At 43.1% G+C, this 1,153,433-nt stretch overlaps 4 protein-coding genes, 4 long non-coding RNA genes and 1 pseudogene across 22 annotated transcripts; 5 read left to right on the top strand and 4 right to left on the bottom strand.

The window, feature by feature from the left end:
• Positions 1-38,742: 38,742 nt before the first annotated feature.
• On the bottom strand, positions 38,743-96,629 carry LOC136792824 (uncharacterized). The gene is made up of 4 exons (XR_010837296.1): positions 96,433-96,629; positions 96,219-96,325; positions 72,616-72,767; positions 38,743-39,454 (listed from the first exon to the last, which is right to left on the bottom strand). It is a non-coding gene; the product is annotated as an uncharacterized lncRNA (long non-coding RNA).
• LOC136792823 (uncharacterized) lies at positions 65,969-85,018 on the top strand. Of its 3 annotated transcripts, none has more exons than XR_010837295.1 (3): positions 65,969-66,444; positions 70,572-70,704; positions 73,248-74,821. It is a non-coding gene; the product is annotated as an uncharacterized lncRNA (long non-coding RNA). The 3 variants fall into 3 exon arrangements; XR_010837294.1 differs by lacking the exon at positions 73,248-74,821 and adding an exon at positions 84,476-85,018 and having other exon boundaries at positions 66,035-66,444; XR_010837293.1 differs by lacking the exon at positions 73,248-74,821 and adding an exon at positions 84,473-85,018 and having other exon boundaries at positions 66,035-66,444.
• LOC136792833 (proteasome activator complex subunit 1 pseudogene) lies at positions 71,645-72,429 on the top strand (annotated as a pseudogene).
• An 8,377-nt stretch (positions 96,630-105,006) lies between the features above and the next one.
• IRS2 (insulin receptor substrate 2) lies at positions 105,007-135,953 on the top strand. Of its 7 annotated transcripts, XR_010837289.1 has the most exons (5): positions 105,007-109,249; positions 114,117-114,149; positions 114,768-117,750; positions 118,467-118,760; positions 118,853-119,197. XR_010837289.1 is itself a non-coding variant. In XM_067016851.1 (3 exons), exons 1-3 carry the CDS (start codon positions 105,211-105,213, stop codon positions 133,536-133,538), a joined length of 4,077 nt encoding a protein of 1,358 aa, XP_066872952.1. In that variant the 5' UTR covers positions 105,008-105,210; the 3' UTR covers positions 133,539-135,953. The 7 variants fall into 7 exon arrangements, 3 of the variants coding, with proteins under 3 accessions (XP_066872952.1, XP_066872951.1, XP_058897588.1); XR_010837290.1 differs by lacking the exons at positions 114,117-114,149; positions 114,768-117,750; positions 118,467-118,760; positions 118,853-119,197 and adding exons at positions 133,143-133,446; positions 133,534-135,953 and having other exon boundaries at positions 105,008-109,249; XM_067016851.1 differs by lacking the exons at positions 114,768-117,750; positions 118,467-118,760; positions 118,853-119,197 and adding an exon at positions 133,534-135,953 and having other exon boundaries at positions 105,008-109,249.
• A 50,468-nt stretch (positions 135,954-186,421) lies between these two features.
• Positions 186,422-203,155, bottom strand: LOC136792822 (uncharacterized). The gene is made up of 4 exons (XR_010837288.1): positions 202,746-203,155; positions 193,317-193,486; positions 191,660-191,844; positions 186,422-190,057 (listed from the first exon to the last, which is right to left on the bottom strand). It is a non-coding gene; the product is annotated as an uncharacterized lncRNA (long non-coding RNA).
• Positions 203,156-311,807: 108,652 nt separating this feature from the next.
• On the top strand, positions 311,808-322,662 carry LOC136792759 (uncharacterized). The gene is made up of 4 exons (XR_010837110.1): positions 311,808-312,153; positions 312,854-313,789; positions 314,064-314,137; positions 321,947-322,662. It is a non-coding gene; the product is annotated as an uncharacterized lncRNA (long non-coding RNA).
• Positions 322,663-473,232: 150,570 nt separating this feature from the next.
• On the bottom strand, positions 473,233-1,011,002 carry MYO16 (myosin XVI). 6 transcript variants are annotated; one of them, XM_067016255.1, is made up of 36 exons: positions 1,010,917-1,011,002; positions 956,557-956,727; positions 875,389-875,652; positions 836,900-836,970; positions 827,286-827,429; positions 799,855-799,963; positions 793,250-793,374; positions 785,511-785,636; positions 773,969-774,044; positions 770,696-770,849; positions 760,849-760,999; positions 754,438-754,548; positions 746,141-746,206; positions 739,260-739,387; positions 733,467-733,572; positions 726,383-726,500; positions 715,132-715,279; positions 682,213-682,324; positions 679,040-679,157; positions 678,214-678,285; positions 675,669-675,810; positions 655,146-655,218; positions 637,461-637,613; positions 635,733-635,933; positions 615,606-615,681; positions 610,778-610,953; positions 607,964-608,044; positions 607,481-607,686; positions 571,329-571,431; positions 554,284-554,380; positions 549,000-549,246; positions 546,846-547,117; positions 511,151-511,309; positions 497,905-497,990; positions 475,480-475,531; positions 473,233-473,746 (listed from the first exon to the last, which is right to left on the bottom strand). In XM_067016255.1, exons 2-35 carry the CDS (start codon positions 956,630-956,632, stop codon positions 475,526-475,528), a joined length of 4,353 nt encoding a protein of 1,450 aa, XP_066872356.1. In that variant the 5' UTR covers positions 956,633-956,727; positions 1,010,917-1,011,002; the 3' UTR covers positions 473,233-473,746; positions 475,480-475,525. The 6 variants fall into 6 exon arrangements, with proteins under 6 accessions (XP_066872356.1, XP_066872351.1, XP_066872353.1 ...); XM_067016250.1 differs by lacking the exons at positions 473,233-473,746; positions 475,480-475,531 and adding exons at positions 477,301-478,661; positions 534,522-535,454; XM_067016252.1 differs by lacking the exons at positions 473,233-473,746; positions 475,480-475,531 and adding an exon at positions 477,301-478,661.
• LOC131743090 (histone H3.3-like) lies at positions 727,459-728,072 on the top strand. 2 transcript variants are annotated; one of them, XM_059041513.1, is made up of 3 exons: positions 727,459-727,586; positions 727,707-727,849; positions 727,936-728,072. In XM_059041513.1, the coding sequence occupies exons 1-3, from the start codon at positions 727,459-727,461 to the stop codon at positions 728,070-728,072; spliced, it is 408 nt and encodes a 135-aa protein (XP_058897496.1). The 2 variants fall into 2 exon arrangements, with proteins under 2 accessions (XP_058897496.1, XP_058897495.1); XM_059041512.1 differs by having other exon boundaries at positions 727,707-727,879.
• Positions 1,011,003-1,107,826: 96,824 nt separating the features above from the next.
• TNFSF13B (TNF superfamily member 13b) lies at positions 1,107,827-1,147,491 on the bottom strand. Its single transcript, XM_059041510.2, has 6 exons — positions 1,146,955-1,147,491; positions 1,146,789-1,146,876; positions 1,130,815-1,130,871; positions 1,116,474-1,116,586; positions 1,116,236-1,116,386; positions 1,107,827-1,113,127 (listed from the first exon to the last, which is right to left on the bottom strand). Exons 1-6 carry the CDS (start codon positions 1,147,282-1,147,284, stop codon positions 1,113,015-1,113,017), a joined length of 852 nt encoding a protein of 283 aa, XP_058897493.2. The 5' UTR covers positions 1,147,285-1,147,491; the 3' UTR covers positions 1,107,827-1,113,014.
• Positions 1,147,492-1,153,433: the final 5,942 nt, after the last annotated feature.

The raw sequence follows: 1,153,433 nt of genomic DNA, 5'->3' as shown, positions 1-1,153,433 counted from the left end.
ATCCAGGCTTTTCCACTTTGTGACTGTAATATGAGAAAGTGGCAGAGTACAAACTATATGACATCACGAGGCAGTAAATTCTGGGGTTCATGACATAGCACTGTATCTCATTAGTCCCCTTAACCCTGTAAGGGTTCAACAGTAGCTCTAGCCCCAGCCACCAGGGTGTCTCTCCCATGCAAGACCTTCTACTGACGTTTATGCCCCATGACCTTCATGCAGCCTAGTTAACCCACCTCTTAACACAGCTGGACCTGGGTTGAGTCTCTCCACTTGGATCCTTGTGTGATTGGACATTCTTCTAGGTGATGCCTTGACTCGCAGCCATTGTATCAAACGGATTCTCCAGAGAAACAGAATTAATAGGAGAAATATAGCTATAGATGTAGCTATCGCCAGAGTTAGAGATGATCTATAGATGTAGATAGAGATACATAGATAGATATAGACATGCAGATAGATACAGACACATAGACAGACATATATAGATACAGATAGATATAGCTAGAGATTTATTTTAAGGAATTGGCTTGCTTGATTGCGAGGGCCAGTGAGCTCGAAATCCATGGGGCAAACAGCAGGCTCCAAACTCGAGCAGGAACTGATTCCGTCTCTTGAAGAAGAATTCCTTTTTTTTCGGGGCAACCTCAGTGTTTGCTCTCGGGGTCTTCAGCTGACTGGGTGAGGCCCACCAGCATCATCTGCTGATAATGTAGACGTGAACAAAGTCAGTTGACTGTAGATGTTCACCACATCTGCAAAGCATCTCCGCAGCAACACCTGGTGGAGTGTTTGATGAAGTAGCTGAGAACCGGAGCCTGGCCGAGGCGACACAGGAGACTGACATCACAGCACGGACTTAGGATCCCGGCCACCGGGCACCCTTGGGGCTCCTTTCTGGGGAAGCTCTGAGGAGTCTGCCCCTTGTGTAGGGCCACCTAGGCCCTTACTAAGTTGCCTGGATTCAGCCGACTGTCTCTGGGGGGACCACGTAACTTACGGCCCAAACTGGAATGCTCTGAGAATCAGAGGGTGGCTCCTGGCCCTTCCACCGGGACTGACTGAGGCTGTGCGGTCCCGCCTGCACGTCCTCCTCAGCGCAGCCTACGTGAGCCCTTGTAGCTCCTTTTCCGGAGCTCACTCTTAAGGCTATTAAGACATTTTACATTGCACCCTGTACGCACTCCACGATCACACCCCCATCCACTCTGCTACGAACTCTGAGATTTCCTAGTCTATCCCACTCCATTGCAAAAAGTCTTGCTGGCCCCCTCAATTGATGTTGTGGTTCAGTCACGCACTGCACATGGCAGTTGCAAAGTCTTGCTCCAGTGCAGTGTTTACCCCCAGGCCCGGCTCCGTTGTCCCGGCATCGCTGACCCTAAGCGGAGCCTCCTGTCTCGTCCTTTTCCCCTTCTGATGAGCAGGGACACACACATTCATTCCCAGACTCCTAGCCTGTGTCTCCCCTGTCCATTCGACCTCACTGCCCAAGACTGGTCTGTGTCAGGGTCTCCCACGAAGTGGCACATACCCAAGGATTCTTAAATACAAAATCATTCTTTTTTTTTTTTTTTTTTTTTTTTTAATAAAGAAGATTTCAAAAGTGACACAGCTGTAGAAAATTTGGAAAATACAGACCTGGCCCTGATTCTTGCCCCTTGATCCACACCTGCTGCTGTTGGAATTTGAAGGGTGCTCCATGGGGATGATGCTCTGTCCACCCCTTAGCACTGGGTTTAACCCTGTGACTTGCTTCGGCCAAGGGGGAGTTAGAAGATGCAGTGCCAGCCGCGGCCTGAGAGGGCCTTCGGCCCGGTGCCCGGTCTTTGTCTTCTCAGCCATCACCATCAGAAGCCACCAGGCAGTCTACTGGCCCAGGAGGAGGCAGAGGAGGGGTGTGGGCAGAACTCCAGGGGACTATACAGCTCTGAACCCCCCAGCTGGCTGAGCCCCAGACCCGGGGAGCCCTGCCAAGGTCAAAGGAAACAACTCCCCTAAACACCCCAGCATGGACCACAAATTAAATAAAGGCTTAGGTTTAAGCCACTGAGTTTTGGGGAGGCTTGTTACATAGCATTATTGTGGCAATAGGTGACTGTTTCAAGAGAAAAGGCTGTATATCCGCATTTTAAATGAGCCCCCAGGCAATCCTAATGTGAGTGGTTTGCTGGTTAAAATCTGATTAAGTCTAAGTGCTACTATGAGGATAGTGGCCTTCTGATCCCACGGTCCTACAGATTTTTTTCTTTTTTCCTTTTCTTTAAACGAAGAATGGATATTGTAATTTTTTCTGATGCCTTTTCTGGGGAGTTTTGTAGATGATCACATGTTTTTTTTAAAAAAAATCTGTTACTAGGATATATTATGTTAAAATATCTTTGTGCTTCTTGAATAATTTTTCTTGATCATGAACTGTTATCATTTTAATATAAACTTGGTCTGAAATTGCTAGTATTTTCTGTATAATTTTAATAAGCCTATTCATAGCCTGTCATTTTCTTTTATGTGCCACTTTTGTCAGGTTTGGGGATCAGAATTGTGCTGGCTTTGTGAATTGAAGTGGAAGTTTCCTGTAATTTCCTCTGCTCTGGAGCAGTTTACATAGCGTGATAATTATCTGTTCCTTGAAAGTTGGAAATAGTTTAGCCCCAAAAATCTGGGCTTGGCACCTTTTTTGGGGAGTAATGTTTTGGTAATCCTTCAATTTTCCTCTGTGATCATTATACATTTAGATGGTATATTTCATCTTCAGAAGGTTTTGGAAAATTACAGTTCCCTTAAAAAGCCGTCTATTTCTGCAGGATTTCCAAATACGTTATCATAGAAGTAACCATCTTAATTACAATAGGGTTAACCAAATTATTAATTTAATCTTCTATCTAGCTAGTTCCTCATTCTTTATTTTGTGTATGTGTATTTTCTTATTTTTCTAGAAGAGATTGCCAGATGTTTGGCATTTTAATTAGCTTTTCCCCCCCTCAGAGTATAAGCTCTTTGTATGTGTATATCAAATCTGGTTTTATTCTATCTTTGCCACAATTTTCTTTTTTAAAAATTACTTCCTTCCTCCTACTTTGTTTTTCTTATATTAACTTCCTGGACTGAATGTTTTCTTTTATTTTCATTTCTCCTTGTTTAATAATAAAAGCTTTTATGGATATAAATCTGTCTTTGAACACAACTTAATTTTATATCCCTGTGGTCAGAGTATTTGGCATATGCACAATTTCTGCCCTTTGAAATTCCGTGAGGTTTTATATGTGGTCTCATGCATACTCAGTTTTTGTAAATATTCCATACAACTCCTAAAAAGAATATGTTTCTCTATAGGGAACAAAATTAGAAATGTATTATTTCACTTACATTTACAATGACATCACTCAGGCACTCTAAAGCTTGATTTTATTTTCTCATTCTTGATCTGTTCAAGACTGAAGAAGTTTTCTGATAGTAAAAATATTTACTTTATTGAGTAAAAATACATTTAAAAAAATTCACACACAGGCAAACTTTTGAAAATTTCCCTCCATCTTTTCTTTCTCCATTCCCTCCATCCCTTCACCAAAAATAAAAGAAAACAAAATAAAATAACTACCATAGAAGTCAGCATTTTTACTTTCTGTATATCCTTTCAGAATTTATTTATGGAAATCAAGGAAATGCAAATATGCATCCTTATTTGTTTCACATTTATGCTGAAATCTTTTAAAGCAAACCACAGACATCATGACACAACACCATAAAATACTTTAGACTCCATCTCAAAAATTAAGAAATCTTCCTATATAGTCAATATAGCATTACCCCAATTAAAAATATTAGTAAAAATTTTTTAATATCTTCTAGTACTGAGCACATAAGCAAATTTTCCGAATTTGTTCTGTCCATGTCGGCATGTTTGTTTTACTTCCAGTTATTTCACCGTGAAAGTCTTTTGTTTTTCCAGCGTTTTAGAGTATTTTTTCAAGTATTCAGAAAAGTGAAAAAAGACGCTATCAGTTACCGTAGACACAAACCAGGAAGGCCCAGGGAAATGGGGACATGTTTACACCACTAAATCTAACAGTGGCAAATATGGTCTCTCTCTCTCCCTCTTTACAATGACTTCATTTATATTTATTAAAGCAGTGTTGTCCAAATAGTTTCAGTGCCTATGATTCTGGGTGCTGTCATTGTTTCACATCTGGCCAGCGGTCATCCTTCGGCCCGGCTCCTGCATCCTCAGCATCTCTCGCTTAATCCTTGAGCTCTTTCTTGATCTCTGGTGTGACAGTGTGAGAGGATGGTTGGGTTGCGTGCCCCGGTCCTGGGAGCAGCCCTGGTGGCTTTTTTTTTTTTTTGTTAACATCTTTATTTGAGTATAACTGTTTTACAATAGTGGGTTAGTTTCTCCTTTACAACAAAGTGAATCAGTTATACATATACATATGTTCCCATATCTCTTCCCTCTTGCATCACCCTCCCTCCCACCCTCCCTATCCCACCCCTCTAGGTGGTCACAAAGCACAGAGGTGATCTCCCTGTGCTATGCGGCAGCTTCCCACTAGCTATCTATTTTACATTTGGTAGTGTGTATATGTCCCTGCCATTCTCTCACATCGTCACAGCTTACCCTTCCCCCTCCCCATATCCTCAAGTCCATGCTCTAGTAGGTCTGTGTTTGCTAACACATATATATGGAATCTATAAAAAAAAAAAAAAAAAAGTCATGAAGAGATTAGTGGTAGGAGGGAATAAAACACAGACCTGGTGGCTTTTATTTGGGAATATGTCTTAGGCACCAGGATCTCGGGGCCCCGGTGTTCAATGTCCCTAGAAGTCAGTGCTTCTAGGCTCTTTCAGTAAACAGTTTAAATGGTATTGGAATGGCCTGCATGTGAAAGTTTAGGTAGCATTCCCCTATAAACCATCCAGACCTGATTTTTTAGGGATGAAATTTGTCTTTGTTTCTTCTGTGGATCTTGCTCTGTTTGGACTTTTCAGCAAATTATCCAACTTAAAAAAATTTTTGCAATATGTTTGCATAGAGTGGGGACTTCCCTGGCGGTCCAGTGGTTGAGACTTCACCTTCCAATGCAGGGGGTGCAGGTTCGATCCCTGGTTAGGGAGTTAAGATCCCACATGCCTAGCGGCCAAAAACACCAAAACAGAAAACAGAAGCAATATTGTAACAAATTCAATAAAGACTTAAAAAAAAATAGTCCACATCCAAAAAATCTTTAAAAATATATATATTTGCATAAATTGACAAATAGTTTCTTTTGATTAAAAAAAGTTATCTGTTTAAGGATTTTCTTCTCAGTCATTTTAAATTTTGTATTTCTGCTTTCATCACCTCTTCTTCCTTTTCCTCCCTTGGCTGGGCTAGACTCAGGTTCATCAACATCACTGAAATTACAGGGCACTGCTTTTGTTTTTTTCACTTGTCCTACCCTTATTCTATCGTATGCTTTTATCTGGGTTCCTTCAGTATATTTTAATCTTTTGTTAACTCCTTGACTTGGATGCTTAATTTGTTTATTTTACTGTTTTATTTCTGTTGACGTAATTTTTGAGATAACATTTCTTACTTTGGTGGCATGTCAGAGATTGTTGTATATTTTTCTTTGCATGCAATAAAATTCATTTTTCACCTACAGTTCTACGAGTTCTGACAAGCGCATGGAGTCATGTACCTCCAACGGCACATCCATCCCCCAATCCCTTTGTGCAGCTCTTCACACTCACTCACACCCTCACCCAACCCCCGACTGGCAGTAACTGACTTGTTTTCCTTCCCTATAGTTTTGCTTTCTCCGGAGTGTCACACAAATGGAAACTTACAATATGTAGCCTCTTGCTTCTGGCTTCTTTCACTTAGCAAAGCGAATTTAAGATTTGTTCATACTGTTAGAAGCATCAGAGAGTTCATTGTTTTATGCTGAGCAGCCTTCCTTTGTATGGATAGTCTACTGTTTGTTTAACCACTTATCCTTTGAAGAATATCTACATTGTTTCCACTTGTGAATAAAGCTGTTATATATATTTGTGTGCCAGAATTTACACACACATAAATTTTTTTAAAAAATGCTTTCTGAGTTATCTTACAGATCATAATGTTCACCTGATTAAAGTATACAAGTCAATGGTTTTTAGTGTACCTACAGAGTTGCAGCATTTCTTTTATATGTTGCTGCACTTAATTTGTTAATATTTTGCTGAAGATTTTTATACTGATGTTCATGAGGGATATTGGTCCATGATTTTCTTTTCTTATTATGCCTTTGGTCCTTTTGGTGTCAGAGTAAAGCTTGCCTCATAAAATGAGCTAAGGAGTGTCCTTTTCTATTTTCGAGAGGGATTGTGTAGAATTTGCATTATTTCATTTTTAAATATTTGGTAGAATTCATTGTTGAAACTATCCTGGCCCAGGATATTCTTTACCAGAAGGTTTTGACTATACATCTAATTTCTGTAATAGACATAAGACACACTATGTTCTCTATTTCTTCTTGACTGAGCTTTTGTAATCTTTAAAGGAGTTGGTCTACGTCATGTAACTTGTGACATTTACGGACAGAGCTGTTTATAGTGCTCCCTTATTATCTACCTAAAGTCTGTAGGGTCTGTAGTAATATAATCTCTTTCTTTTCTGATATTGATAATGTGTCTTCTCTCTGTTACCTTGATCAGTCTGTCCAGAGGCTTGTCAGTTTAATTGATCTTTTCAAAAATGCCATCTTTTGTTTTCAATGATTTTTCTCTATTTTTCTGGTTTTTATTTCAATGATTTCTGCTCCTTGTTTTATTATTTTGTTCCTTCTGCTAGCTTTGAGCTTAATTTTTTCTTCTTTCTCTTATTTCTTAAGGTAGCAGCAAAGATAGTTGTTTTGGGATATTTTCAAATGTATACATTCCATGCTACAGATTTCTTTCTAAGCTATAATTTAGCTGCATCCCACAAATTTTCATATATTGCATTTTCCTTTATATTTTTTCCAAAATGTTTTCTAATTTCTCTTGGACTTCCTCCATAACCAAGGGTCTAAAAATATGATGCTAAATTTCCTAATATTTGGACATTTTTGAAGTATCTTTCTGTTACTGATTTATAGTTACATATGGCCAGAGAAATTACTTTGTGTAAATTAAATGCTTTTAATTTTGTTAAGGTTTGTTTTATGTCCCAGAATATGGCCTATTTTGATGAACATCCTATGTGCACTTGAAATGAATTTTCATTTTGCTTGTTAAATAGAGAGTCTATGATGTCAGTGAGGTAAAGTTGTTCAGTGATGCTGTTTGGGTTTTTAAGTTCCTTGCTGATTTTCTCTCTTGTTTGATCAATCACTACAAAGAGGAGTGTTGACATCTCAAAGGACAATAGTGGATTTGTCCATTTATTTTCAGGTTTTGCATCATATCATCCAGAGCTTTGCTGTTAGATGCATACCCATTTAGGGTTATTATTATTATTTTTTTGATTTATTGACCTTTCATAATTTTGAAATATCTATGTTTATCCTCAGTAATTTTCCTTGTTCTGAAATCCACTTTTTCTGATATTACTATAGCCATTTCATTTTTTTGATTAATGTTTACTTGGTATATTATTTTACTATCTTTTCACTTCTAATGTATCTATATCATTACATTTGAGGCAGGTTTTGTTAGAAATAATGCGCTAACATGGTCCGAGTTCCAGAGGCATTGCTCCAGTGGCCCTTCCAAACTCAGCACCTGTCTCTGCCAGCTTCACGTTCAACATGGAAAGTGCTATTCAAAGACCATTTTGCCGAACGGGAAGCAATTGAATAAATAAAGATGTAGTGTGAGGGAAGGGATCAAAATCGTCCTAGGCACCTTAGAAAGAAGTTCTTTGTAACGGAGAAGTTCTTCCCTAATAGGTATGCAAGGGAGGGAGGGAAGGAGTAGGAATTGCTTCGTTTCCTTGTGCATGATCAACTTATTATAAGTATGTCCTCATTTAACTTTGGCTTCTTAGAAATTACACCTCTGGTCTGGCAGAACTTGATATTTCTGTATCCCATTTCTTTTGAAATCTTTTGTTTGTTTGTTTCTTTGTATTTAAGAGAATCTGAAGACAATTGAGGACCGTTTCTCCTAAAAACTAGCTTTGGTCATAATATTCATGGAGCCATTTTGTTTTTAGAGAGCCACCATCTTCCTGTGATGCTAGAAAGTTCCAGTTTGGTTTCTAATTTGTATTCTTCTGAATAGTCTAGAATATATACAACCTTACAGTTTCAATCTCTTTTTGGAGGAGGAAGATTATTTTGCTACTGCATTTTAGGGAATTTTAGAGCTACACCATTTAACATGGAAGTTATTGGAGTCATCTACCAGTTATTACTGGTCTTGTTAAATTTAAGGTACTAATTGAATATCCAAGAATAAGGGCTTTTAACATTCCCATAATCATTTAATACTGAAAACTTTGTGTCATTTGTTTTATGGGTGCTTTCCATGAAATTAGAACATATTTCTACTCAGTTTCATAACTTCAATATCCCGATATTATCCACAGATGTGTTTAAGTGAAATAGACATTAGCCTGCCTTTCAATTTAACCTTCTCTTTTAAGACAAAAACAGAACCAAATGCAGATGACATTATTAATTTAGCTTAAGAGATGGTGACTATATGGAGTAGGATTTAAATAAACATCAATGCAAATTTGATGAACTTTAGTAATTACTTTTGTTTGTTTGTTTTGCGGTACGCGGGCCTCTCACTGCTGTGGCCTCTCCCGTTGCGGAGCACAGGCTCCGGACGCGCAGGCTCAGCGGCCACGGCTCACGGGCCCAGCCGCTCGGCGGCACGTGGGATCCTCCGGGACTAGGGCACGAACCCGCGTCCCCCGCATCGGCAGGCGGACTCTCAACCACTGTGCCACCAGGGAAGCCCTCTAATGTGTTATTTTAATATGTCCTCATAACATTTTATTATGAAAATTTTCAAGCATTCACAAACCCTGCAAGAATTTTACAGTGAACAAGTGTGTACCCAATACCAAGATGCAACCATTAACATTTTACTGTACCTTATCTCACGTCTATTGATCTATCTATTCATCGATATTGTAAAAAATTATTTATTTTATTCATTTATTTTTGTCTGTGTTGGGTCTTCGTTGCCGCACGCGGGCTTTCTCTAGTTGTGGTGAGTGGGGCCTCCTCTTCGTGGCGGTGCGCGGGCTTCTCATTGCGGTGGCTTCTCTTGTTGCGGAGCACGAGCTCTAGGGTGCGCGGGCTCAATAGTTGTGGCACGTGGGCTCAGTAGTTGTGGCTCATGGGCCCTAGAGTGCAGGCTCAGTAGTTGTGGCACACAGGCTTAGCTGCTCCGCGGCATGTGGGATCTTCCCAGACCAGGGCTCGAACCCACGTCCCCTGCATTGGCAAGTGGATTCTTAACCACTGCGCCACCAGGGAAGTCCCTCATCGATATTTTTTTTAATGAATTCTTAACTTGAAATCAGACTCAATATTGAATGATCCTTGGCTTTCAGGTAAACTTGAGGTCAATATCCCTTGAATCACGTTTGCCCTCAGCTTCCGACCTGAGCCAGGTCCACGTCACAGTGCAGCAGCAGCACTGGACCTGGGCCAGCCATGACCAGAGAGAAGACTTCACCGTGGGAGCCAGAGGTGACCAGGTCCTGCGGTGGAACCGGCGTGGGGCGGGGGCCATTGCTGGTGCTTATTCAAGCAGCACCTCAGAAGCCACCCAGATGTCTGGCAGCTGCGACTCCACCACAGCTCACCCCCACACACCCCACGAGTCTGCGAGGGCCACGCCAGCCCCGTGTTGTGGCTCTGCAACAGGGTGGGGGGGGTGGAGGCCGGGGGCAAAGGGACTTGCACCCAAGGCTGCATCTGAGCAGAGCCACAGACGCCGGCAAGACAGCATACTGGAGGAAGCTTGGACCTCTGTCTGCAGTTGACATGAGCCAAGAGCCCACATGGACCCCATTGCTTAGGCACACTCCCCTCTGGGGCAAGGGTCCCAGTGCGGGGAGAAGGGAAAACACACACTTAAAGGGAACAGAGCCAGCATGAGCCTGGCCCTCAGGGCTTCTGCTTCAGCAACGTGGGATCAGACACCACTCCCAATATGGCGCTGATGGCCACCGGCAGTGGGGAAGCCCTGGATCACACCTGGCTCCAGTTCTAGCCCCTCCATCTCCAGCCCCACCTGCTACCAGAGTGAGAGCTGCCAGCCCACCCTGAAGAAGGACATGAGTTATGCTCACATCAGATCCAGCTCTCCCCCCAAAGGCTCTGGGCACATGCGGTCTGTGTAGGGACATCTCCACATAAGGACACTCCTTCAAGACTGCAACAGGTAACTGTTTCACCTAAAGTCATAGAGACAGAGAAAGTTAAGCAAAGTGAGAAGGCAGAGGAACTGCTCTCAATTGAAAGAGCAAGGGAAAACCCTTAAAAAGGACATAATGAAACGGAAGAAAACAATTACCTGATAAAGAAGTCAAGGCTGGTAATAAAATGTTAAGTGAATTAGGGAAAAGAATAGATGTACACAGTGAAAATTTTAACAAGGATCTAGAAGATATGAAAACGACCTAATCAGAATGGAAGAATTCAAGAGCGGTGCACAGGGCCGTGACGGCCTGGCAGCCTTCTCGGAAGGTCCCGTCCAGGCGGCAGCGTCCGTGGACGGTTCCTCCAGGTTGGCCTGTCACCGCTGTCACCAGAAAGATGATCAGAAATCCTTCTCGGGTGACCTGGGAAACAAGAAGATGAGGGAACTTTACAGGGTGTGTTTGATCATGGCAAGTGGAAAAGGCACACTCTTTTTGACATTTCAGTGGAGAGAATTCGCATTGACCTCCCGGTGGTAATTATTTCTCTCCTAAGAAGTTGGAGGCATCGAGGCTCTCAGATTACACCGCCGCAAAGGTCAGGCCGAAGCCTGTAATTCTTTCCTCAGTCCGTCTTCCTGGCACCTGGATGAGACTGGTCAGCCTTTTTAATTCCTGGGATTTCCCTTTGGTTTCCTTTAAAAATAGAAATATTATGGGCTGCACATTTTTCACTTTCCAGTTGTCCTTTTGAGAGGCTCTGACGCCGAGATCTGAGATTGCTGCTTGGGCTGTTAAGAGTCAGTAGAAACTAACTTCTAGGATGAGTGGCCTGAGGGCACAGTCAGGGAACTTGTTTCCCGGGTACAAATAGGCTGGTGAGAGGAGATGGGCATGAGGTTTGTGTTAACCTCCCCCTTGTAACCACACAACAACGTTCGCGCTTCCTCTTTCCTTCCAGGCCACCAGGACCCAAAGCATATTATCTGCCTTTCTGATCCTTCCAGATAATTTCCCAGATATTGAAGCAATTTTGAATTAAAGTGAGAGCATTATTTATTGATATCTTGGTCCGATGATGCCCCGTGTTTTTTCCATTAATGGGACAGATCAAGCTTCTAGTTCCTAGCAATGGGCCCCTGACTGTGGAAAGTGACTTAAGGGTGTTAAGGCTGTCCCTGTTCCAAGAAGTATCTCGTCTGTTGACCTAAGACTCTTCCCCCAGAGGTGTTTCTTTGAATTCCAGAGGCTTTTATTCACTATCGTGTAATAACCTATAATGGAAAAGGATCTGAAAAAGACTAGATAAACATATATGTGTGTATGTATATATATATATATAAAGCTGAATCACTTTGCTATGCACCTGAAACATTGTAAATCAACTATACCTTGATTTTTTTAAATGCACATTTAATAAGAAGGCTATAGGTCCGTCACCTGTAGTAGTTAACAGCTTTTCAGGTGTTAGTTGGATGTCCTCTGAAAACCAGCTTGCCATGCTGGGGGTGGGCTGCGTGGGTGGGAAAGCCCCCGCCGGGGTCGGGCAGAGAAACCTGAACACTGAAAGGAAAGGGGATTTGGCATCGGTGGCATCAAGGGTCTGTCACCTGACATGTCACACGCTACAGGTGTACAAATCTAATATCTGAAGCCCATAGGGAAAACAAGTATGTCTTTATCAAAGTCCACAGCAGGGTGCATTGTATGACACACAGGGCACATCTGGGAGCATCTCAGATTCTTTTCTCCAAGCCCCCTTCATCATGGTGCCCTTAGGATGAGCCCAGCGCACTAGGGGATAGGAGAACACGTGACTTCACCTTTCTTATCTTTTCCCACACCGAATATTATGCTAATTAGCTAACTGGCTACTCTCATTAAGCACACTGTGTACCAGTCTCTGTACCAAATCCAAGGGGAAGAGTTTCTATTTTCTACCTCTTTAAATCAACCTGAGGGCACGAAGCAAACTTAAATTGATTCATCTCATTCGTGTTTATCACATTATGTCACATGAAAATTCTGGCAAAATGTGAAAATAATGGGTCTATGATCTTGGTGCATCTGAATGTGATTGACTTGGGAAAAATAGCTCAAAGTAACTTATGCTTAAAAAGTAGGATAGCGTGTCTCCTCATTAAATGTGCATTCTTTCCATTTGAAATATATAAAGCATGAATTATTGCCCTCAAAAGAAAATAAGTGAGAGATCATTTCGTTCCTGCTGACTCAGGGCTGGTTTTAGAAAGGAGGTCAGGACAATAGTCTCAGAAAGGGTGGGCTCCTTTGATGTGACTCTGAGGGGGTGGGGTGATGTCACCGCCCCATACAGAGATGGGGGTCTCATCCCAGCAGGGTGGGGGCCAGGTCCCCTCTCAGGCACAACTCCTGTCCCTAAGGGCTGTTGGTGTGGCAGCTCTCTTGAGAAGCTTTGTTGAGAGATGCTGGTTGGTTCAATAATTGAACCTAATGACATCTGCTTGGAGCATCTTTCTCCAGCCTCTGTTCACGCTCTCTGTGAACCAGGCTTCTATGTACATGTAGCAACAGTTGTCTCTCAGCATCTAATCCAGGGTTTCGTATAGAGAACTTTTCTCTCCTTGGCACTGACCACGGACAACTGTGTTTCTCTTCCCCTCCATGTGTCATGGTCCTTACGTAGGAGACAAACTACTGGACGTGGAGGCAAATAATTTCTTACACAATTGACTTATATCTTAAGTACAAGTGAGGAACTCACATTTTAAAGGAGGATCATGGGGGAAGCCCTTGGAATTCAGATTTGCTTTTCTCTGGTTTTATATGTTTTGTGATAAGAAGTTTCATATATTTAATTCAGTGACTTCAGGGTATAACCGACAGACAGCTCTTTCTTCTTACATATTATGCAGATCTAATATTAATTACCAGACCAAACTTGGGATATTTGGGGGGATGAGATAGGAAACAGGTTAACACAACTCCCAAATTTGCCCCTGGAGCCTGGCCGGGAGAAAGACCAGCACCTCAGCTTGGTGATTCCCAAGTTCCCTAACACAGCGATACAGATCCTGCCCGAGTCACGTCCCGTTCTTCCATGAACTAGGTGATGAGCAAAACTGGAGGCATCTTGAGTGGTAGAGAAGCTTATGCTCAACACTTCTCTGGAGGGACCTGCACACGTGGGCAGTGGAGTTGGTGGGAACTGCTCCAGTTTGTGTCACAGGCGTTGGTGGCACCGGCCCTGAGAAGTTGGACGTGACCACATTGATATTCCCAATCCATATCAGGAATGCAAATTCTATTCCTTCTGGGGTGGTTTAAAGATCACACTTCTAAATCATAAAGCCATCTGCACCAGTGCCTTTGGAATAATTGGGTTGGTTTAGAATCCATTTACGAACATGGAAGCCACGACGCGGCCATCACGGCCAATGTTATGATACGATGTTCACGGAGAATCGTCCCCCGGCTGGGACTCAGCCCAGCTTCTTGGGTGTCCCCAGCTCTAAAATACATGGAGATGTGGGCTTCTGATTGCTTCAGATCGTAAACATGCTGATTGTGAACATCAAGTGACCACAGAACACGTATTTTAAAAAGATATACGGGCATATAAAAATAAAATTAGTGGCACCGTCAATACTAGCAGAATGTGTTAAAATTGAGGTTAGCACACGGTGTCCAAGGCGGCTGAGGGCACAGAGACACTGAAGAGCCTGATTTGTGAATCTGAGCCTGAGTGGCCAGGGTGCACTTTGGGAAAATGCAGACGCAGACACTGGCAGCCCCGGGAAGGCGTCCCTGCCAGCTGGGGTGCCCGGTCAGCGGCAGGGTGGTGCCATCAGCGGCTTTGGGGATGCTGTGTGGGGTGACTCCAGGGGAAGATGAGGTTAGCTCAGCTCCTGCTGGCCCAGGGGGAGGGTTCCTTCTCGGCAAGTCTTGGGGAGCTGCTGGGCGGAGCCAAGCCTGGACTTTGGGTGTCCCGGCGGGCTCCGCTGAAGGGGCCGGGCCCTCGGAGGAGGCAGCTCTGAGCGGTTGGCTAAGGCCGATTTCTCCTCCATATGCACTGCTTTGGGGACTGGAGACACGTTTTCCCTGTGACTTTTGATCATGTTTGCATTTTCCATTACAAAATAAAATATCTTTTCAAGAAGGTGCCTCTGAACAGAGGAACCACCACTGAACAGAGATGCCGAAAGCCACAGAGGTTACGGATTGTAATCCATGGACAGAACATAGGTTAAAAAATAGATCCAGTGTTACAGTCATTTGTTTGTGCAATGTTTTTACATAGAATGATTTCCCTGAAAATTGGCGTAAGAAACAGAGATTAAAGAAACGAAACCCCAAAGATCTCAAGCCCTTAAGAGGAAATCAGGTGTCCAGAACAGCAACTCTGCCTCTACCTTCACAAAGCACCAGCTTAGCACGTGGATCCGCAGCACGGCTGGTCAGCTGTCTCAGACACAGAAAGGCACGTGGTTTGGGCGCCTCGGGGCGGATGTGGGATGCTCACAGAACCGGCGGGAGATGGCATTCTCCAGTTGCGTTCCCCCCACTGGCCCTGGCGGAACCGGAGCCACGAGGCCACCAGGGACCAGCATTGCCAGCACGATCCCACCACCCTCACGCCGGGCCACCCTTTCACAGGTTCCTGATTTGTTTCTCAGCATCTGAGGCTACGATGCCTATTTCTCCTCTCCCTCTCACTTCACGGCAGCTTTCCAGATGCTAGTGTCTCCCTCTCCATCTCACTCTTTGGTCTCCCTCCTAACTTGCTGTGACCTGATGTGGCTTCAGATCCTGCTACTGACGGCTTTATTCTCATGTTACTTTCATGTCCAAGTTCCCAAGGGAGGGGTTCTGACTGGCCCAGTCCATCTTTCCAGGCCAGACACCTGCACAGGTGGCTGATCAGCCTTGCTCATCCACGGACTCGTTCCTTGGCTCCACAGGGGTGGTGGCTGCCGTGATGTCCACAGAGAGGGCAGGCACATTCGCTGGCGGGTCCAGCGCAACAGGACAAGAGAGGGCTCAGTGAGCAGGGAGTGTGAGCGTGCTGGGGTCTCCACAGGAAGCTGCCCCAAGGAGGTGAGTTTTGCAGACAGAAAAGATCAAGGGTCTATTCCAACTATACTTCAATTTAAAAAAAAAAAGTAGATGAAAAAACAAAACCCAAACAACAGAAAAGATCAGGGAGTCCACAGAACACATCTCCAAGTGAGATGAGAAGGGGTGGGTTATGCAAGGGCAACTTGAGATGAATTTGACCAGAGGACACTGGCATTTGGAAAGGCTGCCTCACCCGATCAAGTTCGAGGCTTCACTGCTTGCGCTCAATTTCAGAGATGACGCACCCAGGCCCAGCTGGTAGGTTGCATCTGAACCAGGGTGCCAAGCTGAGGGGCAGGTGCCCAGAGCTGTTGACTCAGAGGGGGTGTCTCCTCTGCTTTGGGGAAAGTGCCATATGGGTTTGCTGCACGCAGCTCCATAAACAAAATTGACCATATCCCATAGCCCTGTCTTACCAAGGAAACCAACCTTTGCATGTAACTCCTGAACTTTCCAGAATTTCTCCCCACACCCACATGCCAAGTAGCTGAAATCCGCTTGAATGCAAGCTCCCTTCTGTACTTGTTTATCCCCTCTGAGCAAGGAACCAAAAAATCAAAAACAAAAAAACCACAAGTTGACAAAAGCATGGAGAAGTCAAATATTTCAATGGTATCCATGTTTTTAAAATCATCGAGAGTCAGACCCTCTCCTTTCACAGTCTGCAAAATATTTTGGAATGACCTCAAATTTCACGGAAGGAAAGCCCTTATAGCTTCCTCATGAGGGCGTGAATTCTTTACGGGTGGCCGCTCTGTCTTACTTCCTCTGGGATCCCCAGAGCTTATTCTAAGCTCCCCCCTGCACACGGCAGAAACGTGATGAACACTGAAGGGTTCTCCTAGTCCAGTTTCTTGGTTTCTCTGCGTGATGGTGTAGTGTATTGATACCCTTCCAGGGTAAGAGCACTGCTCATCCTGATCGTGGGACCTGGGATATGGCTGAAGTTTCGGACCCAAGTTTGTCTTGTCTTTGCGAGAGTGAAGCCTGCTGCAGATTTGGGAACCAGTATTTATACTGCAAATTGCAGCTACTGTTTCTGGAGCTGGTGATAAAAGCAGAACATCTGACCCTAGAATCAGGACTCCTGAGGTCACCCCAAGCAAGAAAGAACGGGGCTCAGATGGTCAGAGAACACAAGTCTTCTGGTTCTTTTGAGAAAGACATTATCAGTTAACATGTTTATCACTGCTATTATTTGTATGTATCAATATGCTATTAGCTGAGTGTAAGAAAATCTGGCCATATTTACCAATTTTATGTAAGGAAGTATAAAAGTCAAAAGCAAGTAGTGGGCGGTGGTGCCCACAGACCTGCCTCGTGGAGCCTCCAGAGGACATTCCAGGGTGTCTGCTTCTCTGGGTTCCATGTTTTCCTCTGAGCCTGAGGAAGACCGCTTCGACCTCAGGGCTTGGAAAGGCATTTTTGGACTTACTGCCTCACCCCAGACTTTCTTGGTGAGACCATCTTTGATCCCCAAGGATGGAACTGCTCTTTCTCCACGTGTCTAGAACCCTGTTCACTGCATAGAGTAGTTCCCTAGGGCTGCTCTAGCAAAGCACCACAGACTGGGGGGCTTAGACAACAGAACTTATTAGCCATGGAGGCTGGGAGGCTGGAGACCAAGGTGTCTGCTCGGCTGGTTCTTAGGCTGTGAGGGAAGGAGCCACTCCAGGCCTCTCCCCTGGGCCGTCTTCTCCCTGTCTTTTCACACCGTCTTCCTCTCTGTGTGTCTCCGCGTCCAAATTTCCCTTTTCTAAGGACACCAATTACATTGGGCTAGAGCCCACCCTAATAACCTCTTTTCAACTCGATTTCCTCTGTAAAGACCCGATCTCCAAATAAGGTCACATTCCAGTGCTGGAAGTTAGGACTTCAAATGAACTTGGAAGGAACACAATTCAGTAACTCTCCACTCTGAACACCTTATATTTTATATACCGTTCTTTGCTCCTCTCCCCTCAGTAGACCATGAGCTCAAAGGCAGAGCCTGGGATCTGGTCTCTGTGTCTTCAGCACTGTGGCTGGAATCATTAAAGCACTCAGAAAACATGTTTAAGTGAATGAATCAATAAAAAGTAGGTTCTCTGATGACTGTTGTTGAATGAATGAGCTGTTAACAAATTTATGCTAAGGTGCAAATGACTGATATGAAACCCTTTCTGAAAGTGGGTTTAGTTTGGGTGAGGAGCTGGTGCTCAGGGGAGAGCAAGGCCAGTGCGTTTCTGACAAAGGGGGAAGGGAAGCAATTGACAGCAGCAAAGACCAGGACAGAAAGGGGGTCCCAGGACAAGAAATTGCTGATTTTCTATTTTTCCTGGGGCCCGTCCTGCATTCGGGACTTTTGAGAATTTAAAATCTTAATCTTATTACAAAAAATAAAATAAAATAAAATTTGACCTTGTATTGTAGGTAGGAAGTGATTTGGTAACCAGGTTAGACTCCCTTGGTCAAGGCAAGGTTAGAAGCGCCATTTTCTTTTTCCTGATTCGTTCATTCAGTCATGTTCTCTAAACATTAGGCTATTAATGACCCAGCAAAGATTTTGGGATGACACCCACTGTCCCTATTACCTTTTCAGCTGGCTTGTCAAAATTTCATCTTTTTTCTATCTAATAGTCATAAAGGACTGTTGCATCCATGAGTGGATGAGGCTGCATAGAAAAGAGGAAAAGACATTTTAAGGGAAATTCTTAACTCGAAAGTTAAAAAGACTTCAGAGCAAGCACACGTATGCTAATGACATGCAAATCACACACAAATCATATGCAAATCCATCTCTCCTCTATCCAACTCTCTTTCTGCTTTGATGTGGCCCTTGGGAAGCATCCTCCTGGAGATCATTAATCTAAAGGGTTGATTTAACAGCTTTCTCATTCTTTAACCTTTTGTTATCTAATTGCCTTCATTAGCTGGGATAATGCATAAACGCATCCTAGAGTTTCATAAATAAGAGACCATAATTTCCACAATGGGATTTTTACTTGGTGAGTAGTCAAATATATATATATATGTATATAATATATATGTATATAATATATACACCCCCCCACACACACATACACATACACACGCACAAAAGCTCCATTTTGAAAGATGTTATAGAAATTAGAATGCAAATAGAAGATGTATTCATAAAAGTTATCCCTTTCAAATTAAGTACATGGATAGAAATGCCATCTTTATGCCATCCTTAAGAATTGTCCTCTGAAATTTATTACTCTATGTCTTGGTAAAGCAAAGCAATCACATTTAGGTAGCAAATATGTCTGACGAAAGCTGTGCCGATAGATAGTGAAATCATCCCAACTCTCTTACGTGAGTTGCTGGATGTCAGCCAAGTTGTCCATCAATATTCCCTAAGTATTTCTCAGTGGTGGCCAAGACCAGGAATATGGAAATATGGAAAAGTACTCAGTGGCAGATTTTCTTCACCACTCCCTGGTCATGGTCTGGCCGCATCATGTAGACAGCAAAGGGTAGCGGAGTGGTGGACTCTGTTTAGAAACTTGATGTCCTCCGAGGTCTTATTAATGTTGAATTGCATCTAAAGGAGATGAAGGGGAAAGTTTTACAATGAAGCAACACTCACATTTGTGGGCGTATCTGCAAATACTGTACTTTCCGCGTTATTTGTCAACATATTTTCTCACGTACAGATTCACCTAAAAGCTCAACATCTTATCTCATGAGAAGGAAAGAGAATATCCCCAAAGCAGTCGTGCCCCTTCAAAGTGGAGCTGCCATCCCAGGCACTGAGCTGATCTGTAGACAGACAGAGGTAACCGGGCATAAACAAACAAATCCCAAACTTACTTATTTTGCTTAGGCTCATACAATGCAGATTCAAACCCAGGACCATTTAGCTCCAGAATCTAAGCTTTTAATCACTAGGTTAGGCTGCCTTGTTTTTTAGTAGGCTCACATGATTCTCTAAAAACTTCTGTAATTTGCTAGTCAAATGTACGAGTGACTCCAAGGATTAGGTACTGGAGAAGATCCAAATCAAATTAGTTACCTTCCGAATTGGGAGGAAAACACACATCCAAAAGTGCATTAAGAAATAGAAAAGAAGTTTTGCTTATAATCTCAGTGTAGGAAGTGATGGACTAATCTGGTTATCATCTGAGCTGTAGGGGAGCTGAGTTCTGTTCTGCTGGAGATATGAGTGTGCATTACAGATGAAGTGCAGGCCAATTATTCCCAGGGACCAGACTGAAGATTTCAGCTGAAGCAGAACGGAAAATGCCTGAGGTTTTGAAAACTGTAGCCAGGGAAGAAGATAAGGTGGAAGGCAGCCAGACAAAAATCAAAGAGGTCCACAGCAGCCTCTCCCGCGAAGCAACCTGTGATCTGGGATGCTGCTGAAAGCACAGGATCTGGAAGGGAAACGAGACAGTTGTCAGTGGGTGGGTCTGCAGCTAGTTTTCAAAACGGGTACGTGGTCCTTCTAGGAGGAGAGCTTTTGGGGCAGTCAGGAAAATCCTTTTTGTCAAGCCCACCTTGATAACCCCCAGTGCCCTGGGTGGGGGGAGATGGGGCTCCTTCTAACTCAGAGGGGGGCTTTGAAACCCCTTAATCTGTCATTCGGCACCTTCTCCAGCCTGCCTTCCTCTTTCTCCTCTGCCTGCCTTTCAGCTTTACCTCATGCTCAAATACGTACATAATTTTTATTACGTGTTCTCTAGCAGCCCTCAGTATTCCTAAGAGGACTCAGTTTGGGCCAGTTTTGAGTCTATGTAAGCAGGAATTGTCACAGAAAGAGCTGTTAATTTCAAGTATAGCAAGTGTGGTCCAGAAAGATGGGCTGGAATTGGTTGACAATCTAGAATCTGGCCGAGCGCCCTGGAATACAGAAGATGGGGTGTTTTATGGGGACTTCAGACTACCTTCCTTTCATCAGCAATACACGGATGGTTAATATTGAGTTTGTGGTTAACTAAGAGTCTTAGCTGCAAATCCCTGTGTGGTTACAGCTCATATCTCTTCAGCGTGTCAGAACTTTTCACTTCCAGGTAGGAATCTGTGGCTGTCCTTAAGGGAAGATGCTATATCGTTTTTCGTCACCAGAATACGGCACCTGCTACTGTCTGACGCTTCAGATGTGTTCAATCAATGTTGAGTAATCAATCAAGGAGTTCACTGTATCCTCCAGTTAATTTCTTTCTGTGGTTTAGCGCACCCCTCCACCTTTTAATTTCCTTTAAACGAAACTTTGTACTTTGGAAGAATTTTAGATTCACAGAAAAGTTGCACAGACAATACAGAGTTCCCCTATATCCCTGACCCCGTTCCCCTCATCGTAAACACCCTATGTTGCCCTGGTCTGTTAGTCAAGCTAAGAAACTGACACCGGTGCATTTGGCATTAACTAAACTCTGAGTTTTATTTGGACAGCACCTGTTTTTCCATTAATGTTCTTTCTGTCTCAGGATCCCGTCAAGGGGACTGCACTGCATTTAATTCTCATGTTTGCTCTGCCTCGTCTGACCTGTGACAGTCCTCATCTTTCCTTGATCGTCATGACCTTCACCGTTTGGGGGGTACTGGCCAGGTGTCCTGTAGAATTTCCCGAATCTGTGGTTGCACTATGTTTCTCGCACGATTAGACCGGCGTTTGGGGGTTTAAAATATCCTTTTTAAGACATGCAATACATTTAGCTTTTTCTGGCTTTGTGTTATTTGCAGATAATGGTTGAGCCTTTTTTCTATGCCATCATCTAAGTTGCCAATAAAGCTAGGTACGTGTGGGTAAGGACAAGCATCTCTATCCGCTGAAACGCTATTTTATGAAAGAGGAGGGTTTGATATGATATTTCCTTACTAGTGTCTGGCTATTGCAGTTTTCCTTTTCATGGTCCAGCCTGAAGTTGTTTTTGTTTTGTTTTTTAGTGGGATAGGTATCAAATTTACCTTCTTGGACATTCTCCTGTCTTTCAGAATGTAATGGGGTTGTGCCCGTGAGATCGTATGTACACGACTTCGGGTTGGCGCACATGCATTAACACACATTAAGTCACTTATCTGAGTTACTGAATCAGTACGTGGTGAAAATTCTGTTGATGGAGTTTGTCAAGATTTCAGCCAGGCATGTAACAGGGTGTCTCACATGCTATGGACAAAACAGAGGGACACAGATCATCAGAGTGGAATGAGGCGACTTTGCTTCTGGTGGAGTGACCATCCCCGAGTGTTGGTTAATGACCTGGGATGACCCGGGCGGTTCTCTAGGAGGGCTTTGCAGGGGGTTCCATTCTGAACTACACTAGTAGCCACAACTTGTAAAAATGCAAAAGGTGGGTAAGAAAAGGAGTACATGACCCAAATCTGGCAGATTTTCCAGATTTACCTATGTAACCCCTTAGGTGAAAGACATAACACATCAAAATGATCTTGACTACAGGCGTTTTTTAGGCCAAAGTAACTAGAAAGAGTAATGTAAACATACATACCAATATCCAATTTTTCATGAGTGTTTTCATTTTCTGTGGCTCCCATAACAAAACAATGCAAGCTCGTTGGCTTAAAGAGCAGAAATGTATTGTCCCCCGGTTCTCAAAGACAGAGCTGAGATTAGCTGGGCTAGTTCCGCCAGAGAGCCCCGAGGGAGAATCTGTCCCTTCCTTTCTCCCAGCTCCTGGTGGTTTGCTGGCAGGCTTTGGTATTTGTTGGTGTGTAGAAGCATCACCCCATCTCTGCTTCTATCTTCCCTGTGTGGTATCTGTGTCCAAGTTTTCCCTTTTTATAAGGATACCAGTCGTATTGGATTAGATACCCATTCTACTCCACCATGATGTCATCTTAATTACCTACATCTGTTATAACCAAATAAGGTCACATTCTGAGGTCCTGGGGGTGAGGACTTCACTATATGAGTTTTGAGGGCACACAATTCAACCCATAATAAAAACTAGTGGTTTATAGCAAAACTTGGTGGCTTAAATCACACAAGATTTGTTGTGCTCACAAATCACGTAGGTCTGGAGGTCACACAGAGCCCAGTGGGAATGGTTTGTCTCTGCTCCATGATGTCCGGGGTCTCACCTGGGAAGACTCCTGGTGACGCCCTGGCTGGAAATCATCTAAAGGCTTGATGGCTCACACAGCTGGCACCTGGGCTGGGATGCCTCAAAGACTTGGACTGCAGACCTAAGCACTCCCTGAGACCTCCCATGCCGTTGGGCTCCCATCCAACATGGCTGCCTCCAGGTCATCAAACTCCCACCAGCCAGCTCCAGGCTCCCCAGGTGAGAGCTCCAGTGAGTAACACAGAAGGTATGTTGCCTTTCATGGTCCAGCACTGGAAGTTACAGAGCATTACTTCCTCATACTCCTGGCATAAAACCATTGCAGGCTACCAGATTCATGGGAAGAGGAATACAATTATACTTGTTGATGGGGGAGTGGTAGAGTCGTACTGTGGAAAGACAGGTGGAACAGGAGTTATTGAGGGGGGGGCATTTGGGGGAAGTACAGTCGACCACAAACAGTCCTCCTCCACACAGAGTTAGCGCTGCTTGGTTGTGCGGTAATCTCATATGGCCTGCCTTTTGGGATTTCTTTCTTTCTTTCTTTCTTTTTCCCTTCCTTCTGTCCTTCCTGTCTCTCTCTCTCTTTCTTTCTTTTTTCTTTCTTTCTTTTTTCTTTCTTTCTTTCTTTTCTTTCTTCTCTCTCTCTTTCTTTCTCTCTGTTTTTCTTTTTTATTTGAATTTCTTTGGTGTATTCCCCATTCTTTCTTGATTCAATTTTTCCATAGGAAAAAAAAATCTATTTAAAAATTCATCCTGTGACATACAAGAATACTAATTCAAAGTTTCTGTTCTATGGGACCCAGAATAAATCATACCAGACCCTGGTGAGACTTACAAAAAAGGTTTTGAAAGTAAGAGAAAGCCAAAGCAAAAGGAAAGTCCTGGTGTACATGCAACAATTCAGTGTCTGTGCTCAAAGCAAACCACGGCAAATAGCTTTCTGTTTCAAAGAAGATTGCACAAATCCTCATGTAAAAATCAGTACAGGGTGTTTTCATCTCAGGGAGAGAAGATACAGGGCATATTATCTGTTAGAGTAGAAACTGAAGACAAGCCTTTCCTGTCTTGAGATTGTGAGGCTAGCGTTAACCAACAATAATTCAAATTCTTCCCCGGCCGCAAAGAGCCCTGGCTCAGTCTCACCATCTTGACACCACGGGAAATTCCAGGTGTGCTTTTCATCATCAGCGAAACAGGGTTATAGCTTGTCCAAGCTGTTCATGACAGGCTTTCATCCTCTCATCCCTGCTCTCTCAGTTCATATGGGGTGAGAATGGCTGCTCATATTCTCCTGCTGATTGTCCGTGGTGGCTGCTAGAAACTTGCTTCCAGAAAGTTCACCTCCTTCCAGGACAGTTAGCCCTCTGACGGCTCAGGAATGTCCTCTCCCCACGGACCCGAACCCACCCCAGCCTACATGCAGAAGCGTGACCCGGTCGTCATTACGGGTTCGGTTGAGAATGGTCTCCCCGACATGTCCTCCGCTGCCCCAACCCCCGTCCGAACCCAGGCCCCACACAGCCCCAGAGAGGGATCCACACATGTGCTGCTGTGACAGATGCTACCGGCCGGTCCACCGTCACAGCCTCTGTGACATGTAGGGTGTTCCTGCCACAGTTAGAATTGATGTTTAGATAAAAACACATCCCTTGCTTCCTTGGGGCTTGTTTCTCTGTCTTCTTGAATTAGAGGCTAGGTTTACTTCTATTTCTTTAATTCTTAATAATGAAAATACTTTAGGGTGAGATGTTTGCCTCTCAGGATAGCTACTTAGTGGTCTCAATGTTTTATTATAAAACAATAGTTACCAGCTGATCCAGCAATCCCACCCCTGGGCATGTATCCAGAAAACAGGAAAACTCTAATTTGAAAAGACGCATGCACCCCAATGCTCATAGCAGCACTGTTCACAATAGCCAGGACATTGAAGCAACCTAAGTGTCCATCGACAGATGAATGAATAAAGAAGATGTGGAATATATACACAATGGAATGCTACTCAGTATTTTAATAATTCTTCTGAGGCTTGTTTCTGTTTTTCCCCCCATTTTTCCTACTACAAGCATCACTCTTGCATGTATCTCTCATTGGGATCACATTGGAGACTTCCTTCAAGGAGGGCATGTAGACGTGACCTAGAGAAACTATTGCAGATGCACATTTCTAACTTCGACAAATGTTGCCCAACTGCCCTCAACGTAGCAACTCACACTCAGAGGTTGGAGTTTTAACTGTAATCTTTTATTAATCGTATCTGGTTTGCAAATGTTCAGAGTATATGGCTTATGTTGTGGAATCCTACAGAAAAAAATATATATTATTCTATTTCGTTTTGCTTGAATCTAACAGATCTTCAAGTTTTTTTTTCCTTTTTACAAATTGAAGTATAGCTGATTTACAATGTTGTGTTAGTTTTAGGTGTACAGCAAAGTGATTCGGTTATATATATATATATATATATATATATATATATATATATTTTTTTTTTTCAGATTGTTTTCCCTTATAGATTACTACAGGGCATCGAGTATAGTTCCCTGTGCTATACAGTAGGTTCTTGTTGTTCATCTACTCTATATACAGTAGTGTGTGTACGTTAATTCCAACCTCCTAACTTATCCCTCCTCCCAGATCTTATTTTAAGTTTCTGATACCCTATTTTTGATACATAAAGGTTCATGGCTCTTTTTATTTTCCATTTGGATCATCCTCTTTATCAACGTTTCATAATGTCCGTATCATTTGATTTTTTTCTTGTATACCCTAAAATTGTGTTAAATTATACCATTGCTCAGGTGTTTTGTTTGTTTTTGCTTAATTTTTGGCCCGTTGTTTTATTTCTCCCATCTTCAATATTACATGGTATATTATACACTCTCTTGTCTTCTAATGTGTCACTTGGCTTTTAAGAAATCAAAGAGTCATTTGATATTTGGTTCTCTTAAGATAACTTGTTTATGGCCTGCAGGCTGGTGGCAATTTTCCTTATGATTGCGATAAAAATTCAATATTTCCAGTTGTTTATTTCCCTAAATTTTTGTGTGCTTCAATCTGTATTTCCTGTATTTTCGTCAATCACGTTTCCACTCTCTACTCTGCATAAAAGTGGTGTCAGTTATTCTTCATTGTGTCACCCTTTTCTTCTGTATTCTGGAGGAGAGCTTCAAGCTTGCTCCACATTTCGGATTTATTCCTGCAATATCAATTCTCACTCTTTACTCTTCCCCATGCCAATTTACTTGCTTTATTGCACTTCTCGAGTTATTTAACTTTTTCATTTTCTCGCCCACGTCCCCTTTGTGGCAAGTTTCATAGACTTTTCCTTTGGCTTCCTGGAGACCTTAGTTGAATCCCATTAAGGTTGTTAAACAATCTAGAAAGCATTGTTCTGGGTGTTAAGTCAATTTTCAGAGGTGTTTCCTGACCCTGACAGTTTAGGGGATGATTTCACATCCCTCACCTGAGGGGCTATTCCCACGCTTTCTATGTGCATATGCGTATGTGCGTATATTCATTCTGAAGAGAGATCAGTCACACCCAACACTGGCTGAACGGCAGGCGGACCTTGTGCCAGCGCCCAGCGCCCCGGCGCTCCGTGTAGTACGAGATGGCAGTCGACACAGACAGCCTGGAGCTCTCTGTCTCTGTGGCCGAGCTCCCATGTGGTCTGCATAGAGCATCTACTCAGCACCGCAGTTAGTCCTTGGATACCCTGAACCGACAGAACGCACACGGGCCTCTCCAGGCTTGGCCACCAAGGCTCTTTTCCTCCTTCAGAAACACCATCTCATCGGAAATGCTCTGTCCAGAATTTCCTGTGTCTCCCTGACCTCTGTGTTCCTTCATTTTTCTTATTTTTATGTGGACATGTTAAGAGTAAGAAAAATGGTGATTTGGGTGTTGTTTTGGTGTCAAGGGAGCTGTACTGGACAGTCAAGGTCAAAACAGCCCCCATTTATAGCAGAGGCTTGACTGCCAGCTTTCCTGGTCCCCGAGTGGGGAGCAGGGAGTTGAGGGGGAGAGATGTCTGCTTATTGCTGCCTGTCTGGCAGTCTGCTCTGTTTGGGGCAGGAAAGAGAACACGTGTAAGATGCTTGTTTCAGTGTCTCAGATTTAGTGCCCTGTGGATAAACTTTGCTTTCTAAAATATGTGTAATAAGTGTCGTTATGCTTTGCCATCCTTTGCTTTGTCTTGGAGGGCTGTTTCGGAGGCTACTGGCTAGAATTCATGCTCGATAACATGCATCCTAGTAGATTTCCTGGGAACCCCATTGCTCTATTATAAATGATTTTCATTAGCTCTACACTTAAACATTGTTGGGTGTCGAATAGTTATCAAACGGCATCAATTCCATTGAACAGTGAACTCATCAGGGAATCACTAACTCGTGGTTGGTTCTCAATTATGTGGGTGGGCTGACTGAATTTAAGGAACGAAGGAAGGAAGGGGGGGAGAGAAGGAGGGAGAGATGAAGGAAGGAGGTGGGGAGGGGAGCCAGGGAGGAAGGTCTGAGTTCCTGATTCCAAAATATGCGAGATAATTAGAAACATGCATGAAATGAAATAGAGCATTTTCTACCTGCAGATCAATGGAAGTAAAAGTCCTAATTAAAGGGAAAATGCAACATTCAAATAAGCAAAGTACATTTTGTTTTATGTGCATATATGCTAATATTTTATAGTTAAGAGCCATAGCCAGAATACAAATTCTATCTGGACAGTTTTGTTGATATTTTTGTTATAAATTTAGAAGCATAGGATATACTAGGCTTTTTATAAACGTCACATCTTTTAAGTCACTGGAAAGCTGGCAAAAATCCATAGCTCTTCCGTATTTCAGTAATAATTCCCGGGCTGTTCTTTTGTGTATTTCCTTCTCTTGCCAAGTGCCTCCACCAAACAATTCATTTATTTCTCATTAACTTCAGCCGTTCTCTGAGTTACTTCAGCCATAGCCTTAAAAGAATGCAGTTAGCCTTGCCAAGTATTTTTGCATGTTTCTGCTTTACTTATAGTTTGTCTACTTGTTTCTGTAGTCTTTGATTCCAGACTTACTAACTGACACAAGAAAGAATGCGTCGGAACCTTCACCTACTTACTGTTAATAGATGTTCTCTGAATAGTATCTCTTTGGAGAGCCGTGCTGTCCATTTTCCTCCGACAGGTCATTGAGAAGTCTTCCTGACATTGAAATTTATTTGTGATTTTCCCTTCAGGAAAATTGTTTCCCCAGCTAAATCATGCCCTTGTGCCAATGAATCAATCAGTCTGGAGCACGGTTATCTGTGATTCAGTTACATTTGATTTTTGTGAAAGCGGCTCAGTTTTACCGTAAGCCTGCCATGCCCTCAAATTCCCATCAACATGGAAAACTACCAAAGAGGGTGTCTCGGTAGGAAATCCTGTGACTTTTCACAAGGTACACGCTGAAAATCAGTATTTTCTGTCTGCAAAAATAATAATAATAATAATAATAATAATAATTACCTTTAAACTTAACAATGTGTAAATTTTTTGCCAGAATTTCTGCTCACCGAGGAATGTGAGCTGATAGCTTCGTATGTCAACCTGAGGGTGAGGAAGTCATGGCCCCAAGAGTGTTTGGAAGACGTAGGTCTAAATACCATCCTAACTAACGTTGTTAGACAAAGATTAATTCGTTTGCCATGGATTCACAGGGCACCCGGAACGTGATTGTTCATTATAAAGAATAAAACCACATTCCACAACACTTAGATGAAACGCTCATTCCGGAGTTTGTAAGACCTGACAAAGCCTAAACAAGCTAATAATATTTTAAGAGAGATTTGAATACCATGCTGATGAATAAGACCACTGGGAAAGCGTTTGCAATTATGCAGGACACACTCTTGTCCTTTGCACTATAAATAAGAGAGGCGGGGTCAGTCACTCACATTGTTGCAAGCTGGGGTTACTTACCCGCTGAGGTCACTAAAGCTTATTCTGGATCACAGGTTAATGACCCAACGTTTTTTTCTAGAAGGAATGAACCGTGTGTGAATGTGTGTGTTAATTATGTCAGTTGCTAATTCAGTTCCTCTGTTCACTACTTCTGGGTCTATTTTGAGCAAATGATATCAATGAAGTTGATAGAACAGGCACACGGCATCACCCATGATGCCTGCATGTGAGTGGCCACTTGGGGTGGCCAAGGAAAGAAGTTTGGCTTTAGTAATGAGAAATGCATAATGACAAAAGGTAAGAGAAAGGAACCCAAATATTAGGCACCAATAACCTAGAAAGAGGCAAAGGAAGGGTGCTGTGAGGGAAAAGCCATAGGGGATTACTAAATTCAGAAAAATATGGCGCTATTTTGGAAGGTCCCAGAAAGTAAGTCAGCTCTAGTTTAATGTTAAGTTCTGTTTGAGCCTAAAGGATGGAGAGTTCCTCTGCCTGGAGATGGAAAAATGTACCCAAGGGGAACTGTCAATGCTGGGATTCCCCTATGAAGCCGTTCCCATTCTTAAGAATTATTAAGGAAAATGAAAACTTTCAGAATGGTGTAATGGCTGGTGACATGACATTCTTGTAAACGTCCCTTCTTTCCAAATTATTTGCAAGGCAAAATGTACTTCCTCGGATGGGAAAATCTCCTGAAATGGTGGCACATTGAAACTGAGGTTCATCTTGAACATGAGCTTGATGTTCTGAAGTGTCATAAACTTTACGGGCGTTATTTCATCATTTAAATCTTCCAGCAACAGACAAGTCCCATTATTTTCTCTAGGAAAAGTGCTACCCCTTGAAAAAAGTGCCAGGTCCAATTTCACTGCTGAGTCCCTTCCAAACTTCAAGGATAGAGTCAGTGCTATTTAAACCATTACACAGCTTTAAAAAGACTTCTTTTTTTATAAGTTCAACAAAACTACAGTATCAAAATGTGATGAAAATACCGCCCGGTACACACACACACACACACACACACACACACACAACTCAGACTAATCTATGTGCGTACATTTATGAGGATACAAAGAATCCTTCCTTAAAACAATAGAAGATAGAATTAAGGAGCATGTAAAATATGATTCTCCATTACCAAGTGTGATAAGCCAGGGATACAAAGAAAGCTTTCAATTAAAATATATATAATATATATGTGGGGTGGGAATAAAGAAGAGCTTATTATTAGGGGAATCCTCTCCAAGGCTTGAGCATTTAATTACTCGGCAAGGACCCTAAACATGGAGATAAAGTTACAAGGTTAGCTCTTGAAATCTTTTTTTAAAATGTATTTTTGTATGCTTAATGAAAGGAGCCAGTCACAAAAAATTTACTTTTGTGTCCACTTATTTCATATTAATGTATAACACAATTTTCCATCTCAATATTAAGAAGATAAGCAGAGACACCTTACAAAAGAAGATGTACAGGTGACCAAGAGGCACATGAAAAGATGCTCCACATCGTTAGTTATCAGGGAAATGCAAATTACAACCACCGGGAGACACCAACACACACACCCATTAGGATGTCTGAAATCCTAGTTTCCTCACCTGTGTTTGCAATCTCTTCCTCCATTTGTCCCAGATAACCACCAATCTTGTTTCTGTCGCTAGGGAATAGCTTACCTTTGATAGAATTTTGTACAAATGTACACTACTTAATCCTTCGTGTCTGGTTTCTTTCACTCGGCAAACTGATTTTGAGGTTCATCTGCATGTTGCATGCATCCCTAGTTTATTCCTTTTTAGTGGTGAGTAGTATCTCATTGTCTGGGTATATCAAAACCTGTTCATCTTGCTGATGGGCATTTGGGATGTTTCCTGTTCAGGTGTAATACAAATAAAATTGCTGTGAACATTTGTGTACAAGTATTTGTGGGGCGTATATTTTTATTTCTGTTGGGTAAACATCTAGGAATGGAATAGCTGGGTTACATGATAGATATATATTTTTCCGTTTGAAGAAAGTGTTAAAGAATTTTCCAAAGTGTTGGATTGAATGGAAGTCAACTGAAATGCTTTCCACGAAACAACACTCAATCTCTCTTGAAGTCACCCCATAAGATTTTTATCCCCAATACCCTGTTTAAAAATTTCTTGCAGTCAGATGGATGCTTTACAGTACAAATTGGGTCACATCTCTCCCCTGCCTAGCAACCTGCCCACAGCTTTCCATGAATGTGGAACCACATGGACTCTGAACCCTAACTGAGTAACAGGGTCCCACGAGACCTGGGCCAGGTTGCCCCCTGGACCTCCCACCTCATCCATGCCCGAGACCCACCTGGCTCCACACTGGCTCTATTTCTGCTTCTGGAATAAGCCAAGCTCATCCGGCTTCTGGAAATTTGCACCTAGCCCCCTCCTTTCCTGGAATGCTCTTTATTCAAGCATCTCATGAAGCACTGTTTTTGTTCTCTCCAATATCTGATCTCTTCAATAGAAACTTCTCTAAACCTCTTATCTCCATGACAACGCAGTCTCACTCTGTCTCTCCTCACTTCTCTTTCCTTCAAGGCACTCTGTCCACATGAAAGGACCCATGCGTGGCTGACTGGTCCATCCCTCACTGGGACATAGATGTGTAGGGCTAGGGACTTCCTCTGTCACATGGTCTAGGGGATGCTGCTTTTACAGATCACCAGAGAATCGGTGTCGGACGCCATGAACTTTTGTTTGGGGCTCACGGTGAGTCCACTGTGAGCCTGGGTGGTTTCAGAGCCACAGGCTGTGTGCTTGGAGGCCTCACTCAGGCTGAGAGGTGCCCTACTGTCTCCTGGCTACACCGTCTCGGACTCATGGGCAAGGCACTGTAGGAAATCAAGTGGAGAATTACGCACTAGATCGTAAATCCTTCCCCAGAACTGACACCAGCTACGCGTGTTCATACTCTTCTTTCGCGGCGCTGCACAGCCACACCCAACTCCGAGGCTGTGGGGCCCGAGGGGCAGGGCAGTGATGGAGACGGGGCGGCGGTTGTGCCCACCACTGCCCTTCTACTCTTTCGACCCAGAGCACCTAGAACTTGGCCGCCAGGGCATGGCTTACAGTTGATCCTCGGTAGATGCTTATTCAATAAGATGAAACACATCCAGATCTTGGTTTTTCTTGTTAGGGAGGCACAGTCCTAAGAAAACCCAAAAGAGCTCTGTGCCATCAGCCCTACCTCCCTTCTTCTGGTACTTTTTATTAGACAAGAGTTTCTTGTACTTCACTTTCTCTCCCATTAGAAATGATGCATTTGGTAAGGCACTAACACAGATGTGTGAATTAACTTACTATATCATCCTGCCACGAAGAATTGCTATTACACACAGGGGTTCCAGTCTGGGAAGGATATTTTTTCTAAAGGATATCTTTCTGGTGCTTTCCAACTACAAGACAGCAGTGACCACCTACTTCTAAAAGGATTGTTTTCTCTGATACTTTCTATCTTGTTAATTCTCATCACTAATCGTGTTACCTACTGATATTGTGCAATTTATGCTCAGCCCAGCGTGATGGACTAAAATTAGAAAAAAAACAACCCTGTCTTTGAGTGTTCCTTCATTTTTGTTGGTACCAAGGTCTTGTCTGTGCATAGAATGATGTACTCAGCGTGATGGATGTCCGAGGAATCGTCCATTCTGACTTAGAGAGGAGAAAAGCAAAAGCCTGGGAGGTTGGAGGAGTTACCCAGTTACACAGCTAGTTAAGGGACGGTTAGGCGTGAGAACTTGAAGTCCCCACTTCCAGCCAAGAGCCAAACTGTACAAGAAAAAAAAAATTTTATGTTTACTAAGGAGTTGGTTCTTTAAAAATTCTTGAAGGTGGGACTTAAAACATGGTTCAAAAGGATACATGCACCCCAATGTTTACAATAGCCAAGTGCTGTTTACAATAGCCAAGACAGGGAAGGAACCTAAGTGTCCATCAACAGATGATTTGATAAAGAAGATGTGGTACTTATATACAATGGAATATTACTCAGCCGTTAAAAAGAATGAAATAATGCCATTTGCAGCAATATGGATGGACCTAGAGATTATCATACTAAGTGAAGTAAGTCAGACAGAGAAAGACAAATATCATATGATATCACTTATATGTGGAGTCTAAAAAAATGATATAAACGAACTCATTTACAAAACAGAAACAGACACAGAGACTTAGAAAATGAACGTATGGTTACCAGCGGGGAAGGGTGGTGGGAGGGATAAATCAGGAGCTTGGGATTAACATATACACACTACTATGTATGTATAAGATAAATAACCAACAAGGACCTACCATACAGCACAGGGAACTCGCTCAATACTCTGTAATAACCTAAATGGGAAAAGAATTTGAAAAAGTACAGATACATGTATATGTATAACTGAATCACTTTGCTGTACACCCGAAACTAACACAACATTGTAAATCAACTCTATTCCAATACAAACTAAAAATTTAAAAAAAAATCTATCTTACTTTGAATATGTCAGTAGGAACACCCTATCTTCTCATCAGAAAGAACTTACTACTTAGTTCCCAGTGAGCCCTTACATCATTATTGTTGAGTCTGGATTCATAAAACACAAACAACCCCTTGAGGTTTCCATGAAATTTCATCCTGTATGTCTGGGAAATGACATGGAGATCCTTCGTCACTGAGAGGAACTAAGTGAGATATGAATTCAACTTTTTCTAGCAATTGTGTGTACTCTGTAGATGTCAAACCCTCAGAATTGATGTCATATTTACTCTGTAGGAAAATTTAATTCTTATTAGCTCTTCTTGAGCAGAAATCCTGGAGCCTATGTATTTTGGAACAATTAGAGAAAGAACTGAAAAATGAGAGGGGAAATCTTTTTTTTTTTTTTTTTTCCCCCAAAGACCATTAAAATCTCGATGGTGCTGTCTGCTTAAGCAACACATTCCAGACGAAGGGAACAGAGTGTAAAGGTTAAGGGCACAAACTCTGGAACCAGACTGTATATGCCAATCCTGTACATGCCTCTTACTAGCTGTGAGGCCTTTACCAGCAGTGCTGTGTCTGTGTAAACTAGGGATGCTAAAAGTAATAGTACCTGCCTTATAGGATTGTTGGGAGGTTAGATGAAATGCTACAGAAGCATGAGTTATTTTGACATACTCTCTGTTGATATGCGTCACTCACTTCTGTTTTTAATATATATATATATATATATATATATTTTATTGAAGTATAGTTGATTTATGTTTCAGGGGTACGGCAAAGTGATCCAGTTACACATACATAAACATATCTATTCTTTTTCAAATTCTTTTCCGTTGTAGTTCATTATAAGATATTGAATATAGTTCCCCGTGTATACAGTAGGTTCTGTTGGTTATTTTAATATAATACTGTGTATCTGTTAATCCTAAACTCCTAATTTATCCCTCCTGCCCAGTTGACACCAGAAGTGGCGCTGTTGTCATATCCACGTTCTCTGATGGAACGGAAGGACCATCCTCCCAATAAATCCTGTCGGGTATCCACAGCCACCGTTGCACGGAGGGATCTCAGATTTGAAGGTAATGCACATAATTACCTGACTAGTATTAACTAATCACAGAGGTCGTGGGGGTCACCCCAAGCCTAAATTAGCAAAATTCAGGTGGTGTCTCTTGTGGTTCCTTGAATGCCCTGGCCACCCATAGGGTCACACAGGACAAAGGCTTTGGAGGCGTCTTCGACTCCTCCCCCTCCCAACCCTACAACCAATCGTACAGTTGATGTGATACATGTGCACCTGCCCAGGTGCTCTGGCTCTCGGAGAGATCAGGGAAGGCCTTGTCCCTGCTGGGTTCGCCAAGGCCTGGAGTTCAGAAAAGACCCCCAGGTGGTTCCGACATACTCTGGTTTAGGAGCTGCCGGTATTATTAGGTAGCTATTGTTGATGTAACGTAATCACCGTGATGACATGCATTATGATATATAATAATATATTATAAAATGCATTTAATATACATGATGTAATTTAGCCATGTCTAGAGAGCTAGCAAGAGTTTAACACAGATTTTTCTTGAGAATATAAATTTATGAAGGTAATTCTGTGACTTTTATGAGTCTGGATTAATTAACAGATTATCTCTATTCTCTCTGAGAGAAGGAACCAGGCTGCATAAACCACATGGAGAGAAGGATCGAGGCTGAGTAAACCACACTGAGGGAAGGAAAGGGTCAGAGAGCTGATGGCCCAGGGGACCTCTGGATGGCCATAGCCTTGGAGAAGCGTTGGACTCATCTCCTAGGGCTCAGTGGTCCTCCAGGTCCGGGAACAGGGCAACTGACTGAACTGAGGGGGAACATGGGACCCCAGGATGTCCCTTCCGCCCTACCTACCCTTCGGTCCTGTAAAACGAGGTGGCACCGGTGTTGATGTCATATCTTCATCAGGCAACACCTGAAACTCTTTGCTCATGTGACTAAAACACGTGGTTTATACCAAAGGGTGAGCAAGGCACAATGTAGCTCCTCCCAGCTGAGCTGTGACCAGGCTTAGCTTCACGTCCTGGATAATGTGACTTCCCTTTCTTTCCTATCATCCCCTTAGTATGCACTTTATGTCTTTTTATGAACAGAAAGTTTTCCATTTTTTTTTTGGTCATCAAGCTAGTTTTTTGAGTTGAGTCACTTTCATTAGAAAAGAACTCACACTATGTACTCTTCTTTAATAGGGGAGAATATGAATAACGATAATTGTAAGAAGGAACACTTGTTTTGTTTGCATAACTGTATTTGCCAGACAGAAAACATCGTCACGTATAGAATCAATTGAATTACTTAGCTACAGCTTTCGCATTGTCTATATTTGACTTATTTGTTACACATTTGTCAACTACATTACGTAGGCTGGCAAAGAAGCTGTCGCTATTTTGAAATTCTACTGCTCCACAAAGCATGGCCCGCAGGAGGAACCATAAGTCCTCTTGTGCACGTGGAGGGTCCCCACCTCCTGCTTCCCAAGACCCTGATAAGTAGGAGGGTGTGTAGGCTGAGATCCTTAAAAAAAAAAAAAAAAAAAAAAAAAAAAAAAAAAAAAAAAAAAAAAAACAACTAAATATCTATTTGGAACAACATGAACTGGAACTGCTGTTGGGAGAGCACGCTCTATAAATAGCACCTCTCTTCTGGCTCCCGTCACATCCTATCTGTGACATTTGAGAGCCTCTTAAGGGACAGAGCGCTGCCTTGGCCGCCTTGGACGGGTTCTTATCCCCAAGCAGGGCTGACGGGAGCGTCTGGGGCAGCCCAGTGGTGTCTCCGTAAATACCAGCATCATGGAGTAAGGCCCCCCCCTTCCCTTTCCGAACTTTCTCCCCATAAACTCCTCTCACGGTGCAGACACAGTCCTCAGCCCAGTCTCCCCCGTGTTCCCACGGTAACCTCGGTGCGCCTTCATTACAACATCAAACTCACGGTATTCAAATTGTCCCTTTATCTGCATCCTTTGAGGGTGGGAACGTGACCTTGCTTCTCGCGATGCTGCTGGATCTGACCGTGGTACCTGGTGCACGAGGAGTGGGTAACCTGTGTCTCTTTCCACGCCCTGCTTCTCAGCGTGTGACCCACGATGCATTGGCATCACCAGGAAACACAGAGGTAGAACCCCAAGCCCCACCGGGACCTGCAGAATCCGTCCGCATCCAGCCAGATCCCCAGAGACGTGTGTCCGCGCTCAGGTTTGAGACGTGCTCCTCCTGAAGCCGTGGAGCGGTGATGGGGTTCTACCAGTTTCAGGACAGTCTTTGCTTCCTACACAAATTTTACATAATGAGAGAGTCCCGGAGAGAAGTGGGGAACCCATGCCACTCTGATGCCTACATTTGAGGCCACCTAACCATGAGTTCAGTCCTCGGGACCCCTGACGTTCTGGTGGCTATTTCTGGAACATCACTGAACATTTTCATTTCAAAAAAAGAGCACTAGAGTCTGAATACCACTTGCACGTTTGTCCCATTTTCAGGGGAATACGGCACCCCAAGACTGAAAGACAAAAACTGAGTGTCATGAAATACAGCCTATTCCCTCCTCTAAAGATAAACCAAAATAAAACATCACTCTTATCTCAGCTTCCAAACGAATTTTACCTGAAACTTAACCCATTTGCTGATCTGTGATCTGATGAGTTGTTTGTATTCCGCATCATTCCACCCTGGAACTGGGTTGCCTTACACACACACACACACACACACACACACACACACATTAAAATAAAAATTAAGGATTATGCCACTTTGAGCTGAGCTTGACCATGGGTGATCTCCCTTTATACGGTATCACTTTAGAATTATTCAGTAATTCTGCTGCATCTGTTTTTTAAATTTGAGCTGGGTTTGAAGTTAACCTCCTAGGGACCTGAGCTGTGTGTCTGTGATCTGTTTTCCCTGGAGGGACTCCCATCCTGGGACCAGGCAGGTCTTGCTGGCCTCCTGGTGTGGAATTCTCTGTGCGCCCTTGCTCTGTCTAAGTGCCACACCTGGAACATTCGGGCTGAGCTTTCCTCTCCCCCAGCCCTCTACTTAGAGAGGAGAGGTCACTTGGGTTGAACTATGGACCCAACTCCTCAGCCTTGTGGCCCTGGGTCATTCTAAAGAACAAGCTGTGTCCAGCGAGTGGACCCACGAGGAATCGGCCTGCTCCCCTCCAGGCATGGTGCCCTGAGCCCTCCTGCTACATCTGTCCGAGGAGGACCTTGCTGGGGTGACATGTGGAGCAGTTGATGACACTCTGGTCCATTGTTCATGGAAGCAACACCAAGAGAAAGAGCTGCAGTGCTTTGGAAACAGCAACAGGTGTGAGCTCCTGGATGGGCCAGGTTGGCCTCTGGAGACTGTGCCCCTGGTCTCTGCTCAGCCTTTGCTGCAGTCTGCACGGCATCTCCACCGTAGGAAGTGTTGAATGCATGTCTTTTGGGATTAAAATTCTCTGAAATATTCTATTTGGGGAGGTGGCATTTTAACCTTGTGCCTGGCATACCTAATTGCTTGATTGACATTGAGCTACAGTGCATAAACATTTTTTACATAAAGTAATATTTTGAGCCTTGACTTCAAAGGTGAGTGCAGGTGAGGAGGAGATCCTTGCTTAATTAAGAACAAGACCAGAAAGAACAGACCTTAAAGCACTGGAAACACTGATGCAAAGATTTTTTTCCTGAGAATCAGCATTTTAAATTAGAGGGAAGGTGATTTACTTGAATTTTATTGAATTCAAAAATTGAACTTTATTTCAAATTGAATTTTATTTAAATATACCTAAAGGTACATGCTTAGTAAGCATGGCAGCCCATGCTGAGCCCACCAGCTCCCCTTGGTCAGGGAGCCAGCACACCTGTCCCTCTTTCTTGGGGAGAATAATGTGAAAGAGCCACTGGTCTGACTTCACTCATTCTAAGTCGTATTTTCAACCTCCAAACTTCCGTACCGTGAGATGTTGATACGCTGCCATTGAGAGGTGGGTCCCAGTGCCCCTTCCCTATGTCTGTGTTACCTCAAGCAGTAGAATCGGTGAAAGTGATGCCACACCTCTTCTAAGGCTGGGTAAGAAGAGACAATATGGCCATCACACAATCTGTGTGATTGCCCTGGAAATCCAGCCTTCATGTTGTGAGGGAGCCCAGACCACCTGGGGAGTCCAGGTGTGGGTGTTCCGGACGCCTGCCCCAGCATCCACCACCCTTACCCATGAAGCTGGGGCCTCCGATGATTCCGGCCCCTTGCGCTGGGGTGTCTGGATGAGCTCCAGACTTCATGGGGAGGAGGTGTGCCAGCCCCAGCGTGTCCTGCCTGAATTCTGCGGGTAAGAACTGATTATTGCTGTATTAAATCACGACATTTGGAGTAACTTCTTATACTGTGATCGATGACTAAAACAGGTTTTAAAAATCCCTGCCTGCAGTATGCACATTACGAGAAAATATAATTGGTGTGTAATTAAACGTGGAATACATACAAGTTACTAGTGGGTAAATGACATGGCCTTAATTATGGTCACAGAGATTAGGAAAAACTATGGAATGGTTAGTTGCACAGCAGTTTTGTTATTTAACTAATACCAGTTCTAAAAATATATAAATATATATATATATTTTAAACAATTATCAAAATTTAACATAATTTTGGGGAGCATTTGTATCATTGATAATTTTGTTACATGTAAAATAAAAGTGAATATATATCCATGTGAAATATACGTGTTAACCACGCTATTGCCCACCAGATAATGATCTAATATAATAATATACATGTGTTATAAATAATAACATAACGCCACATTCATTGTAAAATTTGACTCATGGAGATTTCTAACCTACATGTAAATTTAAGCCACAGATTATAGTCAATAATTGATTTCTAACATGGCCAGTTCAGATGAACTTTGCAAAAACGTCGACCAAAATGCAGGGCTACTTATCGAGGAATCATTCTGAGATTCTGCGGCTCCGAGGTCTCACATACTGCTTGTATTCACAGTTATTGTTTTCAGGGAAATCTAATTCTCAAAATTACATTTTATTTAGTTTTATAGGCAAAGTATTTCTACTTCTTCTACAATGACCCCGTGGATGAAACATGTAAGCATCAATCAGAACACATTTCAAGACCCAAGTATGACTGTGCTACTGATTTCTTGCATCAAAATCTCCCACCCTGCTTACCTCTCCTACATGACACAGGGCTTATTCGGCTACCGCGTGGATAACAACCTCTAGCCCACACTTAGGTTTAGGTTTTTAAAAATTAGAACGCATGCCCTGGTGGCTCTTCAAAATTCTGTTTGGAACATGTCCATGTATATCCTTTCTTGTCCCGGAATGCAAATAGCAAAGTAGCCATGGCTTCTGCTCGACCGGCGTCAGAGTCAGAGGGCAGGACGCCGCTTCTGATGTCCCAGGCTGACCAAGCTCACTCAGAGACGCAGGGATGGGCTGCCCTGAGGTCAGGCGGCGGGTCACCCGGCGCCCAAAGGAGACTATTCGCCAGTCACCAGGCAGCTGGGCGACTTGTGTCCGGCCCCCTGAATCTCACAGACATTCCTTTTACACCTGGAAAATAAAAAACGATGGCATTGATGAGAAAATGTATCCCTGACTAGAAAAAGACCTGTTGACGCTGTGCCACTCCTTAAACATTTGGGGTGGAGAGGGGACCAGAAACTCACAGAGGGCCCAGCCTGTCCTCTAGTCCCGGCTCCCACGTGGGCACATCCGCTCTGCACCCCGTCTCCCGAGGCAGGCACCCCAGGGCCCCCTCGCCCTGGGGAACAGCGGGGCAGGCACCGTGGCTGGAGCGGTGAGAGTGTGCGAGCTCAAAAATGACAAAACAGCTCGTAAATAGTGACACTGTGATCGGAGACCCAATTGTTGATTTTCTGCGGGCAAATCCTGGGGCGTGTCCCAAAGTGGAAACAGCCGTCCTGATCTGCACGGTCCTCCCCTCCTTCCTTCCTCTCCCTCCCCGTTTTCTTCTCCTTTGCCTCCCTTTCTCTTTTTTCTTCTCTTTTTAGCCAAAGTACTCTGTGTCTCCATTAAATCCATTCCCAAAGTGTTATTTTGAAGAGTCCTAGGCATGAATTCAGCCCCGGGTTCTAACTAGGGCAGACAGTCCTGTGTCTTTTACTCGTGTGAACACAAACCCATCTCTCGTGCTTGGACACCTGGCCAAACCTTGCCAGAAACCAGGGACAGTCAGGCCTGTTCTGCTTTTCTTTTACCGGTGGAATTAGTATCCTAGAGGACCGGTGTGGTCAGCTCTTAAGTTTCTTGGATGTTTGAGATGTTTTTCATACCAGTTAAAAAGATTCTTTTATCAGTGACCTTTGTAGACTGACTCTGTAGTAAACAGGAAAATATTCAGCCGCTGGGAATTATGTAATACTTTGAAATTGTCTAGACAGTCTTAGGACAGCAGACCGGAGCAAATTCTTACAAATGGAAACCAGGGCTTCCCTGGTGGCGCAGTGGTTGAGAGTCCGCCTGCCGATGCAGGGGACGCGGGTTCGTGCCCCGGTCCGGGAGGATCCCACGTGCCGCGGGGCGCCTGGGCCCGTGAGCCGTGGCCGCTGAGCCTGCGCGTCCGGAGCCTGTGCTCCGCAACGGGAGGGGCCACAACAGTGAGAGGCCCGCGTACCGCAAAAAAAAAAAAGTGAAGCAATTCAGCAGCAGAGTTCTCCACCGAGATGACCTCCATCCCTCTCCTGTTACAATCTTCGCATCCGTCTCCTCTGACGTTTTGCTCCTTGATCCTTCGGCCCCAAGACACAGACGGATTTATGTGGAGTTAGTTGGGTCTAACCCTTTCTGCTGATTAAGTAACAGGGTGTAATGTCAGCTATGGGCCCATCCGTCATATTTCTTCAGTCTCCTTGCTGCCTGGAACAGTTTTAATAGGTGAAGAGTCAGGGTTTTACATGGCTAGGAGACTCCCTAAGTGACGAAGGTGTGGCTGCGGGCTTTATCTATGTAGGGGAGAGATTTGAAAGGAAGGATGACAGACAGCTCCTTTTGGATCATACTGTTGTTTAAACACAAACCTCATCTTCAAGCGCTTTACTCCTCCCGGTACAGAAAACAGTGTGTTTATAAGTCTGTCTTAACTTACAGCCTACTTCCATGGTGGGAGGGAAATGAGAAGGTAAGAAAAAGACCTGATAATCTGGTCCTCACTTACTGAGAAAGCAGGTGACTGTCTGATGAAGAATAAATGTGAAACTGTTGTCAGAAGGACTTTCTTCCCGAATGAAAACAAAATAAATCAGAGCTCTGTGTCAAGGTCCGTTAGAGGCTACAGGAAAATATAAAATGGGGCTGCGACCTGTGCAAAGCTTACAAATTCACTTGGGATCAAAGTGACATGCAGATGAAGATGGCAACTGGACCATATGCATCATGGGGTCCCCTCAAAGGACCACAGCGGCAGGCTGACGGACAAGATCAAGTTCCCGTTGTCTCGGGGACTCAGATATGGGCGGACAGGGTGACGGCAGTTAGCTGGCCCTGGCAGGAGGTGAGCCCCAGACAAGCAGGGGAGGCGCACATCTTTGACGATGGAGAGAGGCGCGGAGCAGGGGTAGAGCTACAGGACGGAGAGGGAGCAGCGAGAGGCCAGGCTGGGTCTGCAGCCCACGCAGAGCCCGGAAAGGGCTTCGGAGCAGAGGTCCCGAGAGCGCCACACAGCCATCGGAGGTGCGCGCCCTGCAGGACACCTGCCCTGGCAGCTCTCTCGTACACCAGCTCACCGGGGTTGGAGACGGGACACGTCCCCTTCCTGTCCTATGCCACCAAGGCCTGGAGGGCAGTGTCTTCACTGCCCCCCCGCCCCCCACACACCGCAGATCAGGAGACAGGGATTTGTGTGCAAATAGTTTATGTGGAAACGCGACAGAGGAGGGGGGGGGTCAGCCAACAAAGAATGAATCATCCAGGGACAGGAAGGCATTTCCCCATGTGGCCACCGCGAGGCGTGGATCAGAGGCACAGGGGATGGTGACCCCAGGCCGGCCGGGTGGCGTGATCACACAGCCAGTCGGAGTCCTGGCTCCCCTGTGGTCAGGCTCTCCCAGGGCGTGGGGAGGCCTTTGGGAGGTGGATGCTGGTAGCAGGTGTTCTAGTGGGAAGGCTTCACACCAGCCACATGCCCCCCAGCTCGGTGTCTGGCGTGTGATGAATGAAGAAGCTGTGGGCCGAACTTTCCCCCCAGTGAACACAAAACAAAGTCAAATCACCGTTTCTATAGAGCTTCCACTTGGACTTATTTTTCAGTGACCTTGGATCCCTGGGGTCCCTGACCTATTGCCACCTTCGGGCACCACGGATTATCTGAGCCTGAGGTCAGGGGTTGGAGGTGGGCCCCTCCCTGGGTGCCGCCACCCCTCCACCTGGGGGTGTCTGAGCTGGGGCAGGGTGCAGGGGGAGGAGCAGGGCTGCCCCGTTAGGACCTTGCAATGCTCCCCACGAAGACGGCAAGAGCAGACTTATACCAAAAGACACTCGGAGAAGAAGGTTAGGGAGGGAATTGGCTGACATTACTGGAAAACTGAGTCCTGGAGCACCACTTTATTCGGAACTGTAACAACTTATTACTTCCAGGGAAGGTTACCTTCGGCCTCCGCCCGCTCTCTTCACTGGGAAGAAAATCGATGATTTCTGGTAACACACAAGGATGGATGCTGACGTACCTAAAGAGAGACCTGCTTCCCCCATTTCTGTGTCCCTTTGGAAGGATGCGGGTGATTCAATTAGTGGATTCAATTAAAATGGACCGAGCACCCCAGACACCGCAGGATCAGGTGTCTTGTACTTTCCAGCCTGCTCACCTTTCATTGACTGGAAATTAACCCCCTTCGGGCTGTTGCAACAGAAACCTTAGCAGGGTCTTCACGGGATGATTTGAAAGAACAAGCACGACCAGCTTTTCCCGTAAGACTCAAAAAGTAACCTGCCCTCAGCAGTGCCCTCCCTGATCTGGTGCACGTCGCCTCCCTCACGTTGAAGCCCCTCTTGCCTCGTGCCCACAGAGAGGCTGAGCAGAGCATGTCACATTTAGAGACAAGTCAGCCGGTCACTAGGAAATCAAGTCACCAGATGTCCACTCACCTCTGCGGAGGTCACGAGTGCTGCTCGAACCTTCCGGTGAGAAAAGACATTCGTGTGGAACAGAAGCAGAGACAAAAGAGGATGGAGGGGTCGTGGGATGAGTCGCCACTCTCTCTGGTGACCAGTTAGGCAGATGTGTGTGTCAGGGACATGACAGCGTTCACCTAGGAAGGCTGCTAATTGACGTAGCCGGCTAAGAGGGAACACATTTACATTGCTGAGCTCAGAATAAAGACGAAGAAAAAACATGCACACATGTTTCTGATGTCCTGTATTTAGCCAGTTCTAAATATAACTGCAAGGAATAAAACTGCAGAGTGCTTTAGCACTTAAAATGTATACCAAAGAATGGGATTTTGCCGTTTGTGACAAGGTGGATGGGACTGGAGGGTATTACACTTCGCAAAATAAGCCAGACTGAGGAAGGCCGATGTATGTTTTCACTTATAGGTGGGATCTAAAAATAACCAAATAAATGTAACAAAACGGAAACAGACAAATACGCAGAACCAACTCGTGGTTACCAGTAGGGACCAGGGTGAGGAGAGGGGCAAAATAGGTGAAGGGGATCAAGAGGTACAGACTACTAGGTATAAAATAAATGTTACGAGGATTATAATGTACAGCACAGCGAACATAGTCAATATTTTATGATAACTTTGTATGCAGTGTAATTTATAAAAATATCGAATTCCTGTGTTGTTCGCCCAAAGCTAATATAACCATGTATGTCAACTAGACTTCAATAAGTAAAACTGTGTGTCACATACAGGATTGCTGCCTTCGTGTTTTACAGAAGTAACCAGCACAAACATCTGGGAGGTTGCTATTTCCACCTCTGTGGAAAGAGGAAGAATGTGGACTCACCTCTTCTTCCTGATGCCTGAGGCCGAGCACGCATGTGCCATCACGGCACGGTGAGAAGCAGTCGCTCCCTTGTGCGGAAAGAACCTTTGAACTTGAGTTACAAAATTTTTTTTATTGGAGTATAATTGCTTTACAGTGTTGTGTTAGTTTCTGCTGTACAATGAAGTGGATCAGCTGTATGTATACATCTCCCCCCCCCTTCCCTCCCCTACCACCCCACCCCTCTAGGTCACCACAGAGCACCCAGCGGATCTCCCTGTGCTCTGCAGCACGTTCCCACTAGCTTTCTGTTTTACACATGGTAGTGTATTTATGTCAAACCTAATTTCCCAATTCATCCCACCTTCCCCTTCCCCCGCTGTGGCCACACGTCTGTTCTCTATGTCTGCGTTTCTATTCCTGACCTGCAGCTTTTGCACAGCAAAGGAAGCCATAAACAAGATGAAAAGACAATCCTCAGAATGGGAGAAAATATTTGCAAACAAAGCGACGGACAAAGGATTAATCTCCAAAATATACAAACGGCTCACGCAGCTCAATATCAAAAAAACAAACAACCCAACGAAAAAATGGGCAGAAGACCTAAATAGATATTTCACCAAAGAAGACCTACAGATGGCCAAGAGGCACATGAAAAGCTGCTCAACGTCACTAATCATTAGAGAAATGCAAATCAAAACTACAATGAGGTATCACGTCACACCGGTCAGAATGGCCATCATCAAAAAATCTACAAACAATAAATGCTGGAGAGGGTGTGGAGAAAAGGGAACCCTCTTGCACTGTTGGTGGGCATGTCAATTGATACAGCCACTGTGGGGAACAGTGTGGAGGTTCCTTAAAAAACTAAAAATAGAGCTACCATATGACCCAGCAACCCCACTACTGGGCATATACCCTGAGAAAAGAATAATTCAAAAAGAGTCATGTACCACAATGTTCATTGCAGCTCTATTTACAATAGCCAGGACATGGAAGCAACCTAAGTGTCCATCAACAGATGAATGGATGAGTTACAGACTTTTAAAAGAGCCCCTCTCCCCTGCCGCCCTCTAAGCTGTGTCACACACGTGCCGCAGCTGTGGTGCCCGGGCTTCACTCTAGCCTTTCTCCAGGGCTCCCAGGTGCCGAGAAGACAGGACAGGGGAACACAGTTGGTGCTCCAGAGGCCTGGGGTCCGCCAGAGGGGACCAGCGGCTTCCCGGGACCCCCTCCTCCAACCTCGCCTGGTCAGGCCCTGCTTCACTCGTAGGACCCATTTGAGGCTTCCTCTCTTCTTGGAAGCCCTCCCTTCCTGGCTCCCCTCAGGGGCGGCCGGGTCCCTCTCCACACTGTTCTCAGGACACGCACATCTCCCGTTGTGCTCTTGTACTTGCCCTTGATTTGTCAGAACTCCTCTCCCACCTTCACAAGTGGGAGCTGTTCTGTCCCGGGCCTGGCCACAGAGCAGAAAACCCAGCCGTACTTCATGACAGAATTGAGGAAATCGGTGCACACAATCCATGGTGACAAGCTGTGACGGAGTGCACGTGCCAGAGAGGGGTCCAGGGCCAAGGCATCACGGAGAGTTTTGTGCACGAGGAAGAGTTTGTCCAGCAAAGAGCAGGGAACTGCCTCGCAGGCAGAGAGCAATGCAGGCAGGGGCACCAGCTGTGAAACAGTGTCCCCGGGACTCGAGAACAGGTCCCCACAGTGTGCTGGACGGCCCCTGGGAGAGAGGGGAAGCTGAGGCCAGCGGGCAGACGGGTAGGTGGCAAGGCCATCGCAGAGATGACTGGGGGCGATGAGAGCAGTCCTAGTTCTAAGGCCGTGAGTGACGGGTGGAGAGACCGTCAAATTACGTGACCTAACGCTTCTACCATGAGTGTCACGAGGTAGCTCCACCCAGACTCTCGTGGAGAAACTCTCTAAACCAACTTTCCTAGGTCCGGGCCCCAAGGTTCTGTCCTGGAGGTTTGGGTGGGGGCCTCCTGTCTTTTCAACGAGGGCCGGCCCGGCAGTTAGAGCACACGGGCGCGGTGGTGAGAATTTGTGCTGAGTGGGGTAGGGGAGTGGACTGGGAGCGCGGGGTCAGCAGGTGCAAACTATTATAAAGAGGATGGATAAACCACAAGGTCCTGCTGTAGAGCACGGGGACCCGTAGTCAGTATCCTGGGATAAACCATCGTGGAAAAGAACATGAAAAAGAGTGCATGAATATGTATAACCGAGTCACTTGGCCGCACGGCAGAAATGAACACACGAGTGTAAATCCACTCTACCTCCATAAAATAAATGTTAAAAAAAGAATCTGTGCCAGTATGCACTTGCGTAACCGTCGTAAGAAGCCCGCGAGGGGGTTCCGTGTGGTCTGGTGTGGGACGGGGGAGATGCGGCCCAGAGGTGAAGTGACAGCTCTGGCGCCAACCCGGGTGCTGACCAGTAGCCGCGTTAGGAGAGAGAAAGGGTTCCCTGTCCCTTCCTCCCGGGCGTCCATCCTCTGGGGCGTCTGCACCCCGGGGGCGAGGGACACAGATGTGGGAAGGCCAGCGCGTCCCCTGAGAGATGCCGGCGCTGCCCCCATGGCGGATGGATGCTGTTGCTGCATCATTTTTATTAACGATCGTAGCTACACGACTGGCGGTTATCAGTCCGTCCTTCACGAGAGGGCCTCCCCGGTAAACAGAGCCCATGTCTTTCTACTCAGTGTCGCCCCTCTCCCTCTGACACTCCGGTCCACTCCTTTCAGATTCCGGGTCTGCTTCTCGTCTGGTTTCTGCAGTTTCTCAGGGCTTCCCGTTTCTCCTCTGGGAGCCCAGGGGGGGGCCCGCAGGCGCTGGGGGAGAAGGGCGGCGCCTTTGTGAGCGCAGCCCCTCCTCCCGGGCCGGGCCCCGCACCTGCCCTCCTTTGTATGCGAGCCGCACCCGAGGATGCCCGGCCGCCTTTTGTCTGGGCCGCGGGCTGCCCTCGTTGCCTGGCAACAAGCGGGCGCCTGCAACTCGAGAAGGCACGCTCTCTCCTCCTCGCGTCCTGGGCGTGCTCGGCCAGAGAGGTGACAGAGCGACTCCGCAGGCCGCGTCCTCTCCTCCCGGCTGGTCCTCGCCTCCTGGGCCGGGTACCGCACATGGTGTCCTCACGGCTGATGCCTGATTATGTTTCGAGGGGCTGTTCTGTGCTGTTCCCGGGAACGCGGCCTTTCTCTCTCCGCTGGGAGGGAGGCTGCTGTTGTCTGCGTCTGCCTCCGGGAAGGAGGAGAGAGAGTTCTGGAAGGAAGGGTGTTTTCCTCGGCCTCCAGGTAGCCAGGCGGCCAGGCCAGGTGTCTGCTCCGTGCCGTGAGCCTGCCTGGCAGCTGGGAACGCTGTTAGCCGGGCCCTCGTTCTGCGTCTCCGGGGCCGCTACTCCAGGCTGGGATTTTCTGGGAAGTGATGATGACACAGCTAGTTCTTCTCCTCGTCCGTCTTAGACAGACAGTCACATGACAGCCAATCCAGCTGGCTGACATCAATCAGCACGAAGTCGTTGCCCCGTTGCTCCCATCTTATTATCATTATATTTTTTTAACGTTCTGAGTCAATCAAGGTACTTTGAAGCCACATGACCTAAGGTCAATCTCTCTCTCAGAATTTTATGAGCCATGTGATCTTGGGGAAGTAATAACAGTAAAACCCTTCTAGTAACTAAGCTGCGTGTGTTGCGCCCTTTCTCCGTGCCAAGAGTTGTGCTAAGCGCGGGGCAGGAACTGTCCCATTTGCACCTCACGGGCACCTGGGGCAGGTGAGTCACTCACCTTATCTGCCCGATGTGGTTTCAATGGAGGATAATTAAGTCGCCTTACGAAACCCGGAGATGTTCCTGGGCATCAACACAAGTGGCCTCCATGGGAGGACTTTGCTCCCCGCAACCCTGCAGAGCAGCACACAGACGTGCAACGCTGCCGCCCTGGCTTCTGTCGGCGCAGAGTCCCGACTCAAGGTTCATAGCGCAGGCTCGCAGGGGTGCTCTGTGCAGAGCTGGGTAGGGTCAGTGCTGCCCATCTCGGCCCACGCCCCTTAGCGGGGGTACCGGCGGCGCCGTGACCGTGGGCGTGGCCGCCAGCCGGGGACAAGAGCTTTCGGTTCTGCCCGCCCATGAGCCCCGCATCCAGCTGGGCGGCACACTCTAATCAGAAATTCCACTGCCTACAACTCCCGTAGCTTTCATTCTAACGATGTCGGCTTAGTTTTTAACAGAAGCTGACATGTCTCTGTATAAGTAAGTCTGAAACAGCAAACGAATCTAGTTGTCATTACTCCCGGTGACACCGTTTCCTCCGCTGTGTAATGTTTGGTGAAGGACCAACGGTTCTGCTTTAAAAGGTTGTTGGACCACTTTCCATGTTTTAGTCATACATCTGGGGCTCAATTATCGTGGCTTCACTTTTTTTCTATTGTCCCAGGTTATGTGTTAAATACAAAATATAGATGTACTTTGAACTGAACTATAAAAGTTTGCCACTAGGTATTAGAATAAAATTGTATTTTCCAAGAACAAGCTTTGATCAAAAGGCAGGATTTTACTAAAGGACTGCAAATATTTTATGGCCCTTCTTATGTGCTTGCTGGAGTGTGTGTGTGTGTGTGTGTGTGTGTGTGTATGTGTGTGTATGTGTGTGTGTATGTGTGCGTGTGTGTGCGTGTGTGTGTGTGTGTGTGTGTGTGTGTAGACACAAATAGTGTTATTGGTTGAATTATATTCCCCCCTGATTCATATTTTGAAATCCTAACCCCCAGTACCTCAGAATGTGACTTATTTGGAAATAGGGTCTTTGCAGATGTAGTCAAATTAAGATGAGGTCATTCGGGTGTGCTTTAGTTCCATCTGACTATGACTTACAAAAAGGGGAAATTTGGACACAGAAGCACATACACGGAGAATGTCATGTGAAGGTGAAGGCGGGGACCGGGGAGATGTCTACAAGCCAAGGACCGTCAAAGATCACCTGCCAGCCACCAGAAACTTTGGGAGAGGAACAGATTTTCTCTCACAGCCTCAGAGGGAACCAACCCTGCCCACACCTTGATCTCAGACGTCTGGCCTCCAGACCGAAAGACAGTGAGTTTCTACTGTTTAGGCACCGCAGTCTGTGTATTTTGTTATGGCAGCTCCAGGAAACCAATATAAATTTATAGATGATGGATGGGTAGATAGATGATCGAGAGATAGATGAAAATTAGATGATAGATTTAGCAACCTGCTTTGTATCCACAATCCTTTTCTTGTCTGTTTATATATATCTATATACATTTTTATTGAAGTGAAACATACATTCAGACCAGTGCACGTATAGTAAGTGTACAAACTGGTAACTTTCCCAAAGTGGACACACCTGTGAACCACCATCCAGAATAAGACACAGAACATGACTGGCACCCAAGAGGCCCCTCTCCCAGCCACAACTCACCACCTTCCCAAAGGCACCGCTCCCCTTATTTCTATCAACACAGGTTAGTTTGCTGATCTTGAAATTTATAGACATAGAATTATATAATACGTACTATTGTGTGTCTGACATTTTTCCTTAGTATTGTGTTATGCAATTTGTCCATTCTGCTGGGTGTAGCGACGTTTCATTTGTTTTCATTGCTAGACAGTATTCCCTTGTACGAATACATCACAATTTATTTGTCATTTTACTACTGAAGGTCATAATATGTGTGTGCAGTTTGGGACTACCACAAATAATATTGCTGGAAATATTTTCGTTTAAGACTTTGGTGCACATTTGTATGCATTTGGGGTGAACATCTGCTAAGGAGTAGAATTGCTGAATTGTAAAGTGTGCATATGTCGAGTTGTAGAAAATACTACCATTTTCTATGAGAGTTTCAGTTCTGTGGGCTCACCAACACTCATTCCAAATGTTTTCTTTCTTTCGCTTCCTTTTCCCTTCTTCTTGCTTGCTTTCTTCTGTTCTCTCACCCTCCATCTCTACTTCTTTCCTTGTCTTTTTTCTTTTCTATTTTTCATGACTGTTGCAATTCTGGTGAATATGTACCGTTACTTAATTTTATTTTCATTTCCCTGCTGAGTTTGAGCATCTTCTCATATTCTCATATGCTATTGGCTACTTGGATAGACTCTTCTGTGAAGTACCATTTCAAGTCCAGGCTTCTTTTTTTTTATAGTATTCTTTTTTTTTTTTTTTCTTATACATAAGCAGGAATTCTTCATTTATCCTGACAACTCTCTTGTTAGATATATGTATTGCAAACTCTTCGGTGGCAACTTTGGAGTTTGCATTTCCAAGTTCTTAATAGTATATTTTCATGAAGAGAAGTTCTTAATTTTAATGAAGGAGAGTTTTATCTTTTCCCCCCTTTCTGGGTAGCACATTTTGCATTCTATTTTTAAAATTTTGCCTACTCCAAGGTCATAAAGATACTTTACATTTCATGTTTACATCCACAACCCACCTGGAATTTATTTTGTGTATATTATGAGGTAGGAGTCACAATGGATTTGTAAAACATGGACACTCCATTAATTCTGTAGCATTTATTGAAGAGATCATCCTTTCCCCACTATATTACTGTTTCACCTTAAACTTATATTAAGTGAATGCATATGGATGGACCTTTTCCCAGGTTTTCTTTTAGTTTACCTGTTTATCCTTGTGACCTTAATACACTATTTCAAAAACGGTGTAATAAAAACCTTCATATCTTCTAGGACAAGTTTTCAAATTTTGTTATTCTTTTTTGAGATTATCTTGGATATTCACATTTTTGAAACAACTGATGGTATTTTGATTGAGGTTGTGTTGAGTCTATAGATCAAATCACTGATGACTTTCAGTCTCTCCTTCCATGAACACAGTATATCCTTTTACTTATTTAGGTATTCTTTGATTTATTTCTATAAAATTTTCAGCTTAATTACTTCTGTTAGATTAATTCCTAGTTGCTGTATTTTTGATGCTATTATATTTTATATGATATCCTGTTTGTTTATTGCTTTTATATAGAAATAAAATAGATTTTTGCATGTGAACTCATCAGTGAAATTGCTAAATTGGCAAATTCATTTTTGTAGCTAGTCTGTGGACCTTTTTGGATTTTCTGTACGTATTATCATGTTGTCTGTGAATAAATACATTTTTATATCTTCTTTTCAAATCCTCATACATTTTCTTTTCTTAAAACGTTGGCTAGGAACTCAAGAACAACTATTCAGTAGAAGTGGTGATGGCAGGCATGCTTTCTCATTACTAATCTTGGGGAGAAATATTTCAGTACATTACAATGAAAAAAGATGTTTTATACAGGTTATGCTGTAGATCACCTTTATCAGATGAAAGAAATTTCTTTTTATTCCTAGTGACTTTAAAATCATACATGCATGTTGAATTTTATCAAACAATTTATTTGTATCTGTTAGGATGATCTGCTTTTTCTTAATATAGGGAATTACAATGATCAATTCTTGAATCTTACATCAACCTTGTATTCCAAGAATAAATCTCAGCTTGGTTTGATGGATTACATATGTCATATATTGACTGACTCAGTTTTCTAGTATTTTGTTCAGGGTTTTTGCATCTATATGAAAGTGATAGCTTATAATTTCCTTTTTTTGTAATGCTCTCATCAAATCTGTCATTATGATTATGCTGATTTCATTAAAAGTTGAGAAGTACTCCCTATATCTCTATGACCTGAAATAGTCTTTATAAGGTTAGTGTTTTTTCTTCCTTAAAAGTTTGGAAATTTTTAGCAGTGAAGCCATGTGGCCTGGATACCTGTATGGGGGTGGGGAATAAAGGTTTTTAATTAATAAATTTATTTGCAAGATATAGGGCTCCTCAAATTTTCTATTTATTTTTGTCTTCATTTTGGTAAGCTGCGTTCTTTTAGGAATTTACCCTTTTTATATAAATTTTTAAATTTACTGGTATAGGGTTATATATAATATCCCTTGCCATCTTTTCAACGTCTGTAAAGTTGTGATTTTCCTTTTTTAGTGATATTCTTAATTTTGGTAGTATTTGTCTTCTCTCTTTCTCTCTCTCATTCTATAAATCTTGTCAGGAACCTGACAATTTTACTACTCCTACAAGAAAAACATTTTTGACTTATCTGTCATCTCTATTGTATATCTGGGTTTTATTCATTAATTTCTACTCTTATCTCTATTATTTCTATTCCCTTTGTGTTTAATGGGTTTAGGTTTTCAAACTCCGTGATCATTTACAGGGATTATTTAATATTTAGCCTTGGGCTTCCCTGGTGGCGCAGTGGTTGAGAGTCCGCCTGCCGATGCGGGAGACGCGGGTTCGTGCCCTGGTCCGGGAGGATCCCACGTGCCGCGGAGCGGCTGGGCCCGTGAGCCGTGGCCGCCGAGCCTGCGCGTCCGGAGCCTGTGCTCCGCGACGGGAGAGGCCACAACAGTGAGAGGCCCGCATACCGCAAAAAAAAAAAAAAAAAAAAAAAAAAAAAATTTAGCCTTTCTTCTTTTGTAATATATAATTTTGAGGCTATAAATTTCCTTCTAAGTACAGTTTTCACTTCACCTCACAAGTTTCATTATATTGTATTTTTATTTTCATTAAGATTTAGTAAAAAATATTTTCTAACTCCCTTTGAGACTGCTTGTTTAACTCATAGGTTTTCTTTCAGTGTATTACTTAATTCCCAGTATTTGGCATTCCTGGCTATATTTTTTTTATTAATTTCTAGGTTATTTCTAATGTTATTTCCAATGTGGCCGCATAACGCAATCTTTACCATTTCAATGTTTTGAAATTTTTTGAGACATATTTTATGGCCAAGCATATTTTCAGTTTCAGTAGGTGTTTATGGACTCTTACAAAAAAATCATATCCCTCTTTTGTTGGTTGGTGACTGCTAATTTAATTTTGGGTGCAATTAAGAACACTTGTGGTCCTTGACTCACTCCATTGGCTTCCTGGAGAAGAAGTCAAAGAACTTTAAAGTTCTGAACACTTATGTAGCCATCAGCAAAAAGACGAGCTCTATTAGTGGGACATGTTATCAGTCAAGCCAAGTGGCAGCCAACCTGTGAACAGTAAATTTGCTGTTCATCTGATACCCTCAAATCCCTGGGGAGTCTAGAATGGAGGTAGACCTGCTCTTCCTTGTAGAGGAGTGCAGAAGCGTTTTAGGTACTGTAAAGGTGACCTCTCCTTTCTGTCCTATGTCCTCCCATTCATCCTTTCTCTCTCTGCCAGTGCCTTCACTCTCTTCAGTCAGGCTCTCATTGGTCCTTCGCAGAAAGGACTGCCAAGCTCAATGCCAACAGACTCTTAACTGGCCTTCTTGCCTCTAATCTCACCTCTGCAAATAAGATTGTTTGTAAAGTCCAATCACCCCCGTCACTCCTTCAAGTGGCTTCATAGGACCTACATAATAAAGTCCAAACATGTTACCGTGACATCTGAGGCCCCGTGACCAAGCCCTAGCCTTGTACCCCGCCTCATCACCCCATACACTGTGTGCACAGCCACCGAATGTTTAGCATAACCCCTCACCGTCACGACTTTAGGCTGGGCCATCAGCGTGGAACCCTGGCCCCTCCTCACCAAACACTATTTATTCTTTTTGCTTCAGTTCCCTCTTAGCATCTTCTCTGAAAACTTTCCTGAAGCCCTTCAGGGTCCCAGAGTTTGTCCCTTCTCTGAGATCCTCTCCCATTTCTCCATTTCTCTTCTGTGCATAGTGTCCTGTGCCCTTCCCTGCCTGACTCACTGGAATGCCAGATCCTAAAATATGCAACCCTTGTTGAAAGCATTTTTGGGTCACCTCGTCAGTATTTTGCATGGATCTCTGCAGACATGCTCAATAAATAAATGTGGAATGGAATCCCCTAGAGCTTGTTATTGCCCATAGTAACTTGTGAAGTATGTGTACTGCTTAGAACCAGTTTTTCAAGTGAAATGAGTCATCTGAAGGTCAGGCTATATCAGTGTGATATTCTGTAAGGAAGTCTAAAGCAGGAAGCATTAAGAAAGCAGTAGCTCAGAGTTGAGGATAAACAAGATTAAGTAGAAAGGGAAGTATGGGTCGCCTTCCAACTTAGAAGATTAGACTTGCCACTTTCTGCGTATTAAAAATAAATCTACTATCTGAAATCAAAGGATGTGGTCAGTGAGTGTTCCCTCCCCCACCCCTTGGAGAGCTTTGCCTCTCGATGGTCAGCGTTTCAGAGTTTGCCTCTATAATCCCGAGTTCAAATATATCAGCTGCAGCTTGAGATGCTTGAGATGGGACTTGTAGAACTGGCTGAGAAATATAACCAAGAAGGAGTTTAGACGGTTCTCCCGATTATATTTCACGTCCTTATCCCTTTTGGGAATGAAGGGGAGAAAACTGTTCTATGACATACCATAATGCAGTGGGCTTCTCATCAACGCAGCACCCAGGCTGGAAACCTTGATGCAAGTGTCTGATCTACACTTCTTTCATTTGCTTCTTTCTCTGCCAACAACTGCTATTACTTCTTCTCCCCAAATTGACCACAGGTTAGACATTTCCTTTCCATCACATCCCCTCTAACCAGCTCTTGCCTCCATTGTTTCCCGCTGATTCTCAGGCCATTTCTCCTCTTGCAACCACCTTGCATGTGTCTACAGTTATCTTCCTTAATCAAGGTGTAATCAGGGCACTCTGTTCCGAAGAGAGCATAATGGATCCGTACCACCTGGACAGCCATATTTCATTTCCTCTGCCTAACTGTCAAGTCCATCCATTACTTGGACTCACCTTATTATCCAACCCCATCTCCTTCTTCTTTCCAAAATGTAAAATCTAGTTCAGAGGTCATATGACATGATGGTTAAAAGTATGAATTTGGCTCCATCACTTACAGGTTGTGACACCAAAATAACCTCTACGTGCCTCAGTTTCCTCACAGGTAAAGGGGGTGTAACCGCATTGTCTTACAAACTTACGGTGAAAATTAAGTGATTGTATATATAAAGTGCGTCAAATGGTAACACACCTAGTCAAAGCTATAAATATGAAGTAGATGATGCTTACTGCAATGAAGTGGATCTACTTACTTTTCTCAGCCCTGTGTTTGCTCTTTTATCTGTTTCCATAGAATTATCTGAATTCCGTAGCCTTTCAAGACTGTGACCACGTCCCAGGTCACTCACAAAGATTAAGCTGTCCTCTTCACTACACTCTTCCATCTTGTTGGATTAGTTCTTCACAGACCAACATGCTACCAGATTCTTTTGTGAAGGGTCATTTTATGTGTCAACTCCACTGGAGGTGGGGTGGCCAGATTACGGTTCTTTCTGGGTGGGTCTGAGGAGCGCATTTCTAGATGAGATTAGCATTTGAATTGGTGACTCAGTAAATTGCCCTCCCCTAGTTGGAGGGGAGGGGGCATCATCCAATCCATTGAGGGCCTCAATAGAACAAAAGGTGCAGGACGGAGGACTTTGCTCCCTTTCCTGCCTGCCCGCCTGTGTGTGCTCGGGGATATCTGTCTCCAGCCCTCAGACTGGGATTCCTGCTCTCCTGGTTCTCAAGCCTTTTGACCTGGACTGAATTACACTTGGGGTCTCCTGGGGTCTCCAGCTTGCAGATGGCAGATGGTGGGACTTCTCAACCGCCACAATTACTTGGCCAATTCCTCACAATAAATCTCTATCTATCTATCTATCATCTATCTATCCATCCACCCATCCTGCTGGTTCCTCTGGAGAACCCTGACTAATAAGGCTTTACGTAGTTTATCTTCCCTAGCTAAATTTTAATTTTAATTTATTCATTTATTAGTCCATTTTCTCAACAAATATTAATTGAGACCATGTTACTAGCTTTACATCCTTCTGTTCAATAAATGCATCCTTGGTTTACCTGTGATCTGTACCTTTATAACATGATAATAAGCTCAGAGTCTAGAGGAGACTTATCATTGTAGGATTATGTCATCAGCGCTTACATTTAATTACATCCTGGAAACGCCTGCATTTGCATTTTTTCACTTTTGGTAAAATTTCCTGTAGGTATTTCTTTATATATATATTACATAAGTCATAAGTATAAGTAATATACTTATAGAAAAATTCCACTCATATATAAATTCCATTCATGTATGAGTTGCATATATCTTTCTCTCTATATATATCTGTATCTCATATATTTCATGTATGAGTTGCATATATCTTTCTCTCTATATATATCTGTATCTCATATATTTCATGTATGAGTTGCATATATCTTTCTCTCTATATATATCTGTATCTCATATATTTCATGTATGAGTTGCATATATCTTTCTCTCTATATATATCTGTATCTCATATATTTCATGTATGAGTTGCATATATCTTTCTCTCTCTGTATCTGTATCTCATATATTTCATGTATGAGTTGCATATATCTTTCTCTTTCTCTCTCTGTATCTCATATATTTCAGGCTACCCCACATATTCTTACCTGTGAAAAATGTTGATTGCTTAATACCTTAGAGTTTTCACTCTACAAGATGGGCTTTGTCTTCAAAGAAGCTTTGGAAATGACGCAGACCAGAAGCCCCTCTGTAAGATTTACAATGAAAATGGGTATATCAAAGGCTCTAAGCAAGTCTTCAGTAAAGAAAGGATTAATTTTGTTTAATTCAGCATTCTCACACTTAAGTGGCTCTACACTATTCTTCCTAAGAAATGCAGTGCTAGGAGTTATTACAACTAAAAGTCTATCTCCCAACAGGGAGTTATCATGTGATTTTGTGGAACTGAATGTACCCACAATAGATCTGAAAAGATCAAATATTAAATAAATCACTGTGCTGCCATGGCAATTACACTATTTGTGTAAATGGATGTATGTATATATGAAAGTTAATTATTGATTAAGCTTATTATCTAAATTCCTAATATTCTGTTTATTCATTACCTAGCTGATAGAAGTTAAAAACCACAATGGCGTGTTAAGACACATTCCTATAATATTCAAGTTTAGCTTTTTTATTATCTGTCTTTTCCTGAAGATATTAGGAGCCTATCTGATTTGGCTCTAACTGAATTTGAATAGTTAATATCCAACCCAAATTATCCATCGTTCCCCTGTTTTAGTGCTGCTTTTATTTCACTTTGAATTCTCATGGTAAGTAAAGTGTCCATTCCTTAGTTTTTAGCCAATCAAAAGAATGTATAGGCTTTTACCATAAATTAGTATACTAAAATGGCTTTTCAGACCTGTGGACATTTGGAAAGACCAATTTTTTTCCTTAGGAAATAATACATCCTTTTGTGATAGACAGAGTAATGGGTCCCAAAGATGTCTCCGTCTGTCTCCAGAACACGGTCGTAAGTTATGTTGCAAATGGAATAAAGTTGCTGATCAGCTGACCTTGAGATGGGGAGAATCCTGGATCACCCAGGTGGGCCCAGTGTGATCGTGAGGGATTCAGGGTCGCAGAGATGCCCTGTGAGCCAGGCTCCACTGGCCGTCGCTGGCCTCGGGGATGACAGGGGCCACAAGCCAACGAGCGCAGCCCTGCCAGCATCTTGATTTTAGCCCAGTGAGACCCATCTTGTACTTCTCCCCCGCAGAGCACTAAGATAAGGAATGTAAATTTACCACCAGGTGCGCAGTCAGACACTAACATGACCCCGGGTGGCTTGTGGGAAGGGAAGTTGAAGGAAGCCATTCTCCTGAAAGTTAGGGTTGGTTCAGGCCAGTTAGAGGGAGAAAAAAACTACCTTGGTCCATGAGGCAGACACAGGGCTTGAGCTAGGTCTTTAGCCCTACAGACCCCTCCCCACCGACTCGCGGGTGATCCAGGGGCCCCCCTCCCCATGGGCTCTGGCCCCAGTTCCCAACGTCAGTCTGGGAGGCGGGGAGGAACCAGCTTCAGTGGAGACTCAGGTGGTCCCCGAAGCCCCCAGCTCCTGATCCTGCTTGGAAGCCCCTCCCTGCTGTAGCTAAGCGGCCGCCCACCTGTCTTTGTGAGCTCACCTCTGCCTTTCACCGGTAAGCTAACTGGGCTGTAAGTTGGCCGCTGCTCCTGCTGGGAACCTCTTAGGTAGCTCGGTCCATTTCTGGGAGCCTCCCTGTTCCCACAGCCCGTCTCAGCATGCGAGCCTGGGTCCAGCCTTCCATTTTTCTGCAGATCCCACCTGATACCAAACACCCCACCGGGGCACCCTGGGTCTGCCAGTTCCGGCTACGCACCCTGCCAGGCACTGCCCGCTAGCTTCGGGGCCAGGACGCGGGGTGCAGCCCAACGCCTCCCGGGCTCATCCGTTCAGACTCCCAGCTCTCCCTCACCCCACAAGCCTAACTCCAAACCTACCACCTCAAGATCCAAGTGGCTTTTTCTCTGCCAGAAAGCGTGACCCTCACACCCTGACCTCTTTCACTGCCAGAAAGCTCACCTCCTAGCTGATCTCCACACACCCATCTCTCCCTCGCTCCCCCGGAGACGCTGCCACAACTGTGCTCTGGCTTTTCTTACCCTCACGCCACCTCTACCAGTCACGTCCTCCGGGGCTTTGCTGGGTCTCTTGATTTTTCTTTTTAAAGAGGATAATTTTTTCTTTTCTTAAGCTATTTTTGAATGTGGTAAAATATATATAACGTGAAATTTTAACCATTTTGACTCCACAGTTCAGTGGCGTGAGGTACACTCACATTGCCGGGCAACGATCCATTTCCGGGACCCTTTTTATCTTGTAAAACCGAACCTCTGTCCCTTTCAACTGTAACTCCCTACCCACCCCTCCCCCAGCCCCTGGCAACCACCATCCTACTTTCTGTCTCTATGAATATGAGGACTCTAGGGACCTCACCTGAGTGGAAGCATACAGTACTTGTTCTTTTGTGTCTGCCTAACGATTCAGCATAAGGCTTTCAAGGTCCATCTATGTTGTAGCATCTCAGAACTTCATTCCTTTTTATGACTGAGTAATATTTCACTACAGGGAGGGAGCACGTGTTGTTGATCTGTTCACCTGTTGATGGACACTTGGGCTGCTTCTGTCTTACGCTCAGTGTGAGTAATGCTGCTACACACATGGGTGGACAGGGATCTCTTTGAGTCCCTGCTTGTACCTCCTCTGGGACATGCCTCTGATGCGGTAACTGGATAGCATGGTAATTCTCTGTTTCCCTTTTTGAGAAGCAGCCAGACTGTTTGCCGCAGTGGCTGGACCACGTACATTCCCACGAGGAAGGTCTGAAGGCTCCAGTTTCTCTCCATCATCGTCAACACCTGTATGTTCTGCTTTCTTGATTATACTCATCCTGTGGGCTGGTCTCTGGGTCTTTAATCACTTCCTCTTCCCTGAAGGAAGTGCTACTTTCCTCTTCCCTGAAGGAAAGGCTACTTTCCTTCTAGTGGCAAACATGCAGGCTTGCCCTTGGTCTTAGAGCAAACCTTCCCTGGACAAGACTCTTCACATCCACGCACCCCGTTCCCTGCTTTCAACCTCCCATTCTCAAGTCACTGGCCTTTAGTTTGTTGTTGAATCCAACCGAACATGCTTCTCAAACCCTCTGCGCTAGTGGAACTTCCATCTGGCTCCTTTTCTCAACCCCCAGCCAGTGCAAGTCTCTGGGTCCCTGCTGCTCGGGGGCTGGTGGCAGGACCATCGCGCGGAGCCCGTGAGAAATGCAGACTCAGTCCCCAGACGTGTAGGATCCGACCTGCATTTGTGCAGATCCCAGGTCGCGTTCTGTGCGCATCCAAGTCTAAGCAGACGGCTTCCACCGACACCCATCCTCTTCTCCGGGAGTGTCCAGCGCGGGCCCTCCGGACCCACGTCTGCCTCCTTGGACGTAGGTTCTCATGTCTTTGTTTGTTTACTTCCTCGCCCCTTCTTGTACTTTGATCCGCCAGGGCTCTCTTCTTAGACCCCTTCTTTTGAAACTCAACCCATTCTTCTAGCATGTCCTCATTCATCCACGTGGCTCCCGTGGTCACTTACACATCCTCGAACCTGGACCGCGTCTAGCTCAGAGCTCTCACTCGAACTCCAGGTTGTAATTGTATCTACCAAGTGGAGCTTGGCCTCCCAGCCCCGCCGGCACACAGCCCCCAGCTCTGCAGAATCCAGCTCAGCCCCAGGATCCTCTCTGCTTTTGAAGGAGGCATCATCGTCTCTGCAATCACCCTCAGGTCAACCCTGATTCCTACTCGTTTCCTCATTCCTGTTAGTGACCAAAGCCTATCAATTCTATTTAATAGCCAGCTGCTGACAGAACTACCCAGTGAGTCCCCAGACCTCCCCCCTCTGTGACAGCCACATTGCATCATTTCAGAGGGCTCCCCCTGTGACCCACTCTCCCTCCCTCTGAGATACCAGTGTAGTGCAGATCCTCGTCTGCTGTCACCTCTGCAGTGGCCTTAACTGTATTCTTGTCCCTACTCTCAGTCCACTGTGACCTGTTTTTTTTTTCAAAAAATACATAGTCCTATAATTCCCTGAATTAAAAAAATGCAACGTCTCCCTATTCCCTAAAGACCAAGGTCCAAATTTCTATGAAAGACTTTGATATTCCTTCCTAATCTGTTTAAAGCCTGTCATTTTTCTTAGCTTCATGCTCCTGGTCTATGTTCTATATCAGTGACTCTCAACCCTGGCTGTAATTAGAATCACCTGTGGAGATTTCAGACACCAAAGCATCAATGCCCAAGACCTGCCATACATCAGAGACTCCGGGAATGCGGTCCCCACCCTGGTGGTATGAAAATTAGAGTAGGAGTAGATAAGAGTCCTTGAACTTCAAGGGCACACCACTTGCCATGGTCTCTAGCAGGTGGCATCTTAAGTCCCTACCCTAGCAAAGAACCATCTCTATTTGTGGGGAAACTGAAAGTGAGAGAACATTCTTGCCTGTGCAAAAGCAGCCCTGCTTGTAATATCCATAATGGATTTCACTTTCATTCCAACTTAGCAGAGATGAAAGTGAATGTAAGAAGTTCAGTAAAATATGATCTTCTAGGAATTAAGACTTGCCAGAGGATGCATTAACTTAATTGGTCTCTATTGATAGAATCAAGGTAAGTAACAGAGTGGTCTCCATATGTACCATAAAAGGATATTTGTTGTCTAGATTTAAGAAAACATCATAAAGTGATGTGTGTGCATTCGTGTGTGTGCGTGTGCGTGTGAGTGATTGGGTGCGGTTGTATGGCTGGGTGGTCTTAAATGCTCTTTTGCGTACTTACTTTGAAGCCTGACTTCACTGATTTTTCAACTACAGGCACTTTACAAATCCTCACTGCGGGTGAGACCTCACTGATATTCTGAATAGTGATGAAAACCATTTAAAAAATCCCAAACAAGTTAAGAGGAAGAAAACGTTTTGCGCCATATTTAAGCAGCTCTTTAATTTGCCAAGATGCCATATTGAATTTTCCAGCCTATTCTCTACATAGTTTTAGGATTTGACTCTTTCAAATAATAAAATATATTATATTGACCATTATTGTTTTGATAGATTACCATTTCCCCCAATACACTTAGCAGCTGGCTGAAAAATATTTCTTAGCCTTTTATTCCAATGGTATGCTATTTCAAAACTTTTAAAAACGATTCTTTTGGAAGAGGTGGTGGCGTTTCTGAGTCATCTTGAATTTCCACTTACCGCCCAGTAAACACTCACATTACGACTAGGACAGCACAACAGAAATTACAGAAAGAGCATCTGCTACAAAACTAGGTGATAAGACCCCCCCCGCCCCGCCATGGCCTTCAGAACGCCAGAGAAGGACCCATGACAGCCGCAAGACTTGAGGGGAGTCATAAGTGGCTTGGCAGGAGGCGGGGCGAGGCAGCAGGCAGCCCATGAATGTGGGGACAGCAGAGCAAACAGAGCCTCTGCCACTCACTGCAAAGCACGGGAGTCAGTTTCCAGCTGTGGAAACAGGAGAAGCTTTGCAAACTCTGAGTTGTGGGTGAGTGCAAGGGTCCCCCCTCGAACTGACCAGCCAGGCTCCCTTCCAGGACACACTCCAACGTACAGAAGCTGCTGGGGATACAGTCAGAAGTGAGCAGGACAGAGCCAGTCGGGGGAGGGGGCGATGGGGCTGGTGAGCCCAGCCAGGAGGTCTCTGCAGGCACCAGCCACACCCTGATCCCCTGATCAGTCGTGAAAACCACTGAAGAGGGTGCTCGAGAGCCAGGAAACTAGAAAAGCTCTGCGAACCCCTCTCCCCCCTCCTGAAAACAGAAGAACTCACCTCCGGTGAAAGCGAGCCACAGAAAAGGATCGCAGGATAATTCCACGCAATGTCACATCCTCAGACAAAGCAGAGTAAGGAGGAGAATGACATTGCTACAGCCAACGCCTGCAAGACAACAGCCATCCACAAAACCTACGAGAAACAAAACCCATGATACTTCAACACGAACCGAATGAGGTGAAGGAAATCACAGAAGATAGTAAAGAATGACGCAACTCAGAATGAGTGCATCTTTTGGGAAGGTGGTGCCAGTAGTAAGGGATGAAGAGAAAAAAATCGTTTTAGAAACGAGATCTAAATTAGGAGAAACACACAGTGCCTTCATAGAAGGTGAAAAGAAGGGAATGTTTTAAAATTAAAAAGAAGGAATTCAAGAAAAAGTGGAAAAATTTAGACCATAGGCAAAGAAGTTTCAGAATAAGTATAACCGAATTTCCTAAAGAAGAAAGCAATGACATAAAGGGTAAAAACTAAACTTTAATCACTCTTCCCTGAAATAAAGAGGAAAGGCTAAACCACATACTGAAGTGGGACCCAGCATTCCTGGGCAGGGTGAACCGCGTCGGGCAGGGCAGGTGGGTTACGTGAAAGGGAGCCTGACCCTGTGTGTGTTTGGTCTCTGTTTATGACGACAATGTTCGGATTCGGAAACACCAACGTGGAGAAGAAACCACTGAAAAGAACGAACATTTCAAAACTCTTTAGTTAGTATCGAAGTGTGGGGGTATCGCATTACAGTGGTTTCTGTACTTGGGAAAACTCACTTTCTATATGTAATGAATTTTTCCAGACGCTCCATGCAGGAAAGGAATCACTGCAGTAAGTGGATATTGTCCACTGAGCATATGGTTCCTCCAAACGTGTGATCCAAAGACCCATCGGGGGAGGAAATGCACCAGCAAAGTAAGATGAGCTTCGCTCTCAAGGCAGTAAATTAAGACGCTTGGAGGGCAACCCCTGCGGAGGGGTAAGGTCATTTTCCCCCTTAATTAAAAGAAAACAGAACTGTGTGGGCTGAAGCCTTGACTTATACAACTGACATGTACTTCCTGTTTGGAAATGTCATTGGATTCAGGGAATCAATAACGTTCACACCTGCCTTCCTGTCCTGGGACAGCTATTTTGATATTCTCGTAATGAACTCTTATCATTTCATGGTCACAGCCACCTTCACTCTGGCACTTGTGATGTTCCCTTAACCTTTTAAAATAAGAAGCTAATAGGACCACGGGACCCAATGGTATGAAGAATTGCAAACTTTCTTCAGGCGTGAAACACAAAGAAAGAGGGTGCGTGAAAAGTTCATTCTAGGCATCTCTAAACACAGCTAAATGCTCTGGCACCAAAGCTGGTCACTTAGTCAGCTCTTTCTGTGTAAAACTAAACAATAAGTGTATTGGTAAGGATAACCTGATAGATTCTCTTCAAAGCAATGAAAATTGATAGAAAAAATCGTTTTCTATCTTTTAGATCAGAAAATAGACAAATTTCAACGATTTGATGAAGATTTTGAGTATGGAATCCCCCAAGAAACGGACTTAACTAAGGAAATAAATGTTTTCTTATCCTGTAAATAAAATGGGGAAGAAATGAACAAGAGTTATTTATTTTATTACCTAGTAAGTAAGCCAAGTTTAAAGTCCTATGGGTGATTTTCCAGAAAGGGTATTATAATAATGAGAGGATTTCCAGAGAGGGTGTTACAAAGAAACCAAATGAGCAAACATTGGGGGCAGATGGTATGTAAAGCACTCCCATGCCTTGGAACTCCACAGAACATAGTGGTTTCTTCAGAAATAATAAAATGTGCTGCACTACATTCACATATGTGCGTAAACCTTTGGTCAAATATCAGCTGACCCAGGATCTCCCCGCTCAGGAATGTGCAGGGCCCCGGGGAAGATGGGTAGACAGAGGATGGACCGGAGGCAGGGACAGGGCAGGTGAGCTTGCCCAGAGGATCCAGGGTGATGGGAGGGGCTGCCTCTTCCTACGGTGCCCACGGGGGTTCCTGAGCCCCACCTGCCAGCCTGCTCTCCACCCTGGGCTTCCCTTGTCCTGTCTTGGGTTTCACCGCCATCAGTCCCCCCGGGGCGGGCACTCAGCCACCAATGCTTTCTCTCGGGCACCACACATAATTCACGTCCTTCCCAAATACGGGAAAGGCTGGATTCTTTCCGAAGCACGGGATGGGGGGACCACACTCAGGCTAGAATTTGCACGTGTTTTGAGAGCTGCTTTGTTTTCCTCTGAGTTATCTGAGTAACACTCACTAGAAGCATTGCATTCAAACGGCCATTACAGAGCAAAGTATTGCATATTTTGAAATGAAAACCTGACAGGAGAAGGCCAGTGGCTCAGTGTCGGCAGGGCAGGCCGGGAAGCTTGGTATCATCCAGCAGGCGTCTGGCCGCTGTGCCCTGTCCAGGACTCGGGCCGGACACCTCGGTGCTGCAGATTCCGTCAAGGACTCAGTGTGTCTGCCTAACTTTAGGTCTAGCAGAGTTGGGGAGATGAGTGGTGAATGAAACACATCGAATGACTTGTACCCTGGAGCGTTTTTGCAGAATGCAATGCAGCCGTTGGAGGCCGTGTTCCAGGACATCCTGTGAGAGGGCAGTGGGGACCTGGCCTACGGCTCTATTTTTAAGAAGTGAGGTCACGGAGTATTTATATGTACCCTTGGGGCAGCCCTGCCACCAAAACAGGGACGTACAAGCTTACACTTTAGTGACCCCGCTGTTCACCAACTTCCAGTTTCATTGCATTTAAGCGTTTTATTACTTTGGTACAAGGCAGTAGAGAAGAGAAACAAAAGAAAAAAAAACCTGATGGATGAAGAAAGCATTTTCTTTCTACCTCCCTCCAAAATTGTCGTTTTCTTCATTTCAAAAGAGAAGACACATCAACAGACTTTGTCCATTCAGTCAATGGAATATTATTTGGTGATTAAGAGACATGAGCTATCAATCCACAAACTGGCATGCTGGCATGACAGGATTTTTTTTTTTCCCCAGAGTTCTCACGTTTACTTCGTTTTTAAAAAAAAAAAAAATTATTGAAGTATAGTTGATTTACAACATCATGTAAGTTTCAGGTGTACAGCACAGCAATTCAGTTTCATATATATATGAATATATATATATATATTCCTTTTCAGATTCTTTTCTCTTACAGGTTATTACATAATATCGAGTAGAGTTCCCTGTGCTATACAGCAGGTCCGTGTTGGTTACCTATTTCATATATAGTAGTGAGTATATGTTAATTCTGTGTTTATGTTAATTTCGAGGAATCTTAAATGCATGGTACTGAGTGAAAGAAGCCAGTCTGAAAAGGCTACACACTGTGTGATTCCAACTACGTGACATCCTGGAAGAGGCAGAACGATGGAGATAGTAGAAGATCAGTGGCCCCCGGGGGTTGGGGAGGAGGAGGCATGAATGTGTGTAGCACAGGAGACTTTTAGGGGAGTGACGCTGTCCTGCATCACACGATATGGTGGGTACACACCACTGTACATTTGTCTAAACCCATAGGATGTACAACACAGTGAGTGAACCCTAATGTAAACTATGGACTTTAGTTAATGATAAAATATCAACATTGGCTCATCCATTGTCACAAATGGACCACACCAGTGCAAGATGTTATTAACAGGGGAAACTGTCTGGGGTGTGGGTGGTTAGTTATGGGAACTCTGTATTTTCCAGTCAATTTTTCTATAAATCTAAAACCGTGCTAAAAATACAGTCTATTTATGTTTTTTCTTAAAGTGAAGACATGCACTGGAATTCCTCAGCGTCTCTGCACTGTGTTCTGCAGGGAAGCTGGAGGCCACGTGCTCCCTCCCCTTCACTTTCTCGGCGTGTCCCTGCCTCGCTGCCGTAGAAAACCTCTCCGGGGAGACAGGAGTGTAGAGAAGTGGATGCCAATTCTGTCCCCGTGACTCCTCTCTTGGCCCTCTGTCCACAAGGGATCTGAGTGCCAGGCTGGCACCCGAGCACACTTCTGAAGCTTCAAGGCCCGACTCCACCAGGAGTTCAGTGACTGGAGTGAAACACCAACCGTTTCTGCCCAATTCCCAGTGTCGAGTGGAGCAGGGGCTGTTCACCTTTTCCTCGAGATGACTCGTCCCAGGATAAGAGTGAATCATGGGCGTTTGGGAACAGTGTTTCTCGCGTTCTCTGTGGCCGAGGGGTCCTGCCGAGGGGTTCCCGGACTGTGCCCCTCAGCCAGCGCCCCAGCAGCCGGAGCCTAGGGCTGACGCTGACCTGTCCCTAGGCCATGGGCCGTCCTCTAGGGGTAAACTCTGTACCAGGCAGGGGACGGACGTGGTGGGGAACAGACCTACCCCCAAGAGACTTGGCAGAAAGGATGAGTCCAGCAACACGGTAAGTGCTACGCGGAAAAAGCGTTCTGCAAGAGGGGTGTCTGGGGCCACGCCTGAAGGATCAGCAGGAAGTAGCCAGACCCAGGGGCGGAGGAGGAGGAGAGGGAAGCTCTCCCCACTCCAGACACTGCCCGGCTGGCCCACAGACGCCCTCCTGCAGCCCTCAAGATTCCGGGTGGCTCTCTCCCAGTGCACCCATTCCCCAGCTCAGCTTGGACATCCCAGCAGCACCCGGGGGCACAGCGTGCAAGGACCCTGCTTCGCACTCTGGTAGTACTTATGTCACTCCTGGGATCTTCCGTGGGTTATTTTCCAAGGGACCGTTTCCAAAGGCCTTTGGGGCAGTTACGTTGCAGAGTAGGCCTGTGGACCAGTATAACCATTCATAATAACATCTAACTGTTCTAACTCATCTCATCACATAGTATCACAGCCAGGAGGGATCTCTGAAAGCCTTCTTCCTTTCTAAAGCTGAGGGATGGAAGCCCTGAGGGCTAAGTCTGGTTAGGGCTTTCCCTACTCCACAGAGCTATTTCTCGGAAGCAAGGCGAGAAGAACAGAGGAATCTTGGCGCGCTACCACGTCATTTGGGTGCCTCCGACCTAAGCAATGTCGTATTTATCACGTCAAGGGCACAGACCGTCTGTTCTGAGATAAACCAGTAGATGGCCATGTACACGCATGACCCAACTGTTCTGAGGATCCGCCCCCATTCCTGCGTCCCTGAGTTACCTGGCAAAGAGCACAGGTGCGGAGACTTTGTGGGGTGCGTGACATCCCCTCATTTCCCAGAAGACGGCCTCCAGATCAGTGGTCCCCAGTGTGGCCCTAGATATGGAGCCAGCGGCTGTGCCACGCGGCTGGAGTGCAAACGAAGCTGAGAAGGAATACGTGTCACCGACGCAGGGGGTGAGTTGATGGTTGACAAGAACTCCACGCAAAAGTGTTTGCAGAGGGCAGGTCTAAACAGCGTCTCCGAGACGAGAAACCACCACCAATGCCAACCAAAAGATACCCTGTCATATTAAACTACGAGCTTTCCAATGTCAAACTTTTCGATCAGTTTCAAAACTGTGAAGAAGAGAAGCTCTATTTTGCTGCGTGTCTGCGTGTGACAGTCTTGGTATCACTAAGGTAATATTTTGTCTGTAAACTGCGTGGGCTCTTGTTGCTGAAGCTGTTTTATCGGTGCTGGTTCTATAGCAACGTTGAGAAAGAGATCCCACAGCGCGGGAGCAGCAGGGCTGGCGTCTCACACGCCTGTGACTCCAGGGCCGCCGCGGGGGCCCCGGGCCAGTTGCGCCTCTCGAGTTACAGCTGCAGGGTGGCTGTAGCACTGACGTCACCACCCAGATCAGCAGGGACTTTTCTCAGAGTGAAGAGTGAAGCGGATGGAACGTGCAATTGTTCTAAGTGAGAAGGGTTTAGCCCAGATTTGCAAACAGGTGTGTGTGCAACCCAGATCGGCCCTCGGGGGCCAGCTGAGTCTCATTCTCCGCCTCCGTGAGCCCTTCCTGAATGGTGACTGTGAACGTTTCGGGGGAGGACGGGGGCCAAGAGGATGGCTGAGCCGCAGGGAAGGTGGCAAAGGGGATCCTGGCGACAAGACTCAGGATTGGCGCTGTCCTCCATCCTCCTCCGGGACTCCGATGCGTGCTGGCCGTCCTCCTGCCTGTCCAGCTGTGCAGCTCGTTCTGTGTGTCGGTTCAGATCATACCTCTGGGAGAACATCCGTACGCCGAAAGCCCCCTGCGAGCCCCAAACCCTTCATCCAGGATGGCGATGTCACCCGGGGTCTGTCTCCTGCCTGTCCCACCACACCTGAGTCCTGGAGAGCACTCAGCCCTGCAACTCTGTGTCCCCAAGCCCGGCAAGGCGCCTGCCACATCCCAGCTATTCATCCAGCAAGGTCCTGCTGTGTAGCACAGAAAACTATATTCAATATCCTGTGATAATGGAAAAGAATATTAAAAAAAGAATACATATATGTACAACGAATCACTTTGCTGTTCAGCAGAAATTAACACAGCATTGTTTTTTCCTATTATTTTGACTGGCGTATAACTGCTTTACAATGTTATGTTAGTTTCTGCTGCACAGTGAAGTGAATCAGCTCTATGTGTACCTATAGCCCCTCCCTCTTGGACCTCCCTCCCCCCCTCCCCCCCATCTAGGTCTAGAAAAATGGTGAACCTATTTGTAGGGCAGGAATAGAGACGTAGACGTAGAGAATGGATGTGTGGACACGCGTGGGGAGGGGAGGGTGGGACGAACTGGGAGATTAGCTTTGACATAAATACACTGCCATGTGTAAAATAGAGAGCTAGTGGGAACCTGCTGCAGAGCGCAGGGAGATCCGCTCGGTGCTCTGTGAACACAACAGTGTAAATCCACTATACTTTAATTTTAAATAAAAGTCCTTGAGATGAACAAGAGCCCGGGAGTCATTCAGCAGGATGAGGATGCAGACTGCCAGCTTGAGGCCCCCACCCCTGCTCCCTCACCACCCCCCACCCCAGCTAAGCACCGATTCCTGGACCACAGGAAGCAGACCACACACATCACGGTGGCTTTCTTGTCTCCACACTTAGGCTAATCATGCCCGCACACTCTTCCTGTTTTCTCTGAAATGGCTCTTGTCTTCCATAATTATTTATATTTTAAAGTACTTCCTGTGCCTTTGTTCTATTGGTTTGCTTAATTATGAAAAGAGGCTGCCTTTTTTAGATGGAGTTGTATATTAGCCTATTATACTATCAAGTTACGTAACAGATATTATTTGAAACTTAACAGATATATTGCATGTCATCCCTGCCCCAAGTTTCATGATGTATCAAAAACTGGTTGCTTAGGTTAACTGATCCACAGTAGACTTAATCCATTCAAGACAAAGGCACTGGGCTTCCCTGGTGGCGCAGTGGTTGAGAGTCCACCTGCCGATGCAGGGGAGGCGGGTTCGTGCCCCAGTCCGGGAAGATCCCACGTGCCGCGGAGCGGCTGGGCCCGTGAGCCATGGCCGCTGAGCCTGCGCGTCCGGAGCCTGTGCTCCGCCATGGGGGAGGTCACGGCAGTGAGAGGCCCGCGTACCACAAAAAAAAAAAAAAAAAAAAAAAAAACCAAAACAAACAAACAAAACAAAACAAAAAAAGACAAAGGCACTAATTTTTCCTTTGCTTGCTCATGGTTTCATGAAAATGTCTTTTATTTTACTGTTTGCCCCGCCAAACACGGATATGTTATGCTACAGCCACTAAGGGAACATATTGTAGAAGTATATTTAATGACAATAGAAAAAGCTGGCCTTACGTCATATATTAAATAAGAAAGTGTGTTAGAATCTCTATTATATTATGATCCCAAATGTGAAGAAAATTGGGAATCATCTCTGGTCGGTAGGCATAGGATGATTTTCATTTTCTTTCTGTATGTTTCTCTGGATTGGGGAGTTTTCTGTGATGAACAGAAATTTCGTTGTAACAAGGGGGAGAAAAGTTTTAAAAAATCTTTGGCATTTTGGAAACTTAAGCTCTTCATTTCCTTGAACATCTAGAGAATGAGGAGCCCTTAATTCACAGAAAGACCAGAAGATTCCTGCTACTCTCCAGGGGTACTGGAAATCTCCACTGCAACTCTAGGTTTATGGCAGCTGGGAGGTCATCAGCATTAAAGGTTGTGAAGCTGGATTTGGGAAGGACAAGAGCATTCTAGACCACTAAGTCATCAACAAGCAGGAGAAGCCATATACACCTTCAACCCCTGGGCTCAGAAGGGGTGCCATTTGGGGAACTCATATATTCGGGTACATCTAGGAGATCAGCCCTCCAGGAACAATCACTGGGTCTTATCGGGGAATATCACGCCTTCCACGGTGACCCTATGTAACAGCACCTAGCGTTGCCCAAGGAAAGGCAGCACCAAACGATACAGCTGATCAGTGGAACAGGGTGATGCAAGACTGAAGTGAGATAGACTCTGTCCCATCCCATCTGCCAGCTCGAGGTGCTTTTAGAAATAACATTTTCTAAAAGGAAAAAAGAACATTTCCATGTGTCTACTCCATAGACCAGGCATTTTACATACAGCTTTCTGTTTAATGTCTGTAAAATAAATCACATCTTCATTATACAGATGAGAACACCGAGACCCGGGGAGGTAATGGCCCAAGAGCCAGGAAGCGGCAAGAGTTATAAACCACACCGGGGTCTCCAGATCCCATCCACTCCTACGCTTCCCCACCATCTGGAGCCCCCTCAGCCACGAGGTAAGTCGGCCGCACCCCCTTGAACCAGCCCATGTCTTCCAGCTTCAGTTTCTGCCTATAACATGAGGTGACTGAGTTAAGTGGATTTTGAGGTCTCTTTAGCCCTCGCACTTTATGCTTCTTGAATTATTTTACTCATATACTAGAGTGACAGCTTAACACAGTTTTTAATGAAACGTTACATTCCTTTTGGCATTAACTTCACATGGTCCCATGAGCAAAGCACAGCAAAGTAAAGACCGGTTATAGGTTCAGATGATAGAGGATTCCAGAAAGGCTAGGATTAGAATTGCATTTCCAGAGGCCTGTGCTCCCCTCCCTGAACAAGACCAAAATGTTGATAAAATTGAAACATTGCCTGTAGTTTGACAGTGAGTTTCTGAGGAGTACATTTAATTATGCATTTATAGCACACTCTCTCTCCCCTTCCAAGTTTCACACGATATGTACCGTTTGGGATACACACGTTAACTTTTCATCATGTTGGAATTCTAATTTCCTCAAAGTCTTTGAAACAAGATTCCAAAATGGTAAATGGAATTCCTTCCATCTTTACTTCAATACTAATCTATGATTGAAATAAACGTGTCCCAGTCGAAAGACGGGCGGCGCCGGGGAGGCGGGGCGCCGGGGAGGCGGGGCGCCGGGGAGGCGGGGCGCCGGGGAGGCGGGGCGCCGGGGAGGCGGGGCGCCGGGGAGGCGGGGCGCCGGGGAGGCGGGGCGCCGGGGAGGCGGGGCGCCGGGGAGGCGGGCATGTGCCTCTCGGGCTCTAGGGGGAGCTCCAGCTGGGTCGCCTCCCCGCGCCTCTTGGATCCTAGCCTTGGTCTGCACCCGCCTCCTCCAGAACCCCGACTCCCCAGGAGGGCCATGCGGGAAGGGGAGCGAGTGCTGCTTTCGCTTTCCCTTCCCCGTGCCCAGTCCTGAGTCCGCGGGCGGCGCTAGACCCCCGCCCCGGCCATGGCCATGCTCAGGCTCCTGCCGGAAGTCCAAGCCAAGGTGGCTGTGTTCCGTGAAGACCTATGTACTAAGACAGAGTACCCGCTCGGGAGCTATTTCCCCAAGAAGATTTCTGAGTTGGATGCATTTTTAAAGGAGCCAGATGTCCATGAAGCCAACCTGAGCAATCTGAAGGCCCCCTGGACATCCCAGGGCCTGATCCAGTCAAGGAGAAAGAAAAGGAAGAGCGGAATAAGCAGCAGGAGAAGGAAGACAAGGATGAAAAGAAGAAGGCAGAAGATGAAGACAAAGGTCCTCATTGTGGCCCAGTGAGCTGCAATGAGAAGATCGTGGTCCTCCTGCAGCACCTGAAGCCTGAGATCAAGGATGTCACGGAGAAGCTCAACCTGGTCACCACCCTGGGTGCAGCTGCAGATACCTTGGATTGAGGATGGGAACAGTTTTGGACTGGCCGTCCAGGAGAAGGTGTTTGAGCTGATGGCCACCCTTCACAGCAAGCCGGAAGGCTTCCACACTCAAATCTCCAAATATTTCTCTGAGCGCTCTGATGCCATGACCAAAGCAGCTAAGCAGCCCCGCGTGGGTGATTATCGGCGACGGGTGCGCCAGCTGGAAGAGGCAGAGTACTGGGATATCCGGCTGAGGGTCAGGGAGATCCGCGAGGCTTATACTGTGTTCAACGACATCGTCCTGAAGAACTTCGAGAAGCTCAAGAAGCCCAGGGCAGAAACACGGAATGATCTATTGGCCTCCTCTCATATTCTGTGATGAGTCCAGCAGAGACCTTCCTGACTTTCCCTGGGGACTCCAGACTTTTCCCACCTTCTGTTTGTTGAGATTTCTCCCTCACCTTGCCTCCCAGGCACAATAAATAGAGTCATACCATTGTGCAACAAAGAAAAAAAAAAAAGGAAGAAACGTGTCCAAGCACATAAGAACAAATATTTTCAGTACCTTGTAAGGGTCTGAGTTTGTAAGGTGACTGCAAATCAAAGCCGGTTAACAAACGCAGCACTTCAGACAATGAGCCGAGGGAGGTGCGGCGGGCCTTTTATTGCTCGGGTTACGGGTTACGCTTGGACTCGGGCTTGTCTGCTTGTCATCATCTAGAAAGAAGAGTACGGTTTTTTTTAATATCTGTATTGGAGTATAATTGCTTTACAATGGTGTGTTAGTTTCTGCTGTATAACGAAGTGAATCAGCTGTACATAAACATATATCCCCATATCCCCTCCCTCTTGCGTCTCCCTCCCACCCTCACTATCCCACCCCTCTAGGTGGTCACAAAGCACGGAGCTGATCTCCCTGTGCTATGCGGCTGCTTCCCACTAGCTATCCACCCTACCACCCTACGTTTGGTAGCGTATATATGTCCATGCCACTCTCTCACTTCGTCCCAGCTTACCCTTCCCCCTCCCCGTGTCCTCAAGTCCATTCTCTACATCTGCATCTTTATTCCTGTCCTGCCCCTAAGAAGAGTACATTTGAATGCAAAAAATGGTAGAATTTCACATGTTTTTTATCCAATGGTCAAAGTGGGAAATTAAGTCCCTAATTTTTTATGAATGTTTTTTATGTCTGTGAAGGCGTACAACCTAACTAATGGCTGAGCATTGTTGAGACGAAGAGGTCATCTGGATAAAGACTCTGAAGAAGAGTATTTAGACTTCCTTCGCGTTCAAAGGTGTGCACGGCGTCCCTGGTGGCTGAAGTCTCTGATGGCAGCTGGTGACCAGACGATTCGGCCTGAGGACTAAGGAAGCCTCAGTGTCTGAGCTCAGAAGGGGGCAGGCAGTTCGGCTGTCAGGCAGCCATGGGGTGTTTACTGGTTCTGACACGGATTTGGAGTCATGTGACCACAGACATGTTACTTACGTTCGGAGTCTCTGCCTCTGTGAAGGCGGATGAGGAGCTTTGCTTCTCTGAGAGATGGTTGGCAGGAGGCTGTGCAGGTGGCCGCCCAGGTGACAGGCCAACTCAGGGCCGGGTACAGGCCGGGTATCCGTTGAAAGTTGGCATCCACGAGGAGGAGAAGGAGCGCAGATGGGGCTCCCTCTCGCGGGGGGCCGAGGAGAGGCTGGGGAAGGGCGCCTTACACGGAAGGCCACACTGCTCAGAGGGAGACCTGGGGCAAGCATCAGCCACCATGGCGCGTCTTCCCTCCTGGGATTGGCTATAGCAACATGGCCTCTTCTCTCTTGTTTTCAAGCATCAGAGTCACTGGCCGGCTCTTGCCAACTGCTTATCCCCACCTCGAAAGTAACTCTCACTTGCGTTTCTCTTGGGGGCTGTTCTTGGTTCTCGTGTTTGCAGGGACCCCAAATTCATAGACATGTATCGCCACCTGCCGCTGGTCCAAGGTGGGGTCTCTGCGTTGGTCCGCACAGTGTTCACGTGTGGGCTGCCAAAGCGTGCCAGCGAGAGTGGCCTGGCGCCGTGCTTAGCGCAGGCCTTGTGCCCTGAGGAAGCTGAGAAGCTGGTTGACCAGGAAGCCACGCCGGAGAACAGGGCAGGGGGTAGACCTCGGGGAGCCGTGCGCTCCGATGACAAGCTAGAGGGCCTGGTGAGTCTCGTCTCACGGCCACTGTCGCCAAGTTGCAACGTCATCGCTCTGCTCCCAAATTTGGTCACAGTCTTCCCTGATTGGATGGTTAATCTTTGATAGACAGCAAGCAACTCTGAATAATCTTGTCATTTATAAATACGAAATAACACCATATAATACCAAAGATGCTCTTTGGGGGAAGGAAAAAGATAGCTACAGCTTTTTAAAATATTCTTTAATAGCCTCAGCGTGGAACAGAGTGCAAGGCCCACCATCCGTAGAACGGTTTTGTCATCGGCTAAGAAAGTGGATGGAGAGAATTTTGGTAAAGATATACAACCTTACAAAGTTAATGAGGCAGGTTTGCAAAATTCCACTTTTAAACAGATGTTGATTAATCTGTAGGCAGCCATAAAATAAGAATTTCTGAGTTTAAAAAGTTAATTATTTTAGAGCATCCAAAGCTGTCACCCTTAACCTATTTCCTTCTGTGGACCAGCAAAAGCACACATGGACAATTTGTTTTCCTGACCATTTGTACCATAATTTTACTTTCAGTGTAAGACTATGTCTGAATTAAAGGCTTACCTGGCCAAAATAAAGCTTTCCTATATATACTTTTTTTTATTATTATTTTTTGTGATATGCGGGCCTCTCACTGTTGTGGCCTCTCCCGTTGCGGAGCACTGGCTCCGGACGCGCAGGCTCAGCGGCCACGGCTCACGGGCCCAGCCGCTCCGCGGCACGTGGGATCTTCCCGGACCGGGGCACGAATCCGTGTCCCCTGCATCGGCAGGCGGATTCTCAACCACTGCGCCACCAGGGAAGCCCTCCTATATATACTTTTTAAGGATGGTTCCATTACTGATTTTCCTGGCTATTAATACTTCCCCATTGATTTAGGCCATGGGTGAGGGTGTTATTTAGAATCTGAAATATTACACAAGAGTTTCAAAGGAGATATAATTATATGATCCATTATCCAGGGAGTGGGCCAGAGTTTTAATCTCATAACATCAAAGATATAATTTTTAATATTATGTATGCCTGGGATTCTGTTAAACTATAACATTCAGAGACTTGTTTCTGTTGCCCCAACAAACGAGGAAATGAAGCTGCAAGAGGAGGTGCTAGTTGCTTCACCTGAGATTTTTTTTTTTTAAATAAAGAGACAGACGACGGTGTGTACAGTGCCGTTGGGAGAACAGGCACAGATGGAACAGAGAGAGAGCTCCGTGCTGGAGGAGGGGAGCCGTGGAGGGCGCGTTACCTCACCCGAGAATCTGTTAATTTTACAGAAAGACAGCTATGTTTCCTTATCCATCAGCCACGGTGTTTCCTCATTCCACTCTGGGCCAATGGGGGGTATTTTTCAAAAAAATCAAGTCTTGGATACTTCCTGACTGTTTGTTCAAGCCGTTCATATTTTGTCTCCAGTGATTTGAAGCTCAATGTTTATGGACGGATCTTTACCTTCCTTGTGAGAGGGACCTGGAATGCTGCTCGGAGCAGAGTCTGTGGTCTGGGGGGAGGGGGCAGGGCCAGACTGTTGTCTTTGGCTGGAATCCTGTTCCCTCCGGAAATCACAAACAGCACGTGGGAGAGGCAGAGTGATGAGCAGCCGCAATGTCTACTGGGAAAATCTTTAAAATCCTAGAGAACCTGAGTGTTCCAGCTGTGAGCCCTAGCTGAGGGCAAAGTAGATTCACAGGATCATAAAGAGATTGTCTCATCTGTTGGTTTTCAAAATAGTTCTCATCGACATGTCCTATTCTCAAACAAAATCTTAGGCAGGTCTCTAATCCCACAAAATACATAGTAAGATAAAGGAGGAGCTGCTCTAGTGAGGGCAGGGGTCAGGTGGGGAGCCCAGAGCGGTTTGTTCTAGATGGTTCTAGGTGGTTCTAGATCAAAACAGCAACCCTTAAGAGCTAGGGAACGGATGCGCCTATGTGGCTGTTAGCAGCTCAGCTCAATGGACGCAGAAGTGCTTTTACCAGAACTTAGTTCCTTTGAAAAACAGTGGGGTGGTGTTCTTTCCAGCACAGAATGTGCCAGCAAGAAATGTGTATCTCAGTAAGAGGTATATTGTTTAAGAAGCAGAGAGATTTACATTTCAGTTTAGAAACATTTCCATTAAGTGATCTAATGAATACACTAGGTGTTAAAGGTGTATTCACCTTTACTTATCTAGATAACTTACTCTCATGAGGGGAAACTTCATTTAGTGGTACTGGACAAACCGGTGGTTTGGTACATATGTAGGTAACAATACAAGTAATTTGGTCTTGTGTTTTACGTTAGCGTGCACAGCTTTCGGGGCCTGGGGACCCCAAACAACTACACGCATCATTAACCAATCTCCTCCCCTCCAGCACCGTCACCTGCCTCTCCTGGTGGTACCCTGGAATCTTCTCTTAATCAAGGTACTATTATCCACGTCAACACTTTTTCCACCATTTCTCTCAGGGCAACACTGTTGGACTGTGTCGATCAAAAAGAGCCTGTTGTAGGCTCTTCTCTTTCTCTTATATAGTGTAAGTATGCAGGATGTGTTTAGTCATGGGGCTGTGGCTTATCAGAAGCAGGTGTCATGCCGTATGAAAACTATTGTATCCACGAAGGCGAGCAGTTTCTGGGCCCCCTTCTTGCCTCTACCCTCCATCTCTGCTCCTGCCACGGCCCTTTGTGTGACAGAAAGGAGAAGCAGTGGAAGATCTGTCTAGTGAGCGCGTAGAGTCCTATACAGAAATCTACACAGATGATGGCATGGCACCGAGCACATTGCAGCAATGCACATTTCCTGGCTTGGATATTGCAGTGTGGTTATGTGATATCTAACCATAGAGGAAACTGGCCTGTGGGTATCCGAGGCCTCTCTACATAAGTTTTGTAACCACTTGTTAACCTCCAATTAGAGTACAGTAAGTCCCCTACCTACAAACTTCAAGCTGTGAACTTTCAAAGATGCGAACTTGCGTTCGCGTGTCCCATCACGTAAGCTAGTTCACGTGTATGGCGTACGCTGTCACGTCCGTGCATCCTCTACAAGGGGTTGTGCTTTCGTGTACTTTACCGCACAGTACTGCAGAGAGTACAGTAGTACAATATCTTTATTTCTAGCTGGGGGTGTCCGGAAGCAAGTGTAAAAGCAGCGGTGATGTAGCTGGTACTGCTACCAGCTCCTGTGTGCCAGCTGTGGTACTGTGCTACTGTACTTTTCAAGGTACTGTACTGTAAGATTAAAAATGGCTTTCTTTATTTTTAGTGGTTTTTTAAATGTATTACTTGTGTGAAAAGCATTATACACCTACTACAGTATAGGACTATAGAGCCGACTGTGTTAGTTGGGTACCTAGGCTAACTTTGCTGGACTTACGAACGTGCTCTTGGAACGGAACCCGTTCATATGTAGGGGACTTCCTGTACAAAGAAGGAGCCCCAGAATCTCTTTCCTAGTTGGTACTTGCCCCTTCTCCCCACCTGTCTGGGTATCCCGCCTCCACGACCCCGGCCGGCTGGCAGCAGTCACCGAAGCTCTGGGGGAACGAGAGGAGGGAAGAGCACGGAGCCTGGAAAAGCTGAGAGTCCCCACTCCTTCTCCCCCCCTGCTGGGTCCCAGATCCATGCACATCAGCCCTCGGACCAGGATGCCTATAATTTTAAGGCATCTTTTGCTGTTTTGCATTCAGTAACAGCATCCACAGCTCTGCGTGACAGATCTCTTGAGATGGACATTTTTCTTTTTTAACCAAGATTACTTTAGAGAACAAACTCACAGTTTTTCGACTTTTAGGAAAGTACATGGCTTTCTAGGTACTTTTCAGTGTCTCACACAAATCCCTGTTGTGATAACAGAGCTAATCAGAGGATGCTCTCTGGGCTCCTGTGGGGCTGAGGGTGGGAGTCTGGGACTCCTCCTCTGCCCCTTTGATTGGAGGTGTAGGAAATCTAGGTACTTTTCCCCACTGGCACTAAAGTCCTGTGTAAAATGAGTAATATCACAGGATACCGGGAAAACCCAACAAGAAATTTTCAAGTGTTTTCCCAAATATTCCTTTGAAAACCTTTTATGCACCATTGTCACATTTATTATAAGACATAACGCCTGTGGCATAAAATGTATACACGGAGCTTTTCCCTCTGAGGTACACAAATCGTAAATCTGAACAATGGAGCGGGATTAAAGCATCTTCAATTGTGCAGTGAAGATGTTGCATTTTTGACATGGTGGCATAGCCACCGTTAATTTCCTTTTTAAAAAAAATTATTAAAGTATAATTGATATACAATGTTGTGTTAATTTCTACTGTACAGCAAATTGATGTTATACACACACACACATATATATAGTGTGTGTATATATATATATATACGTATATATATATACCTTTTTTCATATTCTTTTCCATTATGTTTTATTGCAGGTTAGTGAATAGAGTTCCCTGTGCTCCACAGTAGCACCTTGTTGTTTATCCATTCTATACATAATAGTTTGCATCTACTAATCCCAAACTCCCAATCCATTCTTCCCCTACCCAGGTGGGGCAACCCCTTGGCCACCACACATCTAGTCTCTATGTCTGTGAGTCTGTTTCTGTTTCGTAGACAAGTTCACTTGTGCCATATTGTGCCCCTGCTAATTTCTAACTGTGTCATCATTGTAATGATTGTAAGATCTGCTCTTAAAAATTTTCAGTTGTTAAAAATGTTTTTGGAAAACAGTATTTAATAATTCGCAAACACTGACTGCAAATGAAGCATATGTAGAATTTTCTCAGGGCTTTGAGTGAATTATTATTAAAGAAGTGAAAGCAAAGGGAAATAGCTAATCCGGGTCTTTGAAGTCCGTTTGGAACTTAATTGACCATTAGGCCACCAACTGTCTTGGCAGACCAGCATTCAGTAATGAGAGACTCAGCCTTACATGAGGGATGAGAGCAGAGCAATTCGTCAAAAGCTACACACCATTTACATTGCTTTCTGTGGAGATTTCGTAGGGAAAGTGCAGAGCACGCAGTTTTAAGTAATTTATGAGCTTTTTAGTAGTGTTAGAGCAATTGAGTTCTGACAATAATGAAACTGTTTGTTGACAAGTATGTGTGAGATTTGTTTGACTTGGGCCGGGATTGTACCTCCTCGCCTGCCTTAGAAGCTCAGGCTGCAATGAATGAAGTCACGGGGGGGGGGGGGAATTTTTTGAAAAAAATAAATAATGCCGATAAACGTAAACATCTCCAGTGTTTAACCAAGACTAAAACAATAACACCGCCTTAGATCCAAACAAAATCCATGTGTAAAATTGCATTGCTCTTCTGACAAATCTCATTTGATCCATAGGGACCCAACCGTCACCGTATCAATTTAACAATTAATTTTCAGGCTTGAAAAAGTATCACTCTCACATTAGCCCTATGATATGCTTATCACCAAGAAATATGATCAAAACCATTTTTTCAAGTTTTGATCTGAAAACGGACATAACCCTGGTCCCACTGCTGGGCTTTCCATGGTAAGGACACTGGATAGATTCCCACCAGCTTCTCTGTTTCGAGAGGTTGAACAAGACACCAGAAAAGAGGGATTCTGACTTTTCTTTTGCTGAGCTCCATGGCCTTGCGTGTAGCATTCAGCCTGTCTGGACTGCAGGTCCAGGTCCATGATTCTAGACTGTCATGTAGAAATGTGATTTCCAAGCTCTGTGCACATGAGGACCATGTGTGTAACATTAACAACTATACGGACCACCATACAAATAGTAGGTTTACCTTCATTCTCCACCGATGAAAAGAAAAAAATATATGTATATACACTTATTTAATTTACTCAGCCTATAAAATCATAAGAGCTATTACTCTTAGCGAGTAAGCATTGTGCTAATTATGTACTTGACATTATAAGTGAACATTATAAGTATACTGATTTTACAAGTGAGGCACTGAGGTCTTGAGAGGTTAATTAACTTGCTCAAGGTCACAGAGCTGGAAAGATGGGGACTCTTGAACCCTCTCAAATTACCCCAGACCCTAAACGCCCACGTTCCAGACCTCGCGTTGGGCACTGCCGGGGAAATGACGAAAAGTTTCGTCATTCTATTATGATGCTCGAGTCTAAGGAAATTCTTCCTCACCAGTCCCCAGAGCATCAGTTGAGAAGACCACACCTGTTTGTTTATTTCACAAGCGTTGATTTACTCTGTTAGAAGCAATGATGGATCTGGAGCTACACACAAAGCAGTGAATAAATAATTAGCTGTGCAGGTGACCCTGTCATTGGTTAATGATGGGCTCGTACTTGATTCCCTATGACTGTAGGATACCCCAGGTAAGAAATGTAGGAGGCAATGTATTTTTTTTTTGGAGAAGCTGACTTCAGATGAATAAACAAAATGGTGACTTGAAATGTCTTTTCATGGACGCTACTATATTATTTATCAAATGGTGTAAATGCCTACCTTTAAGGAGGTTTCCAAGGCAAACAACGTGTGAGTCTTGTTAAGTGCCCTAATATTTAACAAGAAATTCCCTGCCTAGATTTTCAGGTATGGCCCTGTTGTCTGTGAGGATACTCACTGTTACATAATTCAGCACGTCTGAAATAATTTTGAACGTCTCTGCTAGAAGAACCTTATTTTCCACTGCAAACATTGGGCAGATATAAGACCCTGATTTTGAACTTATACCAAAGGGATGCCAACTGACCTCTGATAATGTTTGTGTCATAGATCCAGCTCTGTTCCCTCCATCCAAATCAAATATCTTAAGCAGCTGTGTGCTTGAATAATCCCACGTGTGATTCAGGAAGACTGTTTTAACTATAGGACTCACTTGGGGCACAGGGTGAGGGCATCCCCACAACTTCACACACAAGTGAATCAAGTACACAAATTTGATTTCGTTGTTATTTTAGGTTGGCATTTTTTCGAATCAAGCAGCATCTTTCTAAGGCTGCACTCCATAGGGTGTATTCACAGGGCGTTCTAGATTGAAATGTACATTCACACACATTATCATCACGGTGAATAATGCTAAATCGTTCCAAATTAGAATATCTTAATGTATTTATATAAATCTCGTTATGAAAGTTATTTGCACATGGAACGTTATAAAAGAAATTGCCATTCCTAATTATTTTTTAACCACTTCCTTTATTTATTAACTTGAATCTTTACTTCAAATAGTGCGCAAGAGACAACATTCCCAACAGGAATCCACTGATGCTGGAGTTATTTTCATGTGAAACCGTTTTGCAGATGCCAACTGTTCTCCTTTCTCCAAATTCTATTCGCTATTTGAAGTTTGACCAACAAGTATTTATATTATATTTGTATTACTAAATGAGCTGCAGAAATTTTCTTAACAATGTTTTGAATAAATAGGAATATTGTCCCAATGATACTTAGTCTGAAAAATAAATAAATGCTTCAAGAAAGTATTTTGAGATGCAGGAATATCGGATGCATTTTCAGTAAGTACCAACAACAGGACACGCTGTGTTGACTTCACTAACTGAAGTGACATCTACAACAATAAACCCTCCACCTTGCGTGTTGTTTCTAGTCACAAAAAAGCGTACTTTACAAAAATGCTGTTTGTTGACTTATAGTTGCTGTACAATATTATATAAGGTACAGGAATGTAATATAGTGATTCACAATTTTTAAAGGTCCTACTCCATTTATAGTTATTAGAAAACATTGACTACAGTCCATGAGTTGTACAATATGTCCTTGTAGCTTATTTTATACATAATAGTTTGTACCTCTTACTCGCCTACCCCTTGCCCCTCCTCTTTCCCTACAAAAAGAGTACTTTGGAAACTTTTCAATAGCCCCACGGTTTTCATACAAATCTTCTTAACAAAATCTATCAACTCTTTTGCTTTGACCAAAATAATATATTCCAGCTTGGCCTCTCAACATTTGTTTTACATTAATTTTTTTACTGGCATATTTAGTTGCTATGCCTAATTTGTGGCTCATTACATCATTTTGAACAAAAATCGAAACCAGTCTTTTTTTTTTTTTTCCAAGGGGGTGTATGCTCCAAAATATTTGACAGACTCTCAAAAAAAATGTTTGGGAGGAATCGTCTTGCAGGCTGATAAATTACACAGTTAAGGAAGACTCACCAGGTTCCAGACAATTGGTACATCCGTGAGCACCCCAGAGGTGGACTTCATACTCTAATAGTGGGAAATGCAGTACAATCAGTACAAATAATAAATAAACATAGTCTTTGCGTGTTACAAATGGACCTTTGCTATGAAAAATAAAGTAGAGGAGGGGAGAGAGACTTAAGGTGACACATGGGCAAAGCCTTGAAGGGGATGGGGGATGGGAGGGCATCCAGAGCTAGCTCAAGGCACCAGGTGCTGGAGGTCCTCGCCTTGCGTTGGAAAGAACTTGACTTTTTCCTCCCAGGATGAAACAGGGAGCCGAGTATCAACGGAGAGAAAGCCCTCTGTGCAGAGGGAACAGAAAGGTACAGCCTTTACATGGTGGGTTAAATTGTGTCCCCCAAAGAGATGTCAAAGCCCCGACCCCCAGTACCTATGAATGGTACCTTCGTTGGAGATACAATCTTTGCAGATGTGATCAGGTGAAGATGAAGTCATCAGGGTGTGATCGGTGACCTTGTGAGAAGAGACAGAGCTGCAGGGAGAAGGCCATGGGAAGCAGAGGCAGAGATGGGACCCCTGCATCTTCACCACAGGATCAAAGGCCACCCCCAGCGGCTGGAAGAGGCAAGGAAGGTCCTTCCCTCCTCCCCTTGAGCCTTCGGAGGGGGCTTGGCCCTGCCGACACCTTGGTTTCAGACTTCCAGCCTTCGAAGTGCGAGAGAGAATACGTTTCTGTTGTTTTAAGTCCCCCAGCGCATAGCATGCTGTCACACCAGCTCTGGGAAACTCACACATCAGCTGAGAGTGACGATGGGCCAGGAGGGGGCCGAGTCTGAGGACGGAGGACCAGGGGCAGGGAGAGTGGAAGGGCTGCTGGATCTGGAGATGCAGGAGGCTGCTCAGCGCCCTGGGTTCATTTGATGCTTGTGTTTGTGAGTTTCCCGGAAGACCCATCAGTGGGTTCCGTTTTCTCTCACAGCCCAATGGTGGAGGATTGCATTAGGTACAGGTGGGCTCGTTACAGCGGGTGAGAGGCGTGGCAGCATAGGGTGTTTGCCAGGGAGTGACATAAATAAGTTGACCTTGGAATTGAAGTTGGGTATCTATCGAGGGAAGCGAGGGCTCGAGGGCCGGCTGAGAAATCATGCAGAAGCGGGGAAAGCACTGAATTCTGGCTCCCACTAAAGTTGGCTTTCATTTTCCAATCGCTGGAGTAGTTAATTCATATATAATTCCTGTCCAATGAATTGACAGACTGAAATAATACAGCCCTAAGGTTGTATTGCTTACAAAATCAGGGTTCTGGGTTTAAACATGGTTGAGGAACGAACGTAATTTTTTAGAACAGGAAGGAGGCTCAGCAAGCATCTAACCAGACACCCACATGTTTTGAGATGGGAAATACTTAGGGTAAGTGCGCTGCCCATAATTACATAGCTATTAAATCATAGAAGCAGGAGCAGAATTGAGGTGGTCGGTTGGTCTAGTGCTGCTACCGCAACTACAACTTACTTGACGTAAATGTCCATCAACTCTGGCGTATGCTGGGAACGACTTTGAAATACATTTTTTAATGCGTCTGTTAATGTGTCTATTAATGGTTGTTTAGAACACTTTGCTTTACGGAACACATTTTAAGAATCAAACGATATTAGAATAAAAAGTAACTGTATTATTTTATCTGTTCTATTTTAACTTACTTGCTTTTCCCACTAAATTACACCATTTTTTAAAAAAACCCTACAATTATTTTTGTGTCTTTTAGCAACCTAAGCAAATGCAGTCACCTGGCGATTACTCGGAGGGGCGACGGGTGTGGGGAAAAGGAACTGTAGCCTGTGTAGCAATTTGCATTAAAATGTATGCTAGATGCTGGGTGAGAATTTACAGACGATGCATTCCCTCGTGTTCCCTTGGTTGTCATACATTGAAAGAAATTATTAGTCATATGCGGGAAAATCTGCCCTACTGGCCACTCGAATGCACGCTTTTGTGTTTCCGTAAAGCTCCTTGGATGGAGTGGGGTGTAATTTCCAGCATGACTGACTGTGTCTGTTATTGGCCTTCAGTCCACTGCTTTCTCAGCAATTTACGTGTTTTGAAAATGTTCATGCAACCTCAGTACTTTCTTTTCCTTCGACTCAGCAGCTCAGAGCTACAGACACCAAGGAACAAAGACCAGAGAGGAGGTGGAACCTCATTTCTGCTCCACCGAGGATGCCAGCCAAGTGGATGCTGAAACGTAGAAGTCCTCGCATCACTTCTGAAGGAGAGTCAAGAGCCCTTTGGGGTCTGTTCTCCCACGATTGTTCCTGGGCTACCTCTGCTGTTCCCGAACTCCTCAGTTCCTTATTCTATCGGCCCCAACATTTCTCTTTCCACGGACAACGTACCCTCGCCCATCTCACATGACTCCAGCCAGAGGGTTAACTCAGACCCCCGTCTCCAACCACAAAATGGGCACCTGGCTGAGCCTGGTGACCCTGGTGTCCCATTTGCCCTTCGTAGTGATGGGCTCAAGGCGTAGAGGCAACCCCCAGGTAGGACAAGTCTGAGTCCTTCTGCGACAACGGATACTAGATGCTGGGAGAGAGGTGTACTTTCTGCCTTCAGAGCACTAGCTGTAAAGAAATGGCCATCTTTCCAACCATGGGGAGAGAGTTTGCTTGCTGGTGAGGACAACGGAGTCAACAAGGACAATTAAATATTAGAAATAAGTCGAGAAGGGAGAGGGGAGGGAGAGACAGAGAGAGAGAGGTCAGGTTATATTATACCATCTAAGCTTTAAGCTCCAGGTCCAAATGTGCATTCCATCCAGATTGCATGCTGTAGGTCAGTAAGCCTTTTCTAATTAAGTCAGTGCAACCGGTGGGCACCAGGAACGTCAAACACCTTCCACATCTTTTCCTCTTTCTGCCTCCTAAAGATACTCAAGCCAGTCCCATGACTTTTCTGTCACCCTCAGACATCGACACCCTCATTTTCTCAGACATTACAAATGCCACTCCCATACAAATCAAAACCGTACTCTTTCTTCCTGGTCAAAGAGCTCTTCTTTCCAGCTCGGGGATTCCCTGAAATGCGGGGACCGGCCATGAGAGAGGAAAGCTGGCATTTGTCCTTCAACTCTTGGTGTCGTGACTTTCCCCTTGGTACGACGACTTCTGCAGAAGGGAAGGGAGAGCGTCCTGCTTGAACAGTGTCCTGGTCTGAGTGTTTAATCCTCATTTGCAAATGCCTCGACGTTGGGCGTTTCTATATTCTGGAGGCAGGAGCCCCATCCTGACCCTGCCTTTGCCCCGCCGCCTTCTTGGGAGGAGTCTCTGAGCTGGGCTCCATCCCTCTCAGTGACATTCCTGGTACCCAGCTGGTCCCTGGGGAAACCTGGCGCCCTTGCCCCTCCCCACCCGCAATTCGGGAAGAGCTTGTTTCTCCCCCTGCCGCCTGCTTTTTTGTCTTGTCACTGGGGGCCACTTCAGCCTTCCCGCTTCTCCAAGTGAGATTAGGTCAGCAGTCTCTTCCTTCAAATATGCCCACCGATTCCAGGGGTGCCCGTCAGCCCCCTGGGGGCTCCTGGAGGTGCACTTCTTGATCACGCCAGTGCAGGTCTTGTGAGGTTCTAGAGGGTGTCTCCTCTTCTTGAAAGTACATCCTTGTTGCTCAAAGATTCTCTTGGACTTCCCTCAGTTGACCTGGGAGCACAAATGCCATACAATCCAAACTAGACCAACAAGTCCCGTCAAGGAGAGCAAGCTCGGCCATCAGTCTCCTTGACTCTCTCCTCTTTTTTCACCTTGGCTGGCGGTGGGTGACAGGCAGAGGATCTCAGAAGGACCTTCTGCAGGTGCTGTGGCTTTTCCCATTAATAATGAGGACAGTCCTGTCGCACTGTCCTGAACCTCTGAGGCACGAGGAACGTTTAATGTAGTATTCCATGACAGCCATTTCAACTTAGGTTGACTTTATTGCAAGCAAAGGAGTCCTGACCTGCACACCTCCTATTTCTCATTCATTCCTGAGGCCTTAGGGTCTCCTGTTTCTAGAAACTCGCTTCTCCCCTGGAAGGCCCCTATAAATGTCAGGTTTATCACTGCTGTTTCAATTCCCTGTCATCCAGTCGGCATCCCCTAGGAAATCCCCTCTGCTTATATAGAGGTCCCAAATATTCTCTTTCCCACTCCTTGGCAACAAGTGCTGGATGAAGGCGTAAACAGACGAGTCGGTACAGAGATCGATGCACTGCCATCACCCTGATGTGTCAGGTCAGTGACTTTCCATGTGAAAGTTCATGACCAGTGTTCACTACTGCCAACACTCAGACCGTTTTCCACCCCTACGCTGAAAAGTGTGCGTCTGTCTCTGTAGAGACATGTCCAACCCAGAGAGGTAAACCCCACCAAATGCTATAAAAGACAAGGAAGACTCTCAAAGGAAGGGCAGTGAGTTGCCATCAGCTTGCAAACAGTGAGAAGGCAACAGGTGCACCCCCTGAGCAAGCCCGTGGAACACAGGTGCCACGATGCACGGAACGGAGGCGGGGCTTAGTCAGCTGCTAAAAGCCAGTGAGTTTGCCACAGCAACCAGGTCCATACGCTGAACGATGCCAGCCTCCCCAGAAGCCCTGGCTGTGTCCTCATCCCCTTCACGGGCTCTCACCCCTTCCAAAATCACCACTCTCCTGGTTTTGACACGAATCGCTCCTTTACACTTCCTTTTTGCTGTACTTAAACTTGATTAAGTTTTAAGTCCACACCTCAACTCCCACCAACCAATTCTTTTTCTTACTGTCCATCTGTTGAAGAATGCGGGCCATTTGTCCTGTTGTGTTTCCCAAGGACTAGATCTCGCTGATTGCCATATATCATGAACAAACCACACAGCGATAATTACGTAAAGCTTTACTGATCCCAAAGTATTATATTTGCCACCAAGAATGATTCTTTGTATATTTTTGTTCTAAAAATCATAATGATGCCACAATTTAGATTTACTGCCTACTTTTACAGTTAACTATTAAATCCTTTTGGGAGATCAAGATACACAAGAGGGAGGAGATATGGGGATATATGTATATGTATAGCTGATTCACTTTGTTATAAAGCAGAAACTAACGCACCATTGTAAAGCAATTATACTCCAATAATGATGTTTAAAAATGCATTTATTTCAGGAATAGCTTTTGCAAAGAGGTAATTCATAACATTAAAAATCAGAACATGAGTTTTCCATACTTACCTGTAAAGTACAGAAGTGCGTTGTCGAGATGTTAAGGCATTTTGGGACAAAGGACACTTCCATGTTTCCTTAGCTTAGAGCTTGCCTCTTTGCTTAGAGGACTCTTTCATCCTTTTGACAAAAGAAAGGTCCCCTACTCCCTAGGGCCAGTTATCCTGTACCTGCCGTGTGTGGCTGGATTCAGAGGTTCGTTCAGATCGGGGTTCAATTCCTTTGGCAAGACCACCGTGGGATGTATCCTCAGAAGGTACTTTACGTCTGTTTCTTTGTCCTTTTCGATGCCTCGATCCATAGATTCACTGGAGATTGGTAAATAGTGGCATTCAAATTTTATCATTTTGTTTTCATTTATTAGCTAAAATAAGTTTATAAGAAGAGCTTTCCCCTCATCTAACCTTTAGTTAAATGTCTATAGTTGATGGAGGATAAGCATAAAAAGTGCTTGATCCCTTTCCTTTTATTTACTGGGGTTTCAAAATAATGGGCTCATTATTCATGCCTCTCAAGCAGTGACCAATTCGGTTTTGTAAAATATCATTATAATCACAAGGAATTAAGCCAATGTGATATATGTCAATCTTTGCCATTTCTACCCTTATTAAAACTCAAATTGCGCCCTTTTGACCGGGGGAAATTCATCAGGCTGGCTCCCTGGTTCTTTTGAAATAAGCCTAGCAGTCTTTTATTGCTTAGTAATTATCTGGAATTACAACGTGTTTTAGGCTAATTGTAGTAGTTTCTCAGGGCTCCGTAGCAAAGTACCATAAACTGATTGTTTAAATCAACAGAAAGGTATTCTTCCAGTTCTGGAGCCCGGAAGTCTGACATCGAGGTATTAGCAGGGACGTGCTCTTAATGAAAGCACTAGGGGAAATCGGTTCCACCCCTTCCTCTTGGTTTCTGTTGCTGGCCATCCTTGCTCTTCTGGCGCATGTAGCAGACCCGCCACTCCAGTCTCTGCCTCTGTCATCCGGGGGTTTCTCTCCCTGTGTGTCTTCACACCATCCTCCCTCTGCGTGTGTCTGCCTCTGTGTCTCTTCTCTCCTATAAGGACACAGGCCTGTTGGATTCGCCCACCTAGTCCACCATCACCGAGGCTGTGTTATAAAAGGGAGATACACATGTCCAATTGCTCTCACCCTCCGTTGTCTGAGGGTTGCCACGCGGTAGGCTAATGTCCCGGGACTTTCACGTAGCATAAGCCTGAGTGCTGAGAAGACATTTCCTTGTGTCTTTAGTATCACAAAAGCCCAAGGAAAGAGCAAGAGAGGAGTGCCGTGCATTTGAGCGGAGGTGCCGTCAGCGTGAGGCAAGCTGCAGCCTCACTGGCAAAGGAGTTGGTGTCCTTGCTTTTCTCCCTTCGGCCCAACTTTCCGCCTGGTTGAGTCCCCTCCTCCCCTCTTGGCCAGAACTCCTTTGGGGCTCTACCTGGATCTCACGGTAACTTTTTCCAATTCTGCCAAATTGTTGGAGGAAAAATACATAACAGTTCCAAAGATTTACAGACAAAGAACAATAACTTACAAACATTTATACCCGGGCCAAGTTTTCATAAATTTGCAGCCAGGTACTTCCAGGAACCCTCTTAGCACCACGCTGGAAGCGCCACGCTGAGCCCAGGGCTCGGGGCCAGGGCATATTCGGGGATGTATTGTGGGACTACTTATGTCCAGGTTTGCATCTGGACTCAAGACACCAGACAGGCTTCCCTGGAGCGCCTCTCTCTAGGGGCTGCCTGGAAGCCTCCAAACAGCAGACGGCTTGTGGATCGGAGGTTCTGAGAGGCTGGCCAAGTTCTGGGGTCCCCTGAGGCTTCTGCGTGTAATTCTGCTGGCTGAAGGGTGCACGGGTCAGTCTCTGCAACTCACAGCATTCTTCAAACCGAACTCAGCTCCTTAAAGAATTTGAGGGCTACAGGTGGTCTCAGGCTGGCCGGTCACCTTTCCTTTCCTTACTCTCTCCCTCTTGATCTTCCTCACCCAAAGCTTCTCCACCAGGAAGGAGGGGTGGGGGAACCTGGGACCCTAACCTGGGTTTGTGGTACATGAGCAAAGCTTAATCGCATAATCGCTGTAGCATTCCTACTACGTCTGTTTCCTATCCTGAGGGCAGGACCCATGGGGCTGCTTGTCTCCCCTCCTGACACACAGCTCAGCGCCCTGCGCACAGCAGGCCCCCATTGACCTTTTTGCTTAGCTAATGGTGGGAACGTGAAAAAGTAAGTGACTGGTAACGCTCGTCGCTCCTCAGCAGCTGGCCGTGCGGGTGCTGAGCCCACCTGTGGCCTTGGGCATCACACAGCTTGGGGGTGGGGTGGGGTGGCATATGGCCCGCAGAGCTCGGCTGCCAGCCCTGAATCTTGGCTCTGCCCCTGGCTAGCCACGTGATTGTAGGTTAAGCGCCACTCTGTGCCTCAGTTTCATCATCTATAAAATGGGAATAATGACACCTGCGGTATTTCGGACCATTCTTGCTAAGTCTTCTATTTCCCTGACTCCGTTTTGTGTCCTTTCCCTTTGGGTCCTCAGTAGCCAGGGCTCCTGCCTGCAGAAAAAATATAACAAACGTTCCCTGAACGGCATGGACCGCGGTCCACGTCCGCTGTCAGCATCTGCTGCATCTGCAGCCCCTCGGGGACAGTGGCCATCAGACAGTGCTGGCGGTGTTCACAGGCCGTACCTGGCGCTTCCAAATGCTCTGAGCCTGGCAGCCCGCGGGCAATGAGTGCAAGGTAATTGCAGCGAGGAAATGGAATGGTACGTAGCCATAAAAAAAATCATGCTTTAAGAAATTGGTGGCATTTAAACATTTTAAAGCAGTGTGGTTTCCATTTTGCACAATAACATATATGCATATAAAAAGACAGCCGGAAATGTCCTTAAAGCTCTAACAATGGCTGTCTCCGGGTGCACACTTACGGCTCATTTTAATTCTCTGCTCTTCACTTTTCTATAGTCAAACATTTTTCTACGCTAAGTAATTATTCCCTCAATAGCCAGAATACAGATGTAGCATTTTACACGGCAACTGGAATCGTTGCCAACCTCTTCAAACCCGCGTTCCGACACTGAGGGTAGATGGGCGGCACGTGACACCGTGCGTGCGCTGTGGGACATCAACAGGGAAGAAGGATGTATGTCTGTTATGCAATAATTATGTGGTTGAAGGTTAAAAGCCTCTTCGGGCGAATCAAATTAGAGCATTTCCCTCAGACACTGTTAATGCAGAGGCTCGTGGATCGTAATGCCTTCCGTTCGAGCGCGTCCCAGGTGATTCAAGGTCAGGGCCCAGCACCTCCAGCACAAACCCCTGAGAGAAGCCTGGCGGTTTATCAGAAACTTTTTCTCTTTTGAGCTGGTGGGATTAGGGCACTCCCTGCTTCTCTTCTCCTTAATCTGGGACCGTCGGCATTTTGCGTTTTCGCCTTGCCTTCCCTGTTTTCTTCATTTCCTCTATCCATTTCTGCTCGTTTGTCTATTGCAGTAGGATAACCACGGCGTTACTTGAACCCTCTCCGTAGAGGTGAAATGCTTTTCTTTAATCACGGCGGATTCTTTTAGGTGAATTCACATAACATAAAATAACTATGTTACAATACGTACTTCAGTGACATTTAGTAGTTTCTCACAGGGGAGTTTTTTTGAAACAAAATTTAAGACTCTATTATTCAGAGCAGTTTTAGGTTTATGACAAAATTGAGAGGAAGGTTTAGAGATTTCCTCCCGCCCCCCTGCACCCATTCACAGCCTCCCTCAGTATCACATCACTCACCAGAATGATGCATTTGTCACCCCCAGTGAACATATATTGACAGATCATAATCACCCAAAGTCCATAGATCACCTCAGGTTAACGCTGGGTGTTCTCTATTCTCTGGGCTTGGATAAAGATGCAATGACACAGAACCATCGCTACGTCGTACAGTGTTTATGTTCACTGACCTAAACGTCCTCTCTCCCCTGCTTACTAGCCTCTCCCCTACCCCCAGAAACCGCTGATTTATCTATTTTTATTGTCTCCATAGTTTTGCCTTTTCCAGGATGTCGTAGAGTCGGGATCATACAGCGAGTAGCTTTTTCAGGTTACCTTCCTTCACTCAGTAACATGCGTCTAATGTGCTTTTATATCTTTCATGACTCGCTAGCTCAGTTTTTAAAAGAACCGCTGAGTACACAACAGTTTGTTTATCCATTTCCCTAGGACTGTGAATCTTGGTTTCTTCCAGTTTGGGCCCTTAGGACTCAAGCTGCTGTAGCCATTTGTGTTCTCATTTTATATGGACACGAGTTTTCAGCTGCTTTGGAAAACTACCAGGAAGCATGATTCCTGGACTGCACGGTAAGATTATGTTTAGTTTTGCAAGACATTTTGCCAAACCACCTTCCGACCGGCGCAGGTTTCCTCCCTCACCCCCCAAACTCCTCCGTAGGTTCTTTCAAGTTTCCGCTTGACTCTGAGCCCGAGTGTGTCTTATCTGAACCCTCCCTCCCCCCCCCCCCCCCCGAGGGCGTGCGCTGCCCTGCGCTGCCGCCGGAGGATATGCTGCTGTTTCTCCCCTTCAGCTTCGCTGGGAATTCTGTGTCCCGCTTGGTCCCCGCTGCTCCTGCCAGGACAGTCCTTTCAGCCCCTAATGGAAGTACTTCCGTTGTTCGATTTCATCCTCAGGGACCCTGCTCATCTTGCATGCCTTCAATGGGCTTCCTTCCAACCTCCTTGTCTCCACAAACACCCTCCAGGAGGAGGCTGCTCCTGTGCAGACCCACAGCAGCTTCCGTGTCAGCGGGTCCGCCTCCCTGGGGCGCCTCCCAGCACCCTCACCCTGCAAGGCTCTCCCCTGCTCACTCTCGTCATTCCTGGCCCTGCCGTTTCCTCCTGCTTCAAAACCTGCTTTTCTGGGCCTCCCTGGTGGCGCAGTGGTTGAGAATCCCCCTGCCGATGCAGGGAACACGGGTTCGTGCCCCGGTCCGGGAAGATCCCACGTGCCGCGGAGCAACTAAGCCCGTGAGCCATGGCCGCTGGGCCTGCGCGTCCGGAGCCTGTGCTCCGCAATGGGAGAGGCCACAGCAGTGAGAGGCCCGCATACTGCAAAAAAAAAAAAAAAAAAAAAAACCTGCTTTTCTGAGCGTGCTCTCTGAGGGCTCCTCTTCCTGTCATTGACTTTGACATGTGAGGGTGTCCTGGGGGCTCTTCCTGCTCTCGTCTCTCGCACTACGATTTGAGCCCATGCCACAGATTTAAATGCCTGTGACTCCCAAACTGATACCTCCGGTCCAAACTTCTGCGACAGTCTACTCAGCATCTTCCCTTGGATCCCGCCGGTGCGTCCAAGCCCTCCGGCATCTCCGATCCACCTCCCTCCCCAGCCCTCCCTCCATGGCCAGTCCTCCCCACCTCAGGAAAGGATATGCTGCCAACCACCCAGTTCCCAGGCAAGACGTTTCAGGAGCCATTCTTTGTTGTTGTCGTTTTAATTTGATTTTTATTTTATATTGGAGTACAGTTGATTTACCAAGTTGTGTTAGTTTCAGGTGTACAGCAAAGTGATTCAGTTCTACAGGTACGTATATCCATTCTTCTTCTGATTCTTTTCCCATATAGGTTATTACAGAAGATTGAGCAGAGTTCTCTGTGCTGTACAGTAGGTCCTTGTTGATTATATATTTTATATAGAGTAGAGGGTATCTGTTAATCCCAGACCCCTGATATATCCCCCCCCCCTTTCCCATTTGGTAACCATTAAGTTTGTTTTCAAAGTCTGTGAGTCTGTTTCTGTTTTGTAAGTAAGTTCATTTGTATCTTTTTTTTTTTTTTAGATTCTACATATAAGTGATATCATATGATATTTGTCTGTCTTTGTCTTACTTCACTTTGTGTGATCATCTCCAGGTCCATCCATGTTGCTGCAAATGGCATTACTTCATTCTTTTTTATGGCTCAGTAATATTCCACTGTATATATGTGCCACATCTTCTTTATCCACGCCTCTGGCGATGGACATCTAGGTTGCTGCCATGACCTGGCTATTGTACATAGTGCTGCAGTGAACATTGGGGCGCACGTATCCTTTCGAATTAGAGTTTCCTCTGAATATATGCCCAGGAGTGGGATTGACGGATTATATGGTAGCTCTACCATTAGCTTTTTGAGGACCCTCCATGCTGTTCTCCATACTGGCTGCACCAGTTTGCATTCTCGCCAGCAGTGCTGGAGGGTCCCTTGTCTCAGGAGCTATTCTTGCGTCTTCCCTGCCTCCCTCACAGACATACCATCGGCAAGGTCTACCGAGCCACTAACCGTTAACATGCATTACTTTTACACCTTTGAATATTTAACAGATTCTTGTGTTATATTTTCTCTCCTTATACTGCATCTTCAGATATTATGGTCCATACAAATAAAGCTGCCTCATTGATGCCTCAGTTGCAGAGTATTGCATCCATATATGATTTGACCAGCTCCAAATTGTTGGCATTCAACTAGCTTCCAAATTTTTGCTATTCCAGACAAGACTGGAATGAAGGTCTTCCAATACCTATTATTTCACACATGCACATCAGGTTCTATTCTCAGCAATAATGCAATAAATACTCTTGTAAAGCAATCATTTCCAAAATGTACAAGCGATTCTCAGAAGTTAAATTGTCAGTCAAGGAGTGTGGGCATTTGTCACTTTGATAGATTCAGTCAAATTGCCCTGCGTGGATGCTGCTTCAGTCTATACCGCCAGCAGCCTTGTATGCGAACCTTTCCTGACATTCTGGCAAACGCACTGTGTTATCAAACTTCTCGATTGGTGCCAATCTGATAGGTGAACGATTGGACCACTCTGTGGTTTTAATTTGCATTTATCTTATTATGAGAAAGGTTAAGTAAGCTTTTATTGGATTAAGACTTTCTTGCATTTATTTTCATCATTGTGAGCTTTGTGTTCAGATCTTTCATCCATTTTTATATTGTGTTTGCGGTCTCTTTATTATTGCCTTACAGGAGACTTGAAGGTATGAAATAAACACAAAATTAGCACTTCATCTGTGATATTGGCTGTGATTTCTTCCCAGTTTGCTGTCTGTATTTGATTTTGTATTTACTGTATTTTTCTCCTCAGAATTCTGTTTCAGAAAGTCAAATTTATCAATATTTTTTTCCTTTTCTCCTAGGTTTTATGGTTTCGTGCTTTACGATGCAGATCTTTGATTCACCTGACATTGTAGTGGAAGGAGACAGGGATGCAACTGCAACGTGTCTTCAGATATATTTTCCAGTTATGCAAACATCATTTATCAAATAGTCTATCTTCTCCAGAAACGAAATAAAATGCCAACTTGAGAATACACCAACTTCCCCTGTGAAGCTGGATGTATTTCTGTACTGAATGCCTCTGGCCCTTGGCTTTAGCTATGTACATACAGGCTCTCTGTCCCCCCCAGACGGAGCCTCCTGAAAGGCAGGATCTCAGGCTGAGATTTCATTGTGCTTTCCTTATGAGCTGAGCACTTAGCCTGTCACTGTGACATGCTCACTGGCAGAGGACGTGGGCTTCTCTGGTCAGAGACTCATGCCACAAAAAGAGCCAGACCTGCTTCTGTCCCTCACGACCCCCCAAGCATCATGGGGGTGATATGGAGAGTCCCAGTGGATGTCCCTGCAGCGGGAGCTAGGCTCTCACAGCTGGTTCACTGGGCTTGGGAAATCCACCTCTTTTGTAGCAGGAAATAAGCAAGCCTGCTCTTTGTCCTGGAGGGAGCCATCCTTCACCTTATCTCTTAGGGTGACTGCTGCAACTGCAGTCCCTGGAAATGGCTTGAGTAAAGGGGAGCCAGGGACCTGCACATCTCACTCAGCCAGCAAGAGGTATGGGGACCAGAGACACCTGTGGGAGGCTGTCCCTCCCGACAGGCACAGCAGGGGGCGCTGCTGTGGGTTTGCATTTTGGTGCCAACAGGACCACACAGACTTTAGCTCAAAGTAGATGCTTAAGACATTGATAAATTTGACAGAATCAAATATTTTATCGGGTTACTATGAGTGTATCACGAGCTAACGTAACTGCGAAGCATCTATTAGTATATTCCCTGCGAAGCACAGAGTTCCTCCTACTGTAGACCTTCAGGATCGGGTGTCTAAAATATTAGCTTTAAGAAAATTTAACCTAAAAATAGTCTAAATAGAATTACTAATGTTTGACTAGTTAAAACTAATTTCCATGAAATGAAAGTTAGAGACTTTTTTTTGTTTGTTTAAACAATTTTCATTCCCTGCGGAGTTTTCAGCTTGGGAAGCAAGCACAGGGTTTAAGTACACTTAATTTCTTTTAAATGGATGTGCCTTGTTTGTAAAGCGGGCACTTTGTTATTATCACTAAAATGTTTTAATTATGCATGGTTATGTTTGAAATGGTAGTCCAATCACGACTCGGAACAGCATCCAGAAAGCAAACTTGGGAGGACAGCACGGGTTTTCCCCTCCTAGGAAATTCGCGGGAGACGGCACACAGCACTGAGATGAGAGTAAAGTGAACTTGCTTAAGAATTTAAAGGGGAAAAAAAAAAAAGAAAGAAAGAAAAAGAACCAGTGGAAAACAGCGGTGAGACACAGTAGCAAACAGCTTAATCACACTTAGGAAACATTTTGAAATGAATGACAGGAACTTCAATACCATTAAAAATGGGGTTGTTACTCTAACTGAACGTGCAATGAGGACAGATGAGCCACGGACATGTTCCTGTGAGACCGGGTGGAAGGTCTTTGATCGCTCAGGCTCACCTGCAAATCAATTTAAATGTTAACTGCTCGACACCTCACATCAAGAAAATAAAATAAAATAAAAAGCCATTTAGAACAAGATTAATGTTAAAGTTGCCTCAATTTACCTTTTACTTGTTCTCATGTATCCTCTTTCTTGCTTCTAATTGCAAACAGAATTTTTTGGTTTTTGCGGTACGCGGGCCTCTCGCGGCTGTGGCCTCTCCCGTTGCGGAGCGCAGGCTCCGGATGCGCAGGCGCAGCGGCCACGGCTCACGGGCCCAGCCGCTCCGCGGCACGTGGGATCTTCCCGGACCGGGGCACAAACCCGCGTCCCCTGCATCGGCAGGCGGACTCTCCACCACTGCGCCACCAGGGAAGCCCTGCAAACAGAATTTTAACCAGAAGATAGTTCCATGTAACCAAGATGAAGTTCAGCTTTTGTTTTCTTATTATATCTTCATATCACCTGTTCCTGGAATTTTCCTAAATGTTATCTAATGTGATATGAGATGCTTTGTGAAACTTCCTGGGCTTAAAGATGAAAATCACTTTCTCTACCATATATTATTAATTAGAAGAGGTTAAAATAGCAACATTAGGAACCAAAATAGAGCATTAAGAAAATTAAGAAAACTGCCAGATGACGGTTGTAATAACATATAACAATTTTTGTTTCCGAATCATATGGGACAATATTGTAACGAAAGACATTTCTCAAACACAGATCATTTATTATTTAGATAGAAAACCAAAGGGGCAAAAACCTATGTTCTAGATAATTCCTAAAGTGTTTGACGCTTAAATGAATACTTAACATATGTTTAATAATTTGATATTTCCTGATTTTCATATTTTAAATTGAGAAAGATATAAATTCACCTGCATACTAAAGGATAATGCTACTTTTCTATCATTCTGTAACTGAAAAATAATGTAACTTTAAACAATGTTGCTCATTGACAATCTACATGTTAATTTCCTTTTAAACTGATACCATGAGGGATAGGGTTACCATTTTGAAACTGGAATCCACTTTTAGTGTGTAGAAGTTTCAAAATCAGGGAGACACTTGCCAAAATAAAAACAGAATAATAAAGTCTCAAAATACCAATATATTTCATTTTCTGTGTGCTGTTTAACAGCAGTGAAAAATATGGCTTTTGAATCCTTACTACTAACTACCTAAAAAGACATTCTTATCGTATCAAATGTCATTTCAAGAAATTTTCAATGTGTAATGCTAATTTTTTTTCTCTCTTCTAGCAAGACGATAGGCTGACATTTGAATGAAGAACTAGCAAACGTGAAAATGCAGGCTGATGTGTGCACCCCCAGCAGGGATTCTTAGAATGTGTTTATCTGAACTGAAATCTCCATTTACCATTTAACAGTCAGGGGGGAATGGCGATATAGTAGCGTCTGCTTTAATTGCACAAACTGTTGCTCTAATTATTTTCTTGTAAAACCTCAGGAAAATCCCTCAAGTTACTTCAGTTTAGTTAATATAATTTGTGGTCTAAGTGTGTTAAACAAGAGGCAAAAAGTAGCATATACACATATAAATTGCTCATCATCCTTAAACATTGTATGTGGGTTCATCGTTCAGGTTACTAAAGATAACCCAGAACGGGAATTAAAGATCTAGCTGGACGCTCACCTGCGTCAGAATCGTATGTTGATAATATGGGCATTATGGGAGAATGATGTATTTTATTACATTACATTGATACCTAGTATAATAATATATCAATATGTTATTCATTATTATAATATAGTTATAACTATAACTATCATAATTATAATAATATATTAATAATATATATTACATTATTTGATTTGATACTCACAGATTGGTGGAAATCAAATGCTGTAACATGTAAACACACTGATAAACCACTCTGATTAGTTGTTATTATTATTATTACTATTTTTTTTTCTCTTTCATCCAGGATGAAGGTACCTGAAGAACAAATTTGGGGACTTCCCTGGTGGCGCAGTGGTTGAGAATCCGCCTGCCACTGCAGGGGACACGGGTTCGATCCCCGGTCCAGGAAGATCCCACGTGCCGCCAAGCGACGAAGCCCGTGAGCCACAACTAATAATCCTGTGCTCTAGAGCCCACGTGCCACAACTACTGAGCCTGTGTGCCACAACTACTGAAACCAGCGTACCTAGAGCCCGTGCTCGGCAACAAGAGAAGCCACCGCGATGAGACGCCTGGGCGCTGCAACGAAGAGCAGCCCCCGCTCGCCGCAACTAGAGAAAGCCCGCGCGCAGTGACGAAGACCCAACGTAGCCAAAAAAAAAAAAAAAAAAAGAACAAATTTAGTAGCAAATAAATCCCATCTTCTGATCCCTTCACCTTATTTGGGTAACTTAGCTCAAATACCATCACTAACTTGACTATCTCTGTCATTGGCATTGCCTAAAAACCGGGACTAGAGCAATTATGAAAGATGGTATAATTTATACATTTAGCTTTGATAAATAAGCCATGAGTTCATAAGTTCAGACTAATCAAAAAGATAGCCACGGTTGACACTTCACTGCTATTTGTCATTTATAGCTTTTAAAATGTTATTTATAGTTTTAAAAATATATTTTCTTTCCTCCATACTTTTTCAAATTTTACTTTTCACTGTCTCTCAAGATGACTTTCGCTTATTCTAAAAAAAAAAAAAAAAAAAAAAAAAAAAAAAAGAAAAAATTGAGACTGATAGGTCAGTTTAGTAGAGAGAAACAACCAAAAGTTTGTATCCCTATTGTAACCCTTAGGTTTGCTCCAGGAAATGTTCGAGAATAATCTTGTTTAGATTCTTGTTTTTAAATTGTTGGCTAAGTAGTTTTCTAAAATCTTAAATGGACATTGGTATACATTTTTTATACAATAGCTGTTCTTGGTAACTAGAGATGCAAATTGAGATTTAAAGGATATTAGAAAATGTGACCACGTTAGCTTGATACCTAATCCCCCCCCAAAAAAAATTCTTAAACTTACTAATATACTCATCCCTCATTTGTCGTCTGACTTTGCCCTTAGTTCACTTGTTGATATCTCTTTGTTTTATCGTAAAGAGTTTCTATTGATTTATTTAAAGATTTGTGCAGGGCAAGTGTAGGTGAGGTTGCAACCAGCTTTCTACAAAAGCAGGCACCACTCTGGCTGTGACAAGTCGCTTGGGAGCCGGTCCTGCTTCGGGAAGAAGCATTGCCAGTTGGTGGCAGCATTCTCAAGAGCGGGTCACATTTCCTCTCTTATCTTTAGGTTGGATTTCAAAACAACTCTAGAAAACAGACTGAAAGGCAAGCCTAGAAACAGCACGTGAACGACTGCAGAAAAGTGGAAGGTTTCTGACTACAGCCCAAAACACCAGAGCATTCGGCGAAAAGCGGGGCAGCCGTGTCCTATTTGTGTCCTGAAGGGTTTGCAGAAACAGGGCGAAAGCTTGTTCCCAGAACTAACATTGGGATCAATGAACTCGGCTTGATCTTTCCCCGTCCTTAACATTTGCGCCCTGTTCAAGGGCGCTCCCAGCGGGCCTCACTGCTCACCCCCGCTCCCTTCCCAGAAAATACAGCTGTGTCATTTTAAAGCCCCCCCCCCCTTTTTTTTAATGTCATCTGCTCATGAACTACACATTGAGAAGCAGACACTTTTGTTCTGCCCTGACAGGAAAAAACAAACAAACACAATAAACAACGTTTTAACTCTGCAGCCAGAAAATTGCAAAGCATCAATTTAGTCGAGCAAAATGTGAGTATATTGTATTTCAGGGCCAAGAATTCCAAGGAAGAGGGATGTTTTAAGAAGGAACAGGTTTTTTGTTTGTTTGTTATTTTAATGATTCAGTAATTTTATATAGCCATTAATGTGAAATTTTTATTTCAATCATGGGAAGTCTTTAGGGAAAAAAAATGTTCTGTTTGGTTTTGTTTTTAATCTAAAAATACATTCTCGAAATTTAAACACAACAAAATTCAGGGGTTAATGAATAAGAATTTTAAGTCACTGACAGCAGTCACTATGTAATTGGTTGTTTATGTGTTAATATTTCTTCAACACAATTCTATTTAAAACGAAAATGTTTTTAATATTGGATTAGCTATCCGGGTGCCTACTACATAAATGAGCATTTTTCTAAACAGTATTAATTCAATTCATACACTTTTCAGAATAATTCTTAAGTGTTAGTTTTCTCTAGCATATATGTGCATGAGAAGTCATTTATTTTAGAAAATCCCTCATCCCCAAATGAATATTTAAGGAAAGGACTATTTAAAATATATCAGGCTTTTTAATGAGCGAAAGAAATACTGAAGTGGAAAGCCTTTACAACTTCCGAGAAACCATACAAGCTATGAACAAATCCTGCTTTTTCAAGCATTTGCAAAGCCACCCGTTGACAGTGAATGATCCAAACAGCGGTTACATTCCTTCATGTAAATCATTCTGTTGCACAGCACTGGAACATTACAAAATCCTTGTGAAATTTCAGTTGAAACATATTAGCAAATATATTTGTGAGAGAAAAAAAACTAGCTGCTAAAGTGTAGGAAGTCCCCATATGAATCCTAGATGAGGAAAAGTCTGTCCTCAGGGTTCATTCATCTCAGAAAGGGAAATGTATTAAATAAGCAACTGTCATACATTATTTAACACAGCAAAATTGATGAAATGTTGCCACTCTTTTTAAACACTACAGTGTAAACCTCTGATGTTAAAATCTCTATTCCTAAAATACATTTTATTTATTTATTTATTTTTACACTGTATATCTTACTTTTATTTTGTTAACATCTGTATTGGAGTATAATTGCTTTACAACGGTGTGTTAGTTTCTGCTGTATAACAAAGTGAATCAGCTGTACGTATACATACATCCCCATATCCCCTCCCTTTTGCGTCTCCCTCCCGCCCTCCCTATCGCACCCCTCTAGGTGGTCACATAGCGCGGAGCTGATCTCCCTGTGCGGTGCGGCTAAAATACATTTGAAAACTGGTCATATAATATTCCCGAGTGATCTGCTTACTCAGTTAGATAAGAGCTCATCCAGACCAAAAATACTGTCAAACAGCTACAGGGTTAAGCATTTAAAAAACCAAAAAAACCCCTCTCATGTTATCTACTTTTCTCCTGCTACAGATGCTTCCTTATATGAAACAGAGAAGAAAATTAATGATGGTCACTATTATTGTTACTGTTATTTGTGTTACGGGTTTATGATACATTTTTAATGTCTACACTTTTGTGAAATTGACTACTTGATGAAAGGTAATTAAATTATTCCAGAAAGGACTTTTGGTTTTAGTAAAAGAATCCTTGTGTAAGATTCTATGTTAAAAAACAAAACAAAACCACCAAATCAACCAAACATCAATCCCTCCTCGTTTAAAGATATGGCCATTTTGCTATCCATGAAAGGAAAGAGAATTTCCGATGAAAGCTTTCGGACCATGAGAAAAAATTTCATCCAGGCTCTTGCTGGCAACAGGCCACACAGCAGCACCCAGCCCTGCGTGGAGAGCAGGTTGGCAGATGTTATTTAGCTGACTTTTGCTGGAAAAGTATGGGCGAGCAGTTGGAAAATCACAAGGTGTCACACAAGCTTTAAATAAATAAATAGCTTATTTGGCAATGGGAAGGGAGAAAGACAACGAGTTCCTTCGTTGAGAAAGAAGACAGGGATGCTTCTAATTACAGAGCTCCTTTCTGCTGGTTTCATGGACTGACTTCTTAATGAGAATGGAAACTGTGCTCACACACTCGTAGTGAGAGGTTCTAGGACCTCAGAATGACAAGTAGTTTTGCTGTGGCTTTGTGATTTTATAGTATGAGCACGCCACTGAGAGGGCAGAACATTCTTCACCCTGCCTTGTCTGCCCCTGGTCTGTGACTGAGGCAGTACGGCACGGGGCAAGTGTCAACCGCCAAAGGAGAGCTTCTGACACCTTTACTTGAAACTGGCATTGAACATCGTAATCGCTCTAAGGGGAAAAAAAACAAACAAACCCAAGATGGACTTCTTAACATCTGAAGGGCACAGCAAAGAAGTATTCAATGAATATCTGAAAACTTAATTTTGTATGAAAAGTCAAAATCAAAAAGAAAAGATACTTTCTCAGAAGACATGATTATGGCGTGACGCTGAGAGCAGGTTGCCCGCGATCATACGATGCCCGCTAGGGTTACTGAACGTACAGGCAGCGCTGCTTACTGTAAATCATCACAAAGCCAATAAAATTGGGCCACATTTTCTTCAAGCTCCCAGATAAGAACCCCTTCATCTCTCTCTTTTTTTGTATTTTTGGGTTTTTTTTTTTTTGAGTTCCTAAGAATTTTACTTTTCAAAGGGTCAAGGAAGAAGAAAGCATGAATGGATATTAACTACTTAGCAGATCGCTAGGCAACATGTTACCATAAAAGGGGCAGCAAGATCTAAAAAGAATAAAAAAACCGAAGCACAATGTCCATAAGGGTGGTGCCCCCAACACATACACAATCACACACACACACAAATGTATATACACACCCATGCCCACACATAGAAGTACACATGCACACTTAAAAGGGCACTCCCAGAGGTATTACTTTTTCAAGCATGGTTTAACATGAAGGATCAACTTTACATACACCTCTTTGAGGCAGATTCTATGATGATTTTTGTGTCATTGATTATTCTTATGTTTGTTACTCATCAATAATCATAATGTGTATACGCAACAAACAAAACTACTATGATCTTTCTGTAAGTAGGGATCTCTTGGCCCATAAAGTTAAGTAGCAGAATTTTTAGGTCACAGTTTTACAAACAGGTTAAAATATATATCACCCTTTCAAATATTACAATCTTGTTATTTTTCTTAAATTTAAGACTTTATTACATTTAAAATAAAGAGTTTTATAAAGTACAGAGGACTTTCAAAGGCCAACTTCCAGGACTTAATAAAAAAAATAACCAACATTATTGTTCCAAATCATTTCGTGAAGACACACAATTGAAAAAAACAAAAAACGAAAAAACAAAGACAAGGGCTTGCTTTTAGCCTTCTTGGTTTCTGCAGGATCCGGAGCCTGCTCTGATCTGAACTCGGGGACTCCCACCCTCACCAGTAGCCCTCACTGTCATTTAGGAGACGCAATTGTATGGTGGGTCCTTATTTGTGATCGACTTTGAAAGTCACAGAAGGCACACAGATGTAAACATTCGAAGCATCCACGGGCGCCTTCCACGAGGCGGCCGCTGCCGGCTAAGGGCGCGCGGGTCTGGAACCGCCCACTCCCGCGCCTCCGCGCGTGGGGTGGAGGGTCTAGCAGGAGGAGGGCACCCGCCGAGGGGACCCGACTCACAGGGCTGTGTGCTCGCTGGAGCGCGCCCTCTTCCCGGCACTAAGGAAACTGCAGTTTCCTACGCCTGCTCGTCCTCCTCTTTCTCCTATTACATCCAACAGACGATTTCAACTTCCCGAGATCCTGACAAGTGAATGGCGCTGATGACGCCCCGGAAAGAGCCCACGACCCGGTGCGAGAGAAGGGCGGCCCTGAGCGGGTGGGACCCCGGGAGCACCCCCGTTCTCCTTCCAGGAAGGGGCGCGAAACTGCTATGGATCCAGAGCTCACTGGTGCCTACCGTGATGCTCGTAAACAAGCCGCGGGCCGGGCACCCGGGAACCACCCAGGCGCAAACCCGCCCAGCCGGGCGGGCGCGCGTCCACCCCAAGCCTGGGCGCTGGATCCGCAAGCCAAAGTGTGTGCTGCGGGGAGGCGGGGGTTTCCGAGAGGACGGCCAAGTTCACTGCCCCTATCTTGGCCCCCACTAGTGGGGCGGCGGCGAGGCGATGCGGGGCCCGAGTGCGCTGCCACCGTCCACTCCCACGCACCGAACCCTGGCAGGCGGTGTCGGCCCTTGGTCTCCGCCGGCCCCCGCCCCCTGCAGTCCCAATTCCTCCCCCCCGGTCCACCCCAGTCCCCTCCCCGGCGGAAGCTCCCAGCCCAATTAATTGAGTCAAAGGCGGGAGGGCAGGGCCCTCCGCGCGGCGGCCGCCGGCCCCCGCCCCTCCCGCGCGCCCCTTTTCCCGCCCTGGGTGGCATCTCCTCCGCCGGCATCCACAACGAGCCTCTGATTAATGAGGCCTGGGCCGGCCCCCACCCGACCCGGGCCCTGGCCTCCGCGGGAGGGGGAGGGGACGGCGGGAAACGCGGCCCCGGGAGAAAGGGGGGCGGGGCGGGCCGCGCGGCCCGCCCCGCCCCCCCCAGTGCCCCGCGCCTATTGGCCGGGCGAGTCGTCCGTCGGGGAGCGCGGCGCCAATGCGGGCGGCGGGGCGGGGCGGGCCGCGCCGTGTGTGCCTGCGTAACGCCGAGTCACATGTTGTTTTGCTCTTCTTAGTTCAGTCACTCGGTGCGCGATGTGTTACTCACTGTGCGGCGGGGACCGCGACGAGCCCGGGTCGCCGTTGGCAGCACCAGCAGCAGCAGCCCCGGCGGCGGCGGCGGCGGCGCGGACCCCGAGTGCCCGGGCACACCCCGGCACCCCGGAGCGCGGCGCGGCGGCGGGACCCGTGCGGCCGGGCGCGCCTTAGGCTCGGCCCCGAGGCTCGGGGACCCCCGACTCTCGGCCCAGCCCGCGATCCCCAGGCACCGCCCGAGAGCCCGGGAGGCAGCGGCCGCCGCCGCCGCCCGCGCCGGGCGTCCTCTGGGGCCCCGAAGCGCGGAGGGCGCTGCGCCACCGCGCGGTGCCGGCCCCCCGCCCTCCCCCCGGCGGGCCTCCCCGAACCTTCCCCACCTCCTGGGCCCGAGGGACGCGGGCTCCGGCGGGCGAGCAGGGGGGAGGGAGCCGCCCGCGCCCCCTCCGCTCCCCCCGGCCCCTCCACGCCGGGCCGGGCGGCGCGGCCTGAAGCGCCGGTGATGGCGAGCCCGCCGATGAACGGGCGCCCCGGGCCGGCGGGCGGCGACGGCCCCAACCTCAACCTCAACCACAATAACAACAACAACAACAGCGGCGTGCGCAAGTGCGGCTACCTGCGCAAGCAGAAGCACGGCCACAAGCGCTTCTTCGTGCTGCGCGGACCCGGAGCGGGCGGCGACGAGGCGGCGGCGGCGGCGGCGGCGACAGCGGGCGGGGGGCCGGCGCCGCAGCCGCCGCGGCTCGAGTACTACGAGAGCGAGAAGAAGTGGCGGAGCAAAGCGGGCGCCCCGAAGCGGGTCATCGCGCTCGACTGCTGCCTGAACATCAACAAGCGCGCCGACGCCAAGCACAAGTACCTGATCGCCCTCTACACCAAGGACGAGTACTTTGCGGTGGCGGCCGAGAACGAGCAGGAGCAGGAGGGCTGGTACCGCGCGCTCACCGAGCTGGTCAGCGAGGGCCGGGCGAGCGCCGGCGACGCGCCCCCCGCCGCCGCCCCCGCCGCGTCCTGCAGCGCCTCCCTGCCCGGCGCCCTGGGCGGCTCGGCCGGCGCCGCCGCCGCGGCCGATGACAGCTACGGGCTGGTGGCGCCCGCCACGGCCGCCTACCGTGAGGTGTGGCAGGTGAACCTGAAGCCCAAGGGCCTGGGCCAGAGCAAGAACCTGACGGGCGTGTACCGCCTGTGCCTGTCGGCGCGCACGATTGGCTTCGTGAAGCTCAATTGCGAGCAGCCGTCGGTGACGCTGCAGCTCATGAACATCCGCCGCTGCGGCCACTCGGACAGCTTCTTCTTCATCGAGGTGGGCCGCTCGGCCGTCACGGGCCCCGGTGAGCTGTGGATGCAGGCAGACGACTCGGTGGTGGCGCAGAACATCCACGAGACCATCCTGGAGGCCATGAAGGCGCTCAAGGAGCTCTTCGAGTTCCGGCCGCGCAGCAAGAGCCAGTCGTCCGGCTCGTCGGCCACGCACCCCATCAGCGTCCCCGGCGCGCGTCGCCACCACCACCTGGTCAACCTGCCCCCCAGCCAGACGGGCCTGGTGCGCCGCTCGCGCACCGACAGCCTGGCCGCCACACCGCCGGCCGCCAAGTGCAGCTCGTGCCGGGTGCGCACGGCCAGCGAGGGCGATGGCGGCGTGGCGGCGGGGGCCGGGGCGGCGGGCGGCAGGCCGGTGTCGGTGGCGGGGAGCCCCTTGAGCCCGGGGCCGGTGCGCGCGCCCCTGAGCCGCTCGCACACCCTGAGCGGCGGCTGCGGCGGCCGCGCGAGCAAGGTGACGCTGGCGCCGGCAGGGGGCGCCCTGCAGCACAGCCGCTCCATGTCCATGCCCGTGGCGCACTCGCCCCCGGCGGCCGCCACCAGCCCCGGCAGCCTGTCGTCCAGCAGCGGGCACGGCTCGGGCTCCTACCCGCCGCCCCCGGGCCCGCACCCGCACCTGCAGCACCCCCTGCACCCCCAGCGACCCTCCAGCGGCAGCGCCTCGGCCTCGGGCTCCCCCAGCGACCCTGGTTTCATGTCCCTGGACGAGTACGGCTCGAGCCCCGGGGACCTGAGAGCCTTCTGCAGTCTCAGGAGCAACACGCCCGAGTCCATCGCCGAGACGCCCCCGGCCAGGGACGGCAGCGGGGGCGAGCTGTACGGGTACATGACTATGGACCGGCCCCTGAGCCACTGCGGCCGACCCTACCGCAGAGTCTCCGGGGACGGGGCCCAGGACTTGGACAGGGGGCTGAGAAAGAGGACCTACTCCCTGACCACGCCTGCCCGGCAGCGGCCGGTGCCCCAGCCCTCCTCCGCGTCCCTGGATGAATACACCCTGATGCGGGCCACCTTCTCCGGCAGCTCCGGCCGTCTCTGCCCGTCGTGCCCCGCGTCCTCCCCCAAAGTGGCCTACCACCCCTACCCCGAGGACTACGGCGACATCGAGATCGGGTCGCACAGGAGCTCCAGCAGTAACCTGGGCACGGACGACGGCTACATGCCCATGACCCCCGGCGTGGCCCTCGCGGGCGGCGGGAGCTGCAAGAGCGACGACTACATGCCCATGAGCCCCACCAGCGTGTCCGCCCCCAAGCAGATCTTGCAGCCGCGCGCGGCCGTCGCGGCCTTGCCCCCCGCGGGGGCCGCGGGGCCCACGCCCGCGTCTGCCGCCAGCAGGGCCTTCCCGGGGAGCGGGGGCGGCTACAAGACCAGCTCCCCGGCCGAGAGCTCCCCCGAGGACAGCGGGTACATGCGCATGTGGTGCGGCGGCTCCAAGCTGTCCGTGGAGAGCGCCGCCGACGGCAGGCTGCTTCCCAATGGGGACTACCTCAACATGTCCCCCGGCGACGCGGGCGCCTCGGGCACCCCGCCCGACTTCTTCTCGGCCGCCCTACACGGCGGCGGCGGCGGCGGCGGGGAGATGCTCCGGGGCGTCCCCGGCTACTGCTACAGCTCCCTGCCGCGCTCCTACAAGGCTCCCTACACCTGCAACGGGGACAACGACCAGTACGTGCTCATGAGCTCCCCCGTGGGGCGCATCCTGGAGGAGGAGCGGCTGGAGTCGACGGCCGGCCCGGGGTCCCCGCCGCCAGCCGGCGCCTTCGCGGCCGGGGCAGGGGGCGGCGGCGGCCACCCGCAGCCAGCCCACCCGGCGGTGCCTTCGCCCGGGAGGCCCGGTGGCAGCGGCAGCGGCCGCCTGGAGGGCTTCCCGGGCCAGCGCTGCCGGGCCGCGCGGCCCACGCGCCTGTCTCTGGAGGGGCTGCAGACCCTGCCCCGCATGCACGAGTACCCGCTGCCGCCCGAGCCCAAGAGCCCGGGCGAGTACATCAACATCGACTTCGGCGAGGCGGGCGCGCGCCTCTCGCCGCCCGCGCCCCCGCTGCTGGCCTCGGCCGCCTCGTCGTCGTCGCTGCTGTCCGCCGGCAGCCCGGCCTCGTCGCTGGGCTCCGGCACCCCGGGCACGAGCGGCGACAGCCGGCAGCGCTCCCCGCTCTCCGACTACATGAACCTCGACTTCAGCTCGCCCAAGTCGCCCCAGCCGGGCGGCCGGGCCGGGGACCCCGTGGGCTCCCTGGACGCCCTCCTGTCCCCCGAGGCCTCCGCGTACCCGCCGCTGCCCCCGCGCCCCGCCGCCCCCTCCTCGGCCCTGCAGCCGGCGCCGCCGCCGCCGCCCCCGCCCGGAGAGCTTTACCGCCTGCCCCCGGCGCCGCCCTCCCAGGGCCCTGGCGCGGCCTCCCCTCCGTCCTCGGGGGCGGGCGACAGCGGCGACTACACCGAGATGGCCTTCGGCGTGGCGGCCACGCCACCGCAACCGATCGCCGCGCCCCCGAAGCCCGACGGGGCCCGGGTGAGCAGCCCCGTGTCCGGCCTCAAGAGGCTGAGCCTCATGGAGCAGGTGTCGGGGGTCGAGGCCTTCCTGCAGGCCAGCCAGCCCCCGGACCCGCACCGCGGGGCCAAGGTCATCCGCGCGGACCCGCAAGGGGGCCGCCGCCGCCACAGCTCGGAGACCTTCTCCTCGACCACCACTGTGACCCCCGTGTCCCCGTCCTTCGCCCACAACCCCAAGCGCCACAACTCGGCCTCGGTGGAGAACGTGTCTCTCAGGAAAAGCGGCGAAGGGGGCGGTGGCAGCGTCCCGGGTGGCGGCGACGAGCCCCCCACGTCCCTCCGCCAGTTGCCGCCGCCGCTCCCCCCGCAGGCGCGGCCCTGGACGCCGAGCCAGCCCGGGGGCTTGGTCGGCTGCCCCGGGGGCGGTGGCTCGCCGATGCGCCGGGAGACGTCTGCCGGCTTCCAGAACGGCCTCAACTACATCGCCATCGACGTGAGGGGCGAGCCGGGGCTGTCGCCGTCCCCGCAGCAGCCTCAGCAGCAGCCTCAGACGGGAGACAAGAGCGCCTGGGGCCGGACCCGGAGCCTCGGGGGTCTCATCGGCGCGGTGGGGGCCGGCAGCGCCGGCGGGGTGTGTGTGGGGCCCGGCCCCGGCGCCCTGCCCTCCGCCAGCACCTACGCCAGCCTCGACTTCTTGACCCATCACCTGAAAGAGGCCACGGTCGTGAAAGGTGAGACCCCTGCGCCTGGTGGAGGAAGGGTGGGCACGCGAGGGCGTCCGTGGCTAAAGCCTCTTCCCTTCTTTGGTACCTCGACCTAAGTGCCGGAGTACGGGCGCAGGTTTCCTGTTCGGTTGCACTTTTGGCCCGATGTCAGCTCTCGAACACCCAAGAGACCTTGCCAGGAGCGCTCAGGTCATCCTTGAGTTGAATGTGAATCTTCGGACTCGGGAGGCTTTTGATTTGTTTGCTTGTTGGGCCCAGCCTCCCCGTCTTGCCATGAACACACCTGGCGGGTGCCCCCAGGTCAGCGCCCCCGGGGGGAGGCAGGCGGCAGAGGGGGTCTTCTCCATCTGAGAGGTGGGAAGCTTCTGCCGGGAGGGGACCTGAAGTTCCAGCAACCCCCAGGCCGCAGCCTTCACCTTTCTCTTTGTTTTCCTGGAGCCGGGCCCGGCTGACTCTCGCCGAGCCCCAGAGTTTATAAAAAACAGGCCCAAGAGTTGTTTAGGAAACGGACATCCATTTTGGTGACTCTGCTGCAGGAAACAGCGAACCATTTAACGTTCACACGTAGCCTGTAGGAACTCTTAACACCAGAGACGTTCCTTTCCTCCCAACAGGCTGCAGTGGTAACGCTGCTTAAACGCAGCTCAAAAGCAGTGGTCCTCCAACTCGAGCCCACCTGGGAGTCACCTGGAGAGTTTGCTGAGACCCGGACGGCCGGGCTAGAGGTGCATATCCCCGAGGTGCCAGTGCAGTGGGTCTGGGGTGTGGCTCCCAGTGTGCGTTCCTAAGAAGCCCCCAGATTGTACTGGTGCTGCTGGTTTGCGGACCACGTCTGGGAGCATCTGGCCCAGTTAGACCGCCTGAGTAGAGGCCTGAGAAAGGGCCTGTGGGGGCGGCCCAGGCGCAGCCCTGTGAAGCGACCAGTGGGCGGGGCCCAGGCCCCCAGCATTCGTTGGGCGGGGCCCGGGCCGGCCCCCAGCATTTGTCGGCAGCCCAGGTGATGTGAGTCTGGGCTTCAGAGGAGCCAGTGAAAGACGGCCCTGCTGGCGTTCTCAGGAACCATTGGATGGGATGGTGTCCAGTATTGTTCTTTGCGGTCTCGTTACAGATCCGAAAGGAGAGAGGTGTGCTTGGCTCGCACCTGCAGGTGCGTCCTGACTGTCTCACACTTTGAATGATGAGGTGGAGGAGATGGGGGGGGGGGGCGGTTCAAGAGAGTTTCTTCTTTAATTTTGTAGCCGCTTCCGTGCGGGGTTCTCAGGAAGGTAGAGGCTTTGTGGGAACCACAGAACAGAGCAGTGAGCAGGGCTTAAGATCTGGCCTGAGGTCAGCAGTCCGCAAGGGTTACACGGTGACGATTGAGGTAGCTTGGGGAGCCATACACCTCTTCTTCTAAAAGTCGACAGAACCCTCTAATGCCGTCTAAATCCAGCGTGTGTTTTCTAGTATCCGTGGGATTTGAAGTTATAGCCGTAGAGTGGATATCCTGGAATTCCAATACAACAGGGGCAACGCTACCTGTTTTGTTACTAAAATTGTGGAACACGAGATAAAAAGAGTCACGCGGAGCTATATCAGTGTGGTGCTTCAGCATCTAGTGAAGCCCCCTGGAAGCTGTCAGGATGTATCCCATAAACGATGACGCTCAGCGGAAGGTCACTTTGCTTGGAGTTAACTTAAGCCCTACAGGTGCGTCTGAAAGATTGCTCGTGTGTCCGGGACTTGAAGGATGATTAGCTGCCGTCCAACATGCAGACCAGATAAACACACCAGCCTGACTAGACTCGAGCGGAGGAGAAATCTGTACACACAGGAATGGGTATAGGCCATCGTGACCACGAAAGTACATTTTGCTGAAATCTGAGTCTAATCAGAAAAACAGCCTGAGAACACAACACCTCTTACTGCTTCTGGTGGAGTAGGCGGGAAAAACCTGGACTGGATTGAGGAGGGCGCTGGGAGGTGTTTCTTGCGGTCACGGGGCAATGAGCTCGAGTCTGCGCCTCCAGGCCTGAAAGGATTCAAGGCCTTTCCGATAAAGTAGATACTTTCCGAAACGTGATTCACGTCTAATATAATGCCCTTTTCAGATGAGGGAAAATGTTAAACCGCAAGAGATAAGTTTATGAGAGGCCTGATTTGGCCTGTTTTGTTGCAGATTTCCCACCAGTATAAAATTCCTTACAACCTATAGGATTCAGGACTCTGAAATCAAAACAGCAGTTTGTATGTTCGGTGGTGGCTGAACAGAGATGAGAGATCGCTTTGGATGGCTGGTTGTCCAGAGTCTCTGTGGGCGTGAACGTAAACACTCTCTTAAGAAGGAAAAAAGACTATTTTTAAGCAAAATGGATAACTACAATTGACCCATTGTGCCCAAACCGCATTTTTTTTTTTTTTTTGGAAAAAAGGACTACATGCTAAATGGATTTCTAGTAAACTCATTTGAGCACAGAGAACAGTACGATAGGGAAGGACAGGCATCTCATCGTAATTAACGGGGAAAATAAATTGCATTCTGAGGAGCCAGAAAGGCACTGTCGAGAAACCCAGAATGAACATCCACCTTCGTTGAACTCACGTTTACCTGTAGACATCTGTTTGTGAGGCTCGTGAATGAAAAGTTCACAGGAGATAAGTGTTCTTTGAGAGCATGATTTATGGAAGGAAGGCTTGCAAAGCATTTCTTTGAAGGTGAAATGGCAAACGAACTTCCCGAGTCATTGGATGTGCTGCCCTGACTCTCGGAAGGGGCCGTGCTTCCACATCCAGCTCCTTGGGTTCTGCGTGCAAAAACTTCACGAGTTACGCTGAAGTGGAACCATTCGGGGTCCCTTGGGGCTAGCGTTTCGTATTTGGAGAGGTGGTGACAGAGAGGTAAGGTTCCAGCAGTGTCTGATGGTTGTTTCCGATAGAAGTGGGGGTGGCAGTGGGGTTTCAGTGGTGGAGCCAATTAAAAAGTTAGGATGCCTTAGATTGACACCGATGTGTGTGTATGTGTCTGTAGGTCCTGCAGAGCAGATACAGATTTAACTCTAAACTACGCATCTTACTTGGGAGCAGGGAGGAGGTTACCTGCCCTGTGTTTTGTGGGTGTGTATGGGAAAAAACAGAAGCAGTCTTTAGAGTACTGTTGTTTGGGAACTGAAACTATGCTGCTGAACTTATCTGTGCTTTAAAACCACTTTTTAAGATGAACTTTATATATTTGGTTGTCAGGGTTATAGATCGGTGTATACCATACCCTGTGCTATTTTACTATTCCTCTTGAGTGGGGTTTTTGTTCTAAAATTGGTTTACGTGTAGGTACAAGGCAGATTAGATACGAATTCCCCCGAAAGCATCTGTGTTTAAATTTGTCCCATAAAAGGACTGTTTATTCGCCTCCCGCAGTGACAGAATCAAGGGATGAGAGGGCAGCACAGTTGTTTGTGAAGGAGCAGCACAGCCGCAAGTCACGTTTGGAAGTCTTGTCTGTCGGAGTCTTAAAGCAAAGGGTCTTGAACGTTTTTAGAACTCCAAGGAGATGCCTTGACAAACCACCGCGCTTTATTTTCCCTGTCGTGCGCGCTTTTCCGCTTTGGTTGGCCGGCACTTGTCATAATAAGGTAAAATCCGTGCCCTGCTCCCACCCGCTTCCCAGGAACAGACACGACGGAGGTGCCGATGAAAACACACACAGGCTTTCCTGAATGAAAATCACGTGACTCGTTCTAGTTCCTTTCTTGAAAGAGAGACCTTTACCAAAACAGTACTTGGGAGAAGGAAGCAGGGCGTGTGGAACACTGACCCAGGAATCAGGAAACCGCGTGTCCCCTTGCTGTTCTTCGTGAGTCCTGTGCGAGAGAGGAAAGCCATTTGATCCCTCTTTCTCACTTTCTCTGTCTGTAGAATGGGGTCCTTATAACCCTCTCCTCCTGTGCTCAGGGCCCCTGGGAGGCCCGGGAGCTTGTCAACATCCGGAGCGGTCCAGCTCCTCTAAAGAAACGTGTTAAATAAATCCAGCGGTGCTACTGATGCTTACTTACTGCCTTGAAACCATGAGCGTGTACAGGAAGGACACTTTTGTCAACGGGTGTTCTTAAGCTGAAAACGAAAACCAGGATGCTCATAGGTGTCGGAACACGGAGCCGGTGCCTTCCGAAGAGATTCCGGCCTTTTCTGTTTTGGCGGCTGGTGGTACGCCAGTCTCCGAGAACCATTGTTTTTCCTCCTCTTTGTTTCACTTGGGATTTTTCTTTTCATAGATAATTATCGACTGTCATGAAGTAGTGTTTTAAATTCCACGGTAAAATAGCAATTAAGGAAAAGAGCATTCTGATCCTGAAAGTGTATCGGGAGCATACTTTCTGATGACCTTTCATGACGTGGTTGTAAGAGCGAGTGTCAGGATGAGAACGTGTAACTGGAATAGAGGGTTTTAAAAATCGGCAGTGTTGGGGCTTCCCTGGTGGCGCAGTGGTTGAGAATCCGCCTGCCGATGCAGGAGACACGGGTTCGTGCCCTGGTCCGGGAAGATCCCACATGCCGCGGAGCAACTAAGCCCGTGAGCCATGGCCGCTGAGCCTGTGCGTCCGGAGCCTGTGCTCCGCAACGGGAGAGGCCACAACAGTGAGAGGCCCGCATACCGGGGAAAAAAAAAAAAAAAAAAAAAAAAAAAAAATCGGCAGTGTTGCGCTTCGTATGGGATGCGCCTTATGAGAAAAACAGAACCCTTAAACTTTTCGTTGCTGAATCGGCCATTGTTTGGCCTGGGGCTTCACTCTTCAGGGTTGATTTAATGAGGGTGATCGCTCCTGCCCTGTTTTGATTTGTCTGGTTGTCAAACTGGATCGGAAAACCTCCAGCGTTTGATTCTTTTGTTCTTCCGCAGGCCCACTAACCCCCAGAAGAGGAATTTTCATAGGTAATTAATGCTTTATTTTCTTTAGAACTCTTAGTATTGAAGTGAGTCTCTTTCTGAAAAGAACTTGCGAAAGTTTCAGGACCCACACAGGGATAATGGGTTTTCTGTTAAAATTCCCACTAATGCGTTTTCTGTAGAAGCAGAGTCCCAAGAGCCAGTTAACTTTTGGTATCAGATTTGGCAAGTGGAGAGGGTTTTCTGTTTTGTTTTTTTGGGTAGCACAGAATCAGGTGTTCCCATTTCACCTCAGAAGCTGAAGGCAAAATGGGCCTTGACTCCTTTATCTGCTTTGCCAAGTACACCAAGTGGGGGAACCTCGCAGGAAAGGGGACCGAGGCGCCCTCCCCCACAGCCCGGTCTTCCCTGGGGCTCCTGTAATAGGTGAATTCTCCGCGGACTTTATCTGCTGCAGACGAGAGAAGGATGCATGTGTCCGTACAAGTTGGGCAAGGCTTTGAATGCTGGCTTTCTCACCCACCAAACGGAATTCTCTGAACCTCCAAGATCAGCGGTTATAAACATGTTAGCGATCAGGTGGTAGGTTTTATGAGAAGAGCCACATTTCAGTGGGAAGATTCTTTCTGTGTTAATTTCATTAATTTGAACGTATTCTTCAAGGTGGCAGTGATGATTGTGAATCACTCAAGGTCGATTGTTGTAGACAGAGTTCAGTGGTGGATTTTTTTCTGAAGAGAACTGGTGAAGTCGTCACTCAAGACCGAGGAAATGCTGAGGCTGATAATTGCTCCTGATTATTCCATTGCTTTCTAGATGGCTGCAGAGATTTACATTAACTGTGCACTGAAATAACGGGCACAGAAGGAAGTGTGAATGGGGAGAGCTGGAGTCCATGTTGGACACTGGCATTTTGCTCTGTGGGTGCGAATAATACAAGATACTTCTGTGCTTGGCCGTCTCATTTAATTGAATTCATTGCATCAGAACTGAACTCATTGCATTCTCCTGAAATGGAATTGGGTTAAGACTTACAGGCTGCACTTTTACAAATTATACAGTGGTTAAGTTAGCGGCCCTGGATGTCTTTTCTGTTGGACTAGGACATACTAAATTTGTATCAAGGCGCTTTTACCTGTCCAGAGACTTTGTACAAGTTGATCAGGCAAATGTGTCTTCAGACCTGGCCCAGTTTTCTTACTTATGCCCAGAGACGAGATTTGCTTATGGTGCTTTTACTGAAACGTGGAATATTTGGTCAAATGTTGTGAGGTCCGCAATCTACCACAAAGATGAATGATGACATGTACAGCAGTTTGTAAATACTGGGCTTTTTAGTATCAATTCTAAAGAGTACCAAATTTGGGGGAAATAAATAATTACTATTTTGGGGTGATGTGTGTGTGTGTGTGTGTGTGTGTGTACATGTGTGTAGTTTCATAATATCTCATCCAGTTGTGTCCCAAGAGGCTGGATGTGGATATTACTTTTATAATTGAAGCTCCAATACGGAATAATAATGTGTTCTCTAATCGTGTTAAAACTTTATAACCTTAAGTATAACTACAGTTTTACTGTTACTTTAATCTATCCGTATGGTATTGTTAGTACAACTGCTTGAGTGAGTTATTATGGTATAGTTCTAAATTCCAATCTTTCCAATGTGAAATAAAAAAGGCATTATGATAGAGTTCATTATACTAGTGATTTTAATGATCACCTTAAAATCCATATGTGTAGCTCAAGAATGACTTACACTTTTGCATAGAATCAGTGCATAATCTTTAATATTTATGAATGCAACATAGTGCTTTTCTCTATGCAAATTCAAAAGTACTTACTTAAATCCACCCGTCTTTTGCCTGCAAATTATAAGTGTAACTAACAGTCCCCAACACTTGGTGGACAGTGAATGATTTTGAAAGAATGTTACTAAAGTCGATGAGGTGATGAAAACGTAACCATTGTTCTGATCAATATTGAAAGATAGTTGCATGCCCCTCTCCCCTTTCAATCGAAAGAAATGTTTGAAATCCAAAACGTGTTTTTTTTTTTCACTTTATAGCGTTAAGGCATTTTCATACATAGAGTCTCACGCAATACTCCAAAAGCCCTGTGTCCTAGGAGGGCCGCCTGTATCTCCATTTTTGGAACGAGGAACCTGCAGCTTAGAGAGTCCCAGTGACTTGCCCGGGAAATCCCTGAGACAGAAAAGGGTAGTGGTGGGTCGAACCACACGAAGATGCTGTTTTACCAGTGCTCTTTATTTTGTATCCCATTTTATCCAAGTCCTACACACTGTCTACTTTGGAAGCTCATATACAATAGTGACCTTGGGATTTTACTGTAGATCCGCCTTAGGCAGCTTTCAAGTTAACCAGTTGGGTTTTTATTTCACTTGGTGGCAGTTACTTAATTTCTCTCTCTTTTCTTCCACACGTCATTCATTCAGAGTAAGATGGGGACAGCTAAGCAGGAAGACTGGACAATAAAGGAGAGCTCTGTCATTTTTAAAAAATTTATATTTTTAATTTTTAAATTTTTATTGTAGTGCAGTTGATTTACAAGATTATGTTAGTTTCAGAAAGCTCGCTCTTGTTTTTGTTTTTGATGTGGACCATTTTTAAAGTCTTTATTGAATTTGTTGCAATATTGCTTCTGTTTTATGTTTTGGTTTTTTGGCCACAAGGCATGTGGGATCTTAGCTCCCTGACCAGGAATCGTACCCGCAGCCCCTGCGTTGGAAGGCAAAATCTTAACCACTGGACCACCAGGGAAGTCCCCCTCATTTTTAAAACTGGTTTCCACACCTGCCAGTTTGAAGAGCTCAGGATTCCACATTGTTTTCAAAGCTCTCGTGATGTCGGTGAATTTTAGAGGTGAATCAGAACGTTGGTTGGTCTTCTCTTCTGGGGGTTCTCAGGCTCTCTTCCTGGACTTCCAGTGGTCTGCAGAGTTGGAAAACTTATATTCCTCCAGCTATCTTTGTTTTAGTAAAGCAAACTGTATATTGTACTTGATAAGCTACCACCCCCTGCAACACCAAATACTTGAAAACTCTCTCCACACAGGGTGGTGACAGGAAAAAAAAATACAAGGTCATTTTGAGGGAGAGGAGTTGAGAGCCATCGGTCTAATGTAACTCATTTTAAGGTTGTGAAAACAGAGGCCGAGGGAGGTCGGGTGTCTTTTCCAAGGTCACTGATTTAATTAGTGGGTAGAGATGTTTGTAAATATTATCAGGAAAGAATAGGGTTTGCTCTGTCTCTGTGGGCCTTTGTGTGGAGATGAATACCTTTCTCCTAGGATATGGCCTGTTCCCTCTAGAATGATTTATTGTTTGTAGAAGTGCTATTTGTCTTTTTATTTTGGAGCCTTGCAGGAAATTGCTTCATGCATATACTACAAGGTATGCTGGTGGTCAGAGCTAGAGAAAAGCAGACACTCGAATAAGGAAGAATCCTGTAAGAGAATTAGGCTACTGGTCCCCATGTGGGCAGTGTTTTCTGATGTGGCGGAAGGGTGAAGTCCTGGCGAGCGTTCAAGATCATATGCTTACTTGTGTTTCAAAAAAAAAAAGAAGAAGAGGAAGAAAGAAAATTCTTGGGATAATTCACATCGAAAGGCCTCTATGATCTGGGAAAATGTAAGTCCTTTTTCTTTATCAGTGGGTCATCCTGGGCCACTGATCTGACATCCAGTGGGGCTGTGTTTTCAGTCATTCCTTGAGGGGTCCTTAAGATGTATTTCTTCTCTAAGTGAAATATCCTGTACTTGTCATTGTGAATAAGGCCATTAGCAGTTTCCTAAGAAACTGTTTCATGATGAGTCGTCACTCTATTTGATGATGAGTCTATTTGAAAACGAACAGTTTTAGAATTTGCCTGAGGACCCATGAATAATCAGTGGTTGCTAGGTGGTGATCTTCTGCGGAGTGGATTATCTCACCAGTGTCCTCCTTGTTTTTAAGATCTTTTATTTGTTTCCGAGAAAAAACTTATTTAACTCCATTGTTATGGGATGAGAAATGGTTTTTCAGAAGGCACTGCCTTCCTAAGATGTGATGCTAACCCCCCTTTGAAAGGCATAAAAGAAGACACGGACGTAACAGTTCACACAACAGCTATCCACGTTTGAAAATATGTAGCCTTGTGCTCTGGGGAGTGGTTCAGGGCTGTGTTTACACGAGCTGCCGGTCTCTCCAGCATCTGCAGAGAGAGCACTTCCTTCCTAGCAGACGGTGGCCTCGGGGCCACACGCCTGCCATGAGAAGCCACGCGCGCCAGTAATCCACCCAGCAGCGCTGTCGCTGTCGGCCAGCGGCGCAGGATAACAGAACTGCAATGCTTGTCCCCTTATCAGGAATGAATGGAGTGATGAAAGGGCTTCTCGGGATAAGAAGAAGGCAAAGTTCAGAGGACCCCGTCTCCGGGCACTGCTCTGTGGAGCCCTTTCCCAGCTAGGTGGAAGGCGGACAGGAATAAAGATGCTGATGTGCCATATGGGGAATGTTTGTAAATAAACCCAGTCGTCTTTCCCTGGATGAGCTCGGGATTCCCTTCTGTGAAAACTCGTCTTCCTCGGAGGACCTGGGACGGAGCTCTGGCTGCCCGGCCCCGTGCTGGTGATGGAAAGCAACTGAAAATAGAGGCTGAGGTCAGTGACTATCTGATGCCCGTGGATCCTCAGGTGGTAGAAGCCTCCCCAACCCGTCATGTGAATGACACAGCCGTTTTCTGCCCTGCCAGGCCCAGCTCAGGCCGCCTGTGGTCCCCTGCTGCTTTCTTCCTGTAGGGCTTCCGGAGCCCGATGTGGGTCGATGAGTGGATGGATGGACGGACGGACGGACGGACGGATGGATGGAGGGAATTGTGAGGCGGGGGAGAAGTTTTGGAAACAGGCCAGGACGTTCTTCACTAAAATTTAAAAACTGTGCATATAGTACTTTAGAAGCTCCAGGCAGTAAGCAGGATTAAACAGGGCATGGACTAGAGGCTGTTGTGCACGTTGATTTTGTTTGAAAATTAGAGATGGACGTACAGCCAGAGCTCCTGAAGTACTAAGGCAACAAGAATTCCTAGAAAGGGAAAGTGGTGAGTTTCTTATACCACAGCCTGGATGCATTTTTTTTAAAGATAATTTGCTACTGTGATCTGTGGTGGTGTCATGCTTCTGTCTTATTCTTAATGTGATGCAGGTAATTTTAAAAATGTTTTCCAGCATGAAAGGGACCTAAAATAATACTTTTGGTATTACGCGAATGAAACAAAACAAATCCATGAGCTACTCATAAGCTCTTCCAGTTATATCAAATTTTTTTTAAAAATACTTTATCAAGTATTTATATCAAATAAGTTTGGTGAAACTAATACAAAGAACTCTTCTCACTTCACCAATTAGACTTATAAGAAATGTACAGTTCAGCTGAAAATATTTAGGTGCGTTTTCGCAGAATATCTTCGTTGCGAAACTGCAAAATCTGTATTTCTTCTTTCTTTAGAATATTATAAAACCACGAGTGGACATTTATCTCAGTCAGTTTCAGAAAACTCACTTTAACTGGTTGAATAAACAAAAAAAAATTAAACTTTTAATAATGACCCGTGTGGACATATTCGATATGAAATATTGACCACTTCTATAAATACATTCATGAATTTTGAAACATTCTTTCGATTTTATTTATTTTGACAAATGTTTGAAGTGAACATTTTCTTTTCAAGTTGAAAGTTTACAGTAGCTTCCAAATATTGATAGAATGACATTTTGGTGCTGAGGGTAATAATCAAAATTCTAAAGACGCGGTAGCACGGACAGATCTTAATTCCGTTTTACTTCTTACTGTTATTTGCAGTTTAGCTTGTGGGTAGTGCTGGTTTATGAGTAGATTTAGTTCTCAATGAAATAAGCACTGCAGTAAAATACCCAAGTTTAACCCAAGTTAAACGCGTGGAGCGTTTAACTCAGTTCCTAGAATAACTCTGGGTGATAAGCATGCATCTTCGCGAGTCTGGAGTCCGTGCTGTTCGGCTGGGATGTTCAGAATTCATCTTTGAATTTATTCTTGAGCCGTTCTTGGCCAAAGACACGGGATCGGCTGTCCCTGCTGGGACTGCTGGTGTCCTTGCTTCCTGGAAAAGGCTGGTGGAACCACTCGAACGTGTAGTGCCCCCGTTCCCCCCCTCCCACACTTGGGGTCCATCCAGTGAAGTGGAATTTCCACATCAGTTTTCTCCTCTGAGAAACCACAGATTTGATCCTGCTGGGCCCCGGCTCCGAGCTCTCAGCCTCTCTGAGCTCTGGGTAGCCTTGCCTCAGAACTCCCAGTATTTCTCTGTGCTCTGTCTTTGCTGTTAGCCTTCGGATTCCAGAAACTTCACTAGGTTAGTGGACTCCCTTTCCCATTCCTTCTGAGTCTTCCCTGCTCACCCTCAGCTCTTGCTGAAGAAGGAGGCTCACCTGTAGCCTGTGCGATGGGAAGCTTCCCGAGAACTCACCCCTGCTCTTAGCACCTTTCCCTACACATCCGTAGCTGCGAAGCTGAGAAAACTCACACATAAGATGTGTTCAGTGCGGCTGCCCGTCCATGAGAAGTCAACGTTTCGATTTTAGGTAATTTTTTTCCTCATAAATGATCCACAGACATTTCATGTGATCACAGTTCTATTTATAGTATAGGCTTCAAAATTGCTGAATTTTCAGACGTCCTATTAATTTCCAAGTAGAGTTCTGTTTTCTTAAGACACACCTGAAACCACGTGCAGGCAGCTCTGAGCCTTTTTTAAAAGTGTGTGTTTTATGTTTTTCCCCGAAAAATCCAACAAAGAAATGATAGAAACTTCCCTTAAGGGCTCCTTGGGAGGACAGAAAGGTGGCCTGTGGGGCAGGAGAGACAGAGGCCGGAAAGGTTAGATCTTCCTTCAGCTTTCAGATTTAACCAAATGGTTACATTTTCTTATTTTTTCATTACAGAGATGCTAATTGTGACATGTTGCATATTTTAAAACTATTTAACCCATTTGAAAAATATTACAGTGCAGGTTAGAAAGAAAGAGGTTTGGCTTCCAAGCTAAAAAACAAAAAAAACCAAACAACCCAAAACCAAAAGTACCGAATCTTGAAGCTTACCTTTGAGACCAAGGAAATAAATGTAATGTTGACATGTGTTTGGAGCATGAAGTAGTATAGGTTGTAACAAGTGCTCCAGGAAACAAAGCAGGGAAGAGAGAGGGAGAAGGTGGAGAGGAAGCAAGTCCTGTAGATATTTAGGGGGAGAGTCCATATGAGCAAAGGGAATGACTAACTGTGCAAAGGCCCTGAGGCAGAAAGTTGCTGGTGTGTCCCAGGATCAGAAGGAGACCCATGTAGCTGACCAAGAGGGAGCAGGGAGAGAGTAGTAGGTGATGAGGAGGAACTAACAATGAACTGTGACATGTAGAGCCTGGTCAACCACTGTAAAGACTTTGTTCATGTTCAACAGCGAAGACGGAAAATACAGTTCCTTTGGGACAGTACGTGAAGTGTTTAAAAACTTTTCGTATCATTTCGCCATAGCATCTTTTTTCACTTAGTGTGGTATATGTCAACTCTTGACTTAACTTTCTCAAAAATATTATGTAAAAGGTGAAAAGACCTAAAAGTTTCTGGGGGAAGGAAGATGCTGAGATGTCATTGCACTGGGGAAGGCAGAGGGAAATTGTCACAAGAGAAACAGTGCCATCAAAGCACAAGTGTGTAGTCATGGAATTACATGCTCAGTTCCACAGACATATTTGTAAAGCACCTTATAACATGTTTAGGTGGTGTTTCATCCTCGAACCTCCAAGGAGGGAACGTTCTTGTTCTTACCCTTATTTTTTAAAGGAACCACCCGAGGGTGAAGGGGTCTAGCAGTGGACCTCGGGGGAGCCTCTGCCGGGCTGTAGGGAACGATGCTCTCTGGCCCGCTCGCTGCTGCCTGGTGCTGTGGCTTCTCAGTACCCCCCAGTGGCTTCCTTTGAAAAATTGGATCAGTTATTCCCAACCCCCCCTCCCCAGGGCATCCATCCGCACAGTGTGCTTGCTCTGCAACAAATTGATTTCCTTCACCAGCTGATTGGGAAACTACAATGATAGAAAAGTCATTATTCCATGTATTTCATGGAGATTGGGCCTCAACGTGAAAGCACCGGTGGGGGTGAGCTTGGAGTTAAGGGGTGGAAGGCGTCGTCCAGAAAAGCTAGTACCGTGTGTGGTATAAAGACCCTCCTCTGGGCTTCCCTGGTGGCGCAGTGGTTGAGAGTCCGCCTGCCGATGCAGGGGACGCGGGTTCGAGCCCCGGTCCGGGAAGATCCCACGTGCCGCGGAGCGGCTGGGCCCGTGAGCCGTGGCCGCTGCGCCTGCGCGTCCGGAGCCTGTGCTCCGCAACGGGAGAGGCCACAACAGTGAGAGAGGCCCGCGTACCGCAAAAAAAAAAAAAAAAAAAAAAAAAAGACCCTCCTCTCTTTCTAGCCTGTCTGTGGAGAAACCGCTCCCCTTAGTACGTGGACTTTGTGGCTATTTGTAGCTTATGTCACTTTAAGGACTTGACATGGGTTTAAGTCTACCTTTAGAACGTAAGCTCGGTTTTACTTAATTTTTCTGAGATACGTAAAAAAGGGATGGTCTGCAGGAATTGTCTTAAAGAAGCTCATGCATTCGAACAAGAGAAGAATGACGATCTCATCCTAATTATTTATTTCTACTGTATTAATAGTTATTCCTTCCCGTAGGGGTTGCTATTACTTTGTCCAGACCGGAAGTGTGAAATTTGCATTTTCTCTGTCCAGTGTATATTTTAGGAAACACGCCTATGCTCGTGGGTCTCTTAAAGTCATTCTTCAGAATTTGATGTGTAAGGAATCAGGGCAGGAAGGGGCGAATGGCGGGAGACTACGTGTTCGTGTTGGGGGGAGGTTTGTGACCGACACCCGGGGTCTCAGCGGGGACACACGGCCGGGGGGGGGCTGTGCTCGCCCCTCTGTGTCTGCCACGCTCGCCCTACAAGCAGATCGCTAGCGTAGACTTGTAAATAACTTGATTCATGCGTAGTCTTGTCAGATCTGTGCAAAATGTGTGAAGTATGGGCAAGTCAAATAAGGATCCAATTCAAGCTTATCTCCAAAGAATGACAATGGCTAAATATTAATATTTCTTTATGTGAGCATATTGAAACAACGAATTTTTTTACACATTTCAAGTCTTTTTATTATAAGTAATAAAGTCATAGAAATACTGTATACTCATACTTTAGAATTAGACTTGATTTCTTTCACTTGAGTTTTACAATTGTTTCCCTCAAGTTTTTGGTTGTTGAAAGAGAATAAAATCAATGACAAAAGTACTAGTGAATAGCACTTGCCCTCTTCTGCCCCAAAAAACCCCCCACAAAATCCAAAAAATACAAATACTGTCAAATAAGGATCCAATTCAAGCTTATCTCCAAAGAATGACAATGGCTAAATATTAATATTTCTTTATGTGAGCATATTGAAACAACCAATTTGTAAATATAGTAAAAGTTACAATGAATGGGCAAGTTTACTCTGTGTCTTTACTCGCTGTTTAGGTCACTTTGAAGCCTACGCCCCATTCATATTCAGTTCGATAGATACAACGAGTAGATTTTGCAAAATGGCCAGCTGCCCTCTAAGGAGAATGGAGAAAAATAAGTTATTTTATGTTAATTCATATAGACCGAGTGTCACAAGATCAGAAAGCTGCTAACTGTGAAAAGGCGGAAGTGATCTCTCCGGACGGGACACATCCCTGCCCACGTGACACTCTTCTGGAGGGGAGGGGCCTGTGTGTGTGTGACGTATTGGGCGTCATTGTGGTCTCTCAGGTGGTCGTCTGCTCAGTCTGGAGTTTGTGTTTTTGATTCCTAAAGAGGTGGTTGGGAAGGCATGTCTTCTTTTTTTTTTTTTTTTTTTTTGCGGTACGCGGGCCTCTCACTGTCGCGGCCTCTCCCGTCGCGGGGCACAGGCTCAGCGGCCACGGCTCACGGGCCCAGCCGCTCCGCGGCACGTGGGATCCTCCCGGACCGGGGCATGAACCCGCGTCCCCCGCATCGGCAGGCGGACTCTCAACCACTGCACCACCAGGGAAGCCCGGCATGTCTTCTTTAAATCCATTCTTAAAAGTCGTAGAGAAACCCTGCCCGGCTTTTGGAGCCTGGGAAGGTTTTCGTGTGGATCGGTAAGAAATGCCGTCTTTACACCGAGTGGATGGATCGTTTCCCACCTTTCCAAGCCTTCAGCAGTTTGGGGGAGCTGTCTTTATGTCGCTGGGTATTTCGGTCCTGCCTCTGCCTTCTCCCTGGAGAAGAGGGAAGGATGAGACGGGTTTGTGATCAGGGGTGTCCCAGCAGCGTCCCCTGTGTGTCACCGTCTGGACAGGACTGGGTGCCCTCCAGCCCCCCCGCATGAAGGCTTCCCACCTGGAGGCAGCGGCAGGCGCCTCCCTGCTCCGTGTCTGACAGCTGGTGGCCCTGGGCCCTCCAGGAGGGGCTGGGGGCCGAAGTTTCCAACCACGGGCTTCTGCGGATCTCCCGGTGGCACGTTGAAAGTCCCGGGTCCGAGGCCCCTGGTGTGCGGGGTCCCTCCCAGCAAATGAGCAAGTAGAATGTCTAGGTTAGGCTCTGACAAGTCTGCACAGGTTCTCTTCGGCAGGTGTACCCCGCTGAGGCTCACGCTGTGAAGGACGTTAAAAACATTTCAGCATGTGGGCTGAACGAGCGTGCAGGGCGGCTTCACCTGGCTGGTCCGGGCACCGCCCTGCCGGGGAAGCTGGGGCTGGTCTGCAGCCTGCGGCACCGGGGGCCTGGGTCTCCCTGGCCCCGCTTTCCTGGGAAGGCGTGGCTGTCGGCTGCTGCTGTCTTACTTTATTTTTTAGCAAATGCACTTGATAAAGATGGTCTGTAACTTCGCACGTTCCACTTTTCATTCCTGAAATTTCAACCAGGGGTACTCCTTTGGGATGTAAATCGCGCTCATCGGCCACAGAGGGATTTACAGAGGAATTTAAATGTCTATCTGCATTTTGGGGCACCGCCGTGTGTGACCCCCGAGAGACTAGAGGTCCTGTGCCCCGTGGCCCCGCCTAGCTGGGGCGCCGCCGGCTGCCGGCATCTTGCTCGCGGGCCGTGCGATGCGGAGAGGGACGTGTGCGTTCTTCGGTGAGGCAGAGACACGCGCGGCCCGTGCACGAGGCGTGCAGAAAGCACCCAGGCAGGGGGCTCTGGGCAGCGTCTGAGAATTGTTAGCTTTAAATGGCCCTGAGTTACCCCCCCACCCCAAAAAAAGAAACAATTCTGCTTCTAGCCAATGAAAACAAGTTTATTCATTTTCTTCCGAGAGCTCTTCGCCCTCGTGTTTGTGCGTTCATGGCTTGTTTACTTACTGCTTGAAGTTGCAGTTGCTGGCGATGTCATTCGTGGGTGTAGTTTTGAATGGAGGAGAAGCCGTGCGACGGCAGGTGGATGTGCTCAGAGACTCGCGGTGCACAGGGCTGCCCGGCCTAGGGCTTTGTCATTCACAACGCAGCGCGTGGTTACACGTGTACACCGTTTAAAGGGGCGGGAAGAAGGCAGAAGGGACCCGGCCCCAAGGTGCACATCCTGCCAGCAGCACGTGCTTACTGTTTGTGGAAAAAACAATTTGTGTGCGTGTATATATGTATTTTCTGTTTGTACTCCTTAGTTGTATACTGTGTGCATAAAATCTCTTTTGGTAGTTTCCCCATGCCCAGTGAGAAATCCAGGCCAGAAGAATAATGTTGCCATTTTCCTAACAGGGAAACACCCTGGTGGGTGCTGCCTGCTGGGCCTGGGGACCCTGACTCTGGAGGGGCCAGCGGCTCTCCACGCGCCGTCCTGGAGCCGTGGGGACGGTTGCCCTGAGTCCTTCCTGAGCTCCCAGCAAGGCTCCTGAGGTGGCCGCTGGTAGGACTGGGTGTCCACCTGTGCCGGCCCTCAGCCTCCTTTTTGCTGGGAGACCCCGCATCTCGATGTCAAGGCCAGGTGCCCGTCTGCACGAGGTGTGTTCTTCCCCCCGAGCCAGGACGCTGGCGTCCGTCTCGGGCAGGTGGCATCCATGGGAGAGAATTCACTCGCGGTCTGGAGGCTGAGGCTGCTCAGACCCTGTGGGTCTGTGCCCAGCAAGACAGCTCGGGTCACTGGCTGGGCTGGCGGTGGGTCACAATATGTTTCCCCCGCTTTTTCTCATCTTTTCTTCTTTTCTTTCTTTAATGACAGTTAAGCACTTCACAAATCCCGTTTTCAGTACATTTCCAGATTATTGCATTATCATTATGTATAAACCAGAGTAAAGTTCAGATTCCTGAAGGTGTACCTTTTTAACTATACTCGTAAGTACGTTTCCTGTTAGTGATACTCTATAGAGGTGATTTGAGTTACATTTGGCATAATTTCAGATTTCCAGAAAATGCTTATTTCAGTTTCACTAATAAAAACAAAAAAGGTATCAAATGATAAAACGAGGAAAACCCAGCAGCAACTGTTAAATATTTAAATATTCGAAGGAAAGAACGGTTCACTTGAAATGATACCTAACAGGATATTTGGGGATGGATCTATTTTTGAACAAACTGTTATTCTACATTCCCTTAAATTTATAGGCAAACTATGATATTGAGGTTTGAGGACCTCAGATAGACACAATATAAACATTTGTATAGTACCAAATATGTACACCTGAGGGAGAATTACACCGTTCATAGGATATTTGCAATTTTAATGCAAGTTCCATCCCTTGGCCCAAATACTGTTTCAGAGGGTAGGAACATAATACCTACAGTCACCTTGTCAAATGACTCAAGCAAGAGAAGAGATTTGGGCCCTTTCTGAATTGCAGATCTAACGTATATAACTTTACTTAGGTTCAAGTTGACGGGGTAGTACTGTAGGATAATAGTTAGTAATAATCAGATTTATTCGGTACTGTGGTATTATGCATGGAATATCAAATGAAGAGTCAGGAAAACTAATTCCTAAAGTGTGTGCTAGCTTCATAAATGATTTTATGACCTGCTTCCTCCTCAGTAGGGTCTGTAACAGGATAGCAGGCTTTTAAGTCAATGGGATTGCATCTCTGAAGCGCGTAAGCCTGCCGATAATTTTCAGAGGGGGTATCAATTAGTCTCCAGGTGTAACACGCAGATGGAAATAAATATATGTTGTCACTTTCACAAATTTACCCTTCTTTTCCCTCCTCATCTTCCTCGTGTCCTGGGACACAATGTCTCTGTCACCATCACTCAGCTCCACTGTTAAAGTGAGAAACAGCCGTGTCCAAGTGAGTGAACGTGGCTGTGTTCCAATAAAACTTTTATTTCCAGAAACAGGCAAGGACCCGATCTGGCCGTACTTTGCTGACCTCTCTCTTAGAAGGCCACTGTCGTGTGAGATGACAAAGGTTTTCTTTTTTCCTGGGCCTCAGACAGTCCTAAAGCTCTGTGCTTCTTTAGAAGATTTTATTCTACCTTTCTGCTATGAGAAATGGCATAAACCACATGGGTTTTTATTTCTGTTTAGCTCGTCAGAGCTTCGTGAAGGACGGACCAGGCATGAGCTGTATGCTGCGGACCGAGGTGGTCCAGCCCCTTGACCAGCAGGAGAGATAGGTGCACGAAGCAGAAATGCACAGTGTGCAGGGTTCGGTGTCTTTGGGGAGTTTATAAACAGTTGATGGTACCGTGTGAAGGTTTAAACTCCCCGACCCAAATGGAAGTTCCAGACCTCCTCTCACTCCTTCCCGAGTCCTCCCGTCTTTTATTTGCAAAAATGGGGGCTGCACTGTCGGTCCCCATTGCAGCAGTGAGGAGAGATCTGGGAGAAGTTAAGGATCGTCCTTTCCTGCTGATCAGCTCCAAAGCAGCGGGCAAGTCACCAAGGCTCCCTCATCTGGTTTTTACCTAGAAAAGTCTGACGTTTCATAATTTAAGAGAAGGGTCCACCAGCAATTTAGGGACATTTTTGCCTCTCGGGTGTTTGCGTTAGGGCACGATAATATTCCTCTGATGATGCTAGAAAAGTCTTGCCATGAAAGGGTAGCTTATAGGATCCACACACCAGGCTTTTCAATAACAAACAGAAAAGGAATGAATACTTAAGTATTACAACATAAAGCTGGTGTAGGCTGTTCACGATGAAGTTTATTTATGCTGGTTTGCTGTGGGTGGAACTTGGACAACGGGGGGGAGATTGGAAGTGCGATAACAGTCTAGGACGCCTGATTGCTCCAGTCTTTGGTGATTAAGACAAGGTCTTATGTGAAGGATTAAACAAGAGCTAAAGAAGGAGAGATGCCTTTCATTAACCCCAGCCGCATGCGAAAACTTGGCGGTTTCATCCTGTTTCATGTTGTGTCATTAACATCAAGTTGCAACTTGATGCTGGACAATGTCTTTAATAACCCGCATTCAGGATGAAATGATCTCAATTGTCGGTGGAAATGATGAGCTCAACTCCAGGAAGCTTCTACATCTTTCATGAGTCAGGTTGGTGAAGTCACTTACTGAGCCCGCTTGTCCTGGGGACACTGTGCTTCCGTATTTTCCTTTTAAGTTATTTATTTTTTTTTTCCACTTGCAAAGTTCAAGTAACCGTTTTTCTTAGAACCCCGGCTTCTTTGTTATCACACCCGACCTTACTTTTTTTTTTTTGTATATTCTAAGAGTGTTTTTGCTTCGAGTAAAGTGAGGAGATACTGAATTATCAGGGTGACTTTTCTAGGAATTTCTCATGTAACAGAAAAGTTTATTTTCTCCCGTCACTCTGTGTTTAACATAAAAAGTCTCAATGGACCTGAAGGACATGTTTGGGCTCGCCATAGGGTTTATTTTGTTTTCAATCATAGTTGCTACTAGAAATATAAATTTTAATTTTAAGAAGTATAATGTTTCATTTTTGTCACATGCAAATCAGTGTCTGCGCTGTTCCTCATTCAGATCTGCCTGAAAATATTGTCATTTGTACCTGCTACATGGTTTTCCTGTCTGTTTTGTCCAGTGCTGCTCACCAAAGGCCCATGAGACGAGGCCCCGTTCCCTCCTGCTGTGCCATGGAGCCCCACATGGGACTCTGTCTGCATCCAAACCCAAATAATCATAAGAAATCATTAAAAAAAAAAAAGAGCTGTGAGTCAGAACATGTCCCAGAATGCTGCTTGAGTTTGCCAGAGCACATTTACCCAATTTATTTCTAAAACCTTCTTGACCCAATGCTCACTGCATTGTCCACTGAAGTGTTTGCAATCTTGGAGGCCAGCTCAGCGGTGGTGTGACGTGGCTGTGTTCTGACATCTGAGCCTCCCGTGGCTAGGGAGCTTCCCCACTGGTCTCAAGGGCAGAGTTTTTCAGTGATTGTTTTCTTTCTTTTTTTTTGGTAAAATAGAGCAAATTGGTTGTGGGGCCTTTGTTGACAACACCCGTGCTCATTTGCATTCTGATTGGTCTTTTAAATGGAAGAGAAAGAGCAGAATTAGCGCTGGTCCCCAGGGAGTTACGATAACTGCATAAGGGACTGTATCCCTCATAGGAACGTCATTTGTCGTATGTCACAGAGCGAAAAGGAAAAGGATAGCTGGGCTGCATGACACGCCGTATGGAACAACTTCAGTCTTTGTGCTGAAAGTTTTGTTTTGTTTTTTTAATCAAGTAACTCTAGATTGATGCTTTCCATGAATGAGTTTCTTTACGAAGCAATGTCTAAGCTACAGAACAGTACAGTGTGTAATTATACCATAAATGCAATGTGTATCAATAAATTTAAATTATTTTAGAAGCATGTCGTCTAGGAGCAGATTCAGAACTGGTGTGTGTTGCTCTGTAATTGTGTTCACCAGCGACACGCGGTTCTGGCCTTTGTTTCTTCTTTGTGTCGCCCCTGTACCCTCACAATTCAGCGAATGTCTCCCATCTTCATGATATTCACTGTGGAGGAATTGTGAAATTAATCATTGGTTCTTTGCCTCTAGCAGGATTAACATAGGTCATAAAATAAATAAAATTTTACTGGAATCTCATCGTTACGAAGCATACATATTTAACAGTTGAGGGTGATGGGCTAGTAGTGTTGGAAGATTTTTTTTTTTTCTAGTTGGCTGAACCAGACTGATTTTCAGGGGGAAGGGTAATTTCACTTACTTTAAAAGTAACTAAATAAAAGGCACAAGTGGGCTCACATTCCTAGGTCCCCGCTCCTGCCTCCGTCCCCTTCTTCCCGGGATGCGGGATGCGGGACGGAGTGACAGCAGTGAGAGGCGGTTCGTGGCAGGCTGGTCTGGCTTTGCTGGCCGGCTGCTCGCCTGAGCGCAGAGAGCCTGCTTGCTTGGCGCACTTGAGCCCTCTATCCCGGGCATCTTCCCCAAGTGGGCCCCTCCTGATGATCCTAGGTCAGGGTCCTTGCTGGGGTGCGTGCAGGAGGATCTCCCCGTGAGTTGGGGGTGAACCCCAGAGCTTTCAGTGGCAGGTGACTTGGGTGGCGTGGACTGAAGTTCCCGGGGCCGTGCGGAGGCTCTCTGCCTGGAGGTGTCCGTGCAAAAGGCCACTGTTACCTGACCCAGTAGGAGACAGATTGCCTCCGTGTTGGGTCGAGGTGTTGGCTTCAGGGCACATCTATACGCTTAGGTATGTGTTTGAAGCGCTGCACAGCTCTCGCCCAGACATGTGTCTCTGAGCTGGCGGCCGTCCTCTTTCTGGTCTCCTTGGCCTAAGGCTGCTCACGTCCTTCCCACGTGCCGTGAACGAACCCCTCTCCCTGTGATGGCACCTGTGCGTGTGTGGTCAGCCTCCCTCCCCAGTCATCCGCGGCTCTCCCTGGCCACGTGTGGGACCACGTCCCTGGCCCTTCCCTTCCGTGGAAGCCTGGGGCTGCTCGGCCCGTGGCTCAGCATCTTAGGGAGCCATGTTCCTTACTGTCCCCACATCAAGTGGAGTCACTGGGTGGCCGACAGCCCGAACCTCGCTTGTGCCTTTGGAAGAGCTTTCTTCTCCCTTTGCTGGTGACTGCAGTCGAGCATCCTTCAGAGCGCAGGTGTTTGCAGAGGGCAGCGCACCTTTGAAAGAGTTGCTTCTTTCCCTGCCCAGAAAACAGCTGTCGTGTGACTCCCATTATTCTCTTCCTCCTCATTCTCCCGTGTGCCTCACAGAGGCCCTGCACCGCAGCAGAATTGGAAGTAATGTTGAAAGGTCATGGTGTGAATAAATGCATGAATTATTTCCTTGCTTCTTAGCAGCTCTTTTCTTTCATAACGGTAACGCTTGGAAATTAAGGTTTTGACAATTGTGGTGTTTGTACTTCCAGAAACTGAAGTTACACATTCAACTTGATTAGAGCTCATGACGGTCTAATGATAGTTATTTCATAGCAATAAAGCATCCTTAAAAACAGAGCAGGGGCTTCCCTGGTGGCGCAGTGGTTGAGAATCCGCCTGCCGATGCAGGAGACACGGGTTCGTGCCCTGGTCCGGGAAGATCCCACATGCCGCGGAGCAACTAAGCCCGTGAGCCATGGCCGCTGGGCCTGCGCGTCCGGAGCCTGTGCTCCGCAACGGGAGAGGCCACAGCAGTGAGAGGCCCGCATACCGCAAAAAAAAAAAAAAAAAACAGAGCAAAAATGTCCATGGCCCTATGAGTTTGCAGTAAAGGAATGTACGTTTTTCAGCAATAATTAACTCTGTGTGTTTGAGTTTGAGGGATTAAAGAATATACTTGCTTAGCTGTGTTCAAGGTAATGGGGTTTTAGCGTTAACAGGAGACCATTAGGTACATTTAGCTAATCGTCAGTGTGAAAATAAAATAAACTCTGAATAGAAACCTTCTGAAAGTGGACCTACAGGGTACTACTGCCTCTAGGGTGGCTCTCAGATTCTTTTCACAGTCAGGGCCTGAGTGACAAAACGCAAACTCATTTAGGGGGTGAGACTCAAGTCCAGGTGGATTTTAGCAAATGTGCCTGTATTTAAGGGATATGAACCTTCAGGTTCCCACCGGAGTCTCTTAGGACCAGAAATCACAGTAATGAATACAATAGCCGGAGACACATGTTCCCTTCAGAGGAACTTTGGGACCCTGTTCTCCATTAAGTTTCATGTGCCGAACAGTTTACTTGTTACATTTCTTAAAGGACATAAGCTTTTTAAAAAATAATAAAGTGGCACTGCCTCAAAGTGTCGCATCGTAGGGAACTTTTGAAAACGTCATGAAAAGATACAGTATTTATGTTGCGTGTAGACAGCACGTGTCTACACAGGCTCTTGTCTGGGTGCCGCCTGGCTACAGGGCAGGTGCTTACTCTTGGCTTTGGGGTACTGGAAGTCTGTCTCTTGGCTGGGATTAGTCCTCTGGACTCCAGATGAATAGAAAAGAAGTAGACACACAAAAAAAGCAAATCGAGGAGCGTGGCGAGAGCCGAGCCCGGGATTCTGAGTGATTTTAGAGGAGCATTCAGAGGTGCAGGTCAAGTAACTACAGCTGCAGAGGAAGACACTGTCCTGTTTACGGTGGGGCGCGACCCACCGGGCACGCATGTGAACGAGTAGTTACCAGCGTGGGGGGTGATGAACAACTTGGCATTTTTGTTTCAAAGCCGAGAGGCTTAAAAAGGCAAAAAAAGGCAGTATGCTGTGAAATGTCAGTCTCTCGGTTGGTGTGTCCTCTAAAGGGACAAACACATCCAGTAAAAATATGCTGAAAACATTGGGGACGGGGAAGAAGTTAGGGAAGTTTGATCTTTCGGCCCAGAAGGAGGGGAGCAGCTGAAGCTGGTGAGGTCCCGCCGGCTCCGCCCAAGGGCAGAGGAAGGGGGTGTATAACGGGGGCTGATTGTTGAATATTGGGTCGTTTTAGCAACAGGATAGAGTACCCGGTGGGAAGGGTTTTCCGAGGGCAGAAGCGTGAACGTATCACTTCTCCCACTTTCTTACCGTGACCCACGTCTGCATCATCCGTGTAGCTGAGAACACGCGGTGACACGTGGCGTGGTTTTCATCCTGTCCACAGCCCCGTGAGGAAGGCAGTGGTGTCTCCCCCTCCGTCCACACGAAGAACTGAAGACCTGGGCATTTAAGGGGCCCTTGCCAGGTCGCTCAGCCTCTCTCCCAAGGGTAGAATCGTGAATGGTTTTCTCGCATGGACGGTGTGAACCTCACTTCATGGATCTCACAGCTCACTGTGAACCCAGTCGCCCTGCTTCTGGGGAGACCGAAGGGGAGTTTACCCGTTGAACTTGTCTCTGGAAAACGGAATGAGTAAAAGTTTGCTTCCCAGAGTGGATCATTCCCCGAAGGTGACACAGATGGTCAAGGTGGGCTAAGAGGGACCTTGTCTCCCACGATAGGATGTGGCTCTGTGTGCACAGCAGTCCCGCTGACTTCTTTCTTTCCTCTTTCAGAGTGAAGATCTGCCTGGCTTCATCCGCCTGACGGCACACATCAGAGAAAACACATGCAAAGAAGATGCTCGCGGTTTCCTTTTGAATCTGAGCGACTACCACGTGTGGACGCATCTGGATTAGACGTGGAACCACCTCTGTCCCTCGTTCCCACAGGGGGCATTCGTCCTTTGTGCTGGTCGTGTTGTGCTTTGTTTTTCGACAAAATTAGCGGAAGGAGTGATTCACAAGAAAATTGGACGTTTCCATGGGCCTTTTCCGTTGTGGCCAGTGTCTTAATTTCTCCTTAACTTTCATTTCGGCAAAGCAGATCTATCCCTCAGCATGCTAGGAGATTCTACCGATTCGCATTAAAGTGGTAAAATCTGGTAAATACTGGCATCCTCTCGAAACTACCACCGTCCTACCTCAGTTCCAGGTGAAGCCAGATCGGCGTGGTCGGGGGGCCGGCAGCACCTCTGGGTTCTTCTGCTGTGAGTCCCCGGTGCGGCCATCTGCCTTATCAAGCGGGCCCGGTACACAGCTGCTTGTCAGACCCCACCCCAGGTCCCTGCGTGTTTACCCACAGACGGAGCCCAGTGTGGGACTGACGTTTCCCAAGGGAGATGAAATTTGAGATTGGACTTTGAAGATGGATGGATAAAAATAACACTTCTTGTATGTAACTGAAGCAACCTGCTTTGGAAAACCATCATCTGTATGGGGGGGCTGGGGGTGGGAGGGGCAGCGTCTGGGAAGGGGGTGAGTATCTCTTTTTACCTTTAACAGACTTGTTTAATCCTCTCTCTGTGGATGCTTCTGTAGGTACTTCAAATTGCAAACGCCTTTGATCCTATTTACAAGCTCAAACGTCTCTGCTATCCTTAATCTTGAGCTTGCATTTCTCTAACCAAAAATTCCACATAGGCATGCTAGCGGTTCAAGACTGGTCAAGGGTTTGGCAGATTTCTTTTTAAATGTATTATCTTTACTATGATGCTATTGTGTCTGGCTACGAGGCTGCCCTGAACAACAACACACACAAAAAAAAAAAAAAGAAAGAAAGAAAAGAAAGGAACTGATAAAAGAGGCATTCTGGCCCCTCTGTTGTTAATAGACAAAGAAGAAGAAAAACAATCTTACAGTACATGACACTTGTGAAAAAGATTCCCGGCGAGGCTACCCCTATTTTACATGTTTTCCGTGTGCTGAAAATATCAGTGTGGTGGCGGTTATCGCGGGTGTCAGGGAAAACTGCCGCCGCCCTTGACCTGCAGGATGTCACGTCATCTCTCTGCTGCCTTGACGTGTTGGGGGAGCCTCCCTCCCGTGCCTGGGTCCCCAGTGCCTCTTCCCTGAGAGCCCTGCAGAGGTTACACGAATTCGTTGGAGATACGAGTTGGGGTTTTTTTCTTTTGTGGGGGGGGGAGAAAAATATATATAAATATATAGATAGATATCACTATAGAATAATGCATTCATAAAATGAGGCTTTTCTAGAGGAAGACCAAAAAATTCAATGTCTTAAACATATATTTAATCGCAATGCAAAAGTCTTTCTCCTGCCACGCTGACCTTTTAGAACAGAGGATTGTACCGCAAGACAAAGTTGAATGTAAAGTGATTGCCCTGAGCATATTCCAAGTTTCACTTTTCTAGAGAATCACACAGCACAACAGTGCGTAAACTATATACCATGTTAGCTTATGGTCATTTTCAGTGTGTAATATAGAGAGACTTTATTAAAATGTATAAAACGTCCTAAAGTTTTGGTTTAGTTTTGGGACTCGGGATGGATGGAGTTGCTATGGAAACCACCCCCACCCCCACCCCCACCCCCGTAGATAGGACTGAACATGGGCGCTGCCGATGGCAGCGTCTGACTCGTATTTAAGTAGCTCCCTGCCACCCTTCCCATGGTTCATGTTCCTCCTGCAACTTTAAACAAGCGAAGTAAAAAGTTGATAATATACTAAATTTTCTTCTATCCTGTACATTTCAAAAACGAAAGGCATATGCAATATTTACATTTTTAATTTAGTTTACAGAATGGAACCAAAATGTATAAATGTTATGTTTGTTAAAACTTCACAATGTATATTGGGTCTTTGTACATTTTGCCTGACTTACCTTAAATTTAAAATATTTTTTGCTATATAAACTTTAACAGTCATTAAACAGTGTTTTCTTTTGGGGTACGTATTGTTTCTGGAGATCAAGATGTTAAATATATTTCTTGCTATTGTGATATGACAAAAGACTGACCTTCTCTTGCTGTCTTCCACTGTCCTTGCTGTATATAAGGGCCGATATGGCACTGCTGGAAACCAGACGCAATGGAACTAGACTAGTGCATTGTATTTAGTCTGTGATGATCATGGATGCTCTCCTTAATAGCCATATGCAATACAATAAAATACATTATTTATGAAATGAAGAAAGCCTGGAGAATGCTTTTTCCTGTGTGGATAATGAATTTGACATCAAGCCACTCTTCTGGTGTTTGGAGTCGTTAAGTAAATACCTGGTGCTTTAAAAACACTTTGCGACTGTGTGACCTCTTCATTTAATCTTTGTATTCTGGAAACCAGAGAACACCCCACACATCACAACGTTTATGCAAAGTCGATGTGTTAATAAAACGAAGAATAAAGCTGTGACGATGTGAGAGAGTGGCAGGGACATATACACGCTCCCAAATGTAAATTAGATAGCTAGTGGGAAGCTGCCGCATAGCACAGGGAGATCACCTCTGTACTTAGTGACCACCTAGAGGGGTGGGATAGGGAGGGTGGGAGGGAGGGTGACAAAAGAGGGAAGAGTTATGGGAACATATGTATATGTATAACTGATTCACTTTGTTGTAAAGGAGAAACTAACCCACTATTGTAAAACAGTTATACTCAAATACAGATGTTAAAAAAAAAAAAAAAAAAAAGCTAAATAACATGGAACCTGGTTTAACAGCAATAAATGATACAGCTGAAAAAAAAAAGATTTAAATTGTTTGCGGATTTGATATAAAATACTGAATCAATAAAGATATTATAAAACTCCTAAGATGGGAGGAAAAAAATTAAAAAAAATAAAAAAAAATAAAACGAAGAATATTCACTCCGCCAAATGTAGAATCATTGCCTGTGTGCTGGATGCTGTTCTCAGGCGTGTACAGATACTCATTCCTTCATCGTCCTTCACACCCTTCGGTGGGGGCAACCGCCTTCCCATTTTGTAGATGAGGAGACGGAGGCACAAGATGCTTAAAGGACTTGCCGGAGGGCTCAGAGCTCACTAGCAGCAGAACCAGGACCCAGACGCAGAAGCCCTGGCCCGGAACCTGTGCCCGTGTGCTGGCCGCCGTCCTGCTCCCGAGACACACGCATGGGACGCATAGCATCCAGAGCACGTGGCAGTCAAGTCAGCAGAGCCAAGAGGTGCAGTTCAGGAGGTGGAAGATACGAAAATGTCTGTCAAGGACGGTTTCACCTCCTTGTTAGAAATCGTTTTTCTGTACCTCCGCTTTGCCTGGGCATCATAGTAATGCCGTGACATGGGTGTCGTCTCTTTTGAACAAAAAAAATCCGAGCGATGGCGTTTAAGTCACGAGGCTGGCGTGCACTGTGTGGCGTCTGGGAACTTGTCGGTGACGTGCGGCCCGTTGGTACCTAGACGGATTGTTCCTGGAGGCTCCTGTCAGGCCCCGGGAGGAAGGCATGATCTGCAGGGTTGAAAATGCTTGAAATCTGCTATTTTCGTGACGAGAGGGCTGTCATTCTAAGGGAGTCGTACAAGGCAGGAACTGGCGAGTGTATTTACCCAGAAAACTTGATCGTAAGTAAAGAAGTGAGGAGTTGTTTCAAAGTCCCGAAGATGCTGGAACTATGCACCAGAAACCAACTCATAAACTTGGAGGAGAACGCTAGGTTCCAGGGCATCCCGCGCTGAAGGCTCAAGGACCCCCTGCACTATTTTGGGAGAGTTTGATTCTGACCCATTAGTGGTCAGCTTGGAAGAGGCACATTGGCTCCTGGCGATCTCGTGACGCTGTTACCGTCTTCAAGGGCCCGGCAGGATCATAGCTAGCCCCTCTTGAAGCCCCTGAGTCCCAGGTTAAAGATCACTTGGCAAGTTTGCAGGCTACTTGGGCAGGCGGTTCCTTCTTTTGTGTGTCCAACCCTGAGCTATACCGGTATTTGACTTATTTGTCATTTCCACTCTTCAGTGCCGCCAGTTGAAAGACAAAGGGGGTCGTCGCTTCTTTAGATCTTGATGATGCTGTTCCCGTCGCCCCACGTCGAAGATAGTGCATGTGATGAGCCAGGGCGATCCAGGATTGCCAGGCTGTGTATTTTCTTCACCCACTGATAGAATTGTTGTTATAGCCCATTATCGTGATCTCGGTTAGTATAGACATCGGTGATGTCTGCCATCCATGTCCACGCTGTCCAAAAAAAGCAAAACACACAAGAGTCACGGTCCTTGTCCTCACACGGAATGAACACGTTCGGGTGCGCTGAGGAGCGGAGATTGGCACCCCCTGCCACAATAGTCAAAGATAAGGTTTTAATGAAGTTGCCGTCTCTCTCGCAGTGGCCTCACAGGCCACCTACCTTCACCACCCAGCGAGGCCAGAGGACGCCCAGGAGTGGTCACGCCCACGGCGACTTTGCAAGATTAGAGATTCGGTTTATAATTGTGTCCTGCGGGGTGTGCAGAAACAGGTTTTCCCCTAAAAAAGGGACAGAGGCCAGTTAATTTGCGAGGGCACCGGACGGCAAACCCCGGGGAAGGGTCTGTCTTTGCAAAGTTCTTTTATCCTTGTGGATGCGGTCATGCCCCGCTCAGATTCCTCGTGAGGGAGGAAGGGAAGCCCTGGGCTAAGACCCAGCCAGGCCCTCCCTGCAGGACCCCGTGGTGACAGGACCCTCTTGTGAACGAGCTCCTGTCCCGCCAGAAGCACCTGCTGGCAGAGTTCGGGAGATGCCGCCTGGCCGTTTCCTTCCATCCTCTTCCCATCGGGCAGCTGAGCCCTGGTGGAGTTTATCCCAAACACCAAAGCCAGCCTGGGCTCCTCCTCCTCCTCTGGACCATGGCCCTCCCTGGGAAGGGAGGGAGGACAAGGGACGACCCCCGCCCCCCGGCCCAGCAGCCCTCCGGCTGGCCATTCCCAGCCCTGAGGGGGCCCCGGCAGCCGCCAAGCTTTCCAGGATCTGCTGGAGATGTCAGCTCCTCCCTGGCAGGCAGCCGAAGTTTTGTTTACTGCTCTCAAAGCAAACCGTGCTCCTTCCTCCCGCGTCCGGTCTATTTTCTGAAAACAGCTCTTGGCTCACAGACATTGCTTCCTGCTTTCATCTGCTTGGCCTGGACCAAGGACGTCCGGCCAGTGGCCAGAGCAGCCCTGCAAGGGCAGGACCACTGGTCCTGCAAAAACACAGAGGCCTGGGCATCCTCTTCTTCTGGCTCCCCTCCGGGTTACTTACTAAGCTGACCTTTGAAGATTCACGTGAAGCGGAGCGTATCCAACTTGGGCCACGGGATGTAAAGTTGATAATACATACATCTGTCTCCAGCTCAGCCGTGCCCTCAGCCACCTTGATTTTGCCAGATGGCAGCCCCCGGGGTGGTCCTCCGGGACTTGCCTAAATTCTGGAGTCGCGCTGCTTAACGGCCCCTTTCTGGCCTCCTCCAAAGGGTAACTGAACGCGGCAGGAAGCTTTTCATCACATACTTTTCCAGTAGGAAGCAAAGCTGTGCCTTTGCAAGGACAGTGAGTAAACCCCTCCCTCCGTTTAACCTTCCCCTGCACACAGATTCCCATTAGCCAAAGAGGTGCTGTTTCCCTTCCACTAAACGTTTTCTCCCGGCTACCTGGAGGCATCCAGGCGCGGCTGAAAATAGGCTCAAAATCCCGGAGTAAATATCTACACCGGAGGGCAGTGAACAGCCAAGCAGGGCAGCTGGGCAGGGCACGGATGCTCGCCGTAACCTGAGCTCGCTCTTTACCTGGTGACTCGGGAGGGGTGCAGGGGCCGGGTGGCTGGCTTGTTGCACAGGATGCCGGGGTGCTGATTGCCTAAGTTCTCTGGAAAGAGGGTTTCACACGTCCTCATTCTTTCTGGACTTCACGGTTTCATTACCCTGCTCACTAAGCTCATATCTCGGGGAAGAAAATAAGACGTTTCGTTACATTCCTTTGCGTTCAAGATCTGGTAGAAAGGTGAGACTTTTAGCGACGGAAAGGCGCCACAATGAACATGTAAGGAAATTGAAAATATAGGTTGAAATGGTTTCTGTGTCATTTTCTAGAAAATAACTTCTCATCTTTATTTGCTGCCAGAGACGGAATGTGTGTGTGTCTCTTCCAGATTCCTTTGTTGAAACCTACGTCCCTGGAGGACGGTGTTGGGAAGCGGGGCCTTTGGGAGATGAGGGGGTCATGGGTGGGGTTCGGGCCCTTATGAAAGAGGCCCGAGATGGCCCCCTGCCACCACGTGGGTGCAATGAGGAATCTGCCACGCAGAAGAGGCCCTCACCAGACCCCGCCCGGGCTGGCACGTGGATCTTGGAATTCCGGCTTCCAGAACAATAAGCAATCGATTTCTCCTGTGTTTAAGCTGCTCAGTTTACGGTAGTTTTGTTACAGGAGTCCAAACGGACTGCGACTTTTGTAAAGTACCCACCCACCTAGGATGTGAAAAGGGCTAAAATGGTGACACACAATTCGAAGTCAAAGCCGGGAGACGGCAAAGGATGACGCGCTCGCTTTTCGTAGTCTGTGGCACTTGGACACTGCAGGGAGCTGTCTCGGGGCCCGGGATAGAGACCAAAGCCCGGGCCCGGGTCTCGCTCGGCACTGGACGAATGGCTTGGAGCCCTTCGGCAGCCATGGGTAGAGGGGAGGCCTCCCAGCCCTGCTGTGCCCTCAGCACGGTGAACAAGCATGAAGGCTCTCCAGAGAGTGAGGGAGGCCCCGTGTCAGGAGGTGTTAAAGCCACACGGGCCACTCCTGTGACACCAGCCATCTGCCCTGCTTTGCTTTGTTTCTGTGTTTTTAAAATTTTTCTTTTATACTGGAGTATAGTTAGTTAACAATGTGGTGTTAGTTTCAGGTGCATAGCACAGTGATTCGGTTACACACATACATGTATCTATCCTTTTTCAAATTCTTTTCCCATTTGGGTCGTTACAGAGGATTGGGCAGAGCTCCCTGTGCTCTACAGTAGGTCCTCGTTGGTTGTCTATTTTAAATAATCCCACTTTGCTTTGATGTATATCATCAGTGGATAAGGATAGAATCCTTTATAGGAAGAATAGGATCCCGTGACTTCCTTCATAATGTGATGCCTATATATCCACTCTCAGGACACACAGCTATCCTTTGCTGATCGCATCTTTTTTGCTGCTACGGATGTTTCCCAGCCAAACCACGTGTCCACCAGTTACTGGTCGTGGCATGTGCTTCTCCTGGAACCTCTTCTGTGGCTACTTCCCCTGGCCTTTCTTCCGTAGTATCATTGCTCTGTGGTCCAGGGCTGCTCTTAGCCAAGGGCCCTCCTGCAGTTTGAGGACGGAACCCCCACTTGCTTTTGACAAAGGGAAACACTGACCAGCAGATTGAGCATAAAAAGCCGAGGATCCTCTTTTCCTGGAGTCTTTGTTGAGTTAGTCGAGAAAAGACTTCCCCAGACCTAAAGAGAGGATCTGGAGTGAATATGGAATCAGCTGTCCTGGAAAAATCGGAGGCTAAAGTAAGTGCCGTTCGATAAAATAATTGAACAACATTCTTGGGTTTGATGTCCCAAGGCGTGGCGTTAGGTAGTCGGCAGAGAAACTGGTTCCTTATATTACAGGATAAGCTATTGCATATCGTGTAATACACCACCGTAGCCACAAAACTTTTGAGCGAAGCTAGGTTAAATAAATTAAAAATGATGAAACATATTACGTGACAACGTTACAGTGTCTTCAATCATTTTCTCTTTTCTTATCACTTATAAAAAACCCACAATTAACAGAGAATGAAAAGGAGGTGGGATTAACAGAGAATGAAAAGGAGGTGGGATTAACTAGGATTCGGGGGGGGGAAAAGATTCTTCTGTGTGACACTGAGCCAACTCTTCTGCCTCTCTGAGCCTCATTTTCTTTACACGTGAATTATCTCAAATGGGATGGAATTAGATTCATTCAGCAAATACCTCGACTAACCACCTACCTCGTGTCGGGCACAGGTCTTTCAGAAAAGTTCATTAATTTTTTAGTAAGTGACAAGCACGAAAATAAATCACATAAGAAACTCCGAAGATCCTTCCCCCGATTCCCTAAACGACATTCTACATGACAGAGCATCGTATCAAGTGGCAAACCATTTGGCCTCATCAGGAGTTGAAAATGACCCATTGCCAGGACTTGACACTCCGAAGTTCCCTGCCTGACCACAGACACCACCGTGGCACCATTTCTCTTTGTCTCCTTCCTCTTCCCCAAGCTTCAGGCATAGATTTACTGCAAAAATGCTCCCACGTATGTCCCTCTGCGGCCCCGCCCTGCATCTCCCCCCCCTGAGATGTGACCCCCGTCTCCTGGGGAAAAGGAGTCTGTTTCTCCACTCCTGAGTCAGGCCGGCCGTGACCTGCTGTGTCCAGGAGGGAAAGCTGGCGCAAGTGACGGGGACGGAACCTGGCCGTCCCCAAGGCTGGCAGCTTCCACCTGCCGCCCCCGGAGGCTGGGGCTGGCCGTGGAGCAAGCCCAGGCCGGTCTGTCGGCTGACGGGGGGCCACACACAGCAGGCACCAGCCAGGCCGGTTGTCTCAAAGCCTTCGGAGAGCCCAGGCTAGACAGAAGTCACCCAGCTGACTCAGACTCCCAGCCCCGCCCTTCGGGGCAAAGGGGAAGGTCTGTCTGCCCCTGGGCTTCCCTGCTTGTTCGGTGACAGGCAGGTGTCCTCTTGAACTTGCCCCCTGCCCCCCCCCCCGTGCCGTCCATGGTTACGACACGGCCCCTCCCTTTTCTCTATGTGCCCAGCCCGTCCTCCCGGCCCCACCGTGGTCTCAGATGCACGTTCATCCTGAAGCAGGTGGCCAAGCATAGATCGAGTCAGGAGATCAGCCCACAAAGGCCTGACAGACGTCACCTTCCTGGCCCAGAGGACCCTGTGGTCAGGGCCTCCCCGACGCCGGGCTGCGAGGACACCCCACGTCAGATCTGCGCTTTCCCATCCCAGTTCCGCTCCGCGCCCCTCCCGCTCTCCAGGATGCTGGCCGTCTGGGTTTCTCCCTCCCCTCTTCCCCTTCCAGCCACCCCCAGGGGTCCCGGTTCTGCATGGGGGGGGGGGTGGCGACGGAGTGTCTACCATGCAAAGCCCCCTCCCTCCTCCTCCTTCAAACCCTCCCCCCACTTCACAGCCCCCCCCCCCCCCCGCCCGCCTCATCCTCGCCAGGCAACTGCACCACCAGCACTGGATGCATATCCTGCTCCAGGACACGGACACGGGTCCTGTTTGAGTCTCTCTCTGTCTAATCCGTGTGGGCGGGCTGGTGCCAAAGCAGCCTGTGAGCAAGTCAGGGCCCCACCCCCGCCTTGGGCCTCATATGAAGAACAAAGACCGGCGGACGCCAGTCGCTGAGATTCCAGTTTTTTTTTGAAGAGCTGAGGAAAGCGCTCCAGAGAGAATCTGCCAGTTACAGCCTGGAAGGCAGGCGGGGAGACGGTCTCCATTTCTCCAGGTAGAGAAGGGACGACCCGCGGTGCCAGCAGGTGCCACGCGTGCAGACGGCCTCCCGCCGCCAGAGCCGTAAGTCACGGCAGCTGTGCGACGGAGTCGCAGCCTCTTTTCCGCGGGGCTGTCGCGGCCCAGACCCCGGGGTCCCATTTCATGCTCGGAGCAACTCCCCCAGAACGCGAGGGCACGCTGGCGGGGGAGCCTCGCGTGCTGTGACCTCCGGAGGGCGGGGCCCAGGGCGCACCGCACGGCGCCCACCCTCCCCTGGGGCTCTGCTCGCGGAGCTGTCCTCCTCCTCCTCCTCCTCCCCCTCCCCCTCCTCCTCCTCCTCCTCCTCCTCCAGGCCTCCCTGCGTCCTCTGCCCCCTGAGCCTTCCGTCACCTCCCGGCTCTGCGTTTCCTTCCTCTGCGACCTCCTCCTTGGAGTCTGCTCTCGCATCCCTCGGTCCCAGAAGCCACGGTCTCGCGTCGACCGTGGCCTGCAGGATGCCTTCGTCTGCTTTTCCTGACGGCATCTGCGATCCAGCAGGTCCAAAACCGGATCAGTCTTCCCTGAGAACCAGTTCCAGGTCCTGACCCTTTCCTCTGAGTCCGTGAGGCTGACACTTAACTTCTGACACAGCCCCCTGGGCCCTCCCCACATGCAGCCCGTTTCTGTCTTTGGGGCCACACGCCTCTCCACCCCTCTTCGCCATCCCCGCTGATCGGACGCTGCTTTTTGCGCCCGCTCCTCGGGGCTCCCTGTCCCAGCCTGACTCCCGTCCAGCCCACCTCTGGGCCGTCCCAGATTCATTGTCCTGATGCTCAGCTCAGATGACATCACTGCTCAGCGCAGGAAGCCTCGACAGACCCCTCTTGGCACCCTGCAAGGTCTAAACTCTGGTCTTCAGGGTTCCGGGCCCTTACGTACGACTCAGCCCCATCTCCAGCGACTCATCTGGGCATCCCCGGTGCCGCGTGGTCCGGGGGCGGCGGGGAGGAACCAGGAGCCCTCCCTACACATCTACACCCCCCTGTCTTGGTGGATGCTGCTTCCTTCTTCTTCCCCTAAGTCGGCCTGGTAAAAGCCTATCCACACTCGAAGGCCTTTCGCCACTGTTACCTCCTCCCGGAAGACTTCCCTGATTTCCCCAAACATACGATGGACCCATAGCACGGGGGTGGCGGTGGCGGCTCACGTTTGCCCCTGAATTGAGGTAGCTGGTCACCCCTCTGCTAAAGTGTGTGTTCTCCGAGGGTTCGGATGGACGAATGGCCAGCCTACCCTGAACCTGGACCTTCACGGATGTAAATGGCTAGAAAACTGACTCAAAATAAGAGTATGGTGGTAACTCGGGGTTTTATAACTCAGGGATAGTCCTTTTAGAGATGTGAACATACTCCAGAAGAGCGGACGGGGGAGGTAAGCTCCGTGGCTGCTGAGGAGCGAACAGCCTGATGGGAGATGAACCCTAGCAAGGGGCTGGCCTCTCCCCGCTCAAAGTGTTTGCACCGGTGCTGCTGGATCTCAAAGAATGTCAAAGTTTGGGTCTTCAAAATCATTTGAGGACTTGTGGGTTGGAGTGAGAAGGCCATTCTGTGGGCAGCTACCTTTGGATTTTGGTAAATGACTTTTGTGACCAGCTCAGCTCAGCCAGCTACACTCTGCTCTCTATATTTTGGCAGGTCTCTTCTGGAATGAGAGGATTATGTGTAACTCAGACAAACATAAGTGTGTATCGCTTCTTTTATTTGGGCCCTTGGATTAAATAAATCTAGTCATAGAAGAATCCTAGCTGTATCTTTAGAAGATCTAACCAACTGATATTGGCATTTTGAGAAACCCTCTCCCTGAATTCTTTCATTCATTGAAAATTATGTGAAACCTCATAATATGCATAGTCATTTTTTTATGATGTGGAGACATGACGAGGAATAAAATAACAATTTGAGTCGTGGTGGGGGTGTGAGGGGGCGGGTAGCGGAGTCCAGCTTTCCCTCCCTGAGGCCAAGGTACCTTAATGGAAAAGGACATCATCCCCCAAACCCACATTTCTTACCCCATCAGCAGCAAATACAAAAATTTCCTTACTCCAGTGGGCTGCATGTTTCACACTCTTATGCTATATTTAAGGTTTGAAATCCCGACTTGGCGTCAGAAAGGCAAACATACAAACAAGGCGACACAAGGAGATTTGTTTTAGTTCACACTTCCTCCCTCTCCCTCCAACTTCCGTGTACTTTTGCCCCATCTCTCTCTCTCTCCATCTTTCTCTCCATCTCTCTCTCTCTCTCTCTCTCCACCCCCCCCCCCCCGCCTCTCCTGCTCCAGTTTCCAGCTCTCTCTCTTCCTGCAGATGTTCCAATCGTGCAGACTTGACCTGATGCTGCCTGGGACCCCCTGACGCAACTCTTCCCCCGCCGACACCTCTCCACGTGGTCCTCAGAAAAGCCCACTCCCCGACCTGGAGCCTGGTTTCCTCCCAGACTGCCCCCCCCCCCAGCTTCGCTCTCACTGCCTTTCAGTTCATTCTTTATTAGGAAGCACTGTGACCCTGTTAAGAAAATAGGTCGGATGTGTCCCCACTTGACTCGGGGGAAAAGTCTAACTGTGTCCTGGAAACCTTCCTGGCTCCGTTCCGGCTCCGCTTCCCCAGGCCACGCCACACCGCGTCTCCCAAAGCCGCCAGGCAGGGCCTGGTGCCCAGCGAGGCCCGCAGCGCTCACCTCGAGGGGCACCTCCCTGTGCCCCAGGACCTTCTGTCCCGCCTGGTCCTCCGTCCGAGGGACGTCCGGAGCTGTGCCCCCCATGAGCCCCCTGGTCCTCAGCCACCCTGAGCCCCAGCTGCCCCAGTGCAGCTCACTCTCCAGGCTCCCTGTCACCTCCTACTTCCCCACTGGGGCTTCCTGGAGTTGCCTCCCGGATAAAGGAATGGGACCCAAATCCTTGCGGGGGCTGCTTATTTTCTCAGTCAGTGCTTCCCTGGCTACTATTTAAAATGAAAACTCCAGCGTTGCCTCAATACTTCCTACCCGCTCTCCCGTCTGTTGCTTTTCCACGCTTGTCCCTCTGTGGTTCCATTTACCGACCCTGTGTGTTTCTGTCTTTCCCGCCAGCACGTGAGTGACCTGGGCGGTGAGGTCTGCTTTGCTCACTCCTGCTCTCCAGACCCTAGAAGAAGAGTGCCCTCCACACAGTAGGCATGCGAGAAATCCTTTGTGAATCTCCTGTCCCGACAAAGTGGGACATTTCAAACAGGTGTAACGATACGGGGTCTCTTGGAGCCAGAAGGAGCCTCAGATGGGCTTGAGCCTTAGTTCTCGGTGGGGAGATCCTGGGATGAGCTTCCCGACTGCTGATCCATCACTTGCGTCCCCTTGAGTTACTCCTGGGATGGGGTCTTGCAACTTCGCACCGCTGCTCCTCTGCTAGAGAGCCGCTGCTCCATTGCACGGACCTTTCTCAGAGAACGCCGAGGCCCACGTGGACCTCATGCGGGAAGGACGCTGGTCCCCCTGCAGCTCCAGGGGGGCTGTCTTCTCGTTGCTGGGTGGCTCGGGACCCCGGATGGCACGTGAGGGAGGCTTAGGGCTCATGGAAGGGTTTCCCCGGCGCCGCTGAGGACCTTCTGGAAGCAGCTCCCTCAGTGAATGTAGGCAGTCAGCCCAGGACTCCAGGAGGTGCCAGCCCGGGACGGAGCTAATGTGGGCTGAACAAGCAGAAGAATGGAGACCTGAGGCTGATGGCAGGGGAGGGGGAAACACAGGACTCCCGGCCCCTCCAGCCCTAAGCAGGCCCTGCCTCTGGACCGGTGGTCCGGAGGAGCCGCTACATTTCCTTATTTATTTATTTTTTTTGCGGTACGCGGGCCTCTCGCCGCTGTGGCCTCTCCCGTTGCGGAGCACAGGCTCCGGACGCGCAGGCTCAGCGGCCACGGCTCACGGGCCCAGCCGCTCCGCGGCACGTGGGATCCTCCCGGACCAGGGCACGAACCCACGTCCCCTGCATCGGCAGGCGGATTCTCAACCACTGCGCCGCCAGGGAAGCCTCACATTTCCTTATTAATTAAACTAGTTTGGTACAGGATTTCTGCCACCCTAACTGGTGCCCTCTCACTATGCAGGGGCAGCGCTGGAGGCGAGCGTGTGGTATATACTGTAGACATACTTCCAAGGAATAAGTCAACGGTGATGGAATTTCTGCTGCTACAGCTCACGTTTGGTGTGGAGGTCACCTTTCCAAGGCGCCCCTAAACCCTCATTACAGTGAATCCGGACCTTCACTGATCTCTTTTGAATTTTATAAATGAACGCTTAGGGAAATAGAGAGAGTAGCTTTATCTTATTTTCAGTAAATCAACTGGATTTCCTTATTTATACTGCTATCTACTTCCACGTGTTACATAAACTTTGGAATAATCTTCTCTGTGGTATAGAAACAGAGTTGCCTTTGTTACAGATGACCAATTAGCCCTACATTTTGCATTGTTGAGTTTACATCACCTGACGCTTGATTTTATAGGGAACAAAGTTCTCTAAAATCACAAAGAAATACGTAAACTTAACATAGTCCAAGAAGTTCATGGATACAGTCCAAATTATAATTCAGAACTGAAAAGGATGTATCAGGCTGAACTATCCAAAACCTAAGGCAGTACCATGACTTAATTTTATTATCCTGGTGACAGATATATGAACCACATGTATCTAACTAGAAAATCCTGACATTATTGTATATCTGAAGCAGCACTAAGGATCTTCACTTAAAAAAAAAAAAAAGGTATTCGAACATGCACGTGAGGACACAGAGGCTGAGACTGGGGCTGAGCTCTGGGGAACAGTTCTGCATGTTGAGGGCTCAGGTTTCCGTGGTTTTAAACGTTAAGCCACTGTGATGCCCTCGAAATATACGATCGAAAACAAGTCAGCTTATTCTTAAAATGTGAGTTGTTTGCACGTTTTTCCAAACACTGCTGGAATAGGAAACAAGAAAAAGAAAGGAATAGGCTCGTGAAAAGAAAAGAAAGGAATGGCTGGCGGAGAGGAAAGAGACGCAGGCCCTCCCAGCCTCCCAGCAGTACATTGCACTCACTGCACAATCATCTCTGGGGCAAGTGACAGGTGACTTTTTACAGGCCTTATTGGAGTGTGTGTGCTCTAGCACAGTACCAGCCAGGGAGGACAGGGTCCGGTGCCGACTCGGGAGAGACGTCATCCTGGAACCCTGCACGACGGAGCCTGGGGCCAGGGCGGAGCGGGAGGAGGGAAGGGCCTTTGCAGAACCCAGCCAGCCTGCAGGCATTCCAGATCCGGGGAAAACACTTTAATTAATATGTAAAACAGCAGTGGGAAGAAAAGCCAGGTTATTTTCCAAACCACATCACTCTGGGCAGCTTTCTGGTTCTGCAAGCCTGGGACACTTACAGGGGCTGCTGTTAAAGGCGCAGAGGTGCTTTTGTGAGTCTGTGAGCCGCTCCTGAGCCGCTCAGAGCCCTTTGATCTGATCCCCACCGTGGCATTCCTCCTCTTATGCTTAACAGCATTGCCTTTGACTGGCAGGCTGTTGTTTTTAATCTGCGGTGCACCCTCCCCTTGGTGAGGCCATCAGAGGGCCTCCCAGTGGCTACGGGCGATTGTTTGGGACCAGCCTGAAAGCGGCGTGGATGCGGGGAGAGCAGCTGCCTTTCTTTCTCTTTCCTGCTGCTGGCTTCCTTTGGAACGTGTGAAGCAGGTCGTCTTCCTGGGCTCAGGAAACCCTACTTGCCTGGCGTGAGACTGTAGCTTCTTTCCTGGGCTGAGGTCTCCAACCCCGACCTGGGCGGCGCGCATCACATCCTCTCTGTGCTGGGCGTCACGCGGTCCCTCCAGGCTGAGGTGCCTGAAGAAGCAGAGATGACAAGTCTTCCCCGGGTCGAACTGAGGCGGCTTCCTTCCGTGCTGGACCGATTCACCCAATTAAAGACCGCGTGCAAAGCACCGAGCGAGCTGATCTCCCAGTGCTACGCGGCTGCTTCCCACTAGCTATCCACCCTACGTTTGGGAGTGTGTACATGTCCATGCCACTCTCTCACTTCGTCCCAGCTGACCCTTCCCCCTCCCTATATCCTCAAGGCCATGCTCTAGTATGTCTGTGTCTTTATTCCCGTCTTGCCCTTAGGTTCTCCATGACCATTTTTTTGTTTGTTTTTAGATTCCATGTATATATGTGTTAGCATACGGTATTTGTTTTTCTCTTTCTGACTTACTTCACTCTGTATGACAGACTCTAGGTCCATCCACCTCACTACAAATAACTCGATTCCGTTTCTTTTTATGGCTGAGTAATATTCCATTGTATATATGTGCCACATCTAGAGGGGTGGGGTAGGGAGGGGGAGGGGAGACATGGCAGGGAAGGGATATGGGGATATATGTACACGAATAGCAGAAACTAGATGTTTACAGCCTTGGAAAGCAATTATACTCCAATAAAGATGTTTAAAAATAAATAAATAAATACATCAGAAAACCACACAAAAGAACACGTGCAGCTAAGACTTGCCGCCCTGTGAACGCGTGTGCCCTCTGACTCTGCCCTCTCCCTGGCGTGTGTGCAGGCTGCCCTCCTCCTAGGCTCTCTGGAGAGAAGCCACAAGTGTTAAGAGTGACACCCCACTCCTACCTCTCATTACCCGGTAAAACACCCAGTCCTGCCCAACGGGCAGCATGCATGTCCAAAATTAGATAAGGACGTCTTCTTGGGCCGCGGACGTCTTTAAGAACGAAAACCCTCCCCAGGAAGAAAGGCAGACTTGCACACGTATGCGGGATCTGCCCACATCTTCACGGTTCTCCACGTGCCCCCTTCTAGCCCAGTTATGCTGCTGTGTCCCCTGCACGTTCTGCCCTGCTGTCCCATTTCCTCTGTTCCTGCTGCCATCGGCAACTCCGCCCGCCACCTGCCTCTTGCCTGGATTGTGGCTCCCACCCTCCAGCCTTGGCACTGCTCTCTTTTCCATCCGCGATGCTGACGGGTGTCTTGCCGTGTGCCCCGGGGCTTCCCGATGGCCTTCGATAAAGCCCAAGCTTTATCCTCCCTTGCTCTGTGGATATGCCAAACGCCCGGCCCTCCTGCTTCTCCTCCTGCTACATCCTGTTGCCTCTTTGTGAGTCACCTTCTCCAACTGGGTAGCTCCTATTTGTCTAAGGCGCAGGCCCTTCTCACTCCCTCTGGGAATTCCATGCTCCGATGGACTCGTGAGCCTCCCAGGAGCACCCCAGGTCGACCTCTGTGCTCTGAACAGTTCAGCATTGTCACCACCTCCTTACCTTGACCTTGGGCTTCTGCAGTCACAGTTTCTGTCGTCGGTGTCCTCATCTCTAAACCTCCCAGGGCAGGGGCAGCCCCGGATCTCTACAGGGAGGACCTGTGGGCAGGTGGCGATCTGAGGAGGGCACTTGTTTTGAAGCTGAATTTCATGGCAAATGCTGTTTGCTAACTTATCTCCAGTATCTATTTGAGGGAGCTTGAGGGCTTGGAGATTACACAGGACAGGAGCTAAGGCCCCAAAGCCTACCCTGCAACTGTTACCAGATTGGCTGACCAGACCCATGCTGGGGTCTTAGCCTTGGTGGAGACCCCGTCTCGGTTGGGGAGGTTCTTTTTCCAATCAGATTCGCGCAGCCAATAACAAAACTGATGCTGAGACTGGAACGGCACCAGGTTTATTCAGTGGCCAAAGAATGGGGAAGTGAGGACCTAGTTTGCAAATCAACTTCTCAGCACAGTTCGAGTGGAGACACGGAGCACATAGGAAGGTCGAGGTAAAAGGCAGGGATCTGGAGAAGAGTGAGAGGAATACGTGAGTTATCTGGAAGCAGGGTTGTGGCTTGGGCCCAGAACTGATGGAGCCCTCCTGCTCAGCCCTTGTTTGGGCTTGTCCGGCTGTCGTCATGGCAACTGTCAACTGTGTGCCGCTGGTGGGTGTGTCATTTAGCTAATGCACCACAGTGAGCCTGTAATGAGGCTCAAGGTCTACTGGAAGTCGAATCTTCTGCCATCTTGGGTCACGGGTGGTTTGAACCAGTTCTTGTTTTTTTCTCTTTGTAGCTTCCTCCTGAAACTTGAATAACAGTAACTGTTTTCTATTCAAGGGAGGGGCAGGGGTATGATTCTGGGGCGACAGCCTTGGTCACACGAGAGCCTTGGACTCTCGCCTTGGGGGTCGCTATGTCTCTGTGCACCGTCACACTGTCTGGCGTGGAAGGTGCTCGTTGAACATTTGTTGGATGAAGAGATGGGTGACTCTGGAGGGACAGAGTGCAGACCTATGGGTGGAAAGCATGGAACCCAGGAGCCAGAAGGTAGGGGTTCCAGCCCAGCTCTGCCCGAGAGCCGTGTGATGTCTCTGTCTCTCTCTCTCACACACACACCTCTGCAGCCCTGAGCCTCCCCACTTTTACAAGAGGGATGCCTCATGGGATACCTCACACCTCCTCTCTTTTCCATGGCTTCGTACTCACTCCTCCACCCAGTTTATAAGCACGCGGCGATCCATCCTCCTAGAACACGCCCTCCTCCAGGCTCCACGTCAGCCCCCTGCCATCCACAACCTGTATCCCGGGGGGTACACCCCACCCCCAGGACAACGGCCTGTAGCATCTACTCATTCCTTTTCCAGCTTAGTCTCCCTCCCGTCTCCGTCCCCTGCTGAAACAGCTCACCAGTCTTCTCCATGGGCAGATCCAAAGGACGCTCCTAAAAGCCCACAGCCCCGGACCTCTGGGAGGAGTTTTAGATCACCGGCCACACCCTGCTTCTCTAGGAACACCGTATGCGGTGGACCACTGCCCACGAGAACTGTGCCCTTACTCCACTGTTCTCCTTACTCTGATCTCCTGTGATATCTTTTTCGGCCATTTTTTCTCCATGCATCTAGCAAAGGTAAGGATGCATGTCATCTCCAAGTCTTCAAATTTTTCTTCAAAGATTTCATCCTCTGTCATTTTTCTCTTCTTTACTAGAGTTTTGTGTTGTTTTAATTGCAGTGTTCTCCAGTGGCCACATCTACGCTCTCAGCCCCCTCCTTTCTCTGTGGCCTGGACTCCTATTGCTAACTGCTTCCCGTGGAAATGACGGCCACTCAGATTCTGTATCCCCAGCAGCGCTTTCCACTGTTCAGCTCTCACGGCGTCAAATACGACTTCTGTCTGTGGAGCTTCAAATGTCCTCTTTCTGGTGAGCATCAGGGAGATACTAACAAATACAAAACCAAACGAAAACACCCCCCGAGGCACCTCTGCAGAGAAAAGCTTCTCATTAGAAAATAATTGTTAGCTTGCGATGTACAGAAAGACTTTACCTTTTTCATGCAAATAATTCACAACTATCTTGGTTTTGTTTCTTTTATTGTAATCAAAGTCTAGGCAAAGAAAGGGCTTTTAGTAGCTCGTGAAAGTAAAGACTCGGCGGCTGACCTCGAGCCGTGGTTTTCTAGGGGAGCTTGCGTCAGCCCCACCTGGAGGACCCCACCTCCCGAGTTTCCAATCCACTGAGTCTGGGGTGGCTGAAGTGTGCGCTCCCAACAAGGTCCAAAGGGCTGTTGCTGCTGCCGCCCTGGGTATCCCACTCTGAGAACCGCTGGCCCAGAGATCCCGTCCCTGCTGGATCCCAGGGATGAAATTCCTAGGAGTCTCTTCCTCTCCCCGCCTCTCCGTGTTGTATTCCTCTGGGCTGAAGTCCTGACACAGTACAGCTCCCAGGCCTACATTCCCTTCAGAGTTAGCAACTGCAAAAGGAGATTTTCCCAACATCGGACAAAGTTTCCTCCAGATGATTCTGGTTCTGTATGCGTTGCACGCTCGCTCCCAGACCAGTCACTGGGGGCCCCTGTGGGGTAGCCCGAGTCTGCAGCCTGGGTCAGAGTCCACCCTATGTGACAGCTCTCCTGCCCCCCCGCATTCAGAATCCTAGTGAGAGGAAGGACGGTAGGGTGGACGAAATGCTTTATGTGTCGATGGGTATTGAGCTGGGCAAGGCACTCAGTCTCACAGAGCCTCATTTCACTTACCCAGCTAACTGATTCAATAATACTACATTCCAGGATCACTGGGGGGGTTAGAAATATCACCTGCTTAAAATAGCCAGCGCATCGCCTGCCACATAAAATATGTGGGATAAAAGATAGTTATTAAGGGACGATTGCTTCGTCCTGGCCCCCTACCTTTCCCCGTAAAGGTGATTCCTTAGGTGCCTGGGAACGGACAGAGTGCAGCCTCATCGAGGATAACCTCCCCCATCGTTCGTCCTCACCCATCTCTTGCTCCGTGACCAGTGACCGCAGCCCTCCATCCATTCATGTGAGGGCTGAGGGTCTCCACTGGAAAATGAGGCGTATGTCTAAGAAGCACTCACGTAATTAGCACCCGTCAAGATCTGCTCCCATTTGGTCAGAGATGCTGGGGCCCAAAGGGGCTCCTTCCCGCTGCTAGAGTTCATTTTTGTGTGACTTTGCTATTTCTTCCTTGTTGAAGTTTTTCTCCAAGACTTCGGGTGTTCACAGGTCTGCAAGAAGGCTGTGAGGTTGAATTTTCCCTCCTGTTGGAGCTGATAATGTCAGCTCTGTACCTCTTTCTTGCAGGTCCCTCCTCTCAGCTTCCACACGGAGAGCATCTCTGTGAGGCTTATATTAGGGCAATAAGGGTGCTCCCTTGTTTGGGAGGCCTTTGCTTCTTGGTGTGGACTTCTTTCCATCACAGCAGCCCGAAGGATCATAATAATAATAACTGGTTTGTTGAGCACTTCTGTGCCGGCCTTGAGGCCTCACGGAGCCCATTTTACAGACGAGGAAGCCAAGGCTTTGTGAGATCAATGTCTCACTGGAGGCACAGCCGTCGGGTCCCTTCAGACTTGGGCTGGGCTTCGCCCTCGCAGAACAGGGAATGTTCAGTTGGTGTTGTTGCTCTAAATTGGATTACGTATAAATTCTCTCTCCCTCCAATATTCAGTGAGATTCCTGGCAGTCACTGAAGGCTCCTGGCCTAATTGTTACCATGGGTGATTTTCTCAAATCGCTGCTCTGGGCCCAAGGCCATCACACCGATTTACCGTGCTGAAGAGATGCCTTTGTTAGTACAGAGGCAGCCTCAGGTAATCCACCCTTTGATCCACCTCTGAGGCGAAGCACCAAATTAATTTGGGGAGTTGCATAAGGAAGGGCTGACCTTTCGGTTTTCTCCGGGAGTGACGGTGAGTCTGTGGGGTGGGCAGCTCTGCCTTTGTCCCCGCCCTCAGCCCAGCCTGGAGCCGTTTCGGGGCGGGTCGAGGGTCCTGCACCAATGTCACTGGCAAGTGCCAAGGGCTTAGAATGGCCGGAAGCTTAAAATCCTGGGCTTCAGATCCCAAGGAGTCCACTGTCCTGTCCTATATTTCAGAAAATTTAACACCCCACTTCCTTCCTTGGCAGATAGATTTATGTACTTGAGTTACAGATTAATAGTTTAAGAAAGTTCAAAGTAATCCATTTGGGGGTCCCTCCATGGTTTTATACACTTCCTGCAATTCTGCTTTTGTCTGATGTCAGGCTCGGAAGCAAGTGAACGAAGGAATGAATGAGTGGATGAATGAAGACTCTGAACCTAAAGAAAATCAAACCCTTGAGAATAGAAAAGATGATAAATGTGTAACTGAATTTCTATTTAAGGCCAATTACAGCTTCTTAAAGGTTTGGGGCTAATTGGAAAACATTCACAATTTATGGAGAAAATGAATCACACATTTTGGTGTATCTGACACCACACATTACCTATCTGAGAAAGATTTTAAATTGCTCTTCTGAAAAGGGAGCCCTCCTACACTGTTGGTGGGAATGTAAATTGGTGCAGTCACTATGGAGAACAAATATGGAGATTCCTTAAAACACTAAAAATAGAGCTACCATATGATCCAGCAACCCCACTCCTGGGCATATATCTGGAGAAAAACATGGTTTGAAAGGCTATACGCACCCCAATATTCATTGCAGCGCTGTTTACAATAGCCAAGACATGGAAGCAACCTAAATGTCCATCAACAGAGGGATGGATAAAAAGATGTGGTACAGGTATACAGTGGAATATTACTCAGCCATAAAAAGGAAGAAATAAAGCCATTTGTGGCGACATGGATGGACCTGGAGATTATCGTACTAAGTGAAGTAAATCAGACAGAGAAAGACAAATATCATGTGATATCACTTATATGTAGAATCTAAAAAAATGATACAAGTGAATTTTATTTACAAAACGGAAACAGACTCGCAGACGTAGAAAGCAAAACTTACGGTTACCAAAGGGGAAGAGGCGGAGGGATAAATTAGAAATTTGGGATTAACGGATACACACTACTATATAAAAAATAGGTGAACAACAAGGACCTACTGTAGAGCACAGGGAACCATATTCAGTATCTTGTAATAGACCATAATGGAAAAGAATATATACATATGCATAGATACACACATATATGTGTATATATATATCTCACTGTGCTGTACACCAGAAACTAACACAACATTGTAACTCAACTATACTTCGATTAATAAAATAAATAAATAAACTTGGGAGTACAAATTTAGAGAATAAAATAAAATGGCTCTACTGTAACCTAGAGCTGTTCTCTCTGTGACTGGGAGATTCAGGGCTCTACCTGGACCCACATGAGTTATACTGGCACTCAGGTTGTTTTGCCGGAGTACCTGTCTAAGCTGCTTGTCTCTCCTTTTCCCCTGTTCTTTCTTTTTCTTTCAGGGGAAGAATTACCTGAGGAGGGGGGACCCCCAGCACATCTGACTGAGAGTTGAATTTAAGGGAGCCTGGAGGTGACACCTTCAGATTGAGTTTTGCCTATTAATGGTAGTCCATATACATCGAGGGTCACACGGCTCTTCTATGAATAAAATATGATACCTCGAGGCAGGAGGATGTGCTGTGTTTTACTACCTTCATTGATCTGCAAGTTTGCTGTTCAAGGCAGAGGCTGCCCATTATGGTAGAGGGGAGACGTTCTGCCATTTTCACAGATCAAGAAAATGTTTTCTCTTTTGTAAAGGAGCATCTCTTTGCTCTGATAAACACCTCACTGCACTTGTTTGAGGATTTACAGAATTACTTAGTCATATCCAGCTTCAGGTCTTGGCTAGGTCCTTGAACGCTGTCTTCAGGTGATGCCCACCCAGCACTCAGTATCACCTTTTACTCAGATAAGACGTGGTATTATTACAAAGACCCCTGTGTGGTCAACAGAGTAAAGACTGGATCCGCAGACGTGGCCCCAGACCGGTCTCTGTGAACGAAGGGATGACGGGAAAATCTAAGCTGAAGTCCGGCTCTTGGGCAAGACAGTTACCGTGAACTCTGGAAAATTCGATACCTTAAATATTTTGGTATGGTCCAGTCAAACAGCGTTTGTGACCTAGTCTGACAGTTATTCGGGATGTGCAGAAACCATCTTATCAGCCAAGCAGATTCTTCCACGGGGAGATCTGCTCAGTTCTGCAGCCCTCAGCAGTTCTTTCTTAGAACTGAAAAAAATAATCCTGCTCCGGAAAAAAAAAAAATCAATGTACTTCTCTCACAGAGACATAGATTTACTATGTCACAGAAGAGATGCCGTAGAAATCTCTAAATTGATCACACTGATCCTGTCTCCATTTGATGGAGAGATCTTAGGGTGAGTAAAGCGTGGCTCCATGGAGGAGCCGTCAGACTACTTAGGTTATTGTTTTAATAACGAATTCAGCAATTTGCGAAAGTAGAATAAGAAAAACCCACAGCACACTGAAATAGATTGCAGGAATCTTTCCTGTAGTGATGTCTTGTTGAGACTCTTTTCCTGGTGTTTTTGAAACTGTGGTTCTCTCCTGGCAGTTTCGAAAATGAAAGCTTTGAATGTGGCTCCATTTGGGGTTCAGCAAATTAGCGCAGTTTGTTCTGGTTTGTGTTTGAGGTTCTGTTTGGTACAAGTGCCGGGGTAGATGCCATGGTTGTGAACAGGGCCCACTTCATCTGAGCATGTAAATAACAGGAAAGGCTCCATGGGCAGCACACAGCTGTAATTACCGCACCGCATCTGCATTCGCGTCCGTGACCCTGCGTTCCCAACTAGAGGGGAGAGCGGGCTTCTCCATCTAGATATTCAGGCTGAGCCTAAGGAGAGAGAGCAAGGGTGTCAGTTTGTGGATAAATACGGCCGTCCAGATGCTTGACCTCTGCTCGCAGCCCGGCACACCTGCCGAGGGGTCAGACACACACCTGTCAGTGCTTGTGTTTGCCATTGGGACGATGCGGAGGTTTCTAAAGGGGGGGGCGCAGATTAGCATCACCTAATGCCTCCCTCCTGCCAGGCAACCTGCTCAGCCCTTCTTCCACCCACGTGAACTGTGCAGTGACACCAGCTCTGTTGTAGGTCATATTGTCTGCATTTTCACATTTGAGGAAAATCAGACTCAGAGGGGACTCAGATCTGAAAGTCCTATGGCAGTCAGTGATGAAGTTCGTTCAAATGCTTTTCGGCTCCCAAGCGGTTCTGGTTCCTTTCTCGTAGCCTCCATAAATACAGGTAGATGGTGGCATATGAATTGTAAACTTCAGTATTTTTACAGGCCAAACATCTGTGAAAACCACAGTAGTAGGATTATAAAAATCTGATGTAGGGCTTCCCTGGTGGCGCAGTGGTTGAGAATCCGCCTGCCGATGCAGGAGACACGGGTTCGTGCCCTGGTCCGGGAAGATCCCACATGCCGCGGAGCAACTAAGCCCGTGAGCCATGGCCGCCAGGCCTGCGCGTCCGGAGCCTGTGCTCCGCAACGGGAGAGGCCACAACAGTGAGAGGCCCGCATACCGCAAAAAAAAAAAAAAAAAAAAAAAAAAAAAAAAAAATCTGATGTAAATCAAATACTTTAATATGGTACAACCAAAGACAGCCACCTGTCTTATCTGAACATAGCCTTTGATTGGCCAAGCAAGATTTTTGTCAAATATGATCGTAGCTAGTAAACGTACTATTTTTTGGAAATACTTGCCCTCATCCTTGCTGCAAGAATGGTCTTTTCCGGGCTTCCCTGGTGGCGCAGTGGTTGAGAATCCGCCTGCCGATGCAGGGGACGCGGGTTCGTGCCCCGGTCCGGGAAGATCCCACAGGCCGCGGAGCGGCTGGGCCCGTGAGCCATGGTCGCTGAGCCTGCGCGTCTGGAGCCTGTGCTCCGCAATGGGAGAGGCCACAGTCTAGTTTTTTGTTCACCAGAAGTGGGCCGACCCATGGGAGTAGGGAAAGCTATTCATGTAGTAGAGAAGAACCTTTGTATTCTATTGTGAGTTCATCACTAAGGGGATGCTGCTTATAAGCTTAGTTCCTACATACTGGCCCGTCTCTGGAAAGTGTGCCTCCCAGGTTATGAGCGTTAAGCTAAGATACCTTTTCTTAGCTCACAGGAGACATCCGGACCAGGCCCACCTGTGAATGGCTGCAGGAAGGAAAAGCAATGAACACATATCCCCTCCTAAGTCTGACCAGAACCAGGACTTTTACCCCTTACCCTTTTAGTATAAAAGAAGCCTGAATTCTAACTCAGGGAAGATGGGTCTTTGGGACACTAGTCCACCACCTTCTCAGTCTGCTGGCTTTCTGAATAAAGTCACTATTCCTTGTCCCAACAACTGGTCTCTTGACCTATTGGCCTGTCACATGGCGACTGGTATGACAGGAGGTCAGTAAGACACATCACCATTCATCCAATCAAGTAAACCCTAAGTTCAGGTAGGGACTCCATTACAATCTATGTACAAATTTATATGAGTCTCTCTTTTCATTTGCTGTGGGTTAGTTAAATCAAGCAGACAGAATATGCTGCCAATGCAGAATATGAATCAAACAAATAAATGAAGTATCTGCAGCAGCTGTGATTATTACTTTTAGTATAGAGTAAAACTCTTGCAGTGTGGTTTGCTCTAGAGATTTTTTGGTTGTTTTTTTGTTCGTTTGTTTTTCTTCTCTCTTTTTTTTTTAATGAAGGAACGATATTTTTATTTTGTTTGTTGTATTTCGTGGTTTAGACTCCTAGGTTTTCCTACTAAGTTTACTCACAATTCTAACTCACCTTCCTTGGCTATGTCTTCCTATATCGTTACAGTCACCCTTCAAAATGGTCCCTTTGAACCATGGAATAGGTGAACGACCTTTTGGAATAAATACACACTCTTGCAAAGCAGCCAGAAAAACCAAACAAATTGCAGCCAAATAAAAAGTGATTGGTTCGATGGAGGTACACCTGTCAAATCGAGGCTGCCAGATGGGAAATTCTTACGCATTCTCCTAAGCGGCTGTTATATAAAGCATTGAGGCTGTGTGCATCTGTAAGCAGCCATCACTCTGATATTTAAAGAGCTTTGTTCTTTTCTTTTTCCTTCCTGGAATGGAGACACAAGAGACCAGCGTTTACATATTGAAAATGAGAAACCAAATCAAACAGTGGCTTATTCTTTAAAGTAAGCAGAGCGAAGGCTTTCCACGGTAGGTGTAACCAAGAGCTGCCTCTCTGCAGACAGAGAGGGGGTTAGGAAAACAAAAATCTCTTCCACTGAAATAATTATCTTGAATTAACTGAAGTGCTTTAAATGGTTTTCGTTTGCCCAGAATTTTAAAGGTAAATGATGCTGACAAACACTGATGAGAAAATGGGAAAGACTGGTTTATAGATTAGGGTGTGGGGCTCAGAAAGACCTCCCTTCTCACGTTGCCTTCAAGGACCCTACGTCTCCTTCAAGCCCCTGCTGGGACCCCTCCTCTCCAGGGAACCCCCTGATCCTTTCCAGCGTCTGACACCCACAAGGTCAGCAATCAATGTATCCACGTGGTCACTTGGTTTAGCCTTTTCTCTTTAGCTGATGACTTGGGGACAAGGTGGGCTCCATTCAGGGTTCAGAGTTGAAAACTGAAATTTGATCAACTCTCCCACTATGCATATTGTCCCTGGCACACCCTCTGCACTGCAGGCAGCAGGACAACTTCGTGTCTGTCTCTGCCCTCCCAGCCCCCCAGTGGATGTGGAAAGGCCACGTGATTGCACTCTGGCTTTAAACGTTTCTTCAGATATTGGAACAAAATCAGACACCGTCTCCAACGGGTGGTAAAATTCGATCCTCTAGCCAACCAGCCGAGGGTGACTGGGCTGTCTGCAGAATCGCCCCAGAGCCTTGCCGGCTGCCAGTTTGCAGAGGACTTGACCTCTGCTCTGGGTCCTGTGTGTCCAGGCGCCAGGGCTGCTCAGGGTCTGGGAGCGGGTGTGTTGCTGTTGTTTGGCTTCTCGGGTCTGACCCTGGTGCAGCCGTTCTGTGTCCTAACAAGGTCCAAGCTCTTCCAAAGAGGATCCGGTGTCCACAGTAGGCAGTGTTGCAATGGGAGCCGGATGTTTCCTGATGAGATCACTGGACCTTCAAAAGCCCATGACTGGTCCTTTATCAAAGTCCTTGAACAGAATACGGTCAAGGAGTTCACGACCCTTTGTTAGCCCAGGTATTGCCAATTCAGCTGTTCATGCTAAAGACAAATTCTTGTTTGGGATTCCATCTACCTTTATTATAAATACTGCACAAACCACTAATTTTCTCCTTCTCCAAAAGCAATGGGATCTCTCTTTTACTAGTTTTTATGAAGTTCTGAGAACTGTTAAATACCCAGATCCCATTGTGTGTGTGAGACCAACTGTGAATTCTAAGTGTGAAACTAAACTGTAACTATGGGCCCAGTGTTTTACCCTGGTGATTAGCACAGTGGTAGTGCATCTCCATTAAGTGGGGGCTGTGAGGGTGGATCACGGTGTTCAGAAATAGATCTGCTATGAATAATGGCTACTAGTGTGTGTGTATAGATAGATGGTGTATGAACGTGATACAGGGCATGTATGTGGTGTATATGCATATTGATGTCTATATTATATAAGTACATATGCGTGTATGCACGCATGCACACACACACACGCACACACACACACACACACACACACGCACACACCTCCTAAATACATATTTCAGTCCTTTTGGACAATGCTTTCTACTTTTTTGCAAAACGCATATTTTATCATCCCAAGAAAATATTTGTCTCATGAAAGTGTACTGAAATATTTAGGTTGGTAATTCAAATATGATTTTCCTTGAAAACAAAGCACGATCTGTGTTCAGTTTCACAGGGTTCTTTGAATCCTTTCCATACCCTTGAGAATTATACTTTAAGAAATTTCATCTTTCTGCCCTTTCTGTAATTCACCACCAACTGTGAATCAAGTTCCAAGAACAAATGAGGCTGTTTTGTCAAATCAGTAGGAGACCGATAATACCTTTTGGCGGGGCTTGTTTACTTTCTCTTCTTCCGAAGTTCTGCCCTTTTAGCACCTTTCATATCAATCAGTCAGACTCCCTGTGTCTGTTTATCTGTTTAGCTGAGTTTGCTGTCACCCGGAAGAGGGCATATTTTGTTGGAAGTAGGAGTAGCCCACAGGCTACTTACAATCATATTTACAATCAGCCCGTTGAATTAGGTATTTAGATTTAGATTTCGTGTGTGTCCCCCACTGATTTTTTTTTTTTTGAAATACATTTATTTATTTATTTATTTTTGGCTGAGTTGGGTCTTTGCTGCTGCGCACGGGCTTTCTATAGTTGTGGCGAGAGGGGGCTACTCTTCGTTGCAGTGCGCGGGCTTCTCGTGGCTGTGGCTTCTCTTGTTGTGGAGCGTGGACTCTAGGCGCGCGGGCTCAGTAGTTGTGGCTCGCGGGCTCTAGAGCGCAGGCTCAGCAGTTACAGCGCACGGGCTTAGTTTCTCCACGTCATGTGGGATCTTCCCGGACCAGGGCTCGAACCCGTGTGCCCTGCATCGGCAGGTGGATCCTTAGCCACTGCGCCACCAGGGAAGCCCCAAATTGCTTTTCATAAAGGACATTCTTATTTCTCATTTTTAAGTTATAATTCAACTCCACTTGGCTAATAGGTATATATTTAAATAATATTTTGACTTCTGAGGAAAATGAGTTTGGCCTTTGAAATAAAGCAATTTTCTCTTATACTAAAATCAAACAAACAAACCAACCCTCTAAGTATAACCCCAAATCCACTGAGTCTCTTATGCACCGAAGGCTGTGTTGTCCGGCGACAACGTAACCTAAGTCAAGCAGGTTATGTCCTCTGAGTCGCCCCTCGGGGTGGTTTCCGTGGAGATTCTGAGGACCCTGTGCTCGGAGGACTCTCCCGCCCCTGCTGCAGCGAGGAGAGCCCGGGGCACTTCCTCCAGGATTTCCGCTGCTGATGCCTGGGCTTCCTGGGGCCACCCCGCAGGGTCCAGAGTTGTGGAGCTTCACATAATTGCGGGAAGGAAAAAAAAACCCTAACGTGTTTGTGTGCGTATGATGGTGTGATGTGGAGGTTCTGAGCTGGGTGCTTTCACAGTTACCCAGAGATACGACTTGTGAGGTACTGAGAGGTGAAGCACAGAGCTGGGGAGTGGGGGATGGGAAAGGGAGCCCCACTCAGCATCAAGCCTGCTTTTTCTTCTTTTAATAAGAATTATTTTTTTAAATACATTTTTAGTTTCTGGCCTCACCGTGGCATGCAGGATCCTAGTTCCCTGATCAGGAATCGAACCCGTGTCGCCTGCAGTGGAAGTGTGGAGTCGTAACCACTGGGCCGCCAGGGACGTCTGCAAGCCTGCTTTGCTGCAACGTTCTTTCTGACCTTGGTTCCTCTGAGACAGACGCCTTTGCTTTGTCCTCCTACTGCCGTGGCCTTGGAACTGCAGGTTCTTTATGGGGCATCTTCTTCGTGTCTGCGACTCATTCCCTCAGATGCTGGGAGCTCTGTTAGTCCTGTTGGTTATAAATCCTTAACGGTACTCACATCCTGCCCACAATTCACCCACTTATTCGTTCTTTCATTTACCCAGTCACTCCTTTCTCAGTCAGCTATTACAAGATAGTGGGTAAGAATTCTCAGTTTCAAAGACATCATGTACTTCCCTGGAATGAATGACCTCTGCTCCCAAAATGATCATGATAATTACAGTAAAAATATCAGTTATTATTATTGTTATTTATAGCAAGTGTTATGGGTTGAATTGTATCCCCTCCAAAGTCGTATTTTGAAGTCCTCATCTCAGAAGGTGACTGTAGGTGGAGATTGGATCTTTAACAAGAAAATCAAGGTAAAAGGAGGTCCAGGATGGACCCTAATCCAATATGACTGGCGGCCTTAGAAAAATGGGAAAGCTGGTCACGGAGACAGACACGCACACAGGGAAGATGCTGTGGGAGGACATGGGAAGAAGATGGCTGCCTGCAAGCCGCGGACAGAGCCCTGGAGCAGACCCTCCCTCACGGCCTCAGAAGGAACCAGCCCTTCCGACACCTTGAGCTTGGACTTCCAGCCTCCAGACTGTGAGAGAATCCATTTCTGTTGTCTATGGTACTTGGTTAGGGCAGCGCTGACAATGGAATAAAAACGGCTCTAACTATTAGTTATTAGTATGTATATTATCATCACATATAAACCTCCCAGTGACCTTTCAGCTTCCGGTGCCACTAAGACTTAGAGATGATGAAACTCGCCCAAGACCACCCAGCTTGCAGGTGGCACAGGAGGGTGGAAACCACACCTCGTGCTCCAGAGCCGCCCCCCTCAGCTTGGCTGCGGGAAGTCCTTCCCATGTGCTGGATCTGAGCCCGAGGCGTCCCCACCGTGCACGGCTCTTCTGTCTGAAATGCCGACGTCCTTGTCAAAACCACGACGATTGTTTCAAATCGGTCTAATGTTCAGGGAGCATGAAACTAAGTGGGGGTCTTTATTCCTAGTCTCCAAACAGCAGGAGAATCTGTTAGGACGAGGAAGCTCATCACGTCTGTTGGCCGTCACCTCGGAGCGGACGAGCAAACAGGGCTCTTGGTGTCTCTGGCGACAGAGGGTTTGGGTCCTGAGCAAAGCCAGTGGCTGCCACGTAGGATATACTTTTAATGACCACGTGTCTGTTTAGCCCACACAAGTGTCTGCTGCCTGGGAAGCAGCCTGGCTTCCCGTGCGTCGTGTGGTGGCCTGGGGTGGCAGGGGACCTGTCTCTGGGGGTTCATGTGGAGATGGAGGGGTTCCGGCGCCCTTCTGCTCACACCCGTCGCCCCAGGAGGCTGAAGAAGACCTTCTCCTCTTGAAAGACCTAGAAATGGCCGTGGAGGCAGGAGAGCGAGGCTTTGGAAATCAGACTCTGTAGACTGGGCGTCATCCATTTTGACGCACCTGTGTTAGCCACGTTCCTTTCACATACATCCGTCTGGGCTTGAACTGTGGCCTTTGTGATTGGGTCTCTCTCACTTCTCTTTTCAGATTGTTCGATATTTATTGCTTTCTCTAAGATTTACTGATCTTACCCACACAGGTTCTCCTACAAAGCTTCAGGGAAATCAGAGTGTATTTATAGTATTTATACGGCTAACTAATAGAACTTGCCCCTAAGATTGTTTAAAGTCCAAAATCTAATAGCAAGAGACTACCTCATTTTGGGTTGCCTCAATCAAATCAGATCAGTTGAATCACTGTTCCTGTCGGTTCTGTGGAATCCTCGTCCTAACCAGGGACTGTGTTGCTCCTCAACTGACGTAATATTTTGAATTTTTTACATACTGAGAAGTTGAGCCCTCCTCCCCTTTTTTCTAAAATATGCTGGTTTTACCAATTGGTCTACATTTAAGTAATTTCTTCCTGAGCAGTTAAGAGCCTAAACTGAGGACCTTTGGCAGAGAGAGGACGTGGACAGGACTGAGGTGCTTTAAGGGATGTAACACATGTCACCCACCCAACGGGTGACAGGTGCTCTAGCCATGAACCCTGGTTGCTCCCTCACTGGACTTGACTCACATGGAATCGGACAGTTCTGGATCAGAAAGGAACCATCTCGCCGTGGCCAGATGTCACATTTTACGGGGAGAAACCCGTGAGACAGACATCGTGACTTGTCCAAGGTCACGCACCTAGTAATGGACAACACTGCGATTATAAGCCAAGTCTCCTGACCGTTCGTTGAATGTTTCTCAGCACAATTCCCCTGTTACCAGTTATTGCGTAAATCAGACCCAGTTCGCACATGGCCACGTGATACTCTTCTGAAGGGCGGTGGCCGTGTTCCCTCCCCTGTCTTTGCAAAGCCACCGTCTGGGGCACAAAAGGAGCTCAGCTACACCTGCCACATTAAAGCTTAAAGAACAAACCTGTTTTCCCTTCATGCTCACTTTCAAATGATTCTGACGCTCACCTAAGGATACTAATAGCTTTGACCCTTCCGTTGCTCATGAATATGGTCCCCTGAGTGTGAAAATAAGGGAAACGAACTAAAACTCACGTCTGTTCTGCTGCTCATTATTAGTGATGGTGAAAAGTTTTGTGGCAACAGAGACACAAATGGATGTGAAAGTGGAGTTAGCAGGCAACTTTTGGTTTCTTCTCTCTGTGCTGTACACACGGCCCATACCACACCTGGAGAAATGGAGCTAATATTCACAAAATATGTATTTACAAAGCCCGTGCTCAGCAACTTCTGGTAACACTTAAGGCCATTAGGGTTTACTAATGCAGTTACAGACCCAGTGAGGTCGATTAAACTTTGAAGAGCTGGATCAGTGCTATTGCTTCTAGGAAGTCTGTAGGAAGAAGTGTGAAAAAAACACAACAGATTATTTTCTCTGCGTGGTATGGTTCCAAGGACGCATTGCGACAACTTCTGCTGTAAATTGATCAATACAAGCAGATATTTGAAGGTAACGCATAAATACTCTAGCCAGGGTACTAAGAAAAATTAAAAATAGATTATTTTTAGGCATGGGATGTAACGTACAGCATGGTGACTAGAGTTAACAATACTGAATTACATATTTGAAAGTTGCTAAAAAAGTAAATATATATCTTTTTAAGTTAATTAATTGATTTTATTTTATTTATTGATTCTTGGCTGCGTTGGGTCTTCGTTGCTGCGTGGCCTTCTTCCAGTTGTGGTGATCAGGGGCTCCTCTTCGTTGCGGTGCGCGGGCTTCTCATTGCGGTGGCTTCTCTTGTAGTGGAGCGTGGGCTCTAGGCCCACGGGCTCAGTAGTTGTGGCTCGCGGGCTCTAGAGTGCAGGCTCAGTAGTTATGGCACGCGGGCTTAGCTGCTCTGCGTCACGTGGGATCTTCCTGGATCAGGGCACGACCCCGTATCCCCTGCATTGGCAGGCGGATCCTTAACCACTGCGCCACCAGAGAAGCCCAAGAGTAAGTACTTTTAAAAATTTATTTTATTGAAGTGTAGCCGATTTACAATGTTGTGTTAATTTCCGCTATACAACAAAGTGATTCAGTTATAAATATATATACTTATATATGTGTATACATATTCTTTTTCATATTCCTTTCCATTATGGTTTATTACAGGATACCGAGTATAGGTCCCTGTGCTATACAGTAGAACCTTGTTGTTTATCCATCTTATATAATGAGTTTGCATCTGCTAATCCTAAACTTCCAATCCATCCCTTCCCCACTGCCTCCCCGCTTGGCATCCCCGAGTGTGTTCTCTACGTCTGGGAGTCTGTTTCTGTTTTGTAGATAGGTTCGTTTGTGTCATATTTTAGATTCCACATGTAAGTGACATCACATGGTATTTGTCTTTCTCTGTCTGACTTCATTCACTCAGTATGACAATCTCTAGGTCCATCCATGTTGCTGCCAATGGCATTATTCCATTCTGCTAAAAGAGTAAATCTTAAAAGTACATCCGAAAAAGGAAAAAAAGAATAGATTCCTGAAGCAGAAATTTATTTTTCCAATCTTTCAGCAACATAGTTTTTGGTAGAGTATCTTAGTTGCATCGCTAGAAGAATCTGATGAGTTTTCAGGATATAGATTTATCAGTACTTGCTATTCTGTTGACTATGTCATTACCCTAAAGTGCATTTATAGTTTTTCTAAAGTCTGATCTCAAGTGTACAAACACCCCTCAGGGATCGTCTAAATATGTTTGAAGTAAAAAGTCAATGCTTTTCAATTGTATTAAGGGTTTTCTTCGTTTGCCTTCCTGCCTGCCCCACTCAGGGAATTCGAATTGCTTCCAAGATAACCTGGGAGATGGTGCCAAAATAGCTTACATAGCAACACGTGAGCCATCCTTTACCTTCGTGGTCGAAGGACAGCACTCAGAGCTTAGGAGTCTGGATTGTAGACCAGAACGCTCTTGAGTAGGAGAATTTGTCTGGTTATCGACTAAGCTTTCTTCCCCCCTTTGTCTCTGGCCTCCCCTCCACTCCCAGGCACTTTGCCTAAATCCCATTCTTTCTCTCTGTGGGCTGTCGATAATCTCTCCGAAAGTGTCAGCTGATAATTTAAGGCGTGAGCGCTCCCAGGAGTATTGCATTTCAAAAGAGGCCTCCAAGATAGAAAATACTTCAATTAAAGGTCCAGGGAAAAGGGAGGACACTTGTTATTTTTTAACTTACTTGTAAGTTGAGTTCCAGGCCATTTAACTCCATCTTTAGCTGGAGCCCCCTCTGAGGGCCTTTCTGCACGTAGTAATTCCCTCCAACCCCGAGAGCCCAGGACTCTGAGAGGCACTTCCTGCCTTTCAAGGTTCACCTCACAATAATTTCAGCCTAAAATCCAGTTTACTCACCTTGTCTTAGCTACAGATTGTGGCTGAGTGCGGTTGATTTCATCCTGAATAGAAACATGAAAACTATTCTGTTCTTAAAGGATGCCTCAGCGGCCTGTGAAGAAAGAATTGGTATCTCCAGGACCCTGTACCTGCTATAACTAGTCACACCTTATAAACATAGTAATATAGTTTAGGCTTTGCGTTTAAAATGCAATTACAAATTCGATTCCCTACTTTCCCAGATATCTGAACACACTGAAATATGAAGCATCCAGTGTGCCAGGGTTTACTCACTAAGGTTTTTTGCTGCTCAAGTCTGTATGAACAATTCGTCTACTGTATATAACTATGTGTGCTAAGATGTGCCTATACTTTCAACTTATTCTCATGTAATGAGATTGATAACAATGATTTCTATGCTCAAGAGCAAACGTTTCTTTTTTTAAAAAAATTTTATTGCAGTAGAGTTGATTTACAATGTTGTGTTAATTTCTGCTGTACAGCAAAAGTGATTCAGTTATACATTATATTCTTTTTCATATTCTTTTCTTTTATAGTTGATCACAGGATATTGAATATAGTTCCTTGTGCTACCCAGTAGGGCCTTGTTTATCCATCCTATATATACTAGTAAGAGCAGACATTTCTGGAGTTCTTTCTATGCCCAGCCAACCCTTGACATTGGTTATACAACCAGGAATGTATACATAGAACTTTAGGTTCTGACGGTTTCTCTTATCACATTTCAATCTTTCTCCATTTTTCTCCTTCAAAAATAGCAAATGATAAAATGAAGACACACAATCGTGCTCACAATTGAGGGAGGTAAGTTCAGTTTTAGATTCTTTTAGCCGTTAGGGTTACAACTGTCTACTTTGGGTTTGGATTGGTCAAGGATTATAGCCAATAAGATGAGAATATACCTTCTAAAGGGGCCTAGTGCTGTATGTTTAACATTCACACGCATAGGTGCGACAGACCTTCAGGCACAGGTGGTCAACTTTACGGACTGCACTCGTAGTGAACGGGTTCACGGCAGCTGGCTTTACCAACCTGCTCCTGCTTATGGGCTGCGGTGAGCTGGGCCCACGCGGAAAGGTCTATTTTAGTATACAAGAAAAACCAAAATCGGGAGTCTCGATTTATAAAATTTGGTGAATGCTTCCTAGTCATTGAGTTTTCAGATATTCACATTGCTAGAAATCCTTTTAATCTCTTCTGAATAATAACGCTGTTTTTAAGTTTGGGGTTAAGAAATGGCTTTGTCCCTGAAACAACGTGGCAGCTCTCTGTTCAGCAGGCAGTTGTACGGTAGGATAGAAAGTCCTTACAGCTCTGTTCCCTCTTCTACGGTGGTAACTTCCCGAATTACCTACACTCGGTGCATCCAGACTCCTGCAGCCACCTGCTAGGAAGCCGTTCTAAAGATACCCTGTTCACCCAGTTTTCAGTTTTCATTGTTTCCTTCAGAATGTTGCTCGATAAGCCAATTGGGCATGAAATATTTATTTGTTAATGGATATTACTTTTTCACAGTTATTTAAAAAACATTTTCTAATGAGAAATTTTTTTTAATGGGTAAAAGTAGAGAGCAAGGTATAAGGAGTAGCCATATATTTATCACCTAGTTTCAGCAGTTATAAACTCACCACCAATCTTGTTCACGTATTTCCCTCCACCCAGGGTTACATTAGAAAAATGAAGTGCTTGAAAGAGGGGAGAATTAATGAATTAATAATCTTAGCGAGCAGTTATTGTGTGTGTGTGTTCCTCTGTGTGTGTGTGAGAGAGAGAGAGAGAGAAGGAGAGAGAAAGAGATTTGTAGGATTAGGGCTTTCCTAGTTCTACCTCTTAAATGGATCTTAATATATAATATAGCTTGTGAACCCTTGTAATATTAGTATGGTAAGGTTGACTCCAGAAAATTTTACACCTATATTTTAATGTTAAACTTAATGACTTAATGTGGATATTTGAAAGACATCAGATGTCCATGTGTCAAGTGGAAAAATACAGTCAACTTTCTGGAAGTTCATATATCTAGATAGCTGTCTTTGCGTGGATAAAATATCTAACTTATGTTTAAGACCGAATGAGGCCAAAATGGGTTCTGGTGCCGGATGAACAGAGAACCTAGGGTCCCTGCTCCCTGCAGGGTGACCTTAGGCAAGTGGCTAAATCAATTGCTGTGAGCTATGCTTTCCTATTGTTTCATTTTGAAATTAAATTTGTATTGAGAGATTACTTTCTGCCACGCACTGTGGGATCACAGGGAAGATAAATGAGCCTTCTAGACACAAGGGGCTTCAAGCTAGAGGAGCGGGAGTGGCGGCTGGATATTCTCTACAGCCATTTCCAACTCTGATAGGATGTTTCTAGTGATTTATTTTATGTTAATATTGTTTCCCAAAGCATCCACTATTCCTTGTTACCTACAGGATAATGCTTTCAGTCTAACATTTGAGAATGACCACATTCCGACCCCAGTCTGCCTTTCTAACTTACATTTCTCCTTCCCCCTCAGCGAAGTCATTCTCTCCAGTTACAATGATTTCTATTATTATTGTCACCCGGACATTGGATCACCAAGGAGTCCCCTCTGCTTCCTGGGCCCTCACTGCTTCCCTCCGAGCATCCAATTTCCACCTGTTCTCCAAGAGCAAGCACAATTCTCACCTCCTCTGTAGACGCCCCCCCACCCCAATTCTCGTGCTTTCCCGGGAACTGCAGCCCCTTCCTATTCAGTGCAGATGTCCATGTTCAGGTGTCCTCTCTCCCAGAGACTCCCTGGCCTGGTTCCCATGGCAACCACTACTTTGCTCCTTCTCACCTCCCTTTCCCACCAGGAAGCTGATGGATAGGAAGTAAGTTTGTGTACAGGAAGTAGTTGTAGATAGGAGTTAAGTTTGTGGACAGGAAGTAAGTTTGTGGGCAGGAAGTAGTTGCTTGTGAACAGGAAGTAAGTTTGTGGGCAGGAAGTTTGCCCCACTGGTCTCTGAATCCCAAGCCTGACCAGCACAGTGCTTGGTCCCAGATGCATGATCAGTACATGATTGATGGTGGATAAAAGTTCGTCTCGTTTCCTGTCTTGTAATATTACCTTACCTGAGCGTGCATGTGGGGAAGATTGCGGAAAAGCTTTAATTCCTCCATGGCTCCCCAAGTGTGATTTACAGAGAAGATCTTCAGTTAAGAGGATCCCATTTTCAATTTATGAAGCAGTTATATTTTCAGGTCTTTTTCAAGAGCTAAAAAGTTTTAAAAATTTCTTAATCAATTGCTAAAGATTTTATGAATCACAGCAAAGGTATTCTTTGATAATTCTTAATTACATATAAGTCCAAATGCTTAGATGTTTGGAAACACCTGGGTGTCCTTAGTACGTATATAAAATTTTTTTAATGATGTTTTCACAATCTCAGTGGAGAAAAATTTCTCAAAAAATTAAAAAATATATTTTCTTTTAATTCTGCTTCAACTGAAATAAAATCTTAAAACCCTCCAATGATGGTAATCCCTGGGTTCAGAAGCCCTGAAAGCCATTTGAAACTGTCTCATGGATCCCGTTTTGTCGGAGCCTTAAACAGTGAGGTAGGAGGTTTCCAAGCTTAAGTATTGTCTCACGGTTAGCGGTGAGGAAATTAGGTTTAACACCCATCTTTGTAGAGCTGCGTAGAGAGCAATAAACAAGCCACGGTCCGGTTCTTGTTGCCCAAGCTGTTAATCACGTAACCTGAAAGCTCGCAAGACGTCTGGAATATACATAGCGAACAAGATGAAGCAAATATGACAACCAGGAAAAGACAGGGATTCTTGACGTTGTGGCTTTGCTGCTCGCTACCCATCCAGAGCTGGGACTGGTTCCGACTCCCTGGGGTCGAATCCCACCTGCCTTTCATCGCTGCTGTGCTCTCGGCGTGTCCCCTGACGTCTGGGGCTTCAGCCTCCTCCTCTGTGAAATGGGGACGGCGTGAAGATGGGTGTGCTTCAAAATCCACGAAGCTGTGACATCAGTCCTGGCGCGTGTGCTTGTGTTTATTATTGCACAAATGAATTTTATAATAAGATAGTTACGTCATGAAGTATCTTGCTGGTCTGTGTTTTGTTCTTTATTTAGTTCATCTATTCATCCATAGATAAACCACTACTTGTCATTCGTGTGCTCATACATATTACTTGAGTGCATGTTCTGTGAGAAGCGGCGTGCTACGTGCTACATATCTATGTGAGGCCTGGAGAGCAAATGTCCCTGCCCAGGCCCTGTAGGCTGCAGGAGGCTCACATGCTGTTTTCATGGAGCCATCCCGAGGGCCCCAGCAATGCAGGGCACATTTCAGGGAGCTTTCATTCTCTTCACCGGCCTGGCCGGCGCTCACCTGCTGTGACATTCACCAGGCTGGCCCGGCTCCTTGGGAAGCAAGGAAAGTAAGAAGATGCTCCCGGTCCTGCCCCCAAGGCCCCCAGGCTAAGAAGGGGCACCAAGGACCACTAGCGTCACTCCTGTTACCTCCGTTCTTAGGGGACCTTGTATCTATGGATGCTCTGCTCCAAGCCCCCCTTCCCATGAAGCACGGAACATTCACACAGCCGTTCTGAAAGAAGCCTTGACTTTTTAATCCGAACTTTTGTATCATTCATGACTCCCGCCTGCAAGGATTCCCACCCTTTTCTTTAATGACTAGATCCTGCTTTCTCTTTGGAACCGCAGCACTGTTTCTGTGAGCTCCCCCAAGAGGCAGTCTGCCCCCACCCTCAACTGCTGGCCTCCCAGCCCTTGGGCTCCCTGAAACTTTCCGTGCTGGCTGCAGAGTTATTTCCTCCTGTGACAAGTTGCATGTCGCTTTGCATTAGGTTGCATCAGATGATGTCAGAATGTGGAAAAACCACGAAGTGTCCTCCCCCGGGACCTGGGGACTCACAACAACAGAGTTGGTGGAGATTTCGATGGGAGAACGTCTACCTCGGCTTTAAACAGTCTTCCTTTACACCCATCGTCTTTATCATATTTGTTTTTTTCTCATGGGCATTAAAAACAGGTTCTTTGTTCTGAAGTGTCTTATGAGGCTTAAACCTCATTTTGTTTATAGAATGACATTCAAGGTCCAGTACACGACTTGATTTTGCGCTCATGCTTTTCCAAGGCCAGATGATTAACATACCATCCACAGTACGGGGGGAAACTTGTGGAAAACTTCACCCCAGAACTAATATCCTACTGATGGCTGTCCTGATTTGATTAAGAGCATCACTTATTGTGGAATACATTCTGGGGATCAGATGCTTTGAAATAAAAATTTATATACAAAAAAATGTCTGTGGTTTGGTGGGGTTTTTTTAGACAAAGGCAACAGTAGGACTTGAATTGTACTTAATACTCAACACTGTTTTTTATCACGGTTCCTTCTGCTGGCACGATTTGATTACATTTCAGAAAAGAGCCTTGACTCACACTGATACTTCTTCGCTAGTGATATCCTGGTCAACACGCCAAGGTAAGATCTTGGAGGGAAAGGAAATCCCCAGGCGCTGGCTAAGGTCTTTGCTCAGAGCACGAGGTTCAGCTGTGCAGCCCTTTGGAGAGTCTGGGGGCCTGCCTGCTGCAGATGTGGGGTGACTTCAGTGTGATAAACGCCTCTGAGCATCAGGAACTCACACACAAAAGGGTGGGAAAATAGATCACATGCTGCAATCTGTGCCTCTAGCTGGCAGTTCTGTGGTAAGGGTAAATAAGAATTAGTCCAGTTCCCTTCCCCGCTCATAATTTCTTCAGGGATGGCCAAACCAGGCCATCCTGAAACCTCGGGCCTGTGGTCGCCTGTGTGACTCTAGCTCACTCCCACAGGCCCACCTACTTGAGGGGCGTCCCCAATATGGAAGACCAGGAATGGGTGGGCTTGGGGATTCAATCAAATGCTCTGTTCTCCCAAGATAATCTAGAGTTTTCCACCATGTTTGGGGACGTTTCTTTCAACTGCATTTCAGACCCAGGGGTAGCTGGTGCCATTGCTGATGGGAAGCCATGGAGGGCAAGAAGAATAATTGTGTGGCTGGTGACCCTCGTTTTGCTTTGGTTCTGAGCATGTCCGGGAATTTCTCTCCCCACTAGGAGTGGTGATGTATAAAGAAATAAGGTTTAGGGCAGGGAATCTGGATCCCCAAACAATCGATCCAGGCTTCACGGTTCTTGACTTCTGTCTGTGAACGATGGATGAATCACTTAGGTCATAGAACAAACCCTGCCGAGGGTCAGATGTGTTATTTCCGTGTTCCGGGCCAGAGTTGAGTCATCCTTTCCCTGCTCTGTACACTCCTGGCTTCCCTCTCTGGCCCCATCTGAACGTGGGGACCTGATCCTGCCCTGCCCAAAGCTCTGGCATCTTCCTGCTTGTCTCTTTCCACTCTCGGCATCCACCAGCCACACGGATTTTCTTCACTTCTTGAGCACACCGTGCTCCTGCAGCCCCCATGTGAAACAAAAACTTTCAAAAGTAATCTGTACTCCTTCTTAAAAAAAAAAAAAAAAAAAAAAAAAAGGAGAGAAAGAAAGTATCAAATGTTGAAGATAAAAAGCCAATGTATTCTCCCAAATCCCACCTGTGTACTCTGTGTCCTTTTAAATGTTTATCTCTATCTACCTATCTGTCTATCTATCATCGATCTACCTATCTATCTATCATCTATCTATCGATCTATCTTCATCATCATCATCATCTCTATCTGTCCAGTTTATATGTGCATGTGTGTGCATTTAGCTTCAATAGGATAAGACTGTCCATTTGCTCTGCACCTTGTTTCTTTCACATAGTACATGTCCCTCCATGGCAGCACATAGTATTATAATTACGCAACTTTATCCTCTTCAAAACAAGGTGATGGAACCTGTCGCAAAGGCAATGTCACGTCCCTCAGTCCAACCACTTGAGGAAGAGGGAGCCGAGGCCAAGGTCTTCTGGATTCCTTTAAACGTCCTTGTGATTTTCTTAGCTTCCCATAGCTACCAATGGTTCATTCATACCGCATGGCCCTCTTCTATTTCTTGTTGTGGGAGCTTTTAGAATGTTCCTTTTATTTTTGGTGTTCTTATATTTTATCAGAATGTGGATGTATTTCTTCTTCATCCTGTTCTGGCCTTGGTGGACCATTATCTAAGCAACTTCGGCCCTGGAAATGATGGTTCAATTATTTCTCTTATTGTTCCTTTCTTTCTCACGTTTCTGTCTCTAAGTCTCTATCAGTTTGACCCTCCTGGATATATCTTGCAAGACTGTTACGTCTTCATTTATTCATTTGTCTGTTTATTTTTGCTTCTGGATCTGGGAGATTGCTTTGACAGCATCTGCTGACTGTCTGGTCTGCACAGTGGAGAAGGGCCCTGGTCTAGATAACCAACTTGGTGTTTCCATCCAGTTTTATTTTACTGATCCTACGATCCTACTTTTAGTTCCAGGGTGTCTTCCTTTTCTGTGGGTGCTGTTCTCTTCTTCTCATCTTCTTTTGCCCCTCCCCCTTCCTTCTCCTCATTGCAGCCAATTCTAATTTTATGGGTGCAACTTCCTCTCTAACCTTTCAAGATCAAATTGGATTTCTTTCATTATTATTATTATTTCTGTTTGCTCTCCAGTGAGCTGTTTTATTTGTTCATCATTATTGTTATCTTCCGTGCTGGTGTTTTCCTTCTGTCTCCTGGCCCTGGGTTTGCTGAATTTTTATGAATGGAGGCCTGGGCTGGTGCGCGTGGGCGGTGATTGTGGGTTTCCCCTGCAGCCTGCACATCTGTTTCCTGAGGAGGCATTTTCCGTGACTGACTAATTTCAGGCCCCATATAAGTGGGTGAGGCACCAACAGTAGGAAAAACAAGTGGGCATGCTGGGGCCCTCCCCTTCCCGGGCCAAGCGCCAAACCAGGCCATTGATAACAGAGCATAGAGATTTCCCTGCTTCCTCCGTTCTTGGCCCCTTCGTGTCTCAGTGATTTTTTCATAGCAACTCCTAAGCCAAAAGTGGGTCCTAACTGCTCTTTGTATAAGTAGTTAGGTTCAAGCAACTTATTAACTATTTATGTCCTAACAACTTAGTAGCTGTTTAAAAGACGAAAACAGATGCCCACTACTGTATATAAAATAGATATACAACAAGGACCTAATGTATGGAACAGGGAACTATATTCAATATCTTGTAAAAGGACTAATAACAGAAAAAGAATCTGAGAAAGAATATATATATATATATATATGAATATATAAATGAATCACTGTGCTATACACCTGAAACACTGTAAATCAACTATACTTCAATTTTAAAAAAAGAAAACAGGGCTTCCCTGGTGGCGCAGCTGTTGAGGGTCCGCCTGCCAATGCAGGGGACGCGGGTTCGTGCCCCGGTCCGGGAGGATCCCACGTGCCGCGGAGCGGCTGGGCCCGTGAGCCGTGGCCGCTGCGCCTGCGCGTCCGGAGCCTGTGCTCCGCAACGGGAGAGGCCACAGCAGTGAGAGGCCCGTGTACCGCAAAAAAAAAATCAAAAAGAAAAAAGAAAACAAAACCCCCCAATACAAGTAAATTTAAAGAGGAAACAGTATTTCTCACCCATACTTAGTGGTGGGCTGGATGTGCCTGACAGAATGGCTGCATCTCAAGCCCTGCGGTCAGATCGGACACCTCGTCCTGCATCTTCTGGCCCACCTTGATTTTGTCATTCACTTGCTTTTCATTATTTCAGCGGCTATCGACAGACTTCGCTTCTGAACGATATGACATCATGGGAAAGAATGCTCATGACTGCCTTTTCCAAGAAAGAATCGAGTGGCTTCATACCTACTCCAAACGTCCATAGCTTCAGTTCTATACTAGTTATCCTTTCACCACGTGTTTGGATGCAATGTTCTTCTTTCTTCCAACCTTGCTAAGCAAAATCCAATCTTAAGAAATCTATAAATCAGGGAGCAAACTGGGCATGTCGGCAATGTACGTTTTTATTTTTTTTCGCTTACTGAGATTTATCTGGGAAGAACGGAGCGCACTGAGAATCTGAGGCTCTAATGTGTGACATTTAACCTTTCTGGATAGAATAATTTCAGTTGTATAGTAGGTTAGTTGTAAGGTTTGAAACACATATAAGGTTTATTTTTTTTTAAAGCTATGTGGTAGTGTTCAAGCTATTGGAAGGCCTGGGTAAGTTATCTCAGTTTGTAGGAAATCCCATACACTTCAGAGTGTCTCCATACCCTGGTGGGGTAGCAAGTGGCAAGTACTTTGGGAAAGAAAATGGAAAAGTCGAGGCTGGGGCAAAATAGAATTCCCGTCATAATTATCTGAGAAAGCTATCTAGGAGCCAAATTTGAGGCTTTTATGGGTAGTCCAAAAATGATGTTTGTGTTCTACGGAATGGGGAGCGGAAGGCAAATGAAATATCCAGGTAGGTTGGTGATTATTCACATTAAAAAAAACACAGAAAAATGGAATCAATCCACTCATGCTGGCCCTGACTTATTTGGCTTGGGATAGATGAGGTTTTTCTCCCATAAGTGGACGTAACAAAAACTGACGGGGAAATGTGTTGACTAAAATAATATATATTTATAGATATATTTTATGGAAGACGTTGAAAAATCCAACTATTCATTCCAGCCTCCAGGCGTGTTGGTTACCAGCGACACAGCCTTACCGTGAATTAGCCATGAATCTCAAACAGGCCAAATAGCGTCCCTAGGACTCGGTTTCTTTAGCTGTGAAATGAGGCTGTGGGCCGGGGGACACACAGACGACTTCCTGGCTCTGTGAACGGCTGGGTAGCTCATCCATCTATCATGTGATAGTAAACCAGACACAGCGTGTTGAATCCTTTCTTCTTTCCTCCTTTGCTTCCGGGATGTCATTTTCTCCCGGTTCTTTTCCTGGTCTCTTTGGCCATACATTCTCAGCTTCCTTCCTCTCTCTGTTCTTTTCAGATACTGTGAGCCCCCTAGCTGCATTCGCAAACTGCTTGTTCCCCCCTGCGACCCTGTATACAGTTCATGGAAAGCAACTTCATCCGTACGTACGAATTCAACTAGCAAATTGATAGTCTTAGCCCAGGCCTCTTTCTGAGCTTCAGACTCATATATTCAACCCCCTATACACATCGTTGCTTCAATGTCCATAAATGTCTCTAACTCAGAATGTCCAGAGCTGAAATCATTATCTCTTGCCCTTCATTGATCTCTCGCAATAGGATACTAATTGATGTTTTCCCCTTCAGTGTAACCCTCTCCAATCCGTCTTCCATCCTGTCAACAGAATGACCCTACTAAAACCCAAATCTAATCATGCTTCTCTCGTGATTAAAACTCTTGCATTTCCCCATTGCATTCAAAATTCATTTACAACCTCTTTGCAGCTCTTCACAGCTCCGTCTTCACCTGCTTCCCAAGCCTTTGCTCTCTACCACTAAGACCTTTCAACCACACACCAACGGTGATTTTTGGGGGGGTTTGAAGTTCTATCAGTTTTGACACAGGTATGGATTCCCATGACCACCACAACTGTCAGGACACAGAATGGCTCCGTCACCCCCCAACCCCCCCTCGGGGCTATCCCTTTACAGTCATAGCCAACCCCCTCGCTCGCCCCGGCAACCGCGAATCTATTCTTCACCATTATAGGTCTGTCTTTTCAATAACATCGTGCGAATGTGATACGACTTTTGAGATCGGCTTCCTTCACTCTCCACAATGCCTCTAAGGTTCATCCGAGTTGCTGCGTGTCACAAGTGTGTTCCTTTTTATTGCTGAGGTGTATTCCATTGTCCCAAGATACCACGTTTTTCTCATTCATTCACCCATTGAGGGACATTCTAATGGTTTCCAGTTTGGGGCAATTAAATAGAGCTGTTGTAAACATTCAAGTACAGGTTTTTGTGTGAACACACATTTTTATTTCTCTAGGGTAAATACCCAGAAGTAAATACCCATTGGGTCATATGATAAGGGTATGTTTAACTTTATAAGAACCTATAAAGCTGTTTTCCAGAGTGGACGCCTATACATTTTTTTAAAGACTCATAGCTAGTTCTGGTGTTGTCTTAGTCTGCCCAGGCTGCTGTAACAAAGACCATAGACCAGTTGTTTATAAACAACACACATTTATTTCTCACAGTTCTAGAGGCTGGGGGTCCAAGATCAGTGTGCCGGCAGATCTGGTGTCTGGTGGGGGGGGGGTCCCCTTCCTGCTTCCTAGACGGCCATCTTCACCATGTGTCCTCACCTGGTGGAAGGGGTGAGGGAACTCTCTGTAAAGACACTAATCCTATTCATGGGGGCTTCACCCTCATGACCTAATCACCTTCCCCAAGGGTCCCCCATCTCCTTATACCATCACATTGGGGGTAAGTTTCAACATACAAGTTTGGGGGACACACAAACACTCTACGGTAGGTTTGGAAACCATGGCTGTGTGTAATCGCACGTATGTTGGTCTCCTCCATAAACTACAAGCTGCTTGAAGAAAGAGACTGTGTGTATTTATTCTTGTAATTCTGTATCCCCCAGACCTAGCTGAGTGCCAGCATATACTTGTTTATTGGTGCAAAAATGGGGGTGACAAAGGCTGCCGACCACCCTTCCTCCCCACAGTGGGGAAGTGATGAACGTGTCATAGTCAGTGATAATAGTGCTTTTCTCGACTTGTTGTTTCGTTTTAAAACAAATAGCAGTTGAGATAGTACCTTTCTATTTTAAAAAATGTTTTCCAAATTCAGTAAAATATTTAATGAACTGAGATTTGCATTTTACCAAACAGAAATATTCCATCCTGCGGTCCGCCCTCTGTCCCACTGTTTTAAATTTTAACCATAAATAAAAGCTCGAAAAGGTCACCATGAAAGACAGAATTAAAATAACTCAAGTATGTTTCTTTGTTGTTATGGTCAACGTACTATTACTTCTTACTTAGAATCTAAGATTTAACTGCAAGAATATGTCTAAACACAGGGCCTGGAGAAGCAGCTGGAACAAGCTTGACCTGGTTCCTACCCTCAGGCTCCTCCCCACCAAGCGAAGACAGGAGATGAGTCCTCCTGTGCAGGGGCCGCTGTGTAACCTGGGGTTCTCTGGGTGAACTTTCACGTAGGATCAATGTTTATTAAATGATAAAAATACAAATGCGTTCATGGGAGTTTACACGTCCGTGTTAGTTTCCTGTGGCTGCAGTAACAAATCAGCACAGACTGCGTGGTTTCGAACAACAGAGTTTTACTCTCTCGCAGTTCAGGAGGCCGGGAGTATGACGTCAAGTTGCTTGGCAGCTAGTCACGTGGCTCCAGTCTCTGCCTTCAACTTCTCGTGGTCTTGTCCCTGTGTCTGTTTCCTTTCTGTTCTTATAGGGACATCTGTCATGTTGGATTCAGGGCTCAGGGTACTTCCTTAGGACCTCATCTTAACTTGATTACATCTATAGAGATGCTCCTTCAGAATAAAGACTCTTTCACAGGTACCAGGGGTCAAGATGTGAACATAAGTCTTGGGGGGACGCAGTTCAACACACACACACACACACACACACACACACACATACACACACATACACACACATACACACATACACACACATACACACACACACACATACACACACACACAGCTCAACAGTGATTGATAGCAATTATTAGATCTTAGATCGACAAATGCTTTTATGTGTGTGGAAGAGGATTTTATCACTGTGTTCACAATGCTTAGTCTATGGTAATAATGAAAACAGATCATTTTCATCTGGTTTTCTTGTCGTGGCACTTGGCAGCCACTACCCCAAACCTCCTCAGCTGGCTTATGATGGTGCTTGAAATTCCTGGTGAAGTTTCTTTTGCCTTAAGGCTGTACTTTTCAACCAGAACCAGAACACCATGAAGAGAAATGGGGGCCTATTGTTTCAGGGTCCTTGAAGCTCTGGAGTAAACACCACTTTTCTTCCTGGACTATGAATCTTACTTGACAATAAGCAATTTTAATATTAACATAAATACAGTAGGAAGCAGGTTGTGAATTTTACATATACTTTAAAAATTAAATAGGAGACCACAAAATAGACCATAATCCCGGGTGCCTGAAATTACTTTCCTGTGTCATGACATTAAACGAATAAACAAATTAAACTAAGACTGGGTGGAAAGGGTCCATCTCAAAGCAGCGAGACAGGTCGTGTTTTCCTCTGACTTAGAGGAGAAAAATAATTGTGAGGACAGAGTAAGTGCTGAGAGCACGGAGGAAGAGGCACTGAAGTTTTCTGTGTATTAATTTTCTGTGTCGATGGACAATTTGTGAGCACTTATATCTTTGCAAAACAAGCTATTACTTGGAGTTCAGGGTTTCTGTCAATATCCTTGATACCTCCATCCTCTGAGATACTGGACATCGCAGGGAGGTGGGAAAGAGGGCAGGGCGGAAGGGAGGGGAGAAGGCCCCCCCATACTTCACCCGATGTCAACCCAGAGCCGCAAACCAGTGTTTTTCAAGGCTCGGGTCCTGACTCTTTGCAGGTCATTAAACCACTTCAGTGGGTCATGACCTGCATTTAAAAAGTAGATCTGTTTCGACTCCATGAGACTAGCATGGAGAATAGCAGAGTGTGTGACTTATAGGATACACAGCATCTTGTGGCTTTTTGTCACACACGTGAACACACAGGTACACTGGGTTGCCGTACTTCATCCCAAAGAGCTGTCACAGGAGAAGAAAGTTGTTCCCAGGAAGTTAACGCTTTGGAGAGAACATGGGTGAGTCACTAACATTTTTTTCTAAGTAGGTATAGGTGTGGCAATTGTGGAAAATAGGGGGGCAACCAGATCTAGAAAGATTTTGCATTTAGATGGCCTCCCAAGGGCTTCTGAAGTTTTCAAAAAGCCCCAACTAGAATTTAGGAATAGATACTGAGAGTGTTTATATATATATATATATATATATATATATAAGTGTTAAATTCCAACCAGCTGGCCCATCTTTAAGAAACGCCTCTCCTCCAAGCAGAATACCAGCGCAGGAGCGTACAGTGTGCGGACAGATGTTTCATGATCACTGGCTCACGCCCAGCTCTCCTTTGTTTTGTTTTGTTTTTTTGCGGTACGTGGGCCTCTCACTGCCGTGGCCTCTCCCGTTGCGGAGCACAGGCTCCGGACGCGCAGGCGCAGCGGCCACGGCTCACGGGCCCAGCCGCTCCGCGGCACGTGGGATCCTCCCGGACCGGGGCACGAACCCGCGCCCTCCGAATCGGCAGGCGGACTCTCAACCACTGCGCCACCAGGGAAGCCCCCAGCTCTCCTTTGAAGGGACAAAGTCGAGGTCCGAGTGTGTCCCGCTAAGGGGCCCTGGCTGTGGTTGGCAGGTACCCTGAGGTCCCGTCCAGGTGAGAGTGGCTTCAGGACAGGTGAAAACCAGCAACTTGCAGCTTGTCCTTCCTTTGCCCTCTTAGGACGGTGGGGTTTGGTCTCACCTTCCCTCTGTCCCTTACCCATGGCCGAGGCCGACGGGTCACTGTGGGTGCAGAGGACTGGTCGGCCCGGCCGACCCCCCGACCCCCTGAGTCTTCCCTCCGTAGCAGGGAGGGGTGCGCCGGACCCAGTGCCGGCGGTGGCTTCCTCTGAGCGGGGTGCAGACCGGGGCTCCTCGACCATCAGAGGCCTCACCGCGCTGGCGGGGCCGAGAGGGGCGGCGCGGTGTCGTCTGGCCAGTGGTCCAGGCGGCCAGTGCTGACGGCGGAGAGGAATCGAGGTGGAGAAACACCTTCACGGCCCCAAGAGCTCAAACTCAGCGTGTCAGGTTGAGCCAGGCGACGGTTGATGGAGAAGTGCCACTCGACAGACGAGAGTCAAATCTCCTGCTTTTGCAGTCTGATGCGTTCTCCTTGGGAGGGTCTCTCTGGGGGCAGCTCAAGGGAAAACTGACGGGAACGGGAAACACTGCAGCCTGGGGTCACCAGTCTCCTGCCTCGGTGTCTCAGCCCTGAGCGGGGGCGTCTGCAGTTGGGCTGGGGTGCTTGCTGGCTGGTGCCAGGCCACAGAGCTGCCCCTGGCTGCTGGTCTGGGGGCCACGCAGCCCGCTGGTGGCGGCCGGCTGTTAGGTGTCCACACAGCGGGCGAATCTCAGCCCGGGGGAAGAAACGTCTGGTCCCCAGCATGGCGGCGGGATGCTACAGCATCATGGGAGCTTTACTGGCATTCTCTTATAGCATCATCGCCTAAGGACAAGTCGATGCCGGCTGTGAAGTGGTCTGAGGTCTGCTTTCCTAGGACCTCTGGGGAGAGGAGGGAGGAGTCTACACATTAACAGCAAATGTTACACATAAATGATACACAGGTGTATTCCACCCTATATATTGGTGAAGCTCAAAGCATCCGGCAGCATTTCCATTAATATATTTTATTATTAAATATTGATGACCTTTTATTATATATTCATTATTAAATATATATATTTTTCTTGTTAAAATATATCTGTATGAAAAGCTAGACTAATACAAGGGATACTATGTCCTCACCACCCAGCATTGCTGTGTATTACTAGTATTTTACCATGTTTACTTGGGATAGTTTTTAAAGAATTAACCTACTAGATTCTATAGAAGCCCATCCTACTAATTACTAGCCCTGCTGAAATGGTTTATTTTATTTTTAAATTTTTATTGCAGTAGAGTTGATTTACAATGCTGTGTTAGTTTCAGGTGTACAGCACAGTGAATCGGTTTTACATATACATATATCCACTCTTTTTTAGATTCTTTTCCCATATATGTTGAAATATGTTAAGTGGTCCTTTCTTTTTCTTTTCTTTTAAATTTTTGGTAAAGCAGCAAAGTTAAAGGCCTGACATTTCTGCCTAAGGGGTTTCTCTCTGAGGGTGAAATACAGGAGCTGCAAGGCCTGTTGGGTGTGAAATTCACATGCAAATGAAAAAAAACAAATGTCTTTTCTGTTTCAGCCCTGTTTTTGGTTTTGTGACCGACCGAGAAGATACATTTGTTAACACACGGACAGCTCTTCCCTGGTAGCACCTGCTGGTTCCGGGGTTGCCGGGACCTGGCCGTGGCCTAGAACGCACGGCTCTGTGGTCAGGTGGGAAAGGAAGGCCCCGACGGACCGCACCAGCCACTTGAATGTAAAGGTTACATGACCTCAATCCCAGGAGGGCTGTGGTTGTATTTTCTGCATTTCTGTGAAAAGGTAACTTTGTCGTAGTGGCCACTGGGCTCCTTCTGATTGGACGGGTGGATAAAGTCATCCATTTCCATGCAGGGGTTTGCGTCCTACTCTCTGTGTCATTTTGTTACACAGCTAGCGGGCCAGCCTCTGTTCCCACCGCCGTGCTCACAGGCCGACTGCGGCTTGTCAGGGCACAGGGTGGGATTTCCCTCTGCCATCTGCAGCGAGGGATGAAGTAGAGGCGGGGCAAGGTGTTCTGAAGTCAGCAGGTGTGGCCATCGTGCCAATGACACAGGTGAGTCTCTGGGGAAACGCCCCGCCTCAGCATTTGGGTTTCTCCGTGGCTGGTTTGACCGCAAGTTGCACGGGGCTTCGACCCGGCACCGTGGAGCCTAGGCCTTTGCGGAGGACCCTGAGGCCTGGGCTCTGAGAACGGCTGCTGTTCCCACACCAAGTCCAAGCGGAGCCGGGACCCTGCCCCGCTCCCTCAGTGGTTCTTCTGTCGAGGTCAAAGAAATCTGGGTCAGGGGGCTTCCCTGGTGGCGCAGCGGTTGAGAGTCCGCCTGCCGATGCAGGGGACCCGGGTTCGTGTCCCGGTCCGGGAAGATCCCACGTGCCGCGGAGCGGCTGGGCCCGTGAGCCGTGGCCGCTGCGCCTGCGCGTCCGGAGCCTGTGCTCCGCAACGGGAGAGACCCCAAAAGTGAGAGGCCCGCGTACCGCAAAAAAAAAAAAAAAAAAAAAAAAAAAAAAAAGAAATCTGGGTCAACCGAGGAAGCTCTCTGACAATTTTCAGGAAAATATCCAGATGGCCTTGGCGTGAATCAGGAAACGTCTGCAAGCAGACGTCCCTGGCGGTCTCAGTGAATTTGCTGCGGAGCTCAGTCTTCTGTGCCCCACACCGTGCAGTGAAAGTACACGAGTGGAAACCATTGAAAGAACGCTTTGAGAACTTGTGTCCGACGTTGAGGATACAGGGGTGCCCGGTGGAGTTAAGATGCGGAGGCTGAAGACAGAAAAATTCAATCTTTAAAGACTTCGACATTATACTTATCCCATCAAAGAACTCATTTGGAGACTCTTTCGATGTATAAACCTACAAAGGCTTAATGGACACATCGGTTCTAGGAGGGTTAAAGAGTAAATCCCGCCCAGAGCCAGACACCTGCCAGCCGGCTTCCTGGAATGCTCTTGCCCCAGAGAGCCTTTCAGGCCTTGCCCTGAAATTTTCTTTCACTTTCCTGTTTAAATGTCACCTTATCTGAGGGACTTTCCCTGAGTACCGTAGGTAAAACCTCCTTCCCATCCCCTAGGCCCTGCTTGTTTTTAACCATAGCCCTTACTACCACCTGTCATGTTGTATCACTAAAGGTGATTTAATTGTCTCCTGTTTACCCCTTCCAGAATGTCAGTTCCATGGAGCCGGAACTTGGTGTGTTTTATCTACCGCTATATGCCCAGCCCTCAAATAGTGTCTGGCGTAGGTAAAATAAGCGCCCATTAATTACTTGTTGAATAAACGAAAGAAAAAAATGAGGAAACAGAACTCTGAAAACTCTAAATCCTCTGATTCCAAAGTTTGCACTTTGTGTGTGTGTGTGTGTGTGTGTGTGTGTGTGTGTGTGTGTGTTGGGGGGGTCGTCGAATTTTGTTCTCGCATCTTATCTAAATAGTTTTCACCTCTTTTCAACAGGGATGTAGAATGTCTTACAAAATGTACAGGGAATAAGATCAAAACAGATGATGAGGTCAGAGCCAAGTGAAAAAGAAGAGAACTTCGATCCTGTAGGAAGAAAACACCACTTCTGGAAACCACTTTCTGATATATTCTAAGGCAGAACATCGGAAGTCAAAGACATCTCAGGACACCGGTTCTCCATCTGTATTCTCGTGGAAAGCATGTGTTCTACGGGTTGAACCAAGGTTTCTACTGTTAAAATAAAACAAAGGCCTTTTCTCATGGCACACAAAAGGTTGAGAAAATGGATAGAAATTTCTCAATTTAAAAAGTTTCCGCTGCTACTTTTGCTTAAATCTTTTGCACATTCTATGGCTTATCTGCCAGAAAACGCTTAAACTGATACAGAAAAGAGTGAACAAGTACAAACCCTGAGCAGAATCCCTTGGAAATGGCTCAGGGATGTCGTTTGACAGCTGGGTTTTCATAGAGAGCTGTCTTCGTAGTTGTGAATGTGTGTTGGGTACTTTCGATATTGACGTTCTTCTAAGCACTAGGAAGGAAAAAAATCCTAGTTTTGAAAATAGAGTTGAACATCAATATTTTCTTAGGCTCTGTAACTTTCTGGTGGTTCACTCCCTAAATAATTTTAAGAACCCCTGTTTAAATAAATGACTCTACTGGATAGTCAAAAACATGAATTGAGGCATTTTTTTTCCAAGACAATTTATGCCCAGAAATGTGTTATTGAAAATAAGGAGGGACCCATTTTACTTGATATTGTTCATCTTTCATTTTTCCTGGGTGACAAAGATGAGTTCTTTCCCGAAATTGCCCCAAATAACTGTTCAACACTTCGGTTATGTCAGCCATTCTGTTAGAGTTGAAAATGTCAACCACCACATTACCCTTTCAAGACAAAGGTCCAGATTTGCCCCAGAACCTTTGGGCCAACATTTTTTCTATTTGGCCTTGAAAGGCTCCATTTGGTCCAAGAGATTTGTAACGAGCTGGCTGCAATCAATCAGCAAGTGGCAACTTTTCAGGAGCAGAAACAGATGAATGCTGCAGCTCGAGGATCCCTGTATCGGAGCCGCTGGGTCTGTGTCTATCCCCATGGCCTCCCTCCCCGGGCATCCATCCTGAGTGGATCCCAGCCTATTGAATCAGCTCTGGGCAGTCCAGCTGGCACTGGTGTCTTCTCCCCGTCCATTTCCTTGACCCTTCCCTTCCTTTTTGCCTGTTGCCCCAGGCTCTGTGTCCTGATCTTAATCTTCCTTTTTTTCAGACCGTTGCCTAACTGTCCCCTTCGGCCCATCTGTGCAGGGCTGGCTCGGAGGGGCCGCTTGCTGTGGCCCCTCCTCATGTGCTGTCACTTCAGCTCCCGAGCTGCAGAAAATTCACGTTTCCCAGAGCCCTGCAGTAAACATCACCTTTTCCCCAGTCGACCTGCTGGTGCGCACAAAACACACCCACCCCTTCCTGCTCAGATTACACACTTGGACTTGACCATGAGCCCAGTTCTTTTCACAACAGAGCAAACCCTCTGCCCCACGCTCAGCTCGACTTTCCAAGCGGGGGTGGGCACCCAGGCCGGCAGAGACAGCACCCAAGGTTTTTTATCCTCTGGGCCACAGATAACCATTTACCACATTTATTTCGATTAAGTGAAATTTAATGTGAGAAGAGGTCAATTCTCATGTGTCCCATTTTCAAACATTTTGTTGGTTCTGCACCTGACCACACGCCCCCCTTTCCAAGTGGGCTGACTTGGATTTGCCCAGTCCTGCGGATGTTCCAGGGGAGGCCCATGAACCCCGAGGGCTCAGCACGGCGGGCAGTGACAGGTTCGTCCTGGAGGGGCCCTGTTACACAGATGCTTTATCCTGCCTCTTGGAGATTAAAGTCCAGGGCTGGCAGGTTCGCTAGGCCGTGAAACAACATTAGAAAATATTTCTGACGTACAATAAACACAAATCAGAACTGAAAGCTGCTGGGTCGGGCATCAGGATTCTGGTAACGGGGTCAAACCATGTTACGTTTTCACTGACTTTAGATAGTTTAATGACTCTTCTTTGGTTCAAAAAGCAAAACTTTCAGACGGCATCGTTCTCTCGGTGCTGACTTCCCCCACTTCCATCCCCAGACACCAGACCGGGACCGCTTTCTGGAGCCGCCAGCCCTGAGGTGGCTTGCTTGCTCTCCTGAGCCCCCTGCCCAGGGCACGAGCATCTTGTCAGCCGCAAGCCCCTCTCTCTACCTCTCTGTTTCCCGCCCCGCCCCCGGGCCTTCCCGGAAAAGCACGCAACTGTGTCGAGTGATGTCCAAACAGCTGCACGTCGGTGCTGTGGGGCTGGGGGAGGGTCGTCTTCTGGCCTCTGGAAAAAGCTGCCTTTCCCATGCTCTTCAAGGGTCATTTTACACTTTAATGGTTTCCCTGCAATTCCCCAACCTGTCCCTCCCCTCAACTGAGCAGGTGACCTTGACTTAGACTTTCAAAGAAAACAGAAGTCAGCAGGACAAACCCTGGCCTTGCAGACCCCCTCCCCACCAACGACTCTATCTGTTCACACATCTCTTTGAAGTTCATGGCAGGGGAGATCGTGCCTCTGTTATGGACTGGATGTTTGCATCTCCCCAAATGCTAATGTTGAAATCCTACCCACCCCCAGTGTGCTGGTAGTAGGAATCGGGGCCTTTGGAGGGTGATTGGAGTTAGATTAGGTCAAGGGTGGGGTCCCCACGATAGGATTGGGGTCTTTATAAGAAGAGGAAGAGACACCAGAGCTCTGTCTCCACCACAGGAGGTCACTGGGAGGCAGAAGCAGCTCTCTTCAAGCCAGGAAGTGTTTCCCACCAGAACCCAGCCATGCAGGCACCCCGATCGTGGATTTCCAGCCCACAGAACTGCAAGGATCCAATTCCTGGCGTTTGAGCCGCCCGGGCTATGGTGTTTTGTTACAGCAGCCTGAGCCGGCTAAGACATCCTGTAACTCTTCAAGGACGCGCTCACCACTGCCTTTTTCTGCATCAGCTAGTCAGTTGATGACGTTCTGCTCTTCTCCTTTTCTGTTCTTTAGCTCATGTTCTCGACACGTAGTTTTCTGTACTGAACACTGATACTTACCATTTCACGCTCATTCAACCAATTCATGGGGCGTGTCCTTTATGTCAAAACCTAGGTTGGATCTTGGAGGGTAGAGAAGAAAAAGCTACAGTCGCAGCATATCCATCATTCTCAGAAATTATGTTGCTGATTTATAGGATTGCTGATTAAAAAGCATCAAAATTCCAGAATTTGTGCCTTCACTGCTGTGTGCCTGGTGAGTGTGCCCAGTGAGGGCCGGGTATGTACTAGGGCTGAATAAATCGCTTTTGAACGAATGACTGACGTTTCCTCCAGGGGCCGCCATGCAGGAGACGGATCATTGAGAAACGGATCATTGCTCAGCTGTGCCTGTGAAGTGGTCTGACGGAGGTCTTCCGCGTGCTGTGCTGGAAAGTTCTCCCATCGTTGGCTGTTGGGGAAGTTTTCCTTGAGCTGTGCCTTCAGGGATGAGAAGGAATGGGTCGGGTGCAGGGGGAGAGAGGGAGCAGGAACATTCTAGGCAGACAGACAAGACGAAGGCTCAGCACTGAGGTGCTGAGTCCAAGCTTGGTGTATCCAGGGAGGTTCTCGCAGGAGAGAATTTCGGAGGACTAGGTGGTCCACGTGTGACCAGGGGGAGCTCCAGCTTTAGCCTATGAGTCTCGGGAGACCTCGAGAGGGGTGCTCCCATTGGCATTTATGGAGAGCCTGTGGGGTGCAGTGCAGAGTTCACTGGGATGGGGCCGCACCGGAGGACGGAGACCTTTCTAGGGACCCAGGTGAGGACTAGGGGCGCTGAGTGTTGGCAACGATGGTGGGGTTGCACAGCCGACCGCAGGTCCACGTGGACTTGAGGTTGGAGAGAGAGGAAGCCTGCACGGGCTGGGGGGAGGGGAGACATCAGTCATGTTCTCCTTGGTTTTACAAGAGGTTGACATCACAGACAATCAATTCTAGGTTAGTTATCAGTCTACCTTCCTCAAAAACGAGTGGCTGTGCTAGAGGAGGATAGACAACCGGCTCTCCTAGGCGCTGCAGAGCTCGTGGGAGGGCAGACGCCGGAAGGAGCGGCCCTGCGGCATCAGCCCCCGGCTGCTGGGATTTGGATCCCGGGCCCCGGCTGGCAGGGCTGAGGGCTGTTTCTCCACCCGCTTGCCTTGTCCTCCTTCTCCGCTGGCGTGCCTCCCAGATTCTGGCGGTGGGGGGACGGGCCGTCCTAATTCTCTGTGCTGTGTTTTTCTCCTTTTCTGTGTTTTCATAGGTATTCTAGTAGGAAATGGAAAGGGGCCGAGTCAGGCACTGTTTGAAAGACACCATTTCGGTCCTGAAGTACCTTTTGCTTGAAGTAACTGTTTGGGGGGAGAAAAAGGAACTTTGGGGAAGAAAGAAAGAGTACCTTTGAACTAGTTGGTTTCCAGAACTTTCCAGGCAGTGCGTGTTATGTGGCCAGGTGTAAGGAATGTGGAGTCCTGGAGAAAGCATGGTTCTCCAGCCCCTGGTCCCCCATGCCCACGTGAGACACTGAAGGAGCATTTAGGGTCTCCAGGGGCCCCGGGTGTGGCTCTGGATCCCACTGGGGGAGGGGAGGAGCTGTGGACACACTTGAAGACGGTTCTCCTTGGAGACAGTAGCCCCTGGTCCCCTGCCCTCTCTCCCGATCCTGGCTGCAGACCTGGGGGCACAGGCCCCCCACTGTTTAACCTCTTTCATTATAAATGCACGTTTTCTGGTTAACTGTGTGTCCTCCTGGCTCACGATGATGTCTCCGCCTTCTCCTGACACCTTCTCTGCTTCAGACTAAGCTCCGCCCAGGGGCAGCTTCGTGCCTTTGCTCAGGTGTCCTCTTGCAGAATGTCCCCTCCGTCTTCAAGTGCATCCCATGGGAATGCCCCTGGAAGTCAGAACTCCCTGTTGCAGAATCGTGTAACTTTCACCTCCATCTCTCACAGTTTTCTAGTCCTCATTCATGGATGTGTTTCCGCACACCTTCTGGACTGTAAACTGCCGAGGATGTGGCCTTGTGTAGGTCCTGCTTCAATACCCTGCTGCATTCATCTCCATATTCTGCCCGCGGCAGGAGGCCAGCGTCACCCCCACGGGGCTGGAAGGCTGACCCTCTGCTCCCACCTCGGCTTGAAGGCTCATGCCACGCTGTTTGCACGGCAGTGCCCCCGAAGGGACAAGCCACACACAAAGCTTTCCTTATTTTTCTTTTTACTCACTACCCCAAAACTTTGAAGTAAAAGTGAGACCACTGAATGCTGAAAATTCATTCATTCAGTAAACAGATATTCACTGTACGCCAACTCTGTTGTAGATACATCAGTGTAGGTCTCCTCCACCCAGCCCAACCCACCCCCCAGAAAATCTCTGCCTTCGGAAAGCTGATTTTCGAGACAGATGATAACTGTAGACCTAATAAATGTTAGGGTATGATAAGTGCTGTAGAAACGAGACAAAGCAGAGCCAGGTGAGGGGGTAGGGAAGGCCCCAGAGGGTAGGGGGTCTGTACTATTAAACACGATGGCCAGGGTGGACCTTACTGAGACAGCCTGGCAGTTGAGAGAGAGAGAGAGAGAGAGAGAACTTAGCCAAGTTGGCATCTAACGGTACAATTGTTCAGGGTATAACGGGAAAGAATTCTATGTGGAACATAATTTATAAATAAGGCTTGTGTGGGTTTTGAGCATAATTTAACTGTGCTCTTTTTCTTTAGCCCTACATTATAACGCTTCTGGAGATAACAGAGACATTAATTGAATAGAGTAGTGGAGTTTTTATTGTAAATGGAAGATTTATAAACACTATAATAAAGGGCTTTGAATCTATCTTCATTTTCAAGCAAGCGTTTGAGGATCTCGTATTTACCTCATCTCCGTACCGGGATGGAGTCTCCGGTTTTGTCATCGTCCTCAGCCACATCTGGATGTGGTTTTGCTCTTCTGATTTCGCTGCTTTTTCGCTTTGACTTATCCTTCTAACTGCTGTTTGTCTGTGTGGCGATTAACCGTTGTGTCAGCAAACAGCATTTGCAGTCATTGTACTACATGCCACTGCAGTGAAAAGTAGAACAAGTTGATCTTCAAAACAATTCAATTAAAAAATATGTAAAGCCATGACCCAAGATCCCTAGTTTTCATGGAAGTTTTTAATTCAGATATTGTAGATTCACATGCAACTGTAAGAAATAATACAGAGACACCCCATATGCCCTTTGCCCAGATTCCTCTAACGGTGGCATTTTGCAAAACTGTAGTAAACTATCACAGCCAGGAAGCTGGCATCAACAAAATCCACCGATAATATTTGGATTTCCGCAATTTTGCTCGTACCTCTCTGTACAGGACACAAATGTACTATTTTACAAATATCTGTAGATGTTCTCGTGACCAACTGACTATAAACCGTATTCAAACGTTGTGGAATTACGGTAGCTTTTTGTTATATGTTTTCTGAAAGATTTTTGTTTTTCAAACAGAAGGATTCCCCTCCCCCAACCGGGTCTCACACACACACACTCACAGCGTACACATCATACACCCACTCGGATGCCCTCACACACACGCACGCACGCACGCACACGCACGCACGCACACGCACACACACGCACACGCACGCACACGCACGCACGCACACGCACGCACACACGCACACGCACGCACACACGCACACAGGTTGCCCAGCCCTGAGATGCAGACCCATCAGGTCCGGGGCGGGGCCTCATCATCCGCGTTTCTATCGGGTGTTGCGGATTCTGCTCGCCCGGGGACCACCCTTGAGCAGCACTGTAGTGTAGGAGCCATAGACCCATGTGCTGTTCCTTGCCATCTCCTCGCCTCCACACCTTGACTAGCTGAAGTGCTCTCCTGAGCGTCACCAGGGACCACACCACGGTCCCATCTTCTCCTGGCCTTTCCTTGCCCTGTAGCCCCTCCACCCCTGCCCCGTCGGCTCTCCCCTTCCGGAAAGCCCCTCCCCCGCAGGCTCCTGACACCTTGGGGTCACCTGCCCCCTCCATCCTCTCCTGCTTCCTCTGCCTTTTCTCCCCCTCCGGCCCTGAGAGGTGGTGGTTCTCCTGGGGTCCTTCCTTGACCCTCATTTCTCGATCCGCTCTCTTCTAGAGCCATCACACCCATTTCTAAGGCTCCAGCCTTCGTTTCTAGGCAGGTGATGCCCCCATTCTGTCCGGTCCCTCTGGCAGCAGAACGCCTGGCCCTGCCTCTCAACTGCAAGGCATCCCTCCCTGCCTGAGCTCCTGCTTTGACCTTTGACATGAGCCACTCAGAACATGTGAGCTCACGCTCACCTTCAAATCAGCATCCCTCCCTTCCGCTTTGCACACTGTCGCCTGGAATCCCGCCGTTTCCACCTCAACTTGTGTGGCCGTCTGCCTCGCTCAGATCCTGCTGCCTTAGAGACCGGGAACCTCAGTTTCAGAGCAGTCACATCCCTGCTGAGGCCAGCAGGCCAGCAGCAGCAGCCAGGATTCAAGCCCAGGTCCTCCGGCTCCCAGCTACGGGCTCACCTTCGGGGTGACAGCTTCTGGATTGGAAATCATAGTTCTTCGCATTTAAGGAGCTCTGGGGCCTACAATTTCACTGTATGTAAGTCTCAGATTTGAGCTATGAAAGCTGTTCACCTTCACTTGTCAACTCAGCACACACGTGGCAGGCCTTTTCTTCTAGGTCCTGGAATCTAGGGGAGGGAGGGATGGATCAGTCAGAGACCACCGAGATAGACAGCAACCAACCAGCCAAGGAACCTTCCCCCAGTCTTCACCGTGCTCCTCCTTTCAAGTCTTATCACGTGGGTACTCTCCCTGAGGATGGTCTGCAGGATGTGAAGGGAATTCATTTGCTTGTTTCCTTTGAGGCTGAGAGCTTTGAGGGTAAGCCTCTCCAAGAGGCACTTGAAGAGTCAACAGAACGATGCTTGGGGTGAGCTGTAATCAGAGAATGAGGGGAAGGGGGTCCAAAAGCAAAGAGGAGCCTACGCCTGGATCCTAAGGGCGGGAAGGGGCAGACATGTGTGGGTGAGTTCTAACAGAGCTGTGGCCCTTATGGATCTGCGCTTTTGTCTCTTTTTCCTGCCACTGTTGAGTGGGGTCCGCGAGAAAGGGCAGAGCCATCGAGATGCCTGAGGATTGGCGAGAATGAGTCTCCCTTGTCTATTCACACTCTTATTCCTTTAGGTCCACCTCATGTCTTCAAGATCTGCGGTGACGGGGACGTTGTGCCGTTTCCCCTGTATGTCTGACCTTGGTGTCTAAGCAATTAAGAAACATAATTTCTTACTCAACATTGACTGATGTGGAAATTGGGGATGTGACCCGGGGACTCTGTTGCCATCGGGCCATGGACATGTGCACAGAGAGTTAGCAAGTATACCTAGATTGAGAAATCTGCTTGCCTACCAATCCAACCCAAGCTGGCAAGGCTGCGCTCTCCTATAGACAGCAGAAGGCAAATCCCCTGACACGAGTTAACTGCAAACACAGTTCACTGAGTTGAGGATTAGTTAGGAAATAGATGAACGTGCGTAGTTTCCAGGCCAAAGTTATTCAAACAACTCAGGTCTTGGCCAAGTTGGAGGTTCTTTCTAGATGCTTCTTAGTTCCACTGCAGATTCATTCAAACTGAAACTCAGAGGGACACGTGCCTTAGCCAGGAAACCGAGTAAAACCAGGTCCTCTAGAAAGTTTTATTGTAATGTTGGGTCCTCGTCCAAATCCCAATGACCTTTGCCTCCAAAGAGATGATTGCATGCAAGTGGTGCAATGTTGAGGCCTTGCTTGAAGGCCTAATGGATAAGGGAAGTCATTTCTGTTCCCGTCTGCCACTGTCCCTCATTTATTTTATTTTATTTCTTTTGAGATATGATTCAGATATCGTAATATCTACCCCTTCAAAGTGTACAAGTCAACTGAGTTTAGCGCAGTCACGAAGTTGAGCAACCATCAACACTACCTCATTCAAGCACATGTGCATCACCCCAGAGGAAGCCCCGTGTCCAGCTGCGGTCACTCCCCATTCTTCTCTACCCCCAGCTCCTGGCAACCACCCATCTAGTTTCCATCTCTATTAACTTGGGCATTCTGGAAATTTCAAATAAATAGAATCATACACCATGTGGCCTTTCCTGCCTGGCTTCTTTCACTTAGATAATGTTTCAGGGCTTATCCGTGTGTATCAGTACTTCATTCTTTTTATGGTTGGGTAGTATTCCTTTGTACAATAGACCACATTTTGTTTCTCTGGTTTTATAATAAGGCGATTATTTTTTAAATTACCGATGCGATATGCCGTTTTCTTCAAATGTATTTATCCCAACACCGTAATGCCTGGATTGTCCCCCTGTCCTTTCCCCAATGCTCCTGTGTTTCTTTGGTGATTTGTATACTTACTCAGTGGTGTTACTTTGCTGTGTTCTTGTCCTGCCTGGGTTCTGTCTGTTCTGTAGACCTAGAAGTGGCTTTGACAGTGCCCTTGGCATAGGCGGCTGTTGGTCTATCCTTGCTATTTTCAGGTTTTCCCTGAAAACCTGCAGCGCTCTCTGCACTGGGGAAACACAGGGTCTTCCGAACTCACCGATGGGGAAAGCATTTTCTAGCTCCAGGACATGGCAGCACATACTCTGCACCAAGAGGAGAGCCAGCCATGGCATATGGGAGTGTACGTGGGGGGGTTGGAAAGAGTCACTCTTTAGTTTCTGATAATCTTTCAAGCCATGGAGCAGAGTCTCCACAGTGGTCCTAAAGATTCTGTTTCCTCCCTTCCATCCCTGGCCTCACAAGTTCACAGTCATGCGATGATCTTAGGCTGAGTACCTGGCGGGGTCACGCCCAGAATAACCCCTGTAGGGTCGAGGGGCTCTCGCCTTGACGTGACTGGGAACTCAACAGGGCCGACTGGATGCAGCCTGGCAGCTGGGCAGAGTCCATGGTGGGCCTGGTCGTGTTGAGTAAGAAGATTCAGTCCGGCCGAAGCCACCGCAGGCGCTCAGCTGGACCCACAGCCACATCACCCACCAGTTGGAGGAAGTGTCACTGGAGACGGAGGCAAGGCCCCTCCGTGGGTTCACAGAGGAGGAAATGCCCTCCCACCCTCAGCCCCAGCGATGCTATGCTGTTCTCGCGGAGGCAGCCTGGAGCTGGCAAGAGGGCAGCTGTTCCTCCCTCCTAGGCTTGTGTGTTTTCTACTCTTATCCAGCTCAGCGCACCCTATGCCACATGTCCTGAGAGATTTTGCTGAATCACTTTTGAAGTTTGTCGCAAAGATTTCTGCCTCTGTACCGCAATGTTCACTGCAGCTCAATTTACAATAGCCAGGACATGGAAGCAACCTAAGTGTCCATCGACAGATGAATGGATAAAGAAGATGTGACACATATATACAATGGAATATTACTCAGCCATAAAAAGAAATGAAACAGTTATTTATAGTGAGGTAGATGGACCTAGAGTCTGTCATACAAAGTGATGTCAGTCAGAAAGAGAAAAACAAATACCGTATGCTAACACGTATATATGGAATCTAAAAAAAAAAAAGGTCATGAAGAACCTAGGGGCAAGACAGGAATAAAGACACAGACCTACTAGAGAATGGACTTGAGGATATGAGGAGGGGGAAGGGTCAGCTGGGACGAAGTGAGAGAGCGGCATGGACATATGTACACTCCCAAATGTAAAACAGATAGCTAAGTGGGAAGCAGCCGCGTAGCACAGGGAGATCAGCTCGGTGCTGTGTGACCACCTAGAGGGGTGGGATAGGGAGGGTGGGAGGGAGACGCAAGAGGGAGGGGATATGGGGACATATGTATACGTATAGCTGATTCACTTTGTTATACAGCAGAAGCTAACACACCATTGTAAAGCAATTATACCCCAATAAAGATGTTAAAAACAAAAACAAAAGATTCCTGGCTCTGAGTGGAACATTCTCCCCCCACCCTTTTCTTTCCTTTCTGCAAGAACAGAATTGGGAACTAAGCTTGTCTCTGAAGGTGCCTGACAAGTCCCAGGGCGGGACTGTCTTCTCTCAGTTGTTGAGAGCCAAGAGCCAAGAGCAAAGTTGGACCCGTGGCTATTATGAGGTCTAAATATTTGTTGGATTGGGGTTTACAGGATTGGCTAAACATGACTTCAGAGCAACACGGGAAGGGAGCATCGTCTTTGTTTTGGGCACCGTGGATCTGGGCTGCGTGGAGACACGCCCTGCTGAGCCAGTGGGGACACTGCCACCCAGGGTGTGGCCCCGGGTGGCCTTGGGAAGGCTGTCGCTGGCACAATTTCGGATGTGAACTTCCCCCTCAATTTCTGGATTTCTTTTGTGATAATTGGCTCACAGAAGGTCACAGGAGGTTGAGTCTGGCTTGACCACAGCTCATGCCAGACACATACGTGGAGGCTTATACTCGCCTCAGACCCTTGTCTCCTCCGGGGAGGGAAGGAGGATCAAATGTCCAGCCAAGCTGCTATTATCCAAACCTTCAGCCGATCACGGGATGGAGGAACAGTGCCAGCACCCCTACCCCCAGCAGGGCCGAGCAGGTGGCCATGGAAAGAGGTTGCTCACGCGCTCCGTGGCTCTTCACCTGGGCGCTGGGGCAGGGTGCCACGGAGCAGACCTAGGACATCTGAGTAAGACCCGATCGTAGGAGACGTTTTCTCAGACGTTTTCCCAAAGGCAGCATGGCCTGGACAAGTGGACACAATTCAACTGAGCCCTGACTTTCTTGGAACCATCAGGAGGCGCAGCCCAGGTGCCTGTCTGAACCTCGGAGCTGGACGCAGCTCGGGACCCGTCCCCCTACTCCAACCCCTGCAGGCTGTCCAGGGCGGACTGTGACAGGCCCCCAAGGCTGCAGGGCACAGCAGGGGCTGCCCCAGGGGACAGCGGGCAGCAAAACCTGGGGAACATGCGAGGCTCCTTCAGTAAATGTTAACTGGGCCCTTGCTACGTGAAGACAGGTGGATCATCTGGTCTTTTTGCGACATCAAGTGCTGCGCTTCCCTAAGAAACTGGAGACTCTACGGGACTGTCATCTGCTGGGAAGGGGTGCAAAGGACTGAGCTGTTTTACCTTCCTCCTCAGCCCCTGCCGTCCACCCTTGTGACGCCGCGAGGAGCAAGGGGTGGGCAGTTGGGGGTGCGGGGCCTCAGGGGGGCTGAGGGGGCTGCAGATCTCCCGTACAGTGAAAATGTGAACGACAGCCTTTCACGCAAAAGCGTTACAAAACCGGCTCCAAACACTTCATCTCATACCAGCGGGGCCTAATTTTACCTGACAGCCTGAAGGCATTTGGAAAAATATCCAAAGGGAAAAGGGAGGATTACCACTCCAACCCAGGAAGGATCTCTCAGAACGTACAAGTGTCTTTACAAGGAGTGTAACCCACCTTTGCAGCTACCTGCAACTCTGTGTCTTCAAGGAAGTATTCACTTAATAAAAAAGTCACTTGTTCTTTCTAAAGCAAATATCTGCAGGGACATTTGTCACATGAGCATATCTCTGGTTGGAAGCAATTATATTTTTGACTTGAATTTTTTTTTTAACTGTTAGAAGCTGCTTCTTGATTCCCAAATATAAAAATCTAGGGTCAAAGGAAATACCTAGCCAGTCAACACCAGCTCAGCCTTCCTACCCCTTGCACCCCAACCGAAAAAAAAAAAAAAAACCCTCAACAGAAACACACCCCCCCACACAAGGCCACAGATTGTGGGGGCTTTTAATCGGGTTTCAGAAACTCCAGCCCAAACAGGAATTCCTGACATATTCCAGGCAGCTCTACCTCCAGGCACTTAGCAAAGGCAGGCACAGGCTTTTGAATTTGCTTCAAACTATTAAGAAGTAATTAAGGAGTTAAAGGGTCTTTTTCAGCCTGGCTGAGTTTGGGAGGGGGGTTCAAAGAGAGAAAACAGCACCCTCGCCAGCCTCGCCTTCCTTTTAGCTGACCTCGCACGCTAATAAATTCATCCTGTATTTTTCTGCTACTGCCAATTCATGGCCTACAGGAAACTAATCTCGTCCGACAGCTACCTTCCTGTCCTTAGTCCCTAGACAGAGCCAAATGGATTTGGTGGCGGAAGCGCTGGTCCGCGGCCCCTGGGGAACAGTGCCGAGCCCGCAGGAGCCCAGAGGCCGGCACTCAGCCACCACCGCAGATCCCACCGCGTCAGGATGTCCTTGTTTTGGTTGCACGCACTTGAGAACAGAAAATCGAAAGCAATCCTCCGTGCAGGGCCTCCCACAAGGATCTCAGCTTCCACCGGAGGGAGAGCCGTGCGTTTGAGACAGGCCAGAGAGACAAGGTCGCAGGAATTTAGGGAACGAGACACACACAGGCCGGCAGCCTGGCACTGAAGCCCTTAGATGCTCTCGGATGTGAAATGAGATTCACGATGGAGTGAACTGTGTGTGTGATGAGCTGGTGAAAGAACTGTGTTCTCCTTTTAAAGTCAAACGTGTTATTAAGAGAAGGAATCGAGAGAGAGAGAGAGAGAGAGAGAGAGAGAGAGGCCGAATTCAAACGTAGTGACATTTAGTGGGTAGGAGTTTGCAGCCAGGCTGAGTTGGGAGGGACGGACACGAGGGAACGTGGCCAAAAGGCAGGAGAGCCTGTGTGAGGCCTTCTCAGAGCCACCAGTAGCTGAGCTGTGAAAACTCAAGAGCCTGTCTTTGAAGAAACCCAGCGTCTCCCAGTAGTTGACAAGGACCCCGCCCCTCGGGGTTCCCTCCTGCCTTCTATCCACGCAGATCTGATGGCTTCATGTGCACATCGCTTGGTGCCGTGTAGACAGAGTCCACTTCCTGTGAACTGAGAGTGTTGTTCTAGAATTGTAAGCAAGCCACTAATGCAGAGCGAAATGGAGCCTTCTGTAAAGGCCAGAAAATATCACCCTGGCCAGGTGAGGAGAGGAGGGCAGTTATTTAAACTGCTGGGTCAGAGATTTCAACCCAGAGAGGTGGGACCCCGTAGAGACATAGTGGGTGGGAACCTCGGGGGCCCAGCCTAGGGTCTCTATTTCCCTCTTGCACGGGGCCCTGACTGGTGAGCCTCAGGGGCTGGGAAGGACGGCCCTTGGCCATGAAACACCTCAGATCTGGTGGGGGACCTGTGGCCTCTCTTGATGACAGTAAGTATCTTGCGACGATTACAGATCATGAATGAAAAGTCCGAGAAATGCCCGTGTTCTGTATTGGGTGATACCATACAAGATGAAAACAGCCTTGTCACGGTGATGGGCTGGTATTGTCACCCTCATTATTAAGGTCGGGGTCCCCGGTGAGCCAAACGGTGGCTTCGAACTGTGGATGGGAACAGCGGAAGGTCTAGGGCGGGTAGAAAGAACGGCACACAGATTATTGGAAGAGGCTAACGAGGAGATCCGAGAGCTGGCTTTGCTCCTAATTTACGTACTGGTCCTCCCACCTCGCGCTCCTGAAAGTACGAAGCGCGGTGGCATCTACGCCTTGCGTTTTACAGCACTTCGTGCACTATGTGTTCCTTTTATACCCCTCGTCCGCTTTAAACGCGCAGCAGAGCAGGCGTGAGCGTGCAAGGCCACTGTCCACGTCCCAGCGTGGCCAGAGGGGCTCCCATCTTCCTCAAGAGAGAGAAGCGCTGAGATGTGGCCTCCTGCCTCCCGAGGGCCACGGCAGGGGGAAGGTCACCGCGCAGAACCGGGCTGAGGAGCAGAGATGCGTCATATGCATCCGCCCAGACTCACGGTGGCTGCGGAGGCCGTGCCGTGGGGCCCACCCCTTCTCATCCTAGCCTTTCGTGTCCTGTCCTAAGACGCGCGCGAAGCCCTGTTCTCGGACGGATGGGAGGGCTGTGTGTGCAGGACGGTCCTTGCAGGTCCGGTGGCTCGGCTCCTGGGAACACGGGGTCCCCGGCTCCTTCGCTTTTCAGCATCACGGGTGCTCTGCATGTGTAGGGGGACAGAGGGGTAGATGAGAGACGCCTGGGGCTGTGCCCAGGCTCTGCCTCCCTCGGACCCCAGCCGGCCCGCTCAGCCAGACGTGGAGGGGACAGTCTCAGTCATAGGGAGGGAGGGGGACACAGCATCAACCCCACGTTAAACCCAGACGGCCTGGCTGGTGACAGCAACAGGCTGGCCACGGGGCTCTGGCCACTGCCCCGCCTCCCCCGCATGCCTGGCAGTGTCCCCTGTGCATCCCTTGGTGACAGTCACTGAGATGCTCCTAGAGGATTCGACGGCTCCGTGTTTAGCCTGAACGTCATGACCATTCATCCAGAGCAAGGAGGCGTGACACAGAACCCGCACCGCGGGCCCCTCATCCTGGCCGTGGTGGGTGCGCGGTCCCACTTGCAAGACAAGATGTGACTTTACCCCCTCGAAGGTGACGATTCCAGAGAGTCACTCAAAGCATGGCAGGGACGTCGGCGAGGTGGGGAAAGAGGAGGAGGCTGTCAGCTCCCAGGAGGAGTGGAGAGAATTGTGCAGAAGGCCGGTGGCCGTGGAACGTGACCCCTGGAACGCTCCTCCCCTCCGTCAGGCTGCTGGTGTTGAAACGTGCTCACAGGACTTTCTACCAAGTTTTGGTTTTTATTTTTTTTGCGGTACGCGGGCCTCTCACTGTCGTGGCCTCTCCCGTTGCGGAGCACAGGCTCCGGACACGCAGGCTCGGCGGCCACGGCTCACGGGCCCAGCTGCTCCGCGGCACGTGGGATCCTCCCGGACCGGGGCACGAACCCGCGTCCCCCGCATCGGCAGGCGGGTTCTCGACCCCTGCGCCACCAGGGAAGCCGTCTACCAAGTTTTGCGGTGACAAAGGCTGTCCGTGAAAGCAGCCCTCAACACAGGTCTTGGGAGTCCGGGGCGGGCAGGCTCCGAGAGCAGCCTGTGAATGAGAAAGCTGGGTGTCCAGCTTCCTAGTCAGAGGCTGTGACCCCGGGTGAGGCCCCAGCATCGCTGCCTCGGGGTCCTCGTCTGTGAGAGCCAGAGAATACGCGCCCCCTCCTAGGACCACTGTGATGCCTACATAGCAGCATGACCATAGCCACGCTGTCTGTTTGTCTATAGTTTAATTTTCCTTTGAGTTGTAATCGACACACGGCACTCTGCGAGCCTCCGATGTGCAGCCACCTTTGCACGTGTCCCGAGACGCTGGCTGCTGTCAGTCTCGTTAGCAGGTCACAGGTGCCTCTTGTCCTTCAACCTTCCCGGCCTCAGGTTTCCTCCTCCCCGGGGGCACTAATTATACTCACTTCTCAGGATGCTGGCCACGGTCACATGAGATGTAGGAGCCGAGGATTGAGCACCGAGCATGACCAGCCGCTCTGGTTATTTTTAGTGTTGCCATCATCCCTGTCCTGAGATCCCCTGATCGCTTACTCATTGGAAGTTCATCTCGCCGGCCTCCCAAAGCAGACCTTTCCTGACCCGCTCTGGCCGTCAGTCAGCCTCTCCCTTCCTCCTGGGTGGCAGCCCGGGGATGTCATCTGTGGGGCTCACCGTCCTTTATTTAGGGCGCTGGCACACTGCAGGGGCTTTCGTCACCGCGCGCTGCGCTGGCTGCCCGGGGCACGCATGTGTCATCACAGGTCACGCTCCTGTGACCTGGGGACGCTCCATGCCAGCTGTGGGAGTGGGGACACGGTGACCCTAGGCGGGTGCACAGGCTGCCAGGGGCCCGGGCACTTATTTTCATCCGAAGTTTCTTTTATCCTCCCTTTAGGCATAAAGGAATCCTTACAGAAAGTCTGAGTTTTTCAACAAGCAAAAACTACTTAGAGAAGAGTTGCAAGTACCACCCAAATAACGATTTTCCTGAAACTTTTGAGAACAAGTTGCCTCTGTGACGTCCTACGATCCCTGAGCACTGTAGTCTGTATCTTCTAAACATGTGACTATTCTCCACGTGACCTCAACAGAGCCGGCAAAATCACACTTAACAGGGTACATCACCAGCCCCCAGATGGCACTCACGTTTGTCCTAAGAAGTGGTTGGAAACGAAAGGATCCGCTTCGGAACCTCGTGTTGCATTTCGCCATCACGTTTCTTTCGTCTTCACCATCCTGCAGGAGCTCCTGGACCTTTCTTTGACTCTGGTGACCTTGCCTGTGAGGATGAGAGGCGTTGTGGAGACTCTGGGGCTGCCGGACGCCTCCTCGTGATGCCGGCAGCTCCTCCAGAGGCTGGCAGGAAGGACACAGGACTGCCTGATGCGATGGCGTCTGCTGGCATCTTCCCTCCTCCTCCCCTTCGTGACTAGTACCAGCCGGGTGGGACCCACCTTAAAACTGTGCGTAACCTGCTCCTGGTGCAACATTTACTTTGTTCATTTCCATATTTGCCTCCGTTGGTATGAACTCGTGGTTTCCATTTCACTCAACGGAATGCGATCTGTTATTAGCGTCACTGATCGTGACGCTCCAACGTGTCCAGCTTTGGGGGAATCTGAGTATGGCGCCTACGTGTCACCACTCTTCAGACACGTCTTCACCGTCAGCAGGAAGACAGGTTGTAGACGGGCCTTGGCCCTGCCCTGCCCTGGCCCCCCCGAGGGGAGACTGGGATCTGGAAGCGAGGTCTGCAGTGGGGGCCGGTGTCAGTGGACAAAGCTGACCGGCCCGTGCGCGCACCCACAGCGCCACCCACGCTTGCTTCCAGACACGCTCACTCATACCGAAGACCCCGAGTTCAAGGTGAGCGTCCCAGGCTCGGCGCCACCTTTCCTCCTGTGTTTGTAACTCCCTGACGGTAAGCGCCCCTGGCCACACTCTCCCACCGCGGCCGCCCCTCCCGTGCACGGGAACCCCCAGCTTCTTCTTGGCCTCCTGCCAGACTGCACCCCGACATGGGCCTTCTCCCCACCTGTCAGTACCCTGTCTGGATTGTCCCCCAACCTGTAAGCTCTCCCGGTGCCGCCCCTCCTTCAGGGACAGTCTCCTCCCTACGCAGACTCTGGCGCTTGGCTCTCGTGGCCGCGGCCACTCCAACTGTCCTCCTCATCCTTCCAGGAGCCGTCCCACCCCCCGACTCAGGGCTACCCCCTCTTGGATCCACCCTCCATCCTGCGCAGGATGGAGGATCCCAGTACCGGGGTGTGCCCCCCGTCCCGTCCCACTGGGATCTGATGTCAAGGGTGCACCAACCCCCAAGGCTGCCCCTGGTCCCAGTTCTCCCCCACCTCTCGCCCCAGTCCCCGTCTCGCTGGACTCTGGCACCCAGGCTGCACCACAGCCCCGGGGACACCCCTGCGCCCGGCTCAGGCTCCGGTGAGCCTCACCAGATGCCACCTGGCCCCCCAGCTCCTCTGTGGCTCCTTCCACCCAGCATGGACATCCACCTGGCTCCAACCCACCGAGTGGCTTTAGGATTGAACTCATGGAGAAGGGCAGGGTACGGAAGAAAAGAGGGAGACTCCCAAAAATGTTTTGAGAGTTTCAGCTCATTTCTAGAACAGTGTTACTAAAAACTCGCCCTAAAAATTCACCTTGTTATGCCCTAGGGATTAAGAGGCTTGAAGCTCGGAAAGGATGAGACATCTCGTCACCCAGATCTGCCTGTCGGTCCGAAACGCCTCTGGTGGTGTAACTGGAGTGGGTGGGCGATGCCACGGGTCACGGATAGAAGCGCGGTGGCAGTGACCTCACCGGGACCCTCCATGTTAAGAGTACATCCATCTGCAATCGGACGTCCTCTTGTTGGATGGAGTCCCCTGGCTTCTTTCTAACCACTCCTGTTGACCCATTAGGTGTCTCTGGACCTCCGTCTGGGCAGGTGAAGGCAGTGTAACAGCTCTTAACCCAGGGTGGCCAGGGCCCAGGGCGATGCTCTCAAGACTCTTCCCGTGGCCTTGAGAAACAACGTGTCTAGAGGCTGGAGCCTCTGAGCTCAGTGAACTCCCTCTGGCTCGGATTTTGCCTCTGCTAAACACTTCATTACGCAGTAACTTGTTTAGTGAGTGCAGTGTTTACTCAGGAAACGCCAGCCAGCCAGCAAAAAGGTTCCTGAGCCCAGTACCTATTAGCAAAGGGGCCTCATGCAGCCAGGGAGGGGAGACAACCTGGGAAAGGGACGGCTTGCTCACGAGAGATTCGCTGAGGCATGGTTGCCTCTTTCTCTTCTCGAGTCACAGAAGTTCTCGACTTTTCCCACCTCATCTGTAGATGTTGACAGTCATCTAAGAGGGTATTTTCAGGGAGAACTCCCCTTAGATAAAACATTTATTATGCGATAAAGTAAGCAGGTTCAAATCAAGTGGAAAATGTCATTTTCATTTAATAGATAACGGTAGGACATCAGCTAATATTTGTAAAACACAGCAAAGCAACAAATAAACAGACAAAACTTAGATTCTTACCTCAAATAAACTACAAAAAAAAAAAAAAACCCATCCAGGTGGATTAAAGAGTCAAATATCAAAAAGAAAAATATAAAGATCTAAACTAAAATACAGGTAGAAATATAACTAACCTTGGAGGGACGTTTTTCTAAGCGTGAATCAGTGGAAGAAACTACAGAAGGAATAGTCACGGATTTGACTTTGTAAAAATGAAATACAAAAGTTTAAGTGAACAAAACCCAAGAGCAGGAGCGAAACGAAAAGACAAACACAGACGGTAAATATTTACAACATTTTGGACAAATGGTTCATGGCCTTCATTTAGGCAGATCTTTTGCCAGTCAGTAAAAAAAAAGATAATGGTTCTCAAAGAGAAAATTTCCAAGGATAAGAACAACACAAATACAATAGGAAGTGGCTTAAATGAACTTTGATCAACTATAGAAGGAGAGACGGATATTCCAAATTGACATGTCAGTCCCGGTGTAAGGAGAGTCTCAATTTGGCATAGCTTGTTGTGACATATTCTGGTGTTACTTACAAATGAGGCTGAGAAAAAAGTTGCAAGGAAACGATATGAAAGGAAAACTCTCAGATTTTGTCAGGAGTTTTGCCAACCCCCTAGCAGGCAGGGTGTGGTAACACCAGAACCCCACCAATGAATCTGAATTACATTTTGTTCCATGACTATACACAAGCTATTCTTGGGTAAAACGTATCATAAAGTTTTCCAACTAGTTTGCTACCGTAAGTGTTCACTCCCTATCAAATAATCCATCTAATAAAAAAAGAATAAAAATGGCAGTAGCTAACATTTACTGAGTGCATTCCAGGCACAGTGTAATATATACAGAATTTTATTCAACCATCACAATAAGTCTATGTCTTAGGCTTTACTATTATTATCCTCATTTTATAAATGAGGAAATGAAGCGTTGGTGCCCCAGATTTCATATGTCAGTTAGTGTCAAAGACAAAATTCAAATCTAAGTTCCAAGTGCCCCCAAATCAGCACCTTAATGTTACTCATCATCATCACCACCACCACCACCACCATCACCTTCTTCATCACCATCACCACCATCACCTTCATCATCATCACCATCACCACCATCATCTTCACCACCTTCATCACCTTAATCATCACCATCATCACCACCTTCATCATCATCAACATCACCATCATCACCATCACCTTCATCATCAACATCACCATCACCACCATCATCATCATCATCACCATCATCACCATCAGCATCACCATCAGCATCATCACCATCACCATCATCACCATCATCACCATCATCTTCACCATCATCTTCACCATCAGCATCATCTCCATCACCATCACCATCATCACCATCACCATCATCTTCACCATCACCATCATCACCATCAGCATCACCATCACCACCATCATCTTCACCACCTTCATCACCTTCATCATCACCATCATCACCACCTTCATCATCATCAACATCACCATCACCACCTTCATCATCATCACCTTCATCATCATCATCACCTTCATCATCATCATCACCATCATCACCATCATCTTCACCACCTTCATCACCTTCATCATCACCATCATCTCCACCACCATCATCATCATTACCTTCATCACCATCATCTTCTTCACCGTCATCATCACCACAGTCCTGGACCCAGTTCACACTGCCCCTGTATCCCAAATGCCCCCCACCTGCTGATCTTTGATATGCCCCCACTTTGGCTGTTGAAAGATATTTTTCTCTGAAGGTGCATATCAAATGTTCCATCCCTACAAACCTTTTCTGTGGTTCCACATCCTCGATGCCAAGTGAATGATGTCTCCTCATTGGCCCCTGTATCAGTTCCCTAGGCCTGCTTAACAACGTACCACAAACCGGGTAGCTTAAAACAACAGCAATGAATTCTCTCATAGTTCTGGAGGCTGGAAGTCCAGAAGTAAGGTGTTAGCAGGGTTGGTTTCTTCAGGAGGATTCAGAGTGCGAGTTTGCTCCATGCCTATCTCCCAGCTTCTGCTGGCAATCCTTAGAGTTCTCTGGAACATAGACACACCACTTCGTCTCGGCCACCATCACGTGGAACTCTCCCTGTGCCTCTGCTTTTTCTTCTTATAAGCGTCCCGGTCATTGGAGCCACCCTAATCCTGTATGACCTCATCTCAAAGTTACATCTGCAAAGACCCTTTGCCAAAATAAGGTCACATTCTGAGATTCCGGATACACATGAATTTGGGGGGGACTCTATTCCACCTAGTACAGGTCCCACTCAAATGTGGGGACTTCCATTATGTCTGATCCTGCCCTGGATCCAAATACCCATGAACAGACCCATGACGGTCCATCAAGAAATGCTCACTAATCCAATGCAAAATGGGAAAAGATAACCAATCTTAGAGCTTTAGACAGAATGATTGATTGACTGATGGATCAGAGTAGCTTTTCTAACGATGCTCTCTTGGCAAGGACTGCTCTTTATTCTGAGATTACGGCCTTATTTTCACATGAAAAATTTTTTTTAATAAAAAGATTTTAGTATTTATCAGGAAGGGGTATAGGGAATGGTCCTCATTTTGAAAACTGTCCTTCACTGGCAGCTCTAAATCTTCCTCTTCTTCTTCTTTTTCTTTCTGGGCCTGTGAAACCCGAGTCTGGGAGCCACAGCTTTGTAAAGATTATTTATTTGTACGACTTTCTCCCTTCACTTGATGAGAGATCCTTGAAAGTGGGACTGGAATGCTATTTACTTTTATTTCTTCACTGTTCCACCTTCGTCTAGCTCATCATATTCACTGAAGGAAGGAATAGAAGATGAGCAGGTATAGGAAGTGGGGAGGGGACGAGAGGACAGCCCCCTCTGAGTCGGACCAGTGGATGCCAGGCTGTTGATCGGGACGCAGCGCAGCAGGTGGATTTGATCCAGTTTCTCCAGAGGCAGCCGCTGGAGTCCGGCTGCTCATGACTGGCTCTCTGCGGGGAACTTTCATCTTCAGTAAAGTGCTCCAGTGACCCCGCCTGAGAGCTGCTCTCCACCACGTGGGCCAGCACAGGGCATCCAGCAGGAGCAAAATCATGACTACGTGATGGTCATTTGTGCCAAAAAGTATTTTTCCTAAACAGTTGAGTTTTTTTTAAGTACCTTTTTTTTTTTTTTTTTTTTTTTTTTTCCCGTGGTACGCGGGCCTCTCACTGTTGTGGCCTCTCCCGTTGCGGAGCACAGGCTCCGGACGCGCAGGCGCAGCGGCCACGGCTCACGGGCCCAGCCACTCAGCGCGGCACGTGGGATCTTCCCGGACCGGGGCACGAACCCGCGTCCCCCGCATCGGCAGGCGGACTCTCCACCATTGCGCCACCAGGGAAGCCCTTTAAGTACCTTTTTTAAGAATCGGTTGGTTGTACAAATAACTCTCATGTGGCCCTGGTCACCTTTAGGATGCATATTTCTCTCTTTCTTGACATTGAAAAGTAAGAGGGAAAACAGAATGAGTGGAGGCTGCATTAGCCGACCTGGAGGGGTAGGAACACCAGGGAACGGAAGCTCGACTGCGGAGGCGGGGCTCCGGGGAGTGCTGGTCTGCAGCTGGGCGTGTACACTTGGAGGAGGGGAAATGCTTCTGTGTCGGTGCATGGTGCATCTTTTCGGAGCAAGGCTTTCAGAAGAGAAAGATTTTCCTGTTTTTGTAGCTTCTTTAACTTTTGAAACTTCCTCTTCTTCTCAGAGGCTCACTGGGAAATCTCAGACTCCTGTCCCCAGAGCGAGGCGTCTTCTGCCCTGTCTACCCCGAAGGCGCTGGGATACAGTTTCTAAAACTCAAGATCATTCTTCTCGTGAAAAAAACCACTTACATTCAACGTAGATAAAGCGCAAAATGTAGACAACCAAAAAGAAGCAAAAAAACGACCCATAATTCCCCTGCCCAGAGATAATCAGTTAAAATTCTGCTGACGTGTACTCCAGAATTCTTGTTCACATTTTGCTTATTTTTCCAAAAAGACAATCGTACTTGGCCTGATTTCCTTCTCACCACTTAACACTGTTTGAGGAATATCTTTTCTGTCAGCAAATAACTATGTCCACTTTTTTGGTGGCTCAGCAATGTTCAGTTGTTGAATATATCCTTATTTATTTAAGTGTTTCCTTATGATTATATCGGACTATTTTAATTAGCTCTGTCGGATCCCTCTTTTAAATCTTTGGTACACTCTTGACCTTTGTATTTGTGATATATATATATATATATATATATATATATATGTTTATATCTGCTGACTCATTCAGTGACTATAAATGTGTGTGTGTGTGTGTGAGTGTGTGTATATATAATTTCAAAAATTTATAGCTTAGACCTGCCTGGAGGTCCAGCACTTAAAACACTGCATGGTATGGATGTGTGGAGGCCATGGAAAGCACACAACATTGTGCACACTTCCTGTGTTTGTATCAAATAACTCGGTTACATACTAAAATGGAATGAATTCTGGGATACCTGCTCTTTCCAGACCCACCAAATACTATGCAAACTACAGTCATGACCAGTGAAACTATAGCGTAGACCTACTAGAGAATGGACTTGAGGACACGGGGAGGGTGAACGGTCGGCTGGGACAAAGTGAGAGAGTGGCAAGGACATATGTACGCTACCAAATGTAAAGTAGACAGCTAGTGGGAAGCAGCCACATAGCACAGGGAGATCAGCTCGGTGCTTTGTGACCACCTAGAGGGGTGGGGTAGGGAGGGTGGGAGGGAGGGAGACGCAAGAGGGAGGAGATATGGGGACATATGTATATGTATAACTGATTCACTTTGTTATAAAGCAGAAACTAACACACCATTGTAAAGCAATTATACTCCAATAAAGATGTTAAAAAAAAAAACCCAAAACAAACCAAAAAAAACTACAGCGCCCATTTGGGAACAAATAGGGTTGTTATTTGATATCTAAAATGGAATGATCTCTTGAAAAAAAAAAACCCTATGTATACTTATTGGGTTTCCCACCATTGTCTCTGGACTTTGACTCTTTTGACTATGCCCTGAAAAGGTTAAATGCTAAGGATGTTTCGGAGCCTGGTCTCCTGAGACAGGTGAGGGATATTCCTGAGCCTTGGCTGTCACTGTTTCAAAGCAGCAACGAGAAATTATGAGCTAGTCATCGAAACTGGATATGTTTATCTGCACCAGCATTCACCAGGGACAAATACCAGATCCACTCGTAATTTTTTCCTACTGTTGGAAGGCATTACCAAAATCAAAATTGAGCTGGTGTGAGTGAGTTTGGAGATGATACACATATATTTGTTTTAAAATGATGTTCTAAAATTATGGCTGAAGTGGATGGGCACTGGTCCCAGAGGACTGCATTCCCTCCTGTGACAGCACTTCTAGAGAGAAAATGTGTTTGCTCTGCTAAGATTTGCTTTTAGGATTTCCGAATTTGTAGCTTGCAAGAGCCCATCCAAAAGATGAACAGTGTTTAATCCAGTCAATCCCAGTAAGCAAATAGTTACCATTACGTGTGCAGCATCTTGATATTGCAAACTCAGACACATGCACGTCGGCACAAAAAGAAAAGCTTTTGTTTACACGCTTTGATACAGGGTTTAAGATGAGAGAACAAAGAAAATGCAAGTCCTACCCCCATCGCCTGAATCTCCTGAGACCCTTTCCTCTGTTCATCTTGACTATAAATGCTTCCACAGGGCTTGGTTCTTTTTTTTTTTTTAAAGTTTTTTTTTTTTTTTTTTTTTTTGCGGTACGCGGGCCTCTCACTGCTGTGGCCTCTCCCGTTGCGGAGCACAGGCTCCGGACGCACAGGCTCAGCGGCCATGGCTCACGGGCTTAGTTGCTCCGCGGCATGTGGGATCTTCCCGGACCGGGGCACGAACCCGTGTCTCCTGCATCGGCAGGCGGATTCTCAACCACTGTGCCACCAGGGAAGCCCAGGGCTTGGTTCTTTTAAAAATACAAACCAAGGCGCTGCACTGCAAACCTGAGACTCAGGACCCCGCAGAAAGGCAGCGTTCGGATTCGGATTGGGTGTTGGCCTCCAGCATGGGCCGTGGTTCATAGGCTTGTCCAACCCTTGGATGGTGGACTCCACGGCCACCTGGGGACATATTCGGTGACAAATGCTGGGCTTGGTCATTCATTCTGGTTGTCATGACGGCCAGCCAGGCAGCCCTTTTTTTCGTGTAGGCATTTCTTACAAAGATGGGACAGTGGGAAGGAGGGGGCAGAGGCAGCTCATCTCACAGAGACGCACTCCATTTGTGGGTTCTTCGTAACTGTGGTTGTTTTGGGTTTGTGTGTGTGTGTGTGTGTGTGTGTGTGTGTGTGTGTGTGTGGTACGCGGGCCTCTCCCTGATGCGGCCTCTCCCGTTGCGGAGCACAGGCTCCGGACGCGCAGGCGCAGCGGCCACGGCTCACGGGCCCAGCCGCTCCGCGGCACGTGGGATCCTCCCGGACCGGGGCACGAACCCGCGTCCCCTGCATCGGCAGGCGGACTCTCAACCACTGCGCCACCAGGGAAGCCCTTAACTGTGGTTTTTACGTGGGGCAGGGTTTTCAGATCGAAACGAGCACAGACAGGGCCCAATGGCCAAAGGAGTTTTACCACTTTCGGCATCACCAGCAGACCGACTGACCTCTCGTCCTGTCGTCTGGTTTGGCAGAAGTCTCTCCAGATCCCCTTGAGCCCCCATGGTTTAAAAGAAAATGCAGAAGAGAAATTTTGAGTACATGGGAAGCAGCCATTCTCATTTCTCCCCTGCGGGATTTTGGAGAAGCCCAGTGCACACTGGGTGACTGAGGAGGCATCCACGGTCACCTCCACTTCCTTCTTTTTGGTTTTGCACCTTTCCCCGCCCTGCCCCACTGAGGATCCTTCGGTCTGATGCCCGTTGGCCCTCTCCTCGCCCCACCAGGAGCCTGCAAGTTTTCTCGCTGATAAAACGTCCAGGCTGCCGATTCCTCCAGAGAAGTTCTGACGGACGGCACGGTCCATATAAAGGCTCTTGTTATTCTTAAGGCCCAGGCCCTGCCCTAAGCATTTCATTCCATTTCTCATCTTTTTTCACAAAAACCACTGTTTGTATCCCCCTGTTACAAAGAGGAAAGTCCTGGAATTTACCCCATTGACTTTTACATGGGGGCAGCCAAGGTGCCAACCAAGACCATCGACTCCAGACCTTCTGTCTTAACCTGAACATTTCCCACGAGTGAGCAGGTCTTCGACGTGTCGTGAGAAGTTAGTTCCCAGAAACAAGCCTGAAAGCCCCAGGGCGCCTCTCGGGAACCGACCGGGGAGCCAAGGGTGTCTGGGCTGCTGCCAGCAAGGGGCTCTGCAAGTGGGCCTCAGGGAGGACTGCCTGGGAGGCTCACTGTAGGAGGACTTGCGATGCTCAGATAATCCCGGTGCTGCCCTGCATCCTCTCTCTGGTGCGACTTCGGTTCCCATCCATTGACTCACCATCCATGGTTTGCTCCTGTATCCATTGCCGCTTTGGAAGGATCCCTTGCGAAATCCCTCACTTGTCATTCGAAGGCATGTTATTGCTAAACTCAAGAGAAAGAGAAGGAAAACAGGGAAATGAAGACGACCTCGGTTTAAAATTTAGCTCTTTTTTCCCCTGAAACTGGGAACCAGCGTGTTATTTATGTTGAAACTTCAGCCTGGCTTAGCTCACACAACACCATCTATCAAAATTCCTGGCTTGCAGAGTCATCCTCTGCCAGACTCAATTATGGAGTTAATTCCACCCTAACTGGAAACAGAGGTTTTGGTTCATTTCCTCTCCAACATCTCTGGGGATGCCTTTGATCCGATTCCAGGGCGTCCAAGTTCAAGCCAGTTTAGTCGGAATCAATGGGCATCTTCTGGCTCATCTTCTGTGAATGTAGAAACACACACACACACACATTCACACTGACACCCACCCGACACCCCCACACAGGTACACATACTCACACATGTGCATGCACGCCCTCCAAAAGCACGCACGTGCACACCCAACCACACTCGAACACAGGTGTGCACGTGCACACACGCTCACACACGCACACGCTCTCTCACACACATGCTCACACACGCTCACACACGCACACGCTCTCTCGCGCATGCACACGCTCTCACACACGCACACGCTCGCACACGCTCACACACGCACACGCTCTCTCACACACACGCTCGCACATGCTCACACACGCACACGCTCACACAGACACACACACACGCGCGCGCTCACGCTCTCACACACACGCTCGCACACGTGCACACACACGCACACGCTCTCTCGCACACGCACACGCTCTCGCACACGCACACGCTCGCACATGCACACGCTCACACAGACACACACACACGTGCGCGCTCAGGCTCCCCTGGTACATCTGGTCACACATCTTTAAGAAGGTACCTTCTTCTTTCTCAACATTTGCAAGCCATATTATTTACCTCTTTGGTTTTTTCTCACAAGCTGTTTTTGTAGATTGCTGCCTTCATTCTCTCCCTGGTTGCAAAAGCTACATTTCGATGAGCAGGAAACGACAAGAACAGAACACTATGTCTTAAGTGAACTCGCCACAGACATTTTACAACATTGCTATATCATCAGATCGCTTCCTCAGACTGAAAGAATCCCCGCCAGCTCTGATACGCAGCTGAACTGTGGTTTTAACTCCTCGTGCCGAGAACATGAGGCGCGGTCTGATGGAGCGCACATCACTCTGTATCTATTCGGTTGCATGTAGAAAATATGTTTGCAGAAATATATACAACGTCACTCCAATATTCTCATTCACTAGCTTCAAGATAACATTTGCAAAGTTCTCTACTTTCTGTTCAACTAGATATGTTTGGTAAAACTGTATGAAAGTATCATTTTTTGAAGGTGACAGTGATTGAATACCATCAATTTTACATGCCTTATTATTAAAGATAAGCTTCCATGCGTTGGAAATGTCGGATAGAAGGAGAGTCTGATTTTTGACATTATTGTAAGACGTGTGACAATTAGCTTGAGACAAAGCATAAAATTTTAAGAAGTATTCAGTGAATTAAGCTGAATTAAAATAAGAATATACGCGAACTCTCTACACAAGGACACTTACGTTTAATGACAAGCCATTTATATGGCACAAGCAAGCATGCACTATATTTTTCATTTATTTATTTTTTTGGCCGGGCCAAGAGGCGGGCGGGATCTTAGTTCCCTCACCAGCGATCGAACCCGTGACCTCTGCAGCGGAAACTCCAAGACTTAACCACTGGACCTTCAGGGAATTCCCAAGCATGTACTTCAGTAGAATATACAAAAGTACAGTATATATTTTGAGCAGATATTCACATTTAGGGAAAAGGCAATATATTTAACTTTATCACGTTCTTGAGATATTAATACAATATGGCAATGTGGTCACACAAGGCAAAATATACTCCTGAACAGGAAAAGCTCTTTTGTAAGTTTCATATAGTATTTTCATCAGAGACCCAGAAAGATAGGTTAAATAAGAACCACAGAAAAAGCGGAGGCATAGTACTATAATTTAATGGAAAAAACTTTAGTTTCATCTTTCTTGTGTGAAGATGAGGCATTTTGATTTTAAGTGTTCCTCCGTTACCAGATCGCATGTGAGTTTTTCCTATAACTGGGAAGGTGTGTAGCCTTTTTAACCCTGCTTTTCAGCTAGCGGGTTGCTCCCAAGGTCAAGTTGTCTGAGGAAACACCCAGAGCTCACAGTTGGTTGTTGGGACGGGTCAGTGGCTAAAGGACACAGGTTACTGACCCCCTGGGACAGAGGGATGCTAGGACTCAGCTTCTAGAACTGTGGTGAACAAACCTTAGATCCACCTTTGTCATTTCATTTCTGAGAAGGAAAGTCAAATTGTCACCTAGCTGGGCATTTTCTGACACTAATTCTGCACATTCACATCCCGCGTCTTTGGGCTCCAGGTGGGGTGTTGATGGTCGTAGATTTTGGGTTCTGACCGCTTGAGTTCGAGGTCCTTGTTAGCCGTATGACTTGGGGTGAGTTATTTGGCCCGAAAGTTACTTTCCTCCTGCTGGAGTCCTGACAATCTCTTATCCATAGGGCTGACGTGGGAGTTGAATGAGGAAACGCCTGTAAAGCTTTCAGCAGTGAGAGTGTCACCTGCGTAGTACTCGGTCAGTGTTTTCTGCGGAGCACTGCCACCGAATTACTTTCCATGCTGGGACTTTTAACCCCGTATCTCAGGCCTTTGGCAATAAGGAAACACTTGGTTTCCGGCTTGGGAGCGAAAACCGTGACTCCAGCTTTATGACAGGAAATACAATCCAAACAATACGATTATTTTCCCCCAGACTCAAGTTTCCTCCTTGAGATCACCGTGGTAGCCTTTGCTGAATCTCAGCTGTGGCACTTACAACGCTGGCTTCCAAAGGCTGCACCCGGGAGAGCGCCCTGTGCGTTCCAGTAATGCATAGTTTTTGAATGTCAGAATTATCTCGCCCAGATGATTCAAGCCGGGGCTCCAGCCCTCAACTCTACCACTTTCTCTCCAGCGGACACACCCCTAATGAGGTCAAAGGGAGCATTCGGATGTCAGAACTCGTTGCTCTGGCATGCGTCGTAAATCTCAGAGCTGAAGGGCACGTTCGATGTTGTTATTCGAATCCCTTCACTTTGCAGGGGATGAAAGCACGACTGAGCAAAGCAGAGAGAGGAGATGTGTAGTTATTTCCCTGCAGCTTTGCAGAGTTTAACTACTACGGTCTGAACCTTGGAGGAACAGGACGTGGTCACAAGCTCCCCTTAACAGCTGTAATCTCCTTACCCTGATGTGCCCTTACTGTGAGGGTGGACATTCACTGAGGAGAAGAGGGTGGAGGAAGCTTCCTTCTCTGTCCAATTGATCAAATAAGAAAGTAAAACCCCAAGACGTGGCAGGGCCCCCGTTGGCAGGCGCTGCCTCTGCCATCTTGTGCATCTTCCTGGCGCCTCTCTGACCGGCTGGCTCAAGGGCAGGTTGGGGCACCGCTGCTCCGTTAGTTCCCTGTGCGTGATTTCATACCCACTTTTGCCCTTTGAAGTGTCTGGCTTCCAGTCACCCAGAACCCCGTCTGCGTGTAGCATGATCTTTCTGGCAGGAGTGTCAACAACTTCCCTCTGATGTGCTGTCACAAAGCAGCAGATATCCAGCCTGGTCCCCCCGCCTCAGCCATTTGGATTTAGTCTAGGTTAATGCTTTCGTGGTGCTCAGATCTGAAAGCCAGCCAACAGAGGAAACATACAAGCCGTGCAAACAGCAGACATGCAAAGATGTTTTTTACCTCCTTCTCTCATCAATACTTTAAGGAAGCATTCATTTCGTACTTCTTTTTCTTTTCTAAACTTCCTCTGGGAAGGTTAAAAAGGAAAGGCCTTATTAGTGCTTCGCCTCTGAATTAGTTGTTACCTGCACATACAGACCTCCAATTACATGCCCACAATGCACTTGCCATCTGTGTCTGGAAGATTTTTACAGATTCCAACATTCAGCTTGGATAAAAGGACCAAAATCAGGGAAGCGAGCTGATGTTTATCCATACTTGCGTCAAAGAGGCTTCTTTGGTTTAAATGTTTATTGAATAAATGAATGACTGATGCCCATAGCCACCTCGCTGCTGTGATTGGAGACAGACTTAATTCACACTCCGCACGCTTATTTCTAATATCTGTCTGCAGAGAATTTTTCTTTAAATACACATTTTTATCTTGGAATAAGTTTAGATTTTCGGGGAAGTGGCATATGCGTAGTTCAGAGAACTTCCCTCATGTTAATATCCTATGTAACCGTGGCATGTTTGTTAAGACTCTGACGTTAACATTTTTGCTGTAATACTTTTAACTCTAGACTTTATCAGCTTTCACCATTTTTTAAACTACTGTTCCTTTTCTCTTCCAGGATTTAATTCAAGACACCATATTATGTTTAGAAGAGGTTGGGATTTTTGGGTTTTTTTTTTTCCTCCCTCATAAAATTAAAGGAGCAAAACTTCCCCCTTAAGAAAATGACAATTGATGAATTTTATTAGGGGTAGGCCGGATTATTCTACAAAGGGCCTGACGGTAAGGGTTAGGCTTTGTATCCACGTGCCTTTACCGTTGGAGTGCAAGGGCAGTCACAGACTACAGGTAAACCAATGAGCATAGCTGTGTTCCAATAAAACTTTATTTGCAAAACATGAGGTGGCCGTATTTGAGTTTCAGGCAACAGTGAGCTATGATTTAACATCCAGCCTGGCGTAATAGTCACTGAAACCTACCTTTTCTCATTGTTACCAAAGTGTTTACGGTCCTCCTATGCCCTGGAGGGGGTGGGCCCTGTGCTGAATGAGCTAAAAAGACCCCTCTCTCCTGTGCTCCGGGACTGAAGGTGGCAGAATTCTCTTTACTGGATTCTCTGTCTACTTTTATCTACACCCAGAAATCCTCTTCCATAATATACCAGCAGAACAACCATCATACAAATTTAAATGGCCAATTCTCGATTATTGTCATGCCCTAAGGGCGTGAGTTAATACCTGCTTGGGCTGGGGGATGCTTTTGAACAAACCGGCTGGTGAATCTAGCTAATCAATTCCACTTAACTGAAATTCATTTACCTTTCATGTCGTTCTGTTTGGAGGTTACTTCTTTGAGAACCCTGCTATGCATTCTGAGCTGTTAATCTTTCTTTCTTTTTTTTTTTTTTGAATATATTCTTTGGAGCACTTTTAGGTTCACAGAAGAATTGAGCAGGAGGTACGGAGCATCCCGCGATATGCCCCCTGCTCGCACAAGTGCACAGATTCTCCCACTGTGCCCACTGTGATGGCTCATTTTATGTGTCAACTTGGCTGGGCCACGGGTGCCCAGATCTTTGCTCAGACAGTATTCCGGGTGTGTCTACGAGGGCATATTGGGTGGGATTACCGTTTGAATTGGTAGACTGAGTAAAGCATGTTGCCCTCCCCCATGTTGGTGGGCCTCACCCAATCAGTTGAAGGCCTGAAGAGAACAATGGCTGACCTTCCCCAAGTAAGAGAGAATGCCTCCTGCCCGACCGGCTTTTAATTGGGACATTGGCTTTTCCTGCGTTCAAGTTTGCTGGCCTTTGGAGTGGAACTTACAGCATCTGCTCTCCTGGGTGTCCAGTGTCGACTGCAGATTTTCATAATCATACCTCCATAAACATCGGAGCCAATTCCTTATGACAAATCTCTTTATGCGTCCACATTCTACTGGTCTTGTTTCTCTGGAGAACCCTGACTAATACATCCACCATCAACAAGCCCCACCAGAAGGGTACATCTGATGCACCTACGCTGACACATCATCACCCGGAGTCCATACTTCACAGGTGGGTTCACTCTTGGTGTTGTGAACACCAAGAGTTGGGGTTGGATAAATGTATAATGCCATAGAACCATTCACTCCCTTAAGAATCCTCTGTGTTCTAGGTTTCATTCCTTCTTCTCTGCCTCCTTTCAACCCTGACAACCACTGATCGTTTTAGCTTTGGCCTTTCTCCAGAATGTCATAACTGGAATCATGCAGTATACAGCATTTTCAGACTTTGCTTAGTAATATGCATTTAAGTTCCCTTCAAGTCTTTTTGTACCTTAATAATGCACTTCTTTTTAGAGCTGAATAATATGCCATTGTCTGGATCTACCAAGTTTATTTATTCATCTCCCTACTGAAGGACATCTTGGTTGCTTCCAAGTTTTGGCGATTATGAATAAAGCTGCTATAAACATCCATGTGCAGGTTTTCGTGTGGACATAAGTTTTCAGCTCCTTCGGATAAATACCAAGGAGTGCGATAGCTGGATCACATGGTAAGAGTGTGTTTCCTTGTGTAGGGAACTGACAAACTGTCTTCCAAAGTGCGCAACTTTGCGTTCTCACCAGCGATGAATAAAAAGTTCCTGTTGTTCCACGTCCTCACCGGCACTTTGTTTTGTCTATATTCTGGATTTCGGTCATGCTGATTGGTATGTAGTGACATCTCCTTATCGTCTTAATTTGCATTTCCTTAATGACATATGATGTTTATGTATTTTCATATGCTTATTTGCTATCTTCATATATTCTTTGGTGAGGTGTCTGTTCAGATATTTTGTCTATTTTTAAAGCTGGGCTGTTCATTTTCTTATTGTCGAGTTGTAAGTGTTCTTTACATATTTTGGGTACCATTCCTTGGTCAGATGTGTCATTTGCAAATACTTCCCCGCAACCTTCTGTGGCTTGTCTCATCCTCTCGACAGTGTCCTTTGCAGAGCTGTGGTTTTTAATTTTAATGAAGTCCAGCTTATCCATTGTTTCTTTCTTGGTACATATTTTTAGTGACGTCATCACCAAATCCAAACTCAGCTAGATTTGCTCCTATGTTACCTTCTAGGAGTTTATGGTTTTGCATTTTACACTTATTTCTATCATCTACTTTGAGTTAATTTTTGTGAAGGGTGTAAGCTCTGTGTCTAGACCTATTTTTTGGCGTGTGGATGTCCAGTTGTTTCAATACCATTTGTTGAAGAGACTATACTTTCTCCATTGATTTGTCTTTGCCTTTGGCTTTATTTGTATGGGTTTATTTCTGGACTATGTATTCTGTTCATTGATCTATTTTGTCTGTCCTTTTGCCAACACCACACTGTCATAATTGCTGTAGTTCTATAGTAAATCTTGAAGTTGGGTAGTATTAGTCCTCTGACTTTTTTCTTCTTAAATATTAGGATGCTGTTCTGGGTTTATTAATTTTTAAAAATTGTGTAAGATTTTGAGATATGGATTCTTCAGACCTATCTTTTTTGTGTGTGTTATAAGTAAAAATACATACGGCTTTTAATTAATACACATAAATTCCTTGGAAATCGTTACTTATTTTCTAGGCCCTAAGCCCTCCCTCTATTTCGAGCTTCCTTGAAATTCACCTAGAGCTTGATTTTTTTTCCTGTCAGGGAACCATGTGCACAATGCAGTTATTTGGTCGTTTTTTTAAAAAGTAACTGTAAGCTTTTAACGCCCCAGTTAGCATCTGTAGGAGCCACAGTCTGGGGTCTACATAGCTGTGGAAAATGTATTTCTCAGAGTTACAGGGAGTGGTTTTTGGCATGTTCAGGAAAAAAACAAACAAACAATAGTAAAAAGGAATTTCTAAGAACATTCTTTCACCTATGAGTAATCTCTTTTTATTTTGTGCTTGACCTGTCTAAAAGGAGTTGATCCTCCTAGGAATACCCCCAGGTTTCACGAGACCCCGAGGACATTTGTAGTTTATGACAGAGCTAAGAAAAATTGGTGAGCATTGATATTACGGAAGAAGGAATTGACAGCTTCGCTTTGTGACTGCAGACTGCTTGATGTCTCCTTCCCCTGCCTTGTCTGTGGAGTTCCTTGGGCCCAGGAATGTGACTGGGAAAATGAGGCAGACTAGAGCATGTCATTGCTAGTGGTTTAACACATCCTTGTCTAGAGTAGAGTTTGATAGAGTGATTGATACAGTCATTATTGGAAAGAAAACTGGAGATTGTCCATTTGGGGATTAATGTTTCATTTCAAATCAGTGATTTTTAGCCTAGTTTCTTTTGAACACTTTGGGAATCTCCTGGCAGTTATGGATTGGGTCCCTAGAAAAATACACAGTTACACAAAATTTTGTTTACAGTTTTTAAGAGATTCAAAGACCCTCTGCACCTCAGGATGTGAGCCCATCTTTTAAAATCTTACTTTTGAACTTATTTGAAGGGTGTATATCATATATACCACGTAAGTTTTTCTAAGTTGTGTTTCCCGGATGGCTACTCTGTTTACTCTAACAGTTTTGTTTCAATGCTATAAACCAAGAGTGAGCCAACTGTGGCCCCTGGGTCTGATATGGGCACCCACCTGTTTTTGTAAATAAAGTTTTATTGGAACATGGCCCTGACCACTTGTGTATGCATTGTCTACTGCTGCTTTCATGCTACAAAAGCAAAGTGAATAGTTGGGAGTGAGGCTGCAAGGCCTGAAAAGCAGAAATTACTTACTATTTGGACCTTTTTGGAGAAACCTGGCTGACTCCTGCTACCAAGAGTGAAATCTGGGAAAATGGAATTTATGGTTTTTCATTTAATTCACATCGATAATTAGCTATCTTTGAAATATTCTCCAAATCACAGGAGCTTAATATTCCTGTAGCAGGATGCTTTATGAGACTTTCCCCGTTATCTCAGAATCTGGGCCAAGCTTCCAAGCTGAGACAATGCTCGCTCATCCCCCAGCGTGAGAACAAGCCCCCCCCCCCCCAGCCTCACCCCTGCTCCACCAGAGACCTGCAGTGGCTCCACTCAACCTTCCCTGGACTCCCTGCTCTTGAACACACAGTCTAGTAAATAAATGAGTAAAGCTCTAAAGGTCGCTATTGTTTCATATTAACGGGGTATCGTGTGTGTTTACCTTCCCCACTGATCTGCCGAGAGAATCCAATACGAGTATGGACTGAAGCACCCAACCCTCACTCTTACCCGATGCTGCTGCTTCTACTTCCTGTATAAAAAGTAGAAACTCACTAGGGGAAAACGTAGGGTGGTTTTGAGAGCTGCATTCACTCTTTTCTTCAGCCAGCATTCCCTGGGCGGCTTCCCCGTGCACTACGCTGAATGTGGCACCCGAAGTCGAAAGACAAATCAGACAGTGGGACCGCCGTGCAGCTGGTGGCCGAGCCTGGCCCTCAGCCGCTGCCTGTAAGCCATCATCCCCGGACTCCATCTTCTCTGCCCACCAAAAGCATCAGGATGGGGGCGGCCCCGTAGGCTGGGTTTGCTCCAGTCAACAAATGAAGAAAAGTCCAAGCTTACAGGTTTTGTGCATTGAGGTCCGCTCTTCTTTGTCAGAATCAATTCACAAGAGTGTAAATATGTCTGAAAGAGGGAGACCCCACGCGAGAAGTGACACTGCCTGGTCGGCCACTTTGCATCTTTACGGTGGGAGAGGATAGGGAATGCGGACCTCTCCCCGCCACCACTTGCCCCTCTGCAACACATGTGATGGAGGGTCCACCTTGCACAGCCCCGGGTCTGACCCCGCGGGGAGCAGTGCTGGGGATCCCACATGCATCAGCGGGCAGGCGTCTGCTGGGAGGAGAGGTCCGAGGACGGGCCGTCACCAGCCTCTCCTTCCAGAGCTTCGCTGGAGCCCCGGATCCCCCTCTGAAGGCTGTTTCGCTCTGACCCTTCGTGTAGCTCAGGCTGCGCTGGGTACACTGGGCGAGATGGCACAGCCTCTCACGCCTCACAGGACGAGGGCCCGCCAGAGCCGCATCTGCAGCCTGCAAGAGATGGACGGCTTGGATTAATGCTCAAAGGCAGCGCACATACCCGCTCCCGGACGTGTGCTGATAAGTCCAGCCACGTGCTGGCCGCGCATCTGACCTGCTCTCAAACGCTGGTGCCAAGCAGCCTTCGGAGGCACCCACCAAAGGTACACCGTGTATCCCTGGGAAAAGACTTTGTGCCTGGCGGGGCTACCTTCTCCACGGAAACAACCTAAGTGGAGCTGCTTCTTCTGCCGAAGGCCAGGCAGGTTCCCGTACTTAGGGGGTGTTGAGATGCTGTAGGTGTTTTGTTTGTGTTAAAAATGAATATGTCATTTATTTAGAACACCGTACTCAAAACACCGAAGATAGGTACATATTCCTTTACCAACCTATTAATAGTGAATTTCCTCTCCTGCTTGTGATATAAAATGCCCGATAGCGCTTGTCACTTTGCACCCACTTCACATCACATTTCCTTCCTCCCTCCTCCTCCTTCCGTCCGCAACCCATGTCCAAGGGAAGGTGTGGCCACCAGCATCGCATTTGGAGCCCTTCAGGTCTCCATGGGAAAAAGTTGACCTTTCCTTTCACGGGGAAACGCACCCTCATCTCAAAGTTTTAAGATCAGGAAGATCATATAGTAAGAATTGCTCACTGGGAATAGGAACAAGAATTTCAAAAGCTCTCCACGCACTTGTTAAAAACGGGACAGGGAAATCCTGGATTTGGTAGAGGATGCATTCCCAGCAGGGCAATGTCATTCCCAGCAGGTGAAAATTGATCCTTGATGGGCAAAATAGCCCTTAGATATTGCAACAGCGTGTGGGCCTTCCAATGACCACAGTACACACAGTGTACAGTGTATCTGTGACATGAACAGGTCACGGGAAGGGGTGAGGAAAAGCACGTCTAAAGAGCTCCTTCAGGGGTGGATAATAAAAATTTGAGGGACACCCATGCAGGGAGGTAGCACCCAGGAAATATTGCAACGAGAATGAAGTCAGCAGGCAAAGTTGCAGTGTTCCCACTTTGCTTCCAGGAACGGACTAACCCGGGAACTGAGATACTTAGTGGCTTACATAACCTTCCTGGGATAGCCTCTCCCGCTGTCTCGCTGGCACTCAACCCAGCTCGGGGAAGCGACAGAAAGGAGTCCGCCTCTAAAGAGCTTACGTGACAGTTGGGAAAAGGAGAGGAAATAACAAGTCAAACATCAACCTTGAAAAAGCAGAAGGACCTTCTTGAATAAGTGGCTGGGAAACCTTCTATGAAGAAGTACGCTTGAAGTTGAACCTGGGTGTCGAGAGGGAGCCCTGGGATGTGGGAGGGGAGAGGGGCCCAGGCCGCGGGGTTAGCCGGCATATTCGGGGGCGGGGAGAGGGGATGAGCACAGTGGGACCCAGAGGATGCCCAGGGGACCCGAGGATGCACGGAACGTTTGAGTGTGACCCTGAGGCCGGGGAGTTGTGCTGATTTGAACGGTTCCCCAGAGAGTCACGTCCTTCTGGAGCTGTGAACGTGGGCTTATTTGGAAGTAGGGTCTTGCTGATGTGATCAAGTTAAGAGCATGTGGATTAGGTTACGCCCGAATCCAATGATTGCATCCTTAAAAGAAGAGGGAAATTTGGACACAGACACATGAAAGGAAGGTGGCCGCGTGGCAATGACCACCAAGGACGGCCAGCAACCCCCGGAAGCAGGGAGAAGCTGGGAAGGTTCCTTCTCTACAGGTTGCAAAGGGAGCCTGGCCCTGCCTTCACCTTGACTGTGGACTTCTAGCCTCCAGGACTGTGAAAGAATACACTTCTGTCCTCATGGCCGCCTGGTTTGTGGGACCTTGTGTGGCTCAGAGGGCCCCGTGCCTCATGGGAAAGCTCCCCTAGTGCTGTGGTCATATGCTCCGACTTGTGATTTGTGAACGTCTCCCGCCGCGGGGCGGTGAGGGGCCGTGAGGATGGTAGGAAGAGACCAGGAGACCAGGAAGCCGGCCACTGCCATGCCCGGGTGGGAGGGCCAGGGGCTCTGTCCACATGGTGGCAGCGGGACAGATGTGCCATCGAGGCTGCAGACAGGAGCGAGTGGGCTTGCTACGGGCTGGCAGATTGTCAGGGGGACAGGCGTGAAGCCAGGAAAGGAGGCTGCCAAGGTCATCTGGGGCGTCCTGGGAGAGCTGCGGGTGGGAGCGGAGGGAGTGGAGAGAAGGGGGTGGTGATGGCGGTGGAGACAGGTGAGCAGAAGTGGCGCGCTTCCTGGGGCTCTGGCTTTAGACACTGCATAGAGGGAGGCGCCGGTTACTGAGCCGAAAGGCTGGGGGCGACCCCAGGATGGAGGAGAGACAGAGGGCGTTTTGCCCTCAACTTGTCAATTTCACATGTCTGGAAAAGTCCGGGAGGACGTGGTGTGACTCCTACCTCACTCACTTCTCCATTTCCAATCTAATTTTTTTTAGTTTAGTTACTTTAGATTAATGTTTTTCTGTGATCCATCTTGCTTATTTAGTGAGTTATACAGGCTTATTTACTGAATTATACCCTGTTTTATCATGCTTTGCTTTATTGCACTTCAAAGATATTGCTTTTTTTTTCAAATTGAGGCTTTGGGGCAACGCTGCATAGAGCAAATCTATTGGCACCATTTTTCAAATAACATTTGCTCACTTGGTGTCTCTGTGTCCCATTTTGGTAATTCTTGCAGTATTTCAAACTTTTTCATTGTTATTATTGCATTTGTCATGGCACTCTGTGGTCAGCGACCTTTGATGGTACTAGTATGCCTCGGGGAAGGCTCAGATGATGGTTAGCATCTTTTAGCAATAAAGGTTCTTTTTAATTAAAAAAAATTACGTATTTTTTTTTAGACATAATGTATTGCACACCTAATAGACTACAGTCTACTGTAAACATAACTTTAAAATGCCCTGGGAAACCAAAAACTTCTTGCTTTCTTGTGATATTCGCTTTATGGCAACGGTCTGGAACCAAACACCCCGTATTTGGAGGTCTGCCTGTTTTCGGGTTTTGCTTTTCCAGGCTGGGGAACGTCTTTTTCTCATTCTTAGCCCTGGAGAAGACAAGCGCATATGGTGATATTCAGGGAGACACAGCGTTGGGTGCAGAGCTTCTCGCTTTGGGAGAGGTGGGACCTTTCCCCTCAGAAGATCCCCGCTAAGGCAAGTCAGCAAATCGCTCGGTGAAGTGGCCCAGCTGCGGGGGGCAGTGCTGATCAGACCTCCGCGTTCAGGGTGTCCAGGGTCCTGCTGGCGCCGTGGAATAGCGGCTTCCGTCCACCTCTGCCGGGGCCGGGCCTCACCCTCCTCCAGGCCCTGCCCACCTACTCATGCTTACTGCTACTGCTGGGGGCCGCTGGTCACCTGCTACCGGCCTGTCGTGGGTGGGTCAGGGCCTGTATCCCGCCAGCATCCCGGTTCCTGGGTGGCTTTCCGAACAGAAAATGGAAATGGCTTCTTCTTTTCTTCGCTGTGCATTCTTAGTGCGACGCATAGTTAATTTAATTTAATTTCTTCGTTTCTCATGGTTCTCTGTCTCTAGGAACTTTGGGAAAGTTTACCCGAGTCTTGTTTTGGGGGGTATTTGAAGGATCTAACCTGCGGTACCCCGATGCCCGCTCCCCTGAGGTGTCAGTCCAGCCCCAGTACAAGCCTCATCTGGGGAGCATCCCGTGCTCTGGGCCTTCAAAGGGCGCAAATAAGATGCACTGCTTTCTGTCGCAAGAATCTTCACTTCAGCTTATAGCCTGACAGAGCATCAAAGCTGTTTGCCTTTTCGGGCTCGAGTACCGCTGTATCTCCGGCCGTCCAACACCTGACCAGACAGGAGTTCAGCGAAGGGCCTTATCACCAGGGGGACCCTTCCTGAGCTCTCCTGGTGCCTGCAAATATGTATCAACTCTCTTGTCACAATCAATAGTCTTCTATGTAGAGACAATAAGGAAAATTTATAGTTCTCAATACATTGATTTTCTCCAGAAATTTACTGATCACATAAAATGAAGTCGAGCAAAACATGCTACATTTGACAATTATTTTTAATGTCTTTGTGCAATCTTCCTTTTTTTAAAAAAAAAAGGTGTGGGGGGGAATATCTTAGTGCTAAAGCATTTTGCAAGTTTCCAGGCACCAGTCGGTGTTTTGGTGTGTAACACAACACAGAGGTTTTGACAGGACAGCTGTCCTCCCGAAGCAATCATTTTCCATGTAGAGCAAACGGTCTGGGAATGCCAGAAATTAGGGGGCTTCTCATTTTTTGACCTAGAAGGCCTGATCCAGACTCGTTTATAGGCCTGAGCTGGACGAGTTAACATGAGTTGTAACTAGCGTTCAGAAGCCTTTAGCCTGCTAGCAATTACATACGCAAAACCACTGGATCAACACAAACAAAAATATTGTTTTGGTGTGTGGGGGACGGTACTGCACAATTTGAACTCCTGGCACTGACCCTATAATTAGCTGTGACTGCCCCTGACGTCGGGGTACCTGGATGAGGTGGGAGGCAATGGTTACACCAACAAAAAATTCTCATGTTTGCATGACCTGACTTGACCTCATTTCGCAGAGGGAAGCTCATTTGGACAAACGAGGTCCACCATGTGCAAAATCTGAACTGGCAAATGCGGTGAAACTAACAAAAACGTAACAATCCATGGAGCAGCCGGTCCAAATCAATTTCACAATATGAAGAGGTGAGAGGAAGCAAGTGGTTGTGTCAGTGTGAAAAACAACGAACTGGGGAGAAACACAAGGGACTCCAGCCCTCTCTCCTCAGCCTCGGTCAGACCGCGTGTCCCTTTCGAATGTGCCATGAGCACAGAAATACGAACATGAAATACGGCAAACTGGTACCCAGTGTTTCTTCTGAACAGCACAGACTTTTTGTTAGGATGGGAATCAGTCTATGAAAAGAAATCAATCTGTCAATATGTTCTTGTTTTTCTCCACCGGCAAGGAACTCAGCTTATTTTGAAAGGCCAAAAGGAACACAGGCTGCCTTTTAGAATTAAATGCCCCCAGGAAGCTTAGCCTTTGGAGGTCACATTTTCGTAAACGACAAGGAGAGCTCCTTAGCTTGCCTGGTCATGAGGAGGTGGAGAAAGCAAGGCTGCGTTGATGAGATGAGCTTCCTCTGGTACCTTGGAAACCGCACTGCTGCCCTCTGTGGAGGGCGGGTCAGGCAGGGAATCCACAGGGGCCTGCGTGGGTGGGAGGGACATAATTCTGCATCAGAAGACATACCTTGGGGATGCAGGCCAACAGAGATCAGAGCATCTCCTTAGCTCTCTTGCAAGGAGCTCTGTGATTGATAAATAGAATACTTGAAAATTACCCCCCTCCCCTGCCCCGAGAGTTTGGGGCGTAGAAACAGGACAGGGTACTCTAACTCCCATGCAGTGGTTTATTGAGAAAAAAGTGTAGTCTTCATCTGTCTTCTGTCTGTAATTCCCTCTCCCCAAGAGCTCCTTTCCACCCTGGCCTTCTCATCTTGAAGGAAGGAAAAAAAGGATTTATATCAAGTTGTAGGATATTCTTGCCAAGCCTAGTAGATTCAATTGTTCAAAGCTCCTGGGTTTGTGTAAAGAAAAAAAAAAAAACATGAAAAGCAAAACCCTAAAACCTCCAGCAAATTTGAAATACACAGTCAATGAGTGACAATATTTATCTTTTGGAAAAGACCTTTAAATAAAGACTCAGAGGAAAAACAAAAGAAAAATAATCGTTTGGTATATTTCTGCAGCATATTGGCTTTTTAATTGTCAGCGTATGCATTTTGGCTTCCGCCAAGAAATCTGCATCCCTGCTCCTTCCTGAAGATTGAGCATCACCAGGCAAGTCTGTTACTATGGCAAATGCTTTTATCGGAAGAGGAATGTAAATGAGAGGAGCTCACAAAGTGTACGGCGAAAACAGGAAGGCAGGGAAACATTCTTCGTTCTTGGGTCCGAGCCTTTGAAAGGAGGTGGTGACAATGAAATATTTAACAATTACTTGTTGGGTGAGCAACCTTATTGTAGGAACTGTAGGAGGTACAAGGCAAAAATGGATCTGTTTCCTGGTCTCAAGGACCTTACATTCCATCCGGGAAAGCTGATGTAATCACAACAGACAGATGATCCCCTTAATGTAATACACACGTGATGGACTGAGAAATAAATTATTTAGGCAACGGGTGCTACAGAAACCCAGATAAGGGAGCTACGATGGGCAACATTTGCTCAAGAAAAGCCTCCTTGGGGAAGGGGTGTGTAGACGTTGTTTTTTAATGGCGGATGGTGTTGGATGGGTCAGAGAGCGTAAGGGTTATGGAAAAGTTCAAATGTATACTTGAGGGTTTACGGGATTGACTAAACTGGGGAAGTTGTGAAGGAAAAAGTTGGGATCCCAGATCTAAGAGATAAATGAGTCTATATTCGGGGGGTTCTTTTTGAAATGCTAAGGGATTTGGACAACATCCTCTAGGAAAGGAGTAGATGCTCAAGATATTTGATGGGTTCTGGTTTCCCACTTCTTTCAAAATAATGACAGCTGTTGAATGATGACCTTTGGGCCACCTTTCCCCGCTGGGGACAGGCAGGGTGAGTCCTAATTCAGCAGTTCATCAGCTCACCATCCAGGTTTGCTCTAGTTTCTAGTCTGAGGTTGGAAAACACTTCCCTGAAGTGTATTGTACTCTCTGTTTCCAGACGACCCCTCATGTAGCTCAGCCTCTCCAGAGTTTAGGCTTTCTGCCAACAAGCCCCAATCTGTCCCTAAATCAACACTCCGTGTCTGCTGCAGTATGTCCCCAAAGCCTGCTGCCCACCTGCTTGACCCTGCTGGTTTCTAGGGTGACAGGCTCATGCCAGGCTCACTGTCATGGGCAGGGTCAGGCTTCTGGGGGAATGGCTTGCACACTTCACACACTCTCGACCTGCCTTCCCACAATCTTCTGGCTGCTGCTCAAGTCTCCAGACTCACATTTCCAAGTGCTAGAAAGGTCCCAGCTCCATCACCCTTCCCTAGCTTGATGCTTAGAGCTAGTGGATACGCTGTCTCCAGCTGGAATGTTGGCTCCGTTTTTCCCCACCCAACCTATCTCCTAGCTAACCAGACATGGGCAAGGAATAGGATCTACAAAGCAATGCGCTAAGAGCATTCAGATTGCCATTGTGTAAAATACATCAAAAGAGTTTAAAAAAAAAAAAGGAAGAAAACTAGTTAAGAGAGTTTCAGTGTCCCATGAGGTGGAAAGATCTGGGCTAGGGAGGTGATACTAGACTAGAAAGGAAGGGTTAGATATGAGATAGATGGGAAAATAGACCAGGGTCGGTGACTTCTTGACCCTAAGGAACAAACAGAGGGGAGTCCAAGGTGCCTGAAGAGTTTCTGGTGTGGGAGACGGAGAGGATGAGGGTGCCGTTAGCAGAAATAAGGAAACAGAAGGGACATTTACCATCCCTATTTAGGGATGGGTGGCTTGAATTTAAATACTCAAGTAAAAATGGAAATTTTCCTCAATGTCTTGGAGGGAGAAACGTTGCTAGTGGGTGAATTTGCTAGTGAAGAAAAAAAAAAAAAAGGAACAAACTGGTAAGAGATAAAGGAATTAGCTTAGGGAAATGTTCATATTTAAGAAGAAGTTAGAGAGAAGAAGAGGAAGAAAAGTCAATAAAGAGATAGAGAAGTGAGAGCCAAAGAGGTCACGATTGAACCAAGGTAATTCGGGGGTCACAGAAGTCAAATACATAGCTCAAAATTTCAAAAGAAATACACGAGTCATGTCACATGATCTTGAGGCGTCGCGGTGAATGGGGAATAAATACATAACTGGAAGAGAAGAATTCACGGCTCCTCATTGGTGCAATTTCTCTCTAGTGGTGGCAACAGAGCCAGACTCAGCTAGCCAGGAAGCCAATAATTATAAATAATTCTAGAAGTTTGCAGCTAGATTTGGGTATGAATAAGCAGCGATCGCTGAGAAATTTGGCAACAACAGGAATGAGGGCTTCTGCACACTGTGGGCGAAGCATTTACAGGACTGAAAAGATGCAGAATAAAGAGGTAGTTGTTTGGAAAAGGGGAAGGAGATGGGGTGCAGTCCTCACGCCTCTCAGGCTGTTTTGTAAATAAGTTAGAGGTGAAATCACTTACCTGGGAGGGATACGGAGGACTGGGAACTTGAACTGAGGAAACATGATGGGGAGGGTCATTAATAGCTTATGAGTTAAGGAGAAAAGGCAAGTACGAGACATACAGGAAGTCACAGTGCAGTCGTAAGGGCCAATTAAAAGTAGAGAACATACAGTTTTAGTGAGTTCAAATAGCTTTGTGAGAACAAGGCAGCGGAGCCCAACAGCGGGGATGAAGGAAAGCAATGAACTTGACCCAGAGGTGGACGCTGCCCTGGTGGGCAGGGCTGAAGTTCAAGGGCGAAGGAAATCCAGGTTAGTGTAAGTTGAAGTAGTATCATGGAGCTTAGGGCTTCAATATATGAGTCTGAGAGGGGCATGGTTCTGTCCCTATCAGCTTCTTGTCCTTTCCTGTTTAGTCTGGGCCAAGGGCAAAGACCAACTTCAGAGAATCCTACCGCAGTTGCTTCGGTGCATTCGTGAGTGAGGCCGGGGCACCCCTCGAGGAAAGGGGATGCTAGGACACAGTGATGTGGAGGGTGGACACGGCAAGAGAAAGCATCCCTCCTCCAGGGGAGAAGCAGCGACAGACTTGGGCAGGAGCACTAGTGAGGATGAAATGTCACCAGTACAACCCTGAACCTGGTTTACAACCTCGGGAATAAATGACGACCAAGGATTTGTTTACACAGCAGAGGGGAGCTTGAGATCTGTGGATATTTACAACTTTCTGCATGTATAATTCCTTCAGGGACAGCAAAATAACCCACTATTTTCCAACGCTATTAAATATTGATAAGTAGGAGATGGGCTCTCTTTAAAAGCGGAGATTTTTAAAAGGAGATTTCTGCGTCGTGGGCCACAGATTTGAGTGAATCCCTGACCAGTGAGAATGAGAACATTTAAAATAACACTCTTCCCTGGCCCAGCGCTTTTTTCCTATTTCTTCTAAAGGCCTAATCTTCCTATGCTTATGTCTTCACGCAGCTATGTTGAAATAAGTGGCATTTAGCCGTTCAGCATGATCACGTGTGCTAAATGTGGTTCGTGCCAGATTTAGTCGCCACTACAGATGACAGCAAGGCTCTGTCCCTTGGCTTGAACTTGGACTGCAGCTTGGCTGATGCTGTGGTTTGGTCATTCTTGCTACGGCTGCGGATCACTGCAGGATTGATTTGATTGGTATTGACCGTGAAGAGAGCTCCGGGGAACGGTTGGGTTGGACCAAAGTCTAGTTCAGATGTTCAGTTGAGCTATAACCATTGTCTAAATGTATATTTTATTTTATTATTATTATTATTATTATTTTATTTTTTAACATCTTTATTTGAGTATAACAACCCTCAGAATGGGAGAAAATATTTGCCAATGAAGCAACTGACCAAGGATTAATCTCCAAAATGTATAAGCAACTCATGCAGCTCAATAACAAAAAAACAAACGACCCAATCCAAAAATGGGCAGAAGAACTAAATGTATATTTTAAAAAACACATTCCAAACAAAAAAGAACAATGAAGGAGAAAGCATCGTGAAGAAAATCTCTCTGGTTTCTTTCTAAGCAAACCAAACGAGGCAGTAGAACATCAACACTCTTGAGCAGGCCGGTGTTCCTTGAGTGAAGAACACAGCACAAGAATCCTCCTTCCTTCCTTCATTGTTGGAACAAGCACTTATTGACCCATCTTGACCACCTCCTCCCGCTTGAGTAAAGCCACCTGAGCTGGTGTGAGGTACGGATGACCAGGCCTCGCTCACATGTCCCCTGTGTCCACCACCGTGGACTTCCTCTCACTGTCTTCACGGCTCTTCACTCAGGCTCCTCCTCGGCCACACTCCTTTATTCCCATTCACCGTTTCCTTTCCCAGCGCTCATTCACTAACTCGGAATCATCCTTCTTCCTCCTTCTTCATTGCCAAGTATCCCACCTACAATGGACCCCGGATTCTTGGAACCGAAGACCTGTGTCTTCGAGCCTATGCCCTCTAGAGACACAAAACTGCACTTACGCTGTGCGGAACCCTGGCTTTCCAGGCTTCTCCTTCATACCATCCGGCAAGCGAGTCTCCACAGTCACCCTCCACCATTCTCTGTGCCTTCACTCCGGTGCTGGAAACGCTATCGATCAAGTTACAGAAGCTCTTGGGAAAACCTGTTGGTAGCACATTACAAATGCAAAATGACAGCGTTAGCTTATGTGCTCTCTTTTCCTAACTAAGCCAAGTCTTGATTAGCTAAAATCTTCTACTTTAGTAGTCAGATCACTTCCACTTTGGGCAGTGGGGGTAAAATGATAGCAATTCTATAGGGCACTTAGAGGCACGTATTATGGCATCATCAGCAACGTTCTCCGGTGTGCCAGTTCTGTGGTCTTGGGTATGAAGGGTACATAAGGCCTGTGAAGTTCCTCAAGTTCCAAAGCTGTGCAAAATTCCCCGTTTAAATCTACAAGATCACACATTTTGAATCTTTCTAGAGAGTACTGCTTTACATTGCTAGTGTGCCCTGAGTCTGGCGCTGCCATCCTCCAGTCTCATGAGTCAGCGTTCGGTGCCAACATAATACACATGAAAGGGGGTCATCACATGGTCCTGCGTTGCAGAGAAACCTGGTAAAGCATCAGTCAGAGGCTTCTGCACATGAAGACCCTCCTGTCTCTACGCTCTCCACCCCACATCCCTGGTCCTCACACAATGAGTAACCATATCCCTGTACCAAAATGGAATTCTCAGGCACCGAGGGCAGTGCTATCAAGGAATTCTTTTCTTTTTTTTTTTTTTGCGGTACGCGGGCCTCTCACTGTTGTGGCCTCTCCCGTTGCGGAGCACAGGCTCCGGACGCGCAGGCCCAGTGGCCATGGCTCACGGGCCCAGCCGCTCCGCCGCATGTGGGATCTTCCCGGACCGGGGCACGAACCCGTGTCTCCTGCATCGGCAGGCGGACTCCCAACCACTGCGCCACCAGGGAAGCCCATATCAAGGAATTCTTGAGGGTCATCACACAGTTTTGGAAATCGGACCCTGAGGTCATCCTGGCCCCCAAAACAATCTTCTGCTCCATCAACTCACTTCCATCCGGGAAGAGAGCAGAGAGGAACCCAGACTGGGAACGTCCGAGCTTAGAGCCTAGCAGAGAGGTTGGAGGTTAAACCCGCCACGAAAATGTGATAAATGTAGCAAAGGGTAAACAAGGCAGTGGAAGTACCGTCACTGAGGTCCCTAAATCAGCTGAGGGGTCAGAGAAGCCCTGGCTGGGAAGGGGCTTCTACGTGGAGATCTGAGGGTGAGAAGAGGTCAGCAGGGTGAAGTGGTGGGGAGCTGGTGGAGAGGAAACAGGGGAGTGAGGAGTATATGCAAAGCCTCAGATCTGGAACTGGAGGAGGTTCAGCTTCAAGAAAGTAAAAAACTACATCATTGCTTAAAGCACATAAAAACAAGGGTAGCGAGAGATCACAGGCTAGGAAAGTTGGGTGCAAGATCATCTGAAAACTTGTAAGCCAGACCACAGATGTCAGATTTTAATCACACCAGGAAGCCCCCGGAGAGTTTTAAACAAGACATATTTGTGTTTCAAAAGGGTAACTGCAGGGGCTTCCCTGGTGGCACCGTGGTTGAGAGTCCGCCCGCCAATGCGGGGGACGCGGGTTCGTGCCCCCGTCCGGGAAGATCCCACGTGCCGCGGAGCGGCTGGGCCAGTGAGCCGTGGCCGCTGAGCCTGCGCGTCCGGAGCCTGTGCTCCGCAACGGGAGAGGCCACGACGGTGAGAGGCCCGCATACTGCAAAAAACAAAAAAAGGTAACTGCAGTCTGGGAAATTGATTGGAGGACCCAGGAGAGAATGTAGGTCGGCAGCAGCTGCAGAGAAACAGGCCGTAGGTGAAAGTGGCAGTGGCTGGCTCCAGCTGGGACAGCGGTGCTGGCTAAAGAGACCACAGACTTGCGTTACGGTGCATGTGTCCAGTTGAGGTTGTGACCGTGGGTTTCCTGTGGTACCAAGGTACCCAGTTGCGGGACATCCTCTAGCATCATTCAGTATCTTCAGTACAGGTGCAGATAAGGTGGAAATTTGGATTCACTTCCCCCTAGTCATTTTCTAGGCAGATTTGATGGATTGAAACCGGGGCAAGGAGTTGAGCCTATTGGGAAGGGAGCAGCTGAAGTTATTGACAAGAGAATATAAGCTGGAAAGTGGGAGCGTGAACAGGGAGAGAGATGACGCTGAGGGGAGAAGTGGAGCTGTAACTGGACTGGCAGGATGGAGGAGGGTGAAGGGAAGTTGTTCGCAGGGACTAAAATGTCTCATTTTCGTGGCAGAGCAACTTCAGGGGGTAACAAGTAGAAATGAGTAAAGAAACCACGTCGTCAAAATCCTGATGGCTTGTCTGCACAGACACTGAATATTATGGAGGCTGTGAGATTTGTTGGTGGGGAGGACCCTGACGCTCAGCAAAGCCCTTCAGAAGAGTCATGGAGGCAAGTCTCAGAGTTGGGGGATGTTCCCATGGCAACTACGTTCCAAGTGCCACCCTGGGAGCTTCAATAGACTCCAAAAAAGGCAAATATAGTCCCACCCTCACAGGGCTCCTATTCTTGTGGGAAAAGATGGACAATACTCAACATGCAAATAAAATAAGGAAAACAGGGGAAAGTGGCAGCACTTTCACAGAGAATTTGAATATAGTGATGTGATTGCAAGGGCCTGAAGAGGGACCAGTGAGTCTGAGATCTCCGTGACATGAAGGAACTGGAGCGGGGTGAGGCTCCCATACGGAGAACTTGCCCACCGCCTGGAGGGCTGGGCTGCCCTCCTTAAACCGTGGAAGGCTTGGATTGCTTCGATTTTCTCTTTGATGTAAGGACGCAAGCACCTCCCTGACCAGGACAGCTGGATGCCTCACACTGGCCCAGCGCCCCTTGTTGGCCTGGGTCCCCCACGGGCCGATGACCCCAGCAGCCAGGCTGGATTTCACACTCAGTCGAAGAAGCGGGGCATGGCCTCTCTCTCCGTATCATCGTCCTTCGTGAAAATGAGGTAGAGACCACATGCTTGGAATAAAACCAGCCTTTCCAACCTGCATGTCTGTGCAGACTGACCGCTTACCGATGTCTAAAAAGACCCTTTCTGGAAGTTAAAAAATGTGAAGGTGTAGGTTTCATTTATCATCCCCTTAAGAGGCATCTTTCTAACAGTGAAATCCAACTTTGTCCCTTCCCTCCTGATCGTGGGATCAAGTCCCCACCCCATGGCGTGACAACTGAAACTTCCAGGCTGGTCCCATCTATCTTCCAACCACTTCTCACTGGGCATCCTGAACCCCATATTTGACTCGTTGTAGGTCAAGAATAGTCAAGTGTTACCAATTTTCATATTAGCAACCAAATGATTGTCCCTTCTTGTCTATATTTTTTTCTTTAATAGAAATAATTTTATCTGGGCCAGTGGCTGCCAATTAGACAGATTACATTTTGCAAGTGTGCTCAAATGACTAAGTTCTGGCCAATGAGATGCAAGCAGGTGTATTGACTGACAGCCTCTAAGAATCTTACTTAAAAGATAGCTTGTTCATGTCCTTTGATATTTCTTTATAGTCCCTCTATCCTGCTGCCTGGAATGCGCTTAAGATTGCTGGAGCTCTAGCAACTCTTTTGGAACATGAGGATAAGGGCTCTACCCTAGACATTATGGAGTGGTAAGCTGGAAGTAGGGTGAGTCTCTAAGGTCTCTGGTGGCTAAGCTACAATATCAGCCCTGGACAGATAAGAGTTTTTATTTTTTCAAGTTAATGTTATTTTCAGTGAAACCAACTCCTAACTGATGTATAATGAATTTGAATTATTTCTTTATTTGTTTGCTTTCTACCTAGACTGAGTTTCTCAAAGGCAAGGGCTTTATTTTTAAATCTTTGTGTCCTCAAGCATCCACGAACAAGCACTGAGCATGGTGTATATTCTATGCTCAACAATCTTTGTAGAGTAAAATAGTTTGCTCTTGTTTTGAACAGAGTGATTCAGGAATAGCTCATGTGAATGAAAGACAATATTTAAGTATTCAATACTATTTAAGTTGAAGACAAACAGTCTCTCTCAAAGAATACCTGTAAGAAAATAGAAAAATAGATGAAAATGCAAGGCGTAGACATTCTTCACACAAGACTATGTCAGTACATATCAAAGCATAACAATATTTGCTTTGATTTTGTTAAGCTCACCTAATGCAATACTCTCACTCGGAGACTCAGAGGATTGGGGGCAATGAATAATAAACAAGGTAAATGGTCAACAGTCACTTTTGGTGAAAGATGGAGGAATAGGAATGACAATTGGCGAGACACGTGACTCCCTCCAATAATTGACTTTGATGGGGCTTACACGTAAGTGAAAGCTGCAGACCCAGCCTCAATGAGAATTTATGATGTCTGAGTTTAGGTAATGCCAGCAACCAGTCTTTCCAAAATTGAAAACGTTTGAAACTCTAAATCTTCCTTCTGTGAATTATGGCTTCCTGTTAACTGCCAGGAGTATTACAAACTCTGCATGTAGCAGACTATAAAATTACTATAAATCAGAAATCAAGCACACAGCTCCTCAATAACCAAATAGTACTGGACTGTGCAGGCTGCACCCAGTTCAGTTCAGTCTACCCATCATGGGTGTAATAGTGAGATTACAGCACCCCCGTTTTCATCCAATACGAAAAGTTTATTAGTTCAACTAAAACTATCAAAATCATCGATTTATAAATCTAAACACACGATTAGAGTGAAGGAGCCCTAGTAGATATTAGGCTCAATGTCTAAATCAACAATATTGTACAACCCCAGTGAAGTTGGATGTACAGTAGGGGGTCCGTTTTGCTCCTGCGAATGAAATCACTAGCAATCAAATATAATTTAGTAGCACAAAAGACAGATGACAGGCATAATAGATCTAATTCCCCTCCTCTGATCTAGGAAGAGACAGGCGTTCAATTATTGTTCCATTCACCGGGAAACAACTTGCTAAAGAAAAGCTGTTTCCACTAGTTAAGAGACCGAAATGTAAAGGTGACAGTGTCAGAGTCACATGACAGAAATGGAAATGGATGGAGCGAGGGAACCTGAGATTCTGATTTGCTACCTTCTCCTTCCTGGCTGGCTGGGCTTGGGTTTGGGCGAGCCATTGGGCTTCTCCTGGGCTCAGTGTTTTCCTGTGTTAAATCAGACAGTAATGGTAATAAAGCTACCAACTTGCAGCACCCCATTGGTTTCCTAGGGCTGCTGTAGCAAAATACCAATTCTGCAAGTTGGGCAGCTCAAAACAACACAATTTTTTTGTCCCACAGCTCTGGAGGCTGCAAGTCCAGCATCAAGGTCTCAGCAGCCCCACGTCTCTCTGAATGAGTGAGGGGGGGTAGGGTGTCCCCGCCTCACCGCGGCGTCCCCCAAAGTCCTTGGTACTCCCAGCTCATAGAGGCACCACTCCAGATGGTGCCGCACCTTCACCTCGTCTGCCCTCTGTGCCCCTCTACCTCTTCTCTTCTTCTTATAGAGACACTTGGATTTAGGTCCAGGGTGACCTCATCTTAATTTACCTAATTCCACCTGCAAAGACCCTATTTCCAAATAAGGTCACATCCTGCGGTTCTGGATGGATGTGAATTTGGGGAACACATCACATGGGCCGCCCGCAGGAATGCAGGTAGTCAGCGGCGCCCATGAGCCGCAAGGACCTCTGCGATACTGGAAGTTTGTCGCCACTGATTTCTGCGCATCCTTTCGGCCTTGGTAGAGCTGACAGACGGCAAAGGTCACCGGGACAAAGCAGTCAGTGGAACGGAGCTTCCCTCAGTGCCCTTCCTCCTTTCTGGAGTCTCAGACCCTCCGGTTCTGGCTGCCTTGGTTGCTCTTTGGATGCTTTTACACTGATGTTTGGTTTTGGTTTTTGTTTTGGTGCTTTAGTCAGCTTTTATGGTTGTTCTCGGAAGGGTTGTGCTTTCTACGAGCTCCTCTCCTGGCTGAGAGCAGAGTCCCTATGTTTGCAGCCTGTTCTGTCATCTGTCTAACTTGTAGTAGGAGATAAAGAGGTACATCATTAAGTTTACATACTACATCTCCTCCAGCTACCATAATCTTGGGACTATCTCTAATCTACTAGATCTGGCAAAATAGCACTGGTACCTTAACAAGTTCTTTCATCATATTCCACTGTCTGGATGTGCCCCCTTCTCACAACCAACCCTGTGAAGTCATTAGTGTAGGTATTACATCCCCATTTCAAATACGGATAAATTATGATGCAGAAAGTGAAATCACTGTGCCAGGGCTTCTATTAATAAATGAAAGAACAAATCTGTACACCCACGCTTCCCAACTTCAAGCCCCTTGCTGGGGGAGGGGTTGTTAAATGACGTCATCAGATGGACATTTCCACAGATCTTAATACAAGTTTTATGTGAAATTAGATGTTCACACATCTCTCTCCTGTAGCATTCTGCGTCTGTATGTTTCTGCTTAGTTTAGGAAGCACATAACAAATTAAATAATATTAGTCTATTTGGTTAAGTTTCGGGAGCTCCGGCTTCCATTGGGAACAGTAATTTATTCCTCTCCATAATTCAATTGATTTTGGAGCATTTTTCTCTTTTACGGTCTGGGTAACCCAAGTCTTCTGGGCTAATATTTCTATCTTGAGCCTCTACCTTTCTTGCGATATTTGTGAATGTAATCACAGCAAATTGCCAGCCGGTCATTTGACCTTTCTGCCTCAGTTATTGTTTGCAAAATAGTGATAAGTAAGCCTTTTTTAGAAAAGAAGACAGAGAGGGAGAGAGGAAGGGAATACACCAAATATTCAGTGTTACCAGAATATGCGGAAACTGTCATGTAATGTTAAATGTAAAAAAAAGTTTATATATACATGATGTTACTATGTGCAAACTTATAGGGATTAACATTATGTTAAAAATGGTATGTACTCATCATATGAGTGCTTTTTTTTTTTTTTTTTTTTTTTTTGGTGATAGGCGGGCCTCTCACTGTTGTGGCCTCTCCCGCTGCGAAGCACAGGCTCCGGACGCGCAAGCTCAGCGGCCACGGCTCACGGGCCCAGCCGCTCCGCGGCACGTGGGATCCTCCCGGACCGGGGCACGAACCCGTGTCTCCTGCATCGGCAGGCGGACTCTCAACCACTGCGCCACCAGGGAAGCCCCATATGAGTGCATTTTAAAGACAGGAAAAAAAGGTCTTTGAGATTCAATGACACTTTTCCTGTTGTGATCAGAAAAGAATGGTAGTATTCAAAACTGGGTGGATGGACCTTGCGGTTCATGAATGTTGGGTGTGAGTAACGTCTCGCGTGATCTGTGCCATGGGCAGATTAAGCGGTCCAAACATAGAGGATGAATAGAATCATTAACGCACACAATCAGGTAACCTAGGAGAAAACCCAAACCACACTCCGTTTTGGTTATAATATTTTTCTGAAGGATGGACTGGGACCTTGACTTACACACGTACTCAAATATTTATTAGTCACCTACTGTATACACAACGTAAGGCCTTTCCTTTCTGGTTTCTTCCTAAGGTTCATGCCTTGATTGATCAAATTCCGTTACCAGCAGACTACTGTTTCTCCGTTGTTACCTGTCTCCCAAGCTCCTTTATAACCCAAATGAAAAGTTGATAATGTTTTATTTACATTTTGGACTTTTAAAAATCGTGTCTGTTTAATTTTACTGAAGGCACACATAGTTTTGTGGTGTACTTCTCCTTTAAATTTTATTTTTACTGATTGTCTCTCTGTAGTGGAGATCCAAATAATGCACTGGCTTTTTTTTCTTTATTTATTTTAAGAGGGCTGCTTCCTTACTAATAGCCAATGAGCTAGGTTTATCCCCCCTTTTATCGATTTTGTATATTGAATTATGGAATGTGCTAGTAACAAAGATATAAAATGAATGTCACTTTCTAGTGAATGCCTCCAACTCATTAGTTAGGCTGTCCTCATTCAGAGCTCCCGCACTAAGCTTCTATATTTTGCCAGAGTTTACGTAACTTTGAGTTTTTGCTCAAGAATCTGTGGTTGGGGATCCGTGGTCCTACCATTTCTTGGTACCATTTCTGAAATTCCAAATATTCAACAAGGACAACCTGTATGACCATCTTTTGACTTGGTTTTTAAACAGTGTTTTCAATTCCAAATCCAAGGTCACTTTTGTTCTAAGTCAGGATTCAAGGTAGGGACCAAAGAGACAGTTCTATGCGTTCCTACTCGTTCACTGGCCGCCTCTCCTTGGCTTTCTGTTCCAGTGACTGTCCCAACCTACACAGATGGATTTTGCAAGTGGGATTTTGTGCAACACTCTATCAAATGTATTATAGTCATCATTCTAGACATGCATCAACTACATGGCTTCCATCTGTAAAGCTTGTAATTCTATCACAAAAGCAATCAAATTGTCTATGGAATGATTAGCGCCCTACAAACACCTGGTGATTATGGCTCCTGGTTCTGTTATCCATGGATGTTTTCCGATTCCCCCTCTCCTTCCTCCATCATTCACTGGAGATTCAGGACGTGCGTAAATAATTCAAATGTGTTATGTGTCACTGATTATTTTATAACGCCATTGAGTAGGAAGATGGGACAGTATTTCATAGACGAAGAAGGTAAAACAAAGAAATGTGTGGATTGAAGTACAATTTCCCAAGCGTAATTTTTATCTTAAAGGTCCTCCTGTTCCCTGGAACTGAAAACTCGGTTTGATAGAGTCCACCTTTCCCATCATTTTCTTTGCGGTCCTCCAAGCCCTTCTGATTCGGTGGGGCTGCCAACGACCACCACACTTGATCTGCCTACAGAAAACCAAAGCTCTATCAGTATAGCTCTTCTCAGCATACCTACTAAGTTTGCAGCCACAATTTTTCACACTTTCTCCATTTTGTAGAATTTGGGAACACATCCGAATATTGTAATTTACATGATCACTGAATCAGAATGTATCATTGTGCACGGAAGACATGGAGCCCTCAGTTCAAACTAAAGAAGATGGAGCCACATTACAAAGAGGATGGTTCCAGGAGGCCAGCTCTGCCCTGGGGCGAGGGTGCTCCAAGCGCGTGCATCCGCTCTTTCCCTGACAGATGAGTAGGCAGTTGTACCCTGGGGATAAGGAAAGAAAATAAGAGGAGGGAAATGGGGGAGAGAAGTGCCCGAAATCTCTTTTGGCTTGAGTGGGAAGTGGTAAGCAGGATGTGTACATGGCAGTTGCTTTCTTCGTGTTATGATCTCAGAGTGCCTTTCATGTAGACGAGCTCTTTCCTGCTGAGGGCAGTAGAAACTGGTATGAACGGTTAGGAATAGAGGGTTGAGCTGTAGAGTAAATGAGGTTTTGAAATATCAAGTTTAGAGGCTAAAGATCAAATTGCAGTCAGAGCAGTTTTAGAAAACTAAGGGCACAATTGCTTTACGACATTGTATTTTGTTGAAAAATGAAGGAGAGAGTGGGCTGGCTATGTTGAGACTCTGCAGAGATTCTTAAGGTGCTGCGGGGCTGGGGGATGTTACCCAGACCTACAGGCAAAGGCAGCTCCTCAGACAATGGGATCAGAGAAAAGGAAGCACAAGCAGCTTGCCTGCTGCGCTCAGGTCTTACAAAGAGACCGGGTCTTGTCTGTGTCTGGGGAGTGGGTGGAGGGTACTCAGGACCCAGTGTTCCCTGGCAAACAGGAGTTAAAGGGATGTTTAATCACATTGTTTTTACATTTGGTGACAAACAATTGCAGGAATCACAGAGTAGTTTTATAACTAGAATTTACAGGTATATGTCTTTGATCTCATTTGCTTTTTTCTTATGGAATGACGTCATTCCATCGATCTCCTCTACACATTAGCCACCAAACCCACATGCACTTCATGTATGGAAAATGGAGAAGAGATCCCAAAAGCACTGGATTGGAGAGATACCACGAATAAATACCTCGTACACGGACACCAGTATGGTTGTATCCCAAACTCTGCCATGTGTGGGGTTTTATTGGTGCCCTAACGGCAACTGATGGGTTATCTAAACACTGCATGTATTTATAGTACAATACTCTGCACCAAACATGCTACACTGACTGCGGGGTGAGACCTTCCCAGCTGTATGTGCTCCACGGCCTATACTCTGCCCATAACTTAAGCCATGTGCTTCTTAGCATGGATAAAGTGTAACATATTTATTCTAAAAAATGAGTAAGACTTGCCCCGGTTTACTACAATTCAGCTGCTACAAGTTACAGATTGTGAAATGGAATGTTCCGGATGGATACTTTCCCATCCATGAAAGCAATAACCTTACGGCGTTGGAAGCCGTCTTCCAGGAGGAGGGCTGAGTACAGACCTCTGTGACTGTCCAGAGGGAAGGTGGGTATAGGAGGCCTCCCAGGGCTTGGAAATGGGGTCTCCTGCTCTTAGGGTGAAACAATGGGTGTCACTGGGAATGGAAGGACTAGTGTCATTGGGGTTGGGTAGTGGTTAGTTTCTTCTATGCCCGTCTTCGGGAGTCACATACTGGACCGGATGTGACATCCTTGTGGAGGATGGGAAGGTGGGCTTGTCTTCTATCCACCTCCATGAATTAGCACAGCAAAGTGAAAAGGGTGCGACTTAACTTGAAGTTAAACGGAAGTGAATTGTAATCCCAGCTCTGCCTCTATGTTGCTTGAGGGCTTTGTTAATCTGTGGGCATCCTGGGTTCCCTTCTGGGGAGAAGGGTGGTCCTGGTCACCTTTCAAGATCGCCAAGTGCATCATCCACCGTGTATATGGAGCGGCTGGCAGAGAGGCCATGACACGTGACCCCTGACTCCTAAATGAACAGGATCTGCATCACCTTTTTCTCAAGATTTCAGTTCTTTGGCCAAGGTCAAGTGTGAAAGGCAGACGATATTTCTTTAGTGGAAGGAAAGGGGGGAAGGAATTTAAGCAAATACATCTGCGTTATTAGGTCACGGATCAGGATCTAAAACCTTACCTGCTGACGTTTTCTTCCATTTCGTTACTGTTAAGGATGAGAATGACTGCTCTTAGCTGATGGAGGTTTACTTTGCATCTAGGACTCAGTCTGTAGATCTTATTATGAGATGTTCACTGGTGACATCGGGGTAGTTTTAGTCTATAGAAATGTGTGTACTAGGAACAGAAGAGCATCCCTGCTTGGCTTGCTTGAGTTCTTGTGGGTTTACAGCCAGATGTCGGGGGATCTCATGGAAACCAGAACAGCTAGTGTCCAGGGAACCAGAAAGGGAGAAGCAAGAAGTTTCTCTCTCCACTCCTGCCCCTCCCCAGGCTCAGGGGGTCTCTCCTCTACCCCGTCTACTCAGCACTCCCTGCCGGCCACACCCTCGCTCCTACCTGGCCTGACCGGAAACAGGACCCCGGTGCCCAGTGACCACTCTTAAGTGCTGACGTTCTTTCTATAAAGTTGCCACAAACACTGAACTAGGAAATCCTGAACGTTCGCTCCCGGGGAAATACAGGACTAGGTAGGTCCCGCAAGCCTCGGGTCGGCACATTTTCATCAACTGATCAATAGAGAGCATTGTTTTGTGTGTGTTTCCGTTTAAAGACACCTTGTTCCATATGTACTGTTGATTCACTAACACTGAACTCAGGACCATCAGCACCGGAACCCAGGCCTGAGACAAGCTCGTGTAACACACTGTTTTCTCCGAGAGGCACATCTCAGCCTTCCTGAAACGCCAGCGTGATGCCTGGGGACAGATCTAACCAGAGCGTGGCCTTGGAACTCAGGTGGGCACGTGAAGCTCAGGTGACTGGAGAATGTGCTGCTTTGCGTGTGTCCAGGATCCACCGAGAGAGCACTGCTAGTGCTGATCTTGGGGACGCAGGTAAGTTTTAGCGAGTAGGCAGATCTGCGAATACAGAATCCGTGAATAATGAGGGTCTAATGTCTACGACTTTGCAGCTCCTTAGCACTCAGGCTCTATATGCTGACATCAGATGGTGGGAGAGAGTCTGATTTGCTGGGATGGGGCTACACCCTGTTCTACTCTGCTGGGGGATGCAGACCCTGATTGGGGCAGTGGACTCCAGGAGAGGGGCTGCTATAGGTGGAGCTAAGCTTCAGCAGGAGCAGGAGGAGGGGACTGGAAGGTCAGGCACATGGGCTCCTGGCAGGGTCCTTCATCTCACTGGCGTTGCTACAAAGAGGTACTTAGCACTCCAAACACTGAACGAATGTTACAGGCCAGCATGCAAGGACTGCATCTTGGAATTGACTGCATGTCCTCGCTTCCCCACGCCCCAGAAGCTGTCCCGGGAGCCCACGGCAAGCCCTGGGTGGAGGGGCTCCCGTAACTCACAAGCAGACGGGTACAAATAGTTCGCTCAACCCCCCGAAACCCCATGTCCATCAGACGACAATGCCCTGCCTCTCAGGATTCCTGTGACGATCAATGGAGAGACCCACCCCTCCCAACTGTGCATCAAACATGACAGGGCAGTTTGGAGACTTGGGCACGTGCACGTGACTGTGCCATGTTTGCCTGTAGCTGTGGCTGAATAAACAAGGTACTGAGATGCTTCTAGCCTGAGTCTAGATCAGGGGTACCCTGACGGGAAGCGAATGGCCAGGTGATGCTGTGTCTGCTCCTGTCCTCTTTCGCTGGGTGTGACTGAGGCCCACCAGGACCCACCCCCCGAATCTGAGGGGGGCGATGAATGGGTCACCACTTAACCACTGACCAACTAAACCAACCTCTTAGCCAACGAAAGAAAAGACTTTCAGTGGAAGGCGAAGTGTGAGAAATCTCCCCGTCTTTCCTGTACGTCTTTTTCTTTCCTACTTAAATAAAGAGACTTCTGAATTTTCAAAACCTTTTCCTTTGGGCTGTGAAGGTAGCAATGGAAGGAATGGCCTTTCCAGGGATCCTCCCTGCTCTCAACTCTGATTTACACACGTGGACAAGGACACAAACACACACACACACACACACAGAGGTCTGAAGTCAAATGCGTAGAAGCCAGCTGCTTGTGGAGAGGTGGACGGTCTGAGGCGAGAGGCCCTGAGGGGTCCTCCTGGTCACTGAGGTCCTGGCGAGGTGGCAGTGTTTCCAGCACAATTTTGTCCCCGCTGAGAACCCCATGTGAACTCATAGATGAGAGGAATAACTGGACACATAACCTGCAGGATCATGTGAGCGTTGTTGGTTTGAGTCAAACACTGGTCTCACCGTGATCTCAGGGAGGATATGACAAAGAGGATCCAAGCACTCCACTCGGAGCTTCTCAGAGTCGTGTAGGTGGCTCCGATGGCTGGGCCACCCTCGGGGATGGAGATGGTCCTCCAACTCTCAGGGGAGATGATTGTCCACCATTTGTGCCTGATGGTCGCCTGCCCAAGTGTTGAACCATAGACCAACATGTCATGAATGCCAAGAGGATCCGTCTTCAGGGAGCTAAAGCTATGAGAATGTCCTGCTCCCAGACCTCAGCAGACCTTTCCCTCTTCTGGGAGACCAGCCTGGCACCTGTACACAAATTATGGAAATTTGTGGTCCTTATTTCCACTTCTCCTTCACTCCTGTTCAACCTGGGAACAAGAGTGGTTTAGCCCCCAAGTTTTAAACTTTCCTTCCAGAATGACTACCCATCTGAAATGAGAGGAAAAATTTTGTTTTTCTCTCAAAAAGCAAAACTCATACCGGGACTCCCGCAATCCTGCCTGAGCACCTCTCCGGGCTGCCAGCCCTCTGCCCACAGCAGGTCGGCATCAGCCAGGATGGTCAGCACGGCTGGGTATGGAAAGGTCCTGTGGAGGAGGCTAGTGAGCAAGCCAGCTCCCAGCTCCTGGTGGGTCATCATCTGAGGCGGATGCCCTGAGGGCCAACCCTGCGCGTGCTGAGTCAAGAGGCTGAAAAACAGAGACAAGGGATGCTGAGGGGGCTGAGGGAACCCACGACAAGACCTCCTCCCATTTGAGACCAGGTTCCGCCCCTGGCATCGTGTGACTGACCCTTCACTTCCCCTGTCTCCATCGGTCTCCCCTCTTCCTCCCCTGCGTCACTGGGGAATGACCCTCCAGTGAGCACGGGGTTCAGAGGGGTTTGACTGGGACCTGCATCCTTCTCGCCGCTCTGCTTCTGTGCTGGACCAGCCAACTATTTGCAACATCACCCCGGTCTGCTACACAGCATTGCCTTGGAGGGAAGAGGCATGCGTTTCACGCAACACCTCATACAAAGAGTATTGCTCGCAGCCAAATAAAGATAAAGCTGGCCACAGAGAGACAATATTAGGGACTTCCGAGGAGATGAGAGTGACACCGAGCAGGACCCTGTGGGGCTCCTGGGCACAAAAGCCTTTCTGTGTCCCCCATTTCTTGATTACAGGAAATGGGCTTCATTCAGCCTCCACGACCTTCCCTGAGTTCCAAGGGGCAGGTTCAAACAGTTGCTAATTAGGGAAGTGGGGGGAGGAATGCAGAGACTAGGGAGGAGCAGTCGAAAGAAACAATAGTGCAGCCTCGGGGCAGGGTCCTGGTTCCCCTCAAGGGATACACATTACAATATCTTTGAGCTGTTTTGCAGGTACTGAAACCCCACCAGGTGGGAGAAGTCAAGGTAATGCTGCCCACATGCGCACACAGACCCCAGACCGGTTGGAACCAGAAGGTTGATGATGCCGACTCCCACGTACCTCCCCACCAACCAATCAGAAGAACGTCCACGAGCTGATCACGCCCACTGTGAACCATTCCTACGAAACTCCGCACTAGCGCCTCCAGGTCGAGACACAGTTTTGAGGGCACTAGCCCACTGTGGCCTCCTTTGCCTGGCAAAGCAATAAAGCCATTCTTTTCCACTTCACCCAAAACTCTGTGTCTCTGAGAATTAATTTGGTGTCAGGTACAGAGGCCGGATTCAGCTTCAAGAGCGTGGCGTTGCCTTAATCGAGATGCCGTCTCCGCTCGCTCCTACCGTCCAGCTTATGGAACTGTCCTCGGGGTGATGAGAGCTGAACAGGACTGAGGTACAAGTGCCTGGCAAGAAAGGATGTCGCGGGGAGCAGGGAATGATTTATAAATCCTTCTTAGAGCGGGGAGCCATTTCCTATCAGTTTTATAGCCGACTTCTCAGCTCTTACAGACAGACCTATGATATCTGCGTGATTACAGCTCTCTCCCTTTGTCCCTTGCACTTTTGTAACGTAGGAAAGAGAGAGATTAATTGTATGGTGAAACTCTTCCACAGTTTGCTGAACCTTTGCATTCCTGACATTAATCTTTCCCCAAGTGCCCTACCATTAACTTGAAAAATCAACCGGGCAAAACCGTAGAGTAGATTCATGTAAACGGAAACACATCAATAGCACACAGGATGGAGATAGGGCAGGGTTGTCTGGCTGCCTGAGAATGTGTAGCAAGATATGATACATGAAGCTTTTTTCCAGAATGCTTCATCCGTGGAACGTGTCATTTATCCATCACCCAGTACTAGTGAGTTCGAATCGTTTCTTTTGGGCCTGGGCCTGGTAAGAGCATGAAAAACATTCTCCATTTTCAAGTTGTTTTCAAATTATGCAGATAAAAAATGACTTCTCTGCCTTCGTCTGCAAAAGAAAATCTCTTTTCCTTCTCCATTTGTGGAATTCAGCAAGCAGCTGCCCTTATCTAGATTTTCTTCTATGTGAAAAGAAAATAAGCAAAGGACATCTCCTGGAGACTTTCCTATACAATAAATGCTGTTATCATGCCAACTTTGATTAGTCTTACAAAGTTGGCTAGAGAGCTCTATCGATGTATTAATTTAGCAAGTTTTGAATCTGCTTTTTGAGATCAGACTCTTCCACACATGAATTTGTTCTTATGTAAATAGAGCTCTTGGTTTGTGTTCACAAAATTATGATGAGCCAGATAGAAAAATGGAGCCACTTTCCAGGGAGGAGGAGATGGCCCTCGGGTGAGGGTTCGCCCCAGAGGCAGCCCTGGGTGACAGTGCGGGCTCTGTGGTCCTGAACTGGCCACTTCTTTCAGCTGCAAACTGTGATCTAAGTTTTTTTTCTTGCTACAGAATTTGACATTAAATGCTGGCATCTTGAGAATGAAAAGTGTGCACCAGTGTTTCACCAACTATTCAATGCTTTGAACTCACCCTTGGGCATCTGCCCCCAACTGCATCTCCCCAGCACAGTATCCTGGTCCACCAGCCACCTGACGGAGGCAAAGCGACCAGGACATAATTCCAATAAAACTAGGTTCAATGAACTGACATAAGTAGAGACTCTCAAAAAGGGAAATTGAGGGGCTTCCCTGGTGGCGCAGTGGTTGGGAGTCCGCCTGCCGGTGCAGGAGACACGGGTTCGTGCCCTGGTCCGGGAGGATCCTACATGCCGCGGAGCGGCTGGGCCCGTGAGCCATGGCCGCTGAGCCTGTGCGTCCGGAGCCTGTGCTCCGCGGCGGGAGGGGCCACAGTGGTGAGAGGCCCGCATACCGCAAAAAAAAAAAAAAAAAGGGAAATTGAGGAACACGCTGAGACCGTTTTCGAAGTTCCGTTGGAAGTTAAATACCTAAGTCATATCAAACGTGTAATGTTTGTGCTTGAAATGAAAATTAAAGTGGCATTTAGAATGAAAAGTGACTCTCACTGATTAGATTTTTTTCCTTTGTAAATAGTAAATGATTATATGGATCAAGAAAGTCAAAACTTAACAAAGGCTTGGATCTAAGTGAAAAGGCATGTAGGTTTATTTTCAATCATTCTTTCAATTAATGTTTATTGAGAGCCTCTAGGGTGCCTATCTCAGTACTGAATGAGGCAAACAGTCACGAAGCTTATAATTTCGACAGTCCCAGACAAATACTTGGATAATAGAGAATGTAATTACATATAAACAGGTCACATGCAGAGTTTCCCGATGGGGGTGGGGGCAACCCTTTTGTCTGTCGTTTGCTAATGTCTGTTGCTGGGAAGAACAAAAGAATAATTAGCAATTTCATGATTAGGGATTTGTTTGGACTTTGATTAGCAACTCAATTAATAATTTATTTTTATAGGCTAGATGTTCAGCTTAAAGTCACATGAGCTTGTATGCAAGGTAAATACTTGTGAGTTTTCACACATTTTTTGGATATGCTATCAGGGAGCCAGATTGGACTAAAATGTGGTGGAAACATCATTAACCCACACAAATCATTTCCTTAAACTAAAAGAGATAATTAATACTTACGTAGCATTTATTAAATGCCAGGCGTTGTTCGAAGATGCACCAACCGCCCCTCGCACACACGCACACATATAACTCATTTATTTCTCTCAAGCAACCTTATGAAGGGCGTACAACCTCGTGTGCATAAATAAATGAAGGGTAACAGAATGCGTCACCTGAAAATATGCTACTCTGGCATAAGGAGTATTTTGAGCTAAAGGCACTTAAAAAACAGCAGGTGCGAAAGGGTACTCTGTTTCCCCCCCTTCCTTCCTGAAAGCAGGAGATAAAAATCGCACGTGGAAGATGTCCTCCTTGTACCAGGCGGACAGAAAGAGTCTTCTCACCAGAGTTGGAAGTGGAGGTGGAGAAATCTGTACAAACCGACCTTTTCAAAGTGACTCCTCTTCCTTCGGCTCCCCGTGCGTTTTAGTTACTTTTCCACAACGGTCTCTCTTTGTTCGCCCTGGTATGTGGGCACTGAGGTTTGCCCCTTCTTTGGGTTTCATTTTTCTGTAGGGGTTCCCATGGACCTGTAAAAGTCTGTATGCTTTTCTCCTGTTAATCTGTCTTCTGTCAATTTAATTCTTGGGCCCAGCTGGAACCCCTAAGAGGACAAAGTTTCGCCTCTCCTACCCTGACGAATTTGATGGTACAGCCCAGTGGAAGTGTTGATAGGATTTTTTCTCTTGCAGGGGACTTAGGGGTTGGTGGTGACCAACGGTCACACGTTTATCAAATACCTACCGTAGGGCAGATAACGGAGATGCAAAGATGGTTAAGACCTGATCCTTGGCCCGCGGCTTCCCTTCTAGAGAGAGGTGGGCTTGAAAGCAGGGGAGTGCAGAGGGCGGTGCGTTGCCAAGGTGGAGACCCCTGAGAGTGGGCTGGGCATGCCGTCCTGCCTAGATCCCTCACAGAGGACTTGACACTCTGGATTCTTGGGTTGTCTTCTTCTGGAAGGTCATCTGTGTGGGTTGAAGGCATGTCTAAAGATTCTCCCAGTTCTAAGCATGTACTTGAGGCAATGCGGTGTTTTTAGCCGTGGTCTTTTACCAAGAAGAACTGTGATCTCTGTTATGAGCAAGTATGACAGGGCATTGCCAGGCTTGTTCCTTCTAATGGAAAGCTCTAGGTTAACACCAGGAGGCAGAGAATGGGGACAATGTCCTTCAGGTAAACGTAGAAGAAACTAGAGGTCCCTGGAGATAGACTGAAACCTCCTTTCACTAGCCCCCTGCTCTGTTCATGAAAACATCCATCAGCAACAGACCCTGACATTGATCCAATACCTAGAGTAATGAGAGTACGAAAGGTGACACCCAAGGGGAAATTAGTACTTTTGAGAATTGTGTAATCTAGTGATTTTAGCAGCTGTTTTAAAGTACTTAGCAAATATTTTTGAAGTGCTAAAACATGCCGGGACCTGCAAAGCACTTCATGACCTCAGTGTATTGGAAATTAGACCCTATGGACGGTGTTTTCCAGCACTGTGTACTTGCACGTGTGCACACACATGTGTGTGTGCTTGAGCATGCGTGTGTATGTTTGAATGTGTGTGTCTGTGTGCATGACTTAACAGTCTCAAATAGCAACATGTGATGTCTACGTCCCAACATAATTGACCTAAAACCCTTCACCTAATCTCATAAGGTCAGGCTCACTTTCACATACACACTGGTATCTACAGTTACGCACTTCCTATGGTTGTTCACTTATGCTGGCGCCATCACGGGTAACTCTTTCCCTAAAGCACGTTATACATTTTCATGATAACATTTTAATAGATTTTCAAGCATTTGCAGGTCACTTGCAATCTTTCCTAACTTTAAAAAGGGGAGTGAACTGAACACGTTATTCAAATCATGAATTTCTGAAGACTCATGGAGTTGGTTATTCCTGGCCATAATCTTGAATCATGCTTTGCCTCTTAATTTTGTCTAAAGAATGTGCCTAATGGAAATATTTGGCCATTAGCCCCACGGAACCTTTATCAGATACCTGGTCATTTGCCTCATAAAAGAACAATAGCAATCATAAGAAAAGTCAAAATTTCCAATTAAAATATATGTCGTCTTTATGAAATGGAGACAAGTCGTGTATTCTGCAGCCTCACAGCCCTGAAGAATTCATACCACTTGATTGCTGGCGCCCTGTACACTGTATTCTTTGTCTGCATTGGGGGACATCCACTGAGGGTCCAGAAGTGATACTCCTTCTTGCGCCAGGGAAGTCTGAGAGAATAACTCTGTCACAGGGAGTGCACACAATGCTATAAGGAATTTCCTTCCAAGAATCCTGGAATTCTGCCCTGCAGGGTGGCCCAGAGATTTGAGAAGATGTCAGCATTGAAAAAAGGATACCATTTCTCACCTCTCCTAAATAAAATTGTTATCATGTGCTTCCGCACATTTTTTTGAAGGGAATTCTGAGAAATGAAGACATACTCTTCACATGCCAGTACAAAAATCTTCCTGAGACAAATGTTGGTGAAGACGTGGAGAAATTGGAATTTTCCTTCCATCGCGAGTGGGAGCGTAAAATGGTGCAGCCATTTTGGAAAACAAGTTGGCATTTCCTCAAAATGTTGCATATACCCTCTGAGCCAGCAATTCTACCCCTAGGTATACACCCAAGAGAACTGGGCACTTTTAGGTAAAAACTGCCTAGGCAAAAACTGGTCACAAATGTTCTTATCAGCACTATTCATAATAGCCAAGTTGGAAATAACCCAAATGTTCACCACCAGATGGGCGGATAAACAAAATGTGGTACATTTGCACAATGGAATGGTCGAGATTTTATAAAAAGAAGGAGGTTCTGATACATGCTACTACATGGGTGAACCTTGAAAACATTATGCTGAGTGAACGAAGCAGTAGCAACAGGCCACATATTGTGTGATTCCATTTATACGATATGTTCGGAGAAGGCAAATCTGTGGACACAGAAAGTAGATTAGTGGTTGCCAGGAGATTGGGAGGACTTTGGAGGGAAATGGGTTGAGACTGTAATGTTTTATTTTGGCAGGATAACAATTACAGCGTGATAATGATTTCACAACTCCGCAACTCTACTAAAAACCACTGAATTGTATACTTTAAGAGAGTGAAGTTAGAGGTTGTGAATTATATTTCAGTAAAGCAGTTATCACAAATCTTTTTGAGCTCCTTTGCAGAGTCCAAGCCTGCGTGTCTGTAAATACCTGTAAATGATCACGATTTAACTAGCTGCTTTGAGATGTATTATAGCCTGAAGATAAAATAAAACATTAAAAGTTTTTTTTAAAAGACAACAAAGCAATAAGAAGTGATTTTTCCCCCCCACATGTGTTGGAATTCCATGTTTTCAAACATCGGAAGGGAATCATCCATAAAATGAATCAGAATGATAATAGATATGTTTTTGCAGTGCTTTCACAGATGGTCTTATTCAAACGCATTCTGGGTGATGATAGATACAGAAACTTACAGAGTTAGACTGTACTTGTGAGACTCTGGCTTGGGGATGAGACCAGAGAGCAAGTTCTCTGAGGAGCATTTCTTATTTGTTTTTACCTTTTCCAGGGCAAGGATTACATGTTAGTTGAAGGAAGGATTAAATGGGTTATCGCTTTCTGAGGGGACACGTTCAACCAGCAATAAAATAAATATGCTTTTATCTCTGAGATAATACAATCTTAAAGAATCGCCCATTTCAGAATGTGCTAGACACTGGGTAAATGTTTCATGAAAGCCCGTAGGAAGTAATAAACCTGTGAACAGATAAGTGTGGAGTCTGTACCAGTGGTTGTCAGAGCAGAGCCCCGGTGCACTTCTAAAATTAGCTTCTCCTTTGCGTTCGATGTAATGGATTGGAATTTTGAAACATTTTTAAGAAATGACATGATCCACAAATATTTGTGGTCTGGTTTAGGTGCAGAGTATGTATCAAAATGTTCTCTTGTTTCCTAATTGCATCCTCAGTGATGCTAAGAACTTCAAACTCGATGGCACGGATGGCATGCTGCAGCCCTCCAAACCAAAAGCAGCAGCAACGTTTCCCAAAAGTACCCTGAAAAGTCATTATTTTGGAGCGAAACCTAGTTCCCAGTTATATCATGAGATTAGAAAATGCTTTTATAGGAAGTAAAGTTACGTTGAGTCAACATGGGACTTTTCACCAGTTTTAACTGTTGCTTTTCCCTCACAAGCCCAGGAAAACCCATGTTCCCTAAGAATATATGTACTTTAAAATTTCCCCCAAAGGGAAGCATACGTTGTGTGCAGGGGGTGAAGGAAACCGAGGGGAATGTGGTTTCTGGCTATTATCATGCTCTTCATTATTTGAGATCCCTGTGATGTTTCGAGTCGCTTGCCTTTTTGAAAATATTTTTAAGCAAAAATCAGCAGTCTCCCCTCATGGTCTTGAATTAGCCAAGTTTATAGTTATTAGAATCTGATCATTTATTGATTTAAAGAACATGAAGGTCATCATTGAACTTTCTCTAAAATAACCAACAAACAATGAGTCAGTTCACACTAGCCGTTGGCTGCTTCAGCATCTATTTACGAGGTCAGAGCTCATAGCCCAGGAGGGCAGAAATGTCGGTCAGATCAATAGATGTTTAAACATTCTGAGAATTCCTTATGGGGTTTATTTACATGGATTTGCACACTCCGAGATCAGGTAAGTATGTCAGACTTCTCTTGGGGAAACTCTTGAGTTAAATTCAGGTATGAAAGTATTATAATATTAGTCAATATCATAGAGCATTTTACAGGTAGAAAACTATACAGTGCGCTAATTCTCTTACTTCTAGGGTTTAAACGGTTGCTGTAGTTTTGCCTGATTATGCGGTACCTTCTTCTCATCCTTTTAGAGCTCGTCCTAACTCACAGTAGATGCGAGACCCCCATCGCCTCCATTCTCAGTGATGTCTCCACCTGATCTAGTTCATGAGCTCCCGTCCAGCCAAACTCTCTAATTCTCGACCCTCTGATTTCACTGTCTCTACTTCCACATCCTGGCATTTTTCCTCCCATCAAAATCTCATGAGCCATTCCGCCACCCCAAATCTATGTCTTGTGTAAAAAGGTCTCTGAATAACAGATTACAAGTATATCACCCTCCCCTGAAACCTTAGCCATTATTCTCGGTATCGGACACGTGGCATATGCACATTAATGACTTTGTTTTGAAGTTAAACGTGGCATGTTGTACCCAGTGTGAGATGATACATTCCTGGAATTCACAGATCATCCTAGTTGATTTCTGCACGTGATTTCACTTTACACAGGGCAGCCTTGCAGTGACTGTTTGTGGCCTGCCTGAGTGGAGGAGAGGAGCGGGAACACTGAGGCAGTTTCTCCTCTACGAGGTGTCTGAGGGTGAATGATTAAACCAACGCGGGACACATTCCATTTTTCCTTTCAACCTGTGCTGTTGGTTTGGAAGTTGAGGTCCTCCAGTCACTAGGTGGTCAGATATATAGATATACTCCCTTGAGATGTACCCATAGAGAAACTTTGATCGTCATGCACAGAGCAAAGACGAGGACAGGTCTGAGACCAGCTCCCTGGTTTTTTGCAAAGACGCATACTTTACGTAACACCCCTTGGTCACAAAGTGGCCATCCATTGCTCGAAAGAGTGTTTAAAATTTCACTCCAGAATGCTTCCAAGGAACCCAGGATGAATGTATTTATCTTGGGGTGACAATAAATTTGAATTTGCAAGTGAAATTGTAGTTTTGGTTTCTCTTACATAGCAGGATGTGATAGCAAACAAGCCGCAGGATTTCCGTAAGTACCATAAACACATTTAACCAGGTAGATTGTTTTCCAAAGGTTACAACACAGACCACTTGGGTACAAAGGGTCAAACGCAGTCCAAACAAATGCATGACAGTAATAGGTACAAAGGGCTCGTGTCCTTGGTAAATGATTAATCATAAGCTATCATAAACAAAAATGTTCTATACATTTGATAAACAGGTTTGTAAAAGAGCATGGGAAACACAGAAGAAAGGCACATTTTTCAAAATTAAATGTCAGTCATAAGAGAGAGCTGGGTGATATCTGGGGGCTTTTATATCTTTGAGGGGTTTTTGTTTAATACTTGGAGTCGGACTGGGGTGGCTGCGTCTACACCCGCAAGTTAGTAACATATATGCATCCGTAATTGAAATGCACCCTCAGCATTCTTATGTATTTCTTTCATTCTCTTCTGTTCTCCATTCAGTAGATTATTTTACCCACGCCCACTCCCAGAAGCCATCGAGGGGACGTCACTTTTCTTTCCGTACATCTTCTCCTTGTGGGAATGAGAGGGCAATTAGCCACGGCAGCCACTGAGATGGAAAGGCTGTTACACCCAGTTTGCAAAAATAAAAACAAAGCCCTTTGCCACACATCTTCAGAGTAGCCTAAGAATAAAAGTGACTATTAAAAAAGGAGACCAACGTTTGCTTTTTTTCACAGGTGTGCTGAATGACATAGCCAAATGCAGGTGGTCTGCTTGGAAGATTACACAAATATTTTCCAGTTTTCCAATCATTTTCCTGTAGGTTGGAGCACTTCTGAAGCTTAATTTTAGGAATGATAACTGAGGACCACTTTACAAGTCATATAAGAAAACCAGTTCTTTCCTTTGCAAGAGAGTCAACCAAAGTATAGCTACAGTCAACCTTCTTGGTACACGGAAAGGGGGAAGGAAGCCCACCGTGGACACACCAATGACGACAATAGAGAAATCCGTGGGCCAACCAGAAGGCAGGCAGTCTTCCGTGACTCACGGAACAGGTCATGAAAACGCACAGGAAGTGGGCCTTGTGATGACAGGGCTTTCAAGTGGTCACGTGTCAATGGCAATACTTGAGAAATGGTCCCTTAGCCCTGTCATTGGGGGACAAGACAGAAGGAGCCCCTCTTTCTTTCCCGCCACATCCCCCTCCTCCCCAACCATGGTCCTCAAGTCTTGCCTCTGTGGACACTGAAAACAACAACGAACACACAAAAAACACATTAATTCCAGGAGCTTTTGGTCTTGAAGGGTCCGATACCTGGTTGAAGCATGGGGAAAAAGGGGAATAAAGAAATGGGAAGGCAGAAAATATGGATCCACGTGTCTCCTAAAGGACATTCTTTCCTTTATGTGAATAATATTTTTTTTAAAGAATTCTAGAGTCTATATTCTCTTCTCCTCCTGCCAAGAGGACAGGGTCTGAAGCATCCATAAATGGAATTGCCCATGGGAAGCTCTTTTCTTCCATGATATACCACAGCCCTTCGGATGGGTGTGCACCTAGGCCTGGTCTCCTGAGGTCCCGCTCCTGCACTGACCCCCATGTACCCCTGCACTCTGGGATTCCCTACTAGTGACTGCTCTTGGTTCCCTTCTGCCCTTCTGGACAGGATCATGACAGCCAAAGCCCGGGGGTTTTGAATGGATATTACAGATTCTCTGATTCTGTTACCAGTTTATGCTGGAATTGTCTATACAACATTCTTTTGCGAGGTTCTCCAATCTCCCAGGTCTCTTCCCTTTGGAGAGAAATCTCAGCCCCCTAAAGTGATGTAAGTATTCAAGGAGACAATGCACAGAACTCATGTAGTGTGGGGCTGGGGCATCGCACGAACTCGTTTGATGGCTTCTGCCACCTTCAGGAAGCTCAGACAAGCCTTGCGTGGTCATGGCAGTTCCTGACCTGAAAGTTGACCCCTGTAACTTCACTGCAAACTACAAAACCATGATGACCCCTTGAAGGTCCCTCTTATCAACTTCTTGCCTTTTCAAACATCCTGTTTTCAACTGTTCTTCATAAGATGTGATTCTTCTCTCCTAGTAGGTTCCAGTCTATTTTTTACCTACCACACTAATATTTTAAAATTACCATTTTAATGGATATATTAATTTTTGTGTACATCAACCATCAAGTTGTACACCTTAAACATACAATTTTTCATTGTCAACTATACTTGAATAAATCCAGGAAAAATATAATCTATCTATATATCTATATATCTATATCTCATAGTGCTATAGTTTACTTTTAAAAAACTCATACTTCCCTTTTTAGAATGCTCTCAAGTGATGTTTTAAATGATTCTAGTTAATGATGGTGATAGAGAAGGGAACACTTCTACACTGTTGGCGGGAATGTAAATTGGTGCAGCCACTATGGAGAACAGTATGGAGGTTCCTTAAAAAACTAAAAATAGAGTTGCCATATGATCCAACAATCCCACTGCTGGGCATATACCCAGAAAAGACGAAAACCCTAATTTGAAAAGATGCATGCACCCCAATGTTCATAGCAACACTATTTACGATAGAAAAGACATGGATGCAACTTAAATGCCCATCGACAGATGAATGGATAAAGAAGATGTGGCGTGTATATATATATATATAAAATCTATAATGGCAAAGAAGAATCTGATAAAGAATATACATGTATGTATAACTGAATCACTTGCTGTATACCTGAAACATTGTAAATCAACTATACTTCAACAAAAATAAATAAATAAATACATAAATAAATAAATGATGGTGTTAGGAGTGAACTCTTGTTATAGACCACATGCTCTACCAAGCCTATTCCATTCACATCCATCCTCTGATTTTCAACAGCATTTTATAATTGAAAACCATGACCAAGCCACACTGTGTACAGGCTCAAAACTGACCCAAGTTCATTGGGGATGAGATGGACAAAGTCAAGATTCAAACCCAGGTCTGACCAGTTCCAGAGCCCAGGCTCTCCTCTGCATTCTGGTCTACCTTTCCACTTCTCTGTTTTATTCTGCTTATGGCTAAAAGGTGCTTTTATTGCCTGGTAACATTTGGTAAGTCCAGCTCTTCAGAATGTCGTGGCCGTGTTCCAGAGGTCCACCTTTCTCTCCTACACTTATCTTCGGTTATATTCCATTGTGCAAAATCATGTCCATGAACTGCCAGGAATCTGAGCCTGTAGATCATCTATCTGGCTGATACCTGTCAGTCAACTTCATGTTTCAGACACATTCCATGTTTCTTCGTTTGAATCAAGGTTGCCTTTCAAGTCTCGTTTCTTGGGATCTACTTACCTTTCTATCAGAAATTTTGAACTGCCTTACTGATGCTCCGATTACACGTGTGACTTTGGAGCGCCTTTGTTTTTTGTCTTTTTATTTTGTCTCTGCCCCCCCCAGGGCACCCAGTTCTTCCTCTTTATCAACTAGTAGTCACTGTCATTGTGTCTTCTAAAATTGGGGTGATGACTCATCAGTATGAGGAGAGAGGACCAGCTGGCCGCATCCTCTGCGTTCAGCCTGACAGTTCTAAAGAGTTGAATTCTCCAACCATCTCTCTATTTTGCCTCTGTGTAAAACTTAAAAGCTATACCAGGATCACAGCCTTGAGTTTTCTCTTCTCTTTCATCCAGTGAGTGATTTGTGATGTGCTCTCTGACATATTAATACGGCCTTTGATCCTCACCAAGACCCTCTCCTACATGCCCAACCCTTGAGCTTGCAGTGTTTCTCAAAGCACAGCTCCATCTTTTTTATGGGCGTATCCATCCATTACGGCTGTTGTCACAAAGGACCACAAACTGGGAAGCTTAAAATCACAGAAATTTATTGCCTCATAGTTCTGGGGGCCAGAAGACCCAAATCAAGATGCTGGGAGGGCCATGCTCTCTCTGAAACTTAGGTAGAACCCTTCCTTGCCTCTTTCGGCTTCAGCGGGAGCTGTTCCTAGATATTCCTTGGCTCTCAGATGCATTGATCTCTGTCTCTGTCTTCACATGACACTTCAGGTGTGTCTCGCTCTTCTACTTATGAGTCCTATTGGATTAGGGGCCCACCCTAATGATCTCATCTCAAGACAGTCACATCTGCAAAGATTCTATTTCCCAATAAGGCCACATTTACAGGTGCTGGGTGTTTGAAGATTTCAACCTAGCCTTTCCGAGGACACCATTCAACCCATAATAGTGTGTAAACCTGCTCCTTTTTAAGAGTCTATACTCTTTGTCATCAAACTCTAGTCATAAATCCCACTGGGTCCAAAGCTCAATGCCATTTGTAAGATTACATTTACCACCTTAAAGGAGAGCCTCAAGTTCGCATTATTTATTATGCATTGGGTATTGGCCAATAGACATAAAAGTTCACACGTCTTGTTTTGCTCTTTCTCTTGCTCCTACTTAAGTATTTGAAGACATTAGCACCTCAACATCCACATCCTTCTGCGTTACAGTGAGCAACCACCATGCGCCAGGCTGTGTACTAGGAGCTCGAGGAGCAATGAGACCAGATCTGTTGCTGCCCCTTCCAGCACGGAGCTTAACCTCAGTAGCAGAGATGACACGGAACACAGCTGAAGGGGAAGTGGAGGGAGCCCCGTCCTCTCCTCACCACACCTGGACCATGGATAAGCCACCTAACTTCTCTGTGCCTCAGTTTCCTCATCTGTTAAAAGGGGGTAATACGAGTAAAAGTTTCATAGGGTTTTTGGAAGGACTGACCACATTAATCCACAGGAGATTCCTAGAACGGGGCCAGTGCATAGTCAGTGGTCTCCAAGCGCTAGTTATTATTAGCTAGAGAGGTCCAACCTCACCCGGGAGTAGGAAGCCCTCCCTGCAGAAGTCAGGGGAGCTAGACCTGCGGGCCCTGCCAGGAAACACAGCAGAGGGGGGACCAGACTTTTCAGGGCAGCTTCTTATGGACAGGAAGTGAAGGTGAGTATCTCCTCCTCACTCATGAGTTTTGTTTGAGCATCCTGCCTCTCCTTAACCAGCACGGTCCCTCGTAGAGGAGTTGACTGTCAGGCAGACGCTACCTTCCCGTGCATCTCTAGCAAAAAGACCACCCAGCTCAAACGCCAAGCCACATTCTGATTCTTTTTATAAATTTATTTTTTTTTAATTTATTTATTTTTTGCTGCGTTGGGTCTTCATTGCTGCGCGTGGGTGGGCTTTCTCTAGTTGTGGCGAGCGGGGGCTACTCTTTGATGCAGTGCACAGGCTTCTCATCGCAGTGGCTTCTCTTGTTGCGGAGCATGGGCCCTAGGCACACGGTCTCAGTAGTTGTGGCACGTGGGCTCAGTAGTTGTGACCCGCGGGCTCAGTAGTTATGGCCCACGGGCTCAGTAGTTGTGGTGCACAGGGTTAGTTGCTCTGCAGCATGTGGGATCTTCCCAGACCAGGGTGCAAACCCGCGTCCCCTCCATTGGCAGGTGGCTTCCTAAACACTGTGCCAGCAGGGAAGCCCCTAAGAGCTGATCCTTGTCTTAGCAGGCTGCACGACTTTGTCACTGCAACACCTGACAAGAGGCTGCCTCCCATGTGACCTCCAGCCACAAGTACTCCACGATCCTGCCTGGAGAGAACGTCTGGGCATCTTACCAACACTGCCCTCTGGAGACAGCGTTTCCCAGGACACACATTGCTAAGCTCTTCTCTAGAACCCCTGTTCTTTTCCCGTCTTGCATGATTGACAATGCCCAGGACATAGTGGCTGGAACTTTTGCACCCTAGGACTTCCACTGTTTTGAGGACCCCAGCCTCTGATGCAACTCTTACATCTTCACGATGTTCACACAGGTCAGTGTTGGGATTGTCTTCATCTCAGGAGCCCTCAACTCGATGGGATATATCTGAGGACATCCCGCTGAAAAACCACAAGTATTTCCTACCTGATCTTACTCCTATGCAACTTTAGGCCAGGGCTCTGCAATCTTTTTCCTTAAAGGGCCAGGGAGTAAGTTTTAGGCTTTCAGGTCCTGTGGTCTTTGTCACACCTGCTCAACTCTGCTGTTGTAGCTCAGAAACAGCCAGAGGCAATGTGTAAATGAATGGGCGAGCCATGTTCCAATAAAATTTTATTCATACCGAGGTTCAGAAAGCAGGATTTTCCTGTGGGCCGTAGAATGGCCCCTCCCACCCGAGCCAATAACATTTCCTCTGGGGACTCAAAATTGTTATCCAATATGGAACCACCGTGGATTCGTGACTCAGTTCACCACAATGAAAACCAGAATCTCTTTCCTACTAAAACGAGCTCCTTCCCTGGGTTTCCCTACATGTGGCAACGGTAGCGACATTTTCCAACTCATACACGTTTAAAAACACGAGGTTAAATATTTGATTCGTCCTTTCTGCTAACTGCCATGTATCTCGCATCTGCGAGCTTCCGTTTTCATAGCTGTCACAGCGCTCATCCTCTGTCTTCACACTCTTGTCTTCGGGACCCTGACCCACGTGCCTTCACTCTCTCTCCGCACCTCAGCCCTAACATGGCTTTGGAGTTAATCAGTCCTAAAATTTGCTTTTATCCATCCTCTCCTCTCCAGTCTTCAAAAGCTACCACACTCTGAACTCAGTGTGCCTTTCCCCTTGTCTCAGTCTCCGCATAACTCCGCTAATGCTGTTTTTTATTTTTGAATCACTCTGTTGAGGTATGGTTGACACGTAAAAAGCTGTAGATATTTAATGTATGAAATTGCGGATAAATATATACCAGTGAGACCATCACCACCACCAAAGCCGCAGACACATCTCCATCACCCCAAAGTTTCCTCTTGTCCCCATTATTATTATTATTGCTAGTGTGTGTGTCTGTGTGTGTAAATAACACTGAACATAAGATCTACCGTCTTAGCAAATTCTAAGTATACAGTACAGGACTGTTAGCTGCGGGCACCATGCCAAGTAGTAAACCTCCCGCGTTACTCATCCTACATAACCAAAACTTCGTATCCTTTGACCTTGATCTCTCCAATTCCCCCTCCCCACAATCCCTGGTAACCATCATTCTACTGTCTGTTCCATGGGAAGTGTTCTCCCTCTGAACGCTTATATCACCATTTGGGGTCCTTAACTTGCATGTTTAGTTCTTCATTTCTTCCATCCTCATTGCAGGTATTTTTCCAGTCTCGAGGTGAGATGTTTTATCCATATGTAACATCGTATGTAAACCATAGAATCATTTTAATGGCCTATACTTTGAAGATCAGTTTTCAAGAAAATCAAATATACTGCCGAAACTTGGTGGCTTGAAAATAGTTTAAAATTACTCTTGACTATAAAGAGAAAGCAAGAGAACTTTCTCTCTCCTGAAATGGCATACAGTTTCCAATGTACCTCTTCAGGATCGCACCTGTGTGGGCCTGAAGGAAATGCTGGTTCTGATTTAGCTTGTAGGAACATTCAAATGGTTGAATTGAATTCAGTACAATAAAAACAAAATGAACAAATAAATGCCAAACTACATGATCTCAGTTTGTGGGTGACTCTACATTGGATAGTACTTGTGTTTATTTCTGGTTCTTCACACACGTGTGGTCTGTTTCTCTGTGGGGCCGGGGATTATGTTTGGTACAAACCTCCGATGGGACTCAGTCCATTAAGAAAGTCAGCTCAAGAGGACAGTGACAGAGGCATTTAGACATTGAAGCACATCCACAAATTATGCAGCATTCTCTCTGCAGAAGCTGATCGTGGGTGCCAGCCAGTCTCCAGCCCACGGGAGTCCTCCTCAGATGTTGGCTTTCAAGTTCCTTGACTTAAAGAAAAACCAAACAAAAAAAACAACCAAACTCCCTCACGTTTCAAAAGCTAGCCCTCTCCTCCTCTTCCTTCTGTTTCTGTTCTAAACAATTGAATATGGTGCCTGTCAACACTTGTTAAGACTCAGAGACATCACTTGAGTTAATCTCCCAATTTTAATCTACTTCCTTTCTTACAAACACACCCCAGGTCTAAGCGCATCTGTTGCAATGCCTTTGTGATTCTTCATTCTCTCCCCATAATGTGAAAGAAGAAAGAACACAGCTCAACTTGTCTCATCGAACACCAGTCTACAACTTGCCATCACTTTCCCATGTGAGTGAGAACACAGAACCAAAATATTTTTTCTGTCCTCTGGAAAAAATGTCCATAATTATGTATTCATAGAAGGACACACTCCCAGTCAGCTCTGAAGATGGACTGTAGAGCCAGACTAGGACATGGCATCGGGATTCTGGGCAACTCCTCTGGAGAAGGGGAAACTCTTGTCTGCAATGCTGACAGTCTGGACATTTGCCACCTCCGAAGTGGGCCACTTGGGAAGGACTAGTCAAGTGTGTATCTATCATTGTTGAAGGGGGTCCACTATTGAATATAAACAGAGAGACCTTTTCTTTGATCCCAAGTAGGTCATTACAGCCATTCAAACTGTGGTGATGGATAAATGGCAAATTACTGTTTCCAGACGTGACGAGCTAAGGAATGACCTCTGAAAGGAGTCAGAACCATCCAAAATCAGTAAGCCAATGCCAGAAATGCCACCCATTTTTATTCGCTTTTCACGTATCCATGATAAAGGTGTTGGTCTGGTAAGAGAGATCTGTGGCTACCACACATTTGGGCTCACACACTGACATATTCTAGCACTGAAAGATGATACTATGGACACCGGGTCATTCATGGGCACGGGAGTGGCTGGGCCTGTCAGCTGAGGCACCTGGCAGCCCTAATGTACTACAGGTGAGTAAAAAATGTCCTTTGAGCTGCGGTCACGGCTACTATTTGCATTAGGTTGTCGCGGTGACTCTGACGCTCACATTTCTGGCAGCGAATTGACTTTTTTTTTCCCCCCAAGTGGGTTTGGTTATACAGCGAGGCATAGCATATTAATGGCTGATATTCATGTTGGAAGATTAAATTGAAGGCACTGAACTTCACATTGGCTGTTAAGATGTAGACACAGGAACGTTACAAAGAGAGAGAGAAGCCACAGACTGTAAGTTACCCCAGTGGCTCATCTCAGCCGGCGCTCCCCCTTCTAAGGTAACAGGTCCTTCCATTTGTGATTCCCCCATCGATCCTGACCCCACCTCCAGCCCTGTCTCCACCTCTGTCTGTCAATCTCTTCTGTTCTTCACTGGTTTATTTTCCTCTGTGCTTTCCTTGTAGCTTTACTCCACCCTTAGATGAGAACATGCTGTCGGCAATAAGAGTCTGTTCGCGCTGAGTGTAAGCTTTACGCGCTCAGAAGATGCCAGAATTCCTCGGATGCCCATCGGGTTCCTCGCTGGGGTGTCCAACAGGTGCTCATCAGGAAGGATGTCCAGACAAAGCATATGGAGCAGCTGCAGCCACAAGCAACGGCAACCCCACCCCGTAAAAAAAGCAATCAGAGAAAAATGACCTTTTTGGGGCCTCTCTCCTGCGTTCCTAACCCCCGTCGCTTCTCCTCATGGTGTCGCAATCGTTCTCATCTCCTCATGGTGCTGCTACTTGGATGGGGGTTAAGATAGAACTGAGGAAAGGACATCTGCTTCACTCAGCCTGGTTCAGAGGTTCATCTTGTCCAGAAACATCCTTACCGACACACCCAGGAACTCGTTTGGCCAAATGTCCGGGTGTCCAGTGATTTAGTCAAGTCGACACATAAAATCAACCATCACACTTCTTGACCCCAATCCCTAGCTCCTTTAAAGATATTTTAATAGTAGAACAAGAGGCTTCCGTCTCCTCCTCAGGCCTCTGGTGGAATCTGTTAGGTATATAAGGAAATGGGTGAGACCCAGCGACAGAGTGAACTGGGGGTAATCGTGTGTGTGAGATTAAGGAAATAGGTGATCTAAACAAGCGAGTTCACAGTGAGCTTGTACACTGTTTTGCACACCAAGTAACTGCGAGTGCATCAAATATAATTTGCCTTTCCAAATAAACTGACACACACAGGTCTTCCTGTGTCCTGAACTCAAAGACTTCTCTCCGAAAACAGCCCGGGGCACGTTCTAGAACCTCTGTGAGCCAAGCAGTGTTGAAATTATTCTGCATACCATTTCTCCTTCCTGGGAGTAAATATCAGAGGGAAAGGCAATTTACATGCTGCTTATATGCCTACCCAGTCTCACAAGATAAACCATCCGTGTTCCGAGAGAAGGATGGGTCTGGTGTGGATGGAGATGCACTTCAACTCTCCCGCTGGTGCAGGTCATCGGCCTGCGGTTAAGAAAGATCTTCCGTGGAGACACATACGCTCACGCACACACATGCACACACACGTGCGCGCGCACAGAGCAACGGAGAAATGAGGAGGGAAGGGAAAGACATGAGTTGAAAAGCCACGAACCCCCGGGACTTCTACTTTTCGTCGGCAATTTTCATGTCAATGGGAAAATAGAAAATGTGAATAAGAGTTGTTTTTCAAACCCAAGGGAAGATTCTATCTTTACCCCCAATTCCGGTGTATTCTGTGAGAGCTGTCAGTTTAGGGAGGCTTTTTCAGTGAGGTTCCCAGCTCACCTTTCCTTGGATGGGGGCTGCTCACTGACACCTACATAATAGAATCTCTGCTCCTCTCCCTATAGCTTGAATGTTACAGAAATCTATAGCTTTACCATTTTAAAGTTAGAACTGTTACCCAAAACTCAGATCTTTTCCTTAGATAAAGTAACTCCTAGGTACCATTTTGACAATTTCCTCTCTCTTCATGGTAGGTGATTAGGAGGACCCCAGGGGACTGTACTAATTTAAATGAATTCCTTTGTACCAAGACGATATTGGCTGGGTTCTTCCTTGCCATCATTTCTATAGTTTCTAAATTTTACTTCTCCCTAAGCCTCTCTTGGTCCCCAGCCAGATTTGAGGCCATGATTCTCACCCATTTCCTTGCAGCTCAATAGTCACCTCGAGCTCCCACTTTGCACCTCAAGATGCCCCAGCAAATTACATTCATGTAACGGAAGCTTGCTTTCTGTTTTATGATCTGGGATTAGCAGTGCTTTTATGCGGGTCTGCTTCTGTGTGTACTTTTGTTACTTGTTCTCTCCTGAGGGGTCTATCTTAGACGAAAGATCCAGGGGTAGATCTTGGCAAGTTATTTTGAATAATGGTTTTCAGGGCCCCCTCCAATACATCAAATAAATACTGTGGATTATAATAAAATGGAATTCTGAAAGAAAGCCTTAGCGTAACAGACATCAGCCAGATTTCAAAACAAGTATGTTAATATTGTACTCAGCTGTAAAATCATTTATTACTTGAATTGTTACTTGATTTATTGACATGATTCCCCTTAATATCAGACAAGATATCATAGAAAGATTCAGGATCTGAATCGTGGCTTTCCCTCCACTCTCTATAAATAAGATAAACAATAAGTTCGCTCCTCCGCCCACTGGGACACCTGGGAAAATGTCTAGTACCTTCTCTGGCTGTTCTTATAAAAATCAGCAGTGCTTTCTTCGGATACGAATGAAGTCTGTTTGGCTTAAGGAGGAGCAAATGCAGTGAACCTTGAGAAATCATCTATCTTTTCCCTCTTTGGTTTTTCCTTTTGGCAGCTTTTCACAGGAATCTGTGTTTATTGGTTGAGGACAGATCTTTGTGCTCATAGTGAATTGAAAAGGAGGAGGAGGCAGTTAAATGGGGCACGAAAGGTTTCATTGACAAAAGTGGGTGCGTCTAAAACAATTTTTTGTGTGGACTTAACGACCTTTCAAAATACATGGAACCCCATAAGGTCTTTAAAAACCGGATAGCGGTAACGTGGCGGTGGGGCCGCCGGTAATCGCAGCTCGCAACGCTCGGGTTCGTTCGTAAAAGCGGGCTGCTCGTTCGTGCCTTGGCACTTCTTTCCTCGGATTCTCCGACTTTGGCAGAGACGGGGGACAGGACCTCATTTTAAAGACAAAACAATTCTAAGGGGCTGGTGGGAGGCCCATCAGTATCCGTGGACTGTAGGCTGCGATCGAGACGCACAAAATCTCAACGACTTGACTCAGCTCTCAAGGCCGAAAGGGTCGGTCAGGAGGATGGAACCAGGTCCTCTCACTCCAAAGCCACGTGGTCTCCGTTCTCTTGAGATAGAAGTTGTCTAGTGTGCTTTGTCAAGTGGAATTTTCAAGGTGATTCTGGTCGGCACGCAGATGCACTATGTCAAGTCAGTGACGTCTCTCTCGTTTAAAGCAAAACAACATGCCTCCTCCTTGTCCCCTTGTGCGTAGATGGTGGCAAATGATTGTTTGCCAAGCTTTCCATCTCCTCCCTTTCTGTGTTCCATTGAGATCATGGAAATGCCAAGTAAATAACCATGGAGTAAAATGCCTCGGAGAGTATTTATTTAAGAGTATTATTCCAGGATATGCACTCAGATAAAGACCTTGTGTAATGAATGAGTGGCTCCAGAGACCAAATACCAAGAAGTCATATTCTGTACCCAGTGTGTCCTGGTCAGGGTGAGGTCACTCAGAGTCCCCTCAGGACATGCCTTTAAAATAGGGTCACCTTGCCGAGCTCCGAATCCACAGGGGCCGACAGAAACTCAAGGAAGGAGCTTAGGAAAAATCCTGGGCCGTCACTAGCTTGTCAAAATGTCAAAGTTGGAAACAGGAAAACTGAAATCGGTGGATGCAGGAGGAGCAGGGGAGGACTTCTAGAGCCTTCTAGAGGCAGTGTGCCCTGGCAGATGTCTGAAAAAGGCCATCCTGGGAAGGCCGGCCTAGGGCAGCCTGGAAAGCTCTGGAATTGGCAAACACTGGCAGCTGAGAGCTTGCTTCTCATTTAGTTATTCAAGGGCCCAAAGAAGCACTAGCAGTTTTTGCTTTGGGTATCACGTGGCTTCTATGGGAAAGAGGAAAACCACTGGCGTTTGGGAATTCAGGGTAATAGGTGTTAACATCCCCCTGTTCCCTACACATGCAGGCAACAAACAGACTAAACGCTGACAGCCTGATGTGGAATAAAACACAAAGCAGGAAGCACACGGATATCTCTGCATATTTCATGATTATTGACTTTTTAAATTGGTTTTAAAAGAAAAGCTTTCTGGATGAAATACAGGTTCGAGAGGATGGCCAGGAAGTGTGGCTTCAACACTCCACTATTTCTCGGTCCTTCTTTTGCCTTCATGCATTCGCTCTACCATCCCCCCAATTTCCCATAAACTCGTATCTGTGCTGCAAATTGTTTTACCACCGAAAATGCCATGGGTGCGGCTGATGAAGAGATTTTTCATACACGGACCCGTTTGTTCACCGGCTGCCGGTGAAGTAGGCTGTGAGGTGCTCGTGAAAAAAGCACCATCGGGCCCAGCGCCGTCTTCCTCAGGGAGCCGGGCTTTACCGTTTTACATAATAAGAACATAAAGAATCGCGTTTTGTTGATACGGGAACGCATTTTATTGCTTTCTCTGGTTTAGCACCTTTACCAAATGTAGTGGATTAGACTCCCCATTTCATTAAAGCAAGATTACTGGCCCTGTTTCATTATCAGAGTTTTGATTCTTGGGGAAAAATTACCTTCCACAAAGTTTTCGGTTCCTTAATGATCACAGTGGGTCGGGATCATAAAATTCACATGGAGCTCTGGTAGAAATGCACACGTGGTCTTTATGTCCAAGGTGTGGAGAAAACAAAAGGCTGTCTCTTTCTTTCCTTTCTTAGATCACCTTAGTGGCAGAAACCCTTCCCGCTCACCTGAGACGTGAGAGATGGTCCATTGGTCATACTCTGGGATGGCTCACCGCTGGTGTGTATGCTGTTCTCAGGTCAAATGGGTACCAAAGCAATACGCATTTCACAGATGGAGAGACTGAGAAGGGCAGTGTCAGTAACTCTCCCGGGAAGAGAAAATGTGCAAGTTGAAAAGTGGAGAGGAGAATTTGAGACGTTCCGAACTTCTCATCAACCCCTCAACTCAAGACTTTCAAAAAATGGCAATTGGGTACAACCAAAGTGTTTGCTGATTGATATCAAATACAGTCTTTTCTGTCTCTCCTTTCTTGTCATAGACCCAAGAAAACCCTGTTTGTCTCTCCTGAATGTTCTGTTCCACTTGGATGCTTGCCTGCTTCCAAAAGATGATCTGTCGCTTGCAGCCGGAGGCCCTGCAGCCACCAGCCGATGCGGCTGGTCCAGGCCACCCACAGCCACGGGCGCTGCTGCCAGGGGACCAAGGGCACACCTGCTATCACATACCTTGTCCCTTCTTCTGTCTACACTGGGAAAGGGAAACTTACCCAGCAGCCAGAAACTGGGAGATGCTTCACAAAAAGCACGGACTCTCTCTCCTGGGGCAGCTGGGGATGGAAAAAGGCATCCCGTGTAAAAGGTTAGGGCAGTCCTGGCCGCCTGGAGAGGACACACCCTATGCCGGCTATGACTTGCATTCTTAGCAGGGTATGGACACTGATACCGTTATTTCACTGAATCTCCAATCCACAGGGTCTTGAACACTGAGCCTGAGTTTGTGTCCACACTTTCCGATTCAGTTGGAGGGATCCAACCTGGTTTAAAACTTTTCAGATGACTGTGATATGCAGGCCAGGTTGAGAGCCCACTGCCCCAGGCCCTGCGGTGGAAATGGTTGTCCCCAATTCACAGAGAACACAGAGGCCCAGAGAGGTGGAGTCATTTGTCCAAAGTTGCACAGCTGAGTGTCTAGAGCTATGGTTACGACCCTAGATATTCTGAGCCCAAAGTCAATACCCTGGCTGAGTATTAGGATCACCCAGTTAGAAGTTCTAAGGACTGAGGCCTGGACCTCATCCAACATCAAGCATCCTTATTTTCAGAGTTCCCTCAAGGAATCTAACGTGAAAATTGGATTTCAAAACAACTTCACTAACCTGAAAATGGACCACCTGCTTCAAAATTTCCTAGGGGATGTGTTAACAATACAGATTTCAGACACCACCCCAGATCTCATAAATCAGAACAGATGGGTAGAAGCCAAGGATCTGGATTTAAAATCTAGGTAGAGCTTTTCTGGCAATTTTTTTACACACAGAATTTTGAGAACTAGTGTCCTACCTTATGCTTCTTGCTATTTCCATTCAGGTAGTTTTCTTTCTGTTTCTCTCTCTCACTTTTCTCTTCCCCACTACTTCCTCTTTTGGTTCTTACTGTAATAATACTAACAATAATTTCTAAATTATATTTTATGTTTTCATTGTGGCCTGCAAGTATTTGTTTCAGTCAATTGCAGTACAGAGAAAAAGAGTCTCTCTCTCTCTCTCTCTCTTTCTCTCTCTCTCTCTCTCTCTCTCTCACGCACACACACACACACACACACACACACACACACACACACCCCTTTTGTAGTTGGTCTGTTGGTCTGTGTCTTAAAAGAAAATGAATCTAGCTTCTTAGGATAAACTTCTTTTTAGCCTGAAGACTTTTAGCAGATAATTATACACGATACTCGTCAATTAGCAAAGTTACAAGAGGTGCTGTCCTGTCCTTTCCCTAGCAGGCACAATTACATATATGTTTTGAAGCTTATTTCACTTTTAATTTAGACTAAGCTGGTTCTACCCTTCCTTTTCTTGCCACTTAGGGGAAAATGGTAAGATGTCCTTTTATTCACATTTCCTGGATTCACTGATACAGAGAATGGAGAAAACAGAGGACACAAAATAGGGACAGAAGAGAGAAAAGAAGAAACTGCAGAAGACAAAGAACAAACTGAAGATAATAAAGCAATTACTGGAGGGGACAAAGCAGAGGAGGTCAAAAGAGAAGGGAGATGGAGGAGGATGGAGAGACAGAGGATGGAGAGATGGAGAAAGACAAGAAACTGAACAGTAAAGGGAGAGGAAGACCCATATGGCATTTTGTCCTTGTTTTAACAAGTTCTTTCCTATTTGATCCTCAATCAATCTGGCCAGGGCAGCAGAATATGAGTCAACAAACGTGTACAGGTGAGAGCCCTGAGGTCTAGGAGGTCAGGACCTTCCTCTGGCTCCCCGGCCAGGAGCTGCAGCCAGAAGCCAGCATCCTCGTTTTCTGATGGTGCTTTAAGTTTTGCTTTCTGTTCAGCGGGTCCCACAGAAAGCGCTTATGGCACCGCGTAGGCCTTCCCGCGGGCAGATGCCCAAGGTGATGGATGGAGGGGTTGAGCGCGGAGCAGAGCCAGGCTGAGGGCCCTGCGTGGGGCTCCCACTGGACAGGCTGCCCCTGAGTTGTCACATCAGGGAAATCCTGCCTCCGACCCCGAGGCAAACATGGTTTGGGTTTTTCAGTTTCCTTCTCTTGCCTAACTCGGGCCAGAGCTCATGTTCCAATCAGATGTGAAGGCTTAGTTTCAAGGCGACTGGAATTTCCTTCCCGGGTGGTGAGCTGATCCCAGGAGGCCCTTGGGTGCCCCACTGGCCATGGCAGCAACTAGATCTGCACAGATGCTGGCTGAGGCCACGCTGAGCCCATGACCCAGAGGGATATTGGTGCAAAGCTAATCTCTGACTTACCAGCAGCATCTGCTTTTTCTTTTTCATGCTTGAAGGAAGAGGTGTTTTGAGTTCCCTGTCTCTTATCTCTCCTCCACTGCTTGGAAATACACAGAGGGAGCCTTCTACCTGCGGGTAGTTTGCAGGGCACACACCCTCCGCGGTTGTTTTATTCCCTACATTTAGAAATGTAGGAAGTAGCTCTCTCGTAAATGAACTTGAAGACATAAACACTGAGTCCAGAGCTCAGGGTAGGTGGAGGTCTGGGAGATAAGATGCGGATGAATTGTAAACAAATGCAGCAGAAGAGGCAAAGATCCCAACCCCGGCCGGGCGCCGGCATGGAGCAGGGGATGCAACTGAGTCAGCCTGCGCTTTTCCTACCCTGAGGATGGCGCTTCGTTGGAAAAAACCATCCCAAGGTGATGGTGTTTTTCTCCACTTATCTCTAATGCATGTTTTATGAGCCAAAAGCCATGTCATCCGAGCAATACAGGAGTGAAAACACAGGCACAAAATGTCCTGCTGTGTATGCAAGTCTTAGAAATCTGTTTTCCTGAACAAACAAGTCCGTTGAAAGAACAAAGTCTGAAAGTGAATCATAAACTCTTGTTTTGTTGGAGCAGAAACTGTTTTTGAAAACATCTCTGTTGGATCGGGGGCCACAGATGGGCAATGGAGGACCAGAAATTAACTATAAACTTCCAAGAAGGAGATACACCAGCTGACAAGTCTGTTCTGTCTTTCTTTCTTTCTTTTTTTTTTTAATTCAAAGGCAAAGATAACACAAATTTTCCAACACATTGACAACATTGTACACTGTGTAAAGCTTCAAGTAAACAGCTTTTGTTAACTCTCACATAAATGAATTTAATAAGTGGAAACCGCCTCCTTAATATCAAAGCTTTGTCAGAAGCCCAAAATGAATTTTGAATCTGGCTTCACAGGAATTAACGTAAGCAATCTGGTGAAGACTTTTTTAAAAAATAAATCCTAAAGCATTACGAATTACTGAAAATTATGTAGCTGAAAGAAATCCTCTGAATTGTATTACTTTCTCTACTGGAGGTTGGTATTGTTCTTTCTAATGGGAAAGCCAACTCTATTAAATGTAAAAATCCAAATACTTTACTTTGAGGCAATATGTTCAAATGTTTTCTTTGCAGAACATGAACATGGCTCCTCGGAAAGCTTTGGACATTTGAATGAAAAGTATAAGGCTACTTAGACTGTAGACATACTTGTTTGGAATACTTGAAAACTACTTAAAATTTCCCTTTAAGAATATAATCTGGGGATTAAATCTAACAAGTGTGGGTTTCCATATATACACACAGGATACTTGGGGGACATTTTTCCTTTTGTAAAAGCTGGCAGACTTTGCAAATGTCCAAGAGAGCCCCTTCAAGCAAAAAATAAAATATCGACTCAAGCTCTAGGCAACTTCCTTCAAACACCAAACTGCGATTTTCCGGAGTTTTAAAATAAGTAGATTTATCACACAAGTTCCCACTTTGGGATGATACATGAAGCCACTGTAACTTAAATTGTTTTGGAAACCCCTGAATCAGGCTCTATTCATTTCCATTTGCCTCCAGCAGTGAAACTGACCTATATTTGACTAGACTGAATGAACGCAAATATGTAAAAGAATGAATTCTCTTCTTTGAGTATCAGCTATCTTTTAAACTGATTGACAAAAGACTTGATCCGTGTGGCGATAATTAGAGGTCAAGGACGTGGAAATATCATCTTAGCTGTGTACACGCTGGGTTTTCAGTTATTTTCCTAGTTTCTCACTTTGTCGTAGTCTCTCCGCGTGACACAGGCAAAGTACTACCTTTGCTTCACCCCCCTGGCAGCCCACGGTGTTCTGGGCAGAAGGTGGGCACGGCCAGGGCCCTCGTGGCCGCTGGCTGCCCGGTCCCACCCACCTTGCACGGGGCTGGCTCTCGACACAGTCCCTTTGGACAATCTGTTGAGGTGTGGCGGGGTGCGATTTTGTTTACAGGACGATGGCTGTCCTGGTGACACTCTGCCAGGAATCCAGACTCTTCTCCCAGAGAGAATGCTTTTCCAAAGGGGAGAGCAATATCCCCTCCTGTTACGTGGAGAGTTGGTAAGATGACCCGGGAAGTACAGGTACACACCCAAGGGCAGTGTCGGGTGTGCCTATGCCCGGGGCACAAACGTGTCACGAGGAAGGCTGAGGGCACGTGCGTAGGACACCAACAGGCGGCCGGATAGGGCAGCCCACAGACCTGGGCGCCTGCCAAGAGGGGACGCTACACAGGGGCAGGAGGACCAGGGAGACAGATGCTGTTCAGGCTCCTGAGTTACAGCGGGGGGAGCGTCAGAAAAGAGAGAAAACTGAGACCGGGGTCTGTGAGGAGGGGCGGAGGGTGAGAAAGCCCTCACACGTGCATTTATCAGTTGAGACGCAATGACACACTAGAGAAAGAGCAGTTAGCAAAATACGGTCCGTTTCCTTAGAACACAGCCCAGAGAGGGAGCCAGGTAGGCAGGAAGTCAGCGCAGGAAACAGAGGACTGACTGCACCTGCATGCAGGGAGGAGTCAGGACTGGGATGGCACCAGGTGGGTCCCTCGCTTTGCTCTGGGGCTGTAGGAAATCTCTGCCGAGGAGAGAAACTGGGGTTCTGTCGTGGAGCAAGAGAAATAACTTTCTGGATGTAAATGTAAAAGTTAAGTAAATTCTTGGTAGAGATCAATGAAAGGAGAATATGCACGCCTGAGGTGTAAGGAGAACATCAGGGGGACTGGGGCAAAGGTGCTGTATCGGCGAGTGGATGAGCTGTGGTGAGATGGGGGCACATGGGAGGCTCTGGGGCGAGACTCTGCGGGACCAGAGGAACTCCTGTGGCGTTGGGATTGGTGTTTGTGGAGCAGGGTGTGTGTGTGTGTGTGTGTGTGTGTGTGTGTGTGTGTGTGTGTGTGTGTACACGCACACACATGCATGTATGTGACTGTATGGGTTGCTTATTTCATTCAATGAGAATGCCACTCGAGATGGGAGAACAGACCCTGCGGGAAAGATAGTGACATTGACTTGGGTCCTCTTCCGTTTGAAACGCTGAGAAGCTCCACACAGAGATTTCCAGAATGCAGATGGAATTATGCCTGTAAGGGACTCGTTAGCAAGATAAAACCCAGAGCCCTCCGGGTTGGTGCAGGCGGCAGCGTCTGTCGCGTGGTTATCCAGGGGCAGCTGGAGCCCGGGACCCCGTCACCTGCCCTCAGAGACGCTTGAGCTCCACTCTCATTTCAACACCGTGACACTCACGCCGGTGTTTCTCATTTTCCACATCAGTCCACTGCACAGCTGAAAAGAGCTCGGACTAACGCAACAGTCATAACCCAAGATGAGTAAAGGACTTACCGGAGAGTATTCCTGCGATTTTTCCCTTAAAAATAATCAGTTTCACAAACACTGTATAATAACTACGTGTCATCAATGCTAAGCACACGTTGACCCTTTATGTTTTAATATCTCTGAAGTTTGTATGCACCTGCCAGGCACTGATGGCCAGGCAGCCTGTGCCCTAATCGTGTGTGACCTTGGCTGTTATTCCTATGGCATCAGGGGCAATAAAAACCCCTCTGTATTTCAGCCATCAAGACATTTATGGGGGCTTCCCTGGTTGCGCAGTGGATGAGAGTCCGCCTGCCGATGCAGGGGACACGGGTTCGAGCCCCGGTCCGGGAGGATCCCACGTGCCGCGGAGCGGCTGGGCCCGTGAGCCGTGGCCGCTGCGCCTGCGCGTCCGGAGCCTGTGCTCCACAACGGGAGAGGCCACAGCAGGGAGAGGCCCGCGTACCGCAAAAAAAAAAAAAAAAAAAAAAAACTTTGCCTGTTCGGTACAAAGAGAGGAGGTGAGGTTACACAACTTAAGCCCCAGGACATGCTGGGTATCAGGAGAGTTGAACGTTGAATTCTTAAAATGTGCAATTCAGAGGCTGCAAGAGATTCAGGCAACAGCAGACGTTTCTGCATGTCTGTTACTTTCCAGGCACAATATGAACCTCTGGGGATTCAGAGGTGAATAATGTTTAGTCCTTCTCCTTACGGAGCTGAGAACCTGGTGACGGAGGCAGGTAAGCCCATGACAGACAGGTGTACTAAGGGCTCCTCTGAAATCTCTGTTTGTTATGACCACACGTTGGTGTTAATTTTCTATTCTAGATCCATTCTAGTTTCTTGAGCTTCTCTTTCCTTCTGTTCTCTGTCCCACCTCTCACCCCTCCGGAGGAACGTGGTGGGTGCAGAGGCCTCAGCAGGGCCGCTCCAGGCGGGAGGCTCTGGCTCAGGCTGGCTCTCCGTCTTCAGCGGGCTGTGCAGACCCCTGCACGACAGCCTCCCTTTCAGGCTGTATTCTGGTATTTCCTTTGGGGTTGCAAAGGAAGTATTGACATTTCAGAAGCAAAGCCTCAAATAGTTAACTGAACGTTTAACCGTTGACAGTGTTTTGACCGGGCAGTACCCAGGTGGCGTGAGGAGGCCAGGCCAAGCCCCACCTGGCTCACCTATGTGGCTCCATCTGCGAAGGTCCAGGGAGGAGAAAACACCTGCTTTGGCAGGTTGGATGCCTCTTCCTGTCCACTTACACCCGATAAACTTCCCCAAATCATCACGCAATTGTTGACGTGCTGTCTGCCTTCATGGCAGATGCAGGGCCCTTTTTTCTCTTCATTTCTTCTGCCCTCTTCTGGTCTGTTACTCATCCATTTAATACGTTGTTTGAGGGCCTCGAAGGTGCCAGGCAGACGTGGGGTTCACCTGCCACATGATGGTCTGGCCGTCCAGCGATAACGCGGCCCCTACCTTTGTTTGTCAGCTGCCCAGCTGCTGAAGGGTAGCGTGGTCCCAGTGAGAGCCCGGCCTCTGAATACGTCACCACGGCCCGCGTGTACCCCGGGAATCCCTTCTCTACATCGGCAACTGCATCTTTGACATAAAAGGCGACCCAATGCACCAAGGTCTATGGCGGTCCTGCTGTCAAACAGCCCTGTTCCTCAGAGCAGAGGGGATTTGAGGCAGAAAGAATGAGGTGAAAGAAAAAACAAATTAATTAGCTTGTCGGACCCTTCCTCTCAGACAGCACAGATGCAATAATAGGTGTTTGCGTAACGAGGTATGATTTCCCAGTAACGCCCGGCTTCCCTTGCCTTGCGCTGCTTTATGTACCGATGTTTGCCCCAGAGGTATTTGTGAATCAGCACCGATTTCACAAAAGTTGTAAAAGACAGATCAGGGGACATTTTGCCACGTCAAATAGATCGAGTTACTCTTAAATGTGTATGTGTGTAGGTCTCGGTGTTATGAGGTTGAAGTGTGATACCGATTTTTTAGCTGGGAACTCAATGGAAATTGAACAAAAAACTGAATTCCTTTTAGTAAAAGTAGTTAATAAGACTTGTATTAAATTTTCAAAAGCACATTTCAGCATGTTTAAATATTTTGATGTAAAATTTTGTTGTTCACTAATTCATGGCTCATACTTTGCAAGGCTATTAGGAGAAAGATGCAAACAGAAATCTGTGCCATGCAAATAATGTGCCAAAATGCTAATGAATTTTTAAGGAGACCTGCTCTGATCACAAACCACTTACATCTCTTTTTGGTTTAATTTAAAATTTCCCTGCATTGAAACATTTGAAAGGACGACAGAAACATTTTGTGGCTCCAGCTACCGATTTAAGTAAACATTGCTATGTAAATAATAGTCCTTTGTATGAGCAAATTAAAATATTTTATATTATCTGCAACAATAATGATTTATCCCTCATAACCACATTACAGTGTTTCAACATGGTATGTAAAACTCCTAGTTTATTTTCAAATCTATGAATTGCTTCAAGAATTTTATTTATAATTTCAGTTTCTTTTGTTCCAGCAGTGGGATATTTTTCCAAATGGAAATAACAAAAACTGCCAATGAAAATCTAAAAACTACAACGATCCCAGAAAGATTGATTAATGTGCTATTACTGTCAGTAGAACACAAATTATGAGCGAAACGTCTTCACGATAGCACCAGAATTAGTGAATTTTTAAAAATAAAGGCAAGGAAAAGAGTATGTGTCGAATATATCATAATTTATTCATTTTATATGCAACTACTTTATCACGCGTCCAAACATCTCCAGTCCATCAGCAAAACGTCTAGAACTGAGCATGTGTAATTTACTTTGTAATTATAAAGACATGTCTGTCGAGGTGAGGATAAGGTGCATTTGATTTAGCTGTTTGTTAGTGTCTTAGACCACTGGTACCGCTGTAACCAAATACCACAACCAGGCCGGGAGGTCTTCCGGTCACAGACTTCTCACTGTGTCCTCACGTGGCAGAATGGGCTAGGGAGCTCTTGGGGTCCCTTCTATAAGGGCACTAACCCCACTTGTGAGGGCTCTGCTCCCAGGACCTAACCTCCTCCCAAAGGCCCCTCTACCTCCTAATAACACACTGGGCGTCAGGATTCCATGTGAATTTTGAAGGGACACAAACATTCAGACCATAGTAGTTAGTTTGATTTTTGCCTCTTAAATACTGAGATATGGTGCCAGCTTTGATTTTTGCTCTTACCCTGATCCCTCCGATGTCAGGGTTGAGCCTGGATGGATACGTGCACAGGCTTCCGCCAGAACTGAGGCTGGTGTCAGGTTCTTTGGCTTGTTTGGAGGAAGTTATCGGGGAGGGTGTTTGAAGAATCCATTGTCTGTTGACCTTTTCAGTGAAGGATTTAATTCTGCTGCTGAAAAAAACAGTAGGCAACCCACCACATTCACTGTAGCTTCTTGGTTCCGAGGTCAGGTGAGTTTACAGGGGTTTGAGTATAGGTAAACCAGGATAGCACAAATCTCGACAATTATAATCCACACAGAGATGGTGCCAAAGTCCTGAGCATCCCATTTCATCTCCCCACGTCCACAGACAGAAACCAGGTTGTCAAAGACAAGGCAGGCTCAGGAATCAGGCCTCAGAAACTTGTTACTGAAAAATAGAGTTTGGGGAACTTTAATTAATTAAGTAATTCAACTTTAATTAATTACCCCCAATCTTCAGAGAGGCAGCCCCTCAAGACACCAGTGCTATCATGGGGCATAGAATCTGGCACATAGTAGGCATTCAATGAACAAACGAAGGAACAGGTGAAATGAACTTGTATATCAGCATCACCCCATAGCATAACTAGAATATTCTGAATTCTGAAAGGAGCTTAAAATTTGCTTGATGTTAAAGGTGAAGTGAGAAACCACGTACCCAGGTCAGTTGGGTTTCTCTCCGAGTAACGATGTGAGTAGTGTTTTATTTGGACCAATGCTGAAGAGTCCAGCATTTTCCTCCCAATACTTATGCTACGGGGAGGCCACTAAGCTCCCTAAATAGAGGAAGGAGTAGGTGACTCATCAAAAAAAGGGTTTTCATTTTTTCTGCATCTTCTTAGAGCATTTAGTTATCATCTCTACAGATGTGGTCACATTTAACACTGTCTCGATTCCCTAAGCAGCATCTTCCAGAATTCAAAGGCAAAAAAGAGAGGGATCCCCGGTTTCCTGTTTGATCCTCATAAGTTCAAAGCAGTGAATGCAGAGAAAAATTCACTTAGATTTTTCAGTGACTACCATGTTTCTGCGCCTGAGGAATGTGCTCTAGAAAGCCTCCTTTAATAGGTTTTAGAACATAGTGATTCAACTTAGCACACTGGCTTGGAAGTCTCCTAGTATTGCAAATGAACTTGGCTAGCTTACAAATCAGCAGCGGGCTGGGAAGAAGGAGAAATCCAATTTTATTTTTTTAAAAACAGAACTGGGCTTCCCTAGATGACCAGCACTCATTAATGTTAAGTGAAGGGTAACTTGTTAAACTTTAAAAAGGTGAAGCTTGATGGAGCATCATGAGACATCACTGTAACCCAGCATCTTTAAAATGAAAAGCAACGCTTGAGTGTTACTTAAAATTCCCTGAACCAGCATCTCTCCTGGCTTTACCATGTGCACGTGGGCAGTGATGGCCCAGAGTCTATTTTCCTTAAACTGGTTCCTTTGCCTGGTGTTTTCATTGCCTCCATAGAAAGTTCTAGAAAAATTTGACAAGTCCCTCTTAAGGATGGGAGTCATAGTGTGGCATTTCCATATTATATGAAAAAAAAAAAAAAAGTGCCGGAGTGAAAAGTTAACCAATAAAATGACGGGAGATTCCAGAAGTCACATGGAAGTACTGGCTACCAGATTCTGAGCTCAAAACAGTCTTGTATCTCATTTCACCGGGCCTCGTTTGCTACTGTGTCTTTCCTAGTTCTTTACAGCAAAACGATTATACCAGGTCAAAAGCCAAGATGCACATTTACTAATGAGTCTCTGTCCCAAAAAGTAGATTTAAAATTTTAATCTTGACTGACTTTTAAATGTAACCTAAGCCCAATAAGGGTCTCTATTAATATATAGACATATCGAAATCATTATGTAGATTTCGCACAGGCAGGGAAAGCGCTGATTTTCTATGCAATTACCAGCTCCCATTCTCCCCTCTTTAGGAGAATTAACATATTATGTAAATTATTTGACAAATATGGTGCAGATGTCATTAATAAAACATGAAAGTGGATCAGTGTCGCCAATTAGCATTTTCATTGTACTTCCAGTCCATTCTCAGCTTACAGCTTCTCTACTTTGTGAAAACCCGTGTTGCCATCCTCAGAAAGCTTCTCTCTGTGAGAGTTCCAGCCTGAACAGAGTGTGTGCTGACGGGCTGGCTTGTCGGGAGGCTGGCAGAGCTCATGTAGGAGGAGGGAGGGGACAAGGGGGGAAAGCCCAGGTAGATCCGCCCCTCTCCACCCCAGCCCATCCCGGTACCTACATGCCTCAAAAAGCCTCAAGTCCAGCCCACCTGTTTCCCAGGTGATGACATTCTGGGCTTGTTTACGGAAGCTCGCTAAGCAGAAGGTCAAATTTAGATACAGTAAACTTTACCCTCTTCTAATAGGTTGAGATATTTTTTCGTGGCTGGATTCAGAATCATCCCCACAGCGAGATTTGACCTTCAGTGATTCGTTCTGGGGTGTCGGTTGGTGAGCAGTAGATGCAAGTTTCCTGTTCTGGGGTGAGGTTTCTGGGAGACCATCATAGAACAAGCATGCATTTCTGCTGTTGTGGACTTTTACAATCAAAGATGCTTCTTACTTTGAAGCAATCTCAGTCCCTACGTACATACATACCGTTTCAAAGGAAAAGAGAGTTTTTTCTTCTTTCTTCCACAAGGATAGTGTAGTAATTGTCATCATTCTTAACACGGTGTCACAGAGATGAGACCTTGCTGATCAACTGGATAGAAAGCACTGGAGGAAGATTTCTTGGGAAGGGATGTCCCAAGCACTCGTTCTAAAATTAATTTCTGTAAAGGAAACAATACTGCTAATAATGAAAAGATGTGTGTTATAAGGGGGCCAAATAAGAGAGGAATCTATCTCTCTTTGTTTGGACCAACTCAGAAGGCATTATGTATATATATGATTTAGAAAGACTGGGCCCCTGCTGTTGCTGCCATTAACCAGACTTGGGGGGGAAGTGGTGGCAGCTGAGGGGCTGGGGCTGGATGAACAAAAGCCAGGAGGTCTGATAACCCAGCCAGCCTGCCAGGCTGACAGCGGTCAAAGACGGTCAAATCTCCTTTTCTCTCTGACGTGGGTGGACTGGTGACCTGGGTTCTCCTTTCATGTTTCAAAATTCCCACTTTTGTTGTCAATCACAGAAACCCTTTGTGACGTGGTCAGCAGATCCTAGATGAGGATAAAGCCATGAACACCTCAATCGCCCACCAGGTACCATCCAAGCAAAGAAAATACCTGACCCACAACTGCCAACAGTGCCCGATCCCCACGTCTTACAAAACACCGACAGCAGGCAGCGACCTTGCAGTGTCTCACCCATCTGCCCTCCCTGGGAGACTCCAGCTTCATTTCGTTTTCAAATATTTAACTTTAACCTGTTTAATATTTAGTAAGGCTAAAGGAATAAAAGATGAATTATTGAAGAGATTAATGTTTTTAATCACCCCCCCAAAAGTCACAGCCATGCTGCTTTGTATCAAAAACTCATTTCACAGGCATTAATTTTTTAATAAAATACTGATTGTGTGATGAAGAAGTGTTTCTAATAAGCTCCAGTAGTCCGTGGGAAGGGCATTCTTACTTTCTTGGGCTAAGTGCAATCTGAATTGAGTTCTTTCTTCTGTGAGTTCCAGAAACTGTTGGGAAAAAATTTGAAAGGGATACACCCTTAGTTTTCCTCCTAATTTGTAACTTGAGTGAACATTTGAAACCCGATGACATTGGAAACCTCCTCCATGAAGGGGAGGAAATGGCTTTTCAGACCATAACTCAGCAGACAAAGGGATCACCATTAGGAATTGTGTTTTCTGGGGGCAAAAGGAGTGGGGGGCAGGGTGGTGAATGTTCAAGCAGAGTCAATGGGGTGGGGCTTTGTTAATAGAGAAATCCAGTTTGGAGCCAGCACAGATGGTGGTGTGAGGGAGGGGTGGGTATGGGGTGCAGGGGGGGGGGGTAGGGGGGGGGGTAATTTCTCCCTCCACCTTTGTCTTTTGCTATACATGTAATATACATGTAATTTGCAATATCACCTTGTATTTCTCTTTCACTTCCTCAGTTGAGAAGAGAGGCTATCCTCACATCTAGTATTGCAACTTACAAAAATTCCTTAGTAATGTTTCCCAGGGAGCAGATATTTTCAATGGTACATGTTAGAGATAATGGTGAAGAACCCTCCCCTGACTATTGTTTCAAAATGAATATTGTAGAGGCAGACAAGGAATGTAGGTGAACAAGCTGCAATTTGGAGAATATTGACAAGGGTGAGACTAAAAACCTTGTCACTGGAAGAAATTTGCAAGGTTATAACATCAAATTGGCAAAGAGGGAGAATCTTGGGTTCAGAAAAAAGGTGAAATTGTTTTAATTGGAGAAGGAGAGAAGGGGCAGTCCTCGAGGCACGCACTGCAGCATTGACTTTCTGCATAGAGAGTTTATGGGGATTTACACCAGGCCGGCTGCAGGGATGCATTCGTAAATGCATATTTTAAGTCCTCCCGAAGCTGGAAGCAAAGCCCTGTGACCTGAGAGGGTCCCTCTCAGGAAGTGACTGATTCCTGCGCCCCTGGGCAGAGAGGGGTTCCCGTGATCACAGAAGCAAGACCCTCGGTTCCCCTGGGGGAGACCAAGTCTGCACTGCTCTTAGCATCTTTTAGAAGCTAGGCAGCGCAGGGGACTGATAGCTCTAAAAGAAATGGGAAGCCACTTTCAAGAGATTGCATTTCAACAAGCTGGATGCATTCCTTTGTGTTCCTTCTTTTGAAGGAATGATAGTTAGCACCCAAGGTGAAGGGCAGCTGTAGTTGCAGACAGAAACACACGCTCCCGAACTCAGCTTTTCAGTGGAGAAAATGCAAGACAGTGAAAACTCCTTTTAAAAACATCAATACCTTCTATTTATAGAGCTCGCAAAAAGGGTTTGAAGTCAAGAGCAATCATAGCCAATGCTTTAAAACTCTACATGTGCAAACTAAACTTACAAAGATGTTTAAAAACATTAGGTCAAAGGTCCAGAAACATACATCTGGGTCTGCCATCTCGAGGTTGTCTTGTGTACATGGAGGAAGGTATGTAAAATGACCCCCAAATGCAGTTTTTATGACGACTTTTACAATGTGATCCAATTGAACTTACACTGTTTGATTCAGATAGATTCCTAGAGTTTTGTCTGATGATTTCTTTTGGTGAGTTATATATTTTATTTTTCCTGAAATGCAACTCATGTATTTCAGAAAAAGAAAAATCTCTCAGTTTAGGGCCTACAGTTATGAGTAATCGTTCATTGCGAATGTTTGTGACTGGCTGAGTTTAGATTTGCATAAATGCTTTCAAGTAACAGCATTTTACTTGAAGATTCTCAAGCCTTTCAATCAAATAAAAACTTTTCCCATTTTGGGGGGTGGAGGGATGGGAAACTGGGGAGATTTTTCTTACAAAGCCCTGGTTACAACACACACACACACACATCCTTGTTTTATAAAAGAATTTACTTAAGAACATCTTTGGGAAGACTTCAGGTGCATGGTGGGGTTTGTCTTTTTTTTTTTTTTTTTTTTAATTGAAGTCTAGTTGATTTACAATGTTGTGTTAGTTTCAGGTGTACAGCACAGCGATTCAGGGACACATACATCTATTCTTTTTCAGATTCTTTTCTGTTAGAGGTTATTACAAGATACTGAGTAGAGTTCCCTGTGCTCTACACTAGTCCTTGTTGTGGCGTTTGTCTTATCTGGAGGTACCGTTGTGAATTTGCTTCACACAAATCCCTTCATACGGAACCAAGAACAAGAACCGATTCTCGTCAGGCAGAGCCTGTGGCATCTGTGACACAGAGACCACACCAAATGTTTCCCGTTTCTCAGGTTTTCCACCTAAATCCTGATATCTCTCAACAGATGGCCTCCTCCCCAAATCCGCTGAGAGAAATCTACCAGGATACTTGCTATTTTCCATTCTCCTCCACTGATTTTTGTCTTTCTTACTTGCGCCCTCTTCCCCCCTTCTTTCCGTCCAGCTGGGAATCCGCCCCCCTCCAGTGGCACTCACCTCTGTCCCTAGCCTTCCCTCAAGGCCTGCCGTGTGCAGGGGCGGGCCCCCCACTTCAGGACTGCCCCAGTCCGGAACTTGGAATTTGACTTCTAGCCCCAAGCTTGATTAGCGCGGCTTGTGAACATCGTGACGACACTTACAGACCTCCTATGCATCTTCCCTTGCTTGTCCTCCGTTTCCTCTGTCCTTCTGTCCTTCCTTCTGGCCTTGATCTCACATCTTTTTTTTTTTTTTTTTTTTTTTTTTTTGCGGTACGCGGGCCTCTCACTGTCGTGGCCTCTCCCGTTGCGGAGCACAGGCTCCGGACGCGCAGGCTCAGTGGCCACGGCTCACGGGCCCAGCCGCTCCGCGGCATGTGGGATCCTCCCGGACCGGGGCACGAACCCGCGTCCCCTGCATCGGCAGACGGACTCTCAACCACTGCGCCGCCAGGGAAGCCCGACATGGGCTCTTTGATGGAACAGTCTCTTGTGTGGCTGAGCCCGGGAGCAACGTCAGCAGCCAACAAGCAACACTGGTTGGCACGTGTGTAAGGACAGCTTTGGTGGCCGCCATTGGTTCATTGATCTTCCTCCTATATTTCTGACGTTGGGACCAATGTTGGGACATGGAAATGCAGCCGTCAAGATTCCTCCCATCAGAGAGTTCACAGCCCAGAGAGAGACGCACGTGCACACACACACACACACACACACACACACACACACACACAGAGTGCCACCATCAAAGTCCAATGTGACTTGTTAACAAAAGCCATAATCCAATGTGACCTATATAATGAAGAACTGCATAAACATCTGGTCCGTGAAGGGAAGGGCACCTGCTCTGCTTACACTCACGGAGAAACTCATTCAGAGATGTCTGACCTCAAGGAACAAGTGGGTGTTTATCAAACATGCTGCCCTTTCAGGGGCAAGTGAAATGCAGTCCCAATACCAGAAAATGCTGTAGCCCACCTTTTAGGGAGACTCAGTAGCTGGGAAATCTTCAGATACCAATGCCTCCAAACACATTACTTTTGTGAACGTGCTATTTTCTAATATTTGTAATTTTAAGACAGATCTTCATTTTAACAATATTTATTAAGTACAAGAATTCCAGGAACTTGGGGGTGGGCTTTCGGCACAGAATTCTTTCTTGCTTCTCTTCCCTTGGGGTATCCCTGCTGAGGTTGCCACCCTCGAAAACGTCTACACCTAAAAGTGAACCAAAACACTATTTTACCAAGACCTGGGCAATCCCGTGGGTCTCCCTGATGTCTGGTGAATGCTCACTTCGACAGTTTGGGTTAATGATTAAGCAGAGTTAGGGGAACTGAGCAAGGCTTTTTGCTTCCTACTCTTTCTTCTTTGAAACCAGACTCGGGGCAGCCTCGGCCCCATGGGGTATCGGGGCAGCTGGTGCTGGGAGACTGGCTCCAACTGTTTACAGAAGGTCTCATCATCCACAAAGGCCGAGGGATCGGGCCAACCCCCAAGTGACTTTAGGGAAAGGTGGAAGCAGAGGAGTGGCTGATGGATGTTGGCTGCTGCCCTTACGGTGCAGCGACCCTATCCAGCAGTGGAGCTAGGCCAGGGGTCTCGCCCATCAGACACAGCTTCGTCCACGTGTGGTATGTGGTTGGGTGGCTCAGAGGGTGTGTGTGTGTGTGTGTGTGTGTGTGTGTGTGATAAACAGAGGTAGACAGAGAGAAAGAGAGAACTCAGAGCTCAGGTTCCCTCCATTGGTGAGACCCAGGGAAGGAGCTCCGGCTTCAGATCACACTATGGTCAGGATGAGGGGATAAGGAGGTCAACATGAGAGCCAGATGTTTTCTAAACACATTATTCTGCCCTCAGGGAGCTTAGAATCGAGACAGGAACAGCATTTGTTCCACTAAACTGATCACTCATAATACAAAGTTGCCTTAGACACGAGTTGGATGGAGTGAGGACACGCAGCTGGTGTCTGGAGAAGGTCCTGTACTGGAAGCAAGATGTTACTTCAAATGTGAAAGATGATTCCGTCTCCATAAACAGAGAGGATGGCATTTTAGAGGGGTGAGCCTAAAGCAATACTAAAAGTTCAGGGCTTCCCTGGTGGCGCAGTGGTTGAGAATCCGCCTGCCGATGCAGGGAACACGGGTTCGTGCCCCGGTCCGGGAAGATCCCACGTGCCGCGGAGCGGCTGGGCCCGTGAGCCGTGGCCGGTGCGCCTGCGCGTCCGGAGCCTGTGCCCCGCAACGGGAGGGGCCACAGCAGTGAGAGGCCCGCGTACCGCAAAAAAATAAAAAAATAAAAAATAATAATAATAAATAAAAGTTCAATTTCTTAGCTGTTTCCTCGATCGATTCTTTGTCAAGTTGTGACAATGACCAGGTAGCCTGATAATTTCATGTAGGACACTTGTTCCTGTTGTAGAGACAAAAACATAGATTTTACGGAAGCAACCAGGGAACGGACCTTCACCAGATGCCTCTCCTCCTCCATTCAATGTTCTGTAGTTTAGAACCCGTGCTGAGAGAGCCTGTTGGCTGTTGCACAAACAATGAATAGTTTTCTTGTCTTTGACCACTTTTGTTTCTGAAGGTAAAGCTGGAATTAGAAACGTTAAAATAAAAATTCCCCAGGCAGAATGTTGTTAGGAGATTGAAGATCCTAAGAGTTCTCCTCACAAGGAGACACTTTTTCCTTTCCTTTTTATTGTACATAGAGATGAGAAGATAGATGTTAGCTGAATGTATTGTGGTCATCATTTCACAGTATATGTAAATCAAACTATCATGCTGGAGGCCTTAATCTTCTACAGTGATGTATGTTGATTATTTCTCAGTGAAACTGAAAACAAATTCCCCAGGCGTTGGAGGAATCAGACTTGGGGTCGGGGGGACATACCTGTCATATGAGGTTGTATCTCCTCGTCCTTTTTCTCTGTTGATGGGTAGAGCCTGGGTGTGTTGAGTTGTATCATAAAAAAACCCAGAGCACTACTACAGACACACCACGTGGGGAGCAAGTCTTGTCCGTTGTGAGATTCCACACAGGGCGTTGGGTATTGTCCTAACCTCAGATCAAAGTGTGCAGAATTAAGGAAACTGGTCTTCCTCACTGTCCCCCAGCATTCCACCCTCGCGGTCAACATTTCCATTTTACAGACGAGAAGAAGCCCAAGGCTTCTTGGAAATTCACCAAGTAGTAGCTGAGTGTGTTCTTTAAACTCCGTCTTTCCCTATTTCCAGGTCCAGCTCCAAGAAGATGTGGCACCTGGGAGAGGAGTCAATCCCATTTAGCTTTGCCCATCCGTCCCTCTTAAGTGTCCTCTGTTCCCTGACTTAGGTACCCAGATATTTTTTGTTAAGACATTTACATCTTAATGGAGCTATGGAACAGAGCACTTGCCCAGAATCCAGATACTAATTAAACAATGGTCCAGAAGTCATCAGACCTCTTTCAGCCTCCGTGTCTCCCATCTGCGTGCATAGGGAATGACAATATTTACCCCCGCATGGAAATATGGTGATGTGCAGGTAACTTCAGGATATGAACTGCTTACATGCAGTTGCTTATGCAGCCAACCCTATTTACTGAGTTTCTATGCTGGACCAGGAACAATGATGTGAACATAACAGCTTCCCTTCCTCTCTCATGGAGTTTGAAGTTAAAGAAAGGAGGGGCAGACCCTGCACTGCAGCAGATGCGAAACAAGCACGTGTGAACGGGGCACAGGAGGAAGGTTTGCACCCGCGTCCCGTTTGATTTGCAGTATCAGGCTAGTCTTTGAGAAAGTTACCTTCCAGCTGAGAGCCAAAGGAGGGGAGGGGTTTGGATCAATCCAAGTCAAGGGAGGGAGATGGCGGATTCCAGAGAGATGGGCAATGCGTGTGGTCCAAGCCAAGTGTGAAGGGCCAGTGCGGGGGTGGGGGTGGAGGTGTAGGGATGCTGTGTGTCCTAAGGCCCACCTGAAGAATACGGGCTTCATTTATTATTTTTTTATTCATGTGCACATCTCCCTTTATTTAGTTTTTCTCTATTTATTGAAGTATCGTTGATTTACAATATTATATTAGTTTCAGGTATACAACATACTGATTGGGTGTTCTTATAGATTGTATTCCATTTAAAGTCGTTACAAAATAATGTCTATATTTCCCTGTGCTATACAATATATCCTTGTAGCTTATTTATTTTATACATAGTAGGTTGTATCTCTTAGTCCCCTACCCCTAATTTGCCCCTCTCCCCTCTCCATTGGTAACCACTAGGATAATACTAGGTAACACTTCCTGCTTTTTAAATTTAATTTTTATTTTATATTGGAGTATAGTTGATTGACAACACTGTGACAGTTTCCGCTGTACAGTTATACACATATCTATTCTTTTTCAGATTCTTTTCTCATATAGGTCATTACAGAATATTGAGTAGAGTTCCCTGTGCTGTACAGTAGGCCCTTGTTGGCTATCTATTTTATACATAGTAGTGTGTATATGTTCATCCCAAACTCCTAATTTATGCCTCGCCCCCTTTCCCCTTTGGTCACCATACATTTGTTTTCAGTCTGTGCATCTGTTTCTGTTTTGTAAATAAGTTCATTTGCATCCTTTCTTCAGGTTCCACTTATAAGTGCATTTCATGTTAAAGGCGAATGGAAACCTCTCAGTGATCCCATCACAGTATTACCTTGTCTCTCCTGCTAGACTGTAAACTCTGTGAGGCTGCAAGCCGAGATGAACATGCCTTTGCCTGTCTAGCGGCAACAGATACTGTGATTTGTCAACTAAACATTTGCTAACCAGAGGGTCCTAAGTTACAGAGATGGCAAAAGTGCCTTAGGAGGTGTTTTTCTCAAGCTTTGCAACAACTTGAAAGGCCCTTGAGCTGCAGAAAGAAGAGAACGTTAACTTTGCTCCGTCAAACTAGGTATGTTTTAAAATTAGAGGCAAATACTTCACCCAATATAGTCCGTGTGTATATTTGAGTAAGGACGAACAACTCCCCAGAACACATTTCCTTCCTTTTGAAGTGTTTCGGATTTGTTTTTTCTTGTTCCCTTCGGGCTTTTCAGGATATTACAATGATGCTGGTGAATGTTTCCCGTGGCTCTTGGCTGTCATATCGCAGAAGGAAAAACAAATAGAAAGACGTCAGGGTAATTGTCTCTCTGTCCTGGATGGGGAGCAGGTCATTCTGGAAACTTGCCCTCCTGGTCCCGCAGACACCAGACCCGGCCGTGAGTGTTTCAGCTCGTGGCATGGCAGTTTCTCCACGCTCTCAGCTGAGTCTGTTTTTCTCTATCTTTTAAAAAAAATTTTATTGAGGTATAGTTGATTTACAGAGTTGTGTTAATTTCTGCTGTACAGCAAAGTGACTCAATTATACATGTATATTCTTTTTCGTATTCTTTTCCATTATGGTTTCTCACAGGATATTGAATGTAGTTCCCTGTGCTGTACAGTAGGACCTTGTTGTTTATCCATCCTATATGTAATAATTTGCATCTGCTAATCTCATATTCCCAATCTTTCCCTCCCCCATGTTTTTCTCGATTTTGAGTAAAAAAGGGTAGGTGTTTTGTTTTACTTTCATGGAAGCCCACGCCCTCATGGAGAGATGCCTAATTCTAAGAATTGTCTTTAGTGCTATCATTTGGGGCAGTAGAGTGGCACAAGAGAAAGCGAACTTTTTATGATACTAGAAATTCCGTGGACACCTGGAGCCCTGTGCTGGGGAGAGCATGGGAAATATTCATTTGATAAATATGAATCTTTTAGGATCAGGCGATGCAAACTATTATATTCAGAATGGATAAACCACAAGGTCCTACTGTAGAGCACAGGGAACTCTATTCAATATCCTGTGATCAACCACAAAGGAAAAGAATCTGAAAAAAGAATATATATGTATAGCTGAATCACTTTGCTGTGCAGCAGCAATGAACACAGCACTGTAAATCAACTATATTTCAGTAAAATAAAAAAAATATGAATTGAATGGTAGTGAGAACATAGCAGTGGCCAAAATGCCGTCCCTTCCTGGCGGGGGTCCACCTCTGTCTGCGGATGCTGGGATGGATGGGAACACGTGTGGTGTGAGCATCTCTGACTGTTCCCACTTGTCAGCTGTGAAGTGCGTGGTGACTGGAAAAAGGAAGGACCAGGGGACTTCTCCCCGGGACGTTACCACCAGCGATATGGCATGAGAGCCACTTACAGGACACATTCCACCTGGTGTCAAATTTTCACTCTCAAGTAGCCACAGAAGCCGTGATACACCTTTTCTGTGCTTTGGGTGAAGCCCCCCACTCTGTCTTCTTTGATTCCAATGAGTATTTTGGTGAAGGGAAAAATGCAACAGCATTTGGATGAGGGGATAAGCCAGCCTGTGATCGTCAAATGTTTTTTCCCGCACCCCTTAAAGTAATTTGGAAAAGCTATGGATGTACCTCCTCCTACATTTAAGTTGGAAATGAGAATGTTCTCACGTGTTGTTGTCAGGATGAATTTTCCCTTATGATGTGTATGGAGGTCTCTGTTCTAAACGTAGATTTATTCAAACCTTGGAGTGGAAGATTCTTCTCATCACATTCATGTAAAGTGATTATCACACGATCTAACAGACTAAGCCAGTTCTCAAGGTCAACCTGATTTGCTAAAGTAGACTTAATTTTTGTCAGAAAAAGGCTGACTTGATTTTTTTACTTAGCTAAGAATGTCCCCATGGCAACCATGTCCGTTCTGAGTTCCATCCTGGGGGGAGTTGGTAGGTGGACGCAGAGGCATTGGAACTGCCCTGAGGTTGTCACCCACCTACATGGCATAAGGCTCTGATGTACTCAGTATGTCTTTCCTAAGCTTTCTGGGATTGTTGTCAAAGGACTTGCTCAGAGGAGTTTTGGTCTTACCTTGACCCCAGTCCAGTCGGAATGTGTATGTGTGAGTATCTTTGGTGAAGTGGGAGATGACAAATGTGAAGAGGGGTTGTGGAGGGGGTGATGTTTCAAGCTAAAGGAAAGAGAATCTCTGCAAAGCAAGGATCTGAAAAATGATTCCATTATAATCATTCCTCCCTGCCTCCTACCTAAAAATCTCATACACCCAGGGACACACGCCCTCCCAGTCTGAAGACTGCTGACCAATGATGGCTCTGCTGTAGATAATAACAAAGCACCTTCATAAACAACCAGATGTGTTGAGTGTACTGGGGGGCAGGGACTAGAAAAACAATAGAGGTGAGTTTGATTTTTGATGTTATTTTGATCTGCGACTTTTGATGTTGGAGTGGAGATGTTCTGTGAGCATTTGGAGGTTGAGGTGAGCCCTAGCCCCACATGCCTATCTTCCTGCTCGCCTCCATGGGTGACCCGCTGCTCCTCCCTGAGACAATCCTTCTCCTTGCGTGTTCCATCTCAGCCTCTCCTTTTACTCAGGGCTGTTGTCTCTCCAGCCGTTTCCACCATCTTCCTCATCAATCTCTTCCTCTGCATCAATCCCATCACGTAAACGTTAGAGGAAAGGCAGGCTCGCTAAAGACCACCCACTCTGGAAACCAGAAGACTTGAAAATGAATACAACTTGCTTATTAGTTTCTAGAAGGAGTGAATTCGTCCTTCTCTACGTCATTTTCGCCGTTTGTAGAGTAGGATGCTCTTGACTTCTTACTGCTTCCAGAGGATATTAAGCTGAAGGAGCGTGATGAGTACTCTTTCCCTCACTGGCTTAAATTGTTTGACAATTTCTCCTTTTTTATGTGTCTTGAGTTCTCACCCCTATCAAATGAGTATGACCAAACACAGGTTGTTGTTGTTGTTTTTTTTTTGCGGTACTCAGGCCTCTCACTGTTGTGGCCTCTCGCATTGTGGAGCGCAGGCTCAGCGGCCGCGGCTCCTCGGCACGTGGGATCTTCCCGGACCGGGGCACGAACCCGTGTCCCCTGCATCGGCAGGCGGACTCTCAACCACTGCACCACCAGGGAAGCCCTCAAGCACAGTTTTAATCAGAATATTTTCAAAAAACAAACGTAAAGACTCATGATGTCAGCAATCCATTTCAACCTTGTTTGCTAGCCATTCAAGAGCCCCTGCAAGTCCATCTCAAACCCCATTACTGCCTTATCAGACTGATGACGTGATTAATATTCCATGTGGGGTAAATAAATGATACTTCGCTCATTACCCGAGGCTACTTCCTCTTTGTCCTTTTCTTCCAACCATTTTGTACACCTGGGTTACCTTTTCTCTTCTCATCTATTTGTGTCACAATTTTACCACCCTTTCAACTACAACACAAGTGCCAACTTCTTCTGTGGGACCTTTCCGGATCCCTGTCCTTCTGAACCATTATTGATGATATTTCTCCTTACATTGTCTTTAAGACACTCAGCACAATCTTATTTGTGTTGGAATTTTCTGGGTGTTTCTATAGATCAAATTCTGTATATGAACGAGGCCAAAGCATGAAACCTTACGTACAGGAAAACTAAAAAGCGTTTGAAGGGCGGACTGATTAAACGAATGAGAAAATTGCTCCTCCCATGTTCTCTGGCATAGTTCCCCGTACACAGGTTCACTGAGGCTTCTGCTGGGACATGATCACCTAAGGGAAATTCGGGGGTCATTCTGTATGGATGTAGCATCATGGACTTAGATATACGTTTATTGAAGAGTAGGTTTCAATACTATTACAATGAGCCATAATTTTTCTTCTGAACACTGACTTACAAAATGGAAAGCTCTTAATTTTTGAACATATATCAAGATAGACAAAGAACCTTTTAACTGTTTGTTTGTTTTTAAAAAACAAAACCTTCTTTTAAAAAACTGTGTCAAGAGTTCAAATGATGGCCTGGAGGAAAGACATCATAAGGACTCGTGGTTACCCAAGTTGACACCTGAAGTTTCAGAGCCACTGTTTAAAAGCAGATTGGCCTTGTTCTTACACTTGAGAGCAAAAAGCACTCATCAAAAACATACTGAAAAGAAACTAAATGTTCAGTCACTGGAAATCATCTTTTCCATGAAAAAATAAAATAAAAGCTTAAGGGTAAATGTATTCCTCATCTCAGGAACTAGAAACCCAGCTTCAAATACATACAGTGGTTTCAAGCTCTACTGAGCCAGAGTCATCGCATTAATTATGGATGACATTCGGTTTTAAACAAATACAAATTGTTTTGCCCTCACCTTAGAACCTCCTGAAGCAAATGTTTTATTCCCAGTGAGAATCGCTTTGCAGAAGTCAGGTCCTTGAATTATTAGAAAAGCTGCATGGATAGGATGCCATCCAAAACTATAATGTTGTCTCGTTGATACCTGGCTTTTCCTGTGCTGTGTTCTGTTTTCTATGGGAGGGGGCAGAGGAAGGACACGGTCCTCTGTCCAGTTACTAAAGATGACTCAATAAGCAGGATGAAGGATTATGATGGGAAAATGTCATCTCCAGGCCAAACATTGCACAATTCTGACATTTTTCCCTACTCCGGGCTCATGGCAGACATCACTGCGGGGTGAAAGCTTCTCCACTCAGCTCGAACACAATTTAATAATTTGTTAATGCCAATGCTAGGGTTTGTCATAGTTACAGTGACTAGGTTGAAAAACATACAAACAAAGAAAGAGTTTGTTAAGACATAGAACTCCAGTTAGCCACAAGCCACTGGTGGAAGAAGCTGATCTGCATCTCAGTTATAGCTAATCAAAGTCAATAAGTCTTTCTTCTGGGTAACCATGGACTTGAATGAGTTAGTCTGGTCTGGTCTATTCTATTCTCCCTTGAAGAGTCAACTGTTTTGAAGGCCTTTTTAGACCTTCCTTGCTGGACTGATGTGTGGTGTGTAGACAGTGAGACTCAGGTCTACACTTTTCTACAACCAAGTGTCCTTTGTCTACAGTCTAACTGTTCAGTGTGCTTCTGTAATATCAAAATGAAGGTGGTGCCCCGTGGGAAGGAAGGCACTTTCTCTGCAAGAATGTGTTTTTCAGCCATGGTTCACATGACAAACCACAATATCAGAAGCTTTGTCTGTGGATGCAGGTGTGTTCAGCTGAAGTGGCTTCTGGTTTCACACCTTGTCCCCCACTTTGGGTCTTCTCCACCTGGCTCACAGATCTCTCTCAATCATCTCTAGACTGAGAACCTGGTTTAATGAAAAGAGATACTGGATCCGGAATCCAAATTCCTAGATCCAAATCCAGTGTTTATTTTCTTTTAAACAAATGTCTATAGTTTGGGATTGACATATGCACACTACTGTATTTAAAATAGATAACCAACAGGGACCTACTTTATAGCACAGGGAACTCTGCTCAATGTTCTGTAATAAGCTGAATGGGAAAAGAATTTGAAAAAGAATCGATATATACATGTATCGCTGAATCACTTTGCGGTACACCTGAAACTAACACAACATTGTAAATCAACTACAGTCCAATTTAAAATAAAAATTATAAAACAACACAGAAGTCTACTGAGAGCTTACGCTGTTTCAGACACTGAACTTTAGCTTTTTACATTCACTATGTCATCTAACTTCACATCATCCCTAAAGCAGATTCACAAATTATCCATATTTATTACAGTGGAATGAAGGAAAAGAGCCTAAGTAGAATGTCACACAGAGAAAATACAAAGCTATGATTTGAGCCTGGTTCTACCCAAATCTGGAGACGACACTTTCAATCAAGATACTAGATTTGCCCCTTTCCAGCCGCGTGACCTCAGACAAATTAAGCAACATCTCAGACGCACAGTCTTCCCATCTGAGTTTCAGTTTTCTCGTGTGAAAAAGTGGGGGCGAGAATAACCACCTCAGGGCATTATTGTGTTTGTCAAAAGAGATATGAAATTTCTTTATGAGCATCAGTGACCTGTGAGAAGTTTATTGGCTACGTCTTATAAAGTGTATTTGCTTATGAGAAGTTTATTTGCTATGTTTTATAAAGGAGAGCACAGTTCAGAAGTAGGGAACTGGTGGGAAATAACAAAGCCACGTAGGTGGGAGGGAGGAGGCCCCCTCCTCCCTCCACGATTTTTAGCGGCCAAGTCGATAGTGAATATGTGGCTTGTAGTAGAATAGGAATAAACAGCGACAAGTAAACACGCAGGCTGGTAGAACACATCTTCTTCTCTTATTTCTACACAAGTGGAATTTCTCTTATGGGTCCTCAAAGATGGTAGGTGTGAAATTATGGGGATTTACACCTTAAAGAGCTTTAATAATACATTTTAGGAAGGTGGGTCTTAAAATGTCCACCCATGCAGTTCTGTGAAAAGCCAAAGCAATGTGGTCCAGGGGGAGAGCTCTCTGACGGTGTGGCTTGATTCGAGTAGGAAACTAAAGCTATAGATTTCCCAGCATCTCAGGGGAGTGGGTCAAGAGTCATTGCCCGTTCTTCTTCACCTGGTGGATGAGAACTTAGTGGGCAGAGGTGAACCCTGACAGCTGAACTCAGAGCCAGAACACAAAGAGTTTGGAGACGCTGACAGAGCTCCCAGCCTGACCCACAGCTGCAAAGATGATCTACTGAAAGAGCAGGATTGAATTCCCCACGGGCCAACTTGAGATGGGCATGGAGATTGACCACCAGCTGATTTCAGGCACAAAAGAAAGCTGAGGATAAACAAAGATGAGGCTCCCACAGCAGAGGCTGTCCCTCTTTCCTAGGATCTTCCATAATCTGTGGGCTAGTTGGGCTTCCTGACTAATTAACTCTTCATTCAACACTTCCACCAATATTTATTGAGTCCACTTTGTCCTGGGAACCACGCTAAGTGCTTGGTTATGGAATCATCCCTAACTTTAAGGAGTTTCTCCTCTTGCAAAGAAGCTTGACAGACCGTGTAATCATACAAGACCAGGCAAGACAGTACGTCAGGGAGTGGAGGGCTAAAGATGCTCTCACAGGGCAAAATCATCTTAAAATGAGACTCAAGGATGAGTAAGCGCATTCTCCAAGCGAAGGCAGTGCTGCATGGCCGACAGAAGGCTAGGGGGAGTGTGCTGCCTTTGTGGAGAGGAAAGAATCCTACTACGCCCTACTCCGGGAAGATGCAGGGGTGGGGAAAGTGATGAACAGCACAGAGAAATTCAGGAAGGGGAGAGAAGGAGAGTGTAAGAAAAGAAACAGTAAATAAGGTAATTGATATGTTGGTATTACTCCTTTTACAAAAAATAATGGAAGTGATTTGAAATACCTTATTAAAAGATAAAAACTCAGATTACGTACACAAAAAAGTAAACCCCAATCATGGGCCACTAAGTCTAAAAATAGGTAAATGCAAAACACATACATGGGCGAATGCAAAGAGGAAGGCAGGATGGCAGGAAGGGAGGAAGAAAGAAAAGAAGCGGCATAAATATTATTCAGGGAAGGTATTTCAATGTACATGTGAAAAGAAAAAAAAAATCACAGATTTGAAAAATGCAAACACAACACGGAGCTAAAATGTCACAGACTTTCCAAATATCAGGAGTGTTGGCTTCTTTCCTCTAGCCTGCCAGGTGAAGCAACCAACTTCAACTCTGCTTGAAAATCAGATGCTACGCTTTGGATTTGGGTCGTGTTCCTGCCCAGCTGGGCTCTGTCTGTGGTCTACAGCTTGGAGTGTTTCTGTCCAATGCCTATCAATCTGCAGATCGAGACGATGACATAAAGACAGAGATGAGTGAAGATGCTTTTAAAGAGTACAATGGAGTCAAAAGTCTTCTTCTATGCTCATTGCAGCCACAGGATTTAGAAATGTTTCGGGGACTCAAGTGGGGAGCCCAGGCAAGCTGGTTTGAGGGGCACCATGCCTTCTCCTGAGGGACACTTTGATTACTGTAGGTATATTCAACTAACTGGTAGCCTCGAAACCATGTGGATGCAGGATGGAGTTTGTGTGTGGAAGACGGATGCTTGAATCAAGCTGCTACGATGCATGTTGGAAGCATGGCGGCGACTCGGGGTAAAAGGCGAAAGAGCAGGCACGAAGTGGGGGCGATCGATTTGTCGCCCACTTCCCAGCTCACGGTCTTCTATTCCTACACGATTGTACACACAACCCCTAAAGCATGACTCCTAGCTTGTTGACAGGGAGCAGAGCTCAGGATGGTCAAGGCTTCACGCTGGATTTCTCTAGGTGAAGAGATTGTCTTCGGAACAGATAGTAAGTACCCAGGCTAGCAAATGATCAAGGCAATTGATCAATTTCATTCCACTGGGACATAAACCTGGGATGCACTCTTCTGGGGGGAGGAAAAGCAGCCAGAAGATCCCAACACTTGGCTTCACAGCCAGAATCTGGCACCCCGTAGATGGTCTGGCTTTCATCACCTGCTATCCTGCAGTTACAGATGTAGGGCCAGGTGTCCACGCTGGTCCTTTTGTAAGTAAAGCAGAGAATCACGGTGATGCTATCAAGTGTTAGCTCTGTATCCTTTAAGGGTTCAGGTGGGTGTGCATTTACAGAGAGCACTGGAAGGACACAGATAAAGGTCTCGGAGCCAAGAACAGAGATGTGTATCAACACTTCCACCCAAGACAGGCAGCTTTGAAGGAGTCCAGAACCTTGTCTCTTTTCATGCCCCGTCGTAAAGCTCTTCCATGGCCTCCCGACGATCTTAAAAGTATTGAGGTGAACAGCATCTGCTCGGAGACCAGTTTGAAACTAAGGGGACCCTGGGCCTGTGTGCTCTGCTGAGGGCCCACGTGACTGAGGGGCAGCCCAGCGTGAGGACCGCGGGTCTACAAGACACCATCGGGGGGGCACAGCTCAGCCCCCTTGGTCTCTTCTAACCCCGTGGTCCTCTTAGCTGCCCGTGCAGTCCTACTCACTGGTTTTCCATGGTCCTTGCTGCCTCGGGGACTTGGAAAATTCTATTCCCTCCCCCCTGTCTGACGTCACTATCTCCTGCATCCCCAGAGGCCGTGAACTCTAGTCACCTTTCAAGACAGCTAAACCGTCTCCAACTCGGGGAGGCTTTTCTCGAGCCGTGTCCCCCCGGATTGAATGGCGATAAGCACTCAACCGGTCGTAACAACACAGTTATATACAAACAAGTGTGATTATGCGTTTGCCTCTCCCGCTAGCCTGAAATCACCATGAGGGAGACACCGACTTTATTCCTAGCTGAATTCCCCAAAGAGCCTAAATCTGTTTGTAATAGGCATGTGCATATAGGTGTGGCATCAATGAGTCAATGCAGTTCATGCATTGCTGCACTTTAAAGGCTCTCTGGCCTCCCTTTATGGGTTGAGTTTCGTTACCCAAAAAGAGATGCTGAAATTTTACCCCCCAGTGCCTGTGAATGCGAGCTTATTTGGAAATAGGGTCTTTGCAGATGGAATCAGGTTCGGATGGGGTCAACGGGATGGGCCCTACTTCTGTTATGGCTGTACCCTTCTAGGAGGAGAGAAGGCCATGTGAAGACAGGCCCACAGGGAGAAGGCTCCCTTGAGGACAGAGGGAGAGTTTGGAGGGATGCTTGGCTCAGGGCTGGGAGCCAAGGGACACTGAGGCTCAACAGCCACCACCAGCAGCTGGAAGGGGCCGGGAGGGATTCCACCCGGAGTCCAGAGGGAGTGCGGCCCTGCAGACACCTTGATTTGGGACTTCTGGCCTCCAGAACTGTTAGACAATACATTTCCGTTGCTTTAAGCCACCCAGTTGGTGGCACTTTGTTGCAGCCACCCTGGGACACTAATACACCTCCCAGTGTGTACAAGGAAAATCTGACCTGGGTCTGATAAAAAGTTCCTCCAAGTCAGAGAGAAACTGCATTGAACAGCGAATGCAAAAGTGACTCTTAATTTTCTTATAATGTTGGAAAAGGCTTTCAGAGACTTAATCTGTAAAGAATTCCAAGAAGTCGATAGTGCAAATATTTCAGTTTCCTTCAAAATGTTCCTATTGGTGAGGAGGGGAAAAAAGACATGATCACAGCTTTGAAATTTCCAGAAAATTTCCTTTTCTAGATGCCATTTGTATTGGAAGTCATGCAAAGACAGAGGGCGTTTAAGTGTTAATGTATGTTCTGAAAACGGTCACTTATTAACAAGAATGCCCTTGGAAAAAGTGATTTAACATCTCTGTGCTTCCATTTCATCCCAGGTAAATGGAAATAATCAACCCTCTTTACAGTTTGTTAGCATCCAATGACATAACACATGAAGAGTCCTCAGAGTAACACACAATACAGAGTAGATACACGCCATTGTTTTCTCTTTACTTATATCACTAAGCATCTTACTCCAGAATCAAGTTCAAAATTTACATACTTTTGCTCCTGTTTTGTTTTTGGATGTTTTATCCCGTGATCTGATTTTCTCACTTAAAGCTAACATCCTTGCTGGATTCCTGAAGGGACTATTAACTTTTGTTATCCGATCGGTACCCCTTTTGCGTTCAGTTTAATCCATCACTCTCAGCAGCCATATGCTTCCCCCAAAGAAAGGCAATTTTAATTAAAGAATAGAATTTATTTCCTGGCTCCTGGCAGACCCAGTGAGGAGGGAGGACAGACTGCAGTATTAAGGAGGCACCCGTGAGGGAGGGCGCCTGAGACAGTTTTGCCAAGAACTAGAGACTCAGAGGACCCTGACCCATCGTAGAGAAGGAGCCTGAAAGGTACCAGGGAGCAGCCGGTTGGCGCGCCTCCTGCCGCAGGGCTCTGCTTCCGGGGACGGGACACAAGCCTCTGAAGACTGCGCTGATTCCTTCCTGAAGGTGTTCCCGGGGCCGGCATGGACCACCCCTCACGTGCTCTTGGCCTCCAGCCCTCTCGGGGGTCCAGCCCAACGCGGACTAGGGCTCTCTGAGACGCGCCTCGGGCTGCGGGGCACCAGGCCTCTGGGGGACAAGGCTGGCGCCCCTGTCTGCCCGGCAAGTTTCCCGCAAGCCGAGGCTCAGGCTGAAACCCAACAAAAGAGGAGAAAGCAAAGGACTTTTGAGCTCCACTGGGGCGTGAAGCACTTGGCAATGGGAAACAATGTTTTTTTTTTTTTTTCAGCACGGCTTGTTCAGTTTCTTCTGGAGGATAATAAGTCCCTGAATATTCATCGGTAACCTTTTCTGGTGCTGTGTTGGGTGCTTATTCATGCTCTGGTGTGGGTGCTGGTGACTCACGGAGCCTGTTCCCAGCTATTCATGCTTCCCTGAACACCCACCCCTCACTTGTGCTTCCGATGGTTCTCCATGGAAGCCTTTGTTTGTTGTTGTTGTTGTATCATTTCTTTAGGACTTTGAAAAGACACGTGCCCCACTCCTACCCCCGCACCGGCACCTCGGACTCTGCTGCAGCCCTTGGCCAAGGAGAAGCCACCGCTGTTTCCGAGGGGACCTAGTTGTGACAGCTTCCGGCCTCTGCACTCACTGGTGGCCAGCCGAATCATGCGCTCTCCTCCTCCCCAAACGGTCCAAATCCCAGTTCACCAGACCCTGTGACTACATCACCTTACACGGCAAAAGGGTGTCTGCGGATGCGCATAGTTCAGGATCTTAAGATGGGGAGATGATGCCGGCTTATCTGCTTGGGCTCAAGGGGACCACAAGGGTCCTTACAGGGAAAGAGGGAGACAGGAGACTCAGTGTCTCAAGGATGCAATGTGGAAAGCTGACCATCGCAGGCCTTGAAGAAGGAGGAAGGCGCCAGGAGCCAAGGAGCACAGCAGCCTCTAGAAGCTGGAAAAGGCAAGGAAATGGCCTCTCCCCTGGAGCCTCCAGAAGGGACCAGCCCTGCAGACAGTGAGACACATTGCTGACTTCTAACCTGTAAGAGGGTGCGCTTTGCTCAATGTCAAGAAGGCAACATGTACTGGGCAGAGAAGAGGGAAGAAGGGAGCTGAGATTTGCTCAGGGAGAAAATTACAACATTTAAGGGGGAAAAGTTTTTCCATGGTTCCAGCTCTGCACGATTTCATCCCTCATCATCTTCTAGCGCCTTCATGCTAGAATTCCTCATGTCATCTTTCCTCTTCTTATTCCGAGCAATCATTTAGCAGGAAATAAAGCATCTGTAGACCCCTTAGAAGGAAAGGATAATCAAGGAAAATTTAGCAACGTGGAGAAATCTTGAAACACAGCATTGAGTGGAAAAACGAAACAGGGTTGGTAGCACGACATTATTTGTGTAGTTTAAGATCACGTTTAAACTGTATGTCTTTCAAGGATACATTTGTATCCAAGGACATTGAATAGACACATTTAAGTTGGTGCCTGGTATGGAAAGGATTGTGCCCGTGATGAGCAATGAAGAGGAAAATGATGAAACAGAATAAAACAGGAGGCTCCATGGATAGACCAGTAATTACAGTGTGCTGTGACACCCTCACCTCTCTTCACTGGTGAGAAAAAGAGAGAGAGAGCTAAAACAAAAAGAAAATTTCACAGTTCTCTCAACCCAATGTCTGTTTTATTTTTTTAATGTATTATTATTTATTATTATTTTTTCTAAATTTATTTTTTGGCCACACCATGCAGCACGTGGGGAACTAGGTTCCCCAACCAGGGATGGAAACCACGCCCCCTGCAATGGAAGCACAGAGTCTTAACCAGTGGACCGTCAGGGAAGTCCCCTAGTCTCTGATTTAAAGACATACATCCTATCATGTCCAGAATCAACTGGGTTTCAGCCATTCTACAGGAACTAGCAACTAAAGGGAATCTGCCAAAACCCCTCCTTTCCAGAAGAGCAGAGGTTTGCAAGGAGATCAGCTGAGAGAAAGGGGAGTGGATCAGGTTTTCTAAAATGTCCTCATGCTGAATAAATCACACACACACACACACACACACACACACACACATCCTACCCCAGAACTCTCTAAGGGTTAGAAAAAATATGAATAAAATGAAACCAGAACCGGCTGAAGGCAAGTGTAAAAGCGAATATGCCAAAGTCTGGGGACAAATGACAGCCCTGGCAACCTCGCTTTGGGGATGGATGTGGCCATTTCTGGATGGGACCTTGGGTGTGCTTGCAAAGTCCTGTAGTTGAGGTCAAGGCTTCTGCACAAAACTAGGACAATTGAAGGAACTATAGCTTCAAAGGAATATGGTGGGTGAAAACAACCCGACTGCCTGCAATGGAACAGAGAATATCTCGAACTCTGTCCATTTCCGAAGGGAAAAATCATCTCCTCGGGGAACATGGGATCCTGAGCTTGGCCTCACGTGGTCTGGAGTTCAGCTCTACTGGGCACCACTTGTGCTCACGGAAGCCCCAGGCTAAGGCACCACAGGGACATTTCCAGTGGCATGCAGTATATTTTAAGGCAAATCCTCTCTGGAGAAAATAATCCTCAATCCTGGACCCCAGGGATTTCCATATACTACATTTGGCCAAAATATTAACTCGCGACAAAATCAAATCACCACACCTTAAGGACACATGAGGAAGAATAAGCAGAAGCCGTAAGTGACTCATCTCAATTCACAAAGACTGCACGTACTACAAGAATCAGACACACATATAAACTGACCAAGAAACAAGAATCCGAGGGAGGGAAAAAAAGAAGAGTTGATAACTGAGAATTTTTCGGAACTGATTAAAAGAAACGAAACCAAAGGTACACACCAGAAAAACAAAAGAAAGTTAAACAACATCTTTAAAGGAGTGAGAAAAACAGGTTCCTGTATGTGATGACATGATGTCTCAAGATCAAGACTGAAATAATAATACTTTTTAGAAAAACAAAAACTGAAGAACTTTTAACCCCTCTCTGATGGACTTCAGAGAGAACGAGAAGCATCTCAGAGGAGAGTGTGAGGAGGAAGGGCCCTCGGGGCACGTGGGAAAGTCCAGCCATCATCGACTTGTGGGACGATAACTGAAATGTCTAACTTCTTGGGGGTAAAATCAGTACTGTGAGATCAGATGGCCAAAAATAGCAGGTAAGCCTGATGGGGATGGTCAGAGTTTCCTAAGTTCTCTGCCTTGTTCATAAGAAGAGTAGATATGTTGAATTACCTTTAGACTTATATTTCAAGTGAATATGTCTACATACATATACATATATATCTATAAATCTATAAAATAAATGAAAAAAGAAACAAAACAGAAAGCAGAGTGACACAGAGAAAGTACAAAATGAGATGGTGGAAATAAATCCAAATATATTAGTAATCAGAACGAATAAATTTGCTAGGTCAATGAGATTTCCAGAGGGAGTTCTAAAAAATCCAATTATGTGTTCTTTGCAAGAGATATGCCTGAAGCATAAGAACATGGAAACGCTCAGGTAATTAATTGAAAAATATATGCAGGGCAAATAACGACCAAAGGAAATCTAACATAGTGATATTACTATCAGAAACAAGGCTAAAAGGCAAAACCTGTTCATACAGATGAAGGAGGTCATTATATCTTGATTTAAGTCTAAATTGCCTAGGAGGGTATAGAAATTCTAAATATTTATGGGTGTGATAAAAGAGCCACAAAATATAAAAACAAAAATTGGGCAGAATTACATGGCAATATGGGCAAATTCATTAAGATATTTGGATATAGCCACATAACTTGGCTGGGGATTGACACGTCAGGCAGAAAATATTTAGTACAGATAGAAAGATTTAAACAACACAATTAACAAGCTGGATTTAATTTAATGGGCATATAATAACAACTCCACTCAACAGTGTATGAGTACCATTATTTTCATTGCTACGAGGAACACTTACACAAATACCATGCACTGGGCCACAAACTAAGTCTAAATGAATCTCACAGAATTAAAATAAAAAGCAGGCCACCCTCTGATTATAATGCAATCAAGTTATAAATCAAAGAGGGGCTGATAACTTTTGAAAACTGCACATATTGAGATATTTTAAAAACTTCTAAATTATGTCAAATATCAATTCAAGAAAAGTCAACACAAATAAAAAAACACAACTAAACAGTAATGAAAACACCACCTGTCAAAATATGTGGGACAGTTCAGCCGAGGCTTACAAGGAGAGCTAGAGAAATATACTAGGAAAGAAGTTAACAAGATATTAATGTTAAACTTCTCATTTAAGAAGTTACGAAAACCAAAACAATGCAAGCCTGGAATGTAGAAAGAAGTGATCACGGTAAAGGTAAGAATAGAGGAATAAAACAGCAAAAGCAACATCGGGAGGGATGGTCACATCAAAATCAGGTTCTTGGGAAAGACAGCAAAATAATCCTCTGGTGACACTGATCAAGAAAAGCTGGCGGACGGATGCAAAAATATTCAATCATAGGGCTGCAAAGGGAATGCAGGGGAAGATTTTTTAAGTTTTTAAAAATTATAAAAATTTAAACAAAATGGACACGTCCCTAGAAATATACCAAAATTGGCTTTTAAAGTTCTGAGATGATCTGTATTTGAATTAGAAAGCCTGAACAGTCTTATAAGCATTAAACAAACTGAATGAATATTTAAAAATCTTCCCACAAACAAAACACCAGGCTTCTGCAATTTTACAGGCAAATTCTTCCAAGTTTTCGAGGAAGCGTCAGTTTCAAACATTTACAAACTCTTCTTGAAAGTAAAAAATGAAGACTCCCCCAATCGTTCCTGATATCAAAATGAAACAAGCAAAGAATGAAACAATTAAAGTTAAAGATAAATCTCATTCAGGAACAGATGTGAAATTCCCAGACATTACAGTCATGATATTGGTGGATCCAATTCACATCCTGAATCATTTTTGGGGGGAATCAGCTTTCATAGCTGTGCCTTCCAGTTTCCTGGCCGTTGCCTCTCTCGTCACCATTTTTTGCAGCATCTCTACAGGCACGTGTAACGGGACACACAGAAGGCAGGTGTGCAGGGAAGGATCAACAGTGATACTGGGCATGATAAGATCTCCTCCCTGCCTTGGGTTCCTGACTCTGTCCTCCAACCCGTGCACCTTTGCTGAGAAGCAGTTGGCATAGGGTTGGTGTGCCTTGGTCCTAATCAGGGGCAAACAGCCTTGGCCCTTGTCCTCCTGGAGCTTGTAGCCTCCTCAGAAAGACAGGCGTCAATCCCCAAACCACATGAATAAGTACAGATGTGCAAACCGTGACAGGAAGGGGCATCTTGTAGGTCCTCGGGGTTCTAGAAAAGTATATAGTGGGGATCCTGGCTTTGCCTGGTGGTTAGGAAAGCCCACACTGAAGAAATAAGGTTCGACCTGAGGTTTAAAGATGTATGAAAAGCGAGCCAGTCAAGGAAAGGAAGACAAAATGGATCAGGCAGAGGGAAGGACGTCCACGTGTCCCTCCCTACTCAGGAGGGGGCGGGGTGTCCTGTGGCGCTGCGGTCTGGTGCGGGGAGTGGGGCGGTGGGGGGGGGGGGGAAGGCAACATTTGGTCTACAGGCCCGGCCTCCCACAGGGGAGGATTATGCTTGGACTTAGACATTCGAAGGCTTTAAAGGGGGAAGGACACAGCCCAATTAGTCTTTGGCGAAAACGCTTTCGGACTGTGGTGTGAAGAATAGAGCAGATCAAGGAATGTGGAGGACACATTAAGACCATCACATGCATCCAGCTGAGAGTGACTGTAGCTCTGGATGAGGATGGAGGCGGGGCAGGAGGTGGAGGGAGGGATGCTGATGAGATTTAGAAGGAAAAAGGACAGAGCTTAATGATTAGATGTGGGAGGGGAGGCAAACAAAGGAATCGAGGATGGACACATGGAAAGAAGGAGGGGCCGTTCACTAATAGGAAACAGTAGAGAAGGACCAAGTTAGGGGAGGGGCGAAGGGAAGGTAAAACTTCCTTCAGTTGGGTGTGCTTTTGAGGCAGCCAGGCGGAGATAGTAGTGGGAAACGCAAGTCTGGGGCTCAGAGGTGAGCTATGTCAGAAATACGAACTTAAAAGTCATCCGTGAAGAGACGGAAGTTTGAAGCACATCAGTTGTTGATGGTGATCAGTGGGGAAAGATGACAGCAGAGAACGGATTCAGGATTAAGGAACTTCAACACTTAGAAGTTGGGCAACAAAGAAGTAGAAGGAAGACCAAAGAATCTGGAGTCATGCGGATCAAAGGCGGGAGAGCGCTTCAGGAAGGAAGTTGTGCTAACGGGGTTAGATGCTGCTCTCCGATCAAGTAACTAAAGAACAGAAGAACCCGTGCTAGACCTTGTGATCTGTGTGCCGTTGATATTAACGGGCTATGTGGGTTATTAGAAACTGGAACACGCCTTTGGCCAATCCTGCCTTTCGAATTCCAAATTAGTGTTGTTGATTCACGATGCTCTTGCTTCCTGCGCTTGTGCATTTACCTTTCCATGGAAGAGAATGATTTCTCCAAAGGGGGAGCCATTCATTTTTCTACTTCTTTCACACATCGCTCTTTCTGGTATCCAACTGAGAAGAGAATGTTTGCTTATTAAAGTAGAATGAATTTTAGAGCAATTTTTACTGAGAATTGAAAAAAGGAGAGAGATCGCGCTGTGGTTCAGTCGACCGGTTAACAAGTGTGTCCCCCTCTCTCGGAACCAGAAAGCCATTGCCTCACCCAGTCATGTCCTTTGGGAAGCAGGGGGTCCTTGTCCCTTTTTGCAGCAGAGTTCCCCACCCAAGCCTATCATTCTATCTCCTAGGTATCCCTACAAGGACTGCCTTTTGGGTGTAATCATGAGCACTTCGAGAAATGAAGGGGGAGCCAGAACTGAGCCTGTGTTCTAAAGGGACAAAGAAAGAAGACATAAAAACTAAGATACAAACTATTTTGGAATTTAGATTTTTTTTTCCTTTCCTCACATCTTTGAAGTTTCAGGCCAAACCATAGCAGAGAAAAATGAAAAGGAAAAAAATGGCCATATATGTTCAAAATTCTATAGTTAAATCGTTCATGATTTGCTTATTTTTGCTGGTTCTATTAATCTTCAGAGGAGTAGCTACATGCAAATGCAAACATTTTAAGGCATTAAAATTATGCAGAAAAATCTAAGTAAAGTTCCAAGAATGTGTATGTAAAATGCAACATATAAATTATAATTTAAGGGCCTTTCCAAGAACATTGGCTTAATAACCAGGAAGAGAATATGGGAATTTTTGCAATGCTGATGATGACACCACTTTTCCTTTCCAAATCTTACAAGATGTCAGGAGATATGTTACAGGTATTTCTTTGGAAGAGAAATTCACATCGATTTCGTGAGAAGAGTGGAAGGTTGAAGAAAGCCAAAGTTCACAGTTCAGAAAGGGTGTTTCCGAGTATTGTAAATATCAACGGGTGTTTGTGTAGTGGTGGGAAGAAAACATATTTACTCAAAGGTAACAAAAATCGTCAGACCCCCAGTCCAGGAAATGGGTTGGAATAAATGCATGCATCGTTTCAAAAATAGAATATGGAGAGGCTTGGTTTTGATCAAGATTGCTTAAGCTACTCTTTCGTTAAGGAAGAAGGTATTATAATAGAAGTACAGGCTTACTCACTGACCTCTGAAATAAGAGACTAATAAACTTCTCAAGTGATACCCTGGCACGAACTCACCTCAGGTTCGTTTCGCAGAATGTAGAGGTCGGGCAGGAATTCAGGAATGTGAGTGAGGTCATATTTCTGCCACCTCTGGACATGCTGTACCTCCTTCAGATCCTTCAGTAACTGTCCTGAGCCCTTATCTTTCCCTGTGTAGAGGCAGATTTCAACCAGTTCCACGGTAATCCGTTCAGAAACTCAGAAAACAATCACCAATGGATGGTTCAGCGTACTCAAACGCAAGAGTAACAAAACACATCCTGTTGAAAATGCCGGACGTTGCCAAGGAAAGGCTCTCCTCCATCAGAATATTTATCTCAGATCTTTGCCTGTTTGTGGTTGCAATTCTTTCATGCTGGACTTATATTTTAACAGCGCTGAACACATAGATGTGCCTGATAAATTCTGTTTGGAACGTGAGCCAAGAAATATCAAAACGTGGTTGTAATGCTGCTGTTTAGCAAGCATGGGTTCTGCCCCTGAAGTCCTGTGTAGGTAGATGGTGGAAAGCATTCGTTTCTCCACTTTGCACATTGGGAACCGATGTACCCAGCAGCTGAATTACTTTTGAGAACCCACGCTGAGAATCAGTCATTGCTCAGGAAACCGAGTCCCGGGATCCTGGGTGCAGCGGCACAGGGAACCCATTGCACGAAGCTTGTATGAAATTCAACTCCATGGAGCAAAGGCATTGTAAACACAAACAAACCATTGCTCTAACCTTGTCAGTTTCATTCTCCCTTCAAAGGTAGTAGACTATGCAGAACTTTATTAAAAATGGGAACTGAAATTAGAAGAGATTATCTAGGCACATAATCCAATCGCCACAGCCAAGCTGAAGAGCCAGCATGGAGGGCACAGCTGGAAGTGTCCTTAACTTCTGTGGTCAGTTTCTGAGACATCTTCATAACTTCACAGGTGTCTTATTGCGGGAGTGAGGAAGTGTGGGCTAAGCTTTAGCTCACATACCAGGGATGAGGATAAAAGTGGTTCAAGCTCTTAAAGGTGCTACGTTTCTTATTGTTTGAAACTCTGAGATATGGACAGCCTGTAGAATGAACTGGGTGTGCATCCCTTGGTGCCATTAAGGAGGCTGAAACTGACACTGAATTAAAAAGTAGCCAGTTGAAGTATTATTTTATTTCTTTCTTATGCATCATTTTCCTTCCCTTCCTTTCTCACCTGCCTTCTTTCCCTCCTTCTTTTCTTCCTTTCTTCCTCCTCTTTGGTTTTCCCTTTCCCATGTTGCCTGGGTTCTCCCCCCCGCCCCCTCCATCCACTCCAGCTGCTGTCATTACCGAATACCAGAGAAGCAGAAAGAGATCAGAACTGTTGTCACATCAACATGCTCCCAGCCAGGGTCAAAGCATATTCTGGATGCCCCACTCCTCTGCCTCCCATCCTTGGGGCATGAAGGGAGTGTTTACATTATCCCATCACGGCATCTCAGGAGACAGGATTGGTCCATTTTACCAGGCAGGTGAGTTTCTAGGGTCCCGGGCCATGAGACAGATTTCTCTGATTTTATATTTGTTCCTCTTTTCTTTTACGTTATCAGTGTTGATTTCAAAAGAGAATAATGTACTTGTTTATTCTTGTCCAGTGTATAATAACTCTTTTAGCAAAATCATAGCAGTATTATTACTAATAATATGATTCTGGAAACAGCTTAAGGTTTTTTGGTTCATTTTGTTTTTGTTTTTAGCTCCCTTTGGCCTCTCATTATATGCCACCGAGAAGGCACAGTGAAATCACCGTGTTTTAAACGTCACTTGAAGTAACTCTTCTCTCTGTGATTATTCTTTCATCTCCGCGCACAGTTAGGTTCTTATACGCCACTCTGCCTTCATTTTTAGGTACTGCTTTGTAAAATTATGTATTATTGCATACAACATTTACATAGTTCCAAAATTCAGTCTACAAAATACAGTATAGACAAAGAAGTTGAGCTCCAATCCTCTTGACTTTCTTTCCTTTTCTCTCTCCATTTATAGATAGCCTTTTAAAATAGATATTGGCATTTTGTTTTGGTTATTTATCAGTGTATAAGAAATTGCCAGAAAACTAAATGACATAAACATAACGACAATCATTGCATATCTTTCTCCGTTTCTGTGGTTCAGAAAGTCTGTGGGTCAGCTGAAGGGCTCAGCTGGATACTCTTGGCTCCGGGTCTCTCGTGGGGTTCCAGTCAGATGCCGTCTGCAACTGGAGCAGGAAATGGAGTCTCTGGGAGCAGCTGGGATTCTCTTGATGTAAATCTCGGGGCTACCCCACGTAGAGTCACTTAACGGCCCGGCTTGGGCTTGCTCAAGCATGGCAGCTGTCAGAGATGACGGGGGTAAAGTTAGAAAGACACTGGAGTCCACCTGAAGAGGCCTCCCTGACGGATGGACAAAGTGAACATCGATAATAATAACAACTGCGTGGAAAAACTTTAAATACGTTTAAATCCACTGGTTCGTAATGATAGAAATATTTTTGAAAAGAACTCGTTGGCCTTCTTGCTTGTTTAAAAGATGCTGGAGAAGCAACAAACAATTTGGGAAATGGGTAAATAAAGGGAAAGACTCAAGCCTTTATCCCGTCTTTCCTAAATAAATACAGTGTAATCGGAGAGTGAATGAGGGGAGGTTTCATTTTATGAATGTTTTCTGGCTTATGAATGCAAAAAGTAAGACAGTAAGTACATCACCAATTTATCACCCACAGTGAAACAAGGGAGCTGTTAAAAATCACAGGTAGCATCAGTTTCTAGCAAATATGGGTGACAGCAAAACATGGTAAACGATACCATGAGTGCAACTGACAAAACCAACAACGTTCTCCAGCAAATAAACTGCAAAAAAACACACCAAACCCCAAAACTGACAACAAAAAAGGGAAAAAGAATCTAAAAGTTAAAAGAGCCTTAAAAGACACTGAGGTTAGGTGGGTGCTCTGAAGTCTGGGGGGGGGGGTCCGAGAAGATCTACGCTTCCCTCCTATAGCTTCACACCACCATGCTACCCTCCTCCAGCTCGAAAATACCAAAAATATTTCCACAGAGTAAGTATTTGAACATTTCAGTTTGCTTAATGACTTGAAGTCTGTTAACGGTTTGTGTGTGTTTATCTGTGTGTGTGTGTGTGTGTGTGTGTGTGTGAGAGAGAGAGAGAGAGAGAGAGAGAACAGAACAAATGAGAAACTTTTCTCTTCTCCCTCTCTTTTTTCACTTCTTATCTTCATTTACTCAAGACAAAAATGTATGGAAATTATCCAGACGTATTTTCCTTAGATTTGGGGTACGGAAAAAACCAAGCAGCCCCCGGGGCTGGCAACCCCATCTCCCTTTCAGACTCACTCGCTAACAGTTCATGGAATGCAGGACCCACAGGTCCTTTAATAAATATCCTTGGGTGGATCACACTTGGGTCTTTCTTGTTTCCAGCACCCCTCCTGCTTGCTGTCAAGCTCTTTTCCGCAGTGCTACTGTATGTAGGAAACAAATAGGGACGATGGGAGGGAGGCTCCGGAGGGAGGGGATATGGGGACATACGGATGCAAATGGCTGATCCACTTTGGTGTACAACAGAAACGAACACAGCGTTGTGAAGCAATTACACTCCAATAAAGAGCTATTTAAAAAAATACAAAAAGAGGAACGGGGCTCGAGGGCTTTTTCTCTGCAACCCTGCAGACGTAACTGAAACTGATTCTGCCCAAGCACCTCCTGTCACTGTTCAGAGCGCGAGACTTACACGATGCGGAGGGATAACACGCTTTGCCTTGTATCTTTCAAGGGGGGGCGGGGGTGACTATTGTACTCACACAGCGGGTGCACGTGGCTGGGGCACCTGGCGTTCCTACGTTGGATCTGATGCCGCCGCTCAGAGAGTTCAGATGTCACCAGAGGAAGCCTGCAGACGCGAACGCACACCTCCAAGAAGTCCATGCCGGCAACACCCGGGAGACGCTCGGTCTCAGATCTCACAGACCATCCCGAGCTACGGCATCCTTCGCAATGGGGGAACTGGGACGCTGATGCTGCGCTGTTTCGTCTTCCTGGAGCCCTGGCCGCTCTGACTTTACCCCGTGTCTTTGCATTTACCGGTTGGATTGGGACAGTGTCCCCCACGTGGCGAGGGGAACAGAAGCTCTTTACCAGTTTCCCATCTCTGCTTAGGTGGGCACACAGCAGGTAAGAAAGAATGATTATCAGAAACAAACCCGTGTAGGAAAGAAAACACCAGAGAGATGCCTGTTTTAGCCCACAGGCTGGGAGAAACGGATCACAGCTTGGCTGTCCACTTGCTGCCCAACTGCCATCAGTGAATGAATTTCATCCCCAGAAGGTCTGGGTGTAAAACAAGCCATTTAATCATTTCGTCCTGTATACCTAAAAGAGAAGTGTGAAAAATGTTTAAATGGATCTGGAAACCTACCAGCAGGAGCCTCTGTTCATTTATCGTAGTGGCTGATGGGAGGAATTCTCGAAAATTGGTGGATAATTTTATACCAACTCCCCGATGATTAATTGAGACCCACATTTGGGTATGACTGGTTTGGAAAAAAAGAACAATATCATCTCCTTTCTTATCGTCACATAATAATGACATGAAGAAACGTGAGGAAAAATCAGCGAACTATATATAGTGTCTGTAAGGTGGGGAGATTGGCTCACGAATGAAAAGCAGGGGTTTTCATAGAAGGAACAACAGTATTGGGTCTATTCTGTTCTTTGTTGCCGTGATGAGATGCCCTTTGAAAATGAATCATATATATGAAGTCATCTCTACAGGGCCTGTCATTAAAATAAGGAGCACTTGTTCCATTCAAACATAGGTAATTCTCTTCTGCTTTGTCAGATGTCTCACAATATTTGCCTCCTATACCCATAGAGCACGAGTAAAGAGAAATGGAAGAAGTGAAATAAAATAACGTATCAGATACTCTAGTTCATCCCTCCCCGCGCGGGACAAATCTAGTTTCTCACAGTGAGTATTTTCTCCTGAAAAATAACACGGCTTCACTTTCTACAAGGTGAGTAAACATCCCTGGTGCACTAACACCACCTTGGCAGCACGTTCGTTTTATGCTGGTTTTTAATGTTTGTGGCTAAAATCAAGTTGATATTTCTTCACAAACCCAGCACTTTATGTCATCAGCTTTATGGGGTAACTGACATCAAGCCACAGCAGATTAATAGCCTATGATTAAAAATAAATTGTTTTTGAATGGCAGGACATGGTCATAACTTTGAAAATATCCCCAGACGCCGGAAACAGAAGCAGCCAGTGCCCTTGTCCGTCTGCGTTGGGGACGAGACATCACTTCGTCACCCTTCCCAGGCTGTAAAGCCTTCTAGAAAACACAGTTTCTGTAAAATCTAGGTTGTCAGAATGAAAAGTAAGTTGGCAGAACACACGGTTCCGTTGCTAAGTGATCGTCGGCAAATAAGATACGTGTACCTTATGGCATTGGATGACACCTTCAGGAGAAGAGAGATTCCAGCTTGATGGAAACACACAATTTCCAAGAGATACGTGAGAGGGTGGAGAGTCTGTCCTGCCCAGCTCAGAACCCCAAGCCTGCGGTCTCACCTCAATCAGGAAGTAAAATTAAGTTCTATCTAATATTTGGAGACTCAGTACTTTCTGCCTGTGTTTACTCTTGCCTGACCTTTGAAAGGGACAGAGTGATGGTTCCTTTCTCACTGGATCAGAAGGGAAATTCAGCGATAGCTACACGCCCAGGCGAGCAATGGTCCTTGAGGGCAAAAGAAACGGCAAAACATTCATTGAATACCAGTGCGTGCACCGGAGGGAAAGCATCTGGTAAAATGCCAGGGGGGTTGGTGGTTTTCAGTACTAAGTTCCACCCAGTTAGACTGGTCCAGTCTCCTGTTTTACATAGGAGGTGCAGAGGTGCGGGATGAATGGCCCGAGGTCCCATGGATGATGACCTGTTGGGACCTGGGTCCAGCCTTTGAACCCCTGCAGGGCTTCCCTCAGTTCATGGCCATGTCTCTGTGAATAAACCATGTGGTAAATTATAGACGCTAATCCTTGAGAATAGTAGAACCTTAATTTATTATCTCTTTAATTCCAGTGAAAGTGACCCTTAATGATCCAGCAAAGACACTTTCCAAATGAAGAGAAGCACGGATGGAAGGTTTGATTACGGTATTACCAGCTTGCTTGGCAGGGCTTCTTCTATCACTTTCCTGTGCTTGCTTCCCTGAGTTGGTTTGGTTGTGGATATTTTCTTCTGATTTTAACTAAATCCATCATATTTTCTGGGCCAGTTGCTCTCAGTTAGAATCGACTCCTTCATCCAGGTACTCTCAACACTTCAAGCTGACAGCTGTGCCCATGATAACAATACGGTTCTTTCTATATTTGGGGGATAACATGATATTCTTAGTTACATCTGCTGCCATGTAACTGTTGCACACACACTGGAAGATGTTTACCAGGATGGTCGGCCATCAGGATACCTGACAAGAAAAATCAGAAGTTTGCAACACTGAGAGGAGAAAACATTTCAGAACAGTGTGTTATTCTGAAATTGAGACATTTCTCTAGCAAACAACCTGAGCCCGACAGTTAAAAATTGTCCAGCATGGATATTCAACATCCATATATTTCACCTGGGACTCCTTTATCAGATGTAAAGAAACAGCATCATTGAAAGCCTCCTATATTTCTTAGTCTTCCACAATCAACGCTCTCAAAATTGTGTTGTTGACAAGTAGGAAAGTCCCCAGTGCGAGGATTTTGAAGGCTGGGTCCGTTTAATTCAGGGGCCTTGAGAGTTAGGAGTTCATACTCTGGAGACATTTAGCCCTAATCGGGTTAGAAGTCTGGCTGCTACCCACCAGCTGTAAAACGGGTCAGGTGGCCATCTCTTGAAGTTTCAGTTTCCTTAGCTATAATATGAAGAAAATAAAACGACCTACTTCTTGGGGTTGTTATAAGGAGTATATTAGTTAATATGTGTGAAGTGCTTAATAAAATAAATAATTATTATCACTTCTTCATCTGTACAATTAGGATAATAAAAATACCTACGTCATAGTGTTATTGTGAGAATTAAATGAAATTTGTAGGTAAGTGCCTAGAAAATGCTCAGTAACAAATCTATGCACAAAAACATGAAAGTAAATGGATGATTTGGGAACACTAACAAAACTGACCCCAAATGACAGGAATAAACAAAGCAAATTATGAAAGGAAGAAATGAGCACAGTTGACAAAGAGCTATCTCCTAAAATGCAGCAGGCTCAAAGAGGTTTGTAGATGAATTCTAGCAACTTTTCAATATCCAGATAACCTCAACATCTGTGTGAGAAGCAATGTAAGAAAGCTGTAGGGATTGTGGACAGAAGAAGCCCCCAAAGAGCCAACACAGAAAGTGAGGTGTGCTGGTTTGGGAGAAGTAGCTGAACCTCAGAGGTGTTTTTCTGACGCTGAGTGCAAAGGGTCTGTGGAAAGATCTGAAGACACAGGATCTAAACTCTAAGAACCCTTGGAAATGATCTTCCAGGGCATCCTTCCAGATCAGATCACATTGGGGAGGAACCTATGAGAAGAATCAGAATTGAGTAGGATAATGACAGCAGAGAAGAAAGAAAGAGAAGGTCCAGGCTCACGTGGAGGAGAGGCACAGAGACACTGAATGTTAAAAAGCAAGCTGCCATGTTTTAAAAAGACGATACAAAACAGCATAAGAAAGAGCTCTTCCTAAGTTAAAAAGTCAGTCTGAAGAAAGCCTCCGTCTAAGAATTCAAGAAAACTAAATTCATATAAAAAGTGCAACAGGAAATATGGAGGTTAAATTCTACATGAAGTTACTTTAAGAAAAATAAAAAGAATTAGTAGAATAATGTTCCTATAGACAATGAAAGCATGGCAGAAAGACAGTCCCAGAAAATGCAACGAAACTATAAGGAACAATTTTGAAATCAAGTAAATATTTTAAGAAAAGCATACAAAACATAAAAGAATATAAATCAGGATTATTAAAAATCAGAAATGAGGTGAAAGAACCCAAGAAATAATTATAAATATGAAATAAAAATTTTAGAAATATAGACTAAAAATAACACAGGATTGAATGTACACACCTTATGCTTCCTGAAAATAAATAGATAGTGAAAAGGAAAAAAGGGGGAAAGAAATGAAGATAATGAAAAGAATGAAAGTGACAAACGTCCAAGATGGGCAAAGATGGTCTGATATATTGATAATAGGAGTCTCTGAAGTTTGAAATCAATGCAAGAGACAATACAAATACTAAAAATTGTAACAGATAAAAAGTCTTCTTCTGTTAAAAATATAGATTCTAACTTATAAATTGAAATGGAAATGAACCTGAGTGTATCACCTGAAACAACTAATCAAAGACACATTCTATTAAGATCTCTAAATTTTACAGAATAAAGAAAGAAATGATTCTTTGGCTTCCTAGGCAAAACATGGCATGGCTTATACAGGAAAGAAAATTAGGTTATAATCAGATTTTTTTTTCAGACAATGTTTTGTCCTAGACAAAAATGGAGTAATATATTTACAATACTCAAGGAAAGGAAATGTGAGCCAAGGGTATTCTATCTAGCCAAACAGATCTTCAAATATACAAGGCACAAACTGCTATCAATGGTGAAAAATCTAGAGAATTTTCTTCCCTGAGATTTTCCTACAGAATCTACTGGAGAATGAGCTTCTCAAACCAAAATGATTACAGAAAAATTAACATAAGAACTAGTAGAGAGAACTAAGTTTATAATCACTGTTAAAAATAAGACTAGATGAGGAATAAAGGAGAGAGCACAGTATGAAACGGATATATGACATGACCATGTAATAAAGGACAAAACAAACACTGGAGAGACAATTTGGGTACAAATATGAATTCTAAACTTTAAAAAAATTTTTTTTAATGTGGTACGCGGGCCTCTCACTTGTTGTGGCCTCTCCCATTGCGGAGCACAGGCTCCGGACGCGCAGGCGCAGCGGCCACGGCTCACGGGCCCAGCCGCTCCGCGGCACGTGGGATCTTCCCAGACCGGGGCACAAACCCTTGTCCCCTGCATTGGCAGGTGGATTCTCAACGACTGCGCCACCAGGGAAGCCCTCAACTATTTTTAATTATCAAAATTGGTAGTGGTAACTAAGTATTGTTATTCTGAGACTATTATTTCTGTAATGTGGAAAAGCAGTGAGTATTATGGGATTTTATAAATGTTTTGTTATGATTGCCTTGAGACCCAGGATTCTTGGTGTGAAGGAAAGAAGCCAGAGAGTTCACATAGAGTAGGTCAAATATAAACTCTTTAGACCTGAATTTAAGTTGGAAATGTTGGTATGCGCTCAAGAAGTATTTTATCTTTAAATAGATAATTAAGTTATCTACTCTCCATCATTTTTCCTAACTCTTTCCAATAGAAAGACCTAAAAACCATGACCAACCAGGTACAAACAAACATTTCTAATGCCAAGACTGTGGCCTTGCATTACTACTTTTCTTAAAAGAAAGCTGGGTTTCTTGGAGAAATGGCTGATTCTGGGTGTGAAGTAGGCAACCTTCAGTGTAGAGTTGGTACATCTTGGCACACAAGACAGCAAGGAAGCTATCAGAGGGTAGTAGCGTCAGGTCAAAACACTCAGAAACCAATATTAAAAGGCTCCTGCTGGACAAAGATGGAACCATTTGAGCTTCAAAAAGATAAAAATTGTGATGAATTAAATCCATCAAATAGGTTTACATTTATGAGTTCATAATGATATTAAAAAATAAGGATTGGTTGCATTTTGGAGCTGACAGGGAAACATTTTTTGGCTTGAAAACTGGGTAAGTGTAAGAAAAGAATTAGGCATTTGTCTTGGTTTTTAAAGTACAAAATGTAGTGTTGGATAACCAAGTAAGAAAGGAGAGAATGTTTCTCCCTGTAAAATTATTCCAGGTAATTTAAAAAGATAGAATTAGGAATCATCATTTCGCAACCTCTTTGAAGGAATGCATCTAGGTTAATAAGGGCTCCCATCAAACATGAGTGAACTTGCAGGTGGTATGTGCCTTCTGAGGAAACAATATGGCACTACCCATGCTCTTGCCAAAGGGATCAAAGCTAGGTCTGACCAAGACACTAGATTCAGCGGTTGATGGCCAGCAGATACAAAGGGCAAGGAGCTTGCTGGACGGCATGAAAGAAATGCAATCAGCAAGCATCAGCCTGTGGGGAGCATTACTGGGCTAATGGTGTTTCCCAGGTTTCCTGGACAATGAGGGATGAGCAACGTAATGTGACTTAAAAGAGACTTAAAAGATGAAATGAATTTTTAAATGGACAAAACTAAACAATAGCAGGTAGGGTGCACACTTAAACCATAAACAAATACAAGGCAGTGATGACCACTAGGGCCTGGGTGGAGAGGGGGTCTTTGTGGGAGACGAGCCCTGTGGAAGGGCTTCAGCAGCGTCTCAAAAGGTCTATTTTCATACCTGAAGGGTGGGTGTGCACCTTGCCATCATGCACTGAGCTGTGCCTTTGTTCTGCATGTTTTTCTGTGTATACGCTTTATTTTAAAATAATAAAAGTAATCTATACTATAAAAGAAAAGTAACTATGAAATGTAATTTATATTGATCCCTGAATTTACTCAGCAATTATATAAAGAGCCTTTCAGATGTGCCAGGCACTGGCTTAACACTGAATACTGTCCCGGAGAGAAAGCCAAGGGGAGCCAGGGTGTAGGGTGAGATTCGAGCTTGGGAAATTTCAGAAACCTGAGATCTCACCCAGTTAAATGGTTTTCTGAATCTTGCTCAGTATTCAGACCAATTTAAAAATAGAGGTAAAACACTCAAAGACGTTTATCCCTGAAGCAAAGACCTGAAAATAACCATAGCCATTTGCAGGCGTAATAAAACCCCGTCTGCACGCACTCACCTGCGGGGTCAGGAACAGGAGAGGCGCCCTGTTATAATCGTGTCCCACAGGTTTTCGACCAGTCAAATCTCAAATTAAAATGCAGCTGAAGATAAAAAATGGCCAAAAGTTCAGCCAGAATGTTTCCTAACAGCATTGGCAAAAACGAAAACTTTATAAATGAGCCTTGAATCAGATCTAGAGGCCTTAAGCTTGTATTATGAATTAGAAAGCAAAGTGATTGGGAGTGCTTTTAAGATAAACAACAAAGGTAAAATCTCTGCATGGTTCCAGCTTGTATCCGTGACATAAGACAAAAGATTGTCTTTGAGAACAGAGATATTAAAGGATCTGTCACCTTTGGCAAAGGATTTGGTCACTGGGAAGATATCTTTTATTTAGAAACACTTGATCCCTTTGTTTGAAGCTATTTTATGTTGCATTTGTGTGTGAGAAAGGAAAGTTTCTAAGCAACTGTACTGTACACTGACTCTCTAATCCCAGTAAAATCAGAGGGTTTTTTTTTTTTTTTCTTCTAGAAAAAGGCTATGTATCTACTTCTTACCCAGTGAATCCTTCAGGTGTGCGTTGCTTGGTTATCAGAACTGTTTGGAAATTGATACATTTTTGACATCAAAGTTTCCAGGTGAGAGAAAAGATAAAGCCAGAGGAATAACAGACAGAGACTAGATTGTTTTCCCCTGCCCACAAATAAAATAACTGCAGCTTATTCCCGTATAATCCCTTATCCTTGCCGACCAATAGAAAAATCAAATGAGTTTTCTTTTCCACCCAACAAACCCACTGATGGATCTGACGATAAACTGAAGAATTGGATGCCGTCCAGTGGAAGCAGCGGGTTTGGACCTGTGCGGCCATGTTCCACCAGGAGAGATGATGCCTCAGAACAAGGCAGTATGGCCAGTTGTTTTATCGTTTCTCCTGTATTTGTTAATGAACAAAGCCATTGATCCTAAGCCTTCCAGTGAAGCTAGTTTGATGCCTGGGCTTGGGGAATTCATTTAGATGATGGTCTTTGTGTTTCTTATGCTCTTTTCCGTAAAGACACAGCATCTGGTTGTTTTTAACATAGCAGTATTCAATTCATTATATTATGCTTACAGGGTAACATTATAGGACAATAATATAACATATCATATAATATATAATATATAATATAATATATAATATAATATAACATATAGGACAATATAACATAACATATAATATAATATATAATATATATAATATATATAATATAATATATAATTATTTATTATATATAATTATATATAATATATAATATAACATAACATATAGGACAATAATATAACATAATGTATAATATATAGTATATATAATATAATGTATATATAATATAACATATATGATATAACATATAGGACAATAGTAAGCAGTGACTCTTTCTTAGCCCCTTAGCGTTGGGTACAATCCTGCGAGGACGTGTTTTGGTCGTTAAGCGTGCAGACTGGCAAGACGAACTTGGTTCACCCCTTGGATCCCCCGCTCACGGCGTGTGCTTCTGGACAAGTTAGTTAACCTCTGTGTCTTGCCATTTCTTCTTTATGAAATCGAGCCAATGGCATCTCGCTCATATGTGATGCAAATGCTCATTAAATGTCATCTGTTATGGGAGATTCTGGGCTTAGCATCACGATTTCTACACAAAACAAATATTTATATCAAATTAACAGTGCATTGGGGTGTTTTCCTAGAATTCCTTCATGTACATATATGTCAGGAATGGTGTATTCAAGCAAGTCTGACCTCAATTTGGGAATCAGTCTTTAATCATATTAAAGTGTTCTTTAGACCATCTATTCCGAGAAAGATCCCAGGCCCTTCTCTTGACTTAGAGAGGAAAGGAAGTGGTCCACTCGAGGGTGACTTTCGTGGTCAGTGGCCCTGCAGGATTATTTTGTGTTTGGTCAGAACCCAAAATATCTCCACTTGCATTTGCACACGTGGGAAGGAGATCGGTTTGAAGTGATGTGTCCTCGCCTGTTTGTCAACATCCTTTCCCAGCTGCCCCTGTTTCACTGAGCTTCTGTTTCAGTGGAACCTTCTCCACCAGGACGGAATACTAAATAGACAATGGTCAAAGGATTCAAGCCTGGGTTCACTGCCAGGTCAGCTGGAAGCAGGGAGAGGAAAAAGAGGCTGAGAGAATAATGAATCTGGACAGTGTGGACCTCGGAATGCGGGCAGCCCGAAGTGGACTTGTGCCAGCGGGTGTCTCAGTGTGTACCGTGCATGCGTGTGCCCCCAGGAGGGAGGAGGAGAGAGACCTCGCTGTTACCCAGCGTCCCCTGAAGTGCCCGCGGGCTGCAAGGATTTCCAGGGAGGTTGTACGTTACCTCTGTGTCCATCAGTGTTTTGAACTCCATAGAGTAAAGCACGCGCTCAATGCAGTGTGTACCCTGCACATCTTCTCGGATGCAGCAGCACTTGGGGGGGGGGGTGCACAGGAAGCAGGCTTCCTCCCCCCACGAAGAACAGATGGAGAATCTCCTGGGTCAACACTGGGCCTGCTTCCTCTGCCTTGGTGTCAGGTTCTGGGAGAACCGTGAGCTTCTCCAACTTTTGCTGTGGCCCCGGGGAAGCGAGCACAGTAACGAAATGGGTGGCGTGTGTTTAAGAGCAGAGAGGAAGTGGGAGGGGCTCAGGAGGGGGGAGAGAGCACATCCTTTCTGCTCCTGCATGTCCACACCCCCGGGGCCCTGCCCTGTCCACCTGTCCATCAGTCCATCCTTGTCCGCTCCAGTCACACCATCCTCAGGTAACTACGCCCTGGCTAAGGCTTGGAGCCAGGGCTTCTCCACACGGGTTACAGCCCAGTGGGTGGTTGTGAAATCATTTTAGTTGGTCATGATCATTATGTTTTCCATCAAATTGAATAGAATAGAAACAAAGTCAGCATTTATCACATTCGGTAAAGACAGTCATTACTTGGTGAAATTTTTGTTCGTGTGTGTGTGTGTGTGTGCACATGCATACACATACGGTTCTGCCACCATATAAAGTGCATTTCTTCTTACAGGTCGCAGTCTAGGAAATCACAGAGTTAGAGCAGAAGCTCCACAAGGCCAGGACTGCTGCGTAGACGGACCCACCGTGCCTGGCACAGTGCACACCTGATGGCAACGTGTGGCGGGGGGCTGTCCAGACTCGGCAGTCGAGCCTGGACCACAGCCCTCTCCCAATCGCTCTTTTAAAAAGTCCTGGATGAGAAACCAAAAACAGAGCTACCATATGATCCAGCAATCCCACTCCTGGGCATACATCCAGAAAACACAAAAACTCTAATTTGAAAGAATACATGCACCCCTATGTTCATAGCAGCACTAGTTACAATAGCAAAGACATGGAAGCAACTTAAGTGTCCATCGACACAGGAATGGATAAAGAAGTTGTGGTACATATATACACAATGGAATGCTACTCGGCCATAAAAAAGAATGAAATATTGCCATTTGCAGCAACATGGATGGACCTAAAGGTTATCATACCGAGTGACATAAGTCACACAGAGAAAGACAAATATCATAAGATGTCACTTATATGTGGAATCTAAAATATGATACAAATGAACTTATTTACAAAACAGAAATAGACTCACAGACAAAGAAAACAAACTAATGGTCACCAAAAAGGGAGGGTTAAGTTAGGAGTTTGGGATTAACATATACACACTACTGTATATAAAATAGATAAAAAACAAGGACCTACTGTATAGCACAGGGAACTATATTCAATATCTTGTAATAACCTATAATGGAAATGAATCTGAAAAAGAATAGATATATATATATATGCATAACTGAATCACTTTGCTGTACACCTGAAACATCATAACTCAACTATACTTCAATGAACAAGGATCTTAAAAAAATTAGAGGGCTTCCCTGGTGGCGCAGTGGTTGAGAGTCCGCCTGCCGATGCAGGGGACGCGGGTTCGTGCCCCGGTCCGGGAGGATCCCACGTGCCGCGGAGCGGCTGCACCCGTGAGCCATGGCCGCTGAGCCTGCGCGTCCGGAGCCTGTGCTCCTCGACGGGAGAGGCCACAACAGTGAGAGGCCTGCGTATGGCAAAAAATAAATAAATAAATAAATAAAACCCAAAAAGTTAGAGAAGAAGAGTTCCTGATATTCTCTTGTCCGTGTAACAGAATAATATTGTAAACACGCTTTGCACAGCCTACATGCGGTGCCAGTGCACTGTTTGTGATGATGTAAACAAGAGCGCAATTACAGCAGCATTATAGCGGACTCTCCCGTGCAGAGCCCATCCCCGTCAGAGAAAGCTTTGCAGGAAGTGGCACTTTCTGGAATTGATGGTCAGCCAGCGGAGGCTCTGCCCTGAGAATCTGATGCTCTTTGCCAGGGACTATTTAATGCATCAGCACGGTTGTCTGCAATGGCTGTGAAGACAATTAAAACATTTCCACGCTACGTGTTCTGCTTTCAAAGTTGTTCCACAGCATCCAGGATTCTCCTCTGAGCCAGGCTTTCCCTGCAGGCTCCACCGTCCAGTCTTCTCTGCGGCTACTTGTTCTTAATTCTGGATCTCAATTGATCTTCAGCCCACATCTGGCAGAGGGAAATGAAGCTTTTAACACTTGCAGCCGATTCAGAGAGCTCCTCCCTGGGGTGTTGTCTCTGGTCTCAGCAATTGTATTTTTTTTATCTAAGACATTTTTATGTGAATAAAATAATCTCAGTTTCTTACATGAGACAATTAAACTCTATTTTACCTTGTTTCCCCAGGGCGGTGGGGTCTTAAACTGAGAGAACATCTTTGTTCAAGCCCCCGATAGGAGCACGGCTTTTATTCTCTTTATTGACTGACATCTATGTTCTGAATGTTTCATGCCTGCGTTACAAGGACAGGATGGGGCGGGAGCTGAGTGTTACCCTGCGGATGCCAGTCTGAATAATTTAGACCCACGTGATAATTACCGATGTGAGGACTGAGGGTCCTGTTCTCCTTCCCAGCAGCCAACATCCTGATGAAAGCAACAGCTTAGCCACTCCAGTGCTAATTCTTGAAATTCCATGTATGCGACAGCATTTTGCTTTGTGCCCGGGGCTTTGCAGTTTGCAGCTCTTTCATCGCTGGGGGGGACTGTAAGCATGAGTATTTAGTCACCTGTGAAGCCTGTCTTGTTGGAAAAAGCCCTTACTCTTGGGGGATAGATTTTATTATTGTTCAAGATACTCACTTTCCTTCCCATGGCATTGTAAGTGTTTCTTCTGAGAGGAGACCTGGAAGGATTGTATAAACCCAACCCCAACCTGGCCGAGTGGCTTGTCATTTGTGTGGACAGTTTAATGAGAGAGGATGTGACGTACATCATCTCTGAGCAGAAGCCTTAAAAGCTAGCTCACAGCTCCTCTTTACTCTCTTTTCCTTCTGTGTCAAGACTGACTAAGTCCCAGAGAGTGGCCCCATGTGGATAGGTCCCAGATTGAGGATAACACTGATAAGACTGACCCCAGATGGACGTGCAACATAATTGAGAAGGTGTGTGGGGGGGATATTTGTTAGTAAGCAGCACACCCTACACTATCCTGACTGATACACTTTCTAATCTGTGAGTGTTAGCTGGAGACTTACCACACCTTTGAACCTGGGGTCACTGTGAATCATTCTCTTTTATCCCTCAAGTTACAGGATCCTACTTTTATTTCTCTTCCTCAGTAAATATTCAGATATGTTTTGTTTTTTTTTTTGCAAAGTTGTACGATGACTCTTAAAGAAAGGTTTAAGGGATGTCAACCCTGGTGATGGAAGGATCGTGACGGGGACAGTGGCTGGTGTGACTCGGAGAAGGGTCCGTACCCATGGTGCAGTAGACACAGGATTGAGAAGGGGCTTCCCAGGTGGAGTTGGGTGACCTCAGGGCTCTACTGCAGGGTGTGTGCATCTCTCAGACTCCAAATCCATACACCATGTGCCCTTCTACATCCCACCACAAGTTTACATTCCACCTACTACCGCAGCCCGTCCAACTTTATAGCAAAGCGTAACAGATGGGGGATGGTAAATGAAATCCACCCACACCGTTATGCGGATATCATATGACTTCAAGAGCATCAGAGACGGGCTGGGTGGGTGGACCTCAATTACTTAAAAAATCATATTCCTAACTGAGCTACTGCATAAACTTTGTGGACATAAGATGTTTATCTGTGCATGCCTTTATATAGTGTAGTACATTGATTTTGACAGGTGCATTGAGCACAAACAGCTCATAAAATAGGCAGAAAAGAGGAAACTTTGCTGTTGTTGTCACTTGAGAAGCAAGGATGAAGGTTTCTGCATGGCAGTGTTCAGAGAGATGGAGAAGAGTATGCCTGCCTGCCTGCCGGGGGTAGGGACAGCCCAGTAGCACGATTTCATAATGATGCAGAGTCCTGTTTCCCTAGACGGCAATGGCCTTGAGAAAAAAATAAGGGTGTGACTAATAATCGTAATACTGAATATCTAACAAAGCCGACACGAGGCCATGCTCTTCCTTAGCGTCCTAGTAGCTACTATTCAATTCTAAGTAACTTTTGAAGGTGTTCTGCCCTGTTAGAGTTCCGACTCTAAAGTTCGGTAAGATGGGTTCAACTCCCAGCTCTTTGGACAATTTACTTAATTTCTGTGTCTTAGTTTTCTCATCTATAAAATGGGAGTTTTTAAAGTACCTACTTCAAAAGATTGCTTAGAGTAATAAGTGAGGCGATTTATATGTGCTTAGAATAGACACTGTCACTCTGAAAGACATTAATAAATATTCTGTCACTCTCTGTGTGATTTTCTTTAATTTTGTCATTTTTGAGACAGTTTTTGATGACTCTTTGCTCCATCTATCCCCTCCTTGCACTCACCTGAGGGTCTTTTATAACTTTATAAAAATAGGTCTTGATTATTTCAATTCATCTTCTGGTCCAGAGGGGGTTACAGGGCCTGGGTTTCTCTCCTACCTGAAACAACAGAAGAAACTGAAAAATATGAAACAAGGGTTTTCTGACATTGGCTATCAGCCAGCACAAGACAGTGATCCTTAGAGATGGGAAGCAAACAGGATAAGCTCTGTAATTGCCACCATTTCCTGCCAGGAGGGTGTCTCTGGTTGCAGCGTAGGAAGGTGATACCTCAGGAGAAACCTGGCTGTTTCCCCCAGTTGAGGAGCTGGGGCTGACAATCCATAGAGTCCAAAGTGGATAACGCCCCCTGAGGGGTGTCAGGAAGAAGAGAGCTGAAGAGTGAGGGAGGGGGGTCTGAAGATCTCAAGAGTGGTCCCCACATGTCTTCAGCTGAGGGTCACTGCCTGCTCACGAGGAAACCCCCCTCCGCTGCAGAAAGAACTATCCAAAAGCATCAGGAGGATAGTCAGTAGTCTCTGGAGCTCCCACAAGGCTCTCCACCAACTGGAGAGAAAAACACTTTTAATTCATAGGGCTTCAGTAGGGCTCTGAGAGGGGTCTTGCCTGAGAAGTGGGCATCGCTAGCCCTGGACTCAAGGCTGCTTTGGTCCCACTGAAAGCAAGCCATAAAACGGTCAAACAGTTCCCAGTGATGTAGCTGTATCTTAGAATAAAGCCCAAGGATATTCATGGGAATCTAGAAACATTCATCACGGGCTGCATCCATGAGGTCTGGCATTCAGTAAAAAATTATCATTATGAAAAGAAGCAGACAAATAGGAACAGACCCCAGACATCTGAAAATCACACAGATGATGGAATTAGTATACAATACAGGCACATTAAACCAGTGGCTGTAACTGTGTCCCCTATGTCCAAGAAACTACAGTATAGGAAAAATCGAGCATGTTGACAACAGACTCAGGAGATATAAAATGACTCAGATCAAACTTCTAGTGTGTGTGTATGTTAATCCCAATCTCCCAATTTAATCCCTCCCCCCCTCCCCCCTTGGTAACCATAAATTTGTTTTCTACATCTGTGACTCTATTTCTTTTTTGTAAATAACTTCATTTGTACCCTTTTTTTAGATTCCACATGTAAGTGATATCATATGCTATTTGTCTTTCTCTGTCTGACTTATGTCACTCAGTATGACGATCTCTAGGTCCATCCATGTCGCTGCAAATGAAAAAACAAACAAACAAACAAAAACATCCCCAAAACTTCTAGTGGTGAAGTGGCCGAGGAGAAATACATACTTGATGAGATTAGTAGCAGACTAGACATGGCGGAGGAAAAGATACTTGAAAAAATAGCAAAAGAACTTGAAAAAAATAGCAAAAGAAACTATCCAAAATGAAATAGAGAGAAAAAAGCTGGACAAGGACACAAACAGAGCACAATCGGTGGGTCTGTGAGACAATGTCAAGCAGCCTCATTTATGTATAACTGGAGGCCCCAAAGGAGAGAAGAGAAGAGGAACGGGAAAAGTATTTGAGAAAATAACATGCCAAAATTTCCCAAATTGGACGAAGTCTGTAAAATCACTTACCCAAACAGCTCGACCAACCCAGCCACAAAAGATTAACACGAAGAAAACAACATCAGGGCACTTGGTACTCAATGATGGGCCTTTAGAGACGCTCCTCTTTTCTCCTTGGACACACGAGGTTTTAATCCTTAAGAAGGCCTTCCATTCGCTTTACCTTCACCCGGAAACGTTCTGCTCTGCACTTCACAGGACTGTGGTCTCTTTATTACGTCAGGTGTCTTCCACTGTTATTTTCCATCACAGCACCATTTCTTTCCTTCGAAAGTCTCATCACATCTTGGAGTAAGGCCAGTTCTGATGGAATGGGGCTCCTCTCTGATATGTGAAAAGAAGCAGGAGGGGTCAAAACGTTAGGGGAGGAGATAGTTCAGTCATGAACCTAGGATGCTACATGTTGGTGTGTGAATCCACACTGCGCACCTCTCTGGTCCCGTTAGCCCTCAGAGGGGAAGCCCAGAAAACTGCTTTTCTTTCATCTTCTGAGGCATAAAATGGAAAACCCCTCCTTGATCACACAGGTCGCTGTCACCCCGGGGCCCCGTATTTCACCCCAGACGCAAGCAAACCTGGTTAATATCGCATGAGGTACTCGTGCGGTGCGTAGAGGTTATGGCTGGGTCAAGGCTGTGGGGTCGCTTGTGCCCTTTTGAGAGTTTTGTAAGTAAATAAAGTTGCTTTAAAAATAAAAAGGCAGCGACGAAGCCGACCCTTCCTGGAATTATTCCCAGGACACTCTATATAACAGAATGAATGTGTTTGTGAGTTAAATGAAAGAGCCATGAAATCCTTGGATAAAAATGGAGCAAGTTGTGTTTTGGTCCAAAAAAAAAGGGAAAATATCCTTTCCATGGTGCCACAAAGGGATAAAGCTTTGGCATACCTAATGAAAATAAATTGTATAGTCTTACAGAACATACGGAAAAATAGGCGCTATTAGTAAACTCAGAAGAACGCTGTCAGTGAAAGAAATTTTCATATGCTTATGATTTCAAAATGCAATAAAGAATGCTTTGGTTGTGAGGCACAGGAAATTAGTAATAATAGAATGTGCTAGTTCGGTGACTTAGTTTGCAATACTTTGCAATTAGGGATTATAAGAAGATGTTATTATAAACAAACTAGGGACTGCCTTGGCCATCCAGTGGTTGAGACTTCGCCTTCCAATACAGGGGGTGCAGGTTCGATCCCTGGTTGCGGAGCTAAGATCCAACCCGCCTCGCGGCCAAAAAACCAAAACATAAAACAGAAACAATATTGTAACAAATTCAATAAAGACTAAAAAAATAATAATAAACTATACTACTTTTTAGAAAGCTCTGTCATATAGAATTCATTACTTAACTACAGTTTACCAACTATTTTCGTTGTACTTATGTGGTCCTGGACACACATAGTAGATACGTTTTTGACTTTATGAATTTTATCAGACTATTTGATTCATCAATTCTGTTTTGTTATCTTCAACATACGCAAATACATTGAACAATCTATATATTCAGGCAGTCTGCTATTAGACCTCTCATCTTCTGTGAGGGGCATTTAAATGCTTTACCTTTCCTTCCTTCCTTCCTTCCTTCCTTCCTTCCTTCCTTCCTTCCTTCCTTCCTTCCTTCCTTCCTTCCTTCCTCCCTCCCTCCCTCCCTCTCTCCCTCCCTTCCTTCCTTCCTTCCTTCCTTCCTTCCTTCCTTCCTTCCTTCCTTCCATCTCTCACTCTCTCTTTTGAACAAATTTGCCCTCCCCTGTAGTGAAATAATGTAAAACCTTTAGATAACTACAAAAACAATATATTTTGGAAGCGGACCTGTGAAGGCATAGCTTTCCTGATGCTAAGGAATTCTTTGGAGCAGAAAGGAAAACCCCAAGCGTGAAAAAGACTCCTTTAACAGCAAATGCAAATCAAGAATAAAGACCAATAGTGGCGAATGTAACAAAGGACAGGTCACTGATTGCTCATAATTTACAAACTATAACAGATGAAGCATATTAATAAGACTCCTAGTAAAATAATACAGGAAAACCATGAAAGAGATTTTCAAATCCTTTGAAATCCCTAATTGGCTAATCCTTGAGAGTTTAGGGCTATTTTTCCCAGTTACATAGATGAGGAAATTGGGAGAGTCTCTAGTTGAAGCCCGGGAAATGAGCAAAGGCGAGGGCGAAACTTGACATCAACAGCTCGGCGCTCGGACCACAGAGCGACCACCTTTCCAGTTTACGGAAAGCAAAACGAAACAAATCCGCCACTGTTCCCTGAATGACCAGCTCAGCTGACATATGTATTTGCAGCAGACAGAATCTGTTCCTGCCCCTCCTGTTTCTCCCACACAAAGCCCAGTTATCGGCACAATAAGCGTTTGTGAAAGGAATGAATAGGAAGAACAAACAGATAAACAAATAGGCTTTTGAGAGAATATCCGTGCGTGTTGTGTAAACGCCGTTACCAAATGTTGGACCACAGTGTTCCCAAGGAGAACTTGATCACGTTGGCAAAAACAGATAAACCAGGAAATGAGTGCTTTGATGGATTAGCACTGAGGCCCATTCAAATGTTCACTTTTGATACTAAGCCAGGACTCGCTGGTGATGACATTAGAGAGACGGGAACACAGACCCGAATCTCTGCCTAATAAAAACCATTTTACCCTGTGTTTATGGACAAAGCAATAACTCTCTTTAAGAGCAAACATGTCTCCTTTGTTTCCTCTTTTCAACTTCTTGAAATGACAGTAGCAGCAAAGGTTTCATCGCCCTTCTTCTCCTGGGTCTACCGCGGTTTGCAGTTGAGGTCGTGACGCAAAAACGTATGTAAACAGCAAAGGTTTAATCATTGAACACACAGTTCCCTGCTCCCCCTCTGCCTGACCTTCCCGTCTACTGCTTAACAAGGCCAAGTGCGCTGAATGCCCGTGACCCACACAACATTGTCCTGTCAACCTGGAGATCAGTCTCAAGAGACTTCACCCACGTCCCCAGACCTCTCTGTCCCTGGATGTTGAGCTGCTCAAGCCCCCTTCGTCTTGCTGCAGCTCAGACAGGGCTTTTTTTTTTTTTTTTTAATTGAAGTCGTGTTGATTTACAATGTTGTGTTAGTTTCAGGTGTACAGCCAAGTGATTCAGTTATATATATTCTTTTTCAAATTCTTTTCCCTTATAAGTTATCACAAAATATTGAGTATAGTTCCCTGTGCTGTACAGTAGGTCCCTGTTTATCTACTTTATACATAGTAGTGTGTATTCGTTCATTACAACCTCTCAATTTATCCGTCCCCCAACACCTTTCCCCTTTGATAACCTAAGTTTGTTTTCTATGTCTGTGGGTCTATTTCCATTTTATAAATAAATTCATTTGTATCATTTTTTTTTAGATCCCACGTATAAGTGATACCATGTGATTTTGTCTTTCTCTGTCTGGTTTACTTAATTTAGTCTAACAATCTCTAGTTCTAACCATGCAGCTGCAAATGGCATTGTTCTTTTTTATGGCTGTGTGATATTCCATTGCCTTTATATGGACCACATCTTCTTTCTCCATTCCTCTGTCAGTGGACACTTAGGTTGTTTCCATGTCTTGGTTATTGTGAATAGTGCTGCTGTGAACGTTGGGGTAGAATTAACTGAAGCCAGATGACATGCGACTGAACAGATATGGACCTAGTATGGGTCTGGCACAATGCTTAAGCTTCAGAGTGGGGAGACCAAGGAAGTACTTCAAGGTCATCATCCTTCCTCAACATCTCTGGGTAAAATACTTTAAATAAAACCCATCTGGATGGTTGCAAGTTAGAAATATATATGGGGGTCAACAGAAAAGCCAATAGGGGGCCAAAGAATTATGAAACAAACATCATAAATCTGCCCCAAATAAAAACTCTTGCAAGAAGATCTCTTACTTCCTTTACTGAGTGTGAGAGTTTCTTTGGCTATTAAAACCAGGAAGAGAGTCTTCAGCTTCGGATTTGTTTGTCTTTAGGAAAGATGGACAAAGAGAAAAAACTTCAATCACGATCATGTTTTCTTGGGCTGAGAATACGCAACATTACTGCAGGGCGTTTCATTGTATTTAATTTTTTTTTTTTCAAATGCGGGTAGGAAATTTTCAGCCTATCAGCTTAAGTTGTTCTATTTATTTATAGCAGCATTAAATTGGTACATTAGTGATTTCCATCTTGCTTTGCAATAGCACAGTACATTTTTAATTATATTTATTGTAAACATCTCAATCTATTATCACTAAAATGTATTTTAATGCACTTTAATTTAAAAAAAAAAATCCACTCAGTCTTGGAGGAAGAGATTTATGCAGGGGAAGCAGGATTGTTGAAAAACCAAAGGGTGAGAGGGTGGCTTGAGAACTTCACTGCTGAATCCTTCTGGAGTTTTCTGCTATCATTTCCCTTCATCCATTGGCCTCTTCCCTCAGAAATACACCACTATCTATGACAAGAATACCTTAACAAAACCTGTCCAAACTTCCAACATCCCTCCCAATCATCTCAGAATTTCTCGCTGCGGCTCCACACAGGAGAACTTGTTCCCATTCCTAGAGCCCCCCCCCCCCGGGGAACTGGACCAGTGCCGTCGGAGCCCAGGCGTGCCCCGCAGGGCCTGGTCAGGGTCAGCACACACTCACTTTGCTTGGATGGGAGCTGAGCATTGTAGCTCTGGGTTCATGTGGGGAATCACATTTCACCAGACCTGCGTTTCAATGTGGACCGTCTTTCCTGGCTTCAGCCAGATTCCACCATCACTGACCACACTTCAGGCTGCTCTCCTCTGGTCCGACGCGAGTGGCTAGATATTTGTTCTTCCTCACAAAAACCGGGGTTGAAACTGTCTTTGGCTCTGGTGCCTGGGGGCTGAAGCGCCCTGAAGAGACCTCCAGCGAGCCCCCCACTTGCTCCGACACAGAATGTCCGAGTGTCTGTCTTCCTGGGTCTCTGGAGCCCCTGCGGGATTGTCCTAGTCCCCCAGCAAGGCTTGCTGCTCACCCGCACCCCATTCTTGTCAGATCTGCTGCCAGGGACGGAGCCCTGTTTCTGATCCTGCCTCTCATGTGAGTTGTGGGCACAGGTGATAGATCTGAGAAGCCCATCACCCCCTTCGTTTCCCTACTGCTGTCCTGTCTTTTTCCCATAGCCTGAGCCTGACCTTGGCTTTCAGTTTCACCCTTGCCCTTGGGTGTGCGGCTCTGGGATGTGCAGCCCCCCCCCCCTAGATCTGGGGAGGAAAAGGCTCCCACTTGACGAGTGATTCCCTCAAAGTCCAGTCCCCTCTTCCCTAGACTTGCTTTTGCAGGATCCGTAACGCTCCTAACTATGTGGGTTTGGGGCAAAGTCTCAAGTGTAAGAAAGTCTGTTCGCAGAGGTGGTTGGAATAATTAAATCTGACGCCATGTCTGAATGGCCTGGTTAAATGCCTCATGATGTTTTGAGAATACAAATCGGTTAGTCTGTAAAACACGTAAATGCGGGACATGGCAACATTAGACTCACTGTAGATACTAGATTATAAAGATGATTTTTTTAAAAATGGATGTTTGTCTGACTTCAACTGTTACTTGGAGGCCCCAAAGCAACATACGTTTTCTCCCCTTTATGGAAATACGGAGGATTCCTCGATGCCTCGAGCATCGGCCCCAGTGGCATCAGCTTTAAACACTGCGACGTCTTCTGGGAATGGCCTTGGTCTCAAAGCTATCTTTTTACCTGTTTCAGTTTTATGCACGATTACAATCCCCCTCAAAAAGGCTAGGAGAAAAGAAAGTAAGAGAGATACCAGCGTACTCTGGGCTACAGAAAAGGAACATCGGATGGGTGTATGTAGAGGATCTCATCTGCTGATGACCCAAAACCCAGACAAAGGGTCAGGGATTCCTGTCCTTTTTGTTCAGTGCTGTAATGCCAAAGCCTACCACGATGGCTGGCACAATCAGTAAAGATTTGTTGAATGAATGGTATGCATTTTACAGGGTGGACAAGCAAGGCTGAGGGGACATTTTCTAACAGCGCGATTCAATGTTGCCTGAGTCTGTCCTTCAGGTTACAATGCATTAATTACTTAAATCGTAAATTTAAAAAAGCAGACAAACTCTTTTTTTCCTTTTTTTTTTTTTTTTAACAATTTCTATTTCCATGTTCAAGTTTGGCATTTTGTAACATCGTCTGAATGAAGTCACCATCACATATAAAAGACAAGGTCATTCCCACCAAGAGCGCAAGAGGGTTCCCCTTTCTTCACACCCGCTACAGCATTTATTGTTTGTGGGCTTTTTGATGATGGCCATTCTGACCGGTGTGAGGTGATACCTCATTGTAGTTTTGATTTGCAGAAACTAACACAACACTGTAAAGCAACTACACTCCAATAAAAAAGATATAAAAAATAAAAAAAAAATACAAGGTCAGCTGAGCAGAGAAAGTAGTACAACAATCATCACAAAGGAAATAGCAGTATTCATATCCATAAGAGCAAACTTTGTTCTAATAACTGAAAAAGGAGTTAGAAATACAATGGCTATACAGTAGCTTATGAAGAATTCCTATCTCCATGCTGTGCTGAAAAAAATGCGTGGGTGCCTTTATCATTTTTTCTCTCAAAAATGAAAGCAGTGAAACAAGCAAGAGCCCTAATCCATATTTCAAAGAAATGAAAAGAAATGGGCTGAAATCTACTTAGTTCTTTGAGAAAAAGAAAGAATATGAATGAGTTTCATTACGAGGCTTTAGGAAACTAATGATCAAAAGTCAGCTGTAGGAATATGCTCTTGGTCAGCATATGGTTTGTCTTGGTTTGTCAATGCCATGAGAAGAAAACTCAACTCTGTGTTAAAGCTCAGCTTGGTCTAAAAAGGTATACTTTTGCTGCAAAGGTTTGAATATACTGCACACTGAGTAAGAGTGTAGAGTTACAGCTGTGTGTGGCTTTTCTCTAACCCACACCCATCTGTTTTTGGAAACATCATTGAGCCACCATACTGGTTCAGTTGAATCAGCTGCATAAGGGTTGCTATTCCTTTGGGCCATAAGTGCAGACGACCCACCTTCTTCTCAATGCAGGCTTATCCTCACATGGGTGTGCATGTAGGTCTAGGAAGGTATCAGCGAAGATAAAGAAAATAACCAATGAAAAGGCGTGACTTCAGAAAATGTCAGACGACTATTGTCCTCTTTGACTTCCATCTGCCTTTTCAAATGGGAAGAAAACATCTATTTCAGTGCTCACAACTTCTCTCCCCACTTGTCTCCCCTCTGCCCTCTCCAGATCGAGACTTTCTCTACCAAAGGGCAAATCATATTGTTAAGAATCAGATTCCTTGCTATGTACCATTTAGTAGGGTGACCATCTCGTGTATAAGGAAAAGCTGCCTCAATTCCATGCGTCATTCATATAAGTCCCATACTGCACTTGCAGGCTGTCCTACAGGGTACTTCTCGTTTAAAGGATTTCATGCAGCCTCACATAAATAGGGAGCATTGTGGTCATGCGTACACCATAACCCGCAAGGTGGGTGTGTGCTTGCCTTCCTGGATTCCCAGCCATCCCTTCCAGGGACTCCTCACTCCTTATTTTCTCATCCTCCTCATGACAGTGTTTGCACACACAACAGCATCTCAGTACTTTGCATGTGCCATAATAGTTATGAGTTAGAAGGAGCTGGACTCAAGTTTATCCTTAACTATTTTTTAAAGTTATTATGTAGCCAAAGAGAATGGAGAGAAAATTATTTAAATCCACATTATGTAGTATATGTCAAAAGAAACATAGACTAAGAGCTAAAAATCAACAAAGAATTTATTTTAGAAAAGCAGGAAAAAAATTTAAAACAAATTTTCCACAACTTTGGAAAACGTATGTCAGACAAGAAATGAAGTTGTGGAAGAACTGGTGGACAGACATTTTACTATAAAAATGTTAATCGTCAAAGGTGAAAAGCAACAGAAATGAAAGAAATAAGGAAAAAATAATAGGGAAAATGTTTGCATCAAGTAAACCAGAGAGTTAATACCTGTAATAAATAGAGGTCTTCACAGATAGAACATTACAAAGACCATAGTAAATGAAAGAGCCCAGGATGTGAATTAAAAATTCACAATGAAATATAAATAGTAAGAAGAAAATGTCTATCTTCCTAGTTATCAAAGAAATGCAAATTAAAGCAAGATCTGCAACCATTTTACCGCTGTGAATTTTTTTTTAAAGAATAGCATCCCATTCTGTTGGGTATGGAATTCCATGATGGACACAACAGACATGTTATTGCCTTCATATTTCTTACAGTTATCCTAAGGAAACAGATATTAAAAAATAAAATAATATGCATTTTCAGTTGTTGGTATAATCCTGATGAAATGCGAGTTCAGCATGTATTAAAGTGGATTCTAGATTGAGACCAGGTGCCTTAGATCAGTGAAAGAGAAGGGGCAGACACCAGGCAACTGGTGCAGACTTGGATTGTGCAGGCAGACCCGGACACTTGGGTACCTCTGTTACAGAGGACTTAACCTCTCTGGAATCTGGAAAAGGTTCCCAAGAAAGCAAAATTCCAGCTGAAGTCCTGAAATTTGAATAGAGCACAGCAGGAGAAGAAGGAAGGAGGAAAGAACATTCCAGAAGGAGGGCAGTGAGAGGAAGATTCTGAGGCAGAAGGGAGAGAGCTACAGTCCAGGAGGTTTCTCCACGGTGAGTGCCTGCAGAGGCCAGGATGTTCTGGGCCATGTAAGGCCCATAGGCGATGCTGAGAATTTTCATCTTTCTCCCAGGAAGAGTGGGAATCCATTCGGAGGGGATTAGTAGAAAAAAGGCTTGACTTCAATTTACAAAATATGCCTCTGGTTGCAATAAGCATAATATTGGGGTCAAGAAGGTTGGGAGGAAAGTGCATGCCAGGGTTCCAAGTAGGATAATGTTGTGATACTCCAGCTGAGAGCAGATGGTGACAAGATGTGGTCTTTAAACTGAAATATAGATACCCTTGGAGGTACACAAAGGTTTTTCATGTGATGTGAGGACATGAGGACTCAACCCATCGCAGCTGGCTTTGAAGATGGAGGAAGGGGACCATCGGCCAAAGAATGCCAGCACCTCTAGAAGCTGCAAGACAAGGAAATGGATTCTCCCCTAGAACCTCCCAAAGGAATGCAGCCCTGCCCAGTGAGACCATGTCAGTCTTCTGACTTACAGAACTGCTAGATAATAAATTTGCATTCTTTTAAGCCACTAAGTTGTTAGTAATTTGCTACAGTAGCCACAGAAAACTGATACAGTGTTCAGTAAATACTTATTGAAGTTGAACTGAAAGAACTTACAAATATATATGATGCATTAAATATATATGATGCATTAAATATACATGGAAAGAGAAGGATTTTAATGTAAGAGGTTCCAGTTATTAAGTTTCTGAACGTCATGTTTCAGAGAATGAGACAAAAAAATACAGCTCGGGCTTACCTGGTGGCGCAGTGGTTGAGAGTCCGCCTGCCGATGCAGGGGACGCGGGTTCTTGCCCCGGTCCGGGAAGATCCCACATACCGTGGAGCAGCTGGGCCCGTGAGCCATGGCTGCTGAGCCTGTGCATCCGGAGCCTGTGCTCCGCAACGGGAGAGGCCACAACAGTGAGAGGCCCGCGTACCACAAAAAAAAAAAAAAAAAAGATACAGCTCAATTCAAGATTCACAAAGGAGAAAATTCCCTAATTATGAGAACTTGCAACCATGTTGAAGAAACATTCATTCTGCACCAACTTTTTTGAAGTATCTCCTGCAGTAGTGTTCAGAAAAGACAAAATATTTGAAAGGACATCGAAATTACTACATTTCCACTGCTTTAATATTTTTTTGAACTTAACATTTCTGAAGCACATTAAGAAGTGATGTAAAGCCCTTTCGGTGGCTTTTCTTACGTAATCAATTCCTGAGGAATCCTCTCTCCCCTTTTATGGTTCATGACTCCTCAGAGTAGGGAAGCGTCTGTTTTCAAGAGGTCTGCGTGAGAAATAATGGTTATCTTTTAATAAAAATATTTTGCAAAATATTTAGATGTCTGATGAGGTCATCAAGGGATATTATGTGGTTTTGCCAAGATAATTTTTATAAATCTAACTCCAATACACAGTCACAGTAATTTGATTTAACCCTGAAAGCTGTCATTGCAAATGCTTTCCTTAACCCCCATGAATAGTGTATTACTAAAAACCCTTGATTTTTCCCAGCAGCCTATAGATTTACTGCGCTATAACTACATTTGGAAAAATAGTACAATTCTTTCTTTCTGAAAAAAAAAAGGTATTTTCCTTTATTATCCTTTAGTTTCTAAAAATAGGCTGGAATTAAATGTCATGTACCTTTGGAATTCATTTTATAAATACACTTGGTAACTAGGAAACTCACATTGCCATTATTTATAATCTAGGAATTCTTTCCATGGTAACTGTTATAAGGTCACAATTATGGAGCCACAATGGAGGCTAGGAGGCTCTTTAAGAATCAACCAAAAAGGCCTATTCATAGGAGGTGGTCTGATGTCTGTTGTCCCGGTCACCCAGATTAACGAGGTGAGGCTTACGGATTTAAACGAGTCGCCCCACTTACTCTTCAGCTCCGTCTTCTCACCGTGGCCCCTCTTTGGGCCAAGAATGCCAGCAGTACCAGCCCTTTGATTTCACAGCCCTTGGAGACCTTGGGTGCCATTTATAGTGTTCTCTCCTTCTTGTGACATCATGAGTAGGTTAATTATGTTGGCATGTCACAGGGCTGCCAAAGCTCAAGATTTAGGGCAGCCTCTGTCTGAGGCTTGGTCTACGCAAGTTCAAGTATGGTCTTCACCAGATCCCAGAGCCTTGCTGGGCAGCTCCCGGGGAGCCTGGGCACAGACCCCGAGGGACACATTCCTGCAGTCAGCTTGTACTCAAATCTCACAAGAGGTGGAAATCGGTTCACTTAGCCACACAAATAACACATGCTCCGAGATGCCTTCATACCTCGTTCGTCGTGATCAGAGATACAAACCTCCTGTCTTTAAGCTGACAATTCTTACTGTGCCAACATCTACCCTAACCTCCATTGAGGTGGAAAGGAAGTTGAATTAGGATCAGCTGTCCAGAAATGATCTAAGAGCTTTGCTTTTCCTGCAACCTGATTGGTCAAGAAGGAGGTGACCCCCATTTTTTATATAACAGTAAAAGGAAAAACACTGGTGTGATCAAACACTATAAAGAGAAATGATGTGAATTAAGAATCCAGAAAATAAAATTCATTAAAATAAAGCTTGCATAAATGCCAGAAAAACACACAGCTTTGGAAATATCTTCTTGGGTAAGCCACGTGATTCATGAGATTTTGCTCATGTAACTCTATAAAATTAGCAGCAGTTACCTGGCCCGGCTTGATCCCACCTCAAGTGTATTATTCACAGAACGGGAAGGGGCAGTTTATGTATGTACTAATATGAAGAAAGAGAGATGAGCACCCCCTTACTTATAATTAAATAACAACCAATGGAAATGAGATGCTCTTTTTTTTTTAACCCATCAGATGGGCGAAGACTGAAAAGTTGCCATTTCACAGTATACAGAAGATGTGGAGAAACAGATAGTGTCATCGGCTATTGGTGGGGCTGAAAACTGATGGACTGTCTTTGGAGAGCATTTTGGTAACATCCAGCAAAATGAGGGCACATTTACTTTGCCCTTCCAACATCGCCTCGGTAACTTACCTAAGAGGTATACACTCACGCCTGCAGGAAGGCAAGGATTCTCCTCACAGCATTGTTTGAAACAGTGAAAGTGGAAACACTAGAAGTCTCCACAGAGACTTGATTGGCTAAATTGTGGTACATCTAGAAAGTAGAGCTATTTTTTTAAATGTGATTGATAAATAAAATCTAGAAATTTAAATAGAGAAATTTATGCAAGATAGGTTGCGAATTTTTAAAAAGATGCATAATGAAGCAAAGAATGCATTGCCATCTGTATCATAATAAAAGGAAAGGAAAAAAATATATAGGTGTTTATGACTTAGAAAATTCTGAAAGATACAAAAGAAACTGTTAGGTTTGGTTTCTTCCAAAGATGATGATATAGGTACATGAGAAAGATTTCGATTTCTTTATTATTCTACTTGACTCTGTCGGGGTGGGGGGGAGGTATACAACATACATATATTTCTTTTAGCTGTAAAACTAATTAACGAAAACTTCCCATATACTAATGAAACATGCAGGGTGTAACTATTTTTTTTTTTTTTAGGGTGTAACTATTGATAAAAGGAATAGGACAATTAAGGGACACATTACAAAAACTATAAATCTTGACTTAACATTATTGCTTTTAATAAGTAGCCAAAGAAAATTATTTGAGGTATCTGTATACAGAGAATTATATATAGGCACATGAAGGTTTGTTTGTAATAGCAGAAACATTTCACAAATAAGACTGGACCACGATAAAGTAACTGGGGCCAGAGTAACCCCATTGGCCTAGGTAACGACAAATGAGGACGCAACCGTTGTCAGCTTTCAGACAACAGGAAGTGTAGGCCTGTCCTCAGAGAGAGAAGAGAAGCACACAAGTTATTCCCGGATCGCCCCAGTTTTCCGCTGAGAGGCCCAGCGTGGACCTAAGGCAGGTAAGCAGAGCCCAGGGGAAGCAGGGGTGGGGGCTGCTGAGTGGCTGGAATTTGTGGGCAGGACCCAAGAAAGGAAACCGTGCAAGGAAAGAGCCCCAGATAAATGCGTCTGGTCCTCCCAAGTCTCTGGGTGAATGTGAAGCTGCACTTGTGTATGGTGGGGCCCCTGGAGCTTCAGGAGAGTCTGGCAGGACAGCAGCGGGGGACAGTCCAGCCAGCCGCAGGGAAGATACCTCATAGAATGTCCAGCGTGTTCAGTCGCCACCCGAGGAAACCGGGTCTCACGGGGGAGGGTCACTCTAGTCCTGTCCTGACAAACATGACAACAAACCTTGAAAGGATCAAGGTGCCAGGAAACAGCAAAGAGGTGGACGTACCAGTCGTGGCTGTTCATACAATGAGCTACTACAAAGCTGTTAAACTGGTGTGGAAGAAGAATATTTAGTCATGTGAAGAGATGGTCTTTGTTAGTTTAGCCTCTGAAGCCGAGTGCCCTAGACTGTGAGGTTTAGACAACAAATGTTTACTTTCATGGTTCTGGAAGCTGGAAGTCCAAGGTCAGGGTGCCAACATGGTCGGGTTCTTGTGAAGGCCTTTTTCCTGGTGTTGACTTCACATGGCCTTTCCTCGAAGTGTGTCCACAGAGAGAGGGATCTCGTGCCTCATCCTCTTTTTTTAAAAATTGGAGCACAGTTGCTTTACAATATTGTGTTAGTTTATACTGTACGGTAAAGTGAATCAGTTATACATATACATATATCCCTTCTTTTATGGATTTCCTTCTCAACTAGACCAGAATGGCCATCAAAAAATCTGCAAACAATAAATGCTGGAGAGGGTGTGGAGAAAAGGGAACCCTCTTGCACTGTTGGTGGGAATGTAAATTGATACAGCCACCACGGAGAACAGTATGGAGTTTCCTTAAAAAACTAAAAAGAGGGGCTTCCCTGGTGGCGCAGTGGTTGAGAATCCGCCTGCCGATGCAGGAGACACGGGTTCGTGCCCTGGTCCGGGAAGATCCCACATGCCGTGGAGCAGCTAAGCCCGTGAGCCATGGCCGCTAGGCCTGCGCGTCCGGAGCCTGTGCTCTGCAAAAAAACTAAAAAGAGAACTACCATACTTTTTTTTTTAAACATCTTTATTGGAGTATAATTGCTCTACAATGGTGTGTTAGTTTCTGCTGTATAACAAAGTGAATCAGCTATACATATACATATATCCCCGTATCCCCTCCCTCTTGCGTCTCCCTCCCACCCTCCCTATCCCACCCTTCTAGGTGGTCACAAAGCACCGAGCTGATCTCCCTGTGCTATGCGGCTGCTTCCCACTAGCTAGCTATTCTACATGTGGTAGTGTATATATGTCCACGCCACTCTCTCACTTCGTCCCAGCTTACCCCTCCCCCTCCCCATGTCCTCAAGTCCATTCTCTATGTCTGCATCTTTATTCCTGTCCTGCCCTTAGGTTCTTCAGAACATTATTATTATTATTATTAGATTCCATATACATGTGTTAGCATATGGTATTTGTTTTTCTCTTTCTGACTTACTTCATTCTGTATGACAGACTCCAGGTCCATCTACCTCACTACAAAGAGCACATGAAAATTTATACCAAAATGTTTGTAGAAGATTTATCCATAATAGCCCAAACCTGGAAACAGTGCAAATACCCATCAGCATCTCGGCATTGAATGGACGTCCAGGGAGGGAGACTCAGGGACTTGGAGGGCTGGGGCAGGGGGTGGCTGTGAGAGTCGGACGTGTTATCTGACTTTTTGCACTGTTAAGATTGTTTGCCACGTACATGTACTGAATTTTTAAATATTCTAAATATATATACTGCCCACAGCATGACGGAGCTTGTCAGGGTTCGTGTAAAAATGTTTTTTATAATTTTACGCTATGTTTTGAGGCCAATTTTGGATTCTCTTTGAATCAGCAAATTCATGTCTGGAAATGGATCTGAAGGATAACAAGAATGTCCTTTACAGAGCTGTTTATAATAGCAAAAAATTAGAGGCAATTTAAATATCCAAAAATAGGGGTTCAGTTGTAACGATTATAGCACATCTATACATGCTTTGCTATGTAGCCCCTCAACAGCGTTGAAGAAGAATATTCAACACCACAAACCACATATAGTATTAAATAAAAGATGTGCACACCTGTGCAGGGTGTGGAAGGTCATACCGTGAAACACTAATAACCAATATGTCTTTATCTTCTATAAGAACATGATCGAATTTCCCGAAAGACCTGTCCTTTCTGCCTTAGCATTCTTCTTGGAAAGCTCTGTGCGTCCATCTGCGTTGCCCTGTGGGACATGGGAGCAAAGGAACTCGGTGTAGGCAGGCAAATGCTTATGCTGTTGCCGTGCATGAATAATAATAAAGTCTTTGCGTCTGACCCAGGTGTCTGGTGTCTCTTGACAACGTCCATGGAACTCTGCCCATCTAACTTGATGGCTTGTGAAAAGGGTAGCATCTCAGGCCCTTTGTGGCTCTTTGCAGCTCTGATGGCACCTAGAGACTGGCGTTTTTGGATGGAGACGCTGAGTCACGTGGTTCATCAAGTGTGGACACACTCTATTCTTCTTGACTTCCTCTGATCTTGAGCACCACTTCATTACGGCGCTGATCCACCCTTGAATGCTGGTGCTTATTTTATGGCTTCTGATGCTGGATATTGGTCTCTGTGTTCCTCTCTGAGGTCAGTGGGTCCTCTCACATTTGTCAGGGCAGGAACTCCGGTCCCAGGGGCCACTTCTCCTGTTCATCACAGGCTTCAATTTTATTTAATTAAATAAATAAAATTTAATTTAATTTAATTTTTATTTATTTATTTTTATTGACGTATAGTTTATTTACAATGTTTCAGCTGTACAGCAAAGTGATTCAGTTCTGTATATTCTTTTTCAGATTCTTTTCCATTATAGGTTATTATAACATATTGAATATAGTACCCTGTGCTGTACAGCAGGTCCTTGTTGTTGATCTATTTTATATTTGGTAGTGTGTACCTGTTAATCCCAAACTCTAAATATCCCTCCCCGACCTTTCCCATTTGGTAAACATAAGTTTGTTTTCTATATTCACGGGGCTTTTTGAGATGCTCATTTTAAACATCATTCCTCTCTAAAGGGATAGATCTTCCCCAAAACACCTGAACACCACATTCCAACCAACAGAAAATTAAAGTAATCCAACAGGTAAGACACTAGTGACACCCCCATCCCCCCAAAAAGGTCAGCAAATGTCATTTAGTGCGCAGCTCACAGATCAATCCTGATCACTCATTAAATATACAGATTTAATTTATAATAAGGAGACCTACTAGAGAAATGAAAGTAGAGGCAGCACTGCTGTTCAGAGGCACCTGACTGCTTTATTTAATCAGAGTATCCAAGGAAACTATAGAATGGGTGGGCCACAGAGGTAACAGATACCCCGGTGGCCAGGTGACCAGCCAAGGGAGGAGGACTTCCCCTGTGCCCTTGGGTGTGAAGCTGACCCCCTCCCACACAGCACAACCTTCCTTATTCTCTTTTTCCCCCCCGAGGCCACCTCTGTGTCATGCGATGGGTAAGTTAGGCTGGGAGAGTGTGCTCAAGGCCCGAACAAAAATAAAGGAGGACAGTGTTTCTTTTGTTGTCTTTCTGGACTCTCATTGGTAACATGTCCCCCTCTCTCTCTCTCTCTCACTACCTACACATGCACACAGACGTATGTGCAAACCTTAAACATACATACATATGTATATCCATACACACATGTATCAATATCTGCATTCTATATCACTGTACATATAAAACGCTTGGCAATTCCAAAATATCTTCACATCCATTACTTACGTTCTACTTTTGCAGACACCTGGTTTGAACGATAAGGCAGATATCAGTTTTGTTGTTATTTGTAAGTCACCTGCTAATAAAAGCAAAAAACACCAGGAACATGTTACATGGCATGAAAAACACTTAGCAATAAGACTGAAGAGCTGAACACAGAATAAAAGGGAAATTAAAAATCGTATCAGATAAACAGAACGGAGGCTGTCAAAAGGGTTGAGTATGAAACTCGATGACAGAGTTGGCAGGTTTTTAAATTCTCACTGCCTAAGAGAGGAAACCAGAGGAAATATTGGTTTTTGGTTTCCAGACAGAAGACTGAGACCAGGGTGGCTTAGAGATATTTTAAAGTCACACAACTAGCAGGCATCTGACTCTCAGTTCCAACCTGGGTCTCCAAGCTGAGAGGCCGGTGCTCTTTCATCCAGACCCTGTAGTAAGAGAGCCCCACTCAATGTTAAGCCACCAGTTACTAGTTTAGGTGAGTAACTAGAGACAGCAACCCGCTGAGGCTTGATCGCTTTAGCACAGTCATGCTGATAATTTAGGATGTCTTCTAGCTCAAAGGCAGTCTTTATACAGTTGGGTTGGTCAGGGTAACCAGCACGGCTCATGACGATGGCCAAAATGGTGATGGGGTGGGGGGAGTCACATTCTGACTCCTGGTTGATGAGAGCATCTCCACTGAGGGGAACTGAAGTGGTGTTAATTTTTCTGGAATTCAGGCCTGTGTGTGTATATCTGTATCTATATAATATATCTATACCTATATAGGTATATAATTGAAGTATAGCCGATTGACAATGTTGTGTTAGTTTCAAGTGTACAGCAAAGTGACTCAATTATACATACATATATATATATTCGTTTTCACATTCTTTTCTACCATAGGTTATTACAAAATACAGTTCCCCGTGCTATACAATAGGTCCTTGTTGTTTATCTATTTTATATAGAGTCGTGTGTATCTGTTAATCCCAAACTCCTAATTTATCCCTCCCCCCTCCCCCTTTGGTAACCATAATTTTGTTTTCCAAGTCTGTGGGTCTATTTCTGTTTTGTATATAAGTTCATTTCTATCATTTTTATTTATTTATTTATTTATTTTGCGGCACGCGGGCCTCTCACTGCTGTGGCCTCTCCTGCTGAGGAGCACAGGCTCCGGACGTGCAGGCCAAGCTGCCATGGCTCACGGGCCCCGCCGCTCCGCGGCATGTGGGACCCTCCCGGACCGGGGCACGAACCTGCGCCCCCTGCATCGGCAGGCAGACCGCCAACCACTGCGCCACCAGGGAGGCCCGTTTCTATCATTTTTTAACATTCCACATATAAGCAATATCATATGATATTTGTCTTTCTCTGTCTTACTTCACTTAGTAAGATAATTTCTAAGTCCATCCATGTTGCTGAAAATGGCATTATTTCATTCTTTTTTATAGCTGAGTAATATTCCATTGTATACATGTACCACATCTTCTTTATCCATTCATCTGTTGATGGACATTTAGGTTGCTTCCATGTCCTGGCTATTGTAAATAGTGCTGCAGTGAACATTGGGGTGCATGTGTCTTTTTGAATTACGGTTTTCTCTGGGTATATGCCCAGTAGTGGGATTGCTGGATCATATGGTAATTCTATTTTTAGTTTTTTAAGAAATCTCCATACTGTTCTCCATAGTGAAGTGTTATAATGGTAAGAACTTCTCATCCTCTCCAGGCGTGGCCTATGACCCAGGCAGCTTCTGGAACATTCGCTGGCAGGAAGTCCACAAACTGCAGTCCCCTGTCTAACAGACAGATGACTGTCTACCTACATGGCCCTACATGGGACAGACATGCTGCCCCCCACACATGTGGAGAACAGTCCCAGGAGCGCGCAAGTTCATTGCGCAGAGGCTGGTATCAGTGATCAGAACCTTGGGTGTGCAACACAGCAGGAGGCTTGTTTGGACGCGGCCTGACTTGCTCTCTTCTGGAAAACCAAAGAGCAGAAAACTTAACTCATTGCCCAATGGCTGAACGTTTCCAGCCTGGGATGAATCTAGCAGCAGAGATGCAGGCTCTAGCTTGCTCTCCTCTGCTCCAGTAGCTACTCAAACTGAAATGGGCAGGACCCTATGGTCCCTGACCCCCATGTCCTCCACCCGCCTTTTGTCTGTGGAAAAACTTTAGTCAAAGAGTAAGTTTAATCAGAGAAGTGAGAAAATGCAGAAGCAAAGGAAAGCAGTCAAACAGGACAAAACAATAATAGTTTAGTCACATCGAGAAGTCTCCTTAAAACGCCTTACCCAACCCCAGATAATATTGTAAGACCAGCAATTAGGTGGATATCTGCTGGGCACTTGGTATGCGTCAGGCAGTCATCTCTGTAACACGACTTAGTTTAACCTCGGCCACAGCCCTGACACATCTCGGTGCATTTATGGAAGGAGACGCTGCTGGATTTGTGTGCTGTTGTATTCTGGAAACCCCGCAGAGGACCGGGCACCTGGTACATACTTAAGAAGCACTTGCTGAAGGAAAAATAAACCACTTTTACAAATGAAGGAACTGGCTTGCGAGAGATTAAGCAATTTGCCAGAAATCTCACAGCTAGTAAGCAAAAGGGCGGGCATCTCCACCCTGTCTCCAAAGCCCCACTGGGACAATGGCTCTGATTTCCTGATCCCCTGCTGCCTGCTCGTGGTCTGACCTGAGAATTCTCAGCTTCCAGGGACCATCGCTTCCCGTGTAAGGACTCACCTCCCACCCCTTTCAAAACGTGTGTTGGATTTCAACCGTAGTCACGTCCCTACTTTCCAACTCCGTTCACTATAGAAGATCCGTGTTCTCTCTGTAGATGATTAGAGCGCCTGAGCTAGAACCCAAGGGTCCTTTTAAACGTGGTGGGTCACCTGCCTCCGTCTTCAGGAGGAGGAACTAGACCCGCCCCGTCCTCAGGCTCCCTCTTTGGTCCTCTCCCAGCAATCCCGGGATCAATAATTCAAGGAAGTCATCTCCGATCCATCCCCAGTTTTCACCTTTTCATAGACGAGAGATGATTCCCAGGGACTACTGATTTCAGGGGTCTTGAGGAAAGAGTGAGTGCCCCCATGTGTGTGGAGGGCAGAGGGGAGCAGGGCTTGGGAAATGGCCGTGTGTGGACGGATGTTTCAAGTGTACTTGAAGCCATAAAGCATTCACATCACCCTGTTTTGCACATATGCCTTGCAAGCATTAACTCCGTACTAAAATTTCAGTGCTCATCCTGCTAAGATCAAAGATTCCTTGTTATTTAATCACAGTAAAGCGCCTGTCCATGCAGTTAATGAAGGCACATCATCCTATAAGCCTGTTAAAAATGATATAGACGAAGTATAGCAAACGCTCTGTAGGGAACAGTCTGATGCTGGTCCCTTTGGAGAAGCTTGGCATGAACTAATAGGTCTCTTTCATGTCTAATTTATATGATTCTAATTATAGAGTCATTTTCATTCCTGTGGTTCTTCTCATCTGCCAACATAAATGTGCTGTACTTGTGAGCCAGCCATTGTTCCCTCCACTCCGCAACTCTCTTGTGTCTTTTTCCAAACTTTGATATCAGTCCTTTTAGGAAAAATTTTGTAAATTGCAAACTTCTCCCAAGCAATACTGTACGTTTAATAGAGAAGGGAAGAAACCCAAGAGAGAACTCTTTTTCTGTGACCAGCATAAAAAAAGCTTGTTATGCGTAAATAGAGGGAAATGATACAGAACATCAAGCCAAAGAAATGTACTGATGTCGCCATGGAATCTGTGATTCTGTTCATTGGTCCTGACTGGATCTGATGTATCATATCCACATTCGGTATTTAGGCAAACACCTCGTATTATCGCAGAAAGGATGGAGTATGTTCTGGATCCCAGACTGTTGGTAACTTTTTGTCTCTACTGAAATTCAGAAGATTTCGAAATGGTCCAGAAAGAGCTTGCGCTATCTGGCTTGTGTTTGTGTCAGTTTTTGAAGTTCTTGAAACAGATATACTCAGCCCAGAGAGCATACTCTGCAGAGGGCTTCTGAAGCCTGGATACTTTGCTCTTTGCTTCTGTCTAATCAAACAGCAGAGGAGACAACCTGGGGGACGGATAAAAGAGCCCAGAGCACACTATCCGGATATATGCCCAGGAGTGGGATTGCAGGATCCTATGGTAATCCGAATAGACACATGCACCCCAACGTTCATTGCAGCACTATTTACAATAGCCAGGGCATGGAAGCAACCTAAATGTGCATCGACATGTGATTGGATAAAGAAGATGTGGTACATATATACAATGGAATATATTACTCAGCCATAAAAGGAATGAAATAATGCCTTTCGGAGCAACATGGATGGACCTAGAGATTATCTTACTAAGTGAAGTAAGCCAGACAGAGAAAGACGAATATCATACGATATTGCCTATATGTGGAATATTTTTAAAATGCAAATGAACTTATTTACAAAACAGAAATAGACCCACAGACATAGAAAACAAACTTATGGTTACCAAATGGGAAACGTGTGGGGGGACAGGGATAAATTAGGACTTTGGGATTGACATATACACACAACTATATATAAAATAGATAACCAACAAGGACCTACTGTATAGCACAGGGAACTCTTCTCAATATCTTGTAATAACCTGTAAGGGAAAAGAATCTGAAAAAGAAGATATATATATATATATATATATATATATATATATATATATATGCATCACTTTGCTGTACACCTGAAACTAATACAACATTGTAAATCAACTATACTTCAATAAAAAATAAATTAATTAAAATTTAAAATAATTTTAAAAAGAATGCAAAGCAGGTCACGGACCTTCCAGACATTTTATTCCAGACACTGGATCACTGGGATGTGCTCTCTGGTGTCCCACAGGGCTTGTGGGAGAGCCGTGTGTGAGGACAGGCCGATTTAGGCGGTGGGCATTTCTACAGCGGGTTTATTTTGTCTTTGTCCCATTTTTGTTTTTTGGGGTTTTTTTTGGTGGTACGCGGGCATCTCACTGTCGTGGCCTCTCCCGTTGCGGAGCGCAGGCTCCGGACGCGCAGGCTCAGTGGCCATGGCTCACGGGCCCAGCCGCTCCGCGGCACGTGGGATCTTCCCGGACCGGTGCACGAACCCGCGTCCCCTGCATCGGCAGGCGGATTCTCAACCACTGCGCCGCCGGGGAAGCCCTGTCCCATTTTTAACCCAGAGGAGTTTTGAAATCCTTTGCTAAGGTCCTCACATGTATATTTCACTTGCATCATCTTTGTTTTTATTTATCCTTCTGTAGTTGTGCTGTTTCCTTTCATCTCTCTGCAGAGGCCACACCATGTTTCACAGTGTTTGATTTTCTCAAAAGATTTAAGAACTGGCAGTGGCCGTGGACTGGCAGACATAAATATTCAGCTTTGAAAATCCACACTAATCAAACAATTTCCCTATGTCGTTTGCATATTTTGGTTACTAACAGATGAAATTAACTCACCAGGCAATCTTCACATACACACTTTCATCACTGGAGAATTTTAGAATAATATTCTGAATGATATGCATTTTTTTTACACAAAGACACTCTCTTCAGATGGGTATTTTTGTCTAAATTTTGACCTATTGAAAAAGGAAAGAAAACAAAACACTCTTGCAAAATAGTTTTAAGTGTGTTTAAAGTGTGCCGTGGTTCCTTGGGCCCATTAAAGCCGTCTGTCTCAACAACAAAAGAAGGAATCAACACAGAACAGGGCTGGAATTATGCATGTCACTTATAATGAACCTCATTATACAAGGGGGCCTCATTCTATTATGAAGCGCTGTAGTTTACAATCTTATTGCTATTCAGCTTTGAACAATGACAAAGAAAAAAAAAAAATCTCCCTACCCCATGTCAGAGCTAATCTTTTTTAATGCCGGCAATTTTGTATCGCTTGTATGTTTCCCTCAAAGAGAATTTCCCTGTCACGTTCATCCCACTCAGCTGCATGTAAACCCATAAGCTTAGCCACATTTAGTGTCGCCCTTTCACATTTCCTAAGAAAAACTGAAGAATTCCATATATCGTTTTGCTTCTGATAAGTCAGACACGACGGCCATCCACACATTCGAATCTGGCATTATATTTATAAACAATAAGGTCCATTTACCATTCCGGATAAGCCTCTAATTCCATCAGGGCCGTTTATGTGCCCTCCTTGACAGAATTATGGCTGGGTGTGCGTTATGTGGCCCAATGCTATATGTCCTGGCTGTTTGCATGGCTCCTGGGTTTAATAGGACTGTTTGCCATCAAACCCTTTTTCTACGCATTTTTATTGCCCTACAATAAATACAGAGGGGGAGATTCTGTTTGGTGCACACATATTGTGAGGCATTTGGGGGCTGTTATTTTTAAGCACCAACTCATAAATTTCAGAATAGGGTTTTAAATGCTTGAGCATTTCATCCTGGTGTGGCTCTCTTTTCTCATATAACACCCTGGCGAGGACACATGTCTCCTGTTTACCTGGGGTGTTTGTCAGTGTAATTTATTTATCTGCATGGAGAAGAATGTCATGTTAGGGCCTGTGGAGAGATTGAAAAGAAATACAAAAATTAACCTTTGTTCTGGAAGAGGTGTTATTTGTGTGTTTAGAGAGGCACAGGATCTACCTGTGAGCGGATAACTCAAGAACCCTTAAACAGGCCCAAACAGTTAAGTGAGGGTGACCACAGGTACCTGGTACAGAACCTGGGGTTTCCCTTCTATTCCTTCTTCTTCCCTTTTCTTCCTTCCCTGCCTCTTCTTCCTCTTCTGTCTTAGGCAGAGATGCTGATTTGTATGTTTGGGGTCCAGCTCCATCATTTCCTAGCTGACGGTGGGTTAGGTATCTAATGCCTACTAAGCTTCGTTTTCTTCAGCTGAAGAATAAAGATAACAACAGTTCCTCCTCCACGTGTATGTCGTTGAAATTTCATTCACGTGACATGTGCATGGAAATCACAGTGCTTGGGACATAATAACCGCTCAATAAATTTTCGCTTTTCTTTTCAACTTATACCCATTTTTAAAGGATTTATTTTATTGAAATAGAGTTGATTTACAATGTTGTGCTAATTTCTGCTGTACAGCCAAGTGATTCAGTTGTACACACACACACACACACACACACACACACACACACACACACATATATATTCTTTTTTATATTCCTTTCCATTATGGTTGATCACAGGACATTGAATACAGTTACTGTGCTGTATAATAGGACCCTGTTGTTTATCCATCCTATACATAATAGTTTGCACCTGCTAATCCTGAATTTCCACTCCATCCCTCCCCCCAACTCCCCTCCCCTTTGGCAACCACAAGTCTGTTCTCTATGCGAGTCTGTTCCTGTTTCAGAGATAAATTCACTCGCGTCCTAGTTTAGATTCCACATGTAAGTGATATCCTATGGAATTTGTCTTTCTCTTCCTGACTTTACTTCACTCGGGATGATGGTCCAACTTATATCCATTTTAACGAAACAAATGAGAGCATTGAATTGAAATTGTATTCTCTGGTGAGCAAGGTAACCTCTGTGTTAAGGGTTCTTGTTGTCTGAATCCTTGTAGAGACGTTCGTCAGAGACAAATGGGCGACCAAGTTGCGGAGGGGCGGGGAGGGGTCGGCAATAAGTGACCACCTTTACCTGCACAACTGCCTCCCCACGGAAGCATTTATGGAAAGGCAGGGGGAGATTGGCTCACAAAAGGCAGAAGGCACCAGTATAGGTCCCAACGTCTATGGACCTTGAAAACACTACACTCAGTGAAGAAGCCAGCCGCTCAAGACCCCACATTGTATGATCCCACGTACGTGGACTGCCCAGAGTTGGCAAATCCATAGACGGAAGGTAGATTGGTGGTTGCCAGAAGCTGAAGGGGTGGGAGTGGGGCTCTGAGGAGAGAGAGCTCATGGGTAGGGGGTTTCTTTGGGTAGGGATGAACGTTAGAGAGCTGTGATGTTGACACAGCTCTGCGACTGCACGAGGAACCACAAACGGTACACTTAGAAAGCTTCAATTTTATGGTACACGAATTATTGGGGTGGCCAAAAAATTCATTCAGGTTTTTCCACAATATCTGGAAAAACCTGAATGATTTTTTTGGCCAACCCAATATATCTCAATAAACCTGTTTCGGAAAATGAATATCAGAGCAGGGCCATGGTCAGAATTCTGAGGTTCTAGGTAGCAATCTTTTCGTGGTTTGTTAACTAATGAATTATATAATTTTTTTTTTCTGGAATTTACTCAACAGAAATAAATCCAAATAGCATCCGCCGCATGTGTGTGTGCGCGCGCACACACACACACACACACACACACACACACACACACACACACACACTGGTGGCAATATTTTCCTTCACTCTTATTTGCTGGCAAAAAGCTCCCAGTAAAGCAACACATCCAAATAAGAATTAATTAAGATAACATCATGACTCATTTTGATACTATAAAGTATTTGAAAAATCAAAACTCCTGAAATTTTTTATCAAAAGAATGTTAATAAAGCAAATGAAAAGAGTGACCCACCAGAATTTTTAGCACTATTTAATAGTTAGAAATGATTGTGTGTTTTAGACACTAAATATTAAATAGACTTTTAAAAAGATTACTATCAATAAGAGTGTTTCATTGAAAATCAGAGTGATAGTCTCTGTTGTCACAAAACTTTGATCTTTCTAAATAAGATAGTGAATTTTTGGAAAAACATAAAAATCGAGGCAGTAAAATTTCAGACATTATTGATGGAAAGTTTTCCTTAAAGGTGTTTAAATTATTTCAAGTGCAATTCAATATTTTTGAGCTTAGTAACGTTTTCTAGTGATCTTGGGAGATGCAAGGAATGTTATCTGTAAAAAATTAAACCTTGTTCTTAGTACACAGGAAATATATTTTAAAGAGAAAAGCTTATAATAAAATCTTATTGGATTTTGTCCTGATGTTATCCAGATAAAGCTATGGAGAAAATCTGAAGTTTCAGACAAAATTTAGAAACATATACTTTTAAATTTGGCTACATTAAAGCCATGATAAGATCACTACTCTGATCGTGCTATAAAAGATATAAATTATCAGTCTCTTTACCACTACTCCAGATAACTCTCATATTTGTACGATGTACCAAATAAACTCTGGAGAAAATTAAATAATATATCTGAAAAGAGTGGGATTCATATAAGGAAAACTGGAAGACAATTAAATGTCAATAGTATATTAGTGCTAAAGTTGCCAAAATAATTTGAAAATTACATCACAACTTTACACTCACTTTATTAGTAATTGAATGTGGAAACAAACATTAGAAAATAATTCTTTTTGACATTTAACTTTAATAAAACTCTTTCTGAAAAAGATGTTACTCTCTTCTTTTTTTAAAGCAATAAAACCATTTATTTCTCTTAATAGCCATCCAAAAGCATTAAAGTTACTCTCTTTGGCTTAACAATAGACGTGTTTTCAGTCATCAAGGCTGATCTATTCCTGCAAATCTCCATGGACTGAGAGTGATCTATTAATAAAATTAAGTCAACAAATGGATGGGACATGCTAATAAATGATGTTTGTGACTTTGATAACTGAGATAGTTAATATATGTAAACCTCAGACTATAACTGAGGCTAGAAAATGCTTTGCTTAAAATCGCTGTTTGTGAAAAAAATCTGAGAGCGTAAGGATTGGACAGCAGGACGAATAACTTGGATAGTGATATAAATTCTCCACTTCCTGAGGCTACAAGTAATCTGCTGACTATCCAGTGAATGCAGTTGTCTTCGGAGGACCTGATGCAGTCACCTCTGCCACATCATGACCGACTGGGTCACCACTGACCTGATGATAGTGATGTCAGAAGATTACAGAAACTATTCCTCAACTATCAACCAATAATTTAGAAATTAGTATGACGATTTTGGAGAAAGTTATGCTAAAATATCATGTGGTAAAGGCTTTAAAAAATATGCGTCATTTAATTCAAGTAGTTAATGGACAAAGGAAGACATATTTTAACTTTTTGGTTCATATATATATACAATTTATATGATCATAACAGTTGTTAAAATTTGTAATATCATAAAAAGTGTCATTTTTCCCAAGTGTACATAAAATACATAAATAAGAACTGAGAATTCAGAAAACTGAATTTTTTTTCTTCTCAAAATTAGTTTAGTGTAATTTATTGTAAGTTTAGTGCAATACCAAACAAAATCCCCATGGAGAGTTTGGGGGGCTTATAGGTAAAGTGATTCTGAAGATGATCAGGAAGATCAGCCATGTGAAATTGAAGAATAAAGCTTTGAAAAAGAAGTGACCAGAAGCATTTTTCTCCAGACATTAGGCTTTGACAGACAGCTCACTTTGGTCCTGGTGAACGGATCAATGGATGAAATAGATGAATTAAAAACACAGTGACATCGTGCAGAAACAGTAAATAATATTAACAGCCCCATGAAGTTATGAAAAACAGAAGGATTACATATTACATGTTACTGAAACAATCTATTATCTGCTGAGAAAACAAAACCAAAACCAGATCAAGTCTATCGTTCCATATGGAGGAAAATGCAGGGGGAATATTTCTCTGTTCTCAAGACGGTCAAGAATTTTACAATCAAAGCAACGGAAGAGGGTGTGATGGTTAATCAATACGGCCAACTACATAGAAAGCTTCTCTATTTCACAAATCAGCATAAATAATATTAAAAGGCAACAACAACCTAAGGAAGAACTGCAGCAAACATGGCAAACAATAGATTAATGTCCTTTATGCAGAAAAACAGGGTATAAATCAATAGATGAGATAATAGTGCACGTAGGAGAGGAGGCTCTCTGCAAGGAATGTGAACAGGCTGTGTATTAAAGGAAAAGCTTGTAACCAGTATCATGTTAATGAGTATTTTTCCTCTGAGGATGTTTATAAAAATATGCTGTGGTTTGGTATGTTTTCCACTGTAAAGTTACTATTTTTTCCCTTTGTAATTAATGTGTCACATAGAGATATAACTTGAGATTATGGAAATACCTTGATTCTCATCCTATTTGGGGTACTGCTTTTAGCATCCAGTGATGATTTTTGCTTGAAACCATGTTTACTGTGGTGTTTGCCAAATGGGGATTTTCTACATTCATCATTTTTTCTATATTTATTAACTGGAATTCTACTGAAAGGTCAGGTTTCTCCATTGGTGGAGAAACCTGGCAGACACCACCAGCTATGGTGTCTACCAAATGGTGATTTTCTATTTCTGTCTTTCTTTCTATGCGTATTAATTGGGATTCTACTGTGAAGACAGATTTTTCCATCAGTGGAGAAGCCAGGCAGAAGCCACATTAACCAAATGATCCAAGTTAACATCCTCAGCAATGGGGCAAATTGGCGTGTTTCTAGGTGTGATACAACAAGAACCTAACATCTCTTCTGCAGAGAATGCAATTCTGACATGTAGTCGTGAGGAAATGCCCAGCAAACCAAAACGGAGGGACTTAGATAAAACAGCTGACCACTAGTTCTCCAGAGTGTCAAGGTCTCGAAGGACAGACCCCGAAAATATCCAGATTAAAGGAAATGAACAAAGCATAGCAACTAAACGCAACCAACTTTCAGCCTTGAATTCTATCCTGGACCAGTAAATGGACATTAATGCAACGGTAAAATTTGAATGAAATGTGTAAGTTAGATAACAGTAGTGTACCAATGTTATCTTTTTCTAATTTTTGTATCTGCAGTGTGGCTACCTAAGCTGTTATCATAAGGGGAGTTGGGGTGAAGGATATACAGGAATTCTTTATAGTATTTTTTCAAATTTTAAAATTCGACAAACAAAAAAATTAAAAAGGAAATGAATGCATAGGACTTCCTGAAAATAGTTTATTAATCTACTTACTTCAAGACACTTAACAGTGTTTCAGCATTTCTCCACTTCACTCTTCTGGATAATTTTCCTAAAGAAAGAATGAGAGTTGTAGGCAAAAAACATATCATAAACATTTTCATAACAGTGTTTTTATTTTTATATAAATGCAGTAAATTTATATAAAGACTGCCATAGAAGCAACCAAAATTGGGTCTAAATGTTGTTTGATGACATGATATTTGGGAGCTTGGTGGGGGTTTTATACACAGCAAAATCCTAAACCAGACCAAGAGCCTCAAAAGAACACACATCCAAAGACAGAAATAAGTGGAAAGTGTTCAGATCTCTTTCATTATTAAATAGGTCTGCTGTTCAGTTGCTGTGTTCAGATGAATCCTGTGACTTTAAAAAATATCACACACCTGGAAGAGAGAAAAGGCAGCTACTCAGACCTCACTGTGGCTATTTGGGGCTTTCAGAGCTTCTGGGACACCTCTGGACATTCTAAAGACTGACATAAGCACACACACACACAAAACCTCTGTACAAACAGCCTCTGATCAGAGTAACAGCTACTGATGACCATATTGTCCAAGAAATTAAACCACTTAACCATTAGACATGGAAAAGGTTCATGATACCCATGCAGGTTACAATATACACTATACTTAAATATTTCTTGTGGACGTACAGAGAGAAGAATAGAGACATTGAAGGAGAGATGGATAGAAAGATAGATAGAAAGATAAATAGGAAGAAAGAAAGATAGATAGAAAGATAGATGATAGAGATAGATAAATAGATGATAGATAGATGATAGAGATAAATAGATGATAGATACATAGATAGATGATAGACATAGATAGATAGATGATAGAGATAGATAAATACATAAATGATAGATAATATCGACAGACAGATGATAGATAGATAGAAGATAGATATAGATAGATAGATAGATGATAGAGATAGATAGATGATAGATAGATAGATGACAGAGGTAGATAACTAGACAAATGATAGATGATAGATATAGATAAATAGAGAGAGATGGATAGATAGATGATAGACATAGATAGATGATAGAGATAGATAAATAGACAAATGATAGATGATAGAGATAGATAGATGATAGATAGAGATAGATAGATGATAGAGATAGATAGATGATAGAGATAGATAAATAGATAAATGAAAGATGATAGAGGTAGATAGATGATAGAGGTAGATAAATAGATGATAGATGATAGAGGTAGATAAATAGATAAACGATAGATGATAGAGATAAATAGATAGAGAGAGAGATAGAGAGATGGATAGACAGATAGATGTTTGTTAGAGCTAGGTAGATAGATAGATAGATAGATAGATAGATAGATAGATAGATAGGTAGATAGATGGCAGAGGCAGTCACACCCCACACACTGCAGTGGGGACCGTGGACCCAGGAGCGCTTGGGAGTGGAAACTAATCCCGACGGCGGCCGAGCCCAATCCTTTGCCTTCTGGTCGTGTTGACCATGGGCCCCCACAGGTCTCTGCCAAGAGTCTCATTGAGGTAGAGGGGGTCTGTCTACCTGTGATGGCCCCCATTTTCCTATTACACTGCCCCTCCGAAGGGTTTGCCTTTTGTAGGGGAAATTGGAACCCACGTGTCTGCTCTGTACAGGTCAGGGTCCTCCCCAGGAAGCAAATGCAAAATTTGAGTGAGTTTAATAGAACAAACCTTATTTTCAAACATGGGGTTTGAAACATATTGGGTTAGAGAAACTATCGAAGAAAGGGAAGTCATTCTGGGACTAGTGTCTGCACAAAGCCCTTGCGGTCCCTGGGATGGAGGGGCTCCGAGGAGGGAGTAGTGTCCAGCACTGGGGTACAGGGTAGCTCATGAAGCAGATAGGAGCCATGGTCTGCGGTGGAGGGATGCCTCAACTCTCAGAGGTGGGCAGGTAGGGCCCCTGGGAGCAAAGACCCGCCTCAGTCTCCCCAACTTTCTCATTTCTTGCTTCCCTGTGGCTGACTCGGTGGGAGAGGAAGCTCTCTCATGTGGTCCATCCAGGTCAACCTTGGTCAACCTCCAGGCACAGAGTGAGATGAGGAAAGGTGAGAGGAGGAAAGGTGTCCCTCTCAAGCCTGCACCTACTTCTCAACCCTTTGATTTTCTTTTTCTTTTTTTTTTTTTGTAATTTTATTGAAGTATAGTTGATTTTCAATGTTGTGGTAATTTCTGCTGTACAGCAAAGTGACTCAGTTATACGTATACATATTCTCTTTCATATTCTTTTCCATTATGGTTTATCACAGGATATTGAATAGAGTTCCCTGTGCTGTATGGTAGGACCTTGCTGTTTATCCATCCTATAGATAATAGTTTGTATCTGCTAATCCCAAACTCCCAATCCTTCCCTCCGCCATCCCTTCTCTCCCTTGGCAACAAAGTCTTAAAAGTTTTGATTTTCCACTTATCCCCCCCACATGGACCCCACCAGACAAGTTCGACTCCCACCTTGTCGTTCCTGTTTATCTGGAGCTCAAAGGCTCCAGTGTAAACCTGAACCCCAATCCACCAAGCCTGGCACTTGCTTGACACGTCAAAGGTGGAGGTGGAGGAATTTAGAAAATCCTTTCTCAGGGCAGAATGATGATGGAAATGCCGCGAGGACTGTGAAGTGTGAATCACTGACCTCTCTGAGCCTGAGATGAAAACAAACAAAATCCTTGCCTTTCTCAGCCGTGTCTTATGTGCGGGAGAGAGGCCCGTTTTGAATGTCAGAAGCTGCATCTTTCTCTGGGCATCTCTGACATGAACTCTTCATTTCCTCAAGGCAGCTGCGTACTGGGGAGACTACAGCAACTGTCTCACAAATGAAAATGAGAGAAACTCAGCACATTCTTATTTATGTTTGTCAAACTATTCCTCCTATTTCTCTAGGAACAAATAGAACTGGAAATAAACATGACATTAATATTGGTTCTATTCAAATGACGGTATTGTGAGAAATTCTTGCTTTCTCCTTTTATGCTATTATTTTCTTCCAAAATATTTTTACTTTTATAATCAAGGAAAAATACCTTTTTTTCCCCAAAGTGACCAGAGTCATACCTGGTGAGAGAACATCGAGTTTGAGAGGTTATATTTCGGGGAAATGAGACAAGTCTACGTTGCCCCTCATTTTTCTAGGTATTCAAAATTCTTTGATAAATTTTGATCCTTACATAATTATATTATATTAGCTTTTTGCAGAGTCACATTTTCTGAATTCTGTTATAGCCTTACCTTTTATTCAATGTTGCTACTCTTTGACAATTTACGAGACTTCACGTGCATATGTTAAAAGATATCTTATAAAATAAAATTGCTCTTTTCTTTGGAACATCTGTCTCCCTTATGTGGCAGTTATAGGGCAATTTCCTGGGAAATTTATTATTAAAACAGAAGAAGGAAAAGAAATCTCAGGATAAACTGTGGAAATTATGTTGTGTATGGCATGATTAAAAGATAAGATGCCCTAATGCAAGAATTCTGGGAAGGCTTTTTTTTTTTCCTAATGTTTCCTTGATTTTATGCAAATAATCTGAGTTCACTTTTTGCCTCAGTTTCTCAGGATGTGACTAACTTGAATACATGTTCTAAGACAGCCGAGCATGAGAGAATATTTGGAAATTTTCAAATATGACGATATCCATTTTCGTCCAAAAACTATCAGTTAAGTTGATATTTTCTTCAAGAGAGCATAACAGGTGCCAAACTAAAAGGCAGTTTCTGCAAGAAACTGTTTTGTATCTGTAAACTTTCATTTTGTTAGCTGGGAATGACTGCAACTACCGAAGAATTTACTTCTTGGAAAAACTGGCCAGCAATTGTGGTTAAATATTCTCCATCCTCTACTCTACTCCTTTCCTCCCTTCTTCCTTCCTTCTTTCCTTCCTCTCTCTGTCTCTCTCTCTGTCTCTCTCTAACACACACACACACACACACACACACAATTTAATGCCAGCAAAGTGCAAAGCACTATTCAGGACAAGAATGATACTTTTTAATATGCTTATTATTAGATTTGATAGAAACAAGGATGGATAAGTTTAGGATCTTCATAAAAATGTTATTACAATTTTTCCTATTCTCAAACTTTTTGCGTAATCCTGAGTCTTAACCGTGCATCTCTCTGCATTATTATAAATTATTATTGTTATCATCAGTCAGATGGGAGCCAAAAAAGTAAATGACTTCACTTTAGCATCTTCAAGGATCAACTAGTTAATACATTGATCAAACCTGTGGTGACACAAGTACACATGTGAAAAAGACTAGCTGAGAAGACGGGGCGGAGGGACCAGCGGCAGGTGCCTCCCTCCCACCGGGCAGCAGGTCAGGGCCTTAACACGCATCCACGAGGACCACTAGCAAAACCAATGTGAATCTTTATTTTTTTATTTATTTATTTTTTGTGTGATACGCGGGCCTCTCACTGTTGTGGCCTCTCCCGTTGCGGAGCACAGGCTCCGGACGCGCAGGCTCAGCGGCCACGGCTCACGGGCCCAGCCGCTCCGCGGCACGTGGGATCTTCCCGGACCGGGGCACGAACCCGCGTCCCCTGCATCGGCAGGCGGACTCTCAACCGCTGCGCCACCAGGGAAGCCCCAGTGTGAATCTTTAAAATTAGTTGTGCAAATGTAGATAAGGAATTAGATACCCTAGATCAAATTGGGCTACTCTTTTTTATACATTCCTGGCGTAGAGGGATATAGTTGGCTCTTTTTTCTAAATGAAAAAGAAAAGCTCTCTCTTTAAAACATATCTTCTGAGAAAAATAAATGAGTTCTATGGAATAGGGCTTTATTTTTAGCTCTCAATGAGCTATAGTAAGACTTCTTATGCCAAATATCTCTTCAAAATGTACCTTTTGGGGAATATTAGTTCTTTGAAATAGGAATTTATGATTAGTTCAAAGTGAACAGGCCACGGTTTCTTTTTCCTGAGAGATCCTTTAAAAAGTTCTAGATTTTTGTCTAAGTTCAATGAAAACTAAAATAAAAACTCTTTCACTCTGTACAGTCAAAAGAAAGGGCAAGTTATTTGTCCCACGGTGTCTGATCTGGAAAATCTGTTAGCCACGGGGCATTTTAGTTCTTTGAAGATTTCATTATAGCAAGTAGAATAACGCATGACAGAAAGAATGCACACACGATATGGGGAACACGCAGCGTATAAACTTTTATGGAGCTAATTCCCTTCATTAAATAGGAGAAGGCACTTAGAATGGCTGGGTTAACACCTGCAGAGTCATAAGCTTCGTGTGGATTATAATATTTCTACTTGATGTTTCATGTTTTTTGCAATCACGGTGCACATCTAAGGTTTTGAGTCTTAAGGTTAAAGCTGGTGCATTTACAGCCAGGCCTCACTGGGAACCGGGAACCCCAGAACTGTTTTAAAGCAACAGTGTTTTACCCTCGCCTCTGTCTTTTTTGGACAATCAGGCTCACTTTCCTTCCCAGCCAGGAAAATTGTGTTCATCGTTTGCGAGCAAACACTTTCATAGATAAGGGCCGCAGGAGGCTTTGCCTGCAGCCAGCCGCTCGGGACGGGAGGGGCCGAGCGCTCTCCGGGATCCAGGGACAGACACAGTGTCAGGAGTCACAGTGCGACCTTTGCAGCATTGCAGTGACAAGCACTTCGGGAATTTAAACGTTTTTTAAAGGAAGCCTCAGCGAAGGGTTGCAGAAGCCTGCTTCTGGTGCTGGGAAAAACAACCAAAATAAATGGTCTCTCCCTGTCTAGACAGAATGGTACTGTCCCAGACAGAAAGGTCTCCAGGGGCCAGACAGTCAGTGCAGCACCGCAGCGCTGAGAGTGCCACGATGCCCTGGTGTAAAACACGACACACAAAACAACGGCTGTGTCCTCGGATGATTAACAGGACCGGCCCAGCAGACAGCCTGGGCTGTGTGTGTGTGTGTGTGTGTGTGTGTGTGTGTGTGTGTGTGTAGTTCTCTGCACAGGGCTCATGTTTTTGGACACAAATTCAGACACAAACCCAGTAAAATAGCAATCCACGCGGATGTTTAAATGAAAATTATTTTGAGCTCCGGGTGGCTTCTAATGGAAAACACAATTCGGTTTCATTATTTTATTTGAAAATCAGTTTTCAAACTCAGAATTCGAACCATGATGTCAGCAACATCTAAGTTTTACTTGGATTTTGATTCAGAAGAAAAATGGTTCCGAACCCATGTTATTGGGACAGTGTATATTTTTAAATCTTGACTTGGTAAATTTCACACTTCAAAAAAATAAATTCTCCTCATTTTCCCACCTGGTTCACAGCCACAAAAGACAGTGATTCCTTGGCCTCCCTGTGGCAGTGCCCTGGGTCTCCTGTGACATGGGTACCCCTTTACCTTTCCAAGCAGCTCTCGGGTGTTAGGAGACCCAAGGCAAAGCCAGTGTGAATTTGGGGTACATTTCATTCTTAAGGTCTTACTCTGTCATAGACACACATCCCTACTGAAGACCACAGAGAGTAGCAACTTAGTCCCTTGTTGGATATTTTTCTGCTCTAAGGAGCACAGTAAAATGGACTTGGCTTTAAACAACTTCAATGTGCTGCTTTGGATGTGGAGAAAAGAGTCACAGTTCAGCTCAGAGTTTATTCTGATCAGCCCCTATTAAGTGATGAAAATTGCTTCCTCTGCTTATAGACTAGAGCAATTCATTGCCTTTGTCGAGAGGTGACACAGATTTGAGAAACACTGCATGAAATATGGCTATGGAACTCAGCCAGAGTCCCGAAGATATTCACTGCTTCGCTTGAAATATTGGAGAATTTCAAGATATAAGAATGTAGATACTTCTGCCACTGTGATTTCCAGGTGAAATTTTGAATCTTAATGGGTAGGTGAATCTGCTGAAAAGTACCTCGCAGGAAATCTTTCAGAATGTATCCTTGTTTAAAAGAGTTATTCTCTTGGCCAAAGAGGGTGTGACCAGGAAAGGAGCAGGCATTGTGCCATCTTGCTGCTCTGTGTCCAGGGGCGGGAGAGAGACCAGGGGTGGCTTTCGGTGGGAGATGGCCTCCTCCCGCCAGCAGTCGTGGGGTCAGTGAAGGAGTTGGTCTCCAGGCAAGCACAGAGTCTGTGGTACAGAACATAGGAGAACTGGGCACTGACTTTGAGATCAAGTGGAAGTTCGGGCTTGGGCCCACCAGGAAGACAGACGCTCCAGGTCTTGCAGGAGATGATCTGGGAAAAGGTGAGCAGAGAATCCACTCCACGTGTCCAGGAAACTGCCCCAGCTGCACCTTGGTCTTGAGGAGGATGACTCTCCACCCCTCCTGCCCCACATGGCAGTCTGGTTTCCTGACATTATGGCTGGTGGCCTGCCTGCTGGGTCTGTGTGTGTCCTTTGTCACCTCTCCTTACAGTGTCCAGCTGAGGAGAAGCTGAGGATTTGCACAGCCAACCACACAACGACTCCCCAAGCTACAGATGGCTGCCAGAAGCTGGGAGTCTATTTTAGTCTATTCTGTACGCTCTGGACATGTGGACCAGCACTTAATTTTATGCCTGATATATAATCTAAAATTGTTCTTGAAAAAATGCCTAGAGATAGGTTACTAGAATGGGGAAAGATATAAAAACAAACAAAGTGATACACACAATAATAGCTACATTACACAAATCGCCAGAAAAAGCTGTTGTACTGAAATTGGTCCTCCAAATATGGGTTCTAGAAATATAGAAAGGTTATACCCGACTTAGAAAAGGTGAAAAATTGGTTTCTTTGAATCTTGGTCTACAAATTTTAAACTCTATTTTCTTGATGTTTATGTATTTAAGAAGGATTTTTTAAAGTATTTTAATAAAAAATAGCTATTGTGAAAATAACTTTCTACAGATAAGAAACAATTTATCTACCCTGTAGTTATGTGGAAAGGTTTCTCAATTCTCTACATTGAACATTAAAATTATAAATGCATTTTCTCGAAAACTAAAAGTATTCACCATTATATGTCAAAGTATAGAAGTCAACTGCCAATAACTAAAATGCAAATTCTTTCTCAACTTGGACCTTTCCATTGTCTTCAAGGTCTGTACTAGTTTAGGGGAGGCATCTAGTTGAAAAGACCCAATGGAAAAGTGTGCAAAGTGGTTATATCCTGGAAGGATGGGATTATAAGGATATTGTACTTTCTTCTGTATGAGGTTTTATATTTTCCAAGTTTTAGACAATAGACTGTGTTAAAGTCAAAAGAATACTTATTTTAAACAGGAGACTATATATTGACGGGCTGGAGAGAATACATCTGCCTCCCCACCCCCATCCCCTTGGTTTCTGTGGCCTGAGTTGCACCATATTCCCTGGATGCTACTTTCCGAACTCCTTCTCAGACTCCACTTTCTGGGCAGGCCAGTGTTTATTGTTCACTGGGTCCATCTTTGGGGCTCTTCATTTTATGCCCCCAATCCTAGCACATGGCTGTCACATTTGATTGACTATTTATACTCTTATTACCTCGACGGCTGAATGGTCAGCCAGCCTCGTACACTGCCCATTCCCCTCCGTGGAATCCCTAAGGCATGTCGCAAAAACCTCTGAAACTCAACTTTCGAAGCTGAATTCACCTGCTTCACCTGACTTCTTTCTATCGTGTATGCTCCTCTTCACTCGCCGAAGTTGCCCTCCAATGGGGGCAGCTTCGACACGAAACCTGACTGTCCCCTCTGCATCTGCCCTCAGCAATGCCATCACTTCCTGCCGGTCCCGCCTACTATAGGGCTTTCAGCCCTCAGCATTGCCAGAAGCCTCTGCATTGGTTTTCCTAGACTTCATCCTCGTCTTCGTTTCCTACCAACTTACCTTCTCTCAAGGCTGCCAGAGTGACTTCTTCAAGAAACCAAATCTGATCAGGTCATTCCTCTGTGCCAGATCTTTCAAAGGCCCCAGACTGTCCTGAGATGATTTCAGACTTTGTGGCCCAACCAGCAAATTCCACCAACTGCAACCTCATCTCCTAACACTAGACTTCCTGAAAAGTAAGGTTACGAAAATACTTGCTTTTTCTATAAGGAGCCCCATGTTTTCAAGCGTCACCTGTTCCCCAGAAAGCTCTGCTTCCATTATCCACTTAACAAAACTCCCACTCCTTATTTCAAAACTCAGATCTGTTGCCACATCCTCCAAAAAAGAGTCATTTGAGCCCTGCAAACTGCCCTGGGAACCCATCCAGAGCCATCACACCCTATGTAATTTCCTCCAGCCATTGTTTTCTGCCCTCCATCTTGAGCTCTTTAAAGGCAGGCGTGTTTTATTTTCATTGTGCTGTTCCTAGCCTTCTGCACAGTGCCTGGCCCATGGTAGCTGCTCAATAAATATTTATTGGGTGAATGAATGGGTAGGGGGCTCTCAATAAATGTTTAAGACTGCTTGTAAAGAGGTTTGGGAACCTTGAAGGGGCCAAATAGGATTCCTCATTGTGAATTTTGGGATACGCCATCTTTCCTAACGTTTTGTTTTCCAAGCAGTTGTCCCAGATTTAAAGCATCTCAGGCCTAAGGTAATAATAAATGACATGGAAATGCAAATGAATTTTAGACAGAATTGTCGGATAGGAAGGTGTCCCACTGGAGTTGAAAAGCATCGGTCTTGAGGGTAACGTCATCCGGGGCTCATGTGGCAGACCCAGCTGACTAAGTGACTCCAGTCAGCTCATTCAAAGTCTTTGAGCATCCATTCCTCCACCTAAAAAGCACATCTGTAAAGTTTATATATAAAATACCTACTCTGTATGTCCATCTCTTTGGGTGGGGTGGGGAGTGCCTTAAAGAAATCAACATCCCTTTGTTGTGGCCACTCTCAGCTTAAGAATTTCTTATTCCCAACAAATAGTTCATCTGATCTCAACTTTTTTCTTCAGTTTCCCAGTTTCATTGAGTATGTTTGTTGGATGTTATTCTTCAAATAGCTACACATCTTTTGTCACTCTTACTTTTTGTCTCAACCTGGCATAGTTTTAGTTTGTTATAGTAAGTATTTTATTCTCCTTAACTTAATATTAGTTATCTGTGATGCCTAGTTACACATTTTGAAACGAAATCAATGTTTAGAAACAGTAACCAATAATCTTGAACCTGTATGTGTTTCTTAAAGATTCACTGAAACAGCCATCAACACATACGAAATGTCTGTCTAACTATTTAACATTTCTTTTCCTTTGAGGCTGATCTGCTATGCACTCAATTACCAATAATTGCCCACCAGGTATGATATTATAAGAAGTAAATGTCAATAATTAGTAATCGTGTAAGACAGCTTAATTTTTCTTTGGAGAGATTTATTTCTAACTGTTTCTCTGGTGTGTAGCAGTTGAAATATTAGATAATGTATTTTTATTGATTTTTAGCTGAACATGGAAGAGGTACGAGATACATTTCCATAACTTTGATGGTCATGAGACTCAGAGCATATTGATTGGATGGATGTAATACATTTGTTTGTTTAGAATATTAACGTCATGAGAAGAGAAAACCATTCCAGTAGATAGATGCCACGTGCTGTACTGGAGGAAGAGAAAACCATTCCAGCAGATAGATGTCACGAGCTGTACTGGAGGAGAAGAAGGAGGAGGGTGTGTGGAGAGGGGAAACGTTTGAGTTCTAAGCCAGGCATCAGCCTGATTTACGGTGTGGTTCAAAGAACCACTCATCTTATCTACTGCTGCCTGCTTCTGTGACAAGAGCGCATCATACAAATGCTCTATAGCCTTAGCATCCTCCCTTTTAAATGACTGAGACCATAAAGTAGCAATTGTCTCTTAATGTGTTTGTGGGAAGAGGGCTTAGGAAAACACAAGATTAAGCTCTGATTTTTACAGCAATGAGGCCAGTGATGCTTTCTCATCAGGGTCGCTTTCAGGGAAATGTGTCTTCACTGTGACTGTGAAAGTCGAGGAGTTATGTTTACGTGCAGGATCTTCTTTTCTTCCTGAGAAAGGTCTGAAAAGTTCATTCAAATGCAGATGGTGCAAGTGACAAACACAGTGTTAATGTGTTTATCAGAGAGACAATTCAGGTTAGATCATTCAGGTTTAGGGACTGTCTTTATACCTGAAATAACTAAACCAGGGCAGAATCAATCCAGTTACTGTAGCCATTTTAGGAAATAAATCAAACTGAATATAGTCAATCCAATCAGTTGCCCATCTATTGATCTAGAGGGTTGGAAACACAAAAGTGGGGCTGTATATCATTGTCTTGGTGGAAGGAGGCTTTATCAGTGGAAGGAGGTTTTAAACCAACTCCTAGTGAATAATCACTGCCTGTTTCCCTGACTTTGTGCGTTGGGAATAGGGAAAAGGCAAGGGTTTTGGAGTCAGATAGGATGTGAATTCGAATCTTACCTCTTCCACTTATTAAATATATGACTATGGGCAAGTTGGCTTATTCCTCTTATTATTGTCATCTATCAAGTGGAAATAAGAACTCGGCTCACAGGGTTGCTCTGAGGAACACATGTGCAAAGTGTAGATGGTTGTTTTCATCTGATGGCTTCCACCTCCCTCCTCCCTAACTGGGAGCTCTTCTTGGTTTACCAGTGTTTTGTCAGAAAGAATGGTAGTCTTTTGGGAAGGGGGAGGGGAGGGGTGCAATACAGATTTTAAATTTTATTTTTAGGTAATTAATTTGGGGATGTTAAAAAGTGGCCAAACAAATCTTGACCGCTACCTCCCATTACATAAAAAAATCGATTCCTGATGGATTACATATCAAAATGTGAATGGTAAGATAATACACTTTTTGAGACTAAAACATAAGAGAAGCTCTTCATGACCTTGACTAGGAAAAGACTTCTTAAATAGGACCCCCAAACCACTCATCATTGAAGAATGATAAATGGTACCACATTAAAATTAATAAATTCATATCACAAAAGAGACTATTAAGAGAGTAAAAATGGAAGCTGCAGAGTAGAGAAAGATGCTTGAAATTCCCTATATTACACAAAAGACTTGTATCTGGAAAATGTTAACAAGTCCCGCAGATCAGTAAGACAGACAAATAGTCCAAGAGAGAGATGGGTTAATAAAGCTCCAAGACAACATGAATGGACGTAGAGATGACCATAGTAAGAGAAGTAAGTCAGACAGAGAAAGACAAATAGCATATGATACCATGTATATGTGGAATCTAAAAAAGAGGAGACAAATAAACTTATTTACAAAACAGAAATAGACTCACAGACATAGAAGACAAACTTATGGTCACCAAAGTAGATAACAGAGTGGGGGGCGGGGAAGGGGAGATAAATTAGGACTTTGGAATTAACAAATAAAATAAATTATGTTTTTAAAAAAGCTCTAATAGTCACATCTCAAAAGAGGAAATCCAAATGGCAGTTAAATGTAGGAAAATGTGCCCAACTTCATAATTCATGAGGGAAATGCCAACTGCTTCAGTGCAATAACATCACACACCCACTGGGACCATCAAGTGTTGGTGAGCATGCAGGGCTAGCAGACCATGCATCCACGGTTAGTGCGTGTAAAAGATGTAATCATTTAGGGAGACCCTGGAACTCCTACCAAGGTAGAGTACATGTATCGACTATGGCCCGGCAATTCCACTCATAGAGATGAACCCAAAGATATGCTCTTGTCACTTTACCAAAAAGTGTATACAAGAATGATCATGGCAGCACTTTCCCTAGTTGCTCCTCAGTGGAAACTGTCTCAATGCAGCCAGTTTACACAATGGACGTGATATAACAAAGAGAATGAAAAGTCATTGCTACCTGCAAAACCAGGAATGGCTTCTCTTAAGCATAGTGTTTGTCTAAATAAACCAGGGGCAAGAGTACATACTTCACTGCACTCCACTTAGTAAAATTCAAAATACAAGCCAAATATTCTACAGTGCTAGAATTTATCTTTGAAGGGAGGTAATGATTGGAGGGGGCACAAGAGAGCCTTCTGGAAATGCTGTAATGAGATATTTTTTGGTCCAGGTGCTGGTTCCATAGAGGTATCTCCTCTGGGAACTTGTCCAGCAGTACATGTGTGATTTGTGCACTTTTATTAGTGCATACTGCAATTAAAAGGTGGTTTTTTGTAAGTGTCTGGTGACAACATTTTGAAGAAAAAAATTTCTTAACGTAAATGTAATGCGTGTTCATTATGAAGAATTTGGGAAATATAGAGGAGAGATTTAAAATCATATATAAATCTGCTACTCTTATACACAGTTTATATTTTGACACACTCTCTTCCAGTGTTTTTCAATTTATGCATTGTTGTGTATGTGTGTGTAAAACCTAATATGCAATATACAGCACATCCATTTTTCAGCCTCATTTTTTCACTTAACAGTATGTCCAGAGCACTCTCTTCTGCCATTAAATACTCTTTAGGACACTCCCAAAGCCTCCCTCCGCCAGACGTGACCCGCTGCTGCATTTAGCCCATGGCCTTGACCATACGTGCTTCCATCTCAGCCTTGTTTAAACTACACATCTGCTAGAGCCTGGAGCGAAAACTGAGTCAATAAAAACAGATCAATTTAGACCCAGCAGGATCTTACCCACAGTCTTTGGCAGTGGGGAGCCTTGATCGTCACTGTTGACCTGGGTGAGGTCATCCTCAGCTAGAAGCAGCACTGACTGCATGCAGAGTCCACCCCACGCCCAGGTCCAGTCTCTTGCTGGGCAAGACTGTGCCACAGGAAGACCCCAGGTTCAGGGAGACAAGGGCCAGGCACCGGCTCTGCAGCTACCAGCAGTGTGACTCTGGTCAAGAGAGACCTGTCAGCCAGGGGCTCCATTTCCTAACTCCCATCTTGTAGCACAATGTTGTATTTACTGAGAAGTGCAGGCACATAATAAATTATAGGGACATTGAAGGAAGTGATGACCAAGTCACTTCCTTGCTTACAAACCCCAGAGTCAGCTCCTTAGCCTGGCAGTGAGAGCTTCGTGCCCTAGGCTCAGCCTCCTCTTTCTATGGCCTATAATCTCACAGTCCATGTGCCAACCATGCAGGGTGATTTGCAGCTTCCTGAACACAAAATGACTCGCTCATTTTTTTCTCATCTGGAAGCCACTTTTGCCTCTTTCCCTACCCCGCTGCCACCAAAACATCACCCATTTACCTTCTAATTTACACTCACCATGTGTTTTTGCTCTCTTATCATAGAAATGTTCTTTGATGCTCCCACCCAGCTCTCTAGAGGCCCCTCCCACGGTTCCCACTGCTCCTGGACTGACAAACGCGTCATGGGGATCAGCACATTGCAGTGAAGTGACCTGTTCACCCCACTGTGTCTCCTTCAGACAGTCAACTCCCCAAGGGTAAGGTCTATTTTGCTAATCCTTATACCCCCAAGGCTTGACCCAGAGCCTGGCAAAAGCTACTGCCCACAAAATCATTGCTCATTGAATGACTCTATGTTGTAACTTAATTTCTATGAGCAATAACTTCACAAGTTCCAGGGTCCAGTCAGAACTATCAGGTTTCTCTCCCCTGGGGACCAACAAGGGAAACCAAATCACATAAGAAGGAGGCTGCAAGACCTAGAAAAGTGAGAAGAATCTAGTATTTAGTTCCTCAAACTGAGGGTCCTCAGGCACCCAGCCAACTACAGAGATAAAGTAGTTTTATTTCTTTTCCTAATATTTCATTGTTAAGGTATAGAAATGCAACTGATTTCTGCATGTGGCTTTTATATCCTGCAACTTCACTGAATTCATTGATTCATTTCAACAGTGTTTTGGTTGAGTTTGAGCCTTTAGATTTTCTATATATAAGGTCATATCATCTGCAGATAACAATTTTGTTTCTTCCTTTCCCATTTGTATGCCTTTTATTTCTTCGTCTGCCTAATTTCTCTGACTAGGATCTCCACTACTATGTTGAATAAGAATGGTGAGAGAGGGCAAAGTCTTATCACTGATCTTTGAAGGAAAGTTTTCAATCTTTCATATCTTTTCACAGTTGAGTATGATATTTGCTGTGGATTTGTCATATATGGCCTTTATCACATGAGGTCTGCTTCTTCTATATCCAATTTCATGAGGGTTTTTATAACGAAAGCTGTTGTATTTTGTCAAATGCTTTTTCTGTATCTACTGAAATGATAATATAATTTCTAACTTTTATTCTTTTAATGGGATCTATCACACTTATTGATTTGCATATGTTGAACCATCCTTGCATGCCAGGGGTAAATTCCATTTGGTCACGGAGTATTTTCCTTTTAATGTGTTGTTGGATTTGGTTTGCTAACATTTTGCTGAGACTTTTTGCATCTATGTTCCTTTGGGATATTGGTCTATAGTTTTCTTGTAGTGTTTTTATCTGTCTTTGGTACTGGGGTAAAGCTGGCCTCGTAAAATGAGTTTGCACGTGTTCCCATCTCTTCAATTTTTTGTAAGAGTTTGAGAAGGATTAGCGTTAATTCTTTAAACTAGATGGTTTTGCTCATGGAGAAAGAATGCTTTGAAGTATTTGAATAAAGCTCTGACTCCCTAAACAATGGATAAGCAAAGTTTACTTTTGTGTCAGTTACTATGATTTTTGTCTGTGTTTATAGCTCCATCCCTCCCCTTCATCCTCCTGAAGGGGAGGGTTTTCTTCCATGGAATGTCTTCCACCACTGTGAACTTAAGTTTTGTAGGCATGAGAACTGTGCTGTTTCTTTAAGTTGATTTTCTATCTCTGCTTGGATATGTGCTTATTTCATGGCTGGACTCTCTAAAATAAATCTTAATTTTTTAAAGTCCAAGTGATTGAGATGCAAATTCCTGAGAGGTACCCATCATAGACCACAGCTTATCAATGATTTTGCAATATAAATATTACATGATATGGTTATGATATATGACACGGTTTGCAGCCTGAAGAACTGGCAATCTGAATAGAGTCTGAATGCATGAATTTTAAAAAATTAACTGTAATTTATCATAAATCATCTTAAAGCAAAGAGTTATTAGAAGAGTGTTTGTCACAGTGTTAGTTATTTTAGTAAAAATATAAAAATAACCAATACTCAAATTTTTAAATTATAATGAATTCTTTTGTTGCTACAGAAATTGTACTTTCAAAGATACTTAATAATGTTTCTAAGGGCAAATCATTTAGAGAAGAAAAGTAAAGAGCACGAGTTCAAGATACTAGGTCATTATCTGCTATTACTGTGAAAGAGAAATTATACAGGTATTGGAGAAGAAGGAGGTAAAAGCTAGCAAAATTGTGTCTAAGAGAGTTAATCACAGGTCTCTTCTAATTTTATTTGCTGACCCTCTCAAGGTTTATCTTATGTCCTTAATACAGATGAGATTTTTCCTAGCTTGTTATAGCTAATTCCAGGTTCTCTGGCAATGTCAAGAATTAGAAATCGATTCAGAGAAGGGCCAGCCTGGGGGGCGGGGAGCAGGTCTAGATTTCCATTTTCTACAGGTTTTAGACATATGACTATGCATTTGGTCTCTCTGTGTCATGTCTTGGGTTTGGTCTTGTCTCAGTATATGAAGATTCCAGGCTCATGCATTGTTCATTGGTGAATCTTTCCTAAGAAAAAGGACTTTCTGGCAACGTCTGGAGGCACTAAGCAATAATGGATTTTGGTTTTGCAAAGTACGTTGGAGACCTAGTACAACCCCTACGAATGGGGAAACTGAGGTACAGAGAGTCTAGGAGACTTGCTTGGTACTTGATGGCAGAACTATTTCCCCTACATGTCCTTTCCTGCTTGCCTGTGCCCCATGGCTGCCCTTGCACTTGGCAAATGACCCCGCAGGGCTATTAGGAGTCAGGCCCTGCTGTTTTCTGTCTCTGTGCTGGCTAACGCAAGAAGGCCAGGCGGGGCAAGCAGGGCGGCCTTCCCAGAGCACAGTTCTATGCAGACATTTAGGGAACAATAGAGAAAACATCATGGAACATGTATGCTATCCTTAAAGCCTTAGCTTTAGCTCTGACTGGCCTGTCTTGATGACTTATGTTTATTTTCTCAGAATTATGTATACTCATGTAAAAGCCTTTGGGAAATAATATAATAAGGATGGCAATAATAAGAATATATTTAGAAACATAAAGTGACCCAGTATTATCAGGGTTTCATCATTTCAGAGGAACTTTTCCAAGAAATTCAGTCCAGAATTAAATTGGGGGAATAATAATTATACCTTAAACGTTTTTGGTAGACCAGGGGATAGAATATGATTGTTGAGATGATTCTTCTAAGGAAAAGCTATGTCTGTTTAGCTTTGCATTAAATACTTTACATGTGATATTTTTCTTTGTGTCTCTAAATCACAGTGCACATCATAAAACAGGCATGATACTCTCCCACATTCCCTGTCTTTCTTTGTGACCATTATTTTAAAACAAAAACAAAAATAAAAACAAAAAAAACCCAGCCAATTCTTTGACCTTCAGAGGCAAAAACAGAAACAAACAAACAAAAAAACCCAGCCAATTCTTTGACCTTCAAAGGCCGTGTGTGGGTATTGGGTAAAAATGAATATCACATGATTCGTGGGAGAAAATTGTCATTTTCTTAAAGCAAACTTGGGAAGGCCTCTACCACGTGCTTACTGGACCCTCCCGATGGCAGAAAAGCTGCAGGAGTTTTGCTGGACTTCCCCTGAAGCTCCGGGCACCCACCACCAGATCCACTGCTGCACAAGCCCCTTTCTTTCTCCCCAAAACCCATTTTTGAGGAATTCTAATGCCTGCTCTTTCCCGAGGCATAAAGGGAGCAATGCAGGTATAACTTTGTGATTGAATGAAATTTCGAGCCACATGCCCATCTGTACATCAAGTGGGATGGCCCGGATGGCTTTAGCTCAAATCAAAGATTGTTTTCTTCTTTTAAAAAAATCTGTTAGAGTCCTTCCCTTTGCCTTCCTTCAGTTTTTGTGTGTAAGGAGTGGGAAAATCACTAGAGCCAAGGGCAGCAGGATGGGATGGTAACTCGCCCACCCTCCTTTGCTGTATGCAAACTGCCATCTGACCTCTCTATTTGTTTTGCAATTTCCTACCGTTAATCATCGATTCCTTGTTTATGTGACTTCACTTCTCATCGGACTATGATCCATATCTTTGGAAGCTGTCTGTGGCTTCCTACCTGAGTTGACTTAAGTGAATAATCAGAAGACAAATTGTTGCCTAATATTGGCTCAAGATGAACTGAGGATTAATGTCTGGAAAGAATGTTCTGTGCGTGGTGTGTCTGGGTTGTCATCTGCCCTGTTGTTTGCATAAACGTATGAGTCCTTCACGCTGAGATGATGCTCCGGGTGCTGGGAATAAATTACTCTGAACCTGTTATCCTTTCTACATTGAGGACGCGTGCAATTGTTTGTTTGTTTTTCTGCCCTGTGGCTACAGCGGTGGCCCATTTCCAGAGATGTTTACCGCTCCTAATGCTGGCCTGTTCCTAGGTTTCCTTTATGCTTTTACTCCATCTTTTTGCAGGTGTTTTAGCTTGTTTGCTCCATACTAATGTTCGTCCACTGGCTGTTTCATGGTAACATTATTTCACGACGTTTCACCATACCCTTGTCTTTCTTTTCTCTGCTCATATTGTTTCTAATTTCCCTACCAGAACCTTCCATGGTGCCCAGGACAGTCCTGGTCTTCTACCTGTTGCCCTACTGTCATTACCAGTGGTTCCCCACTGAAAAGGGAAGGCATTGAAATGAAAATTATTGTGGTCTCCTTACCCAAAATCATGACTTCTCTCAGATTTTATAACCAACTTCTGAGACTCTTTATTCCAGGGAAAGACTAATTGGGTAGGTACTTAACTTACACACACCCTCCCCGGTCATGTATGAAATCATAAAATGGGACCAAACCCTGAACCAAACACTAAGTAATAAGTAGGTCCTAGTAGATGATTCTAAATGACTGACCAGGGTGAGAAAAACATTTTAAAGTCTTCTAAACTTTTCTGGTCATTGCTATTTACTCAGAAGCTGTGGCTAATTCTGGACTTGTCAGCATGACTACCATAGTCTTTATTTGCCTCCTTTCCCCAACACGTTTATTATGTTTGTACCGAACACTGCTCTGAGCATAAAGCTGTATCAGAGTGTATCAGATAAACCCTCTACTGTCACGATGTTTATTCCAGGGAATGGGGGTAGAGTCACAAAATAACAAGTTAAAGAATTAAATCAAAAAGAATCAGATAATATTGCCTTATTTTTTGGAAAAAACAAAAGTGATATGATAGAAACTGAAAGTTGTCATGGAGCATAGCTAAGGATGAGAGACCGAGGAAGCATCCTCAGAGGAGGAGCCATTGAAGAAGAGAACCAAATGGTAAGTCAGTGCCGGTCACAGGAGGATGAATGGCAAACTCATTCCAGGGTGAGGAAACCATGAAAGCAAAAGTCCTCGGGGTTGGGGGGCGGGGCTTGGCACATTTGAGAAACAGAAAAAAGGCCAGTGAGATTGGACTTCATGGGAAAGTGGAAGCATGCCAGGGGTGAGGCCAGAGAGAGACAGGTCAGGTTGGGGGTGAGGAAGCAGTAGGGAGGGGCATGGCAAAGAGCTCAGACCAGCCTCCAGGCGAGTATGTTTCTCGCGATATGGACACGTCACAATGCGCACGAACTAATATTCTAGCTGTTTTGTGCCGAGCAGAGTGACAAAGGCAATAGGAGAAGCAGAGAGGCCATTTAGAGGTCTCACCGCGACCTGCTGAAGAGCTGGAAGAAGGAGGAGAGGAAAACAATGGGTCAAGTATGCATCCTAAGAACTGGCCGGGGGAAATGGACGGACAGGAGGCATCGAACAGGGCAGATGGGGGGCTGGAGGCAGGTAGAAAACTGAGAGTTTTGTCTTGCCACGTTAACTAATCATGAATCCCATTAGATTTCCAAGTGGAGATGTCAAATGGAAAGCTGGCTGTTGGATCCACAAGCCTGGAGCTCAGGGCAGAAGTCAACGCCAGAGATATTGGTATATAGTCTGTATTTAAAGTCACTGGGCAGAACTGGATAACCTAGGAGGAAGGCATAGCAAAAAAACCCCATCCAGGCTCAGCAAAGGAGATGTGATGTAGGACAAACAAGAGAGTGGGCGTCATGGAAACTGAGAGAAGAGGTGTTTCAAGAGGTAAAATGTGTTCACAGGAGCTGAATGCTGCTGACAGGCTGGGAGACGGGAGAGACCTCTGCATCTCCATCACCAGCAGCTACGTGGGAAAGGATAGCTCCTGGGGAGAGGCCAGCAGCCCTGATGGGAGAGTTTGAGGCAGAATGAGAAGCAAGGAAGGGGCTCCAGATTCTTTCAGGAAACTGATGTCTACAGGAGCAAAGAAATGGGGCTTTTACTAGATGGAAGGAGAAAATCAAAAAGAGTGTTTTGTTTCTTTTTAAAAAGAAGCCAGAGTCCATTTGTTTGCAGATAGAAATGGTCCAGTAGAGAGAAAGCAGTGATGGAGAAGGAGAGGTGATGGTGTAGAGTAGAAATGAATGGTTGACCTTTGAAAGGAAAAAACAAAAAAACAAAAAAGAAAACACTTCATCCTTTGAAACCCGAGAGCAAGCACAGAGATGGGAGCACACTGAGCTTGCTAGGCTGGTAGGGTTGGTGGCAGTCAGATGAGGGATTCCTCTCCACTTCCTTCTATTTTCTTAATGAAGGATCAGGTGAGATCAACAGATACAAGCTTTAGGAGGATGTTGTACGGCAGAGGTTCAATGGGGACAGTTTTGATCTGACCGTGACTCATACATCCTAAGGTGACTTCACGCCTGTGGTTCTGGGCTGACTGGACAAGATGCCTTGTGTGCTGTGACTACACCATCAAAGTCCCCAGTGGTTACTGAGCTGAGAGGTGATTTGCCCAGATGTTCGCATGCAGTCTCGGCTCAGTCTACGTTTCCAGTATTTTCTCACATTTCTCCATGTCACCATGTCTTTCTGTCTTCTCTTCCTCTCTTGAGCCTTACCCTTTCTGGGCACTCGTTTCCATCATTTTCCTGGCTGGACTATTCATAGCCTACTCCTCCAAGGGAAGTGGGTTAATTCTTTTCATCCCAGTTGAGATCACACCTTCAAAATGACGCCTTCCTGATCACCACCATCTCCCCCTCCAATCTGAAATGAATGAGTTCTGTCTCTGGACCCCATAGAACTTTCACTCATTCACTCATATCCACCCATTCATTCATCCATCCATTCACTCATTCAATAATATTTCAGGATCATCAGCAGTGTGCTGGAAGCATGCCAGGCAGGCCCCAAGAATATGGGGGTGGGTGCGCAAATTGACCTGGTCCTTGTCTTCATGCTTACAATCTAGAAGAGACTATGACAGAGCAGATGCCGTCAGTAACTTTGTACCCTTCATCCCTTTATTTTTAGCTGGGCAGGGATCATTCATCAACCACTGCATTTTTCAGACTTCCCTGCAGCTAGTTGTGGCATGTGAATATGTTCTGGCCAATGGTTTGTACATTGAAGCGTTGTGTATAGTTTACAGAATGTAGTCTTCAAGTGAGAGGGCATACTTCTTTTTTTTCTTTTCCGTGTCCTTATTCTGCTGCTCGGAATGTAGTTCTGACTCCAGATTTCGATCAGCCATCATGGGCAACATGGCGGAACCAAATGCTGAATCTGATCTGAGGAAGATCCTAGAAGGACCCTGGTCCCTGGTTCTTACAGAGCTCTCTCTGGCTCTATTCAGCTCTGCATGCTTTAAATAAGAAATTGATCTATTAAGCCACTGGTATTTCAAGTTTTCTGTCATACACAGTTGTATCTTAATAAAATAAGGGCTAATAACCCAAAATGCAGGATGCTGTCAGAACGTTTCATGTCACGCAGTCTATCAACTCCAGGCCTGTAGACTTGTAGCTGAGCTCAGAAGGAGTGTTTGGACTTACTACAGCCGTGGAAGGAGAGGATTCCTGGTGAGGTAGGGTCGGGGGACAGTACTATGAAGACACTAGACGGGAGAGAAGGCACACATTCAAAGAGCCAAGGACTGTGGCTTGAGCAGAGGAAACCGGCGGAGGCAGGAGGAGCCAGATTATCCATGACCTTGGAGGTCACGGTGGAGATGCTGTTCTTTACTCTAAAATGAAATGGGAAGCTATTTAAGAGTTTTATGCAGATATTTCAACGATCAGATTTGGGCTTTTATAATATGACACTTACCTCTGTAGGGAGAACTTACTGGACTTGAACGAGGGTGGATACAGGAAGACCACCTGGGAGGTTGTTACAGTGCTATTTGGTCCACAGAGGAGGGGGAGGAGGGGGAAGAGGTGCCAGGATGTAGTGTCAGAGGGTCAGGGAGAGGGTGCGGGGTCTGGCTTCACTGGGATTTCCCTTAGATGGGAATTATCTTCTCTGTTCCTTAGACATCTCCATATATACGTCCTCTTCTACATCGCAGGCTATATTTTACCCATCTTTGCATTTTCTCTCTCACCCAGCAGAGCGCCTTGCTCACAGTAGGTTCTCAATACATATTTATTGATTTATTAAGGGATGGGTGAAGAAACAACGGTTGCATCATTTTTACCAAAGGAACCCAAGGATGCTCGCAGAACGTGCTGGAAAGCTCCTCTGAGACTTGTTTCTTTGCTGACTCTGTTTTTGTTTGTAGCTATGGCAGCATAATCTGGAAGAGTAGGTCTGATTTTGCAAATTCATTTGCCTATGAAAACAGCCCGTATTGCAGCATTATCAGCACGAGCAGCGCGAATGGTGCGATGCAATCTGTGGGCTTTTTGGCAAATAGAGTTTCTGAAGGAAAAAAATACAACTTTAACCCACTTGCTCTTTTGCAATCATGTAGCAATATCTGTAGGAGGCCAGTGGCTTTTCCCCTTGGTAATAATGTAGGTTGAGTAACAAATGATTTCACTCTGTCTGGTTAATTATTACGGGTGGTTTATCCGTTGATTGAAAGCTCTTTACAAGTATCAGGAAATGAAAATAGGAACAGAAAACTCCCTCCCATATTCCAAGAATTGCTAGCGACTGGAAGAATCAAATGTTCCCTGTTTAGCAATGTCATTCCTAAGCAGTGCTCTCATTTAGGGTGAAACCGCTCATGGACGGAAGCTCAGGAGAAGACAATGCCACTTTCAGAAGGGCACACACCGCGGGTGTCAGCGAGACTCACTCGACACGGGGAAACAAGGGAGCCTGCAGACCACTGCACGGGGATGCTGCAAACAACAGTCTTTACGAGAATTCATAATTTGTTCCTACTTTTAGGGGCTCATTCAGCATTTTGAATGGTGGTGTTCCCATCACCACATTTGTGAAAGAGAAGAGTCAGTGAAGCCACTAAATGTTCACAGTGACCCCGAAAGAGGCAGACTTTGCAGAACTTCAAGAGTTAAAGATCAGGCCAAGTGTAAAGATACATCAGATGGCCTCCTGAGAGGTGTGAAGGGAAGGTGTTCTTTCCCAGCAGGTCACTTTGTTTACTACTTACATACAATTGTTGACAGCTCATCACGAATCGATCTGACTTAAATACTTCCTGGAACAAGGTAAAATACACGAGTTGAAAAGAAAATGCATGAATGTAGGTATGTTCTCCATCTCTCTCACACACACTTATTCCCAATCCATAATTTTTATTTTTTTTGCTGTACCCAGGCCTCTCACTGTCGTGGCCTCTCCCGTTGCGGAGCACAGGCTCCGGACGCGCAGGCGCAGCGGCCGTGGCTCACGGGCCCAGCCGCTCCGCGGCACGTGGGATCTTCCCGGACCGGGGCACCGCATCGGCGGGCGGACTCTCAACCACTGCGCCACCAGGGAAGCCCCCAATCCATAAATTTTAGAAAGTCACAACTCTCTTAACCATTGTGCTCCCAGTTATTAATCAGCCAATTTAAATAACTAAGAATAACTAAGTCAAACAATAAAACTAATAACTACTTCTGAAAGAAAATTTGTCAGTTTGGAGGCTATATTATGGGTTTTTTCACTGCACGATTGCTTTCGTTGCCCATCTCATCTTGTGAATGACAGAATTAACTCTTTGTCATTTAAAAACAATGTGTGACTGTGCAGATGTAATTTCCCTCCTCTTTGTCACAGATTTTATTTTAATGATGAATGCCTTATAAACTCACTGCAGAAAATTTAGACAGCACATAAGAATAAAATTACTTGAAATCCTATTTTGAAGACTTTGCTCTATATTCTGGATTTTCTTAAATGTGCAAATGAATTGAATAGATTGATTGAGGTAACAGTGAACTTTGATTTGCACACGTGTCAGGCATAGTTGCAGATACTCTACCAGCATCAACTAATTTATTCATCCAATTCTGCATGGCTTTGCATTTTTCATTATGACTTTTTAATATTCTTCTGTATATTCTTTTCTCTATCATTAAAAATTCTTAATAAACATGATTTTTAAGGCCTGTGCCTTTTATGGGATAGATATATACCAGAGCAGGTTTATGTCACTCAAACAATTAATGTTTCCAATTTTTCATTAATGTAAATACTGTCACCTACTATAATTATATTACAAATATTATTCTGATGAAATATTATAGCAGTTATTTTTCATAAATCCTCAAGTGTGTTTCTGATTACAAAATTAAAACAGATTCCCAGAAACAAAATGCTGACTCAAAGACTTGGAATATTTTCTATACACAGTATTTTTTAAAGGGGAATTTTTATAGTAAAAAGAATTTTAGTTTGACCAGATTTGCTTGTTAAAATGCAAGGACCAAAAATGAGTTAAATATTCAGATTTCTCCCCAAACAGTGGAACTGAGCCCCTAATCAATTGGCTATTTGCTTCTAATCCGATTCTAGTTTTATTCAAATTCCCTCTGGAAGTGGGACAGATCACACACAGTGCTCACGGCTCTGATTATTGTTGAGGAGGAGCCAGCCTCCCTTTGTAAGTATCTGGATGCTGCCAAGGGCGGCAGGTTTGTCAGAAGGAGGTCCCTGCTGAGCAGGAGCCTCGTGTGAGCCTGGACAGGACATCTGGGAGCCAAGGCTGGGGTGCCTGGTGCCCAGTGAGACCCTTCCTTCACCCCCTATTCAAGAGGACATTTCCAGGTTCATTTCCCCTCAGAGCAAACTAAGCCAGCAGCTTTGGTCAGGACCCAGAAAGCATCTCTGAGTCATCGGTGCCTTCGAGGTCTCATTAGTGCCTTCCGCATAGAGAGAGCGGATTTGGGGTCCACGTGGAAAACCTCTGTTTTACTAAATTGCTGACATCATCTTCCTTCTCTGCTGCTCTTCCTTGAAAGTAAGGACTGTGGTGCTTAAAACAGAAATGAGTAAACTTATTATAGATGCAGTATAACCGAATAAGGCTCCATTTGAGAAACCAAAACACAGGAAATGAGAGAGATCTTCGCAAGGAAGAACCATTTTGCTCATTTCATCCCCCTTCACACGTATGAAAAGCTCATAAGATAGTAGAGTAAAATTAAGAATACATCACTGAAACATGAATCAAGCATCTGTAATGCCAATGAAGAAGAAAATGGTTATGTCATTTACAAAGCATGATGGGGTGTCAAGATAAGCCCTGGAAATGTTACTCTGATCTGATAATTAAGTGATAGGAGAAATGTTGGCAAGCTTTTGGATTTATTAAACTAGTTTGCATATTTGGTGATATATCCAAACAGTTGTTACATATCAAAACCCAACTCATACTGTGAGAAGAAAAATACAGCTGTAATTTTAGCAGCTTTATTGAAGTATGATTAACAATCATAAAATGCACATAGTTAAAGTGTACAACTTGCTAAGATTTCGCCTGTGTGCACATCCATAGCTGCCACCACAGTTAAGGTGACACGTGCATCCATTGTCCCCAAAGCTTCCACATGATCATTTGTCATTCTCTCCCTCCCACACCCCCCCGTACCCGCCTACTCCCCAGGCAACTGCTGTGCAACTTTCTGTCAGTGTTGATTAGATTGCTGGAAGGTTATAGAAAGGACCAAATGTACCCACTCATCCTCTGCTTTAAGAGTTAACAATGCCATAAACAATGTCTTTAAACAATAAGGAACAGTGATGTTCTAGAAAATCTTGGTTGTGAGGGGGAAAAGCTCATAGTTATGTGGATTTTACACATTTTCCATCTCCTACCCTTTCCTACAGTCTATCTTGCTTGACCAGAGAGAAATGTGTGTAACAGTGCAAATGAGATGTTCACCCATGATCACACCAGCAGGCAAAGCAGGTACAAATTCCACTGGCCAAAGTAAATGATATCAGCTGCAACAGCAGCTTAATAAATGAAACAATGTTTACAGCTAGACTAAGACTTGGCATTTATTAAATACTATGTATCTGCTACTATGCTATATATTTGATGTGCAATAACTTATATTTTTCACTTGATTTCCCCCCAAATTCTATATACAATTTTCATTTTCACATCATGGTTCTTTCCTTTAATATTATTCTGTATGCATTTTCAGTGTTATTCACTAACTCAATAAGCATCTAAGAAACTATATCATAACTTTATATCATATCATATCATAACTTTATATCATATCGTATCATAAAGACAATACTTAGAGCTAGGAAAAAAAATTGATAAAATTTTCATTTGTATAAAATCCCCTGTAACATACGTGTGGCTTCAATTAAGGTAAAGACAAAGAAACAATTTAGGGGGGAATTTGTCCCAGAGAATATGATTTGAGGAGAAGAGAATGGGCCGCATAAGTAAGATCAGAATGCAGGCGATAGCTCAGATGAAGGGCAAGAAGGAATCTGTTACGAGGCAGGAGAAAGAAATCAGAATATACACAGGAGTGTGCTAAACTGCATATTTAACACATTTGTTGGGTCCAGAGAGAGAACAGGAACGGCGGCCCACCTTATTAGCCTGTGTGGTTCCCTGGAACCATGGGAAGTCCACCATCTTGCAGCAGTGAAGCTTTAAAGCACTCACCCTGAAAAAGGGTTGTGAAGAATATCTCCAGGGTTCTGAGTAGGCTAGGCTAGATTTGGGGTCTGTGGTTGGTAGCCTACATCAGTAAGATAATCCATTCCTCCTATATTACATCATCAACTATCTCCAGGAGCTGAAACGCTTTGAATTTGAATGATCTGCTACAAGTGGGAGGTTTAAGACTTCCTATAAGCCCAAAAAAGAATTGTTTGAAGAGTTTATTTTGTGAAGAGAGGGACAGGAGTTCACTTTCATTCTTCCTTGGAGAATGTGCTGGTCCCCAGAGGTGTCACAGATATATAACCCCAGGGCCTCACTGAAGAAGGTGGGTGGGGAAAATGGACCAGTAAACAAGTGTCCACAAGTCCCAGGTCAGGCATCGATCTTGCTAAGAAGCCAAACAGAACCTCTCAGGTCTCCTCTAGGCCAGTATCTGCTCCAAGGAAGCAGTATTCTAAGCCACACCCAGTGCTTAGATTCCCTCTACCTTTTCCTGCTAAGGATTCAAGCTGTTTATCTTAACTCCTGTATCATTAACTCACCAATTCTGAGAACAGACATTTTCATGTGTAGAGACGTGGGCATGCCCTGAGGTTCTGGTTGTAACCGTGCTTGTTTGTTTTTGTTTTCTCTCCAGCTGGCATCTCTCTGCCTGGAGTTTCTGTCCATCTTCTGTTTTCTATTACCTTACTATCTGATGGTTAGGCTAACCATTCTGTCTCACTTCTCACTTGACACGGATTGGTTTCCCTTTCCTGTACACATCGTTTCCCCTCTATCTCCTCCAGTTTCCAAGGCACTCCTCAGATTGTGATGTTCCCCTACACACACTCCGCTCCTTCCCCCACCCCCAGCAAGGTCTGAGCAGCTCAGGTGGTCCCCCTCACTCTCAGTCATTGCCCAGTTGGAGGCGTGAGCAGATCAGAACCTGCAGTGTGGTGCTGTTAGCCTAGATGGCCCCTCGTTGCCAAGCCTCACCCCCTATCTGATAGGTGCCTAACCTGGCTCCCAGGCCTTCCTATTCTGGACTTGGACTTCACACTCATTCATGTAAAATTGTGGCTTGTCCAGCTTGTGGCATAGGACCCCCTGCTGCAGTGCACTTGGGACGTTTTTGGATTCAGACCCTGAAATTCATTGTATTTGCCAACCCTCTTGCTGTTGGGACTTGCAGATTTGATGACATGTCTTCCATTTTTGTATCAAGTCACTGATAAAAGCACCAAAGAGAGCATAAGCTGAAGTCTGCACAAGACCCTGCACAAGACCAACATTAATGGTTATTGAACTTGATACTTGTTCTCCTCTCTTAGCCAAACTTCCAGTGCCATGGGGTAGGAGCTGCATTTCCCATTATTGTACCCCTAGTACTAAGCAGAGGGCCAAGTACCAACAGGCATTTTACAAATAGATGTGGATTGGATAAGATGCTTACCAAAACGTTTTATTTTTAAATTTCATCTGATCTGTAAGGATATTACAAAATACCATGCTATAGTTGATTGAAATCCACTTAATTGCTTCTTAAAACATTTCTGTGAAATCTGAGTTTAGTAATCCTCTCAAGAAAAGAGGCATGACTTATTCTTCTTGACTCTTACTGGATCTTAGTGACCATTGTTTTCTCTTTAGCTGTTCTCAGACCATTATTATAATAAGCTTCTAGATTCTTTCTAGGGATGTACATTAAATTCACTAACCTGTAGTTTGCCTTAAGTGAATCTTCTTTTCCATTGGGATTTTGAAATGCCATTTATTCACTTTTGTTTTTGTCAGTCTTTCCTTCTGCTCTGTGTTTTTCAAAGATCCCTCAGATGTCTCAGCGATCACATTTACAAAAGTTCTCTGACCCCTGAGTTTCATTTAGGGAGCTCACAGGCTGTCTACCTGCTTTACCCACATTGGGTTTCTAGTCTTCTGATGCCGCCCTGGGCTGCAGTCCTCCCATTTATATCAGCACATCATTGTTTCCAAGATTATCCTCAGGATTAAAAAATAAATAAAATGAGGGAGTCAGAAAGAAAGAAAGAAGGAAAGAAAGAAAGAAAGGAAAAAAGGAAGGAGGGAGGGAAGGAGGGAGGGAGGGAGGAAAGAAAGGAGGGAGGGTGGGAGGGGGAAGGGGCGCCATGTTGAACGCTTTAGAGCACAACCTCATTAAGTCCTCACACTGCCCTCTGAGGCAGGGCCTGTTTTTCTCTTATTTACCAATGGTCACTCTGAGGCACAGAGAGTGTGGGTCTGGCTTTCCAGACTCTCAAACACATACTTTAAATCTCTTCCAGCTCTTCTCTGTCTTGTTATCCTTTTCCTGTATCTTCTCCTTTCTAATGGGCCCCTTAACCAGCTCTCCACTCTCGGTAGCTTCCACTTAACTGTTCTTTTTTTTTTTTTTTTCCTTTTCTCACAGAAACACTAAAAGATTTCCACTCTTCACAACTCTACCCTGCAGTCCATGGCAATGACCTAGAACATTTAGCAGCATTCCAACCTCATTCAACACACATGCAGGCCCTTTGCCTCTGCATTGTCTTGTCCCTGAAAAATAGAAATGTGGGTTGGGGTTACTTTGACTCAGATGGGGGGGTGGTGGGGAAGCCTGCCAGAGGGAGGAGAAGAGTCGGGTATCATAAGCATTTGGGGAAGAAGAGGGGATATCCTGTAGCTGGTCCCGGCTCCCTTCCACGGGGCAAGGGATAAGTTTCAGTTGGAAACATTACCTATGTTTCAGAGGGAAACATTTAATCAACATTTAAACATTTCTTCAAAACCCACATGTATTTCTTATCACATCCACCCAAGCAATCTGGGGTCCCACTCAAACGTGCAGTGGCTTCTGGAGAGGAAGTTTTGGTGAATATTTTAGAAACAATAACAACAACAAGAACAAAGACACAACCGGTTGGCACAGTCTGAATCTCAAAGATCTCAAGATTCTTCTTCATTTTGAGACCTTCTGAAACAATATGAACATTCTCCTTGGTAAGTCAATAAGAAAACTCACTGACACAATAATGCTCTGTCTTTCTCAAGTTGGGGTGCTGACATAATGGAGAAAGTCCCTGCTCTGAATGTCTCCAACCAGATGAAGTTTAAAAAGCATGCAGCTGGGGGTCGATGTTGGTTTAACACCCAGGATTATGGGACAGACATGAATCTCCACCTGGCTGGATGCTTACAGGTTTCCCTTCATCCCCTGAAGAACTGCTAAAACCAGAAATTAGGAACCGTAAACACCAGTACTTTGCCTTGAGGGAAATTGGGACTTCAAGGTAAAATATCTAAGAGATTTGAAATCTGTCGTTAAACACAGACTTGGTCTTAAATGTTCATAATCTTTTCCCTGCCCTTGAACTTTCTGCAATAACTTCTTTCTGAATTTCTCTGTCTCCGTTTACCAGTTTACTTTCGTAGGTAATAACCTCCATAAGCTACCAAATGATCAACTGTTTTTCATTCATGTGTTGTTTCTCCAGCCCCCTTAATTGGAATAAATGAACATATCACTTGACTTTTAACCTACCTTTCCTTGTGCTTAAAATAAAAGAGTATAGCATTATTTATGTGTGTCTGCATATATGCATTAATTTATTATCAATCCCAAGGACCTCACCAGTGTGAACTGGAGATTAAGCAAAATGGCAAAAATTATTCTCACCCTTTGCTGTACCTAAAATCAATGGCATAACAAGAATAAAATGGAGTAATGATATGTCAGATAATATCTTTACTGAAAGGCTACTTGTAGTTGTATTTTGGACAAAGAGAGTTAACTTAGTATCTTTTGCTGAAAACTTCTCATAGTACAGTTGATTCTTGTTATTCATGGTGGTTAAGTTCTGTAGTCACTGTGAACACAAAATTAGTGAATACTGAGCCATTGCTCCTATAGGAAATATAGAGTTACGTTCCTGCAGGCTTCTGCTTATGACATTCTCACCAACCAATCAATTCCTACCTTTGCTTTATGTATGTCTCTGTTTAAAGACACCTTATTTAATAGATACTGTTGATTTAAGAATAATAACATTGAAGTCGTGGTCAACAGCCCTGTAACTCAGGCCTGAACAAAGCCGATCTAACACAGATTTTCTACACAAGGCTCATCACAGCCTTCTTGCCCCTAGATACACCGGACAGCACTACAGCACCATCGGGAGCCATTTTAAACAGCAAAATCACCGAAAAAGGCACAAAAAGGACCCCTGTTTACAGACTGAGAGCTGGGACAAGAAGGCAGGGCACCGCTTGTTAGCTCTTAGCTGGGTACATGCACAACAGGCAACTCAGATTTTTTGCCACTAAGTCTACGTCCGTGAAGGAGTAAGTACCGCAGTATTGATTTGGGGGTTCCCAAGAAGTGTAATGAGTTGATATATTTGCAAATACGGGATCTGTGACTAATGAGGATCATCTGTACCTCTGAAAGAACCACTGAAGGCATCTCTATTCGGTACTATTATATATTCTGTACTAAATACATGGGCAAATATATTTTTTTGCCAATACTGACTCTGTCACTTCTGAATATTCCAGACTTCCTTGCTTAACTTTATCTTCTTAAAACAATCTTTTGGAATTAAAAAAAAAACAGCTTCCTCTGGTTCTTATTCTCCACACCCACCCTCTAATTCAGAAGGATTGCATTTTTGTTGTTTGTGGTTAACATGTAAACTCAGTGATGGGAAAGGAAGGCCAGAGGATGCTGTTGGTGTGTCCCCCACACATCCCCCAGCCCACCCCACATACAGCTTGCAGACATGCCTGAGGACATTCTCTGTCCAGAGGAATATGCTAGACCCACAGAGGGCAGACCAGAAGTGAGGCAGATAACACCTGCCGAGCGATAAGGCATCCCAGCTCCTCACCCGTCAGTGGGACGGTTCTGGGGCATTTTCCCAGCAGGACATTGCCCTGTCGGCCACAGCACTCACCTGCACCGTCCCTGTCTCAACCCCTCATGTCCAGGATTGCCTCTCACACTAATTACTTTTATTCAAATACTCAACGCGGGTTCTGCCTTTAGGGTAACTCACACTAAGGTAGAAATATTTTCCCTGGGAATCCTGATGGGATGATTTGCTTTCCGGTAGAATTGCTTGAGCTGAGAGAGGCCCTAGGGCCCAGTGGGAAAGGGATGCTCATGGGACTCTGGCCTTGGTTCCACCACTGCCTAACTCCTTGGTGCCCTTGTCAGTTTCCTAGGGCTGTTGTAACAGAGCACTGCACACTGGTTCACTTAAGGCAGCAGAAATGTATGCTTTCACCATGTGGAGGCCAGCAGTCTGAAATCTAGGTGTTGGCAGAGCCATGAAGGTTCTGAAGGCCTCAGGGGAGAGTCTGTTCCAGGCTTGTTCCTTGGGCTCCTGTGTGGCTGGCAGTCTTGGGTATCCCCTGGCCTGTAGATGCAACACTCCAATCTCTGTCTGTGTCACTACATGTCAGTGTCTGTATCTTTTTCCCTCTTCTTTTTATTAATTTTTATTTTTGGCTGCACTGGGTCTTCGTCGCTGCACGCGGGCTTTCTCTAGTTGCGGCGAGCCGGGGCTACTCTTCATTGTGGTATGCAGGCTTCTCATTGCGGTGTCTTCTCTTGTTGTGGAGCATGGGCTGTACGTGTGTGGGCTTCAGTAGTTGTGGCTCGCGGGCTCTAGAGCGCAGGCTCAGTAGTTGTGGCACACAGGCTTGGTTGCTCCGCAGCATGTGGGATCTTCCCGGACCAGGGCTCAAACCTGTGTCCCCTGCATTGGCAGGTGGATTCTTAACCACTGCGCCATCAGGGAAGCCCTCCCTCTTCTTATAAGAACACCAATCATTGGATTAGGGCCCGCCCTATGACCTCACCTTATCTGCATTCCATCATCCAAGACTCTATTTCCAAATAAGGTCACATGCACAGGGGGTTGGGACGTGAACACGCCATTTTGGGGACACAATTCAACTCAGAACAGCGCCTGACTCCCTTGTCCATAAAATGCAGGTATTTGATGGAGAAGATGATCTCCGACTTTTAGCTCTGTAGTTTCATAATTTAGACTTCAAAGATGAGTGTTACTTTCATTGCTATGGTTCTTTTTCTTTTTATTCTCTTCCTTTGCCAGTATCACCAGAGTAGAAATCATATTACAGTTCCTCTAAAAAGAAATACACATATCACCTCACATTAAAATATAGAGAAAAAAAAGAAAAATATATATATAGAAAAAATAAAGCATACATCAAATTGATGTCTCTTAAAATAATTACATTCTCATCTCTAAGCATTTAACTTTCTAATTCAACCTAAGAATCTCACTGAACGTTTATAAAATATTTTGAAAGCACTGGGTGAAAGTAACAATTAGTCATGACATGGATTTCCTCCAAGATCATTATGCTTCTTCAGATCCATTGCTCAGGTACAATGCGATAAAAAATTAACGTTACAGTTTTATCTGCCCAGGACGCGAGGTGGGTTTGCGAAGTTCAGGGTGCCTTCCACACAGTTTAATTTCCCCTGCCAGGGCATAGGGATGAACAGGGCTGATGGTATTTTATTTTTCTCTAAGCTGTAATGTTTTTGACACGACCGTAGACTGGAAATGAAAACAACAGGTATAAATCATATCATTTACCCCGGGGAGCAAAGCTTGAGCAAGTCTGCTCTCCTGGAAGTTGTTGTTTGTTTTTTTTTTTTTCCTGATTGCTTATTTTGTAAGATTTTCACTTTTAAAAAATGTTCTGTTTATGCTACAGCAGCCAATGGAAGTAAAAGGAAATTACCTTTGGAAGGAGGTAGCAAGTTGTTCAGAGAGCTGTGCAGCAGAGCCCCAGGCATATCCGGTGGAAAGCAAGAAGATGCCAGGCCCGAGGTACTGATGGGAGCCGCGTGGGCCACCGAGCCCGGACCCCGCGATGTCTGCCGGGCTTTGGAGACAGGAAATCACATGTGGTGTCACTTTCAGCTGCTGAGAGAGACAGATGCACCCAGATCAATATCACTGTCCATTTTCAAAGAGGTATTGTGATCTCACTGAGCATTTTTAACCAAGCAGAACAACAAAACTTTTATTCCATCAGACCTGGCAGGAGCCTCCGGGGTCTTTTCCCTTTTCCAAATCAAAGGCGTGAATCAAGGCTTAACAGGTGATTGGGGTTCTTATATTTGGAAACCCCCTTCAGTTAAAAGATAGTACGATCATTTTGATCTAATCATTTTGTTTGTTGGAGTCAGTATAGAGAATGAGCGAACAGCAGCAGTGACCCTTCTGGCCTTTCCTGACTTGAAAGAAGGGTGAAGGGGTTGATCTGTCTTATGTGCTGATGAGTAAGCTTGTCACCATCCCACCTGTGGCATTTGTGTATCATTTCAAAATGTCCATGAGCTGTTTTCTTAAGATGGTCAATTAAATATGAGTACTCTTGATGTGTGATGAATGGGACTCTTGCTTTCAGAAGTTACCCAGGCAAAGTCAGGTAGAGAATTGAGGTGATATGCTTTGAAAGAAAAAGGGGAAATTGGTTTTACTTTTCTTTTTGCATTCACAGGATAATCAGCCTAATTTTTCACTTCTCACCCATGAGCGCACAGGATGACGGACACTGCCAAAGGGAAGCCTTCCGAGCTTTCATTCGTAATTTTGTCCAGGTGCATCCACCATCAGACCATATCAGTGTTTCGTGAACACATGCAATAGGAACGGGACATTGTAAGAGTCTTCCAAGGGCCCTCCAATGTCATTTTCTACAGGTATTTCCACAGGTGGTAGGATGAGGTCTGAGTGCCACATGGCTGCAAAGTGAGAAAGTGGCAAAATGTTGTCTACTATACATTTGAAGAGCTGGAGATGAAACGACGTCACCAAGGTCATCCCAGGGCAGAAACGGTGGAGGATGCTTGCTAAGTCCCCAGGCCCTGCCCACTCAATTGCCCACATGGTGAACTCCCAACACCGTGGTTTGAACTCAACTAGATTCAAATAGAGGGTGGCTGGCTCCCAGATAGGTGGGGCCCCAGAATCGGAGAGAGATATGCCTTTCTCAGGCAGTTGAGGACTTTTCAGTCTCTCACAGCATGTTCCTTAATATGTATCTTTTCATCACCCAGCTACACCGGGGACTTGTTTCAGTGAAAACAAACTCAGGAGGACAACACCGCGCAGGAAGCGTCCTGATCGTGAGCCCCCGTGTGCTGTGACCGTGGTTCTCAGCTCCTTTTCTCCCGGTATCATCACCCAGCACACACGCTCGTTACCACCATGTTTCCATTTTCTTACAAGAAGGTTTTTGGTAAGAGAAAACAGACCAATGGTTTATTTAACAAGGAATAAAGATACATTCTTCAGGACTGGCTTTGGGTAGTTCAAGGCTTCCAGCCTGGACTGGAAAATGGACTGACATCCAGTACCTGCTCGTCATGTCCCAGAGCCCGAGGCTGCGTTGAACGGATACGCCCGGGACGTAAACGGGGTGCCCGTTATATCATACTTTAAATTCCCCCGACCTGGGAGCTCATCGTTCACACATTCTCGTGTCACGTCATCTGCCCAGTAAGTTTTTCTTCAAAGAGCCTTTAAATGTTAATTAAGTAGACAATGTGTTCATGCTGTACTTTTAAGCTCAATCCACAATTGCATGTGGCATATGGTGCCAAAGGAATGTGTCCCAAGACACTCCTGAGATGCACAGAGCAGAGAGAGGAGCCCTCGCCACGTGGCCCCAGTCCCTGCAGAGACTTCGCAGAAGAGCACAGAGGGAGCCCCGTCTAGAAAGGAAAAACGCCAAATGTGGCTTTGAAGCTCAAGAGAGACTTTACAGAAGGAGAAAACATGTTTTCCATCTTTCATAATTAGCCTCTGTAAACAGGGAAGAAGTTGTTCTATTTTGCTTGAAAAAAACTCTGCTGTTCACGGGTCCATGCACTTATTTGTGAAACAAACATCACTTGCGTTGGAGGAGGCCTGGGGATGGTCATGCTGGTGGCTGAGAACCCACGGTGAGGAAGATGGGGCCCTGCCAGCTGCAGGCAGAGGCAGTGAGAATGAAGGCCAAGGGTCATCGGAATAGGTGTGGCTTTATTTGGTTGGAGCCAATACAGTTAGAGGTCCAGGTGATGGAGGCCTTGGAGAGAGGCCCAAGGGGCTCTGCAGGATGGGGTGCCCATCCCCTTTTGCTGGGAGTCTGCCTCTGGGAATGGCTTCAGCTGGAGGGAGCTGCCTTGGCCAGTTTCAGCCCTTCCCTGCAGCAACCTCTGTCTGGTCCATTTGGGCAGCTCTAACAAAAATGCCCCAGGCTGGGAGCATACACAATAAAAGTTTAATTTGCACACTTCTGGAGGTTGGAAGTCTGAGGTCAGTGTGACATCATGGTGGGGTCCTGAGGTCAGAGGTCAGGGTAACTGCATTGTGGGTTTCTGCTGGAGCCCTCTTCTGGGTGGCACAATGCTGAATTCGCAGTATATCCACACAAGGCAGAAAGAGTATGGGGGACTCGCTGGGGTCCCTTTTACAAGGGCACTAATTCAACTCATGGGGACTCCACCCTCATGACCTATTCATCTCCCCGATGACCTACTTTCTAATTCCATCACCTTGGAGGTTAGGATTTCAACGTATGAATCTTGAGGGGAAACAAGGTTCAGTCCATTGCACGTCTGTCAAGTGACTGGTCAAGGCGGGCCTACAACGCTCAGCCCCTATTGCCTGAACTCCTCACAGTGACCAAGCACTGTCCTGGCTCCTAGACTCCCAGTAAGATCAGTGCAGCTGCAACACATTTCCACCTCTCCTGCACACAATCCTGCTTTCTGGTTCCTCAGTGACTGCTGTTCCCAACTGTTCTCCCCTGTGTGGTTTCTTCATGCACATATGTGTCTCCGAGTCTGCTTCCAGGGGAACTTGTGGTCAAAGGCAGCCCCCCAAGACAAAGAAGCATCAGGACTCAAATGTCAACAGGGCCCAAAATAAGAAACCCTGCATTAAAGAAAGACAATGAAAGGCTAAGAATGATTAAATTAAGACAAGTGTGAAAGTCAGGGGCCTATGTTACTTATTGTTTGTGTCCCCCAAATTCCTATGTTGAACCCCTAACCCCCGATATGGTGGTATTAGGAGGTGAGGCCTTTGAGAGGCGATTAGGTTCAGCTGAGGCCATGAAGGTGGGGCCCCCATGATGGTATTAGTGCCCTCATAAGAAGAGGAAGAGGCACCGGGGCTCTCTTTCTGCCATGTGGGGACACGGACAGAAGACGGCCACGTGCAAGCCAAGAAGAGGGCCCTCCCAGGAAACGAATCTGCCAGCAGCTGGATCTTGGACTTCCAGCCTCCAGAACGATGAGAAATAAGTGTCTGTGTTTAAGCTGTCCAGTCTACGGTATTTTGTTATAGCAGCATGAGCTGCCCAAGCCTACCTGTTACGAGTAGGGGTCTACAGCGAGGCCCTGAAATACATTTCTTGGTGAAGAAAAAGAGTTAATGGAGTTGTTTACAAGATGAAAAGGGAAAACAGTGGAGCAACTATTAAAATCATATTCATTTATCCATTCTGTGCTGTCCTTTTAATGACTGTGGAAATGTTACGATAATATGGAAACACAGGTAGAATAATATTGAAATCATATGGTAAATGGTTTAAATGCAATATCAGATGTAAAAAGTAATACAATGTAGAGAAAAATGAATAAAAGTGTATAAGATGTTTGCTTAAAAATGGGAAACATATCAAAATATTGTTTTTCTGTTATGTTAGAACGTTGAAACAACGTTGAAACAGTTTTGTGTGCAGGGTGATATGAAACTGGCCCAATAAAACACTGTTTCTGAAATATTGTTCCTAACGAGTGTAAATTAATAAGTGCAGTACCCCGTTGCCACATATATGTATAATTTACACAGCCATATGCCCCGTACAAAGGCTCCCGGCTTTGGGGGCTGACATCCAGCCCAGTGAGGGTCCCCGATTCTTTCTTCCTCCCTGGGGGGAATTTTCTCCATGGCAGATAGGCACAGCTGTGCTGGGAAGGAACCCACAGGAAGTTTCAGGATGCTGCTCACCAAGAAGACACCTCTACATTTATTTGCTTTGCAAAGGAATCCCACAGACAAAGTGATTAGACCCCTACCCATAAAGGACTTTGGAATATGACAGATCAGCCTCCCCTGGATATGGGGCTTGAGTAACTTACGTCTTTTCTGTGAAATGGGGATGTGCAAGTGAATTAGCAAACGGTGAAGGCTCCATCTCCTCTCCTAGCCTGGCTTTCCAGCAAAGGTCCTGCTCTCCTAGCCCAGTTCTCATACTTCCGTGAGCAAAGCCCCAGGGTACAAACGCTGAAGGCAGGTGCTGGGAAGCAGGTGGCTCGGATCTTCCCAGGTGCCATGACCCGTGAGAGCGGGGGCAGGGAGACGCAGTGGGAAAGCATAGGATGCAGCGGGGCTGAGACTGTGTATCCATCCGCTGCCTTGGAGAGAGAAGGAACAGTAACTAAGGAACATAGGTACACTTAGCGAACCCTGGCTACTCTCCAGCTGCCTTTGGAGACCCAGCTTGATGACACAGTAACAGGACACAGAGGACACGGTGAGGACAGAGAAGTAACGCCTATGGCCCCTGACAGGTGCTGCCCACAGGTGAGTTTTTTCCTCCATACCCTTTCCTAGGAGATGGACAGAAAACGGAAACACGAGTGGGCGTCCTGAGCTGAGGGAGTGAACGTGGGTGTGGATTGAAGCAGTTACCTCCCATTATGCTGGGGGGTAACTTTTGGCGGGGGTTGGGGGTGGTGAGGACACCGAAGGGAGGGTGGAGGTTGCGACTGCATCCCCGGGAACTGGGAAAAGCCGCTGACCGGCGACAAGGGAAGGGTGACAGCCTGGAAGGCAGTGAGCTGAGCTCCGAGCACAGTGGGAGACGCATCCCTTCCCTCTCCGGCCTCTGGGTTTCCCTCCAGTTTGGAGGGGCACACGGGTAGCCCCGCTGGGGACGCTGTTGGTTTGCGTCCGTGCCTTCTGGCTGCTTCTCCATCACTGTCAGGTGGTGTCTCCTAACGGAGGTGACCCCGGGGTGCTGAGCCAGCCTCTGACCTGCAGGCTGAGGTGTCATTTCAGCAAAGAATCGAAAGAGCAAGACCCAGTGCTGTGTGTGCCTGGGATACCGGCTGGAAGCAGCGGTTGCCCCTGAGTCCGGCAGGGAGATCCCGGCACGGTGAGAGCTTCCCTCGGGTTCGGGGAGGAAGATGAGGCCCCCAGAAGCGCGTCTCCAGGCTGGGGGGGGGGGGTCAGGGGCTCCTGGCCTGGAAGAAACGGCGTGGGAAGGGGGCACACCCAGGACCCCGCGAGGACCCCAGCAGAGGTGCCCCGCCTCTTGTGTGGAACACAGGCGGGGAGGAGCCCCGGGCTGCCTGGGCCCCTCCCTTGAGCCGGCTTCAATTTGAGAAGTCTGAACCCGGCGGCCCACAGGCTTTGAATGGATTTTTCTATTTCTGCCGCTGCCTCTGCTATTGCCGACAGAGTCTAGCGTTTTTGACTCTTTTGACATCTCTTGCTGCCTAGATGGAGATGCAAACATAATGCACCAGGGCCAGGTTCCAAATCAGGGCACCGGAGAAATCAAGATGGGAAAGGAATAGCATATTTCTTGGGTGTGTTATCTTTTCTCTGCCCGCCTATGATACTCTACGTCCCTGGGGTGGGTATGCAGGGCCTGGTGTGCTGTAAAGTGCATGCTGGGGACTTTTATTCTTATTTCCGTGATCTTTGGAAACTTAACCTGCCTCTTGGCCTGAAACATCAGCTGTAGAGGTTTTGTAAGCAGGACAAATGTACAAGGAAACACACACACACACACACACACACACACACACACACGGAAACTTTTCTTTCATGACAGGAACTTTGAATATGCACTAAAGTTGACTTAAAGAGGAATATTAACACTTTTCAGCAAAGCTTAAAATCGACTGAGGGGATGGGAGGCTGAGACTTTGTCGGAAGGATTTAACCGAAGTGGAGAGCAAGCTGAGAGAGTCTTTCAGTCGGACGGGCGGGTCAGCCGGGATTACCCAAAACATGACACCAGGGGTCCTCTTGCTTTAGCAGGTCAAGGCCCAGGTCAGAGCATCCGGGGCCAGAGGGAAAGCTACATCCTTTGGCATCCCAGGGGAGCTGCTGGTTGTCAGAAGCCATCTAGAAATTAAATGATGGAGGAGACAAAACAGATCAGAAGAGCTCGACGCAGCAATTGCCTTTTTTCCCCCGCCCTCGGTACCTCGCATGATATCCGGCCTGAAATACGTGCTGAAACTATGCTTCTCCAGCGAATGGACACGGAAGTGAATAAATACACTTCTTTGTATTTTCTTGTCTTTCTCTTCTTTCTCCATCCTGTTTGTCCATTATGACACAGAGGCAAGCCTATACACAGTTTTCTCTTCTTACTGGATTATCTTGTCACTTAGGGCCTGGCCAGAAAGACAGGCTGTGGTTATAAATCTCCCCCTCTGGGCGTCTCCTGACACTAAACGTGCTTGTTACTGAATATGTTCAGAGGCTACTAAGAAGCTGAGGGTGGAATTACCCGAGTGAGCAGGTCATGGAAAAAGCCCATTGGGGACCAGATCCGGGGAGATTTATTCTCCTTGATTCTGGGAGTGAAAGGGTACAATGAGGTGGCAGTTTCCATGGCGTCCTGCAGCAGGGTCTGTGCCATTGCCATTTTCAACAGGGAACGGGGAGCCACAGGCTTGATGAGGTTGTTCTGAAGTAAGTCTGGCCCTCAATTCCAGAGCCTCGGTCATTGTCTGGTAGTAGGGGGACTGTATTCGTTTTCTGGGGCTGCTGTGACCAAGCACCACCAACTGGGCAGTTTAAAACAATCGACGTCTCTTCTCCCGGAGGGCTGAAGGCCAGAGTGTTGAGATCAAGGCAGGGTTCGTCCCTCCTGAGGCTGCGCGGGAGAATCCGGTCCTCCCGGCTTCTTTCTCCCACAGCTTGCGGTGGTTTGCTGGTCATCGTTGGTGTCCCCGGGGCTTGGATGCACGTTTCTGCCTCCATCTTCACGAGGACTTCTCTGTGCCCAGATTTCCCCTTTTTATAAGGTCACCAATCATATCGGATGAGGGCCCCACCCTATGACCTCACCTTAACTTGATTATTTCTGTAAAGACGACCTCCAAAAACGATCACTTTCTGAGGTTTTAAGGGTTAAGATTTCAACATGCCTTTTTGGGGGTGGGAGGGTCGGACACTGCTCAACCCATAACAGCCACCACTGAAAATTGGGCTTGGCCAACTCACAGGTAGCCCCGGTGATACGTGCTGTGTCCCTTATTTACTGTGAAGGTGCTTCTGAGGCCCCTGGAGAGAGAGCTGATTGTATAATCCAGGAGAGCTGCAAAACAGCATTAAGATTAAATATTTATCTCGGTCTTTTATAACCCTACTTACACAAGGGGCAATTATTGTGATGCTAATTAGTTTTACCAGCATATAGTTCTTGGCAATAAGAGGCTTGGTACACAATTAGTTTGCGTGGAAAAACAACCTTGGCAAACATTAAATATTTAAGAACTCAAAATAGCGATGTGTCCTGCTTGACCATAGAACGTACAGTCCTGGCTTCAGAGTGTGGTGATGGTTCAAAGGGTTTATAAAGCAAACATGTGTCTGTCGCTTTAAATCTCACCTGGGGCAGGCCGGCCTCTGGCCCTGGGCAGCTGGGCCTGCAGGCAACCCCATCTTCCCAAGCAGCTCCCCTTACAGCCGGGTACTGACTGACGGCCAGTCCGCAAGCAGGACAGAATGAAGAATGAAACCAGTACCATTTCCACCAGATGGCAGGTGTGAGTTCTGTGTGGACAAACCTTATCGTGACTTTCAGTTTCGCTCGGGGCTCTTGAGATGAAGGCAGTGTGTTCTTCCAAAAGTTCAATTTCTTAGAAATAATCTTTACAAAAGTACTGGGTGCACTTAAACTGTGACACAAGTGGGACCATTACGCTGTTACTGTTGTCATCCACGTTTCCATTACGTCTTTCGACACCGCTAGAGCGATCAGCTCTTGTTCCTGCGTAGCCGTGTTCCCAGGCCTGGGCTGGCAGACAGCTGGGCATATGCAGCATCTTCACACAAGCCCCAGTGTCCCCTGCCCCCCAAACTGAGGCCCTCTGTGGTCCCCTCCCCTGAGTGTGGCTGGACTTAGTTCCATCCCTTGATGGGGGGTATGTCCAGCAGAAGGGCTGCATGAAGTCAGCTTATAAAGGGTGTGACTCTGCTGCCTTCCTCTCCTCTCTCTTCCTCTGTCTCTTCTCAAGTGTGGACTCTGATGAAGCTAGAAAGGCCCGCAGGTCAAGGGGCTGAGAGCAGCCTCAGGCCAACAGCCAGAGAGGGACCCTCAGGAGGGAGCCTACCACCTGAGTGTGCTTGGAAGAGACTTCTCTCCTCTCGGTAGAGTTTGCAATGACTGCAGAGCTGGATGACATCTTGGCTGCAGCCTGAGAGACAGCCTGAGCCAGAGGACCCACTAAGCGGTGCCCAGGCTCCTGGTCCATGGGAACTGTGAGTGATAAAGGCTACGTTCTGTTAGGGACTGAATTCTGTCCCTGCAAAATCTATGTGTTGAAGCCTTAACCCCCAGTGTGACTATATTTGGAGAGACGTCCCTTAAGGAGGTAGTTAAGGTTAAAAATGAGGTCCTAAGGGTGGGACCCTGATCTGATAGGACTGGTGTCCTTATCAGAAGATAGAGATACCAGGCGAACAACACCCAGAGAAATGCCATGTGAGGACCCAGGGAGACGGTGGCTGTTGGCAAGCTGAGGAGAGAAACCTCAGGAGGAAGCAACCCTGCTGACACCCTGATCTCAGACTTCTGGACACCAGAACTTTGAGAGAATAAACTTGTGTTGTTTAAGCCACCCAGCCTGTGGTGCTGTGTTATGGTGACCCCAACAGACTGATAAAAGCTACTGAGCTTTGGGGTGATTTGTTACTCGGCAATAGATAACTAATACAACAGCCAGCAAACTTGGCATTCACATTCCCTTTGGGCTGGGAACTGGGTAGAACAAGATAAAAGCTCTGGCCCCATGAGAATCTCAGTCTACACAGGGAGACAAACAAGTAAGATAAAGCAAAAGACCAGGGTGGAGAGAACAGTTTACCAAATGGAAACTGCACAGTGAAGGTATGGACCCAAGAGAAACCATCCCCTCTGCCTGCTCTGTGCTCTGTAACTACGGACACAGGCTCTGCTTTCTCCGATCCCAGGGGTTCCACTGAAGTTGTTCTGTGATTCTCTCCATGTTGTAATTGGTACATGGGAGCTGGAAGAGGTGAAGTTGTCTAAGATCACATAGCTCATCACTGAGTTGCCACGATTCACACTCAGGTCTGCGAGGTGAGAAGAGAAGAGATCCTTGGAGGATACCAGGCTCCTAAGAGGTCAGACAGAGAAAAGAACCTAGGAGAGAAGTCAAGACAGGGCAGTAGGAGTGTTAAGAGGAAATCTACTATTCTCCCAGAATCGAAGGAAAGAGTTTCTTTAGGTTGGAATAGTGTTCGATGCCAAAGGCAGTAGAGACATCAGGTAAGTTCTGGGCTTTTGGAAAATCCTCGGTGACAAGTTTCAGTGGTTTAAGAACAGAAACAAGATTCCTGTTCAGTGAGTGAGAGGTGAAGAGCTTGATTGTAAAGTGAAGGGGAAATAGGGCAAGGGCTAGAGCATCTCCTGGTAAATTCTGGTGTGCAGACCCTTCCTTACTTGATTCCCCATCAGATGCTAGAAATTCCTTAATTCAGTTGGGTTTTGAATGTCAGGACATCTGCACGCTGCTCTCTTTGAACATTTTCTTCCCTTTTCATTGATCCAGACCATCACTGCTAAGCGCGCTGTCAGATGCTGACTGTCACGCAGCACTTGGTGGGAGAGTGCTAAGGTCATCACGGGGCAACCAGAAATCTGATTACAGTCTATCCACACACAGAGAAGTTACCTCAGAGCCAAAGTTCTTCCCAGCAAGGTCCTCCAGCCCCACCCAGCCTGTGATTGTGGGGCAGTGGGACTCTTGTCCCAAAGAAAGAATTGGATTAGAAAAGCCAGAGCTCAGAATTTGAGATTTTGATTTTTGTAAGATCCTGCCTGAGAGTTCAGTTGTTCATTTCCTAATCTGCAGTAGAATGTGTACGGTAGGACTGGACCACAGCCTAAATGCAGCATGAGCCGGGCGGGCATTGCTGGCTGTGGAGAGGGGCCATGGAATGGATCCCACCTCCGTGTGATGCACAGGTAGTAGTGTGGGAATTGTCACTGTCGGGACAAAGGGATGTGAGATGCACTACTTGTAAGTTGTGACAATGTCAACTAGCAAAGTGCCCCGAAGGCTAAAGAGAGCACGTGCGTGTCTTCTGATGGAGGGACCTGCAATGACCCCAGTTAGCTACGCCCAGGCTGCCTGGGCTAAAGGAGCATCCAGTCCTGTCCCATCACATACGGCTGTTGTTTCTCTACATAGAGATTATTGTGAACCAACGCTTCTCTGGTAATTCACATTTCTATGTGTTGTCTGATGGACGGGCTGTTGTTTTGTTGGTCTCCTTCCCCAAGAAAGTGTCATCTGCCTGCTGTTGGGTCCATCGTCCCTGGCATTCACTTCTGTCTTTCCTGCTCCCAGGATCCAGCCTGACCTGTTTGGCCTGTGGTGGCTCAATATTGTAAAACATGTGTCTGTGCCCAGCAGCCCGCTCCCTCCCTCCTGTCCCCAAATATCTTTTCTGCTCTGCCCGGGGAAAGGGTGCAGGGATAATATGGTGAGAGATCAAAGTTCTAAACATAATCATGCCATTAACTGGCTTGATTATTTTAGATAAATGTTCTGGCTTAAATTGCACCCCCTCAAAAAAAAAAATAAAAGATAGGTAGAAGTCCTAACCCCCAGCACCTCAGAGTATGACCTTCATTGCCATGAGGTCATTGCTGATAGAATGAGTTAAGATGAGATCATGCTGGAATAAGGGGGGCCCTGATCCAGTATGAGGCTGGTGTCCCTATAAGGAGACAGCCTGTGAAGACAGACCCAGAGGGAAGCCCTCTGATCACAAAGGCAGAGATTGGAGGGAGGAAGCTGAAAAGCAAGGAATGTTCAGGACTTCTAGAAGCCAAGGATTCTCTGACTGGCTTCAGTGGGAGCACAGCCCTCCTGACGCCTTGATTTTGGACTTCTGGCCTCCAGACACAGGAAAGGATAGATCTCTGGTGTTTTCAGAGCCCTGGTGTGTGGGACTTTTTAAAGGCAGCCCCAGGACACACATACAGAAAGTCTTATGACAGCCCTGAATCCCTCATCTCAAAAATGAGAATAATAACAATGATACTTAAAACGGTTAAGGAAAATTTAAAAAGAAGACCTTCTTCAGGGACTTTGCTGGTGGCGTAGTGGTTAGGAATCCGCCTGCCAGTGCAGGGGACACAGTTCAAGCCCTGGTCCGGGAAGATCCCACATGCCGCGGAGCAACTAAGCCCGTGCGCCACAACTACTGAGACTGCGCTCTAGAGCCCGCGAGCCACAACTACTGAGGCCCGCAAGCCTTCAGCCTGTGCTCTGTAACAAGAGAAGCCACCGTAATGAGAAGCCCGCGCACCGCAGCAAAGAGTAGCCCTCGCTCGCAGCAACTTAGAGAAAGCCCGCACACAACGAAGACCCAACGCAGCCACAAATAAATAAATAAATTTATTTTTAAAATAAAAGAAAAAGACCTTCATCAAATTAATGTATCCACTGCATTTCGCTCCATCTTTAAAGTTCAGACAATCTACCTCATAAAACAGGAATAGATTGATTCTTGCAACAATTTTGCCGCTAACTTATGCCCAGTTTTCTCATCTTTAAAACCAGCGCTGGGACACTGACTGCCCATCTTCACTCGCCCACAGAAAACCCAGCAGCTCTTCCAGATTTCATTTATTTCTGATTGCTTTCCCATCCACTCCCAACGTGGATGTGAGGCTGCTTTAGCATCAAAACACGGACTCAAGCATTCCAAGCACCTTAGCGCTGCAAAGGCAAGACAGTAAAAGACGTGGTCGTAAACGCTTATGCGGATATCACACGCTGAAAGGGTGATCCATTTTTGTGACTCGCGTATGAAGATGTATCTTTCTAATACTGTGTGACTCGGGTTCTTTCATTTATTTATTTCATCAATTTTGTTTTCCCAGCGCTTTCTAGGGATGACAAACTGATCATGGTATAATACACCCTGTCGCCCCCTGGATGTGACTTAGAGGGGACTGAATGGCGGGTGGCGTGCGTGTTGACTCAGTTTTCTCTGACTCCAGGCGGAATTCTGGTTGATTGACGGGCTGCAGATCACAGGTCAGTTTCTGTTTGGTGACACGGGCAGCCTGCACAGTTCTGGGCCTACGGGTCTGCTCTCCAGTGCTGATCTGTTAAGCAAGACAGGGGAAGCTGAGAATTGAGAATTCTGGCCCCGACGTGTAAGAGCATCCCCTGCTTGATTCCCTCTTTTCCTGCTAATTCCCTCAAAGCCAAGTTCAAATCAACGGTCACTTATCATTTCACGTATCTTTTGCTTCACTGTTTGACTAATTAACCAAGTGATATATTGGTATCATACCTTATAGTTTAGAAATTACTTTCACTTTAAAATAATCATCTTTTTCTTTTTCTGTGTGTGGTTGATCATTTCAACAACAGACAGACCACCTGACTTTTCCCAGGTGGCTCTTTCAGGAACCAGAAAAGCTCTACCTTGAGGGCCCACACTTTGCTTTGTCTGCTCTTCCTGAGACACCCATGCCTGCCGGCAGATACCTTTGAATTTTTCTTAGGACCTATCTTAGCCTGCAGCCCAGTGGAAGCTTGCCTGCCCCACCGATCACTGTTGGGAATGGTTTGGGGGCCAGGTTGCAAAGCAGAGACCTCTTTGCTCATTTTCTGCTGGAGACACTCTGCTGCATGTTCAGTAAGTGGGAAGTTCACCTCAATGAACTACCTTTTCATCAATCAGATTTTTTTAGAAACATGTCAGATGCTTTCAGGTGAAAGGCAGAGCACAGAAGGAACCCCGGGAAGCAGTGTTTTGTCTGTTTGGGAGAAAGAATGCTGAGTGAGGGACGTAGGTGTCCAAGGGGGTGGCCATAACCTTCCCCTGAGGACAGGCGGAGCAAGACGGGGTAGGGGGTGGCAGATGGCCTTTCCTTGGACGAAAGTGGCAAAACACTTTGATTTGATTCTTCCCTCCGTTTTCTCCAAAATCAATAGATTTTACAACCTGTTTGTTACCAACTGACTCTACCAAATGGAATGCCCAAGTTAAAAATAAAATGATCAGGGAGCTGTGACCTGCCTTCAGGTTGAATCATCTTTGATTTCTGCTTTTTCTTTTGAGTGCGTTTACCTCCCAGTGTTAACCTTAATGGATAGTTTCAAATATTTCTTTCTTTAGTCTCCTGATGAAAGTGTTAGACATTTTAGGTTGTGAATGGGATTGATTAATCCTGCCATCTCAGGCCTCGTATTCAGTGTGTGTGCAGTAAACGTGGATGCTAGCCTGGCCGTGTAGGATCAACCCTACCCTTACCACTTTATGTGAAATATTGATTTAATGGGTCCAGGCAGAGATAGCAGGTGGGGACAAGGTGAGCTAAAACTTGAACAGGGACCAGGGGCAAGGCCAACGAAGAATTAGACTTAATGAGTATCTGACAGAATAAGGGAGATCTTAGGATCAATGAGGAACTTCAAGGCCATGTGTCATTATAGGACATCAAAATTCTTTTTTCTTCTGTGAATGTGTCTGTATGTCCTGAATAACTGGAAAAACTGAATGTCAACTCTGATTTACTTTTCATAAGTACATCTAACTAGATCATTTCAACTGGGTAAGCACCAGGGGCCTGGGATATGAAGATATAAATAAATACCATGGAGTCTGTACCTGAAGTAATATTTTTCCTATGGGCCTGGTTATAGTTATTTCTTAGAGTAGTTCAGGTTAGATCTACAAATAAAGGGGGAAATTCTGATGGGTCTGGGTCATGTTAATTCTGTAGAAAGCAAGATCTACAGCTTCTACTGAAGGTATATTGGAACCTCGTGGCCAGGTAAGTAGTTTGAGTTGGAGTCTATGACAAGACAGTCTATAAAGAAAAGTGAATTAAAGAACCAGTGGCCTCTTCAAATGATGAAGCATTATGTAAAGGAGAAATATAAGAAGGATTAGGAAGGTAATTGAATTTCTCTTTTTAGTTTTCTTGACACCTTGGTGTTATATGGTCATGGCTCCATTCCTCATTTATCTACCTCTGAGTAGACAGAAGGCTCTGGTTCTACCTGAATATGGAAGCAATACAGATATATTAACAACCTATCCATTGCCAGCTAGCGAGTGGGCCATATTTCATAGCTCTAATGTAATCAGAGGCTACAAAATTTAATCAAGGGCTACAATATTTCATGCTTCTGAGGCCATTACTTTGAAACATTGTTGTGTTTTTTTTTTCTTAAGCACAAGAAAAGATCAGAACTTACATTGGATTTTAAACCAGTACTATTGAAATATATAAAAGAACTTAGATGAAGCTTGTAACATCGAGCTCAGATGATTGGAAATCTTAACCTGAAATCTGAAAACATTTTCCAAGTAGGAGATGAAGAGTAAAGTTGTCAATTGTTTATTTTTTCTGCTTCCTCAAATAGAAGATGACTAGCCAGTGGCCAAGGTACTGTGCTAAGTCTGAAAAGAGAGAAATATTTCAATTGTAATTATTGCCTAGTGTAATTTTTTCTGAATTGCTTTTGAAGCCAAAATACCATGGAATGATACTAGACTGAATGTAAGATACTGAAGCAGGCTACAATTGCCAACACCCCATGTTACGCTCATCTGGCAGCAGAGCTTTCCAATTTAGGGCTTGCAGCCCTCATCTTTATGAGGGAGGATTTATAAAGGCCTTTCGGAAAGTCACTAGATATATTTACAAGTTAGAGACTGATAATTCCCACAGTAAAGAGAAAATCATAATTCAAAAAGATACATGCACCCCAGTGTTCATAGCAGCACTCTTGACAATAGCCAAGACATGGAAGTAACCTAAAAGTCCATCAACAGATGAATGGATAAAGAAATTGTGGTACATATATATATAATGGAATATTACTCAGCCATAAAAAAGAATGAAATAATGCCTTTTGCAGCAACGTGGATGCACCTAGAGATTATTATACTAAGTGAAGTAAGCCGGACAGAGAAAAACAAACACCATATTTTATCTTATATAAGATTATATATAATCTTAAGACTGGAATCTAAAAGAATGATACAAATGAAATTATATACAAAACAGAAATAGGGTCACAGATGTAGAAAACAAACTTATTGTTACCAAAGGGGAAAGGGCAGGGAGGGATAAGTTAGGAGTTTTGGATTAACAGATACACACTACTATAAGTAAAATAGATAAACAATAAGGACCTACTGTAGAGCACAGGGAACTATACTTAATATTTTGCAATAACCTCTAAGGGAAAAGAATCTGAAAAAAAATATATATATATATGTATGTATGACTGAATCACTTTGCTGTACATCTAAAACTAACACAACACTGTAAATCAACTGTACTTCAATTAAAAAGAAATGGAATCATTGCGGTTAGACAACCATCATACAAAAAGCCAAAGGCATCTCTCTCTATATGTCTTAGACTACATAGATTACTGAACTGCATTGTGAAAGGAAACAGCATATCTACACTTTTTCAGAAAATGATATCTGTTATCATCTGAAGTAGAACTATTTAGTTTATACATACTGAGGCAACCTCATTACCATATGTTATATGGAAGCCCCCAAACGGCTTTTAAAACAATCTCTTTGGTTTGTAATAAAGATCCAGAATGTCTATATCCAATTCCCATGGTGCATGATTTGGAGCTCTTCAAAACTGGTCATTTTCTCTGTTGTGTTATGACTGCAGATGAAAAAGCAATGGCATTTAACCACAGGACACAGTCACGCCCGATGGTGGGGTTCTTTTCTTATTACTTGTCAAGGCCCCAGGGAACACAGGGAGAAAGCAGGTTAGACTTGGTCCTTCAGTTAGGCTAATGGATCATCTACCTCCATGACACTCTAAAGAAGCGAAGAAGTGTGAGGGAAGATATGAAATACTCATCTTTTGTGTTCCTTGATTCATGAACAGTAATAGTGCTGTGGGTTCGTTTGTGTCCCCCCAAAATGAATGTCCAAGTCCTAGCCTCTGGTACCTGGGAATGCGGCTTTATTTGGAAATAGGTCCTTGTGGATGCAGTCAGGTCAAGATGAGGTCATCGAGGTGGGCCTTAATCCAATGACTGGTGTCCTGCCAGAAGAAGAAAGGTCACGTGGCGTGAGGCAGCTGCAAGCCAGGCAGCACCAATGATTTGTGGCACAAACAAGTTAAGAAGAGGGGCACGGCCCTGCAGACACCTTGATCTCAGGCTTCTGGCCTCCAGAGCTGTGAGAAAATGAATAATTGTTGTTTACGCTACTCAGTTTGTGGTACTTTGTTATGGCAGCCCCAGGAAACGAACACAAATAGTCAGTAGCTGTTCTGTTTTTTCTTTTTTACTATTTTACGCATGGTGCTAGACCATGTACATACTTTATTCCTTACAACTGCTCTGGCTGTAAGTAGGGCTCTATAATTCTGTTCCCCTCATTGAGTGGCTTTGAAGGACAAGGCATTCTCTTTTTCTAGCTTTTGGCTCTGCCCATCTCTTCCCCAGCCAACCCCCATCTAGGAATCACTTATTGGGAGGGATTTAGGGGAAGTATCATCAGAAAGACATGTTTTTTGTAGCAAGTGTCTTTCACATTACACTGACCCAAAGCATAAAAAATGCTTTGGACTCTGAATCAAAACCATGCTTCTCTCTCTCTCCGAGCTCAGGACCATCTTCAGAGTGTTCAACAGGCTTTCCAGTCATGGGTCCCTGGAAGTGCAGCCAATAACTGTCTTTAAATAGTGGCCGATCTTCGCATCGTGAATTTCCTACTCCGAAAACTGAAATGTCTGGTAATTAACCAGCTGTAGGAACACATAAGACGGTACTACAGTTTGCTTAAGTACAGCCTATTTTGAGAACAGAAGCCAAAATATCTAATTAGATTGGCATTCATGTTTACTGGCTATGTGTCTGGGAGGGGCAGGCTGTCTGGGTGACGTAGCAGAAACCCTTCTCTGAGAGCATGGCCTCCGGTGGCTCTGTCACCGTGCCAGCGTAGCCGTGCTATTCACAGTCTGCCAACACAGTAGGACTCCGCTTGGCAGCCTCTGTCACAGGAAGCAGCCTTGCCCATCTTTGGAGCAAACGTCTGCCCACGTAAATGAAAGCGAGGGCTAATCAGATCACCGTGCTTCTGGAGGAACTGATGCAAGAGAATCGTCCACCTCTCGCCCATTTACATAAATAAACACCCCACTCTTCGCCCCGGACGATGTGCGCAGGACAAGGGTCACGATTTTCCGTAATGAATTCCAAGAGAACTCTTCAGACAAGGCAAGAAAAGTGCTTGCTTTGACTTGCGCTCTGTCTATAATGGTGATGAAAAGTCACTGATGATGTTGTGACATGTATGTTATGTCCTGTTTCCAGTCGTGGTTTTTAAAGCTGTGACATGGCTGTGGTGAGGCCAGTGTGAACCGTCGGCAAGAAGAAAATAAACATTTTCTGCTTACAAGTGGCTTACAGCCTACGACATAGTCTTAGAAACAAAATGATATTGTCAGTTGCTAGGGCGCTGTACAGCATTTAAGCTCTACTGACTGATAAAAGGAAGGGTATCAGACTTGGTTGCTTGGAGGAAACAAATCCTAATTACTATTAATGAGATTCATTATAATATGGAGTCTCCCAGCAATGAATTTTAAATGTCCCTTGTCAGCTTTTCGATCAACGTGGCACAGAAGAAAACATCTGCTCCCGAGCGCCCATGGAATTGCATCCTATTAGCTGATATGGTTAATCTATTTATTTTTGGACTCGTCATGTTGGTAGACAAGAGATCAATCCCTCCCTCAAATCAATTTTTCCACCCGAAGCTAAAAGCTGGGGTATTTGTGTGGCATGTTTTTAAAATCATATATTAAAAATAATTGAAAGAAATTAAACTGTAATAGCTTTTTTCTTCTTTTTACTATTTTTTTTCCCCCTGTTTGGACTAACACGCATTACCCTCATCATTTCCTATTATCAGATGGAGGAAAGCCTTATGCTAGTGTATTTCAGAAAAATCAAGTCTTTTTGTGAACAATACAATTCCAACTCCTTATTGGAGGATGAATAAAATCTTCCTAGAAGTTACTATCTTGAAAAGTGATGACCAATAAAAATGGAATGTGAGCCATATAAGCAATTTTAAATTGGCACTAAACACACATTCAAAAATAAGAAGAAATATGTGAAATTAGCTTTAATTATGTTTTATTTAAGCCGACAGATCTAAAAGAGTTTTGTCAACATCTAATTGCCATAAACGTTGTAAGATACCCATGTTACTTTCTCTTCTTGTATTCTGCACTTACAGAACTTCACCAGCCTCATTTCAAGAACCTGACAGACTGATGTGTCTAGTGACATCCATCTTGGACAACCTGGCCCCGAGGAAATGCTTTTCTCTGATTCTTATTTGAAAAACCGGAAGGCGATGATTTAAAAGGAAACAGACGACATTGTCTTCAATGAAACTTCTTTCGATAAATGTTTGCAAATATATTTCTTTAGAACAGGTTAAATATCTTACAGCTTTTAAGCCTCCCTTTTCTAAAATTTGCATGGTGTATCATTGCTAAAATACAAACTCCTTTTTAAAAGGATAAGACAACTGAATGCATTCGGGATGAATTTCACTAGTCAAAATAGCCTCAGCTCTTTAGAAATACCTACATCTGGCCAAAGGTCTCAGTGGGTGTAAAACAATTTAAAATTTCCATGCGTAGAGACAAATGATTTCTGTCTATTTATATTGCATATGGAAATTAAGCAATTTAACACAGTAAAATAAAGTTTTTTATAGTACTGTTCATTAGTCAAATATACCTGAAAATACGGTTGTAAAAAAGTATAAAACACTTTATTCATCTTAATTTCCATCTAAATCCAATTAATTATTTTAGTATTATTTGAATAAACTGCCCAGAAACTGCCTGCTCTGGTTTTCCTGACAATTTCACTATATTTGGTTCTAACGGGTGACAGCCCACCATGTGTGAAACAAAAGGAAGCTTTTTTTTTTTTTTTGGTTTGGGTTTTCAAAAAATTTTTATTTTATATTGGAGTAGAGTTGATTAACAATGTTGTGTTAGTTTCAGGTGTACAGCAAAGTGATTCACTTTTACGTACACATGTATCTACTGAATTCTTTTTCAGATTCTTTTCCCATTTAGGTCATTACAGAGTGACGAGAAGAGTTCCCTGTGCTGTACAGCAGGTCCTTGTTGGTTGTCTCTTTTATATATAGCCGTGTGTACATGTCTGTCCCAGACTCCCAATCTGTCCCTCCCCACCATCCTTTCCCCCAGGTAACCGTAAGTTCATTCTCTAAGTCTGTGAGACTTTCTGCTTTGTAAATGATTTCATTTGTATCATTTTCTTTTTGAGATTTCACATATAAGCGATATCATATGTTTGTCTTTCTCTGTCTGACTTACTTCACTTAGTATGATCATCTCCAGGTCTGTCCAAGTTGCTGCAAATGGCATTATTTCATTCTTTTTAATGGCTGAGTCATATTCCATTGTATACACGTACCACATCTTCTTTATCCATTCATCTGTCGATGGACACTTAGGTTGCTTCCATGTCTTGGCTACTGTAAATAGTGCTGCAGTGAGCGTTGGGGTGCACGTATCCTTTCAAACCATGTTTTTCTCCTGATATATGCCCAGGAGTGGGATTGCTGGATCAAGGAAGCATTTTCAATCAGCATAAATATTTAGGCGACCTTGTATATGCTACATATTGCAGCCCTGTGGGAATCGAGAGTGTAATGTATGTAGAGAGATATGACAATCTCCCTGAGGATGTAAGGAATGAGAAAAGCTGCCTTTGTCTACAACGTGGAGAATGGCTGGTCCCCAGCGATGTCCACACAGAGCACATGACCAGCGCCGGGACTTTCAGAGAGGGGCGCAGTCTCCCTCTGTGAGTGTTATTGCAAAAGACTTTTTGGAGGAACTGTGATTGAATGATGAACAGGACTTGGCAACCTGGAAAGGAACAGAGCATTCCAGGCAGGGGGAATATTTGAGGAAAAGCAGATGAACCGTGGTTGTCACTTAATTTTAATAAAAAGAAAAATAAGGTAAAATAATGGTAGTCTTATTAAACTATGGATTCATGGGAAATTTCTATATAGTTATTTAAGCAGAAATACAGTAATAATACTGGTTCCAAGATACAGCAGGGTGGCCCCTCATCAGGAAGAGTGGGTATTGAAAGAACCATCAAAGAAACAAAAAGTTGCAAAAGCTGAAAAAAAATCTTTGTTATCCTATGTCTTTAAAACAAGAGTCTTCTACTTGGCATTCATTTGTGAACTTAAAAATCTTAAGACAAATATTCAATAACCCCTAGGTATCATTTTTCAATCTCCAACATCTCGATTATTTTTAAAGCAAACACAGAAAGGAAGAGTTTAGTGATGTAGGTTTTTAAAAATTGGAATCGGTGCCTATTTTTACTTTATACAGATCGGTGTGGGCTCTGGAGCTGTCTGGGTGAGTTTGAATCTTATCTCTGCCACTTACTTGCTGTGTGAACACAGAGGGAGATGCCAGACATTCCTCTAACTAGTTTTTCTCGTCTCTCTAGTCCTTATTCCCATTAAAATGGAGATAATAATGGCATCTACCTTAGGGACTATTTTTTAATAGACTTCATTTTTTTAAGAGAAGTTTCAGGTTCACAGCAAAATTGAGCAGGAAGGACAGAGAGTTCCTGTATACCCCTCCTCCATGGACACATCATTACCACCCAAAGCCCATGGTTTACATTAGGGTTCACTCTTGGTGCTGTACATTCTATAGGTTTTGACAAATGCATATAGGGTTGCTTTTAGGATGAAAAAAAAATACACAATAAGCTTAGAAGACCGCATGGTATAGATTAAAAACTCAAAATGTTATGTGTTATTGTTAATTATAGGAATATATTTTAAAATTGTTTTCTGAGGCACATTGTTTTTCTTTCCAAGTTAAGGTATAGTGGTATGTTTGTAGTATATATATGATATGTAAGATGTAATGTATGTATATGTGATGTGTAATATATATGATATAGCATACATATTATTTAACACTATATAATATATTATAGAGTATATATATATATATATATATATATATCTTTAGAAACTGATGGGCAAAATCTCTGAACCCAGACAGACACAGAACACTTTTTCACATACAGGAGCCTACATGATTGGGGTTTGGGGCCATGAACTTTGGGAAAGAGTACACTTAAGGCAGACTCCAAGGTCTGAAGTTTCTAAATGGTATAAGCCCTCTACACACAATGTCAGTTTCTGACTGGGGTCTGGATCTGGGGTCAAGGATCTCTATGTTCTTTCAATCACGTGGAAGGTGTGATTTGCCCCCTCTGGGCAATCGTAGCTTCAGAATGGAAAATAGAATCTTGACACTGAAAGAGATCTGGAAGGGACGGAGTTCACTTCACGCAGGATCAGGATCTGTTGGACTGAAGATTCCAAAGTGTTAGCAGCTTCACTCTACTGGTCTACACTCATGTGTCAAATCAGAAGAACATTAAGCTGGAAAAAAAATGTTAGCTCAGATCATAAAAGCCGTGCTTCAGATTGGCTCATGTATCTCCCCCCAGCCCACTCCCCACGTCTCCACACAGACGTCCTATCATTGGACCTCTGTTTGTTATTCTTGAATTAGATACAGATGTCCAGGGTCCTGTAGCCCAAGGGTATTACGCACTCTGGAGCTTCTAGGACTGAGTCCATTATGTGTTTTCTTACTGTTCTTCCAAATCAAGTATTTTGTAGAAATTCTATTTTCTCACGCCAGCTCCCATGTGCTTTTATTATGGCAGTACTAGGGAAAATCAGGGACCTCTTGGAACTTTTTAGGCCTGTTGGACATGATCCAGGGTCCCTGGTTGTACCTGGTAAAGGAGAGCGTCTACTCGGGCCTCTTGACTTGAAGACCTAGAGACGCAGCACCGGTCACTTTACAGTTATTCTCTGGAAGGCAGCCAGCAAGATCTGACCCCAGGTGTCCTAACTCTCGGTCGAAATCGCCTTCTCCTCCGCCGTATTCTCTGACCACGATCCAGCAGTAACTGTGAATGAACAGACCTTACTGATTTTTAGCTATGTGTAGTATATTTTTAAAATGTGTCATAGCTATTCCTTTGTGGGTCTTTATAAACGTCCTCTGAGTGTGACGTTGAACATACGTCACCATTAGAAATGGCACAGCCCTCCAGGTTTGCCAATATTTGGATGGGTACTCTTGCTTGTAAAGGTCTTTAGAAAACCAGTAATTATGTGCTTCACATTTAAGCAATTTCAACAAGTTTACAATCATCGTTATTTGTTTCTGCAGAGAGCCCTGTGACCGACACACAGAATATGAAAATAGTCACTTCTGTCTGTGCCTGGGCATCAGTGGCCAGGTTGGGACAGAATTCGGGGCATAGCCCATGAGAAAGCGGTTCACATTCTGGATGCCGCATTCAGCCCTTCAGGGCTTCCTGTATGTTTGTAAATGCTAACATGTACTTGCTGGTGGCTTCAGGTGCTTTTTCTAACCTCCATGAAGAGCTCTATCAGGTAGTACTCTGGTTATATCCTCATTTAAAAAGAGTGGGGTGGAGCGGCCCCAGGAGGAATGATTTGCCACAGGACTAAGAGCCAGAGGAGCTTGGTAAGAAAGCTCACGGGAAGTGCCCTCGAGGCCTGCAGGAGCCCTAGGTCTGGGTTCAGTGTTAACAGGTGATAGAAGACAAAACTCCTTCTACCCTAGTTGGTTTTTCCAACCTTCTCTGTTAGCAAGATGGATCTTTCCGGTGAAGCTTGGGGAGGAAACAGGAGCTGCGTCCCCAACAGCTGAGGGGAGGGTAAGAGAGGGCTGGCCCTGTGACAGGGATGGAGTCTCCAGGTCCAGAGAACTTCTACCGCAAGGTGTGCAGAACATAAATGTGTGATTACACAGCCAATTTCAGCTCCCTTTGAAGAATTGCAATGAAGTAAAAGGGCAAAGCCATGGGTACCAGAAGCTTCAAATAGACACACTTGATGACAATTCCTGGTAAAATTATAGAGTGAATTATCAGACGATAGATTTATTAGCCCTTTGGATAAAGAAGGAATGATTTCAAGGAGTCAGCATGGGCTTGCTTCCGGCAAGTCATACCTCATTTTCCTTCTCAAGCTCTTACTAGTCTGGCAGCTAGTGAGATGACATGGACATGGTGTATCTGGGTCCCATCAAAGCATGTGACGGAGCCTTTTTAATGCTCATGGAACAGCAGGATGCCATGATCTGACTGATAGTAAAATTGGATGAAATGTAAAGTAGCGGATAACTGTAAAAAAAAAAAAAAAAAAAAAGGTGGTGATTAATGTACTGATAGCCACCTGAGAGGAAGTTATTAGCAGCAAGTCGAAAGGCTCTGATGTGATTAAGTTCAGTCGAACGCTTTTATCATTCAGTTATTTGAAGGCATAGAAAACATGCTCCTCAAATTAGACAGTGATCTAACGATCGAGGGGAAGAATCTACTAAGGCAGATGACTCTGCGTCGAGAGTCAAATAATCCAGATGTGCCAGGATGAAGTTACAAAGAAAATGTCGGAAACTTCTCCTTTGGAAATCCTTCCAAACAAGGTATATGCCCATCAGCTCAAGGTTGGCAAGGATTTCTGCTTTTACCACGGCGAGAGGAAGCTGGCATTCCTCCTGTAAGAAATAACTTCAGGGCTTCCCTGGTGGCGCAGTGGTTGAGAATCCGCCTGCCGATGCAGGAGACACGGGTTCGTGCCCTGGTCCGGGAAGATCCCACGTGCCGCGGAGCAACTAAGCCCGTGAGCCGTGGCCGCTGAGCCTGTGCGTCCGGAGCCTGTGCTCCGCAATGGGAGAGGCCACAACAGTGAGAGGCCCGCTTACCACAAAAAAAAAAAAAAAAAAAAAGATGTTAAGAAATAACTTCAAAATAAGAGGCAAAATAGAAACAAGTAAACTTCACCATTGATAAAAAGGAAGGAAGAAAGGAAGGAAGGAAAGAAAGGAGGGAGGAGAGAGAGAGAGAGAAAGGAAGAAAGATGGAAAGGAGAGAGAGAAAAGAAAGGGAGAAAGAAGGAAGGAAGGGAGGGAGAGAAAGAAGGGAGAGAGAAGGAAGGAAGAAAGGAGGGAAGGAGGGAGGGAGGGGAAAAATAGGAGATTAGTCTGTCAAAAGCAATGGACGTCAAACTTGGAAGTCATGGAAGGTGACAGCTGTGGTCTCAGATTCCAGAAAAGTTCAACAAAGTCCACGTGTTCACAGTAAACGGCAACGCCGGGGGCCAGATCCAACCTCATGCCCACAGGATCTGCAAGTTATTTTCTACAGCAATTTAAAGAGAATTTACCCATTTGTCTTGTCCCCAGAATGAGTCTGGCTCTGAGGAAATCTGGCTGAGAGAGGAAGCACACAAACTCATGTTGGTAAGTTAGAGCTCATTAAAAAATAACAAACGCGATAAAATCATGGTGAGATTCTTTCTGGTAAAGTTCAGTACAGATTGTAGCACACAGTGTTAGCAAAGGTGTCATGAAGCAGTCATTTTCCTACTTTACTGGGGAGAGCATACGTGTGAATAACCTTTCAGGAGGGCAGTTTGATCCTTTATCAAAATTTGAAGTGTACGTAATCTCTGATTCAACAGTTCCACTTCTGGAAATTTATTCTACTAATATACTTAGATGTTGGCAAGATAATATGAAAAAATATAATATATAAAGTATTATTATTATAAACCAAATATAGAATAAATACCAGTTAGTCCATGCTGGTATAAATAAATGATAAATGTCTAAATAAATAAACTGGGGAGAATAGACAGCTCTCCCACGCAGAAGAATCCCAAAGAATTTACATAGAGTCTTCACCTTCAGGAGTGGGACCATTACTCCCACTGTGCAGGGGAGAAACCCAGTGCCACCTGAACCAGGTGGTCAAGTTCAACATCACCAGTGATAAGTCCTGTTGATAGTGTGGACCCATCCTACACTGTGATGAAAATGTACTTCATCTCTGGAGTAGTTCTCTTAAAAACTCATAACCCCAGTATAATCATGAGAAAAACATCAGACACATTCTCTGCAGAGTTATTCTACAAAATACCTGACCAGCAGTTCTCAAAACTACCACAGTCATCAAATCCAAGAGAAGTTTGAGAAACCGTCACAGCCAAGAGCAGCCGAGGGAAACATGGTAGCTAAACGCAATGTGGGATCCTGCATTGGATCCCAGAACAGAAAAAGACATTAGGTAAAACTGAGGAAACCTGAATAAACTATGGGTTTAGTTAATTATTGAGACGCATCATCAGTTTATTAATTGTAGCAAATGCACCATATTATCGTAGGTGTTAATAACAAGAGAGGCTGGATGTACCGGTTCATGGGAGCTCTCTCCAGTACAGTTAAGATAATTGTACTGTATTTCTAAAGCCGATATAAATATAAAGTTCATTAAGATTAAGGGGATGAGAAAAAGTTGGAAATCACAACATATCAAAATATGTGAGATGCAGCTAAAGGAATGCTTAGAAGGAATTTTTTGGCTTTAAACTGTTACATGAGAAGAAAGGTTCAAAATCAATGCCCTAAATTTCCACCTTAAGAAGATCAAAAGAAGATCAAGTCAAAGCCAAAACAGACATAAGGAAAAAGAAAGAATGGAAATCAATAAAATAAAAAGAATGGAAAGTCAATAAAATAGTAGACTTAAGTTAAAAGAAAGAATGGAAATCAATAATACAATCAAGAAAATCATCATTGAAACAAAAGCTGGCTTTTTGAAAAGGCAAATATTATTGGTAAACCTCTAGCTAGATTAAAAAAGAGAAGGAAAAAAGAGAGAGAGAGAAAGAGTCAGAGAGAGAGATCTGTTCATGCCTTTTTCACATTTATCATATTTTGCCCTTGGTCTTTCAATGTTTAATAGATTTTTGTTTATTAGGGATATCATTTCTTTGAGTTATTTGTTTGGGATATTTTCTCCCAGTTTTCAATTGTCTTTTGCTTATGGTGAGTTTTTGACATATAGCTTTTTGTGTATTTTTTGTAGTCAAATTTATTAATCTTTCCATCTGAATTTTGAGCCATAGTTAGAAAGTTTTTCTCTACACCAAGTTTAAAGAGAATCTACCCATTCGTTTTCTAGTATTTGTGTCTTTTTTTTTACATTTAGTTCCCTAATCAATTTGGAGTATATTCTTAAGTATAGTGTGAAATGTAGATCTAATTTTTATCTTTTTCCAAATGGCTACCCTCATTTGTTCTAGGTCTATTTATTAATAAGTCCATCTTTTCTCCAGTGATTTGAGAAGCCATGTTTGTAATATACTAAATTCCCATATGTACTTGGATCCAATTCTATATTTTATATATTTCTTCCCCTGGTCTATTTGTCTATTCCACGCCAGTACCACCTTGTTTTAGTTATAGGAGACATATAGTATGCTTTAATACCTGATAGAGCAAGACCAACCTTTTTTGTTTCTCAGTGTTTTCATAGGTGTATTTGCATGTTAGTTATTCTGTATGAATTTTATCAAGTCGTCTAATACTATAAAATAACTTGTTGGTATTTTTACTGATACTGCATTGATCTTATAAATCAGCCTAGAGAGAATGTACATAATGTTGAGTCTTTCTATTCAAAACATAGGACTGACTTTCCAGTTGGTCAAGTCAACTTTCATGAACACTTTCAAATTTTCCTGGTATAAGCTTTGCACATTTCTTGTTCCCTTTATTTCTGAGTATTACCATTTTTACTGCTATCGTAAATGGAACTTTCTCTAACTGCTTATTATTTGTACAGATGAAGGCTATTGATGTTGGATGTGTTGATTTATATCCTACTATATCACTGAATTCTTTTATTATTTGTGTTAGTTTTAGCATGGATTCTTTGGGGTTTTAAAAGTATAGTAACACAACACCCGTAAACAGAGAAAATTTTACTTTTTTTTTTTTACCCATTCTCATGCCTCTAATTGATGTATCTTGTATGACTGAATTGGCTAATACTGCTAGTACAGTGCTGAGAAGTAGTGGACATAGTGGGGCATCTTGCTTTGTTCCTAATCTAGGGGAAATGTTTCTAGAATCTCTAGAATTTCCCCTACTAAATAGCATGGTGGATTTTGGACTCTATCTCCATCGATCTAGGTATCTATCTATCTGTTTGTGTGTGAATGGTATGTAAATCCTTATTAAGAAAACATCTTTCTATTTTCTTGAGTATTTATAATCATGAATAGGTATGGTATTGAATTTTGTTAAAGGCCCTTCAGCAACTAAGAGATGGGAAAAAAATGAGTTAATATTAAACTAATTTTTTTTTTAATTTATTTATTTATTTTTGGCTGTGTTGGGTCTTCGTTTCTGCGCGAGGGCTTTCTCTAGTTGCGGCAAGCGGGGGCCACTCTTCATTGCGGTGCGCGGGCCTCTCACTATCGCGGCCTCTCTTGTTGCCGAGCACAGGCTCCAGACGCGCAGGCTCAGTAGTTGTGGCTCATGGGCTTAGTTGCTCCATGGCATGTGGGATCTTCCCAGACCAGGGCTCGAACCCCTGTCCCCTGCATTGGCAGGCAGATTCTCAACCACTGCGCCACCAGGGAAGCCCTTAAACTAATTTTTAACTGAAGATATCTCAGAATTTTTAACAGAAAGGGAATCACTGAAAGTCATTAAGAAAATACAGTAAACAGTGTTTCCTAATTTAAGAAATGAGAATCGTTTTTTCGTAAGTGATCTTCCAGAACGTGCACACCAATGAACACACCTGGGAGAAAACAGTGACCCTGCTGACGCCCATCCTTCCCTCCTTCATCTTAGTGGCGGATAAAAGAGATTCTGCAAAGGTTAACACAAGCACTAATAAATGTTAGGGTCAGAATGCAAGGCTGCAGCTCAGGACCCTTCCTCTCCTGGTGAGCTTCCTGTCAAAGCCATTTTCAGGAATTTCATTATGAGATCTTCTCAAAGAGCTCCCACAGCCAGCCAATTGGTATGACAATGTTCAAAATCAAACTATTTGGAGAAGGCAGCACATCCCTATGAGCATGGGTAAAAACTCACATGAAAGAAAGACTTTTGGCAGTAAAATTATCGACATCTTGAGAAATGATTTTGCATGCGTTTTCTTTATTCCTTGTGAACTACCGAGGTTTATACAAGTTAAAATACATGAGAGAATGAATTGTCTGGTTTGTTTCTTGTTTCTTTTTCTTCTTCCTAGGGGCAAAAGAAGCCTACAGAGGATAAAAATTCCATGGACAAGAGTGTGACTTTTTATGAATTGAATTCCAAGAATAGAATCACTGCAACTGGAATTGAAACAAAAAAAGGAGAGACAGAAAGAGAAGGAGTGCAGTTAAAGCAAGCGGCTCCCATCAGGATCTTTGTCTGGGCTTTTGGCCGAGATTTGGCTCACCATTGAGTCCAACTTTGCATGTGGCCCTAAATCCAATGGGTGTGTTAAAGCTTCAAGCACCATGATTTGCTTTTTCCTGGGAGGATCTGATTACATTGTCCTTCACTCTCCAAAGAGCCACAGACATTTTTACTGTCAGAGCTAAAAACCCAATTTTCCTCATCATCTGGTCACAGCTTTTAACAGTTGTCTTAGGAAACGCCACCCAGAGTGCCACAAGAGGTATGTGGTAATGAGCAACCTCGAATGATGGCAAAACCACCCCAAATGTGCCATTTTTGCTCTTTGCCATGTACTGCCCTTACCTTTTCGTGCACACAGAAATAAATCAACTCCAAATTTGATTTTCCTCCTTTTCACAGGAGCGCCCCAGGATTTTAATAATGACCATAAGCCAGGATGCATAAAGGGCCTATTTTGCAGAGGTATAAAGATAACATCTGTATCTTGTCGCGGGCACGGCAATTGCCACTTTATACTGTGCGTGTGTTACTTTTTTATTGCAGCTAAATTAAGCCTTGCGTTAGGCGTCCACCTCCGGTCTTCAAGGTCGTCATCAGCCTTCTCTGTAGGGAGACCTGCCTGCAGAACAATTTTCTATCGACTCAAGGCCCCAAAGGTTCCCCGGAAGCCTTGGACCTTGGGCTTCAAGGCAGTCACTGCCGCCCTGCCAGGATTATCTTTCAAATGCCTTTGGGCTAAATTTGTGTCCGGCGTTTGCTGGCAGATTTATCCTGAAGCCTTAGGCTTAAATGCATTTTCTCAGAAAAAAATCAGCCATAATTTTGCATTAATGAAGCTTATTCATTAGGTTATGCAGGGTTCCTTTCTTCCATCAATGTGCACGTTTAGTTCCCATTAATGGTGAATTACGTGGACATATTGACATAAGAATAGACCCCTTGGGCTCTGTGTGTAGAGAACATTTGTTACTTGGGAAGTACTTAAATAAACAAACAAACAAATGCATCACAAATCAGAAAAAAATGCTAATATTACTTTGGAAAGAAAGAGGAAAATTCCTGTGCTGACTTGGGAAGGATCGGGTTTGAAAGGATGCCAAACTTACTTCCAAAGTCTTATGGAATGTTTTTCCCGATAAGAGGCATCCAGAAGGAAATGTACCTTCTTTGTTCCAGCCTCCTCCTCGTCTCTCTCCCAGTTCCTACCGACCATAGCCCCGTCAGGTAAAAACCATTCTCTCTGCCTGTGCCCTGCCTGTGATGATAAAAGGGGGTCCCGTGCACTGGCTGTACCGGCCCCTTTGTGTACACAGCATGGGCTCACTGTGAATGGCCCCAGTGGAGTCTCATTCAGAAGATTTCTCTTGTGGCCTTTAATTGACTCCAGTGGCTGTCCCAAGGATCTTGGCTAACTGAAGATACCCTTCCTCGGTATTTCCTAAAAGTGTCACTTTTCAGCAAATGGTCAAGCCTCCGGATTTCCTCTGGACAGCTTGTTTGCCTGCCCCATGCTGGCTCATGGTGACAGGGATGTACTTGAACTTCCGAGGGGTCATTTTACATAGTACAGTGTGCACGTAACTCAGAACCAGCCTCCGACCAGAGTCCATCCTGGGTCGTCCTGTTCCCTGTATGGCACCTGAGGTTGCAGTGGAGTGGACTTGCGTTTCACGGACTCCAGTTCAACCAGACACGTGAATAATTTCCATCACAAAGTGAAGGAGCCCTACAAAAGAGTGAGGTCTGCTCTGAGAATGGGCTCTGTCCCACCGAGGCTTCCTTGGGGTCTGACAACCTGAGCTGCGGTGACAACCTGCACAGATGGTGTCGGCAGCTGGGGAAGCAGGTGCAGATTTGGACCGGCTTCAGGAGGTCTATCGTATTGTTACAACAACGTAGACGCTCTCCAGTGAGGGACAGGAAGAAAAGGGCAGTGGGCAGGGGTGCCAGCTGTCCCTCTGGTCTTCCTGGGTTGGCAGCCCCACGCCCCCGTGCTGCTGACGTGACCCTCGTTATAGCCTGGCTCTGTCAGCATCTCTCCCAGCCAGGAAACGTCACAAGAGCTGCACGGGGATGGAGAGAGAAAGCTAAATTCTCATCAGAAGCACAGGAAATAGTAAACAGACGCTCTCCTCTCCTCCTCCCCGCCCCCTGTTTCAATTAGTGATGTAAATATATTCAAATGTTCTGCCTGTTACACCCTAGGGTGGTGGTGGGGGGGGGGAATTTGCTGCCGTAGGCAAGATGGGGAGAAAAGAGCCAAGAGCCCACCTACCCCCTCACAGCTTACACGCCCACCCGTAATAGAGTCACTAAAACATTTTGCTGCCCTAGGCAACCACCTGCCCTTCCTGTAAAATCCATCCCTGGCAGGACTTAATTCAGCTCAGCCGGTGGATCCGGATCACAGGCAGACAACCTCAGGTCAGGGTGAAAAACAATTCAAATGGATTCTAAGATAAAATGGAACATTCACTGGGCTGCTTTTATGGTCTCCTTGTTAAACCCTGGATATTTATTTAGTTCTTTGCATTACTGTCGGATTTTCCTTGGGGATTAGAAATTCTAGCGAAGAGGCTGGGAAAAAGGACGGTTTTTTGTATGGTTTTTTTTTTTTTTTTACCAGAAACAAATTTTAGCTCTTTTCCCTCCCTCTTGACCTCTTTTCCAATCTTCTTATTATTGTGTGTATCTCATGTCCACCCCAATGCTACCTGGTCCATCACTACACAATTTTTTAAAAATCCCTTTGAAAAAGGACAAAACTAAACAAGTCAAAGTGATGGCCGCGTAGTTTCTCGGTGTCCGTGTAGGTGCTTCGCATCCTCGTGACACGCGTGCTGTGTGTGTGTGTGTGTGTGTGTGTGCGTGTGTGCAGCCCGCCACTGCCATCTGTGGCGGCCACGTCCACGGTGCAAATGCAGCCTTCACACTGTTTGTGTACATATCACAAAGTTAGGAATCAAGCTGGCAAACAGTGAAATAAGGCACATTCTGTCTGCCTACCTTGACACGCACGTCTAAATAATGACCAGAAAGGTCCGGTTTGCATTGGCGTTTCTCAGACTCCTCCAGCCTCTGAGCGAGAAGCAGGACAGGACTCCATCCCCCGGCCCCTCGCCGGCCTTGGGTGTGCGGGGGGGGGGGGCCCAGCCCGCAAGTCCAGCTTTTGCATCCACTCCCCACGAACAGTGGGAGCTGCCTGGGGCCGCGTGTCCCCTCAGGAAGGTGGATGAGAACGTGTTGGACGTGACCTCAAGACCGTTTTCTTGGGGTTTCTGGCTCTGGGGTGTGCAGGGTGTGGACTAGAAAAGAACGCATGGCTCCCGGGGCAGGGGCCCTGGGTCCATTCGGCATCCCGTCCTTCGGAAGGACAACGCCGGAGGAGGACCGGGGCGGGGACTGTAAGGTGCAGGGTCAGGACAGGGGGGTCTCTTGCCCAGGCCGAAGGGGGACGGCCACACGGCCTGTCCTTGCCTGTTGCATCTTGTAAGCTCGACTCGCGGAAGAGCTCGGGCCGGAGTCCGCGCTCTGGTCACACGTCAAATTCATGACCTCATTTCATCCTTGCAGGCCGGGCAGGGTGGGTGTCGCTCCGAGCGAGGGAAGGGCACGCGGAGGAATTAGCTCCCACAGGTGTAAGTGCAGAGCAAGTGTGACCCTGAGAGGCACCACGCCTCCCTTCTCTCCACCGCGCCCCAGCTCGTGCGGCGCTTACTAAACATTTCATAAAGATGCAAGAGGCCGCAGCGAAAGCCCGAAGCTGAAGATGCTGCTAACAGTCGAGGGAGGGAGACAAAATATTAGAGAGTCAGGAAAAAGAGCGCAAGGAAGGGGAGCGGCTTGTAAATGACGCGGGAGAGTCACAGACGAGCACCGGCCCCCCTTAGAACAGCGAAGCCGCCTGGCCGGGGTGAGGGAGACCCGAGCCTCGTTTTCACCTACCGAGCTGTCCTCACAGGGGCCCTGGCCGCAGCGGCCCCATCGGGCCTGACCCGTCCTCTGTTGTCTGTTCCCCAACTCCTCGAGCCCGTGCTTTCAAGCGGAGGTCAGACCCCGGTTTTGCAGATTATAGCTGCTGCAGGAAGTGGTTTTTATGACCTCTGTAATGAGCTGATTTCTATAGGACGCCTCTAAGTCCCGTAGGGAAACTTAACACCCAGAGCTCCAGGCCTTTCTGAAACGTCTTGTATTCTGATACGTGGGTTTAGAGTCAGGTTCCAAACCAGGAAAGTCAGGGGTTGAAATGACAACACTTCCCAGTCCAGGAGCCTCCATCCTCAGGGCAGTTTGGGTGGCATTGCTATGGTAACCTCTAGCCAGTTTCAGATAGCTGATGGTTACCCAGTGCGTGACAATGGAGAAAAGATCAGGTTACAGGGCCAGCGTCCGGTGTGACGGGCCTGAGGAATGAGGAAAGCCCAGTTTCCCAGCACAGAGGGTTTCTGCAGCTTGGAAAGGATATGCACCGCGTCACAATACCGCTACAGCACAGGTTTGCAAATATTGATCTCGAGCGTCCTCCAACAATCCCGCTCCAATTGTGCCTTTGTCTTCCGGAGGTGTTGAGTCCGTTTCCTACCCTGCACAGCCATTATCCTTAAACTGTAAATGTCGGAAAGAAGAAATACAATGTGTGAAAGCTTTCTTTTGTGTTAGGTGGAAAAACAGACATAGTGGCTGAGAAACATCGCCTTCCCTTTCCATCTGCCTTGTTCATAGTGGGCTTCAGCACCCACGCAGAGAGGCTGAAGCAATGGCCTCGGGCGCTGGGAATTCCAGGGAGGCGGGAGGTGGAGGGGGCAGGAAAGGTGTGGACACTTGGAGGTGCCCAGGGCTGCCGTGGCCTCCAAGCCCCACACCCCCAGCCGCAGCCGATTACTGGGAGCAAAGAAAACGTTGTCCAGTCCTTCTTGTAAAATCCAACTGTCTCAGAAAACTTAGGAACATAACGGTTAGGGTTGAGCCACCCGGTTCAGAATCAGATCCATTCTTTGATTTTAAAAGACCTCAGAATCTCCGTACTTGGAATATAATATTGATGCCGTGATTATTGACTTGCCCATGACACGCAGGAAGGAACCCTGATTAAATGTAATGGGGAAATGATGACCTGCGTGTCTGTTGCTTGCATCATTATTACGTCAACCTTTTGTCATCTTGCTGGATGAACAAATTTGTATATTAAAAAAAAAATCCGGGATCATTGTGAAAGCAAAGTGAATGTTAATTAAGGGTAGAAGCAATAACAGTGATTCATGGCTCTGACTTATCCGGGTCAAAAGCAGACTATGCATCTGGAAACTATGCCTTGATTATTTGCTATTACCTGACCGTCCAGCACACGGTGTTTGCTAAACGCTTGTGTAGCACCTCACGGGCTGTGGGCGCGGGCTGCCCAGCCTCCCGGGCCTCCTCCTCCGTGTCAGGAAAATGAGGGCTTGTGTGTAGGTGACTTTCAACCTACACCGTGCGTTGGAATCCCCTGGGAAGTATTCTTACAAACATGATGCGCGAGTCCCATCGCAGACACACTGAATTAAAATCTCTGGGAGTGAGACCCAGGCAGCTGTACTTCTTACATGCTCTGCAGATATTTCTAATTGCATCCAGGATTCAGAACTACTGTACCACTAGCTAAACACTTAAAATCTCTGTTCATTCTAAAATAATGTGTCCTAAGGCAGTGGTTCCCACACATGAGAACATCACACCAGAATCCCTTGGAGGGCTTTTGGTAGCCCCTCTGAGTTCCTGACTCAGTTACCTGTGTCTGGGTCCTGGTAACTCAAATTCTAAGAAGTTCCTAAATAGCCCTGATACTGCTCTTTGGGGACCAGGCTTTGAGAATCTCTGTACCAGGGTTCATTGACCCACAAAAATACACACTGTGATGTGTAACACAACAATTTTGCAATTTAATAATATACGTGATAGCTTGATGTCGTAATTTCACAGCCTATTGACTTCCATGAACCAACCTCCCCCGGTCAAATGATCGCTTTTCTGTAGTTGGTTCTTGGTGACGCAGCCCAGGGGGTAGGAAGGTGTCTGAAGTGTCCTGAGGGTGTACTCCCTGGAGGTGTCTGGCGGACGGTCCTTAAGCATCACTGCTCAGCCTTCACCGAATTACAATCGCTCAAGTCTTAACCCCAAACTGGCAAAGACATTCAGTTCTCCTGCCACGGTCTCTGCGCTTGCTTCCGCCTCACCCATTGCCTGTGGCACTGGCTTTGGGGCTAGCGTAATAAATAACATAATAAATAAATAATAAATAATAATAATAATAACATAATAATAAATAAATAACATAATAAAGCAAGACATGCAGCCTCATCTGTGCTGTTCGCCAGTCTTCCTAGTCCTCCCACTTCTGGCTACCTGGAAGCTTCATCCTTGCCGGTTCTCATTGTGGAGCGAGGGCCATGGGACTGAGGTGGCCAGTGAGTGATGAGCTGTGTCCTTGTGAGGCTGACCATCCCTCCCCCGGACAAGCACACCTTTCCTTCTGCTGCCTTCTCAAGCAGTGCCACTGCTTTCTCAGCCTCAGTTGCAGAATACGGAGTATGCCTTATAAAAGGAGACCCCCTAGATGGTGGGTGTGGGCACGCAGATTGAGAAATAAACTGACGGCTGTTAAGCTTTCGAGACTCCTGGGCTGTTCGTTACTGCGGCAGAACCAAGCATATCCTGACACAGATTCTCTGAGGCCGGGCTGCCTTTGACTGGATTCACGCCAAACAAGAACTTTTCCAGTCCTAGGAGCACCCAGTGCACTGTCAATGCTTCTCCTCTTATCTCTTCCGTGGGTCTGAACTTCTGCCTTTACGTCCAGGACTTGGATACTTGCTACTCTAAAAATCCGCATACTAATTGGAGCTGCTTAGCTTTAAAACTATTTAATGTTGACAAGAGAACAGACAGCTCAAGTTCTGGCCTCTTAGCTTTCCCAGTTAACTTTTCTTCAAGCGTCACATGGCAATGGACACAGCAGAGACCTTCAGAAGAGAGGTGACCTTGATTTCAAAGATCTATCAGAGTTTCAGTGGAAGTCAGATTCTGAATCCTCTGGGGCCCCTGACTTGGTACATTTCCTGTTTTCTGGTGTGTGCTGGAAAAATCCTTTCTTGTGGTGGTGACAATACCCTCCAGGTGGCCTCCCCCCTGCAGGGCCTTTCTCCATGGCTGCTGCTTCACTTACCACAGCTGGCTTTCTGAAGAATAGCTAGTTTGGAGGAAGATTTATATGTACTTCTTTCAATACATCAAGGATAAAACCTGTACATTTTATAAGGGGTCCAACCAAATGTCTGATGTCATCATTTCCTGAGAGTCTCTGAGGCACAGAATTAAGAGCTGGACATGAGTCATTGGACCTTCACTGCACACTGGGAGACAGGAGTAAGTAATGACCCCATTTCATAGACGAGGAAACTGAGCCTCAGAAAAGACAGACATGTTGTCTAAGGTTATACAACTGGTAAAAAGCAGATGTAAGTTTGGCATCTAGGCCCATTTGAACACAATCAGTTATGTTTTCTAAGGGCCTGAGTGGTGACCTGATACTTTGCAGACGTGGGACAGAGACCCCCCCCCACCCGGAGACCTGGCCACTGGGACAGTTTCTGTCCTTAGCCATCCTTAACCACTAGTATTGCCTTTTGCTCTCCGTGACCAGAGCTTTTAATTCAGAGATAACGGTGAGGGAGGACGTGACTAAGAGAGCCGAAGAAAGGTTTATCTAGTTGCTTTTAGATTAAAAATGGTTTATTATAGACAATGGGAAGAGGAATGTATCAAACTGACCAGCTTCTCTAAGAGGCAGGCAGAGTTGGGTCCTTTCAAACATACAGACATTGAAATAAAACCCACACTCTATTTCTGAACTTGAAGGGGCCTGTAAACAGCTAGCATTCAATCCACATTCCTGTTGTTTTCGTTCACCAGGACTGTTGATTTTTCCCCATAAATTGACAAGTAAATGGAGAATTCTTCATAAACTATAGAATCTGATTTCTGCAAGAGGTTTGAAAAGTGCAAAATACAGTCCTGGGCATGGGAATTTAACCTGCTTTCCAAAGGCCTGAACGATTGAGCTTCACCCCAAGCAGTGCTCAAAATAATAGCCCATATGGCTGTTGTGGTTAGTGACTATCTGTGGTATATTATTTTCTCCGGAGGTATTCTGTCTAATTCGCTTTAGGTATCAGTAAAATGGGCACTTTCAAACAGTAGTCCAAATGGAAATGACGATCCCTGCAGAGTGAGAGCGGGACCGAGAAGCCTGGCTAAAGCACAATTATCTTAATACACTCCTGATTGAAGGCTAATTTGCAGGGCTATGTGTCTATTTTCATTTTCTCCGGAGATAATCCCATAAGACAAAGCTTCTACACTGGAGAAAATTCTACAGTGGAGGATTAAGGGGCCCAGCTGTGCACGGAGGATGTGCCTGTGGGATGGCAGGCCCCACGTCAGGACTCCTCTCTCCCGAGCCCCCAAATCCCACGAAGGAGAGGTGGAAACCCAAACACTCTATCTGTCTCCCAGGCAAAGTAGAAGACAGCTGGCCAATTTTCAGCTTCCAATTGGGTAATTCATTACAGAAACAAAATTAATGCTTGTGAAATTCGCAAGGCAGCTTTATCACAGTCTGAGAATTTGCTCATCCAAACTTAATTTCTACAAAGTGGAAATAAATACAGATTTACTGAAGATTTAAAAAAAAAAAAAAAGATTGGAGTAAGGGTTTGGAGAAAGGAAAAGAAATCAATTCCTTTGTCCTGAACCAAAGTGGAAAATAAAAATTGTTTTGAATTTTCATCTCTGAAAACTTGAGTTTTACATAACAGTTTGGGTTTATTTGAAGAAGGGAATCACTCTTCAAATATGTATTTTATTTTGTTTACAGTTTTTTCCTTTGTTTCAAAATGTGTACTCATTTGCTAAATAAATATTATCAGTCTTGGTTTACCTTTGAGTATCAGGGTCTTCCCGCCCTATAATCCCATAGTAATGCCTGTAAAGATAAGGGCTGGGGCAGAAGATAAGGTCTTAGGCTGTATCAAAGTTGGGACTTCCCTGGTGGTCCAGTGGTTAGGACTCCACACTTCCACTGAAGGCGGCCCTAGTTCGATCTCTGATCGGGGAACTAACTAAGATCCGGCATGCTGAATGGTGCAGCCAAAAAAAAAAAAAGTATAAAGAGACCTTGAAAATTCCAGAGTGCTGGGAAGGCGATAAGGGCCATAGAAGCTGCCACAAAGGGTGACTTACTCCAGCTCTGCAGTCAGAGGGGGCTTCCTGGAGGAGGGTGCACTTGGTCCGTCAGGGTTTCCGTATTTGCAATGTTTGTGAGATGCAAGTAAAATGTAAGACATTTGTAAAGCACTGCCCTGGCACATCCTAAGTTGTCAAGTAATGGTTGTAGTTATTAATTAAATATTTGGTTAAATTCCAGGAATACATGTGATACTAATGTGGGAGAATTTCCCACACTCTATCCTGAAGATGGTCCAGAGCTTTTCTCTAATATATAATCTGGTCTCTTTTTTCCTTGTTTTGTTTTCCACAGGCCGTGTTGCAGGGAAAGGGAGGTTTACTTAATTAGAGAGATGTGTGCAATTTGGGCTGGTGGTTAAACATGCCCTACAGTGGGGCTCATTCCAAAGTTAACAATTCTCTCAACACAATATTTGCCTTATCAAGGGGGGCTGTGCTGTCTGCCTGTTCCTTCAGGGAGCTCTCCTACTGAGTCAAACTCAAAACCATCAAGGCATATGTTAGCTCTTCAGAGCGCAGGGCTCTGGAGCTGGGAAGTGGTAGGAACCATGGGGGACCCCGCCACGATCCTCATCTTCACGATAACGTCATCTCACCTCGCTTGTCTGATTGATTGCTTCCAGCAGGTGGCCTCAGCACCCACACATTTTTCTTCCAAATGATGTCAGTGTGTGGCATAGTTGATAAAGCCCTGATCATTTTCTTCTGCTAAGAACAAGTGAAACTTTCTGAAAACATTACCAAGAGGTAACTGTATTGACTGTTTTTATTATTTTCATAGTTGATCATTTTATCTTATCCAAGTATTTGCCCATACTCCACCTAACTGAGTGTGATGTAAATGTAGTCTTAGGATATGGGTCCCCCAGAAGATCATAATCAAGGTCAGTGTGAAGTTACCAGAGCATAAGATTGACAAAACCATAGCCATAGCCCAGTCTTTAATATTGGCCAGATCTATAAGCAGGGTTTTATACCTGTTATATAAAAACAACTAAGACCTCTAACTTCACCCAACTTCTGAATTACTTTAAGATGGAGAGTCCCAACCATCACATTGCTGTCCTATTTTTCCATAACGTTGAGTTATATGACAATGATATGCTGGATTAAGATGTGAATGGTGGGTGACCATGGAAGCTTATGAAGATCTGCAACCTGCCAGCCGCCTCACTGACCCCTGGAAGAAAGAGCCTCTCAGTTGGGGCTCAGCTGTGGGGCCTCAGTTGGGGCTTCCTTGTGGAGGATACAAGGAAGTATGCCAGCATCATACTTCTCTGGAAGAACTTAAAACCTGGATGAGATTTATGGGCGAGAAGTAATTAGAGAATAATACAGTTTAGTAGATAGTCAAGCACTTAACCAACTATAAATATGACCAGATTTATGAGAAGAGATGTTTAATGAGCACTGAATAAGAGAAGAAGAGCTTTTTTGAAAGAAGGCAAAAATTGAGTTGGATTTGAAATAGTTTTATTCCATATATATTAATTTTGGGCAAATAATTTTTGTTAATATACGTATTCTTTTTTGGCAAATAATTTTTGGCAAAGCTACATACATTTTTAATGTTTATTATTATATGTCAGCATTGGCAAAAATTATTTGACAAAAATCTATATATGCGTGTGTGTGTGTGTGTGTGTGTGTGTGTGTGTGTGTGTGTAGCTTTGCCAAAAAACTCTTTGTTCATAAAATGCAACAGAATGTAACACATACAACACTGAAGGTACTTTGTTACACACACACACACACACACACACACACAGACACACACACAGAGCACTGTATGCTCCAGCAACACTGAACTATTTGAGAACTCAAAAAAAATTGTGAGTTGCTTCAGAGTTTTTTTGTACTAATTCTCAACCTTGACCACACTGATTTATCTGTTAAAGATTACCATTGTCTGAAATAATAAAATCCCAGGTTTGGGTGGCAGGGTCCAGGCAGGACCTGCATTTTATTTTTTTTATTTTTTTTGTGGCACGCGGGCCTCTCACTGTCGCGGCCTCTCCCGTTGCGGAGCACAGGCTCCGGACGCGCAGGCTCAGCGGCCACGGCTCACGGGCCCAGCCGCTCCGCGGCACGTGGGATCTTCCCGGACCGGGGCACGAACCCGCGTCCCCTGCATCGGCAGGCGGATTCTCAACCACTGCGCCACCAGGGAAGCCCCCTAGCTTCTCATCTTTGACCTCTCCTTTTTTTGCACACTCCACATCCAATCCATCAGAAATTAATTGGGTTTTACCTTCACAGTATATCCAGAATCTGACCTCATCACCTCCCCTGTAACCCCTGGTCTAAGCCTCCATCACATCTCCAGAAGGTCACTGCCTGCCATAGCCTCTTCACTGGACTCCCAGTGTCCATTCTAACCTCCCACAGAACATGCTCAACACCGCAATCCCTTTGCAATACGTCAGCACATGGCCATTTCTCTGCTCAAAACCCTCCAATGGATCTCCATTCCTCTCGGAAACTAGAGTCCCTCCATGGTCTGGTGGGCACAGCCCTTCACGATCAGGCCCCTGTATTTCTGCCTCCCTGGAGTCCTTCAAACCTCACGAGCTTCCTTGCCGTTCCCTAAACCCAGCAATAGGTTCCTTTTCCCCAATGCTTTTGCACTTGCTTCTCTCTCTGCTTGGAAATTCTCCCAAATATCACATTTTCATAGAGGTGACTATTTAAAATTGCGATTCCTCCCCCCTGAGACTCTCATTACCACTCTCCCGCTTTCATTTTTCTCACTGGCGTTTATCACCGTCTGACAAATTACAGAAACAGTCCCGTCACTTCAGGGCTATTTGATGCCTAGTTGGGGTGCTGAGTTTGAACAGCAGGAGATAAGGCATTATTGGAATTTATTTGGTGCCTGAATTTCAGATGGCGAGTAACAAGAATTTGGATAACAAGAGATTTATTGAAATATTTACCTGTATACGTGCAGTTCCCGAGTTTAGAAAGCCAGGGATCGTTACTACGTTTACTCACCTATTTTGTTTGTTGCTCTCCTCAAGTCAGAACGTAAACGCATGGGTTTTTCCTGTTTTGCTCACAGCAGTGTCTTCTAGGACAGCACCTAGCACAAAGTACATATTCAGTAGATAAATGCTGGCTGACAGCTAAGGAAGGAAAGAAAAAAGTAAGAGACATAAACTAGATGGAAGTGGGGGTGGGTGGAGAGGGCTTGCAGTCAGAAGAGGTAATAGCTTACCTCTCCTCCAACCCTGAAATATTGGCATTTAATGTTGCTGGCCCTATTATTTCCAACAACAAATGGCATTTCTGGTCCCAACACCAGGTGTGAAACATAATTGCCATTTGAGGCTCAAGTCATCTCTGCCTAACTCCACTGGCTTTGGAGGGTTCCGGGTCGTGAGCCCCGTCTTCTGAGACTAGATACTTTTCTTCTGCAGCCACCCTTGAGGCAGTGTACCTCCATAAGAGGTACCTGTCCCAGATACTGATTGTAAAGCTTGCAAACAGAGCGAAAGGCCCCTGCATGGCCCTCTGTCCCCAGAGATGCTGACAGAGGCTGCACCTCTGGCACCAGCTGTGCTGGCTGCAGCAGCAGAAGTGAGAGTCTCTGTCAGGTGTGTTCTGAGATGAGGTTGCAGCCCTTATGGGAGCTCGGGGTTACCTTCTTAAAGCAGCCCTCGTGACCATTTTCTGAGCTACTTAATTTTCTTTAATAAACTTATTTCTTTTTGGCTTAAAATAAACAGAGGGGGGTTTTGGCTTTTGCAGGTTGTACCAGATCTCCGAGGGAGAAGTTTTGGTTTCTAGGATACTTCCTGTTTCCTCTGGTAGAAAAGGACCGGAAACAAAGTTCCTGGTAGGCTGGTCTTTTAATTGCAGTGTGAAATTTCCAAAGTTGACATGCTTGGATTCTTTTATAAACTATTTGACTGTGAAACAGTTCATCTACACCAGGATTCCTCAAGCTCAGGACTACTGATGGCTTGGGCTGGATCATTCTCTGTTGTAGGGGGGCTCCTGTTCACTGGAGTATGTCTCCCATCATCCTTAGTTGCTACCCACGTGAGGCCAGGAGCATCCTTCCCCATCCACGACAACCAAAAATGTCTCCAGACATTGTCTGTCCAGTGTCCCCCTAGGGCAAAATCACCCCATAGTTGAGAACCCCTAACCCAGAGGCAGTTAAACTTATTCTACGTGTTATTTCCTTGTCATGTGAGGAATCCACAGTTAAGGGGCAGAAGCACATACAGTGCTCCCTCCTTACCCGCAGGTGATATTTCCAAGGCCCCCAGTGGATGCCAGAAACCACAGATGGCACCGAACCCTATATATACTGTGTCTTTTCCTCTACATACACACCTATGATAAAGTTTAATTTATAAATGAGACATTAACAACAATCACTAATAATAAAATAGAACCATGATAACAACATATTGTAATAAAAGTTACATGAAGGTGGTCTCTGTCTCTCTCTTTCCCAAAATAACTTATTGCACAAATTTCACACCTTTTCCATCTTAGTTAAACACTTATCATGCCCTGTGGCCGTAACTACTGCAGTTTGAGATGTGACAGCAAAGCTAGTATGAATTTCTTCTTCCCAATTTCATGGATAAAAGATTCACTCTTCCTGTAGATCTTAGCTATCTCAGCATACTGATTTTTTTTTCCCCTGTCCTTAGGAAATTGAGAACTTTGACTTTTTCACTTAAAGGAAACACTTCATGACTTTGGCGTACCTCGGTTGCCAGCGTCGCTGTGCTTTGGGGCCATTACTAAGCAAAATCGGAGTCACGTGAACTCAAACCCCGTGACACCTCAGTAGTAGATCTGATAACCGTGGGGCCACTGAGTGACGAATGGGAGGCCACGCTGGACAAAGGGAAGGTCCACATCCCAGGTGGGATATGGCGCAGGGACGGTGCCCGATTACATCACGCTACTCCGCACTATGGGCAGTTTAAACTTACAAATTATTCATTTCTGGAATTTCCCATGTAATATTTTTCGACTGCAATTGGCTGCGGGTAACTGATACTGTAGAAAGCAAAACCAAGGCTGGAGGGGGACACCTGTACAATGTTCATCAGATGTGAAATTTGGAAAGAGTGGTTTTAGTCCAGTGCACTCCTTATGGCTCTCTTAAAAATAAAACAAAATCGTTGCTTGGAATCATAAATATCTAAATTGTTTTATTGCTAAAATATGTATGATTTAGTCACTTCTCTGTTATTAGAAATGCCACACTTTTCTTTTATATCATATATCATTTCTTGACTTGGTTGTCTACAGCTAAAACCAGTGATGATGCATTTGGAAAAGTATATAAATAACTGTAGATAAGCAGTTATATTTATGTTTTTCTTCTTTTCTCCCAGATCAAACTTGGTTTTCTGTCAACCTATTCTTACTTAGGCCCTAACGCTCTGCTATTTTCATGTTCATGTTGTGTTTTGTAATATCTATCACTCCACATTTTACATTTCCTAGAAGTTTTATTAAAGCCATTTATTTGTAATAATAAGGTGAGCGAGATATTTATAGCAGTCTCATTTTAAAAAATACTATAAACACATATTGCAGACCTAACAGACCATAACTAGAATTTTGATTTGTGGAAAATCTGTCATTAACACAACAGAATTACTAATTTTCCAGCACAGCTGCTAAGATAGGTTATGGCCAACAGCAATTTTGAAAGGTTAAAAAAAAAATTAAGAAAACTGTTGTTAATATTATAAATAACTGATTATCATTTTATTACAAAATCACTACCTTTAAGCAATTAGCACAGTTAACAAGTGATTGCTTCAGGATTATTGCTGAATTACTACTAAACAGCAAACTACATATGGTGTATGAAATTCATTGTTTATTATTATTTTTACAAGCGCAGATGGCTTAGTACAATCAGGAAGACTAATGGAGAGTAATCTTTTTTAAATGTCATTACCATATGACTATGTCAAATGATTCTTTTTTTGTTTTGCTAACATTATAATGTTATTTTAATTAAGATGCTAAGGACAGTAATTTTTCCCACCTAACTGGACCAAAAGGAAAAGGGATATTCAATATATTTTTAAAACTTGATTATAAAAATTTCATATGAGTTCAAATAAGTATGAATCACACTGGTACATCTTAGCTGAAAAGAATTCATTTAAAAAATCTTATAACTCAATGACAGTTCAGTATATCATAAAACTCTAATGGTCTGTATCAAAATAATAAAGTATCTATTATGGATGCGTGTATAGCTTTGGAAATAATGGCAATGAGAAGGAAAGAGAATAAAAGCAGTGATCGCCAGTGCAGAAGATAGTTCGGATTTCTGCAGGTCTTTTTTAGACCAATACGTCTATTCATAAAGATAACATATGATTCCACATCACTTTTGTAAATTTAGGACTGAGAATATGGAAATATGGTTGCAGGATAGAGGGAAGACTTTTCTAGAGGGAGATTTCTGCACCACCGGCCCCTCCAAGACTCTGAAACCCACAGTGCATTCCCCATAACAAAACCCAACATGAACTTCGTCCAGATTTAAACAAAACCAAACGTGGGCAGAAAATAAGCTGGTCCAGGAGTGAGTGCCTCTGGCTATCAGGAGGACCAGGGTTTCCCAGGAGAGCTGATTCACAGCAAGTCTCTCCCTGAAGCCCGGAGGATTTAGGGACTGAGTTTCAGGGCAGACCCCTGCTCTTTTGCAGGGAAAAGCAGCCTTGCCTTGTGTGAAAAACACAAATGGTCAGCTGACTTCCTGTAGGTTGTTGGAAGATCCATTTTGTCAAACGGAGGAGCTGGCCGGAGGTCTGGATCTCGCGTCTGGTCAGAAGCACTGCTTTTGGCCCCCGATGGTTGCAAGATGGTGGCACATGTGCTTATTTCCAACGCTAGCAGCATCAGCATCGTTGTCTCCTAAGGTGAGGCTCGGATCCTTCACGGCTCCCCAGGCAGACCCTGAACAGATGCTGAGGGTTCTCCCTGGGGTGCACATGCCACCCGTCCCAGCCACAGGGGTTGGGGGCTGCTCAGAACATGCTCTCAAGCCCCAGGACCCAGCTGCGTTGAGATCCAAAGCCTGATTTCCGGGGCACGGTTGTGACCTTGTGTATATTCTGTAAAGCTTTGCTCTCCCAGGTGGACACCAGCGCCTCCCTGTCCTAAGGCAGTGCCAAGTCCCCCAAAACACGTGTTCTCTGGAGGACACATTCCTTCCTTCTTAGAGGCAAAGCCATATGTTACTTTCATAAACTGGGAGAACTCAGGGCCGTGTGGCCCTAGTGGCCTGTCCCCAGCGTGTAGCTTTCCTTGTTCAGAGATTTATTTAAAGTTCCCAATAGCTCAGGCCAATGACTATAGACAAGTCACTAGAATCTACCTACCTTTGTTCTTTCTTCCGCGGTACCATGAGAATAAACTTTCAAGAGCACGCGTGGAGAAACACCAGGAACCCACCCGCGGTTCTTCCGTGGGTCCCTGTCCTGCTCTGCAGTGATTCTCAACCCTGGCCACACGTTACAATCATCTGGGGATCTTTTAGAAACTACCTAAACCCAGGTCATACGCACATTCTCACATACCTAAGGAGAGGATGGCTTGCATTCTGTCTAACGTTAAGCCTTATGATTTATTCCCACTAAAGTAATCCCACTAAATAAGGAAAACCTTTTTGAAACCTATAATTGTCCATCAGAGAAATGATGCAGAAGAACTGGTCAGAATAACCAAACTTCTTCTGACTCAAGGTATTTTAAAAAAGAACGAGGGAATTCCCTGGAGGTCCAGGGGTTGGGATTCCGTGCTTCCTTTGCCAGAGGCCGTGTTCAATCCCTGGTCGGGGCCACAAGCCACATGGCTCAGCTTAAAAAAAAAAAAAATGAGAAGAGAAGAGAGAGAGAGAGAGAGAGAGGGAGAGAGAGAAATGTACTAGTGGCTAGCAGGTCATTTAGTCAGCTCTGTGGAGAGTCATCCATTCCAATTAAGCAACTTTATTATATTCTAGAAAAAACTATGAATTGTTTGTTTCAATATGCAAAAAGACCTTCAAAGAGACTGTCAAGAAGAATAAATAAGTCCCATGTACCAGACCTCACCGAGTCTTACTACACAATGAGTGTGTGTCCTGTCTCACAGCTGAGTGCTTGTGGTGTGTGACGTAACCCAACCCGGTGGTAGACGGCCACGCACTTCAACACCTTTGCCAGCTACTCCTGCAAGTTTCTGGAGAACTCGCTGTGGTCCAGAGGCAGCCCACCGTGCCCCTCCCTTCCCAGATGCTCCTCTTGTCTCCCCTGTAGCGGCCTCCGTGGCTGATGACCGCTGTCTGCTTTTGTGTGGCCGGGGACCAGGGGATCCCACAGGACCTCAAAAAGTGTACCTAAAGTGTAACTACAAAGTTATTAACTGTCTAGAAGCATATTGAGCGAGATCCTTTGACCCCAAACGATGATAGAATATGATTAAATTGCAGGTTTGCCAAAGCGTTAGCAGCACCCTCCAACAGAACTTTCTGCCATAAGGAGTATCCCGCGTCTGCACTGTCCAATATGGTAGCCACCAGCCCCAGGGTGGGTACTGAGCACTTGAAATGTGGCTCCTGTGACTAGGGAATCATGTTTAGTTTGAGCGAATTTCAATTTATCTACACTGAAATCGCCTCAAGAGGCTAGCGGCTACCGTACTGACAGTTCAGGTCTGGTGATTCAGTGGTCACCTTTGTAAGATGAGTTACATGTCTTCTTCTTCTTTTTTTTTTTTTTTTTTTTTTTTTTTGCGGTACGCGGGCCTCTCACTGTTGTGGCCTCTCCCGTTGCGGAGCACAGGCTCCGGACGCGCAGGCTCAGCGGCCACGGCTCACGGGCCCAGCCGCTCCGCGGCACGTGGGATCTTCCCGGACCGGGGCTCGAACCCGTGTCCCCCGCATCGGCAGGCGGACTCTCAACCACTGCGCCACCGGGGAAGCCCTAGAATAAGAATCTTTGAAAGTAAGAAGTAGAAAAGAGTTCTCAGAGCTTTCTCAGAGGCTCTTCCCGGGTTATCCTCAGATTTGGCTCAAGTAAAATTTTCACTTCTTTCATTAAAGAAAAAACAGAATCTTTGATTCCCTTGCACGTCAATCGCAGTCGCCTGAGTGATAAATACCCCAGAGGCCAGGCTGAAAGTCCCATCCACTAATAAGAGCAAATCGCCTCTAACAGAGGCTCAGATTCCCTTTCCAGATGCAAAGCAAGCAAACAGAATTTCTGCTTACGCCGGATCGCAGAAGCCTGCACTCAATAGCTGGGATGGACTTTGCCAGTGAGAGGAACAAATGCTTTGCGGCTTTCGAAATAGAGAATCCAAGGATAATTGGAAGGTTAATTGGAAATGAATAAAACCTAAAAGTTCACACAGGTTATAGGAGGAAACCAAGGAGCTTGTTTCTAAGTGTGGTTCGGTGTTGAGATCGTGTCACCTAGGTCTTGTCATAATACTTCAGCGCAAGCATTTCGCTTTTTTTCCATTTTTTCCTCTGGTATTTGATTCCTGTTGCTGGAGTGAACGCTGAACTAGTGGAAACTAAATTCGGGCTTCACAAACAAATTTGGTTGTTAATCCACTTCTGTTTCAGCTTGCTGAGCCCTACTGGGATCCGTCCACCCTTCGGCAAGTGTGCAGACGTCGTCTGTGCGTGTAAATTGTAAACTCCAGGAATCCCGGAATTCCAGCTGGAGGGATCCCAGGCATGGAGACCGGGCTACAGCCACTCGCCCGCCAGCTTTTTCCTCCTCTGAGAGAGCCCTCATCTGTGACAACACGCTCCAATGTGTCTGGTCAGAGGCATTGGAGCCTCTGAGAGGGCGGACCTGGCCTTGGGTGAACAGCAAAGGAAGACGCACGAAAGGCAGCTGCTTCCATCTTGGAATTTGGAACAGTGGGGTCCTTGCCTTACGGCTTGGTGTCCAACAGAGGCCGGGGGACCTGGCCCCGGCCACTCGCTGCCTTGGAGTGGGGTTTCAGATCTAATTTTTGAGGACTGGTGTGAAAATTCCCAATTTGTAAATATCGGTATTTACTGATATTTACAAATTTACCCAAAAAAGTACGCCGTAAGTACCTTTCTCTCCGTAAGGAGAGAGCCAAACTTCCTGTACATGCCCGCTGCACCTGGTGGTGTGGTCGTCTGCTTACGGGCTCTGCTTTAGCTCTTGGAAGGCTGTTTAAATTTCAGGGATCTCCCTCAATTACAGAGAAAATAATCTTGGGGGAAGGTAATGAAGTCATTATCAACAACTATCTTAATGGTAAGACCAAATTAAGACTTTCTAGCAGCAAAAACTGTACGCAGAGGGGTGGGAAAGCCCCATGATGCACATCAGGGACCTCAGAGGTTGGTTCTGCTGGCCCAGAGCAAAATACCAGCAGGGAACCCACGTCTGGTATGTCTCAATATCATTAAGTTATGCTCCAAAGTTACACTGAATAAAAAATGCTCTATCCCCCCCACTTCCCTAGATGCATGTATATGTATAACTGAATCACTTTGCTGTACACCTAAAACACACACCACATTGTCAACCAACTATACTCCAATATAAAATAAAAAGTAAAAAAAAAGTTAATGCATTTCATAGCATGCATAATTGTACTCCACGTGTAATTTGCTTTTTGGCTACCATGCAAGTAAAGGAAAAAATATATATTGAAAGCTTCTATGAACAATTCTAATTGAAACTTTATTGATTTTTTTGAGTTTTTTTCCCATATGTGAAAAAAAAAAACAACTACATACCAATGAAATAAACAACTATGCAAATCCATGATGCTAAGGATGGAATGTCAGCAAGCTATCAAAGATGAGGTAATTGAATTACTATTGTGAACGTCTGGGTGTTCTCACAACAGTGATATTTGATATTTAAATGAGCAATACAATACAAGCACATAACACAACAATTGAGTAGTAGTTTGAATTTTTTGGTATTGCAAACTACTCCTCTGCAACTATTGTGAGTGTGGACTGGTTTCTAGGAACTTCAGACCCACGAAATGGTTGGGCAGGGCGTGAGAACAGATGGTCAGCCCTCCTGGGAAAGGAACTCGGCCACACACGGTGAGTGCATCCTAGCTGATCTGTCTTTCCTCTTACCGAGGGGCCGTGCAAATTCTTCTTCTCACGTGAGCAGAGGCTGTCTGTCTCTCGCACGACAGTGGCTCATTCCCAAATCTTCACAGTTGGACACAGTAGCTTCTTGCTTTAAGGACAAAGGGAAGGAGGTGTGGAGACATGTTGCTTTGGGTCTGACGGACCCTCTGTCGTGAGAATGATGCTTAAGGTGTGGTTATCAACACAGAACACTGGGTTTGAGTGACTGAGATACCCATGTGCTCTTAAATAACTTTGTGCGTAGTGTGTGTGTGTGTTTACAGTGTGGGACTCAGAGCAGAACTCCACGTGCTTGAACGTAACACTGGGACTGCGACTGGGGGTCTCTTAGAGTATTTCCTGACTCGGCACATTTTTCCTGCAGCCCCCGGCCTAACTCACCCCATTCCTGGGCAAAGAAGAGACTTCAGGAACCCACTATCTTGCCTCTTCGCTTGGCTTATGACATTAAGTTTATCCAACATAAATTCCAGGAAACGGAAGATAGGTACATTACTACAAAAAAGACCTTAAGGACCTAGGCAGGGGAGTTGTACAAAGAAATGAGCCTCAAGAAGGCAGCCGGGTGATGGAGGCCTAGACACACTTCAAGCCAAAGGAAAGAAAGGGGGTTTTGAAATTCCAAGATGGGGAGACAAGTCATGGGAAGGTGAGGGGAGAACACGTATGGTAAGTGGGGATTGTCTTGTTATGTAGATAAGAGTCTCTCCGGTGATGAGGTGTGTGTCTGGAGAAGCTCTCTTCCCGGTAGGAAGACATGTTTACCAACGGGAACTTCCTCGGCAAAAAGGGAATTTTATTCTGTGTTTTCAGGCAGTTAGTGGGAGGTAAAGAGCTTTGCCTCTGTCTCGTGGTGCTTAGTTCAGATGCCTTTGGTTCAACTAGTCCATGAGCCAAACACGCATATTTTGGGCAGCCTGTTCTGGTACACCTCATGGCCGATGGCAACCTAGAGGTTGTTTCAGGGCTGGCACGTTGTCTTAACAAGCTCCTTCCAATCATAAAAACTGATTAAAGTTGATTTTACAACAAAATTCTACCTATAGAAGTTGTAGCCTCATGCAACATCGTTTAATCTGTAGTGTATTGCTTTCTACTTATTACACCCACAAAGGATGAAACAAGTACGCGTGGTAGCTATGGAAGGCGTGGTATAAGTCTGGGGTGTCCGTAGTGCGGGCGGCGGCACCGAGGCATTTACAGTGAGGCACTTGCCATCCAGACACGCCACTCAGTTTCCCAGGGGGCCCTGAAAAGCGAATCTGGTAGCACAGGCAGAGGCCAAAAGCTGACCACCATTGTTTTTGTGGGCGTGAGAACCTGTTGGCTGGGGCACAAGGGAGAAATAAAAGTGTTTTCCCTTTTGGGATTCTGACACCTTGTGAGTTCATTACCTGTTTTGTAGCTGAGTCACACGAATGACTGAAGACAGGCCCAGGTGTCGCAAGAAGCCAATTTAACATCCTGGCAGAAGAAAGAGGGGTGCTGTGAGAGACCACATACCGTGTCACCGCTACCCTGCACGCCTCCTTGGAGTGGTAACTACATGGAAAACGAGGTGAAATGGCAGAAACTCTCCTATTAGGTAATAGGAGAATAGAGTCTCCGCCCCTCTGGCTGAACACACCGCCTGACGCCACGCTGATGATTCTGTACTGGTGTCTCCTTGCTGGCGTGGATCCCGCGTGCTTAGAGGACTTAGTGACCAAATTAACTCTCAGAATGCATTCAAAAAGTTCCTCTTTACAAAACGAATTCATGTAAAGTACTGATTTATGAGCATGTCGACACTGAGTTACTAACGTTCTTTTTTTTTTACTGTGACATCAATTTTAATCTATTGTGAATCTGATGAGCACCGTCCTCCTCTCTGCCAGGCCCACTGCTGGGCACCGCCAGCAACGCTGGAACAGCAACCGGGCGGGTGCGAGGGGTGCCGGAAGCATCATCGGTCAAAGGCACAAATTCCTCCCTCCCTCCATCCCTTCTTCTTTCCTTTCTTCAACTATCTGTTTAGTATCTACTGTGAGGCAAACACTGCGTCTGTACGGGCGAGTCCATTAGACATTCTCTGTTTCGTAGACTTTACGATCTGATGCAGGAGACAAAGTAGAAATAAGTGGACCACATTTGAAAGTGCCCTTTGAGGCTCTCGGACACAAGGCGCATATTGAACAGCAGCAGAAAGGCGCTGTGTTCTGCCCGGCAGATGCCGAGGGCGTGGGAAGGCACAGTCACCTTGGGTCCCCTTCACCCTTGTTCCCGGACCAGCCGCTCACAATAGCTCCTTGGTGCGGCCCGGTTGGCACTTTCTCTTACACCTTCTGTTGCTTCAAACAGAAACGCTACTATCTTCCTCACCCCTTTCAGAGGGAAGGTTTTGGGGTTTTTTTCCATCGGATCCTCCAGAGTGTTGTGTGCAGAGGCCGGTGGCAGGATATTAGAGGGTTTCCTGGCAAAAGAACAAGTCTGTCTTTCTAACAAAAATAAACAAGCAGCCAAATGTGCAGGAGAGGCAGGGCTGAAAATAGCTCAGAGACAGAGGCTAGCTCACTTTTATTGAGACCTGGCCTTCATCTCAGGGTGGCGTCATCGGTATTACCTGCTGGAATTTAGCTAGAAAGTGGATTCTTCTCTTTCAAGTGTCATAGCTTTGGGGGCAGAATGGCTTTTCTCTGGGACACGGGGGTCCTCGGGGGCCCTCAGTGGCTGATCGGCAGTGCGACACAGAAATAGGCAGAATCTCAGAAAAAAAAATCCTGTGTATTAGAACCTACCAGGCTTTTCTATCTGGATTGATTTTCTCTGAGTGAAACCTCAAAAACCACGCAAACACAGAAACCCATCCAGAATAGATTTTGCAAAAAGTATGAAAAATCTACTAGAAATCCATCACTGGCTTCCGCTTAGATGAGGAAGAGTACCACACAGAGCTGTGTCTTATTGAAATGGCAATGACCAGTTATATTTGGAATGACCCAGGTCTTAAGTTGGATGGATCGAGGGAACCGTCTCTCTATCGCCTCTGGTCGCGAGAAAACAACAGCAGAGTCAGTGGCGTTTGTCATCCACAGACAGTTCCTCAGGGTTTTCGTATAGAGACTGTTTCATAATACGCTGCCATGTGAATCTACACACGTGCTGTTGGTGACACAGATCAGCAGTGTGAATTCAAACAGTTAGAAAGACAGACTGGGCTGCATCTCGCACCAGCAGATCGCTTCCTCGCCCACTTTCTCTCTCCCTTTTGCCTTCACTCTTCATCTTTCTCTCCCCTCCCTCCCTTTAGGACAAATTGACACCAAAGAGTAGGATGGCCAGCGTAGCAGACAGAGATGGCCCACTGCTTTGGGACCTGAGTCCGCCAGGCCCTCTCCGAGCCACACAAAACTGGGCTGATAACTTAGAATAAGGGACGGCATGGTGAGGAGAGACCCTTCCTTTTCCAAGATTAAAAGAGCTTATTTTATCATACAAGTGATAACATGACCATTGTGAAAAAAAATAACAATACTCTAAATTATAAAGAAGGAAAAAAATCACTAGTAATCTCTTAGGGAAAGCCACTGCTAGCTAATATCACCGCTGGATATTTGTTTCCAGAACTTTCTCCATGTTTGCATGTTTGTATGTATAATTTTTAAAAGGTTATGTCATAATTTTTAAAAAATCTGCCTTATACATGTTGCCATGCCAATAAATGTAAATCTGTTTTATCATTCTTGAAGAACACACTTTGTAAGTATCTACAATAATTCAATTAACGATGCCTCTACTGACGGTCAATTCGGTTTCTGATAGCTCTTATTTAAAAGCAATGTGGTGAACTTTCTCACACACACACATATATATGCATTTGTCCTCTTATTTATTTGGATCGATTTCGGCCAGTGCAGCTCCTAGGCCAAAAGTTGGCTGACATTTGAATTTTGATTCCTATGACCAGAGGCTTATAACCGAACAGCCCCACAAGAAGATCACCCCGTGGTGATCCCAGGTAGAGGGGGAAGAGGGTATTTACATTGAAAGACGACAGGACCACGGAGGGCTCTTCTGGCTCAGCGGCCCTCCCTCTGCACCTTCAAATACATCTCCGCCTAGTCTGCCTTCAAGACCAGCTTCTTCCTGGGCTCTCATCACCGAATGAAGTCCACTCTGTCGCCCCTAAGTTTCCACAGACATCATAATTATTGAGAAAAGACTGCCGAGAAATAAAGAAAAGCTGGGGAGAGGTAACGGGCGTGAGCAGGGAGAGGGTCACGGGAGTGATGGCGTAGAAACAGGATGCAACGAGGGGAGAAGTTCCGGTGAGGATTGAGGGCTTGGAACCTGGACCATTTTGCTCGGGGAGGATTGTTTTTTTAATGAGGAAGCCTTGGGAATATTTAAATGACGATGCGAAGGGCCCAGGAGCGAGAAGGGAGACCTGGATACACAGGAGAGAACAGTTTATCCGTCATCACACTCTTTGGTTACTAAGGAGGTGAGATGAAATAGGATCCAAAGCAGCAGGGAAAGGGGAGTCTTTCAATTCAGCGGGACGGGTCTTCTGTGTAACGAGAGAGACGGAGGAGAGCGAGTGCCAGGGCCTCTAGTAGCAAATAATAAATTATGGATGCCCTCGACGGGAGGAATGGCACCGACATCACTCCTGCGCGAGGAGGAGAGCCGGGAGAGTCGGTGACTGTCAGGGAGGCCCTGGAGTTACCGCCATCAGCACGTGAGAAAAGCCTGAAACAAGGGGCTCAGGGTGCAGCCAGACGAAGAAGAAAGGAATTTCAGAGAAATTTTAATTTCATGATCTAGTTTCTTAGAGCTCTTTCCTTCTTGCCTGAAAAATCAGCCCAAAGGTGGCATTCTTTACTCTCGACTTTGACACTGACTTCCGAGCAGCAGCCCCGCCCCTGTGTTTTAGGTTCTGAGTCATTTACGTCTCAGCTCCACTGACGCCTCACTTCTCTGTCTCGGCCACTTGGAGGGGAGGAAGTCGTCTTCCGAGGCCCCTCATCTGAGAGGTAAGGAGCTGTTTCATCTTCCCGTCCTGAGCCCCTGTCACTTCTTATCTTGAAAGGTCATAATGAGCTGCGTTCCAGTCTCGCGTCTTCTGTACGATTATAAAACCATCACCAGCTGTCTTCCCCCCGCGGTCGTGTCCCTTGACCACAGCACAGCGTGGTAGCCCTCCAGGGCCAGCCCGTCTCACCAACTGGACACATGCGTTTCGGAGGACACGCTGGATGTGAGAGGACGGAGAGAGAGTCTTGAAGACGGTTCTTAGGTTTTGAAACAGGGAGACCGGAAGACAGACGGCCACCACATCACGACAAGACGGGGACAATTGAGAGGGATGGTTTGTGGGGGCAAGATCATGAATTTCTTTTTGGCTTTTGCCTGAGTCCAGGAAGACTTTGAGGCTTGACCAGGGACTGGATTTGTGACACAGCATCGGCTGCCTGCAAGCGGGGGGAACCGTATCCAGGCCGACCGACGGAGTTACCCAGCCGGACGGCTCATCTGCAAATCCAGGTGAGGCCAGGCTAATCCTGCAACCTCTCCCAGTCTGATATTCTCCCTCTCCCAATGGAGATGATGAGGATGGTAAGAAAAGGGTTGCTTTATCTCACAGGCAGTAACAAAGGGGAAATAGGCTGAGTTCTGTGAAAATACTTTCTAAGGCTTTAGAGAGCTTTTCGTATGTCAGTTCTTATTATTATGCAAGGTCCCAAAACTGATTTTCTGTGAGAGACAGAGCGAGCTCGGAAGCCAGATGCCATCTGTAGGGCCTTACCTCATAGGGCTGTTGTTAGGATTAAATAAGTGAATGTGTGTAAATTCCTTCAAACAGTACCCGGCACATGACGGTTGCTCAATAGATAAGAACAAAACCCTTCCTAAGGGTGACGATCTCTGTTATGCGTATTGGGGTCCGGGCTGCAGTGAGAATGCAGTCAAGAGCATGATGAGAATGTCTGTCAGATTCAATGAGACAAGAGAAGAGAGATCTGACTGGGGGAATGTCCTCAAGAGGGTGATTTGGGAAGAAGCAGATCTCACCCAGCTCTCATTAGAGCTCAGACTCACCCATTTCCCTCGCGTGGCTCAGGGAGATACGGCCCTCTGTCTCCCTCTGGAATCTAAGGGGAAGCGTCTTCCTCAACCTCCAAAGAAGGCAAATGAAAGGACACAGGGGGTGTGGGCGGACGTTCTCGGAGCTACCTGCTCACCTTCCTAGGTCCCTCACGGAAGAGGCGATTCAGAAGAAGGGACTTCCTTTTGGGGTGACGATTCTATTCTACAGAATCTATGTGTCTGGTGATGGGCAGAGATCCCCAGGAAGCCTTGCGGAGGCCGTGAGCCAAGGGGGTGAAGATGGAGGGTGGGGAGGAGGCCGCAGGGCCCCGGGGACCAGGAAGTCACGGCCACCAGCCAAGGGGCCAAAGGGACAAGGAATCTGCAGAAAGGTCCTCTGGTTTCTTCACTGAGACTCTCCTCAGATTTTGAAGCTTTAAAGCCCTAGTGATTTGGATGCTTTCCACGTGAAGCCTCTTGCCGTGCAACTGTAAGTGGAGATCAACTTGGACTTCGGCTGCCCTTGTGAGCCTTCGTCTTCAGTCTTGGCCAGAGCTGTTCCCCTAAATTTAGCCTTTGAACGGGAGGCCACGCGGGGTCCTATGTGACCAAATGAGTAAGAGTTGGCTGTGAAGACTTGTTTTGTCTGCAGGGATCTCTGGTGACTTCGGATCTGATGGGCTTCAGAGAGCTCCGCCCTTTCAAATTCACGATTCCTCTCACAGCTGTTCTGTTGGGGGCAGGAGAGAAAACAAAGAGCAAGCTTCCCTTTCTTCATCAGAGGATCAGTGTTGTTTTAAAAGAAAAGAAGGAACTACCCACTGTATCAACTTGTTAAAGGATGTTCTTAATTGACTTATTACCTGGTCAATATATGACTCAACTTAATAATAAAAAAAAAAAAAAAAAGAAAAGATAGAAGGAAAAGGCAAAGCAAAACAAAACATCTCTAGGCAACCGGTTCTTTAAAAAAGAAGACAATTTCCCTGTGAGCAGGGCATACGCCTGGAACTCTGCGGGCTGTAGCAGGCAGTGCATACGTTTGCTGCTTTGCTTTATGACTCAACACATACTTCTGGGATGAGATTCCCATGCATGTGCAGCGAATTGCTCCAAATCCACCAGATTTTCAAACACAGTGCCCCAGTCAGGCTGCCTTTCCTGAGGTGATAGTTAATTCTGCGTGTTTACCGGAGTGGCCAGATCTTTGGCTCAGTATTAGTCTAGAGGTTTCTGGGAAGGTATTTTTAAGATGAGATTAGCATTTGTATCAAAGTACACTTAGAGTACAGATTACCCTCCATCATGTTGGTGGGCCTCCTCTAATCAGTTGAAGGTCTGGATAGAGAAAAAGAGTGGCTTCTCCAGAGAAGGAGGGAATTCTGCCAGCAGAGGCCTTTGGATTCAAACTTCACGTCAATAATCCTCTGGGTCTCCAGCCTGCCAGCCCACCCTGCTGATTTTGTCTTTGCTCCAAAAGCTCTTGACATCTCAGTGTTAATGATAATGTCATGTTCTCCAGAACCATCTATTGGTTCTGTGTCTCTGGAGAAACCTGACTAATGTACCTACCATCCTGTGATCTGCCGCTTCTTGTTTCACTCTTAAAGACTGAAGGTAGACATCCTGAAAAGTGTGGCCAAACCAGAGTTAGCAAATTCAAACACAGGAAGCCCCAGTTCAATTCCAATTTCAGATGTACAAGAAATACATGTTTAGTATAAGTATACCACACGCAATACCTGGGACATACTTATGCCAAAAAGTTACCCGTTGTGTACCTGAAATTCAGTCGTAACGGGCCGTCGTGTATTTTATATGGTGACCTTCACGGGAGGGGCTGGTTTGTGGCTAGGGTGTTATGCCAAGCTGCGATGAAACCACCACCATCCTCATCACGTCCTCAACACCTCATCCCATTCTGTCTCATCACCTCAAATGAATGAAGCCCTGAAAGGTTTCTACCATATGTTCTATCAATTACATCCTTTGCAAGATCAGGACCACTTTCCTTCTGAAATGGTTGTGGATAAGCTGTCGCTATATTACTAAATTCAGAGAATCCTCTCCTAATTTGAATAGCCGTTTCCTTTATCACTTTGCCTTTTGCTTCTGGATGTCTGTCTCCCTCAGTTCTGCTCCCATATGACTGGCGGCCCCTTTTCCTCTCTCCTAGGGATGTCAGCGGCGTTTTCCTGGTATCCAAATAACAATAAAAGAGGAATGTTGACTGAGACCTATCCCTATAGGTCACCCCTTCTCATCCCAGGCACTCAGTAACTGTTGGTGGAATGAATAAATGAATTGCATTATTTAATATTGTGGGTAAAAGTAATCATAAAATCTTAGGGTTAAAGAGTCCTGAGACATTATTTCTTATAACTATTTGTCTAATGTCCTCTCATCTGAGCGGCATTGAACCATTCGTGAGAATTGATGATTACGATAGTTAACGTCTATTAGTAATTACTGTGTTCAAGGCACGGTGACATTAGAAGGAGGTACCTAATGGCATCAGAAGTTCATAGAAAGACCTGGTGTGCATGTGACTCCAAGCCTTTTCAGGGCCACTCAGCGAGTCCTGGCCACTGGGACCGAGGCCACCTGGCCTCCGAGCCCTGCAGCTGCCATCAGGCTTCTCCGAGTCACGTGCCCTAGAGAAATCCTTATTGATAAGCAACATTTTTGTTTTCAAAGTTCTTTCTGAAAGGTGGTTCTCACATTTTCCTGATTTCCAGACTGGAGACTAGAGAGTCGCTGAAGAGTTTTCCCAGGTGTGCTTTTGGACAGGTGAGCGCGTCCTCGTGCTCAGCCAAGGGCACGGCATTTAATTAAGGGCCCCCTGAGCTGCCTGGCTCTGAGGTGCGTGTGAGGAGAGAGGGAGAGGGAAGCGTGCTGCCAGGAGCTTACCGGGGATGGAAGCAATTCACCGAGTCATCCATTCACAAGGAATTATTCAGCCTCTATGATGCAGCAACTGTCGGTTAAAAGCATGGGCTCTGGACCCAGACCTCTGTGTTTGAGCCTAGGCTCGGCTGCATGCGAGTGCTGTGTGTGTCCAGGCAGGTGTTTTTACCCCTTGAGATTCAGAGCCCCCACCTTCAATGGGTAATAACTTCACTGACCTCGTCAGATTGCTGGCAGGGTTAAGTTCGCTGGCGTAGGGGCAGCCCTGGGACCAGTGCGCTGGGATGCCTGGGGTTGTGCTTTGGCTGTGCTTCACGCCCGATCCTCATGGTGGGGACACATCTTGTTTACAAGACAGACGAGGTCCAGGCCATCATGGGATGAACCTATCGCCCAGCAGATGGACAAGCCATTCAACAAATGACCATGCAATTAATTTGGGCAATGAGAATGCTATGATGACAAATAAAGCAACGTGACAGTAAAGAGGGTAACGGGCAGGGTCTTCTCCGGAAATGGATCGGGAAAGACAGTGAGAGGACCTCATAAATGGCCCAGAAATCCCGGCCAAGGAACTCCCACGAGTCTTGGGAAGGTCAGCAAAGGCCTTCTGGGAGGTTTTAGTGGGTCTGACTCACTCGGGAAAGGCCAACCTCAGCTGAGGGACACGTGGACAGGGTCATCAAGGGGCCACCACAGGAAAACCAGCAGGCCGCCTGGCCCCAGGGCCCTTTGGAAAATGATGGAAAACGCTTCTGAGTAGGCAGGGCGGAGCTGGGTCCTGAAGAATCTCAAAAGCCACGTGCGTGGTACCGACTGTCTCTGGGGGACGCAGTTAGCCTGCCGAGGACTCTTAGTGATACAGCATGTTGCCACCTTTCTACAAGGAGCAGGGCCGGCGCTGGGAACAGGAGGCTGGTCCAGCTCCCGACTTCCTGTGGAGTCAGAGGACCCAGAAAGTCACATTTCATGTGAAGAGTGGGGTATGGGGGAAGGGCCCTCTTAAGGTCCCTGGCTGGGTCTGAACACGAAACCAACGAAGACAGATTAACAGGAGAAAAGCGCACACATGCGTTGAATATAAGTTTTATGTGACACGGGAGCCTTCATGAGACAGGGAGGACGAGAAGGGGGCAGAGCTGAGTGTTTCTACGCTGGGTTCCACAAAGAGCGAGGGTCGTGGAGGAAGATGAAAGGGCAGGAATAGGAGGGACGTGCAGCCTGTTTGTGGCGTTCTTCTCAGAGTCCCTTTGTCTTATGGGCTGAGGATGCTTTTTCCCTTGAGGAACAGGGAGAGCTCCCCTCACAGGAGGGTTTTGACCTGTTTTGGGGAAAGGAGGTCAGGGCAACTTCCTGCTAGTGCCCTGTCCTCAAACTCCTTCAGCCTCCGATATCCTGCAGGTCGAGGTGCTGGATTTGGGAGAAAGCGCGTCCAGAACCCCATCACAGGTTTGGTGGTGGGAGAATTTCCATTTTCCGTCATCCACGGTCGTGGACCAGGAAGCAGAGAGGTGGGTAACGGGGGAGGAGAGCAGAGAAGGTGGAAAGAGGCTGGGGGCTGGCGGGGGGGACAGGGACGCGGCTCCCAGACACACTGAGAGGCCCGGCGCCTGTCAAAGGGAGGACGACCCCTGTGTCCACTCTTGCACCCCTGACCCTCTCTCCACTTCCCCGCCTTCCTTCTTTAGAGACTCCCTTTCTTAAGTATTCACCTCTTACTGTCCGCTGTGCCCGAGCTGGAAGGAGGGAGGGGGCCTTTACATGTGGCTTCAGGCCTCCCCGGGAAGGTCCGCGTTCCCACAGGCATCTCCCCCACCCACCCCGGGGGGCTCCGGGCCCAGAGACCCAAAGGCTCCCAGAGGTGTGGGCAAGGCCTCCCTCTCCCCCCGCCCATCCAGACGGGGAGATTCCAAGACCACAGAGAAAACCAAAGAAGCGCCCTCTGTGCTCCCCCGCGGGGGGGTAGCTCATCCTGTGACGGGGGTCTTTCCTCTGCAGAGAAGCCCCCCGCGGAGAGTCAGGGGTTCCCTCTGCGAGGATGGTAGGGCCTGGGGTCGCCGTTCCCAGAGATGTCCCCGTGGGAGACGGTTGGCGTCTCCGGCCCTGGGGACGCCAGGTCACCACGCCCGCTCTGGAAGGCGGCTACGCTCTGCGCCAGAGGTCCACACGGTGAGAACTCGTCAGACAGGCTGCAAGGAGCTATGACCCTTGTGCAGGGGCCCGGGGAGAGGTGAGACAGCGTCTGCTCTACCCTCCCGGCAGGGCCTTCCTCCTGCTTCATGGCCCTTAGGGTGCAGAGGGTCCCGTGAATATCGCTGTTCATGCTGATGGTTTATACTGAGCAAATTCAAACAGGCCAGTTGGAACTGGTGAGAGGCGGCTGCGTTTTAAGCGAATGTGGTCAACTTCACACCTTGGGCACCCCGACCCCCGACTCCCATCCCGGGGGGGGGGGCGGTTAGGTGGGCCCCAGCCCAGGGATGCTGTATTTAGGGTCTTGATCAACGCCTCTCCCTCCCTCCTAAAAGCCCTCACAAAGTTCAGACACCCACCTTTGATAGCAAGACAAACATTTCATTTCCTTCCGGCACTTTCTGACGGGTTTGCATTCACCGGGACTTCTCCTGCAAAGCTGAGCCGGGGGCTTTGAAAATTCCAGATCTGTTTCATTCTGTGCTGTGTGTTTCCCATTTGTTCCTGCCCTGGGAGGCTGAGGACTCCTCTGGGATCCTCTGGAATGTTATTCTGGTTTCTTGCTACAATTCTTGTTTGGCTCTGTGTGTGTGTGTGTGTGTGTGTGTGTTCACACAGCACCCACTATGTGAATACTGGATGAAACTCTTCCCCAAAAGCGCTATGAAAGGCGTATTAATTGTTCTCTTCCTTCAAAAACATTTTTTTAAAGAATTTTTGTTCCTGGCATAGTAAGAATTAGAAGATTTCATTTTTCACTGAAAAAAAAAAAATCGTGCCCCCTGCAGCCTACCAGCTTTGGGTTTCTGAAAGATTTTGGAAAGGGCCGGAAGTCCACGCAACTTAGGTTTGACCCTAAGGGCCCAGAGCCCTTCAGAACAAAGGAGCCCTGGATTTACACCTCTATAGGCCCATTTCAGCAAGTTCAATCTTTCCATTAACCCCTGCTAAGCATAATGCCTTCCTAATACCAGTTCATTAACAAGTTCTGGTGTGTCGGCACATGGATTCCCAGGGCTCTTTGGTGTGGCCCCAGGTCTGCTAAAATGAAGCACCAGTCCCACCTCTGCTCTCCCCATCACTTGTCCTGTGGGCTCACATCACTTTGGATCTCAAATGAACTGCCTAATTAATCTCCAGCCTTTCCTGTGGGATGGGAGGGGCCTGTCCATTATCTTCGTTTTGCAGATAGTAACAATTTGCAGGGCTGGGCTGAGGTCACAGGAGAATTAGCGGCGGAGCCAGAATAAAATTCCCAGTTCCTAAACCCCGCTCCTCTTATCCTGTTCCCTAGACAACATCGTTTCATGCTCTTGGTATAAAATTAGTAAATGCAGCGCAAGGACCTGACTGAGTGGTAATGAACTCCTCCTGTTTGGTACACGGGGCACAGCGGCTACAGGGGGCTTTAACAATGCAGAGACTGACAAGGCACTAAATCATGTTTATTTGGGGAATATACCTTACAGGATGGTTTTTAGACGCCACGCTGGAAACTGCCTCCATGAAATCAGTCATTCACATGAACCACCCAACATCTGCGCTCAGGGCTTTCTGTACCTGGTCCAAGAGGATGTGTGGTCCCTCCGGTGTTTTCTTGCTAATAAAATGTGGGTGGAATGTTTTGAACTCAGTGTGAGATGTGATGACTGCAAATGAGATTACCTGGACCTGCGTGTGAGTGTGTGTGTGTGTGTGTGTGTGAGTGTGTGTGTGTGTGTGTGTGTGTGTGTGAGTGTGTGTGTGTGTTCTTCTGCAGTTTTGCTTGACCTCTGAGAGTGGTTAATGGTGATAATTATGGCCAGAGACATCTTTTCCCACATCGCAGCAGGAAACATCTTAATAGCTTTGCACGGCTGAAGCGCAGGTCTCTATTTGTTTAGAACTAGATCTCTGACAGGCAAGGGTATAAATCCAAGCTGTATTCATTCAATTCCACAAACATCCATCCCGGGACAAGTCGGGAGCTGTGCATGGAACCCCACGCAGGCAGGTTTCCCAGACAGGCTTTCCGATGACCTTCCCCGTGTGCTTATTTGCAGAATCAGGAGGGCGTCGGTGATCTCTTGATTACCCCTAGCTCAACTGTCCGGGAGCAGTGTGCACACTTCAGACAAGTTTATCTTATTTTTGAGGTTCAATTGACCCGGAAGGCTAGATGCCCCACCCTCTCTGTTAACAAGTAAACAAGTTCTTAAGCAGATCCTGGGAACTAACTAATGAGTGATTAGATGTATTCTGTAAAGTCACTAGAATGGAATCCCAGGGTGGACCCCTAGGTAATGGGAGAGATCTTGGACAATGCAAACACATTCTTCGGATTCCAGGTTTCAGCTGGGTTTCTGAGGTGCAGAGAGCAGAGCTTGCTTTGGAGCTGGGATTCTGACTTATAGGAGGGCATTATCTGACCCTATTAGCTGTTATCAATCAGGACTATCTGGGCAGGGTCGCTGGAAACACTAAGATCATTCTGATCGTTTGTGCCTGCTTTGAGAATGAAACCAATCTTAATATAAAAATCATACTATTCTATGCTTTCAGGCTTACTATCAACCTGCAGCCCCCAAAAGCTCTACAATTGTTATTAATCTTATTTGAGTTGACTCCGAGGAAATAGGCATTCTTTCCATTTGGAAAATTGCAGCCAATAAGAGGCATTCCATTTATCACCCATTTAACTCCTGAGACATAACGAATAGTTCAAATAATTATCAAAGATGAACGTTTATGGAAGAAACAGCCTGTCCACAAATCTTAAAAATTGCATGTCCCTCTAAGTGAATCCCATCTCAAAATTTGGAAATCATTACAAACGTTTGTTGACTATTGGAAGCTGACACATGGTAAACAGAAATGTCATGTCTTTCATTAGTACTGAAAAAGGCCCCTTCTCCCCCTCCTCCAAAGTCTGCTGTTCCCTTTTGATGAATTGGTCAATTATTTCAAACAATGTCGTTGCACAAATAGACATTAACTTGAATGATAGCGGCATGTCACTTCGCCGGAATTGCGTTTGGGGAGCTCCGTGTATTACAACGCACATCGTCTTGTCTTCAGGCCTGCTTTTATGCAGCAAGAAAATAGGCTTTCTCAGTGGATCGCTTCATCACAGGTGGCTTACCTACCTGAGAGACATCCTCCTGTCCAGACCGGCAGACTTTCTCACGCACGACTAGCCCCCACTCCAATGGGGACTGAAGGACATGATCACTTAGTTGAAAACAGTTCATTTGTTTAGTATGTCAAACCCAAGAACAAGCCCCAAGGTGTAAGTCTGACAAGAGACTGTGCTTTTTTGACATGTGAAAGAAAAGTAAGAAAAGAGAAAGAGAGAAACAAGAAAGTCAATGGCATTTTTGACAAAGAGCCTCATGGAGACGGAAAGTTCTGAGAACCTCAAGACCAACCCAGTGTCTTACGGCTGAGGAGAGTGAGGTCCAGGGTGGCACTAGTTGGCAAATTTACGAATCAAAAGTGACATCTAACAGAACTTTGATACCACCTGTTGGTGGTGGAGGAGGATGTCGCCCAGACACCCCAGGTGGCATTAGAGGGTGGCATGCCCCAGATAAAGTCACCATGGTCGGCGGCTTGCCCTCAGCTTCGAACTCCTGGAAGAGCAAACCTGTCAGTCTTCCCGTGATTATTTGGATTTAACATTTTAATTCATAAAGGGAAAGGTGAATTCATAAAGGGAAATAATTTCATGTCCTCTACTCAAGCCCTCCCATTCTTATATCCCCCCTATGACAGGAAGCATCCCGACCACGCCCGAGACACTGGGTGAATCTGCAAGTTGTCAGGTGAGCATAGAAGGGGTTGAGGAAGAGAGTGGTGTCCAGGCATGACATCTGGCCGCCCTGATTTGACCACTGAGCCCGCTGCTTTATTAATGTGTTAAAGCCTGATCACATCACTCTGTCTCTTTTCTCTGAACGATTATGGGAAAATTCCGGCTTTCAGGACTTCCCTCATCAAAAATCCAGCCTGGTTTTTGCCTAGTTCGTTTCCAGATAAGGTCTGGTAACACAGATTTGGTTTCACTTGACTGGATTTGATTCACATTTTAATTTTCCACCTCGAACCAGACACCTTGGTTGGAGTTCTGGAGGTTCTGTTGATAGGGGTTCTTACGGGACAGTGTCCTTTCCGCTTATTGGGCCATTTCTCAGAAAAGAGGGTCTGAGGGCCCACCTTCCTCAAAATCATGAGACCTCAGACCTGCCACCAGCAGAAGCTACTGCTGTTGTACCTGCCGGGAGCAGATGACAGGAGTGTCGCCCCTCTGTCTACACGAAAGGGGACTCAGCCAGGATCCATGGCTGCAGGTAAAGCCAACATCTTTCTCTCTTTCTCCCTGGAGGGGCAGACGCTCTCCACCTCTGCACACCTCTTGGCTCAGGATGCTTTCTTTTCTTCCCCACAAGTTTGCCAGACAACAGCAAGCAGAATTAAAACTTGCTTGTATTTTTATTCGGACTCCAAATATTTTACTCTCTAAAGATATAATCAGTCATCAGACCTAGAAATGTAAGCAGTCATCAGAATTCCACAGATAAGCGTTAAGCATTTCAGTCACTTATTAGCAGATCACTTCTTGGTTGATTATCAAATAGAGCAAACCGCATTCATCACGTCTGCTTTTGGTTATTTTTTCTTAGCAGGCGGCCTTAGGCCAATTCCTCGAGGGGTGGGAGGGGGTGTCCCCAGATGAATCCAATGGTCCTGGGAAAGGAAAGGAAGAGAGGGTAGCAGACGATTTGAGTGGAATTCTAAAAGCAGCTAAACTGGATGGAGGAGATGAGGGAAAAGAGGACGTCAAAATGATGATGGAAACAATGACCAAGAGAAAGGATTTACAGTTACAAGAAACTCTGCAACATGACACCGTTGTTAGTTGTTTGCAGCTCTTTCCTGAACTAGATGCAATTTCTCCGTTAGCAGGGAACCTCTCTTTCAAGCCAAGTCCGGTGGGTAGCTGCTCATGAAGGACTTTGTAAGGAATGTCAAAACATCCCCTGGAGATAGCGCAATGGAGATATTTTCCTCTCCACCACGTCTCCTTGACAGATTCCTACACCTGATTAGAAATAATATCTGGATAAAGCTCCTGGCGTTGTGGCAATGATTCCTTCAAGGGGGATGCTTAGTAACATAGAAGAGTAAAATTCTCTCTTGTAACTTCAGGGCTTTTCTTCTGTTAAGCCCACTGAACAGTCGTGAAGATGTCAAGTGCTTGGGACAGTAAAAGTGGGTCCTTTTTTCTTGTTTCTGTTCCTCCCTGTTCTGTACTCGGCTTCTCTTAATACGTGGTTAACAAATCTTTACCGCCCAGGGGGCCACATTGCTAGCCTAACAGGGTACCCAGATGTTTCCATCTGGACTTGCCTTTCCCTTTTTCTGTCCTACCAGGCCTTTCAAATAAATATCAGTCATCAGTATTGATTGCTAATAAAGATCAGTAATCAAATAAGTACTCAGTACAATGTAGCACTTACCACAGGCTGCCTGGCTAGGAATTCTGACCCTGCCACTTGCTATTGACATTAACAGCGTAATGCAGGGCAATTTAAATAACCTTTCATGGCCTCAGTTTTCTCATCTTTAAAAAGGAGATGTTCGTACTCCCTCATGGGATTGTGTGGGGACTACATGAGAATATACACACATAAAGCCCTGCTGGTAAGTCCGGCCGCATATGACTGCGGTCATCGATTGTGCTCATTAAGTGCCAGCTAGATATTTGTCCTCTGCCTTCAGCTGTCCACGATGTTGTGCACATCCACAGTAACTACATGCTCACAGGATCACATCCCCGTGATCACAGTCTTAAGAGATAGGCAAGGGTTTATGACCCTCTTTAAAAAATAGATCCAACCGATGACCAGGAAGGTTAAGTGATTTGCCCAACGCATATATGGTCTGGTCTTCTATAATTGAGCCAAGTGATATTTTCCCAATTATATATTTAAAATAGCAGATCGTTAATATATGTAAATATCGAATCCCTAGAACTTCAGAAAGTACAACAAAATAGGGTGAAAAATTCAAGGCTAACCACTGGATGGTGATATACAAATCCAGGTCTGTGAGATTCAAACAAACAAACAAACAAACAAACAAAAAACACCTCTGGTCTTAAAAATCGAGGGATATGGTAAAAACTGCGGACCTTTTAGAGATACCATCACAAGGGAAGCCAGACCGTCTTTAGGGGTCTTTACATAAATTAGAGAAAGGAACGTCTCCAAGACATTTTATGAGTTGGTAGAAGAGGACACTGCTGCTTCATACTGGGAAGTGTGGAGATGCCTGTCCGCCCTGTTCAGGTGCGAACTTCGCCCCACAGAATGTGGCCTGCTGGGGTACCACCCAGCATGCACCACTGTAGGCAGCAGCCCTGCCCCTTTGCCATGGAAAAGCGGTACAGGCAGGAGACGCCAAGGGAGGCTGTCCACTTGGGAGACCACAAGCCCATGAAAAATGGGCCAGTTTTGGTTGTGTCTGGGCAAATGGCAAAAGAGCTTATCAAAAGAAATTCAGGGAGCTATTCTTCCTTCTACATATGTTTTCTCAGTTACACCTCTTGGGGCATCTTATCAAAGGTGTAAGTAAAAATGTTTTAAGATTGACTGCAATTTGTTGTAATTTGCGGTGACTTAAACTTACTATTTTCATGACTTTTTAAAGCTCTGTACAAACTGAAAAGATTGCTGCATTGAGTGTGGTTTTCCTTCCATATTTCCTCCCTAATTTCCCTCCGTCCCTCCCGCCCTTCTTTTCTTTCTTTTGTCCCTTCCTTCTTTCTTTCCTTCTGGAATTTAGAGAATGTTAACTCTTGACTATCTTTTTACTACCAAGAAATCTATATATTGCTACGGATCACAAAACTTCTTTTATTTAAACTAATATCAGTGGTAAGGCAATCTTAAAGACACTGCTTAAAGAATTATTATGGAAATTTCAAAGCTATAAGAAGCAGAAAGAGAGGATATTATAATATCTTCATGTACTAATGACCCAGCTTCAAAACTTAGCTTGAGGACAGTCTCACTTCATCTCTAATCCTAGCTTGCACCTCGTCCCTGATTATTTTGAAACAAATCCTATAAATCATATCAATTCTTCCATAAATATTTCAATTAGCATCTCCAAAAGATAGGACTCTTACAAATGTAACCTCAATACCATCATTACATACAGAAATTAAGAATAGTTCCTTACTATTATTAAAATCCTGTTGGTGTTAAATGTTTCCGATTCTCTTTTTCTTTTCTCTTACAGTTTGTTTGATTCAGAATTTCCATAAAGCTCCAAACACTGCAATTGTTTGACTTTTAAGTCTCTTTTCATAAAAATATAGCCCCCTTCTTTTTTCCTTGCATTTTATTTGCTGAAGGATCTGGGTTGTTTGTCCTGAATAGATTTTTTTACGGTCCACATTTTGCTGTATACCTGCTGTGTAATTCCCTTGAATCCCATATGTTCTGTAAGTTGGTAGTTAGACCTAGAGTTTTGATGAGATTTAGATTATAGTTTTATTTTATCTTACTTTTTATGCATAGCATCTCATAGGCAGTATTATATATTTCTATCAGGAGGCACATGATGTCCAGCTATCCTTCTTTTCGTGAAGATAGCTGCCATTAATAACCTGTCTAGAATAGACTTAAAATAATTTAGGGTTTGCAAAATGGTGATATCTTAATTTGAGCATTCCTTTTAAATTTATTGTCTATAATGTGTCTTTCCCTCATATATTATTCAGTTACCCTCAGGTAGAATTCTTTCAGAAACGGCAAGATAAGTGCTTGGTTATGTCTTCTTACTATTTTTCAAGATAACGAGTCATTTTCCTAGCATTCTCTAAATATGACCAATGAGATTTAAGTATTATTATAAACACATGAATTAATATCTTGGATGTACTTCAATTTATTACATTTGTTAACCTTAAATTTTTATTCAGATTTACCCAGTACTGGGTAGTGAAAGCCTCTTGAAGGTGGCTCCTGAATTTTTTGGTCATGAGTCCAGCGGACCTTTCTTGCTTCTTGATTTCTGGTAGTGGACCAGCCCTCTAGCCATAAACAGCTACAAAAACTGTACGGAATATATGGCTTTCAGATATCCAACAACATTGTATTCAGGTAGCACAGGAATACCATCCATGGCAGGAGAGATACTCATGAAGTGATCGCTTGATGCCTTGGCTTTCTGCCTAGATGATTCTTCTGGATCATGGCCCAGGAAAGGGGAACCCAAGCAGAGTAGAGGGCCCAGCTGGGATGAGATGATGGCGATCAGAGTTCAGGAAGCTGAGATTGCTGGTTCACAGGTAATTTCACAGGTAATGCACACTTGGAATTTGTGGAGCAAATTCCTCCTCCACCAAGCGTGGTGGAGGGCAAGGACCTATGTAGAGAAAGAGTTTGCCTTGAGTCTTTGTCTGAATGGTAGTCTGAACAACTATTAAAGAAAGGTAACTATCAGGAAACTACGAACTGAAAAAAACTACTGAGGTTCCCAGAGAGCTGGGAGATATTTGAGTTCCACGCAGCCTGAGTGGAAATACGTTGCTGAACCCCCAGGGCATTCAGTAGAGGCTCCAGAAAGGCCATACCTCGGACGTAAGGCTACTCCAGCCCTGAAAAAAGCCACTCTGAACCCACTCTGACAAAGCGTTAAAAAATACAGAATTATAAGGCTTAAACTCTTGCTCAAATTCACTGCCATCCAGAACAAAGCTCAGTGATCTTGAAAGGAAGGCAGGAATCCAGACACTGGACAATATGGACAATGTCAAGCATCTGGTTAAAATTACTAGGCATGTGGAGAAGCAGGACATGTGGCCCGAGACCAGGAGAAAAATTAGTGAATAGAAACAGAGCCGTGACTTCCTAATCGTCAAACCTAAATATTTCAATTCAGTTGTGATCTTCCTACTTGCCATCGTGTTGCGTGATGCCTCGGCCACTCCGCTCCAGCACTGGTTTCCACGACACCAGCCACACCTAGTTACCCACCACTTCCACCATCACTTCTTACTCTTCTTTGCTGGCTCTTGGCTACGCCTTATTCCTGAGTATTAGTCTTCCTCAAGGTTTTTATTTCTTTTTCCTCGTTCTGGCTGACACCAAAGTTCTCTTGGACAGCCTCATTGACTCTTATGTCTTCAAGTAAAATTTTGGTTTTGCAGAAGATTCTGCTTTTATAATAATAAAAATATTATAGTAATTATTCTACTTATTATGCCTATATGCAGTAGGCTTGATCAAACATTATTCTCTAAATTACCTCCTTTGGTTTTCATGAAAGTCCCGTGTGAAGGAAAATTCAGGGACTCCTTAACAAAGAAGGAAATGAAAGCTCGGAGAGATTAAGAAGGTACTTTCTCAAGGTCACCTGTCTGGGAAAGGGTTGGCACATTCTAGAATATAGGATTTCTGTCTGCATACCGTGCTTTTTGCAAATCTGTAGTTTCCCCGCAAGGATTGGAAACGTGGAGGATTATCTCATATTCAGTAGTCATGACACCTGCTGCTAAGAAATTGGTTGACGAGTTCGTTTAATTCTGAAAGAGGAAAGTCTCCTTTTGGGGCAGTGATGAGCAGACAGAGTTTCTTTGGATCATGTCTTTAAATGGACCGACGCAGAGCCCGTCAGGTGATTCATGCACCACGTTGACATTCCAAAGAGCTGGATGGCTCAGTGTGCTTTTGGCTTTCTCTCTCTGAGCAATTTCAACTATCTGTGCTCACGTGTCCTACCATGGAGTTATGTGCCAATGTGGATGTTCCGTTTCATTGTAGACTTGGATTCTTATCTGTGTGGAAACACGCAGGAAAATCCAGGGTAACTCCAATCTCAGGCCTTGGGTTGCTTACACTTGAGTTCTCTGGTGTTTGCTTTCTTTATAGGGAATCCAGCACCTCATATAACAGGCATTTGTCAATGGTGATGACAGATTCCTTCTATAGTTCATGCCCCATCGTGGTATTTAGCAATGTCTCTTAACCCAGGAATCTCTAGTATGCTCTCTGATGTAATCCCGTAGTTTTTGTTTGGTGTCTGACTTGGAAAGTCAAAGGGTTGGACACATTTTAACTTTCCTCAGGTTGCCTTAGCACAGTCAAATATGGGTCAAACTCTGTGGTCCTCCACAAGCACGCACAATCAAAAACAAAAACCGAAACACACACACGCACAAACAAACAAAAACCACCCTGAGAAAACTAAATTTTTACTGAAGCTCTTTTCTATCCAGATCTATTCCATCATTCACGGTTTAAAAGTATCAATGCAAAACATAATGTAAGGTACTCTAATAACAAAGTATTAAGTTACTGCCTCTGTTATACTTGTGAATCTAACACACATCTTCTCTGTTTTTCAGAGAAGCCCCTATGATCGCTTATCGAAGTCCCACATAACCACAAAATTAAACTTTTTGCTTTCAAAGGAGGAACAAATTTCATATTTCTAGGTATTAGCATTTAAAATGCTAAAAAAATTGTATTAGTGCCCTGTGCATGTAGTATTTATTTTAGTGGGGATACAATAATATTTTGTAACTTTGTATGTTTATTTCTATGTAAAAAAACATATGCTTGTCGGTAGAAAGCAAAAGTAAAGGTTAAGGGAGTAATGACCAGAGAAAGAATAAGTGTGTCGTGTCATTTCCGACTTCCTTTTGCCCAGGTATCTCTCGTACAGATTTCTCACTAGAGTGAAAGTGTTGGTTTCTGTTGGTTTTTGAGTTTTGTGTTAAGTTTGTCTCACACTTCATCACACCAGGGATTCACTCAGTGCTACAGTTTTGAGAGTTTCTGTTTTCCTAACGTACAGCCACTTACCACATCAGCAGAATTTGCCTTGTGAAGGCTGTATTTCCTTTTGCAAACAGCCTAAACAAATAATGTTCTAGATGTCTCTTGCCACCTTGAAGCAATTAGGTTTAACATGGAGTCTTCTTGCTGCAATTCAGTTGCTAAGAAAGCAAGATAGTGTTTGGTCGACTTATGTTTCTAGAAAATACACAGTGTTCATTTCACTAGGAAATGTATTTATATCAGTGGTTTAGTAAACAGATTATTGTGGGTTTGTTTGCCAGGATGCTCAAAATTTAAAGTTGCATCTGGTGATAAATTAACACTGCGTGAGTCCGCACATCTTCAATGGAGACCCTCTAAGGCCTTTGGCAACACCAGCGCTTATGGAAAGCTTTCGTTCTGCCACATGGTAAGGACTGCAGAGGTTAGCAGCGCTGAGGACTTGATAGCTGTCACAGTAATTCTGCATGGGGGTAGTATCGTCCCCCTTTGATTAAGGAGGAAACTGAGCTTCATATAATCTAAGTAATTCATTCTCTTACTCTTTTAGTAATCAGTCTCTTATTAGTCTATTGTACATTTTTAAAAAGATGGCTTCCCATGTCCATTAGTGACAGGAATGCTTATTCTGAGTCCAGTGAATATTTAAATCGGGTTTGTAATGAGTCACTTTATTTAGCCTATGCAAGTTGTGTTATAATGATGTTCCATCTAAAGTGAGACGAAAGGGGCTCAGAACCAGAAGTCAGACGACTGGGTACAACAGTCAGTGTCCGTAGCTGCCTGGCTGGGTTCTGTCCTTGTAGAAGCCTCTTAGGTCTTTCTGACATAGTTCCCACAACTGTGTAGTAAAGGAATTAGGTGACATAACCTCTAAGTTCTCCCTTTGCTAAATTTCTGTGTGTTGGTATTGTAGCATTTGGTCAAAATGCATATTCTCTTTCGATATGTTTGCTTGTCCACTTCACAATCAACAAGACAGTAGAAACAGGTTTTGGTTAAATAACCTAGTGTGCTCTATTGGGATTGAATCCCGGTGGATGTAAGAATTGACTTTTAAAGGGTGGCTCTGGGGAGAACCCCACGTGTCCCAGAGAATCCTTTCAGGGATGACAGAGTGCCCTGGGTCACACGGCTCTTGCCTGGCTGCCTCTAAAACTCCATCAAAATAAACTACATAAGTTCTTCTTTCTGATTTTTGCAAGAACTTATATAATGAAGAGTTGGTTTTAGCTACCTGTTTCAAAGTAATAGATGACTTGGCTGAAAACTCCCCTCCATGCTGAAAACTAATTGCATTAAAATCAAGCATTTAGCTAAAATGTTTTCTTCTCTGCTGATCTGATATCAACCAAAGGAGCAGGGACCCCTATATCCCATACACGTTTTGTTCCCTTTCAATATACTGAAGTCAAATAAATATGTAAACTTTAGAGTAAATGGGATGAAAATGTTTGTGTTCTACGGTTTTCTAAATAGATGTATATATAACTCTACAATTGAGTTTTTACATATAAACTCTGTTTTGATCCATTGACTTAAGTAGAAACGGGGCGTCTTACTCAGATAGGGATTCGGTAATATTCTCAGGCAGACCGTAGATGATGTATATGTGCCTTTCAGCGCCCCCAGTTCTAGTGCCCGTGAGGGTGGATGAGGCCAGACCCCACGGTGGTAACAAATCTCGAAATCTCACTTGGAGTAACACACACAGTTTTGTGTCTCCCTCTTGGCTCCTGTCTGATGGCCGTCAGGCGGCCCCTAACACACAGGTGTGTATTAGGGACCAAGGATTCTGCCATCTTAAACATGTGGGAAGGTTTTTACAGTCAGGCTATGAAGCAGCTTCTGCCCACAGCCCGTTGGCCGGGATCAGATCACTGGCCTCGTACATAAGAGAGACTGGATAGTGTCGTTTTTGGTGGGCCCAGGGAGGGGGAAATGGGATGGAGTTCAGTGAAAACACAGCATTATGTCTGCAGCAAGTCTTTATTCACATTTAGTGTGACGTTCCTTAGGAATATCTCTCGAGAGAAAACAGACAAGAATATTTTCCTTATGGGCCACAAAACCAAAGGGAAACAAAAGAATTGAAATTGTCTATCTAGATGGCAAGAATACCGAAAAAAATAATTGTTCAATGACAGTGACGATTTCTCTTTAAAAATTTACTCTTGGTGAACTCAAAGTAAACAGAACTGGCTCCTGAAGTTCAACAGAGGCGCTGGCATGGATCCTTCTCTGAGTGAACCACGGGAAAAAGGTCAAGCTCCGGACACGGGAACATTTTAGAAGGCACGTGACTTGTTTGTTCCAGGTGGAATTTACAAGGAAAAAGTAATAGATGGAAGGGGAAATCAATACGTTATAAAATGTTTCAGTAATGCAGCAATGAAGTGCAATCGTGGACCTTATTTGGATTCTGATTCAGACAAATGATAAAAAATGTAACATTTATGAGAAAATTAGAAATTTGTACACTAACTAGATATTTGAAAACATTAAAGAATTATTGATAATTTTTAGATGTGATAATATTATGATTAGTTCTTTTAAATAAGTATCATATCTTTTAGAGATACATACTAAAAAATTTTTAAATGAAATGATGGGTCTTGGGTTTTCTTCAAAATAATAAGAGAGGGGAGGCGGTAGAGGGAGTAGGGGTGAAACTCACGGGCATTGAGTTGGTAATTTTTTTTTTTTTTTTTTTTTTTGCGGTACGCGGGCCTCTCACTGCTGTGGCCTCTCCCGTGGTGGAGCACAGGCTCCGGACGCGCAGGCTCAGCGGCCACGGCTCACGGGCCCAGCCGCTCCGCGGCACGTGGGATCCTCCCGGACCGGGGCACGAACCCGCGTCCCCTGCATCGGCGGGCGGACTCCCAGCCACTGCGCCACCAGGGAAGCCCGAGTTGGTAATTTTTGAAGTAAGGGGATGGGTTTCTGAGGATTTGTTTTATCATCCTGTCTACTTTGTTTATGTTTGCTATTTCCCACAATAAAATATTTAAAACAAATCCCCCCAAATATAATATTTTATTATTAGAGGATTATTATTTTTTTACTTTAGATTCATCACGTCTTTTTTGATATCTATATTTCTCTTCCTGCTTACTTTACTTGTAAAAACTTTATTTTATTGAAGTAAGTTGATTTACAATGTTGTGTTAGCTTCAGGTATACAGCAAAGTGATTCAGTTATACATATATACGTATAACTATGCTATAGAGTAGGTCTTTGTTGTTTATCTGTTTTATATATAGGAGTTGTATCTGTTAATCCCCAACTCCTAATTTATCCCTCCTCCCCTTTGCTTTTTTAGAAAAGTATTTCACTCGTTTTATATTGACTAAGGTTTTATCAGATTCATTTTTAATAATTTTGGTAAAGAATGAGCGTACGCAGGGGAATAAACCATCTCGAAGCTCCCCAATGGAAGGGATCGTTGCTGTCCCGAGAATCTTAGGGTGTGAAAGTGATGCACTGATTAGGTTGCCAGGTAGATTCAGCAGAAGTAACCCTATTAAGGAAACAGGTCCTCCTTCATCACTTCCTGAGCATCTCCTTTGAATTTTCAAAATTGCTTGGATAAGAGTAAGTTTCCTAAAAACAAAGAAAAACCAAACCACCCCCCCAAAAAAACAAAAAACCTCTTATTCTTGTCCTAGCAAATTGTGCCAATCCAGCCACAGGGAGAAATATTCTCAAGGTATTTGGGTCTTGCTTCCAGCCCTGAAACGCTTGAGATGTGTAACGACTGCAGATGACCTAGAACTTTCTCAGGATAGACTCCAGCCATCTCCTTGAGTGTAAGCTCTGTTGTCCCGGTTAGGACCAACTCCTGCCTTTCTATAGAGGGAACATTGTTTTTCTTTTTTTCTTCAGCACTCTTGATCAAAATAATAAAGCTTTATTTTTGGCACTTTGGGCGAAGGAGGAGGAAGATTTATAAAGCTACAGTTCAGAGTTTAAATCAGACAAAATGCTACCTGTTTTCCTTTCCAAGCTGAATTTTTCTCTCTCTCTCAAATCTGATCAGGTTCCTAATAGGTAGTTCCTAATCTTTGTATTGTACTTCAGACAGTTTAATCAAACCACACATTATACTTTTAATATGAGGAAAGAATTTTGTTGACGTTTCAGGAGAGAATATATCTTTCAATATTCTGTGATCCTTTCCAATTGGATCTCTATCGGATCTTCAATATGATTTTTTTTAAACCTACTGTCAGAGAAGAAAATCCTCTATGATCTCGTCGTTCTGACTGCACAGGATTTTCCTGTTACACCCTTTCACTCATTTAAATGACCTCTAACGTGTTACACTTATTCGATGTCTTGTAATGAGCACATAAAATGCCCTTGTGAACTATAGAGGTTGGAGTTTCACTTGGCAAATAATGCCAGTATTAATTCAAAGAACTTGGAAGAAGCCAATTAGCTTCCTCAAATCAACAATTCAGACTTGCAGGGGGTATTCAGGGGATTCTCGATAACGAACACTTAGCCATATTGATCTAGAAAACTCCCAACGTTACTCTGAATAAATCCCACTGCTTCTGTAGACGGGGAAGTCAGGCTAAATCTGGCACCTGCTCAAACATCAACAAGAAAGGAGGTTGCCGGACTTCCCAGCGCCTTTAGCCCATCAGTCAGACAAAACGTGTCTACTGAGTTTTCACTTTCCAAATAAAAGACTTGAAACAAAGAGACATGGTTCTGACCCCACAGGACTATAAGCATTAATTGATAGAGTATAAAACATTGCAAAACCATACTATATTGTGCCTGGATCCTTACATGCTCGAGGAGTATTAGAGGTAAACTTTGGAAGAGTTGACAGTAAAGAGTGATGAGGAAAAGAGTGGAGTAAAAGACCAACGTTGCGCAGCAATGAGAGAGAAATTCTGACAGATGAGGGCATTTGAAACAATTTTTTGCAAGTGAAACCAAGGTGAATGTGGAATTAAGACCATGGCGATCACCTTTCTTTTCTTCTGCACCACAAAGGGGTCAGTTTCTCCCAAAGGACATGCCTATCAGTAAGGGCGGAGGAGGATCACAGACAGTGAGAAACTAGAGATGCCTGTCCCTCCTCATGGGTCCGGGAAGTCCCGTCTTCCCCGGTCCATTCTCTCCTCCTTTCCCAACGGTCTGCTCTGCTGACTTGAAGTCAGCAAGTTCCCAGAACTTGGGAAATGGTTCATTGTAAAGAAAAGAACCTAAGACCATAGCAGAGTCATGCATGAGCTGGTGTCTCTATCAGGTGAAAAATGAAGAACGGGGGAAACAATTCACTTGAACTCAAAGTGACCTTTCCAATTCTTGAAATTAGAAAGGTCATTTTGAATGAGCGTTTTACAGCAGATGACGACCACGTAACGTCCTCTGACCTCTCCTGAGGACCACTCCTATTTCATTCAGAACAAGAAGAAGAAAATGAGGGTGGAAGTAGGAGAAAGATGAAGAGGGAAGAGGAAGAGAATAGGTGAAGCTGCAGCCTAACTGAGATCACGTGGACGAAACTATTTCCTAAATATGAGAATGCTCTTGCCTAAGAGTCGACTTTCCCACCGACTCTTCTCCGAGTCATGAGAAGACATTGAGTTCTCCTCCCTCCACCTTCCTGTCTGCAGGCGTGGCCCCAGATGCCACCTGGGATGCTGTCAGGTTATGTACTCTCCCCGTCACGCTTCTCAAAGATTCAGCACGTTTCCCCTTAGCTCGGAGTTGCACCCCTTGAAAGCAAATGAGTCCCGTTTACTGCCAGCGATTCTACACCTTACTCACTGTGCTGTAACTGTCCTGTAGTCGTAACAGGTTTTATCTCTCCTCTTGACAGGTGAATTCTTCATGCTCTTCTGATGTTGGTTTATGGCTGGTTGCCCTGCGCTTACCCCTTTTATAGAACCAGGAACAGAAGGGAGCAGGGGGAAAGGGTTGTAGGAAAGGAGCCCCCAGGAGTGTACAGTCACCTGGCCCATTCCAGGTGGTCCTGTTTTTAATGCCCTGGGCCTCCTGGTACCAAAGGCTCGGAGGAAAACACAGACACATCAGGTTCAGCCTTCCTTACTTCAGAAAAAAAAAAATCCCAGGGAATCACAGTGCAATTATAAGTCTTATTATTCCTTAGCATTTAATAAAGCCCCCAGTGAGAGATGCTCAACATAAAATAAGCTGGTGTGGTATCTGCTCTTTGAAAAGCTGAAACTCAAAAGACAGACCAGAGTAGGCAAGTCATACAGATGGACGGAGCATTGAAGCAAATAGGGAGGAAGGGGGACCAAGACAGATGGTTAAGTCCACGGATCTCTGCTCTTTTTTCCTCCAAGATCATTCTTCTGGGTAAGGACCACAGAACATTCTGGAAGGAGCTTTTTTTTTTTCTTTTCTTTCTTTCTTTTTTTTTGTTTAATTTGTTTGTTTGTATTTAATCAAGGTTTGCTATAAACAGTGGAGCCAAGCTTCTCTTAATCATGTTTGCCATCGGGGGTTTCAATACAAAACTCCCACTTAAAATTACAACTCTGCTTTGCTGAAAAACCTTTCCAACCCACTCCGTTTTACATTTTTCCTATTGGTTTTCTAAAATAGGACCGGAGAGTGCTAATGGAGTGTTCTGGAACTCTGAGTTCTTTGTGGTTTTTTTAAGTCTCTTAAAAATAATCGGTCCTTATCACCCCTAATCAGGGCTTATGTGTGACTGGAAAATGAGAAGCTTCACACGTGGCTTGCAGGAGACAGAGAGGCCTGGTCTCAGAGAGAAAACATCTAGACCCTGATGGCATAACTAAGGACAGAACATTCCCCTGGACCCGTGTGGCTCTGGCCGCCTTCCAAGTTATTAATAGCTACGGTGACAGGACTTTACATTATATTGCTTCCTCATCGACAAGAACAGAATGTGAGCTCCGGGAATTGTGACATGGAAACTATGTGCTTGGCTCAGTTGTGTTTTACTTTCTCCTTTTGAGGCCCTTCTGTCCTTTGTGCTTTTTACCACTGCTTGTGGGCAAACATCTCCATGGATGATGAACAAGAAATGACCTCATGGAAACAGTCCGGGGGTGACCCTCAGCTGATTTTAAATAATACATACAGAGGGAAGGGAGGTGACCTGCTTCCCACAGGGCTGGTTTGATCCACTGAAGAGAATTAATCTGAACCCTTCTACAACGAACCCTTGGGTGGAAATGCCTGTCCCAGGAAATCCTGGTCTCAGATTTCCATCTGGTCAAAAAGAGAGCATTTTTGTTGCTACTGAGGTTAGGATTAACTCAAAGAGGTGAACAGGGTGTGGATGGCCAGACTCTCTCAGCCTCTCGTGCAAAAGCCAGCCCCGGGCACAGAAACACAGGTTGGGCCCTGGGCAAGTTAAAATAAAGGCATGAATGAAACCCCGAAAGGTAACATTTTATAAAAACCTATGATGGCAGAAAATAATTCACTCCCTCATTAGTTGTTTTTTTCCTCCTCCTTCCAGTTTTTTTGTTTTTCTAAATAGGGCTGTCGTTTTTTCAAAATTTAATTTTTATTTTATATTGGAGTAGAGTTGATTTACAATATTGTGTAAGTTTCAGGTGTACAGCAAAGTGATTCAGTTATACGTATACATATATTCATTCTTTTTCAGATTCTTTGGGGATAAATCAGGAGTTTGGGATTAATTTATACACAATACTGTATATAAAATAGATAATCAACAAGGACACAGGGAACTCTACTTAATATTCTGTAATAACCAGTATGGGAAAAGAATCTCCTTCCAGTTTTATTGAGATATCATTGGCATACAGCATTGTTTAAGTGTTTTTTTTTTTTTTTTTTTGGCTACACGTCTTGCGGGATCTCAGCTCCCTGACCAGGGATTGAACCCCCAGGACCACGGCAGTGAGAGCTCAGAATCCTAACCACTGGGTAGCCAGGGAACTCCCCAGCACTGTTTAAGGTGTGTGACGTGCTGACTTAACTTACATACATCAAGACATTTACATTCATGGTAAGTTTAGTGAACATCCATCATCTCCTACAGGTACAAAATAAAAGAAAAGGAAAAGCACTATTTTTCCCTTGTGATGAGAAGTCTGAGAGTTTACTCTCTTAACAACGTTCATATATAACGCAAAGCAGTGTTAATTATGTTTATCACCTTGTACTTTACACCCCTAGTTCATCCAATTCCTCCTCCCCTCCCCCACCTCTGTAAACACAAATCTGATCTCTTTTTCTATGTTGTTTGTTTGCTTTTGAAGTATAAATGGCCTCCAACGCTATGTCAGTTCCTGTTAGACATTAGTTAATGCACTTCTTTAATTGTCTATTCAAAGGGATGTTACCTTTGGCATCTAGCACACAAAATTTAAGAATTTTTCCAGACGTAAAACAAGATTTTACGTTAAGGTACCTCATCAGTCTGACTTTATTTCTGCTTTTTTCTAGGTTTTGGATGGCATATGGTGAGATGGAGAAGCGCCTGTCTCTCCTTCCATGTCTTAGAGTTAATTTATTATTATCTCCAAGCCACCTGTTCTCATAATGGCTAGATTTTGAGGCTTTAAGGCTTTATTGCTGCTACTCTTTTACTCAGCGGTCCAGATTGTTACATATTCAAGACCTGGAGCTCTGGATTTTTCGGTTTTTGTAAACCCTGGGACCACTGTAGACTCACCACGTAATAAATTCTCAAAAATATGAATCGTTTGATCGTATCAAAGACCTAAGGTATTCTCTTTGGAATTGTTATTTAGGAAGCCGTTCATTTTGTTGTTGTTGTTACCTCCCCCCCGCCCCAAGTTTTATCAGGGGGAAAGATTAGTATATACAAAACAAACACATAATAGTTTTACTTGGAAAAAAAAGTTATGTCGTCTGCCTTGTTTGATTTCTGTTTTGATAACCGTCTATGTATTTAAAATGTGCCATGAGACAGCAGCTTAGGGGTCTTTGCAGTTGCTTTGATTCCAGGAACCTCTTAGGTTTTATGGAGACTCATGCGCAAATTCTTTAAATTCCCGCTTCACCGTTCTTGCCACAATTTTAGATTTCAAAGGATCCACAAGCGTGGCCCCACTAGGAAGAAGTGTGCATTTCAGGGCCTCCTAACACCCGCACTTGGTCAGGTTGGATGTTCTTTTCTATGAAATCATCTTTTAAACCTTACTTGCAGTTTTCAAGAAGATACCGTCTTGTCTTTGATAAACTCTGGCACTCGGAATTCCTCGTGTTTCTTTGTCTTTTTCCTTGGGCTTGCCAGAGACAAGGTCTAACACTGTCAGATCATTAGGGGGGAGGGCTTTATTTACAATTTCAAATCATTTTTTTTTTCATCATACAAAAAGAAATGCCACGTCTTGGGAATAAGTGTCAGAGCATCATTTGAACACAGTGGGCTCGTGTTTCCAGCACAGTGAATCCTTGAATTCACTTTTGTGTTTTGTTTCTTTAACATGTATATACTCTTAAAACTGACTATGTACCTCGGATGAGTTTCATTCTTCTCACTGACCAGAGATAGGCCATTTCTTCTTTAGTAGTTGACCATCACTTTTATATTTTCTGGTTGGGACAAAATAATCTTTTGGTGATTCTATCGTGTTTTTTTCAAAAATATCAATTATCCTATTATGATGACAATCATAACATTTTAGAATTATTGTTTAGTAATTTACTATACATCCTCTCACCTCTCTGCCCCCCAAACACACACACACACACACACACACACACACACACACACACACCAACACACACACACACACACACACACACACACACACACACACACACACACACTGACAAAAGGCAAGCTAACTGCTAAGCCAGGACTTAGAACCTGGGTCCCTATAGTTTCAGCCTAATACTCCTTAGGGATGAATGGATATCAGACCCCTACACTCAGCACATCGTAGGGACTGGGCTCTTAGTTTTTATCTTTCCTGGGGTAAAGTAGAATAACAGATAGGAGCCGTATTTACTCTTTCTCTTTCATTGCCTCAAAGCTGTCTAAGATCACTTAGGAAAAGCAAAAGTTAAGTATTCTTTAGCTGCTCCAAGAGCTACAAGAAGTGAGTAACAAAGCAGTTAAGTCCAAAGCAGTAATTCCAGGTAAAATAATGGCAGCTAATGTTTGCATAGTCCACAAACAACATTCACATGTGCCATTCCATATCATACTCACTTCTTTATATTACCCTTCTTTCATTGTTGAGCAGATTAGGGGTCATGACACTTGAAAGAATTTTTCACAGAAGGCAACATACTCTGACAGCAAGTTCCATTTCAGCTAACTGGATTTCTTTTCTTTTCCCTTTCCTTATTGAATTTCATCCTTCTTTTTTTGTCAAGTGCATTTTGAATTTCACCATCCTTTCAATATTATCTGTTCACATTTACTGTGATTCCTGGTATTCTTAATTTATGCTTGTAATGGACCATGCTTTGGGTTTGTTTATTGATGTTTTGGGTCCTGCCTCTTTGTGATTTAGTCACAAAGTGCTTTAGATTAGTTTTCTTTTTTAGGTTTAAAATTTTTCCACTATTTGTTTAAAATGTAAACTACCTGTATCATTCCTTGTAGTGTTTCTTCTATAGTTTTAATAGAAGAGCCTCAAATTTGGCCAGCTCCTGTTTTGTGTTGGCGTGAGCACTTCCTTGTGTTCTGATCACAAAAAGCCACCCAGGCTCACCTCTTATTCTCTTTGCCCCAGGGGTGACATTTGCCAGTTAGAAACCTAGATCTGTGTGCTTGCTGTATTCACTGCTAATAGGGTTTGTTATTTCTAGGTGCCTTCACTGGATAGAGCTGGACTTTTTAAAAAAATGTTTTATTCTGAAAGCAAAATCAAATCTGAAACCACAGAATTCTTTCTCACATTTCCTCATTCTATGTTTGTACCCTTCTTTTCTGATGATTCCCACCAACACTAATATGTCAACTCATTTGACTGATCCTACCATGAAAGCAAAGTACTTCACAATTATTTTCATAATACCAAGTTATCAACAGAATTATTAAGTAAAGTTCAAGATTTCTTTGAAATTCTTTTCGTCTTTGGACTCTATTCTATTAGAGATGTACAGTTAAAATACTCATTCGGTTAATTCCTTTAAGATATGATTACATTATTATTTTGATATGCATCTCGGTTCATTTGTATCTGTATTTAATTTCAAGATACATTTTTTATTATTTTGATTAAATTTTACTTTTTAATATGTAAAACACTTAGATGTGTCAAAATTATGTAAAAAAGATACTCGGATTTATTAGGCCTGATTCTATTTCTTTAAGCTCACTTCTACCAATCCCCTATGCAGATCTTCCTTGTTATATGATAGGATTACATCCCAATAAACCCTTCGTAAGCTGAAAATATTGTGAGCTGAAAATTCATTTACTGCACCTAACCTACTGCACGTGATAGCTTAGCCCAACCTAGCTTAAAAGTGCTCAGAACACTTACATTAGCCTACAGCTGGGAAAAATCATCTCACACAAGCCTATTTTATAATAAAGGGTTGACTGTCTCATGTAATTTATTGAATACTGTACTGAAGTGGAAAAGAATGGTTGTCTGGGTGCAGGATGGCTGTAAGAGTATCGGTCATTTACCCTCGTGACCCTGTGGCCCGCCACTACTGCCCAACTTCATGAGAAATAAAATTCAAAATTGGAAGTATGGTTTGATTCGTATCATTTGTGCTTTACTGTAAAGTTGAAAAATCATAAGTCGAATCATCCTAAATCAGGGACCGTCTGCAATATTTTCCTAGGTTTGAGTTTTTTACTCTTATTTCCTTTTTTTCTGGCATAAAATATAGCCTACCACATATTTTTTTGTAGTTTGCTTTTGCCATGAGATGGTGGATCTTTGAAATCACTTCATGCCAGTTTGTAGAGATCGTTCTCATTCTATTATTTAAAAAGATATATTTTTTATAACTTTTTAATAACTTCTGAATGCTTGCAAATCTGATAGGCGTCTCTTGCCAGGAGGGGAGAGGGTCATCGGCAGGTGGACTCTCAACCACTGAGCCACCAGGGAAGCCCCAAACTTGGACCTTTAATGAGGTTTTTCTTAGAGTCATTGAGAGCCAAGTTTTGGCTTTTGGTTGCTCTGGGCATCAAGCATTCCATCTTTGTAGGGTTTGCCTTTCACCAGGGGCTGGAAGGTGGTGGGCGTTCCTGGTGCCCAGTAGTTATGCAATGTCACCTTGAATTCCCTACTTCCCTGCCCTTAACAGCCTTCAGGAGCTGAGGTCATGACTACGTGGATTTCCTGTGGCTTCCGTCTCTTCTGCTAGAGGCAACTTTTCTTGCTTTTTAAAATATGGAATGTTATCCCCTTATAACAGCTTCAGAGCCCAAGGGAATGACAACAGTTCTCCAAATGCAATTATCTGAAGAACCCTTTCCCCTACAACACACATGTATGTACAGCTTATTTATAGAAAAAAGTATCCAAAATGCTTAATATTTTGCAGTATTAAGATTGATTATTTTATTCAACAATAATGTGGGTGTACCACAACAGGGAATTTGCGGGGTGGACCAGTTCTGATGACCATATAAGACCTGGTTTGATGCAATTCAGCTTAATAGAGCCCTCAAGACAGGTTCAGTAAGAAAACCACTCTTCACAACGTGACAGAATTTATACACTTTCAACCCATTGTTTTAGATCAGGGACCTCCAGCCTCTTTGTTTGCAGAAATCTTAAAAGATCAAAACCTCCAATTGAATTTGGTTTTATTCCATTTTTCTTTAGCGATTTGAACTTCCCCCTTTGGAATTTATCAATAGTTTCATTCTCTTTCATTTTCTTTAGACTTTAGAAACTAAGGGTGACATCAGGAAAATGTCATCTGGGCCAGCTCTGGAGCCTTCTTTTGAAGCAGCGCACGCTCCCTGGGGCTGTAGGAAAAGGCAAGCTAGCAGATATGCCAGGATGTCTGTCGATGACTAATTCAAAGGAAAGAGAAGACACATCTGATGCATTCCTATTATAAAACAAAAATTGAAATAAATGCATAGATTTATTCACCTTTGATATTTTCTTATGAGAAAACATCAAGATTTTCTTCTGCCATTGTAATGATCTGGTAAACGACATAAAATCCAGGTTATATTGTGCTGTCAGATCATACAAAAATGATATTTTAGGTATAGATTTTTTTTTTTAAATCTGAAAAGTGATCTGAGAAATTAGAACAGGTGATAGAAATGTATTATAGGCAATCCAATAAGACTTACCCTTTGAAAATCATCTTTAAAGTTTTACAAAGCATCCTGGATTTTAGAGAAACTTACTGAAACCACAATAATGGAACATCCCAGGGGTCCAGGGTACTTAGGTAAAGAGAAAAACTACAAAGGTAATTCTTCCAGGCTATAACTCAGCATGCTACAACCCCTTGCTAGGTGGGTAACTTTGTAACTCATATGGGTAAAACATTGTAGAATTTGTTTGATAAAGTCATTGCTTAGGAATAAGATGTAAAAGAAGTACAATGGGCATAAAGAATATATTTTTCAGTTTTTTGAAAGCAGTGCTACTGATTTGGGAAACCATGAACGTTGTGGAGTATATACCATTGCACAATAAATAGAAATATCATGGCTTTCATCTCTATTACCTGGATTTTTACGTGAAGCTAAAAGCAATTTGAAAAATGTAATGAAATTACATTGAACTTTTACTTGGAACACCATGTTTGTTTGTTTGTTTTTCCAGCTTTGAGTGTTTTTTGTTGAAAATTTCCCAATGAGAATTAAAATAAAAATAAAAAACTTTTTAATTTCTAACTAAAGACATACATTTAAAAGCTGGGACAAAATTAGCAGTGCAGAGTAATAGCCAGGGGGTAAAATGTGTCCCATTGTAGAATGTTATTATGTAATAACTTCATGTCCTTTACTGTGATAGGAGTTGAGTTTGATGTCTGGCTGAAAATGAACAGGAATAGAATTTTCCCAGAAATGTATCCAACCTTCTAGACTATGGAAATCAGAATACACTCTTTGTCCAAGTTCTGTAATGTTTCATGTGAAGTTCATTTACAAATCTAAGATTTTAATCGGCTATTGCTTTCATTGGGTAGCATAATTCTACTAAATTATATGCCACTATTTAAGAATACTAATGATATATTTTTCCACTGTGGAAAACGCATTTTAAATCGTTTGAACCCACTATGAACATTTTGATAATAGTTTTGAGAGCCCTCTCATAAGGCATTTTTTAAAGCAATAAGACTGGACAGTGTCTTAACATAGAGTAATAATTCACACCAATTATATCACTAAATGTAGGGTCTCAGGCCTGATAATATATCATAATTCATACCTTATGGTCTGATAGCAATTAAAATACCATCTTTAAATATATTGCAAACCTACACAATTGTGGAAATCTTGCTTATGTGGAATAACATTCCGTGCTTTATTACCCAGAATGGCACCCCTGTTTATTATCTTGACACGGTTGTAACTGTTAGAGAGCCACCCTGAGGGTACCTTTAAGATCCCCCCAGACTTGGACTTTATCTCAGATTATTTTGACTATTAATGTTGTTAATACTCTCCTGGCTATGAAGTGCTTTGAGCCTGAGCTGATTTTTCCATCATATGAGCGGAGCAGGTACAATCAGCTGCGCGTAAGCTACTGACGAACGCACACTGAAATCTCTCCACTGCGGAGAGCAGAAAGCAATGCACGAAAGGCTGTACTTACTGAGTCAGGAGTCTGTGTGTCAGAAGATCTTCAAGGGGTTTGGCCTTTAGCTCTGGAAGATGAACAACCTTAGGTGAGACAAAGGGATTACGAGACAGACTCAATATTTACTCTTGCCTGATGCTTGAGTAGGTGACGATCAGGGTCAGGTAATAACTACACAAGCCCCGCGCTGTGACCAGGTTAACAGAACAGAGAGAGGGTCATCTGGGTCCATATGTGCCTCAGTGGCTGGCTTCATGTACACCTTCCCTGTAATAGGCTTCCTTCAGAGTTTCCCACGGCGGTGCTCCCCCCAAAAGATCATTTGATGAACTTTTTCAAGATAGACTTCCATGCAATAAGTATAAAATTTCTGTCTATCAAGTTAAAATGGCATGAGCTTTGGAACCGTAAAGATGAGGGTTTAATATTCTGACAACCTCCTTAAAGCTCTGAGCTTCAGCTTCAGGGTGGGTGCCCAGGAGATGAGAATTATCAGGAAGGCATATGTCAGTGTCAGGGCTCGAATGCTATGTGCAAAGCAACCAAAACAGTCACGGCAAGTGCTCAGTGCACACCGGAAACACGTCCTCACAAGTCGAATGCCTGGACGGTTCACTTTTCATTCTGGTCTAAATAAAAACATCGTGCGTGTTAGCAGGAGAAATCCAGTTCCCACCGCTAATGCAGCCAAGGTCATGAAGTGCCTACAGTGTGAAGGCTTGGCCACGGAAGCAGGTGTCTCAAGGGAATTGGTGTCGCGGTTACTTAGGGACCGGGCTTAGGAGGTTGGATGTCGGCGAGAGTGCGAAGAAAGAGCAGGGAGCGAGGCTGGGTGTCTGTCTGTCCAGCGGGCGGCCGGGCAGACGCCCCCCTGAACTGGTTGGGTGACGTCAGTCCTGTTGCCACGTAACCACGTCTCAGCTGCGTCTTTTAATCTTCTGCATATTCTGATGCTTCCACATCTGTCCCTGGCTGAGGCCGAAGGAACTGACCCGCCCAGGGCTGGCCAAGTCCCAGAGAGAGAAGACACCCCCGAGCCTGCAGAGCCCACAGCCCGCCCCCCGCCTCCATCCACCACTCCCACTCCAGGCCTCCATCCCCCCGCGCGGGGCCAGCAACCAGAGGACCAGGGGCAGCCTCTGTGCCCGAGAGCGGCTGAAGCCATCCGAGCCCGTCGGTCCACACGTGCACACCCGCCTCGCCCGCTCCTGCCCCGGAAGCCCCAGGAAAAGCTCCAGCCCACCAGCTCCCCTGCTTCCTCTGCCTCTGGCCGCACCCAGGGGCTTCTGCGCGCGGCCCTCCCTCGCTCGGTGTGGGATCTGTGAGCATCACAAACCGTCTTCGCAGTGGAAGTGCTCTCCTGGTTTCCTGGCCTAACAGGATTCCTAGATAATGATCATATTTGTCCTACAGTTGACGTAGGCCTACCTGGTAGTTATGTATGAATAACCATAAAAATCTTTCTTTTAAAACAAACCGTAGGGCTTCCCTGGTGGCGCAGCGGTTGAGAGTCCGCCCGCCGATGCGGGGGACGCGGGTTCGGGCCCCGGTCCGGGAAGATCCCACGTGCCGCGGAGCGGCTGGGCCCGTGAGCCGTGGCCGCTGCGCCTGCGCGTCCGGAGCCTGTGCTCCGCAACCGGAGAGGCTGCATCAGTGAGAGGCCCTGCGTACCGCAAAAAAGAAAAAAAAAACAAAAACAAAAAACCGTAGGCCCTAAAGTTTGCAAGATGCTGTGAGAAGAACACACGAACAGAGGTCTCCTTGCCCCTGCTGACCTGATCCAGAAACGGAAGTGTTTGTGGAGAACAACAGGGGCACATAAATAACACACAGAACAACAGGGCTGTACCCTTTTATTGGCGCGGTAACTTTGCCAAGGCTGCTATGAAAACGAAGTTCCAAGGAGCAAGACACCATGGTCTGAGGCCAACAGAAGCGCATGGGTAAGCAAGGCGGGGGCATCACAGGAGGGTTGAGGACATAGAGCGGGTGAGACATGCAGTGGAGCTCAGAGGGGACAGGCGTCTTGTGTGGCAGCATCACGGCTCAGACCAGCAAATCTCAGCATGCTTATTGGTACCGCGTAGACCTTTGACTGGATGCGCCCCCGCACATCCGCTGCTATGACTCTGAAGCCATACGCCTTTAAGCGGGTGCCGCACCATTTCCTGTAACCTCCGCTGAAGTCAGGGGATGAGGTTTCAATAAAGAGCTCACAGTCTGTGTGCCTGGAAACACAGGGCACAGGAAGGAACCGCCTCCTGATCAGTGAATGAAACACAAGACATCGGACTCCAGCTGTACGTTTGCAGAGCTTGGAACGGTGAAGCTAAAACAAGAACACAGCCTTGGGATTTTTCGGTACTCTACATTAAAAAAAAAAAAAAAAAAAAAGGGTATGTACGAAAAGAAAAGTTCTAGAAATGATTTTTTAAAGTCTGTATTTTGAAGAAAGGGAGCACCACCCATTGCATAAAATTATAAAATACAATAACAAACATGTCAATCATTAACAGGATTGTAATTCCAAGAAAACGCAAACACCTACAAAGAAATAAAACCTAGGCCCTGGAGAGTGTAGGAGAGTAAAATGACTGGAGGACAAGAAGCAGGTGGCCGGACCCCGTAAACACCACCACACTTTGCGGCGCGGGGGGGGGGTCCCCCTCCTCCATCATCCTCTTCCTGCTCATCTGCGCTTGGTGCAGCCTTTCTCTCGCTACCGCGGGGTAGCAGGGCCCTGGGACCACAGAACCTGAAGATCAGAGTGCATCCCCGCAGAACGGACGAGAAAACACAGACACGCACACAGACACACGGACACTCACACACCCAGGGAATCTCGTGTATTTAACTGGGCTGTCCTGTGCTTTTCGTGTAGATGCGGACAGAGGCCCTAGCGTGTGCCAGGGGCAGCCTCTGCCTGTGAACCTGGCATCTCCAGGCAGCGAGTCTGCAGTCGGGGTCCATCACAGGGTAGTGTCCCAGAACTTGGGGGGCGGCCTGCTGCAGGAGGCCCCCTCGGGCTTCTTCAGGAGCGTGGGCTTCTTGCACGGAGGTGGCGGAGGTGCCCTGGGCTCCGCGCGGCGCAGGATCTGTGGCCAGTCTCCTCTCTCCTCGCAGAGTTTCCGCCTCCAGTCCAGGAGCTCCTGAAGGGCCACGCTCTCATTCTCGGACAGCCGCAGCTGATGGATTACCTGGGGGAGGGAAGCGGGGGGGGAAAAGAGCAGCTTCAAATACTGTGAATGAATGCGAAGTATAAGAGCAACATCTGGATGCCAAGGCTCTGACGGGGTGGAAAGAGACCTCGGACATCCCTTCTAGAAGAACCTCCGGGCTCTGCTGCCCTGGGAAACGGCATCCAATGCAGGTCGGCTGTGAGCTGCCGAATTAGGAGGATGAATGGAACTTGGAAATCAGTTCGGGTAGGTACCCTGCGGAACAGGTGATGTACCTCCAGTGATACAGGAAAGAGTCACATGTCTGTCTGCCCTTTGCCCTCTCTTGGTATATACATTCTTATGACATCTTGGACTTTTTCTTCGTTGAATGTATCACGATTGTAATGCTGTCTATAATAGATGTTTCTGGATTTCTTCAGCTGCATCCCACTCCAGGATCCACCGCTCTGTCTACGCACAGTTACTAGTCAACACCTTTTAAGGTCATGTGACCCCAACTCTGACCACCACGCATTAGCCCCAGGAGGCCACAGACATGGGAACTTCAGGGACCTTTGCAGGAGGGCGTCACCGCGTGCAAGTGTATCGGCTGCTCGGTCTGGCTTCCTTGGGGTCCCTGAAGGGAGGCAGAGCTTGCCCCCAGGGATAGCTAGGGCATGTGGGGGCAGGCAGGCTCCATGCTGTGGGCTCTGCCCTCTGACAGCAGCCAGTCTTCTGGAGCAGCTGCACGCTGCAGAAACCAAATTTTCCGTCAATTCTGTAGTGAGTATGCTGGTTTAACAGAATGAGATTCTGGACATCAGAATGGGACTTCTGGGGAGAATTCAGAGGGAACGAGACGGCCTAAAGGCACCTACTACTTTGTTCCCACGTCACTTCCATCCTTTCCGTCAAGATAAATGAGAATAAAACAAAGCAGGGCGTGGCGGTTGGCTTGTGTGAGGAAAGTCACTTGAAAACCACAAGGCCATCGCTGCTCCATACAATTCTAAAGCCGACACCTTCAGCTGGACACCCAAGCCTCTTGTTTACCTGAGGAAGAAGATTTTAAAGCCCAGAATCACAGAAATGGGCTGCATGTCGAGAAACGATGTTAAAACACAGAAGCTGGGAGGTCAAACCCATACCTGAAGTACATAACTAGATTTCTGGGCTGGTTATTGGCAAAAGGAATTTCTCCCAACTGAAGCTTAGACAAACAGTGTGCAAAACAGGCCTGTGACCGTCCAATCCCCAAAGCAACCTCCAGGCACCGATAGAAAGTGAGTGGCTAAAGAAGTATACCCCCCTTAAAAGGGGGTTTCTCTCTAGTCTCCAGGACTGCACCAGAATGACCTGGAAGTCAGAATTCTCCTGCTGGGAGACTCTTGTGGAAGCCAGGTTGCCTCTACTGTCAGGGAAGTGAGCCAAGAGAGCCAGGTGGAGGGTGTGCATAAAATTAGTTATTCAGTAAACACTTCAGAATGCTAAAGATGCATCAGTGCCTTTCTAAGCCCCTTACAAATATTAACTCATGCAATGCTCCCAAGAGTTCTACAAAGCAGTGCTAGCATTTGGCGGATGAGGAAATTGAGGCACAGAGAGGTTAAGTCATTTGCCCAAAGTCACATGGAAAATGGTGGAACCAGGCAGTCTGGTTCCAGAGTCTGTCTTCCTATTACCCCACAGTGCTTCTCATTTGCCCAATAGTCGGTGTCCAGGACCTGATATACACCGAAGACCAGCGTCCCTATATCATCTTCCTCTTTACTTCTTTTTCTCATTGGGATTTGAGTGAAATCTGTGTGCTTCTTTCACTAACGTATCTTCGTTCCTCTACTTTCTGCACTAGTGGATGCTGTGTTGATTACATTTAGCTTCAGTCTCGTTTCCTCATTGGATATTGAATATTTGTACACATGCTCCTCGGCACACTCAGTATATAACAGCCAGCTCTGAAAAATACAGTCCTTGGCTTTATTCTCATGAGAGAATATTTAATTGATCATCTCAGTAGATTATTTTCCCAGCACTTCCTTGAGATACCATCTTTCTGAAGTAACATAACTTAATATTGATCTATTTAGAAACAAAACAAGGAACTTTCACTTCTGCCTAGGCTGTTTAGGTCATGACAGGTTACTGCTCCCATTGTAAAAGTGCAAAAATGGGATACATTACCAAAAATCATAATTTTGAAACACCAGAAAGCCCCGGCAAAACTTTGAACTGGAGAAACTAAAATTCTGGATGGGAAGAATCTTTCTGAGTGAATAGATAAACAAATAATTAACAGCTACTATTTTTTTCTCCTGGGGACATTTGCTAATTCTGAATTCTTCTGTAGGTCTAGAGAGCCCTTTCGAAAAGAAAGAAAGTCCATACCATATTTTGCAGTTGCACGGGAACAAGGGACACAATTTGAAAACTTGAGGACCCTCAAATGCATGGTCATTTTCCCCAAAGGACATTTGTTGAGCTCTTCAACTACATGAGCGAGTGGTGCCTTGAGTCAAGAGCTTGTAAAAAAGCAGAGTAAAATCTCCTATAGTGATACAGGTGCTTCAGCAGCAAAAGTATGACAGGGGAGATGACAGCCTCAAGTGCCTGACTAGTCTCATCTTCAAGACTTGCAGAGTTTGCAACTGAGTGGGGTGCACAGCTGAATGGGGCCTGGAGCTCTGAAGGGCAGAGCTGGGGCTACTGTAATGTTTCGGTGCTGATGAACAAACATCTGTCAGGTTCTCAGTCCAAGCACAGGAGGGTGCAGCCTGAGGATGAGAGGAGGACCAGAGGAAGGCGGGTTTGCCATCACTGTGGAATATGTGATTGGATCGAGGTGACCACCTCTTACCTTCGCTTCCTGACACAGGACGATGGAATCGCCTCAGGCAGAAAACATCATCAGTAGTGTCTATAGTTTGTTTACACACAATGCTTAGCGTGCAAGTAGAAATTACTAGACATGGGAAGAGACAAGGAAATCTACCCCAAATCAAGATAAAACAGATCCACAGCCGATCCAGGTTTAGAGTTAGCAGATAAAGACTTTAAAGTACCTGTGATTAAATGTTTAAAAGAACAGAGAAGAAGAAGGACAAATAAAAGAAATAGCAGAGTAGACATAAACAGAAAAGGAGTCACAGAAGTATTGATTGAAGAGATATAAAGAAAGTGGAAAAGCAATATTCAGAGATAAGTTTCTAAAACTTGTGAATGGCACCCACATACATATTAAGAAGTTTGGTAAACCACGATAAATACACTCCACCACCAACAATAAGAAAAGAAGGCAGATCATATTCAAAATGCTGAAGGTCAATGACAACGAAAAATGTTTTCAAAATCTTCAAGAAAAAACACAATACCTTCAAAGGAGCCACAATAAGAATGAAAGCTGACTTCTAAACAGAAATACTGGAAGCCAGCAAACAATGAATCACAAGTTAAAGTACTGACAGAAAGGAATTCAACCTAGGATTCTAGACTCAAAAAAAAAAAAAAAAAACCCCTCAAAAATGAAAGTGAAATAAAATGTTTTTGGACAAACAAGAATGAGGAAGTTTGCTATCACAGGTCTTGACTATTTTTTTTAAGGTGGAGAAAATAATCCTAGATGAAAAAAAAAAAAGGAAATTTAAGAGAGGATTAAGGACACTGGAACTAAATCCATGGGTAAATACAAGTTATGCGTTTGGAAAATGTCTTATAGACTTTAAGTCATATGTAGAACAACGCGCCAACAATAACTGCAAAAGTCAGGAGGGGTTACATGGAGTTCAGAGGTTCTGAGGGTCTAGCAGTATTAGGAAAATGACAGCAGTAAATACAATTTAAGAGGAAATAAGTCAAGGATTCATGCTTTATTCTCTAGGAATGTACAAAAAGTAATGATAGAATGTGTAATTAACAAATTATTATGAAATAATAAATTTCAATTAATCTCAAAGAAAGATGCAAATATCTATATCTGTATGTATATCTGTATCTGTAAATGGAGGTCAATTCCTAACAAAACAGAGCAAAGCATAAAAACAGAATCCAAACCTCCAGCCCGCAGTTGATGCTGCTCTTCTGCAGCCGGCTGGCATGTGCTGTGTTTATTTTCATGCTGTTGTGACCACACACTCTGTCCTCTTATCAAGCACAAAGTACACCTATTCTATAGTTATGCTCAATGCTCAACTCTTTTCAGCAGCTTTTCATAATGACCAAAAATATACACTAGGTGTGACCCGCTGCTAAGACCTTCGTTCACAGGAAAGATTTAGAGATTGAGTCACTCCATAGGAGCAGCCCGATCTGCTGAGAGTGACTTTCAGCAGCTGCTGATCTGAATTAGGCTTGTGGGGAGGGATTTTGACATAAAATGTCCCAGATCCCTTGAGTCACTGCTTCACTGAAAAAAAAAAAAAAAAAAAGCTCTCTATCCTTTCAAAGCTTCTCCACGTTTACTAAAAATACCTGAATTCCCAAGCACGTTATAAAACGTGAAACTTATACACACAAAGCATTAGAAAGCACTTTCTTAATGAGGGTATCGATGTCTTGAATAATGTAGTGGGTACAGAAGAACACCATCTTTGAATCCAGCACCAAGAGCTCTCCATGCTTCCTTAATAATAAGCAAAAATTTGACTGATGTTTGCAATAATCAAACTAATGCTCAGAATACACTTTCCTTTTGAGAGATCCCATGAAACTTTGTATTACAGAGATTAATAGGTAGGTATTGAGTAAAATCTAATAGGTATAGAAAGATAGTTGCTGGAATGGCATAAATGAGATGTTAAAATATTAACATTATTGATCTCCATTTTAAAAAAACACAAAGAATCTTCACAGGTTATGCCTTAAATGAAGGTTAAAATTCTGTGTAAGGATATTTGATAGGTCACTACTTTCAACACAATGAAGTTCAAAGGGTAGTTTAAAAAAATGATCTGTGAGACAAGAAACGGATCCGAAGATGAGGACAGGATGCCCTGACTAATGACGTTTAATCTGCTTTATTGAGATTTATTAAATGTATCAGGTTATGAGGCACAAGAGTCGTATTTGTCACAGGCAGTGAAAGAGCTTTACTATTTTAGAATAGCAACCAAATACAACTATGAATGTTATTTAAATTGTGGTCAAGTAATAGGTGAGGAATAAAAAGTATCTGCAGTATTATCTAGCACGGTAAAAACATCTAAACCAGTGTTTTGTCATTCTTTAAATTTCATGTCCTATTTGTAGTAACAAAAACCATTACAGCTTCCCTTACCATTATTTATTTCACAACAAATTAGATATTGTCATTAAAAAGGCAATAATGATCTTGTAACACAAAATAGCTTTGGTATCGAAAGGGAACCGTTTCTTTTCATAAGGAGAAGTGGCTCTGGGGCTTAAGGATGCCGCTGGCAGTGTAGACCTGGAGACAGCTGGCTTCACACAGGTCTCACTGATCCTGATTTGTTTGGAGATTAAAGGATGTCCCATTGGTGTCTTTTAACTTAAATCTTGCTCCCCGTTGCTTTAAAAGATAGATCTACAGCCCATGTCACCACTTCAGAGAGTTACTTCCTTACTTATTTTCTTTTCTGGCATGTTTTATAGACTAGTGTTTGTACATGAAAACATTCTCTTTCAGAACCAGAAGGCCAAGAGCTGTAGTTGGGAAAGTAAGAAGTGTTCCACACGTAGGAACCTCTGGGTTCTACGTGGCGCCACCTCTGTGTGCCCTGAAAATGACTAAAGCCCTGCTTTTAAAGGAGTTTTTAGACATGCCAGTGACGTCAGTACCTTAACATGCTGCACGGGGCATGGAGATGGAGTAGGTCAAGGAGTGGGAGGTTTTTTAAAAATTTTTTTTCACTGTTCACCTGGGGAAGGGGGCTGTACGGAGGAAGGTCTGGAGAGACTTCACAGAGGTGGTAGCTTTGATCTGAATTTTGAAAAATGCAATGGGCACCGGGTAGAAAGGGGGAAAGAAGGCACTTCCACAGGGCCTGAGGTAGACAAGCACCAGTAATGACACTGAACTTCATTCTCGAACAGGGAATCACAAACCCACGGGGTCTTTGATTCTGCTGTGAACAGGGATGGGATGATTGACAGACCAGGACTCTCTAGCCGGGGTGCCTGGACTGGAATCCTGAATCTGGCACCTAATGGTTGTATCACCTTGAGCGAGCCCATCAGCTCCCTCACCTGTAAAGTGGGTGCGCAGTAATCCCCTACCCCAAAAGGACAGATCTGGGCTACTTAGGAGTGCCTTAAAAATGTAATGAGTGCTCTATAAACGCGGGCGATTATGATTGTGTCATGGTTAACTCTTTGACTTGAGAAAATCCCTAAACATTCTGAATTATGGTTATCCTGACGATGCAATCAGATAACGTTAGAGGAAAGTACTTCTCACACTTTGCGGCCCTATAAAAATATACAGTAGTCTTTTCCTCCCTTAGTAACAAGACGATTTCAAACTACTGAGCAACACACTAGACTTATAACATAACTAGGCTTTATATATGATTTACAACTAAAGAAAGTTAGGCAAGAAGAAGGTCTAGAAGTTTTTTGAATTTTAGAGTAAGATATAAAGGGCAGTAGTGAGTAGTTTAAACAACAGTTAAATGTTTTGGAAACTGGCATTTGTATATGTATTTTCAGGGGTCCTCAAGTTCTTGGGACAGTCTAAAATTTTTTCCTTTTTTATTTGCATGTGCTTTGGATCACTTGAATACCTACTTTTTAGGCTAGCGCTCAGTGAGATTTGATTTTCTGACTTCGTATTTTATTTACAAGCAGATTGACACCGGTAATATTGTTTATATTGTTTCAGGTTAATGAGAAAAAGGTAGATGGATTTGATTTTCAAATAAGGCACTTTCCTCCAATAAAGAGCTAAGTGATTTGACATCACAGGGTAGGTTGCCTAGCAGTTCAAACAGAAGTGATAGACGGGGATCAGTCAAAGGCACAAGATGGCAGATCTGAACCAAAGTTCATGGAGTTGAGTCAGTACCAGATTCATATTTTCAACAGTAATTTCATCTAAAGAAAATCATACCTAACATAAGTGTGAATTTTAATGTTTTCTTGCTTTTGTAGGTTTTTGTTTCACTCAATTTGTAAAATGGCTTTGATTTTATAGCTAAAAGGATAAAGAGATTTTATGCAATGGTATGTGTATACACTTAATTAACATTATAATGAAATAATTTAAGAAATGTTAAGAGTCAAGGATGACTTTTTATTATTTAAAAGGGGTCATATATATTATAATATGCAAGTGGGGGGAAAATACTGATCTAAGTGGGTAGAATTTCCTGTGAGTAAAATTAGTCACTGCTTGACAAGACTATGGGTGTCCTTTAGAGTCTAAAACTGGTAAATTAGTAAATTAATCTCTGCCCAGAATAATGCATCCAATGCACTTATGTAGAGGGTCTGGATGGAGTCAGTGTATGAATGCCAAGATGCATGTTTGAGAAAAGGGACAAATGTCATCGCGGTGTATTAGACTTGTGGTTTCACTTTTTTGTAAACTTGGGGGGCAGTTGAGCACCCCACCTCCCATCAATTCCTGGGAAGGGAAAGGAAGAGAGTGCCTTTGAGCAATGCCAGACGGACTGTGGATGAATTCTCAGGCTTGAGATGTAATTCACATCTCACCGATTCAGATAAGACCCTTTCAAACACTGTAAAGCCCTGGGAACGTACTAAAAATGCTCTGCTGCTCTGAAATCACACAGGGTGTGAGGCATTAGTTACTCTGAATTCAGACCTGCCTACATGGGTTTGAATGGTTGGAGAGAGGGGTCATCGAAGAGCGTGGGACAGTCACCCTAGACTTCAGGGTGGCCAAACGATGCAATGCCTCGAGCAATCAAATAGGCTTATCCTATTCTACCGTCTGAATGTGTGTCCCCCATATTCACATGTTGGGGTCCTACACCCAAAGTGATGGTATTTGGAATAAGGCTTTTGGGAGGTGATTGGGTCATGAGGGTGGAGCCCTCATCAATGGGATTAGTGCTCTTATAAAAGAGACCTCACAGAGCTCCCTCACCCCTTCTGCCCTGTAAGGACACAGCCAGAAGTCTGTGACCTGAAAAACAGACTTCACCCAACCACTCTGGCACCCTGATCTCAGACTTCCAGCCTCCAGGACGGTGAGAAATAGAATTATTATGTTGCTTATAAGCCACCCAGTCTGTGGCATTTATGTTACTGCGGCCAGAATGGACTAAGACATCTTATGCCCAGAATTATTATTTTTGGATGTCATGGGGAAAAATGGTACTATTCTATAACAGGTGTAAAACTCAGGCTTCTAGAAAAGGGCACACACTATCTGTCAGCTTAAATGTCTTTGAAAATAAATTGTTTGGTGGAGGATCTAATAATACACTTGGAAATTATTCTGTGATTTCTATTTGAAAATTTGGCACCTGGAAGAGATCTGGAAACTTCAGAGCTTAGGGTCCACTTGGATTAAGTATTTACTGGGAGCTGGGATAATGTGACTCCTCCAACACCACTGGAAAGCAGCACCTGAGGCACTGCACATAGGCTGCACTTAAGGGGTGGTCAGCATTTTAAATTGACACCCTCCTGTCAGTTTAGACCCCCTAAAATGTGGCCTGGCTTTGCATATATAGCCCCACTTCCTCCTTTCTGCCCTTATGGGAGGATCGAGCAAGGGAGAAGCTAAGCCATCCACGTTCAGTAAATTGGCATGTTTCTGATCAGCCCATGTCAAGCTCCCAGAACATGTGAACAGACACATAGATGATCACAGTCTGAAGTCAGTTCCCTATGGGCTAGGATCCTCATCCTGGAACAAAATCCCTTCCTTTCAGCAGAGTTTTAACAAGAAGATTCCTTAATTGAAATTAATCCTTAGAAAATAGTGTTACTTAAGACACTGGTGATTATGACCTGGAGGACTCAGGATGGGGTGAAAAATAATGTGTGTTTCTTTTCCCTGCTATTGAGAAAACTCTTGTTGATTTGGTATTTAAAAGGCATGAATCTAGACTCCATCCTCTTCACCACCCCCCAGCTCCAGATTTGTAAACCGTTTTGTGTCTTCTAATGTCTAGGAGACAGCAATTAGACGTGAAGATGGAATTTGACTAAGTGACCTCTTGCAAGTTCTACATCCCTAAGTGGGATTTTTAGAATCTGTGCACTTACCTTCAGGGGTTAAAAACCACAAAATCTCTCACAACCCAGAGGGAAGCATAACATTATGTAAAGGCTTAATGAGGTTTATTACATACATATCTACTTGCTAATTTTTAATGGTTTTCTATTGTGTCATTAACAGAGTCCTATGACATGAGCTAATTAAAAAATGAGATACAAATTTTCTTCACTTCCTGTGGCTATGCATTTCTATGAATAATATGAATAAATGTAAATTAATCATTTGCTGCTGATTTTTACCTTAAGTCTTTCCCTTCTAGGATAAAAATAGTCTTTGTTAAATAATTCATATGTAAAATCATGTTGCTGTTCATTTGTCACAGCATTGATTTTTCTATTGACTATTCACCCAAAGGTGAAAAGAGGCATTTACTGACATTTATGGAAATTAAAAGAAGACAGCCTCTTGGCTGACTGAATAGTGAATATCAGTGTTTCAAATGCAAATTCCATTTCCACTCCTGCTAACAACATGTTGGAGGAAAAGTATTAAAAAAATGAAATTTGAAAATCAGTTTGTAAAACCAAAGTTTACCTAAATAGACCCCAATGACATGGCTTAAAATGAAATTTGATTCAAAAGAGTCTCTGATTAAAGGGTGGTGTATCTCCATCCTTTAGGGAAAAAAATCAAGAAAATGATCTGAAAGCAAAACAGCATTTCTGGTTTAGGCAGAAGAGAGTTGATCCCTCTTAATTCAGAAATAGTCATTTAGACAGCAATCCAATTAAGTTCTTTCTTGCTATTTTGTCTCCTTTTTCGCCTACGGGTTAAAAAGGGGAAAATATCCCTTAAAAGGAACAGGTTCGATTGGAAACAAGAGGATATCCGGACAACAGGCAGTGAGGGAAGGAAGAGAGGATTTTTATTTTTTTACCTTATCTGTGCAAGTTGATTTCTTTAAAAAATATTAGCCACTGTCCTTTATTTTTATAATTAGTAATATTATATTGGAGCACATTTCATATAATTTAAATGGACATTTATTTGCATTTTGCAGCTGATTTTAAGTCTATAGCTAAGACTAAAAATGGACTCTGATGAGTGGATGCATGTTTCTTGCTACTGATGGAAAGTTACAAAATAGAAATTCATGACCGTGCATCACACGACAATTAATTTGTGACATTTCAGGATATGGATTTCGTATGAGTTCTGGTCTCTTACCTCAATTCATTTAAAAACATGGCAGTACCAGTACTAGTGACTAGAAGATTGTAGCAAAGACTAATAACATATATTTAGAGTACATTTGTAGTAATGATATATTACAGTAATGGGTTCAGACACACAGAATACATGGAAAAACATAAATCTATTATAATGGAAACACAGAAAGTAAGAGTATTACAATTCCTTTAAAACTATTTTTCTTGGGATTATATGCGAGGCTCACTGCAAATACCAGGAGGTAGTATTAAGGACAAATAACCTACTAGATTTTATCTCTCTAAAGAATAAGTCCGTTTATTAAATTTGCTTCTTCAAAAATCTTCAATGCCGCTGCCTTGCCCTAGCCTAAAGAGTCAAGTCCACACACCTCAGCATATGTTACAGAAAACCCTGCATCTTCTGACCCCACTAATGATTCCAGCTTCACCCTCACATAGACTCCATATGTCAATTCAATCAGAGGTACCCAGAACACACTTTGTAATTCTATTTCTCTTCTCTGTAACAGTCCCAGTTTGTATGCCCAGATACAGAAAGCTCGATGGTTTCCAGAGCCCATTTCAAGCATCACCTTCATGATCTAGTTTCACATTCTTAAAGCATTTTCACAGGTTATTCTAGTGAAATCTCATAACCTTGTGAAATAAGCACGTTAAGGATTATTAGCCTCTTTTCATAGATGCTGAAATTCATCTTTAAAGTCCAAACTCACTTGGCTAGTCAGTGGTCGAGTCTGGATTCAAATCCAAGTACACTGAGTTTAATTGACCTTCTTCTTTTTTTTTTTTTTTTTTTTGCGGTACGCGGGCCTCTCACTGTCGTGGCCTCTCCCGTCGCGGAGCACAGGCTCCGGACGCGCAGGCGCAGCGGCCACGGCTCATGGGCCCAGCCGCTCCACGGCACGTGGGATCCTCCCGGACCGGGGCACGAACCCGCGTCCCCCGCATCGGCAGGCGGACTCTCAACCACTGCGCCACCAGGGAAGCCCAGTCGACCTTCTTAATCACGTTGACTTCCAAGAAGTTTTTCTTGTCTACTAATCAATGAGCACATGCGCTTGCAATGATTATGAGACAGAAAGTGTCGTGATGGGGTCTATGGGACTTAGAGTCGCACAGTATGACCCGCTCCCTCAAGAGGCTTTCGTTTGATTATGAGTAACAAGACATAAAAACATAAAGAGTTAGATGAATAAACATGCTTAAACAGGACGTCAGCGCGAAAACTTCATGAGGAAGCACAGTATTAACTGATGAATAAATTACAGACGCAATGACTGTTGCTGGAATACAGAGGAGACATGACTCATTTCAAGGTCAATACGGCCAAGAGATTTCTGTTGGGCTGTGGCATTTGTTTTGGACTAAAAGGATGAGTCGGACACACAAAGAAGAAAGGCAACTTGGGTCGAGTGGGATAAGGAATGGTGTCCACACTTTTTTTCACGTCTACATTGACAATGACCGAAAAACACAAGAGAGAGAAAACACTGTGCCATGTGGTGTACAACTTGAGAGTTAGCTTTGAACTAGTAATGCGGATGTGAATAAGTCAGAAAGGAGATAAGATACAGGTAGGAAAGTGAGGCAGGCAAGGGTCACAGCCATGGCAGATAAGCACTCCACAGCCTCCAGAGGATGGAGGGTCCAAGTCCAAGGATACTTACCCCCCTGTCCCAATAGCCAGTATCTTCACTTGCATTGCTTTGTAGGGCACAGTTTACCTGTTAACTTATTCATTTCTCAAAATACTTATTTCCGGAAACGATCACAATCTGTGTTATGGTATTAAATAGAATTGAATAAGAATGAGGAAAACCACTTCGTGAAACTGAATGCTAATAAAACGATTAGCCCAACCTAAATGGATTTTAAAAATCAACTATATTTAAGAAAAGGGCATAGTTTAGCAACTCCACTGACCGTGGAACTCAATGCACGGGGGACTCATCTTCTCTGTCCTCAACCTTGAGTCTCCCTCCAAAGTTTAGTTACCAGTTAGAGTCACCTGCTTGAGAATGAGAGATAAGAGAGGCAATTCCTTCTAATCATTAAATGCACAAATGGGTGCTAAGAGTATTACACCATTTCTCCAGGATGCCCAGTTTATTATAGGGGTCTGACCGTCCCTGAGTAAAATAAAGTCTATTGATTTGGAGGGATTTCTGTGTGACCAGTTGTTAAGAATTACAAGCTTTGGTTTTACATATTTATGACTCGGTGGGGGCACCAGTGATCATTATTTTGTATTAAAATGTCTGATAAGCAACATTCCAATAATCCTATCATCCGAAGGCATGATTTTTACTACCTTAAAGGATAAAGATTGCTAAATAATAATGGAGGCTAAACTTAGTGAATGAAGGACTATAAATAATGCTCAGTAGCAACACATAAAACACTAGGCCAAACAAATGAGAAAGGGTACCAGTTTACATTATCCAAGATGCGGTAACAGACAAACCACAAATACCAGTGGATTGATACACAGTCCACCCATTTTAGCCTTGTTCATGTTACGGCTAGAATGGGTGTTTCTGATCTGTGGATGGATGACCTCCACGTTGTCACAAATGTACTCTGCATCTTCCAGGGTCTTGGAGTATTGTGTATCCAGCTGTTGGATGGGAAAGGGCATAAAGCACTCACAGTCCAAGGGAGGTTTGCATGGGCCAAGGCTGGAGGGAGCTCACATCAGTATGGCTCCTGCTCCATTGGCTGTATCTCAGTCACATGACCACTCCCAACCACAAGCATGCTGGGAAACGTAGTCTAGCTAGGCGCTTCCAAAGAAATGGATTTGGTGGGCACTGTGTCTGCCAGGGGTGGTGCCTAGGGGGTCAATGACTGTGTCTCTAAGACATAGTCATTGCAAATCATGCGGGTACAAATGCTAGAGAAAATAGAGAAAGGAAAAGAGATGTCAGGAAGCATTAGAAAGGAAAATAGACAAGATTCTGCCAAAGTAGGCAACATACAAGAGCAGATCTTTTTAATCAAGACTCCTTTCCCAAAATAGATATTAAAAATCACCTGCAAGTGTATACAATTAATTTAAATCCACTTGGGCTTCAAAATCTAGGCTTTTTATGTCATTGACTTCATGACACTTCTTCCCAATATCATAGTTCATCTGTTTTAGAACCTATTTCTGACTCTGTCAGAAATGACAGTTTCAAATAATAGTGTAATCATAGAAATCAGAGAAAAATCAGGTCTTGGAGGTCTACTAAGGTCATAAAATAAATTCCTTTACCAAGGTTGGCTAGATTACATTTCAGCACCATGGAAAACTTTCTGTTCCTTTAGCCTAAATTTTTCTTTGAAAGTTGTCAGACCCCATTAATGTACAGAGCAGTACACATAATAAGTCAGAAACTCTGGGGCCCAGGTTCCCAGGTATCAATCTTCCAGTTCTCTGTATCTGGAGCAGGAACAGAGCTATTTGTCTTATATTTTCCACTTACAGAAAAGGCAAACCTGGTTAACGGTTTTGAAGAAAGACAATGTAATACAGTCGTAACTGGGATTTTACATTTAGCCTCTTGCTGTCGCTTATAACTTAAAAGTTCCCTTTTTTCTAGAATTAACATTTATAGCTAATGGTAATTTCTACTGCTTTTCAGGGAAACATCTAGTTGTATTGAAGAATGGAGTTACTCCATTCCAGCCACCCTGGCCATCTTGCGATCCAGGCCGGCTCCTGTCCAGGGTCTTTGCTCCTTCCTCGCCTGGAGTGCTCCCCTGGCCTCAGCCTGCAGAGATATCACAAGACCTTTCTCCTTTTTAAAAACATAGTCACCAAGTATACTTCAACAAAACAAACAAACAAAAAACACATAGTCACAATTCTGCTTTCTCGTTCCTTTCATATTTCTTAAGATTGATTTTTCCTCATTGATAATAGTCAGTGTTGTCACTGGAAAAGCATTCTGCATTTGAATACATTCAGGATACACATATGGTGCAATTCTATGAAGGAAAATATACAAAATATAGGATTTGTTTGTGTTATTTTCCAAGTTTCTATATATCTATACAGGACATGTCCCTTTCCTGTTGAAAACGCTGCCATTTAACTCTTAACCATAAAATTAACTTACTGCCTTCATTGCTTGCCCATAATATGGAAGTCACGAGTGGTGCATACTGATTTCTGGAAACCTCAGCTGTGTGAAGAGCTTTCTATGATAGATGTCCTTTGGTTTGCAGCTTACAAGTGAAATACACATAATTCCTTTGGAAATGGTTATCTAATTTCCATTCCCCATCATGTGTTTTTAGAATTACCCCCTTAACATTAAAGGAAAAGTGTCTACATTTTGTTATTTTATCTAACACACTGTTTCTTTTTCATGCCACAATATAGTTCAAGCAGTCCACGTGACAAAGAAAATGAATATAGAAAGAAGGCATTGGGTTTATTGAGTGCTCTGCAACTCTTCATTTCTTTGCTATGTGACATTACAAAAAGGTTCCTTTGATGGTTCAGTAAAACAAACCACATAACAATTCGTTTCTTGATGAGGGCCAACTGCATATTGACTCTGTTCGGGCTTTCATTGGCGGCTCTGTCGGAAGGAGCAGATATTTATTAAGCTCTCAGGCACTGGATTGCCACTATTTTATCAGAAACCATCAATGATTTCTTACATTGAATATTTGAATATTACAGATATTAAGAATAACTTTTAGTGCTCTTTAAAAAAGCCAAAGAATATAACAAAAAGTTTGGCAAGAAATACAATAAATGCCCACAACGGAAATCGAAGATCGTAAACCACACAATATTACTGGGCAGAACAGATAGATGAGAGGAATAAAGTGGCAGGAAGCGAAATCTGGTAAAGTTAAAATGAGAGTGTAAATACAAATTAACTATGCTCAAATAAACAGTAATCTCATTTTTCAAAGTCAGGTGTGGACCCCTAAACAGATGTGTAAATAGCAATTTCATGCTGAGGACAAGTACTGAGCACTTGATTTCATCCATCCTCGCTGCCGCCCTCCGGCCTTCACGCCCGCCCTCTTTTGCTTTGCTCAGGCTTTCGCTCTATTTATAATCCGTGGGCTCCCTGTGTCAGGTCACCTGGCCCCCTGAGTCAGCACTGCAGTCTCAGCACAAACATGAATAAGTCCCTCTAGGCTGGTGGGTGTATTCTCAGTATTTCATTCAGTGCTGAGTCCCTCCCCACTGACTTACCTCTAAGGGACTGCATCGTGCCAAATGGTATAAACTTAAAAAAAAATGATTTCACATGTTACAAAATGGCAAGTAGATAAATGGCATGGTATTTTTATAAACACTGTCTAATTCAAAAACCAACATGAAGCGGCTTCTTCAACCTCTGCGATTCCAGTTTTGAGAACTGGGAAATGCCACAAAGCCCCCCTTCAGGACTAGGATGTGGGATTCCACGATGTCACACCTTCACTGCTGGTTTACCTGTGCCCTGGGGTGCAGAAGGACATGAATAGTTCGCCTTGGTTCACAGCCTGGACCTACCAAACCTTCTTCTACACAAGGAGCATAAATGATCACAGCCACATACTCGATCCGGCTAGCGTCTCAGCTTCTACTAGTTCCAAATATTTTAAGCAAAATCGATTTTTACTACTTTTACATAAAGTCCTTACCTTTTACAAATTAATTTTAAAAGTACGATGGAATAGAACATAAACTACATTTTCAATATTCTGTACCTTGAGAAAAGAAGCTATTCATGGAGGTGCTACTCCTATTAGAAAATTGTTTACATCTACATTAAGAATAATGCACACTCTATGTAAAACTTGAAAGATGAACGGATAAAGAAGATGTGGTACATGTATACAATGGAATACTACTCAACCATGAAAAGGAATGAAATAATGCCATTTGCAGCAGCATGGATGCAACTAGAGATGATCATACTAAGCGAAATAAGTCAGAAAGAGAAAGACAATACCATATGATATCACTTATATGTGGGATCTAAACTATGGCACAAATGAACCTATCTACAAAACAGAAACAGACTCACAGACATAGAAAACAGACTTATCGTGGCCAGTGGGGAGGAGGGGAGGGAGAGGGATGGACTGGAAGTTTGGGGTTAGTAGATACAAACGATTACATTTAGCATGAATAAACAACAAGGTCCTACTGTATAGCACAGGAAACTATATTCAATATCCTGTGATAAACCAGAATGGAAAAGAATACAAAAAAGAAATGTATATATATGTATAGCTCAGTCACTTTGCTGTACAGCAGAAATTAGCATAACATTGTAAATCGACAATACTTCAATTAAAAAAAGAGAATAAAAAATAAAATTTTAAAAAACCCTTTGATATAAAGTAAATTTTATAAATAATAACAATAAAATCAGATTAGTGTGTCAGTCAAAATTCTTCTTTGCAAGCAACAGAAACTAACTCTAACAGGTAGAAGATTTATTGGAAAGCAAAATAAATTGGATGTGAAGTTAAGGACAGGTTTGGCACGTGGGCTGCACCCAAGGTGAACGCGGTGACCAGCGATCACAGACACAGGCTAACGTCTTTGGCCACTGGAGGGAGCCACTGTGGCCAGATGACACCCCCATGGCGACTTCTATCCTCATCCCTCCCATCGTATGTCTCTCAACCCATAACCCATGGTGGATAGACAGAGCTCAGCTCACATGCATTTATCCAGCTCTCAAAGGAAGGGAGGAAGGTGAAATCTCTCTCCTTATATTATCATGGTGGTAGGCCAGCAACTTAAATATGTTGCCAGCAGCGAAAAACACAAACCACAAATGTCCACTACAGTTACTTAAGATTTTCACCTTGACCAAAACTTCTTCAAATTTTATGTAAAAGTTGGATGACTCCTCCATTGCTTTTAATGTCATGGTAAGCTCACTCTCAGAAACAAGACATCCATTCAAACTGTGGACACTGCATTTTCCCTATGACCTCTGGCAAATTACTAAATCTATTTCTTATTTTCTTTATCTACAGTAACACCCAGACATTTTATCTTCTTTAAAGGAATTTCATTAAAATCACTGATGATGCTAATTAAAATATAGGCATCCTCAAATAGGAATTCAATTTTTAGTCAACATTTAATTTTATTGCTACATGCCCAATCAGTTCAGGGCTGATTTTATAGAATTCTTATTTAATAGCATTACTAGAAAATCTAGAATGCAATATGCCTGAATGTGTCTGTATTTCCTCTGTAAATGTCATACAAGAAGCATTTATGCTGAGAGATGTGTGGCCATTCAAGGCATAGTTCCACATAACTGTTATAGGTCCCCAACACTGACACATGTGTCCTGCCAGGAGAACGCCCACACCAGGCATGGAAGAAAATGAGCCTGGTTTTCCATTTCCTTGAAAAAATGCACTGTGAGATAACTGGAGATTGTTTGCATTTGAAAACAAGCCCTCATTGAAAACTGGGAATGGACGATTATTTCCGGTGATCTTTGCCATCTCTCTTTGCATCTCAGCCAAATCCATGAAAGATCAGAGGGAAAGTTCCAGAGATGCCTATTTTATGCACCTTCTTTCAAAATGAACCCTTTTCTCTGTGAACCACATTGTAGTGGGAGCCCTGGGAAGGATGTATCTATCACTGTGCTCTAACGTATAGGAGCCAAGCCTATAATAAAAACCAAGCCAATGTTCTTTACAAGCAGGTTCCCCCGTGAATTATCATAGACAAAGCAGCTGTAATGCTTACAAGGTAAAGTAAATGCATCTCTAAGGAACAGAGGGGAGATTAAGACAATCTATTATTGCAAGCAATCAGCATTTTTTTCTCTTTCAATGCCTATATGTCAGCGTAAGTGATTTCAGCATATTGTCTACTGTAAGATTTATTTTTAAGATTAAATTATTGATTTTTCCCACTAACTCACCAGTGTTATTTAGAAAATCTCAGCTGATAATATAACCGTGCCTATATAATGTCAAATGTTCAGATGAAAACAGATCCTTGGCTGGATAATTCGTTTCTGAATAGTTGACTGAGTTTTTAAACGATTTTAATGTAGATATTTGACAAAGCAAAAGTTGTGCTGTAACTTCATAAAAAATAATCTTGCTGCTAAAGCAATAATCTTTAATATATTGATAATACAGTCTTTGGTACATTGTTGGTTGTGTACCACCTTCAAAGCAAAGTCATATTTTTTGAAGATACTTATTGAAAATAGTATTTTAAAATTCAACCTAAAAGGGACACTAAACTATTGATATAAATCCTTTATTCTTTCTACAAACACTAGAGTTTATTTTAAAGTGATAATCCTCTTTATTTTGGCAAAATTTTTGAGGCCAAACACATTATGCACACACGTGAAATTACTGCAGCACGTCAAAAACGTTTTGTGAACTGCGATCTCGTTTTGATTTTGCAGTGTTCTGATCAAATGATAGTTTATAAATGAATTTGGATGACATGGAATTTGAGGTGGAAACTGAGAGATACTGGCCATGAAACCACAGGGGCTTCAAGCATTTTATTTCCATGTTGTCCTCACTTACAGCCTTCCTATTTCAGCTGAGCTCAAATGCAGGAAATACTAATACCGTTCAGCAGATGCAATATACCCTTCACCTGACAGTGACTTTAAAATGCCACTACATAACTTGTGTCATAACAGTTCATAGGAAACCATCTATTAATTTTTATTTACTTTGGATGTTCTTCTTCTTTTGAAACCAGCAGAAAAGAGAGAGCAGTCAGCTGATACAAAGGGAAAGAGAATGTTGAGGTGAAGACACTTACAGCAGAGTTGAAAATAACTGTGTGCCCTAGTCCAATAAGAACAAACACTCTTGGTCACACCTTCATGAATCTCTTGCAGGCATTTAACTTCAGTTACCATAGCAAAGGTAAGCATTGAGGGGTCATTACCTGAGTGGTGTGACTCTCTCTGTGTCTCTGAAAGGAGGAGGTCCCACTCCCAGACAAACTGGAGAATCCATCGTCTTCAGGTAAACCTATGGAGGGCAACACAAAATAGCCATTAAGTTGTGTGTTCTTTCCCCAAATAAAGTAAGTCGTGTACTTACTGAACAAATTGAAATGATGACATCTCATGGATTGAAATGAAGGTCAGTAAACACTCATTAAAAAAAAAAAAATTTCCCAAGGCAGCATGGTAATACCAGGTATTGCTGGAGTTGCATCTAATCAAAGAGGAAATGTACTGGCAAAAAAAAGATGAAATGATAATGAAGAAGTATGTCATAATAGCACAAACGTGGGCAAAGAAGTACTGGAGGGGAGAAGGAAAACTTTTCTAGAGGCTGAAAATAGTCTGATGAAACACTGATGGGGGAAAGAGAAGCCTGTGGGCAATGGAGGGTAAACGGGTCCCTGAGGTTGCAGTCTGTTTCCCATTTGAGGGGTAGCAGGGTGGCTGAGAAGGGATGGAAGACAGATAAGACACCATCAAGTCTACGTGTCAGATGAATTCTATTGACTATCGTTCATTCTACACCCAAAGGAAAGGAGGAGAGGAGGAGATTGGGTGAAATTCCATGCGGAAGAGGTCAGGGTAGCTGCCTGATCACAACAGACCAACACATAACCAAGTCTACAGGCTCAGTGGCGGGTCTGAGGCAACTTATATCTCCCATGATACAGAAGTGCGTTCGAGGCTCCCAAAGCTTATAGTAATTATCCCTCGTGACCCAAGCAGGGTTCTTCATCGGCGGCCTGGCTGACGTCTTGGGCTGTATAATTCTCTGTCGGGGGGTCTGTCCTGCGCACGCACAGTGTTCATCAGCATCACCTCCTTAGCTGTGGCAACCAACACTGTCCCCAGACATTGTCAGATATCCCCTGGGGGGCAAAATCATCCCTGGCTGAGAAGCGCTGTGAGAGAGGATCAATCGGGTGACTTACTGATATAAATGAATGGATGACAAAGTTACCATCCAATGAAAGCTCAACCGAGACAACTTCGATTCTGCGGTCATTGCTCCTCTCATCTGAAATCATAATTAACCAGTACGGTAGAACTGCTTAAACATGGACAAGATTCCCGATTTAAACATCATTTGAACATCACTCATATTTTTCCAGTTAGAGGGTTAGTACTGCAGAGAAGTCCACAACATCCTGTTAACACATAAGAAGACTTCCCAGTTGATCTTCTTGATATATATACAAATACCTTGGCATGGAAGGGTTGGTTCATTGAGACTGGGCAGGAGAGGGCCAGTATCTGGGAAGTGATAGACATACGGATGGGTGGTCATGGGGGGACTGGGTCTTGGTCAAAAGCAATAGCAATGTCTAAAGTTGCCCAGGGGAATACTGTATCGGGACCCGGGGAGCAGGTGTGGGGAAGGTTCCAATCAAGCAGCGAGTGTTAGAGTGGTCGGAATCAATACACAGGAAGGGTGGGTGGAAACCCCAGATCACACACAGGTTGGCGTTCCGGGCAACTAGATAAGCAGATAGTCACAATAAAATGTATGTCCAGGTAGCAGGCCCAAGCTAAGAGTTTGGGGTTCGTGTGAGAGGGGGATGAAGGGCCCACTGACAAGCAAGACAAATGTCTGCTGCTAGAGAATCGGGTTCACTGGACGTCTTATAGAGACGAGGAAGCTGGGAAGGAGAAGAGCGCTGTGACCCGTTTTTCAAAACGAAATGATCAATTAGCAGATCGCTCGCTGAATCAGAACAGAAACTCGGCTTACTGAGGACCCAAACTCCGAGCCAAGTCATTAGCATGAACTGCTTCAAACAGTGTCAGCTAAATAAAGCTAGGAAGTACCTAGGTCACCCTCTGAACAAGGCACTGGGCAATGTGCCAAGACTCAAGAAAAGGTCTGCCTCCGAGGAGCTCAACTCTTCACGGTAATGCTTCTTGAGCAGAACACACAGCAGAATGACTGAAGGGTTCCACAGGGCACAGGTGGCGTTGGGATGGATCTGGAGAAAGCAGGGGTTCACTCTGGTTGAGGGATTAGAGGGCGAGTGATGGCGGAGATGCCGAAGGCTGCGGACCTTCCAGGATGGGGAGGAGTTTGAAAGGTGAGCAAGGTTGTGGAAGGTCAGCCTGGCCAAGGGAATGGAAGAGCTGCAGCATCGTCACATGAACACGAGACGTGTCCACGTCCGGGCGGGTGGCCTGTAAGATGGCCGAAGTGGGGGACCTGGAGGGTGTCGTTCAGAAATTAAAGGCGTCACCTAATGCTTCACAGAATCTGGCGATATTTGAAGGCAATGGGTAGCACTGTAGATTCCTGGGAAGGGCTGTGGCATCAGGGTACCTAAGTGGTGGGTGCAAAGGCATCTCTTACCTGTCGACTAAAGAAGGGTCAGGACAGAGAGTCAGTGTCGGGGGTGGGGATGGAAGGCTGCGTGGTGACAGAGAGAGAGTGACAGAGAAGAAAGAGGCACTGGAGAAATTCTGGGAATGTCATTTCCTCCTGGTGATGCAGGAGGTGAGGGGGCTCCGGGGGAAGATGACTCTGGGGTAGCACTGACCCTGGAGGTCTTAGCAGGGAGGTGAGAAAGCCCGGTTATGACCAATACGGCACACGGGAGGGTGAAGCCGGAGGAGCAAAGGAATAGCCGGAAGCACCGAAGGTGCAAAGGAGATTCAACGAGGCAGGCTTTCTTTTTTTGGCCAACAAAACCTTTTATTTTGTTGCCATATTAGAAGCAGTACTTTTTAAAGGCAAATGATCTAAAAATGACACCAAAGACACACGCCATGAAGGAAAAGAAAATGTATCAATACTTCTATTCGAACCTTAAAAATAAATATACTTTAAAAATATCAAAAAAGTAAAATGCAAATTTAAAAAGAACAACATAGAACATTGAAATACACCAAATAAAATGCTCTATTATTCTTAAAACATCCTACAAGTCAAAATAAAGGACCTACTCTCATATTTTAAAATATGGGCAAAGACTCTGTACAGAAAATTAGAGAGACTATAAATGACCACTAAATAACAAACAAATTTTCATTAAGTATTCAAAGAAGTGCACATAAAACTACAATAATTAGCCCATCTTATCTATCAAGACAACAAATATCTCAAGACTCTTTATTACAGAAATTTCATGTACATATAAAAGCAAAGAGAATATAGAGTGAAACTCCAAGGACCCATCACCAAGCTTCAGGATTTTCAGTATTTCAACCTTGTTTCATCTACTTCTCATTATCTTTTTAAAACATTACAGAAATTATATTATTTCACCTGCAAATTCTTGAACATGTGTCCCGCATGTAGCTAAGGGACATTGTTACACAAAGGCATCAGAAGAACCCCAAAGCCTTGGGGTAGAGAATCCCACTGCGCTTTCCCACAGGGTTGAAGACCCCTGATTGGTGCTGGGGGCACATTCAAGGTTCATCTGAAGCCCTTTATTTGTTGACTTCCCTTGGAAGTGGGGTCTCCATCACAGAATGATTTCTCACGCATACTTATACACCTGCTCTAGTTTTCTCAGGGCACAGCCCTCTCCCAGACCAGACTCTGGGGCAATAATTCCCAGCAAACACAGTTCTATGCCCCTCCTTCCATGTCCTCTTTCTGCGGCAGCAACAGTGTGCTTCCCTTCCTTGAACTCTACCCACATACCCCGACTTCCATTCATGCCAGAGGCTCCAAATCATAATATCTGAACACCAGGGTAGACCATCAAAATGACCTGCATGTCTGACTATACACACGTGGGTACTTGGGTCTATGTGTAAACAAGTCATAAGGCCTTGATTCTAGCATTATAGCCTGTGTGGTCTTGGAGGAATTAATTCACTGCCTTATACCTCATCTATGTCATGTACATAATTCTTGTTCTTATTGGATAAATCCTCAGGGATCTTCTAGCTCTAAAATAGCTAAGGCTTTTATGATATCTGTGTATAGGTAATATTTATTGAGCACTGATTTTAGCTATAGCATCATCGTATTGGTACTAAATCCCCCTAACAATCCCACAGGGCAGGTCCTTTGCTTGTCCCCATTGTTAAGCTGAGAAAACTGAGAATTGGAGAGGTTGAGTCATTTTCTCAGGGTCATGGAGTGAGTGTGCATCAGCCCTGGGTCTGAGCCCAGGCAGAGATGAGCCATGCAACACCGCTAGGAAATGGCAGAGTCAGCAGTTCCATCCGCCATTTTCAACCCGACATCTCAACTACGATGGAGGAAACTGAATTAAATGAAGCCCAAATTAGAAATTATTCAATATGACTTCAAACTATCTTTAATGAAAAGGCGGAGTGGAGCAGGGCTTTCCGAATGCCTGAGGAGCCTGCTTTCTTGACAAACCTACCTTCTACTGCTCAAAAGAGATAACTGCACCATATTCTAGATCGTCAAGTGAGGGCTTGCTTCCTCTGGCAGTTTGGCCCTGAATCAGAAAGCAGTATGAATTCCAAAGAATCTATACAGTTCCTATGAACAAGATGAGGTTGTAAAACCTATATTTGAATACATTTCATGGATTCTAACCAAAGGCTCCTTCGCTAGGGGTCTGGATCTTTCTTGAGCATGAGTGAAAACAGCCATTCTCCAAAGTTCCCAGAGTCAATGTGGTTTGGTGCTACCATAGCACTAGGTTCAATGTGGCCTTGGAGTCTATGTAAAGAATGCAGAGCTTCTGGTCTTGTAAATGGCCTCACCCCAGTACTTCATCACCATAGACTCTCCTTACAATGCACCAAGGATAAACACAGCACAAATAAAGAAAGACAATCTTCAGAGAATGGTAAATGTAAAATCAAATGTAATGACTGTATTCTTTAATTGTCATTTTTTCTGATGCCCGGCGATAAAATGTGTAGTCATCAAGCAGCAAGAAAGAATATCACACTGAATATAAAATGGCCTAGATAGAATTTGTCATGTCTTTATTTCCCCACTAAACATCTTTAGATCCACAATATTTTGTTTGATATGACTACAACGTTCTAGCACTAAAAACTGTTCTCTAACCTAATGATAAATAACCACAAGTCCAGGGAATAATTAAATATACAAAAAAAGATCTAAGTCTGTGTTTGCATCAGTAAAAGGATGGCAATTAAAGTAAGTGATAGCTATAATTACCCACACGTAACTATATTACAGCAAATGAACAAACAGATAATTATTTCTGGGAAGCAGAGGTAGCATGCAGATACTGGCTTTCCAGAGAAATCGTTTCCTTGAAAATAACACTGTTTCTGATTCAATGAAAACCTCAAGTTATTTTAAACATTTCTTCCCATCTCATGCCTTTATTTAGGAAGCACGCTGACTATACGCTGTGAATTGTGAACCAGTACGACTAACCAATTCCAGTTATAATGATCGTAGTGTACATACATAACATCTGATCAGTTTTTATCACACCGACCAGGAGAGGATTTTCTGACTCTGGCCCCGGCAGAGGACTTACCGGTTCTTATGAAATATGCAACACTGTTCCCATCAGTAAATGCTGTTACTGAGAATCCAGAGCATTGTGCAGGGTATTTTAATAGTCATGGGAAGGTTCCAGGAACCCAGAAGCTCATGGTGTCCACACAGGTAAATCAAAAGAAACATGTCATGTTGCTTTGAAAGACTGAAATCCCAACTGAAATAATTTTCCTTTTGTGCACATAACTCGAGATTTTCAAGTGATCTTCAATGAACAACATCGCAGAACTAGCTTTATTTTAAAATCTGGTCTCTATAAGCATTAAAGGGATAACGTATAAATCTCTGTTTCAGGGTTGGAACATACACTATCAGTTACATACTGAAGTTTTGAAGCCTGATATTCCTAAATATTTAATTTTATATGATTAATTTCAGGCAACATATTCCACAAACATTTCCATTTGGCCTAGAGGGTTTTCTGGTTTCTTCCGTTGGTTTGGGGGTTTATTTTGATTTTTAGAGTAAGACTCAGAGTTTTTTGTATTACGTTTTCTAGGACCATTTACCAAGCCAGGGCTTTTGGCTTTTGACTCAAAACACAGACAAATTAAATATTTTGGTAAAGGGGAGTGCCTATTTTCTCTCTCCTTGTGGAAGAATAAGCATCACCCAAGGTGAGCTAGGGAGAATGGCAGGGAAGCCTCCCAGAGTCAATGTGGTTTGGTGCTACCATAGCACCAGACACAGTCTATGGGAGTCTATGTGAGTCGATGTTTAATAAAAATGAAAGGATATATGGTTATCTTTTAAAATGTTTGTGTATTCAGTTTTGATCAGCCAATATATTTTACCTTCCATTTTTGTTTAGCAGTTATCCTTAAATACTCCAAAATTGAAAATAAAAAAATGAATTAATTACCTTCTTACTAGATATATGCAACCTTTGTGAAATATTCTCTTATCACACACTTGTTGACTATTGCTATCACGCGAATTCCATTTTCATTATTTTAGGAGTATTTAATTTCGGTATAAGGGTAGACAATGTTTTTGCTATCCTTTATGTAAACGGTTATCATCAGAGATTTCAGAAAGCAATGGTTTTAAAGGAAAGATTATATCTCTATATTTCCATCTAAACACACAGACACACATAAATCTGAACATGACACATTAACATGGACAGTTTTAGAAAATGTCTATTTTAATCAAGTTGGAGTAATCCATCATAAACACTCAGTTTTATTTTAAGGATAGAAAATCGGGAGATAATTCTAATATCCAACAACTAGGGCTGGGTTATTTTAAACCATGTGAGTCCTATCTGATGAGATGCTATATGCTCATGTACAAGTAACGGCCAACTGTATACAATGCAGATCTGCATTTGTTGACCTAGAGATACACTACATGAGATTTCTCAGGGGAAAAAAAGCAGATTGTTAAAACCACGTGTACAGTATAGCTCAAGCTTTATAAAAACAAAACCAAACATCTTATATAAACACACACATATACTTGTATAAAAAAACCAGAATTCTACACAGTGGAATATTAGACATGTTTTGGGTATTTCTGGTTAATACAAGGAACGGTAGGTTTCACTCACTGTTTATTCTTTCCTGTATTTTCCAAATTGTCACAGAAAACATGTACAGCTTTTATAACGTGCATAACATTAAAACGCCAGATGAATAGTAGTACGTAGTTGAAGAAGAGAGGAGAAAACTCAGGAAAGACCCATGCTCTGGGAACCTGGGAACCGGTACGTCTGTCTGTTCTTGGTAACTGCAGTTCCTTTCCCTAGAACTCTTTACCGCAGATATAAAAATCCTTCTCTATCTTCCCAGTGTCATTTCCTCCCATCGCACCAAAAAGCCTCTGTCTTACGAGCCAAATACTTCCAATCAATCGTTACATGGAATCCCTGCTTAATATGGGGGGAGGGACAGCATTCAGAAACACTTCGGGGCTTTTTCTCTGGGTGCGCGTGAGATGAAAACAATCCTTTTCCTGCGCGCAAACAGAACACTTCCGCATTACCCTGGGGTCCTTGACGCTGAGCTTGAACGAGCCCCGCCCTAATCAACTACCCGCCCCATGACTCCTTGCAAGTAAAGCGTGACTTGTGATGAGAATCGCCCGGCTAGATTTTCCGCAAGACCCATTCGCCCCCTCCTGCTGGGCGGGTCAGCAGTGATGTGCTCAGATGCAAAACTGCATCCCCTGACCTTACTTGGACCTGGAGGGAAGCCAGGGATAGGACAGTGAAGCCCGAGTCTCTTGACGGCCATGCAGTATACCACCATCCTGGCTACCTACCGGCCATTCTGAAATACCCTCCCTCCCTCTTTCTCTCCCATTTTTTTTTTTTTTAAGCGAGGAACGGTAACTACCACACAAGTCAAGGAATAGAACATTGTCCGCTACCCAGAAACTCCCAAAGTTCCCTCTCAGATCGGTATTGGCTCTTTCTCCTCCGAATGAGATCCCTGCCCCAACTTGCCTTGCACAAAGCTCCTCTTCCTGGTCCGTCAGTTCTGAAATTCTATAGGGTCTGGAGCAGGATCACGTGGTGGTTTTAACGCGCATTTCTCTAGTTACGAATAAAGTTGGACTTCATTAAAAATGTGGACATGCCTTTTCATGTGTCCTTTCTGTTTTTCTGTTCAGTAGTTTTTGTTTGTTTTTAAGTAAACTCTGAATATGGCCCTTTGTTGGTTAAATGTGTTGAAAATATTTTATCCCATTACATATATATACATATATATATGTGTGTGTGTGTATATATATATATATATATATTTTTTTTTTCCCTTTACGGTTAGCACTTTTTTGTATCCTATTTAATTTGTTTAAGAAGTCCTTTCTTTTCCCATCTCTGAGGTTAAAAAATTATTATTCTATATTTTCTCCTATAAAGTTTATTTTACATTTGACATTTAGATCTAAAATCTACCAGGGATTGTGTGTGTATAGCGTAAGGTGGGGGTCAAGTTTCATTTTTGTTCCTCTCATGGACAGCAATTGATTATTCTTCCTCCAATGCCAATTCTGTCATAAATTAAGTGGCCATTTATGCAAACTGGGAGAGGTTTCTGTTTTAATGTATTTTCTTCTCCTTCTTCATTCTTTTTTTTTTTTTTTTTTTTTTTTTTTTTTTTTTTTGCGGTATGCGGGCCTCTCACTGTTGTGGCCTCTCCCGTTGCGGAGCGCAGGCCCCGGACGCGCAGGCCTAGCGGCCATGGCTCACGGGCCCAGCCGCTCCGCGGCACGTGGGATCTTCCCGGACCGGGGCACGAACCCGTGTCCCCTGCATCGGCAGGTGGACTCTCAACCACTGCACCACCAGGGAAGCCCCTCCTTCTTCATTCTTATTCTCTGAAGAGTTTGTATAACAGTGGAATTATTTCATCCTTAGAATTTTGAGAGAACTTACCAGAAAATTCATTTGGGCCTAGAGTTTTCCTTGTAGGAAAGTATTCATTTACAGACTCAATAATTTAACATTTACATTACTATTTAGCTCTCCTATTTCTTTTCTCTATTTTGGATTAGTTGTAATTTTTTTTTGAGAAAAGTATTCATCTAAATTCACAAATTTATTTTGGCATAAAGCTGTTTATAATATAATTATTATCATTTTTTAATTTTTGGAAGATCTGTGGTGGGTCCCCTTTTTCATCCCAGAATTGGCTATTTGTGTCCACTCTATTTCTCTATCACCCTTGAAAGAGAATTCTCAATTTTATTAATACTTCAAAGATTTTTTTTCAAAGAATTAACATTTGACTTTGTTGCTTATTTTACATTTCAGTAACTTAGGTTCTTATCTTCCTTGAATCTATTGACTACTCAGCAATGTAATTTTTAACTTCCAAACAGAACTGTTGTTGTTTTTAATATGTGCATGTTATATCTTTTCCTTTTCTATCCCTTCACATTTAAATTTTCAGCATCCTCATGTATTACATGTTTTCAGAAACTTTAAGCTTTAAAATATTGTATTAATTGATTTTTAATGTGAACTTACACTAAATAAGAGTCTTTTAAAGTTTAATGGAATTCAACTGAGTTTAATTATTTTCATGTACGCTTTTTTGTCTACCATCTGAGACTTTTCTAATTGTCGTACCTTGCAGATTTTCCTATTTTACCCCTTCTGCTATCTTTTAGGTTGATTGACTTTTTATTATTCTATTTTACTCTATTAGTTTGGAAATTATACACCTCTCTACTGTTCTTTCAGTGGTTACCTTTGAAATTATAACCTGTTAATGTGATTTATCAATGTATAATAGGAAATATTATTTTTACCCCCTCCTAACTTTACTTAGTTTTTTATTGTTCATTTTTCCTTCTTTTACCTGAGCATTCTGGGTCTGCCCATGTTTAATTCTTTCAGTTTTTGTTTTGTTTTGATAAGATATCCTTAACGCCCCTTCATTCTTACAGAAGTATTTTACTGTTTGTCAGCTTCTAGATTGGCAGTTACTTTATCTGAGCATGTTAAATATTTTATTTTATTGTCTTTGGACTTCCACTGCTTCTTTAAAAGTAATTTGTCTTTTTTTTTTCCTTTTTAACCTCTGGCTGCTTTTAAGATTTATGCTTGGTTACCAGTGTCTCACTATGATATGCCTAGGAGTATTTTTCTTTGTATTTATTCTATACTCAGGCTTTTTTTTTTTTTATAAAACAAAAGTGACATTTACAGAAAGAAAGATTCACCTTTATTCTATGTACCTGCCTATAAATTTATAGGAACACACTCATTCCTGTTTGTCAATACCACCACATGCCCCTCTGTGGTCTGCTGCGGTCTGAATGTTTGTGTCTCCCTAAAACCCATATGTTGAAGTCCTATCCCCCAGTGTGGTGGTGTTAGGAGGTGGAGCCCTTGGGAGGTGATTAGGTCATGTGGGTGGAGCCTCCATGAATGGGACTCGTGCCCTTATAACAGGGACCCCGGAGAGCTAGCTGCTTCCTTCCGCCACGTGAGGGCAAGCAGGAAGCTGGCAATCTGCAACCTGCAAGAGGGCCGTCATCGGTGCCGGCACCCTGACCTTGGACTCCAGCCTCCAGAACTGTGGCCACCACGTCGCTGCTCTTTACAGGCCACCCTGCCTGTGACATTTTGCTACACAGCCCAGCCCTGGCCACTGCACCCAGCTCTGGTAACCACTCATCTCTTACTGTCCCTGTAGTTTGCCTTTTCCCAAATGTCATATAAATGCAATCATACTCAGAGTCTTTTTTTACTCAGTGCAATGCATTTGTGATGCACCCATTTTGTCGTGCGTAATAATGGTTCATCCTTTTTTCTTGCAGACTTGATCCCTGCATCGGTCAGCCTCTGAAATGCTCCTGATGGGCCCGCCCAGAGGCACTCCCCCCTCAGGTAACCCCTTCCCACGATTCCACTGGACCTATAGGGCCTAAACCCAACAAGCCGGATGTGGCCGGAGTGCTGGATGTCCCCTCCAAGAGCAGCCGTGCAGTGGCCGTGGCTTCCATCCTGGGTGCTCTTCCTTGCTTCCCATGGACTGCTGGCTCTGGGGAAAGCCAGCCGCCCTGTTGTGAGGCCTCCCTTGTGGAGATGTTCCTGTGAGTGATGTTGAAATCAGATCATCTTTCCAACCAGCCTCAAGATGACTACAGTTTGGACTGATAGCTGATGGCTTCCTCGCGAGGGACCCTGAACCAAAGGCACTCAGCTCAGCCACACCCAGATTCCTGACCCACAGAAACTACAAAACAACAGCCTCTACGTTCTGGAGGGTAATTTTAACACAGCAATTAATAACGGATACAGTCCAGTCACCAACTGAAGGACAATTCATTTATTTCCACTTTTAGGTGATTATGAATAAAGGTAGTATACACATTTGCATACAGGTGTTTATATGGACACTGTTTTCATTTCTCTTTGGTAAACACCCAGGAGAGGGGCTGCCGGGTCATATGGAAAGTGTATGTTTATAAGAAACTGCCAACTTAAACCTGTTTCTTAGTGCTTTCATCAGTGCTGGAGAATTCTCTCCCATTTCTCACCAGATCTTTTCTCTTGCCCACAGACTCCCTCTCCTTTCCCCAGAATTCCAAAAACCCTTCTCAGCATATCCTTCAGGTCTCTAAACTATTTTACTGGACTATAGGTTCTAAACCATTTTCTGGAATTTCCACTCTCCTCTTCTGCTGCTTTGTGTTTCATTCTTGATATTTTCTGATTTATCTTCCACTTCCCTAGGATTTTTTTTTTAATGGCTGTGTCTAATTAACTTTAACCTCATCCTCTATTGTACTTAATTTTATGACTACATTTTTCAGTTTCAGAATTTCCATTTGACACGTTTTCATGGTTTCTGATTTCTGCTGACATTCTCATTCTCTTATCTCCTTAGGCCTAGTAAACATACTTATTTTAAAGTATATGGTTTTGAACGCCAATCTTTTGAGCCCCCATGGATAATACACTGCAATGGATTGCTATTTCTGCTTGTAATTTTCATCTGCTTTTGTGTCCTCATGTGCCTGGTTCTTTTTGATTATGTGTTGAGCTTTGTAGTTGAAAAATGGTTTGTAAGGACATTCTGAAGTCTCGAATACTGTAATTGTCCTTTGGGATAGATTATACTTTTTTTCCCCCAGGTACCTGTGGGCCCTGTCAATCCTGGAGGACCTCAGTCCTGCCCCAGGGATTGAGAAGATTCACAGCTGAGCTGGGGTTCCTGGTTTTTCTTCTGACTCTCAGGATGGACCCTTCAAGGCTTCACCCCAGGGCCTTGGCAGGTGCTGGACTCAGCCTGTCCCCACAATCCTAAAAGGCCCAGCCAAGCTTCTCAGCTACCTCCTGTGGACTCAGTGAATGCCCCCAGTGTCCTTCAGAGAAAAGCCTAGAATATAGGCCTCTTTGCTTGGCCTTCATTGCATCCCATGGCCACCTTCTCAGTCTCTTCAAGAAAAGATTGGTCTGAATTTTCCCTTCAGACAATACTAGAAACCCTGGGCTTCTTCTAGTGTGGGAGAAAGAAGCTATTTGTTTAAGCCACTATTAGACAGGGTTTGGATACACACAGTCAAGCCAGTTTCTACAGGATACTTTCACTGATAGACTCACATCGAACAACTAAAGCCAGGTTGGTGTTTACCCTTCCTTTAGTAGTATTTTCCTTCACACTTTTGAGATATGAAAAAAAAAAGGGGGAGGGGGGAGGGATAAATTAGGAGTTTGGAATTAAAATATATACACTGCTATATATAAAATAGATAACCCACAGGGACCTATTGTATAGCACGGGAAACTATACTCAATTGCTTGTAATAATCTATAAGGGAAAAGAACACACACACACACACATATATATACATACACATATACACACACATATATATATCTGAATCACTTTGCTGTACACCTGAAACTAACCAACATTATAAATCAACTATATTGCAATAAAAAATTCTTTTTAAATAAATAAAAAATAAATAAATTTTTAAAAGAAATGAAAAAGATATATTTTTCATTAAAAATTCTGTTAACCACAGACCAAACACTCCATAAAAATCTCTGAAAAGTCAACTAATACCAAATGCAATCTGAATTCTTTAACTTGAAAATAAGAAGTTGACAACACACCTAGAGTGATATTTCATACTTTATACCCTTTTCCAGTTTTTAAGCCTACTTCATTTTTGTTTTAAATCCATTCTCCCTAGAAAGTGGATACAACTTAGAACGTATATCTCTTTACTTCTGGGTGTAAAGAAGTGCTTACCGTTTGAGACGGAATTTCCATTTTCAGCAGCGATCGCGCTGGAGAGTGAATTGGATAATTGAATCCCATGGCTGTTTGCATTTCTATCTTGGGTCTCTGACGCAATTTCTGATGTACCAAGATCATCTCGGCTAGTAAGGTTCATGTTAGTTTCAAAACCTGAAACAAATTGTAAAAAAAATTCTTCTTTTCTGATAAAGTGTACTGAGCAAGTTGAATCAAATAGTGGAAGGAAATAATAAAACTTATGAAAAGAAACATTAATTATGTTTGAAACAGTAAATTAATAATCACCCTTAGTCAAGCGTATAGCCTACAAAATATTCACCAAATTTTGACATAACACTGTTAAACACAATGGGATGCATTCAGTGGCAGTAATGAATTTCATAACGTGTTATTTTCAAACATTATTATGAAATGCTATACAGAAGTTTTGATGTCATATGTCTAATTACTTGTCATTACAGAACTGCCTATCTTGAGAAGGTTATTTCCTAAAGGAAGCATGGCAATTTATTCATGTTTCAGAAGTTTTCCGAGTTTTTAAATTAAGTCGAGCTGAGGCAACCTTAGAGCTTTGAAAAAAATGTAACAAATATATTTTCGCTATTGTTACAAGGTTTATTATCCACTCAGGAATACTAAACTTCAAAACCCTACTTCTGCATTCTATACAGTAACAAAACTACCTAAATGTTTAATGCATGTGCTGTATTGAGTTCTCTGAGGTGAAGAACACAGAAGCCACCGCCCAAATTAGGCTGAAGAGTTAAAGAAGCGCCCCAACCCTCTGGGGAATTTCTATCCGACATCCGGGACCTGCCACGTTGCTTCTGTCCCTTGTCTGTGGGTGCAGAGTAGATTCTGGGTATCTCTTAGTCAGGCTGTTCTGAAGTTTTAGGCCAATACATTATTCAAAAAGGACAATAAACGTAATACGCTTTATTATATTTTATGGCAGAGGGCAGCAGGGGGCCAGCCCCCCAGAGCTCGTCTCCAAGGCTGGGCTTGACAGGATCCTGGCTCTCCCTCCTGGATGCTGTCTCCCCTTGCGCTTGAGACTTGTGCTCAAATAGCACCCAGGCCCCCTCAGCATTTCCCCAGATGCTCACACGGGCACGTTTCGGGGCTTGGGATACGCATTCCCTACGCCTGGGATGCCCCGTCCCCGCTCGGCGCTCTTCCGTCCCCACCATCAGTAACGTTGCTCAGAGCAGCTTCTGTGCAGTGCAGCGGCCGCCCCTTTCCGAGTGAGCAGGTCTGCAGCGCCCAGACCGGAGGCCGTTCCAAGGCTTAGAGAAGGACGAGCTGGACAGAGAGAATGAGGGCAAAATGAGCAGGGCTTTGAGAGCCACGTGGAGGAGGTTCTATTTCCACGCCCCAGGGAGTCGCTGCGGACGCCTTGCATGGAAAAAAACAAGCGAAAAGGCTTTGGCCGGAGCGGGAATCGCAGCCACGGCGAGGTCGGGTGATCGTCACCGTCTTAGCTCTTGACGGCCGGAGACTATTGAACGGGCTGCAGCTGAAAGAGTATCTATTCAACTTGGTCCACTCTGTTTTGCCTTTTTAAAAATAATCTTCTGAAAATTAGTAAGACAGGTTTGGTTTTGAAGCTATCTCAAGACACAGACATTCACCTGCTTTTATTTCTCTTTAAGCTTTTTTTTTTTTTTCACTCTTTAACTCAGTTGTTTATGGAATGCTTTACTCTGGCCCGACTCCTGCACCATAGCGGGAGGTCCAGTCATGGGTACACAGGTAGCTTGGAGCGCGGCCCCGCAGGACCGTGAATTGGCAACCGACAAGCAAAGGAACAAGCAAAGGAACAAGCAAAAGCAGAGGAAGGAATTGCTGGCTCCCAGCTGGGTGGCAGTGGAGCTGGGCAGCCCCGGTTCTCTGGCAGTGGGTCCGGGAACCTTCTCCAGGGGGTCCTGTTTAGGCTCAGTGTGAAGCAGGGCGTAGCACCTAAGGTAACAGGGACGTCCTCTTGGGTCTGGCGGTACAGGACCCAGTCCTCTGAGACACTGTGTGAACTCCTGGTGCGTATATGTGATGCCAGCTTCCCCCACAATGGGTTTCTATCTCATAAACAACTGCTACATGTAAATTATAGGCGAACCCTCCATTTTTTGCTATTGAAGTTAAAAAAGATATTTTCATATTTCCAATCAGCAGGTTCACTTGTAGCCAAGACATGTTGTAAAACGTGTCACAAAACTCAGGCCGGGATCCTTGCGTTACCTACTAAAATTTTCTCTATGTTATTATTGTAAGAGTGCACGTCTGTCTATTCCAAGGAGGGCTCCGGATTGGAATAAGGGAGCGAGTCCTTCTTGAGACGGAAGAATAAGTGGTCAACCTGATGGCAACTATTCACACTGTTGTCACGGTAATTACCGTCTCCTGCATGTTTATTACGTGCCAATCCCCTGCTAGAGGTGGAACTTGACTTAGTTCTCATTTTCACAACAGATCTGAAGAGCTGTCACTCCCTCGCCTGTTTTTGAGATGAGGTCACTGAGGCCTGGGGAGGTGAATCTACCCACAAACATTTCACAGTGAGCCGGCGTGTTGCCGCTGGGTTTAGACCAAGGCTGCAGGGCTGTGCCGTCCTCCCACGCTCACTCTCTGGCTTGGCCCCTTCCGTACGGGCTTTCTTCCTTATTTCCTTTGCTGATGTAAAGAATAAAGCAGCTTCTTTTCTGTGCTTTTATCACCCATGCCTCAGTGGTAATGAACTGGGAACCCCAGCTTGAAAAACTGTCCTCTAGCCACTGAAACAGAGTTGCGACAGCAATATCGACATCGCCACTTTGGTGTTATGCTTATTCATGAATATTAACTGAGGGATCCTTGGTTACTACATTCTGTGTCAGCCTCTTCTCATAAACACCCCGACTCCACGTTGAACCCGTACATGAGGGTCTGTGCTCCAACTTGTTCATTTCTCGATTCAACCCCAATGAGGTTTTGACTCAAAAATTTGATTTTACCGGCTTCCCTGGGGGCGCAGTGGTCGCGAGTCCGCCTGCCGATGCGGGGGACGCGGGTTCGTGCCCCGGTCCGGGAGGATCCCACGTGCCGCGGAGCGGCTGGGCCCGTGAGCCGTGGCCGCTGCGCCTGCGCGTCCGGAGCCTGTGCTCCGCAACGGGAGAGGCCGCAACAGTGAGAAGCCCGCGTACCGAAAAAAAAAAAAAAAATTGATTTTGCGGTAAAGTTGTCAGTTTCATGCGAGAATGGTTGCAACATTCCTCGTCAAAAGTACACCCATTATTTAAGCACCGAAGAAATTGCGACAGCATCCCATCAAGAGGACCCTGGTATGAAGTCTGAAGAAGGCTTGGTTATAAAAGTGCAGGTACAGGACGCACATTTTGTGGAAAATTAAAAAAAAACAATACAGAGCAAATACAGTCATCAAGTTTGTTCATGCTTCCAAGCCACGGTCAGCAGGGTTTTGAGGGTGAAGAAAAGTCACACCAAAAGAAAATATTTGAGATTCTCAATGAATCTCAGCAAACAAGTAGGGAAGTGAGGGCCGGCAAATCCCACACAGAGGTTTAAGGGTGTGTCTGAGTCTTTTTTGTCTCTCTGCATCTTGTGAAATCGTAACATTAGCTCATTCGAATGCCTGTGGAATTTTCCTGCAGCCTGAGAACAGGGTTTCTCTGTGCCACCCCCTGCTTCCTGGTGCTGTTCTCACAGGTACAGGAAAGATGAATGACGTCGGGGGATGTGACTCAGAGATACAGTCTCGGTCTTTACATTAAGATAGGATGACTGAACACAAGTATGCAATGAAGGCACATTCAAGTTCAGTATTAATCGAACGACACAATTCTACCTAATCTCAAAATATGAATATGCAAAACCAATTCTGTAGTCCAGTGCTAGCTTTTATATAACCAGAGTATCAGGCTGGGTGGGTGTGATGTTCTGAAAACTGTGGCTTTTGATAGGAGATGCTACTGCACCCCACGCCCGCCCCCCGCCCCAACCGACCTCTCCAGGGGACATTTGACTCTGTCTGGAGACATTTTCGGTCGTCACACCGGGGAGGTGGGGGCTACTGGCATCTAGTGGGTAGAGGTAAGGGTTGCTGCAAAACCCCCTACAATGAACAGGACAGGCCTCCAGGATGAAGACTGGGGGACAAGACACCTGGCCTGGGATGTCAATAGGGCCGAGGCTGACAAACCCTGCTTTAAAAGCTAAGTCATGGGATTTCCCTGGCGGTCCAGTGGTTAAGACTCCACGCTTCCACTGCAGGGGGCGCTGGTTCGATCCCTGGTCGGGGAACTGAGATGCCAAAGGAGGAAAAAAAAATTTTTTTTAATTAAAAAAAAAAAAAAAGCTAAGTCAGTTCATGCCATTTCGGACTCACATCTCTCCACCGGTTTCTAACTTTGCTCGGGTCACGATCCAAAGGCTTCCTGAGGCTGAGGGACCCTCCAGGACCCCGCTCCCCGCTCGCCTTGGACCTCATTTCCCACTGCCCACCTGCCACACCCCTGCCCAGGCCCAGCAGCTCCTCTGCACTCCCCCACTCATCCACTCACTCTCCCCGAGTGGAGCCGCGGGCTCTGCGCTTTGTTCAGGGCTCCGTGCAAACTACCCGGAGCAGAAAGGCCTTCCCAACCACCTTCTGGAAAACGGTACCCCTCGCCCTTCCCCAGGTCAATCTCCGTCCCCACAACTTGCTTTAGCTTTCTACACGGTCCTTCTCACCACATGACATGCTACGCTTCAAGCGTTCGTTTGTTTTCTGTCTCCACCTTCCAGAAAATCGACCCCACGAGCTCAAATGCCATCTTGGCGCCTCCAAGGGTGCCTGCACATAGTAGGTGCTCAATAAGTATTTGTTGAAAGAAAGAGAAAAAAGAATGAATAATAAATGAATGAATACAACAAGATGGCTCTAAAAAAATCCACTCTCTTAAAGAAACCACACTCTGTGTAACTGCGAAATAGTTGACAAGTTTACTAACTGAAGAATTCATGTGAATTAGTACAGAGAAATCATACACCACAGTAATCATCTCTCCCCATCCACATGAGATTACTGGAAACATATAGAAGGATTTCCACCGTTAATGATATGCCTTGAGTTCTAATCTCCACTTATTTAACATTTTAAGGTAAGGAAATTTCTGTGTGTGGTAAACATGTTTTACTCATTCAAAGGGCCAGAGCCGTTTGTTTTCTACCTAAGAGTGTTAGACTGGACAAGACACAATAGCCCAGATACGGAAGCACACCACTGATGGATGAATGGAGAAAGAAGATGTGGTACATATATGCAATGGAATACTACTCAGCCATAAAAACAATGACATCTTGTCATTCGTGAGTACATGGACGGACCTTGAAGGTATCATGTTAGGTGAAATCAGTCAGACAGAGAAAAAGACAAATTACTGCATGATTTCACTTACATGTGGAATTTAACAAACAAAACAAATGAATAAACATAACAAAACAGACACAGAGTCATAGATACAGAGAGCAAACAGGTAGTTGCCAGAGGGAAGGGTGGCAGGGGATGAGAGAAGTAGGTGAGGGAGATTGAGAGGAAGAAGCTTCCAGTTACAGAATAAATGAGTCACGGGTGTGAAACGTACAGTGCGGGGAATGTAGTCAATAACGATGTCACAGCTTTTAAACAACAAACAAAATCAAAGGGCCAGAGCTGTTTGACTTCAACCCAAGAGCGTTAACTTGCAGAAGAAAACACTTGTGAATATTGGAAATCTATTCCCGACCGATGGTAGGAGATTCCGCGTTTTCACTCTTTTCCCACTAATTACCACTGATAATTATGTCATTATTGTCCTACAAATACACAAGGTTCATGCAGAGTTGCTTTTTTAAAAGGTCTTACTTTACATGGCTTCACAATGTCGAATGTCAGGAAGTTATCATCGATTTGGTCAGTGCTGACTCCTGGAATCTCGGAGGCTGGAGACGACAGGTGGACGCCGCTGGACCCCAAGTCTACAGGGGAGGCTCCAGACCACACGCCACTTTCAAAGACCACCGCTACGGCCCGTGGGAGTCAAGCAGAGCACCCACAGTTAACACCTGTGTGCCTGACAGCGTTTTCTGACAGTTTCTACAGCCATGTTGCTGTAGTGACTTTTCGGTTACTTCTTCTTCTTTCTTTTTCTTTCAACAGATCTTTATTGAGCATCCAGTGCGCGCAGGCACTGTTCTAAGCACAGAACAAAGAGTATTTTGGTTTGCTTTATCTTCTCATTTTATTTATTTATTTATTTATTAGTTATTTATTTATTTATTTTCTTTTTTCCGGTACGTGGGCCTCTCACTGCTGTGGCCTCTCCCGTTGCGGAGCACAGGCTCCGGACGCGCAGGCCCAGTGGCCACGGCTCACGGGTCCAGCCTCTCCGCGGCACGTGGGATCCTCCCGGACCGGGGCACGAACCCGCGTCCCCTGCATCGGCAGGCGGACTCTCAACCACTGTGCCACCAGGGAAGCCCTATCTTTTCATTTTAAATAAACGTCCACTTTGCTCCCTAAATTTTGGTAATTTTTATTCTCTTTCTTAAAGAAGTTTCTCCTTTCCCCAATTGCAGAAGTTTCAGTTTCTCAAAAACAAAAAAAAACCCCAGAACCTGTCCCAAACATAGAGGGTCCTGGCAGCAATGCATCTGATCCAGTCCTGGCTCTCGCTGGGAGATGTCACTGAATAAGGTGACAAGGGCGCACGACGTCTGGCTCTCACTGATACTCCGTGGAAGCTTGCTGCTGTTTTACACGCTCCTCAGAGCAAGCTCCAAGCAGCAAAAGCCTAACTCTTCACGGGTCACAGGACGGGGGTGCACGTTGGCCTGGGAGTCAGAGGTGTAAGTTCACAGAAGGGGACGCGCCTGGAAGAGGAGAGGAAGCAGGGTTTTGCTGGGAGACTGAGGCTAAGCAGAGAAAATCCTCTCAGGAAAGGGATGCAAAGATTTTCAGGGGAGAAGAGAAGCTTCTTACTAGGGAGGAAGGTGACTCCTTGAATAAGTTTGGGGCGTTCAAGAAACACGTGAGTGCGGTGAGCGACTCAGAGAACTCCCTCCAAATCTACAGCCAGAGGCACAGGGGCTGGTCCATCCGTGGGAACCAGTGAGGGGCCCTTGAGCTGGCGGCCACTCTGGGGGCTTTGTGTGAGCTGAATGCAGAGCAATGGGCCGTGGGTCAACCGCGCACCCCCCTCTGCGCCAGGAGGCCTCTCAGCGATGGAGCACGTAATTCTGAAGTCGTGCACAGGCCAAATGGTATGCAGAGAATTAGCCAAGAGCTTTTAGAAATGTATACCTAAAAGAAATGGTTCCTTAAATGCTCCCATTCTAGAGGGGTGATCAGACACCATAAATGACAGGAGTGTGCAGAAACAATTGACAAAGTGCAAGAAGAAAAAGCACAAATGGGGGCTTCCCTGGTGGCGCAGCAGCTGAGAGCCCGCCTGCCGATGCAGGGGACGCGGGTTCGTGTCCCGGTCCGGGAAGATCCCACGTGCCGCGGAGCGGCTGGGCCCGTGAGCCATGGCCGCTGCGCCTGCGCGTCCGGAGCCTGTGCTCCACGACGGGAGAGGCCACAGCAGTAAGAGGCCCGCGTACCGCAAAAAAAAAAAAAAAAAAGCACAAATGACTGTCCAGCTACCTTGGGGGATTTGGGGATGAGTAATCTGTACTCGTCGTGGTGGGGTGTACATTCTACTCAGCTGAGTTAATGTTGGCTGGGTTGTGTGTGTGTGCGTTAAAGCCTTTGACACTCAAAATGCCAACATGTCCAGGAGATCCAGGGTGCGTCCTAACAGGTGCCTCTTCTCTGGCTTCCGGATGGTGACTCGACACAAAAGGTGATCAACTCGAAGGTGATCGTCTCCAGGGCGCCTTCAGCAGCAGACCAGGAGCAGGAAGGAAAGCCGTGCAAATGCCCAGGGGTCCACAGGAGCGGCGGGGGCTTCAGTGGCCAGGGGAGCCCCGTGGGGCGGGCACGGGGAGAAAACACTGGACTTGCAAGCAGGGACAGAATGTGGCGAGGAGGAGGGAAAGGGAAGCCACCACGTAGCAGCGGAGTGAGCATTTGGTGGGCTCTGCCCCAGCTCTGCCCCGGGGTGTGGGAGGAGCCTGGACCTTCCGGGCCATCCCACGGGGAGTTCCAGCAAGTATCCGAGTGAGGCTGTGCCGGGAAGGAGGCTGTATCGGAACAGTGTTATTCATCCAGCAACAAACGTGTACAGCTGACCAGCGTCGAAGAGAGATTGCAAACGGAAAGGCAGTGAGAATTTAGACTCGGGCAGCTGCAGGAGTGCAGGTGGGGTTTCACCAAGTTACAGATCCCTGGGAGTAAGCCAGGGGCCAGCGAGGAGGACGCGGTTAGGGCTGCGAATGCGGACTCTGAAGCCACAGCCGCCTACCCGAGGGTTAACCCGAGTGGCGATGATTTGAACAAGAGCATATTTGTTGGGACTGAAAAGATCATGTCTAGGGGAGACTTGCAAATCTCTTCTCTCGGGAGGGAGGATCTCTTCCAGGAAAAGTGACGTTCCTACAAGTAAAGAGGCGGACGGCAGAGCACACGTGATGGTGGATGCGAACGGTCAGGTGTAAGCACGGAGGGTGGGAGGCTGGAAGACTGGAAAGGCTTCCTGGAGCAGGGGGAGGCTCCGGGTACCAAAAGCCACAGAAAGGTCAAGGAGAACGAGGAAGGACTGAGCCATGGAGTGTTTCTTTAGGAAGAATGCTTAAAAACATCACTCCTCTCTTGGTTACCTGGACTTGAGATCGCTTTAGGGTGTATTTTGGAAACGGATGAGATTAAGATCCAGGTTTCTGGAATGCAAGAGAAAAACACACTATAGCTGCTTGACTGCTTTCAGGTTGAGAGTGCGATGCAAGGCATCAAACGTGAACGTACGTTTTGAACTCATTACTCATGCTGGCTATCAGTCATTCTGCAACTCTATAGGAAAATTCCTCTTCAGAAAGGCTACTGCAGGGAGGAATGTGCTTGTTTTTTGCTATTTGGCATTAAGGAAAAGTACAAAGTCTGCGAGAGGAGCCTGGCAGGGTCCTGCTGCTTCTTAGCCTCTCGTTTCTAAAATTGAGAAGTCGCAGCTCGACTCTGCTGACAGACACACGTAGATGGTGTGTCACTACATGTGGGTAGGACCGCTCAGACCCGAAATCGGCATCCAGCTTGCGTTAAACCAAACCTACTTTGAGTTCCAAGGAACAGCGCCTTTTAAATCTCTTATTTCTCTGAAATCTTACATTATTGCACGTGAGGAAACACACACACACACACACACACACATAAGGATCTAGAGATCACTCCCCAGCCCCCCCCGCACTCTAACAGGCTTCCCGGACATGAGTGAGACTTTTTCCTTGTCCATGAGAGTCTCGCCCAGACGTTTGGCAGGTCGCCTCAGAGAAAGACAAATGTCAAGGGTAGGGATGCAGGTAGACACAGTGGCTGGTCCTAAACTCAAGCAGGAAGGGCGATTTCACGCGTGGCGTTGTGCAAGGAGATGGCAGATGTGTCAGCAGAGGGCACATTATCTAAGAGGTGTGGTCAGGAGGGCACACGGAAGAGGCGTGTGTTTTGAACAGCAGGAGTCTAACTGACCCCAAGCGACGTGAGCCAGGCTTCACCACCCCTTTGCTAATTGTCCCAGAAATGGATCAAGAGAGGGCTTGCGTGTCTACTGGTGTTGGGGACCACACGAGGTCCCCGTGCGATGACTCTTGTGGCAGCCGCGTTCCACAACATGGGCGTATGGCTGTAAGAACTGATTACTCAAGAAGCAGAGAAGTACAGCCCTGCGGCAACTGGCAAGGATGGGTGGGTTGAGAACACGTATTAGCAGCACTTGCTTCTTTTACCCTAAGAGGCTAGAGCCGGCCACCGGTGCTCCTTCCTACCTTTAAAACACCCCTTATGAATCCATCGTCCTTGACCTGATCACGATTGCTCTTGACCTTGTGTGTTGAGCAGTCTTCTGGGGCAGAAAGGGTCACCGAGACGCACACTTGGGGTTAAGCCGGGTGGGAGGAAAGGGCTCCCTTGCCTTAGCTCCTGCCACCCACTCCCCTGCCAAGTCTTAGGAGATGGTTTGTGCTAAAAACACCAACCGAGGCAGGAAATAGAGTGATATCTTCAACAACATATGTGCTGAGCAGGGCAAGAATGTACCCATAGTAAAGCTAAAAAATGACTGTCAGTATAAATAAGGTTTGCAGAACCCAAAAAGGCACAGAGAATTATGTTGTGTCAACTTTCTTTTCAGTTTGACGAGCTGTGGCTCCTTTTGGGCCCAAGTCGCCTGTCCCTGCCATCGCGGGAAGCAGCATGGCCACCCTTTTCTTTCCCTGGAGCTCGCCTCCCCTATAATGAGCTGAATATGCAACATCTAAACAACAAGCTGGCCTGGCCCGGAGACCCGCTCCTCGTGTCTAATCTCATGGGTCACGCGGGTATTTATATAGCTGGTGTTCTTACATTTCCTCAATGCCAGGTGGTCACAGAAATCCAGGAGGCCGGGAACGCCGCACCCGCACAGCCGCACTAGGTTGAGAGTGGGTGTCCTGGCTTAGGTGTGTGCGTCTCTCCAGAAAGCAGACGTGGAGAGGACGATATTCCTTTTCTTTCATTGGGAGCTTTCGGTAACTGTGGACACTTGCATGGTGTCACGTGGATGGGACAGATGGTAATACCTACCATCTGAAAAAAGCAAGGAGGGTACCCCCAAGCCACCTCCATCAGCTTCTACATCCTTTCTCAGGGGAACAACCGACACCCAGCAGCAGATCCCTTTAGAATAAGAACTGCTTATTTATTTATGTTTTCATTTCCATGAGAATTGTGTTGACTTTATTTTGTCTCTTGGTATTTAACCACCTTTACAGTTAGCTCGTCCTGGAGCCCTTCTTGGATTTTTAATGTTTAGCTAAACTGCTTAAGAACAACTACTTGGGTCCTTGAGAAAAATACATAATCTACATTTGCTCCGTTTCAAGGGACACCGGCTTGCGCTCCCGTCGCAACGTGCTGTCCTAGGGCCTTCTGTCCCTGCCCTACCTTCACCACGTGGACCTCAGAACAACCAGAGACGAGGCTGAATCACTTACACGTCACACGAGACAAACTCTCATTGTTGGCATCATTTCACTGACGTAGCTGCAGCCGGTCAGAGAGAACCAGTAAGATCAGCAAAAGTTAAAAGCCCAAACGCAGTGGCGTAGCCTGAGTCTTTGCAAAAATCCTTGTTCAGAACTAATTATAAACTTTATCCACCCCAGATATTTAAGAGCCCCAAGGTCACAAGCCAGGACCAATGAAGACAGCCAGGAGCCACAGACCGCAAGCCTCTGCCCGTGGGCACGTTTCTCGGGGAGGACACGGGGCAGGCCTGGGGCAAGACCCCCGGGGCTGGGGCTCGGGGACCCCGAGGGCTCAGGACGGCAGAGGTTTCCACTGGTGCGGAGACATGGCCACATTTTAACAGCCCGGCGGTGCCCTGCACGTCTGGGGACGAGCCTCACTGCCCACCCCGGGCGGCTGCCAGGCGGCAGCTCCGATGCCTTACGTAACAAATTAAAAATATCTCTACCGACTTACAGCCTTGTCAGGATTCTCCTCCAGCCACGTGGCCTGTTTCTTTGACGGCTCCCGTGACTGTGTCCTTCACCGAAGCAGACGGGTGGACACTGCTAATTCCTTGTGCCTCCAAACCCCATGTGCCTGTGACTGAATATGTCCCCGGAGCCGTCGCAGCGGCAGTGTCACATCACAGAGACGCCGGCCACTCGGGAAGGGTGGGACGCTGGGAGGGACGCCGAGGGAAGGGCTGAGCCGATCTCAGTGGCTTTCATCCCACTCGGAACTACAGGAAGAGATGCCCGCGGAGCCAGTCAGGAGGTGGCAGTCCCATCCTCACGTGCCCACAGCTAAGCACTTCTCACCCTTCATTTTTAAAGTACATATGCTCACAAGTACGTGAACGTATTAAAACCCTTTTCACACACCCTGGTGTAGTTCCTCTAAGACATCACTTGGTGATGCCATCACGTCCTTGCATAAACCCTCCTCTTACAGTGCAAGATGCACTGGTCTCAGCCTGTTTCTCTCAATGCGTTGGTTTCACCCTCCAGATAATTCCTACCTTCCAGATCAGTGTTTCAAAGGGCATGTTTATGGGTTGGAAAACCAATTTAGTGGGTCACGATCAGCATTTAAAAACGAAAGAGAGTAGAATGAATTGAATGACAATGCGGCATTTCACAAGCATTAAGGGTAAGCAGTTTGAGAAACTCAAACGGTATCTTCACGGACAACGTTTCTTGCTGCCTGGGTACCTCGGATTTCTCGTGTTTCCCTGCTGTGAGCTGCTTCTGAGCAGATCCCATATTTGACTATTAAAATCCACACAGTTTAGCACAACGCCCTGCACAAAACACACCCTCGATGCATACTTTGAATAAATGAATGAAGCCCGCCCTTCTCATTTAACGATTTTTCCAAACCTCTTTGAAAACTTGAGGCAAGTAGCAAACAGCAACACAACTATTGTTACTCACTGAATCATTTTGCCTGAAGTTAACCTCCGATTGTTTTAATCCTGAAAAGGACTTTGTGTCTTGGGGGCGATGTCATAGAATGATTTTATTGTCTGAAAAATGGAACCTTTTCCCTAAAATCATTACAGAGGGTTCCTTAAGATGGATTCGACCCCTGCAGCAACGGAAATGCTCTCTTATTAGCAGCTGGACCACATCGCTGGGTTTTCTAATGATCATCAGATTAAAAAGACGTTTTTCTAATCCCTCATCGCCACACGGAGGGCCGGTGCCTCTGCCCCAGGTCTCGCTGTCCCAGCCTCTGGAGACTAGACATGATGTCCAGCCTGGGTAAGTGAACTACATCAGTGAAATGAACGCCAGCCATTCGGGTTTTACTGTCTCGTTTGACACGTATGCGAGTCAACCAAAGCTCTGGTTGTGCTAAGTTTCACGTGGTGGGTAGGGGCTGGACAGAAGGTACTGGAAAGCATGTTACGACGGGGGCACAAGCTGCTGTCCCTGAAATGGAGCAAACGTAGATCACATATTTTTCTCAAGGACTGAAGCAGTTATTCTTTCTTTCAGTCTTTTTTTAAAAAAAATATTTTATATTGGAGTAGAGTTGATTTACAATGCTGTGTTAGTTTCAGGTGTACAGCAGAGTGATTCAGTTATATATGTATTTTTTCAGATTCTTTTCCCTTATAGGTTATTACAAGATACTGCGTAGAATTCCTGTGCTCTACAGTAGATCCTTGCTGGTTATCTATTTTATATATAGTGGTGTGTATCTGTTAATCCAAACCTCCTAATTTATCGCCCTCCCCCTTTCCCCTTTGGTAACCATGAGTTTGTTTTCTATGTCTGTGAGTCTGTTTCTGGTTTGTAAATAAGTTCATGTGTCATATTTTAGATTCCACGTATAAGCGATATCGCACGATATTTGTCTTTCTCTGTCTGACTTACTTCACCTCGTGCGATCATCTCTAGGTCCGTGAAGTAGTTATTCTTAACACAAGTCTCTATTAAAAATCCAGGAGGGGCTCCATTGCGAGCTATACAGAAAGGTGGTTAAATACCAAGAGACAAAATAAAGTCAATATAATTCTCATGAAAATTGAAAACAACTGTACTCTTCTGCTCTAGAGAATCTGCTGCTGGGCACTGGTTATTTACTTGAAAAAAGACATGTGAACTGGTGAGAGCACAGCGGGCGTTAGGCTACTTTAAATGGATGTAAATGGATGTCCTCCATCCTGCTTCCAAAGCCAGCCTGGCCCCGTCCGGCTGGTGAGCTCACCTGAGAGTTGGAACTAACTAAGCAAACGTAACTCCGACAAACAGATGTGACGTCAGGAAGTCATTTAAGGGCTGCAAGCTTTGGTTCCCTTTGCAGTAACGTGGAAATGCCTGAAGAGGGGTAGTTTTCACCCACTGCTTTGCTCGAGCCTTCTGTCTCTTACTTACTCCTTCCTGGATCTTTCCAAAGCAAAGGAGAATAATAAAACTAAGATCGAAAACATGCCTATTTGCTTGGGAATTACCCATGTTGTACCACACGCCGTTTATTCCATTCTTAAAAATGGACATTTTGGCCAGGAGAGGTGGGGGAAGCGTATGTTTGACGGCGAGGCAGAGTTTTGGGTGTGAAGAAGCTCTTCTGTAGGTTTGGCAGGGCTTTGGTAACACACAAATTCTCAGGGACGCTACCGTGCGTGCTCCATTGTAAATGTGTGTCAGCTCGGCCCCAGTTCATGTCTCTGCCGTGCTTTGGTCCCTGCATGTTTTAGGACCAAGTCACCTGTGTGGGGAGGAAAGCGAACTAGATTGTCGTTGATTGGCTTATTACAACGAACATGTATTACTGAATGTAAAATTGCAATTGCCCAGTATATCGTCAGTGTACAATGTCTAAGTATGAACATTTCCGGTTTCAAGGAGAAATCAGAAAACGAAAGAAGTGAAAACCAGCACAGAAAAAGGTCTGAGAAGCTTCCCACACAGCGGGTGTGAGGTGCTGGCTGCTGACTCATGGGATAGGGCAGTGGGTAAAATGACCTTGAATATAGCTGGCTCTCAGGTGGTGAGGAATTTTCTAGGCTAATCTGAGAATTAAACATAAAAATGATTCAAGTCAGCCTAAAGAAGCTAAACACTCTTAGGTAATTAAGAAACAGCTTTTTCTCTTCCAATCCTCTTAAGGAGAGAGAGAGAACATGGCAGCGGTCCAGCTCATCTTTAGGAAAACTTTCCATGTACCCTGTGACTTCTAAGAGTTTCTTCACAAAAGGAAGAAAACCCCGGGATATTGTATTCTGTGGCAATAATGAGATGGAGACAGCCAGCAAGGGCTTTATTAACTTGCTTTGGGAGAGTTGCTGAGTGGCTTAGAGGATAAAGCACTGGGTCTCTCTTTGGAGCCCCCAGTGGGCATTTAATTCAAACTCTAGTCTAGAGACCCCCAACACACAATGGCTGCTTGCTTTAACGAGTTGATGGTATGAAAAATATTTACTGGTTAGGAAAGATAATCCACTTCTGAAAAGACTGCCCTTTTTCCCAGAATTCCAGGTACAAAAGAGTCCCCTCCCACTGACTGTGCATTAGAGAACAGCTGAGCTGGGGTGGCTTCTCTGCCTCTCCCGGCTCATCTCAAACATGATGAACGATTTGTGCAAGATACCTATCTCTGGTCTGAAGGCATGCTGGCAGCTCTAGACTCACAGCCAAGACGTTAAGCTAATTTCCCAGGATAATTCACACTATTCAAAGGGTAACTTTTTTTTTTTTTTTTTTTTTTTGTGGTACGCGGGCCTCTCACCGCTGCGGCCTCTCCCGTTGCGGAGCACAGGCTCCGGACGCGCAGGCGCAGCGGCCACGGCTCACGGGCCCAGCCGCTCCGCGGCACGTGGGATCCTCCCAGACCGGGGCACGAACCCGCGTCCCCTGCATCGGCCGGCGGACCCCCAACCACTGCGCCACCAGGGAAGCCCAAAGGGTAACTTTTTGATCAGGTTGCTCTAAATATTTAATTGTCACAACTCTCTGGTCGGTTCGGCTCCTGGGTTTCAAGGAAGAACGAAGCAGCTGTGCCTAGTGGAAGTAGCAAGCTCAGGAGACCTCTGAGTTTTTCTCCCAACAAACATTTATTGAGGGGCTCTGAGTACGGGCCTGACACTATTTATTTTTTTCAGCCATGTTTCTCATTTTGCCATTATCTATATTTCTGTCCCTATAGCCACGTAACTTAGGAAATAAAAAGTTGCCATAGAGACACAGAGGAGGAGGGCTTTTTGGGGTGTGCCTTTCTCCCGCCCCAGTCTTGCTGGCTGTTGAGAACCACTTCTGAGCATCTGTGCAGCCCTTAGCGTGGCCCGGGGACACGGCCTTTTGGCTGGTCCTGAGCGGGCCTCTGAGACGCCCCACTCCCAGGACAGACATGCACATCCCGCAGAGTCAAACACCTCCTTAAGGAAAGATGCTGGCTGAGCGCTTTGCAAGTGAATACGGCTGCTGTGCGCGATTGCTCACCTGTAATTAGGAACTGTTCCCAAGCAAAACCTCACAGAGGCCGAGTCAAAGGGAGACAGAAAGCAAGAAAGCAATGCTTCTGAATGTGAGGAATTATTCTGGCCCAACCTGTGTGCTGCGGGTCCCTGACACCAGGGGGGACAGTTTGTGGGACCAGAGAGCAGAAAGGGTTTTATCAAGAAGGTGAGGACAAGGCAAAGGGCACTCAGGGAACGCGCCCTCAGCTCAAAACCGACACTTCCGTGTCCCTTAGGAACATTTACAGCAGTTTTATGTGGCCTTTTGCTTTTTTGTTTTTACGAAAAGAAAAGTTTTATGCGTCCTCCTCCCGTATCTTTTCCTGGTAAGGAGTTTATCTTTAACTTCAGAAAGGAATTACTTTCTGAGACAGGGACTGGGTATCATTTTTACACTTTGATTGTTTTTTGGAGACTAAGAATGCCACAGTAGAAAGGACCCAGGGTCTAGGAGAGCAGAGACGTGTTTGGTTCCTGACTCTGGGGCTGGTCAGTTTCTGCGATTATGGGAAAATCACTTCACCCCTCAAAGCCTACGGCTGCTCATTGGAGGATGGAGAGGCTGACACCTGCTCCTCTGGCTTCACAGACAGGACCCGGGGGGGAGAAGAGCGACGGCTGCATGCTTGGCCCACAGGAAAGGGCCACTTACAAACATTAGCTATTAACACTGTTAACAGAACACCATGGCCAATGTTCCAGAGCGTTTCTCGGTAGTTCCCATTCTCTGCGGTCACATGCACATACCCAGAATTGCTACTATCGGTTTGGTTCTCTTTCTTCCTTTGGCCCTTACTTTGTAGGGGAGATCCTAAGGGTTAATGCTGAATTCTCGCGGGACAGAAGAGGAACGCTGGAGATGCTTCCAGGCCTTGCCATGGAGCTTCCAGGTCGGAAGCTCCTCCTGCCCTGCTTCCACGCGCCCTGTTTTTTCTCTCTCTCTCCTTCAAGGCTCATGGCCAGATGCTAAAAGGACCAGGTACCGTGAACTCACATTCAGAGGCGGGGCTCACCACACGTGGGCTCCCCTGGCTGCCACACCGGCTCCCCTCTGCACCTGGGAAACCAACCCCCCGCCCCATCACTGTCACCATCACCCTTCCTGCCCACGTGCCAGCCCTGGCGTGAGGCTCTCCTCGACTGCAGCCGTCACGCACTTCCCCTCTGGGCTGCCAGGCACACCAGCTGTGCACGTCTGCTGCAGCGGCCCCGCACCGTGCCCTGCTCCCCGACACTTTGTGATGAAGTCTGTGCGGCCTCTCCCCCCCAAAAAAGGTACAAGCAAACCCCTGGGGTTCACGGGCCACTTGGGGTTCAGTTACGGACCCACTCGTGGTTTGTAGCCTCCACGTAAAGCCTCTCATTGAAACGGCGTGGACCCACCTGCCACCTGCAGTGTCTGGACAGGGCAGGGCGCACTGATCTCTTTCTCTCAACTTTGGATTCCCTGTGGCAAGCCCCGTGCTCACGTTAGGCGAATGCTTTTTGGATGACTACAAGGGAATTAGCTCTGCAAGTTAATGCAAGTCCTGTTAATAGGTCCCCGGTTGCACAATTTCCCTGTGTGAATTCTTGGGCATTTAGAGAGAGAAGGTGCCGTAAACTGGGAGAAAAATGCCACCACGTTCACAACAAATATTAGGCATTTTTTTCAACTGTCCAATTTAACATAGAAGACAAAGAGCTTTGTGCTCTTAAACAGAGGTAGGTTTGGCTCCAGATCAATTTACTCCGCTTGAAAGCTCATTTCCCAGCGGAGGGAGACAAAGTATGATTTCTATTGGCATCTGGGGAATTAGAAACACTGCAATGTCCGGTTGCCATTCCCAAACACAGATACTCTCCTTTACTGCAGCAGGGCCAGGAACCGGCTGAGAACGTCCTCTTCCCACAGAGAGATCTACCCTCCTTCTGTGAAGGCTCAGGTTCACTGATACAGTAGAGGGAGCCATTTCCATAGCTCCTCGTCTCCTGATAGCCTCCTAGTGATAAACGGGCAGCTTGCTTCTCTGGGGATGTGAAGCTCGTCTTCCCGGAGGACTTACTCATCTGGAAAATGAGGGAAACTTAGGGTCGATTTAAAATGGTGCCAGAAGGCAGCGGAATTCCTTCCTTTCACGGGAGGGAGACCTTTATGAGAGGCAGGAGTGCAGTCAACTACACATCAGTAAACTATGTGCTTCCTCTCCACGCCCTTTATAATCTTCATGAAGCCTCAGGCCACCACCCCTCACAAATAAGTCACCATGGAGAGAAAGCAAAGCGGCCGGGGAGTGAGAAAGATGAACAGCTTGGCACGGATAAACTGCTAGTAGAGCCCGCATGGAGGCAAGAAGCCCCCGGGATGTCAAGCCCCGTAGCCCATGATGGGATGTGCACATCCGCACGAGGAGGACCGATTCTGTATATGCCGCCATTTCATTAGAATGCACCACAGGTTAAACGAAGATGGTGTCGAAACTTCTGTCTCAAGCACCAGGAGCAGAGAATGGCAATTCACCAGCACTGTCGTTGAGCAGGTCAGAGGTTTCTGCCTGTAATTCTGTGATAGTTCACTGATTTTAAAGCATCTTCTTGTTGCTGAAGAACACATAAGTGATTGTACTTAATTTGGCAGTGAGGCATCAAAACCTCACACAATGTTGATTTAAGATGCAACCGTACGTCTTCTGGGACCTTGATCTTTCATACTTAGCTCTGTTCGGATGTGATATTTAGAAATCCACACTTGTTGTTGTAGTAGAAAAGTTGTCTGCACAGCTGCCCACGTCTGGAGCTGCGCTCCAAGGACCTGTGGAAGATCTCGCAGGCCGGTGTTGTTTTGGTGGAAAGCTCACTCCTGAGAATTATTTTGGTCATATCATGAAAAGCGAGTCTCCAGCATCCAGCGGTGGCTTCTGTCCTGAGCAACAATCTCGCACTCATGAGGCTCAAAAGGACTGACTGGTCTGTACTAATTAAAGTGACTTAAGAATAAACCTTTCATTTTTTCTAAAGGACTTTTCTAATAAAAGATTTATACATATTTATTAGTAAATTGATTTGACATTGGGACATACTTCCAAATAATCCATTGATGGTGGAGAAAACTGGAGATGAGCTAAGACTGGCCACGGAGAGAGTTCGTTAATCTATTCTCTACTTTTGTATGTTTGAAATTTTCCATAAAGCCGACTTTAAAAATAATTCTTTTGAAAATAAATGGCCCTATGGAATCAAGTCTCATGCTGTAAAAAATTCATTTAAATAATACTTTGATTTAAAAACTCAAAATATTCTTCCTTGGAGTGTTTATGCAATGAAATTAAATATCTGAAATTAAGACTAATTGCCATTTGGCTTCAGTGGTTCTTATGTGTAAAAATGCCACAAGGGCCAGATTTACCAAATATATGTAAAACTGCTTTTTCTTTTTTTAGGTAGATTTTCATCAAATGTATTTATTTAATAAACACCTATTATGTGCGAAGAAATATTGTCTCTCTCTATTTTTTGTTGTCAATATAATTTTTCACTACCTTTTTCAACGGGTACAGAATAACATGCTCATTTGACTTCATGTTCTAGATAAACAACCAGCTGCCATGGAGCCATCTGGAACAATGGTGCACCCTCGTGGCCCCAAGGAGCCAGTGACTCTCCCCCTGCATCTGAATTAGGTCTCATCATTTTTGAATCTAAGTAACTATAAATAATTAGCATAATAATATTAATCATATTATGGCATCAGATGAAAAACACCTTGTGAATGAATAGGATAACCAGAAAGTCACAGACAATTCAACATTTAGTCATTCTTCACTCTAAGGGCCAGTGGGTATTCCACAACTGTTTACATCCATGATCTGTAAAGTACATGTTTGGAATTTTTGACTTTATGAAACAGTTTTCTCCGTCCAAACTGTAGGACTCTTACTTGTTGCACCTCAGGTGAGCAAATATGAATTTTTAAAGACTTTCCTCTGTTTTTTTTTTTTTTTTTTCCCTGCAGTCCTGGGCAGGTAGCCAAGACAAATGCCCCTGGAGCCAGAATCACTGCATTCAAGTCAGGCTGTGTCTCTCAAAGGAGGGAGACTCTGAGCAAGTTTAATCTCTATGCCTTAGTTTTCCCATCTGTAGACTGGGCATGGTAACAGCAGATACACTTTAGCCTTGTGAGAACGAAACAGGTTATTAAAATAATGCCTGGAGCATAGTAAGCACGGCAGCTACTTGCTGCTGATACTACCCCTCCCAGGCTGCAGTCAGGTCTGTCACCTGCACAATCACATTTTGTCTATACCTGCATCTCGGACTCTTAGAATTTCTGTGACCTGTGTTCCTCAAATTGAATATCCAAGAGTCTATAGAAAATGAACTGTTTTGAGGGACATGATATTTATGAAATCCCACATGGATATTAAGTCTACGGAGTAGTGACATCGTAGCATAAAACACCAAAGGACCTCATTTTCTATACGCAACTCACCATCCTTTATACTTTAACTGGAAATACCTTTAGCAGGGTAACAAGGCGCAGTTTAATCTCTTCAAGGTCACTTTCTAAAGAAGCGAGGGGAATATTGTGAACCCTTCTGCAAATCTGCAGCGCAGTTTCCCCATATCGCAACGGTCCAAGAAATGAGCTGTAATTAATTCAGGTGCATTGAGGCGGAATTGGCCACCCACTGGATTATTTGGTAAGAAAGCTATTTCAGGTGAAGAGAAGAATATCTTGAAATATAAAAAGGGTAAAGAAGAAGGTTTAAAATCTTAAAGGGGAGAAGTCCCAGGACTCCAGTAAATCACGAATACCAGCCATGCGATTCATTCAGAAGAAAATGGATTACTGGCTTCAGGATCACATTGTGTAAACCCTAATAATCATATAAGCAGCTCCAGTGATTAGCTCCAGCATCAAGACTATTTTTTCTTCCAAGTCTTCTCTTTAAGCCCCTTTGACGTTCTAAAAGAATAGCCTGTACGATCCCAGGAGGACACGTCCTGCACGCTGGTCAACGTGTTTCCTACATCATGGGCCATCGGGAATCACACCGGTCTCAGCTGCACAGCTGGACCCCTGTCATCTGGTGCGAGGGGGCGAGCCACCTCCTACTGCAATTTCCTGTTATTACAGCCACTGTGCTGGGGCAGAAGCTGCCAATTCATATATTTATGAGAAAGTCATAAGTGGCTCAAGACGATCTTTTCAAAATAAGGAGTGTTTTGTAAAAGCCCACAGTAGAAAAATGGATATTTTATAATTTTAGAGTGGCACTAACAGTGTTGTACTTGAGGTTTTGAAACATGTTCCCAAACACGGGTTAATGTTACCAAGTGTCAATATTAGCACGTTCACGCGCCCTGCCTGGAGGCCTCACTGGAATCCTCCCCTCAAGTCCTAGGCTCGGGGATTTCCAAACGATGACGCCTGTCTACAAATTCATTAATTTCACTTTCTTGAACACAGCCGAGAAGAATTCATCCAATTCCCATCTATAGTAAAATTCGGTTTTAATAAACTTTTAGTTCCGAAAGCATATAGTAATTCGTTCATTTAAGGCTTTTCTCTTGGAGTCCATTTTGTTCCTTGGAAAGAAACATATGACTTGTGAAATTCAAGCCATCTCCTACTTAACAAGGACAATTTCATTTATTAATGGCCTGTAATTAAGAAGAAATTGTTAGCTAATTGTTTTTTTATCTGACTGAAGAATAAATGGGGGGTAGCTTATTCACTCATTTGCTACGTGTTCTTAGTCTTGACCTGCCTTTCACTTATTGAGAACGTTTTCTAGATTTTCTAGAGTTTTTGGACCTAATCAAATGATGAAAGCCAATATATTTATGTATTTTCTTTAGGAGAAAGAGCAGGTGAACGCATACGTAAAACGTCACATGGGAAGTTTTTATTTCCAGTCCTACCACCTGACCTTAAGGGAGGTGTTTAACCTCCTGACCTTGAAGTTCCCCGTCTCTGTAAAGTGAGGATGCTAGTAGCTGCCATCTCCATTCGGGTGAATGGCATCATATGGTCGAGGAACCTGCTACAATTTCCTTAAAGAGAAGATGCTTTGTACTAACGTAATTCCCCTCCCAAATACAGAACACTGGAAAGTATTTGGGTTCTGTTCATGAAAGCCTTAAGATGGTTTTTGGAAGATGACTACATTCTCTGTGATTATTAAGAGAATCTGTGCCCAAATGGCACGTCTGACTCAAAGGCAACCCCGTCTGAATGAATTAGCACATGGTGAGCTACTTACAAGAGATTAGCAACAAATTCTTTTTTTTTTTTTTTTTTTTTTGCGGTACGCGGGCCTCTCACTGTTGTGGCCTCTCCCGTTGCAGAGCACAGGCTCCGGACGCGTAGGCCTAGCGGCCACGGCTCACAAGCCCTGCCGCTCCGCGGCACGTGGGATCTTCCCGGACCGGGGCACGAACCCGTGTCCCCTGCATCGGCAGGCGGACTCTCAACCACTGCGCCACCAGGGAAGCCCAACAAATTCTTAATGAGGGTTTTTTTTTTTTTTTTTTTTTGCTTTGTTAGCTACCTTCTGCTTTTATATGGACACAAAATAAATACTTTTTAACACAGGCAACAGCCTCTGGCTGCCACAGCTTAGCCCTGAGCTCACTTGACTGGCCTGTCAACACCTAACTAGTTATGAGGCAGAGCTGCTCAATCAGAAGATGCAGAGATAACAGAAGTGGGTTAAAATTTTCCTTGGGTGGCAAAGGAACGGAACAAAAATCATTCATTCCAAACAACACAGCGCAAGTGGTACTGAGTGAGCGAAAGAGAGTAACTGAACAGGTAACCGTCCCAGATGCCGGGGGTGGGAGTGAGATGGACACCAGGCTGGAGGACACTCGGGTTTAGCCGCGAGCCGGAAACCAAAGGGGCAGCTCGCTCGGCGTAATGTGACCAAAGTGCCACTTCCATGGTGCAAGTGAATATTATCAGGAAGCGGAAATGAGCGGCTCAGGCCGAGTCTTGCTCTAATACTTCTCAAGCCACAAGGGTGGACTAAACCCAGTTCCCGCGCTCTGGGTTGTTACATCGTGAACTTTTACCTACGAGACGGAAAGATGCATTCTTACCTACCCGGCCATACTGGTTGCTTAGGATGCTTGTGTTTGTTTTTAAGTTGGTACCTGCTCCGAACGACCCCCGCCATGACCTCAAGCGTTCCCTAAACCGTATCTACGGCACCTCGGCACACGTCCGCGGCTGCAGCTACGCCTCGACCTCCGCGTGCGAAATTCACCTTCGGCTTCGCGGATCCTGCGGCCGGCCGGCGACCTCCGGAGCACGCTCCTTCCCGAGCTGAAGAGGCTGGCCAGCTCGTCCAGGGGGCCGCCCACGGGCCTGCAGTTCGGGGGGCTGTGGGCGGCCGGAGAGGGGGCGCCGGGGGCGGCCTTCCTGGGCTCGGCCCGGGCCGCCTTCCCGGGGGGCTGCGGGCTCCCGGGGCCGGGGCTGCAGGGCGCGCCCGCGGGGGCCGAGGTGGGCCTCGGGGGGCCCCGGGGCGGCTCGGGCGCGGAGCTGAAGTGCGCGGGCGGCCGGGGCGCGGCGGCGGGCGTGGGGGGACGGGAGGCTCCGTGCGGCCCGGCGAGCGCGGGCCGCTCGCCGTCGCCCTCTGGGGCTCTGGGGCGCTGCGGGGACGGGGGGCCGGCGCCCTCGGGCTGCACGGGGTACTTGAGGCTGGTCTCCAGGACCGGCAGCCTCTTCACCTCCAGGGGCGTCAAGGGCGACTCGTCGGACGCCGGGGAGCAGGTGACCGGCGTCGGGGGGAACACGAGCAGCGGGGGCCGGTGCGGCAGCAGGTCGGGGAAGGGCGCGGGGATGTCGCACGCGTCCCTGCAGGGCCCGCCGGCGTCGCCGTCCTCCGAGGGGGGCGCCCAGTACTTCATCTCCTCGTACACGGCCTCGGCCGGCTCGGGGCTGCCGGCGCGGCCCAGCATCTCGATGTACACGGGCTCGGGCTCCGGGGGCGCGGGCGGCGCGGGGACCCCCGGGCTGCTGCGCTGCGGGCCGCCCGCCCTGCGCCGCGCACCGCCGGCCCCCGGCGCCCCCGGCCGGGCGCCCGAGATCTCCTCGGAGGAGCCGCTGAGCTTGGTGTGCGGGCTCCGCGTGGGCTTCCGAGGGGGCATCTTCTTCACGGTGCTGTAGTCGTCGCTGTGCGGCCGGGGCCGGCTGAGAACTGGGCGAGGGCGGAGAAGGGGCGGCAGTGTTAGCGGGGGACCCGGCCCGAGCCTCGCGCAGCGCGCGGAGCTGCCCTGGCGCCGCGACCGCCCAGGACCCGGCCTCCACCCTCCGGGGTCCAGCCCTCCCCACACGGCGGGGTCCGGGTCCCTCCACCCTCCAGGGTCCAGTTCGCTCCCCCTTGCGGGGTCCGGGCCCTTCCACCCTCCAGGGTCCAGTTCGCTCCCCACGTGCGGGGTCCGGGCCCCTCCACCCTCCAGGGTCCAGTTCTACCCCCCCCCTCCCCGGCTCCGGGGTCCGGGCCCCTCCACCCTCCAGAGTCCAGTTCGCTCCCCACGTGCGGAGTCCGGGCCCCTCCACCCTCCAGGGTCCAGCCCTCCCACACGGCGGGGTCCGGGTCCCTCCACCCTCCAGGGTCCAGTTCTACCCCCCCCCCCCCGGCTCCGTGGTCCGGGCCCCTCCACCCTCCAGGGTCCAGTTCTACCCCCCCCCGGCTCCGGGGTCCGGGCCCCTCCACCCTCCAGGGTCCAGCCCTCCCCACACGGCGGAGTCCGGGTCCCTCCACCCTCCAGGGTCCAGTTCTGCGCCCCCCCCCCCCGGCTCCGGGGTCCGGGCCCCTCCACCCTGGTCCAGGGTCCAGTTCGCTCCCCCCTGCGGGGTCCGGTTCTCTTTAACCTCAGGGTCCCCGTCTCCCCACCCTCCGGGGTCCGTGTCTCCCCGCACTTCGCACGACCGCCAAGGGGAAAGCCAGTTTTGACCTCGGAGCGGGAGGACGCCTCCCACCAGTCGAGGAGGCGGTAAGGGGGCCAGTCTGGAGGCCCAGGACTGCCAGCCGCCTGCAGCGGGAAAGGCCTGGGATGCAGCAGGGTGGGCACCTCCCATCTGCGCGGGAACCCACTGCCGCCTGCGTTCTGAGGGCCTGACACACGGGTGGACTAAGTACTGGCTGCGCTGCTCCTCTTGGGTTTTAGAGGAGAGGAAATAGGAGACTGGGGGGAACAAGCACATTCGCGACTTGGTGCCCTGTGGGTGCTTCCTGTAGGAAATACCTGAGCTGGATTATTTAAATGGTCTAAAACGAACAGGACAAAACAGCAAGGGAAACGAGTACATGCATGGAAAGATTATTTTTCTAAAAAGAACGTTGTGAAAATGATGCCAAGGGCTTGTTTGACAGTTAATTAATATATTTGAATCCTAACACACTTAACAGGGAGATCAAGAGTGTTGTATTTCACTAAGAACTTAAATGGCAACTTCGTAAACTGAAAAGAAGGAAGATATTTAGAAAAACAAAAGAGCATCATATTAGTGAGAACTAATTTTTAAAGAGGCACAAAAACTACTTAAATATGACTCAAAACATGTATTAAAGTTTAAGTTAAAAAGTTCTAAAAGACTTCTTTTTATAATATTTTTTACTATAAATTATAGATTTTATTAAATATAATTTCTCTGGAGCTAAGATGTTAAGTTTAGAAAATTACATACAGTTTTACTAAAATATCAACACTTCTCAAAAATCTTGAACTGTTTTAGCAATTTGGTGCCTTGCTCATCTGCAGGAATTCTTGATCTGAATAAGCACATCTGATTTTGCTGAGTTCCTGAGTTTTAAGGCAGCCAGACTTTTCCCTCGTTATGACTGCATATATGAGAGTATCCATCTCGACTTTCGGAGTGACAACTCCACTTTTAGGGTTAAAATTAAAGGCTTTGAAGTCAGATGGACTTGGATTCAAACCCCAGCATGACCACCCTTTCATGCTATCATTCACTTAGTCATGCATTTAACCAGTATTTATTCAGAGGCACATTAGTGAATACACTGTGATTGTCCCCTTCCTTCCCCTGCCCTCCCGGGCAAAGTCAGGCAATAAAAAAAGTAAATAAAACCAACGAGTTAACTCCATAGCACGTTAGAACTTAGAACATGATACGTGCTAAGAGGTGGGAAACTACAGGCCGTAATGGTCACCGAATTCGGTCTGTGTGTGTGTGTGCGTGTGTGTGTGTGTCTGCACGGTGGCATTGGTGCAAATGATAATTTTAAAAGAGGCCTTGGTCACACCTCTCTGTGCTTCAGCTCAGTCACGCCTAAAACAGTGACACCACTAATCATCTCAGAGTAATAAAACGATGTACGTAAAGTGCTTAGCTCAGATGCTGGCACTTCGTAAACATGAAACAAATGGGAGACATCCAGATGAGAATGGAAGAGAACAAAGTTAATTTTCTAACTCAGTGGAGATCTTTGAAGGCCAGTATTATACAGGGTTCACCAAAGCAGCCAACTTTTAAGAGTAGAAAATACCCAAAATGCACAATTCTGTAATTAATGAGCATGATCCCAAAGGCTTTCAATGTACTAAAACACAGCAACTCATAAGCTTCTCCTAGAAAGTTAGTGAACCAATCAAAATTTCAACATTAGTTCTGGAGATTTGAATAATTTAAAGGACTTGTGGCAGGTCGCATTCTACAAAACTGGCTTCAACAATATTTTCAGTCCTTTGTTCTCTTCTGGAACCCTGAAGCTGGAAGGACCTCTGTGGCTGCCCCAAGAGTAAAATATGGCAAAAGGAATGCCGCCTCCCTGCTGAGGCTGGGTCAGGGGCAGGGCAGCTGCTTCTGCCTGGCTCTTCCTCTGTCGGGACACATCTCTTGGTGGCCCTGATCTCTATGTGAGAAGATTGCTTGCTCTGAAGCACCCGTGCTGTGGAGAACGTGCGGAGAGGCCACACAGAGGGGAGGGAGATGCCAGAGGACCCCAGCAGCTCCAGCCCTCAGTTGTCCAGATTTCCCCAGCCCGGACACCAGAAATGTAATGAACTGAGCCTGTGGACCACCCCAGGCCCAGCCGCTGTCTGACCACAGCTGCGAGAGAGCTTGCACGAGAAGGGCTTAGCTGACACCCAGCTAGTAGAATGGGGAGAGAGGGAGACAGAGGGGGAGGGAGAGGGAGAGGGGATGATAAAACCTTTGTCATTTTAAGCTACTAAATTTTGGAGAGGTTTGTTCGATAGCAATAGACAACTAATACAGATATTGGCACTGCAAGTGGAGTACTGCTATAAACCAAAAAAACCCAAACTTTTAAAGCCTGGCAGTAGCCTCGGGAAACTGGAGGAGTTTTTGTTTTGCTGTTTGTTTTTTAATATTTATTTACTTATTTATTCATTTACTTATTTTGGCTGTGCCGGGTTTTAGCTGAGGCAGGCGGGATCTTCGTCGTGGTGCGTTTAGCTGTAGCAGGCGGACTTCTTAGTTGCGGCATGCGTGTGGGATCCAGTTCCCCGACCAGGGATGGAACCCGGGCCCCCTGCATTGGGAGCGTGGAGTCTTACCCACTGGACCACCGGGGAAGGAGGAGGAGTCCTGAAGAGACTGTTAGCAGAAGTGTGACGCCCAAGAAAGCTCTTGGTGATGTTTAAAGGAAAGTGAGAAAGATGCCCGGGCGCTGAAGGAAACATAAGCCTTTTTATGCCTTTGTGGAGAGTTTACCAGCACTGTCACCTGCAGTGCCGTGGAAACCAGACAACACACTTAAGGAACTGGGTGACCTAGGCAGGGAGATCTTTAGACCAAGTGTAAAAGCAGCCTCCTGGATTCTTCTACCTTCCTGCAGGAAAAATGAGGGTAAAGAGATACGCTAAAGAAAGAACAAACTATTATCTATAGAGGAGCCTGGGCTTTCTGAGTTTGAAAATAAAATAGTTTCTCACTGGGCCATCAGGATAGTAAATAGCTCTGAAGTTAAGAAATGACTTGTAAGCAGAGATTGAATCTGGGGCATTTTCAGGAAAACATGATCTAAAGCTGAAGCCAAGGTCATGACTATGGAACCCCTTTATTAAGACCTCAGAAGAAACATTTCAGGTGGTGCTTCACTGGATCTTTTCAAAGAAACAAAACCACAGGACTTCTAAGGACATCAAGAGTATCGCCCCACAGAAATCTTGCAGAAAAGAAAAAGTAGAGAGGAGATTATCTCAAAGAGATTTGTGGATGTGGCTTTTGACTAAAGGAGTAGATTATAAATTGATGCACAGGAAACTCGCAAAGCTTTTAAAGGAAGTATATCAGCTGCGTTGAAAGAGGTATGATCAATACAAAATAAAGAGGCTCTGGTGGTTCAAAATTTTATGCGCAGGAATCAGGCTGAGAAAATGACCAGCCCCAGACATGTCACCTCTTGTGGACGAGGAAGTAATATCCAAAGGTGAGCCAAGATTCCGCAGCATGGACCTAATGGCCATGGAAAATAATTTCCGGGCACCAGGAGTAAATCCTAACCAAGGCACAAGCAACATGTTAGTTGTGTGGAGAATAGGCCACTTGTCTTCGATAGTTAGGGACAGTCCTGGAGGAGCTGCCCGCCTAAGGAGCCTTACCTGAGCAGCCAGGATACCTGGACCTGATTTAGATGGTGGGGTTTGGGGCTTGGACCTGAGCCTGATGTGATGACGGCCTAAGGCTCCGGGGAGCATGGGAGAGGGATGTGAATTGTTTTATCCGGACGATGGATTGAGGCAGCCTGTGTTTTCCAAAAATTGGCCACAATCGTTTTCCCAGTCTTATCAGGAGTTAAGAGTCTATTTCACCTTCCTCAACCTGGATGCGCCTTTGAGACTGTCTGGTGGCAGTGACGCCGTGCGGCTTCCAAGGCTGCTCCTCAAAGGTAAGAGAGTGACCGCCGGGCGTTCTCTTTCCTGGAGCCGCCACCGGGGACCCACTGATTGTCCACGTAAGAAGTCCAGCTACCCTGAGGCTGCCAGGCTGCACAAACTGGGTGCAGAGACCCCCTAGACACAGAGGTGGCCAAGCAGTCCCAGTCCTTAGACATCTACGGGCACCAGGCCTGCAAGTGACCAGTTTTCAGGTGCTTCCAGCCACCACATGCAGCTTCGTGGAGGACCTTGAGGGACAGCCACTCAGGTGAGCCCAGTGGACACCCAGAACCTGAGACAGTAATAAAAGAATCGTATTTGATTTAAATATCCAAGTTTGGGAGGAGTTGGTAAGCAACAATAGCTAGCTGATATGAAATTCCCTCAAGGTTTGCTTTAGATGCAGAGAAAAGCTTTTTTGAATTAAACGATGATAAATAAAAGTAGCATGGGTTGTCAGGAGGCAGTGGAGAGACTGGCCCCTGGAACCGGACCGCTTGGGTGTGTAGCACGGGGCAGGATGCGCCACTGCTTCCCCGACTCCACATCCTTATCTACGGGGGTGGGGGGTCACAGTGACAGTCTCACTCCATCAGGTAGCTCTAAAGATTGAAGATGCTTAGCACGGTGCTTGTCACGATAAACAACTGTGTCAGCTGTTACCATCAGCATCATATGATTACTACAGAACCAGAAATTAGTCGTGAGTCATAGAACGGGGTTCTGTAGGGCGTGGTCTGCACTCCATCGCTATCAGATCACCTGGGGTGCTTTACTGAGGATGTAAAGAGCGCAGTACCTGTCCCTCTCTGTAACTACCAAATTAGATTATCTGGGGCCGGAACTGGAAAGCCTCATTCTTCATAAACTGAAATTAGAATACCACAGTTAGAGAATGAAGAGTCTAATTTGGTTGTATGGTTATTCCTTTGAGTGCGTGTGCGTGTGTATATGTGTGTGTGTGTGTGTCCACACGAGTCCTTGCTAATTGTTCATTTGCAAATAAGGATTTAAGGGCTGTTAAGAGTGAATTTATATGAAGAGTTTTCTTAACAATTTTCGTAGTCCTCGGATTTATGGGTAAAAGTGAGATGGGATCAGGGAGACATTTCATGGTTACAGATCACCGTGAGGGCCAGTCTTAGTGTCCTAACAGTAACTTAAGGGATAAATCCCACATTCCCAAGCCCTCTCATGTTTTCTTAAACTTGACTCTTATCTGAGTTACTGTGCAATGATCTAGGGGCTGGTGTCATTTTTAGATTCTGTCAGGAGGTAAACATTTTCTTGTACAAAACAGTTGCCCTTTGAGTTTTTTGCTAAGGCATGTCGGTGACTTTGCCTCAAGACACAAGTTATTTGGCCCCATTCTCACTGAGAATAAGATGCCTACATATTAAATCTATGAGAAAAAAGAAATGAGAAGATCGTTCATCGAGAAAATACCTGTATCTGTGTGTGTTGTTATCCTCTGTTTTCCAACTCTTGCAGTGTGATTTTGCCCAGTTTCAGAGCAAACTGTGTGCCTTGCTCGGGACCTAAGACAGGAAGGATGCCTGGATAAAGCCAGTTCCCTGGCTGGTGGGCCTGTTGCATACTTGAGTGAGGTCAGTATCGATTTACAACCAGCTTACAAACTGGACAAGAGGGGCTTCTACTGAGCTGCAATAGATTACAACCTTGCTAGGTCCTTTTCTTGAGGGAGGGGTCTGTTGCCTTTGCGCTCACCCCATCTTTCCCCACTGACTGCCCTCCACGTGTGTGAGGCCTCTTAAATGTCCTCGTTGACCCCTTCCACAGGTCCCAGTGAGGGTTAGGCCCTCTTGCTCCGTGCTTTTTGGCGCCCTTGCTGTTACTTTGCCTCTCTCATAATTTGTTTGCCCATTTTCCTAGCCCACTGGTCTCCAAGGCCCTGGAGGAGGGGCCAGGCTCGCGGAATCCACTGAACTAACGTGTGTTGAATGGACAAATGAGCCACAAGTTGTGACACATAATTATGTTCTCCTGTTATGCCCCGTCACACATTCTCAGGGCAGTGTTCACGGAGGACCTAATTTTCATTAAATTTCAGGTAATAGAAAAAAATATTATAAAGGGGATTCTGCTAAAAATAATGCTGACAAACCAAGTCTGACAAATCTCAAGGGTACGTGTTGAAACTTGCCAAATTGTGCTCATTTTGATTCACTGATAAGAAGCCAATTCTGCTTTCATGAAAGCAGCACAAAGAAATATTTTTCTACTATATTGATTTATTTGTTCAATAAGTATTTATTGAGTGCTCACTGGGTGTCAAGTGCTATTCTAGAATAAATTTATAAACAAGACCATAAAAAAGGGAATGAAGTGTAACGCTAGTTCCAAATTAAGCCACACAGCTGAACCATTCTCGTACCTATACACATAAACTGTGTTTTGTTGCAAAGGGCGTTGTATAGCAGCAATTCTAAGAAATACGGGTTCCTCAGGTGTTATTTCTAAGGAGCGGGTGGCTGGAGTCTGAGGGAGGCTGGGTGTGCATGTCACATCACCGGGCTTAAGTGGTCGCACCTAGAGCTGCCCCCCCCGAAACCTGTCCTGTGCCATTTCACCATCCGGTGTCACTGTGTTGGGGAGAAAGCCGTCACATTGGGTTTAGAAACTCAGCTCTTCAGAAAAGCTCTCAGCTGGGAGCTTCCCGGCAAAGAAGATGTGACGTTGCGGCCCTGTTCTTCCTTTCCTAGTCTCTGTTTGCAAAAAGCAACCCCAAACTTTTAAAAATCATACTTTCAAAGAGTTGGCTCTCGCTTGTTCATAGTTTGCAAACAAGTGTTAAAATTTACTCGCCCGTAAAATTGTTTCCAGCTTTACAGGCACAAAGGTAGAGAAGACAAACGAGCCCTCTGGCCGGCCTCTCTCCACTCTGACCGTGTATACCAGATGAAAACCTCTAGGAAAGGCACGTGTTAATAAGAACAGGACTGGGCATAAAAGGTGTTGACTCTTGGCCTTCATTCTCCAAACAGATCTCTTTTCACTCTATAACCTTCTGAACTGACTAGCAGCTTTATTTGTAAAAGAAAAGACCTTGAACTTGATTTGTGGTCTTATTCTTATGAACAGTGTTCACAGAGCACTTCATGCTGTGATCAGGTTTCCTTCCCATCTTACGCAGAAGGATAATTGTGTGACATACCACCAGGTGTAAAACACTCAGTATTGCCCCCGTGGGGAGACATGAATTTAAAATCAGCGCTGTCTATAATGCCATTTGCAGCAACGTGGATGGACCTAGAGATGGTCATACTGAGTGAATTGTCAGACAGACAGAGAAAGACAAACATCCCATGATATCACATATATGTGTGTGGAATCTAAAAAACGGTACAAATGAACTTATCTACAAAACAGAAATAGAGTTACAGATGCAGAAATCAAACTTACGGTTACCAAGGGGTAAGCGGGGGGCAGGGATAAGTTGGGAGGTTGGGATTGACATATACACACTACGATATATAAATAGATAATAAGCACCTGCTGTAGAGCACAGGGAACTCTACTCAATGCTCTGTAATGACCTATATGGGAAAAGAACCTAAAAAAGAGTGGATACATGTATATGTGCAACTGAATCACTGTGCTGTACATCTGAAACTGACACAGCATTGTAAATCAACTCTACTCCAATTAGAAAGAAATTAGTGCTGTCTGATAGAATTTTCTGTGATGATGGGAAATTCCACACCTGCAGCTGTTGAGTCCTTGGTACTAATGACTGAGGAACTGAATTTTAAACTTTATTTAATTATAATTATTTTAAACTTAAATAGCCACAAGTGGTTAGTGGCGACTTTTTGGACACCTCCAGGGCACTGCTGATCTGAATGACTAAGCCTCAGTCCTATGGCTACCACCCCCCACCCCCCACCCCAGCACACCTCCTCTATCCAATCAGTCAGGTTCATTTTCTTATCCTTAAAGACCCATTTAAAGCACATTCCTGAACACAGGAGTTCACCTTTAGCTGCAGGAGATGCGGAGGTGGCTGTCAGGCCGTCAGGATAAGGGATCATGTGTTGTAAGAAAGACCCGATAATGTGGACAGTAAAGAAGGAACCGGTTTATGGACCGGTCCTGTCACAAGCCTCCAAAACATGGGTTCCCCCGGGGGGGGGCCTCAGTGGGGAGACACCCAAGCATCTCAGAGCCACCTGTGAGCTGAAATGAGGTTCCGTGAACCTATAATTTATATAAAAGTCTTGCAAGTCTGATGATATCACAGCATGTGTTTTCAACAGCCGGCAGCCTGAAGTGCCCTGTGGTTCCTCCCAGTCGTGGGACTCTCAAGAGTTTTACACCTGGGGTCTTTCTTGCTTCCTCTTCATTAATCTTTTTTTCCTGTCATTTGCTTTTATGTATATTTTTATCTCCTGTGATTCTTGAGTAGTTTTTTAAATTGCCTTTTTTTGTTGCTGCCCAGATGAGAGAACTCAATTCTATCCTCAATATTTTACCCCCTTTCTCAACTATGTGACAAGCTGGCACCCGACTCCTCCAAAATCTCAACTCCAGGGCAGGTGGACTTTTCACGTGCGCACAAACAGAAAGCATGTTTAGGCTTCACACGCTATTTCGAGGCCTGCTTCTCCAAGTTTATAGAGTTTCTCTGTGGTGTTCAAATTTGGATGGGGATCTACCTTATATACATCGCAATTTTCAATCTTGTTTCATATAGTTTTTTGTTCAATTTCTGATGCTGTCTTGAGTCTTTATTTCACATTTTCCCATCTCGTTAGGCTTATCCTTTCAGACGCTACTCTACCTTTCCCAATATGCCCCCCGAATCTTCTTATTTCAACACAGAGATCTGCACCGTAAATCCACTACAGAAATCTACAAGTAATAATGGTGGAAATGGGACCTGGCCTAACTTCTCAGGGAGAGTATTTATGACTTGCATAGACTATAAGCCTCTTCTAGTTTGTGTCATACACTGGGGAGAACAGAAGAAGGGCTTGTTTTCTTTGGAGGGCCTTTGCTTTCCATCTATGTTCACGTCTGCATCCGCCTGAAGACTCTCCTCCAGATGGTTTCTCTAATGTTTTTATTTGCCTTGTTACCATGATGCTAAAAACAAACACTTGTCCTCTTCTCCCCAAAGTAATGAATTTCTGCTACATCACCATCTAAGCATTACTGTAACGTGACTCATACATGACAACAGCAATTAAAAAAAATTCTCCTGAAGATCTCCTCTTTCTAAAGCAACCAGTGAAGAGCATCTTTCAAGATTACTAGGGTCGACTCATCGCCGCAGGCCTCCGGCCCCTGGCCTGCCCACTGCCTCCTTGGTGTCAGCTCTCTCTTCCCAAAGATGAGCTTATGGCTTTGCTGTGCTTTTGCATTTTTGCCTCGTTTACTTACCAAAGAAATTGTGCTCCTTTCTCTGTTCACGTACTACTTTCTAGTGAAACCCACGCTGTCATCTCATTTAGAATTTCACCCTCTGCATCACCACCTCTTTCTTACTCTATTTCCCTCTGCAGCCAGGATCGTCTAGAATATTCCGTGTATTTATTTGTGTATTGTGTTTACCATCTGTCTTCCCCACTAGAATGCCAACCCCATGGGGGAAGATAACTTCGTTTGTTTTATTTATTGTGTACCTTCCTGGGCCTAGAGTAGGGCCTCATACTCATGGGTGATAAGTGAAATCTGTGAAGTTAGTAAACGTTCTGCAGAGAAGGACTTCCTCTGCTTTTCACAATTCTAAAAATTAAAAATTAAGCAATAAAATCACATGAACTCATCGATGAGAGAATTAATTGAGAATAAACTGTGGTTTTGCATAAATATGTCTAGAGCACCAATGCGGAAACCTTTGTCGTCTAGTCCCCAAAGTTTCACTGACTGAATTTTGCTGAGTCGTGATTCTCCTCCGCACGAATCGTTTCACTTTACTGTGTGGTGCACCATACAGCAGGCTTAATTTTTAATTAAGTTGTGATAACAGGGAAGCCAGATGAATCTTTTTAGCTTTTTAGTTCGCAAAAGTTTACACGGACAAGCGACCTACTTTCTGAATTGTTCTGGTTTGAGGAGGCTCCTCATTCAATGTGGAAGTCGGGAGAGGAGTTAAGGAAATGATATATAAGCAGCTTTTCCCTAAGAGGCTTAGAGATTTGAATTAATATTATTTATGTTTAATGATTAAAGGGCCCCTGGTGGGCCTCCCTGGTGGGCTTCTCGGGCTTCCCTGGTGGCACAGTGGTTAAGAATCCGCCTGCCAACGCAGGGGACACAGGTTCGAGCCCTGGTCCGGGAAGATCCCACATGCCGCGGAGCAACTGAGCCCACGCGCCACAACTACCGAGCCTGCGCTCTAGATCCCGCGAGCCACAACTGCTGAAGCCCGCGTGCCACAACTACTGAAGCCCGCGCGCCTAGAGCCCGTGCTCCACAACAAGAGAAGCCCCCGCAGTGAGAGGCCCGCGCACCGCAGTGAAGAGTAGCCCCCGCCCGCCGCAACTAGAGAAAGCCCGCACATAGCAACGAAGACCCAACGCGGCCAAAAACCAACCAATAATTTTTTTTTTAAAGGGGGGCCCCTGGCAAGCCAACAATGGATTTAGTTCTACTAAACATACATTAGGGCAAAGTGTTGCCGCGGTGCACTCAAAGACCGGAAGTCAAGCGTCAATAACCCAAGGGGGGTCGGGCCCCCCTTCCCCGAGGCTAACCTTCACTGGAGGAGTCCTTGCTGACGGTCCACAGGCAGGCGCTCACGGCCTCATAGGAGGCGCTCAGCCGCGTGGTGGGGTCCCTCTTGGGCTTGGGTGGAGGCTGTTTCCGTGGCGATGGGAGGCCGCCGCTGTCATCCAGGCCGAGCACCGAGTGCAGAGGAGGCGGCGGGGTGGCTGGGCCAGCGTGGGACTGGACCAGGCCGTCTGCCGCCATGGGGGCTGGGACGGAGCTGCAGTGGAGGCGCCTGCGTCCACCCTTGTCTTCAGCTCTGGGAGTGCGTGGGGAAACAAACACAAACAGCCCCGCCAGAGAGACCCAGATGCATTATTCAGACGGGAACAACGAACCGGCTCAAGCGGACATAATCACGGCTTTTTGGTAAACAGCCCTCCCGCCGAGGCTGGAGGGTGCGTGCAGCGCTCGGGTATCCGGCGCATCCTCCTTCCAGCCCCTGCTTCATGATAAATAAGCACGTCCGAGACTCAACATTACTCTGGAAAAAAATCTCACCGGAACCCGAGACGTCTTAAGGAGTGCCACATTTGCTATCAGGCATTCTCTGAGTGAAGTTTTCACACCCTGATTATTAAGCAAATCAAAAAACCAGAATTTCAATCTGAATGATAATTTCTGGGAAATCCATCTTAATAGAGAGTTACTGAGGCATCAGATGCTGGGAGTTATCTCTGTTTGCCCTTGCAAAAGAGTAGATGCTTTACTTAAAACGATCAAAGATTTTCATTTTCCCTCTCTCTCTCTCTCTCTCTCTTTCCCTTGCCATTTAAATTCCATCAGCAATTATTTAATTATGTGCAGAATTGTTATTTTTCTTCTGTTATTCCATCTGGTTGCCCAATGCCAAGTGAACTGCTGGTATTCAATAAATAAATAGACAAATACTTCTTCACTTCATTTTATATCAGGCAAATGAATACATAATGAAATTGAGAAATTGGGGAGGCTGTTTAGCTCCAGCAGAGAAAATAATAAATATTATTCTGGAAGTCATATAAAATTAATAGTTATCTGGTTAAAAAAAATTCCTTCTGGCTTCACATGTCAATGTCATCATGTGCCAGGGAGATGCCAATGCATTCATTTTACCAGAAGTCTCCAAGCATTTGTTTTTATAATTACATCTTTGTGTGGCAGAGAGCCAACGGAGCTGGGGCCTACTGCCAGGCAGAGCCAGACGCCTGTGTAGGAAACGAACTAGCTGAAGATGAAAGCATGGCACTCAGTGGCTAATTTGTTTTCCCTGTAATGTTTAATTACAGTTTTCCGTACAAAGGGAATTTTTTCAGTATTTAATCACTGAGATATTTGAGGCTAATTAGTGAGAGACACACCACCACTTCCACTTTAATAAAAAATCATTCGACATCACAGTCAAGGCGAAGGGGGTCACTTTCAGTGAGAAACAACTAGGTATTACTAAGTTCCTATGGAAAAACAAACATCTCCCTGACAGCAAATGAGGATGGAAAGACCCGGGGAGGACTGTAAATCATGGGTGTCCTCGTCTGTCACAGAGAGACGAGAGTGGTAAAGTGGAGAAGGACTTAGTTTTCTTCACGTGTCTATTTCAAGCTCAGCTTCCAACGTGAACTTTAAAATAAAGATCCTTCCCCAGAGCTTTCCTTTTTGGCAAAGAAGATGTGACGGTTTCCTAAGGGAAATATCCTACGGGCAACCATTCATTGATTTCACTGCTCTTGTGTTTTTAGAGTGTCTTTTCCATTTGGGGGGTCAGGTTTTCAGAAGTTTCTAGGAGTCAGCCTCATGTATATACGTGACACTTGCATGAAGATGTCGAGAACCAAGCTGTATATCGTTGCTAAGACGTAAAGATTAGATACCTTAAAACTCTGTGCTTGAGATGGTCAGTGATACAAGCACGGTAGGTGAAGCAATTATTTCATGGGACCTAAACTAACACGTAGAGCATCTATTTTGTGGAAGGAAAGCCCGGGAAAGGCATCCTTTCAGATGTCAGGAGGTTCCACGTAACGCACCACGCATGCATACGTGCTTGTTCCTCTCCCTACGGTCATAAGTGAGTGAACTTTGCGTTGAGGGCTATCGGCATTTTCTGGACGCCCCAGGATCAATCGCGTAGGTCACTGAGGTTGTACACTATCTGCCTTTACCTTTTGGTTCCTTCCTCTTGCTTGTTCCTGGCCTCCAACTTCTCTTTGTGGAAAGTAGCGTTCATTACGTTCCGGAGCCGGTCATTCTCACGGGCAATGTCCGAGGCGTTCTGAACGACCAGGGCATCATAGGTCTTAAGCCCCAGGTCCTCTGTAATCTGCAGGAAGCTGTTGATGGACGTGACCTCTTGCTGCCTGATGCTCCTTTTCTGATGCAAGTGCTGGCGTGCTAAAAATCCTCTGACAACTTCAGTAAGAGAACACAAGGATGGGTCAGCGAGAGGAGCAAAGGCACAAAACCCAGATGCACATCAACAGGTCCGAGTACATTACGTTGGAGCAGCTCTAAAATAAAATACATCCAACCCAGCCTAGGACTTTACCAAAACGTTCTAATCTTATATTTAAAAAGATATCTACGTTCAGGAATGTCAACAGTGGAGGCAAAAACCCTCACCCTGAATGAGATCGTGCAGGTAATATTCTAACAAAGCTTCCCTCTTTCTTGCGGTAACACAGGCTGAACACTGATGGAAAGAACTAAGTCCAACCCCCAGAGAATGCTGGGTGTGGCTCTCATCACACCGTTCTGGGGATGCACCAATCACATTATTTCGTATCAGATTACAACAGACACGTCCGAGGCTCACGGATGTGGTCTTTGAAAACCGCGCACATACTGCTAACAGGACTGTGACTTAACTCCTAGAAAAACTAACAGTGCGTTGAAGGCTCTGGGAAGAGACCACGTAGAGATATGGGTCACCCTTCTGCCTTCTGGGGAAGCGGGGCTAGAAAACGGTGTAAGAACTGGGGGAAAGAGGTGGACGAGCCCACTGTGAAATCCCTTGTGTGTCGGTGGCAAACGTAAGGCTTCAAAATAAAAGTCACGCCCACCGTGTAAAGGCGCTGCCACGTGCTGGGCGCTCCGGCCCCCCTCTCAGTGCCCGGACTCGACGGCCGTTAATGTCCCAGTATCTCCATCTCGTACCCAAAGAAAGAGAAGCTCAGGGAGGCTGAGAAACTTCCTCCAGGTAAACACAACCAATGAACGGGAGACCGGGGATTCAAATCTCTGCCCTCATGAGGCCAAACCCTACCTTCCCACCACGGAGATGCAGAGTCCGTAGCTCTCCAGAGAGCGGGCCACAGCAGGGAAGGTGTGGGAAAGCACGTCTGGGATCCGTATGCGGAGGAGGACCTTTCTAACACCGAGCACGGCTTGTAAACAGACCAGGCATCTCATGGGAGAGAGTCAGCTCCCAGAGCCCGGGCCAGTTCCAGAAACAGGACGGCCCTGCTCAGGAGCCCCAGCAGGCTCTGACAGGCCGGGGGCAGCAATTCCGATCTGATGCTAGGGTGCGTCCCTTCGCGTTCTAAGTTTCTGTGATTGGAAGGAGTTGTTTGGATGATAGGAAAAGCTATAATCGTAGGGAAAAGCAATGTGGGTAACAAAGACACTTTATTCTCCTCTGTAAGGGGGATCGTCCTATAAAATGTTAAGTGCTTTAAAATATTCCCTGGCTACAGGAGAATAAATGTGTGGGTATCTATATACGTGTAGGATATTCACTTAGATGCCTTTACTCGATTAGAGGATGGAAAGGCGAACACAACTTTCCACAGTTATGGCTTCAGAGGCAAATAACATGCAGACGTCTAAAATGCTCAAGGCTTTTTCTCAGATGGCAGTACTAAGTGTTTAGTTACTTTGGAATGCAGGGTATTAAGATAACTGTAAAAACAGTCATGCTGAACTAATCTAAAAGAGAAAAAAATTAAACAGCTAAAGGTACAACCAGACTCCCAGGAATCAAAAATGCAAATAAAATGTAGCAATTTTAGCCATGTGACAGGCAGGCACAGTGAGAGAGAAGCAGAAGACCTGTTCTCTGTTCAGTCGCTCACTCCTGGTACAGTAAAAAACATCTAGGGCTTCCCTGGTGGCGCAGCGGCTGAGAGCCCGCCTGCCGATGCACGGGACGCGGGTTCGTGCCCCGGTCCGGGAAGATCCCACGTGCCGCAGAGCGGCTGGGCCCGTGAGCCGTGGCCGCCGAGCCTGCGTGTCCGGAGCCTGTGCTCCACAACGGGAGAGGCCGCAATGGTGAGAGGCCCGTGTTCGGCAAAAAAAAAAAAAAAAATCTAGACGTTGACAATGGGAGGGTATATTTAAGATGTTTCATCTCTTGGAATAAAGGGAAGATTAACGTGGACAAGCCAGACTTCTGACCTCCAACTACGGCAGGACTATTCACTGGATCTCCACGTAGAGCTGGGAATCCACCGTCCTGTGTCCAGACCCTGTTTTCTCACACTTTGCACTAGCAATCTTTGAAAAATTTTTTTAAAAAACTTATACTAGTTGCTAAAACATGGTACCTTTACTGAGAGACAATTAATACAAATAAATTTGGCACAAATCGATCATTAATACTTGTCTCTTTCTGGCAATTTCATGCAGGATAAAATGAAGGTATATAGTCAGGGGGAAACTTCTGTTGGGAATAATTTGAAGTTGAAATGATTAAATTTAAGACTGAGCTGTAACTACAGCTTTCTGCAACCCAATATTTACAAAGAAAAAATGAGAACTCTTGAAACCTGGAAATGACTCCAGATGATAGAAATTCTGAGTGAATTTCATACTAGCAAAAAGGACTGAAGCAAGGGTTCTAAGAGATGTAAAAATAAAAATCAATCATTAATGCTTTGCATTTAAGAGCCTGTAATTTAAAAAAATGCTTTTACAGCCCTTATTTCATTGATGCAATAGGAAATTGTGGTTTGTATCCATTTTTTAAAAACCATTCTCAATTTTTATCATTAGAGGTGAACAAAGAACTACAGTTCTGCTCATTTCTTCTGTCTCAGGTCCACAGGGCACAGCGACTTAACCTTTGTAACCAGCCAGAGGAGACATTACTAGCGGGCACCCCTGACGGAAGACAGGGTACGCAGCCTTCTCATTACATGTAGGAAAATTTCCAGGAGAAAGCAATACCCCGCTCCGTGTATGTATACCGCGGTATTACATGGAATTCTCGGTTGGTTCCACAGCCCGGCGGGTAGAGCGCTGGTCTTGTAAAGGGGACTCTCCCCATCCCACTTTCAGCCTGAGGCTGCAAATGCAGATTCTGATTCAGGAGTTCTGGGGCAGGGCCTGAGACTCTGCATTTCTAACCAGCTCCCAGGGCATGCCTGGACTGACCACACAGAAAGGAACTGCAAAGGCAGCAGTCAAAAGGAGACTTGTGAGCCCAGCCCCTCCCTGCACTGATGAGTGACAGAGAAGGCCAGATGACCCTCACCCAGAGAGAAGCGACGATCGCACAGAGCCTCCCTCACCCGAGGCTCCCCCCACCGCCCCTGCACACCAGGCTGGCGAAAGCGGCCTCAGGGGACCAGCCAGAGGACCTGCCACAGGGTCTGGAGTTTGCAGGACACCGTGGCCTGGGAGGCCGGCGCTGCCCGGGGCTGAATGCAGGGCGGCTCTACGGGGAGAGGCTCACTTGTCAGGGTCCCCAACTGTGCTTCTTGGCCATCAGACCTTGTTTATCAAGACAGAGTTGGCTGCCAGGAGTCATTTAAGGAGACTTCCTCTTGGAGAGCGCCCAGGCCCACCGGCAGTGTCAGCGGGGAGTTCCAGGTGACGCCCCAAGGAGAGATTTTGCCGTCCCCAGGTGGGTAGCACAGGCGAGGGCTGAAGGGCGCCCACAGATGCAGAGGGGCCTGTTAACCCCTGCCTGCCTGCTGGCCAGAGAAACCCCAAGCCAGGCCACACGGGTGTGGGTCGGACTGAGGGGCGGCCCTGTCGCCGTACTTATTCCCTCCCCGCAGAGGGCACCTCCGTCACGGTGGGAGCCGGGAGGGACGATGTAACTTGGAACGAGATTCTGACTTTTCACCTTCACGTGGACTCTGGCCTTTTGCTAAATTCTGAACCGAGTCTGTTTGAGGGACTAGCACATAGCCGGACTTTTTATCATCCGAAAATGATGGGACCCATCAGAGATTTCAGCCAGGGGTGTGTGTGCCTGAAGGAACCCCCCCAGGGGCTCGCATAGACAGACGCTTGAACGGGCTGAGGCAGTTTTCCACGTACTCTGAGATGCACTTGTTTTTAATAGTTTCAGATGCCTTGGAGAGCTAAGCTCATCACAGCTGCTTCCACCAAAAGATAGCCTGTAGATTAATTTCTCCCCTTTTCACCTTTCTTTAGAGATATATAATACAATTAAACTATTAAGCAAATTAAAATTTAAAATCTATTAAGTACGTATGTTTTATGGGAGGCAGTAGTTATGATTTTGAAAATGTACCTATTTTTAACGGTCACCTGGGTTTTGATAGAAAAAAAAATTCCAAATGGACTCTCAAAGTTAACCTGAAATAGATGCTATCTGCTATCGAAGATAACAGTCCAAATATTATCATCCCTTCACAAAGGAAAAATAGTCAAGCATTTATCCAAGGCATACATGGAATTACTTAAAAGGTGGTTTGGCTAATTGGCTGGGGCAGTCCTCCAAACTCTAGCATGCCAAGCGCTCTGAATGGCGTGGCCTAGGAATCTGCCTCCAGAGCTGCACCCGAGTATCACGTGGGTTGTTTTTTCTTCCCCACTGTGGGTTCAAAGGCACACTCTTCTTTTTTTTTTTTTTTTGCGGTACGCGGGCCTCTCACTGCTGTGGCCTCTCCCGTTGCGGAGCGCAGGCTCCGGACGCGCAGGCGCAGCGGCCACGGCTCACGGGCCCAGCCGCTCCGCGGCACGTGGGATCTTCCCGGACCGGGGCACGAACCCGCGTCCCCTGCATAGACAGGCGGATTCTCAACCACTGCGCCACCAGGGAAGCCCAAAGGCACACTCTTCTTGTCCTGTGCTCCTTGCAGGATAAGCAAGCATGAACATTTTCCAGGTGAGGGATGCATAAATTACAAGGTATGTATATCCCCTCTTCCAAACTATGACTCAGGTGAAAATCTGATGCAGAATTACAAAGAGAATGATCATGAAATAAAGCGTGAGCTGTGGCTGCATGCTCTGATCTAGAGACAAGTAAATAGCAAACTTAGCTACAGTGCTACTGAAACTCCTGAGACCTATTTATTTGCCTGAAGGTAGCGCCATGGGATGGATGGACATGGGGCCATGGCAGGGTCCACTATAATATTTAGGTTTAACCTAAATGGTAGGTTGGGGGTTCACTAAATGATTTTGTATTTTCCGACTCATCAAAGTGCAGAACTGTCACTGAACTGTTACTGTGAAGTGTGTAACTGTTACCTTTTTGGCAGGTGATAATTTTTCTCTGCAGCTGAAGGCACAAATCATTTAGCTGGTTGGCGTGCCAGTATTTCAGAAATACTTTTCGAACACCAATCTAAAATGCAAACAGCAGGGAAACATTTAACAGCATGAAGATGCCAAAATAACAATGGGAAAATAATCAGGCAAGAGGTTTTTCCAGAAAAGGATTTGAAGGAGCAAAGCTAACAAAAGTTATTCCAGTGCATCTGCCATATTCTTGTAACACTTTTACGTTTCGTCAGAATCCCCAAGCTTTTGTTCTAATAAGTATGTCTGCCGTGTGTATACATTGTCGCTAATGTTTGCAAATACCCACACACCACAGCTGTCGTGGTTGCCCCCTGCAGCGCAAAGGGAAAACACGGGCCTTGACTCTTTATTGGAAGATACAACCGTTCCCATGAATGAATTCCCAAATCCCAGGGCTAAACCCTTATCTTTATCTTATGATCCTTTTCTTTCCGCAACTCAAAGCGGAAAGGTTGCGTCTGTGAAAAGGAAAAGTGAACAAACAAAAAGACCGAAAACAAAAACAACTTAAACGTGATGCACAAAACTGCTTCATTTCAATGATTTTTTTTCTACTACCCATATGTTATTATAAATCAAATGTTTATACAACTGCAATGATAGAAGCGCAGCACAAAAGTAAAAAGTCTTCACATCGTCATCTCTGAGCAATAATCTGCTAGAGGCCTGCCTGAACAGTAGCTATACAGTGAACATTCTTGTCTAGAATTTTAAAAAAGGAATTTCAGCATGTTACCGAATCAGTTTCTAGTAAAAGCTCTGGTGGTAAGCAAGCCAGTCCAAATGTTCCACTATTGATGAGAAGAGCTGCCAAAGAAAGTTCTGAAAAACACATAACAATAGGCCATATCCATGCGTTTTCAAAATAATTTTCTGGTGTGTTGTGCTTATTTTCTAAGAATTCACAGGACTGCGGTAGGTGCGAGGAATGCCCTTCACAGGGGAAATGTTCATAGTCTCTTCGGGGGAGCAGATGTAAATCACTGCAGAAGAGCCTGGGAGATACTAATATGAAGAGCTGTGGACACACAGAGGTGGTGTCCTGTTCGATACGGAAAAAATACAGCCCAGGCGATCCTTGTGATATGTTCATAGTCATCTTCGTAGCACTTGAGACAAACCCCATGAAGATGAGAGGCCAACACACGTGCTCCCAAGCATGGGCTGCGGACGCTAAAATGCTGACACCACCACTTCACCCCGCAGCCTGTGTCACACGTCAAAGGGACACCCGAAGCCGGCACATTTGTACACACCATTAGGTACCAGAAAGGCTGAAGGGTCAGACTTGCCATCAGAGTGCTTGGCCAGAGGTAGCTTATGAAGCTTTTCACATGGAAACGGAGTTTACTCCGAACATATTTTGTCACTTCCCATCTTATGTAGCTCTCCCCTTAGCCAAGATTTGTTGTCTTATAACGAAGCACGCAGTTTTGCAAGAGACTGAGACTCAAATCTTGCATTACGACAGTCGGGCTAGCCACTTGGATGGTCAGGACAAGCCCTCAACCACTCTCCTGTTTCAGAGGCCCCTGGTTGACCAGATGTCCTTCTTCCTTTCGTTTTCTTTAAATTGGCTGGGATTTGAGGCAGGCACTCGAATGGGTGGCCACAGGGAATTGTCACTTTTCCCCCCATTGTACTGACATTCTCTCTCCCTAGTTATTTTCCATAATTCATAGAGTTTTTTTCTTCCCAACTGCTGACTGATTTTGGCAGTCAACAGGAAGAACAGTTGGTACTGTCTGTGAGCACCACAGAGCAAATCTGTGAGGCAGGCTTCAGGAAGGAGGGAGCATGTCATCTTTCTGTTCATTGTCGACTGTGGTATGTAACTCACTGCAGGAAACTCAATCCCCAAAGCAAAATTCACGCAAACTTGGGTTCCAGAATGAAACTCCCAGAGAGTTATAGGCAGCAATACTACAGAACGGGTACAATCAGTAATGACCACTCTGGGAGAACTAACGTATGGAGGGAGCGCACCATGGGGACAAGACCTCCGGATGGTGGTGGAAGAGCTGGGTTCTAGCTCTACTCCCTTAATTCACTGGAGACCCCGGGGAGGAAGACAGCTGCATGGGATGACTAAGATCTCTTCTAGCGACATTTTTTTTTTTTTTGGTTTTGGATTGGATTATGGTTTATTTTTACTCCTTACCCTGTTCTTTTTTTTTTTTAATCAACTTATTTTATTTTATTTTTAAAATTTTTATTGGAGTACAGTTGCTTTACAATGTTGTGTTAGTTTCTACTGTACAACAAAGTGAATCAGCTATACGTAGACCTATATCCCCTCTTTTTTGGTTTTCCTTCCCATTTAGGTCACCAAAGAGCATTGAGGAGAGTTCCCTGTGCTGTACGGTAGGTTCTCATTAGTTACCTATTTTCTACAGAGTATCAATAGTGTATATGTATCAAGCCCAGTCTCCCAATTCACTCCACCAACAACCCTTTTCCCCTTGGTATGCATACATTTGTTCTCTACGTCTGAGTCTCTATTTCTGCTTTGCAAATAAGATCATCTAGTGACATTTCTAACAGCCGTTCCAAAAAATCAAAGTAGGTTTATCTTGAGAATTGTGCTAGATTTGGGGATATAAAAATTTTCCAGGGATGATGGGAAAAGATGAATGTGGGACAGAAAAACTAGGCAAGGAACAGAAGACGACAAACCATCTTGAGGTGCAGCCCTGTGGAGAGTGACGAGGGAAGAGGCTACACATGTAACCGGTGGCCACACTGGGAAGAATCGACATTTTCCTGTGAACACTGGGTATACACACTAGAAGATTTAAAGAGGATCCCGTCTAACTTTTATAAAAATAATTTTGGAAACTGTATTCAAAATTTATAAAGTTCCTGCTTAAAACTGGCCGGAGAATGGATTGTTGGGCTTGGCTGTGAGCAGGACAGTATAATGAAATCAATGATTTGGGTCTGGAAGATTCTACAACTGTTGCTTGTCTGTTGGCCAACTTCTATTTATCTTTTACCCCACCTCCAGGAGTGGATTTTTGATATCCTTTTCTCAACGTCCAGTAGGGCTTGGGTGACCTTCATTTGTGTTCCCACAGCACCCTATGAATGATTCTTTGTTTCACTTATCGTACTGCATTAGGTATTTGCCATTGCACATGTATATTTACATCTCCTGAAGAATATGAATTCTTGCACTTCACAAGTGGTAGGCTTGTGGGAAAGGTGGATTCAGATTAAAAACAGAAGACAAGGAATTCTGAGGTCTTAGGGTAAGATGAGTCACAGAGACAGATGATAATGTCCTCAAGGATGAAAAGAATATTGTATGATGGGCGATGAACACATAAGCCAGGCCCAGAAGGCATTCATCAAGCTGGAAATAAGTCCTGGAACTCAATAGATGATAGGATAAACCATGGAGGGCATAAAAGAAAAAAGCATAAGACAGAACGTTGGGGGCAATGATTCAGCTGCACCCCTCTCCTCCACCAAGACAAGGAAGAGGAGAAAAAGTGAAACCTCGTAGGAGAGTATTTTCAGGAAATAGGCAGTTTTCAGGTCACATAGGAAAGCTAAATTTGAAGGGGAGTAAACATGGATGAAATGGATTTTCTCCCAATGATTAGAAATGCCACAGGACTCGATAATGGGTAGTTAAGAAGTGGTCTGAGTGTTTCACACGGCAGATCTGCCTGTCAGGCCAGACTCGGAGGCAGCAAAAAAGGAGGTGTTGCTGGGATCCACGGTTTGGGATAAGGAGGAGCGGATGGGAATGTGAGTCACAGGACACGTACGAGGGAAGGTGGGGTGCTAGACAGGCAGACACAGGGAAGGTGGGAGCCAGAGGATGGGGCCGCTCCCAAGCTCCTTGGGAGATTCTGGTGAGGTTACACTCATGGAAATCCTCCCTGCACAGGTAAAACCAAGGGCTTTGTGAGTGAGGAGGGCTTCTGGGTTTCTGATTCAGTGGGAGGAGGGGAGGAAAGGAGTCTGAATCCACACTGCAAGTGTCCTGCTAAGACACAGCTGAAGACTTTGTGGAAATGGCTGGGTATTGTACTACCATCGCATTCAGATGATTTTACAAAAAAATTTATTTAGCTATTTGGGTTTACTTTACAGTTATCCAATAGGTAGATTCATCCATTCATTCTTTATTTTTATTGCTTACCACATGACTTATCTCGCCTACATCTGGAGATGCTAGCTAGAAATTTTAGCATTTGTTTGGCTGTGCTGGTCTTTTAGTAAATGCTTCTTTCTCCTTAAAGAGTGAAATTAGCTATTTAGTAGTATTTCACATTCCTTCCTCAGAAACCATTCTGAATAATACATTTTAGTCCTTACGGCCTCTGCTCTCACTGATACTATGGATTAGTGGGACATAAATCTAGGAATCTATCTTCATCAGGAAAACCCAGACAAGATCCCCAAATTTTCAAGGATTTACATTGTCTATTTAATGACACTGACTAGTAGAAAAGTGTTGGCCATTTTAATTTTGTCTCTGTGATGAATTCATGTACAGTTTCTCTGCAATCAGTGCCTTAGTATGCTATATCAAATCCAACAAATTAAGATTCATCCGAAGGAGACCAAATGTTCAGATCACCTACATTCTTGATTTTGGCTGCATTCTCTTATAAAAAGATGCTCTCACAACCAGAGAAAAGGAGAGGTTGACACGCCCTCCTACTGAGTCCTCTGCTTCTGTGCTCCCTAGACGCAGAGTGCAACTTCGAGATGCATCATCTCCTATGTGAGATGAAAATGTTCATGTCATTCTGACTCCTGTAAAAGTAACCCACCTGTGAATTAGAGCCATCACTATTTTTGTTAGAAAACCAATAGGTTTTTTGGTTTTTTCTTCTTTGAAGTGACAGATTTTAAAAGATTAAAACACAATTGTCATCGATGACTTTGAAAGTTTCGAGTACCGCTACAGTTTCCAGGGATTGTTTTAGAGGTGTAGGCTGTAGGAGCACAGACAAGGCCTGGATGGGTGGTTGCCATGGAGTGCAGGCGGCCTGGACGCTGCAGCAGAGAGAGATGTGGAGGGCACCTGTGAGGTTCGTCCCCTGCCTCTCCTTCCCTCCATCATAATCACTGATCATTGCTTTCAATCCCAGAGAGGCAGACGCAGAGGAGGGCTGCCCTTCTTGGGAGCGTAAAGGGACCCACCCTTCCCATTTCCACGGCAGGAAGTGCACATCTCTGGCCTCACCCTTTTAGCGACGTCCCCCATCTGACCACCCCTCGCTAATTGGCAGACCACGGGCAGAACTATCTTCAGAGTGATCTTTCTGAACCTCAGACTCACTACGTTACTTTCATGCTTAAAATTATTTAAGAGCAGCTCATGATTTTCAGGATAACGCTCAAACTCTTTTGAAATGTTTCTTAGACTTTCTGTAGTAAGATCCTTTTTCAACGCATTCAAGTTTATCTATTCTCAAACTATATCATAGTCCTTACTGTTCCAAAATGGGGACTTGTTTTTTTTTTCCTCTGGCTTAACATAGACTGTTTATCTGTCTTCATCTCTCTCTAAATCATCTACTTGATAAGGCCCTGTTCATCCTTCAAAACACAGATGGCTTCATGAACTCTCAGTCTAGTGTATACTTTATAACAATGAATTCATTACAGTAGTGTGTCTATGTCACCAATGTGCCTTGAAGATATCTCTAGAATACCAGTGAATTCCCGGTTTTGTCATTCCTGGTATACCTGTCTGAATGTTCAACTTGACTGTGATGTATTTGTGGACTAGAATAATGTTGGAAAAATATAAAGGTCATAATTTAGACATATTGGGTGAAGGAAAGTAGATGGAATGACAAAATGGAAAAAGCAGAATTTCAAAGGAGGTAACTTTAGTGGACACGAGCTACAATAGGAACTCAGATATTTAAAATTTAATTTACTTCAAATAAATGAATCTTTAAAAAATGATATCCATTTAAACTATATGAATTCATTCATTTTATAAAAATGTATCTCATGCAGTTCAAGAAACAAAGATGTTAACTTTCATATTGCTGGTGCCATCACATTCTGGTATAATTGTAAACCAAAATCTAGGACCTATTTCATCCTCTAATTCTTTACCTACTCTTGGACTCACCTTGCCCACTGCCTCCAATTTATTCATATTCCAGAGACCTTCCACGGTTTTATATTGCCTCTAAGCTAAAATGCATACTTCAGGGTTTAGCATTCAAAGCTCTCCATAATATGCTCTTTATTAATCTCTGAAGATCTAACACATTTCACTCCTCTAAAAGAGATGCTATTGACTGTTATTCTGACTTCCCACGTACTCCCTGAGAGCAGAAACCAATTCAAGGCTTTGCGCAGACAGTATCAAGGGCCTACAGCATCTGAGCACAGAGTTCTTACTGAATGGTGTCACCGCTGCTGCCATTGTTACGTTAGATGCTATCTCCTATGTCTCGTATGTATTGTATGTCATATTACTGGAAGATTTTTATTAATAATTACCACATATAATTACCAGATTATATTTTAATAAGAAATAGTCTATTGTGGATGCTTATATTTTTGCTGCAAAATGCTTTATGCTTGTTATTACAGACAAAAAATTATTCTTAAAAAATTTTAATCTCCTTTGCTCTAAAAACATTAGGTGTTGTTCAAACAAATACTTCCCATTTAAAGACAAGATATATCATAGCTAGATTAAAAGTAGTCAACTTCTTTTACTGTAATATTAGAATTTCAAAAAAATGCCCTGGTATCTATCTCTTAAAGTGCCCTACCAATGTCAATCTGTTCAGTTTTTAAAATAGCTTTATTGGCAATCATAAGAACAACACACTTTTTTATGTGTTTTGATGTCTGTGTCTCTCTCCCATCAGATTTGTTTCTCTTCCTGCTGATCTGAGAATGTCACTGTGTTCCTTTAAAACACGGATCTTTCTCCTTTTTACCATGCAGAGCACTTTCTGTACCGACCAGGTAATCTCTTTTAAAACAGAAGCAGCCTCCCAAACCCCAGCATTTCCACAGGCACCCTATGGACAGCCCTTCACACATTCCTGGTTATTTATATTTTCATGTAGTACTTAGGTGCATTGTATCTTATACCTTTTCCTCGTTTTCCTGTCTCACATTTATTCACCTACCTATCCTACCATCTGTCTGTCTTATCCATCTATTCACTCACCATTCGTCCATCCACCCATCTGTCCCTCCATCCCTCCCTTCATTCGTCCATCCTTCCATCCATCCCTCCATGCTTGTATCTATCCACCCCTCCATACCCCCAGTCATAAAATCAAACATGTGCCTAGGGCCTCCCTAATACCAGGCACTGTGCCAGGCTCTAGGACCACAAGGATGGATAGAATCTGCTTTATCCTTTGAGGAAGCTCAGTAAAACAACCATTTAACTCAAAGCCATCTTTTTCAGGCTGAATTCACATGTTTCCCCCGTTTGCTTCTTTGATTCCTTAAGTTTCTACAGAAGACCACTATTTTGCATATTTATATTTATTAATAATACTACAAGATTTTACATTTTCACGGTGGCTTTGAAAAACTACTAAATATTAATATTCTAATGTTCAGTCTGGCTCTGAATGTACTTTTAAACATCCTCAAAGGATACATTTGTACTTAAACACAAGTTCTTTTCTCTTTGTTATAAATAGACTATTCTTGAAGTTTAACTTCAATGCAGAAAAGATAATTACAGCTACACACATCTAAAGGAGTACTGTATCTTCTGGTATTTGAAGAAGGTGGTTTGGCTCGAGTTACATATAATTACAGGTTAAGAAAAATTAATTACTCTCACCTAGAACAGTATGACCTGTACAGCAAGCAGTGATGAATAAAAACTACTATTTTGTGCTTACGAGTGAATTACACACTATGTGATCCTATGTATTATTTCATTATGGAAATCGTACCAATATGGTCAAGAGTGCTTAACAGAAAAAACAAATCTCGTCACCCCATAGCGACACACTGTGAAAAGCAAACCAGTGCCATACCCAGATGAGGCTGATTAGCTCCAAAACCACAGAGGAAAGTGCACTGGGTAAGTTAATGGATTCATTTAAGGAGCGCCTTTAGTCTGTCTTTTTAACAAAATGGGCTCAATAATGTCAATAATGTTCACCCGCCCTGTGGAATGTGCTGTTATAAATGATTAACAGCAGCATCAACACAATCAGAGCCGCGGTCCTCACCGGGGTGTGTACAGACACAAACTCAGGGAGCTCGGCCATCACCAGCAACAGCCGCGTTACCGCCATTTATGTACTTTGATGTTTGCTTTACTTCTAAAAACATGAATCCTCATAGCCCTTCATCCTGATCATCTTCTTGAAGAGTATTTTTAGAGTTTTAGATTTTTTTAAACATTACCTAGCTTTCCTAATGTTCTGTGGTGTGTTCATGTTTGCTTCATCTATGTTTATTTTTGTGAACTGTCTTCTGCTTTCAACTCCAATAGCGCCAGGTCCTTTCCATCTTTTAAAATAATTTTTATGGGAGTAGAGTTGATTTACAGTGCTGCGTTAGTTTCCGGCGTATAGCAAAGTGAATCAGTTATACATATACGTATATCCACTCTTTTTTTTAGATTCTTTTCCCATACAGGCCATCACAGAGTATTGAGTAGAGTTCCCTGTGCTCTACAGCAGGTCCTTATTAGTTGTCTATTTTCTATATAGTAGTGGGTATATGTCAATCCCAATCTCCCAATTTATCCCTCCCCCTCCCTATCCCCTCTGGTAACCATAAGTTTGTTTTCTACATCTGTGGCTCTATCTCTGTTTTGTAAATAAGTTCATTTGTACCATTTTTTTTCCTTTTTAGATTCCACATATAAGCAATATCGTATGGTCTTCTCCATCCCTTGGAGCACCACACATATTTTGTGCAGCAAATTCACACCTGCACATCAGAGCTTGAGCATATTCCTGACCTCAACTAACGTGCCGGTTTTAAACGAGAGTTCACTCTCTGAGTCAGTTAAATGCGATAAGACTGTGGATCGAAGGTCCCTGTGAGGTTCCGTCCCTTCTCTGCCTCAGCTACCCTCTCTCTGTCCGTCTACCTCTGCTCTCTCTCATGCAGCTTACGACCTTAAGTCCACTGCCTGGCTTCCCAGCTCTAGTCTTGCTTTCCAATGATATGCTTTTTCATGTTTAAAGCCTAAATCAGATCATGTGAACACCCTCCTTCAAGCTCATCAATGGCTTCACGTTGAACTTGAAGTAGAACACTGTGCTTCGCTCATACAAGTGCCCCCTGTGTCCCTCGAAGCCTCCATTCTCAGCAAGGTGGATTCTGCCTCAGAGGGTGACCTTGGCTTCTGATGGGCAAAACCCCCCTTAGCTATGACAAGATTGGTGGCATACAGCAGGTGCTTAATAAGGGCTTTACTGAATGACTACATCAATCCGGAGTGGGAAAGACCGGACTGACGCAGAAAAGATGGACTCGGATCAGGCGGGGGCAGGACCACCATTCTTTCAGTAGTTGTGGCAAGAGCCAAGCTTGTCCAGGAAGACGGATCCTTGAAGGGCCACAAACCATCGTAGCAGCTAAGATTCTGTCCCCAGTCCTATTCTCTCATTCACTTTTCTCCATGGAGGGGAGAGGCAGTGAAATAACCAAGGCTGAGAAACGCTGCCTCCCAGTGTGGTCTCTCCCCTTTGTCACCGCTGGGTGTTCGGGGCTCCACCGTCCCGCTCCCATCATCTTTCTTCTCCTGGGCTGCCCTCCCCTCGGGACAGACGGCACAGAGGGCTCCCGCCCCAGCCTGCTTCCCCATCACGTGACCGGCTCCTTGCCAGCCCTCGGGTCTCAGCCTGAACGCGGTGGCTGCGCAGATGCGTTATGAGCCCCGCCCACCCGAGCTAGGGAGCCTGGGATTCGCCATCACGGTGTCCACCTTGGTTCCCTACCAGTGAGGAGTTACAGGACCCTAACCTGTAATTATTTACTCGTTTACTGCTCATGGTACACCCTCCCGTCCCCCACCCCCAGACTAGACTGTAAGACCCCTGTGAGGGGGACAGGCCGTTCCTCCTTAACATTGCGTCACAACTGCCTGTGTAATTTCAGGACTCAAACGATTCTCAGTAAGGCTTGTTGACCTGGAGTTAGAAGAGAGTAGATTGATTCCTAAGACCTGAAAATTGCGTTAGCCATAGGCATACCCTGTTCTCACTTAGCAATGGCTGAGCGCCAGATATTACACTAAGCCTTTTGCTTAATGAGGCTGAGAGGGCAAACATAAAATGACTTTAAAAAAGAAACTATCACACATATCAGCCAGACTCGATTGTGGTTACTTTCATTTCCAAAAGAAACGTGATAATAGGTAGGAGGTTCGTTCTTTCATTCATTTAACAAACACTGGTTGTCTACTATGACCCAGACCCCAGGAGATGTGATCGTGAAACACACACACACACACACACACACACACACACACGTGTGCGTGTGTGTGAAAATATATAAGAAAAAAAGAGATGTAATATTTGTCCTCAATAAAGTTCAGAGTGAAAAGGGAGACACACTGTCCAAGAATCAAACATCTGTAATGTTATTTTTAAATACTGAGTGAATACACACCAAGAGTTTGGAGTAATTATCTTTAGGTAGTTCAGCTGTGGGTAATCTATATTTTCTTCTCTAATTTTCAAGTTTCTTATAAAGATTGAACACTATAACAAAATTATATTCATATATATGTGTATACGTACGTGTTTAGTACACGAGAATAAAGGAAACACATATACCTGCATATATATATATATATATATATATATATAGTACTTCCCAGTCACAATGCACATAGTACCAAGAGATACTCTTAGATCCCTAATTTTTATTATTTTCAACATTAATAATGCCAGAGAAAGAGGAGGAATATGAGAGAAAGAGTAATATTATAGGATATTTTCTAGCTTGAACTCATGGTTGGTTTATGAAGTGCCCCTCGAGTAATAAAATAAAGGCTATAAACCATTAATTTATTGTCCTAATAAGAGCCAAGGGCCCTTATACAATGGTCTTGTCTTCAAAGATGTAAAGAAAGTTTAACAGTTTTAACAGTTTCTTGCTCTTACTTTTATTATCTTTTCTCTACTGGGCTATTTCGGATTAATGAAATAATCACTCCTTCATCCAATGATTTTATTTAATGTTATGTTAATCTTGCAATTCTTAGTACTGTCAGAGTGAATCCTTCCAAGGCCGTATATTTTAGAGAGACACGCAGTGGAATCTAGGCCATGCCTTACATGAGAAGATATAAGGAATGAAAATTACATTAGAGGATGATGATGAAGAAAATAATTATTGTAATTGTTTTTTAATTACTTAATTTATGTTTTTGGCCACGCTGCTTGGCATGTGGGATCTTAGTTCCCTGACCGGGGATCGAACCCGTGCCCCCTGCAGTGGGAGCTCCAGGGGAGTCCTGTAATTGTTTCTGTTAGTGAATAAAAGCACAAACAGGAAACGTATATTTCATTGAATGTGGAGTCTGCCCTTTGTTACTTCCTTCAGAGTCTCTCTTCCTTTCTCTCTGACGCACACAGGGAGTAAGAATCCTATCAGGTGGGTAGTTGAGGTCAAGTTAAAGTTCTAATTGCGTTTCTTGCTTCCTGTCTGTGCCATCTTGAGCGGGTCACCAGCAGCCTTCCCGTGTCTGACCCCCCCCATACGTACAGCCCTAGAGGAAACGTGAAGTCCCTCTCAGGGTATCATCGACATTTCTCCTTCCACGCTGCCCTGCAGCAGGTGTCACACAGGACACTCTGCTCGTCCGCAAAGCTCCTCTCACCCCAAAGTTCTAGAAAAGTCTGGAACAACAATGCAACCTATCCCTGTGAAAGCCTCGCTGAGTGCGGGTCAGCCATCCCCCAGCCCGGCTCCCCCTGGGCCCTACCAGTGCTGGGGGCTGCACGGCACCCCTGGCACCCGTGAGCGGGCTCTAACAGATTTGTTTCTCTCTTCGTCACCCTCCAGATGGCTTTAAAATGAATATAGCATTCAAATAACTACACAGAAGAAAGCATCCTCTAACCAGTTGATTCATATAAAATGTGTGAAAATCAGATGATACCATTTATTTTTCCACTTAGAATTAGTTTCAAAAGTTTTCCCTTTATATAAATGACATAACATGGCAAAACACGCAGTCTCACGTGAGCCAAAGTGCCTGCCGGTCGCTGGTCTGTGGCTGGGGGAGATCGGGGCAGAAAGGGTTTGATTAAATGTACAGAGTCCGGAGGGATTATTTTTAAAGTTACCTTTTAAAGTGGGACTGAATTTAAAATGTATATATTCAAATAAATGAAATACCTGAATAATTTAAAAAACACCAGATAGTAGAAGGCTAATAACTAGCAGCTTAATTTAACTTGTTTTCAAACTGTGTAGATTTGTTTTTTCACCACAAACGAAGTACCCCACCGACTCTGTTTCATAAAGAAAAATACCTCTGGTGAGACAGAATATACAGTCCTGGGAGGCAGTCACGCAGAGTCCACTCAAATCATTTCAAGAACCTTCTATTTCCTTTTGAGCAACTTAAATTCTGCCTTGAAATAAGGATAAAGCTCTGATTCGTCCAGCATGTTTTTAAAATGTGTCATTTCCTCGACATGAACAAGAAACCATCACCAAACAGGACGCTTTTCCAGCCATCACTACCTCATGATTTTTCTTCACTTTTCATCAAATTAAAACCCCCTTCTGTTAAAGCACTGATGCTGAGTATGTAGAGGGAATAATGGCCTCAGTGAGTCTGCCCAAACCCGGGGCGAACAGTTCGAATCCTGCGAAGAGGCCTTTGAGAAGAAAGGGCCGGTGGTGTAAATTATGCAATAGGTTAATTATTATTTGGAAACAAAAATGCTTTAGGGAAAAGCACGGTCAGTGTGATTTACCGTTTTTTTTCATAAAAGCTTAAAATAATTAAGTTGACCCTACACAATATTCCACTTAAATTGTACTTAGGGAGTGGCTACAAATTTTAAAAGTCATTTGTAATTACGGGAGTAATGCATAGATACATGTACCTTCTAAACACAGATACAAGCTAAAAATTCCATTTGATTCTCATCCCAAAACCATTCCCCAGATATTAGCGCTGTTAAGTGTTTGTGAATTGTTCCAGGTTTCAAAAATTCGTATATGCCTGTGTATACTCGTATCTAAACTATGGCATGGGTTTGGTGGCTTCTTATTGACACAGGCTCATTTATTGGCCCTGCAGATCTGCACAGAGCGTCTGCCTGCGTCTTTCCGTCGCCGGTGCTGGCGACACAGCAGCAAACCGGGCCGCCGCAGCCTCCGGGGATGCACTTACGTGCTAGTGGAGGACAGACAGGCAGCAGCTTGGTCGGAGGTGGGCAACCTCAGGAGTGAGGACAGGGAGGTGGGGACTCGGTCGCGAGCAAAGCTGGCCACCTGCGTGCTGCAGCAGGGCTGTTCCCCACCTGCCTTTGCCCAAGGCGTGAACACGAGGCGAGCGTCCCCTAGACTCGTATCTGGCCTGAGAATCGTCACCACACCTGCTGTTTCCTCCGGATGCGCCCGGAGCATCTAGGTCTCCGCTCTCCGACTAGAGCTGACATTAAACACTGGACAGAGTCAGAAACACTTCTTCCCTTGAGTCCAATTCCTTCTTTTCTTCCTTTCTCCTTCTCCTCCTTTTCTTTGCAAAATGCAGTCAGGACCTAGCCTCCAAAAGCCCTGGCTGCTGACGGGTCAGTGGGCTGAGGGTTGCATAAGAAACATTCCGATCAGAATCGCCAGCAACGGAAGCAGCCACAGCTTGTTTTCCCTCCCTCTACTGGGCGAATCAGAAAGAGAGAAAAGACTCTGTGACTGCAGGAAGCGATCTGCTCCGACTCATAAACGAACCCACCAGCGCCTCTGATCCAAGCTCACGCCGGGATGCATAATCCATGCCTTTCAAGTTCTGCAGTCTGAGGAAAGGGACTTTCGGTACCTACATGAAAAGATACAGATCGAGGCGAGTGCAGTGGAGAGAACATGGCCCAGGAGACCCGGGTCTGGTGCCAGCACAGGGGCCTCCCCACCGAAACGAAATATTCGCTGCACCTTGTATTTTGATCAGTATGCCTCTCTCTAAGATGACCTCCTCGTGTCTGAAATGAGGTTATTCCTGTTCACTGCCTACCCTCCTCCTTCTGCACGGAATTGTTATAGGGCTTCACTCAAATAAAGCAAACAAAACAAACAAAACAAAACAAAACAACCCCCCCCCCATAAATAGTTGTAACAAATCCCAAGGATGAGAGGAATTGTTGCTTATGAAATAGCAGGATTTCCAGCGCCTCACGTGCTGACTCCAAACCCACGGCTGTACAAACAATACACAGCACACATGGGTTGGTAAACAAACGCACAGCACTGCAGGGGAGACGTCTCTCCTCGTCTGAAACAGGAGGAAACCCCGGTGTTCGGCGCCACTGATGGAATTGCTGTAACGCGCAAAAGAACCGGAACAACGGGGCTAGAATCCCGCTGCTGATGATGCAGAGGCCTTGCTGCACAGGCTCTGATCAATGTCTGGGAGAAAGGAAGCAATCTCACAAGAGCCCCAAGACCCATCAGAGCCACAGTGGAAGGATCATATCCTTAGCGAAGAGAACTGAATTTCTAGCTAACACTCTACGCAGATTCACGGAGCAAAGGATGACTCCAACCCCTTTCTGTTTAGCGTCGCTTCTAAAAAACTTGCAGAAGAATAGCTATTGATCTCACGCTAACCACTCCCAGCCAAAGGATGAACACGGGTGGCTGCACAGAAATGCACGTTGGACCCGGCAGTTTGAGGAGCAGGCCGCCCTACGAGAACCAGCCCTTAGGACCCGCTGCTGCTTCAAAGAGCTCCTATTTAATCCTTGTCCTCGTGGACCGCCCAGAGGAGAGTGCTAACGGCTCTGCCTGCAACTATCAACGCGTTTCGAGCAAACGCTCTGTTTCTGAAACTGAGGGGTCTGCCTTTCTCGGTCAGAAAGAAATAACTTCTTTACAAAACTCATTTGCTGTTTGACTATAGCACAAATGTGAAACAGGAATAAGCTTTATTTCTGTGACGTCAGTGATTGGTCTTACAGCGTAGGTTACATCTTAGAGAAGCTGGAGAAAGCTGTCTTTCCTAACTATTCAATAGGGAACGCATAAGCAAACATGATCAGCAAATGAATACATTTCTTTTTTTTTCCTTGTCTTGTATTTTTGGCCTCCTTTGGGGAGATAAAGAGTGAGGGAAAATAAACTAGTGTAATGAAATGGGCACTCTTCCGCATTTTTTATTTTGATGCACTTTTTCAAAGTCCCAGTGTATGTGGGATTCAGGTCATACAGTCCCCAGCCGCACTGTCAAGTGTCCCAGCACACGTGGCTGGAGGCACAGCGGCCAGGCTGCACTGGGCTGCTCCCCCCCCACCCTGCCGCCTCATGTCTGACCTCACACTCTCCACAGGTGTCTCGGAGGAACGATGGCTGCTCAGGTGTTAGGGTCCCTGCCAGCCACTCTCACAGTGGAAGAATTCTTCCAGATTCCCTCACTTTGCCTCGACAAGTCAACCTTCTTTCTCAACATTAATAAAGTAAATTATTCTTATCTGTGTTTTTTTGAAGAACAAAATGCGATGAGAAAATCTTCGTGTTCTATATTCAGGAAACACTACTGTTCAGGTACTGGCTTAAAAGTTCTGACAATGAGTCAGTTGAAATAACTTCACCGCCTACAGGCTTGTTGAACCCACATCATAAGATGTGAGCCCACATCTTATGCCACTGACTGGAGCGGGGCTAGCTGACATCACTCTGTGTTAGCAAGTCCTCCTTCCTCCTTTTTTTATCCAATCTTTTGGCACAAATGTGCGTCCGTGCCTACTACCGACTGTGTGAGCGTCCTCCTTCAGACCGCTATTTAAAGCTTAACTCCATTATTAGGTAAAAAAAGGAAAGAACAGGGGAAAGGATAATAAAGAAAGAGGTTGGGTGGCATAGACGATGAAAGCGTTACTCATCGATGCTAAAATGCGAGGTTCTTAGTTCTTCATCATAGACGGATAAGGGTGTTAGTGTCAATCCAGGATTCAATACCTGTCTTACCCACACGGGGCCACTTTCCGACACATCAGCAATTCTGAACCTTCTCTTCATGTCATTTCTGCACTAAAGTACTCCTTTCTGGCCTCATCAACTGTCATACATTTTCACTTGAAGATGCTCTATCTCCCTCTCATTTTTTAAAAATGAGATTTATGCCCACTTTCCAGTAATGGTTATGTTTTGCCAAAGCTATTGGCCACCAAGCTCTTTGCCACCAATGCACTTGCAGATGTTTTATAGCTAGGAACGTGCAATAATTCCTGGTGTCGTGGACTCTATTCTGTTTCCTGTTACTGATCTAACATTACCTTCTCAGTTCTTTCACTTTTCAAATTCCTCTTTCTCTTCCTAACCCTAGTCACGCGGTGGCATTCTGAGCTGCTTCAGGGATTAAACAGAATCCAAACTGTGCCCTTGTGTTTCCGGGGAGCTTCTCCCTGCCCCTCTGTCTCCTGTCCCTTCCTCCTTCCGGAAGCCTGGCTATCCCTCCAGCAGGGCTCTTCTGATCCCCCCCCACACACCCCGTTTTGGATCCTCTGACGTCCGCTACCTTTTTAGACACTCCAGAAAGCTCTGGTACCAGCACTGGGGTCTGGGATGTGGGCAAACTTAGTGGGGCTTCCGGACTTCCCCCCGCGCTGTAAACAGAGGCCCCGAGCTTCCTTCATCCTGTGCTTGCTGACGAAACCGGTGAATCAGAAGGACTGATATGTTTCCAGGGACTGCACTTAGCATCTCTCTCTGTCAAACACATCACAGCGATTTGTTTTTGCCTGTGAGACTGAGGCAGCTCCCCGTGGGGACTCGGCTCGCCCACTGGAAACCCTAGCTGCCCTGGTAGGAGCTTGTAGGTCACCCACCTGCCAGCCTGGCAACGGGCACTGCTGCAGAGCCAGCCGGCATCTCTCCTCGGCCGGCAGCATCCTCTTGTCTTCCGGGAGGGTCTCGGCCAAGGGCTTGTACCTGCAAAACGCAGTGGGGACAGGAAAGCCATGACTGAATTGGTCACCAAAGGATCATCTTCAACAGGGTTGCCTTTGTTACTCTGTTTCTAAAACTTGTCCCATTCTTGCTTCACCCCACGCACCCCCAAACCTCCATCCATATTGTGCATTTCCCTGTGGGCCACTGGGAAACAAGCCCTTACCCTTTACAAGGGGAATGATTTTAAAAGGAACTACATACGTCTCTCAATCCTGTAATGTATCTTTAATATTATCAGGAGTGAGGCAAACCATTTGTCAAAAGAAACTTCCAAGAGGAAGAATATGAATCTATTAGTTCTCATTTAAATTTGTAGAACACTCTTAAAACACACCTTTTAAGGTATTCCAACATTCTTTGTTAGTGTTTGAGAGTGAATCTAGAGGTAGGTAGTTTGCCTATAATAAAGGGATACCAAAACACCCAAAAGTTTTACTTAAGTGAGAGGTAGAGAAGCTTCCTCCCCATTGAGTAGATACTGAATATTTTAAATCTTCTAGAAGGACATTTTATTTTTGGAAAGTTCCTCAGAATAATTAAATTTCACTCTTTGGCTGAAATTCATGACTATATAAAGTTTTCCTATGGGTTTCTAAAAAAAATGCCTTTCAAAATTATATGACCCATTAAAAAAAAATCTATGTAAAATTTTCATTTGCACTTAACAGCATTTAGCCTGACATGTAAGCCAAACCACATTAGGAGGAGGAGGGGGAAAAGCAGGAGGGGGAAGAGGAAGAGGGGGAGGCGGAGGGGGACGGAGAGAGACAGGAGAAACGAGAAAAAAATCTAACTGCGTCTGGTGTGTTTATGATGCTCACGTCGGGCTGCCCTGGGAACTCAAAGGTGATCATTAAATCACCTAAGTTTTCTGTTATTTTCTGTAAAATATCTCAGCTTTGCATCTAAAGTTCGTCGCAGCAAATCTGGCATCTTCTCAAATGAGTCCTTGGTTTCCCGAGGGCATCTCAGGAAGGCGCGGTGTGTCGCCCACACGGCCGGTTCACCCCCCCCATCCAGCCGAGCACCGAGAGGGCCGGACGTGTCCCACTGGTGGCCACCGCACTTCTTTATTTCTGCACGTGCAGTAGAGAAGCGAGGCTGGACGGGGGAGCGCGGCAGGAACCGCGGGTCTCGGGTATAACATAAACACTGAGAAAATACACCTGTGTGACCTTTTCAGTAGCGGACTTCCATTTCCCCTCTACAATCCTTTTAGCATTGTCAACGAAAAGTTACCGTATGATTCGTCCTGGATTGAGAATTGTCATGATATTGCTAGCCATGAGTCAGACAAAATAAATACGGCTGCATCAGCAACCCTTCTCACACGTAGATTTTCGCTCATGTATCAACTCAGGGTACAGGAGGGGGTAAAACTAGCAAGCGACAGAGACTGAGCATGAATTGTAGCGCTAGCGGCACAGCTCTGAAAAATCCTGCTCATCGCTTTGACCACACCCAATGGTCTCAGACGATCTATGGATGATGGAAGCATTCAGTGATTGGTTTTTTTGGTTTTTTTTAATTTTTTTTTTATTTTTTTATTTTTTTTGCTGTATGCGGGCCTCTCACTGCTGTGGCCTCTCCCGTTGCGGAGCACAGGCTCCGGACGCGCAGGCCCAGCGGCCACGGCTCACGGGCTTAGGTGCTCCGCGGCATGTGGGATCTTCCCGGACCGGGGCACGAACCCGTGACCCCTGCATCGGCAGGTGGATTCTCAACCACTGCGCCACCAGGGAAGCCCCATGTTTTTTTGTTTTTTTGATAGGAGGCAAGAATATGATTTTCTACCCAGCAGTGTGTGGAGGCTGGGAACCGGGAGGAGAGTGGAGGGGAGCAGTGGAGGGACTGGAGGTGACAGGCGTCCCCCCAGAATGCTGGTACCTGACATCAGAGCACCGGTGGGCAAGCAGGGGTTATGTGTTATGATGTTTAAGTGGCTCAAAGGTGACAACTGATGTAACCGTGCAATGTGTCTGAATAGTAGAGAAACTGCACTGGGGACCTAAACCAAGACTCAGGTTCCAGCTGTGCAGCAAATTTGCTGTGAGGCCCTTGGCAAAGCACTGAGCAGGTCATCTTCCCCTCTCTCAGTACCGCGCATGTGCGCGACCCCGATTCTGTGTTCGGTTAGAAACATTAATTGAACTTTTATCTGTCCTCCAAGTGTGCGAGCTTCCCCAGGGCTCGGGGTCATCTCTGCACATCCCATCGTGTCTGCTCGATTGCCTATGCGTGTGGAAAGTATGCATAAATGAAGAAACTGGGCTGGGGGGGTGGAGGATGGGGAATGACACATCTCGAGCACCGAACGAGCGCAGGGCACTTCTCATACGTCGCTTCGCACACTCCTCCAGGACGCAGGGGGCTTGGATGGTAATCTCCTTTTGATGGTGAGAAGTTGACGGTCACAGAAAGTAAGTCACTTGCCCAAGCTCACACAGATGATGTTGAACTGTGTCTCCCCAAAAGAAACGTGAATGTGACCTGACTTGGGAATAGGGTCTTCAAAGATGTAATGAAGTTAAGATGAGGTCCGTAGGGTGGGCCTTAATCCCACAGGACTGGTGTCCTTATGAGAGAAAATGCCACGTAAACACAGAGACACAGGGAGGATGCCACGTGACGATGGAGGTGCGGAGGGAGGTGATGCAGCTGTAAGGACCGCGGGGCCACCACCCGAAGCCCAGAGAGGCAAGGAAGGAGTCCACCCAGAGTCTCAGGGGGTCAGGGCCCGGGGGATGCCCTGATTTAGGACTTCCGGCCTCCAGAACCGGGAGAAGTACATCTGCATTGGTCGCAGCCCCCCGGTTTGTGGTGCTGTGCTTGAGGGCAGCCCTAGGGACCTGACACAGATGGTGAAAGGGTCTGGGATTGAACCTGGGGTAGCCTGACTCCGGAGGCAATGTCTCCACCACCATCGCTCCGGTCGAGGCGGGAAGGAAGCAGCCCCGGCCCCAGATGGTTCCAGAGTGAAAAGGGACGAACGAGGTTGAGCATCAAAGTCCCAAACGGCGAAACGCACAGTAACCACCAGCATGCGGGACATGCAGGGATAACAGCTCTTGGTTCTCTGACCTTTGGGTGACTGAGCTTTTCTTTAGCAGTAAACTAAACTCATCATGACATACAGACTCATTCAAACACTCAGGAAAACCAGCGCGTTTCCACCACTTACCCAGAGTCACACAATGAAATGAAATCACTCAAATTATCTTCTCATTCTTTTATAATTGTCTCATTCTGGAACTTTGCTAATTATCACCAAGAAGTGAATTGACATAATTCAAGTATCTGAATACAGTATTAACAAGTCAGAACAAAAAATCTTAACACTTGGTGCCTTTTTTTCTCATTTTGTATTGTTCTTTTGACACCTAAAATGGTATAATTCTGACATTTCAACCGAAAAGACAAAAACGTCATCTTAGACAGGGTGAGGTACTCTATTTTAGTGTAATTAAAAACATCTTGTCTTTTGGAATGTGAGTGTCATCTCTGGGTGGTGTCACGGGCCCATCACTGCACTGAAGCGTGATCTCATAGAAACTTCCATTTCAGACCAAAGGGAAACCACCAGCCCGAGCCTGGAGCTGCACATGGTCCTGAGAGTGCTGATGTGACTGGAGAAGGGGCTTCTTTGCTCTCATTCCCTACACCCCCCCGGCCTCTGGTGCCCAAGAGGTGGTCACCTCCATCCACTGAAGATTCCCTATCCTCAGGCTGACACCTGCCCTCCGTCCCAGATAAACCAGCCGACTCTAAGAGGGCAGTGTTAACTCTCCCAGCTGACTCACTCTTGTCTCGTCCTGGTTTGGGATGAGGGGTGTGATTGGCACCGAGTTCCACGTCCAGAATCTGGGTCCTGTGGCTCATTCGCTCGGGCTCATTTAATCCATCAACCAATACTGACTGAGCACAAAGTAGATACTGGGAATGCAGCTGGAAACAAAACAGATCCTTATACCCCTTACATCCCATGATGGAGAGAGAGAGAACAGAAACGTAAATGAGGGCGGAGGTCAGATGTGACAAGAGAGACGGAGAAGAACAAAGCAGGGAAGGTTTCAGGGTGAGCAGACACCCGCTGGTGCGGAAGGAGGCATAGCTCTCTCCGGGGAAAAGGGATCCAGATTGAGGGCATGGGGTCTGGAAGCCTCTGGGGTGGGATGGCACCTGCTTAGGGAATCAAGGAAGCAGGCATGGCTGGAGCAGAAAAGGGGGAGGAAGGATGGAGGAGATGGACCCACAGAGGTATCCACACAGGGTGAGGAGGAAGACCCCACCGGTGATGCCAAGGACTTTGGCTGTGACTCTGAGAGTTCTGGGGAGCAAGACTTTGAGCAGACGAGTCACATCACTTGACATTTAAAGAGTCGTCACAGCTGTGAGGCTGAGAGCTGGCAGAGGGAAAAGTGGGGGGCTGCGGAGACCCTCTGGGCGCCCTTCCCACAGCCCAGGATGGAAGCGACGGGAATGGCAGGAATTGGTTGAACTCTGTCCCTATTTGAGGCAGATCCAGTAGGATTTCCCAGGGCGCTGATGTGGATGTGAAGGCAAGAGAGCATGACTTCGTTTCTTGACCTAGGAGACTGAGGATGAAGTTGACATTTACTGAGATGGAGTAGTCTGGGAAGAGTAGTTATTTCCCTGGGCCGATGCTGCATAAACAGAGGGAAACAGTCAGTGCAACTCAGGAGAACCAGAGACGGGGAGTGGAGGTGAAACTCCCAAAGGAGGTATAGACCAATGTCACCAACACCCCCGAACCAGACCTAGTGCCTCTCTGGTTGTCAGTTCCTCAGCCGGGGTCAGTCTCTCCTCTGTCACGACCTTCTGTCTGACCAAACAGGACAGGACTTCCCGTGTGGGAAACCTGTCCTCTTTCCATGACGGTTCTGAATACTCAGGGTTCTCTGTTACTCGGGGTAACACACTTGAAACCTGTTGTCAGACGCTCCATTTGCCTCACTTCTCTTGTGAACGTGTCTCTGGTGACTTTCACCCTCCCCTTCCTCCAGTCTACATCCTAAGTTGCCAGTATATAAGTGTGGGGTTTCCCAGCAAGTTCCACCATAGTTACTGAAAAATTCTATAACACACACACTCGTCATTAAGTGCTCTTTCTACATCAAGGATTCAGGAAACCTCTCCTCAAAGCACTCACAGAATCAAGAATACGATGACAACAGACGAATAACAGACATGACCACACCTTACCAACTTATAAATGAAAGAACCACATTACTGGTCCTTTTCATTTTGGGGTCTCTGTATTCTAAGATGGGTAGATTGAAGTTAAAGTAGCAGAGAAAAAGCTAACAATTAAGAAATGTAAAGTACAACAGAACCTAAGGAAAGTGATGAAATAAATATTCCTCTTTTCAAAAGTGGTTGTTCCTTCTAGTTTCAAGGAGAACCTTGACATTCTATCCCTCATAATCCCAGAGACAAAAAAAAAGGGCTCATGCAGTGACCGTAGACATCTGGTTAAACATTGTAGTGACTCTTACTTGACTATCATGAAATTGTAGAATCACTGCCTTAGGAAGATGCAAGGAATATATATTAAGCTAATGCTTAAAAAAAAAAAAAACCCAAAAACTTAGATGCAATTTCTCTGAAATTGTTTCTGTTTGCTGAATATTGACTTCATTCTCAAAGAAAATTCTGTCGTGACAGTTTCAATTCCAAAACCACTTAAAATTGAATTCTATTCAGCAAATATTCTTTGAGCACCTATTACAAGGCAGATACTCTGCCAAGAAATGCACTGGTCACCAAGATGGGTTCTGGTTTCACTGCACATGCTCAAATACTACACATGCCTTTTTCTGGCTAAAATGGTATCTCCGGAAAGATGTGGTTTTCTTATTTAAAGACCTGATGACATTTCTCTTATTAGGGACATATTTTAATTACTTATTTGAGAACAACAAAATAATGCTTGAGGATTCCCGTTAACCTCCTTCTACCTGAGAAAGGCCTGGATAATCCACAGAAAGAGGAAGGCAGAGCATGAGGCAGCTCTCCATCGCAGGAAGGATGGAGAGAGACAGCAGGTGAAGGCAGGTGCGGGGGGCGGGCGGGGAGGGGCAGGTGGGGCTGGGCTTGTGTGATTTCAGAGCAGCCCGGGGAAGGCAGAGTGTGAGACGGGGCCCACAGCACTAACCCTTGTGGAGAGGTGCAAGCACGTCAGCACTGACAAGGGGCTGCTGGATTTGTGATTGAGGACTTGGGACAATGTCCAGAAGAAACCAGAATCCTACAGCATCAAGACATTAGCAGATGGTGGAGAAGCACATGGACTGGGCTCTCGTGGTTCATGGCATAAATAAAGAAAAGGTCAATAGCCTGAGCGTGAAATAGAATCAAGCAAAGTTTTGGGGTGTTTTGCTTTTCAGCAGCAAGGAAGAATGGTCAGACCGTACAGGCAACTCTTGTAGAAATCGACGAGTCCTACATTCTATCCAGGCTTATTTTTGTGTATTTCTGTTTTCCTCCAGGTTCTCTCGCTCATTAAGGTGTAGTTCTGATAGGATGAGGACACAGTTTCTTCTCTAACCATTCCCTTGAAATCTTCCCACAGGGCCCGGTGTGGTTCCTGTCACTGGCGTGTAGCACGAACGAAGCCGTCTGGCTATGGTTAAACAGGGATGCATTTTACCCCTTCTGCAAACTGTGCTCTTCATATTCCTGCCCTCACGGTAAACACAGTGCAGGTGCGGAAGGGTGATTTTCTAGCTATTTGGGGCTAATTGCCAGCATTCGGGATGCTGAGAGGTGGGTTGAGCATCGCAGCTGCCTAGCAACGGGACTGACATACGTCATGAAAAGAGTGAAGTATGAAGAAGGAGGGGCACAAGTGGGCTTGGGAGAGAAACAGAATCTATTTCAGCGTGGAGCTTGGGGGGAGGGCAGGAAGGAGAAGTGAGACACAGAGAGACAGGATTTGCACAGGTGCTTTTCAACTAAAGAGGATCCCCCCCCCCGCTTTTTTTTTCCTTTTAAAGAAAAGGATGCGAAAGCAAAAAGAAAAAGTCCAAAATCCTCTAGTTCACGCAAACATCCATTGTGTTAAGTGTTACCCATTCTTTGTCTTCTTCCGTGAGCCTTGAGGTTTAGAAATCCCAGGTTGTCGGTTGGTCTGGGTGTCAGCCCCCGGGGCTGGCGGTCCTGGGATGGGTGGGCTTTGCTCCACCCCCGCGCCCATCTCCTCTGCAGCAGAGCAAAGCCTGAGCTGCTCAGCGGACCACGTGGAGTCTTTAGCACAGGCTCCAGCCCGTCTTCTCTCAGCTTCCAACAGGTCCTCTGCATCAAGCCTACCAAGCCACTTCTGCCCCCACAACATTTCTCTGCCCCTGCTGTGCCCTCGTCAGCCTGATACAGTTTCCAGTGGGTTCACTTACATCCCCTCCTTAGTAGGCAGCCCCTTTTCCTGTATATTTACAGGAAGAACTGGAAGAGGACGTTAGCTCTCTTTTGCCATGGCCTTGGGGTCTCCTGGACTGTTCAGAAGTGGAATTTGGTCTTGAGTTTCCTTTTACATCTGTTGGGACCACCATTAAGCCCCTCAGGATCTACATGTGACTCTAGTGAGGGGGAAAGTCTTTCCATCGTTACTATGACAACTCCAGACCTACCGCTCATGTCACTGGGCAAGACTCAGCTCTCTTCTCTTTCCAAATGATGGTAAATAGGCTGCTGTCATCTTTAGAAAACGGTGACACCATTCAAAGGCACTGTGGCTCTCTTCACATCCCCAAAGGTTTCCTGGTTCAAGAGGCCCCTAGGAGCAGAGTCCTTGTGAAGAGTTGCCGGGGTGGGGGTGGGCGGTAGTGGTGGAAGAGCTGCCCCACTGATGTCACCCCAGAGCCGCACGCCCACATGACGGTTCTGTACGAGGCTGGGTGAGTAGCTTGGGGGGGGTCATCCCTAACTTGTACATGCAATTCTCTGGAGTTCAGAATGGGTCAGGGGAGAAGCAAGGTGGGGAGAGAGAGATGGAAGGAAGGGAGAAACACCAAGGAAGAGTTATCCAGTGCCTAAAGATTCCAGGTAGGATGATCGGTCAGTCCACACCTTCACTGAATTCTCACAGCAACCGCAGAACCACATTTACAGAGAGTACATGATAACTGCAAAAAGACAGTTTACAGCAAAGCTAGGTTCTTAGTCCAGGCTATAGAATTCTGAGTCTAATATGGCTCCTACTAAACGTGCACAAGAGGTGGGACAAAAACAGAGACTTGCCCCTTGTGTTTTTGAGCCCGAAAGGATGAAGGTAACCATCACACAGATGAATGTATACATGAGGACTATTAATAAAACAGGAAATGTAAAGAGCAAGATTCCGTGCCACTGCCTTAAATTCCAAGCCTCCTATGTCAAGATGGTATTCCCCTTCTCTCTCTCCTTCTCTTCCTCCCTCATTATGCTGGGGGGTGTTGCTTTTGTTACTGTTATTTTAGTGACATTATTATGCTATTATTTAATGCCATCACAGCCACATTTATTAGGCATTTATCTGTTACGACTCTAAACCACAGCATCCAAAATTCAAACTCAGTGCCCGGCTTTTACATCACTGCTGGTGGAGACGCAGACGCAAGAGAAAGGAGATAATACACAAGAGTGAGGGCAAGCCTGGACCCTACTTCCTGGGCCAGCTGCGAGGCCCTGGAGAAGCCCTTTTAGCCTTCATCTGAAAAGCCCCGGGATGATTTTGTGTGAGTTCTACCGAAGGTGTGCTGTTCCCCTTGGCTGTGACCGCTAACGTGCCAACTGGCTGCAGCCTGTGAGCGGCTGGCGCGGTGAAGGCGGTGGGTGCCGAGGACCACAATGCAAACGAATCCACTTACACCACGGCCACTTCCTCGGAAGCATCTCACTCCGGAGCCCGTGCCCAAGCAGACTGTCTGGAGATGCGGCCTTAATTGTGTGGCGTGCATTCAGGCACTTCGTGTAATTAAGCCGGAGGCTCTCATCCCAGACAATATGGGAGTTGAATAATAAAAAAGAATGAGAAATTCTACCTTGGCTTCTGGGATTAGCCAGTACCACTCTGCAGATAAAAAAAATGAATTCAGAGCATCTGCCTAGAATTTACATGACAATGCTCTCAAGTTCTCTTACTTTAAGCCCGTCCCAGCATTTCATTTTAATTGTACAACGGAAGAACATTCGAATTATTCAGTAAATGGATGGAAGTGAAACACTCAATTAAAAGTGTCCTGGTGTGAAATATACACAGAGTTCCATTTCCTGAGCGGCCTTTGCAGCAGGGAACCTGTTTCTGGGCCAGGGTTGCACTTGCTTCTAATAGGGCCGGAGGACAGTTTTGCACACAGAAGTCCCATCCCTGTGTGCACGGCACTGCAGGGCCATCTACCGTGGGGACATTTAAAGCTGGGCCCTCTCGGGGGACTGAATCTGTGAACTGAGAGCTGAACTAACGGTTGCAGGAGAAGGACCCGATGCTGCTGTGTTCAGATCCCGTTATACGTGCCCGAGAGGATGCTTAGCGCCGTCGGTGAGGACGTTGAAGCGGACGCGCTCCATCCTCCCCCCTCCACACTTCGCAGCATTTACTGGCTGAGCCATAGCCTGTATTTATCAGGTACAAGAACAGCTTGTTTCCTTAAACTGAAAAGGACAGCTGTTCATTTGTTGTTTAAGCCTAAATGAGAGCCCTCTCTAAGCTTTGCGGTTTCAGTAAAATTATCCTGTTCCTAAAGCAATTTGCTCCCTAACCAAACATGCACTCACGTTAGTCTGACCTCCTGTCTTTGAGTAGGAACAGGAAGCCAAGGCAGGTTGATGTATTTGTTGTTCCAGTGTTTTCTCTCCCTACTAAACACAGAAGGCACTTCTTCTCCAGGTCAATGGCTAAAAAATTTTATGAAGATTGGTGGCTAATGCCAGTTATTTTATGATTTCAATATGTTTATGTCGATTTCAGATATTGAATTGAGTTACTTACAACCATAGGAACCTGCTATCCTGAATATCATTGTTATTATAATTGGTTAGCAGATCATGAAGAAGAATGAAATTATTATGATCTCCGAGGGAACAGCCTGGCACTGAAACCAGATCTCCTGATTTGCACAGTGATGAAATTTTCTTTTGAAAATGTGTGACAAGAGATGAATAAAGGGTTGGGGCTCAGTATCTGAACCCAGTAACGTTTGTTAATTTTGGAAAGTGTTCATTATTTTAAAAAACTCTGTATTGAGGTGTGTCCATATTTAATGCATTCAACTGGATGAGTTTGGAAATAACTGTACCTCTGTGAAACCGTCACCACGACCAATGCCATACACAAAACTATCACCTCCAAAAGTTTCCTTCTGCCTTCTTTATTTTTACTTATTCACTTATTTATCTGTGATAAGAACACTTACATAAGATTTACCCTCTTAGCAAATTCTTAAGATAACCATACAGTACTGCTAAATATAGACACAACGCTGTACAGCGGACCTCTAGGACTTACTCATCTTGCAGAACTGAAACTCTGTACTCTTTGACCATCCCCTCCTTGTTTTTCCCTCCCCCCCACCCCCCAGAAACCACCCTTCCACTCCCTGTTGCTATGATTTTGACTATTTTAGAGCCACATATAAGTGAGATCGTACAGTGATTGCCTTTCTGTGTCTGGCTTATTTCACTGAGCATCACGTCCTCCAGGTTCATCCATGTTCTCACAAATGGCAGGACTTCCTTCATTTTTAAGGCTGAATAATATATTCCGTTGTATGTAAATACCACACAAAAAGCATTAATTTTAAAATACCATCATCTAATACTTACATTTTTCCCAAGAGTAAATGCAGATGGACAACGGGTACATGAAAAGCTGCTCAACATTTTGCTAATCAACAGGGAAATGCACATCAACCTCGCAACGAGGTGTCACCTCACACCTGTCAGAATGGCTATAGCAGCAAAAAGTCTACAAATAACACATGTTGGTGAGGATGCGGAGGAAAGGAAACCCTCGTGCACTGTTGGTGGGAATGTAACTTGGTGCAGCCACTACGGAAAACAGTATGGAGGTTTCTCAGAAAACTAAAAACAGAACTACCATACGACCCAGCAGTTCCACTCCTGGGTACATATCCAAAAAACACAAAACCATTCCTTGGAAAAGACACATGCACGCCGATGTTCAGAGCAGCACTGTTTACAACTGCAAAGACATGGAAGCAACCCTAGTGTCCACTGATAGCTGCATGGAGAAAGAAGGTGTGGTACACGTACCCAATGGAATATTACCAAGTCACAAGAAGAATGAAATCCTGTCGTTTGCAGTAACATGGATGGATTTGGAAAGCATTATGCTGAGTAAAATGGTAGACGGAGGAAGACAGATACCATATGATATCACTTACGTGTGGAATCTAAAAAATGCAACAAACTACTGAATGTAACAAAAAAGAAGCGAATTCACAGATATAGAGAACAAACTCTTACCAGTGGGGCGAAGGGGCAATGTAGGCACGGGGAAAGGGGAGGCACAAACTGTTGGGTATGAGATAGGCTCAAGGATGTATTGCACAGCACTGGGAATATTGCCAGTATTTTGTAATAACTGCAAATGGAAAGTAAACTTTAAAAATTATATGAAATGTCATGAAGAGCCTAGGGGTAGGATGGGAATAAAACACAGACCTACTAGAGCATGGACTTGAGGATGTGGGGAGGAGGAAGGCTAAGCTGTGACGAAGTGAGAGAGTGGCATGGACATATATACACTACCAAACGTAGGGTGGTAGGGTGGATAGCTAGTGGGAAGCAGCCGCATAGCACAGGGACATCAGCTCGGTGCTTTGTGACCACCTAGAGGGGTGGGAGAGGGAGGGTGGGAGGGAGACGCAAGAGGGAGGAGGTATGGGAACATATGTATACATATAGCTGATTCACTTTGTTATACAGCAGAAACTAACACAACAATGTAAAGCAATTATACTCCAGTAAAGATGTTAAAAAAATTATATGAAAATTAAAAAAAAGAAAAAGAGAAACTAAAAAAAAAGACAAAATTGACATTTGTATTGCGGTGAGTCACGGAAAATTAGCAGCAGTAAATTCTAATGTCAGTTAACTCAGTTGTCATCTTGAGCCAAGAAATGCAAGGAATGAACATTTTTAAGAACATAGGATCAAAAGGAAAAATGTAACATCTATTTTTTTTCTCTTTTAATGAGACACTTTAAATACAGATACTGTTAGTCTTGAACGATACAACAAATAGTGAAGGGTAACTAACATTTTTGACTTAGAACCCAGTACACACATATTTTGAGGGAAAATAAGATGTGCACCTAATTTTCATATTAAATATCGATTACTTATTATTACTATTTGAAAATATTGGCTGGATAAGTCCAAGTGTTGTAAGATGCATGCTATTTGAGATATCTTGGAAATTTAAGTATATCACTCGCCATTAGGTACTGATGCCTCTAATGAAAGTTTTAATTCAGAGAAGGCATGATTAAAGTTAGTACTGACTAGAACCCTAGAGGAATTAATGATATGCAAAATGCTCTGTCTCTTCATGTCCAGTAACATACTATACACCTTTGGCATTGCACACACTTAAAAGTTCTGGTTCTAATCATCTCTAGCTTTTCTATCACTTCTCTTGATAATTACCATTAAGATTAATGGGTGTACAACACTTTGCTGGATACTGGGGAAAATGGTGAACAAGATATGGTCTTGCCTTCGCATGTCCTCTCAAAAGAATGCTGGGCATTGTCCAGTGGACCCATGAGGATTACCGAATTCTATAGAGTATAATCTTTGATTTTGCAGCTCTGCTGCGATAGAACTTAAACTATAGAAACTGATGACATGCAGATAGTTTTTGTCCAAAGCAACACAAAGGGTGTTCGTCATGGCGGGGTAAATAAATTTTGCCCCTAGAGAATATAATCTCTGTAAATAAATTCTTCACTTGTAAATAAGAACTGGTTTTAGCACCTTATTAGTCTCCTCTTTACCCAAGGAACTGAATAAAATCCTTGATAGGCGTTCATAACACATTTGTATGACAGTCATGATTTTCCCCTTTCGAAAGTTGTTTTACCACAACGTGATGTGGTAACTGAGACTTAGCAAGGGGTGTGTTAGCATTAGAACAATAATCCAATCCAACTCTCTTCCTCGTCCCAATACGCTCTCCAACCTCTGCAATCCAGTTTCCATTTTTGTGCCCATCGTTTTACCGAAGCCTCATCTGTCAAGATAGCGAACAAATTCTCTACTGTCAAAGCCAATGGCTGCATTTCAGGGCTTTTTTCTCCCGCGACCCTTTCTGTTTTCATATAACTTGTCCTTTCTGCGGCATATGAAACCACTGGCTCCTCCCACCTTTAAATAGTCTCCTTGCCATTCTTCGAGGCTGCCCCTCAGCTGTTCCACAACTTAGCCTCCTTTATACACTTCATGCCCTCCATCCTTCTCAGCAACACATGTGCTTTCCAGCACATGTATTGGGATTTCTCCCTGAGCCGTCTCAAAACCCACGAGGCTGTAAGGATCCCTTCTAAACTGATGTTAAAATTGTGTGTATGTGAGACACAGTAACCACTTTCCTGAACTTCACACCAATACGCCCCCTTGCCTCCTGGACAGCCAGCGTGGCTCTCCCATGCACACCTCAAGTTCCACACCCCCTCCTAATACTCCTATGTGGGATCTACCATCTTTCCACCTCCTCACCTGGAAATCTGGACGTCTCTAAAGACAGGTCCATCAACGTGTATTGATCATTTCCCATCCTAAACATCTCTAGAGTTTCTTTCCTCTTCCTCTCAATTAAGTTCTCGCCATAAAGCCTCAACTACTTACATCTCAATTCCTGGAATCGATAGTCTCCTAACTGCGCCTGCTTGGCCTGGTCTTTCCAAACCCTCACGCTGTTTTTCTCAGCATTTTTTCAGGGACTCCCCACCTTCAGCATGCAGTCCTAGTTGTTGTTTTTTTTTTTAACTTTATAGGTATTATTATTATTATTATTTTAACATCTTTATTGGAATATAATTGCTTTACAATGGTGTGTTAGTTTCTGCTTTACAACAAAGTGAATCAGTTATACATATACATAGGTTCCCAAATCTCTTCCCTCTTGCGTCTCCCTGCCTCCCACCCTCCCTATCCCACCCCTCTAGGTGGTCACAAAGCACAGATCTGATCTCCCTGTGCTATGCAGCTGCTTCCCACTAGCTATCCACCCTACCTTTTGTAGTGTATATATGTCCGTGCCACTCTCTCACTTTGTCACAGCTTACCCTTCCCCCTCCCCGTGTCCTCAAGTCCATGCTCTAGTAGGTCTGTGTTTTATTCCCATCCTACCCCTAGGCTCTTCATGACTTTTTTTTTTCTTAGATTCCATATATATGTGTTAGCATATGGTATTTGTTTTTCTCCTTCTGACTTACTTCACTCTGTATGACAGACTCCAGGTCCATCCACCTCACTACAAATAACTCAGTTTCATTTCTTTTTATGGCTGAGTAATATTCCATTGTATATATGTGCCACATCTTCTTTATCCATTCATCTGTTGATGGACACTTTGGTTGCTTCCATGTCCTGGCTATTGTAAATAGAGCTGCAGTGAACATTGTGGTACATGACTCTTTTTGAATTCTGGTTTTCTCAGGATACATGCCCAGTAGTAGGATTGCTGGGTCGTATGGTAGCTCTATTTGTAGTTTTTTAAGGAACCTCCATACTGTTCTCCATAGTGGCTGTATCAATTTACATTCCCACCAGCAGTGCAAGAGTGTTCCCTTTTCTCCACACCCTCTCCAGCATTTGTTGTTTCTAGAGTTTTTGATGATGGCCATTCTGGCCGGTGTGAGATGATATCTCACTGTAGTTTTGATTTGCGTTTCTCTAATGATGAGTGATGTTGAGCATCCTAGTTTTTCACAGGCTTTGTGTTTCCCTAGTTAAGCATCCCCCGGCCGTCGGGACCAAGCCCTCCGGCCCCGTTGAATTTTACTGAACTCACAATTCATCCTGATCATCGTGCTTCCGCATCTGCTTGTGTGGACAACTGTTCTTTGATTTCTTTTCTGGTTAATCCTAAGTGGTCTTCAAGCCTGGGGTCAATGACATCTACTCCAGGAGACTTCGTGAACCCTCTCCCTGGAAACCTACCTGCCTGGACCAGACACTGCATGCATCCTCTTCTATCTCATCACTCCCTTTGTCATCCTCGAGCTCCCTAGCTTCCAAGGCAAAGGAGGATATTCTATGCGTTCCATATGTTTATCCCTAAAGTTCTGCACAGGATTTAGTATGCTGAGGACATTCCACAAGCTACTGCTGGCTGAGTGACTAAAGGGAGGATAGGAAGTAAAGAAATGAGAGGATGTGGGAGAAAATAAAATTTTAATGGTTATTTAAATATTATTTTATATAGTAAGATAATTAAATCTATACTATTTATATATAAGTATATGCATTTATAAAGTAAATGCATTTAAATGATATTTAATATTATTTTAATAATAACTCAGGGATATTGTTTTGCTGGTGAGCATCCCCTTACGTAAATATATAAAAACTAATGATTGTACCATCAGGTCGCATATTAGACATCAAGTGAAAGCACAACAATTTCATAGTCACGTATCTCTTATTTGTATTTGGAACACATATTAAGGGGAATCGGCCATTTTTGTCTAGCCGGCACCGGGTCACCATCTCCGAGGCGGAATTCACTGTCCACCTTGGCAGGGACTCACTTCCTAGCAGCAAAGAGGTGCTGGTTACCTCAGCAGCATCGGTCCCGAGCGGGGGGAGCAGACGTGGTCATTAGGAGAAATCAGCAAAGATCTTTCTTCTCCAGGCCACTGTGCCCTGCACAAGTGCTACCTTGCAGCACACTTTTCCTCTTATTCATTGGATTGTTTAAAACACTTTTCAAGTCCCCATTTTTCTTCAGATGTGTCTTCTTCTACACCTTCTGACTGGGTGGTATTAAAAGAGGCCCATGGCTGATTTATTTAAAACCATTTTTAAACTATCCCCAAACCATCTAGGAGCAGGACTGCTGAGTGGATCAATTTCAGTGAAAGTGACAAAGTGGATTCACTTTAAACCTGTGTTTATATGTAATACATAGCACATGTGCTGCTCTAGAAAGGTGTGTAGCGCACACGTTCCTATCCTTACGGCATTCCTTGGAGGCCATGGAGCTCTCGACCGTCCATCTTTTCTTGTCTGGCCTCTTCTCGTTCTATCGTTCAAAAGTCCTGGACTCTCAGCCACGCCTCAGTGTACACACTCTTCTGCCCCGCACCCTCTGTGCCTCTCTCTCTCTCACACAGAGATACAGCAGAAAGTCTGTGCTCCTTCTCTGCTTCTCTCTGCTGCAGAAATTCCTTTGGCCACAGTTCCCACAGGTTTCATATTCTCATGGCTTTTCTGACGCTGCACTCTCTGGTTTCCTTCAACCCTGACCACAATCTAGTGACATTCCAATACACGTCTTCCGCCAGAATCTTCTCACATTCCACAGCTCATTAGCTTTGTTTACCTTAGCACATCAAGGTACCTGAACCTAATGTGTCCAAAGCCAAACTCGTTTCTTCCCTCTGATACCTGCTTGTCCTCTGTGATCATCTCCGTGAAGGACGCCTAACTGTGACCCAAGGCATCGGACTGAACACCCAGGCCAGACCTACAGACCTCATCCCTGACGCACATCTGCTTGAAGCCTCGTGTTTATAATCACTAAGGGGTGCTATTTCCAGATCCAAAATATGGGGTTTTTTTTCCCCACATCTGTCTTTTCAGTTCCCTCAAATTCCCACTGTTTCAACTTTACCTAAGGTCACGTTCACTAAAACCTAGCTCCTAGAAGCAGCTCTTTATTTAAAAAAGTTATTGAAGTGTGGTTGATTTACACAGTTGTGTTAATTTCCTCAGGACAGCACAGTGACTCAGTTATACACATATATACATTCTTTTTCATAAACTTTTCCATAAACTCTCATGGTTTATCCCAGGATATTGAATACAGTTCTCTGTGCTCTACAGTAGGACCTTGATGCTTAACCATAGAGACAGTTCTTAACCCAAAGTGTTTTGGCCCTCCAGGGCACATGTGGCAACGTCTGGAGACATGTTTTTATGTCACGGGTGGGGAGGGGAGAGCTCCTGGAATCTGGTGTGTAGGGTCCAGGGCTGCTGCTAAATACCCTACAGCGCACAGGCCAGCCCACCATGACAAACAATTATCTTGCCCCCAAACAATCATCTGGTCCAGTGTCAGGTGAAGAAAGTGTGCTGGAGAGGTCTAGCTCAGGGAGGGGCCAGCTAACTTCTTCTGTAAAGAGCCAGACAGGAAATATTTTAGCCTCAATCTTGCCTTTGTAACGTGAGAGGAGCCACAGGTAGCATGTAAACAAATGGGGTACTGGGTGCCAATAACACTTTAATAAACAGGCTGCCAACTGGATGTGGCCCGTGGGCCATCGTTTGCCAACCCCTGATCTAGCCTGAAGGGGAATGAAACCACAGTATCACATGGTTTTAAACACTTAGTGCCTATAAATTCCAAGTTTTGTACCTAAAATACACAGTACTTAGGCTACTGCAATGAGAATGTCTTCCCCAGACGCGCTCTGATGCTTCTTCCCTCCTTCTCTTTATTCACATCAGATCCTCAGGTCTCACTCTAAGTCTGGGATTGCCTCCGTCACCTCTGGCAGCGAGCCTGTTTTCTCATCATCGCTCAAGAGTCCTCTTGGAATTCCTTCTGGTGGGATAATGGGCTTTACTTATAGGCTCTGACAGCACCCCAGTACCATCTCATGTGTCTCTTCCCCCAACTTACCTGGGAGGAACAAGATCTGGGCAACACTCGCCCGTCTTTGTATCCTTAACACTTAGCAGGGCCTCAGGTCATTTGTAGGAACTCAATGTTAACTCTAATGAAAAACTGTTTTAGAGATGTGTTTTAGCATTCAAGCTTGTACGTCTTTAGAGAATTCTTGGGTAAGATTTAAGGCAAGAAATAAAACAACCTTTAGGGGGAAATGAAGTACAGGCATCATGTAACTCTGCACTTTGTTAGGTTTCATGTGTGATTGCTGTGTTTCTTAATTTTAAATACGTCAATGAATGATGTATCTGCAGCTTCATATGAAGACTTTATTTTTTTAAGTAAATGAATGTATAACATGAAAATCCTGAGGAAAGAATGTACCATACTCATTTATTTATATATATATAAAATACATACATATATATATATATATGTATATATATATACACCTTTCAAGGCCTGTCTTGATTAGGTTTTTTGTTTGTTTCTTTGAAACGGATCAATTATTGCTAGTATTCTATATATTATACTATATGTGCTACATATGTATGTTTATATATTCCCAGACCACTGAAATGGGATGGCAATAGTACACAGTAAAGGCCAGAGGCATTTGCTTAAGTCTTAATTTTTTGAGTCTTACTCTTGATCTGATAAATTCTTATAGCAATATTTTCAGGTAATGGCTGTAAAGATTTCTAAGATAACATATGAGAAATGTAAGTGAAAGGTATCTATCCTTGTTACTTATTAATTTTTGAAATACCTTAAGATCTTTTTATGTCTCAGGGTTTCCCTAGGTTAAAGATCATCATTGAGAGAATGGGAAATTTCCTGCTAACTCTCAAAATTCTACTGTGGGCAAAGCAGGTGGAACTTTTTTCTTGAGTCAAAATAATTTTTTTTTTTGGCACAGGGTGTGGGGTAGAATGTTCATAAGTCTATTCAGGGCCCTGCACATAAATATGCAATTCTAGCCATTTTGGTCATAGAAACTTCCAACCCATGAATTCTCTAAGAATAAGAAAAAAGTCATCAGCTTCCTGGACAATTTCTAACATGCTTAATTTTAGCTTAATTAGAATCCCATGCACATTCAAGCAAATATAGTATTCACCTCCACTTCCTATCCAAACTCTTGTCTAGAATCATCATTTTATAAAATACCAGCTGCTCTATGTTAATTTTTCTACAGAGATGCAAGTCTGTTTAGGAAAAGTTGGTATACATAATTTGAAGATCAAAGTAGAAATGTCTACTATTATCCAGAGTAGCAAAAACTACCTAAAAAATACAAGCCTTCAAACAATAGCATTCATTTTAGGAAGTTCTCTGTTGTAAGAATAGATTATAGGTGCTCACAACCTAGCCCAGGAACAATTTAATAGGTAAAAGACCCATCCAGTAGGAATCCAATATGAAAAATAAATTTATAAATTTCTGCTTTCAGTCAAGATGGAGGAATAGGGACTAGTTTTACTTTCCATCCTCAAACAATTTAAAACTGGACAACATATGTGAGGCAATGATTCTCAGGGCACTGGATGCCAGACAGTGAAGGTCAGTGATCCTTGAGAGACAGGAAAACAGATGAGTTAGGCCCTGAGAGTCCCCCAGCTTACTTCATGGGGGGAGGCTCCAGGCTGTGGTTCAAAGAGGAATCCCAGGTGAAGCCTGAGGCTCTCCCTGAGTGGAGGAGATGGTGCTGGGACATGAGCGATGCCAAGGCAGCCTGAGTTCACAGAGCAGACAATCTGAGAAGAGAGAGCTGTACCGAGAGAAGAAGAGTCCAAAGATCCTCAGAGCCCCCTTAAGTCTCAAGCAGAATACTGATCACCACATACATGTGAATAAACCACCAATGTCCCGGGAAAGAACCACCCAAGTGGAGGAGAGGGGACCATCCTCACGGCAAAGACAGGAAGAAAGTTGGGCCATTCCCATCAGCCAGAGTGAAAAATTCCACAATTCATGGGGCACTGGAAAGAGAACTCAATTGTTTTGCATCAGTAGTATAAAATAATTAGGCTCAGACTACATACTGGTTTGGTTCTAACTAACGAAGCATGCCAGGAAAAACTCCAAACAACAAACTTTTCCAAGTGACTTACTTGTTTCTTAGTCAAAATTTTAGAATATTTATAGAAATACAAAAATACATACCACCTGAAAAACTAAAATTCATAATATCTGGTATGTAACCAAAAATTACGAGGATGCAAAGGAGGGGAACAATATGATTTATTATAAAGAGAAAAATTAACCAGTCAACACTGACCTAGAAATGGCAGATAATGGAATTAGTAGACTAATATATACTAAAATGAAGATTAAATATATTAAAAGCATGAAGGATTTTTAAAAGATCCAGGTTGAACTTCTGAAGATGAAAACTATAGCAACTGAAGCAAAAGATATATTGGATTGGATTAAGTGTAGGTTAGACACTGCAGAAGGAAAGATTAATGAACCTGAAGACACAGTGACAGAAACTATCCAAAATGAAACACAGAGAAAAATGACTGAACAAAGATGAACATCAGTGATCTGTGGGACAACTTCAAGTACCTAATACACACGTAATTGTAGATTCTAAATGAGGCAATTGGAAGTGAGAAAGAAAAATTCCTCCATGAAAATATGGACAAAATTTTTCCAAATTTAATGAAAGCTGCACACTCATAGATACAAGAAACTCATAGATACAAGGAGCTTGATGAACCCCAAGCACAGGAAATATGAAGAAAACTTCTCCAAGATGCATCATACTCGAATTACTCAATTAACTTGTAAAAATATCTTTGAAAAATGAAGGTGCGAATGTACAACACCAAGAGTGAACCATGTAGACCATGGACTTTGGGTGACAATGATGTGTCAATGCAGGTTCATCTATTGTGACAAATGTACCACTTTGCTTGGGGATGTTGATAATGGGGGAGGTTGTGCATGTGGGGGGGCAGGGGGCATAGGGGAAATGTCTTTATCTTCCAGTCAACTTTGCTGTGAACCTAAAAGTGCTCTTAATATAGTCTATAAAAAATAAGTTGAATGGAAAAAAAAAAGTGAAATACATCTGTGACCCTTACACACATAGCTTGGAGGTGAGCCTTGGGTTCTTAAAAGGCTTTATTGTGTCACCTTCCAGGGCTCCCCCTCCTTCCCAGTCTCACTAGCACTTTCTTGCTCCTTAAGTCTCCCCTTTCCTGTCTTCCAGCCTGAAGTCTGGGGCTTTATTATCACCTCCATGGTGCATCCCTTTGACTGTGCCTGCATCTGGGGCTGAGCTGCAGGTTGACAGGAAAGAGAGAAGATCAATAGGGGTTCATCCCACCCTCCTGGGAGCTCTTCTGACTGAGGAAGAAAGTTCCCCTCCCTCAGAGAATTAGCTGCCTATGAGCCTTTTGCCACAGGCCTGCTTGAGATGAGGCATGAGAGATTGGAGGGGATAAAAACAATGCCTTTCCACATGCTTGGAGCTTTACTAGTTTCATGTCCTGCCCCTTGAGCCTGGAGTAGAGGAATTCTCCTGGAGCTGTTTCTACTTGCCCCAATACCAACTTCTGGGTTTACAGCTGCCCGGATTCCAGGCCAGTGGCTACTGGAAAAATGTGGGAAACTCATCATCAGCTCAATGATGACATTTCGACAAGTAGAGGGAAATTTATATTCAAAAAGAAGAATTTCACATTGCTAAAGTTCTACTGTAAGACTGGAGAAAAAAGAACTAAATAAACCTAGAGCAAGCAGAAGGAAAGAAGTAATAAATATAAGAGATGAAATCAGTGAAAGTATTTGAACAGAAAATAATAATCAAAATCAAAAGCTAGTTCTTTAATAAATAAAATTGATAAAACTCTAGCAAGATTGGTAAAGAAGAAAAAAAAAGACAGAAGACAAAATTATCAGAATAGAGAATATTGTCACAGACCCTGTAGATATTAAAGGTGTAATAAGGGAATGTTACAAACAACTCTTCATAGATCAATTCCTTTAAAACTACAAATTACTGAAATCCAACCAAGATGAACTAGGCAGCATGAATACCCTGAGAACTATTAAATAAATTGAATTCATCCTTAAAATCCTCCCAAATAAGAAATCTCCATGACCAAATGGTGTATCTAGTAAATTCCACCAAACATTTAAAGACCAATTAACACCAATTCTATGTAATCTTTTTCACAATGTAGAAGACAGGACACAATCTTAGAGAAAATGTTTGCCAATTAAATGTTTAATGTATACGTGTCTCCAGAATCTATAAAGAAGCCTAAACTTCAATCAGCCCACTGAAAAATTAGGCAAGACATTTGAACAGAAAATTCACCAAATAAGGTGTATGGATAGCAAACACGCCCATGGGAAGATGGCTGACGTCATTAGTCATCAGGGAAAAAGCAAAGTCAACTCACAATGAGATACCAGCTTATACCCATTAGAATGTAACAAATGACATGACTGATCACACCAAGTGTTGGAGAGGATGTGAGTAACTGGCACTCTCGTACCCTGCTGGTGGGAATACACAATGGTACAACCATTTTGGAAAAGAGCTTGGCGGTATTTTTAAAAGTTAAACATATGCTAAGCATATGCCTCAGCCATTCCACTCCCATAGTTTTACTCCCAACTCCACCGCCAAAAGGAAAACATGTCCATGTAAAGACTGGGACACAAGTGTTCATAGTAGCTGTACTGGTAATAACGAAATACCGGGAACAACCTAAATACCTATCAACAGGTGAGTGAACATTAAAAAGAAATACAGCCCAGCAAACCACTGATAACACACAACTACATGGTCGAATGTCAACATTACTATGCTGAGCAAAAGAAGCCAGATAAAGAGGACACAATTTATGGTTCCATTTGTAAAATATTTTAGGAAATGAAACTAATTTTTAGTAAACAAAAGCATCATGGATTGTTTGGGGATGAGGAAGCAGGGATGGGTAAGAAGGTGAGGCTACAAAAGGGGCAGGAGGAATCTTCCGGGGCCGATGGACAGGTGCACCATCTTGATTTGTGAAATGGTTTCTGAGATGTAGGTTTACGTCAAAACTTGTCATTTTTTTTTAGACGGAAAAGACAGGTGCAGCTTATTGTACATCAATCATAGTTTATTAAAACTGTTAAATCTTTTTTAGAAATAAATAAATTCATATTCATTAAAAGAATTCAGAGAAACTTAACAAAAAATCTGTTCTGGATGCCTACAATAGAAACTAAAGTTCTCGCTTCTTCTGATATTTAGTCTGTATGTAAGTAAACACCAGAGGAGTATCTCCTCTTGATGGAAAAAAAGCAAGGAAAAATGGATTTGACATTTGTTGTTTATCTGAAATTTAAATTTAACTGGGTATCCTGTGTCTTATCTGGCAACCTTACCTACTGCCCAGGCCCCAACACAGGCATCCGTACTTTTTAAAAAATTTAAAGCCCAGTGAGTCTACTGAGCTGCCATGGTTGAGAGGTACTGATTTAAAGAATTTGGTCTGACAAGTGCTTGGTGTGCGTACGTGTGTTGTGTGTTTAATGACACAGAATTTATAAACATTAGTGGAGGCATAAAGAGGAAGAAAATTCCCTGCAAAATGGTTTGAATGATTTATTAATCACTTCAATAGCAACAGCATAGCCATTAGCCACCAGCCTTGTACCAGGCCCTGTGTTAGGTTCTGGGGACACAATCTATGAGAGGACCCTTGTATATGTCACTAAGGTTCCATCTAGGTAAGGCTGTAAGGCGACATCATGGTAGAATGGGAAGACCTAACTCCTTTATTCCAAATCTTTTCTATTCCAGTACTTCCTATCCCAATAAGAGCTGGGACGGGAGAAGGTGCCCTTGACACTGCATTTCTAAGGTACTTTACAGCATGGCATGAAGAAATGACCCATTCTCAGTGGGCGTGCACCATGAGCGTATTCACTGAGAGGGTCCAACCCGTACTATGAAACAAGAAACACAACTAGGACACAGAAGTTGCTGCTAGATGAGGCTGTCGATCAATTGCCATGAATAAGGGGGCTGGGCTAAGCGTTGGGGGAAATGCAGGTCCTGTTATCAGCATGTGTACGCTTTATTTGGAGTAAGGATCAAAACACAATAACGAATTAGAAGCCAACATATAAAAGTACCTAATGAAACAATGCTCAGCTGTTCGCGCGCAGGAGGATGACTGTGGTGTCGATGTTGGTCTTGACAGTGAGGTGTATTGGGCATAGAAAGTAAATTCTCTTGCATCTGTACCTGCTCCAAATACATCTTTCACTGGGACAAGAGCGGCAGAGTTTTACATAGCCATGGAATGACTCCTCTTAGTAAGTCTCTTCCTGATAAATCTGTAAAAGTCAATCTAGAAATGATGTGTAGGTTATCTCTAATGGGAAATGTATAGATATAGCTGTCTTGTTTTATTATTTTGTTAAATAATCATTGCTTTATTAAATCTAATGCATAAATGATTACTTCTATTCCTCAGCTTTGTAGAGATCTAATAGAAGTTTCTTCAAAAAAAAAGGGAGGGCGTAATTTTGCTGAATGCCACATTTGGTATTCTAGTTCTTGAGTGGGACTCTGATTTTTAGTGTCAGGATGATCAGAGCTGGAAAAAAAGTCACACTGCCCCATCTCTAACCATCTGTCAGTTGTCGAGAAGGCTTTTCACTCCTATTAAAATCTTTTTCTTCTTGAGTCCCTCACTATGTGCATTGATAATTTTCAGGTCACTTTGCATGATTCATTTTCCTGCAAACTTCATTGTTTTGAATACATTATAAGTTCCTTCCTAATATAAGTTATCCCATTTTTGACAGCTGTGAAGAAAATAGCTGAGAATGATGTACAGAAATACACTGGGATTTTTCTTTTTTGGTCATAAGTGGAGAGAGATCCGTAAGAATATTAGTTTAAAAACACATTGTCATCACCATACTTTTAAAACCATGGATTAAAAAGTAGTAAGGATTTCCTAATAATAAAACAAATTACTTTTATTTCAAAACTGATTTCTACTAAATGTAGAAATCTCTATTTCACATAATTTAAATATTTATTAACTTGCTACAGAAGTAAATTTTCAAGTTTAAGTAATAGGGTCTCACAATAAAGTAGTTGTAGTGAATGATTCAAGTGAGTATATTGTGGAAATAGTATTAAATGGGTCAGCCCGACTTGTAAATTACTCTTAGTTAGTAATAGCTTCTCCCCTAAACATAGATCATCAATCTAGTGTCTGTTGTGATGTTTTTATTCCTAAAAATATTTTTACTGCATAAATTGATCCTTCCCTTGCAATAAAACAGAGGGTACTTTCAGTTAACAAAGCATTTCAAAGAACAAAGAAAGAACCATCAAATGAAAGTCATTTAAAAAATCAATATAGAGCACTAATCCAAGGATTATTGTACAGTTATGGCTAGGAATTTCAGAGAATGACTCAGTGCTTTTGGGGGAGTGAGAATATTATTAAACTGCGACAAAGGCAAGACTGGGACCATTATCTCACCCTACCCTAACGTTTAAATGGCTACCCTAAGATGGAAATGTTTAGGGACTTCCCTCGCGGTCCAATAGTTAAGACTCCGTGCTTCCACTGCAGGGGGCATGGGTTCGATCCCCGGTTGGGGACCTAAGATCCTGCATGCCACGTGGCATGGCCAAAAAGAAAAGGAAATGTTTAGGCATAATGAAACCATATATTTTACGGTGGTTTGAAAATGACAGCTGGTTTGAGTTAGGAACGCATCATAGGTTATCAATGAATACTACATCTTGGACACACAAGGTAGAGCTCAACTATAAAACTATACAGAAAACTAAAACGTTATTAGCTTATTGAACAAATGCTTGTTGGTCACCTGTTACATGCATATAGTGGAAGGTTTTCCTTAACAGGGCTTATAATCTACTGGGAATGACAGAGATGAAAGATTCCTGGTAATGAAATGCAGTGAAACTCATGAGAAGGTTAAGTGCAGGGTAAAGATAGTTTGGGCGACCAATGTCCTGGTTTGCCAGGGACAGTCCCAGGTTATACCTGTATTTCTGTCAAAATTATTAACAGTGGCCCCATTTCACTCTTAAACATGCCCTGGTTTGGTCAATATACTATATGATCACCCTTATCTCTGGCAACACAAAATATTAGATTCTAGAATAATTTTTCCTGTTAATATTCTGCTCTAGGACCAGGGAAATAGTTCTAAATTTAGTGTGTATGGCATTGGTATCCAAATAACCTTATGGTTAGTATTTACTCATTGGACTTGATGTGAAATTGATAAGCGATTTGGTAGCGATATACACACCAAATGAGATCTATATTAGTCACATCATTAACATGACTACTACCCACTGAATGTTTCTGTCCCCCCCACAAAAAAAACTCATATTCTGAAGCCCCCCTACCCAATGTGACTGTATTCGTCTATAGGGCCTCTAGGAGGTAATTAAGGTTAAATGAGTTCATAAGGATGGGGCCCTAATCCAACAGGACTAGTATCCTTGGAAGTAAAGACACCAGAGAGAGTTTTTCTGTCTCTCTCTGTCTCTCTGTCTCTTTCTGTCTCCATGGCACCTTGATCTTGGATTTCCAGTCTCCAGAACTGTAAGAAAATAAATGCCAATTGTTTAAGCCACCCAGACTATGGTATTTTGTTACGACAGCCCAAACAGACTAATATAATGACTAACTGCTCAGAATGTTACACTGAAGAGTCCCCAGCTCCACCAAGACATATGGAACCTTTTTAGCTAAGTCTGAGCCAAGTTAGAAAAATGGAAAGAATGCTTCTGAAATAGTAATTTCATATGCATATGGAATTTTGGACATTTAATTCAGAAAGTCAAGATAATCAGATTTGGGATTTCAATTCCTTTGGAACGGAGTATCTCTGGACTTGAATTTATAAGACGTATTAATCTTTGAACTTTCTTTTCTCACTGGGAATTTAACAACGGAAGAAGATTCATAGTCAAATTTGGGAATATTTAGGCCACTGGGATTTTATTATTTGAGTTGCTCTTTTGTTTTAATATTTTCATTTATTCTGGTTGCAGAATCCCTGATGGGCTCTGTTGGACAGTGTGTCAGGACGGGTTTGGGATGGGAAATGAAATTCATTTATAGTCTTGAATACAGAGTGGCCTTGAAATCAATTACAGTAATGCAATGTTGGCCCACTGCAGAATCTTTGGGTACAAAAATCCATATTGCTTCTCAGTGGTCCCAGAAAGATACATCAGAAAGCAGTGGGTGCTCATGAAGATGGGGCGAGAATATTCTGAAAGACTCAGACGTCCCCCCAAGAGCAGAACCACCCCCCTTGTTATTTGTAGGCTTCCTGGATGCGTTCTCTGTTTCAGAACACAAAACAATGCAGAGGATTAGCCAAGGGCAGTGCCTCTTCTTTTCTGATGTTCCCTTAGATATGGAGGTAGGGTGACACTCTGGGTCACTCTCTAATCCTTCACGATCCATGAGGGAAGGCGAAGTGACTGACTAATCTAAGTGGTAATTTTGGAGAGAAAAAAACAAAACAAAACAGGGGATTCTCAGCTGTTTGAGAACAAACTGCTTGCAGAGGAATGCTTGTCCTCCTTCTCTTCTCCCAGCCTTGCCTGAACAGCAGCCCTCATTGAGAGGTCTACCTGAGCCCAAACTGTCCGCAATTGGGGGGGGGGTGCAATTCTGCCTAATTCTGGGGTTCTATTAGCAGACACTTTGCCTCTCACACCAAGCAGTGTCCTTCATCCTAGACTTTACATGCAAGAAAGATAACATTTTGATGATTTCTGTCTTCTCACTTTGGTCAAGAACTGGGTAAGAAAAATGATATGAATCAGGTCTCCTCAAAGGTCCTAATGATGACCTGAGCTTCTTTGTCGACTCCTGAGTTATGAGGATCATTTAGATACCATGAATGAAAACTATCATATACTAAGGATCCTACTACATAACACTGTTGCCCTATAAAGAGAATTAAATAATTTATAATAATGAAACAAGCAACTTACAGGTAATTATTTAAAACTGGTTTGGCCCCGCAAGCAACGTCATTTTGCGCTTATGTTTTCCCTGACATAACTTATAATTTAAAAAGTAAAGGCATAATGGCATTTTGATTCCGTAAAATGCTAGTATAAAATAAGAGTGAATGAATAACAATGAAGAGAAGTGAATGGTGAAGGCATGAGTGAAGGAACGAATGCTGTCATGGCACATCACCCAGCTTATCAGAGTAGAAATGAGGATTGAAGCCAGATGGTGCATATGTACAAAAGCAAACATTGTCACCTTTCATTATCTGTCCCCTTTTCTATGGAAAAATGTCCCCCAAATCTATCAGAAAGAGGAGGGGTGGGACAAGACAAAGGGTTAGGTACTCCTGGGTCAAAACCCACCTCTGTTTATGCCAACAAAGTTTACTGGAAGCCCTCCTCACCCGTTCGTTGACCTGCTGTCTTTGGCTACTTTCTGCCATGAGGCAGAGTTGAGTATACATAGGTCAGTGACCTTGTGGCCTGTAAGCCTACCATAGTCACTATTTGGTCTCTTAAAGAAAACGTTTTCAGACGTCCAGAGTGGATCACGGGGTAATTTATGATTCCTAATACATTGAACAGTATAACAAATTCCCAATAAAGATACTTAATTATGTTTAAATTGAAATCGCTTCGAGAATCTATTATACTTCTCTTTCCTATTTTATATTTCATTGAAAAGCGGCAGGCCCTCTTTCCTTCCAAATGTCATTAAACCTTAGACGATCAGCCAACTCTGCAGAGTGGTTTTAGCAGAAAGAATACGTTGAGACTTGGCAAAATCTCCCAGAAGAAAATGTATCCTTTGCCAGTTGAATTAGAATATTTAACAGCTCTCGAACGTTATTAACTCACGTTTCTATTAAAGATGTATTGACAGTAACTGACATCACTTCCAAGGAACAAAGAAAACTTTTCGATGATTCCAACCCAGATCTGTAGCTGTGATTCTGCTGGGCTGGGCCGCTGCTGCCCACTAGTTTAATCCAATCAGCTGAAGTATGTCTCTCTTCGTCCCTCTCCCCGCACCCAATTTAACATCATGGCTATGTTCTTTCACAGCCTGCCCTTTCAGCAACAACTGTGTCATTTAAACAAGCTAAATGACTCACACTATTTCCGTGAGGGCTCTCATCCAGTAACAATCTCACAACACAGATCATGCGCCCTCACCTTGCCAAGCATAATACCAGTCCCTGTGGTGCTTTTATTGGACAAGCCCTTCTGTCTTTTCCAAATAAGGGCACCTCATTAAAGGATCAACCTCTCCCCATGGTGATGGTGTCCCGCTCTCCCCTGCCAACCACAAAGAAGTCCACAGATGAATGATGTGACCCTTCCACACTTGCCACCCAAGACCCACAGCTAGATTCCAAAAGATGCCCCTTCTAAATCTGGAAAAAGACGAACATTTAGGAGGTTAGCACCCTGAGAAGAGTAGAGATACAAAGGACTAAAATCTGGCACAGCCTCGGATGACCATGAAAAAGCCATGATAATTATAATGTCACAAACATACAGGGTATTGAAGAAAGCTTTGAAAACGATGGTACAGTGCCATACAAGGTACCAGGCATGGCACCTTACCTTTAAAGACACCTCAAAACTGTTTCATCAGCACTGCCTCATATTATTCTTTCCCTCAATTCCACAATTTGGAAAATAAAATGCTGGTATTACAGTATTCAGCACATCAAACGCACATACACTTACTGGTGAAGGATGATATACTAGCAATTCATAGGTATAGGTATAGGCATGACTATTGAAATTTTTTTGTTGTTCCTGAAGCCAAGCAAGACTCTGTGGGGCTCCTGGGCACGGGAGCCCCTCTTTTTGGCCTCCATGACCTTCTCTGAGCTCCAAGGGGGAGGTTCAAACAGTTGCTAATCAGGGAAGGGAGGGGATGCAGAGACAAGTGGGGAGCAGTCAAGAATCAATAGCGCAGCCTTGGGGCAGGGTTCTGGTTCCGCCTCAAGGGATACACATAAGATGTCTTTGAGTGCTTTACAGAACTAAAACCCCCAACAAATGGAAGATGTTAGCATTCTTCATTCCAGATTAAAAGAACCACAGAGGCCCATCAGGAGATCACCTGAGGCCAGATTAAAGGAACCACACAAGCCCATCAGGAGATCATCTGAGGCCATATTAAAGGAATGCAGGCCCTGCACACACCCTGCATCTTACCAGCAACCCCACCCTTGAACTATTGCTATAAAACTCCTCACCAAATCCTCCCAGGTTGGGACACACAGTTTTTGAGGGGCACAAGCCCGCTGTGTCCCTCTTTGCCTCGCAAAGCAATAAAGCTCTTCTCTTCTACTTCACCCAAAACTCTGTCTACTGAGATTCAATTCAGTGCTGGTACACACAGGCAGAGCTTTAGGCATCATTCCCAATTACTTGCATGTTCTCCCTTCAAGAAGATGTGGTAGCTTGTCCCAAAGTTGGCCACTTGCTTGCTTCCCAGTGAAAATATCTCAGCTGGTCGGCAACTGCTTTGACCAATAAGATACAGGGGGAGTGATGCTGTGCTAGTTCCCAGCCCAGCTTGTAAGGAGACTGCAAGTTTCCTTCCTTGCCCCTTGGAACCATGAGCTGCCAGGTAAGAAGTCCAGATGATTCTGCTGGAGAGAGAGACCACATGAAGGAACATCCAGGCACCAGACACAGGGATGAAGATGCCGTCTTGTCCATCCAGCCCAGCTGACACCAACCTCTTTTGCTGTATGGCTGCAATGGATGGAGAAAACCCAAGCAAGAAATGCCCCACTAAGCCCAGTTAACCCACAGAACTGGGAGAAATAACAAATTGCTGTTTTATGCCGCTAAGTTTTGGGGCAACTGCTAACTGAGCCAGAAGTGTACATAGCCCTACTCTTTGTTATGTGCTCTGGGGTACTTCCCACGAATAAGACACTTCTCCACCCCACTGATGTTGGCCTGGGCCATGTGACTGCCTTTAACCCATGGAATGTAAGAGAGTGACAGATGCTGCATCTCAGCACAAGTTGTAGCAGCCACTCGGCCATGTCTCTTCTCCCCCAGCACAGAAAGGGTATGTCCTAGATCTGGGCTATTCCTGAACCCCAGGGTGCATCATGAAAAAGAGGCCCAAATCAGAGCTGATTCGAGCTGAGGTGTGCAACTTCTAAACACAGTCAAACATAATGTAACAGAGAAAGAAACCTTCGTTGTTTGCAAGCCACTGACTTGGAATTTTATGTTCTACAGATTGTATTGGTGAGAGTTTGTCTTTTACAATGCCATCAGAAAAATTCTCACAAACTGAAGAATCCAACCAACATTAGAGACAGTTGTTGAAATGGAAGAGGATGTCAGATCTGTTTTGTTCGGTTTCACAGAGTTTGGAGCCAGAAGGACGATGGCTGGTCGGCATATTATGTTATGGCGTCTCTGCACATACGCAATAATACCTGCCCTCATCTTAGGAGCATACGGTCTAGGACGGGGCAGCAAATTGTTTTCTGTAGCGGGCCAGAGAGTAAATATTTTAGCTTGTATGCCAAGAGGCAAACTTGAGGAGATTACATAGGTATATATGTAACCATTTAAAATTTGACAATTGAAAATTGTAGAGGACATTCTTAGCTCTCAGGTCATACAAAAGTAGGTGGCAGGCCGGATCTGATCTGGTGCCTATAGCTTGCTAACCTCTGCTCTAGTGGTTAAGTGGTTAAATATTCACATAAATGAATATTTCCAGTGAGCAAATAATAAGTAAAACACCTAAGGCCTTTTTGAAGCTTAGAGAAGAGACACAAACCAATTTTGGATTTTATAAATGACTTTTCAACAGAGAGGATGCTTGAGTGAATCTTAAATATCAAGTAAATGCCATTGAGTAAATAGAGAAAAAGATAGAAAGAATATGATTCCATGAACAAAGACACAAGTTTTTGAAATCACATGATATGTGCATGTAAAGTAGACTTCTTCCCATTAGCACGAGAGTATCAAGTAATACGAACACAGTCCCCAAAACTTCCCAGCATAACTTGTCCAGCTATGCTACCTACTGAGACCATATAAACACACACCTATGAACACAGGTATTCGCAGCCAGCTCAGCCTGCCGTAACAAAATCTCACAGACCTGGCGGGTTAAACAACAGAAGTTTATTTTCTGACAGTCCTGGAGGCTGGGAAGCCCAGGATCAAGGTGTAGGGCAGTTAGTTTCTACAAGGTCTCCTCCTGGCTTGCAGACAGCTGCCTTTCCACTGCATCCTCAGATAGCAGAGAAGAAGGACATGCTCTCTGGTGACTTTTCTTATAAGGACACCAATCCTATTGGATCAGGACCCCACCTTTAGGACCTCACTTAACCTTAATTACCTCTTTATAGAACCCATCTCCAAATACAGTCACATTGGGGGGTACAGCTTCAACGTATGAGTTTTTGTGGCAGGAACAATTCAGTCCACAGCAATAGGTGATCCAATTATGTATCATGACTTGCACATAATAATTTACTTCTATTGCTCCTTTCCTTCCTCCTCGTATACCCAAACTTGTGAGGTTTCTTGCCATGGAGATAGGACCTTGCATCTTTACTACCCCATTCAGAAACTACTGATGCTATTAGGGAAAAAATTCAACAAGCATGCTTCTCGTTTAATCAAAATAGGATTTCTCGACAAACACAATTCTCCGGTTTTGATTAGGAAGACTCAGAATGATGGACAGTTATTAAAGCCAGGACACCAGGAAGCGAATTTGCAATACCATCGTGTCCACCTACAGATTCCGCAGAAATGTCCATTATCCACATTTACTGTCATGTTGGGTTTCAGAAGCAATAAATGCTGTTGAGATGAGTAGGTGCTGGTTTCAAAATTGGACATATTTTTCTTCTCTGTCCAGCATTTTTGTGGTAACCATATTCCTCTTTGTAAACTAAACAAAGTAATTTGTTTGATTGGTTTTTATTCTCTAACAGTTAAGACAAGGTGATACAAATAGAAAAGAAATGTTTTACATAGGAACTGTTATCTGATATTTTGGCAACCAGAAACTTCTATTGAATTGCACCTCGAGGCTTTGTTTATACAACGATGCTTGATTGCCTGGGGGAATTTCAAGGTTCTGATGAGCTTTCTGAATAAATACGTTACTTGTTGATGTGACAATGTGTGGATCGTGTCTTATTCAAGTTCTGTAGAAACTGATAATCTCTCTACAGATCAGTGTTTTTGTGATAATATCCCAGATGGGCGTCCTTTATGTAAGAGAGACGGTGACAAATTCCCACTGAAGTACATTAATAATTCCGTTTCTACTGATGTCCAATCACAAATAAAGATGATAAATTGAAATCACATCTCCTTTTACGTAAGGGGCTGGTTAAAGAAAAGCAGAGATTTCCCAAAAGTATCATCTCCCATCCCCACTATTCTTTTCAACGAACATAGTGCAGCTATCGTCTCTGTTATGGAGAAACATGACTTTACACTGAACAGCTATTAATCTCCAATGCCAGCTTCCTTCCTAAAACACTGACTAAAACCCAAAACGCATAGGTGTTGTGACTGAATAAGACATGGTCTCTGCCTAGAGGTCAGAGTAAAGCAAGAAATGCATATATATGGAAGACTGTACTTAATTTTAAAAGATAATCATTGCATATACTGTTGTAATAGAGATAAGGAATTCTGGTAGGTATATATGTATATATGTCAAACTAGACAAATACAAATAACAAAGGTAAAATGATTTTCTAATTATTATGATACATAATATTGGGAACACACACATGTACACACATGTACACACACAGCCTTTTCTGGGAAAATAGGACAATTCAAGTGATTGCCTGTTGGAGTAGCAGTAAGGAAGATCCATGCAGCTACTAAAGATTATACCAGAGAAACGCTGAGGGACACTTTAATGCCAAGCTGCTTTGATTCCATGACTCAAAGACATTCTAACAAAATAAAGAGCAGAAAATGCATTGAATGCACTTTAAAAAATATTCATAGGGTGAGATTAATCCTATTTAATATCCAGTGCAGGAATCCACTCACAGTGCTTCTGAAACTTCAAGTGCATCCAGATCACTTGGAAATCTCAACAAATTTGCAGATTTTAATTCAGTAAATCAGTAAATTCCTGAGATTTTACATCCTCAACAAGTTCCCTTTGATTACCAAGGCATTCACCTACTTCCAACCCTTGTCTGGGGAAAACCAAAACCAAACAAAGATGTAATCCCCATGTGAGTAGATGTTCTAGGGCAGAAGTTCTCAAAAGGCTGTCCACACACCAGCAAGATCAGCATCACCTGGGAACTCACTAAAAATGCTAATTCACGGACCTCACCTAGACCTACTGAACCAGGAACTCTGGGGCTGCTGCCCAGGAATCTGTATTTTAACAAGCCTATGATGGACACTAACGTTGCAGAACCGTGATTCTCAGCACGGCTTGGCAAGGGAGTCGGTGCTGCTGAGTGAACTACAGTTTATCAAGGCTGGTGACCCTCTGAGACCATATGATGCCAGCAGATAACAGCACCGTACCCCTCCCCATCAGACGAACCAGGGGGTCCTTGGACCCCACTCTCTGTTGACTGTCATTCAGAAGGTCTGGGGTAAATGTGGGAATCTATTACTTTAAACTTGTTTATGGGCAGGTTTTAAACTCATTGATTCGAAGACCACTTGGACTTAAAGGGGTGGGAAGGCTGACTTTTAATACTTAAACTGTAAAGTGTGAGAAATATATACTCATTAACAGACCAAACATTTCTGGGGACTATAAATGGACGTCCCCTGAGGGAACAGAAAGAGGCAGAGCAGAGCTGTCCCTACCAGATACCTCTTAATGTACAATAAGCAGTGATGTGACACCACCATCCCTACCCAACAAAAGAACAAATTAATTCTTATATTCAGCACATATTAATTCTTAATGTATCCCTGTGTAATGCCCAACTTTGCAGTTCTTCCCTATAAATAGTAGACAGTGTGTCTATTAGCTCATGAATTAGCATCTTTTAAGTTTTTAAACACAATTATCTTGTCTATCTACACTATACACTCTGCAGGTTAAACATATTCATTCTCCAGATACTTTATCCTGAAATGTGGTGGATTTTATCTCCTCCCTTCTGAATAGTCTATCAGCTCTTTGAGAATGAATGGCTCATATGATGTTTATTTTCTTATTTGTGTCTTTGTGAAATTTACCAAAATACACAATAAACAGATGCTACTTCTATCTTCTGGAAAAACAAATGTGATACAAATTAAACATAGAATTTTCGTCAGAGTTTAAATATTATACCCTTTGTTCTGATTATTGCCAACTTGGTGATTTAAGTTTTTTGGTTGATTGCCTTGCTTGAATTTAGCAGCTTCTTCAAACCAGTGGCTCAAATGGAACTTCTGGTCAACAAAATCTTAAAATCTCTTTTTTCGTTAGGTGAATGGTTTGCCAAACAGATTTCTCCATACTATTTGTACAGTTAGTTTTTACCCATAAATGCTAGATTTTATACCTGTAATACTGATATTATTTTATGTCAATGTTATTTTTAAATTTCATGTGTTTACATAAGATTACCAAATACTTTCTTGTTTCCTTTTTGCCCAACCTTCCTTTTATTGTTTGATTGCCTGAAAACAGATATCCTCGTTATTTTCACTGCCTGTATTCCAATAAAAGTTTATTTACAAAAAATACGTAGTGGGCTGGATTTGCCCATGAATGCAGTTTGCCAACACTTGACCGAAAAAAAAAAATTTGTTCATACATATAAAAGGAGAAAATAATCTCATACTTCATTTCTTATACTAAATTATAATTTTCATGTCAATATTATAAGCAACAATTTTATAAATGTTTAACTCCAAGGAAACCTAAATTTAAGGGAACACAAAAATTGTTTCCAAGCTATCGGGTCTACAGTAAAGTTTAGTCGCTTTTTATATAAGCTTTAGTCAGTGTATTTCATTGCTTCCCAGAGTATTTTGTCTACTCAGGATAAAAGAACATGAATAATAAAAGAAATGCCAGAAAAGAAAACAGAAGATCCACGCTACAATATTATCTACATTTTCCTGGGAAGAATGGACACAAGAGCAAAACCTACCTTGACAGGAAATCCGAGAAGGAAAGGCGGACAGGGTATCCGTGTCGGATGATCTTCACCATCTCCAGAACCCCAATGTACTGCAGCTGAGCAGACACGTAAAAATTATCAAAAGTATCTGGCAGCCTCGAGTTATTGGGCTTGATGCAATGAATAAAGTGCGGAGTGCACTTCTGAAGTTTTCCAGTAATATCCGTCAGAGTTTTCTAAGGAGAGAAGTAAAGCACAACTGATTCCCCAAAGAAGACACCGACTGACAAGGTAAAGCAATTTTTAAATAAAAATCTTTATCTTCAATCCATGATTCTTATTTATTACGCATTCACTTGCTCTGTGTGTGTGTGTGTGTGTGTGTGTGTGTGTGTGTGTGCATGCTTACTTTTTTGAAGGTCCTTAAGTGCTGAAAATGGAGGAAAATTCCATGTAAACCCTCTACAGTTGATATAATCAAGGAAGTTTTTGAAATCTGAAAACTTCACTAACCCTGAGTTGCGATGCAATGGTGGCCGGGCCTCCCCGGTCTAGTCTTTGAAGAAATGTAGAATTTCCTTTCTTTTTTAATAACTGTAATGAAAACAAAAGGAAAGGGTGAGCGGGTTTATTTTACTAAATTCCAGTTTAGAGGGAAAAAAAATTAACCCTCTGATTCATATAAATTCACTTACAGGCAGATGTAGATTTAAAACAGACTATAAAAATCAGTGCCAAATGATTTTCCGTAATGGTACTATGAGCTAGAAAAACGGGCAACTACGTGTAAAATAACCATTTCTGTAGCCTTTCAAGTCCATGGCTGTCACGAACCTGCGTCTACTTTAATTTGAGAAGAGACAGATGTTGACTTGCTTGGTGGTACAATAAACTCACCCTGGTATCCTGATTGTATTACTAATTGTGCATGTTTATCATGAAATGTAGCTTACTCTGCGGTAAAAGGATACTATTGATATTTTACATTACAAAGATTTGATGTTTTAACAATCACTGGTTTGTTCCATAAGTTTAACTATAATCAGTGTCCTACTCATTTTTTCTTTCCCTCCCTTTTCTTTTCCTTTTTTTTAACGACTAAAAGGGGTTAGTAAATTACTTGCCTGTGAAAAATGACAGTAGACTGTTTTCTTCGATAAGTAGTTATATATAGCTCTTAAAAGAAAATAATTCATACGTAGCAAAGATTAAATGAAAATGCAGATAAAAGAAGTCAGTGAAAATGAAGCCAGTGGGTGAAGAAAGAAAGGGCAGAAAGTAATTAATTAAATCCCACCAGGGGTTAAAAGAAACCTCAGCCACTAATGTACTATTACATTTCACAAAATCATACAGACTGAGACCAACAGATCTATCGATCCAAAATCATTTATCTTAAAATAAAAGGTCTCGATAGAACAAAAAATTTGATGAAACATTCTTGTCAATATGGTGCTATTGCTATCATGGCAATAGCTCATTTCCTTCCGTTGAGATGAACGGTCAGGCTGAAAAGATCAATTGTAACTGACAAGGGAAAGGAAAACGAAGCGATTTTGGTCTAAGATCAACTTGTTTTCTACAAACACAAAGCCGAACGTGATGCTCAGTTGAAGGGTGGGAGACGGCTGCCCTGCTGGTCACAGGGGTGGGTGTGCAGGGGTGAGGGCCCTCGGAGGGAAGAGAGGAATGGAACACTTAAGGAAAAATCCGAATAAATAAATCTTCATCCCTTGAAATTGAACACTCAATTTCCCTTTCTGGGTGGAGGAACTGCTGTGAATTATCTCGCTTTGGCAGTCCTTCGGGGAAAAGACTAATGCATCTATGCCTGGTAATGTTTAATAATTAAGGTGAAAAATCACAGTTTGGAGGTGTGTGGCGACTTCTTGCTCATGATTTCCAGGATGATTGAGAAAGGAAGGGCCAGAAGTTTCAGCGAGACCACCAGGAATAGAGATTGAGCTTACAAGGGGAACACTTTGTCCTTTGTGTGTAAAAGATGCCATTTTATATGCAATGAGATTGAATTCCTGTGATGGTCCAGTTCTGGAACAACTTTATCAAAGGATCCTTAAATCTAGGGTCTAATGGCTAAACACACACACACGCACTCAGGAGCGCGCACACACACACACACGCACACACATTTCTAAGAGGCTGTGCACATTTCTGCCATTCTTCTATAATACAGTTGATTTTAATTATGCTTTTATTTTAATTGGTAAGTTAAAATGCATTTCAGCAAGCTACAATGGCTGAATTTCTAAGATTGATTGTCCTGGACACCTTCCCAACCATATTTCTCATTTTTAAAGAGTTTTTATAAAGGCAAGCAAAACAATCTGGGCTACAACCGGGCACTGAATTCATAAACGTAAAACATTTCAGTTTGGAACAACTCTTCACTGAATTTTGTGTTCTATTTTACCAATCGTCAGAGTCTTTAGGTTGTAAATACATCCACGGTGGTGTGGGACAAACACCCATTAATGGTATAGATGAAACTATTTGCGGGGCAGGAATACAGACGCAGACGTAGAGACTGGACGTGTGGACACAGGGCAGCGGGGGTGGGGTGGGGCGAACTGGGAGATTAGGTTTGACATAAATACACCACCACGTGTAAAACAGATAGCCAGTGGGGACCTGCACTATAGCACAGGGAGCTCAGCTCGGTGCTCTGTGCTGACCTAGATGGGTGGGCTGGTAGGGGAGGGAGGTCCAAGGGGGAGGGGATATGGGGATATATGTATACATACAGCTGACTCACTTCGTTGTACACCAGAAACTAACACAACATGGTAAAGCAACTATACCCCGATAAAAAACTTAGCATTAAGCTGAAATAAATTAAAAATCTACAAAACACAGTGAAAACACTCTAGGACCTGAGAAATACACTGTGTCTATATGAGAAACTACAATTTATTGTTTAGAGACCTAAAGCCTCTGAAGTGATTAATATCAACAGAATAAGGTAGCTAAGTTGATTCCCTTTGATCCTACTGTCCCTGAAGTTACCTCCCATTCATCAAAAAGACAGTCGCAGAGATGAGATGTAAACAGGATGCCACACAGACAACAAATAAAATGACTGCTACTCTATTTGCTACCAAATTTCCACTCCACTGCACCTTCTTATAACTGTCCTCTCTCACGGGGTTGTGCTTGAGGTAAGCAGTCTTTCTTTCAATTTTTAAAATTAAAATATCAATTTATTTCCCTTAGCATTGAGGATTGTGCTCTTTTTTCTTTAAAAGAAGCAGCGAATGTGCTACTAAGCAAACTTCAAAACAACCAGACATGAATCATAAACACTCCTACCTTACTAAGTTCTAGATAATTCCTGTTTTCTCCAATCATTGAAGAAGCTGTCATTTTCTTACTGAGCCAGGCAGATTTATGTCCTCTGAATTTAAAAGAAGGAGAGGAAGGTACGAGGGCTCCTGTTGGTGACAGTTTCGACTGGAACAAATGATTGATCATGACATTTTCACTAGCTAGGAAATAAATAAATGAACATTGTAAGCGGCATGAAACTCACAATTCACGCAAAGCATTAAGCTGACGCCATCCGAGCGTTCTAACCACTACCACGTTCTGAGCGGGCACGGAATTCAGGACTCTACCTTTCCCTTTGCCTCTTTTTCATCTTCCCCACTACCCATCACGCTGTTTGATGAATTCTGACCTCTTTTGCCCTTTGGTCCACATCCCATGCTTTCCTGTCCCTCACCTGAGCCCCGAATCCCTTGCTCTTGAATTGGGTGGCACTTACTGCTCTCCTAACAGCCAGAACTGGATCGGACCTGCTCAGACCTAAGGGGCCTCAGTGCACTTGACCAAGTCATGAAATGGTTTTGGTCAGCAGCTCTCCGTCCCAGGAAAATAACTGCCGGGGACACCCCCCCCCCCCAAGGAACCACCTCTCTCCGAGTGGAATGCAGACATTGGGAAGCTCCTGCCTCAGCCGTTAGGGTGAAAAGTGCCTCGTTTTCTGACCCAGTTAAGCTGGAAAGGTGAAAGCAAGTTGATATATTAGATGGTAGTTTATAAAAATTCTGGTAATTCTGGGTCCATATGTCTTTCTTGACACCTCAAGGAGAAATGGGCTCATGAGTGGATGGGCACACTTGAATAGCAAAGTGAAAGCCATGTCTGTGACAGTCAAGGATCTAGAAGGCATGTTTCTTGTGTTACTTCTATCTGTATGTAGACAGTTTTCAAGCCTTAATTTCCTTTTCTGTGAAATAACCACCTGAGTACGTACTCTGTGGATTCCTGCAACACTGAAGTGTGAGGTAACATAGGCATAAATCGTTCAGGATCAGTCTTAGCCCATCGGACAGTTGGCAACGTTTAGGAGCAAAGTGGCTTAGTTTCCACCATTTCTGCACTCAGATTATTTTGTTTGCCCAGCGAATATATTTATTAGCGGTGCCTTCAGTGAAAAGTCGCTATATGAATAAACCAATAGGGAGCTAGGAGGAGGGTCAGAGAAGGGAGATACAATTATGGATTGCAGGAGGGCACAAAGGAGCCCTGTGGTGGTGGGTGGGAATTATAGGTATCACAATAATATACAGCTATCTATCTATCTATATCTATATCTATATTTACACACACACATAAATGTAAAATCTACGCCTATATCTTAAATTTTCTAGTTCTGAACGGGTCTAAAGGCAATGACAGCCCAGTAGCCGTGTGCTCACCCTGCCCCCATTTCTTAGTGTTTCTTAACACCATCCACCTCTAAAATAAATCAAGTCTTCTTGGATAAGTGGCCAATTCTGGATCTGAGGCAAGGGAGAAGATCCTAGAACATTTTGGAAAGCCAGAATGTAAGAAAGTGCCACAAAAGACATGAGAACCTGTCAAAAGGACATAGGAGCTAGCTTGGCGGGGTTCTCACTGGCCAAGTCGTGGGCGATTTTAGTATCAAAATAATGACAAAACTGGGCTTCCACTTCTTAAAACATTAATGTCCTGAAGAAAAAGGAAAGCTGAGGAAATGTCCCAGATTAAAGAAGACTGACTAGAAATGGCAAGTAAACTCTGCAAATGGTCCTGAATTGGGGGAAAAATCATTATGAAAGACATTAGTGGGATAATTGGTCAAGTGTTACATAAACTCTGAATTAGATATTGGTATCATATCAATGTTTAATAGTCTGATAATTTACTAAGGATATCTACGATCATGTCCTTGGTCTTAGGATACGGACCAAAGTATTTAGGCACAAAGACACTTTTGGCCATTCTCCAGTGGTTCAGAGAGTGTGCGTACATACACACGTACGCACACACGGAGATGGAAGGAAGGAGAGAGGAAGAGAGAAAAGGAGAAAGGAAATGAAAAAAGTCAATCTGGCAAAAGAGCATACAGGAGTTCCTTGTACTAATTTTGTGACTTTAAGTTTGAAATCATTTCAAAACAAACAGTGAAACAATAAACATATAATACCGTGGCCTACTTAACTTAATTAAAATTATTATTTATATTTCTAGCTAGTCTGTGGATGGATGGAACCACAGATAAATAGTTCAACTTGGTACTCCCATAACCGGGGAAAAAGGCTTTACTACATCCGTGAACACTAGACATAACTATGAACCAAAACATGTAACTGACCTGTTTCTGTCCTTTCTCTGGATCACACACCCAGGCTGCATGAAGGTAAAGCAGGACTAGCAAAGCACCCTAGGATGGAGATGCCATCACGCCTCAACCCTAACAGTAGAGCCCGGCCCATAAGCTGAGCCAGTGGGAGGTGAGAACAGGTTCCCCGGCACATTAAAAAGAGAAATTTGGCCATCGTATTGCCACCTAGAGCCTGAGAAGGAAGTCCCTAGCGAAGACAGATTTGGCCTGCCTTCCCTATTTCTAGGAGTCACTTGCTGCAGGCATTTTTCTTCATGTCACCCTGTATACACGTTGCAATGGGAAGCATCCCTTTCTGGGCTCTATACACGATGCACTGGGCGCCTTTCTGCTCGTAAAACGGGCTGAGCTAACTGAGGTGCCCACAGTCTATAAGCAGGTATGCAGAAATGCCAACAGCATCATTGACAATAAATAGTCAAATCTCCTCTACTTATAAGTAGACTTAAGAGTCTGGACTTTACCTGCTTCTTTCTGAGTCCAGTGGACTTGATTTCTCATCTTGGGCATCAACGAGGGCACTGTCTGTGTGAGCTGTGCCACCCAGCTCCCTGTCTGCACAGGTCAGGGGTGTCACAGACACAGCTGAATTTGTAGGGATCCTGCCACAGACCCTACCTGCTTCCTCACCTGGGAGCTTTTGGATAATATGATAATTGAATCAGATGCTGTAAGCAGAGTACTTAGCAAGGTGCCTGGAAACAGGAATTATTACTATTATCTATAAATTATGCTTGCTTTTAATAACTATTTGCAGTGTCAAAACATTCCATAGATTCATAAAATACTATCACAACCATGCATCTTTGCTTGTGTGATAGAACGGGTGAGCAACTGTGGCCTGTGGGCCAAATCCAGCCCATGGCCTGTTTTTGTAAATAAAGTTTTATTGAAATACAGCCACATCCATCTGTATTGTCTACGGTTGCTTCCTCATTATCATAGCAGAGTTGAGTAGTTACAACAGTGAACTTACGGCTCACAAAGCCCGAAATGTTTATTCTCTAGCCCTCTGCAGAAAATGCTTCGCACCTCTCATATGAACACATAAGGGCACATTGCAGATTTTTTCCTCTTGCTCAGATGTATGTATAGTCTAAAATATTTAGAATAAAATAAGATTCGCCTGTTTTCTCTTGGCACTTGTTAGCAAGCATACACAAAAGAACGACTTTAAGATATAGGGACTCTGTTAAGATAAGCAGAATTGCAGTATCAGAAGTCATCATGTTTTCTTTCTAAATACATATTCTGTCACCGTGAAATACAAAAAAAAGGAGGCTTAGTGCCAACTTTGAAAACATGCTGTATATTAGTCCTTCATAAAATACATGGCTTTTATGTATGTTATAAAATTTTAAGTATGTTAGGAATGAAAGTGCAAATATTTGAAAACTAGAAGGAAGATATTTCCAGTGATAATCGAGAAGATCAATTATCTCACTTCTTTCTTTTTACACAGTATTGTTCCAAGTCCATGTTTTTATCATTAGTCTTAGCCTTTAAGAGAACTCAATAACCATACATTCTGAGAGGCAAGCAGAGTCATTCCTCATGAAAAGCAATATATTGCAACTCTACTATTTGATTTAAGGTAAATATATTCCTCCAGCCGGAAGTGATATGGATGCCTTCTTTCCACCTCAAAGGCTTCCAACTATTTCATGAAAGGCTATGATATGCTTCTTTTCCCAGGAATGATAAATGACTCCATCTCATTTAGAACAACTTAAAGCACAAAGATGATACATTTTAATTCGTTGAAGAGGTTATTAAGAAAATGTGAATCACTGCAGAACTGCTATTAAGAAAATAATTACTAGAGGAGATAGAACTGTACATATACATAAATTTATAGATCTATATGTAAATATAGAGCTATATATAATTATACCACATATAAACCCAGTACATCGTTTTACATATAGTATAGAATTATAGATATATGTATAGAGATATGTATATAAAGTACTAAGGTTCACTAAGTAGATGTCACCTATAAATTTATATGGATGTATACACATATGCATGTGTGTATGTTTATATCAATTTGTACCCTTATTCTACTTTGTAAGCATTAGTTTTTTTATAGCTGAAAGTACACAAGAATAAAATACCACCATTAGATGTGCTCCAGAGTCATCTTAGGTGATGAAATTCACCCTCTGCTGTGGCCTAAATAACTGGAAGCCACACACATCTTCATCAGGCTTCACACAAGGGCTTCTTTATACTCACACACCAAACTGGCAAAAGTGTTTTATATTTCTATCTGCTAAAAGCTTCTTCAAATTATGGTTTCTACTAGACTCCAAATTAAATCGTAACCAGTGTGTAGCATGGCAAGATCCATTCCTTATTATTCTGGGCATTAGAACACAAGAGATAGCTCAATTATCCTTAGCTGGTGGCATACTTTATAGGACCATGTTCAGAGACAGAGACATAAAGAATGTGTGGCATTTTGACCGTACGGGGAAAACTTACTTTTCATTACAAATAGAAGATTCTGTGAAAGGGAGTCTTTATTTTTTTCAATTGCTCCAACAATTTCATACATTACCTATAATAAAAGAAAGTGGATAATTACTAATGGTTAAACATGACCACGAAAGTAATTTCCTTTAAAGAATAACTTGACTCAGAGGCAGATTTAAATTATTCATAAGAGCAGTGTCTTCAGGTCTTAGAGTTCTCGCTACAGGCAAGTTCAAAGCCCCCACTCCCAGGCTCTCCTTCTGCACGTGGAGCCAGGAACGCCTCCTCTGCTCTGCTTGCTGGAGCCCCTCATCCAATTGCGAGTTTAGGAGAAAGGGGTGCTGACCCACAGCCATCACAGCCTGTTTATTCTTAAGAACCCTCACCTGCTCAGAAAACTCTCTCAACCAAGTAGGAAGACTTCATGACACCTCGGGAGGGAAGTAAATGAGGCGTCAGTCTGAGAAATGGAGCGCTGTTTTTATTTAAAAACTTTAAATAGAGCTACCATATGATCCCACAGTCCCACACCTAGGCATATATCCAGAGAAAACTCTAATTCCAAAAGATACATGCAATGTTCACAGCAGCGCTAATTACAAGAGCCAAGATATGGAAGCAACCTGAATGTCCACTGACAGATGAATGGATAAAAATGATGTGGTATATACATATACAACGGAATACTACTCAGCCATAAAAACGAATTAAATAATGCCATTTGCAGCAACATGGATGGACCCAGAGATTCTCATATTGAGTGAAGTAAGTCAGAGAAAGACAAATATTACATGATGTCACTTACATGTGGAATCTAAAAAAATGATAGCAAATGAACTTATTTACAAAAGAAATAGACTCACAGATGTAGAAAACAAACTTATGGTCACCAAAGGGGATAGCGGTGGCAGGGGGAGAGATAAATCGGGAGTTTGGGATTAACAGATACACACTACTATATAGAAAATACTAAACAACAAGGACCTACTGTAGAGCACAGAAAACTATACTCAATATCTTGTAATAACCTATAACGGAAAAGAATCTGAAAAAGAATAGACATTGAACAGATATGTACATATATATGTACATATGTGTAACCGAATCACTTTGCTGTACACCTGAAACTAACACAACATTGTAAATTGACTATACTTCAGTAAAAAAAAAAAAAAAAAAAAAAGCATTCCTTTGGATCATTTAAGCAGTGAATAAAATCTGAAGTCCTTAAAACAAAGAAAACTCAGGAAATAATTAATTCTGGATTATTCAAAGAACAGGTTTTTTTTTTTTTTTTCTCTGTCACAGTTTACTTACGAACATATTTAAATGACTTTATTGTCTGGTTTTGCTGGTATTCCCATCTGGCCTGGGAGACTTGATTTTTGGCAAGAGACATGGTTTTATTGTCTCTCTCAGCCTCAGCCAAGTGTGGTCCTGAGGGTCAGATCAGCCACGAGGTTCATCAGGTTCAACAGCTGCTGCTGCTTCACCACCGTTGGGTGTCACAGGCTGTCCTTTACCCCGGGTTAGACCAGGACTGACCCCAAGGAGGGCAGCTGGTCAACGACGTCTCTCCATTCTGCATCAGCGTGAGGGAGTGCGGGTGGTTAGACCAGTGGAGGTGATAATCACCCGACTCCTTCGGGAATTTTAACCGGATGGCCCAGAGGAGATAGTCTCATTGGCAGCAAGATGGAACTAGACAGAAAGAGTCCATGAGAAAGAGGCTGAGTGGCCAGATGACCCCCAGTGAGTCTTGGTTCCTACCGGGTTTTCAAGGTCCAATGCCTAACTGTGTCATCCTTACAATAAAGCCTTGCTGAGATTTTATTCTTTGCTGTCACAGGAGCCTAAATGGCACAGAAATCCCAAGATACCCTCGAGATTCCCAGATTTTCCAACATGAATTTGGATCAGAAGACTGCTTGAGCTAACAGGCAAACTAAACAACTTTAAGATACTTCTCAATCATTATCTAATTATCCAGTTTGCCCCTAGGCCAGAACACGGCTTACCAATATTAAAATGTAAGCTATATATCACGTTACATATTTGAATATAAACAATTTTTACATCATCTAGAGCAGTGGTTCTCAACCAGGGATGATGGTGACACTTTCAGTGCCTGGAGTCTCCTGTGTTTGTCACAACTGAAGGGTTGGAAGGACAGGGATGCTACAAGCATCCTACAGTGCCCTGGACAGCTCCACAGTGAAGAAGTATCTGGCTCTCAATGACCATCGGGCTGGGGTTGAGAAAACTGAACCTGGAGTTTGGCTTCTGCATGCCTTCCTATATTACAGACAGCAGTGCCCAGAGACCACAGACACCCAGCTAAGCTGCTCTGCGTCTATATGGACTTAGGCAGGTTATTTAATGTCCCAGAGCTGATCCTGCAGTGTAGGGTCCTCCTCTGTATGGTTCCAATCTATAATTCTAGCCTCTTCTTTTCACGGGTATCTGATGATTCTGAAGTACACACACACACACACACACACACACACACTTGGACTACCTGATTTTTTTGTAAGTACATTCCTTGCCTGTCTTTGCTCCTGTCATGCCTTGCTCTGCGATGGCCCTTCCTCCTGTACCTTGAGGGAGTGACTATGGATTGCTCAGCTCTGTCTCTGTAGCAACAAGCAAAATGCTTTGTCCACTGAGCAGATTCATTTAATATTTGGTGAAATGAACAAAACCGTTTCGCTCTATTGTGACCACATACAGCATAACATCGTGCTACCCCTTTTTATTTAAGATTATGCGATGAGTCTTTCATTATCATAAGATCATGTGCTCTGGGAAGTCCTCATGAATGGCATCCTGATTGTACTTGTATAGTTAGACAAAAAGCTAAAGGTCTCCCATTAAAACGAAAGTTCAAAAATTCCCAGTTGGAGACACCAGCTGGAGAAGTTACGTGGAAAAGATACTTAACAAAATCTATACAAGTGCAAACACTCAAGAAGGGCAGTTTGATGCTTGTAGGAAGCATGGAGCTGGGCAAAAGTTTTTACTTCACATAAAATTCATGAGGCTTGAAGCAGGTGAGCTTAATCATTTTGTGACAACGGGAAAACTGCTTTAGCTCTTTGAGTCTTTCTTTATGTGTTAAATTAATATTCTGCAAAGGCATTCCAAGTTTAAGAGCTTCTGAGCCTATTCCTAAGACATGGATGATTACAGTACTGACAGGATTTGAGTTGACAGCTCAACAGAAGTATTAGACATTACCCCCCCAAGATAGCTTATTTTATCATAATTAATACAATAATGCTAACGACTCTGTGTTACATAAACTTGGCATTAGTGGAATGCTAACACATGGTTCCGTAGCATGGGTTTTTTTCCTGGTCCCAAATCTGGAATCAAGTATTTCCTCAAGGAGCCCTTTCATATTTTACAGAAAATTGAAATTAGACACCTAGAGGTGCACAATAGCATAGTATTATCAAGGTAGTCAGTGTTTCTAGGACTTTTCAGGAGACGAGCTGAGAAATACATGCACACAACACACAGATGTGTGCACATACATCTGAGATGGGTTTATTTTTTCTTTTTAAGGGTAAAATACAATCTGTTTCCAGACGTGGTCTTTTAACCATGATGATTTCCTCAATCCAATAAAGTTTGGTATTGGCCTTGTCAAAGGCAACTAGAAAATCTAAATAAATAATATACCCTCATGCCCGTTTATTATGTCCATAGATAACCTGCTCCCATCATCTTTAAATACTTCTTTAACTTTTAATTTTGAGATAACTGTAGATTCACAGTTGCAAGAAATAACAGCGATAGAGCCAGTGGACCCTTTACCCCATTCCCACCAATGATAACATCGGACAAAACCATCACCAGCAGGATATTGACATCAGTGGAGGGAAGATTCAGGACTCTATTTCATATGTGGTGAATTGAGGTCATTTGTGTTTTGTGAGGAACTGGTCCAGTTCATCTAAGTCGTCAAATTTATATGTGATGGTTGTTTGCAGTATTTATTCCCCTTTGATCTTTTTGTTGACTGCAGGGTCTGTATTCATATTTCCTGTTTTATTCCTGATATTAGCAATCTATGTCTTTTCTCTTTTTTCTTTGTCATTCCTTTCTAGAGGTTTGTCATTTTTATGGTTATTTTAAGAGAACCAACTCTTTTTTTTTTTTAACATCTTTATTGAAGTATAATTGCTTTACAATGGTGTGTTAGTTTCTGCTTTACAACAAAGTGAATCAGTTATACATATACATATGTTCCCATATCTCTTCCCTCTTGCATCTCCCTCCCTCCCACCCTCCCTATCCCACCCGTCTAGGCGGTCACAAAGCACAGAGCTGATCTCCCCATGCTATGCGGCTGCTTCCCACTAGCTATCCACCCTACGTTTGGTAGTGTATATATGTCCATGCCACTCTCTCACTTCATCACAGCTTACCCTTCCCCCTCCCCATATCCTCAAGTCCATGCTCTAGGGAATAAAACACAGAGAACCAACTCTTTGTTTCATTGATTTTCTCTATTTAAAAAAAAAATTCCACGCATTTTGCTCTCGGTTTGCTCCTGGATTGCCTTTCGTTTGCTTGTTCTGGGTTTATTTTACTTTCCTTCTTCTAGGTTGTTGAGGTGGAAGCTTAGATTACCGACTTGAGACTTTCCTCTTTTCTAATATGTTTATGAGGTGCTATAAATTTTCCTCTTGGCACTGTTTTAGGCCTGTCTCAAAAGTTTGATATGTTGTATTTTCATTTTCATTCAGTTCAACATATTTTTGAATTCCCTTGAAACTTCATTTTTGATTTATGGATAATTTAGAAGGGCATTTTTTAGTTTCCAGGTATTTGGATATTTTCCTGTTATTCTTCTCTTCTTGACTTTTAGTTCGAGTCCATTGTGATAGGAAAGCCCCAGTCTGTATAGTTTCAATCCTTCGGAATTTTAGGTTTGGTTTATGGCCCAGAATATAGTCTTTCTTGAAGCATGGACTCGAAAAGAATGAGTATTCTGCTTCTCTTGGTTTACACATCTATAAATGAGCAGATCCCGTTGGTTGATGGTGTTGAGTTCTTCTACATCCTTTCTGATTTCCCACAAAGCTGTTCTATCAACGGAGAAGAGGACGTTGAAGTTTCCCACTTAAGCTTCTGGTTAGCTGACCTCCTCTGAGAGCACTCAGCAGGAGAAGAGAGGCACAGGCTCATTACCGTCAAGTGGAGAATTCGGGGTCCCCGCTCAACCTCCTCTGACACAAAAGCAGAGGGGATTCTCTTTGCCGCTGGGTGGGCAGGAGTTCTGGGTCGCCACTGGGTCTCCAGGCACACTTCCCTGGCTGCAGGGTGAGCAGGCAGAAGGGGTCGACATGCCTCTCTACTGCTTCCTAAGTGGGCGTGGGGAGAGGGGACCTGCGGCGGGTTACCTCTGGGCAGTGGCGAGAGTCCTGACCTCCCCCAACTCCTCTGACATCACCCCCTCCCCCCAGCAAGGAGGTGGTGGCACAAGACAAACGCAGAAACTTCGCACAATACTGAAATCTGAACTGTGCCTAAGCATTTCAAAACTGCACATTCTAGAAAGGCGCACTGTCATTTTAATAAAGGTAACTAAAAGGTTTGGGGTTTTATTTTCACTTAAAAAAATTATAGCAAACGTGCTGCCCACAGTTAAAAAAATATATAATCTGGATGATGATAACGCACACATTTTCTTTTAGTCCTAAGTTAACACGAGAACTAAAAGTTAAATTTCAGAAGAAGACGTGAATAGAAAACCAAAAATCTAACTCCATGATCGCTCGTGTCGAATCCTTGGTAGATCCTCACTTTCTACAGAAAGATGTCCACCTCACTGAATACAATCCTTTGACATATGGCCTATTTCCAGGCGCTCTCCTTTCTTTTTAGAAAAGCCCTTTCCAGCTTCACCAGCTGCCAAAGCCAAGTCTACTTCTCAAGGTCCACATCTAGGTAGGAGGCATCAAGCTGTATTGGAAGAGGACCAGCCTTGCACAGCAGCTGCCTTTTGGGCTCCAGCTTCAACCAGTCCTGTTGCCTGGTAGGTAAGGACATCAAGGTACTGAGCCTTCCTGATTTCTCGTCTCCAGAACATGGATGGTAATGTCAACCTCTCTCTCTCTCTCTCTCTCTCTCTGGGTGATTTTGAAGATGCATGAAAAAGTATGTTAGTCCTAGTTTTGAACAGTACCTATCGTTTTCTAATCAGCAACCCTCATATCTGCTCTAACGCTCACCTGTACCTTGCTCTCATCCCTGATCCAGAATATTTTTACATTACCACCCCGAGAAGGACTCACAGAGTCATCTATGCCATCTAACTATGAGGCTGCTAAATGAGCTGCCATCCGAAAAGGAGGCTCTCCTCCTGTAGTGTAATGCCATCAGTCAAAATTCATTTATTACTTTACAAAGAAATTGCTTCCGAATAAAGCCCATCTCCCTGGAAGAGCAAACGCACATGACGCTCACCAGCCCCCTAGCCTCGGCCTCCGGACCTCACTGAGACCGCTGGCCTGAAGAGGCCCTAAGGTGGCATAGAAGCCATGGATGCTACAACACTGAGCGGGGAAAGGTCACCTCATTGGGCTCCTGGTGATTCAAAGGGCAGTGAGCCTCAGAGCCTAGTTAAATGGACAGAGGAATCTGTATGAATGGGAAAACAGCAAAGAGAAACACTCAATGTACCCTAGGAATCACCCTAGCTCTGTGAGTCTGTGATGCCAGGGCGACAGGTAAAGCCTGTCCTGTCTCAGCCGTGCCACTCGGGAGGGACGGAGCAGGCCTTGCTGGCACGGCAGGCGCAGGTTTCAGGCGTGGGCCTTTCTAGGTCACTCAGGACAGCTCCTCTGTTCTCAGCCCCACCCCTCCTTTTCCTGCTGATTTATTGTCTGGGGGATGAAAGGAGAAAATACCTGAAGGTCATGAAAGATAGAGGCCAGGATAAATGTTCTTTTTCCCCCTCTGTCTTTGCATAACTGAAACTCAGGCTTGTTTTCTTTTTTTTTTTTTTTTTTCCTCTTAAGGATTCGTGCTATAAGTGACAGCATCCCTCATGCATGTAACAGAGAAATGTATGTGCACACAGGCCCGTACAAATCCTACTCAAAGAATTCCTTTGGAGCGATTCCGCTCAATACAGTGGCTCCAAAGGAAACTGAGCATTTCCCTCTCGTGTCAGCAGGTAGCACACTCCTCTAAATGCTTTGGTGAGGGTGCCGAGTGAGAAGAGTGTACGCTAGGGAGCCACGGCCACGGGCTCCTTCTTCGGACGTACTCGCTCTAACACTCCGGCACTGCAATACATACAATTAAAAGAAAAATTGTGTTCGCTGGATATAAAAGCAGGGGTTATAAAGCTTTCGCCACGGGTGTGAATCACAATCCATCAAGATACTTAGTCTCCTGGGTCCACAAAGAAAAGTTACAAAAGGCCAAACCGCATGCATTGCCTTCCCAACCCGAGGCTGTCAAGCTCAGGTTTGGCTCATCTCCAAGGAAACTGAAGTGCAAGGGTGAGTGAGCTCCAGGGAAATGGCTCCACCCACCATCTCTGATTTTAATTCCCTGAATTAAAGTGAGAGCCGTTGGCTTACTCCACCTGGATAAGGAAAGCATGGCGTCTGCCAGAGCTGGGGCCTAACATCCTAACGTCCGCGGCCTCAGCCCCGCTCCAGGCATTGGCACACGCAGGAGGAGGGCCATGCGAGGTCCAGGAAGCTGCGCCAGTCCGCCGTGCTCCCCCCAGCTGCCCTCAGCTCCACTGCCCGTAGAACAGTCTTCTCCCTTCCCATCTCCAGCCTCAGAGAAGGCAGCTGCTTCACACGCCTCTGGGTCACCTCATCGTCTCCCATCTGTCTCAACTTTTCCTGCGGAACCTAATCCACGTACTTTTCTTCGGCTTGAAAATTTGGAGCAGTTTCTTTTTCAGGCTAGCCCCCGGCTGACCTCCACCAGCTCCAATTTCTCGCTCTGTCTATTCCTGTCTTGGTGCTGACAGCTCAGCTGCTTCTACCTGCTCTGCAGCTCAGAAGGACAAGGAGAGACACCGTGTTCATCACTGTTCAGAACACCTGACGAGAGATAATGAAGCTCTTGAAGGTATGACGGAAAGCCAAGAGAGCAAGGCAGTCCTAGAAGGGCGGATGGATGGATGCAGACAGAGCGATAAAAACTACTCGTTCGGAGGAGACTGAGGGTGCAAGGAGATAGCATCGCAGCCCGTGAAATGAACCACGTGCAGCGAGCGGAGGGGGTCTCAGCGTACCTGCAGCGAGGCCTCGCAGGTTAGAGAAAAAGAAATGGAAACAAATAGAGCATGGCACCTTAGGCTAGAAACGTAAATGTCACAACCAATTCTCCATTCAGGCCAGAATCAGCAAGCCAACAGGAAACCACCTGAGTGGGAAAACAAGGGTGGAGAATTCTTAGGAGAGCCTTTTGTGGCATCACTTAGGCATTCACTACCTAGACTTCCTGCGTCTTCTTTGTCCTTCCTTCTCCTACTGGGCTGAGACATTACCCATAGTAACATAAAACACTGCATTAGAATGAGAGCCTTTTCCAGAGTGGACACTCTACCTTGCGAGGTAAAATGTAAAGGACAAACTGAATTGCTAATTATATTATCACCTAATTAATGTAGTTCCGATGTGGAAATCTGTATTTCCACGTGGTTAGGTGCGAAAAATTCCACTTCCTCTAATGAAGCTACGCTCAGTGATGATTGAGGCATTTCAGGACATCCCAGACTGCAGCATGGACGGCTTACATGTGCTTCTGGCAGCGCTGATATTTCCTTTAAATATGTGTGTGTGTGTGTGTGTGTGTGTGTGTGTGTGTGTGTGTGTGTGTGTGTGCGCATATTTCTCTGAGTATGGTATTTGACTTGGACATCTCTGTCTGTCTTTGGATCTAAGGATCTATTGCTCTCGCACCAATTTGAGTGCACAGCAGTGATTGCTTTATACAGCAGGCAAATAGGGCCATAAATACTTTTACACAGTTTCTTCCCCCAGCACCTAAGCCAAGAGGGAGGAGACTTCATGGAAAGCCCTCATCACTTGGACAATGTCCCAGCACTTAGGGAGACACTGGGAACGGGTGATCGAGCCCCACTGAGTAGCACAAAGTCAGAAATCGGCAGGAGGATGGGGTGCGTGTGAGGGAAGGGGCGGCCCTGCTGCAGGAGGAAGGGCCGCTGTGTGTCAAGCTCCAGAAAGTGGAGAGCAGGACATATTGCGTTTTTTGATGAACTACAAAGGGTGTGATGAAGTTTCCTCATCTGGTCCACAATCCCAAGCTGGGTTACATCCTGCCCAAGAGGCTACACGTGAGGCTGAGAGGAGTGGGGTCCGGTGGAGAGCGTCTGTGGGTGAACCTCAGAAACCAGGGCCCCCGGGGAACAGCCAGCTGGGGGGGAGGGGGGAACAGCATCACCAAGGGAACGGGAAGGGCCTCAAAGCCCCCCCAGGGGAGCGTCTCAGGGACACATGGAAGCACCCAAGCCAGCATCAGCCCTGAACATCGAAAGGAGTTGTATGCGCGAAGCCATATTGGGACGAAATGAGAGGACCCCGCACAAGAATAAACAGAAAACAGGATGCTCCGGGCCACCGTACAGTGTCTCCTGTGTGGGTGGGTGAGGCTTGACGGGACTGGACTGTCAGCTAAAGTTTGTGTTTCTGACCACTATACAGGACCAGAAATTCCTCATCGCCGAGTTGAGTCCTTGAGCACCAATGAAAGCAAATAAAGGACTTTCTATTACTTAGAAGAGACCAGAAATATCGCTGGAGCTGCCTGGGTTTTTTTCTGGTTAAAAAGAAGGGTTGTCCCTGCTGAATATATTTTAAAAAGTGGTGTGAACCCAAAATAAAAATCGAATCCTGATTACATCTCCCAAGTTGTGCATATTCAACTACCAGGTACACAAAGAACAAGAGGGTTAAAATGATCTGGAAGATCTGATTTTTAAAAGTGAAATCAGAGTTTATTCTTCTACCAAAGGAGGTAACCTGGGAGGTAAAAATATGGAAAAGAAAGCAGGCATCACCGCCACTGTTTCAGGACTATTATTAACAAGTCGAATCCGAATAATCACATTTAATTCTGGACAGTGTCACCAGGGAAACAAGAAAATACATGAAATAAAAGCAGTTCATATGCCTTTAAGTAAAGATATTCATTCAGCCCTTTATTCATACTTCGCATTTCTTCCATCGGTTGGTGTTAGGAGACTGTTGAAGGGACCCAAGTGGGGGAGGTGATGTGACCTCGGGCTCTGGAATACAAATGAGGACTATTTGGATTCTAAGGGTAAGTGGAGAGAGAGGAGCTTGTATTTGGTAATTAACTGGGTTTCTGATTTTTACCATGAGTTGAAAAGTGGGACAAATACGGCACATCAGTTTTATTTACTTTTTTGAAGTCAGTTGAGAGAGTGTTTGGGAATTTAGTTTACTGAGCCACTGGATCTGTTAACGTGAAGACGCCACTCCAGCAGAGATACTAAAAGGCAGACCTGTAGGTGTGAAGCCCACAGAGAAGCGACTGGAGAGACATGGGAGCCATGCCATCTACGAAAGTGAATCATGAGAGCATATAAACTCCTAGAAAGAGACATAAAATACTCTCCTGGGAATCATCAATAGTTACAGAATGAAAGTAAATTCGCTCATCGGTCAAATTCCTAACCCGCTTCTCCACCATGTTATTTACATGATGCGAAATATAATCCCTAGGAAAGAGGCGGGATTAACAGCTGAGAAAAATGGGCAACTTTTGAGACAGACTCTTGAGTTCACCATAGCGTATCAGAATGTGTGTAAAGATTGGATTTTAGCAAAAGAAATAAGATCGTTCTCAGTAAATACAAATGGGTCTGAAAATTTTTCATGCCTGGTTTCAGCTTTCTGAGGTCTGCTGAAAAATGTCTGGATTTCATGCGTACCGGTAAATTGACCTCTCTTGCATCAATATTTATAAGCAGAGGCTTCAATTGTTTACTTTTCCATTAAGTGATTCCATCTAATAGTTTTGCTTGCTCTCATTCTGATTCACTTTAAGTTGATAAATACTAATCAACAGAGAAAGTTATTAGAAGCACATAGTATTACTGTTAAGAGTCCTTATCTAGATATCTAGATTCTGGATATGGGCATTGAATTAAAGTTACCACAACTGAAATTTACGAACATGCTTCATTGGTTCCTTTTAAGGAGAAAAAATACCAATCAACTAACAATAAGATATCAATATTCTAGGAAATCTAAAGTTCCCTATTTATAAATGTCCGTCAGCCCATGAAGATAAAAGAACGAGTTAAATCTTTGAAAAAACGGTAAGATTCCCTAAATAAGAGCCTGCATTTTCTCTTCCTAATAAAACTCTGGATAAGGAAACATTTATCAAGTCTACAAAAATGTATGCCAAAGGTGAAATTGATAGAAGAAATGGAGTACAAGGAGCCTGGGGGAGTTAATTTTTATTCTTCTAAAAGTTTGCCCAAGAGGTGAACAAACACAAATGTAAATTAAGCTCTCTTTGTGTGAGTCTAAATATCTTTGTCAAATAACCTTTAATAGTATCAGTTTGGCTTGGACCAGACAGGTTTCATTGTTATGTCTGGGGATTCTGCCCGGAGAAAAGAAAGAGGGAAATAAGTGGAAACTTCCTTATTGATGAGTTCATCTCCTTTTCCCGTTGATTTAAAGGTTCATTTTCAGAGTCTTCTTGGGAACACTGTGTCCCCCACCAATCTCTGGAGGTGAAGGCCAGGAGACAAGCTACAGAAGGTGTTCCTGACACAGGTGACACAGGGAAATTGAAGGGACCAAGGTTTCACCCACATACGTCTTATGTAAATACGTCTGAGGGCAAAGAGGCCGGCTTTCATCCCTCTGTCACCTAGAATGTACTGCAGCCTCAGTGAGATAGAGATCTCTGCTTCTCAGACGTCTGGGCAACACCGTAAATCTCAACAGACATATTTCCAACTTAATTTATTCCACAATAGGGGTAGATCCTTTTCAAGGAGAAGGGCAAAAAAGTTCAGGTATTTTATAGACTGGCCACAAATCAGTCTTTTCCCCACATCACTCCTATCACCAGTGTTTTAGTAATTGGGTTCCTGGAAAGGCTTGTGGAAATCAGTGACACGATGATGACGATCAGGGTCTACAGTCTGGGATTAGGACTTTATCCACCTCACCAGGAGGTGATCCAGGAGGATGGAAAAGGAACCTTGATGAATACAAGCAAAGCCCATCCACATAAAGACACACCCACGAGCACATTATATAATGGGCTATACATTTTCCTTCTGTTGTAAATTACATCTTGGAATATGTATGTAAATTGCAGAGAGCGCTTCAATTTTCTTGAGGAAAATGATATTGAAAGGACCTTTAAAAATCTGCAGTAAAATTTCACACACCTGTATGCTTGATTAAAATATTAGTCATAAAGCTAAATGGTAAAGAATATAATTTTTTACAAAAATTATCTTTAATCAAGGCAGCGTTACCCATCACAAAAACCACCTGTATAGTCAGTGAAAAACAGAATGTCACATTAACATAAGGTGAAACATTGATCTAAATATTTTTTCTTTTAATATTATAGTTTCCACAGATCGAGACAATCTCAATTTCATGCACTTACCTTCCACTGAAGTCTTTCAAGTGTGATAGGAAGTACAAGAAAATATCATACTATAACTTTGGTGGTTACATATTCCTTATCATCTGCTAAAGCGCTATTAATAACATCATGATAACTAAAAATAAATATTCTAACATATTTATAAAACATTTATTTATGCAATGTGAGCACATTTATAACATGCAAGAATGAACAAATATCTTTCTTAACTGATCAAGGACATTTACCAATGATTCAGTTTGAGAAAGTCAGCTGGGCCTCTAATATTCTCAATACAGCAGTTGATTAGGTGATTCCGGAAATATTTTCAGGACTTCGATTGACGAGTTGAAAATTTTGCCACATATAGTGGTATTCCTGCCTGGAAAGACCTTCAGCCGTTGTTGGGGAAACAGGACTCGCATCTTTGACACAACGTCTCAAAACAGTTGTACCTGCATTGACTGCCTGCCCACCGTTTACCCTTCAGAACAAGTTTACGAGGTTCATAAGTATATTCCCCTTAATTACGAACTCCATGGGTATGTTAGCTGAGGGTCAGTGTACCCTTCAAATCACGGCAATGGAGCCCCAAGTGCCCCAGTGCGTCTTCTCTGTTACACAACACAGACTTCATGACTGAAATAATAAACACTAAGATTTCAGCACGTACCATGGTGGAGAGAGAAAGATATGGGGGAAGGGGGGTGAGAAAGCTGAGACACCGTATTGTGACCTACTGGTCTGTAGTGGGTTGAATGGTGTGCCCCCCAAATTCATGCCCACCCAGAACCACAAAATGTGCCCTTTTATGGAAATAAGACCTTTGTGGAGGTAATTAGTTAAGGTGAGGTCCTACTGGATGGGAGGGGACCCTAAATCCAATGACTGGTGTCCTGAAAGAAGAGAAAGGGACACAAAGACACGCGCAGAGAGAAAACCTCGTGAAGACAGAGGCAGAGAGCTGGGTGCTGTGTCTACAAACCAAGGAACACGAACTGCTGGCAAGCCCAGAAGCTGGAAGGGAGGCTTCGAACAGATTTCTCCCGGAGCCTGCAGAGGGACCCAACCTGCTGACACTTGATTTTAGACTCTGGCCGCCACAACTGTGAGAGAGGATACGTTTCTACGGTTTTCAGCCATGCTGGATGGGGGACTTCGTAATGGTGCCCCCAGGAGACTCACACATAACTGTATAATAATTGGCGAACCACTGAACTCCACCAAGGCTTACTTCACTGGAAAACTGACACAGTAATATTTACAAAGAAGGTTGTGGTGAAAATGTTTCCCAGGCACTCTGCAAATTGAACACTGCTAGGTAAGCATCAGGTGTGCTTATTGATGAGGGAAGAGACAGAGCGGGGAAATTAGGATCAGGCCAAGAACTTGGCCTTGGGAAGATGGGTATGATTTGGAAAGAAAGAGGAAAGGGGCATTACAGGTGAGGAAACCATGTGAGCAAAAATAGAGATGGAGAAATTCAGGAGTCATTTTCAAATGGATCAAATGTGTTAAAAGAAAAAAAAAAAAACTACAATGCTACGAGTTAAGACCCCTCACTGCTTTTCTAATCTGTAAACATTGACCCAAAGAACACGTGCATTAGCTTCCTGGGGCTGCTGTAACCAGCAGCCACTCTGGTATCTGGCATCCCTGCCCTCCTTCCGGGCTTCCCCGAGCTCCAGGTGGCTCCTCGGCCTGTGGCCGCATCGCTCTGGTCTCCGCTTGCTTTTCTCTCTCAAATCTCCCTAGGCCTCCCTCTTATAAGGATACTTGTCACTGGGCTTAGAGCTCAACAGATAATCCAGGAAGAACTTCTTGTCTCAAGATCCTTGACTTAATTCCCTATGCAAGGAGCCTTTTCCCAAAGAAGATCCCAGTCATAGGTTCTAGGCATGAGCGCGAGGGCCTGTCCTTTGTGTGGGGCGGAGGCACCATTCCATCCACTGCGGTACTTACGGGTTTGGAAACGGAAGGAGGCTAAAACACAGGCACGACACCTTAAGTAGCAGCAACACCACCAGCGTGATTCGCATAAATCATCAGGGCCAGTCATACAATGGGACACTTATCTGAGATCCCAAAAGAATCACTTCATGCCGAAAAAGAAATGATCATAATAAACAACGTGCAGACAAAGACCCTACGAGCAGATACCAAAGAAGGTCAAATATGTAAGTGTCATATATTTTATAGCTATTAATCTTGACCTCTGTTTTCATGAATTTAACTTTTATTACTTCAGATTGCTTTACTATCTCTTAACCGATCTCCTTTTCTCACGTTAAAATGTAGGAACTTCAAAATACTATTTCCTATTAGAGTTTAGGGATCACCTTCATGGAAATTCAACTTTCCTAAGAGCCGTCTTCTGCCAAATCCTAATTCTTCTTTCCTTCAAGATTCTTAATTTAAAAAGCCAATAAAATTAGACACACTTCTGGATTTAATGCTTATCCATCATTTAAATCACTAAAAGAAGTTTAAGAGTAATTCCTAAACCAGGTAACCCCATGTAAGGTTTAAAATTTGCTAAAACCAATAACAACGATTAAAAAAACATATAACTCACAGCTTCTTTAATTCAAAGTCATGCTCATTAGCGAGACCCTGTTACTATTTCATGCACAGCCTCATCCCATTTACTTTAAAATATTTCTGTAATGGAGATTGGAAAATACACCACGCTCCTACGAGTAATGAAAAATTCAAATGTGTTTAGGGAAGATCTTCAACTGTAATTTAAATAATGCTGCTTAAACATTTCTAAAAGGACTTTTGAGCCTCTGCTCCAAATGAGATTCAGAAGCATGGCAGGGTCTCGCAGTCAGAGCAGAACAGTCAGATGTGTGGGTCTCTGGGGGCGGGAGGCGGGATGTCAATATCATCACCAGCAGCAATGATCGTCCTTCCTATGAGATATAGCACGTTTTTACTGACAAAACTAGGTAAACCAGGCATGGAGGGGCAAGTGGTGATAAGAACTCTCTAGCACATCCATCTGGCCAAAGAAGAGACTGCGAACAAACCCACGAACCCCAGAGCCATTGAGGTCTCCCTCTGGGATCAAGTTTATCATCAAAGAGCTATTCAGGAATGCTCACCCTACTGTCCAGAATAGACCCTGCCTGCTGATTTTAAGCCAATTAGCTCTTTGCTACCTCCCCTGATTTATAAAATGCAGGATGTGCTGCTTTCCTTGAAAAGGCAGTAGCTCAAAATTTAAGTACACAGAGTTACATCTGACGATTAGAATGGCATATGGCTTGACATATTGCCACAAATTACACAGAATCTATACTTTAACATGTGAATGAGTCCTCAGGGAGTCCTTGGGCTAAGACTCTTTAGTACATCTCAGTGAAATGAAAGACTTTTATAAAACCACAAAATTGACTCCAATTCTGGAAAATCCTGCTTTAAAATATAAAGGTGCTTTTACAGGAAATTTCGTGATTCCGCAGGGCTTTAGCTATGTGGCAACTAATCAACTGGCTTTCTCTGCTTTGCTTTATTGCTGTCAGAACTCAGTGAAATGATTCCATTCACTCAAACTCTTCATTGTTCTTTCCCAGGTTTTCTTAAAACCGTTGACATTTTATTAGGTGCTTGTAGAATACTTTTTAAATGCAAACATACGATAATTAGCAAGCAAAATTTTATTCCAAAGCTTGGTACCATTCAGTTTAATGCAATTATCACTTATTGAACATCTAGTATATCTTCAAGGTACAAGACAAACAGACTTACAAGGCGGGTCAGGTATGTACCGTCTGAAGATATAGCTTCCACGAAACTTACAGAAAAATACTTTTCCAAAATCATTAGTTATACCTTATTGTAATTTTTCAACTAAATCCTATGAATTCAATAAATTATTTTTAAGTAGCAAAGAATTCATTTATTCATCAAATATTTATTGGTGCATTTTATGTGCCAGATACTCTCCCAGGCACGGGGGATTATCAAAGAGTATAGAAACACAGATACTTGTGTAATAAAATGTCCATCAAGAGATGAATGGCTAAAGAAGATATGGTACATATACACAACGGAATATCACTCAGCAATAAGAAAGAATGAAATAATGCCGTTTGCAGCAACATGGATGGACCTAGAGATCATCAGACTAAGTGAAGTCTGTCAGACAAAGACAAATATCATATGACATCACATATGTGGAATCTAAAAAAACGATACAAATGAACTTATTTACAAAACAGAACTAGACTCACGGACATAGAAAACAAACTTATGGTTACCAAAGAGGAAAGGTGGGGGGATAAATTAGGAGACTGGGAATAGCAGATTCATACTACTAGATAAAAAATAAACAAGGACCTACAGTAGAGCACCAGGAACTATACTCAATATCTTAGAATAACCTATAATTCTGAAAAATATATATGTGTAACTGAATCACTTTGCTGTACACTTGAAACTAACACAACATTGTAAATTAACTGTACCTCAATAAAAAAATTTCTGACACAAAAGCTTTTGAATTGAAAAGTAGTCTAACATTCTAACACTTGACTTGAAAAGTAAAATTACATGTTATTTTATTATGCAAGTATCTTTGTTTCTATATTCTTTAGTAAATTCTTAATATAAAGAAAATATAGATTAAAAAATCTGCACATAGGACTAAAAGATTGCTACTGTTATAAAAAAAACGTAGGGGCTTCCCTGGTGGCACAGTGGTTGAGAGTCCGCCTGCCGATGCGGGGGACGCGGGTTCGTGCCCCGGGCCGGGAGGATCCCACGTGCCGTGGAGCGGCTGAGCCCGTGAGCCGTGACCGCTGAGCCTGCACGTCCGGAGCCTGTGCTCCTCAACGGGAGAGGCCACAGCAGTGAGAGGCCCGTGTACCGCAAAAAAAAAAAAAAAAGTAAAGGCTAAATCTCTCAACTCTAAAGGATAGTTGATAATTTCTGAGAATATCTATTATATAAAATCATCCACTGACTTCCTCCCCACATCCACTAAGCCATCACATGGCACCGTCCCACCAGAACTTCTCACAAAGGTGTTCCCTGGCCTAAGTGTCCTGTCGAGGCTCACTTCCTGTTGACCTGGACGTCTCTTTTCTCTTCGTTTCTGTGATACTTTTCTTTCCTACTACCATCTTTCTCCCTCTTCTCCATGTGCAATTATACACATTTCCCAAACTATGACTAGGTTTCTAGAAACAGCCAGCCTCCCAGTGTCAAGTAATTTCAGCCTCTCATGGGAATTTCCATTCAAAACCTCAAATTCCAAACATCTAAAGTGGAATACCTTTCCTTCCAAACAGCCTCCTTCTCCAGGATTTCCCTTCTTGGTTGGCCTAAGACAACCTCCATCAGTCAACAGGGTGAGGCCCTCAGGGTCATCTCCAGCTGTGTCCCCTCCCCGGCTCCACACATTCAGTCACTCACTCTCCCCTGGGAATGCCACCACCCTGTCCTGCCACTCTGGCTCAAACGCAGTCCTTGTTGGGCTGTTTCCATTGCCCCCCTTCCTTTCTTCCCAACCTACCTACATCATGTCCTCTGGTTTTCTCACTTCATCCCCCACCCGGTCTAAAAACATCTGATAAGCTAACACTGTCAAGAGGACAAAGTCCTGAGGCGTACATGCATATTTATTCATGATTTCACCACAAACAACCTTCCTAGACTTTTTTCCTACCAACCTCCATACACTTGACCAAACGTCTGGTACCATTTCCCAACTACGATGTGGGTGGAAATGGCGGAGTGTTAGGTTTATCCTGGTCACTTCCTGTCCTGCAGATGTTGGAAAGTGCGAATATTAGTTCTCCCAGACTCCTTTGCAGCTAGGGTCCGCTCGTTCTGCAGCTTCCGCCTGTCTGAACTACTGCCCGAGATTTAGAAAGTTGAAGGGGTGGAGGCTGCATTTCTGCTGTGTCTGTGTTTTACCTGGTGAGCGTGTCCAGGAGATGCTGGTTTTCTCCAGCACTGAAGGCTCCAGGCTCGGCCACTGACTCTTCCTTGTTGAGTGCAGGGGAATGGGCCTCTTTACTGGTTTAAGTGGCAGCAGTTACTGGGAGTCAGTACCTGTAGCAGCAGTTTCTCAATCAGGCTGCAGGCTTCCTGATCAAAGACGTGGCCCTACCTACAGAGGGAGCCCTGGCCTGTGGGGTGGTTTTAAGGTCACTTCTGAAAGTTGAAGTCAGAGTCCCCCAGAACAGTGACTTTCCCACACTGGAGTTATTTTCTGCTTGAACAGCTACACAGGATTCTGCCCTTTGCAACCGAATCCAGACAGACGCAGGGTTCGTTCATTTTCAAAAGCCCTTGTCTTTGCCGGGATGCTCCTCCTCGCAGTCTCGGGCCAAGGTCACATTTTACCTCCTCTTGAAAACATTTCTACACTCGTTTTTGGAGCCAAATAAATTCTTTCTTCTTTGTGGTAACAGAGAATTTTGTTAACATGACTAATATTACTATGAGCAAATTAGAGTGGAAGTATTTGTTAACTTTCCTTTTCCTTACTTGACTGTGACACGTTTGAGGGCAAGGAATACGGTTTACTCATCTCTGATCCTCTAGTGCCCTGGGTTTGGCATATCGTAGAGTCTCAGTAAACACTGGCTGAAGTGAACTGAAATACACTGAGAGTGAGAGAGCGACTAGGGATTTCACCCCCTAATAATGTTATTTGTGCTATATCCCAAACAGGGAGGAAAGTCTGGCGGCTACAGATTCAAAAGTGGAAGAATTAACTATCGATGGAAACTGGATAAGAGATTAAGTGGGATGTGGATGTGAGCATTAAAAGATGGATAAAATTTGACCTTGTGAAGAAGACAAGGAGGATACTCCCAGCTTGAGTGTGAAGAGGCGTCATGTGTGGGGGGAGGGGTCTGCAGGAAAACAGGGAGTGGATTGGAAAAAAGAACCTGAACAGGGGTTTTGCAGAGGAGGGTTGGGGCAGGTAAGCCTTGGAGGAAGTGACAGGGACCAGCTCGGAGACGCCCGATAGGAGGCTGGCCTCAGGACTGTGACATGTTTTAGACAGATAAGAGTCGGTCCTTGAAGGATTTGAAGAAGGAAGCATGTTTTACAAAGCTGGTTAGGCAATGGAGAGGGGTCGGAGAGTTGCTTTCTTCCTTAGGTTTAGGAAAAGTAATTGAATACTAACAGCTATATTGAGGGTAAGTAAACTCAGAGGTCCAATGTTTGTTTGGATTTTGAAAATATCTCAAATTTCACAGAAGAGCCCTTGTATTAAATCCAGGTCTCTTTTGCTCGTATTAAGTTATAAATATGGAAACGTTCTGAGAAGAATCATACCGCATGCTTCATCACCCACATTCTGAAGATGCTAAGTCCTTATCAGGCTTAGGAAAGAAACATTTTGTGGGTTGTTCACCCACTTTCAATGATCAAAACTCTAAAATATCAACACCTTTTAGGCTTGTTCTTAAGACCTTTGGCCCATTAGCGCACACCATATATTGCTCAGTTCTCTGAACTCACCCGTCCTGCGTAGTGCATAACGGTGAAAGCTGTGCCTTGGTCTTTGAGGGCGAGGTTCCCGTTCCCATCTTTCATGGGGGAGTAAACTGCATTTGTGTTTGAGGATTCTAAAAGACTGTGTAGCTTTTTGGGAAGACTTGGTTCCATTGACCAAATCATTTGACTTTCTTCATCCAATAAAGAGAGAAATCCAGAAGGCTTCTGAAAGTTAAGAAGAGAGAGTTTTTTCCTTCTGTTACTCAATTTGCTATTTTTGTTATTGCTCATGCATACCTCATCACGTTCATACAAGCAATGAGAAAATAAATTAGTCTTTCTTATCAGTACATGTCTATTTTTGTTCATCGCTGTATCCGCACCACCTAGCAAACCTCTGATGTCGTGTTGGTCCTCAGTAGTATTTATTGATTACAGGAATTGAAAATAAATAAGTGTATTTTAAAGCCATTAAAACACTGGCGTTGTTAAAATATATATATTCTCACCTTAATAAAAATAAAATTTCCAACTACAGAAAAGTTGTACGTTTTCTTTCTGGTATATAGACCTACCTATTTATAGGTAAAAATGCAAGTTTCACCCTACACTTGGTAGGTCTTTTCATTTCATTTTGGGGGGGATCAAAGAGGAGTAACAGCAGAAGTATCCACTGACATTTCCAGTTCATACTGATGAGGTCCCACTATTGAAATAACCATCCCAACGATGAGACCCCAAGGGTGATAACCAAAGAGACAGAAGTAACTTCATTCTGCTGGCCGTGGTTTAGCAGTCAAGGACATAGCAGCAAGCGAGAAGGAGGGTAGTGGGTACCCAAGGCTTCCCATATACAGGTAAGTGTATATTACTGGCAACCCATCTTATAACCTTAAGGAGGTAAACTGTATACTATGTGTGTCATGATGAGGGAGGGCTTTCTGGAGGAAGAGAACTTCTTATGTACTTAGAACAAGGAATGTGGACAAGTTGGTACCAGAAACAAGAACATTGCACATATTCGGAAAATGAATAAAGTAATTGGTAAGTATACATTTATAAAAATAAAGGGTAGAAAATTATATACTCTTCCACTCAATAGCTAAATGGTATCAGTTTTAAACAATGTTCAAGTGTTTTAGAAATACTATTGGTGAATCTATATAAAGCCTTATATTAGTAGAGACTGATGTTTGTGTGATAGATTTTTGTTTTTTATGATGGCGATATTGAGGCAAAGATTCTTGCTTTGTAAGGTAGAAACAATAAAGATAAGCATAAACACCTGCAGAAATACGAAGATGATACGTACATATATATATATATTTTTTTTTCTGCCAAGGTTTTCCATATTCAAACTTAGAAATTTGGAGACAAATAAGATTCTGCTGAATTTGTTTTATGGTCTTGCTAGTCTTAGAGTTACTTTATAAAATATTATATTTGTACAATGGTTATTTATAACTATGCCAAGAGGAGAGTTTTAGCGACATAATGGCAGCTGAATATTTTTTATAACAAAATGATCTGATACTTCTTGTCCTTTTAATCAATTGGTAACCCTTCAAATGCCCTTACAGAGAAAGGTCGTTTGCTCCTCAATCAACACTGAAAGATTGTAAGTAAAGTAGAAATTGCTGAGTCTCCCATAAAGCTACCCTCAAAATAAGGCCCCGTGAAAGAAAGTTCTTTCTCTGCAGTATATTGAAATGCATGCATCCTGTAAAGTATCTAATTATATTATGTGAATACCTGGAAAAAAAATTCCAAAACTCCACTCTGGTTACCAAGAGAATAAGCCGTTTCCATGGTAACTCCCTCTTGTACACATTCTGTTTGCTCCTGTAGAAAAAGCACTTCATTGATATAGTGGTGCATCTTCTCATTGGTCATGTTGACACAGAGCTATTGTGGGGAAAAAGGAAACAATTCACAAGATGACTCAGCATGCAGATCCATGGTTCCAGGACACAGTTCAGACCAGTGAAATGTTGACTCAAGAACGGTCAGCACAGTTAGTGTATCTAGATGCCGCACTACAGTCGTCCCCAAGAAGCCAAAGTAAAGAGCTTCACTTGATGCTGTTGACTTCATATGGTCTGATTATGCAATTGAAGGTGAGCATGTTAAAAACAACAAGAAGTATAATTACAGCATTAACTTACAAATTTGGGGTCTAAAATATATTTGAGTATTTCCAAAAGGAATATATATTTGGGATCTTGTCAACAAATATTATATATATAATTCTTTATCCATTCATCTCTTGATGGACACTTAAGTTGCTTCCATATTTCCATATCTTGGCAATTGTAAATAAGGCTACTATGAACACTGGGATACAGGTATCTTTCCGAATTAGTGTTTTTGTTTCTTTCAGATATATACCCAGGAGTGCAACTGCAGGGTCACATGGTAGCTCTATTTTTAGCTTTTTGAGAAATCTCCTTACTGCTTTCCATGGTAGCTGCACAATTTACATTCCCACCCACAGTGTGGGAGGGCTCCCTTTTCTCCACACGCCACCCACACTTGGTAACAAATGTGTTATTTCTTACAGTTTTAATTTCTTAATTTAAAAATATCTTAAGATATTAGAAAATAAAATAAAATAACACAAATCTAGCCAAGATGAAGTCTTGCTTTCCCTCTGGGCTATTCTCCTATTTTCTGCCTTTTTTTTTTTTTTTTTAAATAACAAAAACCTCAAAAGAGTTGTCTTTTCTTCTCTCAAATTCCTGTCCTCCCCACTATTCAAACCCCTCCAGTAAGTACATTTTTGCCCTCACTGCTCCACCAAAATGGCTTTTCTAGAAGTCACCAGTGATATGTGCATTTCTAAATCCAGCGTTCAACCCTCCGTGTTCATTTTCCTTGACCTCCCAGGGATATCTACAGCCGATTCCTCTGCTTCCCTGGGGCACTGCCTCCGCTGTCTCCCAGGACATACACTCTCTTGGTTCCTACCTCACTGGCCACCCCTTGTCCATCTCCTTCTCTGAATCCATCCTGGAGTGATCCTGTGCTCCGCCCACGGCCTCCTGTCACCCATCTCTACACCCACTACCTTGGTGAGCTCAGAAGTTTCACAGACCATCCTGTTCCCCCAGCTGCACTGTGTTATACTAGGTGAAATCCAAAGTCACTGAGAGATATTTAGAATTCTGTAACTCACTGAAAATAATTAAATATGAATAATTTATATAAATCGAAGTTACCGATAAAGCATTTGTAAATGGAAATCAGATCTCATTTGCAAAGGGAACAATATTTAGGATTATGGTTAATGTGAAATGGGATGTATTTATACAAAGTAAATGCCACAGTTGTTGTAAATCGCACAAGACTGCAACAGTCACCCGAAAACCCGCCCTGGGCTCCTCTTGTCCACGTGCCCAAATTCTTCCCCAGGTCTGGTATCACCACAACACCTGCTAAGTAGGACTCCTCTCAGACATTCCTGTCCCTCTGCTGGGAGCTCATGGCTTCTCTCCTGGACACGTAAGAGCGGCCCTTACATTCCAGCTTCCAACCAGCAAGCCAAGTAGCCCATAACCAACACCAGAAATGCCCTAATTCTCCATACAGGTGGTCTAGGCCTGCCCAGAAAGGTGTGGCAATTCATAAATTAAGAATAACACATCCGTAGTTTTCCATTTTCTCACAGACCTAGCTATTTGGGAGGATGGGAATTTACGAGATTCTAGGGACACAAAGAAATCTTAGAGGAAAATTTTTTCAGAGAAGAAAAGAAGCAACATATTGGAGTGCAGGGCATGGGTCAGCACACAGAGGGAGTTCGTCCTGAGGCTGGAATGGTTTGCTGAGAAGTTCTATTCTTTAGCTCTTGCTGGGAGCAGAATTTTTTGAGTAAGTAGAGGCAGCGCAAACATCTTCAGAAACAGGGTGACTGGAGAATAACAGGACTGCAGACGCGAGACTACCCTGATGGAAGCAGCAGCTGGAGACGTGAAAATGCAGAGGCTCTTATGACCTAATCTAGTCACGTTACTCGGATGATGAACATACATCGATATTCCACTATTAATAGAATAAGTGGAGAGTATAGTAGAAATATACCAAATACGATATTTAAATAACGTATTTAAATGAGATCTAAATACCATATACTGACACACAAAGAAAATCCAAAATAATTCTTAGCTCCAGGTCAAAAATGATGGCTCAGGGTGACTGCCCTTGTTTCCAATATTTGTTCTTGTTTCTCTGTTTCATAGTAAAACATGGTTTCTGTAAATTTGGAGATCGGTGAATGTCTGTCGACTGAATAAGCTTCCCTGCTGCATTCTATTACAAAATAAGATCTTCTGTTTAAGAAAATTAACAAGAAAGAGGGAAAATTGTTATCTGTATCTCCCTCCTTCCCAATTAAATAGCTTGACATAAAACAACCAATAAAAATGTGTCTGTCCGAACGTCCCCTTGATTGTCCCCGCCCTGGCCACTGCCTGTCTGCAGCAGGCGGAACGCAGGCTGAGGACCCAGGGAGCTGGGTGTCCGGGGACCTGGAGGGGCCAGTGGTGACTGGGACCTGGTTCCAGCTATTTAGCAGGTAGGGGAAGGGGAGGACCCCAGGGGACTCGTGCTCTCTGGTGACTCCTTGCCCCCTGCCCTGTCTGGCTTCATTCTTGTATATAATTAATTAAACCCTCCTTTTTTAAACCTGAAAAAAAGTTAAAAATAAAATTAACTATGCCACATTGCTGCTGTCTTGGAAGTTATGTTACAACCTGAAGACCTTGAGTGAATTTGTTCAAACTTGCAAAATCCCCCTTTTTTTGCACCGTCTCTTCCTCTACTATTCCATCCACGATCTCTGAAATTTTTTGAATTTTCTTCCTTCTATCTGATTTGGCCAGTGGTTAACCAGAGCTTTTCCCCTCTGCTCCCTGACAACTAGATTTCATGAGATATATGCAAAGCTGAAAGTTCTTTAAATTTAAAAACTAAATGTTTCCTAAATAAACTCACACTTTTGTGGACCAATTCCCTGAATATAAAAATATTAAAAATATCGTCACTTCATTTGAGAACATACCATATAGGACATTTAACTTTAAATGCTTGATTGTTAAGGCAAAAAGAGTTTGAATACGGATACAGACCCATAAATTCTGCACATGAGAGCTGGCAAAGGAAGGGCTGGAATTCAGTAATTAAATATCTGAAACATATTTCCTTCCTTGTACCTGATACAATCTAGCACATTCATCCCCTTGAATTGTCCTATCAAAACTAACTGATATCACATGAAAGGATGCTCAACATCACTAATCATTAGAGAAATGCAAATCAAAACTACAATGAGGTATCACCTCACACCCGTCAGAATGGCCATCATCAAAAATATACACACAATAAATGCTGGAGAGGGTGTGGAGAAAAGGGAACCCTCTTGCACTGTTGGTGGGAATGTAAATTGATACAGCCACTATGGAGAACAGTATGGAGGTTCCTTAAAAAACTAAAAATAGAGCTACCATATGACCCAGCAACCCCACTACTGGGCATATACCCTGAGAAAACCATAATTCAAAGAGTCCTGTACCACAATGTTCATTGCAGCACTATTTACAATAGCCAGGACATGGAAGCAACCTAAGTGTCCATCCACAGATGAATGGATAAAGAAGATGTGGCACATATATACAAGGGAATATTACTCAGCCATAAAAAGAAATGAAACTGAGTTATTTGTAGTGGGGTGGATGGACCTAGAGTCTGTCATACAGAGTGAAGTAACTCAGAAGGAGAAAAACAAATAACTGTATGCTAACACATATATATATATAATCTAAACAAAAATGGTTCTGAAGAACCTAGGGGCAGGACAGGAATAAAGATGCAGACATAGAGAATGGACTTGAGGAGATGGGGAGGGGGCAGGGTAAGCTGGGACGAGGTGAGAGAGTGGCATGGACATATATACACTCCCAAATGTAAAATAGATAGCTAGTGGGAAGCAGCTCCATAGCACAGGGAGATCCGCCTGGTGCTTTGTGACCCCCTAGAGGGGTGGGATAGGGAGGGTGGGAGGGAGACGCAAGAGGGAGGGGATATGGGGACATGTGTAAACATATGGCTGATTCACTTTGTTATACAGCAGAAACTAACACACCATTGTAAAGCAATTATACTCCAAAAAAGTTGTTAAAAAAAAAAAAAACTTAGTGATATCAGTAGATCAAGATCTATGTTAATCTTACTTGTGGTGTATTAATCTCTAGGAATGATTCTGGAAAGAGAAGTCATTTTCTATAAAACCGTGTGGCATCTGTCCCTAGTAGTAGCCCACTGTGAAAGAATACATTTTCTTGTTGCTGTCATTTTAATCATAACTGAAAAACAAATTTCTAAAAATTGTTGTTAGGGTAAAAAAAAATGAAAAAGTAAAAGAAATATTCAATTTGCTTAAAAAATCATATTTTGAGGTGTTCCTCCCATCTAATAATGTGATAAACTCCTTTAGTCCTGAGATAATTTCTTTACCAAAGATTAAGAAATGCTATAAAGAAATTTCTTCAATTTCGAGGGAAATATTTACAGTAAATGTACAGAAAATAAATGACTCCATTATGAAATGAAACCACTGGAAAAGATTCTCCTTGATTAGATGATACACACAATTGTAATTTTTCAAACTTCTTGACATTAAAATATGCATTGAATCATTTAAAACAACACAAATAGATCTTACATCTCAGCAGTTTGATTTAAAAGTAGTTATGGAAAGTGTGGCTAAATGTTATATATTTTGGGAAATAGGTTACTCAAGAAATAAACGGAGAAGCCATGAAAATAACATGATGTCTGTTACTGCAGGAAAAAATAAAAACGTCTGATAAAGAATTCTGAAATAAGACCACCAACGGTTGATTCTCTACTGTAGAAGAAATATCCAAATTATATGACACTTATCTTTCCCCTCATTTTGAGATGCTCTAATTGAAAATACCTAGGTAGATGTGGATGTCTCAAACACATTGAATATAATAATTTATTATAAAATATATAAATTATATGATATATGACACATAAATTGTAAAATATAATTCTCTTATCTTTTTGCATTCAGAATAGACCTCAGCTCTGCAGTTACAAAAATTATTATTTTAAAATTATTTTTATTTTATTTTATTTTATTTTTTTTTAATTTTTTTTGCGGTAAGCAGGCCTCTCACTGTTGCAGCCTCTCCCGTTGCGGAGCGCAGGCTCCGGACGCGCAGGCCCAGCGGCCATGGCTCACGGGCCCAGGCGCTCCGCGGCACGTGGGATCCTCCCGGACCGGGGCACGAACCCGCGTCGCCTGCATCGGCAGGCAGACTCTCAACCACTGAGCCACCAGGGAAGCGCAAAATATCATTTTTGATGACAACTGACTAAATCCTCTTACTCCTGACTTTATATCTGACCATCTCTGTATATAAACCTGGCTGTAGTGTTTCAACTGATTCAAGCATTTTTATAATAAAAACTAGACATTTTAATTGATTTTATTTCCTAATATTTCACTGAACTGAATATTGGCTTCACTGAATTGATCCACTGTTTTAGTAAGAATGGTGACGTCAAGCGTGAATGTGGATAAAGCCGCAGTCATTAGAAAGAGCTGGAAAAGCGCTTCTAGTTTTTCTTTCCTTTTTTTTTTTTTTTCCGGGAAGGAAAGTCTAAAGCAGAGTAGCAAATGTTGGGTAACAAAATAAATGATTTGGCCTGTGCTTCCGAACAGAGCAATTCAGTTGAATGCTTTCCTGGTCAAAATGATTCATAAAACGTATAGCTTCCCTCCTGAGCTTTACTTTTTAAGTGAAGCTTTATTTTTCAGCCGCAGTGTCCAGTGGGACTTGGTGACATGGGGTGATCCTTATAATATATCTGAACCTTTAATTGTACATCGTGTTCTCTGTATTCTGGGGAGAAAGAAGAAGTCGTTCGTTGAAATCCCACGGAAAAGTCCGGCTAGATGTGCACGTCCGTCTGAGCAGCCTGTGGAGTGATTTTTGACTTGTAGCTGCTTTGACAGGGGCGCTTCCTGAAACCGAAAGTGGACCCGCATTTCTAAGAGAGGGGGGCGCAGCTGGGTGTTAAAGGAAAGCACGGGGAGCGCATGGAATTTGAAGTAGACTGTTTTCCAAACTCATTTTGAAGTAAGGCATACATTAAACTTTTTTACTAAAACAGTTTGCCTTTCCCTGCTCTAAACTGTTCAGAGCACTCACTGTTGGAACAAAAGTTAAAATATAAAAGAAGTGCTAATAGCATGAACTTCAGAACTGCCAGGAAAGGTAGCTAAGGGGACAAATGTGGACATATCGCCCTGTGGCAGGCACCTTGCTGGCAAGTAGAATAATATATCCTGCCAACCAAATGGTGGCCAAAATCAGGACAAAAACCTGCACATTCTTGGCTTATTTTCACTGAGCTGTCTGTGCTGTGTGTGCATGTGCGGGTGTGTTTAAACACCATCAGAGAAAGACAGGATCAAAGATTTGTAAGGCAAATTAGTTTATGTATCTAGAAGCATAAATCTCCATCAATAATTGAGTATATCACTGACTTCAATGCAAAATAATAATTATTTTTACTTTTTAACTCTATCCATTGGAATTATGTTTGGGTTTCATTAAATTCCCACGTATTCCTCAGAGGAGACTTGAATGTGGGTAAAAGGCAGGTATTCATAAATGATAATGAAGAGTTATTAAGAGCTGTTTAATTAGCATGCGCCTTCTCTGATTAAAATACATGCTTTGTACATTAGGTGCCATTGCTGAGTAGTTTAATAATAAAAATCATGCACCCTTTGAAAACACTCTTTAGTAACAGACTATCATTGCTTATCCAGATGGCCTATCATTTGTATCAATGACAAAATTAATTTCTTGAGTAAATTTTCACCAACTGTTCTCCCTTTATTTTTATTACTCAGTGAAATTTATCTGAAGCAAAAATATAATAAAGCATGGTGTATGCATCACAGAATTAAAGTGGAGATTAATTGAAGCTCACTCCAGTTGAAGACAGAGCTCCAGGCATTAGACAGGGATTCGAAATCCTACTGAACATTAGAATTAACCGGGAGCTTTTAAAAAAGGCTGATGTCTGGACCTGACCCCAAACCTATTCAATCAGAGTAGGGCCCAGGCACTGATATATTGTGAAAGCTTTCCAGGTGATTCTAATATGGAGACATGATTGAACACACTGAGATAGAGGATGGCATACACAATTCATTACCTGATTTCCTCATCAGTTTATATATACATACACACACACACACATATGCACATGATGCATATATCATGCGGTTACACATGAAAGGACATTTGTTCCTGTCCAAAATGTCCTTCAGATATCTGGCCGGTAAGACCTTAGGTCCATGCCAAAAGATCCTTGACATTTGGTCCTGTCCAAAACCTTTTGGCATAGACTAAATATGCTCAAGGACACTTTGGATAGGACCAAATTTCAAGGACCTTTTCAGGTGAACTAAATGTCCTATGGAGGTTTTGGACAGGACCAAATGTCTGCTAACCCATTTTTATCTTATGGGGCAGGAATGAGGTCAGGTTTCAGATACTCAGTATTTCTCAGATATGTTCCACAGAACATTAACTGCATGAAACGTCAATTACTGTTGTCTAGAAAACAACACAACAGAAGCCTATTAAACACTAAGCCAAGCCAGTAGCATTCTCTGCAGGGGCCCTTTCTGGGGCCTTCATGGTGGCAAGTGTACTCTGCATCTCCAACTTACTCTTCTGAAGAACGCCTCTTTGGGTTTCGAGACTACTGTATATAGTTTCCCCAACCAACCAGTCATTCCCGATTTCAGCAGCTTATCTATAAAACGGCAGGGGTGGGGGTGATGAGGGAAGAGTATGTTTCCGATCTGTTTCAGCTTTAAGCTTCTGTAGGGTATCTCGCCTTCTTTGAAATTCCTAGTATTGTAGAGCCTCTCTCCTCTCCATCCCTGTGTGGGAAAGGACACGTTCCCTTTCTCCCAGCACCGTCTATCTCGACTTGACAGGGTTAAAGACCACCTCTGCCAGCACTCTAATGTTATTGCATAAGTACAGGAGCCTGATGCTTGGGGAGCGCGGCGTGGCAGGGCTGCTCCCTTGCTCGAGTCCCGTGTCAGGAGCCTCAGGCCCAGATCCCGGGCCCGGGGCACTGCAGGGGCCTGTTTCTGCTCTTGTCTGGTTTTCGGTTTTCCAAAACCAAACTACCTTCCACCCCTTTTTGGTAGATTACTGCTTCTTAAAGGAACCAAACACCCTTTCCTCCCCTGGTTTCTCTTTGCGATTTTTCAAATCAAACTCTGTGCAATGGGTTTTAAGCTAATAGAGGTGGCAGTTACTTCACAGGAATAAAGACACTCGTTTTACACAGATTTAAAAAAAACACTTTCGGGCTTCCCTGGTGGCGCAGTGGTTGAGGGTCTGCCTGTCGATGCGGGGGACGCGGGTTTGTGCCCCGATCCGGGAGGATCCCACGTGCCGCGGAGCGGCTGGGCCCGTGAGCCGTGGCCACTGCGCCTGCGCGTCCGGAGCCTGCGCTCTGCAACGGGAGAGGCCACAGCGGTGAGAGGCCCGCGTACCGCAAAATAAAAAACAAACAACACTTTCTCTCTCTCCAGCATTTCTTTTAGGGATTCTATTACTCAGTGCAACATAGATTCATAAAATAAATCCAATATTTTAATGCGTGTAACGCATGCCTATAATCTCCTTTAACATAAAGACCACCACTATTCAGAGATTTGAGGGATTGACCGAAGGGGTCAGCCAACAATAAACTTATTGGCTAATTTTCTTGCCATACTCTACGTAACAATCTGCTAACGTCAGACTGAAAAAGACAAATACTTCTGAAATAATTGTCTTTTTCAAAGAGCTGTCATTATCCAGGATTAAATGCAAAGCCTAGAGATACTGAAAAAAAATCACAGACTGCAGAGCCATGGTCCTGAGGTGTCAAAGGAAGAAAGAACATGGCACAAGGAGCACTGCCTTGGGACCCGATGGATTTGCATCTGAATTCCCACATGGCCCCGCAAAGGCTTCTGGGACGTCCCTTAGCTTTTTGAGAAGGTTGCTGCAGGAGCTAGTGGTCATACAAGAAAAGCATGTGACTCAGAGCAGGGGCTCTAGAAATTGTAGCCACTGGTGATTATTAGCAGAAAACTAAATGGAGCCATATTCGTAGTCAGCACATTGGGGGCCTTGCACCTGCACAGCCACTGCTGTAAAGCTGAGCTTCTTCCTGGTTAGTTGTCATTAAAAGAACTCAATTCACTCTTCTCTAAAGTGACCTGATATACATTTTCAAATCCATATATTCTCCCTATAGTTCGGGTTTGGTTCCAGACCATGACAATAACAGGAATATGGTAATAAAGTGAGTCACATGCATTTTTTGGTTTTTCAGTGCATATAAACATTACGTTTACACTATACTATAGTCTACAATAGCATTATGTGTGAAACAATGTATATACCTTAATTAAAAAATACGTTATTGTGAAAAATAAAGTGCTAACCATCACCTGAGCCTTCAGCAAGTTGCATTAGTAACATCAAAGATCACTGATCACAGATCATCATAACAAATATAAAGTAATGAAAACATCTGAAATATTATGAGATTACCAAAACGTGACAGTAGACTCGCTAGATGAAAGATTGTCCCCAAACTGTAATTTGTAAAAAATGCAGTGTCTGTGAAGCCCAATAAAGCAAAGTGCAATAAAAGGAGGTCTGCCTGCACTTTACAAGGAAGAAGATATATATACCTGCATTCTCTAACTGATTTACTCGGATTAAATCAATGCATTTGGTGAAAAACTCCACTATGGAAAAAACACAATTAATATCACATAAAATTTATTAAAAGTTTATTGCTTCTATATTTAATAGAATAAATAATATTGTGTCTTAAGAGAAATACAAAAAATATACTTATGAATGGGAAGCAATTAAAGTTTAGAAAATTTACAATAATAATAAATCTTTAAGTCTAACGTTCAAAGAACCTTTGAAACTGGAAATAGTGCAGATCACTGGTTCTGGAACCAGATCTTGGTTCTACATGTCCTTCCCTGAGGTACTTAAATTATCTGAGCCTTGGTTTCTTTAGCTCTAAAATGGTGATATTGTTTAAGTTAAAAGGTTTCAAGAAAAAAATGTCATTAAATGTACAGTTTACGTGGTCAAAATTGCTTTCTTCTACTTCATTTTTTATTTCCTCAAAACAAGTTTTCAGAAATTGTTAGCCTGAGGACCTCTAACCACACTATTTTTAAACACAGAATCCAATATTATTATAAGAAGTACATTAAAATAGCATCTCATTACTTAGTTACTCTGTGTATTTTTCTATAGAAACCTGAGTAGCACTATACTGGGGTTCTGCTCTGTAAAAAAAAAAAAAAAAAATTTCCTTATTCAAATTTTTCTTAAACTGTGTTATCAATAGCTTGGTGAGTTCCTGAAGAGATTTCAGAAAATTCAATATCAGAGAGCAGAAAATGTATTAAGACAGAGTTAGATATTTAATGTATACATGATTTGAGAATCTGCGCATTTAACAATAAAATATTTTTATATTCATAGATCAATTCATTGAGCAGTAAATAGAACATACGGATAGCTAATAGCTATCACTATCAGAACATGAGCTATGATTAAATACTAAAATGAGGTATCACCTCGCACCAGTCAGAACTGCCATCATTAAAAAGTCTACAAATAATCAATGCTGGAGAGGGTGTGGAGAAAAGGGAGCCCTCCTACACCGTTGGTGGGAATGTAAATTGGTGCAGTCACTATGGAGAACAGTATGGAGGGTCCTCAAAAAGCTAAAAATAGAGTTGCCATATGCCACTCCTGGGCATATATCTGGAAAAGACGAAAACTCTAATTTGAAAAGATATATGCACTTAATGTTCACTGCAGCACTATTTACAATAGCCAAGACATGGAAACAATGGAAACAACCTAAATGTCCATTGACAGATGAATGGATAAAGAAGATGTGATACATATATATATATATAAAATGGAATCCTACTCAGCCGTTAAAAAAGAATGAAATAATGCCATTTGCAGCAACATGGATGGACCTAGAGATGATCATACTAAGTGAAGTCAGACAGAGGAAGGCAAATATTATATGATGTCACTTACATGTGGAATCTAACAAAATAATACAAATGAACTTATTTACAAAACAGAAATAGACTCACAGACATAGAAAACAAACTTACGGTTACCAAAAGGGATAGCAGGGTGGGGGAGGGATAAAGTAGGAGTTTGGGATTAACAGATACACACTACTATATATAAAATAGGTAAATAACAAGGACCTGCTGTACAGCACAGGGAACTCTACTCACTATCTTGTATTATACTAACCTAAAATGGAAAAGAATCTGAAAAAGAATATATTATATATATATGTATATATATGTATATATATATATCTGAATCACTTTGCTGTACACCTGAAATCAACACATTGTTGTATAAATTAACTATACTTCAATTAAAAAAAATACATGGGACTTGACATACTAGGTATGAAAATAGTAACCTTTTCCTCATTAAGGTTTTCCTAATCCTTCTCCCAAGATATCCAATTAGAATTGGTCCTTCTCATATTTGTACCCTACCTACCTCACCATAATGTCCGTACACATTTCTTAGTGCCTAGTACAGGGTCTGGAACTAGGTACATATACAAAAACTACTTATTGAATGACTGAACCACAAAGTACTCTGATGCAAATGAGCCAGAAAAAATGCATCCTTCTAGGTACTGATAAAACACATTCTTACAGAGAGCAGAGACCATAGCACTCTCAGTTTTCCTATCTGTAAAATGGAATTATCTACATCAACAGTACATGGTATGAGTTCAACCGATGGTCGTTAATATGTTCTTTGATTTATATTTGTATCATATCCAGGATAGTGATTTCACAGCTAAGGATTTTATGGGGGTTTTTTTGAGGTTGACACACTATATAATCTTATTTCGTAGAACTTTAGAAGTCAAGGCATCTGGCTTTCTTCCAAACCATTGACCACTTAGCCCTAGCTTGTCCTGTTCCCCAGGACTTTCCAGGAAATCTCACTCTTTAGAAAAGAATTTATAAGCAAGGAAATGTTTCAAAGCTTTTACTTTGAACAAATGTGTTCTCTTTCCAAATTCTCTGCAGTCTTATAGCAAATTGTTGATAGGCAATTTTACTAGATTCCATAGCTTCAAAAGTTTCTTTATATGTAGCTGCATGTTATGTGTCTAGTGGGAAACTGGGGGAAATTATTGAATATTAAATCATTAGTTTCCACTAGTTTGTTCTTTATGCCTTTTGTGAAGATCTGTAGTCTGCAGAGCTTGGCGTTTACAACTGTTGGGAGAGAACATGTTCTAGCATTTATTAAAATAATATTTATATACTCTCAAAGTTTTCTCATTTATTTTAAATAGCACAGGAATACCTCATTTTTGTGTGCTTTGCTTTACTGTGCTTTGCAGCTACTGTGTGTTTTACAAATGGAAAGTTTGGAGTAACCCCGGGTCGAGCGAGCCTACCAGCGTCATTTTCCCAGCAGCATCGCTCATCTCCGGGCTCTGTATCACGTTCTGGTAATCCCTGCAATATTTCCAACTTTTATTATTATTATTATATCTGTTATGGTGATGTGTGATCAGTGATTTTTTTTTTTTTTCTTTGCGGTACACGGACCTCTCACTGCTGCAGCCTCTCCCGTTGCGGAGCACAGGCTCCGGACGCGCAGGCTCAGCGGCCACGGCTCACGGGCCCAGCCGCTCCGCGGCACGTGGGATCTTCCCGGACCGGGGCACGAACCCGCGTCCCCTGCATCGGCAGGCGGACTCTCAACCGCTGCGCCACCAGGGAAGCCCATCAGTGATCTTTGATGTTTCTACTCAGATTTGCTGAAGGCTCAGAGGACGGTTAGCGTTTTATAGCAATAAAGTCTTTATAATTAGGGTATGTGCGTTTTTTTAGACATAATGCTATTGCACACTTAATAGACTACAGTATAGTGTAAAAATATAATTTTCATATGCACTGGGAGACCAAAAAATGCACGTGACTAGCTTTATTGCCATATTCCCTTTATTGCTGTGGTCTGGAACCGAACCTGCAAATCTCTGAGGTGTACATGTTTATTACGGATAATTTTAAACATATTCAACAGTGACGAGAATAATGTAATAAACCTCATCTACCATCAACCAACTTCAACAATTACCACCTCACGGCCAATTCTGGTTTATCCATTTCCATATTACCCTCAAAATCAAATTCATTTGAAGCAATTCTCAGACACTGTCATTTAATTGGCACATATTTTAGTACAATTCTCTAAGCTACAAAGACTTTAAAAAATATATCCATAGTACCTTCATACCACATAATTTCTATCAAGGATAATTTTTTTACTTTTGTCAAATATCCAGATTTCACATTACACTAATTAACTCATAATTTTTTATACTTAAGCAAATCAGGATCCACATAATGTCCATACATTTAACTGATTTATATGTCTCTTAGATCTCTTTCAATCTACCAGGCACCTTGTTCTTTTACATTTTTATCCTTGCATTTCATATGTTGAAAAAAATCAGGTCATTTTGTCCTGTACTGTTTCTCAAAGTCTGGAGTTTTCAGAGTGAATTCTTGTCGTTGACTTTATCATGTTTCTCTGTCCTCAGTTTCTGTTAGTTAGCAGTTACATCAATACCTTTCATTATATTCAGGTTTTCTCCTTTCCTTCCTCCTTCTCTCCCTCCCTCCCTCCCTCCCTCCCTCCCTTCCTCCTTTTCCTTCTTTCTTGGCAAGAACACTTGATATGTATCTAGTATATTGTCACCCTTCTTGTAATGTTAGCTGTGATTGATACTCATTGCATAGATTCATTACTTCTTAGGAGCTGTAGAACTGAGTTGCTCTAATTCTGTCACTCATTCTCCATTTATTTGTAGTGAGACCGCATCAGGTTATATTTATAAATTAACTTAGGGAGAATCAGGATCTTTGTACTATCAAGCCTTTCTAGGAATGCAGCATATCTTTCCACTTTTAACTGTAATTATGCAAACTTCAGGAGTATTTTAGCCCTCATTTAGGCTATTTACTAATTTTTGACTATGTAAATATTTTCTTCTTTTCCTCTATGTCTTCTGATAAACTATTTTAAGAACATATAAAAGTCTTTTCCATGCTGATTTACAACTGGCTACTTTATCAAATTTTCATTCTTTCTTTTCAGCTTTCTAAATATTAATAGTCTCTGGAACTAAAAGTATTTTTGCCTCTCCTTCCCACATTGTGCCTTGAATCGCTTTCACTTTTCTAACATTATTGGCACTGCGACGTGTAAGGGAACTTTTGTCTTGGTTATTTTCTTTCTGATTATCGAGCATCATAAATGGAATTCCCTGGCTGTGTCAAGTTGAAGAGTTGATCAGAGAGGCTTTTCTTTTAGGGCATTAAGAGATATGTTTATAGCGCTAGATACGTAATAAAGGAAATGAGAATTCATGAGATGTAAGTATCACATGGCAGAGAGGACCTGGTAATGATGTAATTACATAACTAATCAGGGCGATAGATTCAGAGCCTCCCGAATTGTACTTTGGAACTCAGATAATTTAGCACCCCCTCCAATGAAGCATCAAACTGCTGTTGAGTTATATATTATATTACATTTTTTACTCTAAAAATTATCTTTTTATAATATATAAATTAGTTCTGAATAGAAATGACTTATTATAAGTCAGAGAAAACAGGACTAGCATTTCCTATGAGCTGAAACAAATTCTCATTTAAAGTATCACAAGCTTCCATCTAATGATTTAGAGCTACTTGGGCAAACTGAGGTTGGACATGCTGATGCTTTGGAGTCCTTCTTAGTATCTCCTCAGATTGTCCCTGTTCGTCAAATTTCTTATGGATGAATGATTGTCAAGCAGTATACATTTATTCCTGAGCAAGAAAAGCGCCTAGCAAATCCACTAAAGGTTTTTTCCTTGCGCGTTTACTCTTTAAATTTCAGTTGAAACGCATTTGTTAAGTTGGTGTTATATACACAATGCGGTACCACACCCAACTGCAGCCCTGTGGGCTTAGCCCATAGGTCAATAAGCTCGAAACAGAAGAGAACAGATACTTATAAAGGCACTAATATTCTTCTGGGTTTGATTCTGAATATAATATTGATCTGCTAATCATTCTGTCGCAAGGTTTCAGTGGAATAAGAAATGAGGAAGTTCACCATTCTATTAGCAACTCAAGAATCTAGAATGTATCATTCAAACCAATGGCCTTGAAAAAGCTCACAGGCAAATTTAGGAATTTGCTAAATACCCTGTAAGATGAGATCTGGACTAACCACAAAGAAAATAATTTTCTCCTTCTAAATGGTTCCTGGGTATATCGCGCCCAATAATTAAGCAAATCTGTTAAACGTGCGTGACAAACCTGCCAAGCGAACTAAAGACGCATCTTTAAAAACATTTACTGTTTTTGTAATTAAGGTCTAAAAATTGGTCTTGAGCTTTTACCCATAAGTACCTAAAACTAGCTCTTAGTATTTAACAGAGACTTGTTCTTTAGATTTGAAAAATCTAAAATCTAAAATGCCATTCTTTGTTAATAAAAATCTCAGGCCATGAATATATTCTCCAAAATATATAATTAAAATATTTAACAGCAAGAAAGAATGATAAGGGGTATACGTAATTATAGTAAATAAGTGAGTTTTAATAAGGAGATAACGTAAATGTTTTGCACATTTCAGCTGCCGGCACAGGCTTGATAGATACTGAGTCTAGGTTTGGAGCAGGAGGCTGGGAGTCCAGCCCTCGTACACACCCTCCCACTTGTGATTTCCGCGTGTCACTTAACCGGGAGATGCAGAAACCGTGAGTCTCACTAGAGACCCGAGCCTGAGTGTTTTCTAAGGCAAAAATGTAAGGAATCAATAAGACTGCCAGACAACATTCAAACACTTGCGCTGAGAAATCCGTCACCAGAAGCAGCCTGCAGACCTGTGTCTCTTGTTGGACATCCTGCTGGTGACTCTTTTAACTGCCCTCTTCCTTAGGTTCATCACTATTTTTCTTAATAATAAGCAATAAATAAATAGAACCACAAAGTCCTCCCTTTTCCATTAATCCATGGACACAGAGTCATGAAGGGAGAAGAAATCTCTGGTCTCATTGTTCTTATTTTAAGCGAGACTTTCTGTAAAGTTTCGTAGAGAAATGATTCACGATGATTCACCCTAGATTAAGTGAGTCGGCATGATTAAGATCTACTCAGAGAACCCTGAACCACTTTTTTAGGGGAAAAAAAGGCCACATCTGAAAAGGTTTTCAGGTGTTCCCATTGACAGCAGCGAAGGTAGCTACCCACCATTTCTTACATGTGTACAGTACGCTGGAAAATGACACCAGAACCTCTGTAACAGTCATCTTGTTCACTCTCACAGCTCCGTAGGTCTATCACCATCTTGATTTTACAGATAAGGAACCAAAGCTCATTATAGATTCTTCATCTTGACCAGGACAGCTCTGCTAGTACAAGTCGCAGAACTGGGCCTCAACCTCATTCTATTTAATCCCTTACCCAGTGCCAGTGGCCACTCTAAACACTGCACACTTGAAATTCTTCACGTAATTTAATGCAGCATGGCTTTTTCTCTCTTTCCACCTGTGCCATCTGACAGGTTTAGTTTTCCTTCTCTGCTAAAGCCACTTTTATTTCTACCCTTAACACTTAATTTTTAGATATACTTCATTCGATTAAACTATTCATACTATACTATTAAGATACCTAAAGAATTTAGTGCTTTTACAAGTGCCCTCAATTGTAAATAGATTAAAAATAAGCAACACCTCTGTAATGTATTTTTATGAGTTGGCAATAGTCATATGTACGCATGTCACGTAAAGCTGAAACTACAAATAAGAGCATTTAGCATGAGAAAATATTTCCATCCTGATTTTTGGCTGGAGTTTCTAAAGACCTTCAAACTGATTTCAAATAGAGACACCCTCCGAGTCTCTGACCCTGCTGAAATGGCATTTCCATAAGCACAACTCTGGTTGCATCTAACGCCGCCTTTTAAAACAAGTGCCTCTGTTTTTTTTTTAAAAAAAAAGGATTATGCCAGTTTACAAGACCACATAAAAATGATGACCATGTGAACAAAACCAAGGACACTAATGTCAACAAGGACTGCAGAGTCCTATTTCCTTATTTTAATTACATATTCCCCAGAAATAGTGCAAATAGTCTCTACCGAATAAAAGAGATACCTTATTAGTTGCAAAAAACCATTCGAGTTAACAAAATTTCAAAAGAAACCCACTTACTTGTTCAAATTCATTCTTTTGAAATTCTTCAAAACCAAAGATGTCCAATATTCCAATATCCCATGTCTGCGAGCTGAAATGGAAGAGGACACACAGTGAGCAGGCATCCTTAACGCTTCCCGTTGCTACTTTAGGTTGGAGAAATCCAGCCACGTAGCGTGTCACTGACAACTTGAAGTAAAAACACAAATGATTATCTTAATCTGGTGGAAAACTGAAAATTACGAAGAAAAAGAGTTCTTGTAATGCTTTGATTCAAACACAAACTCACTAAGAAAAATGCATTGATTTCTAAGTATAAAATATAATGATACATGGGTAGTTTAATATTTACTTCTCTGAAAGTCTCGGTGTCTGTCTCCTTCAAAGAGACCTGCTTTCTCTGAAGGAATTTGGACCGATCTGTTAAGTGGGTCTCACCAGCAGTAAAGCAAGCAATTTCTCCATTACACATAAGTACAACAGAAGTCAAGTCACAATTAAGCCATGTGCATGTTTTTTGATAGATCATTTTGAGCCACTCCAAAAATTATGATTTTCCTAAAGGAGTCCTTATAAATAAAGAACAATGAAGATCATGAAGCTTGGGTGCAAAATGGAAAGAAATCTATCCAAGTGACGAATTCTCTCTTCCATGTAAACTATCGCTCTTGGAATTTGCTACAGTCTTGCATGGTCCAAACACAGACGTCGGAACACACACAGTAAGTGAGGAAAGGAGGAATGAAACCTCATGTGACCCGGGAACCCTCACAACCTGGATTCTGGGGGGATATGGGAGCAGCACGGGTGTGTGTGTGTGTGTGTGTGTGTGTGTGTGTGTGTGTGTGTGTGCACGAGGTCCTTCCTGCAAAGAAAGCCCCAGATGACTCTGGAACGCTGGTCACCCCACCCTCCCATCAGGAGGACTGCCGTCTGCATTTTCCGCCAGCGGAAGTGACGATTCCTCATCACGATGGCGCGCGTTGTTCCATTACCAGTCTCCCTGCTGGTGCAGATGTTTTGCTGTTGTTTCCACTCAATTTGATGTATCCAAACTGCAGACCCCCTTGGCCACCAACTCCCCTTTTGTACCTATATTGTGTTTTCACAATCAGGATGTAATCACAATACTTTAGGGGCTATAATTTGTCACTTACCTGCCCACTTTTTTCTCTAAAAAAAGGCAAACTAATGATTCTTTGATATCCTTTCTCTAAGATTATTTGTTGTAGATGGTACAAAACATGAGCTTCGTAAGTAGGAAAGAGAGCATTTTAAAAGCTTTTCATATAAACGTCACATGGCAAAGAGTATAAGTCAGTGAGGGGAGGAAGCAATCACTCATTGGATGTCTCTAGGTAATTGATTCAGTGTTTTAGAAGAAAAAAATAAAGTTCGCTTTGTATCTCACCCTGTGTGCCCAAATAAACTCTACGTGGATTAGAGAGCCAAATGTTAGAACCAGAAACTGTAAACATGTACAGAAAAACAAATGTGATCATTTTTTTTCTGCTTTCAGTTCTGGGAAACGTCAAAAGAAAATATTCAAAAACATGATTATGCAAAGACTAAATTCTTTTGCAGGATAAACTGTATAAATAAAATTAAGTTCTGTTAGAGGTAAGTATTATTTAAAAATGCATTGTCTCCTTCATTTTCACAGACTGTGCTCAATCTGCTAGACTATGTGTCCAGTCCTACATCAGCTTCACCCATGCACGCCTCTTCCCATCCCACCATCTTTATAATGTGCACAAAAAGACATCGGGAAGGATGTTCACTCAGTGGGAACCATGGTGCTGAGGGTTAGGCTGATTTGTTGCTTGTGTGTGTGTGTGTGTGTGTGTGTGTGTGTTTTCCATGAAATGAGCTGTTTCACTTGTAGGAGCCAAGCGATGAAGGCTGTCAAGTTCTGGAGTTGTTCCGTCTTGGTAGGGATCCTGATTCAAACACTTTTTAGTTGCATAACTTTGGGCAAGTTACTTAAATTTTCTGAGCTGCAGTTTCATCATTTATAAAACTAAGATAACAAATCACATTTATCCACCTAGATATTTGCTACAATTAGAAGTGATGTAAAGAAAGTTCTAGGATAACAGCTGGTACACAGTGTGTCTCCAATCACTAAAAGTTGCTTTTGAAAATAGTTGTTTAAACTTGCCATAGAAATAAAGAGGGTGGCTAAGAGTAGAAATATAAATGGCTAATAGGCATATTAAAATGTCAATCTCATGAAAATTGCAAAAGAAATAAAATTTTAAAAATTATGATGAGAAAGATATCCCCATACACTATTGTTGGCAGTTGACATTGGTAGAGCCTTCTTAAAAAAAAATATGTTTATGTGGCCAAAGCTTTGAAATATTCATATCATTTGCATCAGGACTTCCATAAGCAGGAACCTATACTAAGGCAATTATCAGAAATGCAATTAAAGACATGAATAACGATGTTCATTGTTATCTTAATTATAGTAAAACAACAAAAAGAAATAACAAATACCCTACACTAAAGGCACAATTAATTAAACAGCATCCATCCTAGGATGGATTAATTTAGAGAAACTGTCAAGTTAATAGAAATCAATATATAAATTCTGTATAAATAACCCCAATTACACATCCAGAAGACCTAGACAGAACTACAGTCAGCCCGAGAAGAGGACCTGGAAATGTCTCGAATGGTAGACCTGGCGGTGATTTATTAATTTTTAAATTGTTCTATAGTGGGTATTATAGCACTCTCGATCTTTAGCCTTTATTTAAAACATACGTGACAAAACACATGTTGGGCATTTTCTGAGTTGGTGGAGGAAGGACACCCATAACCCTCAGGGCAGAAAGAGGAAAGTGGAGCCCAGCTGAGACGGTGGAGACAAGTATCTGGTTTTCCAGGGACGGGAGGCGCAGCAGGGACCCCAGGAGTCCGGAGGGAGAAGGGGGCTTCCTGAAGGCCACGTGCTGGTCCAAAGTATGGATGCCCCTGCCAACTTGTATCAGGACCTCCCTCTCAGGCCCTCAGACCCAGTTCCCCGGCCTGGCTCCCAGCGTCCTGTAGTGACAGCCCCCAATGTTGATAGAGGTCAAGGGTAAGGAGCAGAGCTGTGAGTGTCAGGATCTCATGACATATGTCCTTCCCTTCCGCATAAGGACGGTGGCTTCGTGCGGACAAGCAGAGGACGCTGAGGCTACCCAGCTGTACGTGGGCGAGTAAAATGTTGAAGGATTCTGGGTGAGGCTGGGGACAGTAAGTTAATTAGTAATTTAGAGTAGCATATATTTGGTTGAAAGAACACGCCTTTTAAATGATGTTTTCACATTTCATACACACTGGATTCCAAACTATATTTGGTTGCAAAATAAAAATTAAAAAGGAAAAGATGGGAAGAAAGGAAAAACCATCGTCAGGAAAACATTTAATGCAGGTTTAATGCATTTTAACGATTATTTTTGCAACTACTGACAGACATAAGGTGTTCACTTTTTTCAAAAATCTATTTCGTCTTCGACGACTGAGTGAAATATGTGACAGTTATTGCAAAAGCAGCCTTGGCAGGAGGGTTCTAAGAACCTGTAGCCAGCAAAATGCCCATTCTGTCATTTCTCTTATTGATATCTTGACTCATATTACACAGGCATTTAACTCAACCTCCAATTTCTAGCGCGGAGGAGCAGACAGAGGTCATCAGATGAACCAGGATTCAATCCATTAGGCAAAATTAACATATTAATAAGATGATCTGTTTTAGTTCAAATTCTACCCTAGAATTCTCCTGAGGGCTTTCCTGATGGTTAACAAAACTCTAACCCACATTCACTCAGTAGTAAAATACACCACCTTCTGTATCAGACAAACGTTCAATGCCAAGGCATCTGCCTCATTTTGATACTCCTTCCAGGTTTGTGTGTGTGAGAAAGGGGAACGTCTGAATTACAGAGACTGGCCGCTTTGGAACATGGATGAACTGACTTTATTTGGGCAGAGAGGTCCGGGGATTTGTACACAGCGGGTTTTGTCCTCCATCGTCCCCAGGCACGGAGATGAACTAAGTAACTAAAAGTCCGTTTAGGGCAGAGCTGAATCCTGTCTGGCACAAAGAAGCCCTCAGATGGAGCCAGAGCTGAATCAGCCTCTTTGGCTGACCATTGACGGGTCAGACTCCAGATGGGGTAAGAGCGAAATATAAAAGCTTTCCAGACGTGAGCAATCTGGCCGTGCAGACACACTGCCCTGGGGACCAGACGGCCTTGCACAGAGGTTAGTGGCGCAACGTCCCTGGAGAAGTCGGGCTATGCTATGGCGTTTGCAAGCTCTACTACCAATGCGCTGAAGAATTCGGTTAAAATAAGCTTTGTTTGTAATCGGCAAAGCACACTCATCGTATTGGCTACCTCTGCCCAATCCATAGCTTACCTGACTCTGGAAGGGTCTTCCCTAGTCTTAGAGGAACTTGGGATGGAGGCGTGGCTCCAGGGTTGCGTATTTTCAGAAGTTCCTGCCTTCTATTCTTCGATGGAAGAAAGTACCCGAGACTTACCATTTTCTGAAAACACCTCAGAAATGAGGGAAGACGTCTGCAGTTGCTGACAAGTTTCATTAGAAGCTGGGTGACAGGTGGGGCTAGTGGTTACCAAAGCAGCCCTCTGCGTCCAACTATCCTATGGCATCATACACACCAACGTTGCTCTTAAATCCGTCCTTCTTTGTATTTTTTCCCCCCACTGGAAGTACAAGTTAGGAAGTTAAAAACCGGAGACCCCGTGAAGTCAAAACTGTAGCTAATTAGCCTGGATGTGCACAGAAATCCTGGCATGAGGGTGGAGACCAGAACTAATGTTTTATTGATGCAGTATCATATAAAGCCACTTCTAATTGCTGGTCTTATCAACAAAGCTAGTTCTGACCTACAGAGAAACCAGGAAGGAAGCCCTTTCTAGGGATAGTAAGAGCACAAATAATTTTAAAAATCACTTAAACCCTTCCTATCAGTGAAAGCTACAACTCACAGGTGAAAAGCACCAAAATACTTAGTACTTTTAATAAACATATGTTGTCCTTATTCACTACCACAGCTGCTTTTACAACACAGTGATATGTATATATATATATGTATATATATATATACACACACACACACACACAGACACACACATATATATTGTTAACAAAAGCATCTTTAGAAACAAGAATAACCTACCACACACTTTACTTCTTTCAAACCACAAATGATATTTAGTTTATATGAACTCTTACTTTCCTAGTTTGAAATAACCCTCATCTGAGAACAATGCAGACCATTGAACCAATTTGACATCATTGCTCCTCCTAAGTATTCTGCGGTTATTAAAAGCAATAGTTACGAAGATTAGATAGAAATATGGATAAATAGTTACCACAGTGCAAAAATCCAGATGCAAAACTGTATGTACGGCATGTGGAGCAACTGGAACCCTCACACGTTGCTGGTCGCAGCTTAAATCTGAAATCTGGAACCTGGTTCGACCTCGTCTACTAAAGCTTAATGCACATGTACTGCATGACCTAGAAATCCCACTCTGGGCAGGTATCCAGGGCAATGCGTGCCTCTCCCCTAGAAGTCACGGCTGGGAACATACATGGCTTCTTATCTACAGACCCCAAAACTGGAGACAACCAAAGTGCCCATCGGTAGTTGAACACGGATCTAACTGGTGGTGTGTCCACGCACGTTTTTACGAAGGAACACGCTGCTTGGAAGTCGAATAAGGATGGGTTACTGCCGCACTCAACATTGTAGATGCATCTCACATAAGTAACATTCAGCAAAGGAAGCCAGACGTAAACCAGCGGGCGGAGGAAGAGTCCACATCTCGCTCTGTGGCGGGGAGGTGGGGGGGTGATGTGCCAGGTTGCATATGTAAAATCCGCTGAACTCTACAGAATATGTGCACTTCAGCCCTGTTAGCCCTCAATAAAACAGTAAGAAAATGGTACGCTCACTAGGATCACGACTACGCACAGGGACAGAGAGGTCTGGGGTTGAATATTTGTTAGATGAGAAGCGCTCAAGTGCATGCTTGCTTTGGTACTGCCCCGTCCGCCATGATGTTAGAATAGTGACCCTTCCTATGGTTGGCCTTGGCTCCCACAAGAGGCTCAAGCTTCATTTATTAATATAAAGACATGACTAGGAAAGAAAGTTACAAGCAAGATGTTTGAGTGACCCTGAGGCTGAGATGGAAATACATTCTTCTAGCAGTTGAATATAATCACAGCAGTGTTCATGCCGAGATTCGTATCTAACCTCCTCCCATGTCTGCCGACTCTTTGAAAGCAGAGTTGTATTTCTTGGGAATGCCTTCAGACTAGTGCCCTTAGGCCCTCCAACAAAAATAAAGAGAAGTAAGTTCTTGTGTTCAACCAATTCTCTGGATAAGTGAGTCAGAGAGAAGCTAGAGGGAGGTTCCGTGTTACTGATGTGTGTAGGTGAAAGGAGGGGTGATGGATTTCGTTCAGGGACACATCAACCGAAGCAGCGCACCATGCCTGAAAGGTTTTCAAAGAAGAAAAACAAAGCAAGGATGGGAAGTCAACTCAGCTGTAGGTTACTTGTGCACTAGTCTTGCTGTTTCAAAGTCAGGGACCACCCATATTCTACGTGCCAAACAACAACAAGCGGTGTTTCATCCACATGCCTCTAGTTTAGGATCCTGTACCATCGCTTTTGAACGACCCTTCGTAAATTGTCAACCGTCAAAATAAAAACCTATAGGAAGATGCGGGAATTCTGTAGCTTATTTGTCTTTCCCAGGAAATGTATATTTCAGTCTCATATCAAGCAGATATGTCTCCTTGCCTTTTGGTCTGTGTCAGTTGGTAGATGACCGCAAGACGAAGTACAACAGCGGGATTCAGAACTCAGATCAGGTTGAGGCCGAGTGTTTGGGAGATCCATGCCACCTGATCCAAAGGACCCACGTGCATCAAATAGGGGACGGGCTTGAAAGAAGAGTGAACTCTGAAGGTGTATTTGAAGGTCATGTTTTGGCTGTAGACAAGCCCGAGGTTCACAGGGGAGATTGTGAGTCAAGGTATATGGCCAAGGTCAGGCAGGGGATGCTCTGGATAGTCGCAGGGAAACTCAAAAGGTATAAAACCCAATTGGGTGGGTCTGCTTTGGAAGGCAGAGTAAAGGCAGGATCCCACAGGGGTGGGTAATCCAGGTAGGTTGGGTGGGAGCATTTTTCAGAATGCCCTCAAAGCCCTTCAGCTGCAGTTTCTCTGATCCTTGCAGAAAAGGGATGATTACTAATTATGGGGAGGGGAGCGCCCCCTGCGAATGAAAGCCCTATGTGAACGGGTGGACAAGTGCTAGCAGGCGCATGCGATTCTGCAGAGAAAGCCAGCCATGCATTGCCACAAACACTCGTGGATGAGGCCTGCAACACAGGCAGAAGTCTTGACCCGCCCTGGAGTTCCTGACCTTCTCTGGAGCTTGGTCTTGTTAGGCTAGAGCCACTGGAAGGGGTGAACTAAGCCAGGCATGGTTGTGAGAATTTGCAGGTGTGATCTGATCTGCAGCCTTTAAATTTCACCTATTAATAGTGGTACTACCAGTTCTACTAAGACTCAAGGATCCATTGAACCTGATGCATTTTAGCATAACTTGTGCTGGAGGGGGCTGACTCGGGGTTCACCCCCTGGCGTAAAGCAGTGAGCCACCAGGTATTTGGATGAGACTGACACCTTCCAAAATACCCTGACCAGGAATCATAGACTCACAGGTCCTGAAGGCAAAACCAAGCCAGAGAGATAAGCCAAGGCTCCATTTGTAGGTAAATGAAATGTGAATATCACAGTTTCAGAGACTGAGAAAAGTAATATTCACAAGACCTAAATGTCTTACTAACAATTTCATTAATGTTGTGTCAGGCTCAGAATAGAAATCCAGGTCTCTTGATTTCTATCACCCTTTTTAAAAAATTAAAACCCAGCTAAAAGATAAAGTTGCTGTATTCATAATTTAACTACCATGTACTTGAACATACATACACATACACAAAACATGAGATCTACCTAACATTTCAACCCACTAGTTGTAAACTACAGTAAAAAGTGCTGTTTCATTTTTCACTTATCATGCTTTTCTTTTTTTTCGCCAGCTTCACTAAGATTTAATTACATACGATATTGTGTAAGTTTAAGGTATACACCCTGCTGATTTGCTACACAACTGCAAAATTATCATGCTTTTCTTAATAGGGTTCCTTTTCTCCCTTCATAATAATTCTCTTTGAATACACCGCCCTCCTCCCCTCTTTATGAGGTTTCTGCTATTTAAGATTTTAAAGAGCACTTCAGGATACCTTTGCAATTTAATAGCAAGGTTTGAAAATCATAAATTCTCATTACCCAAAGGTTTGTGACTTTACTGCCCCCCAGAAGATGATGGAGAGAGAGTGTGTAAGTGCTGGGATGGGAGATCATCTCAGAATCGCACAAACCACCTATGAAATGGACACCTGTCTTTCCAGCAATCGCCTTCAACTATATGTGCTCACAGTTAAATTGTGGCTCAAAGTTTAATTAATGAGATAGTGACTTACAGCAAATGGATATTGCTGGGTAACCAGCCACCCCAAAACTCAGTGCCCCAAAACGTGAAGTACTTATTATGGTTCTAAGTGCTTTTGTCAGCGAGGGTGGCCTGGCGGGGGGGTGGAGGGGGGTGGCAGGTCCGGGATAACCTCCTCCGCTAAATGCCCTGGGGGTGCCCGGCTCTTGGCTGGCTCACGGTGCCCCGGGCTTATGCGCCAGTGGCACCGACCGGGATCCTAGACTAGGGCAAGGCCTTAGAGCTGCCACATCATCATTTCTGCTGTATCCTCTCGGCTACAGCAAGTCACGGGGCAGCTCAAATTCGAAGGAAGTGAAAACAGACCTAAACTCTTGATAAGAGAAGCGTCAAAGCTGTACTGGACAGGGCATGGATGCAGAGAATAAGCAGCTGGGGCCATTTTTGCAATCTACCAACACTTCTTCACTTGAGAGTGGCTTTTAACTACTTTTATTTATTAGCTCACTCACCTTTTGAATGGATATGTACTGAGCACCTACTTTTGCAAAGCACTCTGCCGGGTGCTAGAGACACAGATACAAAGAACAGAGGACAACCGTACCCTCAGGGACATGTCGATATATAGATATGTTAAACTTTAAATAATAATTTTGGGGGGAAATAAAGAAACCATTTATATTTTTTAAATGTAGCTTTAAAACTATGCTTTTTAAAATCACTTTCTGACCGTTTCAATGTGAGAGACATTTTTGGAGAAACTCAGGTTTCAAGTCTGACATAGTGCGGTTCATACTCCAAATCTACCACTTCTTCCTTGCTGTGTGACTTGGGCCAATTACTCAACCTCTCTGAACTCTGGTTTCCTTATCTGAAGAGGGGAGACAATAATTCCTTCCTCATGCTAATGTCAACATTAAGTGTAATAATCTCCAGCTCAAAGTCCGGCTCATTTACAGGTAACATCCAGTAAACAATAACCACAATAAACGCACCTTCCCCACTTCTCCCATCTGCTTGGAAAATGATTTTACCGCGGGCCTCTCACTGCTGCGGCCTCTCGCGTTGCGGAGCACAGGCTCCGGACACGCAGGCTCAGCAGCCACGGCTCACGGGCCCAGCCACTACGCGGCATGTGGGATCCTCCCGGACCGGGGCACGAACCCGCGTCCCCCGCATCGGCAGGCGGACTCTCAACCACTGCGCCACCAGGGAAGCCCGGAAAATGTATTTTTAATAAGACTGTACGTGAAGAGAGAAAAATTAAAAGCGTGCAGCTGCCAAAAACTAAAAATGTCCTTTCGTTGAAAAGCCCATCCTTCTCAATGAGAAAATTATATTAGGAAAAGGCAAACAATATTTAAATTGTGGGACTGACATTTCCTTCCTGGTGTTTTCTTCACGGAGCGGCAGGGTCACCAAGACCCAGAATGGGACACCCTGCTCTCATCTCTGAGCTGCATGGCGGTGTTATTTATTTTGGCAGAACTGCCACTACACTCAAACGACAGGCACAGAGGAGCATAATAAATACAGATTTGGTTAAGTCTATTCAGCAGGGCAGGGTATCAGGGGGTTGAAAAGAGGCCAAATGCATTTCCCCAGTGAGAAATGAAACAAGAGCGTGGGCATGGCCAGCAATGCGATGAATTTTATCCTTTGTATAAAATATACAAGCGTTAGCCTCTACACTCTTGGCTCAAGAAAGAGCTAGAGAAGAATGCTCGCGGGGTTGTATTAGCCTTATAAATCACTGAATTTCTTACACACTATACTGAATCTATTTGACTCTCAAATAATATTTGCAAATCGCATAATAGCCATTATCAAAAAGGAAAAACACTACTGTTTGATACTAAAAATGCCATATTCTCATAGATCTGAAAGAAATCTCTTTTTTTCCTCCCATCGCCTGAAAACATGCACTTAAGGGAAAAATACGTAGCTCTTCATTGGTTCAATAAGCTGCACTATTCTTGAAACAATTTATCACGTTATCATGATTAATATTTATATTTAACCATTATTGTGTCCATAGTATGTGGTAATTTTTATAATAAGGGTGGTAAATTTTTAACCATCATTTTGTATTTATTATGTAATATTTAATTTTTGAGTAATATCATATACATGCTACTTTGGTAAACCTCTCATATTTTTTATTTCTCTGGATCCTTCTATTTGAAAAAAAAGTATCTCACAAAAAAATGAAAAACAAATGTGCAATTACAGAGAAAAGGTTCTTAGCTCTTTAGGAAGTCATTACACATATGGGTGTTTTGGTAACGAAATGAAGCAGAAGGAGAATTATTTAGAAAAAAGCAGGTTTTGTCTTAGATATTTTGCTAAATTGTGTAGTTTTGGTTGTCATGACAATAAGCATCATGGTTTAAATGTCTATGCAGAAATAGAAGTCACTCGTACCATATTCATAAGAATCAAAGAAATATCATTATTTAATGGGAAAAAGTTCCCCAATTTGGATGAAGGAGGGAAAAACATGGTGTGCTACATTATTTTTCTGACAAACTGCCTTGTTATTTCATCTCTGAAACAAAAATAAAGACAAAATATTTAGAACTAAACAAACAAAGGAAGTGCTACATATAAATCACCTGGAATGCACTAAGAGGTACTCGGGAGATACTTTATAGGCTCAGGGTCAACATAATCATCAGAAAGTATGAAACAAACATTCCAGTCAGGAAGTCAGAAAAAAAAAAAAAAGGAGAAAATTTCAAAGAAAGTCAAAATAGGGTATCCTAAAACTGCAGAGCTTAGTGAAAATAAACAACAGAAACATGAGAAATGACAACAAGAAAAATAAATTGATTTTTGAAAATAAATAATTCTTACAGGCAAATTTCAGGCAAGATTTACCAATGATACTGGAGCAAAGGCATAAATAAAGAATGTCAGGAATGTAAAGTTGTCAAACTAGAATTATAAGAGATATTGATTGGAGGATTATAAATAAAACAAAACTGTGATTTAGTTGAATACATTTAAAATCTTAAAGTGGACGACTTTCTAGAATATATATGACTTTAAAAAGAAAGAAAATAATCTGATTAATCTGATTAGACCTATAAATTTTTTTTTTTTTTTTTTTTTTTTTTGCGGTATGCGGGCCTCTCACTGTGTGGCCTCTCCCGTTGCGGAGCACAGGCTCCGGACGCGCAGGCCCAGCGGCCATGGCTCACGGGCTTAGTTGCTCCGCGGCATGTGGGATCTTCCCGGACCAGGGCACGAACCCGTGTCTCCTGCATCGGCAGGCGGATTCTCAACCACTGCGCCACCAGGGAAGCCCTAGACCTATAAATTTTAGAATAGTATTCATAGGTGAATTCTCCCTTCACCTCCCCAAAACTTTTTAGGGAGAATTCCACCAGGCACTCAAGGCATTTATCATCTTCATTTAACACAAACCATTTTAGAAGAGAAGAAAAACAGAATTGCTCTCAGCTTACTCTTTAACATAGAAGTAATAGCAAAAGATTGTATAACAAATAAATAAAATCTTATCTCACTAATGAAAATAAATGCAAACATCCATAATAATGACTAGAAAATTGAATTTAGTTCATCATGACCAAATAGGGTTTACACCAAAAATGAAGAATTATTTGACATCAAAAAACATACATCAATGAAATTTGCCACATAAGCTAAGAAAAGGAGAAATAATCTTAATAGATAAAAGAAAAACATTCAATGAAACAGCATCGAACCTATGGTTGAAAACATTTAGCAAAGATTATCTACTGGAACTCTACATAAACAGATTACTTACTGACAAATATTTAGAGGTATTACATTAATTGGGAAACAAGACACGAATATCTACTATCACCACAAATTTTCAACATTGTATTGGCACTGCTAGCCAATGAAATAAAATAAGAAGAAATAGAAGACATAAATGACAAGGAGGACAAAAAAGATAATTATGATCATTTACATTATGATATTCCACAGGAAAATTATTAGAACTAATAAGAAAAGTCAGCAGGGTTTCCTGATATAAGATCAACATATGAAACTCAAGATTGAGTATCCCAATAAACAAATTAAAATATAATAGAAAAATAGCACTCATCATAGCAAGAGAAAGTACAAAGTACTTAGAAAATAATCAAATAGAAGTGTGCAAGAAATTGATAAAAAAAACACAAACATATTTAAGAAATAAAAGAATGTATGCAGAAAGAAATATAGATCATATTTATGGAAGCAAAGAATCAACAGTCTAAAAAGGCCAATTTTCCCCAAATTAATCTCTAAATGTAGTTCTCATCAAAATCTCAAATGAATTTCTTTTATGGACTAAGTCAAAATGACTATAAAATTTATATGCAAAAATAAAGATCCAGAGATAACCAAAACAAATAAGAAAATAACTTATTATGAAAACTTATTAAAACAATATATTATTGATACAGTTTTAGTCAAATAGATTAAACATCAGGAGGAGGTGAAAAAGAATTTCTAATAAATGGGATAGGGATAGTTGAATATCCATCTAAAATATAATATTATATCAATTTCTCATAAAAACAAAAATAAATTCCCGATGTATTGAAAATCTAAAGGTTTAGGAAAAAATGTAAGATGACCTTGGAATAGGAAAAGAATGTCTAAGGTAAGTCCCTAAAGTCAGGTCATTGTATATAACTGAACAAATATCACCGTACACATATGAGCACATCACCACCGGGCAGTGTAGAATCTGCATTGCCATGTATAACCTCACTTGTAATCAGGGAAATGCAAATTAATATTCTCCCCACAATTCTGCTACTAAATATATACCCCAGGGATAATTCTAAACACATATCTCAGGATGTGACACTGTAATTGAAATGAAAACAGACATAAGTGTCCATCTAAGAGGAAATAGATGAGGATATTGTGGTTTCTCTTCAGGGGAATTAGTGCAGCAGTTACAAAGAATTAATTAGCTCAGTATGTATCAATATAGTTAAATCTCAAAAACTATGTGGGGTTCAAAGGGGAAGTATAGCGTACAATGTACTCTATGATAGCATTTCTTTAATTCTTTAATGACTCACAGTGTTGCATACTTGTTATGAAACACCAACATCTAGATTAATTTTTAAAACTGTGGAAAATTTACACAGAACTGATGATATTGTTGTCTCTGGGCAGGAAGGAGAGGAATCGACTTGTGTAGATAAACAAAAGTAACTTCAGCTTTTAGCTGCAATTTTCTATTTCTTTTGCATTAAAAAAAATCAGAAGCAAAAGTGACAAATGTTAATCGTGGTAGATAATAGGTAAGACTTGCCTATAAAAAACCCTTTGTACTCTTCTTGATTATTAAATCTTTCACCCCCCCCCAAATAGTTAATGAAGAAAGATATCACACAATAAATGGAAAAAAATTGAATGTCTATTTTCATTTTCTCACAAATGCACAGCAGCTGTTTTAGTATTTCTATAAGGCATTTGGGAATTAATGATACAAATTCATTTATTAAGAATTAAGTACTTTACATTATAATTAATAAGGCAATGTACAAAATATCATTTTACCAACTCTTAATTATGGATGGACTGTTGGTATAAATTTTTAGATTATCTTCCTTTTTGACTTGTAATATCCATCAAAGAACTTATATCCTTATAATCATTTTAGTTAAGTGCTAAGGGGGAAAGTTGAAACTAATAAGTAAATATTTGGGTTTTAATCAGATTTATTTACACAGATTTATTTACTCCTTCAGGTTTCACTTGGTACTTTTGTGTCTGAAATGAGGACAGAACATCTCCATGACCTTTTTCGAACTTTCAATAACAGTTTATAAAATATATATCGAATGAGAGACAGAGATTTTACTTAGGATTCTCAAGTGATGTTAAATATATCATATGCTCAGATGTTTTCTTTGGGAAATTAATTTTCTTATCAAAATAACAGTGAAAAAAACATTTAATTTCTAGACATTTTCTAAACACTTCACTTTCTTAATCACCCGGTTTACCATTTAGACAGTTTCTTATCCTATTGCAGCCTCTGAAATCCTGAGGAGCATTACAAACTCTCCCTCACTGAGATTCCTTGAGTGGACTGGGAGAGCGGTGTGTGGTTTGGCAAAAGTATTTAATTTTGATATCCCTCTGTTTTGCAGTGGTCAGAGAGCCCCACTGAGCCCCGCCCTGAATTAACGAGAATTCATACAGACCAGCTAGTCAATGATGCGGACAGTCACAGGGAGTAAAAAATACCCTAAATCTGGAGTTAGGTGACAACTACACAGGTTCCGTTACAGATTTGGCAGGGCGGTGTTGGGGGTAGGGGGATGCAGACATCTGACAAATCGCGTGGCTTCTTTTCAATAAAATCTTTCCTCACTGTCTGACTCAGGAAGGAGGGAAACACCGCTCACCTTAACGCTTCCTGTTGGAGAGAATGACGGTGGGCCCTCAGCTAAGGCGAAGGTGACCATCTATAAGGAAGCAGGGTGGGATTCGGACTGGGGGGCTTAAGTGCTGAGGTCGTTTTGAGAATTTCAAGTCCCAATAATGGGCGATTTTCATCACCTGGGATGCGCCCAATGACTGCCACCATTGGAGGAGATTAATCCTCAAATTTTCAACTCAAAGAGTTAACCTGACGGACCTCATTTCCTTGCAAAAGATAAAACAAATTATACTTTCATAAGAACCATTTATAACTATTTATGGCTACAACCTAGTCCTTTTAAAAAGTCATAGATGGCATCTGACTTTTTTTAAAAAGCCTTTTGGTTAAATAATTTAAGAAGAAAATAATCACACACACACACACACACACACACACACACACACACATACACACACATCCTTGATTTGCATTTCAGGCTTTTTCATCCTGGGAAATACGAGATGGTACAGAAATCATGACAAATCCCCCTACACAAAAAGCAAAAACAACCTATAGATGGAATTCAAAAACTGTCCTAAGATGCTAGGTAAAGTATTATAGGTGATCTATGCAAGCAGTGTAGGTATAAACCATAATCCAGGAGATATTTTTGATGGTTTGCCTGCAGTGCAGAGGACGATGCTCCATCTTCAGGCCCCTAGAGCTTCATACACTAAGATACTGACTTCCTGTCTCTAATGGATGAGATCCTTGACAAATTCTCGGTTAGAGCTGCAAATCTAATCCGCTGAAAATAATCTTAAAACGATTAACATTCTTACTGTCATATTAGTGTAGTAAAAATTATTACGTTACTCATCTATCAGGTGGTATCTCAGTGTAGGTTTTTAAAAATCAAAGATTTTATCTAAAATTAAAAAGACCATTTTCTATTTAAGAAAAGGTCAACAACAAAATAATTACAAAAAAAATAATTTGACTTAAAAAACCTCAAGAACTACCAGGGGACTATGAAACACATTGGCGGTATTATTTCAGAATTTATTAACTTGTTTAATCAACAAATTGAGAAGTTAATACAGTCCAGGAACATTTATTTCTTTGAGGGGAGAGTCTATAAGTCCCCCAAATTATATGGAAAACTGTGTGAGTTTATTCTCAAATTGGACTTTGACCTAAAAAAAAGTCCAAATACATTATAACATTCCGTAAGTACATTAAGTGCTACCTGATTGCATCAATAAGGAACAAATGGAAATCATAAGAAACTTGTACATCATTTCAATATAATATACAGCAAAACACCCTCTTCTGTTTAAAATCCTTGGAAATTCAACAAACGCGCATACACACCACTAACTATTCATAACGAATAGTGTACAAACTGAATTCTCAGTAGAACAAAACTCAAGAGAATTCCCAAATGAAAACTTAAGCCATAAATCCCCTTAACCCGGCTAATTCACCTTACATTCATTTCAGAGCATCAAGGTAGAGATCAGCCTTGCCTGCCATTCAGGAAGGCAGTATTTAGACCAGATACAGACTCCCCAACAGATTACACCAGCCTCAGATTCTTCAAGGCTATCCTTACCCTTTCCCTGTATGAAACACTTGTTGTCTCTAATTAAGAGCGAACAGCAAGTCTCACCTATGAAGAAGTGCCATTTTTCTGAATAGGAATATGAAATTGATTGCTCCGATCCCAGTGCAGATTCGCTACATGCGTTTTGATGCATCTGATGCTGTCAGATGCTGCAGAGGACCGTGCTCGCCTGACACCCCGATAGGACCTTAAAGTCACATCCTACTGCACAGGCACTTTTGTCTCATTTCAGAGAGTGAGTTGTCAGTTGTGAGACATCAGGCACCACTATTGACATCTCCATCCTTTACGATGACTCAGCCAGACTGCTGTGGAACACCCGCGCCACGTGGCAGTAAGCTGACGGAAATCTTTCTGGATGCCTAGGACATTCCATACTGACTTACAAAATCATTTGCTTATAATTAAACCATGTGAATTTAGAAACAGGATAAGATGCCAAAAATATCCGACTGATGATTTCAGGAATTAAATCACTGCATCGATATGTGAATTTTAAAACAAAACTACCCAGCAGTGTACATGAGTAGCGGCATTCGTATTCTTTGTGTGTGTGTGTGTGTGTGTGTGTGTGTGTGTGTTACGTGGGCCGCTCACCGTCGTGGCCTCTCCCGTTGCGGAGCACAGGCTCCGGACGCGCAGGCGCAGCGGCCACGGCTCACGGGCCCAGCCGCTCCGCGGCACGTGGGATCCTCCCGGACCGGGGCACGAACCCGCGTCCCCTGCATCGGCAGGCGGACTCTCAACCACTGCGCCACCAGGGAAGCCCAGCATTCGTATTCTTAAAGAACAAATTATTTCCTTTATCTGCTAGTCTCCAAACAACCGAGATTACCGAAGCAACAGAAAACGAAGAGGCTGGACTGTATCTCGGGTTTCTACCACGGCCTCCTTCTGCATTTTTTCCTCAGTCCTCATTTCTCCACAGTAAATGGCCCTAAACTGGGAAGCCTTCTTTCCAGCCATATGACCACGAAGATTTTACCGTAGCAAAACCACTCGGGTTGTGTCAGGCACAGTGCGGACAGCCTTGTGTGACCTCTTTTATTCTCAGATAGTCCTGGAACCCAACCGAAGTTCTTGCAATCAGGTGCCGTCCAAAGGAACAGGCTTGGACACAGGAGAACTCAGGATAAAAATGAGTTGAAATTAATCATAGGGTTTGGTATCTGAAGACAGTTGGAGAACTCTCCCAAAGTTTCCATAATTCATTGAAGCGGAATGTAATTGATCATAAGTTACTAACATGTTTATGTTTAGCTCAACTAAAATATCAAAAGAATGTAATATAGTATAAGCATATGTAAGACCCCGAAGGCTCAGTGATAAACAAAAAACTCTCCATATGTATGCTTGAAACTCAGTTTATTTACTGTATTATATTTGCAAGCCAAACTGTGCTCTCCAAAAATGTGGATTTCAGATCATGCAGCCATCAATGAATAAATGAATGGATGAATAAATAACGTGTATCTCCAATACCCCTCTAGCGAGTTACCTCCTAAACTTCATCTGTTTATAACCTTCAGTCTACTTATTGTTAGGGTGCTTCTATGATAAAAAGGGGATTGTTCCATAGGTTACATTTCTCAGGTGTCCCCATATATATAAACCATTGCAGTCAGAACTCATGATGAAAATGAGTTAAAATAAACTGTAGGTTTCTGTGTCTGAAGGCATTTGGAGACGTCTCCCGAAGTTTCCACAACCCCTCTGCCTGTCCAAGACTCTCTTAACTTACAGGTGCCTCTGCAATAGGCAAGTTTACACAAAAAAATCCACTGAACATCTCGATTCAGGAAAAATAATGCTTTCAAATTTAACACTGATAATTCAATCCTGGGAATGTAAGTGCAGCAATTGTGAAACAGGTCCAATTTTAGGAGATGCAAAAATTATTTATCATTTGAACATTTTTAAGTTATTATTATTTGCTACACCTTAGTAAGAATCTCTATCTCATTTCACAATCACAAGGATGATAAACCTATTTGGAATCCAGGTAGAAGAAGTAGAATTTTTTTAAATGTGTAACATTATTTATATTGTACCTATTTTGCTATAATCCAGAGAATGAACCCAGCATTCTAAGAACAAACATGTCATCTGCTTAAATTTCACTTGTCTTCTTTTTATAACTTGTTAGAGTATATCTTATTTATATTTATTCTCTCTTGAAAATTTTACAAAAATTACGTAGTGTGAAAAATATCTCCCATCAACATCAAGGGCGACTGCCATGTTAATCATAGGAATATATATATTTTTTAATATAATCTTTTCTAACACAATTATAAAATTTCCAAAAGAAATTGGGGATTCATAAACAATAAAAGCCTATTCTAAGTTTATCCAAATTTTGAGACTTCTCTGTGACTTAGGAAATGGGTCTGTAAATCTGCAAATCTTCAAGCTCTCCGTGAATTTCCGTGAATTAGAAATACTGCAAAAATAACCTTTCTTTGCATCATTGTTTTATTTAAATTCAGGTTTGGGTGACCCATGGGAGAAACAGAGGAGAAAACATGGGAGTTATGACTCAAATGAGAAAACTGTCTTTTAGAAGTTCAACTTATGATACATTAATTCACCTCTAATTTTCCAATACTTCTTATCCTTATTCATTTGCTTAGTAAAGAATCATAAAGACAAGACTCATATCGTAAATTTGCACATTGACACAATATTCTCACTGAAAGGGAAGTAATGTGTTTTCCAAGGTTTATGTTTTCATTTTCTCTGTGTGCAGTCAAAAATCTTGACTCTGTGTAAGTTTTTTCATTTATATAATTTAAGGCTCTGTAAGATTTAAATGGCAAATGGAAATTTTCTAAAAGTTTTTACGTGCAGCTGGATTTATTTGTTAATTTTTTCAATGTCAACTTCAGCAGAGCTGCCAATGATTTTATACAAGATTAATTTGGTAGTCTTAGCCTACTAGTACTGTTCTGTGAATAATCTTCATATTTAAAGGGAAATCACAAATTGAGAGTAAGAAATAATAAAATCCAGACTCCTCACCACATCCAATATCAATGTATATCTGCTAAAACATAGGTAACGCTATAGCGACCCTCAAGTCACAGACTATATATTGAACATGCTGATCAATGCGCAGTGGATTTTTTATGTGCATATTTTAGTGAGAATTTAGTACGCCTTTGTCCTTGAAATCTTCTGAGATATCTGTATTTATTTAAGAACTTTCCCATTAATACATACTAGTCCTAATGTTTTCCAAGTAACCTCTAAAAGGAGCCGTTTTCCGGAATTTGGTGAAGTCTGTAGGGACAACAAAGAAATCCTCAAGAGGTTTCACTCAAAGACCAGCAGACGTGCAAAGACTTCTGGATGCAGCTTTGCTCCCAATGGCCTGCCCTGCCCAAGGTCATTCTTGGAGACAGGAATATTAACAACGTTTTCCACTGACACGACGCCAAGAAGATCTATCATTTTTAGATGATCAAACAGCCCTGAAACACTGCTCCTTAAAGATGGCTAAGGCCAAGAGTCAAAACGGTCGCCATAGAGATGCTTCATCAAATAATCCACAAAACAAGTGAAGAAATCAGGAGGAATTACCGAGCTGGAACACATCATCAGATTGTTTCCAGAGAGACATGGGCTTCTCAACGGACTGCAGTGCTTTACATATTCCTGAACTGTCTTCTTCCCAGATTTATACATTTTTTATACTTCTTGGTGATTAAAAGGCCATAGATGCCTTCAGTCCAGAGAGAATGCATTTGCGTCTCTATGCACGAGAGACGATTTGATTAATTTATCCAGGGGTGTGCGTATGGGCAGAGGGGGCTTAAATCCCTTAAAATTAGTCAATCAAATCCTTGAAGTAAAATCATCGCGCTAAAATGAAATGTTTTAATGATAGTCTAACCTATGGGGGACCCGGAATTATGAAGCATCGTTAAGAGCGAGCCTAGTTAAGTCGCTATTGTGGGAACCCCCGTAATCACCAGCGTCCATCACACCTACCTGCTGGGCTCCTCTTGACTGTGAAGGTAGCAATTCACCGTATTCACCAAAAAGCTGAACAGACGACTGTACAGCGACTTGGCCAGGAGGTCCCGATAAAATTCAGCCATCTCTACGGTGTGTCGCCGCGTGACCATCTCTCCTGGGAGAGCAGGAAGGGGAGGAGGCATAAGCACAACACTTTCCCTTGCTCAGAAGCCACCCAGCTGTGTCCTCCTATTTATCCCTCCACATCCACGTACATCGGAAGACGTTCAAAACATATTATGACTCTAATAAACAAAGTCTCTGCCGGTCATTACGAAAACACATTTCTCTACAGTGAGCGCCATGCACACTTCACTCTTATTTGTTGCAGATGTTGACCACAGCTTTTGACCTCCAGGCAGCCTGCATCATCTCCTTTCAGTGAGGGAACGGACTCTTTGCAGGGCCCTCTTAACAAGCTTTCTGATAATGGCTCACTGCATTGGACGCGGAGTCCTCCTCAAGGCATCTGGAAAATTAGCTACATTTTCAATATTTTCAAAGAAGTGATCCTGCTGACCAAAGTGGGGGTCAGGAGGTTGGGAGCAAGATGGGGCCTTAAGGTAGAAATTTCTACGCTATTCTCAAAGGGCTGGTGACTGAGGTCTTGAGCGATAACCTTTTGAGTGGCGAATAGACTAGAGAAGAAACCAAGAAAGAAAATAAGTAAAGATGGTTTGGGATTGAGGCTAGGCCAGCACTCATGCTGGAGAGTTGAGAGGGAGTGAGAATCTAGTTCACATTCTATGGTTTCGGCCAACCTGGGTACCACTGCAACTCAACCCACAGGGAGTCCGGTAATAGGATGCTGACCATGGGAAATGAGGGCTTAGTGAGCTGTCAATCAACAGAGGCACAGGTAAAGGAGAACCACCTCTGAGGCAAGCTGAGATCAAACGAAAAACAAAAAAGCACCAGCAGCTCGTGAAGAGTCAAGCGGCCATGAGTTCAATGCCCCTGAGATGGAACCACACGAAGTGGCGGTGAAAGCAGGTGTCACTTGTGATGTTACAGGATGGAGGTCTCTAGAGCCAACGTGATGGTGGGGTTCTCACCCACATGGCTGGGGAGTAAGGAGGGAGGCCTGGATATATTAAATTACAGATATTAATGGGGAGTTCAATGTTTCTTTAAAAAGTAATGAGGGGGATGGGTTGGGAGTCTGGGATTAGCAGATGCAAATTATTACATAATACATACAGGGAACTCTATTCAATGTTGCGGGATAAACCATCATGGAAAAGAATATGAAAAAGAATAAATATATATATATATATATGTATAACTGAATCACTTTGCTGCACAGCAGAAATTACCACAACGGTGAAAACCAACTCTACTTCAATAATAATTTTTTTAAAAGCCGTGAGGAAGAATAACACCTTTGGAGAACTTCAAGAAAGTGTATTTCTTGATGCAAGGTCACTGGTGGGAAAATGGCTGAGGATGAAGCATAAAAGTGAGGTATGGCCCCAATAATAAAGGGCCTCTCAGGACCTCCAAAAGGGATGATATTTACTCTCAAGGGGTTGGAGTGTCCTTTAAAGGCTGTTATCCATGGATGAAAATCATATTTGCATTTCAGAAAGCTTATTCCTGAAGCGGTGCGGAAGGAAGGTCAAGCGGGATAAGGCCAGGAGAAGGACTACCCAGATTCTCTTGCCCTCATCTAAGTAACGAAAGATAGTTTAAGGGAGTGGTGATGAAATGAAGGGACGGGAGTGAGAATAAGTGTTTATGGGGTAGAACAGGCTTGTGGCTGATCTACTCGGTGCATAATATGGGGAGATGCATAAAGTTTGGGAACAGGGAAAGGGAACTCTTAGGGTTGAGGCCGAATTTACCAGCCACCTACCAAGTACCTGCAAGTAGGGCCACTGGGAACAGAAGGTAAGAAGAGCAGTGATTTTGAGGGAAAACAGATATCGGATGGGTGGTGAGTCCTCAGAATTACAATAAAGAGGCGGCTTGGTGAGGCGATGATTTAGAGCGGGTAAAGTGAATAGCACTTGGGAAAGGCGCTCCTCTTGCCACTGAGTGGAGATCCTACAGCACAGAGAGCCGTCTCGGTAGGCGGGTGGCATTAGAGTCTAATTCCAAGCGTGCCACTTACTGGTGATTTCATGTCCAAAGTTATCTAGCCTCTTTGAATCTTGGTTTTCTCATTCATTAAAATGGAAATAGTTAAGCCCACCCCTTAGCAATTTGTAAGAACTAAACATTCCAACATTTATGGCACCTGCCACAATTCCCTTCAGCTCATAAGTGCCCAATAAATGGAAGCTCTTATTCTGACTGATGAGGAAGAGGAAAAAGGATGCCCTTCAGAGAAGAGGGCAGCCTGGCACCACATACACAAACGCATCCAATGTTCTAATTGAATAAATCCTCTTGGATTGATGACTTTATTTGTCTAAAAGGAGTCACTAGCTAAAAAAGGTGACCAGCTCATCAGAATGGCCTCTCAACAGTGTAAAGATTTTCACAGAGGTGAAAGGCAAAGTACAGAGAAACTTACCCTTAAAATATTGGATATCAGTTGTTAAAGCAGATGCCAATTCATCCGTCGATACTTGCAACATTCCAGCCACTAAACGAAAGCATAAAGTGAATACATATTTTTGACAGCGAGAACATGGTATTTTATAACTGAGGAGTTTGTATAGACCCATTAGAAAATGTGTGCATTAAAGAAACGAAACTACCACTGCAAGTGGCAGATTCGGCTAGAGAAAGAGCTTAGAGGGATCGAAATGTTAGTGAGTTCTCAGGGCTCCTGCATTAACTCACTGCAGGACTCTCTCCCTCCTGCCCTCACAAATGCCCCGGAATGCTCTCTCCCGATTCCTGGTTAAATTACTTTGATATCAGGCGAAGATAATGCTGGTCACGGCAACCTGTGGTTCTAAGGCGCGTTCAAAAACCCAGGGAGTGACTGACAAGGCAATTTCAAGGGAGAGAGGGGCTTGTGACAAGATCTTTAAAGGGAAGTAACTGTGTTCTGTTTAAATGTTCAGCTAATAACATGCTCCCCAAATATACGAGATGGCAGAGGGGGAGGGGCGGAGAATACTTAGAACGATGTAAAGAAACCCAATTACGTGCCGAAGCATCACCACTGTTACTGTGACATAAACGTACATCTTATTCATTCACATAACCAGAAAGAAGAAAGAAGAAGAAAGAGGATACAGTTCTTCTTTTCCCCTCTGCCGCCCTCACTGAATCCCACTCCAGCAAAAAAGGGTTGATTCCACCTGACTTTCCTGTACTGTGTCGCCATCCACTGGCCAGCCTGCAAAGCTGCACATCAATGAGGTTACTGTTGGATCTGTCCCACTGACCTTGTTCCAGAAGCTGGAGGTCAGACACAAAGGCGGAGTCGACCTCGGTCAGAGCAGTGAACCGAAGGTCTCCAAGGTGTAACGTGGCCGCTAGAATCACACACACGTTCTCCACCTCCTACACGGTTGAGAAATAGAGGAGATGAGCGGTGCTGCTCTGAAGAAAGATTCAAAGACCAATCCTTTGAGAAACCTCCAAGGAGGTTTAAAAAATGATGTGCGTGCTATGGGGGGCTGTGATTTTTCAGACCCAGAATGTCCCGTTAGAGAATCGCCAATCTCTAGCTCAAAATCAAAATCGGGAAACTCAGTGTTCCTTCTCGCAGCCAACTTTTCTGTTCCTTAAACGGGAGACTGAGGTGGTGATGTTCTGATACAAATGAACGGTTTCTGGGTAAGTATCAGGATGAAGCGTGAACGGCTGTGTAGCCAATGGTCTGACTGGCTGGACATCACTTATGGGGTCGGACTTCACACGTGTCCCCCCAGGGCTGGCAGCACTGTTACCAGGGGCCAAGCCAACTTCAGGGTCACGTGGCTGCTTCCTCAGAGAGCATCAGAGTCCGCCTCTTAGTTCTCTCTGTTCTGAAATAAACTGCTATTATGCTTACAGAATTTTTCATTTCTGCTGGAAAATGAATGGAGCTGTGATGAAAACATCCATGACGAAATAAACAAAATGCTAGTTTTTAAAGGTATTTTAAGGAAAACTCAGAAATAACATGGATGTTAGCAGGAAGGATGAGAGTGTTTGCTGAAAGAATATCCGAGAACCTGGAACCCTGCATAGAGAAGGAAATTAGACCTCACATTTGGTTTTGGACAGTCATTTGGGGGTGAGAATAAAGAGTCAAGGAAAAGCTGTAAGGTAAAAGGTACTTCCCCAGAATCACAAATATTTAGTGTTACGCTATCAATAGTAGAAGTGGTTAAGCCTCATTTAGGGCAAGTGACATAACCTTTTAAATCTCCAGTTTCCCCATTTGTAATTTGGGAAGAAAACGCTCCTGTCTGTGGAAGTTTTCCTAAGAACAATTCTCATTTGCTTTATAAATACACAGTTGACACAATATGGCCATTGGGACTTCTATGAATTTCCTCTAGAACTTTCAGTTTTCAGGACAAGGTACAGTTTTATTACCTTAAAACGAGAGCTTTGAAAAGGATAATCTGTAATTTTCAGGTATAATACTCTATGTTTGTGGCATTACTTAGAAATGTTTTTGGTAACCTCCAAATCACAAACTAGTGTCTCTAATTGTATTTACTTGTGCTTGTCTGAATAACATTTTCTGAGCATCTTAGGCTACTTGACACCTCCCTGTCCACTTTTTTTTTTTTTTTTTTTAATAAATCCAGTAACTCCTCATTAAATGTCCCAGTGCCCTAGGAGACAGGTACTTCTGGATACAGACAGCAACCTTCGCTGTGTCCTCAAGGATCCCCCAGTTCAGTGAAGTCGGCAGAGCTATGAAAAGTAGCCCGAACACGGATTACAGTGTGGTGATACCACGACAGAGGCAGGTAGAGATAAGCTGCTCTTTGAGCAGGGCCAGGGGCTGCTTTTCTGTGTCCATGATGGAAGACAGGGTGGAGGCACCTTTATGGTCAGATCTCCCAGGACCACAGTCATAAGCTTTGATTCAAGGGTCTTGCCAGCCCAGAAATACCTTCCTCCCAATCTTATGGGACATGACCTTTTCCTCCTGTGTGGACTCAGTTGTCACCGTCCCAGCTACCCCAAAGGATCAGGATGAAGTGACCACCTTCACATCGTTTGCTTAACTGCACATATTTCTTTCACCAAAGAACTTAAATTCCCTACTCGTCGCCTTAGGGGGAAGGTATATTTTACTTGCCCTGCCTCTCAGGATCAATCATGGATTTTTAAAGCCCGGTTTCCAAGCAACGGATATTTGGGTGGAATGGTTCCTTACCCAGGTCTATATCCCAGTTTCCCATAAGGAAGCAGGGATTTCAGACACTGAGGAAGGGAAAAACAATAAGAAAAGAGTACAACAGTAGCAAGTGCAAAGACAGAACAGTACAAGCGGGTAGGAGTTAGGGAAAGACAGTAACACAGAGATGGGACGAGCAGAGCAGCAAAGAACGAAGTACCACATGGTTGCCCGTTCCTGGAATTCCATCCAGTCTCTGAACGGGTGAGGCCGGGGTGAAGGCCCCGAGCTAATTCATTTAGGGTGAGTCCCCACCTCCTTACCCTTTCCTTTTCACCACCTTCGCACCCCTTCCACCCACGCCCTGCCCCATGAGCCATGGGGACAAGGGAAAAGACAAAGACCCAAATCAACCAACTTACTGATTTAAGGAAAAAATATATATATATATTTAAATCTGTGGCTAAAACTGGGCTCCTGAACTCCGGGCATACCAACGTTACCCCTACGCGATCTTACATTGATCGCTAAAGAGGAATTGGCTGTAATTCAAACTGATGCCACGTTGAATGAGGGGACACAGAGAGGATGTGTAAAGGAAAGAGACTGGTGGGAATGTGAGAAGTCTCAGGCTTAGGTCATTTCCTATCTCTTATTCTCTAGACCTGCGCCATTCAATTCAGAAACCACGAACCACACAAGACTGTTTCACTGTAAAGTAATCAGAACTAAGAAAAATTAAAACTCCATTTCCCCGGTCCCACGTGGCCAGTGGCTGCCACATTGTACGGCGCAGACCTAGGGCATTTCCAGAATCACGGACATTTCCACCGCACAGCATTGGGTTTAAACCCTTTAAATAGTACTTTTCAGCTTTGTAATGCTGGCAGGTATTTGGTAATTCTTTAAGAATGAGAAAACTAAATCATGTTGTTGAAGAAGATAGTGTAATAAGGTGACTAGATCACTTGTCAAAGTGATTCTGGGCAGTAAACAGTTCCCTTGATCTGCCAGTCTTCTCTTGAGTCAAAGCAAAGTTCTTTGATGTGTTTTGCTCACATGGTTCCAACGGGCAGAGGTCTCCACCACCTCCTTGAAGACGGCAGCCCGTCCTCTGCCTGTCTCCAGGGCACCTGTGCCCCGAGCATACTCTTGTTTATGTCTATCCCCTGCTCGCATGCGAACTCCAGGAGCACAGGAGTGTTTTGAATGAATGACTTTTATAAATTAGTAGAGGGTTGATTTTCTCGGTGGAATATTTATGGCATGACTCACCAAGTTACTGAAGCCAATTACATTCAGGGCTTGTTTCCAGACAGCGAATTTCTCCCTGTTCAGAGAATGCTCTGCTGTTGATACTTCTTCTCGAAGGGTCTTGCTCAAATACCTGTGAGGAGGAAAAGCACATAGCTTTATGGCTGGGTGCGTGGTCAAACCCCAGTGGTTAAAAGTCACTTCAGCCATATTTGGTCTCCAGGATAATGGAAATCACCTGGACATTGTGTCCCCATGTGTTTATAAGGCTTTGGTCCATAAGAGCACATGATGTTTCCGGAAGGAAGAAAAGTTCTTGCTGTACCAGAACGTATTCACACTGTTTTACTTAGTTCTCACTTGAGCTGCACCCTTTCCCGGAGAAGGTCACAAGTGTTTTGTGTATTTCATGTAGAAATTTGGCAGATTCTATTGTATGCTTTGTAATTAATATTTGTAGTAAGGATTTTAAATTTAGAGCAATTTATTATTTCTTTTTGTCAATATCTTTTAATTACGAAATGGTTGATTAATGCATTGATTTATTCCTTTCATTCAGTAAATGCAAAGGAATCACCTACCAAATACACAATACTAGCAGCTGAGGATAGAAGGATCAAGAACTCATCCGTGGAGGCTCAAGAGCAAAGATAGTGTATCCATGGGCAGAGACAAGAGAAGACACAGCTGTGATGCAGTATGGAAGCAGAATAACAGAGATGAACTTGGCCTGATTTTGAGAGTGTAGGAAGGGGACAAGGAGGAAAGCTAGGGGCAGGGAGGCGGCTTCCGTTCCAAGAGTTGACACCTGAGTAAGGTCTTCCCAAGCAAATCCAAGACTCAAGGGTGTCCCTGGAATAATCAGCAACACCTACAAAGGCACAGAGGCTGGAGCACGCGTGACGTATGTGGGGAACTCGCGTAGGTCAGCCAAATCCGAGCCTCTAGTGAGAGGGGCCGTGGGTGATGAGGTCAGACAAGTAGCCAGAGTTGTGTGTATTTTGCAGAAGAGTTTCCGTGATGTCTTGGAAGGTATGGGCTGTCCCGAAGTTCTTGAAGCAAAGAACAGGTATGAGCAGATTGGAGTTTCAGAAAGAATCTTCTCGTAGCCCAGTGAGAGTCCCTGGAAAGAGATGAGGCAACTGAAGAAGCCAGTGGACCCAGTGAGAGACCAGCAGGGAAGAGAGGCAGAAGAGATGGAGAGGTAGATGGCTGGGAGGAGGGGCCTGGCTGGTCACAGGGGAGGAGAAAAGAGAGGCGTCAGTAACGCTTCGCAAGATTCCGTCTGGGGAAGCAGGGTGTATGGGGACCTCATTCATCCAGAGAGGCGTCCCAAGAGGAGGAGTGTGTTTTTGAGAAAGGTTGTATTTTCTCACAGTTGTGTTCACTTTGAACAACTTGCTGAAGTTCAAGTGGTGTTCCAAGAAATAATTGGCTATAAGGGTCTGAAATTCACAAAAGACTAGAAAATAAGGTCTGCAGGTCATCAACATGCAGATGACTAAACCATGGAGGCAGGTGAGCTTCCTAGAAAGGAGATGCTAACATTTTAGGGATGAAGAAAGAGTTAACAGCAAGGAGACCATAGGAGCGAGGGACAGGATGGTGTGGGCTAGAAGCACACTCTGTCGGTGTGGATGTAGGGTCTGGGAGGACTTCTTTGTCCTTGATCTTGGCTGGGAGGGGTCTAAATGAAACAGCCCAGTGGAATAGGTGGGGAGCGCGAGAGACTTCAGGAGCTTATAAGCTGAGGCAGAAGCACATAAAGACTGGAAAAAACTTTGAAAGAAAGGGAGAAGGAAGTTGCCGAGGAAGGAAGAGGGTTCGGACTCGGAGCACAGTGAAGGGACACTGCCTTTCTCCACATTTGGGTCAGGTGATTAATATGGTCCAATGGCCAGAAGCATCTCAGGGAGTGGAGGAACCACTGCTTGTGGCTTCGGTTTTTTAGGAGAGAAAGTAGTTGAGGTTTAGATGACGAGGCAAAGTGGCCTCGAGGAAGGTCATGAGAATCCAGGACACTGGCTGTGGAGAAGGGACATCATTGCCAAGCAGGGGGACACAGGGGGTTTAGCTGATGCAGCCGAGGACCAGCGGGAGCTGAGGACCAGCTCCTGGGGGCTCTTTTCCCCAGAGGATGAGAGAGCTGGGGTTTGGGGCCATGGAACAAAAGGTCAAGGTCAAGGGCAACCACATTAGCAAGGGGTTGGGTTATGATGGTCAGAGCCATCTTGCCTAAAATTCACAAAACTCTAGTGACTAAAACGTTTTAGCAGTTCTAATGACTCTTAATTTTTCTTGTTCTCACAGCAGTTTTCCATCCATCTTCCTGGTGCCATCTTTTCTTTCCCACTGTTGATCGCAACATAGGTTAGAATTCCATTCAGTGGCCACCTGACAACTTGCAAAGAATAATTAGCTCCTGGTAACATTACGAAGTCAAATATGCAAAACACCATGGTTCCTTTTCACATTCTTAAAAGTTAATCAATTAACAAGCTCCACCTATGGGGAACTCAAATATTTCTTTTGACCTCAGCATATGGTGGGAATTTACAGCAGCTCTGACGTGCTCCGTGAAGCAGTGTGAATGGAACATCGGGGCAGAAGGCGCCATGTGAAGTTAATCTGCGCCATTGCGACAGGGTTATTAAGTCTGTAAGGGCTCAGGAGAAACGCAATCAGAATAGGGGAGCTGCTGGCCCGATGGCAGGCAGGATGCTTTAAGATTCATTGGATTTTCCTCTGTAATCAGAAAACTTGTTGGTATGAGGATGATCCAAAAAAATAGACCTCAATGTTTTCTACGCAAATTTTGCATTTCTCCCACTATTCAATAATGTGTAGGTTGATTTCACGAGAATTATAGGTCTTACTTATCAGCAAAACTGTATCTTAAAGTGGGAAAATTAGTACCAGAAAAAACTAAAAGTTTACTTTCTGGAGAGGAAAAGTGCTTGTCTTCCCTTTGAAATAAATCACCTAATAGTGAAACCACACACAGGACAAGGTAATCCTAGAAAAATATGCCTAGTAAAATATTACAACCAAGAATCTGAGACAGAGCTGAGTTCTATTTGACCCTTTCTGAGGACATTTTAAACTTTTATCTTAGTATCTATAAAATGGAGTAAAAACAGATTAAAAGTGAAGTAAAAAAACTCTCCATTTCTAGTTCATGAAGATTTTATGATAATTAAATAAGATACTGTGTGTGATGTGCTTTCTATATTCAGGTTGCAAAGTGTGCGCGGAATTAGAGTACTTCCTGGAAAAAATATATCTTGCATATGTGGGGAGCTTTAGTCAACGTGCTCTGTCATTAACGAATCTCTCAATCAGATAAATAACTGAGCCAAATGAAATAAGGAACGTTTTGAGAAATTATAACCCATGCTATTAACAATGTAGAATTGTTTAAACTATAAAATAGGCTTGTCTGTTCTGAGACAAAAGTAGTAAATAGATAGAAGAAAAAGATCATAATTCTCACATTTTGATTATTTTTTCCCATTGTGAATCACTCGAAGGTTTACAATCACATGTGCATTTCCACGTTTTTAACACTTGAAAATTGGTAAGAATGACGGTGGGCCATGGTTTATAGACGCCCCTGTAGACTAGCCATGCTCCGCTGACATTCTCCCCCTAACCTCAACAAAGTGGTCGAAACCCACCGAGGTGAATCTGTACAAGTGTTTCATCTGACAGTTTCCAACTGTGTCACCTCTTAATTAATGGTTCCACAACTCCCAGTATTCAAATCTTAGAACTCAATATTCAATGTCTCTTATATTATCTTTTATGTCTCAAAATCATATACTTATAGCTCAAACAATCTGGTTTTTTCTTGATCATCTCCTTTTACCTCATACATAACTCGGAACAGTAACGTTTGGCCACGTCTAGATACTCTCTCAGTGTCCAGAGCCAGAAACATCAGAGACTTAGCATTTGTGGAACCAAGAATGGTTGCTGTTTCGTTTTCAAAAGATTGACACATCAAGGGAATACGCTCCAGATGTTGTTTGCACCGTGGAGTACAAGACTGTAACAAACAGGCTGCAGCATGTTAAAAATCACGGATGGATTAATGCTGTCTGACCAATTCTACTCCAAGGGAAAGGTGGTGAGGACGGAGAATGTGTCAAATACTCCACTGGATATTTTAGAAGCACGTCCCAGTTAATCTTCACATGGATCCTGAAAAGCAGAGCTATCATTGTGCCCATTTAAACTATAAGGGAACTGAAGCTTGTTTAAGATTTCCAAGCTGGGAATTGGCCAAGGGACACACACTCCATCCTGACCCCTCTGGGCCTCTCAGCTCAGTCACAAGTCTCCTGCAGAGGGATGGGAGGAGGAAGAAAATTGCATAGCATCACAAGGCATCTTCCTCAAGTTAAAATTTTGCTTAAAAATGCAGGGGGAAGGTAAATAAGAAGTGGAATTATTATTATACATGGATGTGTTTTAAATAGAATGCAGTCTCATGAGGTTTTAAGATCTCATAGGATATTGTATGATTAAGTTACTCTTTTCTGACTCAATTCTATACTTGCACTACAGGCATGAAACAGAGTAGCTTGTAAGCGAGCAGGACCCTATGGGGACTTCCTGGGACAGACTCCCTTCCACCACCCCACATGTCCTCCACCTGCCTCTTGTTCGTGGAAAACTTTAGCTTCCTAGGTCTTCCCTGAGTTCCAAAGAATAAACGTAATCAGAGAAGTGAGAAAATGCACAAGCAAAGGAAAACAGTCAAGTAAGACAAAATAATAATAGTTTAACCATTAAACAAAGTCAAGGACCTTCAGCTTCTCCTCAAGGGCTACAGATGCTATTCTGAGCCATGTTCTTTGAGCTGCTTTGCAGATACGGAAACCCCCCACAAATGGAGAAAATTAACTAGATGCCGCCCACAAACACATAGACCCCAGACTGGCTGGAACCAGAGGGTTCATGATGTTGACGCCCAACCACCTCACCACCAAACAATCAGAAGAGGGTCCATGAGCTGATCACCCAGCAACCCTCTCTCTCACCTTGTCTTCAAACACTTTCCCTGAAAGCCAACGGGGAGTTTGGGTCTTTTGAGCATGAGCTGCCTGGACTCCTTGCTTTGTGCCTGCAATAGACGCTGCCCTTTCCTTCACCACGACATCGTGGTGTAGACTGGCTTTTCAGTGTGTAGGCACGCTGACGCAACTTTGGTTCGGTAACAAACTCACAACTCAGCAAAGCTTCTGAGAAATGCTTCCAAGCACGTGCTGCCTCTCTGGGCAGGGTCTCTGTCACCACAGGGAGGCCTCCAGGAGAAGCGGGTGCATGGTTGAAGCATCTCTGACATTACAATGGAATTTAGCGATGGTTGGTTCAGTCACACTCCTGCGACTTGAGGAACTTACTTAGTAGCTCTAGAAAAGCTTTTTTTGTTTGTTTGTTTGCTTTTGATAGGTTCCTTGGGTCTCCCCCCAACTTTTTTTTTTTTTCCACAAAACCTGAAGGTGATTTATTTTGAACAACTAAGTTTATAAATCTCTCTTTTTTTTTTTGAGGTATGTGGGCCTCTCACTGCTGTGGCCTCTCCCGTTGCCGAGCACAGGCTCTGGACGCACAGGCTCAGCGGCCACGGCTCACGGGCCCAGACGCTCCACGGCACGTGGGATCCTCCCGGAGCGGGGCACGAACCCGCATGCCCTGCATCAGCAGGCGGACTCTCAACCTCTGCGCCACCAGGGAAGCCCTATAAATCTCATTTTTAAAGATCACTATGAGAAAAGCACACCTGAACCAAATATACAAATAACTTTGTTTTCACTTACATAAAAAAATAGCAAACCATACGAATATATATTACAATTGAACAGTGCAAAATTCTACTTGGGCTTTGAATAAGAAAAGGTTTTCACTACGGTTAAATTTATTTAAAATGAGTCAGTAACAACAACGGTTGACTTGTGCTATTTCTAGTCAACTGTTCCATTGTTCCAACTTGTTGACTGTCATGACAACAAACAGCATTCCAGGAATACACCTTCTAAGGTGGGTCAAATTTACAGTCAAAATCCATGCGTGTGTCTGTGGTATATATGCCTGTGAGTGTGTGATTGAAGGTGTGTGTTTGTGTGTGTGTGTGCGTGCGCGGGCACGCGTGTGTTGATACTTATGCTTTGTGGCAAAGGAAAACAGATCCTGGAATAAAGTTCTTCTGTGTAGGGGGCACATTAAAAATGCTAACTCCCCAGGATAAGGCACCCTTCGGACAAGAGGACTGGGAATTATTCAAGGTGGCAGCGATTTGATCTGAATTTCACACACAAACAATGATTACCTTTTGCAAAAAACCAAAATTTCAAGGGCCAGGGTCCCCCTCCAGGCACCCATACCCTCCTCTCTCACAGCCGAGCCGGACATGTTAAAACTGCAAATTTGCAATTGGTGGCCACATAAGTCTGGAGATGTAACGCACAGCGCAGTGATTGCAGTCAACAGCAGCGCACTATAAACATCAGAGTTCGAAGACACTAGATCTGAACAGTTGTTCCCACAAAGAAAGAAATGATCATTATGAGAGGTGATGGAGGTGCTAGCGCTAGAGTGACATCATGTTTCGATATATGAAAGGATCAAACCAACACACTGTACACCTTAAACCTACACAATGTTATATGTCAATTGTATCTCAAACATTAACTGATTACTTGAAGAATAAATGAACAAACAAAAACCGCTGCCCTGCCTGTGCTCACCAGGCACCCTTGTTAGGCCGACAGGAACTGACTCTTGTGGGGCTGCATGTGTGCCTAGGACACATGGGGAATGAAGGCTCAAATAGAAATTTAAAAAAAAAAAAGGAAAGAAAAAAGCTCACTACCTAAAACCATGTGCCGGGCCCATTCATGGGGTCTGGGCTCACAGACCACAAACAGTATTTTTTGCTGGTGTTTGATCTGCCGCATAAACACAAAAGAACAATGTCTTCTCGACCATGGGCAAAGCTGCCTTCTACTTGGGGAAGTTTAATATGTAAACAGAAACCAGATAAGGCAAAACCAAGCAGTTGGCATCAACAAAGGCAGCCCTGTTTACTAGTTTATGAAGGAAGATGGTAACCTGCTGCTTCCTGCACCCCGACCCCACCTTTCTCCTCAAAGGAAATTCTTTTCTTTATTGTTTTTAAACTATCTGGAAAGTATTAACTAATTTTAAATCCCCCCTCCATGGAATATGAATAAGATTTCTTATTAACCACAGGTTCAGATCCATAAATCTCCCCCAATGAAAATGTTAATATATTAGCTGCAAACTGTTTTGTTTGGAGAGAGGAAAGCCTGCCAGTGGTCTTCAGGAAAAGAACAGAATCCATTTAATAAATTACGCATTCAGAACGACTTCGGGTCTTGTGACATTCCCAGAATAGTTTGTCCATATTTTTCTAATCAGTTGGAATATTTCTTCAAAACATCTGGCGGAACAAATTCTAAACTGTTACCATCTTTCCTGGTAAGAGTGCCTTCTGTGCTTCTGACGAACGCACTTAGTTCTTGAAAACAGAGGTGGAGACATCAGAACAGAGCGGCTGCCTCCTGCCCAAAGGGCCCAGGACACGTGCTAGGGGGCCAACCCCAGGCTGCACCCTGTCCTCAGCCTTGTGTCCGGCCAGGGGCCCTTCCTGCCAAAGGAAGGGGTGTCTTTTCCTTCTTGTAGAGACCAGAGAACCAGCAGTGATTACATGAGTGAATCAGTGAAACGCGGAGAAAGAGAAGTTTTTGCTCAGAGCAGGTGGCTGGGCCTGGCCTTCATGTACCTGTTTAACTGGCCAAGGCCTGGGGGCTGCATCTGCCGGGTGGAGGGGGGCGTTCTGTATTCCTCCCCAAGTCCAGCTCACACCAGGCCAGCTCTGGCTCTGTGTGGGAGGAGGGGCAGCAGGTATGTCCATATAAATAGGCCTCAGTGAAGGCTGAACAGGCGCAGAAATCCTCCTCAGGGGAAATCTCACCAAAGGGCCTTGTGTATAAGATCACATTCATGGCACCGTGATGAGGGATGAACCCAAAGGTAACCCTGTGTCTTAAATACTGAGCGAGGCAGACACCTGCAGCAAAACGTCTGTAATCTGTAAATGTTCCAGAAGATGACATTCCCCCACATGACCATCTAGGGACAGTTACTACGGATGCATGGTTTCCGGCTTCTCCTGGGACCCGCCGTGGACTCACATGGGTGTCCGTGCAGTGCTAACTATGTGAAAACGCCACGCTGCGTGTAACCCACCAACATATCAAGTAAGCTTTTTCACGTTGGCAGGTCTAAAGGCAATTTTAATTTCCTCTCAAGCGAATTACTTCTATTACCCACCCTATTTTGCCCTCTTCCTTCTGGTCTCACCGATCAGGATTAACCGCCATGTCCAAATCCTTCCTCTTCCCTTGCTGGGTGGAAATCTGCCCTCCAGGGTTGACGTTTCATTCACAGTGAATCTGAGAGACGCACCTTCCCCCAGGATCCCCACAGCCTCCAGCATCTAGAGGTCAGCTCAGCTCACCGCCCCGCACTCCCAGGGCTGGCGGGAGGCGGCTGCAGGGTCTCCACTCCCACCCGTTCTTAATCCTCCAAGCGCTACAGGAGCCTCTGTCTCCAACCTTCCATCCAATCCACTTTCCTCCGTGCAGTCAAGGTGGAAATTTAGTGAACTCTCTTCCCAAATCAAAATGCGTAAGTGGCTTCCAGTTGCCTCTGCAATACTAACTCCCTGGCAAGGCTTGCCGGGCGCCACGTCATGGAATCCATGCCCTTCTCCAGATGCCGGAGAAGAAGACAAAGTCACCCTCGTTCCCTCTGAGCTCTCGCCGCGCAGCACTTCCTTCCCTCCTCCGTACAGACCCCACTCTCATCCACCTCTGTGCCCTCACTCACCCTGTGCTCTTCACTCGCAACATAATCCACACACGTCCGAAACCCAGGAAGAGTCCTGTTTTTCTTCACATGCCACTGGCTCTGGGGAGTCTTGGAGGCTGGATGTCCTTCCTATGAGCTCAGCAAAACTCAACACTTCCTTCACAACGGTGCTTCATCAGACCCTATTAAAATTGCCCGGGGCTTCCCTGGTGGCGCAGTGGTTGAGAGTCCGCCTGCCGATGCGGGGGACGCGGGTTCGCGCCCCGGTCCGGGAAGATCCCACGTGCCGCGGAGCGGCTGGGCCCGTGAGCCGTGGCCGCTGCGCCTGCGCGTCCGGAACCCGTGCTCCGCAACGGAGAGGCCACAACGGTGAGAGGCCCGCGTACCGCAAAAAAAAAAAAAAAAAAAAAAAAAAACCTGCCCGGATCGGTATTCCCACTAAAAAGGCAAGGCCGGTCTTCACATCCCACACATAGGGAGCGTGCCAAGTCCTTGTCCCTCCGGGTTGGAGAGAATGAGTGTACACGTGAGCTCTCCATTAGATCGATCTTCCCAGAGTTCCCTGACTGCCATCATGTCAACTCTCTACTGACACATATTTCACCTGCATAATACATCCTCCTACTTGTTTTCCACAACTCCCCATAACACAGACTATAACTCCCGTCAGACTGTTCTTATTCTGTTGCACTTTCTGTGCTGCACCTTCCTCTCCCACTGCAGCCGGCCACCATAAAACCTGACATTGACCCACCGCCTGTTCTTTGGCACCACCCCACCAGGATTCCCTTCCTGCCACAGACCCCTGTGCCAAGGCCAGACCCGGCCACACATCTGAAACAAAACCCTCTCTGTGTTAGCCGTACTCTCTGCCTTGTTTATGTATCAACCTGGCTGGGCCACAGGGTGCCCACATATTTTATCATTATTTATCATTATTACTCTGGGTGTGTCTGGAAAGGTGTTTCTGGATGAAATTAACACTTGAATTGTTGAACTGAGTGAAGCAGATTGCTCTCTCTAACTTGATTGGCCTCATCCAGTCAGAGCAAAAAGGCGGACCCTTCCACAAGTAAGAGAGGGCTCCTCGCCTGTCTGAAGCCAGGACATTGTCTTCTCCTGTTTACAGACTTGAACTGAAACGTCAGCTCTTCCTGGGTCTTGAGCCTGACTGCTTTTGGATTGGAAAACTTATACTATCAGCTCTGCTGGGGCTCTAGCTCACCCACTGCAGCTTTTGGGACTTCTCAGCCTCCATAATTGTGTGAAATCAATTATATACACACCCACGTATATATATGTATGTCTATATAAACACACACACATATATATATACACACACACACACATATATACACACAGATTTGTTCTTCCCCACTTATTCACACATCCACACACTTAAATATTTAATAGTTCTCATTTAACATATACAACTTAAATGTCAATAATTTGACTCTTTTTCGATAGAGATCGTGTCAACCATGTTCCTGATATAGATTATTTCTTCTTTTAAAAAAATAAATGTATTTATTCATTTTTGGCTGCGTTGGGTCTTCGTTGCCGCGCGCGGGCTTTCTCTAGTTGCGGCGAGCGGGGGCTACTCTTCGTTGCGGTGCGCGGGCTTCTCATTGCGGTGGCTTCTCTTGTTGTGGAGCACAGGCTCTAGGCTCACAGGCTTCGGTAGTCGTGGCCCACGGGCTCAGCACTGTGGCTCGTGGGCTCTAGAGCGCAAGCTCAGTAGTTGAGGCGCGAGGGCTTGGTTGCTCGTGGCATGTGGGATCTTCCCGGACCAGGGCTTGAACCCGTGTCTCCTGCATTGGCAGGCGGATTCTTAAGCACTGTGCCACCAGGGAAGTCCCCTGATACACATTCTTATAAAACCTAAATCAGTACTGACTGTGTGGTCATTTTCATATAAACCTGAACGTTTCCATACGTATCTCCACATTTTCAGATACCCCTGGCTGGCTCTGCTTATACCTGGTAGGTTCCCAGTATGCCTGGGAGGGGCCATAGGTAGTTGGTTGATAAGTCAGTAGTGAACACAAACTTTACTCTTTTTCTTTGACCAAAGGTTGGCAAAAGTAAGAGAAAAGTCGATGCTATGAAATTCAATCATTCTTTTGCGAAAATAAAACCAAAACAAACGAAACCCCAGAAACACTACACTGAGGAATTTCTTTGGGAAATGTTCTAGCATAAAAAAGCTTAGTATAAGAAACAAACATGCAAATATGTGACCAGAGGTGATAAACCTGACTTAAATTCTTTAAGGAGTGGCAGGAGGGAAGTATGAGAAAAAGGAGGGGAGGGGAGGAGTGAGGAAATAGTAAAACATTTCTAAAGAGAAAAATAAATTGTTCACTTAATTAGTTTGATGGTCTTTCTGGATAATGTAATTAGAGAAATAGCAAACTTAACCTTTCTGGAAAAAATTGCATGTCCACAAGCATGCAGGGAGACACAAATCCCACGTACAAAAGCTCACAGCCCTGGCATCATAATAGCATCCAAAGATTATGCTAGAATGTCTCTGTCACATTTGTAAGAAACACCAGCATCTCCATTTTAGCAAACTGGGATTTTTTTAAAGAAGTTAAAATGAGTAAAATAAAAATATACTACATCCATAATTTTAAAAAGATTTTTAAAATAAAATTCAGGAAAATTTCAACCACAATACCTTATTAAAATGCAGGTAATATCTCGTTAAGTAATCCTGTCCAAGGCTAAGTATGCAACTAGATGATTTCAGAAATGGAATATTAGAACTGGTTATTTCAGGAGAGATTCATAAATTAAATTAAACTAAATATCCCAATTTTTTGATAAATATCAATTCTCATTGAAAAGCTAAATAAAATTGATTGTTAGCACACACAAAAATACTCCTTTACTCATAATTGACCCTGATGATGTTAAGTAAAAAGGGATGGAAAAATGTGGCTTCTACTCAAAGACCTACTATTCTATTGTACCTCTTTTTGCTCCTATTTTTGAATATTTTCTAGAAAAATGTGTCTGTTGGACCTGTCCTTGTGATTATAAATGTGCTACATATTTTTGATAAAATTATATATTATATAAAAATATAGTTCACACATAATATTACAACACAGAATTTTAAAAATCAGAGTCAAGACAATCTAAAGGAAAAATGACTGGAATTAAGCCATTAGCACTCAAAGTGAGCTCTTTACTGATTCTCAGTTCCCGTTCTAAACTTCTCTGAACTACTCCAATATTTCCACCTATATGCTAAATGTGAACTACTTATTAATTAAAAAAAAACAACACTATTCACGAAATAACTGAGTTCAAATAAGTGTTCAAATAAGTCCAAATAAGTGATTCCTATGAGCTCACCGGTGTTGCATTGTGTTTTTAGGTCAAAATCCTTCTACATAGAAAAAGAACATTTACAGAAAAGGCCCAGGCATGTTGCCTAACTGTCATTTTACCTTTACATTTACAAATTAACAGAAAGTCAAAAGTTCTGAAAACATTATTATTGTAGGTCAGAATGGTGTACTCCACATGTAACAGTCTAACTGTGAGATGATAATATGAGAAATCCAAAGAGTCACACAAGAATATTAAAAAGCAACCAGTTACATAGAGAGGTATAGAATCAGTAAAAAATGTTCAAAACTAGTTTTTCCAAAGATGGATTCTGGAATCTTCAAGACCAGTCGTCCTGACTATTTTGGTCTTAATATGTTCATCCTTCTGGTGGAATAATTAACATTCTGTTTTAACTTTTCCCTCCAGTACTGAGGAAATGAAATGATAGAGTGACCTAGCAGAAATCAGGTCACTCTTCACTATTACTACTACTATTACTGTTTTGTCATTATTTATAGTTTTCCAAACCAATTCCACTCTTGAAAACGTTAATAAGTAACATTTTAAGGAGAAATATGAAGAAGCTCAGATGCATCTTCACTCTCAAATTTATTCTCAATTTTCAAAGGTCCAAAACCGCACACGTCCTCAGGAAGGAATTCAAATGGATATTTGGTACTGTGGATTATTTAAACATGATAGATAGACCTCTGATAGCTCCTTTCTGCCCAATCTGCTGCTTCTAGTAACTTTAGTGTTTGTATTTCAGGTATTAAACCCTTCAAAGAGTTAACCCTAAATCTCAAATTTTATGAAAATAAAAGCTTCTAAAATTAAGAAGATTTAAATCAGTAGCTGTTCACTTCTTATTTGTTAGAAGACACACAACTTAAAATTGGGGGGCGGGGCAAGAATTAAATTACACAAATTAACTAATAAAAGTTAAAAATCGCAGTTGTCATTATTCTTAAAAATGGGAGGGCTCATCGCCGATTTCCCCGATGTGATGAATTTCGGGAAGTTTTATTTGTTAATGAGGTAGGACGGCCTCTCTCTCTCTTTCTTTCTTTCTTTCTTTCTTTTTTCAGCTCCTCTCCCAGAATGATATTCCTGTCCTAAGCACTGTGGTAACAGAGGAGAAAGAAGTCCAAAGGAGGCACAGCACAAAGAAGAAAACATCTAGTAGTATGTTTTATCTCTTCTGTGCTGTGTTTTTATTCCTCTGGCTTCGAACCTTAATCAGCTGATTTTGCTAACAGCTCTAAATTTCCTTCTCACTTCCCACCGATCTCCCTTTTCAGATAAGAAATCTCTTCCTGCTGAAATTGAAAATCTTCCACTAAATGGAATCAATCACACGTATCAGCCAAAGAGAAATCAAGATCCATTTGGAAAGGTCAGATACAGTAGGACATTTAAAATGTTGATGATACTACATTAAACAACTGTACTGCATCTATATGATGATCTAGATCAGGAAATCGCTCTCAGGTTTAATGATATGTTACTACTTTGCATTTCAGCAACCACTGTATATTATGATGTGATCCCAGTAAGTAATATTCTTGTAGTTACAGCAGAAATTTAAAGGCAACCTTTTATCAACCATGATCTAATTTGCCCAGCGTCCGATGCTAAAAATACAGTGTTTATGCTTGGACGACGGGTACTCATAAAAACGTTTTTATACTTTTCCTTTTGGGGCCAAAATATTCATTTCTGTCATTGGGCGAACATTCTTTTCATCACAGCAAATGAGATGAGTTTCGTTCAGGCATCAATGTGTGTCCACCGTGCCTTCAGATGTTTAATGCAATACGAGTCACACTTGCGTACGGGGGCCACAGGCCTGAATACAGCAGGTTTCCTACACTCTCGCTCCTCGCTAACAGAGAAGGTTTCAAACAAAAACTGATGCGATCAAAATTGCTCCCTTAGAGATAACGGGGCTGCTGTAGATCTAAGCTCCTCTGGTGGCTCAGAGAAGATTCATAAAGACAGACTGAAACAAATCATATGCCTGTGAGAGACAGCGCCCGTGCTTCTGTGATTATCCACTGCTCAGCTAAGATAGTATAGGCTTTGCTGAGTAAAAGAAAACACTGAGTGTGTACATGGGTCAAGGATTAGGGTGACTGGGATTCAAAGATGGAGGAGACCGAGTAGATGTCCAGGGGCATTACACAGTCAGCAGGGGAGACAGAAGCACACAGATAAAATTGTAGTGATGTAGTGATACATTACATCATACAGAGCACTAACATATGGAATAGCAATGATTACTTCCTAAGTCTGGAAGGCAAACCGATACTTGAAGAGGTGACCATTTTGGTGTTTTGAATCCTGAAACGCTCCTGCATTGTTTCAATCCACCATCGGCTTGATCAGAAACACTCAATGAGCATTTCAGTTAATAACGTAGTCAAATGTTAACAATTCTGTAAATGCACTTACTGTCTCAGCATATTGTCTAAGAGGCTTTAGAATCTTGGGGATTCTTCAAACATTAAAAAAAAAAAATCCCTTGTCTAAGGGAAGTGAACTTAGAAGTAATGTGGATGCTTAGAGGAAATGTGCTTGTAATAGTAATTTTATTATGCAAGACAAAGAAAAATAGTCAAAAATAGAGTTACTATTTGAAACAATAAGAAAGGGTTTTAAAAAACCACTCTCTAATCAAAGAAGAGGTAAAACAAAGCACTATTCATGAAATGCAGACCTGTTGGCCTCGCTGGTATTCTTTGGAAGCTAGGAATTGATTATACTACAAACTCAAAACACGGTCTATTTATGCCAATTAGGCCACAAAATAGATTATTCTATGTATGCATAATTAAACTGACTTCTAGATATTAAGGCAAGTTCAAAGTTAATTACACAAAATTAATTTGATTTGAGACAAAAGGAGGAAGATGTGTTTGTACTACCCAAAGCAGTAAAACAGGATATGCTAATTTCGAATTAATCTGAACCTTCATTGCCGCAGTGAGCTTTCCATAGCAATGCCTACAAGAAAGGGCATTTCTCTCAATTGAAACAACGTTTGGGGAACATTCTTTAAGAAAATAAAAGGGCAAATGCGTATGCTTGGCCGTTTTCTGGCTACTTCATGCATCTTTGCAGCTCGCTCTTTCCAAGGTGACCCTCTCAGGGGGAGCAGATTCCTTCCCTCCAGAGGCTTTCCAAAGAGGGAGGGGGCAGGGGCTCACTGTCTGTCCATCTTCAGGTTCCGCCTCCTGCCATTGACCTCCGAGGACCTCTCCATTCTGGCTGCTTCTTACTTGAATTGGGTTCATTCCTGCCGATTCCACCAGAACCATTCCTGCATCAGGCACCGGCGGCCAGTCCTCCGGGGAAGCTGTGGGTGTGCCCCGCATCTCCAGCTGCGGCTTCTACCGAGGACCCAGGACAGCCCCCATCACAGACAACTGGTAGGGGGCCTGAGTTTAGTAGAACACACAGCAGGTAATCCTTCTTGTGAAAAATAAGTAAAAATGGTCTTCTGTGCAACCTAGATCAAAATAGTTGAGTTTTATTTCATCCTTAAAGGATCCACTGTGAAGAACACCTCGATGTGATAGCAGATTTATATCCGATAGACCTCATTCACTTTAATACTGCAGTCACGTGTGTCCTCTGCTGTTTTGAGTGTTCAGGGTCTCTTTTTATTACTAATGCATTTTGCAGAGGTTATCAGCAAGCAGCAAATTCATGGTGAGGGTTTACAGATACAACACGTGGGTGATTTTACCAAGCTAATGCGTTTGATGTAAGAGATGACTGAGAAATAAGATGAGTCATCACTGCATGATGTTCTGTTCACCATGAAATACTTAAACAGGTAAGACAGTGCAGTATCCCAAGGGCAAGCTGTTCTATACCTGGACACACACACACACACACACACACACACACACACACACGTCACATTATACACCCCACTGGTGGTCACCAATAGCATGGTATCACCACGTATCATGCCTTCTGTTGATACTGACGTTTTGAGTACTTTATTTCCTATAAATGTGTTAGATTAATCTGTCTAAAAGCTAAAGCTCTGGACTAGCTAGCTCTAACAATACTCCCAAAATAAGTACAGAAGTGTTTAGGATTTGTCAAAATATTTAACGATAATCAAATGTAGTAAAATATCCATTTCCTGGGTGAATGTAAAGATGCTTCCGATCTCTCTCTCTCTCTCTCTCTCTCTCTCACACACACACACACACACACACACACACACACACACACACACACACCTCGACATGATCTATTCTACATATATAGATAGCTCACATATCTTAAAATAACCTAAAACCACTGTTCACTCTGGATTCATAGTGAAGAAAAAGAGCCTCTTCATGTCTCCAAAACAGAAATATACCACTAGGGAAAGGGCACTTCTGGGACCGTGTGGACCAGATAAACTGCACACATGAAAGTAAGAGGCAGTCCCTGGGGTGCCCAGAGGCAACCGTGACCTGAACCTTAGGGTTTACAGGAACTTTGGTTCATTCTATTAACCAAGTGGCTAAGGTCCACACAGGAAGGAGAACATGGTTTTGGCCCTAGAAAGTACATAGAGCCAGACAATCAAAGGCTTCTGGAAGAGATACCATAAGATACCTGCCCCACAGACACAGACAGGCAACTCCTTGGGGAAAACTCATTGGGCTGGATTCTGGGAGGCAAAAGTTATAACCACAGACAGCCCTTTCTTGGTTTTAGAGGTTTAAACTCAGACTACATGTGTGTCCTTAGGACATTTTTCAACTAAAGAATTAGCATAAAAATGGTCCCAGGTGGGTAACACTCCCTGAGCATCTGACCAAAGCCAGAGAAACTCTCTAGAAGGTAACCCTTGACTCAGGCCACACAGGACTCTCCCAGCCTGGCCACCAAGGGGCAGCAACTCACACCCTGAAGGACAAACACCAGGAGAAATAACGTTCCCTGAGCAGCTGTCATCAGACGTAATAAACAGCAATAGTAGAAGCCTGAGAGCTCCAGATAATACAATGACTGGTTACAGACAATATAACAAATATGTTAAAAACAAATTAAAGAACTCAAAATATAATACGAGAAAAGAACAAGAAGCCGTATTTAAGAAAAATCAGATTTGATTTGAAAGAACAAAGTAGAACTCTTAGAAATGGGAAAAAAAGTCACTGAAATTAACATGCAAAGTATGCATTGAACATCAGATTAATAGCTGCTCCAAACAGAGAAGTAAACTATGAGAAAGCACTGCAGAAATTACCCAGAATGAAGCACAGAGAGATACAGAGATAGAAAATATGAAAGAAGTTAGAGGAGGAGAGAGAAAATGCGAAGGAACAGCATGCATCTAACAGGAGTTCCAGAGGGAAAAGGGAACATTCACAGAGATGATGGCCAAGAATTTTTCATACTTGGTAAAATACATGCCTCTGATGATGTGCAAATCGAAGTCTCAAGTAGAATAAATAAAACAAAATATACATCTAGAATCACTGCTATAAAATTAGAAATCTATACACACGCGCGCACACACACACTCATAACAATGTTTATTTATACATCCACTTAACTGCACACCTATTCTATGCCAATGATGTTGCCTGGATCTAGAGGCATTAAGTTGATTAAGTCATGGTCTCAAGTCTTAGAACGTTTTCTTCTTAGGGAAAGACAGCGATGTAAGCACACAATATGTAACCATGGTGAGGTCCACAGTAGAGATAAGCACAGAACACGAAGAGACTGCCTGTGACCACGAAGGACAAAGGAAGGAGTCAGGAAAGCACCAAAGGACAGAGGAACTCGAGATGAATTTTTAGAATGAGAGTGTTTTCCAGGTGGAGGAGGAGAACCCAGGCAGAAGGAAGAGTGTCAATGCTTTCATTCATCCACTCATTTACCCACTCATTCATTCATTCATTCATCCACTCATTCATTCATTCATCCACTCATTTACCCAGTCATTCATTCATTCACTCATCCATTGATTCATTCGCGCACTCATCCACTCACTCATTCGCGCACTCATCCACTCACTCGTTCCCTCATTCACCACTGAACACGCTTGGCCAGATTCTTGCTGCAGGAGGACAGAAACACTTGATGGGAACTGGGGGGAGATTAGCGTGGACAGGAACAGATGGAGATATGCATAAATAATTCTTAGGCAGACTAGAATGCTTGAGAGCAATGGTTTTAGAATTTTTTTCCATCATGAAAACTTTGAATACGAATCTTAAGGGATTCCAAGATATAAAACAGGTAAAACAGAGATGCTCAGGTAAAAGAGGAGGTGTGTGTTTAAGTGTGCCTGGGTGTAAGTGGGTGTGTGTGTTCACAGTGGGGCCCTATGATTCCGAAGTCCCTGTTCCCATGACTGCATTTTATGAGGGAATGTCTCTATTAGGTCATTCTTATTTACAGAGATTTTATACTTCAGCAGCATTCTTTTAAAAGGACGACTTCTCTCGTCTATTTTATCTAAGTGGTTATGGCTGGTACGGATGTGATCTTTTTATTTTTGCATATGTTTGTTTTGTAGCTCAAAACGTTACTGAAATATATTATTAGGGAAAATCCTCTGCCATTGATTTACTGGATTTTCTAGGTGAGCTTGCATTTTACTTAAAGTGGTAATTTTGTCTTATCCTTGATCATGTTTATTCCTCTTAATTTTCTTCTCTGATCACAGTGATTACAAGTTTAGGATCAATGCTGAAAAGAATCTGGATTTATTTCACAACTAAATATGATGTCTACCTCGGCCCTGAGATAAATAATGTTTTTCATGTGGAAGACTCCTTTTATTTCTAATTTAAAGAAAGATTTGGGAGCTGTGTGTTTTTGTCTGTTGGCTCCTACTGAAATGGTCAATGGATTTTTCTCTTTTTACTTATTGATGTGATGCATAGTACTAATAATTAAATTTCTTAATATTGATCATTGAGTAGCTTCTAATGGATTGCTGGATTCTGTTTGCTCATATTTTATTTATGCCTGTATATCTACAAGTCAGATAATTTCTATTTGTTTCTTTAATCAGTAGTTCTTTTGATATGTTGATAGGATAGATATTCTGGATTTAAATTTTTTTAAAATTTTGACAGTGATAAAAGTTTTAAAAGGGGAACATACAGATAGCCAATGGTTCCTTCTTCAACAATGTGAAAATAGCAACACTGTGACGTATTTACTTCAAATCTTTGTTTTTTACCAATAAATTTCACAGATAAAGTTAACATCCCCATCTGTCCATTTCACCCTTCCTTCCTTATCACAGGAAATCAGTATGATCAATTTTGTGTCTATCTTTTCAGTCTATTTTTTTTTAAAATTAAATTATACATGTATGTATCTATAAAATACAGTGAGAGGCCCGCGTACCGCACAAAAAAAAACAAAAAAACAAAAAACCTCTACCATGACCACCACCTGACTAATTTATTCATTTCCTCAGATACCATCATTTCTCTTCTTTCCTACTTGTGTATCTGCATCTTTGGAAAGTGTGCCAGGGAAGACCCATGCCCATGTTTTTTATGCACACGTGTGGGTTTCCCTACGCAGTTTCTCCACCGCGGGGCCGCTGAGCTCTGGGGTTTGCTGGCTCTCTGCTGTGTGCTGGGGCCATTCTGCAGCCCCCTCTGCCTCCGTTCACGAGGTGCCTATAGAAAGAGATGCTCAACTACAAATATAATGCATCATTTGCTACTTCCTCACGTAGGAAAATCACTGGTATCTGGGCAAGACACTCATTTTCTCGAAGTGTCCTTGGGCTCCGTTATTTCTGCATCTGGGACCTTCTCTATCTGGGGAACGCCTGCTCCTCCAATCACTAGGGCATCATGCTGTCCAGATGTGTTTCTTGGCTGAGGTCCACAGCTGAATCTCATTCGTCATATCACAGGCTAAAGTCCACCTACACCTGGTTGTGGTTCTTTTTCACAGGAGGAGCCTGGAAATTCAGTCACAGGTTATCTTACATCTTGGTATTCTTAGCCAACACAGTGCCTGTAACCTGGACAGAACTACAATCTTAAAAAAATTACTTCTCTAATATATTTTTTTCTTCCAGTTTTCTCAATAAAACTATAATTGACAAACAACACTGTATAAATTTAAGGTGTACAGCACAATGATTTGATGTACATACATCATAAGTGATCATCACCATAAGTGGAGTGAACCTCCATCATGTCAACTAAAAAGTGAAAGATATAGAAAAAAAGTGTTTTCTTGTGATGAGAGCTCTTAGGACTTACTCTCTGAACTTTACACATAAAAACAGCAGTGTGAATTATACTCATCCTGACGTACATTAGATTCCTAGCTCTTATTCATCTTTCAAGTGCAAGGTTGTACCTTTCGACCACCTTCATCTAATTCCCCTTCCCCCAAACCCTCACCTCTGTAAACATGTATCTGCTCTCTTTCTCTCTGAGTTTGTTTGCTTGTTTGGTTTTGAAGTATAACTGACCTTCAACACTATGTTAGTTCCTGTCCCACACCACAGTGATTCGATATTTGTATACATCTCAAACTGATCGCCGTGAGAAGTCTAGCTGCGACCTGTCACCGTACAAAGACGTTACATAGTTATTGACTGTATTCCCCACGTTGCACATTTCGTACCGTGACTCATTTATTTTGCAGCTGGAAGCTTGTACCTCTTAATCTCCCTCACCCATGTCTAAATGTTTTTGTCGCCAGCAATTCAGAAGGTGTCCTGATCATGAACTGGATACAGTCCAGAGCCTCTGTCAATGTGAAGGGCGTGTTCTTTAGGAGAGGAAAGAGCCTGTCTGCGATAAGCCCACCTGGAAGCCTTCGTCTGTGGTCTTGCTCCTGTTCCTCTCCAGAAACCGCATTAGGAAACACCAGTCCTGTTTCTCTGCTTGTGGCCCTTGGTCTCTAGGTGCTTGCTCCGTGCTGCTCTCCCGTCTCCACGGACATTTAGACTCAGCCGGCACCTGTGCTTCTCTTTCTAGTGGCACCGTGTCCACCTCTCCGTCCTCAGCCCCCAATTCTCACTCTCCCCTCAGCCCAGCCACGAGGCCTCCACAGCTGCTCCTGGAGACGTGTGTCTCCCGGGGACGAGGGGCAGAGGCTGGCCTGGAGGCCCCGTGGGTGAAGCCAAGAGACTGCAGTCCATCCTGTCCTCCAGGGAAAAACGCTAGGAGGTCTTAAGGGGCGTGGGCAGGACGGGATCTGACTGCTGCTTCCGAAAGAGAGGGGGCCAGGGATGGTAACGGGGCCAGTCGGCGTTGGGGAGACTTGAAGAACGCCAGGTGAGAAAGGACGGCAGCCACGCCCAGGGCGGCAGCAGGAACACGGGGAAAGGCGGGGCGGCCAACAGGGCCACTGGTGAGGCTGGAGGAAGCCACGATGGGGGGTCAATCCCCCCCACTCACAGCTCCTGCGATTCAACTTACGGGCCACAAACCCTCAGGACACCTCGCACATCTTAGCAGGGGCGTCCAGCGGGGCGGATGGACGGGCCAGCATCCTATCCAAATGAACTTTTCTCTCTATAAACACAGAGACTACTGGGTATATTTAAACACCTGTTTTGACTCTATGGCCCTAAACTGACGGTGAAGACAGCAAAACCCTTTGCTTCCTCCTAGCTTCTCTAAGGAAGTTTCATGCAGCCCAGAGAGTTCAAACTGCAAAAGAGACAGCCGCGTCGGAACAGATACCCAGTCTGAAGGATGAGTGCTGGAAAGCCCCAGCTTACGGTAACTAATAACCCAAATGAGGAACGCCAGGGCATCCTTTCGAAAACCTTCTTTCTCTTGAGCGCAAGCAAACACTGGGGGGATAAGACCTTCTCAGTGACTGCAGTTACACACAGATACTTTCAGATGCGCCACAGTTAACAAGGATTTACTCAGAGCCTAGTCTGTGCCCAGAGCAATTCCAGCCACCTTCAGCCGGCCAGTGGCTCAGAGGAACATCCGCATCCTCACGGAGTGTAAATTCCCGTGGGGGCGGACGAGGCACGAGGGCACCCTGAACCAGCACACCCTGGCGCGTGATAAGGTGCTGAGCTCTACGGAGGGAAGGGAGCAGGGCACGAAGAGGGCCTGGGTGCGCCGGGCTCCTGGGAAGGGGATGAGAGCCAAGCCTTGAAGGAGTGAGGTGGGAGCCGAGGTGGAGTCTGCAGGAAGCGCGTCTGGGAAGAGGGACCAGCGAGAGCAAAGCTGGGTGGGGAGGTGCTCAGAGCAGATATGCAGCCCACGGTGTGGCCAGGCGGGGAGCCACGGGGAGACCAGGGAGCTCAGTGCCGAGGGACCGGATCACAGGGCCTCGGAGGCCGTGGATGGCGCCCTACTCTCAGGGGAATGAGGAAAAACTGCAGGGCTGGCAGAGGAGGGCTTCAAAGAATGCTCCTGGCTATTGCCTTGGGGACTGGTCGCTGACGGGGACCAGGGACAGCTGTGCCGTCATCCAGAGGAGACACGCGGGTGACACGTGGGGTGGCGGCAGTGGAGAGTGGGAAGTGGGGCCAGCCGATGGGTCGCCTGTGGTTGTGAGAAGAAGGGCATCAAGGAGGCTCCGGGAGCTTCGTCTTGGCGACTGGAAGGCCGGCATTGCCAGCGGAGGATGGAGCAGGTTTGGGGGCGGGGGGCTGGGCTGATCAGGAGCTCAGACGGGACACGTCCGTCCCTTGGAGATTTCTATGAGATGTCCATGTGCCCAGGGGGCACATATATCTTCATATCAGAATCGGATTTATGTAGTAGCGCCAGCACGCAAATGTTTTAATATGCCAATTCCTCTCAAGCCAACCAAGGCCATAAGCTGGTGGCGGGGGACGGAGGAAGGGCTTTGCTTCCTCTGAGATTCTGGGACGAAGCCGCAGGTGGCTGAGAGAGCTCAGTAACGAGAGAGCCCGCTGTCCGAACAGACACAGCGAACAGCTTCACACCCGGGTTCTGAGATCCGAGTAAACAGCTGCTGGGTGGGGAAGGTCTGGCTCAGGGGTAATAATTCGTGTAACCATAAAATCTGATTTTAATTAACGATGAGGTTAACACAAAGTCCTGGGGTGGCAGAAACCTTCACACAAGCAAGAAACAAAGCATCCCAAACTACCTGGCTTGAATTCTGAGAATTCTGAATCTGCACGAAAGAGCGGGCCCAGAGACTGCAGACGGTGAGGAAAGGCTGCAGACAGAAGCCCGAGAAGCCTGGGTCTTGGGGGAAGGGAGAGTGGGTGTGGTGCGGGTGGACGGGTGGACGGGTGGACTGGGGCGGGCGGGGCGGGGCCAGACAGGCCAGAGGTGCAGTTTCTCTGTCCCTCTCCATCCTCTCTGGGAATGAGACCCCACAGCCCTCAGCAGTCGCCCCGTCAGCAGTCAGCAGCCCCCTTCCTGTGCAGTGATCCCGCCCGACTTGGACACCCTTAGACACTCATTTAGCTGCCCTGTCTTCACTTTATCACCAGTTCCAGTAACTCCTCATTCTTCTCTGTGTCTGAATTCGCCCCAGTCTGAACCACATTTAACTGCATCCTTTGGTCAGCTAGCATCCTCCCAGTGGGTTACCGGGTACCCGGGTAGGAGGGGCAGCTGTGATCTGTGCCCTCGGGGGCCCCAGCCTCCCCTCAGGTGTCAGAGAGCCTTTCTCCGGATACCGTGATCTTTTGTGGCTCCTTTTCAAATATTTCTGCAAAATCTTTCATCTGTTATCGAGAAATCAGGGTTTGGGAGGCAGAAATGTGAAGTGTTTAAGAGAGACTCCTATGCTCCTAGGATGGGACTGTGGGTGATTCACTCAACCTTGTGTCAGGCTGGGCTGTGGATAAAGTGAGATGATAAACATCAAGTTCTCAGCACGAGCAAATGTTGGTTATTTGATTTTAATTATTCCTCCCACACGCTTTCAGATTCCCCTGTGGAGTTACAAGACTAAACAGCCTTAGCTTCAAAATGCTCCGTCTTACCACGGCCCGGGATGTAACCTTAGATTTGTGTGCACACACATAAACACACACTTTTTACCACAGGATTCTACATAAATATCCACATCATGTTATCAGTTTCAGAACCCACCCTGTAATACACACAACGCACATCTGGCTTGAACTAACCGAATCCACTTGAGGAGACAGATTATTGGTAATAAATCGTGCATTCCGAAATATTATCGAGGTCATCATCATCTCTGATTAAATAAGTGCGGGGTTTTGGACTTAAAGAAAATCTCTCTCTCTTTTTTTTTTTTTCTACTTATACCTGGTACAGAAAGGCAAAGCGTTTGAAGCATCTGAATTGATTTTCTGCCGCAGGGAAAATGTGAACAGGAAGTTCTCCAGGAGTGCTCAGGTTCTGCCTATAGGGTTGCACTTGCCCTGGTATCTCAGTAACAATAACGAGGTGCTCTCTGGCGGAGAAGCCCGGCCGCGGGGCTGATGGGAGACCCTCTGATTTCTCAGCCCATCAGCACCCACTGTGGCTGTGTTCCGCCCCCGCCCCCCCCGCCGACCCCTGTCCTCCTCCCCACACCTACTCTCAGCCGCCCTCACCTCCTCAAAAGGGCTGTGCTGATTTTCATCAAAAGATCCAATTATGCTTCGATAACTGAAACAAGTAGTAATTCATCACAGTGACCACAGACTCGGGGCCCGGCTCACACAGCAGAAGTTGGAGAAGGTCCCTGGGCCCCGCTGCATGGGGGCAGAGACACAGGCTTGGAAGAAGCCTTCCCCAGACCCAGCGCTTCTACAAGAACTCCAGTTCTGACACTAGCTCGTCATCTTTTCCAAAACAATCATCCCTTCAGCTGTCCCCACGTGACTCTGATGGGAAAGAGCCTCCTATGATGATCCCAACAGTATTGCTGTTCCTTGTATGCCGCTTTCTAGGACCTTCTCGAGGCAGCCTGTACAGTCCTCACTCACAGCAATGCTCCAAGGTCAGCCCTTTGTCGCGGAGGAGCAAAGAGAAGCAGAGAGAGGTTGCCCGAGTTTCCCAAATTACCCAGCCGGCAAGGGGCGGGTTTAAACTGTGTCCTTGGGGCTTCCCTGGTGGCTCAGCGGTTAAGAATCCGCCTGCCAAGGCAGGGAACACGGGTTCGAGCCCTGGTCCGGGAAGATCCCACGTGCCGCGGAGCAACTGAGCCTACGTGCCACAGCAACTGAAGCCCGCGCGCCTAGAGCCCGTGCTCCGCAATAAGAGAAGCCACGGCAATGAGAAGCCCGCGCACCGCAACGAAAAGTATCCCCCGCTCGCCGCAACTAGAGAAAGCCCGCGCGCAGCAACGAAGACCCGACGCAGCCAAAAATAAATCAATGGAAACTGTGTCCTTTCAGCTGTAAGTGCACTGCTCTTAGCAGTTTATACATATTTGTCACATAATATTGATGACATGCAAAAGACAGTCACCCCATACAGAGGACGACTTGTCCTCCCCTAAATGTCAGCAGGTGCGGGACTTGACTTCACAGGCTGCACAGGTGCCGCTTTGCTAACAGCTGCCAGTGTTTATCGATTCCGTGATGTGGTGGTGTCGACAGGATGAAGGACAGACAGCATCTTATCTGCCACCGTGCCCTGTCGGTGCCATCCTGTCTGTGAACTGCAAAGGAATTGGGGAGATCACGGGGAAGTGTGCGTGCGGACGGCGACGATGAGCGAGAGTTTCGTGGCAAGTCTCAGAAAAACGGGGGCTGCTCACGGAGTCAGTAAGGGGACAAGGACAGGCTGGAGCAGACGTGGGCTGGACGCTGCGCGGCCCTCGCCTGGGCGCTGAGCACGGTCGCCCCGCCCCTGCCCCGGAGGAAGGCCCGGTGGGCACAGCAACGTGGGCCTGCTAAGTGCCAGGGGCGGGAGAGGCGGGCTGGTGGGCCGGGCGAGAAGGACCACCAGCGACAGCACCCGCCGGGCAGACGGATACGGGCGGACGGAGCCGGAGACGCGTCACAGCCGAGCGCGGGGTGCTGTCTGCTACGGTCACAGGGTTTGGAAAGGAGACAAATTCACACACACAGAGCTGGGAACAAGCCCCTCCACAACGGCAGTGCAGTCACCAGACAAGCACTCGGGGAGACTGCGGTCTCCTCGACAAGCTTCTGCAGCCTGCGAAAGCCACGCCCCCATTTACACGTGGACCCTGCTCTACACCTTGCCTGTTTAGCATCTCAATACAGTTCCTCATAAATTAGAATACAATACAGTAATACAGCCTTAAAGGGATAGAGACAGAGAGAGACAAAGAGAGACTGAGAAGGAGGGAGGAAGGTCACAGGAGCGAGCGGATGTGAAGGTCATTTTCAGTGAGTGCTTGCCTTGCGGTCCTGAGGTGGGATAAGTCTTCCTTTAGGTGAGAAACAATTACTGCCATGTTTTCAGACCTATACAAGCTACACTACACAAGCCACAACTGCCCTCATCCTAAACTCTGGGGAAAAAATATGTTCTTTATTCGTGTGTGTGTGTGTGTGTGTGTGTATGTATTTATTTGTATACATATGTAAATATATATATACTAAAAATTAGATTTTTGGATTTTTGAAAGTTTATTCTCTTCAATCAGCAAACAACTAAGTTTTCACTTGACTGATACTCACCTCCACTCCTATAGGCTGAGCAACTACAGAGAGAACCTCGAAGAACACGCTAACAACCCCTTCCCCTAAATTCCTGGAGGCCTGGTCAGCTCTGTGGCCTTGAAACAAGGCCAGGAGACTTCACGTGCTATGACAGACAAGCAATACGTATTAAAGATTTTGGAGCTAGGAAGTTTATAGTTAAATTGGACTTTATCAAATGCGGATCTGCCCTGAGTGTAAGGCGTGGGGTTGAAGAGGCACACAGACGGGAAGCTGTGCAAACGAGACGCAGGCCCGGCCTGTGCTGGGCGCCAAGGTGGCCTCTTTGAGAGAGACAGCTTTGCTTTCCGTCCGGCGTTCCTAAGACGTGGAAGGTTAGGGCTGCCTGTGTTAGAATCCCCACCGTGTTAGAAACACAAGCGAAGTAAAACAGACGTGTGTGTGTGTGAGAGGGAGAGACACACACAGAGACAGAGAGACACAAAGAGAGAGACAGAGAGACAGAGACAGATTGAGACAGAGACAGAGACTGAGACACAGAGAGAGACAGAGAGACACAGAGGCAGCCCTTGAGTTCCTGGGTCTAGTTATCCCAGCCAAGCATAACTTCGCTTTTCTCCAGTTATGTAACCCTCTGAGTCCTTCTCCTTTTTTCTTTTTTTTTTGTTCTTAAGTGTGTGAGAGTTGGGCATCTGACACTAGGAATCAAGCAAGTCTGATGAACAGAAAACTCGAAGCCAAACATACCTGGGTTTGGAACCAGGCTCTTTCACTGACTACATTTACCAGCCAAGTGGCCTTGAGGAAGCCTACGTGCTAAGCAGCACATATCTGTGCTACATATTTATTACGAACACAACTTAGGTTACCGCAGCTCTTCACTCTTCCCTAGGGTTCTGAGGACAAGCTAGAGGCCGAGGGCAGTGCCTGACATCTGCACGCTCCTTCGTCTCCCGCCTCTGCTGCTGGCTGGACATAATTCACAAATGGAAGGAAGTTAGAAAGCCATGGGCCCTGACTTCTTCCTGCTGGCTTTTCACAAGTGAAATTTACCTGCTCATTGGCAGGGGTGATCCAACCCTCTTTATATTTTCAATGTAACCTTCAGCTAGCGTAATGAATGCACTTCAAAATGTTTCTTATGTTACTGGATAAAGAAATGACCCAGAATTGCTTTTTATGGTAGTTAGAGGGAACAGACTCTAGCATGTCCTAAGTTAGTTTTGCTTAACCGATTGTAAATAAAAAACACACATACAGACTGACCTTGTGCTTTCCCTCTCATTTTCTTTCAAATCTCCTTGATGCAAAGGTGCAAAGGCAGCTGGTGTTATTTATAGGCAACGTTGCTGCAGAGACAATACAGGGTTATGGCCAAGAGTCAAACTTGGCTCCTGGTTGACCTCTCCATCCTCATGTCCTGGGCCATCCAATGAGAACGCGGTCCTGCACCTTCTGCTTAATTACCGGCGAGGATTCGCCGAGACAAGGGAGAAGTAGGAGAGGGATGGACCTATGGTAAGTGCTCCGTAAGCTGCATATATTACGATTGTGATTATCATTTAGATAATAATTAATAATAGAATCAGTTAGAAATAGATTATAGATTGACATATATACACTAATATGTATAAAATATATAAATAATAAGAACCTGCTGTATAAAAAATTAAATTAAAAACAAACAAACAAACAAAAACAAGATCTAGCCACAAGTCTCATAACTACTGTAAATCTAAAGCAGCAAGAGCGTAAATGCTATTTGGAGATATCTATAACTACCATAGTATGACATGAAAATATCTGTGATTTCTACACTCAATATTATGTAATAACCTGTGAGGGAAAAGAATGTGAAAAAATATGTATACATGTATAACCGAATCGCTGTGCTGTATACCTGAAACCTACATGATACTGTAAATCAACTATATTTCAATAAAATTTTTTTTAAAAAAGAAAAAACTATAATACCTCCTGCCTCAGATCTTTGTCTTGGGACACCTTCAAGTTTGCATGCCTAAAATGTGTACTGAGTAAATCTTTTATTATATCACAAGATCATCCTCAAAGAATACTTAAGTTTACCCTTACCTTTTTAAAAATTATGTGTCTTTCTCAACTTAAGTTCAATGCACGTAATAAATCCTTAACAAAAACTGAACATTCATTGAGAGTTCATTGCTGCAGCATGTACTGTGACAGGTGTACCCGGGCAGCACTTACAAGTTCAAGTACTCGGTGAGTCAGAGTTTCCTTTCACTACACACAAGGTTAGAAACAGGTCGTGCACTGAGTCAAACATCGCTTGCTCTCAGCTTACAATTCAAAATCTGACCTTTGCTGAGAATGCTCTTAGGTAGCACCACAATCATTTCCATCATTAATCAATATGAAGGGAGATTAGGAATAATTTCTTTGTATTTCAGAGCCCAACTGTTCTGGGACTACACCCATAAAAGCTGTTTAAAGTAGGTTGCAGATAAGCAATTAATGACTATTTCTAACTTTCATTAAATCTCAATTCCCAGCAACATAAATGACATTTATTGCCCAGATGTAATGTTAGTATTACTTAAAATTTTTTGAAATAAAACTTGAAAAACAAACATCCAGGAAAAAGAAAAAGTAAATCATAGAAAGAACCATAAATAAAAAGGAAACCTTTAATGATGGATTTTTTTTTTTTTTTGGCTCCTGTCTAACTTTGTGGAGAGTGCGCCATCTAGTGGGAATTCTCAACCAATGCACCCTTACTGCCACTGCTCAAAATGTTGAGACCTATAGACATTTTTCTTGTTGCCGTTGTTTAAACAATCTGTCCAGGAAGATTTTATGCAAAGTGTTATAAATATTGTTTTCGTTCAGTTAAGCTGTAGGAGCTGATGTCTATATCTGTACCATTTCTATTCCATAAGCAAGAGTGCTATCTGCTTGTTCTAGATACTGTTCCAATTTTACAAACAAGGAAGTATTTTTAGGTGCATTTAACACTGAAATAAACCTCCATAAATTTTCATGTGAGACTTTGAAAACTTTTAGTTCCAAAAACAGAGTCAAAGTTAAAAAAAACCACTTTTGTAGCTTTAATTCCAGTAGCATTAGTTACAACAATACTTTCTTCTCTCTGGAGTTCTAATCATGTAAGGACACATGATAAACGTTGGATATGCCTTCAGCTCGCAGTTCCTGCTCCATGCTTACTTTATGTTTCACGCGGGTAATGAAGTGGTAGTAATAAACAAAAGATGTATTTGAAGGAGGCAGGCTTGCAAAATTTTGTAATGTTTGCTTTAAGACTCAACATACTTCATCAAAATTTCAAGACAAGCTATATCATGGAATAAGTATTGAAGAAGCAAAGGAATATTCAGATGGTAATATAGGTGCTGATTTGTTCTATTTAATAGACATATCAACATCTTTTAAATAAAATCAGATAAGTAGGTGTGATGATAATATTGCTTATATATAAGCAATATTATATATTTATATATTGTTTATACAGATTTATTTATATATTGTTTATGTTTATATTTTTATATGCATAGCGATCTACTTTACCTATGAATACTGATTTCAAGGAGGAAACTAAGAAGGATCATCAGTTTGTGAAAGTTACAAGGCTAACATGTTCAACTTTATACTACTGACTGTAAACCAGCCAAACAATTTCCAAAATTGTGGTACCTAATATGTGTAATTACTAAGCAAAGATGATACCCCAACCCAAATTCAAATATCATACAAATATGAGCTCCTCAAGCCTGACCAGCACTGTAAAAGTGAGAAAACCCACGAATACTGTAGCTGTTAGAAGATCCACATAACACAAATCACAAAAATATTGGGATGTACAATGCGTTATAACTTGCAAAACAGCTTGTCTTATTATGAAAGAATATTTTGTCTGTGGAATTCTCATTGTACAAATGTTCCAATGGATATGGGTTTATGAATCCAGAGTGGCGGTGTACATTTTTATTGAGGAATGTTGTTTTGTACCCATTAGATATTTATAATTCATTTTAATAAAATAACTTCTTTGTTCAAGGGACTTGAATTATTCATGATTTTTCTGAGTTCTTTCCTGTCGGAGCTTCTCACAAAGCAACCCCTGACGTTTGACTTTCTAAATAGCCTAAGTGATTCCAAACCCTCTTTTGCAAAGAGAAACGGATGTTGGAATGGAGGTCAATAAAGAAATGCTTGTTTTCTCCTACACGCTCTCACACTTCAAAAGAGGGGTCCAAGCCACAGACCAAGAAGTGGAATTGTCTCTCTGATGCTGGATTAGATTGTTGCCTTTTGTTCTGCAGTCGCTCCGCATCTGCAATGCCGAGCACACGCGCGTACATACACGTGGGCACACGCACGTACATACATGCACACACACGCACGGACGCACCGAAGCCAATGGTCTGCCATCAGCTTTGAGCTTTTGCTAATAAGAAAGATCAGGAACACGAAACTCCAAGACGTTTCTTGCTCTCAGGCTGCCCTGGACGCCTACCCCACCGTCCCCGACCCTGGGCTCTTCCTCCCGTTAGCGATGGGCGATGTGGAAAAACAAAAAATGAATTCCAAGTAATGGGGTTTCTCAGAACTGCTGTTGTGTAATATATTCACTTCGGTATAGACCTCTTTATGGTTCTGGGTTTGATTTTCTCCTTCATGAAATGAAGGGATTTGATTTTAAAAAAACCATTTCTAATGCTCTGGTAGCTTAGAATTTCTATTTTTAAATCACTTGCGTCTGGGCAATCATGCTTTGATATCAGTGTTTGCTTCTTCTGAATTTCTGTTGTTTTGGGGGGGACAGTAAATCTCCAAATAGTCTCTTACTTTGAATAAAAAACAATTTTGATAAGGCCTTCTTACTTCATGTTTCCTTTTTGACATGATAAAGTGTATCTATACTTCTGGATGTAATATTTTCAAACAAACTGAATGACAGCTGTTAATCATGTAACAGTGACTTCGAATACGGCCAATTCATTCCCCTCCCCTGGTCCCACACCCCACACATCATTCACCGCCCACCAACCCAGACGATGGCGACCACAGATATCGTTCTGTCCCTTCTCGGACAGGTCTAGGGGTTCCACTCCATTGCAACCCCGTCGCCCCTGGAAAATCCCCCATCTCTCAGCTTGCACTTGACACCTCCACCTACTTGTCCAATCAGCTCTCCACCTTCAACTCTCAAACAGCATGATTGGTCCTCAGGCCACGCTCCTCCTCCCCAAAGCATCCTTTATTTTCTCTCACAAAAGTTCTCATAAAATCATGACCACTCACACCATTCTTCTTGAATCCAACAGCAAACAGCCAGGAAACAATAAATCAGGTGTCAATAGGTATCTGAAGTAAATCTACGTCTCTTTCAGAGTCCAGCTCCTCCCCACTTTGCCAGGAATTCACTGATGTGTTTGGACCCGCACACCCAGCTCCCTCTCTCCTATCTCTCACCCACTTCTCCTCTGAATGGGGTTTACTCTCCTTATTGGCTCGTTCCCATCCTATCCAAACCTGGACCAGTCCTTGTGGGAAGACACACCGGATCAGGCAGCCGGCGGAAATGCACACATTGCAAAGACACCCCTCAGCTCACTGTCTTAAGACTCCTTCCCTCCGTGGCCCTCCTGTGACCAAGGCATCCTCATTTTAACAAAACACTTTCCTCCTCCATTGCAGAAAATCAGCCCCCAAGTTTACGTGTATTGTTCATCTTAAGCCATTATGTAACCTCATCTGTTACTAATGAATCATAATTGCTCAAATATTATGTCCCATTATTTCAAAAGACTACTGAAAATTAGGAATGCATAACTAATGTTATATCCAAAATACAGCAAAGGAATATGAGTTTTTTGTGCACTAAATTTTTATCCTGATCTGAAAACTAGGAAAATAGAAACGTAAGTTAATACACATACACAAAACGTCACCTAAACACTCAAAAATGGTAATAATGCTGTTATACAGATAGTTCTAATCTAATAGTATATCCAATTATTCTCCTAAAAGAAGTCACCATTTCTTCTCTGAAAAATAAGAAGAAAATTTAAGGCCGCTAAAATGCAACCACAATTTGAAGGCAGAACTACCAGACTGAAAAATGCATAACCACTTACCGATGGGCACATAAATTGTTAAGGTGGAGTCCATACTTTTCTTCAGCAGATAACCCATCCATCAACAAGGAGAAGATGAGAAAATTGCTCTGGCCAAGAGGTTGTGAAACAAGTCTGGATTTCTCTAGCATATATGTATAAATTCTGGCTGGTTAAGAAAAGAAAAGGGATTCTGTCAAATGGCATTATTCGTTTCATTTCCATAAATTTACACATATTAATTAGAAGAAATAATAATGGAGCTTCTTTTCAACCACAGACCTTTTAAAAACAAAATAACAGGCTTTATTTTTAGAGAAATTTTTTAAGTCCAGAAAAATTAAGCAGAAAGCACTGAGAGTTCCAACATACCCTCTCTCTCCCCTCCCTAACACGCTGTTTACCCTATTATTAACATCTTGCACTAGAGTGGTACATATGTTAAAATGAATGAACCAATACTGATACACTATTATTAACTCAGGTCCGTAGTTTACATTGGTATTCGCTCTTTGTGTTCTATGGGATTTGAGAAATTTACATGTCACGTGTGCACCATTACAGTATCATACAGAATAGTCTGCCCTAAAACTCAGTGACCCACCTACTCACCCCTCCCTCTCCCCCAACCCCTGGTAACCAATGATCTTTTTACTGTCTCTATAGTTTTGCCTTTTCCTGAACGTCATATAGTTGGAATCACACAGTATGTGCCCCTTTCAGATTGGCTTCTTTCACTTAATAATATGTATTTAAAGTTGCTTTTTTGTCTTTTCATGGCTTTATAGCCCATTTTTAATTAGTGAATACTATTCCATTGCATGAATATACTACAGTTTGTTTATCCATTCAGCTATTAAAAAACATCTTGGTTGCTTCTACTTTTTGCAATTATGAATAAAGCTGCTATAAACATTTATGTTGACATTACGTGCAGATGTGGTTTTCAACTCGGTTGAGTAAATGTCAAGGAATGTGAGTCCCAGATCATATGGTGAGACTATGATCAGCTTTGTAAGAAACTGCTGAACTATCTTCCAAAGTGGCTGGACCATTTTGCGTTCCCATAAGCAATAAATCAGAGTTCCTGTTGCTCCAGACCAGATCCTCGCCAGTACTTGGTATTGTTGGTGTTTTGGATTTTAGCCATTTTAACAGGTGCAGTGGTATTTCATCCTGTTTTAATTTGCATTTCCTAGATGACTTATAACGTGGAACATCTTCTCATATGCTTATTTCCATTTGTCTGTCTTCTTTGGTGAGATGTCCGTGCAGATATTTTGCCCATTTTTAAAACTGAGTTGTTTTCTTACTGTTGAATATTAAGAGTTCTCCACATATGTTAGACAACAATTTTTTTTTTTTTTTTGGCTCACGGGCCCAGCCACTCCACAGCATGTGGGATCCTCCTGGACCAGGGAACAAACCCGTGTCTCCTGCATCAGCAGGTGGACTCTCAACCACTGCGCCACCAGGGAAGCCCAGACAACAATTTTTTATCAAATATGTCTTTTACAAATATTTTCTCCCAGCCTATGGCTCATTATTTCATTCTCTTAACAGTGTCTTTCACAGAACAGAAATTCTGAATTTTAATGAAGTTTAGCTTATCAATTATTCCTTTCATGGATTGTGCTTTTAGTGCTGTATCTGAAAAGTTATTGCCATGCTTCCCTGGTGGCGCAGTGTTAAGAATCTGCCTGCCAATGCAGGGGACAGGGGTTCAAGCCCTGGTCCGGGAATATCCCACATGCCACGGAGCAACTAAGCCCGTGCACCACAACTACAGAGCCTGTGCTCTAGAGCCCGTGAGCCACAACTACTGAGCCCGCGTGCCACAACTACTGAAGCCCGTGAGCCACAACTACTGAAGCCCGCATGCCTAGAGCCCGTGCTCAGCAGCAAGAGAAGCCACCGCAGTGAGAAGCCCGCGCACCACAACGAAGAGTAGCCCCCGCTCGCCCCAACTAGAGAAAGCCTGCACGCAGCAACAAAGACCCAACACAGCCAAGAATAAAATAAATAAATTTATTTTTTTAAAAAAGTCATTGCCAAACCCACAGTCACGTAAAATTTCTCCTCTATTCTCTTTTAAAAGTTTTATAGTTTTGTTTTTACATTTAGATTTATGATCTATCTGAGCTATTTTTCATGATATCTTTGTGCTTACATTCGTGGGTTTTTTGCCTGTGGATGTTCTGTTTTTCCAGCAAAATTAATTGAAAAGACTATCCTTTCTCTATTGAATTGCCTTTGCTCCTTAGTCAATGATTAGTTGACTATGTTATGTGGGTCTATTTCTGTGCTCTCTATTGGTGTTCCATTGATCTATTTGTCTATTTTTTCACAAGTGCTATACTGTCTTGATTACTGTAGCTTTACAGTAAGTCTTAAAGTTGGGTAGGACCAGTCCTCCAATTTTGTTCTCCTTTTTCAGTGTTGTGTTGGCTATTCTGGATCTTTTAACTCTCCACACAAACTTTCTGTCGATATCCACAAAGTAACTCTTGAACATTGAGCGTCTCACCATTTAGACCTACTTTGCTTTCTTTCATCAACGTTTTGTAGTTTTCCTTATGAAGATCATGTGCATATGTTGCTACATTTATACTTAAGTGTTTTTGTTTTGGTGCTAATGGAAATGGTGCTGTGTTTTTAATTTCCAATTTCAGTTGTTCATTGATGATATATAGGAAAGCGATTGACTTTTGTATATTAACCTTATACCCTGAGACTTTGCTACAATCACTAATTAGTTCCAGGAGTTTTTGTTGTTGTTGATGATGATGATTCTTTTGGATTTCTAAAATCAAATCAACAAAGTCAGCTTGATTTCTTCCTTCCCAATATGTGTATCGTTTTTTTTCTTTTTCTTATTACATTAGCTAGGATTTCCAGTATGGTGTTGAAAGAGAGTGGTGAGCGGGGACATTCTTACCTTGTTCCTGACCCAACATATACTTTTGTGCACAGATGTAATCTGAAACAAGACATGTCCTTGCCTATAACAAAGCCACCAAAATAAGTATTAGAATGTTCTTGATTAACGTCTCAAAATGTGCAGGTACATATTGCTCGGGTATATATCAGTAGACGTTGATTTTAAATGCTCTGCTGTAGACATTAGCAAGTATTACTGTCAAACAGCTCAGAAGGTTTTTATAGCTGCACAATTAAGGACAAGAGATACAGACAATGGTCTCTCACTGCGGGAAACACTGGAAGAAACTCACTGCAGCAAAGGCAAATACTACGTGAATTCATGAAGATACAATTTAACATACAGAATGGTACTAAGGTTTCAAGACCTAATATACTGGAATTATAAGAGGGAGCTAAATCGTGGTTTGTAGTGCAGTGGTAGATAATGATACTGGTCCTTCAACAATAAAGTTTACATTCTAGTCAGGGAGGAAATAAGTAATGTGTCTGTAAGGAATGCAGGCGCAATGTGAATAGTGTCCAGTCATCTTCCTGGTTTATTGTGACCTCACATGTATTAGTAGGACTCATATCAAGGATTCATTATTTGCTCCTCTGCCTTTAAACATTACAAAAGCAAAAGGAAAAATAACCCACATCGTAAATACATGTTGAAATTTCGTTCACTGTATGAGAGAAATGATGAAAGTATGCAATTTGGGAATCACAACCGCAGTTTTGCTTCAAAGATAGGACGGGAAATTCAGAATCTAGTGTTAATCAGAACTTAGGACCATATATTTGGCATGCTGAAAATCCTACTGTTTCTGGAGTATTCTTTTTATTTGAATTTAGGTTTATTCTTATCATTATGAATGGTCAGTAAACAGTTATGTATTTGAATTTTAAATGCAACTGTGAATTGCTATAGTTTTCCACTTTGAAGTAAGAATTCCTGGTCGATAATTTTGGGGATCAAAAAAATAGCAGTTTTGGGAAGGAAAATGAATTTAATTTTTCCCTCCATTTGAACTATAAAGCAAATTTTGTGGAAAGAGTCTACTGTTAATTATTCCAGAGTCCAGCCTCTAAAAGCAAAAAATGTGAGGTCTCCCAATTTGGGTTTTATATCGCAAATCTACTTGAACAAATGGAACCACTATTGCAGTGCTTTATTCCTATAAATTTTATAAGTGGTCAATTTAGTCAGTCAGAATGATGATCAATGCTTTAAAAAAATCTCAAAATTAATAAACCTTATTAAGAAAAGTTGTCTCATTAGACACCTTCTAGAAAAGTTATCAAAAGTGCATAAAGACTCTTTCAAAATACCCCTTCCATTAGTGGCATTAAAGCCCGAAGGTGATGGTAAAATTAGAATGAGGTGGTGTGGTTTCTTTTCCATTTCTCCATGAGTATTTAATCAGGTGGTAATTTCAAGTTGAGGTCTTAATTATTAAATTTTCTTTCCTACTTTTTCCTTCTTAAGCAAAATGCTGAAAACATGTTTCATTTGTTATTGATAATATTAACCCTGAAGTTAACTGCTCAAGAGAATATTTCTAAAAATCTGTACACATAGGAAATAAATTGTCATAGCTGTCCCGACCGTTATTTTCTGGTCACCAACTAATGGAATATCAAGGTGAAAATGGAGGGCTAAGTGGTGACCTTCTGACCATCAAGCTTCTATACTCAGAGAAAAGATTGACCTTATGCCCACTTGTTCAAGCCAACACACAAGCTTAATTTAAAGCAGCATCCAGAACTAATCAAATTCCTCATCATACAGTGACTTCAATACGTTTCATCTTTCAAAACCTGTATCATCCTAGTTAGCTCATCTCCAGCAGTGAATAAAATTGCTGTGGATTAGAAGAATTTCTGATCAGTAGGATTTTTTTTTAAGTCCATCTTTAAGGAGATTTTAGATGGAAGAAAACAACCAAAAATTCAAAACAACCAAAAATTCAAATTTCTGTGAGACTCTAATATTCTTCTGAATGGAGAAAATGCAGGGATTTTCAACATGTATTTACGATGTGGGTTATTTTTCCTTTTGCTTTTGTAATGTTTAAAGGCAGAGGAGCAAATAATGAATCCTTGATATGAGTCCTACTAATACATGTGAGGTCACAATAAACCAGGAAGATGACTGGACACTATTCACATTGCGCCTGCGCTCCTTACAGACACATTACTTATTTCCTCCCTGACTAGAATGTGAACTTTATTGTTGAAACTGGAATAATGGAAGGAAAATGATAGGTTTTGAAGTTAAAAATGTTTCTGACTCACTCATGCAAGTGTCCATGCACAGAAAGTTTCTACTGATTTCTTGACTTCTGAAGACTTGTACATTTAAAAAAAATATTTTATGTCAGAAATATTCTTGACTGGAAGTATACTTGTGACCCTCCATCTTTCCAGAAATCTATGTGAGTAGGTCTTCCAAAAAGTTTTGCTACTGAAAAAAATATATATGTTTGCAGATTATATGTAACATAATATGCAGTGGAAGGATTTTATAGACCTATACCCATTTTTGTTCAAGATGAAAGGAGGTGGAAGAGATAAACCTCCCTCTCCTTCAAGAATGTCAAGTGCTCCAGATGCCCTTCCACTGGCTTCCAGAAACTTCCAGCACCCACTCTCACTCTGCCCACCCAAGTGGTTATCAATATACGACTAATAAGATCTCTTCCCAGAAATGCCCATCACGCCTTCAATCAGCTATCACCAAAAGCACACTGCTGATTAATCAATACAGCCAAATAGTCTCTCTTTCACCCCGCACTACTTTTGACTTCACTCTTCAGGGTCAGTAATGCCGAGGGTGTTACAGGTGAACGGTGCCTCAATCAGGAGTCCAAAGTACGGTCCCCAGTCCTGAATCTGATACTGGCATCTCCACGTCCCTCTTAACTTCACCTTCCCCATCCATAAGTGGGGACAAAAAGAAACAAAGATCCCAGGCTTCCCGGATCCCAAGAGGAGGAGTCACCATTTAAAGTACCTACTGTGTTGGGCTTCCCTGGTGGCGCAGTGGTTGAGAGTCCGCCTGCCGATGCAGGAGACACGGGTTCGTGCCCTGGTCCGGGAAGATCCCACATACCGCGGAGCAGCTAAGCCCGTGAGCCATGGCCGCTGAGCCTGCGCGTCCGGAGCCTGTGCTCCGCAACGGGAGAGGCCACAACAGTGAGAGGCCCGCATACCACAAAAAAATAAATAAATTAAAAAAAAAAATAAAAAAAAAAAAAAAAAAATAAAGTACCTACTGTGTACCAGGCACTGTGCTAGCTGTTTTTCCAACTTTGCCTCATTTAAAACCTGCTGCAGGCCTTTTCACATTTAAACCCAACTGGCTTATCTCCAAAGCCCAGGCTGTTTGCACTAAAAGATGCTGTTCTTCAAAGGAGATGCAATCAATTAAAGCGCTCTGAAATATTTTTTTAAATTTATTTCATTTTTTCTCACTAAAAAAAAATTTTTTTTAAGTTTTGGCCACACCGCATGGCTTGCGGGATCATACTTCCCCAACCAGGGATCAAACCCAGGCCCTCGGCAGTGAAAGCGTTGAGTCCTGACCACTGGACGGCCAGGGAATACCCGGAAACTTTTTTTTTTAATTGAGGTATAGTTGGTTTACAATGTTGTGTTAGTTTCAGGTGTACAGCAAAGTGAGTCAGTTTTGTATATATATATGTATATATATTCTTCTTCTGATTCTTTTCTATTACAGGTTATTACAAAATATTGAGTATAATTCCATGTGCTATACAGGAGGTCCTTGTTGGTCATCTATCTTATATACAGTAGTGTGTATATGATAATCCCAAACTCCTAATTTATCCACCCCCTTCCCCTTTGATAACCATGTTTGTTTTTTATGTCTGTGGGTCTATTTCTGCTTTGTATATAAGTTCATTTGTATCATTTTTTTTAGATTCCACATATAAGGGGTATCATGACATTTGTCTTTCTCTGTCTGACTTACTTCACTTAGTATGATAATCTCTAGGTCCATCCATGTTGCTGCAAATGGCATTATTTCTTTTTTTATGGCTGAATAATATTCCATTGTATATATACCACATCTTCTTTATCCATTCATCTGTCTATGAACATTTTAGGTTGCTTCCATGTCTCGGCTATTGTAAACAGTGCTGCAATGAACATTGGGATGCATGTATCCTTTTGAACCATGTTTTTTCTGGATTCATACCTAGGAGTGGGATTGCTTGATCACATGTTAGTTCTATTTTTAGTTTTTTAAGGAACCTCCATGCTGTTCTCCATAGTGGCTGTATCAATTTACATTCCCACCAACAGTGCAGAAGGGTTCTCTTTTCTCCGCACCCTCTCCAGCATTTATTATTTATAGGCTTTTTGATGATGGCCATTCTGAAACTTTTAAAGGAACTGAGAGTATAATACTAAGGATAGTTGACGATGACATCAATGGAGATGAAAACTATTTATTTGTTTGTCTATTTAAAAATCAAGGTTTGAAAAAACGAAATGCCAACATCTTAATATATTTTCCATCTCTTTGTGTCCACCCTATGTTTTAACTTTCCCAAGCAGATAACACAGCCTTGGCATATTTATTGGGAAACATCTCTGACTGTTACTAAATTTCAATGTCCACTTCAATATGCCTGGGTGTCTTCAAGGCACAGAAAAGACAAGGAGCCAATTATTCTTCCCTTCCCACACAGGGGTTCTGGGTCCTCCTACCTTTGTAGACCCTTCAGCACGTTTCTGTTTTGCCAGTCTCCGCACTCAGGGAGCAGATAATGGTTCTACCCTTAGCGCACACAAGCTCTCATTATGAAGAGAATTGGCTCTAATTTACAAGCAATAATCCAGAGTGAAATGTTGGTAACTTTCCTGGACTATTGTTCACTCTCAATAATAGGTGTCCTTTGCTGGCATGAATGCCAGCATCCTGAGGCGTTTACGCAGTCCCCGCCCCGACCTGAACGATGTCTGCTTCGCTGTAATCACTCCCCGGTGCCACTTCTCAGTCTGTAATCCAACAGATACTGAACGCAGGCCTACTGTGCACCCGGACATACAAGCAAACCTGTGTGCCATCAGCAAACCTGTATCCTAAGAGGAGCCACAGACAACAACCAGACAAGTGGGAAAGGACGCTTTCAGATTTTGACAAGTGCTGGGGAAGAAATAAGGGGGGAGACTTGGTCTACAGTCAACCCAGTTGGAATCAAGGGAGCACATGAGAAACAGGGGCTTGGGGAACTTAGAACGATTATACTGTTAAATAAGTAATCAGATGGGAAAAAACCCTGGACTGAAAGCCCAGGTTAGAATGTTCTTTATTAATTAAAATTTCTTCAAAATAACAAACAATCCTGACTTTCTGTAGCTGATGTTTCATAAAACTGAGACTTGTATTTTCTTTGTTACAACGCGTGGTTGCATCCCTGATCAAGGAGTTGGCATTAAATTATAAAAGTATAAGCAATAATGTCAATAAAGGAAATATACAGCATCTATCAACCTTAAAAGTAGTAATATAATATTCCCTGTACAATAAACTCATTACAACTATTTTACGTGTTGATAATTTAAGAAAATCTAGACTACCATGAAGCATGAAATCAACCTGCAACCTACATATATTTTACCTAATTTGAGGTGTAAAAACCTTAGTCCAATTTGGTTTACTATTTTAGCGAACACTTAAAATTCAGAAGGCTTTTACACAGGACTAATTTGAAGAACTCAGCTGTCTTTAAAAAACATGTAAAGTAATTTAAATTAATACTTTTTAAAAATTTTTTCTTTCAGAAAAGGATCCTTAGTGATGAAATTATTCAAAAATATCCCATTGACGTACAGCTCCTTAAAGTGTTTAAACAGTGCCTGTTTTTGGAGGTGATGATGATACGTTTTCTTAGACTGAGAATAATTTTGAAAAGTAAAGACAGACACAATAGATCTCTCCTTATTCTCTGTCGTGGGGTGAACTGTGTCCCACAAAAAGATATGGCTAAGGCCCAAGCCCCCACACCTGTGCATGTGACCTCGTCTGAAAGTGAAGCTATGTGCCAGGAGGACAGTACTCTGATGCCCACAGCTCTTTAACAATTCAGAGGTCGTTTCAGGACGCGGAAGTGCCTCAGGGTCATCTGTGGGAATAGTTATTGTCACCCTGTCACAGTGTGCAGCCTGGAGAGGCTGGGTGAGAGGTGTCTGTGGGTCTGATTATGCTGAAGCTCCGTGGGGCCGCCTGATGATTAACAGAAGAGGCTCCAGAAGTAATCTTTCACCTTCTTTTTTACGCAGCATACAATTATTTTCTAAATTAACGTTCCTGAGGAGGACATGTTAAATTCTATCCAGAAAAGAAAGTAAACAAAATTAGGAATGGATAAGACCATCAGAACCCACTTATCGTATCTTCGTCTTGGTAAAGGGAATATTGAATTAAGAACAAACTGGGGCTTCCCTGGTGGCGCAGTGGTGGAGAGTCCGCCTGCCGATGCAGGTGACGCGGGTTCGTGCCCCGGTCCGGGAGGATCCCACGTGCCGCGGAGCGGCTGGGCCCGTGAGCCGTGGCCGCTGCGCCTGCGCGTCCGGAGCCTGTGCTCCGCAACGGGAGAGGCCACAGCAGTGAGAGGCCCGCGTACCGCAAAAAAAAAAAAAAAAAAAAAAAAAAAAAAAGCTGAATCAGTTTCAGGTGTACAACAAAGTGATTCAGTTATGCATGTATCTATTCTTTTTCAAATTCTTTTCCCTATTTGGTTGTTAATCACCTGCACACCAATATAAAATAAAAAGTTAAAAAAAAAAAATAAGTATAAACTTTACAACCACACACAAAAAAATAAATAAAATTCTTCCATTTTTTTCCAAAAAAGAACACGCTGTATCTCCTCGGAGCTAACTGTGCCTAAGCCCTAGCATCCGGCTTTACTTGGGTTAGGACAGAACTGTCCCTCTCAAACTTTAGCATTTGTCTGAATCACCAGGGAATTGCCAGGAATTGTTCAAGTCCCAATCCTGAGGTCTGCAGTGGAGCATAGGAGGTTGCATTTCTAACAAGCTCCCTGATTACACAGGGTCCTTATTTATCTTCAGGTCCCCGTGGAGTAGCAAGGGGCTCGGACATGCACCGTTCGGAACCGCCGAATCTCCCAGCTGCTATGGCTCCAACCCTTGATGCCGGAAAGCTCAGGGGAAATTATGCTCACAAATGAGGTGGCCAGGCTGTGCCCTCCACTTGGAGGGATAGTCTCACTGGGGTGTTACAAACAAAGATGTGAAAACCAGAGTTTGAGGCTCAAGACATTTCTCCTCTGAGCTTTTCCTAAAATGGTAGCTCTTCAAATAGAGCTCTTAACCATGGAGTGAGAAACAAAACAAAACAGCCTTCCAACTGCAGAATTTAAGTCTCTAACATCAACATCTAAAATTATCTTTTCTGACTTTTTTATGCATATTTTTTACCAAATTTCATTTAGTACTAATGGGATTTGGACATACCTTACTGCAAAATACAGGCTATTTGTTTCTAAACAATGGTCAAAAGTGACTTTTGTTTCCTGAAGCAAAGATAGTGTAACTTGAAACACCAAATAAAACTGATCTCTTTCAAAGATAATTACAATTGTTTGTGTGCTAACAGCTGTTACAAAACTTTTGAAAATACTCTATTCCTCCAAGTAGATTCAGGCATTCTAACTACAGTTATATTCATGTTATTAATTTGCATGGATAATCTGTTTTGATTTGAAAGATGTAAAATCCCAAGTGAATTCTAAATTAGTTCAATTTCAAATAGGGGGTTTTCGTGAAGTACACATTAAATATTTAAATCAAATAAGAAATAGTTCTGTTTGAGTTTAGTTGGGTGATCATTTTGATTTTTGGATTTGTTTTAATTCAATCGTTTTAAAATACAGATTCAGTTTTATTTAAAATAGATTTCAACGTATCTTGCAAGAAGGAATTATGTACTCAAGTTACACATTATTTTGATATTTAAGTTTGTTTCTGTGTTCAGCAAGTGTGATTCATTTCAGCCATTTTTGGTTTGTTTTCATATTATATAGCTTACAGAAAAAATTGCCTTGAAAGTTTCGCCTTGCATTTCAGAATATTTTTCAATTCACAATAATTTTAGAACTCAGAACTTGACACCTTGGGTGTGCACACAGATACGCCCACATGTGGGTGCGTGTGCGCAGGCGCGCGCGCGCGCGCACACACACACACACACACACACACACACACACACGTCACTGTTGCCACGGTGCCTGGTGTTTCTCTGCCCCCTTCTGGTAGCTCCAGAGATCTCCTTCGTTAATTTCACACTTACCTCCAGTTAAGTGTTTTTTCCTCTCACAGAACTGTAGTTCAAAATACTTTATGAAGCAGCTGGACAGGTCATTAAGAGTGGTCTTGGCATGTCCAAAGGCTTCTAAGATGCTCATGACCTGTAGCAAGAGGGAAACATTTATTATTTTTTTTAAAGGGAAACATTTATTGAGCTACGCATCTGTTTAAACAAAATTGGGTAATAATTGCAAAGAGACAGGAATATTCCCTCAGCTAAGAGGTTCTCCATTGTTCATACAACACAATATTGCAATTTTAAGGTCATTCTTTTCTCAAATGCAAACTGCTAGCATCCTCCCTCTCAAACGGTAGCTCACGGTAACAAGATTAATTACGCACAGAGCACATGACTCCCTTCCTTTCACTAGCCTCTCAGTGTAACACACACACGCACGCAACTCAGCACACGCTATTTGGGCTTTTTAACTTGACTAGAACAGTAGAAGTGCTTCTGTGGCTTTGGAGGGAGGAATTAAGAGTTAATATAAGCAATAGTCAGAATTTCCTTTAAAAATAACGAATTCACTTAAACATTTGTTTATAACCTTCTTCTGAACCCGTATTTACTTTGCCACATACTCTTTTGCACCCCGAGCCCCTAGATAACTCTCCCGTACCCTGTGTTTGCTCCGTAATAAGAATTCTAGATGAAGCCATCGGATCCAGTGTATCTTATCACGAGGCGCTCTTGTAGAGATGGGTGTTTGCAGCTTTAAAATGCTGTTAATACAGCTCCACTGATCAACCCCGGCATCTGAAATTCTTCACATATTTCCTTAAAAACTGACTATAGGATGAATGCCATTTTTTTTCTCACAGTCGATTGTGCCTGTGATAATGCTGATGGCCAAGCAGTTCTCCAAAATGTATGAAGATCTGGAAGGTTCAAAGGTACTTTTCTGCATCTTTCCAGATACTGACAGAACGCAGGGCGGTGTGGTCGATGGTCGGAGGAGTTTCTCCGGTTAGTTCGGCGACTGCGGCCCTTCACCGGGCAGCAGGAGCGGCGCGGCTGGCGGAGAAGCGGCGTGACACTTCGGCACTGGCTGAAAGAAAATGGCCCGAACCAAGCGGACTGCTCGTGAGTCCACGGGTGGCAAAGCGTCCCGCAAACAGTTGGCCACGAAAGCGGCCAGGAAAAGCGCCCCCTCTACCGGCGGGGTGACAAAGCCTCCCCGTTACCGGTAGGCAGCGCGGCGGGAAAACAGTGACGCTCGGCGGCGCGCCGCGAGCCGACGCTTCCGGCGGCTTGATCCGCGCTGTCGGTGAAGCGGCGCCCCTTCACGCCCGCCTCTTCGCTTCAGGCCCGGGGCCGCCGCGCTTCGGCAAATCCGTCGTTACCAGAAGTCCACCGAGCTTCTGATCCGGAAGCTGCCTTTCCAGAGGCTGGTGAGCGAGATGGCCCAGGGTTTCAAAACCGACCCGAGGTTCCAGAGTGCCGCCAGCGGTGCGCTTCGGGTGAGCGGGCCGAGGCCGCGTGGAGCAGGGGCGGAGGGCTGGCGTGCGCTTCTCCTCCGCGGAGAGGGTTAACAGTGTGGCTCTCGTCCGCAACAGCGCACCTGGTGGGTTTATGGGAAGATACTAATCTGCGTGCCATCCGCGCCGAGAGTCACACCATCGTGCCCAGACACATCCCGTTGGCTCGCCGGATACGGGGAGAGAGAGCTTAAGTGAAGGCAGTTTCTATGGTGTTTTGTAGTAAACTCTGTAACATACTTTGGTTTAACTTGTGATTCTTTTGTAAGAAATGGTTTATAATATGTTGCATTTGTACTTAAGTCATTCCATCTTTCACTCAGGATGAATGCGAAAATGACTGACTTGTTCACCGACCTCAGTGATGTGAGCGAGCGCTGTTGCTCAGGAGCGACAAGTTGCTAATATGCGGAAGGGATGGGTGATACTTCTTGCTTCTCATGATGCATGTTTCTGTATGTTAATGACTTGTTGGGTAGCTATTAAGGTACTAGAATTGATAAATGTGCACGGGGTCCTTTTGCAATAAAACTGGTTATGACTTGATGCAAGTGTTTAACAACTGGGGCTGTTAGGTCTGACCATACAGCACCGTGATAGAATGTGGGCTTTTTCAAGGGTGAAGATACAAGTCTTAACCACAGTGTAACTTACAGTTTCCTTATTAAAAAAAAAAAAAAAAGTAAACCTGGCAGCTATAGAATACACTATGTGCATTTATAATAGCTATTTTATATATTGTAGTGTCAACATTTTTAAATTAAATGTTTTACATTCGAAAAAAAAAAAAAAAAGATACTGACATCTTAAATGTAGTTCCTGCACCAACCACAAGAGGAGCACTGTGATGCCTTATTGATACACTTGGTGGCTTATAATTTCTGATAGTATTTTTTGAGACTTTTATTCTAAATTAGAAAAAAAATAGTTTGCTGCTATTTTTTAACTTTCTGGATACTGCTTTACTAAGGCATTCAATTCACCCGGAAGTATTTTATATTTTGAAAGATTATAAAACAACACTTTGATTCTAATCACAAGTCACAGTGCTAAACATTGTGGAAATAGTGAAATATATTAAAACGTCTGTTTTTGAAGTTTGAACTTCTGGAGAGAAACACTGAATCTTTACAGAAACCCTATGATTTAGGTCTCTTTACAATAACCTAATTTTAAAGATCATAACAGTGCATTGATAGTAGTAATGGCAGAAATGTTTCTGAAAAATAATTTGAAACAGTATTTATGAAGGTCCTATGTTTTGCTTCTTTTCCGACAACTTAATATGAAATAAATGTATAGCAAAATTCATAGTGTAATTATAGCACATTTTAAACCTTTACCATATTATAATAAATTGTTTAAAAATTCATAAAGGAATAAAATTAAAGTTTTAAATATTTTGACTTCTAGTTGGTTGGCGTTGTATCTGATAACACACTAATTTCTTATTATAATAGAAAATGAATATAGAAGATAATGAATGACCCACGCCCAGACAGGAAGTCCAGGGTAATGAACGGGCGATGCACGTGCTCTGCCCCCCCTTTCCAGCTCTGCCAATGACAAGTTCTATCACCGTGAGCAAGTTTCATAAATTCCCAAACCTCCTTTCCTTTACTCTAAGCAGAATAACCCCTTCGGTGGTTATCAGAGTCCGGTGGATGAACGCTCAGCTTGGTGCCTGGCACATGGTGAGCATTCAACAAATAGCAAAGATTAGTTTTGTTTCTGTTAATAATAGTAGAAAACATTTATACCTTACCTACTGTGTGCCAGGGACTATATATATATAGTTATATATAAATTATATATAACCGTACACACACATTCATATATACGTACGAACGTATATGCGTGTATATGTATAAATAACTTCTTTTAATTCTCACAACTACCGTCTCCATTTTATAGAAAAGGAAATTGATGGATTAAGGACATTTCCCAAGGTTCAGAGCGTATAAATAGTGGAGCTGGGATTGAAACCCGAGCAATCTCTTGCAGAATCGGTGTGTTTAATCACCGTATCTGAATAACAATAAAAACTTATGAGGCAGAAAATTAGCATAAACCTGAAACTACTGAACAAATATAAATACATGGCATTCTTTCATTGGGCACTGCTGGTCCACGATTCAAGATTAAACTGAAATGAGGCGTTTTGTTTTGTTTTTTTTTAATCTTTAATCATCCATTTGCCCAATAGGTGGCACTAAACAAATGTGTTAAGAGAAATACAGAAAAAATGCAAAACCAATACTGCTCTGCTGCTCAACTTTAAAACAAAATAATGAGAATATTGTGCCGTAATAAAACTTTAAATAAAAATATAGGCAAAGGGAAGTAAGTATGCATTCCTCAGTATTTACTGTTTCAAATTTCATTGGCATCATTTGTTCCTGTTTTACACTGGAATGTTTTTCTATAAAATTTTCATAGTTCTGCCACTGAAAGTGACGCGCTCTTATCCTGGTAGTAGGTTTAGTCAGCTGAATTTTCTCAAAGTAAAAACTTGTAGCCTCCTCAATAAAAAGTCAGGGCTTAATCAAGGTGACCCCATCACTCTCTGTGAAAGCAGTTGCTCAATAAATATTTATTTAATTTAAATGGAACTGAATGTCTTAAAGTTGAAACTCATTTGGGCCAGAATTAGTGAAAAGTCCCAGGCAATTGTGTTCTTTCCCAAAACATGACTTTCATGTTCCAATAAACCTACTGCCATGGAAAGTCCCTGCTTCCATCCACAGTTTGAAATTCAAATACAGAGACTAGAAACAACCACCCTCTTAACTGATCTCAGCTGTTTTGAAATTGTCCAGGGAAACAAAAGCAATATCTACAGTGATAGGATTCAAACCCCTCTGCCCTTGGGGTAAAGCTCACTCTGAAGCCCATCGCAGAGGCAGAATGTAAACCTATGTAGACTTTCAATGTGAGACAGTTGAAGTATAAGATTAAAATCCGGAAATGTTACAGCTGTGCGTCCTTTAAAAATATGTGCATTACCTGCATAAAATTACCAAAAATCATCTCTGGAGCTCACCTTCAGATACCAGTTAAATCTCTTTCTCTCCCTCTCTGCACCCTCTGTGGAGAACACTGCTCACCGTGATAGCACGGAACTTAGAAATGGCCCGCTTCCCCCCAAACCCCTTCCGATTGTGTCCGCACCCCCCCCCCGCCCCGACTCCGGATAATAACCTTTAATTTATAAATCTTTAATTCTGCCATCGATGTAAAGCACAAGGAAAATGTTCTCTACGCCTCAGTTTCTCCACGATTCTGTGCAGAAGACCATCCCGATACGCCCTTCCTGTTACGTTGCTACCGCTCTTCTCCTATTTATTCTTTGGAAACTGCTCATCAGCATGACCTTCATGACTGTTCTTTCTCGCATTATGCTACGATGCAGGGCAAAACGATGCGGTCCAGACTCCACCAGTATCTCCCAGCGGAAGACCCCATGCGTCTGTCTGCCGTGCACGTGGCCCCTCGGGGCAGCGCGGACACCTCCGAGGGGCGTTCCCCCATCTAGCGCGGCTTGCTCGCTCCTCCCCTTTCAGGGCCACCTAACGAACCTTCCTCTCACCGTGCACTGAACGCTGCTCTGTGCATCAAGGATATTCTTTTCTACTCACCTCCTAAATACAATTTTTCTTTCATGCAGAAAGTACTGGCCCATCTCTTAAACAGACATAATTTCACTGAACACCTGTGATGTTATAATGACTTAACAGTCAGTTCATAACTCTTTCCAATGCTTGTATTTTATTCCCACACAGCACACACACCTGGATGCTGAGCAAACACTGTGGCTAATTTTCAAGAATGTCTTGTACACTGAATAAACGCATGTGAATGATCATTTAAAGGGAGACCAAGAAAAGCATGATGGACATGAAGTTTAAGCCATACTCAAACCTAAGGCTGGAAATCACTTATTTATGACACCCTGAATTTGCCATAAGAAAGGAGTAAAATGAACAAATGAATGAGAAATAGTTTCACTTGAAATTTGCATTGACATTATAATATGGATTCCCAGATGCTAATTGATTTGGAAGAGATATATCTATCTTATCCAAAAACATGCAGCTTAGAATGTATTCACTATGTAAAGCCAATTTACATAAAGTAATACAATTTCCATAAAGCCAATTTACATAATCTAGAATGCACTTTAGAAGTTACACGCTGCTCTTTATCAAAGCATTGTTTTAATAAGTGAGTGCTTTAGTCTATAATTTACATAGAGACTGCGGTTTCTTGTCATTACAGTTAAGCCAGTAGATCCTGTTATTTTATTAGGCAACCCGAGTCTACTTTATAACCGCATTGCTTTATAGATTCTCTAATCCTTAAGTGTCGTTTGTAAGCATATTACAATATCCGAACAAAGAGTTTACACTGCTTTTCCCAAGTTGACCCAAAATGTTAAATTACTTCGAGCTGTGCTGTAGAATTATGCACATGCCCAATATATAGCTCACGTTTAATAAATGGTTATGAATTAAAGTCATTAATGAACACATACAATACCATAGATGCATTGTAGAGTTGATTTATCATACATTCTTTGTAAAGAGAAGAACTGAAAAGAGAGTTTCTCCTCCTAATCCACTGTGGCCTGGAAAACACCTGTTAACAAAACTTGCTAGAACAGTGCAAAAACATCAGTCTACTTGCAGGTGTCTCCTTGAGTCAAACGTCTGAGTTTTATCGTGTGAAATTTGACCTTTCCCTTCGCTGCTAATAGAGCTTTGTGGTTCCTCATTCAATCCTGACAGTATTTTAGGTCTATGAAGTAGCAGGATATAAAATATTTGCTTCATAGAAAAGCAAATGTTTCTGCATATAATTTAAAATCAGTCTTAATTTGGGTGAAGGTAGTCAAAAGGTACAAACTTCCAGTTATAAGATAAGTAAGTCCTGCAGATGTAATACACTGCATGGTGACTACAGTTAATAATAGCGTGCTGTATATTTGAAAGTTGTTAAGAGACTAGATCTTCAAAGTTATCATCACAAGAAAAAAAAATTGTAACTGTGTGTGGTGATGGATGTTAACTAAACTTGTGGGGTGATCATTCTGCAATATATGCAAATATCAAATCATTATGTTGTATACCTAAAACTAATACAACGTTATACGTCAAAATATCAATTTGGGGGTTGCAGGTTTATCACCAGCCTATTAATGTCATCAAAGTTGACTGTTACCAGTTCTTTTACATACACTGAAACTTTACTATCACCTCTCAGTAATGCCCCTACAAAAGTTGCTTATCTGGCCAATCCCAACAAAGTGTCACTTTCTATGTAAACAACGACAGACTCTAACTGTATTACGTATTTTCAATCCAACTGTTCAGAGCAAATACAAAAAGAGTATGATGTTCACAATAGTTTAAAACATATATGAGAAAATAAACCTTGACGTGAACAATATTCCTTTAGACCGGTCTTTTTTTTCTTTCTTTCCACAAATTTTGGTCAACTTATGGTTAAACTTATGGCCTATTAAGAGGCCCCCTTTATTTGTAAACTGCATTTTTCTTGCTTTTCCATAACCCCAGCAAGAGACTTACATGTTTAAATTTGGAATCGAATACAGGCTTGCTGGAACCAGACCTACAGGCGAGGTGTCTCATTATTTGTTTGCTGGCTTCAGACTTCCCAGATCCTCTTTCTCCACTAAAATAAAATAGAAAAAAACAACAACACAAGTTTACGGTTTTGGAGAACGTAGTAAAAAAATTAAATAAGCAGAGATAATTCTCAGGCACAAAGAAGGTGAGGAAATGACCTAGCGACTTTTTTTTTTTTTTCGGTACTCGGGGCCTCTCACCGTCGTGGCCTCTCCCGTCGCAGAGCACAGGCTCCGGACGCGCAGGCTCAGCGGCCATGGCTCACGGGCCCAGCTGCTCCGCGGCACGTGGGATCTTCCCGGACCGGGGCATGAACCCGCGTCCCCTGCATCGGCAGGCGGACTCTCGACCACTGCGCCACCAGGGAAGCCCAACCTAGCGACTTTCAATGAGATGATGGCATCATTTAACACTTCCATGTGATTCACTCCTTTGCTGTACTATGTACACAATAAATAAATAAATGTGTATGTTTGTGTGCCTGTGTGTGTGTACCTGTGTACACACAACACAGTGCTTTTGATGCCGGGACTGTAAGTGAAGGGTGCCACTTCTGCTCCCCAATATGTTACAGAGTTAGAACCACATGATGTGGGTAAAACTATAGCAGAAAAAGGCCTCAGGCTGGAAAGAAAGACGCTGCCGCCTGTCCTCAGCTTTGTGAGAGCAGGTGAGTGGGGTGGCAGCCAGGTGTCGGTCCCCTACAGTCAAGATGCGTATTTGGTAGGGCCACACGTCTGGCCTGGTTAAATCTTTGAGTCCTTCAGGAAAGACATTACATCTTCCTTGGAAAAGTCATTCCATCCTTCTCGGCTTTCCTCCTCTTTCCTTCAAAGTGAACATCAAGCATGCAGCTCCTAAAACTCGGCGGGTAAGATGGGGGAGTGACCAGGTAGGTAAGCGCTTCGTGCTCAGCAGATCCGAAAATGGCCTGTTTCCTCTTGAGGTTGCTGTCAGTTGTGACATTTCATGTTTTCCATTTTCCTTTCATCTAGGAACAAGCACCATCCAAATGTGTCGTGTATAAGGACAATACTTTTGGTATTTCCCAGGCATGCTTCATAAGTGACGTAATTCCTATAGATAATGATTGTGTTATATTCCTGAGACTAGGCAATATAGGGTTAACATAAAACTCCAATACAATAATTACTAAACCAGCGTGGTCCGATATGAAGTAAAGCTTTTACTGCATCTAGATGGAATACTCGTGAAAACGGTGTTTATTCATTGATAGCCAAAAGTTGAAAATACATAAAAAGCTCTTTTGCTAGGGCTTTCTTAGGCTTCTCCCTTGAGCATTTGTTCTAATGAATTTGATTAAAGGGTGTTTGCCAGGAAAGAAACTGACACTTAATTCTCTTATTCATGTCTCAACTTGTTAATCAAAAGTCTACTCCCCTCATCTGTGACCATAAACATTTTAACCACTTTTAGAGCGACCAGCTTAGCAGCCTCAGGGGAGCAGGTGACAGTGACCCGAACAAGATACTAACGAGCTCATTTTCTGGGTTCAAAGACCTTTCCTTTTAACCTTCTAATTGCAGAGCAGAAACAGTCTAAATCTTTCATGATGGAAATTTAACATCTACAATTATATTCCCTGTTAAAAAATTCTATTACCCAGCAACATAACTTGATGTCTCAGGCGTCTCGTTTTTAGAGAGATTTTGCTTGCATTCACTCAGGGATCAATCTCGAAAATACCATTTTCCTTTTTCAAATATTGCCTGTTCCTTCAAATGAGACTTACTGAGGGCCTACTACGTGCTGGCATCTGTTAATCTTCAGGGTAAAAGAGGTGAAAAGATACCGCTTCCTGCGCCATGGGCTGGGGATACTCTCGAGGAAGGAGTAGGTACATAATTAAGGTATAATTATAACAGGTGGGCACAGCTAGCAACGAGCCCATGGGCGAAGGGGCAGGTACGCCTCTTGGAAGAAGCCAGGGAAGACTTCTGGGTGAGGTAGTAATTGAGCTCATTCTTGGAGAAGGGGCAGCGTAGAAGGCAGTGCTTATCCAGCATTAAACACTCAACCAACACCCCCGGAGCATCCACTGAGCAAGCGGAAGTGAGAGGCGGGTCTAGAGTCCCTGCAGATCTGGAGCCACAGAGCCTGGGAGGCTGTGGGGCTGACCCAGGCGTCACGTGAGTCCCTTTCCCTTCTCCTCACCGTTGCCCTCACCCTGGGACCACGTGTAGGGAAAATGATCAACTCTCTCGGCTAGCTAGAATCACATGCCTTTTCGCCATCTCATAAAATCCCAAAAGGATCACCACATTTCACTTTGAGTAAAATACAAAGCAATGTTAGAAAAAAGAAAAAATGGATATAATAGTCTTGGCTTCAGAGCATATCAAGTTGAAACTAAAAATTCTAGTTCAACGTGTTCAAGAAACATTCCTTGATCTGAAAACCCACGTCTATGATTCAACCAGATATTGACCAAAGATCCGGGGTGGCGCTCATTGGTCACAGACCCGTACAAAATTTGAAGCTTAAATATGAACAGCCTTGTCTGAGAAACCTGTACATGACAGAAGCAGACCCTGTGTTGCTTATTTCACAAGTCAGCTGCACATTCAGCATAAAACATTAATTTAGGTTTGCTCAGCATACTGTTAGGATAATGGATATTTGTCATACATGCTCAAACAATTAATTAAAACCATCTAGCAAGGCCTTCAGAAAATTAAAGGAAAGGTAGATCTTGGTGGGCTCCAAACTCCCAGTTCTAGCCCAGGACAAAGATCTAAACATTGTTAAAATCTATTCCTGGGGCTTCCCTGGTGGCGCAGTGGTTGAGAATCTGCCTGCCAATGCAGGGGACACAGGTTCGAGCCCCGGTCCGGGAAGATCCCACATGCCGCAGAGCAACTAGGCCCGTGAGCCACAACTACTGAGCCTGCACGTCTGGAGCCTGTGCTCTGCAACAAGAGAGGCCGCAATAGTGAGAGGCCCACTCACCGCGATGAAGAGTGGCCCCCGCTTGCCACAACTAGAGAAAGCCCTCGCACAGAAACGAAGACCCAACACAGCCCAAAATAAATAAATAAATAAATAAATAAATAAATAAATTTTAAAATAAATAAATACTCCTGTTCTCTCTTTTTTTTTTTTTTTAAACTATTCCTTAGGATGAAGCCTAGTGTGCTACTGGAGCCCATAATTATGAAGAAAATGAGACATAATGTTAAAATTTGAAAATCAAATTAAAAATCCTCTGGCCTGGTACTGTAAATCATCTACTCCAGGAATATTTGAATTTTGATCTCCAAATCTTCAATTATTCTTTGTAAATGCTAATCAGGGGACATAACAGACACTCTGTAAATGATCTTTACACAAAGTATTTAGTTGAATTCTAAATTTACTCATTTTAATGTATTAGTGTAAATGCAAAAAAGCCTATCATAGTCAAGACAATCAAGGAGATTGAGAAGCTACAGGCAAACACCAATCCTGAAAGAAGAAAGACAATGGCTAGAGTAACAAGTCCTTATGATCATGGATTTGCTCGTCATTTCTTGAAACGTGGATGAAGAAATCTTTTTTTCACAATAAGTGGTTGATAACATGGCATTATTAGCCTTTAAAAATGTCCCAAAGGAATATTAATTCTGCAGAATATTAACAAATCTTACTATTGTTAGAAAAACAATTCCATGAGCAAATATATGTAGACGCAAAGACAAACAGGTTTCTTCACTGAAAGAACATGCTAGGCATTTTGAACTCTGTAATCGGTAGGTTCCCCAAGGATATGGATTCACTGGCCCCTCATAGCTTCGCTAACGTCCAAAGTCTCTGACAAGGATTAAGTGGATTCAATGAAAATTTAGTTAAGTCCGTGGATTTGTAACCATCATTTTAGGTGAGTCTGCGGGGACCTCTGCAAGCCTCCTTAGGTTAGCGGCACTGGGCGAGCCATGCTCTACAGTCTGCCTGTGAGTGTGGATAACCTTCACTGGGGCTCAGAAGCCAGACTATTGGGCTCACATCCCAGCTACACTAACTATTTACTAGTTGGGAGAGCCTGGACTAATTAGCTAACCCTTCTGATACTCAGCACCTGATACATAAAATGACAATAATAATAATAACAATGATGATACCTATCCTACAAGGTTACTAAAGCAATGAATAAGATGATACATGGAAAGCACCTAGAGGAGGGTCTGACACTTACCAGGTTCTCAATAAATATGAGTTGTTATTATTGTCAACACTATTACACACTCCCCACGATCTCATGATTTTTGAAAAGTGTTTCTCTTTTTGTCTAAGTGAGACCAGGAAACCCAACAGATAAAGCAGATGAAAGCAGAGTTGCTTGATTCAAGAATGCCTGGGTGGGCTTCCCTGGTGGCGCAGTGGTTAAGAATCCACCTGCCAATGCAGGGGACATGGGTTCGAGCCCTGGCCCAGGAAGATCCCACATGCTGTGGAGCAACGAAGCCTGTGTGCCACAACTACTGAGCCTGCGCTCTAGAGCTTGCGAGCCACAACCACTGAAGCCCGTGCGCCTAGAGCCCGTGCTCTGCAACAAGAGAAGCCACTGCAGTGAGAAGCCCACGCACCTCAACAAAGAGTATCCGCCGCTCGCTGCAACTAGAGAGAGCCCACGAACAGCAACGAAGACCCAACGCAGCCAAAAATAAATAAATAAAATAAATTAAAAAAAAAAAAAAAAAAAGAATGCCTGGGTCCCCCACCCCACCCCACCCCAGGGGACACTTCAGAACAGGTGTAAAAACAACCATCTGCACACTGCTTTGAAAACCAGAACACTCAAGTTTGCAACCCATCGGTGTGACCCTCCATGGAATTTTTGATTAAATCAACAACGTAAAAGTATATAAAGAAGTGCTTAGTTAAATATTTAAATATCATTTGGGTTCTTTCCAGGTTTCCATAGTTACTCTTTTATCTCACTTTGACTAGGTTGTGCAAAGCTTTAATCACACATTCAGTTTTCAACCAACAACTACTGTTGACAATTATGCAAAGCCAGGGCTATTTACGAAAGTCTCCCTCTTGTGGCAGTGTGGTCTGATATAAAACATAATTCGCAACACAGATCTTATTTTAATACCTAAATGTTTCTTTATTCCTTTATCAATACATAATCACATTGCATCCCTACTTCTTTTTGACGTGAAGAACTTTTGCTCCAATGTAGATGCTCCCTCCTGAGCATCTTGGTACTTATGAGCTAATATTACCATTGCATTTCACTAAAAAATTACTTTGAGTGTATAATTTTGTTCACCTATGAGCAGAGGTATAAACACCCAGAAGCGGGTGGGAAATCCCACATCTGCAAGGTCTTGCATGGTATTTTGCTCAGCACCACATTTTGGAGAAGGGTGGTACTAGTATCAGGTACGTCTCTTTCCCATGTTTTCCAAGGTTTGAAAGCAAGACACTAGTCCTAAGCTGTAAATCTTCAAAATGGAGAAAAAAGTGGATGACGCTCACAAACATAATGTTGAATGGTTGAAATGAGTTTCAGGGTGTTTGTTGATATCGATTCAGCTACACTCAGGGCCATTTCTAATAACAAAGGTGTTTCTCCTTTGTAAGGAGTCAAGTGGCTCATTGCACGCTGAGCGGACCACAAACTGGTGAAGGAGTAAATAAACATAAACCAGAAGAAATGAGGATGGTTTTACTGCCAAGGCCTCAGGGCCGAACCGAGCCTGGAGCTGGGGTGAGGGGGAGGCTCACCTGAGAATGAAGCACTGAGGTCTCTGCTCCTGGAAAAGCTGGTGGAAGGCTCTCTCCGCACAGGAGAAAATGTGAGGTGGCAGAGAGGGGCAGGGCTGCCCCGCACTGCCCAGGTACAGCTGGGAGACCTGGAAAACAGGGCAGCACACAGGCAGGAATCTCCATGAAAAGGGTTCAGGATCCTTTACCTCACGATGCTATTGACATATTTCCCATACACAGAAGCATATAAATCTCTAATTCTGAGTCTCACTTGTAAACACAAAACATCTGCACAACGCTGCCCTTCTCAGCACATTTTAAGCATCCGTAATGACAAAACGGAGACATACATCTGAGCCTTCATTATTTGGTTTGCAGGCTTTAAGTCACTTGGCTGTCTTCAAAAAGAGAAACTCCCCAAAATCCAGTTCAATAGCTATCCATGAAGTAAGCTGAAACGGTGGCAATTTCTATCAAATGCAATTTCTCACAGCAACATTTAGTTTCAGTAACATAAGATGGCAAGGATATTTAATTTGAAAAGAAAGCAGTTGCATCTGAAACGTACCAATTTACAAATTTCTCGGAAAAAAAAGACAAAATGAACTCGATTTCAGTGCAGTGGTGATTTTTAATGACTGCCACTGTGATTTAGTGCTAGTATTTTTAGTCCTTTCCAGTTTCGAGTGAATTGCATTATATTAGAATCAAAACTAAATGATAGGAGGACTTCTGAGTCGTGAAGAAATATCAGACAAACTTAATTTTTATTCTGCAAAATAACCGACTTGTATCTTCAAAGATGTCAAGGTTGGAAAGTTCAAGAGTAGATTGAGGGACTGTTCCAAACTGAAGGAAATTAAAGGCCCAGTGGTCAGCACACCCTGTGATGGTGGACTGGATCTTCGGTTGTTTGGGCATCACTGAGACAATGGAAGACTTGAATGAAGCCTCCTGATTAAATGGTAACAGCTCTAATTTCCCGATTTTGATGATTGTATGGAGGTTACATAGGAAAATGCCTTTGTTTGTAGTAAATACACAGTACATGTACTCAAGGTTGATGGGACAACATGCCAGCAAATTATTTTACAATGGTTGAAGGAAAAACGTTGTTTGTACTAATTAGTTGCAATTTTTCCATAAGTGTAAAATTATTTCAAATTATAGGGGAAATAATTTTTAAAGTAGAATCAATGATCTACAGCTACAAGAAAAAATTGGATGACTTACAAATATAATGCTGAATGGAATCTATCAGATACACATGAGAACATACTATGAGATCCCATTTACAGAGAGCAAAAAAAAAAAAAAGCAGGTAAAACCAATCTATGTATGCTGTTAGAAGTCAGCGTGGCGGTACTTTGGGCAAAGGGTTAGTGATTGGAAAGAGCAAGTGTGGGTTGTGGAGGCTGGGAATGTTCTACCTCCAGTGCTCGTGGAAAAGTACCCTCAGAGATGAGCACTTTCCTGTATGCATTATATCCCAATAAAAACATCAAAAGCCGAAGTCATTAAACATCGCGGTTCTGGTGCAGAGAGAGAAAAACGAACCGCTGGAACAGACTACAGAACTCAACTCAGGCCTACACGGAGAGATCTGGGGGCCACAGGGGCTGGGTCATTTATCCTTAAAGGAAGCTGTCAAGAAAATTGATTCTTTGTAAAGGAAACAAACATCACCATCTCATGCCATGTGTAAAAATAAATTCCAACTGAATTTAAGTTCCAAATATGAAGAGCAAAGCTTAACACATTTCGAAAAGTATGTAAAAACAGTACTCTTATGATTTGGGAGTAAGGGAATAGGGGTCAAAAACACAAATTGTATTGGGAAAAATCCTACAACATTATAGCTAACAACTCCTGTTCAACCACAAACAGCATACATATAATAATAAAAAAAAAAAAAAAACCTCAGGCGAAGACAGGAAGGTAAGCTGGGCGTACAATCAATAAATTATCAGCATTTTATAAATGACTCTCACAAATCAATAAGAAAACCTGGAAACAAAATAGAAAATTGGGCAAAGAATGTCAGCGGAAAGGAAAGGCCAATACATGTGAGAAAAGATGAAAAAACAACTCTCTTCGTAACCAAGGAAATGCTATTTCAAACAGTAAGGTGATACAGTACAGATGAACTACTGGTAACTTTATCAATAATGGCCTAATAATGATGACGAGGGCCTCACTTGCTATATGCTTGCTGCTTTTCTCAGCATTTTACACTCCCTCATCCCATTTTCCTAGAAACCTGAGACTCGGATATGAGGCTGATCTTCCTGTTTACAGATGAGGAAACTGATGCAAAGAAAAATTAGTGACAGGTCCAAGGTCACATGGCAAGTTAGTGGTGGAGCTTGACTTCAAAATGAAGTTTTCTCTAGGGCTGAAAAACACATGTATAATACTGAGTGTTGTTCTAAGAAATTCTACGTGTAATTTGGCAGTAACTTCTAAACTTAAGGAGGTAGGTTTGACTAGCAATCTCTCTGTCGAAATTCTCAAACATGAACCAAGAACTACACACCAAATAATCCTCAGCACTCTCTGTAAGAGCAGAAAACAAGAAAGTAATTCTACAATAGGGATTAATGAATAAATATAAATATTTGTGTATTAAAACAATAAAACACTATAGGGTATTTAGAATGAATTAACTAGACCCGAACCTTTTATCATGTAAAATTTGTGAAAGCATAATGATTAATGACGATTTTTGTTGTACAAGAATATAGTTAGTATATTCTCTGAGTAAATTAAAACAGAAAATAATGGCATATGCAGTTTTTCTTGCATATATTTGTTCATGTATAAAGAATGAACAGACAGAAGATTGGATAAAAGGATAACTTCGGTGATGTATATGTATAGCTGATTCACTTTGTTATACAGCAGAAACTAACACACCATTGTAAGGCAATTATACTCCAATAAAGATGTTTAATAAATCTATTAATGGATAATAAAGAACAGTACATTAAAAAAAAGGGGTAACTTTGGGATAGTGATTGTCATCTTTTGTGAAAAGGAACAGGCTGAAGTGGAACGCAGTCTGCGTTGACATTACACAGTGTCACTTAATCTCAGACACCATGTAATTGAAACATACCTTTATTTTCTGTACCACCCAGAAAATAACATTACAATTAAACTAGCACACAATGTCTTGGGATCACATCTTTGAAGCTGCATCCCAACTTCAGGGATGCATGTGAAAATATATGGCACTTATTATTTTAAATTTTTTAAGAGATATGCGACATGTATGGGGGGTGGGCACACATTGTCTATTACACTTGAACTTTCTGCATTTTGAATTATTCCAGAATTTAAAATAAATGTAAAAGATATTTGAATGATAGTGACATCTACATGACAATCCATAAGCCAGCTAGGAAGGTTTAGCCCACCTTTGTTTTCTTGCAGGATAAATTTCTGTTTGGGCTTTGTTTGGTTATATTTAAACTTGCACTAACACTATTTCACTTTCTCCCCAAGTCCAACCTGGATCTCATCTAATTTTGACAAAATGCTTTTAAACTCCATTTGTTTTTGTAAAGTCCTAGTAAGGATTTCGCTAGATGTTGTCAACAAAGAGAGACCCAACAGACCCAGGAGCATGCCCGAATCTACGTGCACGAGCGGCTCATCTCACGTCCCCGCTGTGTTTCTTCAAACCTATTTGGAGTTAGCTCTTCTCCTTAGGCTAAGTTGCACGACCCATTAGATGTGGTAAAGAACTGTGAGTGTCCCAAGTTTTTTCATGATAATCAAACCAATAACCTTTCCTGTAAATCTTCTTTTCATGCGATGTTAGAGTTTGTACTGTAGAATACTCCATTGCTACCACCTGGTAATACTTTGCTTGACGCTAATTCTACACTTAAGAAGTAATGTAAATACGAAATAATAACGTTAACGGAATAGCATTTTCCACTTATTCATATTGAACCTTGAAGGTTTTCCCCAAGCCGTTCTAGTTTTCTGAGTGATTGACAAACCACCCACTTTACATTGGTTACGATGATCATTACTAACATTACTGCATGCTCTCAACTGGTCCAGAAAACATTGTCAGGGTCAGACCCTTCCTTTCCCACAGGCCATCTCTCTCCATTTCACCTTATTCTCTCCATGTCTGTACCATTTGGGAACAAGAGGATCTTGGTCCGTGGACATTTTAAGTGCTCTTTCACAAATGAGATGGCATCACATAAGCTTCCTTCGGGTTATCTCTAGTCTTTGCTGGACTCTGTGATCCCAATAAATAAGGTCCTTCTTTATGGATCGATTCCCTCCTATTCTCCACTGTGCATGATACCCGTCGATAAACATCCCGGAGGTTGCAGGATCCTCTGCCACAGTCTGATTTCTGAAGCCAACCATGCAGTCTGTAGCTTATGAGAAGGCCATTCACAGGCCCCTGACATCAGGGTCCTTCTAATCTGTGGAACCTGATGCCAAGGGCACGGCTGCTGTTTTCACACCATAGTATGAACATGTCACTCTACTTGCCTGATTGGATTTCGCACTCATTATCTTATACCTATATATAGATGACATACTCTGGAAAAAAAACTGTTTGTTTTACACGGACAGTCACATATAATGACTAATTATCTGTCTCTGGGCAGATAATTAATAATAATAAATGATTAATTAATAATTAATTAATTAATAATAATTAATTATATTTAATTAATTATATTATATTATAATAATTATATTATATTATATATATCATATATATATAATATATATGATATATATAATATATATTATAATACATATATTATATATATAATATATATAATATATATAATATATATAATATATATTAGTCATTATATATTATATATAATATATATTATATATATTATATATATTATATATTATAATATATATTATATTATATATAATATATTATATATTATATATTAATTATATTATTAATTAATTATAATTATTAATAATTAATAATAATAATTAATAATAATAATTGTCTCTTGGGTCCCTAAGAGTAGTCTGTCCTGCATCTGCTCTGGGGCTACAGGACCTGGATTTAAATTGCCTCTGCCACTCATGAGAAAACTTTAGAAAGCCCAGTTAATCTCCTGAAGTCTCAGTTTATCCATCTGCAAAGGGGGAACAATAACACTTACACTGATGGGGTCCCTTTCGGGATGAAACGTGGTAGCGTATGTAAAGCCCTTTGCAGCAGGCCTGCCGTGTGCTAAACCGTATACTAAACCTAGTAGAGGTCTCCCTCCCTGGCTAAGAAGCCCAGCCACCCTAGCTACCTGCCAAATCCCAACATGCCTGGCCGTGGGGACATCAGGAGTCCAGCAGCATCTGAAAGTCAGTGGAATGTGAAAGCAAAGGAAGCCCTAGGCCTGGCATCCCACACTAGGTGCCGTGTTACACTTTGGAGGAGCTTAATCTCATCTGTGACTCGAGGATTCAGGATGACTGATCAGTTTTGTACTGTGTGTAGTCAAAAATATAACCTTGAGAAGTCATCCCCGGGTATTTATCCTGAATGTGTCATCCTTTTGCAAACTGAGATTTCAAGGTGGTACATCTTTGGTTTGTGAACTCCACAGTAAAGGTTACGGGGGGAAACACCCGAGCAAAGTCTGACACTGAGTGTGAAGAGCCGATGCAGATTCACTGCTCAAGCATATGTATTCTCAGACGTGCACCTGTGCGTTGGTTTTCTGAATACTGCTTTGCCAATGCCGCGGGCTTGGTTCTTGCACGGCGCCACCTCCCCTGTCATTGTTACCTCCCCTCCCCCTTCTCCTCCTTCCCCTCCTTTTCCTGCACCTTCTCTTATGACAGAACCCCCCAAATGATTATGGGTACCTGTAATTCTTTTGCCCTACTCGGTCCTGCTTCCACACACACTTAGACAGCCCAGGGATGAGGCTGGGGTAGGAATGGGTGGAATGGGGAGGGTGGGCAAGTTCCAAGGCAGTTTTAAAGCAATGGTGGAATTGACTCTTGGTAAGAAGAGTGGAAGGTGGGCTAGTGAGAGGTCCTCTCGTACCCGGGAAGCATTTCTGTAATAATTCTTAGTAGCTTCCTCGGGGGTTTAGAGAGAGTAATCTCTTTCTCTCTTCCTCTCTCTTTCTCTCCCCTACCCCCATCCCCCCTCCAGCATCTACGAGTGTGTCCCTGCTTCAAGAACACACGTCTCCTCCTTTTCTCTACTGCTCCTTATTAGGGATTCTGTTTCATACTGGAAACAGCCTTGTGGCTGCACAAAAAAGTAGAGAGCTCCCCTGACAGTATGTTGGATCCAAAAATACTAGGCAAAGAGATAGGACAATATGCTTCCTTGTCCACAATGATGTGGGCAACAACACAGCAAAGGTCATACTGTGTTTTCAGTTGCCTGCAATGATTTTCCAAAAGCAATTTCTCCTTTCATTTTGAGTCTCATGATTAAAGCTGGAAAGTCTTTTAGAAAAATGCATAAGTGCAGAGTATCATCCTTTCTTATTCCATTGCTTTAACATCATAATACTCTTCTGACAGCGGTCATGAGGTTCAAAGAACTCTAAACCAACTGACCTTGAATTAACCAAAAATACATGGGAAATAGAGTTACTATAACATTTGATTTTAGATGTCTGTCTAGTGACTACAATCATAAGAATTACACATTATAAGTGCAAAGAAATCTTTTGACAAAATAACATTCCTTGTCAATATTTTCTCAGAAGAAATTAAAGTCACTATTATCTAGTCATTCAGTGTAGGATTTTCTGAGAAGTTTGATTTTACTCACTGTTTCGGTTTTTTCTTCTTAATCATTTGATACAAACAGGCATGTCTAGTGAGTGTTACTCTACATTATTAAATGGTATTTTAAATTTTATACTCACCATGGTGGAATAAATTGGAATCTCCTTGAATGGATTAACAAGCAGGAGGATGTCCCCAATAAAAGTCTGTTAAAAGGAAAGGATATAAATAGTTATCGGACCATATAAATAGCACCTTTAAATAGTTAAAAATTATATAATTTTAAAATCACTGAGCAAAATATAGAGAATAAGTAAAAATCACACTTCATTTTGTGAACCGTTTTAACAGTTTGTAAATAAATAGAAAATTCAAATAAAATTAAACCAATAGGCTTGTTCCATTGAACACATAACAAGTGAAATGACTGAATTCTAAGAATTTCTTATCTTAAAGGGGTTTTATAATCACCAGCTGAATAAAAACAGACAAAATTAAAACACATGGCCAAATAGAGTGGAGGCGGTGAATGGTGTATGAATTCTATTTTGCTGCATAATAATAATAATAAAATGTATAACAGAAAAGGTAGTAAAGCACAGAAAGCAAATAAAAATAATTTTTAAAAGACAAGTAATGAGCTATAAAGGCATAAAGTACAGATGGACCAAATAAAAATCAAATAATAAAATGTTAGATTTAAACCCACATACATCAGTAATTATGTCAAACGTAAACTACTAAATAATTAAATGACAAAGATTATGAACTGGATTAAAATGCTAACTCAAATATAAAGACTAAGGAAACTTGAATGATAAAGGATGAAGCAAGACACACATGCAAACAGTAATAACTTCAAGAAAGGTGGTTGAGCAATATTCAATTCATAGAAAACAGACTTTAAGGTAGGAAGCAGCACCAGTGATAAAAAGGAACATTTCACAATAATAAAATGATAAATCAGGAAGATATAGCAATTCTGAAATTCTACGAGACTGAAATCTGAGAGAAACATGAACTCACAGTGATAGTGGAGAACCGTAACAATTTTTTCTTAGTAACTAATGGAACAAACAGGCAAAATTTTGAAATAAATAATTACCAAGTTGACTAACTGACTTATATAGAACACTATTACCAAGAACCATACAATATACATTCTTTTAAGTTGAACACCGGCCAGTTTCATTATATTCAAAGAGTTTGAGTCACGTAGAGTATGTTCTCTGATCATGGGAGAATTACGATAGAAATTAATAATGGATACCTAGAAAATGACCAAATGTTTGGAACTTATACATCTGCAAGTAACCTATGAGCCAGAAAAGAAACCATAATGCAAATGAGAAAATATTTTGATTATGACATATTATAACATGTGAGATGCTACTAAAGGTATACTTGGTATGAAAATTATTGCCTGAAATGTATATGTTAGAAAAGAAGAAAGGCAGATCATGATCGAAGTATCCTTTTCAAGGAGCTCATCAAATTACATCAAATTATGCAGAATTAAATAGCCAATATAAGAGCAGAAATTAAAGGAACAGTAAACAAATGCCAAAGAATAAGAAACAAAAGCCAAAAGGCAATCTTGAAAAATCTAATAAAAACATAGTACCCTAACAAGATTGACTGCGAAAACAAGAGGAAATGCACCAACCACCAATATGCCAAATATGGCATCACTACAGATACCACTGACATGAAAACAGATGAAGAGGAATCGTATTTTAGTCACTAAGTTTGGATATTTATATGCTATGGACAACAATCCACCATCTTTTACCCCCAAACAAATGTACTAACTAGGAAATCTAACTAGTTTTGTTTTTTGTACAAGAAATTGAATCTATGTCTAAAACCTTTCCACAAAGAAAACTAAGAATTCACCAGTGAATTCTCAATGCTGATGTACAAAGAAACAAATGTTATACAAGTTATTCCAGAAAACAGCAAAGAGGGAACATGATTCACTTCATTTTAAGAGGCCTCGATAAACTGGATATTAAAAACCTAACTAGGGCTTCCCTGGTGGCACAGTGGTTGAGAATCCGCCTGCCGATGCAGGGGACGCGGGTTCGTGCCCCGGTCCGGGAGGATCCCACGTGCCGCGGAGCGGCTGGGCCCGTGAGCCGTGGCCGCTGGGCCTGCGCGTCCGGAGCCTGTGCTCCGCAACGGGAGAGGCCGCAACAGTGAGAGGCCCGCGTACCGCGAAAAAAAAACAAAAAAACAAAAACAAAAAAACAAAAAAAAAACTTTGAAAACTATTAATATAACGGAACTTTCTTAATCTATAAAAAGTTATTACACCTATGGCACAGCTACTGCTAACCACTTGCTTAATGATAAAACAGAGATTTTAATGATAAAACAGATTTTAATAATAAAACAGCTTTACCCTGGGATCAGAAACAGGACAGGAATGTCAATTATTGTCACTGCCAGTCATCTTTCTTAACAGCCCTATACCATGAAACAATGCAAGAAAAGAAAGTAAAGAATCTATCAAGATTTAAAAGAGACACATGAAAGTCGCTATTTGGAGACTACATAGCAGTGTGTGCAGAGAAGCCAAAAGAATCTCCACGTAAGTTAATACTTACATATGGATATAGCAAGTCTGATGAATAAAATGTGCTTATAAAAACTCAAAATAGTGTCTCTATATATTAGCCATGAACAATTAGAAAACACAATTGCTTGTTATTTTCAATAAGAAAATAACATTTATTATAGCATCAAAACTTGAAAAATGCCTAAAATAGATATAATGCAAACAGGCCTTCTATACCAATTTATTTTTAGTGTTCCAGCAAAATTAAAGATGACCAAAGGACAGACAGTAATGTTCCATGAAACAAAAAATCCAATATTGGAAAAATCTCAATTATTCTCATCTAATCTGTACATTCAAAGCAATACCAATGAAAATCCAATGGAAATTGATAAGTGGACTTTAAAATATGTATGAATGTCCAAGAGTCATTAGCCGAGACATTTTGAAGAACAAAGTCTGAGGACTTTCTATATATCAAGATTTATTACATAGCTATCATGCTTAAGATATTTCAGCACTGGTTTACAGACAGACTAACAGATCCATACAACGGAAGACCGATTTCAGAGAGACTCACTCCCCATGGCAAGCTTGTTTATAACAAAGGTCTCACTGCAACGTACGGGGGGAATCCACATGGGAAAATATTGATCTTGACCCTCCTCTTTTACCACTGTGAGATCATTTCCACACTGGTAATTCACCTGTAACGTGAAAGTTAAAACAGCCAAACTTCAAGAAGGAAATATAGGAAAATATTTTCAGGACCAAGGCCAAAATTCTTTAAGCAGCACACAAAAAGTACTAACCCTTAAGAACTTTGTAAAAACTGCCAATTTCTCTTTATCTAAAGACACTTTAGAAGACTAAAATGCAAGCCACAAACTGGGAGAAAATGTTTGCAATAAATATATATCTATATCTATATCTATACATATCAGACAAAGAAAGAATATCCTGAATGTTTAAGAAACATCAAGGAGAAAATATTTTAAAACCCATTTATTTTTAAATGGCAATATAACTGGAGACACTTCACAAGATAAGATAATCAAATCAGCAACAGACACCTATCGGTCAACATCATTAGTTATGTGGAATTAATTTTAAAAACCTCAGCTAAAGCTGGACTTGGAACAGGCCTGGAGGGGGTGATATCACACCCCTACCATGAATCCTTAATTACCCCAAACAGGAAGAGCCCTACATCTATCCATAACAGAAAGATGTATCTATTTCACTGACCAACAGAAAGAAAAAAACAACTTTCAACCCGAGGACAGCCTAGCCCATCAGAGACTGAAGCAGCCCAACCAATGAGAAGCCTCCATGCTCTGGACTCCATGCTTCCTCCAATGGATGATTGAGTTATTACAGCCCCTCCCAAACCCTCTCTTTTCCCTATAAAAGCAAGCTCCGCTTCCTTGATTTCTGGATTTGCCTGTGGTCTGCCATAGTTTACACAACCCGAATTCCATTTCCTCTGCTATTCCTGAATAAACTTGCTTTTGCTGGCAAAATAACTGGCTATTATATTATTAAAGTTGACAGTTATCAGGGAAATGTAAGTTAAAACCAAAATGAAGTACCACTGCACAACTGCCAGAATGGCTAGATTTTTTTTTTTTTAATTAATAATACAAATAATACTGATAACATCCAGTGTTGGTCATGATGTGGAAACCTAGATGTCTGTATTGGGCATGTAGCCACTTTGAGATACTATTTGGCTGTATCTCCTGAAGCTGAACACACCTGATGACGCTGGCACTGTAGTCCTAGGTGAGTGCCTCACAACAGATGTGAGGCTGTGTGTTACTCCAAGAGCTACTTAATATGTGTGCCCCCCAAAAGGCATAGCGTGGTTTATAACAGTATCATTCATAGTAACCAAAAAGTGGAAACAACTCAAAGATTCCTCAATTGTAGAGTAAATAAATAAAAGAGGATATATTCATACAGTAGCTTATTGTACAGTAGCTTACTTACAGGAATAAAAACAAATAATTGCTGCTACAAGCAACACTATAGATGAGTATCAGAAACATAATGATGATGAAAGATGACAGACACAAATCAAGAAGATACCGGATGATTCCTTTCATACAAAATTAAAAGAAATACAAAATGAATCCATAAGAGTATATGCCAGAAACTTTCGTAATGGTTACAGTAAACTGGGAAGGAGCTTCTTACACTCCTTTTCTTTATGAAGCTGCTGGTTACACAGGTGTGTTCACCAAATAAAAATTCATAAAGCAGGACTTTAATGACCTGTGCATTATTCTCTCTCTATGCCCTAATGCATTACAGCATTCACTTAAAAGAAGGATTGGTCAGTATTTTATAGCCAAGTAAAGGAGGGAGGAAATAAAAGTAAAATAATTGAACCAAAGGGGAACCTTATTAGTGAAGTATCTGAAAATTAGTCTTCAATTCCAGAGAAGAAAAATGAAGATAGAAAGTAGATTGAGGAAGAATTGAGAAATCTGTTAATTAAGAAAGATGAGGAACATTAAAATAAAATAAAAATACCCTAAAATGCATTTTTTATGGAGATATAATTTTTTTTAGCCTAAATATTGAAGGAATTCGGGACTACCTGAAAATTTATTTTGTGATAAAAATAGTTTATAAAACTATTACTTGAATGTTAATAATGTTATTTATTCTGTGCACTTCCTGGTGGGTGAATATCACATTACCTGCAATTCACTTTCTGTCTGACGGTTCAGGAACTTCCTACTCCCACAGACTGCAGGGAAACTTCCCAATCTGATATCCAGATGGGATGCTACGCACTCAGTTAAAAGAGCAACTTGCAGATTGTTCCAAAAGATCATCTTATAACAAAGCAGACTATCCGACTATAGCAAAAAGCAATGAAAACCCTGGTTAAACGGTTAATTCAGCGGAAATGTTTTCTCTTGGGCTCTGAAGGGCCCAGGTAGCAGCAGCAGAGGGGATATTCTGTCTGCACTCTGAAGGTAGGGCCGATGAGATCAGCAGGAAAATCGCATGTGGGGTATGTAAGAAAAAAAAGCACCAATACTCTTCCAGTCATTTTGGCCTGAAAACTGAAAGAAAGAGGCTGTCATTAACAGAGATGGGAGGGGCATGGGAGGGGCATGGGAGGGGCATGTTGGGATAGGAGAACCAAATTTGAATATTTTAACGTTGAAACGTCTACTAAACTAGTGCTTTTGTATTTGTGGGGAAGGTACACTTTTATTTCCAATTCATGTGGACTAATACTTCTGCAAAACATAATAAAAAATTAATTCCTGGAAAAATGAAATTGAAAAAGACAAAGACATACAAAAAGCAAGGCTTGATTCTTATGAGATTCAACAGACAGAAATTAAACCATTAAATAGCCTCAAGAGTTTCTAAAAGCTTACTCTGAGGGCAGACTGGTAATAAAAAGTTCACATATCCAGTGGTCCAGAGAATACACTGAGAGCATCACCTATTACTATTCAATCAATAATGTTTAAATTGCTTGTCTATCCATTAAAGGCAAGTTCAAATACCATAACTTGGAGCACTCATTACAAAATTGATCCTAGGTAGTTCAGCTCTTCAATATTTCAGGTCTACAGAAGAGGAAATCATGCCTCACCTAGTGAAAAGTTTATATCCTCAAAAAGAAAACCACAGGCCCAAAATAGAGGCCCGTATGCTAGGCCAGGCTATCCGACCTAACCTAACTGAAGCTGCCACCTCCCCCAGAAATGTGGTCTTGACCAGACAGTCAGGAATTTTCTGTTTGGTACCAGTCAGGTAATATGTCACATGGCCCCTCTCCATTCCCCAAAAGATGACGAGGTAATCGCTACGTAGACCCCTCTGTTCCCCACAGTAGTTACCTAAGCCATATTTTTTATGACTTCCTTATCTTGCCTTGAAAACCCTTCCCATTCTGTGGCCCCCTGGAGCTCCCCTCTACCAGCTAGACGGGGTGTTGCCCAATTCATGAATCATTCAATAAAGCCAATTAGATCACTAAAATTTACTCGGTTGAATTTTGTTTTTTAATAGTATTTTATATGAACTTTAGCAAAGCGGGGAACCCTAATTCTGATTATCCAGGTAGAGACAGAAACCCAGTAGAGTTTAGCAAAGAGAGCCTGCGAAGGCGGCCCACTGGGTGGGGTTTGCAACATGACTCGGATAAACAGGTGGGAGGTAGTTGTCATTTCAGACGAGGAAGTGCAAGGCCAGCAGGGCTCCTGTTCCCCCTGAGCTCAGAGTCTCGCATGGCAGTGACATGCTAAGCAAACCTCACCAACGAGGTTTATAATCACAAGCGGTGAGAAGCGTGCTCCAGAAAGACGGTCCACAGTGGCTTAATCGGGAAGCTCTGGGAAGCTTTACTTAAAGACTGAAGGAGTGTTGAGTGGGAGCTTATTAAACTATGTACTACGCGGAGGTAGAAAGAGGACTTTATGGAAAAATGGACAGTCTAAGGGGATCCCCGATGCAGGAAGGAGGGCAGCGACCCGTGACTAGGAATCATCAATGACAGTGTTTAGGGACCAGATGGAGAAGCAGGCTTGTGGCTGTTCCTTCCAAGAAAAATGACAAGCCTCAGAGAAGCTTTAAGACTGGGAGTTTCAAGATTACATTTGTTCTTTACGAAAATTACTCTAGTTCATTACGAAGTTTCCTCTAGAGAGTCGGGAGGCTATTGGAGAAAAGAAGACGAGGACGGTGCCCACTAGAATGCGGAGTAGTAGATCTTGGGAGATAAAGCCACTCGAAAAGCATGAAAGAAATCAGAGAAATCAAAACTATTCAAGCAGTGGTCTGCTGATAATGTGATTAAGAAGTTAAAATGAAGGAGAATCAACACGATGCTGGAAAAGGAGAGACAAGAGAACAAAAATAACACAAAAGCAACAGGGCAGTAACAGACCAAACGAATCAGGCTTCATCACTTTCTGCTGCTGACTCAATTCCGTTAATTTTGATAGAAGTATTTAATTTTAAGTGTATTTACATGGCGGGCAATTTATCCCATCATTAAGACACCGCACTGAATGTTCATGGGTTAATCAGCACCTGACAATTTATTACTTGTAAAGAAAACTCAGATTTCACATTTACATGAAAATTACCTCATCAGTTTCTCAGTAGAGTAGGAAAAAAAAAAAACAGGTGTATCAAAAAGGGATAGCAGACATACGCATAATCAGATTTCTCTATAGACATTCTGATTGAATTACTCTGAGACGAATTTAACAAAGTCAATGAGAGAGAGCACGAGACACTGAGATTGCATAGTGTCAAAACTGATACACGTATTGGAAGAAATAACACACATAAACCAGAAGAGAACCACAGCAAATCAATTCTCCATGCTGTTTGTCAGCTAAGTCATACATTTGTATGCTATTATCAGAGATGTGTATATAAATTATTTACCAGACAGACATTTCCTGATAATTTAGAAGAACAATAGTTTTTCTTTCATGCAAATAGAGAAGCATCCCCCGCACACACTTAGCTTTTCCTCTTTAGCTTCATTCTCCAGATCTAGGAGGCTGGGTTCAAGCAGATGAAGGAAACAGCATTTTTATGAGGGACCTGCTGGTTCTAGCAAGATCTTCTTCTCCAGCAAACAAGACAACAGGAAAGTTGTCTACCCGCAGGGTTTCACTTTTCTCTTAACAACCCTGAAATGTGAATCTTTGCAGAAACTGCCTTATAACCGCATCGGAAGAATTGACCCAAACTCTGAGAAATCCACCTTAAGCTATCAGCATGACCAGAAGTAACAATGAGCCCCTTCCTTGTCATATTTGCAGCGCTGAAGGGTGAAAATATGCAGCAAGACAAAAGCAGTGCAAAGGCAATTTCAAGGGCACTTACATAGATCTGATTGTTCCCAAAGCGCTTCTGAATTTCATAAAGCAGGCTGCTGTCGGTAAGCTGGCTGAGCGTCGCCAGGTCGTCGTTCGGAGCAGGCGGTATCAGCTTGACCTGCGGGAAAAATAGGTAAGATCAATCCTAATTGCTTTCCAATCAACTGTCTTCACAGTTGTTTGTTCCACTTTCGATTACATGTCAAAAGTTTACAGACCACATGAATTCGAAACTGTGAGTAAAAGATGAAATGGCTGGGCTTCCCTGGTGGCGCAGTGGTTGAGAGTCCGCCCGCCGATGCAGGGGATACGGGTTCGTGCCCCGGTCCGGGAGGATCCCACGTGCCGCGGAGCGGCTGGGCCCGTGAGCCGTGGCCGCTGAGCCTGCGCGTCCGGAGCCTGTGCTCCGCAACGGGAGAGGCCACAACAGTGAGAGGCCCGCGTACCACAAAAAAAAAAAAAAAGATGAAATGGTTCACTTGTAAGAAAGAAGAAATTCATCAGTCACAGAAATGTATTCAGGTGAGAATCTCTGCCCTACCCCCACCAGCCCGGGCACACACTCACACATGCACCTACACACACAACCTGCATGCGACCCCACGCCCCTCCAATCATGAAGTCTAACTTAGACAGCTCTGAACTGTGCTGAGTCCTTTTTAAGACCAGCTGTTGAAAAGCTCACGTTTTTCAGTGTTTCCAAAGCTAAAGGAAAACTCCCGTCACGAAACTGGAATGGGAAGAAAGCAGTGTGCCTGGACTTCAGTTTCTGAATATATGGGGGAGGAAGGCACTGGAATGTAAAAGTAGCCTCTAGAATTATGGCTTGTGAATTTGAGTCTGTCCTACACTACTCCTAAGTTTAAAGTAGCGTGAGATTAAGATGATTCTGTCAGGAAGAAAAACACTGCTTTCCTACTCAATTTTACATCGAGTGAGAGTTGAAAAACGGGACAACATTTCGAAGAAAAAAGGTAAATTTGAAATATTTAAATTAGATAAAAATCTATTATTTTTACAAGTCAGAAATGGGCAATGTTTAGTTTTATTTATATAGAGAAAGGTCTCTCGCAAGTTAGCATACGTATTGAACTCCCAAAGCAATCATAAAAAGGAGAAAAACCAAGAGCAGGAGTTTTTTTTTTTTCCTTCAGCAGGAATGATTTACGCTAAGATAATAAAATTCCGCATATAACCACAGCTCTCAGGAGCTCAAGGCAAATTTCTGCATATGCACATTAAAAAAAAACAAGCATGAATAGCACTGACAGAAGTTTCATGTTTGTTCCAACAAGGCTGAAAGAGCTATTGCGGCATCTCTTTGGAATTCTTGAGGGTTTTCATCTCCAGTCACAGCTGCTACACGGGTTAGAGAAAGTACTACTAGGCGGACAGTAACAATGTGAAGACTTCGCAGCCTGCTTGTAGTAAGGAAACGTGAAAATACAGTGTTAGGGTAGATCAAGGGAAGAATTCTTTGCAGTTAGCATAAAAGATTCCAAAATGATCGGGAATGAAGCTTTGATAATCAGTCTTAAGCAAGGGGCACATTCTTTCAAAAGATTCCTAAAGCACTGTGACAGCTGATAATATGTCTGTGAATATTTTTATGTTACAGTTGTAGACTCAGTCGTGTATGCTACCAGTGTCTCCCAAACAATTATGACAACAGTCAAAACAGAGACAGGATAAATATGTAAAACAACAACAACAACAAAACACTTAACATCTTCGCTAGGATTGATCATTATGGTTCTTATGAAGATATACAAATATCCATATATATACATACATTTCTCTCTATACATGTATACATTTCCAAAAACAGAAATCTGAAACACAAAACAGACATAATTCAGAATAGAAAGTCAGGAAGAAATCAGAGAAACACTTTGAGAAATGTTTCAAGACCCGAAAGGAATTTACATCTTGGAAATACTCTGAATTCACTGATTCCTCGTCTCCACCTGCCAAAACTGCTTTGAGTGCTGTCAAATCTCCTGTCTTGTTCTGTTGTGTCTGGTTGTGTTTTCTCTCTCTAGGACATAAGTAGTGTATGTCCAGGAACCAGAAATTCAGTGGGCAGACAGAAGGTCTGACAATTGATATAAGAGCAAGAAGATTCTGGGGAAAGGCTGTTTGCAGGAAAGAAAGAAGGAGGCATGAAAGAAGAGGAAAGAAGAAATTAGAAAGGAACGAGCTGACCAGGATGGTCCTACAGGGAAAGGGGTGATGATCTGACAAAATATTAAGCTTCCCAAAGCTGAAGCCCATCACCGTGCCTGCACAGCACCTTGTTCTCACCTGCTTTGTATTCTATGAGATGGTCCTTAGAGAGTGCAATATATCAGGTCCTCTGTTTGCTGAAAATTTACACTTTTGTGTACCTGGATGCTGGCATGTCCGAGGACTACAGAAAGAGAACCATCACCAATCTTCAAAAGCCCTATATGCACATGCAGCCGTGGAACACACACTTTCTCTCCTGTGCACAGAACTGTCACAGGGCAGCAGGGCTCTGGGAGATGAACCCAGAGCTTGCTGTCGTGTCTCCAAAGAGCACTGGATACAGCAGAAAAGAAACACTTGTGACTCTAGGCAATTTGTTTAACTTTCTTGAGTTTAAGTTTGGTCGGTTTAAATACTCAATTTGAAACTTGAGAGTCACTTAAGTAGCAAAAGTGAATTATAACTTGCCCACAGTAGAATTTTGGGGATTAATGGGAAGAAGACCTAAATGGACATTTCTCCAAAGGAGATATACAGATGGCCAAGAAGCACATGAAAAGCTGCTCAACATCCCTAATCATTAGAGAAATGCAAATCAAAGCTACAGTGAGGTATCACCTCACACCAGTTAGAATGGGCATCATCAGAAAATCTACAAACAACAAATGCTGGAGAGGATGTGGAGAAAAGGGAACCCTCTTGCACTGCTGGTGGGAATGTCAATTGATACAGCCACTATGGAGAACAGTATGAAGGTTCCTTAGAAAGCTACAAATAGAACTACCATACGACCCAGCAATCCCACAACTGGGCATATACCCTGAGAAAACCATAATTCAAAAAGACACATGCACCCCAACGTTCATTGCAGCACTATTTGCAATAGCCAGGTCATGGAAGCAACCTCAATGCCCATCGACAGACGAATGGATAAAGAAGATGTGGTACATATATACAATGCAATATTACTCAGCCATAAAAAGGAACGAAACTGGGTCATTTGTAGAGACGTGGATGGATCTAGAGACTGTCATACAGAGCAAAGAAAGTCAGAAAGAGAAAAACAAATATGTATATTAACGCCTATATGTGGAACCTAGAAAAGTGGTACAGATGAACCGGTTTGCAGGGCAGAAATAGAGACACAGATGTAGAGAACAAACGTGGAGACGAAGGGGGAAAAGCGTTGGGGGGCAGGTAGTGGTGGATGAACTGGGAGATTGGGATTGACATGTATACACTAATATGTATAAAATAGATAACTAATAAGAACCTGCTGTACAAAACATAAATAAAATTCAAAAAAGATATTATAGGTGAAAGCATCTGTAAGCTCTGAAAGTATTATTTTATATTATTATTTTTTAAAATAATCTATACTTACATTGAAGAAAAGAAAACCCAGTGTCGACTGGAATTACATGAATTAAGAGCAGATAAATTAGTGGATAGAGGATTCAACCACTCTGGCAAAACCTTACAGTCAGTCTATATAAATAACAGTAATGAAAACAATAAATATGTCTTGCTGAGTTTTTGCTTGTTCTTGGTAATTGTGCTGTCACCTTATAGCCTTAGTCTTTTGTCATCTTCAAAACAACCAAGTAAGGTGAGTACTATGGTCCCATTTTACAGATGGGGCTTAGTGAGATTAAGGGGTTCCTAGAGTCACAGAGCTCCAGAAGCAGACCTGAGCCACAGTAAATCTGCCTGACTCCATCCTCCTGTCTCTTTACTCCCAGGAAAATATGCCTTCACTAAATGGAATAAAAATTTGACCTGAATTTTAAGCTGGAACCAAATTTAAATAAATATACTGTGTAAAGAAAGAAGTGAGGGAGGAAGGGAAAGAAGAAGTTAAGCAGTTAGGAAATTAGGAAGAGAATGGAAGAGGGCAGGGGAGAGGAGGAATGGGAGCCGAAAACAGAACAAAAAGTGAAGAGAAGGAAGAACGTCGCACACTTTTAAGGATCTTAAGGAAAATTCTACATTCTCAGAGATATTATAAAGCGAATGTGAATTTTGGTGACTATCAGAACCAAAAAAAGTTTAAATCAAGTCTTGAATATTCATGTATGGAGTTACCATTTGGTGAGGCCTACATTTTCCAAAAATCTGAAAGGAGAGATGCTGTGGGTTTTGTTTCAACTTGAATTCTACACAATGTGTTTCTTTTTAAAATGTGAATGGGAACTTTATTGGTTTGACAAGACTTTTCTAAAGCCCTCCTGTGAAGTGTGAGTGAGGGTAGCCCTGCCAAGAATCCCAGCACCTCATGACCAAGAATGAATGACAGCAGGACGCGCACAGAGGGACATGTGAGTGAATATCACAGAGATAATATATGCACATGAAACCTGAATGCTAGCCTCTCCTTGTTTAATACCAGATCAATAGAACACGATTACAGCTGCTTTTAATGTCTAGGATACAATTATAAAGAGCTTACATTAAAAACCGAAAAGTCACTCAGCAACGATTACACTTGACGTTATGCTGTGAACGTCCTCTCATTTTTTAAAAGATATTATTTTTTAGAGCTATTTTAGATTCACAGCAAAACTGAGAGGAAGGTACAGAAGTTTCCCATACACCCCTGGCCCCACTCATGCATAGCCTTCCCGGTTATCAATATCCCTCGCCAGGGTGGTACCTCTGTTACCACTGACGAGCCTTCACTGATGCATCATCATCACCCAAAGCCCAGAGTTTACGTCAGGGTCACTCTTGGTGTTGTACGTTCTATGGATTTGGACAGATGTATAATATCACGTATCTACCCTTACGGTGTCATACAGAGTAGTTTCACTGCCCTAAAAACTCCCTGTGCTCCACCTATTTATTCCCCTGCCCCGACCCCTGGTAACCTCTAATATTTTTACTATCTCCATAGTTTTGCCTTTTCCAGAATGTCAAATAATAGAATCATATAGTATGTGGCCTTTTCAGATTGGACTCTTTCACTTAATATTATGTATTTAAGTTTACAGTAAGTTCATAGGATCTTTAAAAAAGTTAAGAAAAAGCTTTGCCTTAAATTTCACCTAACACTCAATTGCCTACCACTACGGACTGAATTGTGTCCCCCAAGATTCATATGTTGAGACTCTAACCAGCTTGTGACACTGTTTGGAGATGGGGCCTTTAGGAAGTTATAAAGGTTGAATGAGGTTATAAGGGTGGGGCCTTGATCCTAGAGGATTAGTGTCCTTATAAAAGACACCAGATAGGTTGTTTTTTCTCTCTGTCTACCATGTGAAGAGAAAGAGGCCATCTGCAAGCCAGGAAGAAGACACTCACCAGAAACTGAATCAGCCAGAGCCTTGATCTTAGACTTCCAGGCTCCAGAACTGTGAGAAAATAATCTCTGTTGTTCAAGCCACCCAGTTTGTGGTATTTTGTTACGGCAGCCTGAGCTGATGAGTGTACTTACTACAATTTAAAGGTATTTCAAAATTACAAAAATAATTTGTTATTTGAAAATAACAAAAAATAATAAAATTTAAATTTTGAAAAGAGAATCTTTAGAAAACCTCGATAAATTGTCCTTAAAACGTTCAAAATTAGACACAGTGAAACAAAACATTTTCAGGGATTTCTGTGACATTCAGAAAATTACTCTGCCATTTATAAAACATGAAACATATAAAAATCATTTATTTCTGTGGGAATGATAGCAAAAAATACATTAATTTCTATAACTCCAAGCTCCTCAAAGTGATCTCGGATCATCTGGACACTGGGACACACAGGCACACACACACAAAAACACCACCACAGTTGCTTTTAAGGATAAGTGACTCAGTGATTGGTTTGTCCTTCTTCTTGTTATGAAAAATGTTTGATATTTGTAAGAAACAGAAAACAATCTACATAATAATCAAAATGATGACTAATGACATAACCGGAAATATTCAGGAATTAACCTACTGGCTGAACTTCCATTCCTGGTAAATCAAGACTATAAAATTCAAATTCTTGTAAAAACACACAGCAGTTAAGTTTGTTAATGGCCAGTATAATACCATAACAATTTATATATGGAAATTTCAAACCAAATATTAACACTGGCACTCATTAATTTTTATCTGAATTGAAATTAGTAGGTGTTCGTTTTTAAAAAGTTGGACTTTAAGGCATGATGTAATAGGATGCAACACTAGCAGACATGCAATAAGGGTGTAGTTACCTGATCAGGTTTGGTGGGGCCATTCACGGTGGTATTTTCGGGAGTACTGTCCTGAGATTGTCCCTTGTACAGGCCTTTTGTTGCATCTTTGAACATGATGTCTTTTTCCAGCATACTGTCTTGCTTGGCAATTGGCAATGCCAGGGGGCTGCTGGAGGAAAAAATTTAATGCTATGATTAGTCTTCTAACATTGCCATATCAATCAAAAATTACCATGACTGGACAGCCGATTATAGAAAGTTGTTTAATTCAGATAACAAACAGTGTCAACACTGCAAGTAAAATCAAGGAGAAATCTGTAAACTTTTCTATTAGCTCCAGATTTCGTTCAATTTCACCTTTAAAAGAAAAAAAATATATTCATTTCAACCTGAGAAGAAAATGTTTATGAATGGATATATGACTTAACAGACAAATCAATGAGTAATTGAAAAGCTAAGGTGGAAATGCATGATTGAACTAAGCAAAATATTTAAATGTGAATGAATGCAAACAAGTGAAGGCAAAATTCTACAGTTAAGTAAAATACTGTTCATACAGGATTTTACTATGTTATAGAATCATGGACAATAGTTAGGAGTTTGTGAAGAAATGATAACAGGGGAATGAAAAACAAACGACATGCTTAAGGACTGCAATGTTACAAACAATAAGTTTTATTACTCCTTTACAGCTCAGGCTAGGCAAAAAAATAAAATAAAACCTACTTCATTTTTTGTTGTTCCATAGACACTGTTGCCAAAAGAAAGACAAGTTCATAAAAAATAAACACAATCCAAATGTTTAATCTGTATTGTAACACTTTAGTAAAATTTAAAAATATACTTTCCTAAATGTGACCATAAAGCAGAAATACATACATATTTAGTCAAGTGCAACATATAGAAACATAATCATTTCATGTATCTTACAATAGTAGTTGTGATTCTAATTAAAGCTTAATGCATTTTGCTGGTTTTTAAAAATTTCAGTTTTATGGAGGTATTTACAAATAGTAAAATTCACTCTGTAGATGTACAGCTGCATGAGTTTTGTCTACATACACATAATTATATATAGTTGGTTATATATATGTATATACATTTGTGTAACCCACATAATCAGCAACACATAGAATTTTTGTCACTCCCAAATGGCTCTCTGTGCCTGTCCTTTGAAGTCAATTATTTCCCCTAACCCCTTGCCCCTTGTAACCATGGCTAATTATTTGTTTCACTATAGTTTTGCTTTTTCTAAAATGTCATGTGAAAGAAATCACAGAGCATGTAGCTTTTTGTGCCTGGCTTCCTTTACTTCATATGTTTTTGAGATTCATTCATGCTGGTGCATGTATCGAGTTTGTCATCGTTTGTCACCGGGTAGTGTCTTCCTGTGGGATGCACTGCACTTCGGCTGTCCATTCACCAAACATTTGGGTTTGTCCAGTGTTTGTCAATTGTGAATGGAGCTTCTATACACATTCACGCACAGGTGTTTGTGGTGACGGGCGACATATGCTTTCATTTATCTTGGCTGCGTACCTAGGAGAGGCTCCAAACTTTCCTCGGGGGCTGAACCGTTCATTGGTGCGTCCCCCGTGCGTGGGCTGGATGGAGTCCTACTTGCTTCACATCCTTGACAGAACTTGGCTTTTTTGTTGTTTTTTTAATCCATTCCAGTGGGTGTGTTAGTGGCTTCTCCCTGTGGCTTTTATTTGCATTTCAATGTGGTTTTTTGACACAAGAACCCTTTTTTTTTTTTAAAAACTGGATTCTTTGGTGTCATATTATTGAGTTTATATATTTTGGATTCGAGTCCTTTATCAGATACACATGTGGCAAATATTTTCTCCCAGTGTGTATCTTGTCTTTTTATTTTTTTTAACAGTAAGTTTCAAGGAATATTTTTTCTCTTATGGTTTGTGCCTCTTGTATCTTATCTAAAACGTCTTTCCCAAACCCAAGGTCAATAGGGTTTTCTCCTAGGTTTTATCCCAGAAATGTTATAGTTTTATGCTTCACACTTAGGTCTACAATTCATTATGAGTGGTTTTTTATATGGCGCTGTATATGGGTTAAGTTTCATTATTTCTTCGTATTGCTGTCCAAATGTTCCAGCATCAGTTTTGAAAAGAACACTTGTCCCCATCCAATTACCTGGACGCCTCTATTGAAAATCAACTGACCATATACGTGCAGGTCTCCTTCGGGACACTCCATTGTATTCCGCTGATATAATAGCCTATTCTTACACCAATATTACATTTTCTTGAGTAACGTCCTTTCAGAGTAAGACTTGAAATCAGGCGATGTGAGTCATCCAACTTTGCTTTCTTTTTCAAAATTATTGAGGCCATTTGAGGGTTAGCATTTCCATACACATTTTAGAATCTATTTGTCAGTTTTTATAAAAATTTCTGGAATTTTGATTAGCGTTGTGTTCAAACTATAAGTTAATTTGGGGAGAATTTACCTAATAACAATGTCAAATTTTGTCATCCATAAACACAGTATGTTTCTCCATTTATTTTGATCTTCATTAACTTCCTCATCAGTGTTTTATAGTTTTCAGCATTAAAATCTTGCAAATAATTTGTTAGATGTATTCTGATATATTGCATGTTTTATGCCACTACCGATGTATTTTTATTTCAGTCTCTAGTCGTTAGTCTACAGGAATACAAATGATTGTCTTAGATGAACGCTGATGAGGAGGCAGGGGATAATCTGAAGGGCCTCCTTCAGTGACCACAAGTCTCATTCACTGTGCTGCAGCCCGTCTCTGTGCCACCTTCCAGCCGTGCTGGAGTCTAGGAAAATCGGAGTAAAGACAGACTAACGAACGGGCTGAATTAGGTCCAGGCCTGAGGCAAAATCGGGAAGAGCTGAAGAACACGTTTACAGAAATGTGAGGTCAGTTTACTTCCTCTGAACTCTGGATGATGATGTTTTGTAGTGTTCTAGTCCATGACGATATTTTCGAGTAGGCAGCGGGGCAGGGGATCGTATATTTAAAAGAGGCGGCACGGTATAGTAGAGCTGCAACAAGCACGCAGTTTTGAGTCAGAAAAGCTGCGAAGTCCGATGCCTGGCTCGGCCACCTCGGGCTGGTTACATAACCATTCTGTAAAAGCAACTGAAAAACAGGTCCGGAGTGACGGATTACGAACAGAATGCACATCAAGGGCTTAGCTCAATGACCCTGGTAATAAGCAGGCAACAGTATTAGCTGACGTTTCTGGGAATCTACTTACAAGCTAACAGGTTAGCCTATTACTATGTTTTTTTGTTTGTTTTTGTTTGGGTTTTGTTTTTTGTTTTTTTGCGGTACGCGGGCCTCTCACTGTTGTGGCCCCTCCCGTTGCGGAGCACAGGCTCCGGACGCGCAGGCGCAGCGGCCACGGCTCACGGGCCCAGCCGCCCCGCGGCACGTGGGATCCTCCCGGACCGGGGCACGAACCCGCGTCCCCTGCATCGGCGGGCGGACTCCCAACCACCGCGCCACCAGGGAAGCCCAGCCTATTACTCTTGTACGGACAGATGCAGAAGACGAGAGATGCTGGGTTAACAGACGGAGGACTTACTGCTCATAGCACACAGAATCCACGCTTCCTGTGGGCACCAGTTCTCCTTGCCACCCCTGTCCCATGGGCGGTGGGAGCGGGCAACACAGATGGACCTAAGTGGACGGCTACAATTCGCGCATCGTGTCGCGTTGCAGGCGAGAAAGCTGGGCAAGAAGCAAGAACTCTGAGCAAGCGGCACACTGTGCCCAGTAGGAGAGAAGCCGGGGACCCGGTGCTGCCATCCAGTGGCTGGTGTGACTAACTGCATATGCGCTGCAGTCCGGCCGACTGAGCAAGAACACGGAGGGGGCTCACGGCTCACGGCCCACGGTGGGCGACCCTCCCAATGCTGTGCTCTTCATTTTAAACATGTACTATATAAAGGGAGTGCTTAAAAACGCTCCCATCCAGATCTGCTTGAAGACCATCAAGTACTAAGGTCTTCACAACCTTCAAAGAGGCTGTATTTCTTCCCAGCGCAACCGGAACAAGGCCTCGCTACTCTCCCCTCTATTCATCACACCTGGCGCTCCAGCAGCGCGCCTGGTGCTTCTTTGACTTGAGAGCCCTTCAGCTATTTGAAGACAGTTGCGGTTCTCTGATATTTACTACCATTTGAGTAAAACACTTGCAAATCATTTTCACAATTATATGGCACTGAATGTATGACCACCTCTGTTCTAAGTACTACGCACACATTAACTCCTTAACAACAATACCATAAGGTATACGTGATATTTATGCCCATTCTGTAGATGAGTAAACTGAGGGCCAGAGAGGAGAAGAACACGGTCTGGACACACAGAGAGCAGTAGCGAAGCTTCAGAGTCTGTGTTCTCAACCACCGTGTTACACTGCCTACATCTAAAAGTCCACCCTCACACCTACCAAAACTAGTTCCTTCCTTATCTCCCCTTAGACCGACCGTCTCCCTTTTCTACATTGTCAAGAAATTAAAAAGCAAATAACAACAATGACAAAAAAACTAAAGAGAGCTTTTGAAAATACTGAATCTTCTGAGTGTATAGCAATTAATAAAGCAATAGTTAGATCAGTCAAGGTAAAAACTAGAAAGATAGTATATAAAATAAGTAAAATCAACTATAAAGGATTTCTAAAAGGAAGAACTGGTGCGTCTACTAAAACAGTTGAAATACTCCTTTTGTATCCCAAATCTAATCGCAGTGTTAATAGCAGGCTCCTTGAAAGATACACCTGAAAAGGAGATTGGTCCAGGAATACAGTGACCTCGTTCTAAGTCAGTTTTTACCTCAATTTGGCTACTACCTGACCTTCTAAGAACTTCAAAATCTCCCCACAGTTCCACCTTTGCTAAGTGCAGGAACTAGAATATCTAAATGTATTTCAAGTCCTACAGTTCTGTGATGCTAACACGTAACCTCTCTTTGCATGCTTTTTCACCTGCATTTTAAAAAACCATGCATACACTCGCTAATATCATAGGTTATACACTCTAGGATCTACTACTCACAATAAGCGCAAAAGCAGCTGGTGACAAACACTCATTCATATGGAACAATTTTTCTTTCGGTTTCTATTCGAATTTTTACATGCAACACGTTTCATCCATAATCATTGTGATTAACAATAGCATTCATATGTTAATTTCTATATATTTAAATTATCCCTGATTAGCCATTTGGAGAATATAAACATGTATTAAAATGCGATTCTTCTAGAAAAAGGAATAATCTTAAAGGAATCATTGGTATTTTAATAATCATTAAACCTTTATCAATTATGGCAAAATATTTATGATATAAGATTAATTTTTTTAAAAGTTGTAATTATATAGAAAGAAGAAGAATTCAACTTAATAAACAAGAAACATATACGGGATACGAAGAAATATGCCCAATGAATAGACAGTAGTTGCACCAAAAAGGTGGACTAATGCGGAAGGAGGAGGTACTATTCATTCCCCTCATCTTAACTGCGCTTTAGACGAGCTTCTCGCCACGCTGCAGCCCTGACCTCTCCCTTCTTGGAGAACTTACTTTAAAGAATTTACAATTATAAATTGTTTTCTCTGCCCCTTTGAGATGTAAACCCCTCCCAGGCTTACAACCCGGGGATTCTCTCTCCAGGAGCTGAGAGCCACCCTTGTGAGAAGCGATCACCGTGAAAGATGGGGCGCTCGTCTCCCAGTCTCTGTGGGAGGCCAGGAGCCTAACTTCCATAAACACCAGTGAGCAAACTCATGCCTCATCACTGTGACCAAACCCTGGATAATCTCCTTCAGCAGTTTTCCTCTAAGCCCAGCGCTGACAAGCCTTCTGGCCTTTAGTTTCAGGGAGTTGAGCTCAGTGTCTCTTCCCTACTGCTCTATTCTGGAATAAAGTCTTTCCTGTATCTTTAACTTTTCCGGTGCAATTTCTCTTCGACACTACTGAGAGGTTATTTTCATGCTTCTATATGTTATTCTGCACTTTCCAGACTTTCTTCGAGGAAGAAAGTATTCTGATTGTTAAAAAAGTAATTATTAGGGCTAGACATTTATCAGCAAGAAAGAAAAAAACAGGATTGAATAGTATATTTTCTAAAAGAAGGCTTTTGGTAAGGCAGACTCCATAAACATAAAGAAAATGAAAGAGCTATGAAGTCTAAAGGGTACTTTAGATTAATGCAGGTGAGATAACTTGAACTTGATGAGGAAGAAATTAGATGGACTATACCAGCAGACACCCGATTTCTAAACTCTACTGAATTTATTCAAGACTTACTTATTTCTATAAACATAAAAAGCATTGCATGCAGAGCAAACGTGCCTGTAGGAACTAGGATTTTATTTCAGAAAATCGAAACAGGAACATAATAAAACTAATGAAGGCGACAGTTATTGCCCATTATAACTAAAGCAATTTTAGAAAACTAAAGAAAACAAATAAAATTGACTATATTGAGATGTATTAGGCCAATCAGGGAAAAAAATAATAGAAACAAATATGAAGAAATGGCATATGTGACTCAGTTATTTTGGTGGTCAAAGTAATGGACCAAATAGATAGTTCTCAATTTTAATCCTGGGAATATAGCTACATAAATTAGTTATTAAAGGGAATTGGGGTTTCTCTGCATCAATAAAATAAAATAATGATCCAAAGATTAATGTTGAATGAAACGGTTCTTGGAGAGTTTTGAACTAATTGCTATCTTTGGCCCCCCCCAAAATGACTTTAGTTTTTATAAGAGAAAATACTTACAATTTAAAAAACCATTTTGGTAAACTATTACTTGTCTTTAAAACATAAATAAAAATTTCAACGTGTCGCTTGTGGTTGGATTGGAAATTATATTGTTTTTAAGACCTCTCATTCATTTTAGTAGTTCTCAACAGATATTTGCAAAGAAATTTTTAAAAATCTCTAATTTAAAATAAGTTGAATCCAGAAGCTCTATGCATTACGAAGGGAGTTTCTAAATATGTCAAGAGTTACATTTGCTAGAAGTGACTTGCTAGCATGCATTTATTTTGCTGAATAGGTATATAATGAATGATATTTATATGAAATAATGTTATCATTATGTTTAATGATATACTACATTTTAATAAGTAAATTTGATATAATTTGATAAAACTTACTTAAGTTGGCAGCACAAAAGCACCAGCGCGTGCGCGTGCACTCACACACACACACACACACACACACACACACACACACTCACACTCAGTCTGTAATATAAGAGAAGAAAATCATGGGGGTATGTGGCAGTGGATGGAACAAGCCACCTTAAAAGGTAGTGCGTGCTCATCAATGGAGCTGTTTACAATGTAGAAAAGAAATAGAAATGGAATGTCTACCCTTTCCGTCCACCTCCACCCAGAGAGAGTCTACTTCTCAACCAACATTGGAAGGCTGATTAATTAGCCCAACAGTGTTTGAGGGGTAGTGTGAATGGTTTAAACTGAAACTAGATTAAACAATTCTCAACGTCTCCTTATGTCCCCATATCCTGACATTTCTCTCTGCCCCCTACCAGACTATAGAATCCCTTCCTAAGCATAAATTCTCAGGGAATTGACTGACAGCTTTAGCAAAACTTTGTAGCTACATTCTTCAGATTTTTAACAATGTAGTCCTAATATTTGATTAGGAAACAGGTTGGATGTCCTGTAGAATTTATTATTAAAAGAAAGAATTTTGCATATATCAAATGAGGTTTTAGATGCAAAAGCCCTTTATACTCTAAAGGGCAACATGAATTAGCAGTGTTGAAATAACTGTCCATTTAATTACTTTCTTTAAAATATTAATCTGAAATGAAACCACACAAGAAATTTTATCCCAGTGTTCCCTAGTTCTACATAAGTAGAGTATAAATGGCCAATTAGGACACTTTTAAGCTGAAAGAGAGCTTTATTGATAGTTATGCTAGGTAAATAGGCATTCACTAGTACTGGACCAAACCAGGACATTTGGTCACTCTAGTTATAGGAAACTTCTGATAGTGTTGGATTAAAAAGTTGTTAAGGTCATAAGAAGCCACAGGGAACATTAAGACACACTGGAGAGTCAGAGCATTATCATTACTACAAGTTTTCTGAGTGGGGCATGGGACCCCAAGTAAGGCCCCCCAAGGGTATAATAGCTATGGTATCAGGCAGTATTGCATTCGGCTGCATCAGTCTGAAACTAAGGCGAGTATCGTAAGGAAATGAAGGGTTATTTTTCTCATAAAACAAGAAAGCCAGAAATATACAACTCAGGAATGCTAACCACCTCAAGGAGATCTTCCAGGACCTTGATTCCTTGTAGGTTCCTGTTCTGTATTCTTAGCAAGTCACTTTCATCCTTTGGTTTCAGAAACACTTGGCATCTCCAGGTAACACATTTATGTCCCAGGCAGGATGGTATTAGAAGGACACAGAACAAGGCTGACCAGATAAATCTGTCGCTTTGCTCAGGAGAACAACAGCGTTCCTAGAAGCCCTACCCAGTTAGACTCACTAGATTTAGTAAACAAAAGGCACGGCTTGGGGCTTACTAGTACTCGTAAAGGGAAAATTGGATAATATATGAGTAGCTAGTATGGTGGCCACACCAAGAAGTATGTGAACCTACTTTCTAAGGAAGGCGGATCAAACCGTGCCGAGGGCTTTGTTTTGCTGAATTTGGTCCAAGTAACACAGGAATGTGTGTGTGGGGGGGTCCCTAATAACTACAGGGCCTATGCTCTGCCGAGAGACCTCTGCAAGTTTGGTCCAGCACTAAGGACTGGACAACAGGAATCTGAATAAAGTCCCTGGTGTTCCTCCTACACATTCTCCCAAGTGATGCTCAACTGTGCCACTAAAAAGTACTGATAGAGCTTAAAATAATATCATTTTGAAAGGTTCCCTCCCAGCCGACACCCATTTTATAGGATCAGGATAGAGCACCTGCCATCTCAGCTCTGCCCAGAGAAATTTCAAAGGGCTCCTTGGTGGCCAAGTGGCCAGAAGATGTTCCATTTAACATCAGAGCAGAGCTCTGGGTTAAACTCCAAGTTATCAGCACTGGGTCCAGACATTCTCCAAAGCTTCCTAACAACTGAGGCCAAGAACAAAAGTTGGATCTCCCTAAATCATGGGACGGGATCCTGCCATGCTTAGCAGAACTGATGTACCTGTGTAGGAAAGGCCAAGACTCAGCATGCACTAAATCCTGGTGTCTTAGTTCCCGGTGTTACAGACAGGCAGTGGCCAGTGTATCACCTGCCTTTCTTCTGGGGGTCAGATGCGGGGCCACTGCTGCCGCGCCAGCAGAAAACCTTTGTATTTCCTTAATGTTATCTGTTTCTCATTCTCTGAATACTGACCACTTCAGACCAACACCTATTGATACAGGAGGAACTTTGAGAATGATCTACAATTAGGAATGTTTTTGTTTTTGTTTTTGTTTTTCCTGCGGGTTAACCTAAGAACCGGTTGGGCAAAGATAAGCCACCATGGGCTTCCCTGGTGGCGCAGTGGTTAAAAACCCACCTGCCAATGCAGGGGACACGGGTTCGAGCCCTGGTCCAGGAAGATCCCACGTGCCGCGGAGCAACAAAGCCCATGCACCACAACCATTGAAGCCCACGTGCTTAGAGCCTGTGCTCCACAGCAAGAGAGGCCACCGCAGTGAAGAGCCCGCACAACGTAACGAAGAGTGGCCCCCGTTTGCTGCAACTGGAGTTAAGTCTGAGAGACAGACTTAATACTGATTGAAAAACAGTGACTAGAGAGGGTGACAAAGGGGAATAACTAACTCCTCAAGGACCAAGGTCTACGACTTTATCACTAGGGAGCAGGCACTTACAGCTTGCTGGGAAGGGCTGGAAGGTCAGGGATGATCTCTTCATAGGGTTCCTCTTGGGCCCAGGTCTGAACACAGGAAGGCTCTTGCATTCTTCCTTCCCAGGCAGACTCGGCTTTCAGCAGCATGTCCTCGATAAACTCAGATGCGGCAACATCTACGAGTAACAATAAGGCGATCAGAACCAGTGAGTGGGAACAGCCCACAAAACGATTCACTTTCAATCATTCTGATATGCAACATGCGCTAAAATTTATCAGCACATGAAGCAAAACAAAAAACACTAAAAGTTTACGGTGGGAATAAAATGGCAGTGCCACCATTTTTAAAGACTATTTTATGTTACATCAGTGGCATATTTAATTACATGGCATAATATAAAATGACATAATATAAAAATATTAAATGACATAATATAAAAATAATATTCACTGAGTGGTCACAGGTCAAATGTGAAATCACTGAGAAGCTAAGCTTGAGAGAACTTAATGTCCTTTTATTCTCCGTGAAAGTCTTCCTTCATCCTGGTGAATGTGAACCGAAAGAGGAAAATAGCTATACCTTCCCAATGACTGGGCTCTTACAAAACATGTAGCAGGCATATATTCTATAAGCTTTTCTACTAACTGGGCAGCTGTACAAATAACTACCCGGTTGTGTTTTTAAAACAGGGGGTCTGGCCTCTCTCTGTGATCTGGTGGGATTTCTTTTTCAATCTGAAATAAAAATAATTAGATTTCCTTACAAACTGCATGTTAACAGTGACATCTGAAGATATTTGGGCAGCAATACAGCTGTGCATTAATCAAATTTACGCTTACTAACAACTGAAACTGAAAATCAATACATCCTGAAGAAAAATCACATTAATAACAACCAAGAACCTAATGGCCGTGACTACTCCTTTCCAATCCCCTCGACTGAACTGCGTGACCTCTTGTGTCCATGAACTTGAGTTATGTGGCGTTATGGGCTGAGCGAGGTAATTCAGCTACCACCAGAAGATATTTATGCCAGGATTTGATCATCATCTGCTTTAGATTAAATCATATCTGCGTAATGGGTAGGAGACAGCTCAGCGCCCTCTTCTTGGGAGATTATCTCCAAACCAAGTAACAGCTATACCTCAAACTGCTTTTATCCCCCAGATAATTTTGTGTGTGTCCATTTCAAATTCAAGCGCAAAATAACAAGAACATAATACTGTATTACTCAGCCATAAAAAGGGTCATTTGTAGAGACGTGGATGGACATAGAGACTGTCATACAGAGTGAAGCAAGTCAGAAGGAGAAAAGCAATTATCGTATATTAACTCATATATGTGGAATCTGAAAAAACTGGTAGAGAGGATCTCATTTACAAAGCAGAACTAGAGACACAAACGTAGAGAACAAGTGTATGGATACCAAGGGGGAAGCGGTGGTGGGGTGAACTGGGAGATTGGGATTGACATACATACACTATTGATACTCTGTATAAAATAGATAACTAATGAGAACCTACTGTATATATAGCACAGGGAACTCTACTCAGTGCTCTGTGGTGACCTAAATGGGACGGAAAGCCAAAAAGGAGGGGATATATGTATACGTATAGCTGATTCACTTTGCTGTACAGCAGAAACTAACACAACATAGTGAAGTGACTATATTCCAATAAAAATTTTTTAAAAATATATAGCACTGATGATGATTTTCATGTGCTCGGCCACAATATGGGTGTCTAGTTGATTGTTTTCTGCACTATCATTTTATGTGTTTCCTTCTTCTTGTTGTTGATATATCCTGCATCTACCTGAAACTAATCAACACATGTTTACTGAGAGCCTACTATGGTCCCATCACTGTGTCTCTCATGACCAACATGGCACGGAGCTCCGATTACACTGATGCCAGGCTTTGCCTGCCCAACGTGGGCAAAATCGTCTCCGAGAGTCATGAGACACTAGGCCTGCGGCGGCCAGGGCGGAATCTAGACCAGCAGCTTAGTCACTCCCGGGGCTCTGGGACTGTCATTGTCAATCGCCTTGAGTGTCTGTTTTGGTGAAATTGACACTAGACTTCAAAGGTCAAAGTGTGATAGACAGAGTCCATGCAGTCCAGGGTCAATCATATATTACATTCTCTGGGAAAAAAGCCAGAAATACGATCTGGAAAAATGTGATCACCTGTTAGATCCAGAGTTAACAGAGGACGGGGTTTATATGTACAATAAAAATATTTTTGAAAAAAGATAGGAGAAAGCTACAGATTTCTATATACTCTTCCAATATTTACCATTAGGCAAATTTTTGTAGATAATAGTAAGATCACTCCCCAATTATTAATATTAGCATGGTTCTAAAGTTTGAGACTATTAAGCCATCTTATAGTTTGTTAAATCTTCAATTTATTTTTAGCAAATAAGATCAGTAAACATTAAGCAATGATACTTGATTCCAATAGAATAAGAAATAGAGCAAATCTCCCATTCTGTCTTAAATGGGAAGTTTATCGGGTAATTATACTCCTAGAAGCGCATGAAATAAGAAATCTCAGGTGTGAAGTGCTTTCAGGTTAGTAGAGGTACAAAAACAAGAAGAATAAGTATATTTATGTTATTCAGATCAATTAATACCTTCAACACTTTTACATTATTTTGTTACTTATGCAAGACTTTTCTCTTTGATATTTAGAATTCTTACTTTTAATATACCAAAAGTAACTTACAGGTAGTAACACTGTTGTCAAGTTTTAAAAACTAGAAAATTAGTGTAGTACCCACTTTTTAAAAGACTGGTAAAAGGACTCTAGAAAATTTCAAAAAGATATTTATTTAAAAATAAGTAACATTAAGATTTTCAAGGTTTTAAATGAGGTTGGGAATGTTAATCTCTATTGCTTGCAGTATAAATATCTGCACAGAAAAAAATACTCTTACCATTTAAAAATACCCTAATGAACAAGCATGTATTTGGTATGGTGAGAAACTAGTTAAATAACAGAAAAAATATATTTTGAAGTAAGTGACACCGCAGGAATCACTGCCCGGGAAAATTTAAAGCCCAAAGAGCAGATTGCAATGGAGTCCCTATAAACTTAACTGCTCTCTGACAGATGCTTGTAACGTAGCAGTGCACAGGCGTTTGTGAGTCGTGCTTGAGCTGCGTTGGGTTTCACAGAGCGTCTCAGGAGAGGCTGACTCATTTTGTAGCTGTGTCCGCGATGGGTCAGCAGCTTCAGTATGGCGGGAAGAAGACAGTAACTGCTCAGTGGTCCAGGACGCTCAGAACCTACCTGAAGCCTTCTCCTCGTTGCAGTTCAGTAGGTGTGGATTTGCCTGATGCATCAAAAGAAGTTTCACCAGGTTGGCCTGAAACATTAAAGGTAATTGAAATCGGGAAGATTATGCTGGATACTTAAGATTCATCAGTAAATAAATAATCCACAGCCGCTATCCTCCAGGGGCACTGGTGGAATGAGAATGCATGCGCGTCATCTACTATGCTAAATGTTTCTTACTCTCTCCATTTCTCGTTTTGTTTTGTTTTGTTTTAAGTGACATTCAAACCGTTTCATCAATTAATGCATTCAAATACAAAATTACTCATCAAGTGGGTTAAGTCGTTGAGGATCTGAAAAGGTTCACTTAACGCCTTTCACTTTAGTTTAGGGCACCTAATGGGAGGAATCACATGTTACAGTGTGTTTTGTTTCAATTTAACAATTTGTGAAAGTCACACTTCTTGTTACTCTCCGTCCATTACGGCATCACGGACAATATGAACCTAAGGTCCAATGGACAATTAGAAAAACTTCATCTCAAGTTATAAGAGTAAAACAACTTGATGAGACATTAAGATATTTTTTAAAGTTTATTATAAAATACATCGTACATGCAAAGCATATGTATAAGGGATACACACCATTGAAAGCGCACGTAATGAAATAGAGTCCAGTGCACCCAAGTTTTTAAAATGTCATTCACAGCATGTTTGTGTGTTCTTTTCCCAAATTATCTCTGTTCCTACTTCTCAGAGTTGACCACCGTCATGAATTTTATGTTAACCATTACTGTTTTCTTTGTAAGTTTAGACCTTACTTAAGAAGTATCCCTCATCAACACATCGCTTTGGTTTCATCCGTTTGTCTCATTTATAGAAATGAAATCCTGATGTATATATTCTTCGGTGCTTTGCTTTCATGAATTAACATTGCATTTTTGAGGTGATGGGTTTAACCAAGCTTCCTTTGTTTGTTTGGCTGCAGAGAACTGCACTGTACAAATACATCACAATTGATCCACCTTCCTCTCAGTGGACATTGAAGCCATTGCAACAGCTATTTACATATTGCTAGATTCACATCGTCCCGAACACTTGATATTGTCATTTAAAAAAATTGAGCTACTATATATACCGGGAAAGAAGTAGTAGCTCAGTACAGTTCACCTTGCATTTCCCTGCTGACAATGATGTTGAACATCCCCTCAAGTGCTTTATTTCCATTCTTATATTTTCTTTTGTGAAATATCTATTCAAGAGTTTTTTGCCCATTTATTACTGAAGTGGTTTTCTTTGAACTACTGATCTATATGTTCTAGATACATTTGTCAGATATATGTATCACCAATAATTCCTCCCATTCTATGGCTTGCCTATTCATCTTTCTAAAAATGTCTTTGGATGAACAGGATTTTTAAAATTTGTTTTACTTCTGTTTATGCATAACTTTCATAGATATAGATTTTTTTCTTTAGTTGTTAGTGCTTTTAGGTTCAAATAACTCTTTGACTACTCAAAGGCCATGACAATATCATAATACATTTCCTTCTAGAAACTTTATAATTTGAACTTCTATGTCTATGGTCCACGTCAAGTGAATTTTTGTAAATGGCACCTAAAGGCATAAGGTTAATTTCGATCCAGCATCCTTTGTTTCTCAGCAGTATTTGTTAAAAAGACTTTTTTCTTATTGAACTGCTTTTGAGGCAGTCTTGAAATAAGTAAAAAACTTATGTTCTTGAAAAACGTATCTACTTTTTTTTTCAAGATAATTTTGTCTATGTAGGGCTTCTGCATTTCCATATAAACCTTAGAATGAATTTTCAATTTCTGTAAGAAAGGCTATAGTATTTTGATTGGGATTGCTTGAAGTAAATAAATGCTATATTAGCTTTACATGGCTGCCATAAAAAATTACCACAAACTTAGTGGTTTAAACAATAAATAATAACTATCTTACACCTCTGCGGGTCAGAAGTCTGACACCGGTCTCACTAGGTTAAAACCAGGGCGCTGGCAGCACTGTTTCCTTCTGGCCCCAAGGCGGCATCTGTGTCCTGACTTTTCCAGCTTCCAGAGGCGGCCACATTCCCTGGCTGGGGGCCCCTTCTTCGTCTCCAGACCAGCAGTGTCGCACCTCTCCGACCATTTCCGTTGTCGCGTTTCCCGCCAACCCTCAGCCAGGAACGGGTCTCTGCTCTTCGGGGCTCGGTGATTACAGTGGGCCCACCTGGAGATCCCTTCCCATGTCGAGATCTTTAACTTAACCACAGCTGCAAAGTTCTTCTGCCTTGTCAGGTAACATATTGACAGGTTCTGGCGATCAGGGTGTGGACAGCTTTAGGGGCCACTATTCTGCCTTCCACAGGTACTATTCTCAGCAAAACCCACTGGCGTCCCGTGGGGGGGGGGGGGAGTAAGATGGAATCTAAGGGTAAGACAAGGTCTAACCTCTTCTTCTGTGCTTAGTCTAGCTTCACGGGCTCACAGGCAGCCGCGGACAGAAGCCTCGCACCCAGCCCTTCAGACCAGAGCTCCTGGTGCCAAATGGCTGCACTCAGGGCAGCTCAGCTCGGGGGGCCGTGCGCAGAAGCACCGCCCACCACACCTTGTCCAGGACGGCGGTGGCGGGCGGTGCGCAGCCATCTGCACCCGGCACCGGAGCCGTGAGCAACAGATGCACCTGCGCTACCCGCCCCCGCACAGAACTCCAACCCCGCCCACTGAGAGACCCCTAGAACCAGCCACACCCGCACCTCTCCGTCCTCCGACCAAAGAAGAAAGCTTCCCCACAGAGAACCATATTCCATATCCTGTAATAAACCACGACGGAGAAGAATATGAAAAAGAATATAGAGATATACAACTGAGTCACTTAGCTGTACAGCAGAAATTAACACAACACTGTAAATCCACTATATCTCAATAATTTTTTAAAAAGAATAAAGCTTCCCCACAGAGAACCATATTCCATATCCTGTAATAAACCACAACGGAGAAGAATATGAAAAAGAATATAGAGATATACAACTGAGTCACTTTGCTGTACAGCAGAAATTAAGACAACACTGTAAATCCACTATATTTCAATAAAATTTTTTAAAAAGAATAAAGCTTCCCTTTGCTTCTGAACCAACTCGGTCCTGTTCTATTGGTGTCAGCAAGCCAGGCAGGAGGACCCTTGTTGGGGCCCAACTTGAAAGGGTCGCTAACAGGATCTTAATAATAGTCACTGTCTCAACACATGAATATGGCTTACCACCTCATTTATTTAGGTCTTCTTTACTTTTTAATTATATTGTTGATATTTATATAATATTGTTGTATAGTTTCCAGTGTAGACATCTCACATATCTTATGTAAAAAATATCCCTATATATTTTATGTTTTCAATGCTATTTTTCTTTTTAATTTTGGAGATTCCTTTGGAATTTTTATTCTTTCACTTTTCCTAAGTTTGTCTTTCCATTTCTTGGTTTATTATATTGATTAGCAGGGCACTGGCTTTTCTGACCTGTGGCTTTGTTGTTTTCGTGACATTTGCCAGTCATTCTCCACCCATGCAAGCACTCTGCTCAGACATTCCAAAGTATCTCCCCACCCATCAATTACTGCTCTTTTTAGTGTTCTCATTATAAAATTAATTAGATTTTAAACAGTTTGCACCATTGCTAGTTTTCCCACAAGTCCACTGCAAATCAGTGTTTGGTTTTACAGAACATAAAATATATCAATAACACTTAAATCATGTTACAGCAGACTGCTTGTATTTAGGGTCAATTTTTATTTCCAAATATATACAGTGTACTAAAGACATAGATGTTCTTTTGAAATCTGAAAGACAGAATATATAGAGCAGGGTCCCAGGACATCAAAATGGGTATAGAAAAGAGTTTTGTTTTGTATCCAAGATTTGAGAGATTTGCTTGCTTTTCAACCATAGGAAAGGAAGAGAAGAAGGGAGGAAAGGATGGAGGGAGGGAAAAAGCAAGGAAAGGAAGGATGAAAGGAAGAAGAAAAGCAGAAAGAAAAGAAAAAATGCAAAGCCAAGAATTATGTAAGATTGCCCTTGTTGTTTTTTTCACAATTTTGAAAAAAACAGCAGTACCTAAAAGCTTGCATTCTCTGACAAAAATGTCCGATTGTAGGAGACTCTAACAATTACTTTGCATTTCAAAATTTAATTCACTCTTTACAGAACTCCAAAGAGAAACTTGGGCAATCTCTACAAATTACCTCTCTCCACAGCTTCCCCTGTAGCTGCAGAAAGCATTTAAGTGGTCAAAGCAAATGGTTTTTCCTACATGAAAATCGATGACCACAAAAGTACTTCCATTTTATTTCAGGCCTGTAAAAACAAACACTCATGTGTGGAATAAGAAGATTCTCTCCCTTGGGGAATTCCATTTTTCCTAAAGTCAGTATTTCCCACGTGCTTCCAGTTAGAAATCAGTGAGGCATGTCCCAGAACTCAATTAAGCAGGGCAGTACTGATTTCAATTTCAGAGCAGTCTGCAACATTTGTTTTAATCTCAGGTAAGATCTTTAGGTAAATTACTTCAATGTGAGTAGGTAAAGTGTGAACCCAACAGAGATTCATCTCCACTATTACAAGAACTTTATAATCACCAACACTATCAGAGGGTAAGGTGGCTGACATTGTGTGTGTGTGTGTGTGTGTGTGTGTGTGTGTGCGTGTGTGTGTGTCATTCGGTGTCTCTGTGTGTGTCAAAGGAGGCCCTACGTGGCTGATAGAAAATATATATAAGCTGAAATTTAAACTCACACAAGTTACTGGCTATGGACTTTGCTCATTCTTTGGACAACTGTATTTCGGTTTGGATAAATTCAGCAAAATTAATTCCTTGATGGTCATTTAAATTACTTCTTTAAAAAGTAAAAAAAAAGAAAAATTGAGCATTCAGAGATAGTCGAATTCCTAGTTCAGAAGCTAAAAGAGATTGTTTCACTTTATAAAGAGAAATTATGTTAAACGTCTTTGGGAATTCAGAATTTGCATATCCTACACTCATTGGTTCATACTCTACATCATCATAGGTAAATGCCTCTAACCCAGAGCCATCTGAAAAATTTCAGATCTAAAATATAAAAAGATTCCTCTGATGAACTCTTTCGACTATTAAAGATGGTGCTGCCCGTCCTGTTTTGCCCTTCATTGAACTCCCCCTCCACCGTGCGTGATCTCTTTGAGTCATCTATCACAAATCTCTATGTCCAGCCCTCCCCAACGCCCTGCTCATGCCCAGGTACTCCTGGATATCTCCTTGAGAATTTCTCCTGTTGGCCCACCAGTCTCGAGGTGTGTGCTCACCCACCGTCTCTTCACACACGTGTTCAGTGATGCACTGAGACAGACAAGCATCTGCTAAACCAGGACATTCACTGACTCTCTCATGAATAAGTAGTAACTGAGTGCTCTGTGCCAGCCCCGTGCAGATAAAGAAATAGACATTGTACCTGCACTCAGTTCTCACAAACTAGAGGGTCAATATGAACAAATATAAGAGATAATTCCAGCATGTGATAAGTGATGTGGTATGGAGGATACAGGTGCTACATAGGGCGCATGACAGGGGTGTCACACTGGGATCCAGGAAGGTAGAAAAGACAGCCAGTGAACTGACATCTCAGGGGAGTCCTGCAGGGCAGGGAAGATTTAACCCCTCAACAATTTCAAGAAAAGCAAAGAACATGAAAAGGATGTACATGGTGGCATATTCCAGAAAGCGAAAGACGTTCAGTATAGCTATATCCTCCAACCCGGTGGGGGGAATAGGAGAAAAACAGCGGTAGAATTAAGCAAAATTCCTGGCCCATGGGGACTCGTGTGATGGAGTAGGTATTTTATATCAGCAGCAATGGAAAGGATGGTGGATCTAATAGTTCTATTATATTTGCATTTAGAAAGCTCGCTGTAGCCACATTGTTGAGAATGGAGTGGAGGACGGGGAGAGGACTCCATTAGGAGGCTGATGGGCTGATCCAGAGGCAGAGATGCTGAGGCACTGGGTGAAGGCAGAGGCAGTGAGGATGTACAGATTAATCGGTTGTGGTTATAAGTCATACAGCTCAGAGCTATTCACTAGGGAGGAGTTTGTGGGCTCAGTGGTTTCTTCGTTATGGGAGAGGCAGGAAAACAATAATGCCCAGGTTTGTGATGAGTAAATGGTGACACACAGAAGGGACAACAGACTGGGGAAAAGAAGACGATAATTCCCTTTGTACACAAGTTGGGTTTGAGGGCAGACTGATAGAGATTACCCACCAGGCAGTGGTCCTCATGGGCCGGGAACTTGAGAGAAAAACAAGAAAGGGCTTTGGAGGTTGTGATCATGTAGAGCATTTGAAGTTGCAGGTGTGAGATTCCCTAAAGACGTATAAACATTGAGAAGACAGGGAACCTAGGATCCAGCACTGAGTTTATCAATATTTGATGCTCAGCGGGGTACCAGAGAGTGTTTTGGTTTTTTTTAATGGAAAAAGACATATCTAAAGAATAAAAACTCTGAATATATCTCAATTCTTAGGTACTTGGGTAAAATGTATTTATAAGAATACAAACGACTCCTTTGAACATCAAGATATGCAGGTTGTGTGATTCAAGATACTTTTGAAGGGAAGGAGATTTAGATTTTAGCATTTGTACAATTATTTTCTCATCTTTTGTTGTAGCATCGCTAATCCTATTATAAACACTAAAAATATGTACAAGGCTATAATCAAATTTTATTTTATGTACAACTCATAAAAAATTGTAAAATCAAAGGACTTACTGCTCACATAACTTATTCAGTTCCTAGTTTTAAACGAGAACATGCATCTCTTTTTTTCTCACTGGAGAAGTTAATATATTTATAAAGTCAAGTTTTAAAATATGTATGCATGTCAGTTATAAATCCCAGTATACAAGTCAATTATAAATACTGTTATAAATTATGGACTGCCTTCTCCAAAAGGCATTTATATTTGTAAGATATTTATAAGAAACTGAAGTTGTGATGAAGGTCTGTAAAAATACCATTAGTCTCTCTAAAATGTTAGCATTTCTAAAGTTTTTTTCCCTGAACTGAGGTATATTTATTTACAGTAAATTTCTTTAGAGAATTATAAATCTCCCATGTCTATAAATTGATATCCAAATAATACCTCTTTCTAAAATATCATTTCCAAAATGAATATGAAACAGTATTTTTATGGATGAACAATTTTTAAAAACAACTCAAGACATCATATGGTAGTTTCTTGACAAAATAATCAAGACACAGTTTATCAAAGTCCTCTATTAACAGAAATCTCTCATTGTTTTTTGAATCTAAATCAGGGAAGAGTATTCTGGTTTTGGTGTCATGTATTCTAACGGAAAAGCCTCACTCTACCTTTCAGTGTTAAAGCTTTGCTTCTAGTTCTTGGCTGATGGATTTGTCCATTCAAGCCCTTCAGTTGCTCTGCTGGACACCAAGAAAGCATGCTGGGCAACACAGGTAAAGTCTCTGCTGTGTTGGAGCGTACGTTCTGATGGAGACCCCATTTGAGTAGGTTTAATGGAGCAAAATGGAAAAGCCATATGATCTTCAGACCCTCTCCTTGGCACTAAAATGTTGAAGGATTTAGAAAATACTCAATTAATGGCGAGTCATTTTCTAGAGAAGCAGAGGGTAAAGGTGAGATTGTTTTTTAAATTTGCCTTATCTGTACACTATCAATGGCCATTTCTGGAAAACTGTGTTGGACATCTGTCTCCGTGAATCTAGCAGCTGGATCAATTGACCTGGACACATGGGCACAGATGGTCTGATGCATTTGCCTTCATCATTCTCACCAATCTTCCAAGCTAGGTAAAAATCCTCTTTTAACAGAAGTTGATGGTTCTCAGTGATTGAAGACCCTGGGGCCAGGCTGCAGGGAGGAAGAATCAGCAAGGCTGGTTAGGCTCCTACAGCCAGCGAGGGGTGGCTGGTGCTAGCGCCAGTGCCGGGCCATGGAAATCCTCAGAAGAAAGCTGGCTGAATCCCCGAGATGTGCAGAAGGACCTATGGTGTGTGTGTGCGTGTGGGAGGAGTGTCTGGGAAATAGAAGACAAAATAGGAACCCCCCCAAAACTATGTTTTTTAAAAACTGGGGTCAGATATTGTGCAGCTGGTTTTGAAAAAAATGCAGCAATTGGAAAGTGTTTCTTCATTAATTTACCATTAATCATTAATAAATGGTAAGCACTGGGAATGTAGCTGGTGCACTGGGAATACGGTAATAAAAACCTTCACCTTAATTACTCTACATTTTGCAAAGTAAATGCAGCTTTTCAATCGTATTTCCCATATACGTTCATGACTATGTTTCTCTAGGCTGAAAACATAGTTTCAGAAAACCCAAAGTTTGGGAAATTTTTGGAATGTGACAGGTAATGGGGTGGAATACCGATATCCTCTCATCCTCTACCTTATCCATCAGTGATTCTTCTATCTTATGACTTTTGTGTGACAGAAGTTCCAGGAAGCTTTATGAAGGAAGCAGCAGTTGTATTGGCCTTATGTGCCTTACATCAAGTTTTACAGGTCTTTCATAAATAAGTATTTTTTGTTAACAGAAGCAGTTGTTTTAAAACCCACCAGCTTAGATTGATTGCTTACGGGTCCTCTCTGCTAATTATAATAAACCCTGGAAATAACAAGCAACCCAAGAAGAACTTTGAAAAGTCCAAGGAGAAAGGTGACTCAGGACCCATAGAAGGGAGAAATCATGGATGGGCAGGGTAGCCTATGTCCTTACACCCGATAGAAGAAGGCAACCCTGGACCCAGTGTTTCCCAGTCCAACCCAGCAACAGAAGGGCGCCCAGGTAGAGGCATCCCTCTCCCATTTAAACCGTGTCTCCCTGACAATACCAGGTGAATACAGCACCATGACCCTGCTGACACTAAGTGCCAGAGGAGGCACTCTTTTTCCACTGAGACTGAGATGCCCTGCCCCAAAGAGAGACAAGGGTGGCTGGGGACCTGCAGGTGCGGGGGGGCATACTCCAGAGGCCTCCAGCCCTGAAAGTCTTTTGTCCCCGTGGAGATTCTCCTACCCCACCCAGAGATGTGGGGCAGCCTGGCCCAAGGAAACGCCTTCTACCCCTTTGGGGACACCAGAAGAAACCAGTAGGAACTCCAGGGGCACCAGACAAACCAATCATATCAAAATAATATCTGGACGGGTCTGAAAATTAAACTGTCACTGGATCCACCTCCCACTTAGGTAGACTGGAACCTGAACGCTAAACCTAAGCAGGGTGACTGCCTGCTAAAGTAGAAGATATGTATAGGACCAAGATTCTCCTAGCAAAATAGTCAAAATGCCCAAGAAGCAATTAAAAATCACTTATCACGGTCATACCAAAATCAGAAAATCATAATTTGACTAAGACAATTAACTGACACCAAAAGCAGGATGAATCATGCTGGAATTATTTGATGATGATTTTAAAGCAGCCATCATAAGAATGCTTTAACAAGCAATTCCAAATTCTCTTGAAACGAAGGATAAAATAGAACACCTCATCAAAGACATAGACGTTATAAGACAGAACCAAATGGAAATCACAGAACTGAAAAATACAACAGCAAATAAAAATGCATCAACTCATACCAACTGTTTCATTTGACCTGCAGTTAAATAAAACAAAAACCACACACTGGGTCCTGAAAAAAAAACGTTTAAATGTCTGGTAACAGAAAGTGACATATTTAGTCCAAGGCATGTTCTTAAAAAATGGTTGTTAAATCTAGTCCTATTTCCCCTGAGTTGATTCCTTTATGAAAGTGGTTAAAGGGAAACAATTAGCTCCTCTTTGCAGTGACACCTGGTCCAAAATCTAAAAGCCCAATCAATCAAAGTGAAAAATTGGTTAAAATGATTCATTCAAGTTTGGTAGTGTTCTGCTACCTTTTCCCACTTGCAGATTTAGCTCCTTCCAGAAGCAATCTCTGACTACAGTGGGCACATTTTGATAATTTACTGATTACCACCTGGTCAGCACAGGCCAATAAGTTGTGTTCAAGGAAAGAGTGCTTGCTTATATGTTCACTTCTCTACTTTTTACAAATGACACAATTTCTCACCCAGTGTATCCCAGGATGCTGCTGTGCTAGCATGGATTACTAATGTCCTGATGCTATACTTTTGATGCCCTGATACTCCTGTGATCCTAGTGAGACCTGGGAAACCTGGACTCGTGAGGCCAATGATTTCAGCTACATGCAGCTTTATCTCATTAACCCAACCATTCACTTATGCACACACTCACTTGCTAGAAGCACAGATTTGGAGTTGTTAGTAGCCTGATAAAAATATTTACTGAATGAATGAATCTTTTTTCTACAGGAAATGTCATCAAAGCAAACAATGCTCTTATTAGTTTGGAAGACCTCCCCAAGAAATATGCTTTTTCTAAGATGCTTGAGATGCAAATGCTTTCAATTTATTCAACAATTGCATGACTCAAATTGTATGACAGATATTTTGCACACTGGTTAGTATCTAAGGGATTTAACTTACTATAAATTCTGTGAGTGAGATTGTTACCACAAGCTAATGTTTGGACATCAACAAGTTTAGCTTAAATCTCCATATATATGTAACCTGAGTTATATTTTCTACTATTACCACTAAGACTTTCTCTAACATAACATATTATGTATTTTTTGTAAATCAATTGTAATATTAATAAATTATTATGAACACTGCTGGATCACATTCACCCATATAAATTATTTAGAAGTTAAAGTTTGCTTCTTCTTCATGGCATATTAGTATCTAGTGAGAAATTAGTTTGTGCAATGGTAACTCAAGATATGTTAGCTACAGCCAAGCAACAATTCAGAGAAAGAACTCTGCTACCCATCCTTCATTCATTAAAATGAAATATAATTTATAGAGAAAAATAAAATATAAATTGTAATTTTGCTTTACATCTACTAACTGTAGAAAACAAACACAATTACCCTAGACTCATGAAACTGTACGCTGATAAGAACTATACAATATTAAGAAAATAGTATTAAGTCCATTCTATAAAGAATGTTTATAAGTTTTGATTATTTCTCCAATGATTCTGACTACAACACGCAGAGTTCTGAGGAATGTAGATTATGAATGTGTCCTTCTAAAAGTAAATGTTTTCTTTCAACCACAAACATATTTGTTTAGTAAGACGATTCCACTAAAAGTCAAGTTACATAATGATAGTACATAATCTGAAAACAAAACAAAACAAAATATGTAATGATACATTGATCATAAAATAATTCTTTAAAAATAACCCAGAACAGGGTTTCCCTGGTGGCGCAGTGGTTGGGAGTCCGCCTGCCGATGCAGGGGACGCAGGTTCGTGCCCCGGTCCGGGAAGATCCCACGTGCCGCGGAGCGGCTGGGCCCGTGAGCCGTGGCCGCTGAGCCTGCGCGTCCGGAGCCTGTGCTCCGCAATGGGAGAGGCCACAGCAGTGAGAGGCCCGCGTACCGCCAAAAAAAAAAAAACAACCCAGAACATTATTTTACCTGGCCGTACTTTGCTGCCAAGTGGAGTGGGGTCCAGTACTGATTATCTGCTACATTGAGATCCCCGCCATGTTCCAGGAGAAGACATACCACTTCCTTGTAGCCACTCGCACATGCCATATGCAACTGCAACGAAGAGATATTTTGTCATTTAACTTAAAAAAGCAGGGACAGCAATACAGTTTATTCAGTGGTTGAAAGATACCCATTTAATAAAGTATCAGATCTAAAACACAGAGACCTTTTAAAAAGAACACATATGTAATTTTATTTGGTACTAGTGGATGTCATCATTCTTTGAAAAAAGGGTTATGGGTTAATTATTTATTATTTTCCTTCTGACCCTGACAATGTGCACTTTTCCATGTAATTCCTATTTCCCTCTCCAGTGCCCCTTTCTACTATAATCTGAATACTTGTAAGTACAAAATATAATATCTCAGTGATTTACCACTTCTTGCCCCAAAGTCACACAGGTACTGACTAGCTCTAAAATTCCAGCGCTGCATTTGGTGTTACAGGAGGGGGACTCATATAAATGACCACAGGAAATGTGATCATTGCCATGGTTACATACATGTAAAAGGGACAAGAGCACTAGAAAGGATGAATGAATGCCAACAAGCTCTAAAATGATTATGTAGCTATCATTTTAACATTCTCCCAGTTGAGTTTCTCAGTGCAAACCTGAAGCTTAGAAATGAAGCCTCAGGAACTACCATGATGAGATCAGGGTTCGGAGGAGTTTTTCAAATTTTCCTATGGGGGAATTCCTGTTCCTTGGCAACAGGCTTTATTTGTAAGTAAATTATCATCCTCCTCAATTTAAACTAGGTTATTAAGTAACTACATGGTGGAATTTGTAATCATAATAATTAAGAAGAGGAATCTATAAGGAAAGGCAAAAGAAGAACTAATTTAAAAGTAGTAAAAACAACAACGTCTAGGCTTTGTAGCATGGAATTTTGTAGCTCGATTCCTTGCCATGTTTATTACAAAGACAAGATTACAGTAAAGTCAAAAGGGCTTATTCAATATAAATTTTGATAAAATTCAGAAAAAAGTTTGCTCTTCTATCTTTGGACTTAATTATGCTCTTCAATCTACAGTGACATTTATATATTTATGTTTTGTATGTACTTTCAACTACATTAGAACAACAAATAGATTCAATCTAACTTAAGGTATAGACATTAAGAGATTGCCACACTTGGTGACACAGAATTCACCTCGTTAACATTCCAGCAAACCATCCCTAGAATGATATGTCCACAGATATTTTAGAGAAATATGATTTTATGTATTTTCCTAGAGAACTCATCTTTCTCCTGCTTCTAAATTTATTTCATATTATTTGAATAATCAGTCAGTGACTGGCAAGTTACCCTGCTATATGCACTAACATCTGGATTTCAGATGTTCACTTGTAGCATGAGGCTGCATGAAGACTGGGTCCGCTAGCTGGTTAGCGCCGGATACTAACGATGCCAAGTTCGTAGGATCAGCCCCTTCGTGAGTCGATTTGTTTTCTGTGTGGCAGAACTCCGGCTCCACCATTCAGAACTCAGCCCAACTCTCACCCAAGTCATCCCCCGAGCTGCTCACGAGGTAAAGACTAAAAGGAAAACTGTCTTGGCTAACTTAGCAGCAAAGCAGTACAAAGCAGGAGCTACCAGTGACATCTAGGGCAGCAGGCAGATTTAATCCTCGGTTATCTCAGAATAAAAGCAAAACACCTAACTTATTTTTTATTTGTTTTTGCGGTACGCGGGCCTCTCACTGCTGTGGCCTCTCCCGTTGCGGAGCACAGGCTCCGGACGCGCAGGCTCAGCGGCCACGGCTCACGGGCCCAGCCGCTCCGCGGCACGTGGGATCCTCCCGGACTGGGGCGCGAACCCGTGTCCCCTGCATCGGCAGGCGGACTCTCAACCACTGCGCCACCAGGGAAGCCCCTAACTTTTTTTTAAAGTATGGTTGATTTACAATGTCGTGTTAGTTTCAGGTATACAGAAGTGATTCAGTTTTATTTTATATATATATATATATCTATTCTTTTTCAGATCCTTTTCCCTTATAGGTTATTACAAAATACTGAATATCGTTCCCTGTGCTATACAGTAGGTCCTTGTTGTTTGTCTATTTTATACATAGCGGTGTGTATATGTTAATCCAAAACTCCTAATTTATCCCTCCCTCTCTCTCTCCTTTTGGTAATCATAAGTTTGTTTTCTATGTCTATGGGTCTATTGCTGTTTTGTATATAAGTTCATTTGTATCATATCATATGGCATATGTGTGGAATCTAAAAATAAGGCACCAACTTTGAGTCACTCCACTTCATTGCAAGAGATAACAGAATATTTAAAAATCATCCTAGTAACATATCAGGAGTTTGGAGCCATTACTTTGATTCTACCGGCAATCAAGTTCTGTATCCTTAAGTCACTAGACCTACGGGTGGGTACCGTTTCTCATCATGGAAGTTCGACTTCAAGGTAAAATTTTTTAACTTGAGAATGTCTATTTTCTGAAATGGAATTTATAGTCCTGCCTTTTCCTGACCATGGCTGGAAGGTATCGGTGCCAAAATGTGTAAGCGTTGATCACATGACATCTTAGAATACTCCTCTCCTGCTATGAGAAGCCCAGAGGCAGTGGCTGTTCCCGCAGAGAATGAGCAACCGCTTTTTGGAAGCAGTCCGCCTGGAAAGTTATCGCAAGCCGGAAATCACCTACCCAGTTACAACACAGAACAGGGCGCTCAAGTGGTTTCACAAACATCTTGCACAAAAGTTCTAAGTTATTTCTTCTCTTCAGAACAACCTACGGGACCGTCCCCGTCCCCGTTTTGCAGCTGGAGAAGTTGTGGGTTAGATCACTGAGGTAACTGACCCAGGGAAGCAGGGCCACCGTGGGCTGAAGCCGCGTTCCTCTGCACGTCCAGCACTCGCATTTTGAGACAGCGAAGACGAGTGGACATCCAAGTTGGCTACAAGGATAACGCTGCAGTGTGAATGCTCCTAACAAACCTTTGCATTCACTCCACGGTTTCTTTGTCTAAACATGCAAAGGCTCTTCCTGCAAGCCTCCCCTGCCCCACATGCCAATTCGGTACGATGATGTTCGTCTCTAGAACACGTGCACGAGTTACACACTTGCTTTGCTTCCCCCGGCACACCGGCGAGGCTGGCACGGCCGCGCGTGTGAAGCATGGCTCATCGCCCCCTTGCACACTAATGAGGCGAAGTGCATAGGATCGACGACCCCTTTACGAATAGATCTGTTTCCATGTAGCAAAACTCCAGTTCCGCCATTTAGAACGGAGCGCCGCTCTCGCCGGGTCATCTCCTCAGCTGCTTACGAGGCAAAGACTTAGAGGAAAACCGTCTTGGCTTGCTCAGCAGCAAAGCTATCCAGAGCAGGAGCTACCAGTGACGTCGAGGGCAGCCAGCACATTTAATCCTAGGTCATCTCAGAACAAAAGCTAAACACCTAACTTGGAGTCATTCCACTTCATCACAACAGAAGATTTTAAAATCATCCTAATAAAAAAAAATCAGTGAGGCCTGACTTCATGCAAGTTGGAAGTGTTCGTTATTATATATGTCCAGACACTCTAATCTCTAAATCAAGGCTATGTATGGTGACAGAAAGTGACCACAAAAGCTTTATTCCCGAGATGTGACCAGAAAACCGATGACACTGGCTAAGACTTCTTCCAGAAGTGAGGATGAAGCAGTGCTACCAAAATAAAAAAAGGAAACAAAAATAAAATTGCTTGATATTTTGCACTTCGTGGATAATTATTTTCCAACAAACCAAGTAAATATGGCTCAAGGCCAGATGTGATATATCAAGTTCTGTGACAAAACAGGAAAGAACCAGCTTCTTGATAACATATATACTAGTTATCAGTGTTTTCCAAGAGTATTTATGTACCTGAACTCAGGAACTCCTTTTCATATGCTCTGTAACGTGGCTTTTTTGGGGGGAACTGTATCCTTTTCTGAAGCTTTTGTTTCCTTTTAAGAAGAATATTAACATAAAATAAGAGATCTTTTTAAAAGAGCTATCTTGGTGGTGGGAGGCATAAATTAGGAGCTTGGGATTAACATATACACGCTACTCTATATAAAACCGACAAACAACAAAGTTCTCCCGTGTAGCACAGGGAAGTATACTCAATATCTTGCAATAACCTATAGCAGAAAAGAATCTGAAAAATAATATATATATGGATAACTGAATCACTGTGCCCTGAAACTCATACAACACTCAATCAGCTATACTCCAAAAAAAATTTTAATAAAAATTTTTCAAAAGCGCTACCTTATATTTGGTTTTTTTACTGCATGTGCTAAAAAAGGAAGAAAAAGCCATCTTACTAGGAGTGGATCCTCCTTGAGTATTCCGTCGACAGTTTCACCTCTTTCGCACATACAGTGTAACAGCGTGGGGCATTAATGCCGAATTTTGAACCACAGCTGACATTCCAACTCAGGGTGTGGAAATCCGTCTGCGGCCAAGACTGTCTTCGTATCATTATCAGCAACGACAGTCAGGAACACACCATCCACATGCCCTTTACAGAAACGCGGCTCCAGGAGTGGGAGCTACTAACATAATCGACGAACCGACTCAGACAAAAGAATCCAAGAATCCGCCGTTTGCCAGAGGCTGTTCTCCTCAGGGAGGGACTTCCTGCCTCCTGTTCACTGTTACTTTCTTCGTAGAAAGCTCAGAGATGATCACAACATCACTAATAAAACAAGATTTAGTTATTACAGAATAATTATATGCCACACTTGCGTTCTCTGTTCAACTAAAAAAGTGACCTGGCATATGTCAAAATTGCAGATGGTTGAAAGTGATAGCAATTTATTGCTGTGGATTGATTCTTTTAATGGCTTATCTTCTGAGGTATGTAGGTCCTTTTATGGAGCGGGGATTGCAGCCCATGTGCTGTTTTTATTTAGCTGTGACTTCCAAAAAAACAACATGAAGTTGTAATACCTTCTGCCAAACAAAGAAACGCGGACTCCACCGGGTTTTTACTATGCGTCAGATGTGTGTTAATTCACGTAGTTCCTGCCTTAAATGAGCTGTTGACTAAATAGCCCACTTTCGCCTGGATTTTGACCTCACTGTTCCACCAAAGCTGTCCCGGTGAGAAGACCGAGGACTCCAAGTTACCGAGTCTGGCAGCTGAGTCTCCACCTCCGCCTACTTGACCTCTCAGCAGTGTTTATTCGATAGTTAATCTTCCCTCCTCCTCCTCGCGCTTTCTTTACTGGGCTCCCAGGGACGTCTCATGCTCTTGGTTTTCCTCCCATCTTGGGAGTTCCTCTTTCCGTCTCACTTCCGGATCTTCCTCTTTTCCTGTGCTCCGTGGCTCAGGCCCCAATCCTCTTTCCTTCTGTATCAAATCAGCGACTTCATCCAGGGTCAAGGGCCTCAACGGCACGTACATGCTAAAGATCCTCAAACTGCCTCTCCAGTCCGGGCATCGCCCCAATTCCAGACGCCAATATCCAACCACAGACTCGGCATCTCCACGACGTTGGCTAAGAGGCACTTCTAACTTCACACTTCCAGAATCCATCCGGATCTTCCCTGCCCTGAGCCCGGTCCTGAGCCTTCTCTAGCTCATTCGGTGTCAACTCCATCATTCCAGCTGTTCAAACTCAAAATACCGGAGTCATTCTGAAGTCTTTTCCTCCGCTCTCATCGCATTCCGGTCAGGAAATCCCAATGGACCCTCTTTCCGTGTAGACCGAAATGAGCCACTTCTCATCACTGCAGCATCTACCGTCTCGGTCTGAGTTGCATCATCACTTGTTAGATTGAAGCGAAAGCCTTCTAACTGAACGCTCAGCTTCACCCTCGTCCTTGGACAGTCCATCCTTATCACAGCAGTCAGAATGAGGGATCCTTTTATTTTTTTATTTTTATTTTTTTTTTGAGGGATCCTTTTAGAACAGGAGTAGGATCCTCTCTTCAGAACTCTTCAGTCTGTTCCCATCTCACACCGCATAACTGCCGCAGTCCTCGCATAGGCCCGCAAGATGCTGTGTGGTCTGGTCCTGGTTACCCCTCTCTCCTCCTGTTTTCTCTGCTCATCCACACTAGCCTCCATGCTGTTTATCAATCACACCATACCTGGCCCTGCCTCAGGGCCTTTGCACTTACACTGCTTAGCCTGGAATGCTCCTCCTTCACACCTACAGTGTGCGCAGACTTCTTTCAGGCCATCACTCGGAACCCTTCTTGAGAGTGAGACCTTACCTGTCTACCTACACAAAATGTCAGCTGTATACTCAGCAAGCCCCGTCTTGTTTTACTATTTCTCATTTGCAATTATTATTAGTAATATGCTATATATTTAGCTCATTTATATTGTATATTACCTGTCTTCCCCCATTGAAATGTGAGCCCATGACAAAAGGACTTTTGTGGTTTTGTTCACTATGATTTTCTTCACAGGTCACGGTCAGTAAATAGTTCCTCAATAAACTAGTTGGAATGTTTTTCCATTTGAATGTGTTATTTTTCAATAACCTCTAAACATGCTTTGTTTCCTTTTCCTACAGTTTAGAGTTCCATTTTTGATAGTCTTCTGAAATTTACATCCCAAAGGCCAACATCCGTATCTAGAAAGATAATTCTATCGAGCATTCTCAAGGCACTTACTTTGCATTTAATAAGTCTATAAAGCTATCAGGTGTCACACAACTCACATCCATTTGGTTACATTGCTTTCCTCATCTACCGTGCTCAACCTCACACCATATTTTCCCCATGGTAGAAGCTGGACCACTCTCTAAAATTGGTTCCAATCACTTCTATGCACCCCATGCTTCAGAGCTCATAATCCCTTCTGCTGCCCTAGTTTACTTTCCTGAAACTTAATACATTTATTTATTTCCACAATCATTAATTTTAACCCCAGCATGCCCAGCCCAGGTAATTTTTATGGGTCAACAGGACCAAATGTTTTTATTTTGATAATTAGACATTGTGTTTACATTAAAATTAATCCAAATTTAATTGTTGTGTGTTTTATTTTCTGCAGCTGTGCCTGATAGCAAAAAAAAAAAAAAAAAAAAGGAATGACAGGAGTTTGCTTGAATTTAGAAATTCATTCATCAGAGTAACTCAGTTTCTTTTGCTTAAAATTAAAATGAAAACATTCTCCTGTAAGTTCCATCTCAAAAATCACATTGACAAAATAATGGATAAAAATTACTCTAAATTTGTAGGAAAAACACGCATAGAAGGAAGGCTTAAAGAGAATATATCAACAGATAAACGTTGGGTGATGGTATAAGTGATTTGCATTTTCCTCTCTGCATGTTTGTTTTGCAAAATTTCTGCAATAAATATGTATTACTTTTATAATCAGAAAAGTAAAAAACATTATTTAGAAGTTAATTGTGTATAATTCTATGTTTTATTTTATTTTTATTTTTTTTTTTTTTTTGCGGTATGCGGGCCTCTCACTGTTGTGGCCTCTCCCATTGCGGAGCACAGGCTCCGGACACGCAGGCCTAGCGGCCATGGCTCACGGGCTTAGTTGCTCCGCGGCATGTGGGATCTTCCCGGACCAGGGCACGAACCCGTGTCTCCTGCATCGGCAGGCGGACTCTCAACCACTGCGCCACCAGGGAAGCCCTATGTTTTGGAAATCAACGTACGTTCTCAACTTAAGCAGTGTCTCCCAGGGAAGCGTGGCAACTTACCAGTGTTACGCCATCATTATTTTTCTCATTAACATTTCCTCCACATGACAAGAAGTGTTTAACGTCTGTTAGCATACTCATTGGTCTCTGAAGCTTCATCTGCCGCAGTGATGTCAGATCCACTCCTAGGGCGGAAAAGAGCCTTTTTCAAACAGAATGTACACTGCTTCTCAGCTCCAGGGGGTAAAAATTTAATTTTATCTTATATTTTTCAACGTGTTCCTCTTTGAAGCTCCGCTTCCAATTTGAATTCTCACTCAAAGCATCCATAATTGTTTCTCTTGGCATGCAGTCTTATTTGCAGCTAGAGTCTTGAATAATTTTCCTCTTATTATATCCCCAAATGTGATAGGATACCTTAGCCATGGCACGCTTTCAGTGGATTGCTGTTTTAGTCTAAATCATCAGCATAGACTGCCCAAAGTATGGTAAAGTACCTGCATTGAATTGAAATGAGTTGTAAAGACATACTTTTTGTTCCCTATGATTTTCCTCATTAAAATAGTTGCTCCTAAAAGCGATGCAGTGTCCTGGAATAGAAAAAGGATTTACCGGGAAAACTGGAAAATTCTGAATAAAGCCTGTAGTTTATTAATAGTACTGTACCAAAGTTAACTTCTTAGTTTGGATGAATACACCACGGCTGTGTACATTTTTAATGTTAGGGGAATCTGGATGGAGGGTATCTGGGACCTCTCTGTACTATTTTTGCAACTTTCCTTCAAATTATTTTTTAAAGGATGCCCCAAATGATCGTTTCATGACTATTAATGTTAATAAGGAGAAATAAACTAAAATTGAGTGAAGACTGATAGCCTGGCTTCAATGAGGTGGGTGATTTATGCAGAGAAGACTCAGTTCAGCTCACCTGTTTATACCTCTATCCAGTATATATTTTAACCTGAGCTTTCATGGTGGTGTAATCTCCATGGTAGCGTATATCTCTGCATCTCTGCATCCCCTGTTCCTAATGTTGGTTCCCGGACATAATAGGTGTTTAACTAAGGGGAAATAATCCACCTCATTCCAAGTGACAGTAATAATAACAGTCATAGTGATATTAATGATGCTGATGAAGATGATTCTGCTGCTGCTGAGGATGACGTCTGTCCCTCAGCACGTGTTTGCTATGAGCCAGCCACACTTCTGAGCAATTTGTATCTCTTATCTGATTGAGTCCTTGCCGCAAACATGGAGAGAAAGCAGCGGGCCCGAGCAAAAAGGCTGGAGGGACCCTCCTGGCTGTGCCTGGTACGTGGCCGACCTCCACGGGGTGACTCTGGCAAAGTTACTTAGCCTGACTGTCTGTATCCTCCGTCACTCAGAGAATACTACCTATCCCAAAGGAACAAAGCTACGGGTAACGTTTATACGACCTGTCTGCATGGCCCAGCCCAGCGTGGTCTCCGTTGGCTGTCATGTCCCCCTAGAACACACCACGCCTGCCTCCCTGCCTCCCTGCTCTCCGAGCCTGGATGAACTCCAGAGCAGAGATGCTCTGGAGTTCTAGTGCTGTGCCTTGCACTTACTATTTGTGCCAGTGGCGTCAGGTAACTTATCCTCTGCCTCAGTTTCTTCATCTGCAAAAGGGGCTGACAGTTTATTTCACCAGTAGTCATGAGAACGAGTCAAAACACACACAGCATATAAAACAGTATTTAGCTTGCAGGAAGCACTCAATGAAAGGGACCTGTCATTTCATTATCAGTCAGCTTTCTGGTACACGGATCACCTGCCACGCATTTAGGAGTGTTTTTCTTTACAATAAGGAGGCAGGGAAAAACCAAACAAAATAAAGCCAAATGTAATATTTGAATAGTGTAGCTTGTTTCAAACACTCAGTTCAAAGCAAACCCATTTTAGTAGAAACATGAATGAGAAACACCAAAGCCACACCTCAGCTTCCTAATCATCAGAAGCCATTTCAGAAGAACTAGCAGATTTCCCTAATAGGCACATTGGAAGTTTCTAAACAACCAGCTAAAACTGTCACTCTCTTCCTGTTTTTAGGATTATGGAATTTGACATGTGAGTAATATCTGGAAAACACTATTTCTCAGATGTCAGTGTTCAATTTTGCACGCTGAAGTAGCAGAAAAACCTAATGGTTGCCCTACTCTAAGGCTATATTACTTTAACTTTTATAATATTGCATGTTTACTGAAGTGGTGTGCATCTTTTAGAGAATTATTTAAACGTGTAATTAAAATTGAGTGATAAAAAAAGAATAGGGCTCAACGATGAAAGACACAAATTAAAACAGAGATTAGCCGTCACTCATTTCAGACTCATGCACATTACAACATACTATGTGGAAACAATCTATTTCTGGTGACTGTTGTGAAGATATGAGGGTAATATTATGACATTGTACCCCGTTATTTTAAGACTTTATTTTGAATCAAATATGATACCAATTAAGATGTGATTTTTAGATTTTTCCGACATGTTCAGGGAAAAAAAAACCCACAGATCTATTTTTAGTAAGACAATAGAATGGAAATTCCCTCAGTTCTTGGTGAAATTTCTTAAGATGCTTCTAGAAAAAAACCAAACAAGATGACTACAGCTCATAAGAAATGTATTATTTTGTAGTGGATAACGGGCCAATCCTCTCTTTTTGAAAAGAAGTTCAGTTTTATTTTCATACTGTTTCTTGAAAAAATTAATACATGCCCTGCTTAGATTTACTATTTTGAAAGGAATTTAGTAATTTTTTTTGTTTAATTTACGACATAAGAAACAAATCACTTACCTGAAATGCACAAGTTATTACATGTGATACTAATTACTACTGCCTGATTACATTTGATCATATCAATAAATGCTCGTGAAGAACCGAAACTACATTAACATCTCAAGTCAATCTGAACCTTATCTGAACCTTCCTTAACTAACTGTCCCTCTCAAGGTAATACTGTTTTGTAACAATTCAGCTTTTCCTTTTCTCCATTATCCATCCTGTATTGGGGGTATTCTGTGCTGCCATCACAGATAATTTTATCATTATGCTATGACATGACCCATCCCACGGTTGTACCCTGGGGTTCCCTAAGCTCCGAGAATTGCATCTAATCTCAATTTTGTCACTATGGCAAGCTTCCAAAGAGATCCAAGACTTGACGGAAGCAAAAAAGTTAAGCAGGCAAATAATGAAAGTTGTTCTAGCAAAGAGAAATAAACCAGTTTAAGCCAAAACGGTGTTGTAACCTCTACCAAATCCTTTCCCCCAACTCTGACCACAGGCATAATGTGGGACCGTCCCAGGCAAATCGGGATCACTGTCACCCCAATAATGGGATGATTCTGAAGGGGCTGGTGTGGGAACAGCATTTTTAATGAACTTTGTTAAGTAGGAGAAACACACAAGGTCCTTTGCAGACTGATGCCCCGGGAGTCTCTGAAAAATGCAGAGGGAGGGCTAAGTCTGGAGTTAAGAAGACCAGTATCCAAGGCTGTTCCAAAATAGAAAGACTGGGGCTTTAACTAAGGTAGTAATGGCGTGGCTGGTGAGATATGTGTACTTATGAGAAAGATGTCAAGGAAAGAGAATCTGTAAGACTTGGTGACAATTCGACGTGAGGGATTCAGGAGAAGAAAAGTGATGTTCAGATACTCAGATTTCTGGGTGTAAAGGTAAAGAGAATACAGAGAGAGTATGAAAGTACAGCATGAAGGTCCATACTGGACACGTTATTTCAACTGGTCTGACATACAAGTCAAAGACACAAGACTCGTAATGAAATTGCAGGTACAATGCAGAAGGTCTTGAAAGGTATCTAAGCTGCAAGAGTAACCCTGGGGTCAGGTAGGTGCCAAGGACACTAGGAAGAGGGGAAGATGACCAGGGACAGTGTGTAGAGAGAAGATGCTCAGAGACAAAGCCTTGGGAACAACCAACATTTTGGCGTCTGGATACGTAAGTGGTGCATCCAAAGGAAACTAAAAGAAGGGAGAAAAACTATGGGAAGATCGGAGCAGGTGAACCTTTTCCTAGGAGAGTGTGATCAAGGTCACTGAATGTCACAGGGAGATGAGGAAGTGCAGGAGAGCAGAAAAGTGACAGCTGGATAGAGAACCGAGGGCAGTGGCAAATCACCACAGGGACGTGTCCAGATCGGTAGGGGAGGAAGCAGAACTTCAGTGGATTCAGTAGAGGAAATTAGGAACTCAGAAGAATAAATACGAGCTGCTTTTTCTAAAAGGATGGATTTGAAAGAAAGGAGAAAGGGCCACGGGTGATGATATATGAAGGGCAAAGTAAAAAGGTTTTGTTTTACTCTTCAGGGACTTGGACACATAGACCTCTATGGTTTTTTCTTCCATGGTGAGAATCTTTCCTGGACACCTTGAGCTCTCCCTGCAGTGCTTTCTTTCTCTGCTGGCTCATTTTATTATCAGTTGCTTTCCTTGAATGCCAGCTGGCTCGTTGTGCACCGGAGACCTCATCTGCATCAGATGCTTGATCAGAACTCCTTGCTGTCTTGTTTTCCAGCCCAGAAAGCTCAGGTAGTGAGCTGAGGTTAATTGCTGCGACCAGGGGTACAGTGTATGCCGGTGGTGACAGTACAGTAAGAACCTGTGACCAGCGATTTTCCATGTAATCAGCATGCCCGCTACCTGGCCTGTCTTCTTACACGTGTCCTCATGTGACAGCGTGATAAGTACTCCGATTTGAAGCTGGATCACGCAGAGTGAGAATTCAAGGTTTTCCACCGCCTAGTTAGAAGAACGCAGTGCACCAAATAATGAAAATCCCATCTTGGAACATTAGAAATTTCTAACAGTATCAGCCCATGCTGTCACAACCGATAACTCTAAAAGCGCCCCGACGGGACGGGGGAGGATGCAGAGAATAAATTGAATTGGACAGTATTTACTGGAACTATGGCAGCTGATCCAGATAAGGAGGAAGGATGTGGCCAGAGATGGGACCAGACTGTGAATGGGGTGAAGGAGGGGCCGACAGATGAAAGGCAGAGGCCAGTGCAACAGCAGGGACAAGCGGAAAACAAAATTTAAAATGTAAGAGATATTAAAGCGCATTTGTTCCAGCAAACACGTATCTCACAAACGGACTGTGACAGCCATCGTCGTGACAGATTTTCTCCTAACCGTTCAGAGCCAGTATCTCCTTCTCATTTTTTTCCTTAATCATTTCTGAATCAGCCTCTTAAAGGAATACACTTATTTTCCTTTATATGGAATAGTAATACTGCTCTTGCAAACACTCAAGTGTTCTTAGCAAACAAAACCCTCCCATGAGTCGGAAAGGTGAAGAAGTAAAGTTGATTCTTTTGCAAAGAAAGATACATGACTGTAGCTATTACAAATTCGGAACAATGAGAAGAACGGGAAACGATCCCACAGAACTGGCACAGATAAATAAGACAGCCACGTTCTTCACTCAGACTCAGAATCGTGCACTCCAAGTTCAGTTTTGCAAAGATCCAAATGATAAACTTCCCAGCAGTGGAACAAGTCACAGCTGACGAGACGCGAGAAAGCGCGACGTCCCTTCTGTAGGAGTGGGTACCGGGGAGTGACTCTACCCCACGGCCTGTCACCCGGGGCCGTGACTTGGCGACCCGGCAGGACCACAGCGCAGCTCACAGTTTCTCCAAGGAAGAGATAACATCGCTTACTCGCTTTCAGAATTAATGAGACAAGGGTTTTTTCAAGAACCCAGGGCTGCTAAGCACGAATTATTCTTGTTCTAAGCCCTCCCGAGAATAAACCTTTTGGGACAAGTGATCTGGAACAGGTACAGAGCACAGAGAGCACAGAGGCAGGTGTGCAGGCCTTCCTTAGAGGCAAGAAGGATGGGGTCTCAGGCACGACGTGCCTCTTTTTCTCCGACAAAAGATCACGCTTGAAGGGATGGGAATTTCTCTGGTGTTCTTTATACCTGAAGAGCTGAAAGGAAAAAATAAATAAACGACGGGGCACATATGCTCCTTTAGTTGAACACCACATGGGGCGCAAGGTTCCAAACGCCCCACGCGTCGCCAAGGCTGGACTTACTCACGAAATTATACGCTCAGGCCGTGCAATTACACGTCCTTCGTCCGCGAATACATGTGGGGGCGCAGCCTCGCCGTCTCAGCCGGCACCGTGACCGCGGGGCTTCCTTCTGACAAGGGTTGAGTTTCCATGTGTCCCCAAGACTGGGAGGCTGTGCAAACTGCCCTTGACTTTAGCCCTCACTCACCTGCGTGGGATCCCTCGGGGGATGCTTCTCCTAAGTGCATACATTTCACGTGAGCTCACGCTCATTAACTCAAACTTCCGTTGTGCTGGTTCACGTCCCTTCCCCTCCCAGAGGAGAACAGATTATAATTACAAACCCAGTCTGGCTAATTATGGACTTTGGATGCCTGTTAAAATGTCCCTGCGTGGTCAGTCTCCGGATTTCTGCCCGCTTGCAAAACTGCATTGACTAAACCAACTATGAAACGCTGCACAGGACAAGACCTCATTGCACACAGTCGAGGGAAACGACGTCCGTCTGAAATCACGTAAGCACACCTGAAATATATACACTGAAATGCCACCACCCTGTCTCTTCTTCTATCTCTCTATGGGTTTTCAAGACATCTGCCTACCATTTTCATCCAGGTAGGTCAACAGGATGGAGCTCGATTCTGTCCCTTCCGTGGCATAATCCAGTGGGATATTTCCATTGACGTCCTGGAGAAGGACATTAGCTCCAGCCTGTTAAGTGAAAACGAACAAATTTAACATTGCATATACTGTTAACATAGAAAGCAGATCCAAACTTTCATTTCTATCTTATTCATGAAAAAGACCCAGAAAAGTTTACATTAGATACGGCCGGCAGGATCACATAGCAAACTGGAATTATTTTTGAAGACAAATTATATGAGATACTTTGTGAGAAACTCTCATGGTCCAAAAGGGTTCAACTGACCCTTGACAGGCAAGACCCTAGCAGCAAGTACTCCTCCCCACGCCCCTTGCCAAACCCCAAATATCCAATCCCTGGCAGCTAAGCCGGGCACGCCTCTATGCTGCCTGCCCTCGACACGCCTGGCTGTCCTAACACAACGGAAGTGGCCCTGCCCGCAGAGTCTGAACGGAGAGACTCCTGTATGAACTTAGACTGATCTTCCCCAACTATCCTGTTAAATCTTTAAGCTCCTTGCTCTCCACAGAATCTCATCTGAGAGCTGTTCTCACACTACAGTCGTTTTAATAAAGGCTGAGCTAACGGCTTCTGCTTGGTTTTCCTCTTTCCAAAATCTGTTTTCCAACAAGAAGCATAATCTGTAGACATTGATGGATGGAATATATTAAATACGACTATCACACATCTTTTAGCTTCAAAGGGCTCTCCCTCAAGCACCTCTGAGCCCACCGCTGGACTCTTGGCGCATCATAGCCTAAATACAATGATAGATGCACTTTCACTCTTAAAAATGTAGTCACGTCAATTGTCACCTTTGCTCTACATTCTTTAATGAGCTCCGTAAAATTTATCAGGCAAGATTTCCCGTATGCCTCCTCCCAATAACCTGTCACTAAACTCAGGCCAAACAAATGAAAGTTTCACCCTATTCTTCCTGAATAGGAGTCTGTATTGCAATGTGGATACAGCTAATATGGCTCTTATCATATCCAAATCCATAACTTTACATAAAAAGGAACATCACATTAATAGCTTTATATATTAAAATATGGGGTTTTGCCGTGTGTGTGTGTGTGTGTGTGTGTGTGTGTGTGCGTATACTGCTTTCCTATGCCTTAACAAGTCTGCACAGGTTTTCCAAAAGACTGTTGTAACATAGTCAAAAGAAAATTAAAAAGCAGGTCAAAGTGGTAGCATTTCCCTCCACCTACATTGTACTTCTCACCTTACCATCCAGAGTGAACCACATTATATTTTCTATAACCATATGAAGATACTTCTTTATTTGAACAGGTCAAGTTAGATACCTCAGATTTTCCCTTACCTAAGGAAAATGTCATTATAAGGTCCTAAAGATTTCAGATTCTCTTCTTAGTGCCTTTCATTTTGTTTCAGTTATTCAGAGTTTGAAAAGAAGTTACTTGAGGCAATAGTCTTAAGTAAACTTTACTAATGATTCCTTTCCTTTAGTCTCCAACCAGGAGAATAACCTTTTGCATATTTACCCAAGCTTCATTGGTTAAAGAATCAATTAAGACACAGAACTACAGGGCATACTTGCTGATTTCACTACTAAGAGGTGGGAGATAATCAGGTTACTCTTTTTTTGCCGATGCATAGACGTTTCAGAGGGGATCTTACCTATATCAAACATCTGGGCGGCAGATGACAGTGAATATAATTGAGTCACATATTATCAATAACAGCAAAGTGTTGCCCAGGAAGAGGGGGCAATGGGGGAGAATATTTTCTATTCTTTCAGGAGTGATGAGGCTCTTTCAAAGAGAGTCTGAAACTGAAACGCGGTGCTGAATATTTTAGTTGGGTTCATTCATTGAAATTTCAACTCATTAATGCCCCACTGGTCTGTGCTGCTGAATGACTAGGTGTTATTTCCTGTACAGACCTTCCTGGGGGGGATGGGGAACTTCCCTAATCACAGATCACATCTCATTCCTCTTTATGTGCCCAACGGTGCCTGGGACATATTAGGCCCTAAAAACAGTTTACCAAAACAAATTGAAAAATAAGCAAATGCTGAACTTAAACTAATTAGTAAAAATTGAGGCAAAGGATTATGTTTTTCGTGACATTTTCTGACATTCATTTTTAAGAGTATATACATGAAATTACAACATCACTCTATGCATACTTAAGTTTCCTGCCTTCACTCTTTCTAGATGGATGACAATTGTGGGAGACGTTTTCTCCCTTCTTTCCCCTTTCCATCAGTCCCTCCCTCCCTCCCTCCCCCCTCCCTCCCCTCCCCCCTCCCTCCCCCTTTTCCCTCCCTTTCTTTCTTTCCTTGCCACTGGACATGGGTGAGACACCCCAGCTGCGGTGGCTCTACCCCCACCACTCAACTATCTGGTCTTAGTAGACGTCCCTAGAAGAGCTGATTCACATGCCACAAAACATGTATCCACATGACCCTCTGAAAAAGCTGTATTCCTTGACTTAGAATTCTGAAATTGTACATACGTATATAAAAATCCCATTGATAAGATTCATGGTTGATTATTATTCTTAGTCTGACTAACTCAGAAGGTAATGTGTTATTAATGGGTCCCTCTGGAACTAAGACTAAGGCAAGTCCTTCAGTTGGCTTCAAGAAAATCAATCACGTCATGATTGGTTTCATCAGGGAAGTAAATGTTGTATTATGCGAAAGCAAACTCCTCAAATGCTTTTGCAGTTGAGGACTGGATAGCTCCTACTGGGAGCCCTGAATACATTTCCTTTCTCATTATGCAAACTAGAAGGCCACCCCATCTCCAATTTGTCCTACACTCTGTTCCTGGAGTACTGGAAACAGAACTCAAATGTCTCATTCTTCTCAAGTAGGAATCTTATTTACTGCAAGTCAGATGACATACGAACAGATAAATGCGCATTTCCTGTAAATAAACATTTTATTAGTTTATGTAGCAATTTAATGTCAATGAAAAAACTTGCCGATTGTTTCATTTAGTAATAATTCTCCAGCACATTAAAACTGAAATTTTAATGACAGGTACCTGGTGGACTTTTAATAAGCAAATACCACTTTTTAAATATAGATCTTTATTGGAGTGTAATTGCTTCACAATACTGTGTTATTTTCTGTTGTACAACAAAGTGAATCAACCATATGCATACATATGTCCCCATATCCCCTCCCTCTTGAGCCTCCCTCCCACCCTCCCTATCCCATCCCCTCTAGGTCATCACAAAGCACCAAGCTGATATCCCTGTGCTATGTGCCTACTTCCCACTAGCTAACTATTTTACACTTGGTAGTGTATATATGTCGCTGCTACTCTCACAATGTAATCCCTATCAATCTACCAATGGCATTTTTCACAGAATTAGAACAAAAATTTTACAATTCTCATGGAAACACAAAAGACCCCGAACAGGCAAAGCAATCTTGAGAAAGAAAAATGGAACTGGAGGAATCAGGCTCCCTGACTTCAAATTATACTACAAAGCTCTAGTAATCAAGACAGTATGGTACTGACACAAAAACAGAAATATAGATCAATGGTACAAGATAGAAAGCCCAGAGATAGGCCCATGCATATATGGTCACCTAATTTATGACAAAAGAGGCAAGAATATACAATGGAGAAAAGACAGCCTCTTCAATAACTGGTGCTGGGAAAACTGGACAGCTACATGTAAAAGAATGAAATTAGAACACTACCTAACACTGTACACACAAATACCACTTTTTATATACAAATAATTTTAGTAACTTTTTATTTTGATATAACTTCAAGTTTACTCCAAGTTGTAGGAATAGTACAAAAAAGTCCTATATATCTGTTATGGGTTGAATTACATCCCTCCAAAAAGCAATGTTGAAGCCCTAACCCCTTGTACCTGTGAATGTGAACTTATTTGGAAATAGGACCACTGCTGATGAGAATAGCTACGATGCAGTCATTCTGGAGTAAAGTAAATGACAGGTGTCCTTACAAAAAGAGGGTTATTGGGGACACAGACACAGAGGATAAGACAGCCATGTGAGGATCGAGGCAGAGATTGCAGTGACACTGCCACAAGCCATTGGGTACCTGAGACCACCAGGAGCTCAAAGAGACATGGAAGGATGCTTTCCCAGAAGTTTCAGAGGGAGCCCGACCCTGCCAACACCTCGAATTTGGACTTCTGGTCTCCAGAACTGTGAGACAACAAGTTGCTTGAAACCACCCGGTTTGTAGAACTGCATAATGGCAACGCTAGGAAACCCTTTACCCAAATTCACCAATTATTTACACTTTTCCCCTATTTTTGCTTTCTCTGTCTCTTTTATTTTTCCTGAATCCTGTAAAAGTGAGTCACAGGCACCATGTCCCTTTACCCCTAAATATTTTAGTATGTACATCATGAAAATAAGGATATTCTTTTGCATAAGTGTTATCAAAATCAGAAAGTCTGGCATCACTAAATTCCATTATATAAAGCACAGTCCACATCCGAGTTTCATTAATTTTTCCAATGACATCCTTGATCGCTATCAACCCCTGGCTCAGGACAGAATGAGGGGTTACCCGGGGTATTTTCTTCTCCTTTCTAGTTAACCTTCTTCCACTTGAAACAGTTCTTCTGTCTTCTTCTTTAAGACCTTCTCTCATAGGTCCTTCCGATGAGATTTTTGGCAGGCAACCACAGAGGGGATACTGTGTCCTTCCCACGGTGCCGTAGCAGTAAAGAAATAAATCCCTGACTACAGGGGAGAAGAAAGCTCTTCCTTACAACAGAATACCAACTAGTGCACGTAGCAGGAATGATATGGTTAGAATTTAGCATTCATTAGAGTAATCATTCAGATGAGAGTCACCAGGGGATGCTAAAACTATTGGAAATACTGGAGTATTGGAAAGGTCAAAGTTTGGGAGAATCGTTGATGAGGAATAAAATATTTACATAGGCTGCAAACACCTTGCCACAAAATATTCCATTTAAATATAAAAATGCTGGCATCAAACATGATAGGGAAAATAGAAAAATTATGTAAGTGAGTATTTGGTGCTTTTGAATTGCAGAGAGTTTCTCTTCTTTTTTTAATTGAAGTAGCGTTGATTTACAGTGTTCTGTTCATTTCTGCTGTACAGCCAAGTGACTCAGCTGTACATTCTTTCTTATATTCTTGTTTATCCCAGGAGTTTCTCTTCTTTGAATAGGAAATTTTGTACTCCTGCGCTTACTCTGCCTTACTCTGTTCTAGTGTTCTCACAGTGATGATTATGATCCAATGTCTTAAGCACACACATATTTACTTATTGACAATATCCCACACTAGATTTCAAGCTCCATGAGAGAAAATACTTTGATATTTCTATATCTCCAGGATCTAATACAGGCTCTATGTGCTCAGAAAACAATTATTAGTAAATAAATGAATGAGTTATTAAAACTGTTAAATTATGTATTTATGTATTTTTTTCTATTTATATATTTTTTTATTTTTATTTTATCACTGACAATTTGAAATGGTAGAACTTTCATTTTGTTTTGTGTTCTTATCAAACTTTCATTTTGGACCCTGAAATTTGAATTTCACATAATTTTCACAGGTCACAAAATATTCTTCTTCTTCTTTTTTTTTTTTAATAAACTTTATTTTATTTTTTGGCCACACTGCACGGCATGTGGGATCTTAGTTCCCCGACCAGGGAGCGAACCAGTGCCCCCTACAGTGGAAGCGTGGAGTCTTACCCACTGGACTGATAGGGAAGTCTCTCTTCTTCTTTCGATATTTTCCACCATTTAAAAATGCAAATGTTAGCTTACAGGCCATCAAAATAGAGAGTGGGCCGGATTTGTCTCATGGGGCCTACCTAGTTTGCAGACCCTTGGAATAGAATAAAATATAGAATGTCAAACACAGAAGAATATAAGCTCTCAAAATCTTGTTTAAAATTTGAGCTCCATTATTTGACTTTATTTTCTTTTTTTCCAGATTTATTCAGATATAATTGGCATAGAACACTGTGTAATTTTAAGATGTACAACGTGATGATTTGATATAGGTATATATTGTAAAATTGTAACTTTTTAAAATTCGCAGTTTTAATTCTAGGAAAAGCTATTTCTTAACATGTTCATGGCTACTGTATCCCTTTTCTAAATAATCTTTTCAAGTGCTTTGGCTATTTAAAAATTGGGGCTGTATTTTTGTTAATATTTTAAAGTGCTTATAATGTTTTAGCACAAACTCTACAGAGGAAAGAGCAAAAATTGTAAAAACCAATCTATTGGCATAGTTACATATTCAGGCATAATAAACCATAAAGGGCTAGTACAACTTAATTTGATTTTCATTATATTTTTCACAAATATAATCATCTGACACATTACATAAATTGTTTGATTTAAATTTGACTATATACTGTAAAATACTTTGTACTATAATCCATACCCTATAAAATTTGGGGGTACATTTAGCTTATTGCCTCCAAGAAACCAGCTAAATATTGTCCCCACATTTTTCCAATTCATTTGATCAAAAATACCCTGTGTTTGGGAAATGCAATAATATTCACTGCTGAACTATTCATGGAGTCTCAGATTAAATAAGAAAACTTTCTATCCTACAAGCAATGCACACTCAAAAGAAAGGGAAATATTTAGATAAAAACAAGAAACCCAGGGCTTCCCTGGTGGCGCAGTGGTTGAGAATCCGCCTGCCGATGCAGGAGACACGGGTTCGTGCCCGGTTCCGGGAAGATCCCACGTGCCGCGGAGCGGCTGGGCCCGTGAGCCGTGGCCGCTGAGCCTGCGCGTCCGGAGCCTGTGCTCCGCAACGGGAGAGGCCACAACAGTGAGAGGCCCGCGTACCGCAAAAAAAAAAAAAAACAAGAAACCCAAATGGGATTTCTTACACAGAATAAGTCTGTAAATTTGTACTTCTGTATTGTCCACTATTTTGCATTAGTTAAGGTAAGAAGTTTGGTGAAACTATTACAAAATGGAAAATGGAACGTTAGAACACAGGGAGCTGCAACACAGGAACACAAAGGATGGGGAGGTGTGGGTTAGAGGTGGTGGAAAACGGGAGAAATGGGGGGAAGCTGGCTTGGCCTCAGGGAAGGCTGGCTCTGAGTGCCGGGTTTCGGCTCATTGGTTTTGTGACCAAGGGCAAACCACCCAGTTCTGCCCTTCAGTTTGCAAAGTGGAGCCAACTCTTAGTCTATAATGTGTAGGAGAGTCATCTTCAGTATAAGCCTATGCGGTACCCAGCCCAGGGCTAGGCACTCAACAAATGGTAGCTATCCTAATAATTAATTGGAAGAGAAAGAATATCTTATTATATATATTATTTGCAAAGACAACCATTAGATCACCCATCCTTCTCAGCAAGCACAGTTTTTAGCTAGGTTTAAGAATTAAAATCCGGAAAAGAATGGGACAGAATGAAAAAAATGCGAAGACATAGGACCATACAGCCCAGAGCTCTTTGAAATATTAAAGATGGCAGGTTTGGTTTGGTTGGACTTCTCTCCTGCACCCCGCTTACTTTTTTTTTTTTTAATTTATTTTTGGCCGTGTTGGGTCTTCATTGCTGCGCGCGGGCTTTCTCTAGTTGTGGCAAGCAGGGGCTACTCTTTGTTGCAGTGTGTCAGCTTCTCATTGTAGTGGCTTCTCTGGTTGCGGAGCACAGGCTCTAGGTGCGTGGGTTTCAGTAGTTGTGGTGCACAGTCTCAGTAGTTGTGTCTCACGGGCTCAGTTGTTGTGGCTCACAGCCTCTAGAGTGCAGGCTCAGTAGTTGTGGCACACGGGCTTAGTCGCTCCGCAGCATGTGGGATCTTCCCAGACCAGGACTCGAACCCATGTCCCCTGCACTGGCAGGCAGATTCTTAACCACTGCGCCACCAGGGAAGCCCCACCCCACTTACTTTTATCATATAACATTTTGACAAAACCAGCAACGAGGAAATGAAATAATTTTAGTCAAAGGCAAGAAATACTTTAAAAATGTCATTCCCAGGGCTTCCCTGGTGGCTCAGTGGTTGAGAGTCCACCTGCTGATTCAGGGTACGTGGGTTCGTGCCCCGGTCCGGGAAGATCCCACATGCCACTGAGCGGCTGGGCCTGTGAGCCGTGGCCGCTGAGCCTGCACGTCCGGAGCCTGTGCTCCGCAACAGGAGAGGCCACAACAGCGAGAGGCCCGCGTACCACAAAAAAAAAAAAAAAAAAAAAAAAAAAAAAAAAAGTCATTCCCAGAATACAAGCACTCAACGATGTTCAAAGTTTCAAGGGCAGTATTTGCAGCAAACCAAGACAAATAACAGAATGCCCTCTATTATTACTGTTATTGAAAAAAAAATGCAGCCTGCCCTGAGATATATAAGGGAAGCCTTTATAAATCCGTTTCTTAAAAACACATTTATGAAAGATTAAGTGGAAACTTGCAGGTACTTCTGAAAGAGATCTCCAAACAAATGTGTCCAATTCATTTATTTCCAGGTAATTTACTACTTAAGTTTTAGAAAGTCTGTCTTCCAGCCAGTGGCCCAGGAAAGCACTACAGAGTTTTCCCCATTGCTTTCAACCAATCATATGAAAATGAAAAGACGAGTTTCTCATAATTCTGACCTGTGTCTTCAAGGACAGACTCCAAAGAACTGCTAAACCTTCAAACGACTCGTAACAAAGACAGAAAACGGTTTTTATAAAAAGACAAGCAAACATGTATACACTGATGTGTATACAATTGATGACTAATAAGAACCTGCAGTATAAAAAACAAACAAACAAACCAAAAAACAACTAATACTAAACTTTCTTGGGGTTATTCGTATGGAAATATGTTAATATAAATGTTTCAGACATTACATGAAATGTCTAAAAATCTTATATGTTCTGGTATAACGTTATAAGCCATAAGTCTGGTTATTAGTTTAAAATGTATATCTCAGAAATAACTAAATTTCCTTGTCAATTGCATTATTATGAACTTTCATCACATCTTTAAACATGGTCATTTTTTAAGTCTTTTGTCATTTACAGACAGTTCTGGGTGTACTCTGATGCTTCTGCAAAAATGTTCCTATAAAAGGGTTTCATCTTCAAGGAATTCATGGAAAAGACTCTGACAAGCACAGGTTTCTGGTAACTGTACTGCTGAACTGCATGAATAAGCATTTCCAGAACTCTAAAGGAAAACTGATGAACTCATAAAAGTGCTAACAAAAGATCAAGATGAAAAAAAATTAATTACATGGGACTGAGTGAACTGATGAGGATGATTATAATTTTTATGACTTTCTGTTTGAATAAAAAAAAAAGAAGACAAGCAAACTCAAAAGAGTCCCCCAAAATTGAAACCTACAATCATGAAGAAAAAGGATGGTAGATAATCACCCCTAAGGGCAAGCAGATGCTGTGAGAAATGCCAAATGCTCACGTTTTTGTGTAGTACCTGCCCTCTCCACTCTGCATCATCGTATGCTCTTTATTATTGTTGAAATAGACAGTTGGCAAGAATGCTATTTTATTCTGAATTATTCAAGCCACCAAAAGGAACTGGTGAAGAAACACTTAAACCTGGCTACCCCAAGCCGTTGAATCGCAACCTCTTTCCCCAAACCTCAGCTGAGACACCAGAGTTGAAATCCCTGCAGCAGTCAGAGGAATGCTGTCAGGTACGGCGTGTACCAGCAGAAACCTGCAACAGGGTGAATTCGCCCTGATGGCCACCAGTGAAAAGGGCTGAGAAGGAAGGACTCATTGTCTGGGCACAGGCCTTCCTGTCCCTCCTGTTACCTGAATCAGACCAACCCGAGGACTGCTGAGCTGCTACCTGCCTGAGATCATGAAAACTTAGTGAACCGAAGCAGAAAATTCATGCATCTCTGGTCCCAAGCAGAGACTTTCCCACCGGTTTCCATTATTTAAGCAGAGACAGAAAACTAGGAGCACGTAACTTTCCTTTGGATTCTAGATTTGGGGGCAGATAACATAGGAGGTGATACCGCTGGGGAATCCATTTATTCATTAGGGAACTATGCACTAAGCGCTAATTATGATGAAAGTGTGCTTTGAGATTTTAATGATTGCAAATTTTTATGGTAATACAAAATTTAAAACCTGGATTACAAGCATTTAAAATTTTATAACAGCTGAAATTATACTGGAACACATTTTTACAGCTCCCTCTACAAACATCCTGAGGTCAGTAATTATTACTTTGGGAGCACGTAAATATTTACGTGTAGCATGGCTGCCATGCTAAGTAACAAACCATGCCGAGAAAAGAAAACCTGTACGAAAGAAAAGGTAACTGTAGAATTCCAAGGGACTGGGGTGTGAATGGCATTTACAGTCACGCTAAAGAAACCTCTAATACTAACCTGACAGAAGTTTGCGGTGATGAAAAGGGGAAGACGGACACGCGGGCAGAATGGGGGTATCCAGCGGGGGCTGGGAGTGTCAAACAATAGCCGAATCCCTGTCTTCTAGACTGAATATGAAAAATCAAGGTGGAGCAATATTAACATAGTCATTTAACATGAAATACATATAAAAGTCAGAGGAACCATCTAAAAGAGTTGAAGGTGGTGGTATCTGGGAAGAAAAATTCGAAGGGTAGAGCTGAAGGGGAATGGCTGAGTTTTACAGAGCTTCCAACAAGCCTTGTAAAACTATCTGGCTTTTAAAAACATGGGGACACATGACACGTAAAAAAATCTAAAGTGAAAAAAAAATAGAATGGCCTGCATAAAAATATGTGATGAGGGCTTCCCTGGTGGCGCAGTGGTTGAGAGTCCGCCTGCCGATGCGGGGGACACGGGTTCGTGCCCCGGTCCGGGAGGATCCCACGTGCCGCGGAGCGGCTGGGCCCGTGAGCCGTGGCCGCTGAGCCTGTGCATCCGGAGCCTGCGCTCTGCAAAGGGAGAGGCCACAACAGTGAGAGGCCCGCGTACCCCAAAAAAAAAAAAATGTGATGAGATTTGCATTACCCTAATCATGAAATGATGTAATAATAGTACCATCAAAATAGAAAGGTAGTGAAAATTTGTATACATTGTCAAAAAGAGGAGAATTCTTAGTTAAGGACATTTATATGATGTAACAGCAAATCATTAAAAACCATGTTGTAGCAGAAAATTTTAAGGCCTGCAGAAGTACAGAAAATGAGTATGAAAAGATAGGCTACCAAGATATATATATGGTATCAGATAAATTCTGTATGAATTGTACACATGTAGGGAAGAGGGAGAGGGGAGAGGGACATTTAAAAATACATCAGAATATATTCGATGTGATGGAACTGTTAGTGATACTAAATTTCTATACATCTGTGGGTGTCTTTCAATTTTCTACAATAAACGTGTGATATTTATGTTGAGAAAACTGTTTCAAACTGAACGAACAAAGCTATGAAACAAGATGAAAACACATGAGCATTCTCTTGGGGCCCTGGCAAGTTTCAAATCTACTAAATTCAAAGGTGAGGAGTAAAACTTGAGACAAATTAACGGTTATCCAGTGAGCTGTGGCTCAAGTAACATTTGAATCAATTAATGGCCAGAATATAAAGGTCAACCATCCAATTAAAAGATTTCCTAAGCAAGCCTGTTGAATATGCATTTCAGAGAAAGAAGCTAAGAAAAGAAATCATGGGTTCCAGGGTTAGTAAAGAGCCCGGTATGGTTCGCTTAAGTTCAACATCATCTCAAGGCCCGTGCAAATATCACGTCTCCTACTAAGCCTCTCATTTCTTCCTATGGGACGTTTTTTGGGGACCGCACAAAACTCAGTAAATACTTATTGACTAAGACCTTATATGAAAGAGCCAGGACCCTCCCACGTCATTCATCCTTTATAGAATTATTCTCCAATACCAGTCTGAGGTTCACTCTGCTTTTTAAAAAGTCTGTTTCACTAATCTGAACACTTCATACCTGCTCTGAGAAAATATAGCTTTTTTTCGGGTCTGTTTACCAATAAGCTGAAAATATAGGCCATTCATACTTTCTGTCCCTTCATTTTGTTCTGCTGGCCTTCATGCGTGGTGTTTATCTCCAGTGCCTTATGATGTCAGCACCTCTATCTCTTTTTCTTTCTTTAGTCTAGAATATTCTATTACAGTTTTCATGTTCCACACTGTAGTATTTAGGTATGTACACAAGGGAAACCACATAGGTTTAATATGTTTTTACATGTGATCTAGGGATGCAGCTTGCAAATTTCTTAGCTTTGCTTCTCCATGTTTGAATGACTAGCTTCTCCTGCAATTAGTACAGTCCTCCCAATGCCATAGGGAAGCTCTCAAGGCATTTTTCCCCTTGACTTGCACGACAATGCAAGCTTCTGGTTTGCCTTCTAAATCTGGCTTCCCTTTCTCAGTCTTCTTTGTGGCCTCCTGTTTCTCTCAGAATCTTTTAATTAGTTTTCTTTGGACCCTCTTTCAAATGTTCTTTTTTTCAGACTTCACATTTTCATGGGTTGATCTGATTTACTCAAGGGCTTCTGTTACCCTGTGTATGCAGATAAGACTTCTCTCTCTCTGCTGAGTTCCAGAACCAACTGCCTCCTGGATTTCTCCAGGTGGATGCTTTCCATGGGTCCTGACCGTCATATATTCAAAAAGGCATGCATGGTCCTTGTGTAAAAAGATTTTTCCACCGGTGTTTGCTTTCTTTGTAATTGTACCCTCCCTCCCAATTTCCCCAAATCAGAAAGCTTGAGTTCGTTCCAGAATTCCCTCCGCTTCTTTAATGCCTACATTTGAGAAATCAACACTACTATTGATTGCAATTCAAAATATATCATCAATATTTCCTTCATCCTCATGGCCCCCACCCTCAGCCCGCAATCCCTGACCTGGGATTTATGAAATGTTCTCCCGAAGGCAGTGCCTCCAATTAGATGCCTCTTCTGTCTACCCCACTGCTGCCCAGGCCTCTTAGACCAGATCAGACACTCCATACTTGAGTTTCCAGAGTACCCTTTACTAGCTCCTCATGGAATTTATATTAATTCAGAGAACAGGATCTATGACCATCATGGGAAAACATTAAATCCCTCAGGATTCAAAGACCACTGCAGAGCAGATCTATCGATGGTGTTCCGCCAGGTGAAGAGACGGGTTCCTCTCCAAACCCGGCCCCTGACCACTGCCACATACCAGGGACGGTTCAAGTAGCTCTTTATATGAGATCATGGGACAAGATCCCTGCCAAACTCTAAAATCCCATAATTCCATGTTTTTGAGGTCTCCTTTTGCATTTTAGTGTCTGCAGTTCTCAGATGAGGATGTAGAAGTGAGATAAAAAGTATAAGGCAAAGAAGCTAACTTCCAGGTGTTTACAGGTGACTTGAAGAGTAATTATTCACCATATAACCCCCATCAGCACCAACCAGCACAAGGAAGACGGTAGATCCAGGGAGATAGTAGAGACAAAGACAGACATGGAAACAGACAACCCCCAGGTGAACCCCAGCCCTGAAACTTTACTGGCTCTGTAAACTCAAGGAATAATATCATTATGATCAGGTGTCATCCTCACTTGGGGATGAGACGGAAGTGGATGCCTCTTCAAATGTTTTGTTGAGATGTTCTCATTATTGGTGACTTTCCAATTAATTATCCCTAACCTCAGACTGAAACTCTCCAACATTCTATCCTTATATATTCTCACTACACGTTCATCTCTGGTAACAGAGAAGGTGGCACTGGATTGCGGTAGAGTTGGCTCCCCACAAAGCGGGGGGTCTTTTGCCTGCCCCCAGCTTCACTGATAAGTTTCATCAGCTTTTATCTGCATTTCATGGCGCACTACACTTGTAAGAATGTTCTTCTGGGGTGTCCACGGCTAAATGTGTTCGGGGAGGCTTGCATACTCTCGTTGGAACTTCAAAATCCATCACAGCACTGGGAAGCCTCTGTATGTCGGGAAGGGTCCTGCTGAGATGGGGACTAACCCGTCCTAATATTTGGGGCACCGCTGAGCCAGACAATCAAGTACCAGGCACGGTCCGGAAAGATCTCATTGGGATGCACCTGGACTGAAGATGCATGACACCCTTTTCTATGACACCCCCTTTCATTTACTGCTTTACTTATTTAAGAAGGGGAGCAGGGGATAACTGGGTCGCCATTGAATGGGGGCAGCAGGACAGGTGAGTATCAGAATGAAGGAAGCGATCCTAGAACTGATAGTTGCTGATTCTGCAAACCAGCTGCGGGGAGGGGGAAAGAGCACTTTAGCTGGGACGTATTTCTAGCAACCCCACCACAGGAGAACTACACGGTGGACAATCTCACAGCTGTCACAGCCGATTTGCCTCGCGTTTCCCAGCAAATTCACCCGATTCCTGCTACCGACCTTACAGTCGCACAGATACGACTATCAACGTCTCTCCCGCTTCTGTTATATTTAGAAATTAAACGTACAGATTTATCCCACTTCCACTTCTCCTTGGCTGACAGAAAATCCCTCATGGTAACTGGGTTTTCTATGGCACCATTTCTCCTTGGCTTTTTAAAAAATTTACTTTCTCAGGCCCAAAAAAACCCCATGATCTTACCTTTTACTAGATATATTGTTTATTCATGTATACATTTCCACCTGACTTATAGTCTTTGAAGTTTCAACCCAAAGTGTCTACTAAAAGTCTTCTATTATTACTGAAAGGGGAATAAGCACTTTTGTCTATCAAATTGTTCCCAAACTAAGTTTCCTTGTGTATTCTAATTCCTAAGGCAGTCAAACTGAATTAAATTCAAATATATTTCTTAGTCTTAAGACACTTTTCCACATCATTTCTTTCATATGACCATCTTCATTTTCTCAGTCTCCAGGTAATATATATATAGATTGCTGCATTCCTCTTGGGTCTTAACTTGACAGTGATTTGACAAAGAGTACATAGCAACATGTGCCTACCAAACAAATATCAAAAGTACACAACAGTAATAAAAACAAGGGCATAATGTGTGCATTTTATGAAACAGTAATTCCTGCTTCATCTACATAAATGCAATTAACTATTCACACTTTAACACAGAATTCTGAAATTCCGTTAAAATATCTGCAAGCTATACAGTTCTCAAAGTAAAAATCTTCAGAAGGCTTAGATGTTACTATTTTTTTTCCACAGACTATAATCATTAAGAGAATATAGCCTACAAAATCTGTCAAAAAGTGATTTTCATTTGGCAAGTCCTGGCTGGAGATTTCTAAATTAAATTATTTTAAAAATATGGATCTCATAATATCTTCATTGAAAATGATAAAATATCTAAAGTATAAATGACCTAACATCATATTTCTATTAATATTAAAATACCCAAATCTTGCTGTGGTAATAGATAAAACATTGAGAGAGAAATAAGGGAGTCCAGAATCACAAATGGAGACAAAGAGATTACACTGAAGCATCACTCAGTAATATATACTGTTCTTGGTCTGATATTTATGAGTTCCCCCCAAATAAGTGAGTAGTTTACGCTACAATGGCATAATAAAGTACTTTTCAAATGTGGTTTAAAGATTCGGTGTTTCTTTAAATTTAAATGTGAAAAAATTTCTGATTTTGTGCAGCTGGACCTATTAACAGAGATCACGCTCGGCTCCCTGTGGGACAAGTTCTGAACTGAATACAGAAGAGCAGTCGCCCACGTCTGACGGCGATTCAGATGGCGGGGATCCGCTCCCCTAATGGAATCACAGGACGAAGGAGTGAGCTCTGATGATGGAGATGCAAAGACCGATATTTCTGCATTTGCTCGTGCACAGGGGAATGAGTTGATCCCCTCCTCTTCTCCTTAGCGGAACGCATTGTAAGAAAATCAAACAGCCTCAGAGCTAAGCGGTCCTGATAACAGTGACCTCCCACAGAAGTGGTTCACTACAAGTCATTGGTGGGAAAATATAAACTTACAAACAAGCTCTACCTGCAGGACACACAGCTAGGACAAATGTGCACTGGACACCGGTCAGCAACCTACAGGGAATGAAAATTGAGAAAACTACAATTTGAATGCAAGGTCAAGGCATCGAAGCATGGCTATATTAGCAGGACTCCGGGATGTGGCATTTCCCTTGTATTAAATATCTGCGTGTGTTATGAGGGTACGGTGCCTATGAAAGTAGCACTAAGTTGAATACTGAAATGATCACACTTTAAAACTAATTTTATCATGAAATCAACCCCAAGTGTGACTTTACCATCTTAGATGACAGATATGTCTGACCTATTTACACCTTCCAGCCGTCAATAATGTGTTGGAGACTCCTATTATAAATTATTTTCCTGCATTAGGAATGGGATATTGTGTAAACAAAGACCAAAATTTCAAAGCAATGCTCTCATGCTGAATTTATCACAGATATAATGTGGTTGGAAGTGTGTAGGTACTTAGTTGATATTGGTTTAATGTTACACATTTCTCTCAGAATTTTCTTGGCACTAATCACATTAAAATCCTTTAATTTAATGGGCCACGTTAAAATCCACAATTTTTTCCCAATAGGTAGAACTCACTTTTTAAATTACAAGTTTCTAGGAACCTTTGAAGTTAATATTAAAAGTTAATTTTATTCTTATATATATAGTAATCACTGTTTCAGAAATTTCCAAGAATCTCTAAGGCACCTGGTAGGGCATCCTATTTTAATATTCTCATTGTAATTTAAAGCATAAGTAAGCAAAGGGCTATATAAATTTTAGTATACCCTCGCAAGTTGTCATATTATGCCATCACATATATTTATTGGGTTGCAAAATAATACAAATATGATGATATTGCTTTTATAAAAATACCTACAGTATATCTATATACAGTTATAAGTACAAATATCCATATATATATAAGTGATCATATTAATATATTATTATTTTCTGTAAAACAGGATCATATTATCTGTCTGTTTTATGACCATCTGCCAGACGTGTTCCATTGCTCACAGCCAACAACCCTCCAGCCGAAACTTCCACCTCCCCTAACCTAAGCTACAGTAATAACCTCCCGTCGCCTACAGCATCCACTAGGGCCTCCAATCCTTTCTCTCCTGCCCATAAAGGGAGGCCATTTCCACGTGACAATCGGGCCACGCGCCGCGGATTCTCACGGAAAACGCATCAACACATACACACCTAGGACATCATCAAAATGTTACCACCGATTTTTCTCTGGCCAGTGGGCTAATGAGTGCCTTCTTTTTCCTCTGTATGTTCCAATGCTTGTAAAACAAACATGAATTATTTATGTAATCAGAAAAAGAAAACATCTTACTAAAAAGACATTCAGAAGTCAAATTAAATGCTTTATAATATTAATGTAAATTATTAGATTTTTAAAATTATCTTAATTAAAATATAGATTAAAAATATTATTTATCGGGCTTCCCTGGTGGCGCAGTGGTTGAGAGTCCGCCTGCCGATGCGGGGGACGCGGGTTCATGCCCCGGTCCGGGAGGATCCCACGTGCCGCGGAGCGGCTGGGCCCGTGAGCCGTGGACGCTGAGCCTGCGCGTCCGGAGCCTGTGCTCCGCAACGGGAGAGGCCACAGCAGTGAGAGGCCCGCGTACCGCAAAAAAAAAAAAAAAAAAATTATTTATCATGAAAAACACTTGAAAAGAGGGAGTACAATTTATCAAAACATGAGAGCATAAATCATCAAACAGGGTAAACCTACGAAAGCTTTCCTTAGACCTTGAGCACAGATGGTGGTCTGTATTTCCCAAACTTAATAGAGCCATGTTGCTATTAGATGTACAAAATATATGTATCTTTATGTTCTTCAAAGAATTGTATGTAAAATTATAGAAATGCCATGAGTGGGCTTCCCTGGTGGCGCAGTGGTTGAGAGTCCGCCTGCCGATGCAGGAGACACGGGTTCGTGCCCTGGTCCGGGAGGATCCCACGTGCCGCGGAGCAACTAAGCCCGTGAGCCATGGCCGCTAGGCCTGCGCGTCCGGAGCCTGTGCTCCGCAACGGGAGAGGCCACAGCAGTGAGAGGCCCGCATACCGCAAAAAAAAAAAAAAAGAAATGCCATGAGGCACACATTTTTCAGTTTACGCTTTTGCATTTAAAGATTAAGTATTTCTTCTATCGGACATTAGTCAGAAAAGAAAAATCTTCATCAACAACAGTGGAAGTTTCCGAAAAGGCTGACTAGTGACAACAGTATGTTACAAAACGTCAAGTTAACATGTACGATGTGTGCAAATGCAGGTCTTTCCTATTCTTGTATAAACAATTCATATTGTGTAAAAGATGCAATCAGAGAACCCTGGGAGCAGCAAAAATCATGCTCAAAACCAGACAAACTTCATTTTCAGGCACCGTGAATCTAGTGTTAAGTTTGGTGCCATAATCACAGCCATGGTTGATTTAAATTCCTGCACGTTTAATCTATCTTAACAGAACAGACCATTTTAAATGTTTATCCAGTATTGATACTGGATACCCTGATGTGTCATTAACCACGGGCTGCTTCACTTAGTAACTTAAGGAAATACATGTTGACAATCACGATAAAAGTGGCAAAAATCAAGTTAAAAGAGAGAAGTGAGCAATACTGAATTGAAAAATCCAGGCGTTCTTCAAAAATAACTTTTAAGTAATTTACGTGATAGACCACTGCCACTGCAGGAGGGGCTGTGCTCAGAGCCATGAAAAAAGTTCCCACTTTTTTGGAGTTTATTTGTAATGAAGTACTTATCGAAGTCACAGAACTAGTGAGAGAACTGGTCAGGGCTTATGCTTGAGGTTCTGACGCTCAAATCTCTTTTTATTTTTTTTAGACATCTTTATTGGAGTATAATTGCTTTACAATGGTGTGTTAGTTTCTGCTGTATAACAAAGTGAATCAGCTATACATATACATATGTTCCCATATCTCTGCCCTCTTGCGTCTCCCTCCCTCCCACCCTCCCTATCCCACCCCTCTCGGTGGTCACAAAGCACCGAGTTGACCTCCCTGTGCTATGCGGCTGCTTCCCACTAGCTATCCACCCTACGTTTGGTAGTGTGTAGATGTCCCTGCCACTCTCTCACTTCGTCACAGTCACAGCTTACCCTTCCCCCTCCCCGTATCTTCAAGACCATGCTCTAGTAGGTATGACACTCAAATCTTTGCCATGATGCTTTATGCCTACGTTAAGGCCAAGGAACCATTCCTTGTACTTCTTTCTTCCACTTTAAGCCTTTAAAATTCTCGGTATATTTACACCTATGTTTGTGACCACCATGGTCAAAGCCTTTACTAGCAGTTTTGTCCACACTCAGAAACAGTGTCCAGTGTGTCAGTGCAGCTTTCCATCAGACAGAGCTATTTACATCAATAACCTATCAGGAATTTATTCTTTCTGATTGACCAGGTCCAGCTTGTAAATACTTGTTTCCTTCCCTAAGGAAGTTCTTAGATTTTTTTTTTACTTCTTCTTTATGCTACACCAGGGAAGGATGTGACAGCACAGTTCTAACAGGACACATTGACTTTCACAAGAAATCCTTGTTGATATTTTCACTTAAGATTATTTACAATATAAATACAATTACTGTCCAAGAAGGTGATGTGATGTCTGTAACACCGACCCACAGACTTCATCAACAACATAAGCTCTGAAGTTCTCAAAATACAGCTTCTCTTTTTTGAATGTATTTTGTAGTAACCATTCAGGTAGCTAAATTTAAAAGGAGGTGACTCTTATTACCCTTGTGCAAGTTGATGGAGATCCTGATTCTTTTCCAGTGAATTATCACTTTATAGGTTTGTTCTGATGGCCCAAAGAGGACTCATTTTCAGAAATGAAATTTAAGAGGCAGGCTACAGTAGTAGACTGATAGGTTCTATATTGTCTTAGAATTTAAGAAGCTAATGAATTTCCAGGATCCTGCTTTTTATTGACATCTACTTCAAAATCCATTTTGCTTCCTTGACTATATATATATGACTTAAAGATATTACAAAGAGTAGATCTCTTGTAGAAGCCTCCTAATATTTTTGGTTAAGGGGTGATTCAATAAAGCCATTTTGGAAAAGAAATAACTCCAAAGAGAAAGACTATTTAACTAATACAACACATACAACCTTCCAAAAAAGCAGGATTAGGCATCATTGTTGCTAAGCCTCTTTTATTGTTTATTTGATTTATTTGACAGTATTGGTGTACTGTCCCATTTCTTACGCCCCTTATATCAACCTTTTTGATGTATTTAACTGTTTGATGTAATTTAGTGTTTTAATGAATTTAGTGACTGATGTATTTATTTCAGAACCCAAAATTGAACACTGCTTTACAAAATTATTTTCCTCTACAAATTCAATTTTTTTTTTTCAAATAAAATGGAAATCTCAACCTCAGATCAAGCTTTAACAGCACACGCTCTCTTAAATGTCACTGGGCGGTGGGCTAATGAAATCTCTTTTACAATTTCTGCTGGTTCAGAACGGCTGTAACATTTGCACTTATAAACTTCCCACAGGAATTTTAATACTCCTGCCTTTATCACCGCTTCATGAAATTAAGTCTACCCTTTGTAAGAATTTGTCCACCCTACTAACAAATAGATATCATCCTATGTGATAAATAGTTTTGGGGGGACCTTTTATAGGAAAACTTGGTGTGGAATTTTTTTCAGGAAAAGAAAAATCATTATGCTGGCTTCTGAGCCAGCACCAAACCTTAGCTCTGACTGGCTGGATTCACCTGTCTCCCGGATGTTGAGGTTGATAGGATTTTCCCTGAAACTTCAGCTCTCTGATGGGTCCAAGAAAAGTTACTGATTTTCAATCGGTTCAACTTTTTTCTTTTTGCAAGGAGAGCAGTCTGAGTCTGTCTGAGCTGAAACCAGAAGTCCTCCACGAGCATTTTTCGAATGACACTTTATTGCTTGTTTTGTGAAATCTACTTTTATGGTGTCAATCACTGTGAATAAGGAGTAAGCATTTTCACCATAGACAGGATGAATTGTTACCGTCGGTTTTAGTGATGGGGAAGTTTAGGTAGCAATAGGTTTAAAAAAACACGACTTAAGAACAACAACAACAACAAAAAGGTGGACTGATAGAAAGTAGAATGGTGGTTACCAGGGGCTGGAGGGCAGGGAAGATGGGAGATGCTGCTGAAAGGGTACCAACTTGGACTTATAAGATGGGTAAGTTCTAGGGATCTAATGTACAGCATGGTGACTACAGTTCATCATATTGTATTATACACCTGAATTTTGCTGAGAGAGTAGATCTTAAGCATTCTCACTACAAAAAAAATTTAATATTAACTCTGTGAGGTGATGGAGGTGTTAATTTACCTGACTGTTGTAATCATTTAACAAAATATACCAAATCATCACGTTGTAAAATATATACAGTTTTATTTATCAATTACACCTCAATAAAGGTGAAAAAAAGAAAAAAAACACCCTCTTAATGTTCAATGGTCACTAACAGGGCTTAGGAGCCAGAGTAGCTTCCTTCAAATTCTTACTCCGATTAGCCCCAAAAATATAACCTTGGGGTAAAAAATTGGACGTTTGCCCCATTTCCTTTCTTGACAAACTTGCCTTTAGACCTGGTGAGATACATTAAGTAGGATAAACCACGAAACGCGTCCTCTGACCTCATCATAAAGATGTCAAAGTATTTTCGGCAAAGGGCCATTTTGAGGGGTCTGAGTGAAGAGAGACCAGACTGTCTGCATGGGGTGACAGGAACCGTAAATTGGGGTCAGAAAAAGCATACTGTCCCTCAGAGAAGTTTGACAATGAACATGAGAGGACAACAGGGTGACACTCCGAGGACAGAGTCTGATCAGGCTTTTTTCTTCTTATTTTTTAACTAATGGAAATCACTAGAACATAACCATGAATTAATTTAAATTAATTAATTTAATTAATTGCCTCACCTATACAAAGTAAAAGTGGTAAAAGCTAGCACATACATCTAGGATTCTGTGAGGACTAAGTGAATTAATCATTATAAAGCACGTAGAAAAACACTCATCATATAGGGAGGGCTGTATAAAAGTTAATTATTAATATCTGCTAGAGTTTTGTAGATCTGGCAAAAGTACTACTGACAACATTCACAGTAGCTATGTCTACTGCAAACCATGAAACCATTTGTGATTCAGTTAAAATAGCAACGATCTAATGCCCTTTAGTATATGATGGTGACACACACATACATCTCCACTTAACAAAAACTCACAATAAAGAATTACCTTGCAAATCAATGAAAATTTCTACAGATAATGCTTTCCTGAAGAACTTGAAAAAAATGGGATTCAAATACATTTTTCATTCCTTTTGAAACATAAGCCCATACTCCTCATGCTATTCTACACATCTTCTCCATTTCAGCAAACAGATTCCAACCCTGCAGTTCTCAGGCCAACAAAGTGGAAGCCCTCCCTGACTCCTGCTCTTTATCTCAAGCCCCCAATCCAATCCAATCCCACACCAAATACGGACAACTCGACCTTCCAGATACGCCCACGTGTCGGCCACTTCTCACCACCTGCACCATGTCTGGCCCGGACACTGGGACAGTTTCCCCTAAGAGTTCCCCCCGCCCCCTTTGTGTATTTTCAACAGAGCAGCCAGAGTGGATCTTTGTAAATGGATGTCATATCACGTCTCCTCTCCACTCAAAAGGCTCCACAGGCACCCTCATCACCTGGGGTAAAAGTAAATTCTAACGTCCAAGCAACGGGCTTGATGAGCTCCTGTCGCCTCTCTGACTTCTCGTCCCTCCCTGCCCACGTCCACTCCACGAGAGAGCTGCCTGGGTCTCTTTTGCTCTTCTTCTAACACGAGCCACTGCCCCACAGCTTGCCCTCACCCGTTGCCTCTGCCCAGCCCACGATGCACCCACAGTCCTCAAGGCTCACAGCTCAAATGCCACCTCTCCATCAGGACATCCATTAAGACTCTCTACTCCTCTCTCCTTGCCCCTCCAACATTTCGTTTTAGTTGACACGTTGTATACTTCATCCATTAGGTGTTTTTTCCTGTTTCTCCCCAGTAGAATGTAAGCTCCAAAGAGGCAGGGATCTGTGCTTCTTTTATTCACTGCTGACCCCCTCAGTGCAGAACAGAAGGCACTCAAATATGTAAGTGCACAGTGTCCCTTACTCATCAATTTGGAAAACGGAAAGAAGACTGGACATGCAGCGCTAAACAACGTACAACGGCGTTTAGTTCTGGAAGTAAAAGGAATCTTTTTTTTGAGGTTGTTAGCAGGAACATATTTCTATAGTAATTACAATTTTTATGATGATGTATTTCACCCACATTTATTGGAAAGCAAATTATTTCTATGGATGGATGGTGGGCTAGTTATGACATGGTGGTAATGAGGCTACTCAGATTTGCTGAATCCATTAGTCAAGTTTCTCAGTGGCTACACGCACGTTACTTGCTTTGGTTTGTTTCTGTCATTGTTCTATAATGTAAAATCATGTAAAATGCCTTATTATTCACTGTGTAGCACCCAGAACATAGTGGTCACTCAATAAATATTTGCTGGATGAATGAACAAACAGTTACTTCCTTGACGGCAGGAATTATGTTAAGGATAGTTGGTGATCAATAAATATTAGTTAATGATTAAAGACAGTCATCAGTAAATGAATAACAGCAACGGGCAGATATATAACTTTGCACATGAGGTTGGGTCATTCTATGGTGTGAGAGATAGGGCATTGCAGACCACGAAAATGTTGATAACCTGACAATTATAGATTTAATTCTATGTTTACACATGAAGTAAATCCAGTTTCTAGCTCTCAATTCTGCCTGGTAAAGAAAAGCAACATCATCTGACACTGAGATCATGTGAGCTGAAGGAAAGCACTTCTAAATACAAGTGTAGAATGAGTAGGATGAAGAATTCTAGAATATCTAAGAAGATGAATGTGGCAATAAGACAGGTTTTTTTTAAGATATAACATGAGTTAATAATGGCAATATTAAATGCAGGCTGACTTCCAAAAACTGGCCTGCCATTCTTTCAGTCATTTGTGTATGTATTCAGCAAGTATTGCTATATATACGTTGAGTCTCTATAAAGTGCTGGCACTGTTTTAACAAATAGCCATGTATGCACCAGCTAGTTACTTCTGTGACTTGCTGGAAGCTAATAATTTAGTTAACGTCTAACTTAGAGCTCCCTAATGAACACCACTGATATAAGCTAGATAAAGAATGAATGAATATAAATCAGATTGTTTTAGGCAGAAGAGCTATTTATTATAAAGGCAACTGGCCATTAATAAAATTGAGTTATTGCCAGGGGAACAAATAGGAGTTACAGAAACTGTGTCACACGAGAATAAAGGGAAAAGTAAATTGTATGTAAACAAGCACAACATACACGATAAGGTGAAAGAGAGAGGAGCTCGGGCAATACGCTGACGATCCTAGCAGCAACTGGGGAGGAAATGCCAAAGAACAGGGGAATACAATAAAGGTACCAAAAAAGGAGTGTAGAGAACTCACCTCATCAAAATGGAGCTATCACTGAGTCTGACAATGACATGAGGATGTCCCCCCTCAGGACAATGGTTTAGTACCTCTTCAAATTGTTATTTTTCTAAGCATCTGTTTTAGGAAATGCGACTGGTGCCAGTGCTTATTGATTTTCCTTGGAAGACACTGTTTAACCTCAACGGGAACAAGGCACATGTATATTTCCTCAGTTATGCAAAGAGCCACAAGGAAGACCTGAGTAATTTGCCACTATATGTCTAACTTATTTCTACAATTATAGTGTACCTTACACATTGACACCCCAGGTACCAGTCCTCGTGGGCTGCCCTAATCCCAGCTCTGGTTATAAACATGCTTCATTCCTGCCCTCTGGGTGGTCCAAGTTCTTTGCTACTTCTAGTCTATCAGTGGTGTTTCTAATACCCCTGCTACTCGCGGCAACAGCCCCTATATGCTGAAGGGGAGTCATATGCAAGCAGTTACAGCTTCTGCACCTTGAAATCACAACCCTGCCATGTACTGAGCCCTTCTCTTGGCTGTCCCTGTGATATTAAATTGTAAGAATCCTATGAGATGCCTAGACCAGGACTCAGGGCAGAGACTCTACAAAGAAGGTAGATCCTCTTACTCTGTTCCATCAGAAATAAGAAACAGATATTCTATAATGAAGGAAGGAAATCTTGGCTGGCAGTGAAATTAAGGGCTGACAAACTCTCTGAACTCAAGAAGGGGAAGTCTTCATCCAGCAGTGTACACTGAGGAAATGGAAGGAGGATTTTAAGAATTCAAGCTCAGTCACATGAATATTGGTTCCTGAGAACTGCACGAATGAAATGAAAATAGAAAGCCTAATTTGGCAAAGGTTTGGTGTAACTAATCGTAATTACTTAGAGAAAATAAATGGAGACGGGCCTTGAAAAAGTGACTCTCAACTAATATTCTGAATCTCTCAACTAATATTCAGAAAAAAAAATAAAACATAGGAAAACTACAAAAGCTATGAATCTAACTTTTCTGTCTCATTCTCATATAATTATAGCCCAGCTTTGCCCAAGTCATCCAGTGGTTGAACTATCCAGAAAAAAAGTTTCAAACAACTACTACACACCAAGCCATTTCTTAAAAATTCTAGCCTGGTGTTCTATGAGTTCTGAGAATTCCAAAGAGTTCACAGTTGATGATTTTATTGTGTCACTCAAAAGACGATATAGTTCCCTTCTGAGATGTGTTTTAAATTTTCCTTTAATACTAAGCAAATACTAAGTAGATCTCACTGCCTTTGTGCTGACTTGTTAGTTTAATTCCTCTTAGGTTCAGTTTCTATAAAGTGAAGATTTGTTCTTATAAATGAGTTAAGTACTTTTTCATGTGTTTTCCTAAGAGTATTAGCTCCCCAAATGATTCTATTTCAAGCTAAGTCGTCTTTATTTCCTTTATCTTTCCTTATTTATTTATTATAGCTGCCATCTTCCAGGATTTGAAAGGAACACATTTCCAGTGATATACACTTCTACTATAAAAACGGAAAAACTTTACAAATTCTTGAGGGACAAATAAGACTAAAGTAGACCAAATTAAACCTCTTACAAGATTAAGGAAATCTCCATTCATAGTCTTCATCCTAAAAGCCTTCTGCTTCGGATTTTAAAAAGGGGGAAGAAAGCAATGTAGCGGGATTGTGTTTTTTAAAAAAAGATATGTTCAAGTCCTAAGGCTACTACTATCTGTGAGCGATCTTCTATGGAAATAAGGTCTTTGCAGATCAAGGTAAGATAAGGTGGTATTGAGTTAAGGTGGACCCTAAACCCTATGACTGGTGCATTTATAAAGAAAAGAGAGGGGTATTTGGATACAGAGACACAGGGAAGAGGGCCACGTGATGATGGAGGCAAAGACTGGGGTGATGCATCTGTAACCAAGGACCAACAAGGACTGCAAGGGATCCAGAGGAGCTAGGCAGGAACAAGGGAGAATTCTTCCCTAGAACTGACACAGGGCATACAGCTTTGCCAACACCTTGATTTCAGATTCCTGGCCTCCAAAATGCGAGAGAATAAAGTTCTCTTGTATTTAGCTATCATGTATGTGGTAATTTGTTAAGACAGGCAGCACGACCCTGGGGGAGAAAGGCCAGACTTTGGACAATGACCTTAAGTTAAGAGATATAGTTTGCTTTGTGACCTACGGCAAGTTGCTTCATATCTCTGAGCACCAATTTGCTTGTATGTGAAATTTTGAGGGCTCATGTGAAAAGCCAGGCACATAACAGAAAATCATTAAGGAATTAAGCAATTTTTACTAATAAAGGGAAAAAAGCAAATCATTCATTCTTACTCTTATATCCTAGTATGCTTTCTAAAAAATCCTGCATAATTTCTTAAAATCTTTGTTAGAGATAAACTAATCCGAAAGAATCCCAATTCTGAAATAATTATAGTATGTGTGAGGACCCATGTCAGGGTCTAAGCTATAACTCAAGACAATGACAACAAATAACTCCAGTGATTTTTATACTTAGAGTTTTCACTTTCATGTAAACAAAAGTTGTAGACACTTCTTTGCTAGATTTAAACAAGAGAAGAAGATTCAATATAAGCCACACAGCCTTACTATCAAACACCTAGTTTGGCTCAAAATTAGGAGAATGAATTGAAAGACAAAACAACAATTATCAAACCATTTTAGTTAGCACTGACTTGTGAGGTATCAAGGCGTATAATTTCCAAGAAAAAGGTAAGAGGAATAGAGCTTGGTGTGATATCTACACAGTTTGTTTTATGAACTATGTGGTGACCCACAACCTTAGTCTCTAATTATCTTGTAATTCCAGGCAAATAAGTGATGACAAATACACATATTTTTTTCTCACCTGAAGTATTATTGGTTAAATATGCAGACTTTTATAGGCCATCAAATCTTCAAATGGTAATAAACTGAATTGCTTTACTTACTAATACAAGCAGTAGGACAACATCAGGGTTATCACATGCACAGGCAATGTGCATTGGTGTCCAAAAATCTTCGTCCTGGTGGTTGACATTGGCCCCTCTGTCAATCAGGATCTCTGCAATGAAGACATTATCATACCGGGCACACTGAAAAAAGAAAAAAAGAAATAAAAGAAAGTATGCTATGATAGCAAACTACGATAGGTTTATTTGGAATAAACCTAATCCAAATTTCCTTTCCATAGGTAGACAACTTCAATGCCAATTTTGGAACTTGGGAGGTGGAGCTAAACTGGGGAAGAATGTATTCATGTTCCCTAACTAACCTACAAGAAAAGAAGCATATGTAAGACTGAAAGGAAAATTAAATCCATGGACAGTGGAAAGAAAAATAGACTAGATATTATAGAAGACAAGATTAGTCATTTGAAGGCAGTAATGCAAATTATACAAAATGAAACACAAAGAGAAAAATGATGAAATAAATGAATGGAGCCTCAGTGAGTTGTGGGAAAACTTCAAACTGACCGATAACCCCTCAGACTGACAGCACAGGAAATGGGTACTACAGAGATACATGTATGTTTTTGTTATTATTTAATTACTGTTATAATTAGTCATTAGAAAACAGCCCAATTTTAAAAAGTAGGCAAAAGATTTGAACTTTGTCAATATTTTATAGTACCTATAAAGGGAGTATAACCTTTAAAAACTATGAATCACTATACTGCACACCTATAACTTATATAATATTGTACATCAACTATACTTCATCTTAAAAAAAGATACATGAATTGTGGTTCACAATTATAACACAGTCATTGAAGAATCTCCATATCTTTCTTCATTCTCTGGTACTCACAAGAATGTACAAAGAGGACAAGGCAAACTCATGGTGCACATTCCATATGGAAGAAGATCTGAGGGGTGCCATTTTGGGGACACATGGAAGCACTTGGGGCAATGGCAAACACATGAACTTTGAAGGATTAGTTTCAGTTTTGAACTAAGATATTTGTGTATCTGATGTTCCATGTCATGTGTAGCAATAACAAATGGTCCCTACCATCAGGGCCTGATGATCTGAACCATGACCCCATCCACACTCACTGCAGGTTTGGGTACAAAGACTGGTAAGGTGAGGACCAGAGAATAAAAGCTAATACATCCATTTTAGAATTTGGGGCCTGGACCCAATTTCTTTTAGGAAATTCATATGCAAGTAATTCCTATTCTTCTCTCTTTTTCGTTTTGATAGCTCCCTGCATAATCAAACCCGATGTGACCTTGTCCTCTGTGCCTGTCAAGATGTCCTCAACCTGCACGCCAGAAACCCACACTGATGATTCAAAGATACCTAAGGTTTAGCTTTCAGTCTTTTACCAAAACATAGTTAATTAGATACCGTGTTTAAAGTGATACCCGCCCTCTCAAGTGACGTAAGTTTTAGATTCACATTTCAGAGGATCGTGAATAATAATTTGACAGCAGTAAGTACCTTCTAATCACACTTGTCTGCAAAGATGATGATGGCTGAATATTCCTGGTACAATGTTCTTACAGTATTATTGCTATATAGTAAACTTCATTCTCCCTAGAAAGAATTTTCATCAAGGTAGAAAATCTTCCTCCCAATTCAGGTAGTTTTTCACCAATGTTTAGCAATTTCTGGGGACAATTTATGGAACCATAAGAATGGCTGAGGTCCCGCTCTTGTCACCCTCAACAGAACTCAGACAACATCAGTTATTTCCACCTGGAGACAAGTCCCCAGCTCCTCCTGTCACTGTCATCTCCTTCTTGAAGTGCCAAGCAGGACTAGCTACATAATTTATGCAAAATGAAAATAGAGGGCCCTTTATTCAAATATTCGTAAGAATTTAAAGATGGCGACAGCAGAGCATGAAAGCAAGCTTGGGCCCTTCTCAGTACAAGGCACACGCCACAGAGCCTGCCCTGAATTTTGAAGCCCCTTGACCAACCTGCCTCCCAGGTGCCTCATGTCCACACGCTCTTCCTTCCACTGGACCTTTGGAACAGTCCATTTCAAGTAAACGTTCCTCATCTGGAAATGTCCAGAGAACCTAAATGGAAATCTATCTCTCTGGAAACACCATGTCTCCTGGAGCCTTCCCCTGTGCAGGTGAAGTTATTCTTTCCTAGGACCCTGAAGAAGTTGGGTTATTTTCTCAGCGTATCACTGATTCTTCTAGAATCACTGCATGTTCACCTTCTTGTGCTTCTTTCTAAGATTCACTCTGTCCTTACATACAATGCTCTTCCCCCAACCTGGTCCAAGCCTTCATCAAAGGCTTAGGAACCATGACCACAGTCTTTACTCCTCTTTTGAGCACCACCAAACAATGAGGCATCAGGTACATTGGGTCACCCCCCCTATATGAGAGTTTTAAATGTCTTCCTTCCAGTACTCAGGAATCTTCACCTACACTGTACTTTAGTTACCCATTCCTCATGACCAAGATTAGCTCCACACTGAAATATTAAATTCTGCAATCCCAATCTGTGACCAGAATATTCCATCCTGCCTCTTCGGGTACACTTAGAAAACAACATGGCCGATAGCTCCTTCCCCTGAGACGTTCATGGAATTGACCAGGGTTAGAAAATGACCACTTGCACTTTCAACACCAGCTCAGTAGCTCACAATTTCTCTGGCAATGCATCCTTTCGCTCATTTTTAAGTTTGTAAACAAAGGTGATATTTCTCAACGTACAAAAACCCACTACAATGTGAATTACTGATTCAGCCCCAAAGACTCTGAAAACTATAGAAACCAAATCACAAACAAAGACAATTTTCAACTTCAAATGTGGTGTCTTTTCCCTCCACATTATCATAAGGGGTATTTTATATGTTCTAGTTCTGGTTGGCTAAGGAGCAGCATGTCCTGAACGACCCTGAAATCTACCCTCAGAAAATCAAAAATTCGATATACACTGTGTTCACACACCAAGTCCTATGGTTCACAAATGTAAGTTATCTGTTGCCGGTTTGTTTTTGTAAACTGGAGTCGGATCTACTGTAACATAAGTTTTCTCGATGATTATCTATTTTCAGTATCTATTTTCCCTCCTCTGTGTTGATTACAAAACCATTGGGACAGAGGAGACCAGCGAAGAGGTATTAGGACAACCACCAATTTGATGCCGATTCATTTACTGAGTGGATACCATGTGCCAGGCATCATTCTAATATGAAAAACCGTGTATTTCTGCGCTGCCTGGCAGCTCTGGGGGAAGGAGAAGCGACAGGATTTACACAGTCAATTTGGATTTAGCCACGTTCCATTTTCTTGTCCTGTGTTTATGGGACCTTAGTGGTTCAAAAACATTTCTACAATCAGAGAGAGGCAGAGACAGAGAGAAAGAGACAGAGACAGAGAGAGGGGAGAGAGAGAGATGAGAGGCAAAGAGGTAGAGATTTATATCAGCAGCAAAACGAATTCAAATCTGTTGCAATTTCCAAAATTTTTGACATCACTCTGGAACTTCCATAGGGTCCTGTGCATTCAGTGTCAATCCCATGGGCCGTCCTTTTCAACCAGTGCTTGGATCTCTGCAAAGTCACTCCCATTTCTCTGCCACTATATCACACTGAAGGATCACATTCATTACAGTGTCACCTTGAATATACTTCTTATCATTTTTGCTTTTCTCTCTGGTAAATATTTATACTCCAGATTACCTTGCCATAGATAAACTATCCAGAATACTCTGCGTTGAAGTACAGTTATTATTGCTACCGGCATTCCAAACAGCACAGCTTCCAGCCAACTGAACCACACTCTAATGATGGAACAGGTCGTTGCTAAAGAGATGCAGATGTACCCCTGATGCACATCCTGAAATTTTAAACTCCTGATGACACTGTTATCCTTTTCAGTGAGCATAAACTCTGCTCCTTCAGCTGCAGCACTGGTTTGCTTTGGTGTGAATCGCCAAGATTTTATCAGGCAATGCTGTATTCCAGGCACTGTGCTTGGCAATGTATACGTAAAGGACCATGACATGGTAATCACCCTTGAGAAATAGACAGTGAAGTTCAAGGAGATTGAGGGTGTACAGAGCATTCTATAGAGTCACAGCAGAGGGTCCCCAACTGCCTGGTAAGAACTGGACAATTAAGTATGGGAACACAAGGATTGAGGGGCAGGGGTTGAGACATTCATAACCCACTGATTAAATACATATCCACAGAGGACCTGCCACATCCCCACCATACGCCAACCCAGAGGGTTGGTATTATGAACTAGATGTCCGCCCTAATCAACAGCTTACATTCAAGGGGGCAGTCAGGAGAGGAAGCCAAAAGAGAGGTAAGATGTACAAGTCCAGCCAGCCATGGAGCCACCTCAGAGGAGAGCCCAGTATAGGAAACAGTCTAAAAAACACTGAGGAGGGATGAAAATAGCCATTCGTGGGATTACATGAAATCTGGCATGTCTAGAGAGTCGATTAAATGATTGGAACTGTTTGCTTAAGGAAGGCCTCTCTGAGTGGGGGAGCTTCAGACTTCCCTAAGGGAGAACCTTTCAGGATGCGACACTCCAGTTCTCCTAGAAAGATCCACACCAGTGGTTTCAATGCTGGTTGATTGAAAATTTTGTTGGAGGGGAGCACAGTCCTAGGAAGTCTGTGCCTTATTGCCTTCACCCTGTAAGAAAGGGTTCTGGGCTTCCCTGGTGGCGCAGTGGTTGAGAGTCCGCCCGCCGATGCAGGGGACACGGGTTCGTGCCCCGGTCTGGGAGGATCCCACGTGCCGCGGAGCGGCTGGGCCCGTGAGCCGTGGCCTATGAGCCTGCGCATCCGGAGCCTGTGCTCCGCGACCGGAGAGGCCACAGCGGTGAGAGGCCCACGTACCGCAAAAAAAAAACCAACAACAACAACATTCAAGCAATATGTAAAAGAGTAAAAACTGAGATCTTGTCTCCTCCCCAAGCTGAGTCGCTGTTAAAAATTCCTTGTCTATTCTTCAAGATTTTCACAGCTGTTGAAAAGATTCTCTGCCCTCCTCCCTGCCACCATGTCTACCTGTCTTGAGTGTAACATATATACTATATTCTCTAATCTGCTTTTGACATTGACCAAATGCCTTGGGCATATCTGCACATCCACTGCAGCTTGCTTTCATCAGGGACGTGGATCTCCTCTGCTTAAATGCCTGCCTTTATGTTAATATGAGAATTCACCAGGTGAAAGAAAGAAGATTTTCCTATTTCTAATGTATTTCACTTAAGCTTCACTATGGTCTCCCACGGTCACAGCACAGAATCAAAAGGACTTGCATTTCATACTCCATGCAAGAGGGTTTCCTTACAACCAGGAGCTCCTTCTTCATAGTTTATGTATGAAAGGTCATAACGTAAGACTCTGGACGGCATTTTAGCAAAGTTCCACGTGATTCTGTTTTCAACTCCATACACAGCATTGTTTCTTCCAAAGAGTTACAGCTGAGTTTTTTCTATAATGCCTTCACAGAGACTAAAATCGTAGGGTGCAGATATTGTTACTTGTTGCCATTATTTCCCCGCTAATGGTACCTGATACTTGCGATACACTTGATTCATAAATTATTGAATGAAGAGTCGACAAACATGCAAATTCAGACTTACTGTTGAAAGTTTATTTAAAAGATGATAAAACTAAAGATTGTATATGATGAAAAAATATTAAAACCTGTTTGTCAATTGTCTACCTTTAATAGAGGGAATTATTAATCTCCAACTTACAAGTTACTGTGGCATTTCTAACAGGAGTCTTCCCAAAATCTCCACATACAGTCAGGTGCTCAGTGAATAATAATTGAGTTAAACAGGCGAAACTCTGGGGAATCTCAACAACTTCCACAGCTTATTCCTGATGCCCTGCGTGAGCATGCGATGCCATTTTCTCAAAGACGTTGCTCTAACATTATATAGTTAGAGCTTTGGCGCTGATAAAGCATCAGGCTTCGTACCGCAGGATGCCCGAGAGGTGGGGTGAGCACAGAGCTGCTCACAGTTTACATTTTCAGAGGCGAAATTGCCTTTCTCAGTACCTAAGGAATTTTGAAACCCTGTAATTTTGTCTCTCTGGCAACCTGCAATTTTTCATTATATATATATATATATTTCTTCTTTTAACATATTTATTGGAGTATAATTGCTTTACAATGGTGTGTTAGTTTCTGCTTTATAACAAAGTGAATCAGTTATACATATACATATGTTCCCATATCTCTTCCCTCCCTCCCTCCCTATCCCACCCCTCTAGGTGTTCACAAACCACCAAGCTGACCTCCCTGTGCTATGGAGCTGCTTCCCACTAGCGATCTGTTTTACATTTGGAAGTGTATATATGTCCATGCCACTCTCTCACTTTGTCCCAGCTTACCCTTCCCCAGTAACCCAGGGAAAAGGAGGCTCAGCGCTGAGCCCACATTCCTGCAGCTGTCAGGAAGTTTACTTACATGTATTCCGCTTTCAAAGCCGCTTTATCTTAGTCTCACAAACAAAGTCTAACGGTATAAAAATGCAGTGTGTTTGTACTGGACCCAGAGCTAATGCAGCACTTCCCATCCACCTCATCACCTTCATCTTCTCATTTCTTCTTTCTTCTGACTCTACTGCCGTTAGACTCGGTTACCTGGACCTTCTCATTAGCCAAAAAGATCCTTATATTCTGACAGTTCATCTATCCATCCATTTATTCATTCATTCATTTATGATGTGTTGAGTATCCACCATGCATCACATGCGAAGGATACAGAAGTATCTAAGACATCACAGTTTCTGAAAATTCAGTCTAGCAGCAGAGAAAAAGGGCACATCCTCCATTAATTACGATCCATTGTGATAAGATCGACAGCAAAAGCAGGGTCATGTGTCATGAGACCTTGGATACAAGAGTAATTCAGTCTGATCAGGAGGGTGAGAAAAGGCTTCCGAACGACCTGTGAAGGTGGCCAAGTGGTATCATCATTTTCCTCTCTCTCTAGCACCTGCTTATCCTGCTTCCAGGTCTGCTGTAATCCCTGGTTTACCTTTCTCTCTCCCTCAGAAAACGAAACTCTATTAGACTGTGTTTTGCATCTTTGCACCCCTAATATCTATCCCGGCATTACATATTAATTAACTAAGTAGTTGATGGGTTAACGTGCCTACCAGACAAATCTACTGAGCACCTACTAAGTGCCAGGCGCTCCCCAAGTGCTGCAGATGTGACAGTGATGAAAGAGGCCAAGTCCTAGCCCTCCTGGAGCTGACAGTCTGAGAAACAGAACACAATCACCTGGGCCTATGATCTGTTGGGTGGCAACTGTGTTACAAGGCACGAAACAAACAACCGGATAAAAGTTGGGCTCGTTGTCCGGTGGTGGGAATGGGCTGCCATGGGCTTTGGGACAAGCCCGCGAAGGTTGCTCTGTTAGATGACTTTTGAGCAGAGAGGCACGCAAGCGGGCGAGTGGGCCGTGCAGATTTCGGGGGTGGGGGGGAGTGTTGCAGTGGAAATAGTGGTGAAAGCACGTGGGCAGGGGCATGGCGGCAACATTCGAGGACCAGCTAGAGCAGGAGGGGGACCCTGGAGATGAGGGCACAAAGGTGTGGGCACAGTCCACGTGGCCGTAGCAGGACTCTGGAGTTTTCCCTGAGTGGGAAGGGGAGTTCCTGGGGCATTCTGACCGAGTGACACGATCTGGCTGCTGTGGGAGAAACAGACTGTAGGGTCCACAGGGACGGGGCCAGGGAGGTGAGAGAAGAAGCTGCGGGTCCAGGGAAGAGGGCCCGGTGAAGAGGGACGGCAGCATTCTGGCTGTATTTAAGGTGAAGAAAGCAACCGCTGCTCTGCTGATCGGGGAGATTGAGTTTCAGGCGCTCATTAAAGTTGGATACATCATATACTGGGTCGGCCAAAAAGTTCGTTTGGCTTCTTCCGTAAGACGGTACAGGAAAAGCCCGAACCAACTTTTTGGCCAATCCAATATATGAAGAAGTGGCCGTACTTCTCTTCTTTTCTCTCTCTTTCTGTCAAACACACACACACACAGAGTAAGACTACATTACATTCCTGGTTAATACCAACAATGATCTGACGTGATTTGTTCAAAGCAAAGGTCTGTCTTCCACTAGCCCAACTGCAATAATTTGCTGTCTGAAAACTTAATCCAGGTATCACTGGGGAATTTACTATGGAAAGACTACAGTATTTATAGTGAGATGGTCAGAGTTTAAGCTCCAGTACTGTCTACTACTGTGTGAGCTTAATTCTTCTATTTCTCAGCTTCTTACCTAATAAAGTACTGGACCTCCTGGTAAGGATTCCAAAGACAGTGACCAGGAGGAGAATCTTTATCTACGGAAAGCTGTTCACAGCATGTCCTTAGTCTAAGGTTGCTTGTCAAAACCAAACCTAGGATCCAGGACTAATGAGCCCTTGAAAATGTCACGTAGGCCATGTAACGATCGGAGGAGAAAAGAGAGAGGTTCCAAAACCAAAACACCCCAAAGAAGGAAAGGGAATCCAGAAATCTCTCTTTCCGTCTCAATCAATGCTGGAGAGAAATGGCTTATGTTCTTCTGTGGTGTTCCCCATCAACATTGGGAGTGATTTTTCCCTCTTCTGCATGCAGAATATGACTGCCTGCACCCCAGATGCCTCCAGTCTTGGACAGACACAAGGTTCTCTTGTTGGCGGTGGTTCTCAACCTTGGCTGTAAATTAGACTCACCTGGGGGAGCTGAGCCCCCGCCCCCCATGTCCCATCTGCATCCCAGAAACATTAAGTCAGAATCTCCAGGCTGGGAGGGGGCTGGGAGGCAGACATTGGCATTTTACAGCTCCCAGGTGATTCCAGGGGGCAGACAAGGCTGAGATCCAGTACCAGATTAGGGAACTTCCATCAGATCGACGCGCGACCTCCTTTAACATGGATTGCTCTAATGTGAGGAAATACGGCATTGAAAAAATATTGGTAGGCAATTCTCAATTAGGTTTTTATGTTATGTTAATTTGGGCATTTTTCAAAATCAAGTTTTAAGCTTCAAATTAGCCCTAAAGACCACCAAATGGAATGATTATTGACATCTCCTTTTACTTCATTTTCGCCCTGAACTGAATCAGCAAAAATCTCTTGTATGTAAAACTATTTATTTGTTCATGTGCTTACTTACTTTTTTATTCACTGAATCGTTCCCTGCTTGTTTCCAAAAGAATGTAGTAAAGTTGTATTCACATTTATATGATCCGGGCCACAAGCAGAGAATAGTAAAAGCTCACTGGATCAATAAAGAAAGTGAAAGAAAGGATGTAAAAGTAAAAGAAAGGATGGCTGCCTAACGCTCTATAATTGACACAACACTGTTTTGCTTATTCGTTGAATACTATTCATGTTCAAACGCATCTTCTTTAGGGCAGAGACTTGAACTCCATTATTTACAAACTATAATGTGAGTAATTAACAAATATTAATGTATCATTATCCAAGCCTGTTAACCTGAAACACAACATCGCCTGATCATCATCAGTTACATGTGCATGTTGCTCCTGAGTTTGGAGCCCTTAATTGGTTCCCCTTCCACTTGGTGTCACCCACGCTCACCGGGTCACCACGGCTCTTACCAGATGGAGCAGGGACCCTCCGGAAGACACGGGCATGTGCGGGTCCGCCCCCTCCTTCAGGAGCCGCAGCGCTGGAAGAATGAGAGAGGAGAGTTACATGGCATCTTTCCTCAACATCCTGAATCAAAAGGTGTAGCATTTCATTCGTATCTAAATCTCAAATAGCCATGAAAGCCAAAGGAGACGCATGAGTCGCCGTCTGACCGTTCTGTGTATTTAAGATCGGCAGTGTTTCTCTTCACGTTGAAATGTATTTCTCGGTTTGTCAGCATCATGACCCATTACAGCCATGCAAATTACTCGGAAAGGGGAACGCACTTTTACAATTATTTTTTTGAAGTGCCTGGCTTGTGCATCCTTTATAGAACACAAATAAATAAATAAAAAGAAAGAAATGACTCCACTAGGCTCATGTATGCTTTAGTTCACTTCATTTCTTTTTAACTCATTAGGACTTATCGGCTTAAAACAATAAAAGTTTACACTCTGTATATTAAACTTCCCTTCCTGCAATTACCCCATAGCCCTGTTTCCATCATTCTCCCAAAGCCATGTGTATCTAAATTAGTAAATGTCAAACAAACCAAAACAGATGCTACTCATGAGAATAAAGGCACAGCTGGAAAGTGACCTATGTTTCCATTTGAACAGCAAACGTGCACTGGGTAGGACATGGAAAGCCCTGGGGAGATTGATTATGTCTCATTCTCTGCAAACTGCCACGGGCTCCAAGAGGTCCATCCATTCCCCAAGACACTATCCCAGTTTCCACGGTTAATGGCAGTATCGTAGCTTTTGTAACAAGCCATTCATGCTTTTTCCACAAATGACTAAAGCAACAGTTCCTCTTTTAGTCCATTATTACACAGAACGGTACAAAATGGTTCAGATTCAAACTCATACCTCACTGGGCATACTATCTTTCTTTTAACTTCCTCTGGAATCTGGAATGTCAGCAGAACACACACTCTTTTCTATGTCACCCCAAATCTTCCCTGTGTTCCAATCTCTAGTTTGTTACCATCTTCCCAGCTCTAACTGTACAGCTCAGAGGGCAGACACGGTTACTCCTGCACAGCTTTCTCTCCAGGAAGGCCATCTCTTCGGTGATGTTTGCAGGGGGTATGAACAGGGGCTAGGTCAGCCCCTCCAACACTAGGGGTAACAATGTGAGAGCAGAAACAACCCACACCCAGGCCGGCACATCCTCCAAACAGCCTTTCCCGAAACGGGAGCACCCTTTGTCCAAATCTCTCTCCTCAGGGAAGTCAGATGCATTCCTGTTCTCTGACCAGCAACAGCACTTGGACTGGTTCCTTGATCTTACAAGCTCCAGCCTCTCCAAAAGAAGTGCCTACGTAGATGCATGTCTACAACCACTCAATGACTCAATGGCTTTCCCTTGATCTTTCCCTTGATGATATTCTTTCTTCAATAATCTAATTCTTTTCATAACATAGATTCTCCTAATGTGGGTAGTTTGTGACAAAAAACTTGTTGAAGGTGTAGCTCTTACAGGATCAGTTGTAATCTGGAATCACAGAGCTCATGCATTTGCTGACTCAGGCACCTCCCTTGTCAGCACTTAGGAGAGAAGTCCAGGAAGGTGAGGCCTTTGCCTTTCTTTTCTTCACTGTGTTTCTATGAACCAGCCCGTTGCCCGGCCGTATGTAGACACTCTTCGTCACTCCCTTTCTTGGCCTCTCTCTACACATACATATAGTAAGTGGATGCACGTCTTGTTCCCTCACATACTTTTACCCATAATTTTAAAAATTCTGTTCATGACAACAGAAAGTTCATTAACTATGTTTACCAATGGTTGTCTCAGACTCAAAATTGCACTTTTACCCTAATATTTATTTGTTTAGCAAATGAAATCATTCATCTTGAACTAGCTGATATCTATTTGGTGCTTTGTATTCTTTACAGCAAAGAATTTGTACTAGTGTGATCACAAATGGAGAGGAAGATTAGATTATATTAGTTAAAACATGAGTATAATGCTGTCAGATTTCTACATAGAATCCACCATGCACACATGTGGTGAATTACACATAATATAGATCTGTGATACATTGGCCTTGGGGTTAGACAGATTTGAGGCCGAGCCCCACTGGGAAAGCTAACCCACCCTCCTGGCACTGCATGAGGATCACTAAATGTTTTTTATTAGCATAATTACTATAAGTCATGAAACCCGTAATAATATATCAACTGAACACATATCTTAAGGTTTACTCTAAATTTTCTCAAAACCTTTTGATTATTAAATGTTGAATTTAAGTGTAGGATATAAGCAACACAAATTTACCAATATTCAATGAAGGATGAGTGTACAATTCGTAAGGCAGGATAAAGAGGGTGAAGAGGACAATGTAGGGGATGGTGGGAGAATGATGAGGGAATAGTCAATAGTCCCTTAGGAGTGGCAGATTGTGTGTGACTTGGAGGAATTTGTCGCGGAGGATATTTTACATCACACTTACAGGAGTTGGAAGTCATTCTGTGGCCAATGAAGAGGATCACAGGATATTAAGCAAAGGAGGAAAAGATCCCTTAGGTAAGTGCTATGGACTGAATGTATGTGCCTCCCCGCCCCCTGCAAATTCATATGCTGAAGCCTAATCCCCAATGCAATGGTATCAGGAAGAGGGGCATTGGGGAGGTGATTAGGAGGTAATGAGTGTGGAGCCCCCATGATGGGATTAGTGCCCTTATAAGGGGATGAAGAGACTAGAGCTCTCTCTCTGCCAGGTGAGGACACAAGGAGAAGAAGGTCATCTATAAACTAGGAAGCCGGGTACCACCAGGAACCAAATCTGCTGGTGCCTTGATCCTGGACTTCCCAGCCTCCAGCACTGTGAGAAATTAAAGATTTTTTTTAAGCCACCCAGTCTCTGGTATGTTTGTATATTTGTCAGTCTGCAGCCTGAGCAACTAAGACAATAAGAGAGGTCAGCACAAAGGCTACAGGGGGTCTCTTGCTCGCACTTGCAGTTTAAATCCTGAATAAAGGTTCAGGCTCAGATGAGGGGGATGATTCAGTGCAGCTTGAGGGTTCATGGCTCTGTTTCAGAGGATGCAAAATGGACTAACCGGCCTGGGACACAACAGGAATTGGAGCCACCACTGCAGAAAGAGGGGTCTATGGCGGCACGGACAGCCAAGGTGGGACTGAGCCATCTGGTTCAGGGAGACCACTTACCAAGCACAGAATATGCATGGGTCATCTCCACAGGAGCAGGTGGGCCACAGTGGTGTGCTTGTGAATGCTCAAGGGCAGATGGAGATGGAGATGGAGATGGAGATGTTTAGATGATGGATGGGTGGATGGATGGATGGATGGGTGGATGGATGGATGGATGGGTGGATGGTTGGATGGATGGATGGATAGATGGATGGATATGCATTTAGGAATTTACTACACATTTTACTGCTATAAAGGCTGTGCAACCCACAATTTATTGTAATATCCATATAACCAATTGATTCTTACAGAATGATTTAGATGAGTTTTACTAAAAATTCCTGTATCCACAGCCAATCTATGGTTACAATTAATGAATGTGACCTTGAAGTTGTGGTTGATATTTTCATTGACGTTACTGAGTATGGGCCAGAGGTCAGGAAATTATGAGTGGCAGGCCAAATGCCATCACTGTATAGCCCTTGAACTAAGAACAATTTCTGCATTTTGAAGGGTGTGTGAGGAAAAAACAATAATTTAAAAAAACAAAAAAGTCCAGAAGAACGTATAACATGGACTGTATGTGACCACTAAGTTTAAAATATTTAATATCTGACCCTCACAGAAAAGATTTCCTAACTCCTGAGTAAGATTAAAGTGAAATAATGAAGGACGTCAAAACGTCCTCCATCTACCAATGACCTGAGCGACATCTTTGCTGAATCAGATATTAGTTTCTGAAAAATGTAATCATATTTTATCACATTTTTGGCACTGTTCACAATATAGTGGCTACTGACACAATACATTTTTAAGTATAACCTGCATCATTAACATTTGCTCCATCACTTCTTTAATTCTAGACAATCATGAAGAAAAATAAATCAAGCCCTGCTTTGTGGCACTGGCCAATTCTTGTGGTGTAATTCTCCCACCATGGTTGATCTCAAGCTACCAATGTGGCACCAGTGAACCCAGAGTTGGGAGGAGATGTGACCCAGCTCACCATTTTGTGGCATTTCTATCACACAGACAAAAGAGATGTAAATAACTTCAAGCGCATAAAGAAGAGAAAAATGTAGTGAACTGATTAGGAAGGGATGAGCTTTGTTTTTTATTAGAATCTACTTCATTCTAAGTTTATATACTTTAATTTTTAATACAGGCTTTGTTTGACTGTTTTACAACCAACTCATGAACTCCTGTCATTTCAACAATCGGCTCTCAGGGTCTATGAGAGTAAAGCTCCAGCCCAGTACGGGCAGTAGCCCCGAGGCGGATAAGGAGTGTTGTCCAAGAATACCCAGGAAGGACTCTATACCCAGCAACTGCAGAGCAGCCTTCCTGCCACAGTGAAACTGATGAATAAGCTCCAGCCCTTCTTCACCCAGCCAGACATGGGCCTCAGGAGAAAAGGAGGGGGAATCTGGCATTTCCTTTTCCTAGGTAGAAGACTGTTTCCTGACAAATTGTTCACACTATCAGATAGAACTAAAGCAGAACTGGAAACTGGATACAGACTGGGTGCAGAGCAAGAATAAGACAAAATCAACTTTTGACTAAATAAGGAGGAAACATGTTCTTCACATACACAAACTGTAGACTGTGCTAAATTCTATGTCTCTGCTAAGGGTTAGAAGTGGGACATTGCCTAAGGTACCGAGATGTAAAAATATATTGAAGAAAATATCACTTGCATAATAAGTACACACTGAGCTTTTCTAAGTATGTAGGGTCTGATACTGCTCTCAGTACTTCAGTACAAGAATTACATTGATTCTCCCAACTCTATGATACAAATACTATAATTGCATTAGTATCAGTACAATCGATAGGAAACTAAGGCTTATACATTATGCGAAGGAAACTGAGGCTTAAAAATTATGAGATGGTAGCGTGGTGGATCTAAAACAGTGTGGCAGGTATGACCCCAAGGATTGTGTTCCTAACCATGAAGAGCATCAGGACACTTTACTTCTCAGGTCACAAGGGAGTTGAAAGGTCACCTTCAACTCAGGAACCACAACAGGAATCAAGATCTATGTTAATGTCCTCACGATAACTAATTTTGTAGGAAACTGTCCAAATTTAGGTTGAAACACTCTCTCCAAAAAGGTATGGCTTCACAGCAACTTTGGAAAAGCACGGTTGGAATTGACAGTCAAGTGAAATGACACCACGACTTGGGAGTCTTTCCATTACAATAAAATCTGCAAGGAATCAGCCCAAGGGAAAACAGCCATCTGGGGACCAAACAGAATAATGAAGTTTAGGCTCCTTTTATAGGGTTGCTGCTTGGAACTGATTCAGCATTTATTGTATATTTGTGGCTTCATCATCAAGCTGCCACAGAAACTCTGTCAAAATGTCTGCGTGGGGGGCATGATTTGATATTTAAAAAGAAACATTCAGTCTCGAAATCTTCAGCTATTGGGGTAAAAATGGATGAAAATACATCATCTTTAATAGAATCTGCAGCTGTCTTCCCTGATGTCCCCACCGTCACCAACCATAACCAAAGCCAACGGTGCACCTGATACCTATCACTTTAAGTGACTAGATATGACCGTGATGTCTCTGTGTTGATGACAACCAGCATATCGACGACGACAGTCGTTTGGTAGCAACTTGACGACAGACAGTAGAGCGCTTTGGCGATCACAGGAGCTGGGGTGGACATCTGAAAGCACGACAATCTACGACCGCTCTCACACGATTCTCATGATAACAGTGCGTCTGCATTCACAAAGATTTTATGTTTGAAATCAACAGATCCAAGGAAGAGTGAAACAAAACATAACCATGGGCTCTACATTTTGTCCTCGTTAGAAGCCCTGCAAAAACGCATTTTTTAGACAGAGGGAACGACAGATCACGTGGCAGAATGTCAGCAAACAGTCCACCTGGTTGAAGGGTACATGGGCTTTCTTTGTATGATTTGTAAGTTTAATTTCATTTCTAAACAAAAAGTTACGATGAATAGCAACAACAACAAAAAGCCAGTGTCATTTTTTCCTTGCAATGATAATAGAAGCGTCAGTGTCAGGACTTCTGAAAACGTAGGAGAGACCTTCCATGACAATTGACAGTCTTCTGAGAAATGCCTGAAAAAGTTGATCTGATGTTATATGTCAATAAAGAAGGGAAGAAAAAAAGAGGAATAGAGAAGTTATGTCATCAATGCCGCAGAAATGCCTATTTGCACAGAACACTGCTTAACATACAGATTTCCTGCCCTACAGAGAGCTCAAATTTTAGGATCTCTAGGAATGACTTGAGGATGGTTTTTTGAATCACTTTTCACAGTTCAGTGCTTCACGACCTACTTTTCATTATTCTCCCCCACTAAGTTCCACCATGAAATTGTAAAACCACGTACATTCTGGATGTCTGCTGTGTACCGTAGACCCACAAAGGGTGACAGACCCTTGTTAAAGCTGAGATATTTCTCCCTCAAGAACCGACTTTTCCACCACTGGGGGCTAATCATACTCTTGTCCACCTCCAGTTACTCTGATTCAGAAGTTTAGGGATGGAATCAAAAACTCTGCATTTTAAAGAAACGCTCCAGGAGATGCTGGTGCCAGTGTCCCCCTAAAGATATTTTGAAGGAAAAAAAAAAAAAGGCTAGGATTCTACTTTCTCAGCAAAGTACCTCTGAATACCTCAACTAGAGCAAAGGGATTAATAAGTAGAAAAGCGAACAATGCAGGGCAGTTTCTTTCCCATGAATTGGCCATTGAAAACGTTGTCCCTACTGCTGGGCGAGTCACAGTATTCCTCAGAACACACAACTTTATTCTCAATAAATACATAGTTACCCAAGCCTACCTAACATGAATCTTGGGGGCATTCGGAGAAGGTCAGGGTGTTCTTGGATGGGGGGGCCTCCAGTCAGTACACAGCCTGAGCCTGGGGCAATGATTCTCAACCCTCACTATGCTTTAGGACAGCTAGTAGAACTTACAAAGATGTAAATGCCCAGGTTCTGTCACCAAATTCTTCAGTCCAGTCGGTCAAGGATGTGCCCATATAACCATACATTTTTAATGTCAGGGCATCTCAGTGATTATAATACTGGGAAGAGAGGCAGCAGTGGAAACCAGTATCCAAAAGGCTGTGTAGCTGGTTTCCAGCCCGGCCTGGCAATAATCCTAAGAGGGCCTAATGGGGTTTGAAGATCACGGTGAGTATCTGCCTCGAATCCATACGCAGGTGAGTCGCTCAGTCACACCTTCAGAGGCTGTTTCTGATTTGGGTCAGGTCCACGGGCATCACCAGGACACTCAAGGATTATACCAGCCACTCTCTCGGAAAAGGAGACCACTGAGGTTGGGCGATGGGGTCGTGGCTGCAGTAGGGTTCCAGACTTAGCAGAGAACTACAGACTCATCAGCTCGGTGGGCCTGAGAAGCAAGTGGGTGGAGGCCCACCTAAGCCACACTCACCTACCAGGCTTTGGGCAGTTAAGACTAATTCCATATTATTTGCAAGGGGCTTAAGATTTCTGCTTTCCTACCCAACCTGGTTAAAATTGGATCTGACTAAAAGGGCAGAGATTGTAAGCATGAGATCCAAGATCTCCATTGCCAGGGTGACCCAAATCTCCAATCCCAACCCAGTCATGCAGCTGTGACCAATGCAACAAAAATCCAGTGAGTGTCTTTTATGTGCTTTTATGTGCTATCTTAGAAGTTGGGGTGTGGCAGAGGGAAAATGGGAAAAAATCCTGCCGTCATGGAGCTTATCATCTAATGGACTGGTGGGTGGAGAAGACAGAAGACAAATAAGAAATAATTAGACACTAGAGGGATGTGCAGTCCTTCTAGAATCCGTGGCTGAATATCCTGAATCTGTTTTGGAAAAGTATTTGACATTTATTTCTTCAAATGTTGTTTGTAACCCATTTCCTCCCTTCCTCCTTCAAGGACCTTGCTGACATGCAGCTGAAAAGATATTCAGAAAAATGCTATTATCAAATTCACCTGTTCTATAGAATTCTAGCATATATTACAATGTTACAGTATATATGTCTGGTGGGAATCAGGAATGGCTTCTGTACCTAAGCCAATCCTAAATCATTAACTCTCAAAATATTCCAGAACAGACCCAGAGAGAGCTCATGACAACATGATTTAATAAACACATAGTACTTCTTCAGACCTTGATGTGGAAATAGTAAATCCAGAATGCACACAATATAAATACATGTTGCACATTTTATTTTCTTTCTCTATAACCCACTGTCAATTTATATTACATAACTTTAAGATGCTCTTTTCACATGCCATTGCATTGTACTACATCTTTGTAGGAAATCATATGATTATATATGTGTGGGCCTCATTCTGGACTCTATTTTATTCTTTCATCTACTTGCTCACTTTTTGACAAATCATAGTTGCATATTTTTGCTAATTTTACTGTGTTTTATTTTAAACTAAAAGATTTAATGAAAATTTTGCTATATTACTGTATAAATAATGAATACTACAATTTAGAAATGTTGGTTACTAAGTAGTGACTATTCTTCGTTAAATTGACCCACTAAACTAATATCAGTGAGAACAAAAATAAAGTACCTCTTCAAGGGAGAAAAGAAGATATGAGATGGCAAAGTCCTCCTTCATTCTCCAGGACATTTTCTTATCAAAAAAGCCAAGATACAGCCCTATCAAAACCCATCTCTTTTTTTTGTTTGTTTGCAGAAAAAAGAAAGGCTGATCCTAAAATTCATAGGAGATTCCAAATAGCCAAAACAATCTTGAAAAAGAAAGAAGTGGAAAAGAAAAAAAAAAAAAGAAGAAAGAAAGAAAAAGTAAGATGAATGACTCACGTTCTGACTTCAAAACTTACTGCAAAACTATAGTCATCAAAGCAGTGTGGTGCTGGCCTAAGACAGACATGTGGACCAATGAAATGGGACTAAGAATTCAGAATCCATAAACCTATACATCTATGTTCAACAGATTTTCAAAGATAGCCAAGATCACTCAATGGAGGAAGGAATGGTCTCTTCCACAAATATAGTTGCTAGGACGACTGGACAGCTACAGTAAATTTTAAAAATAAAGAAAAACAACAAGCATTGGCAAAAATGTGGAGATGCTGAAACCCTCATACATTGCAGGTAGGAATGAAAAAATGGTTCAGTGACCATGGTAGAAGTTTAAATGTTCTTCAAAATGTTAAACATAAATAACTATATGAGCTAGCAAACCCGCTCTTACATATAAGCCTCAAAGAACTGAAGACAGGTACTCAAACAAATACTTGTTCATACATGTTCATAGCAGCACAATTCACAACAGCCAAAAGGTGAAAACAACCCAAATGTCCATCAACTGACTGATGGGTAAATAAAGAGAGTTGTATCTATATAATGGAATATTTTTTAACTATGAGAAAGGAAAGGAGTTATGTGCTACAACATAAATGGACATTAAAAAGCTAAATGAAAGAAGCAAGACACAATAAGCTATATAGTGTGTGATTTCACTTCTATGAAATCTCACGAATAGGGAAATTCATAAAGATGGAAAGCAGGCTGGTGGTTGCCAAGGGCTGGGGGGAGAGGAAAATGGAGAGTGACTGTCTAATGGATCCAGTATTTCCATTTGGGGTGATGACATGTCCTGAAACGAAATAGTGGTGATGGATGCACAATACTGTGAATGTGCTAAATGGTACACTTTAAAATAATTAAAATGGGAAGTTTTATTTTTGATGGATTTTATCACAATAAAAAGTTATAATCCTTCTACTGTGATGCTCTTAAACTTTATATCCTTCTTAAACCATATACACTTTATTATAATTATGTTTTATAAAACTATCTATACAGAAAATACTTTTATTTGCATAAATGTTATTTGTGTTTTTCAATCATTCTGAGGCAGGAAAGGAACAGTTTCAAGGGATAATTAAGCTTTCTTATCTGTATAATATTCATTTGGAAAATTTTCTGCCAATGTGCTGAAATATATGGTTAACCCCAAGAATGAACATTGAGAATGCTTTCGAATTCATAGTTTCTGGTCACTCAGAATGACGCAGCAGAGCTGCTCAAGTCCTATCAGCACCCTGGACACCAGATCTTACAGTTTTCAACTTGGCAACAAATAAACCACATGCTCTTAGTTGTTACTTGACTCTGGTATTTCCCAGGTTACTATTTCACCCGTACCTTTCTTTTTGAGTCTTGTTAATCAGTACATTTTTCTTTTTTATACTCTGACATATGCCCCATTAAGCATTTATAACTGCTGTCCCCAGAGAAGCTCATGTAGAAAAATATATACAGGGTGATACATTAAGGAAGAGAGATAAATGCTGCCCCTTAGGAAATGATCAATTCCAATTTCAATACTTGCCAGAGGCTTTAGCCTTCAACAAGACTGAGTGGGCCCGCCCCTTCCCTGGTGCTCATGACCACAGAAGCTGTCAGAAAAATCTATCTGTCAGTGTTAGGTCTTCGCACTAAAGAACTGCCCTACAAATGCAAAATCAACAGTTTTTAATGTCCTTGCATGTTGCACACTTTAATTAACCAATTTCAGTTTGTGTCTTAAACACTTCAAAATTCAGTGTTATGTGTACAGGCAAAATTACTCTGATGAATACCAAATATCTCTGTTAGTCCCAGAAGTGCTGAGGACATTTCTGTCTCATGAAAAATCAAGGAAACGTGAGGCATGAATGATGGATATCATTCCTTGGGGAGTTGGTACGGAAGAGGAATCTGTTCCTGGTGCCCAAGACTTTATTTAGCTTAAATCTACACTGAGCGTTTACATTTGATTCTTGATGTTCTATGTTGAAAAATCCACTATTAAATGGGAGGGGACATTTTAAAAAGGCAGAGGCAAGGGTGCAATGAGTCAGGCTTCAGGGATATTTCAAAATGTTGTCATTGAAAGCAGTGCCTTTTAACTTAGAGGCACAAATAATAAATCTGCTTTTAAATCTTTCTGAAAGGGGCACTTCCTGGGTTGTCATCTAGTCACCTCTAAACAGGGGTCTCTTCCCATGTAGAGTATGCTTTCCTGAAAGTTCAGAAATGTGACAGTGGTAATAGTATTGGCTCCTTTTCTAGCCCATTCATGTTCATCAACTATATAACTAGCTAGCAGTGTGGACTGCAAAAGTCACCTCTCTTCAAACCAAAAATAAAATTGATTTAGCTAGATATTGGAATGGCTAAGCAAGTGACAGGGAGTACTGAATAAGTACATCCTCCATCAATTTGGACTCAAAATGAAATTAATCCTTATGAAACAAACCAACAGTAAGCACAAACCCAAATGATGAAACAGTCTGTGCTAGGACTTCTCTGTTTCTTTCTCTCTCTCTCTCTCTCTCTCCATCCCCAGCACCCTCCCCTACGTTTCTACACTACTCAGGAAAGACCATGAGGGTTTTCTGATTTTCTTTCTGTTATTTAAAATACCATCTAATAGGTAAAAAATTGTCAGACCACATATAAAATAGATTCTTTCTGTAAGGAATAAATGAAGTAAAGTCAAACACTTTCCTAAGCCTCCCCCTTATTTAGATTACATAAGCATCTATTGTGGCCCACAGTTATCTGAAAACTTGTAGAAAACAGAACTATTCCAATATTTGGCAAGTCTGTGGTAAACATTAAAGCTTGGCTCTAATTTGGACATGTGAGAAACTAAATTGAAAAGCCTGTGTAAATAATTTGTTAATATCTTTCTATGTTAAAAATAATCAACATCTACAATTACAGTAAGAATCATTTTACAAACGGGAGGGAATGGTAACTCAGGAGATATAAAAATGCTTAGTTACATTAAGTACAGCTGTGATTGGGGCTTGGCTAAAATGTGAATGTGAAGAACCAATATAACTGAACTGAAACTCTCCTGGCCACCAGTTTTCATACCTATACAGAATGTGTCGTTTGGGGCTGTGATACTATTCGTTAAATGGTGTTTCCTTTTAAAAACAAAATAATTCCAATAAAAGTTTTCAGTCTTTTCAAAAACATTGTATGTTATGAATATTATTGGGTTGGCCAAAAAGTTCGTTCAGATTTTTCTGTAACATTTACGGAGAAACCCGAACGAACTTTTTTGGCCAACCCGATAATTTACTAACACAAAAGTGGAATGAGTTGACATTTCGCAACTTCTTTTTCTAATTTTTATTGGAGTATAGTTGCTTTACAATGTTGTGTTACTTTCTGCTGTACAGCAAAGTGAACCAGCTGTACGTATACATACATCCCCTTTCTTGTTTTTCCTTCCCATTTAGGTCACCACAGAGCACTGAGTAGAGTTCCCTGTGCTCTACAGTAGGTTCTCATTAGTTCTCTATTTTATACATAGTAGTGATATGACATTTGGCCACACTGATGCTGCGTGTTAACCAAACTAGTCCCGCTATGGACTACTGTTATGCAAATTGTTATATAAATCTGAGATTCACTGCCAACCTTGACATAGAAACTTAAAAAACATTAAATCGTATTTATTCTATTTTAGGAAAACTCTGCCCTTCCCAAAAGGAAATCAGTTAAACCTAACGATATTTAAGTGTCTATTGTGGTATGCGGGCCTCTCACCGTCGTGGTCTCTCCCGCTGCGGAGCACAGGCTCCGGACGCGCAGGCTCGGCGGCCACGGCTCACGGGCCCAGCCGCTCCGCGGCACGTGGGATCCTCCCGGACCGGGGCACGAACCCGCGTCCCCTGCATCGGCAGGCGGACTCTCAACCGCTGCGCCACCAGGGAAGCCCGATAGTTAACTTATTAATTCAGCTGCCTCTTAAGTCCATGGCAGGAAATAAAACTCGCTGTGATTTTCAAGGCTCTTTTGCCCCAGAGCATCCTCATCACTTTGGTGGCTACGCAGAGGCATGTCGGGTAACACACAACCCAGAGGAACTCACAAAAATCCAAAAGTGGAAGAAAGCTGTGCTTTGAAAAACACCTGTAAGAAAATCTGATAAAGCATGTTCTCCCTTTCTTACCTTAAGTCATCCATAAATGTTGCTACAAAATGATTTTTTTTTCAAATTAGCCCATTATCCAGCCCCATGCGTCAAATAATCTTATCTCATTTTTCTTAGACTATAACAGTACGTTCAGTTCTAACAAACACCATTTTATAGTTATTTAAATAATGTTCAGAATTTTGGCCTGACACATATATTGCTCATCACTGCTTCAAATTTTTGTCTACTGGATTTAAACTTTAGTTCCCAAGGTTGTAAGAAGTTTCATTAGACTAGACTAGACCCTTGTATTTTCAAATCATCAGAAAGTATTTTTAGATCATCATCACAGACCTGAGGTTAGGGAAAAAGATTCAATTATTTATTTATTTATTTACTGAAGCATAAAATATATTTATTGGAAGAGTACCAGGTAGCTGACAGATTCAAAGGTGACCCTGTTGAATGAGGCTTGTTGAGGAACCGAAACTGGCAATGCTTCGGCAAAATTCTGCCACTAAAATAGTCAGCTTGGAACAATGCAGCTGGCTCTTCAGCCCCAGGAACTTTTCACTGAGGAAAAAGGGATTTATAATAAAAATTTATAATAAAATATCTATGTATGTAATAAAAACATTTAAGCTCCAAACTAAGAAAAAGATGTTTTCTATTTTTATTGGATCAAAAAGACTTAGTAACTTTGAGACATTTAATACATTGGAAGCTTTAGTCTAGAGTACAGTTGACAGTATAGATAGGCAACTAGCTAGAAGATTAAGGGATTAAAGAGTGAGTTAAAAGAAAACAGACAAATGACATCCCTACAGAATGAAGGGGCTGAGATGACTCCAGGGAGGCAATAAGATGTAGAGGTAGAGAAAATGCAAGATGGTACAGCTGTTGAGCAAAGTGACGGAGCTCCCAGATTACAGCATGGAGAAGAAGAAATGCATGTTCCATCAGCAATGCTCTAATATCAAGCCTCCCCCCCACCACACACAAGGCCAGACACACATGGTATTTTACAGCATGATTATGTGAGTGTGAGTGTGTGTGTGTGTGTGTGTGTGTGTGTGTGTGAAAGAGACAGAGAAAGAGACCCAGTATTTTCTGCTAATATCATTATTTTAATTTCACTGATTACAATCAATCCTGATTATCAGAGCTATCAGTTCAAGTAGTTTAATTTAAAAATCGGCTTAATGATGTAGAACAAAATTTACAGAACACATGTAGGAAAAATTTATGTAGAACAACAGGTGATTGTCTTGTTATACAGATATACTACTTGGTTCCATGTATTTCATATGTCAAGGTGATCTGTGGAACACACGTGTAATATTCTAGTCTTATCTAACTAGTCTATTCTTTAAAATGTTTTTAATTTTTTTCTTTTTCCTCCCAAAGGAGTTTTTGTTTAATCTTCTATGTTGATCTCACAAAGAGTATCTTCTAGTTGCTGTTTTTCAATAGAACTTTTTTCTTTGGTTTTGTAATAAAGATTTTTAAAAGTAAAAAGGTGACTTAGAATCAAGACTGAAAGGACAATTAAAATATATTTGCAAAATAAGAATATAACCCACAGCATGGATAAAAGTTTGCATGGATAATACAGCATATTTGTAAATTCTTTGTGATGAACTGAGTTAACTGTCTAATTTTAAGTTTTCAAATTACATATCACTTCTGAAATAAGAAAAAAAAAATGTATGCAGTGAAGAGCATGATTTTGCACATCGGGATGACATATATCGCCGGCAGAATTTTCCTTCAAAGTCAACACTGAACATTTTGTAAGAGTTTAAACGCTGTGAATTGCAGTTAATCTGCTAAATTCTGAAAGGTCCTTTTAAAACTATTTAGCACTTAAGGTCATTTAACAGAAAATACATTTAAGGAATTTTATATTAAAAAGGTTTAGATTAATGAAATAATTTAAATGAATCTCTTTAGGGACATGGAATTCAAGTGATCAAGGAAGGTCAGCGTGTGTGTGTGTGTGTGTGTGTGTGTGTGTGTGTGTGTGTGTGTGTGAAAGAAATGGAGAGAGAACAAGAGAGAGAAATACAGACATAGGTCTTCATTACCAGGCTTCAATCATGGAGAAGACTCAGCATCATAGATGGAGACGGCGCCTAGGGCGCCCCCTGTAACCCACCATCCGGTGTTCATATTCTGTTGCGACGCTCTCCCCTTGAGTGTGGTCGGGCGTGACAACTTCTAACCAAAGCGCTTGGACACTGGTTCCGTGACTCAGTCTTGACCACAGACTCACTCTGGAGATTCTGTTTCAATCTGGCCTCTTAACCGACTGCGCGGGGAGCCCACGTGGCAAGAAGCTGAGAGGGGTTCCAGGACCTGGGACACATCCCGCAGGAAGCCAGGGCCTTTCGTCCTAACCCACAGGGAACTGGATTGCGCCAACCTAGTCAGTTTAGAGGCGGGTTCTTCTCCAGGCAGGTCTCCAAAATGAGAACACAGCCCGCCCTCACCTTGATTGCTAGCAGCCACTGGAGACCCTAAGTAGCAAACGCGGCGATGTCACAGCCAGACTCCTGATCCACAAAAACTGAGAGGTGCCAAGTGTGTGCCTTAAGGTGCTAAGTTTATGCGAATTTGTTAAAGAGCAATAGAAAACTCATAAAGCTAGCCTAAAGCCATTCATGAAAACAAGTCTCTAAATCGAGGAAAAAATAATTTCACAATTTTTGAACATCTGGGGGACTTTGGATGGGAAAATAGAGAGGAACAAAGAGGAAAGTAGGGGGATATTTTGGAAGGTTTTTGGTGACAGAAATTTTATTTAGTGGGGGAACACATCAGAGGTTGAGAGAACAGAAGAAAGCCTTTTGACTGGGACCAGTACCATGAAGAAATCTGTGAAGCCAGAGAATGAGAGAGGCATCCGAAGAAGCCTGGAGAAAAGAGTTAGAGCAGGGACTTGTGTGGTAGTGAAATCACAGATGATGAAAAACAAGGCGAGATTAAGTTACACAAACCTTGAAGCTACACAACATGGGAGAGGGTCTTCATCCTTCTGGAAAAATGGCAGGCAGTTTTCTGAGACTGGGAATGACAGGATCACTAGGATCTTCTAGGAACGACACCAGTATATGGGTGTGTGTGAGAGTTCGGAAGAAAGAAACACTGAAGGTAGAAACGCCAGGTAGAAGATCATTACGGTCACTCAAGAGTAGTCAGGTCAGTAATAACTCCGGCCTGGCCCACTCACTCCAGGGTAAGCGTGTGGCCCAAACATACAAATGGTGACAATAAGGTGGTGGTTCCTAGATGATTTCAACTCGTCGCTGAGGTTCATTAAGTTATGACGGAAAAGCAAAGACGTGAATAAGAAGAGTCAATGGGATTGTTAGATATTCTGCAAGAGTGATTCTCCATCAAAGAGACGTAGATGAAAAAGAACGGACTTTGGCTAAAAAATGAGTCCGATATCTACCCGCAGCCTTTCTTCCAGTTCTTGGGTAGGAAGTGAGTTTGGAAGTAGAGGGAAAAGAGATGCAAATAACTTGGCAAATAAAAGAGCACGGATATATTTTAATTACTGTTGTGTAAAAGAGCAGGTAGAAGGAAAAGAAGGAAAAGCCGAGAAAAAGAGAGACCTAAGTAATTGTTGAAACACTCCGCCTCCCAAGGCTACCCCAGAGACGGAGCACTCACAAAAGCTCCCAGAAAAGTGCGTTTTTGTTCTGTTTTGCATTGTATCCGTGTCCTAAGGCACTAAGCTTGACCTTTATATGAACAGAATCGGACTGTACCTTGTGGAAGGCCCTGGACTTGCTAAGCTGAAAAATGTAGGTTTTAAACAGTATTTGGAGGAAACAACAGAAAATGAGCCGAGAGCCAGCTGATGGACAGACTTGGTAAAACCACTCAGGCACGTCCGTAATTCATCATGATACTCTGTGAAAATATAGTGACGTTCTCAGTCCCCACTGCAAGCTGTTGAATATTGAATTTCATTTTGAAGATTGTTTCTACATCACGCCAGTCTCACTGTTCCTCAGTTAATTGGTTCTTTTCTCCTAGAAATGAGGCACCTAGAACTACGGTAGCCGTGGTGGTTTTTCCAAGTCCAGGTTGGCACGGTGGGAACTTTTCTACTTTAACTTCTTCTCTGCTATTGTTCTTTTTATCTTTCAGATTTCAGAGATTCTTTGTACTTGTGCGTTCATCCACTTTAGAAGAAGTGACCATTAATAGAAGAGAATAGTCAAGGATATAGGTTATTTGTCTGGGTTTAACAGAGATACGTTTTGACAATGAAAGTTTATTGAATTCTTACCAAATAGAATCATGGCAAAGATAATCAAAAATGGCTATTACTCACCAAGAAGTCTTTATGAGGCATTTGAGTGAAATAATTCATTTTTACTACTGTATAGTAGTCTCATGATAAAATTTGGGGGTCTATTAAAATTGTTAACTTAATTAGCAAGTATGATACAAAATGTCTGATTGTGACATTTAAAGGCAAATACATACACATTGCAATAACTAATTTACAGTTATCTTCAATGTCGTTTTGTAGGTTCTTTGTGATAAAAATTGTAATATAACATAAAATTTTAAAAATTAAATCACCAACTGTGACATGGTCAGCAGCTTTGAAACCCATTTAACCCATGAAAATAAAATTCAGTTCTTCAAATGGCAAATCAACAATCTGTGTCCTTAAGGCTTATAACTTAAGTTTTAAATTCGCCACAATATTTTATGGCAATCTAAAAAAAAAAAAATGGTTCTGAAGAACCTAAGGGCAGGATAGGAATAAAGACGCAGGTGTAGAGAATGGACTTGAGGACATGGGGAGAGGGCAGGGTAAGCTGGGACGAAGTGAGAGATTGGCGTGGACATATATACACTCCCAAATGTAAAATAAATAGCTAGTGGGAAGCAGCCGCATAGCACAGGGAGATCAGCTCGGTGCTTTGTGACCCCCTAGGGGGTGGGATAGGGAGGGTGGGAGGGAGGGAGACTCAAGAGGGAGGGGATATGGGGATATATGTATACATACAGCTGATTCACTTTGTTATACAGCAGAAACTAACACACCATTGTAAAGCAATTATATTCCAATAAAGATGTTAACAAAAAAAATATATTATGGCATTATTTTAATCACATTTTCCTTGTAATAATTATGAGTTGTAATAAATATGACAGTATACATTTATAGTGATCCCTCGATAGCCGAATAATAAGAAAGCTACCATTTGACCAGTATCTACCTAATGTCCAATCCTCACAAGCTTGTGAACCAGTATTACCTCCATTTAACTGGTAAGAAACTTGAAACTCAAAGACGTTAAGCTGATTTGCATGATGCCATCAAGTGAGATAAACATGCAGCACAGGAAAAATTTGTAACTCACACTCCACTGAGTCCAAAACTTATCATCTTTGCTAAGATATACTTTCATAAAGCACCTTAATAAAGTTATACAATTTTATACCCTCTTCCTATGGCCTTTCAACTACCAACCTGCAAGGAAAGTTTGGGAAAAAGAAAGGAAGAGACAGGAGACTGTTCTCTGCCTAAATCCATTTCTACTTTTGCACTGAAAATAACTTATATGTGAAGTTAAACTCACGAGAGGTTTGATCCTGAGATTTTCAAGGATCCTAGAGCAATTTGACGGCAGCCTACAGTTCTGATTCAAGAATGCAATTATTTTCGTATGAAAAACGTATAGAATCACACTATAATATCGAAATTTTAAAGAACAAGTAATCCAAGTATGCACAAAATAATAACAGTGTAGCCTATAATAACAAGACTACAGATTGACATTCACACTGTCTACAATGTAGGTACTATTATCACAGATGAGTAAACCTTAGCACTGAAAGCTTTTAGTTAATTGCCAACTTGCTCGCCACCTACCAAGGCAGTTTCTTCCGAAGACTTGAAATCACTTACTTACATGGAGCTAAATTCCGTTTCGAAGCCCTGGCCTTCTCTACCCATCAGATCCCATAGTGAACAAGTCTAAGTCGCCAGAAGAAACAGAAGCAATAAGAGTAAGTTCTATGATGCAAGTTAAAGCCACAGTGAGGTACCACGTCACATCGGTCAGAATGGCCATCATCAAAAAATCCACAAACAATAAATGCTGGAGAGGGTGTGGAGAAAAGGGAACCCTCTTGCACTGTTGGTGGGAATGTAAATTGATACAGCCACTATGGAGAACAGTGTGGAGGTTCCTTAAAAAACTAAAAATAGAACTACCATACGACCCAGCAATCCCACCACTGAGCATAGACCAGGGAAAACCATAATTCAAAAAGAGTCATGCACCCCAATGTTCAATGCAGCACTATTTACAATAGCCAGAACATGGAAGCAACCTAAATGTCCGTCAGCAGAGGAATGGATAAAGAAGATGTGGTACATGTATACAATGGAATATTACTCAGCCATAAAAAGGAACGAAATTGGGTCATTTGTAGAGACGTGGATGGACCTAGAGACTGTCACACAGAGTGAAGTAAGTCAGAAAGAGGAAAATAAATATCGTAATTAACACATATATGTGGAATCTGAAAAAATTGGTATAGACGATCTTACTTACAAAGCAGAAATAGAGACACAGACATAGAGAACAAACATATGGATACCAAGGGGGAAGGGGGGGATGAATTGGGAGATTGGGGTTGACATATAAACACTAATATGTGTAACATAGAGAACTAACGAGAACCTACTGTACAGCACAGGGAACTCTACTCGGTGCTCTGTGGTGACCTAAATGGGAAGGAAATCCAAAAAAAGAGGAGATATGTATACGTATAGCTGGTTCACTTTGCTGTACAGTAGAAACTAACACAACATTGTAAAGCCACTCTACTCCAATAAAAATTTAAAAAGCAAAAAAGAGTAAGTTCTATGCGGCAATACTTCAAACCGAGCGATTCTGTCCTATCTGAGCTTCTCTTCTCTAAGCCAAACACCCTGAGTCCCACCGCCTCTTCCTCATGTAAAATGGTTTTAGGTCTCTCCCTGTTCTCATGGTCCTGATGGGCTTCTCTACATGTAAATGCACCAAGGCCCTCAAATTAAATTATATCACTCAGGCCTTCTGCTTCCCTTATTTTAGAAACCCTGCTTCTATTAATGCAGGCTTCCATTTTATTAATGGACTCGTATCACATTGTTACAACAAACCACAGCTCCCAAATTAAGGAACTGATATTTTGGAATTTACATTTGCCCTTATTAATTTTCCTATTGGTGGATTAACTACATTGGTGAAATCCCTCAAATTGTTTTTAGATTCTCTTTCTACATTCAAGGTCTTTGCCACTCATGCCAGCTATGAATTTAGGAAAAGTGCAGCTTGAAAATAATTGGTTTAAATGGACAAGAGCTCCAAGGAAGCTGCAGAAATTCTGTACCTTGGAGACTGTGTAACAGCACAGAGACTGTGATTCTAGGAGGAAGGGCCCAGCCTGGCATGGTTCCATGTGAAGGAAACATCAGCACGGAACACACAGAAGAGTCTGTGTGATTATTGCAATTATCTAGGACACCCAACACCTGAGGCCAGAGCAGGCCAGGGACTTAACTCACTCCTGCCATAGCTGTTTGTCAAAGTAGGACACACTGCCATTACTCTACTAAATTCTCAGAGGAGCTGGATTTATATTCTAATTTTATTTTGTTGTGTATATATTTATGCTTAAGGCAACTCCTTAGTTAACTGCATAGTGTTCTTCCAGAGTGTAGAGTCAGTCGTTATAAATGAACTTGTGTTACCGGACACAGCCTGAAGTCACATAACTCACTTTAAAATTTGAGAATAAGCAACTAAACCAAGGTTGGACCATATCAACTTGGCAACTGTTCTTGGTGAAGGACAGTTGACTCTTGGGATTTCATAGGATCACCAATAGAATTGGACGTCCGTGAGATCCACAAGTAAGTAACAGGACCAGTGTGGGCAGATGAGATCAATAGTATCTTTCTAAGATGCTACCTGACCTTGGATGTTCCTCCTATCTCATTGCACCACCCACTACATACGACCTCCATTTCCTTCACAGAAAGCTAATTCTACTCCAGGAAGCAATTCCAGCCCACAGTTATATACCATGCCTTCCCCCACGACCACTGCCATCAGGCCCTTGAATATCCAAATCATCCAAGACAAACTGCTGTCCGTTCTCTTCTTGATAATTTCTAACATTGATTTTGTAAAATTTCAGGAAGTTAGGACTTTACCATAAATGAACATTAAAATTTAGGGAATGATTTTGATGCAAACGTTTCATTGTATCTTTAACTTGGTTCTCTGTTTGGTTTAGGCCATAACCAGTTTTTAGTAATAACTGTCATCCCTCCTTTCTGATTCTGATTTATAATATTCAGAATCTGAGGTCTGATTTTACTCATGTCTCCTGGTTTAGACCCTGCCCGTTATGGGGACAGTATGTGCTGTCTCACTTTGCTTCACCTCACATGCTGACTGCAGTTCCTACCACTACATTCTTATCTGAATCACTATTCTTGATGGGAGTCTTTTGGGCTTTTATCGTAAAAATCTCTTGTAGTTCTTTTTAACATGTGACAGAAGGCTTTACTGTGTCCAAGAAAATGTCTACTCGGAACTCCTGGAGAAGGAAGCATGACAGACAGATGGTCCCACCTGCTGTGCCAACATCACACCAAGGCCACTGTACTCATGATCTGCTCCTAGCAAAGTGACCATGTGCAGCAGGGGTACTGATGCAGGTCTGCTCCTGCAAGACGCACCTCCCACACAAGGACAGATCTGACTGGAGAACTAGCCGTCAGCCTCTTAGAGAACTTTCTTAGAACCAGGAGGCAAAGTCTCCCACCAATTCCTCTGCTCCCTTCTCTTCTTCACTGATGTTATTGCATCTCTCAAAATTCATATGTTGAAGTCTTAACCCCCCAGTACCCCAGAATGTGACTGGATTTGTTGACAGGTAATTACCTTAAAGAGGTAATTAAGGTTAAAGAAGGTCATGAGGGTGGACCCTAATCCAATACAATTGGCGCCCTTATGAGAAGAGGCAATTAGAATACAGACACACAGGGATGGAGGGATGACCACGTGAGGACACAGTGAGCCAGGGAGAGTGTCAGAAGAAACTAAACCTGCTGACCTGTCGATCTTGGATTTCTAGTCTTCAGAACTATGAGAAAATACATTTCTGTTATCCAGCCACCCGGCCTGTGGTCTTTTGCTACGGCAGCGTGAGCACACTGGCACAACTGGGTCACACGAGCATTGTGTTCTGAAAGCTCCTCCAGCTTCCTCTGGGTCCTTCTCCTTTTCCTCTTGCTGGTGTTTTCCCCAAAACCTCTTGCACATCTAATTTCATCTCGGTGTCCACTTTCCAGTGGGCCAAGAACAAACACAGCCTCCTTGAAATAAGAATTCAACCAAAATACACCTTTGTGAACAGAATTGTGTCCTCCCAAAATCCATATGTTGAAGCCCTAATACTCAATGTGTCTGTATTTGGAGGTGGGGTTTTAAGGAGGTGATTAAAGTTAAATGAGGCCATAAGGGTGGGGCCCTGATCTGATAGGATTGGTGTCCTTACGAAAAGAGACACCACAGAGCTCACTTTCTCTGCAGGCATTGAGGGAAGGCCGTGTGAGGACACAGGAGAAGTCAGCGACCTACAAGCCAGGAAGCAAGCTCTCACCAGAAACCAAATTTACCCCTGTCTTGATCTGAACTGCAAGAAAATTAATTTCTGGTGTTTAAAGCACCCGTTCTGCAGCGTTTTGTTATGGCGGCCCCAGCAGACTTATACAACACCTTTCCTCCTTAAGACAATCCCACAAGGTGAAAAAAAGGAAAAAAGTCCTCCGCAAGTTGCACCTCGTTGTCATACAGTTCACGTACCCTTTCTGTGGTTTTAAAGAAGGCAACTCCTCTTAACGCCTCCAGAGTTTCCAAAGGCAGAGAGCCTGCTGCTCCCTACCATTTGTCCCACTGGGAAAGGAAATGCAGAGGATGAACATCGAGGGCCTGAAGTCTCAGGTTTAACATCAAGCTTTATCTTTCTAAAATTCAGCTTGGACATAAAATTGTGTTTGTGATCTTCAATTTATTAGAGCCAGAAGGTAATCTTGTTTTCCTACAGAAGCAGTTTCAATTGAGGAGGAAATAGAGGCAATTGAGAAATCTATGTTGCCCCAGGGTATTCACAAATGCTTCTAGAATTACACAGCTGGAGGGAGGTGGAATTATAGCTTCTTATATCATGCGCCAATGCTGCATGAAGTGGCTCATTTATCAGACACAGATTTCTTGCTTGTAGCTGCTTCCCTTGAGAGTTTGGTCATGGATTGTAATGTGTGGGGTTTTCCTTTTTTTTTTTTTTTTTCATATTTCCAGACATTGATAAATAAGTTAGTAGCACTCTATTCTTGCGCTCAGGGGCTACGACAAAGAGGAAGGACGGGAGAAGGTTTCTACTCTAAACCATAATGCCAGACACTGCTTGGAACAGAAAGTCATTCAGGACATAACCTTGTCCTGAGTCGCACAGAATAGGGAAGATAAGGCATTTATATCAAGAATGATATTAGAAGGCAGATATAAGTAAGCGAATCTAGATCCATGAATAAAATGCAAAGGAGATTGCATTTGGGCATTGCCAAGGAGAAATATTACTATTTCAGCTTAGGAAATCCGGGAAGATTACTGAATTCAAGCCTTGAAAGATGAATAGAATATAGACATTTTGAGATGGAGTTAAAAATAAGAAACAGAGTGAGGAAATTAAGAGAAGCAGGAAGCCAGCCACTATACTCAAGGCCTGGCAACATCTTTGTTAGACCAGGTTCATCATGTTCTCCATAGGGATGATGGGGGTGTTTGAAACTGGACAATTATCTGTTTGTCATTGCCCCAAAGACTGTGCAATGTTTAGCATCTCTGTCCCCTGGACAGAGAATTTCAGTAAATCCCAAGACTAAGTGTGACAAACATGCCCAGTTGAGAACGTCCAGAATCAAACGAAAACTTCAGCAGGCATCAGAATCCCCTGGAGGGCTTCTTAAAACACAGCTTCCGGCCCCAGCCCAGAGTTTCTGATTCAGCCGGTCTGGGACGGGGCCTGCCAGCCTACGCGTCTAACAAGCTCCCAGGTGTGGCTGATGCTGCTCTCCTGGGACCACTCCTGGGGTAGCATGTCGATGGCACACAAAATAGAGAAAGAGAGAGTGATATCGGAATGACGAAATCACGGAGAGCCATGAATAGTAACAAGGTTATAGGGAGAGAGAGCCTCTGAGATGTCTAACTGCACTCCTGCTATTCCACTCAAAACTTAAAGGGAGGGAAACATACAGCACCTGCATGGCTTTAGAAATCTCTTATGAGAAAACATATATATATATAAAAAATCCTATCGCTGTGGGACAGCATAACATTTACTGGCTGAGTAATAACAGGGAACTCACGTTCACATTCTCCACGAGAGGAAAGCAGAAAGCTGAGGACTGTTAACAAAACAAGACTCTGAGGGGATGAATTCTCCTTCCGGACTGTAAGCTCCATCAATCAAGGACCCTGTCTACTTTTGCTCACTCTTACCTGCCTAGCATCTAACACTCTCCTGGGCATCTATATGCAATGAAAAAAGTTAATAAATGAACGAATGAATGAGAGCCGATACAGTATCAGAAGTGAAGAGCAGGCAACAGAGAAAGGGGAAGTGATGTAAAAACTGTAAAAGTCCTTTCAGGCAACTGAACAAATATGCAGGTAGGGGGACAGAACCCTTTCCTGAAGCTCACTGGTGGGATCTGGAAAGTGGATGCTAAAGGCTCATGCTCCGTTTAGACAGGAAACATCAGACATAACTATCAGGTTTCAAACTGGAGATTCGGGGAAAACCCATGATACATTGACAAATGGGCATGTAGAGGGCGGGGGAGGACATTTTTGTGAGCAAGGAGAACGGGAATGTAGAATAACAGGGTAGCATTGGGTGTAAGTAGTTTTAGATGCCTGTGTGGTTTTTGATTAAAAATGCAAGAGGAAAAATTAGAATAGTGACCAGACTTTGGAAAATCTAATTTGGAAATTACCCCATGAAAGAGACCAAAGGCCATAAAGACATTTGACACTTTTCATTCAAAAATCCCATTGTCAAATACCCTTCACAAAAGAATTTGCCAACAAGGACTGCGATTTTAATAAAATCACTGTTATTATGGACTGTTACAAGTAATCTCTATACAAGTGCATAATGTAAGCTACAATACCATCATTCATACGTAAAATCTGGGGCCCTGATGAAGGCATGAACTTCCACCACACAATCAAGCAGGTCACCAACTGTAGAGTGAATCCACGAGGGAACAAGGTGTTTGGGCTTTTTCCAACATCCTCCTATTATCATGGTAAGAACAATTCCCCATATGTATATAGTAACTAGAAACATAATAGTTGGATTATGAAGTGCTTCAAGGTATTTTTTTTTTTAAAGATACTTTTGATTGTGCTCGTAGTGGTAATTTTGTTTTCGCTCTACTTGGATAATGAAACAACAAAAAAATCCCTGCAAACTATGCAAAGCCTGCCTGCATTCCGGAACTCTAGAGCGGTTTATCCAGACACCATATATTGACCTTGGCTGTTTCAGCAAATATTAGACTAGACTAGACAGATGTTAAGTTAATGTTCAATAAGGTGAGAAGAACTGTTGACTTCTTTACATTGTAGAAGCAATTTATAGCTGTGTGGAGATAGTTTATGTTAATTTGCAAAATAAACATGCAAAATATAACAGGTTAATAGCTGAGCAACTGCACTGTGTTAGGTTCTGGGATCCGGCGATGAGAAAGGAGAATCAGGTCCTGCTCTCACGGAACCTACTGTGAGTCCTGGGTGCAGAGAAGCAAATGCGCGATGTCATTACACCTCCTTTGACACAGGCTGTGATACAGGGGAGCCACTCTGGGAGGAAGTGCCCTGAGGCTTGGGGTTTAGAAATAAGCTGGGAACTAAAGGATGAATGGAAATTATCAGACAGAAAGGGCTGGGAGGGGGGGGCGTGGCACTAGAGTGTATGAAGTCTAGATACGAGACAGAACAAGGTGTTGAGGTGCTGAATGAGTCCAATAGACAGAGGATGCTTTTGGGGGAGGGGGTGGGGGGACGGGGTGGCATTAAGGAATCACTCTGGAAAGATCAACCAGGACCCGTCACTAGAACAGGGTTTGGAGAGTAATATTACTACCATAAGACTTTTGAGTGGAGGAGAGGAAAATTATATTTGTGGTTTGGAAAGATGATCCTGGTTTGTGTATAATGAGTGGGTTGGAAGGAGGACAAAGCTGAAGGTAAGGTGATCAGTTCAGGGACCAGTGCATGAACCCAGACTAGAGAAGATGGTGGCACAACTAGGAAATGGCATTGGGGACTGGGAGAAGTGGAACTTTAAAAGGTATTAGGAAGAGACTTCACTCATTACTTATTCACTAAACAAATGTCTATTGATTATCTACTTTGTGCGAGGCCGTGTTCTAGAAGCTGAGGGAACAGTAGCGAATGAAACAAAGAAAGCTTTTGCTCATGTAGTCCTACATTCCACTGAGAGAAGACAGACACAAACAAACAAGGAATTTGTTGCATGGTGATAAGTGCAATGAAAAAGAAGGAAACCTGGTGAGTGGAGAGGGTGACAGGGATATGGGGAGAGGCTGGTTCGGGTCAGAGGATCAGAGAAAACCTCTCTGATCAGGTGACATTTTAGCAGAGGGCTGAAGGAGCTAAAGGAAGGATCCATGCAGAACTAGAACAAGAGGTGGTGCAAAGGCCCTGAGGGAGGGGCATTTGTGGCGTTTGGGGGGAAAGATAAGAAGCCCAGAGTGGCTCAGGTGGAGAGTGTAAGAGGAAAAGGGGAGAAGGTGACATCAGAAAATTGACTGGACTGAGGCAGGATGGGGGCTGAGGCTGTAAGGTCTTCTTGCCAGTGGGAAGGGTTTTAGATGTCATTTCTAAGTGAGCCTAGAAGCCACAGAAAATGTGTAGGCAGAGAGGGGCACTAAAATGGTTTAAGTGTTAGAAGAATTATTCTAGCTGCTGGAAAATAGATTGAAACAAGGTGATACAGTAGGAGGCTACTGCAATGATCCAGGCAAGGGATGATGATGGCTTAGAGGAGAGTGGCCGCAGAAGTGCTAAGAGGTGGTCCAATTACGAAAGCCATTCAGAGGTAGAGGAGGAGAGAAAGAGAGACATCAGGAAAGATGCCAGGGGCTTCCCTGGTGGCGCAGTGGTTGAGAGTCCACCTGCCGATGCAGGGGACGTGGGTTCGTGCCCCGGTCCGGGAGGATCCCACGTGCCGCGGAGCGGCTGGGCCCGTGAGCCGTGGCCGCTGAGCCTGCGCGTCCGGAGTCTGTGCTCCGCAACGGGAGAGGCCACAGCAGTGAGAGGCCCGCGTACCGCAAAAAAAAAAAATTCACTGAGTTGGAAAGACAGGGAGGAGGCTCTCTTGTCGGGGAAAACCAAGAGTGTGGGATGGGCAGTTGTACCAGAAGCTACAGGATATGCTGTAGGAAGTCTGACCTCCAGGGAAGAGATCTTGGCTGGGGATAAAAATTAAAGTCCACAGAATACATGTGGCATGGAATGTGATTTCCTAGAGATGGGGGGTAGAAAAAAAAAAAGCTCTAAAGTCTTGGGGTATTATGGAGTTCAAAGTTTGGAAAGCTGAAGAGTCATCTGCAAAGAAGCCTGAGACGATGGGACCAGTGAGGTAGAGAGAGAACGGAGGAGAAAGAAGAGGTCTAGAGGCCCAGTGAAGGGAGGGATGATGGAGGATGGCACCTGCTGCTTCTAGATGGCCTTGGTGGGGACTTAGAAACATCCCATGCACGTGGCAACAAGGAGGCCGTTGATAAGAGGAGGTAGCAGGCTTGGTGGGATTGCTGGGAGTTTGGGTCAGAAAGTGACCAGTGAAATGAAGGGGACGTGGCTTAGTTCAGTTTTCTTTTCCTATCACTTTGGAAAATATTACAACGTGTTTTTTTTCTATGCAAATGATCCTGTGCTGTGGATAATGAAGGGGTACCTGGGAGAATGATGACCTTGAGAAGGCCAGAGGGAGTGGGTCTCCTGGGCGAGTTTGGACTTTGCTGCCAAAGAGCAGCTTTACAAAACAGTATTTATAAGCTTTGATTTCCTAGAAATTGTCTGCATATTGAAAATCCTCAAGAAAAACTCTGATAATATATTGTTCTGTCCGTTCCTGCATGCACTAAATGACTTCTCTGATCTTATAAAGGGCAAATCTACGTTTTCCCTGTAAAACATTTTACTTTGGAGCGTACAACAGTCATACTGTCAAAGGCAAATATGATCTACAGATTGTCTTGCGGCTGCTCTGGTGCCCTCAGCAGCAGACTGGGACTCTGACAGATTGTGCTCTTTTCCTATGAAAATTACCAGTCATTTTTTTTTTCTTTTTTCATAGACTTTTCTGAGCACAATGACTCAGAGAACCCTTGGTTTATACCAGCGGCAGCAATACTATTTAAAATGTGACCGACTGAAGACCACAGCCACAGCGTCAATTCAGTGAACTAAAATGGTTTTTTTTTTTCAGTTTTCAATTTAATTAAAACTTGAGAGTATGCAGAGTGAGAAATTACAGATTTCAGGTTCTGCCATTAATTCTCATTAGACATGCACCTTAGTCAGAAGAGAGCAGGTCTAGGAAGTAACCTCATATGGAACAAGACACTGACATAGACTAGTGAAACTGTAAAAGTATAAGACACTATTTTACTGCACATACCAGAATTCACTACTGCCTTCTTCTTCGCTAAAATATGAAAACTACTGGATTAATTTTTTAATGTGCTTTTAAATCCAGTATTTCCCTTTTACATTTTTTCTTATATTCATGTAAGAAAATGATTTTTTTAAAAAAAGGAATGACACCTAAAAGAGCTCACGCTACCATGTTGATGCTCTTGCCGCCATGCTCCCATTCCTTCGGATAACCAGGAAAAGCCTTAAGTCACTGTCCAGGGGGAGGAAAGTGGTGGCATTGGGCACACTGGGAATGTGAAGATTCATAAATGTCTAAAGCGCTCATCTGCCACTAAACACATTTGGGTCAGACCAATAGCCCCTCTCTCTTCTCTTCCACCTCCCAGGCTCTCTGCATAGCGCTCACGGTCTCTGAAGACCAATGTTAAGCTCCTCAACCCCAATCGTACTCAAGTGCCCACAGTTCTGAACTTTTACACTCCTCCAGGACTTCAGGTCTTGGACCAATTTTAGTTTTAGCTTATTTTCCTGCCTCAGAAGAACCAAGAGATGCCATTCCCTTTGTCCCCTGCACCTCCCACTCCACCCTGACCCCATTGCCCCACTGCCCAACGACCCTCCCCTACAGACCTTAAGCACCGATGGCCTCTGTCTGCTGCAGCGTGTCTCCTTCCGCCAGGCTGCAGAGACCAGCCTCTATCTCTCTTGGTATCCCCAATATTTAGGCCACTGTTGGACACACTTGAAAGACAAGGCCCTTAATTCTGAATGAATGAGTTAATTAATTAACTAAATATGTTGGACACTGATATACTCAGGTTACCACTCACTAACTGATATTAAAATCTCTTTGTAAAAACTAAGACAAGTAGAATGACATCTGCTGAAGATGAGGAGGCTGGTTTCAACAGTAAGAAAAAGGTCCTGATTTTTCATGTATAATATCACACAATATCATCAGGAAAAACAACTTGCTCTTCAGCTAATTATTAATTCCAAACACTTGTGCAGACCTCCAGGGCAAGTCTAGATCTAAGAGCTCTGCTCAGTCTTCTCTCCTCTCCCCAGACCCCTGGACGCTGGCTGATTCTGTTTAAGCAACACTAAGGTTATGGACATCTTCTACTAATAGCTCAATCCAGAAACAGTCCGACCCCCAGAGAGAGAAAGATGTCCTGTTAACCCACCCATCCTCACCCATATAGCGGGGAGAATACCCTACCTACTGAATATGGCTGCTGGAAGAATTGAGTGACTAAAATCATATAAAGCACAGACAGTGTTGAAAACATCTGTAGAATGCTAAATAGTAAAAGCATAATGAAGTCACTCCACTGCCATTTATATTACTTTTAGAAAAACATATTGTGGACTAATTAGTAAAACCTGATATTTGGGAGTAGCAATTCTAACAGAGGAATTGCATACTCATTTAAATATTCTCTGCATATAGAGAAAATCTCTCTCTCTCTCTCTCTCTCTCTCTCTCTCTCTCTAATGTGGTATAACTCAAAGACAGTTAAATTGAAACCCCTAAAACAATTTAGAACAAATTTTCCTTTCTAGATGGAAAAGAATTATTGAATCTAAAATGTACTCCATTTTAGATTGATGGAGTACATTAAAATGACAGATTACACACTAAAAAATCACCAGCTCTCAGAAGAGAACAATAAAGTGTTGAAGATACTAAATTTACACTTACAAAAATGCAACATTTAGAAAGTTAAACAAAAATCTGGGGCTTCCCTGGTGGCGCAGTCGTTGAAAATCTGCCTGCCGATGCAGGGGACGCGGGTTCGTGCCCCGGTCCGGGAGGATCCCACGTGCCGCGGAGCGGCTGGGCCCGTGAGCCGTGGCCGCTGAGCCTGCGCGTCCGGAGCCTGTGCTCCGCAACGGGAGAGGCCACAACAGTGATTAGCACAAATAGCATGTCGTCCTTTGAAAAAGTATATTTGATCCTTTACACTCAGCAAGCCAGTGAAAGAACTTGAAAATAAGAGATAAAATAATTTACACAAATACACACTCTGCAAAGTTTTTAACAATAATTTAAATGGAAAGAGTTTTTCTTATGGCAATATTTTTAACTTTCTCAGTTGTATAAATGTGTACATTGGACTATTTGGGTAGCTTAAGAATAAATGAAAATATGACTACCATGACTAAATGAAAACTTTGTCCTGGATACATTTCCAGAAGAAGTAAAACATGTGCTAGAGAGGTTTTAATGCCTCTGAAAAGATTACTCGCCCCTTCAATGCAATTTAATATCTTCCATTTGCAAGGAATTCATATTTTTCCTCTGATAAAGTGAGGTATATTGCTACTCAGGTGGAATTTTCCAAGGTAGACAAGAGACTCAAAAGAAGTGATAGATATAGATAGATATTTCATTCTTGGGTCAGCTCCAAGTATAGAATGAATATACCACCTGTTACGGACTAAATTTTTGTGTCCCCCCCCAAATTCATATATTGAAGACCTTCAATGTGACATTAGGACTGGGGGGCCTTTGGGACGTTTGGGTAAGGCCATGAGGATAGGGTTGCCGTGATGGGATTAGTATCCTTATAAGAAAAGAGAAGAGACAGGAGCACTCTCTCTCTCCACCATGTGAGGACACAGTAAGAAGGTAGCCACCTACAAGCCAGGAAGAGAGCCCTCACCAGGAACTGAACTGGCCAGCATCCTACTCTTAGACTTTCCAGCCTCCAGAACTGTGAGAAAGAAATGTCCGTTGTTGAAGCCACCAGGTCTAGAGTATTTTGTTATGGTACCCTGAGCTAAGACAACCTCTGTGGGCAGAAATTTTTATTTTATATTGCAATAATGTATATACTTAAAATGTTAATCATTTATTACAAATTAAAACTCTTGCGGAATTCTAAGTCATTCAACTATGTCTTCATCATTTGATGCTAACGCTGACCTCAGTTACTGAACATCCTCTTTGCTTCCATCAGTTACAGAAAGTCTTTCCTGGGAGAAATAAATTTATGTAAGTTGTATTGGAGGACATTCTTCTCTAAGAATCTTCAGAAAATACTTGTGTTTTTCTGCCCTAAGGAATAAACAGTAGTGTATAGGAAGGGTTTATTACAGTTTGTCGTGCATAGCAGAAGTGCAAAGAATATTGTGGTGTGTGTGTGATTATTTTTTTCTGTTTCCTGTTGTACCCATCACTCTGAATACCTTACATGGGTCACTACACCAAGCAAAATGTGGAGCTACAGGAAAATTTTAGGGCAGTAAATCAGAGAGTTAAGAATAAAAACAAAGAAATGGAGAGGCTGTGACAACCCGTGATCTTTCTTGTTTATTGTTCAGATCTAATTTTACCTGTAAGTCCTTTTTTTCATACTGTCTCTCTCTGGTCCATTCATTCCCCCCACTCTTCCATGTTCCCCTCTTTCCTTAAGCTGCAATCCCTCCTCCCCAGCCCCACTCTTAGCTGACAGCCACAGCTCTTCCATCAGCAAGCGTATGATGCAGGAAGAGCCTCCATAAGCACCCGTCACCACATCCTTCCACCCATGACCCTAGACTGGAGCTTCTCAACCCTCTCTGGGCACCACCACACCTGAGACGTTTTTGAAAACTGCCTTCGCCCCACTCCACACACAGTGAATCCGAATCTTTAAGGGTAGGGCCTAGATGTTGAAATTAAAAATATAATCTCCCCAGATGAACCTAGCATGCAGCCAGGGCTGAGAACTACTGCTATCGTTGGTCTTAGCTAAAGCAAACCCTCCACCTACGTCTCAGATCTCATCAGCATCTGCAAACTCAAGGACCTCACTCCGGCAATTTTCTTCCCTACACTGATGCCACCGGCTCTCCCCTCTCAGGTGAATCCTTTTCTTCAGCATACACACAAGCTGTTACTTCTCCCATCATTAACAAGACCCCTGATTTCTCTTCCCTCTGTAGGGGTCCCTTATCACTTCTCTCCTCAGGGATATATTCATTTAGGATGAATATATACACACTACTAGATAAAAAAGAGATAACCAACAAGGACCTACTGCATAGCACAGGGAACTCAATATTTTGTAATAATCTATCAGGGAACGTAATTCGAAATATACCTATATGTATAACTGAATCACTTTGCTGTACACCTGAAACTAACAACATTATAAATCAACTATACTTCAACTGAAAAAAAAAACTCCTTTAAAGAGCTCTGTATATTCTCCGTGTCCATTTCTGTTCTCCCCTCTGTTAGAACTCAGTCCTTTAAGATTTCTGCTTTTTACAATTCACCAAAACTAATCATCTCCATATTTCTAACCATAATGGTCAAGTCTCACTCTTCCTCCCGTGGGACTGAGCAGGGACACTGGAAATAGTTTTGTTTGTTTGTTTTTTGCGGTACGCGGGCCTCTCACTGCTGTGGCCTCTCCTGTTGCGGAGCACAGGCTCCGGGCGCGCGGGCTCAGCGGCCACGGCTCACGGGCCCAGCCGCTCCGCAGCACGTGGGATCCTCCCGGACCGGGACACGAACCCGCGTCCCCTGCATCGGCAGGCGGACTCTCAACCGCTGCGCCACCAGGGAAGCCCTGGAAATAGTTGATCATTCTTTCCTCCTTGAACATTGCTTATCATTTAGCTCCAAGAAAAGCACCCTCACCTCATTTTTCTCCTTTCCTCTTCTGGTGCTTCTACCTCATTTCACTCAATTCTTAATACTGGAATCCCTTGAGACTCAGTCCTTGAGCTTCCTATAATGTTATCTAAACTCATTCCCTAAGTGATATTATAGAATCGCTAGGCTATATGTTCATGTGTCTCAAGTTTGTATCTCCAGCCAACACGACACCCCCTTTCTTATTCTCACTTCCTAGAGGCACCCCTAACACAGTTAAGAGCATTTAGCTTTTCTGATTGTTTAGGGCATAACAAACTTGATATTATCCATGAACCTCTCACTTCCTGTGGCAGGTAGGATTTTATTTTTTAATACATCTTTATTGGAGTATAATTGCTTCACAATGCTGTTAGTTTCTGTTGTACAACAAAGTGAATCAGCTATACATATACATATGTTCCCATATCTCCTCCCTCTTGCATGTCCCTCCCTCCCACCCTCCTTATCCCACCCCTCTAGGTGGTCACAAAGCACCGAGCTGATCTCCCTGTGCTATGCGGCTGCTTCCCACTAGCGATCTATTTTACATTTGGGAGTGTATACATGTCCATGACACTCTCTTCGTCCCAACTTACCCTTCCCCCACCGTGTCCTCAAGTCCATTCTCTATGTCTACGTCTTTATTCCTGCCCTGCCACTAGGTTCATCAGTACCTTTTTTTTTTGGATTCCATGTATATGTGTTAGTATACGGTATTTGTTTTTCCCCTTCTGACTTACTTCACTCTGTATGACAGACTCTAGGTCCATCCACCTCACTACAAATAACTCAGTTTCATTTCTTTTTATGGCTGAGTAATATTCCATTGTATATGTGTGCCACATCTTCTTTATCCATTCATCTGTTGATGGACACTTAGGTTGCTTCCCTGGCTATTTTAAATAGTGCTACAATGAACATTGTGGTACATGACTCTTTTTTTTTTTTTTTTTTTTTTTTTGCGGTATGCAGGCCTCTCACTGTTGTGGCCTCTCCCGTTGCGGAGCACAGGCTCCGGACGCGCAGGCCCAGCGGCCATGGCTCACGGGCTTAGTTGCTCCACGGCATGTGGGATCTTCCCGGACCAGGGCACGAACCCGTGTCCCCTGCATCGGCAGGCGGACTCTCAACCACTGTGCCACCAGGGAAGCCCCATGACTCTTTTTGAATTACGGTTTTCTCAGGATATATGCCCAATAGTGGCATTGCTGGGCCACTACAGAGAACAGGATGGAGGTTCCTTAAAAAGGCAGGTAGGATTCTGTTTCCATAATCTTGCCCTCTGATGTTATGCATGTGAGTATGTTACATTATCTGGAGAGAGGGAATTAAGAGTGCTAATGAGCTGACCTTAAAATAGGGAGATCACCCTGGATTATCCAGGTGAGCCCAATGCAATCACAGGAGTCCCTAGAAGTGGAAGAGGAAGGCAAAAGATTTGGTCAGGGAGATGCAGGCAAGGACAGAAAAGAAACAACAGTTCGAACCATGAGCGGCAGACGCAATCTACCGTTGGTGACTTGAAGATGAAGGAGGAGGCTAAGATTTAAGGGATGCAGACGGCCTCCAGAAACTGGAAAAGTCAAGGAAACAGAGTATCCCCTAGAAACTCCAAAAAGGGAGCAGCCCTGATGGTACCTTGATTTCAGCCCAGTGGGACCCACACCAGACCTCTGCCCTATGGAACTATATGATAATACATTTATGTTATTTTCAGCTGCTATATTTGTAGTAACTTGTTAGGGCAGCAATAGAAAATTATTATACTCCCAATCACCAGTTCATTAGCATTTCCTGTCAGCTCTATTCTAAAAATATACCCCCAAATTGACTATTTCTCACCACATCCTTGTTCCATTTTGGTCCAAGCCACCATCATCTCTTGCTGAATTTATCAACAGAGCCTCCCAACCGGTTTCCCTGCTTTTGCCCTCAAACTCCTGCAATCAGTTCAGAATGTGGCAGCCAGGCTGCTTCTGCTAACTCATAAGTGACACCAGGTCTCTCTTCTGCTCAAATCTCCCAATGGCTTCAGCAGGCACTGGGCACAACAGCCAGAGTCCTTTTGATGACCCTCCCAGCCTCCATGTGGTCTGGCTCTTCTTCTGCCCTCCTCATTTATTCATCTGCTCCTACCACACTGGTTTCTCCATCAGGGGCTTTGACCTCACCTGAAAAGCTCCTTCCCTGATATACCTTCAGGGGGTAACCGTGGACTCCTAAACTACATGTACCAAACTACATGTTTAACTTTATCTTTTGATTTCTGGTCACCCACACAAGACAGTGGAGCATCGTATGGGTAGCAATTTTGTCTATTCCATTCATAGCTGTCTGGGCCATAATAAAGACTCAGTAGATATCTGGAGAATGAGTGTACTTTTCCCATGGAATATGACTGTTGGGTCTGTTCTTTTGCCCCAATTCCCACTGCTACTACCCCAACCAAGCTCACTCCATTAACATTTCATCAGTAGATTCTTAGCTGGTGTCTTTGCTTCCAGTTCTTATTCTCACCCTTCAGTGCATCCCTACAGATATTTATCCCTAATTAACCTTTGCTGAAAACCATTTGTAGCATATATGAATTTTCTTCTTAGGTCTATGCGATCACTCCCATTGCATATTCTGCTTTAAGACCAGACCTTGAAGCATCCCCACTGAAGGTATCTATTTAAAAACCATCTTTGCAGCTAACATCTTCACTTTCCACTCCTTTCAGACAGACCTCCTTGTGCGGGACTCTCACTTCTTTGCAGCTGTTCACCTGCACTGCTGCACAAGGGTAGGGTTTTCTTCTTTCCTTCCTTCAAAGATCTAAGCTCTAAGCAACCATCAAGATCAGAGTTTCTCAAAAATCACAGTCACCAAAAAACTTTGCCCAACTACTCCACTTCCACCAGACTTCCTTTTTACTCATTTATTGTTTTCTATTTTACTGAGGTTTTTTTTCCTCTCTTTGTACTTGGATTGGAGTCTTTCTGAAGATAGGATTCATCTCTCTTCCTGCTCTTTGGTCACCCAAGTGACAGCACAGTTCTAAGCCTATAGCAACTCCTTAAAAAGTATTAACTCAGATTTTATGACTTCAGTGTCTTTGCAAAATATTATAATACATAACACAATACAATATGTAATAGATTCCTCTTGTTCTCTGGGCTTACTATTTTACTATGCTTAATTTCTTTTTAACACTAACTTAGGTGTTATTCTTTCCCTGTAGTTATTTTACACAGAAGTTTTTATAACTTTGTAAATATTTTCTTGTTGTTTCTTTACTGTTAAATCGATACAGGGCTTAAATCCACCTGCGTTCTAATTTAGGATTTCTCCAACAATTAGACACAACAATTAGTTTACCTCTGGGTAAACTTGCTCACTCTTTCCCTCCACACTACTGGCAGGTCCTGGAAGGGGCAAGGGGTGTGGTGAACCTGACAGACAGTCCCCTGCCCCTCGAGGGGCTTATAGCTTCACAGAGCAGATGGCCATTCAACGAAGAGCTATAAGTGAGAAGAGAATAATAAAATAGGAGGTAAAAATGCTCTGGGACAGCTTTCTAGAGGTTGTGGTGCCTTGTTCGCATCTCAGTTCCTTCACAGATAAAAGGAGAGGTTGTATGACATGATCTCTTAGGTCCTTCTCAACCAGGAGATTCTCTGCGACTCATTCCATTCTAAGAAAAAAAAAAATCTCAGAGCTTCTCAGAGTCTTCTAGTTTGACTAGCATATGCCCACACAAAACCATAAAAAGAACTACTTTCGTCTTCTTATTATTGCTATTATTGTATAGGATGGGCTGTCAATTTTCTTAGATCCACAATTCCTGTTGAAAGCTTTGGGACCAATGTTACAATATTTATTATTTTTCCAGACTGGACAGGTTAAAAATATAAATAGCTCTGGGACAACTTTGCCACTGAGCGAGTTACCAAAAAACCCCTTGTTTCTCAGATATTTTGATTTTGAAATGTAGTTAATGGGTCATGGGTCTGTGCTCTTTGCATACCTGCTTTAGATTAACTCAACCAGTAATTTTTTTTTTTTTTTTCCGGTATGCGGGCCTCTCACTGTTGTGGCCTCTCCCGTTGCGGAGCACAGGCTCCGGACGCACAGGCTCAGCGGCCATGGCTCACGGGCTCAGTTGCTCCGCGGCATGTGGGATCTTCCCGGACCAGGGCACGAACCCGTGTCTCCTGCATCGGCAGGCGGATTCTCAACCACTGCGCCACCAGGGAAGCCCTCAACCAGTAATTTTAGAGCCAATCAAGATAAATTAACTTGTATTTGCTTCTTTGAAGCTTTCTACATTTATACCTACAGCTGGAAAGTCTCTCTCACATTAGAACTTTGGAAACTAGATTCTAAAAACAAACAAAAAAAATGCATACAATAGAATACACAAAAATCAAGAAACTTCATAATCTTGTAAAGGCAACTGAAATTTGGATTGAGTATTCTTAATAAAATTTGATGCAACAAGCCAACCAACTTTAAGGGATAAGCCGATTGATTCTTCTCTCTTAAGAGTTCTGGGGTGAAGTGACTTCACTACTATATATAAATCCAGGTATGAAATAATAAATCTCACAACACGATCTCATCATCAAGGAAACAATTTCATTGGGGAAAAGTTTCATTATCGATTTGACTCAACAACTTGCTTTTCAGGCAGGTAATTCTTAAAAAACTTATACAACGATTTTATGAAAATTTTGCCTTTTTTTCACTTCTACGAGGAGACTTGGGACTTTTAACTATGTTCACTGAAACGAGTAACTTTTTCTTGAACGTTTCAGACAGTTAAAAGAAAACCTCTAATATTTAAAAGAAATTCTATCTCCCACTTCCCCACCAAAAAACAACAAACCAAAAATATGAAGCACTACATCAAAAAACGATTTTCTTGTCGTTACCTTCTTTGTCATCATGGTGGATAATTGCATCCTGTATCATGTCAGCAAGGTTAAAATGAACTTTTTGATTCTTCCCACGCTTCAGCTTTTTCAGGAGCCCCTCCTGCTTCTGAAAAGCCTTCTCTCTTTCATAGTAGGCTTTGACTTGTTCACAGCGCATGCGTTTTACCAGCCGCTGCCTCTGGCCCAGGGGGAGGGACTCCAGCAAGCACTGGTCAATTTCCATTTCATGGGATCGAAAAATGTTACATAGCTGAAAGCAACCTGAAAGAAACACAATGGAAAAGTCACGAAACCTATCGCTACAGCCAAGACAGCAGCACTGCAAGCATCACCCATCACTCAAGCTGGAAACCCATTCAGTCCTCTTTGTGCTAGACAACTAATACAAACACTTTTTAGAGATTGCAGGAAAAGCAAAGAGAGTTGATGTCTTACTCAAGACTGCATAGTAGTAAAACAGATGACAATTAGATATAGATGGGAAATTTTGCTCAACAGAATTACTAACAATCCATCCTTTCCTGTTTCTTTAAATCTCTACCCAAGGCTTAAATGTTTTACCATGGCACTAAGCCCCTTCTAACTGAATAATGCCAACTAAACTTTACATGTTAAATTTTGGCAGAGAGCCAATCCAAGTTTTGGAGAACAGCCTAATAAAATTGGTTTTCCATGTCATGATGACTGGTCTAACCTAATGTAACAGAACATATCATATGTATGCCACCAATTGTTTATATGACACAGGGATCATTTTCCACAATTTACTGCTGAGCCTTTTTCCTTGTCATCAGTGGCATTCACTCCTAAAAGACCTAATGATGGTTAAATATAAAGACTGTGCGGGGCTTCCCTGGTGGCGCAGTGGTTGAGAATCCGCCTGCCGATGCAGGAGACGCGGGTTCGTGCCCCGGTCCGGGAAGATCCCACATGCCGCGGAGCGGCCGGGCCCGTGAGTCATGGCCGCTGCGCCTGCGCGTCCGGAGCCTGTGCTCCGCAACGCGAGAGGCCACGACAGTGAGAGGCCCGCATACCGCAAAAAAAAAAAAAAAAAAAAAGACTGTGCGATGGAAGAGAGATTTTTTCAAAATCGTGTGCATGGAATTGTTGCTGTCAGAGTCTTTGTCTTATTAATATAGTGATTAGCAAAGTGAGTTGTCTGTCCTGGACCTGAAAATCATCCCTTTCTATTTCCTATAAACACCACCCAAAGCGCCTGTGATGGAATTGTACAAACTCGTATTGAAACCGGACAGAACCCTGTGGGGCCCTACTGGGTACAAAAGCCTTTCTGTGTCCCCTGTTTCTTGTTTGTAGGAAAGAGGTTTCAGCCTCCTAGACCTTCCCTCAGTTCCAAAGGGCGTTTTAAGCAGTTACTAACTAGACGAGTGAGGGAATGCAGAAACAAGGGAAAGGCAGTCCAGAAACAACAGTGCAGGGATGGGGCAGGGTCCTGGTTCCTCCTGAGGGGATATACAGAACAATCTGATACATATCTCTGAGTTCTTCTACAGGAACTAAGCCCCCACATGGAGATGGAGAATGGTAACTTGAGGCTGAGCACAGGCATGTGGAACCCACACTGGTTGGAGCCTGAAGGCCGATGACTGAGATTCCCAAACACCACCCTGTTACCTCCCCACCAATCAATCAGAGGAAGGTCACACAACCCAGCAGACCTCCCTGCAAGTTTTGCCTACAAAAACTCTCCCCTGAAACCCACTGGAGAGTCTTTTGAGCACAAGCCACCCATTCTCCTTGCTTGGCCCTGCAATAAACATCTCTCTGCTCCAACTCCGACTTGTTTGGCCTCACTGTGCATCAGGCACACAAACTTGGGCTTGACAACGGTATATTTACCACTACATTAAAATTTTACTGTTGGCAGAAAATAAATGTTGAACCACTGAACACTCTAGAATGTGGCTCACAAATACAGGTGCAGATAACTGTGTGTATGTTCTTCTCTTAAGATATATCTGATGTAAGTCTCAGGCAAGTAAAAGTACCTCTGCATGCACAAAAATGTGGCTGATTGTAAGCCACATCTGGAAAGATCATACCATAAGGGTCTACTTCATCTTTGGAAAGATGCTCTGTTCCTTTGACAGCACAGCAAATTGTGACAATGCTATTTTCATTTCTATTTTGCTTGACGCTTTGCAAAACTTTATTCTCGCAAACACCAGGCATAACCATCCCTGTTGTGTAGGCAAAGAAAACTACGTTGAGGGAGGCTGTGACTTGTCCAAGACCATGAAAAAGTTGTAAATGTCCCATAAAGGCTCAAGACAAAGACAAGATAAAAGAGAGTGATTCTTGAAAGCCAGATTTTACATATATTTGTGTATACACATGGAGAGGGGAGAGCAGCAGACTTGGAGAACTGTGTTTTCATTGTTCAATAGCATTTGACAAAAGCTCAATGTTTTAGAATCATATGTTTTCATAAAACTCTTCAGCAGTCTTTGCAAGAGTGGTATTAGAAGCATCAGATAGCTACTCACAAAACGTTCCCTTCCCAGTGACCCGAACACAAAGGGACACCAGGGGTTCTGAAATTATGACAAATTGCTCTGGTGTATGACTGTCTGTGAGGGCTCATTAATAACGGAAAGGAGATATCCTCCACTTTCAAACCTGTTTAGAAAACATCATTGGGTTTGATTTATTAACTTGGATGCTCAGGAAACTGTGACTTCCCGTGACTCTCCAGGTTCGTCAGTGGGCGCCCAGGGAATCATTGGAGCCACTGAAAAGCCTAAAGAAGTAAAACAAATGACATCGCAGAGTATCCTGTGCTTATCAGCATGCAGTCCAAGAGGGAGGTTAATCTAATAAAGCCAACAGTCCTCTCGTTTTTCGCCGTTAAAGAAAGGTCTCATGGTGAAATTTTCAATTAACTTTTGAGGAGTCTGTGGATACAGCTGGTGATTCATTGAGCAATCCCCCTCCTCCCTCAAAAAGAAGCACCGAGGGTTGTTCCTAAATTAATTCCCTTGTGATCTGGAAAATCAAAAGCCAGGGCTGTCAAATTTCAAATCCATACATATGTAAAATATTGGTTTTTAACACATTTTTTGTTAAATAATTCCAAATGCTTTGATTTTAAATAGCCTAAACTTTGATGTATTTTATATTCTGAAAATGTACTGGGCACTGTGTGACTTTCTTTTGGCTAATTACGGGTGAATCAGCTATATCGTGTATATGTGCTATATGGATCTCTAAGATAGCACACTAAAAACAGCAGAGTTATGGGAAATAGAGTTTTGAGGCAGTCTACTCAAAGTCTATAGAATTTCATCACCAGGGCACTAAGAACAACAATAACTCATTCCTCAGGTGATAATCTGGACGGCCCAGGCGGAGGACAGGAGTCTGAACTGGGCCAAGCTAGTCTGCTCCTGGGACAGGAGTTCTAGGCAGGCACTGGTTTCCAACTGTGTGACGGGTTGATGGGGTTCTGCCTGCCCAGTTACTGACCGGGGGCTCTTCCTGCTGACTATCCTACTTCTCTTCCCACTATTTTGACTCTCTTTGCCTAGGAAAAAACACACATGAACTAATACAACTTCAACATTATACAAACCTCTTTCTCACAGCAATGAGTTCATTAGTATGACAAAGACACATGTATTAGGTAAGATAGGGCATATTTTCATTGTCATGCAGACTGACTAGCTGAAACCAGTATTCTCTTCTCCTTAGATGTGAGTGGACTTCATTTTTGAGCTTCCCAGACCAGGCTCATGAAAAATGCCCACGTGCCTTTTACCATGTTCTGTTACTTCTGCCAGCTTGATGCCCAGGAGCTTGGTGACTGAGGGAGCCACCTACCAAAATGGTGACAGTGATGGAGCCTTGGTTCCTTCAAGCACCTTCCACCCATCAGCCCTCATCTTAACTTCTTATGAGCAAGAAACTAACTTCTATTGTGTGTAACCACTGACATTTTGGGTTTTAACTCTAGGACAACCACAGCACCCTACCTAGAGGATGCTGTTGTTGAGGAATTATTTTCTTCACGGTGCTAAATGGTGATGAAGAAAACATCAAATTTTCCTAGGATTTTGAATGATAAGACTACTCCATTACTATTTACCGAGTGGAGAGCTGGTGAATTTTTAACAATCAGCTCTGGTGGGGTGGGAATGGAATATTTGAATTATCGTGTGTTTGCCTATCATCATGGTACAAATACTCTGGACATGGCCAATTAAAACCGACCACGTGACATCACTAAACTCAGAGATGGGACCCTCCAGAATCAGTGCAGGCCGGCTTCAGAACACCACTGCACCTTCCCCGCATGGGAGAATCAAGGGTTGTATGTGCATCAGAAAAAACAAATACTTGGAAAAAGATATTCCGGTATGATTTCCAAGGCGTGATTGAAGCAAAGAGCATCAAGAATTACCCACTTCTCAAGGGAAATAACTACATATATGTAATAACCTTTGCTCGGGATGTTTGACTGATTTAACCAACTTGTAGTTTGAGTTTCCATAGGAAGTAGATAAATACCCATATACTTTAAATGGCTTAATCATCGAAATCAGCTGCTCGTAGATGGCAATGTTGAATAGTACAAAAACTAGTGAAATTCAAACTGGATTCCAATCTTAGATACAGCATTTTCTATCTACGTCCTGGAGCAAAGTACTCAAGACTTCTAACATTTTTCTTTCAGTATATAAAAAGGAATTAATATGTCAGGATTTCTGGGATATTTTTAAAATAGGAGAGAGTTTGAAAAAAAGAAATGTCTGGCACCAAGTACTCAATGAATGGTAATTATTCTTGTTAAGAATATATTATGAGGATCTATGTGTCCCAATTATTGCATACATGGGATGTGTAAAGAGAATCAGAGAGCGGTAAAGGCACTTCCCACAAAGCGCTTCAATACCTCTCCTTTTTATTTTCTGGAATTCTTCAGACACAAGGTCTTTGCATTTCTGTTCCCTCTGCCTGAAATGATCTCACTCTGACAGCTGAAACCTGTGTAGTTAGCACCCTCTGTCCCCCAGGTCTGCACTCAAAACCCCCTTCTTCGTGAGGCTCCCACAGGCTCCCACTTTATCTCTATTTGCAAATGTCCCCTGATAAAACTTCCAATTCCTATTTGCTGCTTTGCTTTCCCCTTTAGTACTTATCAGTCTGAGTTACACTTCTACAATAGCAATTATTATACTTAGAATACATATTATACTCATACCAATACTAACGCTGTCTCTAAAAAGTGTACATATTTTCTCGTTTATCTATAAGCACCACAAAGTCAGGAACTTGGGGTGTTTTATCCACTGCTTATTCTTAGTCACTGGAGTAGCAGATATTCAATATTTTTGCTGTCATTAAATGAAACTGTTTAATGGGCCATTAGATAGTTGGTAGGAATATCATGTATATTACTAGGACCGGATCCAGAATTCAAGGTGTAGTAGATAAATGCTTATCACTTCTATTCTTACAGAAGGGCACACTGACACCATACTTCTCATCTAATTGTTTTTCCTCACAAAATTATCTGGCCGGACACAGTGTAGCCAAGTTTACCATGTATTGGATTTCCTGCTCTACAATGTGACTTTTTGGGGGGTGAGGGTGGGGAAGGAGATGCCTATACATACGACTGCCCTGCAATTCTAGATAAAAAATGTACAGACATGTATCACAGCCAGAAGTCCCCGCTCAGCAAATGTGCATCTCCATATGACAAAAATTGAGAGCCAGAAGACAAAATACATAAAGGAAAAAGCCAAGATCTATATTCAGAAATAAATATGCAATATCTATTAAAAACTTTAGTAGCCCCGTGCTTTGGCTTTGGAGGGTCCCACATAATGTGTTGACTTCAGGACTTTATATTGTAGCAAACCAAAAATATAAAAAGTAAGTTAAGGGAACTAGGAAATGAACTCCTGAAATTATTCCACTGCACAACTACCAGAAATGCTTTCATCTCAATTAGAATCAAAATCTTCATGTGGCCATGGCACACTCAATGTGGGAGATTTTTGTGCATCTCTCTCCATGACTGCTAGATTAAACAGGCAGAAAAAAATTAGTAAAGGCAAAGATAATTTGATCTAAAGGACATCAGTAGAAACATGCATCCAATTTTCAGGGAAAAAAGTTTTTTTCCAAGAATTCATGGATGATTTACAGAATTGACTATGTCTTAGGCACCAAAGCAAAGCAAATTTCAACAAATAGTGAAGAAGTGAAGTTAGACAGGCATTTTCTTAACCCAGTTGAGAACTTCATCTCAACCACAGAAATGAAGCCGCACCTCCCAATATATTCAGAAACTTAAAAGCTGATTCTAAATAAAGCATAGTTTAAGTAGAAAAACATAATAGAAATAATACATTTTTAGAACCAACCATTGATGAAAGAAAGTCTATATCAAATTCATGGATGAAACTAAAATAGCTCATAGAAATAAATCTATAGCTTTAAATGTATATGTTAGAAAAGAATACAGTCTTAGAATCAACGAGAAAACTATCTGATTTGTAGTTTAAAAAGAACAATAAAAGAAGCTCAACAAAAAAGAAGAAAATAATTAAATGAGGATATAATGAATAAAAATGAAATAAGAACAAGATAAGGAAAGACAAGAGAAATGGATAATATCTAGAAAAATATAACTTATCAAGAATGACTCAAGAAGAAATACAAACTTGAACAGATTTATAATCATTACATTAGTTAAATTGTTACAATCTAATCAGCAAAAGAAAAAAAACTAAACAAAGCAAACAAACGAACAAAAACCATGGCCCAAATGACTTCCAGGCCTTTAAGGAATGGGTAGCATGCATGTCTCCTCAACTCTCCTAGAGGATGGAAAAGATGGAAATTGTCTCAACTCATTTTCTGAGAATAACATAAACTTGATATCAAAACTAAATGAGGACATCACAAAAAAAGGGGTATAGATCAATCTCATTATACAAACACAAGCAAATAGCCTGTGTGCACATTAGCAAAATGAACCCAGGGGTGTGCAATTTGTTAGTGGAATGAAAGGATGGCTAATCTTAAAACATCTATGAATGTGTGTTGCCACTTTATCTTGTTTCAAATTTAGAAAAGGGAGGCCCTCTATCATCGCTTATATTCTACCACAAAATGAAGGTTTTACTCAACATAGAAAAAAAGAAAAAGAAATAATGGACATAAAATATGGGTAGGAGGAGGAAAAAATCAGTTATCCTTGTAAACACTGCTACCTACATAGAAAAAACCCACACATTCTATAACTCAGCTATTAGAACTGATAGTTCAGAATTATGGTCAACACGAGTCATACTGGCAAAGAAGAAGAAAGCTACATTGCTCCTGGTTCCCTGTCCAGATCCCCTTCCCTGGCTGGTACACCAAGATCCTCAGCTGCTCTGAGTATTGGCTGGTTCTCTTCCCTGGAGAATTCCCTGCTGGGCTCAGTCTCCCAGGGAGTGGAAGACTCTACCCACATACCATGAGCCATACTCACTGAATGCCCTACACAGAGGTCCAAAAACATGTCCAGCTGACCCAGGGGGAAACAATCCTATGATGTGATTTACACCCTAGAGAAAAGTGAATTGAGATGAATACAGACTTTACACAAGACTACACTGTTTTTCTGCTCTTGTCTGTTCCGTGCCCTGCTTCCCTCACTCCCTGATGGATTTTCCATGCTGAGCATTCCCTCAATAGACTGTGATTTGCTCCTGAATCTCCCCCTCAGAATCTGCTTCTAGGGGATACAATCTAAGACATATAAGGCTTCCTATATTTACTTTAATTTTCTATTAATTTTTGTGGTTTAATCCGAAAGGAAAAAAATTTTTTCATAGATACAGAATCTATACACACTGAACATACTTAATGATGTACAAATTCAAAACTAGAAATAATAACAGTACAAGACATAATAAAACACACATGCAAGAGAATGAAGTTGGAGCCTTATTTTTCAGTATATACAAAAATTAACAGAAAATGGATTCAAGGCCTAAACATAAGACCTAAAACTACTAAATTCATTGAAGAAAAACATAGAAGCTTCATGACATTGGACTTGGCAATAATTTCTTGGATGTGACACCAAAAGCACAGGCTTTTTCTCAAGCAACAGAATGAAAAATAGACAAACTGGACTAACAGAAACTTTTACACAACAAAGGACACAATCAACAAAGTGAAAAGGCAACCCACCTAATGTAAAAAGAAGAACTCTTACAGCTCAACAGCAACAAAAATCAAACCACCAAATTAAAAAAATGGGCAAAGGACTTGAACAGACTTTTCTTCAAAGATGATATACAAATAGCCAAAAAGCAAATAAAAAGATTCTCCAAATCACTACTCATCAGAGAAATGCACATCAAAACCACAATGAGATATCACCTCACAGACATTAGAATGGCTATTACCAAAGAAAACATAAGAAAGCCAGAAAATAAGAAGTATTGACTGGATGTGGAAGAAATTAGAAATTGGAACCCTTGAGCACTGCTGGTGGGATTGTAAAATGGTACAAATTCTATGGAAAACAGTATGGAGGTTCCTCAAAAAGTTAAAAATAGAACTACTATATGATCTAGCAATCCCACTTCTGGGTATAAAACCAAAAGAATTGAAAGCAGGATCTCAAACAGATATTTGCTCACCTATATATACTGCAGTACAGTTCACAATAGCCAAGAGGTGGAAGCAACCTAAATGTCCACCAGCAAATGAATGGATAAACAAAATGTATATATATGGAATATATATAAGTATATTCCATGTAATGGAATACTATTCAGCCTTTAAAAGAAAGGAAATCTGGGCTTCCCTGGTGGCGCAGTGGTTGAGAGTCCGCCTGCCGATGCGGGGGACACAGGTTCGTGCCCCGGTCCGGGAAGATCCCACATGCCGCGGAGCGGCTAGGCCCGTGAGCCACGGCTGCTGAGCCTGCGTGTCCGGAGCCTGTGCTCCGCAACGGGAGAGGCCACAGCAGTGAGAGGCTCGCGTAAACGCAAAAAAAAAAAAAGAAAAAAAAGAAAAAAAAAGAAAGGAAATCCTATCATATGTTATAAAATGGATCAACCTTGAGGACATTATGCTAAATGCAATAAGCCAGTCCCCCAAAGACAAATACTATATGGTTTCATTTATATGAGGCATCTAAAGTAGTCAAATTCATAGAAACAAAGTGAAGCTGAGCAGAACCCTGAGGGGGCTTCCAGGAGACAGACCCCTCCCCCAGTGTCCCCCACCTCTGGTTTATAGAGAAGCTTTAGTGTCCTATGCCTTCCCTGAGTTCCAAAGAATAAATTTAATCAGAGGAGTGAGAAAACGTAGAAACAAAGCAAAACAGTTAAGCAAGACAAAATAATAATAGGACCTTTAGTTCCTCATCAAGGGCTAGAGATAATATATCCTTGAGTTGTTTTGCAGACACTAAAAGCCCCACCAGGTAGAAGAAGTTAACTGCATGCTGACCACAAGCCCGTAGACCCCAGATTGGTTGGAACCAGAAGGTTAATGATGTTAACTCCCAAAACACCACCCAATTATCTCACTACCAACAATCAGAAGACCGTCCACAAGCTGATCACGCACCCTGAGACCCCCTCCCTCACCTTGCCTTTAAAAACCCTTCCTTGAAAAAGCCATTGGGGAGTTTGGGTCTTTTGAGCATGAGCTGCCCATTCTCCATGCTTGGCCCCTGCAATAAAGGCTATACTTTCCTTCACCACAAACTGGTGTCAGTAAGTAGACTTTACTGCACATTGGGCGAGGGATCCAAGTTAGGTTCAGGAACAGAAGTAGAATGGTGGTTACCAGGGGCCTAGGGGAAGAGGAAAAGAGGGAGTTGTTGTATAATGGGTATAGAGAATCAGATTTTAAAGACGAAAACATTTTGGAGATCTATGGCACAGGAATGTGAATATGCTTCCACTATTGAACTGAATACTTTTAAATGGTTATGGTGGTAAATTTTATTTTATAGTTTTTTTTAACCACAATAAAAGAAGTAGGAAAAAAGAAAGAGAGAATAAGATGACACAAAGCACTGCATCACAGGAGATTTAAAAACACACATAGTTTAAGGATTTTGTGAAAAATTTACTTGCACACTTATTGTTGATTCCACTTTACACAAATGTTTTCTATGAATTCCAGGAAGGTAGTTGTCTGGGAAGGAGTTTAACATGCTTACACACAGGTGTTTTACACACACACACACACACACACACACACACACACACACACACACAAATACATCTATGCACCCAACAACTCTCCTAGCAGAAATTTCATTCTCAGGATTAACTGTTATATCATGCTTCCAGAGATATCTTTACTGCATATACAATGACAATTAAACAAAGGAACAGTGAGGATTTTCAAAGACAAGAGTATAAGCAATTTCAACATACCCCCCAGAGCGTTAAAAAAAAACACCCTTTTAAAGCTTGGAAGTCTTTTAAAAGTGCTAGATTTTAACATCCTAGTAATCAAGCTGCAGGTCCATATCGCTCTTTGCAGAGCAAAAAATAGTACAAAGAAATTATATTTGGGGAAGATATAGATGTTATGCCCTAAAATATCTCAGGATTTAGGTCGACAATGCCTGTCTCATATAGCCCTGCACTGAAACACTTCTCTGAAAAATGGAGAAATAAACTTAAATAATTTAAATTCTTCTCAAGAAAATCAATATTTTTCATCTCACTATTTTACTGATTCTTCAAATGTTTTAATTTATGTATCAAGAGGCCATTTCTTGGGTTTCCAGCTTTTCTAATGAAAAAATGTGAAAAAATGTTTTCTCTTTAAATGAAAATGGAAATGAAGCAAATACACAGGACACAGAAATTACTGCACACTCTAAAGTATATTTATTTTTTACACATCAGTCTATACTTTTCTACTTTTAATATTTTTGTTATCATATTTCTTTAATAACAAGTGATTTGATTAGGATAAATAATTTTTAGTGGAAATAGGTTTACAGTCATAATTCTTTTCAGGATTTGTTTCAGGGTAATAATAAGACGGAAGATTTTCACCCTAAGGTGATGATGTTCCTGGTTCATTATCCAAGTGCACCTGCATGTTTCATCAAATCTATGGTTCATGGAGGGTACCGTACCATGTCATGAATTCTCTGTCCTGTGTCATCAATAGTTCCACAATCATGCCCATGTGCTGACACCCAGCACATTGGTTTACCCTGATACCTAGAGCACTGAATGACCACGCTTCTTTTCAGAGACAACTCAGCTACACTCAGGATCTTCAGAGCCAGGTGGCTTACAGCCCCATCTCTGGATGTCAACTCTTATCATATACACTTAATGAGGACTTCTCTGGGGAAGTCTAGCCTCTTTAAGATCAGAACTGCCTACTGACAGCTGTTCTCAGAAACTTGGAATGCCCTGCCATACTGCTGAAAACAAACCCTGTCTCCTCCTGAATGCCCCTGCCACTGGATTTCTCCAAGATTTGGAACTGAAATCACTGCCATATCCCTTCCAAGAGAGGGCAATGCCATGACATTAAAACAGCCTCAAAGAAGGCTGAATTTCTCTGTAGCTCAAGAGAGAAGCTCTCTTTGGACTCATAATCAACACAATAGATTTAGACCCTTTACCCCCAATTACACATTTTGGGGCCCTCAAATTTTAAACAATCTTCTGCTCTGAATCCACATCTACACATTTCATCCTTAGTCAACATCTTCAACTCTGGTTGGAAGAGGCTCAGCTCACTCTATTCCTGCCAGATGATATGTTTAATAGACAAATTCCCTGGTGTTCAGAGTGTCTTAGAATGGGATTCCTGCCAATTTCAACACACTAGTTCCCTCCTAAGGAAACAGAAGCTGTGACTGGCTCAGGGACCCCACCGGTCAGTCATGCAGCTTCCAGGATGCCCTTAGTCTGAGTCTTGAAACAGCACTCTAAAATGAACATTGTGTTTTTCAAGGTCAAGATCAATGAGCACATGTTACGTGTGCTTTAGTAATGTTAATAGCTCCTCTTTAAATTTCTTTTTTTTAATGCAAAAGCTTGTGTATGTGTCCATACAAATCTAATTTCATGCTGTAAATAATTTTTTTAATTTCATCATTTTGAAATTTGCAATTTCATCATTGCAAATTTTTCTATTTAAAATGTTACTTTGATGTAAAATATTTGATATTTGACATGACTTTGGTATAAAATAGTTTCAACCCTGAAATAGGAATTTCACACTTAATATTTAATTTTGGCTTTAATAGAGTCTGGTTCCCCCCTTTTTTTGTAAAGGGAAAACTTTAGGGAAAATTCGGATGCTAAAATTTTTATTATCCTTTCTACGCTAAGTAAGGTTCTAGGTTATATTTTGTGTTTTTAAGTGATTACCACGGCCCTTCACATTAATTTGTAAGACATATTCCGATGAAAGAGATTCTTCAATGTCAGTTGAAAACCTATGTCAGAACAAAGAGTACAATTCACAAATAAACATCCGTATGTCCAAAATAAGCACTGCTCTTGTCCCAAGTCTTAGTTATCACATTAAACAACCTTGGCTTTGGTCACTCACTGCTCCATCCTGTTGGGAAGACTTTTCAAAAATATGTTCACCTCAGAACTAACACAGAATAAGGGTATAGCTATTACAACTAGTCAAAAACCTATATACCCATCATCAAAGGGCTCCACCTTGCCCGTGGAAGATTACTACTAATTAGTGCCTTGTACAAAAAAAAACCCAGACTTTTACATACCTTCCATCTTCGTTTCTGTCTCCTGGCTACTCCATTATGTGGAATCTGAAAGTATCATTAACTACCTAGAGTGGCCCATCATTTCTCCTGGGAGCCCTCCTGCTGGGCTTCACCTCTCCTAACTCACTTCATGTGGTCCTAGTGGGGAATTAAAAAGGTTGTCCAATTTAACTGCCCACAGAACTGAAAACATGACCTAGGTTGAACCCATCACGATGGCCACTACAGTGAGGACCAGGGACGGTTCTAGTGTGGGGATATAGTCCTAGAGGGACAATTCAGGATCCTTCCATGAGATTTGCTAGATGGACACTGGGAGATTAAAAAAAAAAAAAAAAAAAGACCCAGTCGTTGTTTTAATATCAATTCACTGGAAAGTAGGTATATGTCTCATATTTTCTGAGACAGAGAAAGACAGGCAAAGACATAAAGAGGTGAAAAAGAGATAGAGACAGAGAGAGTAAACAACAGCAGTTAAACCCCCAGATCCCAGATCCAGCAACACCTGAAGCCAGTTTAATTTAGACTTTCCAGGTATATGGGCCATTTTCCAGATATGAAAGGCAATGAATTCCCTTTTGTACTTAAACTATTATGAGTGGATTTTCTGTCGATGGCAACCAAGAGACTCATAAAATATACTAGTCCGTGAGTACTTTTTCCTCCTTCCTGATAAACGATACATTCCTTTTACCCACGCATTTCCTTTCTCTTCTGCCATGAATGTGCACCTTATTTCCACAGTAGAGGAAAGGTTCAACTTTATATTATATTGAATATTTATTATAGATTATTTATTTTACAATAATATGTTTCCAAACTTCAGAAAGCTTCATGGTATGTGTTCCAAATGTGCTGTGCTCAAGATGGAGAACAAACACTCCCTCCCATGTGCCACCAAAGCCAAGATAAAACAAAGCACACAAACAGAAAAAGCCCCTCCTCTTTCTAATTTTCTTCCTTCCTTTCAGGGAACTAACATTTTCTCCTCGTGCAGACTTGGAATCACAAACTGGGGTTCGGGAGCTACATGGAGCCCTGGACACGGGTCACATACAGTCAGCCTGAGCCTTCGGCAGAGTGGCAGGAAGGCTGGGAGTGAGGGCTCGGCCTTGGAAACACTCCTAAGCAGGGCTTCCTGCTTCCCCTTGAACCCTCAGATCCCTGCACCCTGTTCAGTCTGAACTTGGAAGCCTAGAGTCTCTGATGCTGCCTTCTCTGTCCCCCCCTCTTCACGTGGTCGGCATGGGTCAAGGTGGAGGCGGGCGAGGACTGAGCGGGGATAAAGGGTGAGATGGGGAGGGACGGGTTCCACTGTCATCTGGGGCCAAATCCGACGCTTTCTGCTGCTCCCAGCCTCCTGAGCTACTGTCCTCCTGTGATCCTGTCCGTGTAGGTCTTTGTCCTTTGTTACTCGGTGTGTCTGCACTGCAGGAAAGCTGGAGGGCTTTTCCCCACAATTATTGTTGGGACCTCAGACAGCGCTCCATATTCTGTGGGAGGTTTGCTGGTGAAGGTAGTATAAGGAAATCTCGCCAAAGGTGGGCAAGATGGAGATCTCTGAACGTCAAGAAAAGCCCAAATAAGGGGCGTCCATACTAAACCTTACAAGGTTTGGAGGCCATTTCAGCAGAGAAGATTGTTGTGGATACTGGGAAAATAAAGACAAAAACTGGGAAAACATGGCTTTGTTACAGAATACTAATGACAGTCACTATGTGAACTGATTACTATTGATCACTCATTTTCATTCAACAAATTTATTGTGTCATTAATATGTGTCCAATATTATTAATGTAAGTTTGATTTTAACCTAAACCAGGTTTGTTGTAGATGAGTCTTTTGTTGCCTGAGGGCCTCCAGACCCAGCCTAGGGCTGGGGTAGGTAAGCCTTGTCCTTGACCGAGGGTTGTCTGTACCCAGTACCCAGTGCTGACGGCAGAGATGGATGAATGCGTGATGGACAAATGAGTGAGTGCCCTGGGGAAATGGTGTAAAACTCAGTCCCCCAAAGCTAACCTAATAAGTAAAGTTTTTCGGATAAATAATAATGAACTAGAAATTTAGGAAACGATTCAACCTCCAAATGGTTTTCTTCCCTCAATTCTGCTCCACAGAATTGACTTTTATAAGCTTAAAATAGGAGGCCCCAAGAGGCATAGCCTTTATCAATCTCATATTTGCTCTCAGCTCACTTCAGTGAGCGTTTCCTCTTTTTCTACCTGATTGAAGAACAGCCAACTGATTTCCACAAAACCATTCATTGATTTGTATCTGTCTCTCCTGTCACTCCTCATCTCTAGATAATAAATAATTCAAGCTTCTTTCATCTTTCCTTATTCAAAAGACCCTGAAGCTTTTTTGCCTCTTATTTATCCTTCCCTCGACCACATCCTACGAGCAAAAGACCTTTCCAAGCTGAACTAAACAGAACTGAGGGCAGTTCTAGAGGGGCCACTGATAATTTCCCTTTTGCATTTTATCATCTTGCTTTAAGATGTAGGGAAGCTCCTGATTAGCTTTTTTAACCACAACTATCTGTGGAGATAACATATTTACTGAACTGTCCATAAGCAGCTGTGGGTAGTTTTCTGAAGATAGAAGTCAATTTAAAACCCAACAGTTTAAGAATCATTTAAATGGACTCTGCAGTTGTACGATGCTTTCTCCTTAGAAAGGAAAACATAATGCAACTGTGGTTTGGAACAGAAGTTTTCAAAGCATGGCACAAAAAGGGTCCTCCTATAACAATCAATGATACTATAGGTACTATTCTAGCGTGAATTTATTTATGACAACTGATGAAAACCAAAGTTTCCTTTCTGTCAAAGCTCTTCTAAATCTGCATTGCCATCAACGTTATTATCGTTGTTGTTATCATTATTTTCATTTCTCAAGCGATTAAACTATGCCCGAAGATTTTAAAACACAAAATAGCCCCAACACATAGCCTTAATGACGGCAAGTGTGGAGGCATAGATGGATTTGAGTTTACCAAGATGAGGAATTAGATACAGTGAACTAAAACCTACTCAAGTATTTCCTATCTTAAAAGCAAACGACTTTTCTGAGACCACATCTCTGTCCACAAACTGCCCTTTCTATCCTTTTCCTTTTAGGGGTGACCATCTCTAACCTCCTAAGTCTTCCTGCATTTTGCTTTCCTGAAAGAAAGTATCCTTGTAACTCTGACTCATGCTGAGCTGAACTAGACAAATATTTTGAGATAAATGGGAAAGAAAAAAGAGTTTGACATCTCAATGCAGTGATGGCATGGAAGCTAAAATGCAGTAATTGGGTGGCAAGACATTTGAGAGACAGACACAAAGAACTTTTTTAAGAAGTTTGGAAGTAGAGGTAAATGGAATTATGGGATATTAACTTGAGTAGATAAGAACATCGAAATAAATAAGAACATTGAAAGTATTTATTTCTAAGCTTAGAAAGTATTAATGAAACTTTAAACAAAACAGTTGACTTCTGAGAGCCTAGATTCTCTGAATCAACCACATGAGCCACGTTCATCCCTGTCTCAGGGCCTTTGCACCTGCTGTTCCCTCTACTGGGCACACTGTTCCCACACATCTTCACATCCCACCTCCTCACTTATTCAATCACTCAGAGGTCACTTCTTGAGAGATGCTGTCCCTTAACCACCTATTTAAAATTGTCCCTTAAAATTGTTCTGTTCTCAGGCCACCCATGAGATCTTTAAACTTATTAATTTTCTTCACATCAGTTGCTGATACCAAACATTTTAATCTATATCTGTTTACTTATTTACTGTCTGTCTCATCACTGGCATGGAAATTTCAAAATGTGAGGGATGTGAGCTAGCTCTATTCTCCTTGTATCCTTAGCCTGTAGATCAGTGCTTGGAAAAGTCTAGGAGTTCAAAAATACTTCTTGAATTAATTCATATCTGAATTAATGAATGAATAAGACAGAAGGAAGGTGAAACTAAATTAATCCACCCAGCTCAGTTTAGTCACCACGGCACACTTACGACCGACCCTCAAGCGACACTGTGAGTCAACCGTTGAAAGTATAAAGAGTCCCCTTTCATTCACCAAAGAGCCTACAGAAGGGAACGTATCACATTAGCATAACAGATGCCAGGTAAGGACATGGGTGTGGAACCCTCCAGATATAATGACAAGCCTTTAATAATGCAAGGTTAACACTGCAGAAATACACAAAGATATATCCTGGATGGACCGGCAGGGCACACGGAGCCTTGACACTCCTAAGAGTCTGTATAAAAGTGAAATACATGAACAATGCAGTCAAATGTGGAACAACAGACATATACCATAGTAATTTATCATTTTATACATAGGCTTCAACTCTGGTTTTTACTTCACAACTGATGACCCGGGAAGGATAGATATAGATATAAAAGGTAGATGATAGATAGATGAAAGATAGATGATAGATATCTACATAGGTAGATAGATAGGTAGGTAGGTAGACAGCTAGCTAGCTAGCTAGGTAGAGAGGTATTAGATTTGGATTTGGATACAGACAGAGATAGCTTACACTAAAGATTTATCTTTAGCAGCACATTTACTGCTTTCTATCTTGTTCTTAATTGTGTTGGTTTTATGAGTCCTAGATTTATCACTAGTATGAGAGCTTTACTTATTTTATTTAAAAAATGTTTGATAAAATAATAAAATATTCTTACACATATATAAAATATTCATATAAAGATTATCAATACACTGTTCTAAAGGTAAGTTTGGAGCAGTTGTGTTACATATTGAAACTAACTGAATTAGCAGAATTATAGATACTATCGATCTACACATCTTATTCTAATACACTATTACATTTAAACTTCTGAGCAATTTTTTTAACCTGATCAGGGATTTTTTTAAAATTTAAGACAGGTTGAATAATTTTAATATTGAAAGGAAAGGTAAATATTTGAGAATATCTAAGAACGGTATGAAAAAAATCAGAAGGGACTTGCCTTATTATATATTAAAGTTACTATCAAGACACAGTTACCAACAGAGTATGGCCAAGAACTAGACAAATGGATCAGGGTAACGAGAAAAAAGTGATCCTCATCTTACATCACACAAACATCTTAATTTTACAAGGATTAGAATTAAAAATGTAAGAATTAAAGTTTAGAATAATATGTAAAAGATCAATCACTTAGCTTCAGGAAAAACAGAAAACCCAAAGAAATAAACAAAACCAAAATCTGTCATAGACAAGAGAGTCATCGTTTCTATACAATTACAAGAAAATTAGATGCCAACCAAGACAAAAGAAAAAAATAGGAAGGCTCTCTTCAGCATATATCCAGAAACATATGAATATTTCTTAATATAAAATATTATATAAAGTTGATAAGAAAAAGATAAATAATTCAACATAAAAATGAAAACAGATATGAAGAAGTAAGCCTAATAAAAATGGGGAAAACTTTTTCATTATCAGTGGAATCAGAGCAGAGCCTTGTCAGAAACTATATTTCCACCGTGGAGCTGACAACATGTGAAGATAGACGCATCTTCAACCAGTAGCATCTCTGGTTGGCAAAGATGCAGAGACGCACATTCTCTGCTAGTGGTGGCAATCTGAAGTGCTATAGCTACTTGGAAAGAAATCCGGCAGTTTCTACAATACTTAAAGGTCCACATGCCATTTGATTCAGCAGCCCTGCTTTTGTGAATCAATACTCTAGTAATATAAGCCAAAAATACTAAAATAAGTTTTCATGCTTATCGAAAAGGAAAGAGTTTATAAATAAACGGTTCAACAAATGCTAAAGAATGTTACTTAACTACCAAGAAAAGAAGGCTTAGATATATATCTTCATTAGCCGGAAAAGATGTCCATGTTGTTAAGGAAGAAGGGGCGGACATCTGAGTTAAAGGTACACATCTGAGAAAATCTAGATGGTGTTTAAACCACAGGAATGGATGCGGTCACCAGGGATCTTGCAAAGTGTCAGGGCCAAACTCTAAAGAGAGAAAGCCGGCAATGGGGCAGTGGAAGAGCTGCCAGGGACTTAGGGGAAAAATCCCAAGAATTGTAAAAGAGGAAGCGAAGTCACGTGAGAAACTGACTCACACGAGGAAGGAGTAACGTCTGCGGGATTTAATTAACCACATCAAGGTGGTTCAACTAAAGTGGATTCAGTGAAGTCATGAGTGGACCGGCTGGGAGAGTAAAAACATTGACCAGGGTCAGAGGTCATGTGTGTCAATTTTTCTAAGGTGTGACCATGAAAACAAAGGAGAGAGCTCGGTGATGCAGGAGAGAAAAGGGTAAATGAAGCAGGGAGGAACCAGGTAGAGTCCAGAGCACACTGGCTTTGGGTACAAGGACGAGCAATTCAGGACTACAGAACAGAAGTGAGCAAAGAGGAGCTCACACGCTGGCACCTTTGTAAGACGTAATGGTGGGAAGACGCAGTTGTTACACCCGACGGCTCCTATGTTCTCAGGGTGGGACTCTCTAGGTCTGAGCAATCGTGCCAACCGGGGAAACACGGTAAGAGTGGGGGAGAGTCTTGTCTGTCTAGAATTAAAGGGAGATGTGTCTGCTTTTGCTCTGACATCAAGGATCGTCCACTGCTGAGGTCTAAGGACAGACACGTTGCAAAGCTGGGTTCGACCTGGGTTAGGCATTTGTCCCTTGAGTGCCACAAAGGGGGGTGAGGACGAGGGAGTGGAGGGGCTTCAGGGATGGACCCTGGATCTGGGGCGGGCGGAGAGCAGGCTGCGGGAGACAAGGCAGGCGTGGCAGCAGCACGGTGGTGTTTCAATGAGCCGGCGGAATGGGGCAGCGGAGGTTTTCCAACAAGTGAAGAGCATGGACAGTGAGTGCAAGAAAGGCATCTTAGCAGAAGTAGCCTTTACGAGAACGAGTGACAAGAAACACAAAAATAAGGTGACCTTGATACATTGTAAAACGTGTTTAATATGCAAAACAGCATCCTTTCTGGTATAATTCCTCCTCGGTTGCTGTGAGTGAATTAGCAGTTCTGGCGTCTATTCATTTTATTTTTTTGCGGTACGCGGGCCTCTCACCGTTGCGGCCTCTCCCGTTGCAGAGCACAGGCTCCGGACGTGCAGGCGCAGCGGCCACGGCTCACGGGCTCAGTCGCTCCGCGGCACGTGGGATCCTCCCGGACCGGGGCACGAACCCGCGTCCCCTGCATCGGCAGGCGGACCCCCAACCACTGCGCCACCAGGGAAGCCCCTGGCGTCTATTCATTTTAAATAACTTTAACCTCCCTTCTACCACAAAGGGTGCTGCTCCAACCCCATATACTTAGAGAAGAACTGAACCGGGAGAGATAGAAGCCGGGTGGAGTTGTTCCACCACTTGAATTCCCAAGGCACAGAAGGGAACTTCATGGGGCGCACACCTCAGGCTTCAGCTCCAGTTTATTAAGAAGAAACCAGAAGTGCAGGCGCAAAGCTTTCACGAGGCACTAGAACTGTGGGAGCCCATGACTCCCCTAGAGCTCATTTTCTCCTTCCCTTCTCACTTCTGCTTGGACCTCAGCTGAGGCTCCCGTCCAAGTTCACGGCTCACCCTCTCCAGGCACAACTCAGAATCTCACTATTTCAGTATCACTGTAGACCCATCTGAAGATCCTTCTGGGCCAAAGAGACACAGGAAACATCAGCACTTGCTGTTGTGGCGTTCCTAAACCTTCCTGCTACAACGTGCTTCCACAGTACAGTTTTAGACTCTAGTTTTTAACATTTCTGCACGAGATGTATGGCGCGTTAGAAGTGGGCCAGGTCCCAGGGCGTTGAGAAGGAATGTGGGTGGTGAGGCGAGTCTAAGCCACTTCTTCCTTTGAATAGTCTCTCTTATACTGTCCGAAAGTTTTGTTTTTCTGATTGTAAAAGTCAAACATGCCCACTGTAGGCAGTTTTGAAAATATAGAATAGTTTATTAAAGTAACTGATCATTATAATTATCATATAAAGAATTTTATATTTAATTAGTCATAATTAACATATAAATATTTAAGTATAAATGTTTAACTATGATTATTATTCTGACGGCCGGTTACAATTAAATGTAATTATAATTAATTATAATTACAGTTAATTAAATTGTAATTACTGATAATTCCGTAAGTCAGAGCTAGCAGCTACTGCTGAAATCTGCATTTAGACCTTTCGGTATATATACCTGCTTTAGCGTTAAATGATGACTGATGACTACTTCTCTAGATGATTAAAAGTTCCTTGGAAGCACTGGTCTCCCAACATCCCACCCTAAGGCTGCCTTCCTAGGATCCCATGTGGTTCTGTTGTTGAACAGAGAGCTGAAGGAGCTCCAGCTCCTTCCCTGGAATTGATCCACTTCTGGCATCGCTGCCCGTCTTGGAAGTGGACACGTGATATGGCAACCAACAAGGGCCAGGATGAAAAAGACAGGCCCCTGGGAGACACAGAGCTCATGCGAGGAAGGAATGGAGTGTGAAGAATGGAGCAGCCCGTTAACCTTGCCAATCCATCACCCTAATATCAAGGTCAAGGGAACAGAGTACGGTAACATCTTCTGCGTCAGGAATAATGATTAAACTGTGAATTATGATCCTTATCAATAAACATTTCTGCTGCTGTAAGTGCCCTCATCATTCCTTCTATATTCTATTCATTCTTCAAGATCGAGGTCAATACTGCAAAACGTCCCTTGACTGGTGGCACACGATGACATATCATGTCTGAACTCCTTTTAGCATATGCTGTACCATCCCACCCGAGGAGAAGTTAGCATTTGACAGTATTCGTGCTTCTTTTCCATTTTATAGCTATTGCCAAACACAGAGCTTAGGACACAGCCGAATCTTTAGTAAGAAGTTGGTAATTACTCTGATAAATTCATCAACAACACTTTTCCCAGGTATTTAGATCATTTCACTCTTCATTAATTTTAGATTTCATCTGGACTGCAAGAATTCTCTCAAATGCTTCCATGGGTCACACATCATCACTTCTTCTAATTTTCTGAAACTCTAAACTCAAAGAACTCGGCTGCAACAAAAGGAACGGAAGGCAGGAGAGGGCAGTCTCACGTTATATTTGGCAAGCGACTGCTCCCTGAACCTCCACGTTCATGTCGCCCTGTCCCTTTCTGCTTCATGCTCCGCGGCTGCCCTCCGCCCGCTCGGCACACACTGCCTGGGAGCATCCGGGCTCCTTGTAGAAATGGTGCGGAGGCTTCCAGGAGTCTCCTCTGCACAAGCACAGAGAGGGGAAATCATGACACTCTGCTGGTGCAGTAAAACATGAGGGGCAACACAAAACCAGCCAAGAGTGCCGTCCTAGGTGCACTTCACCAAGACGAGAACCCCAAGATTTCTGGGGTTAAAACAGACTCCTCACAATTCCTAAATATGCTGCGCATCGTAACAAATTGCTTTTGTTAATTAGAGAGCTAATTTTCAAACTTACAAACAAGTGATTTTACAAGGGAATTCTTTTTGGAGTTAAAATGGTCCTGCAAGCCAAAAACATGCCTCTCCTGGGTGTGCTGAATAGCAATGAATTTTCATTTTCATTAATCATAGAGTTTTTATGCCTATATGCATTCCCCACAAAAGACAAGAAAAAGGTGAATCTTGTCCCCTTCTTGATTACCACGCTTTTTATAGGTTCCCTTTTAATGCACAACTCAAGATCCTCTCCAAACATGTGTTCCCTGAATGGTGTTACTTAAAGGTAACAGTTATGTCCTCTGCCAACAAAACCCTCATCTTAGGAGGGAACCATTTTCTACAAATGTCATCTGTCACATTAAGACAATGACATATATGTATAGAACTTTTCAGAAGTGCTACAGGAGAAAAAAATGCATCTCTAGCGAGCCATTTTTACGAAAAATGTCTCCCTCTTCATTATTACCATCCAAAAAAGGTTTAGATGCAGCTTTTGTCTAGCTCAGAAAATCCTGTTAAAAATTCAGGCATTGAAGAAATCCTTGATGGACCCATGAGAAAAGCCAGTGCCAAACGATTTTTCACCATACTGGCATCAGTGTAGAGTATTTGGTACAGATGTCTCCCTAGTCCCTGATCATGGCAAGGTGACTGATGGAAGGATGAAAGTTTACAGTCAAGGATAAACCCAAAGATGAAGCTTACAAGTTGAGCATTAGGTGTAGACACAAGCAGTAAAACTTGAGAATAAAATAATAACTAAATGGCCTCAGCCATATATTAATGAACTAAGTCTTTATGCAAACATTTTATTAACATGTGCTGATACCGGGAAATATCCTTATCAAATTCTTTTTTATGGATTGTTTTTAAAAATTGCAATGTGTATGTATCTTTTTCTTAAAAAGCCAGAGTTTTAAGGATTTCTATACTATCAGCGTTTGGATCACACTGGAATTATTTCAGAACCCGGTATTAAGAGGAAATTCATTTAGCATGTAAAACACCTTTCAAAGTCACCGTTCTATGTCACCCATGCAGATGTGGCATGCCAGCAGACCTGCCTTAAGGCTGGCATCTGCATCAAATAATATTTTAAGAAGACAACCATCTGAGCAAAATAGCAAGGTTACTTACAGCACTTGATAAAATGATAGTGAGACATCTTTCCATCTCAGACAGAAATCTTGCTACAGGTTCCAGCATTCTCTTCAGCTACAACTGTCATCCCCAGGAAATGCATTATTGAGAGCTTCTCCTCAGGTAACAGTTTACCTCGGGATGCATTATTGAACCGAGGCTCTGTTCCTTGGCTGTGCAAAAAGCTTCAAACTCATTCTCATTCAGCGGCTGGAGTTCAGATCAGCCTCTCCGCGGGTCTGGAGCCACCACTGCTGCACGTGCTATTGTAGTCCCTTGATTGACAGGGCTCCTAGTGCCATAATCCCGGGAATGCTGCCCTCTAATTGGCGCTCACATGCACCCACCTTCTGCCAGCTCCGAAGGTGTGCTGCAGTGCGGCTCTCTCCGAGTCCTGCCTGTTAATGGCTTTTCAATAGCTTTCAGATGGCAGCAAACTAGCTAATGAGGGGACTGGAGAGAAGCGACGGAAGGAGGGACCCTAAATCTCATTTCTGCACGTTGTCCCTGAGCCGAATGTGACCAGATTCTTAGCTGGTCCCCGAGCCGATTATTTTTAGTTGCCACCAGTTGCTGTGTGTGTGAATAGGAAATTGATAGCAGGATCTCAAAATAGCCACCTCTTAGAATCCCAGGGTCTTTGGATCTGCCCCTCATAATGAAGAAATTACATTATATTTCACAATACATCTTTCTGGTTTTCTACGCAGAATGTAAAACTTAAATGATCCACAAAAAGCTTTTGGTTTGCAAAGCTTTACAAATTTAGATTTCTGCTACCTCTGCAGACTGCAGTGAATTTCACTGTACAAGCGGGCAACGTAATTCTACCTGAATTGGAATCAGAAAGAAAGAAATGTACGGTCTGCAGGCATTATTGCAACAAAAATAAGTACACTCAACAATGCAATAGCCATGTTAGCCAAAGAAAAGGTCAGAGGTAAGTTGCTTATAAATGCAAGACAATTTTTTTTACAAATTGATACTTTTTAATGATGATCTGAGAAACAAGATGACATAGCCTCGAAGTTGTATTTCAAATTTTGAGGGCATTGGAAAGATAGCTATGAGCACTGTTTTAACCACGTACATCCTTCTAAGATAGAAGCCTAGGTCTTAGCTTCCCTTACTGAGCAAAACTCAACAAGAAATGCCTTTATTAAACCCACAGATTACAAAATTCAAACCTATATATTGGGTTGGCCACGACTTAAATTTTAACCAAGGCATCGTTCTATTTCTGCAGTATGACGGAGAACAAGTTCAAGGTTTGGATCAGAATGGCTTGCGTTCACATCTAGATTCTATCCCTCACCACGGTGTCTAATTGGACAAGTGATTTAGCCTCCGAGAGCCTCAGCTTCCTCACCTACAGATGGTAAGCACAAGTCCTAACCTTTAGTCTGAAGGTTAGAAAAATGCATATACAAATTCTAATTGATATCGTTGGTGTTCCACACAAAGGTGCCATCAGCAGTAACAAGGAAATGATATTTAGCCATATATCAAACGACTGCAACAGACACACCTTAACTTGTTTTCCCAAGAATCAGAAGGACGATTTTCAGCCATGATCAGCGATGCATATTCCTCATTTATGCATTCATTCCACAGTCAGTTATTGACAGTGATTTGCTCTCAAGTTGACATTTTAAGTGCTTTTCGGGAATAAAAATATGTCTAACACATACCCCTTAAATACAAGGATTATAGAGTCTATCGTTTAAGATTTTCTGTGTGTTTTGAAATGTTTCCTAATAAAACCATGAGACAACTACTTATATCTGCTTCCAAAAAAGAAAACAAGGCCCTCTCTTCCTCCCTCAATACAAGTCTTCAAAGATGCACACAGTACCGATGACTTTATGTGAATGCTGTCCAGCGTCTCCTGGGGGAAGGTGCTCTCCATCTAGGTACACCTGTCCCCTCCTCTTAACACAAAGATAGGTATGTTATCGATATACCTTCTTTAAATACATGTATTTCTTTGTTTTCTGCAAACTGCACACCTCTATATAATTCCTACTCAACATCTTAAAGACAAGTGAGTTCTATGACACCATTTACTCATGGAGAGGAAAATAATAATGTATGAGTGTCAGAGAAGCATGATATGTGCTTGGCAAAGAAAATATGCCATTGAAAATATGACTGATTTGAGCCCGAAAAATCTACTATTAAGTAACTTAAACCCACCTCCTGTAAGAACTCTTACCGAAGTCCTTTGTGAGAATTAACATCTCTCCTCATACGTCAAGGGCTCGTTACCAAAAGTGTTTATTATTCGTTCACTGCATAAACATTTGGTAAGTCTTAGACTCTGGCTACTGGAGGTACACTGGGAAAGATGACTTCACCCCTGACCTCAAAGTGCTTGTAGTCTCGTGAAATATAGACAACCAAGCTAGCACAGTATAGTGTGATAAAAATTATAGGGCAAGGGCTGTATGTAGGAGCAACATCCCATCCACTTCAGCATTAAAGGAGGCTATCCCCAGAAAGTTATTCTTAGCTTTATCAAAATACTTAGAATCTGGTTTATATGCATGAACTGTATATACATATAATTCCCCCAGATTAAGAGTTTCTCTCATGTCTTTGTCTCTGAAAACCGCATACTCATGCTGAAAACACTGGTAGAACTACATTTAACCACAAAGAAATACATCTTTATATTTTCCATCATTAGCAAACAAAAAGTAGCTTCTACTGCAGGTATGATTACTGAGGGAAAAGAATTTTGACTCTATTAACTACACTCCCTTGATAAAGTAGAAAAATCATGGTAATTTACAATTGATTATAATTTCTTGATCTCCGCCCAACTCTACAAAACTCAACTCAGTGTTATGACATCACATGGACCAGTTTGGGGTCCTCTGAATCTGATATTTGAAGGATAACATCAGAGTTGGTGACGATGGTAGCAATAAAGACCTAGATTGGATTAGAGATAATGTCAACAATTTACTTTACAGATTATGGTCATTAAATACAAAACGGAATCACGCATTTGAAAGTTGTTTTTCATTGCTACAAAACATACACACTAATAAAGCACAAAGGTTTGATTATCTTTCAGAATTTACAAGGAACAATTGTTCTCACTGAATGTCACCTACAATATTTCAGAAGCAATTTGGAATAATAAAGAAATTCTTTTTTTCTCTTTTGTACACCAAACAGCTGCTCACTATTCACGCTAATTCTGATTAAAAACACGATTTTTTTTCTTTTAAAGGTTAGCATCGTTATACACCAGATTTTTTCAAATAAGGCTGAATTATTTCCAGAATGGAAAAAAAAAAATATGAAACTGGAATGATCCTGGTGACAGATAAGCACTTATTATTAAATATCTTTAAAAATGGAATGTGCTTGATACACAGCTTCAAAATAGTTTTTCTAGTGAAAGCTCACAGGTGAAATACTACTCCATTTTGACCCCTATCTGGGGGGATCTGTTACATCAGTCTTTTGATAGCTAATTCCCAAACCTCACAGTTCTGCATTTTTTCAGAATTTATTAAATGATGGAATTAAAACTCAACTTTACAAACACCACCAGTTTAGGTAGGGTGCTATAAAAATTCCAAATGAGGCTAAAAATCACATGCACAAATTGCTTGTAAAGCAACTTCAAGTCGTGAGACAAAGTAGTCTTTGCTTCTGCTCTGGTTATGGGTTGGGGCCTAAAAATATTAGACTTTAATGAAGAAAATCACATACAGGTTGAGGGACCTTGATCCACAGGTAACCCCCACCCCAACCCAGAATGGCTGGAAACTAAATTTATAGTATCACCTATCACAAATAATGAAATGCTTCGGAGTAGATGGAGTCAAGATCTTCTCTCCTGAGAACAATAATCTGGTTTAATCATTTAGGACTCTCTAAGGCTTAAATGGTCCTTTCCTGAAGGCTTCAGAGAAGGACTGATCTTGAGTTGTCAAGAAGAAAAGGTATATAAAGTCAGTTCTTGCTAGACTTTCAGCCTCATTAGTCATCCTCTGGTGCCTCAGAACCAGGATCAAGCCTGCCTTGCCTGACTGATCTGGTCCTGGCCTCCCTGATTGCATCCCCTTTCCACAGCCTGCTGCCTGTTGGGGCCGATTTGGTTTTCTGCCAGACTATTCAACCCTCTGGTTATCAGATTCAGGACTCCTCACCTTCAAACAGCCTCACAAGTCTCCTTCCAGAACAAGTGGACATTTAACTTAGATGTAGACAATCGTGGCGCTAACAGAGGAGGGAATTTACAATATTGATCTGCATGGCTAGAAAGAAAGAAGAGGTTAATAAAAACCACCCTCTCTGTGTCAGCAGAGCAGTGAGGACACTCACCCAGCTGAGCACTGCTTTAGTGCCTCAATGTGAATATGTAATATAAGGGTCCGAAAAGACTCATCAGCATTTATACTAATATTTTCATAGAAGAGCAATGTAAAGTAAAAAAAAAAATGCAATTTTAAATTTGTTCCACAAAAGTTTGAAAATTACTCTTTATGCAATGCAAGATAGAGTAATATAACATATGCATTTATGTGTATCGATACAGAAATATATACATATATCCAGATAGATAGATAAATAGATTGATAGATAGAGATGTCTCCATACACGCAGGCTATATGGGATGCTCTAATTGGTCCATAAGGGCATCTGGTTACTCACATTCCTTTTGCGATTTTTTTTGTCTCTAATCAAAATGAAATGCTTGAAATTCTAATGAGTATCAATTAAATTGGGTATCTAAGAAAGGGAATTTGTAAAACCTTTGCAAATTCATTCACTTGAACGGTAACAACCACTTTGAAATCTCTCCAGCATATGTTACAACTATCTAGGCTGACTCGCTGATTTTCAGATACTGTTTCACCTCACCAAAGTCTGACCTTGAAAACAAGAGTTTCATATCTTAACTGTAAGTAAGCAATGGACAGTGCTAGTTGATGTCTGTATGACTGCATCTAAGTTTGTGTGCATATGTGTAATATGGGTGCTTGTATGAAAACAATGAAGTATTCTCTGCCTTGTTCTTCAATCCATTTGAAGGAGTACACAGCTTCCTGTAACTGGTGGGATAGACACATGAATGACCTTCCACTGGTGAAGAAGGTAAGTACAGCGATCGGTGATGGCCTGACTAAGAGACATAGAGCTGGGAAACGAGATGGAGCTGGGAAACGAGACTCTGATGGTTGGGCAGATCTATACACACCTGTGAACTAGAAGACAATTATCTGAAGTATTTCAATGACCTAACACATAATGTCAATTTTCCTGAAGAGGAGGAAAGGAATTTTGAGTCAATTAAATTTGGAGGCTCTCCTTCATACTTTCCCATTCCCATACATTCCTTTAAAATAATATGTTTCTTAAAAAACATGTCCTTATCTACAATCTAACCACCCATACATTTATCTACATACACACTAAGTTACTTATTCAATTTGTATGCATCCTTTGATATTCATTTTGAACCTGTTTAACCTACAAACTCTTCTTGACTGATTTTGGCCTAAATAAGTCCTAGCCTTAACTGAACCCTCTATTCACTTTTCCATGTACCAGTCAATCTAGCATCTGATAATACAATGCTTTAAATTTTTCTTTAATTGTATCACATGAAAAGCCTCTCTTTAGTAGATAATTACTTACTGAGGTGTAGACTTTCTACTTTTCTCATTCCCTATGAAGTCCAAAACATTAGTGAATATTCAAAGGGTCATCAAATGGAGAACCACAGAATTAGAAATAATCTAAAACATCTTCTGGGGCACTACACATAATGTCTGGAGGAGTATTTTATTAAATTCAGGATTATTGAACAGTTGGGAAAACAAAATTTACTCTACTTGAAAAAGAAGGAAAAGAGACAAGTGATGGAGTGGAATATCTCGGCCCTCTTATCTGAGTGTGTAGGTGCAATAAACTTATTCATTTGCCTTTTCAATATTCCCTACGAAGGGCTCCTTTAATATGCTGCATAGGACAACTTGGGGGCAAGTTTAAACACTAATGACTTTCTTCTTCCAAATGAATTCCCTGGTTCCAGATTCCACTTTGGACTTCAAAGGATAATGTACAGTCTCTAAAGTGGAAGGGACAAAATGTTAACAGCATTTTCAAGTGATCTGGAAAAAGAAATGTACAGTGAAATATACAAATTCATAAATAACATTAAATTATTTCCCAAACTTAAAGGCTAAACATTTTTGGAGAAGTTGCAATAGCACTCATTCTTGGGGCACAGATCTCCAGAACTATTTTCAATGTCTACACAGACTGCACGGTCAGGGCAAAGAGCACCTGGGCTTAAGTGTAAAAACACTCCTGGGAGGCAAGCGATAGCGTTGCTCTGGGGAGATTTTGAAGAATTATCTCCTCCGCAGACTCATCCGGTTAAATTTCAGGGTGACGGAGCTGGAGACTTTCTCCTCTCCTCTCTGGAGAAGGTTTGCATCCTCTCTCTCTCTCTCTCTCTCTCTCTCTCTCTCTCTCTCTCTCTCTCTCTCTCTCTGCAGATGGGAAAATGTGCTAAAAGCCTGTAAGAGCTTAGAGGTTTCTAATTCTGTTCTCTCTCCTGTGCCCACTGTACTAGGAGGCTTTCACTGCATTGTTCTATGGGGACTGAGGCTCAGGAAGCCAGCCCTAGGATGCTCTGTGAGGAGAAAGTCTGTTCTCTCATCCATAATCCATGACCTCGTATTTCCTGTCGGAATCTCTCTCTCCTCTCCTCTCCCTACTTCTTCTTCTTCTTCTTTTTCTCCTTCTCTTCCTCCTCCTCCTCCTTCTCTCTTGCTCTCCCTCTCTCTCTCTATCTCTCTCCTTTTCACACCTATGGATGATTGGAGAAGCTTCTCAGAGTTAAGCAACAAAAACAGGTCAATTCTGCCTACGTTGGGTGAGGCTAATGAAACCCTAAGATGATGATACATCCTTTTCATCACCAAGACCCCTCCAGTGGGTGACCCAGACGGGCAAAGGTGGAGAAGGTGGGAAGGTGGGTAAAACAAGGTGGGGACATAAGCGAAAAAGAATCACAGGTGTGTGATTTGCCACCCCTTCCCTGCCCCCCACCCCTTTGCTCTTTGCTTAGGTGTGCTGCACTGATTTATTGCTGTGAGGCCTCCTGATTCTGTATCCTATTAAGGTTTATTTATGTCCAATGTAGGCTTTCTCTCAAAATGCTAATATGATGCTAACACAGTGATGTTTACTCTTACATCATGGCAGACATTGCAATGTGAGGTCCGTCAACCATAAGCGTAGAGAAGGGTTCAGAAAAGATTTACAGATAGAAAGTAGGATTTTATAGAGGGAAGAGGGCTACATTTTTATATATGGGAATTAAGGGGTTAGAGGAATGAAATTTTAGGTTCTTAAGAAGCAGCTAAGCTGTAGCAACTTTAATAGAATTTTTTTCAATTTAACGGATATATGCCGGAAATCATACGTAAGCTGTTAATATCATAGAATTATTTCCAGACCACAGAAGATGTTCATACACATCTCTAGACCCCAGTAGGGAGGTGTTAATTAAGTGGTTTAAGGTAGGTTACAGTGTGATGGGTGTGAAGACACATCAGCGAAATAAAAGTCTCACGTGAAGCTGATGGGGGGTTATTTTGAAGGTGTCAAATTATGGCTCTTCATTTACATGAAGTTCAAGAGCAGGTAAAACTGATTTGTGATGATAGAAGTTTTTTAAAGTGGAGTATTGATGGGAAAGGGGCACAAGGGAACTTTCTAGAATAATGAAAATGTTTCCAGTATGATGTGGATGGTCATTATACAAGTATAAACATATAAAAATATAAAGAAATATAAAGATTTATTGAACTGTAAGATCTGTGAATTTTACTGTATCCAAATGATATCTAAGAGTCTATCTAATTACATCAAACTTTTTAAGTGTCATAGAAAGTGATGTAATTCCCAACAGAGCAGCTACAGGTAATAGCAAAAGAAAGATTTCCAAGGTGTATAAACCTAAGGTAACTCACCCTACACTTATTCATTCAACAACCGTGGACTGACAGGTTACATATATTATACAGATGCATACATATAAATACAGAACAGTCACTGCCCTTACAGTGATCTCTTAGCATGGGTAAACAGGCAGCCATAATACAATAGGGTCGATGAAAAGGTAAACTACACACAGGCCATCATCAAAGCATAGAGGTGCATGTCATTCATGGAAGAAGGGTGCTCACAAAGAGCCTAGAAAAGACTGTTCGCAGATGGGCCGCCCCCCGCCCCCCCAGCACAGGCATCCTGCATTGATGCTGCTATAGAAGCCAGTTGGTATTCCGGGGGCACTTGCATTGCAGATAAGAAGTGGCTGGAGTTGAACCTGTGGAGATGGACAGGGGCAAATCACAAAGGACATCACATGTGGTAAAAAGAGCTGCAGCATCTCAGCCAGGCTTATTTAATCTGGAACCTCATAAACTCCCACAGGATCTCGGGAGAGGGTGCACAGCTTTTCAAAGGGGTCCCTGACTCCCAAAATAAAGACCCCACGTGAGGCTGATGGAGAGGGGCTAGCAGAGTTTAAACAGATGAGTGCGATCTTGAAACTCTGTGAAGGGCAGATTTGAGGGAGATAAGGTGAGCAGCAGGGAAGTAAATTAAAAGCTCTTATCATAGTCCAAGCGAGACATCATGAGGGCTTGAAACAGAGTCGTGGTAGAAGGGACAGAGCAAATTTTCAGGAAGCAAAGATGTTGAGATTGCCAGGATGGGAAGGGAGATGCAGCAGGAGAGTGAGGAGGAAAGCCTGGCCACCGGTTTCTAGGTGCTCGGCTGTTCACTGAGGTCATGAGTGGGGTCACAGAGCAGAGGAGGCAGGAGTGGTTTGGGGGAAAGTCAACACGTTATTCTTTGAGGATGAAAATGTAAACAAGCAGGACCCTAAGGGACCTTCTGGAGACAGACCCGCACCTCCATCCCCACCCCGCCCTGTCCTCTGCCTGCCTTTTGTCTGTAGAAAAACTTTAGCTTCCTAGGCCGCCTCCCAGTTCCAAAGAATAAATTTCATCAGAGAAGTGATAAGGTGCAAAAAGAAAGGAAAACAGTCAAGCAAGACAAAATAATAGTAGGTTAGCCATTAAACAAAGTCTAGGACCTTCGGTTCCTCCTCAGGGGCTAGAGGTGCTATTCTGAGCCGTGTCCTTTGAGCTGTTTTGCAGCTACTCAAGCCCCCACTACGCAGAAGGAGTTAACTGTATGCTGACGGCCAGCATGTTGACCCCAAACCAGTTGGAACCAGAAGGCTGATGATGTAGACTCTCAGTCACCTCACCACCAACCAGTCAGAAGAGTGTCCAGGAGCTGATCACACACCCCACAACCTCCCTCCAACACCCCCTCACCCTGTCTTTATAAAGCTCTCCCTGAAAGCCCCCGGGAGCTCCGTTTTCTTAAGCACCAGCTGCCTGGACTCCTTGCTTGGCACCTGCAATAAACGCTGCACTTGCCTTCACCACACACCAGTGTCAGTAGACTAGCTTTACTGCACGTGGGTGAGTGGATCCAACTTTGGTTCAGTAAGAAAATCTAGGTAATTTTTGTGTGTGTGTGTGTGTTACGCGGGCCTTTCACTGTTGTGGCCTCTCCGGTTGCGGAGCACAGGCTCTGGGGCCATGGCTCACAGGACCAGCCGCTCCATGGCATGTGGGATCCTCCCGGACCGGGGCACGAACCCGTGTCCCTTGCATCAGCAGGCGGATCCTCAACCACTGCGCCACCAGGGCAGACCCAAATCTAGGTAATTTTAATTTCCACAATACCATGAAAAAGTATATACAGGAGATATTCAAAATGTCTTATCCTTTGACCCCCATAAAACCATCATTTGTTAATTCAATAAATATTGACAGTGTGTCTGCCGTGCACAGGGCCTGCGCTGGTGCTGGAGAGAACACAGGATGGAGTGGATATGGATTCTAGCCTCCACTCGTGTCTTCCTTTATTTATTCCTTAATAACTACTATTATGGGGTCCATACTATGAGGCAAGGTGCCAGGCCCTGAGGTACGAGCATGGCATAGATAGAGCCCCTGCTTGTGAATGCCTTTCCATTTAAATGAGGGCACTTGGACATTTACAATGATAGATTGATAAGTGCAAAGAGAGAATGGGTAAAAGTACAGAGATGCACACTGAAGGCCTCCGCCCAATCCAGCAGCCACTGAAGGGAGTTATCTAAGCCGAATTCTGCAAGATGAAGAGAGGTGAAGCAAGGAAGGAGATGGTAGGAAAGGCTCATCCAGTCCTGGGGTTGTCACGTGGTCCCCGGACCAGAAGCGTTGGCATCCCCTGGGAACTTGTTGGAAATGCAGATTCTCTAGTCCCATCCCGTGTACAGAATCAGAATCTCTGCGTGAGGGTGCAGCATGCTGGGGGTGTCTAACAGACCCTCCAGATGATTCTGATACATATTAAGTGTGAGAACCTCTGCTCTAGGCAACAAATGAGCAACAAAAGAGAAAGAGCACGTTGAAAATATCGTTAAGAGAAACAGAACAAAACCAGGTTTCATTGAGCTGCTGAAGAAGCTTAGGCATGGCCGGAGCGTGGATGAGTGGGCTAGCGCGAGACGACACTGAATCTACTCAGAGACCAGGTGGCAAAACGCTGTGTAGGGGTTTGTATTTTACTGGGGGGATAACGGGGAACCATTCGCAGATTTCAAGCATTTGAATACAGTGAACAGAATCGCATTTTAGAAAGATCACTTTCTTGTAGTGTGAAGATAGCATTGGGGTGGGAGTACATGGGGAGGGGCACAGAGATGACCCAAGAGGGGAGGTGTAGCAGTATTTCTACAGAGAGGTGATGCTATCCTGAACTTCGGTTGTGACACCGGGATGAATAATATTAGATGACATTATTTGGGATTATCTATTAAGCTAAGGATATGCAGATCCTATGACCTGCGAAATGTGTGCCTAAGGACACCAGGACAGGGGTTCGAAAATGATCCTAGGGGGACTGTTTGCAGTGGCCTCAAGTGGCAAATGCATCAATTGTGCCCCAGTGGAATGGACAAATTCTGATATACTCAACAAATGTATACTATTCAACAGAGAAGGTAATGAAATGGAGCTATACAATAACATGGATGAACTTTATATCTTATTAAATAAGACTCAGTACACAAAAGAGTACATTGAGTAATGTAATGATATAAATTAATATAACTTTCCAAACAGGGAAAACTAAACTATAAACTTGTCTGGGGTTTTGACATTCACATTCAAAAATATAATTAAAAGGAGAAAATTAGGCAGCCTCAAATCTATTCAGGAGGAAGATTTTCCAGAATTTTGATGGATTCCTTGACAGTGGGTTGAGAGATCACAGAAGACAAGATCACCATGCCTGCTTAGGACACTGAGGACCAGGTTGAGGGCTACAGACATCAGGATGAGCTCAGTGTCAGAGATGGTCAGTTTTCGGGTTGCTTCTTAAACTTTCAGGGAAGCATTGCAACAGGAAATAAGTTATCTGGATCTACCAAGCAAGGAAGAAAGATGAGGAAGTCCAGATTTCAGAAAAGTATAAACAGGTCAGAAAAGAGGGAAATGCATGTTTTAATTTTATAATAGATTGTCCAGTATGGATGATAGTTGCAGATTGGGTTATCTGGAAACTAAACCCAGAACAATCTGAATGCCTCTGGTAACCACTAATGTCCTTTCCATCTCTTTGGATTTGCCAATTCTGGATATTTCATACATGGAATCATACTGTATGTGGCCTTTTGTGTCTGGCTTCTAGACTTAGCATAATGTTGTCAACGTTCATACAGTTTGTAGCATGGTACAACACATACTCCTTTTTATGGTGGAATGATACTCCATTGTGTGGATAGACAACATTTTGCTTACCTGTTTCAACTGATGGATATTTGGGTTGTTTCCATTTTTTTGCTATTATAAATAGCAATTCTATAAATGTTTACGTATAGGTTTTTGTGTGGACATATTTTTTAAGTTATCTTGGGTAATATGCCTACTGGTAGAATTTCTGGGTCATATGATAACACTATATTTAAAATTTTTCATAGCAACCAAACTGTTTTTCAAAGTGGGTGCACTATTTAACAATGCTACCAGCAGTGTATTGGAGTTCCAAATTCTTCACAACCTGGTCAAGATTTGATATTGTCTGACTGTCTGACTTTTTGATTTTAATCATTCTAATGGATAAGTGTATCTCATTGTAGTTTTGATTTGCATTTCCTTAATTATTAGCAATGTTGAGCATCTTTTCATGTGCTTATTAGTCATTTGTATATCTTCTTTTGAGAAATCTCTATTCAAGTTCTTTGCCCATTTTTAAATTGGGCTGTTTGTCTTTTTATTGTTGAGTTATATATAAAGGTACTTTACATATTCTAGAGCAAATCTCCTCATCAGATATATAATTTTCAAGTATTTTCTCCCAATACCTGGGTTGTATTTTCATTGTCTTGATGGTACCCTTTCTACCACATAGTTATGCATTTTGGTGTAGTTTAATTTATCATTTCTTAACTTGATTTTGGTGTCATATCTAAGAAACCATTGCCTAATGAAGTCACAAAGATTTACCCCTACATTTTATGCTAAAAATTGTATAGTTTTAGCTCTTACATTTAGGTCTATGATTTATTTTAATTCTGTATATGGTGTGACGTATAAGTCCAACTTCATTCTTTTACATGTGGATACTCAGTTGTTTCAGCACCATTTGCTGAAAAGCTTACTGATTCCCCATTGGATGGTCTTGACACCCTTGTCAAAAATTAGTCATAGGGCTTCCCTGGTGGCACAGTGGTTGGGAGTCCGCCTACCGATAAAGGGGACGCGGACTCGTGCCCCGGTCCGGGAGGATCCCGTGTGCCGCGAAGCGGCTGGGCCCGTGGGCCATGGCCACTGGGCCTGCGCGTCCGGAGCCTGTGCTCCGCAACAGGAGAGGCCGCAGCAGTGAGAGGCCTGCGTACCACAAAAAAAAAAAAAAAAAAAAAAAAGTTGGCCATAAGGGTAAGGGTTTATCTCTGGACTCTTCATTCTATCCCATTGATTTACATATCTAGCCTTATACTATTACCACACTGTCTGGATTACTGTGGCTTTGTAGTAATTTTGAAATAGAAAGCATCAATCCTATAAGTTTGTTCTCCTTCAAGATTGTTTGGGGTAGTTTGGGCTCCTGGCATTTACAAATTAATTTCAAGCTCTGATTGCTAATTTATGAAAAAAAGGCAGCTGTAATTTTAATAGGAATTGCATTTAATCTGTAGGCCAGTTTGGGGAGCATTGTCATCTTTTCAACATTAACTCTTTTGATCTATAAACACAAAATGCATCTCCATTTATTTAGGACTTCTTTAATTTCTCTCAGCAATGGTTTGTAGTTTTAAATGTACAAATCTTGCATTTCTTTTGTTAAATTTATTCCTAAGTATTTTATTCTTTTTGATGCTATTTGTAAGTGGAATTGTTTTTTAAATTCATTTTTGGATTGTTCATTGCTAGTTTATAGAAATATAACTGATTTTCCTTTACTGACTTTGTATCCTGTAAATTTGCAGCACTCACATATTAGTTACGTGTGTGTGTTTGGCGGGGGGATTCCTTAGGATTTTCTATATGCAAGATCATGTTATCTGAGAATAGATCATTTTACTTCTTCCTTTGCAATCTCTATCCTTTTTATTTCATTTTCCTGCCCAATTGCTCTGGCTAGAACCTCTAGTAAATTATTGGATTGAAGTGGCTAGAGCAAACATCCCTGTCTTCTTCCTCATCTTACAGATAAAGCTTTCAGTCTCTAACCTTTATATATAATTTTAGCTGTGGGTTTTTCACAGATGCACTTTATCAGGTTGAGGAAATTTCCTTCTATTGAGTGTTTTTATCATGAAAATTGTTGGATTTTGTCAAGTGTCTTTTCTGAGTCTACTGAGATGACAATGTGGTCTTTGTCCTATGTTCCATTAATGCCACATTGATTGATTTTCATGTGTTAAACCAACCTTGCATTCCTGGGATAAATCCTACTTGGTCATGGTGTATAATCCTTTTTATCTGTTTCTGGATTTGGTTTGCTAGTATTTTACTGAATCTTTTTCTTTTTATATTCATAAGGGGCGTTTGTGTATATAAGGGGTGTTTGTATGTCTTCCTTACAAACATGTCTTTGTCTGGTTTTAGTATTGGGGAAATACTGTCTTCATAAAATGATTAGGGAAGTATTCCTTTCTCTTCTATCATGATGCTAAGTTTTGAGGGTGCTTTGTTACACATTAAAGCTAACACACATGAACATGATCAGCAGGCATAATAACTAACTGCATGTCAAGAATTAAAGAGAGGGAAGGAGTAAAGATGAATTTTAGAATGTCTCAAGCATATCCATAAATGAGGACACATTTGGAAGCAATCATTCATTTACATATTTCCAATGTTTTTACAGGCAGAATGTCAAATCCAGAAAAATTATGTAGATTTTCCCAGACATCCAAATGTGTCCTACTATATTTAGAAAAAGCTGAAAACAAGTAGTTTTACATTTTCATCAAATTTAATTGAACTTTAGCCATTCTCAGACAATGCGCCCAAATTACTTTCTTGACCTTTAGGTATGTCCTTAATCAATCCCACCTTTCCAAGCTGTAAACATTATTCTACCAGTTTAGTCAAGTTCACTTGTGGTCCCTTTCAGCTCCACTCCCTAAATAGTGTATCACCTTCAAATATGCAGTCCTATTTCTTGCTTCAGAGTCTGTCTTGGAATCATCCCCTCTCCTGATCCTGGCTCCTTCTCTACTAGTTGCATCCTAGTTTAATTTCAGGACCTAGTTAAAATAAGAACTAACCTTTCTTGGTTTCTTCTCTCATTCAGCAGGATAGATAGGGTCTACTAACAAAGGAGCAAGAACATGAAACATCACTTCTGATGACCTATATTACATGTCCCACAGACCAAGGAGGAAGGGAGAATGTAACTGGAGAATCAGTTGTCCTGTTCCTACCCCGGTTCGCCTGATCCAACCAAACTCAATGCCTCATGGCTGATAGGACTCCTTTCTCTCTAAGCTCCCCTGTGTGTGGTGTAGGGATAATCTTGGCATCCATCACTTGATACGCCATTTATCTGTTTGCTTTTGGGAGTCCTCTGTGAACTCCACATGGACACGGAGGATGTCTTGTTTGACATTTTAACCGAACTACAGTACTTGGTGCATATGCTAAATGTTAAATTGGTAAATAGCAAACTAGAGCTCTTAAAAATTAAGGTATTCCTCTGTCAAAATTGCACAGATAGTAACTAGAACTATCTCAGTATATACTGCCCAAATATGCCATATCCCGTAGAATCATATATTTTAACATAATGATCAGCTTCAGTAAAAGTGTGATTCAAGCATATTAGTACTTCTTTATCTGGTGTCGGCAGCTTATGTCTGTTCCCTTTTTCTTCTCTTAATATTCCTTCTTTCCTTAGACATGCATTCACTCATTAAACAAGCAATGTACAAGACACAACTGTAGGATGAATAAGTTACATTCTGTGTCCAGGGGGAGCTTCAGAAGAATTAACTAAATGGCCACTTAAAACATTATAACATTCAGTCATAAAAAAAAAAAAATTATAACATTCAGTCATATCCATAAACTAAAACTTACAATTGATTAAAATCTCTACATACACATACCTGCATGTGTCTATGTAAAAAGTAAAGCATATACTTTATCAGCATGTATCACCTGCTTTCTATCTAGCTCACCTGAATATATAACTAGAACGTGAAAACTTGGCAGACAGAGATATATTCTGTTCCATGCCGCTTGCCTATTTTGTTTAATAAGTGTTACGCCTAAAAACAGCAGTTTAGAATTGTGGGTTTTGATTGCAGCTCTCAGGCATTTTCAAGTGAGATGAGTGTCACCTAGTTGCTTGCTTTCCCCCAGTCTCTGTTTGCTCATCTGTTACATGGGATGGAAGACCTTTGCTAGATTTCTGTGAGGTTTTGTAGAGGGCAGAAGTTCAAGTGGAATTTTTGAGCCCCTAATTCACAGATGTGATTTACCTTTTCACTGATCACTAATTACTAACCTCAGTTCCTGGACAGGCACCAACATTATTTATTCTGGTTTCGTGTTCTTTAAACGGCCTTTAAAAAAAACTGCCCTCATATGGGAATCTCTAAAGATTGTAGTATTGAAATTTTACAAGGCTCTTGGTGAAGCAGATGGTAAAATATAAAAGTTGTTCTGATTTTAAATTGAACCGAGTCCAATACTGGCTACATGTCATTTCTCTAGTTGTTCCAAATTAATTCCTTTCTTATTTGTTTCAGTGTGCTTTCCAACTTGGAATGTTTAAATGATTAATTTGATTCATTGAATTGGTGCTTTTTAAAGTGTGTGTGTGTGTGTGTGTGTGTGTGTGTGTGTGTGTGTGTGTGTCTCTTTTCTGCGGCTGCACACACAGGTGAAAACTGATAGATGAGGTCCACCACCCAGGTCTTTGAAACTAGAAGTCTGTAAGATTTTACTATGTTTGCGTCTCTTTATATTTTATACTGTTTTATTCTTACTTATAGAGAGCTAAGTTATATGGATTTTTAGATCACTGAAATGATACTTCTTTCACATTTAGATGGAAGATACAACATTATTTTCAAAATGACATACGTGATACCTAATGGATATCTTTAATTTTTAAAGTTCATGTAAGAATTCATCATTCAAAACATCATGGCTTTTGATGCATGTGCATCACACATGCATGTGCCACTGCAGAGCTTTCCTATCATCTTTTTTAATTAAAATGAGTCAACTTAATTTTTTATTGAAGCCTCTGGAAATGAACTTCCAGCAGATCTTTATTTACATGGAGGAAAAAAAATACTCTAATACAGTCAAGGTAAAAGAAGAGGCAACCATCTACTCAGCTCTCTCAGCTTTTCTCTTTCCCTCTTTCTCAAGGTCACCTGTGCCTGTGAGGATAGCACAGCCATTTGCGTATCAGAGCTTCTGCCAGATCCAACAAAACGGAAGCCAAGAGTGAAGCAAATATAAAAAAGGAGGAGTTGCTATTAGCTGCAATGTGAGTGAAGCTGAAACTTAAATGCTTACACAGTTTCAGCGCAGAACTCTCCCATCAGCATCTTTCCATACACATTTGGAATTTTCCTTACAGCACCGCTGCTCTGCACGATCATTCAAAAACCACCGCTGAGGCCTTATCTGTCTGTTCCACAAGGTGAACCAACACGTGGGAGGATTACAAAAGGAACACACGAGCACTCTTCCCTACAAAACACTCACAGTCCCGAAAAGCACCATTTTGAGGAACAGTCCAAGAAAACAAAAAAAATTCTAGCACGGCATAATCATTCAAACAGAGTCCAGAGAGAGGAAATGGCCCGATCTGGAAATGGTAGTAAATGTGGTACATGAACAGAAAGGCCTGAATCTAGTACCACCCAAGAGTTACCATACACACAGCATTCTTAAGACATACGTGCCAGTCGCTGGGTTAAGGCCTTTATGTGCTTTGTCTCCTTTTACCTTCACTAAATCCCTGTGACACACACACTCCATTTCACAGATGGAGAAACAGTGCCTAGAAAGGTTACTGTTCAAGGTCAAGCAGAGAATAAGCCCTGGATATCTGTTTCAGGCATAGCAGTCTGTCCCAGAGCTTCACACGAATTTTATTAGGCTTATCCTAAGTCCTTTCCTCCTTCTCCCAAGTTTTTGGTTTTGGGTTTTTTTTTTTTTTTTTTTTGCGGTACGTGGGCCTCTCACTGCCGCAGCCTCTCCCGTTGCGGAGCACAGGCTCAGCGGCCACGGCTCACGGGCCCAGCCGCTCCGCGGCACGTGGGATCCTCCCGGACCGGGGCACGAACCCGCGTCCCCTGCATCGGCAGGCGGACTCTCAACCACTGCGCCACCAGGGAAGCCCCAACTCCCATGTATTTTATGAATTACGTTAATGACTTTATTTGTGAGGACATAAGTGAATCCTTCCATTTAATAGACACAACTTCCTGGCATGCTATGCGCTTTCCTTTCAAGCCCAGTGTTTTTCTCCCCAGAATTCCTTCATGTCTATCATTTACCATTTCCGATTACTATTAGTGGTGTTAATTCTAGCCCATCTGTTTAATGATACGATGTAATTTCATGAGACTTCTTCTCAAATGAGGATTTATCTGAGAATGTCCATCGGCATTCCCACCTTTTTTTCTACAGACGGTAGGGGTCATTGTGGCCTGTGTTAAAAACAGAGAAAGCATTTGTATCAGATTCGGTTCAGATTTCACACCATATATATATATATATATATATATATATATATATATATTTGAATTTAAGACAAGGAAGGAGAAGTGACATTTCCATCTGAGCAAACACAGCCGAAACTTGACTCCTGCTGTATCCATCGTGTTCAAGTCCTTCTCTGATCTCCCTCTAGCGTCTCAGTTCAGTACTGTAGCCACTCAAATCCACAGCAGCATAATGACTTCAAAATTGTTCTTTCATTTATTCATCAACCAACACCGCTGGGCACCCTCTGTAGGCCCAGCACCCACTAGACCCCTGCCCTGTGGAGCCTGGATGGGCGCAGGCCCAGCGGCCATGGCTCACGGGCCCAGCCGCTCCGCGGCACGTGGGATCCTCCCGGGCCGGGGCGCGAACCCGTGTCCCCTGCATTGGCAGGCGGACTCTCAACCACCGCGCCACCAGGGAAGCCCGAGGGTGTCATTTTTTAAATGCCGTTTCCTGCATAGAATAGGCAAATAGGTGCAAAGATGTATTCGGTTTATACACAGGTAAGTAGGTATGTATTGAGATAAAATTTGTGAAAAATACTATAAAGGTCAAGAATAGGAAACAGGAACGAAAAAACAAACAGAAAAGGTGTAGCTGGATTGTATTGTGTGGGGAGGGGCCTCTGGCCAGGCGGTGGCGAGAAGTGGCTTTGGGATGAGATGGGCTTGACGCACAGGTGGGAGCGCGGCGGGAATTCCATGGCTGCATAAGGCACGGGCAAGCGGGAGGATAATGGCAAATTATTAATAGAGAAGCTGAAAAAACACCAGGGCAGCTGCAGCGGGAGAGGAAGTAAGATCCCTGTAGGTTACAGGCCAGTCATGCAGGAACTGCAAATGCCTGAAAATAGGCATCTAATGGATTTCAGTAAGTACAAGGTCACGTTTAAACACTGCCTTAGGCTGCCTCACAGGGCTCAAATGTCAAAGGGAGCCTCCAAACCAGCAATGGAAACTAACATCCGAGTTTCCAGAAATCTGCAAAACTGAAAGTGATAATTATCGATCATTACAATTACAAAGTGCTGTGGGAAAGAGATCCCGACTAGCTGAGAAAATCAAGGGAAGCTTAATGCTGTTTACACTGCCTGCGTATTTCATAAATGGGCCGTTTTTAGACATTCTGAGACGGAGCTGAGGAAGCGCGCTTTCAGATCAGGGAACTCTAGGCGAGGCGGAGGAGGGAAGAAAAGGGTCCCACTCACGTGAGGACAGCCAGGAGGGAACGCCTGGTGGAGCCGGAGGCCGTGAAGGGCAGAGGAGGGAGACTCAGGGTCTGATACCATTGCACTGTGGACCAGAGCAGGAGGACACGCCAGCATGTTGAGTTCAGTTCCAGAAAGTTCCATGGGGGACAGTGAGGGCGTGGGGATGCTTTTCCAGGCTAGACTCACACATGTAGGAGTGAGGGGACCAATCCTCCATCCGATATCAGAGCACTGTGGGAGAGTGGGGCTTTAGAACATTCACAGGGATTTCTTTTCTTCACATAGAGTACATCAGATGACAAGTATTCCTATTACATCAACAAAAGGAAATATTCTTAGACATATTACACAGACAGCCTCCTTACAAACATAGGGAATTATGTTCTTGGCACTGATGGCTATATTTAGCTGCAAAGTATAATTCTTCCACAGGAGTCTATACTGCGTCAATGAGTAGGCCCTTGGAGAAATGAGGTTAATATGTCACTATGATATAGGACCATGATTAAGGATCCAAGAGATTTGATGAAAACCAGAACCCTAATACTACTACCAGACATGATTTCTTCCCCACAGAATAGTCCACTGATAACCCGTGAGGAAGTAGAAACGTTTATACATGGATCGTATGTTTCGAAAATGCGTTGTCCTGCTGAGGGCTTCCAAATCCACACATCCATCTAGATGTCAACCAATCCACCCCTAAATGCTAACTTCATTTCCTCAGCCTTATTGCTGCATTCTTCTTCCATATGTTACAGTTAGTATTTTAACTCCTCCCTGACCTCCCAGAAAAAGTCTCAGAGTTAGCTCCTTGGTACAGGAACTTTTCCACCAAAATATTTCTAGTATCCCTTAAAAAACTACTCATAGTACAGGTAGGTTCTTCAATACATTCACTGAAAGTAGCTGTTGTATCCGTCAAAACTCAATAGTGATTAAGGAAAAAAAAACGATTTGGAAAAGAGGAATTTACTAAGGCTTGGGTTAAAAACAAGAAAATAGCATAAAAACAGATGTCCAGTTTGGTTGGAAGATTGAATAACTGCTTTTGTCCCTTTAATCCTGTTCCATCATAGCCACTGAACTGCTAAATATAGCTAATTATAGCCAGTACTGTGAAAAATAAGCCATTCAAATGAACTTAAGGTGAGAGAAAATTAACACATTAATCCAAAGCAGTTAATAGCACGATTTAAAAGCAAAGAATGATAACTAGTTTCAAGTTAAATTTAAAGACATTGACCAATCCAAACATCAATAGAAGTGACTGTCAATAATTCAAATAATGTAAGTAAAAAATTCAACATCTAAAATAAACAAATAAAATAAAATACAAAAAACAAATTCAACATCTACAATAAATAAAATAAAATACAAAAAAAAACTTCAACATCTAACATCACAAAAAGTAAAACACCAAAGTTGTATATTAAATATAGGAATAATATTATAGATTAAGACCATAAAACTTTGCCACCCTTGGCACAGTTTAGAAATAAAATATAAGTAATCTCAGAGCCCATAAGCATTCACAACATATGCAGTATCCCTGTTAGGAGGAGTAGTCCATTTAGGGGCTCACAGATTGATCACAACATTTTGGGATGAGGTAAATATGTCCAGGATTTCCTGTAATTAGGGAAAATAACTCTTTTCTCCCACCTTCATCCCCAACACATGACACAAACCAAAGGTAACCATCTCAAGGCAAGATGTTTCAGGATATCTCACAATATCCCCTTACAATATATCCTCTAAATTAGAGATAAATCCTTTGAAAGTGATTTCAGATGCTGAGTCTAAATTCTCATTTACAGATGCTAAAACTGAGCAACAGCCTGCGGAGCCCTCCCAGGTACAAAAGCCCTTCCACGTCCCCTGCCTCTGTTGGTAGAAAAGCTGGAGTCTCCCAGGCCTCCCTGATTCACAAAAGAGCTGGCTCAAGCAGTTAACAGTGAGGACAAGAGAGTCACAGAATCTTCAGTTCTTCCCTGAAGTACATAGGTAACAGTGTCTGATGCACATTCCTGAGCTGTGTTACAGATACTATAACCGCCACCAGAGGGAAAAAGCTAACTGTGTGATGACCAGACTGCAGCCATGACGTAAGCTGCTCCATCTTGAGCAGTACTGAGTCTATGGCTTCACAATTCCAAGAACTGGGCTCAAGAGAATGGGAACAAACTGACCCTGGAGTTGAGACTCTTTCACTAATTATTGTGGGGTTTTATCTTCTACTCCAGGGGGTCCTAATTGGCATGAGGACTCTTTGCAAAAGAATTACTAAAAAGGTTACTCCTAAGATCCCTCTTTTGGAATCTCAACTGGCACATAAGAGAACCAAAGAATATTTCTTACACCTCCTCAGATCCTTCCACTGTAAGAATCCTTCCTTGCCCATTCTGAGCTTGAAAAGGTTACAGAAGATGCATCTTAGCCCCTTTCCCATGGAAACGGAAGGAAGATCTGACAGTGCAGATTGTAAATGAGGTGGTGAGGCTGTAGCTAGGAGCTCTCAGCTCCTCAGCATTGTTCCGACTCTTGTTTCTTAGTTAGGATATGGCTGTGATCTTGTGCTTACTATCCTGACTTCTACCCCAGTTCACATTAACTGAGCTTAGCTTGCTGCTGATGGAGAACACTGTTGATGTATACTGAGACTGAAGATTAGTTGTTCTACAGGCTTCACCCTTGCTCCTTATTGTTCAGGACTAGCTAACCAGAGATTTATGACTTAAACAATATTTCAACCATAAGACAGCTACTGACCTGACAGCTACTTGGAATCTTGTGATCAAGACAAGCATCTCTGAAAATAGAAGGTTACCCCCTCCCTAGCATGTAGCCCTTTCCTCTTTTCCCCGTATAATCTCCACGCAAAACCTGGGCGGGGGGGTGGGGGGGGAGTTGGTTCTTTGGACATGAGTCCACCTTCTCCCCAGGATTGCAGGCTTCCTCAATAAAGCTGTCATTCCTTTTACCCAACACTTGTCTCTCAGTATTGGATTCTTTGTTTTTAAATTATTTTTATTGAAGTATAGTTGATTTACAATGTTGTGGTAGTTTCAGTTGTACAGCCAAGTGATTCAGTTATACATCCATATATATCTATTTTTTTCAGATTCGTTTCCCTTATAGGTTATTATAAAATATTGAGTATAGTTCCCTGTGCTATACAGTTGGTCCTTGTTGGTTATCTATTTTATATATAGTAGTGTGTATATGTCAATCCCAATGTCCTAATTTATCCCTGCCCCACTTTCCCCTTTGGTAACCGTAAGTTGGTTTTCTACGTCTGCAGGTCTGTTTCTGTTTTGTATATAAGTTCACTTGTATCATTTTTTTAGATTCCACATACCAGTGATATCATATGACATTTGTCTTTCTCTGTCTGGCTTACCTCACTTGGTATGATAATCTCTATGTCTATCCATGTTGCTTCAAATGGCATTATTCCATTCTTTTTTATGGCTAAGTAGCATGCCATTGTGTGTGTGTATGTATACACACACACACACACACACACACACACATACACACACACCACATCTCCTTTATCCATTCCTCTGTTGATGGACATATAGGTTGCCTTCCTGAGTGATGAGTAGCTGAACCTGAGTTCAGTAACAATGCTTTTTGTAGACCCTTTCTTTCACTTTCAAACCAAGTTCTAGTTAAGCAGGGCTTTCCTTGCTGTTTGAAATACAGAAGGAAATACAGTGTGAACACTGGAGAGCTTCCCAGGTTCTCTCACTTGCAGCGTTCCACTCCCTCAATTGAAGTTATAGTTTTCCCCACCCATGTGACATTTTCTCTAGGTTCACCTACAAATTCAGTGGAAAGTCTTCAGTCAACATGAGAAGGTTACAAGAACAGAGATGGAAAATAAGTGGTTTAAAAATGAAAGTTCTTCTAAAAATATTGAATTATTTTCTGGAAAATTATTCCTCAGTATTCTCCAGAATATTGCAGGACCTAACTATCCATTTATAATGTGGCCTTCACTTAATATTTCAAGGACAATGATTTATCAAAAGCTTAGACTCTCGGCCTAAGTTACAATAGATAGCACATAATTTTCTTCCATGTTTGGTGACATTTTAACTTATTAGTGATATGTTTCAGCTTATCAGTGATATGTTCTATGACTATTTTGGTGAAAAATACTCTTGATTGCGGGAAATTTAATTGTTGCCAAAACACGTCAAAACTCCTACTGAGGGACTTTCCTGTGGCACAGTGGTTAAGAATCTGCCTGCCAAGGCAGGGGACACGGGTTCGAGCCCTGGTCTGGGAAGATCCCACATGCCACGGAGCAACTAAGCCCGTGCACCACAACTACTGAGCCTGCGCTCTAGAGCCCACGAGCCACAACTACTGAGCCCACGAGCCTAGAGCTCATGCTCTGCAACAAGAGAAGCCACCACAATGAGAAGCCTGTGCACCGCAACGAAGAGTGGTCCCCACTCACTGCAACTAAAGAAAGCCTGTGCTCAGCAACGAAGTCCCAACACATGCAAAAATAAATAAATAAAAAAGAAAAACTCCTACTTATATCTTAAAATCTAAACATGGTATTTCAAGATTGCAACTATATATAAAATGAGTACCACAAAGTACATCAGAGAGGTGAGAGTTAATGAAAATATAAATAGGCTACAAAGGTCCAAAAGGTCCAATGAAGTAAAAAGTCACTGATAACATGCTGTGCACCTGAGTAGGGAGGAAGGGTACAGACCACCAATGAAAAGGTCACACTTTCTCAAAATGACCTAAAGGCCAAGTAACCAAAAACGCAGCAGTGCTAGCTTAGTTTCTACCTAAATTATTCTAAGCAGTGTGAGAAATAGAGAAATACCAAGGATAAACTCAGTGCAGGGCCAAGGAGTGGGGTCACGGTCTGGGATGCAGGAGAAGGCACTCCTGGCCTGTGGGTCCTTGGGACTGTCTCATAATTTCTCTGGTACGCAATCCCCCAATACACACTATACAGAAGAGCTTAGCATCATCTCAAAACTTGAAAAATTACTCTACTATCATTATTAACAAATAACACCAGTCCCCAAACTGGGTTTTAGGAGACCATATGATTTACAGTTCTCTAAATATGGAAGAAGTCTTCCATATATATATATATATATATATATATATATATATATGACCCAAAATTATGTGCCTACTAGTTTAAAAAAAAAAACTATGGGGATGGAACCCATTGAAAGCTCAAATGATTTACTCTTACTAGGGTGTGTAACCACAATAAATAACAAAAAATTTCTCAAACTTTGGTTTTAGAAAGCTTTCTAATTTTCCACTTTTTCACAACACAGTCTAAAGTGCATCAAATACTCATTTCAAAAGCTTACAATTCAGTTGGGCTACACATCTCCAAAGGAAAAATGTGTGTTGAATGGAAGCACACATTCACAATTATCTCTGACCTGCCTCTCAAAAAGTGGTCCTTTTTTTTTCTGTAGATTTTTATATGGGTCAAAACACCTACACACTGAGTTCAAAGTCATCTAAGAAGAGCCACTCAAGTAGAAAAAGATCACTTATTCCTTTTTTTTTTCCTCTCCGTATTTCTTTCCATACGAAAAAACAACAAAAAAAACCCTTATATTGAAAAATGTATCACAGATAGTTTCCCAGTAGTCAAAAAATACCTTTTTTAATAAGACCTGCTGGAAAATACAAAGTTGAAAACGCTGATTTACTTATAAAAACCATAGTGAAATGAGTAAATGGCCAGCATTTAAGGTAAGACGAATTTCACCATCAGAGATCTGTCATGGGCTCCATGTATTAAATGCTCAAAGCAGTTAAATGAAAGGAAAAAAATGGCACTGCAGTTGATACGGTGGTTGCTAAGTTTCAAAGCATTTCTACTTCAAAGTACTAGAATTTCTAACAGAAAGGCAAGTGGTCCCATCATGATGGAAATCTACTGGACCATTTTTTCTCCACCATGCCCAGGTAAATTTCCAGTTTTGCTACTTCATTCCCATCTAAGGAACTATTTTTAAAGGTAGTAAATTTCAGAGTAGCAAACATTTCTAAAGACAACATCGAACTTCAACAAGTACAAAGTCTCGAAGTGAATCAGGGCTCATAATAGCGGTATGAATAACACGATGTCAACAAAAGAAAGTTACTGGCTGCTTTTGAGGCACTACACACTGTTCTAAGCACCTTCCATGCATTACGTTCACAGGCCTACGAAATAGGTAAAATGTTATAATTATCCACGTTGTATAGGAGGATAAAGCTTAGCGAAGTTCAGCAAATTAGCCAATGTCAAAGATCAGCAACTATCAGAGCCAGAATACAAACCCAGTTCTGTCTGACATCATTTCAAACTCTTGAGCAACTTTTGTTCCTCAGTCCCCACCCCCACACTCCCAGGGCCACGTTGCCAAAATTTCTGCATTCGAATCAGAGTACGAGAAAATGTAGTCTTAAAAAGTCAAGAATTAGAGTAAATAGGAATAATTGGAGAAGGCCTAACTTTGTTCACTTGAATAATTTTGTTTGTAAAAACAGGTCCTGGGGGCGGGGGGGCATCTGGACAAAGGAGGCTGCAAATGCATGGGCAGACTACCGCACAGAAACACTGAGAAAATGTCCCCAAACTTTGAATAAAGTCTGCTATGATCACAGATGCATTTTCTTTTGTTGACCTTTCCATCCATGATGTACAAGAGGATGAGAAATCAAAGAAAGAGTCTCACCTCATTTCTGAACCCTCCTCGTACAGGAGGGGGAAAACATGGATAGTTTTGTGAGAAATTTTAGCCATTGGTGTGGGAAGACGTCTTGAACCAAAAGGAACCATAAACATTTTAGCCCCCCAGGAATTCACAGAAATCTCTAGGATGGCATTTGATTTCCTACCTCACTGAGGGGGATTTCAGTTCATTTTATTCATTCACTGATGCCAGGTATATTCACTGGGCACTTACCACATGCGCAATGCTCCTCACGTGATACATGTCCATCTTAGGCGTAAGTGGACAGTGTCCTATGATGGACATGAGGTTACAAATCAGTAACCTAAGCACAGCCCTTGCTGCTTCCCAAGGTCATTATAAGAATGAAATGGCGAGCTTCCCTGGTGGCGCAGCGGTTGAGAGTCCACCTGCCGATGCAGGGGACACGGGTTCGTGCCCCGGTCCGGGAAAATCCCACATGCTACGGAGCTGCTGGGCCCGTGAGCCATGGCCGCTGAGCCTGTGCTCCGCAACGGGAGAGGCCACAACAGTGAGAGGCCCGCGTACCACAAAAAAAATAAAAATAAAATGGCTACATGAGGAGCAAATAAACCACAGGGAACTTGGCTCAATAATCCACTTGATCACGTACACGATTTCCTGCTCTCTTTCTCAAGGCAGAGCGTAAGTCGGGCCAGCAATATTGTTTTAGGTTCCAGCGAGTAAAAATAGTGTGCGTGGAGATCACAAGCGTCTCTTCAAATCACATAAGAAATCAAACATACTTGTCCATTCCTGCCTATTTTGCCATGAAAACCATTTCTTTAATGAAATAGCAGGTCCAGCAACAAAAATGGATACTGACAAGTCATGTAAGATAGGAACAGTTAAAAAAGACAAACAAAATGTAAGAAAAATAACCTTAAACAATCACTTTAATAGCAGCCTTTAAAAATTTTTTTCAACTATAGGAAGACAATTCAATTTGCGTTTGTTATATAAATTTGGAATTTAATTTAAAAATGTATAGAAACATAGAGACCTTCTGAACCAATTCATTGATACAAGTGAGAATTTTACTATCCCTGTGTTAGAGATAACACAACTATTATTAGAGCAAAACAAAGTTATTTGTACTCTATCAGCATTTGGTAAAAAACCAAAGTCACAGCTCACAGGAGAATCTAAACAAGCTCTAAAATCTCAATGAAACTGGATGGCATCCTAGCCTAAGTTTAAGACACACACACACACACACACACACACACACACACACACAGTCCTTCCGCTGTTTATTTTGTAGAATGCCACAATTTGGCCACACTAGAGTATCATCCCCTTGAAGTCCAGGACCTGTGTCTGATTTATTCTTTGCCGTATTGCTGTGTCTGGTGCATCATAGGTGCTCCATAAATATCTGCACAGTAAATAAATGCAAGTGACACCGATATTGATCACTGCTCACCTTCCTCATTTATCTCACTGATACAGCTTATCTCCAAAATACTAATGACGAGCCTTGCCTGTACTGAAAGTGGCACTGAATAAATGTATGGTATTTTCAAAGATGGAGCAGCTGCATCTCTGGATAAGGAAACAGTGGACCCTTCAAACGAGAAACCATTCGAAAATAAAGAACGTAGAGGGCTAGTAAAAAGGAAGACTTCATTTTTACACTGTGCGTTCCTATTTCTAAACACATTTATAACATCACAGAATACGCCTAATATTAACTGGTCTTCCATAAGTATGGAAGCCTTAACAATGGTTATGAAATGCAAAGTAATTTTAGCCAAACTGAACATGACCTTATGGAACTGCCATCTTTATAGGTCAAAGGCCATGGCATGTCAGCAGTTTCATATGCTTCAAGCTGATCAAAATTAAGGTGTGGCTGGTAGAGACTGGCAAGTGGGGGGAGGGGTGACAGCTTGTGGAAGGGTGAGAGAACTAACAACTGTATTTTATAAAATGGGCAGTTAAGAAATATTCTCTATGGCCGAGAGAACCGTAGATGCTGGTTTAAGTATGGTCTTTTTGAGGTTACAATGGTAACTGACCAGGAAAGAAACCAAAATTAACCACATATATGGTTAATTTTAATGTGCACACACACATATGTATGTTCAGTAATAAATAATATATATTCGGTTGAATATCTATAATGTATATATTCAGTTAAATATATATTATGCATATTTATATAATATATATATATATACCCTCAGTTGAATATATATTTATATTAAATATACACAAATATTATACATAATATAAATATATATGTATTTATGAAAGGGAGCTAGAGGAAGGCATAAATGAAGGTACGGGATGAACTAAATCCTTATCCATCACAGCTGGTAACCACAGACAACGTCTGAATAAAATCACTGCCGTATTGGTACACTGTTAGGAATCTGGAAATAACTGCCTCAAGAACTGCAAACAAATAAATATGGTTGTCTCTGGGGTGCAAAACTAGATGAACACACGATGAGGCCAGAGATGACAGAGTTTAATTATGAGCCCTTTAGCTTCCTTTGGTTTACTTTAACCATGGCATGTACGACCTTGATATAAATATATTTTAAGGGAGTAACAAAAATGTCTAACTCATGAGTTTGTTGTATGTAACAAGATAATGCATATAAAGGACTAGCAGAGCCTGGCATATAGGAAGCTTTAATAAATGGTGGCTATTACTTTTTTTAAAGTCATTTTCAAGGTTGAAAAATTCAGACAATGTAGATGCCAGAACCCTACAAAAAATACACCAGGTTTTGTGAAAACAAAGACAAATGTGTGCAGTTTTAAGTTGCACTATGTACATTACAGTGGCCTTTAAAATGTATGTTTACTTGTTCCCCAAGAAGAAAAGTTACTATTTTCCACTACAAGCTTCAATCTTAGGTTACACATAAGAATTTGCCAAAGCATTTTTAACTGAGAAAATCACCTTCTTTCCTTCTTTGTCTTTCAGACCTTTGCCAGTATCTCCTTCTTTATGTATGATTCCCTCAGGAAGACTTTCAGAATTCAGTTGCTATTTTTAGTTTTAGGTAGAGGTAAGATTTTTAAGAAAGCGATTGCTGTTAAACTATACTCAGCCTAACTATCAAAAAGCAAAAGCAAAATCAGAAACAAAATCAAACAAAAAAGTTTGAGAGTGAAATACACACATTATAAATTCAAATAAGGGACTTAAAAGTAGCTTGTGGAAAATGCAGGGTTAATTCCGCACGGGTTTTCCCTCCTCTCCTAAAAGGATGCAGTGAACTAGAGTTGACCCACTTACAGCAGTGTGGGTGAGAGGCTCCGACCAGAAGGAAAGCACAACCTTTGCAAATCTCTCCTCTGCATTTCCTTAGTCTCCGCATGCGGATCTGGTCCACATTTGAGGTCTGAGGCTGCCCTCCCCCTCACCCTAGCCCCCCAGCCTCCCTCCTGGCAGCTGATGAGGCCCATCCCATGTAAGTCAAAGCCTGAATTTTTTTTTTTTAAATCATTCTAGGAAACAAAGCAGCTCAGGTTGACCTAAGGCAGCCCCACCTTCAGCCCCAGAGCAGTCGGCACTGTTCTTTTGTGACTATGGTGCAGATCTTTAAATAACAAGGGAAGACTTAAGTGTGCTCAAGGTAAGAAAAAACATTAAAGCCTTGAATTTGGCAAAGGACTCTGACTTGAGCACTACTTTTTATCTCTAGAAACACTCAAAGGAGCCAGCGTGATGAACATCAAAATCAATACAAGAAATCAAGTTAAAGGTGTACCAGTAAAACGAGTCAAGCAGAATGAACCCGAGGGGAGTTGGAGGAGGGAGGAGGAGGTGTCACAATCAGCAGCTTTATTTGCTGGAGGAAGCAGAGGCTGCCCAGGGCCAAGTCCTTGTTCTGCGGTCAGAACACTCCCCAGCAGGTGGAGAGGGGCTTTGACGGCACGGTGATTAGAGAGCCCAAGGCCTGGAGCATGTGTGGGGCAGCAGCGCGTATTAGAGACCAGATGAGTTTCCACTAAAAGAATGTCGCCACCTTAACTGCAATTGTCATTTTAATCACTTGGGAGCATAACCTTGTATAATATTCAGAACTGCTTTTGAGGAAACTTTAAAAGAAAAACAACAACAACTTAAGAGCAAGCTCTGAATCAGGTCCAGACTTTTTTCTAGTCATGTCAGTCTGGGGAGATTTGACCTGATTCCATAAATCCATTCCATTTTGTAGAAGGAATTAAACAAGCCTATGAGACTCCTATGAAAAACCGAAGCAACACTAATAAAGGCAAAATTAATAATAAAATGTGAACCATGGTTTTCCAACCTGACCATCCAAGCTTCTGGTCACTGAAAGAAATAAATATCTACGCGTAAAATAATTAGAGTGGAGTAGATTAAAGAGGAGAGATGAAATGTACAAGAGGAACAAATTCTCAAGAAAAGTCAAGATTTGACATTTTTATTTCAGAATTATTCACGCAGTCAAGCTATCCATGAAATATATAGATTGAATATATTTAAAAGAGTTCAAAGTCTAGAAAAGAATACATTATTTTCTGAGATATACGATCTAGAAGTCACGCTGGCTTAGCAGTCCATAACTGATCACCAAGAAGCAAGAAAATATGCCTTTTCCTCAAGGAAAAGGAGTCATAGTATCAGAGGAATTTTGATTCAGAAGGGTGCTCACTACGGACTGGTCCAACACTGGTCCAGTTTCCCAGCACAAGGATCCCATCCGGCCTAGGACTGAATACTCCTAGGAGCTCACGACTGCCATGATATTAGATAGGTAGTGGTCCGGGAGTGGTCATTTGCTCAGCAACACGGGGCTGGTGGAGCCTAAGAGAACTAACCATGCTGAGTGCAGCGGGACGGCTCAAGCACTGCACCCCAAAGCTGTGTGAACGTGATCAGTACCCAAGTGTCCCACCGGGGACCAGCTAACGGGGAATTCCGGGATAGGTAAATCAGAGCCAGTCGCCCAGGGCAGATTCCAACATGTCTGCTGAAAAATGGCGGGGCACGGATCACGTGGCTGCGAAGCGTAGCATAAACCAGCTGGGATTCAAGAAGCAACGTAATTAGCCAGCAGGTGAGGGAAACAAGCCTGTGTGAAGGTGGGGAGAGAGAGGTGCCGCCCTCCAGCCGGGAACCCCAGGAATGCTCCTGACCCTGAGCAAGCTTGGGTGCCACTCACTGCGCTGAGGGGGAGTGCATGCCCCGTGGGATCGCGGGGCACCTCAGTAAGAAGGACTCATTGTACCATTGGGACCTGCATTAGGGAATTTTGAAGGTGGTTCCAGGAACTGGAGCTTTTCTCTGGATCAGATGATGTCAGGACATTGGGTTCATTCTATGACTGGTCTCAAAAGTCTTATCCCTTAGGAGGGACTAAAGATGTCATTGCTCTAGAAGCAGCACCACTGATATTGACCATTGAGGGGGGCGGTGTTCATTCCTGTGGCTTGAACGATGCTCATGTGTTTGTCTGTATTCACACAGGATAACAGAGGGACCTCCTTTTTGTCTTGCCCACCACAGATGCAAAGTGTCTCATGTTGATGCTTGGCAAAGGTGTTTATGCTCAGCAGAACACCACTGGCTAGCGGTGGGTGCCGGCGGCTCCCGGATGGCGGGGCTCCTTTATCTTCTCAGAGGCTGGGAGCGGCTGTGGGGTAAGCTACTTCTGCTGGGCAGGAGGCCCGGCTTGCTGTCCACTGCTTGGTAGCCAAGTGGGAACCCAGCAGCCACCCCTGGGCAGTAACGCTCTAAGCGTGACTCCATCCCCGGTTTGAGGGGAAGTGATTTCCTCTGACCTTGGGGAAGGGTGGGTTTAGTGGAGTCACACATAGGTAGGGTCTGAGGAAGGCAGGGGCTGGGGCTGGAGTTAGCAAATCCTTCACACTAGCTGGTCCAGCCCATGCTTGCCCCGTATTCTGGGTAAATACTTCCCAATATCATGGGTCAAAATTTGCCACTAGGTAAACCATAGTCTGATTCCTCACTGTTAAATACACAGGAAAACTATTTACCTGCCAGGCTTCAGCTCGTAAAGAAAAGATCATACCATCCTGCCCTTAGTGGTGTCTTTGACGGGTCCAGATCAAGGATTCTCAGTAGGACCTCATGTCTGTCCCTAGAGCTCTGCCCTCAGGAAAGAAATGTCCCAGAATCCGCTACCAGGACTCTGTTCTATTGGATTAACCCAACTCCAGCACCCCTTCGGCACCTGTCATATAGCTTAAATCATGCAGTGCTGAATATCATGCTTTGATATGAACTATTCCTCTAGAACAGTTTCTTGAATAGTTTATTTTAATCTCCCTATGTCCCCTCTTTGTACTAAATAACTGCTAACCAATACCCCCATGGTGAGTTGTCAGTCATTTAAGCACTACAGTCACCCCTACTTAACCACTGTCCATTTCCCCATAGATTCAAGAGAGAAAATATTACCCTATCAGATAACGTTGAAATGTTAGCATAAGAATAAGTTCGAGGGGCTTCCCTGGTGGCGCAGTGGTTGGGAGTCCGCCTGCCGATGCAGGGGACACGGGTTCGTGCCCCGGTCCGGGAGGATCCCGCGTGCCGCGGAGCGGCTGGGCCTGTGAGCCATGGCCGCTGCGCCTGCGCGTCCGGAGCCTGTGCTCCGCAGCGGGAGAGGCCACAGCAGTGAGGGGCCCGCATAACGCAAAAAAAAAAAATATATATATATATAGAATAAGTTCGAGTTTCCATACGTTACAAAGTGAAAGATATTCTATTCCACCCATGTTCGCAAAACAGAGGTGTATCACCAAACTGGTTCAGTTTAAGCATAACTCTATGGAGAGAGGGGGTGTTTTATTTTGAAAGATTTCTGGCCATTATTTCCTGTGAAAAAGAGTACAATGGCTTACAAATTCAGATAAATAAATAATTACATAAAAGTCTTTTGTTTCAACAGCAGCACACTTTGTGTCTTTATTAAAAAACAATCTTTCAGGACTTGCCTGGTGGTCCAGTGATTAAGAATCTGCCTTCCAATGCTGGGGACATGGGTTCGATCCCTAGTCGGGGAACTGGGAATCCCACATGCTGCAGGGCAACTGAGCCCGTGCAATCTAGAGGCTGCGCGCCACAACTAGAGAGCCCGAGTGCCACGACTACTGAACCCGTGCACTCTGGAGCCCAAGCGCCACAACTAGAGAGAAGGCCGCAGGCTGCAATGAAGAGGCGGTGCACCGCAACCAAAGATCCCACGTGCCGCAACTAAGACCCGACACAGCCCATAAATAAATACTTGAAAAACCAGAAACAAACAAAAAAACACAATCTTTTGCCATCAAACCCTATTGAGAATGATCACACGCTGGTAACAAAGCATGGAAGGTAGAAAGAATCCTATGTAGTGAAGGGTAACACGATAAGCCGCCCCAGAACATGACCGCAGGAGTTCAGGACGTGTCACCCCAAAATGTGCCACTGTGCTTTGTCGCTTGTTTTACCAAACATCAGGTGAAGGTGGAGGCTTTCTCTAAACTCCCCTGATCTGCCTCAAGACAGATCCTCCAAAGGAAACTCACCTGTCATAATAAATCACCCCTCACCCTCCAGGCCCAGGAGTTTCCTCAGCCAGAGAAACACTCAGACAAACTCTGTCGCAAACTGTCTCACCTCCCACCTCTTCTTCTAAGGCCCATTCCTCTTTCCAAAGAAAATCTCTCTCCCCTGAGCCCTCCACGGGCCACCCCCCTCCCCTTCCCTTGTAAAATGGTGTTGAATCCTGAATTCTAAGCCTCCTCTTTGGGTTGCTAATTTCCCTCTGGTGCATAAAAGAGGTATACAGTTAGTAAACTTCAGTTTGTTTTTCTCTTGTTAATCTGTCTTTTATTACAGGGGGATCTCAGTTAAGAACTCGGGAGGGTAGAGGGGAAATTCTTTTTTCTCCATACAGCAGCTAAGTACACGTACACCCACCCACCCCCCCCCCACACACACACAGGATTTGCTCCCTTAAAGATTTGTTATCCTATGTCTCAAAACGTGGGTAAATATCTTTTATTTCTTATTTTTTATATTTTAAGTCAAATACTTCTATTCATAGAGTGCAAATATCGGCAAGTTTGTTGCATTCCCTTGAAGCTAAAAATGTTCTCTCTCGTGAGAGGACCAGTAAAAAAGAAGACAGGAAATGCTCTTTTTCTTCTCCACACTCAGCTATGTTACACTCAAGTCAGGACCTTTTCCAAATTTGCTAGAAAAAGAATCAAGAGCCAAATAAAAGCCTATTTAACTTCTTTTTATTTGAAACTTCAAAGTAGGTCATTTACACAAGTAAGAAGGACAAGGAAGAAGAAAGAGAGAGCGGTTAACATACAAACGAAGGCTCAACAAGGGTAAAACCCAAATCCAAATGCTCTTTTTTCCCTACAGCACATTGCCTAGTACTGTCAGGAAAAATAAGTCACACAATTGGTTTTGTTGTTATGTTTCCTTCCAATCATTATGAAAGGCCATTGACTGTAAGGTAAAAAGGAAACAGAAAAGAAAATAGCCTAGCGCTCAAAACGCAGGGATGGAAACATTAACCATTTATGAACCTGAAGGCCAGACTTTCTTTTACAAAGCAAGTGAATCCATATTTTCTGTTGAACTCAGTTTTAAACTGTTTTCCTTTCTGTTTAGGAAAATATATATAGTTCTTATCCGCTAAGTCCATTTCCTGGAAGGCTGAAGATCTTCACTCATCTCAGAAATGATGTTCTTGGCTACAGCAACCAAGCTCATGCTTTGGGGCACCTCCTTTCCTCCTCAAGGCGAGGCCTCTCAAACCACAGTGTAGCACACGAATCACCACGCAGGGGCCTTGCTCAAAAGCAGATCAGATTCCAGAGATCTGGATCAGGACCCGCGACAGCTTTTCCGACAAGCCCCGGGTGACGCCAACGCAGCTGACCACCTCATGCAAGGCCTGGAGAACCAAGTAAAAATTCAGGAACCCGTGACCCACACCCAGGTCTCGGTTTAGGTACTTAGATGGTAGGGACTGAATCTCTTTATTTTTAATAAATTCAACAAATAGCCACAATGCACTGACTGTGTCAGTTTCCTAGTGCTGCTGTAACTAAGTGCCACAGCTGGGTGGCTGACAGCAACAGAAATTCATGCCCACCCTACTGGAGGCTAGAAATCCAAAATCAAGGTGTTGGCAGGGCCATGATGCTCTGATATCACTTATATGTGGAATCTAGAAAAATGATACAAATGAACTTCCTTACAAAACAGAAAGAGACTCACTTGAAAAACAAACATGGTTCCCAAAGGGGAAAGGTGCGGGGAGGGGTAAATTAGGAGCTTGGAATTAACAGATACACACTACTGTATATAAAAGAGCTAAACAACACGAACCTACTATATAGCACAGAGAACTATATTCAATATCTTGTAATAACCTATAATAGAAAAGAATCTGAAAAAGAAGGGATATATGTATGTGTATAATTGAATCACTTTGCTGTACACCTGAAACTAACACAAACAACATTGTCAATCAACTGTACTCCAACATAAAATAAACATTAAATTTAAAAAAAACAAAGTCAAGGTGTTGGCAGGGCCATGCTGCCCCTAAGGCCTCCAGGGGAGAACCAGTCCTCCCTTCGTCTAGTTTCTGGCGTGGTTGGCAGAGACCCTGGTATTCCTGGGGTGGTTGATGGACCACTCCAGTCCCCACATCCAACTCTACGTGGCCTTCTTGCTTCGTGTCTCCTCTGACACTCTGTGTCCTCACGTGGCATTTTCCTCTGTGTGTCTGTGTCCAAATGTCCCCCTTCTTACAAAGATGTCAATCACTGGATTAGGGCCTACCCGAATCCAGCACGACCTCATCTTAACCAAGTACATCTGCAAAAACCCTATTTCCAAATAAGCTCACATTCACAGGTACCAGGGGTTATAACTTCTACACACCTTCTTGGGGACATGATTCAACCCAAAATGTGCACACATCACACCAAAGTCTGGGATCTGCTAAAACTGTCTCTCTCCGCACTGATGATTCATTAGAATCACCTGGGTAACGTTCACAATTACGCTGATTAAATCTGACCCTCGGGTAAAACCAGGCATTGCTAAGTCTTTAAAAACTCAGGTATTTCTCAGGCATGGCAAGGGCCGAGAAGCACTGCATAAGACTCAGATTGCATAGCTCTGTGAAAATGTGTCATATTTTTAAGTGGAATGTTTACACGTTTTTCTTAGCATGAATTGAGAAAAATATACTGGTAATTTAGTCTATGCTAAAAATATGTTGTTTTAAAAACGGAGGCTTTTTGATAATGCTCTTCCAGAACCCAAAAGTTTCTCATCCATATAATTATAGATATTTGGTCATTTCTTTAAAATGGGCATGATACAGGTTATGAAATAGTTACCCCTATATCTAGTCTTTATAGACATTTAGAAATAAAAGTACAGGATTAAGGAAGAAAATGCATACGAGAGAATTAAAATGAAGAAATTTGAGCTTGGGAAGTTAATCTGACTACATTCATGATATCCTAACACCGTTTTCAAGTCTTGCCCTAATTTTGCTCCAAAGGGACCACAGGACAAAACTGAATTTAGACTATTCCCTCTAAGCTGTTCCCAATTTTCCAGAGTCATGATTTCAGAAAACACTTGGAATGACTTCTAAATTTTTTAAATAGATAGATGCAATTTCTGGGTAAAAGAAAGACAAAAAAAAAAGAAAAGAAAGAATGAGGTATTCAATATATATATATATAGCCAGTCTGAAGCTCTAGAAAATACTTTGGAAAAGCTTCTTCAATGAGTAATATTGGGTGTCATTTTCTTTTCCGGATGGAAGATAATCCTGCATTGGTGGTATCAGCTTTGTTGTTACAGTGATGACTGGCTGAACAATAATAACAACTTTAGGAGATAATGAATTTCACGGTTTTCCTTACAAGATGGCGAAAAGTAAGGAGCCAGAGAGATACTGGTAGGTAATCATCCAGAGGAAAAGGACGTTAATGAGAACAGCAGGAGCTAGTAATGTTAGACCTGAACGGTCTCTGAGGGGTCCCAGCTCGCCCAAGAACCGCCAAGAGTCGAGAGTCGCTGCAACACGCAAGAGGTTTATTAGGAGCCGGTGCACCAGGGTTCCTTGGTCCTCACGCAGGAGGCCGAAGAGGAACCCCTTAAAGCGGAATTACACATATTTTATAGTTTTCTTTATCTAATTATGCAAAGTGTGGATACATCGAGGGTTTTCTTCCGATTGGGCTCGTTTGGTCCGGAGTGGGGACTTGGTATTTCTTGATTGGTTAGCTGTTGGATGCCTATTTTACATTCTGGTGGGGGGTTGAGTCACATGAGTTTCGGTTGGGGGTTGTTTGCCCGCGGTTGTTTACCAGGCCTTTGTTCTCAGAACGGTTAGGGACCTGCGGGGGAAGGGGGGAGGCTTACTCTCGGGTGAGGGTCTGGCAGAATATGATTGGCCCTTCAACAATGAGGAGACTAGGGTGACTAAGGTAGGCATCTTGAACAATGCAGTTGCAACAGCCTTTTCTTCCAAAGGTTTGTTCTAACCTTTGGCCTGTGGCAACACACCTTCCTAGAACAATCTGGCCATTTTGGGTTCCTGGAATTGTTCGCCGTTGGGGTGGGTCACCTGCGCAGGCCTGCGGTTTCTGCTAACTTACATTTTAATCTTACAGTAACTGAAAGAGACAGAATAAAAATGACATGTGAAGAGTACTAATAGGGATGTGTAGCCAAACAGGTCAACCAGGTTGATAGTAATAAACAAGTCACACAACACATGCAACAAGAAGAGGTATGGATGAAGAGGTCAGTGTGTGATGTCCGTAGAACCAGGACATAATTCATCATCCAAACCAGGACCCTGGAGAGGAGACACAGTTACTAATAACAATAACAATCACCCAGGGACAACAGCTACAATCAGGGACTGTCCCGCAAACCTGAGACGGGTGGTGACTGCTTTAACTGCCTCCACTGCAGTGCCTGGCTTCACTTCACCTGCCACTGCCTTAGCTCTGGAACACCTTTCTTAGGTCTCTCCATGATCGAATATGAAAGAGGGCACTTTTAGTCAATATTTAGGCCAAAAGGTCGTACACAAAACCCATAAATACTGAATCATCTTATGAGTAAGAATGGACAAAAAATCATGCTGTGAAATCCACCCTAAGACACAGGACACTTTCTGTCTCATCTCATTGGTCCAAACTCACCACCTGGGGCCACCCACCCAACCTCGAAAGACCTAGGAAGCGCAGACCTACTTTGTGTCTGGAAGAGGCAAAATGGAACTGTTTGCAAAAATCATTCACGATTACCATAAAAATACCTTACTCACTCAGGATCTTCCTGAACCTTGCTCTTGCCATAAACAGCTTTCTAGTTTGAGGTGTGTGTTGTTTTGGAAGAGAGGCTGTCTGCTCTCTTTCCTTTCTTAGGTATGTTCTCTCTGATTTCTGCCTTGCTTTGTACTGATTTTATAACTTGCTAATAAATGTAGAGAAGTCTCCTCTCGCCCAAGAACGCTGCAGGTCAAGCCATACTTTACGTATGCCACTTTCTCCACCAGCCCCTCTGTTTAACACTCAGCAAGCAGTGAGGTGTGTCTGCACAGTCTCTGTGATCAGGACGGCCTGGAAAAGAGCCACATTTGTCAAAGTACAAATAAGGAAAACATCCGTTTCCCAGACAAGCAACTGGTGATTGTAACACACAGGTGGTGTTCCTTTCAAGACATGGAACTCTGAGTAGCATTTAATCCTCTGAGAAGCAGAGAACACACACAAAATCCCATATACGGCTGTACCCTTACCATGTAAACATAATAGGTGTGTAAAATACATAAGCCCTGAAAAAGAATTTTTAAACGTTGTCATTCCTGAGTGATGGTATTGCGGGCCATTTTTTAAAATATATTTTTCCTTCTTTAGATAGTTTGTTTTCCAGATACTCTGCAGATAGATACACCTGTATTGATTTAAATTGTTAGTTTAGAAAAAAAATGTGCATGCTTCAGGTCCTGGCTATATTCACATGTATCTGTCTTTCTCTGAGAAGGCTGTCTTCAGAGTTTAGATGTTAATCTTTGCTCACAGGTATGTTATGGCTTTAAGCTCTATTTAAAATGACATTGGATTATACGGTTACAATAAGCTGGTATTTTAGAAATAAATTTACATGCTATGGGAGGTCCACTTTCAAGAATCTTAACATGAAAAGTTGGTTATATATGTATGGTGTTTCACGGTGAACAAAATTACATGTGAATCATTATTCTCAGCGGCACCAAAAATTAGCAAACACTAACTTCATCTTATACTCTGTCATGAAGGGCACCTTCTAAACCTTAATTAAAATCCTCTTCCTAAACTATGGAATATGGTATCTAAACATGTTGCTAAAATTTGCTGTTCAATTCAAAATGTAGAAACTTTTGAAACACATGTAACCCTTCTAACATAACAACATCTGCTAATTTCAGGTAAAATTATCACATTTCCCTGATAACTGAGATCCTTAAGCAGGACCTTAATTCATTAGTTATATAACTGCTATTACTTGAAAAAAGAGTAATTATGCTATTGAAAGAGAATATTTACAATTTTGTATTTATTTCTAGGGAGAGAGGTTGAGAGTCAGACAACATGAATTCAAAACTCTACTTGCTGTGTTTCTTTGGATAAATTGCTAAATCTTTCTGAGCCTCAGCCTGTCAAATGCAGTTTCAACAGTACCCAGCTTATTTTCTTATAATATTTTTTAAAGTTAAAATGTTATAAAGGTGAGAAACTTTTATAAGCAGAAAATATCTTTTTAAAAGGCTAAATAAGGAGATTTCATAAGAAAGGTTATTTCTTGATTAGGAACCAAGATGGCGGAGTAGAAGGACGTGCTCTCACTCCCTCTTGTGAGAACACCAGAATCACTACTAGCTGCTGGACAATCATCGACAGGAAGACACTGGAACTCACCAGAAAAGATACCCCACAACGAAAGACAAAAGAGAAGCCACAGTGAGATGGTTGGAGGGGTGCAATCACAGTAAAATCAAATCCCAGAACTGGTGGGTGGGTGACACTTATACCACAGAAGTCCACCCACTGGAGTGAAGGTTCTGAGCCCCTCGTCAGGCTTCCCAACCTGGGGGTCCGGCAACAGGAGGAGAAATTCCCAAAGAATCAGACTTTGAAGGCTAGCGGGATTTGATTGCAGAACTTCTACAGGACTGGGGGAAACAGAGACTCCACTCTTGGAGGGCACACACAAACTAGTGCGTGCATTGGGACCCAGGGGAAGGAGCAGTGACCCCATAGGAGACTGAACCAGACTTACCTGCTAGTGTTGGAGGGTCTCCTGCAGAGGCGGGCAGTGGCTGTGGCTCACCGTGGGGACAAGGACACTGGCAGCAGAAGTTCTGGGAAGTACTCCTTGGCATGAGCCCTCCCAGAGTCTGTTATTAGCCCCGACAAAGAGCCCATGTAGGCTCCAGTGTCGGGTTGCCTCAGGCCAAACAATCAACAGGGAGGGAACCCAGCCCCATCCATCTGCAGACAAGCAGATTAAAGTTTTACTGAGCTCTGCCAACCAGAGCAACACCCAGCTTTATCCACCACCAGTCCCTCCCATCAGGAAGCTGGCACAAGCCTCTTAGATAGCCTCATCCACCAGAGGGCAGACAGAAGAAGCTAGAAGAACTACAATCCTGCAGCCTGTGGAATAAAAACCACATTCACAGAAAGACAGACAAGATGAAAAGGCAGAGGAATAATGATACTGAAGATGATCCAAGACCTCGGAAACAGAATGGAGGCAAAGATCGAGAAGATGCAAGAAATGTTTAACAAAGACCTAGAAGAATTAAGGAACAAACAAACAGAGATGAACAATACAGTAAGTGAAATGAAAACTACACTAGAAGGAATCAATAGCAGAATAACTGAGGCAGAAGAACGGATAAGTGACCTGGAAGAAAGAATGGTGAAATTCACTGCCATGGAACAGGATAAAGAAAAAAGAATGAAAAGAAATGAAGACAGCCTAAGAGACCTCTGGGACAACATTAAATGCAACAACATTCACATTATAGGGGTCCCAGAAGGAGAACAGAGAGAGAGAGAGAGGACCCAAGAAAATATTTGAAGAGATTATAGTCGAAAACTTCCCTAACATGGGAAAGGAAATAGCCACCCAACTCCAAGAAGCGCAGAGAGTCCCATACAAGATAAACCCAAGGAGAAACATACTGAGACACATAGTAATCAAACTGGCAAAAATTAAAGGTAAAGAAAAATTATTGAAAGCAGCAAGGGAAAAACGACAAAAAACATACAAGGGAACTCTCATAAGGTTAACAGCTGATTTCTCAGCAGAAACTCTACAAGCCAGAAGGGAGTGGCATGATATACTTAAAGTGATGAAAGGGAAGAACTTACAACCAAGATTACTCTACCTGGCAAGGATCTCATTCAGATTCGATGGAGAAATCAAAAGCTTTACAGACAAGCAAAAGCTAAGAGAATTCAGCACCACCAAACCAGCTCTACAACAAATGCTAAAGGAACTTCTCTAAGTGGGAAACACAAGAGAAGAAAAGGACCTACAAAAACAAACCCAAAACTATTAAGGAAATGGTCATAGGAACATACATATCAATAATTACCTTAAACGTGAATGGATTAAATGCTCCAACCAAAAGACACAGGCTCGCTGAATGGATACAAAAACAAGACCCATCTATATGCTGTCTACAAGAGACCCACTTCAGACCTAGGGACACATACACACTGAAAATGAGGGGATGGAAAAAGATATTCCATGCAAATGGAAATCAAAAGAAAGCTCGAGGAGCAAGACTCATATCAGATAAAATAAACTTTAAAATAAAGACTGTTACAAGAGACAAGGAAGGACACTACATAATGATCAAGGGATCAATCCAAGAAGAAGATATAACAATTATAAATATATATGCACGCAACATAGGGCACCTCAATACATATGGCAACTGCTAACAGCTTTAAAAGAAGAAATCGACAGTAACACAATAATACTGGGGAACTTTAACACCTCACTTACACCAATGGACAGATCATCCAAAATGAAAATTAATAAGGAAACAGAAACTTTAAATGACACAATAGACCAGATAGATTTAATTGATATTTATAAGACATTCCATCCAAAAACAGCAAATTACACTTTCTTCTCCAGTGCGCACGGAACGTTCTCCAGGATAGATCACATCTTGGGGCACAAATCAAGCCACAGTAAATTTAAGAAAATTGAAATCATATCAAGCATCTTTTCTGACCACAACACTATGAAATTAGAAATGAATTACAGGGAAAAAAACGTAAAAAACACAAACACATGGAGGTTAAACAATACGGTACTAAATAACCAAGAGATCACTGAAGAAATCAAAGAGAAAATCAAAAAATACCTGGAGACAAATGACAATGAAAACATGACGATCCAAAACCTATGGGATGCAGCAAAAGCAGTTCTAAGAGGGAAGTTTATAGCTATACAAGCCTACCTCAAGAAACAAAATAATCTCAAATAAACAATCTAACCTTACACCTAAAGGAACTAGAGAAAGAACAAACAAAACCCAATGTTAACAGAAGGAAAGAACTCATAAAGATCAGAGCAGAAATAAATGAAATAGAAACAAAGAAAACAATAGCAAAAATCAATAAAAGTAAAAGCTGTTTCTTTGAGAAGATAAACAAAATTGATAAACCATTAGCCAGACTCATCAAGAAAAAGAGAGGACTCAAATCAACAAAATTAGAAATGAAAAAGGAGACGTTACAACAGACATAGCAGAAATACAAAGCATCCTAAGAGACTACTACAAGCAACTCTATGCCAATAAAATGGATAACCTGGACGAAATGGACAAATGCCTAGAAAGGTATAACCTTCCAAGACTGAACCAGGAAGAAATAGAAAATATGAACAGACCAATCACAAGTAATGAAATTGAAACTGTGATTAAAAATCTTCCAACAAACAAAAGTCCAGGACCAGATGGCTTCACAGGTGAATTCTATCAAACATTTAGAGAAGAGCTAACACCCATCCTTTTCAAACTCTTCCAAAAAGTTGCAGAGGAAGGAACACTCCCAACCTCATTCTATGAGGCCACCATCACCCTGATACCAAAACCAGACAAAGATACTACAAAAAAAAGAAAATTACAGACCAATATCACTGATGAATATAGATGCAAAAATCCTCAACAAAATACTAAAAGACAGAATCCAACAACACATTAAAAGGATCATACACCATGATCAAGTGGGATTTATCGCAGGGATGAAGGATTCTTCAATATACGTAAATCAATCAATGTGATAAACCATATTAACAAATGAAGAATAAAAACCATATGATCATCTCAATAGATGCAGAAAAAGCTTTTGACAAAATTCAACACCCATTTATGATAAAAACTCTCCAGAAAGTGGGCATAGAGGGAACCCACCTCAACATAATAAAGGCCATATATGACAAACCCACACCAAACATCATTTTCAGTGGTGAATAACTGAAACCATTTCCTCTAATATCAGGAACAAGACAAGGATGTCCACTTTCACCACTATTATTCAACATAGTTTTGGAAGTCCTAATCATGGCAATCAGAGAAGAAAAAGAAATAAAAGGAATACAAATCAGAAAAGAAGAAGTAAAACTGTCACTGTTTGTAGATAACATGATACTGTACATAGGGAATCCTAAAGATGCCACCAGAAAACTACTAGATCTAATCAATGAATCTGGTAACGTTGCAGGACACAAAATTAATGCACAGAAATCTCTTGCATTCCTATACACTAATGATGAAAAATCTGAAAGAGAAATTAAGGAAACACTCCCATTCACCACTGCAACAAAAAGAATAAAATACCTAGGAATAAACCTACCTAGGGAGACAAAAGACCTGTATGCAGAAAACTATAAGACACTGATGAAAGAAATTAAAGATGACACAAACAGATGGAGAGATATACCATGTTCTTGGGTTGGAAGAATCAATATTGTGAAAATGACTATACTACCCAAAGCAATCTACAGATTCAATGCAATCCCTATCAAATTACCAATGGCATTTTTTACGGAACTAGAACAAAAAATCTTAAAATTTGTATGGAGACACAAAACACCCCAAATAGCCAAAGCAGTCTTGATGGAAAAAAACGGAGCTGGACGAATCAGGCTCCAGGACTTCAGACTATACTACAAAGCTACAGTAATCAAGACAATATGGTACTGGCACAAAAACAGAAACACAGATCAATGGAACAAGATAGAAAGCCCAGAGATAAACCCATAGTTGACCTATGGTCAACTAATCTATGACAAAGGAGGCAAGGATATACAATGGAGAAAAGACAGTCTCTTCAATAAGTGGTGCTGGGAAAACTGGACAGCTACATGCAAAAGAATAAAATTAGAACACTCCCTAACACCGTACAACAAAAATAAACTCAAAATGGATTAGAGACCTAAATATAAGACTGGACACTGTAAAACTCTTAGAGGAAGACATAGGAAGATCACTCTTTGACATAAATCACAGCAAGATCTTTTTTGATCCACCTCCTAGAGTAATGGAAATAAAAACAAAAATAAACAAATGGGACCTAATGAAATTTAAAAGCTTTTGCACAGCAAAGGAAACCATAAACAAGACAAAAAGACAACCCTCAGAATGGAAGAAAATATTTGCAAATGAGGCAACTGACAAAGGATTAATGTCCAAAATGTTAATCTCCAAAACAGCTCATGTAGCTCAATATTAAAAAAACAAAAAACCCAATCCAAAAATGGGCAGAAGACCTAAATAGGCATTTCTCCAAAGAAGATATACAGATTGCCAACGAACACATGAAAGAATGCTCAACATCATTCATCATTAGAGAAATGCAAATCAAAACTACAATGAGGTATCACCTCACACCAGTTAGAATGGGCATCATCAGAAGATCTACAAACAACAAATGCTGGAGAGGGTGTGGAGAAAAGGGAACTCTCTTGCACTGTTGGTGGGAATGTAAATTGATACAGGCCACTATGGAGAACAGTATGGAGGTTTCTTAAAAAACTAAAAATAGAATTACCATATGATCCAGCAATCCTACTACTGGGCATATACCCAGAGAAAACCGTAATTCAAAAAGACACATGCACCCCAATGTTCACTGCAGCACTATTTACAATAGCCAGGTCATGGAAGCAACCTCAATGCCCATCGACAGACGAATGGATAAAGAAGATGTGGTACATATATACTATAGACTATTACTCAGCCATGAAAAGGAACAAAATTGGGTCATTTGTTGAGACGTGAATGGATCTAGAGACTGTCATACAGAGTGAAGTAAGTCAGAAAGAGAAAAAGAAATATCGTATATCAACACATATATGTGGAACCTAGAAAAATGGTACTGATGAACCAGTTTGCAGGGCAGAAATTGAGACACAGATGTAGAGAACAAACGTATGGACACCAAGGGTGGAAGCAGTGGGGGGTGGGGGAGGGTGATGTGATGAATTGGGCGATTGGGACTGACATGTATACACTGATGTGTATGAAATAGATGACTAATAAGGACCTGCTGTATAAATAAATAAATTAAATTAAATTCAGAAATTAAAAAAAGGTTATTTCTTCACTTTCAGTGTAAAATGGTTACTTACAAACATTTTTGCTCATTTTAATTTAGTTCAAATCTATGTATTGTTCTTTATTCATTTACTATAAATTAGTATATTTTAAAAATAATCTCTTCTTACTATATCTGGGGTATGTTTTATGTGTATATCACGTATGCAAGTATGTAACTTATTACATTTCTTAACTGTAGTATTATTTAAGATAGTGATAACTGAGTTTTTACTCTGTGCCAGGATCAATTCTAGAAACATTTCTATGTTAACTTATTGAATCCTCCAACAGTTCTTCCATCTCAGTTTACAGTTTGAGTCCCAGCAAATTTAAAATAATAAGTTGAAGATTAAGCATTATTATAAATAGCAACTGAATTATTGCTGCATCCTTTAATTCACAATAATTTTGGGAAAACAATTATTTAGATTTTTATCTAAATATAAATCTAAGCTCAAATAAATCCAATTAATAACAACCCCTAGAATACCTTCCTAATGGTTCACTATTACTCTCAGTTCGAACAAAAACCACAAGAGAAAATGAATGTCTTGCTCATAACTAAATAACAATTTATTACAGAGCAAAGGAGGGAAAACCCATTGAATCTGAGACTTCACCTTAAATATACTGATAAATTATACCTCTCCTGGACAAACACTAAGACTAGAATTCAATTTATTATTACTCTTTAAAAATATTAGGGCTTCCCTGGTGGCGCAGTGGTTGAGAGTCCGCCTGCTGATGCAGGGGACACGGGTTCGTGCCCCGGTCTGGGAAGACCCCACATGCCGCGGAGCGGCTGGGCCCGTGAGCCATGGCCGCTGAGCCTGCGCGTCCGGAGCCTGCGCTCCGCAATGGGAGAGGCCACAACAGTGAGAGGCCCGCGTACCGCAAAAAAAAAAAAAAAAAAAAAAAAAAAAAAATATTAAACTTAAGTCAGGAGAAATGGTAATAACTGTTATAGCTATAAGTCACTAAATTTAGTCTAAAGTTGCTCTAATGAACATATACCAGACTTCATATAATATTTTATCAGAAATCACAGATAGTGCAAACAACTTTCTCCAATTATATGCATTAAAATTGATTCAAAATTGATTTTAATAGAGAATAAATTTCAGAGATTCACTCCTTGCTTTGAATTCTAATTTGTTATGTTCTGAAAATGTTTTCTCAGTAGGATTTTAAAGTATTTTTAATTAAATCAAACAGTACAATAAATGATGTGAAAAAGCAAGTTACCAAAAAATGATTCAATATTTACATTATCTAATGTATATCTTATATGTAAAATAATTTTTTTTAAAGACTGGGTGGATAAGTACCAAAAAGCTGGCAGTTACTGTGATATTGACAGTGGTTTTAATTCCTTCATTTTTCTTATCATTGTTTTCCAAGTTTTCTTCACTGCGCCAGAATCGGCTTTGCAATTTAGAAAAATTACCGAGGAATAAAAAATCCAAAAATGAGTAAATTATTATCATTCATCATCCCAGCACTTTGTCAACAGATCCATTTTCATTCATTAAATCTTCTTCCATAATTACCCAGGTAAATGCAATAATATAGGCCATAATTTCATTTAAAATAATTATGAAATTAGTCTCTGTGAAAAGTAACAAAAAGAAAATATACCACCTTCCTAACTATTCAAATATAATCATATATCACTGGATTATAATATTTCTAGTCCATTTTGTTTACTTGTGATATTCATACTGAAATACAGGCTTCATATGTACAATGCAATAACATTTAAATTTTAGCAACCCAAAAGAATATTCTAATTATGAACAGCGAAGCTTTCTGTCTGAGTAATCTCTCTTCTAGAACCCTTTGCATCTGAATACAGGAATTCAAGGGAATATGCCATCAACCTTGTCAACTTGACGTATGGGTCCTTTTTCCATCCCCAGGATAATTTACAGATATGCTCCCAAAAGTAGCTCTTGTATTACATCCTAGACCTTCTTTGATCAAAAATATGAAGAAAGTAAATGTGTGCAAAAGAAAAATCCTACCTACATTTTTGTAAAAAGCAAAAATGAAAACAAGACAATCACTATTGCTCCTATGACTTTGTTTAAAATGTAACAGCCAAAACACAAACTATACAATCTTCAAATATTATTTCTCTTTGAATGTTTTCTTTAATATTCCAATATTTACTCTTAAACTTGACCGATAAAATTTTCTGAATCTAAAATACCAACATTAAAGCTGAACATTAGGGCTTCCCTGGTGGCTCAGTGGTTGAGAGTCCACCTGCGGATGCAGGGGATACGGGTTCGTGTCCCGGTCCGCAAAGATCCCACATGCCGCAGAGCGGCTGGGCCCGTGAGCCATGGCCGCTGAGCCTGCGCGTCCGGAGCCTGTGCTCCGCAAAGGGAGAGACCACGACAGTGAGAGGCCCTCATAACAAAAAAAACAAAAAACAAAAAAAAATCTGAACATTATAAAATTATTGCAATTTAGTGTTTTTTGAAATGATTTTCAGGACTTCCCTGGTGGCGCAGTGGTTAAGAATCGGCCTGCCAGTGCATGGGACAGTGCAGTTCGATCCCTGGTCCGGGAAGATCCCACACGCCGCGGAGCAACTAAGCCCGTGCACCACAACTACTGAGCCTGCACTCTAGAGCCCGTGAGCCACAACTACTGAGCTCACGTGCCACAACTACTGAAGCCCGTGCGCCTAGAGCCCGCACACCACAACGAAGAGCAGCCCCCACTCACAACAACTAGGGAAAGCCCGCGCACAGCAACGAAGACCTAACGCAGTCAAAAATAAATGAAACAAAAAATAAAATAAATTTATTTAAAAAATAAATAAGTAAAATAAAACGATTTTCCATACATGTTCCCATTTGGGGTAGATGACCCTATAATTCCAGAGATCAACAAAGAAGGTAATATTTTAATCATTCTTCACCCAAACAATCCATAAACTTTTAGGCAGTGACTCTATTCGCCATAATGCTGCTTAAGGCAAGCCTGTCTTCTTTGTGGATGAGGGACCTTGGTCTCCACCCTGACCCCATCCCCACCACACACGCTCACAGCCTTTATTTGGTCCGTCCCTATTCAGTTCTCAAAATTCAACTCAGCCTTCACATGACATGGAAGCCATCTCCCAAAACAGCAGACATACGAGAACGCTTGGTAATTAATTGTCCCTGCTGTCTGGTCCCACGGCACTGCTTCCTAATATTTACACTATGAATTGACATCTTCTCCTTAAATATCTTCCTGGTTCCCCTGACTGGGTTTGGGGCTGGGCTGGGTGATGAGTAAGTGTGTCCCTCTCCTGGTTGGAACGACCTCCTTCTCCTTAAAAATCCTGAAGTTTAGGACATTTGTCTATTTCACTTCGTGCTCCCAGTATCTGTGCAAACGCTTCGTGGAGAACAGGCTGAACGCGTAATTGCGGGAACGGACAGGAACGGAAACTCACTGAGATGCAAGGTCAAGAGTAAGGCACAAACGACGTAGCAGTGTTTTATCACTGAGTTCAATATGGCTTCACCACGTTCTGTCATCTCTTTGAATCCGAAATAGTCACAAACCTTCAAGAGCAAGTCCTGAAGACCAAAACATCATGATGAAAAGTACTGGGGAATCTGAACGAATTTACATTTAAAAATTAGGTAAAAATTTTAGGTCTTCATCTGATCCTGGAATGGCCTTAATGGTACACGGAAAACATACTGAAACTACACTATTGAATGTATCTAAATGATTTACAGTCTCTCAAACGGTAACAATGAATATGCATTAGTTCAATAAACACATTGGGAATGCTGGAAGCATTTAAACAGCTTCACTTGATTCTAACGGCGCTGACATACTAAGCCTACTTTGGAATGTTGCCCAGGGCTACCCCCTGAGAAAGGGCAGAAAAAGAGTAAACCCTAGTGGGAACATGATAATAAGAAATACAGGCATTATGTACAAAAATAAGCAAGAAGAAAGGTTTAGGTTTATAGGTAGAAAAAAGACACCTCAATTACTGGAAAACATCTTTGAACAAGAATTAGATAGTAACAGACTTTGAATATTTTTGTTCAACTTAGCTTGCATATTATACGTGGTATGTCATCTGTACACAACTTAGGGTCCCAACAGTCCAAAAGAATTTCAACCAACATCTCTAATGATATTCTCATTAGTAGGATGTGATTCTACTTTTAGAAATGTGTGTTAGGTAACATATATTTCATTTTCGCCACACGACTCTAGGGAATCATAAATAATCTTAATAAGTTCTTGTGTATCTTTCACTCACGTGAAATAGGTACTCAACAATGATGACCTAAAATGGTTACATTTATTGTATTAATTGTATTTGTCAAGATGCAATTATGTATTCAGCCCATGGAAGGTTAATTTGATTAAAATGCCACTCACGTCTTCTTCCATATAGAAAAGAGAATTTTAAAATGCATTTTAGAAAACAAAAATGTGTTAAATACGTTCACGTTCATCAATATTCTTAGACTGTCTATACAGCCTACATGTTAAAGACATTTATGGATAATTTTCTGATGCCTAAATTGTGCCAAACAAGCGGCTGCTCTAGGAGTTGTTAACTGGTTTCCCTTCACTGGATGCCTCCCTTCCCTCTGCGAAACATCTTCAGCCACGTTTGTGGCACCCTAACCACGGTCAGCCTGGAGAATTCTCCTTCCATCTGTAGAGATGGGAGGCTCACCAAGAGTGCATGACCTAGTCCCAGATACGGATGTACCTTTTGCACCTGTTATGGTTACATAATTTAACTAAATGAACAGATAAACTGGTACCAATAGGGTTATCATGATGAAAACTAAGCTTAATATTTTGCAAACACAAAGCTTCCCAAGTGAATACTGTCCAGTTAGTTGGAGGTCAAACAACTTCAATGCTTGAGGGGAAATTCATATAACCTAGAAAGACTCTGCATTCAAACTGTTGCGTGCGTGTCTTTCAGTTCTAGATTGACCTGAAGAATTTTAAACCTCGAAATCACAGGGTATGTAATCTGGGTACGATTCAGGGAAGACAGGCACCTGGCCTGCCAATCCGTGGACGTGTGCTCAGGAAAGCCCTACGTCCAAACGTTCATGTATACAAATCAGTATGTGCAATTTCTAGCCTTCTCGTCTTGGGGAGAGACCCTGAAAACTTGCCTTCAGCATTTATTCAGTTGGCAACATGAATCCTAAGTCTAAGCTGCATAAAGACTGGCTTCTCTTCCAGGCTCCAACTGACTGCCCTTTGGGATTATCCTTGTAGATGCGAAGTGTCCAGTGGCTGCTAATTTGAGTTCCTGAGTTTGTCCCAGAGGCAATGGTGATTGGTGGAAAGACTCCAGGTGACCCAGGCAAAAGATACAAGCTAGGTCCACATCAATGTGGATACACAGTCTTAACTGCACAGAACGAACGGCATGGGCCACCACTGTGTTCCCAGGTGGGAACCTGTTCCCAGCAGGTCCCCTTGGACCTCTGTCCCCTTTACGTCTCTAATGGACTGTTATTTCACCTGTGCGTTTCCCTAGCTTCCCAGCTCCCACAAGTAACTATTCTGGGTGTCATGACTCTGTACTCCCTGCTTCCCAAAAACAAGTTACTGGGGGGAGACTAGCACTTTCCCGAACGCTTCCTAACATCCCAGAAAATCAACCCCCAATCTCTTAGGTGTTGCAGCTCTTCACACATGGCAGCACGAGCTCGCTAGACCCATCCCGGCGGAGCCTCAACAATACTGGACTCAAGCCTTTGGCTTTGACGACTTTCCTGGACATGATTCTCTTCACTCATGAGCGCATCTTCTCAAATAGTGACCTCCAGCCCCAGTGAAAGATCCTAACCTCCCCCTCTGCCCCTGCCCCACGCAGCATAAGAGGGTAAGAGAATCCTCCATCAAGCACCCCTCCAGCCCCATGATGTAAGTGGTAGGAGCAAGAGAGGGTGGGTGTGTCAGTCAGCGCCTACCGGGAGACAGAGCCACACCAGCTGCTGTCTCCAGGGAATTAGATATAAAGAACTGGAAATGAGGGGCTTCCCTGGTGGCGCAGTGGTTGACAGCCTGCCTGCCGATGCAGGGGACGCGGGTTCGAGCCCCGGTCCGGGAAGATCCCACATGCCGCGGGGCGGCTGGGCCCGTGAGCCATGGCCGCTGAGCCTGCGCGTCCGGAGCCTGTGCTCCGCAACGGGAGAGGCCACAGCAGTGAGAGGCCCGCGTACCGCAAAGAAAAAGAAACAAAAACAAAACAAATAAACAAAAAGAACTGGAAATGAGACATCCAAGGACTGAAAAGATCAAAAGGAAATACTAAAGTATCAAACAGACGTAGCAACAGCAAGATGCAGCTATAACCCCTAGAACTGGGGTAGAAGATTGGTAGACGGCGCTGGTGCTGAAACCAAGGTCGGTAGACAGAAAATACTGCCTGCAGTTGCTAGCATGTTGGAAGGCACATGAAAAACTGGAATAACACATTATAATATGCTCCTGGAAAGAAGTGCCAAGACCAACATTTCTATGTCAAAATCAACCATGTGATTCTTAAAAGAATATTAACATTTGCATCCTACGGCATCCACTACATAAAATTTTGTAGCCAATGCCTGTGGAAAGCTCAAGTGTTTGTACCTTGATTTCAAATAAGTCCTTGTAATGTTATTTAGCCTCTAAACAGAAGTATCTATATCACAGCAGAAATGCAGTTTCTTTGCATCTTAGAAATATAAATTAAATGAAGAGCAATTGGAAAGTGATTTAAACTGGATCTTAATCAATTGACAGATGATGTTATCATTTTTGATAGAATGTGTTTTTCTTGCCACATAGATTAATTACATGACTTCCATACATGCAAAATTCTATACATGCAACTGCAAGTGAACATGTACACCTCTCAATTCTGTTTTCTTAAAAATGTCAGTCTTGCTCTTGTCCCCTAAAAACAGAACCTTGATTCTTCCTTACATCCCCAATCACAATTACACACAGCCAGTGTCCTCAATCTCTACTATCTATACCGCAAAACTCTCTTAACACTTTCCTTGCTCTAAGACGTTCACCGTAACAGTTCCAAAATAATTTTTTGAAACTCAAATTGCTTATGCCACAGCTTCAAGTGACCAAACTCTAGATCAAGGGCTGGAAAACTTCTTAGGTCAAAAGGCAGACAGTAAGTTTTTTTGGATTTTGTGGTCTACCCAGTTTCTGTTACAAAATCACAAAAGCAGCCCTAGACAATACTTACATTAATGGGAGTATCAGCTTGCCAGTAAAATGTATTTACCAAAGACAGACGAAGGACAAGTTTCTCAATAGGTTGGTGTAAGCTCGGCCCATGGGCCAAATCCAGCCCAGACCCAGCCCGTCTACACTGTCTACATGAGTCGTTTATCTATTGTATATATAGTAGTTTGTATCTGTTAATCCCAAACTCCAAATTTACTCTTCCCCCACCCCCTTTCCCCTTTTGTGGCCGTAAGTTTGTTTTCTATGTCTGTGACTCTATTTCTGTTTTGTAAATAAGTTCATTTGTGTCATATTTTAGATTCCACATATAAGTGATATCAGATGGTATTTGTCTTTCTTTGTCTGACTTACTTCACTTAGTATGATAATCTCTAGGTCCATCCATGTAGCTGCAAATGGCATTATTCCATTCGTTTTTATGGCTGAGTAGTATTCCATTGTACATATGTACCACATCTTCTTTCTCCATTCATCCTTCCATGGACATTTAGGTTGCTTCCATGTCTTAGCTATTGCAAATAGCATTACTGTGAACACTGGGGTGCATGTATCTTTTTGAATTAGAGTTTTCTCCAGATATATGCCCAGGAGTGGGACTGCTGGATCATGTGGCAACTCTACTTTAGTTTGTTAAGGAATCTCCATACTGTTCTCCATAGCGGCTGCACCAATTTACATTCCCACCAAGAGTCCAAACTTCAATTCTCCCTTGATTTCTCCACCTATTTGTGCAAACTGTGACCTCTGTCTCCCCTTCCCGCAAGCCCCTCACCAGGGGGCATAAAATCCCATCCAGCGTTCGAGATCCAGCACAAACGTCACTTGTAGTGATACCGTCCCCCCGCCAAGGCTACCCCTAAGTGGAGTTTAAACCCGTAGATCCGAGACTACAACTGGAACACGTTATTTTGTAATTGTGGGGTTACCTACACACTGTGGGCAGTTGGAGGGCAGTGTTTTGCCTTATCCTGCTTTACGTGTTTTCTCCACTGACTCACATCCCAACAGTTACTACCCCAGAACTGGAAGGCAGGGGAAAGAAAGAGGGAGGGAAGTGAGAGGTTGGTCCAGGAGGATGGAATGAGGGAGGAGCAAAGGGGGCAGGAAGGGGGGAAGAGAGAGAGAGAGACAGAGGGCAAAATGAAAGGAGAAGGAAGGGTGTTGGGGTGAGATGGAGACAGGGAGGGTAGAGAAGAGAGGAGGGCGAGATGAAGGAGACAGAAGCAGACGCAAGGGTTTAGAGGCAGGAGGATACAGAACTGAGACCAGGAAGCAGTGCAGCTGAGAAAACCGCTCGGAACCAGCAAGTCAGGGAAGCACGAGAGAGATGGGCTTGAGCCGCTAACATGATCACTTCCACGGTTTACTGATGAATAATACCGTATTCAGTGTTTTACACACGGCCTTGCACTTTAACCTGAGGTCTGGTCCCCATTTCACGGTTGAGGACCTCAGGCTAAAAGAGAAAAGTGGCAAAATCGGTCGTCAAACCCCTGCTGTTAAGTACAATCACGCTGCCTCCAAGAGAAGAGCGGTGGCAGAGACCACACGCTCTTTTCAGATGGTGACAGCACCTGTGCCCCTGCGCACAGCTGCCCCATCAGAAGTCCACTTTGCAGCTCACCTTTGCTGGAAGATGCGACTAAGCTACGACCCACGCGACAGAAGCTGTGGCGATTTCTAGGACCCCACCCTTAGTCAGTGTCAGGTTCCTACTCTTTGCCAGGTGGCCGGGACTAAAGCCACATCCTGAAGACAGCGTGGCCGTGAGCTGGAGAGATGTTCCCTGAGGCCCGTGGCTCTAAGCCAGTGCTGCCCGTTCTAGACGTGCATGTGGTAGAGTCACAAAGGTCTGTCCTGGTTAAACGGGGCTAGTTTGGGGCTCTCTACCACATGCTGCTGAACCTAACCCTAAATAATGCAGACGGAGGGAGGAAAGAAAGACGGATCCATAAAGAAGGTAATTTTATAGTTTCGTCTTCCATCAAGGAACTTCTTCAAAGAAAGCAAAACAGCTCTTCTATACACTTTTGCTCCACTTAGGTTGTATATATCAGCTCCTTCTTTAGTCTTATTTATCGATTTTCATCAAGAGGCTCTTTTTTTTTTAATTTTAGGAATTCGGTTGGGCAGCAAAAGTGGATGAGGTCAGACTGCTTTGTTAGAAAGCCATGTAACCACCCGCATTTTTAGGTTCTGGCTTTATTTATTATTATTGCATGCCAGCTCTGGGTCAGTACTTCATACTAAGGCAGACCCCAAGGGAAAATGAGACTTTGGTTACAAAGAGTCCTCAGAACTCCAGGAAGAAAAAAAATAGTATTATTAACCCCTTTTGAATTTACCATAAATCTTAAGTGCAATAAAACTTTAGAGATATGATTCCTCAGAAACTATGTTTGCAACGTTCTGATGTTGGAATAAGAAATATACAATGAGCTGGAAACATACACCTAACACACACAGTCAGAATGGTAATCATGCCAGGGGACCGAGAAGAAAGCAAAGGAGCTGGAATGTGAGAACGTGACACGAAAGCTCACACAGCTCTCAGTGAGGAAGACCCAGACCAGTAGCACCCACATTCTGAAGGTGAATGTGAAAAAGTGCATGGACATCAGGATGCCAGAGGTTTGATCCAAGCAGACGTCTCGGTAGGAAACTTGAAGCACTTCTGGATGATTACGAGCCCTGGTAGAAACACTGGCAGCTCTCTTAGAAAACGAATACCTTATAACAGCACCAATCCCACAAAGAGAGATACGGACATACAGGTCCCGTGCCTCATTGATAACATGTCTTTTCTAAGTGGTCATTTCCAGTCTCAACGTCTTCAATGGGCAGCTGCCTTGACATTTTACTTTGTGTAATAATTCCCATTTGGGTTTAAACTGTTAAATGGATCGCAGTAGGAAAGTTGTGATAGAAACACGTTTCTCACTGTCTAGTTTCCACTTTTCAAATGGCAGTTACATGTAGCATTATTAGTATTTTAATTCTTGAATTAAACCTGTCTCTGGTCACAGACATAGCACGTGCTGTGATTACACACTGTGTTTAACAAACTGGGGAAGAAGAAATTCTTGAAGGAAAAGGAAGAATCTTTCATTCTCTCTCTTTCTCATATAATAACATTCAGCAGGGCCCAACTTCAGGAAGGGAGAAGATTTAACTTTAAGGCAGCTCAGAAATACTGATGACTTTCTGGCGCTGGACATTTTAAGTAATTGAAACTTTATTGAGAATTAAAGTGATATGGCTCTTTCTGCTGCTTAAGAGTTAACCAGAAAAGTCATCTAACCCGTCAGAATTTTCATCCAGCAACAAAGGAGACGCTGTCTTCACTAAGTATATTTAACCTTAGTTTAGTGGGTGATAAAATTTATTTATTTATTTTCAAGTTTATGTCATGATTTCCCATCAAGGAACCTGCATGCTCAGAGGAATACTGATACTACAGGCATGCTTGGTTCTTGCAACGAAAACTTTCTCCAGCTCAGTCAGAAAGGAAACTATAGACAGATGTTTTACAAATAATCAATGCAAAAAAATTCTCAACAATTATAAGCAAATGAAATTTGGAAAAATAAAAAGAGGATTATATACCATGATCAAGTAGGATTTATCCCAGGAATGCAAAGCTGGTGTAACACGTGAAAAGAAAACCATGCAACACACCATATTTTCATAGTATAAAGGACAACACCACCACCACCAGCACCATGATCATTGCAACATACAGAGAGAAGCATTTGATCAAATCCAACAACATTCCGTGTTAAAAACTTTCAACAAACTAGGAAGAGAAGGGAACTTTCTGATAAAGAACATTTCCCAAAAACCCAGCGCTAGCATCATACTTAATGGTGAAATCTTGAAAGTTTTCCCTCGAAGAACAAAACAAGACAAGGATGTCTACTCTCACCACCTCTAGTCATTGTAATGGAGGTTCCAGCCAGGACAATTAGACATTAAAAGGAAATAACAGGCATCCAGACTGGAAAGGAAAAATAAAACTACCTCTATCAACAAAAGACATCATCTTGGATACAGAAAATTCTAAGAAATCTATACAAAAAAATCTTTAAGAACTAATAATTGAATTCAGCAAGTTTGCCAAGTACAAGATCAACACACTAAAATCAATTACGTTTTTGTGCACTAATAATAAACAAATCAAAATGAAATTAGGAAAGGACATCTATTTACAATAGCAACAAAAATAACGAAAACACTTCGAAATAATTACACAAGAATTTGCAAGTAGACAATTTTGTTTTCAGAAGCAAAAAAGCACTAGATACCTTACTCGGTTTTCTTTTAAAATACACAAATCTCTATGCAGGTGTGAAGCTAAAACCTACCATGCTGCACCTCTTCTATTCCTCCATGTCCTGAACACTTGAAATCTTTTAAAATATGTTTCACTCTCAGCATACGACTAACAAAAACCTTAAATTATAATTCCCCGCAACACTCCTGATTAGTCTTTTATCATTATAGAAATTTCTCAAATCAGTTTCAATATCACGACTTAAACATCCGAAATGCTTCCCACCTTGGCACTGATTTTATTTTTTCTACTCTCCACAGTTCACCAACCTTGACAATTTTGTCTCTTTTTCCTCCCGGGGCTAATCCTCAGTTCTGAACCATCCTCTGATGCCCTTGCTTTCATCTTCACTGGATCCTCTTATCCTGAACCAGGGAGCCAACTCCTAGACTTCCACAGTTCACAGAGATTCAGTCATCAAAGAAGTATTTTCTTAGGGCCTGAAGAAAAAAAATAATGGGAAATACAGCAAAAACTGCTTGCCTCGTTATATCTTTTTTTTTCCCCCTTTTGCCTTAGTAATTAATATTAAAACCTGAAAAAATCAGATCTGGACTTACTCATATGTACTTACAGCAAAAACCAAAATGACAATAACCTGTCAGTGTCACCTTATACCTCCTTAGAATGTTTTTGATAAATGATTTGTCCTCAAAGACAACTTTAAGCAAGTGACTAATAGACCCAAGAGATGTTTTAATTCAAAATAATGGCCCTTTCAAAGGGAAGTCCTAATCTCGGTACAAAATCACTGAAGAGCTTAGCTGCAAAACAGAATAATGGATACAAGATCAACAAAGAGGCAAGGCTCTGAGCCATAACCATGCCATTTATAATCATAAACAGATGTGCTCATTCTCCATGTATTTTTAAAATTTTCATAAAGTCCTGAGTTAAATAAACCCTGCCTATATTATTATCTCAGACATATACATGGACTTGGTGGAACTTACAAAGTATTTCAGACTCTTGTACCCAAAGTAGGCAAACAGGTACAAAAATCTAGCCTTAACTGTTAGCTTTCCAGGCCCACCTGGCTTCATTTGGGAATTAGAGCAAACATTTAAGGGAGAAGTAATACCAATTCTTCACAAAAAATTCCAAAAAATGAAAGAAGAGAAAATGTTTCCCAACCCATTCTATGAGGCCAGTATTACCAAAACAAAGTAGACGTCACAAGAAAAGAAAACTACAAACAAGTGTTTTAAGAATATAGATGCAGGGCTTCCCTGGTGGCGCAGTGGTTGAGAATCCGCCTGCCGATGCAGGGGTCACGGGTTCGGGCCCTGGTCCGGGAAGATCCCACATGCCGCGGAGCAACTAAGCCCGTGAGCCATGGCCGCTGGGCCTGCGCGTCCGGAGCCTGTGCTCCGCAACGGGAGAGGCCACAGCAGTGAGAGGCCCGCATACCACAAAAAAAAAAAAAAAAAAAAAAAAAAAAAAAGAATATAGATGCAAAAGAAATCCTCAACAAAATATAAGCATATGAACTTTGGAAACATATAAAAACTATTATAAACCATAATGGTCCAGTAGGATTTATACGACGGATGCAAAGTTGGTTTAACATGTAAAAAGAAATCAATGCAACACACCATATTAATAGTATAAGGGACAAAAGCCATATGATCACTGCAATAGACACAGAGAAGCATTTGACAAAATCCAACAACACGCTTGTTAAAAACACTCAACAAACTAGGAAGAGAAGGGAACTTCCTCAATCCGATAAAGGACATCCACAAAAGACTCAGAGCTAGTATCATATTTAATGATGAAAACCTAAAAGTTTTCCTTTGAAGATCAAAACAAGACAAGGATGTCTGCTCTCACCACTTCTATTCAACACCGTAATGGAGGTTCCAGCCAGGACAATAAGACAATAAAAGGAAATAACAGGCATCCAGATTGTAAAGAAAGAAAGAAATCTATCTCTAACAACAAAAGGTATCCTCTTGTATAAAGAAAATCTTAAGCAATCCATACAAAAAAAAAAATCTATTAGAACTAATAATTGAATTCAGCAAGTTTTCATGCTATGAGATCAGCATACAACAATCAAATACATTTCCGTGCACTAATAATGAACAAATCAAAATAAATTCGGGAAAAAAATCTATTGATATTAGCAACTAAAATAATGAAAATGCTTAGAAAGAAATTAATAGAAGTCCAAGATTTGTACAATAAAACCTGCAAAACATTGTTGAAAGAACTTGTAATAAATGGACATTCCATGTTCATGGATGGAAAGCCAAAATATTATTAAGATGGCAATATTCCCCAGAATGATCTACACAATGATTCAACACAAATTCTATCAAAATTCTATCAGACTTCTGTGAAGAAATTGGTAAGCCGATCAGAAAATGTATATGAAAAGGCAAGGGACCCAGACTAGCCAAAACAATCTTAAAAGAAAGAACAATGTTAGAGAGCTCACATTAGCAATTTCAAAACTTCCTGAACAGTGACAGGAATCAAGACAGTGTGGTACTTGGCATAAGGACAGACATAAAGGTCAATGAAATGTAATTGAGAGTCCATAAATAAACCCTTACATTTATGGTCAGTTAAATTTTGACAAAGGTGCAAATAGGAAAGAATAGGTTTTTAACAAATGATACTGAAAACCTTAGTATCCACACACAAAAGAATAAAGTCGGACTCCTTCCCTACACCATACACAAAAATTATCTCAAAATGGATCACAGACTCATAGACCTAGATGTAAGAGCTAAAACTATAAAACTCTCAGAAGAAAATGTAGGCATAGATCTTTGTGGCCTTGAATTGGACAATGGTTTTTTTTTTAGATATGACACCAAAAGCACAAGTGGCAAAAAAAAAAGGAGATAATTTGGACTAGAGCAAAACTTAAAATTTTTGTCATGTAGTTGATACCATCAATAAAGTGAAAAGATGACCAACGTAATGGGAGAAAATATTTGCAAAACATATAAGGGACTGGAATCCAGAAGGCTGTAAAAAAACCTTTACAACTTGACAATAAAAAGGCAACCCAAGTAAACAATGGGCAAAGGATATGAATAGACAGTTCTCCAAAGAAGATATACAACTGGCCAACAGGAACATGAAAAGATGCTGTACATGATTAGTGATTAGGGAAATGCAAATTGCAACCTCAGTGAGGTACCACTTCACACCCAGTAAAATGGCTACAACTCACACAATAATAGGTGTCGGTGAGGATATGAATATATTAGAACCCTTACACATTGCTAGTGGGATATTAAAATGCTGCTGTCCCTTTGGAAAACAGTTTGGCAGCTCCTCAAATGTTAAAATCGGAGCTACCATATGACCCAGAAATTACAGTCCTAAGTACATACCCAAAGAAACTGACACCCTATATGCACAAAAACTCATACGTGACTACATAGAGCAACATTATGCTTAATAGTCAAAACGTAGAAACAAATGTCCATCAACTGATAATTGGAGAAGTCAATACGGTATATTTGTACAATGGAATATTACTCAGTGTTAAAGAGGAAAGTAGTTCTGACACATGTTACAATGCTACAAGGATGAACCTTGAAAACACTGTAACATTATGCTAAGTGAAATAAGCCAGACACAGAGAGATAAATACTGTATGATCTCACCTATAGGGAGGATCTAAAAAAGTCCAACTCATAGAAGCAGAGGGTAGAATGGGGATTGCCAGGGGCTAGGGGGAGGGCCAAATGAGAAGGTGAAGGTCAAAGGGTACAAAGCTTCAGTTCCACAAAATTAATTTCTGGAGATCTACTCCACAGCATAGCGCCTAAAGCTAACAACAGTCTATTGTATGCTTAAAATTTCCCAAGAGGGTAGATCTTATGCTAAGTATTCTTACCACACATACAAAAAAAGGTAACAACAATAATAATAAAGGAAGCAGGAGGAAGCTTTGGGAGGAGATGGATATCTCTATGGCCTTGATTTTGGTGATGGTTTCACGGATGTATACTTACCCGCAAACCCATAGAGCTGTATACATTGAATATCTACAGCTTTTTCCATGTCAACCATATCTCAATAAAATGGTTTTTTAAAAGTGTGGTCCTTGGGGCTTCCCTGGTGGTGCAGTGGTTGAGAATCCGCCTGCCAATGCAGGGGACACGGGTTCAAGCCCTGGTCTGGGAAGATCCCACATGCCGCGGAGCGGCTGGGCCCGTGAGCCACAACTACTGAGCCTGCGCATCCGGAGCCTGCGCTCCGCAGCAAGAGAGGCCGCGATAGTGAGAGGCCCGCGCATCGCGATGAAGAGTGGCCCCCGCTCGCCGCAACTAGAGAAAGCCCTCGCACAGAAACGAAGACCCAACGCAGCCAAGAAAAATAAATAAATAAATAAATAAATAAATAATTTAAAAAAAAAAAAAAAAAAGTGTGGTCCTACTAATGAATGCAGCTCACACCACCTGCAACACATCACCTAGGCTCAGCAGTGCCCTACGTGGTCCCTACTGATGAGATGAGTCCCCTGACCGGTCCCCTGGATGTCACAGCAGCGCCACACTGTCTGAATATTCCTAAGCACGTTCTGTCAATGCCTGTACTTATTATAGACCAATAACAACAACAGCAACAATAAAATCCATGGATCAGCCCTGGTCCATATAAGTGTGCCAAAATACTATCACAGTTGTCTAGAACGTCATTTTTATTTATTCATTTTTTTATTGTTTTAAAGTCTTTACCGAATTTGTTACAATATTGCTTCTGTTTTATCTTTTGGTTTTTTGGCCGCGAGGCACGTGGGATCTTAGTTCCCCCACCAGGGATCGAGCACTCACACCCTGCAATGGAAGTCGAAGTCTTAACCAATGGACCGCCAGGGAAGTCCCTAGAATGTCATTTTTAAATGCAAGTCTCTCAAGCAGTACACACAGTAAGTTTCCCAGAAATGGAGCTCATCACTAATAAACTGTCACAACCTTGAAATCTGCACCAAATGATATGCCAGTGGGTACCGTGACAGTGGTTTCAAAATGAATAATCCCTTATTCTACACCTCCTACCTCTCCTTATGTTCTCTGGCAGTCGGGGTACCTTCCATGAAAAAGCTTACCTGGGCAACTAAAACTAGAAGGTTGATTACAGAGTCCAGATGCAGAAATGCTACCAAGACATTGATGGAGCGAGGTTGTATTTAGAAACATTTTTCTTGTCTCCTGAGATTCCATTTTGAACAGTCTTTACTTACTACCTTCGTACCAGAAAATATACCATTATTCCCAAAGTAACTTTGTACCAGAGGATTTATTCGATTTACCTGCTTGAATGGCTTGTCTTGTTCAGTATTTTGAATATGCATTTTTCCCCTAAGTCTGGGTGCTTGAATGTCTAAATGGGTTTACACACAAGAAATAGGTAATAGCATTTATATGGGAATGGATACAGGTGTGACAGTACAAAGTACAATTCGATGTACCGCATCACAGCCATGTGCCAGCGTGTTCCAATAAATATCAGCGCTGACCACGAAGCAAAAGGGAACACATTTTATAACACCTCACCTCAGTCTGAATTTACAAACAGTTGTATCTTTTCATAAGGAAAAGCAATGGATCCACATGGAACTGTTAGAAAGTCATAATATTCTGGCGGCATTGTTTTAGAGAGTTCCATTTTATCGCGCAAGGGGAAACGCATCGTCAGCAAGGGTTTTGCCAGGATCTGGCGCAAGTTGCCCTTGGAAGACTATGCGAAGAGAATAAAAGAGCAAATATTGGTTTCTGTTACGCAAACAAGTCATGCTCTTCTGTTCTCCGGAAAGTAGACAGCTCTTAGCATGAACCAGGCCCCTGGGGTTAGACATGTTCTAATTTCAAACTGATCATGCCTGATAAATGTATTTTGTTAATATGAACCACATTTAATAGAGGCATTTCAGTAATTACCACATCACAGACAGATCTTTCTCTGTTCTGTACAGTTTCTGCAACCTTACGGGGAGACAAAGCCAAGTATGTATCATAAGTAAGAAAGGAAAGGAAGCAAACCACATCTATTTTATCAGATTACCCAAAATAAACCATTTATCATAAGGATTACATTGACCAAGTTCAAGACCTACTTCATAGCTAGAATAACACTATATTAATAACTGCATGCTAAAAATGAGTGCTGATCACAATTCAGTAATATGTCATGTGAATAAATTATTTTTATAAAGCCTTACCATGGGCTCCTTCAAACCTTTTATTTTTCACTGGTTTAGACTACTTATATGTTACACTATTCAATGTAAAATGGAATTTACACTTTACAGATGTTATCTAAAAATAGAAACATACAGTAACAACTTTCATTTACATTTTCTAAAGTCATTTCTCTAAACACGTTAATCTAAAATGAGCAAATAAAAGCAGTTTAACATCAAGGATACATAACTTAAAAGATTCATCTCAGATATAAAATTCTGCTTTAGCTATCCAAATTTAGATGAATGAAAACCAATTCAGTGTTGTCTGAAACAAGTGCAGAGCATATATAAAGAGCATAAAATTTCCATAGCACACTTAATTTTCAAACACCATTTTACTAGAATATCCGAAGTAAATATTTAACATCATATTCATCATGTCTCTATAATTTAAAATTCAGTTTCCTACCAGAAACGCTATCCTGACAAATTTGGCTTGAGCATATTCCTGTGTGCAACGGAATCAATTTCACACGTACTCACCTCCCTGTCTCTGGGAGGTGGTCCATTCATTGGTTTGATGTTGCCATGGCAACTGCAACATGGTAACAGGCCAGCCAAGCTCTGCTGTTCCAACCCCAGTAGAGAGTGAACTGCTTCCTGCAAACAGCATTGCCGCGCCTTTCTAGATGGGTCTTTTACACTCACTCTTAGCCTGATATTTTAAAATTGATATTTTAGTACCAACTAGTGGTAATTCAGCACTAAGAAAGCAAATTTAAGGTCAATTCTTTTTGCTAGAGAGTACATTTTGGTGCATGTCTAAAATCTTCTCAAAGCCCTAGTGAAAAGAACAGGAGCTAACTTGTATTATCATTGTGACAGGTGTGAGAGGGTCTGTAGTTTACCTGAACGATGTTTAAGTCACTAGCATTCAGGTTGAATCACAGGTCACAATATTAAACCTTCGCCAGGGCAAAGTGCCGCCAACTGGGTGGTTCGAAACAGAACACAATTCTCTCACAGTTGTGGAGGCCAGAAGTCCAGAATCAAAGCGTCGGCAGGGCAGTATACTAGCAGAGAATTGAATCTCTTCCATGCCTTCCTCAGCTCCTGGGGGCCACCACCAATCGTTGCTCATCCTGGCTTTGCCGTTGCCACTACCCCATATTCTCTGCCTCTGTCTCCCCAAGCTGTCTTCCTCGGTGTCTGTGTCTGTGTCTGTGTCTCTTACAAAGACGGGTCACATTAGGGTTGCTCTAAGGATCCATCTTAACTAATTACTTCTTCAAACACTCTACTTCCAAATAAGGTCACGTTCAGAGAGGTTTGGGGATTGGATTTCAATGTCGCTTGCGGGGGGCACAATTCAACCCCCCGCGGTGCTACTGAGGGAACGTTTATGCAAAGTGAAGAAGCAAATGTCTCATCAGCTCCCTGCTTCACCCGTCAGCGTGGACAGGCAGCACAGGACTAAGCTGTGCTCACCAACACAGGAACAAGAGAGAAGATGACTTAGCCCATGCCGAGGGACGGGGGCGACGCCTGCCTTGGACTCCGCCTCGTTCTCTGGCACATTGCTGCGCTCCAGGGCATCATCCTGAGTCTCTGAAGCAGGTTCCCACGCACGTGGGAGCTGGGGTGGGGGGCGCGGGGAGGAGCCAGCCCTGTCAGCTGCTGCTGGGAAAACTCCCTGAGGGCAGAGCATTTACAATCCAGCCTGGAAGCTGGGTGGGCGGTGGCTTTGGCAGGACAACTCAAAGAATGCCACCCCCCTTCACTTCCTTCAGACACACATTTCCTCTGCAAACACCCCATGGAGCAGAGCCCTCCACTCTGCGATTCTCTCCAATTCTCTCCACAGCTGCTCATTTTCTTCGAGAAGCCTCTGCTGAGGGACCCTCCCTCGGGATATCAGGCAGCCGTCAGCAGCTTTGCCCTCTGATTCACAGTGGGGCTCAGGAAGCAGGACCAAGGATGCTCATGTTCATGGGAAGTCCTCTCCCAAAGGCAGAGGGCAGAAGACCAGAGACTTTTCCTAAAGCAAAATTCAGTGGGAGCCTGGAACTCAGCAGGAATTGTCAAAGCCAATTTGACCTGACTATAAAACTGGCGAACTTGGTACAATGAACACCTTGAATAGAAAAGGAGGGAACCCACTGGTTTATGACACGTGCCGTCATTATCTTTGCTAGGAGAATAATTCAAGCCCGCTTCGTGGAAAACTGAAATCACAGTATTATTATACTTTTTATTTTACTGCAGCAAGGCGCCTAACATTTGGAATCCTTCTTTAAGAAAAATGAAAATAATGAGACTTTACTAAAAGATTGCCTTAATTATTCTCAGGGGATGCTTGATGCTAGTTGCTAGATTCAATCCAATTATCATGTAGCCCTACTAAGTGATAACATGCGTTTATGTGTGTGTATCTCTCATCTGTCTATCCACTTATCTATCTATATATTTCTATATGGACATACAATTTTAGACATGCTTTTAATCATTATTTAGCAATAAAGTTAAATGAGAGAAAATGCAGGTGTACTACTCAAGTTCTTACTGGCATAATCCTCTTGCCTTTATAAAGAGATTGCTGAGTGAGTAAGCATTTCAACTCTTTCTCCTGAATAATTTTATTTACCTATTTTCACCCATTCTACTTATATAATAGAAAACTTCTCTTCTAAGGTTTTAGCGGAAACATACCATTTCCCACTTTGAGGACGGAAATCAATGGCTATTGTCCCCAACTTCAAGTAAACCCACAATAGCGCTGTTCAAACTGTGAAACCAATTTAGTGGGCAGCAACCAGCATCCTTAGTAGACTTGAAAATATCAGAGTCTGTCCCACGTAGCGAGACAAGTATTGCTTTGTGAAACTCTCATTGCAGCTGTGAGTTACCCTTATGTTTCTGTTATCAGTGTGTATATATGTATGTGCAGTGTGGTTTGGTGTGTGCGTTGTGGTTTGGTGCAGCATTAAATGTATTACTTAATGTGAATCATGATAAAAAGAAATCTGAAAGCCACTGTCTCTCAGGGACCTACCCATCCTGCTTACACCCTGCAGACATCACCTGAGGTCAGCTTACCTGTGTGCTTGTGATTCTACTCGACTTCTTACTGTTTTAGTTCCCAATGAGCACTTGATAAAAGCTTGTTGGATGATGGATGAAGAAATGGTTTAAGGAGTACACACAAATCCAAACATTTAAAGATCCTCTTTCAAGAATAGCCAATCAGGGCTTCCCTGGTGGCGCAGTGGTTGGGAGTCCGCCCGCCGATGCAGGGGACGCGGGTTCGTGCCCCGGTCCGGGAGGATCCCACGTGCCTCGGAGCGGCTGGGCCCGTGAGCCGTGGCCGCTGCGCCTGCGCGTCCGGAGCCTGTGCTCCGCAACGGGAGAGGCCACAGCAGTGAGAGGCCCGCGTACCGCAAAAAAAAAAAAAAAAAAAAAAAAAAAAGAATAGCCAATCGATGAATAACTACTTAAACACTTGCTAGATGTTCAATGCTAGCAGCTAAAATAGAATACATAAATTAGATATCTGTATGGTCTGAGAAGTTGGCATTTGTTAGATAACATCCAGAGCTCTTCTCAGTTTATTAAAGACCATCACCAAAAGATGAGTGGAGGCACCTCATTTTCAGATAAAAGTTGATAAATGTAGATTGGAGAAGCTAGTGGAATCTGGGAAATATTAAAATCCTCCCCAAGGTAGACAATAATGAGAGCACGACTAAACTTGGATAAGATGGCAAAATTAATCAGTTAGAGTTGGGAGTCAACACCATAAAGGTGGCAACTCAAGGCAAAAGAATGGAAGAACATTCTGTGACAGGTATTTGTAGAAAAGATTGGCAGATAAGCATGTACCTCAGATTTCTGCCTTTAGTTAAAGAAAAGCAAAATTAAAAGCCCCAGGGAAAGAAGCAAAGAAAAAAAAAAAAAAAAACAGAGTAACATGACAGGGCAGTATCACAGAAGTCGGATTACAAACATTTCAGGAAGGAAAAGTATTGCCATAGTGTACAATTTCTATAATTGTTGTCAAGTCAAGACAGCATTGATCTTGATGCATGAACAGAGTATAAAATAAAAGGAGACTATTTGCCACCAAACGAAGAGACCCTCCAAGGAGCTTCACAAGGCACGTGAAGGAAACCAAAGCTACAGTGAGAGAGCACAGCTGCTTTGGGACATTGGAGGACAGGTTTCATCTTCTTGCTCGGGCACTAGAGTCGTCAGCTGCAGATGACATGGGGGGGCCAGGGGAGGGCAGAAGTGCGGTGGCACATTCCACGGGGCAGCCGGGAGGACCGTGCCATGAATGCACGGTCTCATGAATGCCATGAGACACCTCTTGGGATTTCTTAAACTGTTGGGGGAAATCACAGTCTTGAAGTGGAACCAGAACCTCTGCAACTGGGAGTGGGAACAAAATACAGAAAGACCGTTTGTTATCAACCCCACAACCTCATATTTCTACCCTGGGATAACTCAGAATACCAACAGATACAAGACAAAGTTCCTGCCCAAGGCTGTTCCAGTGTAACGGGAGAGAACGAAGCGGTAAGCGTGAAGTTACAGGAAACTGTGATTAAATACTACAGCAGACGAAGACAAAGGAAGCATCACCTCCCGGACTTCTGGTCCACAATGGAGGCTCATGGAAGCTTCTGAAGGGAGGAGAAGCGAGATCAGGCCTTGAAGGGTGAATGAAAATTAGCCTTGAAAATGGAAGGCAGATAGGACAGGAGGGAGAAGCGAGGTCTTGGAGACACATCATCGTGCGAGGCTGGAATGGTGTTGTATTGGAGTCTATGCATTTGAGAATGAGCTCAATGCTGCTAGAAGCACAAGACACACAAACAGGTTGGACAAACTCATAAAAAGTGTTCAGTGTAAACAGTAGGTAAGCTGGTATTTTGAGAGATAAAGGCGGCACGCAGGGGCTAGGTTAATTACAGGTAACGTGTAAAGAGGAAAGTGCAACACAGGCAGAGTCCAGAAGCGTGTCAGCGAACTGTGACACGTGCCAAAGACAGATGGAATAAATAGAAACAAGTGTCAAGCAACAGGAGGACTGCATATAGGCAGTAACAACGACAGAGCTACACCGTGATCTTGTCCCTTCCGGGCTGACAGCTCTGACCCCCCGAAGGTGGCCACCCACCAGTGTCACCGGGTATGCTCCCCTGCCAGCCCCGGTGTGCTCTAGACCCTAGAAAAGCAGAGCTAGCCCACGTCTGACAGCAGGCTGATGAGCAAGCCACACCTGTGGCCAGGTGAACGTGCTCTCCAAAACCGGAAGCCCGTGGCATCAGCCCAGGACACCTTGTATCCATGGGCTTAGCCTTCAGTTCAGGTGCAAAAACACATCCTCACCATCACCTGTTTCCCGGGGCTCAAGGAGTACGTACGGTCCTCTGGCTGCCCACTCCCTACCCCATCCACGTCAACACGCTCATCTCTTCCGCCCCCCACCGCCCCCGCCGCTCTTGCCGTGTGTTTTACGTTAAGCTAGTGGCATTTTAATTTGGAGTGTCAGCTTTTATGCCCTGCAACCTCTGGGATGGCCTGGCTAGTAGTGCATTTGGAAGCTACCCTTGCATCAGGTTTATTCCCCAAACAATAGTATCCATGAGGAAACCACTGGCAATTCAGCGTGCTTGGAATATTAGATGTTGGCTGGGAAGTCTAAAGATAAGTTGCGAAAAATAGACAGGGATCAATTCATAAGGCTTAAGGGTGAAGAATTTATCCCCCAGGCTATGAAAAAACATGGAGAGACTTCAAAGAGCAAAAATGGGATGCTGTGTGTAAGATAATTCTGGAATAACTACAGAGAATGAAATGGAAGGGAAGCAGACTCCAGGTAGAAGAGCGACAGTTAAGAGGGTACTTTCTCTACTGCAGCGGGAAGTAAAGAAGGCCAAGTGACCGTCTTAACTGTAGGACTGATGACAAGGAAACAGACTCAAGAGATGGCACGTGAGCAAGACCAGGCGATGAGAGAACTGAGAAGGAGGCGTCAGAGTTACAGCCAGTCAGGGCTAGAATAAAGCAGCAGGAGTAGTTTTGGGGGGCTCAGGGGCTACGTGATGAGTTCAGTCTCGGACCCCGGGAGCTAGCCACAGGACGGAGTCTACTAGACTCTTGGGTAGATGGGTCTGAAACTTAGGAGAAAGACCTGGGCTGAAGAGCAGATACGGAAGGTACCCGGTATAGTTGCAAAGATGAAACCAAGGGAACAGATGCGATTATTCAAGAGGACTGTGTAGTGTGAAAACAGAATAAAGAACAGATGGCTTTTTAGAACCCCAATATTTAAGAAGAGTATGGATAAAAATAAGCGTGTGAAGGGGAAAGAAAGCAAGGAGGGGCTGCTCTATCACAGGTGACAATGTGATTTTGGTATTTATACAAAAGGCAAGGAAGAAGTTTCCATAAAAAGGCACAAGGCACGATGCCAAGTGCTAAAGTGTGGACATCCCGACATCGTATTTATCAAATGTGTAAAATATTAGGTTCATTTTTAGCCGTGTGTTATGGCTGTGGATACAGTATTTCTCTTTAAGACACATTCTCAAAAAGCAAGTTAACACTGCTGGCAAAGAAGAAAAGAGAAAAATAATGGGATGGTTTTCTCCCAAATGCAATAATTCATTTTCAAAGCATTAGCAGGGGTTCAATACATGTTTTTTAATTGAAAAAGCAAACTTAGAAGGGAAAGATAGCTCTGGTAAGCAGAATAAAATAAAGACAAATGATGATCATTACTTTCCTCTTTCAATTTAGTTTATTTCTATTACATAGCCACTGACGTTATAACTTAAATAAATCTCTAAGTGCTAGAAATGATTCAATATTATTTGCCTTAGTTAAAAATCAGGACAGAATACAAATGGCAGATCTAACAAAAGCTTGGCTTTTCTATTTTAAATTTTGTTTGTACTCGAGGCAGGTGAGAGGAAAACTCTTTTTATACTTTCTTTAAAGAACTCAAAACTCCACATTCAGGTCCAAGGTGTTAAGTCTAAGTAAAGTGTCAGCATCCCTTGGAGGATAATTTTCTGACATCCCTCGAGCGTACATGCTCTGTGTCTTTGCCCACAGGTTATATGTGAGTTAAAAGCTCAAAGGCACAGTGGAGCCGGACTAACAGGCAACTGCAAAGACTTTTGTTCTTTCCAAGACTCTGCACAGCTGCCAACAGGCTGACGCCACTGGAAGACACATCCCTAGCATCTCTGTGGAACAGCAGGTGGAGGAGGCATGGTGGCGCCAGCGGCTGAACCGTCCCTGAGGTCGACTGTCTCCCCCCGCGGCTCACATGCTCCACGGCTTGTCCATCGGCAGAGTGTGGGCCAGGGCTGCACAAAGACGGTGACGTGGTCTGCCAGCCAACTGGCCCCGTCAGCGAGACGGACACGAAACGGAGCTGGATTCAGTTCCAGTCGCGTGGGAGACCGTCAAAGACAGAAATCCAAAGTCTCTTGCCCAGGGAGGGACCAGAGAGTCTGCACCAAAGCTCCTGCAAGCCATGTGGGCTCCGGGTTGTTTCTTCTGCTCTACATCATTTCCAAAACTAGCTGTTCCTTCAAGGCAGATTTGTTAATTTTTGTTTTTTAATTAAGACTCTAGATTTTTAGAGCAGATTTATTTATTTATTTATTTATTTATTTATTTTTCGCTGCACCCTGTGACTTGTGGGATCCTAGTTCCCCGACCAGGGATCGAACCCAGGGCCTCAGCAGTGAAAACGCAGAGTCCTAACCACTGGACCGCCAGGGAGTTCCCGCAGAGCAGCTTTAGGTTCACAGTGAATTTGAGGGGGAGGTACAGAGATCACCCATGTGTCCACTGCTCCCACAATGCATAGCACCTCCTCGTTATCAGCACTCTCCACCGGAGTGGGGCGTTTGTTACAATGGATGCACCTGTGCTGATACATCATAATCACCCAAAGTCCATAGTTCACGTTACAGTTCACTCTTGGTGTTATACATTCTGTGGGTTTGGACAAATGTGTAATGATGTTTGTCCATGCTTATCCACTACTATAGTTTCATACAGAGTATTTTCACTGCCCCCAAAATTCTCCTTCATCTGCCTATTCATACCGACCCCCAACTCTTAGCAACCACGGAACTTTTTACTGTCTCCATAGTTTGGCCTTTTCTAGACTGTCATAATTGAAATCATGCAGTATGTGACCTTTCCAAATTGGCTTCTTTCACTTAATAACATGCATTCAAGGTTCCTCCATGTCTTTTCATGAATTGGTAGCTCCTTTCTTTTTAGAGCTAAATAATATTCCATTATCTGGATGGACCACAGTTTATTTCTCCACCTAGCTACTGAAGGACATCTTGGTTGCTTTCAAGTTTGGGTGATTATAAGGCTACTATAAATATCCGTATACAGGTTTTTGTGTGGACATAAGTGTTCAACTTCTTTGGGATACCAAGGAGGGCAACTGCTGGATCATATGGCAAGAGGATGTCTAGTTTTGTAATAAATTGCTCAACTGTCTCCCAAAGTGGCTGCGCCATTTTGCATTCCCACCAGCAATAAAGGAGAGCTCCTGTTGCACCCACATCCTGAATTTTTTTAACCTTCAATCACTTTGTAATATCTTCTAGTGTAGTGGAAGCGTGGGGTTTTTTGTCATTTTAATATTATTTCCATTATTTAAATATTGTGCAAGTCTTCAGTCTCAGATACCGACCAGCAACAGTCTTCTTTCTCTGTTCCTCACTCACAGCACCCCACTAAGATCTTCTTCTTTCTACCCCGACGCAAGGACTGACCTCCTCTTATGCACTTGATATGAAATCTAACATGCTGCATCATATGCTCCATGCCATCATTCATTTACTTCCACATCAAGTATTTACAAACTCTGTCCTCTATATATTTTGTATTGGTTTCTCATTGTTACTGTAACAAGATATTACAAATGTAATGATGCGAAACGACACAAACTTATTCTTTTATAGTTCTGTAGTTCAGAAGGCCAAAGTGGCCTTCACTGGGAAAAACTCCAAGTGTCAGTAGTACCGTGGTCACCCTGGAGGGTACAGAGGAAAGTCTGTTCCCTTGCCTTTTCCAGCTTCTAGAGGCTGTGCCTGCATTTCTGATTTCTGGGCCTTCCTCCATCTCCAAAGCCAGCAGTGTAATAATGTCTTCTAATCTCTCTCTCTCTCTCTGACACTGTTGCCTTCCTCTTATAAGGACCTTCAGGATTACACTGGGATAATCTAAAATAATCTTCCCAGCTCAAAATTCTTAATTTAATCATTTATGCCAAGTCCCTTTGCCATGTAAGGTAACATAGTCACAGGTTCTGGGGATTTGAATGTGGAAATCTTTGGGGGAGCGCTGTTCTGCCTACCACATATGGGAATCTAACAGCCAAAACACTCCTCAAATTCCTGTCCTCAGGACTGGTGCCCTCCAGCTTTGTGACCACCTAGAGGGGTGGGATAGGGTGGGAGGAAGGGAGACCCAAGAGGGAGGGGATATGGGGACATAGGTATATGTACAGCTGATTCACTTTGTTATACAGCAGAAACTAACACACCCTTGTAAAGCAATTATACTCCAATAAAGTTGTTAAAAAAGAAAAAAAAAATAGTGCCCTCCAGCTGGAAGATGCTGCTGTGATATGTGGAGAGAGATATCAATATATCATACCTGATTGGGTTTTTTCAGAATCATGAAAGTGAAGCATATAATTAAAGTTGAAAAGGGGGGATGCCAGGGTAGTCAGATCTTTCTGGATAATGGGGTGAACAACAGATTTCCAGTGGATGAACAGTAATCAACTGCATAAAGCATAGGTATAAGGGACAGTGGGTGAACCCCAATGTTCACAGCAGCATTATTCACAACAGCCAAGACATGGAAGCAACCTAAATGTCCATGGGCAGGTGAATGGATAAAGAAGATGTGGTACATATATATACAATGGAATATTACTCAGCCATAAAGAAAATGAAATAATGCCATTTGCAGCAACATGGATGGACCTAGAGACTGTCATATTCAGTGAAATAAGTCAGACAGAGAAGGACAAATATCATATGATAACTTATGGTATCTTATTCCACTAATATGTGGAATCTTAAAAAAATGATACAAATGAACTTATTTACAAAACAGAAACAGATTCATAGACATAGAAAAAAAATGTATGGTTACCAAAGGAGAAAAGTGGGGGGGGGGATAATTTAGGAGGTTGGAATTAACAGATACACACTACTATGTATAAGAGAGCTAAACAGGGCTTCCCTGGTGGCGCAGCGGTTGAGAATCTGCCTGCTGATGCAGGGGACACGGGTTCGTGGCCCGGTCCGGGAAGATCCCACATGCGGCGTAGCGGCTGGGCCCGTGAGCCGAAAAAATAAAATAAAAATAAAATAAAATAATAAAAGAGCCAAACAACAGGAACCTACTATACAGCACAGGGAACTATATTCAATATCTTGTAATAACCTATAATAGAAAAGAATCTGAAAAAGAAGAGATATATGTATATGTATAATTGAGTCACTTTGCTGTACACCTGAAACTAACACAAACAACATTGTCAATCACCTGTACTGCAATTTTTTTAAAAAAAGGAGTAGGGGTAAGGAATGAGCGGAGGGTTGGAGAGTTTGTAGGGAGAAACCAGACGCAGCCCACCTTTGATGGTGAGGAGGAGAGGAGCCAGTGGGAAGGCTGAGCAGGGCCTAAATGCTGTCTCTTCTCCTTGCAGGTTAAAAAGGTGGTGATGTAACTTTTAGGAAATGGAGAGAATGATTTGTCTTTAAAGCAGGTGACTCTGACAGCTAAGTGGTGGGTTGATTTGAAAACTAGAGACTAGGGAGCTGCTGTATCTGGGTACCAGACAGAGTCTTGACGCAGAAGCTGGGCAGTGGGGATAAACTAAAGAGAAAATATTCATGCATATTTTGCTGTCAAGTTGCCAAGGCTAAGTAAGGGTCTACCAGGGGACAAACGGGCTCTCAGGAGAAGTGGAGGAGCGGAGTATAAATTACTCGTGGAAGTTTCTTTGATGATATCAGACAGAAGTCGAGTAGAATGAGGACAGAGCTGGTAATAAAGAATTACAGACATCGATCATTGATGAAAAAGTTACTTCGTGAAAGTTCCCTGACCCGCTGCCTTCTGTTCCGAAGGGCTAAACACACGAGCCTCCTTGGACCCTCGGCTTCCATTTCCATAGTTTCATTCACACCAAGTACAATCCACTGCCACTCCGAGCCCTCTTCCCGGATGCCAGCCTAAGACTCGAGTTTCATGAAAACTTGCCAGGCTCATTCGTTTGAGGTTAAGTTCAAACTTTTCTTAGTCTCTCCGTGCTTTCCCACCTATGCTATAGCTGCACCTCCTCTATGTCCGGACAACTGCTGCTTCAAAAGTCATATAATGGACAAATTCACCCATGATGTGACCCACATATTGAGAATTAAAATGCTTCCTTCACACATCTGCCTCTCTTATCACAGAATAAGCCCCAGCAATTCTTCATTGAGTGCGTTTAGTGCAGAGAGAATAAAAAGAGACACAAGACATACATGGTTTTGAGTCAATAAATAATATTCAAAAATTAATTTACAACGTTTTCAGAGGCTGAAAAGCCCACTAATTTCATAAGTAGTAAAATGACTGCATTCAGTTAAATTATTAAGCTACAGCTACTACAGAGCATAAGAAACTTACGGATCTGGGTTTTGTTTGGTTTTGTTGTTGTTTTAGACAATACAGCCTGCCCTACTGGGTTATCGTGAGAATTAAATGAGATATTACAAGGATTGAGTGACCCCTAGTAAGCTCTTAATTATAGGCCAGTTTCTCTCTGTCCTGTGCAATGCAGAAAATTCACTGGATCCAGACAGAAAAGGCAAATGCCTTCTAAGGCCAGAAGGGATGAATGATTAGGAAAAGAATCCTGGTGGAGGGTCAAAGGAGAGTAGAGCCTGTGGCTTTGGGAACTTGTACGCAGGAAGGCCCCGGCCTGTGAGGAGTGCGGAGTCCTGGCGCAGGGAGCCGGGCAAAACCTCAGGCTCCCTGTGGGCACCACCCAACTGAAAAGAGACTTATTAAAACTTGTTCAGGGAAGGACAAAGACGTCTGCTAAAGTTGCCATGGGTCCCCAGCCTGCAATTTCTGCTCTAGAACTTATTTACTCAGGGGCAATTGTAATAAACTTAAATATAAAGAAAGACCAGTCTTGAAAACATCTAAGACCTTGCGTGAAAGCAGAGATGCGTTTGGGAGGAGAACAGTTCGGGAAAGGAAAGAAGCTTACCTAGCTTTTATTTATTCAAGTGTGTGTTGATATAAGCTATAAGGATGTATTATTGTACAATAAGGGGAATATAGCCAATATTTTATAATAACTATAAATGGAGTGTAAACTTTAAAAATTGTGAATCACTATGTTGTACACCTGTAACATATAATATTGTACAGACACTATACTTCAATTAATTAAGTAAGTAAGTAATGTATATTTTCAGTGTTTATTATGTGCCCCGTACCATTAATAGCACTGGAGATCCAACAGTGAACAAAACTAACAAATTCTCTCCTCAGAACATACTTTTTTTAAGGAAACAGATGATAAACAAATGTACTATGCACCATTGTTATAGAAAAAAAAAAGGTTTCACAAAGGTGTGAATGAGTATGTGTATATACACATAACAATACATTTCCAAAATCTATGTGAGGAAAGTTGAAACATAATCCTGACAGACATAAAAGTAAACTTGAACTAGTGGAAGTGTACACCACTGTTTCAGGAATTGTAGCATTGTAAATCCTCTCTAACACTGAAATAGCATTTTAAAAAGCATAAAATTATAGGCTTACTTATATACTATAAATTACATAAGATAAAATACTATTATACTAAAGATTATATTATGTAAAATATAATTGACAATGAGTTATCTTATTCCTCAAAAGATAAATAAAGAAACTTTTCATGCTGAGGTCTTCCAGGCCAAGAGAAATGATTTTTTGTCATGCTAAATGTTTTTAAGGTAAGTAGATGAGCTAAAACTCATAATTAAAATAAGTAATATTTAATTTCTTGTTAATATCTATAGAACTCTTGGTTGATATGATCCCAGAAACACATATCAGAATTTACTAATAGGCCATATTAGTTTCTCAAAACAGCTCTGACTTTCCCAGCAAGGCTGGAAATCTGCGTGAGGAGAATATAAAATCTGACCAAACAAAAACCAGCTGACAGCAAATAAATTGGAACCAGTAAGTAATCATCATACCTTATCATTTAATCTTTGCAAGAAAGAAGACAGATATTCTGGGCCATTCCTAGCCAACAAAAGCAACCATTTAAAACCTGATTTCTATTATAGGGTGTACTTGGCATTGGAAGTACTGTTGTGGTGAATCAATCAATGATTCTGATTGATTACCTCTTTACCATTCTCCCCCAAATGAAATGAATCATTGTTGATACAGTGCATGTATGTAAGTGTGCGCGCACACACACACACACACACTCAGACACACACAAGCTCACACACACAGCGACACCAGGTACACACATCTCCCACAGAACCTGGCATCACTCGTGGAGTAACAAGGATACAATTTAGTCTTTTAAAAGTTTCTAATGAAAAAAGGTAGATTTTCAAAATTGTAGTTACCTACAATCTCATTTTTAAATGAAAATAAAGCATAACGGGGCTTCCCTGGTGGCGCAGTGGTTGAGAGTCCGCCTGCCGATGCAGGGGACACGGGTTCGTGCCCTGGTCCAGGAAGATCCCACATGCCGCGGAGCGGCTGGGCCCGTGAGCCGTGGCCGCTGAGCCTGCGCGTCTGGAGCCTGTGCTCCGCAACGGGAGAGGCCACAACAGTGAGAGGCCCGCATACCGCAAAAAAAAAAAAAAAAAAAAAGCATAACCATTGCATAAAAAGTATAAGCAAAGTTCTTATTCGGTAAGAAAGACATGTGTAGCTCTTGATAGACATAAACTTACTACAGACATTAAATACCATCCTCCTGCACCTCAGTCTCTCAACCACATTCTGTTTATTTAATATTTCTTGTGTCAGGCATGAAACCATATTAGGAATGGTAGGAACAAGTTATACGTAGATATTCGATAACTTTTCTTTCGTACAAAACATACTTTTTTGTATAGAATGAAATCTCTTTTCTGATAATTCCCTTTTCTTTCTTTTGCTTCTTACAAGAGTATTTTAACACACCAGTGATGGCCAAGGCAAAGAATAGAGAGAGGCACGCTAAGTTGGTGAATCTCCAAGTTCTATATGAAATTAAACTGCAGTTGGCCTGATGCCACCAGAGCTTCCTCCCCAAAAAAATGGAGAACAGGACCTTGGTAACTGAGCACCAGGAGAAATGCATGCATTGGAATTCCTTGTCCATTTTATTTTACTAATCTGTACTAGTGCAACTAGTTACGATAATTAATGAATTCACAAGAAACTCTATTTGCTAATTTTGCATCTGAAAGACTGAGATGGGCAGCCAGAGTTAGGGTGTTTATTAAGATCCCCATCCCTGTTATCCCCATCTTCATCTCCATCATCCCCATCACCACCGTCATCACCACCGTCATCACCACCGTCATCACCACCATCATCCCATCATCTCCGTCATCCCCATCATCATCCCCATCATCTCCGTCATCCCCATCCCCATCATCATCCCCGTCATCATCCCCGTCATCATCCCCATCATCATCCCCATCATCTCCGTCATCCCCATCATCATCCCCATCATCATCCCCGTCATCATCCCCATCATCTCCGTCATCCCCATCATCATCCCCATCATCTCCGTCATCCCCATCATCATCCCCGTCATCATCCCCATCATCTCCGTCATCCCCATCATCATCCCCGTCATCATCCCCATCATCACCGTCATCCCCATCATCATCCCCATCATCATCCCCATCATCTCCGTCATCCCCATCATCATCCCCATCATCATCCCCATCATCATCCCCGTCATCATCCCCATCATCTCCGTCATCCCCATCATCATCCCCGTCATCATCCCCATCATCACCATCATCCCCATCATCATCCCCGTCATCATCCCCATCATCACCATCATCCCCATCATCATCCCCATCATCATCCCCATCATCTCCGTCATCCCCATCATCATCCCCGTCATCATCCCCATCATCACCATCATCCCCATCATCATCCCCATCATCACTGTCATCCTCGTCATCTCCGTCATCCCATCATCATCCCCATCATCATCCCCATCATCTCCGTCATCCCCATCCCCATCCCCGTCATCATCCCCATCATCACCGTCATCCTCGTCATCTCCGTCATCCCCATCATCATCCCCATCATCTCCGTCATCCCCATCCCCATCCCCGTCATCATCCCCATCATCATCATCATCCCCATCATCTCCGTCATCCCCATCATCATCCCCATCATCACCGTCATCCTCGTCATCTCCGTCATCCCATCATCCCCATCATCATCCCCATCATCTCCGTCATCCCCATCATCATCCCCATCACCATCCCCATCATCACCGTCATCCTCGTCATCTCCGTCATCCCATCATCCCCATCATCATCCCCATCATCTCCGTCATCCCCGTCATCATCCCCGTCATCATCATCATCACTGCCGCTGCCCTAATTATCAACACCACCATGCCATCACCGACATCATAATCACCATCTTTATCACTACCATCTTCCTATGTTGCAGCAGCAGGGATACTTGTAAACTTATTTTTATCCTTTGAATACATCATTTTCCCTCAAAACAAGCTTGCAAAAAAAAAAACAAGATTTTTTTAAAAAACGACTACCTTGTATATTTCAAATATGAAGACAACTTGGGCTCAGATCAGTGAAGACGTTGAGGGACCCGCCCAACACGTTCTATTTGAAAGTAATGAATCAGTTTTTAACCTAGACTTTTTTTTTTTTTTTTTTTTTGCGGTACGCGGGCCTCTCACTGCCGTGGCCTCTCCCGTTGCGGAGCACAGGCTCCGGACGCGCAGGCTCAGCGGCCACGGCTCACGGGCCCAGCCGCTCCGCGGCACGTGGGATCCTCCCGGACCGGGGCACGAACCCGCGTTCCCTGCATCGGCAGGCGGACTCCCAACCGCTGCGCCACCGGGGAAGCCCTAACCTAGACTTTCTGATGACTCAGCGCTCTTTCCTCAAAACCACGCTCTCTCTCAGAAAGTATAAATGAAGTGGTACCTGAAACTAGAAGGGATGGTGACAAGCTCAAAAGAATGATCCACGTTAGCAATAGAGGACAGGAACTGCCCTCACGACCCAGTCTGCACACTGAAGAGTTCCACTCGTTTAAATTCTATTAGCCAAAGAAGCCCTGCTCGTCCAGCCCCGAATGACCCGACCCGCCTTGGCATCTGTACGGCAGCTCGTGGACAACCAATGCCTAGTGGTGTCATGGTGCACCCTCTAGGTGTCGTTTTCCAGCCTTGTTGTAAGCTCTTGGATGACAGAGACTGTACGCGTACGTTCTGCGTCTTCCTAACTGCCGCGGTGCATTGTGTTGTCCTTGGGGATAACCTAAGAAAGACCCCGTAAGTCACCGACTGGATATCCAGAGAGGTGCGCGAACTCCTCCCGACTCCGCGTTCAGTGACATCGTGTCAGTGGCTTGAGACGTGCCATGGTAGGACTACGCGTACCTCAGAAGCTAGGAAACGCTACTGTGAGTGTCCCCTCTCCCCCCAGAAAGAGCCAATTGTTAAACATTACGGACACTGCTGCTTGTAGACACAGGTGAGTTGACAATGGCCTTCTATTCAGCAGTCCTGAATTTGTCCTGAGCCCTATATGCGCGCTAAGGGATTCGAACCAGCTCTTATTTCTGCTCTCTGCCTTTATTCTGGGCCAGGATGTGGTAACCAGTTACCAACCTCACGTGAATTCTCTTGAGTGATTGGAAAATCCATTTTGAAATGGGTACCACAAACACAAAACTCTCTTGTTTTGATTATACTGAAAAATACAAACGAGGCCAGAGGTGGAAAACACAAGTTCCCGCCTCCATCGAGGTGTCTGTATTGTACTGATATTTTAATGGGAGAAACACAGACTCTGACATCTAGTGCCATTAAGCTCTGTGGGTCTCAGGTATCAGTCAAATGCTCTGGCAGTGAGGATTATCTCTGCTAAGCATTCAGAAAGTAAATGAGGGAAGTAAACATTTAGCACTGGTAAGTGCCCGCAAGCTTTATAATAAGCTACATTTGGGACTGTGTGTGTGTGTGTGTGTGTGTGTGTGTGTGTGTGACAGTGTGACAGAGAGAGAGAGAGATCAAAGATAAATCTATTCTCCAGAGATATTACACTACCAATTTATACACTTTACAAGGTCCTCTTGATGTTGTTTTACTACGCTAAAACTAAATGCCCTATAGAAAAGCCTATTTTGAGAAGAGCCCCCCCCAAGAGGGCAGTTTCAGTTTTCTTAAAACGAGACACCAGAATAGAAGATGGACAGCTGCCCGCTGGGAACCAGGTGCTCCACATGCAGCCCAAAGGGCTTCTGGCCAGCAGTGACCTCTGCCTCCCCTAGAACTCTCTGTCATCCAAATGCCACTACTCCAGGCCGCATCTAGGCGACCCCTGACCTCACTTTTGTCTGTACCCCCACTTTCACACACGGAACACACTCAGGCCTGAGTGTCTTGTAATCATGAGGTTCTGGGCTCACGCAGAGCAATGGGGGCACAGCACAGCTGAAAGGAAATCTTGTCACGATGGTCAAGGGCCCCAATCTCAACATCATGGCAGCCTTCTCCATCAGTAACTAGGGCATACTGAAAGATTATTATGTGGCAGACACTGTCCACAGATTTTCACATTGGGTCCCCACGGAAACTGTGAGGTAGATACCTCTATTTCACAAAAACTAAGATGGCCAAGCACAGAGAAAGAGGCAAAACTGGAACGCAAACTCAGTCCTGACCCCATGTGTCAAGGTCTTGCTCGCTGGCAGGCACTGCCCCAAGGTGGGCACCAAACTCTGCTCCTGTCCCACTACTCCTTTATCTAAAATATGACTCAGCAAGTCCTTTTATTCTCTCATCTAATATCTAAGGTGTAAGATGACTGGAAAATTTCTGAAGACTTGTGCCCAAAGGAAGATCCACTGAGGGTAGGAACTGACTTCTGCATGCTTCCTGTAATAAATTCGATCACAAATTGGAATTTTAATTTAAACATGTTAATACACACAAGTGCCTACAAACCATTGAAACCTAATATTGTATAGCATGGGAGGTAAAAAAAACACAAAAAACCAAAAACTAAGAAAGGTATCATTCTCTTTTGTGATAAAAAGCATTAACCGACAGCAAACAATTTGCCTGGTACATTTACTTTGGTCAAAGAAGAGAATTTGGGATTCTATTTTGCTCAAATAAGATCTTATTTTATAAAGGTATATTAACCTTAGAATATGCTGAAATTGTTTACTGGGTATTTTTATGCAGTTTACAATCACAATAAACATAGATTATGATAATTAAACCTTAAACACTTGAAAATTTCTCTTTCTTCAAACAAACCTTTCTGAGGAATCATTCTTTATTTTATTCTTTTAATAATGAATTTCCTTACCTTTACCAAATATTCATTTGATGTTTCCTGTAAAGAGAAGCTTGTGATATTTGATACTGCAAAATGTTTTTTTATTAAAACAAGTAAGCATGATATTTTAGGATGAAATCAAACATCTGATTTCTGGGGTAGAAGACAAAACAATGTTTTATCTGTCCACAACCATCTTCTGGTTGACGTTAATGTATCGTAAACACCACATCTGTTACATAAAACCTTAATTGAACAATTAATGGCTTATTTAAAAATTAATAAAGACATAAAATCCAGATGAACTTCATTATAATTTTCCCCAATTCACACATTTACTCCAGTCATAGAAAACTCTTTCTCAAGATATTATTTAAAATTTTGATATTATTTAAAATAATCTGAAATAATCAATTTTCTCTTTAATACTATGATGGGAAATATTCCAATACCTTGTCAAAATATCAGTAGTAACATTTATAAAAATTTCACTCCGTTTACTACTTTCTGGGAATTTGCAGATAAGGTTTTAAAATGAAGACTTATCCCAAGGATAAATTTGTATATTTAACCCATCTCAAGGAATATTGCAGGATTTCAGGCACTGAAGAAAGTCACAGAACCCAAAACCCCAACAACTTCCTTATTAAGAAATAAATATTAATTGTTGAATCTAGAGTATCAGAGATTTATTATACTATTAACTCTAATGTTTGTTGGCATTTTTTTCATGATAAAATTTCCTGTAAATTTTCCTGTTGAAAAGGAAGAAGAAAGATAATGTTGAACCCATGACCTTTAAAGCATAAAATAAAAAGTATAGCTTAGTAGCTAAATCGATTATCTATTGAATCTTACAATGCATAAAAAAATGCATTCTTTCTAGAATATTGTGTACATGCCTGTATTCATTTTAATATTTACACAAATATATATGTAAATATGTATGATGAATCAATATACATAGCATAGATCTTTAAAGTCACTTAAAGGAGCTGTGTGAATTTTTACTTCAGTTTCCCAATTTTGATTTGAATTATCCTGTGGAAAATAGCCAGTGGTAAGGAGTCATCTGAGGGTGCTGAGGAATTTCCAGTTACAAGCATTCAATAACGCCAATTCTCCTTGGAAAATCCTGTGGTCTTCTTGGCAAGTAAAGTCCCAGTTCATCTCAAATGGAAAAAACATACCCTCTATGTCTATATGTATCTCACCTAAAATTTCTCCTAATCTTCAAATTTCCACTTACCATGTGTATTTTGAATAATACAAATAAGCTTTATGATTTTTAACTTGTAGAAGATTAACATTTTGCTATAATTTTGTTATACAGAACTTTCTCCTTCTTGGCTAATTGACTTGGAGGCTACTTTCTTAGAAGAGTTCTGCTTCTGGAACAACACAAAGCTTTATATACTTCTGATCCAAATAAGCCATTTCATTTTACTTTCTAAGAGCGGCTCTTTGGAAACAGACTCTTTACAACTTTCCTGTTAAGATGAATATAGAAATAGGTGAAGAAACGGGAATGGTGTACTCCTAACTAAAGAAGTTTTACTGCAACACAAAAATTATTATATGTCTCTTTTATGTGAGTGGCAAAAAAAAAAAGCTCCAATTCCCTAGCCTTTAATAGAACTGAGGTTTGAACATAACTGTTTAGACTCATACAAATTATAAATAATTTCTTTCTTGTGGGGAGGAGCTGTCAGTTATAATACAGACTACAGTCTGTCAAGGTGTTTCTTGGTCATGCTAAGCTCATTTCTTTTGGATGACATCTTCAAGCACCACTGTCAGTAAAATAAAGGCTTCTTCCAAATGGACAAGAGGAAAATTTTCCAATATCCTCATTTTACACAACAGTTACTGTTATTTAATTGTTCTTCAAAATACTGGCTTTGCCACAGAGTAAAATCCACAAAAACAGGCATTCCAAATTTACATTGCAAATCCCTTGGCATTTCTGCCATTTATGTTGACCACTACATGAGTGCGCCTACATGAAGACAACATCAAATGTTTTCCCACCTGTGTCCTTTATTACAGTCTCGTTTATGTAGAGTCTAATTCAAGAGTTGTATCAGAAAAGGGACGAAGCTAGTCCTATAAATACAGAAAACAAGCTGATCATTGTTCCTAAAATTTAGCATCTTTTTCTTAAGAAGCTTCTGTTGATGATATATACTTCCCCGTCACAGTGCTATTAACCTGAATTTTAGTGATACACACTGGCTGCATTGTCTTGGCATGGAGCTATCATCTTGCAATGATACAAATGATCTAATCCTCTTTTTCCAGCCCTGCACCTCCTTGAAAATTATTCAAATGTAAGGCAAAAAAAAAAAAAAAAAAAAAAAAAGCAAGGAGAACACTTGTGTATTTCCTCCCCCTACCTGACCAGTGACAAAAGACAAAATCAAATATCGATCTACTCTTTGGACTGAGGCTGCTGAGGTCTGCAACCATCTCCTTCTTAGCCAGGGACAGAGCGAACCCCAGAATTGATTACCACTCACTTCTAGATCTGAGCTTCATGGATCTTCCTCGGCTGATGAGTTAATTAAATATGGTACCAGAATCGGAGATTAGAACTTTCTTTTTAAGCGGGCCATTAATAAACCCATTTTTCAATGTAAGAAACATCTGCACGGAACCACCATAATACTCCTTCTTCACCACAGCATTTCATTCACTATCTGATGGATCTTAAGTTATTTGACCCGCGGGGAGACAGGTCATCAATTCACAGTTCCCTGTCCTGGTTTCCTGGATAAACCATGATGCTTAATACGCATTTTAGTTCATCACTCATTTGTTCAAAGGATACAATTGCCAGCTCACTAAGAACTGAAAACTGAAAGGAGAAGGATCCAAGGAGATTGCTGTTTGACCAACACCAGGGAAATGTGGGCCTGTCCTCCTTTGCAGTGTGCGTCGGTGAGGATGTAGCCTATAAAACAGTTTTTTGCTCTTCTGCAAAACAGTTAATGAATATTATTTGTCTGTGCATCATTTAAATTATTCATGTCAAGAAGGATATTTTCTTAGAAAGAGAGTCTTTGGCAAACACTGATGAAATCCATTTCTCTTAACTGAAGTACAGAGTGCGGAATATACTGAAAAGCCATTTTTCTGATAAATGACACCTCAGCATAGTGTATCATACTTTTTAATCTGGTCATGTAGCAGGAAAGCTGTAGGTGATGCATGTAGGCTGGGAAAACACCAGCGTGAAGACAGAGGGGCACGGAGTCTAGGCAATGAGTCAGGGCTCGATGGCATGTCCTTTCCAGTTGAAAGAGCTGAAAAAACGAACATTTAAAACTAATGTCCATTCTTGTTGGAATTTAGATCAAATATTCTTACAGACACCAGGGACCACATCCAAGTTTGGGACGGGTGCCTGAGACGGCACAAAACCCAGTTTTATACTGAAGAGCCACGTGAGACTTTCTTATTCCTTTTCCACAGATAGATTTTGAGCGTTCTGGCCACTGTGCTCAGCTCTAGGGTAAAAGGATAAATAAGAGGGAGCACCTATCCTTTAAAACCTTTGATGGAGTTGGACAGAGGCAAGTGCGCCAACAGGAGTCAATCCTAACGGGACCTTGCCAATGCTCAGACCCAGAGTGAGGCTCCCGTGGAAAATGTCACCCTCACTGCCCTCTAGCTCCTGACATTTTCTTCCCCCTGAGGCCTTCCTTGAGGACCTGTCCCTACATGCTGTGTCCCCTTGATCACCCCAATGGTCACTCATCCACCCACTGAATTCCAGCTCTGTCTGCCTCCACCCCACACCTACACCTACCACCAATGACATTTCTCATGCCAGACTCACCAGGAAGGAGTTAATTGTCTAAGTAAAGGATTCCGCTCACTTCTCACCAAGGATGATTTGCCAATTTTAACACTGACCTTTCTTCCCACAACACTATACTTTCCTGGTTTTCTTTCTAAATTTTTGACTACTTCTCCTCTGCTTTATAGGTTTGCTTTTATTCTCTCCACTCTTAAAATGTTATTATTTCTTCTGATCCTATCTTGGCCCTTTTCTCTATGACACTATCAATATTATTCTATCTACCTTCATGGATTAAATTATCTCCCATATACAATGATATTTTGAGCTATTAGAAAGAGGAAGGGCATAAGAGTTAACATCAGTTAAATTTCTTCCTTCCTTAAGTTTTGTAAGCATTCACTGAGGCACTGAATTATTGATAAATATAACAGAAAAAGTGAAAATCAGATGTGTGAAAGTTACAAAATCGAGTGCATATTCCAAGTTTTCAGTTTGCCTTCATTAAATCCTCCTCCAAAATTATTACCAAGTAGTTAACTTAACCGATTTGCATCTTGGATTTTCATTATTAATAAGGCTCTGAATAAGACATTCATTGGCCCCATATGTGGATGAGAAAATCAAGACATAGAGAGACTGTGGGACCAGCGTTGCCCAGTTTGTTACTGTTACTATGGAGACTCAAACCCTAACCTGACTCCAGAATCCACGGGATGAAGGTTCAAGAAACAAAAGTATCCACTCATTTTATATTCTCAGCTGTTTGCTGTCTCTTGAAGGCTGATTTGCAAATTCTTCTCCTCCTCAGCTTCAGTAATTTAATCAACTCCTCCTGCTATGAAAGTCCAGTGTGGTAGCTGCAAAATTAAATCTCTAAGCTATAACAAGGTAGTTGTAATCTTTGGATTACTGATCCCAGAGAAGTTACAGCAAGACAAATTGTTTCTTCTTGGATTGACCCAGTTGAGGCAAAACTGAGGGAAATCACTAGGTAATTAATCAATAGCTACTCTCACTTGGCCTACACCGTATGTTCTGATGCCATTGGTTCTTGTAAATTGCTGAGTCTAGCAATGTTCTTGCACTCAACAAAAAAGTAAGTACACACACACACACACACACACACACGGTAAACACATAGAGTTCCACAAAAGTGAGGCTTTGCTGTACTTGCTTGACATCTCTAAAAAGGTTCTTACTGCAAATGTTCTACAGAGAGGGTATCAAGGCAAATCAAACCATTAATCCAGCATCAAGTAAAATCCTGAAGTGTGCTCAGTGTTTTGTTGGGAACAACTGGACGTACAGAAAAGAAGAACAAGGCACAGTTCTGGTCTTCGAAAACCGAAACTCTGGTGAAGTAATTCAACTCCGGAATACTGTACTGGCTTGCTACATGGCCACCTAGAATCAAGACTGTACCTCCCACTGTCTTTTGTGGCTGTAGGTGAAATTACAGACTAAATTCCACTCATCGGGATGTAAGAGAAAATGATGAATGCCATTTTCAGGAGGTAGCCTTCTCGCCTGCGTCCCTTCATCGGGACAGCTGGAACGCAAGATCGGTCACTGGAGCTGGAGCCACCACCTTGGACGACGGGGAGCCACCAGATGAGGACCCTCCTCCACGGCGATCTTGGGACCACCTCGCCAGGTTTGAAAATACATTCGAGGGACTCAGAGAACTCACTGAAATGTGTTATACTCACGGTTCCATTTATTACAAGGAAAGCATACAAATAAGAACCACGCAAAAGAAGAGATACACAGAGCAGAGCCTGGGAGGATTCTAATACGAGCTTCCGCTGTCCTCGGGGATACCTTACATGGCCAGAATCCATGTGCAACACATAAGAAGCACATGAGGTGAACCCAGGAAGTTCACCCAAACTTTGGTGTCCAGAGTTTCACTGAGGCTTCATTGCAAAGGCACTATTGATGCCTTATTGCCCATCCGGTTGAACTCCGTCTCTGGGTGGGCTAATCCCCAAAGCCCCCAGCACCAACCAAACAGTGGTCTCTCTGGCATGGCCAGGCCCCACCCAAGGTCTATGTGGGGTGGCCAGTCCCATCATGGTCATTCAGTAGCATAAACTGTCAGGTCTGGCTCGTGGGGCCCACCAAAGACATTAAAACCAAGACACTCCAGTCTTTTGGGAAATTCCAAGGGTTTAATGGTTACATCCCAGGAGTCAGGAAAAAGACCAGACTTTTCTTTGGTCCAGGCCCAATTTCTTCCTGTGTAAGTTGCTCATATCTATAGAAGTCCCCTCCATTGCATACCTTGAGTCCCCCACACCAGCATACCCAGTCACTTTCACCGGATAACCATATGCTTCATCATTTAAGAGGAAAATGGAAGCATCAGATGGGAATACCCTCACATTTCCACCAACAAATCTGTAACCCAACCTGCACCTTCTTTTTCTTCTCCTTTCTCCTCCCACTTATAATGAAGCAAGATTCTCTCCTCCAATCGTAGGCCGATGGTCCTGGCCTCTGCTGCTCTGAATCCTGTATCTTCCATTTTTCCAGGGACCTCACTTTCTACATTAGGTCCTCTTTACCTTGCAATTTCAACCTACTCCTTCCAGTTGGACCTGTCCTTTTGAGTCCAAACACTCTTTTGAATCTTTTGTTTTGAGGCCTCCCTGGTGGCGCAGTGGTGAAGAATCCGCCTGCCAATGCAGGGGACACGGGTTCGATCCCTGGTCCGGGAAGATCCCACATGCCGCGGAGCAACTAAGCCCGTGAGCCACAACTACTGAGCCTGCACTCTAGAGCCCACAAGCCACAACTACTGAGCCTGCGCGCCACAACTACTGAAGCCTGCGCACCTAGAGCCCGTGCTCCGCAACAAGAGAAGCCCCCGCAGTGAGAGGCCCGTGCACCGCAATGAAGAGTAGCCCCCGCTCGCCCAACTAGAGAAAGCCAGCGTGCAGCAACGAAGACCCAACGCAGCCAAAAATAAAATAATTTTTTTTTAATGTAATGGAATCAGTTCCCAAGGAGCAGACGGTCACTGTAGCGAGGTGTTTACTCTAGAGACACATGGAATACAAGGAAATCATAAAACAAGGTGCATATTTTGGAAGTCCATGAATAATTAGGAAAACCAACACCCTCAGTTTCAAAGAGTCTTTTCACTGGCACACTTGTTAACACATAGATTTTAGAAAAACCGACTGAAAAAAATTGTTTTTAAATAAAGCGGGCAAAGCAAACAGGATTATTACCGAACTGATTCCTATGTTAATAATCCTTACAAATGAAATGAATAAGTAGTGAAACTGCCCTGTCCTGTTCAAAGAATCCTTTTCGTGACATAGACTATTATCACGTAGATGTTAGAGCGGTCAGGCTACATAGATTATACAGTATAATTATACAGTATAATTCAAGCTGCCAAACAATTTTGAGCTCCTGCAGGAATCTGTACTAAATGATCTCTTTAATGACTGTGTATGGAAATGGAAAACTTAAGCCCCATATCCTTTGATTCGGCGTTTACTCAAAACTATAACTGAAGCCAGAGGCTACAGGCCTTAATTAATATTTCAAAAGGAAGCATTAGAAAAAGAATTGAGAGAATATTGATACAGGAAATTTGATGAAACAAAGCACACATTATCTTTTACAGCTTATTGAAAAATAAGAAAAATGTTGTCAAAATTTACTTGCTGGTTAAACTCAAGTTGACTCTACACTTAATCTGTCACTTGCTGTTGAAAACTTGAATTTCTAAAGAAACTCAGTTTGTTTGCAATGGGAAAAACAGTTTTCCTATGGATACTGAAAAATAGGTTTAGATAGTTTTAAAGTTCCAAGGACTGTATTTCTGGTTGCTTGTTATAAGAAGCTATATTTGTTGGACATTTGCCTTTGAAAGCTGTACTTGTTCGCTTAAAGTTAGGAGCCATGTTGTCATCGAAGGTTGATTTTATTCCCGAACCTCATGATAACTAACTCACCATCTGTGATCTCGCGATATTTTGTCACGCCATCCAAATTTAATAACTTGACCTTAATTGTCAGTGAGAGAACAAGATGACACCTTGTAATGGCTTTTTCCAAGACCAGCCTGTTGCAGAAGGGAGATGTGAATCCAGGCAGTTTGACAGTAAGTTCGTGCTTTTAACCCTGACGCTATATTGCTTCCTCGTGAGAGAAGTGAAATATCAGAGGGGATGTTAACTGTAGAAATTAGCAGCATGGTGACTAGGGAAGGAAGGCAGAAGTGAAATAGAATATTCACAGGAATGTTCAATGGACTAGTAAAGGAAACACTTTGACCAAAATTCAAATTTGGTGTATTGAGGAGTAAACGGGAAGTGAAAAATTGGAAATGGTAGGTAGATTACATTTTCAAGACTATAGTATCCTTCCTTTCAACTATACAACTTAAATTAAAATAATTTCATTTATAAGATTTATTAATATAGTAATATAAGTTTAGCAAAGATCCTGTTTATCTTAACCATCTGCATTTTTTGAAACACTCTACTTCAATGCAATTAAGCCATTAAGCAAGCGAACAGTATTTGGAGGGGGGAAATGTCTCCCCAAAAAATGCTGCCATGAACACAACACATGTTAAGGGTCACTTAACTTATTGAGATCACTCTTTTTCAAATCCAATATAAATGGAAAGATCATACTTCACCTCTCTGAAAATTTTCTACTTTTAAGACATAGATGCTTTAATACTAATCCAGTATTTTTTTGAAATATATTTTTACATTTGTATTTAGCAGAAATTCAAGCACTCCCAAAATGTTAGGAGTTAATAAATTTTATAGTGGGTTTCCGAGGCAATTGCATGTAAAGTTTAAAATTTTCATTAGATGTGGCATCTGCAACAAAGCTTCCAGTGTCCAAATCCCCCCAAATTGCAACATACGCTTCGGAGAAAAAGAATAAAGTATCTGTTCAGTTACTGGTAATCTTAAAAGGGCAGGAACAGCTGCCAAAATCATCAGAGGTTGGTAATCCATGTGTGTCTTTTTTTGAGGGAAACAATCTGTAATTAATCTGCATTCACCAGCTGGTGTCACTCCTGTCCCTCTCCTCCCCCCCAGAAAAATCAGTCGTAGGAAGATGAAGGCTAGTGTCTGCTGCCAGACTTTAAAAGGGGGGAAAAAATTGGCATCGTGTGCTCAATACACACAGAAAATGTGTAAAATGGGTAAAAAATAATTAATTCTCCATCATTCGTTACATGCAATCCACTCACTGAAGGAATTATAAATGTATGGATTTTAGTTTCAGGATTCTTGTTAAAGTCCCTCTAATAAGATAAACTTAGGAAGCATGCTAAAGCAATCGCAAGGTGATGCACTGAGTAGGTGCCCTCCACAAAGTAGCTGGCCGCTCAGCGTAATAAAAGGAAGATGATGGAGTTGGTGCTAATATCTAGATCAGTGGTTTTCAACTGAGGGTGATTTTGAACCCTAAATATTTGGCAACGCCTGGAGACGTTTTTAAAAGGAGGGGGTTGCTTCTAGCATCCAGGGTAGAGTCCGGGACGCTGCTAAACACCCACCAATGCACAGCACTGCGCCCTAAGCACAGAATAATCTGGTCCAAAATGTCGATCCTGCCAGGTTGAGACACTCTGAGGTAGTAATCCTAGATGCTAATGAATTTCCCACGTTACGTTTCTCTAGGGATGCTGCTTCTACAGGATCAGAAAACATTAGTTGGATCGGGATGTGCCTGAAAGTTCCACAGCTGGCCAGCTGGTGGCAAGGCCCGGACTGGAGGCTATAGGAGAGCCCCTCTCTCTCATCCTGTGGCCTCCTTAGATGCAAAGTACAAACCATAAAAGGCTACTGTGAGACTGGGACAAAACACCATTCAAACTAAGGCTCAAACGAAATCATAAAACGTGACAACTTCCCCACATGGTCCAAGGACTGTGAACAGAGCACAACTTTCACACGATTCAATCAAAGGTATTATTTCATCCAGTTCATTATTTCCATTATAAACAAGAAATGCCTAACACTGATTACTGCAAACATGGCCAACCCAAATAATTTAGCTATCAGGCTGTTTCCTAACATATATGTTAAGTAATGCTATTTTTGAGGCAACAATGCTCCCTGTGAAATGTGTTGATGAGATAAGTGAATGAAGTGGGGAAGCTTGGTTTGCACCACCTGAATTCATTCCCATTCTGTCTCCCGGTGTCCTAAGGTGGCTCTGATCGGGGCTCTCGATGGGACCTAGGGGTACCATCTATGCCTGCTGTGTGTGCACCCGTGGTCCTCACATGGGACCTCCCCTCTCTATGATTTCATGTCTGCACTTGGACTAGTCATAGTACAGCAGGTTGACTTTTTCATTTAGTTTTAAAATTACAAACTATAGGGTAGGGCGATCATTTTATCTTGAAATCAGAAATAATCAAACACAGGCAAGTTGATTTTAAAAATCACCTTTGCACTTTCAAAAATAAATCATACGGGGCTTCCCTGGTGGCGCAGTGGTTGAGAATCCGCCTGCTGATGCAGGGGACACGGGTTCGCGCCCCGGTCTGGGAAGATCCCACATGCTGCAGAGCGGCTGGGCCCGTGAGCCATGGCCACTGAGCCTGCGCGTCCGGAGCCTGTGCTCCGCAATGGGAGAGGCCACAACAGTGAGAGGCCCGCATACCACAAACAAATAAAAAATAAAAAAAATAAAAAATAAATCATACGTAAAATAGTCACCCTTCAACAAAAACTTTACATCTAAATTCCACTTATTTTATTCTCCTATATTCTACTACCATCTCAATCTTTAGTCCATCATTCCACTTATATTGGTCATCTGTCCCTCCCTGGTCACCATGGCACAATCCTTGGTTCAGGTGCGATGATCTGACTGCCACAGTCATTTTCCATAGTGGAAGTAGCAGGAGAGCCAGGACTTGAATGATGGGGTAAACGCCAGCAAGGGCGAAGGTGGCTTGAAAGAAGACAACTTAACATTGGTATAAACAAAGAAGCGGAAGTGGGAAAGCACAGCCACATGCTTGAAATGGTCCCGAACAGAGGTCAGCTGTGTGACGGCAAAGTTCCCAGAACAGGGGAGAGAAATAAGACAGGACCACTCAGCTGGAATGTTGTCGAAGGACGCGTGCATGTGGTGGGGAGAGGGTAAATCCCCCGACGTCTGAAGTCCACTCCCAGGCTGAACTTCTTTAACCCAACTCAATGTTGAGCTCCGAAGTGTAGGCTGAGGTCAGTCTGTGAAAAGATCTGACTGCTCACTGGGGTAAAGAGCTTGAATAAGATTGGTAGGTAGTGAGAAGATACAGAAGGTTTGGGGCCTGTAGAGTAATGACCCAACTGGTACCAAGTTGCTGAATCAGGTAGTGAGGTACAGGATGGATGATGAAGGGAAGATGACAACCTCAGGGGCATCACAGGAGACCACCAGCCACACCAGTTCCACCGTTCTGGAGCTAAGGCCTGACCCGGGGCAGCAGCAGTGGAAATGGAAGGGAGGGAAAAGACACAAGCTGTTTATGAGATTCCTGGTCTAAGTAGGTATAATGCAGGAGCAAGGAGACCCAGATTCCATTGGTCCATGAATGGAATTAGGGAATTCGGAAGCATCTGCAAGTTTAGTTAGAAAACTGAGCTTCCTTTTAGAAAAGGTACGTTTGAGGTTCATGTTCACCAAATTCCTACACATTCTTCAACTCTCAAATTCTATCTCCTCTGTCAAGACTTCCCGACTTTCCTCAACCAGACACGACAGCTGTGTCATCATTGTGACCACTACACCTGAGACTCCCAACCTCCCAGCATTCACCTTACTAAGTCTCATGGTCTGCACTGAATCTCATCTTCCGTCGAGATGATTCCCACATAGAAAGGATGGGGAAGGATGGGGACCTTTTTAGACACACTGTTACGGGCTGAATACAAGAACTGAACACTCCTGAAGTACAGTTTTAAATCCATGGAGAAAAGACGTCACAGATATTAAATGTCATTTATTTATCTATTCATTTGTTCATCCAGTAAGCAAGTAGGAGTGCTCTTGCCAGAGGCAAGAGTTATTTGGATCACATTATTTGGATCACATAGTTCAGAGAAGTCACTGACTTCTGGATGGAAAAGAATTTGATCATCTTCAAAATGAAGATGATCAAAAGAAGTTGATCATCTTCAAAATGATGGCCCAGTTCTGGCTACATCGGGGCACACAGATTAAAAAGACCATCCTTTTAGTACTTTATCAGTATTAGTATTAGTACCCTTTCAGTACTTCATCAGTATTAGTATTAGTACCCTTTCAGTACTTCATCAGTATTAGTATTAGTACCCGTTCAGTACTTCATCAGTAACTGGGCAACATAGTCTCTGTATGTGTTTGTTCTCTTCTCCCCTGCATGACTCTGATTTTGCTTATACATTCTAAAAATAATTAATAACCATTTACTTAGCATCTTTTGTATACAATGCTGGGTATATTCTATTGAGAAGAAAGGTTGGCGAAACTACAAAGAAACATTTACATAAATCTGCATCAGTTATGTTCTTTGAGATTAATAATCATGAAATTGTGTTTAACGTACATCTAGACCAAAGCAGGAAATATATGCAACAATAGGAACATTTCTTGAAATGTGCAATGCTCACATTTCTTTTCTTTAATTTGTCCACATTCAAATTCAGCTGACTACTCACAGAAAGGAAAAACCATTGTGTTTATATAAAACAGATCATTAAATACAATTACATTTATGAGCAACACTACTTAAGATCCCAAATACCAGGCTCAGAGGCAGATTATCAGACATAAAGAGGACAGTTATCAGTTTGAATTGTGCTATTTACCAGGCAGCTGCACTAAAGGTGATGGGAGTAAAGTGGCGTGCAGACACCTAACTGCATTCATGTTACAGCCAATTATGAGTAAGATGGAAGAAACTGAAAAACAACTCTTCTAGAAAAGACAGTTGTGCTAGAAATAAGCCTTTCAGACAATTAAAATCAGCAGGAATCTCTGTGAGAGGTTTCATTGTTTGCATTACTTGCATTATAACACTGAATTGCATAATAGAGTTAGTAAATGACAATATCTTATCATGTAACCCTTACCTTTTTTTTAACATCTTTATTGGAGTATAATTGCTTTATAATGTTGTGTTAGTTTCTGCTTTATAACAAGGTGAATCAGCTATACATATAGATATGTCCCCATATCTCCTCCCTCTTGCGTCTCCCTCCCACCCTCCCTATCCCACCCCTCTAGGTGGTCACAAAGCACCGAGCTGATCTCCCTGTGCTATGCAACTGCTTCCCACTAGCTATCTGTTTTACATTTGGGAGTGTATATATGTCCACGCCACTCTCACTTCATCCCAGCTTACCCCTCCCCCTCCCCGTGTCCTCAAGTCCATTCTCTACGTCTGCATCTTTATTCCTGTCCTGCCCCTAGGTTCATCAGAACCTTTTTTTTTTTTTAGATTCCATATATATGTGTTAGCATACGGTATTTGTTTTTCTCTTTCTGACTGACTTCACTTTTATTAACCATGTAACTTAATTCTATCTGTCCTTCACACATCTCAGGAGACCCACAGTACTTCCAAGAAGTCTCCCTGGTCTCTTCCAGTCTCACTGATCTGCCCTTTACCGGGTCTCTCTGGCACTCACTATCTACCCCACTCCTGTTGGAGCACATCCTCCTATGTTGCCTTGACGTCTCCTCCACTCAGTCCCCATCCCTCCGTACAGAGTGTGAATTCCAGAAGGTCAGAGAACATGCCTCGTGCTGGTTGGAGCTCATAGCTGGCACGATAGGGCTACGGGCACTGGAGAAAGGAGAAAGGGAAGGAAAGAGAGAAAGTGGAGGAAAGGGGAAAGGAGGAGGAGGAGAGAGGGGAGGGCAGGGAAGGGAGAGGAGGGACAGCAAGATGAGGAGGGATGAGGAATGAGAGATGAGGGTGGGGAGCATGCATGCCACAGGGGACGCACCCATTACACAGAGGAAACTGAGTCCAGAGGCTCAGAGCCTGATCAACGCCAATCCTCTACTGACTGGAAGAGGCGTGTCAGAGCATCTGCTGCCAGTGATCGCTGGAGAAAGAATGCTTACGGCCCCTGAAATAGCTTTACTTCTGAAAAGACACACTTTTATCCGGTTGAAATTTCATTTGTCTTCTTTTTTATTGAAGTATAGTTGATTTACAATGATTCAGGTATACAGCAAACTGATTCACGACCGTTTTCATTGCAGGTTATTACAAGATACTGAGTATAAGTCCCTGTGCTGTACAGTAGGTCCTTGTTGGTTATCTCTTTTATATAGAGTAGTGTGTATCTGTTAACCCCAATTTCCCAATTGATTCCTCCCCCCCCCTTTCCCCTTTGGGAACCATAAGTTTGTTTTCTATGTTTTCTCTGGGTCTATTTCTGTTTTGTAAAATAAGTTCATTTGTATCATTATTTTAGATTCCACATATCAGTGATATCACATGAAATTTGTCTTCTGTCTAACTTACTTCACTTAGTATGATCATCTCTGGGTCCATCCATGTTGCTGCAAATGGCATTGTTTCATTCTTTTTTATGGCTGAGTAGTGTTCCATTGTATGTCTGTGCCACACCTTCTTTATCCATTCCTCTCTTGATGGACATTTAGGTTGCTGCCAGGTCTTGGCTATTGTAAATTTGTCTTCTACGCTTATGAATTGAACGTGTCCATACCACAGAGTGTGTTAAAAGTTTATTGACTTAAACGTATCTGAGACTGAGGAAAGTTTTGATGTATATTATAATTTAATAGAATTATAAAAATGTATCATATTCTCGATAGGTTTTTACTAGCTAAGTTTTCTCCTTGACAAACACTGACTTTGTTCAGTGTGCCGTATTTTATCAATTCAAGGTATCAAGATGATTAATTGCCCCACATGAGTGCCTACTGGCAAAGTTCTTAAAAAATACAATGCAGATATAAAAAATAATTCGAATATCCAAATAATATAGTCTACTAATACCTTTATTCACAAACACAAATTATATTTTTCTCAAGTAAAGTGATCTAGGGATTCATTACGATTATCATTTCGTGTTTTTACTTATAGAGATATATAATAGTAATAAATATAGATATGTACGTACATAGAGCGCACATTATAGTCTTGAAAATGACTTTCACATGCATCATTTCATTTGATTCTCACTAAAACTGAAGCAGACCAGACAGATCTTATGATACGCACTTTCTGAAGTAGGACACAATGATATTAAGCGACTCGCCCCAGGTCACGTAGAGATAGGGAGAGAGGGAAGAAAGAAGAGAGGGAAGGAAAGAGAAATGGAAAACTACTGAAAATGAATATGTTAAAGGCTTTATTCTCACTTATCTTATTTCCCCAGTGACAATACTCTCAAAATTCTAGGAAGGTTCTACCTTGTAAACTGATGGTCCCAGAGTCACAAACTCAAGCACAAAAGGTAGGCTTCCTTTAGACGTGGTTTATTAAATCAAATTCTTTATTAAAAACAGATTTGTACTAAAATGTACAAATGCTCAATTTTTCACAACTTGTATTTTTAGTTTCTTTATGTAATGCCAACATTGCCAGTTCCTTCTTTTAAGGGAAAGAGGAGAGAAGAGAGCCTTTCCCTATAGCACATTTTCTTTGAATCTCAGAAATGGTCTTCCCATTATTATTTTTACATAATGTCCATTTATGATATAGCTTTTATAAACTATTAAGAAACGATTTGGCCTTTGGGTACAAGTTGTTTTGTTTTGTTTTTTTCCCTGATATATGTGTGTGTATGAGAGAGAGAAAGAAAGGCCACGGGGGAGGAGAGAGATTTTACATATTGCTTATTTTGGCCAAATAAATCTTATTTTTACTATTTTTTACATTGTTGAAATTTGTATATGATATCCATTCATAAATGTGCTTATATATGGAGTATATTTACCCAAGCAAGAATAAATGAAGTGTAGTTAAGTCCAGAGCTTGGAAAGAAGAAGGAAGGAGGGGAGGAAGGAAGGGGGGAAGGGAGAGAAGGAAGGAAGGAAGGAGATAGATTTCTTTCCTACAGAACAGTCAGCAGCCTGTTTTGTCTTTATAAAGCAGGTTGCATTCCGAGGAGAGAGCCGGCTTCCTTACAGCACTATTGGTGTGTTACAAATTGTTACTGGCCACTGACCTGGAGCCATCTGCTGTGCAAGATTAAACTATTCTGTGCTCACCAGTGCGAAACCTGGGCTTCTTGCCTCTGGTAAGATGATCTTGATGCAGATTTGAGAAACTTAATATGCTACTGATATCTTGAGACTATAAAGATATTTAAGCAATAGGATTTCTTTTTCCTTCTCTTTTCTTGACACTTTTGAGGCAGCATCTATTCCGAACTGCTCAGGGATAGTGTTTCTTGTTTTAAGTACACCAATCTGAGGTCACACACTAAGTTCATGTCCATCCTTTGACCTGATAGAAATTTGTAATTCTATTAAAGTGTCTTAGAAAAATATTCACCAAGTTTCTAAAGCATCTTGGATTCTAACAGTCTTTTTTCTCACTACGAACCCCCTCCACCGTAATTCCTACTTCTATCAATCAAGATGATTCTGAGGCAAGTAAGCGAGAGCTCTGAAGAAGGTCCCATAAATGGTTATTCCCTATGGAATATGATTTTGCACAACTTTTTTTAATGTGTCTACCCTTAGGAGTTACTTTTTCCTTTGTTTTGACTTTATCCCTTTTTCAAGTAATAATTATTCACAGGCAAAACAGGTGCAGCTGTCTCAGTCACATTACATATAGTAAATGGAAGCTGTAATTCAGGGGTAAGAAATACCTCTCTGTTCAAGTTGTAGAGAAATGCTTTCACAGGATATTTAAGGTTGCCCAGGATTTCCCTGGTGGGGGCTGTGAATTTTTCCTGCCTCTTTTGAAAGGGAGATATACTGAGAAGACTCTAAAGAGCCATCATCTAAACTCAGGACATTGAGACTTCTAGGGAGATGCTCTTCCCATTTCTGTTTGAAACTGTTTTGATAGTGAGCTCCCTAGGTTTGAAAATTGTCTTTTCCTTTCCTTGGATTTATTAGAGCTCATATTTACATTAAATTATGAGGCATGTGGAGTATGCCTTAATACAATCTTCTTCCATCCTTTCCATTGGTCCAAGGTTGACTACCAAGAGATAACAAAACAGGTCTAATAATAGTTTTTCTACATGAAAGGTTCAACATTCTCCCTGCCCTTTTCTAGGGTAAACCTTCCCAGGATAAACTTTTCCATTGCTCTATACAGGTTTAACCAGTCTAGCTTATTTCCTCTGTATATGTTCCAGCTTTTGTCAAAGCCTTAATTATATAAGACCCCCGGCAATGAATACACTACTCAGGATGTGAATGCATCTACTTAGGACATTAGATATTAGTTTCAATTTCTATAGCACATCTGCATTCATCCTGGTGACACTGGGCTCACATGTTGAGCATTAGACAACCAGCACTCGCATATTTATTCCAAATGTTCTGTTGACAGGACATGTCTTTGACATTCTGAACTTGTGCCATTGATATGTGGAATCCACCAAAAAGGCTTACAATTCTGCCTGATAAATTCTCCCTTGTTACCCTTGGCCCCATATATCAACCTATCAAGATGTTTAAAATGTTTATCTAAATCATATGAAATATCCACTTTTATAACTCAGCCCTTCCCTCCTAGGTATACATCATCCATTCATCTAGGAGACATGCCAGGACTAACCAGAGTAGCATCACTCATGATACACCCAAACTGCAAACTAAAACTCCAAAGCGCAGCAACATTAGAATAGATAAATACATTCTGGTACATTCCTAAGAAAACTTATATCCATCAGTGAAACTGAATAACCTACAACTCATGCAACAAACATCAATGATTCCATTCACATAAAGTTCACAATTAGTCTGAAGAAAACCACGGTGTTCAGGTGTGCAGAGACGATAAAACTATACAGAAGAGAAAATGAAATAAATACCATAAAAGTAAGGGCAGTGAGTAGTGGAGTTGCTTACAATAGTTTATTTTCAGATACATGAGTTTACCTAATAATAATTTGTTAAGTATGTTAAATTTGTCAATTTGTTATACTCTTGATATATGCCTTTTCTCTACAGTGTTGTAATTGTCAAAATATATTAGGACTACATTAAAAGAATTAATTAGAATGGTCATTCTTTTATATTCCACAAATATTCTAGGTCAGAGGTAGTATGTGGTGAGGGGTGTGTTTCAGGTGCTGTATGATCATGGTGTAAGCCCCTTTCTCAGCTCATTCAAATTCTGCTCTGTCATGTGGTGGCTTTATTCATAGGCTGTTTCTGTCATGATAGCAACAATGACCACAGTGGGACAATGTGTGTCCGTGGGGAAGAGAGGCTGGGAGAGAGTCTGGGATTGGGGGCGGGGAGCTTGCTCTCAATAATGGAAGAAAAGTCCTGAGCCACACTTGGTTGGATCACATTCTTAACCCTGGAAAATCGCCAGAGCAAGCAGAACACTATTAGTATTATTATGCTGATAAACCAAAGCCAATCATGGTCTACTTCCAGAGCCTGATTTGGGTTAACTGCACCCAAACCAAGTGAGTACTGTGCAAAAAAGAGTGAAATGAATGGTGATTTATATGCACTCACATTGCACACATACATGTATACATAATCATACACACCCAAACATACAGAAAATGTTACGGAGGGGTATACACCAAGGTTTAAGAGTACGTTTCCACACAGTACTGTATATAAAATAGATAAACAACAAGAACCTACTGTAGAATACAAGGAACTATATTCAATATCTTGTAATAATCTACAATGGAAAAAAATGTGAAAAAGAATATATATATGTATAAAATGGAAAAGAATCTGAAAAAGAATACACGTGTGTGTGTATATATATATATTATATACATATGTATAACTGAATTACTTTGCTGTACACCTGAAACTAACGCAACATTGTTAATCAACTATACTCCAATAAAAAACAGTACATTTCCATAGGGTAGAGGGAACATAAATTTATTATTATTATTATTATTTTCAGCACGCGGGCCTCTCACTGTTGTGGCCTCTCCCGTTGCGGAGCACAGGCTCCGGACGCGCAGGCTCAGCGGCCATGGCTCACGGGCCCAGCCGCTCCGCGGCACGTGGGATCCTCCCGGACCGGGGCACGAACCCACGTCCCCCGCATCGGCGGGCGGACTCTCAACCACTGAGCCACCAGGGAAGCCATTTTTTTCTTTTGATTTATACCTACTTTGCAGTGTTTATATAACAGCCATATACCTGTCTCTGGTTTCTGCATTAGTGCGACTTCTGCTCTTTTCAGGTTGTCTGTGTATCTTACGACTGATGTTTGTCTGGGATTCCATTTCCGTCTCCTACTCCTTAATGATCCGACCTTGATCAATCCTCTACTTAGAATGTTTCCTGTAATTATCAGATCTCTCCAACTATGTCTCATTAAAGTTGATCTCTGCCCAAAGCTGACACTAGTCAATTAACTATTTTGCTCTGCAGGCAACCTGGCTCAGTTCAGCCTCCCTTACCTCACCATGTTCCCCTGTTCACAGATATGGGCCACGGTCGATCAGGGCAATGATGCCTTCTGTCAAACCCAAGAAAGTTTTCCGGATGCCTTGTTAAAATCAAACTAAACTCCAGTCTATGGAGTGACATTAGCAAGGCGGTGACATTAGCAAGAAGCCTCAGCCCTTATTCGCCCACAGAGACACTGGCTTTGACAGAATAAGAAGCAAACTTGGACAGGATTTCATGAAGAAGAGTGACCCAAAAGTAGCCGGAGATTTCAATATCTGTGTGATGGTTAATTTTACGTGTCAATTTGAGTGGGCCATGGGGTTCCCAGATTAAACATTGTTTCTGGGTATGTCTGTGAAGCTCCTTCCAGATAGGATTAGCATTTTACTTGGTAGACTCAGTAAAGTAGATGGCCTCCCCAGTGTGGGTGGGCACCATCCAATCCCTTGAGAACCTGAATAGAACCAAAGGCAGAGGAAGAAGGAATTCATCCCTTATTCCTACATACCTGTTTGAGCTGAAATAGCTCCTCTCCTCTCCTCTTGCCCTTGGACTGAGATTTACACCATCTGCTCACCGAGTTCTCAGGCTTGCAGACTAAGAATGAATTACACCACCAGCTTTCCTGGTCCTTCAATTTGCAGACGGTGTATCATGGGACTCTTTGGCCTCCAAATTGCATGAGACAATTCCTAACAAAAAAATCTCCTTTTCTATCCCATTGGTTCAGTTTCTTTGGATAACCTTGACTAATATATCCCCACCTTCAATAATGGCTAGAACAACCAGACAGAAGACCAACAAGGAAAGAGAGCACTTGAACATTATAGACCAATACATCCTAACAGACAGATACAGAACACTCCACCCAGCAAGAGCAGCATACACATTTTTCTCAAGTACACACAGAACATTCTCCAGAATAGATCACATATTAGACTATGTTAGACCACAAAACAAGTCTTACAAATGTAAGAAGATGGAAATCATACCAATTGTCTTTTCTGACCAAAACAGAATGAAACTAAAAAATCAATATCAGAGGAATAACTGGAATATTAACAAATATGTGGAAATTAAACAACATACACTTGAAATACCAGTGGGTCAAAGGAAACATCACAAAGAAAATTAGAAAATACCTTGAGACAAATAAAAGCAAAAACACAACATACCAAAACTATGGGATGCATTAAGGCAGTACCAAGAGAAAAGTTTGTAGCAGTGAACACCTACATTCAAAAAGAAGAAAGATCTTAAATCAACAACATAACTTTACACATCAAGGAACTAAGGTGAAAGAAAAGCACAAACTGAGCCAAAAATTAGCAGAAGGAAGGAAATAATAAAGATTAGAGCAGAAATAAATGAAATAGAGAATGGGGAAAAAAAGAGGATCAATGAAACGAAGAGCTGCTTTTTGGGGACTTCTCTGGTGGCGCAGCAGTTAGGAATCCACCTGCTAATGCAGGGGACATAGGTTCAATCCCTGGTCCAGGAAGATCCCATATGCTGTGGAGCAACTAAGCCCATGCGCCACAGCTACCCTCTAGAGCCCGTGAGCCTGCCCTCTAGAGCCCTCGAGCCATAACTACTGAGCCCATGTGCCACAACTACTGAAGCCCACATGCCTAGAGCCTATGCTCCACAACAAGAGAGGCCACCACAGTGAGAAGCCCGCGTACTGCAGCAAAGAGTGGCCCCCGCTCACCACAACTAGAGAGCAGGCCTGCGCGCAGCAACAAAGACCTAACGCAGTCATAAATAAATAAATAAATAAGAATTTATGGAAAAATAGAGTTGTTTTTTAAAAGGATCAATAAAATTGACAAACCTTTAGCTAGACTAAGAACAAACAGAAAACTCAAATACATAAATGAGAAATGAAAGAGGAAATATTGCAATTAATGTCACAGAAATAAAGAAGAGTATAAGAGACTGTTATGAACAGTTACATGCCAATATTGTATAACCTAGTAGATGAATACATTTCTAAAATATACAACATGCCAATACTGAATCATAAAGAAACAAAACATTTGAGCAGACCTCTACCTAGTAGAGATTGAATTAGTAATCAAAAACCTCCAAACAAAGAAAATCCCAGGACCAGATGGCTTCACTGGAGAATTCTACCAAACATTTAAAGAAGAATTAATGCCAATCTTTCTCAAATTCTTCCAAAAAGTTGAAGAGGAAGGAACATTTTTTGAAGCCAGTGTTACCCTTATACCAAGCCAAAAATACTACAAAAAAAAGAAAACTGCAGACCAATATCCATGACAAATATTGATGTAAAAATCCTCAACAAAATACCAGCAAACTGAATTCAACAACACATTAAAAGTATAATAAACCATCCCATAAATGGGATTTACTCCTGAGATGCAAAGATGTTTCAATACATTAAAGTAAATTAATATAATAACTACATTAACAAAACAAAGGATAAAATTCACACGATCATCTCAAACGACACAGAAAAAGCGCTTGACAAAAGTCAACACCCATTCATGGTAAAAATGCTCAACAAAGTAGGAAATTACCTCAACATAAAAAGCCATATACAAGAAGCCCACAGCTAACATCATACTCAACGGTGAAAAAACTGAAGGTTTTTCGTCTAAGATCAGGAAGAAGGCAAGAATGTCTATTCTTATCACTTCTATTCAACATAGTACTGAAGGTCCTAGCCAGAGCAATTAGGCAAGAAAAAGAAATCAAAGACATCCAAATTGAAAAGGAAGAAGTAAAATTATCTCTGTCACCAACAAGTTCTTATTTATTAATCATAATCAAGTCCACCATAGCACTTCCTCTCATTACTTAGATTTCGCAACAGCAAGCTTGTTAGAAGGCAACTCAAACTTTTTAAAGTAACCTAGACTTTCACAGAATGAAACTTTCCGCAGAAGACTTAATATATTAAAGTCTTCTCCACGGCAGGCTAACAGAACCTGCAGTTCACGAAGTCCTGCTTGGTGATAAGCCCTGAGCTAAGGAGATACTGAAATTTTTATCTAATTTAGTCCCATGTTTAACCCTACAATGCAGGCACTTTGCTCATCCCATTTCACAGATGAGGCCTAGAAAGGGTTTTCACATGTATACATGGTCCCAGAGAAGGAGAAGTAGAACTGGAATTCCAACATATGCTTGTTCACCTCAAATTCACCCTCTTATTGACCATTTATACTACATTGCGATTTCGTGCCTCAATGCCTCTGTTACGCCCTATATTAGAAAAACTCTGTTTACCATCCTTATTTGAACTGTCACGTATCTATAGCTTCAGCAAACCCCTTCCTGAGAAATCATGTATCTCAGGTCCACTCTGAAACACTGCTATTCCTTTCTACATGCTATAAAGTGAAAATAGCAACCTAAAACCATATGAAATATTTCACAGTACTCTGTTCAACTAAATTTCTTTCTTCCTCATGTCAAAGTTCTTTTGTCTTGCTTTTCCATTTAGTTTTAAATCACTGAAATAAATGTAAAGTGAATGACTTGCTGTTCCAAATTATAAAGATAATAGGCATATTAATACACTTTTTAAAAGAAGATTTAGGAGTTCTTGAAATGATTTCTACCCAGGGACTCCCAATCACATATTATTGAGCTGCTTATAATCAAGAATCTAAATTAGAAAGAAAATGAGTAAGTCTGAATAGGACTTTATCATTCATAAAGGGATTATTTAATATTTCAAATGTGTTCATTAAAGGCACACAGTGCCACAGGCTAGAGGTTTTAACCTCCCAAGCTTATTTTTAATTCCAGTTATAAAATGAAAAAGAATGCATTCAACACTTTATTTATAGAAAAAGGGATATTCATAAAGGAATATACATACATACAAGGAATTATAATTATAAAAAATATCCATTTTTTATGTATAATTCAATTCCTCTTATAAGAATTTGAACATCAAACTCACCCTTATCCATACCTACGATCATATTTTTTAACCAAAAATGCACACAGTGGTTCTTATGAGGACTTATCTGATTTAACAACATTACTTAATACTAGTGATGTCTATCATGGTAATTATTCATGGATAAGTGAGAAGCATCAAAAGCTGAAGAAATAAATACACGATCTCAACCATATGAATAAGGTATGGGTTATGCCTTGATTTTTTCTTCTTAAAATTCAATAAATCAACTTATGTTAATGTGTCTAGTTTTTCCTGGTATTACAATTATTTACCAGAGTCAGTTTGCACATAAATTTGAGTAATTACACTTCAGGTCCCATTGTTCCTCTAGAACAGACACTGCAAAGATTTTTTGCAAAGGGCAAGATGGCAAACATTTTAGGCTACAGGGGCCATAGGGTCTCAGTAGGCCACACATCCTTTGTTGGTTTATTGTTTTTTGTTTATTTGTTTTTACTATCCTTTAAAACATAAACAGTGTGTCTAGCTTACAGGCTGTACATAAGCAGGACACAAGTTATATTTGGCCCTTGGGCTACAGTTTGTTGCCCCTGGCTGTGATGGTTTCCTATAAGGCACTTGTTAAAGAGGAAAAAAAAATATTTTTCTCTTAAGGAGAAAGAACCTGGATTTTGCTGACTGGTAAGAGCACAAGGTTTAATAATTAAACTTCTATGCAACTTGATCTCCCACAAGCTAGCGGTACAACTCTGAATAAATTACTCGGTCTCTCTGGGTTTTCTTTTCTGATTTATCTGTAAAATGAGCAGATGATTTTCATGGGAAGGTGAAGGAGATCGAGAGTCAGAGAGATCAGTGGGTCTCTCTGGGTAGGATGTGGGGTGACGGGAGAGAGGAGAGCTGCAGTAAAAAGTGGGATGAGGGGCTTCCCTGGTGGCGCAGTGGTTGGGAGTCTGCCTGCCGATGCAGGGGACGCGGGTTCGTGCCCCGGTCCGGGAAGATCCCACGTGCCGCGGAGCGCCTGGGCCCGTGAGCCGTGGCCGCTGAGCCTGCGCGTCCCGAGCCTGTGCTCCGCAACGGGAGACGCCACGACGGTGAGAGGCCCGCGTACCGAAAAAAAAAAAAAAAAAAAAAAAGTGGGATGAGGTTCCACGTGATCAGAGCTTGCGCGCTGTGGGAGCTGAAATCTCCCAAGGGCGTTTCTAGGCAGCTTGCCTCCTGCCACGTGCAATGCTTATACCCATTCACGAAACATCTACAAAATCTAGACACTCACACAGAGATGAATAAGGAAGTCACTAAGTCAGACATCCAGCCAGGGTGGGCAGCACTCAGAATTAGTGTTACCAAGTCCAAGTTCCTACTGCTTTGCCACAGGACAGGCCAATAAATCGAGAGATGAGTTGCTGGGGCAAGGAATACCAACTTCATTCGGAAAGCCAGCCTACAGAGAAGACGGTGAACTGGTGTCCCAAAGAACCATTTGGCCTGAGATAGAATTCAGGCTTCTTTTATACTAAAAGGGGAGGGAGGAGAGTCAAACATTTCCTGATCCGTCTTTGGAGGGGATGTGCTCATTGCTTCCTGCCTGCGGCCCTTCACGGGTGAGCTTGGTCAGGATGTCTCCTGTGAGCTAAACAGAGACAGGGTCCCCAGAGACGGGCCGGTAGGTAGAATTTAAGCTTACAGGCAACATCCCTTTAGTAATGAACTTGTAACAGAATACAAAAGGTTCTTCCCTAGTACTTTAGCACAAGATGCATCTGCAGTAAGGAGAGGTCGAAAGAGCGACATCTGGGGGGTGGGATTTTCTGGGGGAAGATGTTCTGGATTTGACTCCAGCTGAGCAAAGCGAGAAGCAGTGCGTTCCCAGCATGAAGGGGCACGAATAAAGTCTGTGCATTAAGAAATGCTAAGGTCCCCGTGGAGGACTACAGGCGGCTGGGTGTGGTCCCGGCAGGGGAGGTGAGTCAGGAGAGCTGAGAGGTGGCTGGAGGGTGGGCAGGATGGGGTCAAGAAGGAGGATGGAGGTCATGCAGAGGAGCACACGTGCCACAGGGTGGGTGACAGGAAACCACTGAGGTCTTTTCAGCAGGAGGTCTCACGGCCAAATCCACATTTATGGTAAACCACCGCCCGCATCTGTAAGACTGGATGCGAGGGGACAGGCTAGAGCAGGAGGATGAATTAGAAACCGACCCTCAGCCCAGGTGTGGCATATGACGAAGCCCTGGCTAAAAGGTCATAAAAGGTCAGAACAGAGACGCTTAATCTCAGCAATACTTATGAGGTAGATTGTAAAGACTTGAGGACTGACGTGGGAAGTCGGGGGAGGGAAAGGGAAGAGCGAATAAATGAGGAGACTCTGGATGGTGCTTCCACCGCCAGGGCTGGAAAGAAAGCCCAGGAATCACAGAGGCGGGCGTGGAGACGGTGAGACTGTGGACCCCAGGGCGGACAAGTGAAGTCAGACGTGGTGTGGAACACCCAGGAAGGACGGACCATCTGGGCGAGGTGTCCTGCAGGCAGACACGTGTCTGAAAGTACAAAAAGAAGTCGGGATCGGGGCTGCAGGTCTGGAGCTCGGCCACATGCCTGTAGAGGATGGAGGAGAAACCTCGTGCAACATGGAATGTAGGAGAAGCAAAGGTCCAAAGGGAGAGCGTGGAAGAACCGTCATGAGGAGATGGACAAGGAAAGCAGAGCCAGGGAAGGAGACACAGAGCAACCGGGCGCAGCTAAAGGTGAGACGTGGCTGTCCGATGCCGGCCGCTGAGCGCGACAGAGGCGCGGGCACAGGTTCGGCAGCAGCGCCCGTGTGGAAGCTGAACGGCAAAGGGTGGAGGAAGGAACTCTGATGAGGTGGGGTGATGCAGACACGCAGCCCCAGCTTCCTCCACATCCACGGAAATAAAACACGTTGCAGAAATTATAAAGACCCAGCTATTTAAAAGAGTTCTTTTTAACACGATTGTCCATAAAGTATTGAAATCCTGTGTAAAACGTAAAAGGCACTGACTGAATTCTTACTGAGGACCACAGCCCAGGCCCGCGACTGGGACAGGAAGGTGAAAACAGAGCCAGCCGAGGAAGGCAAACTTACAACATCATAATTGCCCACCTGTAGGTGAGCTCTGGAAGGGCACCCAATTTTGCCTGGGGTCACCTCTACAAGGGACAAGGAATGCTATTCGGAGATCTGAAATAGGAAATGTAGAATCAATGACCACGCCCACCGCGCATCCTTCCAGGGGCAGTTGTGAGGGTCAAGGGAGATCTTCCGCAGAAAAGCATCCTACAAAATGATCACATGTTATTACCATGAGTATCTCAGTTTCTAAGGGAGAAGACACTTTACTTCCTATGACTGCTTCCTCACCTCCAGGCATTTCAGGAGAAAATTATCCTTTCTTACCACTTGGATTTTGTTTTTGTTTTTGTTTCTGGCCCACATGGGTAAATTGTACGCCTTTTTAATCTGAATAAATAATTTTCATTTAAAGGTTTTCCTGTTCTGGTGACATGCTCACTCTTTGCTCTCCGGAATTCCTACAGAACAGTGTGTTATTCCTAGTACAGAGAAAATACAGAACAAAGGACTGGCCAGAAGAAGGGTTGGAAGGAGAAACACGGGAAAGGAGTGAGGAGAGGGGACGGAGATCACTAACATAAACACTAACCATCTACAAACGCTCTACCTTCCCACCTGACAGACACTCCTGTTCGGTGGAAAGAGCAAAGCCTAGTAACCTTGCCAAGATCGAGTTCTGTGATCTTGAACAAAATGACCCAAGTCCTCCGGGCCTCCTGTTTTTCATTTGTAGCACTGGGGCTTGAGCAGGTCATCTTACAAGTTCCTTCTCACCCGGCGTTTTCTCATTCTATAAACATGAGCTGTCAATGGCCAGGATTTGCCCTGGTGATAAGACCCCAAAGGGGCAGACACACTTGAGGTGCTAAGCTAACTACAGGCTCAAATTCAAAGAAACATCATATTCAAATATCCCAGTTCTATTGCAATATCTTTTGTCACGTATGCCAATGTTTTAACAAATTTAATGATCTGCAAGTCACGTACATACATATAGGTACGCACATATACGATTGTATAATATACGATCACATATGCATTATAGGTGTTACGGTTTTACTCAACAGATTTCATTGTTTGATTTCTTAAGGAGGAGGAAAGGTTTCTATTTTTATTCAGTCTCCCTCAAGAACATTCATACTCTGCAGTGGGCTTATATTCAGTGGACACTCTCCTTTATCTGCAGGAGTGCTGATTTACCCATAGATCACATTAATGGCCCGGCCTGGCCCAGTAGCTACTGGAGCTGTTATCTTCAAGCATTCTCAGACCAGAGGAAACAAACCTTTAAAGTATTAATTGCACGTGCAAAATAAACTAGCTATTTCAGATTAACATATACACACTACTATCTATAAAATAGATATCCAACAAGAAGGACCTACTATATAGCACAGGGAACTATACTCAATATTTTGTAATAACCTTTAAGGGAAAAGAATCTGAAAAAAGAAAAAAAAAATATATATATATATATAAACTGAATCACTGTGCTATAAACCTGAAACTAACACAACATTGTAAACCAACTATACTTCAATTTAAAAAATACTTTAGCGAGCTTCCCTGGTGGCACAGTGGTTGAGAGTCCGCCTGCCGATGCGGGGGACACGGGTTCGTGCCCTGGTCCGGGAGGATCCCACATGCTGTGGAGCGGCTGGGCCCGTGAGCCATGGCCGCTGAGCCTGTGCGTCCAGAGCCTGTGCTCCGCAACGGGAGACGCCACAGCAGTGAGAGGCCCATACTTTAGCTATTTTAGTGTGTACTAAACAAATCATTTCACTCTCCCACTTTTCACAGGACATAGATAAGCTCAACCATACTATTATGCCCTTTAGATAAAATCGTACTGATTAAACTTATTTTTCCTTTAATAAATAAACATCACACTCCGAACGATTTTTATAGCAAGTAATATATCCCTGGGGCATATCAGTACTGTCTCTAAAGCAATGGCATACATTCTGGTTTCCCAAAAGTCCGTCAACTGTAACTTCATATGCGCACACACAGGTTGATCACGTGATTAGGGACCATGGCAGCTAATGTTAAGTACATGTCGCATATGTTTGTACAATTTTAATAAAGCAAACAACTTCACACAGACAAACAGACAGGTTCTGGAGGACCCTTAACCCAAGGATGACAAATTACCTTCAAAGACTTTAAACATATCCAGAGCAAAATTTAATTTAGTCTGGCAGCTATGCAGTAATCCCATAAAGAGGCAGGTGGGTCTGTGGTTGCTCCCTTCTCAGTCCCATGGCTTTGTTTTTAGGATCTCACGGACAACTTTGGAGTCTGTCGTTCTTCCTCTTGATTCTAAGGCAATCACTAGGAAATTCATGGATGGACTGTAGCGACTTCATAAGTCCCCCCCAAGAACCCAAGGCAAACGTGTGCAAGACATTTTCACTTTCACCTGAGCAGAGATTCCAGACATCTCACGAGCTTCTCAAAGAAAGCTACCACTCAGGGAGGAATCAGCGGTTCCCGGAGCGTTTGCACTTGGGAGGATAAAGACGGCCCTGCGCGCCTGCCTTTCTGCCCATTGACTGCTCTGGCTAATTCACAGCAGCTAAGTTTTCTTGGCCCTGCTGAGCAAAAGACAACCCCTCCTCCTCCAATGCCTAAACAATTCTTTGGAGTGACAAACGCTGAACACCCAATTTAAATGCCCTTGGATCGTTCCCCTCAAACAGAGGTCTGAGCCACGAGTGAGTAGCTACAGCTTTTCGATAAGCGGCAGAAATGCTGAGAGAACTTGATGAAAATCATCTCCATCACCTTTTGGGGGGTATACCAGGGACCAATTAAACCCAGCGCTTGCACAGACCGTGTCGTTTCCCCCAGCCAGGGAAGATGGGGCGGGAGCGGCAAGGGAAGCAGGAGCCACGAACCAAGAGCCCGGGGCGGGTACCGGCGCCACCCGCCGACTTGGCCCCCCTGTCGCCGCCGGGCCTCTAAGACAATGGAGCTGACACCGTCCCGCGGGGGTCGCGGCCAGGGGTCAGTAGGTCAGTGGAAGAGGCGACAGCCTGGGGGCCCTCCTTCACTCCCACATCTTTGTTCTCTGAAGTAGTCGCTCGTTTCCGTCCCCGAAGAAAAAGAGAAAGAGGACGCACCCCCGCCGCCCCCCAGGAGTGGCCGTGCAGGGGACCGCGCCGCCCCTCCCACCTCCCGCGGCAACGAGAGGCTTCCAGCCGCTCTCGACTGCCAGGTCCTCGTCTCCGGGGCTGGGTCCGGAGTTCGGGGGCTTTCCGCGGCCGCACACCGACCGCCAGCCTCCTCTCCACGCCCCCCGCTCCGCCCTGGGACTCCGGCTGGGGACCCGGCGACGCAGGTGCCAGCAGCCCGCACCCTCCCGGAGTCGCCCCGCCGACCTCCGGACCCGGAGGCCAGGCTGCCGAGCCAAGGGCCCCGCGCCGGGGACCGCGCACGGCGCCCGCCGCCGCCCTTACCTGCTGGAGAAGGGTCCGCCGGAGCCGCGACCCCGGGGCTCGGCTCCTGGGGCGCCCCGCGAGGGTGCGCGGTGCGCGGGTCCCCGGCGCCCGGGGCCGCGGCGCGCTCGGGGCGGGCGCGGCGCGCGCAGCCCGGTCGGCGGGGCCGGCGGGGCGGTCGGAGAGCGGCGTCCGCGGCCACGCTCGCCCCTCCCCGCGCGCCCGTCGGCCACGGGCTGCGCTCTGGCGCCCGGGGGTGCCGCTCCGCCCGCCGTCGCTCTGCGCGTCTCTCCCGCCTCCCTCCGCGCCCGCCCGGCGGCCCCTCCAGGGCGGCCGCCTCCTTCCCACGCTCTCGCGCGCTGAGGCCGCGCCTCTCTCTCCTCTCCCAGCTCCTTCGGTCCTCCCCTTCGGGCTCTCCCGCCTCTCGCTTGGCTACGAATCTAAGAATGGGGCTCACTCTGCAAACTTTTCCGTCCGGACTTTCCAAGAAGCGAGGCGGCAGGAGGGGAAGGGGGTGGTCCGGACGCGGGTCCCCTGCGCAGTGGCCCGGAGCCGCGACCTGGCGCGGGCATCCCCCTTGGGCAGTCCGATCGAAACAAAGGCCAACTCGGGGACTGTGGCAGTTGTCACCGGAGGAGATGAGTGACCCCTTTTAAAGATACAGAGGCCATAACAGTCCTTGCCCCTCTGGTATTTGAGAGCCTCTGAGATTCTCCTGAAATCTGCTCCAAAATACGAACTGCAGCGTGGGGCGACGAGCACGGGCAAGGAAAAGCCTGGCTCCAGGCAGCTGCTCTCAGTTGTAGTTTTCATGACAAAATAGAAAGCTTCCCTCCCCACTCCCCCAAATCTTGTTTTTGGTTGGTTCTGTAAACATGTTTCACTGCCCACATTTTGCCGTGAGGGCTATATTCTATATTAATTCTAGGGTTAATGTGATAAATATACACAGATATATATATATATATATATGCATACATAGATATACAGATATATATGCATATGTACAGATGTGTATGAAAACATGTACAGATATATAATAATACATAATAGCAGAGGGTCTTGTATATAACACATAGTCAAGAACTGTTTATTCCAATGAGACCGTAACCGTGTCAATCATTAGTTATTAGATATATTTGCATAAATCATATACATGGGTATATAAAGAATAGAAGACCTAGAGATCTCTGCCTGGAATGTAAGTTTCATTCTTAAATGACATTATACCACTGCATGTTCAGGAAAGGATTAAATAATGATTCTGAGATACCGATTTAATTTTCACTCGTATTTCATATTTTTCTGTTATTTGAGATACAGTTTTTGAATTTCAAGATTGGATCAATGAAATGAATTCATTTGTCTTGTAACTACATGAGTCTATCCGGAGATGCTCTCCCTGTATAATGTGACGAGACTGGAGGCCCGAGTCAGGTTTAATTCTTATAAAAATAATTTACAAAATCATTGAATTTATCAGAGCCATTTAACAATAGTACTAAGAATAATGTAGACTAGTAAGAATGAATATGAATTAAAAATAAAATATTTCCGCACCTAATTGTTTTCTTGTCCTTTTATACATTGGCACCAAGAAATAGAAGTGGGCTGTGAGGACTCTTCCCTATCTCTGTGTTTATTGTGTTGTATAATATGTGAAACCATTCCATTTCTCTCCATATGGTAAAATTTGTATAATAGAAGAACCTTCCCCAGAGCTAACCTACCAAAAGTTAGCTCTGGTAACTAGCACTTAAAACTCTATACACATCAAATAAAAGGGGCCTATTAAAATACTAACGTGGATTCAGCATGAGCGTTTATGCTCTGTATGGCTAACACCCTTACAGTTCTCAAACATAGGCTATATGTTTGTACCTATCATATATCTGCTTCTACATTAGCAGCTTATAGTTATAAGAAACTAAAAGAAAAATATGTACATAAAAACCCATAAATCGTAAACAAGATCACATTTGTATTCTAGCCATTCCCATCACATTCTACATCATGTAGTCATAACAGTGGCTTCAAATACACAACTGACTTTGTTAAGGTTTTAAAAAATGATTTTGCTAGCCAAGCATATAGGCAATATATTATTAAGAATGCCAATACTGGTTCAGTTCCCAGAGGTAATTTTTCTCTTTAAAGTGAGATATAAACTCTGGTTTACCATTGGAAAGCACTGTGTTTACAAGGAGACACCCGATTCTAGAAATAGCAATTCTTTTGCTAGCACAGAAGCGGGCACTATCCAGCTTTGCAACCCCAGGAGGTACATGGTAGTAAAAGAGGATTGCCTTAAACAGAAGCCCCGACACAGCTACTTTCACATCCTAATTTAAAGTTTGTGTCACTTTTCAGAACATAAATAATTAGCTTCACCTTATGGAAAAGTGTGTGCAGTGAATTCTTTGTATTTTATTACACTCATATAATCCACTGTGCCTCTTACATACCTTTGTCAAATGAACTGGAAACTTAAAAATGGAAATACATTAATTTGCCAATTCTTAGCATTTTGGGGAAACAGAGACATTCATTTCCTGTAAAACAACATGTCTAGATTAAAGTTACGTCCCTAAAAGTATGTGACAGCAAAATGAAAATTTCATATTATTGGCAAACAGCATCATTTTTAAATCAATGCACAGTTATAATTCCTGCTTCGCCAATTTGTATGAAAGTCCAGTTTCTCTATTGATTTGCTATGAACTGTTTGTGTGACCCCGAAATTCATCTGTTGACATCCTAACCCCCAAAGTGATGGTATTTGGAGGAGGGGCCTTTGGGAGGTGATGAAGTCATGAGGGTGAAGCCCCCAGGAAGGTATCTGTGATGAGGAGAAACAGGAGAGCTTCTTGCTCTCTGCTGTCTGCCACGTGAGGATAAATGAGAACAGAGCCGTCTGCAACCCAGAAGAGGTCCTTCCCCCAGAGCCCAAGCCTGCTGGTACCCTGATCTTAGACTTCCAGCCTCCAGAAATGTGAGAAATAAATTTGTGTTGTAGATAAGCCTCCTAGCTATGCTAATCGGTCACAGCAACCCAAACGACGACATTTTTCTAACAATTATTGAGGGAGGGGTATGGAAATCTCCAACTATAATTCTGAGTTTTTGTAGTTTTCCTCGCAGTTTTGTCAGTTTTTACTTCATGCATTTAGAATTTCCGTTTTCAGTGCATAATGTTGAAAATTGTTACATACTCCTGGTGAATCGATCCCTTTATCATTTTGAAATGATTCTTTTTACCTCTAGTATTCTTTGAGATGAAATCTACTTTTTCTGATATAGATAGCTGATACCTCTCGCTTTTTCTTTTTAATTAGTGTTTGCATGGTGTCTCATTCCATCTTTTGACTTTTAAACTACTTGTGCCTTTATATGTAGAGTGTGATTCTGTGGGAAGAGGTCATGGAGAGGATGTGGCCGCCAGTTGACTCTAGAGCTCCACTCGAGGAATCAGGGGCTCCCCACCCCCTCCCCTACCCTTTGGAATGTCTGCTCTGCCCACCGTTCAGGCAGTGGGGAGCCGTGTTCAAGGATGCAGTCCTGAGAGCGCCGTGTGGCTGAGACCATCCGGATGGTACACGTGCCTGGACCCCGTTAAGGTCTTTCTATAAACTTTTCTGATCCTGCGGGGCAAGTGCGGAGGTCCGTTCATCTTGCAGCACCCAGGACAAGCGCTGTAGGTAAGTCTCCTTGTTTATTACACCTTATTACCACCTACCAGCCTGGAGTGGCTGCCTCTTAGTCTCCTTGCCCTCCAGGAGGGTGTCAGTTTCAGCGTTCGCCTGGGGAACCCTTGAAGTTGGGAACCATAATTAAGGTACAGTAGTTACCTTGGAGACACCGATGTCATTTGTATATGCAGAGCTTATTGACAAAAAGATGGGGCTTAGAAAACTTCACACCTTGTGTCATGGTTATTGAGACCACATATGTGGGGTGAAATCTATTTATAAAACTCTGAGCTGTTTATGAAAGTGTTTACAATTTTATAAACATACGGATGATCTGGAAACATTTTTAGTTTTAAAATATTCTTACTTTCTGAAGTATCATTGTTTTTCTTTTGATTTAAATATTTTTCTTCAAGTGGTACGAACAGATTTTAATCAGTAATATACGATTACAGGAGAGAAAAGAGTTCCACTACGATTTATACAGAGGTGTGATTTAAATATATCTAATCTTTAATTTATAATTACTCATGAGTTTTATACCATCGCTCCTTTCAGTTTCCAGGAGTCAGAGTAGGGCAGTGGTCAGGTGGTCCTGAAAACCCCTGAAGTAGAGAAGATACTGCATTTTTCTGCTAAATTCTCTGATTAGAGAAAAAAAAGTTAGCATTGCTACAAAGTATAGAGTTTACATTAAAAACTATTTCAGTTACATCAAAGGGTCTAAGATGTAGCTACTTTTCACTTTATCGAACAAAAGGCAGTTTTCTTTCCTAGTGTGAGTACCAAGCATTTTGAACTGTGACACCATTTGTGTGTTTGTCACATGAGCTCTGCAGTCTGGATATTTCTCATAAAGTAACTCCTTTTCCTCCAAGGGTCCTCGTTCTGTCCTACATACTCATCTCCTGGGTCTTGCTACCTTAGACTCAGTTCCATCCAGGCTTTATGACCACACAGACTCTGATTCCAGGCTCATTACTCCTTCAGTTACCCCAATCTTTTCAGAGAGATAAACTTTTTACCTGCTGACCTAAAATGAAATGTATTTCCCAAACCAAGACTCTGAACCCTGTTTTTATTTCTAGTAAAACTTCCTTCCCAGATCAGTGTCCTTGGGTTGAAATTGACTCTTGTCTCCATCTTTCCGAAATCCTCTTAAGCTATAACTCTGTGGTTCATTTCTGCCCTGACCTGGGTATTTTACTTCTTATTGTATTGTTAATCCACACCAAACAGCATGGCTCTTTTCCGCGTCTCATTGGTGAAAACTTCGTATTTTTAAACATATGATTAAATGACCAGGATAAGTGAATATACAACCCTATTACAATTCCAACAATTCTTGTTGATTGATTCATGTATACTGACTTGATTATTGCAATAAACACTTTCAACCAGCTGAATCTGACAGATCTAGTGATTTACATATTTATTATTGCGTTTCATGCTCATTAGACAAGAAAGGTAAGACATTCATCTAAACTGTAGTAATTAAAATTATTTTTAGTAACCAAACAGCTTTCAGTTTCTCTCTTGCAGTTTTTTTTTTAAATTACAACATTTATAAATGAATTCAATAGGGTATATGGTTTATGATAGATAACCACCTTATATTTAAAATCCTATCATCTAGAGTTTAAAAGGCAAAAACAGTTTAGATATTTATTCTTCAAGGTCTTGAGTTCTCCTGTTCCTAACCTACCTCTACCGTGATGTTAGAGTCTTCAATGGTCTTAGAAGCTCATCTATGAGAGTCTGTCCGACCTCTTCCTGGTCCCCCAAACACATAACAGACAGGTACTTAAACTACCACTCCTGCTTTCTCTGGCTATGTCAGGTGTTCTAGAAACTGTCGAAGCTGAGGTGGTAGGAAGGGCATGCCAGGAAAAGACAGCATTCTTGCTAAGCAACACGAATGGGAAGCAAAGGCACCAGGCAGCTGAGAGACATCCTAAGATCTGGTTCTGAAATTAGACATCTCGGGGGCTTGGAGGAATGGGTTGGGAGGGTCATGTTAGGAAAGCAGAAGAAGGAAAAGTAAAAGGAAGCAACAAGACTGTCTCAGAAGTCTGCACACCTTTTTGATTCTGCTTCCTCCTTTCTATGGAGCCTTGAAAATAAGTAAGTAGGGTCAGTGTCAGGCTGGTCTTAAGTATGATATGATCTTAAGTAAGACCATCACTCTTCTCCTACTAAAAAGTGTTTACTTTCATATTAGTTGAAATTTCTTAGCAAGAAATTAATTTCTTCCAAAAGTAAACAGAAGATATTTAAAAACAAAAATATTTAAGGGCATAGGAGCTGACAGAGGACGGAAAATTCATTTTTAATCAGTGTAAATGATGATTCAATGTCTTTTCCATGTTGGAAATCATGAGATACCCCTTGGGGCAGGTGGAAAAGAAAAGAGACCAAAAAGTGGAATCAAGCGGAACAAAGACTAGAGATTCCCACAGCCAGTTTCTCTGGTTCTATAATTTTCCTGTTTTTCTTCTTAGTCAAGGACTAGGGCAGAGAGATGTTCCTCCAGAAAGCATTTCTCATCTACAGGAGCCTTAGAAAACCACCTCCTGCCTGAGGGCTGATGCACCAGAGGCCAGCGAGACGCTTAACCAAGGTCAGACATCTCTTAACTGTGCTAAAATCTTACATGTGAAAGCCACTGAGCAACTGGGGCCCCTGTTTGTTTCAATGTTGAAATCTCTGTAATCAATCATTTTGCTTTGTTTCAAATCAACTGTGTAAATGCCATCACCTCTGGGCATTTTAGAAATTTCTTTTGTGCTAGAAGGCATTTGCCAGAGAAAAACTGAGGCATCATTTCAAATAAATCCCTAGAGACCAAAGTGGTTTGTTTTAGTATCAGATTTTCATGTGGTTGCTCTTTAATTCCTGTATTATTAGAAAATTGCTAAGAATAAAAGCAAACTATCATAGGTCTCTGAAACCACAATGTTCAAAACTCGAATTTTTAACAATTACATCTTGTCTTTTTATCAATACCAAGTACAATTGTGATGTCTGATAATTACTTAACTAAACATTCTCAATTTAGTTCCATCATAAAATGCACCTTAAAATCTTTTTTATATGTATATAAATATATACATATTTATATATTTATAATTACATTTATTAATATATTTTTATTTTATAAACGTATAAATCGAATTTATAAATTATAAATATATATGAAACACAATTATCGCAAACATAACTTATGAACAGTATCCTGAGGTATCTATTTATTTATTTTTATTTATTCTTCTCCTCCTTCCAAAAGGACATCCGATAGCTTACAAGGGGAAATATTATAAAGTAGAAGGAGATGAATAGGTTTAAAATAAAGGCAAAGGCCAAATAGAAGCAAAACCATAAGAGGAGAGAAGTTTTTGGTGCACAGCCCTGTGTATTGTAAAGTTTTCCGAATGGCAATTGTAATGCATAACTGATTAATAATATAGTGAGCATGGATGCCCACTAAAACTGGTCGTCTTAAGTCTCTTAAGTCTAAGCAGTAAAGTGAAAGTAAATGTAGTCTGTGTCAACATTTGCATTTTTCACCAGATACATGTGTACTATTTGCTGTAGAGAATGCACACTTTCTTCTCCTGTTATTTTGGTGTGGGAAAAATAACTTCGATGGGGGCATTTTATTCAGAGACACATGTAACCAGGTTATCTAAGGGGCGGTGTTTAAAAATGTTTGTAGCAGGGACTTTCCTGGTGGTCCTGTGCACATGCCGCAGCTAAGGGTCCTGCACACCACAGCTACACATGCCGCAGTGAAGATCCCGCCCGCCGCAGCCAAGACCCGGCGCAGCCTAGATAAATAAATATTTTTTAAAAAATGATTGTAACAAACTCTACCCGTAGTAGCACCCGGGTTTAGAAAAATCTCAAGTATTTCAAGATAGAAGCAACAAAAATAACAATGAACATGTGTACATCACTAGAAAGCCTACAGATCACTTTTATATGTGACTGGTCTTTTAATGTTATCATTCTTGAAAAGCCAGTGTTATCATTACTCCCATTTTATGTCTGAGGTCCCTGGGCTTCAAGCTTTTGAGCAAGGGATCTAATTGAGTGAGGGAAAGATTTAGGACTCGAATTCAGGTCCCAGGATTCTAAATTGTATGATCTTTTCATTCACCTCTCCTGAATTTGAGCCATAAAGTTATCCTTATATTCTAAACCCATCATTTATATTTTTAATTTACATTGAAAAGTTTTTCTTCTGAATTTTGATCAGAAGTAAGTATACCTCAAGGTATTGAGAAGAATTATTAGCACGTAGTTTATCCAAGAAGTTCTCTTGAGTGTGAAGAGCAAGCTGAGCGTCTCCTTTCTACCAAGGTGACTTAAAAGACTCTTCCTCAATCATGAATGTGCATGTGAATCATCTGAGAATCTTGTGAAAATACAGAGTCTGACTCAGTCAGTGCGCGGGAGGTGACCTGCCTCTCATACCGTCACGTTTTCCATCGCGCCCTGTTGATCTCCAGGACTCCCCTACTCTCAGCTTGCGTAGCTCTTTTCCATTTACAGATTAAAGTGTCTCCTTGGGGAATTTCAACCTTGTTTAATGTGCGTGCTGTGCATTGCTGTTATTAATCTTAGTTTACCAATAAAACAGACTCGCTCCAGGGCAGTGGGCGCTCACAACCATTCAACTGGCTAGAGAGGCGAGGATACAGTCACACCCAGGGCTGGCTTCCTGATTCCAGAGCTCTCTCCAGAGTGCCGCGCCCACCCCGGAGACGGTGCTGCGACCCTCGTCATGCACTAGGACACTGGGGCGCCGCACCAGCAGGTGCAGGAGTTGGCAACCCAACCCGGGGGCTGCCCGCGTTCTCTCTCCCGAGCGTCCCTCTTCATTTAGCCCGCATTCCTGTCCATCTCTCTCCCGGCTGCCAGGTAAAGACAATCTCCACCCTCACTTACCTCTTCTATAACTTGGATTTCACCTTCTTTCCCTCTTTAAAGCTACATAAGAGGAAAATTCCCAGTAGGATCAGCAAAGTGGTCAAAAATACAATCTGAGGTGCTTATTGCTTCTTGTGGGAAAAATGCAACAGGTCAGAAGGGGGTTTTTTAATATTTTTGTCCGTTAATCGTCTAAGTTTTCCCACCTATGTGATTTTTGTGGAAGAATGTCTTCATCACAGTCAGAAGAATATATTACATTGGACTGACTGAAAAGCGCCGCACCCCAGGGTCCCATCCTCACGCGGCACACGGCTCATAAATGTTGAACGACAGAACTGATGCTCACAGTACCATTTTACAGTGAGCTCAAAAGGTGAGGCTGGCAACTGCCCGTAAGAGAAACACTATGCATTTCCGTGAAAAGAGCTGTAATGACAATGATAGCAAGGTGGTATTCCAATCCAGGATCCTCTGGTGAGGACCTGCGATGTCCATTAATAATATAATGAAAGAAATACAGCTTGCAAATGAGGCCTGTCATTGCCAAAGAAGATTCAGAAAGGAGTAGTGCATTCTGCAAAACGGTCTCTTTTTCCCCAGTTAAATCAGTTTGCATAACATCCTCGCATGGAGGATACGTAAAAGAAGAGCACAATTCTCTGCCCAAAATAAACTTAACGGAATAATTTTAGCAAGAGCAACTATATACATTTTGCATGTGCATGTGTGATTGTATATACATATACGTAAGATGGAATAGAGCAACTATATATATATAGTTACACACATGAATGTTTTAAAATATAGGTGTTATTATTATCATTCAGGTATGGTGAGGACAGTATTTCAGGAGGTGACTCGTTGAAAAGACACATTGTTTTCACCTCAGATCTCAAGAAGAGGGGCCACACCATGCCAGGCAGAGCCACACGCGTTAGCACCTGGGTTGGTCAGAAGGCATAACCTTGACTGTGGTTTCTGCAGGAAGAAATGGAGGAGGCCAGCAGCAGGTTTAGCATTGGCTGCTCTGAATAATTTCAGCATGCTCTGGGGTGTAGGGGCATCCTTACTTGTCTGCTGTGTGGCCTTGGAGTGATTAGGGCAAGGAAGGAGGTGGTGGGGGTGTAGGTTCTGGATTGGCTGATTTGCATGTAACAGGCGCAGGGCAGACTGCAGAGAATCCCCTGCGACCTCCAGCAACTGGCCAGCCCCGGAGGGATATTCCCGCCAGGGTCCTCGGGGCCCCCAAATCCCAAAGCATCAAAAATGCAGAAAATAAAAAGGCACGATCAATACCGTATATAGAAGATTAAAATATTTCTGTAAAAGGTTCTGTCTTTCATTGCATATAACCACAATAAAAGACGTTAAAAATTATGCTTAGAAAACACTTTTGCAAATAAGTCCTCACTTGATTGATGCAAAATCCTCCAGTGAAAATAGAAAAGTGTTTATCCTAACTTTATAGAAAAAAACGTATAATTTGTTTTTCTTTAAAATGTAATCTCTCTACTGCAAAAATACATTCCAAATGGGTTAAACATTTCACCGTGAAAATGAAATCATAACCGAAGTAGGATAAATTGTAGGTGAGATTTTTACAATGTTGAATTTAAGGATTTGTTAAGATAACCACTGTTTAGTGATCTACTGACGTGCCACAGATTTCCCCAAAACTGAGCAGCTTGAAACAACAAGCAGGCAACATCTCCATTTCTGTGGATTAGGAACTGGGCGTGGCTTAGCCTGGTGGGCCTAACACACCTCACCGGAGTCTGCAATCAAGGTGCCTGCCAGGATGCAGTTATCTCAAGGCTCAATTTGGGGACGGGAACTTCCAAATTCGCTCACACGGAGCTCCCAGACTCTCCACAGAGCTTCCTTCTGGTTTTTCCTCAAAGGGTGGAGGAAGCGTGACAAAGCCACAGGCATTTTTGTCATATAATCTTTGAAAAGACATCCCACCACTTTTCCCACGTTCTGTTAATCAGAAGTCCGTACGTTCACCCCGTATTCAGGGAAGCGGCTTACACAGGGGCAGGAGCAGGTTTAGAAAACGTGGGACATTTAACAGGCTGCAAAAATAGAGTAGTTGGCAAAGAGCCTGTTAAAGGTCTAAATATACAAAGAGTTCTTAAATTTAATAAAAATAATTAAATTTTAAAAAGAGTTCCTAGGAAATTAAGAGCAGTTCAGAACCTACCAAACCTATGGGGAAAAAACTTTCAACCCTACTAGCAATGAAAGAGATACTGATTAAAATGTGAGATTATGCTTTCCAACATCAGATAGTTAAACAGGAAAAATAAAATGATAACGTCCATAGCAGACATACACGACTAATGTTAGTAGAAATTGGTAAAGCTTTTTGAGAAAACAAGTTACCTATAAGTATGATAAGCTTTAAAAAATACTCATACACCTCATCTAGAAATCCTCATTCAGGCCTCTGGAAGAAGAAAGTTGAAAATGTAGAAGCAGGTTTAGTCATAAAAATATTTATCGTAGAGTGACTTGTATTGGCAAGAAGGTGAAAACATTTTAAATTATCAACATTAGAGGAATCATGTAAATGGAAAAGTGACACACACACCCCTCATCTAAATAGGAAGTAAAAGCAGGAGGATTTCTAAATAAGTGTTTAAATAAGAAGTAAAAGTGGAGGGATTCTCTCCTAAGTCAGAGAATGTTCCAAGAAGGAGCCACAGCTCAGCTAAAGGAAAGATACTGTCCCAAAGATGAACTGTTTTCTTACAGTAAAAGGGAGACACTCGGGGTTGCTCTGGAGAGAAAAGGGACAGAAAAGTAGGTGAACACACAGAAAAGCAAGGAAAGGGGGAAGAAAGAGAGATAAATGCTGAAATGCTAAAAAATAAATATTGAAACTCGAACTTAAAAAACTTCCTCAACCAAGATGTTTGTTATGAGCAGTGACTCATCAGTTTGTCTGCGTTATCCCAAGGGGGACCCCTCCAGCTCCCCAAATCCTCAGTCAGTCTCTCACACAAATGCTTCCTCTGATATTTTTATTAAGGAAAATACCCGAAATTCATATCTGGGTCCATGTGGTACAGAGCAGATCTTATGTGAGACAGTGAGAAGATTCTCAGGGAGAACTAATGTAATTGAAGAGCCTGATCAGAAAATCTACAAACAACAAATGCTGGAGAGGGTGTGGAGAAAAGGGAACCCTCTTGCACCATTGGTGGGCATGTAAATTGATACAGCCACTATGGAGAACAGTACGGAGGTTCCTTAAAAAACTAAAAATAGAGCTATCATATGATCCAGCAATCCCGCTACTGGGCATATATGCAGAGAAAACCATAATTCAAAAAGACACATGCACCCCAATGTTCAATGCAGCACTATTTGCAATAGCCAGGTCATGAAAGTAACCTAAATGCACATTGACCAATGAATGGATAAAGAAGATGTCGTGTATATATACAATGGAATATTACACAGCCATAAAAAGGAACGAATTGGGGTCATTTGTAGAGACGTCGGTGGACCCAAAGAGTGTCATACAGAGGGAGGTAAGTCAGAAAGAGAAAAACAAATATGATATACTAATGCATATATGTGGAAGCTAGAAAAATGGTACAAATGAACCGGTTTGCAAGGCAGAAATAGAGATGCAGATGTAGAGAACAAACGTATGGACACCAAGGGGGGAAAGCGGGGGGTGGGTGGGATGGATTGGGAGATTGGGATTGACATGTATACACTAATGTGTATAAAATGGATAACTAATAAGAATCTGCTGTATAAAAAATAAATAAAATAAAACAAAAAAAAAAAGAAAAAGAAAAGCCTGAACATCCAGTTAGGATGGATGGTGAGAAAATAACACCCCTAGTCGTTTACAGAAATCCTGGTGAGGGCATTGAACTTCCTCCCGTCCATTATATGGGGATTTTGAGCCGATCTCCTAAACAGCTTAGAAAGCGGGGTGACCCTGATTGCTATTTCGACTGCTCAAATCATAGAATTCTATGCAGCCCTTATAAATGAAGCTTTAGAAGAATGTGTAATAGCAGAGAAGGGTGTCTAATGTGTGTTGTTCAGAAAATAAGCGAGTGCAGAATAGCATAGGTAGTGTTGTAATCTAATTGTATATACATTTTATACATGGAGAAGACACCAAATATACGCAACATGTCTATAGAGGCTATCTGTGGGCAGTGGGGTTAAGGTGACTTCTATCTGCTCTGTTCATCTGTATTTTATACAGTAAAAAGCAGTGCTTGCTTTCTGAGATAATCAGAAAGATTGAGAAGTCTGTCTGTGTGTTTATGTGTCTTAGGTCAGGCTCCCCAAAAAGCAGAGCCTGAAACAGGGGTCCTTGTTTAAGTTCTTCACAGTTTCTTAGCAGGAAGCAGTCTAGGGCAGGTAGAAAAACTAAGCAAGAAGGTTTAGACTTCTCTGGCCTGCCGCAATATTCCCATTTTTCCCTGAAAAAGTCCTCCTGGGGCTTCCCTGGTGGCGCAGTGGTTGAGAATCTGCCTGCCGATGCAGGGGACGCGGGTTCGAGCCCTGGTCTGGGAAGATCCCACGTGCCGCGGAGCGGCTGGGCCCGTGAGCCACAACTACTGAGCCTGGGCGTCTGGAGCCTGTGCTCCGCAACAAGAGAGGCCGCGATAGGGAGGGCTGACGCACCTCAGTGAGGAGGGGCCCCCGCTTGCCGCAACTAGAGAAAACCCTCGCACAGAAACAAAGACCCAACACAGCCAAAAAGTAAATAAATTAATTAATGAAAAAAAATTTTAAAAAAAAAGTAATCCTTACATGGCTGTTAAACTCCAACACGAGAGGACTTAATTTACAAAATGAATACGTGCTCATGTGTAGTTTAAACTGTTTGGAATTTTTTTTCTGTGAATTTTCTGTGAGTCGTAATTTAAAGACCAAATGGTAATTTGTGGGGTGGGAATCGTTCAAGACAAAACCCTTGTTCGATAACATCTGTTATCCAACGCTGAAGGCAGTGTCCAGGCCGGTCAGATATTAGGTTTAATAAAGGAGACATATTTTCCACGAAGGAATGAAAATACCGTGATCCAAGTCTACCTTTGGTGCTACGTGAGTGTCTCAAACCCCTTCAGTAACCCAGGCTTGGTTAGTATCATCTCTAGTCTTACCATCAAAGTACAGGGCAACTCTCTTTTTTTCCACTTGCTTGGGCCAAATGCCTGAGAGTAAACCTGGGGTCTTTTCTTTTACACATGTAACCCAGGGGCAACTTCTGTTGGCTCTCCCTTCAAACCGCAGAGAGAATCTCTTGAGCTACTCACATCTCATCACCTAGTTCAAGCCGAACTTGTTTACGCCTTGGGCTGTTGAATTAGCCTCCAGACTGGTCTCCTCGTACCATCATTGGGAATTAGGTCTCCACGTGTGAATGGAAACAGACGTTCAGACCTTAGCAGTCTCTAATGCTTGTTCTTTATTTCAACCTTAGACAACTGCTTGCTCTTCCTGAAATTCATCTTTAATTCTTGCCTCTATTTCTCACCTATTCTCTTTCCCTTCCTAGAAGGTCATTGCCCACTTGCCAAATGTATAGACATTTACTGAATGACTCAGTGAAGCTGGGAATCGCTGTGGTTGTGTGTTACTTATTGTCCTGTACTCTGCCCACAACGTACTTTGGGTCAAGTCTTCATTAACTGGTCTATACTGGTGATGGGGTCTGTGCACATTTTCAGTAGGAAGGTAAAAACTGCAATAAACACATCTAACATGGAGACAAATCCAGTGTAAAACTAAATTGAGTTGAAACTCCTGCAAGAGCATGTTTGGATTTACATGAATGAACAAAACAAAGTGTAATGTAGCTATTCTTTCCTTTGGGTCTTTAATTCCAATGAACTTTTAATATTTCTAACATGAACTTACGTATACCCACAGTTACAACATACAGATGCAGACATATATTTACACTTATACTAACCTGGTGTTCAGGCTCAGATACAACATTATTTTGGTCTTGATTATACATGAACCCGATCTTATCTTCCTGTTTAAATAAAATAATGAAAGCCATACATCCGCTAGAAATGTGCTGTTTAGGGTTTTGTCCTTGAGTGTAAAAGAGGCAGGACAACTGTTAAAGACTGAATCGTGTCCCTCGCCTCTAAATTCATATGTTGAAGCCCTAAACCCCAACGTGACTGTCTTTGGAGATAATTAAGGTTAAATGAAGTCATAAGGGTGGGAATCTAATTCAACAGGACCGATGTCCTTATAAGAACTGGAAAAGACACCAGAACTCTCTCTCTCCACCATATAAGGACACAACCAGGAGGTGCCCATCTGCAAGATAGGAAGACAGTTCTCTCCAGACATTTCCAACACCTTGATCTTGGATTTCCAGCCTCTAGGACAGTGAGAAAATCCATTTCTGTTTTTAAGCCACTCAGTGTGTGGTATTTTGTGATGGCAGCCTGAGCAGGCTGATACCATGATATACACCTACTGAGAAAAGTAAGCTGTAATTTAACCGCGACCCTTGCTGTATAATCATCCCGAGGGCAGATGGCATTTTCAGCTTTCCTCAGGAATCCCCTCAGCGGGCATATGAGGAAGGTGTGGGGTGAAAGGGTTAAGTAATGTTTAACCAGTGTGTATACTTAGTTCTTTTTATCTTCCTGAGGCCTATTAGCACTGTGAGTATCAATTCACTAGGAATGAATAATACCTTGAATGACATCAGCTTCCGCCAACATGCAGAGGTTACTATGGCAACGGAGAAAGTTTGTCAGAGCACAAAACAAGGACCATGCTTGATATATTAGTCCGCCAGGGAAAGCAGTCACATGTAAGCTGCAGCATTCATTCGATGAATAGTCATTCACGCAGCATGCATGTCAGCAATTCCGCTGCGTTTTTCGCAACATCAAAACTTTGGCAGTTGTATTGAGAATCTTGGCAGATTTCCAAACGTGGTAACACTCATTTTCTGAGCCTAGATTTGGGGGTTTTGTTTTTTCGTTCTTTACTTCTTGAAACCCATATTTTCTAAAGGTTCACAGGGTTTCAAATACAAATGCCAAAGTGAACGTTTTCCACCAGGGTTCGACACCACTGTTCGCTGCAGATCAGCATTGTTTTTCCTCCTCGTCACTTGGAAATGACTTTTATTTTATTAATTATATTTGGCCTTTTTTAATGCAATGTTTTATTACACTGCTATTGTCCGGTCCTATTAATTATTCTTAAATTTCCCCTTAATTGCTCTTTTCAAAAAAAAGGCTCTAAATAAGAAAGAATGAATGACAATTAAAAGTACAATGACCTATCTGATCTCATAGGGTAAGATGTAGATTTAATTTCAATATGTAGAGAGGAACCAGTTCCTTCCCCATGAGCAGATCACTTGAAAAAGGGAGTCATCATTAAAACCAGAACCAAAGCGAGTTCTCTAAAAGCAACGTGTACAAAACTAACATCACCTCCTTTCTTAATGATGTTATTGTACAGAAAGTGAAAGCCAAAATCATGTAGTATATCTTGATTTCAGCAAGGCGTTCAATAGTCTCGCATGTGATTATTTGGCATGAAACCCCCAAATCCTAGTTCTGGTAGGAATTTCTACTCCAAGACATTTGCGGCAAGTTGAAGCCAAGGTTTGCAAGAACCAGGCCATATATTGGATCTGCAGTAAGAGGACCGGAAAGGCGGTAATGCCAGGCAATGTGCGTAATAGCAGCTGGCAGCACCTGACAGTGACATGAGACTGGCAGGTGTGCAGAGCAGAGCTGGATCTGCCTGGTCACTCCCTGAATACGCCACCCCCTGCTTTGGACTTGGTGATTATTCAGAGCTTGGGGTAAAATGCAGAGTCTTCTGCATCCCCGCTGAGGGGTAGCTCATGGTTTAGGGAAGGAAATGGACTTAGCAAACCAGAGATAAATGTCTCTGGGTAGTCTCAGAAGGACCCCCATTGAGATGGATGCCACTGGGTTAGAGAGGGTACCATGCAGTGACTTTTTTCCCTTACAAATTTATTTACTTTGCAGTCAACCAGTTTCAACATTTTTGTTAGGAATGAGGAAAGGCCACCACCTTTAGAAATGGAGTCACACACAAAACACAAACGGTGAGTTTCAAGAAAGAATTCATATAATTATGTGTTTGGACTCCTCTGAATCTTTTTTAATCAAAATGTAAAGAATGGTTCTTCTAAAGTAGTGATCCACTTGCTGGAGCCATCAGACTCTTACTTCTTTCTGATTTATGTACCCAAAGTCAACTCAGTTTTACTGATCATTTACTGTTTAATGTGGGACAATTTAAAAGAGCTTTGGTGATCCAATTATTCTGATTTTTTTTTTTTTTTTTTTTTTTTTTTTTTTTTTTTTTTTTTTTTTTTGCGGTACGCGGGCCTCTCACTGCCGTGACCTCCCCCGTTGTGGAGCACAGGCTCCGGATGCGCAGGCTCAGCGGCCATGGCTCACAGGCCCAGCCGCTCCGCAGCACGTGGGATCCTCCCAGACCGGGGCACGAACCCGCGTCCCCTGCATCGGCAGGCGGACTCTCAGCCACTGCGCCACCGGGGAAGCCCCAATTATTCTGATTTTAATTTCATAATGATAGAGCCCATTATTCTACATTTATAGACAAAAATCATTTGGGGAATGGGCTACTTGTTTTTTTCAAAGATGAAAACAAATGTAGCAGAGAAAAATTTTAAACAGATCATCAGTAATGTATGTTAAAGACTTGTCTTACAGTTTTCAGAACACATCACTATATTCAACTCAGAGTAGAAATAAGTAGAAATAGCCAAACCACAAAGTCTGGTTTCAGTTCCAGGGCTGCCCACAAGAACAGCTCAAATGTGGCTAAGGTTACTTTCATTCCGTGTTATAATCAAACTGGTTGATGTACAACACGAAGGCTCCCAAGAGATCCAGAAAGCGCGGGCTGTGTGTGAGCTCTCTTTGGCTCCTACATTCCTGACCAATTCTTACCTGCTGCAGGGCCTGGGGTCCCCAGGGGCTGGGCGATCCACCACCAGCTCTTTATTACCTGGGGATCACAGGCATTGCTGCCTTTTAAGGGCTGCAGCTGCAGTTACGGGGAGAAACGGCAGGGGCCCAGCAGTAGCTGGTGGGCATTCTTTGCCCTACGGGCACACCAGCTTCCTTCTGTATTTCAGTTTTTACTGCATCTTCAGGCCTGTTCTCCTTGTCAGAAAAAAGTTCTGGATGTGGCCTGCCTTGTGCGTGACACTCTGCATAAAATTCTTCAAACCACGGTTCACTGAAAAACTGAGAAATAAACTATTAGCCATGAAGCTGTCAAGCTGTATGGAAGGGGCAGACACTATCAATTGTGCGGTGGAGGAAAAGCACGGCCGAGATTTCCAACTCTCAGAAGAAAAGGAAGTAGCACAAGAGTCCAATAAAAGTCATGACGCCCCTGGGTTAACCTGTGTAAAAACAGCGCTTGTAAATGCACGCCTTGAGCTGCAGGACACTGGTCATGGCGTGCCCTGTGGTTCCACAGTTCTGCTACTTAAAATCAGAGTGTCCTTGTGCAAGTACCTTAAACACTCTGTGCCTCGGTTTGCTCAGCTGTAAAACGGGCATGATAATGTCAATTGCCTTGAAAGTTTGTTAAGACAGCAAATGAATTAATACCTGTAAAGCCCTCCTAGCATGTCTGGAGCTATTAAGGATCTAAACTGGTATCAGGATTACCGCAGGATTCCTGGACTCTCCAAAATGACCTTTAACCTCTACAAACTCAGGTTGAATTCCGCTGCTGCCGATTTATCCACTGCTGAAGATATTTCATTTCCACTGGGATAGTCTTACTTTTCTTAGCTCTCCCTTTTTGAAATACGATTTGGGTGAAAAAGACCATTTTGTTTCCTACTGAGTTTTGGCTGCCATAGTCTCTACTGGCAGAAGAGGTAAAATCAGTAAACAGGTGCAGATCTGGGAACTTCCTGAAGCGAGAAAATGGAAATCAGAAGTGAGACAGGAAATCCTTGATGTAAATGCAGAGGAATGGTCCTGGTCACATGCTCCTTGACCATCTAGTCAGCTCTCAAGATCAATGGCAGCTTCCTAAAGAATCAGATAATGGTAAAGATACTAATCATAACACAACCACCAAAGCAGCCACATTACCAGGCACTGGTACTGTTCTAACTGTACCAACAAATGTGCCCCGTGTTTAATCCTCACATTAGCAGCCACTGTTGCTAATTCTCATTTTATAATAGAAGTCTGACACAGAAAGAAGTAACTTGCCCAAAGTCACACAGCTTCAAACTGGGCTAGTCGGACATCAAGTCCACACTCTTAAATAATACCCCAAACTGATAAACACAGAAGGAGTTTTATTAGAAACCCTAGAGTCATTGATGAAAAAAGTCTCAAGATGCAGCGCTTCTGTAGACATGGCTTAACCTTCTAAACAAGATATCATTTGAAAGTGCATTTAGCCCTGTTTAGAAGCAATAATTTCTCATGCTTTAGCACTAGTTTCATAAAAAGAAACAAAAACAACTATTAGAGAAGTTTAGAATAGACTTGCTGTTTCAAAGTAAGATTAATGCAATTGCACACTACTGCTTTCTCCATCAGTACTACTCTTAAAATACATTATGAAAGTTACTGCTACTTTCAGGACTCTAAGAGAAGCTGTTCATCTCTGAATCATAAACAATCCTCCCCTAGAACTTTACTTATAATTCCATTTCCAGATCAATACAAGGTCTTTTGCCTCAGACTGACTATTTTCATTGTGGCAAAAATAGAATAGGATTTATACTGCCCAAATCGTTTACTTCAAAACCAGTTTTCTTGTTATTGAAATTACTTTTCCAGTTAAAAGATTAAAGTAATCCAGTTATACATGCGATTATGAGAATAGATTTTAAATATCATTTCTTCTTTCATTAAATAGCTATGTAATGAGTTTATAAGTACTTATAAGAGGCAGACCAGTTGCCTTCATAGAATAAGCATTTCAGTGGAGGAGAGAAATGAAAGAAAGAGAGGAAGGAAGGAAGGGAGGAAGGAAGGAAGAAAGATTAAGAATTGTTAGGACTGGGAAAGAAGGCAGTTATGATTGATTGATCAGCAGAGACCTACTTTGAATAGGCTTGTTAGGGAAGCCCACCTCTGTTTGTGATTTAGATTTTGAAAAAAAAAATTTACATTTCTCAACAAGAAAGAAATTTCATTCGTGTGGTCTAGTTTTGATTTACAAAAAAAGTAGTTTTCAAGCATCAATAATTTCCAGACAGTCTCCAAAAATAGGACTCAACCACACTTTAAAATACTTCCCCACTTTTCTTCTTTTTCTACTCAAAATGGCTACAAGAAGCTAAGAGAAACCCTGCCCACCCACTCAGGTCCTAAATAAGCACTGATTTATTCTTTGGTTTACACTGTGTGTAGTATTCATGAGAGAAGCTTTGATTCAACATTAAGTACTTTTCTGGTTTCTTTTATTTTAATAAAAATTTAAAGAAAATTTTAAGACTGAGCTTTGAAAAACCAAGAATGTTAACTGGAAAGTGGTTTCATAGTTTTTATCTGATGAAGAGCTTCTCCTTTCTAACTTAGGCCTGTGGTTCTGACCTTACCTATCAATCATTCAGGTCCCTGAATAATATCTATGAATATTTTAGAGACCAGCTAATCATGAGAAGAAATGGTAGTTCCTTCTCTTCTGTCTGAAAATGCATCTGCTTTCTTTTTTATAAAACACAAGCCCAGAAATCTTCTATTTACTTGGTTTACTTTCAGTTACAATCTATTAACTTGGTGTAACTTTTCAACTAACAATTAAATGTGCATATGCTGAGGAATAATTTTGAAAGTTAGATATCTGATCACTACAGGAGGCCTAGAAGATTTAAAGATTTTATGCTCTGGAAAAAAAGCAGCCGCATAGCACAGGGAGATCAGCCTGGTGCTTTGTGACCACCTAGAGGGGTGGGATAGGGAGGGTGGGAGGGAGACGCAAGAGGGAGGGGATATGGGGATGTATAGCTGATTCACTTTGTTATACAGCAGAAACTAACACACCATTGTATAGCAATTACACTCCAATAAAGATGTTTAATAAAGAAAAAAATTGGGGCTTCCCTGGTGGCGCAGTGGTTGAGAGTCCGCCTCCCGATTCAGGGGACGCGGGTTCGTGCCCCGGTCCAGGAAGATCCCACGTGCCGCGGAGCGCCTGGGCCCGTGAGCCTTGGCCGCTGGGCCTGTGCGTCCGGAGCCTGTGCTCCGCAGCGGGAGAGGCCGCGACAGTGAGAGACCCGCGCACTGTGATGAAACGTGGCCCTCGTTCGCCGCAACTGGAGAAAGTCCTCGCACAGAAACGAAGACCCAACGCAACCAAAATGAAAGAAAGAAAAGCAGCACCAGGCTGCTTTCCAGATAATTTTATACAGTAAGTTGTATACCCAGGTTGCTTCCTAAACTGGGCCTATTTATTCCCACATATTATGAAAAATGTTCATTTTTCTGTGTTATTATGAATGAATAATGTGAAGAATTGGAAAAAAAGTTAAAATATAATCTACCTATATCTTTAACACCCATAAATAATAACTGTAAATATTCTGACATGTATTTTACAAATGATTCTCTTACAAAATTGAAGACACATTGCTCTTACAAGATGCAACATCGTTTTTCGCTTTAAAATATATCATAAGAACTTTCTTACGGTATATTTTTATTTTTCAATATTCTCTAAGAGGATAACTTTTAGTTGTTTAGTAAACAATTCAAGAATAAATAGACCTGACTGCAGAATGAATACCCCATCACGTGATTTTACCAAAACTTATATTTAACCGTATTGTTCCATTGTTTGACATTTTTGTAGCTTCCAAATTTTGTACATAGAACTGGATTGACATCCTTGTTATAGAAAGCCCTTTGTGTATCTCTAATCATCTCCTTGGGATAAATTACAAGTGTGATTAATAAACTAAAAGACATAAAATTTATAGTGCATTTTATACATATGGTCAAATTATAAAAAGAGTGTCTCAACTCACATTCCCACTGGCACAACAGAGAGAATGCTTACCTTCACGCCTTTTGTAGTGAGTGGTTGTACTTTGTTGAAATCTGAAGGACATGTAGCATCTGTAGGAGAGGAAGAGAACTATATTTGGCATGTAACAGAATTTTAAGATGTGAGTAAACCAGTGCTCAGATGAAATTCATTGACCTAAACATTTATGTCATTAAACAGTAATGTAGTAAATTAAACGAAGGTATTTCCTGAAAATTTAGGAAAAGTATGTTAGAATAAAACAAAAGGAGAAGACAAAAGCACTAATGATATAAAAACCAAAGGCAGTACATTGGAAATTTAAAATTTAAAAGGAGGTAAAACAGAGAAGGAAAACTACAAAAGCGTTCTTTGACAACTATGGTGATGATTGTCTCTCATTTCTTCCCCTGAACTATACCACCTCCTTCTAAAAACCTTATTTCCATTGCCAAGGAAAATTGGGGAACTGCATTCTCCAGTATATTCTTCCCAACAGGATTCTCAAGCTTACCAGTCAGAGGGTTTCACTCTAGATATAAAAGTCCAAGGAAAAACAAGGGAGAAAGAGAGACGATTATTTCTTCCTGGAAGTTTCTGGCAACACAAGGGCTGAGTGAGGATTGAAGAAGCTTCTACAGCATGAAAAAGAAAGCACAGCTACTGATGAATATCTTGCAAGTAAATAGAATCCAACATACATGAAAAGAACAACAGCCGCCGCAAAAAGGGATTTATTCCAGGACTCGATCGTAGTTAAAGATTACGTAAAATACTGCTATCAATCACAGTGAAAATACTATCTTTTCATTTCAGTTGATACAGAAATGACATATGAAAAATTCCAACTCTGTGCCTGATTAAAGAAAAAAGCATTTTTATGAAATAGGAGCAGTTAACTATTTCCTTACTGGATGAGAAGAACACATGGGAAATCACACCCTGCATCCTACTTGAAGGAGAGAGGCTAAGGGCGGTTGGTTTAGGCCAGATCAAGACACCATCACTTGATCGTCTTTTCAGGAGTACTGGTCAATTCAGAGAGACATGAAAAGAAAAAAAAAAAATGAAAAACTAGAAAAAAACGTGACAAAGTTATCTTTTACAGCTTATATAATCCTATACCTTAAATGCAACAGAATGAAAAAAAAAACTATTAATCACAAATATAATAAATACAATAACAACTATTACATCCAGGTCAGAAAGTGGTTGGTTCTATTAATATACCCAAACAAAAACACTCTTTACTGCTTTAATTGAAAGAAAAATATCAGATTTACAATAATACTCCCCAGAAGGGAGGTTAAAATATCCTAATGAACTTAGCAAGAAATTTGCAGCACATGAGGGGGAGGATTTTAAAAGTTATACCCACTCTCATAGATAAAAGACAAAAACGACAGAAATGAAGAAATATTTGCCATTCAGATAAGAGTAAATGGCAAATTTCTTAAAAGTAAAAGAAGATTCAAAAATTGACCAAAAACTATGAATAATCCAATACAAAAGTAACAAGGGATTTGTCCAAATAATACAGAGAAGAAGAAACTAAAATTCCAATGAATGTATGGAAAGATTCTTCCCTTTATTAGTAGGAAGGAAAATACAATTAAGTAACAATGTGATATGAGTTTTCACTATCACTGAAAGTTTAAAAAGAAGTCAAATCCCAGATTGACAAAGCGGAGAAACAGGAGCTCCCAACCCCATGGTTGCTGGCACTGTTACCGTGAACACAAATATCAGTAAAAACTTCATAGAAAAATGTGAAGAAATAATTACCAAAGTCTTAACTATGTTAATTATAATTTATAATTATAAATTTTGACCCAATCTTGCTCTTACAAATGTCCAACATGCATGATAAACAGGTCACTGACCAAATGTTTGCAACTCACAAACATTTTTGAAATGACTTCCTTGGTTCATTAAACCAACAACCAGCCTTTCCTGCCGTTCAGGCAGGTCTCTTTCTGCCTTTGGAAAAACAGTTGGGAAAAGCATTGTTGGTCTCCTAGTTGCTCTTCATTAAATTCCGCACTGCCCTGTGCAAAGCCGAACAGGATAGGTACTGGCTTTTCGAAGAGTTGATGACCTATCCTTCCCAGAGCATCTTACTCCTGTGGGCTCAGTCCACACCTCCTCCCCTCCCCCAGAAAGGAGACGGCCTTTCTCTCACCAGAATCAGCCCTTTCACCCTCAGCATCCTATTCTCCTTGGGGTCTTCAAAGTCATCCGTTCATTACTTATCCCATTTGGGTCTGCTTTTCAACACTTTTCTCTCTACAACTCATTTTTTCTATCAATATTTTAAATGACTAAGGTCTTTCCCTTCTTTTACAGAATAAAAGGCAGACAAGAAAACTGCAAAGTGTTCCCCTTAACTTTCCTGATTCCCGAGCTACGCAGCAGGTAAACTGGAAAGAGTCATCTAATCACTCGGGTTCTACTCTTTACCTCCCAGTCCCTCATTTACTGAAATCCGGCAACTTCCCCCAACACTGACCAAAGCTGATCTCCCTCTGGACGCCGATGGACTCTCTCTTTGCCAGTGGACTTTTCAGGTGTAGCTTCTTCACTTCTCTGCAACAATAAATGTTAGTAAATTCTGTTGCTCCTTTAATCATTTAATCCAGGCTTCTGCTTCTGGGACACTGCAGTCTCTGGAGACTCTTGCTTATTCTCTTTCATGGGCTCCTATTTTCCTACACTGCCCTTAAAAGTTAACCCCAGGGCTCTCTCTTTCGGGGCTCTCCCTGTGTGCCCCCATACATCCTACCTGCTTTCTCCACTAAACATAAGCTGAGGATCCCTAAGTGGGTAACATGATTGCAGAATCCTCTTCTGAGCTTCTGAAAGACTTCATTTTTCATGTCTCCATCTATAGGCCTATAATGTCCTAGAGTCATTCAAACTTAGTTAAGTTCAAAACTGAACTTTCAGTTGATTTCCCCAAACTGGTTCCTCCTCTGTTGTTTCCTATCTCAAAAAAAGGATACGTTGGCACAGACAATGCTGTGTGTAAACTGTTTCTTTTTCCAACTCGAGACAAAGGAAGGCCCTATTCTCCAGTCCTCCCTGCACCCTGGGATCGTGAGACGGTTCTGGCAGAGGCCCGTGGGGAGCAGTTTCATAGGCTCCACGCCAGCCTGGTGCTAAGGTTTTCCCCATTACTACACACACTTCTCACATGGCTGCAGTGAAGAATGCTAGAAGGGCCTGTTATAGGAGAAAAGACACAGCCTGATGGAAAGTTGCCCCACTTGTGTTAGACTGTATGCTAAAAGAGTGCTAAACAAAAGAAAACTGTATCATGTTGAGCCCTGCATTATTAGACTTGTTTGTTACTGAAGCTTTGGTTAACTTCCCTGACTGATACAAACACCAAGGTAAAAACCTGAGAGACACCCTTAAGTTCACCCCTCCAGCCAGATCCAATTACTACTACTGAGTCCTCTACTGCCCTTCATCCTCAGACCAGCAGCCTTCCAGGTCAAGCATCATTTTCCAGGGTCTGAAGTCCCTGCTACCCCCACCTTTACAGTAGATCCTGCCAATCAGCTTTCATGCTGCAGCCAAAGTGGTCTTTCTAAATGCAAATATTTTCTGTCTTATCTGAAACCCTTCCTTCATTTCCTGTTCCTTCAGGATAAAATTCTAAGTCCTTAGCATAACATATAAGGGTCTTAATTATCTGTTCCTTGATTATTTTTCAGGCTTAATTCCTACCAACCTCTGTTCTCATTTGACTCAGGCAGTCCACAGATTATTATACATGCAGTTTGCTATTCTCACACCTCCAGAATTGTGTACATTCCACTTGCAGCTATAAACGACCCCTCATTCCTTACTTTTATCTAATTCCTTTTTTTTCCTGGAGGATGGGGCCCGTATGTCGCCTCATCCAGAAACTTCTGTCTTTCTCACTACCCCTCCATCATCTGAGCCACCTTGCCCTCCTAGAAGCTCTCCCAGCCCCAGGGTGTGGCATCCTGTGATCACAAGACCATCTCACTGCATCCTGATGGCCTATTAACCTGTCTCTCCATTGATCCACTGCTGCTTGAGAACAAACCTTGCATTATACCTGCTTTGTGTTCTAAGTCCCAACTGCACTACCTGGTACCTAGTAAGCACAACATAGATGTTAATTGAATTAATAAAGGAATGACGTTTGGATTCATTTACTATGGTCAGTATTCACTATTACTGAAGGCAATAGTCAAGCATAGAAATGTGTGTTGACTCTGTAAATAATCATAATCATTGCTTAATTATAATTATATGTGAATTATACATGATTATTCACATATTATGTATGGGAATCATATGATATGAATTATAATAATATCATACAAGTCACTTCTCTGATTTTTAGTGAGGTTACTAAGATATAAATGTACTATGATTTTTTTAAACTTCCCTAAATTTGCTCAAGTTATTCCTCTGCCTGGAATTCTCTCTCCCAGTGTTGCTGTTCAAAATCCCTTCTTTCCCACTGAGGAATGCCAGAGTTCCACCTTCTCTCAGCTGTTCATCCTCATTCTCTAGTCAGCAGTGATCACATTCCTTTCTGGTTCCATAGGCTTTGTTTCTTTATATTATTTTATTACTTTACATCATTTTCGTATATGTAAGGGCAACTTCCATGGGCTTGTAAGTTGTTAAAGAGCAGGGAGTATACTGCTTTCCTTTTTATATCCCTTCAGAGTCTGGTAGAATTCTTTGCACAAAGTAGGCACTTAATGAATGTTATTTCAATTAAATGTTGGGGATTTCAACCTCAGAATCACCAAGTTAATGAAGATTCTTGATTGCAACTGTGCTTTCCAGTACAATGTTTCAGGAACTGTGCTAGAATTTTTACGTGTTAACGCATTTAATTCTCACAAGAACCTTGTATGTAAGTATAATTAATATCACCATTTTGTAGATTAGAAAGATAAAATAACTTGCTAAAGTGTACACAACTGATAAATACATAGCGTTATCTTAACCATTATCCTATACACTTATGGTAGTTATATATTGGCAATGGATTTTCCTCTGACATACTGATCTGTTTAAAAGAGAGCGCGAACTATGTTTTCCTTTAGTTTAGTTTCTTTCATGCAAATATTTTTAAGAATCATGGTTAATTGGATTGAACTTTCTATATATGAAATATATGTCTGTGTTTGTATACACATACACATGTCTATGTATACATACATATGTGTGCATACAATATATGAAATTGATGTGTAAAATATAAATATATTATAAAAATATTTAAAATTATATATAAAATATATGATCATTAAGTGCATGTAATTATCATATATATGACAATTTCAAGGATCCAAAGTATGTACTGCTGCTTAGATGTGCAATTACACGTGCTGAGTAGCTGTAACTCTTTGAAATGCTTATTGCCCTTCCCTGATGTGGGCATCAGTATTTTTTTTCCTCATTGACCCTGTCTTGATTCCAGTAATCTCATCACACTTCACAGTCTGAGTCTAAGTAACTACGAGTTTAATTTTCTGGGAAGGACCTATCCAAGAAAACGACTTTATTGCTGAAGAAAAAGTTCATGAAAGAGTCTAGCAAGTAGGTGAAACCTACTTGGGTGACAGATAATACCCCAAGTTTCCCTTCTTGCTTCAGCAACAAAGTAGGACCTCTATCATTTCTCTATATTTGTGTTCATCAGGAAATTGGTAATTAAGCTTGCCAGATATTAAAGTCAGCAACTGTACGGCTGATTTTTGTCTCCAATTTCCTTTATTTTCCCATTAGAAAAAATATGAACCTTTTATAAAATAATACACAAGAGTAAAATGAATGCCTTCTACTTAGCATCCCATTGGAACTATTATTAATATTTTTCTAGTCTCACTTTATCTGCCTCCCACATGGTAAGCAAATAGCAGGCATCACACTGCTTAATCTCTGATAACCTTGCCATTTTCTTAATGTTCCAAATAAATTGCTTTTTATAAATCTGTATTAGAAAGATGATTAGAATTAAGAAGCAGAGTGGAAGATATTAGGCTTATAAAGCTGCATACAATTTTCCACAGAAAAAATTGCATACAGTTAAATTTTTTTCACCTCTACAGTCTTCAAAGATAACTGAAGCCCTACAGAATCTGCTTATTTCAAATCTTATTCATTTCATTATGAACCAAGTAATTAGGAAGGTTTTATGCTTGGCCCTAACTGGCTTGATCAACTCTATTTCAAAAGATTTATAAGCTGAGCCTGTTAACATAAAGTCAAGACCAAAAAATAAAGACAAAATGTAATAAACTTCTGTTTCTAAAGCTCAGAGTTCTTACGTGGCCCAAGGCCTTAACAGGGCAGCCGTTCTGGACTTGGTTCCAGGCCTACTGCTCTGTAAGAAGGTGTCAACCTTGGTACAGTTTCTCTGCGGAAATGTCTGCCTTCGTTCGCAAGGGCTGCCATAATAAAGTACCACAGGCTGGATGGCTTACACAATAGAAATTTTATTTTCTCACAGTTCTGGAGGCTGTAAGTCCAAGATCAAGGTGTTCCTTTGAGGCCTCTCTTCTTGGCTTGTAGATCAGCATCTTCTCACTGTGTCCTCACATGCTCTTCCCCTGTGTGTGTCTGTGTCCTGACCTCCTCTTCTTATAAGAACACTGATCATATTGTACTAGGGTTCACCCATACCCTTATTTTATCTTAATTACTTCTTTAAAATCCTACCTCCAAATGCAGTCACATTCTGTGGTACTGGGAGTTAGGCTTCAACATATGAATTTGGCGGGGGGTACACATGGTAATGTCCTAGCTGAGTGAGTTGTTAAGAGAGTCAAGTGAAAGAAAGTTTGTGAAAGTTACTGGTAAACCATAAGGCACTACACAGTATGTGTTTATTGTTTGGTCATAACGCATCTTTTAATCTACCAGAATTTTTTATTTTTTATTTATTTATTTTTTGCGGTACACGGGCCTCTCACTGCTGTGGCCTCTCCCGTTGCGGAGCACAGGCTCCGGACGCGCAGGCCCAGCGGCCACGGCTCACGGGCTTAGTTGCTCCGCGGCACGTGGGATCTTCCCGGACCAGGGCACGAACCCGCGTCCCCTGCATCGGCAGGCGGACTCTCAACCACTGCGCCACCAGGGAAGCCCTCTGCTATGATTTTATTCTTTATTTTCTGTTCACAATAATATTGGGTCAGTGTATTGGTTATCTTTTGCTGTGTAACAAATGCGTCCCTGAATCTTAGCAGCTTAAAGCAACGTTTATTATCTCACGTCATTTCCTAGGCTCATGTAACCGGCAGCAGCTTAACTGGGTTAGTCTGGCTCAGGATCTCTCCTGAGGTTGTAGTCAAACTGTCAGCTGAGGCAATGTGTCCACTAAGACTGGAGGATCTGCTTCTAATTTCACTCCCGTGGTCATGAGGAGGCTGTCTGTGGTTCTCCACTAGCTTTGGCCAGAAACGTGTTTCCTGCCATGCACTTGCCATGTACTTACAACATGGCAACTGGCTTCTTCTACCACATCAAATGGTTTGAGAGAGAGGGTGTGAGAGAAAAGAGAGCGAGAGAGAGACAGACAGACAGGAGGGCATTCTGCTGACCAAAGAGGGGCCAGCTTGGAGGCTGTTTGCTGCAGCCAATAATAAGGACAAGCTGTCGCTTTTAAAACTAACAGCTTTTGTCAATACTGCATTGAAATTTGCTCTTTATATTATCAAGGGGGAATGAGTTCTCACCTGTTTCTTCTCATTCTGAAAAAATAAATCAGGGTTAAAATCCTTCAGGAGTTTTGCTGTTCTTCAAATACCTTCTTTGGTGGAATTAATTCTAAGTTGAACATTTGCATTACCTTGATGTTTACCAACAAAACTTAACTACTTTTGTAATTCTGTAAGTAAAATTTCAGGTATAGAATAAAGGTGAGGAGTAGATTCACATAGGTTTGGGGGTTAAAGGAAGTCACTTGTAGCAGTCAAACAACAGATGCAGAGACATGGGTAAGATCCTCAAGAGTCTTTTACTTGAACAGACTAAGATAGGAGGCGTTATTTAAAGACTATTTAGCACACAAACTGAGATACCTAAGGAAGTTTAAGCACAAAATAACACTCTTGGTAATGCAAGTGATGCTTCTTATTTCTGGAGCTCATGAGAGGAGCAATCTAGCTGGGTGAGCAGTGTTTTGGCTGTACTGGTAGGAGGTGGCCTGGAAGGTTAGTTCAAGGCGACAGCTGGAGAATTCTTGACTCCGTGAAATGAAGTGGAAAGCAAAGAATTTGGAGCACTTGTCACTTTTAACTCTTTGGAGGTGAGATCTGAATTGGACATCAGGCACCAACTCTAGCATCCAACCTCAATAAACACTTTTTTATGAAAAAAAAAATGATAAATGGCATCTCTCAGAATATACAAGGAAATAAACAAGGAACGAACAAATCTGAAGGTTCTTGATTTGTGAAAATTAAGAAATAGAAATATGAATAGAAAACCATCAGTTCTCTGCCACCGGTATTTCTGAGAAAGATAAACTGTTGGAAACTCTGGAATAAATATCCCTTGTAGGTTCCCAGCATCGGTGATATACGCGTTCCATCAGCCTTAGAAAGGCAAAATCTACATACTTAGGGCGGAACCATCCGATTCATGTGGATAGGCCAATATTGCGAGAGAAAAATGTGCTGTCTGTATGTGTGTGTGCATGAGAGCACAGGGAAGGGTCAATTGAGGCAACTTCCGAACCCTGAAGCCAAATTTTATGTAAATGTATAAAACTGTAAACCATGGAGTGATGTATGCTTATGATGTATCTGTAATTCTGAGGCAAGATTGTTAAGTCAGAAGTCACTACTTTCCAAAACAAAGTGCAGGTATGGATTTCGGCCTTATATACTATTCATCCAATGTCACTGTCATGAAATTCTTAATCAGATTTGGAAAAGGGGCCCCTCGTTCCATTTTGCCCTGAGCCCTGCAAGCCAGGCAGCTATTCCAGGCCCCCGGTTTCATGTTCTTTCCATCGCTGACACAGCACAGCCTGGTGCCTACGTGCCTTGGGTGAGAGCCTCAAGGTTTCTGTATCTCTGTCTACTCACCTCGAAAATGGGGCTGGTGACAAGCCCCACTTCATGAGGTGCCCTAAACTAACATGGGCCTAGCCCTCATCACTGCCTGGCATGGGTAAGGGCATGTGCGTGTTAGCGGCCCTTTTTATTGTGTTTCACTGTTTTGTCGCTTTTACTACAGAACTAGTAAGGGGAAAAAAAATCCAGTCCAGACCGCTAACCACCCTGCCGGATCAACGCGCCACCGCTGCTCCCTCGCTGCATAGAAGTGACATAACCGACCCGGCGAGGGCTCAAGGTCGCCCTGTACACACTTGCAATGACGTAGCTAATTTGGCCAGTTGGTGATAAAACTTTTAGATAAACCACACACACACACACACACACACACACACACACACACACACACATTACTATTTAAGACTGTGTGAGAATTTAAGATTAGTCATATCACTGGAATATAGATGGGGTTTGTTGTGCTCAGAATAAATTCTAACCATTAAAAATAGACTCCTGGGCTTCCCTGGTGGCGCAGTGGTTGAGAGTCCGCTTGCAGATACAGGGGACGCGGGTTCGTGCCCCGGTCCGGGAAGATCCCACGTGCCGCGGAGCGGCTGGGCCCGTGAGCCATGGCCGCTGAGCCTGCGCGTCCGGAGCCTGCGCTCCGCAACGGGAGAGGCCACGACGGTGAGAGGCCCGCGTAACGCAAAAAAAAAAAAAAAAAAAAAAAAAAGTTACCTGGGTGGGCTTCCCTGGTGGCGCAGTGGTTGAGGGTCCGCCTGTAGATGCAGGGGACGCGGGTTCGTGCCCCGGTCCGGGAGGATCCCACGTGCCGCGGAGCGGCTGGGCCCGTGAGCCGTGGCCGCTGCGCCTGCGCGTCCGGAGCCTGTGCTCCGCGACGGGAGAGGCCACAACGGTGAGAGGCCCGAGTACCGCAAAAAAAAAAAAAAAAAAAAAAAATAGACTCCTTATCCAATTAAGGCCTATCCTGAACATAAGAAGGAACAAGCCCTGCGGGTTTTGGAGGAAGGGTGAGGTTGCAGTGGGAGATGACAGAGAAACAGGAGAAGTACAATTAATAATGGCATCTGGTGGTGGGGGACAAAATCGCCCTGTGTATCCTTCAGCAGCAATATTTTTGTTCAATGAAGCCATGGACCCACGATCCCACTAAATACCCCCATGTGAGTGATCCAGGCTACCCCATTTCCTTCATCTCTCAATTCCAAAGAGAAAGCATTTCACAGAGGTAACCATGTCTTTTGAAACAGTGAAAGAGTAAATTCAAAGTCCTTATAGATTCCCCTGTAAATTAATAAAGAGTTTATGATAAAAATGCCATGCCCAGTATGAATACATAAGAAGACATTACTTTTTGCTTACGTTTGAAGGGCAAAGCCCATTTAGAGTCTACATTCTTCAAATACATTCATTGTCAAGGGGCTGGTCTGTAAAACTTAACATGGTTATTGGATGCACTCTGAACCAATATGTAGGGGATTGTGAGTCTAATTATTATACAAGATTTTTTAAAAACTTTAATTTGAATCATAATCTTAGCTAATTTGCACACCCCTGACATGATCCTTCCCTGGTAGAGAACAACAAAACAGACAACCAGCCTAATGGAAATGCTGCACATAATGAAACTGGAGGAGGGTCATGGGTCCCCTGGGTGACAGGTGTTATTAAAATTTGAAAGGACATTATTGTTACAGTTGGGCAGGGAATTTCGAATATTGGCATTGCAGGCCATTAAGGCCATCTGTCTTGTACAATGTGCCTGGTGTGTTAAAGAAAACAGGAATAAGCTGCTATATATTTGAAATAAGGCACAATACTTAAACCACTTATCTTGAAACACAGGCATTCTCCATAAGACGCCATTTCTGAATTTCAAACTCTGATACTGCCAATACACAGAGTTCAACCCGTTTTCCTCCCTGTTTACATCTTCCCAATATTCTTAAGTGGAGGCTTCACGACTAGAGATAGGAATGCAAATCGCTCATACTCTGAGTCAGAATCTATCATTTGCATGCAATTAGATGATTCACATAATATTGTGCTCCTGGGAAAAGATTGCCTGAAAAAGATCTTCACTATTTCTTCCACCACACAACAAGTATGAGGCTAGAGTAGCCATGTAGACACCGTTCCTTTAAAACATCTGCTAAATGAATTCTTTTCTGTCTCTGATGTTCACATTTCTGGATTCTCTCAAATTTTATCACATCTTTATGCCTTCGAGGTACACTGAATGTTGTAGAGTTCATTTCTGCCTACTTAGACCCTTCCAGCTTCACTGGTATGACAGACAGAAGAATTATAATACCTCAGGGTACAATGATTCCTTGGTTATGGCTGAAGTCACCCTGGATTTGCCTCTCTCTGATTCAAATCCCTATCTATTTTGCAATCTAATAGGTCTTTCCCAGCACTACTGTCCGTGACCTTCTAAGCATTTACCCTGCTGATCAATGGTGTCACGAATTGCTCGTCTCTGGATCCCTTAACTCGAATTACTCGGGCTAAATGTTACCTTGTTATTTCCCATATGTATGTTTAACTTCCCTTGTTCCGATTTAAATATTAGATTCCTTTCCTTGGTGGTACTTACAACACTTACCAAACTGGGATCAGTTCAGAAGCAACAAAGGCATTGCTGTTTGTCCTTATTTTCCAGCGAAAAATAAAGATGCGTAATAAATTCAGTATAGTGTTAATCCCTGTGGGTCTTCAATAATAACATGTCTTGAAGTTAGTACATCATAATTCAGTTGAAGTTGTCAGTATTTGGCTCTTCCATGGCACATAATTTTGAACTAATTTCATTTCTTTATCTTCTTACACGGAATGAGATAGCTTTGAAAAGAAGAATTTTGTTTTCAAATTACAAGGTACTTTGTACCACGTTTTTGGGAAATACTGAAGCTTGAGTTCAAAGTCCTTGCAGATTCCTCTGTATATTAACAAAGAGTTTAGGAGAAAAATCTTGTGCCAAGAAGGTACCAGCTTGATCTGCCTTTGTGTTCATTTTTAACGTTTTGTCAAGAAAATAGGTGCTGAGGAGGTATGTAATTAAAAATACTCGGTGGTGTCTGTAAAGAGCCCTTCAGTAATCAATGCACAGGGATTTCTGTTCTGAGCTGCTCCACACTGAACCCAACAGGTTGGGTGGTGTCCAAAGGAGGGGGTCCAGCTGCGGGGGGATCTGAAAAGGGGGCTTTACGAGGAAAGGCTGAAGGAAAGGAGAGTGTGTAGCTTGAAAGTTGAAGCTGAGAAAAATGTAATCATTGCCTTGTGTATGTTAACATGTCATGCTTTAGGAAAGGGATGATGCTTAATTGTGTTTTTCATGGGACAGAAGAGGAAATCCAGGTGGCTGTAAAATAAAGCGGGAGGAGATCTAATAACTAAAGATAACGGAACTGGAATGGGTTTCCTGGGAAGATCTTGAGTTCTCTGCCATGAAAAATCCTGCAAAGGCTGCGTAGAAGCTCCTGAGCTCCTTTTTGCACTGGGCTGTTAAGGGGTGTGTGTGTGTGTGTGTGTGTGTGTGTGTGTGTGTGTGTGTGGAGGGGGGATGGGAGGGTATTTTCCCCACCCCATCAAGCAATTTCTAGCAGCATCAGCTCAGTGTCGTGCCATTGAACTCGATTCAACTCCAGGACTCTGTCTGCCTGGAGACAACCTCAGGTTCTTCAGGTTAAGGGTTCAGTCTCCACTTCAGATGCCAGTCTCAAACCCAGGCTCCCACCTGCTTCTGACCAACCAGCTCTAGGTTGGAGGTTCCAACAACCCTTTCCTTGGCTTCGATTAGGTTGCTAGAGCTGCACACAGAACTCAGAGGAACGTCTTACTTACTAGATCACCAGTTTATTATAAAAGCATGTAACTCAGGAACAGCCAGATGGAATAGATGTATAGGGCAGGGTGTAGGGAAAGGGCCTTGAGCTTCCATGCTCTGTTGGACGGTACTGCTCTTCCCAAATCTCCACCCATTCACCAGGCCAGAAGATCCCTGAAGCCGGTCCTTTGGGGTTTGTATAAGTCTTCATTACCTATAGGCACGACTGATTAAATCAATGACCACCGGTGACTGAGTTAACCACCAATCCCTCTCTCCTCCCCAGAAATCAGGAAGTTCTAACCCTCCACCGATGGCTGGTTCCCCTGGCACAGGTCAGCCCTTAGGTTAGGTCCAAAAGTCACCTCACTGACCTAACAAAAGTCACCATGATGGCTCTCAAGGCTTAGGAAGTTCCAAGAGTTTTAGGAGCTCAGTACCAGTAACAAGCATGAAAGCCAAGTACAGAGTTTTCCTTATAAATCACAATATCACAATGTGTCATAGACCAGGCATATTCTCATCTCTGCCTAACTCCCCTTAAACCAGACCATGGTTTTGGGTGAGTTGGAAAATGCACTTAAAACTAGCTGAAAGCATCAGCGTGATGAAGGCTGGACCAGGATTAACAGCCCCCGGTCAAGCTGTCATCCACAGAGAGATGTGTGCTCAGGACGTATCCGTAACCCTGAGGAAAGGCTGATGAGTCAGGAGTAACTACTTCCCAAAACAAAGATGCAAATATGGATTTCGACCTTATATACTATTCATCCAATTTTAAGAAAGTGATCTGTTAATAAGAACAAGGGCTTAAAGACAGTTTCCAATCGTAACGGCCACTATTAACTCCTCTTCCTGTGATGCTGTTCCCTCTGTTTCTGGGTCACATGAGTCGCAGCACCTGGTGCTATTTTCTGAGTTGTCACGACACAAAGGGACCCTGTAACTAATTAGCCACCCAGCTGGCATGGTCTTTAGCTCAACTCATCATGAAAATGCAAACAATGGTGATCAGACATGTCTTTTGGCAAAGCTTGATGGGGACCATCTCAGAGAGTTTGCTCTGCATCTAGACTGATTCCGTTACTGGTTCTAGCCCCCTGCATTTGTAGACTGAAAGTGAAACGGAGCAGGGCCGTATGGTCTATGCTGCCCATGTCCTGAGCCTGCCTTTTGTCCGTGGAAAAACTTTAGCCAAAGAATAAGTTTAATCAGAGAAGTGAGAAAATGCAGAAACAAAGGAAGACAGTCCAAGGACACCAAATAATAATAGTTTAGTCATTAAGCATAGTCAAGGACCTTTAGTTCCTCTTCGAGGGCTATAGATAATCTTTTGAGCCGTGTCCTGTGAGCTGTCTTACAGACCCTGAAACCCCCATCAGGTGGAGAAATTAACTACACGATGACCAGACTGTAGCCATGACACAAGCTGCCACCATTCCGAGAACTGGCCTCAAGGAAATGGGGACAAACCGACCCTGGAACCGAAGGTTAACCGTACCTAAAACAATCAGGGTGACGCTGGTCAGACCACCAGTGACCAAGGTCAAGGTGACGGTCGGAGCTGCCTGGGCTGTTTCTGCGCGCAGCCCCTCCCGCCGCCTATAAAAGCTCTTGCCCCCTGATTGTCAGTGGGGGGAGTCGGCCTTTGCACAGGCATCTGCCCTCTGCATCCGTTGCTGGCTTCTGAAATAAAGCAAACCTTCCTTTCCACCAACCTGGCTTCTTTATTGGCTTTTGAGTGGCGAGCAGCCAGACCCCGCTTCCGGTTACAAAAGCAGCCATAGACAGTACACAAGATTATGAGCACGGCTGTGTGCCAATCAAGCTTTAGTTACGGACATTGAAATTCAGACTTCATATAAATTTCATATGTCATAAGTTCTTCTTTTGATATATGCCAACCATTTAAAACAGTACAAACCATTAATAGCTCATAGGCCATGCAAAAAAAAAAAAAAAAAATGGGATTTGGTTTGTAGGCTATAGTTTGCCGACCCCTGCTAGCATGTTATAAAAACTACTGCCTTAATCCCACTACCGGGCATATACCCTAAGAAAACCATAATTCCAAAAGAGGCATGTATCACAATGTTCATTGCAGCTCTATTTACAATAGCCAGGACATGGAAGCAACCTAAATGTCCATGAACAGATGAATGGATAAAGAAGATGTGGCACATATATACAATGAAATATTACTCAGCCATAAAAAGAAAAGAAATTGAGTTATTTATAGTGAGGTGGATGGACCTAGAGTCTGTCATACAGAGTGAAGTAAGTCAGAAAGAGAAAAACAAATACCGTATGCTAACACATATACATGGAATCTAAAAAAGAAAAAAAAATGGTTCTGATGAACCTAGGGTCAGGAATAAAGACGCAGACGTAGAGAATGGACTTGAGGATATGGGGACGGGGAAGGGTAAGCTGTGACAAAGTGCGAGAGTGGCATGGACATATATACACTACCAAACGTAGGGTGGACAGCTAGTGGGAAGCAGCCGCATAGCACAGGGAGGTCAGCTCTGTGCTTTGTGACCACCTAGAGGGGTGGGATGGGGAGGGAGGGAGGGAGACGCAAGAGGGAGGGGATATGGGGATATAGGTATACGTATAGCTGATTCACTTTGTTATACAGCAGCAACTAACACACCATTGTAAAGCAATTATACTCCATTAAAGATGTAAAACTAATAAAAATAAATTTTAAAAAACCACTACTGTCTTATTTAAAAATATTTTGGGGATGTGACATGGCCACTCTCAAAATTGGGAGAGAATTGTAGTGACTGTGATGGTTATGTTTGTGCTGTTTAGAAAGCTGACCTTTCAAAGCGTCGGCCCAGAGCTTACGGAAGAGCGCCGTTGCTGGCTGCTGTCATTGCTGCGCAATCGTCAGGTCTCCGACCGCACTGTAAGCGCTAGCCTCTCGCTTACAGCCTGCGTGTCTGCGGCACAGTGGTCCTGGCTCCTGGAGTTGGCTGTGCTGAGCACAGGTACCTGTGAGGTGCACTTAAAGACAGCATAGTTGCATATGGGAGAATAGAAATTTCCAACTTGCAAAGTCCGATTTAATTAGAGGAGTGGACCCGACCTATATACAACAAAGAAGGCTCATTGATTGCTTTTGATCCCACAGAAAATCAAGACTAGCGTATCAATCTTGTTTGAATAGAATCTGCTGAAGGCAACAGGAGAATGGCACAGTTCAGTGTAGACACTGTGTTTGTTTCCGTGATATTGGCATGACCCGTGAAGGACAAGGATGGCTCTCACATATTCATAACTGTTTAGAATCGGGTAATGGAAAGTGACAAGTTTATCTAAATACAATTCAATGTGGGCTTAATCTCATTTGGTTGTAGTAGAAATTTCAGCCAGGAGCAGGTCTGCTCTGAAAGATGCCTTTTTCTAGCACTATGGCTTCTACTCCAATCTACGATTCAAGTATCAAGGAGACAGAAATTAACAACTAACTACATCTATAATAGTACATAGTTATGTTTCCAAAAGAGAATGCCCTCGGTGAAAAAAATGCAGAAACTTGGCAAAAATATAGAGCAGCCAGCATTCCTAAGTCATCTAGAGAAACTTGCGGTACCCTTGAAAGCCAAACAGAACCAGTGGTTCATGTGCTGACAAATCAGTGGAGTCCATCCCAGCTTCAGGACGCGCATGAGAACTGAATCCTTTCACAGACCGTTTATTCAGGGGCAGTTTAGACCCGAGCCAATATAATTCTATCTCAAAAGATGCCAGTCTTCTGTAACCATGGCAGAAGTCCCAGTTGAGCAATATCCCACTTCCAACCACAAAGCAGCCTGGTTGAGAGAGATGCTTATTAGTTTTGTCTTGGAGGCTTACAGTCTTAGCTTTTCTAACTTCTTCCCAGCATCTGTTGGCACTTATTACTAAGTCTCTCCCTCTTATTATAGTCTTAAATTGTATGCTTCTGTCTGACTTTATATTAAAACAAAATAGAAACATACGTGTTTTACTGATGAATCAAATGTGGGCTTTTCTTTGTGTTGAGAAGATATGCAGTGCGGTGGCCAAGAAGCGGATGATGAATAAGGCAAATATGGAAGCATGATTACAGGAACAGGCTCTGTCTTCCAAGGAGAGGTGTTGAGACACTTATACACAGACTGCCAGGGTACACACGATTTATTTATTTATTATTTTCAAATGTATTGTAGTGGCGTATAGTTGATTTTCAATGTTGTGTTCATTTCTGCTGTACGGCAAAGTGATTCAGTTATACATATATCTAATTCTTTTTCATATTCTTTTCCATTATGGTTTATCACAGGATATTGGATGTAGTTCCCTGTGCTGTACAGGAGGACCTTGTTGTTTATCCATCCTATAGATAATAGTTTGCACCTGCTAATCCCACAGTCCCAATCCTTCCCTCCCCCACCCCCATCCCCCTCGGCAACCACAAGTCTGTTCTCTATCTCTGTGAGTCTGTTTCTGTTTTGTAGATAAGTTCATTTGTGTCATATTTTAGATTCCACATATAAGTGATATCATATGGTATTTGTCTTTCTCTTTCTGACTTACTTCAGTTAGTGTGATAATCTCTAGGTCCATCCATGTAGCTGCAAATGGCATTATTTCATTTTTGTTTACGGCCGAGTAATATTCCATTGTGTATATGTACCACATGCTCTTTATCCATTCATCTGTCGACGGACATTTAGGTTGTTTCCATGTCTTGGCTATTGTAAATAGTGCTGCTATGAATGTAGAGGTGCATGTATCTTTTTGAATTATAGTTGTGCCTGGATATATGCCCAGGAGAGGGATTGCTGGATCATATGGTAGCTCTATTTTTAGTTTTTGAGGAACCTCCACACTGTTTTCCATAATGGCTGCACCAATTTACATTCCCACCAACAGAGAGTACGCAAGATTTAAATCACAAGCCCTGCTTTCTACTTTTATAAGAAAAATATCATAGCTGTTCACATTTGACTGAGTCCAGTTTTCACTTTGACTAATGGCAAAAAATATAAACATACATTTCAGTATCAGGCTATTTACTTGATTCATTTGAGCATCAAATGGTATGATCAGCTTACATCTGGACCAAGTCCCCATCCTGTGCTGAAGTTATGTTGGTTAAAGAAGTCTGTACTATGTTCTTAGATACATAATGTTTGCTTTGCTTTTGTACATATTTTATAATAAAATGGGTGTATTTTTAGGGCAATAATATACATATATATTTCAAAGACTGAATATTTTTAAAGACATAGATGTATATCTTTTAACATATTCATTCTTTGACCAAGCAATTTATTTCCATTTTAGGAATTTATCCTCGGGAAGTTATCAGATTTCTCTTACAAGAATATTTGATGAAGCACGACTTATCAAAGGAAAATTGGAAATAACTTAAGTAACTAATTCTTTGAGCGAGCCTCTTCAATTTGTACATCCCTTTAAGCAAAACCTAAGTAGTATTTTGTGGTTCCTGACATGCGCCATTAAACACATTAAGGCGTCCGGCTATTTCATGCTTCACTAGATTCAGCTAACTGAGCCCCTTTAGCTTGTACAAGTGTAGAAAAGGCAGGTAGCAGTTTGAAGGACAATCGAATTAGAATTGAAAACCCTGTACAGAATTAAGGGGGTGGAGAAAAGCTATGTGAAAAACTCAGTAAAGAAAAAAATCTTCGTACCCAAATCAGAGAATTATTTGCAGGATGCTGTGTATATCCAATTGAATATCCTCAGATGAAATCACTAAAAAAAAAAAAAAAATGTATTTTTTTTTTTTTTTTTTTTTTTTTTTATGCGGTACGCGGGCCTCTCGCCGCTGTGGCTCCTCCCGTTGCGGAGCACAGGCTCCGGACGCGCAGGCGCAGCGGCCACGGCTCACGGGCCCAGCCGCTCCGCGGCACGTGGGATCCTCCCGGACCGGGGCACGAACCCGCGTCCCCCGCATCGGCAGGCGGACTCTCAACCACTGCGCCACCAGGGAAGCCCCAAAAATGTATTTTTATTCAAGGCAATTTGTAAGAATAAGATTTCATTTCAATGGGAAACAAAATGACACAGCAAATGGAAATCTTTGGGTTCTTTTCTGATTAATTGCTATTCAGTAAAACATGTACTGTTTTGGACAGAGCCATCCGCCACGGCAAAGACCTCAAGGTTAGAAGGGTTTGCCTGAATTGTATTCAAGAGGCTCTGTGTCTACATCAGAGAACCCAATTATATGGTTGCTTCTCTTGTCCTGCCATCTGTCACAGAAAGCTTTTCTTTCACATAAATGCTGTTTACTGAAATCCGTTGGACATCACCCCAAGAAAAAGTCCCTCCATTAACGCTGAGTGTTTTGTCTCCTGGCCTGACTTTGCACTCTTTCTGTCCCTCCCCAAAGCTGTCCTACTGCCCTCCTGAACTCCGGTTGCACGGTAAATCCAAGACCCATCACAATGGCCCTCAAGGCCCTTCATGATTGGGTTCCCTGTTGTTTCTCTGACCTTTTTGCCTACTAGTGTCTCTTATTCACTCACGTTGCTCTAGCTCCAGCCCTGTTTCTTGTTATCATCCCACGGCCTTTGCTTTTGCAGAGCCCTGGGCAAGGGTTCAACCCTCCCTTTCTTCACTTTCTGCTCAGATGATGCTTTGTCAGAGAGTCATTTCCTGGGCATGTATAAAAATACCATCCTTATCTCCATAATTCCCAATCCTTTTCCCTGTACTTTATAGTGTTTAGCCCTTTCTGACATGACACACACTTATTTTTTATTCATCCTCTGGCTCCACACAACTAAAATGCACTTCCCTGAGAGGAGGGAGCTTTTTCTATTTTGTTCACTGTTTTATCAACAACACCTACAATAGATCCTGCCACATAGAGATCCTCTCAATAATTTTTTTGTCAAATAAGTGAATCTATCTTAATCTTTTGCTCTGTTCAGATTAACTTGTTTGTCAATATACTCATTTATTAATTCCCCAAATCTATTGATTTTCTACAATCTTCCAGGTGCAGGAGATGATAGGGTAATAAATAAGATTCATGATCCTTAGCTTCTGCCTTCATCCCTCCCTGAGTTTTGCAGTAACTGCCTTGTTGCTAAATTCAATGAATTCTTTTCCATCCTCTGTGTAGCATCTGGCACTTTACCATCTCCTTCTTTTGAAAATATATTTTCTCTTGACTTTACTCATTCTTTAATTTTCCTTTTACATCTCTGGTCACTTCTCAGTCTTCTTTGCCTTTTTCTTACTTCTACTTCATCCCTGTAGTTGATGTTCCTTGGGACTTGGCTCAAAGCCTCCTTCCTGTTCTCCTTCTGGATACTTTACCTAGTCAAACATATACATTCTCATTTTAAAAAATATTATTTATATGTTGATGGCATCAAAATTTCTGGATCCAGCTCAAATCTCTACTTATTCTCTTATCTATCTCCAGTTTCCAGAGAAAGTACAGCACATGGTAGGCTCTTAAAAAGATTTGTGGAATTGTTTGTTAAATGATTCTCTCCCCTAAGTTTCAGGAGCAAATATCCTCTAAGCATCTCTGCTTGAATATCCCATAAATACTTTAAAATCCACAAGCTCCATAGAAAAACCCAACCCCTCCTTCACCAAACTCCCATCTTTCTCTTTTGCTTCCTCATTGAGTGGGCCTGCCATCAGCATCGTTATCCACACTAGACTTCCACACCATTCTTGACTTCTCCTTTTCCTCAGCCCTCTATATCCAACCGGTCACCAAGTCCTCTTGTTTTATCATTTAATTGCCTTTCAATGAACATGAAGCAGAAATGTCAGCTTCATCTTCAATCTTCAATGAAACTAGGGGATCCTTAAACAACCCCTCAACCAAAAAAAAAAAAAAAAAGGCAGAGTGTCGCCCAAGACATTTCAGGAGGAGCTTGCAAACTATATGCTCTATATATACATACTGAAAAGCCCAAAGCTCTTATTTGCAGCTCAGAAGAGTGGGTGCAAAAGCAGATGTGGGAGCTTTGATGGGTCAGATGTAGGTTAAAGAAGCAGAGAAGTTGGCAGGCCAAGCAGGAGCTCTACATGTTCAGTACTTTCTCTTTCTCTCTCTCATATATATATATACACACACACACACACACACACACATATATATGTCTCTTTTTTTTTGGCTTAAAACAATGCACGTTTACTCTTTTATAGTTCTGGAGGTTGGAAGTACAAAGTGAGTTTTATAAGTCTAAAATCAAAGTATTGGCAGGGCTGTGTTCCTTCTTTTTTTAAAAAAAATTTTATTGGAGTATAGTTGCTTTACAATATTGTGTTAGTGTATACTGTATAGCAAAGTGAATCAGCTATATATCTTTTAATATATTATATATACATATATATCTTTTTATATATCATAGTGTTACACACACTATTATATACTATTTATATATATGTCTATTCTCTCTCTACACACACACACACACACACATCCATATCCACACATATGTGTGCGTGTGTGTGTATTTGTGTGTGTATATATTCAGATCACTACCACCCAGTTCAAGATACATGTCATTTCTGGCACCCAGACGATTCCCTAGTGCTCCTTCCTAGTGAATATCTGGACCCTGAAGGCAATCATTGTTCTCATTTCTATCACTATATATTGGTTTTGCCTGATGTTGATCCATAGGATAAAATGGAATTGTATATTCTCTCTTCTTCTAAAAGATGAAAAAAATTTTAATAAATTGTTTAAATGAAAAGAGAAACTTATAAAATATACACACTTTCCAGGGACAAGGACAGTGGTACCTAATTCTGTTGCCCTTAGGAGAACACATCTTCCCTCCTGGAGAGCATCATGGCAAATTCAGAAATGCATAAAATCAGGACCAGGAGTATATTCTCTTTTATGTCTAGGTTTTTGCTCATCCTTATTTCTGTGAGGTTCTTCTGTGTTACATGTAGGAATCATTATTTCCTTTTCCTTTTCATTGCTGGGTTGAATTCCGTTGTATAAACATCCCATACTGTTTTATCCATTCCCCTGTGGATTCACACCTGGGTAGTTTCCAGTTTGGGACTATAAGTAAAGATGCTATGACATTTGTGTACAGTCTTTTGATAGCCATGTGAACTCATTTTTCTCACTTATTTGGTACTTACAGGTGGAGTTTGTCTCTGGGGTGAGAGAGAGTAGAGACTTTTGCACTGTAAGCCACCCTAGGACTGCAAATTGCTATTATCTAAAGTGGTAGGGTAGGGAGGGTTGTTAAAATTACTTTTCTGTCCAACCCTGAGTGAAAAGGAAAACTGCTGCACTCCTGGTCTTCTAGCTTTAACGTAGCTTTTGGAAATTAAGACTTCTAATCCACTATATTTACAAATGGATATTGCTTGTATTTATGCAGCCTATTGATTTTATATATTAATTTTTCAACCAGTCAGGTTATTAAATTTTCTTATCTTATAAGTTCATCTAATACATTCAGTTCATTCCCTTGGATTTCCCTTTATTATTTGCAAACAATATTGTGTACTCCTGCTTTATAATTTTATGTACTTTCATTCTCTTGAATAAATTACTTTAGTTGCCCCAAACAACTATAAGGAACAATAGTAGTATTAGGGGTTCTTTATTTGTTTCTGACTTTAATAAAAATCTTCTTGTCTTTTACCATTAATCATTATGCTGGGTTTTAAGATACACACTTGTAAATTCTTAATTTATCAGTAACTTTTATCAGCAACGACGTAGAATTTTATTAATTAGATATCAGCCTCAATCAAGATTTGTTTTTTCTGCTTTGATACATTATGCTGTACTGTATTCATTTATTTCTAAGGGGAAGCTATTTGACTATTTTCTCAAAACATTTCTTTTGTATTTTCCTTTCTAGATTTTAAAAGTTTTCTGAAGTCAACTTCAGACATTTCATTTTTCCTAAATAATCACCATTTCATCCAATTTTCAAATTATTAGCTTAGAGTTTAGCAGTGTAACCACATATGACTATTTTCATTTATTTTGTATCTCTTTATTGTTATTTTATTTTGTCTCTTTTATCTTGATTAAGCGAATCACTTCCTGGATGCTATGCAAATGACCAGTTCTTGAATTTGTGTATTAGTTACAAAGTTTCCAGATTGATAGTTAATTGAAGCTTTTATACTTATCTGTTGGTCTTTCTTTCTATAGAATTATTTTAATTGTTTGGGTAAGTTGAGTTTTTCTTGTTTTCATTCCAAATTTGTTTAATTCCTCATGTGTTTTCTGATATTTGCCCTTAAGCTTTTATTCCACTTTATCTGTGAAATCCCTTGGGGTCTGTTTTAGGTGACATTTCTCCCAAGAGGAATCGCATTTGTTTTTCCAGCCTCCTGGAATCACTACCATCCTGAGACTCCTTTAAGTTAAATTATTTGCCTAGGTTTTTTACAGCCTTGTAGGTAGTGTGACTTCATGTTGAAAACTGGCTGAAGAACTGGGTTGTGGTTATACATTCTCAGAGGATTTCCTTTTCCTTCCACTTAGAGTGACTCTACATCCCCAGCCTGTTGTTACAGCATAATTATAAACAGTGTCCTTTCCTCTCAAAAGTGCCCCAGTTTTGAAGACAAATTATGTGATGACTCGATGCTGAAGTCATGCCAGGTAAGTTTCCTTCCTGTCCCCTTTGGGGTGGCAGATTTATTTCTTGTTTTCTTTCATAGAAAGAGCGCTAACACTTTGGGGCCAGCTCCATTCAGGGGATTCATGCTCGACTTCTCATCTAGGGTGGCCCGAGTCTACATCTGTCTCCTTTCTCCCTTGCCCTATGCAGCCAACAAAATGAGATCTCTCATGTATCAGAGTCCATGGCACAACCCTTGGAAGAGACATGTGCTTGGAATACAGTCTGCAATATGAACAAGAGTGGTGACAGTGGATTCATGCAGGCTCTAGACTTTATCTTCTATCGAGCATCAACCATCGTAAAGTACCTCTTTCTGTCTTTCAATATTTCTGCCTTGAATTCAAATACAATTTCATGATCCCTGAGTTCTTTTTGTATACGTTTATCAGTGATTCTTCTCCTTTTCTTTATGTCCGACAAGTCTTTGTAAGGTTGTTCTACAATGCATCACTTTGTGTACACAGAAGCGTGTTCTATTTTTGATCAAACCAGAAAGATTTTCCTTTAATTAGTTTTTCTTATCCCACTGACAATTGTTGATTTGATAAGAAGTTTGATCTCAGTTTTGTCATATTTCTTATATTTTCCTTTCCATTTGCTTTTGAATAACTTTTCTATTTTTTTGTCTTTTACTTCATGTTCTTCGTGTTTTTAATTTGGGGTGTGTGTGTGTGTGTGTGTGTGTTCCGAGTGTTTAGAAGGATTAGAGTCTGCATTTTTTTTCATATGGAAAATTCCTTTTTAAGTGTTAATAACATGTTCACAATGCTCTAAAAAAAACTTAGGCAGCGGATACTGGTGAACAATGATAAGAAAAAAAGTTATATTTATTATCTGGTTTCCTTTAATTTCCAGATGAGGAAATGAAAACATTATAAATTATTCTACTTTCTCTTTTCCCTTCATCTTCCCTACATCACTAATATAATTATGTTGTCATAATTTGTTTTTCCAAAAGACTTATTTATGCTCTTAAACTTCTACTAATTATGTTATCAGCTTTAGGTAATTCTTTTGATTCCCCACCATGAAAGACACTGGACTCTCAGAACTTGACTCCCCTCCTCTCCTTTCCCCTTTCCGTCTCCAGATTGGGATGATGTGATGTCACATGATTTATGTCATTTACTTCCTGCCCCATACTTTATTTAGTTCAGGACTGAGATGGATTCAGTGCCCACCATTAATCTTTAACTCCAACATCTTCTTTCGTCTCTTAGATGGATTTGTTATCAAATTAAGATTTGTTATCTTCTTTCGAGAAGAATGCATAGTCCCTAAAAGCATGAATGTTTGAAAGTGTCCTTTCTTACTTTGTTGACACTTCAGCCCTCTTGCAGACACTATACATTGACTGAGTAAAGTATTTCCAAACTCTTCTCCTCTGCTTTCCTCCCTTGCAGCTAGATGTGGCCTGGGGGACCTTTCTGAACCAGAGGTGTAAGCATAACACCCCTGGGAATCTTCCCTGTAGTGTTGGTTCAATGAATAAAAGACAGAGTGAGCTTGACTGGGCCTTGCCCTTTCATCTTGTCCTGGACACAGAGGCAGTGCCTATAGGTAGAGGCAGACTCTTTCAGTCAACAATCGGCAAATGTGTCTGATGCCCGGATTGTCTCCCTGGAATACCAGCCCCAGCTTCTTCTATTTATAAAGGTTACAAGGCTAAAACCATGTTTTCCAGAATCCCTTGCAGCTAATTCTTGCATGTATAATACACGTGCATCCACCAGCTAGATGTATTTAAGTGATTACACTAACCCTGAATTAGGAAATATTGAAAGTTAGCATTATTAGAACCGACAAACCATATATATCCAAAAATGGCCATTTGAATGCAACTAGTATTAAATCTTAGGAAAATATATGCAGCTTTAATATGTTTCAGCAATCAGAATTACTTTTTAAAAGCATTAGCCATCCACTTATTTTTAAATGAATAGAAATTTGTTTTATTTAATAGTTCTAAAAGGTGGGACTTCCCTGGTGGCACAGTGGTTAAGAATCCGCCTGCCAATGCAGGGGACCTGGATTCAAGCCCTGGTCTGGGAAGATCCCACATGCTGCGGAGTAACTAAGCCCGTGCACCACAACTACTGAGCCTGCACTCTAGAGCCCGTGAGCCACAACTACTGAGCCCGCTTGCTGCAACTACTGAAGTCTGTGCACCCGTGCTCTGCAGCAAGAGAAGCCACAGCAGTGAGAAGCCCATGCACTGCAATAAACAGTAGCCCTCGCTCGATGCAACTAGAGAAGAGCCCACGTGCAGTAATGAAGACCCAATGCAGCCAAAAAAAAAAAGTTCTAAAAGGGGAAAAGATACAGTGGACAAAAAAGGAGTTTTGATTTCCTATTGATTTTACATGGATACCAAAAAACTAGATACTATTGTGTGGGAAAAAAGAGTTCTTTTTAAAATAATGGGTGTGGGCTTCCCTGGTGGCGCAGTGGTTGAGAATCCGCCTGCTGATGCAGGAGACACGGGTTCGTGCCCTCGTCCGGGAGGATCCCACATGCCGCGGAGCAACTGAGCCCGTGAGCCATGGCCGCTGAGCCTGCGCGTCCAGAGCCTGTGCTCCGCAACGGGAGAGGCCACGGCAGTGAGAGGCCCACGTACCGCAAAAAAAAAATAAAAATAAAAAATAAAAATAAAATAATGGGTGGAAAACATCTCAAAACAATACCATTTTCAGCAGTAGTAGCTCTAAACTCAAGAAAAATGGTGGGCAAACATAAGGCAGTTGATTTTTCACATAAGCCTTAGCAATATTTAAACCACACAAAGAGCCATTTAGATAAATCAGAAAAAAGAGCTCCCAGAGAAAAGTAGAGTTGTGGGCCAAAATTTTCAGTAATATGGGGAACGTGCATAGCAGCTCTTTATCAAGTGACTTTATGATGTATTTAAATAACAGAAAGACAAAAATAATTTTAATTAAAACATTTTAACTTGTCCAAAATAGGTATTATTTTAGATATTATATAGATATTATTAATTCCACAAATATTGGCTGAGTGGCCAATACGTTCCCAATAGTTTTCTAGGCACTGACAATACAGTGGTGAACAAGACAGACAAAGTATTTCCTCAAAAGCTTACATTGCCTTGGAAGGAGGTCTGAGCCTGTGCGCACTGCCGGGAAGTGAGGGGTGTCCCCGCCCCTCCCCCAAGCGTCACTTACAGCTCAGGAAGAACCTACCCTGGTGGTAAATCATTATTATGTGACTATTATGTTTGCTCACATAAAGAGCAGAAGATTCTGATATAAATCAAGCCTTCTTACTGTGGATATGTACTAGAAATGATGAGGATTTTTATGCAGTGAAAAGACTCTCAAGCCCAAATGGATTACAGGGCTCATTTGTAGCGTTTCTCAAATCAATTAACTTCTGGTGAATTATCACCTTGACATTTTCTTTGAGGTATTTGGTAGCAGGGATTATCTGTACTTGTAAACTATCTTTGAATCAGTTAATTTTTTAATTTAAAAAAATTTTTACATGAAACATCTTTATTTTGCCTGAATTAAATTTCTTTTACATTTTTATACAATTTTTAAAGGTTACTTTCCATTTACAGTTACTACAAAATATTGGCTATATTCCCTGTGTTGTACAATACATCCTTGAGCCTGTTTTTCACCCGATAGTTTATGCCTTCCCCCCACCCACAAATGGTAAACTACTTTGCTCTCTATAGTTCTTAGTCTGCTTCTTTTTTGTTATATTCACTGGCTTGCTGTATTTTTCAGATTCCACATATAAGTGATACCATACAGTATTTCTCTTTCTCTGTCTGACTTATTTCACTTAGCATAACGCCCTCCAAATCCATCCATCTTGTGGCAAATGGCAAAATTTCATTCTTTTTTATGACTGAGTAGTGTTCCAGTGTGTGTGTGTGTGTGTGTGTGTGTGTGTGTGTGTGTGTGTGTGTGTGTGTATACACCACATCTTCTTTATCCACTCATCTGTTGAGGGACACTCAGGCTACTCCCTTATCTTGGCAATTGTAAATAATGCTGCTATGAACTTTGGGGCACATGTATCCTTTCGATTAGTGTTTTTGTTTTTTCAGATCTATACTCAGGAGTGGAACTGCCGGATCATGTGGCAGTTCTAGTTTTAGTTTTATGAGGAACCTCCATACTGTTCTCCGTAGTGGCTGTATCGATTTACATTCCCACCAACAGTGCACAAGGGTTTCCTTTTTTCCACATCCTTGCCAACATTTGTTATTTGCTTTCTTTTTGATGATGGCCATCCTGACAGGTGTGAGATGATGTCTCATGGTGGTTTTGATTTGCATTTCCCTGAGGACTGGCGTTGAATCAGTTTATCGAAAGGTGTGGTAAACGCCAAGAAACACCTGGTCAGCGACTCGCAAGTCCAGCAGGTTTGTGTTGGTAGACATAGGTGGGAAAGATCCAGAAGGGCACATTCACCTTGGCTCTACTCGGGGACCCAGAAGGCAAGATAGAAGATTCAATAAACTCGTATGACTGTAAATTATTTAGAACAAATTGTAAAAAATTGTTAAATTTCCATCTTACAACCTTTAACAAGACAGGCATTTGAAATATTAACTACAAATTAATTTTTAAAAGATAAAAAGACAAAAAAAGAAACACTTTAAACATTAGCATGCACTTATTACTAGATAAGATACTTCTAGTTTCCTGTTCACTTGAATTAGAACAAAGGTTTTAAAGTTTATAGAAAACATTTGCACATCAAAGTCCAGCTACTGCAATATAATCAGCTCCTTTTAATACAGAGATTAATAAAGCTTTTGCTAGATTGGCTGTACTTGCTGTCTTATGTGAAACGTTGTAGTTCAGCATGCTGTACAAACTGCAGGGGGAAAGAATGGGGATTTTATTGTAATCTATACTATCTATAGCTATTAGAATTTTTGTAAACCTAGATCCAGGATTTAGCATGTATTTCCTCATCTTAAAATTTAAAAAACAGATAACAAGTGAAAAGAAATGTAAATTTGATTTCTTGTGTCAAAGACAATTATTCTTTTATGTTTATAATGTATTCAAATTCTGCACAGAGAGGAAACTAATTTTAGCTAAGTTCTTAAAGAAAAGGCACAGGCAAAACTTCTGAAATTAGTAAAAATCCTACAATACACCACTTCCCTCTTTTATCGAGTCAACTATACTTATTTGGGTATTAATACCAAATATGTTCTTAGTCAATATTTGAACACTTTTCCCATTTTTTATGGTTTTACTCTTTTGTTCTGTTTATAGTTTTCTCTGAATTAAAAGAAAAAAATGTCAATCCTCTTACACTGTTGGTAGGAATATAAACTGGTGCAGCTACTGTGGAGAACAGTATGGAGGTTCCTCAAAAAAATAAAAATAAGACTACCATATGATCCAGCAATCCCACTTCTGGGTACATAACTGCAGGAAACAAAAATCACTATCTCAAAGCTGTATCTGCACCTCTGTGTTCATTGCAGCATTATTTACAATAGCCAAGACATGGAAACAACCTAGGTATTACTTGCCTGGTTGTTTAAAGGTATGCATAGGTGATCAAAATCAGTAAAAGCAAATTACTAACATATATTAATTAGGCTACAACACTTCTGCTTAAAGACTATGTTTATTCTGTCTTTACTGGGCAATTTCTTCTGCCTAGTACAGTGGGAAAATTATATATGAGAATCCGCAAGTCCCTCAGGGCACAAGGAAGAATTAGGCAATGACTACAACAGGATACTTACTACAAAATGCTATCCTGACTCAACTTACCCTGAGAACCAAATAGATGTGGTCATAGGAAGTACAATAAGGTTCAATGTGTTATCGATAAAAAGAAATCCCATGTACAGTAATCCCCGCTAACCACAGGGGAAAAAAGTACCACCTTTACAGAACCGTCTCCTTATTTATCAGAAGTATTGTCCACCCTGTCAGGAAAATTCACTCTTCAACCTGGAACGTACTGATGTGAACAGAGAGGATGCAAAACAATGCCTCCATCAGAAATATAAAGAAATAAAAATAATCAATAGAAGCGATGAACGAGTCCTTGCCTCTGCTCCAAGACATCCCTTTCTCTTTCCTTCACCTCTCCCATCCCCTGAGTAAATGTTACCTGTGGGCAAGGCGAACCTAGTAGATTTGAGTTAACTGCTTGAGGTGAGCATGCGAGTCCATCAACCGCAAAATGTCATTCCATTGGCATGTGCTACAATGTAATTGTAAGCATTAGGGGAATAATAATAATGATGGTGATGATGTCATTAATGTAGTATCTCTAAGAGGCAAATAAATGACCCAAGGCAGAATTATATGGGATGTTTTGTGGCTAATTGCCATATGAGAGCCCTGGATAGCTAGAAAAAGGATAGAGTTCCCAAAGTGGAGACATCAAGAGATGAAGACTGATTTCCTCCGTTTCACACATAGCTTTCAAGCTCCAGGGACTGGGCTTTGCTCTGGGCACACAGGGATGATTAAAGCTAAATCGTGGTTTTCAAAGAACTCAATCTAGTGAATGGTGCTAATATCCCCAAAGATAGTATAACATTTAAAATAGAAGTGTGGGGCTTCCCTGGTGGCGCAGTGGTTGAGAGTCCGCCTGCCAATGCAGGAGACACGGGTTCGTGCCCCGGTCCGGGAAGATCCCACATGCCGCGGAGCAACTGAGCCCGTGAGCCGTGGCCGCTGGGCCTGTGCGTCCGGAGCCTGTGCTCCGCAACGGGAGAGGCCACAACAGTGAGAGGCCCGCATACCGCAAAAAAAAAATAAATAAATAAATAAAATAAAATAGAAGTGTGTACCAAATATGATGAGGACAGGTTTCAGTTCATATGAATGTTGGCACCAGGCCTGAGTCCTGAAGAATGAGTTAAGCATTTAGCAAGAAGACAGGAAGTAAAGGACTTTCTCAAGAGAAGAAATCATTTACAATGTGATACAGAGAAAATAGAAAGGTCAGAGAAACACGAACTCCTCAGCACACTTGAAGCTTAACAAAACGTACAAAGTTAGGGATAGAGAGACAGGCTAAGGCTAGTTCATTAAGGGTGTGTGTGTGTGTGCGTGTGTGTGTGCGTGTGGGGGCGTGTGTGTGTGTGTGCGTGCGTGCTAGTAGAAGCAGTCGGTAGATTATCTCTAAAAAGCAAAAGAGATCCATTGGATTAATTTATAGAGAGACGCACTATAACCTGACTTCTATAAAAAGTCATTTTATCAGGAATGATATAACCTTTTATCAGATTTTCAGCCTCAATCAAGATGTTGCTTTTTCTCCTTTGATATATTAATTTGTTATCATGTATTCATTTATTTCTCAGGGGAAGGTATTTGCCTATTTTCTTAAAATTTTTCTTTGGTAATTTCTCTTTTAGATCTTAAATATTTTCTGAGGTCAACTTTCAATCTTTCATTTTTCCTAGATAATCATCATTTCGTCCAATGTTCAAACGATGAGCTTAGAGCTTAGCAGTAGCCTGAGTGCTTAAGATTTGGAGAATTGTTTCTGTTGCTGTTTGGGTGGGAGGCCGACTTAAACACGTCATTCTCTAGACAGCCGTCAATGGGAAGGAAGAGGTTAAAGGTGAAGGGCAAAGAGGCGTGTTAAGGGTCAAGGACTCATAAGAAATGGGAGGCAGTGTCATCTGGGGAACTGCTGGAAGGTTCCTCTCTCTCTGACTTGTATCTGATGCTCTTGCTTCTCGTATAACAAGGAAAAGAGAAACAGACGGCAGAGACCTCCATCGCACGTCAGCTCTCTCAGCGCCCAGCACCCGTGTGCATATGCTTCTGTGTCTTCTCATTGACAAGGGCGAACTGACTGTAGACCCGGCTAAGGTCCCCCTCCGCTCTCCAGAGACTTCACACCAGCAACCCTGGCCTTCTCTTCGGCTTCATCCAGTTTCCCTTTTTATGACTCCTGCCCATCAGCGCACATACGTGCTTTTAATTCTCTTAATGGGACAAGACGGCAAAACCAAAACCCCAAACTCACTTTGTCTCGTTTCCACCCCCAAATTTTCTGTTTCTCTTCTCAGCAAAACTCCTGGAGACATTTGCCCTCACTCTCTCCAGGAATGTATTTATAAATTGTATTTGTTTGTTTACTTTTTCTTTACTGTTTTTTTAAATAGGGCGCTGAGATGTGGAAGAAAGTCATCTTATCGACGCCGGTTGACATTTTCCAACGTGGGGATAAACGTGACTGCTCTTCCTGCAAACGGTCTTGATGGAGAAGGCGGTAACGAGGAACACCTGCTCTCTCTCAAGCCGGGACTCAGCGTGGGGGACCTGATCTATTGCAGCAAGTGGCTCCCGCGGAGAACTGGGGCCTCCCTCGCGGGCTGGGAACCTGACTGAGCAGAGGGGAGCCGCAGCTCCTTTGTCGGTGTTGAGTCTCCAGCTGGACTGCAGACCCTCAGCACAGGGATAAGTGCTGGGCACCTTTGTATACAGAGAAGCGGCAGGGCTCAACGGCAGCTTTTCCAGAGTCTGTTAGTATGTTTTCTGGTCTTCGAAAGGCTTCTTTGCCTTTCTCTTTTAACTTGATGTTATGGTTTTATTTACAATTTGATTTTGAATTAGCAAGTCTTGGTTTTCTCTGCTACTTTCTTGCCCTTGGCATTTTCACTGTGGTTCAAATTTGACTTGCTTACATCGGTTTTCATTCTGTGGCCAAGAGAAGTTATTGGCGTAGTACATTGTTCTGGTACTTGCTGTAATTTTCTTCTTGTTGCAAACAAGTAGCTAGGATTTGTGATTATTTTATAAATCCCTCCTCCTCGCAAGACTTTGGCCGGCACGAAAGCAAAGGCAGTCTGTCTACTGTAAGACGCTGAACCCATTGGGGAGATGACCCTGACTTTTCTGGAGGGTACCAAGAAGAGGGAAGCCTTGAGAGACGGGAGATGGGGTGGGGGAGTCCCAGAACACCCAGAAAGGGTGTGAAATCGATGGGTCCTGAGAGCAGGGTCTCCTGGCCAGGGTCTCTGCTGCCTCCGTGCCTCCTGGGTTGCCGTACGGGAGCCCCTGCAGGTGGCGAGACGAACGTGGAAATCACGTCTGTGTTCCTAGGGCTATGGGGTCGTAGGTGCGCAGAGCCCCCTGGCATATCCACTGGGCTCGTGGGGGCCAGGGCCATGTGTGTGGCCATGACTGCGTAGGCTCTTGAGTAGAAAGGTGTCCCCATCGCCCCGATGCTTAATAAGACTGCATATACACACTGCTTCAGAGCCTGAAAATAAATGAAGTTGAATTTTCTATTTTCTGCTTGGAATGCAATATTTTCATATACAATTGATCCTTGAACAAGGCGGGGGTCAGGGGTGCTGAATCTCCCCACCAGGGAAAAGCTAGTATAATTTATGGTCAGCCCTCCCTATCTGAGGCTCCTCCAAGCCCACCAGTCCACATCTGGGTATCCCACTTTAAAGAAGAAATGGACTCAGAGGTGATAAAGAACAAGGTAAAAGTCGCAGAGATATGAAGGGATAGCTCGTAGGCTTATTTTACATTTAGCTAAGAGTCATGCCTTATTCATGCAATTTTGGATAGCAATTTTTACTCCTTGCATTATTTTAATATGTGTCTAACCCATTTTAAAATATCAAGTTCCCCAAACCACTCCCAGGATATTCTGAGGTCATTTTGACTAGTTGTTTTGTTTCACTGGCATGCAAGTGAAAACACGTACCTCAGCTAACAGTGATCTATTCTAATTTTTCAGTTCACTGACTATTTTAATTATCCACAACTTAGCACCGTCTATTCAATACCCTTCATCGGGTTGGTGGTAACACGGGTGTGTGTGTGTGTGTGTGTGTGTGTGTGTGTGTGTGTGTGTTACATACAGTGTGTACATTTAATAAACAAGTTCTTCCATTAAACAGAATATCATGGAGTCTTGTCAATCAGGCATCTTTCAAAGGAATGTGTATGCCACTGTCCTAAAAAGAAGTTGATTTATTTTTGCAAATAACCCTCACAATAATTTTAGTAGTCTATATGAAACTCCTCTTACATAAACATCAAACACAACAAATTGTTTTTCACTCAGACACATGTTTAAAGAATTGATTATTATGTTTTTTAAAAGTATGTGTTACATTTAAATTCATTTTTAATGACTGATTATAATAATCTGACACATTCATTTTATGATGTATGGCTTTAATATACTAAAATATATAGAAGGATTTCATTAATTTAAATAAAGCCATTATTCGATATAAGCTAATTTGAATTGAATTGCCTTTTCAAAAGCCAAAGTATTCAGTTATAAAATTCCTATTCAATGCATGATATAATTCATTATTAATATCCAAGTTTAAAATAGTAAGAAGAAGAAGAAAACAACCACTGCAAACTAATATCTTCTCCTGGAATGTGGACAAGATGGTAATGAATTAAAGCGATGGGGAAATTTTGGTTTCATTTTGGTTGCTCAATTTCACTTTCATTCTTTTGATTGTTCAAGAAAACCTTTGCAGTAGTTGTCTGCCCATCAGAGTTATTTCTGCTTAAAAGAAAAGTTTTGTGGGAGAACTCAGGGTTCACTAGTGACAGCTTTTTTGGTCACCCCACCAGGGAGGGGTCCTTCGAGGGGAGCTAACGTAGTAGAAACACCCGGTGCTCATCTGTGCATGTTTAGATAGTTGATGGTTAAAGCGCCCAGAGGCTAACCTGTCCCAGCACGCACACATCACTGAAACTCACACTTACATAAAAGCACAGCTACCAGGTGTATGGGGTACTTGGCTTCCCCAATTATCAGCCTTGCCCCATAGGTGGGATGTCATGGAAACCAAATTACAGTAGGAGGAGTTAGTTTGTGATCTTAATGGTGTAGGTCAGGATGCTGAGATAACACACTGCATTATCTGCTCTCCTGTTACACCCATGCCACTAACCAAATATTTACATTCATCCACAGTGAAAGCTTAAATACTTAAATATCCTAATACTTTTAAATATGTTAAATACTGTTTAAGGTAATTTGTGGTATTATTTACTTTTGTACTTAATTCTCAATATTCTTATCACCAACGCGTACAGCTTACAAACGTGTTGGTTTATATCTCATTATTCTATAGGAAAATCTTCAAGTTAAATAAAAAAATGGAAATGCTAAGGAAGATACAGGTTTCACCTTTTCACATAAAATATTCATGAAAAATGGTTTAATCAGTTAGGTATTGATTTATGTAACTTAAGGATTTAGAATACAAGATATGTTGTGAATATATAATATTTTGTGCAGTCTTTTTATCTGCACTTTTTTATCTTAAGCATAAAAGATTGTTTATTTTTTATAAACTTCCACATAATTTTCAGAATACACAAGAGCATCAGAAATATTATAATAAATATTTTAGTAACATTTAGGGATATCAATATATCTTATATTGAATCCGTCAATCAAGGCAAAAAAGAGGATTCATTCATTTGTATAACAAATAGTTATTGAGCTCTGTTTTGTTTCAGCTACTAGAAATACAGAGATAAGTGGATACAGTTCCTGTTCACAGGAAGCCTACAGACTAGTAGGTAGGGAGATGTGGAAATAAACATTTATTTTATGGTACAACATTTGCCTAAGTAGAGGTATATACAAATTGCTGTACAGTTCCGAATATGAAACTTTTAAAAACTTTTTATTTTATTGAAGTATAGTTGATTACCATTGTTGTGTTAGTTTCAAGTGTACAGCAAACTGATTCAGTTATACATATACATGTATCTATTCTTCTCCAAATTCTTTTCCCATTCAGGTTGTTACATGATATTGAGCAGAGTCCCCTGTGCTCTACAGTAGATCCTCATTGGTCATCCATTTAAAATGTAGCAGTGTGTACGTGTCAATCTCAAACTCCCTTAAGTCTGCTTGAGGCCACCTAGAAAGGTTCCATAGAGAAATCAGCATCTGAACAAAGATTTGCAACGGACAAGTTGCAAAGGACCCCCAAACCAAAGGGAGCATTGTCTACCCAGACAAAAATGTGAGTGAATGTAGAAGATTCTGGAATCTGTAAGTAGTTCACTTGGCTGAATGAGAAGTACAGTGACAGAATGTAGCAGGAAGTAATACTGAACAAGAAGGAGAGAAGCCAGTTCAGAAAGGGATTTGCAAACGCTGGAAAATATTTTAAAATCTTATAAGGGAAGAGGAGGTGGTATTCTTTCCTTAGACTTCACGTTCAGACCATTGAAGGTTCACATTCAACTGTCAGAAATGACACAGAGAGACCCCGCGTGCCCTTCACCCAGTTTCCCCCAATGCCTCACCACGCAAATCTGCTTTTGGATTAGGAACATCACTCTGTTGGTGACGGGGAGAGGATGCTGAGAGACACAGCCTGTGTCAAGGGACCACTGGGGAAGCTCACCCACGACCCAGGAGAGGGAAAACGAGGGCATAGCCCAAGGTCATGCCAGGGCAGGCGGAAAGAGGAAAATGGATTTGGGAGCCATTTATAATGAAAAGTCACAAGATCGGGTGATTGACTGGTTGCTAGGACCACAGAAAGACAGGGATGCAGAAGACTTCCAAGTCCTGTCCTGGAAGATGTGTGAATGGTTTACTAAAATTGAGTATATGGAAAGGGAGCAGGTCAATAGCAGATGCAGTAGAAAAAGCAAAATGTTGATAATTATGATTAGTGTGGCAAACAAAAGCCATCAGCGTCCTGAGAGGAGCATTTGAGATGACTGCTCTCTCAGCCAAGCTTCCGGAGAGGGGAGCCTGCCTTCACTTTGGCCAGTCGCGTCACCATTTACCCTTTGCTCCACTGCAATCTGGCTTCTTTTTGTTTTTTTTTTTTAGGCCGGACCCCATGGGGGATAGTTCCCTGACCAGGAATTGAACCCACACCCTTAGCGGTGAAAGCACCAAGTCCTAACCACTGGACCGCCAGGGAATTCCCATGAATACCGTGTTTAAAAGTTATTAAATAATAATAGATTTATGGACCAGGAATGTGAGAATCCTTCCTAAGAAACATGTCGTCTTTCTGTATGGCTCCCAGAGACACAGTCATAAAGAAAAATTGACTTTTAATGCTGTCCAGGTGACTGAATACGTGGGCCGACCGAGAACTGCTAAATTAGACGAGATCGGGCGCGTTCAGGGTGGTATGGCCGTAGGAGAACTGCTAAATTATAGTGCAGATTCTGAACGAGAGTTTCTCAAACCTACATGTGCATACAGACCATCAAGGGATCGTGTTAAAATGCAGATTCTGATTCAGTCAACCTGGGGGCTACTGGGATCACAGTTTGGGCGACAAGGTTCTAAACATTAAGCGAGTTGTTTTTGGCGTTGGCTGCTCATCGGATGTACCTGGAGAGGTCGGAATAGCCCCAACGCACCGGTTCACTGCCAGAGATTCTGGTTTTGGTTGGCCTGGTCGGGTGTGCAGCCTGTGTATCAGGGCAGCAGAGGTTCAGTCTCCTGCTTGTAAACTAGGAGGCCTGTCCTTCTCGTTGTGACGCAGAATCGAGGGTAGGCCCTGGGGCCTGAACACAAGTGTGACGGGTAAGGACTTGGCCCAGAGAGCAGACATTACTGGAAACTTCCTGAGCTGTGCCTAGTGGCAGTGGCTTGGTTCTTTTGAAGGAGGGTGTCAGTCGTATAGTGGAAAGATGGGGTAAGGCTATTTTGCAGATCTCCTGATCGGGGAGGGGGGCAGGGAGGCTTCACCTGAGAGAGTAAAGCAAAAGGCCAGAGTGCATCTCTGGAGGGGGAATCCCTTCGGCTCCTGGTCACCAGCACCGTGACACCCGCCAGGGCTGAGAGCTTAGGATCCGCAGGAGAACGGAGAGCAGCTGCATCCCCATCCTCGACCTGCCTCGGGGGGTGCAAATCTCCCATGGCACAGCCTTCCACACTGATCTGGAGTGTGCCAGTGACCGGTTTGTGCCATCGCAACATCCAAGGGACATAAACTCAGAACCTTGCAGATGCTTCGTAAGCCAAAAGAAAAAAAAAAAGAAAAGGGTCCACATGTGTGCACAGCCCTGATAGCACTGATGCAGGTGCCAAAATTTAATAGGTGGCCTTGGAGAAACACAGAATCATGGAATGATTCTCTATGGCGCTATGGCTTTGGGCCAGGAAGCCTCAGTCCACAGTGGGGGACACCTAACAACCTGGAACAATTTTCTTTGTTAGTAATAATAGTAAATATTTGTTGGACCGTTACTAGTTAACAGCGTCCTAAGAACTGTTCATATGTTATCCAAATTAGCCACACAAGCACACCCTGTAATAGGTGACCTCTTTTTGCACATGTGAACACAAGGCACAAACTGTTCCACAGCTTCCCAAGGTCACACAATGTCATACAAGGGCCTGCGCCATGATGGCTGTCTCCAGAGGCTGTAGGTTCCAGCACTATGACCTCATGCTTCATAAGCACAGCACCGTCCCTCCCTGCAAAAGTCTAGGCATCACTAAACAGAGTGCTTATTACGTAATCAAATCACTAGCAAAGGTAGTTCTTTCGATACCGCATAACCGGCAAGTGACTGCAACCCTGAATTTTGCATTTTAGTTCCCCTACCTGGGACTTAGGAGGTGAACACAGAGCCTCGTGGACTCATTCTTCTGTAACAGCTGCAGCTCCATATGTTAAGAGAATTTGGGTCTGATTGCTCTCCTGTGAACACAGAGCTAAAAACAGTGTAATTGGAAGCTAGAGTTAATTACTGAGACTTGAAAATGTTCAGAAAGGAATGCTGGAGAAAAAATGTGTCCTTTTAAAAAAGGACATTGTTTTCTTGTTAGTTGGCCTTAACTTACTGAATTCCTGATTAGCACCAAGAAATACTTACTGGGTGATACTCTAGCTTTGCTTTATAAACAGAATTGTTATAAATGTTTCTCAAGAGCTATGATACCCCAGATTAATGGAGTCATCTCACATGTAGGTCACGGTAGGCAAGTGGAATATTGAAATTCTCACAGGCGATTTAATATTATATGTTTTTCATGATAAAACTGTGAATCCGAAGAAACCTCAATTTTATATATGCCACCTTCCTTCCTCCCATCAAGCTAATGATGATAGAATTGAAAAATGAGCCCCCTTACAGAATTGAAAAATGAGCCCCCTTGTGTTTTATAGATGAAAAAGTCATGGCCAAGGGGCGAGGGTGGCTCAAGGTCAAACCAAATGTTGGCAACAGATAAGAGAATTAGAATAAGGATGATGCAGAGGTTTCAACTCTAGCCCCAACTTAGTAAATTTGCAATAGATTGACTGCCCTGGGGACTGTTTCATGAAGGACTCTGAGCCCAGACCTCACTGAGGCTAGTGCAATGATTGATTGGTAATGTCTGCATGGGCTGGGGGTGGAGCAGGGATGAAGGAATTCACTGACCCAGCCTGACAAGAGGAGGGGCTGGTGGCCTTTCAACATCCCAGTGGTCTCCTATACCTCAGGGACAGGCGGGCTGCCAAACATAAGCAATATGCAAAGTCTGTTTGCTTACACTGATTACCAGCCGGTGTATTTCAGTTAGAATATCATGGGATGCTGGGTAAGAGTCAGTACAACTGGTTGTGAACTAAGGGGGAGGGGAGTGCCCTGTGGACTGTTAAGAAAGATCACCTATTTCCTGCGACATTTCTGGATTTTGCCCTGGGCACCTAGGAGAGGGCAATGTGAGGGCAGTAAAACCTCTACTTAAGTGGCCAGTGAGTGCTAGACAGTCTATTTGTAGATGTTTTCACAGGTCTGTCAGGACGTGTAAATGTAAATGTGTCTGTTGTCATCTCTGGGGACTAGTTTAGTTTTGATCAAGTTTGCTAATCCCTTTGGATATTCCACCTAAAACTGTAACATTTGAAAGTAGACCCAAAATATACAAAAACCTTCAAAATTCCTGCCCCTCCTACTTCCTGGAATTAGTGGTTTCCACCCTCCCACAGTGCTTCCCCCCAAACATCCCCCTCATAACCTACCTGTGGTTTTGTGCCTTCCCTGGTCCGCTGGCTTCAAAGTTCAGCAGCCTCTTCGGACCATGTCATCGTTCCCGGCCACCAACAGCTGAGCTCTGTAACCAAAAAGAAGGAATGAGTTAGTGCTACTCTTTTAAGCTAAAGAGAGATCTAAACATTCTTTACTTGGGCGTGTGCTTTTGTTTTTGTTTTGTTTTGAAATCCGGAGCTGTGAAATGGGCAAGTCACCGCCTCTCAATACGGTGCTGAATGTCACCTTCACCAAAACTGGGGGAAGATGAATTATGATTCTAGTGACAAGAGCTAGCGTGGAGGGAATTCCCTGGCTGTCCAGTGGTTAGGGCTCCGCGCTTTCACTGCCAGAGGCCGGGTTCAATCCCTGGTCGCGGAACTAAGATCCCACAAGCTGTACAGTGCGGCCAAAAAAAAAAAGCTAGTGTGGACTGTAGACACAGCATTTACAATTCTGTGAACCATGATTCCAAAGGAAGAAGTGACCATTTTTAGGTGGAGTTTCAATGTAATGATGTTTTATTTTGCTACCAATTCTCCCATACCATTTTAATAAACAATTGTTAAAAGAATTGATTAAAATATTATATTTTTAGTATGATTAAATTTCACTTTAATTGTACTTTTCTGAAGTTAAGGGGACATTTCTTATTAGTACTACTAAATTACCTGAGGTTTATCTAGGAGTGAAAATGTTAAAGTATATAATTTTTATGGCATTGTTTAAAATGTTTTCTTTGTTAATAATGGAACTGCATTTTTATCATACCCTTGAATCTTAAAATAGCTCTAACGTGAATGAAAGATTTTCTCTTACTATCTCAATCAAATAATTCTAGTCTCCCTATTAAATCTAACAAAAATCAGTCTAACTTCACCGAATCACACAAGAGAGAGGGGGAGAGAGAAAATTACATGACTAGTGACTAGAATCTTATAGGAAGATGAACAAAGTAAAACAGAAAAAGAGTAAACAACAGTTATAAAAGACTTCCTGCTGAGGTACTCAGAAGGATGTAAATGACTTCAAAATAACTGGAAGAATAGATTCATTCCATAAGTGAGTTGCATAAAGTTTCAGAGCTGAATATGAAGATGATGTGTGATTCTAAAATAAAATGACTCAAATATTTTGATATGATTCCACAAATAGCTGCTCTGTAACAGTCCGTTGAGTTCAGCATAAAACAGAAATAGCCAGCATCCAGAAAAAATAAACTTGTCTTTGCAGAGGAGTAAATATTTTATGGCAAAAATAAATCGCAGATGTAAATAAGTTCGACATTTACGGGCAACATGTGATTCTTATGTCATCCATGCTTCTAAGGAGAGATTGGAGCGTTCGAGAAATTATATGGCATCGGGATAGTTCAGTATGTCCTTTATTATAGATGTCAATGCATTTTATAGCTCGTCTTCATCGTGCAGATTTTCACACAATTTTTCTGCAACGTGATTTTTTATCTTTACCGAACTTTGCTTCCAAAATCAAAGTCACTAACTCTTTGCAACCATAGCGTTACTACTCAGCTGCTAGTATCTGTAACCCAGTCTCGGCTGGGGACGGTTTTGCTCCCACCCCTCAAGGACAGTTAACCGTGCCTGGGGGCATTTCTGACTGTCAGGACTAATAGGGAAGGGGCGGGGGGAGCCACTGGCATCCAGTGGGTGGAGGCCACCAGTGCTGCTAAACAGCCCACAATGCACAGGGCTGCCCCCACTACAGAGAATTATCCAGCCCGAAACGTCGATACTGTCGCGGTTGAGAAAACCCCATCTAACTGGATTACAAATCTGAATGAAATGACGTAAAATCTTTCAATTTCTTAAAATACAAACTAGTTCTTTAGTCACTTAATAGGCTCCAACTTCAGATATCCTCTAAATACACTTCACAAATTAGCCAGTAAATGTTTCAAGGGAGACGTCTTTCAAGGAGGGTGGGATAGTTTGGGAAATAAAACTGTATGCATTCTCCACGCAGTTTTCTGACTCATATTATCCAGCCACTGGTTCACAAGTGAAACTGTCCTCCCATTAAAGTAATTACTGTGGAAACAATTCAGTGGAGACTGTAAAAGGACACTTGCGTTTTCAGCCTTAGCAACTCCACCCAAGAATGTTCATGACCCAGAGCCTCAATGGGTTTCAGAGGAAATCCATGTGTTTTATAAATGATTCCCATGCTGACCTCTTTTTCCCAAGCCAATAGGGCAGCGTAGCCAAGCTTGGAGAGTACGAAAACTGTATAATCCATGTGGTTGTTCTAGAAGGTGAAGGCTAGCAGAGACACATGGGGCTGGGCATCCTATAATATAGCCTTCACTGCATGAACTTATTTGACTGAGAATCGAGGTCAAACTGTCCCCAGAAAACTTTCGAGTGTGCAACTGTGGTGTATTTACAAACTTTGGTTCTCAAATCGATACTTTTTTCCTTAGTGCGCGTATTGTGACCATGTAGAGAAGTAGTAAAATTGAAACGGGGGGGGGAGGGAATGACCTCACTGACAACCTATCATAAGCTGCCCGTCCCCATAAAAGCAGAAGTTAAAAAATTGAAACTAAACTTGAAGAACACACATACCACATTTTATTTCTTTAAAGAAGTTTGGATTGGTTGTTGAATAAAATTGTAAGTCTCCCATGAGTCAATTTTAACTCTCACTGTAAAGCTACTATAATCAAGACAGTATGGCACTGGCAGCAGCCAACCTGCTGGACAGAGAGCCCCTGAGACGCCCTCAGTGTGGGAAGAGGCAGAGGGGGAGAAGGTAACCAATAGTCTCTCTATAGCAACAGCACATGGAGCACATGTGTTTGGGTGACACCCAAAGCATAAACAAGACACAGTAGATAACTGTTGGACCTATTCTCTGAAGATAGTTTGGGGGAAGAACTAGCAAAAGCGAGACGCTCTTAGTCCCAGCATAAGGACAACCTATTTTTCATATCTGAGGGTCCTGGCTCTTTTCCAACCATCACAGAGTGAGGTCTGTCCATATATAAGCCCACCAACAAGCACAGAGTTTCTCTTCAGCTTCTCTACCACCTTCTCCTTTAATATGAGGAACCAGTTATTTTAAGAACCCTTATAATATGAGGGGGAAAATCCAAGAAAAAAACCAAATGGTCCAGGAAGGTAATTCAAGGAACACAAACAATAAGAAAGAAAACTTTAATTAGGAGGTGCATACAAAGTCAAGAAATGAAAGAGGAAAAAGAAAAAATGAGAGGAAAAGATAAGTGACATAGACTATCATTACAGGAGTACAACTTACAATTGATAGCAATTTTTCAAAAGAGGGGAAAATAAATGATCAAAGAGTGACATGTGATCATCTCCAAAGTTGAAGGGCAGATGAATTCAATAGGAAGACCGCACAGGGAGTTTAACAGAGCTTTGCGCTACCCACATGACTCCTTTTCTCCTGGGACATACCACCGAGGCATGCACCCCCCAAGCCGTCCACTACTGGACCAGTGCTATGAGGGTGAAAGAAATACAAAGTTATGGTAAACTGAGATTTGGGGGGCTTTTTTCCAGCAGTTCATACACTCTGACTGAAATAGAAACTGATACCTTGACTTAAACTGATGCTGCTATAATAAACATCTAAAGTATGTAGCACTGGCATTGCAATAAAAGAGTCGTGGTGAAGAAACAACTGTGCAGGGTGGATCACAGGAAATACATGCTATGCAATAGGAAAACATTTGGTAAAAGTACAAGCTGTGATACAAAAGGCTGGAGAACAGAATGTAAAAGTGTCTGTTGGTTGCAGTGGACTGCATTAGCCATATATTATAAGACAGAAGTGAGCTCAAGAGAGAGTTGGAGAGCAATACATGTGCAGAAATTGTAGGGATAGGGAAATTCCATAAAAACTGGATCCTTGAAGAATTACAGAAGCCTAGCTTCTAGAACCAGATAGCAGGAAGACCAAAAAAAAGGCAACCCCCCACCCAAGGACCATTCACAGTAGAATGGATAAATAAATACATTGTGGTGTTGTCAAACAATGGACTGTTAAAGATCAATCAAGATAACTAACTACTACTTCTAGCTAGACGTGCATGCAAGGCAGAGTCAGGGGTCCTGGTAATGTTCTAGATCAGCGCTGACCAGAGTAAATACAGGAAGTGAGCTACATGTGATTTAAAATACTTAGTAGTCACATTTTTAAAAAGTAAAAGGAAACAGATAAAACTATTTTTACTTAATCCAACAGGAAATCAGTATAAAAATTACTGGGATATTTTAAATTTTTGTACCATGTCTTTGCAATCAGTCATTTATGGCTCTCAATTCAGACACTAATTTTTCAACAGAAATTCTTGATTGATACTTAGATTTTGTAAATTTTACAGACAGAAAAGTAGATTCATATACTCAGGCTGTTCCAAATATAGTTGAATATTGTCCAATAGTTGAATCAATTATCAGTTCTCATAAGTATGTACATGGTACATCGTAAGTGCCCATGGCTACTGCCTTGGACGAGGTAGCTCAACGGCTGGTCTCGGTGGTGGGTACATGGCGTGCTCACTGTAAAAATTCACCTTGAACTTTGATAATTTGTGCCCTTTTCTGTACACATATGCTATTATTCAAAATTTTAAATTTATTGCTTTGGAAGAAAGCCTGGGAATGAGAAACGTGGGATCGGGAGATAATTTCTTTTTATTTTAGGTGTTTCTGCACTATTTGCTTTCCTATACATACGTATAACTTGTTTGACGTACTTATAATCGTATTTTTTTTTAAAAAAAAAGCTTTTCACGTTTTCTCTGCATTCCTGGTAATGAGATGAATTCAACCCAACAATGGAAGTTTACTCTGAGAGCCATACCTCTGCCCCTGAGCCAGTTCACCCAGTGAAGGGGCTGGGATGGAAAACCTTAATGATTCAGTGCTTTCTTGATGATATATTTTAGTCCACTCGGTTAAAAGGCTTTTGAGAAAACAATAGCTGCTATTATTTTTTGGTTTGGTGTATTTCTTCAGAATAAATGTATTTAAATTCACAACAACCCTGTGAAGTGGTTCTAAACATAATCCTCATTGTCTACGTGATGGAACTCAGCACAGAAAGGTCATGAGATTGTCACATCGGGGAAAGTGGCCGTGTGGGGACTTAAACCCAAACCTGAATGCGGGGATACTTAGCCACTCAAACATTTGCTGAATCCCCTTGTGGAACTGTAGTATTGTATCAGCACACAGCCTAAAATATTCATTGATGTATACATGCCCAGCCATTCTCTGTAAATATTTTAGTACAGTGAAAACGGAGGTAAAATAAGTAAGAATAAAATCTTTCTGACTCCTTGCTGTGCTTGGCACATGGCAATCCAAATGTCAGCTGGCTGGTGTGTTTGTTCATGTGGCCGCTCTCACCGCCAGCTCTTCTCCACCCAAGATGCTGAGCAACTGGTGTGGCTGCCCCGGGCTGAGGGTGCCAGGTGCAAGATCTGCCAGCCCCCTGACCTGCCATCCAACACCCAGCCACTCATGTGTGTCCTCAGCTGGTCCTTCCACCTGCCAACTCCGCACCAGCACCGGCTTCACTCCCTCTTGGAATCCACTAGTGTCTTTCAGAATCCCTCAGCCTCGTTTTCAGCCTGATCATTTTGTTATTGAATAAAAATTCCGTTAGCTCTGTGTATATTCTAGGAATAGAAATACAGAATACTCAATGGTCTTCCTCCTAATAGAATATCCCCACACTCTCTACCCCTTCTGTGCTCTCGAGCGATGCATAAAAGCTAGGGTTTCCGATGCCTTTGTTTTCCCATGCTTCCCCAACAGTTACCAGATCCACGGGGTGAAAGCTAGGACCCGTTTACTCAAAGTGACCGGGATAAGTAATAAACAAAACTCAGGACTCAGAGAGACTTCCTCACTTATGGGAATCTGGATTTTCTCAATAAGTTTAGAGTCTACACTTGTCTCATTAATTCAGGGCACAGAGGGTTTTCAGGTGTGTGAATGACAAGTAAGTGCACGATATGAGATGGGTTCATTACAGCTCATAAGCCTGCCTTGCCCTTCTTATGGGACAGTTATAAACCATGTCTCAGGCACTCAGCATTGGCGACTATGATTACTGAGTTGTTCACCCTTCCCAAAAATAAAATTCAAAGATTAATGATAGACCCTCTCCAACCAGATCTATAGCTGAGACTGGCCACTCTCTTTGGTCATATTTATGCTGTATGTATGCTTCTTATGAACAGTGTTGCTGTAACTGATGAACCCTGACAGGGGGCAAATCAAAGTCCACATTGAAACTGCTTTGCCTAGTGCTTCAGATTGACTGTGAAAAGTCTTGTTAAAACTCCTGTCTTGTAAAATGAGGCGGCTAAACGTTAATTGTTCCATTGATGAATAGGTAGCTGCTGGCTGACTCCGCACAAATAAATTGGTCTCTTTCAAGTACATTTTTAAAACCTTCTTAGATTGTGTGGACACTCAAGGATTGAGTGAATAAACAATTTTTCCCACAGGATATAAAATTTCATAACATCTAATGCCATAAAGACAGCCTGCCGTAGTCATCCAAAGAATAATTTACTTATCTTAGTAAGAGAGCAATGGTAATAAGTATGTCCACACGATTCAAATTCTACACCTAAGTCATAACTATCTCCACTCCCTAAATTTACGATTATCTTTTAAAAACACCCTTCGTGTGTGGTGATGTTAACTAGACTTACTATGATCATCATTTCACAATACATACAAATGTAGAATCATGTTCTACACCTGAAACTAATACGATGATTTATGTCAAGTACAGTTCAATAAAAAATGTTTAAATAAAATAAAAATTGAAACGTGAGGTGCACATACAAATTGAATAAATGGCTATTTCTACCGTGGATTGGAAACATTTCATTATTTGGATAATTTGTATTTTGTGCTGGCTCTTGGGGAAAGAACTGTGCAATGGGGTCGTCTACAAAATGTCATGCTGTAAGTCCTTTGAAGGTCACCTCTTTAGGTCTCGAGTTTTTAGTTAGTCCATTTTTCCCTTTAAATCTGTGCCAATCTGCTAGTGGAAGAGATACAGCATTGGGTGTAGTAATGATATGTCCCAATTGTGATCTTCTGGGGTCAACGGTCCATCATCCATGACTGCGGAGGCATCACAGGATGAGGAAGAAGCTCCAGTGCATTAGGGGTGCTCTCAATTCCCCCCCAGCCCTGGGGTTCTCAAGACGACACAGGGGGCTCCCCTGGGCTGCTTTCAAGAAGTATCCGTGCATGAACGCCTGGGTCCCACTCCCAAAGTTTCGGATTGAATTGGTCTGCAGAGTGGCTGGAGCTTCAGGAATGGTAAACACCCCACCCCAGGTGACTGGAACCCCTGCTTAACTCACCCCACTCAGAGATCAGATTTCTTCCCCTCACGCTTACTCCCCCATTGGATTTTCCAAGTATCCTTGACAAGTAGTCAAGATAAACCGTGTTACCTTCTTTTTAGTGGGAAACTTGGCCGTAGAGACTTTGGGTTCTGTAGCCAATCAGCACAAAGCAGAGACTAGAGGTCAAGTCTTAGGACTCAAGGTCACCTTGTCCCACAAAGTCACACTTGTTCCCATATGTGAGGGGTGGCAATGAGGGAGGTGTCTGCCCAGCCTTAATTATAGGTCAACCGTCTATTACAGATCAAGAACGAGCTTCGTTTTTTACTTGAAAACCGATTTTTGTGATTCCTGTTTTTATTTTTCTTCCATTTGTCATCATGAACACGGATTCCATTAAAGGGGCGCTCGGTGAAAAGCCTTTGCTGTTGTGTTATTCTGCATCACACCTCCGCCTTAACTGAATTCATTAACATTTCAGCAAAACAGCACTAGCAAGAATTAACTCAGAGCAAATATATGGACACACTACAAAGAGCGTTATTATTCCTAATGTTTTGCTGTGGTTGAAATGCCTTCTAAGTATATACTTTTACAGTTATAAAAACACTTGCTCAATCATGTGCTACATAGGGTATCATTGTCACCTCCACTTAGAGGCAAACATCGTCGTAGTTTCAGTCCATCTGTGATTCTAAAATCACAGACTTTTCATTTTCATGCTCTGTCCCTCTGGTAGGTAGGTGACATCTCTGACCTATCATTGGGAGGATGTGCCCTCGGAGGCACCTTTATGATGTGGGAGGATTTGAGGGTCACTCCATGTACATTTCCTTCACTTCCTTTGTCCTTAGTTTGCACTCCTTATAATTAAACTTTTAAATTGTAACTCTTAATTTTATATTGTCAATCTACAAGAACTAAAGGATAATTCAGGCAAGTACTTTGTCCTGTGTGAGAATATATCCCCACACCTGTAAAATGTGGAAAATAATACACATTCCAAAGATTGTTGCAAGGGTTAAATGAGATCATGGATGTCACTTGGACCACAATAGGTGCTCAGCAAATAGTATTATTTGAAAGCACTCAAGGAGGACCTGGTTCAATTCAGTAAGGCTGAGTTAGGATGATCAGCATTCGTGTTTGCCACATGTATTTTGCTCCTTGTAAAAAATGCAATTTCTAAATCTACTGCACATTTTTGCCTTGTCTTGGTGAGTTTGTATCCATCACTAGTATCTTGTGCAACTGTGCTACATATATTTGGCTTTCTGCTGTCGATTCTTCTAGCAACACTCCATTCAGACACGTCTTTCATATACTTCATTATATTAGAGTATCATACTGTGAGGGTTTTTTAAAAGTATTCCATGCTGCTTGAGAGGTCAAATTCTGTGGCTTTCATTTCAGCTTTTTTTTTTTTTTTTTTTTTAAGGAAAAAGAAAACCTTTGCTATGGTAGTAATTAACAACTGGTGCTCGGATGACATCCATCAAAAGTTTACCCCAGAACAGCTGTAGTTTCTGTAATCTACCACCCAGCTGTCCCAGATGGTATTTTTAGCATCACACTCTCCAAATACAGGAGGCAGGAGTCAAAATAGAGTTAAAAGATAATATTATTATGGGGATTCTCAGAAGAGAATTGGGTTTCTTTCCTTTTTCTAAAATTTATGCTCTCTGCAAGCAATAGACCCTAACACAGTTGACAAGTGTACCTTGATGGGAGGGTCAATCAGTAATCAGCAAGATACACTTTTGAAAATGGAAATCATGAATATGGAGTCTCATCTCTGCTTGAGTCCTATAACAATAGTTTAAAATTAGGACCATTATCACGGTTCTAAAAGAAAAAATCGTTATAAAACTTTTATCTCTAAACAAGAAAGTATTCATTGAGGGCTTACTAGGTGTCTAACATTATTATGAATTGTGCAAAATAGATCCTTTCTCTGTTAAAAACAAAAACAAAACACTTTACTGTCTAGTTGGTAATCTCATTTTAAATGAATAAAACAATTAAGAAAATAAAATGCTCAATTGTGAGGAAAATATTTTAATATATGAATATGTTTATTTATATTTGTGAGGGAATATTTGCATCTGCAGAATTACTAATGACTGAACAGCTCTGCTACTTCAACCCTTCTCCTGTACATGCAGTGAAGACTCGGATTCCACAGTTATGTAATAGTCAAAGCCAAGGTCAACCTTTAACCAAGGCAGTGATGCACTGTGAAGCCTAACTAGAAGCTGCTCCCAAGGCAGGGCCTGGAATTCCTCTGGCATTCCAGCCACCAGCACAGGCCTGCTCTGAACATCCCAGGTTGGGCCAGTCTCAGCTCCAATCTCTGCCTCTTTGTCTGTCCTGATGAGGCTTTTGAAACAATCTGGCTAATTCTCTAGTTGGTATCATCCAGTTTCACAGCTTTAAATACTACCTGTCTGTTGACATGTCCCAAATATATATCTCCAGTTCAGACTTTTCCCCAAATTCCAGAAGCCATATGTCCACCCAACTCCTGGTCCCTCCATTGAGAATCCTACTAGTATTAAAAAGTTACATCTACGAAACAAACGGACTCACAGATAATAGAGAACAAACTAGTGGTTACCACTGAGGAAAGCGAACAGGGGGAGGGACGAGATAGGGGTATGGGATTAAAAGAGTAAAACTATTATGTATAAAACAGATAACCAACAAAGACCTACGGTATAGCACAGGGAACTCTGCTCAATATTCCGTAACAACCTAACTGGTAAAATAATTTGAAAAAGAACAGATACATGTATACGTATAACTGAATCACTTTGCTGTACACTTGAAACGAACACAACATTGTTAACCAAATAGACGCCTCCAATATAAAACAAAAAAGAAAAAAGAAAACGAAAAAAAGATAAGCCACAAGGATACATTGTACAGCACGGGGAAATACAGCCATTGTTTTGTAACAACCTGACATGGAGTATAGTCTATAAAAATATTGAATCACTATGTTGTACACCTGAAACTAATATAAAATTGTAAATCAACTGTATTTCAATTAAAAGTAAATAAAGCAAAAATAAGAATAGTTATATCTAAAGACACGTTTCTAGAGTCCCACGAATGTGATCTTATCCCACGAAGTCTTCCCCGTCTCAGGCAGTGGGGACTCTATGCTACGAACGTTCATCCTTGACTCTACTCCTCCTCTCGCATCCTACATATCTTCCAGGAATAAATCATGTTGTCTTTTCTCACTGACCTCAGGACCAACTCCCTGGTCAAGGGCATCATGAGCCCTGTGTTTAACTATTGATCTAACTTCTCCCCGATTGTACCACAGCTTCTTACTGTCTACTCGCAACACAAGTATCAGTAAAAACCGATGAAAGCCTAAGTCACACATTGTCACTCGCCTGGCACAACTCTACAGGAGAGTCCCATCTCGGAGAAAAAGCAGAACCCTTTCCACCCCGTACAAGGCCCCCACCGCCTGTCTGACATCATCTCCTGCTACTCTGCTTCCCGGGCGCCAAGTTCCCCAACACGCCCGGCATCCTGCGCCCAGAACTTTCCACTGACCCCTCCCTTTCTGCTCCCCTCGTGTCAGCCACGTGACCTCCCTCCATTCAGTTTTAATGCACGAGTCACTCTCTCCGTGAGGCTTTCTGAGTCTACACTCTCTAAAATGTCAATACCCACCCACTCCTTCCCTGGACTCCAACACTCCATAGCCCCACCTCCCTCTTTGACAGTTTCTCTTAAGCACTTATTACTGGTGCATATACCGTCTGCTTTAGGTATTCAACTCGCTTATTGGCTGCGTCCTCCACTGGAACGGAAGCTCCCTGAGCAGAGATTTTTGTCTTGCTCCTTCCAACATCTCCCAAAACTAAAACAGGGCCTGACACGAAACAGGCTGTCAATTAACATTTGTTTCACATTCGTCTACAGGGCTTTAAGGATGACTCTTCAAGGGTTGTGGTCTAGATAGCAAGACATGGGATTACGGTTTTATACAGGCAACACCAAAACAGCCCATCAAGAGAGTACATTCAGTTAAATCAATGAGCAAAGAAAGAGGTTGACTCATATTTGAATCCACTCATGTGATCAGTTAACTCAATAGCCTAAAGACACATAGACGGTATGTCCCTTTTCACGTCTGAGTCATGATCTGTTATGCTTCCAAAATATCTGGAGCTTCCATGAGTTTGATTATTTTCAATACCTCTGAGAAGTAGAAAGTTGAATGGTGGCATTCAGGGCCTGGGGAGGGGGGGAGATGAGGAATTGCTGTTCCAGGGACATAGAGTTTCAGTCATACAAGACGATAAAGAAGCGCTAGAGACCAGAGATAGGACATTGGGCTTGAAGTTAACAACACTATATCCTCCACTTAAAATTTTGTTAAGAGGGTAGATTCTTGTTATCTGTTCATCTGTTATTGCCACGATGGAAACAGAAGAGGAGTGTCAAAGAAGCCAAAACACCACCTTCGCTGAGATGGACACCAGACACATGCACACATCGCGACAGCCCTGTGACTGACGTAGCAGCCTTTACAAAAGAAAGAGGTACATGATGTTCCTCACGGCCCAGAGCCTTAGGCTCTAACTGTCCCTCAAAGGGCTGAAGAAAGTGTTTGGTGACGCTCCTATGAGCATCTCACTCTGTTGCTCGCGAGGTGAGTGGAATATTAATAATGAGTATTGATCGCCCGGGCGAGGGCTCATCACCCCCTCCTTGGATGAGTATTGCCTTCTCCATGACCCCTTCTCTGGTTTCTTCTGTAGCAGAACAGAATTTAATATAAACATGTGTGAGAGTCCAAGAGCACAACAGGAATCGCAACCTAGTTGCTGATCACTCGTTAGATTAAAATTTAACAAGTGCAGAAGTTCCCTTCTGGGGAGTTGGAACCCGGCATCCCCAAAGGATGACTGAATCTTCCTTGAAAAGAGGGTCCATGTCTCTTTCATCTTGCACTCTGTGAGTCTGACATCTATCTCGCATGTACTCAAAACTGATTGTTGATGGAATGAGACGTGAAGCTTTTAGAATAAACTATTGCATCTCAACTTTCCATTGAATATTTTAAGAAAAGCTGATGTGCCCCCAAAGATAAACCCATCAGAACGAAGCAAGAGAGCAGACCTCACCAGTGTATCTGTCAGCCTTACTTACAATTTTTCATTCGAGAGCTATACTGTCAATATCATACTGATGAAGAGAAAAGCTGAATTCATCTTCCTGTCTTTCTTTCTATTCAGGCTTCGACTCAGTGATTCTTCAATTACAGAGACTCATGACAGGACATTTTTGCTCCCCTATTTCCTGTATGTCAAACAAAGTTCAAAATATGCCAGATCCTTCCAACAGTTTGTCTTCTTTGACATGAGGTAGTTTTGAATACGTGTGTATATCACTTTGGACATAAGTACCTTGCTCAGCTGAGAGAGCTCTTAGTCACCCCGGAGGGGTTCAATGCATCCAGCGCTCTGTTTCAGCTTTGCATACAACAGCTCTCAGAGGATTATCTAAGAAAAAGGTGAACTTGACAAAGACTTTGAATTCTATTTTCAACCTGACAAATTGCCAAAACACAATGACATTCTTTTTCCTATGGCAGTCATAGAATTCCAGAGTCTTTGAAACATAGCAGAACGCAGCTTGGGCTCTTGAAATAAAGAATTATATCCCCAAAGGGCCAGAGGAACAACTGTGATAGTAGGGTCATGCATTCTTCTTTGGCAGAGCCGTGCCAGAATCTCTAGAGGAAGAACTGCACAATTTCCCTCGGCACACAACTGCAATGCTCATGTGTCACTTTCAGGAAAAACAGAACCTGAACACTGCATATTCTCTGGATCTCTTCTTATTCTGCTGTCTTTGAACAGGGAAAGCAGCCAGCTCCTGCGCCTTCATATTGAAGGTCATCCTTTATTCTCACTCCACCCTTTGCTTCTCTGGCTGAGATAATCCACGGTGACTGGCGGATTTATATCAAACCAAATGGATTTAAAAATGTTCATTAACACTATGACCTTAAGAGACTAAAATGACGATATTAAACATTAGCAATATTCAAAGCTTTCTGTCAAAATGGTTCACTTAATGGTTTATTTCTCATTTCTTCACGATTCTTTTACCGTTTTTCATTTTTGTATGCTTTGATATGGAAAATACTTGTCTTAACCTATCCATGTGCGTGTCCCGTTCTTTCCCTTTCAAACGCCCCTTCCCTTTTTACAGCCTAACTTTGTCAATGGATACTGGCCAAAACTCATATTTTCACAGTACTTTTTAAAGAAACAGACGCCAATTTGCTAAGATTTGAGAATGTTCCAAGAAGAGCTTACAACTTATCATTTTTCCTTGTTTACTGTAACAATAAAATTCAATTGTCGCATATTTATTTCTTTGGTCAAATGACATCCTTACCGCAAGAGCATTATTTACAATATGAAGTATAAACTTTTAGGGGTCTAAGCACACTATAGAGCTGAGAGGAGATGCATGATAGAGAGGAAGGAGATTGTCACGTATTTAGTGAGTATTATTCTCTAGACGTGTTTATATATATTCATATTTAACGTCTGGAACAATCCATTTTATAGATGAGTAAACCAAGCTTTAGCAAATTTAAGAAACTTATCCTAAATAATCATCGAATAACTCTCAGATTCTAAACCCCGTCAGTAGGGCTGCAAGGAAAAATGCTGAGAAAGAGTTTCACCCTCTTCAGATGCAGTGCTCACATCAAAGTGGCCGGTTAATTTCTTCCATTAAGACCGCAGGCACAAAAGCAATTTGCATGAAAGGTAAAAAGAGTTACCAAAATGATTCTGACTTTTCTCTATTCGAACTAGTTGCTTTTGCCTAATCAAGAGGAAATATAATGTAGAAAGAGCATATTTAATTCAAGTGCGTTTGTGTACACTTGAATTAAAAGATACGTTTTTCACTTTCTGGTTGTGTGACTATGGAAAAATTAGTTAATCTTGCTGCTTAAATTTAAATTGTTCTGAGAATAAAACAACTTGAGAACGAGGAATAAATACTCTTATTCGAATACCTCGCACAAAGTATTTACTGAATAAACTGCTGTCAGAATAATATATAATAATAATAATAATAACGGAAAACAGTAGCGGCAGAAAGCCGAAGAAGAAAGAAAAGACACTGCTTCCGAAATCTTTCAACGCAATAGTCATGGTCATTGTAAAACACAAAGCAGAAATCCTCATGTAACATGAAGACATGAAGACATTTATTTTCACTCCTGCTTTCCTCTTTGTTTATGTCCTGTGTTTTCACAACAACTTTTTGCATTATGCAGTTTGAGGGGACTTCAAACCTAATCTCGGCTTTGTTTTTTAAAAGATCTACACACCTCAGCCACCCTAGTCAAACAGCTGTAGGTCCGCCGTGTCCCACCTGGGCTCCACCTGTCTCTTCAGACAATTGACAGCTGCTACAAGTTGCAGATGGAAACTCAGCCCTGCCAGCTGGTGCCACTGCTTCTTGACATAGAGCAATATTTCGACTGTGCGCCTTCCCTTGTGCTTGGGAACACTCCAGTTGGGTTTTGAACCCCAAGGTTTTCGTTTTTCCTTGAGTGAGCACTTTACTGGAGACCTGAAGGCTGTAACTCAGGTCAGCAAAGAGGATGGGAGGTCAGGGTAATGAAAGTGGGTTCCAGGAACTCACAAAGCAGGGCCATGGTGTTAGAGGAACTATTGGCTAAACACAGATCATACACTCTCTGGATCAGCGAGATAGAACACGAGACCCGGAATGTATCTGAAATGCACATGGCAAGGGAATTCCACGAGGAGGCAAATGGTAAAGCAGGCCAAGTATGACGGGCTTTGCCAGCCCCGTTACCGGAGCTCTTTGTTCCCCTGCTTTTTACAAGCCTCTCTTTCCATTTCTTGGCTCCCATGCCCTGTTTCCCCAGCCGCCTCCAACACTCTCATTTACTCCCCTCCAACATTCTTCACACTTTTGTCCACTTTGTCCCAGCACATATACGTAACTGCCTTCCTTCTGCCTAATAGAAAAATGGATTCCCCACTTCTCCTACAAGGTTGCATTTCCCTCCTTAGGTGACGTGTAAAGGCCTGCACGGTCTAAAAGCCTTCTCACTCACCAGCCTTAGCCCCTCGCCGTTCCCTTCTGGCCACAAACACCGACACGTGGGGTCACTGGGGGGACTCAGCTCGCGTCCCCTCAAGTATTCTCTTATGTGGATGAACAGTTGTACCAGCACTGTCTGTTAAATAAGCCACACTTTGCTCACTGGACTAAAACACCACTTATGTCTAATATTTTATCTCATGTATACTGGACTGTCTTTCTAGATTCTCTTTGGTTAAAATTATTTGCTGGGCTTCCCTGGTGGCGCAGTGGTTGAGAATCCGCCTGCCGATGCAGGGGACACGGGTTCGTGCCCCGGTCCGGGAAGATCCCACATGCCGCGGAGCGGCTGGGCCCGTGAGCCATGGCCGCTGAGCCTGCGCGTCCGGAGCCTGTGCCCCGCAATGGGAGAGGCCACAACAGTGAGAGGCCCGCGTATCGCAAAAAAAAAAAAAAAAAAAAAATTATTTGCTTTACCACCTTGTTAAGCTAATCTATTCATCTATCTGTATTCCAACACTGTATTGAGTCGATTCTACTGGCTTTACAGTATTTCTTGACATCTGCCAAATAGGTTTTAAAAAGAGTTCTCTTGGCTATCTCCAAAGATTTGCACTTCCATAAGAATTTTAAGATCATTTTATCAATTCCAAATTGGATAAATTCCACTGGAATTTAAATTGTACACATTAATATTTAGAGAATTGACTTGTGCTGTAAACAATGCTCTTTATTACGACTGGCTTTTTGAAAATGTCAGATGCATTTTAATTTCTTTATTAAAGGCCCTGTGGGCTTCCCTGGTGGCGCAGTGGTTGAGAGCCCGCCTGCCGATGCAGGGAACACGGGTTCGTGCCCCGGTCCGGGAAGATCCCACATGCCGCGGAGCGGCTGGGCCCGTGAGCCGTGGCCGCTGGGCCTGCGCGTCCGGAGCCTGTGCCCCGCAACGGGAGAGGCCGCAACAGTGAGAGGCCCGCGTACCGCAAAAAAATAAAAATAAAAAAATAAATAAATAAATAAAGGTCCTGTTAATTATTTTACAAAAAGGATATGACAAACCAAAGCAGCCATCTCAGACCTCTCAAAGCTATTCTGCTTTTTTACAGCATTCTTGAGAGTAAGAAAAGAAAAATAAATGTTAAAAGGAAACATTGGTGGGGAACTTCTAGGTAACCAAGGAACTGGCAGCCACTTAACTCTGAACCACTTAACACATCCTTCAAAACACTAGTTAGATCACCAAGAAGAACAAATAGCACCAAAGAAATATTATACCTGCAGCAAAACAATATTAATGGAAAGCACAACGAATTCAACAAAAATGACGTGACTGAGCTGGAACTAATCGTATCAGTCATATCAATATTTTAAATTTGGTTCACAGAGCAAGAGACACACTCCAAACAAAGTGATTCAGCAAAGCCAAACTAGAGGATAAGCAAAATACACGAGGCCAATGGAAACAATAGACTGTCAGGGTGCTGATCCTGACAGCAGACAAGAGAATTTGAATTAAAAATGGCAAATGAAATGAATTACATGCCATTTCGTTATTTTAAACATTTTATACTAAGATATAGGAGGTAGGAATAACTAGGCTCTAAATAACACAATTCCTTCATAAGACAGAAACTGTGGAAGACACGGGATAGATTGAAACACACTCTTGGTGTAAGAGATAGCTAGTGGGCCAAAGATCAGTAAGAAAAGTACAGATCCCAAGTGCAATTCTAGATAAGTTTCCCCTTAACCAGACACTTTTTATTTAAAAAAAAAAAACCCACAATGAACAGAAAGTAAAGAAATCCCACAGTGATGGGGACATGTCAAAGGCCTACAAGAAATCAACTGAAAGAACCTCCAGTAGCCAAAGCTGAAAAAAATTTGAGCACTAAAGTAGTATCGGATTATAACCCAAAGTATAGAGTGAACATCCACAAGTCCATACGCTATAAATAGAAAATTAAACAAATTAATAACTATTAGAGAAGAAACAAATCTTCCATGAAGAAGAATTCCAAATAATTTGTGTAGATACTCTACCCTCATAAAGTGAAGCATAACTTCCATTCCTTAGGTATTGGCTGAACAGTGATCTCCTTCCAAAGTATACAGTATCAAGGGGATTAAAAAAACAGAATAATTTTGCAGTGGAAAATCTGATAAACACTACCTGAGCCAACGATCAAGGCTCACTCTCCCAGGCATTCTAGCAGTTTCCATAATCTCAATTCCCTATATTAAATCCCTTAAACTTGAAAAACACTGAGAGTGATTTTTGTTTCTCTGACAAAATCCTGCTTGGTTCTCAGACCCTGTCTTAGTTTTCTGGGGCTGGAAGAACAAAGGCCCACAGACTGTAGACTTAAACAGCAGACCTTTACTGTCTCATAGCCTGGAACCTGGAAGTCCAGGATGGAGGTATCCACAGAGTCTGTTCCTTCCCAGGGCTGTAAGGGATGCTCTTTTTCATTCCTCTCTTCTTGGTTTGTAAATGGCCATCTTCTTCCTGTGTCTCTTCACATTCCATTCTCCCTGTGACTATATCTGTTTCCAAATTTCCCCTTTTTTTAAGGACACCAACCTTACTAGATTAGGACCAACACTACTGACCTCATTTTTACTTAATTATCTTAGTAAAGACTGTATCTCCAAATAAGATCACATCCTGAGGTACTAAGGGTTAGAACTTCAACATATGAATTTGAAGGAAAGATATAATTCAACCCATAAAAGATCCAAAATAACAGTGAGTTATACAAGACAGAAATTGATTATTTCTTGTATAATCTAAGGATATTATGTAAATAGCTGGTTTACTGCCCAATAACATTCTCAGGTTGGCAAGCTATTTTTTCCTCAGCTTGGCATGGATGTTTTCCCTAAATTCACCTCATGGACCAAAACTATTGCTGCAGCACCAGCCATAAGGACTATATTCCAGCTAGCAGGAAGTAGTACTGGACAAAGGAGAAAGTGGCAAAGTGCATAAGCAAGTTATCTGTTAAGAAAGTTTTCCCAAGTACTTTTGCTTACATTTTTTTGGCCAGAATTAAGTTAAATGGCCCCATCCATCTCTTGTGTGAGATGCTAATTAACATAATGTTTATTCTGAGAAGAAATTAACCTGGTGAAAACTTCTGTTGCTATGAAGGAAGGAGAGGATGGATATTGAGGTCAACTGGCAAAATGCTCCACAGTGAAGATATCACATAATTATAGGATGTTGTTCCAACTATTTGGTTGGAAAAAGTAGTGAAAAGACTTACATAGGTCAATGGAAATACATCTATTCTGTGGATTAGTCAAAATCTCAAAGTTATTTCTAAAAGCAAGATTTCTTCTTTATCAAACATCTTTGGACACACTGTATGTCTTGTCAAAGGAAGACTCAGAAGCAGAATCACTTTAAAAGGCAGAGAAAGCGTTTTTTCACAAAGACTTCTAGGAAAGTCAGGCTTCAGAAGACTGGCTCACCAAACATGAAATGGAACAGATATTTTTAACAATGGCAAATGACCAAGCTTACTACATTTATATTAGTCTGCTCACAGTGGAAAAAGAGCAATTCTCAAGCAGTTATCATATTCACAAAGTTATGTTCAAACACCAACACATTTAAAACAAATCAGGGATAAAATTTTTTGTTAAGTCCAGTTTATACAAAATAGTCAAGATTTTATCTTTTGGGCATTCCAGAACCCATAAGTGTGATCTGTTAGTTTTGGTTTATCCCAAGGGCACTCAGTATCTTTTATGACAGTTCTTAGACATCTTAGCAGCAAAGCAAAGTGTTCGATTCTGATTCTGCAATGTCAACCAAAAATGTCAGTTCCCTCTTGCACGTCTCCATTTCCATTTTCCCTTTTATCTCCTTGGCAACAAGGACAAGACATCAACATTGAGCTTTGCTTCCCTTCTTTGGCCTGTAGGTAAAATATTCGGATAGTATTACTATAGGCCCTCCTGGTGCTGATTTCCCAAATTACCAGCACTCCCACGCCACCTGCGTCCTGCCGTCACTGGCTACCTGGCACTGTGGTCCCTTCCTGCTGTTTCTCAGGCAGCACCTAGAGGACAAAGCAGGGATTGGGCAACGGGCTATCCAAACACAGAACTGGTAAAACAGGAGGCTGAACTCCATGACAATGCAAGGATCGATCTCTCATTTTCAAAAGACAATTACTCAGTTATGTGCGCATTTGAGAGTACAGTTTTTGCAGTTGCTGAGAAGAAAAGCTTTCTATTATTAGCCACTGGAGAAACGGAGCAGCAGGCATTGTTGCCGCACTCCATCTAGTGGTCGCCACTGCTGAGACATAGAGCAGCTTTTTGGATTCAAAATCAAGGACCAGGATGGGATTGAAGCCAAATTTTCTCGTGCCTTCAACTGTTCCCTCTTATAAATTAAGCCACATGGAAAAGTATTAATTTTTTTTTAGCTGTGAGATGACCAGCCAGTGAAACTTAAGGCTGATACTTGAGGAAGGAATGTATTTCTTTGAAGATTTAAATTAAATGAGAGGTAATTATCAAAGATCATCGTAGTTCAAGATTAGCCTAAATAAATCATCACTTCCTGTTTATTGTGTCTCTTCCCTCTTCTCAGAAGAAGGTATCTTTAATATAATTTTATAATGCAGGAATTTAAAGTTCTGGCATTAACATTTTACTAATACTAGTGTCTATGTAAATACCCTATTGTTTGTTTAGGGGCTGCTAAAGGCTTACACTTTTCAAGCAAGCAACAAAATACTAGGAGTGTCTTGCAATTTGGAAACTGTTTCTCAGTCCTGATTTTTTTTCTTACAAACTCCAAGCAAATGATTCATTTATCCCTAAAGACAATCTCACTAATGAAAATGAACCCTTTAAGATCACTCCAATTAATTGGTAGTAGCTGCACAAAGCCCTGTGCTAAGAAATCGCATATGATTAGGCTGAAAGCAATTTAGCCAAAGCAATTTGGCTCACTGTGATGGAACCGAAAGTAAGATGTTCTGCTTAAAAGCCTAATTGAAAATGAGTATTCTTCCAATGATGAGCTTTTCTTTTAGTATGGTGCTTTGCAAAATGATTTCTTAAATATCTAAGGATTTTGGAGAGAAAGAGTTCCATTTTATTCCTTCCTGTCAACTGAAAAAAATGCACAGCCTAAAAGTGGAGAATTATGTTTTATTCGGTGGACAAATCTGAGGACTTAAGCCAGGGACACAGCCTCTCAGATCACTGCGAGAAACTGGTCCAAAGAGGCAAGGGGGGAGGGGAGGGAACCAGGATATATAGGAGTTTTGGGCAACAAAAGACAAGGAAGTCAGGGACTTTCCTAGCGGTCCATTGGTTGGGACTCTGCACTACCACTGCAGAAAACAGGGAACTAAGATCCCACATGCCTGGTGGCACGGCCAAAAAAATAAAAAATAAAAAGACAAGGAATTCAGAACATCAAAAGATGACTGTTAATACAAGAAAACCAGATATCTCAAGTTAAGGAATTTAGCGCTTTTCTATATGCATGGAAAGATGCAGGAGTCTGGGCTCACTGAAATCATTCCTTTGATATGCACCTCAGCTCTCTGGGGCCAGTGTCCTGTGCTCTCTCATCCTGTGGCTGCAGCAGCTGACTGCTAGGTGGACTTGCCAGCGGGCAGACCTTTTGTCTCCATCCTGAGTTCCCTCAGGGCTCACCATCCGGGCACCTGTAATGTGACTGCATGATGGCTGCAACATCCTTTGTTTACTGATAGGACAGGCAATATTTTAGTTCACATTCCTAATTTGCTTTTTAAAAATGTATATTCTTCCATTACTGCAGTGCACTCTTTGCAATAGCAGAAATACAGAAAAATCCAGCTACCCACACACGGAGAATTGTGAAGTCCTTCTAGTGATTAGCTCTAGGTCTTTAATGTTGTGATATGTCCTTTGGAGGGGGAACAGTTTTATTTTTCTACTTCAATGCATTACAAATAGAACTAAATCAATTAGAAAAATTATAAAAAAGAAATTGAAGCTATTGGTAACGATCTAAAAATTCAATGGAAATATTGAAAGACAGAAAGAGTGTCTGTCTTTCAAAACTCCAGTGAGGCACCCAAAGTAACCCCATTCAAGGAATATTGTATGTTAATCATTACCTTTAACATTATTATTTGACTAAATTATCCTGGGGAATCAACCTATGAGCCCAGAGGGAGGGACCGAAAGACCTCAGGGCTCAGCCAGGGAAAAGAATTAGATTTGCTCAGAGATTAAGGGGCAACTACATTACAATATGCTCACCTGCTAGAAAACAAATACCATTCCTATAAACAAAGAGAAAATGTTTGAGGAGAACACCTTGTCATCATCGCGCTGCAATAAAAACAGCAAAGAAATCCTGAAGACTTCCCCCAAGTGTTAGCCTTTAGTGGAGAAATATAATTTAAAACAGAATATTCTTCCAACCTGGAAATCCTCTCCATAAAGTCACTAGAGAAAGAAAATAGTTTTAGTGTTGAATAAACATTAAAGCAGAATGTGGTGCACATAGCAGGCAGTCCGCTAAGAGGCTGCAAGGACAGAAAGCCCTCTTTTGTCATCAAGTGGATGCGACCCATTAGATACACGTTCTCAGGATAAACAGTAACCAGTCCTCAAGTAACAGGACTTGACACAAACATTTTTCCCATGTAATTCATCCTAAGGACGCCTGGTAATTGGGGTGACCATCCGTGTTGGTTGATTGACTTTACACAAAGGAAAAACAAATACCGATCTCTCTAAGGCAGGAGATGGAGCCCTTACCTTCCTTGATGTTACATCTCAAGGAGATGGCTCCCAGGTCCTTGAGAAAGACTTTCCCGGGCTGAGAAACCTAAGCTTAGCTTTTGGAAAGATTTACAAATACTTCGAAGAGACAGAGAAGAAACTTGCAAGTTTTTTAAAGAAAATGTTCTAAGAAAAGGGAGGGGAAGCAGCTCCTCCCTGATCTCTAACAGGTAGAATGATGCCTCTTCTTTTCACTTTTTATTTGCCCTACGCCTTCGACGTTTGCTTTTCTGGCAGCAGCCTGCCAGCCTTCTACCAGATCTGAAGTGCTTGAACACAGCTGTTCTCGGGGAATTTCACCTGATAGTGTTGTTATGTGATCTGTCGCTTCCTTTATATACTTCAGTATAGACGGAAGGATGCACACGTGCGTGTGTGCAAGTTGCCTTTCGTTCATAAGGGAGGGATGGGGGCCAACAAGGAGGAATCAGGAAACAAATCCCGGCTGGGCAACTGGAAGACCCTCGTTGCTATTCCAGCCTCCAGGGGGCTGCGCAGCTCTTCCTGTGATGCCAGATGCATTCTGTACTGCAGGACCGTGCATCTGCATAAGAGACGTCATAAATAATGGTTCATGGGAGGAATGAGCAGCGTTCACCCCGTGTGGCTGCAAAAGTTGTTTGGGGCATTTCAACTTTTACACGATCATATAGAAAAGCCTGGAGAGTAAAGCAGCTTAGCGTTCCAAAAAGGTGCCAAAGGTTTAAAGTTCTAGCCAATCATGTGACCAAGAGCTTCAGAAAATGTGGTACATCCACCTTCAGAACATTGCTGAACTTGCATCTGAGGAAACTTCTCTTGCAAAGTACAGGGCTATACACCTGACACTAACACGACATTGTAAATCAACTACACTTCAATAAAAAATGAAATTAAAGACTTCCCTGGTGGCGCAGTGGTTAAGAATCCGCCTGCCGATTCAGGGGACACAGGTTCGAGCCCTGGTCCGGGAAGATCCCACGTGCCGCGGAGCAACTAAACCCGTGCGCCACAAGTACTGAGCCTGCGCGTCTGGAGTCTACAGTGAGAGGCCCGCGCACCGCAATCAAGGGTAGCCCCCGCTCGCCACAACTGGAGAAAGCTCTCGCACAGAAACAGAGACCCAACACAGCCAAAAATAAATAAATAATTATTTTTTTTTAAAAAAAGAAATTAAACATTTTTTTAAAAAGTACTTACTGAAGTACTGAAAAGGACAGAGAACTGACCATGTGGGCTGTAGGCAAAACACAATACTCTCTCTCTGGAGCACAGCTCCTGGCAGACAGCTCGCCTGGGCGTGGAGAGGCACCTGCCTCCAGTTGTTAGAAACCGCTGATACCCCCCTAAAGGATGTGGCAATTATGCGTCACCGGACTATGTCCATTTTCAACAGATGTATACCTGTCTCAGAAAAAGTTTAATTCATTAAGTAATGAGATAAATGATTGCATATGCCACTACAAGACACTGAAGGTAATCAAACCAAAATTTAAGAGCATAAGTACAGTTTAAATTTTTTCCAGAAAAAAATATATTAACAATAAATAAGTGGAAAAATACATATAGAAATAAAATTGGTTTCATAAATTATGAATCCACCAAAAAAAAACTGCAATGAAAACCTAAAAAGATAAACTGGTAGGGCATCTTTCTTTTGAAGCTACTTGTTAAAAAAAAAAAAAAAAAAGGAAAGGATTAAATTAGCTGAAAATAGCCCACAAAAGAGACAAAATTCTCAATTACAGTTAAATCAGGCTTTTCTGACCCTAGCTTACCTTCATTGCTTCTTTGTTACTAAGATAGTGTTTATATATAACGGCATATATAATTTTAGGTATATAGGTAGGTGAATGTCAGTAATTGTAGAAAATCATGTTAGCTGAGTTTGGGCTACAAACTGGATTTCTTCAGCAGTTAGTTTGGGTCTCAGTTCAGATATTTTGTCCTCAGCATTTGTGCTTTGCATCTGTTGATTAGAGATGAGGAGGAGGGACTTCCCTGGTGGTCCAGTGGTTAGGACTCTGTGCTCTCAGTGCAGGGGGCACAGGTTCAATCCCTGGTGAGGGAACTGAGATCCCGCAAGCCAAGAAGTGGGGCAAAAAATAAAAAGAGAGAGAGAGAGATGGGGAGGTAGATTTTGGACATCCATTCTCAGACCCCTTCCTTCCACGATTCTCCTCAACAGTCATGTTTTACCAGCTCATTTCTGATTTCCTAGAAATCCTTCTGGATTTTTCCACATGTGCCCCCCAGCCCCCCAGAGAAATCTCCGTGTACAGTTCCACCTCCCAGTTCAAGCAACTGTGCTCTCCCCCCGGAGTCTGCTGGCTTCTCCTCACCCCCATGGCCTCCAGGTAGTTTTTGTACATGTCCGGTCTTTACAGTTTTTCGTTCCAGGGCTTTGTCTGATAGAGACTTGGTCCATTTTAGGAGAAAGATAGACTCCTGCCAACAGAAGCTCTCCGACTCTCATCCTAACAGTTAATTCCCGTCATTATCAGAAATCTCCAAAGGAGACGATGCTTTGACTAAAGAGGGAAAAGTAAGCCAGGTGCAAATGCCCTCAGTTTCTCCATTAAAACATGTAGACAGTTGTATTACTTTTCCAGTTAGCCTTTTTCTATGGCGTTTAAATCCAAGGAATCCAAACGATATCAACTTTACATCAAACCCTTGCTATCTTAATTGCGACCTAGCAGGAGTCATTTTTATTACTAGCTATTGACCACAAGTGCTACTGAACTGCTGTGTGGACACAGCAGGCGTTGTGTACACAGGAAACAATAGAGCATCCTCAGCAAATTCTCTGTGGCCATTTCCACTTTCTCTGTCTACTGGAGATGCAAAAATGTTTTACTTCTCTCAGTAAGACCATAGATGATGCACAATGAAAGGGCCTCCATCTCTTGACAACCTGGCATGATATGTGAAAAGAAATCGATGTAGGCACAAGAAAGTAGACATGGCACCGATTTCCAGATTTTCTTAAGTTAGAGGTTATGAGGCACTTCATGACCTTAATAATTTTTTTTTTTTATAACTTTTTTTTTTTTTTTAGATGTTGGGGGTAGGAGTTCATTTTTTTTCTAATTTATTTATTTATTTTTGCTGTGTTGGGTCTTCGTTTCCGTGAGAGGGCTCTCTCCAGTTGTGGCAAGCGGGGGTCACTCTTCATCGCGGTGCGCGGGCCTCTCACCATCGCGGCCCCTCTTGTTGCGGAGCACAGGCTCCAGACGCGCAGGCTCAGTAGTTGCGGCTCACGGGCCCATTTGCTCCGCTGCATGTGGGATCTTCCCAGACCAGGGCCCGAACCCGTGTCCCCTGCATTAGCAGGCAGACTCTCAACCACTGCGCCACCAGGGAAGCCCCTTAATAATTTTTTAAAATTTATTTTATTGAGGTAGAGTTGATTTACGATATTGTGTTCATTCCTGCTGTACAGCAAAGTGACTTAAGTGCACACATATATACATTCTTTTTCACAGTCTTTTCCATTATGGTTATCACAGGATATTGAATAGAGTTCCCTGTGCTCTATGGTAGGACCTTGTTGTTTATCCATTCTATATAGAATAGTTTGCATCTGCTGACCCCAAACTCCCAATCTATCCCCCCCCCTCGGCAACCACAAGTCTGTTCTCTGTGTCTGTGAGTCTGTTTCTGTTTCGTAAGTTCATTTGTGTCATATTTTAGATTCCACATATAAGTGATATCATATGGTATTTGTCTTTGTCTGACTTACTTCACTTAGTCTGATAATCTCTAGGTCCGTCCATGTTGCTGCAAATGGCATTATTTCATTCTTTTTTATGGCTGAGTAGTATTCCATTGTATATATGTACCACATCTTCTTTCTCCATTCATCTGTCCATGGACACTTAGGTTGCTTCCATGTCTTGGCTATTGTGAATACGTTCCTTTAATAATTTATTTCTCAATTAAGAAACGTAAGCTGATATCTTTTATGAGCAAAACACTGGGCTAAGTGATGGGGGATGCAAAAGTAGGCAGGACAGAGACATCCTTTGCCCTGTTCAGCATCCGCCTGGTAATACAGGCACACATGGGATGGAGATCATTACCACACCTGCCATGGGCAGGAACTGAGCTACTGAGCGCGCTTGTAAGTTTTATAAACTTATCTCTGGTTCCCACATCAACTCGGTACAGATTCCTATCCCTGTTTTACAGATCAAAAAACAGACTTGGAAAAGTTAAGGGCTTACTCAAGAACACTTATCTAAAATTAACACAGTTGCAATTCAAACCAGCTCATTGGACTCCAGGACCCCATGATCCTGTCACAACTCTATACTGCTTTTCAGGGTAATTTGCGGGCCTCTCACTGCTGTGGCCTCTCCCGTTGCGGAGCACAGGCTCCGGATGCGCAGGCTCAGCGGCCATGGCTCACAGGCCCAGCTGCTCCGCAGCACGTGGGATCTTCCCGGACCGGGGCTCGAACCCGCGTCCCCTGCATCGGCAGGCGGACTCTCAACCACTGCGCCACCAGGAAAGCCCTCAGGGTAATTTAATAAGATACACCAAATAGCTAAAAATGAAGTTCTGTGTCATTTCAGCAAAAGGCTTAAGCAACTCCCAAATGGAGAGGAATGCAAAAATCTTCACGGCAAAGAAAGTAAATTCCTAGACAAGTACACACTGGTATTCAATTTTTAATTAATCAAGCAAAATGGAAGTGATTCCTCCCCAACTGCCATTTTAGAGACCTATGTACACTGCTCGGCAGTTATTAATTCAAACTTGTATGTTCAGAGAAACGTGTGCAGGTGACGATTTACAGAAGGCTTTTCTTAGTTGAAGAGTAAAATATGTATGGTCTTTGAAATATCAAATATGCCCTGTACTTTTACATTGTTTTGGTCTGGTGCATAAATTTAAAAGAAAATTGATGGTCTGAAACTCCAAGATAAAGATGGATAACACAGTCATTAAAGCTATAATATTTCTAAGTATTGGTAACACGATCATTAAATTTTTCAAACTTTATAGTATGTGATTAATACGATACCCAAGAGAGATAAATCCGTTTACTCCTAGTGAGGCATGGCTGGTCCAGTTCAAACAAAAGTAAGTGAAATTCAGTGAGGCTGCCTCTAGACTCAGGGTCTATGAAACTTAATTTTCTATTAAACTCAGAATCTAATTAGAACTGAAGAGAGAGGGATACAGCTGCGCTCTCTACCATGAATGGAAGCAGTTTGGTTCGGAAACAAGGCGAAGCTTCTGATCGTTTAAGCGTGAACGGAGCTTCACTTCAAGAGCGTCAACAGGACTTGCGAGTATATTCCGTTCAAAGAAAATGTTTTGTCTGCACTTAAGGCGAAGGCGAGGAGGCTGTGGGCAGGGGCGCGGCTCACAGAAGGACGAGCCCGGGGCGTCTGGCCGCGGGGCGGGGCGGCCCGGGCGTGAAAGGCCCCCGTTTGTGCACCTCGCGGCGGACACAGGGCGAAAACGGCTCGTTAAACCACTACAACGACCCTATGGTTGCCTTATTAAACGGTCTGCAAAGGGAACCACCAGCCCTTTAACCAAGAAGGTCCTCGGGACTTGGGATGTTCACGTAGAGTTGATGGGGGACTAGAATGGAAAAAGCAAGGCCATCCAAAACATCGACCTCACCTGTGCGGGTTGGGGGGGGGGGCGGGGGAAGGAGGCGAGGGGCGCGCAGCGCGGGCCGCAGAGAATCAGAGCCCTGGCCCTGAAGCCGGCACCGTCCGCGCACTCAGGACACTCACCTCCTACGGCACCAGCAAAACAAGGCCTCTCGGGCATGGGGTCCTTTCCCTTCCCTGACCCTGCCTTGGGCATCCTCTACGCTCCGGGACTTCCGGCCCGCCTCCCGTGAGGCGGTACCTAGAGCGCCCTCCCCGCCTACGCGGCAGGTCCACGCCTCTCCCCCTCGCCGGGTCTTGCAGGGCCCCCTCCTGTCTGCCCTCCAGCCATCTCTTCCCTGGACCCAGGCCTGGAGCCCGCGTGCCGGCCGGGGAGGCCCTCCCGGCTGCTTCCCTCGCCCCTCTTTCAGCACCCGAGGGCTGCGAGAAACTATCACCTTTCGTCGTCAAACTCCTTGAAATCAAACGCTTTGCTTCGGTGTTGCCCAGGCCCGCCCACGACCCCTCCGCCCCTCCGCGCACACCGACTTCTAACCGGGGGCCCACGAGCCTCCCCTTCTCCCCAGGCGCGGCTCTCCTCCGCCTCCGCTCCGGGGACCCCTCCCCTCATCTCCTCCAGGCCCCGCGCTCATGCTGAGAAATTAGATGGTTCCAGCCCTGCAGCCTGGTGGGAAAGGCTGATGGCAACGGACACTTTGATGACAAAGTAGCCGATTCCACGTCGGGGCAGCTGTACTTCCCGGAAAACGTTTCCTTGTGTTGAAAGAAAACAAACAAACACCTGGCCTCCTTTTGAACCTCGTTGATTGCGCTCTCGGGAGATGCGCAGGACCAAAAGTTGCTGCTGCTGCTGCTTAAAGAACGCGCTCCAGGACAGGAATAAAGATGCAGGTGTAGAGAATGGACTTGAGGACACGGGGAGGGGGAAGGGTAAGCTGGGACGAAGTGAGAGAGCGGCATGGACGTGTATACACTCCCAAACGTAAAATAGATAGCTAGTGGGAAGCAGCTCCATAGCACAGGGAGATCAGCTCGGTGCTTTGTGACCCCCTAGAGGGGTGGGATAGGGAGGGTGGGAGGGAGACGCAAGAGGGAGGAGATATGGGGATACATGTATATGTACAGCTGATTCACTTTGTTATAAAGCAGAAACTAACACGCCATTGTAAAGCAATTATACTCCAATAAAGATGTTAAAATAAATAAAAATATTTTTTTTTAAAAAGAAAGCGCTTTAAAAACGTGAAGGTACCACTCGTGCTGCCCTCCACCGCCCTCCCGTACCTCCCAAGTCCTCTCCCTCTCCCTCTCTCCTCCTTTGTCAAGAACGATTGGTCGAGGTGACAATATACCCACAGTGTTACTCATACACCGTTTCTCCTGTGCATCTGTTTGGATGAAGTGGATAATGTAGCCCTCTGCCGGGAAATTTCCAGGCCAAAGTGATTAAAAGTAAGGATAGTTGACCCCATGGCCTGACTTCTGAAGCTTCATTTTCACTTCTCCCAAGGACCAAATGAAAATCCCCCCGGGTTCCGTTATAGCGGATTTTTCCCTGCTCTTTCAAGAAACCACTGCATTGTTCTCTGACATTGAAAACCCCCCTGCTGTCGGTCTGAATGCAACTTTTTGGAAGCTGGATTTGATTTTACAGCATTTAAAAGTCTATTCTCAAACACTGACTATCGCTAGCTCACTGCATGTCCAAGTAGGCACCAGTATCTAGGGCAACATAAATGGAAAGTGGACCGATATCAGGGCCTCAGCATCACTACTGACCTCAATGGAGCACAAGGGGTGTAAAGGTAATAAACACTGAATACGAAAGTGAAGAAGCAGTGGGCTCTGCAGACCCTGTCCCCATCAGGGGTCACAGTTCAGGTGCACACACTCTAGTTTCTGAGACCTTGCATGGGATATGGCCCCAGATTAGAGGGAATAATGGCGCCTGCAATCGCAGGGTTGTGGTGAAAACTGAATTCGATTTAAGGGAACAGAAAGAAAAATGACAGACCAGAAGGGGACCTTCACAGAACACACATCTGACAAAGGACTTCTACTGAAAACAGACAAAGAACTCTTACAACTCCACAGTAAGAAAACACATACCAATTGAAAAGTGGCCAAAAGGTCTGAACAGACGCCTCAGCAAAGAAGGTCTGCAGATGGCAAAGAAACCCGAAAAGGTGCTCAAGGTCACATGTCAGGAGGGAACTGCAAGTTAAAACAAGGCTCACCTATTAAGCGGCTAAAATCTGAAACACGGACAGCGAGACCCTCGCCAAATGCCGGCGAGGAAGCGGGTAACAGGAGCTCTCATTCACTGCTGGCGGGAACGCAAAATGGTGCAGCCCCTTTGGAAGGCCCTTTGGCAGCTGCCTACCAAGCTAAGCATCGTCTTACCATACGTTCCCGCGGTTGTGCTCCTTGACTTTTACCCTAGTGATTTGAACATGTACGTCCACGCAAAATCCTGTGCACAAATGTTTATAGCAGCTTCATTCATAATTATCAAAAATTGGGAGCAACTCAGACGTCCTTTCATAGGTGAACAGATGAACAACTGCCAATCATTCATACAATGGAGGATTATTCAGCGGTAAAAAGAAACGAGCATCAAGCTACAAAAAGACATAGAGGAATCTTAAGTCATATTGCAAGTGAAAGAAGCCAGGCAACTTATGGACACCAAACGGGAAAGGGGGAGGATAAATTAGGAGTTTGGGATTAACAGATACACACGACTATGTGTAAAGTAGACAACCAGCAAGGACCTACTGTGCAGCAGGGGGAACTCTACTCAATATTGTGTAAAAGGACCCGTAAGGGAAAAGGATCTGAAACTGAGTCACTGTGCTGTACACCTGAAACAACGAACACAGTGTTACAAATCAACTATACTTCAGTTAAAAAAGAAAATAAACATGTAAAGAAAAGACGATATACTGTGTGATTCCAGCTCTACGACATTCTGGAAAAGGCAAAACTATGCAGACAGTAAAGGAGCTGAGGGGTTGCCAGAGCCCCAGGGTGGGGCGTGACGGGGGTGGAGGGATGGATGGGGGGGCGCAGGGGACGTTTCGGCCCGTGGAAGTGTTCTGTATGATCCTGTAATGGTGGATACATGGCTTTAAGCATTTGTCAAAACCCATAGGCTGTCCAACACCAAGAACCCTCTTGTAAACTGTAGGACTTTAGTTAATAATTGTGTATCAATGTGGGTTCATTGATTAGAGCAAATTTACCACACAAATACAATATGTTAATAACATGGGCAGTTGAGGTGGTGATGATTAAGTGGACAGTCTCTCTCTGTTCCATTTTTCTGCCAACACAAAACTGCTCTAAAAAATTGCCTATTAATTTTTTAAATTAAAAATCAGGGGCTTCCCTGGTGGCGCAGTGGTTGAGAATCCGCCTGCCGATGCAGGGGACGCGGGTTCGTGCCCCGGCCCGGGAAGATCCCACATCCCACATGGGTCTGCGAGCTGTGGCCGCTGCGCCTGCGCGTCCGGAGCCTGTGCTCCGCAACGGGAGAGGCCGCAACAGTGAGAGGCCCTGCGTACCGCAAAAAAAAAAAAAAAAAAAAGCCAACAGTGAAGTCAATTTTAGGTCCAGTTTCTGTTACAAAGATAGTAACTGGCGATTAATAGTGAGATCCTTTATCAAGCTAGGAAAAAAAATTAGTGTGTACAAATTGGCTTAGTGCGGTTATATATATAAATGATTTTTAAAAATTAAACAGATGTAGACAGTATGCATTATATATAGGTATTAAAACATACTGCTCACCATTTCCTGGTTAAAAAGTCAGAGATGGAAAGAGATTTCTACGAAAGCTTAGGAAGGAAACTGTCCTCCAAACTTCCTTTCTCCAGGTTCTCCCTGCCGTCCTCTGCCCCTAACTTGTGTGGACTCTGCACATTGGCCACATTTTCCAGGTTTGCCAACCAATTAGAACAACCCCACAGGAATCGGTCTGTGTCACATGGGGCTGAGTAGAAACTGGGACACTGCAAAGCTTTCATGAGGAGTTGGGTGTGATTGAGGAACCACTAAAAGGGTCTGGTGGGGCTTTTAATGCTTGTCCAGTTCCTGGTTTTATCATTTTTAGTATTTCTCTACCCACTTAGTTGCACTTAAAAATAAACCATTTGGATTGAGTTATTTGTAGTGAGGTGGATGGACCTAGAGTTTGTCCTACAGAGTGAAGTAAGCCAGAAAGAGAAAAACAAATACCGTATGCTAACACGTATATATGGAATCTAAAAAAAAAATGGTTCTGATGAACCTAGGGGCAGGACAGGAATAAAGACATAGAGAGTGGACTTGAGGACACGGGGAGGGGGAAGGGTAAGCTGGGACGAAGTGAGAGAGTGGCGTGGCCTTATAAACACTACCACATGTAGAATAGCTAGCTAGTGGGAAGCAGCCGCATAGCACAGGGAGATCAGCTCAGTGCTTTGTGACCACCTAGAGGGGTGGGATAGGGAGGGTGGGAGGGAGACGCAAGAGGGAGGGGATATGGGGATATATGTATACATACAGCTGATTCACTTTGTTATACAGCAGAAACTAACACAACATTGTAAAGCAATTATACTCCAATAAAGATGTTTAAAAAAAAGAAAAAAAGACCATTTGGGACTTACTTCCCTAGCGGTCCAGTGGTTAAGACTTCGCCTTCCAATGTAGGAGTTCAGGTTGGATCCCTGGCCGGGGAACTAAGATCCCACATGCCTTGCGGCTAAAACAACAAAACAAAAGACAGAAGCAATATTGTAACAAATTCAATAGACTTCAAAAAAAAAAAAAAAGACAATTTACTTTAGTTGTTCTAGGTTTCCCTCTGGTGGTTGTACATGGGTACAACATCTCAACAAGGCAAAGGTAAGACACTGCTGTGTTTCCAAAGTAACGAGAAACATGAATTTCCAAGTGATCTCTTGGGAATTTGGCAAACACTACCTAGCCAGGTGATTCTGTCTGATTTGGTGTGATGAGAAGGGCACTTCTGTGGTGTTCTTCCCCCAAAGGCATAATAACTCCATCCTAACCGTGAGAAAAATATCAGGCAAACCCGAACTGAGGATCATCCCACAAAACACCCTCAAAGCTGCCAGGGCCATGAAAACAAGGACAGTCTGAGAAACAGTCACAGATCAGAGGAGGCGAAGGGAGTGTGACAGCTAAATGCAATGAAGTGCCCTGGGTTGGATCCAGGAAAGCAAGAGGACACCAGTAGAAAAGCCAATAAAATCCTAATAAAGTGTGGAGTTCAGTTAATAGTAATGTCCTAGTGTTTGTTTCTTTGTTGTGACAATGTCATGTATGTATAACACTAACTGGGAAGCTGGGTGAGGAGTGTACAGAACACTGTACTATCTTGGTAACCTTTTGTACATCTAAATCAATTTTAATATAGGAGGATGCACAAAATCTTTTCTCAGAAAATTCTTCTTCTTCTTTTTAGATCTTTCTCTAAGCCTCTCCCTTTCCTTCCTGAGACTATAATTTCAAGTTCCTAAGGTTTTTAATTAAATTTGGTCACTCTGTGCACAGCTCTTCAAATGTATTTTAAACAGGTAAATTTTATAGCATGTCATTTGTACCTTAAAAGAGTTGTTTATAAAAGAAAAAATTCCGGGAGGGATAAATTAGGAGTTTGGGATTAACATATACACATTATTATATATAAAATAGATAATCAACAAGGACCTACTGTATAGCACAAGGAACTCTACTCAATATCTTGTAATAATCTGTAAGGGAAAAGAATCTGAAAAATAATGTATATATATATATATGTATGTATGTATGTATAACTGAATCACTATGCTGTACACCTGAAACTAACACAACATTGTCAATCAACTGTATTCTAATATAAAATAAAAATTAAATTTAAAGAAGAAAAAATTCTGAAAGTTCTATCCATTGATTCTAGTTTTACCCTCTACCATGTTATGCCTCTTTAAATATTGAAAGTTTCTTCCTTCCTTCCCTCCTGTCTCCCTCCTTTTCTCCTCCTTCCCTCCCTTTATCCGTTTCTTCCTTCCTTCCTTCCTTCCTTGCTCTTCCTCTCTGTCTTTTTTGACTTCTTTTGGGGGCAGGAGCTTTCTTTTTCATTTTTTTTTCTCTTGTACAGAGATTTCTAGTTTCTTGACACTTCCTTCCCTGACCTTTTCTATATTTCTCACTATCAGGTGACAGTGGGAAACCCAGGGGCTCTTTCACCTCATGTGCAAAAGCAGGCTTCCTCCTACATGAGACCCAAGTGGACCACCCATTCCCTGAGATAAGACTCAAGCAACAGCTAGAACTCCAATTAGCTTTAATTTTCACAAATGAAAATTCTTGCAGCTTTCCCAACTCTTCCAAATGGCTGGACGTCTCTCTCAGATAACGGGGGTTAAAAGGAACTTCTGCTGAGTGCTGAATTTCCTCTGCTGGGATGTGGGGTGAGGGACAGCTGGAAGCACAGACCGCATCCTAGTTTCCCGAAGGAGATGCGGATTTCAGCACTAAAGCGGGCTGTCTTCCCTGGAGGTGTTTCCTCCGGGGCTGGATGACAGCCTTCCAAAGTGGCAGAGGGGAGTCCTCCGCAGGCGGGAAGCTGTTTAGAAATGTCTTGCTCACGTTTGCTGTGATTTTTAGACTCTAATCGGGCAGCCCTTAAAAAAAATAATAATCAATTCTTCTTCACTTCCAAGAGAGTCAAATTGTCACGTATTATGCAATAGGCTTCTCTGAAATGCAGAAGGACAAAGTGGGCTGTTTTCTTTTCCAAGTGGCCCTCTACCCACGCAGTCCTGTTCTTATTGAGTGCGGCTCCTATTCCACTGGGGGACCAGGGACCCCAGCCCTATGCTCCTCCCTGACAAGACCCCTTAGGAGGATCAATCCTTTCCCAGCAGTTAGAGCGAGGCTACAGGTAGGGGCGGTCCGGAGGGGTGTGAGCAGACGACACGCCCGTCTCCCTACTTGCCCAGCTCACACCTGTAGGCTGCGCCCATACACAGACAGCGCCCGGAAAGGACGTTGTCCTTCTCATAAAGTCTCCCTTATTCTGCTTTCTTGCCACTCTCCCCAGATCTCCTGAATCCTGGTTCCTTTCACTCCTTCCATCAAGTTGAATTTAGGGCGACCTTCTGCTTCCACACTGACGCTCTGGCCCCACCTGCCTCTTAAATCCTGGAAACACGTAGCCTCCGGGCAGGATGTGGTCCGAGCTGTGTGTTTCCTTTTGCATGTGCACTACTGGATAGAAGGAGGCTCCCATGGGGCTGAAGGAGGACAGGAGAGCTGTTCCCAGTCCCAGGGGGCTGCTTTCTCTCTCGTTCGGTTTCTTTTTTTCTGGTCTATTCAAGAGATCTTAAAACAAAATAATGAAACTAGATTTCTCAATTTCCTTCCAATTTAACTTTCATATTTTTTCTAAAATAAAACCCAATAGTGCATGTCTCTTTCCTTCTTTTGAATTCCAGTTCAAATCCCTCGTGTGTGCTTGAGGGTGGGGGTGTCTTTTAAGCAAAAGCACTTAGTACCTATATGCCAATTGCTATTAATGGAAAACATGGAATAATAGATGTAATAATTACGTCATATTCTGAAGCTGTGCAAACGCATAGGCCTAAAAAGAATACTGTTACAGGCAGTGATCACACACGAAAATCTGCTAAGAAATTTCCCTTGGTATTTAAAGGTGGAACTAGAATGTTAAAAACTGCAATTCCTTTATAACCACGAGACTTTTCTAACACACTTTTATGTTAATGTGATGGTTTGGATAGGAGCAGAACATTTTGGCCACTTGGTGGTTCTTTTATTGACCTGGAAAACAACGGCGGCGATGTCTACGCCACAGGGAAATGTGACTCATGACTGCAGTTACTATGGCAGACCCTCTGCCACAGAAAATATGGAAAAGCATCGTAACAGGCAGAAGAGCTGTGGATAAGGACAGCTTGAAAGAAAGGAACAACAGAACATCCAAAGCAGCCAAAGTCTGAAAAGCGCAAGGTCTACAGTCACTATCGAAGTTTTATACATATATATACACACAATAAAATGTTTCATCCAAAAAGTTCTCATAGAATATATTCTACCACTATAAATACATGCCCAAAGGTAATGATATAACCGGTGTTTCCCTCTAAGTGGTCTAAAATGGATTTTGTGAGTTTTCCCATTTATTTGTGAAAAAAATCGTTGCTAAACAGATGGAAAAAATAAGACCCAGAAAAATTAATCAACTTGTACTCCAGAATACCAGATATATCATAGTTTTGTGTTGTTGATCTTGTTTGTTCAGTCCTTTGAAGTGACAAATTAACTAGCCATCGGGAGATCTAAACGGACAGTCCCGTATCATAACACCAGGCCGAACAGTCCCTCACGCAGAGCTACCCACTCCATCCTAGCCCATCAGCCCCTACCTTTGCGATTAGTTTTAAATACAGTGTGTGATCGCAGCGGGGTCTAGAAACACGAGATGAAACAAAAACTAAACAAATGCCTAAAATCTTTTCACGTGCACAGAATTAAGTATGCAGGAAAAGTATCGCATACTCTAAATACATGATTTTAACTTTCGGTGAGGGTCACGCTAGCATAAGACTGTAAAATAAATCTAAATAAACAACACATGGATACTCATAACTGTTATTAACATCCTTCTACAATTTTATTTTATTATCTTTATTTTTTCAATGATCTTAAGCATTATTTCCTTTTTTTTTAAGTAACAAAAGACTTAGTCAACTTAGCGATGGGGCAGGCGAGGAGGAAATCAAAGACAACGTCAAACAGAGCTTAGAAGAAAATGGCATTCACTTCTTGATGGCACGGGCACGGCTGAGCGGGGAGATCCGCAGTGTCTGGAGTTGCGGAGGGCCCCATGCCAGCCCTCGGGGCCCTCCCCTCCTCCACAGGAGAAGGGAAACCTGAAAGGAGAAGCTGATTTGATGGACACCTAGAGATCTTGGACCCCCTTTAACCATGATGAATCTGTGAAAGTTCATCAGATTTATGCACATTTACAAAATTAATTTTAAAAAGTGAATGAGCCCACAGATATCCGGAGTAAACCTCTTTATAATCTCCAGGATCCTAGCACGGGCCAGACAGATAACAGGGGGGCAAAGAGAGTCCCAGGGGTCTGCAGCGAAGCAGAGAGCACTTGTCTGGCTGCAGTGGGCAGAGAAAAATTAGCCCCCTGTCAATTGTGGCCCTGAATAGCCCGGTTCTGTGTGGTTTTCTGGAAATTATCATTCACAAATCGTTTTAGCAGTATTAACTGAAGCCAGACATATGCATAGTCTATGTCATAACAATTCCACTCCTAGGTATAGATCCAGCGGAAATAGGTACATAGGGTCCCCAAAATATTTTCAGAGAATATTCACAGAAACACAACTCATAATAGCCCCAAACGAAAAATAGCCCAAAGGTCTTTCAATAGTAAAATGGACAAATATATTGTGATACATTCACAAAATGAAATTCTATTCAGCAGAGAAAAAGAACGAACACTTCCTACAGGAAACAGTGTGGAAAGATTTCACAAAGCGGTGAGCAGATGTTCAAAAGATGACATCCCGTTAGGTGCCATTTATATAAAGTTCAAATGGTAAAACTCTTCCTTGAAGGCAGAAGTCAGAATGGCGATTACTTGAAGTCGGGGAGGAGGTGACAGGCTTTGGGGTGCTGGCGATGTCCTGCGCTGAGATTGCGGAGGTGGCCTCAGGAGGGGTCCACTTTGTAAAAACGCATCACCAAACCGTGCCCTACAGATTCTGAGTATTATTTTACGTATATTATGTATCACCCTCCAAGGCTGTAAAATAAAACGTCTGTATTTCTGAAAGAAATGAGTGTCCTGTTTCATGTAATGAATCTAGATTTTTATCTTGGAAACCAACTCAAAAATTGCGAAGCAACATGGGAGCCAAACCAAACACGTCAGGGGGCTGCATGGGTCTCCTAGGGCGGGGCCATCTTCAGAGTAATATTTTCTGGTTCGGACTTCGAATGACAATAGGATTTATTAAGCCCTTCTATCAGTAGGTCATTGCACCCATAACAGAGTGCATGGGAGGAGCTTCTCTGCACGGTGACCAGACAGTGGAGGGGTTTCTCCAGGTGCCAGTGAGGCCAGCACATTACTTCCTCAGGATGTTCTGCTAAACGCATTGAGGGCCCTCACCGGGTGATTAGGTAGCATCACAAATCTTGACTTCGGATTTAAGACAGAAGAGTATCTGGCCTGGGCCCATATACTTAAACCTTAGAAATTTTCTTTCGTAGGAAATCCCAGGATAACATCCTTTGCTGCTAAAATAAATTGGAGGAAAGATAGCAAAGGCTGAACTTGGGCAATCTCACTCACTGTTGCCGTCACATCCTCCTACACCTCTATATTTACCTGATCTTTTTTTTCAAATTTACTTTTTACTGAAGTATAGTTGAATTACAACACCGTGTTAATTACTGCTGTACAGCAAAGTGACTCAGTTATATATGTATCTACATTCTTTTTCATAGTCTTTTCCCTTATGGTTTATCCCAGGTTATTGAATAGAGTTCCCTGTGCTCTACAGTAGGACCTTGTTGTTTATCCATTTTATAAATATACCAGTTTGCATCTGCTATTCCCAAACTCCCAATCCAACCCTCTCCCACCCCCTTCCTCCTTGGCAACCACCAGTCTATTTTCTATGTCCCTGATTCTGCTTCTGTCTCACAGACAGGTTCATTTGTGTCATATTTTAGATTCCTCATATAAGTAATATCATATAGTATTTGTCTTTCTCTTTCTGACTTAATTGAACTTCCTGATAACTGAATAAACTGACTCAACCGAAGTCTGATTTTCCTCACAATTTCACTTACGAGGAAGATAAGATTCACATTTTAAGGCTGGTTTGAACAGAAAGCAAAATAAGATTTAAGACCATTTTATGTGGCTGAATTCTACATCTGCTGACAAAATATGCTAAGCCATTTAGAAAGAAAAATGTTGCAAGCTGTAGATTTACAAGAGATTAGGGTGCAAGCCTATTACAATGTAGTTTTATCTTTTTTTAAATCTAGGCTCTAAGAAATATTTAATCCATAACTTTAAATATATAGTATCGAGGTAACCAAATCCTTTTTGGAACATGTAAAATATTTATGACTTCAAATACTTTATATCATACCCTAACACATACTACTTTATAATGTTCTACAATTTATGCACCTAATTTTTTTTTTTATCATTTTACTTAGTCTTTTTGAAAATTGAAGTAGAGTTGATTTATAATATTGTGTTCATTTCTGTACAGCAAAGTGATTCAGTTATACATATACATACATTCTTTTCTATATTCTTTTCCATTATGGTTTAATCACAGGATATTGACTACAGTTCCCTGCATGCACCTAATTTTTAAGACAATATTCAGTGTTATGGAGAGAAACCAAAGGATGAGTAGTGTTAGACAAACAATCCAAAAATGAGGCAAAAGGCACTAATGTTTTTATTCAGCAAATCCACTTAGCAGCAACATGAAGAGGAATCTCTGACTTCCTTCTGGTATTGAAACTTCTACCTCACCTATCACTTCTTTTTTTTATTACAATATTGTAAAACAGAATAAACTGCAAAGTGTATTTTATTTTAACCAAGAAGCCAAAACTATAGAAATCAGTTTTAAACAACGTTTAATTTTAGGCACAAAATACAAATAATTTTGTTTTGAAAAAAATACCTTTAAAAATATTTTAATGTAAACTGGGGAAAACTAGTGTAGACCAGGGTCTATTTTTCCATCTGTTTAAACAATGAAGTAAACTGTTTAAACTGATGACATTTAAAAATATAAGCAAAACACATGACGTTATAAAAGATAAGTATTACAGCATTCTCAAAAATGAGTCTTTATAAAATGAAAATTAGGACAATGTCTTCTGGCGTGTGATAATCTCCGGAACAAGCACATGGCATATAACATACTCAGGATGCCAAGAACTTTAATTAAACCTCAACTTCTGAAAAGCTAATAACATGAGTATTTTTTCAAGGCTGGGATATGTGAGCTACAATACCAGCAGTTTCAAACGGAAGGAAAGGAGATAAAGGGAAATGATATTACATTATTACAAATGTACTGATTAACTTCTAGGGCAGATTTTATTCTTAGATAAAAACACTTACAGTTATTTCTTTCAATTAATGCTTATATGCATGAATTGGAATTACCCTACATTAAAAGTTTCTGAAGTAACTGAAATTAGCTATAAAAAATACGCCTAAGTGTAAACACATGAGAGAATTATTTCCCCCCTGTGAAAGATGTCCAGGAGTGTTCCAGCGGGTAATATATGATATTAGAGCTAAAAATTGCAAACTTGAAATAAACCTAAAAGACTTAAATAGTACCTATATCCTATTTTGAGTCCGATTGTTTAATATGATATTTAAATTTAAACTTTTAGTTACTTTTTCATGTATGGAATGCAAGATTTCTATACTTTTTTTCCTTTTTTTTTTTTTTAGTTTCCTCAATATTAACTGCAAAAGGAGAAACAGTATTTAACATAAAAATAGAGGATAAATCCTGAGATTTCCCCCAAATGTCTTAATGTCCTACAGGCATGGGTGCTGTTCCATAGCAAACAGTGGGATACCATTTTTGAAGAAATGATTACTGCCCCTTTGAATCCTGTGCTTCTTCCAAGGTAAGAAACTATGACTAAGGTGTTCAACATGGCATTATAGTGAAAAGTCTTTCTGGTTCTATTTTTCCTTAAACGGGCTCTAGTTCTTGTAATTCACATGACACCCTTTGGCTGTGGTTGTCTGTTAAATTTCCTGTTTTGGTCTAGTTTCAGCAAACCAGGCTATGGTAACTACCTTTTTTTTTTTCCTTTTAGTATTTCCAGTTAAGTGTTTTCTCTTTAGAGGTACAAAGAAAGGGAGGAAAACAGCCACACCAAGGTGTGTAAGTAGGTCACAGAAGTTTCAGTGCACCAAAAAACGTGCCGTCTCCATCCCGGGATATTTTAGCATCTTCGCGTGGTATTGCCAGTTGGAGTTCATCTCCTTCCTCCAGCTTTGCGATGCCTGGAAACGAATGATTTGCAAGAACTTTAAGCAGTTGTACACGGAAAGGAGGGCGAGGGGAGAAAATTAAAGACAGCTACTTTGTTTCGGAAAAAAATAGTAACATAGGCATTCACCCTTCAAATCTCACCAGTGGACTTCTAAACCAGTTATTACTTGCCTAAACACCCCCAACCCCAAAACGGTGAAAGAAACGAGCAGGAGTTACAACAGACAAAAATGGATGTGTCACCTACTGTTTGTAAAACGGAGAATCTAAACAGGAACCAAACATCTAACCATAAGAAGAAAAGTTTAGGAATTCATAGCACGTGCCTTGATGGAATGTTATATAGTTCAAAGTGGTTTTGCTTCATTTTATCGACATGGGAATCTTTAAAAAATGTTAAATAAAAATACAAAAAAATGAGCACACCCACGTATATATACTGCATGGTCCTAAATATACTTTCAAATGTGCATAAAAATGCATAAATTATTTAAAAGTGAAAAACAAAACACTACTTATTCATAAAGCACATCTGCTAACATAGTCTTTCTCTAGAGTACAAACTATGGGATGAGGAGTCGTTTGGATTACTTTTATAGCCCTCTGTCATTTGTGTTTCCATACTTGGTTTTTTTTTTTGTTTTTTGTTTTTTTTGCGGTACGCGGGCCTCTCACTGCTGTGGCCTCTCCCGTTGCGGAGCACAGGCTCCGGACGCGCAGGCGCAGCGGCCACGGCTCACGGGCCCAGCCGCTCCGCGGCACGTGGGATCTTCCTGGACCGGGGCACGAACCCGTGACCCCTGCATCGGCAGGCGGATTCTCAACCACTGCGCCACCAGGGAAGCCCTCCATACTTGTTTTTATAATCAAAAGCAACAAGGCAATTAGCTTCTCACAACTGATCAACTAATCTGCATGCATGTGCCTAATTTACAATAATGCAGCCTGTGATTCAGGAATACAAAACGCAACTCAGGGTCATTCTTGACATCATTTTAAAAGAAAAAGATAACGAAAAAGAAAGAGGAGGAGGGGCAGAGAATAAAACCAACGAAATAACAAAGGAAATAGCATCTAAATTGTCAGTACTTTCAACTAACAATTTTATAAGTAGTTGCATTGTTTCATTAACATGCCATGAAAATGCATTTGCAGGAACACATCCGCGTTAACCTCTATTCCTCTTTCAAGCCGAAGCACCTGGGTGTCCTGCAGCAATAGCCAGTGGGTGTTTATTTACTGAGCACCTCAGATACACCAGACACCTTGTAGGCGCTGATAGGGCGGTGATCAGAATAACCAAAGAGTCTGTCTACAAGGATCTTGTTTTTTGTTAATGGACCGAGAAAGACAACAAACAAAAGAGCGAAGTTTTAGGTATTGTTAAGGGTAAAGTGTACACTTTTAGGATTGGCAAGGCATTTGATGACTACACTAAGTAGTAGAAAAAAAAAAGATTGAAGCTATTTGTTGAATGGATTAGTCATTATCATGGAGATTGAAGATAATCTAACAATTTGACAAAGGCTATAGATCACAGATCATTAAGTAATAGTAACTCTCAAAATAAAGTCTGTGTGAACCAACTACGTTTCAAAGTAGGTTCTATTTAAAATTTCAACACTGGGTTATTGGCTATTTCAATTCTTCCAGATTATAGCAATCAGCTCTAACTTTTTCTACAATAAACACATTCAATTTGTTAATGAAATAATAAGATTCAGCTTCGCTGGGCTCCTCAAATGGACCATTTTAATTTTTTCCAGATTATTATGGAAGCACTCTATACACGTATACACCAATGTGTAGCTTTTAATGGTTTTAAACAAATTCGTTCTAGAACAGATAAAGATTGAAAACCTGAAATTTCCTAGAAAACACTTTTCGTAAATAATACTAAGCTACTAGCACTGAGAAATATCTTTAAGGTCAAGTTAATTACTCTTAAAAAGTAAGGCACCTAGGAAATCGGGCTGAGAAAGTACCATGAGGGGCTGATGATTAGACAATTTGAAAAAGAGTGCGCTGTAAAGCTCTAAGTACTTTTAATTAATGTAAATAAATATAACAGACTGAAGTGACCTCACCATTTATAAATATTTTGCAACAGCAAAAGACTGGTTACCACTGGCTGCAGGGAAACATTTCTCTATGAAAATTAGGGAATTCCACTTTAGTAAACTTCCTCATCACCCTGTCAAAGCTATTTATGGCTGCGGATCCAGGATGACAATCGTCTCCATTATCGGGAACTATTTTGCTTCCTCACTTGTCTCGGCGGGCCTTTGTCAGTAAGCACCTTTGGAATACAGTGCTTCAAAGCGCACAGCCCAGCTGCGCCCCGAGTTCCACACTCTCATGCACGCTAACTGTCTGCAAGGCAAGACATTCCCCGGGGGCCTGAATGGATCTGTCAAAATCACCAGAGAGAAATACATGAGTCGAAGGCAATGTTGTTTTTTTTTTTTCAAATACTGGCCTCGATTAATGTGAAATTACCCCAAGACAAAATGAAAGCTACGATGGCAATTACAGCCCAAACAGACGTGAAATGAAGCGAGCCTGCCCTTTTCCCTTTTCTGAGTCGAAACGCAGCCTCACTCCTACACTTTCACATCCCAAACGCATCCACCTGGTGTCCACTGACACCAGCAAGGCCACTGTGCCACTGGACTTGACCCTCAAACCGGCCAAAGGCACTTCTTCCGCAGGAGGTAAAGAAGAGATTCTGTGAGTCCCACTGGGGTCAGACTGGCTGGTTTAAACTGCGTTCTGCGCAGCCCGAGACAATGTGTGCTTCCTCTCTGTGCCTCAGACGCCACCTCCCTTCAACAGGGCGGATTCAAGGAAGCGGCAGAGGTGAAGTGCCTGGCACATGGCTGTCACCCTCTTATTATTCCAGCATGCTTAGTACAGGTGGAAGAAAACACAGCTTACGATTGTTCTAGTGTGGATTGCTGTGAAGTTACTGTCCTTTCTAAATGTATATAAAAATGATAAACCTATTAATAGTGATTTTGTCCCTATTAAAACAGACTAGCTTATCATTCAAGATAATAAAAACCACACAGTATACTGCGGGATGTCTCTCTGTCTATGTATACAGAACTATTATTTACCAGCTGAATAACAGGAATTATTGGGTAGTGTCTCAGGCATGTTTTGAATACATCGGAACAAAGTCACCAGACTCAATTCGTCCCCAAAGACATGGACTTTTTTCCTCTGTATTAGGTGTCCCATGGCAAAGGTGTTATCGGTGTACAAAACCTGAGAAACAAACCAAAGAACTTTGTCAGAAGTCAGCACAAAATGGGAGGCATCGGACAGCGACAGCGGTATTAGGGTTGAACCTACCTGTCCGTATATAAAGAAGTAACCCGTTTCTTTGACCAATATTTTGTTCTCCTTTTCTTCTAGGGCTCTTCCTCTTTTAAAGCTGAGAAGCCACGGAACAAATGTGTAAGCTCCTACAGTGAAGAGAATGATTTATAAGAAAAAAAAAGCTGAGAAAAGCAGTTTTTCACCTCCACTTAGCTGCTAAACTAAGTCTGAAACTTAGAGGAGAATTTCTTCTTTTGAAAAACTGGGAAAAGAAGAGAAATCACAATCCTCCATTGGTTTCTCAGCCATCATTTACATACTCACCCAGGCAATGATCAGATACAGGAACTTGAAAGCAAACACTTCATATGTAATGTCTGGGGTTTTGATTTCTTCTGTATCTCAGCAATTTTCAAAATATAGTCTGGTCTGGATGGGAACAGTTTGAGGCCAAAAAAATGGACAAACTGTCTCTGAATAACACACCAAGAGAAATTTTGGGTTTTCCTTTGATTCTGTTGGGGAGGAAGAGATTTTCCTCTACCCTTCTTGGTTCTTCTGGCTTTTCTAAGAATTAAACTGACATGAGACAGATCAACAGGAGAAAATCACACAAAGGTTTACTAATATGCATACACGGGAGAGTCCCAGGAAGACTGAGTAACTCCCCAAAGTGGGCAAAGCCCTCACTTTGAATACCATCTTCAGCGAAATACAAAGGAGGATGTTGGGCGTACGGGTTCAGGACTTCAAAGGGGACGAAGGCGATTCACAAAGAGATGGACAAGCAAATGTCTGCTGGGCCACCAGAGACAGTGGGACACAGAGTGGACTCGGGTCGCTAAGCCCTACCAGAGTCTCCCCCACCACCCTCAGCCCATATTCTTTGCAGACGTCTCTCATGATGGCTCTGTTCGAGGAACAAGTCCTCTATCCAAAGTCTTTTAGGCAGTTAAGGGGAGAGGTAACAAGAAATACTTCCTGAGTCTTCTTAAAAATAATCACTAAAAATAATCAGCCTAAATCAATCCTCATGTCAAAGAGACACATTTTGGGGCAGCAAATTTTGCTCCCCTCCAGTTCCCAGAGAGGAGGGAGTTTGTATGTGGCGAGTTTAGCAAAGAATACGGGGAGGAAGCCACCCTCTCCCCAACATGGCAATAAGACAGAGCTTAAGGAGAGGGGGAGAAATGACTGAGACGCAATCTCTCCTAGGAATTGGTCCAGGAATGTTGGGATAACCATCCGTAATGTTCAAGTGGAAGTGGTTTCTGTTCAATACACCAATTCTCCTCCACTGTCCCTCAAACATCACTTGGGGAGTGGCAGGAGAGCCACAGTTCTCAAGAGTTGGATAAAGGGGCAGAGAGAAGACAGAGGCCAAAGAAATGTGTCGGCAAAAGGGGTGCAGATGGCTGAGCCGGAATGCCCACTGAAAGGGTAAACACTACTTTCCGGTGATTTCACACGCTAAGGTCACTGGATTTCCCACCATCATGTTATGCGTATATTGGAGTAAACAGTGGACCCTGAGGCTAGGGGCAGGGAAATTTGGGGTATAAATAAAATGGCATAAAGTAAGGGAAAAGAAGATTAGGGAAATGGCAGTACAAGAAAAAAACAGTAAAATGAAACTGTGGTAGTCTAAAATCATATAAAAAATTGTTCCCATATAATTGGCAATGTTGGACCACATGTGCCTCCAAGCTTCACCTTGGTCATAACAAAAAGAGAAACAAAATCAATAATAAAATTCAGAAGTCTACGGCATGACAGAAGCTCAGGAAAAGAACCACTTGTCCTAGATTGAGCATAAAGGAAAATTTCCCCTGTGGATTTTCCTAAGGGGGCACCCTAGGATGCAATAGTTGACAACGTTTTCATGTTCATAAATACAATTTTTTCTAAGTGGACATGCCCACTTCAATGGTACCCCCAAGGCAAAACCATCCTACTTGAACTTTTCCCAAATAGGATTCTCGAGGGAAGAATACAAAAGAAGAACCACATATTTTCTGAATATTTCTGAGGAATTAAGAACCTGAGTGGTCAAACAAAGCCACTACACTGTGAATTCAAGTTACAATGAAACAATTCCTTAAGGCAGCCCTCCAGGATCACATTCCACAGACAGAGGGAGGGAGCCGAGAGGGAGGGGTGGGTGGAGAGAGGAGAGAGGAGGCAGCAGGAGGGGAGCCCACAGATCTCCACTCCTCTCCTGTGCTCCCCTGAATGGCTCCATCTCTCAGGAGGAGTGGATGCTCCCCCCCGACACGTGAGGCAGGTCTGATCCCCCCAATCTGCTCTCCACAAAGATGGTCTCGGAGAAACCATTTCCTTTAAATGAAAACTCTCCAGTGCCACACACTGGGTATGACAGTCCACGAATAAACATCTCCCCGTTTACAAATAACAGAGGTAATCTCATCATCATCTGTTTTTATAAAATAGTATTTCGGTGAAAAGATTATAATGATGTAGTTTTAAATTCTGTTTAAATAAAGATCACGTGCCCAAAGCATTCTTTAAGGTAGAGTTCTGAAAACATGAGGAAAAATTAATATCACGGTTGTTATTATTGTAAAATGTAAGCTGATGACTGAACGTGACTGTTTTCATGGAAGTGATACTTATTTGGTACGCTGACCACAAAGGGCTTTCCTTCCCCTTCAAAACTATACACATCATCATAGACTCTAATTTCTCTGAGTTTGGGGACTGTTTCTGTTTGGTTCCCTGCTGTTTCCCCAGAGCCTAAAATGATTCCTGGCCCACAGCAGATGCAGCAAATATTTACTGAGTTAACTAATTCAACTTTAAACATAAAATAATTCAAAATGATGGGGTACTAGGCAATTAGTCACTAGCATTTGCTTGTTTTTTAAAAGCATTTTATTACCTCGTTTCTGAAACTCTTGGAAATGAAACACCCTCCATTATAGAGGTAATATGAACTCTTGAAGTAAAACACATATCCCTAAAACTGCTTGTTTATATTCTGACTAGAGATATTTATCAACTAAAAAAATTTTTTTGCCATACCTGAAATCGATCCTCTATTTCTTTATACAATATCTATAAAATTAGCCAGTTCTTACCAAATTCCACTGCTGTATTGTCATAACAGAAAGAAAAACAAGTAGTTATTAGGTTTATATTCTTGTTTACTCTTTTGCTTTTGGCATTTCATCATACCTCACTGGAAATACGCTTATTAAAGCGAGAAAGTATTCATTTACTTGTCTTTATATACTGTCTATGTTTCTCCTCCCAACCCCACCCTCACACATGCGCGTGTGCGTGCGCGCGCGCACACGCACGCGCACACACGGATTATACTCCATTAGGCCAAGGCGATGACTATGCTGTAGTCACAGCTGGAAACTCAGACGCCAAGAACGGAGCCTAGCACACAGCATGCACTCAATCAATACGTGCTGCTCAATGAATTTTTAATTTAAGAAAACAGACCGAACAATTAATTAAAAGCTAACGTAATTATAAACTTAAGCATAAATGTTATAATATGTTTCTACATCTTAAAATTCACTTAGATTTTTTTGCCTGCTAGTTAGACCACAGACAGATGCTAACAAGAAAATATGCACTAAATGACTATTCTGTAGGATGCTTATCTAAACTAGTATGAATCACTCCTTGTAGTATTTAGGAATTTGGAAAGGAAAAATTTCAATGACCACAGATTCTTACATCTTCTCCTCATACATAGAAAAGCACTAAAGTCATTAAACTGAGAGTCTATTCTTTGTGATTAGCAGTAATCTTTTGATGTTCGACTAAACATTCTTTTCCAGAAAAAAAAAAAAATTAGATATATCCAGGTTCCTCCCTTGCCTTTTTGGAACTGTTTCTCAGAGCTATCTGAGAGGCTGTCTCCGAGGCTATAGTCCTCAATAAGACACTGAATGAACTCCAGCTCATAGATCTTATATTGTGTGTTCTTATTTCAGTCAGTGGAGGTAAATTCTAGGAGTATTAATGCTTAATTTTTCCAGTCAACAGCTAAAATACTGATATATCTTGGTATGTAAAGTGTGAACTTTCCAGCTCCACTCAGCTTTAAATACTTGATGTATTTAAATGTTTTGGAAAACTTAATAAATTACTGTGTACATTAATATGTGAAATTAAATAAAAATAATGCCAGTATTTAAATGTAAAAATAATTTACATGTATTTCTGAAAATGCCTGCTTTTGAAAGAGTAGATCTTTCCTGTACTGATATATATGAAAGACTTGTAGATAAATTTTAGGACAACATATTTTTATAGGAAAATCAGATCTATTTCATTAATATTTGTTTTCTATTCTATTTTATGAATAGGAAATTTCCTCCCAAATATTTATACTTCCAGTGTTATTTCCCTCAGTAATTGAATAGAAATGCTCCAGAGAGCAGCTGTCAATCACAGCTATCACATTTGGTTACTGCTCCTGATTTTCTACTTTATTATCTTAAAACTCCTGGAAATAGTTTTAAGGGAGAAGATACTAATACTTCTTTTTGAAGATAGATTAAGTAAACCAATTTAAGAAATAGGGCTTTTTAAAAAAGAAATAGGGATTTTTTTTATTGAACAAATATAGTTTAGCAGTGAAATCCATGTAATCATATGCCTGATTCTGTAGATGAGGCAGGACTAGGAAAATCAAAAGAAACAGAAGCCAGACAGGCAGAGCCATGCAGGCTGGGCTACTAGAAAGGCAATGAGAAGCCCTGTAGGGGCTGTGAGCAGTGGGGGGAAAATGACAATATCTGTGTTTTAGAAACATCTCTATGGAGTTACCAGGTAAGAAATGTGCAAAACTGGAGGCAAGGAAACCAGCCAAGGTGAGAGACGATGGTGGTTTATACTAGGATGGTGAAATGAAAATGAAGAAAAACAGATTAGTTCAAATTATATATATGAGGAATCACTGATAAAGTTTAGAGATTAACGTACTGACTCCGAGGAAGCAGTCAAGAATGACACACAGAATTCTGGATTGAACAGTTGAAGACATGGTCAGCACTTACTGAAATAGGAGACACTGGAAAAAGACCAGACTTGGGGAAAAGTTCTAAAGAGTTCACGCTGATATACCACCAAGATACTCAGGAAAAGATGTTAAGTAGATAGAGGTGTACATAGGCTTGGATCTCGGAAACATCATCTGAGCTAAAGATCTACATTTAAGCCATCACACATGCATGTTAAGTGACAACACAGGAGGATTTAGGAATGCCAAAGAAATAAGAATGAAGACAATGGGACTGTGTCAGAGGTCTGAAAAACATCAATACTGAAGAAACTTAAGAATAATTTGCAAAGAAGTTTAAAAAGCAGTGGCCCAAAAAGCTAGGAACATGGTTGGAGAAACAAACCAAGAAAAGCACGTGTTTCAAAAAGAAGGGAATCATCAAGTGTCAAATTCTACTGTGAGATTAAATCTCATCATTGCCTCTATGAAATAATTATGTTGAAAAACAGAATAAACAAGAGACTTCCACTATCAATGATTGTGGAAATCACATCTCTCCTTTTTTACCTCCTGTAAATCCTATGAAAGAAACATAGATGTGTGTTCTCCAAAATAACTGCAAGGGATGCCAAAAGTAACTGGGATCACACTGAAGCTGAGCATAAAAGTGAAGAGAAGAAGCAAAGGAAATAGTCAATGGCCTGGAAGCAGCAAAGTTCACAAAGAGTCAGCAAAATCAACTCACTAAGGGTGACGAGTCCCTCACACACACACAGAAATCTACAAACAAACAATACAGGAAATGTCAATGTAAGCTAAAAGAATTTGGGAAATTAGGGGGGGAAGTTCTCACTTAAATGAAAGTAAAAGTAGAAGTTTCAGAAGGGAAAATAGGTTTCACACAAAACAAAATGAGATGGAAATTAAAAAAGAGTTAAGAATTTGAGAAAAATTGTAGAACTATAGAATATAAAAGATAGGTAATGAATTACCAGCATATACATAATTGGAACCCAGAAAGACAAAACAAAAACAACAAAAAGTCAAGCAGAACAACCACTTAGAGCTACTGCAGAATTAAAAGGCCCATTATGTGTCAGAGAAAGTTGATTCAGAGTTTTATTAGTTTCTTATTGCAGCTGTAACAAATTACCACAAACTTAGTGGCTTAAAACAATACACATTTATTATCTCCCATTTGAAACATCAGAAGTCTCACTGGGCAAAAATCAAGGTGTTGGCAAGTTGTGTTCTTTCTGGATGCTGGAATGTCCATCCCTTGCCTTTTCCAGCTTCTATAGTCTGCCTGCTTTTCTGGGCTTGTGGCCCTTCCTCTTCCCAGACAGCAATCACATCATTCTGAACTCTGTTTTCATTGCCACATCACCTTCTCTGACTCGGACCCTGTTAGCTCTCTCATACAAGGACCTTTGTAATTATACTGGGACCACACAGATAATCCAAGATAATATGATGCCCAAATTCCTTATCTTAGTCACATCTTCAAAGTCCCTTTTGCCAGGTGAGGTAATAAACTCACAGGTTTCAGGGATTACAGTGTGGACACGTCTGAGGAAATATTTTTCTACCCACCACAATAGTCTACCTTCAGATATATAATAAAATAAGTACTGAAATTTTAAGGTAAATATATAATTCTTTGTGTAACTAGGCAAGATAGTCAAGCCACTTATGAGAAGAAAATTTTCTCTTACTTTAGTTTTCTTCAAAGTGCATATAATGCCAAAGGCAAAAGACAGTGGAGAAATTCCTACAAGTTACCCAGGTAAAGAAAGGGTAAACTGAGGATTTCATACTCAGGCATCTGTCCTTAAAGTATAAAAACTACAAGGAAACAGCTTTATTAATGTAAACACTAAGAGAGCATTGTTCTCCTGTGGCGATTTTGAATAAACTAGTAGAAAACAAAATTCAGGAAACTAAGATATGAATGAGGAAACCATTGCAAAAGGACTTGCAATGGGTATTGAATATATTTACTGCAAAAACACATAAAGAGGATGGTTTGATGATAAAGAATAGAACAGTTTTATGTCATGACAATGTAGAGATTACATAACTAGCAAATATTGAGAAGTAGTGGAGAAAAAAATGTTGACAGTAAATTCATCAATTGCCTCATTTGTAACAGCTGGGGCTCGAAGGATATAAATTAAAGTTGAGAGATCAAGTAATAGAAATATAAACATTGTAACAGTATGTAGATAAGCATTAAGAAATACAATATTACTATCTAAAAAATGGATGGTGGAGGACAGGAATGATAGAGAAAATAAAGAAAAATCATATTTAATTTTATTACAGATCAGAGTAGACAATCAATATATATTATCTAAAGATATAATTAAAGATGTCAGAGTAATATCATGAAAAATGACAGAGTAGAAAGCTCAAAAATAAGTCCCTTTGTGGAGGCAAGGGTATACAATGGAGAAAAGACAGTCTCTTCAATAAGTGGTGCTGGGAAAACTGGACAGCTACATGTAAAAGAATGAAATTAGAACACTCCCTAACACCATACACAAAAATAAACTCAAAATGGATTAGAGACCTAAATGTAAGACTGGACACTATAAAACTCTTAGAGGAAAACATAGGAAGAACACTCTTTGACATAAATCACAGCAAGATCTTTTTCGATCCACCTCCTAGAGTAATGGAAATAAAAACAAAAATAAACAAATGGGACCTAATGAAATTTAAAAGCTTTTTCAAAGCAAAGGAAACTACAAACAAGACGAAAAGACAACCCTCAGAATGGGAGAAAATATTTGCAAATGAGGCAACTGACAAAGGATTAATCTCTAAAATTTACAAGCAGCTCATGCAGCTGCATATCAAAAAAATAAACAACCCAATCCAAAAATGGGCAGAAGATCTAAATAGACATTTTTCCAAAGAAGACATACAGATGGCCAAGAAGCACATGAAAAGCTGTGCAACATCACTAATTATTAGAGAAATGCAACTCAAAACTACAATGAGGTATCATCACACACCAGTTAGAATGGGAATCATCAGAAAATCTACAAACAACAAATGCTGGAGAGGGTGTGGAGAAAAGGGAACCCTCTTGCACTGTTGGTGGGAATGTAAATTGATACAGCCACTATGGAGAACAGTATGGAGGTTTCTTAAAAAACTAAAAATAGAATTACCCTGTGACCCAGCAATCCCACTACTGCGCATATACCCAGAGAAAACCATAATTCAAAACGACACATGCACCCCAATGTTCACTGCAGCAATATTTACAATAGCCAGGTCATAGAAGCAACCTAAATGCCCATCGACAGACAAATGGATAAAGAAGATGTGGTACATATATACAATGGAATATTACTCAGCCATAAAAAGGAACAAAATTGGGTCATTTGTAGAGACGTGGAGGGACCTAAAGAGTGTCATACAGAGGAAAGTAAGTCAGAAAGAGTAAAACAAATATCATATATTAACACATAAATGTGGAACCTAGAAAAATGGTACAGATGTACTGGTTTGCAGGGCAGAAATTGAGACACAGATGTAGAGAACAAATGTATGGACACCAAGGGGGGAAAGTGGCATGCGGGGCGGTAGTGGTGTGATGTATTGGGAGATTGGGATTGACATATATACACTAATATGTATAAAATGATAACTAATAAGAAGCTGCTGTATAAAAAAAATAAAATTCAAAAATCAAAAAAAGAAAAAAATAATCCCTTTGCTAAGGCAGCAATTAAGCTTGCAAGAAGTTATAGAATCCATGTTTTTGGATGTATGAAATCTAGTAAAAAACTTATAGAAACCAAGGGAGTGTTTAATGAAACAAAAGGTGTAAATTTCAGTAAGAAAGTATTGTGGTATTTTTGCTTACTCATGTATCACCCTTCATTCTCCAGCTTAGTGGCAGCCATGGAGATGGTGGCCTGAGTTCCAGTTGGTGTCCTGCTGATGCCAGGAAGTGCAATACTCACTTTGTTCTCAAAACATTGTGACTCTGGATTTTGACCTGCCTGGAGTTTCCCTTTAGATGGGAGCAGCTCCTCAGACTGGTGTCAGTCAAAAGCTTTACAGAAATACACTACCTGTAGTCACCCGTAACAAGGAACAGTGGATAGGGCAAGCAGCAGACTGACAAAAAGCCTGAGACGGATGAGGCTAAGGAGGAAGATATTTCAAGGAATAAGGGCTTTGAAGTGTTACCACATACACCAAGGAATCTGCAGTGGATTGTGCATGCCCAGAGCAGGATGCATGTTCAGAAAACACCTGAAAGAACCCTAAGCTAACATCTCTAGTTGATCCTTGCTCTTTGCTCAAGCTGTATGGGAAGTCTAAGGCACAGTTGCTGGTAGCCTAGCTAAATGTTGAAGGAGTGCCCCAGCCCAGAGATAATCTGCTCAGAAAAAGGGAGCTTGGTTTTTGTTGTTGTTGTTGGATTTGGTTTTGGTTCCTGGCATTAAAGTAAATCTCTATCAGGATTAGGACTGGAGATAAAAGAATCTCCAACAGGATTACTGCAGAGATAACAGAAAAAAGACTTCAGTGACCACACAGAACAAGGAGTACAGTTTATTTTTTGAAAACATATTTTGGAAAATTCAATAAACAAATGGACAACTGCAGCCCACAAAAATCAACAACAGCAAACACTGGGGATGTGATTTCCAGAGTTACCACACTGTAATATTCAAATTGTCCAATTTACAAAGAAAAATATAAAGCATACAAACAAACAGAAAATTATGGACCATTCACAGGGAAAAATATTGGCAGAAACCATTCCCGAGGAAGCCCAGATATTGGACTTACTAGACAAAGATATTACATATTTTAAATATGTTTAAAGAGCTAAATGATACCATGGACAGAGAACTTCAGAAAACTGGGAGAAAAGTGTATGAACAAATAGACACTATCAGTTAAGAGATAAAAATTATTGTAAAAGGAACCAAACTCTTTCTTTAAAAAGAACTTGTGGAGCTAAAAATTAAAATAGCTGAAATAAAATTTTTACTGGAGAGGTTACACAGCAGACTTCACCAGGCAGAAGATGGAATTGGCAAACTTGAATATAGAACAATTGAAATTATCCAGTCTGAGTAGAAGAAATAAAAAGGAATAAAAAGAAGTGAAAAGAGCACAAAGGACCCATAGGACACTCTCCATCAGACTAATAATGCATTACAGGAGTCCCAGAAGGAGAAGAGAAAAAGGCAGAAAGAGGGCTTCCCTGGTGGCTCAGTGGTTGAGAGTCTGCCTGCCAATGCAGGGGACGCAGGTTCGTGCCCCGGTCTGGGAGGATCCCACATGCCGCGTAGCGGCTGGGCCCGTGAACCATGGCTGCTAAGCCTGCACGTCTGGGGCATGTGCTCTGCAGCAGGAGAGGCCACGCGGTGAGAGGCCCGTGTACCGCAAAAAAAAAAAAAAAAAAGGTAACTTTATCAAATATTATACTAGGGTTGAGAAAACCTCTTTACTAGCTGACGAACAAAGAAATTATTCACTTTTTATTTTTTAAGTGGTTGGAATGTTATTTGCCACCCTCTAGGGTTGCTTTAAGAGTTAGGTAAATCAGGGCTTCCCTGGTGGCTCAGTGGTTGAGAGTCTGCCTGCCGATGCAGGGGACGTGGGTTCGTGCCCCAGTCTGGGAGGATCCCACATGCCGCGGAGTGGCTGGGCCCGTGAGCCATGGCCGCTGAGCCTGCGCATCCGCAGCCTGTGCTCCACAACGGGAGGGGCCACAACAGTGAGAGGCCCGTGTACCGTAAAAAAAAAAAAAAAAAAAAAAGGCAGAAAGAATATTTGAAAAAATAATGGCCAAACTCTTCCCAACTTTGTAGAAAGAATGAATTTACATATCCACAAAGCTGAATGAATTTCAAGGAGAATAAACTTAAAGAGATCCATACCAAGATGCATTATAACTAGCAGCTGAAAGACAAAGGCAAGCATAGAATTTCAAAAGTAGCAAGAGAAAAGCAATTCCTCAAGTACAAGGGATGCTCCATAAGATCAACAGCTGATTTCTTACTTGAAACTATATAATCAAAAGGCAGTGGGATGACATATTTAAGGTTCTGAATGAGGAATTATGCCAGTAAAATGGTAGAGTAGGGAGACTTACCCCTCATTCCTCCACAGAAATGCTGATTTAACAATAATATTGTGATCAAAATACCATGAAGAGACATTCAAGATCCAGCTAATAAGTAGAAGCAGTCTAGAGGAGCACAAACTGAGAAGCAGTCATATTTATACAGGTAAGAAAAGCAATTTCAATTTACTCACATCAGTCCCTCCTCCAAACAGGCTTAGCTCCACCCCAAGAAGACTGCCTCAGCTCATGATTCTCACATGGAGGGATGGTGAAGTTGGACTGTGCACAAGGCCTCATGGCCCCTCAGGGTGCCTTATGAGGAACTGGTTTCTATCTTGCCTCATACTGAGCACCGAACAACCAAAAGATCTTGGTCCCTTGAGACAGTTAGAAACAAAAAAGGGGAGTGCATCCCCTTATAGTCATGAATTTTTTTGTCATGGTTGTGGAAAAGCAGAGAACTGATACTTTTCCTCAGGAGGAAAGGAAGGACGCAAAGGGGCTTTGCTCCCAGCCTTAGAGTGACTAACACTGAGCACTGCTGACAGTGAAAGCGTATCCCAGTCAAAATCAGTCCAAGAAGATGGGGAGAAGTAGCTGCTTCTTCAAATGCACAGACAACAAAGCAAATCTACAAGGAATATGAGGAATCAGGAAAACACAACACAAAGGAAGAAAAAAAATCTCCAGTAAACAACGTGAGAGAAATGGTTACAATGAGTTGTAAATCACTTTCCACTCTAGTAAATATAAAAGTTAAAAGACAAAAGTATTTTTTAAAAAAAGAATTATGACTACAATAATGTGTTAAGACATACACAAGATAAGCAGGTGTAAGTTGTCACATTAACAAGCTAAAGTGTAGGGGAGGGAGAAGTAAAAGTACAGTTCTGGGATAAGATCAAAGTTAAGTTGTTATTAGCTTAAAGTAGACTATTATCAATAGGTTGTTTTATGTAAACCCCATGGTCAGCAGGAATAAAAACCTGTAGTAGATACATAAAATGTAAAGAGAATCAAAGCATGCCACTACAAAAAATAATCAAAGAACACAGAGAAAGACATTAAGAGAGGAAGAAAGGCACAAATGAACTGTGAAACAGCCAGAAGCAATTAACAAAAGGGAAATAATAAGTCTTCACTATCAATAATTACTTTAATGTAAATGGATTAAATTCCCCAGTCAAAACGCATAGAGTGGCTGGATTGGAAAGAACAAAATCCAACCATATGTTGCCTACAATAGACTCACTGTAGCTTTAAGGACACACATAGACTGAAAGTGAAGGGTTGGAAAACAATATTCCATTCAAATGGTAAACAAGAAAGAAGAAGTGGCTTTTCTTAAATCAGACAAAATAGACTTTAGGTCAAAACCTGTCACATGAGACAAACAGGGTCATTATGTAATGATAAATGGATCAATTCATCAAGGGGATATAACAAATATAAATATATATGCACTCAACAGTGGAGCTCCTAAATATGTAAAACAAATATTAACAGATCTGAAAGAAGAAACAGACAGCAATACAACAACAATAGGATAATTTAGTACCCCATTTTCAACAATGGATAGATCACCCAAAAGAAAATCAGTAAGGATATAGCATACTTGAACAACCCTACAGACTAAACGAACTTAACAGATATATTAGAGAACATTCTAGCCTACTGTAGCAAAATATACATTCTTAAGTGCACAAGGAAAATTCTCTAAGATAGATGAAATGTTAGGATACCAAATGAGTCTTAACAAATTAAAGAAGACTGCAATCATATCAAGCATCTTTTCCAACTAAAATAGTATGAAACCAGAAATCAGTAACAGGAGAAAATTTGAAAAACTCACAAATATGTGGAAATTAAACAATACACTCCTGAACAACCAGGGAGTCAAAAAAGAAATCAAAAGGTAAATTGAAAAATATCTTAAGACAAATAAAAATGAAAACACAACATATCAAAACTTATAGGATGCAGTAAAGCAGCACTGCTGCAATGTCCACACACACTAACATTTACATGTCCAAGGTTTACTGGCATCACAACGCATCAGCCCAAATGGCAAAGCACCCAGATAAGCACCCAGATTTTCCAAGGAGGATCAATGTAGAGTAGCCACCACGCCAGGAAGATCACAACACTCTGTGAAATTTAAGCTCACAATGGAGTAGCAGCTGCATTTTTTTGCATGATTTATAGCATTTTTGGTTTTTGCCAAATGTGTAAAACAAACCTTTTCCAAGTTATATTTTTTAATTGGTCCTTAGGGTCTTCTTCTGGCTCTATTTTAATTCTTAGGGAACAATTTGCTACCTAATAAAAGTTGCAAACATATGACTTTGGAAAATGCAGAACAATAAATAATAAGAGAATTTCAAATATTTTAGTATTTGGGTTACATTTAGGATAATTAAAGTCACATAGAAAAATACAGATGAAAGGTAGCGTTCCCAGGAATCACTGCAAAGCCCAATCCAAATTCAGTTATCTTTCTTGAGTCTCCACTCTTGGCCCCCAGCTTAACTTCCTGACACTTCTGAACTCCCCCTTGTGGTTCAAAACCCAAATATTCCCTTGCCCCCCGCCTGCTTTATTTTTCTCCATACCATTTAATTTTATCATTCTACATTTTACTCGTTCATTTGTTTGCTTTTCTGTTTTCCCTTCATGAGAAGGTAAATTCCATAAAAATGAGGACCTATATATATGTTTCACCGCTGAGCCCCAATACCCACACAGTAACTGGAACATTGTATGTTTTTAACCAGTATATGTAAAATATAAAGCAATAATTTCACACTGGAGATTTATCACAAAAATGTTATATTTATTTGTACATATACTTATTGATAAATTAATGTAAAATGTATGTTCAGTTTTATCTCCATCCTATTGTAATATTCTACAACCTAATATAACAGAGAATGAATATTTGTGAAGAGGATCTTGAGGCACCATAGAAGCCAAAATCATTTCTAAATAATAAAATACTGAATTTGATTTAGTATTGATTTTGTTTTATCATGTGCTACTTATTTAAAATTTGTACGTATTAGTATCCTTAAGGTAATTCTCTTTGTTAGGTTATTACATTAACCTAAATATTTACTCCCCAGTCATTTTAAATAAATTTATTATTTTAAATCTGATTGTAAGAAATTTTGAGGCAGATAGGTGATTTGAGATGGAGTTTGAATACAATCTTTAGACTTGAAATGTACAGGTAATTGGACTGAACTGAATTCTAAGTGGAAACGTTTCTGGGAATATTTTATTACCTTTTCGTATGGTAGGCGTGTCACTGTCTGCAATCAATTGCAAGCAGTCTTGAGTGACTGAAAAGCAAAAATATGTCATTTTATTTACTTGAATAGAAATAGTAAGGGAATAAAGATGACCAAAAACACAAAGCTGTAAACCCACTCTTCCAGTGACACCAGATCAGTTATACTTTCTATAAAGTGCCCGTGTGGTGCTCTGAAAATTACTTTAGGAAACGTGCCCACAGGCTCTTAATATAACTTGTACTTGAAACACAATATGTACTTGATATTCAAGCTTTAGAAAAACTCTATATGCTGTTGAAATACAGTGAGTATATCATCTGAACAGTTTAGCTTAACTTACTCTAAAATGTTATGCCTGTAGAGAAAGCAACTTTAGCCACTGTCATTTGTTTTTCAATTCTCTCAAATACACAAGCCAAATGATCAGATTACTCTAAAATGATTTTTTTGTTTCAAAAAATCTAACATTAATAACTCACTAGTACTGAAAATACCACTATTAACATTACTGAAAATAAAAATAATTGCTAAAATGCATTGAGCTAATATAAATCCAGGCAACTTCACAACAATCCCAAGATTTATATACTGAAAACTGCGTCATGGAAAGTGTAAACAACTTCTCCAGTCCCCAGGGATAGAAAGTGACAGGATCAGAATTTAATCACGCCTGTTTCACTGCGGAGCCAAAGTCAGGCTTTTGGTAATATGTTTTGGACTAGAAAGAGAAAGAGAGCTACAACCTCTTTTTAAGATAAAATGGAAGATTTCCCTGACTCTGCATCACCAGTAAAGCTTCTGGGAAGCATCAATTCACAACACACGTCACATACAGAATATTACACAGAGTATTCCAAAGAATACATATCTAGTCTACTAAATAAAGACAATGCCTTCAGGTAAAAGCAAAATAGGTACACTGCCTGTAGGAAAAGGAAACAAAGCAGTAAATATCTATGAAAAATATGGAACATGAACCTAAGTGTGCCTATTTTAAATTAAGAAAATATTAGTTTAGATCGTTTATTATATAGCAAGTATTTTATTCTGCGTTGAAGTAATGCTTTAAAAACATGCTTCGCAATGTATACATTTTAGGAGCTTATTAACACAGTGGAGAGTTCCTGCTGTAAGTCACTAATGGAAAACATGGAATAACAGATGTAATAATTACGTAATATTCTGAAGCTGTGCAAACGCATAGGCCTAGAAAGAATACTGTTACAGGCAGTGATGACACACGAAAATCTGCTAAGAAATTTCCCTTGGTATTTAAAGGTGGAACTATAATGATAAAAACTGTAATTCCTTTATAACCACGAGACTTTTCTAACACATTTTTATGTTAATGTGATGGTTTGGATAGGAGCAGAACATTTTGGCCACTTGGTGGTTCTTTTATTGACCTGGAAAACAACGGCGGCGATGTCTATGCCACAGGGAAATGTGGCTCATTACTGCAGTTACTACGGCAGACCCTCTGCCACAGAAAATATGGAAAAGCATCGTAACAGGCAGAAGAGCTGTGGATAAGGACAGCTTGAAAGAAAGGAACAACAGAACATCCAAAGCAGCCAAAGTCTGAAAAGCACAACGTCTAGAGTCACCATATTAAACCTATTTTTCTAACAAACACTTCTTGAGGAATCACTACATACAAGGCACCATGATAAGTTTTGTGAGGGATGCAAGGGCCAATCAGAGCATGAAAAGCTCTAATCTTTCCTCCACAATGAAAAAGAGGATCTTGACGAAAGTCAAAGTTAAATTTCCAAATTTTCCATCTTTCCTCTGTCATGTGCATGCATATTGTAAAGATTATGTGAGATAATACATCTGAAACATTTAGTACTTTACTTGGGACATAATCATTGCAAAGTCAATCTTGGCTATTATTAGTGGTATTGTTCTTAGTAGCATCGAACCAAATAAACTGGGAACACAGGGAAGGACATTAGGAAAGCAAGAAGACAAAGTGAAGCTGATAAAGGGCCCAAGGAAATACTAGAAATACTATTTCTTTCTTTCTTTCTTTTTTTTTTTTTTTTTGGCCACACGAGGCACCTGGGATCTTAGTTCCCCAGCCAGGTATCCAACACTTGCCTCCCGCACCCCTGCAGTGGAAACGCGGAGTCTTAACCTCTGGACCGCCAGGGAAGTCCCTAGAAATACTATTCCAATTAGCCCTCTCCTTGACTGTTTCCACAAACTCCTGTAGGAGACTTACCTTTTCTATTTAGACAGAAAGGGGTTTACCTAATGAGTGCTGCCTGGAAACTACCAAACTGATATGAAAATATCTGAATTTTAATCTCCAAAGCCCGACTAAAACTTGGCCACAAGCTACACATTGAAAAACTATGGTCTATTCTATCACACAGTAGCAGAAATCTAACTTTTAGAAGAAAATACACTATGGAGAGAAATTTTTATTTCATGAAATACTCTTCAGAAAAGAAAATGAGATATTAAAATGACAGTTCAAGAGTAGTGTTTGAATTATACTCACGAAAGCTAGTGTTATTCATTAGTTTTCCTTATTCCAGAGAAAGTCACTGGGCTTTTCAAGGAGATAAGTTCTTGGAAATAAGAACAGGACTTTCCATCCTGCCCTCATTAGATGCTGTTCAGGTCCCATCAACTCTATCAGTGCTACTTACCTCTTCAGTTTTCAACTCTTCCTTTTAAGGAAATTTGATATCTATTATCAACTTATCTCCAGTTCAGTCTTTTAGGACTCTCTTTCCAATTCAACATAGATCTGATTTTAGACTATAGATTATTGCTTACAAAAAGTTGGCCAAAAGAGAGCAGCACTGTTTTTGTATCTCCCAATAGCATAGATATCCAACCACAAGAGTTTTGAGAATGCACAGTCTAATATAAGAAACATAATATCGATAACAATTGTGGTATTAATTGACTGTGTTTGGTTTTCAAATGTCTTTCACACATCTTTCCTGCTGCTACAGTTTAGGGGAATTATACAAGAGTTTGAGAAGGGTTTATCTTTTTAACTAAGCAAGGCAGTAGCATATACACTAAAACATTTCTGTGTCAATGGGGAGACACATATTTCTAAATATATATATGTGTATATATATCTCATATTATAATGATGTGAGAGCCACAGATAATTAATCTTAAGTACATTTTTACAGCATAAGAAAATTTACTCATAATATTAAACCATGTGAAAAATATTTCTAAAAACAAGACATTATATTGATGACAAAGCTAGCTTACAAAAGAGAATTCCTAAAATAAGAAATTTTAGACAAAAGTCATTTGCTATTGCTCAATATTTGATATAATAAAATCCAATCATCTTCACAATCAGAATAGTGGTTGGACTGATTGAGATTGAAAGCCACCTTTTAAAGTGGCTTTTAATCAGGAAAAGAGATTTATAGGTTTATGGAATTGCTAATAACTGTTGTATTGTTTTCTGTGTTGGAACCAAACCTTTTCAAACTGGAATCCAGTTTATTATACATTATTTCAACGAAGCTAAATCTAATAGAAACTACCGTAAATAATGCAATTATTGCAGATTATGCATGGTTCCCATGAAAAGCATCCCACAATGAGCTTTTCCCATTACTCGTGTCCTACACCCACTAACTCCCATAAGTTCTCACTCATCTCATTCAAGAAGCTTCTTCTAAGCTCTTCAGTCTGAATGAGCTGCCCTCCCTTCATCTTCTTTTATCGTTCTTCTTTCTTCTGTTGTCTTACTTATTACATTGTACACTTTTCAAGCACGAGGACTCTGAAGATGATGCCTCTCTTCATTTCTGTAGAGATTTCATTCCGTACATGGCAGTCATGACAAATGTAAGAGTTGGAATTTTCTTGAGCTAGTTTGGAATAAATCATCAGAGGCTGGAAAAGTTTAATTAAGAGAAATCCCTTAAAGATCTAAATATTGACCTAATGCTGGACACAGATTTATGAAGAAATCAAATAAATCATGGTTTTAGGATAAACATTTCTACTGGAATGGGAAGACAAAATTTTAGGGGTGGAAACTGGATTATAAACTTTTATTTGATCAGGGATAAGCAGTTTGTGTAACTGGCAACATTTTTTAAGTTACTTATTGGTAACTTACAAAAACAATGAATTGAGAGAGTTTTCAAAGAATTTCTAGAGAGCTAGGTTGAGAAGTCTGTATTTGACTTACTAGAAAATAGAAAAAATATTAGGAATTCTTAATCTTGAGAGGGGCTTGCCTGATACATGTTGTGCTTGAGAAAGATCATACATGTGTCTATGTGTAGAACGAACTGCTGTAAAGGGAGAATGAAAGCCAAGGTTCAGCTCTTGACTGGTAATAAATACGTGGGTGATTTGGTCTAAAATGCAATTATGTAAGTGGAGCACCCAAGACAAACTGTGAAAAAACTTTAAAAGTTTCTGACTAATGAGTATATGTGCTTGAAGGAGAATTAAAAACTAATAATAAAAGCAGGTTTTCAATTCTGGGGAATTCACAAAGATGGCAGCATTATAATGGTCTTGGGGAAGTGAGAAAGGGGTGCTGAATCTTTGGAGGGCTTGGAATGAAGCTGATAAAGTAGAAATAAATATAACTGACAGAAGTAAAGTAATAGGTTTGAATTGAAGATTTTCTCTGTGCACAAGACTCTGTGCACAGAGTCTTGACATGAACTGGAAGTTGCCATGTACCACTCATAATATAATCATGTTCTATGACTAAAGTAAGGCAGGATATGTAAGATGGCAGCCCTCTGGATAGCCTCATAAGAGTAAAGTAACAAAGACAAAAAAAAAAAACCCCAAAATACCATCTTCATCTAACGTTGTTCAATTTTGCAAATGATCAAATACTTTAACTTAAAATTACCAATTTTATAGCTGTCATTATCTCCACAGGATATGTTTTTTCCTCGGTCATGACTTCTTTGCATTATTTTAGGATATTTCACTTTATTAATGACGCATACTCAGAAGGCACTGGGTATCGCTAACTTACCAGTGAAGGACATTAGCTTCATAACACAACGTGCAAACACGTCTGAAGTCAAGGAAGATAAAACCCAAAACAGAAATACACCTGACTATCTGGAGAAAGGTAGCAATAAATTGCACAGTTGGCTGTTACATTTTCAACTCCCGCTTGGACATTCCCACCTGAACGCCATAGCGATACCTCAAGTTTCATCTGCCTCAAATCTATTTCTTGATCTTCTCCACACACATTCACCTCTCACCCCTTCTCTGTTTTCTCTCTTAGTGGATATGTAACTGTCCTCTGAGTTGCTCAAACTAGAAACTTTATAAACATGCCTTATTCCTTCCTCCTCAATCTTGAAATTCAACTAATAACCAAGTTCTAGTGGTCTGAACTTTTAACTTTCGTTCAATTAAGATTTCATCTCTCATTCATCCATTCAACAATTTTACTGAGCACTAGATTTGTGTCACATGTTGCACTTAGGGAATACCAAAAAAAAAAAGGAGATATAATTCCTACCCCCATGGCGCTTACAATCTAGTGGCAAGAAAAGGCATGAATCAGTAACACCAAAACAGAATTAAAATTGCAACTGTAAGAGAGATACAGTGCCCACATGTCTGAGCCAATGAGGAAGGCTTCTTTGAACGGTGGCAAGCTTGGCTGAAGGAGAGAGACAGAGAGGGAGAGAGAGAGGGAGAGAGGGAAAGAGAGAGAGAAAGAGAGGGGGGGGAGGGAGAGATGGTAAGATGGGGAGAATCGCAGCCTAAATTCAGATCTTTACCCTCACAATTACCTTAGCCTACCTAGTTGTGCCTCTTCCATTTTCTATAACTCCTAGTCCATCACTTGCATCTCCTCCAGAATTATCTTCCTAAACCCCAACCCTATCTTGTCCTTTGCATGTTTATAATTCCTTCAAAGGGTTTCTTTGCACACAAAATCCAAGTCTACCTGCATAGCCTCATGACCCTCGTCTCCCACCCCTGCTGTACCGACACACACCTTCTCAGAACAGGAGGTCGTCTTCGTGTTTCCAGGACTTTGTATCTCCCATTCCCTACGGCTAAATATTCCTCACCTTTCCCACTGGTGAAACCTCATTCATGCTTCAGGGCTCAGGTCACATATCAAATCTTTCCCTGCTCCTTCTAGCTAAATATTTGATGCCATTACACTTTGTACGTACATCTACTGAAATACATTTCACTATATGTACTCATTGTTTCTATAACTGCTTCCATCCCTAGACTGTGAGTCACTTCATATCAAGGGCCATCATTTACAAATTTGCAGTGTCTGATTTACAGCACATTAAAAAAAAACACCTGTGGAACAATTTAGAAAAGAAAGTAGACATCATACCAACATCTAACCTTTCCAAATAATTCTTAAAATCCCCATCCTTACATCCAAATTTATAATACATGTTAAATCAAATTAAATGAATGTTTTAGGGAAAACAGTTTCCATTAAAAAAAAAAAAAACTATGTCCATGATGTCTAAACTCTGTAACAATAAATCTTTGGGTCCATGGTTTTATGGAAAACATTCTTCGTAACGAATAATCTCAATGAGTTTTTGAGACGTCATCCATAGAACTGTAGCACGCTATAATATTTTTAAAAGTAAATGGTTGTGTGCTATTTCTCTAGAATTTCTTCGTCTCTAGTTGCCAGAAGAAGCTCTAGGGTAGTAGATAGAAGAGAACAAAGATGAGCTGAAGTGCAGCTTCACAACTTGTGTCAGCAGATACCATGAAGCACTTATTTTCCATTTCTTTGTCTCCCTGACACAGGACAGTCAGAGGAGAGGGACGCAGAGGAGACGAGGAAAGCCTGAACTTCAATCAATCACCATTTGCAAAAACCCCCAAGGAGATGGTTGCTTACTATAATAAGGTCTCTTCTTGTATTTTTTCTATTTCCTGTTTTATTACTGTTACCATACATTGGATACACTCTCCTCTTACCCACATCTACTTAACATTTAAAACCCAGCTCAGCTCTTCTCGACCATGGTCTAGATAATCTTTCAGTCTGTGATCTCCACTACTGACATTCTGTGATTCCATAACTAGCCATCCTTCTCGCTGGTAATAATATTAATAAGAATTTAGGCTTCTCCAGGATCCAATAACTTTTCTCAAAACTGGTGCTTTATTTGAACGTTAAGCACATATAGCTCACGTGATCAAAAAAACTCAGAATTTATAGTCGAGATAATAAATTCAACCTTAGCTCTTAAACCAATTAGTTATTTAATCATGAGATTGACACTTAATTTTGAAATACTTTTTCTTATCTGTAAACTGAAAAAAAAATACCCATTTCATAGTGTTGTGAGAATTAGTTGAAGTCATAATTTGCATGTGTTTTGTAAAGGCAAAAGACATTGTTGTTTTTTAATTGTTATTTATTATCTTCAAATTTACACTAGTTTTTAAAAATTTCTCCAACTCAGTACTGGGTTTCTGAAAAGAGGGGTTGGCTGTGCCTGGGCTTCAACTCTCTCACCTAAAATGCAGAAAATAATGCCAGCACTGCAGGGTTATGAAGAGGGCAAATGATAATCATAGGTCCACAGGGCCTAACCCAGAGCTTTCACATGGACCATACTCGGCTAATTTCATTTCATTTCTCTCCCCTTTTCTGTATATTCTAGAAAGCCTACCTCAGAGCTTTGCACAGTAGGTGTCTCCTCTATTTTCAGAAAAGTCTGTTTCTTCTCTAACTCCTCAGAAATGGGGATACTTTTTTTTTTTAATATGTCCTTTGAGGAATTTTTATTTTTTTAACATCTTTATTGGAGTATAATTGTTTTACAATGATGTGTCAGTTTCTGCTGTATAACAAAGTGAATCAGCTATACGCATACATCTATCCCCATATCTTCTCCCTCTTGCATCTTCCTCCCACCCTCCCTATCCCACCCCCTCTAGGTGGTCACAAAGCACCGAGCTGATCTCCCTGTGCTATGCGGCTGCTTCCCACTAGCTAGCTATCTTACATTTGATAGTGTATATATGTCCATGCCACTCTCTCACTTCGTCCCAGCTTACCCTTCCCCCTCCCTGTGTCCTCAAGTTCATTCTCTACGTCTGCGTCTTTACTCCTGTCCTGCCCCTAGGTTCATCAGAACCATTTATTTTTTTTAGATTCCATATATACGTGTTAGCATATGGTATTTGTTTTCCTCTTTCGGACTGACTTCACTCTGCACGACAGATTCTAGGTCCATGTACCTCACTACAAATAACTCAATTTTGTTTCTTTTTATGGCTGATCAATATTCCATTGTATATATGTGCCACATCTTCTTTAGCCATTCATCTGTCTATGGACACTTAGGTTGCTTCCATTGTCCTGGCTATTGTAAATAATGTTGCAATGAACATTGTGGTGCATGTCTCTTTTTGAATTATGCTTTTCTCAGGGTATATGCCCAGTAGTGGGATTGCCGGGTCATATGGTAGTTCTTTTTTTAGTATTTTAAGGAACCTCCGTACTGTTCTCCATAGTGGCTGTATCAATTTACATTCCCACCAACAGTGCAAGAGGGTTCCCTTTTCTCCACACCCTCTCCAGCATTTCTTGTTTGTAGATTTTTTGATCATGGCCATTCTGACCGGTGTGAGGTGATACCTCACTGTAGTTCTGATTTGCATTTCTCTAGTGATTAGTGATGTTGAGCATCCTTTCATGTGTTTGTTGGCCATCTGTATATCTTCTTTGGAGAGATGTCTATTTAGGTCAAAGAGAATCCCACCACAACAAAAGAGCAGCTGCCCAATACAGATCCTGTAAGTAGGACTTGACCTATAAAAAGCATAATTAACCATTAAAACTAATATCACCCATTTCTATGAATTATTAATGAGACTGCATCCCTCGACATTATGAATTTATTTTTAAAATACCTAGGCATGTCTGCATTTTTTTTTAATGTTGAAAGTATAAAGAATTATTGAGCTTTCAGGGATTAGATGGAAAGACTTACCCTGGCCTCCCTATTTAAAATACAGACATGTCCTCTTACCCTTCTTCACCCTTAACTCTGCCGATTCTCTTAACCCTGCCCTAAATTTTTCACTTTTGCAATGTATTTGACATTTTTTAGTATTGTAATTTCCTCATTAATTATGTTTATTGATTATTTTCTATGGCTTTCTACCTCACTGCAATGTAATCTCCAATGCACGGGAAACTTTTATCTGTTTGTCTTCTAATCAATACCCAACAACTAGAACAGTGCTTGGACCTCCTAGGTCAGGGAAGATTGGAAGAGATACAATATCGCTTCTGGCTGCACTGGTTGGTTCGCTTCCTGGCTCTTCTGTTTCCCAAAACTTTAAACTTGATAAGAACAGGGTTCAGAGGTTTGGTTACCAGGTCACTATTTTCATTTTAAATACTTTTGTGGAAATTGAACAGAATCCAGCTCTTGCAACACTGAAAAGAAGGCTCTCGTTATTTGAAACAGGGGAAAAGAAAAATAACACTCAGGGAAGATTCTGGTCAAAGATCACCATGACAGAAGCCAGCTGTTTCTGTTCTAGGAAGGAACACACCCTTGCTGGGTAAGAGGCTGACGTTAGCCTCATCTGGGGACAAACTGGATGGTTGAGTTATACACTGCATGCTTTTAACACTCGCTTTACAGCCTTGTAAGTTATAGCTGAGCCCGAAATGCCGATGAAGCAAAGAATGGATGTTACCGACCCCTCAGACACCCCATCTATTCTTGCAAAGGAAATGGACTATGGATTTCAAGAAAGAAATATTAATATTTCAAAAATATTAATAGCATTGATATCTTTAACAACAAAAATATTTACCCCAGAGAAATACTTTAGTTATACTATTAGGTGTTAATTTATGTGCATTATATTAAAAACTCTGATTTTTAAAAACTATTAAATGCATTCTGGTGTCCTGGATGGCTCCCGGAACATGATAAGACCTTAGCGGAAAAGCTGGTGAAATTCAAATAAAGTCAGGAGTTCAGTTAAATCCTAATGTTGGTCCCTAAGTTGTGACAAAGGTACCATGGTAACGTAAGATGTTAACATTAGGGGAAATGGCATGAAGGATACATGGCAGCTCACTGCACTGTTATTGCAACTTTCCTGTAATTCTAAAATAATTTCAAACTAAAAAGTTTATTTTAAAATGGAGAAAAATAAAGTAGATTGGTCAGAATTTTACAAGAAATATTTGAAAGATAAAATATGGGCAAATTTTTCTGCTCTTGTTTTTATATTTCTTTGAAATGCTCATGCTTTCACTACTTCATTCCTTTTTTTGTTTTTTGGGTTTTTTTTTTTTAACTTTTTTGCTGTGCCATGCAGCACGGGTATCTTAGTTCCCCGAGCAGGGATAGAACCCACACCCCCTTCATTGGGAGCACGGAATCTTAAACCTGGACTGCCAGGGAAGGCCCTTTCACCACTATTTTTTTTTTTTTTTTGGCGGTACGTGGGCCTCTCACTGTTGTGGCCTCTCCCGTTGCGGAGCACAGGCTCCGGACGCGCAGGCTCAGCGGCCACGGCTCACGGGCCCAGCCGCTCCGCGGCACGTGGGATCTTCCCGGACCGGGGCACGAACCCATGTCCCCCGCATCGGCAGGCGGACTCTCAACCACTGCACCACCAGGGAAGCCCCACCACTATTTTTAATATTACAGTTGAGATGAGTATAATAAACATTATTAATAAAAAATATTGTTTGCCTTTCTATAATCTAAAATACATGGGTTTCTCATAACTTTTAAATTCCCTACTGAATAACAAGGGAAAAAATGAAAGGTCACCTAATTTTATTAATAAACTGTTTTAATTCAGTAGGAACCCATTTGGAAGAATTCACTTTCTCGATGGACTCTGAAGATGCTTATCTTTAGATTCTTGAAATGAATAGAATTATAGTTAAATGCAGGTTCAAAACATGGGTCATCATGATTTCATCTGTGAAGAAATTTTCATGCGTAATATTTTCAAAGCCTTGTCACTTTAGTTTTTGTTTTTGGTTTTTTTTAATTGAGACTATCTCCAAATACACTTACGGGCTTAAAAGTGAATGTTTGGCTATTGTAACCATTTGGCAATTTTAATCCTGGATTTCCCCACATTGTTTGTTACATTATAATCAGAAATTATCTTATGAAACACATGAAACTAACTGAGACTTTCATTTGAAACACAATATAATTAAGAAAAACAAAAGTGGAGCCACAGTACCAAATTCGAGAATGAAGTAACAGCAGCGTGTTTACTCTGGGGGTGTCTGCAAGAAATACTAAACGGTGCGTAGGCTGCTGGGGGTGTCTGTCCTTCAGCTACTGCTGTTCAGCTTGCGAATTTCACTGACTTGTGTCCTGAAGATACATGCCCTTTTCTGTATGTAAATAATATGTCAATCAAAATTTTTAAAAATTAAGCTAAAACCCCATGAAATTATAGTTAAAGGAGCTGCAGAATATGGGAGCTTCTCTATGACTTTTCAATGAGCCCAAATAGTGCCTCTACCTGGTGCACCGAGAGAGTCTGAGGCAAGGGGTTTCCAGACTGCCCCTGCGACTTCAGCGTTATGACCATGCTCATTCTTTGGTTAATAAGTTATTTTAAAGGTCAAGTTAAAAAAAATTTCGGGCTTCCCTGGTGGCGCAGTGGTTGAGAGTCCGCCTGCCGATGCGGGGGACGCGGGTTGGAGCCCCGGTCCGGGAGGATCCCACGTGCCGCGGAGCGGCTGGGCCCGTGAGTCATGGTCGCTGAGCCTGCGCGTCCGGAGCGTACCGGAAAAAAAAAGAAAAAAATTCATAAGATGGCCTTTGATCAAAACCTGACAAATGAAGAAATATGGGAAAATCCCTTCCCCCCCAAATGATGCCAACTCATTCTATCTTATTTGATATTGAGCCCCAAATTGATTAACACATATTCATGGAATACCTACAGGGTGCAAGTGTCTTGATGAATATACAAAAGGAGAAAATAGGAACAGACCACAGAAGTCTCCACTCTTTAGTTGAACAGACGGGGTATACACAAATGAAAAGAAAACAACCTTCCCAGGTAATATGTGATGAGCATCAAATACCAATGCAATAACTACGCTTGCTGTGTGCTGGGGAGGTTCGACTTTCTAGCCCACAACATACTGGCATTTACTTACAAACTGAATATCCACACAACAAAACTGAGATGCCTGGTGAAATCTGGGTTGGATTTATAGAAAAATAAGAATGAGTAACATTCTGGTATGTTACTTAGCAATATTCAGCTGTGAACCTTTTTGACACAGTTATAAAATAATGGCAAACTGATGTTGAGAGTATATACAGAAAGCAGAGTATTTTAGAAAAAATCTAGAATAATATTATAATTCTGTTAAGTATAAGTCCACTGAGTGTAGTACTGACGTGGCTTAAAAATAAGCGTGAGATCAAATACTATACCATTTACTGAAAATTCTGTTTTTTAGCAGTTTAACAAGCTATTTGAAAATGTTAAGACTCCTAATGGCAATAAACCCTTTTAAATTTAACTATGAAAGAATAGCGAAACCTATGTAAGGAAAAGTGTCTTATTGTGAAATTTAAAATTCTGTATTTAATAGAGATATTAAAAATTCTTGAATATATCAATTCAAAGTGTGAAAATTCATTTTCTTCTTCAGAGTTACAGTTTTTCTAAAATTCCAACAAAAACGTTTATAGAAAATGAATAAATAAAATAGAAACTAACGCTTTGAAAGTAAAAGGGATAACTTTGGCTTTTGAGTTTTACTTAAAACAAATCACAACAACTAGAATGGAAACTAAAACCAAAGAAAGTTGCTAGATTCAAACTGCATAGAATTTTCTCCATTCCAAAAAAAAGGATCCTACCAAACAGAAAACAAACAAAAATCATGGAGTTTCAGACAACCTTCTTCGTATATATATATATATATATATATGCATTAATTTTGGAGTAAGGCTCAACAAAATAAATTTTCCCTGCACAAGAGGACAGTGTCTAAAACAACATTCAAGCCAATTTCATTGACCGGGAATAACTGCTATTACCTATCACTAAGGTTCTGGTCTTCAAACCTTTCATCTGGGATCTGTGAATGTTATAAATATATGTAGAGAGAGATTTAGAGCTATATATGTACTAAGTATATTTATAGAGTATATATATATATATATATATATATATATACACAATACATATATATATATATAAACACCATATATATCCTACATTAGGGTTTGTAAAAATCTGAGGCAAACCACGATGACGAGCATAGTGACCACATCTGGGCTATGGAAACCGGGTGCATTCTGATTCGTTGGTTAGAATTTTCTGCTATTCTCCAAACTTTCTAAAAATTACAAATTATTTGGGGAAAATTTGTCAGTATACAATTTTTGGATGCCCTAGTAACACAAATATGAAAAACTATTCACATGGGAGGAAATTTTAAAATATTAATAGAACATATTTTGGTCAACTGGGACTCAGGGAGTTATTGATTTCTTACTCAGTTCTTTCCTTCTTAAATCTGCTGTAATGAGCCTATATCCTCTTTGGAATGGAAAAGCTAGGGTTTATTTTTAATATTAATATTTAGAGGCAGGGGAATACTAGCAGACAAGGTTGAAGAAGATTGAGGCATCCTCACCCTACTAGGCATTGAAGCTCATTTTATTATGAAATTACTTAAAATATTTAATACAGATAAATAGGAAGTAAATCAATGAAAAAAAAAAAGTCTCAAAAGAGATTCAACTATACATGAGGAACGTAATATAATATAGTAAGCATTCCAATGCAAATGAGGTAAAAAGAATAATCTAATGAATTTGGCCGAGATATTTAGCAACAGTTTGGAAGGAAAAAGTAAAGGAAGAAAGGGGAAGTTAAGGAAGGAAGGAAGGAAGATCCTAAGAAAGGAAGTTAGTATGACATGACCTACCAAAATAAACTCCAGGACTAATGGATTAAATACCAAAATACAACACTAAATTCCAAAAAAGTCAAAATGGCAGAGAAAAGAATAAACTACTTAAGAGACTATGAACAAATATATTTTTAGCTTTGATGTATTAAAGAAAATTTTAAAAGTGTATCACATTAAAATATACAGATGCAAAATCTCTGTACAAGTTTAAAAAAACTGCAAAATATTGTGAAAATATTTACCTCAAAATTTTGATAAACAATATGCCTAATATAGAGTTTATTCAAAATTATTTTAAAAATAGGACAAATGAGGGAAGTTACAAATAAAAATTAGCAGAAGATAAAATTAGAAGTTATCAAGATATGCAGAAAGAAGATAATTCTTATTTGTAAGCGAGCAAAAAATTAAATTTGAGGCACTGTTTTACAACTACTAAACTAGCCAAAATATATTTTTAAAGATAAAATGCTATAAGAATGTGGAGAACTTGTACACTGCATTTCTGATTGCATACATTTGTAATTCATTTTGCAAACAGCACGGCAACAGGTAGCAAGGGTGCTAAAGATGTTCATTCTCTTTGGCTCAGACATTCCATGTATGGAATTTATATTGAATATATGCATAAAATTCCTCAGAAACAAAGAGATCTGCACAAAAATGCTGGCATGTTCCATTCTATCAAAATAATTGGAAATGATCATGATAAACAACTGTATGATAACAAATAAATATGGATGTGTGAGAATTACTTAGAAACAAGGAAAACCTTTATTGTGTAATAAGTGAGTACAAAAATATACCACAGTATACATACTGAATTTTTTCAATTATGTAAAAAATATAGATGATAAAACACAAAATATGAAAATAATCGATGTGTTAAAGCATAGTAAAAATGAGTGTTTTCCAGTTTTAAAATGTTTAAACCCAATTGTTTCTGATAATTGGCACAAAGATATGATAACCAGATACAAAATTTACAGTTGTATAAAACGAGGAAGAATTTTTTCCACGAATAAGGCATTTAGTGAAAAATAAGTTTACAGAAGGAGCATCCGGGGTGTGTGTGTGTGTGTGTGTGTGTGTGTGTGTGTGTGTGGTGTGACAGGAGACCTATTCTGTCTCTCGTGCACTTCTGTTCAGAAGTACAAATACATGTAAATAATTACACCTGTTGGGTCTGCCTCACACTCACCGTGAAGATTAAAGAAAACAGGAGGTGTGATGATACCTCTCCTAGTACAAGCCTGCCTGGCACATTCTAGGGGCTCAAGAAAAGGTTCCTTCAATATAAAAGGGAAACAGCAGCAAGGATTTGTTAAATTGCAATATTAGTAAGTGCAATTCAAATGCTCTTTTTCAGCCTTGAAATGAATCATGTCTTGGGAGGTGCCACCAAACCTGAGGTGTCAGGAATCCATACAATTCTGTGGAACACGTGGAGCAGGAAGAAAGCAAATCACTAAGGAACTATTACAAGATTATAAACGTGCGGAGCTCCAGGAAAAGCACACATTAAAGAAAAGCATTAAAATCTGTGTGTGTGTGAGTGTGTACAAATAAGCTTTTTTAAAAAAAGCAAGACACCAAATAAAGCACAAACATGCAACTGCTTCCGGGGCGATCTACACGTGGTTTCAGAGCGGCTACGCCCCCCCCCAGGAGATGCAGTCTGGCTGCCCTTCTCTGACAAAATCCCACTCTACACTGGCACATGGTGCTTTTTTCCTGCACTGCTAGACGATGCTCCTGACATAGGAGTGAACTATCTACTTGAGGGGAAATGTGGGCCCCTTTCCCCTTTTCTAAAGTGCCGCAAAGATAAATACCTCTCCCCACAAAATCTGCTCACTGTAGGACAAAGCATGCTGTCGGCCTATTCCATCGGCCAGGGCTTGGCTTTGCCCTGGAGCCACACCTGGCTGGGATGGTGAGTTTCCAAGTTTCTAGGTCCTGTTTGGCTCCCCTCTCCTCCTCACCTGTGAACTGGGATCCCTGACGCCTAGCCGCTTCTGTGCCCCACACATACCTGTTTCTTCTGCATCCTGCAGGCCACGCTTACTCCTGCTGCGTTGGCTGGAGTTGCTTTCTCCTGGAGCTGGTAGCGCAAAGCTCCCCTGCCAAGAGAAAAGCGCCCCGTTATTGCCAGGGCGTCTGGCTGCGGGGGCGCGGGGCTGGGGCTGCCGCGGACTCACTTTCAGGGCGGAGGTGGTGGCTGCAGCCTCCTGCAGGGCGGCCCCGGGGGCTGCGGCTCCCGCCCGGGGGGCGCCGGGCAGCTCCCGCAGCTCTGCCCGGAGCCTTCCCAGCTCCGCTTGCAGGGAAGCCACACGGCAGAAGGACAGCACCGTGAGGCAGCAGGCCAGCAGGGCCAGCAGCAGAGTCACGGCCAGCAGCTTTCCATCTTTGGAGAAGCGGACAGGGGGGTTTTCCTTCTGGGGGAGGATGGAGACTGTCTCCTTCAGTTTCATTTCGTCTCTGGTCTTAAGGCGAGAAAGGCGTGACTGATGCCCTGTGGAGTCATCCATTTCCCTCCTTGAACTTTGAAGGTTCGGGCCCTCACAGTCAGTGACCACGGAGAATGGATCATTTCCTGTTATCTGTGTTTGTTGATGTCCTACATTGACTACACGGCCCAGCCCGGCGCTCGCCCTCCGGAGAGTTCTCCTGAATTTTCTCCTCTCTGCCCGGCTGCATCTCTGCCGCTACTGTACGATAGGTCTTCCTGGCATTCGCCCTTCTATGCGATTGCTCAATCAGTCTTCCTCATTTCACTTTCAGTTTTTGTAAGAATTTTAAGGGCATCTCAGAACACCCACGCACAAACGGGCCCCTTGAATCTACTGCGGGGAAGGAGGAGGGGGTTTGGACCAGCACACGCCTGACAGCTTTTAAGACAGGAAGGTGTTTAAGGAGCTGCCCCTGAGGCATTAGGAGAGAACTGGGTCCACTTGGGGCCACGTGGCTTTGTCGGGAAGGGAGAAAAGAACATTAATAAGTTCCTGCCGGTGTGATAAAATTAATGAATGCCAAGGTCAGATAAGCTAAGTACTTTAGCATTGAACTGTAGTCAGCTGGAGAGTGATTTATTAACAGTCTCTAAGTGGGAAATAAAATGAAATGTCCTTAGACAAGGCATAAAAGTCTGCTGGAGAGTACTCTCCCCACTATCCCCTTAGCAAGGTAATAAGAAGAATGTGCCTCAATGTGGGGGACCTATTTAGATTAGGTACGCAGGGGATTCTCTATATGCAGGTGTATGCATTTTGAAAGGGACCCTAAGTAATCCTCTTCCTCCTGGGACTCGCTGCTAGAGAGGCAGCCACCCACAGGATGGCCGGTCCCCAGGAGCTGTCCCACCTCTGCTGTCCCCACCTCTGGAGCTGCAAGTCCCTGCTCCGTCTGACACCATTTGAGGGAGAATCGGTCTGAGCTCAGCTCCAGATGCCTGGCTCCCGTCATTAACTGCTCCTTCCCTAAAGCAGCTTATCTGCTCGTCCATATTAGGCCGACTCTGCCCCAATCTAACCTGTATACAAGACGATGGGCTTCCCTGGTGGTGCAGTGGTTGAGAATCCGCCTGCCAATGCAGGGGACGCGGGTTTGAGCCCCGGTCCGGGAAGATCCCACGTGCCACGGAGCAACTGAGCCCGCACGCCACAACAACTGAGCCTGTGCTCTAGAGCCCGTGAGCCACAACTACTGAGCCCATGTGCCGCAACTACGGAAGCCCACGCGCCTACAGCCTGTGGTCCACAACGAGAGAAGCCACCGCAGTCAGAAGCCCACACACCACAACGAAGAGCAGCCCCTGCTCTCCACAACTAGAGAAAGCCCGCACGCAGCAACAAACACCCAACACAGACTAAAATAAATAAATTAAAAAAAAAAAAAAAAAAAAAAAAGACGACCCGACTCGACCCAGACAGACTTTAGCTTCAAATCGCTATTGTTGGACGTGGCGTGGCTGTAAGGACACCAATCCCGCCTGTGATTCAGGGTCCTCATCGGTTGGACGGGGTGATAACTGTCCTTGAGAGCTGTAAGGAGACTTACGGGAATGTGGAACAAGCTACCTTTAAGGTGTTCCCATTTTTCATTCATTCCATTCATTCCATTCATCCGTCATGTGGAATCTATTTCATTTATTCATTTTATGAACGGAATGTTTCATTTACTCAGTCCATGGAATATTTTTCATTCTTACCAACAGTGCTGCAATGGACGTCTTTGTGCCTGTCCCCTGGTCACAGCTGCACACACCTGCTGGGGAAGAGCACACAGTCACCTTGACCAGGTGTCTCTGAGCTCCCTCCCGGGACCGCCTGCTCCGTCCTTGTCTCACTAAGTGCGATGCCATCCGCCTTATTCATTTTTACCTCTTGGGGTTGTTGTTTTTTCCTTTGCATCTGCAAGTTCCAAGACCTTTCAAAGTGACTTTAAAACTTTTTCCTGTTTAAAAAAAGGTTTTATTTAGTGTTTCCCGGGGTCCCCCCAGTGAGCTGTTCTCAGGTGGAAGTTGTCTTCTGTAAGTGAGCGTGCAGACCCTCTACTGTAATACAACTCCTTTGTGACACTCCTTGTTTCCAGATCAATCACAGTAAAACATACTAGGTAATATTTCAATTTTTTTAAAAAGCATTAGTTTGGGGATGACTTTCGGACTGAAAGTAATGGAAACCCTCTCAGATTATATGTGTGTGCATTCACAGTACCTCAATACATAGAGAAATAAAAAAATCCAAGGCAGTGCTAGAAACCAGTTACTCTCTTTTCCACCCTGGACACCTGCAGCCACTGCTTCTTTCTGTGAATGGACATATTCTTCCCCTTCTGGCAGGCCACCTCCGCTCCATGTTCTGCTGTAAAAGTTCTGAAGAGAGAGGGAATAACCGGCTTTAGGAATTACCTTCGCCTTCAGCTGCTCTCCTGGGAGAGCCACTGAGCAGGCTGCCTGAGGCCAGTTTGGAACCCGGAGCTGGTCTTGGACCACCGGCGGGCGGCCCCAGCAGAGGAGGGCTACTGCTCCCTCGGCCAAAGGCAGCAGGGCAGCTGGCCCAGGCTGGACGTGGCCAGGTGACGTCCTCCACAGCCACACAGCCATCACACAATGCAGTTTCTCAGAAGACAGGTGGAAAACGAAGTGGCATTTATGTGCTCTCAAATTTCTTATTAGAGGAACAAAAGGAAGTTATTACTCCATCAATCAAGGATCTGTTTCCTGCAAAGGAAAGGGTGTGACAATCGTTTAACTGAAATTCTGTTAAACGGATAGCAAGCGCCGTCCATAGGCATTGACTAGCTCACCACATTCACGTTTATTTAGGCCTGGACCCGAGCCACAGCTCTCTTCCATGGTTCAGCTCCTTTTCACCCACTTCTTTTTCTCAACTGCAGTGTAAAACATTCTCCTGCAACAGAGCTGAAACAAACTGAATAAACAAAGCGAGTCCCATGTTCCCTGCTCCATCTATTCAGGAGAGGAACATGGGAGAGTATCTTTGAAAAGAACTGGAGTCAGGAGTTTGTCTGATGAATGAGACACAGCATAAAACAAACATCTACTCTGACTGCTTGCTTCTTATAGTGACAACCTCAGAAAGATTCAGAAAGCTTCATTTTACACTTCTGGCTTAACAATCCTATAAAGAATTGGCTGGTTTGAGAAATCTATCCTTTACCCATTTCTTTGAGGAAAAAAGTGCCTTTCATAAGGATCTGGGCAACTCAGGCACGGAGACAACAGCTCTTCTAGAAATGCATATGTGCCTAAAAATAGATCTAGGTAAAACTGGCTTCCTCGGGTGCTCAGAATATGGAAAATGGCTTGATGCAAATAATTATTAATTTCAGAAAAAATCATGTTGTTTTCTTGTAGAAATATATACATGCAGTCAGTTGCTATTATAATTATAGTGAAACTTGAGTTGGAAGGCCAAGTGCTAATCGCTCTGTGAAACTGAACCAGGAAGTAACGGTGCGATTTTAAACATAGACAACACTGGTCACTTCTTATACAAAAACTAATGTCAGTCCCTGCGATGTTGATTTCTATTTCTTAATAGCTATATTCAAATGAGGAGTGTGTATGTATTTACTGGCGCTTAATTTTTGTCAGTTTTGGGAAAAAAAATCTGCTAAGAATTCAGTTTCATTTGTGAATTTTCCTCAATTTGTAGTGTGACTGCTTTCAGATTTAATTCTCTTGAGTGTTTATTTAAGTGTGTGTTTTTAAGAAATTTCCGTTTAATACTATTTTCAATTAAAGTGCAATTTCGTTTGTTATTCTTTACCTTTATAATACATACGAGAGTATTTTCATTAGTATGAAGATGAATATGTGTCAGTCCCCGTGATCACCTGTCTATTTCATATACATCAACTAATTTTTCTATTTTACATGCACGACACAGACAATACACACTGACACAGAGGGGCTCTCAAATAATACCTGGTCAGATTTGACCATCTCAAAAATGTTGGCAGAAAGGATTAATTCTATCCATGCAGGGAACATCACTTACGAAATTCTCTCTGTCTTTAAAAACAAATAAAGCAGAGTTTGCAAACATTTTTAATAATTTATTTGAAATGTTGCTTATTAAATGTGAGAAGTAAAATGATGGGGCTGAGATGTACGGCCTCTGAAGCCAGACGCACCTGTATGCCCAATTTTGTTTTATCATCTTAACAGACTCTTTCCTGCCCCAAATCTAGAAACTGATTTTGTTTAGACAGACATTTTGGTGGGATGCTGACCCACTGCAAGCTTCAGTTCTAATCACTGCAACGCAGTCCTGGTGATTCCATCCGCATCAGCATTGATGGCTAAGAGTGGATGGATAAGAGAGGTTTCTAACAATCAGATGGGTGGGGTGGTCTCTCTGGGGGCTCATGAGAAAGAGTTCATCATCTTTAAAGAGAAACCCAAGAAAAAGACATCCTTCCTGGACTGCCCCATGTTCACACACAACTACACAGAACTGTGCTGGCCACCCACCAACTGCTGTGCTGTCCAGGCCGACAGGTGGAGGGTAGGAAGAAAACCTGGGTCTCTAACTGCACTATTGTGCTGCTGAATTAGTCAACTCTTCGTGTTCCCTATTTGGGGATGTTTTATACTGAGTAATACTTTTGCCTTATTCTTTAAGCCAATTCGAGACAAGATTAGATGTTAGTGGATCCCAAAACATCCTAACTAATTCTGCTAGCTTGAGGATATTTATATTCCTACAACCAAAAAACTCTGTGTTTCTTATGTTTTTCCAGAATTTTTCCAAATGTCTTCATGTTAAAAATTACAATGTAAAGGGAAAGTTTTGTTTTATATTTCATCTAGCATTTATTGCTGGAAAAACTAACTCGTTCATTAAGAAGAATCTTATTTCCATTTCTACTATCGACTTACTTTTTGATAACTTCAACTATTCAGTAGAATTAGGAAACTTAAGAAAACAACATCTTTAAAAGTGTTATTCCGTGGAGATGTATTGAAGGGATCTGTCTTTCCTCTGTGGACCCAGAATAAATTCAGTCACCTCTTCAGAAAGGGAAATAGGAAATCAGAATGGTGGGTCACCATGTAAGGAGGGAATCACCTCAAATTAAAGAAAAACCAAAGGAAGCCCAGGGTATTCTGAGAAAAATGCAGCCTGAATCCATTTTTCTTCTCCTTCCTACAGGCTCTGAGTTATCCTTCTTGAGTCAAACTACAGAGGAACCCAGAGGCAGCTAGATGTTGGGCTCTAACAGGTCTTAGACAAAGAAAAATGATGTGAGGCTTCTTCCCCCAAAGCAAGGTTAGGAAGCATTGAATCTGGGACTGGAGTCTCAGCGGGTCCTCGAATAAATGGCAGAGCAGAAATCTGTGGGCCCAGGCAGTGGGGGCCATCAGCCCCCCATGAGTGAGTCACGTGTCCTTGACCTGGCGAGGGCACGGAGGAACCAGGTGAGTGGAGGTATTCCTCCCCTCCCTGGAGCTGGGACAATGGAAGGGGTGAGAGGAAACGAAAGCCTCCCCCACGCCCATGTCTCATCAGTAGATGGCAAGCTTCTCTGCCGGCACCAGGCCGGCTTATCCAGATGGAGAGGACTTGGTTTCCCAGCAGTTGAGCGAGTAAAGAAAACTGACAGGATGCTTAGGAGAGGTGAGCAGGCACAGAAGGAAAGAGAAACAGGAATCCTCTTGCTAACATGTAAAACACAGGTGACGGACAATTTGAGTTCTAAAAATTAATAGAAAATTCAATTGCAGTAAGTTTTCTTAGAAACTGAAAAAGATCCCAATCACTTTCCAATGAAACAGTTTAAGAGATGAATTAAAAAGGAAAGGATGGTCACTTCTGAGCTCTGAATTACTGGCCTGCTGGCTTAAGTGGAAGTGAAACCTCAAAACACAGAGTAGAGACCTAACATGTACAACACAGGTGATGTTAGGGGCAGGGGGGTGGGTGATAGATTAAAAGACAATGATTTAAAAGCTGGTAGAAAGAAAATACCTTTCTTAATCTATGAAGGACCTCAAACTGCAGTTTGAAAGTTCTCACCAAGTGGAAACTAAGAAAAATAGACCCAAGCAAGACCTGATGAAATTCCTGAAAGTAGAAAAATGTGTGGGATATTCAAAATTTGTGAGATGCATTTAAATCTATTTTTATGATAAAAATGACAGCTTCAA

Source organism: Kogia breviceps, chromosome 16 (assembly GCF_026419965.1).
Source record: "Kogia breviceps isolate mKogBre1 chromosome 16, mKogBre1 haplotype 1, whole genome shotgun sequence".
Lineage (NCBI taxonomy): Eukaryota > Metazoa > Chordata > Mammalia > Artiodactyla > Physeteridae > Kogia > Kogia breviceps.
The sequence above is the reverse complement of the archived record's forward strand: the minus strand, read 5'-3'. Positions and strand labels throughout refer to the sequence as shown.

Coding starts and splice junctions, on each gene's coding strand:
- TNFSF13B (XM_059041510.2), bottom strand. CDS start 1,147,284: ATGGATGACTCCACAGGGCATCAGTCACGCCTTTCTCGCCTTAAGACC. Junction 1,146,877..1,146,954: donor CCACCACCTCCGCCCTGAAA/GTGAGTCCGCGG, acceptor TTCTCTTGGCAG/GGGAGCTTTGCGCTACCAGC. Junction 1,116,587..1,130,814: donor CACGCCTACCATACGAAAAG/GTAATAAAATAT, acceptor TCTTCACTGTAG/GAGCTTACACATTTGTTCCG.
- LOC131743090 (XM_059041512.1), top strand. CDS start 727,459: ATGGCCCGAACCAAGCGGACTGCTCGTGAGTCCACGGGTGGCAAAGCG. Junction 727,587..727,706: donor ACAAAGCCTCCCCGTTACCG/GTAGGCAGCGCG, acceptor TCTTCGCTTCAG/GCCCGGGGCCGCCGCGCTTC. Junction 727,880..727,935: donor GGTGAGCGGGCCGAGGCCGC/GTGGAGCAGGGG, acceptor GAGGGTTAACAG/TGTGGCTCTCGTCCGCAACA.
- MYO16 (XM_067016250.1), bottom strand. CDS start 956,632: ATGAAAGCAAGGGCATCAGAGGATGGTTCAGAACTGAGGATTAGCCCC. Junction 875,653..956,556: donor AAAGAGACAAAATTGTCAAG/GTTGGTGAACTG, acceptor TGTTTCTTTCAG/GTTGCTTTCAGCTATGTAAC. Junction 635,934..637,460: donor TTTTGGAATTTTTTTTCCAG/GTATTCACATAA, acceptor CTTAACTTTCAG/AAGCCTTCTGGATTTCTCTC.
- IRS2 (XM_067016850.1), top strand. CDS start 105,211: ATGGCGAGCCCGCCGATGAACGGGCGCCCCGGGCCGGCGGGCGGCGAC. Junction 109,250..114,116: donor AGAGGCCACGGTCGTGAAAG/GTGAGACCCCTG, acceptor GTTCTTCCGCAG/GCCCACTAACCCCCAGAAGA.